A 1,153,433-nucleotide genomic window follows, 5' to 3' on the forward strand; every position below is an offset into this window, starting at 1 on the left:
AATGTGTCATTCAGGACAGTATACACTAATCATAAGTATCTAAGTTGGAATTAAATAAATTATATTAAAAGTCATTTACTCATTTACATTAGCCACATTTCACATGCTCAATAGCCACCTGTGGTTAATGGCTATTGTCTTGTATGAGAGTCTTCTATACTGTAAGATAGACCCTTTCCATCATTACAGAAAGTTTTCTTTTAACATTTATTTAAAATATATACTTTATTAAGGTATGATTTAACATATACAACTTCATGAGTTTGGGGGTATGTGTACACCCATGAAACCATCAGAATGGCTCTATAGGACTGAACACCTATGTTAGTGGACAAAACTGGAGGCTTGTGAAAGGATAAAATATTTTTACATACTCTTACTTTGAAAAGAAAAACATTGACACGTTTGAGATAACATGAGCTTATGAACTCCCTCCCTTTTTAAAGAAGTCTCTCCTCTGTCACTAAGGCTAGAGCACGCTCTCCTCCATTAATCCAGCTGCCTGCTGGGAATGGTAGAATGGGGGAGCAATGTCACGGGCCTCTCTGTCCATGAATTTTGGCTAGCAATATTTTTTCTACAAAAAAAGAACTGTATCTTATGAATTAATTTCACATCTTGGAGCAGATGTTTTTATTACTTTATTTAAGAGCGAGAGAGAGAGCGAGAGAGAGAGATCAAGCATGCCTTGGGGGGGTGAGAGTAGCAGAGAGAGAGAATCCCAAGCAGTTTCTGCACTGTCAGTGCACAGAGCCTGATGGGCGGCTTGCACCCATGAACCCTGAGTTCATGACCTGAGGTGACATCAAGAGTCGTCCGCTCAACAAGCTGAGCCACCTCAGTGCCTCGGAGCAGAAAATTTTAAGATGAGTCTGAGTCACTTATTTTTGGAAAAACAAACAGCCCGAAGAGTAAGAAACAATGATTATAGGTAAGAGAGTTAAATTGCATCTTTTGAATGATCTATGAATTCATGATAACACAAATACAGGAGAGAGAATACAATATGGGCTAAAGAGGAGTTTTCCAGTATTGGGCATAAAAATGCTATGTATGGAATAACCTTAATTCTGTGAGCAATATGCTGGAGTTTGGACCAATAACTAGATTACCCATTATAAATGATGGGCAATTGAGAAATGAGAGGAGGTCTGGTCAGAATATATGGATATAGAAATTAATGAGGTAGGATTTTTGTTAAAGGAAGGTGAAATTTTTGAAATACATATATAAAAACTAGAAGATAAGCATATGGTATTGATCAAAGGAAGGGTTCAGAGGAGTGAGCAGTTATCAGTGTTAATTAGAAATAAAATAATTTGTTAGTAAATTTGAGGAATTAAATTTGAGAAGGAATGAATGTAAATTTTAGTAAAACTTTGTAGAGAAAGAGACCAAACAAGGATGCATACTGGTAGGACAGTAGACTATATGAATGAGGGGATCACAAGCATACTGAGCTGGACCAAATAGCATAATCCTCCATTAAGTGTATTTTTCTATAAAGCCAAAAATATACATGTTTCACTTACCTCCTTGAGTGGAGGAGAGCCAGAAGTCAATAATGTGTGTAGGATACACTGGGGGCACAAAACAGGGAATATTGAACTCCAGTCAGAAAGCCTCATGGAATTGGATGGCATTTCATGTTTGGGCCCTAAAGAATGAGTAGGCATCCTCTATTCTATTACTGGGGGGTTGAGGGAGAGAAGAGAAATATTTCAAGGAGGAAGAACCATATTTGCAAAGACACAGCAGCAAGAAATGCAGGGTGCTGCTGAAGAACTGCAACTATTCAGAAGCCTAGGGAATAGGATCCCAAGCAGAGTGAGATGATGTATGAGATGATGTATGTTTCAGATCATGGCAGGCTTTGGATGTTGGTGTAAATCAGCTGGCACTTATAGGACAAACATTCTATTGAGGAAAAGTGAATAGATTCAACTAGCTCTTAATATTTGCACATGCAAACCATATTTTAACCTCAAGCCATAAAATCCCAAATTCATTTTCTGTGCCTTTCATTGCAAACAGATAAAAGAACAATATTCATCTCGAAAAACTTAGAAGGTATACAGACAGTGCATATAAATTTTAAAGGAACCAGTATGAGCTCTTCTTTTTATGAACATAATAAAAATTAAGCTCCAGCAAAAACCAATGAAATTAATTATATATCACAGGCTAATTTTACAGAGCATTGTCCCCTGTCTTTAGGTACTGTAGGACCCATCAGAGTCTGGAACATAGCCCTTGACTGCTGGTTGGGAACATTCCTCCTTCTGTTCTGAGAAATCTGCATGTTCAAGTCAGAGTTCATGATCTCTTACGGCCTCAAAGGCATATCTCCAGTCACCATTGCTTTGCTTTGCTTGTTGGACTTTGTTTCATTGTGTTAGAATGATGTTCTCCAATGAGAGGTGTATTAGTTTCCTGTTTGCACTGCAACAAATACCTAATGGTAAAAGAACATAAATATATTCTTTTTTATAGTCTTGGAGGTCAGAAATCTGAAATCAGTTTCAGAGGACTGGAAGTCAAGCTGTAGGCAGGACTGGAGGCTCTGCAGAGGAGAATGTGTTTTATTTCATTTTTTTTAGTCTTTAGTCTTTATTCAACTTGTGCTTTCTTTCAGAGCACATCATTCCAATCTCTGCTTCTGTCATCATATTACCATCTCCTCTTGTGTAGTCAAATCTTCCCCCTACCTCCCTCTTATAAGAACATTTAAGGTTATAGTTAGGGCCCATCTGAACAATCCAGATTAATCTCTATCTCAAGATCCTTCTTTTAATCACACATATACATTCCTCTTGCTACCTCAAGCATACCTCTTGCTACATTCTTCTTTCTACCAGAACATTCACAGGTTCCAGGGATTAGGACCTGGATATATTTGGGAGTTTTATTTGAATATTATTATAGGAATGGACTCAAAACCATTAAGCTTTTATATTGGAAATTTGCTTAAAATTGCTACCACCATGTTGGAAGACCATACTATAGGCCATTAACCAGAAGAGCTTTTTTTTTTGTTTCTTTTTGTAGTCTGTATACTGTTCGTCCAATCTTATGACCTCAGAAACTCAACCTACTTGCCCCCCCCTTTTTTGAATACTGTCTGCTCTTAACGGTAGTCTGAGGATAATCATTCAGCACCCATTTGTTCATCTGTCTGAAAAAAGGCAAAATATTTGAAGGTCCTTTGATTTTAATTTATACAGGAAAAAATAATATTGAACATAACTACACTATTTCTTCTTTAATTGTCATGGAATCCTAATGGAATAGGTATTATTATCATCAGCTTTCAAACAAGGAAACCAAGGCTCAGAAAAATTACATACCTGAGGTCACATGGTAAGCAACAGGTCTGTCAAACTTGAAAGCACATTGTCTTTTCACTGTACTGTGCTGCTAAACAATACAGGGAAATACAGAATTTTACATTGTAGGGAAAATTTTGAGGCTGTAGGATATTGCCAAGCTCTTAGGGTTACCCTGTCTGGCTAATAGTTTTTCAGTCTCTCTTCCAGAGTCCCCATAGGCAGTTAATGCCTTACTGTTATCTTCTTTTATTTCTGACAGCAATATCGTGACCTCATTTCAAAAAGAAGGAAACAGAGGTACCGAGATGTTCAGTAACTAGCTCAGAGTCATGGAGAGAATAATGGGATATGCATCCAATTGTTTTAGTCAATGACAACTAAGGGTCCAGGATTCAAACAAAAATAACTTTTCTAATTCTCAAGCAGAAGTTGTAGACAAGAGCAGCTTCCACAGTTAGGTGTCAGTGTATGAGCTTTTCTACCATTGTGGTCCGTTAATATAGATGGGACAGAAACAGTATCATGTTTTAATGAGAAAATTTCAACTTGATATCCTTAGCTATGGGGAAATCTGGAGTCTAGAGAAATTTATCTGAAGGGAATTTGACTTTATCTATAAAATATGAATCAAGGAGAAGAGGAAGTTGTAGGAAGGTCTATTTAATACTGAATATCTTTCATGACCATACTTAGTGGGCACTATGATGTACCAGCAAGACTATGCATGTGATACTTTATATGATTTAGATCTACTTATCATAGCAACCTAAAAAGAACTCTTAGCTTCATTAAAACAACAACAACAACAACAACAACAACAACAACTATATTTTAGAATAGTTTTAGGTTGAGAGCAAATTGAGGGGAAGGTACATAGATTTGCCCTATGCATGCAAAACATCCCCCCTCCCCCCTAATCAAAATCCTGCACTACAGAGAAACATTTGTTATAATCAGTGAACCTGCATTAACATACCATTATCATTCAAAGTCCATACTTTACGTTAGGATTCACTTGGTGTTGTATATTCTATGGCCTTTGTATATTCTCTTAGTATTGTATATTCCATGGGCTCTGGTAAATGCATGATATGTACCCACCATTATAATATTATACAAATTAGTTTCGCTGACCTAAGAATCCTCTGGCCTCTGCCTATTCAACTTTCAACTCTCCCTACCCACTAGATCCTTTCTCCATATTTTTACTTGTTCCAGAATGTCATCTTGTTGGAATTAAACAGTATTTAGCTTTTTCAGGTTGGCTTCTTTCATTTAATAATATGCACTTAAGGTTCCTCCATGTCTTTTTATGGTTTGATAGCTCGTCTCTTTTTATTACTGAGTAGTACTCCATTATCTGTATGTGCCACAGTTTGTTTTTTTTTTTAACCTTTTTAACTACTGAAGGATATCTTGGTTGTTTCCCTGTTTTGGTAATTACATATAAAACACTATAACTATCCATGTGTAGGTTTTTGTTTTTACATGAGTTTTCAGTTCATTTGGGTAAATTCCAAGGGATACAATTTCTGTATCATATAGTAAAAGTATGTTTAGCTTTGTAAGAAATGGCCAAATTGTCTTCCACAGTGGCCATACCACTTTACATTCCCACCAGCAATGAATGACAGTTCCTACTGAATCTTTACCAGAATTTGGTATTGTCAGTGTTTTGGATTTTAGTCATCCTAATAGGTGTATAGTGATATCTTACTGTTATTTTAATTCACAATTTCCTAATGACATACGCTGTTGAACATCTTTTCATATAAAAACTTCACATCTATATATCTTTGTGAGGTGTCAGGTCTTTTGTCCATTTAAATCTAGTTATTCTTTCTCTTATTATTGAATTTGAAAAGTTCTTTGTATATTTTAAGTAATGGATGTGTCTTTTGCAAATAGTTTCTCCTAGTCTGTGGTGTGTCTTTTCATTCTCTTAACATTGTCTTTTTCAAAGCAGAGGTTTTTCATTTTAATGAATTATCAATTCTCTCTTTTATGGATTATGCCTTTGGTGTTGTAGCTAAACCTTTGGTTTTATAGCTTTGGTGTTGTAGCTAAAAATTCATTGCTTTATCCAAGGTCATCTAGATTTCCTCTTATGCTATCTCCCAAATATTCTAAAATGTTGCATTTTATATTTAGGCCTAGGGTCCATTTTGATTGTGAAAGGTGTATGGCCTGTGTCCAGACCCTTGTTTTTGTTGTTGTTGTTGTTGGGTTTTTTTTGCATGTGGATTTCCAGTTTTTCCAGTACCAATTGTTGGAAAGACTATCTTTGCTCCATTGTATTGACTGCTGCTTTGTTAAAGATCAGTTGACTATGTTTATGTGAGTCTGTTTTTGATGGGTCCCCTATTCTGATCTATTTTTGTTTTGTTTTGTTTTTGTGTGTTTGTTTGTTTACCATTACTGCATTGTCTTGATTACTGTAGTTATCTAGTAAGTTGAGTAGTGTCAATCCTCCAACCTTGTTCTTCTTCAATATTGTGTTAACTATTCTGGGTCTTTTGTTTTTCCATATAAACTTTAGAATAAATTTGTTTATATCCACAAAACCAACTTGCTGAGATTTGATTCGGATTTTATTGACTCTGTAGATCAAGATGGAAAGAACTACATCTTTACAATAGTGAGTATCCCTACCCACGAACATAGAACATCTATCCAAATATTTAGTTCTTTGATTTCTTTCAACAGAGCTTTGTAGTTTTTCTCATATAGATTCTGTACCTGTTATTAGATTTATGTCTAGGTATTTTATTTTTGGGGTGGTAATGTAAACAGTATTTCATTTAAATTTCAGTTTACATTTGTTTATTCCTGGCTTATTGAGAAGTGATTGATTTTCATATATTTACCTTGTATCCTGAAACTGTGTAATAATTGCTTATTAGTTCCAGGAGTATTTTTTTAAATATAATTTATTGTCAAATTGGCTTACGTACAACACCCAGTGCTCATCTCAACAATTGCCCTTCTTAGTGCCCATCACCCACTTTCCCTTCTCCCCCACCCCCAATCAACCCTCAGTTTGTTCTCTGTGTTTAAGAATCTCTTATGGTTCGCCTCCCTCCCTCTCTGTTTGTAACTATTTTTTTCCCCTTCTTTTCCCTCATGGTCTTCTGTTAAGTCTCCCAAGATCCACATATGAGTGAAAACATACGATGTCTGTCTTTCTCTTACTGACTTATTTCACTTAGCATAATGCCCTCCAGTTCCATCCATGTTGTTGCAAATGGCATGATTTTATTCTTTCTCATTGCCAAGTAGTATTCCATTGTATGTATAAACTGCATCTTCTTTATCCATTCATCAGTTGATGGATATTTAGGCTCTTCCCATAATTTGGCTATTGTTGAAAATGCTGCTGTAAACATTGGGGTGCATGTGCCCTGTCCATCAACACTCAGTTCCAGGAGTGGTTTTGTTGATTCTTTCAGGTTTTCTGTATAGATGATCACATCATCTGTGAACAAAGATAGTTTATTTCTTCCTTCCCAATATGTATACCTTTTATTTTACTTTACATTATCTAGGACTTTATTACATTAACTAGAATTTTCCAGTATGATGTTGAAAATCTGTGATACAAGGAGATATCTCTTGTTCTTGATCTTAGTGGGAATGCATCAAGTTTCTTACATTAATTTTGATGTTATGTGTGGTTTTTTATGGATAATCTTGATCAAGTCAAGGATGTTATCGAGAGTTTTATCATGGATCAGTATTATATTTTGTTAAATTATTTTCTGCATCTATTGATATAATCATTTGTTATTTCTGTAACTTGTTGATATGACGAGTTACATTAATTGATTAAAAAAACTTTTTTAATGTTTATTTATTATTGAGAGACAGAGAGACACAGAGCATGAACAGGGGAGGGGCCGAGAGATGGAGAGACACAGAATCTGAAGCAGGCCCCAGGCTCTGAGCTGTCAGCACAGAGCCCGACGTATGGCTTGAACTCACAAACCGTGAGATCATGACCTGAGCCGAAGTCAGATGCTTAACTGACTGAACCACCCAGGCGTCCCTACATTAATTGTTTTTTAAATGTTGAGCCAGACTTGCATGCCTGGGATAAATTCTACTTGGTCATGGTCTATAATTCTTCTTAGACATTGTTGGATTTTATTTGCTAATACTTTGCTGAGAATTTTTTCATCTATTCTCATACAAGATACTGGTCTGTAGGTTTCTTTTCTAATAAGATCTTTGTCTGGGTTTGCTGTTCAGGTAATGCTGTCTTCATAGAATGAATTAGGACGTATTACTTCTGCTTCTATCTTCTGAGAGAAATTGTAGAGAATTGATATTGTTTCTTTTAAATATTTGGTACAATTCACCAGTGAATCCATCTGGTGCTTTCTGTTTTTGGAAGGTTAATTATTGGTATAGTTTTTTAAATTGATATAGGTCTATTCAGATTGTCTACTTCTTCTTATGTGAGTTTGGCAGATTGTATTTTTTAAAGAATTGGCCTTTTTTTTAATCTAGGTTATCAAGTTTGTGGAAGATAATTATTTATATTATTCATTGATTATTATTTTAATGTTAATGGAATCTCTAATGATATCACTAGCATTTCATTTCTAGCATTAGCAATTTGTATTTTCTTTTCCATTTTTTCTTTATTAGCCTGGATAGAAGCTTATCAATTTTACTGATCTTTAAAAAAATCAACTTTTGGAATTGTTGATTTTTTTTTCTGTTTGACTTACTGTTTTCAAATTCACTGATTTCTGATGTGATGTATATTATTTCCTTTCTTCTTACTTTGGATTTAATTTTCTCTCCTTTTTCTAGTTTCCTAAGGCAGAAGCTTAAATGGTTAATTTTAGGCATTATTTTCTAATATATGCATTCAATACTATGTTTTCTTCTAAGCACTGCTTTCACTGCATCTCACCAATTTTGATAAGTTGTATTTTCATCTTCATTTAGTTCAAAATATTTTTTCTTGAGATTTCTTGTTTGATTCATGTGTTATTTAGAAATGTGTTATTTAATATCCTAGAATTTGGGGACTTTCCAGTTACTATTCTGTTACTGATTTCTAGATTAATTTACTATGGTATAAGAGTATATACTGTCTGATTTCTATTTTATTTTAAATTTGTTAGAGTGCTTTTTTATGACTCAGTGTATTGTCTCTCAGTGAATGTTCCGTGTATGCTTGAGAAGAATGTGTATTTGCTATTGTTAGCTAGTTTATAGATATCAATTATATGTAGTTGATTAAAGGTATTGTTGAATTCATCTATGTCCCTATTGATTTACAGACTACTGGATCCATTTCTGGTAGAGGATTACATTTACAACTATAATAGTGGATTCATCCAAATTTCCTTGCAGTTCTATCAGTTTTTACTTCATGTTGTTTTTCAAATTTTTATCTTTTAAACGTTTATTGAACTTTGAGAGAGAAAGAAAGAGGGAGGAAGGGACAAAGGGAGGGAGAGAGTGAAGGGTGGGGAATGTGAGCAAGGAGAGCAGAGAGAGAGGGAGACAGAGAATCCCAAGAAGGCTTCATGCTGTCAGCACAGAGCCCAATCAATGCAGCACTTGAACTCACTAACCATGAGATCATGACCTGAGCTGAAATCAAGAGTCAGATGCTTAAATGACAGCCACCCAGGCAGCCAATTTTTTAAAGTTTATTTATTTTGAGGGAGGGGAAATGGCAGAGAGAGAGGGAGAGAGAATCACAAGTACTCTTCATGCTGTGAGCTTGGAGCTTGATGCAGGGCTCTAACCCACTAACTGTGAGATCATGACCTGAGCTGAAATCAAGAGACATATTTAACTGACTGAGCCACCCAGGCACCCCTGCTTCATGTTTTTTTGACAATCTCTTTTTAGGTATGTATACATTTGGAATTGTTATGTCTTCTTGGAGGATTGACTCCCTTTATCATTTCATAATATCCCTCTTTATTCCTGATAGCTTTTTTTTTTATTTTGCTCTGAAGAATGCTCTCAAATGAATATAGTGTTAACATGGTATGTTGTTCTCCATCCTTTTACTTTTAAGTAGCATGTGTCTTTATATGTAAAGTGGGTTTCTTATAGATAGCATATAGTTGGCCTTGTTTTTTGATCTACTCAGACAATCTCCTTAGGTGTATTAGGGCCATTGATATTTAGAGTGATTGTTGGTATAGTTGGGTTAATAGCAACCATTATTTGTTAGGTTCTGTATTCATTGTTCTAGTTTCTGATTCCTATTTTGTTCTCACTGTTTTTGTTCCTTTTGTAGTTGTAATTGAGCATTTTTATATAATTTTATTTTTGCCTTTTTAAAACATATTATTTATGCTGTTTTGCCTTTGGGGGTGTAAAATAACTTTATTGATATATAATTCACATACAATTTACCAATTTAAAGTGTATAATTAAATGACTTTATGTATATCACACATTACTAATCTTTTAAATTGTGGTAAAGTGTATATAACAGAACATTTTCCATTTTGGCTACTAAATGTACAATGACTCAGTGGCATTAATTACATTCACAATTTTGTGTAACCATAACCAATATCTATTTCAAAACCTTTTTAATAGCCCTAGAAAGTATAATCATTAGTAACTCACCATTCTTCACTTCCCCCAACCCCCAGTAAACTCTATCTACTTTCTGCCTCTTAAATTCTAGATAACTCATGTAAGTGTAATCATACAGTGTTTGTTCTTTTATGTCTGGCTTAGTGCACTTAGCATAATGTTTTCGAGGTTCATCCATGTTGTAACATGTATCAGAACTTTATTCCTTCTTACAATAGAATGATATTTCATTGTGTATATATACATTTTATTTATACATTCATCTGTTAATGGACAATTGAGTTGTTTCCACATTTTGTGTATTGGGAATAATGTTGCAGTGAACATTGGCATACAAGAACTGTTTGAGTTCTTGTTTCCAATTCCTTTGTTTATATACCTATGAATGAATTTGCTGTGTCATATTCTAATTCTTTGTTTAGCTTTTTGAGGAACCACCAAACTGTTTTACATAAGAGCTGCAGCATTTTATATTCCCAACAGCAATGTACAATTCTCCACATTCTCACTAACACTATTTCTTACAATCCATTTCCTTGTTTATAGTCATTCTAGTAGGTGTGAGGAAGTTTTGGTTTGCATTTTCCTAATGCATATTTTTTTTTAATTGAAGTCTAGCTGATACATAGGAATACTTTAGTTTCAGGTATATGACATAGTGATTAAACAAGCTTATACATCATAGTATGCTCACCACAAGGGTAGCTATCATTTGTCACTGTACAACACTATTACTATACCATTGATTATATCCCCCCATACCTTTTATTATCCCCTTGACTAATTCTATAACTTGAAGCCTGTATCTCTACTCCCCTTTACCTATTTTGCCCATCCCTCACCCCTCTATTTTTGGGTCTGTTTCTGCTCATTTGTTTTGTTTTTTAGATTCCACATATAAGTGAAATCATATGGTATTCGTCTTTGTCTGATTTATTTCACTTAGCATGATAACCTGTAGGTCCACCCATGTTTTTGTAATTGGCAAAATCTCATCTCTATTCTTTTTAATGGCTGAGTAACATTCCATTGTGTGTGTGTGTGTGTGTGTGTGTGTGTGTGTGTGTATACATGCATCTTCTTTATCCTTTCATCTATAGATACACAATTGGGTTGTTGCTGTATCTTGGTTATTGTAAATAATACTATTCAGATCTTGGCTCTAGTTTTGGTCCTTCTTATATATATTATATGGGACAAGGGTACTATGAAATTAAGATATTGTAGGAATTTAATCTGTGCTTCATCACCAGACTTGTTCACATTATTCACTTCTGTCCAGAAGCTTGAAACTATTTAGCTATTGGGGCCAACTGAAATGACTTTTCCAAACCTCATGTTTTATTGCTTTCCTCTTTGATTACCAAGTTCCAACATAATGGTCATCTTCTGTTTTAAGAGCACTGTAAAAACAGTTGTAAGTCTCATCTTTCAAGCCATCTCTTTTATCCACTATAGATCCGGTCTTCTGAAAGTTCAGTTGCCAACATTTCCTTCCAATGCTGCAGGACACCACAGCCACTTCTTACCTTTTTTAATGGTTACCCTAGAGTTTGCAATATACATTTGCAACTAATATAAGTTCACTTTCAAATAAACAACATTATATAATTGACAGGTAGTACACCTATGTCATAACAAAATACATATTCCTAGTTCTTCCCTCCGATCCCTTATATCATTGGTGTCATTCATTTCAACTTATACATAAACATATTATGTAGTCAAATATATTGTTGCTGTTGTTTTTGTTATCTGTTACATCAATTAAGAGTAAGAAAAAGAAGTTTTTATTTATCTTCACTTCTTCCTTCTTCAGTGATAATCTGTTATATACATCTGAATTTCTGAATGATATCATTTTTCTTTACTCTGAAGAACTTCTTTTAACATTTCCTGCAGTGCAGGTCTACTGGTGACAAATTCCTTCACATTTTGGTTATTTGAGATTTTATTTTTCTTTCACTTTTAAAAGATAATTTCACAGTATATATAATTCTGCATGGTTTTTTTTTCTCCTCAAAATTTCAACTATTTTACTCCAGTCTTCATGCTTGCATGGTTTCTGAGGAGAAATCAGATGTAATTGTTATCTTTGCTCTTGTATAGATAAGATTTTTTCCCTTTCATTTCTTCCAAGATTTTTTCTTTATCTTTGTTTTCTGTATTTTGAATATGATATGATTAAATGTATTGTTTTGTTTTGCTTTGTTTTCATTTATTCTACTTGGTGTTGTCTAAGCTTTTTGACCTGAGGTTTGGTGTCTCACATTAATTTGGGGAATTTCTCAGTCATTTTTTCAAATATTTTTTCTGTATCTTTCTCTCTTTCCCATTATGCATATGTTATACCTTTTGTATTTGCCCCACAGTTATTGGATACCCTATTCTTTTTTTTTCATTATTTTTTATTTGCTTTTCTGTTTTGGAAGTTTATATTGACATATTCTCAAGGTAGAAATTCTTTCCTCTGCCATGCTTAGTGATTGCACTAATGAGCCTGTCAAAGTCATTATTCATTTCCATTCCAGTGTTTTTAATCTCCAGAATTCCTTTTTGATTCATATTAAAATGCCCATTTCTCTGCTTGCAACTGTTATTTCATGTTGTTTACTTTATCCAGTAGAGCCATTGGTACATTTATCATAGTTGTTTTACATTCCCAGTTGGATAATTCCAACATCCCTGCTCCGTGTATCTGATTCTGATGCTTGCTCTTTTTCTTCAAACTATGTCCTTTTGCTTTTTAGTATACCTTGTAACTTTTTGTTGAAGTCCAAGCATGATGTACTTGGTAGAAGGAACTCTAGTAATTGTCCTTTAGTAATGTGATGGTATGGTGTGCGGGGAGGGGAAGCAGCCTATAGTTTTAGGATTAAGTCTCAGCCTCTTAACGAACTTGTGCTCCTGAGCTGTAAACTGCATGAGTGCTTTTCAGTTTGCCACCTCGTTGGGTCAGGATAGCCAGCGTTGGCTGGGGTTGTGTATTTCCCTTCCTTCACATGGAAGGCTAGACTGGCTGGAGTTGAGTATTTCTTTCCTCAGTTCAGTTAGGCTCTTATAAAAAGCCAATAGTTTAGAATTGAGTAAAACAATTTCTTTTCAGGGCAGGCCTTATATAGAAGAGCTGAATGGGCTGGCACATTGCAAAATGGTTAAGTCTCTCCTTCCCCCTTCCTGAAGCAGGAGAGGAATTTTCTCTGATTTTTATTGTGAGAACCTGGTAGATTTCCTGGAGGTAAAACTCAGAAAAATTTGCCCCTCCCCATGAATTACTCCTTCTCTGGTCTGAATGTTTATCCCCCACCCCTCCAAATTCGTATGTTGGAATCCCAATGCCCAAAGTGATGATAGTAGGACATGGGGCCTTTGGGAGGTTACATAGATATTGAAGGTGAATCCCTCATGAATGAGATTAATGCTCTTCTAATAAATACCCCAGATTGCTTCTTAGCCCTTTCTTCCATGTGAGGATGCAGCAAGAGGTCAGCAGTCTGAAACTCAGAAAGTTCTCACCTGAACGTAATCATGCTGGCACCCTGTTCTTGGATTTCTAGCCTCCAGAACTATGAGAAATAAATTCCTTTTGTTTATAATCTACCCAGTCTATAGTATTGTATTATAGCAGCTTGGAAAGATTAAGACTGCCCCCCACCCCTGGAGTTTTCATCACTCAGGTTTATCCACACTGAATTTCCACCAATTCATCCATTACAGTTCAGGTTTTCTTACCTGTTACTGGTTCCAGTGAAAGTTTCTGCTTAAGGCTTTCTACTCCAGTAAGTTGTGATACTCTTTCCACTTTACTGTCTTTACAAGTTTGGGGGTTAGTGGTTTGCCCTATAACCTCACTTTTTTCAATGATCTAAGGTGAGTTGATGGTTTTCAGTTTGTTCAGTTTTTTATTTGTTGTTAGGATGGAGTGATGACTTCCAACTTCCTTATATGCTAGAATAGAAACTAGAAGTCTAAGCTTCATTTTTCGGATGAGAAAATCAAGGCTTAGTGAGGCTAATATCACATGGCTAGTTAGGGACAGAGCCGGAATTCAAAAATCTAATATCTCTGCTCCATGTATTAACCATTCTCCCTTTCAGTTTGTTTGACAAGTACTGTCATCCTGTAAGAATACCTGAGGAAAATAGAATTGGGGCATGCTGTGAGTATCCTGAGTACAGAATCTGCATTTGATTCATCGTTGACCTTTCTAGAACAGAAAAATGCTGGCTGATTAGTGGAAAAATCCTAATCCTTGGAATGAGAGAGATCTGAATTAGAGTCCAAGTACTGCATTTGCTTGCTCTGTGACCTTGACTAAATTGCTTAATAACCTCTGTAAGCTTGCAGATCTCTCCTCTGTGAAAGGGGAATAATAAAACTGACTTAACATTGTGTTGTGAGAATTAGGAAAAAATGAACAGAGAGGCAAAAATTCTAAACTAAATAATACTGATATAAGTAATATATAAATAAGATAAAACCTCATGGTTATCTGGAATTTATTTCAGGACTATAAATTTGGCTTAACATCTCAAAAATAATTTCATGAAATTTAACTTGTTTATGTAAAGCATAAAAGCTTTATGATCACCTCAGTATATGTAGAGGAGAACATTTGATAGAATTCAACCTGTTTCCGCAATACAAATACTTACCAGTATTTCTAGAGAAATATCTACTTTCTACTTTCGTATTGTTGTTTGGCCACTCATTGAATCAATAGCATTCATTGATTTACTGCAAAGATAGAACATAATCAAGAGTGAAGTGAGTCATTGCTTGGACTTGAGTTTTAAAAATTCTTAATGGGGAGATGAACTAAAGAAAAATCAGAAAAGGGTTGAGTTCTTTTCCATCAAGAAAGCCTGGTTCCTGGAAGAAAAATAAAGCAGGCAAAAAAAAAAAATCATACATGCACACATACACACACAACATACACACACACACACAGACATATATATATATATATTTATATATATATATATATTTATATATGTATACACACATATGTATATATATAGTATACACACATGTATATATATAGTATACATAAATATATAGAGATGGGTTATAATATCTGTCTATCTATCTATCTATCTATCTATCTGTGTTTTGTTTTTGGTTTTCTTCCAAGAACCAGGTTTTGTTGACAGAAAAAAAATTCACACTTTTTAAATCTTCTAAAGTTGAGGTTTACACATGAAAAGCCAAAGCAGGAATTCTAGAGCACAGAGGTTTAGTTTGTTTTTTAACAAACAAATGACATCATAGATTAAAAAGGGGAAATATTGGACATAAGCAAGTTCCTGTCACGTTAGAAGTAGAAAATTTTCTGGCATGTGGAGGGTGGAGTCCAGTGTGCAGGGGGCAGAGAAATGTACCATTTAGGGGATTCAGTTTCAACACCTTGGCCAAGGGTTGGGAAAGGTGGGTAAAATTTCTCTGATAGGTTTGAAGGGATCTAAAACATGAGCTGGTGTCTTGCTCCTTGGATATAACCCTGGGAAGTCAGAAAGCTTCTTGGGGAAGTTTTGGGGCCAATATGATCTAGGAGGCTTTTAAAAAAAATTTATTTATTGTTCGATTTACATCCAAGTTAGTTAGCATATGGTGCAACAATGATGTCAGAAGTAGATTCCTTAATGTCCCTTCCCCATTTAGACCATCCCCCCTTTCAAAACCCCTCCAGCAACCCTGTTTGTTCTCTATATTTAGGAGTCTTTTATGTTTTGTCCCCCTCCCTGTTTTTATATTATTTTTGCTTCCCTTCCCTTATGTTCATTTGTTTTGTATCTTAAATTCCTCATATGAGTGAAGTCATATGATATTTGTCTTTCTCTGACTAGCATAATTCCCTCCAGTTCCACCCATGTAGTTACAAATGTTAAGGTTTCATTCTTTTTCATTGCCGAGTGATACTCCATTGTATATGTATACCACATCTTCTTTATCCATTCATCTATTGATGGACATTTGGACTCTTTCCATACTTTGACTATTGTTGATAGCACTGCTGTAAACATTGGGGTGCATGTGCCGCTTTGAAATGGCACACGTGTATCCCTTGGATATATACCTGGCAGTGAAATTGCTGGGTCATTCTATTTTTAATTTTTTGAGGGACCTCTACACTGTGTTCCAGAGTTGCTGCACCAATTTGCATTCCCACCAGAAGTGCAAAAGAGATCCTCTTTCTCTGCATCCTCACCAACATCTGTTGTTGCCTGAGTTGTTAATGTTAGCCATTCTGACTGGTGTAAGGTGATATCTCACTGTGGTTTTAATTTGTATTTCCCTGATGATGATTGATGTTGAACATTTTTTCATGTGTTGGTCGGCCATCTGGATGTCTTCCTTGGAGAAGTGTGTATTCATGTCTTTTGCCCATTTCTTCACTGGATGATTTGTTTTTGGGGTATCGGTTTGATAAGTTCTTTATAGATTTTGGGTACAAACCTTTTATCTGATATGTGATTTGCAAATGTCTTCTCCCATTCCGTTGGTTGCCTTTTAGTTTTGCTGGTTGTTTCCTTTGTTATGCAGAGCTTTTTATTTTGAGGAGGTCCCAATAGTTCATTTTTGCTTTTGTTTCCCTTACCTTTGGAGACATGTGGAGTAAGAAGTTGCTGCAGCCGAGGTCAAAGAGGTTTTTGCCTTCTTTTTCCTCAAGTATTTTGATGGCTTCCTGTCTTACATTTAGGTCTTTCATCCATTTTGAATTTATTTTTGTGTAAGGTGTAAGAAAGTGGTCCAAGTTCATTTTCCTGCATGTCGCTGTCCAGTTTTCCCAGCACCATTTGCTTGAAGAGACTGTATTCCATTGGATATTCTTTCCTGTTTTGTCAAAGATTAGTTGGCCATATGTTTGTGGGTCCATTTTTGGGTTCTCTATTCTGTTCCATTGATCTGAGTGTCTGTTTTTGTGCCAGTACTATACTGTATTGATGATTCCAGCTTTGTAATACATCTTAAAGTCCAGAAATCTGATGCCTCCTGCTTTGGTTTTCTTTTTCAAGATTGCTTTGGCTATTTGGGGTCTTTTCTGGATCCACACAAATCTCAGGATTGTTCTAGCTCTATGAAGAATGCTAGTGTTATTTTGATAGGGATTGCATTGAATATGTAGATTGCTTTGGGGAGTGTAAACATTTTAATAATGTTTGTTCTTCCAATCCAGGAGCATGGAATATTTTTTTCACTTTTTTGTGTCATCTTCAATTTATCTCAAAGATTTCTATAGTTTTCAGTGTATAGATTTCTCACCTCTTGGGTTATGTTTATTCCTAGGTATTTTATGGTTTTCAGTGTAATTGTAAGTGGGATTGATTCCTTGATTTCTCTTTCTGTTGCTTCATTATTGGTGTGTAGGAATGCAACTTATTTCTGTGCATTGATTTTTATATCCTAACACTTGGCTGAATTCATGAATCAGTTCTAGCAGTTTTTTGGTGGAATCTTTTGGGGTTTCAATATAGAGTATCATGTCACCTGCAAAGAGTTAAAGTTTTACCTCCTCCTTGCCGATTTGGATGCCTTTTATTTCTTTGTGTTGTCTGATTGCAGAGGCTAAGACTTCCAATACTATGTTGAATAACAGTGGTGAGTGTGGACATCCCTGTTATTCCTGACATTAGGGGGAGAGTCAGGTTTTCCTCATTGAGGATGGTATTAGTGTGGGTCTTTCATATATGGATCTTATGATCTTGTGGTATAATCCTTCTATCCCTACTTTCTTGAGGGTTTTTTATCAAGAAAGGATGCTGTATTTTGTCAAATGCTTTCTCTGCATCTATGGAGAGGATCATGCAGTTCTTGTCCTTTCTTTTATTGGTGTTAAGAATCACATTGATTACTTTGTGGATATTGCACCAGCCCTGTATCCCAGGTATAAATCCCACTTGGTCATGGTGAATAATTTTTTTAAATGTATTGTTGAATCTGTGTCTACTATGTTGTTGAGGATTTTTGCATCTATGCTCATCAGGTAAATTGGTCTATAGTTCTCTGTTTTAGTGGCATCTTTGTCTGGTTTTGGAATCAAGGTAATTCTGGCTTATAGAAAGAGTTTGGAAGTTTTTTTCCATTACTATTTTTTGAAACAGCTTCAAGAGAATAGGTGTTAGCTCTTCTTTTAAATGTTTGGTAGAATTACCCTGGACCCATCTGGCCCTGGACTTTTGTTTTTTAGGAGATTTTTGATTACTAATTTGATTTCCTTACTGGTTATGGGTGTGTTCTAATTTTCTATTTCTTCCTATTTCAGTTTTGTAGTGTATATGTTTCTAGGAATTTGTCCACTTCTTCCAGATTGCCCATTTTATTGGCATATAATTGCTCATAATATTCTTTTATTATTGTTCATATTTCTGCAGTGTTGGTTGTTGTCTGTCCTCTTTCATTCATGATTTTATTTATTTGGGTCCTTTCCTTTTTCTTTTTGATCAAACTGGCTAGGGATTTATCAATTTTGTTAATTCTTTCAAAGAACCAGCTCCTGGTTTCATCAATCTGTTCTACTGTTTTGTTTTTTGTTTGTTTGTTTGTTTTGTTTTCAATAGCATTGGTTTATGCTCTAATCTTTATTATTTTCTGTTTTCAGCTGTTTTGGAGTTTTATTTGCTATTCTTTTTCCAGCTCTTTAAGGTATAAGGTTAGGTTATATATCTGAGACCATTCTTCTTTCTTTATGAAGGCCTGGATTGCTATATACTTCCCTCTTATGGCCACCTTTGCTGCATCCTAGAGGTTTTGGGCCATGGTGTTATCATTTTCATTGGCTTCCATGTACTTTTTAATTTCTTCTTTAACTGTTTGATTAGCCCCTTCATTCTATAGTATGATGTTCTTTAATCTCCAAGTATTTGTTATTTTTCCAAATTTTTCCTTGTGGTTGATTTCAAGTTTCATAGTGTTGTAGTTTGAAAATACACACAGGATGATATTGATCTTTTTGTATTTGTTGAGGGCTGATTTAGGTCCAATTATGTGATCTTTTCTGGAGAACATTTCATGTACACTGGAGAAGAATGTGTATTCTGCTGCTTTAGGATGAAATGTTCTGAATATATCTGTTAAGTCCATCTGGTCCAGTGTGTCATTCAAAGCCATTGTTTTCTTGTTGGTTTTTCTGTTTAGATGTTCTGTCCATTGCTCTAAGTGGGTGTTGAAGTTCCCTACTATTATGCTGTTATTATCAATGAGTTTCTTCATGTTTGTGATTAACTGATTTATATATTTGGGTGTTTTCATGTTTAGAAAATAATTGTTTACAATTGTTCTTCTTTTTGGATAGACCCCTTAATTATGACATAATGACCCTCTTCATCTCTTTTTACAGTCTTTATTTTAAAATCTAGATTGTCTGATAGAAGTATAACTACTCTGGCTTTCTTCCATCAACCATTAGCATGATAGATGTTCTCCATCCTCTTACTTTCAATCTGAAGGTATCTTTAGGTCTAAAGTGGGTCTCTTGTAAAGAGCATATAGATGGATCTTGTTTTCTTATCCATTTTGTTACCCTATGTATTTTTATTGGAGCATTTAGAGTATTGACATTTAAAGTGAGTACCAAAAGGGGCACCTGGGTGGCTCAGTCGGTTGAGCGCTCGACTTCGGCTCAGGTCATGATCTCATGGTTCGTGGGTTCGAGCCTGCATTGGGCTCTGTGCTGACAGCTCAGAGCCTGGAGCCTGCTTCCAATTCTGTGTTTCCCTCCCTCTCTGCCCCTCCCCTGCTCGTGCTCTGTATCTCTCTCTCTCAAATATAAATAAACATTAAAAAAATTAAAAAAAATACAGTACTGAAGGATAGGAATTTATTGCCATTATGTAGCCTGTAGAGTTGGAGTTTCTGGTGGTGTTCTCTGGTCCTTTCTAGTCTTTGTTGCTTTTGGTTTTTTGTCTATTCTCCCCTCAGAGAATCTCCCTTAAAATTTCATGCAGGGCTAGTTCACTGGTCACAATCTCCTTTGATTTTTCTTTGTCTAGGAATCTTTTAATCTCTTCTATTTTGAATGACAGCCTTGCTGGATAAAGAATTCTTGGCTGCATATTTTTCAGTTCAGCACATTGAATATATCCTGCCACACCTTTCTGTCCTGCCAAGTTTCTGTGGATAGGTCTGCTGCAAACCTGATCTGTCTTCCCTTGTAGGTTAAGGACTTTTTTTCCTTGCTGCTTTCATGATTCTTTTCTTGCCTGAGTATTTTGTGAATTTGACTATGATATGCCTTGTTGATGGTTGGTTTTTTTGTTGAGTCTAATGGGAGTCCTCTGTGCTCCTGGATTTTGTTGTCTGTATCTTTCCCCAGGTTAGGAAGGTTTTCTGCTATGATTTTCTCACATAAATTTTCTACCCCAATTTCTCTCTTCCTCTTCTAGGACCCCTATGATTCTGATGTTATTCCTTTTAAATGAGTCACTGATTTCTCTAATTTTTATTTTATGCCCTTTTGCCTTAGTCTCCCTCTTCTTTTCCTGCTTCATTATTCTCTGTAAGTTTGTTTTCTATATTGTTGATTCAGTTCTCTGCCTCATCCACCCTTCTCGCCGTGGCAGCATTTCAACATTGCAGCTCAGTTATAGCATTTTTAATTCCATCCTGACTGGATTTTACTTCTTTTATCTCCACAGAAATGGATTCCAATCTATTTTCAACCCCAGCTAGTATTCTTATTATCGTATTCTCAATTCTGGCTCAGACATCTTGCTTGTATCTGTGTTGATTAAGTCCCTGGCTGTCATTTCTTTCTCTTCTTTCTTTTGGGGTGAATTCCTTCATTTGGTTATTTTGGAGGAATAAAAGTAATGAATAAAGTAAAAAAAATAAATTAAAAAATGAAAAAAAAACACGAAGAAATCAAATAAATGATGCTAGATCCTAGGTGTGTTTTGCTCTGGATGTTGAAAGGGGCTTATAGCTTACAGCAAAAAAGGAGAGAAAAGAAAAAAAAAGAAAAAATGGAAAAAAGGAAAATATTTGAAAATTTGAGCAAATTAGTACAATAAAATAGAATAAAATGAAATGATGAGTGTAAAGTAGAATTTAAAAATTTACAAAAAGTAAAAAATTTAGTAGAAAAAATAAAGAAAAATCTTTGTAATAAAATGGAAAATAAAAATAGATTTTTTTCTCTTTCTGTATTCAAGAATAAGAAAAGAAAAAAAAATATGAGTAATAGGACCAGTGAACATAATGAAGTATGATTGAAATTACATCTGGTTTCCCATGGAAGTCAAGCTATGAAGCACTGTAGTCTGTAAACTAAGCATGCAGAGAGACTTGTGTTTGTTAAGAGTGCTGTTGTCCCAGTTGGGTGGCTTTAGTGTAACAGCTCCGTTCTCTACTCGATGCTCTGCTCAGCTACTGGGCTGGATTGCTGTGGCACATATAGGTGTGTATGCACATGCGTGGGAGGGGTGAAAATGGCACTACCCAGCTACCTAGTCTCTAGTATCAGAACTCTGTGCTCTCTGTGACTGGCAATCAAGCACCCCTCCTTTGTTTCTGGTTTCTATCCACTCCCAGCTTCTACACTGTCTGTGACCAAGCTGTCAGGCTACCAGGTGGAACCTCTCTTCTGAGTTTTATCTCAGATGGGGTTGTGTTTCCCGACCCCTCACTTCTGAGGGACTGCAGCTTTGACCCGCTGAGACCTTCTAGGGGAGGGTCTGGCTGAGCAATGGCTGGGTGCCATCTGACCCCCAGGAATGTTCATGAGACTGCACTGCTGCCAATGCCCAGAGACTACAGTTGGGTGTCAGCCTGCCCCAGAAAAAGTTCATGCGATCTTGTAGCACTAGCATTTCAGGGTTTATGGAAAATCGTAACACACATCTGGTGCCAGGCTTCACCCTTAATGTCCTTATTCCAACACTAGTGAATGTGCTTGTTCTCTGGGGTCTGCTGGGACCTTTGCCTGTGGGGTGGCTGCACAGCCTCTACCAAATATCCTTCCAGCAGGGGAACTGCCTCTCCCCATGTGGCCTGAGGACCCCTCAAACCTCACTCTCTGCTCCTGGGGACTCGCCCCTCCCACCAGAGCACCGCAAGGTATGGAGCTGCAGAGTTTCAGTGTCTGCACTCCCCCTGTTTATAGAGTCTTAATGGAATTTAAATCCTCTCCTTTCTCCTTTCTCCCTTTTTTGTTCAGTCCTTGTGGCTGTTTCCACTTTTCCATTTTCTCTCTAGCTGATTTTTTTGAGGGGGTGCTTTTCTTGTACTCTCCCCCATCTTTGTCCTCTCTGCAAGCAAAAGCAACTCCCTGTCTACCGAGGCTTCTCTCTCCCCTAGTTCACCTCTCCATGCTGTGTACCTGCTGAGTTCTGTGGTTCGGGTTGTGCAGATTGTTGTGTTAATCCTCAAATAACTTTTCCAGGTGTGCAAAATGGTTTAGTATTGATCTGGCTGCATTTCAGGGATGAGAGACATAAAAAAACTTCCATGCTGTTCCGCCATCTTGGCCTCTCCTCTAGGAGGCTTTGAGAAAGAATGGGCTGAGAGAAATGTATGGATACTTTAACCTGAGAACATACTAGCAAAATCCCACACCTGTGCAGTGTAAGAAAAGCTGCCTAGACTTTCTTTGCCTCCTGAGAAGTAGTACTGAGAAGCTGGCATATAGAACAGGCCTGAGAATGGGGTGAGGAAGTTGTAGGATAGATGGACCTCCTGCCTGCTTGCAGAAAGGGCTTATTCTGGACTGCCCTCCCTGGTGGGATCAGCTTACTAGCACATGCCCTGCCCATGTGAAGGGAAACCTGGAGATGTACAGTTGTACTAATGCCTAGGAAGTCACTGCCTCTGGATAGAGTTCATTGAAATGTGTTCATGCTCTTGCTAGTGAATGCACGGTCCACATGAAGTGGTTCCTTTCAAGGTATCTCTCTATAAAATACTTTTTTCTTCAAATTTACTGTTGCATGAGATTGTGAGGTATCCAAATTTTACTTCATGTTTTTAGTCTTTAGTCTGCTCTCTGCCAAAGGTATTTGGCTTCCACGTAGCCAGTGTTTCCAGTATGACAGCTTTAGTCTTTTTCTTAGGCATTCTTCAATTATTTGTCCTTTGACCTTATTTCTTTGTGACGTTCTCAGTGTGTCTCACTTACTCTTTTGTCCATAAGTAGAAATAATTCTTCACGTGGATCAGCACACAGCACAGGGGACTGTTATCTCTTTATTTGGACACTGTACTTCTAGTACTGTAGTCTAAGGTTAAATTAGGTGTTTTGATGTTACAATATTGACTCATACTGAGTGTACTGTCAGCTTTTGTCCAGGTCTTTTATACATAAATGGCAATTACTTAATATCTTAATCATCATGTACTTGCGTATTTGATTTTTAGAGTCTCAGTGGATTGTTTACATTTATGTTCATTAAATTTTACCATGGTAATTTGGCTTGTCTTACAAAACTGCTGAAATGTTTGATTCTGTTGTCCTCAGTAGCATCCTCCTAATTTGATTTGATTTGATAATCTTGTCTTTTGCATTTTTTTCCAGTAGTTTGGTTGATTAAAAAAAATTTACCAGGAAAGAACCAGACAGATATATTTGTAATTCACTTGGATATAAATATGTTAATTTATAGCCTAAATATGGTCATTTATTTATTTATCCTCCAATATTATCATATCCTGTTAAAAATATATCATGAAAGACATAATAGGCATCTTGGTTGAATATCAGTTAAGGGTATTCCCTGTCTCCCAGTATTATGGTACTTTAAAAATAAGGATTGTTTGAAATAGAATTTTTCTAGTGAGCACAGGAACTACCATTTTAAAATATTTTTTAAACATAAGTAGCAACTAATCTATTTTTCTTTTTTTACAGTATGTCATTGTGCTCAAAAATGCTCTGTGCTCAGGGTACCTGGGTAGCACAGTTGATTAAGCTTCTGACTTCATCTTAGGTCATGAACTCACAGTTTGTGAGTTGGAGCTCTACCTCAGGCTCTCTGCTGTCAGCACAGAGTCTGCCTCAGATCCTCTGTCCCCCTTCTCTTTCTGCCTTTCCCACACACTCTTTCTCATCCCTCAAAAATAAATAAACATTTAAAAAAATGCTCTGCACTCTATTAGTTCTCTTTTTTGGAAATTTAGAATATCTAATGTGTATATATTAAATCCTATCTATCTATCTGTCTATCTATCTATCATCATCATCATCTATCTATATAATCTATCCATCCATCCATCTATCTGTCTATCATCTTACCATCTTTTAGAAATACAAACCTTGAAGACAGCTTAAAAGACAGAAGTATTTAAAATTCTCATTTTCAACAGTTGTGTTTTTACTTGTTTTTATCCACCGGCATGTTCATATTCACATTCACATCTTATTGTAAAATTGCTAGTTCTGCACTGGTAGGCCATCTTTACTGAAATTCATTTAGAGTGTCCAGTTGTTGTCACAGTGGAACAGTTGGAAGCTTCAGTGGTACTGTTAATAAATGCATGGTGCACGAGAAGGAGTAGTGTCCGTAGATCCATGGTTCACATGAAGGGGTAGTGCCAGTGGATGCATGGTCCACGTGAAGGGGTTCTTTTCAAGGTTCCACTTTATAAAATACCTTACTTCTCAAACTTACTATGTCATGAGCATGTGAGATGTCCAAATTGTACTTCATGTCTTCTTTTCTCAGTTTTTTTTTTTTCATTTTGTCCTGAGGTTTAGTGAAATGAAAGACCTACGACTTTTGAGTCTGAGAAACTTGGGTTCACATCCCAACTTTCAGTCTACTGGGTGATTGATCTTGGGCAAATTATTTAACTTCACTGAGCTCTTTTACTCATCTGTGGTAATAATTAGGATTTGGGGGGTTTTGTGAGGTTAAAGCAAAATAACATTCAAAGTATCTAGCAGAGTTTGGAGCACATACTGGGGGCTAAGTGTTTCCTTTCTTGTCTCTTCTAGCAAATTTATAACTTCAGGCTTTCTTTTCTAATTAGACAATTATTATTAGTTTAATTATAGACTTAATCATATTAATCACACTTCGGAATTGCCGTTGTGCTTTACTAATAGTAATATTAAAATTCCTCATATAAATTGATATCAACAATCACTGTTCCAATTACCCTTATAAATCTACCCACCGTAGTCAATGTTAATGGTTTGGCTATGAAAAGCTCACACAGATTGATGATTACCAGCCAAGTTCAAAAGGAAGGTTGTACTGTCTTCTCAGTTGCCATATTGGGCTGGGTGCTTAGTCAATCTCATGGTTCTTAGGGAGGAGTGAGAGCTTTGCTTATGCAGGTTGGTTAAAATTATTTTATTCTCCCTTCTGCCTATCCTCTGGCAACCTTCTCTGCTTCATAGTCTCTCACATCAGCTTTCTTTTTCCTTATTGATTTAATTATTTTCTAAGTCACTGTTAAAACAGTTATTATTTATATGTACACATAAAATTCACATAATTATAAATTTCACAATGAATATAAAAACTGGCACTTAAATTGATACTAAATATTTGATGAATTGAAATTCAAATTTTGCAAATAACAACTCAAAAATCACATCATTAGTTACTTTTTACAGAACAACATTCCATGATAGTAGGAATAGATTGCAGAGGTAGATCTCAAATGAATGGTGAAGGGCACTTAATATTAGGGTAAGGAGGTATTTTCTTTTATATGCAATGGAGAATAAATCAAAAGCTTTGGAGAAAGTTTTGTGGGATGCTTAATTGTGTTTTAGAAGACTTAATCCTGAACTAAAATCTAGGTAGAGGACAGAGGGAAATTAGGTTGAAGATCTTGTCTAAGTGGTAGAAAATGGAACGGAAAGAAACTGATAAATGTGAATGGTGTTATGAAAGGGAATTTCCTTTATGCATTAATTAATTAAGTTTTCAGAAAAGTTATTGATTCCTTAGTATTATCTTGGTGATGTGATGGGTATTGAGGATGCTCCAGTGATCAAGAGATGTTCCTTGCTTTGATAGAATTGTATGGATGTAATATGATGTAAGTGTCTTACCAGAGGTAAAACAATGCTGTTATGGGAGCAGATGGAAAGAACTCCTAAGCCTACAGCAGGGCTCATAGGTTGGCCTGAATATTTCTTTCATTAAAACCTTGTTTGAACCTGAAGTTTCCAGTTATTTTTGTTTTTCAGAGTTATGAGAAAATTGTGTAAATACTCCTTTAATTCAGTCCTTGAAAACCAAACCAGACCTTTTTGTATTTCTTTACATTTTGTTCATGTTTCTTAGTTGTGAAATATTGGTCCCTGGCCAGCATTCATATGACAGCTTCCCACATGAATGTTAAACAGGCAACGATGATGCTCTATAATTACAGTGCTTGAAATGATTGGAAATAAATTGGCACTCCAATTATAGATGCGTGAAAGAGACGCCAGTATATCACAGTCAGTCCATTAATTTCTAAAGTGGTTCAGGCCATCTCACTATTTCGGTGACATTCCTTATTCATGGCTGCAATGAATCACTTTGAAATGTGGTGCCTCAAAATTAATAAACTGAAGGACAATTTTTTTTTACCTAAAATATCCCAGGTTATTTTTTCCTAAAGGGGTAAAAAAAATGCAGACGGGGAGCCAAGTAAATACTATTAATTGCTATAATTCTGTTTTTAGGATATGGAAAAACTGGAACAATAGGGTTTTGATAGGTTTTATTTCTATCCTTTCTTTTAGAAAGAATATGAAAACATTTCCCTTAAATATACTTGAGCTAAAACCATGAATTTTTTCAAGCTGCCAAAATTAAATTAGGAAAGTAGAATTCTTCAGTATTTAATTTTTGGTCTTTGACATGGATGTCTATTTGAGTATGTCAGACCTACCACCTTTCACATAAAAGCAACCTAAGAAATAACCTAAATGTCTCTTAAAATATTTTTTTAATATATGAAATTTATTGTCAAATTGGTTTCCATACAACACCCAGTGCTCATCCCAAAAGGTGCCCTCCTCAATACCCATCACCCACCACTGTCTCCCTCCCACCCCCCATCACCCTCAGTTCGTTCTCAGTTTTTAAGAGTCTTTTATGATTTGGCTCTCTCCCACTCTAACCTCTTTTTTATTTCCTATCCCTCCCCCATGGGTTTCTGTTAAGTTTGTCAGGATCCACATAAGAGTGAAAACATATGGTATCTGTCTTTCTCTGTATGGCTTATTTCACTTAGCATCACACTCTCCAGTTCTATCCATGTTGCTACAAAGGGCTAAATTTCATTCTTTCTCATTGCAACGTAGTACTCCATTGTGTATATAAACCATAATTTCTTTATCCATTCATAAGTTGTTGGACATTTAGGCTCTTTTCCATAATTTGGCTATTGTTGAGAGTGCTGCTATAAACATTGGGGTACAAGTGCCCCTATGCATCAGTACTCCTGTATACCTTGGGTAAATTCCTAGCAGTGCTACTGCTGGGTCATAGGGTAGGTCTATTTTTAATTTTTTGAGGAACCTCCACACTGTTTTCCAGAGCGGCTGCACCAGTTTGCATTCCCACCAACAGTGCAAGAGGGTTCCCGTTTCTCCACATCCTCTCCAGCATCTACAGTCTCCTGATTTGTTCATTTTGGCCACTCTGAATGGCTTGAGGTGATATCTGAGTGTGGTTTTGATTTGTATTTCCCTGATGAGGAGCCACGTTGAGGATCTTTTCATGTACCTGTTGGCCATCAGGATGTCTTCTTTACAGAAGTGTCTATTCATGTTTTCTGCCCATTTCTTCACTGGATTATTTGTTTTTTGGGTGTGGAGTTTGGTGAGCTCTTTATAGATTTTGAATACTAGCCCTTTGTCTGATATGTCATTTGCAAATGTCTTTTCCCATTCTGTTGGTTGCCTTTTAGTTTTGTTGGTTGTTTCCTTTGCTGTGCAGAAGCTTTTTATCTTCATAAGGTCCCAGTAATTCATTTTTGCTTTTAATTCCCTTGCCTTTGGGGATGTGTCGAGTAAGAAATTGCTACGGCTGAGGTCAGAGAGGTCTTTTCCTCCTTTCTCCTCAAGGATTTTGATGGTTTCCTGTCTCATATTCAGGTCCTTTATCCATTTTGAGTTTATTTTTGTGAATGGTGTGAGAAAGTGGTCTAGTTTCAACCTTCTGCATGTGCTGTCCAGTTCTCCCAGCACCATTTGTTAAAGATACTGTCTTTTTTCCATTGGATGTTCTTTCCTGCTTTGTCAAAGATGAGTTGGCCATACATTTGTGGGTCTAGTTCTGGGGTTTCTATTCTATTCCATTGGTCTATGTGTCTGTTTTTGTGCCAATACCATGCTGTCTTGATGATGACAGCTTTGCAGTAGAGGCTAAGTCTGGGATTATGATACCTCCTGCTTTGGTCTACTTCTTCAAAATTCCTTTGGCTATTCGGGGCCTTTTGTGGTTCCATATGAATTTTAGGATTGCTTGTTCTAGCTTCGAGAAGAATGCTGGTGCAATTTTGATTGGGATTGCATTGGATGTGTAGATAGCTTTGGGTAGTATTGACATTTTGACAATATTTATTCTTCCAATCCATGAGCATGGAATGTTTTTCCATTTCTTTATATCTTCTTCAATTTCTTACATAAGCTTTCTATAGTTTTCAGCATACAGATCTTTTACATCTTTGGTTAGATTTATCCCTAACCAGTTTCTTTATTTGTCTTTCTGTTGCTTCATTATTAGTGTATAAAAATGCAACTGATTTCTGTGCATTGATTTTGTATTCTGCGACTTTGCTGAATTCATGTATCAGTTCTAGTAGACTTCTGGTGGCGTCTATCAGATTTTCCATGTATAATATGTCATCTGCAAAAAGCGAAAGCTTGACTTTATCTTTGCCAATTTGGATGCCTTTGATTTCCTTTTGTTGTCTAATTGCTGATGCTAGAACTTCCAACACTATGTTAAACAACAGCGGTGAGAGTGGACATCCCTATTGTGTTCCTGATCTCAGGAGAAAAGCTCTCAGTTTTTCCCCATTGAGTATGATGTTAGCTGTGGGCTTTTCATAAATGGCTTTTATGATCTTTAAGTATGTTCCTTCTATCCTGACTCCCTCAAGGGTTTTTATTAAGAAAGTTGCTGAATTTTGTCAAAGGCCTTTTCTGCATCGATTGACAGGATCATATGGTTCTTCTCTTTTTTTTTTGTTAATGTGATGTATCACGCTGATTGATTTGCGAATGTTGAACCAGCCCTGCATCCCAGGAATGAATCCCACTTGATCATGGTGAATAATTCTTTTTATATGCTGTTGAATTCGATTTGCTAGTATCTTATTGAGAATTTTTGCATCCGTATTCATCAGGGATATTGGCCTGGAGTTCTCTTTTTTTACTGGGTCTGTCTGGTTTAGGAATCAAAGTAATGCTGGCTTCATAGAATGAGTCTGGAAGTTTTCCTTCCCTTTCTATTTCTTGGAATAGCTTGAGAAGGATAGGTATTATCTCTACTTTAAATGTCTGGTAGAACTCCCCTGGGAAGCCGTCTGGTCCTGGACTCTTATTTGTTGGGAGAGTTTTGATGACTGATTCAGTTTCTTCGCTGATTATGGGTCTGTTCAAGCTTTCTATTTCCTCCTGATTGAGTTTTGGAAGCATGTGGGTGTTTAGGAATTTGTCCATTTCTTCCAGGTTGTCCAGTTTGTTGGCATATAATTTTTCCTAGTATTCCCTGATAATTGTTTGTATCTCTGAGGGATTGGTTGTGTCTCTGAGGGATTCCATTTTCATTCATGATTTATCTATTTGGGTCATCTCCCTTTTCTTTTTGAGAAGCCTGGCTAGAGGTTTATCAATTTTGTTTATTTTTTTAAAAAACCAACTCTTGGGGGCGCCTGGGTGGCTTAGTCGGTTAAGCCTCCGACTTCAGCTCAGGTCACGATCTCATGGTCCGTGAGTTCGAGCCCCGCGTTGGGCTCTGGGCTAATGGCTCAGAGCCTGGAGCCTGCTTCCGATTCTGTGTCTCCCTCTCTCTCTGCCCCTCCCCCATTCATGCCCTGTCTCTCTCTGTCTCAAAAATAAATAAACGTTAAAAAAAAAAATAAAAAAAAGAAAAAACCAACTCTTGGTTTCGTTGATCTCTCTACAGTTTTTTTAGATTCTATATTGTTTATTTCTGCTCTGCTCTTTATTATTTCTCTTCTTCTGCTGGATTTGGGGTGTCTTTGCTGTTCTGCTTCTATTTCCTTTAGGTGTGCTGTTAGATTTTGTATTTGGGATTTTTCTCGTTTCTTGAGATAGGCCTGGATTGCAATGTATTTTCCTCTCAGGACCGCCTTCGCTGCGTCCCAAAGCGTTTGGATTGTTGTATTTTCATTTTCGTTTGTTTCCATATATTTTTAATTTCTTCTCTAATTGCCTGGTTGACCCATTCATTATTTAGTAGGGTGTTCTTTAGCCTCCATGCTTTTGGAGGTTTTCCAGACTTTTTTCTGTGGTTGATTTCAAGCTTTATAGCATTGTGGTCTGAACGTATGCATGGTATGATCTCAATTCTTGTATACTTATGAAGGGCTGTTTTGTGACCCAGTATGTGATCTATCTTGGAGAATGTTCCATGTGCACTTGAGAAGAAAGTATATTCTGTTGCTTTGGGATGCAGAGTTCTAAATAGATCTGTCAAGTCCATCTGATCCAATGTCTCATTCAGGGCCCTTGTTTCTTTATTGACTGTGTGTCTAGATGATCTATCCATTTCTGTAAGTGGAGTGTTAAAGTCCCCTGCAATTACCACATTCTTAATATAAGGTTGCTGATGTTTATGAGTAATTGTTTTATATATTTGGGGGCTCCCGTGTTCGGCGCGTAGACATTTATAATTGTTTGCTCCTCCTGATGGATAGACCCTGTAATTATTATATAATGCCTTTCTTCATCTCTTATTACAGCCTTTAATTTAAAGTCTAGTTTGTCTGATATAAGTATGGCTACTCCAGTTTTCTTTTGACTTCCAATAGCATGATAAATAGTTATCCATCCCCTTACTCTCAATCTGGAGGTGTCCGCAGGTCTAAAATGAGTCTCTTGTAGAGAGCAAATAGATGGATCTTGTTTTTTTATCCATTCTGATACCCTATGTCTTTGGTTGGAGCATTTAGTCCATTTACATTCAGTGTTATCATAGAAAGATACGGGTTTAGAGTCATTGTGGTGTCTGTAGGTTTCATGCTTGTAGTGATGTCTCTGGTACCTTGTCTCACAGGATCCCCCTTAGCATCTCTTGTAGGGCTGGTTTAGTGGTGACAAATTCCTTCAGTTTTTGTGTGTTTGGGAAGACCTTTATCTCTCCTTCTATTCTAAATGACAGACTTGCTGGATAAAGGATTCTCGGCTGCATATTTTTTCTGTTCATCACACTGAAGATTTCCTGCCATTCCTTTCTGGCCTGTCAAGTTTCAGTAGAGAGATTGGTCACGAGTCTTATAGGTCTCCCTTTATATGTTAGAACACGTTTATCTCTAGCTGCTTTCAGAATTTTCTCTTTATCCTTGTATTTTGCCAGTTTCACTATGATATGTTGTGAGAAGATTGATTCAAGTTACGTCTAAAGGGAGTTCTCTTTGCCTCTTGGATTTCAATGCCTTTTTCCTTCCCCAGTTCAGGGAAGTTCTCAGCTATTATTTCTTCAAGTACCCCTTCAGCACCTTTCCCTCTCTCTCTCCTCTGGAATACCAATTATGTGTAGATTATTTCTCTTTAGTGCATCACTTAGTTCTCTAATTTTCCCCTCACATCCTGGATTTTTTTATCTCTCTTTTTCTCAGCTTCCTCTTTTTCCATAACTTTATCTTCTAGTTCACCTATTCTCTCCTCTGCCTCTTCAATCTGAGCCGTGGTGGTTTCCATTTTGTTTTGCATTTCATTTAAAGCGTTTTTCAGCTCCTCGTGACTGTTCCTTAGTCCCTTGATCTCTGTAGCAAGAGATTCTCTGCTGTCCTGTATACTGTTTTCAAGCCCAGTGATTAATTTTATGACTGTTATTCTAAATTCACTTTCTGTTATATTGTTTAAGTCATTTTTGATCAGTTCATTAGCTGTTGTTATTTCCTGGACGTTTTTTTGAGGGGAATTCTTCCATTTGGTCATTTTGGATAGTCCCTGGAGTGGTGTGTACCTGCAGGGCACTTCCCCTGTGCTGTCTTGAATAACTTGCGTTGGTGGGCGGGCTGCAGTCAGACCTGATGTCTGCCCCCAGCCCACCACTGGGGCCACAGTCAGACTGGTGTGTACCTTCTCTTCCCCTCTCCTAGGGGCGGGATTCACTGTGGGGTGGCGTGGCCCGTCTGGGCTACTTGCACACTGCCAGTCTTGTGGTGCTGGGGATCTGGCGTATTAGCTGGGGTAGATTGGCAAAGTGAATAGGGCGGGAGGGGCAGGCTCAGCTGCTTCTCCTTAGGTGATCCATTGGGGAGGGCCCTTGAGGCACTGGGAGGGAGTCAGACCCACCACCAGGGGGATGGATCCACAGAAGCACAGCGTTGGGTTTTTGCGTGGTGCAAGTAAGTTCCCTGGCAGGAACTGGTTCCCTTTGGGATTTTGGCTGGGGGATGGGCAAGGGAGATGGGGCTGGCGAGCGCCTTTGTTCCCCACCAAGCTGAGCTCTGTCATCTGGGGCTCAACAACTCTCCCTCCTGTTGTCCTCCAGCCTTCCTGCTCTCTGAGCAGAGCTGTTAACTTATAACCTTCCAGATGTTAAGTCCTGGTTGCTGTCAGAACACACTCCATCCGGCCCCTCCACTTTTGCATGCCAGACTCGGGGCCTCTGCTTGGCCGGCAGGCTGCCCCTCTGCCCCGGCTCCCTCCCACGAGTCCGTGTAGCACACACCACCTTTCTGCCCTTTGTACCCTCTTCTGTGGGGCTCTCATCTGTGCTTGGCTCCAGAGAATCCCTTCTGCTAGTCTTTTGGTGGGTTATTTAGGCAGGTGTAGGTGGAACCTAAGTGATCAGAAGGACGCGGTAAGCCCAGCATCCTCCTATGCCGCCATCTTCCCTGGCATCCCCCTGTCTCTTTCTTTATCTTAAAATATTTCTTTAATGGTCATATGTTTCTATACTTTATGTATTGGAATTATCAACTACAAGCTTTCAGAAATTTCTCTAGATAACTTATAGACTGCTATCTATGAGTTTCAGTAAAAGATGACATTTAGTTCTGATAACTATGTGAATATCATGTTTTCAGGTTATAGCTGTAAGAATCTAGGGACATGCTCAATGCAGCCATTAAAATAAGCAAATCTGTAATTGACCAATGGACACTAAGCTCTACTGCATAATGTGTTCCTTCAGGGTAGAAGCTATGCCTTATTAATACACTGTGCAGGTACTTGGCATATAGAAATTATTGAATAAATATTTATTAAGTGAGTGTTACTGACTATGACCAAAATGGGATATAATTATTGATATGTTTAAAATACATGTAATGGGGCGCCTGGGTGGCGCAGTCGGTTAAGCGTCCGACTTCAGCCAGGTCACGATCTCCCGGTCCGGGAGTTCGAGCCCCGCGTCAGGCTCTGGGCTGATGGCTCAGAGCCTGGAGCCAGTTTCCGATTCTGTGTCTCCCTCTCTCTCTGACCCTCCCCCGTTCATGCTCTGTCTCTCTCTGTCCCAAAAATAAATAAACGTTGAAAAAAAAAATTTAAAATACATGTAATGAAGATAAAAGAATATTTTGGAAAAGATGATGTAACAATTAACTTCAGATTGTGTATTTTCTTTTTTTTTAAAGCTTATTATTTACTTAGAGAGAGAGAGACAGAGAGACAGAGAGACAGAGCACGCACATGAGCAGGGGAGGGGCAGAGAGAGAAGGAGAGAGAAAATCCCAAGCAAGCTCTGCACTGTCAGCATGGAGCCCAACTCAGGCCTCGAACTCATGAACCATGAGATCATGACTTGAACTGAAATCAAAAGCTGCAGGCTTAACTGACTGAGCCATCCAGGCATGCCTGTGCATTTTATTTTCTAAGATTAATTGTTAATAATGTAAAAATACATGAAAGCGTTCTTATAAAAAAAATTCTAGAGGTAATGATAATGTCTGCTGATATCATTTATTTAAGAGATAGTTTTTCATGGCGAAAATCTTTTTTTTTTCTTTTTTTCAACTTTTTTTTTTTTTTTAATTATTTATTTTGGGGACAGAGAGAGACAGAGCATGAACGGGGGAGGGGCAGAGAGAGAGGGAGACACAGAATCGGAAACAGGCTCCAGGCTCTGAGCCATCAGCCCAGAGCCCGACGCGGGGCTCGAACTCACGGACCGCGAGATCGTGACCTGGCTGAAGTCGGACGCTTAACCGACTGCGCCACCCAGGCGCCCCATTCATGGCGAAAATCTATTGTAGAGCTTCTTATTTCACTATAAAACTTATTGTAGAATTTTTAAAAATCAAAAGTCTTCTGAAGCCATTTGTTCTTTTTTGTTAAGATTGTTATATAAAATTTCCAGTTTACACAGAAGAAAATATATTGTGAATCCCCGTGTATCCATCAATCATTTTCAATACTAATTAATACAAATGAATCTCTATAAGAACTTTTAAAACATAATCATTATCCTATTATCACACATCAAAATAACATTTCCTTAAAATTGATATATACAGCGTTCATCATATTTTTAAGATGTTCATTTTTTTTTCAAGGTGATTGAAACAGGATGTATTTGAGACACTTGTTCTGATGGGTTCTTACTCTCTTCTGTTTCTTTTTCCTTTTCTTCTTCCTTCCCTTCCTCTCTTCCTAGCTAACTTTTCTTCCTTCCTTCACCATTTACTGTGGGGCACATGCCAGATATATGTGAGTACAGGTACCTAAAGATGAATAGAATACAGATCTACTGTATTAAATTCTGGGATCTGTGATCCTGTAGGGGTATCTCCTTCCACTTGTCCATCTTCTAGTCCCACCTACCCTTAACTTCACAAGGTTGTATTTAATTCATTCTTCTTGCTGAGGGACTTTTACCTCCATTAACCTGTCTATTCTTTTTTATCTTTAAAGCTCATTTATGATGTCAGTTGTTTTAGGAAAACCTTTTTGATTATCCAAAGAAAAGCCATCTGTTTCATTTTCCACACATATTTGCATATTGCATAATTTAGTACTTGTGTAAGTTGACATTGTTTTATTGTTACTTGTGTGTCTTCATCTGCATCATTAGATTCAAAAATTATTGAGTTCCAGGTGTGAATTTTTCTAATATTTATATCTATGTTGGGGTTTACTATGTGTTAATCATACCAACAAAAATACTTTCCACCTGTCTTTGTTCCAAATAATGTGCAGCTTCAAATAAGTATATACCTAGCACTGTGCCTTGTTCCAGTGTGCAAGTGTTTGTGGCGTTGAAATAAAGCAGGTGACATGTTTCAAAAGTTATATTCAGTTTTTAAATTAAAACTATTGTACAGTCTTGTAGTGTCTTTTAGAGGATAGCATTTTCAGTTAGAGTTTGCTAAGGATAACTTCAGATAAGAAAAAAATATATTTCTTAATGATAATGTAGCTAATTTGGTCAAAATGCCCAAAATGAATGACATAAGCAGTTAAAACCTTTACTCCTATTTCATGACATCAACTTCCACCTTGCATTAGCTATGGCTCTTCCAGATCAGTGGCTGTACCTAAATCATTACCTAGCATGGTGCTTATCAGAGGTGTTAAATAAACTATCAAACTGTGAAAAAATAAGAAGAATAAAAGTGTTGAAAAGACCAGAGAGGTCTAAGGAATGTACTGCTCTTATACAAACTCCAATTTTTTATGTGAGGTAAAACATATGAAGCCATATAACATAAGGAAAGTTCTAAATCAACAGGATTGTCTTCTAACAATTACATCTTAAAGAGACCAAGATTGAGGAGAGAAGACTCATGAAGGAGGTTTATGTTCATTAAAGATTCATTCCATGTCAGAGTTTGATGGACTGTGGACTGTATGTGCCATATTTTATAGCCCAAGACTGTGTTTTTGACTGGGCAATTTCCTTGGGAAATTTTGATGAGTCTTTTAAATTGTAGCTGAAGCAATCATGCAAAGTAAAAACAAAAAGGGCCAAAGCCATTTTTTGTTCATCTGTCTTTTTTTCTCAAAATAGAGCATATATTTCTAAAGACAGTGTCAATATTGACAAGAAAATTTGAGATGAAGTCCCAGCTAAATACCTAATTAGCTTCCTGATCTTGAGTATTACTGACAGTTAATACTTTTGAGTTCTCCACTAGTATTTTATATCACATTTAATCCTCATTAAGATCTTGTGAGATAGGTACTATTATTATCTTAATTTTATAGGTGAGGAAACTGAATCTTAGAGGAATTAAGGAACATTCTTAGGAAACAGAAGTAATGAACTAAAGACTCTGACACAATCATATCTGAAGTCAGTGTCTGACCCTGAGATGTCAAGAGAAGGCCCAAGTTGGAATCACTGATCTCCAAGGTGATCTTCTACCTACCCGATGTTTGTCTTTCAGTTACTTTTAAATCTTTCCTTGATGCTGAGTTGATGCATATGATGGATGTTATGGAATCTCTGGAATCGAGAACTTCAGTCCCCATATTAGGAAGGGATCCTGATGAGAATGTAGTTGTCCAAGGTTGTTACTTTATTTTATTAAAGAAAATAGGTGGGAGATATTTTGTGAAGTCAGTGGTGGTATCTCATTTTGGATAATGGAAGTAATAAAGAACCTAAGAGAAGTCTTAGGAAATGCCTGAAGAAAAAGAAATCAGTCTGAGATCAAAAAATAAATCAAAAACATTTTAGTGTGAGGTGTGAGAGGTGGGTACTGTGTATTTGTTGTGTCAGGGATGTGGTAGCCACAAACCCTCGCGTTGTCTATGTTTGTATCTTGGATTTGGACAAGGTGATGACATTTTCTTTCTGAGCTTCCTGGAAGAGGTGATGCTTGGGTGAAGTATTGAATGAAGATCAGGAAGTAATGGGATGAGAGTAATGGGATGAGTTAATAGGAGAGACAGCGAAAACAATATGAAGAATGTAATGGATAAAGAAACAGTGTAGGAAGATGAAAGGAATACTTATTAGAGATATTCAGAGAGTGACAAAGAGAAAACATATATTTAATGTTTGCCTCTGTGTGGTACATTCCAGCTAGTGTGGCTGGGATGGTGGTAGCACTCTTAATTGAGATGGAGAATATAGGGGGAGGGGGAGTACATTCCTAGGGAAAAATGGAGATTTTAGTTTTCAGCCTATTGAGCTTGAGGCATCTCTGGGATATCCAGGGTGATGATGAGCAGATGGTATGGTCAAATGCATCAGGACCTTGGGAAGAGGCCTTTGCTGGTGATGGGGTTCAGACACCAAGGGATCATATTTGTGGTAATTAAAACCACCCAAACTAATGAGCTTTCCTTAGGGATCATGAGTGGAGTGGGAACAGTGATTAGATTACTCTCAGTGAAGTAGATTATATTGAACCTCGGAAATGACAGTCTTACTCTATTGTGCCATGTAGCTATACACCGTGCCAACTCTAGTGTAAGGTTCTCATTACACATGGAGGAAGACATGTAAAGGGAGTAGAAAAAAGACTGTATAACTGGTGTGTGTACAGAGGAGAGTGACTAGGTCAGTGAGAAAACACTAAATAAAGCCATATGAGAAATAAAGTGTTGGCTCTTGAACCAAAGAAAAAGTCTCCAGGGATGTAATGACCACCGTTAAGTATTTAAGGGCTGTTACAAGGAAAAAGGACTTTACCTTTTTATGTTTTCTCTGACTCAATTGAAGGAGTCATTTTTTTATTATTTGTGTTCTCTGAAATTGGGATGAGCTCCTTTTCAGAGGGGATGGTTCCTGGTTTCTGGCTGTTTGAAAATAAGCTACATACATGCTGCAGAGGGGATTAAAATTTCAGAAGGGGCTTAAGAACAGAGGATATCCTGTCTAATAAGATTTTGTGATTCTTTGTAAGGGAATGGCCTTTGCTGAATAAATTTCATACTTGGAAAAATATATAATGGCTTCTTTCACTTTGGGAATTAATTAAAAAATATTTTTCTTTAATCTGGGTCCATTTAAGACTCTTATTCCTAAATAAAGTTGCTTCTTTCTGACTAAATAGCGGTTACCTTTTCTTTCTACCTTCTTTGGTCCTTGACCATAACAATTCTCTCAACAATATTAAAAAAATACATTTTTGAGAATTGACTATCTTCTTTGCTAGTAGTTGGAAGGGGTACAGTGGTGAAAATGATACAGTTCATGTAGCCTGCAGGTTAGCAGAGTATAATTCTATCTGTCGGTGAAATTCCTATCTCAGAATAAGATAATTTAACAGGTATATTGAATAAGACCTGTAGTGAGTCAGAGAGCTTGTGTTTTATTTCATCAACTTTCTCTTCTGCTTCCCACCACTCATCCACCTCCTCTCACTGAGCTGATCTGACTTCTCCAGAGTTGGAGGGGAATGGGAAGGGGGCAGAGGTAGGATGTAGAAGGTTTTACCTGATTTGTAGAACTATGGAATTGTACTGATGACAATGTATGGAATGGTATTGATGACAGTAGTATTCTGGGTCTGCTCGGGAGATAGAAACTACATTGTAGGATCAACAGGGGAAGTTTAACATAAAGAACTATTAAGTATGATAGAGTAACTCTATCATATCTTAGTATCTTACTTAGTATCTTAGAGTAACTCTAAGATATATATGGTACCCTAGGGCTGAGGGAGAGTACCCAAAGAAGGATAAACTAGGAAGGGATTCAGGTCTTTTTGCAGGGGGGTTCAACATACTGGAGAGCAGAGAAGATTCTTGATTTTGCTAGTCTGTAGCTGGTAGGGAACTTCTGGTAAACAATAGGTAACCTTCCTTGTGGACTGAAAGCAGGATGGCAGGAGATCAGCAGCTAGGAGTGTGGGCTTGTAGTGGGAGTCCCAACATAGATGTAGGTAGGAGGCCTTTAGATCATGTGGGTGGAGGGGAGCTCTGGTTTCCAGGTACAGAAGGCTGCAAAAATGTTGCCTGATGAGTCTGCAAGGTTGCAGAGGGATTGCATTGTGCGTTCATGGCTGGGGCAGTGGTCTATGAGATGACCTCACAGCCACACTGCTGACCCCTGACTCTTGGTAGAAATTGCAAGGACAGCCCCTTCCTCTTGCAGTGTTCCCCCAGAACTCTGCAGTGAGAAAGCCTAACATTGTTCTCACTTTAAAGGGAAAAATTTAATGGGATTCTGTTGTTTATTGTAGAACAAATATTGAAGGATGCATTAAGGGTAAGAGGCAATGAATTGACAACAGACTCAGTGAATGAGATGTGGAAGATGCTAAATACTGATTTTTATTTTTTTCTTGATATATTTTGTGTGTTGTTGGAGAGTCCTACCTGCTGTCTCTTTCCTCTTCGTGCTGGTTGCGTAGGACTCCTGTTGGTCCTCTGCCTCTTAGCATTTTACCACTCTGTGATGTCACCTCTCTCCTCTAGCTTCAGTGGGAATACTGAGTGTCCTCTCATTGAATACCTTTGCTCTCCTTTCAGGGGAAATGTAGATCCTTTTAGTGCAACCCTCTTGCAGTCAACACCTCTCATGTTCAGACTTTCCAGGTCTGAGTCAGGTATCAATCCTTAGGTCCTTCAAATTCCAGAATACCTGTCAAGTCGTGTGTCATGAAGTCTCCCTCATTTTGAGAAGTATCTTCCTTTCCATTCTCGAACCACTCCCACTCCCAACAGCATACTGGTAACTCTCTGCAAACATTTATTGACTTGCTACCATTCTCTTTGCTCTTACTGTGAATACCAGCAGAATTGATTCATAATCTCATATTGTGTTCTGCATGTGGGGGCTGCCGTCTTAGCTAAGAGGTGTGTGCAGGCACTTGGCATTGAAATTTTTCTTACCTTTGAGGTCCGAAACAATAATGGAATGAAGGAAAAGTCACATTTAACAACTTGATACAAGATTATCATTTCCATATGCTCTCATTGTCACTATTCTCATCTTCATGTCTTTATAGTTAAATGTCTCAATTTTTATTTTCTTCTCACAGATCTCCAGATGGGGCCCATTGCTTTATCAACTCTAATACCTGCAGATTTCCTTCACATTTTTAGGAGTGGTTCTACTTTTTTTTTTTTAACTATATGACAAAATAAGTTAGTTTTTTTTTTCTTAAACTTTTTCCTTGAAGAAGTCAATCACCACCTACTTAATTCTTAATTCTCCCAGGGGGTGATAAACACAGATATATTAGAGAGCATCATCAATGACAATGTAGGGTACATTCTGCCAACCAGTCCAGGCAAATTTCCCCCAGCTATCATTTGGGAAAATGTTCTAAGTAAAGATTACCTTCAAAGTCTTCAGAACAATTCCCTTACCCTTCCCTTATGTACCTTGCATGTGGGTGAGGGACAAATACCAAGATGTTGACTCTATAATGTCTCAGTGTGTCCAATCTCATTGCTTTAGGGTATGGGGTACTTGGCATTCTTGAATATCTTTCTACTTTCCAAGTGCCTAGAACAATTCTCAGTTGTTTTCATAGTGATAAAATAATGACTACTGAATTGGAAATTTTTAATCACAAAGTTTTTATGTCATATTCACGAATTACTGGATGAACATATTGCTAAGTAGGCTGCGGTACATTTGAATATCAAAGAAGAGCTCTCTGGTCATCACAGAGACAGTTATCTACACTTTACATTCAGCACATGGTTGGTCAGTTGACAGCGCTGGAGCTGTCACGCCATCTGTAGCTTTACTCAAAGACCTATTTGGAGGCTTATGTTGCAGATCCTGTACCGCCCACACAGTAGGGCCTTGCTGTGTTTGCCAAATTTGTACCACAGATTTTATTACACCTTCCACGCCAGGGATTAAGAAATGTTGATCATTGCATGCAAGAAAAACATAAGATTTTATTGAGTGTATGATGAAAAATTCTTGTATTATCTCCCCATCTAATGCACCATTCACCTAGAGCAACAGATTTTATTTTCTCTGAAAAATATGTGGTATTTCTCAGTCACTATTTGATAGAAAGAGAGGGTAAAACTTTTTATGTTCTTCTTTCTTGGGAACACTGAATAGCCAGCCAGTAGTATGAAGATCCAGAAATAGAAAGAAGATACAGGAACAACTAAGACATTGTACAATGTGTATACAGGCTGACTATAAATGGAAGCCACATATCCAAAATATCTTTTCCTCATAAAAAGCACATGAGCAGGCCTCTGGAATTTCAGAAGGGAGAGCCTTATTTTGATTAATTTATCATTGTCCACAGTCTGGCCTGCAGTTTCTTTAATTCTAATTGTGTGTTCTTGTATGCTTGTATAGTGTTGCCTCTTACCAAACAAATTTGGAATTTACTCCCATTCTTCCTCTGTTACACTCATCTTTGTCTTTCAGTACCCAGATTTGGCAGCCCCTCTCTTGTAAGCCCACCCCTGTTCCCCAGGTAGAGGTTGATGATATAGATATAGTTTTGTTTATTTGGGCTAAAATCCTTTTGTTCTTTTATTTTAGAACTCATTATGTTGATCAGTTTATCTGTCTATCTGTCTATCTATCTATCATCATCATCATCATCATCATCATCTATTTTTCATCTATTTCTTACTAAATGTGAACTCACAGAAGGTAGGACTTTTATTATCTTCTTGCCCTAGTACCTAGTAGGTACTTAAATAACTGGATAATGAAAGGATTTCTAAGCAATGAAACTGAGTTCTGAATTCTGAACACTTAGTATTTTGAAAGGAGGTTATAGGTTATTATTTTATTTCTTTAGCCTTTGTGGTTTCATTAACCAAACAGTTGGTTCTTGGTGCTGTCAAGTTCTTTGAAGCAGGGACAGGAGATTTCAAAACAGTGCTGTGTACACAGAGCACAGATGCTTGTCAGTTTTTTTTTTTTCCTAAGTCCCTTCTTTTCAAGGCCACGGACTTTTGCCAAGTTATGAGGAAGCCAATAAAACAGGAGGCAAAGCATGTATGCACTCTGTAGCAGCTTCCCTAATTCATGTGGTCAAGGAAAAACAAACGTCTTGGGTATCTACAGTCTACCAGGCACTGGGCAAAATGTCTACCTAAGTGAATCATATAATGGGACTTTGCCATGAATGGGGAAATAGTGATGGGGCAGCATGTAGAGGACTAAGGCTGTGATGGTTGTTTATATCATGATGAGAGGGTATGGATTGATTTGGTTATCTCTGTGAACAGAAGCTGAAGTAAAGGAAGTATTCATTCTTTTGCCATTGCCTTAATTCAGATCCTATTCCTCTCTGCAAAGACTTTTCTTTCTCTCTATTCCCACTTCCCTTATACCATCTCACACCCAGCAGCAAAGATTATATTGCTGATCACACCACTGCTCTGATGAAAACCTTCAAGGAATTTCCATCAATTTCCTTAGAATGATTTACAAAGCTCTCTATTCTTTGGTCCCTTCAGGCCTCTTCAGCCTCATCTCTTCCACTCTCTGCCTTGTATATTAAATGATATTTTTTATGTCTGTTTCTACTTGTTCACAAAGTCTTGAATACAGAGACTGTATCTCATTCATCCTTTTCTCCTTAGCTGCAAGGGTAATGTGTGCATGTGGTAGAAGTTCAATAAATGTGAGTACAGTCAGGGACCATGCTTATGCATGTCTTTGTCTAGGTCTTACCACACTTACTAGTATCTTATGAGTGTTCAAACAATTTTGTTTAAGTGACCTGAACTGAAATGGGGCCTTCCACAATAATAGTTGTTGAATAATTATTTTTTTCTGAATATGATGCCCATCCTCCATTGTAGCAAGTTTCCTCCAATCATCTTTAGTATGTGATAAGTTCACAGTGCTGCTAAGGTAGCATCCTTAGACCTGATCTTCTTTGCCCCCCTCTCCTATTCTGTTTCCTAGATTCGCATTGTTTGATCTAACTATCCCAACCTTGTGTTTGTGAATTCATTTCAGTCCAATCAAATTTGATAGCCCTATATTCCTTAAACATAATATTAGGTAGAGCCATATAAATTTTCTAATATTTGGCCATTCTTGACTTAGAAAATAGTAACTTCACATGGGGTGAAGAGAATTTGGCCTTTGTTAAACTTCTTATTTCTCACAGGGCACCTGGGTGGCTCAGTCGGTTAAGCTTCCAACTTCAGCTCAGGTCATGATCTCAATGTCTGTGAGTTCGAGCCCTGCCTGACAGCTCAGAGCCTGGAGCCTGCATCAGATTCTATATCTCCCTCTCTCTTTGCCCCCTCTCCCACTCATGCTTTGTCTCTGAAAAATGAATAAACCTTAAAAAATATTAACTTCTTATTTCTGCTATGATAATCTGATGAAAGGAGAATGTCATAGATCCTGCTAAACCACTGCAATTAAGATTGAAGGAATTTTTTTAGATTCCATGTATTATTGAGATCCTGCAGCATTTGTCTCCAGATAAATCTACACTGTATTGTTGCAAATGGCAGGATTTCCTTCTTTTTAATGGATGAATTATATTCTACTGTATGTATGTATATACCACGTTTTCTTCATCCATTTGGCCATTGAAAAACATTTAGGTTGTTTCCGTAACTTGGTTATTGTGGAAAATATGTCAATGAGCATAGGAATACAGGTATTTCTTTAAGATCTAGATTTCAGTTCTTTTGGATACATACCCAGAAATTGGACTGCTGGATCAAGTGCTAATTTGATTGAAAATTTTTAATTTTTAACTTTTTAAGGAGCCTCCATATTGATTTGCATAGTGGCTATACCCATTTACATTCCCACCAACCATGTAAATGGGTTCCCTTTTGTTTGCTTGTTTGGCAACATTTGTCCTTTGTGTGTTTTGTAAAATGTTTATTTTTTTGAGAGAGAGAGAGACAGTACAAGGCAGAGGGAGAGGCAGAGAGAGAGAGGGAGACACAGAATCTGAAGCAGGCTCCAGGTTCTGAGCTGTCAGCACAGAGCCCAACAGAGGACATGAGGTGTGGGATCATGACCTGAGCCAAAGTTGGCCGCTCAACTGACTGGAGCCACCCAAGCACTCCCTGTCCTTTGTCTATTTTAAAGAGCCATCCTAATAGGTGTGTAGTGACACCACATTATGGTTTTGATTTGCAGTTTCTTAATGATTAGTGATATTGAACACCTCTTCATATACCTATTGGCCATTTGTTTATCTTCTTTGGAGAGATGTCTATTCAGGTCTTTTGCTTATTTTTCTTTTTATTTTCTTAAGTTTATTTGTTTTGAGAGAGAGAGAGTGCATGCATGTGAGAGAGAGATGGGGAGGAGCAGAGAGAAAGAGGGAGAGAGAGAATCCCAAGCAGGTACCCCTGCTTGTTTTTGAAAACAGTTTTGTTGTTCTTGTTACAGAGTTGTAGAAGTTGCTTATATATTTTTTAGATATTAACCCCTTATTAAGTATATGGTCTACAGATAGTTTCTCCCATTCTGTAGGTTGTGTTTTTATTTTGTTAATTGCTTCATTTGTTATGCAGAATCCTTTTAATTTAATGTAGTCTCAGTTGTTCATTTTTGCTTTTGTTGCTTGTACTTTTGCTGTTAAATCCAAAAAAATCATTGTCCATTCCAATCAGAAGATTTTTCCCTCTGTTTCTTCAAAGAATTTTAGTTTTCAGGTTTTACATTTAAGTCTTTAATCCAGTTTGAGTTTATTTTTGTATATGGTGTGAGATAAGAGTCCAATTTCATTCTTTTGCATGTGGAAGCAACACTATTTCTTGAAGAGATCATCTTTTCTCTGTAATGTGTTTTTGGTATCCTTGTCAAAGATCAATTGACTGTATAAGTGTGGGTGTATTTCTGGGCTCTATATTCTATTCCATTTTTTTTATGTCTTTATGCCACTACTATACTCCTTTGCCTCCTGTAACTTTGTAATGTGTTTTGAAATCAGGCAATATGGTATCTTAAAATTTCTGAAAATTGCTTTGACTGAGGTCTTTTGTGGTTCCAAATGAATTTTAGGATTTTTTCCATTTCTGTAACAAATGCCATTGAAATTTTGATAAGGATTTTGTCCAAAATAGTAAAAATCATAGCAGCAAGAGAGTAGAATGGAGGTTGCAGCATCTGAGGGGAGGGGAAAATTGGGAGGTGGGGGGAGGTGTTGGTCAAAGGTTCAAAGTTTCAGTTATGCAAGGTACGCGAGTCCTTGAAATTTTTACACATAGGGACTATGAATAACAGTGCTGTATTGTATATTTAAAACTCCAATAAGAGGCTAGATCTTACAGGGATGCCTGGGTGCTCAGTCAGTTAAGTGTCTAGCTCTTGATTTCGGCTCAGGTCATGATCTCATGGTTCATGAGTTCAAGCCCTGCATCGGGCTCTGTGCTGACAGTGCAGAGCCTGTTTGGGATTCTCTCTCTTCTTTTCTGTCTGCCCATCCCCTACTCATGTGTGTTTTCTCTCTCTTTTTCTCTCAAAATAAATAAATAAACTTTAAAAAAAGAGAGAGTAGATCTTATATTAAGTGTTCTTATCACAAAAGGAAAAGAAACCACAAGGGGCAGGAGGGAACTTTGGAAGTGATAAGTTTATGACATTGATTGTGATAATAGTTTTATGGTTATACACTTCTATTCATTGACATCAAATTGTACATGTTAAATATTTACAGCTTTCTATATATCAGTCATACCTCAGTAAAATTCTTTTTTTTTTAAGATTTAAGAAACCATATGAGAATTATAAATGCCTCATGCAAATGCCATGCCTTAGACTTCCTGAGTGTATTAACTGTTGTAACTGTCATGTCCCCTGAAGTAAACCTGAAAGATACACTTAGGGATTTGTTACATGAACTATTAACTCTTGTTGGAAATGAGGCATCTAGGCTACTTTGCTTCCTGAAGTGGCAGATAGTTTTCAAATAGATCTCAGTGGTGCTTTACTTTTGGTATTTATTCACTGTGTAATTTTTTCCACTTGAATTTTGGCTGGACTTAGTGACTCACGTATAACAAAGAGGATATATCAAAAAATTAATGAAATGTTGATTCAAAGGTTAGGTTACAAAAGACCCTGGCTTCATTTCTGTTCAAACGCTCTTGCTTTTGTGCTCTGATGGAAGCCTGGTTGCTGTGTTATGAGCTGTTCTCTTACAGAGAGACCCACGTAATCAGGAGCTGAGGGAAGCATCTGGTCAATAGCTAGAAAGGAACTGATGCCCTCAGTCCAAAAACCTGTGAGAAACTGAACTCTGCCAGCAAACAAACCAATGGCCTTCTGAGTGAATCTTCCCCTAGTCAAGTCTTGAGATGATTGCATTACGTCTTTGGTTCTAGCCTTGGAGAAATCCTGAGCTAGAAGACCCAGATAACTTGCACCCAGATTTCTAAGCTACAAAAACTGTGAAATTAAAAAAAAAATTGTCGTTTTAGGCCAGCAAATTTTAGAGTCAATTTGTTATGTATAAATAGATAAGTTATAAGCCTGTCTGATGTGAATTTCATTTCCTTGCATCTGAATAGTCACCTGAGAAGTAGATATCTCCCTGAGAGCTGTGTACAATGATGTGCTGGACATTACAAGGATTCCTGTTGAAGAGGAATGCTTGATGTTGTCCTGTTGACAATGGTGGTTTCTATTTTGTATCCTACTGATGTCAAAATATAGCCTATACAAGTCTTGTAAATCAGAATTTTAGTTGTACTATGAAGGTCCCTAATGATAGTGCAGACAGTCAAACCTAATATAGTCCAGATACTGTGCTAGAAACTGTACATAGAATTATAGAGACACTCTATGAGATCTCAAAGAAAATAGACACGGAGGCAAGCAAAATATGATATTTGATGTTTTAATTTATTAAATGGATATGTTATCTTATCTTGGTCCTTAGAACTTTAGAAAATGTCTGGCAAATTATCACTAGTTCCTACAAGGTAGATACTATAGTTAACAGATTGAAAAGCTGAACCTAAGAGAAATTAGTTGATTGGGTCGGTATTGCAGAACTAAAAAGTAGCAGATCTGGTTGAATCCTCCATCTTCATAAATTAAAAGTCTGTTCATTTGAAATTTTAAAAAAATGTTTATTTTTGACAGAGAGAGAGAGAGAGAGAGGGAGAGAATGAATGAGTGGGGGAGGGGCAGAGAGAGAGGGAGACACAGAATCTGAAGCAGAATCCTGAGCTGTCAGCACAGAGCCCGACGCAGGGCTCGAACTCACAGACTGCGAGATCATGACCTGAGATGAAGTTGGATGCTCAACCGACTGAGCCACCCAGGCATCCCAAAAGTCTGTTCATTTTAATGGCCACACAGCAAGCACTGAAATATCATGGAGGATAAGGATACCCACTGTATATGGTAGGTTGGAGTGAGCTTTGAAGAAAGAAGAGTTTGGCCAAGAGATGAGATAGTTTGTGGGTTCTGTATTTAATTTATTGAGGAAATACCAAACTGTTTTGCACAATGGCTTCACTATTTACAAGGGCTTTGATTTCTGCACATCCTTGCCATAAAATATGTTGGAAATAATTTACTGTTTTTAATTGCAAAATTATCAAAAATTTCTGAAGTTCATATGAGTTTGTTTCTGTTGGTTTATTTTTAATTTGTTTTTGTGGGATGATTCTCCTCATGGTACCTTGTTTTATTCTGGGCTCTATTGACTGTAAAATGCTTAGTGTCCATAGAAAATTATCTGTGGGCTTTCTCTGAGGCTTAGGATGAGTTGATTTTATCTTCAAAGTCTTTGAGTTGGCCAATTCCAGGAACCAAGGACCTTTCTTACCAAGGACCTCTTTTACCTTGTTTCTGCCTGAAGTTTTCAGAGCTACAAAGATGGTAAGAATTTTAGCTATAAATAAGCTTGAGTTTTACCTATAGCCCTAAAGTTTTTGTGGAATTATTTCTACACAGCATCCACTTTCTCAACCTGAGAGCCAAGGCGTGTTTCCTTGCAGTTGCCTGGGATTGGGGCAGGGTAGGATGGTTTTATTTAGGTCATTCTTACCTAAGTGAATTGCCCTCTGAGGCACAGATTTCATTGCTCCTGAGCTTTCATTATGGTGCCCTGAGCCCTAGGAGACTCGAAAATCTAAGCCTTTTACAAGTTTGGAAAAAGCCCTCAGAACTAAGTGGTTTAAGTTCTTTACTCATTTCCTTGGATTCCTGCCTTTGCATAGATTTCAGTGTAATGATTCATAGCCTCTTGTCAGCTCTATATTCTTTTAGGAGGATCTTTAAATTATTTTAACACGAATTTTCAGTTATTTGTTTGCAGAAGGCTGATATAAATCCTTGGCCTGGAAATGTTTTCCATGTCTCTTTCTTTGGTAGTTTTCCTTTTCCTTGCTCTTTTTGTGCTTCACTTCATGTAATTTCTTCTGATTTAGTTTCCATTTCTCAAATTCTCTCTTTACATATGTTTGATCAGTTGTTTAGCCCTCCCATTGATTTTGGGGTGTAGGGGTATATAAAAGTACCTTACTATGTAATCCAAATATGTTGAGTATGTTTGATGAGTTTTGACAGATGTTTACTATTGTGTAACAACACCCCAATTAGGATCTAAAATGTTTTCATACCCCAGTAAATTTTAAATTCTGTTGTGCTTCCTCCCAGTCAGTGATCCCCTTCTTTACCAGGCCACACTGTTCCAGTATCTATAACCAAAACTTAGTTTTTCCTGTTCTGCTCTGAAATTTTATATAGATGGTATCTTATTGAGTACTTATTTTGTATCTGGCTACTTAAACTGAGCATCATGTTTTTCAGATTAATGCATATTACTGTGTTTATCAGTACTTCAGTCCTTTTTATTTTGAGTATCATTCAGTTGTTTGAAAGTGCAACAGTGTGTTCATCCATTCGCTTGGTAATGGGGATATCTGAGTTATTTCCAGATCTTTGCTAGTATAATGGTTATTATCTATTTTTATTTTGTGGAGTTATGTTGTCATTTCCCTTGTGTTATTACCTAAGAGTAGCATTGCTAGGGCAACTTATTTGAAAATTTATTCATTGAACACTTAAAAATTTTTATTTAAAAAACAAAAACAGGGATGCCTGGGTGGTTCATTTGGTTGTCTGACTCTTGGTTTCAACTCCGGTCATGATCTTGCGGTTTTTGAGTTCAAGCCTCGTATTGGGCTTCATGCTGTCAGTGCAGAACCTGCTTAGCGCTCTCTCTCTCTCTCTCCCTCTCTCTCTCTCTCTGCCTCTCTCTCCCTCTCTCTCTCTCTCTGCCTCTCTCTCTCTCTCCCTCTCTTCCTCCCTTACTTGTGCTTTCCCCCTCTCTCAAAATAACTAAACTTAAATAAAACCCACAAACAAGCAGAGGGTTTTCAATGAAACAATAATCAGGGTACATGCAAATAAAACTATATAGTAATGAAACAGTTTAAAATTGATGGTAAAAGAACGTATCTTAAAAACTGCCAGAGAAAACAGAAACTACACACAGGGGAACAGAAATCTGAATGACATCTGGTTTTCCATAAGAAACATTGAAGAACAGAGGACAGTGAGATGACATCATTTCATTGCAATGCTGAAAAAAGTTGTTAACTTGAAATTCTATGTTAAAGGAAACTTTTTTTGAAAAATGAAAATGAGATACAGACATTTTAAAATACACAAAAGTTGGAAGAATTCATCAATGATATGTCTGCACTATAATACATACTGTAGGCTACTGGGCTTGCTGCAGCATTTGTGGTTATGCCTCCTTCCTTGCTAACCCTCTACCACCAACTTGGCTGCTTCAGTCATGGGCATGCCACTGCCTCTGTGGGTATGTCCTCTCTCATCACCTTCTTGACGTTTCAGTGCTGCTTCTCCTCCTCCTCTTCCCTCCTCCTTCCTCTTCCTTCCTCCTCCTTCCTCTTCCTCCTCCTTCCTCTTCCTCCTCCTTCCTCTTCCTCCTCCTCCCCCTCCTCCTCCTCCTCCCCCTCCTCCTCCTCTTCTTCTTCTTCTTCTTCTTCTTCTTCTTCTTCTTCTTCTTCTTCTTTGGGGTAGCTTAGTTTTACTTTCTATGTTCTTAATTCTACCTTAATTTTTTTCTTTAAATATTGAATGCACTTTTGTTATATTGTTAAATTTTGTATCTGAGATCTTTGGTCATCTAAAGAAATTTATTATTTGTTGTTTCTCCTGAATCATATAGTGGTTTGTTTTCTTTTGTGTTTTTTAATATTTTATTGGTTCAATTTAATCTGAGTGTACCCCAAAGATATAAATTGATGATACTTTCCTTCAGAGGATTTCATTTGTTTCTAATGGAAACTGGTGGGCTTTGCTGATTTAATAGCACATTAGGCCTCTTTGAGGATCTGGGCTTAAGGTGGAGGAGTCCCAGGTTCATCCTCTACATCTTCATGTGGGTTCAAGATAGCTCAGCACTAATGTGGGCATTTATCCTGAGATAACTTGGCTTCCATATTCTCCTACAGTCCACAACTCTCAAATCTTGTTTTAGCTCTCTGTTGCTGCTGTTTTTCCCTCCTTCTTTCCTCCCCTCCTTACTTCCTTGCAATTTATTATGAAGTCTGTTTTAATACACCCAGAAATTAGTTATAATGTTATATCTTCTAAACTGCCATTCAGCAGAGGGTGACAGATCAGAGTCTAATCTCTAGGTTGGAAATGTCACCCCCAGTCATTTAGTCTCAGTTGGTTTTTTCTTTGTGAAATGGAGACCCAGATAAGGCCACTTCAAGATGATGCTGAGGACTGTTGAGGTATTGTTTGTGAATTCACTTTGGAACCATTGGTTACACAGCAGTTTGCACATAGAAGATATTCAATTAATCCTTGTCTAATGAACCAGTAGACAAACATAAAGGCTTTACCACCTGTGGACCTAGGGAGAAAAATTAGAGCATTCTTAGAAGTTTTCCTCTCAAGCTGGAGAAAGTCTTGGCAATGCTGCCCCCCTCCCTGTGAAGACATGCTGGGAGCAAACTAGAAATAAAAGGAAAATGTGAAGAAAATGTTGCTTCTGTGTATGGGATTCTACTGGGAATGCTTGAGAAGTGTAGATGGAAGGGGATGTGAGAAACATGTTGACAGGATAAAACACAAGATGGCCAGTGAACTTGAGAACATCTGCGAAAGGAATGAGCACAACAATAACAATCAGAATTTGCCAGAAGGAGAAAATACTGAAATAATTATATGCTGTTTTTCATCTCAGGCCCTTATTGTCTGAAAAGCAGCTGTATGTGGTATGCACACTCTACTTGTCTTACTCTTTCCTCATTAATAAATCACCAATCATTGTATTCTTAGGTATTGTTTGCGCAATTTAATTTTTCATTGTTTTTTTTTTTTTTGCTTGTTTTCAACACTAACACTAGCAGGCTCTCTCTCTCACACAATATTTTAATTAATAACTTAAAAAAGGTGAAATGAGGATTTTAAATCCTTTTTCCAGTTAATAAAATTGAAGTTACTTTCTCATACTTTTTTCATTTGATTTGCAAGATAAGATTCAGAATCTTCCCATTAGCATTATTTCCTTAGATTATCTCCCCTTGACCCCACAGCTCAGATTTCTCAGCAATAGTCATGGCATAGAACAGATTCCATTTTTTGTATGCATGAATTCTATGATGAATTTTTATGTCTTGTATGTATCTAAAGGGATTGGGCAGGTCTTAACATTTGGAGTTTAATTATTGGTATGGTTGCTTTTATAGTCCTTTATAGTCTTTTCTGTTTAGTTGACAGATGTTTTCAAGAATCTCCTTTTTACTTTACTTTCTTTATTCCTTTCTGCAATAATAAATCAATGCCAATACAGGGTCTTTAATCTTAATGAGGAAAAAATAAGAGAAGTAAAAAGCTGTGTTAATATACAGAATGCATGCCGTGAGACACAGAGGTTTCAAAGTTTTGAGTTTGGCAGAAATAACCTGAGAGTAAAAAATGATCTTTTAAGTGATTTAGTGTCCACAGGATAAAAACAAACACAGTGTTTCCTAGTAGCTCAGAAATTACTGAATATTTTTTCTTGTTGTTTATCCTCAAAGAAAGAATGGTGAACAACTTCCTCAAAAGCATCCCTCCAGAAAGTACCTTGTGTTGGTGAGGTTATTTTTTACTATATCTTTTGGGAGATATTTGACAAAACATAAAAATTAAGAACAATTCAGTGAAAGCAGTTCCATAAGGGCAGATGTGATACAGTCCAGGTATGTAGTTTTCACTTAGAATTTATCTATCTATCTATCTATCTATCTATCTATCTATCTATCTAGTGTCCATATATATATTTACATAAAAATTTAAAAGATCCATATAAAATGTACATTTTGATGAGTTTTGAGAAATCCATATACCTACATATGTATATATTCACTACAAACATTTCTGTCACATCCAAAATTCCTGTGCCCCTTTCTAGTGAACTCCCTCCCCCCACCTCACAGCTTCCAAGGTACTACTGATTTGCTTTCTGTCACGAAAGATCTAGATTTGTCTTTGCTAGGATTTAATCTAAATGGAATCATAAATATGTAGTGTTTTATGTCTAGCTTCCTCTGCTCAGCCTAGTGCTCCTAGGATTCATCTTTATTGTTGAATGTATCTCTACTTCATTCATTTTTGTTGACTAGAAGTATATTATATAACTAGGCCATGTTATAAAGCCCAATAGAAGTTTCTTTACCTAGAATATTGTTGACCTGATCCTTTGTGCTGAACGGGTTTTCTAGTATTTAAATATATTAATTCCCCAAAGAAAATGTTATTATGTCACATACTTATATGCTAATGTAGCAAGATATTAAAATACATTTTTTCCCTGTCATTATTGGCTAAAACCTCAAGAAACTAGGTGGCAAATACTACCTTATTCCAAAGTGAGGTATAAATCTACCTGAATGGAACGTAGAAAGCAGACAGTCAAGAACTGTGTTTTTTTTTTTTTTTCAGCTTAATTTACCTCACACTTCTGTTATCTAAAAGACATTAGAGAGACCAAAAGAATGGCTGGGAATTTGAGCTAAACTTTCTAGACTGTTGTTAATATGCCATCAGTCCTATGGACTTATCATGAGCAATGGTGTTGATAGTTCTTTCTTGTCAAATGAAATGGGCTTCAAGAAGGTCACTTGCCAGACTTGATCCTGTGCCCCTGAAGCGGTTAAGGTGAAGAGTTTGGTACTGGACCTATGCTTGAGAGGTCTAAAAGTGAAAGGGTGTGGCTGGACTGCATGTCTGACAGTACAGAGAAGGTTGGTAGATGCATTGTAGAAGTACCTGTGCTGTTCTACCAATGATGAGTCAAGGTATATTTTCTGAGGAACAAAGAGGTGTGAGTGTGTGTGTGTGTGTGTGTGTGTGTGTGTGTGTTGGGGGGGATAATAGAACCTGAAGCCATGTTGGTTTAAAAAAATTTTTTTAATGTTTATTTATTTTTGAGAGACAGAGACAGAGCACAAGTGGGAAAGGGACAGAGAGAAGGCTCCAGGCTCTGAGCTGTCAGTGGGAGCCCAATGCAGAGATTGAACTCACAAACTGTGAGATCATGACCTGAGCCGAAGTCAGACGCTTAACCAACTGAGCCACTCATGAACCCTTAACCTGAAGCCATGCTAAAGGGATATTGTCCAATGAATACCCTGAAGGGATGATGGAACATTAAAAAAAATAAAAGAGATTATTTCTGATAATTTCCATGTATACCCATTGGTTGAAAGGGGGTGTATTTTCCATGTTAGGGAACTGTAGGAAAAGACTGCAATAATTGATTCAAGGGGATTCTCCAAAGAACCCCTGAAATTATCCTATGAGAGAGAGCCAGCTTGAATATATCAAGTCCAGAGAGCCCAGACATGAGAATATGGCAGGCTGGTAAGCTAAGACCTTTCTACTCTTCTTTTTTTTTTTTTTTTTTTTAAATTTACATCCAAATGAGCTAGCATATAGTGCAACAATGATTTCAGGAGTACATTCCTTAGTGCCCCTTACCCATTTAGCCCATCCCCCCTCCAATAACCCTTCTAGTAACCCTCAGTTTGTTCTCCATATTTATGAGTCTCTTCTGTTTTGTTCCTCTCCCTGTTTTTATGTTATTTTTGTTTCTCTTCCCTTATGTTCATCTGTTTTGTCTCTTAAAATCCTCATATGGGTGAAGTCATATGATTTTTGTCTTTCTCTGTCTGACTAATTACACTTAGCATAATACTCTCCAGTTCCATCCATGTAGTTGCAAATGGCAAGATTTCAGTCTTTTTGATTGCCGAGTAATACTCCATTGTATATATATATACCACATCTTCTTTAGCCATTCATCCATCGATGGACATTTGGGCTCTTTCCATACTTTAGCTATTGTTGATAGTGCTGCTATAAACATGGGGGTGCATGTGTCCCTTCAAAACAGCACACCTGTATTCCATGGGTAAATGCCTAAAAGTGCAATTGCTGGTTCATAGGGTAGTTCTATTTTTAGTTTTTTGAGGAAACTCTATACTGTTTTCCAGAGTGGCTGCACCAGCTTGCATTCCCACCAACAATCCAAAAGAGATCCTCTTTCTCTGCATCCTCGCCAACATCTGTTGTTGCCCGAGTTGTTAATGTTAGCCATTCTGACAGGTGTGAGGTGGTATCTCATTGTGGTTTTGATTTGTATTTCCCTGATGATGAGTGATGTTGAGCATTTTTTCATGTGTCGGTTGGTCATCTAGATGTCTTCTTTGGAGAAGTGTCTATTCATGTCTTTTGCCCATTTCTTCACTGGATTCTTTGTTTTTTGCGTGTTGAGTTTGTTAAGTTCTTTATAGATTTTTCCATACGAACCCTTTATCTGATATGTCGTTTGCAAATATCTTCTCCCATTCTGTTGGTTGCCTTTTAGTTTTGCTGATTATTTCCTTCCCTCTGCTTTTTATTTTGATGAGGTCCCAATAGTTCAGTTTTTCCTTTTGTTTCCCTTACCTTTGGAGACATGTGGAGTAAGAAGTTGCTGTGGCCAAGATCAAAGAGGTTTTGCCTGCTTTCTCCTCGAGGATTCTGATGGCTTCCTGTCTTACATTTAGGTCTTTCATCCATTTTGAGTTTATTTTTGTGTATGGTGTAAGAAAGTGGTCCAGGTTCATTCTTCTGCATGTTGCTGTCCAGTTTTCCCAGCACCACTTGCTGAAGAGACTGTCTTTATTCCATTGGATATTCTTTCCTGTTTTGTCAAAGATTAGTTGGCCATATGTTTGTGGGTCCATTTTTGGGTTCTCTATTCTGTTCCACTAATCTGAGTGTCTGTTCTTGTGCCAGTACCATGCAGTCTTGATGATTACAGCTTTGTAATACACCTTGAAGTCTGGGATTGTGATGCCTCCTGCTTTGGTTTTCTTTTATAATTTGGCTATTCAGGGTCTTTTCTGGTTCCATACAAATTTTAGGATTGTTTGTTCTAGCTCTGTGAAGAATGCTGTTATTATTTTGATGGGTATTGCATTGACTATGTAGATTGCTTTGGGTACTGTTGACATTTTAACAATGTTCTTCATATCTAGGAGCATGGCATCTTTTTCCATTTTTTTTGTGTCTTATTCAATTTCTTTCATAAGCTTTCTATAGTTTTCATGTATAGATTTTTCACCTCTTTGGTTAGATTTATTCCTGTGTATTTTATGGTTTTTTGGTGCAACTGTAAATGGGGTCGATTCCTTGATTTCTCTGTCGCTTCATTGTTGGTGTATAGGAATGCAACTGATTTCTGTGCATTGATTTTATATCCTGCAACTTTGCTGAATTCATGGATTTGTTATAGCAGTTTTTTGGTGGAATCTTTTGGGTTTTCCATAGAGAGTATCATGTCATCTGTGAATAGTGAAAGTTTGACCTCGTCCTGGCCAAACTGGTTAACTTTTATTTCTTTGTGTTGTCTGATTGCAGAGGCTAAGACTCCCAATACTATGTTGAATAACAATGGTAAGAGTGAACATCCCTGTCTTGTTTCTGACCTTAGGGGGAAAGCTCTCAGTTTTTCCCCATTGAGGATGATATTAACGTTGGGTCATTAATATATGGCTTTTATGATCTCGAGGTATGCTCCTTCTATCCCTACTTTCTTGAGGGTTTTTATCAAGAAAGGATGTTGTCAAATGCTTTCTCTGCATCTATTGAGAGGATCATATGGTTCTTGTCCTTTCTTTTATTGATGTGATGAATCACATTAATTGTTTTGCGGATATTGAACAAGCCCTGCATCCCAGGTATAAATCTCACTTGGTTGTGGTGAATAATTTTTTTCATGTATTGTTGGATCCGGTTGGGTAATATCTTGTTGAGGATTTTTGCATCCATGTTCATCAGGGAAATTGATCTATAGTTCTCCTTTTTAGTAGGGTCTCTGTCTGGTTTTGAAATCAAGATAATTCTGGCCTCATAGAGTTTGGAAGTTTTCCTTCCATTTCTACTTTTTGGAATAGTTTCAAGAGAATAGGTGTTAGTTCTTCTTTTAAATGTTTGGTAGAATTCCCCTGGAAAGCCATCTGGCCCTGGACTCTTGTTTTTTGGCAGATTTTTGATTAATAATTTGATTTCCTTACTGGTTATGGGTCTGTTCAAGTTTTCTCTTTCTTCCTATTTCAGTTTTGGTAGTGTATATGTTTCTAGGAATTTTTCCACTTCTTCCAGATTACCCATTTTACTGGCATATAATTGCTCATAATATTCTCTTATTATTGTTTGTATTTCTGCAGTGTTGGTTGTGATCTCTCCTCTTTCATTCTTGATTTTATTTTATTTTCTTTTTGATCAAACTGGCTAGTGGTTTATCAATTTTGTTAACTCTTTCAAAGAATCAGCTTCTAGTTTCATTGATCTTTTTTCATCTACTGTTTTTTTGGTTTCGATAGCATTAATTTCTGTTCTACTCTTTATTATTTCCTGTCTTCTGCTGGTTTTGGGTTTTATTTGCTGTTCTTTTTCCACCTCCTTAAGGCATAAGGTTAGGTTGTATATCTGAGACCTTTCTCCCTTCTTTAGGAAGGCCTGGATTGCTATATACTTTCTTCTTATGACTACCTTTGCTGTGTCCCAGAGGTTTTGGGTTGTGGTGTTATCATTTTCATTGACTTCCATATACTTTTTAATTTCCTCTGGAAGTGCTTGGTTAGCCCATTCATTCTTTAGTAGGATGTTCTTCAGTCTCCAAGTATTTATTATTTTTCCAAATTTTTCCTTGTGGTTGATTTGGAGTTTCATAGCTTCGTGGTCTGAAAATATGCACGGTATGATCTCGATCTTTTTGTACTTACTTGGGTCTGATTTGTGTCCCAGTATATGGTCTTTTCTTGAGAACATTCCATGTGTACTGGAGAAGAATGTATATTCTGCTGCTTTAGGGTGAAATGCTCCGAGTATATCTGTTAAGTCCATCTGGTGCCATTCAAAGCCATTGTTTCCTTACTGATTTTTTGATTAGATGATCTGTCCATTGCTCTAAGTGAGGTGTTGAAGTCTCCTACTATTATGGTATTACTATCAATGAGTTTATGTTTGTGATGAATTGATTTATATATTTGGGTGCTCTACATTTGGTGCATAAATGTTTATAATTGTTAGCTCCTCTTGGTAGATAGACCCCTTGATTATGGTATAGTGCCATTCTGCATCTCTTGATACAGTCTTTATTTTAAAGTCTAGATTGATATAAGTATGGCTACTCTGGCTTTCTTTTGCTGGCTATTAGCATGATAGATGGTTGTCCATCCCCTTATTTTCAATCTGAAGTTGTCTTTAGGTCTAAAGTGGGTCTCTTGTAAACAGCATATAGATGGATCTTGTTTTCTTATCCATTCTGTTACCCTGTGTCTTTTGATTGGAGCATTGAGTCCATTGATGTTTAGAATGAGTACTGAAAGATATGAATTTATTGCCATTATGATGTTTGTAGAGTTGGAGTTTCTGGTTGTGTTCTCTGGTCCTTTCTAATCTTTGTTGCTTTTGGTATATGAATATATATATACATATATATATGTACATCTATACATATATATGCATATACGTGTACATATATATATACATATATATGTACATATATATATATATATATATATATATATATATATGTGCACGTGTGTGTATGTGTGTGTGTGTGTGTGTATTTTCATCTTTTCTCCCCTCAGAGAGTCCCCCTTAAAATTTCTTGCAGGGCTGGTTTAGTGGTTACAGATTCCTTTAATTTTTGTTTGGGAAACTTTTTATCTCTCCTTCTAGTTTGAATGACAGCCTTGCTGGATAAAGAATTCTTGGCTGCATATTTTTCTGATTCAGCAGACTGAATGTATCCTACCACTCCCTTCTGGCCTGCCAAGTTTCTGTGGATAGGTTTGCTGCAAACCTGATCTGTCTTCCCTTGTAGGTTAGGGACTTTTTTTCCCTTGCTGTATTCATGATTCTCTCCTTGCCTGACTATTTTGTGAATTTGACTATGATATGCCTTGTTGATGGTCAGTTTTTGTTGAGTCTAATGGGGGTCCTCTGTGCTTTTCTGGATTTTGATGTCTGTGTCTTTCCCCAGGTGAGGAACATTTTCCGCTATGATTTGCTCACATAACCCTTCTACCCCTATTTCTCTCTCTTCCTCTTCTAGGACTCCTATGATTCTGATGTTGTTCCTTTTTAATGAGTCAGTGATTTCTCTAATTCTTAAATCGTGCTCTTTTGCCTTAATCTCCCTTTTTTCTTCTGCTTCATTTTTCTCCATAAGTTTGTCCTCTATATCACTGATTCTCTGTTCTGCCTCATCCATCCTTGCTGCCGCTGCATCCATCCGTGATTGCAGCTCAGTTATAGCATTTTTAATTTCCTTCTGGCTATTTTTTTATTTCTTTTATCTCTGCAGAAAGGGATTCTACTCTATTTTAGTCTCCAGCTAGTATTCTTATTTTTTTATAATGTTTTCATTTATTTTCAAGACAGAAAGAGACAGAGCATGAGCAGGGGAGAGGCAGAGAGAGAAGGAGACACAGAATCTGAAGCAGGCTCCAGGCTCTGAGCTGTCAGCACAGAGACTGACATGTGGCTGGAAATCACAGACTGTGAGATAATGACCTGAGCCAAAGTTGGATGCTTAACCAACTGAGCCACCCCGGCGCCCCAAGCTAGTATTCTTATTATCGTGATTCTAAATTCTGGTTCAGACATCTTGCTTGTATCTTTGTTGGTTAAATCCTTGGCTATTGTTTCTTTGTGCTCTTTCTTTTGGGTGAATTCCTTCATTTTGTCATTTTGAAGAGAGAAAAGGAATTAATGAGGTAGAAAAATTGAAAATAAAAAAATTAAGATTAAAAAAATATTAAGATTGAAAAGTAAACACACACACACACACACACACACACACACACACACACACACACAAATAGATGATTATAGATCCTAAGTGTGTTTTGGTCTGGATGTTGAAAGTGGTTTGACAGATTAGAGAAAAAGAAAGGGGGGGGAGAAGAGGAAAAAAAATAGAAATTGAGAATTTGAAAAAATGAATACACTGAAGAAAACTAAAATGTGATGATGGGGGTAAAAGAGAATTTGAAAAATGTACACAAAAGTAAAGAATATAGTAAAAAAAAAATTAAAGAAATATATTTTTAATAAAAATTGAAAATAAATGTGAATTTTTTTTTGTATTCAAGAAAAAAGAAAAGAAACAAAAAGAAAAAATATTTAAAAAAAGGAAATTGAAAATTTGAAAAAGTGAATACACTGTAGTTGACTAAAGTAAAATTATGGAAGTAAAATAGAATATGAAAAAATTTACATAAAAGCAAAAAAAGTAGTAGAAAAATTTAAAAAATACCTTAAATAGAAATTGAAAGTAAAAATGAAGTTTTTCTCTTTCTGCATTCAAGAAAAAGAAAGAGACAAAAGAAAAAGAAAGAAAGAAAAATAAAAAGGAAATTTTTTGGAAAATTGAAAAAGTGAGTACACTGAAGTAGACTAAAATAAAATGATGGAAGTAAAATAGAATATGAAAAAATTTACACAAAAGTAAAAATATTTGAAAAATTATTGAAAAATATTTTTAACAAAAATTGAAAATAAAAATGAATTTTTTCTCTTTCTGTATTCAAGGAAAAGGATAGTGTAAAACAGAAAGAAAAAAGAAAATTGAATAGATAGACTTGCTAGCAGATTGAAATAGGACTGAAATTACTTTGTTTTCCAGCTGAAGTCAGACTATGTAGTGCTTTATAGTCCACAAACTAAGTAGGCGGTGAGATTTGTGTTTTTGAGAGTGAAGTTGGCCCAGTTGGGCGGGGCTCAGTGTGAGGGCTCTGTTCTCCACTAGATGGTGCTGCTAGCCTACTGGGGTGGATTGTTGCCATGCTTGTAAGTGTGTATGTGCATGCGCGGGAGTGGTAAAAATGGCGCCACCCAGCTACCCAGTCTGTTCTCTCCGATCAGCAATATCACACCCATCCTCTGTCTTCAGCTTTTGTCTGTTCCCTGCTTCTTCACTGTCTGTGACCCAGCCCCAGGCAGTACCTCTGTCCTGAGTTTTTTCTCAAATGCGGCTGTTTTTCCTGGCCCCTTACATCTAAAGGACTGCAGCTTTGACCCGTTCCACCCCTCTGTGAGAAGGTCTCACTGAGCAATGGCAGAATGAGCAATGGCTGAATATCGGCTGCACCCAGGAATGCTTTGCTGGACCCTGCTGCTGCCGGTGCCCTGAGACTGCGGCCAGGTGCCAGCCCGCTCCAGGAAAAGTTCTCGAGATAGTGTAGCAGCAGCATTTCAGGGATTATGGAAAATCACAACACATATCTGGCACCAGCCTTCATGTTTAACAACCTTGTTCCAGCACCAGCGAATGTGGCCGTTTTTGGGGTCTTCTGGGACCAGATGGCTTCAACGGTTTCTACCAAATGCCATTCCAGCAGTGGAACTGCTTCTCCCCGTGTGGCCTGAGAACCTCCTGGACCCTACTCTATTCCTGAGGATTCGCCCTTCCCACTAGAGCATCAAGCTGCGGAGTTGCAGACTTTGTGCTCCCCTTGTTTGCAATCTTAATGGCATTTAAGCCCTCTCCTTTCTCCCTTTTTAGTTTAGTCCCTGTGGCTGTTTCCAATTTTCCACTTTTTCTCCAGCTGCATTTGTGGAGGGATGCTTTTCCCGTATTCTCACCCCCTCCCCAGTCTTGGTCCTCTCTCCGCCCACAAAAGTTTGTCCCTACCCTCAGCAGCTTCTTGCTCCCCAAATTCACCTCTCCACACTGCATACCTGCTGAATTCTGTGGGTCAGGTTGTGCAGATTGTTGTGTTAATCCTCCAGTTTCCTAGGTGTGTGGGATGGTTTAGTGTTGGTCTGGCTGTATTTCATGGACGTGAGACACACAAAAAGCTTATATGCTGTTCCACCATCTTGGTTCCTCCCTCAAGATCTTTCTACTCTTAAACTTTTCTACCTCCTGTGTATTCAACCCTGGAGATATGGAAGCAACCTAGTAAATAGGGAAAGAGGATTATAAGCACAGAAGGAGTGGAAAATAAATTACATAACTTTAAAGGGGGACTAAGCTGAGAGGACGCAGTATTTATTTTATTCTTACATCTGATTGGACATAGAGCTAATTAAGTGATGGCTACTTTGTGGTTTAGAAGCAGCAGCTGAGGAGCAGTTATTAAACAGGCATACAGAGGATGTCTGGACAGTAGAGAAGAAAAGGATAATACTTTTTTTTAGATTGTATTCCATAAGCTCATGTTGTTCAGAATTCATATAATTTGTGTATGCTTGCATTACTGGAATTTTATTTTCATAAATAAATTTTACTGGCCAAAATGGCTAATAGTAACCACAATTAATGTGTTATCAGTATGAAATCATTGCTACAACCTATTATGAAACTCACTACCGCATCTTCTAATAGATGACTACCATGCCATCAGCAACAAATTATTTATAGCCTGGTAGATCTAACCTTTTCACATGCCATATAGTATGAAAAAAATGCTTTAATTTTTAAAATGCTTTAATTTGTAAAATGGATGAGTACAAAAATAGAATCTCTGTTAGAAGGATTTGAAGCTTGAATCATTCTGGTGGGTAGCCTCCTGGATACAATCTTCTCTTGTATCTAGAGCCACTTTCTGGCTGCATGCCTTTTAGGTAACTCTCCAGAAGTATCAGCTCAGATGATACATATTGGCTGACAGAGAGTGTTTAAAATGGCAACAAGTATTTCGAGGTAGGCAGCTGGGATTTTGGTCTGAGGAGGTTTAACGAATTCCAAGTGAAGCTGGCTTCATCTCATGGCAAGAATAAAGTGGCAAGAGGTAGGTAAACTATCAGGTTCTAAATCAAGTGGAGAAATTGGAGTTCCTAATCACAGAGTCAGAAGACAACTGGGTCCAGGTTGACATGGAGATAATTGCTGTCCAGTCCACCTGCTCTAGAAGTTGGGAGTAAAATCGCAGAAGTAATGCAGAAACCACCTACTGTATTTGGGGAGTTAAGATTTCATCTCTACCATCTTGCTTTAGTCAGTCACTAAAAACCTTGAGGTGGAAAAAGCCAGTGGTCTTGTTACTAGTATTATTTTCACACTTTGATGCATTTGATACTTTTTTCCTTCTTGAAACACTTTATTCACTATCCTTCACAGGTAGATCCTTCTCACTGGTTACTCCTTAATCTCCTTCACTGTGTTAGAATGGCTTATATTAGGATTTTGTATATTGGAATGGCATAGGTCTCCATTTGCATACTTATTTGATTCCCTGCCCAAACACACTCTCTAGGAGATTCTAACCATCCCATGTTTTAATGCCATGTATCTGCTGACAAAAATCCCAATGTATAATATCATCCTTGACTTTTTTCTGGATTCCAGGTTGCTGTCTAACAGCTTACTCACTGTGCCACTGTGATGATTTTTGCCATCAAACCTGCTATTCCTCTGGTCTCCCTTTTTCAATAAATGGTAACCCCAGTCTTAGTTTTAGGATAGAAAAAAAAGGTAAGGTCATTCTGGAACCGTCTCTTCCTCTGATATTCTATATCTCTTATGGGCTGAATTGTGGCTGTACAAAATTCAGATATTGAAGTCCTCACCCACAATACATCAAAATATGATTGTACTTGGTGATGGGGCCTTTATTTAAAGAAGTAATTAAGGTAAAATGAGGTCATAGGTATGGGTCCTGATTCAATTTTACTGTTGTCCTTATAAGAAGTGGAGATTGGGACACAGATACACAAAGTGGAAGGACTCTGTGAAGGTAGAGGGAAAAGAAAATGGCCATTTTCAAGCCAAGGAGAAAGGCCTCAGAAGAAACCAGTCCTGTCAACACCTTGATCTTGGACTTTCAGCCTCCAGAACTGTGAGATGATGGATTTCTATTGTTTAACCACCCAGTCTGTGGTGTTTTGTTATGGCAGCCCTAGCAGACTAATACAACCTCTAATCCCTTAGTCACTGCTCTTATTTCTGATGTAAAACATATATCCCAGATCTGATCATTTGCCGTCACCTCCTGTGTTCCTTTCATGATGCAAATCACCACAACTTTTATTTGGTTGCTCCAATAGCTTCTCAACTGCAACACCTACTTTCATTTGTTCTCTTTTCAGTTATTTCTATCAAGCTGCCACAACAATTCACTTAGGCTGAAACCTTTCTCTAGCTTCCCGGGGTAAAATTTAAAAAATCCTACTCTGGATTATAAGACTTTACATGATTTGTTCCTACTCCCTCTCACCCCCTTCTTGGTACCTTCTCTCATTATCTTTCACCATTCTCCTTTTGGCTTCCTCCTTCTTGTTTTTTGAGTACTCCAAGCTTGCTTTTATCTCAGGAACTATGAATTACCTAGTCCCTCTGGAGATACATGGAACTTTTCTCTCATACTTCCTGCAAGATTTTGCTCAAATGTGGATTCATCAAATGGAAGTTCTTGATTACGCAGTGTAAAATGGCTTTCCTATCCTAGTCAACCTCATTGTCCTTGCATGCTTTAGTTTCCTTTGTAACACTTATTAATTCAATATTTATTACTTAAAATCCATCCCTCTAGAATGTAAACTCTAACATTAACTAGAATTTTGTTTTTTAACTGCTTCATTGCCAGCACATTTCATGGTACCTGGCACAATGCACAGGAAATATTTACTGATTACTGAGTTATGGTCCATGAATGTGTTCCCTGTAAGATTGGCTTAGGACAGGGGCAGAGCTGAATGTTGAGAATACTGGGGTTTGTGTTTGGGAAGAACTGCCCAAAACACTGAATTCCAAACTCTGTTTTGATAGGTTCAACAGACTGAAAAATTCAAAGTGGTTATGTAAATAACTATTTGCCTGCCCTAATCAATGCCTACAGAAGGCCACTAATAATGCAGTACTCTTGGGGTGCCTGAGTGGCTCAGTTGGTTAAGCATCTGACTTTGGCTCAAGTCACGATCTCACAGTCTGTGGGTTTGAGCCCTGCCTCAGGCTGTGTGCCGACAACTCAGAGCCTGGAGCCTGCTTTGCTTCTGTGTCTCCCTCTTTCTGTCCCTCTCACACTTGTGCTCTGTGTCTCTCTCCCTCAAAAATAAATAAATATTAAAAAAAATTTTTTTACAAATATAGTACTTTTGGTTGATTTGCAAAAGACAGTAAGTTTTATATGGGTTGCTCTAGATTCTGTATCTATGTGTCTTTTTCCCTTTTGTTTATTAGGCTTATTTATTTTCTCTTCTTTTCATTTCAGTACAGTGGGATTTGATCTGTGAGATCCTAGAAAAGAGAACAGGGCTCAATGTATGGAAGTTTGGGAAAAACTCTGTCCTAACTTTATAAAATGCTCTCTAGAAGTCAGAGCTGTCCAGGGGTAGCCAGCCTACATTAGCAGGTGGTATATCTCTGTCAGTTTTAATGTTATACTTGGAGGAACACAGGTGCAAGTGTTGCAGAGAGGGACAAAAGCACTGGATTTCGATTTTAGGTGGCTTTAGGTTAATTGATTCTCTTACCAGGCTTTATAGGGCAGGTGGACAAAATAGATACAGAAAACAATATATCTATTAACATCAATGGAAGACAAGATAGTCTTATAGCTGTTTATTTACATCTGTGCATTTTCTGTTAGTAGATCACAAACCAATAAAGGACATTGATTAAATAACTGAACAATAATAATGATTATGACATCAATGCTGATGGCATCAGTGATAACAAGGTTTTTTAAAACATTTTTTATTGATTCTTAAAAGTTATGACTATACAGTGTCTCTTCTTGAAAATTAGAAAATGTGAATTAAAATTCAGATGACTCACAGATAGCCAGAATTGGCCTTGGTTACCCTGGGTCTTTTTCCCATGCAGAAAAGAATTTCCCTTCCCTACCCTTCTCTTCCCTTCCCTCCCCTCCCCTCCCTGCCCCGCCCCACCCCACCCCTCCCCTTCCCCTCCCCTCCCCTTCCTTCACCTCCTCTCCTTTCCTCTCCTCTTCCCTCCCCTCCCCTCTCCTCCCTTCCCCTCCTCTCCTCTCCTTTCTTTTTGTAATTATGAAATCAGACAGATGTTGATTCAAATTGTGCCTTCAAACATGGTAACCCTGTGAGAAACGTCAAGTTATTCCTATGAATCTTAGATTCACTATTAATAAAAGGTGGCTAATAATAGTACGTATTCCAACTTAGTCTATAGTATTGAGAAGTAATTGTAGCAAAATAAATAAAGCATTTAGCATAGAGTCTCACTCACAGAAAGTGCTCGATATAACTTAGCATAAGCAACACATACTAGAATGTTAATAGATATAATAATTATTATTCTGTGTTTGCAGTGGCTGTCCTCACAGGGAACAGATCTAAAGGATGAGAGTCTATTACTTCATGTTGCAAATGGTAGGCCTACCTGGTCTGTAAGAGTAAACTGGCCTTAGTCGGCTCTGTGTTCCCATCTCAGACCGTACTTTTGTTTGCCACGTAAATTAGAGGCCAGCACAGTGTGAGAACAGCCCTGGTATAATAAACTGGGAAATCTGCACAGCCTGCAGGGGTGGCTTGTGTCCTCATTATTGGAGAAGAAAATGTATTCAGCATCACCCAGGCCCTTTTGTGCTCACATTTCCATATTGATTAAACCTCACCATTCCTGACTTCAAATTGCTCTCTCATGCCTCATCTCCTTGTTGCCTTGCCATCTGTTTAATGTGTCTCTTGCTGGCCTGATGATCTAGCCTTCATTTTTCTTTGCATGTATTCCACAACCAATCAAGTAAAAATAAAAATGATAAATGAGCATCTATTGAGTGCCTACTATATTTCTGATATTTTGCATAATGTTACCTAATTTACAGTAACCCTATCGAATGGGTGTTACATCTATTCCTACTTGACAAATGAAGAAACAGTTCACTGACCATAAAACTACAAATAGGAAGAAATGGGGTTCGAACTACATATCTGCTGCTCTTACCACCAGTCTACTCTTTCCAGTGCTTATAGGTAATACCATGTGTTAGGTGATGTGGAAAAAACTGAACTAACTGAGGTAAGGCCCCCGCTCACAAAGAGCTTACAATGTAGATCAGGATTCAAAAAGGCAGAGGCTTACAGCATCCTAATAGGTAATGGAAATGAATGCAACTCTCTGTCCATGCAAATGCAATGATAGGTGTTGGGAAATAGGATAAATTGGAGAATGCAGTTTTCTTTTCAAAAATGAAGTTGAAACTTTGTACCCATGGGGGAAGCTATGTCCAGTGTTGCCTTCTGAATTTGTAAAATAAACAGAAACTCAGGACTTCTGTGTGTAATTTTCTTGTTTTTAGATATTGGAAACTAAGAACACAATAATAATAGCAACAAAGCAATACATAGACCTATAGAATGAGAAGAGCCTGTTATCTTTCCCAGAGATGTCTGGCAAGCTTATATCTTTTCTAGTTCTGCAGAAATGAGTTGTGGAATGTTATCAGATCAATCCTGAATAAGCCTGGAAAATGTGAGCATGGTGTATGAGAGTTTGGCTATATATTGTTTAGTCCATGTTTATATTGTGAATTGCAGAACTTTGAGACTGATGGATGCTTCAGGTCAAGATGAGGTGGTTCTTGGCACCTATGCTGATTAGGTAAAAGTTGACTGCTATGTCTCCAAGAGTTCTTAATGTGATTCTTGCTCATACAAATATTGTCACCTGCATCTGTGAGGCTTTGGAAATCTACACATATCTCTCCATGTTGGAGACTCTGGCTATTTTTTTCTGCTGGGTATCCTGACTATGATGATTTTATTTTATATAATTCATATAGGGAAACCATGTTTGATTTACCTCTACTTTTTTATATTAGGTATTTATGCAGTTTTTAACTATTCTTGGCATTTTTCAAGAGTGGTTATGTTAAATTAAAAAAATACACATATGAACTTTATTCTGCATACTGATGACTGAAGATCTCTGGTCTAGGTCCTAAAATAAATGTGTCCATTAGACATGAAAATTTAGCGTCTAGATGTATGCACACAAAAATCCAAAAAACCGAAAAACCAAAACAAAAAACAAAGAAGAGATAAAATTAGATTCAGGAGTCCTATGGGAAGATTAGTTACTGAGTCTGAGAGGAGCAGCATAGGCTGGGCCTCAAAGTGTGGAAGCATTTTGATGGGTAGGACATAGAAGGCCATTCCAAATATGGAGGAAGCACAGCGATTAAGAAGGTTTCAGGTCGGAACTAATGAACAAAATTTGTTCCAGGGAACCAAAAAGAAAGCAGTCTCAACATGTGAAGTTTCCTAGAAAGGACTGCTGAATTATAAGGGCCAAGAACTTCAGATTATACGCAGTAGGTATGGAAAGGACATTGATTATTTTCTAAGAAACCTTTGAGTCTATGAATATTTCTGTTCCTTTGATGTGCATATAACTAAGTTCAGGCACTACATAGATTAAAATGAATTAAAAACCCACTTCTTTGCTTCATGATGTTTCCAGTTTAATGGGTGAGATCAGCGTGGATCACAAAAGCATGCAAATAAACATAGTTTCAAATGGTGTTAAATATCATAAGGGCATGTAACCACAGGAGGACACAAAAGGATCTTTGCAAACAGAAATGAATTCTTGGAGGTGATTCTTAGACATGTGAGATAAGGTTTGAAAGGAGAATAAAGTTAAACAGAAGAAGGGGCAGACAAAACTGCATGTATGAACGAAAGGCGTGAGGAGAAAGAAGCATGGCTTTTGAGAGAGAAATACCAGTATGGTCGGAGTACAGAGAGACAGGGATGAGGCTTGGCTGAGGTAGAAAGGCTCTAAAAGATTATGGTCTTTATTTCAAAGGAAATGGAAAACTATTAAATGGTTAGAAGGGGAAGATGACATGGTTACATCTGAATTTCCAAAAGGCAGCTAGTCAGAGGACTTAAGATCACTTGACTCCTTCAGCAGTAACCAACCTCTTTTTCCTCTGGAATAGTCATAGAAATCATAATCCCAAAACAGACAAAGGAAAGCAAAGTGGATTTTAGTTAGACTTAAGAGCATATTACACATCTCTTTTGTGGCATTTCATTATCCTTTCAGCCACACCTCTTACCCTAGGAATACTTTTGAGACTGATATCTTGAGGTTTTGACAGGTGCAGTGGGACAGTGCCTTGGCTCAGGCCTGCACCTTCTATTCTTCACTTTTTTCTCTGATGCTGTAGGATCTCTTCTGCATCCATGTGAAAACTGGAAGTGTGTGGCTACCCTTGACCAAGGTGGGCATAGGGAATAGATAAATGCTTCGCCATTTGTCTACTGGGGCAGACAGTTTTGAAACGATTTTCCAAGGAAGGATTCTTGTTTATTTACTTATGTATTTGCTTTCCCCCACTCAGCTTTAGTGAAGTATTATCAACAATAAAAATAGTATATATTTAGGTTGTACAATATAATTTTTAAAGGTTTACAATATGATGTTTTAATACATACATATATTGTGAAACAATTACAGTCAAGTTAAGCAGCACATCTATCACCTCACATAGTTACCCCTTTTTTTTATGATGAGAGCACTTAAGGTCTACTCTCCTGGAAGATTTCAAGTATTATTAATAGTAGTCACCAATATCTTCATTAGATCTCCAGAACTTACTCATCTTATAACTGAAAGTGTATATCCTTTGACCAACATTTCTGCATTTACCCATCGCCCTTCCCCCAGCCCTTACCAACTGCCATTCTACCTTGGTTCTATGAGTTTGACTTTTTTAGATTCTGCACATAACTGAGATCATACAATGTTTGTCTTTCTGTATCTGGCTTGTGTAATGTCTTCCAGTTTAATCCATATTCTCACAAATGGCAAGGCTTCTTTTTAAAGAGTGATTAATATTCCATTTCATTTATATACATCTCACATTTTCCTTATTCATTCATCCATCAATGGACACTTAGGTTTCCTTATCTTGGCTATTGTGAATAATGGTGCAGTGAACATGGGGGTGTAGATATTTGTTTTAGATCCTAATTTCCTTTCATTTGAATATTTGCCTAGAAGTGGAGTTGCTGGATTTTATGGTAGTTTTATTTTTAATTTTTTGAGGAACCTCCATACTGTTTTCCACAATGTACCAATTTATATTCTCACCCATAGTGCACAAGGGTTCTGAGGAATTCCGTGAAGATCCCTTATAGGCGCCTTATGAAGGCCGTGGTGGTGACCACCTGGTACACATTTCCGTATCACCTTTTTTTCCTTACCTTTTTCTGTCCCTGTCGTTTGTCTTCTTCGGGATCACATTCCCAAATAAACTACAAGCATGTATGTTTTGGTCCCAGGCTCTGTTGTTTTTTTTTTGAATGTTTTAAAATGTTTGTTTTTGAGAGAATGAGAGAAAGAGCACAAGCAGGGGAGGCTCAGAGAGAGAGAGGGAGATACAGAATCTAAAGCATGCTCCAGGCTCTGAGCTGTCAGCACAGAGCCCAATGCGGGCTCAAACTCACAAACCGTGAGATCATGACCTGAGCCAAAGTCAGATGCTTAACCAACTGAGCCACCCAGGTGCCCCTCAGGCTCTGCGTTTTAAGGGAACTCCAGCTAAGACTGAAGCTGTGTCATGACTTCTGATTCAGAAATTGGATAATCTAGCAAGCAACTTTGAGCTTTCTGCCTAGTGTAACACGTCCTTTTTTGTTTCCATAGATGGATGTTCCTTCTTCCTGACACCTGTAAGCTGAAGGTGATCACTGACATGAGTTTGGGTACTGCTGCTGAATCAGACTTTTCCATTTAGACTGTATTCTTTGACCATAATGAAATTAAATTAAAAAAAAAAATCAACCACAGCTTAAATGAAAATACATCCCTGAACAGTTGGAGATTTAAAAACACATTTCTACATTAACCTGAAGTCAAGGAAGAGTTCCTAAATAAATTGGAAAATGCTTACAACTGAATACTAACAAAAATAGTATATGTCAAAATTTGTGGATACAATCAAAATATTACTTTGAAGTAACGTTTTAGCCATAAATACTCATATTAGCTAGGAAGAAAACTGAAAAATTTTAGCAAGCATTCAATTTAAGAAATTTGAAAATGCATAACATTAGACCCAAAGAAAAGTAATTAAAACAAAAGCAAATGTTAGTATGATAAAAAGTGATGATAAACTAAGGAGGATAAGCAGAGCCAAAAATTGTTTCCTTGAAAACGTTTTTTAAAAATAGATAAACCTAGGGGCACCTGGGTGGCTCAGTCAGTTAAGCATCCAACTTTGGCTCAGGTCATGATCTCACGGTTTGTAAGTTCGAGCCCCATGTCAGGCTCTGTGCTGATAGCTCAGAGCCTGGAGTCTGCTTCGGATTCTGTGTCTTCATCTCCCTCTGCCTCTTCCCCACTGTGCTCTCTCTCTCTCTCTCTCTCTCTCTCTCTCTCTCTCTCAAAAATAAATAAAATGTAAAAAAATTGTTAAAAAATAGATAAACCTATGGTAAAAAATTAATCATGAAAAATATACCATGGGATGCAGAGTGTGCATGTACTCAGATTGAGTGGACACTGGCTAACAGTTTCTCAATTCACTCTCTCCTCAGTAATGTGAAGGCATCTTGCTTTTCAACAACCTCTCCAATGACATTTTATCAACAAAATCAACCCAATTTACTATAATTAACATAGGTTTTAGAGGCAGGTAGACCTGAGCTCAGACACTGGCTTCGCACTTAGGAAGTCTAGGATTTGCTTGAGTCTTTGAACCTTTCTGAGCCTCAGTTTCCTCACTTGAAAAATGAAATATTTGTCTAACCTGAAGATTATTAGGGTATTAAAACAAGATATCCCTGTAAGGGTATATTATAATTCTTCTTGCATTTTAATTAATAAAGAGGAGCTCTTGTGTTATGCTGATGCCCATGTTTTAGTCTTCACACTAGAGTAACATTCTCCTTCAGCCCAAGGGTTTTATCTTATTCATCTTTTTAATCCTATAAATATGAACTTAAGTGTCTTATATAGAAAATTCTCAATAAATACTTAATAAATGAATGAATATATAAATGCCATTTTTAATACATACATAAAAGGTCATACTGTTGGAGCCATTTTAATATGTAGACCAATATGATAGGCAGGTTTTCTCTTGGGTTTTCCTACATTATCCTGTGTTAATCCAATTTCCAGAAACTACAGCTAAAAAACCATATGAAACTGGCCATTTTTGCAGATAAAAAGGTTTAAAATCAGCAACTTCATATGGCTCAACCTAATGGCCTGGAGTATTTATCTACATCTGTTCTTACTTGGTTTGTATTAATTTTTATTTTCATGCTCTTTAGGCAACATCTGCTTAGAGGCTTCCTTTAACTTTTAAGAATCTTACAATTCTTATAGCAGTTAGCTTCATAAGTCTTTCACCATAGATGAAGGAGTTGTTCCAGGATTATGTTTTATACTAGCACACTGTTGAAGGAAGAACCAAAGATTTGAATCAGAATGGGATTTCAGCTTTGGTGCAGATACTAACTAGTTGTGCAATGAGGTTACACAAATTAGTTCACCTTTCTGAGTTTCATTTTCCTCCTCTCAGAATGAAAGGAATTAAGCTAGAAAGCTTATTCCTGAATTCTCTTCCAGTTACAAATTTCTTTAAACCTAAACATGAAGCATTGATAATTGTACACATTCCTTATAGAGTGTGTTATTAACCAAACCCTGTTTAAGGTACTGGTGATACATGTATGACTATGTCAATGATTTGGTGTGAGGCTAAGTGTGTAACAGAAAGGTGTAATTAAAGGAAGTATGAAATCCATCTTTATGACTTATTTGCTGAATTCCCATAAGAAAAGCATATAATACCTCTTTATTCTCCTACCCAATAAAATGAGAATAACAATAATAGGTATTTTAGCTATACAAGGGAATTATACTGAGTATCAAAGTTGGTAATGCTATAAGAAAGAGGTCTTCTAAAGGTCTAAAATAGGAGATCGCAGGTTTGGTTATAACACAGGTCAGTAAACAATAAAGAAAAATTAGGAGATTGCATGGTGTTAATGTTTACTTACTTTTTTTAAATTGAAATTTGATGTGCAGTTTCTTTAATTTTTTAAAAATTTTATTTTATTTTTTTAATTTACATTCAAGTTAGTTAGCATATAGTGTAACAATGATTTCAGGAGTAGATTCCTTAATGCCCCTTACCCATTTAGCCCATCCCCCTCCCACAACCCCTCCAGCAACCCTCTGTTCTCCATATTTAAGAGTTTCTTTGTTTTGTCCCTCTCACTGTTTTTTTTTTTAATTTTTGCTTCCCTTCCCTTATGTTCATCTGTTCTGTGTCTTAAAGTTCTCATATGAGTGAAGTCATATGATATTTGTCTTTCTCTGACTAATTTCGCTTAGCATAATACCTTCTAGTTCCATCCATGTATGTAGTTGTGAATGGCAAGATTTCATTCTTTTTGATTGCTGAGTAATACAACATTGTATATATATACCAGATCTTCTTTTTCCATTCATATGTCAATGGACATTTGGGCTCTTTGCATACTTTGGCTATTGTTGATGGTGCTGCTATAAACATTGGGGTGCATGGGGCACCTGGGTGGCTCAGTCGGTTGAGCGTCCAACTTCGGGTCAGGTCATGATCTCACAGTCTGTGAGTTCGAGCCCCGCGTCGGGCTCTGTGCTGAGAGCTCAGAGCCTGGAGCCTGTTTCAGATTATGTGTCTCCCTCTCTCTCTGCCCCTCCTCCACTCATGCCCTGTCTCTGTTTCTCTCTCTGTCAAAAAGAAATAAACATTAAAAAAATTTTTAAAAATAAACATTGGGGTGCATGTGCACCTTCGAAACAGCATACCTGTGTCCCTTGGATAAATAACTAGTAGTGCAATTGCTGGGTCATAGAGTAGCTCTATTTTTAATTTTTTGAGGAACCTCTACACTGTGTTCCAGAGTGGCTACACCAGTTTGCTTTCCCACCAGCAGTGCAAGAGAGATCCTCTCTCTACACCCTTGCCAACATCTGTTGTTGACTGAGTTGTTAACGTTAGCCATTCAGAGAGGTCTCGGGTGGTATCTCATTGTGGTTTTGATTTGTATTTCCCTGATGATGAGTGATATTGAGCATTTTTTCATGTATTGGTTGGCCCACTGGATGTCTTCTTTGGAGAAGTGTCTATTCATGTCTTTTGCCCGTTTCTTCACTAGATGATTTGTTTTTTGGGTGTTGAGTTTGATAAGTTGTTTATAGATTTTTCCATATGAACCCTTAATCTGATATGTCATTTGCAAATGTCTTCTTCCATTCTGTCGGTTGCCTTTTAGTTTTGCTGATTTTTTCTTTGCTGTGCAGAAGGTTTTTATTTTGACAAGGTCCCAATAGTTCATTTTTGCTTTTGTTTCCTTTGCCTCTGAAGATATGTTGAGTAAGAACTTACTGCAGCCAAGATCAAAGAGGTTTTTGCCTGCTTTCTCCTTGAGGATTCTGATGGCTTCCTGTCTTACATTTAGGTCTTTCATCCATTTTGAGTTTATTTTTGTGTATGGTGTAAGAAAGTGGTCCAGGTTCATTCTTCTGCATGTTGCTGTCCAGTTTTCCCAGCACCACTTGCTAAAAAACTGTCTTTATTCCACTGGATATTCTTTCCTGCTTTGTCAAAGATTAGTTGTCCATATGTTTGTGGGTCCATTTTTGGGTTCTCTATTCTGTTCCATTAATCTGAGTGTCCGTTCTTGTGCCAGTACCATGCAGTCTTGATGATTACAGCTTTGTAATACACCTTGAAGTCTGGGATTGTGATGCCTCCTGCTTTGGTTTTCCTTTTCACTTTGGCTATTCAGGGTCTTTTCTGGTTCCATACAAAATTTCAGATTATTTTTTCTAGCTCTGTGAAGAATGCTGTTATTATTTTGATAGGTATTGCATTGACTATGTTGATTGCTTTGGGTACTATTGACATATTAACAATATTTGTTCTTTGTATCCAGGAGCATGGAATATTTTTCCATTTTTTTGTGTTATCTTCAATTGCTTTCATAAACTTTCTGTAGAATTTGACTATGATATGCCTTGTTGATGGTCAGTTTTTGTTGAATCTGATGGGAGTACTCTGTGCTTCCTGGATTTTGTTGTCTGTGTCTTTCCCCAGGTTAGGAAAGTTTTCCACTATGATTTGCTCACATAACCCTTCTGCCCCCTTTTCTCTCTTTTCATCTTCTGGGACTTCTATGATTCTGATAGTGTTCCTTTTTATTTATTTTATTATTTTTTATTTTTTTTAACGTTTATTTATTTATTTTTGAGACAGGGAGAGACAGCATGAAAGGGGGAGGGTCAGAGAGAGAGGGAGACATAGAATCTGAAACAGGCTCCAGGCTCTGAGCTGTCAGCACAGAGCCTGACGTGGGGCTCGAACACTTGGACCGTGAGATCATGACCTGAGCCAAAGTCGGAAGCTTAACTGACTGAGCCACCCACGTGCCCCAAATAGTGTTCCTTTTTAATGAGTCACTGGTTTCTCTAATTCTTAAATCATTGCTCTTTTGCCTTAGTCTCCCTCTTGTTTTCTGCCTCATTATTCTGCATATGTTTGTCCTCTGTATTGCTGTTTTGCTGCTCTGCCTCATCCATCCTTGCCGTCATAGCATTCTTTCAAGATTTCAGCTCAGTTAGAGCATTTTTTAAATTTCATCCTGACTAGCTTTTAGTCAGAAAGGGATTCTAATCTATTTTTGACTCCAGCTTGTATTCTTATTATTGTGATTCTAAATTCTGGTTCAGACCTTGCTTGTATCTGTGTTGATTAAGTCCCTGGCTCTTGTTTTTTCCTGCTCCTTCTTTTCTGATGAATTCCTTCATTTTGTCAGTTTGAAGGACGAAAAGGAATTAATGAGGTGAAAAGAAAATTAAAATAAAAAAGAAAATTAAAAAATTAAAATTAAAAAATTACAAACAACAGACACACACACACACACACAAATCAAATAAATGATTCTAGATCCTAGGTGTGTTTTGGTCTGGGTGTTATAAGAGGCTGATAGATTAGAGAAGAAAGTGGGGGGGGGGAAGGAAATCATTTGAAAATTTGAAAAATGAATACACTGAAATAGAATAAAATGAAATGATGGAAGTAAAATATAATTTGAAAAATTTACAAAAAAGTAAAAAATATATTAGAAAAAATTAAAAATAATTTTAGTAAAAATAGGAAATAAAAATAAAATTTTCTCCTTCTGTATTCAAGAAAAAGAAAAGAAATGAAAAATAGGGGAAGAAAAAAGAAAATTGAATAGGTGACCAGTGAATAGACTGAAATAAGATTGAAATTACTTCATTTTCCCCTAGAAGTCAAACTATGAAGCGCTTTACAGTCCATAAACTAAGCAGGCGGAGAGACTTGTGTTCCTAGAGAGTGAGGTTGGCCCCGTTGGGTGGGTTTAATGTAAAGTCTCCATTCACTAGATGGCGCTGCTTAGCTTACTGGGGTGGATTGTTGTGGAACTTGTAGGTGTGTATGAGCATGGGTGGGAGCCATGAAAATGGCGTCACCCAGCTACCCAGTCTCTAGCATGGGAAACTCTGTTCTCCCGATCAGCAGTTGTATACCTGTCCTTTGTTTCTGGCTTCCATCCACTCCCTGCTTTTACATTATTTGTGACCAAGCCCCAGGTAACACCTCCTTCCAGAATTTTATCTCAGAAGTGGCTGTTTTTACCGACCCCTTATTTCTGAGGGACTGTGGCTTTGACTCATTTTGTCCCTCTGTGGGAGGGTCTCACTGAGCAATAGCCAGGTGCTGGCCACACCCAGGAACATTGGCAGGACTGTGCTGCTGCTGGTGCCCAGAGACTGGGGCTGGGTGCCAGCTGGCCCCAGAAAAAGTTCACATGATCGTATAGCAGTAGCAGCATTTCAGGGATTATGGAAAATAACAACACACATCTGGCACCAGACTTCACCCCCAATGACCTTGTTCTAGCATCAGTGAATGTGGTTGTTCTCCCGGGTCCACTGGTGCCTTTGCCTTTGGGGGAGTCACACAGCCTCAGCCAGATGTCTTCCCAGCAGGGGAACTGCCTCTCCCTGTGTGGCCTGAAGACTCCCAGACTTGAGTTGGCTCCTGGAGATTCACCCTTCTCACCAGAGCACAGCCAGGTGTCGAGCTGCTGAGTTTCAGACTCTGCACACCCCCTGTTTATAGTCTTAATGTAGTTTAAACCCTCTCCTTTCTCCTTTCTCCCTTTTTTGTTCAGTCCCTGCGGCTGTTTCCCCTTTTCCAATTTCTCTCCAGCTGCTTTTGGGGGGGTGTGTTTCCCATATTCCACCCCCCCCCGCCCCCATCTCCATCCTCTCTCCACAAGCAAAAACAGCTCCCTGCCCTTCACAGCTTCTCCCCTGGTTCACCTCTCCATGCTGCATACCTGCTGAGTTCTGTGGTTCAGGTTGTGCAGATTGTTGTGCTTATACTCAAATCAGTTTTCTAGGTTTGCAGGATGGTTTAATGTTCTGGCTGTATTTCATGGATGTGAGACACAAAGGAAACTTCCATGCTATTCCACTATCTTGGCTCCTCCTCCTGGTATACTTACTTTTTAAGATTTTTCAAATTTTATAACAATTTTAGATTTATAAAAAATTATGAATGTAGTACAGAAAGTTCCCATGGTATTCCACAGCCAGTTATTACTAGCATCTTACATTAGCATGGCACATTTGTTACAATTAATGAATCAGTACTGTTAAATTATTACTAACTGAAAACTCCATACTTTAGATTTCCTTAGTTTGTATTTGATGTCCTTTTGATGACCCTGGATCCTACTCAGGAAACTGTATTACATTTTGTCATCATGTCTTTCTAGGCTCCTTTTGATTGTGATAGTTTCTTAGAATTTGCTTATTTTTTATGACATTGATAGTTTTGAGATTTGCTTTTATTTCCTGCAAATATCCATCAATTGAAATTTATCTGACTTTTTTCTTCATGATTAGACTGAACAACTTTTTCAGTTGATTCCTGTGTTCCTTTGACATACGCATACACTCATGCAGGTGGGCTTTTGTTTTTGTTTTTGAACACCTGTTAACTTCTGTCTGGCATTACAAGATGTTCCAGGTTCACCTTGTGTATTTCCTGTCCCAGCTCTAGAATCGGCAATTTCTCCTGAGGTCTCTGATTTCTTTTATTGGAGAATGGTATTACTAACCAAGATCTGGTTTTTAAGTGTACTTCTGCTATTGAGGTGTCATTGCTTCTAGCTCTCTTAACTGACCTAGCAGGGGAATATGTATGTCTATTAATACACATATATATGTATATAATAATTTATATATGTATCTATAAATATTCATATACAAAATCATGTGTATCTTTATGAACCCAAGCAGGATTTCCTAGTCATGCCTGTGAATCTAATCTATTACTGAATGGATCATTCTCGCCTCTTCCCTTGCTTATCTGTGAATTCCCACTCGTATAGTAAGGAATCTGGCTATCACCATTTGCCATGTATTTACTGTTCAATTCAGTATTCATGTGTAGTGCTATTAGAATTGTTGTCCCATTCCTGTAGGATCCACTGGAGTGTAGTTTCTTTCAACTTCAGTTTTACAGAGTCTATGCATTTCTGAAGTCGGGACCTTCCCTACTCCACCCCTGCAACCCCTTCAGTGATGTTATTTCATACATTTCATACATATAGTGAGGTTGTGTTATCACATTTTTGCATTCTATCCTGAGATCCCCAGGCCTTTTAAATGGTTTTTAAAAATTTTTCATTCATTAAAGTTCACTTTTTGTGCTGCAATGTTCAATAAACATAAATGCGTAAATTTGTAGTGTCCCGTATCCTACATTACAGTATCAAACAGAACATGTTCACTACCATAAAAACCACACTGTGCTGCTCGAATTTAAGCTTCCCACCCTTCTTCCAGAATTCTTGGCAACCACGGATCTTTTTAGTCTCTTCAAAAGTTTTTCTTTTCTGGAATGCCTTATAAATGAAGTATTCTAGTATGTAGTTTTTTTCATACTGGCTTCTTTTACTTAGCCTTATGCATTTAAGTTTCCTCCATACCTTTTGTGGCTTGGTAGCTCATCTCTCTCTCTCCCTCTCTCTCTCTCTTTCTTTCTCTCCTCTCTCTCTCTCTTTTCCTGAATAAAACTGAATTGTGTAGATGAATAAGACAGTTTGCTTATTCATTTACCTATTGAAGGACATCTTGATTGTTTCCATTTTTTTTTTTGCTATCATAGATAAAACAGCTATAAAGATTGCATGTTGGATTTTGTGTTGACATAGTTTTAAAATAATTCGGATAAATACCTAGGAGCATGATGGGTGGACTGTAGCATAAAACAGTGTTTAGCTTTGTAAAAAATTAGAAAATATTTTCTAAAGTGGCTACACTATTTTGAATTCCTACCAGTAAGACATGAGAGGTATAACTGCTCTGCATACTCACCAGCAATTGGTGTTGTAATTTTTTTAATTAGCCATTCTAATAGGTGCAGAGTATATCTAATTGTTGGTTTAATTTTCAATTCCTTAAGGACGACTGAGGTTCAAAACCTTTTCACATGCTTAGTTTGTATATGTCTGTCGTCTTTACTGAGGTTGTAGGCTTACTTATTACTGTGTTTTAAAGTTTCTTTTTATATTTCTATACCAGTTTTTTTTATCAGATATCCATTTGCAAACATTTTCTTATTTTTAGCTTGTATTTTGATTTTAACAGTGTATTTTACAAAGAATTTTAAAATTTTAACAAATTGCAATTTAGTGATTTTCTTCATGGATCATGCAGTTAGATTGCCAAACCCAAGATCATGTAGATTTTTTTCTGTGTTTTTTTCTAAGTTTTTAAGTTTTATACTTTTGAGTTTTATGTATAAGCCTAAAACCTATGGTAAGTTAATTTTGGTGACAGGTATAAGGTTTGTATCTAGTGTGTGTGGTTTTGTTGTTTTTGTAGGATTTTGTTTGTTTCTTGGACCTCCAATTGTTTTAGGACAACTTGTTGAAAAGATTACTTTTATCGAATTACCTTTCATTCTTTGTCAAATATCAGTTGATTTTTATTTGTGTGGGTCTATTTCTGATCTCTCTATTCCATTGCTCTGTATATCTATTCTTTCATCAACATAATTCTGTTCAGATTACTGTAGTTTATAGTAAGTCCTGAAAGTAGAGTGTGAGTACTTCAAATTTGTTCTTCTTTAGCATGTGCTGATTATGCTAGCTCTCTTGATTTTACCTATAAACTTTAGAATTTGTTGGTATATATCTACAGAATAGTTTTTCTGGAATTTTTATTGATATTATATTGCCTGTATATATCATGTTGGGAAAAATTGACATTTAACGTATATGAACATGGAGTATTTCTCCAGTATGTAGATGGTTTTTGATTCCTTCAGTTTCTTAGTTTCTAACATATAGATGTGTACATATTTTATTGGATTTATATCCAGGTATTTTCACTTTTTTTGGTGATATTGTATTCTTTTTTTAAATCAAGAAATTAATCTCATTTACAATTGCACCTAAAACCATAAGATACGTAGGAATAAACCTAACCAAACATGTAAGAGATCTTCACTCTAAAAACTATAAAACACTGATGAAAGTACTTGCAGATTACACGAAGAAATGGAAAATCATTCCATGCTCATGGATTGGAAGAACAAATACTATTAAAATGTCTGTATTACCCAAAGCAATCTATACATTTAATGCAATCCTTATCCAAATATCAACAGCATTTTCCACAAAGCTAGAACAAATAGTCATAAAATTTGTATGGAACCACAAAAGATCCTGAATAGCCAAAGCAGCCTTGAAAAAGAAAATCAAAACTGAAGGTATCTCTGTTCCAGACTTTAAGTTATATGACAAAATGTGGTGATCAAGACATTATGGTACTGGCACAAAAATAAATTTCAACTTCCATTTGTTCATTATGTGTATATAGAAAGTCAGTTGAGACGTATATTAACATTGTCTCCTGTAAACTTTCTCTCCTTGCTTTTTAGTTCTAGTAATTTTTTTTTAGTTAATTCCTTGGGAATTTATACACAGGCAATCATTATCTGTGAACAAAGACAATTTTGTGTCTTCCTTCCCAATTTTGTATATATTTAATTTCTTCTTTATCTTCTTATTGCACTAGTTAGGACTTCTAGTACAATGTTGACTAGAAATGATGAGGGAGTACAACCTTGTCTTCTTCCAGTTCTTAGAGGACAATACCTATTTTCTCACCATTAAATATGTTAGCTGTAGGGATTTTGTAGATGTTTTATATCAAGTGAGAAAATTCCCTTCTATTGCTAGTTTAAGAGTTTTTTTTTTTTAATCACAATGAGTATTGGATTTTTTCCAAATGTTTTTTCTGCATCGATTGATATGATTACATGGTTTTTCTTTTCTTTCTTTCTTTATTTTTTTTTTGTCTTTAGCCTGTTGAGAGAGTGGTTATAATTGACCAGTTTTCGAATTTGGAATCAGCTTTGCATTCTGGAATAAATCCTACTTCCTACTTTTTCATAATGTATATTCCTTTTATACATTGTTATAATTGATTTGCTAATATTTTGTTGAGTATTTTCACATCTATGTTCATAGGAAAATAGTAGTTTGTAGTTTTCCTTTTTTCAATATCTTTTGGCATATTATTTTCCTTTTTCACTAAAGTACTTCTTTCAACAGTTTTCAAAAAAAGTTTATTTATTTTGAGAGAGAGAGCATGCATGAGTATGCCCAAGTTGGGAAGGGGCAGAGAGAGAAAGAGAGAATCCCAATCAGGCTCCATGCAGTCATTGCATAGCTCAGTGCCAGGCTTGATCTCACAGTTTGTGAGATCATGACCTGAGTGAAAAGCAAGAGTCAGACACTTAGGGACACCTGGACATCTGTTAAGTGTCTAACTTCAGCTCAGGTCATGATCTCATGGTTTGTGGAGTTGAGCCCTGCATTGGGGTGTGTGCTGACATTTTGGAGCCTGAAGCCTGCTTCAGATCCTGTATGTCCCTCTCTCTCTGTCCCTCCCCTGCTTGTGCTTTTTCTCTCAAAAGTAAATAAGTAAACATTAAAAAATAAAAAAGTTGGATCCTTAACTGACTGGGCCACCCAGGTGCACCACTCCTTTTCAGTGTTTTTGATATATATGAATCCTCTTGATTCATTTTTATAATTCTCATTTCTCTAATTAGACTTGCATGTTTTATACTTTTTCCATTTGACATTTTGATATATTCATCATAGTTATTTAAAATCCCATGCTTGATCATTTCAACATATGTGCCATACTTGAGTCTAGTTCTGGTGTCTACTTTGTCTCTTCTGACTTTTTTCTTAGCTTTAGGCATGCTTTATAATTTTAATTGCAACCAAACGTGATATGTAATATTAACTGAGGTAAGTAGATCCTTAGTGTGAGATTTCATGCTAATCTGGCTAGGAGTTGGGCTGTATTTAATGCTTGATATGGTTGCAGGTCTCAGATGCTGCAAATTCTTCTAGTTCTTGTATTCATGAGAATTTTCATTTATTTTTTTTTTATTTTTAAGGTTTTTATTTCTGTGATGAAATTCCTTATGTGTTCATGTATTTTGGCCTTCACTTTCTGTAAATCACTTACCATGTTTATATTACTGATTTTAAATTCCTTTTCTGCTTATTCCAAGGTACAGGTCATCTGTGGTTCTGCTTCTACTGACAGTGTTTTATATTGATTTTAGGTCACATTGTCCTACTTTTTTTCATGTCTAATAATTTTTAACTGTATGCCAGAAACTGTTTAAAGATAAGTGATAGAGATGAAAGTAATTACTACTTAACTCTAGAAAAGGGAATCCTCCTTTTCTTTGAGGCTGCTAAGTTAAGGGACTAATTTCTTTGATCTGATCTAATACTGAGCTGAATCTGGGCTGGGTTCCAGTTTTAATAAACTTCAATTTATTATTGATTGTAAATGTTTTGAAAACATCTTCAGGACTCTCACTTCTGCAGAGCTTGAGATATAAACCTCAGTAAGATTCTGGTTATCTCTTTTTACAATTCACCTGTCAGCTCTGTGGGCTACTGAATAACTCTCTTCTCTTTAATTTTGTTCATGGCCTTCTAAGCCTTGAGATATTGCTCTTCTGTCCCTACCTTCTTACCTCACCTAATCTATGATATGCTACCGTATAGTTGGTAATGGCCCCTTGGGAAACAATTTCTGAGTCTGGGACTCCACAGAATGCATAAATACCATCATGACTCATGTGTTACCATTAAAAGTTCTGCTTGTTTCTCCTTACACCAGTACAGCTTCCTATATATGGTGGATTTGCTCCTCAGACTGGAAAATTTTCCTTGAAAAGGATTATACCTTTCTGGAATTTAGTTCGTTTATACTTTTTAACATCAGTATCTCTCTCATGGGATTTAAAAAAAACACGTTGATTTATTTTCAGTTTATTCAAGATGATGATGATAATGATGATGATGATGATGATAGAAAAAGTCTCTTGATCTTCTATATCCTAACCAAAGCTAGAAATCTCTTTGTTCTGTTTTTAATTTTTCTCATTTAATTGTAGGCCTAAAAATTCAATAAAGATAGACATTAGTGTTTTGCCTGGTGTTTGGGAAGGACTTCTCTAAAACATTAGACAAGGGGCACCTGGGTGGTATCGGTTGAGCATCCAACTTCAGCTCAGGTCATGATCTCACAGTTGGTGGGTTTGAACTTTGCATCAGGCTCTGTGCTGACAGTTCAGAGCCTGGAGCCTACTTCAGATTCTGTCTCTATTTCTCTATGCCCCTCCCTTGCTCTCTCTCTCTCTCTCTTTTATACAAATAAACATTAAAAAGTTAAAAAAAAAGCATTAAACAAATTTATGGTACTATAACTATTGTTATATTTTATAGTTTTAAATTCAGTGACAATAAATAATTTACTCACTATTTTGAAGAATGTAAGCAAATGAACTAAGCTAGCAGCAACAACAATTCTACTTACAATGTTGAATAACTTATCCCAGAGACACTGTTGATTGTAAATAATGTAAATGAATTCCACAGAAGATTGGGCACATTCAGGAAAAAAAGTATGCTTAATCATAATCAGCTAACTTCTAAATGTCAAAGTCCAGATGTAGGGTCATTGCCACCTAATAGTAAAAGAAGCAACCTTAGTATCTATATGAAATCTCTTTTATACACATTTATAATACAAGATAAAAAAGAGATATAAGAAATGCCCCATGACAGTACTATGAAAGTTTGAGGAAGGGATTTTTTTAAAGATACAGTATGAGGATTTTATGTTGGCATTCTGTGCTTTTTATTTTTTCCCAGTTTGGTTTCCTGCTAAACTAGTATACTGGAAAAACTAGAGCCAAATAGAGAACACAGTTTCACTTTATTAATGACTGAACAAACACAATCCCAAATTAGGATTCTCTGGTGAACTCTACTAAAGTCTTAAGCCTGGAAACATCTAAGGTCCTGCCTTGTTTTGTCATCCATGATTTATGAGGTAGAATGCAAGAACAGAACTGAGTTGACTTAGTGACACATTCTGGTGTTGAGAATAGAAAGAATGAATAAAACAGAAAGAATATTCAAGGTCCTATTATAGGCTTACTGCCAAGATACGCTTATTCTGTGGAGACAAGAAACAAAGAAAGTGTAACATGCTTTCTCTTTCTCTCTCTCAAGTCTTTAAGGTGCACAGTAACCCTGTAGTGACCCAGCAAGTGATTAGATTCTACTCAATAATATGATCAATATCCCTGGAGACATCCCTGGCTATATCTTTGAGGTACTTTATTGCTTTTTAATGATAATAAAATAATTATTGAGAAAGTGTATATTTTAAGATTAAATTGTTTTATTTGAAAATTTTTTTGGGTCTGGCCTTTCCCACTACATCCTTTAGGTTGATATTTAATTATCTAGTTTTTCATTTCCTCGGAGCTTTTCTAGAGGAATAAGTTTGGTAAAAACAAAAGAAGTATCCACTAATTATTCAATTTAGAGTTATTATTAACTTATGTATAAATGAAGCAAGGAGTAATATAATTTGGTTTGGGACACAATCTTACCTATTTTTTTCCTAAGTGTAGAATTTCAAGTTTTATATTGTTCTTAGATAGGTTCGTAGTAGGGTTATGTTTTGACAGGTTCACTCTCTACATGTAAGGAAACTAAGACTTGGGTATAGAGTTGAAATGAAATAGAGTTGACATGGCTACTAGCAGAAAGCCATCAGAATCCTTATGTGAGCCTCAGCATACTGCTATGTGCACCATGCAATATGGAATTGTCCTCCATACATGCATGCTATGAGAAATTCTGAGGACTATTTTTAAAGTTTATTTTTATTTATTTTGAGAGAGAGATAGAGAACAAGCAGGGGAGGGGTGGACAGAGAGAGGGACAGAATCCCAAGCAGGCTCAGTGGTGTCAGTGCAAAGCTGAATGCAGGGCTTGAACTCATGAACTATGAGATCATGATTTGAGTCAAAATCAAGACTCGGACACTTAACCAACTGAGCCACCCAGGCATCCCCTGAAAACAGTTTTTAAATGAATCATATATATTATTGGACAACAGAATTACCAAATAGAAGACTTAGAGCCTATACTCATTTGAAGATGGAGCATATAATCAGGATGATAAATATATTCTTCAGGTAGGATATTCTCCTTTAAACAGACTAAGTGAAGAGCTTTTCACAGTCCCACTTCTTTGTCCATTCTATGGTTTTTAAAACCGCATTAGGGACTTGTCGGCAAGATGGAGGCTTAGGAGGACGCTGATCACTTAGATTCCATCTACACCTGCCTAAATAACCCAGAAAACTGCCAGAGGATTAGCAGAATGGAGTCGCCGGGGCCAAACGCAGACGAGAGGCCCACGGAAGAGGGTAGGAAGGGCGGTGAGGAGGTGCGCGCTCCACGGACTGGCGGGAGGGAGCCGGGGCGGAGGGGCGGCTCGCCGGCCAAGCAGAGCCCCCAAGTCTGGCTTGCAAAAGCAGAGGGGCCTGACGGACTGTGTTCCCACAACAAGCGCGACTTAGCATCTGGGAGGTCATAAGTTAACAGCTCTGCTCAGAAGCCGGAAGGCTGGAGGACAAAGGGAGGGAGAGCTGCTGAGCCCCCTGACAACAGAGCTCAGTTTGGTGGGGAACAAAGGCGCTCGCCAGCGCCATCTCCCCCGCCCATCCCCCAGCCAAAATCCCAAAGAGAACCAGTTCCTGCCAGGGAACTTGCTGGCTCCGCGCAAACACCCAACTCTGTGCTTCTGCGGAGCCAAACCTCCGGCAGCGGATCAGACTCCCTCCTGCTGCCACAGGGCCCCTCCTGAAGTGGATCACCTAAAGAGAAGTGAGCTAAGACTGCCCCTCCTGCCCCTGTGCACCTTGCCTACCCACCCCACCTAATACACCAGATCCCCAGCATCACAAGCCTGGCAGGGTGCAAGTAGCCCAGACGAGCCACACCACCCCACAGTGAATCCCGCCCCTAGGAGAGGGGAAGAGAAGGCACACACCAGTCTGACTGTGGCCCCAGCGGTGGGCTGGGGGCAGACATCAGGTCTGACTGCGGCCCCGCCCACCAACTCCAGTTATACACCACAGCACAGGGGAAGTGCCCTGCAGGTCCTCACCACGCCAGGGACTATCCAAAATGACCAAGCAGAAGAATTCCCCTCAGAAGAATCTCCAGGAAATAACAACAGCTAATGAACTAATCAAAAAGGACTTAAGTAATATAACAGAAAGTGAATTTAGAATAATAGTCATAAAATTAATCGCTGGGCTTGAAAACAGTATACAGGACAGCAGAGAATCTCTTGCTACAGAGATCAAGGGACTAAGGAACAGTCACGAGGAGCTGAAAAACGCTTTAAACGAAATGCATAACAAAATGGAAACCAGCACAGCTCGGCTTGAAGAGGCAGAGGAGAGAATAGGTGAACTAGAAGATAAAGTTATGGAAAAAGAGGAAGCTGAGAAAAAGAGAGATAAAAAAATCCAGGAGTTGAGGGGAAAATTAGAGAACTAAGTGATACACTAAAAAAAAATAATATACGCATAATTGGTATCCCAGAGGAGGAAGACAGAGGGAAAGGTGCTGAAGGGGTACTTGAAGAAATCATAGCTGAGAACTTCCCTGAACTGGGGAAGGAAAAAGGCATTGAAATCCAAGAGGCACAGAGAACTCCCTTCAGACGTAACTTGAATCGATCTTCTGCACGACATATCATAGTGAAACTGGCAAAATACAAGGATAAAGAGAAAATTCTGAAAGCAGCAAGGGGTAAACGTGCCCTCACATATAAAGGGAGACCTATAAGACTCGAGACTGATCTCTCTTTTGAAACTTGGCAGGCCAGAAAGAATTGGCACGAGATTTTCAGGGTGCTAGACAGAAAAAATATGCAGCCAAGAATCCTTTATCCAGCAAGTCTGTCATTTAGAATAGAAGGAGAGATAAAGGTCTTCCCAAACAAACAAAAACTGAAGGAATTTGTCACCACTAAACCAGCCCTACAACAGATCCTAAGGGGGACCCTTGAGACAAAGTCCCAGAGACATCACACAAGCATAAAACATACAGACATCACAATGACTCTAAACCCGTATCTTTCTATAATAACACTGAATGTAAATGGATTAAATGCGCCAACCAAAAGACATAGGGTATCAGAATGGATAAAAAAACAAGACCCATGTATTTGCTGTCTACAAGAGACTCATTTTAGACCTGAGGACACCTTTAGATTGAGAGTGAGGGGATGGAGAACTATTTATCATGCGACCGGAAGCCAAAAGAAAGCTGGAGTAGCCATACTTATATCAGACAAACTAGACTTTAAATTAAAAGCTGTAACAAGAGATGAAGAAGGACATTATATAATAGTTACAGGGTCTATCCATCAGGAAGAGCTAACAATTATAAATGTCTATGCGCCGAATACCAGAGCCCCCAAATATATAAAACAATTACTCATAAACATAAGCAACCTTATTGATAAGAATGTGGTCATTGCAGGGGACTTTAACACCCCACTTACAGAAATGGATAGATCATCTAGACACACGGTCAATAAAGAAACAAGGGCCCTGAATGAGACATTGGATCAGATGGACTTGACAGATATATTTAGAACTCTGCATCCCAAAGCAACAGAATATACTTTCTTCTCGAGTGCACATGGAACATTCTCCAAGATAGATCATATACTGGGTCACAAAACAGCCCTTCATAAGTTTACAAGAATTGAAATTATACCATGCTTACTTTCAGACCACAATGCTATGAAGCTTGAAATCAACCACAGAAAAAAGTCTGGAAAACCTCCAAAAGCATGGAGGTTAAAGAACACCCTACTAATGAATGAGTGGGTCAACCAGGCAATTGTAGAAGAAATTAAAAAATATATGGAAACGAACGAAAATGAAAATACAACAATCCAAACGCTTTGGGACGCAGCAAAGGCAGTCCTGAGAGGAAAATACATTGCAATCCAGGCCTATCTCAAGAAACAAGAAAAATCCCAAATACAAAATCTAACAGCACACCTAAAGGAACTAGAAGCAGAACAGCAAAGGCAGCCTAAACCCAGAAGAAGAAGAGAAATAATAAAGATCAGAGCAGAAATAAACAATATAGAATCTAAAAAAACTGTAGAGCAGATCAACGAAACCAAGAGTTGGTTTTTTGAAAAAATAAACAAAATTGACAAACCTCTAGCCAGGCTTCTCAAAAAGAAAAGGGAGATGACCCAAATAGATAAAATCATGAATGAAAATGGAATTCTTACAACCAATCCCTCAGAGATACAAACAATTATCAGGGAATACTATGAAAAATTATATGCCAACAAATTGGACAACCTGGAAGAAATGGACAAATTCCTGAACACCCACACTCTTCCAAAACTCAATCAGGAGGAAATAGAAAGCTTGAACAGACCCATAACCAGCGAAGAAATTGAATCGGTTATCAAAAATCTCCCAACAAATAAGAGTCCAGGACCAGATGGCTTCCCAGGGGAGTTCTACCAGACGTTTAAAGCAGAGATAATACCTATCCTTCTCAAGCTATTCCAAGAAATAGAAAGGGAAGGAAAACTTCCAGACTCATTCTATGAAGCCAGTATTACTTTGATTCCTAAACCAGACAGAGACCCAGTAAAAAAAGAGAACTACAGGCCAATATCCCTGATGAATATGGATGCAAAAATTCTCAATAAGATACTAGCAAATTGAATTCAACGGCATATAAAAAGAATTATTCACCATGATCAAGTGGGATTCATTCCTGGGATGCAGGGCTGGTTCAACATTCGCAAATCAATCAACGTGATACATCACATTAACAAAAAAAAAGAGAAGAATCATATGATCCTGTCAATCGATGCAGAAAAGGCCTTTGACAAAATCCAGCACCCTTTCTTAATAAAAACCCTTGAGAAAGTCGGGATAGAAGGAACATACTTAAAGATCATAAAAGCCATTTATGAAAAGCCCACAGCTAACATCATCCTCTATGGGGAAAAACTGAGAGCTTTTTCCCTGAGATCAGGAACACGACAAGGATGCCCACTCTCACCACTGTTGTTTAACATAGTGCTGGAAGTTCTAGCATCAGCAATCAGACAACAAAAGGAAAGCAAAGGCATCAAAATTGGCAAAGATGAAGTCAAGCTTTCGCTTTTTGCAGATGACATGATATTATACATGGAAAATCCGATAGACTCCACCAAAAGTCTGCTAGAACTGATACAGGAATTCAGCAAAGTTGCAGGATACAAAATCAATGTACAGAAATCAGTTGCATTCTTATACACTAACAATGAAGCAACAGAAAGACAAATAAAGAAACTGATCCCATTCACAATGGCACCAAGAAGCATGAAATACCTAGGAATAAATCTAACCAAAGATGTAAAGGATCTGTATGCTGAAAACTATTGAAAGCTTATGAAGGAAATTGAAGAAGATTTAAAGAAATGGAAAGACATTCCCTGCTCATGGATTGGAAAAAATAAATATTGTCAAAATGTCAATACTACCCAAAGCTATCTACACATTCAATGCAATCCCAATCAAAATTGCACCAGCATTCTTCTCGAAACTAGAACAAGCAATCCTAAAATTCATATGGAACCACAAAAGGCCCCGAATAGCCAAAGGAATTTTGAAGAAGAAGACCAAAGCAGGAGGCATCACAATCCCAGACTTTAGCCTCTACTACCAAGCTGTCATCATCAAGACAGCATGGTATTGGCACAAAAACAGACACATAGACCAATGGAATAGAATAGAAACCCCAGAACTAGACCCACAAACGTATGGCCAACTCATCTTTGACAAAGCAGGAAAAAACATCCAATGGAAAAAAGACAGCCTCTTTAACAAATGGTGCTGGGAGAACTGGACAGCAACATGCAGAAGGTTGAAACTCGACCACTTTCTCACACCATTCACAAAAATAAACTCAAAATGGATAAAGGACCTAAATGTGAGACAGGAAACCATCAAAACCTTAGAGGAGAAAGCAGGAAAAGACCTCTCTGACCTCAGCCGTAGCAATCTCTTACTCGACACATCCCCAAAGGCAAGGGAATTAAAAGCAAAAGTGAATTACTGGGACCTTATGAAGATAAAAAGCTTCTGCACAGCAAAGGAAACAACCAACAAAACTAAAAGGCAACCAACGGAATGGGAAAAGATATTCGCAAATGACATATCGGACAAAGGGCTAGTATCCAAAATCTATAAAGAGCTCACCAAACTCCACACCCGAAAAACAAATAACCCAGTGAAGAAATGGGCAGAAAACATGAATAGACACTTCTCTAAAGAAGACATCCGGATGGCCAACAGGCACATGAAAAGATGTTCAGCATCGCTCCTCATCAGGGAAATACAAATCAAAACCACACTCAGGTATCACCTCACGCCAGTCAGAGTGGCCAAAATGAACAAATCAGGAGACTATAGATGCTGGCGAGGATGTGGAGAAACGGGAACCCTCTTGCACTGTTGGTGGGAATGCAAATTGGTGCAGCCGCTCTGGAAAGCAGTGTGGAGGTTCCTCAGAAAATTAAAAATAGACCTACCCTATGACCCAGCAATAGCACTGCTAGGAATTTATCCAAGGGATACAGGAGTACTGATGCATAGGGCCACTTGTACCCCAATGTTCATAGCAGCACTCTCAACAATAGCCAAATTATGGAAAGAGCCTAAATGTCCATCAACTGATGAATGGATAAAGAAATTGTGGTTTATATACACAATGGAATATTACGTGGCAATGAGAAAAAATGAAATATGGCCTTTTGTAGCAACGTGGATGGAACTGGAGAGTGTGATGCTAAGTGAAATAAGTCATACAGAGAAAGACAGATACCATATGGTTTCACTCTTATGTGGATCCTGAGAAACTTAACGGGAACCCATGGGGGAGGGGAAGGAAAAAAAAAAAAGAGGTTAGAGTGGGAGAGAGCCAAAGCATAAGAGACTGTTAAAAACTGAGAACAAACTGAGGGTTGATGGGAGGTGGGAGGGAGGAGAGAGTGGGTGATGGGTATTGAGGAGAGCACCTTTTGGGATGAGCACTGGGTGTTGTATGGAAACCAATTTGTGAATAAATTTCATAAAAAAAAAACCGCATTATGTGTTATGTATGTGATTAATGCCTAAGCTGAAAAGAAGTGAACAAATGTTCTGTTAAACTGAACAGAAACATAACAAAATGCCCCAAAAGAAACACTGTCAATTTTTACATATAAAACATAAAAACATATAAAACATGTTATGGCAAACACACATCTGGGCTGAAATGCGGCTATATCTACCAAGCAACTTTGAAAAAACCCTGCTACAATAATTAATATATTAACAAATGTGAAACCATATTGATATCAAGGAAAATGATCTGATTGACTATTTTAAATTATGATTTATTCCATCCACCTGTGAATGCCCTATTTGCTGTTAATTTTTATGTTTCTGGTTGCTAGGCAATACATTATACACAGTGAAAACAGGACTTATATTAACTTTTTTTAATCCACATGGATTCTTCACTGTATGGTAAACTATGATAGTAGTAGCAACAATAATTGCTTAAAGTCAAAAAACTTTTATGTAAGGGAGAGAGTGTTTTGAATACAAGCTTGAATGACTGGCTCCAAAATCAATGTTCTGTAATATGCTACTATATTTTAACCTCATAATAATCCTGAGTAGTAAGTGAGTCTCCCTATCATGAAAAAGGGAGAAGGGGAAAAGGAGGGAGAGAGGGAAGAGTGGGGGTGGGAAGAGGAGGAGAAAGAGAGTGAGTGACAGAGATTTTCAACAAATTGGTTCATGCGGTTGTAGAAGATTGTCTGAAATCTCCTGGTTAAGCCAACAGGTTGAAGATTCAAGTGAGAGTTGATATTACAGTCTTGAGTCTGAAGGCTGGAAATTCAGGCAGCGTTTATATGCAGCAATAGGAGCATAATTCCTTCTTAGAAAACTTGAATATTTGCTTTTAAAGACTTCAACTGATCAGATGAGGCCTACCCACATTGTGGGTGGTAATCTACTGTACTTAAAGTTTACTGATTGTGTTAACCACTGAAAAAACAACCTTTATAGCAACATCTAGACTAGTGTTTGACCTAACAGCTGGTTACTATATTCTAGTCAGATTGACACATAAAATTAATCATTGCAGCATGAGAATCTCAAATCTCTGAGTAGGAAGCTGTGATAGCCTCTAACTTGCTCTCTGTTGATTCTTGCCTCCTATTATGCATGGCCTTGTGTAATGCTCTTCCTCTGAGTGTGGGCTGGACCTGGCAGCTCACTTCTAATAAAAAGAATATTGTAAAAGTGATGGTTTTCCCCTTCAGACATTAGGTGCCAAAAAGACACTTGTTTCCATCTTGAGTGCCTTCTTCTTTACTTGTGTGTTAAGTCTAAGGGAAGCCAGCTTCTGTTTGGTGAGCTGCCTAATGGAGAGGTTTTTGTGGCATGAACTTGATGTTGCCAGTCAACAACCATTGAAGACTTTCTCCCTACCAATGTGCGTGAGTTGGGAGCTAGTCACCCTTTCTTTAGGTCTTGTGCTGGTTGCAGCCATGGTAAACAATTTGATTAGAGCCTTATGAGAGACCCTGAACCAGAGGCACTCATTTAAGCCAAACCTGGATCCCTGAACCACAGAAGCAATTTCATAATGAACGTCTATTGTTTCAAGCTGCAAATTTTGGAGTGGTTTGTCACATAGCTACAGATAACTAATAACGAGAGCCAGCCTTGTCTTGCCTGTAAATTAGAGATATGTCAGAGAGGAATTCCTCTTTCCTTTCACTGGATTTTTAGTGATGATTCATTGCTAGATGTAGAAATGCCATTGAGAGATAGAGAGTAAAGAACATTTTTCCTTGTTGGGTTTTAACCAGCAATTGCTAAGACTAGAATACCTGATAGGTATTCAGTACTTTTTAGAGAATAGAAACAAGAACAGTCAGAATTAGTGTGAAACTAACTAAGATTTCTAGTAAATAAACTTTCTAAATACCTGCTCATGCTTATTTCTGTTCATTTTTCCTGTTCCAGTTAAAGTAATCTGAGCAATCCAAAATATAATCAGAAATCAAAATCATCTCCTTATTAAAATTCAGTTTTTCTCTATATACTTAGAAAATGCTTTCATGCATGCCATAAATTAATTGGAAGATATTCAGTTAGATTACTTTTCACAACCAAATGATTTTCTCAGGGGGAGAAAATGCCATGTGAGACTCTACCCTTGTCTCAGGTATACTTTGAGCCCACTTATATGAGCAAAATTTATGAGAAAAAATACATATACATCATTCTGGGGCTTGATTTTGGCAATCATATGGTGTGATTAGAATGCACAAACGGTAGCAGCAGATTTTAGCAATGGCCCACAGATGGAGCTACCAGATTTAAAAAATCAGATTGGATTTGAGAAATGCTATTTTAATTTCATTTGTGTGGTAGTATGCACAGCTTTTAAATGATCTGACTTCTAGATTATCCCTGGGTTCTTTACAACAGGACACATCAGCCTTTAAACTTTCCTATGATAAAATCTGCAACAATAAATGACCTTAGGATTTTTGAGGGAAATTTAAATATCATTTTGTTTCTTTGGGGGAATTGGCCCAATGATAGTAATGATTCCACGAAGCTCATGACTTTTGAAATTATCAGAGATGTGAGCTCACTAAAATTTGATGTCATGATACATCAGTATATCAACTGTGAGATGTATCAGAAATACATTTGTCCTTTCTCATGGTTAAATATTAATAGCTGCATATGGCTTCTCTTAAAATAAATTATTTTTAAAAGTTTTGCATGTATTCCTGTATTAGTGGTACATTTTGCTATATTTTTTTGAGAATTAGATCTGGGAATTGCATGGAACCCTTAGCCAAAGTTATCTGTTTATATAACTGTACTATTAATATATTAATTCACTTATTTGACAAACATTTATTGAGTATATATACTATATTGGACATTGAACTAGGTGTTCTAGTGAGCAAGACAAGCAAGATTTTTGATATTCCTGGAACTTACTTTCTTGAAGAAACTAACACTGAACAAAATGAATGAATAAAATAACTTCAGTTATTGATAGGGTACTAGGTTCTAGTTACTGCTGTAATTACCACAAACTCTTTGCTCACAGCTCTACTTACTGGACTTGGTGGCTTTGTCCTCTGGGTTTTTGGCTTTCCCTTCTAAAGAATCCCTTTTTATGAAGGATAACAAGTATTTGCCATTGAATGAATAGTTTTATCAGCCTGTTTCATGCCTGTACAACTTTGGGAGTCTAACAATCTCCTTTTATGTCATCTTTCTTTGTCTCTTTCAGTCCATGCTGGTAGTATTTCTGCTGGTGTAACATTCGCAAAAACTTGTAAGTCTCTCATGTATGTCTCAGGAATTCACTCCATTGGACAGGAGTCTCCTCCATAAGCATTTTCTGGATAGGTCTATATGTTTTCGTGCCTTATTATTAGATGGCTGAGGAGATCCATAACTCACATGCCTAATCTCTTCAAAAAGCCTTCTGTGTGTTTTTTAATACTCTCACCTTCCATTTTTCCAAGGCACTAGCACAATGTTGTCCAGCCACACCCTTGGTTTCCTCCTACAGCATGTTTTCCTGACAATGAATCTACTAATTTGGGTATCTTTTGCAATCTAGATAGGCTAAGAATTTCCCAAATCATCAGGTGCTAGTTCTTTTTTGCTCAACACTTCTTTCAATTTATATCTTTCACTTCACAACTTACTGTAGGCAGCAAGAAGAAGCAAGACTGTAACTCGAGGCTTTACCTTCAACATCTTGCTTAGAACTCTAGTCATTTAAATAGCCTAAATGTCCATCAACTGATGAATGGATAAAGAAATTGTGGTTTATATACACAATGGAGTACTATGTGGCAATAAGAAAGAATGAAATATGGCCCTTTGTAGCAACGTGGATGGAATTGGAGAGTGTGATGCTAAGTGAAATAAGCCATACAGAGAAAGACAGATACCATATGTTTTCACTCTTATGTGGATCCTGAGAAACTTAACGGGAACCCATGGGGGAGGGGAAGGAAAAAAAAAGAGGTTAGAGTGGGAGAGAGCCAAAGCATAAGAGACTCTTAAAAACTGAGAACAAACTGAGGGTTGATTGGGGGGGGGGGGGGGGGCGAGAGGGAGGGGAGGGTAGGTGATGGGCATTGAAGAGGGCATCTTTTAGGATGAGCACTGGGTGTTGTATGGAAACCAATTTGACAATAAATTTCATATATAAAAATAAATAATAAAAAATAAAAATAAATAAATAAATAAACAAAAAATAAATAGCCAACTTCATTGCTTGCAAGTTTTGCTTTCCATGTAACTGTAAAACACAATTCTGTTAAGTTTTCTGCCACGTTATAACAAGGATCCCATTCTTCTAGTTTCCTATAATATGTTCCTAATTTTCTTCTGAGTCCTTATCAGTAGTTCTTTTGATACTTATATTTCTACCAACAATCTACAACTACTTAGATACTTCTAAGACTATAAATTTTTTTACTGTCCTCCTTCCTTCTAAGCTCTCACTGGTGGGTTTTTTTTTTACCTTTTTATTTAAATTCCAGTTAGTTTACATACAGTGTTATATTAGTTTCAGGTGTGGAATTTAGTGACTCATCACTTACATACAACACCCTATGTTATTGCAGCTCATTGCACCAAGTGCCCTCCTTACTACCCTTCCACAATTTAACTCATCCTCTCACTCACCTCCCCTCCAGAAACCCTCAGTTTGTTCTCTGTAGTTAAGAGTCTCTTTTATGGTTTGCCTGTCTCTTTTTTCTTTTTTTTCTCCTATATTCATGTTTTGTTTCTTTTTTAAAAAATTTTATTAATGTTTATTTTTTTTTGAGAGAAGAGAGAGAGCGTGAGCAGGGGAAAAGCAGAGAGAAAGGGAGGCACAAAATCCAAAGTAGGCTCCAGGCTCCAAACTGTCAACACAGAGCCTGACATGGGGCTCTAACCCACGAACTGTGAGAGCACGACCTGAGTCGAAGTCAGGTGCTTAACCAACTGAACCACCCAGGTGCCCCCTTTTGTTTTGTTTCTTAAATTCCACATATGAGTGAAATAATTTGATATTTGTCTTTTCTCTTACTGACTTATTTCACTTAGCTTAATACTCTCTAGTTTCATCCATGTTATTGCCAATGGCAAGATTTCATTTTTGTTTGCTGAGTAATATTCTATTGCATATATATACCACTTATTTATCCATTCATCAGTCAATGGACATTTGGGCTCTTCCCATAATTTGGCTATTGTTTATAATGCTGGTATAAACATCAGGGTGCATATGTCCCTTCGAATCAGTATTTTGTATCCTTTGGATAACTACCTAGTAGTGCAACTGCTGGGCTGTAGGGGAGTTCTGTTTTTAACTTTTTGAGGAATCTCCATACTATGTTCCAGAGTGGCTGCAACAGTTTGCATTCTCACCAACAGTGTCAGAGTGTTGCCCTTTCTCTGCATCCTCTCACTGGTGGTCTTTAAAATCTATACTTCTATTAACAGTGTTCAAGGCAAGTGTTATTTTATCATCTTCCTCAAAATTCTTCCAACTTCTGCCCATCGATAAATTACAAAACCACTTCCAAATTGTTAGGTGTTTGTTACAGCAGCACCCTATTTTCAGTTACCCAAATTTGTATAATTTCCTATTACTTCTTCTGCACAAATTTAGTGGGTTAAAACATGAAAATTTATTATCTTATGGTTCTGGAGGCCAGAAATTTTAAAATCAGTCAGCAGGGCTACATTGCTTCCAAAGCTCTAGGGGAAGTTCTCTTCCCATGCCTTTTCTAGCTCCTAGAGATCACTTGTATTTTTTTGCTCATGGCTCTCTCCTTCATCTTGAGAGTTAGCAGCATAATATCTTTCAATTCCCCCCTCTCTCTCTTACCCCTCTTCCCTTTTTATAAGGACCTATGTGATTACATTAGGCCCATCTGGATTATCCAGAGTAATCTTCCTGTTTTAGGATCCTTAATAGTATCTTCAACGTCTCTTTTACCTTAAAAGGTAGCATGTTCACAGATGATGAGATTAAGGTGTGGATATTTTTGTTACCATATTTCAACCTATCATAGATATATTATGTGAAGATGATGAAACTGAGTACAATAATAGGCAATTACTTTAGATTAGGTCATCAGAGAAAACTTCTCTGAGGAGACTGTGCTTAAAGTGAGACCTGAATTGTTTGAGGAAACCAACTATGCTGAAAACTGAGGGTGGAACATTCTGGCAAACAGAACAGCAAGCGCAATGCCCTAAGGTGGTAGCTTGTCATATTTGAGGAATAGAAAAAAGCCAGTGACCCTGCAGTAGAGAGGGAGAGTTGTTTGAAATTAGGTTACATAGACCTACTTAGGAATGGAGTTCATAAGAACTCCTAAGAAAGAATGGAGTTCAGGTTTTATTCTAATTTCAACAAGAAAACCTCACCAGATAGTTTTAAGCAAGGAAATGCCACAATGTGATACATATTTCATAAGATTATTCTTTTAATTGTGTGGAGAATGAATTATAAAGGGACAAGAGAGCAGGGGATAGAACAAGAGGCTGTAGTGGTAAGGGCACTTAGGTAAGAAATCATAGTGGTTTTAAATGTAGGGGAGCAGTAGAGGTGTACTGGTTTGTGGTTCATTTTGGAGGCAGCATTAACAGGACTTGTTGATGGTGTATAGGGAGTGAGAAAAATATGAGGATTAAGGATGACTTCTGTGTTTGAATCTTGAACAACTGAATGTTTTTAAATGAAAAAGAATAATAAAGGTAGAAGCAGTTTGGAGTGTTGTAAATCAAGAGGTAAGTGTATTATTATTATTATTATTATTATTATTATTATTATTAGATGTTCAAGTGGAGATGCCACTCTCTCAGGATGAATATTTGACACCGAAGGTAACCTCAACAAAGAGTTCAGGGGTAAAGAGATTCATCTAATATTGAAATCAGATCTGGACATCCTTGCTGAGAACCTTCCAAGGGCTTCTACTTCCCTTGGAACTATGTCTTTGCTATGGTTCGTAAGGCTCTAGCAGTCTACTCCTGTATCAGCTGATTTCACTTTGTGCCATTCCCTTCTATCTACTTGCTCTAGCTGTAGTGGCTTTTCCTCTCCACTCATTTAGGTTTCTGCTCAAATGTTACTTCATCAGAGCCCCCTTCTCTGACCAATGCTAAAGTAGCACTTTCTCCAGTTGTTCTCTATCCTTTAACTTTAATTTCGTTTTCTTTATTGTTTTTATCCCCACTATGTATTTATGTGTATGTATGTATGCATTTATTGACCTGTCTGGATTCCAGAATGTAAAATCCATTAGAGTAAGATTTGTTTATTTTGTCCGCTACCATAGACTTAATACCTGGAATAGTACTTGGCACAAGTACTTAGTTATTTGTTTGGATTAATGAATGTTAATGAGATTGGATTTGGAGGGATGATTGGCCACAAAGGACATGGATGAGAAAGAGTTTGGGTTGAGGTGATTTACTGATGTTTCCACTGAAATGAATACTATAAAAGGAAGACATTTTTGGGAAAGATGATAATTTCCCTCTTGGACATGGGCTTAAGATACCTTCAGATACTCAGATGTAGAGAAATTAACAATTCTGAGGCTCAGGATAGGAGTTCATGGAGGAAACATAGATTAGAATGTGTGATTTGGGTAATATTTACTCCCCTGGAAATGGTTAACACCAAATAGGTGATAAAAAGATGCTAGTTAAATTAATGGTCAAGAAATATCAGCTTTCAAACAGTGAGGTTCTTCAAAAAACTGAAAATAAAACCATCATATGATCCAGCAATCCCACTTCTGGGTATATATATATCCACAGAAAATGGAGTCAGGATCTTGAACAGATATCTGCACCCCCATGTTAATTGACATTATTCGCAATAGCTGAAACATGGAAACAAACTATTATTGATGGATGAATGGATAAGGAAAATATGATTGATTAAATATATATTATATATATTCAGCTATTAAAAAAGAGTAGCTCTTCACTGTTGTAACCATACACACAAAAATGGTTATATGTGAAGTGATGGAGGTGTTAACTGATCTAGTGTGGTAATCATTTCACAGTATATCCATCTGTCAAATCATCATGTCTTACTCATTGAACTTACACAATGTTTTATGTCTATTATATCTCAATAAAGCTGGAAATAAAATAGCCTCATAAAGTTTTAAGATTTTTTTTAAAAAAAGAAATAGCAACTTTTGTTTTTCATGTCTTCTATCTTAATAAAAATCATGGGAAACATGCCTGGGTGGCTCAGTGGGTTGAGCGTCTGACTTCGGCTCAGGTCATGTTCTCATTCGAGCCCCGTGTGAGGCTCTGTGTTGATAGCTTAGAGCTTGGAGCCTTCTTTGTAATCTGTGTCTCCCTCTCTCTCTGCCCCTCCCCCTCTCATGCTTGGTCTCTTTCTCTCTATCCCTCAGAAATAAAATAAACATTTAAAAAATTTTAAATCGAGGGAGACACAGATTTAAATCGAGCTAGAATAAACGCTTATAATTATTTTCTATCACAAGTATGTGCCAAGTCCTATACTTTCATATATTTCATTTAATCAACTTAATTTTGGCATAAACTTTGTTTTACAGACAAAGAAAATGAGACTTAGGAAGACATTTTCTAAATTCTACTTTTCAATTAAGAAGTAAGGTTTTTGTGTGAATTGGAAATACCTATTTCAGCATGGTATGTTGGTAGGCCTTCTCCTTGCTGTCCCAGTTCTTTATACTGACCTTTTATTAAAAGTTTAGTCAAGTTTGGTATATATTGAGTATCTTCTTTGTGCTAGGAAATGTAGTAGCAATGGTATGGATATGAAAAAGAACAAGTCCCTAGTCTCAATGAGTTCACAATCTAGTGCAAGAAATGTGATGACTTCTGTTAGCACTATGAATCACAGTAGATTATGTTGCATCCTATAATAGGAATGTACACAGGATGTTAGTGAAGTGCAAAGATAGGATATTTAATACATTCTGTAGGGGTAGGGAAAGTTTGGGAAGGTTTCTTAGAAGATGTTATACATTATCTGAGTCTTCAGTGATGAGTCAATTTTGTTCGGTAAAGAAAAAGGAAGGAAGGGCACTCTGTATGGGGCAACAGCATAAATGAAATAATAGAGGTCTAAAATTAGGTAAAATTATGGGTGAGAATCTCCAAGAAATTCAGTTCCTTTATTTTGAATTTTACATAAATTCAACATTCTTTTTTTTTTTTTTTTTTTTTTTTTTTTTGCTTCTGTCAGTGTCCCAAGCAAAGGCACTAAAATAGTTGGTCCACACTATCATCCAAAGTAGAACATGAATTGTGGACAAGAGGAATGCAAGGCTGGATGTAGTTGTGGAAATAGTGCTGAGTGTAAACAGCACCGTTTGTGTGCTGTAACACTGCAAACAGATTTGAAGCTTGGAGAGGGAGAACAAGGTAAAGACACTGGACCAAGTCTGATGAATGGTTCATAAGTGAGGCTGTGATACAGTGCCTGGCATGAGGGCCTGGAACAGGGTTAAGGGGCTGCTTAAAATCCCAAGGACTAGGCAGAAAGGAAGCTAGTTTGGTACCTAATCTCAGATCAAATTATCTTCCCAGGCAGATTAGAATTGTGCATAGAACTTCATTTTATGACAAATAAAATTAGACTAAGGAAGAATATTTTTTGTTCCTGTTCTTGAACTCTTCAAAAGAAAACAAGGAAGTGATTTAGAAATCAAAAGTAGGACAGCAGGCCTGACATCAATTAATGTATCATGTGTTAAGGAATTCTCCTGGTATATATACACCACGATGTTTCAAAGAATAATCTTGGATAATAAGATACAGGTAATGACAGGAACATACATTTTCCCAGGTGCAAAAGATATTAAACAGGGATCAGGAGAGAATAAGTAACATGCTTCAGGTTTCTCTCTACTAGGAATTATAAGGAGGATATGTTGCTAAATTTCATATAGTTGAGCAACGTGAGTTTTGAAGGGAGAATGAATAAAGTATTAATTCATTTCTAACTACATGCTAGTCATATAGACATTTGTATACGTTGGTTAAAGTCTCATGATAATTCCATGGAAATAGTTGTCTTATCCAGGAAAGCTGCATCCCTGGTCTAGAGTAGAAAGCTGGCAGACAAGTGTGAGTCTGCTTACCTCTGAATAGCTCTGATTTTTCATACCATACTTCATTGTCCATTGGAATTATGAATCTTAATTAAAAGATATTCAGAAGGATGTCAGGAAAATGCATGTTGAAAGGCAAGTAGATACAGGAATTGAGAAGCAGCCTGGGGAGTTCCTGTAACTGTGTTCTGGTCCTGGTTCTGTCAATGACCCAGTGGCCAGTGGCCATTATCTCCCCTCTCTGGACCTCAGTTTAAATGAGGGCTTTTGAAAAGAAAAATTGCCAAACTTCTTTTGGTTGAGAGTCCAGGCTTTTGTGGAAAGCTGGTAAAAAGTTAAATTTTGTTGAGAGAGAAGTTTTGTCTTTTTTAACTCCACATCCCTTCCTTCATTTGGGTATCAGATTCCTGTCCTGGGACTGGGTGCTCAGAACTTCTCATTGCCTGCACTTTCCAGCTATACCACTTGCCGTAGGACCTCGTTTCTTCATCCTTTATTGTGAATTATACTTCATACAGTTTTTGTGATTAAATAAGTTGATGTGTGTAAAGTGCTTATACCAAAATCTGGCCCATAGAAGTAGCTCAGCAAATGTTATATTGTGGTTTTTGCTATGATTATTACTCTGACCACAACCCCAATCATTCACAACAGTTTTTCTGGTCAAAACTCAATCTTGTATACTTCAGTTAACTAGGCTTTGCTATTTTCTTCCCAATTAATGATAAAATATTAATTGATGATAAGAATAACTATCATCTTCCCCCTTTGGGGAGACTTATTCACATTTTGATGGGATCTTCCAGTGCCTGGGCACAGAGATCAGTGGCAGGTGTCAGGCATGAGCAAAGACACAGAGAAGGATTTTAACAATACAGTGAGCTGTGATTTTAACAATACAGTGAAGGTCCTTTGGGTTTTTGCCTTTTAGCACAAGCACTTCCTGAATTGGGAAACAAGAAGTGGTGCAGGTACAGTTTCCCATTTAGAAGCCCTAGTGATATTTAGCAAGTCCCTATCCAATAGAGGTAGGAACAATTTTGGATGGAATATAGAGCAATTCCAGTTGTTTTATGTACCCAGTCCTTGATTAATTTGAACAGATCAACTGGTGGTTTGTTTATTTTTAAACTCTGTCTGGAAAGCACATTGTGGTGGGTTTATTCCTTGATCTAAAAATCTCAGGCATTATCCTCTTTGAATCCCTGAAGTGAAACCATGAGGAGGCTTGGATATCTGAGATAAGGAGGAAGCAGCCACCAGGGAAGCACACATGATGTTGGCCCATGTAACCTGGAGAGAAATGACTCTGGGGTTCTCCTAGAAAAAAGACGGTTGAGTGTGTTGATGGACCAGTTCGTGATGGCGTGACATGCATAAATTTTGTGAAAATATATCACGATATATTTAAAAATAAGATAATTTAAAAAAAGAAAAGCAAAGCAAAAGGCCATCTATAGTAGCAGCTTCTCTTAAAAATCATCCATGGGGGCACCTGGGTGGCTCAGTTTCTTGAGCGTCCAACTTCAGCTCAGGTCATAATCTCACAGTTCATGGGTTCGAGCCCCTCATCAGGCTCTGCACTGACAGCTCAGAGCCTGGAGCCTGCCTCGGATTCTGTGTCTCCCTCTCTCTCTGCCGCTCTGCCTCTCATGCTCTGTCTCTCTTTCTCTCTCAAAAATAAATAAACAGTAAAAAAATAATTAAAATCATCCATGGACCTGGTTGAGCTAGGGAAGTGCGAATCCAGAATTTGTGAATTCAATTATGTTAAGGACCTGAAGCTGGTGTCAGTATGTTGATGGATGTAGATCTGTGCTCAGATATAGAGGGAAGGGTGTGGAGTTTTTTTGATGCATCCTATGCATTTTGGAAGTTTTATAGAATTTCTTTTATCTTACTAGGCACCTCCAGGGTCTGTATAAAAGCAATACCCCATTAGAAAGCATATTTCCTTTGGGTGAAAGCAAAGAAGGTGAGAAAACGGAGGCAATGAATGCTGTAGACAAGAGTTTGAATGAATTCTGTAATGAATAGTTTGTGAAAGTCCCAGAGTGTTTCAGGGCCAAGGGAGTATCTTTTTTTTTTTTTTTTTGGAATTAATTGAAACACCTTTGTAAGCAGATAGAACCTGGTAGGATTTTTTTAATGTTTATTTATTTTTGAGAGAGAGAGAGAGAGAGAGAGAGAGAGACAAAGTGCAAGCAAGGGAGAGACAGAGAGAGGGAGACACAGAATCCAAAGCAGGCTGCAGGCTCTGAGCTGTCAGCACCGAGCCCAATGTGGAGCTCAAACTCACAAACCATGAGATCATAACCTGAGATGAAGTTGGAGGCTTAACTGATTGAGCCACCCAGGTGCCCCATGAACCTGTTAGGATTTTAAAGAAGAGAATTCCTTTGAAGAACAAACTGAAGATGCAGAGATAGAGGTCAATAAAGCAGTGTTCCAGAAGAAGGCAGCAGTTGATGCGTTTTGTTTTAGAAGGAGAAATAATACCTTGTTGACTGGAGAAAAGGAAATGAGGGTAGTGGTGGATGTAAACATTGAAACATGTAAAAATGTTGCATGATTAAAATAAAAGTAAATTGGAATAAAAGTAAAGCAATTCTGAAAGCTGAAAAAAAAATGAACCTAACTATCAGGGTGGTTGCATAATCACATACTAACAGATAATTTCAAGTAATTTTAAAACATATATTTTGATATATGATGAAGATGAAAACGGTTGCTAAGAAATCTTAAACTGTTGATTTAAAGGGGCTCCCACTGGCTAAAGATGGGATAATTTAAACACTGAAGAGAATAATGGCAGTGAATTGAAGCATATCAGACCTATAAACATCTCTGAGTCCATAATAAACCTCACAAAGGGAAAAAAGTGGTTGTACTTAGAGGTTATTTTAGCAACAACTTATTAGTCTGAAAATCAGTTAAAAATTAATTATTTGCCTTGCTTACCTGCATGAATGTAATTTTGGGGCAATAAATAGGTGAGGAAGAAATGTTCTTATTTGTAGAAGAATTGTTGCTAATACCCCCAGTGGGAATGAAGTAATTTTATGCAAAGATTACCAATGAATATTAAAACCAGTATGTGAAATAAACTTCATAATGGCCAGATCATACTGACAACGTCTGGGCCTTATTAATGAGCTTAATATCTCTAAAGTAAAAGGACATGATGTGTTTTCTAATGTCATATAATAGAAGATATACAGTATATCTATAATGTATTCTTTCAAAAAATTTATAAGAATGTGAATCCAATTAAGCTTATAGATCTAATTACTAGCAAAATGTAAAAGATAAAGGGAAAACTTAAAAACCATGGGAAGGCAATCAGCTCAATTAAAAATACGAGTATCATATAGGACAAACGACCCATTTAGTTTAAAAAAATAGATGCAGCACAAAGGTAAGTTTTAATAGGGATTCAGAATGTAGGCTTTTGAATTATAGAAGACTAGGGGAGTAAGAAAATGTAGATGTGTATGAGCATAGTTGAAATAAAATTTTGTGGCCTCCAGGATCAACAGGAAAGGAGATGTCTGAGATGAGGCCTGCAGGTAGGAAGTGGAGGGGTCAATAGACTGGACATTTCTGGATTTCAAGTGTAGAGGGAAGAAAAAATGACATGAGAGAAATAGGAGGCTAGGAAATTATGCTCAGGGTAGAATATTGAAGCAGGTGACTTCTAAGGTAGAACAGATTTTCAGATGGTACTGTTTTTTTTGTTTGTTTGTTTTTATGTGTTTTTACATTAGGGGCTGAAGTTCAAAAGTGGTGAAGGAGACTTAAGGTAGAGGCTACAGTATGTGATCCAGTTGCATGAATTTGGAAAACTTTAAGGATGAAAGCAGGAGCTGGGGTAGAAAGGCAAACTGTATCACAAAATTTGGAGACTTCAGTGGATAAAGGAGAATTCTAAAGATTTAAGTTGATAGTTCTGAGTGAAAGAAGAGGTGAGATGTCATTAGTTGAGAAGGATGAATGTTGACTAGAAGGTGGAATAACAATGATCCGGAAATAGCAATTGGCAATCAGGAGAATACCAAAGCCCTCTTGAACTCATGTGTGTTTGAGAATAAGTAATTGAGTAGTTTACTCTGGAGAAGACAAAATTCAAATCCTCAGGTAAGGCATGACTTTTAGTGAAGGGTGAAATAAGTACAGTGCCTGCAAAAAGGATGAACTTAGAAGTTTTTTTTTTAAGCAATGAAAAGTGGGTTTCAGATAAATGAGTAGAAAATGTGGAGTGACTTATGTGGATCCTGAGAAACTTAACAGAAACCCACGGGGGAGGGGAAGGAAAAAAAAAAGAGGTTAGAGTGGAAGAGATCCAAAGCATAAGAGACTCTTAAAAACTGAGAACAAACTGAGGGTTGATGGGGGGTGGGAGGGAGGGGAGGGTGGGTGATGGGTATTGAGGAGGGCACCTTTTGGGATGAGCACTGGGTGTTGTATGGAAACCAATTTGACAATAAACTTCATATATTGAAAAAAAAATGTGGAGTGAGAATCTGTCAACAAAAGGCATGCAGTTACATGGAAGATAGAAAATAACTGAGTGAATTTCAAGAGTAAGAGGCACATTTGCAATTGAACTTCCAAAATATTTGCCTTTTCTCTGTGGGAATGGTTATGATTATTACTATCACTGTGTCGCGACCGGCACAACAAACACCGAGATCAGGGTCCTGAGGGTAGGGGAATGTAAGAAAAAAAGAGAGAAGAGAAGACAGTTTGGGAATAGGAGGGTCCCCTGGGCTGATGGCCCAAGTGACAGCTTTATTGTTGCTGTACACAATCTTTTATAATATAAGACTCTTATGGATCAGGTCATTCTAAGAATAAACAGGTTTCACATAATAGCTGCCAACCAAAACATTTAGTTCTGTGTTTCTTGTGAATTTTCTAAACGGGTCACAGCAAGACCTTGTTGATAAGATTGCTAGCAAAACACAGTTCCCATGTTTGTTTCTATCTGACTCGGGGTAGAAAAAGGGAGGTAGCATTACTGCCAACACCTGCAGACCACAGGCTTTAGGAATTAACTTTCTCAGCCTTGACAAGGCTTTCGTATGCCCTTGAAAGTGGGGGAATGGGAGGGGGAACCGCCGGGTTGGCTGAGTCAACAGGGAACTGTTGCTCGACCCGGTCTCCCACATCACTGTCACTCACCTATTTCCTGATTAGAAACATTGTAGCATTATTCTATGGTTCTTCCATATTTGTTATCCATTTCTGTTCTATCCTTATAATTCAAAAGACAATAGTAAAATTTATTCAATAAATAAAAAGAACTCTTCATTTTTGCAGCAGACATATCCTTAGACTTCTGTAAATTTTTTCACATCAGTTTAGAATATGGATTATGTCATAAAGACACTATTTATTTCCATAAGGAGAAAATCAAAGGTGATTTTAGGTATGGTGGGGTTAAACACACCTACTGCCTAAGTAACTTGATCTAAAAATTGAGTTAGCATATGTGTGACTCAAATTCATGACTTGGCAAAATTAAAGATTACTAATGGATTAATAGTTTTCTTGGATTATTTTTAAGATTGTAATGTTAATTCTTAATTACAAGGGTTTAATGACAATTTTGACTGATTTGTGGTAATATATACTAATGTATATATGAATATGATAAACAAGAACTGACCTTAGAGTTTGAAATTCTCCAGAGCTCCGGAATGGATCTTGATGGCTTTGTTGTCTGGCTTAAGATTCTTAATAGTTTTTTAATTCTACTTTTTTCAGAAAGTATTTCAAGCATAAAGTCTCTCAAGCATCTGCTGGGATGCAATATTAAGGTGGTCAGAGATTAATAAAATCTTGGATTAGAAATTATAAAAGTCATATAACCAATGACCTCTAAGTACTACTGTCCTTATTAAAAGTGATTTACATGCTTTGGGGACTCACAATAAATCTGTAAAATAAGTAGACTGAGGATTAGCTTTGGAAATGGGGAAACTGAAGATCAGATGGGTAAAGCAGTTTTCCCAGATGGGGGTTGAACTCAAAATAAGACCATCTGACTCCAGATGACTTAATCTTCCTGTGACACATTTTCCATATTAAAGGACTTATGGATGGAAGAGAGAAATAATTTCTTGAGACATATGTAGAGGAGCATATGAGGTTAATTGGTTATAAGCCTGCCATTTGGATTTGTACACAAGCAGTGAGTGATGATGGAGTGAGCATAGGACTTAGAGTCAGGGTACAAGTCCCAGATCAGCTTTTTTACTCTGGGGAAAGATACTTAACCTATCTGATCCTTAGACGTCTTCCAGAGTGAATGGGAATAATAATACATGCTTTAAGAAATAGTTATTAAATTATTGTTGTATGTAAGGTACTTGTGAATGGCAGTGGATAATTATAATGCTTGATATCATTGCTGTCATCCTTGTTAGTTATAGAAAGAAGCACATGGCCCTTTCAATCCCCACCTCCCACTCCCCATGCTCTTTCTTGTGTGACCAAGGGACCAGGAGACACACAGCTTAACTTTGGAAAAGCTGTCTGGAAAGAATGTGAAATGAGTTCCGGAAAGCCAGTTGGAGTTTAATAATGCATGAAAAATACACCAAGGGGAGGAAGGAACCAATTAGGAAGCAATTAAGGAGATTGCAATTACAATGCATCTTAATAAAGTCCAAAAAATATAGCCTAAAAATACAAGACAGGCTTCTTACCTGTGGAAGAAAAGAGAAATGGGACTAAGGAAACTTTCAAGGCAGATACTATGAAATAAAGAACAGGAAAGGAAAACATAAACCTATATTCCACTATTTTCTTCTTTGCTTGTACAAATCCCAAGCATCCTTCAAGAACCTATTCTTATGATATTCCTCTAAGCGACTTCTGTTCGGTACTGTTATGAAATTATTGGTCTTCTTTCACAATTAAAAAGCAAATCCTGCTAATTCCCCAAATAGGAAGTACAAATGGTTAATGAATTCTTGAAAAATGATCAAGTATCTTAGAAATCAAATACATGCAAATTAAAACAATTTAGCATCCCACTTTACTTTGGAAATTAGAAAAGATTTCTCTTCCTGTTCACATTTGCATTGGGCATCTTCTCTAGTATTGAGCAGCTAATTGAGAAACAGTGCTTTCTTGGAGCATGACTGTCAAGTGTGCTCTGCTAAAAGTCAGGAGACTGAACCAATTAAGGCCTTAGCTCTAACAATGAGGTCATGAAAATTCAGATTTAGAGTCAACTACTATTTATTGATAGCTACTGTGTGAGAGGTGAGAACTTTATATTACATAGTTAACCTCTGCAGTAATCTCTTCCTTTTGTTCTATCCCCATCTGTTCAGAGTGGGGAGAAGGACTTATGAGTCAGGAATTAGGTACCTTTCCTAATTTCAGGTTATTAGTGAAAAACATCCAATTAATATGTGCGAAAGGATTTTGAAAACTAGTTGTTATCATCCTTGTAAATACAAGGAGCCTATTTGAGCAATGTTAGATGTTAACCATTGCAAATAAAATAAGCAAATGCTGGGTGCACCTCAGATTTACTAATAGTAAAAAGTTATAAGAGATTTTGAATTTTATTTCAAAGGTTTGCATTCTTTTTCTATTATAAAATGGAGTTAATGGTGCCTGGGTGGCTCTGTGTGTTAAGCATCTGACTCTTGATTTTGGCTCAGGTCACGATCTCATGAACTGTGAGATCGAGCTCTGCGTAGGGCTCTGCGCTGACAGCAAAAAGCCTGCTTGGGATTCTCTCTCCCTCTCTCTGTCTCTCTGTCTCTGCCCCTCTGCTGCTTGTGCTCATTTATTCTCTTTCTCAAAAAATAAATTAACACTAAAAAATGGACTTGTATGTCAAAGCCAAAAATGTGGTCATGATATTTAAATTCAGCTTAAAACAACTTTATTAGGTTTGGTTTTTATTATTTGGAATATTAATGTGATTTCCTCAATAACTTGTTTAAAACTTTGAGTCAGTTGGGTTCAGACAAGCGATCTGGCTGATTATTGATCTGGCTCCCCAAGACTTAGAGTCTGTTCTACAAGTTTTGTTCTATAAGCTTCTTATTTTCACTTTATCTTTTTAAATTTTTATTTATTATTTTAAATTTATTTATTTTTGAGAAAGAGGGAGACAGAGCACAAGTGGGGGGAGGAACAGAGAGAGAGGGAGACAAAGAATCTGAAGCAGGCTCCAGGCTCTGAGTTGTCAGCACAGAGCCTGATGCGGGGCTTGGACTCACTGACCGCGAGATCATGACCTGAGCCGAAGTCGGATGCTTAACCAACTGAGCCTCCCAGGCTCCCCTTCTTATTTTCACTTTTGTTAATATACACGGTATTTTATTATTTACCTTCTTTTAATTTTTGCTAATTATAAAAATGAGTGTGAAAGTATATTTTTCTTGTCTGATTATTCCATATGTGTGAGTCTTTTTATCTCAGTGGGTTTATACATTCCTTGGAATAAAGGCTGTATTTTATTCTCTGTATGTCTTATGCTTTTATTCTGTGTATGTTTCCTCAGTACCTCTTGACATAGGGCTGGGTATATTGCTTGTCAATCTTCCCAATGCATGAGGAATCAGTAATAACAAAAACAGTTGGAATGACAGAATTGAAAGAAACTGTGAGGCAATATATGACCTGGCTATGCTCTGATAAAGCAGTTTGCTTTTATACACCTTTATGATCATTTGACCTTTATATAAATCTCTATCCACAGTTTCACCACGATTCTGGGAATATTTCTGGATTTAGGCAGAGAGGAGTTTGGGAGAATGCTATCCCATTCAGAAGCCAGGTAACCCAGCATTAAGAATCCTGGTTCCTGGACTAGTTCTGGCTTCCTGATCCATTTAAAACTCTAGGTTTCTGTTTTACTACCAAATTGAGTTCCTACAGTGTAAGATTGTTCCTGTTTTCCCACCTTGATAGTCTTCCATTACTTCATTCTTTCTGCATAAGGTATTATTTTTTTTCTCTTGAAGCAGCACTGTAGATTGGAAACAATGTTGGCTTTGCAATTACACACACCCAAGTAAATGCTTGCTCCATGATTCCCAGCTATGTGATCATAGATACTCCTTTATAAAATTGAGTTATCTAATCTTTAAAATAAGATCAATTTTACCTAACTCAAGGAGCTGTAATAAAGATTAAATGAAATTAAATAAATTTAACTATTGCCTAACATATTTTAGTTAAAAAAATATTGGTTTGTTTCTACTTTCTTTTCTTTTTCTCTTTGTTCATCCAAATTAGAAACTAGAGCCTTCTCCTAAACTCCAAGTTTATATCTCAAACTTTCTCTGTGTTTATAGATCTTCACATTACCCAAGACTACCCACTGCTAGTCTGCCTTTGTATTCTAATTTAGTCAGTCTCTTGCTTTCATATGTACTATTCTCCTAGAAGCTTGTATGAAAGTCACAGATGCAAAAGGGAATAATAGATTTAAATATTATGAGAGTTCCATTCTAATACATCATATAAGTATTTCCTAAGTTATTATTTAAATATTCTATTTTACTGCTAAGTATAATATAAGGTATATTGATATTCATTTAAAATTCAGGTTAAAATATAAGATATAAACAAATATTGTCTTTAATTTTTCCTTTTTCAAATTGTCTTGCTCAGCCTCTTTGAAAAGTCAGTGAAAATACTGATTTTAATGTTGGAAGCAAGGACATGCTGCTCACTTTGCAAGGTATTTTGCAACTTTGGAAAAATTTTATAAAGGTAACATGGACCATCAACCTTCTTTTTATGAAGAAATCTTTCTACTCTAGAAAGATAGAAATTTCTTATACCTGTAAATTATTGGGATGCTTTTATTATGCCCACGATTAAGTTATTAGTTCCAATATCATTGGTAATTTTTCTTAATGAAGCTGCCAGCATTCCTTCCCTCTACATTATTTATTCTTCCAAACAGCTTTGTGAATTTGGCTTGCACAGGAGAGGAAGGTGATTATCTACATCTCTTCCCAATCCATTTCCATGACTGTCAGACCATCCATGGTGGGAATATTTGCATAATGAAAATTAGTAAATGCCACACATCAGGAATGTTCCTCTTTCTCTCTCTCTCTCTTTCTTTGAGAGCTGGTTGTTACAGTTTTATCAGCACCTTACCACCCTAATCCCCATTCTTTATACTTACACATTAGGGTAGAAACTCAGAGTCATTAGGTTATATCTGCTATTATTTATTCTATAAAGAATCTCTGGAGTGCTCACCTTGATTAGGTTTAGAAAACACCCATTAATCTGGAGAAAAGAAGGAAATGAGGTCTTTACTTTCTTTGAGTTGCTGAACAAAAGTAAGCATCTGTTAAGTTTCTCTTAGCCATTCTGACTGGTGAGAACAAATCAGGAGACTATAGATGCTGGAGAGGATGTGGAGAAATGGGAACCCTTTTGCACTGTTGGAGGGAATGCAAACTGGTGCAGCTGCTCTGGAAAACAGTGTGGAGGTTCCTCAAAAAATTAAAAATAGATCTACCCCATGACCCAGCAATAGCACTGCTAGGAATTTACCCAAGGGATACAGGAGTGCTGATGCATAGGGGCACTTGTATCCCAATGTTTATAGCAGCACTTTCAACAATAGCCAAATTATGGAAAGAGCCTAAATGTCTATCACCTGATGAATGGATAAAGAAATTGTGGTTTATATACACAATGGAATACTACTTGGCAATGAGAAAGAATGAATTATGGCCTTTTGTAGCAACGTGGATGGAACTGGAGAGTGTTATGCTAAGTGAAATAAGTCATACAGAGAAAGATACCATATGGTTTCACTCTTATGTGGATCCTGAGAAACTTAACAGAAGACCATGGGGGAGGGGAAGGGGAAAAAAAAGTTAGAGAGGGAGGTAGCCAAACCATAAGAGACTCTTAAAAACTGAGAATAAACTGAGGGTTGATCGGGGGTGGGAGGGAGAGAAGGGTGGGTGATGGGCATTGAGGAGGGCACCTGTTGAGAGGAGCACTGGGTATTGTATGGAAACCAATTTGACAATACATTTCATATTAAAAAAACGTTTAAGTATCTCTAAGAGCTGGTCACTGGGTAGAAAGTAGATTTTCTGTATACGGCTTTCTTGAAACAGAAAAGATGAAGACCTAGCTATTACTACCCAAATTTTCTGAAAGGGAGATTGTTTAGTGTGAATCAAGGTGTTTGCATTTAAGATTCAGTGAGAAGGAAGGTGAACAAGGCTGATGTTATAAATTCTAATGAATTCAAAGGAAGTTTGAGAAGTGAATTAGGCTTACTTCAAGAGTCTAAAGATCTGTGAGTTAGGCCTGGTTTCTGCTCTTCCTGCTGCTGCTTTTAGCAGAGGCTCCCTTCCTGGCCACTGTTGTAGTTAGAAAGTGGCAAGTGGCTGTGTTAGGAAATGAGCTAAAATTTGATATGAAGGGAGAGTGTGATTTGGGAGCCCATTTGTGGACAAGAAGTTGTGTTAGCATGAGTTGCTAGAGGATTGACATCAGTCCCTGAGTACTTGCATGCATGACAGAAGAGGCAATGGATAGAAAGAACGCATCACATTACTCTTTCTCCACTTGACCTTTGGAATCAGGTCTGCCTTCCTGAGTTCCTGGGCAGTTTGGAGGAACATGCCCTCAGGAGTGAATTATTAGACTTTTCAACTTATGCCAGGGAGAAATTAGTAATTAATTTGGAAAATAAGAGTTAGGATTATATTTATTAATTCACTTATTCAACAATCACTTATTGAACTCCCATTATGTTGAAGGCACTATTATGGACACTTGGGGTATATAAGTGAACACAATAGCCAAAGACCCCTGTCCTCCTGGACCATGTTTGCCATATTTCTATAAATATGTGGAGCAAATCACACAGTATATTTCCCCTTGCTTGCATTGCTCCTTTTAGGAAAATTCTCCAGAAATTGACTTACAGCATTTAGTATATGCTTTAAATTTTTTTCTTTCACAATTGAACATACTCTGTTTACAAAGGCCATTCACTTATGGTTAAGCATTTACATTTCTGACATGTGTATTTATTTCTAGCTTTGCATAGTTATCACTAGTATCTATATTTAAGTTTTTCTGTTTTCTACTCAATTGATAAAATAGGTAATTACATTGATTTGAATTGATTTGACCATTTTCTTTTTGCTTATTGTTCTTGAACATACTTAATAATTACTTAATTATTTGGATATTTGATTAATAATTGTCGATTCTTTCCTCAAGCTGTTCTAGGGGAAATTTGGGAAGGGACAGTGTGATGGTCTTCTTGGGCTTGGACAGTCCATAAATGAGAATTTTTAAAGATTTTAAGTTGATCCTATTAACTTTGATTTCTAAGAAGAAAATCAGGTCTGGATTTAAATATCCAAAAATATTATAATTATATGTGTTGTGGTGGCTTGCAAAGAAGATTTAGAGGCTTGAGTTTATCTCCTGGACTCCTTACTGACTAGGCAACCTTCTACAAATAATTTAAACTTGCTGAGACTCTATTTCTAATTAACAAAGCAGGGCAATCATATCTTCACTGATTAAGACAATGAAAGGGGTCACATCTATGAAATAAAATTAATAACTAATACTGATGAATGGTCCTTATGTGTTGGTACTTTTCTAAGTGGTCTCATTTCTCACTCTACCCTTTTAGGTAGGTATCATCATTATCGCCATCTGACAGATAGTTGAACCACAGAGGTTAAATAACTTGCCCAAAGGTACGCAGCTAGTAAGTAGAAAAGTTGGGTTATGGCTCAGGCATTCTGGCTACAGCATTTGCTTGTAATCATTGCTCTACCATGGAGTTTCTCAGCAGTAGCACTATTGGCATTTTGAGCTGAATAATTGTCATGAAGGGCTGTCCTTGTGCATTGTGTAAAATTTAGTGATATCTCTGCCCTCTACCCACTAGATACGTATAGGATCCCCACCCCCAACTATGACGACCAAAAATGTCTCAGACTTTATCAAATGTGTCCAGAGGGTGAAATCATCCCTTGTTAAGAACCATTGCTCTGCTGTATATTGTCTAATAGGAATAAAAAATATATATCCCCCAAATGTGAAATTAGCATTATTAAGAGAGTGCTTTTGAGAATGTTTTTTGGTTTTCCCTGCTTTGAACATCAGAACCCCAATCAAAATTCATGTTTATATGTCTGTGTATTAAAATACTTCATAGATATACTAAGAAGAATGCTAAAATTTTAATTAAGGATTTTTTTAAGAATGATTGAAGCTATGATAGAAAAATAATTTTACTTTACATATCTCTGTACATTGAACAACAGTTAAAAAGATAAATTTTTGGTCATATAAGAATAAAAATATTCATGATGATGATGATGATGATGATGATGATGATGGTGATAGGATTTGCCAGGCTTTGTAAAAAGTAATTTCTATAGGTTATTACATTTAATCAGAGAGAGGTCTAATTACTATCACTGTTACCTGAGTTTAAAATATTATGAAACTGGGGCGCCTGGGTGGCGCAGTCGGTTAAGCGTCCGACTTCAGCCAGGTCACGATCTCGCGGTCCGTGAGTTCGAGCCCCGCATCGGGCTCTGGGCTGATGGCTCAGAGCCTGGAGCCTGTTTCCGATTCTGTGTCTCCCTCTCTCTCTGCCCCTCCCCCGTTCATGCTCTGTCTCTCTCTGTTGCAAAAATAAATAAACGTTGAAAAAAAAAATTTAAAAAAAAAAATAAAAATAAATAAATAAAATATTATGAAACTGAGTTTCAGAAGGGTAAATTATCTTTCCCACAGATAACCAGCTAGTAAGTATTGTGGAGCTCATGTTTGAAATCAGGTCTAACTATGCTTTTCTACTTCTTCTGCATCTGATTCTGTGTAGCTATAACTATCTCAGTTGTAACTCTGGTTCTGGGACTTAGAGCTTTCAGAGGAGTGAATTTTAAACCTCTTCCGGTGATAATATTTACTTCCTGCTTGTGTCCTAAATATACTCTAGGACCATTTCCTGTTTTTCACCACTGAATATTGTTTGGCCACTGTACGTTGGTGCATTATTTAATCTCGTTATGTTCCATATCATTGACACTGCATTGAATTTAGGAAAAAAGGGAAAGTAGAATTACATGGTAATTCATATTGGCTTCTTCTGAATAGCTTTAGCACACATGTAACTCCCTAACAGTTTTAAATAAAAATGAGAAATAAACAAAACCACATAATTTTTGTATCTGTCAGGGCTCTTAAGTGTGGATGACAGAGAAAATTAGATCTAATATCAAAGGACATTAAATAGCTTATGAATATTAAAATGGGCCAGGGAAATAAGCAGCTAGGGCCAATTAAGTCAAGCACAACACAGGCAGGAAAGCATGCAAGTACACAATGGCACTATTTTTCCAAAAAACCATTGCAGACACTTCCAGCCCCTGTACACCTATGATGAGAGAATTAGATTTTAGGGCTCAGAAAACATCAGAGTCCCCAGATATACCAAATGTCTTTCACTATTTGCTTGTCTAAAGGGCCTTACCATGACTACCAGCAAATACCAATTTACTCCTTTTAGTCATTTAAAATAAAATTTTAATGTCTATTACTTACTTGAGAGAGAGAGAGAGAGAGAGAGAGAGAGAGAGAGAGAGAGAGAGAGAGAGAATGCAAGTGGGGGAGGGGTAGAGAGAGGGAGACGCAGATTTGGAAGCAGGTTCCAGGCACTGTGCTGACAGCTCAGACCCACAAATTGGAGGATTAACCCACTGAGCCACCCAGGCGGACCTCCTCTTGGTCATTTTTCATCCAAATCTTGGCAGTGTGTGTCTGGTTGGTAGAAACCAAGTCATGTGCTGTCCTGTAGCTACAACAAAGTCTTAGAAATGGAACTTTCTCATCTCCATGATACAAGAGTGCAAGCTAGAAGTCGGTTGAAATGAGTGCAGACATAGCCAACTTTCAGAACTCAACTGCAACTTTTTATATATAATTCTAGAAATAGAAACATGTCATATTTGTGTCCGTACAAAAATCTTGAAGGCATAGCAGTTTAATCCTTATAACATGAAAAGCACTGAATACATTGCCTTGCATTTAATAATGGTGAAATAAATATTTGTTAAATTAGGTTATATGTGCAGCAAACTTTAGGGGACTTTAGAGGAGATTAAACTTATTTATTGAGCAATTAGTATGTGCTAGCAACTTTACGTACTAATTATATTTATTCTCCCCTAAAACTATATGAAGAAGTTATCCCCATGTTGTAGATAGGAGGTCAGTAGGTAAGTAATTTGGATAAGAACTCACAACTACTAAGTGGGGAAACTAATTTAATTCTTTGCTCTAAAAACACATGCTTTTTCATTTCAACTAGTTGGGCTACAAGACAAAATTTCCCCTACATATTTACATATTTATCTGTGTATGTACTTATTTCCTTCATTTTGTCTCTTGTTTAACTTGCTTAGTCTTAGATTAAGACTTAGTCTTAGACTCTGATTAGTAGGTTGCAAGTGCATATATAATGGAAGTGAGCTGTGAGGAGTCTTATTTTACCTTTTTATTCCTGGATTTCTGAAAGAAAATCTGTTCCTAAAAATGACACTCTCAAGGGAGAAACAGAACAAAAATATACTTCACTGTCAGAAGCCTCCTGGAAGAATTGGTAAAACTATTCGAATAAAATCCTTCCTAAGAGTTTGGATTTGGAAATGTAAAGGGAAGTGATGTGAATTACTTGGTAATGCCTCACAAATAACCATTATTTACTTCACTATTTACAGAGATTCTACTCTGGTCATGATAACTTTATTCACAGTGCATTTGCTGAATATTTTGCAAAAAGTTTGCGCTTTCAGAGCCCTTGAAATATTACCTGTTTTTTTTTAAAAAAGGAGGATCATTATACAAGTGACCTTACCTAAAAGAGTTAAAGGTTGACTATGTCATCAGTAGAGAAACTCAAGAATGCAACTCATCGCAGACCTAAGTCCTTGTAACTCCTGCAAGAAATGAGGTTTTTTTGAAAAGTAATGTGAATAAATGAATGAAAAGAAAGAAACAAGAGTTTTATAAGAGATTTAAAAGATATGACTAAAGATGAAGCTTTAAATATAGATAAGATTTCAAGTCTTACATTTAGGTCTTTAATCAATTTTGAATTTACTTCTGTGTTTGGTATAAGGAAGTGGTACAGTTTAATTATTTTGCATGTTGCTGGCCAGTCTTCCCAATACCACTTATTGAAGAGACTGTCTTTTTCCCATTGGATATTCTTTTCTGCTTTGTTGAAGATTAGTTGCTGATATAGTTGTGGGTTCATTTCTGGGTTTTCTATTCTGTTCTATTGATCTATATGACTATTTTTGTGGCCGCACCATACTGTTTTGATCACTACAGGCTTGTCATATAACTTGAAGTGAAGAATTGTGATGCCTCCTGCTTTTCTTTTCTTTTTCAAGGTTGCGTGGGCTATTCAAGATCTTTTGTGGTTCTCTATGAATTTTTGGGTTGTTTGTTCTAACTCTGAAAAATGCTGGTGGTATTTTGATAAGTGTATAAATTGCTTTGGGTAGTATAGACATTTTCATGATATTTGTTGTTCCAAGCCATGAGCATGGAATATTTTTCCATTTCTTGGTGTCCTCTTCAATTTCTTTCATCACTGTTTTATAGTTTTCAGAGTACAGGTCTTTCATATCTTTGGTTAGGCTTATTCCTAGGTATCTTACTGTTTGGGGGGCAATTGTAAATGGGATTGATTCCTTAATTTCTCTAGCTGCTACTCCATTACTGGTGTATAGAAATGTAACCAATTTCTGTACATTGATTTTGTATCCTGTGACTTTACTGAATTCATTTATCAGTTCTAACAGTGTGTGTGTGTGTGTGTGTGTGTGTGTGTGTGTGTTTGTGTGTAGTCTTTTAGGTTTTCTATATAGAGTGTGATGTCATCTGCAAATAATGGAAGTTTTAACCTCTTCCTTGCTGATTTGGATGCCTTTCACTTTGTTGTTGTTGTCTGATTGATGTGTCTAGAACTTCCAGTATTATGTTAAATAATAGTGGTGAGAGCCATCAAAATCCTAGAGGAGAACACACCTCTTTGACATCCACCATGGCAACTTCTTTCTAGATATGTCCCCTGAGGTGAAGGAAACAAAAGCAAAAATAAACTATTGGGACTTCATCAAGATAAAAAGCTTCTGCGTGGCAAAGGAAGCAATCAACAAAACTAAAACACAAGCTATGGAACGGGAGAGAATATTTACAAATTACATATCTGATAAAAGGTTAGAATCCAAAATACATAAAGAACTTATAAAACTCAATGCCCCAAAAAGAATAATCCAAGTAATAAGTGGACAGAAGACATGAATAGACATCTTTCCAAAGAAGACATATAGATGGTGAGGAGAATATGAAATCAGAATATGAAATACAAATCAAAACTACAATGAGATATTATTTCACACCTGTCAGAATGGCAAAAATCGACAAAACAAGAAACAACAGGTGTTGGCGAGGATATGGAGAAAGGGAAACACTTTTGCACTGTTCATAGAAATGCAAACTGGTGCAGCCACTCTGGAAAATAGTCTGAAGTTACCTCAAAAAGTTGAAAGTAGATCTACTCTATCATCTAGCAATTGCACTACTAAGTATTCACCCAAAAGATACAAAGTACTGCGTGTACCCCAATATTTGTGGTAGCATTATCAACAGTAGCCAAATTATGAAAAGGGCCCAAATGTCCAATGACTGATGAATGGATAACTGATGAATTGAAAACAGAATATGTATGTATTTATTCTATATATACAATAATATAGTACTCAAGCATTAAAAAGAATGAAATTTTGCCATTTGCAATGACACGGATGGAGCCAGAGTATATTATGCTAAGGGAAATAAGTCAGTCAAAGGCAAATACTATGTGATTGCAGTCCTATGTGAAATTTAAGAAACAAAACATGAATGAAGGGAAGAAAAGAAAGAGGGAAGCAAATCAAGAAACAGACTCTTAACTCTAGACATCAAACTGATAGTTACCAGAGGGGAGGTAGGTGGATGGGGATGGGTAAAATACATGATGGGGTTTAAGGAGTGCATTTGCTATGAGGAGCACTGGGTGATGTATGGAAGTGTTGAATCACCATATTATACACTGGAAAGAAATATACACTGTATGTTAACTAAATTTAAATAAAATCTAATTTAAATAAAAACTTAAAAAATATGTAGATAAAATACAAGGAAAAGAAAATTAAGTAAAATTTTGTTACCTTAAGAAATTCCCATGCTGGTTATTTACGTTCTCATACAAATTCAATGACGTTGACGTCCCATGTTGGCTGATAAAGTTCTTTTCACATGTTTCCAGGTTATTCCCTTTCTTCACTGGGCAGGTCAAATCTCCCTTCTCTCTGAAGGCTACCCTAACTGTATGTCTTCTATATCCTTCTTTTTCAGAATTGTTTTACATATTCTAGTTTATACATATTTTCATATAACTTTTAGAATAATCTTTTCTATACTTACAAAAAATTGCTAGATTTTTGATAGCAATTGCATTAAGCCTGTATATCAATTTGGGGAAAAATTGACATTATGATTTTGTTGAGTCTTTCAATTGATGAACATACCTTTTCTTTGCATTTATTTAGAACATTGATTTCGTTCATCCATGTTACGTCGTTTTGAGCACACAAGTCCTCTACATGTTTTGTTAGATTAACACCTTAGATATCACTTTTTAAAATTTTTTTAAGTTTATTTATTTTTGACAGAGACAGAGTGCGAGCATGAGCTGGGGCGGGGGAAGAGAGAGAGGGAGACACAGAATCTGAAGCAGACTCCAGGCTCCAAGATGTCAGCACAGAACCCAACACGGGGCTGGAACTCAGGACCGTGAGATCATGATCTGGGCCGAAGTCGGATGCTCAACTGACTGAGCCACCCAGACGCCCCTAGAATTTCACTTTTTGAGCGATTATAATGGTATTGCATTTTTTAATTTTAGCATCTATGTGCTCATTGCTACTACATGGAAATATAATTGGTTATTTTAGTTTATATATTACATCTTGTGAATTTTCTGAACTCATTTACAAGTTCTAGGATTTTTCTTGTAGATTCTTACATATCTTCTATGTAGACAATTAGGTCATCTTCAAATAAGAGCTGTTTTATTTCTTTCTTTCCTTGCAAACGGTATGCTTTTAATTTCACCTTCTTGCCTTATTTCACTGGCTGGAATGGCATGGCTTGGTCATGGTATATAACTTTTTATTTACTGCTGATTATTAACATTATTGATATTAATGAGGATGCTGATTCATCTGTAGTATTCTCCTTTTGTACTCTTTTGTCTAGTTTTGGTATCAGAGTAATATTAGCTTCATGAAATTGATTGGGAATTATTCACTCACTTTTTATTTCTGGAAGAGATTGGGGAGAACTGTCGCTAATTCTTTTTTAGATATTTGATACAATTCTCCAGTGAAACTATCTGAGTCTGGAGATTTTGTTTTGGGGAGTTTTAAAAGTATGAATTCAGTGTTCTCAATGAATACAGAAGTTTATGTGTTTTTGAGGAATTGGTCCATTTCTTCTAACTTGTCAAATTTCCTTGTGAAGAATTGTTCATAGTATTCCTTTATTGTTCTTTTGATGTCTGTAGGATTTATAGAGATAGCCCATTTTATTTTGGTATGATAATTGGAATCTTTTCTGGTCTTTGTCATTCTTATTAGAGATTTGTCATTTTTTAAATTTCTTATTTATTTACTTTTTTGTTTATTTAAATTTACATCCAACTTAGTTAGCATATAGTGCAACAATTATTTCAGGAGTAGATTCCTTAAAGCCCCTTGCCTATTTAGCCTGTTCCCCCTCCCACAACTCCCCCCCTCAGTAAACTTCTGTTTGCTCTCCGTATTTAAGAGCCTCTTATATTTTGCCCCCTCCCTGTTTTTATATTATTTTTGCTTCCCTTCCATTATGTTCAGCTGTTTTGTATCTTGAAGTCCCTATATGAGCAAAGTCATAGGATATTTGTCTTTCTCTGACTAATTTTGCTTAGCATAATACCCTCTAGTTCTAGCCACATAGTTCCAAATTGCAAGATTTCATTCTTTTGAATAGCCGAGTAATACTCCATTGTGTATATATACCACATCTTCTTTATCCATTCATTCATCAGTGGACATTTGGGCTCTTTCCATACTTTGGTTGTTGTTGATAGTTCTGCAATATAAACATCGGGTGCATGTGTCCCTTCGAAACAGCATACCTGCATCCCTTGGATAAATACCTAGTAGTGCAATTGCTGGGTTGTAGGTTAGCTCTATTTTTAATATTTTAAGGGACCTCAATATGGTTTTCCAGAGTGGCTGCACCAGTTTGCACTCCCACCAACAATCCAAAAGAGATCCTCTTTCTCCGCATCCTCGCCAACATCTGTTGTTGCCTGAGTTGTTAATGTTAGCCATTCTGACAGGTGTGAAGTGGTATCGCATTGTGGTTATGATTTGTATTTCCCTTATGATGAGTGATATTGAGCATTTTTTCACGCGTCAGCTGGCCATCTGGATGTCTTCTTTGGAGAAGTGTCTATTCATGTCTTTTGCCCATTTCTTCACTAGATGATTTGTTTTTTGGATGTTAGTTTGTTAAGTTCTCTATAGATTTTGGATACTGACCCTTTTTTCTGATACGTCGTTTGCAAATATCTTCTCTCATTCTGTCGGTTACCTTTTAGTTTTGCTGATTCTTTCTTTTGCTATTCAGAAGTTTTTATTTTGATGAGGTCCCAATAGTTCATTTTTAGTTTTGTTTCCCTTGCCTCTGGAGACATGTGGAATAAGAAGTTGCTGGGGCCAAGATCAAAGAGGTTTTTGCCTGCTTTCTCCTTGAGGATTTTGACGGCTTCCTGTCTTACATTTAGGTCTTTCATCCATTTTGAGTTTATTTTTGTGTATGGTGTAAGAAAGTGGTCCAGGTTTATTCTTCTCCATGTCGCTGTCCAATTTTCTCAGCACCACTTGCTGAAGAGACTGTCTTTATTCCATTGGATATTCTTTCCTGTTTTGTCAAAGATTAGTTGGCCATATGTTTCTGGGTCCATTTCTGGGTTCTCTATTCTGTTCCATTGATCTGAGTGTTTTCTTTTGTGTTAGTACTATACAGTCTTGATGATTACAGCTTTGTAATACATCTTGAAGTCTGGGATTGTGATGCCTCCTGCTTTTGTTTTCTTTTTCAAGATTGCTTTCGCTATTCAGCGTCTTTATTGGTTCCACAAAAATTTTAGGATTATTTGTTATAGCTCTGTGAAGAATACTGGTGTTATTTTGAAAGGTACTACATTGACTATGTAGATTGCTTTGGGTAATATTGACATTTTAACAATGTTTGTTGTTTTTATCCAGGAGCAAGAAAGATTTCGAGTTCTAGCAGTTTTTTGGTGGAATCTTTTGGTTTTTCCAGATAGACTATCATGTCATCTGCGAAGAGTGAAAGTTTGACCTCCTCCTGGCCAATTTGGATGCCTTTTATTTCTTTGTTTTGTCTCACTGCTGAGGCTAAGAATTCCAATACTATATTGAATAACAGTGGTAAGAGTGGACGTCCCTGTCGTGTTCCTGACCTTAGGGGGAAAGCTCTCAGTTTTTCCCCACTGAGGATGATATTAGCATTGGGTCGTTCATATATGGCTTTTATGATCTTGGTTTTGATCCTTTGTTCCTACTTTCTTGAGGGTTTTTATCCAGGAAGGATGCTGTATTTTGTCAAATGCTTTCTCTGCATCTATGGAGAGTATCGTAGTTCTTGTCCTTTCTTTTATTGATGTGATGAATTACACTGATTTTTTTGCTGATATTGGACCAGCCGTGCATCCCAGGTGTAAGTCCCACTTGGTCGCCGTGAATAATTTTTTAAATGTATTGTTGGAGCTAGTTGGCTAATGTCTTGTTGAGGATTTTTGCATCCATGTTCATCAGGGAAATTGGTCTATAGTTCTCTTTTTTAGTGAGGTCTTTGTCTGGTTTTGGAAACAAGGTAATTCTGGCTTCGTAGAAAGAGTTTGGAAGTTTTCCTTCTAGTTCTATTTTTTGGAACAGCTTCAAGAGAATAGGTGTTAACTCTTCTTCAAATGTTTCATAGAATTCCCCTGGAAAGCCATCTGGCCCTGGACTCTTGTTTTTTGGGAGATTTTTGATTACTAATTTGATTTCCTTACTGGTTATGAGTCTGTTCAAATTTTCTATTTCTTCCTATTTCATTTGTGGTAGTTTATATGTTTCTAGGAATTTGTCCATTTCTTCCAGATTGCCCATTTTATTGGTGTATAATTGCTCATAGTATTGTCTTATTATTGTTTGTATTTCTGCAGTGTTGGTTGTAATCTCTCCTCTTTCATTCTTGATTTTATTTATTTGGATCCTTTCCTTTTTCTTTTTGATCAAACTGGCTAGGGTTTTATCAATTTTGTTAATTCTTTCAAAGTCCCAGATTTTGGCTCTAATCTTTCTTATTTACTGTCTTCTGCTGGTTTGGAGGATTTTTTTTCCTCCAGATCTTTAATGTGTAATGTTAGGTTGTGTATCTGAGCCCTTTCTTCCTTCTTTTGGAAGTCCTGGATTGCTATATACTTATCTCTTATGACTGCTTTTGCTGTGTCCCAGAGGTTTAGGGCTGTAGTGTTATCATTTTAATTGGCTTCCATGTACTTTTTAACTTAGTCTTTTACTTCTTGGTTAGCCCATTCATTCTTTAGTAGCATGGTCTTTAGTCTCCCAGTGTTTGGTACCTTTCCAATTTTTTTCTTGTGGTTGATTTCAATTTTCATAGCATTGTGGTCTGAAAATATGCATGGTATGGTCTCGATCATTTTGTACTTGTTGAGGGCTGATTTGTGTCCCCGTGTATGATGTATTCTAGAGAATGTTCCATGTGCACTGGAGAAGGATGTGTATTCCACAGCTGTAGGATCAAATGTTCTGAATATAGCTGTTAAGTCTATCTGGTCCAGTGTGTCATTCAAAGCCATTGTTTCCTTGTTGGTTTTCTGTTTAGATGATCTGCCCATTGTTGTAAGTGGGGTGTTGAAGTCCCCTACTATTATGGTATTATTATCAATGAGTTTATATTTGTTTGTGATTAATTGATTTATATATATATTTGGGTGTTTCCATATTTGGAGCATAAATGTTTACATTTGTTAGGTCTTTCTTGATAGATAGACCCCTTAATTATGATATAATGCCCTTAAACATCTCTTGTTATAGTCTTTATTTTAAAGTCTAGATTGTCTGATATAAGTATGGCTACTCTGGCTTTCTTTTGGCAATGATTAGCATGATAGATGTTCTCCATCCCCTTACTTTCAATCTGAAGGTGCCTTTAGGTCTAAAGTGTGTCTCTTGTAAGTAGCTTATAGGTAGATCTTGTTTTATCCATTCTGTTACCCTATGTCATTTGATTGGAGCATTTCGTCCGTTAATGCTTAGAATGAGTACTGAAAGATACGAATTTATTGCCACTATGTTGCCTGTAGAGTTCAAGTTTGGGGTGGTATTCTCTGGTTCTTACTTGTCTTTGTTGCTTTTGGTCTTTTTTAAAATTTTTATTTCTTTTTAGTCTTTTCTCCTCTCAGAGAGTCACACTTAAAATTTCTTGCAGGGCTATTTTGGTAGTCACAAACTCCATTAATTTTTGTTTGTCTGGGAGACTTTTTATCTTACCTTCTATTTTGAATGACAGCCTTGCTGGATAAAGAATTCTTGGCTGCATATTTTCCCGATTCAGCACATTGAATATATCCTGCCCCTCCTAGAATTCTGGCCTGCCAAGTTTCTGTGGACAGGTCTGCTGCAAACCTGATCTGTCTTCCCTTGTAGGTTAAGGACTGTTTTTCTCTTGCTACTTTCCTGATTCTTTCCTGAGTATTTTGTGAATTTGACTATGATATGCCTTGTTAATGGTCAGTTTTTGTTGAATCTAATGGGAGTTCTCTGTGCTTCCTGGATTTTGTTGTCTGTGTCTTTCCCCAGGTTATGAAAGTTTTGTGCTATGATTTGATCAGATTACCCTTCTACCCCTTTTTTCCTCTCTTTGTCTTATGGGACCCCTGTGATTCTGATGTTGTTCCTTTTTAATGAGTCACTGATATCTCTAATTCTTAAATCGTGCCCTTTTGCCTTAGTCTCCCTCTTGTTTTCTGCTTCTTTTTTCTCTATAAGATTGTCTTCTATATCACTGCTTTGCTGCTCTGCGTTATCTATCCTTGCCATCTTGGCATCCACTGGAGATTGCCTCTCAGTTATTGCATTTTTTATTTTTCCTAAGTAGTTTTATTTCTTTGATCTCCGCAGAAAGGCATTCTAATCTATTTCAACAGCAGCTAGTATTCTTATTATTGTGATTCTAAATTCTGGTTCAGACTTCTTGCTTGTATCTGCATTGATTAAGTCCCTGGCTGTCGTTTCTTCCTGCTCCTTCTTTTGGAGTGAATTCCTTCATTTTGTCATGTTGAAGGAAGAAAAGGAGTTAATAATACCAAAAAGAAATTAAAACTAAAAAATTAAAACCTACACACACACAAAATAAAATAAATGATGCTAGATCCTAGTTTTGTTTTGGTCTGATTGTTGAAAGAAGCTTGATAGATTGGAGAAAAAGGGAAAGATGAGGGAAAAAAAGGAAAACTTATGAAAATTTGAAAAAATGAATACCATGAAATAGAGTAAAATGAATTGATGGAAGTAAAATAGAATCTGAAAAATTTACATAAAGTAAAAAATATGGTAGAAAAAATAAAGAAAATTATTTTTAATAAGAACTGAAAATAAAAATAGAGTTTTTCTCTTTCTATATTCAAGAGAAAGAAAATTGAACAAAAAGAAAAAATCGAATAGATGGACCAATGAGCAGACTGACATATGATTGAAATTACATGGTTCTCTCCTAGAAGTCAAACAATGAAGCACCTTATAGTCCATAAACTAAGCAGGCAGGGAGTTCCTGAAGTGTGAGGTGGCCCACTTGGGCAGGGCTTAGTGTAATGGCTCTGTTCTCCACTATATAGCACTACTTAGCTTACTGGGGTGGATTGTTGTGGCCCTTGTAGGTGTGTATGTGCATCCGTGGAAGGGGTGAAAATGTCATCACCCAGCTACCCAGTCTCTAGTATCGGGAACTCTCTTCTCCCCATTCAGCAATCACTCACCTGTCCTTGTCTCCAGCTTCCATCTACTCCCCACTTTTACACTGTCTGTGACTGAGCTGTCAGCTTGCCAGGGGGTATCTCCCTTCTGAGTTTTATCTCAGATGTAGCTGTGTTTCCCAACCCCTCACCTCTGATGAACTGCAGCTTTGACCTGCTCAGACCTTCTGGGAGAGGGTTGCCCCAGCAATGACCAGGTGCAGGCTGCACTCAGGACCATTTGCCTGATTGTGCTGCTGCATTGCCCAGAGACTGCGTCTGGGTGCCAGCCCATCCCAGAAAAAGTTCACATGATCCTGTAACAGTGTTTCAGGGATTATGGTAAATCACAACACATACCTGTTACCAGGCTTCACCCTTAACATCCCTGTTCTACCATCAGTGAATGTGGTTGTTCTCCTGGGTTTGCTGGGACCTTTGCCTGGGGGGTGGCCACACAGTCTTTACCAAATGTCCTTCCAGCAGTGGAACTGCTTTTTCCTGTGTGGCCTGAGGGCCCACCAGACTTCGCTTTGTTCATGGCAATTCAACCTTGCCACCAGAGCACTGCCAGGTATCAAACTATGTGGTTTCAGACTCTGTGTTCCCCCTGTTTATAGAGTCTTAATGGCATTTAAACCCTCTGCTTTCTCCTTTCTCCCTTTTTTGTTCAGTCCCTGCAGCTGTTTCCCCTTTTCTACTTTATCTACAGCTACTTTTGAGCGGGGTGCTTTTCCTGTACTCTCCCCCCATTTCTGTCCTCTCTCCACAAGCAAACACAGCTCCCTGGCCTCTGTGGCTTCTCTCTCCCTCAGTTCACCTCTCTGTGCCACATACCTGCTGAGTCTGCTGAGTTCTGTGGTTCACATTGTGCAGATTGTTGTGTTAATCCTCAAATCAATTTTCTAGGTGTGTAGGATGGTTTAATGTTGATCTGACTGTATTTCATGGACGAGAGATGCAAAAAAATCTTCCATGCTGTTCTGCCATCTTGGCCCCTCAGAGGTTTGTCAATTTTACTGATCTTTTCAAAGAGCCCAGCTGTTTTTTTAAGTTTATTTATTTATTTATTTATTTATTTATTTATTTATTCATTTATTCATTCATTCATTCTGAGAGAGTGTGCACATTCATGCTGGGGAGGCACTGAAAGAGAGGGGAGAGAGAATCCCAAGCATGGGACTTGAACCTCTTAATCATTAGATCATGACCTGAGCTGAAATCAAGTCAGATTCTTAACCAACTGAGCTACACAGCCACCCCACCAAGAGCCCAGCCCTTTGTTTCATTGATCTCTATTATTTCTCAATTTTCAGTTTTATTGATTTCTGTTTTTACCTTTATTTTCTTCCTTCTGCTTGTTTTGGGTTTATTTTACTCTCTGTTTCTAAGATTTTTGATATGAAAACTTAGAGTATTGATTTTTTTCTCTTTTTTAATGTATAGATTTTATGCTAGAAAATTTCTTCTTACTGCTACTTTTAATTGTGTCTCAAATATTCAGATATATTCTATTTTCATTTTTATTTAGTTGAGTGTAATTTTTTTATTTCCTTGGAGATCTTCTCCTTGACCCATGAGTAATTAGAAATATGTTACTCTGTTTCTAACTGGAGATTTTCCTGTTTTCTGTCTGTTTGATTTATAGCTTGATTCTGTTTTGGTAACACAGCATAATCTTCATGATTAAAATTCTTTTACATTTTTCAGTAAATGTTTTATTCTCTAGGAAATGGTGGTATATTTTGGTATATGATCTGTCAGCACTTATAAAGAAGGTATTACAGTGTTTTCAGATGGAATGTTCTATAAATATTGTTTAGATTTTGTTGATTGGTGATGTTCTGAGTTCTATATTCTTGCTGACTTTCTGTCTAGTTTTTTCAGTTGTTGAGAGAGAGGTTTTAAAGTCTCCAACTATCATAGTAGATTTGTCTATTTCTCATTTCATTTCTGCCAGATTTTGCTTCACACATTTTTTCAGATGAAAGTAAATGGACGGAAAATAATATATCATGTAAATATTAATGAAAGGAGAGCAGTAGTGGTTATGTCAATATCAGTCAAAGTGGATTTCAGAATAAAGAAAATTACTAAATGTAGGGAGAGACATTATGTAATAGTAAAACGGTCAATCCATCAAGAAGGCATAGCAATCCTAAATGCATATATACCAGTAAACAAAGGTGTGAACTATGTGAAGTCTACATCATTATTTGAAGTGATTTTCTTATGGACAGCAAAAAGTTGGGTCATCATTTTTAATCTGTTTTGCCAACTTCTCTTTCTTAAGTGATATTGATCACTTACATTTAACATAATTATTTCTGTGTTAGGGCTTATGCTTACAATTTATTTAAAATTTTTGTTGATTGTCTCCATTTTGATTTCTCTGTTAATTTTTCTGCCTTCCTGTGTATTATTTGAACATTGCTGTACCACAAATTAGTATCTTAAAACAGCAATGATTTATTTAGCTCAAGGTTGCATTATTTGGCAGTTTGAGCTATATTTTGCTGTTTGGTCTCTTCTCGTTTCAGCTAGGCTGCCAGACTGCTGGTGGGCTTGTTGATCTGAGATTGCTTTATTCACATGTGTGATGGTTGGCTTGCTGTCACCTGAGGCTATGGGGGTAACTGAACTACCAAATATCATCATATAAGAGGCTAACTGCTATATGGACAGTAGGTTTTTAAGAGTGGAAGCATACACACTCTCATGATTTCTAAGCTTAGAACTGGTACATTATTTTTTCTCGAAACTTCTAATGGCCAGAACAAATTACAAGCCTAACCAAATTGAAGGATTGGAGAAATGGATACTATCTTTTCATGGAAGGAGCTTTAAAATCATGTTGCAAAAGAATGTACATGCAGGAAGGATTGGCAAAGTATGACAATTTATGCAATCTTCCACAGACTCCCCATATTTTTATATTTTATATTTTATAAGCTGAATTATTTTACAAAATATTTGAGTAGCTTAAAGAACAACAGCATGGCCTTACTGATTAAGAAAACCCAAATGGATGAATGAGGAGGATGTATTGAAAAGCAACCCTTTAAATAGTGTCAGAAAGTAAATAATTTCTTCCAGAGAGGAGAAAACTTTTTAATGTAAGATCTAAATGGAAATTGTTATCCTATTAAAACTCAGAGTGAGATATCCCTTCCAGGAAATAAATGTTTGTGTTCCTTCAAAATCTGTATGTTAAAATCCTAACCCCCAATGTGATGGTATTTGGAGGTAAGACTTTTGGCAGGTAATTATGTCTTTAAGGTGGAGTTCTCATGAATGGGATTGGTGTCCCTATAGGGGAGATTCCAAACAGCTTCCTGCCCCTTCTGCCATGTAAAAGACAAAATGAGAAGCAGGATGCAGGTTCTCACCAGACACTGAATTTGCTGTTGCCTTGATCTTAGGACCCCAGCCTCCAGATTTGTGAGAAATAAATATATGTTTCTTAAAAGCTACCCAGTCTATGATATTTTTGTTAGAGCATTTTCAGTAAACTAAGATAGTGCCTCAATTTCAGATAGTTTTTAAAAATATAGCGCTAAGAAGATCTGTAGCAAGTATTTGGTAAAAAGAAACAGAATCATACAAGAAAGAATACACCACTCTCAGTTCAGGGAAAGAAGTTAAGTCAGATATATTGGCAGCACTTTTTTAAAAAAAAATGTTTATTTATTTATTTTGAGAGATGGAGAAAAAGAGGCAGAGAGAGGGAGGGAGAGAATCCCAAGCAGGTTCTGCATTGTCAGCACAGAGCCCTACACAAGGTTTCATCCCACGACTCTGAGCTGAAATCAAGAGTCAAATGCTTAACCAACTGAGCCACTCACGCACCCCCAAATTTTTTCCTTTTTAAAAAATTGAACCTGGACTATGTTAGGATGTTCTAGAGGAAACAATGTAATTTAAACTACATTTTACATGGAGACAACTTGAATCCAGAGTAATTGGAAACCAAGACATGAGAATTTTTTTCCTAACTATTATCACTCTCTGATTACTAAACAGAAATGTTTATGATGAAACATAATGCATTGTTTGGCAATTTATAGTAGAGAATAGCTGCTGCTAAGTAAGATAAAGACATGGATCGAGGTGTTTTCCTTAGCTATATTTGGATATATTTGTACTAGTTCTTAGTGTAAAAGAATTGAAAGTTAATACCAGGAGTGCACTACATACTTTTTGAAATTTTACTTAGTTTTATCATAAAGTACACATTTCTCATTCCATATTGTGGGTTTCAAACCTTTTACCTAATACTTTATGGTTTTATTCCTGAAACAAAATGTAAACTGTAGAATACAAATTTTTTTGAGATTTCAAAATTTTAGATGAAGTTCCAAATTTAAAACACAAGTTAATATTAGTATAAGATAATACAATTTTCAGATACCCCCTTCATAATTTACCAGTATATAGCTGAAGAGTTTTATAACTTTTGCTTACCACTTCCCAAATTGTCTTTGAGAGAGGGAATTAGAAATTTGAGAAAATTCATGGAGTAGAGAATTTCCTGTATATTTATTCTCCTCCAAAGCTAAGTAAGGAGGCCTTCAAGAGTACCAAAGAAATTGGGAATGGCTAGCCTCCTACTACATAACTTTATGCTAATGTGTAGGACCCTGCAGTCTTTTCTGGGGAACTGGAAAAATATCTTGGGATAGTTGATATGTGCTCTCTGGATTAGGGGACACATATAAATATTTAGAAAATTCAATATAGAGAATTATGTAGGTAGACACTACTGAAAGTAGCCTGTAATTATATAGCAGTAGTTAGTCAATCTTTGCCACTACTGTTTGGAATGGACATTTTTTGGAGAACAGGTAAACACCATGGAAAGAAGCCAGGCTAGAGACATCTTCAAAGTATTCTTTCAGAGAATCCAGATGAGAGGCAAAGTAGTCTGTTGGAAAATGGGCACCTATGTCAGAGGTTCTCAAAGAGCCTGTGAAGAACCTGTGTAATGACTATGAGACCATCAGAACTTCAATACCTATCATGCACAGGCATTGATTTTTAAGTAGTATTGACTAGTGGGGTGAACTAAGCAAGAAGGAAAACAAACACACAAAATACACAAAAACAAAAACTCTTTCCCCCTTTTTAGTCATGACACTATGAGCTATGAGAAGGAAGGAAAGAAGAATCAAAGAATAGACCGCACCCCTTTCCCTGAACCTTGGGTCAGGGAAAATACCTTTGTTTTTTATAATTTTTTGATGTTTATTTATTTTGGGGAGAAAGAGAGAGAGAGAACAGGGGAGGGGGCAGAGAGAGACAGAATTACAGAATCGGAAGCAGACTCCAGGCTCTAAGCTGTCAGCACAGAGCTGGACGTGGGGCTTGAACCCTCAAGCAGTGAGATCATGACCTGACCTGATGTCAGCTGCTTAACCGACTGAGCCACTCAGGTGCCCTGACTCAATAAGGTTTTAAGGTAGTGTTAGAAGAAAAATTTCCTTTTTCATAACCCATTGAGGTCACACTGTTCAGCAAATTGGTTATACAGAAAAAATGACGTATTTCTTGACTGGATACACAAAAATGATGACAGCAGTCAGATTTCTGGTAGTAAAAGCAGATAGGCCAGCTGAGACCCCTACCTCACAACCAATATGTCACAATAGAGCCTATACTACACTATTTTTTAAAATTATGAGTAGAGAGATTTAAGGTTCACAGCAAAATTGAAGGTAAGATAAAGAGACTTCCTATATATACTCCAACCCCACACATACATAGCCTCTCCCTTTGTTAACATCCTCCACCAGAGTGTATGTTTGTTATAATTGATGAACCTACATTGATACATCATAATCACTCAAAGCCCATAGTTGACATTACAGTTTACTCCTAGCATTGTACATTCAATTTGAGTATGTATGATGTATCCATCATTCTGGTATTACACAAAGCATTTTCAGTTCCCTAAAAACCACCCCAGTTCCACTATTTATCCGCTTTACCCCACCAATCCTGGGCAACTACTGATATTTTTATTGTCTCCACAGTTTTGCCTTTTCCAAAATGTCACAGTTCAAAACACAGTATGTAGCTTCTTGCACTTAGTAATATGTATTTAAGTTTCCTCCATGTCTTCTTATGGCTTGATTGCTTATTTCTTTTTAATGCTGAATAATAATCCAGTCTCAAGGCGTGCCATAGTTGTGTTTTTTGTTTTATCCATTCAATTACTGAAGGACATTTGATTGCTTCCATGTTTTGATAATTATGTATAAAGCTATTGTAAACATCCATGTGCAAACATTTATTTGTGTGTGTGTGTGTGTACATAAGTTTAAAACTTCTTTGAGTAAATATCAAGTAACACACTTGCTAGATTGTAAGGAAGGAGTATGCTTAGTTTTGTAAACAAACAAATTCTAAACTGTCTTCCAAAGTGGCTGTACTATTTTGCATCCACACCAGCAGTGAATGAGTTCCTGTTGTTCCACATCCTCACCAACTTTGGTGTTTTGAATATTCTGGATTTTGACAATTGTAACACATATGTAGCATTATCACATCATTGTTTTAATTTGCATTTCCCAGATGACATATAACATGGAGCATCTTTCATATGTTATTTAGCATCTGCATATCTTCTTGGTGAGGTTTTTGTTAAGGGCGTTGGCTCAACACTGAATTGAATTGTTTGTTTTGGTTAAATTTTAAGAGTTCTTTGTGTATTTTGGATAACAATTCTTTTTTTTTTTAATGCAGAATGACTCATGGTGTCAACATTTTTTCTAAACGTTTATTTTTAAGACAGAGACAGAGCATGAGTGGCAGAGGTACAGAGAAAGAAGGACAGAGGATCTGAAGTGGGCTGTGCTCTGACAGCAGCAGCAAGCCAGATGTGGGGCTCAAACTCATGAACTGTGAGGTCATGACCTGAGCCTAAGTTGGACGCTCAACCGACTGAGCCACCCAGGTGCCCCTGGATAACAATTCTTTATCAGACAGGACTTTTGCAAATATTTTGTCCCAGTGTGTGGCCTATTTTCTCATTCTCTTGACAATGTTTTTCACAGAGCAGATGTTTTAAATTTTAATTAAATACAGCTTATTACTAACTTTTTTCATCATAGATTATGCCTTTGGTGTTGTATCTTAAAAGACATCACCATTCGCAACATCATCTAGATTTTCTCTTATGTTCTCTTTGAGTTGTACAGATTTGTGTTTTATGTTTAGGTCTGTGATCCATTTTGAGTTCATGTTTGTAGAGAGTGTAAGGTCTGTACTTTGGTTCTTTCTTTCTTTTTTTTTTTTTTTTTTTTTTTTTTGCATGTGGATGTCTAGGTGTTCCAGCCCCATTTGTTAGACTATTTTTATTCTATTGCCTTTGCTCCCTTCTCAAATATCAGTGGGATATGTTTATAGAAATCTATTTCTGGTCTCTTTGTTCCATTCCACTGATCTATTTGTCTACTCTGGCTGAAATCATACTGTCTTGATTACTATAGCTTTATAGTAAGCCTTAATGCTGAATAGTCTTTCAACAGTTTTCTCCTTCAATATTGTGCTGGCTACTCTGGGCCTCTTGCCTTTCCATATAAACTTTAGAATCATTTGTCACTATCCACAAAATAACTTGCTAGGACTTGATTGACATTCCATTGATCTATAGCTCATGTTGGAAAACCAACTTTTTTTCATGAGTGTGACTCATTTTCTATTTCATATATACCTCTATTGCTCATAACTCCTTGCTCAGCCAAAGAAGACAGTATGCTTTTAATGAAAAAGTTGTTTACTTGGTTAGAAAAATAGCTCTTTAAGTAGTGTGTGATTTTGACATTTTGGTTGGGTAGTACTTAAGAGGAGATGAGAACTCTGAACATGGAGGAATAAACTTAAGAATACGTGTGTACTTATGATCCTTTAGGCTACTTTCAAGCATGCTCATTATTATGTGTCTAGTGCATTAATGCAAATATTTTTTGTTTTGTATTCTATTAATGGCAGTGAAAATGAGTACCTTGACAGATTATGTTCTTCGACTTTGATTAGTTCAGTATGCTCTGATCTCCTATATTTAAAGAGTCCATTAATTTTTTTGATTAAGTTCTGTTTTATTTTTTGATGACCTGGAATATTTTGTATAATTAGATTTTATTTAATTCAGATTCGACAGCCTTTGTAAACTCAATTTTGTAGTAAATTTTGGACTTGGCACTTTTATACCTGTTATATTTTTTCATTACAGAAACATTCTATTTTTATTTTATTTGGTAAGAAAATAGAAATAAAAAGGTATTATGTGACTTTGAAAAGGATCCCAACTGGAAAGCATTAAAACAGCATAGGGAGTACATAGTATTTTATGGCATGGCTACCAAGCAACAAGGGATGATAAGATGCCTAAGCAATGTATACCAGACTTACTGGAGCACTTTTCTTCCTTCCTTCCTTCCTTCCTTCCTTCCTCTTTCTTTCTTCCTTCCTTCCTTCCTCCCTCCCTTTCTTTCTTTCCTTCTTTCTTTCTTTCTTTCTTTCTTTCTTTCTTTCTTTCTTTCTTTTGTTCTTTCTTTATTTTAGAAACACTCATGCAGATAAAGCAGTAGAAAATGTTCCAGTCCCATGTTTCCCATTATATTGTAGGCAGTGCAGAGCCATCTGTCAGGACCAGACATTAGATTGCAGTACAGGGACCCTGACCCTTCACTACAGTGCTCTGAGGCTACATTATTAGGAAAGTCCTTGTCCTTTCCTTGTGTGATTAGGAGCTGAGATATAATAGGGATATGGTGCTGTGGAACCTTGGCTTGAGCCTGTCCTCTCATCTAAGTGTTCATGTTTAGGAAAGCACTAGCACCTTGTCACATGACAATGATACACTTGCAATTAAGTCTTCTTGTTGACCAAAATTGGTTGTTTTAAGCACTTAGTCATGTCACTTTCCATGGGACTTTTCAGGAGACAAACTCGTTTGCAGGGAAGCAAGCCTTCAAGTGATCAGTCTTGGAGAAGTTAACCCTTACCTCTCAATTGTTTTTATTGAAACCTTGTACTTACTTTACAGACATTTTATTCTATCTATATGTTAATATAAAAAGATTATTTAAAAGAATGTGTTGGGGTTGGATTTGAAACTGGGTCTTCTGACTCCACAGTTTATAATCACTTCATTTCACTATAGCAGCGGAAGAAAATTCATTGCAAAATAAATACAATTGTTTGAAGTTTAAAAATTTTGTTTGTAGGAAATGAGAGGCTAAAAAACATTTTTAAAGAGTGGAAATGTATGATGTTGGTTCTCCTTAAGGATGTATATTAGTGGCATCAGAAGTGCCATTGGCAGAAATAGATGAGTCAAAAAGGAAACAGATTTGATACGATATTAAGGACAAGAAATTGAAGTGAGCTAAATAAGGCTCATTGGGATCATGAGATGGAAACAAAGTTCTGACCTGGGCCATGGAATATGTGTGGCAAAACATAATGGACTTTTGAGAAAGCAATTTCTTGACTGTGGGGAGAGCTGCAGTTGTATTGCAAGAGGTTATGTGGGAAAAGTTTGTTTAAATGTAGATAAAACAGTAAATTAAAAAATGTATTTAATAGAAATTTGGCAAGGAAAGAGAGGATAGAAGTATGGATGGATAGTTCTCTTGAGAAAAGCTTTTTTTATGTTTTTGTTTTCAGCATAGGGAATACAAGTTTCTGTGTATCCTCCAATCAAGGAAGGATCATGTAGAGTTATGTTTAAATTTTAAAAGGGTAATATGTAGAAAGTAGTTCTAGAAGTCCTGGCAAGAAATGGGAATTTATATTATGCATGTAGAACTTAAGCTTAGAAAGAAAAATGGATTCATGCCTTTTCTTTGATAAATAGAGAAAGCAATGAAAAGTAAGGAGAAAACATTTTGAGGTGGAAGTGAAGAGGGTGGATATAATTTACATGATCCATTGAAAGGTTTAACACATATTATTGGGAGTCAGCTGCCTGGGAACGAATCCAACACAGACGAAAGAAGAACAGAGAGAATATCTGAGTTTAATGACATTGTTGAACAATTCCTGAATATTAACTGCACTCATGGGATTCTCAGTTATGAGGCAATGCAGCCTTTATTTTGCTTGAGATAGTTTGGGTTAAGATGTTTAGATGTCTGTCACTTGCAAAATGACTTCATTAACATCAATCATAGTGTCCTCCTTCCCTTTTAATTTAACTTCACACATGGTCATATCATGCACGGTCGTAATACTTCTCAGACCAAATATTTAAGGATCCCATTCTCTACCATATCCTGTATTTCAATCCCAATTCTTCCAATACCCTCTCTCTAATATGCTTTTCTTGCCCAGAGATTTCCCCCTTGTTGAATATATCCCATTTCCTTTATGTACTACCCTTTCACTTTCTAACTTCCATTTTGAGCAATTTGGTTTTCATGATCCAACATGATAAATGTTCCCTTACAAATTTTCTTGATTCCATCCTATTTCCAAACTACCTGGTAAAATACCAACCATAGCCAACATTAGTTATCTTTCTTCTCCATGGTGTTTACTCATTTAAGATTTGAACATCAAAAGAAGTGATTAAAAATCTCCATTTGAGAGGGAGAGACTTAGTAACTCTGAGCTGATGGTAAAGAAACCTGTGTACTCTGGGGGAAACTCTGATATTAATTTCTCCAGGTGATGTTCCATGGACTGGTCAGACTCATTCTCATCTATAGAACATAATCTTGGGTGCTAGGATTCTGGGAGCTGAATGAGGGAGAAAGCTATGGGTTTCAAAACCTAGTGTGAAAATTTTCACTTGGTATCTCTGTTTACTGAAATCAAGCCTCAATTGCGCTTGGTTTTCTCAGTTTTGAGACCTTCTGAATTACATTTTTAGAAAACCCTCAGTTCTGTTGGGATGGAAATAATTATCCATCTGTGGTCAACAAAGATGGATGTATAGTTGAACTTAGTAAACATATTTTCAGACAATTCTGCTGATTTTAGCCCCATTTTATCTTTGTTTCTAGAGATAATAGGGCCACCATTTTTTGAGTCTTCTGGTAGTTCTAAAAAGGAAAATTAGGGTTCTTCTAAATTGATCCTACTTTTAACACAGAATCTAGACTTTTCAGGTATGCTGTCAATACTGCCTTGTTCATTTGTTTTTCAGATTCCAAAGTTTTATTGCTTTTATGTCCTCTCACATCTTCCTTATTCTTATGAATTGGTGCCTCCAAAAATGTTCTTTACCTCCATTTTAGTAGAGTTTTAGGAGGGAGCAGAAGTTAACACGAGTTTTAAATTTGAAGTCTTGGGCGCCTGGGTGGCGCAGTCGGTTAAGCATCCGACTTCAGCCAGGTCACGATCTTGCGGTCCGTGAGTTCGAGCCCTGCGTCAGGCTCTGGGCTGATGGCTCAGAGCCTGGAGCCTGTTTCCGATTCTGTGTCTCCCTCTCTCTCTGCCCCTCCCCCATTCATGCTCTGTCTCTCTCTGTCCCAAAAATAAATAAAAAACGTTGAAAAAAAAATTAAAAAAAAATAAATTAAAAAAAAATAAAATAAAAAAAAAATTTGAAGTCTTTATCTAGAAATGACTCCATTCCTGAAGTACCAGAAATCTTCATCTTCCCTGTACTTTTGCTCTTTAATTAGTTAACAAATTAGCCTGCCCAAGGCAAGAGAAGACCTCCTGCATGACTGATAGAAAGTTTTCTATGTCCTACGAAAGGATAGTTTCTGCTCATCCCTATAGAGGAAATATTTCAGAGTATCCCTATGCAATTCATTCAATTAAAATGTTGCCTATCAGCTTTATGACAGGTAATGTGCTTGGCAGGTTTACATATTTTATTTCATTTGTTTCTCAAAAATAACCCTGTACATCATTTTGTAGTCTAAACACTGAAGCTCTGAGAGGTTAAGTTACTTTTCCCAAAACACGAAAGTGGTAGGTGGTTGAGCTAAGATGCAAACTTGGTTTTCTTGAATCCTATTCTTTCCATTCAGTTTCTTTATGCATTTTACCTAGAAGCTATTGACAAGAGAGGTGCTTCTGCTCTTCTGTAAAGGAAGATGTTTTCTGTTTCTCTATAAGAGTGTTTTGTTTTGATTTGTTTTGCTTTAGCCAAGTGAAGAGCAGTGCAAGAAAAGAAAATCTAGTTGTTTTCTTTTGGGTTGTTGTTTTGCAAGTATCTGGCACACGGTCACTATGAATAATAGTGTTTTTTTCTTGCTCTTTTTCATAATTATCCCAATTATGATAATTTTAGACATAACTTGGTTAAAGTGATATTTATCACAGTTCTTCACTGTAAAGTTAGCATTATTTTCTTTGTAATTAAAAAGTATTTTGTAAGAAGATACTTTGAGATTATTTAAAGAGCCTTTGCTTATTCAACTATCTCCTAGTAGTTTGGGTACTCTGTTGATTTTTGAAAACTATCATTCCTTCTACATATAGTATTTTGTCTTCTCCAGTGAAGAAGAGCATGATCTCCCTCCCTCCCACTCTCTCTCTCTCTCTTTCTTTCTTTTATCAGTATAAACAGATGGATTTCTTCCTTATTCAACTTCTTGGGAAGTCATTATTTCTTTATAAACACTTTCAGCACCACAGTCTTTCTCTTCTTTTCTGGAACTTCAGTGACACTAATATTAGATCTTTTGTTATTTTTTTCACATTCTTGAGGCTCTGTTCATGTTTTTAAAATATTTTTTCCAGTTGATTAGTAATTTCTATTAATTTATTTATAAGTTCACTCCTTGTACTATCATTTTAATTCTGCTGTTGAGTCCATCCAGTGAGATATTTTTCTATAGTTTCAGTTATTTGACTTTTTCAGTTTTCACATTTCCATTTTGGCTTTCTTTACATATTTTCTTTAATTTTTAATTTTAACATTTGTTTTACAAATGTTTAAAATTGTTCATTTGATTATTTTTGTAATAGACACTTGAAAATACTGTAATGATTTTTGCTATATTTGTGATATCTTGACACTGGAACAAGTTTATTGCCATTTCCCATGAGCGTTCAACCCTTTAAAGTTCTTCCAATGCTGGGTAATTTTGAATTGAATTTTGGACATTTTAAATATTGTTAAGACTCTGGATCTTTTTTAAATCCTAAGGAAAATGTTGATGTTTTTGTTTTAGCAGGCAGTCTATTCATTTAGGTTCTTGCTGCAAGTTCTAAACTTCCTTCTGTGGGCTGGGATTCTGGTCAGTTTAGATTTCAAACCCTTTGCAGAGTGCTTCACATATCTTTCCAATGTGCACCACCCAGTGGACAGTCTGGAATCTGGGCAGTGTTCTGTCCATTAGCTCAGTTCTCAGTCTTGTGTATGCTAACTAGTATTAAGTCCTTGCATTCATGGCATGGATTGGAGCCTACAGTTTATAAATGACTTTATGGGGTCACTTTCCCAGGATCCTCTTTCTCTGTAACCTCCAGAGTACTTTTTGGTTCCCTGGAGTCTTCTTTACAGGTGAGTCCTATCCTGTTGGAACTGTAACCTTTGGACTTTTGGCTTCTGTGGGTTTCCATTACAGGTTGCTTGGCCTTGTACACCCACTCCCCACCCCTGGGATTGCTTGAGATGTGGGGTATGAGAAAGTGGAGGATAAAAGAGAGTAAAATGGGGGATTTCTGCTGTAATGCCCGAAGTTCCGAAACCTCCCACAAAAGTCCACCAGAGTCGTAAGTCAAAGCCAAGCGGCAAGGGTCGTTTATTGCAGGTTCGAACCTGGTCCTCTGCGCACTCGTCGCCGGTGACGCAAGAGGCCATGATCAGGGTTGGTACAGCGTTTTTATAGACAGAGACAAATAGCACAGGGGAGGTTTCAAATTATGAGGGGCCTGATTAGTTGATTTTAAAGTAAGGACATTTGTTGTTCTCTGATTGGGCGTCCTTTGTCTGTCCTTTGGCGGGAAGGCTTTGTCCATTACTTGTGGCGGGAGAAAAAAAGGGGGAAGGGGGAAGGGGGTAGGCTAGGTGAGGAATGTGCTAAGCAAGCAGGTTTACAGAAGCGAGAAATGCCGGTTAGTTTATGTACAATCACTCATTCCATTACATATCAGATTACATTTAGGAAGGTTTACAACCCATTCTACTACACAGCGGGTTACATTCAGGAAAGGCCTCACAATGCTCGTAGCAAACAGCAAGCAAAACAGACTTCTCAGCAATTGTATTTCTTATCAAAGATCCATAATAAGCAGAAAAGAGAACCTAGCTTTAAACTAAGGCAGGGCTGTCATTTGGATTGTTCCTTTCACTGCCCTCTTTCTGTCTGTGTTAGGATTTTCCCTTTTAGTTCCTCCTCCTAGACCTAGGAGGATTTTCCTGCAGTGCTCACTTCAGGATTTGGAGCTTGTTGCACTCAAGGCCAGGGAATTCTGGAGGGAAAAAAAGAAAAACTGGTACATGTGGTTATTTCATCTTACATAGATCCAGCCAGCCTCCTGTGCCCTTTTGACATGTGCTATTGGCAGGAGTTTAAGATCATTGGGTTTTATAATATAAAGGATAGGGAGAGCAAGAGTGCAGAGTCCAGAGGTGAGACTGGAAGGCAACAAAGTAATCTAAGCAGAGGAGACATAAGCCATGGAACATAGGACAGCTTAGATGTGGCTTTTGGGTTTTCAGTCTCCAAATATACATTTTTAAAAATGCAAGAAAACTTTACAAAATTTATATTCTATATAAAATTTTACACTGGCAAAGTAATGATCCTATGATAAAAATACAATTAGGTATAATCTCATGTGCTGAGTAATACAAATGAGACTTTATATGAATGTTCAAAACAGGCCAAATGGCTCTTACCTGGGTTCCCTCTTGCTGTGCATGGCTTACCTAGCACAACTGGGTACTTTATCTGGAGATTAGTGAGAAACTTGTGAAAGATTTCAAGCAAGGAATTTGTACCATGGTAGAGTATTTTGGTGACACATCGGGGTGCAATGGAGAGGAAAAAGGGTAGGTGTGGAACCATTAGTTAGATGGATCTTTGAGTAATCTAGGCAGTGGTAGGCAGAAAAATGGCGACCAATTTATCCAGAGCCTGACACCTAGAGGCTGTACATATGTTACCTTACATGGCAAAAGAGGTAACGTAAGCAGGATTACTGTGGGAGTGCTGACAATGCTAACTCCATATTTTGCCCTCCATCTTGTCTATGTTTGTTCAATGACCTACCTGAAGACTACATGTTCCAGGCCTCATGGAGGTTAATGTATGTCCTGAATGGAATGTGGGAAGGCTTGTTCTGATCTTTCCTAAAGTGGTACATAGAAGGCTCTACTTTAGCTAACTAGTAGAGTTCCTGTGGCATACATATGGCTCCATTTTAGATAACTGCACTTTGACATCACCATAATGCCTCTTTCTCTAAAAGCTGTGGATTAAGGTCCAAATGGGGTGGAGAATGACAGTGTAGTGCCTGCATCTTGTCTGCTGATCCCTCCATGTCAGTAAGTTACCCTGAATAAAATGCTGTGTAAATGTTATAGAATGGCTTGCTTCATTTTTTGGTTTCAAAGTGTCTTCTGAGTCTGGTGGTATTTTGCTGTCCTTACTCTAACTTGTAATAATTACTCAGATAGCTCCATCTAATCACATGAGTCCTTAAAAGTAGAGAGCCTTTTTTGTCTTCTTATCAGAGAAAGATATTGGAGCTTAGAAGCTGGGTCAGAATGATGCTAGATTGTTGTCTTTGAAGATGGAAGAAGGAGACCACAAGCTTTGGAATGTGGATGACCTTTAGAAGGTTGAAAAGGAAAAAAAAATAGATTATTTCCTAGATCATATAGAAAGGAACACAGGTCTGCTGATCCTTTGATTTTAGCCCAATGAGACCTAGATTAGACTTCTGACCTAGAAAGAGTTGTAACAAAATGTGTCTTATTTTAAGCTACTGAGTTTGTGGTAATTTGTTACAGCACCAATAAGATACCAATATGCAGGCATAAATTGATGGTGACCTAAACAAGGCTACTAGCACACAAATGGGAGAAAGTAAACTGATTTGAAACATATTTAGGAAGTAGAATCAGGACTTGATGATTGTTGGAAACTGTGTGAGAGGCAGAGAGAAGGCAGTAAGGAGGATTCAATAATTTCTCTCATAATCTTGTCTTGAGTAACATTTTGGTACTGAAAACTGGGGTTCTGCTGGAGTTACCAAACAATGTGGAAATGGCTTTGGAACTGGGAAATGGGTAAAGGCTAGGAGAGTTTTGAGGTGTATGTAAGAAAAAGCCTTGATTGTCTTAATGGTAGTGTCATTCCCTGTGATCGATCATACTTCCTCCCTTAAGAGGGAGAAATGAGTGTTACATAGGTTGAGTTTGAGGTACTTGAGGTTTTTTTAGTGCAGTACGCAGTTGACTGGTTAGATCTATAGATTTAGATATCATGATTTACATTTAGAGCTCATGAAAGAGATTCTAGGCATAGACTTATAGTTTGAGAAGTGATTAATATATAAACACAACTAAGGTGGATTTCAGTTCATTGTGGCATCAATGGGCAATTGGTAAGGATAAACAGCCTGCATAAACAGAACCACTTTAAATAATTGCTTACAAAGGAGAAAATAGATATACAGTATTTAGAAAAGGGTTTGGAAAAGCCTGTGGGTTGAAGGAGGGTTTTAGGAATATACTGAATATGTTTGAATGTTGATTTAAAGGATTAGTATGAGAGAGGATATAAAGGCAAGAAAGGGAGAAGAGTATAAGTAGAATGACACTCTTACAGAGGCAGAATTGGTTGGAATTGGGTACAGGAGGAGATGCTAGTCTTGTTCATGAAGAGGCTCTCTTCCTTAATTGTAGAAGGAAGAAAGAAGAAAATGATGGACTAATTACCAATAAGCAGTAGACCTTGTTAGTGTAAGAATGACTGGGATTAAAATTCTTGCAATCAATGTAATAAATGTGGACTCTCTAGCCAGTTACTAGCCATTTGATTTTAAGCAATTTATTTAACCTCTGGTTGATTTAGTTTTCACATCTATAACATACTGATATTAATGTTACTCATTTCATTGAGTTTTAATGTGAAGATTAACTGAGCAATTACCTTATAGAAGACTTGGCTCAGTGTCTGCATAGAGGAAGCACAATAAATGTTTGCCATTGTTATTAGGTTATTATAATTTTAAGTGCATATTTTTTGCTTTTGGGGGGGATATATTTCCCAATCTAGCCTTTACAGTTTTGGAAGTCATAGCAGTTACAGTCTTGATTTGTAAAAAATTATGAAGATGTAAACTCAATCACGTCCTGGTAGTATTCTCAAACACTGTATTTGGAGGTAGTCTGACTTTTGTTAACTCTTGGATGATTTGGTATCCATTTGAAGATGAAAAATATACTGCTCCAAAACTCATCTCAAAAACTGATGGAACTGGTTTATCTGATGTCTCATCTTGTTTCTGAATCTAACATCCTATGATTTTATTCCATGTAAAAATACATGGTTAGTAAAATAGAATACAACATTATATGAACAAATTTCTGCCTTTCTTTCCCAACACAGCTATCTCATATTCTTTATCTCTGATGCATATGATTATGCAAAATCTTGAACAGTCTCTTCTTTAGGCTTTGATGCATACTCTACTTTGATATGATTATGTAGCTATATATTATTTATTATGCTTCTGTATGCTATTTCATGCTGAATGAAAAGTAGAGGCAAATAAAATGTCTGCTCAATTACACTGAAATAAGGGGCAAACAAAATAAGAAGATATGAATAGACAGCTCAAAATGTTATTTCTGTGGTCAATTTTTGTATTCTTTTAATTGTGTTACTAGTTCATTTAGTAAATATTTTCAGGAAATTTTGTGTTATGGCACCTTGATAGAAGTGGGGGAGCATGTAATGATTTACATATTCCAGTTACTATTATAATGATTTAAGTTGTTAAGTGTCAAACACTTTATACTACTTTTCACACTTACTATACGTTTAATATCTATCACAATGCAATGAGGTAGGTAGGGACATCCTTAGGGGAGAACCTAATACACATCAACGAATTCAATAAATCTATGAGCTAGTCTTATTTTTATTGTTCTTTAAAACCTGAGATTCAAAGATACAATGATTTTAGTCTGGGATTTTTCATTTATGCAACATTGAGCAAGTTGGTTAAATATTTTAGTCTTAACTCTCTCCTCTAGGTTAGATGAATGACCAATAAACTACTAGGTATTCTCTTTCTATAACATTGTATGTTGTGGACCACACTTACTTCAAACAACATCCATTCATTTTTTTTTTTTTGAATATTTTGGTTTGTCCTGAATTTGCAAGTTGACCATATTACATGGATAGATTCTGAAATTTAACTATCCTCAATTTTCTTACTATCAGTAGGTATTTTTGAAGACTAAATTAGTTGAAGATTGGAGCAGCCCCACTTATCTGAAGCAGCTCTTGCCATCTATATGGGATAACTTGGCTTGAAATCTGATAGATGTACCAGCACAGTACTTGGCACTTGGAAGGAAAAATTATTGGTGGTGATTTTAGTTCTCTAAAAAGTTCTGAACTGCTGAAGGTTTTATATTTTTCTTTTATGCCTTGGATTGAGAAAGTGGCTAGAGAAGTAGTTTTGGACTTTGAACATAAAAATCCAATGTAGAAAGTGGACTGGACTGTAGGGATGTTCTCAATGTCCCTGAGATCTAGATCCTCAGAACCCGATGAGTGATTGGCCCTCTTTTTTTTTTTTTGATAGGATAACAGTGGTTTTCTTGGATTTCAATAAAGATGGGAATTTGGTTTAGTTTATAAATTTCTCTGGTCTCTAAATATCTGTCCTGGGTTGACAGTTCTTATATATCAGTATAGTTCTTATATGTTAGCTGTGGACAAGCCTTTGTTTAACTGTAACTTTTATTTCAATTTCCCATTTACTTGTTTTTATCCACCACTGAAATTTAAGACCCATGATGGCAGTGATCATATCTCTCTGATGTGCTGCTTTATTCCTGTCATCTTCTTCAGTACCTGGTGATAGGAGCCTTTTAGTAGGCAATTATTGGGTCAGTATAAACCAAGACTATACAATAACCTTAGCTAAGTTATCAAAGAGATTTCAGCATTGAAGGGAATGTTGATTTTTTTATGGATGGGGAGGTGGAGACTCAGAGTGATGACGATGCTCACCATGAAGAAAGATGTGTCCCTGTCTGTGTTGCCAAAGAAAAGAACACATTTTCTTTACAAATACCCAGAGCATATAAAATTGGATTACTGGATTTCAATTCCACATTTTTAAGGATTCATAAAAGGAAAACCAACCAGACACAGGGCTGAACCAGCAAAATATCAGGCGATTTTAAATGGTAGTTGAGAAAGTGTTTGGGGAGCATTACAGCAGAAGGAAAGGAGGTGGTGCTGGTTGAGGATTAGCTGAAGCAGCCAAGGGCATTTACAACGTGGTTTTGGCTGATGCAGCAAACACAGCTTGAACCAAAGTCAAGGACAGGGGAGGGAGGCAGGGGCTTAGAGAAATTGCTGTACAAACCTCCAGGCAGCTACCGACAGTGAGATCAAGACATGTTTTTACTGATAAGCAGGGCCAATGCAAAGGTCAGAACTTTGATCATGAGAAATTTTAATTACTCAGATATTGATCAGAACACCTAGGAACCAACTACAGAAGCGAAAGTTTGAGAACAGGGCTGGATTTCTTAGATTCACACTGGGGGTCTTGACTGCTCCTCCTTGCTGTGGCCAGTTGCTATTCTAAACACATCCTAGGAAAAAAGCCAACTATGATAATGGGTTAGACTTTGGGGAATGGCAGTGACCGCAATATTATTAGACTTTAAATGCTAAGTGGAAGAAACATTAAAGGAAGTTGATTTTGAAGGAACGTGTGGAAAGCCCTAAGGACCTTTGATGGAAATTTTATAATGTAAAGGGGAAGAAGAGAAGAATATTTAAAGGTGAATTGAAGTGCTTCTTCAAAATCAATAAAGAAAATTAAACCTCCTTAATGATCTCAGACCAATAATACAGTTTCAGAGCCAGGATCTGGCCCCATATATCAGGTGTCTCGCTGGCCTTTGGAAATTGCTTTTGTGACTTTACACATGTCTGGTTGAGTGAATGGGCTTTTATGTGGACCTTGGTTTTAGTGGGTAGTGTGATATCAACAAAGATGCCCTAATTTATGTTCTCAAAATCTTTTACCTGGACTTTGAAATGTCCCCACAACTGTGCTCTCTTTCCCATGCCTTGCCTCCCTTCACATATATCTTCTGTAAAGACACTAGCTGTTTCTAAAAGACAGATTTGATAGTTTAATCCTTTGTTGAACTCTCATTGTCCTGTATGGGGAAAACAATTGTCTTAAATTTGGTGTTCACTTACTTTGATCTCATTGTTTGCTGCCTTGCCCTTATATGAATCCTGCACTCTAGCCATTCTTAAATCCATTTTATTTTGGAATAATCTTTTATAAAAAAAACTTTTTACTTTAGAATGATCTTAGATTTATAGAAAATCTGCAAAGATAGAATAGGGTTTACGTATACCTCCACCTGTTTTTTCCTATTCTTAGCATCTTGCATTACCATGGTAGATGTCAAAATTAAGAAACAAATATTGGTACATTACTAATAATTAAACCCTATGCCTAATGTGGATTTCACTATTTTCTACCCTAATGTTCTTTTTTATTCTGTTCCAGGTTCCTGTCTAGGATACCACATTGCATGTAATCATCATGTCTCCTTATTCTCCTCTGGTATGTAACAGTCGCTCAGATTTTCCTTGTTTTTTTTTTTTTTTTATGATCTTGAGAATTTTGAGGAGTTAAGAGTCAGGCATTTGTAGAATGTCCGTCATTTGGGTTTTTTGATGTTTCTACTGTATAATTGTACTGGAGTTATGGATTTTTGAGAAGAATGCCATGGAGGTGAAATGCTCTTCTCATCACATTATATCAAGGGGAACATGCTATCAATATGACTATCACTGTGATATTAAGCTTGATCTCTTTGTTTGCCAGGTTTCTGCACTATAATGTTACAAGTTTTTCCTTTCTATATTCTTTGGAATTGAGTCGCTAAGTCAGCCTACATTTCAGGGTGACAGGAAGATTGAGCTCTGCCTCCTGGAGGTAACAGTATCAACATATATTATTAGGTATTCCTCTGTAAGGGTAATTCATCTCTTTTAACACATTTATCTTTCTTATCTACTTGTATAGTTATTTATTCATGTGTTTATATCGGTATGGTCTGAGGGATATTTATTTTATATTTTGAGTTACAATCCAGTGCTACATTATTTATTTTGTTGCTCCCTGTGTTCCAGCTTTGGCCACTGTGAGCTTCAAATGGTTGGCTCAAATTTTTAATACCTGGATCAGTAAGGACTCTTTAGCTACAGCATTGAACTCAGCTTAGGCCTTATTAAGCCAAAAAGGGGAAGTTTATTAGAAGGACATAGGTGCATCTCCCAGAACCTTTGAGCTTGATTACAACTGGGCTTCACAAGGACTGAAATGCATATTTGGAAGGTGGTCAGGATGTGTACTTCCATCTTCTGCTTTCCTGTCTGTGTCTAGTTCATTTTTTTCTCCTTCTATAACCTCAGGCCACATAGTGGGACACAGATGCTATTTCAGAGTTACTTATTTCTTGTGTTAAACTTACAGCCATATAGGGAGAGTGTCAGGACTTTCTTAAGATTCCCCATCAAATTTATTTGGAAAAGAACTTATATTTGCCTAATTTAGTTTAACCGGTTTAGGAATTATGGCCAAGAGTATGATCTGGGTCATGGAGTACAAAGTTGGCTCTAGGAGTTCACACTTGTGTCAATATCATAGGTGGGGAAGATATTTGCCAGAGGAGAATGGGTTGTTTTGAGATTGCCAGACACTACTAAAGCATCCACTGTAACCACACGTGGCCTTTAGAATGCTGTTTCTTCTACCTTAAATACACCTTTCCCTTTGGTCTGTGCAGAAAGCTCCACATGAAGCAGGATTTTGAGGGATATCATCTCTGCCCAAGTGCTTCTCTTAGTTATACTCTCGTCTGATCACCTATATTATTTTATTAATAATAAATACACCTATTATTCATCCTACAGTTATCTATTCACCAGATATTTTTTCTCAACATTCTAAGCCTCATGAAAAAGTTTTCTTGTGTAGTTTATCTTAACATCTCTAAGATATAATACAGTTTGTAACACATTATAGTTTCAGTAAGTGGATTTTGAATGAATAAATAAAAGTGTATTAGTAGGATATGTATTAAATTATGGCAGGGCTGAGGGCACTGAAATTAAAGTGCAAAACTAATGAATTTTTGTTAAAAACATTAATAATGGATGATAAAACCATTAAGAAGATAACTTTCTCTCTGCCACTCCCCACAAAGAAGCCCTAGAAAACAGAATGCCTTAAAAGAAAACCACCACTCTTCAGTAATGAGAATAATTGGGGAGATCCAAAAGCAAGTAAGCTGAAAAAAATTTTAAGAGATAAGTGGAAGTGAAAGAAAAAAAAAAGCAGTATTAATTTTCAGGGCCTAATTCAATCAGCAAGAAAGGATTTCTCAAATGTATTTGTGGGAGACAGACGGTAAAGAGAAAATTGGTTTGCTGAAAAATGAGAATGGGGAATTAGAGACATAGGCTAAGCAAAGGGAAATGTGTTCAACAGCTGCATTTTGCTTTAGTCTTTGCAAATCTAAGGGGAGATAAGGAATTGCTTGGAAGAGAAACCATAGCTCTGTTTTAAAGTAGACAAGCCAAAGCTGAGGATGGGTACATGAGTAAGAAGAGGAAGGCGGTTCAAAGTCTACCAACTCTGTCTAGGCTCATGAATTCATGTTGGAGGCCCTCATCTCATACTTGGTCTTGTTTGGTTTCTAAGTTTGCAGTCACATACCTATAATCCAGTGCAGTTTTAGGAACTCCACTTGGAATTCTCAACCTACTATTATTTTACCTGGACAAAAATGTGGCACTGGAAAGAGTACACATTGATGAATCAGAGGGAGGGACTGGAATTCTGGCCTTGTATTGGAGATAAGAATTTTGATTACAGTAGCATGTCTTTTTAAATTAAAATTTTGACAGAAGTACTTAGTTAACAAAATCCTATGTGGTAAAATGAGCAATAGGTTAAGAAAGAATTAAGGAGAATACCTATACTTAAGAGAAAAAGACAGAGGAGATCCATAAAAAGACACTAACAAAGAATAGTCTAGAAGGTAAGAAGAGAAAAATGAATGTCACAAAGAAAGGAGAGTCTTCCAAATAAAAGAAAGTGGTTAGTGAATCAAATACTGCAAAGATTAAGCAAGTTTGGGTTTTTAAAAAGTCCCTTGCAGAAGAACAGACTGGGTATTGCTAGAGGAGAGGTGGGTGGGGGAATGGGCTGAGTGGTTGATGGGCATTAAGGGGAACACTTGTTGGGATGAGCACTGGGTGTTATAGTTAAGTGATGAACCACTGGGTTCTACTTCTGAAAACAATGCTACACTGTATGTTAACTCACTTGAATTAAAACACAGAACTTGCCACCAAAAAAAAAAAAAGTTCTTTGAATTAAATATTAGCATATCCATTCCATTTATAGAATATTATTTTGTTTTTATTTAATTTTGTTTTTAATTTTTTTAAGGTTTATTCATTTTTGAGAGACCAAGTGCGAGCAGGGGAGGGGCAGAGAAAGGGAGAAACAGAATCCAGAATCCGAATCAGGCTCCAGGCTCTGAGCTTTCAGCACAGATCCTGACATGAGCCTCTAACTCACAAGCTGTGAGATCATGACCTGAGCCAAAGTCGGATGCTTAACTGACTGAGCCACCAGGCACCCCTATGGACTATTATTTTAGATTGTCTTTCCAAGAGATACATGACTTTCCTTTGATTTTCATTATTTTAATTTTTATTGAAATAGCCTATATTTTCTGAGGTCCAAACAACAATATTTTTGGGATACAGTTGCCCAGATAACATTACTTTTTTTTAATGTTCATTTTTTTATTTTTGAAAGAGAGAGAGCATGTGTGCACGAGTGGGTGAGGGGCAGAGAGAGGGGGACAGAGGATCCAAAGTGGGCTCTGTGCTGACAGCAGAGAGCCCAAGATGGAGCTCAAACTCACCTGAGCTGAAGTCAGATGCTTAACCAACTGAGCCACCTAGGCACCACAGATAGCATTTTCTTTTTAAGTAACATTGTATTTTTAAATCTTTAACATAGTTTTGCTAATTTAATTTTTCTCAATTTACCACCAACCACTTCTTAAGGAGACAAGCTGGTGATTTATGATTCTCCTCCCAATCCCTGTTCCATAAAAACGTTATCAGTGGTGATTTTGTTCTTTGGGAGGATGACTTTTGAACTAGATGAGCAATTTGGATTTTGGATGGAGGAAGTTTTTTATTTAAACCTTGGTTCTGTCATTTCATATCTATAGGTTCTTGGACAAGTCATTGTATCTATCAGAGGCTTATTTTTCTTATTTGTACATCTAGAAAATGGGCCTAATAATATCTGTGTCATTGAATGGCTCTAAAGATGCATGTTAAAATGAATGTACAACCAAAGATATTGGTTTCTTTGTTGCAACATAAGCTTATATTTAATTATTTGTAGTTCAAACGAAATGACTTTTGGACAGATTAATTTTCTCTAGGTTAAAAGGTGATGTTCAGTCCATGGTTCAAGAAGAAGTCAGTGTCTTAGCATATTCTTACATTAGCCCAAAGCAGTCCCTGAACTGAACTATTTGTCTTGGGTAAATAGCAACTTAAGGTCATTTTCTCATTTTGTGCAGGGTCTCTACAGATTTCCAATTACACTTACACAGTTATCTTAGACTCCCCCCAATTAAGCAATATCTTGTTCTATAGTTAGTCCTCAGAAAACATTGAACACCAGAAATTGAAATGTCTTTGAATTGTCATTTCTGCAGGGTTCCAGAGAAACAGTGGGATTATTCAGGCAAATAAATATGAGTTGACTTTCATTGCCTCAGGCTTTGCTTTCACCATCTGTCATTGACTGTCAGAGTTAACTTGTCCATCACCTTCAAGAAAAGGAAGGTCAAAAGATACCTGCTTCAGGCAGAGCCTTGATTATATTATTACATACCTGGACCTTTATCACTGACTTCCTGACTCCATATTCACACTAGATACCAGAATGTTGACTATAGTAAATGATGGATTTCTTCATTTATTTTACAATTCTTAATTTGATGACCTGCTACCTGCAGGACTATAAGTTCTTTTGTAACACTGTCTCCTATAGAAAACTCTCTCTGACCTAGTTGCCCAACTCTGCTCCTCTGCCTCCCAGAAAGTTTGACTGAGTTCCTCTCAGTCTTCTGTGCATACCCTCTCACAGCACTTATTCATCCGATTGTACTTCATATATTTTCATGACTGTCCCCTCTGCTAGCTATGTCAGCCTTGAGGGAAGGTGTTATCTTTATAACCTATGTGTCTATTTCCCTGTGTTCAAAATACCTGTATTGGAGTTGTCATGCATTAAATATCAACCAAATGACTCAGGGAATGCATAGGGTCATTATTTGACTTCTGATCCTATGATATTTGATATTTCTATGATTGCACAATTTTCATTTTTAATGCAAACATCAACAGGAATCCTTCACTTCGTTCAATACTCTCTTGGTTCAACAGTAAACTTTGCTTTTTTTCTACCCTTTTCAACAGATGTACTTTGGAAACACATATTCATTTTCACATTACTCTAAAATGATTTTAAGATACTTGTGTACTAGAATCATTAAGGTCTCTGCCTAGCTTCTAAAAGAATCTGTTTGGGAACAAGGCATTTGAAGGTTGAAGATTCAAATCAAATATTACCTTCTTCTGTAAATCTTTTCTTGACTTTCCAGGAAGTGTTAGACCATTAATGAACTTTATTCATTCCCTCTTATAGAACTCAGCTTGTCATGGTTTAATTCATCTGTTTTTAAGGAAGACACAGATTGAGAGCTCCCGGAACAATATCTTTCTTATCTATATTTTATTCCTTATGCCTAGTTGAGTGTCATCTGCTAAGACTTTGCACGTATTATTCCCTCTGGAAAGAACACTCTATTCAAAGCACTGTAGCATTGCCACCTCCTGTCCTATCCCAGTACTGATGCAAACATACACTTCACCGAGTAATCCCGAAGTATCCTTTCAATTTTACCTTTTTCATATTTTCAGAAATGTCTTATGACTGCCTCCACCCCTCATCCCACATTGTTGTATTTATCATATTGTATTTAAATTTTCACTTCATTTTTCACACTAGCCTATGAGCTCTTTAAGGTCAAGGACTTTGTCTTGTTCTCCTCTGTGACCCCAATGCCTAGTTTAAGCCTATGCATAATGTATAGTGAATAAAAATATTTTAAAAATAAACATACCACTGTGCCATTTCTGGACATGTATCTAGTCATTATTGCCAGAGAGTGAATCCTTCCAACCAATTTTGCCTACTGGTGTTCATCTCATATCTATACCTAAACTTAATTACGTGAGTTAATTGCTATGGAGATTTTTAGAGAGACTTTATAGCTATTGTCTTGGGTTAGGGCTCAGTGAGTAATAATTTGAACATAATAGTTACGTGTTATGAACATAATAGTTACATTACTACTATAGATTGGGTTTTGGGAGAAAGTTTATTAATCCTAGAATTTTCTATGGCACAAGAATGGCTTTGTAGAGTTGTCTTTCCCTGAGGGGATAAGTAAGCTTACAGAAATTTAGTTCCAGAAAGTTTAGGTAAAAAAGGTACAGTTGTAAAATGCCACACAGACTGTGTCCACTGTTTCAATGATTTTGTGTGTGTGTGTGTGTGTGTGTGTGTGTGTGTGTGTGTGTGACAGGCTGAATGAGGGCCTCCTGAGAAGTACGAAATGTTACCTGTGTTATGAGTAGAGGCTTTTAAATAACAGTGATAAGGGTTTCTTATTTTCTATTGATCACTTGTTTCCTTATAATCAAGCTCTCCATCAACCCAAACAAGGTGTCATTATACTCAGTTCCCTATTGATTATTGTTGTTTTGATGAGATCCTTAGGGAAAATATTAGGTAGTGGTTCTTCAAAATTGAGAACCTAATTAGCAATGTTGATTTAATACAGTTGTGAGTGAATACAGTTTTTAGATCTACCTCCTCCATGGCACATTTTTTATGCCAGTCTACCTGAGCTCTCCCTTTTATCTCTCTCACTTTATTGATCCCTTATACCTGTCTTTTTTTGAGTTTTTACCAAATGTAAGCCTTTTTTCAAAAACTCAAACACTATCTGCAAAAAACTTAATGAATTATGAAAGTAAACAAATAATTTCACCACAGTTCAGGAAATTTTGATGGAGATCTGTACAAAATATTGAGAAAGAAAAAATAATTCAGTCCATCTGAGAAGGAGAAAAATGGACAACATCCTCCCACCAAAAAACTCATATACAAATAAACAATAACAAAAACAAAGATTCTTAGTAGAAATTATCAAATAGTAGTTCACTAAGGTTGAAGAAATAGGGTATCTTAAGAAAGAATCACAGTTCTCTACAGGTGATCATATAGTCTTTTAAGGGAAATAGACATTTGTGTTGTCTAATATGGTGGCTAGTAACCACATGTGGATATTTGAATTTAAATGAGTTAATATTAAATAAAATTAAAAATTTGCTTTCTCAGTTACACAAAGTACATTACAAATGCTCAATAGCCACACAATGCTATAATTTTGGACAATATAGATATAGAATTGTTCTAACCCCACAAGAAATTCTGTCATTACCAGTGGTCTAAATTTTAATAATTGTGCCAAGGGTAGAGGGCATATTTTGGAGAAATGGCTTATAATTCATATTTCTTTGTGAGAGGAGAAGCTAAGATACATTATAGTAATTAAATAAACAGCTGTCATTGATTAAATACCTAGTGTGCTTCACATTGATACATATTTCATATTTGATACAAATGTTAATATATCCACTTATGAAAGTAGACATTGAAGTGCCGAGAAGGTAAGTACCTTTAAGAGGTCACTTAGCTAGTGAACGGGTGGAAGGAGAAGACCGGGCCAAAAGAGAAGGGTATTTAAGAAGTTTGGATTGTGTATGTTAGACAGTGGGGAACAAATGAGTGGTCTAAGCAAGGAGGTGATATCATGGGAGTTGCACTTGAAGAAAAGTATCCTTGTGGTGGTGGATTGGTGGATGGTATGTCTTTGGTCAGGGGCTTAGTTTTCATCAGCTGTCTGAGATTAGACCTCAGAATATTTAGAGTTCATTGAGTTCTCTGTAAAACCCAGCTTGGGAGTATCTTCCTTTTTTAGGTTATATCAAGAGAAAAGCTAAAGTGTGGGCATATCAGGAAAATACCAAAGGTTATCACACAAGCATGAGTAGTTTTTAGGGTACAGGAAACTCATGCCTTAGAAAATGTAGTCATCCAAGACATTTATGGCTTGTAAAATTATTTATATACATGTATATGTTTATAATTATGCTCATACTCCCAAACACATACCCACTCACCTCTTCATGTATATATTGTATCATAACAACTACTACTGTTAAAAGCAGAGGCTTTATTTTGACATGTAAATTTAGTGACATTTTAGTATTCTTAGCTTTATCTTTTCATTAATTCATTGAACAAATATTAATAAAGGCCTACTGTGCTAGGTAACAGAGATGAAATGACAGTTTAGTTTATGTTCTAGTAGAAGATACAGAAAAGAAATCATGCAATTGCAATACTTGATAAGTGCTACAATGGCAATTTGTTCCCTTGCTGAAGCATAAACCTGAATGCTGGGCTGTGAATTACTAAGATAGTGAATGATGTTAGTCTATCACATCTCAATGCAGCTGAGTTGTTCTCTCCTTTTCCTTATATACTTATAAATTCTCCTAAGGTTGTAAAAATGTTTTATTTATGAAATATTGCTGACAAGGGAGAGATAAAACCTTAGTAAATGTTGAAAACTGTGGTTGAAATTTGAAGTTATGCCAAGGAACTCATTACACTCAATATAAATATAATTTGAGGTAAAGGAGAGAGCCTGAAAAATAATCTGCAGGTATCCCTCGCTTTTTGAAATTTCACGTTACATCACTTTGCTTTTATGAAAGACTTACATCAGTATCAGTTTTTGCTAACAAAGGAATCTAAATAGGATTTTCACTTTTATGAAAAAAGACGAAAAGCAAAACGAGCATTTCGTGTTAGTTTTGCAGCTGGTTGTTACACAGTCAGCACACACTCTGAACACTGAGAATGGCACCACCAAGCTCCTTCCCTGGGAACTACAGTCAGCATCTCAGCCTCAATCTGTCCTAGCTTTGAGCTGTCTGTGAACCCCTGTGCTTTATCTCTGTTTACTATGTGCATCCTTTAGCAAGGTGTGTCCTAAGGTATCAGAAAAACCTAAGAGAGGTTATTCTGGGGGTCCAGGAATTTTCAAAAAAATTTTCCATATGAATTACTAGTAATTGCTTCTTCACTTTATGCCATTTTGGCTTACAAAATGTTTCACTTGGAACACTCTACTTTGAGATAGCAGGGAAAAGCCATATTTATAAGTTTACTAATTTACAAAGATTCTAGGATGTAGGTATGTAGAACTCTCAAGATAATGTCAAGGATCTACTGCAATAAAGGCAAATGAAAAGTCACTCTTTTTAGTCTTCTAAATACAGGTCATACAAGAGATTACAGTGGAAATACCATGATTATGATGATGATGGATTTTACTCTTGAGGATGTCTAGATACTACTGGCTTAAATATACTATATGAGAATTTCTTCTCTGGGTCTGGCCAACTATTTGGACATTTTACCCAAATAAATGGGTATAGGTCCCTTCTGATATTAGTCATTGAGTTTTGGAGGATTTTGATACAAAGCAATAATACATTGAAATGCTTTTTTTTTAGTACAAATACAGAAATCTGCTTTGATTCTGCTATTCACATATTATGAAGGATTCTGGTAAAACCAGTCATACTTTTACATTGACCCTCCATAGATAATAAGTATTAACTCTGGAAAAAAAATATTTTATAAAAGGAAAAAAAACTTGTGAAAGAATTGTAGAGCAACCAAAAGCAGAGGCATACTAGAAGAGTGCCCACCCTTGGCAGAAGGGGACAGCACTAGGTGAATTTCACATTTTTGTGGCTTTTAGCTTGAAAGATTGCCTCATTCTGTTCCATGTGGGGCAGTGAAAACCTATAGTCTTATTGGTGTCAAAACCAGAGGGCAGACCTTTGTAGCAACGTGGATGGAACCGGAGAGTGTGATGCTAAGTGAAATAAGCCATACAGAAAAAGACAGATACCATGTGGTTTCACTCTTATGTGGATCCTGAGAAACTTAACAGAAACCCATGGGGGAGGGGAAGGAAAAAAAAAAAGAGGTTAGAGTGGAAGAGAGCCAAAGCATGGGAGACTCTTAAAAACTAAGAACAAACTGAGGGTTGATGGGGGGTGGGAGGGAGGGGAGAGTGGGTGATGGGTATTGAGGAGGGCACCTTTTGGGATGAGCACTGGGTGTTGTATGGAAACCAATTTGACAATAAATTTCATATATTGAGAAAAATTAAATAAATAAATAAATAAATAAATAAATAATAAATAAATAAATGTAAAAAAAACCCTAAAGAGTAATAATTGGATTGGAGGCTGATTATAAGATTATGCTGTTAGTTTTGACATTTTATATTCACTTCAGGCCTCCTATATTATGTTTTATTATCTGTGTTACAGAATATAAATAAATGTGTTTCATTATTTTCTTGGAAAAAAACAAAAAACAAAAAAATACCCAGAGGGCAGAGTTCAAGGCAACCATAGCTAATAGAAAGTGAGGGGGATCCTGGAAAGGAGATAACCAGAGAGAGGTGACCACAATTTGGTGTTTAAACTACACAAATCTCTGGCTGAACCTTGAGTCATATCTGTGTACAGCAGACTCTGAGAATCCTCATTAAGGCTAAAATAAGAACAATTGCTTACAAAAAAGTAGGCAGAGTTTGCAGTTGAGTTCAGCCAAGTTAATTGGTTCTAAAACATACACAAACACACAAATATAGACACACACCCAATAACACCCTTCAGAAAATAGAACTGGAGCATACTATTATTATTCATAATTCATATTATTCATAATTATGAAATAACCTGACATATTAAAACATAGAAAATATTATTTATTCCGCAGAGGGAAAAAAATAACCAATCAATGCTCCAAGATGACCCAGATATCGTGATTAATAGATAAGGATTTCAAACCAGCTGTTAAAGATTGAATTGCATTCCCTTGAGAAAGATATATTGAAGTTGTCATACACAGAACCTCAAAATGTGACTTATTTGGAAATAGGGTCTTTTTAGAAATAATCAAGTTAAAATGATATCATTAGTGTGGGCCCTAATCTAATATAACTGATGTCTTACAAAAAGGGGAAATTTGAACAGACAGGCATACAAAGGGAAAACACCATGTGAACATGAAGGCAGAGACTGGGGTGATTCATCTATAATCCAAAAAAAAAATGCCTAAGATGACAGCAAAGCACCAGAAACCAGGAGACAGACACAGAGCAGATTCTTCCCTGTAGCCCTTAGAAGGAACTAATCCTCTTGACACCTTGAACTGTGAGACAATACATTTTTGTTGTTTAAGCCACCCAGTTTGTGGCACTTTATTACAGCAGCCCTTGCAATCAAATATACCTGCTATCATAACTATGCTCAGAGATGTAAAAGAAAATATTGAATGAAAAGATAGGAAATTTCAGCAGAGAAACAAAAACTATCATAAAAGAATCAAAGAGAACTGAAACATATAGTATCTGAAACAAAATGCAATCCCTGGATGGGATTAATAAGAATGGAGAAGGCAAAAATTCAGTGAATTTAAAACTGTAATAATAAAAAGTATGTAATATGAAGAACAGACCAAACAGTTGAAAACAAATGAATAAAGCATTAGGCCCAGGTAGGACATGTCTCAGCTCTAACTTAGATGTAAAGAGGAATTCTAGAAAGAGAGGATAGAATGAGATAAACAATACCTGAAGAAAGAACAGCTAATAATTCAGTATTTTTGATGAAGGGCACACAAGAAACACAGTGAATCTGTCATAGTAAATACAAAAATAAAATAACTGTAAAAACTAATAAAAATAAAATATAACGAACTTTTTGAAAACAAATTACAGAGGAAAAAAATTACATATTGTATACAGAGGAACAATGAATCAAATGATGACTGACTTCTCATCAGAATCGATGGGTCCCCTAAGATAGTGGGAAACTATCTTTAAATGACTGAGAGAAAGAAAATAATAAAAGTGATTCTAGAAAATATCATTGATAATATTCTTAAGAATGAAGCAAATAAATACAATTTCAGATAAAAGAAAACTAAGAGAATTTATTGCCATTAGTCTAGCACCAAAAGTGATGTCAGAAGAGTTTCTTCAGACTGAAGGAAAATTATGGTAGTTGGAAACACGTCTTTTTAAGAAGAGTTTGAGGATACTGGAAATGGTAAATATACAAATAAATATGAAAGACTTTAATTTCTTGATATATAATTGCATAAAATTGACAACATTGTATTGTTGACTTATAAAATATGTAACATATACAAACTTTATAACAGAAAAGACAAAGAGGTTGTAAATTTAACTTTATGTTAGTTTTCTACATTTGATGTAAAATGATACAAAATTAACTCTATGTGGAGTGTAAAAAGTTAAGTATGTATAATATAATCTCCACAACAACCATTATAAGATAATACAAAGAAGTATAGCCAAAGGCAATAGATACATTAAAATAAAAAAAAAATCATTAAATGCAAAGTAAAGTAGCACTTGTGAAAGTATCATAATACATAGAGAAGTTGAATCACTATGTTATATGAAACCAAGTTACTTGAAACCAAGTAACATTGTATGTCAATTATACTCAAAAAAAAAAAAACTAAAAAATAAGGTAGAAAGGTAGTAGCAATGGAACAACAGCAACACAACAAAGAAAACAGATTAAAAAATAGAAAACCATGCATAAATCAAACCATATCAAAATACACTGGGCAGTAATGAACTAAGAACTCCAATAGAGATTGTCAGTGGATAAAAAAGCAAGACCTAATTAAATGCTACCCACAAGAAATACATTTTAAACACAAAGATGCAATAGGTTAATTAAAAGAAAAAAGATATACTTTGAAAATAATAAGCTTAAGAAGGCTGAAGTGGCTATGTTATCTCATATAATAGGCTCTTGAAATAACATATCGTACCAGAAGCCAAGGGAGATATAATGATAAAAGAGAAAAATCTTATCAGGAAGATATAACAATTGTAAAAGTGTATGTACCTTACAAAACAATTTTGGCATTCATGAGGCAAAAATTTACAGAACTAAAAGGAAAAATAAACAGTTTCACAATCCTTGCTGGAGATTTTGACATCCTATCTTCAGCAGGTGATAGAATAATTGTATCAAAATAATCAGTTGTCTACAGCAAAATGAACCCATGACAGGCCACAAAAATGTCTTGATACATTTAAGAATATTGAAAACATATATGTTATCATCAATAAAAAAAGATGGTTTTTTGAGTGTTGAGTTTGATAAGTTCCTTATAGATTTTGGATACTAACCCTTTATCTATTATGTAATTTACAAATATCTTCTCCCACTCCGTCAGTGACCTTTTAATTTTGTTGATTGTTTCCTTCACTGTGCAGCTTTTTATCTTGATGAAGTCCCAATAGTTCATTTTTGCTTTTATTTCCCTTGCCTCCAGAGACATGTCTAATAAGAAGTTCCTGCAGCTGAGGTCAGAGTTTGTTGCCTGTTTTCACCTGTAGGATTTTGATGGTTTCCTGTCTCAGATTTAGGGCTTTCATCTGTTTTGCATTTAATTTTGTGTGTGGTGTAAGATAATGGTCCAGTTTCATTCTTTTGCATGTCACTGTCCAGTTTTTCCAGAACCATTTGCTGAAAAGACCATCTTTTTTCCATTGGATATTCTTTCCTGCTTTGTTGAAGATTAGTTGGCCATATATCTGTGGATCCATTTCTGGGTTCTCTATTCTGTTCCATAGATCTGTTTTTGTGCCAGTACCACACTGTCTTGATTATTATAGCTTTGTAATACAGCTTAAAGTCTGGAATTGTGATGACTCCAGGTTTGGTTTATTTCCTTAACATTACCTTGGCCATTCAGGTTTTTTCTGGTTCCACACAAATTTTAGGATTGTTTGTTCTAGTTCTGTGAAGAATGCTGGTGTTATTTTGATATGGATTGCATTGAATGTGTAGATTGCTTAGTAAAGACATTGTAATAATATTTTTCCAATCCATAAGCATGGAATATTTTTCCATTTCCTTGTGTCTTCTTCCATTTCTTTCATAAGCTTTCTATAGTTTTTAAAGAAGATGTATGTATGACATACATACACACATATATATACACATACAATGGAATACTACTTGGAAGAATGAAAGAATGAAATATTGCCATTTGCAACAATGTGGTTGGAACTAGGGTGTGTTATGCTAAGCAAAAAAAGGCAGAGAAGGACAAATATTGTATGATTTCACTTATATGTGGAATTTAAGAAACAAAACAGATAAACAGGGGAAGGGAAGGGAAAATAAGATAAAAACAGAGAAGGAGGTGAACTATAAGAAACTCTTAAATACAGAGAACAAACAATTGCTGGAGGGGACGTGGGTGGAGGGATTGGCTAAGTGGGTGATGAGCATTAAGGAGGGCACTTGTTGGGATGAACACTGGGTGTTCTATGTAAGTGATGAATCATTGAGTTCTTACTCCTGAAACCAATACTGCACTGTATGTTAACTAACTTGAATTTGAATAAATTAATTAAAAAATAGAATTTCTAAATCACTGTATTGTACACCTGAAACTAATATAACACTGTATGTTAATTATACTTCAATTAAAAATTAAAATTAAAAATTAAAAAAATAAGAACAAGATGGTTAGAAAACACCCAAATATTGGCAGATTAATGCTTTTGTAAATCATGAATTAAAGAAGAAATCACAAGAGAAATTATCAAATAGTTTGAACTGAATAGTAATGAAAATACAATGTATCAAGTTCTATGGTATGTAGCTAATCGGGCTTTAGAAGGCATTTTAGGTCTTAAATGCTTATATTAGAAATTTGGAGAGAAATCCATTGTTTTAGATGCTTCTTTGACGTAAAAAATATCTGTAATAAATGATTTAAAGTTTAACTTTAAGAAGCTAGAAAAAAAGGGCAAAGTAATCTCAAAATAGGTAGCAAGAAGGAAATAATAAAGAACAGAAACACATGAAACCTAAAACAAACAATAGATGAAATTAACAAAGTTGAATCTTCTGCATTAGCCTTCCCTTGTTAGAATTTAATAATACAATCTTGCTGGCACCTGAGTCTGGGAAGAGAAGTTTTCCAGGCTCCTGAAATCTGTGAACAAGGGAGAGTATAGAGGGCATAACTCGTCTTGAGGACAAGCAGATACATGTATCAAGAGAGCAGCCATTTCAGTCACAAACTCTAGTCTGGTACAAACTCCAGCAGCACATGGACTCTGTTTTGAAATTATAATTTCTTCAACCTTTAGTGCAGTATTAGGCAATACAGACCACTGACTACTTAATGAATGGGTGGGTAGATGATAATAAGTAGGATTGTTGCCCTCAAGGTCTCCCATTGCATACGCTATCCTGGGTGAGAGGAACAAGACAAATGTCATGGTCCTGGGAAACGTGTGTGTGTGTGTGTGTGTGTGTGTGTGTGTGTGTGTGTGTGTGTGTATTGTTAACTGATTGTGAGTTTCAAATGTGGATCTTCTTTCTTCATGTTTTTTGCCTTAATAGTGGTTTATATAATTTAACAGAAGATGTGACATTTCTATTATTACCAAGAAATGTTAAGTGGAAAGATATTCTGGGAAATAGGCTCTTCATAGGTAATCAAAATTACATGAACCCAAGATGTCCAAGTCACTAATTATAAAAAAGAATATAATTTGATTCAAATATATTACTTTGTAATTGGAAAATACAGACTGTGGTAAGTCTGAGACAGTAAAATCTTCCTACCTTTTTTAGGTGCTGTATCCATGGAACAGTCATTTGTAACAAATTTCATTTGACTTTTTCATTTTCCAGAAAGCCACTTACCACAAAGTAATAGGTTTTCATTTTTGTCAAGGAAATGTTTCATTTGTGATAGAATATATGTTATGTTGTATAAGTTGGGGACATTCAGGGAAAGCAAAGTGACATGTGATTTCAGACTTGAAAAAAATATTGGTAAGAATACAACATAAGATTTATATTCTTAACAAATCTTTACATGCACAATATAGCTAATTATAAGTACAGTGTTGTACAGTGGATCTCTAGAACTTACTCATCTTACATAACTGAGGCCTCCTGTCCTTTGCTTAGCAACTCCCCATTACTCCTATATCCCCATGACATTGGTCTTGGCAATAATTTCATTGGATATGGCAAAAAAAAGCAAAAAATTAGACAAGTTGATTACTTCAAACTAAGAAGCTTCTGCACAACAAAGAACAGAGTGAAAAGGTAGCCTATGGAATGGGAGAAAATACTTGGAATCCACATACCAGATCAGGGGTTAATTTCCAAAAGATCTAAATAAAAAACTATTACATCTTATGAGCAAAGAAAACAAAATAAACAAGAAAACAAAAACACTAATAACCTCATTTAAAAATGTGTTAAGACTTGAATATACATTCTCCAAAGGAGACATACAAATAGTGAACAGATATATGCAAAGATGCTCAATGTCACTGTTCATCAGGGAAATGCAAATCAAAACCTCATACATGTCAGGATGGCTATTATCAAAAAAACAAAAACAAAAACAAAAAATCCCAAAGTATACAACAGTGTTGGTGAGGATTTTGGGAAATTAGGACTCTCTTATAATGTTAGGAAAGCAAAGTGGTCTAGTCATGATGGAAAATAGTGAAGAGGTTCCTCAAAAAATTAAAAATAGAACTACCATATTATTTGGGCTTTGTTAAACTAAAATTTTTATTTTGAGATACTTATAGATTTATACACAGTTGATGAAATAGTATAGACAGTTCTTACATACCCTTTACTCAGTTTGTCCCAATGGTAACAACTTGGCAAAACTATATCACAACCAGTACATTGTCATTGATACAGTCAAGAAACAGTATTTTTTACCACCACAAGGATTCCTCATGCTGTTGCTTTATTTTTAATGTTTATTTATTTTTGAGAGAGGAAGAGTGAGTGTGAACAGGGGAGGGGCAGAGAGAGAGGAAGAGAGAGAATCCCAAGCAGGTGCTGTCTGCACACAGCCCAACATGGGGCTCTATCTCATGAATCCTGAGATCACGACCTGAGCCAAAAACAAGAGTGAGACACTTAACTGACTGAACCACCCAGGTGCCCCTCATGCTGTTGTTTTATAGCCACACTTATTTCTGTCCAGTTCCTCATACTTTTATGTGCTGACAACTGCTGTTCATCATTTCTATAATTTTGCCTTATCAAGAATTATAGAATAATGCAATATGTAACCTTTTGGGATTGACTTTTTCACTCAGCATAATTCACTGGAAATTGTCCCAGGTTGTGCATGTCAATAGTTCATTATATTTTATTGCTGAATAGTATTCCATTGTATGAGTATACTACTGTTTGTTTAACATTCACCCAGTGGAAGGATATCTGAGTTGTTTCCAGTTTTTAGCAACTGTGAATAAAGATATAACAAACATTTATATACAGGTTCTTGTGTGAAGTTTTTTTTTTTGTATTGAAGAGTAGTTGATGAACAGTGTTACATTAGTGTCAGGTGTATAACAATAGTGATTTGACAACTCCATACCTTATGCTATGCTCACCACAAGTATAGCTAGTGAACATAATTCTTGATTCCATTGGGATGAATACCCAAGAATGTAATTTCTGAGTTACATGGTAGTTGCATAATTGGTTTCTAAGAAAATGGTAAGCTGGGACAGCTGGGCAAATCCGTCAGTTACACATCTGACTCTTAGTTTTGTCTTGGGTCATGATTTCATGGTTTGTGAGTTTGAGCCTTGCATTGGGCTCTGCACTGAGCATGCAGAGCCTGCTTGGGACCTTCTCTCTCTCCATCTCTCTCTGCCCCTTCTCTCTCTCTCTCTCTCTCTCTCTCTCTCTCATTCTCTCTCATAATAAATAAATAAAAAAGGAAAAAAAAGGAAAATGGTAAACTTTTCAAGAGTGGCTTTGCCATTTCAAATTCTCAAAAGCAGTGTTTCAGTAATCCGGTTTTTCTGCTTCCTCACCAGTGTTTGTTGCAATTATTTTTTTCTTTTAGCTCTTCTGATAGAGCTATCTCATTGTGGTTTTAATTTGCATTTCCCTACTGGCTAATCATGTTGCATATTTTTCATAAGCTTATTTACCATGTGTGTTCTCTTTTTTGCAGTGTCTACATAGGTCTTTTGCCCAATTTCTAATCTTTTTTTTTTTTAATTTTTTTTTTCAACATTTATTTATTTTTGGGACAGAGAGAGACAGAGCATGAACGGGGGAGGGGCAGAGAGAGAGGGAGACACAGAATCGGAAACAGGCTCCAGGCTCTGAGCCATCAGCCCAGAGCCCGACGCGGGGCTCGAACTCCCGGACCGCGAGATCGTGACCTGGCTGAAGTCGGACGCTCAACCGACTGCGCCACCCAGGCGCCCCTCTAATCTTTTTTTTAACTGTTGAGTTTTGAATGTTCTTGACATACTTTAGATCCTACTCCTTTTTGAATATGTGGTTTGCAAATATTTTTCTCCCAGTCTGTAACTTGTTTGATAAGCTTTTAAGAGAATCTTTCACAGAGCAGAAGTTTTTAATTTTCATGATGTACAATTTATTGTTTCCTTTTATAGATTGTGCTTTTGGTATGAAGTCTAAGAATTCTTTGCCTAGAACTTAGCAATAGATTCTGAAAATATTTTGTTACTATTTTTTATAAAAGTCTTTTGTTTTTACATTTTTCATTTATGTTCATGGTCCATTTTGAGTCAATTTTTGGATAAAGCTTGAGATTTATACAAGTGCCTATTTTATCTTCCCATAAGCAGAACTTCATTTTCAGGCTTTTGAGAACATATAAAAAGAGGGAAGGAAGATGAGAGGGCTTACTTAGGAAACATACCATCATGTGGAAAACATGGGACCTGGATTTTGAAGGGAACAATCTATGATGACTTTAAGTTCAATGGTTAAAGTAAAATTCATATAAAATTCCTTGCTTTGCTTTCTTTACAGGGTAGTTTTGAGGATAAAATAATATAAGTGATGAAAGAGGCTTATAAGTTGCAAAGTCAATGTAAATTCGAATTATTTTTCGATTGGGAGCAGCATATCACAAGAAAGAAAGCTGGAATAGGGTTAAGAGTATAGACTGTATTGAGATTATAGTTTGCATTGCAAACTTGCTCAACTCTCCATATTGCAGAAGTCTGTGTTCCTCATTCTACCTAATATCTGGCTCTGAATACCTGGAAACAAGTTAGTAAAGTAGTTTTTGGAAATTTTTTATGTCTTGATCTGGCAATTTCCTCAATAATTTCCTTCTTGTGCATCATCAAAGGAAAGCTAAATGTTAGCTTCATTGTCCAATACCTGGAAAAAAGACACAAAGTGTAATTCCTATACCTTAGGTTCCTGTGGTAGGCAAAATAATGCCTCTCCCCCAAAGATACCTACGTCCTGTTCTTTGAAACCCGAAATGTATTATATTACACGGCAAGAGGGTTGAAGTTTGCTGATCAGATGAATTTAAGATAAAGTGATTGTTCAGGGGTGATCAGTGTCATTGTGAGCATCTTTTAAAGTTGAAGAAGGAACCAGAAGAGGAGGTTGGATTCAGAGAGGGATTTGAAGATGTTAAATTGCTTGATGAGTGAAGGAGTCACAAGCTAAGGAATGCACACAGCCTCTAAAAGCTAAAAAGGGCAATGAAATGGATTCTCCCCTTCAGCCTTGAGAAAGAATTCAGCTTTCCCAACACCTTGATTTTAGCCCAATTTTGAACTTCTTACCTTGGAATTATAAGATAATAAATGTGTATTGTTTTATGTAACTGTTGTACATAGGAAACCAACTGAGTGCTGTATTATTTCAGTAAATCAAATTGATATAATATTTTTTGTTTCCATGAACTCCTAGAACACTTTATGTATGTTTCTCTCTACCTTTCATCTCTTGTTTAATGCTGGATCTCCAGCACCTGGTAGAATGCATAGCACATAGTAGGTGCTCAAAAATATGCTGATTGAATGCACAGATACATGAACATCTTCTCGTCTTAATTAAATTCAAAATATCTTTTCTGGATATCTATTATGTGGCAACCACTGTAGTTTTGGAGGTGCTGGGGGGCTGGAGCACTGAATAAGGCACAGCACATTGTAGTAAGGGAAGTGGGTACCAGTAACTCTATAATGCAGAGTGGTGAGAAATATGACTGGAGCTTTGAAAAAATGTGTTGGGTAAATAGAATAGCTGATGATACTTTTTGCTGTCCAGAAGAAGAGAGTTGTGCAAAGCTTCTAAGTAGAAGGGACATTTGAAATGAGTCCTGAAGGGTAATTATGTGGCTTTCAGGAAGCAGCAGGGGCTTGTTAGGTAGAAGCAATATGATTTGCAAAGGCACAAAGATGTGAAACTGCAAGGCATCTTCAGGAAAGGGTTGGTTGTTCAATGTGGGTGTATGGAGGAGAGGGACACCATTATGAAAGAGTTTTGTCAATAAGCTGGAATGCCATTCTGCATAATTTGTATTTTATTCTGAAGGCCGTATAGAGGGAGCAATTGCAACATGAAAAGTGATGGGGCCAGATCATCATTTTGGAAATTTCACACTGACCACCATGTGGAGGATGAAGTGGATGGGGGACAAGAAGCAGTTAGGAGGCTGTCACAGCAGTCAGGAATGAGTGTGATGAAGGCTGAACTAGAGCAGTTGCAAGAGTGAGATAGTTTTTGCAAGTCCTTTTAGCAGTAAATGTGAGAGCTAAATTGACAGCTGATTGGTTTGGGAGTAGGGTGGTGAGGGAAGTGGAGATATCAAATATGTTATGAGTTGGGGTAGCTGGGCAGATAATAGAATTGTGATCTGTGATACACATAGGAGAAAGAGCAGTTTGAAGGATCAGCAAAAATTAATGTTGGAGATATTGAGGTGGGCAGCAAGACATGCAGGTAAAATGAAGAATAGGCAGCTGGATTTTTGGAAAGATATTAAATCTAGGAAGATCGATATGAAGATCTCAGATGTTACTATATTATTGTCTTCTGAGCCAATGGTCGTATGTAGAGAGTGAATAGCCTTTGTAATTAGATAGACTTGAACTTAGATCCCACACCTACCAGTTGATGAACATAGGCAAATCACACCCTCTTTCTTATCTATGGAATAATTATAACAATTCTTCAAAGAATTTCTGAAATTAAAGTATGTGATGTGCATAAAACACCTAAAGCATATTACATACTCAGAAATACTGTTTACTTCCTTTTCTAACCCCCTACCTCTTTTATTTAATGTTCAATTGGATAATTGATTATTTAAAATATTTCAAGTTAAAAAAATTCATATTCACAAGAAATACTTTAAAAAGCCAATTGTAAAAGTTAAAAGTTAAAGTTGTATTTTCCCCAGTCTTACTTCCTATAGGTTAAAATTGTCAATGTTTTAGGGTAAAATTTTGCAGATATTTACTATCTATCTATCTATAAAATAGATACTTGGTTTAGTAAAATGATATCATACTAACAGGTTGTTCATCAGTTTGCTTTTGTCAGTTAACAATATATGTATGATAAAGTTCATGTGTACATATGCCCCATTCTTTTTCATTGTTGGATGTGTTTTACTGTATAAACCTACTGTCATTATTTTTAACACTTCCTCTACTGATGGACATTTACATTGTTTCTGATTACAATTTTGCGATGTGTAGTATTAAACATATATTTCTTTATACATCTATGAAAGTATTTTTGTAGAATATTTTGGTACTTGTAGCTATATAAAAGTAGAGCTACTTGTTCATGGGGTATGCATATAATTTATTTTGATAGAGACTGGTCGGTCACATTTCAGGATGGTGATATGAATGCTCATTCCTCAATTGTGTAAAATGATTCCGAGTTTTCCTTTTTCTTGCCAACAGTTTTATTTAAAACTTGGCCAAAATGCAAAGCAAAAATATTGTTCAAATGAAATTTTAATTCACATATTTAAGGTATCAATGAGATTGGGCCTATTTTTCTGTTTACTGGAATTTGAATTTTTTTTAAATCTATGAGTTGTTCGTTCTGATTCTTGGTCTGTAATTCAATGGTTTCTTGTCTATTACTTTCTAAATATAAGGGGAAGAGACAGAATGTATAAGTGTTTCTTTACGAGAGTAGCTTAGAATCGTGCTGTGTGTAAACAAGTGGCCTACTTCATGACATACTATATCAGGACCCTGAAGAACACAATTAATAGTGACATGTGTGACAGTCATTTGCTGTTGCACAGAAAATAAAAAACTTAAGTAAATAATATGCACTTGATTATGCTCCTTCTTCACAAAATATTAAGACAAGAGGAAGAGAAATATTATTGAGCAATTACTTAGTGCCATACTTATTATACCCTTTATCGCATTAATCTTTTCAGTAGTCTCATTATTCATAGCACTTTCTAGATAAATCATCAAAGGTATAAGAGGTTAATTAAGTTTCTTAAATTGACACATTTTTAACGGTAGCTTTGAGCTTAAGTTCTAGGCACTGCCAAAGTTCATATTCTTTCCACCATGACATAGTGCCTCCTACTTCTTAAGTAGATAAATTCTAACAATTCTAAGCAGCAATCTCCCTCTACACATATAATATCATGGAACCTGCTTAAAGGGCAATTTGATATTTGGCAAAATAAAGGCAGCAGGTGGCAGTGAGTCTGCATGTAAGCAGTGCTGTTGGAGCTCAAAAGAAGAGAAGGATTTCAGCAATAATGGGTCTCTAGCTGGGCCTCAGAAAAAGGGCAAGAACTGGATATATGGAAAGGGGAGGCAAGGACCTCTTGAGGGGAGTATTGGTTTAGGAAAATACGAGGTGGATCTTATATGACCATGGTTCCAGATAGGGACAATGATGCTTTGCAGCTGGTCTAACCAAAGAAAGTCATGGATGGAAAGGTCATTGTTTTGTGGTTTTTCCTCAGGCTTAGGAAATCTGTGTGTTTGATATGTTGTGGTAGCCTTTACCTAGTTCTCAGTAGGTTTCCAGATGGTAATATTAAATATTACAAGCAGAGGTGCCATTACAAATACAACAAATAACTTTTCATGTATTATCCAAAAGGATGAAGAAATAAAAAGATTTGCCTGACTGCTTGTAAAAGTCGTGTACTTACCTGGAGGACAAAATTAAATATTTGGCAGAAAATCTGACAGAAAAAAAAAAAGAAATCACTCAAAAGTAAATTGAGGACAATAAAACCAAGGTTGCTTCCTGTAGTCATTAGAAGTGTGTATAGAGAAAAGACTATTTCACAGAGATAAGGAAATGGCACTAGTGTTTTCTGATACAGAGTCATCAAAATCTATTTAGTTTTTATGGCCAGATAAGTTTCTGACCTTACAGGAGACTCCAAAGACAGATAAGTGGATAGATAAAACACCCCAATGGAATTTAATTAAGATTATAATGAACATTGGTTTTGGGTTATCTGGATGAATTTTCAGTCTCCTGCAGTTTGTGTAACATTGAGAGATTTCACTTTAGTCAGGTTTGTGCATTTGGCTGTGAGGTATTTGCTGATGGTGTGTCCAAGGAACAAAGTAAACATCTGGATCTGTTTAGAAGTGAAGGCCTTTTTTATGTTCTTTGAGACCATAGTGGTAGAAAATGAACTAGAGACAAGGTTGACAGAATTACAAAGGCTAAAAATCATAAGATAGAAGTATTTTCAATAAAGCTATAATTTATTGTTTAATATGTGTTAGAGCTACTGTATTCATTAACTCATTTTCCTTCACAATAGCCCTATGAGGTAGGTAGAGACTATTATTAACTGTTTTATAAATGGAGAAACTGAGGTTTAGAATAGTAGTAAGCTTATCTGTGTTCACACAAGTAAGTGACAGTGCTGGGATTCTATTCCAACCTTGGGTAACTGGTAATATGAGCTCTTAACTACTTTGCTATACTAGTGTCAAACTCTATGCCAGACACCATCTAGTTCCATTTGGTAGGAAGCAGTGGAGGATAGGGCACTGGGCAGAGAGTCACAAGACCTGTATTTAAATTCTAGTTTTGCTGCTTACTAGTTGTGTCACCGTCAGCTGAACAGGACCGCATGTTCTAGATGACTCAAGCATATGTCTGGTGGTTGAGACGGACTCTTAGATGGGAGCTCAGCTAGGGCTTATTCATGTCTTTGACTTCAAAACGTTTGTTCTGAAATGTCAATTACTTCTGTTCTGCTTGACAAGCTTCTTTTTATTCCTTAATACCTATGTCCTAAGCCTTCATTCCAGAACCATCAGATTGGCTTGATCTGACCATTCTTGTATTCTTTGAATAAGTTGCTCACCTCTCTGTTAGAATTCTCATTCTCTGATATAGTAGGTATTGAATTAGAGGTTAACTTACCCTAATAGACTGTAATCTCAAGTGTTGAAACCAAAATTTTTTTTTTTCTTCATAGACTAGACATTGTCTCCATAACAGATGTCTGATAAATGCTGATGAACTCATGCTATTAGGTCAACCTTCCTCTGTAGTATTGTGAATTGTGAAGAGCTTGTTTGTATAGCAGTTACCCTATTTATCCAAGTGAAATCACTGTGTGAAGTCAGAGGGTGAGTCACAACACCACAAAATTCCCTCATTTAAGGAGGAGGGAACTTTATAAGTCTCTTTATATTTTTCTTTTTCCATTAAGGGGTATATTGACAGTAATACCATTTATTTGGTTGCATAAACCTACAAAGACTTAAGAATTATTCCAATTGCACATTATTTTCTTTATCACACAGATGCAGCTGTATGAATAAGACAAGGCAGGTCAGTAGAATTTGCTATTTCTATTATTAAATAGGAAGTCCTCCAGGGAAAGTGTCAGAGTAGGAGGGCCTTACACTCACCTTGCCCCACAGATATGCCTAGATAATGTCCACATCAGTGTAATATCAAATAGCAGTTGTAAGAATTATTATATCCAGCTAAATATTTTAGAGGCTATAATAATGTTTTTCTTTATCTCCCAAATATTTAGTTAAATAGACACCTAATGATTAATTCACCGTTCATTCATCACAAAAACATTTACTGGACACCTTTTTAAGTACTAAATTTTAAGATTAGAGATTATCATTGAATAACACCAACTATTTTAGAAAACTCACTTTGAAAGCGATAAGTAAACAAATACATTAAAAGTGTGAAAATAGGAGATAAATGAAATAATGGAGGTATCTAGTATAAATGAAATAAATGGCACACATGTAACATGATTCTGTTTGAATGTTTAGGCAATATGTCAGAAGGGATGAGATAATTGAGCTGTGTCTTGAAAAATGAGGAGCAAACTACTAGAAAGAATGAGGTTGGCAAGGGAAAAATGCATCCCAAGCAGAGTGGACAGCAAGGACAGACGTGGGGTCACAGACCGCCTGCTCATGACACCACTTCTTTAACTTGGGAGAAGGAGATTGCCGTGATCAAAAGGTGATTTACAAAAGTAAACATAGCTATATCATGGGAAAATGATGACAGGGAGGAGAAAGCAGAGAAAGAGGTTAGGAGATTATTGAAACATTTGGGGCTAATGGGTATGGAGGGTAAGAATCACGGCGGGGACTGTGGGAATGGTGACATAAGCTTGGGTAACAGACACAACAAAGCATAGGTTCTGCTATCAGATTAGAGGAGATTAAACTCTCTATCAGTGAGATTAGAGGAGAGAGTGGGAGAAAAAGCATTCTGTGTTAAACTATGGATCTTGGTCACTGAGGAGATAGTAATAACACTGGCATAGATTTGACAGGAAGAACAGAGAGAAAGTAAAGATAAGTTGCCATTTAGAAAATACATTGGAAATACACATTCGGAGCCATGATTCTACTGCTGCCAGAGATGTTCCTCAGCTTTGCTGAGAGGCCAAGGCTTCATACCTCCTGCATCCAAACAGGCAACATCTTTGGAAACTGTTCCACGAATTTTAGGTAAGCCCAGATGTTGTGCCAGTAGGAGCATATTGAAATAGGAATTCACATTTTATCTTTAATTGACACACAATGGCAGCAAATAACATAATTTGCATTCTGGTAGTGAAGCCAAGCCAGTACTGATTTGGAGACAATAGTTTGGGATCTCTATCTGGACACGCAGAGTCTTTGCCCATACAAATGAGCACAAATGCAGCAAGCAATCTTCAGTGACTAATAATGCCTCCTTGCAGATTCTGAGCAGAGTTTGTTTGTTTCTTTTCTGATTTTGGCCTGCTATGTGGCATCACAATGTCCATTCCAGCTTCAAGAGAATCAAAGCATAGTTAATCAAGTAGAAAATTTACATACAGATTCACAAAAATAAATCCAAATAGACAGACAAACAAATATGAACAGTACAGTATGTATGTATACTGAGATTTGAAGAAAATACTTTTCTCCTAGGCTGGAATGAACTAGCATTGTCCTCTCTTCTGTTACTCTATTGAAAAACAATCATAGCAATAATAACAACCAAAATAATAATAATAATAAAAAAACTCAAACCAAACCAAACAACAAAACTCTACAATGATATTTCTTAGTATTATAATTTAATCAATATCTCTTACTTATACTGATAATAGCCATTATAATTATAAAATTATAAAATACATATAAATCTGTCCTTATGCCGCATCAGGAAAAAGCTGCTACCTTTCCCAGTAGTCTCCATCTGGAATCATTGGTAACTCTCCTTGAAGATCCAGCTTATATTGGTCTTGAAATGGTCTTCATCAGTGTGAAGTTTACAGTTTAAGTTGCTCAACAGCTTCAGGCCATTCTTATGGCAGGGTATGCAATTATAATATTGCCCCCAAATTTTGATAACCTGAGTGTCAAGGTACAAGGTCAGAGTGACAAGGAAAGTTGGTTTTCCTAAACCACTCGTGAATCCCCCTCCTGTCACTTCCTGCCCCATGCAGATTACCTCTGCTTTAGCTTCTCTGCCTAGCAGTCCTCCACTGCTTTCCCCACATATGCTTATCTATGGCTATGGAAACTGGAGCTAATCTTCAGAAGCTGACTCTTCTTCACCTCCAGGGTCATGCCTGGCTTTCTCCACACCGTTTACTTTCAACTTCCTCTCATGTGGCTTTGAGTCGTTGTTGCTACTGTTTGCCTGCCCTATTTGAAATAATGACTCAATTGTAGTCACCCTTAGAAGTGATAACTGTCCTCTCCAGCATTGCTGTTAAGGACAGTACCCTGACCTGGACACTGCCTGCCCGGGCCTGTTAATCCTCACTCCCCGATTTTCAAAAAGGAGGAGCATCCATACAGCATTCCTCCTCACAAGCCCCATGGTATATGAAGCCTACCTTCCTGTTGAGATTTCCCTCTTTCAGGACTTTGACTCTGCTTTCGAATCAGTTCCTCTCTCTTCCCCATCTGAGTTATTAATGTCCTATATCCATATTACCCATTTGGCTTCCATCATCAGTTATGATTTATTTCTTTTTTTAAAAGACCCTTTTCCTCTCTCTTCTTCCAGGACTCCTCCTATACAAATGTTACTACATTTGATGAAGTCACTGAGTTCTGTAAATATATTCTCATTTTGTGTAATTCTTCTTTCTCTCTTTTGTTACGCTTGATTACTTTTCATTACTCTATCTTCTAGATCATTTTTTTGTTCCTTTGCTCTTTCCATCAAGCATGTTTCTCATTTTGTTTATTATGCCCTTTATCTCTGCTATGTTATTTATCTCTGTGTTAAGGGTCTTACCCATGTATTACATTCTTTTCTCATATCCAGTGAATATCTTTATGGTTACTACATTAAATTCTTTATTAGGCATGTTACTTCTGTCTGTTTTGCTTAGATCTGTGGCCATGGCATTGCCCTTCTATTTCATTTGGGATAACTTTCTCTGTCTTCTCACTTTGTCTAAGTCTCTGTGCCTGTTTCTCTGTGTTAGGAAAGTCAGCTATGTCTCCTCTTCTTCAGTGTAATGGCCTTTGAAGAAGAGGTCTTGTAGTGTCTTGAAGTGCAGTGCCCTCTGATCCCCAGGGCCTGGCACTTCTGGGAGTGTTGCCAGTGTATGGTGTGTGTGCTCTGCTGTTTTGTCCTGGAAGCTTTATCCTTTAGCCCAGTCATCTGCAGAAGCTCTCTGCCTGTTCTGGGCAGTGTTTGGTCTCTGGCCTGAATGTGGTGTCTTTTTAACTAGGTGTGCTCTGATTGTTTGTGTAATGAGACTTGTTGCCACCACTGCTGAAACTGAAGCTCTGCAAAACTCCTGCATTTGGAGATGTGGTGTGAGCAGGGTTTTGGGACAGTCACCCGGAGGAGGGGGTCCCACCATGCTGGGACTGAATCAAGTGTGAGTGGGAAGCGTAGTTCCACTTGACCATGGGAGGTGGGGCTTGGTATACGAAAGTTAGATAATGAGTGTTGGTGCTGTGCTGGTTCTTTCAGGTAGTCTTGTGCTTAGGCTGAGGGGCAGGGGAGGGCAATGATGCCTGCCAGTTTTTTTGTTCCTGTAGGAGCAACTCACTGATGTCTCTCTGGGATGCACTCTGAGATGAGAAAATAACTTCCCCACTATATGCTCCAGGAGTTCTTCAGATTATTGTTTTCATGCTGTATGTTCCTGGGCTATTGGCCCTGCTTTTTCTTTAAGAGCAATGAAATGCCTTTTGCACTTTCCCATAGCCAAGCATGTTGACCTTTAAAACTCCAGGCTTAAAGCTCTGCTGTTTGTAAGAACTCACAAAATTTGACCCTCTAGCTTTCCAAGCCAATTGCTATGGGGATTCTTTTTCCTCTTACCCTTCTCTGGATGCTGGTCTCTCTCTCTCGCCCTTCTGCACAACCATGGTTCCCTACCCACCACAGTGGCCACAATCCATTTCTCTCCCAAACTCCACCTCTCCACTTCCTGTCCTCTTCAGTATGGTCTCTTCTCTACATTTACTTGTAGAATGTGTTCTGCCTGGCTTCAGGTTAATTTCTGGGGTATTTAGGATGATTTGGTAATTATCTGATTGTATTTGTGGGACAAGGCAAGCCTAGGATTCTCCTACTCTGCCCCCATTTTCCTACTCTCTCCCTTATTTTCTTTTTCTATAATCATTAATGAGATGTTATATAAAGTGCATCAATTTTGGAATCAGAAATACAGGGATTAAAGTCCTAGAATTCTATTACATATTTTATTACATAACTACTTGGAATTTTTTTGTCTTGTCTGAGCAGCAACTTTCTTATCTGTTCAGTGGAAAAATAGAATTTCTAGAATAGATCAGCAAGCACATCACTTTGCCTGAATGCCTATGTCCTCTGCTGAATAGAATGAGTTTATAGATTTTTTGGTACCATATTGGTCCAGTCTTAATTCCCAGTTGTTTATGTATCTCTTCTTCAAACTAAAACAATCCTGGAAAACTTCAGAATTGAAAGAACTTTAAATGACATTGTAACTCAAAATCATTTCAATGGGGGTGCCTGAGTGGCTTAGTCACTTAAGTGTCAGACTCTTGATTTTGGCTCAGGTCATGATCTCATTGTTTGTGGGATCGAGCCCTGTATTGAGCTCTGAGCTGATGGAGTGGAGCCTACTTAGGATTTTCTCTCTCTCCCCTTCTCTCTCTACCCCTCCCCGACTTGTGTGCACGCTCTGTCTCTCTCTGTCTCTCTCATAAATATAAAAATATTTAAAAATGATTTCATCGTATCCATTAACCACCATGTAAACACTTTCATCATCAGGAAGCTCATTACTTAAAATTTGGAACGTTTTTTCATATCGAGTTGAAATCTGCCCCATGCTTATAAATTTTCCTTATTTTCATTTATATTGTATTGATTAGTTTATCTTAAAAATGTCTTTCCACCTGGTTTTCCACTTCTTTTTGTTCATTATGTGTGTATTATGCAAACTAGATTGGAAACAGAGTTCCCCCCAGAAATCAGTGTTCATTGTCTGTTGAATTTGCTATTGGTATTTATTACTTTAATAACAATGTGAACCGTTCTCAGGGGTGTGGGAAAAGTCACCAAAAACTATGTTTTAAACATTCAATATACAAAGCCATCTGCTATACACAGAAGACCAAGGATTGACCGGACATTGGGAATTACTGTTTCATAAATGAATCCCGAAATAGTAGACTTCCAATGAACAAATCACCTTTTCTACTGATTCCTGATAGGATCTGGCAAGTTTGTTTAGCCACAACTATGAGAGCTGAGCGATTTGTTAGAGGGTCATTGAAGTTGTAGATCAAAATCGAATACAAATGGATGCCCTTATGGAGAAGCACAAGGAAAGAGGATAACATTAATAGAATCTTAAAACTCTAGAATATTATATTAAGTGGCAATTATTTGGGTCTAAGTGTAATTAATACATACATAAACTTTAAAAACATATCTTAGTCTCTGGTCTTGAATATTTCCTCTGGTAGAGAGCTTTTTCTCACATATGTAGCTAGATTTGCTGATGAATAACTCTGATTAAATTTCAGTTTTTCTTTTGTTGAAATGTCATATGACTGTCTCTACTTTCTTTTTTTTAGATCTCTTTGTAAGTCATTCATTCATTCATTCATTCATTCATATGTATGTATGTGGGCTTTTTCTTTGAAAAAAGTATTTGGTGAGTACCTGTGTTATGCAAAGCCCCATCCTAAGCCCTAAGGATATAATAGTAAACAAAATAGTACTGGTTTATATGGTGATAGGACTTTGAATAGACAGTGTGAAATCAGCAGTAATTGGAAAATAACATAACAGGTGTAAATTTTCAACCTGTAGTAAGTGCTGTGAAGAGGGTTTTATGAAATCATATAAGAGGGGCACACTGACCAGTTCTGATGCTAAGTAGCCATAGAGGTGATGGTGTAGACAAGGTATTTTCTGAGGAAGTGATATTTAACATGAAATCTGAAGAATGAATCATTGTTAACTAAGCAAGAGTTGGAAGCAGGAGTAATGAAGAGACATTCTAGACAGGGACTGATCTGTGAAAAGAGCTTGAACTGCATAAGACAAGGACTAGGACTCAGATAATCACCCTTCCCCATGACAGTACACTGCTACTCTCTCCTCATCTTCTTAATCTGTACATCTTTATAACCATCAGCCATTTCTGACATGACATGAGCTCCAGAACTCTCACCTCTCTTTCTGCTCCTCTTTGGCTACGCTCCCACTTGTCTTTGTCTCCTTTACATGTGTTCCTAACAACACAGTAGCATTAGTCATGTGGGGGTATCAAGAAGAAAACCTATGCCTCTGAGTCTCAGACTGTGGAGGGAGGAAGTTATAATTGAAGTCCTACTGAAAACATGTTAGCCAATTTTTATTGGAGGGACCGCAGGAACTTTGCTGGGATGGCAAGGCAGATATTATCCTCTAAACTTCTATACCTCCCCTCCTAATATCAATAGTATTTTGAAATGTGAAAAAGAAGCAAAGCTGATGGATTTGGAATCAGTCTTCAAAAGACTTTGGCCAACATAACTAGCATTTTGATGTAGGACAAAAGAGACAGCACGAAAGAGCTCTTTTATCTATTTCTACAAGCTCCACATTATAACAATATCTTTTTTTGTATTTCATCTCTTTTCTCTCAAGCTGAAGTTACTTGGGACCTGTTTCTCTTCATAAATAGTTCTCACTCTGGACTGGAAAATGTCACTATTGGCAGTGGATTACCCTAGGTGGACAAAGTACCAAGCGACTGCCAAAGAGCTCCAGAGGCTTCAGCCTAAAGGATAAGAGGCAATATCTGAAAGGGAAAGAGTTGATCCTGTAAATAAATTTGACTGGCATTAAGTATTTAATGTGGTGGTTGGCTCCATGAGGGCAGTACATTAAATGCATAATGGCATAGTATCCATTTGGGCTTTACTGTAAATCTGACAAGCCCCAACCAGACTGCATGGCATTAAATTGTAAGTGACAAGTTCTGATAGAGCTGTCAGCTTGAGAAGGTTTACTTTAACGCAAAGAGAAAAGGCTGCATATTCTTTTATTAATAAGGTAATGCTCAGTTGGAGAAAAGAGGGAAGGCAGTGTGATACTGTCATAAGCATATGGCTTTGGAATCAAATAGACTTGAGTTTGAATTAGTGGCCCTGTTACTTATTGCTGTGTAATCCTTGAACAAATTACTTCACATCTCTGAGTCTCTGTTCACTAATGAGTAAAATGGCAATATTGTATATTTCAGATTTGCCTTAGGTAAGTCTTCCCAGGAAACAAACTTGGGGTGGAGATTTATATTTAGGTAATTTATTAAGGAGTAATCTTGGGTAAAGTAGCTTCAGTGGAGTAAGGGAAGTATGATTGGCTGAGAGAGAAGTTAGATATTCTTCTTCCCTTCCTTTAACCACTTGCAGTGATAGCCTTTTCACATTTATAGTTAAATACTTTTCTTCATCTGAAAAAAGGTTATTAAGCATATTCATAGCCTTGATTTCCTGGAAATAGAATCCAAGAAGGAGTTTTGAGTGCAAGTGGGTTATTGGGGAATGGTCTCAGGTACGCCACCTATAAAACAGTAAGGGAAGCAGCACTGGTCAGAGCAAGAGGTTGATCTGCAGTGTAGTTATAAGAGAGACTCAGCTGATCTCATGGAATGATGGGGTGTCTCACATTGAAGCAGGGAATCTGGGTCTTTGGTCACTTTCACCAACAGGTCACTGGATGTAGACTACCTTTGAGGATGCAATTTTGGGCAACGCAGCTGTGTGGGGACAAGTGCAAGTTCCAGGGAGGGACTCAGTTCCAGGGAGCTATAAACAGACAACATGCCTGGCAGCTGGGGGTGAATGTCTTAGATCTGAATAGTCTTACCACTTGGACTTGCTTGTTTCCAATAATGATAATAGTATTAATAATAATGATAATAATTATTATTATGTTGTTCACACCATCTATAAACAGCTTCTTAACGATTCTGTTTGGTAACTTCCTGTGGGTGTTTAGAGTCCTTCCTAGAGGAAAATTGGAGGGATGAAATCTAGCCCCTGTTGCTGTAGATACACTCCAGGCTACAACTGATATTCATAATCTTCCTTCATTACTATCATTCTAGATTTCCCTATCCCTCAATTAGCATTTCTGATAGTAATATCTCTCAGATCTTCATGTCTGAGGGATTTCGAGTTCCTGTGTATCATGTCTTATTCAGATCATGGCTGCTTCATTTGTTGATTTACTATCAAAATTGGGCAGAAGAGTACCAAGATAAACTTTACTTGATCACATGGGCATCAAATGTATTATTTTCTCCCACATTGTTTAACAGCAGTCTTACCTCCTTATGACTTCAGTGTTAACTGTGCTGGGCGGGATGGTAACTTCTCTTCTTGACCTTTTGTCTTTTAGTACAAAAAGTCCAAAGTGAGTGGGTCATAGCTCTACATAAAGTTTATTGAGATGTATTTCTCTCTTGAAACCAAGATGTATAGATGCAAAGAAACTAGAATTGCAGGGACAGGCAGAATATATTCATCAATAACTTATTGGGAATGGTAGTAAGTGGGACCAATTCTGATCCCACCTGTTAGTTCCAAGACCTGTGTATTCTACCTACTGGGAATATAGTACTGTATCATAAGTATTGATCTGGGGAATAACCTGCATCCTGAGGGATGGAGTCCCATTATTTCAAAGCTGTAACCTCAGATGTGCCTTCCAAAGGCTATTATCTTTCTTTGTCCAGCTGGAAGCTTCATGGTATATGCCATATGACAGAATCAGTGGATCCATTGGCACTCAATAGAGACTACTGCCATACCTCTTTAGATTTATCCCTTACTATGATGTGATGTTACACAGAGTTTTATTATTGCTGAGCCCTTGGATAGAAAAGCTGGCAAATCAAATTAAAGAGGATAGATTAACAAACTGGATTAAAAGGAAAACTCAACAATGTGCTGTCTGCAAAAGGCACACATTTAATAATAATAATAATAATAATAATAATAATAATAATAATAAAGGTTGAAATTAAAAGGATAGAAAAAGAAATATACAAAAAGTAACCTAACCATGAGTAAGCTGGAATAGCTGAAATCAAACACAATAAATTTAAAGATAAGGAGTACTTAAGTAGCGATAATAATAATTATTATTTTTAATGAAGATACCAAAAAGATAAGGAGTACTTTTAAGAAGTGATATTCCAGGGGCTTAGTCAGTTAAGCATCTGACTCTGGCTTAGGTCATGGTCTCACGGTTTGTGGGTTTGAGCCCTGCATCCTGCTTTGTGCTGACAGCTCAGAGCCTGGAGCCTGCTTTAGATTCTGTGTCTCCTTCTCTCTCTGCCCCTCCCCCACTCATTCTCTCCCCCTCTCTCTCTCAAAAATAAATAAACATTAAAAAATTTTTAATAAAAATATTAAAAAAATAAAAGCGATATTCTATAATAAATGGGATATTCAATCAGAAAGGCCTATCATAATAAATATATAAGTACCTAATAATTTTAAAATATCTGAAGCAAAATTTACAGAGGTAAAAGGGAGAAACAGACAAATCTACAGTAACAGTTATTCTATAAGTAACTGATAGAGCATACATAATTAACAGAGCAACTATCAGATATACATTAATGATACAGGAAATCTAAATAACCCTATCAAAAACTTCACCTGATTGCCATTTATAGATGACTACATATAAAGAAAACAGAACAGGGGCGCCTGGGTGGCTCGGTCGGTTAAGCATCCGACTTCAGCTCAGGTCACAATCTGGTGGTCCATGAGTTCGAGCCCCGCCTCGGGCTCTGGGCTGATGGCTCAGAGCCTGGAGCCTGCTTCCGGTTCTGTGTCTCCCTCTCTCTCTGCCCCTCCCCCGTTCATACTCTGTCTCTCTCTGTCTCAAAAATAAATAAACGTTAAAAAAATTTTTTTAAATAAAATAAAATAAAATAAAATAAAAAAACAGAACATATGTTCTTTTCAAGTTCACACAAAACCTTCACAAAAATAGACCATATAAAGGACCACAAAATAAGTGTTAGTAAATGTAAAAGTATTGACAGTATATAGAATGTTTTCTGAAGACAAATTAAGTTAGAAACCAATAACAATAGGATACATTAAAACAGTGATGCATATAAAACATCTAAATGCTTAAGATTTCCAATACACATTAATAGCATGGGTTAAATTTAAAAAAAAATCACAGGAAAATAAAAGATAATTTGATTGATTGACAGGGAAAATGTAAAAAAATTATGGAGCATAGCCTAATTTGTGCTAAGAGGAAAATTTATAGCTTTAAATGCTTTATTAGAAATAAGAAGCACTTAAACAAGCAATGATATAATTTCCACCTAAGATAATAGGAAAACATTAGCCTGAATTAAATAAGGAGAAGGAAATACAATAAAAATAAAAGCAGAAATCAATAACATAAGAAGGCAAACATAAAGAAAAGTAATAAATTTAGTTTCTTGAAAAAGTTAAAAATCAATAAAACTCCTCACAAAGTGACCAGTAATGAAAGAGAAACATCATAAATTGCCAATATCAGTGATGGAAAAAAGGAGTTACATGAGAGATTCTACCAACCTTAAGAGACAGAAACTCGGTCAACCTCAATGAAATATTTCCGTTTCTTGGAAAATACAGTTTATTAGAGTTTATATAAGATAAAAAATATGAACTGAAAAAATTCTTTGTCAAAAACCTATGACATATGTCTTCGCTGGACAATTCTATCCAACACACGAAGAAAAAAACAGCAGTATTACACATATTTTTAAAGAAATATATTAGAAAAGAAAACTTCTTAACTTGTTTTACAAAGCTAAAATAACACTGATACCAAAACTGGAACATGCATGGAAAAAAAGATATTTTATAGAAAAATATTTCTTTTGAGTGTAGATGGAAAAGCCCGTAGTAGAATATTAGCAACTTAGATTAAATAACCTGTAATGGCCAATGGAAACTTATCTTGGAAATGCAAGTCTGATTTATAATTTGGAAACCAATCAGTATAACATACTATATTAACTAAAAAAGGGAGGAAAAAGTATGATTATCTCAATAGATACAGTAAGGACATTTAATACAATTCAGTGCCCATTATGATGACAACTCTACATAATCGAGGAATGTCAGAAAACTTTCTCAATCTGGTAAGGAGTAAAGCAAAACAAAACAAAAATTAGTTATTTTACTTAGTGAAATATCGAATACTTTCATTCAGAGATCTTCTCAAGGCAAGAAGGGCTGCTTTCACCATTCCTATTCAATATTGTATTGCACTAGAGGTCCTAACTAATACAATAAAGCAAGATAAAAAGTCATAGAAAAGGAAAAAGGAAAACTCTCTGTTTCCAAACGACATAATATTCATGTAGAAAATCTCAAGGGAATCCAAATATCCAAAAACTTACCAGTACTAAAATTTAAGTAAGTTTTCAAAATGCAAGGTTAATATAAAAAACCTATTTCTTTCTATGTACTTGTAACAACAATTTGGAAAATAAAATTTTAAAAACCCATTTAACATAGCGTTAAAAATAAAAAAAATACAGACTGACATTTATGTTGTTAATTGATTTTAAATGAAGGGTTCAAATCAATTCATTTAGGAAAAAATATCAACAACTGATGTAGAAACAACTCAATAGCCATATGGGAACCCTACCTCATGTAAAATTAAAATTTATTCAAGACCAAAACATAGAAGCTAAAACTATAAAATTTTCAGAAAACATATGTGTGTATCTTTGAGACCTAGAATTAAAGAAATAATCATTAAAATGATGAATTAGATTTTATCAAATATAAATGCTTCTGCTTATTTAATATACTATTAAGAAAATGAATAGAAAAGCCACAGATGGATAGGACAATTGCAAAATATATATCTTACAAATACTTGATTGGGAGTATATAACAAACTCCCATAATTCAATTCTACAAATACAATAAAATCACTTTTAAAAAATGGGGCTAAGGACTTCACATTTCACAAAGGATGATCTACAGATACCAATAATCTCTTTTCATAAGTGCTCTGGGGTGCCTGGGTGCTCATTCGTTTAAGCGCTGGACTTCAGTTCAGGTCATGATCTCATGGTTCATGGGTTCGAGCCCTGCATGGAACTCTGCTGACAACTCAAAGCCCAGAGCCTGCTTCAGATTCTGTGTCTCCCTCTTTCTTTGACCCTCCCCCACTCGCACTCAATCTCTCTCTCTCTCTCAAAAATAAACAAACATTAAAAAAATTAAAAAAAAAAATAAATGCGCAATATCTTTAGTCATCCAGGAAACACAAATTAAAACCACAAATAATATCTTGATATACTCATTAAAATGGTTAAAGTTAAGGGGTGCCTGGGTGGCTCAGTTGGTTAAGCATCCAACTACAGCTCAGGTCATGATCTCGGGGTCTGTGAGTTTGAGCCCCGCGTTGGGCTCTGGGCTGATGGCTCAGAGCCTGGAGCCTGCTTCTGATTCTGTGTCTCCCTCTCTCTGCCCCTCCCCCGTTCATGCTCTGTCTCTCTCTGTCTCAAAAATAAATAAACGTTAAAATTTTTTTTTTAAAAAACGGTTAAAGTTAAAAAGACTTGAAACACAAATGTTGTTGGAAGAACAATGAAATCCCCTTCCCTATTCTAGGCATATAAAATGTATAATCACTTGAGATAAATGTTTGGCAGTTTTTAAAAAATAAAGTTAAACAGATATCTTTTTTTTGACCTAGCAATTCAATTTTTTGGGTGTTAACCAAGAGAAAAAGAGAAAAAAAAAACCAACAAACTTAGGTCCAAAAGAGTTTTACAAGAATATTCATGGCAATTTTATCAATAATAACCCCAAACTGGAAACATGGCTATCAACAGGAAAATTGAAAAAAGAAAAACAAAAACATTGTAGTATATTCCCATCACAGAATAGTACTTAGAAAGTAAAAAACAAACAAACCCCCACACGCAACAAAATATCATAGGTGTTATGCTGAAGAAATCATATCACACACAAGAGAACATACTCTATGATTTACATAAAGCAGAAAGAAGTAAGATATGGTTGAAAATAAATCAGGAAAGTTGTGTCTGCAATAGTAATAAACTCTTTTCTTTGCTTCATCATTTGTATTTGTATGAAATTGATAAAAAGAAGACTGTGGAAAGTAAGGCACTGGCGGTGTGCCGAAACCATGGTAAATTGGAACATGTCTTAACTGATAGCTGCTTGGTATCTTTATTTATAGTAGTGTTTTTGGTTAATACATCAAAAATATTAGTAAATTCTCCATTGTTTCAACTATAGGTGGTTGGAATGATTTTGATAACCTAGAGCCACATGGCTTCTAGGAGTGGTCAAATATTAAGAATTAGACTGCATAGAGAAACCTGAAGGTGAAAATATATTCATCAAATTTTATTATTTTCACTAAGTTATACTGCCTTCTAGATTGAATGAGCATCTTTGATTATGTCTTCCTCATTGTTGCTGTCATGCTCTGATAAATTAAGTGAATTAAATGTGTTTTGAGTGGATAAAGAACTCTTTCACTTGGCAGAATATTAGTGTATAATAGGACTAGGTAAAGGAGAAAGCACCTATCACTTGTGAGTGCTATTATGTGGAAGGTTCTCCGGTGTGTTCTCAAATTACCGTGTGCCATATAATTCCTACAATGACCTTGTGAAATGGAAATTTTCATATTTACTTCAGTTTAGACACAAGAGCCTTTGAATTTATGATAACCTCTAGGATGTTTTATTCAAACTCAGTTTTATCCATATCTAAAATCTTATACCTCCTTCCCACCACCACAGTTACTTCATCTTTTATTTTGTCTGGGCAGTGTTTACAAACTATGTTTCTTTTTTTTTTCCCCATTAGAAAACATAGCACCATAGCACAGGTGCAATGCTTAGCTGGCCATATTTGCAAATAGGACTAATCTCATAAATTGGTTGAGTGGGCATCAATTATAAGACATAGATAGATGATGTTATTTTCCTTAGATACTCTTCTCTGATTTAAGCACATATTTTTACTTTGATGAACTGTTATCTCTTTTGGCTGATGAACTGTTATCTATCTTTTTTGTTTGTTTGTTTGCTTATTTATTTTGAGAGAGAAAGAGCATGTGAGTGAGGGAGGGGCAGAGAGAGAGGGAGAAAGAATCTTAAGCAGGCTTCACCCTGCCATCACAGAGCCCGACATGGGACTCGAACCCACAAACCATGAGATTGTGACCTGAGCAGAAGTCAAGAGCTGGACACTTAACCAACTGAGGCACCCAGGTGCCCCGGCTCCAGTGTATTTATTGAAAAAACGTGTTTTTTTTTTTTTGTTTTTTTTTTAATTTTTTTTAACGTTTATTTATTTTTGAGACAGAGAGAGACAGAGCATGAACGGGGAAGGTCAGAGAGAGAGGGAGACACAGAATCTGAAACAGGCTCTGGGCTCTGAGTGGTCAGCACAGAGCCTGACACGGGGCTTGAACTCACGGACGGTGAGATCATGACCTGAGACGAAGTTGGACGCTTAACCGACTGAGCCACCCAGGCGCCCCGAAAAAACATATTTTGAGTGCCTACTCCGTGAGAGGCATTTTTCCAGGCACTGGGACTTTAGTGAGGAAGACAAGATAAGACTCAAACTCTCATGTATCTTGCATTCTATTGAGTGGGGCAGAAGATAAGTAAATACATGCACGAGACTTTAACTTCTGGTAAGTTTTAGGAAAAATATTAAAGGCGGCAACAAGATAGAGTTGGAAATGGGAGCAGCTTCTTTAGACTGGGTGACTAGGCCTTTTTGGGGAAGTGAAACCTCAGTTGAGACCTGGATACTAAGTGTGACTAGTGGTGCAGAGATATGGAGAGAAACATGTCAGATTCTGGGAACAGCACATAGAAAAATCTTATGGTAGGAATGAATGTGTTGAGGAATCCTTTGAAGGCCAGTGTGGCTGGAGCTCACTGAAAATTAGTAAAAGGAGAGTTCAGGAATATAATAAATACACAATTCATTGCTTGGAAGCATTGGAGTGTTTTAAGTGTGTGGGTAACATCATCTGATTCTCTGTTGAAAAGCATGAGTAGGGAGAACAGGAGATTATTGACACAGTCTATGTAGAAGGCAATGATGGCTCTAGCTAACGTGGAAATCCAGAATAGGTAGAGTAACACACTTAAGGAGGCCAATTCCTATCCATTAGGCTACTGGGGCCGACAAGTCTAACACATTTTAAAGGTAATACTGACCAGCACTTAATGATAATTGGAACAAAGATAAGTGTATTTTCTAAATCACGGACCAAAACCATTTAATATGATTTAATTTAGTGTTGAAGGTGTAGTCCGCACTTGATGTTTTCAGTCCATGTTTGTATTCTAGGAGTGAAAGTGACACAATCCCTTCCCTAAAGTGGATTGCTGGGCTTCACCTCAGACTTACTGAATTTCATGCATGAGCCTGGGAATCTGCATTTCAACTCATTTGAGAACCACTGTTATGGTAAATATATACACCTGTTTAGGGGCGCCTTGAGAGAAGGCATACAAATTTAAAACAGCCCCAAGTAGAGACTTCAGGAGGAAGGGAGTATGCACATCCATAGAAAAGGTCTGTGAGACCCCCAGAATTCCTAGATGGCCTGAGTAGTTAGGGTCTTTCTCTCTTGGAGCTACTCAGTAACGACTGGAAGAGGTAACTCCTTCAAGTGCAAAGAGAGCAACACAAATCTTCAAGCGACATAAAAAATTAGGAAAGCATGCCACCACCAAAGGAACACAATAATTTCCCAGTAACTGAACAGAAATGGGGATCTATGAATTGCTTGATAAAAATCCAAATTTTTTTTTTTTTTTTTTTTTTTTAGTTACTCAGTGAGTAACTCTCTATACAGGAGAATACAGATACATTCTATGAAACCAGGGAGGCAATGCATGGACAAAACTGGAAGTACAACAAAGATATAGAAGTCATAGAGAACCAAACAGTAATTCTGGAGATAAAGAATACAGTGAATGAAATGAAAAATGCAACAAGGGGCTTCAATAACAAACTCGATCAGGTAGAAGAATCTATGAACTCAAAGATAGATCATTTGGAAGCACGCGGTCAGAGGAGAAAAAAAAAATGAGAAAGAGTGAAGAAAGCCTATGTGATTGATAGAAAACCAACAAGGAAAATAATATATACATTATGGGAGTTTCCAGAAGGAGAAGAGAGAGATAAAGAGGCAGAAAGCTTATTTAAAGAATTAATGGCTGGGGCGCCTGGGTGGCTCAGTCGGTTGGGCGTCAGACTTCAGCTCAGGTCATGATCTCATTGCTCGTGAGTTCGAGCCCCGGGTCGGGCTCTGTGCTGACAGCTCGGAGCCTGGAGCCTTCTTCAGATTCTGTCTCCCTCTCTCTCTGCCCCTCCCCTGCTTGTGCTCTGTCTCTGTCTCTCACAAATATGAGAAATAAAACTGAAAAAAAATTTTTTAAAAAAATAAAAAGAAGAATTAATGGCTTAGCAGACTCACAGGGAGAGGGCAGAGTAGAAGGATCCTATGTTGACCTCGTCCCACAGATATAACTAGATAACACCCACATCCCTGTAAACAACTCAGAAAATGACCCAAAGAGTAGCAGAACAGAGTCTCCACAGCTAAATGTAGATAAGAGGCCACATTACAGAGGGTAAGAAGGACAGAAATAGGGCTAGGAGGTAAATGGACTTGCAGGATTTCTTCAGAAGAAAGGATGTGGCAGGTGCAGAGAGAAGAAAAGAAAGAGACCCTCACAGCAAGAACCACAGGCACAGGGAACCCACATGGGGAAGGCAAATTCCCACAACATTTGGCTTTGAAAACTGAAGGGGCCTAATTTCATGAGTTCTTATAGTCAGTGGGGCTTAGCACCTGGATCTTTAAAAATCAGTAGGCCCAGCTTTAGAAGGAGGAATCTGAGTCCCCACCCTGAAGGAGATAGCACAACAAACAGCACCGTAAGATACAATTTAAAAGCAGTAGTTTGAAAATTGCCTGAGGTATAGGGAAGGAGGTTTGTTTACTAATCTCAGAGTGTGTGCTGGAGGGGCAGGGCTCATTGGAAGACTTCTTGAAGAACAAAAGAGCTGGCAGCACCATTTCCCTCCCCTGTCCCCAACCTAGATAGGCAGAAACCTGCAAGAACTAACACCAGTGACAATACTCGGCACTTAGCTTGCTAACAGCATACCCCACCCTCAAGCACTTCTGCGGAACTGCCCCTTTGAGCCCTTATGCAGGTTTTTTTTTAAGTGACTTGAAATTCCTTCCCATAGCACAGTTTCCCAAACATTGATAACACCTTGCATCCTGTCCAAGCTTTTTTGAAGACCTGCTCCCCGCCCACCCCACCTTGGCTGGAGTTCATCCAAAGTGGTGCCATAAGATACGCAGTGTGCACGATGGGGCGCCTGGGTGGCTCAGTTAAGCCTCTGACTTCGGCTCAGGCTATGATCTCACCAGCCCTGAGTTGGAGCCCTGCGCCAGTCAGGTTCTGTGCCGACAGCTCAGAGCCTGGAGCCTGCCATGGATTCTGTGTCTCCCTCTCTCTCTCTACACCTCCCCCGCTCACACTCTGTCTCTCTCTCAAAAATAAAATTAGTGTTTAAGAGCCCCAACAGAGGCCAGCACCACTCCAAAGTGATTCTTGCAGTGGGGAGAGGGGAAGATAATTACACATACCAGTCTACCTGTGGCCTGAGCACTGAGCTGAGGGCTGATACTGGGTCTGACTACAGGCCCTACCCATCAGTGAAAGCTTCTCAGGGGATGAAACAGGAAAAACACCTTGCACTTCAGTGCTACTGCATCTCTGGTAAATGCTTGGTATGACTCAACATAAGCTCAAGGTGATCTGGACTGGCCCAACTAACAACACAGGGACCAAACCCTATCTGCAACAGGCAAAGAGAGCCGCTGGACTGAAGGGAAGAAGCAGCTCAGTCACAACGGCAGAATGCTTGCGACACACATAGGAGACACACCTGAAGCCCTCCCCCAGTGAAATCAAACCAAGAGGTTCACACCAAGATGCTTAGTAACTAAAATGGCAAAAAAAAATAAAATAATAATAATAATAATAATGATAAAGACATAATTTTAAAAGCCATAAGAGAAAAGAAAGCAATTTCATGCAAAAGAAGCCGCATAAGGCCATAAGACACAGGAAGAAAGGAAGAAAGTAACCACAAAACAGAAAAATAAACAAACAAATAAATAAATAAATAAATAAATAAATAAATAAATATGGCAAGAGTATGTCTTTACCTGTCAGTATCACTTTAAATTTAAATCAATTAAATTCTCCAATCAAAGACATAGAGTGGCTGAATGTATTAAAAAAGAAGACCCTAGGATATGCTGCCTCCATCAGGCTCATTTGAACTTTAAGGACACTCAGTGTGAAAGTGAGGGATGGAAAAAGATACTCCATGCAAATGGTAACCAAAAGAGAACAGAGGTGGCTATATTTATATAATAAAAAAATAGACTTTAAGTATAACAACTTTCCCATGGGTTAAGGTTATTATATAATCAAAGTGGGGTCAATTTATCAAGAGTATGTAACAAGTGTAAATATATGTAACCAACATCATAGTACCTGAATATATAAAGCTCTTATTAATAGAACTGAAGGGGGAGATAGATAGCAGTACTTTAATAACCTGCTTTCCATAATGGATAGATCATCTGGACAGAAAATCCATAAGGAAACATTGGAGTTAGATAAGAGTATAGACGAAATGGACATAGCAGATATACACAAAACATTCCATTTAGCAACAGCAGAGGACACATTCTTCTCAAGTACTCATGGAACATTCTTCAGGATAGATCATATATTTACCATAAAACAAGTCTTAACAAATTTAAGAAAAATGAAATCATACCCAGTGTCTTTTCTGACTACAAAGATGTGAAACTAGAAATCAATACCAGAAAGAAAATTGGAAAAATTGGAAAATTCACAAGTATGTGAAATTTGGGGGAGGGGGGAAGGAAAGTAACTTTGTAAACTGGAAGAATTAAAGATTTCTTAAATTAGAAGGATTCCAATAACCATAAAAGAAGGAATTTACAAAGTGGATTTCATTAATGTTAAATATTTCTGTTCATGAAATACACCATTAAAAATGAATAGGCAAGTTGCAAACTAGAACGTATTCATAAATAATATATATGGCAGAGGTCTTATGTCCAGAATATATAAGGAATTCCCATAACTCATTAATAACAAGTAGTCCAATTGAAACATGAGCATATAATTTGAACAACCACCTTATAAATTACAATAGGAGATATATCAATTGCCAATAGTCCTCTAAAAATTCTGATCATTAGTCACTAGGGTAATGCAAATTAAAATCACAATACAATATTATTTCACCCACTTTAATGGTTAAAAATTTTTTTAAAAGAAAATAAAAAAGAATCCAAACCAAAACATAACACCTGTCAATGCTAAATGTAGTTGAGGCTGTGAAGCAATTGGAACTTTCGAACATTGCTCATGGGAGTGTAAAATGGTACAACCATTTTGGGAAAAGTTTGGCTTTTTGTTGTTGTTGTTGTTTGTTTGTTTTTTATGAAGCAAACATACAGAATGCTCCCAAGATTCCCAGAGCCAGGTGAACATGTCCTATGAAATTCCCCCACTTGGTTAGGGTTTGTGAATATGATGGAAAGTTGCTCATTTGATTAGGTTATCTTATATATGACCTTGATTTAAGAGACTAGAGTGAGATTCATCTATTGGCTCTTATGATTTTAGCTGCAATGTTGTGAGTTGGTGACATGGCTAGGACCTGTGGGCATCCCTTAGAAGTTAAGAGTAACCTTGGGTTGACAGCCAGTGAGGAAGTGGGAACTTTAGTCTTAAAACTACAAGGCATTGAATTCTGCCAACAACTTGGATGAGCTTGAAAGGACACTCAGGCTTCATATGTGAATACAACCTCAGCTGACATCTTGATTTCAGTCTTGTTGGACCTAAGCAGAAAATTCAGTTGTGTTGTGTAGACTTCAGACTTACAGAAATAGTAAGATAATAACTGTGTATTTAAACTGCAGTTTTAAACCGCAGTGTTTGTGAGAATTTGTTAACCAGCTATAGAAAACTCATGTATACTTGTTATTTATCATCTTTCTCTTTGACAATGTGATATTCAAAGTGTAAAACCTTGTTTAGTAAGTGTATCTGTAAAGAAGGAGTGAGTGAAGTGGCCCATCATGTTGTGATTAATCCCTATCTTCACAGAGTCAAAATACCAGATTTACAAATCATAGTGTCCTTGTTCCAAGGCACTGTATGTTTTATATACGTGTCTAGTTTGATTCACTTCCCAAGCAAGACTTTGTAATTATTTTTTCTGGGTTTTCACCTCACCAAATATATGCTGTTCTAAATCATGTTTTCCTCTCCCTATTAACTCATATTTTTCTCCAACATTGGTGCTCATTTACTTATTACTAGCCTGGAGATCTAATTCCTCAGGTCTTTCTCTTCTATTTCTCTGTTCTTAATGGCATATTGAAAAAAAAAATGTAGGGCAGGGACACCTGGGTGGCTTAGTCAGTTTAGCATCCAACTCTTGATTTCAGCTTGGGTCATGATCTCATGATTTGTGAGTCTGATCCCTGGGTAGGGCTCTGAGCTGACACTGTGGAGCCTGCTTGGGATCCTTTCTCTCCCCCTCTGTCTACCCCCTCCACTCATTCTCTCTCTCTCTCTCTCTCTCTGATTCTAAATAAATAAATAAATAAATAAATAAATAAATAAATAAATAAATAAAACTTTTAAAAAAGGTAGGGCAAATTCAGAAACATTTCAAAGACTAGATTCATTAAAATGACCAAGAATTTTATTCAAGAAAATTTGAATAGGGGCAAATTGATTTTAGGTGAGGATCCCAAATATCTTACTCAAGTATATAGATTCAAGTAATATGCTTTTAAATTACTCCTCTGAGTTATTGAGCTTCCACTTCTCTACCCAGGGCTCAGTGGATAACTGAATACTAGTTTCCAATAGGACCAAAAGGTCTTCAATGAAAACCTTTTAGAAAAGTGCTATTGTCACTCCTTTCCCACTTTCAGTCAAGACTTTTGCTTAGGCTCATCATTAAACAATACTTCCTGTTAAGCTAGATTTCAGACAGATTAATGTAATTCTGTTCATATACCATCCAATTTGGAATAGAGTTTTGACTGGATTTTTGAAGTGTTGTATAATTCAGTCAAAGTTTCATTTGGAAAGGGTGCTGGAATAAAAGCTAGGGATCTGAATTCTTGCTTTGACTCTCATTTTTCTACACATTTTTTTCTTTTGATAGGATTAATCACAATTGTAATTTGTTACTTATGTTGATTTATTTAATATCTAACAAAACAAGAATTTCATGAGGTCATGGATGTGACTGTCTTGCTCACTAGTGTGTTCCTAACAGTACATTGCTATTCATAAAATGGATGTTGTATGTTAAAATGAATTAAATAGCTCTTGACTTAAAGCATTTCAGGAACCAAGTTAGGTATTCTCTTAGATCTAATTTATTTCTCACAGCATCCTATAGAATAGGGATAAATATTCCATTAGATGATTTAACATAGGTTTTCTTTGATCATGTTGTTTGTAAACAAACTTCAAAACTAGATCTGTGGCACCAGCTTGCCAAGTCAAGGCTGAGAATGTAGGCATTAACTTTGTTAAAGAACCCAGCAGTGGGTGTAAGTGATATTCTTTATTCTTTTCAACAAAGTCAGATGAGAATATGGAAAGTAGAATTTTATGATGGTCCCACAAGGTTTCTGGCAGTTCATACACCTTCTCCCCATTATTCAACCAAATGCTAATGTAGATAATTCTGTGAAGAAATATTGCCGAAACAATTAAGTCCCCAAATCAGTTTATTGTAAAATAAGCAGTTTATTCAGGTGGGCCTGACTTAATCTCATGAGCCCTAAAATCAGAGGGTACTCTTCCTGCTTGCAGAAATGGAAGTCTAAGAGATATATACCATCTGGCCTAGAAGAAAACAAACACTTCTGTTGAAAACAGCATATGGGGTCCTTATGATAGGGAACTGTGGGCAGCCTCCAGGAGCTGAGTAATCCAGCCAACTGTTAGAATGTAAATGGTGACCATAGGCCTATAGCTGCAAGGAAATCAGTTCTGCCAACAACCAGAGAGCCTTAAGAGACAACCCTATGCCCATATGAGAACTTTAGTACTGGCCAGTAACTTGATTTCAGTCTAGTGAGACCTGAACAGAGTCCAAGTTCTGTGTTTAGAATTCTAATATACAGAAATGTGAAATGATAAATGGGTATTGTTATAAAGCCACTACATTTGTGGTAATTTGTCATGAAATAATAGAAAAGCAATAAATAGGGAATACTTTCAGCTTACTAGAAATTGTACTGGGAGTTGTAAGCACTGATTTGTTTTCATGACATCTTAGAGAAATGGACAATGAATGGTGCAAATGACAAATGATCCAAATTTGCATCTTTATGTAGAAACATCTTGGATGGTATTAAACAAATATTAGGTGGTCAGTTGTTTCTTTCTTTTTCTTTCTTTCTTTCTTTCTTTCTTTCTTTCTTTCTTTCTTTCTTTCTTTCTTTCATTAACTTCTTTTATTTTGTATTTTCTTAAATTTACATCCAAATTAGTTAGCATATAGTGCAACAATGATTTCAAGAGTAGATTCCTTAGTTCCCCTTCCTGTTAAGCCCATCTCCCCACCCACAACCCCTCAGTTTGTTCTCCGTATTTATGAGTCTCTTATGCTTTGTCCCCTTCCCTGTTTCTATATTATTGTTGTTTCCTTTCCCTTATGTTTATCTGTTTTGTCTCTTAAAGTCCTCATATGAGTGAAGTCGTATGATTTTTTGTCTTTCTTTGACTAAATTCACTTACCATAATACCCTCCAGTTCCATCCATATAGTTGCAAATGGCAAGATGTAATTCCTTTTGATTGCTGAGTACATCTCATTTTATATGTATAGCACATCTTCCTTATCCATTCATCCATCAATGGACATTTGGGCTCTTCCATGCTTTGGCTTTTATTGATAGTGCCGCTATAAACATGGGGCTGCATGTGTGCCTTTGAAACAGCCCACCTGCATTCTGTGGATAAATGCCTAGTAGTGCAGTTGCTCAGTCATAGGGTAGTTCTGTTTTTACTTTTTTGAGGAAACTTCATGCTGTTTTCCAGAGTGGCTGCACCAGCTTGCATTCCCAACAATGCAAAAGAGATCCTCTTTCTCCACATCCTCACCAACATCTGTTGTTGCCTGAGTTGTTAATGTTAGCCATTCTGACAGGTGTGAGGTGGTATCTCATTGTGGTTTTGATTTGTATTTCCCTGATGATGAGTAATGTTGAGCATTTTTTCATGTGTCAGTTGGTCATCTAGATGTCTTCTTTGGAGAAGTGTCTATTCATGTCTTTTGCCCATTTCTTCACTGGATTCTTTCTTTTTGGGTGTTGAGTTTGATAAGTTCTTTATAGATTTTGGATACTAACCCTTTATCTGATATGTCATTTGCAAATATCTTCTCCCATTCGGTCAGTTGCCTTTTAGTTTTGCTGATCGTTTCCTCTGCTGTGCAGAAGCTTTTTATTTTGATGAGGTCCCAATAGTTCATTTTTGCTTTTGTTTCCCTTACCTCTGGAGACATGTGGAATAAGAAGTTGCTGCGACCAAGGTCAAAGAGGTTTTTGCCTGCTTTCTCCTCGAGGATTTTGATGGCTTCCTGTCTTACATTTAGGCCTTTCATCCATTTTGAGTTTATTTTTGTGTATGGTGTAAGAAAGTGGTCCAGGTTCATTCTTCTGCATGTCGCTGTCCAGTTTTCCCAGCACCACTTGCTGAAGAGACTGTCTTCATTCCATTGGATATTCTTTCCTGCTTTGTCAAAGATTAGCTGGCCATACGTTTGTGGGTCCATTTCTGGGTTCTCTATTCTGTTCCATTGATCTGAGTGTCTGTTCTTGTGCCAGTACCATACTGTCTTGATGATTACAGCTTTGGAGTATAGCTTGAAGTCTGGGATTGTGATGCCTCCTGCTTTGGTTTTCTTTTTCAAGATTGCTTTGGTTATTCGGGGTCTTTTCTGTTTCCATACAAATTTTAGGATTATTTGTTCTAGCTCTGTGAAGAATTCTGGTGTTATTTTGATAGGGATTGCATTGACTATGTAGATTGCTTTGGGGAGTATCAACATTTTAACAATATTTGTTCTTCCTATCCAGGAGCATGGAATCTTTTCCATTTGTTTGTGTCTTCTTCAATTTCTTTCATAAGCTTTCTATAGTTTTTCAGTGTATAGATTTTTCACCTCTTTATTTAGATTTATTCCTGGGTATTTTATGGTTTTTTGTGCAACTGTAAATGGAATAGATTCCCTGATTTCTCTTTCTGTTGCTTCATTGTTGGTGTATAGGAATGCAACTGATTTCTTTGCATTGATTTTATATCCTGAAACTTTGCTGAATTCATGAATCAACCCTAGCAGTTTTTTGGTGAAATATTTTGGATTTTCCATATAAAGTATCATGTCATCTGTGAAGAGTGAAAGTTTGACCTCCTCCTCGCTGATTTGGGTGCCTTTTATTTCTTTGTGTTGTCTGACTGCAGAGGATATGACTGCTAATACTATGTTGAATAACAGTAGCAAGAGTAGACATTGTCTTGTTCCTGATCTTAGGGGGAAAGCTCTCAGTTTTTCCCCATTGAGGATGATATTAGCATTGGGTTGTTCATATATGGCTTTTATGATCTCGAGGTATGCTCCTTCTATCCCTACTTTCTTGAGGGTTTCTATCAAGAAAGGATGCTGTGTTTTGTCAAATGCTTTCTCTGCATCTATTGAAAGGATCATATGGTTCTTGTCCTTTCTTTTATTGATGTGATGAATCACGTTAATTGTTTTGTGGTTATTGAACCAGCCCTGCATCCCAGGTATAAATCCCACTTGGTTGTGGTGAATAATTTTTTTTAATGTATTGTTGGCTCTGGTTGGCTAATATCTTGTTGAGGATTTTTGCATCCATGTTCATCAGAGAAATTGGTCTGTAGTTCTCCTTTTTCGTGGGGTCTCTATCTGGTTTTGGAATCAAGGTAATGCTGGCTTCATAGAAAGAGTTTGGAAGTTTTCCATCCATTTCTATTTTTTGGAACAACTTTCAAGAGAATAGGTATTAACTCTTCCTTAAATGTTTGGTAGAATTCCCCTGGAAAGCCATCTGGCCCTGGACTCTTGTTTTTTGACAGATTTTTGATTACTAATTTGATTTCCTTACTGGTTATGGGTCTGTTCAAATTTTCTATTTCTTCCTGTTTCAGTTTTGGTAGTGTGTATGTTTCTAGGAATTTGTCAATTTCTTCCAGATTGCCCATTTTATTGGCATGTAATTGCTCACAATATTCTCTTATTATTGTTTATATTTCTGCAGTGTTGGTTGTGATCTCTCCTCTTTCATTCTTGATTTTATTTATTTGGATCCTTTTCTTCTTGATCAAACTGGCTAGTGGTTTATCAATTTTATTAATTCTTTCAAAGAACCAGCTTCTGGTTTCATTGATATGTTCTGGTTTTTGTTTGTTTGTTTGTTTTGGTTTTGATAGCATTAATTTCTGCTCTAATATTTATTATTTGCTGTCTTCTGGTTTTGGGTTTTATTTGTTTTCTTTTTCCAGCTCCTTAAGGCATAAGGTTGGGTTGTGTATCTGAGATCTTTCTTCCTTCTTTAGGAAGGCGTGAATTGCTATTTACTTTCCTCTTAGTACCACCTTTGCTGTGTCCCAGAGGTTTTGGGTTGTGGTGTTATCATTTTCACTGACTTCCGTATACTTTTTAATTTCCTCTTTAACTTCTTGGTTAGCCCATTCATTCTTTAGTAGGATGTTCTTCCATCTCCAAGTATTTGTTTCCTTTCCAAATTTTTTCTTGTGGTTGATTTCGAGTTTCATAGCATTGTAGTCTGAAAATATGCATGGTATGATCTCAATCTTTTTGTACTTACTTAGGTCTGATTTGTGTCCCAGTATATGGTCTATTCTGGAGAACATTCCATGTGCACGGCAGAAGAATGTATATTCTGCTGCTTTAGGATGAAATGTTCTGAATATATCTGTTAAGTTCATGTGGTCCAGTGTGTCATTCAAAGCCACTGTTTCCTTGTTGATTTCTCGATTAGAGGATCTGTCCGTTGTTGTGAGTGGGGTGTTGAAGTCTCCTACTCTTATGGTTTTACTACCGACGAGTTTCTTTATGTTTGTGATTAATTGATTTATATATTTGGGTTCTCCACATTTGGGGCATAAATGTTTACAGTTGTTAGGTCTTCTTGGTGGATAGACCCCTTGATTATGATATAATGCCCTTCTCCATCTCTTGATACAGTCTTTAATTTAAAATCTAGATTGTCTGATATAAGTATGGCTACTCTGGCTTTCTTTTGTTGACCATTAGCATAATAGATGGTTCTCCATCCCCTTTTTTTCAATCTGAGGGTGTCCTTAGGTCTAAAGTGGGTCTCTTATAAACAGCATATAGATGGATCTTGTTTTCTTATCCATTCTCTTACCATATGTCTTTTGATTAGAGCATTGAGTCCATTGACGTTTAGAGTGAGTACTGAAAGATATTATTTTATTGCCATTATGATCCTTATAGAGTTGGAGTTTCTGGTGGTGTTCTCTGTTCATTTCTAATCTTTGTTGCTTTTGGTATTTATATATATATACACACATATATTATATAATATATATTATATATATAATATATATTATATATATAATATATATATATGTGTGTGTATATATAATATATATGTATATATATATTTTTTTTTTTTCATCTTTTCTCCCCTCATAGAGTACCCCTGAAAATTTCTTGCAGGGCTGGTTTAGTGGTTACAAACTCCTTTAATTTTTGTTTTTCTGGGAAACTTTTTATCTCTTCTTCTATTTTAAATGACAGTCTTGCTGGATAAAGAATTCTTGGCTGCATATTTTTCTGATTCAGCACATTGAATACATCCTGCCACTCCGTTCTTGCCTGCCAACTTTCTGTGGATAGGTCTGCTGCAAACTTGATCTGTCTTCCCTTGTAGGTTAGGGACTTTTTTTCCCTTGCTGCTTTCATGAGTCTTTTCTTGCACAAGTGTTTTGTGAATTTGCCTATGATACGCATTGTTGAATGTTGGTTATTGTTGAATCTAATGGGAGTCCTCTGTGCTTCCTGGATTGTGTTGTCTATGTCTTTCCCCAGGTTAGGATATGCTATGATTTTCTCATATAAATTTTCTACTCCTTTTTCTCTCTCTTCCTCTTCTGGGACCCCTATGATTCTTCTGATGTTATTCCTTTTTAAAGAGTCACTGATTTCTCTAATTTTTATTTTGTGCCCTTTTGCCTTAGTCTCCCTCTTCTTTTTCTGCTTCATTATTCTCCATAAGTTTGTCTTCTATATTGTTGATTCAGTTCTCTGCATCATCCACCCTTCCGCCTTGGCAGCTTTCAACATTGCAGCTCAGTTATAGCATTTTTAACGTTTATTTATTTTTGAGACAGAGAGAGACAGAGCATGAGCAGGGGAGGGTCAGAGAGAGAGGGAGACACAGAATCTGAAACAGGCTCCAGGCTCTGGGCTGTCAGCACAGAGCCTGACGTGGGGCTCAAACTCACAGACTGCAAGATCATGACCTGAGCCAAAGTCAGATGCTTAACAGACTGAGCCACCCAGACACCCCTCAGTTATAGCATTTTTAATTTCATTCTGACTGGCTTTACTTCTTTTGTCTCCACAGAAAGGGATTCCAATCTATTTTCAACCCAAGCGAGTATTCTTATTATCGTATTCTCAATTCTGGTTCAGACATCTTGCTTGTATCTGTGTTGATTAAGTCCCTGCCTGTCATTTCCTCCTGCTCTCTTTTGGGTGAATTCCTTCACTTCATCATTTTGGAGGAAGAATGAATAAAATAAAAAAAATTAAAAACAACACAAAGAAATCAAATAAATGATGCTAGATCCTAGGTGTGTTTTGGTCTGGGTGTTGAAAGTGGTTAGACAGATTAGAGAAAAAAAGGGGGGGGAATCGTTTGAGAATTTGAAAAAATGAATACACTGAAGTAGACTAAGATGATGGGAGAAAATAGAATTTGAAAAAATTTACACAAAAGTAAAGAATACAGTAGGAAAAAATTAAAGAAAAATATTTTTAATAAAAAATTAAAACTTAAAATGAATTTTTTCTGTTTCTGTTCAAGAAAAAGAAAAGAAACAAAAGAAAAAAAGAGAAAAAAGAAATCCTTGGAAAATTTGAAGGAGTGAATATATTGTAGTAGACAAAATAAAATTATTGAAGTAAAATAGAATTTGAAAAAATTTACATAAAAGCAAAAAATATAGTAAAAAATTAAAAATATGTTTAATAGAAATTGAAAGTAAAAAATGGAGTTTTTCACTTTATGCATTCAGGAAAAAGAAAAGAAATGAAAGAGAAAAAAAGAAAAAGAAAAAAGAAAACAAGGAAATTGTTTGAAAATTTGAAAAATGAATACACAGAAGTAGACGAAAATAGAATGATGTAAGTAAGATAGAATTTGAAAAAATTTACACAAAAGTAAAAAATATAGTAAAACAAATTTAAAGAAAAATATTAATAAAAAATTGAAAATAAAAATGATTTTTTTCTCTTTCTGTATTCAAGAAAAAGAACAGTATAAAAGAGAAAAAAAGAAAGAAAATTGAATAGATGGGCCTGCTAACAGATTAAAATAGGACTGAAATTACTTCGTTTTCTCCCAGAAGTCAGACTATATAGCTCTTTATGTCCACAAACTAAGTAGCCGGTGAAACCTGTGTTCCTGACAAGCAAGGTTGACCCAGTTGGGTGGGGCTCGGTGCAACAGCTCCGTTCTCCAGTAAATGGTGCTGCTGGCCTACTAGGGTGGATTGTTGCAGCTGGTAGGTGCGTATGCACATGCGCAGGAGCAGTGAAAATGGTGTTACCCAGCTACCCAGACTCTAGTATGGGAACTCTGTTCTCTCTGATCAGCATCATGCACCCATCCTCTGTCTTCAGCTTTTGTCTACTCCCCGCTTCTTCACTGTCCATGACCAAGCTCCAGGCAGTACCTCTTTCCTAAATTTTGTCTTAGATGCGGCTGTTTTCCCTGGCTCCTTACTTCTGAAGGACTGTGGCTTTGATCCGTTCCGCCCCTCCGAGGGAGGGTATCACCGAGCAATGGCCAAATGAGCAATGGCCAAATGTCGGCTGCACCCAGGAATGCCTGGTGGACCCTGCTGCTGCCTGTGTCCCGAGACTGTGACCAGATGCCAGTCCACCCCAGAAAAAGTTTGCGAGATAGTGTAGCAGCAGCGTTTCAGGGATTATGGAAAATCACAACACACATGTGGCACCAGGCTTCACCCTTAACGATCTTGTTCTAGCACCCACGAATGTGGCTGTTTTCTGGGGTCTACTGGGACCAGGTGGCTACCACAGTCTCTACCAAATGTCCTTCCAGCAGTGGGACCGCTTTTCCCCGTGTGGCCTGAGAACCTCCTGGACCCCACTCTGTTCCTGGGGATTCACCCTTCCCACCAGAGCACCGCCAGGTATTGAGCTGCGGAGTTGCAGCCTTTGTGCTCCCCTTGTTTACAGTCTTAATGGAATTTAAACCCTCTCCTTTGTCCTTTCTCTCTTTTTAGTTTAGTCCCTATGGCTGTTTCCAATTTTCCACTTTCTCTCCAGCTGCTTTTGGGGAGGGGTGCTTTTCCCGTATTCTCCCCCCACCTCAGTCTCCATCCTTATTCTGCCTGCAAAGGTGGCTCCCTGCCCACCACCAGCTTCTCTCTCCCCAAGTTCACCTCTCTGTGCCATGTACCTGCTAAATTCTGTGCTTCAGGTTGTACAGATTGTTGTGTTAATCCTCCAGTCAGTTGTCTAGGTTTGTAGAATTGTTTAGTGTTGGCTGGCTGTATTTCATGGAGGCAAGACACACAAAAAACTTCCATGCTGTTCCGCCATCTTGGCTCCTCCCCCAGGTGCTCAGTAGTTTTGTAAAATAAATGAAAGAGAGTTAAGAATGAAACCCCTTTGAATCATCATTCTAAAATAACAGGAACAATAATAATATTTATATTTTATTAAAAGTGAGAATATATCATTTTCATCACATTATATGCACTATGAACATGACAACACTATCAGCAAGACTTATCAAGATGTTAACCTTGATTGTTTGATTAATGTATATTTATTAGGTTTCTCTGCTATAAAGTTACTTGGTTTTCCCTGCTTTCCATATTGTGCTTTTTTTGGAAGGGAGTCACTATGAGGAACTTACACTTAACAGGTGGGAAATTATCCTCTACCTACTTGAAGGAAAGTAATTTCATAAATTATTTATGTCTGTGGTCTTTTATTTAAAAAAAAACCCCACAACTCTAATCATCAGAACACCCATCTTTCCAATCAGTTCAAGGACATTCTACTAAATACCTGATCACTAGTCTTCAAGACTGTCAAGGTCATCAAAAAAGAAAAAAATGTCCAAAGAAACATAGTCTAACAGAACCTAACGAGCCATGAAAACTAAATATGGTGTGATACTGTGGATGTGATCCTAGAGAAGAAAAGAGATATTAGGTAAAAACTAAAGAAATCTGAATAAAGTATGGGGTTTAGTTAAAAAAGTTTATCCATATTGTTTTATTACTTATAAGAAATATTCTGTATTAATAAATGATATTAATAAGGAAAATTTGGAATATCATAAATGGGAGTCTGTATACTATTTTGCAATTTTTGTGTCAATCTAAAACTATTCTAAAACAAAAGCTTATTATACTCAAGAGAATGAGAACAAGTCATAGTCTAGGAGAAAATACATGCAAAAGACACATATGATAAAGGATTGTTACACAATAGTTAGAAAGAACTCATAAAACTCAATAATATAATAATAATAATAATAAACTACCCACTTGAAAAATGGTTCAAAGATCTTAAAAGACACCTCACCAAAGAAGATATGCAAGATGGCAAAAAGTGTTTGGAAAGATACCACATCATACGTCATCAGGAAAATGTAAATTAAAACAACAGTGAGATACCACCTTACATACCTATTAGAATGGCCAAAATTCAAACACTGACAGTACCAAATATTGGTGAGGCTATGGAGCATCAAGATGCCTTATTAATTGATGGTGGAAATGCAAGGTAGTACAGCCACTTTGGAAGATAGTTTAGTAGTTTCTCATAAAATTAAACATACTCTCACCATATCTATCCAGCAGTTATACTACTTGGATTTGCCCACATGAATCGACAACTTACGCCCACATAAACACCTACACATGGATTTGCCTAAACTTGTAAGCAACCAAAATATCCTTTAGTAGGTGAATGGATAAAAATGCTGTGGTATATCCAGACAATAGAATATTATTCAGTATTAAAAAAAATAAAATGAGCTATTGCTTTCTGAGAAGACATGTTGGAAACTTAAAAGCATATTACTAAGTGAAGCCAATCTGAAAAATCTACATGTTGTACAAAACCAATTATATGACATTCTGAAAAAGGGAAAACTATGGAGACAGTAAAAAGATCAGTAGTAGCCCAATCCTACATGGGAGGGAGGGATGAAAAGGCAGAGCACAGAGGAGTTTTAGGGCAATAGAACAATTCTTTATCGTACCACCGTGGTGGATAGATGACATTAATATTTCTCAAAACCCATAGAATGTATGATATGCCAGAACTGAACCATTATGTAAACTATAGACTCTGAGTGATAATGATGTGTCAGTATAGGATCGATTGTAAAAAAAATACCACTTTTTTGTTGCAGGATATTGAAGGTATGGGTGGTTTTGCCTATGTGTGGACAGGAGTTATATTGGAACTCTGTATTTTCTAGTCAATTTTTGCTGTGAGCCTAAAACTGCACCCAAAATAAAGTCTATAAAAAACAACAAAAACAAAAAAAAAACGTGTATTAAACTTAAATTATCAAAAGAAAATTAAGGAGCACCTGGGTGGCTCAGTTGGTTAAGCGTCCGACTTTGGCTCAAGTCATGATATCATGGTCGGGTCCGTCAGTTCGAGCCCCGCGTCGGGTTCTGTGCTGACAGCTCACAGCCTGGAGCCTGCTTCAGATTCTGTGTCTTCCTCTCTCTCTGACCTTCCCCTGCTCATGCTCTGTCTCTCTCTGTCTCAAAAATAAATAAACATTAAAAAAATTTAAAAAAATAGGAGTATGGTTTAAGCCTATAAAAGAGTGAAAGTGTATTGCCTCTCTGGTTGTGAATTCTAATAGTGTCAATTACAGAGATAGGGGAAGGAAGGGAGAGAGAGAGGAGGGGTGAGGAGATGAGTGATTGGGAGGGGAGGGAAGGTATGGGGAATGGAAGGCCAGTGTGAAAAAATGAGATGGGAGTGGGAAGTGGAAATGGTAGGGCTAACATTGGGAAAATTAAATAACCTCTCCTAGCTTCATATTACCCTTCTGTAAAATTGGAATAAAGCCAAATTCCATAAACTTATTGAACGTTGTGAGAATTATAGCAGTGTGTCTAGCCCAGTGCTTAGTCCATGAAAATGGATTAATAAATGATATGATATTCTTCTTTATATTATTATTATTATAAGATACAGTTTGCATGAGAAAAACATTACAAAGACTTATCACAAGTGGGAGGTTGTAATCTTTCACTAAACTATTCACATAGTGTTATTTATTAATTTTGGAATTAGGCTTAAACACAAATATGTAATAGGTATAGAATAGCTACCAGGGTTAGAATTAATATCAAGTCCATACCATTACGGGCCTAGATTTTTTTAAGAACATATAATTGGGATAAGTAACCAGGGTGCTGACTAATTTGGCCCAAAGAATAAATTTGTCTTATGTAATGGTGAAAGCAGAGTAGTTGGAAGGAGATCATGTCAGGACTCTGATTCTACTTTTCTATGTTTCTTTTCTATTCATATGTTGAGGTAGGTAATAAGTTGACTCCAGTAGTTCTGGATGTTAAATTCAGAACCATTTTCCAGAGAAACAAAGAGACTGTCTCTTCCTGGATCTTATTTCTAGAGAAAAGAAACCTTTCCCAGTAATCACACAGCAGATTTGGATCTCATGCCCTTTCCTTTACTAATACTGGCAAGGGCAACAACTTTACCATGATTGGCAAAGACCAGTCCTCTGAAGTCTATGAGCTTTGGGGAGTTATGGTCTCTACTATCTCCTGGACCACATGTTTGGGGGAGAAACAAACATCAAAAAATGAACGTACAGTGTGATAAATACAAGTGTATAAAGTAATAAGGGCAGTGGACAATGCCCTTTCAAGTTTGATATTTTATATGAGTTTAAGGGCAGAGTAGATAGATAATATCTATGTTGAACAGCCATTAGATTTTTTTTTAAATACGCATTTGTGAAAGAATGAGACAGAATGTGGTAAGAAACAGTCTTTTAGTAACTCTTTGCCTCAAAGTTAATTTACTCAAATGAAAAAAATAATAGTGGAGTGTGCTAGAAAAGCTGTATCATCAGAAGTGGCTTATAATTTGAATGGCTGTCCTTACTTTTAGTTACTTTCACCTTTATAAGCCCTAGTATTATCCATGTAGAGCAGGGAAATTTATGATAAATGCTGCTCAGCATTGCTGGAGTAATATAAGGCATAATCCACATGAAGGTATTTTTAAATACAAATGAGAGGAATCACTGCTGAAAATTTCCTTTTCCCATTTTGTTTTTACTGAATCAGCTCTGTATTCCTCAGAATAATTATGTCAGTACGTTTCATTCTGAAACATTTGTGTGAATAAAAGGTATAAATTGTCATATCCAGTTAAAGACATGATAGGTTTTTTGATTGCATTGTTCTAGCACTTTTCACTTCAGATTACTACTATTTTGTTTTTATTCATCTTATCTAATAAAAAATAATTAATGCATTCTTAGATTATCTTGAATAGACAGATTGTTGGGCATTCTAAGTTGATAAATGTCTCATAAATGATTGCAACTGTTTTTACTTTCTTTTGGTGCATTTTATGTGGGAAAAAAATTTATCAGAATTTACACAGGTAAAACAAATTGACTAATTTTTGATAGGCTAATCTAGTGATTAACAATAAAATGAAATGCATTTTTTTAAATTTTTTTTTTTCAACGTTTATTTATTTTTGGGACAGAGAGAGACAGAGCATGAACGGGGGAGGGGCAGAGAGAGAGAGGGAGACACAGAATGGGAAACAGGCTCCAGGCTCTGAGCCATCAGCCCAAAGCCCGACGCGAGGCTCGAACTCACGGACCTTGAGATCGTGACCTGGCTGACGTCGGACGCTTAACCGACTGCGCCACCCAGGCGCCCCAAAATGAAATGCCTTTTTAATTAATGTTTTTGTTTTTGTTAAGAACACATTTGAATGGACCTAATCTCACCAGACCTTTCTATGATTTTTCCTTGATGGTTTCTAAAAATTTCAATCTTAGAGTTTATAACCAATTGTTTAACATATTCAGTGTCTGGGGGAATTGAATATGTAACTATTATTTGCCTTTTCCTAGTACTAATTCTAAAGCCATGTCATATTCCCCAGCCATGTTTGCACGTGTCTTCATTACTTTCTTTTTCCTACTAGTCTGTGCCATTGAGGCCCTCAGCAAGCTGAGGAGCTACCACCACAGGAAGAATGACCTGACAGGTTTAGAATTAGATAAAATGCGGACATAAGTAGAGGCATGAAACGTCGTTATTTGTTCCTTTGAATAAAATGATCCTTTTAAAAGCCCTTTCAGATCTCCTTCTCTATTGCAGGTACCTATTTTCTGTGATAAGTGCTCCCATCTATCCTACCCCTAACAAGTGTCCATGGGATTCCCTCCTGAACCATGATGATTTGGCAGGAAGTGCCAGAGTCCAGCTCTAGCAGGTCCAGGGGTTCCCAAAGGATGAATGGCGTCAATGAAAAAGTGAAAGTAAAACTAAAATAAAAAACAAAAATAAAAATGGACACAGACAACAGCAGTGTGTTGAACTGGCCACTTTATTGTGGCAAACATGGCATTATATATTTGTTAGCAGTTTCCTTATAGCATGCGTCATCTATGTTTTCTAGCATTATCTGATCCTAAAAATGTTCCTATGTGTAACCATCCTTTAAGGAATAACATGGTTATCTTCTCATAACGTTCCCTCCTGCTCTTTGCTTATTGATTACTTTCTTACATTATTTTCCATTATATACTATGTTTATCTATAATCTATAAAGCATTTGCTTTGCTGTTTTCATGAAAGGTCATCTATCTCTCAACACCTCAAGTGGAACAGTTACAGGGACATGACCTCTTAGTTGTTTCCCTGAACCATTTGTGGTTTGAGGAACAAAAGTGTTCGCCTGGGTCTGAGGTGCCAGGAGGGGGCCAAAAGGGCCTTAGGAACCCACGTCTTATACATTCTCAGAGAGACAGAGCACCTAGGAACTAATGAAACATTCTGTACTTTAACTGACGAGGTTCAGTCATCATCTGGAATGCCTCCTGGGGGCCAAATGGGCCTAGGGGTTGGAGTAACTTGTGCCCATAGATACACTGCTTCATTACTGGAGTGGGACTTTCAAATCTATTTGTCCCTCCTTGGCTGGGAAACGTACGAGGCTATCCTTCTTGTAGGTAGAGGAGTCTTATAGGGGGTGGCAAGGGCTAAATGCAGGACCGCACAATTTTCTTGTGGAACCTTATTTTCTTTTCCTAATGGTTCTTTTCCCAGGGGTCCTGTCGAGGGCAATTCCCCAACAGACAATTCCCCAGGTTCTTTTATTAAGGCCACATTATCTAAAAGCGGGAATACTAGAAGCTTCACTGTCGGTGGGCCGCCTTGCAGCCCCACTCCGTCCACAGCAAGGGCCTTGCCATCAGGCTGAGATAGCTCGGCCTCCAGCAAGGAAGTTTTCTGATAATTTGTCATATTTCTTGTCACATTTCTTCTCTGCTACTAAAACTGGAATGTACTTGTCCTACAAACAATCTTATGACTGTGTTCTGCTTTCTGTCTTTCACTTTTATGAAGTTGGTCTTTCACTGGAACTTAAGTTTCTACTTTGCACGGACTGTTGCCCTAACAATAGGACACAGAGATAAATGTGATCTGCTGTTTGTGTTCAAAACACAACACCTATTGTATCAGTGGTGACTGATATGGAATAGAAAACTCAAGTATGACGTGATGCATTCAGGAGCAAAGATAATGAAATAAGCACTTTTACTACCTATAGAAATAATAGTGACAGAGTACTAGATATTTCCCTTCATTCGGTGCAAAGAGACCATGCTAGAGCTTAGTTCTAGTTATACTAGAGGAGCAATTGCTTGGGCATGGGCGGAAGTAGAAATTCCAGTGGCCTCTGTGGCAGGGACAAAAAAGAAAGGAAAATAGGGAGATTTGGATACATGGAGAAAGAGATACATGGAGAGCTTAAGGAATACAGAGAGAGAGCTGGGAAGTCTTTTTAGCATCCTGCATGTTTGTTTCACTTTCAAAAGACAAAACAGTATAAAAAGTAATCATGGTAGTCATCCTTACCTGAAAAGGTCTCCCTTTTATTCTCTTATTATTCAGTTTTCTAAATTTACTTTACTTTTCTTCATAGCCTTAACAAATTTCTAGATTTGCTAGGTTGTTTCCATATCTTGGCTATTGTGAATAGTGTTGCAATAAACATAGGAGTGCTAATATTTATTCAAGATCCAGATTTCAGTTCTTTTGGATAAATACCTAGAAGTGTCCATCAACAGAGAATGGATTTTAAAAAATGTGGTAATACATACAATGGAACAGTATTCAGCCTTAAGAAATAAGAGCATTCTGCAATATGTAGAAACATGGATAATCCTTGAGGATGTTATACTAATGAAATAAGCCATTCACAGAAAGACAAATACTGCATGGTTCACTTTATATGAAGTTTCTAAAATAGTCAAATTCATAGAATCAGAAGATAGAATGATGATGGCTGGCAGTCTGAGGGAGGAGGGAAATCAGGAGTCACTAATCACTGGGCATAAAGTTTCAGTTAAGCAAGATGAATAAGCATTGAAAATGTGCTATACAACATTGTACTTATAATCAAAAGTAATGTATCATACACTTAAAATTTTGTTAGGAGGTATATCTCATGGTAATTCTTCTTACCATGATAAAATTAAATAAAACAAATGAAAAAAATAAAATAAATATTGCTAGGTTGCCAGTAGATATCCTCTTCTATTCCTCTGAGAGCTGTGAACTACTTTTGGCTTCTCATTTCACTTTGAATGAAGTATCAGGATGAAAGTAAGCTAAGAACAATCTTAGCTTATGTTGGTTTTATCAACAACCATTTTGTGGGAAAGTGACTGACACTCTGTGAAGTCGTGAAAGGTGTCCCAAGAAACATGGTATCTGATCAGGGTAAATTGGAATTTTAGAGAAGGTTGAAAAAGAGGAAAGTTAAGAATTTAAGGTAAAGAAAATAGGAAGCGCAAAGGCTCAGGGATGTGATTAACCATGAAGTGCTCAGTAACCCCAACTAGTTTTACAAGGCCAAAGCGTGAAATTCAAGAATTCAAGGTAATGAAGTGGAATTGGGGTGTGTGTCATGCGTGTATGCATCTAGAAGGAAAGAGTATTTAATCTCTTACTGTACATTGCAATGTTTCTATTGTTTTACTGTTATAAACAATGCTGCAGTATGTAACCTCATACATATATTTTGTTTATGAGCAGGCATATCTTTAGAATGAATTTCAAGAAGTGCAATTGGCAATCAAAGGAAAATGCAAATATTATTTTGAAAGCTATTATCAATTTTCCCTACATAGAACTTGTTCCATTTTTATATTCCCCAGAACAAGTGAGACCTTGACTACTTTGTCCCCAGCCTTGCTAATGTGTTAACATACTTGAATTTTTGTTAATTTGATAGTGAAAATTAGTATCTCTGTTTTGTGGCTTTTACTGAGTGAAGTTTAATACATCTTTAATGATTATATATATATATATATATATATATGTATATGTATATATATACAAGTGAATTGTATCTTGATGTCTCTGGAACTCTATTTCATTGGGTTGCCTTGTTTTTCTAGATTTCTGGAGGCTGTTTACCTATTAGGAGGGTTTTTTTCTTTCTATTTTTTTAAGTTTATTTCTTTATTTTGAGAGAAAGAGAGAGAGAATGAGCAGAGGAGGGGGAGAGGGAGAGAGAGAGAGAAAGAGAGAGAGAGAATCTCAAGCAGACCCTGTGCCCAGCATGGAGCCTAACGATGTGAGTTTTACTGTTTTCTACTATAATTGGAATTATGCAGTATTTGTATGTTTGTGATTGATTTAGTTAGGATAATGTCTTCAAGATTCATCCATGTTGCATATGACAGGATTTCCTTCTTTTTCAGAGGCTAAATACGATTTCATTGTATGTATATACCACATTTTCTTTATTAATTGATCCAGCAATGGGCATTTAGGTTGTTGTCTCTTGGTTTTGTAAGTAATGCTGCAGTGAGTACGGGTGTGTGAAGATCTCTTCAAAATCCTATTTTCAGTACTTTGGATATACACCCTGAAGTGAGATTAGTAGATCATATGATATTTCTATTTTTATGTTTTGAGAACCCCCATATTATTTTCCATAGTAGCTATACCATTTTACATTCCCATTAACAGTCCACAAGGATTCCAATTTTTCTACATGATTGCCAACACTTGTTATCTTTTGTTGTTGTTGTTGTTTTATAGTGGCCATTGTAAAGAAATGAAGTGATTATCTGATTGAAGTTTGTTTTACATTTCTCTGATAATTAGTAGTTTCCTTTACTTGTTGGCCATTTGTATTTCTTTGAGAAATATCTATTCAAATTCTTTGCCAATTTAAAAAATTATGGTATTTGGGATTTTTTAGATATATAATTTAACTATTTTCTTCCATTCTGTAGGTTGCTTATTCACCCTGTTGTTTCCTTTGTTACCCAGAAAATTTTAAGCTTAGTATATTCCCATTTGTCTGTTTTTACTTTGTTGCCTGTGCTTTTGTGTCATGTCCTAGAGATCATTGTCAAATCCAAAGTTATGAAGCTTTTTCCCTAAGTTTTCTCTTAGGGATTTTATAGTTTCAGGTCTTATATTTAAATATTTAATCCATTTTAAGTTAATTTTCATAGATGATGTAAGGTAGCAATCCTTCATTCTTTTGCATGTAATTATCTAGTTTTCTTACAAATGTTTGTTGAAGATAGCTTCATTTCTCCACTGTGTAGTCTTTGTACTTTTGTCGAAATTATTTGACCTCTTATGTGAAAGTTTATTTCTGTGTCCTGTTCTCTTATATTGGTCTACTTGTTTGCCTATATGCCAGTATCTTACTGTTTTGATTACTGTAGCTTTGTAATATGATTTGAAATCAGGAATTATGTGGTCTTTAGCTTTTTCTTTCTCAAGATTATTTTTTTGCCATTTGAGGTCTATTTCAGTGTCATATGAATTTTAGAATACTTTTTTCTATTTCTGAAAAAATATCATTAGGATTTTGATAGAAACTGTGTTGAATCTGTACATTGCTTCAGGCAGGATCGACATTTTAAGAATATGATGTCTTCTAATTCATGAGCATGGGATGTCTTTCCATTTAATTTGTCTTCTTTAATTTTTTATAAATATTTTGTAGTTTTTAGTTTACAAGTTTTTCACTTCTTTAGTTAAGTTTATGTCTAAGTGTTTTATTCTTTTTGATGCTATTATAAATAGGATTGTCTTTCTGATTTCTTTTTGAGACAGTTTGTGGTTAATGTCTAGAAACACAACTGATTTTTGAATGTTGATTTGTATCCCACACTCTGCTATATTCATTTATTAGTTCTAGCAGTTTTATAATGTAGTCTTTAGAGTTTCCTACATATAATATCATGTCACCTGCAAACAGATAATTTTACTTCTTGATTTGCATGTCTTTTATTTCTTTTTCTCACCTATGTGCTTTGGCTAGAACTACTACTGTGTTGTATAGAAATGTAAAAGCATTTGTCTTTTTCTTGATCTTAGAGGAAGTTTTCAGTTACTCATTACTGAGTATGATGCTAGCTGTGGGTTTTTATATGGATTTTATTATCTTGAAGTGTTTTCCTTCAATTCTTAGTTTGTTGAATGGTTTTTTAATCATGAAAGGGTTTTCAGTTTTGTCTAATGCTTTTTCTCCATAAGTTGAGATGTTTACAGGTATTTGATTTTCACTTTAATTTTGTTAATGTGGTGTATTACATTGACTGATTTTTGTATGTTGAATAATCCTTGCATTCCAGGAATAAATTCCCCTTAATAATGGTGAATAATCCTTTTAATATGCAAATGAATTTGGTTGCCTAGAATTTCATTGAGGATTTTTCTATCAGTATTAATGTAGTATATTGCTCTGTAAATTTGTTTTCTTATACTTACTTTGGTATCAGAGTAATGCTGGCCTTAAAGAATAAGTAAGTAAATATTCCTCTTCCTCAATTTTTTTTGAAAAGTTTGAGAAGAATTGATATTTGTTCTTCTTTAAATATTTGTTAGAATTCTCCAGAAGTCATCAGGTTCAGGAATTTTCTGTGTTGAGAGGCTTTTGATTACTGATTCAATCTCTTTACTAGTTACAGGTCTATTCAGATTTTCTATTTGTTTGGGATTTAGTGTTGGTAGATTTTATGTTTCTAAGGATTTTTCTGTTTCATCTAGGCTTCCAATTTGTTGGCATACATTTTTTTAATGTTACTCTCTTGTAATTTATTTTTTTAATTTGAAGTACTAAAGGCTCTTAATTTTCCTAAACTAAAAAGGACATCAAAACACACATTTTAAAACTACTGTGAACTTATGATAAAAGCTCTCAACAAAGTGTAGGTAAAACATACTTCAACATGATAAAGACCATATGTGAAAACCTCACAGCTAACATCATACTGCATGCAAAATGGAGAGCTTTCCTGTAAGATTTTTATCTTATGGTTTATATTATCTTTGTCTTTATCTTATGAATAAGATTTTTATTCAACTTGTTACTCTAACTCTTAGTCACAGCAATAAGACAAGAAAAAGAAATAAGAGGCATCTCTACTGGTAATGAGGAAGCTAAACTGTGGTATTGCAGATGACAGGATATTATATATTAAAAACCCTAAACACTCTACCATGAAACTACCAGAAGAAATAAATAAATTCAGTAAAGTTACAGGATACAAAACTAATCCACAAAAATCAGTAGTATGCCTATATGCTAAAAACAAAGTAGCAGAAAGAGAAATTAAGAAAATAATTTCATTTACAGTTGTACCCAAAAGAATAAAGTAATTAGGAATAAACTTCACCAAGGAGGTGAAAGACCTGTACTTAGAAAACTATAAATTGTTGGGGCGCCTGGGTGGCGCAGTCGGTTAAGCGTCCGACTTCAGCCAGGTCACGATCTCGCGGCCCGTGAGTTTGAGCCCCGCGTCAGGCTCTGGGCTGATGGCTCAGAGCCTGGAGCCTGTTTCCGATTCTGTGTCTCCCTCTCTCTCTGCCCCTCCCCCGTTCATGCTCTGTCTCTCTCTGTCCCCAAAATAAATAAATGTTGAAAAAAAAAAAAAGAAAACTATAAATTGTTGATAAAAGCAATTGGAGATGACACAAATGAAAGATATTCCACGCTCATGGATTAGAAGAATTAATATTATTAAAATGTCCATACTTCCATACTACTCAAAGAAAATACAGATTCAATGCAATCTGTGTCAAAATACCAAACACTGATTTTTTTTTAATAGAGTTAGAACAAATAATCCTAAAACTTGTATGGAAATACAAAAGATTCCAAATAGCCAAAGCAAACTTGAGAAAGAAAAACAAAGCTGCCAAACACTGATTTTTTTTTTTAATAGAGTTAGAACAAATAATCCTAAAACTTGTATGGAAATACAAAAGATTCCAAATAGCCAAAGCAAACTTGAGAAAGAAAAACAAAGCTGGAGGTATCATAATTCCAGATTTCATGATATACTACAAATCTGAAGCAATCAAAACAGTATAGTACTGGTACAAAAATGGACACATAGATTAGTGGAACAGAATAGACAGTGAAGAAATAATCACACAATTATATGATCAATTAATCTGTGGCAAAGGAGGCAAGAATATACAATGGGAAAAGTGACATATTTAACAAATGGTGCTGGGAAAACTGGACAGCAACATGCAAAATAATGAAACTGTACCACTTTCTTACATTATATACAAAAATAAACTCAAAATGGCTGAGAGACCTTAATGTGAGACCTGAAACCATAAAAATTTTAGGAGAGAACCCAGACAGTAATTTCTCTGACATCAGCCGTAGAAGTACTTTTCTGGACATGTCAGGTAAGGAAACATAATCTATTGAGATTACATAAAAATAAAAAGCTTTTGCAGATGAAAGGAAATCATCAACAAAACAAAAAGGTAACCTACTGAATGGGAAATGATATTTGCAAATGATATATCTGATAAGGTGTTAATATCTAAAATATCAAGACCTCAATACCAAAAAAAAAAACCCACAAGCAATCTGATAAAAAAAATGGGCAGAAGACCTGAGTAGACATTTTCCCAAAGAACACATACAGATGGCTAATAGACACATGAAAAGATGCTCAACATCACTAATCACCAGGGAAATGAAAATCAAAACCCACAGATATCACCTTATACTTGTCAGAATGGCTAAAATTGAAAAGATAAGAAACAATAATTGATGGCAACAATGGGGAGAAAAAGGAACACTCATACATGGTGAGAATGTAAATTTGTGCAGCTCCTGTGGAAAACAGTATGGAAGTTCCTCAAAAAATTAAAGATAAAATTACCAAATGACTCAATAATGCCACTACTGAGTATTTATCCAAAGAAAATAGAGACACTAATTTGAAAAAAATGTATGTACCCTATGGCTATTATTATAAATAATAGCCCAGATATGGGAGTATCCTAAGAGCCATCAAAGATAAATAAATAATGAAGATATGGGAGACATATATACATATATATAATGGAATATTAATGTAAAATGGAATATTACACAGCCAAAAAAGGGAAGAGATCATGCCATTTGAGACAACATTAATGGACCTACAGGGTATTATGCTAAGAAAAATAAGTCAGACTGACAAAGACAAATACTATATGATTTCACTCATGTGGAATCTAAAAATAAATGAATAAACAATTACAAAGCAGAATCAGACCTATGAAGACAGAGAGCAAACTGGTGGCTGCCAGAGGGAAGGGAGGTAAGGGGATGGGCAGAATGGGTGAAGAATGGGAGATAGAGCCTTTTAGTTGTGGAATGAGTAAATCATGAGAATAAAAGCATAGCACAGAGAATATAGTGAAGGCTTTGTAATAGCTTTCTATGGTGATAAATGGCAGATACACTTGTAGTAAGCATAGAATAATATATAGAGAAGTTAATCACCATGTTGCACATGTGAAACCAATGTAATGCTGTGTGTTGAATATACTGAAATTTTAAAAAGTTGGTCTTTCCTCTTTCTTTCTCTCTTTCTCTCTCTCTTTCTTTCTTTCTGTCTTTCTGTCTTTCTGTCTTTCTTTCTATTTAAATTCAGGTTACATTCACATACAGTGTGGTTTTGGCTTTAGGAGTAGAATCCAGTGATTCATCTCTTACCTATGACACCCCAGTGCTCTTCCCAAAAAACGCCCTCCTTAATGCCTATCACCCATTTTACTCATCCCTCCACCTGCCTCCCCTCCAGCATCCCTCAGTTTGTTCTATTTAAGAGTCTTTTATGGTTTGCCTCCCTCTGTGTTTTTATCTTATTTATCTTATTTTTCCTTTCCTTCCCCTATGTTTATCTATTGTGTTTCTCAAATTCCACATACGAGTGAAATCATATGATATCTTTCTCTGACTAACTTATTTCACTTAGCATAATACTCTCTAGTTCCACTCACATTGGTGAAAAATTTTTTTAAAAAGGAACCTGATTTTTCTATATAAAAGAAACCAAAATACTTAAGATATAAAGTAAACCATAGAGGTTGAAGAGGATAATTTATAATTATAAAGAATCAGTATATATATAGATATAATAATTATATGTTTGTGTGAGTTTAATAGCATAGGCTCAAATATAAAATGAGAAATTGATGGGAATATAAGTAAAAATAAATCCAGAGTGGCATGGTAGAATTGAACACACATTTTTAAATAACTGATCAAACAAACCAAAATTAATTAGAATATAAAATGCATAAATAATACAATTTAAAATTTGACCTAATTTTTATATATAGAATACTTCATCAAAAATCTGCAATTCTGCAATATGTGTGTGTGTGTGTTTGGGTACATATTAAACATTTATCAAAATCTACCATATTCCGAGCCACAAACCAGGCAGGTCTCAACAAATTCACATATTGAAATCATATAGAGTGTTCATTGATCACAATATAGATAAGTTAGAAAATAATAGCAGTAAGTTAAAAACCCCTATACATTTATAAATTGAGTTTCTAAGTAACTTACAGGTCAAAAAGCACATTTAAAGCAGAAATATGAGAATAGTTAAAACTGAATGATGATTAAAACACTCATATCAAAATTTATAAGTGAAAGTAAAATAGGGCTTAGAGGAAATTTATTAAAATGCGTATATAATGAAACAGAAAAGAGTGAGAATTATCTAAGTATCCATTGGAAGAAATTATTTTAAAAAAGTAAATGTAGAAAGTTATAAAAAAGGAAATTAAAAAGAGAAAAGTATTAAGTGAAACTGAAAACAAACCTGTAGTACAGAAGACTAGCTAAACCTAAAGTTGCGTTTTTGAGAATACCAAAATAAATACATGCATATAAACCTCTGGCAAAGAATTAATGAAGAGAGTAGATATAAATAATATTAAGAATGAAAAGTGGATATCACTATGGAACTTATAGGCACTAAAATAATAGATGGGTATTACAAAAAAAATTATATTCAGATAAAATTTAAATAAAATGGATAAACTCTGAGGAAAGCTGAATTCTTGCAACTGACATAGGGTTAAAAAAACAAAATCTGGATAGTTTGTAAATATTAAATAACTTATTCCTATAATTAGAAAAATTTTCACTAGAAAAATTCCAAACCCACATGAATTCACTAAATGATGGTGTTATAAATTAGGATAGTGGTAGTTTTTGGAGAAAAAAAAAATGAGGTAGAAGTTGGAAACTGGAATTTGGGGGCCACCTGGATTGCTGTAATGTTCTATTTCCCAAGCTGGATGGCCATTATGTGGCTGGTGTTACTTTGTGATAATCCCCTCATTATTTTGTGATAATTCAATCACACTTTGATATTTTCCTTTATATAATTTATACTGCAATGAATATAATGTAATGAGAAAGTTTACAGAAGGAACATAATGGTGCACATATCAGTAATATGTATAGATATGTTAATATCTAAAACCATATAGTTAGCATCTTAGACTGGGTATCCACTGGCAAGAGAGGGAATGCGTATGGAAACCTGCCATTTAAAAAAAAGAGAAAAAAAATTTAAGGGTCATACTGAGAGCAATGGTGATAATGTGTCATCAGTCATAGAGTATGATTAACTCTGTGCTCTGTATCTGAAGTCAAACAAGCAGAGGATAATCTTCCAGGTAAATCAGGAAATGGGTGAATATCTCCTCTAGGAATGATGTTCTGACATTTTTCTAGTATACATTATTCACCTTTATATGGCTCTTAAAACTAGTTGGGAAGGATAAATGAAAAAAAAAAGTTAGTTTGGATTGGATGTCCATTTTATTTTATTATTTTATTTTATTTTATTTTATTTTATTTTATTTTGTTTTGTTTTATTTTATTATGTATCATTCAGTCAGTAAGCATATGTGTGTCTCAAAAATCTTGGCAGTCTTATGTACATGTACACTGCTCATTTATGAAATTATAGAGTACACATGTAGATTAATTTCAGATAATCAATTAAAATTGTAGGTAAATATATCAGACACAGGCAGCTTCATTTTTTGAACTTTTTTTTTTTATCATGGAAAAGGCAGTGTTCATTTTTGTTTAATGGTGATATGAGGGGATTAGATCAGTATCTCCTAACATTTTTATTACTCTTCTACCCCCATATTTTGAAAGAATATTCTCACAAGAGTGAGTTTATTATTTGGTAATTATTTAAATCTGTATCAGCCATAGCATGAGTTTTTACATATTGCCACTCTTAGTTGATATAAATCTACGCTGATGCTTTTTCTATATTATGAAACTCACCTATACTACCTGTATGATTTTTATGTTTTTTGTTTTGAAAATTTGAAAATAACTTCTAGAATACTGACATTAGCTAAAGGAACACTAGAAATATGAGGATACAAAACTAAAAACCAATGGGGTAATTGGTATCTAAAATATCTTCTAATAGCTAAATGTGTGAATCTGTGACTTTACCATGAGTAATAGCTTTCAGAATGCAAAAATTTTGAAGAGAACTATGAGTCTTTATGTCATTGGTTATTGTCTCCATAGTCATTATACAAAAGCAAGATAAAGGTTTTAATACACACATATTTAGGTAGATATAGATAGATATAAGATATATACTCTTTAGTATTGTAGATCTTAGTGATTGCAAAACACAGTTTATTGTCATAGACTCTGCATCTGGAGTTCTGTCTTGTCCTGCAAGAGAGTGGATGCAGCATTAAAATTTGAGAGAGACTAATGTCTGGGAGGAGACAGGAGCCTGGAGTAGGGGAGTAAGGGTCCTTACTCTGTTTTTATTAGGATTAGAAGGCTTACAAGCATGATGGACATGCACAGAGAGACAATAAAACTGTGAACATTAACGCATGGGAAAAGGGGGTTTTGAAGAAATATGCTGTTAGGGGTTTGGGTCAATACAAAACAAAATCCTGGGGCTGGGAGGAAGGTTGTTTACTACAGACAAGAGGAGCCACCTCTGTTTACATAAACTTGGCCTAGGGGACAAGAAAGACAGAGCATGCTACCTCAGGGTCAACAAGGCACCTTTCTTTTGGTAATTAGCTCCACTCAGAGCAACTTCCCCCTGCTGTAGTGTAAAGTCCTGTTTTCCTATTTTTGTCCTTCCTTCCTGTGAAAGCACCTTTCTGCTATTATACTAAGTTGGGGGACATCTCTGCCCTGAATACCTAATCTTGTTTACCTCACTTTTGATGCTTTCATCCTGAGGCTTTTCTATTCATATACCTTTGTCCTATACTAGGGGCCTTTGCCCTGTTTACCTAATCTTGTTTACCCAAACTTGGGTGTGTTCATCCTGTGTCTAATTCTTTATGCCTTGTTAACCCATTGGTGCATGCTCAGGGAATTTCTAAGCTTATTCCCCACAGTTTATTACTCAGGAGAATAATTTTGCTGATATTACATTTTCCAAAGTAAAATTTGTACAGTTGTCCTGCCCAGTGTAGTATGTATTTAGTGATTTATAAACATGTTTAAGTAAGTAGGCAAAACTGAACTAGTCACTTGGATAGATTCCAGTATAGCAGAGGGGGAAAAAAAGCCAATGTCTGTAAGGTTTAATTTTGGTTTAACTAGATTATCTTGAAAACTTTGTCATTAAGTCAATTACTTCATGTAGGTAAATTCAATTTTCAGCTGTGTTACTGGGTCCCCTGCTTCATTTTTATTTAATCTATACTAGATTAAACTTCTACAACTTGCTGACTAATCCTATACCAGAGATTAAAAAAATACCTCTTGAGTTTTTCTCAGGCATGTTTTTCAATGGAAACATAGCAAAGTATTTTGTACCCCAAAAGAAGACACAGAATACCAAATAGGCTTTTGGAAGATATAATATACAGAAAAAGCTCAGGATCAAAAAGGAGACATGAGCTCCAGTGTCATGTTTGGCCCACACCAGTTGTATGAATTTGGGACAATTATTTTCTTTTTGGACCTCATATGATTCAGATATAAAATGGAGAAGATAATAAAGTGGACATTACCTTAATGGACTTCCACTCACCTAACTCATTTAGTTAACTGTCTCCATATCCTCTGGAAACATGCTAATTGATGACCAAGCTCTCTGAGCTCTTGGTACTGGTAGACTAGTCTCTAGCATACCTATATATTTTTTCCTACAAAAGTAGTTTTTGCATGTCGCGCTTCAGGTATCACCCCCCAAATAAAAAGGTATTAATGTGGTTATACTTGGCATTGTAATCACATTATTTATTATATCATAAATTGATAAAATATGAATATTTAATAGTTTTGATTACTTTGGAAAGGCTATAAAGAGATGAAACACAAAAATTATACATCTTTGGGAGATAGAGTGGTTAATGATGGGAAATACAAATATGTAGAATTTGGCACACAGGTTCACAAATATTTTAAGTTATGATTCCATTTAAAAATAACAAAAGCTAGACATTAAGAAAGATCAATTATGGGTATGATTTAATGAAGAATATTCACTAGAATCCAATCAACAGATCAGAAAAAATAAAATATCCTTGTCCTATATAACTATGTTTTAAATGTTTTAAGTTAAAATGAAATATTAAACTGAATTCTGATAATGGCAGTGGAGCAAGTGATCAACAAATTTTGCTACAGTTAACATAATACTGGGATAAAAAAAGATTTAAAGGCCCTAGAACATAAGCAGATGGAGCCAGGAAGTTTACTTTTGAAAAACTTCCAACTGCAACAGCTAAGACAGAGTTTGTGACCTTCCTTCCTTCCTTCCTTCCTTCCTTCCTTCCTTCCGTCCCCCCTCTTTCTTTTTTCTTTCTTTCTTTCTTTCTTTCTTTCTTTCTTTCTTTCTTTCTCTCTCTCTCTCTCTCTCTCTTTCTTTCTTTCTTTCTTTCTTTCTTTCTTTCTTTCTTTTTCTCCTCCTCTTTCTCCTTGTCCTCCTTGTCCTCCTCCTCCTCCTTCTTCTTCTTCTTTGCATGATGATGTTCCCCAGTGTCTGTCTGCCCATTATAATATGCCAATGACAGGGAAACACCAGGGATCCCTTGTAAACAGGCAGAGATCAGAGAGGACTCTAACCTTGAAAGACAGAGCTATGTGAGTGGAACTTTTGAGTTAGCTATTTCCTGAAATGACCACAAAGGATCACAGATGTAACATTTGTAGACAAACTTCAGGCACTTATTACAAATATGTTTATATAATTAAAGAAATACATGTTGAAATGACTAAAGAACATGGTTTTAATGAGTGAGCAGATAGGAAATCTCAAAAATTATTAAAATGATTAAAAAAGGAAATCTTAGGCCTGAAAAAAAAATAGTAACTAAAAAAAAAAAAGTAGGTTCAGATGATTCAAAAAACTTTGAAGACTGGAGAAGAATTAGTAAACATGAAATAAATCTATTAAAATTAAGCAATATGAAGAAAAGAAAGAAAGCAATTTGAGGGAGAATGAACAGAGTTTCAGAGATCTATGACAATAAATAACGGTTCAATTTACATGTCACAACTATCTGCAGGTACATATATCTGATAATGGGCTTATATCTAGATTATATAAAAAACACAACTCAAAAATGCGAAGACAACATAACATAGGCAAAGGATTTGGACAGACACTTTACAAAAATATATACAGAGAACCAATAAGCATATTAAAATCTGCTCAACATTTTAGTTATCAGGAAAAAGCAAATTAAAATCACAAATGAATTACCACTATACAACCATTAGAATGCCTAAAATTTTAAAAGAGAAAATTATGTCTAGAATGTAGATGTTCATTTCAACTGAACTCCACATTTCAGATGAAATGTTCATTCATTGCTGATGGAAATGTAAAATAATATGACTATTTTAGAAAAGTTTGGCAGTTTCTTGAAATTTAGATATATTCCTAACATGCTCCATATGTCTTCATATTCTGTTTGGAATAGAGGCTGCTGCTTGGGGCATGTTTTTCTCATGGAAGATCACAGAACCCCTCCCCCCCCCCCCCAAAAAAAAAAAAATAGTGGGAATATGTGCTGTCTTTTGAAGCCTTGGCCATAATTGGTGCATTGAAACTTTCATCCTCATGTTATTAGCCTAAGCAAGTCATATGATTAAATTAAACATTGACAGGTTGAGGGAATATACTCTATACTTTGTGTGAGTGGCACTGAGAAGTCATAGGACAAATGTAGATATTTTAATTCAGGGGCAGTGGGGAAAATTCTGTCAGAGATGATATCTTTTGTTACAACATTAGCAACTATTAACATCACTATTTATTGAAGAAACAGGATGACAAATGGCACAGTTTTGATTAATGGGTATTAAAGAGTAAGAAAGACTAGGATCACACCTGAAAAGAGGCTGGAAGTGCTTATCCAAGGACAACATACTTTGTTGAGCATTTTCTAAGGAAAATGTTCCCCAACCAAATTTTAAGTAAGCAATTTTCGTGTCTAGACATAAAGGGACTTTGTGATAGTATAATGCCCCCGATTTCAAATCTGAGAGACCACCAAGGAGCTGATACCGATGTAAACGCACGAGGGCTTATTTGCAAGCTCGAGCTTGGGCCCAATTATACCCGACACAGCGGAGCAGGGACTTGGACCCCTAGGTTAAAAGGCGTAGCAGTTTTATAGGGGCCAGTGGCCAACGAGATTGTAACACACACAGAAAGTTGCATAGTCATGCCAGTCCACACGCAGGTGGCCAATTGAATTACAATTTACCCTATAGTAACTGTTTGAACTTGCTTATCACTCTGGTCAGAATTGGCGCCCAAGTTTGGCGGGCAAAAGGCGGGGTTTACATTCTTTGGCGGTTAGGGGTTCCACATTCCTATTTGAGCCGGTTTCCAGTAAGGGTGTGCTCAGCGGCTTGACTAGGGTGAGGGAGTGTCTTAAGGAATAAGCAGGTCATGTGGGGGTTATACATGAGATGATGGGTGTAGCACAAAATGGAGTTAGTCTTGCTCTGCTTGTCCAGGGGTAGGGGATTTTTGTTAAATTCCTTGGATCCCACAATAGTGTTGGAACTAAAGCTCAGGTCTTCTTTTTTCCATTTTCCTGGGAATAATCATAACATTTGTAAATATAGTGTATGAAATTTTTTGTATATTAACTGATTTTCCCTTTAAGAATGCTGAAAGGTAACATTTATTACCGAAACTGTTTTATAGATGAGCAAAATAGAATACCAGAGAAGTGAAGTGACTTGTCCAAATTCACTTAGCCATTAAAAAATCATGGCTACGAGTCAAACCTCTATCTTCTGATACTAGTCACAGAGCTTTTACAGTATTTGATAGTTATTAATTCAGATTTGAACATATTGAAAGTGTTCAAAAATACTTGCATAATTGAATTTACACAGATGAGCAAATACTGCTTTGGTTCAGTAAGGAGAGAATAAATCTCAAGTCTGAAGGAATTGTTTTCTTTCACATTCTAGCCTTTTTGAATATGCAGAAAGTCTTTACTTTCTTCCAATTTTGCCCATGTATGATTGAAAATAACAGCAGTTCCTCAAATTTGCAGTTGTTAGTATATAACAAAGTCTTTTTTCATGCTACAACTAAAGCAGATAGCATTATTATCTCCATCTTATGAAGAGGAAACAGATGGCCTATAAAGGCTTGCCCAGTATCACAGCAGCAATATTAGCAGCTAAACTAAAATTTCAACCAGGTTTGTTCCATTATTTTTTTGATAAATTCCATTGCATTTGTCTGTGATTATTTAGGATTTGGCCTCATATGTAAAATATCCTCCTCAACTCTAGAGAGATGATTACATTGAGACCATTTAATTGCAGTAATATTAATGTCTTCATTAAAATTTTGTTATATTCTAGTCAAAATATGTCCACCTTTTCTGGCAGTTCTTAATGTTTTTAGGCTGCTGAGTTCCCATGGGACCTGCTGAAAACACTTAACTAAGAGGTAATTGTTCGAGCATATGTTAATTTTTACTTGTTTATTAGCATAGATCCTCTCTTGAAGTCCCCCACCTCCTTTTTTCTTCTTCTTCTTTTTTTAAGTGTTAAATTGTCTTGTTGTCATTATCCCTCAGGAAGTATCATCTTTTCATTTATGGCTTAAAGTTTTATCTGCAGACCCCATAGTGAATGGTGCCACACATAGCAATAGAAAAAGGGACAAGGAAGGTGAATCCTTTATTCTTAAAATGCCCCTCTTTTCCTGCTCTTTGCAACCAGAGAGTTATTCCAGTGCTCCAATACTGAATTCCCCAAAACATATTCCATATACTGAAAAGAGTTTCAATGGGCAACTGTGTTGAGACACACTGAATTTAACCCTTTCCCTTTTAATATTTCTGTTTCACATATTGAAGCACTGAGAAAAACACTAGTATAAGAAATTTGGCCAGTTTTTAAATTCATAATTTATTTTTTTTTAATTTTAAATGTTTATTTATTTTTGAGACAGAGAGAGACAGATCGTGAATGAGGGAGGAGCAGAGAGAGAGGGAGACACAGAATCCCAAGTAGGGTCCAGGCTCTGAGCTGTCAGCACAGAGCCCAATGCGGGGCTTGAATGCACAAATTGTGAGATTGTGATCTGAGCTGAAGTCCGATGCTTAACGAACTGAGCCACCCAGGTGCCCCTTAAATTCATAATTTAAAGACTTAGAAAGAAAAAAATATCATTTAAAATTTTTCTCAAGGAAAGAGAAAAGTAACAAAACTCATCGTGTGTGAGCTTGTGATGGCAGAACAGAAAATCATTTTGTATACTTTATGTACAAATTATTATTTTACTTTATTTGTATTATTTTACAAATTGTAAAAGTATTTACAAAATAATTTTGTTGATAGCAATTAGGACAGATAAAATGATCAGAAATGCAGTCAAACCTTTAAATAATGACTTTATTTGTAATAAAAGTGAAACAAAAGTAAGTATTCAAAAATAAAAACTAGTATGTAAAGTGAAGCTACTTGGTCTTCAGCTTAAAATATTTAGTTCAAAAATGCTATCTTGTTACTCAGTAATAAAAATGAATATTTAGCATAAATTAATTTAACCAAGTCAATATTGGGGAGTAGGGTATTGTAAGTTAGAGGAAACGATGTGATTCTTAGATTTTACACATGCCCATAAAACAGGAACTTATGATCTACTAGGGCCTTGGAAGGAAGGTTGGAAGTAGAACCTGTGGGTGGAAGCCACACAGAACATAAATTTGCTCTATATCAGAGATAATTTAAATAGATTATGTGATATTGTGGCTACAGCTATCATTTACCAGGCACATAGTATACATCAGTCTGTTCTAATATATAGCATTAACTTAGTGATTCCTTACAAACATCCTCTAAGTACTCTCATTATTCCTGCTTCATGGATGAGAAAACTAACTTAGAGACATTTCCAAGGTCACATATCTTTTAAATGGTAGAAACATGATATAAACCCAGATAACATGCGGCTTCAAAATCTGTTCTCTTAGCACTTGTTGTAGTTGTCCTATAAGGGAAATAGTTACTCATCACTAAAAATATTCAAACAGCAATTGAAAATGTACTTGCTAGGCATGTCATAAAAGGGAATTTAAAGCATGTAGAAGGAAAGTTAGACTCCAACCCTGAATTTCTGTTTGTATACAATTTGTAAAATATGTCTTTGGAAAAAAAGTAAACTAAGCTTAATATTCTGCAAGTTGTTGAACATCTTAGGCCATAGCTTTTACTTTTCTTGGACTTTCACTGGGCTTCAAATAGAGCTAGACACAGCATAAGTCAAAAATATACATTTGCTAATTGAGTAAGTTTTAATTACTTTGTATGTATCTCACTGAGAAAATTTAGAACTAGTTCATGTTTCACCAAATTCCTCTTGATGTAAACTTACCTTAACTTCCTCAGCATTTACCTACTACTTTCTCCATTTGGATGAGCACTCTCTCTGTCTCTCTTTCCCTCCACCTATTCAAGGCTAACTGTCTCAAGTATTTCTACAATTACACCTTTTGTTGCCTGTGTCCCACCAACGTCCTTCCTTCCTTCCTTCCTTCCTTCCTTCCTTCCTTCCCATTTCCTTCCTTCTTCCATCTTTCCCTCTCTCTCTCCTCCTCTTCCCTTATTTCTCCTCTTTTTATCTCTCCTCTCTTTCACTCACCTCCCCTTCTCCTCTCTCTTCCCTTACCCTCACTCATTCATATAATGAAATATTTATACAATGAAATATTTTGTGACCATGAAAGAGAATGAAGTATTGATGTATGCAACCACATAGATAGTCCTTGAAAATGTTATTGTTAGTGAATAAAGTCTGTCACAAAAGACAACATATTGTATGATTCAATTTACTGGAAATATCCAGAATAGGTATATCTAGACAGTTAGTAAATTAGTGATTGTCTAGGGCTTGGATAGGGTCAGAGGAGGTAATAGTTTGGGGATAATAAAAATATTTCAAAATTAGTAGTGATGGTTGCAAAAATGTACACATGCTAAAAACACTGAATTATACACTTTAAAAGGGTGAACTTTATGGAATGTGTATTACATCTTGATAAAACTGATATTAAAAAATATATATGTGTATATACACATACATATACACTGATTTATGGGATACATAGATTGCTTCCTGTTTTTTTGTAAGCTTAACTTATTTAGGGATCACGGAGAACATGATCATATATTTTCTTCTTAGAGTGTTAATAAAAAGTCTTCCCAATAGAATTAGGACATACTGTTATTTCTTTTTATTATAAACTTTTCAGAATTCATAAAATAAGCGTGGTCATTTAAGGTCTCCTATTTTTAATGCATCTTTATGTCAAGGACACAGTATCTTTTTAAGCATTCTCTAAAACTCTAAAACAGTTTGAATACTCTTTTGTGCCAGAAATACCTATCTTGTAATTCTGGCCCTGACACTATATATGGGTGTGACCTTGGGAAAATTACCAACTTTTCTGAACTTTAGTTTATTCAGATATAAAATGGATGTATAAGTCAGAGATTTTGGTAGGAATTATATGTGTACACAATACTCTTCTCATTCCTTCACTTAAGTTTTCTGAGCTTTGGTTTTCTAATCTATATAATGGGCTGACCTATCTCACAGTCTATAAATGTAATTTAAATTAGATATTGTAATTAAATCTCTTCATGCAGAGCATGACACAATAAATGGCAGTTTAAAAATTAGTATTGTCATTGTCACAATATATTTTATCTTTTATACGTAGCACCCACAACCTAGCACACATATCCCTGTTATTCTCTTTTTGTGTCCTTGTCCCTCTACCTTCAACTGTTCTCTTCCCCTATTTAGTGCCTTGTATATACTCATTTTTGTCTTTTGGCAGTTGTGGCTAAAAGAACTAAATTCTGTGATGCTCTCTACCTATAAATACTGGTTAATCTATGCACCAAGTTCCCACTATGTTAAATTCTATGAGGTACAGAGTTGTATGTATCTTCCTGAAAAGGGCCTCTTAGGTTGTTTGGAAGTAACATATGTATACACATAAGTATAATACAAGTTAGAAAGAGATCAGTACCAACCATGCAGAAGTTTAAAAAAAAACAAGGATAGGGCATTTATAGTTGAAATAAGGGTAGACATGAGGGATCAGAGAAATTTATAAAAGAGGAAAATGTGGTAGGCAGAATAATGACCATCCAAAGATATCAGCATCCCAATCTCAGTAACTTGTTTTTATTTTTAAAGGAATTTTAAAAATGTTTATTTATTTTTGAGAGAGAGAGCGTGAGCACAAGCAGGGGAGGGGAAGAGAGAGAGGGAGACAAAGAATCTGAAGCAGGCTCCAGGCTGAGCTATCAGTGCAGAGCTGGACATGGGGCTTGAACCCATGAACCGTGAGACTGTGACCTGAGCCGAAGTCAGACGCTTAACCGACTGAGCTACCCAGGCACCCTCAATCTTTGTAACTTGTAAAAGTGTTAGCTTGAATGACAAAAAAGAATTACAGTTGCAGATGAAATTAAAGTTGCTAATCAGCTAATCTTAAATTATATTAGGTTATTAAATGGGCTCAATATAATCACAACGGTCCTTAAATGTAGAAAAGGGAGGTGGGGTACCTGGATGTCTTAGTCGGTTGAGTGTCTGACTTTGGCTCAGGTCATGATCTCGTGGTTCATAGGTTGGATCCCCAGGTGGGACTCTGTGCTGACAGCTGAGTCTGGAGCCTGTTTCAGATGCTGTGTCTCCCTGTCTTTGTGCGCATCCCCCATTCTCTCTATCTCTCTCAAAAATAAACATTAAAAATATAGAAAATAATAAAATTGAAATAGAAAGAAAAGGGAGGCGGAAGAGTCAGCAAGAGAAAGATGTAACTATGGAAGAAAGGCACAAAAAGATGCAATGTCGCCAAGTTTGAAGATCGAAGTGGGCCACCATCTAGGTCAACGGGTGACTTCTAGAAGGTAGACAGGTCACAGGCATGGATTTTTTTCTAGAGCCTCCAGAAAGTTGTATAGTCATATCGAATCTTTGATTTTAACTCAGTGAGATACATGTATTACTTCTAATAATTTAGAAGGACTGAGATTTCTTTTTCTTAAGCTGCAGAATTTTTGTTGTTATAGCAACAATAAGAAATGAATATAAAAGGCCATGATAGAAGGCTATCATTGCATAGTCCTTCATCTGTGGAAGTTTGTATTTCTGACAGATCACACTCATTCATTCATCCATTCACTAAACAAATAGTAATTGAGTACTTTTCCAGGCATAATTTCAGAAGCAGAGATGTAGCTGTAAGTCAGACAAAATTCCTGTCCTCTGAGAACTTGTAGATTAGTGGGAGGCAGTCAATAAACATATAAACATTTACATCAAAAAAATAGAAATCAGGATGTTTATACTATTAATATATTACTAGTTCCGTGAACATTTATTGAGTACCTAATACATGTCAGAACTTGTTCTAGCCTGAGGGTATAACTGGCAATCATTAAAGGCAGCAAAGAAAAGTTCTTCAAAGCAGAGGCCCTGAAGCCCCACAGTTTGGTTTTTATTCCCATTTTATCCATTTATTATGTTGTGACCTTGGACAAGTTACTTATTATCTATGTCTCAGGCTCTTAATCTGAAAAATACAGATAGTAATAGTCCCTAAATGATAAGGCTGTCATAAGGATGAAATGAAGTAGAATATTTGGAAAGTACTTAGTGTAGTGCCTGCCTCATTGCATATACAATGCAATTGGTTGATGAATTAAAGAAAAGATTGATCAAACCAACTCATTTTGTCTGAAAAGAATTCAAGCTGGGGTAAAGAGACATACATTATACAAAAAAATTTATATATAGTATGAAAAATATTAGATTCTAGCATTCATATAAGTTGGGGTCTTAAAGTACCTGGGACTATGAAATGTATGCTTTTCTGGAAACATAGAAATTTAATGCCATTATTTTTAGAAAGATGACTTTCTTCAAATGGTTCAAACCACTCTAAGGAAGGAGCTGACTTGGCATCTTCCAAACAATAGAGGCAGACAAGATCATGACACAAGTTCTTTGTCATCCTTTACATGGTCCAGTGTATAAGAAATGGGAAAAAGACAATTCATTTTTCAAGCTCCTTCATGTACTCCTTGCGTGGGCTGGATTCTCTAATGGTTTATTTCAGGCCATTTCCAGCTTTTCTCTAAGATCAATATTTCAAATACAATATATTCTGGATGTGTGTATAGGTTTGAACGTTCATGTGTGGTTGTGATATTGTGTTCCATTTCTAACTTTTGTACTGCTGGTATAACTGAAAAACAGGAGAGACAGGTCTAAAGAACTCTAAAAACAGCAGGTGATCAATAGCAAAGTAAATCCCATTAGTTTATAAGAGATGAAACTATATGAAGAACAGACAAAAAAAGATGGTGAAGGAGGAGAAAGAGAAAAATATATCAGGTGATTGGCCCTGGATATGCGCAGTAGCTGAATAAGAATATTCAGAGCCTACTGATTTTTTTTCTTCTTATAAAAAAGGAAATCACAAATATGCTATTCAAGATACAAATATAAGATATTTCTGGGTAAAGAACAACTCAGCAAGACAACAACTTTCCATTTAGTACCTTTCTGTCCATCCATCCAGTAGGGTGTATGTGAAGGGGTCGACAAGAGGTAATTATAACAATGGGAACCCAGTGAATCCATTAGATTATCTTCCTGGGACTGAAGTGAAAAGAAAGAGGAGGAAGATTGAGCAGCAGCTAATTTTGGAGCTATCAGAAATATATAATCTGGTGGAATTGTGAAAAAGCATTTGGACTCAGTATTAATAATCTTGGGAGCTCAATCCAGATTCCTTAGTGTGGTCTATGCCACTACCGACCTACATTTAAGAGGAAAGTGAGGTTTCATCAGTATCAAGCATTCCCAGTCATCACTTACTCCACCTTCTATTCATTGTCTACTCCAGCTCTATCTACCTTTCTGGGTAGCTTGACTTTCTCACCAGAAGTGCCTTTTCCACTGTTTCTCTGGATTTTAACACACAGCTATCCAACCACTGCCTGTTCTTGCAGATCATTTAATCTTTCATTCATCCAGTGATGTAACTGAATGCCTGTCATATAACTTAGTTTATCATTCAGTCAGTGCTTACTATGTGCTAGGCATAGGAATCACACCTTGATATACCATATTTTGTTTATTCTTGGAAAAAAAAACATTATAAGAGTCATATTTTTATCCCAATTATTTACTAAGAGCATATGGTTAGAAAGTGGCAGGGGAAGAACTTGTACTCTCCTTTTGGGCTTCAAAGTTTATGCCCTTAATCATGTAACTCTGTGACTCTGTATAGGTGCTAGGGATAGTAGGCTCAAAACAGCCAGTCTCTCCCTGGAGTGACTTCACGTTTGATGGGCCAGACAGGGAAACTGATGCTTTCTATATTGCAGACTGAGAACCTCGGTTGAGAGAAGGGTGTGGTTTGCAGACTAGAAGAGGAAAAGGATCTTGGTTGGCTGTTTACCATAAACTGTTACTTATAAACTGAGTAGAAAGGCCCAGAAAATGGTATCCTACCAGAGCTGAGAATATGTTAACAGACATGCTTTTGGAAAACTGCACATGATTCACTAGAATTGGAGAATAGGGTGGCAGACAATTAGTTGTAAGACACTGTGATATGTGATACCTTAGAGGTTTTCAGGACATGATAAAGGGATACAGAGATGGGACATCTAGAATTCTCCCATAGTGTGAGAGGTCAAGGATGACTCTGAAGAGTGGGAGACACACTATATGTGCTAAAGGAAAAATGGAAGTTACCAAGGATGGGAAGGGAGGGAGGATATTCCAAACAAAAATGCAACATGCCTAAAGGCAAAGAGTCATGAAACAGTGAAGAGAAACACTGAATAGTAAGTATTTTTTTTAAGGTTGAAACAAAGTGTACTTGTGGGGACATGGGGAAAAATGAGGAAAAGTTCAGATTACAAAAGTCTCTTGTGCTAAACTAAGCTATTTATTAGTCCTGTAAGATATCAGGAAACTCTTAAGGATATTAAGCAAGAAACAAAATTGATACAATTTTGATTCTGGGATAAGAGACCATTGCTCTGGTAGCAATGTAGTAGGTAGAACAAAGAGAGAAGGTGGCTACACTTTGAAGATAAAAAGAACAACCAGGGGACTGCGTCAGTAATCTAGAAGATAAGTGATGAAGACATGAATGAAAAATATGGTCTCAAAATAGGCATTAGTGGGAGAATTTTTAATGGCCTGGTAAAAAGGTAACAAAAATTATTCTCATATTTCTGGCTTAGGAAGTTCAAGAACAAAAGTTGATTATGATCCAATTTATCTCAATTCTAGACATGACTAATTTGAAATGTATGTAGAACATTCAAGTTGACATGTGCAGAAAGCTTTTGAAATCTAGAGGTCAGCTAAGATAGAAGCCAAGAATGTGCATATCAATAAATACTGTTCCTTTCTCTCTTTTTCTTCTGGGACCCCTATAATGTGAATGTCTGTTCACTTAATGTTGACCAGGAGATCCTTTAACTTATCTTCATTTTTTTTTTTTTGAGAGAGAGAGCACAAGTAGTGAAGAGGGGCAGAGGGAGAGAGAGAATCTTAAGCAGGCTCCATGCTCAGCACAGGCCTGATGCAGGGCTCGATTTCACAACCGTGAGATCATGACCTGAGCGGAAACCAAGAGGAGGACACCTAACCAACTGAGCCACCCAGGCACCACCCCCGCTTCATTTTAAAAATTCTTTTCTCTTTTTTCTGTTCAACTTGGGTAACTGGGTGACATAAGGCAGGTGTTAGCTAATGCTATAGTATCATTTTGCAATATATACATGTATGAAATCAATAGGTTTTATACCCTAAATGTATGCAATGGTGGATATCAATTATGTCTCAAAAAAGCTGGAAAGAAATCTCTGAAAAAAAACATTCCATCATTTCTCTACTTTTGATCCTCATCAGGTTGTTTCGTTCCTTTTCTAAGCAATACTAATTATACATTAACCATTGGAAGAAACTTTTTAAAAAATTTTTTAACATTATTCATTTTTTTGAGAGACAGAGAGACAAAGCATAAGTGGGGAGGGGCAGGGAGAGAGGGAGACACAGAATCTGAAGCAGGCTCCAGGCTCTGAGCTGTCAACACAGAGCCCCATGTGGGGCTGGAACTCACAAACCGCGAGATCATGACCCGAGCAGAAGTCGGATGCTTAAGTGACTGAGCTACCCAGGCATCCCAACCATTAGAAAATTCTTAATGCCCCATCTCATATTTAATGTGGAGCTACTCAGGGGCGCCTGGGTGGCTCAGCTGGGTAAGCATCTGAGTTCTGCTCAGGTCATGATCTTGTGGTTTGTGAGTTTGAGCCCATGTGGGGCTCTGTGCTGACAGCTCAGAGCCTGGAGCCTGCTTCATATTCTGCCTCCCTCTCTCCCTGCCCCTCCCCCACTTGTGTTCTGTCTGTCTGTCTCTCTCTCAAAAATAAACATTAAAGAAATTTTTTTAAATATGGAACTCCTTGATTTTACAAACTATAAACATAATATTCCCACAAAATCTCAAGTAAACATTTTAAATTAATGACTACTTATGATTGTAAGGAGAGATTCACCTTTTTCAGTACTTCTAGTACCCAAAGGGAAAGCAAAACCTTTATGATCAATTTTATGGTTTTCTACTCTCCATTTTTTTTTTTCTAGTACCACTGGCATCTTATCTGCTCAACCAAAACTCTGATTACAGCCAGAGATACATTTAGGTCCTTAAAAAGATTAGTATTATCACATAAAACTTTTCTAAGTTCTGCATCGTGCAAGAAACTGCTTCGTCAGTCATTGCAGATGCCTTGGATAAGGAGCCTCTCTTCCCCAGAGTGCACCAAAGTGGATAGTGACATAAAATGGCATTTGGATAGCACCGTTCAGAGCTGCTTCATATGCATTGTCTTGATGTTATGCTCATAATAGATTTCTGAAACAGAGATTACTGTCACTACTTTTTTTTTTCCTTATTTAAAGCCAAGAAATTTATTGGCTGTTACCCAGGCTTCCTTCTAAATTAAACAACCCAAACAGTACTCATACTATCCTTGCTTCTTGATTTTAGGCATTTTGTCTCTGTTGAACTGGGTCACCTATAAAAAAATTTTTTTTAATTGTTTTAAGTTTTTATTTAAATTCTAGTTGGTTAGCATATACTGTAACATTAGTTTCAAGAGTAGAATTTAGTGACTCATCACCTACATATAACACCAAGTGCTCATCACAAGTATCATCCTTAACACCCACACCTATCTAGCCTTTCCTCTTGCCCATCTCCCTTCAGCAACCCTCAGCAATAGTTAAAAGTCTGGAGGTGATGACAAGCACAGACATTTACAAAATTATATGGTAATACATGAATGATAAGCCAGGAGGGTATGAGGTTGGAAGTGATGGATGAGTGATTTTAGAAGATTCTTCAAGAAAGAATGTCTGCACCACTTACATTCTTATTGTACTAATGGAGTCAATTTGTATATCTATTTTTTTAAACCTAGAATAAGTTTATTTTAAAACTAAAGAAATAAGCAACAACAAACTAACTTTTTACCTTCAGCCTCAAATTTATGGATGTGTAGACTACCACTTGCTTTCTCTCTAAATGGAAAACTTAATTAGAAACCTTCTACTAGAATTGATGTGTACATTTTAAATTTGTTTTCTTCATTTCACATATTATAAAAAATCAAAAGGCCTCTAGAGGTCACCAAGGGGCTAATTTGAGAGTGGGCATCTTTGTGGTTTGTTTCTCTTAGTTTAGAATTAGTCATTGTAAAGGATTATGTGTGTCCCAAAACTAGTGGGAACAAGAAATCCTCTTTGACTCTTTGCCAGCATTTTAGTTACTCATAGACAGTTATGACTCATTTCAGTAAAATGCTGTTTATGATGGAATCAACAATCCAGCTCCATAGCTTCTAGAATGATCTTTGAGACCTTAGGGAAATCCTCATTAATTTATTGTCTTAAATACCTCCTCCACTGATGAAGCAGGCACAGTGACCCTGTAAGTCTAGGAAATGTATTTGTTTTCCATGAGCAACTGAAACCCATATTGAAAGTCATTCAATTAGCGATTAGCTACAGAGCAGAGATGAGTTCTAACATATTCTGACTTGGTTTCTACTCAGTTTTCTTTTCTCTCATCCAAAGATTTGAATCCTAAGTTCAGTGCAGTTCAGTTTAATGAACTTTTCCCTAGAGCCTGACACATGCCAGTCGTGTAGTGATGGGCACTGAGATAAATTATGGTCTCTGACCTAGTGAGGATGCATACACAGATAATTAGGAAGAGGTTACCTAGTAAAATAGAGGTACATATTTTCTAGGAAACACAGGGTGCTATGGGAGCTTGTCCAAACCTGAATACTTTTCTGGGTATTTAGAGATGTTTTCCTGCTTGAAGAAATTCTTGAGATGACGAAAAAATTAGTGAAGCTTATCTAGAGAGAGAAGATGGAGAGACTGTGGAGGAAGGATGGATGAAAAGGAGGGGCATCCAGGACAACACAAACAGCAGAAATGGGGTTGCATCTTTGAGCAAGAATGTCCATCATGTGTTAATGTTTGTTTGTTTGTTTGTTTGTTTCCAAACCATAGCTTCTTCTATAAATTAAGTTTTTAGAAAGCATCAGAGGATGCAAACACAAATGCCTATCAGGACTGGGCATGTAACCTAATAGGTGAAGTCAGCTCAATCTATAAAATCTGCAACCAATGTTAATTGTGGTGAATTGGAAATCCCTTTATAAAGGGAAAGGTTTCTGTTCAAATTATGTGAATGAATGCCAAGGTGTCCTCATCTTGCCAGATCTTTCTATTTTTCAAGAGATCTCCAAATCTGGATTTTTATGTGAAATACTCTGAATTTTTAGCCATTGATAATTATATACTTCAACTTTAAGGCCCTGTGCAATCCAACAATGCATACCAAATTCATGAGTTTTGAAATAATTGCAGGTATAATTATACTACCAGATTCTGGGTAACTTTTCTTTGCAAAATAAAACACATACATATCCATAGCAGAACAGTCACTGGACTGGGAGTCAGGAGATGTGAGTTTTACCTGTAAGTGATTGTGTTATTTTGAGCAAAGGAATTACCCAGTTTTCTTAGCTGAAAGTCATGAATTGCCTAAGTACACAATTAGACTAACTAGCCAAGGCATTTTAATACCTGTATTTATGAGTTTTTAAACTTAGGAAGGCTCATAAATATGTGGTAAAATATAATAATTTTTACTTTCTTCTCTGCCTTCAACTTCCCACTGTCCAGCTCTCATATTGTCCTGTTGGGTGTTTCTGCCTCAGAGTCTCATATGTGGTGTTTGGGGAGAATATTCAAAAACACTGAAGTCAGGGACAGCTGTTGCACTCTGTATCCCCTTCCCTGCTCATGTTATACCCTTAACCAGTTATTCATTGTTGATCTTTGGACAAGTTAATGAGAACTAGTTTCAGAGATGTAGATGGTAATACCATAGGTACCTGAATATTTAGGTTTAGACTAGAGGCCTGGTTGAGATCCCTTCCATGACAGAGATCCATTTTTGTCAACCTTCTGCCACCAAGAACCTATTTGTCTTTGGATTCTTTGCTTCTTCCTCCTACTATAACAAGGGAATCATACTACTTTATAATGCTAATCCCTCAGCTGGACATTAATTCTGTTCCCTCCCACTTTCTCAGGAACCTTAGAATTCTATTTTTTGATATCCCATTTATTTCAATCATCTCCTCTTCATAGGATCTTGACTATGCACATTTAAATATATCCAAGTCTCTCCTGTTTATTAATAAAAACATTTTAAACAATTTAAAAGTTCCCTAGATTCACTAGTCCATATAGCTACTACCCTTTATGGATTACATTCATGACCTCCGTTTTTTTTTTTTTTTCCTCACCAGCCTCATAGTCCTTACCCCCTTTAATGTGGCTTTCACACTTAGCACTCCACATCAAAGTCACCATAATTCTTGGTATTAAATTCAATGCATGCATTCAGTACTCATCTCAGTTGATTTTGGAAGTTTTTAACATTATCTGACACATTTCATAAATTCTCTCTTCCCATGACTTTAAAGACCCAGTACTCTGCTAATGTTCCTGCTTAATTTTTCCTTTTCTTTTCTTTTTGATTATGTTTTTCCAATTTCTTGGTGAATGGACTTATAGAATGGCTGTATGAGGAGCTTGGTAGACCCATCAAGACAATAATTCCACTGGTGAAAAATATTTTTAAAAAAATTGTTTTAAGTCTCTGGAAATTGTCCAAAAGACATACATCAAATGGAGAATTATTAATGCAAGAAAATCTACTAAATCTTGATAAGAAAGTGAGAATCTGTGGCATGTGAACTGTGGCTTACTCCTACTAGTCCCAAGCTCACCCCCATATCTAAATTATGGAAGTTTTACTCTAAATGAATATCACCAAGAAAATGAGGGCCCTTTTGTATTTTGTATGTTGTATCTGAGACAACAAGGATTCCCTTCCCTTATCAGCTCCCAGTCTCTGCCCCACATACAACAGGCCAAGAATACTGCCATCTTGATTTTCCCTACCCTTGATATTGTTTACAGATTGAGGTTTCATGCCAAGAGGGGCAAGTTGAGAAGATCAGAGGTTGCTTTCCCACCCCACTTCGCACTCATAGAGTGGAGATGACACTCTAGTAGAAGCAGACCACTATCCTAGCCCCTGTCCCAATGCAGAGAGCTGAGATTCTGAACCAGAAGTAGTATTTAAGGACTAGTAACTCCACGGTTTTGCCTAAGAGCATTTATTTATAACAGGACCTAGAGAAATTCATGCCTAAACTAGGGAGAGAGACACCCAAGAAAGACTCTCCTAGGATCATACTCATCCCTGGGGGCCTGGAAGGCTGAGGCATTCTGATTGGAATGGCCTGGTGGGAAGAATTGAAAGCATCCTTAATGTTACACACATTAATGAGCAAAGGATGAAAAGTGTTACTGTCTGAAGAGAACTAAGCACAACCTTTGACCAAATGCTGGCTGAATAATAAGATACTCTGACCCAAGGGTGACTCCAAGGTAGCCAAGCTCAAAAATAAAGCTGTACTTATCACTGGTGGTCTGGAAAACTGAACATCTGAACATATGCCCAAAGCTGTATCCTCTTAGGAGCAATCAGAGAGGGGACTTCTGAACTATTAGTCCCTGATTAGCTGTGGGCAAAAGTATAAACTCCCTGAGCTATAAAGCCTTCTCCAAGTCCCACAGAGATCCAATGGTAAAGAGTGAAAATCTTACTGGCTCAGATGAGATAAAGCACAATCTTGCTGCATTAACATAAATGTTTTATGCTGATGAAGGAGTGACCCCTGGAAAGCCATGCTTAAGGTAAAAACAAGGGGAAAATATTTGAATTAACACCGGGTAGCTATTCAAATTTACACTTCAAAACAAAACAAAACAAAACAAAACAAAACAAAACAAAACAAAACAAAAGCTCTGGTAAAGGTAATGATAAAAAAACTGTATAATTACATATTTATTTTCCTTTTATCTTTTAATTGACTTAACAAGCAATTGCTTAAAACAATATCCATGAAATTGTATTTTTGGGCCCTTAACATACAGAAATGTAATATATTTGACAAAAACAGCACAAAGGGGTTTATTGGGGATGAAGCTATCTTGCAATAAGGAAATAACACCAGATGGCAACTTAAACCCACAGGAGGAGTTCCATTTGGAGAGAATTATAAATGATACATAAGAAAGTTAATGTTTTTTTAAAACATTATTCTCTTACATTTATTCTCTTAGATTACATTTATTCTTTTAGCATCTTTAAAATACATAATTATATAAAGCAATAATTATAATAATATATTTGGGGGATTTAAACATCTATAAGTTTAATATGTATGATAATAAGAGAAAAAGTGGAGAGAAAGGAGTAGAAATAATGTTTTTAAATCATATTGAAGGGTGAAGTTAGTGTAAACTTGAAGTAGATCTTTATATTATGATGCATATTATAAGGCCTAAAGAAATTGCTAAGAAAATAACTTTAAAAATTAGTTAAAATTTATTAAAGGAATTAAAGTGGTATGTTAGAAAATACCCACTCAGGGCAATAGATGGTAAAGGAGGAAGAGAGTTACAAAATAGTCATAAGCCATAGAAAACAAAAAGCACGCGGCATTTGTTAATGTGAACACACCAATGATAGCATTTAACATTCAACAAACCAATAAAATAACAGGATTTTTAAAAAACTATTTATAGGTGTGTAGAGGAGATTCAAAGTTATAAATAATTGAAAGTAAAAGCCTGGTAAAAGCTACACTATACAGACAGCAACCACAGGAGAGCTGGAGCTATCTTGCAAATATCTATGTCTTGGGCCTCTCTGACTCCTTTGCCAACTTCTTTTCCTTTACTTTGCCTTAAATCTATTTTTCTATTTATATACCTATGGGCTATTTCATTCCAGTCCATCACTACATTATTTCCTGTCAAATTTCTTTTTTTTTCTAAGTTTTTATTTAAGTTCAAGTTAGTTAACATACAATGTAGTATTGGTTGCAGGACTAGAATTTAGTATACTGTATGTTAACTAACTTGAAGATATTTAAAAAAGAAAGAATTTAGTGATTCATCACTTACATATAACACCCAGTGCTCATCCAACAAATACCCTCCCTAATGTCCATCACCCAGTTAGCCCATCCCCCACCCACCACCCCTCCAGCAATTCTTAGTTCTCTGTATTTAAGAGTCTTTTATGGTTTGCCTCCCTCTCTGGTTTTATCTTATTTTCCTTTCCCTTCCCTTATGTTTTTCTGTTTTGTTTCTTAAATTCTACAAATGAGTAAAAGAATATGGTATTTGTCTTTCTCTGATTTGTTTCACGTAATACACTCTAGTTTCACCCCTGTCATTGCAAATGGAAAGATATGATTCTTTTTGATGGCTGAGTAATATTCCATTGTATGTATATACCACATCTTCTTTATTCATTCATCAGTCGATGGACATTTGGGTCTTCCCATAATTTGGCTATTGTTGGTAGTGTTGCTATAAACATTGGGGTGATTGTGTACCTTCAATTCAATTTTTGTATCCTTTGGATAAAAACCTAGTAGTGTAATTGCTGAGTCATAGGGTAGTTCTATTTTTAACTTATTGAGGAAAATCCATACTGTTTTCCAGAGTGGATGCAACAGTTTGCATTTCTAACAACACATCCTCGCCAACATCTGTTGTTTCCTGAGTTGTTCATTTTAGCCATTCTGACAGGTGTGAGGTAGTATCTCATAGTTTTGATATGTATTTCCGGATAATGAATGATGTTGAACATTTTTTCATGTGTCTGTTAGCCATTTGTATGTCTTCTTTGGAGAAATGTGTGTTCATGTGCTTTGCCCATGTCTTCACTGGATTATTTGTGTTTTGGGTGTTGAGTTTGATAAGTTCTTTATAGATTTTGGATATTAACCCTTTATCTGATATGTCATTTGCAAATACCTTCTCCCATTCCAAAGGTTGCCTTTTAGTTTGGTTGATTGTTTCCTTCACTGTGCAGCAGTTTTTTACCTTGATGCAGTCCCAATAGTTCATTTTTGCTTTTGTTTCTCTTGCCTCTGGCGACATGTCTAGTAAGAAGTTGCTATGGCTGGTCCACTTTCATTCTTCTGTATGTTGTTGTCCACTTTTCCCAACAAAATTTGTTGAAGAGACTGTCTTTGTTTCCTGCTTTGTCAAAGATGAGTTGTCGGGGCGCCTGGGTGGCGCAGTCGGTTAAGCGTCCGACTTCAGCCAGGTCACGATCTCACGGTCCGTGAGTTCGAGCCCCGCGTTGGGCTCTGGGCTGATGGCTCAGAGCCTGGAGCCTATTTCTGATTCTGTGTCTCCCTCTCTCTCTGCCCCTCCCCCGTTCATGCTCTGTCTCTCTCTGTCCCAAAAATAAATTTAAAAAAAGTTGAAAAAAAAAAAGATGAGTTGCCTATATGGTTGTGAGTCCATTTCTGGGTTTTCTATTCTATTTCGGGATCTATGTGTCTGTTTTTGTGCCAGTACCACACTGTCTTGATCACTGTAGCTTAGTAACACAGCTTGAAGTCTGGAATTGTGATGCCTCCAGGTTTTCTTTTCTTTTTCAAGATTGCTTTAGCTATCCAGGGTCTTTTATGGCTCCATACAAATTTTAGAATTGTTTGTTCTAGCTCTGTGAAAAATGCTGGTGTTATTTTCATAGGGATTCTATTGAATGTATATAGATTGCTTTGGATAGTATACACACTTTAACAATATTTGTTCTTCCAATCTATGACCACAAAATGTTTTTCCAATTCTTTGTTTCTTCTGCAATTTCTGTTTTAAGTATTCTGTAGTTTTCAGAGTATCTTTTACCTCTTTGGTTAGATTTATTCCTAGGTATCTTATGATTTGGGTGCAATTATAAATAGGATCAATTCTTTGATTTCTTTTTCTATTGCTTCATTATTGGTGTATACAAATGCAACCAATTGATTTTCTACCCCACATCTTTGCTGAATTCATGTGTCAGCTCTAGCAATTTTTTGGTGGAGATTTTGGGTTTTCTACATCAAGAATCATGCCATCTGCAAAGAGTGAAAGTTTGACTTTTCTTTACCAATTTGGATGCCTTTTATTCCTTTTCGTTGTCTGAGACTAGGAATTCTAGTATGATGTTAAATAACAATGTTGAGAATGGGCATCCCTGTCGTAAGGAACTTGCTGTATATTTATCAATTAATTGACTAGACTCAGTTATACATTAATTTGATAAAAATTATCATAGATTTAAAAATTGTCATAGATTAGATTTTTTATCCCATTAACAATCAACATATAATGATAACCACATCTGTTATAATATATAGATCTCTTTTTATGTTGCAGGTACTAGACTAGGGGCTTCACTCTAATTCGTGTATGCATTATTTACTCATGTATGCATTCACTCACATATGCATTCAACAAATATTTGTGTAGTAACTATTCCTGGAGAGCTGTTGGTGAACAAAACCAATGTGTTGCCCTCATGGAGATTTAGTTTAATTATGGATGGTGGTGATTTTTATGTATATTTGCCATAATCATAAATCAATACCATAAAATATGACCTATTCTGCAGTACTGATTTATGCAAAGTACATCATGATCCTTAGGAAACAGACTCTGAGAGATTAGCATGTAGGCATTATGTTGGGATGAATCCTTGGGGATAGTCAACACTTTTGGAGAGTGAAGTATGTAGGACTGGGCAGAGCAAAGTGCTGAAGTACAATGCAGTTATAATAAAGGCCTTAGCTGATCCCATTAAGGGCTCTGAAGCTGGCATGGTGCTTCAGAATTATACAGCCTTAAGCAAAAGTGACAAGAACTTTATACCCCTATGTAAACCTGTCAATGGAGGTAGGCTGCCAGTGAAGAGAAAGTGACATTGGACAAAGCTAATCCATTCAGCTAAGATTAATTCATGCAGAGGTACTCATCTAAAAGTTAGCAGCCAACATACTCTCTCAAGCAGGGGAAATGAGTGTTTCTGTTCTGAAGAGATCTTGGTGGCACAACACAACAACATCTATCTCTTGTGCCGTTGGACACACTTTCTTTGCATAATAAATTCTTGGAACAATTCTTCCAGGATTCTGGCTGGTCTCTTTTCATAGAGAAATGCTTAAAAGGAACACTAGTGAGACAAACTGCACCACTGTAGCTGGACTTGAGGCTGTACCTGATACCAATTATCTTCTCCCTTTATTACTCATAGTAGACTTCTTTCACCCTTGCCTCATACCTCTAGTATAGGTGACTCACCTGGTATAGACACCCTTCAACTCCAAGGAGTGGTAAAACCTGATCACCATGCCTTTCTTAGATTGTCAGTGCTACCCCTGAATAATATTGTGCAAGGAATTCCCAATATATGTCTCAGTGGATTTCCTGGATTCCAAATATATTATTTCTTATTATCCTCTTAGGTCACTAGTCCTAACTATTCCTTACAGGGTAGTGATTATCATGTACATTTACCACAGCATTTCTTCTTCCTGGGGAACTATGCCTCTTCTGCAGTCAAGGACACCCAAGTTTGAAAATTAGCTCAGATCCAAAAACTGGAGCAAGGAATTAGGACTTAATGTTAAAGGACCTATATCTTCAACCTACTGATCATTCATCCTTGATCTATTTTGATTACATAATTTGAGCGTAACTGCTTCAACTTCAGTCTGTCTTGTTCCTAGCAGTGCTATGTTCTGTTAGTCATCTCCATATCTCTCTAAAAGTCAGTGTCCCAACACCACCAGCTGCCACTACAACCTTATTTCAGGATTCTGCCATTGTCATTTTTATCAGGAATTGAAGTTCTACCAAGTCTTACTCACCCTCACCTTCAGTGGACAGCCACTCTGACTTGTGAGTATTGCTGGTGTCCCTTTGACTTCTGCGTTTGCTTTAGTAAGCAAAGTGCCTCTATGTTCTCCCAAAGACTAGAACACTAGTGGGTTACATCTGTTCTAACATGCTCATTCCTCTTCACCTTTTGATCTTTTTCCCTACCATCTGATATAGCCGTTGTGGCACTTACATTTCATTTTTATGAGCCATCACCTTCCCCCTAACTTCTAAGTACTATCCTAGCAATGTGTAAACATTACCATCTTAAGTCTTGCCCAGTGTTTTGAATCACATATCATGGAGGACTGTTCTCATGAGCAATGATTTTCATAAGTCTCCCTTATTTAAATTTATTATTCTGCCCTTTAACCCACCAATCTTAGAATACAATCCTCTACATACTCTGGGATCCTGTTAGTATAAATTAACTAGGCTGTGCAACTCCTTCCATTACTGTCTCTTTCCTCCCCGTAATTGACCCAGTACTTTACCATAGTTAGTTATGTTGTGACTTGGCCCTAGTGTTATTATAATCTTGCAGGCAGGAGTGAAGTACATGCTGATATGCAAGGTGAAGACACTGGCATTATCTTCAAGCAATGAAAAGCTGGGAAGCACTGGCCTCAAACAGGGAGTAATGGGTCACTTCTGCAGGCACAGAGTTCCAGGTGATGTGACGTTTCACGATTTTTAAATATATCAACCCTGATAACCTCATCCAAAGTCTAAGAGCCGCCACATCATTTATGTGACCTTGCATAGTAAAGTTAGTGGGATTAAAATTTTAATTCTTTTAGAGTTCAGTCACTCTTGTAATTAATTCTCTAACCCGATCTTTAGTCTTTTCTGGACTTGAGTAGATGAAAGGCTCTTGTATGTTGCCTAGGAGGCCCTCTGGCTTTCACCCTTTGCTCTCAGTTGGAGATTTATCATCCATACCATTTCATTTATTTTCTCCAATGCATCAATGTCACTTGGCAGAAACCATATAAGTTACATTCCCCAAATCTTTTTTCAACTTTCCAGGGCAATTATACACCTTCCTCCACCAGAGGGAACTTTTGGGTAAATGCTTGCTATTGAGTTTCACTCTAACTGAAGACTGTGCCAGAAGTTTCTCATTAATATGTTTGAAGGCAAGGAGCCTTTATATCTTTTTTTCTTCCTGTTTCCCTTCTAAGCTCTCCTACCTTTCCCTATTCATATATATGTTATATTTAAAATTTTATAAAAAGATTGATAACACAGAAAATTTCCTATAAAGTTACCTTTAATTTTTTTAAATTTTTTAAATGTTTATTTTTGAGAGAGACAGCATGAGCAGGGGAGGGGCAGAGAGAGGAGACAGAATCTGAAGCAGACTCCTGGCTCTGAGCTGTCAGCACAGAGCCTGACACGGGGATAGAACTCATGAACTGCAAGATCATAACCTGAGCCGAAGTCAGACACAACCGACTGAGCCACCAGGTGCCCCTGCTTTTGATTTAAATCTAAAATAAGATGTATACACAGCATCAAAAGCTTCTTTAATTGAAGCGCCAAGAGAAAGAGGGAGAATGAGTCTAGCTTTATCTCAATGAACTTTGTTTTACTAATTTTATAGAGGCTTCAGTTCAGAATTAAAATAAAAACACAAGCTAGCACTTCAAAGCTCTTGATATAAACAACTGACTTCAAAAAGCTGAATGTGTGTAAGCTTTGCTATCAACCTGCTCATTGATTGTGTTCCATTCTGTATTGAAAATCATTGTCCTTTGTATTCAAAAGTGACTTATGTCACTTTATTTCACTTTCTTTCACCGTTTCAGGAATGTTATTCTTTATTTTTAGTTTTGCTATGACTGATAACACTTTTTGATCAATGAAAAGGTTGGCGTTTCCAAAAATAATGGTGTGCAATAAACCTGTTCTACTCCAACAATTAAAAACATTTTATTATGTAATAAAATAGGTTCCTTTTTTCTAGCTATAGTCACACAACATTAATTCAGATACTAATTTCCACAAGATATATTATTGCTAGCACTGTATGGGCATTTATTAGTAACACATATACATATACACATACATATTGGGTTGCGTATTATATTTAGAACCCATAAATATCCAGTCTCAGCAGGTTTTTATTTTATTTCAGTATAATGAGAATATTTCCTTTTGTAAGGATAAGCCTGTAAGTATAAATCCAAAAATGAGAAAAATTCCTTACGAAAACTTCATAAAGTAACAGTATTTTGGGAAAAAAAACAAATAAAAATTAAATGGAACAACTTGGGCAGCATTTAACCTAGAGCACTTAATGCCCAAAAGTTTTGTCAGTTGAGATTTAAATTCAAAGTATTATTTGCAAGGATTCACACAGAACACAGAGCACTGGACCTTGAGGTAAGAGACAGGTTAGTCCAGCTCACCAAAATGTAATCATTTTTATTCCAGAGAAAAATCACTTCTCTAGGGACAGTTTCCTCCACTGCTCAATAAGGAATTTGAATGGGCTCCAAAGTTTCTTCTAGCAACAACAGTCTCTGAATCATTAGAGTGAGCTCTATTGTTCTTTATTAGAATTCTTCCTATCCATGTGCATTTATGGCCAGAGCTGAAAATTAGTCCTTCTACCTTATGGTTATCAGACTGAAATTTTCTGTACTTCCATGAGAAATCTATAAGTTGAAATTTAATTATGTTTTCATGACATACTAATTGCTAGTGATCTGGAGAATGTCTAACTCTGCAGTCTCATTTCATGCCATGCTTCATTTTTGTGGTCCAGTGTTTTGAGACTCAGTTGTATATTCCAGTGTACCAGATTTGCCAAATTGGTCTCCATTGCTCTGCCTTTCCACTTATTAATTCTGTCTTTCTCCCATTTGCTGTCTGCCTAGTGTCCATTTTCTAGTCAAGAGTTAGCAAATATTTCTTTGACTATCTAAAGTAATATGAGTGCATGTAGTATAGGGAAATTAAAGAAAAACCCTGTAAGGTGTTGTTTAAGAGATTCATAGGCCCATTCTGAGTCACTTAAATAAACTTAGAACAAGGCCTAGGAGTCTGTATTTTACCAGTGTCTCCATTAACCCTAATATACCATTTAATTGATGACACTTTAAAAATAGTGGCTATATGGAACTCCCTCTCATTCTGTGACCCATGGGATTGAGGGGGAGAATGGAACCATTGCTTCAGTAGAGGTAAATTTCCTATAAGTTTTGGGGGTCATTTCCATATTTGTTTATTTACTCATTTCAATAAACCAAACTAATATATACTAGGCTCCATGCTGAATGCTAGAGATATAAAAAAGAACAATATCAGCTTAGTTCCTGTTCTTAATGGGGTCCACCCTACCATAAGAGGAAAACATCACAAATTAGTTATATAATTGTTTATTTAATTACAATTTAAATTAATATCATGAATGACTCCCTGGTAGTCTCTGAGACTGACTAACAGTGAACCTGACTTTCCCTAGAAATTTAACAGGAAAGAGAAAGGAGTTAGGTTGGTGGAATAGTAGGAGGAACCTAGGCTTTATTCATCCCTCAAACACAGCTAGATTAACATCAAATCATTTTGGACACCTAGGAAATCAGTCTGAAGGTTAATAGAACAATCTGCACAATTAGAGGGAGATGGCAGATATAAGGTGCAGAGATGTGAAGGGGAAGAGGAAAGCTGCAGTTCCACAGAGGGGAGGGAGAGCCCATTTCAAGCAGAGAGGAGAGAGAAAGAGGGGGAGGACAGCACAGCACATCAGGTTCACACAAGAAAACCACTTCTCCAAAACCATTGGCTGGGGAATTAAGAGAAACTGATGATCACAGTTTTCACAAACATCGAAGCTCAAATTCTGAGGTTCTGGAAGTCTGTGCCATTCATCAGCATCAAGCCAGGCAGGCAGTGGTGCTCCTGTGAGAAGAAGGGCAGAGGCCTGGGAGTAGACAGCCTGGTGCAGAGATCCCCTGGGTTGCACTGGAAGAGAACATTCCTCTTCCTGAAGTACATTTTGAAGAGGGTGTATTGGCTCTCCAAGGACAAAAGACCCAGTGGGCATTGAATGGCCAGTCATCAGCAAGGGACAGAAGCACACACAGAAGGCAGATAACCTGGTCACTGCTGTTTGCTGTGCTTCACCATAAACTCTAAGTCCCTGCACAGCTGTGTGACTTCTTTTCTGGGACAAAATGGTACCAGACACAGCACAACAAGGCTGTAATTTGGAGGAAGAGAGCAGGTCCACTCCATGCCATGTCCTTTAATATTTGGAGTTTTGAATCCCAGCCACATGCCCAGGATATTGATGGACCAGGCACAGACAGAGATCTGATAGAAGTCTGAGACACAAGACAGGAGACTGTTCACTTTTCTGTGAGGGCTTCTTGAACAGCAGTGGGCAAGAGCCCCCCTTTCTGGGGATGAGAAAGCAAAGTGATGCCTGTTTCCCCCTGCCCACCAGCCTGGTAGGACATCAATGAGCAATACAGGGCCCCACTGGAGGCTGATACCGCTTACACCAAACTCTGCCCTCTCCCCCACTTCATCCTGCAGGTGCATATTTACTAGGGAAGATCAGACTGTGAGCTAGCACAGCAGGGCTCTCCCCCAGAGGACCAGTACAGGCCCCCTGCATGCACTGATCATAGAGTGTTCCAAAGTGTCAGTTTCAGTTCTAGTGGAAATAGGACCAGGCTTTCTTTCTTTCTTTTTTTTTTCTTTTCTTTTCCCGTTTGTTGACTTTTTTGTTTGTTTGTTTATCTGTTTGGGGGTTTTGTTCCTTTTCCTTTTTTCTATTTTTTTTTTGTATCAGGCATTTTTTTTTAAATCAGGCTTATTTTAACAAACATATCAAAGCACACCTGGTTAAAGTTCTGAACACTGCCCTCTGCAAGCAAGGAGGAACTATGCAAAGGACTGACCTGTGGAAAAGAGTAGCCAAAACACAACAACAGAGTGTATACACTACATACCAGAAACACTTCCTGAAGTGCCAGGTGCTGGACAGTATATGATCCCTTCTTAATATAGCATTACCCCTCAAGATCAAAAACCATAACAATTTTCATAACACACAAAAGACAGAAACATAGAAAAAATGACAAGACAGAGGAATTCTCCCCAAAAGAAAAATGAAGAAATCACAGCCAGGGATTTACTCAAAACAGATATAAGCAATATATCTGAAAAAGGTTTTAGAACAACAGTTATAAAAACACTAGCTGGACTTGAAAGAAGTATAGAAGACACCAGAGAAACCCTTGCTGCAGAGAAAAAAAAAGACCTAAAAGCTAGTCAGGCCAAAATTAAAAAAAAATTCTCTAACTAAAATGCAGACTGACTGTATATGATCACTAAATGGATGGAGAGAATTCTGAAAGCAGCTAGGGAAAAAGACCCTTAACCTGTAAGGGTAGAACAGAAGATTATCAGAAGACCTGTCCACAGAAATCCGGCAGGCTAGAAGGGACTGGAATGATATATTCAACATGCTAAATAGGAAAAAATATGCCAAGAATACTTTATCCAGGAAGGCTGTCATTCAGAATAGAAGAAGAGATAAAAAGTTTCCAATACAAGTAAAAACTAGAGTTCAGGAATACTTAACCAGCTCTGCAAGAAATATCATAGGGGACACTTTGAGTGGTAAAAAGAGAGCAATAGCAACAAAGACTACAAGGAAGAGAAACAATCTACATGAACAGTGACTTCACAGGTAATACAATGACACTAAATTCATATCTATCAATAATTACTCTGAATGTGAATGGACTGAATGGTCCAATTGAAAGACATAGGGTATAAAAATGGATAAAAAAAACAAGACCTATCAATATTCTACTCATAAGAGACTCATTTTAGACCAAAGATAACTCTATATTGAAAGTAAGGGATGGAGAACCATTTATTATGTTATTGGGCATCAAAAGAAACCTGGAGCAGTCATACTTACATCAGACAAACTAGATTTTAAACTAAAGACTGTAATATAGGGCACCTGGGTGGCTCAGTCTGTTGAGTGTCTGACTTTGTCTCAGGTCATGATCTCATAGCTCATGAGTTTGAGCCCCACATCGGGCTCTGTGCTGACAGCTCAGAGCCTGGAGCCTGCTTCCGATTCTGTGTCTCCCTCTCTCTCTGCCCCCAACCCACTCGCATTCTGTCTCTGTCTCTCTCAAAAATAAATAAACATTAAAAAAATTTTAAACTAAAGACTGTAACAAGAGATGAAGAAGGGCATTATTCATAATTATTGGGCCTATCCATCAAGAAGAACTAACAATTATAAATGTTTATGCCCCCAAGTTGGAAGATCCCAAATATATAAATCAATCATAAACAAAATGAAACTCATTTATAATAATACAATAATAGTAGGGGACTTTAATGACCCGCTTACAACAATGGACAGATCGTCTAAGAAGAAAATCAATAAGGAAACAATGACTTTGAATGACACACTGAAACAGATGAACCTAACAGATATATTCAGAGCATTTTATCCTAAAATAGAACATGGAACATTCTCCCGACTAGATCACAAATCAGGCTTCAACCATTACAAAAAGATTGTGATCACCCCATGCATATTTTAAGACCACAACCACAAAAACTTAAAAGTCAACCACAAGAAAATTTGGAGAGACCACAAATATATGGAGGTTAAAGAACATCCTACTAAAGAATGAATGGGTTAACCAGGAAATTAAAGAAGAAATTTAAAAAATCGAGAAAGCAAATGAAAATGAAAACATGACACTTCAAAATCTTTGTGATGCAGTTAAGGTGGTCCTAAGAGGGAAGAATATAGCAATACTGGTCCTCCATAAGAACCAAGAAAAGTCTCAACCACACAGCCTAACTTTACACCTAAAGGTGCTGGATAAAAACCAGCAAATAAAGCCTAAAACCAGTAGAAGAAAGGAAATAATAAAGATTAGAGCAGAAATAAATGTTATATAAATAAAAAAAATAGAACAGATTAATGAAACTAGGAGCTGGTTCTTTGAAAGAAATAACAAAATTGATAACCCCCTAGCCACACTTATGAGAGAAAGGGACAGAGAGAGACAGACACAGAGAGACAGAGAAAGAGAGAGAGAGAGAGAGAGAGAGAGAGAGAGAGAGAGAGGACCCAAATATGTAATATCATGAATGAAAGAGGAAAGATCAAACCCAACACTTCAGAAATATAATTATAATATTATTAGCAATTAAATGCTAACAAATTTGGCAATCTGGAAGAAATGAATAAATTCCTAGAAACATATAAACTATGAAAACTGAAACAGGAAGAAATAGAAAATTTAGAATATACCCATAATGAGCAAAGAAATTGAATCAGTAACAAAAAATCTCCCCAAAGTCAGAATCCAGGGCCTGATGGCTTCCCAGGGGGAATTCTACAAAACATTTAAGAAAAATTAATACCTATTCTTTTGAAACTGTTGCAAAAAATAAAAATGGAAGGAAAACTTTCAAACTCATTCTATGAGGCCAGCATTATCTTGATTCCAAAACCAAAGACCCTATTAAAAAGGAGAATTAGAGGCCAATATCCCTGATGAACATGAATGCAGAGATTCTCAACAAAATACTAGCAAATCGAATTCAAAAGTACACTAAAAAAGAATTATTCACCAGGGTGCCTGGGTGGCTCAGTCTGCTATGCATCTGACTTTGGCTCAGGTCATGATATCATGGTTCATAAGTTAGAGCCCTGCATCAGGCTCTGTACTGACAGGTCGGAGCCTGCTTAGGATTCTCTCCCTCTCCCTCTCTCTCTGTTCATTCCCCATTCTCTGGGAAGAAAAAAAAGTTAAAAATTTTTTTAAAATAATTATTCACTAAGATCAAGTAGAACTTATTCCTGTGCTGCAGGGGTGGTTCAATATCCGCAAATTAATCAACATGATATACCACATAGAAGAAGGTACAATAACCATATGATCTTCTCAACAGATGCAGAAAACATATTAGACAAAATATAGCATCCTTTCTTGATAAAACCCTTCAAAAAAGTAGGGATAGAAAGAACACACTTCAACATCATAAAGGCTATATATGAAATACCCACAGCTAATATCATCTTCAGTGGGGAAACTGAGAGTTTTTACCTAGTGCCAGGAACACAGGAATATCCACTCTCACTCACCACTGTTGTTCAGTATTGTACTGAAGTCTTTGCCTTAGCAATCAGACAACAAAAATAAATAAAAGGTATCCAAATCATAAGAAAGAAGTCAAACTTTCACTCTTCACAGATGACGTGATACTCTATGTAGAAAACGAAAAGATTCCACCAAAACATTGCTAGAACTGACACATGAGTCAGCAAAGTTGCAGGATATAAAATCAGTGTACAGAAATTGGTTGCGTTTCTATAGACCAATAATGAAGCAGTAGAAAGAAAAATCAAGGAATTGATTCCATTTACAATTGAACCAAAAACCATAAGATACCTAGGAATAAACCTAACTAAAGAGGTAAAAAAATACCCTGAAAACTAGAGAATACTCAGAAATTGCAGATGGGGCACTTGGGTAGCTCAGTCAGTTAAGTGACCGACTTCGTTTCAGGTCATGATCTCACGGTTCCTGAGTTCGAGTCCCACATTGGGCTTTGTGCTGACAGCTCAGAGCCTGGAGCCTGCTTTGGACTCTATGTCTCCCTCTCTCTCTGCCCCTCCCACCTCTCACTCTCTCTCTCTCAAAAAGAAATAAACATTAAAAAAAATTAAATAAAGAAACTGCAGAAGACACAAGAAATTGGGAAAACATTTTGTGGTCATAGATTGGAAGAACAAATATTGTTAAAGTGTGTATACTATCCAAAGCAATCTATATACATTCAATAGAATCCCTATGAAAATAACACCAGCATTTTTCACAGAGCTAGAACAAACAATTCTAAAATTTGTATGGAGCCATAAAAGACCCTGGATAGCTAAAGCAATCTTGAAAAAGAAAAGAAAACCTGGAGGCATCACAATTCCAGACTTCAAGCTGTGTTACTAAGCTATAGTGATCAAGACAGTGTGGTACTGGCACAAAAACAGACACATAGATCCCGAAATAGAATAGAAAACCCAGAAATGGACTCACAACCATATAGGCAACTCATCTTTGACAAAGCAGGAAACAAAGACAGTCTCTTCAACAAATTTTGTTGGGAAAAGTGGACAACAACATAAGAATGAGACTGGACCAGCCATAGCAACTTCTTACTAGACATGTCGCCAAAGGCAAGAGAAACAAAAGCAAAAATGAACTACTGGGACTGCATCAAGGTAAAAAACTGCTGCACAGTGAAGGAAACAATCAACCAAACTAAAAGGCAACCTTTGGAATGGGAGAAGGTATTTGCAAATGACATATCAGATAAAGGGTTAGTAGCCAAAATCTACAAAGAAACTACCAAACTCAATACCCCAAAAAAACAAACAATCCAGTTAAGAAATGGGTAGGAAACATGAGTAGATATTTTATGAAATAAGACATCCAGATGGATAACAGACACATAAAAAAATGTTCAACATCACTTACCATCACACAAACCAAATCAAAACCATAATGAGATATCACCTCACACCTATCAATCAGAATGGCTAACATTAGCAATTCAGCAAACAACAGATGTTGGTGAGGATGCAAAGAAAGGGGGAACCGTGTTGCAATTTTGGTGGGAATGCAAACTGGTGTAGCCACTCTGGAAGATGGTATGGATTTTTCTCAAAAAGTTAAAATAGAACTACTCTACAACCTGGCAATTGCACTCCTAGGTATTTACCCAATGGATACAAAAATACTGGTTTAAAGCGGCACATGCACCCCAGTGTTTATATCATCATTATCAACAATAGCCAAGTTACAGAAAGAGCCTAATTGTCCATCAGCTGATGAATGGGTAAAGAAGTTGTTATATGTATATGTGTGTATATGTATGTATGTATATATGTATATATAATTGTGTATATAGTGGAATTTTACTCAGACATCAAAAATAATGAAGTCTTTTCATTCGCAATGGCATGGATGGAGCTAGAGTTATTATGTTAAGTGAAATAAATCAGTCAGAGAAATACAAATTCCATATGGTTTTACTCATGTGAACTTAAGAAATAACACAGATGAACATAGGGGAAAGAAAAAAAAATAGATGTAGGTAAATCATAAAAGAATCCCTTAACTACAGAGAACAAACTGAGGGTTGATAGATGGAAGTGACTGGAAATGGACTAAATGGGTGATAGGTATTGAGGGCATTTGTTATAAGCACCAGGTGTTGTATGTAAGTGATGAATCACTAAATTTTACTCCTGGAACTAATATTACATTACATGTTAACTAACTTTATTTTAAATAAAAACTTGAAACATGACAACAACAGCAGCAACAACAACAAGTAGTGAATTCCTAACATGGGTCAGAAGCTGTTGGACCATGAGGATATGAAGACAAACATAATAGCCTTTGGTATCAAGCATCTTGTATTTTAATGGAGGATGTTGCAATGTACATTATTTGAAGAATAGTTGATTAACATAGAAAATAATTGATATAAGATTAAAAGTTAGAATAACAATGATTTTTAAGTATTTTCAACTGTGTGAAAATTACATAGTGAGAAAATTGGAAGAAAACATACCAAAATGTAACAGTAATCTCTTTTGAAGACTACAAGTGTTTTCTTCTTCAGGGTTCTTACGGTTTTCAAGAATTTTGAAAGTTTTACATTGGGTGTCATCATTTTTATAATAATAAATACTAGTATTTTAGTTGATTTATGTTCCAGATGTATATATGCTAGTTTATACTATATTATATTCGAACTACATTCATGGAGTGATTTGCCTTTTGTTTAGAGATACTAAATTTCTAGTTTTATTCAGTTGCATTCCTGAAGGGATAATTTAAATATTCTTTAATCTTTTATCCTTTATAGAAACCCAGAAAAGCATGGTATCTTTCTTTATCTCTTTGTCGTTATGAAATTCATAATAATCTTGTTAAATTAGAAAAGGTTAATATTTCTGTATTTAATACTAGAGAACATTTAAAAAACAGTTCAAAATTTATAGTATGCAAAATTCTCTTCAACACACAATTAATTTATAATTCATTGAATAGCTCTGATATTTTGAATACAGATAGATTTATTAAAATGCATGGACTATAATTTAATGGCTGGTTGGTTGGCACTGTTCCTGGTTCCCCATTGTTGAACTTTAAAAAATATGTTTTAATGAACAATTACCATTTTGTATTCAAAGTGCTCAGTATTTAGGTAATAGCTAGAAAATATTAAATTACCTAGATCAAGTAGATTTTTGTCTTCTTCTGGTGATAGAAACTAAGATATATTTCTTCTAAAATCTAGCTCTGTGAGCAGAGTTTGTTATTTCTGAACTTGTTCCCACTATATCAAGGACCACAAGTACATTTTCAGCACCAGTCATGGCTCTGTGAGTTTAATTAATTATGTGACTGTCTAATTTTAATTTTTCTAATTTTTTTTATATTCATGTTTTTAGTTTAATTAATATGTAAACCCACCATAACATGATAATTGGGTCAAAATGATTGAATTGCATAAAATGTGACCTCATAGTATTGCAAGGTTAATGACATGAGTAGGCTGCTTCTATGCTGTTACTAAACCAGGGGTTTGGTGATGTCTTCATGTAATCTAAATTTACTTCAGTCTTTCTGTAGTGTGATGTAGGCTGGTAGTAGATATTCATTGAAGCTTAAATATTGATTGGTTAAGCTGAAACATTTCCTTAATCCCTACCACTGAAGGTTACAATATTAGCACACTACTGTTTAAAAATGGGAATTGGTCATAATTGCCAGTCATAAAACACCCTGATTATAACCTTTCTGAGCATATAACCTTAAAGTTTTATAGAATTAGCATCCTACAATGGACAAGACACTGCGTTGGAAGGTTTAAAGTTGAGCAAAGATAATATATAGCCAGCTATAATGATGTTTTGAATTGCCTTAGTTATTCTTTAAATTATCTACTCTTCCATTAACAAAGATTCCCTCTTTTGTGTCAGGCACTGTATTATCCCTTAACAAACAAAAGTGAAAAGAGCACATTCTTTACCCTCAATTTTCTCCCTGACTGATTGTCAAGAAAGGGTTGTAAATCAACAATTCTGAATTGAGTGATAAGTGCCCTGGTGTCAGTACTAAAAGCTGTAGGGATACAGTGGAATGTCTTACTATAAGTAGAAAAGACAAGACATATGGAAACTAGTAAGAGATGGGGCCACATAGGTTAAATAGGGCCAATGAGATATATATGTATATATTATATAATCTAGACCTCCACAATTTGGGGGAAAATGTCTTATACAGAACTTTCATGATATTTGAATCCATATCTTATGTAAAGAAGGGATGTGGTAGGTGTGAGATTGGCTTTAGAAGAGTTACCAATGGTATCTGTTTTTTAAGATAGTGGTTAGATTGATGTTAACCATTAGACTGTTTTCAAAGTGCTTTTTGATCTACTGTTATATAGTAGAGTGGATGTCAATTTGTCTTCCTTTTCTGAAACATGTGCCTCATTTTGTGCATGTTCACCCAGAACTCAATTTACTTTGAAAGCACAATAAAGATTGCTCAAGAAGAAAAACCTATGTGTGAAAATGAAGAATTCAGTCTTCCATATAGTTCTAGATCAGGCTTGAAATCCAAAGAACTTTGGCTACCTCTGTAGCAAACTAGTTTTCTGGATCATATTCTTTCTTCCTCTGACCCATTTTTATATAGAAGCTAAATCCTATCAAATCAAGAATAAGAATCTAAAATTCTCATATGTATGTAGGTATGTATATTAGAGAACAATACAGTGCAGATTCAGAGTGGCCCTATGCTTTCTTCATGTATTATTAAAGCCTAAATATCCATCAGTTGATGAATGGATAAAGAAGATATGGTTTATATATGCAATAGAATACTACTTGGCAATGAGAAGGAATTAAATCCTGCCATTTGCAACAATGTAGATGGAACTTGAGGGTATTATGCTAAGTGAAATAAGTCAGTCAGAAGAAGGCAGATATCATATGTTTTCACTTGTAAGTGTAACTTGAGAAACTTAACAGAAGACCATGGGGGAAGGGAAGGGGAAAAAACAGTTTCAAACAGAGAGGGAGGCAAACCATAAGAAACTCCTAAAGACAGAGAACAAACTGAGGGTTGATGGTGGGGAGTAGGGGAGAGGGAAAATGGGTGATGAGCATTGAGGAGGGTACTTGTTGGGATGAGCATTGGGTGTTGTATGTAAGTGATGAATCACGGGAATCTACCCCTGAAACCAAGAGCACACTGTATACACTGTATGTTAGCCAACTTGACAATAAATTATATTAAAAAATATGAAAATATTCCTAAAAAATAAGATTTTTTTCTCTAATTGGATATGTGGATATATTGTGAATGTAAAGTCAATTTTCAAAAAAAATATATATGTAGTGCATTATTTAGGATTAGTCTTGGCAACAGATAACAGAAAAGTCAACATAACAAAGATAGAAATTTATTCTCTCACATAAAGTAATTCCAGAGGCATGTAGATCAAAACTGATATAGCAGGCGCAGTCATCAGATCCCTGGGCTCCTTCTGTCTATCTGCTCAACTTCTCTGGTACTGACTTTCAAACTTAGAAATACCTCATGTTTCAATAGGGCTGTTGGAGCTCTATCTTTGTCATTTTATTTTAGGTGGCATGAAGAAAAAAGGAGGGAAGGCAAGAGGAATTTCTGTCAGCAGAATTTTTCCTCTTGAAATAATCTTCCTAGAAAGTTCATAAAATTCTTATTAATCTCTCATTGGCTAGACCTTGTCACATGCTAATAGTAGTGCCAGAAACAGCAAAGGAAACAATCAACAAAGCTAAAAGACAACCTACATAATGGGAGAAAATAGTTGCAGATGACATGTCTGATAAAGGGTTAGTATCCAAAATCTATAAAGAATTTGTCAAATTCAATACCCAAAAAACAAATAATCTAGTTAAGAGATGGGAAGAAGACTTGAATAGACATTTTATCAAAGAAGACATCCAGATGGCTAACATGAAAAGATGCTCAACGTCATTCATCATCAGGAAAATACAAATCAAAATTACAATGAGATACGAACTCATACCTGTCAGAATAGCCAAAATTAACAACTCAGGACACAACAAATATTGGCAAGGATGTAGAGAAAGGGGAACTCTCTTACACTGTTGGTGTGAATGCAAACTGGTGTGGCCAACCACCTGTATGGAGGTTCTTCAAAAAGTTGAAAATAGAACTGACCTACAGTGGGTACCTGGGTGACTCAGTTAGGCATCTGACTCTTGATTTCAGCTCAGGTCATCATATCATGGTTTGTGAGTTAGAGCTCCATGTCAGCATCCGTGCTGGGCATGGAGCCAACTTAACATACCCACACTCCCTTTCTCTCAGCCCCTCCCCCTTGTACTTTCTCTCAAGAAAACAAAACAAAACAAAACACAACAAAAACTACATCTCTCTCCCCTTGTACTTTCTCTCAAGAAAACAAAACAAAACACAACAACAAAAACTACATCTCTCTCTTTCTCTCTCTCTCTCTCTTAAAACAACAACAACAACTGAAAAATCTGCCGTACAATCCAGCAACTGCACTACTAGGTATTTACCCAAAGGATACAAAGAATACTGATTCCAAGGGATACATTCACCCTTATGTTTATAGCAGTGTTATCAAAAATAATCACATTATGGAAAGAGCCCAAATGTCCATTGACTGATGAATGGATATAGAAGTTGTGGTATGCATATACAACAGAATATTACTTGGCCATTGAAAAGAATGAAATCTTGCCATTTGCAATGACATGGATGGACCAAGAGTGTAGTATGCCTAGCAAAATAAGTCTAGGGGTTCCTGAGTGGCTCAGTTGGTTAAGCATCCTACTCTTGATTTTGGCTCAGGTCATTATCTCACAATTCTTGAGAGGAAGCCCTGCATTGGGCTCTGAGATGACAGTGCAGAGTCTGCTTGGAATTCTCTCTCTCTCCCTCTCTCTGCTTTTCCCTGCTCACACACTCTCTTTGTCTCAAAATAAATAAATAAACATAAAAAAAGAAATGTTAGAGAAAGACAAACGCCATATGATTTCACTCATATGTGGAATTTAAGAAACAAAACAAATGAACATAAGGGGAAAAGGCAAACCAAGAAATAGACTCTTAAGTCTAGAGAACGAATAGGGTTGCTGGAGGGGAGGTGGGTGGAGTGATGTTAAATAAGTAATGGGCATTAAGAAGAACACTTACTGTGTTCTGCTCTGGGTGTTGTATGTAAGGGATTAATCCCTAAATTCTACACCTGAAACTAATATTACACTGTATGTTAATTAACTGGAATTTAAATAAAAACTTGGAAAACACCCAGTACTGTCAAGGGAAGATGTACATATAGTAACTAGATGCATCACAAACTCTTAAAGATTTTCCTACTAAGGAAAAAGGGGAGAATGGAATTTGCCTGGAAAATAACAGTTTTTACCATAAATTGATACCTTTGTCTGCAAATAGCAGGAAATCTAACTTAAAGTGTCTCCAACAATAAAGATTTTTTGTTATCTCAGATAAAATAAGTAAGTTGAGTAAGTAAATAAATAGATTGGTGAATGAATTAATGAATGAATGAATGAATGAATGAATGAATAAATAAATAAATAAATAAATAAATAAATAAATAAATGTAGTTTAGGGTTCAGCATGGCTGTGTCATCCTCAGTGTTGGTATATCATCTTGGGTAGGTCTCCACATGGTCCCATTTCCAGATTTCATGTGCAGACTGCCATGTCCAGAGGCAGAAAGTTATGTGTGCTTGATTTATGAACTGAGAAGAAAACTTCCCTGCAGCTTCCCAGCAGTCTTCTTATCATGTCTCATTGCCCAGCCTTGGGTTACAAGCCCGTGCCTGCAGGACCAGCTATTTAATTTTCACAGCCAAAGTCAAAATGGGAGTCCAGAGCTCCTTGCTCAAAATTAAGAGTTTCAAGATGAAAATGACAGAGCATTAGACCAAGCATGAGGCCTTTCTAACTATGCCTATGAAGTTGGTCCTTTATGCCTCAACAGATCAGCTGGCAAGGAGGGTGAGTTCAGCATGATTAGTTTGAATTACAAAGATTCAAACCCTGGGGTCAGAAAGGGTCTTGTTTTTTGTGAAGAATAAGCCCTTTATAGAAGATAATAACAGAACTCAGAGTTCTGTTTTGAAGGAGAATGAAACCAGTGCTTGTATAGATAATCCTGGTTTGTCACCAAGAAGTTATAGATTTGGAGTTCTGTTCTGGAGGGAGAAAACAATTTTGGCCCCAAGTATCACAAATCATGTTGAAAAATAAATACATCCAATTACTTAAACAAGTCATATTTAAATGAGAACGAGTAGGAAAAATACCTACTAGCTTTGATTTTTTAATTATTTATTAACCAATAGCGATTAAAGGGTATCCATAGATGTACTTCTGGTGGTTTATGTAAGTAGGAAGATTATATACTTACATCTGCCAAGATTGATGAAAACCTTAGATAGGCTGAAAGACATGGGTTGTGTTCAGAGTCTGTTTTGGAGATGTCTTGCAAGTGTCCTTGAACAGGAGAATATGCCACCGCACAGATAATCAGTGAAATTTCGTTTCTATAGACTTTCAGTTTAATCTTTCCCAAATTAGAAATTCTATTCAATGTGTAACTGTGACCAGGGAAGGAGATGTTGATGGTTTCTTCACTGTGTAAAAGCTTTTTTAATTTGATGAGTCTCACTAGTTTATTTTATTTTATTTTTTTATAAAATACATGTTCTTTACCAAGCTCTACAACTTCATCAGCACTGAGATTCTAAGTTATGTCATCCTGGTCACTCCAGGCATCCCAGGAGCACAGAACAGCCCCCTAGATGCTTCTCAATGATAAACAAGTGTTCCTAGGACTAAAGTATTCCTGCTCCTCTCTTTGGGAACCTGACATCTCCTGGATCTTGATCTTCCTAATTGCCTAAATTTGATTATCTTCTTGATGCTTTTTTATGGAAAATAAAATTTTTATTTCATTCATCTTTGAACAATTTCTTCAAGTGGAGGGTTGTGCTAAGTTACATAGTCTGTGATTTCCTGAAGCAGAATCCTCACTTTTCTTTCCATTACAAAATGCTCAAAAATTCCTTGAAACATATTTTAGTAATAGTACAAAATAAGAAACTGCAAGCAATTTTACTTCATGACTTTCAAAATAATCTTAATTTTCTGTCTTCAACTAAATTGTAAGTCCCTCATTATTTGAACTATCCATAGTAACTTTCATGATTAGTAGATGCTTAATAAGTGAATTGAATGAAATAATTAAATTATATTAAATTAAATTATGAAATTTAACCATCCAGCAATCTAGAAACCTAGATAGGCCAGGTAGTAAAATTTTTCTATCTCTACTTTTGTTGCAAAGAAAATAAAAGTAAACATATTAATATCACTACATTTGGATGACAAATGACTTTTCCTTTCCCTTTTTATCTAGATATAATGGTCTTATCTCTGATTTTATATAACAGGGCTTGAAGGTCATCTTAAAATTTCTGAGAAATTTCAGAGGCTCTTACATAATCAAAATCTAGAATTGAGTTTCTTCCTCTTTTTGAATCAGTACGCTTTAAACATCACCCCATCAATCCAGACATTTTGACTATATGTCCACCCAGATGGAGAACTGAGACCTTTCTGTTATTTCCTTAACTAAATTCATAGTCACAGTTGTATTTATGTTTTTTTTATGATAGAGATCATGCTGCATATGCATATTTGTATCCTGCTGTTTTGTCACTTAAAAGTTTATTATGAGCTTTTTCTTATGTCATGAAATACTACTTGAAATCATGAGCTGTAAGTCATATTTTCTGATGTAGATGTACCATACTTTAATCATTCTCTATTTGGGATAAATTTTAAATATTTTCTTTTTATTTTGCAATACAAGTAGTTGTTCAATAAATATACTGACCCATATGGCACAAAAACAGAGACTAAGTTCAATGGAACAGAATAGAAAACCCAGAAATGGACTCACAAACGTATCTCCAACTAATCTTTGACAAAGCAGGAATGAATATCCAATGGAATAAAGACAGTCTCTTCAGCAAGTGGTGCTGGGAAAACAGGACAGTGACATGCAGAAGAATGAACCCGGACCAGTTTCTTACACGATACACAAAAATAAACTCAAAATGGATGAAAGACCTAAATGTAAGACAGAAAGCCATCAAAATCCTCGAGGAGAAAGCAGGCAAAATCCTCTTTGACTTTGGCCGCAGAACTTCTTACTCAACATGTCTCCAGAGACAAGGGAAACAAAAGAAAAGTGAACTATTGCACCTCATCAAAATAAAAAGCTTCTGCACAGTGAAGAAAACAATCAGCAAAACTAAAGGCAACCGATGGAATGGGAGAAGATATGTGCAAATGACGTATCAGATAAAGGGTTAGTATCCAAAATCTATAAAGAACTTCTCAAACTCAACACCCAAAAACAAAGAATCCAGTGAAGAAATGGGCAAAAGACATGAATAGACACTTCTCCAAAGAATACATCCAGGTGGCCAACAGACACATGAAAAAATGTTCAACATCACTCTTTATCAGGGAAATATAAACCAAAACCACAATGAGATACCACCTCAGACCTCTCAGAATGGCTCACATTAACAACTCAGGCAACAATAGATGTTGGTGAGGATGCAGAGAAAGAGGATCTCTTTTGCATTGCTGGTGGGAATGCAAACTGGTGCAGCCACTCTGGAAGACAGTATGGAGGTTCCTCAAAAAAATCAAAAATAAAACTATTCTATGACCCAGAAATTGCACTACTAGGTATTTATCCAAGGTATAAAGGTGTGCTGTTTCCAAGGGACACATGTATCCCAATGTTTATAGCAGCACTATCCACAATAGCCAAAGTATGGAAAGAGCCCAAATGTCCATTGATGGATGAATGGATATAGAAGATGTGCCATATATATACACACACACACACACACACACACACACACACACACACACAGACAGACACACACACAAAATGGAGTATTACTCGGCAATCAAAAAGAATGAAATCTTGCCATTTGCAAGTACGTGGATGGAACTAGAGAGTATTATGCTAAGCGAAATTAGTCAGAGAAAGACAAATATCATATGACTTCACTCATATGAGGACTTTAAGACATAGAACAGATGAACACAAGGGAAGGGAAGCAAAAATAATATAAAAACAGGGAGGGGGACAAAACATAAGAGACACTTAAATATGGAAAACAAACAGAGGGTTACTGGATGGGTTGTGGGAGGGGGGATGGTCTAAAATGGGTAAGGGGCACGAAGGAATCTACTCCTGAAATCATTGTTGCATTATATGCTAACTAATTCAGATGTAAATTAAAGAAAATAAAATTTAAATAAAACGCAAAAAAATATATTGACACATAAATCTTTGTCCTACTTTTAACAATTTTTTTTAGTGTAGAATTATTTCTAAGGGAGGAATTACAAGCTAATTATCATATGAACTTGTTAAAGGGTCTACATATTCCAAAATATTCCAAAATACTTCTCCATAGGTTGTAAAGATTTATATTCTCTCCAACAGTTGATGATAATGCCAGTTGTATGCCACAATTGGCAAAGTTAATTTTTTTAAATTGCTGAGTAGATTAAAAGAATACATCATTATTTGAATATACGTTCTTTTGACTGCAAGTGAAATATTTTGTTATGTTTTGGCCTTTTGTGCAACTTTTGTTTCATAATGAATGCTATTAGTTTGAATAAATGGATGGATTATGGAATATAATTTATGTTCCATTCATAAAGACTTAATTGGCCAAGGAATTTTAAAGATAATTTCTTTGTGTGCCTGCTAGTGACTGGAAAAAATGAAAAGGGCTACTGAATTTTTCTGAAAGCAAAATTCTCTTATTCAAGACCATGCTGTCATGAGAATCCATCAGAGATGGACAAATGTTGGGTTCAAGATGTGATGAAAATCCATTATCAGTAGGAATGGTTTCATAGCAGAATTGAAAGACAGGATATGTTTGAGATTGCCTGTGCATTGTGATGAAGCTGCTCCTGTCCTAAATTTCCTAACTTCAAGCTGATCCAGGTGACAAGGCTGCTTTTCCCTGAAGACCTATCATTACCTAAGCTTCAACTCTCAGGTATGAAATATACTTGTGTGTGATGCTACAAGCAGTTATGCTATTATGTAACTTCATGTTACATAAAGTGTGTAGAATGTATATGTAAACTGTGACTACTCATAAGTTTTCTTAAAATTTCCTCCCTAAATTTTCATGTTTTCTTATAATTTTTCTACCATGTTATAATAGAAATAAAAGAGGCTTTAAAAAAAAAAGAAAATTGGATTTTAACCTTAGCTCTGTCACTTTCTTCCATTTATGATTAGACTGACTCCCATCTTTGCTCTAAGCTTCAGTTTTCATGTATTAAGATGTGGACAGTATCATTCCATTTGCCCTTCATATAGGTTTGCTTTGATAATCAAATGTGACACAGATAAAAGAGTATTTCAAAATTTGAAAGTATTTAAGAGGCTTGAAAACATAAGATTTTTCTGCTGTTAGTCAGAAAGTTCCACTTTTAGGGTGAGTTGCGGTTTACTATTCTACAACAATTAAGATCTGACTTATTGAAAACAATTGTACCCTTTCTGGGTATGAGGAGATAGTAGCAAAGACTTTAAGCTATCTCATAAAGAAACAGGCACATAATAGCAATAGACTGTGAATTCATGAAGCCTGTCTACTTATTTTTAAATGCCAAGTTTTAAATCCCTTTTGGTTGGTGGTGGGGCCAGTAGTGATCAGAATAGCACTGACCTATCAGTTTGACATGGTGACAGCCCAAAAGGCATTATCACAGGGATGGATAATATTTTAAAATGATCACATGTTAACCATTAATCTGGTGCTGAGCATTCTCTGTGCCTGGGACAAAGGCTATGCAGCAGCTGGAATTCAGAGCAGAGTCAGGGCATCCAGCAGGTATTTCTGACACATCACGTGCCTTTGGAACAGCATGGTCTTCCTTGATAACAGATGATACAAAGGCATCCTTCCTGTCGGGAGGGGTGGGGAGATAAAGAGCAACACTGAAAAGGAAAAAAAAAAGTCAGATCTTTTCAAAGATAGCTAAGCCTAGCCTAACCCTGCTTCCATTTCTTTCATAAACAAAGAAAGAAAGAAGAAGAAAGTTTATCTTCCATATATTCAATCACCAGAGGTTTACTGTCAATTTCACTGGGCAAAATGCATTTTGTACAATTTCAATCCTTGACTATGGGGCTGTGGGAATTCTGGGGCAATGTTGGTACTGTTAAACTTTGAAGAAAAAATACACATGACACTGTTTTTCATTTTCTTTATCAAATTCTTTATGATCAAACATTTTAGAGTCCAGCTAAAAAGATGCAGATAATATTCTTTTATAACTTTCCTGCCCTTTGGTTAAAATGTCATCTATATCATTAAACAATTTTTTTTTTTGCTCTCCAGTTTTTCCATTTGAATCATTGCTCCATTTCCCTCCTGCTCCTTCTACCCATTCTTAAGTCTGAAAATGATTCAATATCCTACTCATAAATATACTTCCTTTTGTTCCATGTCTCCTTTAAGCACTAGGGTAAACTGCTCTAAGTGTGAGCTTTGGTCTGGCATATCTGGGTTGGAGTCTCTACATCTACTCTTACAATCTGCCTGACTGTATTTAATGTCCCTACGACTTAGGCTCCTTGTCTGTAAAGTGAGGATGATGACAGTACATACTTCAAAGAGTTGTGACAGTTAAATTAGGTATGGGATATAAAGGGCTAGGTACAGTGCATGTCACACTTAAGTAGTCTTTTCCTTAATTCAACATAGCAATTCATCAATATAAGTCTTGGTGCAAGGAAAGGTCTTGTACTTTTTGTTTACTGTTATACCTACATTGCCTAGAATGGAATTTGGCACATAATAGGTGCTCAAAAAATGGGTGTTGAATGAATGAACAATGTAGATGACTAATCTCCATTTAAAATCTCCACATCACTTCCTACGCTTCACCTCCCCTAGGAAAGGGAAGTATCTCCTAACGTAGAACTTAAGAGTTAGACTGCCTGGTTTTGCATCTCAGTTCTGCCACTTACAAGTTGTAAGATCATGAACGAGTTTCTTCATCACTTTCTGCTCAGTTTCCTCATCTGTATAATGTGGATGATAATTGTAGTCTCTGTGTCATGGTGTTGTGAGGGTTAAGACTTAATACTTGCAAAGCACTTTCGGCAGTGCAGGTTACATCATGAACACCATGCAAGCATTTGCTACTATTATAGTCTGACTTGCCCAGAATTTGGCTCATCGTTCTTTTATACCATTTTCTATCCCGGATGAACTTTTCATGGTTTGTCCTGTCTCTCTTCTTTACTCTTATCTCCCCAAACTGAACTATGGGACTGGCACACGTTAACTTGTACTTCATTAACACATGTATTTCAGATGAATATTCTTCCCTGTGGCATTAACAACTCTTCAGAAGATGTCCTGGCAATTGTACTCATTCCATTGACCAGAGCCTCCCACATACAGACCCCTTACTTTGTTCATTTCCAATAGCCACTCGGAAAACTCTGTGTAGGTACTTATAACCTACTCATAAGTGCTCCATTCCAAAGACTATTTTATACTATCTCCAGAGTTCTTATTTAATGACATAAGAAAGTAACAACGCCACTCCCCCCAGTTTACACTGTAATTTACCATAAGATTGTGCCTTGAGTAACTTTTCTTGGGCCTTGAGAAAATTACCTAATTTTTTTGTACTTCCTTTTATTTGTCTGTAAAATGGGAGTTCTGAAAGAAATTTTCTGCATTTTCTGTGGTTTCTGTATTTTGTGAATGCATTTATGTAACAGGTTGCTTAGAGCAAGCCTTGTCACCCAGTAAATGCTCAGTGGGTCTGACCTAATAATGTTCTATTGTTGAAATCTAATCTCTTTGAGGCCCAATTCAAGTCTTGCTAATTATATATAGGATTACCACTCAAGTACTCATTTAACATGCGACTATTACATTTTGATCATTTCCAAAAGGGAAGACTACCATAAGGAGTAATTCTTGGAGCCTTGGTGTATCACAGTGCCTAAAAAGTATTTGATACTTTGAATCCTGATGTGATTAATATGAATGGCTTCCTGCATGTTTAATAGACTGTGTTTTCTTTAGTATTTCATCAGTATTTCCATAGGCCCTATTTTTTTTTTTAATTTCATGTTTACCACATTGGTACTTTGCATGAATATTTCTTCCTGGAATGACCTGCTACTGATTTCCATTTCATTATCAAAATTCAAGTCAGATGACATTTTCTCTAGTCTATCAGGAATATACTTTCACTTTTGTTCTTTACCTAAAAAATTGCATGTAAATTGCACATATTTAACTTATTGCATTGCCAGTATTTCTGCAGTGTTTATTTACATGTCTGTTTTCTCAGATTAAATATGCTTTAATCCCATATCCCGTTCCCAAGAAATGGGCTCCCATATAATAAGTGCTGAATAAATGCTTATTGAATTAAACTGGTTTTTCAAGAATAGATTCTATTAATGAAAAGGAAAGGAAAAGGTATGTGCAAGCTCTTTATTTAAGGTACAATTAAAGAGAAGAATTGTTGAAGAATCTACTGGGTAATTTTAATACTATGGTGATTCATCTATGTTCATGCATGTAAAATTATCTCAGATAGCTGAAACTTGTATAAGATTCAGAAATGGGGTAGGAGGAATTTATTTACTGAAAGAGGAAAGGATATGTGAATTAGACGATTTTGAAGGTCCCTTGAGAGCTTTCATTTATTAGTAGTTATAAGAAATAATCATAAAGGAACAAGATATAGATAATAGTAAGTAACATAAAAGAGATAATATACTATAGGAGGTTTAGAAGGAAGTTTAATTTCAAGGTAAATATAAGGGGTATTGTGCCATGTGTTTGTAAAGGGAACTTCTGACACTGATAATCCTATAGCCAATCTGATGCCTTGGTGATTCAGAAGGGGCTGTGGTCCAGATTTACTGGCAGAGGAACCTGCACAGGCCTATTCCATCAAACAGTTGAGAGTTGCTGGCCACCATCACAGTGTCAGTGTTTCATGAACCAAAATCAGACTGTTGAACAAGTCCTAATCTATTCTTGGGAATGCTGAAACAGGAAAATTTTAAATATGGCAGTCCCTCAAATGCAGCACATGCTTCTAATCCACACAGTGTTTTCTCTTGTTCATTTGTTTTTCAATCTCGTCCAACATTTAACTCCATAGTTATGTGGTTCTCAATAAATGTTGCCTGAATTTTAAAAAATGAGTATATAAATGTTATCACCACAGTGTTTATAGTAATAAGAATTCGAAGGGTGTGCATGTTTTATTTATTCATTCATAAAACATAGATTGAGCACTAAGTTTTGTAGCTATGAAGTAAGCTACTCAAGAGTTTTTCTCTTTTTTTTTCACTTCCAAATAACCATGTCACAAAGTCACATCAGTTCTACCTGATTAATACCTGTGCCATCCTCTTTATTCCCACAATCCTCATTCATGTACGTATTACTTTATGTCTAGATGAGTGAAATAGTGCCTAATCATCTTTCTACTTTGACTCAGACTCTTTAACTGCTAAGCCACCCACCATATAACTGCCAGAGGATCTTCATCCCATGTAAATCTGATCATGCCACTCTCCTGTACACACTTCTTCACCGGCTCTTTAAATCTCCCTTCTTTTTGTTATTGTGCCTGGTTCTTTTAGTCTAGTGCTCTTTTCTGAACTGATGGATTATGCTGTTCTCATCATCCCACAGAGCAGAAACAGATATCATCCGTTTGTCATTCTCACACACATCTCTGAGTTTTCAAAATAGACTTTGTTTTTTAGACCAGTTTTAGGTTCACAGCAAAACTAATTAGAAGGTACAGAAACTTCCCATTTATTCCCTCCCCCCAAATATGCATAACCTCCCCCATTGTCAACATCCCTCACCAGACTAATGCATTTGCTACAATCGATAAACCTACATTCATACATCATTGTTATCCAAACATCTCTGATTTTTAGCTTATTGTTCTCTAATATATTTCTGGGCTCTTTTATAGATATATTATTCCATTTTTACATTAAATATAGGCTTTAATCCTTTAAAAAAATCCCACTTGAGCTTTTTCCAGCTTCTACAGGAGGCACTGGGAATATAGTGTTGAGTAGACAGGTGCAGTCCCAGATCTTTTGTGCCTCGGTAATATTTCCTACATTGACATTGGCCCTTACCAGAATTAGTAATTATTATTAGTGAATAACTGGTGATGATTGCAAAAAGCTCAAGAAACAAAAGTGCTTACACAGGTTCCTGGTATTCTCTATTTCTTGACATATTATTTCAGAGATGTCTAATGTCTCCCATAAAATGACTAATGATACTAGGGGACACACCATGACTCCTTGGGCTGGACTCACTTCTCTAATTGGATCTGGCCTATTAAGCTGTAAGGTCTGTGTTGGTCATGTCCTTTCTCCTTGCTTTCTCTGATCCAACTTGAACTCTTGCCCCATATTTCTTGACCTAGTCCTAATCATGTAAGTTTCTGACATCTTCATTAGAGATTCATACCTGATACTTGGTGGAAAGCTCAGACCAATGCTGTCTTGTGTATTTCACTGGTTTATTTTCTGCAGTATAATCATATCTCCTTAAGGCTAAATTGACATATCTTTCCTTGAGCAAATGGTTTACAATTTGGCATAGTGTCTGGTATTCTGTATGTGAATCTGTATATATTCTTGCCTGCAATACCTTGTTTTGGTTAGCTGTAGCCTCATGCACAGGACCAAAATACTCACAGTGCTATCCAGATCTTTCCACTGCTTCATTGCTCTGGGCAATGTAATATATTTGAAATATGGAGGACAAGCATTTTACCCTTTTCCCTGCCCTTTCTGTTATTAATAATCGCCATGACTTTTCAAAGTCTCACCCTTCTCCCTCCACCCGCCTCTCCCTGGAAGTGTCCTGTCTCCTGTCTAATTAATGACCATAGTTTACAGACAGTGCAGCTGTCTACACATATGGTTCATTACCCTTAAGACAGAAAACGATGTAAGAGTTGAAGGTTTCTTTCTCAGGGTTCTTTGGGCAAGTATGAAGGATGAAATCATTAACATGACTTTTAACTAAAACAGGTCCTTGTGGTATTGCATCATCTTGTTGTACTTCTAGTGACTCAATAGAGGCATTATGGCTTTTAAATCAGGGTTTATTAGCTTTTGTTTATAGACAAATTTGCTTGGCGCCAGAGAGAACTAAAAAATAATAATAAAATACTTTACATTGTATCTAAGTTTTAGAAATGTCTCACTTTTGGGGTGAAATACCAACAATAAAATGAATTAATTAGAAAAGAGGACTCAGTGTTTCGTAGAAAGACAGAAGGCTGATCATCAGAGCAGCTGACATATTTTAGAGATGGGTGGCATTTCTAATCCTAGTGAGGCAGTCTTGGGTACCTCATAGAGTTGCCTTTATTCATTCATGTGACACATATTTATTCATGTTATTTGCCAGATACTGTACTAGGTGCTGGGTACTAATAAATAACAACTACTCCCTGCTTCCTAAGAACTTAGGGAATTGCTTTTATCTTTTGTTAAAATAAGACTGTTTTGCCTGTTTATCAGTCCAGCTTCCACCATCTCACAGGAAACCCTGATAATTGTGACTGGTGATGACTCAGACAACCTCCACCAAGTCTCCATCTTTAGCTTCTGCCTTCTCCAGGCCCTTACAGTGGTCATTAGTTACTACCATGTGACTCCTGCTGCTTGGTTTCATAGCCAGGTCCTATGCCAGTGTTGTCATGTCAGGTTGTATAGTCACCCTCATGTGCCTGGCTGAGTGAGGCTGGGAAATGGGTGTTGAATAAAGTAATATCATCTATCACTATCTTTTTGCTTTCATCTCTGGTTCTTTGTCCTCCACTGGGTTTTTGTTTGTTTGTTTGTTTGTTTGTTTGTTTTTACTAAAGGTCTATTCTAAACTTCCCAACTTGCCTAGGACTTTAGGACCCAAGGAGCTCTAGTTTGTAACTGAGGGATTCATATCCTGTCTTTATGCTCTGATGAAAATTTCTCTTCCTTTTCACCTTTCATTTTATTTTCCTCTCTGCTCATCCTTTAAATCAGGGGTTCAAATTCTGGCTTCTATAATCCTTAACATTTCTCTGGATAGACTTCATGAAATTCATAGGCTTCCTGGAATTATAACCACAAATTGTTTTATGTATGCCTGTGCCATTTCCTAGCAGGTAATTCATGGCTTCTTCAGATTCTTTTTTTTTTATTATTATTAGCTGGACTTTTTTTTTATTAAGTTTTTTATTTTAATTCCAGTACAGTTAAAATACAGTGTTATATTAGTTTCATATGTACAATATAGTAATTCAGGAATTCTGTACATTACTCAGTGCTCATGATGATAACTGTACTCTTTAATCCCCAAATGCCCCACCCACCTCCCCTCCGGTAACCATCAGTTCCTTCTCTATAGTTAAGAGTTTGTTTCTTGGTTTGTGTGTGTCTCTTTTTATTTTCCTTTGCTCGTTTGTTTTATTTCGTAAATTCTACCTATGAGTACGATCATATGCTATTTATCTTTGTCTCGACTTATTTCACTTAGCATTATACTCTCTGGCTCCATGCATGTCATTGCAAATGGCAAGATTTCATTCCTTTTTATTGCTGCATAATATTCCATTGTGTATGTATACAGTATCTTCTTTATCTTTTTTTTATTTTTTTATTTTTTTATATATATAAAATTTATTGACGAATTGGTTTCCATACAACACCTAGTGCTCATCCCAAAAGGTGCCCTCCTCAATACCCATCACCCACCCTCCCCTCCCTCCCACCCCCCATCAACCCTCAGTTTGTTCTCAGTTTTTAACAGTCTCTTATGCTTTGGCTCTCTCCCACTCTAACCTCTTTTTTTTTTTTCCTTCCCCTCCCCCATGGGTTCCTGTTCAGTTTCTCAGGATCCACATAAGAGTGAAACCATATGGCATCTGTCTTTCTCTGTATGGCTTATTTCACTTAGCATCACACTCTCCAGTTCCATCCACGTTGCTACAAAACGCCATATTTCATTTTTTCTCATTGCCACGTAATATTCCATTGTGTATATAAACCACAATTTCTTTATCCATTCATCAGTTGATGGACATTTAGGCTCTTTCCATAATTTGGCTATTGTTGAGAGTGCTGCTATGAACATTGGGGTACAAGTGGCCCTATGCATCAGTACTCCTGTATCCCTTGGATACATTCCTAGCAGTGCTATTGCTGGGTCATAGGGTAGGTCTATTTTTAGTTTTCTGAGGAACCTCCACACTGCTTTCCAGAGCGGCTGCACCAATTTGCATTCCCACCAACAGTGCAAGAGGGTTCCCGTTTCTCCACATCCTCTCCAGCATCTATAGTCTCCTGATTTGTTCATTTTGGCCACTCTGACTGGCGTGAGGTGATACCTGAGTGTGGTTTTGATTTGTATTTCCCTGATAAGGAGCGACGCTGAACATCTTTTCATGTGCCTGTTGGCCATCCGGATGTCTTCTTTAGAGAAGTGTCTATTCATGTTTTCTGCCCATTTCTTCACTGGGTTATTTGTTTTTCGGGTGTGGAGTTTGGTGAGCTCTTTATAGATTTTGGATACTAGCCCTTTGTCTGATATGTCCTTTGCAAATATCTTTTCCCATTCCGTTGGTTGCCTTTTAGTTTTGTTGGTTGTTTCCTTTGCTGTGCAGAAGCTTTTTATCTTCATAAGGTCCCAGTAATTCACTTTTGCTTTTAATTCCCTTGCCTTTGGGGATGTGTCGAGTAAGAGATTGCTACGGCTGAGGTCAGAGAGGTCTTTTCCTGCTTTCTCCTCTAAAGTTTTGATGGTTTCCTGTCTCACATTTAGGTCCTTTATCCATTTTGAGTTTATTTTTGTGAATGGTGTGAGAAAGTGGTCTAGTTTCAACCTTCTGCATGTTGCTGTCCAGTTCTCCCAGCACCATTTGTTAAAGAGACTGTCTTTTTTCCATTGGATGTTCATTCCTGCTTTGTCAAAGATGAGTTGGCCATACGTTTGTGGGTCTAGTTCTGGGGTTTCTATTCTATTCCATTGGTCTATGTGTCTGTTTTTGTGCCAATACCATGCTGTCTTGATGATGACAGCTTTGTAGTAGAGGCTAAAGTCTGGGATTGTGATGCCTCCTGCTTTGGTCTTCTTCTTCAAAATTCCTTTGGCTATTCGGGGCCTTTTGTGGTTCCATATGAATTTTAGGATGGCTTGTTCTAGTTTCGAGAAGAATGCTGGTGCAATTTTGATTGGGATTGCATTGAATGTGTAGATAGCTTTGGGTAGTATTGACATTTTGACAATATTTATTTTTCCAATCCATGAGCAGGGAATGTCTTTCGATTTCTTTAAATCTTCAATTACCTTCATAAGCTTTCTATAGTTTTCAGCATACAGATCCTTTACATCTTTGGTTAGATTTATTCCTAGGTATTTTATGCTTCTTGGTGTAATTGTGAATGGGATCAGTTTCTTTATTTGTCTTTCTGTTGCTTCATTGTTAGTGTATAAGAATGCAACTGATTTCTGTACATTGATTTTGTATCCTGCAACTTTGCTGAATTCATGTATCAGTTCTAGCAGACTTTTGGTGGAGTCTATCGGATTTTCCATGTATAATATCATGTCATCTGCAAAAAGCGAAAGCTTGACTTCATCTTTGCCAATTTTGATGCCTTTGATTTCCTTTTGTTGTCTGATTGCTGATGCTAGAACTTCCAGCACTATGTTAAACAACAGTGGTGAGAGTGGACATCCCTTCGTGTTCCTGATCTCAGGGAAAAAGCTCTCAGTTTTTCCCCATTGAGGATGATGTTAGCTGTGGGCTTTTCATAAATGGCTTTTATGATCTTTAAGTATGTTCTTTCTATCCCGACTTTCTCAAGGTTTTTATTAAGAAAGGGTGCTGAATTTTGTCAAAGGCCTTTTCTGCATCGATTGACAGGATCATATAGTTCTTCTCTTTTTTTTTGTTAATGTGATGTATCACGTTGATTGATGTGCGAATGTTGAACCAGCCCTGCATCCCAGGAATGAATCCCACTTGATCATGGTGAATAATTCTTTTTATATGCTGTTGAATTCGATTTGCTAGTATCTTATTGAGAATTTTTGCATCCATATTCATCAGGGATATTGGCCTGTAGTTCTCTTTTTTTACTGGGTCTCTGTCTGGTTTAGGAATCAAAGTAATACTGGCTTCATAGAATGAGTCTGGAAGTTTTCCTTCCCTTTCTATTTCTTGGAATAGCTTGAGAAGGATAGGTATTATCTCTGCTTTAAACGTCTGGTAGAACTCCCCTGGGAAGCCATCTGGTCCTGGACTCTTATTTGTTGGGAGATTTTTGATAACCGTCAATTTCTTCGCTGGTTATGGGTCTGTTCAAGCTTTCTATTTCCTCCTGATTGTGTTTTGGAAGCATGTGGGTGTTCAGGAATTTGTCCATTTCTTCCAGGTTTTCCAATTTGTTGGCATATAATTTTTCATAGTATTCCCTGATAATTGTTTGTATCTCTGAGGGATTGGTTGTAAGAATTCCATTTTCATTCATGATTTTATCTATTTGGGTCATCTCCCTTTTCTTTTTGAGAAGCCTGGCTAGAGGTTTGTCAATTTTGTTTATTTTTTCAAAAAACCAACTCTTGGTTTCGTTGATCTGCTGTACAGTTTTTTTAGATTCTATATTGTTTATTTCTGCTCTGATCTTTATTATTTCTCTTCTTCTGCTGGGTTTAGGCTGCCTTTGCTGTTCTGCTTCTAGTTCCTTTAGGTGTGCTGTTAGATTTTGTATTTGGGATTTTTCTTGTTTCTTGAGATAGGCCTGGATTGCAATGTATTTTCCTCTCAGGACTGCCTTTGCTGCATCCCAAAGTATTTGGATTGTTGTATTTTCATTTTCGTTTGTTTCCATATATTTTTTAATTTCTTCTCTAATTGCCTGGTTGACCCACTCATTCGTTAGTAGGGTGTTCTTTAACCTCCATGCTTTTGGAGGTTTTCCAGACTTTTTTCTGTTGTTGATTTCAAGCTTCATAGCATTGTGGTCTGAAAGTATGCATGGTATAATTTCAATTCTTGTAAACTTATGAAGGGCTGTTTTGTGACCCAGTATATGATCTATCTTGGAGAATGTTCCATGTGCACTCGAGAAGCAAGTATATTCTGTTGCTTTGGGATGCAGAGTTCTAAATATATCTGTCAAGTCCATCTGATCCAATGTCTCATTCAGGGCCCTTGTTTCTTTATTGACCGTGTGTCTAGATGATCTATCCATTTCTGTAAGTGGGGTGTTAAACTCCCCTGCAATTACCACATTCTTATTGATAAGGTTGCTTATGTTTATGAGTAATTGTTTTATATATTTGGGGGCTCCGGTATTCGGCGCATAGACATTTATAATTGTTAGCTCTTCCTGATGGATAGACCCTGTAACTATTATATAATGTCCTTCTTCATCTCTTGTTACAGCCTTTAATTTAAAGTCTAGTTTGTCTGATATAAGTATGGCTACTCCAGCTTTCTTTTGGCTTCTGGTAGCATGATAAATAGTTCTCCATCCCCTCACTCTCAATCTGAAGGTGTCCTCAGGTCTAAAATGAGTCTCGTGTAGACAGTAAATAGATGGGTCTTGTTTTTTTATCCATTCTGATACCCTATGTCTTTTGGTTGGCGCATTTAATCTATTTACATTCAGTGTTAATATAGAAAGATACGGGTTTAGAGTCATTGTGATGTCTGTATGTTTTATGCTTGTAGTGATGTCTCTGGGACTTTGTCTCACAGGGTCCCCCTTAGGATCTCTTGTAGGGCTGGTTTAGTGGTGACAAATTCCTTCAGTTTTTGTTTGTTTGGGAAGACCTTTATCTCTCCTTCTATTCTAAATGACAGACTTGCTGGATAAAAGATTCTAGGCTGCATATTTTTTCTGTCTAGCACACTGAAAATCTCGTGCCAATTCTTTCTGGCCTGCCAAGTTTCAAAAGAGAGATCAGTCACGAGTCTTATAGTTCTCCCTATATATGTGAAGGACCGTTTACCCCTTGCTGCTTTCAGAATTTTCTCTTTATCCTTGTATTTTGCCAGTTTCACTATGATATGTCGTGCAGAAGATCGATTCAAGTTACGTCTGAAGGGAGTTCTCTGTGCCTCTTGGATTTCAATGCCTTTTTCCTTCCCCAGTTCAGGGAAGTTCTCAGCTATGATTTCTTCAAGTACCCCTTCAGCACCTTTCCCTCTCTCTTCCTCCTCTGGGATACCAATTATGCATATATTATTTCTTTTTAGTGTATCACTTAGTTCTCTAATTTTCCCCTCATACTCCTGGATTTTTTTTATCTTTTTCTCAGCTTCCTCTTTTTCCATAAGTTTATCTTCTAGTTCACCTATTCTCTCCTCTGCCTCTTCCATCTGAGCCGTGGTGGTTTCCATTTTGTTATGCATTTCGTTTAAAGTGTTTTTCAGCTCCTCGTGACTGTTCCTTAGTCCCTTGATCTCTGTAGCAAGAGATTCTCTGCTGTCCTGTATACTGTTTTCAAGCCCAGCGATTAATTTTATGACTATTATTCTAAATTCACTTTCTGTTATATTATTTAACTCCTTTTTGATCAGCTCACTAGCTGTTGTTATTTCCTGGAGATTCTTCTGAGGGGAATTCTTCCGCTTGGTCATTTTGGATAGTCCCTGGTGTGGTGAGGACCTGCAGGGCACTTCCCCTGTGCTGTGGTGTATAACTGGAGTTGGTGGCGGGGCCGCAGTCAGACCTGATGTCTGCCCCCAGCCCACTGCTGGGGCCACAGTCAGACTGGTGTGTGCCTTCTCTTCCCCTCTCCTAGGGGCGGGATTCACTGTGGGGTGGCGTGGCCCGTCTGGGCTACTTGCACACTGCCAGGCTTGTGATGCTGGGGATCTGGCGTATTAGCTGGGGTGGGTAGGCAAGGTGCACGGGGGCAGGAGGGGCGGGCTTAGCTGGCTTCTCCTTAGGTGATCCACTTCAGGAGGGGCCCTCTGGCAGCAGGAGGGAGTCAGATCTGCTGCCGGAGGTTTGGCTCTGCAGAAGCACAGAGTTGGGTATTTGCGTGGAGCGAGCAATTTCCCCTGCAGGAACCGGTTCCCTTTGGGATTTTGGCTGGGGGATGGGCGGGGGAGATGGCGCTGGCGAGCGCCTTTGTTCCCCACCTAACTGAGCTCTGTTGTCCGGGGGGCTTAGCAGCTCTCCCTCCCTTTGTCCTCCAGCCTTCCCACTTTCCGAGCAGAGCTGTTAACTTATGACCTCCCAGACGCTAAGTCGCGCTTGCTGTTGGAACACAGTCCGTCAGGCCCCTCCACTTTTGCAAGCCAGACTCGGGGACTCTGCTTGGCCGGCGAGCCGCCCCTCTGTCCCGGTTCCCTCCCACCAGTCCATGGAGCGTGCACTGCCTCTCCGCCCTTCCTACCCTCTTCCGTGGGCCTCTCGTCTGCGCTTGGCTCCAGAGACTCCGTTCTGCTAATCCTCTGGCGGTTTTCTGGGTTATTTAGGCAGGTATAGGTGGAATCTAAGTGATCAGCAGGACGCGCGGTGAGCCCAGCGTCCTCCTCCGCCGCCATCTTCCCCTCAACCCCTTCTTCAGATTCTTAAAGTGATCCCCAAATATACTTTAACAACAAATTTGACCATTTGTAGTTTCACTCTACATTTTTTTTTATTCTCTGCACTATTGCCTTCATGTGTTCAACATTTACTACCATGTAAAAACCAATCAGTCTCAAATTATATCTCCTGATTAGAATTCTGGCCTGCTCAACTTCAACTACCTACAGAAAATTTTCATTTTAGGAGTCTCCTAGACTACTCATATCCAAGCCCAACCTATTGGCCTAAGGTTTTCCTACTATAACTCTTTTGCCTATTGCTTCCTCTGATGTTTTTGTGTAGGGTCATCCTTGGCTGAGGCAGATGAAACAATTCTTGTGCCCCCCTGTTTCCCTCACCACTCCTTTTACACCAGTTTGTAGATACCACATATTGTACCAACTTTTTATATACTACCTAAATCTCCTATCTGTATCCTCTGCTGCTGCCTTAGTTACAACCTTTACTTTAAGACTCTTAGCTTCTATATGTCTCTATTTTTGCTACCCTCCAAAATATCCTTCGCATACTGGCCAGAGGGATAATCCTCAAATGCATGTATTATGATGTTATTTTTTATTTAAATTGCTTTAATACTTCCCTTGCCTACAGGATGGGATGACATAAAAACTATATTAGCACTGTACAGGTCTCCTGGATGACTTAGTCAGTTAAGCATCCGACTCTTGGTTTAAGCTCAGGTCAATATCTCAGAATTCATGAGTTTGAGCCCCACATTAGGCTCTGTGCTGACAGTGCAGAGCCTGCTTGGGATTCTCTCTCTCTCCCTCTCTCTGTCTCTCAAAAACAGATAAACTTTTTTTTAATTAAAAAAAATTCTATTAGCTCTGTCTATAACACATCCATAATCTGTTTCATACCTGCCTCCACAGGCTCATCTCTTGTTTATTTCTCACATCTATTGGTCTGCAATGCTTTACTCCTTCTTGTACTCATGCAATAAAGTATCCTTCCATTGAGGATAGGGCTTATCCTTGAATCTGTGTTCAACTGTGTGATATGCTTTAACTAAAGAGATATTAGCATATGCGATACAAGCAGGGTCTTGAAAATTACTTGGATGACTGGCCTGATTTGTCCTTGTGCTTCTGCCATCATCATGATAGGGACATGCCTAATCTATCCTGCAAGTCCTGGGAGGAGGATAATGAATAAATAGAGCAGACCAGTTCAAGCTTTAAGTTGCTCCTAGCCAAGCACTGCTTAGAATATAGTCCTCTACAAATGAATAAGCAAGCCCAAATGACATAACCAGAGTCCCACAGCTTAATGTTGTATGCTTCTTGAGTTTTCATGTAGTTTGTTACACAGCAAAAGAAAACTGATATACTTACCTTAAGGCTTTCTGTATTCTGGCACTATTTAACTGCGTGGTGCTACTTAAAGCCATAAACCCTCACACTTAGGATTCTTTACTCTGATTCCCTTCAGATTCTTGTTTGCCTAGTAAACTCTTACTTACTTTGTGACGCAAACCAAGTTTTGTTTTTTGTTTGTTTGTTTGTTTGTTTGTTTGTTTGTTTTTCCTCAGTGAACCATTCTGTGAATCTGGCAAGAAAATTTTAATCTTCTCTTTTGGGACATGTAGCATTTTCCACATATTAACCTACATTTGCAGCTTATCATATGTATTTTTTTCTTGAAGTTTGCATACCCAAAGGATAAGGCTGTTTGTTTAACTTCAGACAAGGTCAGTAAAGCCTTCATAAAGGAAGACATATATAAGTTGACCAAAGAAGGATGAAGGTGAACAGGTAAGCAAAGGTATATCATGAAAGCTTAGGTAACCAGAGAGCTGATGTAACCAGCAGTGTTTGTGAATAATCACATTTTTCTTTAATGCTTATTCTATTTCTCAGGTGTAATGGAGCCTCTTGTTCAGTGCATTAAGGAAAATTATTCTAAAGGCACGGATGTGCCATGGAACACTATGATTTTCTTTCCTTTGAGCAGAAAAACCCATGTGCTGCCTGGTCAGCACCTGCTTTTCTCTGGGCATTCTGTCCAGCTGTCCAGTCTGTGAGAGATGGTGACATTTACAACCATTACAAGGCAACTGTCCTGGCCGCTTGCCACAGTGGGGCCCATGTCCAAGTGGCTACCATCTGGCAGGACATCTGCTCAGCCACTGGGAGGGCTTTGGATGCAGCAACATGCCCACAGAGAAGACATTGCACTCTGCCCTTTGGGAGAGGAGAATGCATCGCATTTCTACCCATGCAAGAGATGAACAGTGAGAGTAACTCAGAGGGGGGCCTTTCCATTGTGGTTGTGATCTTTCATGGCCTTCAGGTTTGGAGACCCTGACAATATGCTTAGAATGTACTTGATGAGAACATGGCCTCAACAGCCAGACTGAGTGGGTTTCCATCCTGGCTTCATCACTTTACCATGTGACCTTGGGGCAGGTTACTTAACCTCTCTTTGACTAGTACTGATTCTAATAGTAAATGTCAGCTATTTTTATTTTTAGATAGCACTTTAGGGTTTGTCATGTGCTCTAGGAGTCTGAGGCTGCTAGGGATCCATGCAATGCTCTTCAGTGACACTCAAATCCTACTCCACTTGACACTCACACTATACCACAGCCATACTGAATACCAGTATTTCCCTGAATTAAAAAAAAATTTTTTTTAATGTTTATTTTTAAAGGAGAGACAGAGCATGAGCCGGGGAGGGGCAGAGAGAGAGGGAGACACAGAATCCGAAGCAGGCTCCAGGCTCTGAGCTGTTAGCCCAAAACCGGATGCTAGGCTTGAACTCACAGACTGCAAAATCATGACCTGAGCCAAAGTCAGACGCTTAACTGACTGAGCCACCCAGGTGCCCCTTCCCTGAATTTGTAACATGCTTACTGACACTTCTGGGTCTTTGCACATGATGTTCTCTCTGTTGGAATACTCTCATTGTCACCTTATCAAGTTAACTCTTCATTATTTAGGATACCTTTAAGATCTCTCTTTTTCTTGAAATCCATCTTTGATTACCTCCAGGCTACATATTTCCCTGTCTTTCTGTGTACTGACCCCTGATACTAGATGGATGGATGGGTTGATGGATTAGATGCTTATGTATGATGTCTATCACTCTCATTTAATTAATCCTTAAACAGTCAAATTAAGTGCTTTATTGTCTTCTTGAAAATTAAAAAAAAAATCTATTTGTCCTTGTTTCAAATACAGATTGTGGCCCACAAGGGAGGCAATTGAAAGCCCATTCCTAGAGAATGAGATTGGAACAATCACATGCTACTTTCCCATCCAGATCTCCTCCAGCATGATTATGTTCAGCCAAATCGACCAGCTGGAAAGAGCTGATTCAGGGAATTGGTTATTGGTCCAATATAGACATTTGTTTGGCTCAATCTAACCATATTTAAAGTGATTTTAGTTAAGTGGAATTGTGTATACATGCTGTCATTGGATTTAGGAATAAAGATGAAGCCATTTGGCCCCTGGAAATTCTGTATTTTTTGTTAAAGCTGAGGCCAGCCAGCCTTCTAGGCAGACAAGTGATTGTACAGTGTATGAAATTAGAATAACTCTATGGGGCTTACCTGTCCAGAAACAAGTCTCCCTCCATCCTGAGATCAAACCTGAAATTCTTACCATTTTAGCCAGTCTTTGAGTTAAATTTGTATCTCTGGAAAGTTGCTGTAGAAAGACAACTTTGTTAGCTGAAATTGATAGTATCTTAACCAATATAATTAGAATAATAATAAACACTATCACATTTGTTTATTTAACAAGTAAATCTTTCCTATATAACATATACGAAACACACTTCTGTTGATACATGTGTGGAATAGGTCACTGAACAAGGGAAATACATATTCTAGGACCTCACAATCTGGTAAGGAAACATAGAAGCTAATAAATGAACATACAATATAAGCAAAATGTAAACAGTCTTGGAAAGTAATAAATGCTATGAAAAAATTAAATAATTCAGATGCTAATTTTTATACTTACATAGCCCTTTCACATATCATGTGATCCTTCCATATACCTTGAAGTAAGAAGAGGACATATTATTTCTATTTTATAGATGAGGAAATTGAGGCAAAAAGGTAATATGGTGTCAGGCCCTGTCTGGTCCTACTATTCCTCATATATTGAAGTACCTGAAAAATACCTGTTAACTTAAACAGATATTTAAATAGCTCCACAAAAGCATTATTGGGATGAATATCAAACTGTCTTAGTTTGGGTCAAGTTTGTATACTAGTTCTAACAATATGGCACTTCTTACCATTTAGCTGAGACTCTAACTTCCTGGTTTATAGATTAGTGGTAGAACCTAATTATTGTTCTTTGTGTCTTCTGTGCCTGCCAGATAGTCTTGAGAATTGGAGTTCTGCTAGCATGCTTGCTAGTCAACACTCTGGACCCCCTGATTCTAGGGTTTAGACTCTTTTCCCTGAACCTCTGCCTACTAGTTGTAGCCTTGATTCCTAAGGACACATATACTCTTGACAGATGGTCTTGGTTATGGAGCACTGAGTGAATTCAGTGTAAGAGCCCTAGGAATGGGGCAGGGAGGGCCAGAGTAGGAGACTTTCCCAAACTGGAAGCCAGACCGGAGCTCAGAATCAGGGCAGAGATCTAAAAGGGACAGGAGTAAAGGTAGCAGATAAACGAATGACACTAATTAGGTAAAAAGAAACAAGTTTAGAGGAATTATAAAAATTATTCAGGAATTCAAATGATCTTATTAATGGTAAAAAATGATAATATCATTAATAATAATATATTATTTTGTGTTCCTTTTATTTGTTGGGCACAAGAATATATATTTGACATATGTCTTTTAATCTTCCAAAGAATAACTTAAGGTAAGTAATATGACATTTCTAAAAGCTGGAATTTGGCTCAGACAAATTAAGTGATTTTATGAGTTTCAGAGCTAATAAAAAGAAAGTGCTAGATGTTCTAGAACCAAATTATGGATTCACACCAAATAGTTTTGTACCTTGATCAAGTTTCCTCACATACTAAAAAAATAGAGCTACAAAACTTACCTTAAGGGGTTGTGGTGATGTTTAAATGAAATTATGCATAAAAATAATAGCCCAGTTCTGGCATATGGTACATATTCAAGCTATTTTGTAATTATTATTCTTACTGTGTTCTTGCATCTATGTTTGCCATGTTGGGTCTAGCCCAGACTATAACAGAACTGCTGCCCCTCATTGTGATTTAGGGCAAATAAGTGGTTGAATTAATGGTTGTAAAATCTTAGTGAGTGCAGTTCACTGGTAGTTATGTCAACCAAAGAGAGGCTGGCAATACATTAGTATTCAGGATGCTAGTTATCTTCCTATTCACTAGGAGGTATTTTGAAATTGATGCTTTTACTTGGTTTCCAATTGTTTCTGTTATGCGTTTTGGTGTCTTTTGCAGTATGGACAATCATTTCACAAACATTTTTGGTATTTGTAAGACCTAGAAAAACTTCTACATATTGAGCCCCAACAGTTGGTTCCTTAATTGTTGCTCTTATATTCAGCTTGTGGGAACCTTACTTAGCAAATCACTTCCCTTTGGTGTAGTAGAGAGGTTAGAAGAAAATAAAAATGAACAATTCTGATTCCATTTCCTGCTAGCTGTGTGAACACAGATCACTTAACTTACTGGAATAATAATAATAAAAAGAACAGCTTGAATTTCCCATGGTTGTGAAGTTAAAAGTACATTAACCAGCACGTAGCATAGGTACTTAATAAATATAATTTCCTTTTCCTACCTCCTTGAACTCTGAGCCATCAGACAAATGATGGGATTAAGGAAGAATGGTGAACTTCTATCTCTCTCTCTTCCTTCTCTCTCTCTCCCTCTCTCTCCTTCTCCCTCTCTTCTTCCCCTCTCCCTCCTTTCGAATGATATATTTGTCAGATAACCCTGTTCTCAAATCTGGAACACCAATGGACAAAATAGATACAGTGAGCTGCTCTGGAAAACCCAATCACATAAGCAATTTTCAAGCCTAAAACTAAATGACCAGAGCAAGTGCCACAAGTGCCATGGCTTGTCAGAATAGCACAGCTCTATAAACTTGCATGTCAATAGGATGGATTCAGTGAGAGAACTGGAACTGTAAATGTAATCAGTTTACCAGAAACAACTAAATATAGGTCCACAAGTTGATTCACAGACCTTCATTGACATTTATTCAAAATGGTGGAACAAGGACACATTCATATCAAATCCTGGTTCTGCTACATATTATCTTGACACTTAACCTCTCTATGTCTAACTTATCATTTCCATAGAAAGGGGAAAATAATATACTCTTCCTTGTGGGTTATTGTTGATATTACATGAGTTAATGTTTATAAAATGCTTAAAATGATGCCTGGTATCTAGCAAGTACTATACAAGTGTTAGTAATTACTACATATTATTATTATTATTATTATTATTATTATTATTATTTATGATGATGATAATGATGATTACTACTGCTATCAATCCTGAATTGTGAACACCTATCTATATATGAACAAACTTTCTCTTACACCATCATAGATGAAGACTGTTTAATGGGATAATGGAAACCTATTTACACACATTTTATTTGTTCATAATTTTTTTCTTTCCTTGTTTTTGCTTAATGATATTTTTGTCAGATATAAAGTTTTAGTTTGATAATATGTACTTTTTATTTCCATTCATTACATTCAAAATATTGATCCAATTTTTTCTGGCTTGCATGGTTTTCTGATAAGCATTCTCTGTCATCCTTATCTTTATTTCTGTGTGTGTACTGTGGTTTTTTTTTTCCTCCCTGAATTTAGTACTTTTTTCTTTGCCACTGGGTTTTAACAGTGTGATTTGATACCCCTTGCTGTGTGTGTGTGTGTGTGTGTGTGTGTGTGTGTGTGTGTGTGTTTGAATGAGTACCTGCATGCAATACTTATCCTGCTTGGAGAATGTTGACATTCTGGTATATGTGTTTATGATTTCTTTACACTTTGAATTTTGGGGGACAGTATTTATTTATATATTTTTTCCAGGTTCCCTTTTTGGGACTCCAATTAAGCATGTGCTATATTGCTTGATATAATTTTACAAGTCATTGAGGCTCTGTTAAAAATTTAAATTCCTCTCTGTCTTTGCTTAAGGTGGTTAGATTTTATTGCTTTGTCTTCAAGATTATTATTTTTTATTCTGGTTTAATCTTTTATTTTCTACTTCTTTCCTTATTATGTTCATATTTTCTTTTAAATATATCTATCTACTTGTTTGTAATGGTTGCCTTAGCATTTTTGCTAATAGTTCCATCATTTAGGTCCTTTTTGTTTTGTTTCTTTTGGTAAGTGCCTCAACTAGTTATTGATAATATTTTCTGGTATACAATTTGTCTAATTTTTGATTGCCTTTTGGACATGGTAGGTTTACATTACTGACATTCTTGATATTTTTGTCTTCCTTTTTAAGGGATGTTGCACTTGTATGCATTTATTTGCTGAAGAGTTTGATCCCTTCAATGCCTACTCTTAACTTTTGCTATGCTGAATATAGTGTGACCATCATTCCCAACATAGTCTGGGCTTATGCTTCCAGCAAGACTTCACTAAGTGTTCCACTGATTGTCTCAAATGATCAGAGGCCTGTCCATGCTGAATGATCTAATACCAAGCCTCTACAGCCCTGTATAAGCTTGGGGAATTGCTCTGATTATGTCATTCTGGTCTTTCTTTGACTGAAAATGTAGTTTGAGATTCCACATGCATGTCCTAATACTACTGTTGGATTTCTGGTTATTTTTCTTTTCTTTTTTCTTTTCTTTTTTTTTTAATGTTTATTTTTGATGGGGAGAGAGAGAGAGAGAGAGACAGAGCATGAGCAGGGGAGGGGCCGAGAGAGAGAGGGAGGCACAGAATCTGAAAGAGGCTTCAAGCTCCAAGCTGTCAGCACAGAGCCTGACACAGGGCTTGAATTTGTGAACCTCGAGGTCATGACCTGAGATGAAGTTGGATGATTAACCAGCTGAGCCACCCAGGCGCCCCTCTGCTTATTTTTCAATGTATCTCTCATCTTTATGGTGATCTTCCTTACTATTTCCAGCCACCTAAGCTTTTCTGAATTGTGATTTCCATCTCCACAACTCAGGAATGTCATCAGACTCTGTTTAGTTTCTCTGTGTCCATCCTTGAAGTCTGAATATTGCCTCTAGGTAGAAATCCAAAGGCTTATTTTATTTGTCTTCTCTAGAAGGTCACAGTCCTAAACTTCCTAATGTCCAATATCTGAAAACACTTTTTTTTGTCCTATGTTTTATCTAGTTTTCTAGCTCTTCACAGTTGGAGATTATATCCAGTACTGCTAATCCATTTCAGCCACGGGTAGAATCTTTTGTGGGTTTGTTTTGTTTTTGTTTTGTTTTTGCCATATCTGTATCAATTTATTTTAGCACCATTTATTGAGTAATCTATCCTTTCCTCTATTGAATTCCTTTGGTGTAATTGCAAAAATCAGTTGACTATATAAATGTGTTTGTATCCAAACTCTTGATATATTTGTCTTTTATTATGTTAATGTAATTTTGTTTTGATTATTGTAGCTTTACAGTAAATCTTAAAATCATGTAGCATGAGAATTCAAGCTACATTTTTCTTTGTTAAGATTGTTTTGGCTACTAGAGATATTTAACATTTTCATTTAATTTAATATTGAGCTGTTATTCGTCAAATTTTTGTTGGGCTTTTGATATATTGTGATAAATATATAATTTATGGAGAAAGATTATTTTAATAGTGTTGAGTTATCCAAATAATCAAAATTGTATCCTCTTCATTTATTTAGGTCTTTTTATTAGTTCCATTTAGTAATATTTTTAAATTTTTTATGTAGAAGTCTTATACATTTCTCATTTTAATTACTCCTATGTATTTGATGTGGGTTTTTTGATGCTATTACAGCATTTTTAGAATTTTGTCTACTTAGAACTTTACTTGGAAATTGTTTACCACCAATACATGGAAATACAATAGATTTGTGTTTATTTTCTCACACAGTATATCCTATCCAGTTTCAGGTCTTGGTTGTCTGTGATGGATGCCACCTTAGAAACACTCATCCAACTTCCCATCCTAGATATCTACCCTTATTATCATTTACAGTATACATACAAGTGAATACATACATTTACATATACATATACAGTATATCATTACAGTATATCATTACATATATACAGTATACATACATTTACATATACATCCAAGTGAATGTATAAAAAAGAAGAAACAGGAGTTCCATTGCTGTCTCTCCTTGTTTCCTGCTCAACCCACTTCTTCTATAAACACTGTGATATAGTTTATTTTTCAAAGTGGAACACTTTTTAAGTCAAAAAACATCATCATTAATCATTAAAAAGATATAAATCAGCGTTGCAAATTTGATTGAAATGATTCCTTCTTTCCCTGTATGCATACCACCTGGTAATGTGATGTTGCAACTCCTCCTATCAAGAGGTGGGGTTATTTCTTCATGCCACAAGTCTGTGTGCTCCCACTTGAATATGGCCTGATTTTGTTACTTGCATTGATTAACAGAATATGACAGAGTGGCATGTGGAAATTTCAGGTCTAGATTTCAAGAGGTCTTTCTGTTTTGTTCTTGTCCTCTTTGAATGCTATCTTAAGACCACCATTTGAAGCAGCCAGTTTAGGATCCTGGAGGTGGAAAGGTTGTGCAGAGTAGAAATAAGCTGGCCCTGAAGCTTTCCTACAACAAGCAGTCAATAGCCAGATGCAAAGGAACCGTTCTGGAACAACCAGCCACAGTGAACTACCAGATAGCTGCAACTGCATTAAGATTTTAAAGTGAGGACAGAAGCATTAGAATTGTATTTTAAGACACTACATTTTGGAGTAATTAGTTAAATAACACTTGTGTGGGTGGGAATATTCAGGGTAAACCAAGTCTTGTGATTAACACCCATCCTTTTTAGGAAGACTTCACTCTTTTTGCACAAAGTTATGTTCTTTACCCTCATATTATAAATTTAATAAACATGTCTTGAGATATGAGGTGTGTGTGTGTATGTGTGTGTGTGTGTGTGTGTGTGTGTGTGTGTGTATTTTGGAGTAAGGGATTACAGTAATCAAAAATGGCAATAGATACAGAGCAGAAAAAATGATGTCGTTGATTCTGAAAGATCTTTCATATAGGGCACTGTAACTCCCTCCTTCATAGCGGAAAGATAACAACAAAACAAAATAAAATGAACAAAGCAGTCCATAAGTGATTTTTTCTATCTTTGACCCTAGCAAAGTGTTGAAGATACAGTACCAGTTTCCAGCATTTTTACTTTCTTCTGTAGCCTGCCACTCCCCTCTCTTCTCATTCTTTCTCCAGACTTAGCATAATACATTTGATAACCATTTTCCATACAAACTGACAATCTTGTTCCAGGACAGTCTTTATCAAATTAGACCAAAGTCTCTTTGATTGGAGTCTTAGGTGTTCTCAAACTCTCATACCGTCACTTAGAATTGATGTCTTGTTCCCTGGATGGCTAATCACATTCACATGGTATAGATTTTTACAATTTAACTCTCAAGAGATATCCATACTGCTTTTATGGATAAATCCCTGATATTCTCAGGACCATCTTGGTCTTAGAAAGGAGCCATGCTGGTCTTTTACTCCCTCTGAGTCCAAGGAAAAAGGAGGTAGCTCACCTGACTGAAACTTGCTTACTAAGTCTCTGAAGGTTGCAGAAGCTTATCCAGATACAGGAAATTGAGTCTGGTGACAACTTCTGGAAAAAGAATCCCATAGTACAATGAAGAGGGAGCAGGTACTTATCAGGTCACTGCTAGTTTCTGAGAGGACTCTACAGGGTATTAGGCATTACACTTTTCACTTACAGTTATAATCAAAGTGTGGAAGGGAAGACATGTAATTCAGTGACTTGATAGAACTTAATTTCTTTCCTCATAGTGTTAGGGCATAATAACGGTAGTACAATTGTGTAAATATTAAGATAATGCACACACACACACACATACAAACAAACATACACACATGTTTCCTACAAGGTTGGGTGGGTCTGATTTAACGATAAACACCTGCCCTCTACCTGGTGTTAGAACTGAAGCTCTGGTTGACTGGGGAAAAGATGAGTGGGTATTGTGTATAAACAGTAGGCTCTTATCTTAGAATTGGCTTCTCTTGCATGCCCTAAACAGTATATTTATTCTTCTCATTCTCCCTTGCTGAGTTATAAGATGGCAAGGGCAAAAAATGGAGTGGTTTAAGGAAAAATAACTAATTACTATGCTAAGTATGCTGATAAAATATTAGCCTTAGGATAGGGCATAAAAGGTGTTTCTGGAGGTATTCAATGGCTTAGACTAACTTACCTAGAAATTATATTGCTGTTTGAACTTGTAACCCCAGAAAACTGCTAAAGAACATGAAAAAGCATCCATCTGGCTCAGGTCTACTCTGTATTACTTACCCAGAGAACTTGTCAAGGACCCCCTGGAATGAAATTTAGTGATCTGATGATCCTGTTTCTCTCTATCTCTCTGTCTGTGTCTCTGTTTCTGTCTACCTCTCTCCTCATTTCTCTCCATATCTCTTTTCTTCTTAAATCTATGACCTAAATTTGGTCTAGGAAATATTTTTGCTCTGCCGTTGTCTCTCTCCTGCTACCATTTGATTCAGAGTGGGTTATATACCCAGGTCCATCCAAAAGTGATTAACTCGATTTTAGAACTTGAATCTGCATTTAGACTGTGACTAGTATGTGCATTTAGACTGTTATGAATATGTAGGTGAAATTTATTAGCACTTATTAAAACATTAATAATGGGTTGAGAATAATGGAAAGAAGTTGAAACTAAAATACGTGTTGCTTCTACAAAAGTCATTTGCGGTCTTGAGATAGAGTTCTGCCCTTCAACTTTATCACTGGTGAGCAATGTTATGCTTGGTCAGGAAGTCACAACTCTTGTAAAACTTTATTAGTGTTCAAGATCATTAACGGGAAGCAGAGGGGAAAGAGAAGTAAATATAAAGTGTCAGTTTCAGACAGTCAGAGACAAGTTCATTGAGCTGTAAATTAAATCAAATGCCACAAAATATGCAGATTGTAAAAATGTCTATTCTCTGCAAAGCTGTTAAACTTTAAAAGGTCTTTTCAATTAGAATTACTAAGATGAGTATTGTGTCATGTTGCTATAGAAAGGGCTTGCAGAACAGTCAGAAGGCACAAGAAAATGGGTGGGGAATTTTTTTTTTAAGTATATAAATGTATCCACTGGCAACAAATGTTTGCCCACCCTGTCAACTACAGGCTGTAGTTCCCTTTCCTTGTCTCCTTGCTAACGTCTTGCATGCATTAATTGTTAGCAATTTTCTCACTAATATTTATTTCATATTGTTTACATAATTTTGCCACCTACTTTGTGTTATCTTTGTCTCTGAATCTGACTACAGTTTGAGTCATGAATATATGCATTACCATAGACATATTCAAAATCTCAGGAAAAAGGCTGAGATTGGGTTATGGTTCTGTATTCTAATTGTCATAATTAGAGAGGCAGGCCTCTCTGATATGATACACAATGGGACATTTCCCCGAAGTCTGAGTATGTTTAGATGCAGAATGATCAAAAGTTGATAAATGTCAACCACATCCATTACTTTGGTTGCTCAATCAAAAACACATACTATTTGCATTTTTAAGGAAGCAAGGAGGGAAGGAAAAACATAGGAAAACACATTTATTTTCCAGATTTAATGCTACATGCCAGCTATAAGATGCTGAATTTATTTGCTGGATGAAGTAACTCTATCTAAACTGTTGTAAAAATTGGGGTTCCTCCTTGATTAAGTTTATAAATATCTACTGATTTTCCTTGAACCAGTATTTTTTTTCTTTACTGGCTCAACGAGTTAATGAATGGAATCAATAACTCCCTGTACCTCTTAGTTGTTGTTGTTGTTGTTGTTGTTGTTGTTATTTTTAAATGATACTGGCAATTTCTATAATGTTTCTTACCCTCCTGTGCAGTATGCCTTTGTTTTTCTAATTTGTCAGAAGGGATAAGGTGCCAAATGGTAAAACTGAAAGTTATTCTGGATACCTGTCCTAATTATGTTCTCATATGTAAGGAAAATAAACATGGGAATGGTGTCTATTATGGACTTAATAGTGGCCCCCTGGGGATGGCTACCTCCTAATTCTCAGAACTTGTAAATGCTCTTATGCCTTTTACATTAAAAAAAAAAGGACTTTCTAAGGTAAGGATATTGGAGAGATTACCCAGATGGGCATGGTGTAATCACAAGGGTATCCTGCAAGAAGGATCCAGAAGCAATCAGAACCAGACAGAACATGGGGTAGTAAAGAATATGGAAGCAGACGGACAGAAATAAAAAAGGATTTGGAAATGCTACACTGCTGGCTTTGAAGACAGAGGAAAGGGATATGAGATAAAGGATGTAAATGGCCTCTGGGCAGATAGTATTTGAGGGAGACCATGTAGCTTGCTGTCAGCTTTGATGCATAACTTCCCAAAAGACACAAACGTTAGATGGTCTGTGGGTGGAGGTACGCACAGATAATTTTAAAAGAAAAGTGAGTTGCTTCTAAAGATGGAAGATAGATCCATGAGCAATATGTTTATGCTAATAGTAGTTCCCAAGTGGACATGATCTCTGGGGCTATCCAAATCCAATCCCTTGAATGATGCTCTGTACAGGTGATAAGGCAAGACATGCTTCCACGTTCTTATTACCTACTGAAATTACTGAAAATACTGAATATTACCTACTGAAAAATAATAATTATTGAATCATAGGTGGAACATGAAGGAAAAACAAATTGTGAAAAAAGTGCACTATTTGAGAAAGTGAAATGAAAGGCAGGTTAGGAAAATCTTACATTGAAGGTACAGGATGAGTAAGTCTTAGTGTTTTGCTAGTGGTTTGTTTTAATGTAAATAATGTGAAGTTACAATGTGCTGAAAGATAGCATGCTAATTTTCTGATCATTTGGCAGAGAGGAGAGAAATAATTCTTACTTTATGATTACATTAGAATAATTCAAATATAAACCTAAATTAATCATTGTTTATTTATGCTATGATCTGCTTCAATCTTCTAAAACCTAGGTTCAATAAGCTAATATAACAGGGGAACTTCATGTTGATACTGGGATTCCCAGAGATAAAAGAGAAGGGTATATCCTATTATCCTGTCGTCAGCCTCATGAGATGCAAGATGCATGTGGGTAATTGAAATAAATGCTTTATTTGGGAGCAAATTCAGTCATTTCTATGAGTTATCTAATTACTAGTTATGACAGGGTGGGGAGCAGCTTTAGGCATTCTTCTAGTATGGGTTCTCCACATTAATATATCCCATAGGGGATGCTTTCTTTTTAAAAATTTTTTTTAATGTTCATTTTTTGATAGAGACAGAGCATGAGTGGGGGAGGGGCAAAGAGAGAGGGAGACACAGAATCCAAAGCAAGTTCCAGGCTCTGAACTGACAGCACAGAGCCCGATGTGGGGCTCGAACTCACAGACTGTGAGATCATGACCTGAGCTGAAGCCAAACACTTAACCAACTGAGCCACCCAGGCACCCTGCATAGGATATGCTTTCTAATACACATATTTATGGGCATGGGGGTTGACTTTAAACATTTGTGTTTAGCTCAGTAATTTCCTAGCACCAGAGAAAGCAAGTAGAATATGAAAGGAAAGTTAATCTATTAGTGAGATATGTATTAAGGTATTCTTTCTTTATGATGGGGCCTTTGGCTGTATAAAAGTGAAACTTCACTGGAAAAAAATTTACAGAACTCTACCCATTTGCATTGTGACTTTTCGTGAAGACCGTAATGGGAACACTTTGCCAGAAATAGAAAACTTAAGGGATATGGCAGAAATCTTAATATCATTGTATGTAAATCTTGTATTCTTCAGGTGTCACTGGTTGTAGGTAGCACCATGAATGTGCCTTATATGACACTGAACAAATGAAGAAACATTCAAAATTGTTTGGGGCTATCAGGCAGAAAGACACTGATTTTTAGTAATAGGTTCTAAAACACTTTGTTGTTTAAAAAATTATTTTTTACATTTATTTATTTTTGAGAGACAGAGACAGATCACAAGTTGGGGAGGGACAGAGAGAGAGGGAGACATTGAATCCAAAGCAGGCTCCAGGCTCCGAGCTGTCAGCACAGAGACCAACATGGGCTCGAACTCACAAACGGTGAGATCATGACCTGAGCCAAAGTCGGACACTTAACCGACTAAGCCATCCAGGTGCCCCAAACACTTGTTTTGTTTTAAATTTAAGAAATATTTATTGAACAGTCATCATGAATCTTCTATGGGGTCAATGTCCCCTGGTGGTGCAACATACAAAGTCAATGACATTGTCAGATTAGATTTAATGGAATAGAATTATCAGAAACTCGTAGCTGTGGAAGGTAAGCCAAAGATACTGAGAGAATAATTTAGGGTGTCTCTGGGATCTCCACTGGTTCTTAATAGAAAAAGTAGATGGTGTATGAAACTCTTTGAAGGGGCAACCAAACACCTGAGCTTACATGATACAACTGTGTTCTGAGGATTTGGCAGAAGCACCGCAAATAAGACTCTGAGAAATATTTCTTTAAGGTGATAGACATCCTTGAGGAGTTGATGTTAAAACTGTCCCTTGCTAAGTGCTGGTTGTATTGTCAATTCTTTGAGATGAGTGGGATATGAATTCTAATTATGGAATAAGCACAGGTGCATAAAAGTCCTCATTTCCTGGCCCTGTCATGCCTACTTACGCTCTCTTGAGGTTGATACACTTATTCCCATTTTATAAATAAAGAAAAATTTTTAGAGGTGAAGGTATTTGTCCAAGGTCATACTAAAAATTGGTGGCAAGCCTAGAATACAGACCTAGGACAGTCTGGCTTTATACCGTGATTAATGTACAGCTCTGATCTGATACTTGAGAGTTTTTTTCCTCAGGTTTTTCTCTTCATCATCATGTCCAGTGATTGTGGTTGTTAAACATTCCCACTTTCAACAACCCTCTGAAAAGTATCCATCATCTAAGTAGCACAGTGTCAACATTAAATATACAGGTAATGGAGGTGCTGCTTTCACAATGGAAAGAAAAGAACAAATCTGGGTGAGGCAGTGCTCTGGTGCCCTGCAGGGGAAAACCATTAAATGATATTGAGGAGTGTTCCAGTCATCCATCCGTGGAGTGTAAATTGTCCCAAGTATATTTAGCTTCAAAAATGTCTCCTCAGCCCATCTTCTTGGTCAACAACTAAATTGTGTTTTTGCCATTTGACCCAAGCCTCCCTGTTCTCTGTTACTTTCTCACCTTAGCTGCAAATTGTCTATAGCCTGATTTTAAATCTCCAAATCAAATCTTCATTTTATCACTAGTTCAGGAGATTAAAAACTGAACCTCCAGGCAGCAGTTAATAAGTAATTGTTTATTTAGCCATCATGTCAAGAGTGAGGCTCACAATCAATTCTCTAGAGGTCGAGTTTAGAATTCACTTAAATACTGCTCTCCTGTCTCCCCGTGAATAAGTACTCAGTTGTTTCCTGAGTTTGATTAAGGTTACAGTAATAATTGTCTACTTCCTGTAATTAAATTGAATCTCCACCTAAGAATTATACTTAGGTGTTTCTAAATGAAAATGAGGTATTTCTATCTCATTTTCTTTTTACCTAAAGAACTACTAAATATTTACTGGATACAAGGATAATATATATTAGATACTATGTATAACTATGTATTATGTATTATGTTGATAAATACTTCCAACATCCCTATTGTATAAGTACTATTATTATATCTTTTTATATAAGTGAGGAAATTAAAATTTATGAGGGCTTAGGAAACTTTTCAGGTTAAAGAGGTACATATTGAATATTAAAGACTCAAGACCCAGACTTTGTAATTCCAAAGCCCTTGTTCTTAATTGCTGCACCTGACAGTGTTTCTGTAATAGTATGCATGTTTCCTGATAATGCCTTTATATTTATTATTTCTTTAATATAACTTAACATTCATTAAGCATTTTGGGGGACCCAGATACTGTGATAGACATTAAAGATACAAAAACAGCAGTGTGTCAAGGTGGCTCAGTTGGTTAAGCATTCGGCTCTTGGTTTCATGAGCTCATGGGTGATGAGTTCGAGCCCTGCATTAGGCTCTGCACTGACAATGCAGAGCCTGCTGGCGATTCTGTCTCTGTTCCTCTCTTTGCCCCTCCCCTGCTCTCTCTCTCTTTCTTTCTCTCTCTCTCTCTCAAAAATAAATAAAAAAATACATACATACATACATACATACATACATAAAACTGTAAAAAAATTCAAAAAAGATGCAAAAATGGTAAATTATTGCTCCTACCCTTAGGAGCATAGTCTAATTATAGAAGGGAGGGAGGGATATATGAATAACATTTTACAAAAAAAGTAGTGTGATAAGTTTATTACTATAGAAATATTAACAAATTTCCTTGGGAGATGAGAGTGAAAGAGATAGATTCCAGTGGGCTGTTCTTAGCAGCTTACTGGAGGAGGTGGAATTTGTAGTTGCTGCCGCTTCAGTGAGTCCTCTCTGCTGCACCACTGTAAGTATGTCTCTCATAATTGCTCAACCAGGCAAGTAAGGAAAGTATTGTGTGAGAAACTTTCACCTCTCCATTTCACTGGTAGGGCAATTTATTAGTTGTTATTCTAAAGACCTAAACATAGGGAGATCTTTGTGATGATGGAATAGTTCTCCATCTTGATTTCTGTCATGACTGAATTCTACACATGTGATAAAATGGCATAGAACTAAAACACACAAACATTTTACCAATACCAATTTTCTGGTTTTTATATTTTACTATGGTTCTGTAAGATGTAACTGTTGTGGGAAAATGGGTGAAGGGTACACCAGACCTCTCTGGACTATTTTTTCAAATCCCTGTGAGCCTATAATTATTTTAAAATAATCTTTTAAAATAATATTCTAAAATATATTACTATTAAGCTTCTAAAATAGCTATCCAATAGAAGTATAATTTGAACAGCTTTTTAAATTTATTTTTATTGAGATATAATTGACATGTACCATTGTGTAAGTTTAAGGTATTCAGTGAGTTGATTTGATACATTTACATATTGCAGTATAATTACCACCTTAGCCTTAGCCGATGCTTCTATCCACAGATGTAATTTAAAATTTTTTAGTAGCTGCATTAAAAACAATAAAAAATAAGGGGCATTAAGGAATCTACTCCTGAAATCATTGTTCCACTATATGCTAACTAATTTGGATATAAATTTTTAAAAATAAAAAATAAAATAAAAATAAATAAAACAATAAAAAATAATAGGCAAAATAATTACAATATTTTATTTAACCAAAGCATTCAAAATGTTATAATGTCAGTGTTTAACCAATACAAAGATATTTGATGAGATATTTTACATTTTTATCATACTTGAAATTATTGTTTTGAGCCTTTAGGGGTTTAGAAATTCTTTAATGTCCTGCCATGTACAACTTTTCTTCAGATCCAGGGATTCTAGAATTTACTAAACACATCAAAATCACTTGTACCTTCAAAAAAATCACTTGTACTTCAAACTCTGGATGGAAGAAGGAAAGAACACAGAGACAGAGTGGGGGTGGGACCCCACCTCAGCTTCTTCCACTCTGTCCCAACTTCCTCCACACACCAACCCTTTAATTCTCCCTCATTTTCAAGTGCTTCCCCAAATCCCAGGAGAACAGGATGGTGAGCTACACAAACCCAGATCCCAACAATTCCTTAGCAGGAAGTCTTCATGTCTGCCCACTTCCTGCTTCAACCTAAGTGCTTCCCTCAGTAGAGCCACAGCTATGTGCAGAAGGTAATCCTAGAACATTCCCTATGTAAATAACCACAGGGTTTACCCCCTCAACTCCTTCAGGATGTAGATCAAATGTCACCTCTCAGAAAGCCTATCCAGAGGATAGTATTTAAAATTACAACCAGCTTCCTCATCACCCCTCCCATCTTTTTCTCTAAATTATTCTACCTTTTGACACACCAATAATATACTTTAGTTGTTTGGTTGTTTATTGTCCTTGTCTTCAATCGGCATGTAAACTCTACAAGGGCAAGAATTTTTGCCTATTTAGTTTGATGCATCCCAAAGTGGCTAGAATAATGCCTGGCACATAGTAGATTCTCAGTAGATACTTGTTGATAAATTGCACATACTTAAAAGTATCAATTGGAGCAGATTAGCCAATCATCCTGGATAACATGCTGTTTATTCTAGGATGTTTGTTTTCTTTTTTTATTTCTTTTCTTTTTTAAAAAGTTTCAGTTTATTTCTTTATTTTCAGAGAGAGACAGCTTGAGTGGGGTCAGGAGTGGGGGCAGAGAGAGAGAGGGAGAGAGAAAGAATCCCATGCAGGCTCTGCACTGTTAGTGCAGAGCCCAACGCAGGGCTCAAACCCATGAAACTGTGAGATCATGACCTGAGCTGAAACCAGGTTGGACGCTTAACCAATAGCCACCCAAGTGCCCCTAGGATGTTCGTTTTCAATTGTGTAGCTGCAATTGATTAAACCTCCAGTATTTGAGGAAATAGGTACACATTCATTTGATGTTTCCTAACAGAGTGTGCCCTTTCTCTTTTTCATGGCAAAAGGCCCAACAAATCTTTGGGAAGGGAATAAACTGGCTCAGGCCTCTTCCCCTTTGGGATTTAACATTATTAGATCTCTTCATTGGGCCAAGTTAGTCTTGTTTTAGGTCAACTGGCTGAATACAAGGAATAAAAATTCAAAAGAAGGGAGGAGTGAGCCAGACATACTCAGCCCCATGTCTAAAGGGTCTCAGAGAAATGTTTCTCCTGGCACAGCCTGTGGCTTAAAAGATAGTATCTTCATACCCAGCTACTCTGGCCCTTTGGCCATGAATGTGTGAGGACACAGAAACTAATGGGCATATTGGGAGCCCTGGCACAAACTGGGGATCATGGCAGAAAATAGCACTAGAGAAAGAGGTGACAGATTTTTTCCTCTTAATCAGAAATAAAAGATTATTGCTGAACGGCAATGATTAAAATGCTTTGACCACTGCTGAATTGGACAAGAATTGCAACAAACAGTTGGGACCACATATTTTCATCACTATTAGCAGAGAGTGGGTTCTTTCTGAGAATTAACTAGAGTTTCTATGCTTCTCTCTGAGGAGCAGGAAAAACTCAGATTGGACTATTGTTCTGACTGAGCTCCTATAATTTTTTTTTACCTTAATAAAGAGAGGAGTATCATGGGAAAAATAAAATACATCTTTTTGATGGCAGTTTGGGCCATCTTTGTACTCAAAGTCATACTGATTTAGACAATGTTTCCTTCCTTCTAAAACATAAGGGAGGGGAGCCTTTACATTAAAAAGGTATTTAGCTCTAGCATTAATTATAATGGTGAAAAAATGTAAATTACCTAGGTGAGTAATGAGTAAGTATAATAGTCTCCATTCTGATATTATCCATAGTATCTAGAACACTGTTACATAGAAGGTACACAGCATATATTACAAAATAAATGAATGAATAACAACTGTTTAAATGAATTATATTCTCTAGGATTATAAATTTTAGGTTTATAAATTATAAATATCAATTATAATTTCATTATTATAAATCCTAAACAGTTATTGAAATGAGTGTGTTAATCATGATCTGGAAAATGTGAATATGATAATGTTGAGTGAAAAAAATAGAATATAAAATAGGGTCTGTAGCAATGGCTCTTAAACTTCAGCACACATTATGTTACCTGGATGGCTTGTTAGAACACAGATTGCCGTTTCAACACCAGTTTTGTTTCAGTAGGTCTGGAATGGGGCCTCAAAATATGCATTTCTAGCAAGTTCCCAGGTGATCCCCATGCTGCTGGTCTGAAGACCATATTTTGAAAACTACTGATTTAAAGGAAAATTTCAAGTATGTAAAACAAGCAAATAAAATTATGTCTGCTAACAGTGTTGAGAAAGTAAAATTATGCCTAGAAAATGTAGAGAATACAGTGTTAACAGTGATTTTCTTTCAGAGGTGGAATTATAGTTCTCTTCTTTTTTCTTTATTTTCCAAATTGTCTTTGTGGTCATCTATTACCTTAAAATGGAAAATAAAGATGACCAAACAGTTTAAATGCAAGAGCAATAACAAAAACAAATGTGATGAATATACACTAAAGGGAGATACTAATTTTTATTGAAGAGATGATGATATGTTGAGTGAAGGGGCTAACTTAAGTGACTGGTATGTGCTCACCTTTAGTATTGCTTATATGGCCTCTGTTAGAACTCCCTGGTACTATACTGATCCTTCACCTGAGGCATAGAGTTATTATTTTCTAGAGACGTTTCTTCACTCTTCTAAAGCCAGACCCCATAGATGCCAAAAGCAGCTTAACCCACATTTGATTTGGCTATTCTCTTTTTTCTTGGTGACTTGGGTTTCTTTGAGACTAGGGCTCAGGTTGTTGCTTGTTTAACATGCCATTGGACTAGGTATGGGAAAGTACTAACATTCTCCATGCTCAGCTTGAGTTCACATTTTCATTTTTATAAGTTTATTTATTTATTTTTGAGAGAGAGAGAGTGAGCAGGGGAGGGCAGAGAGAGAGGGAGAGAGAGAATCCCAAGCAGGCTTTGTGCTGTCAGTGCAGAGCTTGACATAGAGCTCAAACCTACAAAACCACAAGATCATGCCCTGAGCCGAAATCAGGTTGGATACTTAACTGACTGAGCCACCCAGGTGCCCCTCTAGTTTGCAATTTCTTTTGCCCTTCTGGATCCACTACTCTTCATCACTCTCTCTCTTCTAGTAGATAGATAGTTTTGTATCCAATAATCTACTTTAAGTTTTTTTTTTTAATATTTGAAGAAAGACCTGCCAAGAATGAAAGAGAAATAAGTTGGATTCCTTATTCCAATATTTAGGTAAAGATTGAATCAAGGGGTTTCATACACACAAAACATGTGCTCTACATGGTGAACTGCATCCCCAAGTATAGATAACTTTGGACTGCATCAAAAGACTCACTTGAGTTCTGACAGGTGGTCTAATGGGAAGCATTGGAAGATGTTTGTGGAGTAAGGTTGGGGTATTTTATTTCTCTGACTTCTTCCCTTTTGGATGGTTGGTAGTGGCTGTTTGCCTTATCTGAAGATCTTAGCTCTTCTAGGATTTTGCTCTCCCCTAGCTACAACTCTCTCTCCAGGTTCTGGTATCTGATCCCTGTCTGTCCCTTCAGATGTAGGATACAACTGCTCCCTCTGCTGTTAATCTGATGACTCCTTTTACATTCCTTATTGATTCCGTTTAATCCTGCCCATACATTGTACACAATCCCTTTATTAAAGTCTCCTAAAATTGAGTAGTCCATCTCTTTCCTACTTGAGGCCTTTGTCTGCACACCTCCTTTTCATTTTCATTTCCATGTCTATGGATACATGCCTTTATATCACAGGAAATAAAAAGCCGAAGGTCCTCCTAGCCTACCATGGAACATAAAGAGCACAGGTTTTAGAGAAAACTATATTGGCTCATATATGAGTTTTGCCATTTGCTTGCTAAATGATGCTTCAGAGTGTTTTCTGGATAATGCACTTCCATCTCTAATGCATCTCTGCTGTCTGGGCAATACTGGGGACCATCTGAGTTCTAGAGGAGGAGGCAGGCAGACCAGATTTGGTTGCTAGTTTCTCCACAAAGACATGGTGACCTCCTTAAGATGAGGAAGCAACACATTGTTTGCTTTGTTAAGCATGGGGCATGGACTTCTAGAATAGACTCCGTTCTTACCAAGGAGCAAGTTCTTTTTCAGTGGGGACACTAACGACTTCACAATATACTGTTAAAGCATTTTCAGTAAGGCATGGCAGATCAGAACTTTGGGTGAGATATAGAACCAGGTGATTTATGATCTTACTGAGCCCTTAGAATAAACCTGTAAGGGTTATTATAACTTTACCTTTTCTAGTTGATTGAATTGAGGCTTAGAGATGTTAATTGCCACTACTAGAAGGTAGAGGACCTTAGGTAAAACACAGGTTTTACTTCTCTTTTTGAGGGTTGTTTCAGTCAAAGATAGTAGAGCTTCCAAGGATCATTGGTATCAGTATTTGTGTTTCTGTACAGTGTGTAGGGCGGGTGGATGTGGGTGTATGTGGTATCAGGATCCCTGAGGACCTATAGATAAAAAGAACAAGATACAAACTCAGAGATCCTACCCCTTAATACAGGAAAGATGTGGGATATTGGGAAAAACATTTGATTGTACTCATGTTTTCTCATCTGTAAGATGATGTTTTTCTTGATAGCTGCCTGATAGAATGTTTGGTTCATAACAGTGAATTTAAGTTTCTTCCATGTGCATACCGTGTTCATGTTTTTCATTTTCTCTGTATAGCTTTTGTTCAGGTACCCATTACCTTCCACCAGCACTATTCATGCAGTGCTCTATTCTCGCCCCTACCTTAACCTGCATAGTTGTTGACTGAGTAAACCTAAATCATGGACCATCAACCTAAATATAAACAGTCACTTAATTTGGAGACAAGCAAAACAGGAATAGAAAAGGAAGCTTTTCTCTCTTGGAGTATCTATGTAACATTGATAATATTCTGAATATTTCTGCATGCATGGACTAATGGTGGTCCAGCTGCTTCTGCAAAGAATTGTCACCATATATTGTGCAATATGGAACTTCCCTTAAGCCTAGATTGGTTAACAGTGTCCAAGAAGAAAACCATACTGGGTTTTCTGGGGAAAGTTCAGTGAAAAATGATTAGAGGGTATGAAATTTGAAAAAAGTTCCTTAGCCATCCTCCTTGATTCATTAGGGCTCTAAGTACTGGAAATCTATTTCTGTGAAGCTATCATTTTCTATCTAATGTGGTCAGAGAATGTACTTTCCATGGAAGTTATAACCATAGTACTGCAATAATATGTGGTAACTTGGACTACATCCTTTCAGAAGTGGCTTCTCCAAGGAGATGAATGTATGAAACAAAAGCTGATACTCAGAATTATGAGAAAGGCAGGAATTCAATTTCCTATCTATAGGTTCAAAGTAAAAGACCTTTACCTGTAAATGATAATTTCTAATGAGGCTAAAAAGTGTTCATTTTGAAGGAAAGGCAGGGCTTGAGGTTTAAACATTTTCTGAGCTGACATTTCCACTTGGAGAAGTTGGTCACTTCTGGTCAATGACTGCTTATAGAAATGAAAAAAGTGAAAAAACCTGAGTAGGATGAAGGTGTAGTATTAGCTGTGGAGGTATGAGTTCTGATCCTGGCTCTACTACTTACTCAACAGCAACAATAAGATATGCAACCCTTCCATGTCTCATTGCCTCCTACTGTGAAATAGATATAAGGAAGGGTAGAAATTAAATTTTAACTGATCACTATAATCTAGATATCATGCTGAGCATTTAAATCCATGTCTCTACCTGTGCCTCTGCCTCTGTGTGTCTTTCAAAGCATAGCATCTCAGAGACACATAACAGATGAAGAAACTTACTCAGACCCAAGCTGGTAATGATGGAGCAGGATCTCAGTTCTTCACGTGAAGCCTGTGTTCTTCCCACTATACCATTGTCAGTAATACCTCATACTTACATTAAAGATAAATCTGAGGATCAGACAGGGCCCAATTATTTCAAAGAAAAATATTTTACCTGGTTAGTATCATCTGCATTGTTGACTTTCTCTTCATTTTCAACATTCTGCATTTCACCTGCTTTTTTCAAAAATTAAAAATAAAGTTTCTTTAAATTGATGTATAATATACACATGTTACAGAGCACAAATCATAAGTGTATAGCTTGATGACTTTTACCCTGATCAAGGTAAAAAATGCTGCCAAAACGCCAGAAGATCACTTGTGCCCCCCCCCCCCCAATGATATTCTGACTTCTATCACCTTAGGTTAATTTTGCTTGTTTTTGAACTTTATGTAAACTCAATCACAATATTTAGGAATTTGTGTGTGATGCTTACACATTTTTATAGCTGTGAAATTCATCCATATCATTGGGCATAGTAGTTTTTATTTGTGTTCATTGATTTAAATATTTTATTCTTTTTGAATATTTGAGGTGTTTTCACTCTTTTGCTATTACAAATAATGCTGCAATGAACAAATATATATATATCCATATATATGCATACAAAAATACATATACATATGTATTTATATTTATCTAACTCATGTGTGTGTGCATGGACATGTGTGTATGCAAGCATGCATGTACATTTCTATTCCATTAGGTGTATGTACCTTCCCTTTATGACTATATTTAAAGGTAGAATTGAGAGATTCATAGGAAATGTGTACATTCAAATTTGAACAGCATGATTAATACATTTTCCAAATTCACATATATAGATTATTACCCTCTGGCAACTTCAGACTACATATATTTTCAAGAATACATATATTTTCAAGTATTGCTGCTGTATTTACCAGAATCAACCATATGGTAAGACAAAAAAATCTCAACAGTATTTAAAATATTGAAAGTATGTAGTGATGATTCCCTGACCTCAATAGATATAAGCTAGAAATCAATACCAATAAGATAATAAAAAAAATCCTTAGGGGCACCTGGGAGGCTCATTCAGTTAAGCATCCGACTTCAGCTCAGGTCATGATCTTATGGTTCGTGGGTTCGGCCCCTGCATCGGGCTCTGTGCTGACATCTCAGAGCCTAAAGCCTCCTTTGTTTTCTGTGTCTCCCTCTCTCTCTGCCCCACCCCCACTGCACCCTGTACGTGTCTCTCTCTCTCTCAAAAATAAATAAACATTAAAAACATTTAAAAAAATCCTTAGTGTTTGGAAATTAAGCAATATGCTGTGAAAGGAAGAAATCCCAACAAAAGAAAGATAATATTTTGAACTAAGTGATAAAATAACCAGAATTTGTGGAATGCAGTTGAAGCTATGCTTAGAGGAAATGTATAGCTTTAGAAGCAGATTAGAGAAAGTCTGAAAATCAGTGCTATCCACACCTACCTGAAGAAATTCGAATTGCAAAGCTGATTTTTTAAAGAATAGTGTGTTAAAAAGTATTTTTCTTCTTTTTAATATTTTTACTTCCTTATATTTAAAGTGTTACATTTAAAAGAAACTTATAGTTTGTAGTTTAATCTTATCAGGTATACGGGATATTGTTTGATCTAACCTGATAGCTTTTATCATTTAAGCTTAATTGTGTAATTCCTTTTCATACATATTTTTAAGTTACTGATTTATATTGGTTTAAGCCAAACTTTTACTCTATGTTTTTTTTTTATTTATTTATTTATTTTTTTTTTTAAATTTTTTTTTTCAACGTTTATTTATTTTTGGGACAGAGAGAGACAGAGAATGAACGGGGGAGGGGCAGAGAGAGAGGGAGACACAGAATCAGAAACAAGCTCCAGGCTCTGAGCCATCAGCCCAGAGCCCGACGCGGGGCTCGAACTCACAGACCGCGAGATCGTGACCTGGCTGAAGTCGGACGCTTAACCGACTGCGCCACCCAGGCGCCCCAATGTTTTATAATTTGTCTCTGCTTGTCTTACTTTTATCATTTTCCTGCCTCCTAAGGCAGATTTCGCATTCATATTGAATTGTTAGACCTATTTTAAATTACAATGTTTTAACTATTCTCTAGATAATACAAAGTTCTTATGGAATTTAATTTATATTTACCTCACCCTGTGTGTATTATTGTCATATATTTTAGCCTTACAAAACATTAATATTGTTTTTAACAGTAGTACTTATTTATATATACTTACATATTTTTCTTTCTGATTTTTATTCTTTTCAACCTCAACAAATTTCTATGTGGAATAGCTTTCTTTCTGCTTGAATAGTTTTCCTTTAGTGAAATTAGTTTTTTAGTGAAATGAATTATTTTAGTTTGAGTTTGCTAGCAGCAGGGGTTTTTTATATGAAAAATATTTCTCCTTCAGTATCAAATCTAGTCTTATCTTCTAGTTTTCTGCATTTTTCTTCATGCTTTCATGTTGCTCTTTTAATAAAATGTATGTATCTTTACTCTTACTGTCTTTTTTTAAATTAACTCTTTAATTCCAGTATAGTAAATAAACAGTGTTATATTAGTTTCAGGTGTACAGTATAGTGATTCAACACTTCTGCACATTGCTCAGTACTCATTATGATAAATGTACTCTTTACTCCCATCACTTATTTCACCCATGGCCCTACCCACCTCCCCTCTGGTAAGCATCAGTTTGTTGTCCATAGTTAAGAATCTGTTTTTTAGTTGATCTATTTTTCTCTTTTTTTCCTTTGCTCATTTGTTTTGTTTCCTAAATTTCAGATATGAATGAAATCACATGGTATTTGTTTTTCTCTGACTTACTTCACTTACGATTATATTCTCCAGCTCCATCCATGTTGTTGCTAATGGCAAGATTTCATTCTTTTTTCTGGCTGAATAATATGCCATTATATATATATGGATAAATATATATATTAAATATATATAAATATATGGGTAAATATATATCTATATATATTTATCACTTCTTTATAAATTTCATCTATTGATGGACACTAGGTCTGCTTCCATAATTTGTCTATGGCAAATAATGCTGCAGGAAACATAGGAGTTCCTGTTTCCTTTTGAAGTAGTGTTTTTGTAGTTTTGGGGTAAATACCCAATAGTGTGATTATGGAATCATAGGATGCTTCTGTTTTTAACTTTTTAGAAGAAACTCCATACTGTCTTCCACAGTGGCTGCACCAGTTTCTATTCCAATCAACAGTGCAAGAGGGTTCCTTTTTTTCCACATCCTCACCAACATTTGTTGTTTCTTGTGTTTTTGACTTTAGCCATTCTGACCAATGTAAAGTGATATCTCATTGTAGTTTCAATCTGTATTTTCCTGATAATGAGTGGTGCAGATCAGTGTGTTGGCCATCTGGATGTCTTCTTTGGAGAAATTCCTATTCATGTCTTCTGCCTATTTCTTAACTAAATTACTCGTGGTTTTTTTTTTTTGGTGTTCAAATGTTTAAGTTCTTTATATATTTTGGATACTAACACTTTATTGGATGTAATTTGCAAATATCTTTTCTCATTCCCCAGGCTTTTAGCTGTATTGATTGTTACCTTTGCTGTGCAGAAAACTTTTATTTTGATGTAGTCCCAATTGTTTATTTTTGCTTTTATTTCCCTTGCCTCAGGAGATATATCTAGAAAAATGTGCTACAACCAGTATCAAATAAGTTATTACCTGTGTTCTAGGATTTTTAAGATTTCAAGTCTCACATTTAGGTCTTTAAACCATTTTGAGTTTATTTTGTTTGTAGTTTAATAAAATGGTCCAGGAGCACCTGGGTGACTCACTTGGTTAAGTGTACAACTTTTGATTTTGGCTCAGGTCATGATCTTATGGTTGTGGGATCAAGCCCTGCATCGGGTTCCATGCTGTGCATGGAGCCTGCTTCAGATTCTCTCTCTCTGCCCCACCCCAGCTCTCTCTCTCAAAATAAATAAATAAAACTTAAAAAAAAAAAGAAAGTCATCCAGTTTCATTCTTTTGCATATAGCTGTCCAGTTATCCCAACACCATTTGTTGAAGAGACTTTTTCTCATTGGATATTCATTCCTTCTTTGTCAAAGATTAATTTACCATATAATTGTGGGTTTATTTCTGGATTTACTACTCTGTTCTCTTGATCTATTTGTCTGTTTTTGTGTCAGTACCATACTGTTTCGATTACCACAAATTTGTAATATAACTTGACATCTGGAATTGTGATACCCCAGTTTTGTTTTTCTTTTCAGAATTGCTTTGTTTGTTCAGAGTCTTTTATGGCTCCATACAAATTTTAGGATTGTTTGTTATAAGTCTGTGAAAAATGCTATTGGTATTTTCATAGGGATTGCATTAAATCTGTAATTGCTTGGGGTAGTATAGACATTTTATCAATATTTGTTCTTCTACATGAGTTGGAATGTCTTTACATTTATTTATGTCTTTACTTTCTTTCATCAATGTTTTATAGTTATCGTAGTAAAGGTCTTTCATTTCTTTGGTTAAATTTATTCCTAGGTATTTTATTCTTTTCGTTGCAGTTGTAAATGGGATTGTTTTCTTAATATCTCTTTCTGTTGCTTCATTAAAGTGAATAGCAATGCAATAGATTTTTGTTCATTGATTTTGTGTCCTTCAATTTACTGAATTTGTTTATCAGTACTAGTAGTTATTTGGTGGAGTCTTTATGGGTTTTTCTATGTATAGTATTGTGTCATCTGTAAATAGTGAGAGTTTTATTTCTTCTTAACAATTTGGATGCCTTTTATTTCTTTTTATTGTGATTGCTGTGGCTAGGACTTCCAGTACTATGTTGAATAAAAGTGGGGAGAATGGACATCTTTGTCTTATTCCTGATCTTAGAGGAAAGCTCTAGTTTTTCCCCATTGAGTGTGAGGTTAGCTGTGGGTTTTTATACATGGCTTTTATTATGATGAGGTATGTTCCCTCTGTACCTACTTTGTTGAGAGATTTTATCATGAATGGTAGTTGTACTTTGTCACATGCTTAAATTCACCTGTTAAAATGATCATATGTTTTTTATCCTTTATCTTATTGATGTGATATATCATGTTGATTGATTTGTGAATATTGAACCATGCTTGCATTCCAAGAATAAATCCACTTGATTGTGGTGAATGATTTTTTTAATGTACTGTTGGACTCAGTTTGTTACTATTTTGTTGAGAATGTTTGCATCTATGTTCATCAGAGATATTGGCCTCTTCTTTGTGTGTGATATCTTTGTCTGGTTTTGGTGTCAGGGTAATGTTGACTTCATAGAATAAGTTTGGAATTTTTCCTACCTCTTATAGTTTTTGGAATAGTTTGGGAAGAATAAGTTCTTCTGTAAATGTTTGGTAGAATTCACTTTGAAGCCATCTGGTCCTGGACTTTTGTTTTTTTGGCAGTTTTTTGATTCCTGATTCAATTTTAATGCAGGTAAATTGGTATTTTTTCCTGCTTCAATTATCTATTGAATTATCTGTTTTTTTCCTGCTTCAATTTTGGTAGGTTGTATGATTCTAGGAATTCATCCATTTCTTCTAGGTTGTCCAGTTTGTTGGCATATAATTTTTCAAAATAGTCTCTCAGAATTGATTGTATATCTCTGGTGTTGGTTGTTATTTCTCCTCCTTCATTTGTGATTTTGTTTGAGTCCACCCCACCCCCTATCTCTCTCTCTCATGAATTTGGCTAGAGCTTTGTCAATTTTGTTGATCGTTTCAAAGAAGCAGTTCCTGTTTTCATTGATCGGTTCTATTGTTTATTTTCTGTATCATTTTTTTCTGTCCTAATCTTTATCATTTCCTTCCTTATGCTGGTCTTGGGTTTTGTTTATTCTTCTTCTTTTTCTTCTTCATTTTTTTTTAGCACATTTCAATGTAAGGTTAGGTAGTTTACTTGAGATTTTTCTTGCTTCATGCAGTAGGCCTATATTGCGTAAACTTCCTTCTTACACCTGCTTTTGCTGCATTGATCCCAAAGGTTTTGGACCATTGTGTTTTCATTTTCATTTGTTTCTATGTAACTTTTGATTTACTATTTGATTTCTTCATGATTCGTTCATTGTTTAGTTACATTTTATTGAACTTCCATGTATTTGTGCTCTTTCCAGATTTTTTCTTGTGGTTGATTTATAGTTTCATAGTGTTGTGGTCAGAAGAGATGCATATTGGGGTGACTGGGTGGCTCATTTGGTTGTGTCTGACTCGTGTCTGACTCTTGATTTCAGCTAAGGTCCTGATCTGAAGTTTCATGATATCAAACCCCACACTGAGCTCCATGCTGACAGCACAGAGCCTGCTTGAGATTCTCTCTCTCACTTTCTCTCTGTCCCTCCCCTGCTCACTGTCTCTCCATCAAAATAAATAAGCAAACAAACAAACAAATATGAAAAAATGCATTGCATGACTTCGATCTTTTTTTTAATTCGTTGGGACTTGTTTTGTGGCCTAATTTGTCTACTGTTCTTGAGAATATTCCATGTGCACTTGAAAAGAATGTGTTTTCTGCTGTTTTAGAATGGAATGTTCTGAGGGGCACCTGGGTGGCTCAGTTGGTTAAGTGTCCAACATCAGGTCAGGTCATGATCTCACTGTTCATGGGATCAAGCCCCACATCTGGCTCTGTGCTGATAGCTCAGAGACTGGAGCCTGCTTCAGATTCTGTGCCTCCCTCCTGCTTATCCTCTCTCTCTCTCTCTCTCTCTCTCTCTCTCTCTCTCTCTCTCAAAAATAAATAAACATTGAAAAAATTTTAGAATGGAATATTCTGATTATATCTCTTAGTCCATCTAGTCTTTGTTGATTTTCTGCTTAGGTGATCTGTCCATTGGTGTGTTTAGTGTGTTAAAATCCTTCACGTTTATTGTATTACTATTGATCAGTTCCTCTATTTGTCATTAACTGTTTTATGTATTTGGGTGCTTTCACATTGGGTGCATAAATATTTATAATTGTTATACATTCTTGTTGAATTGTACCCATTATTATTATACAGTGTCTTTCTTTTTCTCTTGTTACAGTCTTTGTTTTAAAGTTTATTTTGTCCAATATAAGTTTCGCTATCCAGGTTTTCTTTTGATATCCATTGGTATGATAAATATGTGTACATCCCCTCACTTTCTTTTTTTCTTTTAATGTTTATTTACTTGAGGGAAAGAGAGAGAGACAGAGCACGAATGGGAAAGGGGCAGAGAGAAAGAGGGAGACACAGATTCTGAAGCGGGATCCAGGCTCTGAGCTGTCAGCACAGAGTTGATGTGGGTCTTGAACTCACAGACCAGGAGATCATGTCCTGAGCTGAAGTTGGATGTTTAATGGACTGAGCCACACAGGCACCCCAATATATCCCCTCACTTTCAATCTGTAGGTGTCTTCAGGTCTGAAATAAATCTCTTGTAGGCAGCACATAGATGAGTCTTTTTTTTTAATCCACTCTATCATTCAATGTTTTTTGATTGGAGTTTTTAGTCTATTTACATTTAAATTACTGATATATAGTATTTATTGTCATTTTGTTACTTTTTGTGGTTATTCTGTGATCTTTCTTGCTCTCTTTCATGATTTGTTGGCTTTCTTTAGTGATATACTTGGATTCCTTTCTCTTTATTCTTTGCATACCTATTACTGGTGTTGGTTTGTGGTTACTATTAGGTTTGTATTTGTTACTCTTCGTATTCTGACTTACGTTCTTTCCTTTCCACTCAAAGAGTCTCCTTTAATATTTTTATGGGGCTGGTTTAGTGGGGAACTCCTTTAGTTTTCGTTGTTTGAGAAACTCTTGATGTCTCCTTCAGTTCTGAATGATAGCCTTACAGGAATACTCTATCCTTATTCATTCTTAGCTGCACATTTTTCCCTTTCAGCACTTTGAATATATCATGTCACTCCCTTTTGGCCTGCAAAGTTTCTGTTCTAAAATATGTTGATAAACTTATGGAGTTTCTCTTGTATGTAACTGTTGCTGCTTTTATTTTTTCTTTTCTTCATCAGTATGCTTTGACATTTTAATTCCCTTATGTCTTGGCATGAACCTCCTAGGGTTGACTTTGTTGGGGGATCTTTGTGCCTCTTTGGTCTGGATATCTGTTTCCCAGATTAGGAAAGTTTTCAAGCTATTATATCTTCAAATGAATTTTCTGCCCCCTTTTCTCTCTCTTGTTCTTCAGCATCCCTATAATACAGATGATATTCCATTTGATGATGTCACTGAGTTCCCTAAGTCTCTTCTCATTTTGCATAATTCTTTTTTCTCTCACCTTGCTCAATTGATTACTTTCCACTACTCTGTCTTCCAGGTCATTAATTTGTTCCTCTGGTGTCTATTTATTTCATCAAGTGTATTTTTAATTTCAATTATTATGTCCTTGGTCTCTGATTCTTTTTTATTTCTGTGTTGTGTCTCACTGATGTCTTCTATTTTTTTTATCAAGAGCAGTGAGTATCTTTATGATCATTACTTTAAATTCTCCATCAGGTATATTACTTATCTCCATTTTACTTAGGTCTCTTGCTATGATTTTGTTCTTTTGTTTCATTTGGGACATATTTCTCTGTCTTCTCATTTTGCCTGTCTGTCTCTCTTTCTGTGTGTTAGGAAAGTCAGCTATGACTCTTGCTCTTGAAAGTAGTTGGTGGAACATGCATTCTTAATGGGGTGGCATTGGTCCTCTTCCACAGGGTACATGCAGCCACTGCAGAGATCAGGGCAGCTGGGACCACTCTGTGAAGTGTCTGTGGGTGGGGTCCATAAGTTGTGTGCACTGGTGCTGTTTCACAGGATATATGCAACTGCTGTGGAAACGTGGCAATTGGGCTACTCCACATAACACCTGCAGTCAGGCAGGGGTTGCAGTTTTAACAAGTATGTACTCTGCAGGAAGTAGTGAGTTGCAGTATTGGCAAGGTTTATGTATGTCTTCTGGTGGGTATGGTACTTGCATCTCTGGGACTGAGACAAGCCCAGCTGGAGAGGGTAGGGCACAAAATGAGCAAGTTAGTAGTGAGTGCTAGCTTAACATTGGTTCCCCACAGGTAGCCCTGTGTTTATGCTCAGGGATGGGGTGGGAGAGGCAAATGGCACCTGCCATCTCCTTTGTTCCTAGAGAATACCTCCAGGGAATTCTGTGATTAGTAGCTAACTTTCCCTTCTGTATGCCTCAGGTGTTTTTCAAACTGCTGCTTCCATGCTATACCTCTACTGGCTGTTTGTCATGCTGTCTCCTTATGGGCTGGGACATAGCTTTCTATCACCCTCTGGGCTTTATCAGAGCTAAGCCCACCCATTTTTAAAGTTCCAGGCTTTAAGTCCTTATGGTTTAAGAACTCATTAAATTCAAATTCACTCCTTCTCATTTGCAAAGCCAAATGCTCTGGGGGTTTGTCTTCCCCATGCAAGGTCCCTGGTGCTATAGTCTGTTTTTCACCTCTCTCTGTACCTGCAGGTCCCTCTCTCTGGTGGCCAGACCCATGGTGTTTTACATTCCCATTGCCTATCTGCCCTTCCTACATTCTTTGATGTGGCCTCTTCTCTACATTTAGTTGTGGAGTTTTTTTTCTGCCAGTCTTCAGGTCATTTTCTGGGATATTTACACTTACATGAGTGTTATATGGTTGTGTCCATGGGATGAGGTAAGTTTACTGTCCTCATACTCTGCCATTTTCTCCTGAGGTCTAATTTGGCTGTTTTGAAGATTTTTCTCTCTGTCATGATATACGATAACATGTAGGTTTTTCTTGTTTATTATGAAATTACATATTAATTATGTATTAAATTGAATATTCCTTTTAAAATCTTGAATCTTGATGTTATACCTCACTTTTGAAAAATTTTGGACACTACCTTTTTTTTGTTTGTTTTTTTTTACTATAGCTTCTTCTTCATTCTACCCTATACTATTTCCTCTGTTTGTGATTCATGTTATATGTTTGTATATATGTATATATAATATTCCCCTAAATCTGTATCTATTTTGTCTTTTTGTCCTTTTCTGTGATTTCAAACTTTGTTTTCTTTTTTACTTTATTGCTTATTTTCTGTGTTCAACATGTTATTAAATTTATTTTGAGTTTTTAATTTTAATAATATATATATCTTTTATTTCTACAATTTCCCTTTAATTAAAACATATTTCAATGGTCAATGTCTCCATTTCACTGTGTATTTTTCTTGGATATATTAAATACATGCATGTGTGAGACCATAGCTATAACTCTAATATATTAATTTACCTATGGACATATTTCTATCATGTTTTTTTCCCATTGATTTTCTTTCAATTGACCTTACTTCTATGCCTTCTGACAATATTAACTAATGCTAGATATTTATATTAAAACTTATAGAGGAACTGGATATTACATTCCTCAGGAGAGGATTTAATTTTCTTCTGACTGGCAGTTAGATTAGGGGTGGATTGATCTGATCCAGTGTGGGATTGATACAGTTTGATTGAATTTTAGGCATTATGAGCCCTGGCCTCTATTTCTGACTTCTTATATTCTTAGAGTATAGATTTTCAGAGGTTTCAAAAGAAAAAAAAAAAGACCAGCAACTACACTAAGTAGGAATTTTTTGTTTGTTTGTTTTTAGCATAGTTTATAGCAACTACCTCTAGATCTTTACTTTTTGGTAGACTTTTCTTATTATTCCCTAACCATTGACTTGTCTCTGTTAAGACACTAATAGCCTTATTAGGTATACTTGTTTTCTGATAGCCTTAATTTCTGTGTATCATCTTATATACTGAATTTAGTATATATAACTTTATACTTTTTATTTATCTCTTGGCTTTCATGGCATTGCACTGTACTAGTTATTTTTCAACCTCTTATAATAATAATAATAATAAGAAGAAGAAGAAGAAGAAGAAGAAGAAGAGGAGGAGGAGGAGAAAGAAGAGAAGGAGAAGGAGGGGTGGGGGAGGGGGAGAGGAGGAGGAGGAGGAAAAGAAAAAGAAGGAGGAGGAAAAGGGGGAGGAGAAGGAAGAGGGATCACCATAAGTGATGGCAACTCAGGATTCTAAGTATCCTGATACTTGTTTTTCTCAGTTTATTTTAATATAATAATAAAACTCAATGAATGAGGGAATATTTTCCTTGAGAAAAATACCTTCAGACATATATATCAGAAGACATAGACATAAATGTGTTTTCTGATCAATAGTATATTATTGGAAAAAAGAAGGATTTGACATCAGACAAGACCTATATTTAAAGACCAACTGGCCGGGGTGTGGGGGAGGTGGCACCTGGGTGGCTCAGTTGGTTAAGCATCCGACTGACTCTTGATTTCAGCTCAGGTCTGAAATCTCACAGTTTTTGAGATTGAGCCTGATGTCAGGCTCCACAATGATAGCATGGAGCCTTCTTGAGATTCTCTCTCTCCCTCTCTCTGTGTCTTTCCCCCACACCTCTCAAAATAAATAAACAAAAATCCCATCTTGGCAGTTGAGTCACTTATGTATGGTTTATGGTTAGGCTCAAAGAGCTTAGGTGACTTGTAAAGCATCCATTCACTTTGATTTTTTTAGCCTATCTTTTTTAAAGTGAGAAAATAGGATAAACCATTCATAGTTATATGATGTTTAATATATAAAGCATATCACATATTTGCGGATCCTGTAACATATCTTCCTTTTTCAGAAATAAGTGGGAGATTTAGAGAAATTTAACTTTATTTACAGGCAAGCTTAACTGGCATTTATTTGCATCAGTATTAATGCCTCTGACATTTTATCATTTTCTTTAGTAGAAAGTAGGCTAAGTCAGTTGTCAAAAAGCTCTAGAATCTGAATGTAAAACTTAAACACTGAGCTTAATATGTATCAAAACTAGGTCTGTCACTTCTAGTGGCCCAAGATCAAAAAGATTTATTCCTATGATTTACTCTAAGCATTTTATAGTTTTGGTTCTTTTACTTTGCTGATGATTTATTTTGAATAATTTTTGGGGTATGGTATGAGTTAGGGGTCCAACTTCATTCTTTTGCATGTAGATACCCAATTGTCCTAGAACCATGTGTTGAAAGAATATTCTTTCCTCATTGAATTATATTAGTGAAAAGCTAACTGACCATGAATGTAATGGTTTATTTCTGAGCTCCATTCAAAACCATTGACATATTTGTCAAGTCCTATGCCAGTACCACACTGTCTTAATTACTAGATTTGTAGCAAGTTTTGAAGTTAGAAAGTAGGAGTTGTTCAAATTTGTTCTTTTTTTTTTCAAGATTTTTTTGGGTATTTTTGGTCTCATGAATTTCTATATGAATTATAGGCCTTTTTACCAATTTCTATATATATGCTCTATTCTCCAGAGTTCTATAAGTAATACTGTGTTTTGTTAAAGAGGGAGAAACATAATGTATAAGGGTCTCTGTATGAAATACAAAAGATAAATTCTTTTCTATATTATCTCATTGCCACTAGGTTCTGAACATGTCCCATTGTTTTTTTTCTTATTAGTATTACCCATACCCAGCAGCGTCTAGTATAGTGTGAACTTTCTGTAAATTTAGTGTAAGAATAAGAAACAGACACACAAAAAATATAGCTAGCTATTACATAAAGGGAGCTGTGGTAAGAATTTAAAAGAATTATATTAAAGATGCTATAGCTAAGTGAACACCAGTAGAGATTTTAAAATTACCTTAAACTCAGTTCTATAGTCATAATTCTTCATTGCTGTTTGATCTCTATTTCCATGGGTTCCACCTCTACCCCATACATTTTGACATCGTCATTCATCTTTTAATCTGCCAAAGTTCATCACCAATTTTGAATTTTGCTATATTTTTTAAGGGTGGCTCACAGAGATCATATAACATAAAGTGTCTGATTTATAACTTTCCATTTGCATAACCAAGCCACTGAGATAGATTATACTCCATTTTATTTAGGCACTTAGAATTGCTATAAAGAAGCCTGGGGCCAAACATCTTCATTCCTTGTATAAGATTTTCATTTTCTAACCATTGAATTTTTATAATGTTATAAACCTCGGCAATATTAGATAGTTCTATAATTAATAAAAAGTTATAATTGAGATAGATATGGTAGAAGGGAGTATAAGTTTTAATTGCTATATCTTTTAAAGTAAGACATTAATAAAGATTAAATAAAAACTGAAAATAGGTAATTGGGAAAAAAAAGTCCAAGCACAGATTTTAAAAAGTAACCCTGTGCATTTGTTTTTGGAAATTTTTATAAATGAAATCTCATGTAAATGAATATTAATTTAACATTAAGTAATTTTTCAATTACTTTTTAAATTGTTATAATTAGATTTAAATTTACAGTGAAATCAGAATTTTAAATCTACTTTGAAAAAAGTATATCTTGTTTAAGACATAGGCTTTAAATGATCCCAGAATATGAATATTAAATCTAGTCAAATTTTTCTTTGAAAATGTGGTAAGAAAGTATATGATAGTGAAGATTGCTTTTGCTTAATAAATTCAATATGTCCAATTTAATATCTAGCTTTGGTGGATATCACACACTCAGCATGTACTTGCAATATGACCCAGCAATTCTATTCCTGGTTATTTACTGAAGTTAAATGAAAATATATCTTAACACAAAGACTTGAATTAAATTATTCATAACAACTTTATTCATAACATGTTCATTTTTTATTTTTTATTTATTTATTTTTTTTTCAACGTTTATTTTTTATTTTTGGGACAGAGAGAGACAGAGCATGAACGGGGGAGGGGCAGAGAGAGAGGGAGACACAGAATCGGAAACAGGCTCCAGGCTCTGAGCCATCAGCCCAGAGCCCGATGCGGGGCTCGAACTCACGGACCGTGAGATCGTGACCTGGCTGAAGTCGGACGCTTAACCGACTGCGCCACCCAGGCGCCCCTATTCATAACATGTTCAAACTGGACAGCAATCTAAATGTCCATCAAATAGGGAATGAATAAACTAAATGTGGCATATCCGTAAATAGAATACTACTTAGCAATAAAGATGGATGAACCACTGACATATACAAAACATAAATGAGTCCTAAGAGTTTAATACCAGACATTGAAAACTGTATTCATATGAAAATTTAGAAGACTCAAAACTATGGAAAAAGATGGAGGATCAGTGATTTCAAGGGGTGGGTGGTAGAGGGAGGGCATTGACTACAGTGGGACATAAGGAAATTGTTTGGAGTGATAGAAATGTTTTGTGTCCTTATCAGGGGATAATTACATTACTTTATACATTTGGCCAAATTCATCAAGTCATACACAAAAATGTGCCACTTTTAATAACAATTTTGTTTTATGTATATTTACCTCCATAAGCTGATTATAAAATTGTCTCTTGAGGGTCAAATATCTAGTTCTTACTCTCTACAATCTCTTAGATTAAATTTTGACTTTTGAAATATATCTTGAATTCCTCAGTAATTTGTTGGACACAGAAGCAAGAAAAGGAATGAAACTTTTTAAATGTTTTTTTTTTAATTTATTTTGAGAGAGAGAGAGCAGGGGAGGGGTAGATAGAGTAGGAGAGAGGGAATCCCAAGCAGTCTCTGCACTGTCAGCTTAAAGCCCAATGGTACTTGACCTCAGAAACTGTGAGATCATGACCTGAGCCAAAACCAAGAGTTGGACACTTAACCAACTGAGCCACCCAGGCACCTCTAGAAAAGACATGAATCTTATGTTTATCCATTTCATTTAACTAGAACCATAGAAGGTTCTAAATCCTTTATGGAAGGATTTGAGGGAGGTGGAATTTTCAGTGTTATTTCTTACTATGAGCTCAGTTTTTCACAGGCCAGTTCAGGAAGAGGGCAGAAAATGATTACCAGTTTTTATGTATTCACCAAAATAATGATCTTGGTGTTGGAAAAATAGCAGTGGTTTAATTAACATTCAGTGATTTGTTAAATTTAGTGAAAACATGTGGAAATGCATTGGCTTTAAAAGGCCCAATATTTTTTTTTTTTATCAGTTCCCTGGCATATTTTATTTATTTATTTTATTATTTTTTTTCTGAAATTTATTGACAAATTGGTTTCCATACAACACCCAGTGCTCATCCCAAAAGGTGCCCTCCTCAATACCCATCACCCACCCTCTCCTCCCTCCCAATATTAATGGGAAAGATATTTTATGATATATTTGCAAGGTTACAGAACATAGTGTTATAACCCTCATAGGCAATTTGAAGAATTGTTCTAAATTTTTAATGGAGATCTGAGCCAGAGAGTCATATTTCAGAGACACTTACATGGCAAGGTTCTTTTTGCAATTTTTGATTAAACATGATGGGATTGTTTCTAATAATTACAGCTTATTAGTATAAAATTAAGAGGAAGAAAATAGAGATTCAGAGCACTTAGAGTGGTAAGATCATCCAGATAACCCCTCTCATTTTAAGCTTACAGTCCTAGAATACATAACATACTACTAGAAGGTCCAGGTCTATGAATTTTTCTTCCTGACTCTTAGTATAGTTACCAATATGTTTTTTCATATACTGAGTCTCTGGAAAGGGTTTACCCTTGAGGTTACAGGGAAATAATGTGAAAAAAGAACTTCTCACATACTGATGAATGTATCTAATGATCAGGTGTGTATACAGCGGGCAATTGTGACTAATCAGGAGGATGGGAAGGAACAGCTGTATGGTGCATTGGCTACTAAAAAGATAAATGGGGAACAGTTGGTTTTCCACAAGAGCCATACCTCCCATAACGCCCTTGTCTCTGCTTTTCTGTGGCATGAATATTCTCCTAGGCTAAAGGGGAAGACACTTTTATAGATCACAGAGACAGCTGCTGTTGTTCTTAAAGAGGCAATTTGTCCCAGCCTCAGAAATTGCTCTTATTGGTCACCAAGGGAGTGAGCCCAGATGCTTTCAGTTATGAAATTCAATGTGAAACCAATTATGGGTGTCCTGATGCATCATGATATCTGAGATAAAGAAATTGCAAATTAGGCCCTTTCCTCTTTGTAAATTTAAATTCTGACATTTTATACTGTCATGATTTATGCTGACTCCTAGGCAGTAGAAATGTTGCTGCTTGACTGCCTACTCCTTCCAAAGGTAGGTACATAGTGCTCCAACAGGCAGCAAAGTTTGTGAAAATAATGTTGATTGAATTTATCTTTTTATGTCTAGTAATAGTGTAGATAGGTCAGATCTAAATGGATGGGTTAGAACAAGCTTTGACTCTAGCTGGGTACTTGCAGAATCTTCCTGGTCCTACTCAGAGCCATGTTGGAGCTAGTCCATCCTGGGCCTAATCCTGGCCATTGTTTCTATCTGGCTGACCTTGGTAATACAGCAAGTGATCTCAGTAAATTATTTAATATCCATATCTTTGTATTGTTATGTGAAAAATAGAGATGAAAATACTCAGTTAAGCTGCTCTATATTTTGCACTGATATTTTTCATCTTAGTATGTCTGAGCTTGCTGTAAAATACTCCTGAGTAATTAATAACAAAGAGATAAACATCAGAGGGCCTAGTTGGTTCATAGAATTGAATATTCAACCTACAAAATTCACATATTGAAAGTAAAGCAATATATATTATATATATGTATATATTTGTGTATGTATACACACACAATTATACATGTATGTTTGTGTACATACAAACACATATGTGTATATGTTCATATATTCACACATAAATATTGTTTATTTGCTTGTTTTTGGCCACCAAGGATATTGACTAATAGAGGGATTGAAACCGTGGCGAGGAAAGGAAACTAAAGAAAAGGTGACAAGATAGATACTGCTTGGAAAACTGGGTTTATGACTCAAAAGACAGTTCTACTGCTGTCTTACTCATATATATTTGCCTAAAACCTTCATAGTAGCTTGTAGATACCATCAAGTATATTCCTCATTCATTCAAATTACTTTTAAAATCGTGAATAGTCCATAATATTATTGAGTTTTTCTCTGTATCTATTAATACAATAATTTTTCTTTAAATTTGTTAATATGGTATAATGTATTAACAGGTTTTTTACTTTTTCAAAACAGATTTATAAGTGTATAATTATATACATAAAGAGTACTCATTGAAGGTGTACAGTTTGATGAATTTTTAGTAAATTTATACATCTGTATAACCATCTTCTCAATGTTTTGGAACACTTCTGTCATTAGAAAATTTTCCTCATCAGGGCACCTGGGTGGCTTAGTTAATTAAGCATCGGATTTGGCTCAGACTCAGGTCATGATCTCACAGTTCATGAGTTTGAGCCCCACAGCAGGCTCTGTGCTGACAGATCAGTCTGGAACCTGCTTTGGATTCTGTGTTTCCCTGTCTCTCTGCCCCTCCCCTGCTCATGTTCTGTCTCTCTCTCTCAAAAATAAATAAACATAAAAAAAGAAAAGTTTCCTTATTTCTGTTTTTAGATAATTGTCTCCTCCAGCAAAACGCATATGCTTTCTGTCCTATAGATTTTGCTTTTCTAGAAATTTTATTTGAAAGGAATCATATGTGTGTCTAGTTTCTTTTACTATGCATAATGATTTTATATTCATTTATATCATTTCATGAATATGTAGCTGATTTCTTTATATTGCTGAGTAGTATTCCATTATGGAGCTACATGTCATATTTGTCCTTTCATCGGTTGTTTTATATTTGTCTTGTTTTTAGGTTTTGGCTGCTATTATATTCATACACATTTATGCATATTCTTTGTGTAAACATATGTTTCCATTTAATTTAGGTAAATATCTACAAGTGGAATTAGTAGGCAACATGGTAAATGTGTGTTTATCTAAGAAAGTGACAAATTAATTCCAAAGACGTTTCATTTTACATTCCCATGAGCAATATATGTAAAACATGAGAGTTCTAGTTTATCCTAACTCTCTCCAGTGCTTGGTATTGCCATATTTTTTTTATTATAGTCTAGTGAGTATATAATAGGATCTCATTACTTTTCATTTTTATTTTTATTTTTTAAATTTTTATTAATTCTTTTTATTTTTTATTTTATTTTATTTTTTTTAAATTTTTTTTCAACATTTATTTATTTTTGGGACAGAGAGAGACAGAGCATGAACGGGGGAGGGGCAGAGAGAGAGGGAGACACAGAATCGGAAACAGGCTCCAGGCTCTGAGCCATCAGCCCAGAGCCTGACACGGCGCTCGAACTCACGGACCGCGAGATCGTGACCTGGCTGAAGTCGGACGCTTAACCCACTGCACCACCCAGGCGCCCCAAATTTTTATTAATTTTTGAGAGAGAGAGAGATAGGGCATGAACAGAGGAGGGGCAGAGAGAGAGGGAGAGCACAAAATCTGAAGCAAACTCCAGGTTCTGAGCTGTCAGCACACAGCTTAACGTGGGGCTCAAACCTACCAACTGTGAGATCATGACGTGAGCTGAAGTCAGATGCTTCACCGACTTAGCCATTCAGGTACTGCATCATTATTTTTCATTTTTAAATGGTACCTAATTTTGAAATGATTTTGGGTTCACATTGAAGTTGTAAAAACAGGACAGAGATTCCCTGTACCCTGTATCCAGCTTCCTCAAATACTACACCATACATAACTATAGCACAGTTATTAAAGCCAGGACTTTGAAATTGGTACAATAAAATTAACTAATTTACACATCTTATTGAATTTCACTATATTTGTATGCACGCTTTTTTTTTTTTTTGGAATGCAGTTCTGTAAAATTTTATACAGTTAATGATTAGTGTAACCTTTCACTGCAGTCAGAAAACAGAACTATTCCATCATCACAAAGAAATGCCATAGTGGTACCCCATTATATTCTCATACAACCCTAACCCCTAGAAACCATTCAGTTGGTCTTCATCACATAATTTTTTTCATTTCACAGATGCTATATAAATGCAATCCTATAGTATGTAACCTTTTCAATTGACCTTTTTCACTTATAATGTTCTTGAGATCCATCCAGGTTGTTGTGCACATCAATGGTTCTGTTTTCCTTTAATTGCTGAGTCCAATGTATGGATAATCATAGATTGCTTAACCATAAAAACTTCAGAGCATTTGAGTTGGTTTCAGTTGCTGACTATTTTAAATAATGTTATTTATTTGTATACAGAAATTTGTGTGAATATAAGTGTTTGTTTCTGGGGGCGCTTAAGTGGCTGAGTTGGTTAAGCATCTGATTTTTGATTTCCACTCAGGTTATGATCTCATGGGTCATGATCTCATGGTTCATCAGTTCATGAGTTCAAGTCCCGTGTAGAGATGCACTGATGGTGAAAAGTGTGCTTGGGATTCTTTCTCTCAGAATAAATAAATAAACATAAAAAAATAAGTATTTGTTTCTGTAGTGTAGGGGTCAACAAACTATGATCTGCAGGAGGAATCTGTGCCTCAACCTTTTTTTTTCTTTTTTGATAAACCCTACACTCACTAGAGTATCCATAATCAAAAAGAATGACAATGCCAGGGTTTGGGGTGGGTTAGGAGAAAGTTGAACCCTCATACACTGCATATGTTACTTACTAGGAGGATTGAAAAATGGGTCTACTTTGGAATCAATCTGACATTTTCTTGAATAAATATATTTTACTATGTGATTTACCAATTCTACATCTAGATATTAACCCACATTATATGAAAACATATGTTCACACAAATGTAAAAATTATTTTTATATTTTTAAAGCTTTGGAAAAATGATGAGTATGTGATACAGATAGTTTTTGGCTCACACAACTGAAGATATTTAGTATCTGGTACTTTACAGAAAAAGTTTGCCAACTTCTGCTCTGGAGTAAACATCCAAGAGAAGGTTGCTGGATTATATGGTAAATGCGTATTTGACGTTATAATAAATAACTAAACTGTCTTTGAGAGTGGCTGTTACATTTTGCATTTTCATCATCAGTGTTTCAGAGATCCAGTTGCTCCATATCCTCATCAGCATGTAGAATTGTTATTACAAAAATCCTGATAGGAATGCAGTAGTATGTCATTGAACACTTAATCTGCACCTCTCTCTAGTGCCTAATGATGTTCATATCTTCATCTTACTATCCATATGTTCTTTTGGGTGAAGTGCCTGTTCAAGTATTTTACCCATTTTCTAATTGAATTACATACTTTCTTATAGTTGAGATTACAGACTTCTTTATATAATCTGGATATAATTCCTTTGTTGACTTTATGATTTGCAAATATTTTCTCCTAGTCTATGGCTTGTTCTTTCTCTTAAACTATTTTTGTGAAGTATTTATTTTAATTTTGATGAAGTCCCATTTGTTGATATTTTCTTTTATGTATTTTACTTTTGGTGTCATGACTAATAACTCTTAATCTAACTCTAGCTAATGGAGATATTTTTTATGTTTTCTCCTGAAAGGTTAATAGTTTTACATTTTACACTTAATTCTAAGATCTCATTTGAGTTGATTTTTACATAAATTATGAGGCTTTCATTGAAAATACTGAGTTTTCAAATTGGATAATGTAATTCCTATAATTATATTCTTCTTTTTCAAAAATGTTTTCGATATTTTAATCCTTTTGCCACTCAAATTTTAGGAAGAGTTTATTCCTTTCAACAAAAATGCCACTGGAACTTTGATAGACATTACAATGGGTCTGCTTATCTATTTGGAGACAATGCATATTAAAATGATGGAATGTGCCAATCTCCACATATAGTACTTTGTTCCATTTTTAATGCCACTTTAAATTTTTCTAGCAATACTTTTTTATATTTACATGTGCAGGTCTTTCACTTTCATAATATCTATCTAAATATTTAGTTATATTTCAAAGATAATCTAACTTTTAAATTTTTGGGTGATAGTATCTCAAATAAAATTAATATTTTTGAATATTGATTGTGTATCTTGTGACCTTGCTAAGTTTGCTTAATAGTTTTAGTAGTGTTATAAATTTTTAAAAGATTTTTTAAAAAAATTTATTTATTTATTTTGAGATGAAGAGAGAGAGAGAATGCAAGCAAGGGGGGGACAGAGAGAGGGAGAGAGAGAATCCCACGCAGGCTCCACACCATCACCGTGGAGCCTGATGTGGGGCTCAAACTCATGAATCATGAGAATATGACATGAATTGATATCAAGAGTCAGACCAACTGAGCCAACCAGGTACTCAGTGGTTTTTTTAGATTCCTTAGGATATTTTTACATACGAGATTATTTCATCAGTGGATGGAGGCACTTTACTGGTTTCCAATCTGGGTGCTATTTAATTGGCTTTTTGCACTAGCTAGAATCTTTAGAAAAATGTTGGACTAGAAATGGTGAGAACAGACATCTTTTCTGCGTTCCAGATCTTAGGGAGAAAACATTTAGTCAATCACAATTAGGTATGAAAGTAGCTGTAGATTCGTAAACACTTTTTATCATATTATGTTTAGATTTATGCTTGCCTTTTGCTGTATGTTTTCTATATATTGCTTTTTTTGAGATATTGGGGGGGGTCTCTGGTCTTTTCTGCCTTTTTTGTCTTAAGTCAATGTTTTAACATATAATTTTAATTTCTTTGTTGAATTAAAAAAAAACTTTTTAAATTTATTTTTGAGAAAGGGAGACAGGGCAGGAAGGGGCAGAGAGAGAGGGAAACACAGAATCTGAAGCAGGATCCAAGCTCAGAGATGCCAGCACAGAGTCCGACGTGGAGCTCGAATTCACCACTCAGGATCCCCTCTTTGTTGAATTTTAAGTATTTTTCTTGAAATATTTTCATACTGGTTGCTCTAAGTATTAAAATATGCATATTATATTTTTGTCACATTCTTTTTAAAAAATATTTTTAATATTTATTTATTTTTGAGAGCCAGGGCATGAGCAGGGGAGGGGTATGGAGAAAGGGAGATACAGAATCTGTGCAGACCCCAAACTCTGAGCTGTCAGCACAGAGCCCAATGTGGGGCTCAAACCTATGAACCACAAGATCATGACCTTAGCCGAGGTCAGAAGCTTAACCAACTGAGCCACCCAGGCACCCCTATTTTTGTCACATTTTACTTCAAGTTAATACTAGCTTGATTCAGATATAATATAGCTACTTTGCTGCTATGGGCTCCATTTTCTTTCTCCTTTGTGCTATTTTTCCATGTTTCATCTGTATATTATGAAGCCAAGTTGAATTTATAATTATGTTTTTAAAGGAAATTAAGAAAAAAATGACAACATTATATAAATGCCTTTTATATGTCATTTCTACTGCTCTCCATTCCTTCTTGTTAATCCTGCTTACTATCTGTTAAAATTTACTTTTAAACCAAAGGTTTTCCTTTCGGGTTATAGGACAGTTTTGCTAACTAAAAATTCACCCAGTTTTTGTTCGCCTAGAAATACTTTTATTTCCTCTGCCTTTGGAATAAGAGTATTGATGGTGAGTATAGACTGGCTAACATGTATGTCCCCTAGTGTTTTGTATGCCATTCCACTATATCTGACGTTCATTATTTTAATGAGAATTCTGCTATTAATTATGTTGTTGTTCATGTTTTATATGAATCATTTTTCTTTTGCTATTTTCAAGATTTTCCTTATGAATTTTGGTTGTAGCTTTTTGATTCTGATAACTTTAGGTACAAATCTCTTTTTTAAAAAAAATAATTTAGTTTTTAATTTACATCCAAGTTAGTTAGCAGATAGTGCAACAATTTTTTCAGGAGTAGATTCCTTAATGCCCCTTGCCCATTTAGCCCATCCCCCTTCCCACAACCCCTCCAGCAACCCTTTGTTTATTCTCTGTATTTAAGTATAAATCCCTCTTAATTTGAGGTTTGTTGAGCTTCTTGGATTTATAGATTAATGTTTTTCATCAAATTTGGGAATGTTTTAATCATACTTTTTTCATATATTTATTTTGAACTTTTCTCTTCTTCCATTTCTACTGGTACTTGATTACACATATATTGGTATACTTTATATTGTCCCACATATCCCTGAGGCTATATTAATTTTTATTCCATTTCTTATCCCTGGACTTTGGACTAGACAATTTCTATTTTGCTGTGTTCAAGTTGACTGATACTTCCTCCTACTACTGGAAATCTGTTGAGCTCATTCAGCACATTTTTCCTATTGGTTTTTATACCTTTTAACTTAAAAATTTTATTTGATACTTTTTTATAATTTATATTTCTCCATTGACATTATTACTTTGTTGAATCATTGTCTTATTTTTCTTTGGTTCTTTGAACCTATTAGAATAGCTGTTTTGAAGTCATGGTCTGCTAAACACAACCTCTGGGTCAATCACGGATTTTATTGACCACATTTTACCCTGTGTATAGGTCGCATTTTCCTGTTTTGTTTTTTGTTGCTGTTGTTTGTTTTGTTTTTTGTATGTTTCATTATTTTGGGTTGAATTCAGACATCAGTAAGATGTCTTGTAGTGACTCTAGTTTAAATTTTATTTTTCTAAATTGTTTTGTTTTGATTTGTTTCCTTTTTCAGTCTGTGCTTAAACTGCATAGTCTACTATGGCTACTGATGTCTATGCCCACAGTTATTATTGTTGTTTTAAATTTTAGCTTGACTTCCTGGAAATCACCCGTGTGTCTATATAACTTGTATGTAAGCCAGAGGTTGTGAGCAGAGGTTGTGCTTTTAAATAACTCAAGATTTTGGGGTGCCTGGGTGGCTCAATTGGTTAAGCCATAGACTTTGGCTCAGATATGATCTCGCAGATCGTGAGTTCTAGCCCTGCATCCGGCTCTGTGCTGACAGTTTGTAGCCTTCCTTGGATTTTGTATCTCTCTCCTCTCTTTATGCCACATGTTGTTGGAAGACCAACATGTTGCATTGGGTAATAAGAATTAAGCTAAATAGGGTTCAGTATGAAGATTTTTATAATATCTGATTAACTCCTAGGATTAGTTGACCTGTGTCTTAAGGTCTTGGTCTTCATTATCCTTTTCTATAACTCCTGTATCGGTACAGTTTTCCCCCTTCCCTGTAATGCCTTCCCTTGCTCTAGCATTTTGAATCTATTTCTTTGAAGTCCTTTGCTCTATTGTTTACCTTTTTGTTTTTCTTTTATGTGAGACAAGAAGACTGTCGAGGCTGGAGTGAGGAGAAATTCCTTTCCTCCAGCTGGAATAAGGATTATGAATCACATTTTTACAAAGTCCTTTTCCTTTCCTTGGAGAGTATGACTTGGTTATAAAGAACTTTCTGGGTGTGTTTCAAAATGGGTACTTTTCTTTTCTCTGTAGCAGGTATGGCTGCAGCATCTTCTTGTCCTGGTAAGCAGATTTTAGGTGCTATATCTCTATCAATTTATCTTTCTCTACCAATTTTGGTGTGGTAGTTTGCTCTGAGAATTTAGTTCTTATGATGACACTTACAGTTTGTGAGCTTTTTTATTACTGTGAGAATGCCATTTGCTATTAACAAAAACTTAGTGAGATAAACAGGACATAGATCATTAGAGGAGCTTAGCACTTGCCAATTATGAGTGAGTTTGCTGTCTCACATGAGCCCAGAAAGGATATGTGAGGTCATATAAGGTCATACACACATTTCTGCTCAGGACTCTAGCTGCCAACTCAGATTATGCTAAATGACCCTAAGCAAACTAGATAAGAGATTTTTGTCTCCTGAATTTCCTAATGAAAAATCACTATGTGATGCATCCACCAACCCTCCTCTCCCCATGACGTTCTATTTGACTGGATCTCAGGAGACCTCAAACCTTCTGATGAGGCTGTCTTTATAAGAAAAACAATGTGATATAACAGTAGTGACAAGGATATAGAGATGTTTTGACATTTGTTTTTTTAATGACAAATTTTGGCACAAATTAGGTTCAAACAAATGATTTTGTATCTAATAGCTGACAATCCCATATGCAATGCCCCTTTTACTCTTACCCTTTTCTATGTTAGATTAAATATGACTTTATGTAAAGAAATATTCCTGTTATCATTCTTATTTCTGTAACTTAAAAAATATGTTTCCCTGATTTATCTGAGAGCTAGACAATGGCAGAACCTTGAAGAAAGTACAGACCTGCACCATATTAAGAACTAATAGGACTTCTGATGAATCTTGGAAACAGTGCTTTCTGGATGCTGTTGACTATGCTACAGGAATTTTATGTCTTGCTCTAAGACTAAGAAAACTGCTGCTTCACTTTCAAGATAGAGAATAAAGAGATATTTGAGCCAGCAAGGGTCTCAGAGAGCATGCTCCCTAATCTTTTTATTTTACAGATAAGGAAACAGCCTTGGAGAGTAAAGTTTACAAGAACTAGAGCTTCAACAACATCTCCAGGATAAATTATTTAATATTTGCCATGTATTGGGCATTGTACTAGGCACCAGGGGTATAGAATTGAATATGGAATTGAATTCTGTCCCTTAAAGTTCAAGTTCTGCGGTGTGGAAGAAACATAAAGAGATGTTTACAATGCACTGTGTGATATGCTCTAAAATCATGGGATCAGAAAGACAAAGTTGAAACTCAATTCTAATTCTTACTAGCTCTGCCGCTGTATGATCTTGGCAAGTCACAGTCTCTGATACTCATTTCCTCATCTCTTAAGTGAGGGTAATATTATTTATCTTAGAGTTGTTATGCTACTCTATATAATATTTCAGTTAAAAGCTTTTTTAAGCTGTAAAACTTTGTAAAATATAAAGGATAATTTATATTGTACTTATTATTAAAATGCACACCCTCTTCCAATCATGACTATACTGCCTTATCTGTACCCACCCAATTATAAGATCAGGTAGATGTAGAAAGTGATGCTATACAATTTTCATATTTTCCTTTACCACATTTGGATAACTGTATTCAGAGTTTAATTAATAAAATGCACTCAGAATTAGAAGGATTCTTTTTCAAAAGTTTTTTTCCTCTTAAATAAATTAATAGGGAAATAGCTAATTCTCCTTTATTGAAAATCTGCCTTTTATTTGCTCAGCTTAATTAAATCTCAGCATATTTGTGTATGCTTTCTAAAGAATAATTATTAACAATTAGTAGTTTTTTAATAATAAAAATTCTTCTGGGGATAAGGAAATGTGTCAAGTCGTGTGACAGCCTAATGAATCTCTGTTTAATCTCTCCAGGGCAGGATTTAGACATAGCCATGGAGACAAGAAAGTTTGGGTTGTAACTTGGCTTTAGAAAATGGTAAGACTTAGCAAAAATAGGATCTTATCCAAGTCAAGGTGTGAAAGGAAAAAGAGATGATGGGACAGATGCAGGGAATGGTTAAGGAAACAGTATGTCATGATTTGTAATGTAGTGGTTTTTATTGTATGCCCATTTGAAAATGATATTATACAATAAAAGACATTTTTCTCTGTCATCGACTCTAAGTCTAAAGTTCTCTTTTGGCCAGCAAGAGAGTGGGATGCAGGATTAAAGTGAGAGATGGCTGACATCTGGGAAAAGACAAGAGCCCTGAATCAGAGTCCTTGCCCCGTATTTATTAAGATCAGAAGACTTACAAACGTGATGGGCATGGACAAAGAGACAAACTATGAGCATTAACTTGGGGACGTGAGGGAAAAGTGGGGTTTTGAAGATATACATTATTTGGGGTTTGGGTCAATATAAAACAAAATCATGGTGCCAGGCGGATGGGCAGATGGTTGTTAAAAGTAGACAGGAGGCACCATGCCTGTTTATCTTAGCTAGCCTCAAGGATGAGACAGATGGGGGAATAACCTCAGGGTTAACAAGGTACCTTTTTTTTGTTGTTGTTAACCATCTTCACTCTGGGCTGCTTCACCCGCAGCACATTGGTCTATAGTCCAATGTATCTGTTTGTCTAACTTGGCCCTTTCCTCCTGTGAAAGCTGCTTTTCTGCTATAGTACTAAATTGGGGGGCATTTTTGCCCTGCATGCCTAATCTTGCTTACCTCATATACATTTGTATTGGGAATCTTTGCACCCATTCCTATTTTGGGGCCTTTGCCCCTCCCTCTCTATTCTGGAGTGCCTTTGCATCCCCTCTCTATTTTTAGATGCCTTTTCACCCCCTATTCTTGGGGTGCCAATCTGGTTTATTCAAACTTGGGTCTGAGCATTCTATGGCTTTGTATTTCTTTATGGCTTGTTAACCCATTTGTGTAAGCCCAGGGAATTTCTAAGCTTATTTCTCACAGTTCTCTAATATGATTTGCAGATATGGTACAGAGAGTAGAGCAAGAACTTAACATTCAGGGGTAGAGGGTGAGGATCTATTTCATTTGAGGATATCCATAGACTAGCTCATTTGAGTTTAGAAGGTGGGAATCATCATCCCAGATTATAGGTGAGAGAACTAAGCCTCAGAGAGACATGTTATTTGCCGAGGTCACAAAGCTTATAAGTAACTCTGGGATTCAAATTTAAATTTATTCAAAGCTAGGTCTTCTACTACCTATATTTTTCTCTTATGGTAAGCAAGATGATACACCTAATTGTAAGAATAGATGATTTGTTTAATTAGTGTTTTGAATGAACACATGGTGTTTATGATTAAGATCGGTATTTCCAAGGATGACTGTGTTTTTTCCAGTGAAGAGCTTGATCACTTCTTGGCAAGTGTTATTATTCTTCAGCTAACACAATTCGAGACAACCAACATTATTATGAAAAGCAAGGTTCTAACTCAGACAAGATGATCTTTTAGAAATAGATGGGTCATTTTAGGGGCTTTAATGTATGATTTTTATTAAAATAACAAAATAAATCTAACATTTTTCCCCATGAATTATAGAAAAAAATAAGGAATTTTACTGGCTTTTTATTATTATATATATACTGCATGACTTTATAAAGAGACCAAGTATGGCATCAACAGAAATCACTTACCATAGGACAAAACTTTCTAACCAACTCTGGGATTCTCATTCATAGAAAAGCTTTGGTATGTCACAAGAAAATCTTTGAACTCAGAATCAGAATACCAGATGCCAGCCCTAGTTGTGCTACTTCTAGTAATTTCCCTACAAAAGAAAATCTGTTTATTTTTTTTTCCTGTTTCTAAATCTCACTGCCCTCATCTAAAAACTGAGGGACTGAGATGCCTTTATCTCTGAAATGTTTTTTGGCACTGATATTTTAAGATGAAAAAATAACTTTAGTGAAAGCTAGTGATTTGTGTACATTCATGTACAAACTGCATGCTTATGCATATTAAAAAAGAAAATATATATGATGTAAAATAAGAACAAAACAGAAGAACAATAAAAACAAAATCTTCTGAACAGGTCAGATTTCGAGTTTAGTGTAGACTGGGGAATTTTAAAATGTATAATTAGGCCAAGGGTTGCAAGTATATAATTACTGTTATATCTATTTTATTTGCTAGTTACACTTAGGCTTTAAAATCTTTTTAATTTTTGTATGGACTTGATAGATTGTGTGTATATGTGTGTGTGCACATTAACTAACATGATTATAATGGCTCCATTCCTAATTAATTAGTAACAAGGTGGAAAAACCAGGTCAAATTTACTTCTTTCAAATTTAGTATAATAGTATGTAGTCTCAATCTAATCCTCATCTTAATTTGGTTTATTTATTTTCACTGCCTTTTAGACATTTTATGTCTTTGAGGTCTTTCTTTGTTGCACATGATTATAAAAAGACTTATCCCTCATATACTGTTCTGTTGAGGTTTTAAATTAGAAAAAGAAAATCCACTGCAGTTGACTTATAAATTAGACTTTACATACATGATTTTAACATAAGTTATCACTTGGAAAATTATGTAACCACGAGAAGAAAGGAGGCTGGAAGAGGTGAAGAGATGGGGAAAGATCAGAGACAGACAAAGATATAAGAATATAAAACAGAAGTTCAGAAAAAGAGGAGACAAAAGAAGAAAGTGGGAGTAGGGGAGAGGAAAAAGAGAAGAGAAAAAGAGAGATAAGGAAAGGAATGAGAATAAAGAAAAGAGAAGGAACATTATTTGCAAAGGAGGTATGAGTCTAATCCAAAAGTAAGGTGTCAAAATCTAGAAAACTATTTCCTCAACAAAGCTTCCTATCACCATTATAAGTTCCTGGGAACAAAAGAACCTACAGCTTAAAGAGGTTAACATCCATAATACATAAAAAAAACTCCTACCACTCAACAACAACAACAACAACAACAACAACAAAAACAAATAGCCCAATTAAAAAATGAGCAAAGAACTTGAATACACATTTCTCTAAAGAAGACACATATGCAGAGAAAATGTTGTTTGGAAAAAGTGAATTTTTCCCTCCAGTTCTTATAAAGAAGCATACTCAAAGCAGATAAAAGATAGCAAATCTTTACTATTTTGCCTTAGTTTGGAAGCCGGTTAATTCATGCCAATTGTCAAGGTTGTCCACTATCTGAGAACTTTACATTCATCCCATCAATGAAAGTTGTGATATGTGCCACTTTATTTCCTGTATCTTGTGAACAAAATCCCCCTCATAATATTGTTTCTTTCTCTAGAGAGAATCTTCCAAAATAATTCTTTGTTCTTCCAGTCAGATATATAACAGGCACAGGGAGAAAAGCCAGTATTTTCCACTATATTTTAGGTGATTTTTATCATTTATATCAAATTAATATAGGTAAAGTTACATCACACACACACCTTTCTTTGAATGTTCATGCAATAATTGATCCATTAAAATATAATACTTCTAAACTCTGATGTTGGGTAAATAACTAAGTGGACTAAGCTTATAATAGCTTATGTCTCACACTGATCACAACTAAATAAATCACACAAAATAACTGCATAAAACACAAAGAACCAAAAGACTCAGAAATCCTAAGAAGTTAACAATAGTAGCCAGATTAAGGAGGGATGCCAAAAATTGAAGAATGGCACGTGTAGAAGTGAATTTTCTTATTTTAAAAAATCTTATGTCACGTCTCTTTGACTACAGAATGGACCAAATGTGGGAATTCATGGTAGCAAAAAAGTCAGCAAATGCTTCTGGAGAAACTCTGGCTTTCTGGCTAGAGTATCTAGGAAGAGGGAACATGAGAGCCAGACCATAAAGAGATATTGTTTTTTTCTTTTTCTTTTTTCTGCCTTCTTTTGCCTTGGGATGTGCCAGAGAAAAAAGGGGACAAAGAAACTCCATGGTACAAAGAGTGTGAGACATTTTCCTATATATTATTTTCTACTCACTGCTTTGCCCTAAGAACAGCTCTAGTCATAGGGAATTCTGGAGCAACCTGGACAAAAAACAATCATGAAGAAGCTATATTTTTTTAAATTCATTATGTGAGGAAAAGTGGTTCCTGTTAGAAAATGAGAGTGAAATCCTGGAGGTTGAAAGGGCTTAAGAAAAAGATCCCCCAATATTTTGTATGAACCAACACAAGTTCAGGCTCATATTTGAGCTACTCATGTACAGAAACAGATCCAAATAAGCACAGGAAATCTTTGAAAACTGAAATATGATATACACTACTGCTCAAGTCCCACATTATACCTTTAAGGCATATGCATGGGATATACCCAAATCAGCATAGCAAAGGCTTGGAAAGCAGAATTGCCACTTGAATCACACTCACAGAGTGTTTTGCAGAATGAACATCATTTTTAACAAAACCCAAAGTCTCACAACATCTATTCAAAATGTTCAGGTTACAATTAAAAATTTTCCACAAAGAGTGAACCATGAAGTTTAACCAATTCTCCAGGGTAGAGGCAATCACCAAATGCCAACTAAAACATAACACAAGTGATGATTTTAGAAAACAGATGATATAAAGCAGATATTTGACCTACTTCACAAGGTAAAGGAAAGCACTACTGAAATGAATGCAAATGAATGTTTTGTCAAATTGCCAAAGTGATCAATACATCAGATGTATTTTGTAACCTGATGTATTGTAACCCTTATTTATTATTTATTTATAATGTATATTATAACATATACTGATGTAACCTTTATTTATTATTTATTTATAAATAAATAATAAATAAATATTGCTTTATTATTAGTGTATAGAAAAGCAATAGGTTTCTGTATACTATGACCTTACCCATGACCTTACCAAATTAATCCCATGACCTTACCAAATTAATTTTTGTATCCCATGACCTTACCAAATTAATCAGTTTTAATAATTTTTTGGTGGAGTCTTTAGGGTATTCTATATATAATATATGTCATCTGCAATAGTGAATGTTTTACTTCTTCCTTACCAATTTGGATGGCTTTTATTCCTTTTTGTTTGCTGATTGCTATGGCTAGGATTTCCAGTACTATGTTGAATAAAAGTGGTGAGAGTGGACATCATCTTGTTCCTCACGTTGGGGGAAAGCTCTCAATGTTTTCCATTGAGTATGTTAGCTGTGGGTTTTTCATAGATGGCCTTTATTATGTTGAGATATGTTCCCTCTAAACCTACCCTGTTCAGGGTTTTTATCATGAATGGATGTTGTACTTTGTCAAATGTTTTTTCTGTATCTATTGAAATGATCATATGGTTTTTATCCTTTTTCTTATTGATGTGATATATCACATTGATTGTTTTGCAAATAGAAACACCCTTGCATCCTGGAATAAATCCCACATAATTATGGTGAATGATTTTTTTAATGTATTGTTGGATTTGGATTACTAATATTTTATTGAGAATTTTTGCATCTTTGTTCATCAGGGAGGGATGTTGTCCTGTAATTCTCTTTTTTGGTGGTGTCTTTATCTGGTTTTGGTATCAGGGAAAAGCTGGCCTCATAGAATGAATTAGGAAGTTTGCCTTTCTCTTCTCTTTTTTGGAATCATTTGAGAAGAATAGGTATCAACTCTTTAAATATTTGGTAGAAGTTGCCTGTGAAGTCATCTGGTCCTGGACTTTTATTTGTTGGGAATTTTTTGATGACTGATTCAATTTCATTGCTGATAATTGGTCTGTGTAAATTCACTTTTTGTCCTCATTTAGTTTTGGGACATAATATATTTTTAGTAATTTATCCATTTCTTCTAGGATGTCCAATTGTTGATATATAGTGTTTCATAATATTCTCTTATAATTGTTTGTATTTCTGTGCTGTTGGTTGTTTTTTCTCCTTTCATTTTTGATTTTGTTTATTTGACTCCACCCTCTCTTTTTGATTTATCTGCCTAATGAGTTTATCATTTTTTTGATCTTGTCAAAGAACAAGCTCCTGATTTAATTATTCTATTGTTTCTTTCCTTTCTATATCATTTATTTTTGCTCTAATATTTATAAATTCCTTCCTTCTGGTGGTTTTGGGTTTTGTTTGCTTTTCTTTTTGTAGCTCCTTTAGGTTTAGTGTTAGGTTGAGATTTTTCTTGCTTCTTGAGGTAGACCTGTATTGCTATAAACTTCCTTTTTAGAACCACTTTTGCTGTATCCATCCCAAAGATTTAGGACCATTGTGTTTTTATTTTCACTTGTCTTCATGAATTTTTTGATTTCTTCTTTGATTTTTTGGTTGACCCATTCATTGTTTAGTAGCATATGATTGAACCTCCATGTATTAGTGGTCTTTCCAGATTTTTTCTTGTGGTTTATGTCTAGTTTCATAGAATGATACTAGATAGATGGTATGACTGATCTTTTAAATTGGTTGAGGCTTGTTTTGTGGCCTAATATGTGATCTGTTCTGGAGAATGTTCCATGTACACTTGAAAAGAATTTATAAATGTATATTCTGCTGTTTTACAATGTAATGTTCTTAATATATCTCTTAGTCTCTCTGGCCCAATGTGTCATTCAAATCAACTCTTGTTGATTTTCTGTTTGGATGATCTGTCCATTGATGTAGCTAGGGTGTTAAAATCCCCTGTTGTTATTGTATTACTATTGATTACTTCCTTTATGTTTGTTATTGATTGCTTTATGTTTTTGGATTCTTTCTTGTTGGGTGCATATCTATTTACAACTGTTATATCTTCTTGTTGGAATGTTCCCTTAATGATTATATAATGTTCTTTTGTCTCTTGTTACAGTGTTTGTTTTAAAGTCTATTTTGCCTGATATCAACATTGTTACTCTGGCTTTCTTTTGACATCCATTTGCATGATAAATGCTTCTCCATCCCTTCACTTTTAATCTGCATGTGTCTTTAGGTCTGAAATGAGTCTTTTGTAGGCAACATATAGATGGGTCTTATTTGTTTATCCAAAACGTTATCCTATATCTTTTGATTGTAGTGCTTAGTCCATTTACATTCAAGGAATTTTTGATAGGCATATACTTTTTGCATTTTGTTACTTGTTTTATGGTTGTTTTGTAGTTCTTCTCCATGCCTTCCTTCTCCTGCTGTCTTCTCTCATGATTAATTGGCTTTCTCTAGTGATATACCTGGACCTTTTTCTCTTTATTTTTTGCATATCTTTATTGGTTTTTGATCTGTGGTTGCCATTCAGTTTTTGTATAACATCTCCTACATATCGCAGTTTATATTAAAGTTGATGAGCCCATTGCTTAAGTTTGAACCCATTCTTTATTCCTCTTCCCTCCATGTTTTAGTTATATGGTATCATACTTTACATCCTTTTGTTTTGTGAGTTCCTTGACTGATTTTTACAGATATATTTAAGATTTTTTTAGGGTTAGGGGCACCTAGATGGCTCAGCTAATTAAGTGTCTGACTCTTGGTTTGGGCTCAGGTCATGATCTCACCGTTTGTGAGTTCAAGCCCCATATCCAGCTATGTGCTGCCAGTGTGGAGCCTACTTGCGATTCTTTCTCTCTCCCTCTCTCTGCCTCTCTCTCTCTCAAAATAAATAAATAAACTTAAATGAAATAAAGATTTTAAAAAATATTTCTTTAGGACTAGTTTCATGGCCATGAATTCCTTTGTCTGGGAAACTATCTCCCCTTCTATTCTGAATGATAGCCTAGTTGGATAGAATTCTTGGCTGTAGATTTTTTTCCTTCCAGAACTTTGAATATATCACACCACTCCTTTCTGACCAGCACAATTTCTGCTGAAAAAGCAGTTGACAGCCTTATGGGATTTTCCTTTTATGTAACTATTTCCTTTCCTCTTGCTGCTTTTAAAATTCTTTATGTCACTGTTTATGTTTTTGATTTTCCATTATAATTATTATGCATCTTTGTGTGGACCTCCTTGGGTTGATTTTGTTGGGTGCTCTCTTTGTCTCCAGTATCTAGATTTCTGTTCCCTCCCCCAGATTTGGGAAGTTTTTAACTATTATTTCTTCAAATGAATTTTTCCCCCTTTTTTCTTTCCTCTCTTTCAGGGATCCCTATAATACAAATGTTATTACTCTTTATGGTGGTTCCCTATGTCTATTCTCACATTGTATTATCTTCTTTTATCTCACCTGCTCAGCCTGATTGCTTTATGTAACTCTGTCCTCCAGGTTGCTGATCCATTCTTCTGCTTCTTCTAGTCTACTGTTCTTCTTTTCCTCTAATCTATTTATTCCATCTAATGTATTTTTAATTTAATTACTAAATTTTTAATTTAGTTTATTAAAACTAAATTGTTTTTTTTGTTTTGTTTCTTTGTTAAGGGTCTCACCAATATCCTCCATTCTTTTCTCATCTCTAGTGAATATCTTTAATTCTTTAAATATCTTTATTTTTTAAATATATTTAATTCTTTAAATATCTTTAATATTTACCTTTATAAATATTATAAATATTTATTTTATAATTTATATTTTATATAATACAATTTATAATTTATATATAAAATATAATTTATAAATATTTATAAATATTTTACATATTATAAATATATAAATAAATATAAATATAAATCTCTATAAAAATATCCTTAAATTACTTTAAATTCTCTATCAGGCACATCACTTATCACTGTTTCACTTAGGTCTCTTGCCATGATTATGTCTTGTTCTTTCCTTTGGTATTTGCTTCTGTTTCCTCATTTTGTCCAATTTTCTGTGCCTATTTCTATGTGTTAGGAAAGTCACTTTTGTCTCCTTCTCTTGGAAGTAGCTGTCCAGTTAAAAGAGGTCTTTTAGAGCCCTGCAATGCAGTGTTTCCTCTTCACCAGATCCCGGTGCTTCAGGGGTGTCTCCTATATGCGTTTTGTGCACCCTTCTGTTTTGGTTGAGCCACTTTGCCTTTAGTTCAGTCATCTTAAGTGGTTCTCTTTACCTATTGTAGATAGGTTTTGTCTCTGTGCTGTTATTGGCCATTCTGGGACTGCCTTGGGCTTGAGTTGTCAGAGCAGGCATTTTTGAGAGATTCAGTAGCACCAAACTGCAGGGCACATTCCCTGTGTAGTCCCTGAGAAGCTTTCATTGCTGGTCAGGCCCTGAAGTCAGACCAGATATGCCTTCAGCTCACTGCTGTGTCTGCAGTCTGACTGGCATATGTGGTTCTTTCCCTCTCCCCAGGGCAGGAGTCACTTTGGAGAGATGCTGGTGCCTGTCCAGGTTGCTTGCACACAGCCAGGCTTGTGGGCTGCTTGAATGGGTTCTGCCCAAGAGTGTATTGGAGAGGGTGGATTTGTCAAAGCATAATAGGGGAGAACAAAATGTATGGTGTAAGCAAGTTAGATAGTGAGTGTTGGTTCACACTGGTTCCCACAGGTAGCCCTCTGTTTACACTGGCGTAGTGGGGGAAGAAATGGTGCCTGTTATCTTCGTTGTACCTGGAAAAGTTTTCCAAAGATCTCTGACCCTCCAGCACGTGCTCTGAGATTAGTATAAACATATATCCCTCCCATATACCCCAGACATTTTTCAAACTGCTGCTTCTCCATGGGCTGTTCATTGTGCTGTCTTTTAGGGTGGGCCCTCAATGTCCTCTCACTTTCCTGTCTTTCCCACAGCTGAGCTCATTGATTTTTATTTATTTTATTTTTTATTTTATTAATATTTATTTATTTTTGAGAGAGAGAGAGAGAGAGCAAGAGACAAAACATGAGTGGGGGAGGGGCAGGGTGAGAGGGAGACACAGAAACTGAAGCAGGCTCCAGGTTCTGAGTTGCCTGACATGGGGCTCGAACTCATGAAACCATGAGATCATGACCTGAGTCAAAGTCAGATGCTTAACTGACTGAGCCACCCAGGCTGCCCCTGAGCTCAATGATTTTTAAACTTCTAGGTTTTAAGTCTTGATGGTTGTAGAACTCATGAAATTTTGCCCCTCTGTTTTTCAAAGCCAAATGATATGGGGTTACATTTTCTCCAGGTGGACTCTCAGTAAGTGTGTCTATTTTTCTCCCCTCTCCATGCTTGTGGCATCCCTCTCTCCCACAGTCTCATGGGTCCACTTAGGTCCCAGCAGTATCTCTGCCTTTCCTACCTTCTTTGATGTGGCTTCTTCTTTGCATTTAGTTGTGGAGTTTGTTCTGCCAGTCTTTGGGTAATTTTCTAGGTTATTACACTCATGTGAGTGTTACCTAGTTCTACTTGTGGAACAGGGTTAGCTTAGGGTCCTCCTATTCTGCCATCTTGCCTACAAGTCAAGAATTATTTATATTAGTGGGAAACTGGAAAATCTGAATTTGCAACAGCTGGAGAACTTTAAATAAATGATGGCATTGCCAATTATGGAACCATGAAAAAAATATAAAACTGTAAAAATATATAAAACTTACTTAAAAATGAATAACATGTATTTAAAAAGGTGAGACAAAATCATTAATAACCCTGTGATATAAATTTTCTTCTTTTTATATAGTTTGCCAATTTTTCTATAATGAATATATATAACTTTTATTATATATAGATTTTTAAAAGTATAAAATATATATCTGGTTTGCAAATCGTCCATGAACATAAAGAATATTTTAAGAGGTTGCATCTTAATGTAACTCTTTACTTTTTTTTCTTTTTCTTTTTTTAAATATATTTTAAATTTACATCCAAGTTTATTAGCATATAATGCAATAATGATTTCAGGAGTGGTTCGTCCCCTGTGTATAACAGCCAGTGCTCATCCCATCCTTAACGCCCCTTACTCATTTAGCCAATCTCCTCATGTACAACCCCTCCAGCAACCATCAATTTTTCTCTGTATTTAAGAGTCTCTTATGTTCTGTCCCTGTTTTTATATTATTTTTGCTTCCCTTCCCTTATGTTCATCTGTTTTGTATCTTAAATTCCACAGATGAGTGAAGTCATATGATATTTGTCTTTCTCTGACTTATTTCACTTAGCATAATACCCTCTAGTTCTATATGCATTGTTGCAAATGGCAAGGTTTCATTTTTTTGATTGAGTAATATTCCAGTGAGTGTGTGTGTGTATACACATATATATACCACATCTTTTATCCATTCATCCATCAGTGGACATTTGGGCTATTTCCATACTTTGGCTATTGTCGATAGTGCTGCTATAAACACTGGGATGCATGTGCCCCTTCGAAAAAACACACCTTTATCCCTTGGATATATACCTAGTAATGCAATTGCAGGGTGGTAGGGTAGTTCTATTTTTAACTTTTTGAGGAACCTCCATACTGTTTTCCAAAGTAGCTACGCTAGTTTACATTCCCACCAGCAGTGCAAAAGAGATCCTCTTTCTCCGCATCTTTGCCAACATCTGTTCTTGCTTGAGTTGTTAATTTTAGCCATTTTGATTGGTGTGAGGTGGTATCTCAAAGTGGTTTTGATTTCTCTGATGATTTCTCTGATGATGAGTGATGTTGAACATTTTTTCATGTGTCATTATTCTCCATAAGTTTTTTCCTCTATATCCCTGATTCGCTGCTCTGCTTCATCCATCTTTGCTGCCATGGCATCATTCGAGATTGCATCTCAGTTATAACATTTTAAATTTAGTCCTGACTAGATTGTACTTCTTTTATCCCTGCAGAAAAGGATTCTATGCTTTTTTCAAAGCCAGCTAGTATATTTATTATCATGATTCTAATTCTGATTCACCACTCTTGCTTGCATATGTGTTGATTAAGCTCTGGCTGTCATTTCTTCCTGTTCTTTCTTTTGGGGAGAATTCCTTTGTTTTATTATTTTGGAGAAAGAAAAAAAATAAAATAAATTAAAAACAACACAAAAAAATAAAAGGATGGTAGATCCTAGATTTATCTTGGTCTGGTTGTTGAAAGAAGCTTGATAGAATAGAGGAGAAAGGGAAAGAAAGAAAAAAAAGGAAAAAGAAAAAAAGGAAAACTTTTAAAAGTTTAAAAAATGAATACATTAAATGGAATAAAATGCAATGATGAAATTAAAATAGAAATAAAAATATTTACAAAAAAATTAAAAAATAGAAAAAATTAAAGAAAAATCTTTTTTGTAAAAACGGAAAGTAAAAATAATTTTTTTCTCTTTCTGTATTCAATAATAAGGAAAGAAAAAGAAAAAAAATGAATAGATGGACTGGCGAACAGCATGGAATACAATTGAAATTACATTCAGTTTCCCCAGAAGTCAAACTATGAAGCACTTTATAGTCTATAAACTAAGCAGGCAGAGAGAATTGTGGTGCTCCTCTAGAACGTCATTGGTGCAATTGGATGGAGCTTGGTGTAAGAGCTGTTTTTCACTAGATGGTGCTGCTTAGCTTACAGGGGTGGATCGTTGTGGCACACATATACACATGCATGGGAGAGGTGAAAATGGCATCACCTAGCTACTCAGTCTCTGGTGTCAGAACTCTGTGCTCTCACCCACCAGCAATCAAGCACCCCTCCTTTGCCTCTGGCCTCCTTCTATTCCCCACTTCTACCCTGTCTGTGACCAAACTGTCAGCCTGCCAGGTGCCACCTCCCTCCTGAGTTTTGTCTCACATGGAGCTGTGTTTCCCAACCCCTCACTTCTTAGGGACTGCAGCTTTGACCTAGTTAGATCATCTGGGAAGGGTCTCGCTGAGCAGTGGTCCAACGCCAGGAATGTTCACACAACTGTGCTGCTGCACATGCCCAGAGATAGCGGCCGGGTGCCAGCCCACCCCAGAAAACATTCATGTGATTGTATAGCAGCAGCGTTTCAGGAATTATGGGAAATCACAATACACATCTGGCACCAGGCTTCACCCTTAACAGCCTTGTTCCAACATTAGCAAAGGTGGCTGTTCTCTGGGGTTCGCTGGGATCTTTGCCTGTGAGGAGCCCTCACACCCTCTACCAAATGTCCTCTCAGCAGGGAACTATCTCTCCCGTGTGACCTGAGGACCAGTCTGTTCCTGAAGACTCACCCTTCCCACCAAAGCTTTTCCAGGTATTGAGCTGTGGAGTTTCAGACTCTGTGCTCCCCTGTATAGAGTCTTAATGGTATCCAAACCCTCTCCTTTATCCTTTCTCCCCAGCTGCTTTCAGGTGGCGTGCTCTTCCTGTACTCCCACTGCTATCTCCGTCCTCTCTCCACAAACAGAAAGGTAGCTCCCTACCCTCCACGGCTTCTCTCTCCCCCAGTTCACCTCTCCATGCTGCGTACCTACCCACTTCTGTGGTTCAAGTTATGCGGATTGTTGTGTTAATCCCCAGATCAATTTTCTAGGTGCACAAGATGGTTTGGTGTTGATCTGACTGCATTTCAGGGACCAGAGGTGCAAAAAACTTCTATTCTGTTTTGCTATCTTTACATTGATTTTTCAAATATTGAATCAGTCTTACATCACTGATGGAGGGGCTTGGATGAAGAGGTCTGCTCCCCCCTTCACAGGCTGCTGGCAGTCTGTAACTCTTTACTTTTAGTGTTTGTTAATTCTAATTTAAATGCCATCCTATCCTAGAGACAAAATAGTATTTAATATCCAGATGAAAAAAATTACTTGAAACACCTGGATTTAACTTAATTTCTTTATATTAAAACACCCTTTATACCTCTTAGCAGAGATATTATGGCAAGATGTCTTCCTATGTAAAATGCTTTGGTTATTTTTAAGGAAGTCCTTCACAGATAGTCAGAAATGAAGTCAAGACAGAAGTCACTGCTGTTTGGGAGGTCAGGAACAATACCGTGTCTCAAAAGCTCCACACAGCCCACATACTTGTTGACTAATTGTCTACATGGGTTGTAGAGTTTGTATCTGCTGGTGCTTCTATGTCATCGAATACTTCTATGTGACTCAGTTACATTTAGGAAGATGTGTCCTCTTGCAGTCCTAAAGCTCAGATGAATGCTCTCTCCATACAGAGGAGGGGGCTCCATGAGAATATAAGGAAAGGATTTTGTAGCATAAAACAAATATTTTCTAAGCACTTAATTTTTATGTTCAGGATGAGGGGCTCACTGTGGTCTGAAATTTTAATGAGGTATGTATTTGGTATATAGGTGACAGGATTTTATAATATGTCATCAACTTGTACTGAAATAATTTCTAAAGGGCCCTTATTCCCTTGAGACTGCAATAAAAGTAGCTGGTAAGACCATACCAGAATATCTAAAATTTTTCATTGAAATTCCAAGAGGAGAAGAGAAAAATATAGTGAGGAAAAAATAGTGGAGGAAATAGTGACTAAAAATGTATCACATTTATTGAAGAATATTAATTTACATGTCATCAAAAGCAAACAGAAAAACTCAAGGAAAATCACGCCAAGGTAAACTATAACCAAACTGCTGAAAACCAAAGAAACAGAAGCCTTAAAAGCAACCAGAGAAAAGTGACCCATTAAATATAGGGAAACAAGTTGAATTACTGAAGATTTTTAAGAAATCATAAAAGCCATAAGATATTGAATATTATCTTTCAAGTGCGCAAAGAAAAGAATTGTCAATCCAGAAATCTAGATCAAGCAAAAAATATTCTTTAGGAGTAGTATAGAAATAAAGACATCCTCAGATGAAGAAGAAAAATAATAGATTTTATCAACAATAGACTATTACAGAAAATTATAATTTATGTTCTTTAGAGTGAAGAAAATGACATCAAAAAGAAACTTCGAACTGGAAAAATGAAGAAAGAGCAAGTAAAAAGTAAATGTGACAGACTATTTTTCCTTCATTTATATTTTTAAAACTGGATATGAATGTTTAAAGCAAAAAATATGACATTTTCTTTTGGGGATTTTAAGAAATTTAGATGTAATATATATAACAATTGTACCATAAAGTAGGAAGGAATATGACATTTATAAATCTCTCTTTTACTTGGAGTGGTAAAATATTAACTCTAAGTAGACTGTGAAAGATTAGATATGTATATTTCAATCCCTGGAGCAAACACTATAAATAATATAGAAGATATAGCCAAAAAGTCAACAGATAAATTAAAATGGAATGCTAAAATATATTCACATATACCAAAAGGGAGCTAGAGAGTGGGATCAGAAGAACAAGAGACTGACTAGAAAAACAGATGATAAATTATAAAATGGTCAACCTAAATCTGAGCATATTGAGTATTAAATTACATGGAAATGGATTAGGTTTCAACTTCCTGGTAAGATGTAGGCACGCTGTACCTTGCCTCTCCTCCTGAATATAGCTATAAATCCTGGGGGTGGGGGTGGGGAATGCATGTTGCAGCCATTGGAAAAAAAATCAGTAGCAAAAACACAAAAACCTCTGAAAAGCAAATAGTAACAGGCAGATAAGGAAAGACATGAATTTAGAATACCATTTAACCAGTATTGGTTAGAACTCCCTAGTCAGATCAAGGAATTGGAAACCTGGAAGTAAGTACCAGAGCACAGAGAGTGTTCCAAGAGATTTACTCACTTCTAGCCCAATAATTGAACAAAGGACCACCTTAAGCTCGGAGAGAGTTTGGAATCTACTGCCTTTTTTTTTTCTCTTTCTTTTCTCTATTCTCTTACTGTTCCCCCGTAGTGATTGCAACTGGTGGCAATGAGAGACTGTAGAGGCAAAACCCCAAAGGAGTAGAAATTTAGCTGGTTTGTAGTTTGGTACCTGACATTAATTTGGAAAATTCTCAGTCATTATGTTTCAAATATTTCCTTTGTTCCTTTCTCTCTATTTTCCCTTCAGGTCGTATTCCTATTGCACATATGTTACACCTTTTATAGTTGTCCCACAGTCCCTGTGTTGTTGTTCTTTTCCAGTGTTTATTCTGTTTCCTTTTTGGTTTTCAAGAATTCTATTGATATGCGCTCCAGTGCAGAGATTCTTTCTTCAGCCATGTCCAGTTTACTGATAATCCCATAGAAAACATTCTTCATTTCTTTTACAGAGGATTTTTTTTAAATCTCTGACATTCTTGTTGTTCTTTCATAGGACTTCCTTTTTCTCCTTACATTTCCAATCTGGTCTTGCATGCTGTTTGCATTGTCTGTTAGAATCTTTAATGTATCAATTATCATAGTTTAAAATTTCTGTCTGCTAATTCCAACATCTCTGATGTGTCTGATTCAGATGTTTGCTCTGTCTTCTCAATTTTTCTTTCTTACCTATTGATTTGCTTTGTAATTTTTTTATTGCTGGCCAGACATGATGTACTGGGAAAAAAGACTGCTGTAAATAGGATTTGAATAATGTGGTGATGAGGTTTGGGGATAGGGGAAGCATTCTATTGTCTATGATTAGGTCTCAGTTTTTGTGACCCTATGCCTGGACTATGAAATTCACAAGTGTTCTTAGTTTTTTTCCACCCTTCTTAGATGGGACAGAGTGGCAAGAGTAGGAATGGAGTTATATATTTCCCTTCCCCAGGTCACTTATCCTCTGATAATACCCCAGTAGGTTAGGTACTGAGACCAGGCCTTGTTAAGAAGAACAAAGTTCTCTGTTGTATTTCAAAATGATTCCTTTCCCCCTCCTCCTGCTGGAATCCTGAGAATTTTTTCTGATGTATACTGTGGAAATCTGGTCCAACTTCTGGAGGTAGATCTTATAATATGGGGGGACCTCCTATGACTAGGTCACCCTGAAGGTTTTAACTCTTAGAAGTTGTCTGCACTGAGCCTCCAGCAATTTATCATTTATGGTTCAGGCTTCCTACACAGCCACTGGTTCCTGAGGCAGTTTCTGCTCTTGAGTGTCTGCTCTAGTAAGTGGCAATTCCCTTTGTTTGCCTTTCTCTCCAATCTTGGAAGCAGCAGTTTGGCCTTTGTCCTCCTCTGCATTATGGATCCAACAACAGTTGATTTTTTTCAGGCTGTTCACCTTGACTTTTGTTGTTAGGTGGGGTAGAGAGGAGACTTCTAACCTGTTTACATTTAGAACCAGAAACCAGTAACTATTCATTGTAAAAAGTGGACAGTATGTTCTATTACCCATAAACAGGGACTCAAATTTTTCTGTGGATTTTCCATTTTATACTTTAAGAACTTGAGAATAATCTTTAGTTGTTTCTGATCTGTCTAGTCCTGTCAATAAAATGTACAACAGGGATTCATTTCTTCATTTTTCTTATATAACATAGGCTTCATTAAAGGAAAACATAAAAATAATTCCAGTTAAAGTAATGACTAATATTAATATGCAAAAGAACACACAAAAATCCTTACATGTACATATTATTAGGTATTATTATTTTCTTTTGATTAAAAAAAAACCTAATTCCTGACATGCCATCCTGGCATCAAAATAGTCACTGCAGTTCTCACTTAAGGTTAACTTTTCCAGTAGTGTATCATTAATCACATCTAAATGGATTCTTTTTTCAGGACGTAAAAAAAATGGAGCTTCATTGGATACATAAAAAGCAATGAATTATGATAGTCTCAGGAATGTTGTTTTAAAGGGAATTGGGGGTTGAAGTAAAGAAGCAATGCCAAACTTGCTTGACTGTAAACAAGTGCATGTGAAGTGAACATCAGATTATGTATTTTAAACAAGGATAGAAGCACAGCATGGTTCTAGTTTTTAATTCAACTCATTCCTCACTAAGGAATGGGTGACATCTTTTGTTAGTGTGACTAAGGCAGTTGTAAAATATTTTTTTAATGTTGTTTTTCCCAGTTTTGAGGTCTTAGCTAGATGCTGGTAAATTTGCTTTCTTGGGCAACTGATTAAAACCATATTCTATCACTTCCCTTATCAGGGCTAGGGGCTCTCACAATCAGGGAACACTGTGTACCAGCTGTAGGTGCCCCAGGGCCAGATGCCAGATAACTGGCAACATTTCCCATGTCCCTGATCCCTGGAAATTATTCCCTGGAAATTATTCAAATTATTTAACCCACAGGGAGCCCATGAACTCTAACTAGCCCCATGCCCTATGGCTCCAGTGTGCTCCAGCATCCACCCTGTTCCCAGGTACAACTTCCTGTGTGGCCTTGCCTGGCAGCCTTTTCTTTATTGGAGCTATAAGAAGCAAAAGTTCTGCCTTCCATCTATCCAAATATTGCTGTGTTGTATCCCACCATCAAAAGAATCTTTATAGTCTTATTAAATAGAAATTCTGAGATTTTATGTTTGTTATCTACTTACTCATTTGTCAACCATGCTCTGTACTTTGTGTTCATTGGGGTATTTACTTCCTTTATTCATTCACTGAAGACAAACCGATAAATATGCTAGTGTATATATAATATATAGTATGAACAAAGAGCATCAGGTGAAAAGTAGCAGATGGGACTGAGAAGTTTCAGAAAGCGAAAAGTTAAAAAGGACTGGATATTATTATTATTTTTCATTTATTTATTTTGAGAGAGGGAGAGTGTGCATGCATGTGAGCTGAGGATGGGCAGAGAGAGGGAGAGAGAGAACCCCAAGCACGTTTTGCGCTGTGAGTGCAGAGCCCTACGCAGGGCTCAATCCCATGAACTGTGAGATCGTGACTTCAGCCAGAACCAAGAGTCAGATGCTTAACTAACTGACTCACTCAGGTGCCCCTAAAAAAAGGATTGTATATTATATTAATGTACAGAATTTGGACTTTATTTTGTAGATAACCAGAAGATAATAAAGGATTGTAAACAGACCCTAATTCTATCAGGTTTATTACTGACCAACTAGGGAGATGTGGACTATTAGTTTACTTAGAGTTACCAGTGTAGCAATGTTTACATAAATTTTTGTTATTGTTTTCTCTCTAGTAGACATGAACTGCAGGATTCTGTATTTAATATAATTTAGCATAGAAAGACTTCTAGTTTAAAATGTGTGTGTACCAGATATTTATCCAGCTCTGGTTACTGAATACTTCATTTTCAGTTTACCCTGGAGTTGTTGGAGGGAAAGATATGATGTTTTGGCAAGGCTGAAAAGATCTAAAGTTGCTTGTAGAAATGCAATAGAGAACACAGTTGCTATCATAATGGAGACCTAATCATTGACATGGGCTAGACCTGAGACTGTGCAATTCATTTTAGTACTCAACAGAAAGCTACATTTATTTAAGAGAGAATCTTGTCAAAGTCTTCTGTCCTTAGTCTCAAGTCAATAATAATGACAACACTTTTGTTCACACCAGGTGAAAATGTATTGTCCTCTCTACTTTCCTATCAAATATAAACTTTCATAGCTACAAATTCAAATGTTATTAAATCCAGGATTAATTTGAATTTATATAGTAATATTTCATTCTCTCAGTATTTCCTTCCTAAGAAATATAATTTCAAAGACAAAGTATGTATTTTCTATGCAATTACAACTTTTGGTTCTGAGAAAAACAAGACCACTTTTAAATTATTTGCTTGTCTTAAAATCTTATTCTAATTAGAAGAACAAATGAACATATTATAAGATGAATCTCTTTCATTAACTTTGTACTTTCTTGAAGAATAAAATTATCAACACCTTAGTTTATTAAAGAATTGCTATGTCACGCTTTAAGAAATATATTTTGGAATTAACATCTACTCCTTCATTTTAGGGTGAGATTACAAATTAAGATACGTGAATATTCCATAGCTATGATGCAGGAATTAGCAACAGATAACTATTAAACACATTTTAAGTCAGATACTGTTACATAACTCAGTTCTCACAATCACTTTTCGGGAGGATATTCTTAACTCTTTTGAAATTAACAAAGTTGGGACATGGAAGTTTCGGGTAATATAAGATCACAAAACTAGAAACTGTTTTGAAACAATATTGTTTGTTTTGAGTCCACCACACAATCGCTCTAATTGTCATTAACCATACACAGATAATTTAACCACTTCCCTAGAACACAGAATTGCTCTTTTCCCACCCATTTAAATTAGACTCAACCATGTGACTTGCTTCAGCCAAGGAAATGTAATCAGCTGTGGCATGTGGCACTTTAGAGTAGAAACTGTGAAAAAAATTCAAAATGAAGTAAGCATTGGTAAGTCACTCAAAATAGAGTCAAAATGACATTGAGGAAGTAGGTCCCATGTAAGTCTTCCTTTTTATTTTCAGAACACCATGAACTTTTGACTTTTGTTGATTGGAACTTGACCCCCTCTTGGAACACATCCTTCTATTTTGGACTAAAATAAAGACAATGTGACACCTATTCACTAAGTAGCCAATTGTGTATTAGGCAGTTAGTTTAAATTCTGTTGGCACCAATCAAATTTTTTCAAAACAAGTTATGTAACCATTTTTTTTCTTCGTAAGTGTGCACTCCCTGCTCACAATTCAGAGCCACTTTCAATTTTGTCAATTGTGTTTCTCCCAGATTACAATCACTAAGACCCAAAATAATGCTTTTGTTTGCTTTACAGTCTCTTCTTCATAATCAACATGGCATAATCAGCAGGATCCAGAGTGCCTGACCTCCATCACTGGCAGTGCTGTGGATTCAATTAAGATACCTACAAAAGTCCATTGCTTTTTTTTTCTTCTCCGTGGCTTATGGTCATGTTGGTAAGTCCTGTTGGTTTCGAACCTCCCGTATTGGTTGAGGTTCAGGCCTTTATTTGGGTGTCCTCTATTGCTGGCTTTTATCCTCACCTGTTTCTGAGGGGAGCATTTCCTTTACACTCAGTTTTAGTGGAAGATTTGGGTTTCAGATTCTTGGTAAGTACTCAATTATGGGAAATAATTTTTGTAGGGGGACTTTTCTAGGAGTTCCTCCTAGAACTCCTGCAGGATTTATTTTTAAAGAATATGGCCCTTCTTGCTTTAAAATTTTGCCCCATTGGATTTACATTACCCAGGTTGTTTTAAAACTTAATGGGTCAAAATGGGGCAATTTTCATATCACAAAACTAAGGATTGGAAAAGGATTATAAAACGAAACAAAATGAATGTAATGCCTATTTTAATTGGTACCAAATGTATTGAGGACTCTAAAAACACTGCTTTACAAAATACCACTTCTAAATTAATTGAGGTAAACAAACAATTGAAGGAAGACCCTCATTCTCTGGGATTCATTAATGATAATTTTCATAGATTAAGATTCTGTTACTCAAAAGAAGGGGGCAGATAGGAATGCTGATCTTGTCATTCTCACAGGATAGAAGACTTCTTCCATAGGTATCAAGATGGATCCTCTTATACTAAAATAAATGCTGGGGAAAACAGGAAAATAAAGTATATTTAGTTTATATGAATGCCTTCTCTCTCTCACACAGACACACAGACACACACACACACACACACACACACACAGACACACTGTGTTTCAAACTCAGATATATTAGCCACAGAAATAGGTTCTGGCATATGGTCAGTGCTTAAAAGACTTTGTACAAGAAGAAAAACACTTCTTTGGCAACAAGTATATCTAAATTTTTACATACTCAACTTCTTCATAGAGAATCAGTGTTGTTAGGTAGTGTACTGAATTATGTATTGCAAGCATATGCTTATATTTCCCATACCTCCTGATGTGGGGAAATACAAGGAGAAGAAAAGCAACAAGTTTCAGGAAGAGACATAAGTAACACTGGCAAATCCGACCTAAGAATCAAGATGAACATAATTTTTGTAAATGATAAACAGTTATTGTGTAATTGTGATTATAATACACATGAGACTATTTACTAGGTTCAGACACAATAGAGAGATTTCCCAGAAAATTCAGACAGGTCAGGTGTAACATGAGATAATACTGGTTAAATTCCTATCTTTCAAAGGGACTGTGTAACTGATCTCTATATAAACCAGAATCTTACCTTTAATACTCAGGAAGCACTCATTCAGTGTATATCTGTATAAATAAAGCTTGGAGAAGTTCCCTAATTAGGGTTTTCTGAAGAAAACCAGTAGATATACTAGAAGCGTCTGATCCACCCTGCCCCATGAATGAAAAAAATGGGTACATTTATAATATGAATATATTATGTAGTGTTCATACAACAAAATATAAGATATATAGTAGGTTCTGAAATGAGTACTCATTTTCTTCTCCAGGAAGACCTAATAGTTTTTAACTATTGATGAGTAGATAGTCTCTGTGAGAGTACATTCTCTTTCTTTTTCTGGTCATTTTATGCTCTTCTTTTGTGAAGTAAACTTTGGAATGTCATCTTTTTGTTTCAGGGTTCCTAGTGTTATCTCCACCTATGTGCTTTATCTGTCAGCAGTTGCTACATAAGACAGAATAACAAATCTCAGTAGATTTAAAAAATAAGCATTTCCTCATACATCTTAGGGTTAGCTAGGGGAGCTCAGTAAACTCTTGTCATTGGTTTGTTAGGATGTGTCATCCATAAATATGCTCTCAAAAACCCAACCTACCTCTTAACTCGTTAATGGAAATAGCTGGATGATTCTGCAGCTCTCTGCTTCTCACTTGTCCACATATTTGTGTCTATAGCCTTTCTTTTATTACTGTATCTGCCACTAGCTAATAAGCAGTGTAACAGGATGAATAAAATTTCGGTATTTTCCCTCTTTCTCTCATTTTACTTCCATCTACATTCAGGAAAGGATCCAATATTTATCTTTCAGCAGTTACACAGTAAAGTAACCATTGGTTTATGTGTGTATTATCTTCTTTGAACAATGGACTCCTTTGTGGCAGATCTTATATATCAGTTACCTTGTATTGTCAGTTTCCATGTCCAGAATATTGTCTCTCAAATTTTAATATGCATAAAATCACCTGGCATGTTAAAACGCAAGATTCTGATTCAGGGGATCAAGGTTTAAGCCTGATAGTCTGTCTTCTTTACAAGCATCCAGATGTTACGGATGCTTCTGGTTCATAGCCTGCAATTTGAGACACAAGGATCAAACTGCATTTTATAAAAAAGAAATGTGGTTCTCCTCTTTGCTAGATCACCACTCATTCCAGTGTAATATTTTTTATTATATTTTATGATATGCTACTTAAATCTAAATAGATGACTTGGATCCTTGGTAAAACAATTAAATATTTAATGAGAATGAGGAAACGTGTTATGGTGTATGCCAAGGAGGTAAGTACAGGCATATCTCTACCATGTTCTTAAATCACAAAATATAATGTACTCTTCGTCTATGTCATTTAAAGGAGTCCTTCTAAATGGAAATTACTTGCCATTCTTTGCCAAGATAATCTTTTATAAATGACATACTAACAGTCATTTCTATAAATTCTATAACCCAAATTGAGGTCTGCTTAACCTTAATGATATGTAAAAATTATTCTTGGTCATATAAATTGAATAAATATATTGCATAATCTGAATAATTACTCTCTTAGATAAGTTCTCAGTTCCAGATTCATTACTTTTTTTCAGTAATCATATCTCAGCTTCTCCTATGCCTAAATCCATTAGAAAAATGGTTTCTCTAGTTTCTCTTGTATCTACTGCAGTTTCCACATTTTTTTTCATGTGACATATTCTCAGGATAAAGATCAAATCAAAGGCATCTGTAAGACTCTTTGAGTCTTTTAAGATGACACTTAGATAGTTGTCTCAGTGAAACAAAAGGTCATATGAATATTTTAAAAGCATAGTCTCAGAAGCCTAATCCCCAAAATAACTATGTGTAAATCTAGAGAGAGAGGTTTGTCTCACAACATATTATAAGCTTAGCTTTTGTTTAGTGGAGTGGAATATAACCTGAGAGAAAATCCATAAAGGTGTAATGGTGTTTCATTGGCTCAGATTAAAAGGTACTAAGATAGCTCAAATTATAAGAAAGTCTTTGGACTCTAAATTTTCTATGGAATAAAGCAGGTTGAGGAAGCTACTAAGCAGCAATCTTGAGACATTTTTTATAGTAAAAGAAGAGTGTTATTGAGGATGGAGCTAAGAACCCTGAAGAACAAGAGACCAAAGGATACTGCCAGGGAGCAGAACTGGTCCCTAATCAAATAATATTTCCAGCTCGTGGAAGAGGGTGATCTGATAATGTGTGTCCAGATAGATTTCAGAAGTGCTGTGAACCAGTGATTGCCATATGCTTAATATGCCTCTCCTTTTAAATGAGCACATATATTATTGTTATCTGCCACTGTCTCACTATAGAATTCTGATCACATTTTTTTATTTTTAATTTTTTTAAGTTTTTATTTTAATTCATTAACATACAATGTTATATTAATTTAAAGGGTACAGTATAGTGGTTCAACACTTCCATACATCACCCAGCACTCATCACAATAAGTACACTCCTTAATCTCCATGCCTATTTAGCCTATCCCCATACCCACCTCCACTCTGGTAACTATCAGCTTGTTCTCTATAGTTAAAAGTCTGTTTCTTGGTTTCTGTCTCTCTCTCTCTCTCTATTTTATCTTTGCTAATTTGTTTTCTTTCTTAAATTACCCATATGAGTGGAATCATATGGTACTTGTCTTTCTCTGACTTATTTTGCCTATCATCATATTCTCTAGCTCCATCCATGTCATTGCAAATGACAAGATTTCATTCCTTTTCATAGCTGAGTAATATTCCATTGTGTATGTGCGTGCGTGCATGTGTGTGTGTGTGTGTGTGTGTGTGTGTGTGTGTGTGTGTATCACAATTTTTTTTTCTTTTTATTTATTTTTGAGAAAAACATAGACAGAGTGTGAGCAGGCAAGGGGAAGAGAGAGACACATACAGAGTCTGAAGCAGGCTCCAGGCTCTGAGCTGTCAGCACAGAGCCTGATGCAGGGCTTGAATTCACAAACTATGAGATCATGACCTTAGCTGAAGTCAGGCGCTTAACTGACTGAGCCACCCAGGTGCCCCTATACCATATCTTCTTTAGCTATTCATCTAGCAATGGACCCTTGGGCTACTTGCATATCTTGGCGACAGTATATAATGCTACAGTAAACATAGGAGTGCACGTGTCACTTTGAATTACTATTTTTATATTATTTGGGTAAATACCCAGTAGTGCAATTGCTGGATCATAGAGTAGTTCCATTTTTAACTTTTTGAGGAATCTCCATACTATTTTCCACAGTGGCTGTATCAATTTGTGTTCCCAATGGTTGCAAGAGGGTTCCCCTTTCTCCATATCCTTGTTGTTTCCTGTGTTGTTGATTTTAGCCATTCTGACAGTTGTGAGGTGATATCTCACTGTAGTTTTGATTTGCATTTCCCTGATGGTAAGTTATTATGAACATCTTTTAATGTGTCTGTTGGCTGCTGGATGTCTTCTTTGGAGAAAAGTCTGTTCATGTCTTCTGCCCATTTTTAATTGGAATATTTGTTTTGGGGTGTTAAATTATGTACGTTTTTTATATATTTTGGATACTAACCCTTTATTGGATATGTAATTTATAAATATTTTCCACCATCCTTCAGATTGCCTTTTACTTTTGTTGATTGTTTCCTTCTCTGTGCAAAAGCTTTTTATTTTGATGTAGTCCTAATAGTCTATTTTTGCTTTTTTTTTTTTTGCCTTGCCTCAGGGGACCTATGTAGAAGAAAATTTACTCTGGTTGATGTTGAAGAAGTTTCTGTCTCTGTTCTTTTCTAGGATATTTATGGTTTCAGGTCTCACATTTAAATCTTAATCCATTTTGAACTTACTTTTGTGTATGGTGTTACAAACTGGTCCAATTTTATTATTTTGCATGGTGATGTCCAGTTTTCCCGGTACCATTTGTTGTAAAGAATTTTTCCCATTGGATATTCTTTCTCGCTTTGTCAAAGATTAATTCACCATGTGGTTGTTGGTTTATCTGTGGATTTTCTATTATGTTCCATGAGCTGATCATGTTTTTAGTATGTAACTTGTCTTTTTCAGCTCACGGTCTCTGGCTCAGAGGAACTATACCCACAGGGCAGCAGTGATAGACTCTTCTCTACATCTGAACTTAGAGTATTAGATTCTATATTCCAATTCTGATGTAGTAATGGGAAATGACTTTTTGAGGGCCTAGAATGAAAGCAAACATATTTTACATGTAGGAGGAATGTAAATGATTTGTGGTAGATGATGTTTTGAACTAGATTTTTTCAATGCCTACAAATTCTTTATAATTCTTTTTATCAAAAGATGGAATCTATTTCTTTATACCCTGAATCTGTTCTTGGTCATATGGCTTATTTGGGCAATAAATAATTCACAAATGTGGAATAACCAGAGGCTTAAAAAGTAATTAATGCATTAGTTCATGCATTTTTTTTCCTGATAACCATAGCATCACGATGTAGACAACTTTGGCCTTAGGATAAGAGAGTATGTAGTTAAAAGAGACCCCAGCTGTTCTAGCCAACCAAGCTTTGTTGGCTGAGTTCCCAAACTTATAAATAAAGTCATCCAGGACCAAACAGCACAAACTGAACTAGTCCAGACCAGAAAAACCTTGTAGCTAATTCTCATACTTGTGAGAAACAGAATTTATTGTTGTTGTAGACACTAAGTTTTGAGGTGACTTTTATTGTTGAGTTATTGATTCTTGAATATACTATTTCTATAGTATCTCACATGCAGAAGATGGTTAACATGCAGCAGCATGATTCCAATAATTTATGTTTATAATGCCTCTGTACCATCAAAGTCATCATCAGCATTTGGAAATTTAACATTTTAAGAGGATTTGTACATTTTTACTCCAATTTTTTTTATTTAATTGATGAAAAGACTGATATTTAGCATGTTTGGGAAATTGTTAATCTGTGTTCATAACAGTGTCAATGTGTTTGATTCTTCTTTTCTTTCTTTTCTTGCCTTTTCTTGTCTTTTCTTTATCTATCAATCAACCTATCTATCATCTATCTATTATCTATCATCTAATATCTATCTATCATCTCTCTATGTATCTATGTATCTATCATCATCATCATCATCGATCTATCCACACTACATCAGCTTTCTCTGCATTACAATATCCGAGTTTGTAAAGTTCACTTTCAAAACATGATCGCCAAATGCTTGAAACAGTGACCTAATAATGTTCAGCATCCTTAGATTTCAATGAAAGTTTCAATTTTGCCAAATTCTAGGTGAATAAAACACAATTTTATATATGTGGTAAAAAATTAATGCCATTTACTCTTGTAATTAATATAAATTTTCACAGAAAATGTGTAGCAGAATTGCATTTCACCACATGATAGAGGTCTAATCTATAGCCTCTCTAAAAGTGGAATAATATTGTGGATAACATTTTCCTCCTTTAAACAATGAAGGTTTGGAGTGCCTAGGTGGCTCAGTTGGTTAAGCGTCCAACTTCAGCTCAGGTCATGATCTTACGGTTTGTGATTTGGAGCTCTGCATCAGGCTCTGTGCTGACAGCTTGTGCAGAGCCTGGAGCCTGCTCTGGATTCTGTCTCCCTTTCTCTCTGCCCCTGCACTGCTCACACTCTGTCTCTGTCTCTCTCAAAAAAAAGTAAACAATGAGGGGCACAGGCATTTTTGGGGGAACAGCTGCAAAAACTTACAATATATAGATTAGAGTTTGTGAAAGAAGTTATAAATGAATGAGGACTGTGTAGCAGGAAACCTGAAGAAAGATTCTGAGATGGGTACCTGGGTGGCTCAGTCAGTTGAATAAATGACTGTTGATTTCATCTCAGGTCATGATCCCAGGGATGTGGGATCGAGCCCCACATCAGGCTTCACACTGAGTGTGGAACCTGTTTAGGATTCTCTCTCTTGCTCTTTCTCTCCTGCTGTTCCTCTCCCCAGCTTGCAGGCCTTCTTTCTCTCTCAAAAAAGAAATCACAAAAAACCAAAAATATAAAAAAAATAAAGATTCTGAGAAAGAAAAATTGGAGCAAGAGTCACACACATACAGTGGTGATAAGGGAGAACCAAAAAATCAGATGTTTTATATACTATCAGGGAGAATTGGGAAGAAGTGATTATTTCTGCTGGTTTTTATGTAATTTGACCATTCTAATCAGGTCATTGATGAGAGAGAACTTAAGTAAATGCTATAATCATTATTAAGATAGTGTCTGTGTCTCCTAAATATTCCAGGATACTGAAGTTGTTTAGATATTGAGAGGTACTATTCATGAATAATAAATATTATATAATCCCAGCAACACATAGATCCCAGGTACTAGAGTAAATTGCACCCTTTAAGACAGTGACTGAAAAGAAATGAATTAACTAATCTCTACATGTAAAAGTCATCAAGAATAATGGGTAAATGCTGTTTTAAGGACTGAAATAATTAAATTTTATTGTTTATAAAATATTAATTTGCTTGGCCTAGGAAAACAGTTTAAACACTGTTGAATTCCACATATTAATAGCTAGGCAAATACTGTGTAATTATGCTTTTCTTAGGATTCAGTGCACCCATTTCTTGTGGAAGGTGAAGGCTACTAATGAAATGCTCAAGGCAGGAATGTCAATTTGGACAGGCCACATTCTTTTAGAGCCATGTTTCAAAGGCTGCATTTTCTTCTGAATGCTTATTCAAACAAAATGAACATTTAACATTATTGGGTTTTTTCTCCCATTCATCTAATTAATGTATTATTTTAATGAGGATTAGATGTTGATTAGATATAATGACTGCTAATGATCATATGTACTAATTTTAGACAGATGTTAAGGGATTTATTCTAAAAAATACCTCCTGGAATAAATCTCAGGAGAAGCTAGTGAGAGAAAGTCAGAGCCTTCTGCATTTACCATGCTAATGAATTAACCGTGACCTGAGGAGGCAAAATGATGTCTATGGCATAGATTTGGCTCACACACAGGATGAAAATAACAGGTGCTTAGAGTGCTTTAAAATTTGAATGCAAAATATTTTTAGAAGTGTTGACAAACTGAAGGAAATGAAGGTTTTCAGAGCAAAGAATCCTTGGATTTCTACCATATATTTGTTTTAGAGATGGTAGTGTATTTATAGATGTATTTGTCCAACCTCATGCAGTAAAGTTTCTAGTTCATCCAGAGTAAAGTAGGGCATGTAGAAACTAAATACCAAGTCTGTGTTCTCATTTTCCACATGTATGGCCCTGTAAGACCATTTGCTTGGGCAATTTTTTTGGTATTTAATTCAAAACATTTCATGTTATTCAATTTTATGCAATGAATATTTATGTAAAAGCACAACAGTAGGCAGGAAAAAATGATCCATGTAAAGAAATTCCTTGGCCACTATGCTAAGGATTAAAGTGGATCGGTATCAATACATTTGAATTTGAAGTCAGCAACACATATTATTATCCTGTAATCCTTGTATGTTAGGCTAATTGTTGTAAGAAAACCTCAGATCTCTGTGGATTAACCCATTCGGTTTAATATGAATTTATACAGTAGTCTAATGAGGGGTTTGGTGGGTGGCTTTCCTTATGCTGATATAGTCCCAGGTATTTTCTGTGCAGTGGCTTTGTTATTCTACTGGGGGTTCAGAGTCCTTCACTGAGTTAAATGTTGATTACATATAAAATCAGCTAGTGAACTGGAGTCACAAAAAGGTTATAAGTACCATGGTCTGTTAGTAGCATACCTCATTCCCTTCCACATTTCATTGGCTGGTATTTGGTCACATTGTCCCACTTAACTACAAAGAAGGATGGGAGATGTAAGCCTTTCTTTTGATCATGAAAAAAATATTAGATGGGATTTTATGTTTTTCCCATAATCTCTTTGCTCACTTTTAAAAAAATTAATAATCTCCTAGGTTTCTTATGTTTCTGTGACAACAGACTATTACTAATGTATTACTACTCATATTTTAAATAAACAGGAAATAGGAATTTTCCTAAGGATAAAAAGGGCATATATTAATTTTTTTATCATGAACTTTTTTTGTGTGTAGTAAGTGGTTTAGAAGTTTCAGGTCTCTAGCTCTGATTCCAGGTATCTCTTCTCCTATCTGTGTGATTTAGTCAGATCATATCACTCCAAGTGAAGATAATAATACCAGGCTTATCAACCAAAAGGTTTAATAGTGTTTTTAACTTTGAATAGACTTTATTTTTAGAATGTTTTAGTCTCAGAAAAAATTGAGGAGAAAGTACCTGAGTTCCTGTATATCCCCTGACACCCCTGCTTTACCTGCCCCACCATAAACACAGCCTCCCCATCTATCAGCATCTCCCACCAGAATGGAACATTTATTACAATAGATGAACCTACATTGACATATCATAATCACTAAAGTCCGTAATTTGGATTTTTTACTTTGTAATATGCATTTAAATTTCTTCTGTGTCTTTTCTTGGTTTTCTGGATCATATATATTTTTTATGTTTATTTATTTTTGAGACAGAAAGAGATAGAGAGCAAGTGAGGGAGAGCAGAGAGAGAAGGAGACAGAGAACTAGGCTGAACTAGGCTCCAGGCTCTGAGCTGTCTGCACAGAGACTCATACAGGGCTCAAACTCATGAACCATGAGATCATAACCTGAGCGAAGTTGGATACTTAACTCAGTGAGTCACTCAGGCATCCCATGGCTCATTTCTTTTTAACAATGAATAATATTCATCCACAACAGGTTATTTATCCATTCACCCACTGAAGGACATCTTGATTGCTTTCAAATTTTGGCAATTATGAATGAAGCTGCTATAAACATGTGTGTGCAGGTTTCAGTGTAGATATGTTTTCAACATTTTTGAATAAACATCAAGCAGAGTGATTGCTGGATTGTATTGTAAGATTATGTTTTGTTTTGTAAGAAACTGTCAAATTGTCTTCCAATGTGTTGTACTATTTTGCATTCCCACCAATAATGACTGACAGTTTGTTATAGGCCTACCTTGTTTTATTGTTTTTTAATCTATTATACTGTGCTGATTTTGTGTTTTTACAAATTGAAGGTTTGTGGTCACCCTGCATCAAGCAAGTATGTTGTCACATTTCTCCAACATCATTTGTTCATTTAGTATTTCCATGTCATACTTTGTTAATTCTTGGAAAATCTCAAAGTTTTTCATTATTATATTTGTTAAGGTGATCTGTGACCACTGATCTTTAATGTTATTGTAATTGTTTGGGGGTGCAACAAACCGTGCCCACATAAGATGATGAACTTAACTGGGCACCTAGGTGACTCAGTTGGTTAAGCATCTGACTTAGGCTCAGGTCATGATCTCTCAGTCAGTGAGTTTGAGCCCTGCATCCAAGTGCTGACAGCTTGGAACCTGGAGCGTGCTTCAGATTCTGTGTCTCCCACTCCCTCCGCCCCTCCCAGCTCACACTCTGTCTCCTCTCTCTCTCAAAATATAACTAAACATCAAACAAACAATGAACTTAATTGATAAATGTATGTGTTCTGACTATTCTGCCAACTGACCATTCTCCCTTTTTTCTCCTTCCACTCAAGACTCCCTCTTCACTGAGACAACCGTATTGAAATTAGACCAATTAATAACCCTACAATGACCTCTAAATGTTCCAGTGAAAGGAATAGCCACATATTTTTCACTTTAAATCAAAAAGTAAAAATTATTAGGTGAGGAATGCATGTCAAAGGCCAAGAGAGACCGAAATTTGGGTCTCTTGCACCAGTTAGGTAAGTTGTGACTGCAAATGAAAGGTTCTTGGGAGACATTAAAACTGCTACTCCAGTGAATACATGAATAAGAAAGTGGAACAGCCTTATTACTGAAATGGAGAAAGTTTGGATGGTCCAGATAAAAGATCAAACTAGCCACTCCATTTCCTTAAGCCTAAACCTAATCCAGACCAAGACTCTAACCCTTTTTAATTCAGTGAAGGCTAAGAGAGGTGAGGAAGCTGCAGAAGAAAAGTTTGACACTAGCAGAGATTGGTTCATGAGGTCTAAGGAAAAAAGACAGTTCTGTAACATCAAAGTGCAAGGTGAAGCAACAAGTGTTGATGTAGAAACTGCAGGAAGTTATTCAGAATATCTCACTACAATAATTAATGAGGGTGGCTACACTCAACAATAGATTTTCAATATAGATGAAACAGCTTTATATTGGAAGAAGATGCCATCTGGGACTTTAGACTAGCTACAGAGGAGAAGTCAATGCCTGGCTTCAAAGCTCCAAAGGACCAGCTGACTCTTTTGTTAGAGGCTAAGGCAGCTGGTGACTTTAAGTTGAAGCCAATTTTTTTTTCCATTCCAGAAATCCTAGGTCCCTTAAGAATTATGTTAAATCTTCTCTGCTTGCGCTCTATAAATGGAACAACAAAATGTGGTTGATAGCACATCCATTTACAGTGTGGTTTCCTGAATATTTTAAGCCCACTGTTGAGACCTACTGCTCAGAAAAAAAATCTTTCACAATAGTACTGTTCACTGACAATGCACCTGGTCATCCAAGAGATCTGTTGGAGATGTACAGTAAGATGGATGTTTTCATGTTTGCTAATGCAACATCCATCCTGCAGCCTATGGGTCATTTTGACTTTCAAGTCTTATTACTGAAGAATTACATTTTGTAAGGCTATAGCTGCCATAGATAGTGATTCTTCTGATGGATCTGGGAAAAGTCATTTAGAAACCTTCTAGAAAGGATTCACCATTCTGGATGCTAGTAAGAACATTTGTGATTGATGGGGAAAGGTCAAAATATCAACATGAACAGGAGTTTGTAAGAAGTGGATTCCAGCACTCATGGATGACTTTGAGGAGTTCAAGACTTGAGTGGAGGGAGTAACTGCAGATGTGGTAAAAATAGCAAGAAAACTAGAATGACAAGTAGAGCCTGAATATGTGACTGAAGTGCTGTAATCTCATGATAACACTTAAACAGATGAGGTGTTGCTTCTTATGGATGAGCAAAGAAATTGGTTTCTTTAGATGGAATCTACTCCTGATGAACATGCTGTAAAGATGTTAAAATGATCACAAAGGCTTTAGAATATTACATAAATTTTGTTGATAAAACAACGGCAGGGTTTGAGAGGAATAACTCCAATTTTGAAAGAAGCTCTACCAGGTATAAAATGCTATCAAATAGCATAGCATGATACAGAGAAATCATTTTTAAAGGAAGTGTCAATTGATGCAGCAAACTTTATTGTTTCCTGATTTTAAGAAATTGCCATAGCCACTCCAGCCTTCAGCAACCACCACGTTAATCAGTCATCAGCCATTAACATTGAGCCAAGACCCTTCACCAGCAAAAATACTATGACATGCTGAAAGCTTAGATGATGGTTAGCACTTTTAGCAATAAACTATTTTTAAAGTAGGATATGTATGTTTTTGAGATATAATGTTAGAGCACACTTAATAGACTACAATATTGTGTAAACATAACTTTTATATATATGGAGAAACCAAAAAATTCAATTGACTAGGGTTGTTGTGATACTTTCTGTTTTGCAGTGGTTTGGAATCAAACACATAATATTTCTGAATCAAACCCATATTTCTGAGATATGCCCAATTTTGTTTTAAGAAGTGATAATTTTCTGATGTCATCTGGCACTCATACTTGTTCACATTAGTCTACATTGTGTCCCTGACTTAGACCCCTTGCAACTTGAGTTCATTGCTACCTAGGATGGTTTTTTCCCTAGATCTTTTATTATTATTATTATTATTATTATTATTATTACTGAGACAGAGAGAGAGACGGAGTGCAAGCAGGGGAGGAACAGAGAGAGAGGGAGACCCAGAATCTGAACCAGTCTCCAGGTTCCAAGCTGTCAGCACAGAGCCTGCTGTGGGGCTCAAACTCATAAGCTGTGAGATCATGACTTAAGCTGAAGTTGGACGCTTAACCGACTGAGTCACCCAGGCACCCCTTCCCTAGATCCTTACATAGCTAGTTCCTTCTCAAAATTTCAGCTTTAGCTCACATTTTTCCAAGAGATTTTTTTGCAAAATCTTTCTGAGATATTATTCTTTCTGTTTCTTTTAGTTCCTGTGAGACACTGTATATTTTATTTAAAGCAGTTATCAATGCATACAAATAGAGTCCACTAGAATGTAAGTTCTATCATAGGGACTCTGTCTTGTTCAGCGATATATATGTGGACAGTAATCAAGGTGTCTATCAGGTGAATTCATTGAAAGAATAGAACACAGCCAGAACTATGTATTAGTAAAAAGATTTGTTTGTTCTGGGAAAATTTTGTTTCCTCTCTGGAAGCATTTCAGCATCCCTTCTAAACATAAGGTGGTCCTTCTGCCTTTTGTAGGTTCTCATGGACCACCTTGAGAATTTAAGGCCTTTTGTTACATGGTCATTTAAGAATTATGGGCATAAGTAGCAGGCTACTTTAAGAGTTCTGTGACAAACCTGTTACTAATTGTGTGATTTGGGTTTTACTTGGGATCCACATGAGCAGTGGACAAACAAAGAGCATTTGATTAAAGGAAGTCAAGTACAATTAGATGATATTTTATTCAGATTCTCTGACATTTTTCTTTTTGATCAATTGGGGTTCACAATTATTTTTTGGAAAGTATGCCTCCAGGTGATGCACCCTTGCTGTTGACCATCTAATTTTCAAATCAGAGTAAAACTTTTCTCTGTGTTGAGTAGTTTAAAGCAGTTTATTGTAGAAAAATCTGTGAAAGGGTTTTGTTTGTTTCATGTCATGCTTTTTTTTTTAAAAAAAAAAGGCTTGATTCAGGCTTTTCAAAGCACAAAGCACTATGTAAAATAATTTGAAAATAAGTATATATCAGAGAAGAATAGAAATAATTTAAATATTTTAAAATTTGGAGGATAGGACATTAGAATTAATGCCCTATATGATGTATTTTAAAAGCCTTATATCCTTAGTATAAACTGAATAGTGTAATCTTCTAGTTTTCTGTTCTTGAATCTTGTGTATGCCTAGCTTAGGATAAAGAAATTTTTTTTTCAGTTTTCAGAGAGATGATAACTTAGATTTAACAAGCAGCTTTACTCAAATCATCTCATACAATTATTCAGATAGGCTTGTCAGTGAACTATTATTAGATCTATTCTGTAGATAGTCTGAAGAATGTTGAGTAATTTGTCCAAGTTCACATAGCTACTAAATGACAAACCTAGTACTGAAGTACAAGTGTGTCTGACTCAAAGCCTGTGGTTCTTCCATTCTCTCACTATGTATACATTTCTTGTACATGATCTCTTGGCAAGTGAGGTGAATTTATTTACTTGATTTTACACTTGTGGCTCTTGGGGCTCAGAGATTAAGTAAACACTTTATGGTCACATTTAAATATAAAAGATTCAGTGTTGATTAAAATCCATGGGTTTTAGTTCCAAATTTCAGAATATTTTAGTGTAGGTTTACTTCAGGTCAGATTAAAAAGTGGTAAGGAGGGGCCCCTGGGTGGCGCAGTCGGTTAAGCGTCCGACTTCAGCCAGGTCACGATCTCGCGGTCCGGGAGTTCGAGCCCCGCGTCGGGCTCTGGGCTGATGGCTCAGAGCCTGGAGCCTGTTTCCGATTCTGTGTTCCCTCTCTCTCTGCCCCTCCCCCGTTCATGCTCTGTCTCTCTCTGTCCCCAAAATAAATAAACGTTGAAAAAAAAAAGTGGTAAGGATTGTTATTTCATGTATCTGTGATTACCAGAACCAAGTCTTTATTTCAGTTAAGATAGTTTTTGTAGTATTTTTTCATATTATTCTAAAGTAGTTTCAAGTGTTTTTAAATAAAAATGGCACATTAAGAAAAGATGTGTTGTACATTAGGGAAACATGCTTCTAAATCTTTCATCTCCACAGATCCTTTTTCAGTAGTTGTGAATTGAGCCCCATCAATGTGTATACTCAACAAGTAGATGCTTTTGAAATAAGAGATCTGCACAGGAAACTTTGGAAAGCACTATTATCTTAGCATTTACTATATTATAACATGGCTTTTATTCCATAGACCTATTTACTTGAGTTTCTCATTCAATAAGTCAGCTCATATTCAAAGTCCTACAAAATCATGGTGGGCAATGAAAATGATAAAATACTTTCCTTACATTTATAGATAATGTTACCATGTATGGAAAATCTTTTATACTACACTGTTGAATAATTATGTTAGGCAACATCCCAAGGGGAGGGATTCCTAGAGCAAAAGTCTTGCATATTGTGTTTGTTCTGAGTCATTTTAAATCTCTTTTTCAGTCTCTGGCTTCTTGGACAACTTATATCAAACTCATTCCAGATTGATCCCACTGGCTGGTCAGCAGCATCATCTCCATACAATTTGCCTCCAATTTTATTTTGACACAATTGTCTATAATAGGGCTGTTGGATCTTGAAATGTTCACTTAATCAAAAAAAAAAAAAACTCAAAAAAGAAATAGAAAAAGGCTATGGAATGTCAGTGTCTTTGTTCCTCCTTGACTAAAAACACAAAGATTTTTTGTTTGTTGGTTGGTTGCTTTTACTTTGTAGTTTAATTCTGGAATTAAAATCAATTAAAATAAATGAGCCAGTTACAATAGACTTCAAATTGAACATTGTTCATAACACCCACAAGGCTGTAAATTAGGATATCAAGAATTCTACTACTTGTTCCTTCATGCATTCATCTAATGGATATTTATTTAACACTCACAGTGTTAGGTACTAGGCTAGGCAAATAAGACAGAATGGTTTCTTCTTTCATAACATTTATAATCTAATGGAGAAGATTGGCACTAAACAAGTATGTATAGAGTGTGAAAAGAATATGTGGTATTACAGACTAACTGGCATGGCATGCATCTCATTAGACAACCCTGAGCATCCTCTCACATGAAGTGATGGATGAGCTGATAGCTGTGGTACTAGGGATAAATTGTGTAGGCAGAGAATGAGGGTGCAGTTGGCCTAAAGAACAACTTTAATAGAGTTTAAGAGAAGACATCGTCTGCTCTATCTGAAAGAATGAAAGCATTTCTATTTGGTTGAAGGTATTTGAGTGAATAGTAAGAGAAAATGCTGGATGGAATGGTTGGGTCTGATCAAGAAGGCCATATTAAGGGTTGGGGTTTTATTTGAAAGACAAGAGGCAAAAATATTTTAAGCAAGGATATCAACATAGGCAGATTCACATTTTGGACAGATAATTTGCATTGTTTTGTGGAGACAGAATCTGATAAGAACAGTAGTGGAGTAGGAGACAATTTACCAGGCTGTAGCAGTCAACAGGTGAGGATTGGCAGCCTGCCCTTGGATGTTAGTAAGGAAAGAAGTGGAAGGAGTTTGGATTCACTGGGAGTGGAATCTACCAATATGCAATTGGTGTTTGAATAAATTTTGGGGGTTAAGAAGATAAGGATGCAAATTAAATGCTAGGTTTCTAGTTTTTTAAAGGTAGGTATTAATTTGTACTTTATTCTTTCTACTTTAGATAGACAGGTGAAGTTAAGCCATGCTTTCTCTCTATGCCTTCAGCTTTTACTTCTGAAGACAAGCAGTTTTGAATCTACTATAGGTAATTTCTGAATATCTTCTTACTATAGGGAAATTCTGAATTTCTGAATATATATATATATATATATATATATATATATATATATATTTACACACACACACACATATATTAAACACAACCAGTTAGAAGATATACTGCATTTATTTTTTTATTAAATATAATTTATTGTCAAATTGGTTTCTCAGTATCTTCTTTTGAAAAGTAGAAGTGTCAAAGGAGGAGCTCTGAAACTTGGATAATGGGGAGGACTAATTTTTCTGAAAAGAAAATAGCTTTCTTTTCAAGGAGGGGAGAGAATAGGTGTTAAATGGAGCATTAGAATTATTTGATAAATTTCCTGTCCCACAAGAACTTAGAGTGGACTAGGAATAACCTGGTTTTCTCTCTGAAAGATATGCAGGATGAATTTGGCACAGAGCAGTGAACAGATACAATTGGAATAGAAAATGAAGCTCTCACAGTGATTTTGATATGTTTTAGATGTTTTTTTGGGGGGTAGGCATTATATAAGCCTCTTCATTCTTCTGGGATTATGGGGAGGGGAGAAGAATCCCAAATAATATCTGTAACTAACATTTTACCACATAAGCTTTCTTAAATCTCTATTTTTAAAGTACTTGAAAGTATGGCTTTAAGGGTCAAAAAAGGTTAAAGAGTAGATTGAAAAGTTTGAACCATGAGTATCAAAAGTCCACATATAAGATGTCTTAGTGTCCACTGACTATCAGCACAAGACTGTGTGCAGTGACTCCATGAGCTCCACTGTCATCTGCATTTGGCAAATGAGCCAAGTAAGGCTTGGAGTTGCTAGATGACTTGTACATGGCCACATGCTGGTAGTGGAAGAATAAATTTAATGCCAAGTCACAACACAATGGCTTCTGAAATGCTACTCAGAGGACAGTAGGGCCTAATAATCAAATACCACTTGACCTGGGGAACAAACCTCCAAGCAGGAACTGTGTGCTTCCTTTTAACTGGAATCTGTGGTGCACCAGCCCAAACTACCAGGTTAATAGCTATAACTCTCTGTTGTAATTATCCATACATTTAGGTGCATCTGTACAGCCTCTCTTCTACTTTTAAAGTTAAGATTTATCTTCTGTGATATTAAACACAGTTTGCTGGTTAAAGGTAATTCAGTTTCTCTCACACAAAAAAATCTTACTTTTATTGTTCAATAAATATGGTGCTTGATTTTCTCCTCTCACAGTAGAGAACATATGCTTTTTAAAGGCATTTCTGTGTTGCCTTTTATGATTCCTTTGTTATACACTATAAGGAATATAGTTGTTTCCTTGAAGAGCTAACTTTATACCTCCTGGATCAGGCACATGTTTTTCTCAGGCTTCTTCCTGTCAATATAAATAATATGATTTAAAAATAAAATACAACAGAATCCACCAATCCATATGAGATACAGTGATTTACCAATGAAGATTATACAATGACTATGTAGAGAGGAACTACTCATATTTGTTTGTTATTCAGTCAATGCACGTGAAGATTTTTTACAGTGTCCAAACACCATCTTTTCCTGTTCCGGTTTAGGAACTATCTCTTTGTGTTTTTTTGTCAAGTGTGCTATCCCTGGCTAATTTTATAACTTTTACAATAAGAAAAATGTAGCAGTGCAGTCATTACTTACAATACCATGGCTTTTGAAAACCTGTTAACTTAAAATAACATAGATCTATTTGGCTATTCAGTTTCCTAATTCCACTTATTTAATGCTGTCGACACCATTATTCATGATGCTGCATTATTCAACACCTTCATTATTTGCAGCACTTCCTATGAATACTGACTTGCAGTGCAAAAGTTACTGCTGCACCTTTTTGATGATGACCACAAGAGCAAGTCTTACCCAGAGTATGCAGTACATAGGAATAATAATTAGTTTTCTGATTATGGTATACATATCCAGTATTTTATAGCATAAAGATAGGGAAAAAATATTGCAATTGTGCCTCCTTTTGAACTCTGCAGTTACTATATTCCTATATGGAATGTGGTCTCTCTTATTCCTGCCTTCCATACATTGATACCTATGGGAAGGATAGGCAAGAGTCCCATGCAAGATTGAGAAAAGTGGTCGCAATTAAGCAAGGGACGTCCATCCCTCATTTGACAATGCATAGGAACAACCTGAGAGAGCCAAAACATATGAGAGTCTTAAAAACTGAGAACAAACTGAGAGTTGATGGGGGGTGGGAGGGAGGGAAGGGTGGATGATGGGTATTGAGGAGGACACCTGTCGGGTGTTGTCTGGAAACCAAATTGACAATAAATTTCATATATTAAAAAAAAGAACATCTTGAGAGAGTACCCCTCACAGGGCAAATGAGAAGCAATAGAGAACATTGATCAGAAGAGCCAGTTGATTTTGCAGAGAAGATAGGTGAAGCCATTTCCAGAATACTGATAGACATGTGACCTGGAGCTGGCAGAGGGAGTGAGGACCACTCTGGGCAAGGAACATACAGAGTAAAGGAACCCTGACCAACATTTCTTCACCATTGGTTGCTAGAGACCACAGCCGACACTGCAGTCAGAACAGATTGGTGAGGGAGAATCCCTGACAACACAGGAGATCAATAAAGTTCAAAGTCCAAGGATAGAGCGTTGGATGGGGCCCAGGAATTTGCATATTTAATAAATGTACTCTGAAAGTACTCCTCTTTTAGTGCATTATAATAATGTACTGGGTTTTTTTATAGTTTTCATTCACCTGAATTTCTCATTAAATTAGTAAATTCATACTAAGAGTCTTACACAAGTGCAGCAGACAATAAATTTAATAAAATATTTCCCCTTATTGTAGAAAATGTAGCAATGGATAGAAAACCTGGCTTTATTTTCTACTGTTGAAATTCCTTTGGCTACATCTCAAGGGAAGGCATTATTGAATCAAAAGGCTTGGGAATTATGTTGGCTTTACCAATTTTGACTTCTCAGAGCCGGTGACCCTAACTCAAAGATGGGCATACAAGATCAGAGGGATCCCAAAGGGAGAAATCTGAGACCATGTGAGTCCCAGGCTCAGGGTGTTCTACTCTGATGACACTATCAACCCCACACAATTTCAGGTACCAAAGTAGGATATAGAAAGTTTCAAGAAAGGTCTTCCACAGTATGCGGCTTACTGAGGCACAAGAAAGGCAGTATTGTCCTAGATACAAAAATTAATACCAGCTCTCAAAATAACTCACTTTGGAAAAATAGGTCAATTGCCTTACCTCTCTTAACTACAGGTTAAATATATAGGTAAGGAAGAAAAACATCTCTCTCACAGTTTTTTAGATGGTTAAAATTAAATAATGTATGTGAAAGTACCCATGCCTGGAATATTTTATGTATTCAAAATCTTACTTTTTTCTTTCCTAAAGAGTCAAATGCCTGCTTCATTTCTTGAGAGTCTTTTTCTAGTTTTTTTAAATAACAGAAAAATGACCTCAAGCAAAATATTGAAGGTGAATTTTTGTGCCTCTAGCTTCTTCTGTTTTATTCTCTTTTACCATTGGTTCACTGTGCCTTATATTCTGTCTCCATTCTTTTCAGAACATGTTCCTTGGGATGATTCTGAATAAGTTACTCATACTTGTGTAAAGATGTGTCACTGTATTTCATCTATTAGTAATTTATTCATTATATTAAATGAGTGTTTATTGAGTACTTCTTTACCAGGTCTTATGGTAGGCACTAGATATAAAGTGACAACAGAGCTGGCTTTATGTGTGTGTGACCTGTGCCCTCACACAGGGTCCTGTTCTCAGATGTGTGTCAATGCTCTGCTGCCCTCATTTTGAAATCCTTAATAACTTTTGAGTAATGGACCCACAGTTTCTTTTTATATTTCTTTTTTAATTGAAGTGTAGTTAACATATAATGTTATGTTAGTTTCAGATGTATAGCATAGTGATTCGAAATTATATACATTATGCAGTGCTCACCTCAGTAAGTGTACTTACCATCTGCTGCTACCATACAACATTTTTACAATCTTGTAGACTATATTTCCTATACTGTACTTTTCATCACTGTGACTTATTTATCTTATAACTGGAAGTTTGTACCTGTTAATCCCCTTCACCTATTTTGCCCACCTGCCAACTCCCTTTCCCTCTGGCAATGACTGGCTTATTCTCTGTATTTGTGAATCTGTTTCTGTTTTTTGTTTCTTTTGTTTTTGAATTCCACACATAAGTGAAATCATATGGTATTTGTCTTTCACCATCTGACTTATTTTACTTAGCATAATACCCTTTACATCCATCCATGCTGTTGTGAATGAAAAGATTTCTTTTTTTCCCCAAATAATATTCCTCTGTGTGTGTGTGTGTGTGTGTGTGTGTGTGTGTGTGTGTTTGTACATACCGTATCTTCTTTAGCCCTTCATTTATCAATGGATACTTAGGTTGCTCTCATATCTTGGCCATTGTTTTTTGAGAGAGAGAGAGATGGAGGAACAGAGAGAGAGAAGGGGACAGACAGAGAGTGAGGGAGAAAGAATCTCAAGCAGACTCCAAGTGCAGGACAGAGCCCAGTGCAGGGCTCAAACTCATGTCCATAAGATCGTGACCTGAGCTGAAATCAAGAATTGGACACAAAGGATTGAGCCACTGGGGCACCCTAACATAGGTATGCATATGTTTTTTTCAAACTGGTGTTTTTGTTTTCTTTGGGTGAATGAATACCTAGTAGTGGAATTAATCATTTGGTATTTCTTTTTTTAATTTTTAGAGGAATCTCCATACTATTTTCCATAGGGACTGCACCAATTTACATTCTCACCAATAGTACATGAAAGCTTCCTTTTCTTTACATCTTCACTAGCACTGTTAATATCTTGTCTTTTTGCTAGTAGACAATCTGGTGTGAAGTGATATTTCATTGTGGCTTTGATTTGCATTTCCCTGATGATTAGTGATGTTGATCATCTTTCCATGTGTCTGTTGGCCATCTGTATGTCTTCTTTGGAAAAATGTCAGGTCAGGTCCTCTGTTCATTTTTAATTGGATTATTTGGGGTTTTGGTATTGAGTTGTATGAGTTCTTTATATATTTTGGATATTAAATCCTTATCGGATACTTCATTTGCAAGTATCTTCTTCCACTCAGTAGGTTTTGTTTTGTTTTGTTTGTTTGTTTGTTTGTTTGTTTTACTTGTTGATGGTTTCCTTCACTGTGCAAAAGCTTTTGATTTTGGTGTGTTTCCAGTAGTTTATTTTTGTTTTTTTCCCCCTTGCCTGAGGAAGTCCTAGCTGCAGCAATAAGATGAGAAAAAGAAGTATAAGGCATCCAAATGGGTAGGGAAGAAGTAAAACTCTAATTGCAGTTGACATGATACTGTATATAGAAAACCCTAGACTCCACCTACAAACTGTTAGAAGTAATAAATGAATTTGGTAAAGTTTCAGGACACAAAATTCATATACAGAAATAAGTTGCATTTCTATACATTAATAACAAAGTAGCAGAAAAAGAAATTAAGAAAACAATCCCACTTGCCATTTCATCAAAAAGAATAAAATACTTAGGAATAAATTTAACCAGGCAGGTGAAAGACCTATATTCTTAAAACTATAATACACTGATGAGAGATATTGCGGATGATACAAATTAAATGATATACCTCTCTTATTGGAGGAATTTATATCCTATACCATATTCATAGTTTATATACTATATACATAGTACCCAAAGCAATCTATAGATCCAGTTAGATCCTTATCAAAATACCAATAATATTTTTCACAGAACTAGAAGAAATAATCCTATAATTTGTATGGAACCAAAAAGACCCTGAATAGACAGTGCAATCTGAAGAAAGAAGAACAAAGCTGAAGGTATCACAATCCCAGATCAAGCTACAAGCTATACTACAAAGCTGTAGGAATCAAAACAATATGGTAGTGGCAAAAATAGACACATAGAACAATGGACTAAAATAGAGAGGCCAGAAACAATCCCACACTTATACAGTCTATTAATCTTTGACAAGGGAGGCAAAAATATACAATGGAGAACAGAGTCTCTTCAGCAAATGATATTGAGAGCACTGGACAGCTACATGCAAAAGGATGAAACTGGACCACTTCCTTACACCTACAAAAAATAAACTAAACATGGACTAAAGATTTAAATGTGAGGCCTGAAACCATAAAACTCCAAAAAGAAAACATAAGCAATAATCTCTTGGACATTGGCCTGAGGGACCCACATTTTCATTTTGCACTGGGAATCAAAAAGTATGCATCTGATTCTGTGTACTGAACCTAAAATATACACTTCCTGCCCTCAGTCAGCTTACAAGATATACATGAATTTAAAATAATAAACCACCAACAAGTAGATACTATGTAAAGTTCTGCAAAAGAAAGAATATTATTTGAAATAAAATAAGAGAGCAAATGTAGTTAAGAATGAGTCAATTAGCAAGGCCTCTCTCAGGATGTGAGCTGACACTTGGAAGATGAGCAGGAGTCAGCTGTGTTATAAGATTCAAAAAACAAAAACCAAAAAACATGCTTAAAGACCTGAGGTAGATAAAAACTTAACACTTCCAAGGAAGTGAGGAGTGAGTCTGACGTGAATTTGGAGAAGGAGGCAGGGACCAGATCACACACAGCTTTCTGGTCCAAAGCACAGATTTAATGTTTTATGCTATGCAGAGATGAGAAACTAGAGAAAGGGTGTGTGTGTGTGTGTGTGTGTGTGTGTGTGTGTGTGTGTGTACGTGTACGTACACGTACGTACACATGTTGACAAATGACAAACGTAATGACTCTCTATTGCTATTCTAAGCACAGACATTGGTGGATCAGGAAGACTAGGAGGGAGATGTTGACATTTGCTGTAAAAGAGAGTTCAGAAAAGTAGAGGAGGTGTATGGGAAGGTAGCATAAAATTTCTGTTTTGAAATGATGTATTTGAACAAAAATTTTGGAATATTTACTCCTGAAATCATATGTGTCTCAGTTTCTTCCTGGGATCTTAAACACAACTTTTGCTCTTGGCTATATGTACTGCATCCCCCAGGAGAGTGATGTTGTAGAATCCAGAAGTAATAAAATAGTTGTCATGGTCAATTTAAAATTTTTTTTTTCAACGTTTATTTATTTTTGGGACAGAGAGAGACAGAGCATGAACGGGGGAGGGGCAGAGAGAGAGGGAGACACAGAATCGGAAACAGGCTCCAGGCTCTGAGCCATCAGCCCAGAGCCTGACGCGGGGCTCGAACTCCCGGACTGCGAGATCGTGACCTGGCTGAAGTCGGACGCTTAACCGACTGCGCCACCCAGGCGCCCCGTGGTCAATTTTATATATCAAACGTGACTTGTCTAACACATGCCTAAGTAACTGGTAACACATTTTTGGGTTTGTCTTCGGGGGTGTTTCTGGGAGAGGTTGAGTAGTTGATTAAATGGAGAAAAGAGCTCTGCCCTCACAATGTAGGCAGGTGTCATCCAGTCTCAATCTGTTGAAGTTCTGAATAGAACAAAAAGGCAAAGGAAGGGAAAATTATCCCTCTCTTCTTGAGGTGGGCCATCCATCTTTTCCTGCCCTTGGATGTTGGAGCTTCAGATTTTCAGGCTTTCAGACTCTGGGACTTGTACCACTGGCTTCCTGGTTCTTATGCCTTTAGCCTCAGACTGGGAATTACACCATTGCCTATCCTAGTTCTCAGACTTTCAGACATTGGCTGAATTTCACTACCAGACTTCCTGGGTCTCCAATTATGTGTGTGTGTGTATGGGTGTGTGTGTGTATATATATATATACACACACACACACACATATATATATATAATTTATATTTATATATAATATTTTAAATAAATTTATATACTTCTATCTGTATATTTATATAGGATATAAATGTATTATTCTATTAGTTCTGCCTCTCTGGAGAGCACTAAAATTAAAATGGCATAGATGATAGCAAATTATCAGTAGAATGTTGAACTGAGTAGACGTAAAAGTAACATAGTTACATAAAAACAGCTTCAATTAATGATTAATTACAGCAAAATGATATGTTTTAGTTAATATCCCATACTTGGAGATAGTGTATATACATATAATTTATTGGTCATTTATAACCAATATAACCAATTATAGGTTTTTTAACCTATACGCACATAAATACAGTGTGCCCTTGAGAAAGTTATTCACTTTCAAGTGAGTATAAAAAATATTCTTAGACTCTTTGACTTTAGTAATTGTACCATTGCCCCTTTCCCAAATGCTCCTTTTCTATCTGCCTATTAACCATTTCTTCCTTATCAACACTTGGCCCAGCAAGCCTTCCTTTGTAGCGCTTATCTTCCTGAACCTGATGTCAGTGTTACTCTTGTTTGCCTTTGCAGAATTCTGGGCTTCCTTCTGTAGTTTCATCTTGCTGTTTTGAAATGACCTCTTTACTTGTCTGCCTCCCTGTCAAGCGTATGATTCCCGACAGCTGAGAGAATATGATCTCTGGATCTAGTACCTTGCATAGGGGCCAAGGTAGTGCTCAATTTCTATTGCAGAAAAATGGAATGAATGATTTAGTTCCACATACAGTTGTTATGATGATTTTACTAGGCAGTACATTTAAAAGTATCCAGAAGAGTGGCTAATAAATGGGAGATGATATGAAATGTAAACTTTTTTTCTTAAGCACTTTATGGCTTTGATTCTGTGTGAGGAGTCTCACTGCAAATCCAAAGAAGGAAAGACATGCACCAATCCATGACACCAGAGTCTGGCAGGAAAGCTGTTCTAAGGAAGGGACATGACTTGCAGAAGTTAATCCTTTGTAAATATTTATTTCATTGATTTCATCCCCCTTCTGGGACTCTTAATAACATGTCCATCAGGAGATTGTACTAGAGAATCTTTTATAAGGATTTCTTAGATTTTTTTTAGGGTAACATGCTTTTGTTTGAAAAATATTAAGCAACAAAAAATGTTTCTGATTGGATTCAAAGCTATTATTTCTAGTAATATTTTATTACTTGTGCTATGAATAGAGGATAAAGTAGCATATTTTAGATTATTCAAACTAGGGCCAAGAGGGTGGGTGCTCTTTAGTCACATTGCTAACTTGCTTTCTGATCATAAGCAAGCTACAAGCTGCTTTACCTTTCTTGCTCTATAAGGTATTGTTATGTACATTAGGAAATTTTCTTCCTCCCTCCCTTCCTCCCTCCCTCCCTCCCTCCCTCCTTCCATCTTTCTGTCTTTCTCTCTCTCTCTATTTCTGTCAGTTGCCTTCTCTTTTTATTCTAGTAGGGAAACTGAGAATTGGAAGTATTCAAGTGTTCATTTTAGTGCACTAGGCTTCAATATAAGCAATGAGAACATATCTCATTTAGAAGAAAGTAATTTTTACTGCTTTCTAAATACATTTTTAAAAGAAAGTAGATATGTTATTGTTGTTTTTAAAGTTTATTTGAGAGAGAGCATGCACACATGCATATACACGTAGGAGAGAGGCAGAGGGAGAAGGAGAGAGAGAATCCCAAGCAGGCTCCATGCTGTCAGTGTGGAACCCAATGTGAGGCTTGATCCCACAAACCATGAGATCATGACCTGAGTCAATACCAAGAGTCTGATTCTTAACCCACTGAACCACCCAGGCACCCCTAAACATTTTTAATAATTAGATATTTTAATAAATCTCCATACTAAATTTCTATCCCATGGTTAAAAAAAAGTTCAGAACATCCTTTAATAACCATTAATGGCCTAGTGGTAACATTTATTAACTGCTCTACTGGTGAAAATAATCAATGAATAAATATCATCAGAATTGCTAAATTTCAGAAAGTTGCATTGCTCTGTAATCTTTTCTCTGGCAGGGCGACTGACCCTTATTTTGTCCCGTTTAATGTGAAGGCAGTATGGTGTAAAACACATCAAGTCACCATGTAAAGAAAGATCAGCCCTTGACAGAACATCAAAAACTGAATGCCAGATCAGAAGATAAGGCCAGAAAATTGTCAAATGATGATAGTACAATTCTGTGCCATGCCACCTTGCCTGGCAGTACCTGAGGCCACAGAACCCAATGGAAGAGCTTCCACAAGGCCAAACCCTAAACAGTCAGTGTTTCACACCTCACCTCTTCCTATCTGAATATAGGAAATAATTTTCTACCTCCAAATTTCTCAGACTTTCGTTGTCATTTCCTCTTGGGTTGATGGCTGCATATAACTCCATCTCACATATGGGAGCATTGCCATTATCTACAGATGTTTCATGGCCACTGTGGATTCTCTAGCTACCACTGCCGTTATTGAAAATGTGGGCTGCTTGAGGAATACTGCCTGCCACCTTCAGGATAGCCTTCACCTTCAAAATCCTACTGTCTCTCTTATTTTATACCACTTTTCTTTCCACCACCTTTGACTTAATCAAACTCAAGGGGAATCCTTTCTCCAGCTTGCATCTCCATGATCTTCTCTGGTAATTCCAATGGGAAGTCATTGCTAAATTTAACATGGTTTTTTTGGCAGCTCTACTACCTGATCCACCAGGGAAAGTAAAATCTGGCAAAACAGACATGGAAACCTTCCCTCTATCTCGGAACACTTGGTAGTGGGATTAGTATCTTCACAAGGAAAACCCTATTTATTTCAGGGAGAGATACTTGAAATGGCTTCTTCTTGGGCAAGGAAAGAAACCAGGAGAATTCCATAAAGACCTAATGCAGCCTATTCTTCTGTTCCAGGGAATTTGTGAAAGGGCTGTCTCCCAAGCACTGACTTATTGTTCTGTACTTGAGTTCATTCTGTCTTGGTCTAACTCATTAAGAATGACACTGCGCCTGGATAATCTACTTAACTAGTCATTTTGTGTGTGTGCCAATATACTCTCTTCAACTGGCCCCCTTAGGCTTCATGCACTGCAGATCACACAGGAGTGTGGTGCCTCAACATGTGTCATACCCAGGCTTCTTGTGTGTGGCACTGCCCAGCTTCAGTGTCTCCAGAAAGCCACTGAACTGGAGGGAAGAATCAACATTTTAGGCGATAAATGAATAATAAATAGTGGAAATAGTAGTAGAAAATTGAAATATCCCTTGTCCCAGAAGTTCAGAGATGAGTAATGGATCCTCAGAAAAGCACTCCCAGCTTGTACATTATTTGAGTTAATAATTTACATTAAAAAAAATTCTTTTTGGGGCACCTGGGTGGCTTAGTCATTTGAATGCCCAACTTTGGCTTAGGTCATGATCTCACAGTTCCTGAGGTCAAGCCCCACACTGGGCTCGCTGCTGTTAGCCTGTCAGTGCAGAGCTGGCTTCAGATCCTCTGTCCCCTCTCTCTCCCCCTCCCTGACTTGTGCTCTCTCAAAAATAAATAGACATTAAAAAAATGTCAGTGCTTTCTTTCCTTCATTTTTAAGTAAGGCATAACTTATGTATAGAAACAATGATCATCTTTATTGTAAAATTCTTTAAGTTTTGAAAAATGTATCTGTGTAATGACCACCACAATCAAGATATAGAACAGCTCCATCAACCTCCCAAACTCCCTGGTGCCCCTATGCAGTCAGCTTATTCCTTCACCCCAGACTCTGGCAATCATTGATCTATTTTCTTTCCCTACAATATTGACTTTGCAAAAGTGTGATAAAAATGAAAGCATATAGAATGTTGCATTTTGAATCTGGCTTCTTTTGTAGAATTATTTAAGATTCATCCATTTTGTTGCATGTATTCATAGCTCACTCTTTTTTTTATTAACAAGTAGTATTCCATTATAGGTTTGCACCATAGTTTGTTACCCGTTCTCCAGTTCAGTGACATTTGAGATGTTTCTAGTTTGGCGATTAAAAATAAAGCAATTTTAACATTCACATACAGATTTTTCTGTGAACAGTTTCCATTTCACTTGGGAAAATATGTAGGAGTGGAATTGCTGGGACATATGGTAAATGTCTGTTTAGTTTTACAAGAAACTGCCAAATTATCTTCCCAAATGGTGGTGCCATTCTGTATTCCTACCAGCCATGTACTATAGTTCTGGAGGCTCACTGTCTTTAGATACTGTCATTTTCTTTTTATTTATTTTTTTCCTATCAACTTTTTTCTTATTGACATATATTTGATATATAACATTGTATAAATTTAGCACATACAGCATGTTAATTTGATATATTTATACATTGTAGTAATAATTAACAGCAGTATCATGTTACATATAATGTTTTGTTCTAGTGGTTAGAATAATTAAATTCTAGTCTTAGCAAATTTGATGATTATAATACATTATTTTTGTCTGTATTCAATATACTGTGCATTAGGTCTCTAGGACTTATTTACTACCCATTGCAAATTTGTACCCTTAACCATCATGTGCACAATCTTCATCCCCCATCACCTGGTAACAACCACATTTACTCTCTGTTTTTATGAGTTTGACTTTTTTATATTCCACAGATAAAAGAGATTGTATAGTAATTGTCTATCTATGCCTGACTTATGTTACTCGGCATAATGTGCCAAAGTCCACCCATGTTGATGAAACTGGCAAGAGGCTTTTCTCATGGCTGAGTAGTACTGCCTTGTATATGTGTACAACATATTTTGTTATCCATCTATCCATTGATTGGCACTTAAATTATTAACATACCTTGGCTACTATAAACAATGCTGCAACAAACGTGGGGGTATTTTCACTTCCCCTGAGTATGCACCCAGAAATGAAATTGCTGAGTCACATGAAAGCTCCACTTTCATTTTTTTTTTTTAGGAATTCCATATTATTTTCCATAGTTGAACCAATTTACATTCCCTTAAACAATGTACAAAGGTTTCCTTTTCTCCACATCCTCAACAAGCCTTGTTATCTTGTCTTCTTACTGATAGCCATTCTAATAAGTATGAATCAATATCTCATTGTGGCTTTAATTTGCCTTTCCCTAAGAATTAGTGGTGTTGAGCACCTTTTCATGTACATGTTGGCCATTTGGATGTCTTTTTTGGAAAAATGTCTATTTAGTTCTTCTGGTCATTTTTTTAAAGTTTATTTATTTTTGAGAGAGAGAGACAGAGCATGAGTGGGTGAGGGGCAAAGAGGGAGACACAGAATCCAAAGCATGCTCCAGGCTCTGAGCTGTCAGCACAGAGCCTGGCACGGAGCTCAAACTCATGAACCATGAGATCATGACCTGAGCTGAAGTCAGACGCTTAACCAACTGAGCCACCCAGGTGCCCCTCTTCTGGTCATTTTTAATCATATTCTTTTGGGTTTGTTGTTCTTATTTCTTTGTATGAATACTTTATATGTTTTGTATATTAAGATTAAAATTTCAAAAATTAAAAATAGAAATCCCATGTGATTCAGCAGTTCCTCTCTTAAGTATGTATTCAAAGGATATGAAACACTCTAGTGTCTATAGCAGCACAATTCACCATAGCCAAGGTATGGACAAAATTCAATTGGATATTAATCCCTTAAGTAATGTATAGTTTGGAAAATTTTTCTCCCCTTCTGGAAGCTGTCTTTCCATGTTGTTAATTATTTCTTTGGCTGTGCCAAAGCTTTTTTTTTTTAGATTTTATGTAAATTCCAGTTAATATACAGTGTAATATTAATTTAAGGTGTACAATACAGTTATTCAACATTTCCATACAGCACACAGTGCTCATCATAAAAAGTACACTCCTTGATCCCCATCACCTGTTTAACCCATCACCCTACCCACCTCCATTCTGGTAATTATCAGTCTGTTTTCTATAATTCAGGATCTGTTTCTTGGTTTGCCTCCCTCTCTTTTTTCCCCTCTTTGTTCATTTGCTTTGTTTCTTAAGTTCCACATATGAGTAAAATGATATGATAATTGTCTTTCTCTGACTGATTTATTTCATAAATATATTTCATATATATATTTAATAAATATATTTCATGATATATTTATTGTATATTTATTTACATATGCAAATATACATATATGTTTATATATGTGTATATACACATACATACATACACAGAGACACCACCTCTTCTTTATCCATTCATCAGTTGATGGACACTTGAGCTATCTTCATACTTTGGCTATTGTAGATAATGCTGCTATAAACATCAGAGTGCATCTATCCCTTTGAAGTAGTATTTTTATATCCTTTGGGTAAATACCTATTAGTGCAATTGCTGGATCATAGGGCAGTTCTGTGTTTAACTTTCTTGAAAAACCTTCTTTCTCTTTTCCACAGTGGCTGTGGAAAAGTTTGCATTCCCACCAGCAGTGCAAGAGGGTTCTCCTTTCTCCACATCCTTGCGAATACTTGTTGTTTCTTGTGTTGTTGATTTTAGCCATTCCGACAGATGTGAGGTGATATCTCATTGTAGGTTTGATGTGCATTTCTCTGTTGATGAGTGATGTTGAGCTTCTTTTCATGTGTCTGTTAGCCATATGGATGTCTTCTTTGGAGAAATGTCTCTTCCTGTCTTCTTCCCAATGTTTAATTGGATTATTCATTTGGGGGCTATTGGGTTGTATAAGTTCTTTACATATTGTAACCCTGTATCAGATATGTCATTTGGAAATAACCTTCTCCCATTCCATTGGTTGCCTTTTAGTTTTGTTGATTGTTTCCTTTGCTGTGTGAAGCTTTTTATTTTGATGAAGTCCCAATAGTTTATTTTTGCTTTTGTTTCTCTTGCCTCAGGAGACATACCTAGAAAGAAGCTGCTATGTGAAATGCTAAGGATATTGAGCGTCTTGTCATGATCTTTAACTTTTAATTTTAGAGTATTTCAAGACTTAGAGAAAATTTGAAAGAGTTGTATAAAAGAACAAACATACACATTTTATCCATATTCTGCAATTAACATTTTACAACCTTTGCTTTATATTTTCTCACTATATATATACATACGTTTATACTCATACATATGTATGAAATATATTTCCACAAAATATTTTTCTGAACTTTTTAAGAGCAACTTGTATACGATGCCACTTCAGTATATGTTTCTTAGAAACAAGAATATTATCTTATATAATCATAGTACAATCATCTAATCAAAAACATAAAATCAGCACCTTAGATCTTTCTCCAGTAATGTTCTCTATATGTGTGTATGCATGAATGTGTGTGTATGTGTGTGGTTGTGTGTACATTTTTGTTCCTGTTTAAGATCTAATCTGAGGGGTGCCTGGGTGGATCAGTAGGTTAAGTGTCAGACTTTGGCTCCGGTCATGATCTCACAGTTAGTCAGTTGAGCGACGGGCTCTGTGCTGACAGCTCAGAGCCTGGAGCCTACTTTGGATTCTGTGTCTCCCTCTCTGTCTGCCCCTCCGCTGCTCACGCTTTGTGTCTCTGTCTCTCAAAAATAAATAAACATTAAAAATTTTTTTAAAAAAGATCTAATCTGAGAACTCACATGTAATTAGTTGTCATATATTTTTAGTCTCCGTCAATCTAGAATTGTTCTTTTTGTCTTTTATGACCTTGGTATTTTTGAAGAATGCATGGCACTTATTTTGTAGAAAGGCACTCAGTTGGTGTTTGTTTGATGTTTCCAATGATTAACTGTTGATTTTACATTTTCTGTGAGGAATACCACATAAGTATTTTTCTTTCCAGTGCATTATAATACCAGGAACATTGTATTGATTTGTGTGATTGCTATTGAAATTAACATTGATCACTTAATGTGGTGTCTGTTATATTTCTCCATTGTACCTTTATATTTTTTCTCTTTGAAAGTAATGGGAACTTTATGACATGATCCTTTGAAACTCTCAATATCCTGTTAGTGTTCTAATTCTAATTTGGTGGTGTTAGCATCCAGTGAGGATTCATGGTGTAATCAGTTATTACTATGGTGGTTGCTAATTGGTCATTTTCTAATTCCATCACTCTTTCCTCAATTAGCAGTTGGCATTGTAATAAAAAAAAAGTTTTCCTTTTTTAAAAAATTTATTTATTTATTCATTTGTTTCCAACCTTTTTTCTCTTGTGTTTTTTTTAACGTTTATCTATTTTTGAGAGAGACAGAACATGAGTGGGGGAGGGGCAGAGAGAGAGGGAGACACAGAATCTGAAGCAGGCTGCAGGCTCTGAGCTGTCAGCACAGAGCCCAATGCGGGGCTCAAACTCTCAAACCGTGAAATCATGACCTGAGGGGGAGTCAGACGCTTAATTGACTGAGCCACCCCGGCACCCCTGCTCTTATGTTCTTATTTTATTCCATAAATTATAATCTCTTATTTGCGATGTCAAACTGTCACAGATTTGGCCATTGGGAGCTTCTTCATTATGGCTCCTGTTTCTTTTAGATATCTTTGTATTTCTTTGAAGACTTCCCCCCACCCACACACAAGATGTTCCAGACTCGACTCTTTCAGCCTCAGTTCTGGAATTAGCTATCTCTCTAAAAACCTTGTTTTTGTTTCTAAATAATTATTTTTTTTGTAGATATTTCAGATTAGAAATGATGATTTTGTGCCTGAGCAGTTCATTTTTATTACATTGTGCCTGTTCACAGTTTCTCTCAACAAACAGAAATAGGGAGTGTAAGTATACATACACACGCACACATTTCCATATATCTGTCTATATATCTATTTATATATCTACCTATATTTTAAAAATAACTTCAGTTATTAATAAAGCACAGGGATGAAAATTACAGCATGAGAATATAGTCAATAAGATTGTAATAACTTTGTATAGTGACATATTTTAACTAAACTTATCATAGTGAAGATTTTGTAATGTATATAATAGCTAAATTACTATGTATACTTGAAACTTACATAATTTTGTATGTCAACTTTACTTCAATAAAAATTAATGTATGTGTGTTCTGGTACCTCCAGTTCCAGTTCAACATCACATAATTCATTCTACTGTTCTCTCTTCCATAGTCTAATTCTTTTCTCTAGTGGTGAGAACCTACAACTATACTTAATACAAGATAAATATTATTTCCTGAGTCCTGAATATACCTAATGTAGTTTCAGAATTGCTTACACATACCACTGAGAAAAACACCTCCACTAATAAGAGTTTAATGCTTAATTGCAGGGTTTTTTTTTGTCTTCAGCCTGAGGATATAATGCCAAAATACTGGGTCCAAAAAAGTAATGTCTTTTCTTTCTTTTATTTTTTTTTCTTTTTCTTTAACTTCCTTTAATGTAGTTATTTATTTCAAATACAGTGTGGTTATTCATTTCAGTTAGATTCAAATATTTATTTATTCCTTACCCTTCTCATCCTATTCCTAATATGCATCCTTTAAGTAATCAATCTCATTAGTTTCTGAGTTATCCTTTCTGTATTTATTTTTGCGTAAATGATCAGATATATGAAGTCATTTTGGTTGCACATTTAATACTATTATTTACATGTCTTTCTTGTTTAAAAACATATGATTCTATCAAATTCATATACTTTTTCTTGTGTGAATTCACTATGTTTTACATACACTGTTCTTGAGATATAAGCTCTATGTAAATTACATAGAATTAATGCATAAGTTAGTAAACTATACACATGTATATTATCTAATGGCTGAGGTCATGATTATTCTTGCTTATCTGCATACTTTCTTTCATTTTTTGTATTATTTCTACATCATTTTCTAAGCTGCTTTGTTTGCTTTTACTTTCCATGTTACTGACATTAGAGTTATAAACTTGCATTTATATATCTATATTTATACCTATATTTGCATCTATATCTATGTATCTATACCTGTAGCTAGTTTAGAAGATATCTACCTAAGTTAGAGAGACTGGCATTTTTATTGCACTTTTTTTCTGTTCTTATTTGGAATTTCACTAATCTAGAAAATTCACTAAACTTAGAAAGGGCTAGTCTTTGCAAATATCCCTGATGTCTGACTTTGAGCATTAATTTTTTTGAGGTCAATTTAGAAAGGAGGGGGAATGAACTGACAACTGACAGAGCTTTAGCCTTTTTAGTCAGAAATTGTATCCCAAGAACATTTTAAACCTTATGTGGATTTTTAAAATGAGTAAACTGAGGCTCAAAGAGGAGGAAAATTTCATCTGTGATATGTTTCTTTGTTTGCCAGTTGCCCTTCACTTTGGTGTGCGTGAATGACATAAATGGCTGAGTATAAGGTAAAAAGCAGAGAGAGGACAGATATTCCAGTTCCCTCCTAAACATTTAGTCCAGTTTCCTACAGCAGGAAAGAAAGAGCTAAGATAGAGCTGAGGGTAAGTATTGACAGAATATCTGCTGTATTACATGATACCATGTTGTTTTAGCTGTTACCAATTTGTACACACCTTATCCAGAATGCTCTATTCCTACGGCTGCCTGAGAAATTGTGATGTTCCCCACCCCCAATTTTCTAAGACTTCATCTACAATCTGAAACAGTCTTAGATGATTTACAACAGCAAATAACTCTTTCTTTAATAACATGTCAAATAAAATATATTACTATCATCTTTTAATAGATGCAGACAGTATGATTCAAAAATGTTTATGATTTCTTTAGTCAACAAAACTGTATACTAGTCAAGCCATATACACTTGACTAGTATTCACACTTTCACCTTTCTGAATTTTATATCACATCAATAAGGATATCTCTATTTCTGCATGATCATTTTGCATTTCAATTATGTACTTTTACTTCCATCTCATGTATTATTCTATGGGTTCCTAAATACTCAAAGCCTTATTTATGTCTAGTAACTTTTCAAACTAAACAGTGTTTCTGAGACCCCTGAAAAGCTGAGGTGTGCAAGAGGGTGAAACTACTAGCAATGATTAGTTTTAGAATGTTTAGAAACTATTGTTTTCATTTTCATGACATTTTACATCGAATATTCTTGTTTTTCTTTTGTTAGTTTTTCCTTATACCTTGTAAAATCTATTTACAGTGATTTTAGGAACTCTATACAAACTTCCTATGACTCTGAATTTGCCTCCAGGGTTTGATTCTGTGGGAGCAATTCTCTCTGCCAGTCACACGTACCCAAAGTACTTTTTCACTTTGAAGAAGAACATTTTTTGCTCTTTACAGTGTGTGTGTGTGTGTGTGTGTGTGTGTGTGTGTTTTCTCTCAAACTGATCATAAGTTGCTGATAATCACTCTTTGTGTGTGATCTTTTACCTGCTGTGCAAAACTTAGGAACAGCTTGATGGATCCGCTCACCAACTACATGCCCTCATTAATTATGGTAATTTTTTAGATTATGAGATACCCCATGATATCTAGTGATTTATTAAGGGGGAAATCTGTGCACATCTCCTTAGTTAATTTGGAAGTGGAGAAAACATTACTCATGTGGACTTCCTCATTAAGACTGGGACAATGGAAAAACAGGTAATGAGTAAGAAGCAGGCTGATGCAGTGGAAAGAGCACTACAGTGTGGGCGAAAGGAACTGTATTCCAGTCTCTGTTTTTGGACTTACCTGCTAGATAATATTGACCAAGTGCCATAACCTACTTGGTCACAGTAACCTAGCAGATAAGCACAGAATCCTATATTAGACCTCTCATCTGTAAAACGGATCTTAAAAACTTCTACTTTTCCATCCCTTCAGAAATGATGTATATGTCAAATGATATAGTATCTAGCAATTTATCCACTTTTTCACTATTCACTCATTCTTTCATTCTTCCCATCCACATTTATTGAGGTAGGGCTACTAAAATTCATAAAATGCCCCTGATCTCAAAGTGGAAGAGAAAAAAGTATCAGTAATATACTAAGAGTTTAGTCAATTATATATGTAAAAGCACTTTTTAAATTTAACTGACAAAGAAATTTAAGTTACCCCTTCTTTCTTAAAAAATAATATTACCAGGGATGTCTGATTGGCTCAATCATTAAGTTCTGGACTCTTGATCTAATGGTTCCTAGGATCCAGCCCTGCATGGGGCTTCATGCTGAGCATGGAGCCTGCTTGGGATTCTCTCCCTCTCTTTCTGCCCTTCCCTCACTTGCATTTTCTCTCTTTCTCTCAAAATAAATGAATAAACATTAAAAAAAAGAAAGAATACTACTATTCATTCAGTCCCACAAGCTGAGAGGGTCATCTGACTCTCCCTACTTTCTCATAATCATCCACAACATCAAATAAGGAAGTCCTGTTGACTTTCTCTCCTTAATCCTTTGAAAATATATCTATTTGTCTCCATCCTATTTCTACATTACTGGAGCTCTCCCCTGGGTTACCACAAAATCCTCTTTACTAACCTATCTGCCGTCTATTGCCACTATTCCATTCTTCTTGTGGAACCTGGATGATCTTTCTAGAAACAAATATGTTTTTTTCACTTCCTTGAAAAAATATTTCAAGTAAAGAGCTCTATTTTGTCTGTAGAGCAAAATCTAAGCTCAACAGGGATTGAAATCCTTTTCATAGCTGTTTTCTATCTGCTTCAAAGCACCAAGTATTTTCTCATCTATTTTTACTACTCTCCCTTAAATACTATGTATACTCCTTGAGGGATCATCCTTGTATTTTTTTATGGATGTATTTCTAAGAACTAGCCTGGTTTTTGTCCTTTGGTTGGTACTCAATAAATCCTTGTTGCATGGATGGGTTTCCCTCCAGTTTTTTGTAGAACTGTTCCTAAGGCATGTCAAATTAAAGTGATATCCAGAGCTGTTGCCACCCTTTTCTGTCTCTGCTGATGACTGGGATTCAAGCCATAGAAAGAATAATAGGGTTCAATATGTCATTTGAAATGGCTTGATACTTTCAGGTATGTAATCTGTTATACCAACAGGAAAACAGACATGTTTTATATGTTTTATGCCTCACATGATAGTGGGAAGCTTAAAGAAGATTAATTTGTGAAAGTGCATTAAAATTCAAGAGCTCTAAAATGTTAAAGTATTATTAAAATTATTATAATTATATACTTCACTCATATGATATATGTTAGAAATATGACTAAAATGTGACCCATCGAGTTTATTCATCCAGTTATTGCTGTTGATTTTATACAGTAATTTGTTGATACTATCTCTTTGTTCTGATGATTTTAAGTTCCCCAATATTCCTCTAATATATGTAAAAATATGCATCACTAATCTAAACAAGGACATGATGAGTCAGCACATTCAATAAATTTATTGATTTTTTTAAGCTGTTGCTGGGTAATGTATTTTACAAATTTATAGCACCTACCACCACATGCTAAGCCAGCTGCCTTATACCAATAAATATCAAGTTAAGAAAATTGAGCAAAATGATTAAACTGCTGAAATATGCAAGAACAATATTAGTAAACTGTTATTGTGCTGGTATTAAATAAGCTGCAGTTATTTTCAATGTCTGGAACTGTTTGGCACTTAGTGCTTTAAAATCTTTCCAAATGTTTAAGCATTCCTTGTGCTAATAGGCAATACATAAGGAAGGATCTTTAGTGTTTTCCTCTCCTTTTTTCTACTTTTTTAAACTTAATACCTTTTTAGGATCCTTTCTTGGTAGTTCCCTCCTTCCTGCAAACCTTCCACCTAAGACTGGCATTGGGAATATTCTCTGTTACTTCATTTACCCTGTGCATTTTTTTTTGCTATAGGACTTGATGCATTTACTGAAATAATTTATGTAGCTGCCATTCTTTATCATCAGAATGAGGGTAAACAATGTCTCTCTTTTCAATTTTTTTATATATAATAAATTTGAGATGCTGCTCAATGAAAGTCATTGTGAAATTTGGGGCATGAGAAGTGATATAGAAGCACATTCTCTATAGAGGAGCCCTACAAAATCGAAATGGAGCACAACAAATTATCTACTACATTTGACAGATAAATGATGCTTAGATTATAAAAATAGACTCAATCCAGAGTTAACTACCTTCCCAAATTGATGCTTATACTTTGAAGAAGTATATTTACACACTGTGGTATATTGCTTTTTTGTCAATAAAATATCAATAGACAAAAAATAAAGTTTTTTTCAAATACTTAGTAAGTTCCCACAATACGATTGGATTTGTCTAAAAACTAAATTAAAGGGCAGAGCAGAAATTAGAAATAATTTTAGCACAATCACGTAATACAGAAAGTAGGGAGACATTATCATGTATTAGAAAGAGTGTAGGTTAGAGTCTCTAAAATGTAGCTTGTAAAATGAGACCCATGGTTTCAAATTATGATTCTGCCACCCACTAGCTATGCAATGTGGGGCTAATAAATTAATGTTTCTGAGTGGATGAAGATGATAGTTTTCAGGCCAGTTTTCATATATGAATAAATAACAATAAAGAAAATAATGCGTGACATTCATTGTGCTCATATAATTTGTCAGTGCCTGGGCAATATTTCTTACATACATAATTCAATTTAATCTTCACAATATCCTGATTTGAATTTGATGATATTCACTTTTTTTTAACATGTAGGTTTTGTTTTTGTTTTAAGATATTTTAAAAGTAATCTCTATATCCAACATGGGGCTCGAACTCACAGCCCCAAGATCAAGAGTCACATGCCTGGCCCCCCTAGCATTATTCCCTTTTTAAAGATAAATAGGCCAAGATTCAGAATGATTAAGTGACTTATCCAGATGTGAACAGCAAGTAAGTGAGAGAGTCAGGATGAGAGTTTAGGGCTATGTGGCTTCACAGTCAACAACATGTCATGTGGGTAAACTGTATTGTAGACTCCCAATAAATGATGACCAATGTTATGATTATACACTTACAGTTGCTGAGCAAGAAGTATAGGTACCATCTGACTTTCCTTTTAGCCATAAGCCACTACTTACAGGATTTTAGAAAAAAATTCTCCATTGTTTATGAACTTCCATCATTGCTTGGAGAGATTCATGGATAAAGAATGTTATCATTATAAAAGCATTGAACTGAAATCAGAGATTACAGGGTTTTAGATCAACTCTCCCCCAAATACCCGAATTCTTAATGAGTCCATTGGCTCCAAGTTTAAAATCCCAAAGCAGAAAACACCTTGTATTAAGATTTGTAGTTCATTTGTTTCATACTATTCGTGTTTGGATGTTTGGAGGTACAAAACAATTTGCCCTTCCTTTCACTAACAGTTTACATGCTAAAATATAAACTATTGTTGTTTACGGAATTCAGAGAACTGATGGCACCTGCCTGATTATTCAAGGTGGATGACCTTGAAATTGATCAATGTCCAATAAGCTGTTAAAAATTGAGCAATGATTGGTGGCAGCAAGAGCAAATACAATTTATGCTCAAGATATCTAAAATATAAATTCAATTATATTGACATGGCACAATTCCCTAAGTCCCCAAGAGGATTGCTAAAGGATATGATTTAGGATAAGGGTAAGCCTATGAAGTGAGTTTAGGGCTCTCAGAGACATTTTGCAAAGATATTCAAGAAGTTTGCATTTTTTGCAGTTAAGTAATTCAGAAACTAGAAAAATAGTTTATGAAAGCTAAGAAGAGCAAGACTTTCAAACAAGTTGCATCATGATTTGCCATTTCATACTGCAAATGATAAACAGCATAGATAAACATATGGGTCCTAGACTAAGAGAAAGGAAATAATGATTCAATTTCATGATCTACCAATAACTACATGACATTCAACAAATGGCTTTACTTTTCTAGATCTGATAGTCCTTTCTTAAAAATGAGTATGTTGTCTGGATCATCTTTAAGGTCCTTTTTCAGTAGAAAAATCTGAAATTCCCTCAACTCTGGTAGGAATCCTGGAGAAGAACTTTACACTCCTTAATTCCAAAAAATATACATTCTGTAACATCCCGAATAGAATTGGGCTCAATGTTAAGTAGACCTTCTTAATGAGGAACATTTTTTTTAAACCTAGGAATGATTTACAGTAAACTGTTTAGCCAAACATATTGCACATTCTGGGGATTCGTCTTTCTGACAAGAGAGACATAATGAATGCAAATTGAATAAATGCATAGTGAATGAAGTTAGTTAATTATATCACATTCTGACTCAGACTAGATATTCTCAGAACAACCAACTGAAAGAGAGAAACAATTGGATGGCTCCATATTTCACTCTTAATTTAGGTGACAACAATTATGTGAGATATATTTTATTACCTCACTCTATAAATAAAGAAACTGATGGTCAGAGAGGTTCAGGTATATTTCTGCAGCTTGGAAGCCTTGAGAACAAGACTCAGTTTTTTTAAACCAAGTTCAGTGTTTGTTTGTTTGTTTGTTTTTCCAACATGATACACTGTACTTCTATCTATTATTTCTATTACCTTTTAAATATTTAAAGAGCTTCCTGGCATATCCTAACCACTTTCAGAATTAAAATTGTTATTAGTTCTCTGAAATACTCTAATAAAGTCATTCCCTACAGTTACTTTATAATCTGAGGAGAATCTTAAGAACAACAAAAAAATACTTTGCAAATCTATTTCTCTTATATTTATTGAGGAGATAATAAACCAGAGAAAATTATAAAAGTGACTTTAACTTTGAGGACTCAGGGATGATATATGGTTCCTATATCTATAAATATAAAAAAATTCTGAAACTCATAAAACATCAGTCTGTATTCTTATTCTTTGCCATATGGCAACATTAACCACAGTCTTTTGGGCTGTCCATGTTTGCCCAAACTTCCCAAGATATCTTACTCACTTCCTGAATAGTTTATTGAAAAGGGTAATATTTTTAGAATTAGATGACTGCAATTTAAATTCTGGTATTGGCATAATATATATAATTAAATGTCATAAACTGTGAGTATTATCTCAGTTTACCACCTATTTGTAAAGAGTAGGGGAAATATCTACATCAGAATGGGTATTGTGTGCATTAAATAAAATCTCTGCAGATGCTATCTAATATATTTAATCTCATTGAGACTCAGCTATTTCTTCCATAATATTAGAGTGATTACTATGTAATTGGCAATTGTAAATATTAAAAATAATAACAAATATAGGGTACCTAACACATATGAGGCCTCTAGTTATAGCATTATTTTTTATTATTTTATTTTTTCATCATGATAAATGTACCCTTTAATCCCCATCCCCTTGTTTCACCCATCTGGTAACCATAAATTTGTTCTCTATAGTTAAGAGACGTTTCTTGGTTTGCCTCTCTCTATCTCTCTTTTCTTTTCCCTTACTTATTTGATTTGTTTCTTAAAATCCATATAAGAGTGAAATCATGTAGTATTTGTCCTTTTCTGACTGACTTATTTTATCATTATACATTCTAGCTCCATCCATGTTGTTATAAATGGCAAGATTTCATTCTTTTTTGTGGCTGAATAATGTCTATATCTGTCTATGTATCTGTGTATCTATGTATCTATCTATCTATCCATATCTATCTACCTACCTACCCACCTACCACTTCCTTATCTATACATCTGTTTTTGGATACTTGGGCTACTTCCATAATTTGGCTATTGTAAATAATGCTGCAATGAAGATAGGAGTGCATGTATCCTTTTGAATTAGTGTTTTTGTATTTTTGGTTAAATACCTAGTGGTGCAATTATTGGATACACGGGTAGTTATCTTTTTAATTTTTTGATGAACCTCCATACTGTTCTCCATACTGGCTGCACTAGTTTGCAATCTCACCAACATGCAAGAGGGTTCATTTTTCTCCACATCCTCAACAACACTTGTTTCTTGTGTTTTTTATTTTAGTCATTTTGACAGGTGTGAGGTCATATCTCATTGTGGTTTTGATTTGCATTTCCCTAATGATGAAAGATGTTGAACATCTTTTCATTTGTCTGTTGGGCATCTGGATGTCTTTGAGGAAATGTTTGTTCATGTCTCTGGCCCATTTTTTAATTGGATTATTTGTTGTTTGTGTGTTGAGTTTGACAAGTTCTTTATAGATTTTGAATACTAACCCTTTATTGAATATGTCATTTGCAAATATCTTTTCCCATTCAGTAGTTGCCTTTTGGTTTTGTTGAGTATTTCTTTCACTGTGCAGAAGCTTTTTATTTTTATGAAGTCCCAGTACTTTATTTTTGCTTTTATTTCTCTTCCCTCAAGAGACATACCTAGAAAAGTGTTGCTATGGTTGATATGCTACTTTCTGTGCTCTTTTCAAGGATTTTTATGTTTTCAGGTCTCACATTTAGGCTTGAATCCATTTTGAGTTTATTTTTGTGTATGGTGAAAGAAAGTGGTCGAGTTTCATTCTTTTGCATGTGGCTGTCTAGTTTTCCAACACAGTTTGTTGAAGAGACGGTCTTTTTTTCCACTGGATATTCATTCCTCTTTTGTCAAAGATTATTGACCATATAATTGTGGGTTTATTTGTGGGTTTTGGGTTCTATTCCATTATCTATGTATTTTATTTTTATGGCAGAACAATACTGTCTTAATCACTACCATTTTGTAGAATAACTTGAAATCTAGAATTTGATACCTCCAGTTTTGTTTTTCTTTTTCAAGATTGCTATGACTATTCATGATCTTTTGTGGTTCTATACAAATTTTAGGATTACTTGTTCTAGTTCTGTGAAAAATACTGTCAGTATTTTGATAATGACTACATTAAATCTGTATATTCCTTTGGGTAGTATAAACTTTTAACAATATTTGTTCTTTTTAAAATAATTTTTAATGTTTATTTTTGAGAGAGAGAGAGAGAGAGAGAGAGGAAAAAGAGTGAGTGAGTGAGTGAGTGGGGGAAGGCAGAGAGAGAGGGAGACAGAACTGAAGCAGGCTCCAGGCTCTGAGCTGTTAGCACAGAGCCTGACACAGGGCTAAAACTCACAAACCATGAGATCATGACCTGAGCTGAAGTTGGATGCTTAACCAACTGAGCCACCTAGGTGTCCCACAGTATTTGTTCTTTCAACCCATGCGTGTGTCATGTGTTTCCATTTATTTGCATTGTCTTGAATTTCTTTCATCAGTGTTTTAGAGTTTTCAGAGTACAGGTCTCTCATCTGCTTATTAAGTTTATTCCTAGGTATATTATTATTTTTGGTACAATTGTAAGTGGGATTATGTTCTTAATTTCCCTTTATGATTCTTCACTATTAGTGTATAGAGATGCAACAAATTTCTATACATTGATTTTGTATCCTACAGTTTTACTGAATTCATTTATCAGTTCTAGTAGTTTTTTGGTTGGAGTCTTTAGGGTTTTCTACATGTATTATCATGTCATCTTCAGATAGTGAGAGTTTTACTTCTTCCTTACCAATCTGGATGTCTTTCATTTCTTTATGTTGTCTAATTGCTGTGGCCAGGACTTCCCATAGTATCTTGAATAAAAGTTGTTAGAGTGGACATCTTTGTCTTATTCATGATCTTGTGAAAAGCAATCAGTTTTTCTTCATTAAATACGATGTTGGCTGTGGAGTTTTCATGCATGGCCTTTATTTATTATGTTGAGGTATGTTCCCTCTAGACCTATTTTGTAGTTTTTTTTTAAATCATAAATGGATATTATGCTTTGTCAGATGCTTTTTCTGCATCTATTGAAATGATCATATGTTTTTTATCCTTTCTCTTAATGATGTCATGTATCATGTTGATTGTTTTATAGATATTGAACCACACTTGCATCCCAGGAATAAATCCCACTTGATCATTGTGTATGGTTTTTTTTTTTTTAATTTACTGTAGGATTCAGTTTGCTAATATGTGGTTGAGGATTTTTGCATGTAGATTCATGGGAGATTTGCCCTGTAGTTTTCTTTTTTGATGGTATCTTTATCTAGTTTTGATATCAAGGTAATACCTCATAGAATGAATTTGGCTGTTTTTATTCCTCTTCTACTTTTGAGAAAAGTTTGAGAAGAATAGGCATTAACCCTTCTTGAAAAATTTGGTAGAATTTGCCTATGAAGCCTGGTCCTGGACTTTAGTTTGTTGGGAGTTTTATGATTACTGATTCAATGCTTTACTGGTAATTGGTTTGTTCATATTTTCTATTTCTTCCTGTTTTAGTTTTGGTACTCTGTATGTTGCTAGGAATTTATCTATTCCTTCTAAGTTGTGCAGTTTGTTGGCATAGGTTTTCATAATATTATCTTACAACTGTTTGCATTTCTGTGGTGTTGGTTGTTAACTCTCCTCTTTTGTTTGTAATTTTGATCCTCTCTGTCTCTCTTCTATTTTCTTTTTTTTAAATGACCATGGCTTGAAGATTTTCTATTTTGTCGATATTTAAAAAAATAAAATAAAAAACAGCTCCTGATTTCATTGATCTTTTCTATGTTTTTTTTTTTAATTTTTCATATATTTCTGCTCTAATCTTTATTATTTCCTTCCATTTGTTGGTTTTGGATTTTGTTTGTTCTTCCTTTTCTAGTGCATTTAGGTATAATGTTAGGTTGTTTATTTGAGATTTTTCTTGCTTCTTTAGGTAGACCTATGTTGCTATAAACTTCCCTCTTAGAATAACTTTTGCTGCATCACAAAGGTTTTGAAACATTGCTTGCATTTTCATTTATTTCCACATAATTTTTTTATTTATTCTTTGATTTCTTAGTTGAGTCATTCATTGATTGGTAGCATGTTCTTTAACCTCCATGTATTTGTACTTTTTCCATATTTTTTCTTGTGGCTTTTTTCTAGTTTCATACCATTTTGGTCAGAAAATACGCATGTTATGATTTGTTTTGTGGCCTATGAAAAGAAAGTGTATTCTTCTGTTTTAGGATGAAATGTTCTGAATCTGAATCCACCTGATCTAATTATCATTGACTATCATTTGAATATGATATCATTTGAATTATCATTCAAAACCACTGTTTTCTTGTTGATTTTCTGTTTGGATGATCTGTCTGTTGATAAATGGGGTGTTTAAGTCCCCTACTGTTACTGCATTACTATTGATTAGTTCCTCTAAGTTTGCTTTTAATTGTTTTATATATTTTGGTGCTGTCATATTGGGTGCATAAATATTTACAATGGTTATATCTTCTTATTGGATTGTACCCTCTATTATTATATAATGCCCTTCTTTGTCTCTTGTTACAGTCTTTGTTTTAAAGTCTATTTTGTCTGATAGGTATTGCTATTCTGGCTTTCTTTTGACATTCATTTGCATGATATAGGTTTCTCCATCTCCTCACTTTCATTCTGCTGATATCTTCCTGAAATGAATCTCTTGTGGGCAGCATATAGATTAGTCTTATTTTTTTTTTTTATCTACTCTGTCACCCTATGTCCTTTGATTGGAGCATTTACTCCATTTACATTGAAAGTAATTATTGATAGATATGTATTTATTGCCATTTTGTGGTTGCTTCTATAGATTTTCTCTGATCTTTCTTCTCTTACTATCTTTCATGGTTTGTTTTTTCTTTAGTAATATACTTGGATTCCTTTTGCTTTATTCCTTGTGTATGTATTATGGGTTTTTGACTTGTGGTTACCATTAGTTTGTTACCATTAGGTTGGTTACCATTGGGTTTCATTAGGCAATGTTATGGGGATTCACCCTACCCATTCATGGGCTCCCTGGTGTGAAAGTTTCTTTTTTCCTCTTCTCTGCACCTCTGTGGGTCACCATGGTCCATTTCACTCACAGACTGGGTCTTTGTCCTTCCTACCTTCTTCAACAAGGCCTCCTCTCTATCTTTAGTTATGGAGTATGTTCTGCCAGTTGTTGGATTATTTTCTGGTCTATTTATGTTGATGTGAGTGTTGTCTAGTTGTAACCATAGGATTAGGCAAGTTTAGGGTCCTCCTACTCCACTATCTTCCCAGCCAACCTCCAGTTATGGTGTTAACATATTCTCAATTGTCAGTTCCTAATCAGGGATGTGTATACACAAATCACATGTAGTGATTGAGCACTTACCTAGATGATAGTGTGATTAACAGAGTCAGAATCTCTGTAAGGACATGTTCAAGATAGATAGATATGTTTTTCAAAGCTAAAGAAATAATTATCATCATTGCTCTGGTTAAAAGTAAGCAGTGGTATAATTTGGGGATCATGTTTTTTCTGTCTTTGTTCTCCTATGTTCATTAATTTTAGATTAGAGATTATTCTAATATAGTCTTGAACTATTTATACCCCTTGAACTTAGTGAAAATAGCTACCACTTATGTTTATGCTTAATAAAACAGCAATTAGATTTATTTGGATTTTGGAGAGCCCTCTTATTTTATATGCATGGATCTTTGTTAAGGAAGTATTATTTCATTAGGTTTATAACTATTGTTTCTATTGTATTTATTCTGGTTTTTACCTGAGCAAAAAGAGTAGGTTTTATGTTGGATTTCTATTTTCAAATTTTCATTATTCCCTTCTTATTTTCTTATTTTAATATATATAATAAACCCATAAACTGATTAAATTTGTCTTCACATTCTGATTCGATTTCTAACCCAGTTAACTTTCATATGTACTACCTTTAGTGCAGATTGTATTTTGATATTTGATTTTGGAGTTAAAAAATTCCTCTTCATCCTTTATATCTCTTCTTCACATTCTCTTTTGTTTAAAGGTGGTGATAGTTACCTTCAGCCTCTTATTTACTTATAAATTTCTACATTTTTTTCTAATTGTAATTCATAATTTTTAATGGTTTTCCCTTCATTTGAGCCTGTAGGATAATATTTGCTTTATTTTTATTTCCCCAGTTTTTTTTCTATTAGTTAAATATTACTCAAGAGCAAGCAAATATGTACAACCCTGGTAGATATCCCTGTAGACCTGGTCTTAACAAAACATGAAGCTTGTATCTTGCTCTTCCTTCCACGTTTTCACTGACAAATACCATTTTCAAGTATACACATGAATGATAGATTAAAATACAAAGCTTCTGGCCCAAATTTAATGTTTTCTCCATGGGAGAGTTTTAAGTAGTCAGATAGTATTTGTTAAAGAAACATTTAGCAATAACCTGTAGTGTAATACCACTAGCATTAACTGTTAATATGATTTCTGTATACTGAGGGCAGAGATGTAGAAAAGATATCACAACCAATTATCTCTTTGAGAGTTAGATCTGGAATAGCAACCCTTTTATGAATATATAAACAGTAAATTTTTATTTTTTTATAATTTTTAATGTTTTATTTATTTGGGGGGGAGTAATAACAATGAGAATGAGCAGTGTAGGGGCAGAGAGAAAGGGAGACAGAGAGTCCCAAGCAGTCTCCATGTTGTCAGCACAGAAACAGACACAGGGTTTAAATTCATGGTGAGATTATGATGTGAGCCAAAATCAAGAGTCGGATGCTTAAACGACTGAGCCACCCAGGTGCCTCTAAATAGGAACAATTTAAATTTTATTTGCTACCTTCGTTACTTTTTAAAATTATACTTTTTCTTCTGTAGCCATTATCAAAGAGTAGATTGTCCTTCAAAAATATTGTAAATAATGTTGATAAGACTTATGTAAAGTTGTTTTCCCTCAAGTAGAGCATTGTACCATATGTTTTAGATATAATAGCAGTTGGAATGTACACAAGTTAATTGGCTATGGCCTTTGCCCTCCTGATTCAGTAGATCAGGATACACAAATGAGACATGGCTCTCAGTTATGCCTAATCCTCTATAATTAGTACATCTTAAGCTATAGTGTGTATTCTCTTAAGACCCTTAATAGAGTTACTTGATAATAATTCCTTGATATTAAATTTACACATATATCCTACAGTTCCAATCCATTATGCTCTCTTGTGAAAAAGAGAATGAAAATATAGGTGATTTTTTGGAACTCCCTAAAAGTAGATTTCTATAGTTATCAATCCCTAAAGTGTTCACAAAATGTTTATCGTTTTGTCAATTGTAACTTAATCAGTCACAGTCTTGAGAAGTGGCCAGTTTCCCTAGCTTTTTAAAAATATCAGAGATGAGATCTCTGAGCTATAAGTAGTGATAAGCAGAAATAATTCAGGCTTTAGAAACAATCAGACCATGTTAAAATAGGTTCAAATAATACTTTTGCTGTTCATTTCTTCTGAAGTCTTGGTCCAACCATGGAACATCTTTGAGACTCAATTACTCTGTATTATGGAAAGAGAAGGAGGAGGAGGAGGAGGAGGAGGAGGAGGAAAAAGAGAGAGAATGAGGAGGAGAAAGAAGATGATAAAAAGGGGGAGGTGGGAAGAAGGGAGAAAGAGAAATAATTCAAATTTCAGGAGAGTTAGCACTGGAAAATGTATGTGTAGAGAGACTGGCCCATAGTAGGTTTTTATTTTATTAAAGCAATTAATCTTCCAAAGCAACACACACACACACAAATCTTTCTCTGTTATTCTTTTTCTTTTTAGTTTTATTAATTTATTTTGAGAGAAAGAGAGAAAGCTCACACATGCATACAGGAGAGGGGCAGAAAGAGAGGGAAGGAGAGAATCCTAAGCAGGTTTCACAATGTCAGTATAGAGCTAGATGCAGGGCTTAAACTCATGAACCATGAGATCATGACCTAAGCCTAAATCAAAAGTGGCTTAATGACAGAGCCACCCAGGTGTCCCATGTTATTCTTAAGGCAATGTAGGGTAGTAGTTCAGACAACTTAACTCTGAATCTTACTTGCCACTTATTATCTGTGTGACCTTGGACAAGATAGCCAACCTTTCTGTCTCAGTTATCTCTTCTGTAAAATAAAGAAAATAACAATAGCTACTTCATTGTTTTGGGGAAAATTAAGTGAATTAATTTTTGTAAAATACATAGTAAATTTTACTTAAATTTTTTACTTATTTTCATAATAATGAAAAATGCCTTTCTATACCAGACAGAGATAACAGGTGCTAATCAGATCATTGGTTCTTTATCTTGTAAGACTAATGTTTTCTACTGAGCTTGTATTTTGCAGGTTGCAAAGAACTAGCAGAAAAAAATTGAAAACATGCACTTAAGTATGAGTTCCTTTTGGAATTTTCTCAAAACTCTGCGCCTTCCTAACTGTATGACATTGAATTTAACCTAAATCACCTAAGACTTTGTCCTATATCTCTACAAATGGTCTTAATGACAATACCTCTTTCATAGGACTGCTGTGAAGATAAAATATACAGAGAGGTTAACCTGGTGTGGGCAGTGCTGACTCATTCAAACTCATAGTAACAAGAGTATTAATAGTAAAAAGGGCATAATGGATGAGAGTTAAAAGGGAAGAAAAATGTGATATATTTTTATTGCTACTTTAATTTGTTTTCCTAATAGTAAAACTGTATGTTACCTCTAATTTTTCTATAATTTTCTACCTGAGGACCAGTGAAGTGATTTTCTTATAATCAGTAGTAGATTATAGTTGAAATTGAACTCTTTTTTTCCCTAGGGAGAGAGAGCAAGTAGGAGAGAGGGGGAGGGAAAGAGAGAATCTTAATCTTAAGCCCCCACAGGAGGCTCCATCCCACAACTCTGGGATCATGACCTGTGCCAAGATCAAGATGCTCAACTGACTGAGCCACCCAAGTGCCCTAAACTTTTCTTTATCAAACATTAAGACCTTCTCTGCTACCTCTTCGGCTTAATAAAAATTAATATAGTCTTACCTGTGAAGTAGTTTAGAGGACTGAAATAAGCACATTTCCAAAAGTTTTATTAAAATAGCTAGAAAAAGACAAGCAGCATATCAATAGTAATTTTTTTAGAGTAATAGTAATTAGAAAAATTCTAATATTTTGAAATAAAATAAGATTTCAGTAGAAATTTTTTTAAGTATTACATTTAAATTTATCCTTTTATTTTCTAAACAGTATTGAAAACTAGGCATGACTGTTCTCATTTATGATGTTTCCCCATTGTGAAGATGTGGAAACTGAGGCTCAGAGAGCTTACCTAATTTTCTTCTGGTCACACAGTTACCAATCAGGTCAGATTTACCTGATTCCAAATTCCAGACTGTTTCCACTGTTTAGTGCAGGATCAAAAATAAGCCCAATTATTCCCCTTTCTAAGTGTAGCTAAATATCACTTAGAAATGGTTGTTGAGTACTTCTTTTTTCTCCCCCAAAAAGTATTCTAAAGGATACAATGTTTTGAAACCCCTTTGTCACTTAACATTTCAAATATACTAACAGATGGCTTCTCCCAGCTCTAGGCAGATGATGGTTCAGAAATAAGTGGTGTTGGGAGATTTCCTGCAAACGCTCAGGGACAGGAAAGACAGCTGTCACAGAATATCTTAATTACAGCATTTACAAAGTTCTAATTAATGTAATGGTACTTTTATGATTATATTAATGTTATGACCATCGGGGTGTTTATTGCTGAACTCATTTGGTAAGATAATTTGTAAGTCATTGCATATTTTAAGGCTAACAACTGTTATGAGTTGAATATCTTTTCCTTTACAGTAGAAACAAAAAGAATTATTTTATACCTAATTATATAACTGAAAATTATTTTTTTAAAAAACATATGTTGTTAAAAATATGAATTGGAATGGATAGAAATTTATATATTATGCAGTAAAAAGACCAATAATAGAACATATTAGAGAAAAGATAGTACCTTTAGAATCTAGAGGCTCATGCCATGTATTGACAGTGTGACCCTGGGAAAGTCATTTCATCTTTTCTGTGGTTGTTTCTTTTTCAATTAAATGAGGATGAAAACAATAATATCTACTTGGCTGTTATAAGAACATTAAATTGTTCTTTACATTATATATAAAGAATATTTAGTTTATAATTTTATTTATGCCTAAGGAGCTATAAATTCTAATATATTTGAATCTCTTAAATAGAGGCTAGATGAAACTGAGGCACCAGTGTGGCTCAGTCAGTTAAGTGTCCAACTGCGGCTCAGGTCATGATCTCATGGTTCATGGGTTTAAGCCCCGTATCAGGTTCTCTGCTGTCAGCACAGAATCTGCTTTGGATCCTCTGTCCTCTTCTTTCTCTGTCCCTACCTGGCTTGTTCTATCTCTCTGTCTCTTTTAAAAATAAATAAACATTGGGCCCCTGGGTGGCTCAGTCGGTTAAGCGTCCAACTTGGGCTCAGGTCATGATCTCATGATCCGTGAGCTCGAGCCCTGCGTGGAGCTCTGTGCTGACAGCTCAGAGCCTGGAGCCTGCTTAGGATTCTGTGTCTCCCTCTCTCTCTGCTCCTCCCCCATTCATGCTCTGTCCCTCTCTGTCTCAAAAATAAATAAACATTTAAAAATAAATAAATAAATAAATAAATAAATAAATAAATACATAAATATTAAAAGAAGAAGCTAGTTAAAACTGAAATGAACATTTAAAAAAAATTTTTTTTTCAACGTTTATTTATTTTTGGGACAGAGAGAGACAGAGCATGAACGGGGGAGGGGCAGAGAGAGGGAGACACAGAATCGGAAACAGGCTCCAGGTTCTGAGCCATCAGCCCAGAGCCCGACGCGGGGCTCGAACTCCCGGACCGCGAGATCGTGACCTGGCTGAAGTCGGACGCTTAACCGACTGCGCCACCCAGGCGCCCCTGAAATGAACATTTTAAATTCAAAATATTTCGTTTATTCACACAGATGAATTATGTTTTTTTTAATTGTTGGGTTTTCTATTTGAGGTAGAATATGTTGGCTGAATAGGAAGGATCTTGGATTAGACAAAACTGAGTTTGAATTCTACCTCTGATACACAGCTGTGTAATCTATGGCAGGCTTCTTATACTCTCTGAGTAATTGTTCCTTTAAAAAATTATTTGCGGGCACCTGGGTGGCTCAGTCGGTTAAGTGTCTGACTTTAGCTCAGGTCATGATCTCACCGTTCTGAGTTCCAGACCCGCGTCGGGCTCTGTGCTGATAGCTGAGAGCCTGGAGCCTGTTTCAGATTCTGTGTCTCCCTCTCTGTCTGTGCCTCCTCCACTCATGCTTGCTCTCTCTCGCTCTCTCTCTCTCTCTGTCAAAAATAAATAAACATTAAAAAAATTAAAAAATATATTTGGATAACACCGCCAACACAGTGCACTATTGTGAAAACAAATGAAATAGCGTGGGGTAAAGCACCTACATGTGGTGTCAGGTACATTTCATTTATCTACCCATTTTTCCCTTTGATATAGCATAACTGTGATTTAGAACTCTTAGTTTATTCATAATTCTCAAATCGGAAATAGTAATAAATATCTCATTTATTTTTAAACAGAGGTATAATAAAGCTCCATTTGCAAATAATGATTATATGTGAAATACTTTTTATCTTATCTTTTTCAGTAGATTATGAGTTCCATAGAAGAGCACTATCCCTAAATTACTTAGAGAATGTTTAAAAATATTTGAAGGAGTCAAGAAATTCCACTTTGATTTCCTTCTTACAGTTCATTCAATCATTTTAGCACTGTACAGGGCAATGTCAGTTCATCAATAAAACAGTTCAACATAATGCATCATTAATTTCAGGACAAGCAGTAGACATTTTCTTGTTGTAGTTGAATACATTCACCAACTATTTTAATAAGCCCCACTAGAGTAGTTCCCCCCATTATTTCCTATGATATCACCCTACTTATTTTCTCCATAGACATATTGTACCCTGAAGTGGGCTTTTTTGTGTGTGTGTTTTGTAATACTATTATCAATTTCTCCATCTGTACCCTTGAGACAAGGGATACAGTTAGCTTAGTCTGCCTTGTTTGGTATTGTATCCTAATTATCTCACTAGGTGGCCTGTGAGCAGAGAGAAGGTCAAGAACTAACCAAAAATATAATTTCATGAGTAAGTCTCAGGCAACTTGTGCTCTCCCTACTGCCATGGTAGTCTGGCTTTTGGTGTAAACTTATGGGCCAAAATTCATGTTTAGATTATTCACCAAGAGAAAATATCACTAAAAAAGTACCATTTTGTTATGAAAGTTATACATTTGTTATATAGATATACCAATGAACCAGAATGCTCATAGATTATAAAATAAAATGAGTTAAGCCAGATTGACAATAAACTTATATAACAAAAGAATCATCATTTTTAGAGAATTAACAGTCTAAGTCCAAAACTTAACAGAGAAAATAAAACTTAGTTAGAATTTTATTTTATTTTTTTTCCAGTAAGCATCTATATATGCCAGATGATGTGATGCCTGTTGCAGATCCAAAGAAATGGGACACAGTTCTGACTTTTGAGTAACTCAATATCTATCGGCTTTCTATAATTTAGGATAGGTAATCATAGACTCAAATTATGTATAGATTAGGAAAATGTGGAGGGGGGAAGGGAGCATTCAAGAAGTAGTATGAAGTGGATGATATTTGAACTGAGTTAGAAGGATGCAATGGAATCAATGAGGATAGCAAAAGGGTGTGGGAGTGGTTGTGGGCTGTGAGTTCCAGGTTAAGGTAACACCAGAAGCACAGATGTAGGTCTGTGAAAACTCCTGACCAATTGAGCTTATGTAGCTTCAATAGTAGAGCTCAAGAACTTCTGAGGTGTGGGAGGAGATGAGGCTGGAGTGTGGAGGTGACTACTAAAAGGCTTTGAGTCTTATACAAAGTCTTTAATGACAATGAGAAATAATACAAAGATTTGCAGTAGGAAAGTTTATGATTGAATTTTGTTTTGTTTTTAGAAAAGTCAGTATGCTGCTGAAAATAGGTGTGAATGAGGAGATCAAGGCCAGTTAGAAATATATTGTAGAGTCCAGGGAAGAGGTTATGTTGGGAGGAATTAAGCCACAGAAGAGGGAAGACATAGGAAAAGATACATTAAATAAAGAGGTATGATTGATAGGATGGGATTACTGATGAGATGGAAAATGATGCAAAAAAAAAAAAAGAGGGACATAATATTATAGGCACCCCCTAAGAGACAAAGTTTCTTTTTAGGTGGGGAATCACAAAGTCTACATTAAGATCTCACTTCAGGCAGCCTGAGAAGGATGGATGGGTAAGGTTTTAACAGGCACTAATAGGGGCTAATATGCTTTAAATAGAAGGACCTATATATGCAAAGCCACCCATTCAAAGGTGCATATGTAGCAAAGGGTAATTTGAATAACTGTTTGGTCAACTCAGCCAATGTGCCAGTCAGATTGCATCGTGCAAAATGAGTTATGTCTTATTCATCTGAAATTTTCTATTAAACCACTTGCCTGTATTGTTGTTACTATGATCTACTATGATGTTACTTGCTTTTGTCCAATAATATTTCATAATAAATGAGAAAATTAGGAGAGGTCCTGTTACTTCATAGTATTTTAATTACTTTGTGTCAAGTGTTGAAAAATGAGTATGCATTATAGTTGGTAACATACCATGGTATCATTAAGTATCTTGCCTCATTCTTCTTATAGACATGGCCAAATTGTTGGAGGGTATTAAATTTTCACAGAGGCAAGTGGCTTGAAGACAAGTGAAGCTGAAGACCATTGGCATCCATAGTATCTCTTGTTAAAAAAATATGCTTTCTGAAACAAAAATTCTTGAAAGAGAAGGAAGGAGTTGTACAGGTTAACCTCCATTTGCTAATCCTAGATTCATCCTCTGTCCTCTGTCCTTTTCTTTCATGCTCTGTGTGGAGGGATTGACCTTGAGAACTGCATCACCCATATTTCTCTGTCTTCTGCCTTCTATCAGATTCATCCAGTGGGAATCATCAACACAGGGCAAGAGAAAACATGAGTCAAAGCATATCTTACCCCACTCCTTGCCTGAGTCAGCACCATGATTTTAGCAGTGGCTAACTCACACCATAACTGCTGCTCCTGTTGACCATCTCCTGCTCTGTGGTAGAATATTCACTGAGGTCCAGAAACACTGTTTCCTTCCCTTGCCCCTTCAAAGCCGTATCATTTTCACTATAAGATTGACTTCTCTCATCCTTTCTCCATCAAATTATCTCCAAACAAATTATTTTGGTTAAAATGCTGTTTCCTGCTGGGACTAAGTCTAAAAGAGCACTTATCATTTATTGAATTCTTACTATGTGATACCATGCTAATAATGACTCTAACATTAAATATCTCAATCTATATATTATCACTGAGAATGAGAAAAATTTACTCACTGTTGACTGATGTGGGAACAAGTGCATACAGATCTTATCCAATGTCTAATTCATAGGAAACAGTAAGACATATTGCCATCCAGCACATAAATGATTATATATTTTATGTATTTTTGGTAGAATTATCCCTATAAATTTCATAATTTGATGACATTATAGTATTATTTTTAAAATGTAATTTCAGATTGTTCATTGCTAGTATACATAAATATAATAGCTATTACTGTTCTTGTACTGCATAACTCTCTAAAAGTTTTTGGATGCTTTTTCTGTCAATTTCATGATTATCTACATGCATGATTATGTAATCTATGAATAAAGGTAGTTCTATATATTCTTTACAATCTGGATGCTATTTATTTTTTATTTTCTTACATATTAACACCCTCTAACTTTTAGCACAAAGTTGAATCAAGTGGTTTGGGCAAACATCAATTACTTTGGGGGAAGGGAGTATTTCAGTATTTGACCATAAGTATAATATTGGCTATAATTTTTTTATTCATTTCCTTTAGGAGATGAAGAAGTTCCTTTCTATTCATAGTTTGATGAGGTTTTATCAGGAATAGATGACAGATAATGAAAATGCTTTTACTGCATCTACTGAGACAATCCTATTATTTCTCTTTATGGTTCTGTCCATTTTTGTTTCATGTATTTTAAAGCTGTGTTATTAGGTACCTAACTATTTATTAATATATATGTATAAATTCTCAATAAATAAATATTAGCTAAATCCATCAGTAAGTAAAAGGATAGTGCCCAAAAATCATGATGGATTTTTTTTTCAGGAATATAAGATTAGTTTAACAATTGAAAATCAATTAATAAAATTCACCACATTATCAGGTTAAGGAGAAAAAGACTGAAATTACCTCAATAGGTAAAGCAAAGGGGGTGCTAAAATTTAACTCCCATTCATGATATTAAATTATTAGGAAGTAAGAAATAGAAATATTCTTATTTTATATCAGGTATTTATAAGAAAATCCAATTGTAAATGCCATACTTAATCATAAAATAAAATTTCTCCCTTGCATCAGGAACAAGATATGGAAAACTGTTACTACCTTTTTATTTTTTTGAGAGAGAGAGAGTGCACACGTTCGTGGAAGCAAGTGTGCCCCTGCGCAAGTTGGGGAGAGGCAGAGGGAAAGGGAGAGAGAGACTATTGAGCAGGCTCTGCGTTCATCTCATGACCTTGAGAGCATGACCTGAATTGAAATAAGGAGTCATACAATTAACTGACTAGGTGTCCCGTTTTGCCATTTTTGTTCATGGTACCGGATATTCTAGTCAGTGTTAAAATAAAAAAAAAATAACTAAAAGGCAAAATAATTGTAAAGGGAGAAATAAGAAGTATAATTCTTATCATTCAAAACATGCATCAAAGCATATATAGAAAATGCAAAGTAACTTATAGACAAATTATTAGAATTAAGTGATTTAAAAAGTTCTCTACTTGCAGGGTTCACTTGAAACGTTGATTTCTATATTCAGTCAACAATTAGAAAATAAAGTGTAAAAGATACAATTTTTAATAATATAAAACATTAAATGTTCAGTAATTAGTGAATAATGGGTAAGAATTTTCACAGAGAACTACAACATATTACTGAGAGATAATAAAGATCTAAATACAGGGAATGGTATTCCATATTCATGAACAGGCAGACACAATATCATAAACACGTCAATTCTGCCCCAATTGATTTATATACTTAATGAAATCCTAGTTAAAATCCTGACAGGAGTGTGTGTGTAGGGGGGGGTGGGGGGGAACATAGAAGCTTATTCTAAAATGTATATGGAACTGCAAAGGGCCAAAAAAAAATCATGCATTCTTGGAGAAGAACAAATTTGGATGACTTTTATTATCAATTATTAAGATATTTTGAAGTACAATTTATTAAAATTGTATAGTATTAACACAAGGAAAGAAAAATAATTAAATAGAAAAGAGGTTAGAAAGAGACATATATGGGAATGCTTGATATAGGACACTGGTGAACTGGCAAAGAAGGGGGAAAATAAGAGTAGTGTTTTAAATAAATGGCATAGGGTCCGTTGGATGTCCTCTGTGGAAAGAAGTGAAATTGAACTTTTATGTCATGCAATATACAAAAATATGACCAAGCATATTATAAACTCAAATGTCAAAGATAAATGATATTATATCTTAATGAGTTCAGGTAGCCAGGTATGTTTTAAATAAGACACACAATTAATTGTATAGAAAATATTGATCAATTGGAGTACATTAAAATTAAGGACTTCTTTTTGTCAAAATACTTCATTAAAAGAAGAAAGGGAAAATCACAGATTGGGACATGGTCTTTGCTATGTTTAATTCACATTCAAAATATATAAAGAATTGGTGAAAATCAATAAAAGACAGTCATATTAGTTTTCTTTTGTGACCATACAACTTACTACAGATTTAGTAGTTTCAAACAATACAAATTTGTTATCCTGAAGTTCACAGGTCTGAAATCTGTTATAGGTCAGGCTGTGCTAAAATCAGTGTTAGCAGGGCTGTATTCCTTTCTTCAGGCACCAAGGGATGAGTCATTTCCTTGCTCACTTAGGTGTTGGTAGGTAGAATTCAGTTGTGTGCAGTTGTGAAGCTGAAGACTCTATACCACCGAGAGCAGCTAGGGACTGTCGTTAGCCCCTAGAGGCATCTCTTTGGTTCTTTCAAGGGTACATTTCAGCATAAGCAACAGGGTATAAAATATTTTTCATGCTTCTATCACTCTAACCTACTTAACTTCCATTCTTACTTTAAGACAACCATGTGAGATCTTAAACTGGACCCACCTAGAATATCCAGAATAATTTCCCCATCTCAAGTCCTTCACCTTGAGCACATCTACAAAGCTCATTTTGCCATGTAAGGTGACATATTTACATATTTACCAATTCCAGGCATCAAGATGTGGACATTCTGGGGACCCATTTTTCTGCCTATCACAACAGTCAACCTAATTTTAAAAAATGAGCTAGCGACTTGAACAAGAACATTACAAATAAGATATCTCATTGGTTATTTAACATTAAAAAATGAATCACTCTCATTAATTACAAGGGAAATGCTAATTAATCTTAAATCAATGATACTCTACACCAACCAGAATGGTCAATTTTTTTTTATATGAAATTTATTGACAAATTGGTTTCCATACAACACCCAGTGCTCATCCCAAAAGGTGCCCTCCTCAATACCCATCACCCACCCTCCCCTCCCTCCCACCCCCCATCAACCCTCAGTTTATTCTCAGTTTTTAAGAGTCTCTTATGCTTTGGCTCTCTCCCACTCTAACCTCCTTTTTTTTTTCTTCCCCTCGCCCATGGGTTTCTGTTAAGTTTCTCAGGATCCACATAAGAGTGAAAACATATGGTATCTGTCTTTCTCTGTGTGGCTTATTTCACTTAGCATCACGCTCTCCAGTTCCATCCACGTTTCTACAAAAGGCCATGTTTCATTTTTTCTCATTGCCACGTAGTACTCCAATGTGTATATAAACCACAATTTCTTTATCCATTCATCAGTTGATGGACATTTAGGCTTTTTCCATAATTTGGCTATTGTTGAGAGTGCTATGAACATTGGGGTACAAGTGGCTCTATGCATCAGTACTCCTGTATCCCTTGGATAAATTCCTAGCAGTGCTATTGCTGGGTCATAGGGTAGGTCTATTTTTAATTTTCTGAAGAACCTCCACACTGCTTTCCAGAGCAGCTGCACCAATTTGCATTCCCACCAACAGTGCAAGAGGGTTCCCGTTTCTCCACATCCTCTCCAGCATCTATAGTCTCCTGATTTGTTCATTTTGGCCACTCTGACTGGCATGAGGTGATACCTGAGTGTGGTTTTGATTTGTATTTCCCTGATAAGGAGCGACGCTGAACATCTTTTCATGTGCCTGTTGGCCATCCGGATGTCTTCTTTAGAGAAGTGTCTATTCATGTTTTCTGCCCATTTCTTCACTGGGTTATTTGTTTTTCGGGTGTGGAGTTTGGTGAGCTCTTTATAGATTTTGGATACTAGCCCTTTGTCTGATATGTCCTTTGCAAATATCTTTTCCCATTCCGTTGGTTGCCTTTTAGTTTTGTTGGTTGTTTCCTTTGCTGTGCAGAAGCTTTTTATCTTCATAAGGTCCCAGTAATTCACTTTTGCTTTTAATTCCCTTGCCTTTGGGGATGTGTCGAGTAAGAGATTGCTACGGCTGAGGTCAGAGAGGTCTTTTCCTGCTTTCTCCTCTAAGGTTTTGATGGTTTCCTGTCTCACATTCAGGTCCTTTATCCATTTTGAATTTATTTTTGTGAATGGTGTGAGAAAGTGGTCTAGTTTCAACCTTCTGCATGTTGCTGTCCAGTTCTCCCAGCACCATTTGTTAAAGAGGCTGTCTTTTTTCCATTGGATGTTCTTTCCTGCTTTGTCAAAGATGAGTTGGCCATACATTTGTGGGTCTAGTTCTGGGGTTTCTATTCTATTCCATTGGTCTATGTGTCTGTTTTTGTGCCAATACCATGCTGTCTTGATGATGACAGCTTTGTAGAAGAGGCTAAAGTCTGGGATTGTGATGCCTCCTGCTTTGGTCTTCTTCTTCAAAATTCCTTTGGCTATTCGGGGCCTTTTGTGGTTCCATATGAATTTTAGGATGGCTTGTTCTAGTTTCGAGAAGAATGCTGGTGCAATTTTGATTGGGATTGCATTGAATGTGTAGATAGCTTTGGGTAGTATTGACATTTTGACAATATTTATTTTTCCAATCCATGAGCAGGGAATGTCTTTCCATTTCTTTAAATCTTCTTCAATTTCCTTCATAAGCTTTCTATAGTTTTCAGCATACAGATCCTTTACATCTTTGGTTAGATTTATTCCTAGGTATTTTATGCTTCTTGGTGCAATTGTGAATGGGATCAGTTTCTTTATTTGTCTTTCTGTTGCTTCATTGTTAGTGTATAAGAATGCAACTGATTTCTGTACATTGATTTTGTATCCTGCAACTTTGCTGAATTCCTGTATCAGTTCTAGCAGACTTTTGCTGGAGTCTATTGCATTTTCCATGTATAGTATCATGTCATCTGCAAAAAGTGAAAGCTTGACTTCATCTTTGCCAATTTTGATGCCTTTGATTTCCTTTTGTTGTCTGATTGCTGATGCTAGAACTTCCAGCACTATGTTAAACAACAGCGGTGAGAGTGGGCATCCCTGTCGTGTTCCTGATCTCCGGGGAAAAGCTCTCAGTTTTTCCCCGTTGAGGATGATGTTAGCTGTGGGCTTTTCATAAATGGCTTTTATGATCTTTAAGTGTGTTCCTTCTATCCCGACTTTCTCAAGGGTTTTTATTAAGAAAGGGTGCTGGATTTTGTCAAAGGCCTTTTCTGCATCGATTGACAGGATCATATGGTTCTTCTCTTTTTTTTTGTTAATGTGATGTATCACGCTGATTGATTTGCGAATGTTGAACCAGCCCTGCATCCCAGGAATGAATCCCACTTGATCATGGTGAATAATTCTTTTTATATGCCGTTGAATTCGATTTGCTAGTATCTTATTGAGAATTTTTGCATCCATATTCATCAGGGATATTGGCCTGTAGTTCTCTTTTTTTACTGGGTCTCTGTCTGGTTTAGGAATCAAAGTAATACTGGCTTCATAGAATGAGTCTGGAAGTTTTCCTTCCCTTTCTATTTCTTGGAATAGCTTGAGAAGGATAGGTATTATCTCTGCTTTAAACGTCTGGTAGAACTCCCCTGGGAAGCCATCTGGTCCTGGACTCTTATTTGTTGGGAGATTTTTGATAACCGATTCAATTTCTTCGCTGGTTATGGGTCTGTTCAAGCTTTCTATTTCCTCCTGATTGAGTTTTAGAAGAGTGTGGGTGTTCAGGAATTTGTCCATTTCTTCCAGGTTGTCCAATTTGTTGGCATATAAGTTTTCATAGTATTCCCTGATAATTGTTTGTATCTCTGAGGGATTGGTTGTAATAATTCCATTTTCATTCATGATTTTATCTATTTGGGTCATCTCCCTTTTCTTTTTGAGAAGCCTGGCTAGAGGTTTGTCAATTTTGTTTATTTTTTCAAAAAACCAACTCTTGGTTTCGTTGATCTGCTCTACAGTTTTTTTAGATTCTATGTTGTTTATTTCTGCTCTGATCTTTATTATTTCTCTTCTTCTGCTGGGTTTAGGCTGCCTTTGCTGTTCTGCTTCTAGTTCCTTTAGGTGTGCTGTTAGATTTTGTATTTGGGATTTTTCTTGTTTCTTGAGATAGGCCTGGATTGCAATGTATTTTCCTCTCAGGACGGCCTTTGCTGCGTCCCAAAGCGTTTGGATTGTTGTATTTTCATTTTCGTTTGTTTCCATATATTTTTCTAATTTCTTCTCTAATTGCCTGGTTGACCCACTCATTCGTTAGTAGGGTGTTCTTTAACCTCCATGCTTTTGGAGGCTTTCCAGACTTTTTTCTGTTGTTGATTTCAAGCTTCATAGCATTGTGGTCTGAAAGTATGCATGGTATAATTTCAATTCTTGTAAACTTATGAAGGGCTGTTTTGTAACCCAGTATATGATCTATCTTGGAGAATGTTCCATGTGCACTCGAGAAGAAAGTATATTCTGTTGCTTTGGGATGCAGAGTTCTAACTATATCTGTCAAGTCCATCTGATCCAATGTCTCTTTCAGGGCCCTTGTTTCTTTATTGACCGTGTGTCTAGATGATCTATCCATTTCTGTAAGTGGGGTGAGTCTCTTGTAGACAGCAAATAGATGGGTCTTGTTTTTTTATCCATTCTGATACCCTATGTCTTTTGGTTGGCGCATTTAATCCATTTACATTCAGTGTTATTATAGAAAGATACGGGTTTAGAGTCATTGTCATGTCTGTATGTTTTATGCTTGTAGTGATGCCTCTGGGACTTTGTCTCACAGGGTCCCCCTTAGGATCTCTTGTAGGGCTGGTTTAGTGGTGACGAATTCCTTCAGTTTTTGTTTGTTTGGGAAGACCTTTATCTCTCCTTCTATTCTAAATGACAGACTTGCTGGATAAAGGATTCTTGGCTGCATATTTTTTCTGTCTAGCACCCTGAAAATCTCGTGCCAATTCTTTCTGGCCTGCCAAGTTTCAAAAGAGAGATCAGTCACGAGTCTTATAGGTCTCCCTTTATATGTGAGGGCCCGTTTACCCCTTGCTGCTTTCAGAATTTTCTCTTTATCCTTGTATTTTGCCCATTTCACTATGATATGTCGTGCAGAAGATCGATTCAATTTACGTCTGAAGGGAGTTCTCTGTGCCTCTTGGATTTCAATGCCTTTTTCCTTCCCCAGTTCAGGGAAGTTCTCAGCTATTATTTCTTCAAGTACCCCTTCAGCACCTTTCCCTCTCTCATCCTCCTCTGGGATACCAATTATGCGTATATTATTTCTTTTTAGTGTATCACTTAGTTCTCTAATTTTCCCCTCATACTCCTGGATTTTTTTATCTCTCTTTTTCTCAGCTTCCTCTTTTTCCACAACTTTATCTTCTAGTTCACCTATTCTCTCCTCTGCCTCTTCCATCTGAGCCGTGGTGGTTTCCATTTTGTTTTGCATTTCACTTAAAGCCTTTTTCAGCTCCTCGTGACTGTTCCTTAGTCCCTTGATCTCTGTAGCAACAGATTCTCTGCTGTCCTGTATACTGTTCTCAAGCCCAGCGATTAATTTTATGACTATTATTCTAAATTCACTTTCTGTTATATTATGTAAATCCTTTTTGATCAATTCATTAGCTGTTGTTATTTCCTGGAGATTCTTCTGAGGGGAATTCTTCCGCTTGGTCCTTTTGCATAGTCCCTGGTGTGGTGAGGACCTGCAGGGCACTTCCCCTGTGCTGTGGTGTATAACTGGAGTTGGTGGCGGGGCCGCAGTCAGACCTGATGTCTGCCCCCAACCCACCGCTGGGGCCACAGTCAGACTGGTGTGTACCTTTTCTTCCCCTCTCCTAGGGGCGGGATTTACTATGGGAATGTGTGGCCCGTCTGGGCTACTTGCACACTGCCAGGCTTGTGATCCTGGGAATCTGGCGTATTAGCTGGGGTGGGTAGGCAAGGTGCACAGGGGCAGGAGGGGAATGCTTAGCTTGCTTCTCCTTAGGTGATCCACTTCAGGAGGGGCCCTGTGGCAGCGGGAGGGAGTCAGACCTGCTGCCGGAAGTTTGACTCCGCAGAAGCACAGAGTTGGGTGTTTGCGCGGAGCAAGCAAGTTCCCTGGCAGGAACTGGTTCCCTTTGGGATTTTGGCTGGGGGATGGGTGGGGGAGATGGCGCCGGCGAGCGCCTTTGTTCCCCGCCAAATTGAGCTCTGTCGTCCGGGGGCTCAGCAACTCTCCCTCCCTTTGTCCTCCAGCCTTTCCGCTTTCTGAGCAGAGCTGCTAACTTATGTCCTCCCAGACGCTAAGTCACGCTTGCTGTCGGAACACTGTCCGCCCGGCCCCTCCGCTTTTGCAAGCCAGACTCGGGGGCTCTGCTTGGCCAGTGAGCTGCCCCTCCGCCCCGGCTCCCTCCCGCCAGTCCGTGGAGCGCGCACCGCCTCGCCGCCCTTCCTACCCTCTTCCGTGGGCCTCTCATCTGCGCTTGGCTCCGGCGACTCCGTTCTGCTAATCCTCTGGCGTTTTTCTGGGTTATTTAGGCAGGTGTAGGTGGGATCTAAGTGATCAGCAGGACGCGCGGTGAGCCCAGTGTCCTCCTATTCCGCCATCTTACCAAAGTTCCAGAATGGTCAATTTTTAAAAGACCAAAAATATTAAGTGTTGGTAAGAATAAGAAACAACTGAAACCCTCATCCATTCTTCATAAGTTGGCAAAATTATAGAATCCTTTTGGAACACTATTTATCCGTATCTACTAAAGTTGAGCATAAGTATATCCAAGAGTGCATCAATCCAACTTCTAGGCATACTTCCAGTAGTATGTATATGTGTAACAAATATGTGCACAAAATATTCATGGTAGCATTATTTGTAATAAAATCTGGAAATAACATATCTACTGATAGAACTCATAAATACAATATTGGTGCATTCTTACAATGGAATAATATATAGTAATAAGAATGAATAAACTACCTCATATAACAAAATGGATAAATCTCATAGACATAATATCAAATAAAAGATTACAGAAATAAAAGAGTACACATATACAGCATAATCATATTTTTATATATTTAAATATAGGAATAATTTATATACTAGAATAGTGATTATTTTTGGAAGGAGGATTAGGGTACTTCTTAGGTGTTTTCAATATTCCAGTTTTTTCATTTGTATGAAGTTGACACAGCTATGTTCACTTTGTGAAATTCATCAAGGTTTACGTTTATGATAATATTTGCTTTTTGTATTAAATTATATTTTTAAAATACTGAACAGCTTATATCCCTGGGAACAGAGGGACAGCTTTGCTTCTGAGGTTGCCAGTATCCCTGCTGGATGGAACCTGTCAACTGCTCCTCTTTATACAGCTAGAAATGCTATCTGAACAAGGAGGGAGCAGTAGGGACCAGACAGATGAACAAGTCCTACTCCTGCTGCACTACAGTTCCCTGTCCCTGGAGAAGTGTTTTTTTTTTTTTTCCTTTTTCATTTACTTATGTGTTTATAGAATACCATGTTGTTATACAAAAGGCTCTGTGTGGTCAAAAATAAAAAGACACTGATATTGGAAGAAAGGGATGGAAAAAATGAGAAGGTGAGCCAGGTGGGCCTGGAGAAGCCACTTGATTCCTAAGAGACAGTTGTTCCAATGCCAACAGACTACTGCCCCAGGAGAGCTCACACCTAGGGTTGCTGAATCTCATCTCTCAAAAGATGACATAAGTGGAGATGTACTGACTTATAAATATCATAAACTTGGGGTGCCTGGGTGGCGCAGTCGGTTAAGCGTCCGACTTCAGCCAGGTCACGATCTCACGGTCCGTGGGTTTGAGCCCCGCGTCGGGCTCTGGGCTGATGGCTCAGAGCCTGGAGCCTGTTTCCGATTCTGTGTCTCCCTCTCTCTCTGCCCCTCCCCCGTTCATGCTCTGTCTCGCTCTGTCCCAAAAATAAATAAAAAACGTTGAATAAATATCATAAACTTAATATTTGTAGAAATCTCAATTTTGGATCTCTGATGTTAGAAGTCAGGCAGTGGATTTCTTTGGAGGGGTAAAAATGACTGGGAATGGACATATGGGGATTGCTGGGAAGTTTCTATGTCTTGATCTGGGCTGGTTAAATGGGTATGTTAGTTTGTGAACATTTCATGGAGTTATACATATATGTGAAATGGTTGGGAAGGTAACATCTAAAGTCAAAGCATAGTCTGGAGCTGTTTCTCTTCAACTACAGTAATATTCAGATATCTTTTAAAATGAAACTTTCCATAAATTCTTCATGTCCTGTGGATTTCAGGAAAATGGCTCTAGATATAATGATCTAGACATTTTGCAAAACAAAGAGGCCAGAATGAAAACAAACAAACAAAAAACTGAGTGCAGAGGCAAGAACCTGAGGATTGGTTTGGAGGGAGGAGGGGTGAAGATGAGTGTAATTGAACCAAGAGTCTATGGGCAGGTTCTTGTGCCCCTATCTAACTCGGGCACTTGCTTTTGTGTGCATGCGTGTGCATGTGAGTGTGTGAGTGTGTGAGTGTGTGTGTGTGTGTGTGTGTGTGTGTGTGTGTGTGTGTGAGGTAGAATATGAGTGTCTTGATTGCATTTATATTGGTAAGGATGAAAAGCATGTTCTGATTCTGATTTGGGACATAGTGTCCTGAATGTTTCTGTGCCATTTATGGGGATTTCAGGCTGGTGAACACCACCACTTATGGGCACAAAATAAGGCTATGATATTAACAAAATTTTGTTTAAACACAGCAGAAAAATAGATTGGGGAAGTAAGATATAATTCCTGGTTTTACACATGTATAATAAATATAAAAAACTAGCAATTAGATGTTGATTGTTAGGATCAATTCTTACATATGTTGTTGCATTTATGCCCAGTAATGACCCTGCTAAATGCATATAATTACATTTATTTATCATCCATAAAAGTGTATTTCTCAAGCATTATCTTTCCTTAGAAGCCTATCCTACTGAGGTAAAATCAGTAACTCTAAAATGGTCCATCTTCCTTCACCTCCACCATTACCTTACTTCATATTGCAGAAATTATGACCTATATTTGGGTTTATATCTATCCTGTCTTTACATTGTAAATGACTTTAACAAGGGATTCTATGTTGCTCATCTCCCAGAGTTCTATCCAAGTGACTGGCTTATAGGAGTTCTCAGTAAATGTTTGTTGAAAGAATGAAAAGAATATGGACACTAGAAGTAAGAAAGGCCAACTTCCCTGGGGCAAAAGTCATCCATACTGAATTTGAACCCAGCTCTTTGTGATTCTAATTCCACACTTTTCTATTAAATCACACAAAATGAACATCAAACCTCACTGCATTTGTCAGTTTCTGGTATTGAAAATGGAAACACTTCTGTCTCTAATACTACTTTTACCTCACATCCACATTTGGATTTGCATTGGGCTTTCAGGTGCCAGCCAAGGTTCCTGCTGCCCAGGAAATAATGCACATGGGCAAATGCCAGTTTTATATAATTTAGGAGAAAGAACTGCATTTGAGATAATTTACATAAAAATAAAATTTGTGCCTGTCTCTACAGAATAGGCTCTGGTCAACAGAGCACAAATCAATCTGTTTGCTCTTAAATTTAAATATCCATAAGTCATTACATAGCTCATAATCACATTGATGTAACTGAATTGAATTTGCAGAGATTATTCTGTGTGAGAAGGGACTTCCAAGCTATTTAAACTGCTGCTATTCAATAGATAAGGCCTCTCAAATCTGACCTCTGTTTTATATTAAATTTGTGACCTAATTTTCATTTTTCTCTGGGTTCTCATTTTCTCCGATGAAGAGGTCTTAGAAGCTTCCACACCAGCACTTTTACATTGGCAGTTGCAGACAGAAGGATAAAGAAAGATGTGCATTCAGATGCTGGAAGAGGGTGTGATAGCAAATTGGTTAATCAAATGGACATATTCCATTTTAAATATGGGCTCCACACATAGTAACTCTTTGTCTTTGGGCAAGTTGCTGAGCCTCTCTAGGCTTCAACTTCCCTCTCTGTATTATGCGGATAGTATTAGGGTCTACTTCACATAATTTTTATAAGACTTTAATGAAAGCCTAGACCAGAGCCTGTTAAATGGTAAGCAATCTATGTTAGCCAACTCATGACAATTACTATTGTCATTATATAACTGTTACAGATTTGTATTATTAGTTTTAAATGTCACACACACACACACACACACACACACACACACACACACACACAAATAAAACAGTTGAAGAACAGAGTAAATTGGGAAAGATCCAGATAAAATGCTGAGCATTCAGTTTCAGCTTTTTGTCATAATACTTATTTACATTTTCCTAGCACCTTACATATTTAATTAAAATTTTTATATTGATTTATTTATTTTGAGAGAGAGAAAGCATGAACAGGGGAGGGGCAGAGAGAGAGGAGAGAGAATCCGAAGCAAGCCCCATGCACTATCACGACAGAGCCTGACATGGGATTTGATCCCACAAACAAACCATGAGATCATGACCTGAGCCAAAATCAAGAGTCAGATGCTCAATGACTGAGCCACCCAAGCACCCCCACCTTACACATTTTAAAACACTTTATTTCATTAGGTCTCTCAAAGCAATCTTTTATGAAAATTATATCATTTTTTATATACTATTTTAAGAATATATTATCCTTCTAATTGAAGCACCTTAAGAAGTTAAATGAATTCTCTAAAGTGGTAATAAACTGGCCAAACTTGAGTGTTCTAAATCTCAAGCAAGTCCTCTTAGTATAAATGAGCTTTGCCCTGCTAGCCCTTTGAATAAGGGTCATATAGGTCGAGGGTCGATACTCCACTGACGGACCAGAAGTGAAATTGGAAAGGAACAAATATGGCGATGTATCAAGTATCACACAAAAAATCAAGAATTGGTATAGTTTTCATGCCCATAAGTAATTCCTTATGGAATAGTATACAACTCCTTCCTTCATTGATTCTGTATTTCAGTACAAAATTATTGAAGTACTGTGTGCAAGACAGAGTGTACTGTGACTACACTAAATGCTATAAGGAATTTTTAATAAATTTCACATGCATCTTTATCTTCAGACGCCAACATCCTATGGCACTTGTTTAGAAGTTTTTAGAGAGGAGATATATCTTTTCTTATTAAAACAAAATCTTATATGCTATCCCCTATGTAATAGACATGAAAATTGTTAATTCCTTTAGGCAATTTGGTTCTTTATTGGCAGAAAATCTTTCATTTTTTATGGACTTTCTGAGATATCATCACAGAATCATAGAACAAGTTCCATATACTAGAAAAAAAAAAAGGAAACTACTTTAAAGAAAAAATTTCTCCTTTTTCTAACGACAACATAGTAGAAGCAGTAATCATTAAGTAAAATTCTCAAAGAGAAGTGTTTTGTTTTTGTTTTTGTTTTTGTTCCTCCCCCCCCACCCAGGTCAAGAATGATACCTTGAAGATCTGGCTTCCCTGGTCCATATTGAAATGATATTTTCACTAAAAACTTGTGCGTCTGATGTTACTAGTTGTTATTTTTTAATTAAAATTATGCTTATAATTGTTTTTAAAGGAAGGACATTTACTCTAATAGGATTAAAGTAGAAAGAAATCATTTAAGGAATCTTCATCCTCATACAATTTTTTATTTGTATTTATATTCAACTAGCAAATGTTCTTAGTACCTAAATAAAAAGACATTTGACAAAATTTAAGTGATAAACAAGTTTATTTTTTGCTGTCCTTTAGTTATGAAGTTTAGGCAAATTAAAAAATAAAACAAGCAACAGAGAAGTTCAGTAGAGTTGAGGTAGGAGCTTATGGTAGTTATTTCAGGAAGTGAAAACTCTGTAGTTTATGAATTATGAAGTAATTGTGGTAAGTGTAATATTTTTATTTTATATTAATTAATTTATTCCATGAATAAGAATACACACACTGTGCCATATTCTGCCCCACATTTGTCAGTTCATAAGGCAAATAAAAATAACGATATTTGGTTATTTTCCTTAAAAAATTATTAGCAGTAAATATTTGGTGCTTAATTAAATGCTGAATCAGTTCCAATATATCAAAATTAAAATAAAAATTTTTTAAGGAATAAATATTTTGTGAGTTTAGGCAAACTTAAATTTGTACATTTACTAGAAAATAAATGTGATGGAAATAGGAAATTTGAGTAAGTCCAAATTATAATTAGAAAGTGCCTTCTTGGGGTGCCTGGGTGGCTCAGTCGGTTAAGCGTCCGACTTCAACTCAGGTCACAATCTCAAGGTCCATGAGTTTGAGCCCCACATTGGGCTCTGGGCTGATGGCTCAGAGCCTGGAACCAGCTTCCGATTCTGTGTCTCCCTCTCTCTCTGCCCCTCCCCCATTCATACTCTGTCTCTCTCTCTCAAAAATAAATAAAAGTTAAAAATTATTTTTTTAAAAAAAGAAAGTACCTTCTTCTCACCAAAATAGAAATATACCCTTGTTCTATACAAACATTGATTGGGAAAATTAATTATCTAGATCTAGGAAATATAATTGTCAGCTAGACAGGCTGCCAGAATATTAGATTAAATGGACACAGAATTGGAACTTTTGAGAGATTTTCTATCCAAACAATCATGGAAACCCCTGCTTCCCGGGGAGTGTTCCTTGTTTCTTTGATTGGATCATGAGCGCTGTGAACAAGAATGCATGTACGTATGTGCATATGCCTCTCTGTATGCTTTGTAATTAATATGTCCATTAAAAAATGATTCCCCCATAATTCATATTTGACCTAAGACGTCTCCTCTGAAAAATCTTATTTATTGGTATAATATTGGCTTTTAATTTGACAGTATTAACACAGATGCCAGGAAAAGATAATGTCTACCTAGACAAGGATTTAATGGTGAAGTAAGTGATGTAGAGTGGAGAGTGGGTATTTAGAATAAATGAACAAAAGAAAAAAATAGACAAAGGCATTTAAGAACTATCCCCACCAATTCTGAGTTTCTTTGATATTCTGGTAAAGCAAAGTAGATGATTAAATCCAGAAATGTATTATAGGTACCTGCATATTGGTTGAACTGTGCATTCGTATATATTTTTCTGTTAATTGCTAATGAGCAATGATTTAGAAAGAGGGTTCTGAAGCTAGAACAAACAATCCTAAAATTTGAACCCCATCAAAGTCCCCGAATAGCCAAAGAAATGTTGAAAAAGAAAACCAAAGCAGGAGGCATTACAATCCCTGACTTTAGCCTCTACTACAAAGCTGTAATCACCAGGACAGTATCGTACTGGCACAAAAACAGATACATAGACCAGTGGAATAGAATAGAGAACCCAGAATTGGACCCACAAATGTATGGCCAACTAATCTTTGATAAAGCAGGAAAGAGTAGCCAATGGAAGAAAGACAGTCTCTTTAACAAATGGTGCTGGCAGAACTGGACGGCAACATGCACAAGAATGAAACTGGACCACTTTCTTACACCATACACAAAAATAAACTCAAAATGGATGAAAGGCCTAAGTGTGAGACAGGAAACCATCAAAACCTTAGAGGAGAAAACAGGCATCAACCTCTTTGACCTCGGCCGCAGCAATTTCTTGCTCAACACATTTCCAAAGGCAAGGGGAATAAAAGCAAAAATGAACTATTGAGACCTCATCAAGATAAAAAGTTTATGTACTGCAAAGGAATCTGTCAACAAAATTAAAAGGCAACTGATAGAATGGGAGAAGATATTTGAAAATGACATATCAGATAAAGGGTGAGGATCCAAAATCTATAAAGAACTTACCAAACTCAACACCTGAAAAACAAATAATCCGGTGAAGAAAAGGGCAGAAGACATGAATAGACACTTTTCCAAAGAAGACATCCAGATAACCAACAGACATATGATAAGATGCTCAACATCACTCGTTTTCAGGGAATTACAAATCAAAACCACATTGAGATACCACCTCATGCCGGTCAGAGTGGCTAAAATTAACAACTCTGCAAACAAGAGATATTAGTGAGGATGTGGAGAAACAGGAACCCTCTTGCACTGTTGGTGGGAAATAAACTGGTGCACTGGAAAACAGTGTGGAGGTACCTCAAAAAATTAAAAATAGAACTACCCTATGACCCAGAAATAGCAATACTAGGAATTTATCCAAAGGATACAAGAGTGCTCATTCATAGGGGCACTTGTATCCCAATGTTTATAGCAGTGCTTTCAACAATAGCCAAATTATGGAAAGAGCCCAAATATCCATCAACTGATGAATGGATAAAGAAGATGTGGTTTATATATACAATGGAATACTACTTGGCTTTGAGAAAGAATGAAATCCTGCCATTTGCAACAACATGGATGAAACTGGAGGGTATTCGGCTAAGTGAAATAAGTCAATCAGAGAAAGACAGATATCATATGTTTTCACTCATATGTGGAACTTGAGAAACTTAAACAGAAGACCTGGGAGAAGGGAGGGGGAAAAATAGTTTCAAACAGAGAGAGAAGCAAACCATAAGAGAGTCTTAAATACAGAAATCAGACTGAGGGTTGATGGGGGTGCCAAGGGAGAAGGGAAAAAAGGGTGATGGGCATTGAGGAGGGCACTCGTTGGGATGAGCACTGGGTATTGCATATAAGCAATGAATCATGGGAATCTACCCTCGAAATCAAGAGCACACTATATACACTGTATGTTAGCTAACTTGACAATAAATTATATTAAAAAAATAGTTGTAATGGGGACCCCCTGGCTGGCTTATTTGGTAGAGCATGTGACTCTTGATCTCAGGATTGTGAGTTTGAGCTCCATGTTGGGTATGGAGATTACTGAAATAAATAAATCTTCAAAAACAAGCAAACAACAACAACAACAAAACAAAAGAAAGAAAGAGAGTTCTAGAGTTTAACAGCTTGGATTTGTATCTGAACTCGACCCCTGACTAGCTGAGTGCCTTTGAGTAAATGACTTAACATCTCTGCGCCTGAAATTCTAATCTTTAAAATGAGAATAAGAATAGTAATTACCTCAGCGTTTCATTAAGATAATAAGTATAAAATGTAGAGAAGTGTTGCTAGTACATGTTAAGAACATAGTGTTACTACATTAATAATAACTATTATATAATAACTAATGTGTAGCACATTATATATATAATGGTATTTATATATGTATGGTATGTATATATATATATTTATATATAATGGTATTAATTATATATATATGGTATATATATATATATATATATATATATATATAATGGTATTAATTAGTGTAGTAACACTACATGACAGGTTTTGTGGCTATGAATGTTCCAAGTTGATTTCCTTTGCAAGTACTTTTCAGGACTTGTACCCTTCTACCTTCACATAAAATCACAAAATTACATGCATCAGAAGCCATAATATTTTCAAACATTTTGTTCTCAGCAATTCCCTCACTGAAACATACCCCAGGGAAATAATGTGACATATCTAGGAGCATTTTGCTCAAAATATTAATTGCAGGATTGGAATACTATACCACCATTAAAATAAAATATTTAAATTCCTTAATGTGTTAAGAAAAATAAAACGCTGGAATGAAGTATGGAGATGTGTAACTGGAGGTATATTTAAAAGGAAGAATATGAAATACTTATTCACCAATGACCTGTATTATTTTTCTAAACTTATTATAATTATTCATAAGAATATAAATGTGTGCATATGTGTATGTATGTTTCTGTGGGTATCTGTCTAAACAGAAACTGCATAGGAAATATCTAAATGGATTATATAAGTTCTAAATCTGTTCTGGCTTATAAACAACCTAGGTATCAACAATATCACACTTTCCTGCAGGGAATAAAGCAATGTCAGGGACAAATATCTTTGAACCGTATCTCTAAACAGCTTTTCATTATTGTAGAAAGCCAGTGGCTTCATGTAGAGGAGTCATTGGTCTGTGGAGTACACTTAGGAAATGCTGCCCTACTCTATTAAAACAGACCAGAGCAGTTCTTTTTCCTCCCTTCTCTCTCCATCCCAAACCATCGCTCACATAACTAATGTTTTGAATGTGAAGACATGAAGAAACTGAGATTCAAAAAAATTACTTTCCAAATGTCATTCACTAGGAGGTGGTGAACTAAAACTGTTTCATCTCTCATTAAACATTAATTGAGGCCCTGATACATTTAAAACACAGATATATATGATAAATTGAACATGAATACTTTCACATGATGCTCACTGTGTAATGGGGTTCAAAAAATTAAACAATCAGCTATTACTCAATAGGTTAAGTGCTGCAAGAGAAATAGCACATGATTATTCAAATTTATTCAACACATATTTGTTAAATGCTCCCTATGCATTTACCCCAGCTAGATGTTATCGCAGCAAAAGTTAGTAAGATAAACTCTATCTTGAGGTGCTTATGATTTAGTGGAGAATGTCAATATGAACTGACCATTTCAATATAGTATGGTAATAGTGATAATAGCTAACATTTTTTTGAGTGCTTACTACTTAGTAAGCACTATTTAAAAAAATTTTTAGTTAACATACAAGGCAATATTGGTTTCAGCAGAATTCAGTAATTTATCACTTACATACAATACCCAGCACTGATCACAAGTGCCCTCCTTAATATCCATTACTTACCTAGCCCATCTCCCACCCAGCTTCCTCCATCAATCCTCACTTTGTTCTCTGTCATTAAGTGTCTTTCCTGGTTTGTTTCTCTCTCTTCTCTTCCCCCTCCACTTCCCATAAGCACAACTATTTTGTTTCTTAAATTCTACATATGAGTGAAATCATATGGTATTTGTATTTCTCTGATTGACTTATTTCCCTTAGTGTACTACATTCTTTGCAAATGGCAAGATTTCATTCTTTTCGATGGCCGAGTAATGTTCCATTGTTTGTTTATACACACACACACACACACACACACACACCCCACATCTTCTTTATCCATTCATCAACTGATGGACAGTTGGGCTTCCTCCACAGTTTTGCTATTGTTGATAATGCTGCTATAAACATTGGGGTGCATGTACCCCTTTGAATCTGTACTTTTGTATCCTTTTGGGTAAATACTAATAGTGCAATTGCTGATTCATAGGTTATTTCTATTTTTAATTTTTTGAGGAACCCCCATACTGTTCTCTAGAGTGTCTGCACCAGTTTTCATTCCCACCAACAATGCAAGAGAGTTCCTCTTTCTCCGTAGCTTCACTAACATCTGTTGTTTCTTGTGTTGTTAATTTTAGCCATTCTGATAGGTGTGAGGTGGTATCGTGGTTTTGATTTGTATTTCCCTGATGATGAGTGCTGTTGAGCATCTTTCTCATGTGTCTGTTAGCCACCTGATGTCTTCTTTGTAAAGTGTCTATTTATGTTTTCTGCCCATTTCTTATTGGGTTGCTTGTTTTTTGGGTGTTGAGTTTGATACTTATTTATAGATTTTGTATACTAACCCTTTGTATGATATGTCATTTGCAAGTATCTTCTGGCATTCTGTAGGCTGCCTTTTAGTTTTGTTGATTGTTTCCTTTGCTTTGTGGAAGCTTTTTATCTTGATAGAGTCCCAATACTTCATGTATCCCTTGCTTTCAGCAACATGTCTAGTAAGAAATTGCTATGGCAGATGTTAAAGAGATTGCTGTCTGTGTTCTCCTTCCTCTAGGATTTGATAGTTTCCTGTCTCACATTTAGGTCTTTCATCCATTTTGAACATATTTTTGTGTGTGGTATAAGAAAGTAATCCAGTTTCGTTCTGTATGTTGCTGTCCAGTTTTCCCAACACCATTTTTTGAAGAGACTGTCTTTTTTACATTGGATATTCTTTCCTGCTTTGTCAAAGATGAGTTAACCATATGGTTGTGGGCCCATTTCTGGTTTTTCTACTCTGTTCCACTGATCTATATGTCTGTTTTTGTGCTACCATTCTGTCTTGATTACTTTAGCTTTGCAGTATAGCTTAAATTCCAGAATCATGATGCCTCTAATTTTGTTTTATTTTTTCAGGATTGCTTTGGCTATTCACGGTCTTTTATGGCTCCATATAAATTTTAGGATTGTTTGTTCTAGCTATGCAAAAAATACTGGTGGTATTTTGGTAGGGACTGAATTAAATGTGTAGATTGCTTTTGGTAGTATAGATATTTTAACCATGTTTGTTCTTCCAATTCATGAGCATGGGATGCCTTTCCATTTCTTTGTGTCATCTTCAGTTTCTTTCATCAGTGTTTTATAGTTTTCAGAGTACAAATCTTTTTTTAGTTAGATTTATTCCTGGTTATCTTACTATTTTTGGTGCAATTGCAAGTGGGATCAATTTCTTGATTTCTTTTTCTGCTGCTTTGTTATTGTTATAAAGAAATGCAACAGATTTCTGCACGTTGATTTTATATCCTGTGGCTTTGCTGAATCATGTATGCATTCTAACAACTTTCTGGTGGGGCCTTTTTGATTTTCTACATAGAGTATCATGTCACCTGCAAATAGTAAAAGTTTGACTTCTTTCTTGCTGATTTATATGCCCTTTATTTCTTTTTGTTGTTAGATCGCTGAGGCTAAGACTTCCAGTACTATGTTAAGTAGTAATGGTGAGAGTGGACGTCCTTGTCTTGTTCCTGAACATAGGGGAAAAGCTGTCAGATTTTCCTCTTTGAGGATAATGTTAGCTTTGGTTTTGTATATGTGCTTTATGATGTTGAGGTAAGCAAAAATCTCTTAACAAACAAGAGTTCTGGGCCAGATGGTATCCCAGGAGAATTATACCAGACATTTAAAGAAGAGTTAATTCTTCTCAAACTGTTCCAAAAAATAGAAATGGAAGGAAAACTTCCAAATTCATTCTATAAATTCAGCATTACCTTGATTCCAAAACCGACCAAGACCCCACTAAAAAGGAGAATTATAGGCCAATATCCCTTATGAACACGGATGGAAAAATTCTCAACAAGATACCAGCAAATCAAATTGAACAATACATAAAAAGAGTTATTCACCATGATCAAGTGGGATTTATTCCTGAGCTGCAGGGCTGGTTCAATAATTGCCAACCAATCAACATGATACATGACATTGATAAAAGAAAGGATAAGGACCATATGATCCTGGCGATAGATGCAGAAAAACATTGATAAAATACAGTATCCAGTCTTGATAAAAAACCTTCAACAAAGTAGGGGTAGATGGAATATTTAGGTACTATTTTAAGTACTTTGTGTATTTCATTCAATCCTCATAACAAAGCTTAAGGTCAATACTCCCCAGAATATAGATGTGGTTAATGGAGCAGAGAGTGTTTGAAAGAACTTGTCCTAGGTTACCCAGATAGAAGGTTGTGGAGCTGGAATATGGATGCAGGCATCTGACTGTGGAGCCTATGCTATTATCTGTATGCCAACCTGCCTTTAAAACCTCTTAGAAAAATAAATTCTGGTTAACATAGGGCCTAACATACATAAAAACATTATAAACACTTAGGGCTTAAAACTGTTGTTCAGGTAGAGTAATAAAAGTCCTAGTTACATGGGACAGGCCCATTTTATACCTGTTATTGGATATGTATTCAGCTTAACATCTTTCTCTGATCCTTAATTTATTTCAATAAAGTGTCACATAATGACTGCATTAAGATGACCCAGGATGAATTTGGTAGTCTTCCACTTGAGAGTTCAGGATTCTGTCATGATCTCATATAATGATGTAAGAGATGCATGGGCAGAATACAGAATTCTCACCCCAACACAGGATTAAATTTAAAAGATGACTCAAAATAACCTCTTTCTTTTCCTGACTTTTTTCAGACACAGGGTAACTGTAGAGGATAGTATGCAGAGCTAAGGGTGATAAAAAATGATGCATACTGAGAAGGTAGCCGCCGGAGCCAGCTAAGTCCTTCTGGTCTCAGTTAGTGGCATTTGATAGTATTACCATTGTTGAACATGTAATAATGGCTTGGGCTATGGATTGTCAAAGTCGCAAGGCTTCCAGGCTGCCAGTTGGTAGCTTAAGTGAGAAACATGGGGAAATGCAGGTTAATAAATGTTAAATATGTGCAGAAAATTGAGTCTGAGTGCTGCCATCAATAAAATAGGGGTTTATCTAGATGTTCTTGTTGCAGTGTTTTTGTCATTTATTGAACAGCATATAATCAATAACTATTTTCTTATTTGGTAATACAGTTACATTTTAAATTAAGTTGTTTTAGTTGTAATGAGCTTTTAAAAAGCACAAAATAACATGTTTAAGATTTTACAGAGTCCTTCATTTCTCAAGAAAGCTGATAATGAAGTATGACTTAAAGTATTTTGGGGTTCTGAATATCTGCCATGGGGCTTGATGTAGTATCAACAACCACATGAGAGCCAGAAGATACATCACTGCTAACAAAGCATTAACATCTTTAGCAGTTTGTTTTTATTTTAGAAGATTAAGCTTGAATACATCAATTTAATACAGGCAGCAGCAAAAAGTACCACATATATCAGTGTCTGAAGTATGGCTTTCAGTGACCTTAGATGATTGTTTTGTTAAATTAGTTTTGCTTACTTTTGTTTCCAAGATTCTTATAGATATATGTAAAGTGCAGAAGTAGCTGGTAATATATTGGTTCTATTTACAGAAGAACTTCACATATAGGTAAAAATAAGGTCAGTTTTATATCAGTCACATTCAAAGCTTCAAATAGAAAATAAATTATTTTGTTTTTAGTAGTGGCTCAAATTTTCATCTAATTACAGAATTAACATAAAGTTTTGAAAGTTCATTCCATCAAAAGTAGAATACCTGGTATTATTTTGAATTTTTTTCTAATTTTGTTTGAACAATTAAACCTGAAGGTAAAATTATTTGTTTTTGTAGTTATGTTCATATAGAAACTCATTTGAGTATTGAACTACTAAATTAGAAAATCTGAGACTAGATTCTGTGGGTCACTAAATTTTTACATAAAGAAATGTAAGGAAAAGATATGAGCTCACAATTGGTGTTGCTGCACAAATAATTCACTAATTTATCTAATTCAGCTGTCATATTTACAAAAAGTGTAAACAGGGGATGTCAAGTTTAAAACATGTTTATAACCAAACTGAAATCTCACAATTTCAGTGACAAAACTGATGTTGACCCGGGGTGGGGCGGGGGGAGCTCAAATATAGGGAGAATGTATAAAATATATCTTTTCTGCTTTTTACCAATAAATACAAATAATTAGTTTTGTTTGTATTTTGAACAAAGTTGGTTGAGGATCTTTAATTAAATATTCAATGAATGGAGACCCCAAAGCTTTAGCTTTGAAAGCTTTTGGCAAATTGCATTTATTAAAGATAAAGATTGCAAAGGGAAGAACATGAAGTTGATGTGTCTTAGAGCAAGGAAGGAACTGAAAAGTTTGAACTAGTTGTTAAAAAATTATAAGTCTACAATGATAATTTTATTATGAATCTTGGGATATAGAAACTTGAGGGAAATAAGATTTTTTTAAAAAATAATTGGATATCCTATTTTATTGTATATGTTTATACTATTGACCAGAATGGAAAAAAGATGAAAAAGTCTACAATCTAATAGTCTTTAAATTTGGCAAAACATTAAAAACAGTTATAAACAAAAAATCTGTATATGATGACTGTTTTCTGATAAATATAATTATACAAAGAGTTTTTAAATTAATGCAAAAGACAATAGCTGTGAATATATTTGAACTGCTATATTTACACATGTCAATTAACAAAATTTTAAAATTAGTACATCTATTTAAGAGAACTTGCTTTAAATTGACTATATGACTCAATATCCATGGAACACTATTTCTCAATTGTTATATTTATTTTATATGAATATATAAATATATCAATATAAATGCATATTATTTAATGTAAATATTAATATAAATAAGTTTAAAGATTGTAACCATAAGACGCAATGTTAAAGAAAGTTCCAGGGAATTTATGACACAATTTCAATTAGTAAGACTGTTTTGTTTGAAGCCTTTATTGAGAGTTTTTATGATTAATGGATGTTGGATTTTGTCACATGCCTTTTCTGCATCTGTTGAGACTATCATATGATTTTTGTCCTTCATTTGTTAATGTTGTGTATTGCATTGATTGATTTGTGGATATTGAACCATCCTTGCATCCCTGGAATAAATCCCACTTCATCATGACGAATTATACTTTAAATGCATTGTTGAATGCAGGTTGCTGTTATTTTTTTGAGAATTTTTGTCTCTTTGTTCATCAGAGATACTGGCCTGTAGTTTTCTTTTCTCTTCTTTTCTTTTCTTTTCTTTCCTCTCTCCTCTCCTCTCCTCTCCTCTCCTCTCCTCTCCTGTTCTGTTCTTTTCTGTTCTGTTCTGTTCTGTAGTATCTTTGCCTGGTTTTGGTATCTGGGTAATGCTGGCCTCATAGGATGTATTTGGAAAATTTCATTCCTCTTTATTTTTTGGAGTGGTTTGAGGAGAATAGGTATAAGCTGTTTTTTCTAATGTTTGGTAGAATTTACCTGTGAATCCATTTGGTCCTAGACTTTTATTTTTTGGGAGTATTTGATTTTTGATTCAGTTTCATCCGTAGTAATAGGTCTGTTGAGTTTTTTTTTTTATTTTTCCCTGGTTCACTTTTGGAAGATTGTATATTTCTAGGAATTTATCCATTTCTTCTAGGTTGTCCGATTTATTGTCATATCATTTTTCATAGTAGTTTCTTATAATCCTTTGTATTTCTGTGGTGTCAATTGTTACTTCTTCTATTTCAATTCTGATTTTACTTATTTAGTACTTCTGCCTTTTTATCTTGATGAGTCTGGCTAAAGGTTTATGAATTTTGTTTATCTTTTCAATTAGCTCTTGGTTTTCTTTTTTTTTTCTTTTCTTCTCTTTCCTTTTTCTTTATTTTCAATTCATTTTCCACTCTGGTCTTTATTATTTCTATCTACTAACTCTAAATTTGTTTGGTCTTTTTCCCCCTAGTTGCTTTAGGTGTAAGGTTATACTGTTTATTTGAGATTTTTCTTGTTTTTTAAAGTAGACCAGTATTGCTATAAATTTCCCTCTTAGAAGTGCTTTTGCTGTGCCCCATAGATTTTGGAATGTTGTGTTTTCATATTCATTTTTTTCTCCACATATTTTTTGAGTTCCTCTTCGATTTCTTTATTGATCCATTGCTTGCTCAGTAGCATGTTGTTTGGCCTCACATGTTTTATGCGTCTTCCAGTTGTTTTCTTGTAATTGACTTCTAGTTTCATACCACTGTGGTCAGAAAAGATGTGTGATATGATTTCAGTGTTCTTAAATTTATTAAGAGCTATCTATTCTGTGGCCTAACATATGATCTACCCTGGAGGATGTTCCACAGTGAATATCTATTGCATAATAAAAACAGGTCTAAGATAATGATTAAGTTATATGAATCTATTTCAAAATAATTATTCATATGTGATATTTATTTAGATAATCAATATAAAGTAGTTTATAAAAATATATTTTTCTTTAATTATGAATACATTCTTTTTATTCTTTAGAAAAAATAGTTGTGAAAATAGCTTATGAATAAAATATAAAACTTTATCACACTTCTTATTTATAAAATATCCTGGTTAGATAAATTAAATGTTTATGCTAGGTATAGAAAACAGGAGGTCCTTAGGAGTTGAGGCAAAGGAGGTTTCAGCATATTCTGGTATATTTTATGATAGCTTCATGTATATTTGAGTTGAAAATTTCATACTTAATTGAAACTGGGAGACTTTTTTGAGGCAAAAATACGTTTTTTAATATTTTTCTTTCACTTATATTTCTTAGAAATATTTCTTATTTCTCACTAAACTTTTGTTGTTCTCATAATTTAGATAGTCTAGACTGGCCCCGTTTTACAATAAACCTAGAATTATTATTTCATATGGAACCTGTCCTCTAATCTTATACTTTGTGAGAGAAATGAAAGGAGAAGAGAAGTAGCATTATATTTCAAACAATAATATAATATCACTTTACACAAGAAAAAGATTTTGAATATGTTATTTTTTGGTCACTGATTCCAGTCTTCTGTTAAACCCTATTTTCAAATTTTGGAGTCATTCTCAACTTGGGGCCAGGGAAAGGAAGGGTCTTTGAAATACTGACCAGAAAAGAGCACAAAGCTGGAAGGCAAAGAGTACATTCTGGAATTCCCTGTACCTTCCTGGTTCAATCCCCCTGGAAAAGGTGAATCAAACAGGTGCTAAGTCCCTAGGAGATTTGTGGTAAAGTTTCTGGAATGCCTGATCATTTGGGTGAGGAAATCAAGGCTCAGCACATTTGAAGGGAATAATTTGGAGGTGGTATGTCTCACTCCAGACATTGACACATGACAAAACCAAGTTATTACAATATATAGTGTGAAGTGCTTCACATTATAGAGTGCAAGATCTTTATCTTTCAGTCTGTTGTCAAATGCTGGGATTATCAGATAAACGTTCATATTTTCAGGAAAGACTAGCATATTCATTAGGCTGACTTTGAACCTGGATGTTTAACATAGTTTATGCTCTTCTTACATGCTAAATTAGCTATTAAATATGAAAATCAGAACCTTTAAATATTTTCACCAAAATATAGCTTTTTTTACCTCAGAAATAATTCTATCAACAAGGTTTTATTGTTGTTTTTCTCAATAGTGTCAGACAACCAGCTTGACTCTTTCCTCCATTGAAATGATGAAATTGAATTTGAATACATTTGAATACTTTGGAGTGGTTTTCAATTACAACCTTATCGTGTCAATAATTGCTCTTGTTTTAAAAATTTTTTTTAATAAATAGGATCATATGATTTGGGCTCAAAACCAAAGTAACCATTTTATGGATTAAATGAAATTATCTAATTTAAATGGATGTTTAGATATAATTAAAACATTATACTAGTGCATTTATACAGCTGCAGAGTTTTTGCATCAATATTTTTAACCTCAAGGTTTTAAGTAATTATGTATAATTGGTTTAGCATCTATTAAAATAATTAGATTATAGTGATGCCATATCAAATTGTGTGTGTGTGTGTGTGTGCGCATGTGTGTGTGTGTGTGTGTGTTTTGGAGTTAATTTTTAGCAGTTAGCTTTCTCATAGACCCTATCAGCATTGTAATTTGATTTGTGCCTCCAGAAAGTTACTGGAACCACAGGTTTGGGAACTCTGTTGCTTGAATTGCTCTGCAGGAGAACACAACATTCTGTGCCTGGCACAAAGCTAATGAACTCTGACCTGGACCATATTCAAATATATTTTGTAAATATACACTATCAAACAATATTTGTCCTATTGAATTATTATGCTGCACACCTGAAACTAATATACTATTATATGTCATTTATATGTCAATTAAAAGGGGGGGCAGGAGGTAATTTGGGTGATAATAGAAATGTTCTGTATCTTGTTTACGTTGTATACCACTACTGTACTCTTATGTCAAAACTCAATGAATTATACCCTTAAAAGCATTGAATTTTATTGATGTGAATTGTACCTTAATTAAACTGGAAAACATAAATATGTAGTCTTTCGGGCATTCAAAAGCAACAAAGAACAAGAATTAATGAAATAAAGAAGAAAACGATATAACTGTCCTCCTCTTCCAAGCTGTGATAATGATTGTTCTAACTGGCTATTTATATATTGGCAAATCAGACAAAATAAATTCCTTCTGCTTTTGTGTCCCTGCTCTTTTTGTATAGTCTTCTGTCATGGAAACATCAATGCTTTATTTTATTTCTAATTTTACAGACCAATTTCCCATTAGGAATCTGTAGTATCCTTTAAGGTGGTTTATCTCAACATAGCTTACTTACCATAGCATATTGCCTGGCCAAGTTGTAGGTCCCTCTTTCTTTTATGTATGTGTATATGTATATGGGTGTGTGTGTGTATTTAATGTATAGGTGTATATGTGTATGTATGTATACACTTGCATATGTATGTATATGCATATATGTACATATATATGTGAACATATACATATGATACCTAATATATGTGTATATGTTGAAAATACTAGAAGACATTATTTTTCTCTTTATTGTAAATAATTCTCTTGTTTTCCTATTTTTTATTTAATTTCTTAGTTGTACTCGTTTTTTGTTTTCCATTCTCTCTTTATATTTTATTTGACCATTAACCTTTTTTGTTAAGTAGTGTATTGAGGACTTTCACAAGTATGCCTCCACTTGGGAATTTATAGGTTGAATATACAAAACCCCAAACAATCTATCAGTGCTTTTTTATACATGTGTACACACATACATAAAATACCACAACACACCAAATTTAATAAAGAAAAAAAGGATGATTGGTTCAGTTCTTATTATTTAGCAGATTGAATTTATCCTATAAAGGTACAAGGTAAGACAGATGCCAAGATTTCCAACTCAAAAACTCCCGCTGGCAATCACTCAGCCAGTCAATTCATACATATATAATATCAAATTTTATTACTCTATCCCTATATACACAACATATGCAGTCACTTATTAGCCATTACTACTTTGCTACTCATTCTCACATTTTCCCACTTTTAATATTCCCTAAAATGTGTTCTTCAGTATAGTTTGACTACTTTCATGATATCCTTTATAATTTTTTTTTGTTTGTACATCTGCTTGTTGTATTTTTAGTCCCCTTCCCATGCAACTTTGTTTTGTTAAGTGTAGAAAACAATAAAATAAAATGGCATTCTATCCCTAAAATTCAAGATAAGAGTCTTAGTTTAATCTCTGCCTCTTATGTATTTTTGTGAAATTTACTCTAATTCTCTAGGTGTCTTATTGTCTTCCATAAACTCATAATGACATCTGTCCACCTTACACTGAAGTTGTAAAGATTAAATAAGGGAATGGATTTATAGATTCTGAGTGAGTCATCTGGCTTCAAACAGGCTTTTGTTCCACTATGAAATACTGACGCTTTTCTAGACTCATGTTTTACATGGAAAATCTGTATTAATTGCTGTTATGGTAAGACTTTCTCCCATTCAGCCAATACTCATTGTGGTACTACTGTGTGTGGTACTATTTTAGGTGTTGGGGATATTGTAGTGAACAGAGAAGATTGCTTCCATTAAAAAACAAAGTTCAATTGAGTAAATTTTAAAGATCTTATTGGCTTTATTCAGCAATTCATGTATTAGGAGCATCTAATCTAATAGATAGAAAAGATCTCCAAAGAACTATATAGGCAAGAGATTGTATAAGTAGAAAGGAACAAGAACAAGGGGGTTGCATTATGTGAGAAACAAATTGGTTATTGCAAAGTTACTTTCCTTACAGGGCATGACAGGATTTTATCAGTCAGATAACCTAACTAATGCTGGTCAGGTGATTCATGATTGGTTTAAGATTCCATTTTTGGAAGAGCTAACATTGTAATTAAGTCTTGTTGTGATGATGTAGGTGATGGGGTAGAGAGGGATTGCAAGGAAGCAGAGTTGGGAAAACTACTTTTAGATATTGACAATTGCATAGTGTAAGCTAAAGTGAATTTATGGATATTTTTGGTTTTGCTTGTCAACTAAATCATACATTCACTTTTTCTTATTAAAATAAAATGTAGGCAAAGTGTTAGATATTTTGGTTTGGTTTGGTTTGGTTCTTGATTATTGAAATTATTCAGGATTAGAGAGAGCAAGACAGAAGCAGAGTAGGATGACCCTAGGCTCATCTTGTCCCATGAACACAACTAGATAACTATCAAATCATTCTAAATACCCTAGAAATTGATCTGGAGACTGACAGAACAAACTCTACAACTAAAAGAAGAAAAGAAGACATTGAAGGAGGTAGGAAGCTTGGAGACATGGTTCAGGGGAGAACTGGATCATGGTGCTGTGGAGGGGAGGGAGCCATGGCCCCTGAGGAGGGCAAAAGAGAGAGGGGCACACAGGGGAACCGATAAGGAAAAGGTTTCCCCAAAGCCATTGGCTTGGGAAACAAGAGGGGCTGAATTCTGTGAAAGCTTGCAACCAGTGCCTGGAGTTTAAAAGGCTGGGGCACTGGGGTGGCTCAGTTGGTTGAGTGTCTGACTCTTAATTTCAGTTCAGGTCATGATATCATGGTTTCATGAGTTTGAGCCCTGCAGTAGACTCTGCACACTGACTGAGAAGCCTGCTTGGGATTCTCCCTTTCTTCCTCTCTCTCTGCCCCTCCCTACTCACACTCTCTGTCTCTCTCAAAATAAATAAATTAAATTAAAAAAAAGAATATATATATATATATATATATATATATATATATATATATATATATGTTAAAAGGTCATCAAGCATGGCTAGGATAGACCCAGGACAGTATTGCTCTGCTTCTGGAGAGAAGACAGACAAACAACCTGGGGCAGACAACATGGAAGGAGATCTGAGTATGCGGAGTGATTATTCCCTCTTCTTGGAGCACTTCCTTGAGAGATAGCTCTCATGGAGACAGCTCCCTGGAAACAAAGAAGCTGGCTGAGGCATTTCTCTCCCATGCACCTGAGTGTAAACACAGAGCTGGTAGAGGAAAGCAGCACAGCACCAACATGGCTGCCTAAGTTACTTACACCAAGGCCCACACCCCTGTGCTCTGGCAGAACTACCATTCTCAGTCAAGCTTGCTTCATTCCCAGTGTGGCAGTCCTCTCCCCAAGACCAGTACAAAACCCTGCCCCCATGTCTGGTTCTATAGGGCTTCAGTTCTGGTGGAGATTGTGTTAGGTCTCATTTCACAAGCAGACGGGAGCACACCTGGTTAAAACTTCCCACAGTCAGGCCAGGGATCAAACACTTCCCACAGCAGGCAAGGAGAGCCTCTGCAGACAACTGGCCTGAAGGATAGAGCAGCCAGAACACAATAGCAGAGCACATGCAGCACACACCAGAGACACTCCCTGAAATGTCATGACCTGGGATCTCATCTTCATAAGGCCATTACTTTCAGGAACATGAGACATAATTGGCATTTCTGACACACAGAAGGCAGAGACTTAGACAAAATGTGAAGATAGAGGAATTTATCCTAAATGAAAGAACAAGATAAGGCCACAGAGATCAACACAAAACATATGTAAGTAACATCCCTGATGGAGAATTTATTTTTTTTCCAGTATATGAAGTTTATTGTCAAATTGGTTTCTATACAACACCCAGTGCTCATCCCAAAAGGTGCCCTCCTCAATACCCATCACCCAGCCTCCCCTCCCTCCCACCCCCCATCAACCCTCAGTTTGTTCTCAGTTTTTTTTAAATTTTTTTTAACGGTTTTTGTTTATTTTTGAGACAGGGAGAGACACAGCATGAACAGGGGAGGGTCAGAGAGAGGGAGACACAGAATCTGAAACAGGCTCCAGGCTCTGAGCTGTCCGCACAGAGCCGATGCGGGGCTCGAACTCACGGACCGCGAGATCATGACCTGAGCCGAAGTCGGCCGCTTAACCGACTGAGCCAGCCAGGCACCCCTGTTCTCAGTTTTTAGGAGTCTCTTATGATTTGGCTCTCTTCCACTCTAACCTCTTTTTTTTTCTCCTTCCCCTCCCCCACCGTTTTCTGTTAAGTTTCTCAGGATCTACATAAGAGTGAAACCATATGGTATCTGTCTTTCTCTGTATGGCTTATTTCACTTAGCATAACACTCTCCAGTTCCATCCATGTTGCTACAAAGGGCCATATTTCATTCTTTCTCATTGCCACGTAGTACTCCATTGTGTATATAAACCACAATTTCTTTATCCATTCCCTGATGGATAATTTAAAGCAACATTCAACTCACTGGGCTTGAGAAAAGAACAGAAGACATCAGGGAGGCCCCTATTACAGAGATAAAAGAGATAAAAAAAGAATCAGAGATGAAGAGTGTAATAAATGAGATTGGAAACAGGCTTGATGCTGTGAATAGCAGGCTGGAAGAAGCAGAGGAATAAACTGGTGACCTAGAAGACAAAATAATGGACACAGTGAAGCTGAACAAAAGAGAGAAAGAGTGACACAACATGAGAATAGGTTTAGGGAAATGTGACTCCATAAAATGTAATAACATTTATATTATAGGAGTCTCAGAAGAAGACAGAGAAAGGGGATAGAAAATTCATTTGAAGAAATAATAGCTGAAAACTTCCCTAATCTGGGTAAGGAAACAGACTTCCAGATACATGAGGCACAGAGAATTCCCATCAAAATTAACAAAAGCAAGCCAAAACCAACACATACTATATTTAAATTTCCAAAATGTAGTGATAAAGAAAAAATCTTAAAAGCAGCAAGACAGTCCTTAACCGTCCTTAACTTACAAGGGAAACCCCATAAGGCTAACTGAAGATTTCTTAGCAGAAACTTGACATGCCAGAAGAAAGTGGCATGATATATTCAAAAGTGCTGAATGGAAAAAAAAATTGCATTCAATAATACTATATCCAGCAAGGATATCATTCAGAACAGAAGGAGAGAGAAAGATTTTCACAGACAAAGAAAAACTAAAGAGGTTCATGACCACTAAACTACCACTGCAAGAAATACTAAAGCAGACTCTGAGCAGAAAGGAGAGAGCAAAAGTGAAAGACAAGAAAGAATCAGAGAAAACCTCCAGAAACCATGACAAAACAAGTAATAAAATGACAATAAATACATACCTATCAAATGTATCAATAATTGTTTTGAATGTAAATGGACTAAATTGTCCAATCAAAACACATAGGATGTCAGAATAGATTTAAAAAAAAAGACCCATATATATTCTGCCTACAGAAGACTCTTTAGACCTAAAGACACTTGCAGATAGAAAGAGGAGGTGGAGCACCATTTATCATACAAATGGATCTCAAAAGAAAGCTGGAGTAGCAATGCTTATATCAGACAAACTACACTTTAAGACAAAGACTGTAACAAGATCCAAAGAAGGGCACTATATAAACATAAAGAATATAATCCAACAAGAAGATATAACAACTGTAAATATTTATGCACCCAGCATGGGAAGACTCAAATATAAAGAAATTAATAGCAAACATAAAAACTAACTTCTAATAACACAATAATAGTAGGGGACTTTAATGCCCCAAGTACGTCAATGGACAGATTATCTAAAGAGAAAATAAGCAAGGAAAGAATGGCTTTGAATGGCACACTGGATCAGATGGACTTAACGGATATATTCAGAATATTTCTGTCCTAAAACACCAGAATACACATTCTTTTCAAGTGCACATGGAACATTCTGCAGAATTGGTCACATGTTAGGCCACAAAACAAGCCTTAACAAAGACAAAAGGAATGAAGTCATACCATGCATAATATCAGACCATGACACTGTGAAACTAGAATTCAATCATGAGGAAAAGTCAGGAAACCACAAATACACTGAAGTTAAACAACAGGCTACTAAGCAATGGATCAACCAAGAATTAAAGAATATTTTTTTAAAAAATAACATATAAACAAATAAAAATGAAATCATAATGGTCCAAAACCTTTGAGGTGCAGCAAAAGCACTCCTATGAAGAACGTATATAGCAATACAGGCCTATTGAAGAAACAAGAAAAATATCAAATAAACAACCTAACCTTACACCTAAAGGAGCTATAAAAAGAACAACAAATGAAGTGTAAGGTCAACAGAAGGAGGAAATAATAAAGATAAGAGCAGATATAAATTATATAGAAACAACCCAATACAATAGATCAATGAAACAAGGAGATGCTTCTTTGAAAAAAATTAATAACATTGATAAACCTCTAACCAGGTTTATCAAAAAGAAAAGATAAAGCATCAAAATAAGTAAAGTCACACATGAGAGAGGATAAATAACAACGAACATAAATACAAGAAAATATTATGAAAAACTATATGCCCCAAATTGGGTAACCTAGAAGAAATGGATAAATTCCTAGACACATAAATTACCAAAACTAAAACATGAAGAACTAGAAAACTTAAACAAATTGATAACCTGCAAAGAAATTGAATCTGTAATAAAAAACAAACAAAAAAAACCCCAAAAACAACAACAAAAAAACTTCCAACAAAGAGTAGTCCAGGGACAAATGGCCTCACAGGCAAATTCTGACATTTAAAGAAGAGTTAATACCTATTCTTCTCAAACTATTACAAAAAATAGAAGAGGAAGGAAAGCTTCCAAATTCCTTCTGTGAGGCCAACATTTTTGGATACCAAAACCAGATAGAGACAACACAAAACAAAAACAATTACAGGACAATATCCCTGATGAACCTAGATGTAAAAATTCTCAATAAAATATTAGCAAACTGAATCGAAGAATACATTAAAAAAATCATTCACCATGATCATGTGTGATTTATTTTTGAATTGCGAGAGTGGTTCAATATTTGCAAATCAATCCATACAGTACACCACATTAATAAAAGAAAGGATAAGAACCATATAATCATTTCAATAGATGCAGAAAAAAACATTTGACAAAGTGCAATATCCACTCATGATAAAAACCGTCAACAAAGTAGGATTAGAAAGAACATTTCTCAACATAATAAAGGCCATCTATGAAAAATCCACCGTGACAGCATTCTCAATGGGGAAAAACTGAGAGATTTTCCCCTATTGTCAGGAACAAGATAAGGATGTCCACTCTCATCACTGTTATTTAACATAGTGCTAGAAATCCTAGCCACAGAAATACGACAACCAAAGGAAATAAAAGGCATACAAATCATCAAGGAAGAAGTAATTCTTTCACTACTTGCACATGACTTGATACTCTATATAGAAAACCTGAAAGACTCCACCAAAAACTTCTAGAACTGATAAATAATTTCAGTAGTCACATGATGTAAATGTGATCAATGTACAGAAGTATGTTGTGTTTCTATACACAAATGATGAAACAGCAGAAAGAGCAATAAAAGAATCTATCTCATTTACAATTGTACCAAAAACAATAAGAAATTTAGAATAAACCTAACCAAAGAGGTTAAAGACCTGTACTCTGAAAAATTTAAAACATTGATGAAAGAAATTGAAGATGGCAGAAAGAAATGGCAAGACATTTCATTCTAATGGATTGGAAGAATAAATGTTGTGAAAATGCCTATACTACCCAAAGCAGAATGCACATTTAATGCATTTCCTACCAAAATACCAAGAGCTTTTTTCACAGAGCAAAGGCTAACAATCCTAAAAATTTTTTGAACCACAAAAGATTCCAAATAGCCAAAGCAACTTTACAAAAGAAAAGCAAAGCTGGAAGCATCACAATTCTGGACCTCAAGGTATTTTCCAAAGGTGTAGTGGTTAAAATAGTATGATACAGGCACAAAAACAGATACATAGCTCAATGGAACAGAATAAAAAAATCAGAAATAAATCCAAAATTATTTGGACCATTAATTTTTGCCAAAGCAGGAAAGAATATCTAATGGGAAAAAGACATTATCTTCATCAAGTGGTGTTGGGAAAACTGGAGAGACACATGCAAAAGAATGAAACTAGATCACTTTCTTATACCATATACAAAAATGAATTCAAAATGGATTAAAGACCTAACTATGATACAGAAAGCAATCAAAATCCCAGAATGGAATACAAGCAGTAACTTTGACATTGGCCGCAGCAACTTCTTTCCAGGTTTGTCTCTGAGACAAGGGAAACAAAAGCAAAAATAAACTATTGGTATGTCATAAAAATAAAAACAAAGGAAATGAAAGAAAACTAAAAGAGAACCGACAAAATGGGAAAAGATCTTTGCAGATGACATATCTGATAAATGGTTGGTATCCAAAATATATAAATAACTTATAAAACTCAATACCCCAAAAACAAATAATCCAAATAAAAAATAGGCAGAAGACATGAACATTTTTTCCAGAGGAGACGTACAGACGGCCAACTCACATAAAAAGATGCTCAACATCACTCATGATCAAGAAATGCGAATAAAAACTACAATGAGTTATCACCTCATACATGTCAGAATGGCTAAAATCAACAACATAAGAAACAACAGGTTTTGGCAAAGATCTGGAATAAGGGAATCATCTTGCACTGTTAGTGAGAATGCAAACTGGTTCAGCCACTCTGGAAAACAGTATGGAGATTCCTCAAAAACTTAAAAATAAAACTACCCAATGGTCCAGCAGTTGTACCACTAGGTATTTACCCAAAGTACACAAAAAAATATTAATTCAAACAGGTACATGCAACCCGATGTTTATAGTAGCATTGTATATAGTAGCCAAATTGTAGAAATAGCCAGTGTCCATCAAGCGATAAATGGATGAACAAGTGAAATAAATATACAATGGAATATTACTCAGATGTACGAAGAATGAAACCTTCCCATTTGCAATGACAGTGATGGCTGTAGAGAGTATTATGCTAAATAAAATAAGTCCATAAGTTAGAGAGAGACAAATACCATATGATTTCACTCGTATGTGTAATTTAAGAAACAAACAAATGAGTAAAGGACAAAAAGAGAGAGAGGCAAATCACGAAACAGACTCTCAACTATGGAAAACAAACTGATGGTTGTCAGAATGGAGGTGGGTGGGGTATGGGTTATATAGGTGATGAAGATTAAAGATTGCACTGTGATGAGCACTGAGTGTTATATGGAAGTATTGAATCATTATATTTTACACCTGAAACTAGTATTACACTGTATTTTAACTAACTGAAATTTAAATAAAAACTTCAAAAAGGAAAGTGCAAACTGCAGAAAGCCTCCTTCAAGTAACATCTTTTTGTCATTAAGATATAAGGGCTTTGAAACTAACGTATAGAAGCATATGGGAAAAGCCATGTGTTTCACTTCTTGGAAAACACACTGTGCTTAAACTGTCAAAAAATTCTTTAAAATTATGTAGATTTTGTCCCAAGTCTCAATTCTGACATATTCCTATTTAAACTCTCAGATTTCTTATTTATACATTGGGGAAAAATTTAAGCAACTGACAAGATGCCTATCATGAAACAAACATTTGGCAAAGGATTGTTTCCTTCGTTTTATGTCCTTTATTTTCATTGGCCCCTAAAATCTTTTTATTCCTTGGTTTTCATGGGTCATTAACATTCTCTGATATATAGTTCCATCCACTATCTAATACATGAATTCATTTTAAAATCTTCCATTTATTTAAATTCCAAAACGATGCTCACTTATGACCATTCGAATCTCTGTTTAAATATATCCACTGATAAAATAAAACCCATTTACTGTAACTTCTCTTCACTGGTCCATTGAATCTTGTTTGAGACTGGGAATAGGAAAGACATCAACTGGATGGGAATTATCATTAACTGAAGTAATATAGATTATTAGCATTGATACATATTATTATTAAAATAATATATAATATTATAATCAAAAATTATATAATACTGTTATTAAAATAATAATTGTATTGGTATCACAGGTTTGTATTAATATTTCCTAATTCCTCCTATGACATTTTTCACTACTTAAAAAGACAAGTGTTTCTGATGAGGTTAATGGTGGAACGTGGGTGAGAAACTAAGGAGAAAAGAAACTCATTTCTTTCTGAAAATCTATTGTTTTAGTAACGGCTGTATTTGAAAACCCTGACAGTCAGTTCCTTTATTCAAGAACATTTATCCCCATATGTTTTGTGGCTCCACAGCATAAAAATTACCTATTGGAGGAGTTATTGCTTCAGGCAATAATGAGACCATAAATCTGTTAGCCTCTGGTTAAGGTCCCTGGAAACGCACAAGGGCTTTTGGGACTGTTGTTTTCCTGAAAACTGTAAAATCATCATTTTTGTTGATCATTTAAATGAGGCAAGTTTCTCCACTTGGGGCAGGATTGCTTTGATAGAAACTAAATTATGAGGTCTCCAATCCACAGCAGTTGGAGACACTTTGATTGAACAAAGCAATTATGTTCTGGAAAATAAGATTGCTTGACAGAGAGCATTCAAAATGCCTATTAGATAGAGTTTGCATTTGGAGATCACTTGCACTCTAGGCAAGCAATGATGCCTTGACCATTTGATTTTTAACTGGCAAATCTCTAGGAGAGATTATGTGAAAGGCATACAGTAGTTGTGTACTGTCTCTGTACTGCTTCCTAATTTCTGTAATAAAGGATGGCTCTTACTAACATTGGGAAACTTAAAACTACCATGCAGGATTAGAAATACAGGGAATTAAATTGATTTATAAAGTTACACCATCTTGCAACCAATGTTTGACTTGGAATTAGAAAACTAGGTTCAAATGAACTTTCTAACCTTTATTAGCTATAGGAAAACTTAGGACTGACAGAGCCTGTGTTCTCATCAATGAGAAAAGAAGAATACTAATAGCCACTGTGTACCCAATGGGAGGGTTACCAGATCATTATTCATTGATTGTTGTGTTTTAAAACTCTGAGACTAGTCTTTAAACTCAGGGGAATCTAAGAACATCTCTTCATTTAAATAGGCCTAGATTATCAGCCTACATCTATCATAATTTTGAATCTGTTTCTAATTTACTATCCTTTGGAGTGTTTCCTCTCACATAGTTGTTTAGAAAGTGTTATAAAGTATGCTCAAATCCCCTCCTTTTAGTCTTGCTTAGACAAGTTCATTTAATTTTAGAGATACTAATTTTTATGTAAATTCCAGTATGGTTAATATACAGTGTTATATTAATTTTAAGTGTACCATATGGTGATTCAACAATTCCATATATTACTCAGTGGTCATCATGGTAAGTGTACTCTTAATCCATTCACATATATCACCCATTTCTCACGCCCATCACCCCTCGGGTAACTACCAATTCATTCTCTATAGTCGAGCCTGTTTGCCTCTTTTTTCCCTTTGTTCATTTGTTTTGTCTCTGAAATTCCACATGTGAGTGATATGATATGTATATGCACCTCTGTGTTCATTGCAGCATTATTTCCAGTGGCCAAATTATGGAAACATCCCAAGTGTCCACCAAGAGATGAATGGATAAAGAAGTTGTATGTATACACAATGAAATATTATTCAGCCATAAAAATGAATAAAGTCTTGCTATTTGCAACAACATGGATGGATGTAGAGTATAGTGGTAAGAAAAAGAAGTCAGAGATATTTTTTGTCACTGTGGGGATACATATGGTGATAATGAAGAAAATAGTGACTATAAACTTATTTATAAAATCAGAAGAGATTTAACAATAATTCAACATCTTCCATATGTTTACCTCCATTTATCCCTTACAATAATCCTGTGAGATGGTGTTGAAAAAGGCTGAAGAGATTAGGTGACTTGTCTAAGTCATATAAACATAAGACATGTATAATTGAAAGACTGTTTCTGAAGCCAAAGACTGTGATTATTATATTACACTCAGTTGTCCAATGGAAATGGTAATTTTACAACCTTTTGTTATCATTAATATTCAATCTTCATAGCTCCTTTTCTTAATCTAAATGACTTTGTACTCTTATTCCTCAAGGTAAAGTTCATAAAACTGTTGATCTCTAGACCTGAGTAAACCATTCCTTTATTATTTCTACTCTCAAGTCTGTGTGGTTCATCAGAATGGTGACATGTGAAATATTGGAAATAAGACAGACCTCGGTTGGCTTTCTGATTTTGCACTTACTAACTGAAGATGGGTCACTTTGCTGAATCTATCTTACTTGCAATTTTCTTATCTATAACCTACTGAGAATGTTTAGCTTGCAAGAGTTTTTAACTGATATTAAGTAAGAAAATATACTAAAGTTGTCTAGCCTGCACATGTATGTAAATTACCTATTAGTAATTGTAGAAACATGCCAAAATGAAAATGCATACAAGTGTGAGAATGTGCCCAAATTTAATCTTAATATATAAAAAAATATTGCTTGAAATTGAATTCCTTCCTCCCACACTTGAGTCACTTGGCCCTGCAAAACTTTTGGATAGCTACAGGTAAGAATGTTGTTTGGTTCCTTGACAGAGTGAGCATGGTGATATTGCAGTCACTCATAGTACTGAGCACGTTTTGACATGTGTTACTTCAGTCATGGCTGCACTTGTAAACTTAAGTGCTGGAATTTTTAAAATCATCTTCTTTAGATGCACATAGAATCCCTATGAAAATAGTTTCTTGTATGCTTTCATTCTTTCTCAGGACTTTCATGGTTGGTCTCCAGAATTAAGTTAAAAGTTGTTTCCACAAATCATGAGGCCCCATGAAATTGGCAAGATTGGGACAACATATATATTAGTTCCATTCGATATTCCAGACACAGTATATATCATTTAGAATTCAGACAGATTATTGAAACCACACTAGTTATTTTAGCAGAGGCAATTTAATATAGGCAATTGGAGAAACACTAACAAAACTGAAAAGGCAAAAAAGAAACACTGACTATGGGAAACAGGTCTCCATGCCAAAGCTTTCTCATCTTTAACAATAAAATATTAATAGTCATTTTGTGTCCATAGGAGGGCTGCCAGTTCCCTATATATTGAGTCTCTGAAACCTGAAATCTGCATTTAGCCTCAAGGAATTCCACATGAATATCTCTTACTTTGTTCAGGTTGTAAACAATCTATATTCATTACCTTTGTGAATCAGCTTCCACTTATGCTAAGTCACTAAGCCATAATTCTAACATAAAAAATCAAAATAGGTCAAATGGATGGTACCACTCACATGCATATAGACATAAGAATGGAAGGTAATGCAAAGCCAGAAAGCTGTTTGGTGGCCGTGGAATCAAAATGAGCATAATTAGTTATATTAGACAAATCTTTCAGGCTGGCCTATATACATGAATCTATACCTACAGTATAGTTGGTTTTACCAGTAGAACTACTGTATATAAGTGCATGGACATAAGACCACAATCCTTTGGACATCAGTAAATTAGGCACTGCTAAATTGGCAGAGGTACTGAAAGTCAATACCCAAGAAGAACCGGTAGAAGCCTGAGTCAATAATGAGAAATTTGCAAAAATAAAAAAAGGTAAAAGAGTATAACTCAAAAAGGGATACTGACAGACAGCAAGACAAAATATGATTCAACAGTTCTACAACCTTGCCATAACACACGAAACACTCTTATCTCAGCACTTTGGCAAAAAAAAAATACTTAAGTCAGTTTGCAGTATCAATTATATGATGAAAAAGAAAGCTTCTGATTCTGGGACACATGTGAATAGACTGTTAATGATCTTGGAGTTTATCACATTTAGCTGCATGCATGTCACCAGAATTTATCCAGAGAGAATAAAAATAGTCATGTTCTGGATAAGTCTCATTTGTGACTAAGTCCCATAATTTAATATTTTTTTATTTTCAGCTGAATTTGGTTATCACAACAGTAAAACTGAAAGACAGAGGAGAGAAGGCATAAAGGGTTGCTAGTCTGTGATCAGAAAAATAGGCCAGAGTTTAACATCACTTTTACTTATTTTCCAATAATTAATTAGTTATGTATTCTTCTTTAATTTGTTCACTGGCATTTGTTCACTTGTATAAATAAGACATCAGACATCTCTTCAATGATCCTACAAGTTAGGAAGGATAAATAATAATTTAATGATTAATACTCCATCATAGAGTAGATAATAGATATATGTATGCATAAGGTAGAATAGAGGCACAAAGAAGAAAATATTAGTTCAATGAGTCAGAGAGGGTTTTGGAAAAATAGTAGATATTTGAATAATATCTTGAAAGAAAATTAGAAGTTAGCTAGTATGGCAAAAAGGAAAGGGAATTCCAGGGATAGAAATAACTAGGGCACTGTTGAATGTATGTAAGTCATGTGATATGGGTGGGCAATTCTGTGTATAGGGATAATAGGTAGACGATACTGGATAGGAAGACAGATATAACGGCTTAGAGTCCTAGTAAAGTATACTGATGGTAAATAGTTAAAATAAAATAACATTATTGGATAATTTGTGCTCCATCAACATTTTTTGAATGAGTAGATTTTATAGCATAGAAAATTCTTCCTTGTGAATTATTTATTTATTTGTTTATAGTGTTTTTGTCTCCCTAAAAAGCCAATAATTATTGTGCTGTGATCTTGTAATTCTCTATCAAATGCCATACTCACATGGCACAGATGATAGTGTACTACATAGCTAAATTAAAACTAAACTAAATTAAAACTAAACTATGTGTCTTCTTCAAAAGACAATGCCTTATCATTACTGGTGGCAAGTATGTCAGAGCCCACATTCACTTTAATGTTCTACCCACAAACACCATTGCTAATTTTGAAACTCATTTCTGCCAAACCTAGATACAACCTCTGATTCCATTGCAATGCAGAGCTCAAAGATTCACCAGTTAATAGGAGCTCCATGTGTGATAAAATTCATGTGCCATTATGAGTGGCTATTAATGGTATGAATGGTATATTCCTTTTAAAAACAATCTGGACACGATCTTAAGGTATGTCCCTCATATGAGTCTTCAAGTCAATCATGATTAGAATTTGTAGTCCATAAGACAAAGCTTTGAGACCTGATGACTATAATTATATTCTGGCTTTACTACTGAGTGGCTTCTGTTCTTATGTAAATCACTCAACCTTTCTGGACTCTGCTTACTTGGTAAAATAATAATAATAATAATAATAATAATAATAATAAACAAAAACAACATTAATAATAGTCATTCTACAGAGTGTTCTTTGAGGGTAAAATAAAAATAAGCTTTCAAAAATTTAGAGAATTTTTCAAATGTGTGATCATTATTTTTATTAATTCATCAGTCAACAAAGAAGTGACTAATTAGTATGTTTCCAGAATAGGTCTAAACAATGAAGGTACGAAGTTCACTAGAACACATACTCTGTCACTGAAGGGATTTATTGTAGATATATATATTTTTAATGTTGATTACTGATGGTATCTATATTGCCTAATAGCTGGGGTAGTGGTAATGGTCAATTTTATTTAATAAAATAGGCTAAGGTCCAATGACCCATATGGTATGATTCCATATATATGAAATGTCTAGAATAGACAAAACCATGTAGAAAGTGGATTCGTGTATGTCAGGGTCTGATGGGGGAAAGGGGAATAGGGAATTATGGCTAGAGTATGGCATTTCTTTTTGGGGTCATGAAAATGTTCTAAAATGGATTGTAGTGATGATTGTTCAACTCTGTCAGTATACTAAAAATCACTGAATTATATACTTTTAATTGACAGATTATATGGCATGTCAACTATATTTCAATAAATTGTTATAACATAAGTTGAAAAATCAAAACAATTAATCCAATCATTTGACATTATATAAAACAAAAACAAACACACAAATGTATGAGCAAACAAAAGCAGACTTCACACAAATGAAATAATTTAATATTCTACCTATGCTTGTTTTTGTTAGCTTATCTTTATGAGAGGTAGTAAGAAGGAAGTAGATTAAAATAAAATGTGCTCTCTGCCTTCCTGTCACCCTTCCACATGAATTTATTTATTAAGTGTCTGCTATGTCCAAGACTGAACAAACAGTACCCATCAGTTTTACCCAAACCATCTGATTCATTTCTGGATAATGCCTACTTTCAAAATTTTCTCTCTAAAATTCTTGAGCACACATTTGTTTTGTAATAAATTATTTGTTTTGTAAAAATAGGTAAGTCTGACTTATTTCCTTTCTCTTCTTATCTCAGCGCCTTATAGCAAACAACAACAACAACAACAAAAAATCTGTCCATGAATGCTACAGTTTGCTATAGCTCCTAATCGAGTTCTTACTGGCCAATCCATGGTGCTAGAAACAGAGACACCTATCAATTTCCAGATTCCAAGAGTGACACAGTTGTAGCTACATGTCTCTGAATTTCTTTTTTTTTCAAGTTTTTATCTAAATTCCAGTTAGTTAATATACAGTGTAATATTAATGTAAAGTATACAATTTAGTGATTCAACACTTCCATACAATACCTGTGGCTCATCTCAAGTGCCCTCTTTAATCCTCACCACTTATGTAACCCATCCTCTCATTCACCTCCCCTCTGGTAACCATCAATTTGTTCTCTATTGTTAAATGTCTGTTTCTTTGTTTTCTTCTGTTTTTTTCCTCCGATGTTCATTTGTTTTGTTTCTTAAATTCCACATATCAGTGAAATCATATGGTATTTTTCTTTCTCTGACTGACTTATTTCACTTAGCATCATATTCTCTAGCCCCATCCTCATCATTGTGTGAATGGCAAGATTTCAGTCTTCTTTTATGACTGAGTTGTATTCCATTTTACATACACATACATACACACACACACATACATATATAATTTATTCACTCATCAGTTGATGAGCATATGGGCTCTTTCCATAATTTGGCTATTATTGATAATGCTGCTATAAATATCAGGGTGCATGTATCCTTTGAAATCATATATTTGTTTTATTCTTTAGGTAAATACCTAGTAGTGCAATTGCTCAATTTCTCATCTGATTTTCTTTGTTACTAATTTGTAGATATGCTGCCTTCAGGTATGACCCAGATTATCATATTGCCCCAGGGTTGAAGGTCTCTCTTTTCATTTTCTGAAAACACTGGGCTCAGAATTTTCCTTCATTGACTATGCCTGATATCCCAACAAATCTGAAGAAACAAGTCTCTACCTTAAATTCCACTGCCTTTCTCTAGGATGTTTGCTTTCCTATCAATTTTCTTTTATTACTAGAAGAGTACAGGAATTCTTCATGGTTGAGGAATCAGGTGTGATTGGGAGGATTGGTCACCATCTTGAATTCTTAATGAGATGCTTTATCTATATGTTGCTTTGTCTTTAAGTTACTGCTTCACCCACTCCATTTTCCATAGCAGTCTGCTCTGAGCTATGTCCCTTCTAGCCATGTATCTCCCATCCTATGAGGCAGAGTTCATGTAAAGTGCTAGAGCTTCTTGACATTCTGTTGCTAAATGCATACCCTAAAGCCTGTATCATGAAATTTGAAATGATCAAGAAGGATAAAGGTATGTTGTCATTGAATTATAGACTGAAATGTAAAAATACAGTTAGTAAGTAAGTCCAGAAGAAAACAGAAAATTTTCTGTATAATTTTGGAGTGGCAAATATTGTGTACAGAAGAAAAGACAAAATTACTATAAAATTGTTTGAAGTGGTATACTTAATAAAACAAAATATTTGTGCCTATTATTTATTAAAAATTTACATATATATTAAAATAATTCTATCCAGAATATTTTAGTTATTCCTATATGTCAAAATACAAAGAAAATTAATACAATTAAGAAATGGCAAAGCATTTGAATAGACACTTAACAAAATAATATGTATGAAAGAAGAATGAACTCATAAAGAGATGCTCAACATGATTAATCTTCAGGGAAATGAAAATTGAAACCACAGTGAGATCCCATTTCACACTCATGAAAATGGCTAAAATTAAAAAGACTGGAAATAAAAATCAGTAAGAGCAACCAGAAATCTCATACATTGAGATTCACATACATTGAGACATACATTGATAGGACTGTTAATATGATAGCCCCTTTGGAAATCTGTTTGTAAATTTCTTATAACGTTAGACATAAGCATACTTCCATCACCCAAATTGCACCACTAGTTATTTACCATGGAGAAATAAAAATATATGCTTATAAAATAACTGTAAAAAATGTTGATAGCAGCTTTGTATATATTAGCAAAAAATAAAATAAGCAAATGAGAGTCATCCAAATGTCCACAGGAGAACAGATAAATAACTTGTGCATATTTACTTGTATGTGATCCCATTTATAATTAATGAAAAAGCAAAGATAATCTATTAATGATACAAATCATAATGGTGGTTGCATTTGAGGAGATTTGAGATTGACTGGAAGAAGGACATGAGCAAATTTTCTAAAGTGATGAAATGTTCTATAGCTTGACTGGGTTCCTGGAGATACAAGCATATGCATTTTTCAAATCTCAGTGGATATTACACTTATGATCTATGTATTTTATGGTATGTAAAATATACTTCAATTTAAATAAATGATCATATTACTATGTGAGCTGTAGCAAACACACTAGATAAGAAATCTTAACATAATTTATTGACTTGACTCTGTAACTTAACTACAATTTTGATCTTAGGGAAGTCATTAAATCTTTCTGCATTTTATTTTTTAGCATTTTCAAAATTCAAACCATTGTTTTTTAAGAATCCTTATGTTTACATTCTCCATGAGTGAAGAAACAATATTCAACCCTTCACTGCTATATCTTGAATGGCTTATACAATGCTTGGCATATAGTATATGTGCAAATTTTTTTTAAATTTTGTGTCTTTAATTAGGCTATTAGCTTTTGGGATTCAGACTTCTTTACATCTATTATAGTAACTATTATAATAGTTTTCAAATAAGCATGAAATATTTGTTTCGTGTTATTGCCTCTAATTCATAATACTTTTATTCTTTCAAATCTGTTTGCAAAATTTGGGATTAACATAGTTTATATCAAGTCATCTCTCAAAGGCAACTAAATTGGCAAGTGTGTATGTGTATGTGTATATGTTTCTGACTCTGAGAGTAATGGACTTTCTCACATAATCACTCCTACTAATGGAAGTACAATACTGGCATTTTATAGTCCTTTATATGAGGTGATATATACTTCAATTGAGATTATTGAGATTTGCAGTGCTTTTGATCTATTCAGACAATGACAATCCAATAAATGCTGTGACATTTTGGAACAAACAGTGATCATCAGTAGATCTTGTCACTGAGCACACTATTTAGAAAGGAGACCTCAAATCACGCTTATAGCTAGAAAAAGATATTTTAGTGATCCCTGGATGAAACTTTTCATTCTACAGGCTCAGAAGAGAGGTGATTTGATTTTCCCATTATCAGTGGGAATATTATCCCATTGATAATATATATTCCAGTGATAATTTCCCATTATCAGTGAATAGAGCCTGTCAAGATATTTTATGTAAGTTTCATGGTAACCACAAAAGGAAAAGTTGTAGTAGGTATACAAAAGATAGAGATAAAACAATTAAAGTATACCACAACAAAAGTTATCAAATCACAAAGGAGGTCAACAAGAGAGGAGGAAGGCAGGTTTCCCAGGTTTCCCACATGCCTTTGCTACATTGAATTTCCTTAAGAAATATATATATATATATCACATGGATGTATATATCACATGGATGTATATTATACATCCATGTAATATATATATGACATATATGGTGTATATGTGTCATTTTATGTTATATGTGTATATGTGTATATACATGTATATATATATGACATTTCCTTTATCCATTCATATGTGTGTATATATGTCACATACACAAGAATATTATTCAGCCATATAAAAGAAGGAAATCCTGCCACTTGTGACAGTATGAATGAATCTGGAGAGCACAATGCTAAATGGACTAAATCAGACAGAAAGACAAATACATTCACTTATGTGTAGAAACTAAAAAAGCTCAACTCATAAAAACAGAGAGTAGATTGGTGATTGCCAGGAGCCAGGGTTGGGGAAAATTGGTAGATGTTGGTCAGAAGGTATAAACTTCCAAATATAAAATGAATAAGTTCTGGGGGATATAATGAATAGCATTGTGACTATAAAAAACAATTTTGCATTTTATACTTGAAAGTTGTTAAGAATAGTTAGCTATACTGAAACTATACTGGAATTAAAACATACTAAAAATATTAACAAGGTTACTGAGCTGGAACTATTTTCTACTGAGTTGGAGTTACTTAGAAAGCAATAGAACAACATCAGGACAAAAAGTTTTGAGCCCTGCATTGTTTTATTTTAAATCTAAGCAGGGCTACCCTTCCTCTTGAAGAATTCACTCAGTCCACCTAATCCTCTACCATTGTATGCAGGGAGCATACACACAATCTCTTCACCTTCCTGTCAGTTTTACTGTGAACTTTAAATCGTTCTAAAAATAGTTTAGTAAAAAATAGGCTGTGTTTTCTCTACCAACTCATGAGGTATCAAATCTATAGATTACATCAAAATTAAAATGCCTTTCATAATAAAAAAAACCTTTACACTTTTATTTTCATTGAACTTTCTTGATTATTGCTATTAGGTATTTTGGTTCTGCAGAAGACAGCAAGTGCAAATTTAAGAGGTTGAAAATAAGAGATGATCAACTAGAAACAGATTAGAAGACGCTTGATGAAGAAGTTGTCTTTGAAAAATGACTAGTTAGAATTTGCAGATCTAGAAATAGTGAAAATATGAGCAAAATCATAAGAAGAGTAGGAGTTGAGACAAACATGATTGGTGAAAATAATCAGTTTTGATGATACAATACCAGGTTATGTTGCTTCTATGTGGTAAAAATTGGACTTTAGTCTAAAACTGCATCAAAACTGTAGAAAGCAGTGAATACCAAGGAAGGTTTTGAGCACAGGAGTGATGCGTAGAACTTCTTCAGGAAATTCAATGTAGCAAAGGCATGTGGGAAACGGGTTGGAGAGAAATTTTTAAAAAATGCAGATCTTATATGAGACCTTTTTTATTTAGGCATGTAATAAAAAAGGTCTTAATTTTTAGAATAAGTGCCTTCTCACTGTAAGTGGAAAATGATTGCTTCCTATTAAGCAGAAATATAAATTGGACTACAGGAAGAGGACAATACTAAGGAATGATATTTCAGCCCTGTTGTGACCAGCCTTCTTCTAGTTGACTGCCTGAACTTTTGTTTACCTAGTATTTCTTCTTCCCACCTTCAGGCCTCTGAGTTTCTTACCTGAGAGGACTGGTTACCATTTCATCCTCAATACACAGTGTTTGCCTGGACCACACCTTCTTATGACCATAACCCTTAGCCAGATTAAGCTTTATTTCATGACCTTCAAGAACTCCAGGTCAATCAGATCCCTCATGGCCTGTCCTGTTTGTAGTAAGCAAGTCTAGTCCTGTAAAGACCTTGCTTTACTTCCCTAAATTGCTGTGAAAAAGCAGTCAATGTCAGACTGAAGTTTAAAGGACAAAAAAACAAAAAACAAAAAACAAAACCCAACAATAACAACCAAAAAAAAAAAACCCCACCCTTTCCTGTACCAACACACCATAAGGGCTCAAGGAGTGGTCGGGGAGGTCCTACTAAGTAATAATAACTTGCACATGTCTTGCATTTCATAATATACTACACGGTTTGACAGGAAGCTGCATGTCATCCTCACAGATGCTTGTACACAGTACAGGTTGTATTCATCACACACATAATACATTGGAAAAAATGATTAGAGGAGGTAAAAAGACTTGCCTCTCTGACACCAACTAAAGTTTCATTTTGCTGTCACTGTACTCCCCAAGGACATGTTTTCAGAAACATAGGAATGCTTACTTAATTGGATGAATTACTGGTTAGCTACAAAGTGGTAAAATAGGTCACAGAGTTATAGTTTCATTTTTCCAAAAAAAGGTAACCTTATCGTGTAATTCTGAACCTTCTTTAGTGACTATGAATCAGTCCTATTCTCCTTTGCAGGGTATCTAGTGTGGCCAGTAATCTGCTCTGTGGGCTTTCCCTTCAGCCTCACAGCTCAACACTTTCCAGAGGTGACACTCTACTGGTAACACTGAAGTACCTATAGTTCCCCAAGCCGATCATCTGGTCTCTTACCTCTGGGATTTTGGGCTTGTTGCTCTCTTCTGAAACACCTTCCCCAATATGTCTAATGGATGGATACCTACAATGTTCAGCACCAAGTTGAAACATCTCTTCCTTGGAGACTGTTTCAGAGATAATGTATATAATGGTTTGGGGCTGGACCTTTATACCAAAAATGATTCCCATTACTTCCTAGATGTTCAAACATGGGTATGCTATCACTGCTCTGTACCTCAATTTAGTCATTTAGAAAAATGGGATAAAAGTACCTAATTTATAGGCTATATTTAGGTTTACATGAGATAATGCCTATAAAGGATTCAACACCCAAATAAAACATCTATTAAATGATCATTTTTGTTTTGGACTGATATTCTAAACAAAGTTGATAATTTTTTTTCCATTTAGTTCTCACTTCTAAATGATCTAATCTCTTATTTATCACATACTATTAGAATTGGTTCTTTACACTTTGAAAACCAGGACTATGTCTTTTTGATTTCTATATACCAAGCACCCAGCAGTGAATCTGGCACAAAGTAGAATCTCAATGAATATTTCTTGAATCAATAGACAGATAAAAAGAGCACAAAGTCTGAATTAATTAGATGTTATGTGTATCCTAGTTCTATCATTTACTAGTTTGGCAATTTTCTCAATCTCTATGTCTCTTCACTGGTGATAATGACACTTACTTAATGGCACTATTTTATACTTTCAAAGATATAGATTCCAAATATCCAAAGTGCTTTACAAATTGTATTGCTCTGGACAAATAGTAATTAATAGTATTTTTATATTTTAATTGATGATATTTTTGTTTTTCATTATTTTCCTAGAGCTCTCGGTTGCTTGGTTGAATTCCATAAAACTTTTCCTCTCATTTAAGAGTAAAATATGAGAATGTGAAATTAAAAGAAGGGAAAAGTCCAGCAACTCTTCTTGGCCCAGATAGATTTTGCATGTCACAAAACCTGTCAGGGTGTTGGTTAAATTCTGCAATCCACTAAGTGTAGAGGTAGTTGCTTCTCACAGAGGATTCTTTAACACACCTGACTAAAAAAAGCTTGTTTCACAAGCTCCCTGTCAAATTTATTTCCAATTATTCTAGTTCCTCCAGGCAGCTATCCAAACTTTTGGAGCTTATAAACCAAAGTACTGGTCTTTTCTTGGCCTTGATTTTGTGTATATTTGCTATCTATTATTACCTGTGTCCTGAGTCTCCATCTAGGGTGAGTTGGAATCTATAAAGTTTCTATTTAGCATCTAAGACCATTTGTGAGGTTCCGTTTATCTGCTGATTATGTGCCTATTTCAGACCTTGACCAATTTAAGATTTATGCTGGTTTCACCAAAATGATCAATGGGGTTAAAGGTATGTGGAAATGAATTCTCATGGAAAGAGAATTCAATTTATTGAGTAAATTTATTTAGCATGTATTAAGTGCTAGGCACTATGTTATATATTCATTTATATATTTTCATTTAACCTTACAAGCAGCTCTAAGGGAAGTCAAGGATTCATCTTTTTTGACAAATAAAGAAATGGATTTCATAGATTTTAATAAATTGGTCCAAAGCTGTACAGTTAATCAAAGGCAGGGTTGGAATTCAGACCCATCTGAATCCAGAGTCCAATCTCTTTAAATGAAACACTTATTCTCAACTCCTGTGGGGTCTGATATCATTTGTCCCAAGCTCCCCAAGTAATTTTTTTTCAATATATGAAATTTATTGTCAAATTGGTTTCCATACAACACCCAGTGCTCATCCCAAAAGATGCCCTCCTCAATACCCATCACCCACCCTCCCCGCCCTCCCACCCCCCATCAACACTCAGTTTGTTCTCAGTTTTTAAGAGTCTCTTATGCTTTGGCTCTCTCCCATTCTAACCTCTTTTTTTTTTTCCTTCCCCTCCCCCATGGGTTTCTGTTAAGTTTCTCAGGATCCACATAACAGTGAAAACATATGGTATCTGTCTTTCTCTGTATGGCTTATTTCACTTAGCATCACACTCTCCAGTTCCATCCACGTTGCTACAAAGGGCCATATTTCGTTCTTTCTCATTGCCCTGTAGTATTCCATTGTGCATATAAACCACAATTTCTTCATCCATTCATCAGTTGATGGACATTTAGGCTCTTTCCATAATTTGGCTATTGTTGAGAGTGCTGCTATAAACATTGGGGTACCAGTGCCCCTATGCATCAGTACTCCTGTATCCCTTGGGTAAATTCCTAGCAGTGCTATTGCTGGGTCATAGGGTAGGTCTATTTTTAATTTCCTGAGGAACCTCCACACCGCTTTCCAGAGCGGCTGCACCAATTTGCATTCCCACCAACAGTGCAAGAGGGTTCCCGTTTCTCCACATCCTCTCCAGCATCTATAGTCTCCTGATTTGTTCATTTTGGCCACTCTGACTGGCGTGAGGTGATACCTGAGTGTGGTTTTGATTTGTATTTCCCTGATAAGGAGCGACGCTGAACATCTTTTCATGTGCCTGTTGGCCATCCAGATGTCTTCTTTAGAGAAGTATCTATTCATGTTTTCTGCCCATATCTTCACTGGGTTATTTGTTTTTTGGGTGTGGAGTTTGGTGAGCTCTTTATAGATTTTGGATACTAGCCCTTTGTCCGATATGGCATCTGCAAATATCTTTTCCCATTCCGTTGGTTGCCTTTTAGTTTTGTTGACTGTTTCCTTTGCTGTGCAGAAGCTTTTTATCTTCATAAGGTCCCAGTAATTCATTTTTGCTTTTAATTCCCTTGCCTTTGGGGATGTGTCGAGTAAGAGATTGCTATGGCTGAGGTCAGAGAGGTCTTTTCCTGCTTTCTCCTCTAGGGTTTTGATGGTTTCCTGTCTCACATTTAGGTCCTTTATCCATTTTGAGTTTATTTTTGTGAATGGTGTGAGAAAGTGGTCTAGTTTCAACCTTCTGCATGTGCTGTCCAGTTCTCCCAGCACCATTTGTTAAAGAGACTGTCATTTTTCCATTGGATGTTCTTTCCTGCTTTGTCAAAGATGAGTTGACCATACGTTTGTGGGTCTAGTTCTGGGGTTTCTATTCTATTCCATTGGTCTATGTGGCTGTTTTTATGTCAATACCATGTTGTCTTGATGATTACAGCTTTGTAGTAGGGGCTAAAGTCTGGGATTGTGATGCCTCCTGCTTTGGTCTTCTTCTTCAAAATTACTTTGGCTATTCAGGGCCTTTTGTGGTTCCATATGAATTTTATTTTATTATTTTTTTTATTTATTTTTTTTATGAAATTTATTGACAAATTGGTTTCCGTACAACACCCAGTGCTCATCCCAAAAGGTACCCTCCTCAATGCCTATCACCAACCCTCTCCTCCCTCCCACCCCCCATCAACCCTCAGTTTGTTCTCAGTTTTTAACAGTCTCTTATGCTTTGGCTCTCTCCCATTCTAACCTCTTTTTTTTTTTCCTTCCCCTCCCCCATGGGTTCCTGATAAGTTTCTCAGGATCCACATAAGAGTGAAACCATATGGTATCTGTCTTTCTCTGTATGGCTTATTTCACTTAGCATCACACTCTCCAGTTCCATCCACGTTGCTACAAAGGGCCATATTTCGTTCTTTCTCATTGCCCTGTAGTATTCCATTGTGCATATAAACCACAATTTCTTCATCCATTCATCAGTTGATGGACATTTAGGCTCTTTCCACAATTTGGCTATTGTTGAGAGTGCTGCTATAAACATTGGGGTACCAGTGCCCCTATGCATCAGTACTCCTGTATCCCTTGGGTAAATTCCTAGCAGTGCTATTGCTGGGTCATAGGGTAGGTCTATTTTTAATTTTCTGAGGAACCTCCACACTGCTTTCCAGAGCGGCTGCACCAATTTGCATTCCCACCAACAGTGCAAGAGGGTTCCCGTTTCTCCACATCCTCTCCAGCATCTATAATCTCCTGATTTGTTCATTTTGGCCACTCTGACTGGCGTGAGGTGATACCTGAGTGTGGTTTTGATTTGTATTTCCCTGATAAGGAGTGACGCTGAACATCTTTTCATGTGCCTGTTGGCCATCCGGATGTCTTCTTTAGAGAAGTGTCTATTCATGTTTTCTGCCCATATCTTCACTGGGTTATTTGTTTTTCAGGTGTGGAGTTTGGGGAGTTCTTTATAGATTTTGGTTACTAGCCCTTTGTCCGATATGGCATTTGCAAATATCTTTTCCCATTCCGTTGGTTGCCTTTTAGTTTTGTTGGTTGTTTCCTTGGCTGTGCAGAAGCTTTTTATCTTCATAAGGTCCCAGTAATTCACTTTTGCTTTTAATTCCCTTGCCTTTGGTGATGTGTCGAGTAAGAGATTGCTATGGCTGAGGTCAGAGAGGTCTTTTCCTGCTTTCTCCTCTAAGGTTTTGATGGTTTCCTGTCTCACATTTAGGTCCTTTATCCATTTTGAGTTTATTTTTGTGAATGGTGTGAGAAAGTGGTCAAGTTTCAACCTTCTGCATGTTGCTGTCCAGTTCTCCCAGCACCATTTGTTAAAGAGGCTGTCTTTTTTTCCATTGGATGTTCTTTCCTGCTTTGTCAAAGATGAGTTGGCCATACATTTGTGGGTCTAGTTCTGGGGTTTCTATTCTATTCCATTGGTCTATGTGTCTGTTTTTGTGCCAATACCATGCTGTCTTGATGATGACAGCTTGGTAGTAGAGGCTAAAGTCTGGGATTGTGATGCCTCCTGCTTTGGTCTTCTTCTTCAAAATTCCTTTGGCTATTCGGGGCCTTTTGTGGTTCCATATGAATTTTAGGATGGCTTGTTCTAGTTTCGAGAAGAATGCTGGTGCAATTTTGATTGGGATTGCATTGAATGTGTAGATAGCTTTGGGTAGTATTGACATTTTGACAATATTTATTTTTCCAATCCATGAGCAGGGAATGTCTTTCCATTTCTTTAAATCTTCTTCAATTTCCTTCATAAGCTTTCTATAGTTTTCAGCATACAGATCCTTTACATCTTTGGTTAGATTTATTCCTAGGTATTTTATGCTTCTTGGTGCTATTGTGAATGGGATCAGTTTCTTTATTTGTCTTTCTGTTGCTTCATTGGTAGTGTATAAGAATGCAACTGATTTCTGTACATTGATTTTGTATCCTGCAACTTTGCTGAATTCCTGTATCAGTTCTAGCAGACTTTTGCTGGAGTCTATCGGATTTTCCATGTATAGTATCATGTCATCTGCAAAAAGTGAAAGCTTTACTTCATCTTTGCCAATTTTGATGCCTTTGATTTCCTTTTGTTGTCTGATTGCTGATGCTAGAACTTCCAGCACTATGTTAAACAGCAGCGGTGAGAGTGGGCATCCTTGTCGTGTTCCTGATCTCAGGGAAAAAGCTCTCAGTTTTTCCCCGTTGAGGATGATGTTAGCTGTGGGCTTTTCATAAATGGCTTTTATGATCTTTAAGTATGTTCCTTCTATCCCGACTTTTTCAAGGGTTTTTATTAAGAAAGGGTGCTGGATTTTGTGGAAGGCCTTTTCTGCATCGATTGACAGGATTATGGTTCTTCTCTTTTTTTTTTGTTAAAGTGATGTATCACGTTGATTGATTTGCGAATGTTGAACCAGCCCTGCATCCCAGGAATGAATCCCACTTGATCATGGTGAATAATTCTTTTTATATGCCGTTGAATTCGATTTGCTAGTATCTTATTGAGAATTTTTGCATCCATATTCATCAGGGATATTGGCCTGTAGTTCTCTTTTTTTACTGGGTCTCTGTCTGGTTTAGGAATCAAAGTAATACTGGCTTCATAGAATGAGTCTGGAAGTTTTCCTTCCCTTTCTATTTCTTGGAATAGCTTGAGAAGGATAGGTATTATCTCTGCTTTAAACGTCTGGTAGAACTCCCCTGGGAAGCCATCTGGTCCTGGACTCTTATTTGTTGGGAGATTTTTGATAACTGATTCAATTTTTTCGCTGGTTATGGGTCTGTTCAAGCTTTCTCTTTCCTCCTGATTGAGTTTTGGAAGAGTGTGGGTGTTCAGGAATTTGTCCATTTCTTGCAGGTTGTCCAATTTGTTGGCATATAAGTTTTCATAGGATTCCCTGATAATTGTTTGTATCTCTGAGGGATTGGTTGTAATAATTCCATTTTCATTCATGAGTTTATCTATTTGGGTCATCTCCCTTTTCTTTTTGAGAAGCCTGGCTAGAGGTTTGTCAATTTTGTTTATTTTTTAAAAAACCAACTCTTGGGGCGCCTGGGTGGCGCAGTCGGTTAAGCGTCCGACTTCAGCCAGGTCACGATCTCGCGGTCCGTGAGTTCGAGCCCCGCGTCAGGCCTGGGCTGATAGCTCAGAGCCTGGAGCCTGTTTCCGATTCTGTGTCTCCCTCTCCCTCTGCCCTCCCCCGTTCATGCTCTGTCTCTCTCTGTCCCAAAAATAAATAAACGTTAAAAAAAAAAAAAAAAACCAACTCTTGGTTTCGTTGATCTGCTCTACAGTTTTTTTAGTTTCTATATTGTTTATTTCTGCTCTGATCTTTATTATTTCTCTTCTTCTGCTGGGTTTAGGCTGCCTTTGCTGTTCTGCTTCTAGTTCCTTTAGGTGTGCTGTTAGATTTTGTATTTGGGATTTTTCTTGTTTCTTGAGATAGGCCTGGATGGCAATGTATTTTCCTCTCAGGACTGCCTTTGCTGTGTCCCAAAGCGTTTGGATTGTTGTATTTTCATTTTCGTTTGTTTCCATATATTTTTTAATTTCTTCTCTAATTGCCTGGTTGACCCACTCATTCGTTAGTAGGGTGTTCTTCAACCTCCATGCTTTTGGAGGTTTTCCAGACTTTTTCCTGTAGGTGATTTCAAGCTTCATAGCATTGTGGTCTGAAAGTAAGCATGGTATAATTTCAATTCTTGTAAACTTATGAAGGGCTGTTTTGTGACCCAGTGTATGATCTATCTTGGAGAATGTTCCATGTGCACTCGAGAAGAAAGTATATTCTGTTGCTTTGGGATGCAGAGTTCTAACTATATCTGTCAAGTCCTTCTGATCCAATGTATCATTCAGGGCCCTTGTTTCTTTATTGACCGTGTGTCTAGATGATATATCCGTTTCTGTAAGTGGAGTGTTAAAGTCCCCTGCAATTACCACATTCTTGTCAATAGGGTTGCTTATGTTTATGAGTAATTGTTTTATACATTTGTGGGCTCCCGTATTCGGTGCATAGACATTTCTAACTGTTAGCTCTTCCTGATGGATAGACTCTGTAATTATTATATAATGCCCTTATTCATCTCTTGTTACAGCCTTTAATTTAAAGTCTGATATAAGTATGGCTACTCCAGCTTTCTTTTGGCTTCCAGTCGCATGATAAATAGTTCTCCATCCCCTCACTCTCAATCTAAAGGTGTCCTCAGGTCTAAAATGAGTCTCTTGTAGACAGCAAATAGATGGGTCTTGTTTTTTTTATCCATTCTGATACCCTACGTCTTTTGGTTGGCGCATTTAGTCCATTTATGTTCAGTGTTATTATAGAAAGACACGGGTTTAGAGTCATTGTGATGTCTGTATGTTTTATGCTTGTAGCAATGTCTCTGGTACTTTGTCTCACAGGATTCTCCTTAGGATCTCTTGTAGGGCTGGTTTAGTGGTGACGAATTCCTTCAGTTTTTGTTTGTTTGGGAAGACCTTTATCTCTCCTTCTATTCTAAATGACAGACTTGCTGGATAAAGGATTCTTGGCTGCATATTTTTTCTGTTCATCACATTGAAGATCTCCTGCCAATCCTTTCTGGCCTGCCAAGTTTCAGTAGAGAGATCAGTCACGAGTCTTATAGGTCTCCCTTTATATGTTAGGGGACATTTATCCCTTGCTGCTTTCAGAATTTTTTCTTTATCCTTGTATTTTGCCGGTTTCACTATGATATGTCGTGCAGAAGATCGATTCAATTTACGTCTGAAGGGAGTTTTCTGTGCCTCTTGGATTTCAATGCCTTTTTCCTTCCCCAGTTCAGGGAAGTTCTCAGCTGTTATTTCTTCAAGTACCCCTTCAGCACCTTTCCCTCTCTCTTCCTCCTCTGGGATATCAATTATGCGTATATTATTTCTTTTTAGTGTATCACTTAGTTCTCTAATTTTCCCCTCATACTCCTGGATTTTTTTATCTCTCTTTTTCTCAGCTTCCTCTTTTTCCATAACTTTATCTTCTAGTTCACCTATTCTCTCCTCTGCCTCTTCAATCCGAGCTGTCGTCGTTTCCATTTTGTTATGCATTTCGTTTAAAGCGTTTTTCAGCTCCTCCTGACTGTTCCTTAGTCCCTTGATCTCTGTAGGAATAGATTCTCTGCTGTCCTCTATACTGTTTTCAAGCCTAGTGATTAATTTTATGACTATTATTCTAAATTCACTTTCTGTTATATTATTTAAATCCTTTTTGATCAGTTCATTAGCTGTTTTTATTTCCTGGAGATTCTTTTGAGAGGAATTCTTCTGTTTGGTTGTTTTGGATAGTCCCTGGAGTGGTGCGGACCTGCAGGGCACTTGCCCTGTGCTGTGGTGTATAACTGGAGTTGGTGGCAGGTCCGCAGTCAGACCTGATGTCTACCCCTAGCCCACCGCTGGGGCCACAGTCAGACTGGTGTGTGCCTTCTCTTCCCCTCTCCTAGGGGCGGGATTCACTGTGGGGTGGCGTGGCCGGTTGGGCTACTTGCACACTGCCAGGCTTGTGGTGCTGAAGATCTGGCGTATTAGCTGGGGTGGGTAGGCAAGGTGCATGGGGGCAGGAGGAGCAGGCTTAGCTTGCTTCTCCTTAGGTGATCCACATCAGGAGGGGCCCTGTGGCAGCAGAAGGGAGTCAGACCTGCTGCTGGAGGGTTGGCTCCTCAGAAGCACAGCGTTGAGTGTTTGCGCAGAGCAAGCAATTTCCCTGGCAGGAACTGGTTCCCTTTGGGATTTTGGCTGGGGGATGGGCGAGGGAGATGGCGCTGGTGAGCGCCTTTGTTCCCCAGCAAACTGAGCTCTGTCCTCCCAGGGCTCAGCAACTCTCCCTCCCTTTGTCCTCCAGCCTTCCGGCTTTCAGAGCAGAGCTGTTAACTTATGACCTCCCAGATGCTAAGTCCCGCTTGCTGTCGGAACACACTCTTTTGGGCCCCTCTGGTTTTGCAAGCCAGACTCAGGGTCTTTGCTTGGCGGGCAGGCCGCCCTTCTGCCCTGGCTCCCTCCCGCCAGTCCGTGTAGCGCGCACCGCCCCGCCGCCCTTCCTACCCTCTTCCATGGTCTCTCGTCTGTGCTTGGCTCCGGAGACTCCATTCTCCTAATCCTCTGGTGGTTTTCTGGGTTATTTGGGCAGGTGTAGGTGGAATCTAAGTGATCAGCAGGACACGCGGTGAGCCCAGCGTCCTCCTATGCTGCCATTTTTCCTGTTCCCTCCCCAAGTAATTTTGACAGCAATGCCCAAAAACTACAAGGTATGTCTCACGGCCTCTTACTTAGTTGACAACTTGATTAAACACAATGTTCTGGTTTCCATAAACATTTATAATCTTAGCAAGGAAAGTAATATGTATGTTTGTAATCCACCCAGTATAGCCTCAAAGATTGCTTAATTCAATCCAGTGTATTTTCATCAAGATATATCAGTCAACTCGACTTCCCAAGGGAGGAATAGTCCTTTGCGTAAAGCATGATTTCTCCTAATGCAGATCTCATTCCCCAGAAAATAAGCCCCTTAGGTAAGTGAAGTGCCTTGGCCTCAGATTAAGGGTAAAATAATCTCTGTGACTCAATGCAGGCTCTTGTTGCCTAAAATGCCTGTTATGAAAATATAGTCATTTAGGAAGAAATGCATTGATTTGCGTAATAAGGCCAAGGTTTTCTGGGAAGTAAAAGATCAACTATCTACTCCCAGAAAGATTTTTCTCTTTCCTTCATTAGGCAGGTATTATGAAGGCTAGATCACCCCAATCCAATCAACCGTTGAGCAGTTCTGGGCTAACATCTGAATCTCCAAGTCAGAGAATAATAATTGTTTTTCTGTAAAGGACCAAGTAGTAAATATTTTAGGATTTGAGGGTCTGACAGTATCTGTCAGAACTACTCAACTCTCATTTGAAACACAACTGGCCATAGACAATACATAATAATTTGGTCTTCTAATAAAATTTTATTTATAGACACTAAAATACAAATATAATTTAGCAAAATGTTATTATTTTTTTTCAACTACTTAAGACAGTGAAACCCGTTCTGAGCTAATGATTCATCTAAAAGCAGGTGATGGAAGGGATTTGGCCTCTGACTCCTTGCTTTAAAGGTGGCATGACAACAGTTAAGTAGAAGTAAATTTAGTCCCTGATTTACCATGAAAAAGTTCACATGCAAAATACTTGCATAGAATTGCTGCATTAGCAAAAACAAAAAGCCAAATCACCCCCCAAAACATATATTAAAACCAAAAAAAGGGCTAATGTGTCACATATATTATAGCATTGTCTTTATTAATACAGAAAATAGTACTAATGTGGAATATTGCTGTAAATTAGTTAAAATATTTGTCACTGGTTTAGTGTTTGAATGACACAGAGCAAGGAAAATAGTATTCGAAGCTGGAAAATCAAAGATGTGCACAAAATAGAGAAACATTGAGTAAAAATATCTCCTGTATTAACTTGGAAAGCAGACTATCTTCCTAACTGAGCCCGTATCTCTATGGGAAGAGTTTAAAAAGAATGAGAAAGTCACTTTGTTGATTATTCCTTATAGATTATAATAATAAGTAAAAAGAAAAGTTCAAAAATGAATGGACCAGTTTGCAAACAGAAAATGAAAGGGAATAGAGCAAATTTAGAAATGTTTTGACTTTGAAATATTAGACAAACTGAAGGTTTTAAGAAGCTTATGAAAAAGACTTGCCCACTTGGAAAATATAAAATTAGCCCTCTTTATACCATCATTTTTAATTGTATTTAATTTTAGTGTTTTGAATTTTAACTGTTTTTAAGTAATAGTATTATATGTATTTTTTAAATTCTTTGAAGATCTTTGAAAGAACAAAGATAATATTTACTTATTTTGCAGTTGAATGCAATTCATTATACCTTGTGATTATTGCATGGATCCATTTGACTATTTTATAAAACTAAGATTCATTAGGGAGCATTAATATTTTTCCTGTCATGAAACATTTTGTAGTTCATCACCATAAGAATTATTTTACATTAATATATATTAATTGTTAATATATATAAATTATTCCCAACCATGATAAAAGATACTGAAATGTTAGGAAAATTAAAGAATGATAGAATCTCCAAGAGGATGATGCAGTAGTGAAACAGATCATCACTATTACATCATCCTTTGGTTTTCTTGTTGTGTTGCCCAAAGTATTGTACTACACTGAAACCTATCAAAGAAATCTGGAGTCATCTTCCTTGTAGTCCTTTTAGTAGCTTACATCAAACACTATGAAACATTTAGACTTTTTCATTGTGCCCATAATGTCAGAAAGGAAAAAATTGATAGAAAAAGAGTCTTCACAATTATTATATGAGTCAGAAGATAAATGTCAAGGGACAGAGTACAACATTCTAGACTCTAATGCTTATGGTGAAAATTCATCATATTAGTAAAACTCATAATGCAAATTTTCAGAAGATGATATCCAGATGATTATTTTCAAACTGAAGAATCAAAGTCTGAACTATGTATTTCTAAATAAAAATGAAATATGTTATTTTCATCCAAATAATCATACAGTAAAATCACTTTTGCTAAAAGAATTTGGACCATCTTCTTTTGCTAATATATGTGACTTTTTTTCTTTTTTTTTTCTTTTTAAATTTTTTATTTTCTTTATTTTCTTTTTTTTTTTTAATTTTTTTTTTCAACGTTTATTTATTTTTGGGACAGAGAGAGACAGAGCATGAACGGGGGAGGGGCAGAGAGAGAGGGAGACACAGAGTCGGAAACAGGCTCCAGGCTCTGAGCCATCAGCCCAGAGCCCGACGCGGGGCTCGAAGTCACAGACCGCGAGATCGTGACCTGGCTGAAGTCGGACGCTTAACTGACTGCGCCACCCAGGCGCCCCCAAATTTTTTATTTTCAATGTTTATTTATTTTTGGGACAAAGAGAGACAGAGCATGAATGGGGGAAGGGCAGAGAGAGAGGGAGACACAGAATCGGAAACAGGCTCCAGGCTCTGAGCCATCAGCCCAGAGCCCGACGCGGGGCTCGAACTCACGGACCGCAAGATCGTGACCTGGCTGAAGTCGGACGCTTAACCGACTGCGCCACCCAGGCGCCCCTTTTTTTTCATATTTTATGATCTTTGTGTGTCACATTTTATTTGATAAGATTCATAAATGGTCAAGTGCTGAAGATAGGCATGCATATGATGATGTAGAAATTAAAAGAAAACTTAGAGGATTAACCATTATATTGATGTTTGTAAATCCAGAAATTAAAATATTTTGCAGTTTTGGAGGAAAGATGGGTTTCCTTTATACAGCAAAAATAGGATCCATCAAAGTTTTTAAAATAATTTTTAAAATTAATTAATTACTTTGTAATTTACATCCAAGTTAGTTAGCATATAGTACAATAATGATTTCAGGAATACATTCCTTAATGACCCTTACCCATTTAGCCTCACCCCCCTGCCAAAATGCCTCCAGCAACCCTCTGTTTGTTCTCTATATTTGAGTCTCTTATGTTTTGTCCCCCTCCCTGTTTTTGTATTATTTTTGCTTCCCTTCCTTATGTTCATCTGTTTTGTACCTTAAATTCCTCATATGAGTGAAGTCATATGATATTTGTTTTTCTCAGACTAATTAATTTTGTTTAGAATACCCTTCAGTTCCATCCACATAGTTACAAATGGCAAAATTTCATTCTTTTTGATTGCCGAGTAATACTCCATTGTGTGTGTGTGTGTGTGTGTGTATACCACATCTTCTTTATCCATTCATCCATCAATGGACATTTGGGCTCTTTCCATACTTTGGCTATTGTTGATAGTGCTGCTATAAACATTGGGTGCATGTGCCCCATTGAAACAGCACACCTGTATCCCTTGGAAAAAATACCTATTAGTGCTATTGCTGGGTCATAGGGTAGTTCTATTTTTAGTTTTTTGAGGAAACTCCATACTGTTTTCCAGACTGGCTGCAGCAGCTTGCATTCCCACCAGCAGTGCAAAAGAGATCCTCTTTCTCTGCATCCTCACCAACATCTGTTGTTGCCTGAGTTGTTCATGTTAGCCATTCTGACAGGTGTGAAGTGTTATCTCATTGTGGTTTTGATTTGTACTTCCCTGATGATGAGTGATGTTGAGCATTTTTTCATGTGTCTGTTAGCCACCTGGATGTCTTCTTTGGAGAAGTGTCTATTCATGTCTTTTTCCCATTTCTTCACTGGATGATTTGTTTTTTGGGTGTTGAGTTTGATAAGTTCTTTATAGATTTGGATCCAAACCCTTTATCTGATATGTCATTTGCAAATATCTTCTCCTATTCCATTGGTTGCCTTTTAGTTTTGCTGATTGTTTCCTTTGCTGTGCAGAAGCTTTTTTATTTTTATGAGGTCCCAATAGTTCATTTTTGCTTTTGTTTCCCTTGCCTGTGGAGATGTGTTGAGTGAGAAGATGCTGCGGCCAAGGTCAAAGAGGTTTTTGCCTGCTTTCTCTTCTAGGATTTTGATGCCTTCCTGTCTTACCAAATGGAAGACCCAAATGGTCTTACATCCATTTTGAGTTTATCTTTGTGTATGATGTAAGAAAGTGGCCCGGGTTCATTTTTCTTCATGTCGCTGTCTAGTTTTCACAGCACCATTTGCTGAAGAGACTGTCTTTATTCCATTGGATATTCTTTCCTGTTTTGTCAAAGATTAGTTGGCCATACATTTGTAGGTCCATTTCTGGGTTCTCTATTCTGTTCCATTGAGCTGAGTGTCTTTTTTTGTGCCAGTGCCATACTGTCTTGATGATTACAGCTTTGTAATACATCTTGAAGTCCGGGATTGTGATGTCTCCAGCATTGTTTTTCTTTTTCAAGATTGCTTTCACTATTTGGAGTCTTTTCTGGTTCCATACAAATTTTAGGATTGTTTGTTCTAGCTCTGTGAAGAATGTTGGTGTTATTTTGATAGGGATTGCATTGAATATGTAGATTGCTTTCAGTAGTATCAATATTTTAACAATGTTTGTTCTTCTGATCCAGGAGCATGGAATATTTTTCCATTTTTTGTATGTCTTCTTCAATTTCTTTCATAATATTTCTATAGTTTTCAGTGTTTAGATTTTCACCTCTTTGGTTATGTTTATTCCTAGGTATTTTATGGGTTTGGTGTAATTGTAAATGGGATTGATTCTTTGATTTCTCTTTCTGCTATTTCATTATTGGTGTATAGTAATGCAACTGATTTCTGTGCATTGATTTTATATCCTGCAACTTTGCTGAATTCATGGATCAGTTCTAGCAGTGTTTTGGTGGAATCTTTTGGGTTTTCCATATAGAGTATCATGTCACCTGCAAATAGTGAAAATTTGACTTCCACCTGGCCAGTTTGGATGTCTTTTATTCCTTTGTGTTTTCTCATTGCTGAGGCTAAGACTTCCAATACTGTGTTGAATAAAAGTGGCAAGAGAAGTCATGTTCCTGACCTTAGGGGGAAAGCTTTCCGTTTTTCCCCATTGAGGATATTAACAGTGGTTCTTTCATGTATGGCCTTTATAATCTTGAGGTATGATCCTTTAATCCCTACTTTCTTGAGCGTTTTTATCAAGAAAGGATGCTGTATTTTGTCAAATGCTTTCTCTTTATCTATTGAGAGGATCATGTGGTTCTTTTCCTTTCTTTTATTGATGTGATGTATCACATTGATTGTTTTGCAGATATTGAACCAGTCCTGCATCCCAGGTATAAATCCCACTTGGTCATAGTGAATATTTCTTTTAATGAATTGTTGGAACCAGTTGGCTAGTATCTTATTGAGGATTTTTGCATACATGTTCATCAGGGAAATTGGTCTGTTGTTCTCCTTTTTAGTTGGGTCTTTGGTTTTGCAATTGAGGTAATGTTGGCTTCATAGATGAGGTTAGAAGTTTTCCTTCCCTTTTTATTTTTTGGAACAGCTTCAAAAGAGTAGGTGTTAATTCTTCTTTAAATGTTTGGTAGAATTCCCCTGGAAATCCATCTAGCCTTGTACTCTTGTTTTTTGGGAGATTTTTGATTACTAATTTGATTTCCTTACTGGTTATATGTCTGTTCAAATTTTATATTTCTCCTTGTTTCAGTTTTGGTAACATGTTTCTAGGAATTTGTCCATTTCTTCCAGGTTTCCCATTTTATTGTCGTATAATTGCTTATAATATTCTCGTATTATTGTTTGTATTTTGCAGTGTTGGTTGTGATTGCTCCTGTCTCATCCTTGATTTTATTTATTTGGGTCTTTTCCTTTTTCCTTTTTATCAAAATGGCTAGGAGTTTAATCAATTTTGTTAATTGTTTCAAAGAACCAACTTCTGGCTTAATTGATCTGTTCTACTGTTTTCTTTTTGGTTCGATAACATTGATTTCTGCTCTATTATTTCCTGTCTTCTTTCTGGTCTTGGGTTTTGTTTGCTGTTCTTTCTCCAGCTTTTAAAGCTGTAATATTAGGTGTATATCTGAGATTTTCCTTCTTTAGGAAGGCCTGGATTGCTGTATACTTCCCTCTTATGACTAACTTTGCAGCATCCCAGAGGTTTTGGGCTGTGGTGTTATCATTTTAATTGGCTTCCATGTACTTTTTAATTTCCTATTTAACTTCTTGGTTAGCCCATTCATTATTTAGTAGAATGTTCTGTAGGCTACAATAGTTGTTATTTTTCCAAATGTTTTCCTTTGGTTGATTCAAGTTTCATAACATTGTGTTCTGAAAATATGCACGGTATGATCTTGATCTTTTTGTACGTGTTAAGGGCTGGTATGTGTCCCAGTATGTGATCTGTTATGGAGAATGTTCCATGTTCACGGGAGAAGAAAGCGTATTCCACTGCTTTAGGATGAAATGTTCTGAATATATCTGTTAAGTCCATCCATTCCAGTGTGTCATTCAAAGCCATTGTTTCCTTGTTGATTTTCTGTTTAGATACTATGGCCACTGCTATAAGTGGGATGTTGAAGTCCCCTACTATTATGGTATTATTATCCATAAGTTCCTTTATGTTTGTTATTTTTTATGTTGTGTTCATTTTGTGATTTATATATTTGGGTGTTTTCATGTTTGGAGCAGAAATGTTTACAATTGTTAGGTCTTCTTGGTGGATAGACCCGTTAATTATAATATAATGGCCTTCTTCATCCTTTTTTACAGTTTTTATTTTAAAATCTAGATTGTATGATATAAGTACGGCTACTCCGGCTTTTTTTTGGTGATCATTAGCATGATAGATGGTTCTCCAACCCCTTATTTTCAATCTGAAGGTGTCTTTAGATGTAAAATGGGTCTCTTGTAAACAGCATATAGATGGATCTTGCTTTCTTATCCATTCTGTTACCCTATGTCTTTTGATTGGAGTATTTCATCTATTGACCTTTAGAGTGAATACTAAAATATATGAATGTATTGCCATTTTGTCACCTGTAGATTTGGAATTTCTGATGGTGTTCTCTGGTCCTTTCTAGACTTTGTTACTTTTGGTCTTTTTTCGCGGGGGGGGGGGGTGTTTGTTTTTGTTTTTTTTCCCATCATTTATACCCTCAGAGAGTCCCCCTTAACATTTCTTGCACGGCTGGTTTGGTAGTCACAAACTCCATTAATTTTTGTTTGGGAGACTTTTTATCTCTCCTTCAATTTGATTGACAGCCTTGATGGATAAAGAATTCTTGGCTGCATAGTTTTCCAACTGAGCACATTGAATATATCCTGCCACTCCTTTCTGGCCTGCCAATTTCTGTGGATATGTCTGCTGTGAACCTGATCTGTCTTCATTTGTAGCTTAAGAACATTTTTTTCCATTGCTGCTTTCATGATTCTTTCCTTGCCTGAGTATTTTGTGAATCTGACTATGATATGCCTTGTTGATGGTTGGTGTTTGTTGAATCTAATGGGAGTCCTCTGTGCTTCCTGGATTTTGATGTCTGTGTCTTTCCTCAGGTTAGGAAAGTTTTCCACTATGATTTGCTCACATAAAACTTCTTCCCCTTTTTTCTCTCTTCATGTTCTAGGACCCCTATGATTCTGATGTTATTCCTGTTTAATGAGTCACTGAGTTCTCTAATTCTTAAATCGTGCTTTTTTGCCTTAGTCTCCCTCTTTGTTTCTGCTCCATTATTCTCCATAAGTTTCTCCTCTGTATCGCTGCTTTGCTGCTCTGGTTCATCCATCCTTGCCGCTGTGACATGCATTCAAGTTTGCATCTCAGTTATAGCATTTTTATTTCATCCTGACTAGCTTTTACTTCTTTTATCTCCACAGAAAGGGATTCTAATCTATCTTCCACCCCAGCTAGTATTCTTATTATCATGATTCTAAATTCTGGTTCAGACATCTTGCTTGTATGTCTGTTGATTAAGTCCCTGGCTGTCATTTCTTCCTGTTATTTCTTTTGGTGTGAATTCTTTCATTTTGTGATTTTGACAGAAGAAAAGGAATTAATAAAGTAAAAAAAAAATAAACAATTAAAGCCAACACAAAGAAATTAAGAAAATGATTCTAGATCCTAGGTGTGTTTTGGTCTGATTGCTGAAAGAAATTTGATACATTAGATGAAAGGGTAAAGATTAAAAAAAAAGGAAATGTCTGAAAATTTTAAAAAATGAATACAATAAAATAGAATAAAATGAAATGATGGAGGTAAAATAGAATATGAAAACTTCACAAAAGAGTAAAATTATATAGTAGAAAAAATTAAGGAAAAATCTTTTTAATAAAAGTGGAAAATAAAAATAAATTTTTTCTCTTTCTGTATTCAAGAATAAGAAAAGAAAAAGAAAAACAGTTGAATAGATGGACCAATGAACCAAATGAAATATGATTGGAATTACATCTGGTTTCCCATAGAAGTCAAACTATGAAGCATTTTATAGTCTGTAAACTAAGCAGGTGTATAGTCTGTAAACTAAGCAGGTGTAGCGACTTATAACAGCGTGGTTGTCCCAGTGGGTGGGGCTTAGTGTAATGGCTCTGTTTTCTACTAGGTGGCGCTGCTTAGCTTACTGTGGTGTATTGTTGTGGTGCATGTAGCCATGTATGTGCATACACGGGAAGGGTGAAAATGGCATATCAGAAAACTGCTCTCCCCAGCCAAGCAGCCCTCTTTTGTCTCTGGCTTCCATCACATCCCTGCTTCCACACAGTCTGTGACCAAGCCATCAGGCTGCCAGGTGACACCTCCCTCCTGAGTCCTATCTCAAATGGGGCTGTGTTTCCCAACCCCTCACTTCTGAGGAACTGCAGCTTTGACCCATTCTAACTCTCTTGGGGGTGGGGGGGGGCTCTGGCTGAGCAATGGCTCAGTGACAGTCATCCCCAGGAATGTTCCCAAGACTGTGCTTCTGCCAATGCCTAGAGACTATGGTCGGGCACCAGCTCACCTTAGAAAAATTTAGTGCAATCATGTGGTAGCAGCATTTCATGGATTATGGCAAATCACAACGCACATCTGGTGTCAAAATTCACCCTTAACATCCTCACTCCAACACCAGTGAATGTGGTCATTCTCCAAGGTCTGCTGGGGCCTTTGCCTGTGGGGAGGCTGAATAGCCTCTACCAAATGTCCTCTGAGCAGGGGAACCGCTTCTCCCCATGTAGTCTAAGGGCACCTCAGACATGTCTCTCTGCTCCTGGGGATTCAACCTTCCCACCAGAGCACCGCCCAGTATCCAGCTGCAGAGGTTCAGACTCTGAGCTCCCCATTGATAGAGTCTTAATGAAAATTAAACCCTCTCCTTTCTCCTTTCTCCCTTTTTGGTTTAGTCCCTGGAGACCGTTTCCACTCTTCCTTTTCTCTCCAGCTGCTTTGGTGGGGGGGGGGGGAATGCTCTTCTCATACTGTTCCCCACCCCCGGCCCATCTCCATTCTCTCTCCACAAGCAAAAACAGCTCCCTGCCCTCTGCGACTTCTCTCTCCCCAAGTTCCCCTCTCTGCACTGTGTATCTGCTGAGTTCTGTGGTTTAGGTTGTGCAGATTGTTGTGTTTATCCTCAAATCAGTTTTCTAGGTATGCAAGATGGTTTAGTGTTATCTGGCTGCATTTCAGAGACCAGAAACACAAAAAAACTTCCATGCTGCCGCATCATCTTGGCCCCTCCACCAAAGAATTTATTTGGATGATGCAAGTGGGGGAAGAGCCTAGAATAATGATAAACTGAATTTATTTGAGATTTATTTCAAATATGGACTCTGTCTTTACAAGACAAATTTGTTTCAGGTTTATGCATGACCATTAATAAACCCTTTGTTGCATTCAAAGGAAAATTCAGAGAGCATAAACTAAAGAAACTATTGGAAATTAATTACGTATACAAAAATTAAAATATCAAAGCAAATATAGAAAATAAGATTGAGGAAATCTTTTGTAAAAAGTGGAGCAAACAAAGAGGTAAAAAATAGGAGAGAAAAATAAATGAATTTTCCATGGAAGTTTACATTCTGCTAATAAGAACTCCAAAGAAATCAAATTAAAAATCAAGAAACTTTCCCAGAATTGAAAGAAAAAAGTGTATAGATTTCAATAGCCTGCTAAGTAAGCAAAACATTGAATGAAAGAGTTCTTTAGGGCCTCTACTTTTTTTGAAATTCGTATGCTGGGGACATATAGAAGTTTCTGTAATGAGATAAAGAATGAGAGAGAGGTTATATAAAATATCAGGTATCAAAATGAATTTGCATTTAACCACAAAGTAGAAACAAGAAGATAATGAAGGACATCTTCAAAATTCTGCATAAAATTTATTTCCATTGTGGAGTTTTATAGTAGCTGAAATAAATCAGTATAAAAGTAAAAGAAAAGATATGTTTAGATTATCAAGACCCAAAAATATTGACCTTATATGTACTTTTTTTCTAAGGAACTAATGAAGACTTACACACACACACACACACACACACACACACACACATACCCAGAGGGAGTGAGATCCAGCTATATGTTGTTTACAAGAGACTCATTTTACCTTAAGGATGTATATAGGCTGCAATTAAAAGGATTGCAAAAAATATTCCATCAAATGGAAACCACCATAAGAGCAGGGGTAGCTATACTTGTATCAGACAAAATATACTTTAATAACTGTTATAAGAGATAAAGAAGGATATAATGATAAAATATTCACATGACATATAATAATTATAAATAGACACCTAACAGTAGAGCATCTTAATATATGAAGCAAAAATTGACAGAATTGAAGAAATAGACAGTAATGCAAGAGTAGATTTTAATACCACACTTTTAATAATGGATTAATCAATAAAATAATTGGACCTGACAGATGTAAACAGAACACTCCATCTAACAGCAACAGAATACACATTGTTCTTAATGCACATACAACATTTTCCAGGATAAATCAAATGCTAGGGCATAAAACAAGTTCTAATAAATTCAAGAAAACTGAAATCATATCAACTATTTTTTTCAAACTACAATGCAGTAAAACTAGAAATAAATAATAAAAATAAAACTGGAAAATATCAAATATGTGGAAATTAAATAGCATACCCTTGAATAACCAGTAGGTCAAAGGAGAAATCATTAGAGAAATTAGAAAATGTCTTAAGGCAAAATGAAAATGAAAATAAAAGAAACCAAAATGTATGGGTTGCAACCAAAAAGTACTGAAAGGGAAGCTTCTGTGGTGAATGCCTATTTTAAGAAAGAAGATCTCAGGCCACCTGGGTGGCTCAGTTGGTTGAGTGTCTGACTTTGGCTCAGGTCATGATCTCGCGGTCTGTGGGTTCGAGCCCCACATTGGGCTCTGTGCTGACAGCTCAGAGCCTGGAGCCTGGTTTGGATTCTGTGTCTCCCTCTCTCTCTGCCCCTCCCCTGCTCATGCTCTGCCTCTCTCTCTGTGTCAAAAATAATTTTTTTTTTAAGTAAGAACCAAGCTTTATTTATTTACAAAAAAAACAAAAAACAAAAAACCCAAGAAAGAAAAAAAGAAAGAAAAAGAAAAAAGAAAGAAAAAAAAAGTTGGGGCAAGAGGGAAGACAAGTTTTACACAAAAGTACTACAACGGTAACTCCCTTTGGTAAAAAGTGTAATAAATGTCTTGTACATCTGTTCATAGGTACTAAATCTGAAGCCACATAGAACTATGGTACACAAGAAGCTAGAGCAGTTATGCTAGCACATCAAAGCATATTTCTTTTAATAAAAAATCGACAGTATGTACATTATTTACAAAAAAAAAAAAGAAAAACCAAGTTAAAATTATGTGTGTGTGTGTGTGTGTGTGTGTGTGTCAGAGAGTAAAGCTGGTGGATGGCACTAGGGTAGACTAGTAAAGAAGCAGGTACAAAACAGTTCCACGGGAGCTAAAAAGGACGACGGATTTGAACTTGCTGAGTTTGAGAACCAGAGGAGAGAGTAAAGGGTGGGCAGCGAGGGATTCATCAGGAAAAACCCACAAGATGATCAATCCCAAAGCCAAACTGCAGGTCCCAGAAAAAATCTAACAGGTGATCTAGATGTGCTCGAGTGACCAGGAAGAAAAAAAAAAATCAAACATTAAACATTAAAATCAAACATTAAAAAAATTCAAAACATTAAAAAACATTAAAAAATTCAAAAAAAAAGAAGATCTCAAATCAAAAACCTAATGTTACACCTCAAGGAATTAGAAAAATAAGAACAGAATTAACCCAAAGTTAGCAAAAGAAAGTGAATAATAAAGAATAGAGCAGTAATAAACAAAATAGAAAAACAACAGAAAAATCAATGAAATCAGGAGTTGGTTTTTTGAAAAGACTAACAAAGTTAACAAACCATTTATCTAGATGAAGAAAAATAGAGAAAACTTAGATAACAAAAATCAGAAATGAAAGAAGAGGCATTACAACTGATATCATAGAAATACAAGGATTATAAAAGACTTCTATGAACAACTATATGACAACAAATTAGTTGACATAAAAGAAATTAATAAATTTTAGAAACACACAATGACCAAGAATTAATCATGAAGAAAAAATCTGAACAGACTTCTAAGTAGTTAGGAAATTGAATCAGAAATCAAAAACCTGAACAAAGAAAATTCCAGGATCAAATGGCTTTACTGTTGAATGCTATGAAATATTAAGAGAAAAAATAACACCAGTCCTTCTCAATCTCTTCCAAAAATTTGGTGATAATAGATTACTTCCTAACTCATTTTATGAGACTAGCATTACCCTGATATCAAAAGCAGACAAAACAATATGAGAAAAATAAATAAATAATACTCTTACCACATCCATTGAACACAGTACTGTAAGGCAATTAGGCAAGAAAAACAAATAAAAGCTTCCACATTGGAAAATAATATGTAATGCTCTCTCTGTTTATAGAAGGCATGATGTTATAAGTAGTAAATCCTAAAGACTTTACTGTTAGAATTAACAAATAAATTCAGCAAGGTTGTAGGATACAAAAATCAACAAAATAGAAAAATCAGTTGTGCTGCTATACACCAACCGTGAACAATCAAGAAGGAAATTGAGAAAACAATCCCTTTTACAATAGCATCTTAAAATAAAATACTTAGGGATAAACTTAACCAAGAAGGCAAAAGACTTGTACTTTGGAAACTACTTAATGTTGCTGAAAAAATTAAAGACACAAACAACGTAAGAATATCTCATATCCATGGACTGTTAAAATGTCTGCACTACCTAAAACAATCTACTTATACATATACATTGCAATTCCTAGTAAAATACCAATGGGAATTTTCATAGAAAAAGGGGGAAAACAATTCTCAGATTTATAAGGAATCTCAAAGGGCATTGAAGCACCAAAACAATTTTGAGGGGAAAAAATGCAAAGCTGGGGCATTTCTCTTCTTCATTTCAAAACATATTATGAAGCTACAGTGATCAAAACAATATGGTATTGGCATAAAAACAAATATTTAGAACAATGGAACAGAATAGAAATTCCAGAAATATACCCCCACATATATGGTCAAATCATCTTTGAAAATGGTGCCAAGGCCATACAAAGAGGAAAGAAGAGTCTCTTCAACCAATAAGGTGGGAAAACTAGATATTCAAATGCGAAATAATGAAATTGGACCCTGAACTTACTCCATATACAAAAGTTAACTCAAAATGGATTAGTGGCCTGGGGGTGCCTGGGTGGCTCTGTTGGTTAAGCTTCTGACTTTGGCTCAGGTCATGATCTCAAGGTCCCCAAGTTCAAGCCCCACGTCAGGCTCTGTGCTGACAGCTCAGAGCCTGGAGCCTGCTTCGGATTCTGTGTCTCCCTCTCTTTATGCCCCTCTCCCACTTGCACTCTGTCTCTCTCTCAAAAGTAAATAAACATTTAAAAAACATTTTTTTTAATGGACCAGAGGCCTAAATGTAAGGAAAATAACATAGGGGAAAAGGTTTCATGATCTTGGATTTGGCAATGATTTATTGGATACAATACCAAAAACACAGGCAACAAAATAAAATAGGCAAATGGTTTTACTCAAATTAAAAAGTGCACAACAAAGGAAAAAATCAACAGGAAAAAGACAATATAAGGAATGGGAGAAAATACCTTTTTAAATTCTATAGCTGGTAAGGGGTTAATTATCCAGAATACCTACACCTCAACAACAAATAATATGATTAAAATATAGGCAAAAGACTTGAATAGATATTTCTCCAAAGAAGGCATACAAATGACCAAAAAGCACATGAAAAAATGCTTAACATCATTATTAATTAGGGAAATGCAAATCAAAACTACAAGGAGATATTACCTTACACCCTTAGGATGGGATGGCCTCTATCAAAGAAACAGAAAATAAGTGTTGATGAGGATGTGGAGAAATTGGAACGCTTGTGCACCATCAGTAAAATTTTAAATTGGTACACCTGGGGGCACGTGGTAGGCTCAGTCAGTTAAGCTTCAGACTTGGTTTCAGCTCAGGTCATGATCTCATGGTTCATGAGTTCAGGCCCTGCATCGGGCTCTGTGCTGACAGTGCAGTGCCTGCTTGGGATTCTCCCTCTCGATCTCTTTCTGTCTCTCTCTCTCTCTCTCTCTGCCCCTCCCACCCTGTCTCTTTCAGAATAAATAAATAAGCTTAAATATAAAAAGAATAAAATAAAATAAAATGGTACAACTGTTATGGAAAATGGTATGTTTCCATATGTTAAAAACAATCCCATTTCTGTGTCTAGGTCCAAAATAATTGAAAACATTATCTTGAAGAAATATTTGCACACTTATGTTCATTGTAGCACTATTCACAGTAACTGTAATTTGGAAGCAAAATAATTGTCCATCCATAGATGGGTGGATAAAGTACATGTGGTATATGCATACAATGGCATATTATTTAGCCTTAAAAACAAGGAAATCCTGTCATATGCTACAAGGTAGATGAAGCTTGAGTACATTATGCTAAGTGAAATAAACCAGTTGCATGCAGAAAGACAAATACTACATGATTCTACCTTCTGAGATTCTTAGAGGAGTCCAATTCTTAGAAAGGGAAAATATAATGGTATTTGCCAGGGCAAGGGGGAAGATAAAAGTAGAATTGTTTAATGTGTATAGTATTTCAGTTTTTCAAGATGAAAAATTTCTCGATGTCTCTTGCACAATAGTGTACATGTAGTTAAGACTACTGTACTATATAATTAAAAATTATTGGCGTGCCTGGGTGGCTCAGTGGGTTAAGCATCCAACTCTTGATTTCAGCTCAAGTCATAATCTCACAGTCATGATATTGAGCCCCTGGTTAGGCTCTGTGCTGGGTGTGAAGCCTGCTTAAGATTATTATTTCCTCTTGCTCTGCCTCTCCTCTGCTCATGTGCACACAGTCTCTCAAAAACAAATAATAAAAATAAAAATAATTAATGATACATTTTATGTTATATGATTTTACTACAATATGTATTTTTAATAATATTAACCAACTAAAAGTTGTTTGGGATGTTTGAGTACCAAACGTTGAAATAAAGACTTGATTATTTTGTCTTAAAAAGATGGGGAGGAGAGATATATAAGCAAATAAAGAAAAGATATGATGCTCAGAAGCAAGGAAACAAGTGACTGAACACAGGAAGTAATAACAGAGAATGTCCTGCCTGGTAGTAATTTATAAGACAAGAGACTCAGCTCAGTGCAAACTGTGACCAGTGCAGACAGCATCAGTTGTGATTAAAAGGCAGGCAAGCTGTGCAGCAGGCCTAGTGAAGTCTCAGTCCAGAAAGCAGAATAGCCATATTTAAAAAGAAAGTCTCCAAGAAAAAATAGGAAATGCTGGGTTACATAATAAGATTGACTTTGGAAAATTGTACTGAAGTTTTTGAACATGTAGGAAGAGTGCAAACAAAAACAACAAATAAATAAGACAAATATTTGCTTTAGGAAAAATAAAAAGTAAAAAAAGGAAATATAATCAAGTAAACTATGATGCTCAGTTTATGAATAATCCTCCATAAGAATACTATTGTAAACACCACCTATATGATATAAACAAAACACTTAATAATGATATTGGGACAATTGGAGAGGGAGGGCAGAGAGGTTGGCAGTTCTAAGAGACATAAATTCACATGTACTTTAGGAGAAGAAATAGGAATTCAAAACATAACTTCTAAAGTCCACGAATCAAAATAAAGAAGTGTAAGTACATTATTTTAAAAAGAGTTTGCCTTTGGGAGAAATTATCAGGGGAATAGGGAGACATGAGTTTGAAAACAACTGCATTTTGTCATAACCCTAACATTTAATTGATTTGTTAAATCCAGTGCATACATTAGTCTTTTTAAATTAAAGTTAAGTTTGATATAGTTTAATCTGGAATTGTATGTAACCATTTAAGACATAAATTATTTTAAAAAGTTATACCCTGGGGCACCTGGGTGGCTCAGTCAGTTAAGCGTCCGACTTCGGCTCAGGTCATGATATCAACGGTTTGTGGGTTCAAGCCCCACGTCGGGCTCTGTGCTGACAGCTCAGAGCCTGGAGCCTGCTTCAGATTATGGGTCTCCCTCTCTATCTGCCCCTCCTGCACTCACACTCTGTCTCTCTCTCTCTCTCTCAAAAATAAATAAACATTAAAAAAATTTTAAAAATTAAAAGTTATAAACTATATATAACAGAATTTGCCACAGTTACATTTGTAGGAATGAATTAAATAAATTGAAATTTTCTTATCAAAATGTGAAAAATGTTGAGGTTTGAAATACTTAATATTTTATAATATTTTACTTTTTGTTCATATTTTCATAATATACATTTATTCATTAAAAAAATCAAGCTCCATGTAGATGCTCTCAAATTCTTTGCAGTTTTTTCAAATGTGTTGTACAAATATCATCATCATTATTATTTTTTTAATGTGTATTTATTTTTGAGAGAAAGAGTACTGGTGGGGGAGGGGCAGAGAGAGAGGGAGACACAGAGTCTGAGAGAGGCTCCATGCTCCAACTGTCAGCACAGAGCTCATCAGGGGATCGCATTCAGGAATGGCAAGTCATGACCTGAGCTGAAGTCAGACACTTAACCAACTGAGCCACACAGACGCCCCTCATCATTTTTTTTTCTACATGCCATGTTGTGAATATATATGGGAAGCAGTTCTAAACTATCCCTCCTTCCAAGTCTTACCATCATAAAATGAAATAAAGGAGTTAAAGTATTTGCCACAGTTAATAAATGTTATTTTCCTAGTCCTTTCCTCTCCTTTTGAAAGTTTGCCTGAGATTTGAAGGATATAAAATCTGAGATGTTGGGTAATTTTTCCAGGCTAGTCTCCAAGGCCTATTTAATCCATTCTGTCTGAAAATTATATAATTGCTTTTGGTCTTAATGACTTCATATTTTTCTAGGGCCAGAGTTGATCTCTTATTTATCTTTAACCTAGCATTGTGTCTGAAACAGAGTAAGTGCTTAATAAGTGTGTCAGCTAAAGAAATCATTTCAGCCACACTATTGGGTACATAAGCTTTTGTGGACTGGCCTGGAGGTTTAATTATTTCTTCAGTCATCAACTTCTTTCTGTATGACTAGCATATATTTTTACAGTTCTCTTTATTTCACTATTAATAGAAGCAGTTGAAACATATCTATCTTCAAGGGCTTGAGTTAACAGTCAAGTTATTTAACAGCCAGTACATTATGGACATAATCCAATTTGAATGGCTGCCCTATTGATGAATATTAATGATTAAAATATTTGAAAGATTAAGATAGCATAAGTAGTGCACATAGCCTAGACCAAGGTATATTATAGGCACTCAGTCAATGCTAATTTTATTTCTTTTTCTTGGAGAAAATTGTATTTTAATCTCTAAGCTATCTCCTTATAAAAATATTACAGAAAAAAACTTATTCATAAGTCTGAGTATTTCTTGCATAAGAATGTGAATTTCCTGTTCAAAAATGAATTCCTCCAAAAGGCTTAGTTTCTCTGAACAAGTCATAGCTAAAGAGAGTAATAGTTTTTTGAGCTACTGAATCAGCAGAAAGAAAGAGAGCACATTCAGTAGCATTAATGCAGTGTGTGATGTGTCTTATCACTATTGAGTGAAGAGGCAGGAAATTACATACCCAGATAAAATGATGGGGTGTTGGGAATTTTATCAAATTCTCTTATTCTTTTTAGTGATGGCTGTAATCTTAGTTCAGTGTCACTGTGCTCATCAGTTGTACATTCTTAACTGAATGCTGAATCTGTACTTCTATCATTCTATAATTACAGAGAAAGACAAATGACTCAAGCACTTTCTTTGGTTCTATAACCTGGTTCCACATCGACTGACTATCTGAACACCTCTCCTAATTCTCTGTCACTGAAATTCCACTCAAGTCTTCTACCAAATCATCCTGAACATAACCACTTTCCTCACCTTCATATTGGATCATCCCACAACAATCGCTCCGTTACCCACACATTATTACATTTGTCCTCTCTCATTAGGCTTTTATCATCACCGTGTTGTGCCATAAAATAGGTGCATGGCTAATGTGATGCAGGCCTGAGCTAACGGGAAGCCCACTCCCACACTGTATTTTTTAAAAGCCAGAATGAAATGTTGACTTCCTACCTGGAAATGTTTCCCGTGTCATCCACTAAATGACATCCGCTCTTGGTTCTCTGCCACCTTTCTCATGGGTAACCTTGTATCTTCACTTTGTCAAGGTCCTTGATTTAATTTCTGATCATTTCCTGCTTCCAGACTTTATTTTAGTTTTTCCATTTCCTTCTGTGATGACAGCCTTTGGTAACTCAGGATAATCCTTGTCATCATTGTTGCCATGATTATCTTCATTATCCATTGTTTCCATAATAATTTTAGTTTTCAAAGTGCATTCAACTAAGTCACATTTTCTAGCCCCTGGTTATGCATTCATACATCGGCTTTCCTCTCCCTACCCAATTCATTAAATTCTGTACTTTCTTCATTTTGGATACCTTTTCCATGAAGCCATCTGTGTCAGGAAGGGTTCCAATAAAAAAACAGATGGCCTATTTGAAATTGGATTGAGAAGAGTTTATTTAAAAGGGGGTTATATACAGAAGTTGAGTGTTGAAGGACTGCAAAGGTATTGTAAGACAAAAGATATATCGAATCTAGGCCTAAAGGGATAAGTGGAAGTCTTGGTACTAAAATCTGTAAAGAGCCATGTAGAGTCAAGTGCTTAGATAAATGCAGCTTGAGCTCATGCTCTGTCTCTCTTCACACTCAAAAATAAAAATAAATACTCAAAAATATATATACATATAAAATTAACTTGGTCTTGACAATCTGATTTGTTGAATACCTACAGAGTTGAAGTTCTGTTCAAACTTACTTTCATACTATCCCTCACATTTGTCCTATTTATTCCTCATTTTATCAGAATCCTCCATACAATGATGTTATTTTCATTTTCTCAAAAATAGCAAATAAAAAAGTAAAAATGAAAATAAAAAGGGGAAATGAATGCAGAGGAAATTGGAAATGGATTAAAAATTATTTTTTGTTTCTGGGTACCTGGGTGACTCAGTTGATTAAGCATCCAACTCTGGAGTAGATAACAATATGAGAAGAGAGGAGAGTTGATCCTGAAAGCCAAATGCAAGATGTTTGGTACTCTATTCTTATTTCAACAAAAAGTATGTACACATTATTTTCTCTGTCTCTCAGATACTGTGACTGTTGATTTAACCATTGTTGACATTTCAGACCTATTTGTGATAATGACATGAGATTTGACTATTTACACTTCCTGGGTTTCCTATATTCCCTTATTTTCTTGTTAAATATGTAAAAAGTGTCAAAATATACCCTTGATGTCACTTGATCCATAAAGATTTCCTTCCCAAAAGCTTTCACCTAATTGGATCTCTTCTTCCTGAGAACCAACTTGCAGTCTTGTCATTACCTTATGTTACATTCATATTGCCATAAATAAAATAACTTTTGGTTTATTATTTCTCTTCTGACTGTAACATCTTCAACAATTCATTAAAAAGAATATTTTGAAAGTAGAAAGATATGAACTAGAACCCAATCTCCTTCATTCATTATCTACCAGATCTTGAAAAAATTACTTCAATTACTTCCTTTATTTTTCTCTTCTGTTAAATTTAGGATTTCTCTGAGGATTAAATGAAAAAAAAACCCATGAAATGGTTATATACTCCCTGGTACAGGGTAGTTATATATTCATTGACCTTTACTCATATATTTATATTATTCAAAGATAATGTCATCATCTATGATGACAGTAGGCACTGAATAGATACCTCCAAAAACAGCCCCCAAAACCAAATTTGTCAAAGAAAATGCTTTGATCTCAATGCTTCCAAAATTAGGAAAGTCCTCTTACCTTTATAGTAATCATAATTCCTTATTGTTTTTCTCTTCTCAGAGCACTATCATTGTCTCAGCTCAGAGCCTAGAGCCTGCTTTGGGTTCTATGTCTCCCTCTCTCTGCCCCCCTCCTGCTCATGCTCTGTCTCTTTCACTGAAAAAATAAAAATAAACATTAAATATATATATATATATATATATACATTTAAAAAATATATATATTAATATATATTATATATGTATATATAAATTACCTTAGGCTTGGCAATCTGATTTGTTGAATACCTACAGAAAATGAAAATAAAAGGGGGAGATGAATGCAGAGGAAATTGGAAATGGATTATTTTTTGTTTCCAGGCACCTGGGTGGCTCAATCTATTAAGCATTCAACTCTTGATTTTTGGCTCAGGTTGTGATCTCACAGTCGTGAGATCAAGCCCATGTCCACATCTGTGTTGAGTATGGAGTCTGCTTAGGATTCTCTTTCTCCACTCTCTTTGCTCCTTCCCTGTTTGCACATACACACTCTCTGTCACTCTTTCTCAAAATAAATAAATAAACATTTAAAAGAAAAAATATTTTTGGTTTAGTTTATTAATATCATTCATCTTTGGAATACAGATTATCTCAAATTGTCATATTTAATTTATTTTTCAGCTTATTTATTCAAGTTATAAGTGCTTTTCTAGCTTTTCCTAGTGAATTCCATAGCCCTGGAACCAAACACTTCTGGAATGAAAACGAAGATATCATTTTTAAATGTCATTAACAAGTGTCACTTTGAAATGATAAAATAGAAGTGACCCTTCTTAATAAAAAAATAACAATCTCTGATATTGTGTAGAATTCTGAACAATTTACATTTCTAGGTCCATGCATTATTTGATAGGCCCAACAGCACTAGAAGGCTGGGGATGTTACCCATATTTTTCAGAAAATAAAACTAAGTTTGAGAGAATTTTAACAACTTGCTTAATTAGTAATTGAGAGGCAGAATTAAAAATCTGGTATTTTGACAGATAGTCATTTCCACTACAACTTGCTGCCTAAAACATATCCAGAGATATTTACAGAAATTAAAATCTTATTTTCCTTTTTGTTCCATGAAAGTAATTAAATGAATTATATTTTTAAAATGCCTTTCCTTGTAGAATATAAACAAGACTTGTTACTCTATATTTAAAGTATTAGAGACTTTGAAGGATGATAAATTTGTGCACAAGCTTAAGTAACTATAAATTTAAATAATTCATAAGAAAAAATAGTATAATATTTACAAACAATGCCTTTAGAAACATTTAGAACTATATTCAAATGCTAGTTTATAATCACTGGCTTTGTGGTCTGGCAGAGGTAATAACTGTTCTGAGTATCAATTTCTTCACTAATAAATGTAGATGATAATTACTTAAAAGGATTGTTTGGGAGATTTGACAAAATTTTACATGTAAACCATCTAATTTAATGTTGGCATATAAGTGATCAGTATAATGTAACTGTTATTAAGTATATTATTGTTCTAAACTTCAGATGAATCTGTATGTATTTATGTATATACCTTTTTTTTCTGGAATGAAGGCCTTTATTCTCTCATAAACTGAATTATAATACATTAAATTTGTTTGCCTTATTAAATGCAGGTATAGTAACTTTTTTGTATGGAAACGTTTTTATTATTTTTTAATTTTTAAGGTTTTTTATTTGATAATTTGACTGTTACACTTTATAAATTTAAGATGCACAATGTGTTACCTTGATGCATTTATATAGTTAATATGATTATACATTTAATTGAAGCAACATTTTTCATATTACATCATTATAGTACAGTATTATTGACTATATTCATAATACTGTGTATTAGATCTCTATGGCATTTTTACTACTCATTACAATTTTGTATTCTTAAACATCATCAATCTTATCCCTCCACCCCCATCCCTGATAACCACTATTTTACTCTCTATTTTTTTACAGATTTGACTTTTTTTTTTAGATTCTACATATAAGTGGTATCATACAGTACTTACCTTTCTTTGTCTGATTTGTCTTACTTGGCATGTGTTCAGGGTCTGTCCATGTTGTCATAAATAGCAGGAGATCTTCCTTTCTCATGGCTAAATAATATTCCATTGTATATATACAACACATCTTTTTTATCCAATCACCCACTAATGGGAATTTAGGTTGTTTCTTGGCTACTATGAATAATACTGTGACAATATGGGTGTGCATATATCTTGTTGAAATCCTCTTTTCATTTCCTTTGCATATATACTCAGAAGTGGAATTGCTAGGTTGTATGGTAGATCTATTTGTAATTTTTTTTTTACATTGAAAAATTGTGTTTTATTTTTTTTTATGAAATTTATTGACAAATTGGTTTCCATACAACACCCAGTGCTCATCCCAAAAGGTGCCCTCCTCAATACCCATCACCCACCCTCTCCTCCCTCCCACCCCCCATCAACCCTCAGTTTGTTCTCAGTTTTTAACAGTCTCTTATGCTTTGGCTCTCTCCCATTCTAACCTCTTTTTTTTTTTTTCCTTCCCCTCCCCCATGGGTTCCTGTTAAGTTTCTCAGGATCCACATAAGAGTGAAACCATATGGTACCTGTCTTTCTCTGTATGGCTTATTTCACTTAGCATCACACTCTCCAGTTCCATCCACGTTGCTACAAAAGGCCATATTTCATTTTTTCTCATTGCCCTGTAGTATTCCATTGTGTATATCAACCACAATTTCTTTATCCATTCATCAGTTGATGGACATTTAGGCTCTTTCCATAATTTGGCTATTGTTGAGAGTGCTGCTATGAACATTGGGGTACAAGTGCCCCTATGCATCAGTACTCCTGTATCCCTTGGATAAATTCCTAGCAGTGCTACTGCTGGGTCATAGGGTAGGTCTATTTTTAATTTCCTGAGGAACCTCCACACCGCTTTCCAGAGCGGCTGCACCAATTTGCATTCCCACCAACAGTGCAAGAGGGTTCCCGTTTCTCCACATCCTCGCCAGCATCTATAGTCTCCTGATTTGTTCATTTTGGCCACTCTGACTGGCGTGAGGTGATACCTGAGTGTGGTTTTGATTTGTATTTCCCTGATAAGGAGCGACGCTGAACATCTTTTCATGTGCCTGTTGGCCATCCGGATGTCTTCTTTAGAGAAGTATCTATTCATGTTTTCTGCCCATTTCTTCACTGGGTTATTTGTTTTTCGGGTGTGGAGTTTGGTGAGCTCTTTATAGATTTTGGATACTAGCCCTTTGTCCAATATGTCATTTGCGAATATCTTTTCCCATTCCGTTGGTTGCCTTTTAGTTTTGTTGGTTGTTTCCTTTGCTGTGCAGAAGCTTTTTATCTTCATAAGGTCCCAGTAATTCACTTTTGCTTTTAATTCCCTTGCCTTTGGGGATGTGTCGAGTAAGAGATTGCTACGGCTGAGGTCAGAGAGGTCTTTTCCTGCTTTCTCCTCTAAGGTTTTGATGGTTTCCTGTCTCACATTTAGGTCCTTTATCCATTTTGAGTTTATTTTTGTGAATGGTGTGAGAAAGTGGTCGAGTTTCAACCTTCTGCATGTTGCTGTCCAGTTCTCCCAGCACCATTTGTTAAAGAGGCTGTCTTTTTTCCATTGGATGTTCTTTCCTGCTTTGTCAAAGATGAGTTGGCCATACGTTTGTGGGTCTAGTTCTGGGGTTTCTATTCTATTCCATTGGTCTATGTGTCTGTTTTTGTGCCAATACCATGCTGTCTTGATGATGACAGCTTGGTAGTAGAGGCTAAAGTCTGGGATTGTGATGCTTCCTGCTTTGGTCTTCTTCTTCAAAATTCCTTTGGCTATTCGGGACCTTTTGTGGTTCCATATGAATTTTAGGATTGCTTGTTCTAGTTTCGAGAAGAATGCTGGTGCAATTTTGATTGGGATTGCATTGAATGTGTAGATAGCTTTGGGTAGTATTGACATTTTGACAATATTTATTTTTCCAATCCATGAGCAGGGAATGTCTTTCCATTTCTTTAAATCTTCTTCAATTTCCTTCATAAGCTTTCTATAGTTTTCAGTATACAGATCCTTTACATCTTTGGTTAGATTTATTCCTAGGTATTTTATGCTTCTTGGTGCAATTGTGAATGGGATCAGTTTCTTTATTTGTCTTTCTGTTGCTTCATTGTTAGTGTATAAGAATGCAACTGATTTCTGTACATTGAATTGCTGAATTCCTGTATCAGTTCTAGCAGGCTTTTGGTGGAGTCTATCGGATTTTCCATGTATAATATCATGTCATCTGCAAAAAGCGAAAGCTTGACTTCATCTTTGCCAATTTTGATGACTTTGATTACCTTTTGTTGTCTGATTGCTGATGCTAGAACTTCCAGCACTATGTTAAACAGCAGCGGTGAGAGTGGACATCCCTGTCGTGTTCCTGATCTCAGGGAAAAAGCTCTCAGTTTTTCCCCGTTGAGGATGATGTTAGCTGTGGGCTTTTCATAAATGGCTTTTATGATCTTTAAGTATGTTCCTTCTATCCCGACTTTCTCAAGGGTTTTTATTAAGAAAGGGTGCTGGATTTTGTCGAAGGCCTTTTCTGCATTGATTGACAGGATCATATGGTTCTTCTCTTTTTTTTTATTAATGTGATGTATCACGTTGATTGATTTGCGAATGTTGAACCAGCCCTGCATCCCAGGAATGAATCCCACTTGATCATGGTGAATAATTCTTTTTATATGCCATTGAATTCGATTTGCTAGTATCTTATTGAGAATTTTTGCATCCATATTCATCAGGGATATTGGCCTGTAGTTCTCTTTTTTTACTGGGTCTCTGTCTGGTTTAGGAATCAAAGTAATACTGGCTTCATAGAATGAGTCTGGGAGTTTTCCTTCCCTTTCTATTTCTTGGAATAGCTTGAGAAGGATAGGTATTATCTCTGCTTTAAACATCTGGTAGAACTCCCCTGGGAAGCCATCTGGTCCTGGACTCTTATTTGTTGGGAAATTTTTGATAACCGATTCAATTTCTTCACTGGTTATGGGTCTGTTCATGCTTTCTCTTTCCTCCTGATTGAGTTTTGGAAGAGTGTGGGTGTTCAGGAATTTGTCCATTTCTTCCAGGTTGTCCAATTTGTTGGCATATAATTTTTCATAGTATTCCCTGATAATTGTTTGTATCTCTGAGGGATTGGTTGTAATGATTCCATTTTCATTCATGATTTTATCTATTTGGGTCATCTCCCTTTTCTTTTTGAGAAGCCTGGCTAGAGGTTTGTCAATTTTGTTTATTTTTTCAAAAAACCAACTCTTGGTTTCGTTGATCTGCTCTACAGTTTTTTTAGATTCTATGTTGTTTATTTCTGCTCTGATCTTTATTATTTCTCTTCTTCTGCTGGGTTTAGACTGCCTTTGCTGTTCTGCTTCTACTTCCTTTAGGTGTGCTGTTAGATTTTGTATTTGGGATTTTTCTTGTTTCTTGAGATAGGCCTGGATGGCAATGTATTTTCCTCTCAGGACTGCCTTCGCTGCATCCCAAAGCGTTTGGATTGTTGTATTTTCATTTTCGTTTGTTTCCATATATTTTTTAATTTCTTCTCTAATTGCCTGGTTGACCCACTCATTCGTTAGTAGGGTGTTCTTTAACCTCCATGCTTTTGGAGGTTTTCCAGACTTTTTTCTGTGGTTGATTTCAAGCTTCATAGCATGTGGTCTGAAAGTAAGCATGCTATAATTTCAATTCTTGTAAACTTATGAAGGGCTGTTTTGTGACCCAGTATATGATCTATCTTGGAGAATGTTCCATGTGCACTTGAGAAGAAAGTATATTCTGTTGCTTTGGAATGCAGAGTTCTAAATATATCTGTCAAGTCCATCTGATCCAATGTCTCATTCAGGGCCCTTGTTTCTTTATTGACCGTGTGTCTAGATGATCTATCCATTTCTGTAAGTGGGGTGTTAAAGTCCCCTGCAATGACCACATTCTTATCAATAAGGTTGCTTGTGTTTATGAGTAATTGTTTTATATATTTGGGGGCCCCGGTATTCGGCGCATAGACATTTATAATTGTTAGCTCTTCCTGATGGATAGACCCTGTAACTATTATATAATGTCCTTCTTCATCTCTTGTTACAGCCTTTAATTTAAAGTCTAGTTTGTCTGATATAAGTATGGCTACTCCAGCTTTCTTTTGGCTTCCAGTCGCATGATAATAGTTCTCCATCCCCTCACTCTCAATCTAAAGGTATCCTCAGGTCTAAAATGAGTCTCTTGTAGACAGCAAATAGATGGGTCTATTTTTTTATCCATTCTGATACCCTATGTCTTTTGGTTGGTGCATTTAATCCATTTACATTCAGTGTTATTATAGAAAGATACGGGTTTAGAGTCATTGTGATGTCTGTATGTTTTATGCTTGTAGTGACGTCTCTGGGACTTTGTCTCACAGGGTCCCCCTTAGGATCTCTTGTAGGGCTGGTTTAGTGGTGACAAATTCCTTCAGTTTTTGTTTGTTTGGGAAGACCTTTATCTCTCCTTCTATTCTAAATGACAGACTTGCTGGATAAAGGATTCTTGGCTGCATATTTTTTCTGTCTAGCACCCTGAAAATCTCGTGCCAATTCTTTCTGGCCTGCCAAGTTTCAAAAGAGAGATCAGTCACGAGTCTTATAGGTCTCCCTTTATATGTGAGGGCACGTTTACCCCTTGCTGCTTTCAGAATTTTCTCTTTATCCTTGTATTTTGCCAGTTTCACTATGATATGTCGTGCAGAAGATCGATTCAAGTTACGTCTGAAGGGAGTTCTCTGTGCCTCTTGGATTTCAATGCCTTTTTCCTTCCCCAGTTCAGGGAAGTTCTCAGCTATGATTTCTTCAAGTACCCCTTCAGCACCTTTCCCTCTCTCTTCCTCCTCTGGGATACCAATTATGCGTATATTATTTCTTTTTAGTGTATCACTTAGTTCTCTAATTTTCCCCTCATACTCCTGGATTTTTTTATCTCTCTTTTTCTCAGCTTCCTCTTTTTCCATAACTTTATCTTCTAGTTCACCTATTCTCTCCTCTGCCTCTTCAAACCGAGCTGTGGTGGTTTCCATTTTGTTATGCATTTCGTTTAAAGCGTTTTTCAGCTCCTCGTGACTGTTCCTTAGTCCCTTGATCTCTGTAGCAAGAGATTCTCTGCTGTCCTGTATACTGTTTTCAAGCCCAGCGATTAATTTTATGACTATTTTTCTAAATTCACTTTCTGTTATATTATTTAAGTCCTTTTTGATCAATTCATTAGCTGTTGTTATTTCCTGGAGATTCTTCTGAGGGGAATTCTTCCGTTTGGTCATTTTGGATAGTCCCTGGCATGGTGAGGACCTGCAGGGCACTTCCCCTGTGCTGTGGTGTATAACTGGAGTTGGTGGGCGGAGCCCAGTCAGACCTGATGTCTGCCCCCAGCCCCCCGCTGGGGCCACAGTCAGACTGGTGTGTGCCTTCTCTTCCCCTCTCCTAGGGGCGGGATTCACTGTGGGGTGGCGTGTCCCGTCTGGGCTACTTGCACACTGCCAGGCTTGTGATGCTGGGGATCTGGCGTATTAGCTGGGGTGGGTAGGCAAGGTGCACGGGGGCAGGAGGGGCAGGCTTAGCTCGCTTCTCCTTAGGTGATCCACTTCAGGAGGGGCCCTGTGGCAGCGGGAGGGAGTCAGATCCGCTACCAGAGGTTTGGCTCCGCAGAAGCGCAGAGTTGGGTGTTTGCGCAGAGCGAGCAAGTTCCCCGGCAGGAACTGGTTCTCTTTGGGATTTTGGTTGGGGGATGGGCGGGGGAGATGGCGCTGGCGAGCGCCTTTGTTCCCCACCAAACTGAGCTCTGTTGTCAGGGGGCTCAGCAGCTCTCCCTCCCTTTGTCCTCGAGCCTTCCCGCTTTCCGAGCTGAGCTGTTAACTTATGACCTCCCAGACGCTAAGTCGAGCTTGTTGTGGGAACACAGTCCGTCAGGCCCCTCCGCTTTTGCAAGCCAGACTCGGGGGCTCTGCTTGGCCTGCGAGCAGCCCCCCGCCCCGGCCCCTCCCGCCAGTCCGTGGAGCGCGCACCGCCTCGCCGCCCTTCCTACCCTCTTCCGTGGGCCTCTCGTCTGTGTTTGGCTCCGGCGACTCCGTTCTGCTAATCCTCTGGCGGTTTTCTGGGTTATTTAGGCAGGTGTAGATGGAATCTAGGTGATCAGCAGGATGTGCGGTGAGCCCAGTTCCTCCTAAGCCGCCATCTTGCCCCAATCCCCTCTATTTGTAATTTTTAAGAAACCTCCATATTTTTTTCTATAGTGGTTGGCCTAATTTACATTTCCATAAGTGTAAAAGGGTTCTCTTTTGCCACATCCTCTCAAACACCTGTTGTCTCTTATCTTCTTGACCTGTTAGCCATTTTAATAAGTATGAGGTGATATTTCATTGTTGTTTGATTTGCCTTTCCCTAACCATTAGTGATGTTAAGCATCTTTTCATGTGCCTGTTGGCCATCTTGGTATCTTCTTTATAAAATGTCTATTTTGTTAATCTTCACATTTTTTAATTGGATTTTTTGGTTATGAAGTTATATTAGTTCTTTATATATTTTGGATATTAACCTCTTCTCCAATATATGGATCCCCAAAATTTTCTCCCATTCTGTACGTTGTCATTCCATTTTGTTGGTTGTTTCTTTTACTGTGCAGGAGCCTTGAAGTTTGATGTAGTCTTTTTTTGTAAATTTTTTCCTGGTTTTTACTTTTCTTCTTTGTGCTTTTGTATCATGTCCAAAACAAGCATTGCTAAGGCCAATATCAATGAGTTTCTTCCTGTTTTCTTCTAGGAGTTTTATAGCCTAGGCCTTATGTTTAAATCTTTGATCCATTTTGAATTAATTTGTGTGAGTGATATGAAAAAGGGGTATAATTTCATTGTTCTGCATGTGTTTTTCCAGTTTTCCTAGTATTGATTGTTGAAGAGACTCTTTCCCTCAATGGGTGTTCTTAGATAACTTGATGAATATTATTTGACTATAAATACTAGGATTTAATTATGAGCTCTATGTTTTGTTTCATTGGTCTATGTCTATTTTTTTTCTTCCCTGTATCATACTGTTTTTATAACTGTGGCCTTGTAGTATAGTTTTAAATCAACAAGTATGATTTTTTTCTTTTTTTCTTAGGATTGTTTTTGTTTTTGTTTTTTGGCTATTTGGGGTTTGTGTGTGTGTGTGTGTGTGTGTGTGTGTGTGGTTCTACACGAATTTTTGGATTGTTTCTTTTATTTCTGTGAAGATTGCCTTTGGTATTTTGATGCAGATTTCATTGAATTTGTAGATGGGTTTGGGAAGTATCGCCATTTTAACAATATGTATTCTTCCAATGCATGAACACAGGATATCTTTCCATTCGTTTGTGTCTTCTTCAATATCTTTTAGCAAAGTCTTGTAGTTTTCATTGTACAGATATTTCACTTCCTTGGTTAAATTTATTCCTAAGTATTTTAGTATTATTGACACTGCTGTGAATGGGATAGTTTTGTTTCATTCGTAAGTTGATTTTGTAACCTTCTACCTTACTGTAATCACGGATTTAATTCCAACAGTTTTTTGTTTAACTTTTTGGGATTTCCTTTTTTTTTTTTTAATTTAACTTTATTTTTTAGTTTTTAAAATTTACATCCAAATTAGTTAGTATATAGTGAAACAATGATTTCAATAGATTCCTTAATACCCCTAAATCCCTTACCCTCTAAATGGGTAAGGGGCATTAACTTTTTCTAAGATTTCTAATCTTTTTCTAAGATTTTCTATACATAATATCGTATCATCAGCAAATAGTGACAATTTCACTTCTTCCATACTGATTTGGAGGCTTTTATTTCTTTGTCTTGTCTAATTGCTCCAGCTAAGACTTCCAGTTCTATATTAAATAGGAGTGGTGAGAGTGGGCAATCTTGTACCTGAGCTCACAGAAAAAGAAACCCTTTCAATTTTTCACCATTGATCATAATGTCATCAAAGTATTTATTGTGGCCTTTATTAAGGTATGTTCCTTCTATACACAACCTGTTACGGGTTTTTATCATGAAAGTGTGTTGCATTTTTTCAGATTTTTTTTCCTGTGACTATTGAGATGATCATGTGATTTTTACCTTTCATATTATTGATGTGATGAATTGCATTTATGAATTTGAATATGTTGAACCATCTTTGAATCCTACTTGGTTATGTTCTAATCCTTTTAATGCATTTTTAAATTAGGTTTGTTAATATTTTGTCGAGAATTTTTGCAGCTATATTTATCAGGGATATTGGTTATAGTTTTCTTTCCTTGTGATATCTTAATCTCATTTTGGTATCAAAGTAATGGTGGCTTCATAGAATGATTTTGGAAGTGTTCATTTTTCCCTGAGATTTTGGAAGAGTTTGGGGAGGATTGCTCCTAATTTTTTAAATGTTTGTTAGAATTCACCAGTGAAGCTGTCCAGCCCTGGAATTTTTTGTGTTGGGAGTTTTGGTTTGCTTGTTTGGTTTTTATTACTGACTTAATCTCTTGAGTCATTATTAGTCTGTTCAGATTCTCTGTTTCTTCCTGAGCCAGTATGGTAGGTTGTATGATTCTAGAAATGTATGCACCTCTTCTAGGTTATGTAACTTGTTGGCATATAATTGTTAATAATAGAATCATAATTCTCTGTATTTATATAGTATCAGTTGTAATGTTTCCTCTTTCATTTCTAATTTTATTTGTGTCTTCTCTGTTTCTTTCCTATCTAGCTAAGATTTTTCAATTCTCTTTATTTTTTGAAGACGCAGCTTTTAATTGTGTTACCCCTTGTATCATTTTTCTCATCTCTAGTTTGCTTATTTCCACAATGATTGTGATTATTTCCTTCCTTCTGCTACCTTTGGGCATATTTTGTTCCTTTTTTTTTTTTTAGTTCTTTGAAGTGTAAAGTTAGGCTGTTCACTTAAGGTCTGTCTAATTTCTTAATATATGCATTTATTGCTAAAACTTGCTTTCAAAACTGCCTTTGCTACACCTCACAAAATTTAATATGTTGTATTTTTATTTTTTATAATAATTTTTTATTTCCCTTTTGATTTCTTGATTCATTGATTGTTTAGAAATACATTGTTTGATTTCCACATATTTGAAGATCTACTCACTTTCCTCTTATTGATTTCTTTTTTTTAAGCTTATTTATTTATTTTGGGAGAGAGCACATGAGCAGGGGACAGGCAGAGAGGGAGGGAGGGAGATTTTCCCAAGCAGGCTCCATGCTGTCAGTGCATAGCATGATGAAGGCTTGATTTCACAAATCATGAGATTGTGACCTGACCAGAAATCAAGGGTCAGACACTCAACTGACTGAGCCACCCAGTCACCCTATCCTCATTGATTTCTAATTGCATGCCATTGTAGAAAGAAATGATAGTTGGTGTGATTTTTTTAAAAAAATTTTTCTTTAATCTTTATTTTTGAGAGAGAGAGAGAGAGAGAGAGAAGGGACAGAGAGAGAGGGAGACACAGAATCTGAAGCAGGCTCCAGGCTCTGAGCTGTCAGCACACAGCCTGATATGGGACTCGAACTCACTGACCCTGAGATCATGACTTGAGCTGAAGTCCATCACTTAATGGACTGAACCACCCAGGTGCCCCGATAGTTGGTATGATTTAAATCTTAAATACATTAAGATTAGTTTTGTGGCCTATAACATAATATATTCTGGAAAACGTTCTATATACGCTTGAGAATAGTGTGTATTCTGATCCTATTGGATGGAATGTTGTAGATATGTCTATTAAGTCCATTTATTCTAACACGTGGTTCACTTCCAACATTTTCTTGTTTATTTTCTGTCCGGATGAGCTATCTAATGTTGATATTGGGATATTAAAGTCCCCTACTATTATTATATTTTTGCCTACTTTTACCTAAGGTTTGTTAGTATTTCCTTAATATATTTTGGTGCTTGAATGTTGGGAGCATATATATTTATGATTGTTGTATTAACCCCTTTGTTGTTATACAATGGCTTTCTTTGTCTCATTATCATTTTTGTCTTGACATCTATTTTGTCTGATATAAAGACATTTGCTTTCTTTTGGTTACCACTTGCTTGGATTATGATCTAATACTCCTTCACTTGAACCCTATGTTTGTCTTTGGAGCTGAAGTGAGTCTGCTGAAGGCTGCATACATTTTTGTCTTGTTTTTTAATCCATTTAGCAAGTATCTGCCATTTGATTGGTGAGATCAATTCATTTATATTTAGGGTGATTATTGATATATGAAGACTTACTAGTGACATTTTATCTTTTGCTTTCTGATTGTTTTGTATCTTCATTGTTTCTTTATCCTTGTGTTTCTACCTTTTAAAGTTGATTATTTTCTATGATGAGTTGTGAAAGGAAATTTCTCACACTTCAGCCCCCTTAACCATCCTTTCACCAAAGGGGTGGAAAAAACATAGTCATTAAGTTCAAGGCTTCAAGAAAAGAGATTGGGAACACTGCAACCAGGAAAGTAGGTAGCAAGGCAGGAGGGAAGAAAAGCTTTGGCACCAGAGAAACTCTTGTGAAAGTTATGGCCCCAGGACAAAGATGTGCTAAATGACTGAGATTTAGTCAAAGCATTGTAGAATGATTATTTACTCTCTCCCAACAAAATACTATACCACTAAAGCAATAGGTCTTCAGTATAATAACAGTGGATATAGCTGAAAGAGTTGTATGACTACAGACTATCTCTGAGAAGAAATATTAGGGAAACCAAAGTTAAGAGAGCAGATTAAAAAAACAAAAACAAAAAACAAGGAGGAATTTGAAGACTCTTTTATCCACAGAACATTCTCAGTCCTCATTCCTTATGCAGATTAAAATCAGTTCTCATCTGGAGGCCTATTGACCTCAGATCTTATTATGTTTTTCTTTTAACAAAAATTTAGAAGGCATGCAAACAGGTAATAAAAGACAAATGCAGTCTTCAAGGAATCTAGAAAAAGAAGATCAATTTAAGCCTAAAGCAAAAAAGAAAAAATTCATTTGCTCATTTGTATTATTTCCTAGTTTCCACATATGGGTGATATCACATAGTATTTGTCTTTCTGTAACTTATTTTGCGTAGCAATATACTCTTTAACTCAATCCATTTCTCTTACCTTTTCAAATGGTAAGCTTTCATTCTTTTCATGGCTGAATAATATTTCATTACAGGTGATTGATAGATGGATAGATATAGAGATATATGATATATGATATACGTATAGATATCTATATCAATATCTATATCTACATAATCTATATCTATATCCACATTTATATCTATCTTTAGCCATTCATCTACCAACGGATACTTGAGCTGCTTCCATAATTTGGTTGTTGTAAATAATGCTGCAATAAATTGGGATACATGTATCCCTTTGAATGTGTTTTTGTATTCTTTGGGTAAATACCCAGTAGAGTGATCACTGGATTGTAGGGTAGTTCTATTTTTTAACTGTTTGAGGAACTTCCATGATGTCTTCCACAGTGGATGCACCAGTTTGCATTCCCACCAACAGTGCACAAGTTTTCCTTTTTCTCCATATATTCACTAACATCTGTTTTTTTTGTGTGTTGTTGATTTTAGCCATTCTGACAGGTGTGAATTCATATCTCATTGTAGTTTTACTTTGCACTTCCCTGTTGATGAATGATGACGAACATCTTTTCATGTGTCTGTTGGACATCAGTATGTTTTCTTTGGAGACATGTCTATACACGTCTTGTGCCCATTTTTTTAAATTGGATTATTTGGTTTTGGGGTGTTGAGTTGTATAAGTTTTTTATGTATTTTGAATACCCACCCTTTATTGGATATGTCATTTGCAAATATGTTCTCTTATTCAGTAGGTTCCCTTTTAGTTTTGTTGATCATTTCCTTTGCTGTACAGAAGCTTTTAATTTGATGTAGTTCCAGTAGTTTATTTTTGCTTTTATTTACTTTGCCTCAGGAGATATATCTAGAAAAATGTTGCTACAGTTCATGTCAGAGAAATTCCTGCCTATGCTCTGTCCTAGGATATTTATGGTTTCAGGTCTCACATTTAGGTCTTTAATCCCTTTTGAGTTTATTTTTGTGTATCGTGTAAGAAAGTAGTCAAGTCTCATTCTTCCTCATGTAGCTGTCCAGTTTTTCTGGCACCATTTGTTGAAGGGATTTTTTTTCCAATTTTATATTCTTTTCCTGCTCTGGAAATATTAATTGACCATAAAATTGTGGGTTTGTTTCCACACTTTATATTCTGTCCCATTAACCAATGTGTCTGTTGTGCTAGTGCCATAATGGTTGTTATTATTATTATTATTATTATTATTATTAATTATTATTATTATTAAAGAGGGGGAGAATGAACAGAGAAGGGAAGAGATAGAAAAAGTTACTTATTAGAATGGCAAAAATTAAAAAAAAATCTTACAATGCCAATTGCTGGCAAAGATGCAAAGAAGGAGGATCTCTCCTTCATTGCTGGTAGGAACACTTGCCTTGGGAAACAGCTTGGCAGTTTTCTGGTAGGTAAATATAGTCTTACCAAATGATCCCACAATTATACTCTATGTATTTAATTAACAGATTTGAAAATTTATTTTCATACAAAAACTTGCAGTCATTTTTTGCATAATCTTTATTTATAATTGCCAGGAAGTGGAAGCAGTTAATATGTCCTCCAATAGGTGAATGGAAAAACAATCTGCGGTATGGCCATTTAATGACATTTTATTCAGTGAATAAAGGAATGAGGTATCAAAGCACACTTATATTCATGAATCTTAATCCATGTGAGAAAAAGCATGTTTGAAATGGCCACATACTGTATAATTCTCTTTATATAACATATGGAACAGGTAAAAGTGCAGAGAAAGTAAATAGATTAGTGGTTAATAGGAGATTAGGGGAGGAGGTGGGCAGGAAGAAAAAATGTTGAATAGATAAAGCACAGGGGGTATTTTAGGTTCATACATTTTTGTTTTGTAATGGTAGATACAAAACATTCTAAATTTCTCAAAACCCATAGAATTTCACTGCACAAAGTGAGGACCTTAAAATATTCAAACTAAAATAAAAATGAGGAGATTGGATCTCATAGTGGGATGCAGAATGTGACAAAACAATCTAAGTAAATTACAAATACTTGAACAAATTTAATTGAAGTGAATGGATAAAAATATATAACTAATCACATTTGGAAGTTAATGGAATCTATAAAACTAAAAAAAAGAACTATACGTCAGTACTGTAATCTATTTAATAAAATTTACCACATGGGGGTACATGTTAACAATATAAAACTACTATACGTATGTATTAGAAGTGACCAATTAATACAATAATGATGGATGCTGAGACCAGATTTCTCAGTTTGAAAGTGGCGGTTTTACATATTAGGAAAAGGAGGAGACTAGAATGAACTATGTCATAAATGTATTTGAGTTAGAGGTGTCAGTGTGACCTTATGTTAGGTCAATAAATATGCAGATAGTCACATAAAGAAATATTTCTAGATATATAAATGTAGGTATACATACATATATTTCCATGTTCTGTCAGATCATGGTGCTTAGAAACACTGACATCCCAGGATAAGTAAAAACACAGTTCCTGGATCTTGATTTTTAATACCATTCTCTAGTAAAAGGAGCTCGTGTTCCTTGGTTGACTCTAGGACTGGAGCAAGGAATATACAGGATGATCATGGAGCTCCTTGTGGTACCAACATACAGAACTCTCAGAAAAACAAAAACACAATGATGGGTTATTTCAAAGGCACAGAGAAACCAAATGTAGGCCTTCCAGTGGCCACAGGGAGAAGTTTTTAAGCAACACAAGGAAGTCGCAAATAAACATCCATTTATCCATACTAATATGATTAAATAGGTATATAAATGTGACAGATGAGACATCTTTTTAGAAAAAGCCTAATAATTTTGGAAGACATTCTGCCATTCTGGATGTGGAGTATAGCTCAACACCCCTTATATGGTTGCTGCATATAGTGACTTCTTCCAAAGTGTACAGTAGAGAGAGAGGCAAAGGAATAACCGTACACTGGAGAAATCTGAAAAACGCTACCTCAGGCAAGTGATCCAGATTAACATCAGTGGTCATAAGTCATGTTGATAGTACATACCCTTGATGTTGTGTGATAAGAATAACACTTTACCTCTGTGTCTTCTTCCCCAAATCCATAACTCCACTCTAATCATGAAAGTACATCAGACAAACTCAGTTGAGGGATATTCTGTAAATTACCAGACCTCAAAATTGTCAAGGTCGTCAAAGGCAAGAAAGTCTGTGAAATTGTCACAGCCAAGAGGATTCCAAGGAGCCATGCTAACTCAATGCAACATTAGTTATCCTGAGAAAAATACTGGAATAGAAAAAAGACATAAGTTTAAAACTAAGGAAATTGTAGTCAAGAATGGACTGTATAATATTGTATCAATATTGGCTTATTAGTTGTGGCAAATGCACCATACTAATAAATTAATAATTTATGAAACTGCACTTGAGTATATGGAAATTGTACTACTTCACAATTATTGTCATTACAAAACTATTTTAAAATAAAAAGTTTATTTTTTAAAAGGTAGATACATATATAAATTTGCCAATATCACAATACATAATACACACTAGCCATTGTGCAATTTGCATAATTATTGGCAATGTGTGAGAGAGTCCATTTCACCTGTGACTCATCATAAGTTGTTGTTATACTTTTTAAGTTTTGCCCATCTGGGAAGTGAGAAATGACAACTAGTGTGATTTTATTTACATTGCAGAATTTGCCGGAGATTAAACTGTAAAATGTTAAAGTCCACTTTATACCTCTTTTTTGAGTATCTGATCACATATTTTTTGCCAATTTTTCTATCATTTCTATCATTTTTTTCTCAATTTATATATTAGTTATATTAGAACTTTAAATGTGATATGTTAAAAATCTTATTCTCCCTGTATGTTGTCTTATGTTTTTTTTTTTTAATTTTGGTTTTAACCACAAAAAAGTTTTTAATGTCTTTAATGTCAAATGTATCAATATTTAATTTTATTGCATCTGGATTTTGAACCTTATTTAGAAAGTCTTTACCTGCACTCACACACGGTAGTTTTTTAAAAATTTTTCAATTTCCAAGTATTGACTATTATTATAGAAGCAAAATTGTGTTATGCAACATTGATAAATATGGTTTTAGTCAATCTTTGAAAATGTCTTAATATTTTCTGTGCAGACGGTTATGAAATATGCAAACAAAAACAATACTACTTCTTTCTTTCCAGTCCATATTTACTGCATTTCTTTGTCTTGCTAGGAGCTCCAGTGCAATGTTGAACAAAGGTTTGAGAGTGAATATCTTTGCCTTATTCTTAATCTTGACTGGAAGCAGTCTTTCCCCATTAAGTATGATATAAGATGTGGGATTTTTGCAGATGTTTTTTATTAGGCTGAGGAAGCTTGTTCTCCATATGATAGAAGGATCATAGAAATTTACAGTGTTTTGTGCCTGTGCATGTTGAGGAACACTTACTTAGTTTTTGGGCCCTGCTATCAGTTTTTTTAAGTGAGCATTTTGTGGAGACTCATGATGAGGAAATGTTGAGAGGATGCAGATTACCATTTTGTCTGGGGCTGCAGGGATTCTGAACCATCACACTAGCCCACAATGTCCCTATAAGAATTTATTTAAATATCAGGGCACCTGTTTGGCTCAGTCAGTTTAGCATCTGACTTCGGCTCAGGTTATGATATTGCAGTTTGTGAGTTTGAGCCCTGCATCAGGCTCTGGCTGACAGCTTGGATTCTGTTTCAGATTCTGTGTCTCCCTCTCTCTGCCCCTCCTCCCCCCTCACTCTCTCTCTTTCTCAAAAACAAACAAACAGAAATAAATTTTAAAAAAAGAATGTGCTTAAATTTCAATTTTCTTCTTAATGCCTTTATGGCTGCCACTCTTTCCTCTCATGTTCTACCATGTTGGGTTTCTCCTCAGGGAGGTTTGTCACATATTAGAATTCAGTTCTCCTGGTTGTTTTGTAGTCTTAGATCTCTGATCGCCTAAAAAAGGCAATGGTTTTATAGCTAGCTGTTTATAATTGCTACTTTGGGAGTAATGTTATTTCATAGTTGGCTATATCCTAAGTGGAAGAACTGGCGTCAATTAGTTTTGAGCGCCTACCATGTGCCAAGTTCTCTGCTAAGTGGAATGTTGCGGTCCAAACAGAATGAACTCTCCACTTGGAGTAAGAAGACCAAGGCCTGATTACGGCTCTACATCTTACTTGCTGTGTACTTTATCTGAGCTAGCTGTAGAGTTATCTATGCTTCCCTTTTCTTTTCTCTAAAGCAATGGTTACTTTGTTGTGAATATCAAATGAGATGTGAAAATGTAAAATAGTCTGTTAAACATCTCTTAATTTAGAAGCATAATAAAATTACATTTGTTAAGCTATTTTTCAGTGTAATTTCAGGCTCCACAAAATCACCAGAGTGTCCCATTATCACAATCCTACCAATAATAGCAACCATAAAAAAAGGTATCAAAGGTACTGAAGAATTATAAATTATTTTGAAACATGTCGGGTTGGTAACAAGCTTCACATTTTGGATTCCTATGAATATTTTCAGAAAGAGTGAAATTGGGATGAAATTGCCCTGTCATTGTGTATTATTTATACATTGGGTACAAATAGAAAAAGAACCCCACATATGAAACAAAGGTAATGGAATTTTCCTCCTGACACAAATCCTCTTGAAAAAAAAAATCAAAACGAGTAGTATAAAGATTTATTGAGCTGAGTTGTTAGATTAGGAACATAATTTAAAAACAGGAGGAGACATTTTATTACAAAACTCATATTTTTGTAGGTGAGAAATCAAAAGCCCAGAGAGGTTAAGTGATATGCTCAAGGTTACACAGAGAAATGACTGCATGATGGAGATCCCACTACAGATCTAACTCATAGTCCTGTGATCTTACCACTACCTTACATTGTAGTTCTATAATAAGGCATGCCTCATTGCTTTATTATTTTAAATCACTGTTTATTTTTAGAACTCTTTTAGATTTATGGGAAAATTTGAAAGGGCATACTATGTTGAGTTTTCCTCATTATTAAGATCTTAACATCAGTTTGACGTATTTGTTAAAATTAAGTTACCAATATTGATACATTATTATTAATTGAAGTCCATACTTTGTTAAGATTTACTTAGGTTTTACCTAATATCCTTTTTTCTATTTCATGATTCTATCCAAGTTACGACATTATATTATATTTAGTTGCTATGTCTCCTCTTAGCTATGACAATTTCTCAGACTTCCCTTGTCTTCATTGTCCTTAGCAATTTTGAGAACTACTCATCAGATATTTTGCAGAATATCCTCAACTGAGATTTTTCTGTTGTCTTTCCCATTATTAAAGTGGAGTGATGGGTTTCAAAGATCACAAAACTAAAGCGGTTTTTTTCATCACAGCATATCAAGGGGTACTTGCTATCCATCTGACTTAGCACTGTTGATGTTGACCTTAGCGTAGTAGAGGTAGTGTTTCTCAGATCTCTTCATTGTAAAGTTATTCTTTTCTTCTCTATTTTCCAAACTTTAGAAGAAAATTACTATGTATTGCCAATATTTAAGGAGGTGGTTGTGATGTTCCACTTTCTTGAGGATGGAGCATGTTCCTAATTTATTTGGAATTCTTCATGGAGGATTTATTTCTTCTCTCCCATTTTTTAAATTCATTCGATCATGTATTTTTACTGGTAAGGATATATGGGTACTTATTTTGTACTTTGTGTTATAATCCAACAGGACTTTATTTTGTTATCCAAATTGTTTCAACTTCCTAAATTTTTACTGCTACAAAATGCTCTAGGCCCAGTTTGTATATTTCTGGCTCTTGTCCTAGAATCATTTTTCCAAGAATCCCTCTAATATACAGACTGATATTAGAAACCAAGATCTCAGCACTGTGTGGGCTCTCATTGCTACTGTCATTGTTTCTAGGCCCTCTTAACTGACAGAGTTGTTTATCCATCTGTTTGTGAAGTACCTTTTGCTTGCCTCCAGGTTTTGGCAAGTATGAATAAAACTGCTATGAACATTGTGTGAATGTAGTCTTTGATGCTTTTGGGTAAATGCCCAGGAGCGTGATTTCTGATCATATGATAGAAGTATGTTTGGTTTTATAAAAAACTGCCAAACTCTCTTCTAGCGTGACTGTAATATTTTGCATTCTCACCAGCAGTGAATAAGAGCTCTTATTTGTTCCACCTCCTTACCAGAATTTGATACTGTTAGGTTTTGGATTTTAGTCCAGTGTAATAAATATATAGTGTTTTTTATTGTTGTTTTAGCTTGTGATGTTGAATTATGTTGAATATTTTTGCCATATGTTTATTTGACATTTGTGTATCTTCTTTGGTGGTATGTCTATTCATATAGTTTGCCCATTTTTAAATTGAGTTCTGAATTTTCTTATGGTTGAATTTTAAGAGTTCTTTAGATACAAGTCCTTTATCTTATGTGAGTCTTATAAATTGTTTTCCCAGGATGTGGCTTGTCTTTTGTGTGTCCTCATGGTGTCTTTGACTGAATGTAAGGTTTTTGTTTTTCTTTTAATGAAGTCCAACTTAATGATGTTTTCCTTTCATGCAGTATGCATTTGATGTTATATCTAAAATCCCATAATCAATCTAAGCTTATCTAGATTTTCTCCTGTATTTTCTTCAAAAAGTTTAATTTTCCATTTTCCATTTAGATATATGATACATTTCACATTAATTTTTTTCTGGTAAGATTCTCTCTCTCTCTCTCTCTCTCTCTCTCTCTCTCTCTCTCTCTCTCTTTTTGATACATGGGTGTCCCATTCTTCTAGCACATTTTGTTAGGAAAAAAAAAAAACAACTATGCTTTCGCCATTGAATTGCCTTTTTTCTTTTTCTATAAAGTAGTTGCTATATTTTGGGGGGCCCATTTCAGTAATCTGTATTCTCATCCATTGATTTATATGTTTGTTCATTCACCAATACATCACTGTGTTGATTGTTGAGGTGTTATAGTAAATCTTAAAATCCACTAATAAATTTCTGTAATTTTTTTCATTTTTGTATCGACTATACTGTTTTTCTTTTTCCATATGAACTTTTGCGTTGGTTGCCAATATTTATAAAATAGTTTTCTAGGATATTTAGGGTTGTATTGAATCTACAGATCAAGAATTTAAGAGATTACATTGTAACAACATTGAGTCTTCTGATCCATAAACCTGGAATATATCTCCCCTTTTATTTAGAGCCTTTATTTCTTGCATCTTAGTGTATTTTTCTTTGTATAAAACTATTTTTAGGGGCGCGTGGGTGGCGCAGTCGTTAAGCGTCGGACTTCAGCCAGGTCACGATCTCGCGGTCCGTGAGTTCGAGCCCCGCGTCGGGCTCTGGGCTGATGGCTCAGAGCCTGGAGCCTGTTTCCGATTCTGTGTCTCCCTGTCTCTCTGCTCCTCCCCCGTTCATGCTCTGTCTCTCTCTGTCCCAAAAATAAATAAATGTTGAAAAAAAAATTAAAAAAAAACCAACTATTTTTATTTTATTAAATTTATAGCTAAGTTTTGGTTGCTAATTAAATGCCGTTTATTTAATTTTAATTTCTAATTGTTCATTGCTAATACATAGGGAAATAATTAACTTTGTATCATTTGACTTTGTTGTTAATGCTTATTAGTTCCAAATATTTTTATTTTCAATTCTTTAGGCTTCTCTACATGTACTAACATTTTATGAATACGGACAGCTTTATTTCTTCCTTCCTACTCTGCACACCTTTTTTTCCTTTTATTGTATTATTGTACTAACTAAAATTATCAGCGTGATGCTGAATAGAAATGATGAGTGGACATTACCTTTTTCTTCATCTTCGAGGGAAAATATTCCATTTTTTTATAGAAAGTACGAGGTTAGCTACAGGTTTTTGTAGATGTTCTTTTTCAAATAGAGTATACTTGCCTCTATTTTTAATTTCTGAGAGTTTAAAAAAATTTTTAATAATACTGGATTTTGTCAAGTAGTTTTTATATTAACTGATATGGTCATATGATTTTTCTTCTTTATCTTGTTGCTGCGGTGAATTTCCTTGATGATTTGAATAAGCTTTGCCTACCTGTAATAAATCCCATTTACTGTTGGTGCATAATACTTTTTATACCTGTTAAGACATGATATACTATTATCTTCTTGAGCATTTTTGCATCAATGTTTATGAGAAATATTGGTGTATACTTTTCTTTGGTGTGTTTGTCTGATTTTAGTATCAAAGTAATACAGAACTCAGAGAATAAGAAAGTATATTCCTGTTTCTATTTGCTGGAAGATAGTGTGTAAAATTGATATTGTTTCTTACTAAATATTGAGTAGAATTCACCAATGAAACCATCTGATTCTGGTACAATCTTTTTAAGATGATTAATTATTGATCAACTTTATTCAATAGATACACCTATTTAAAGTATACCTTTTCTCTGTGAGTTTTGGTAATTTATGCCTTTCAATGGTTTGGTCCATTTATTTTATGTTGTCAATTTATGTGTTCAGCATTGTTCATAGTATTATATTATTATCCTTTTAATGTCCATATAATTAGTAATGATGACCCCAATTTCATTTCTCATATTGGCAATATTTCTTTTTTCTCTTTATTCCTGATTAGCTTGGCTAGGTGTTTATAAAATTTATTATTTTTTTCCCCAAAGATGCAGCTATTTTAAATGATATTTCTTTATTATTTTTCCATTTTCAAAATCATTGATATCTGCTACAATTTTTACTACTTCTTTTCTTCTGTTCACTTTAAGCTTAAACGTTTTTTCTTTCTGTAGTTTATTCTGATAGAGTCTTATATTACTGATTTTAGATCTTTCTTCTCTGAGATCTATATTTAGAGATATAAATTTCCCACCAGGTACTACTTAGGTTACATCCTTCAAATTTTGATGAGTTGAATTTTATTTTCATTATTTAAAGTATTTTATATTCTCTTGAATTTCTTGTCTTGTGTTACTTATATCGTTTAATCTCTAAATATTTGGAAATTTCCAGTTCTTTCTATATTGATTTCCAGTTTAACTCCATTGTGGTCTGAGAATATAATTTGTATGATTTTTATACTTATAAACTTGTTAAGAAGTTTTTAAGACCCAAAATGTGGTCTGTCTTGGTGAATATTTCTTGGGAGCTTAAGAAAAACATATAGTATGCTCTTTTGGATAGATTATTCTTTAAATGTCAATTTGATTGATAGTTCAGTTGATTGAAAAAGATGTCCTTAGTGATTTTCAATTAGCTTGATCTCTTACTTAATGACAGTGAAGTGCTGAAGTTTTTGACAATGCTAGTGGATTTGTCTATTTTTTTCTTTCAGTTTTATTATATCTTGCCTTGTCTGTTTTTATATTCTGTTTTTAGGCACATAGACATTTAGGATGATTCTGCCTTCATGAAAATAATTGACCCCTTTATCATTGTGCAATGCTTCATTTTTTCCCTGTCAATTTTCCTTGCAGTCTGCTTTGTCTGAATTTAATGTAGCAACTTCAGCTTTCTGTTGTGTTAACACAATATATGTTACCCATCCTTGTACTTTTCACATATGAGTCTTTATTTAAACTAAGTTTCTTGTAGTGAAACTCTAATGAGGTCTTGTTATTTCTTTTTTTTTTTTAATGTTTATTTATTTTTGAGAGATGTGGGGTAGGGGCAGAGAAAGAGGGAGACATAGAAACCAAAGCAGGCTCCCTGCCTCTGAGCTGTCAGGACAGAGCCAGACGTGGGGCTAGAACCCATGAACAGCGAGATTATGACCTTAGCTGAAGTCGGGCACTTAACTGACTGAGCCACCCAAGTGCCCTGGTCTTGTTATTTCTTATCCACTTTGACGATCTTTGTCTTTTAGCTGCTGATTTTAGATTAATATCATTAAAATAATTATTAATGTATTTGAATTAATATCTACTAAATGTATTTTAAGTATATTCTATTTATTGCATTTTTTTATTACTTTTTAAACTTTCTCTAGTTTTAATTGAAAATTTTATGATTCCATTTTATCTGCTCTGTTACCATATCAATTATGTTTATGTAACATTTTTTCAAATAGAATTTGAAAAATACATATTATAAACATTATATTTATATTATAAATATTAATATCTACTATATATTACAATTATATATCTACTATATATATTAATATCTACTATATTAATGTAATATATACTAAACCTATGTATATTTCCTAATGATATTGTATATGTACTAATAGCAGAGGTTGTAGAGGTACCTTATGGCAGCACATTTCCAATTCCTGCATTCTTTCCTTATGAAATTGTATTACTCATTTCACTGATTCATATGCTATAACCACCAAATACATTGTTTCTATTATTGCTTTAAATATCAATTATACCTAAATCAATTAAGAGGAAAAGAATAAAATATTTCTTTTTATCTTTCTTTATTTTTTTTTCTCCAAGGCTCTTCCTTTCTTTATGTAAGTCTGAATTTCTGAACTGTATCATTTAATATTTCTTGCAGAGCACATCTCCTGGTGATGAGTCTCTTTTTCTACGTGTCTGAGAAAGTCTTTATTACTTCTTCACTTTGAAAGACAATTTTGCTGGATATAGAATTCAAGAATGATGACTTCTTACTTTAAACAATACCAATATGTCATTCTACTATCTTGATTGCATGGTTTCCAATGAGGAGTCCATTGTAATTCTTGTACTTATTCCTATATGAGTTAAATGTCTTTCACCACCACTCCCCTTTTTCTTTCAAGATAGTCTTGTTATCTTCTTTTTTTAAATTTATTTATTGTTTAGTTTACATCCAAGTTAGTTAGCATATGATGCAACAATGATTTCAGGAGTACATTCTTTAATGCCCCTTACCCATTTAGACCATCCCCCCTCCAAAAACCCCTCCAGTAACCCTCTGTTTGTTCTCTATATTTAAGAGTCTTTTATGTTTTGTCCCCCTCCCTATTTTTATGTTATTTTTACTTCCCTTCACTTATGTTCATTTGCATTGTATCTTAAATTCTTCATATGAGTGAAGTCATATGAAATTTGTCTTTCTCTGACTGACTAATTTCACTTAGCATAATACCTTCTAGTTCCATCCACATAGTTGCAAATGGAAGGATTTCATTCTTTTTGATTGTGGAATAATGCTCCATTGTATATATATATACCACATCTTCATCCATTCATCCGTCAATGGACATTTGGGCCCTTCATACTCTGACTGTTGATGATAGTGCTGCTATAAACATTGGGTGCATGTGCCCCTTCGAAATAGCACATCTGTATCCCATTGATAAATACCTATTAGTGCAATTGCTGGATCCTAGGGTAGTTTTATTTTTAATTTTTTGAGGAACCTCCATACTGTTTGCCAGAGTGGCTGCACCAGTTTGCATTCCCACCATCAGTGCAAAAGAGATCCTCTTTCTCTGCATCCTCGCCAACATCTGTTGTTGCCCAAGTTGTTAATGTTAGCCATTATGACAGTTGTGAGGTGGTATCTGACTGTGGTTTTGATTGGTATCTCCCTGTTGATGAGTGATGTTGAGCATTTTTTCATGTGTCTGTTAGCCATCTGGATGTCTTCTTTGAAGAAATGTCTATTCATGTCTTTTGCTCATTTCTTCACTGGATTTTTTGTTTTTTAGGTGTTGAGTTTGATAAGTTCTTTATAAATTTTGGATACTAACCCTTTATCTGATATGTCATTTGCAAATATCTTCTCCCATTCCGTTGGTTGCCTTCTAGTTCTGCTGATTGTTTCCTTCGCTGTGTGGAAGGTTTTTATTTTTATGAGCTCCCAATAGTTCATTTTTGCTTTTGTTTCCTTTCCTCTGGAGACGTGTTGAGTAAGAAGTTGCTTCGGCCGAGCTCAAAGAGGTTTTTGCCTGCTTTCTCTTCTAGGATTCTGATGCCTTCCTGTCTTACTAAATGACAGACCCAAATGGTCTTTCATCCATTTTGAGTTTATTTTTGTGTATGCTGTAAGAAAGTAGTCCAGGTTCATTCTTCTGCATGTTGCTGTCCAGTTTTCCCAGCACCACTCGCTGAAGATACTGTCTTATTCCATTGGATATTCTCTCCTGCCTTGTCAAAGATTAGTAGGCCATAGGGGCGCCTGGGTGGCGCAGTCGGTTAAGCGTCCGACTTCGGCCAGGTCACGATCTTGCGGTCCGTGAGTTCAAGCCCCGCGTCAGGCTCTGGGCTCATGGCTCGGAGCCTGGAGCCTGTTTCCGATTCTGTGTCTTCCTCTCTCTCTGCCCCTCCCCTGTTCATGCTCTGTCTCTCTCTGTCCCAAAAATAAATAAAAAAACGTTGGAAAAAAATTAAAAAAAAAAAAAGATTAGTAGGTCATATATTTATAGGTCCATTCCTGGGTTCTCTATTCTGTTCCATTGTTCTGAGTGTCTGTTCTTGTGCCATTACTACACTGTCTTCATGATTACAGCTTTGTAATACAGCATGAAGTCCGGGATTGTGATGACTCCTGCTTTGGTTTTCTTTTTTAAGATGGCCTTGGCTATTGGGGGTATTTTCTGGTTCCATACAAATTTTAAGATTATTTGTTCTAGCTCTGTGAAGAATGGTGGTGTTATTTTGATAGGGATTGCATTGAATATGTAGATTGCTTTGGGCAGTATCGACATTTAAACAATATTTGTTCTTCCTATCCAGGAGCATGGAATATTTTTCCATTGTGTGTGTGTTTGTGTGTGTGTGTGTGTCTTCTTCAATTTCTTTCATAAGCTTTCTATAGTTTTCAGTGTATAGATTTTTCACCTCTTTGGTTATGCTTATTCCTATGTATTTTATAGTTTTTGGTGCAATTGTAAATGGGATTGATTCCTCGATTTCTCTTTCTGTTGCTTCATTAATGGTGTATAGGAATGCAACTGATTTCTGTGCATTGATTTTATATACTGCAACTTTACTGAATTCATGAATCAGGTCTAGCAGTTTTTTGGTGGAATCTTTTGGGTTCTCCAGATAGAATATCATGTGATCTGCAAAGGGTGAAAGTTTGACTTCCTCCTGGATGATTTGGATGTCTTTTATACCTTTGTGTTGTCTGATTGTTGAGGCTGAGACTTCCAATACTATACTGAATAACAGTGGGGAGAGTGGATAGCCCTGTCTTGTTCCAGGTCTAAGGGGGGGGGGCAGATCTCAGTTTTCCCCATTGAGAATGATATTAGTGGTGGGTCTTTCATATAGGGCTTTTATGATCTCGAGGTATGATCCTTCTATCCCTATGTTCTTGAGGGTTTTTGTCAAGAAATTATGCTGCATTTTGTCAAATGCTTCCTCTGCAACTATAGAGAGGATCATGTGGTTCTTGTCCTTTCTTTTATTGACGTGATGAATCACATTGATTGTTTTGTGGATATTGAACTAGCCCTACATGCCAGGTATTAATCCCAGTTGGTCATGGTAAATAATTCTTTTAATGCATCGTTGGATCCTGTTGGTTTGTATCTTGTTGAGGGTTTTTGCATCCACATTCATCAGGGTAACTGGTCTATAGTTCTCCTTTTTGTATGGTCTTTGCCTAGTTTTATAATCAAGGTCATGGTAGCTTCATAGAAAGAGGTTTGAAGTTTTCCTTCCATTTCTATTTTTTGGAACAGCTTCAAGATAATAAGTGTTAACTCTAATTAAATGTTTGGTAGAATTCCCCTGGAAAGTCATCCAGCTGTGGACTCTTGTTTTTTGGGAGATTTTTTTATTACTAATTTGCTTTCTTTTCTGGTTATGGGTATGTTCAAATTTTCTACTTCTTCCTGTTTCAGTTTTGGTAGTTTATGTGTTCCTAGGAATTTGTCCACTTCTTCCAGATTGTCCATTTTATTGGCATATAATTACTCATAATATTCTCTTACTATTGTTTTTAGTTCTGCAGTGTTGGTTGTGATCTCTCCTCTTTCATTCTTGATTATATTTATTTGGCTCCTTTCATTTTTCATTTTCAACAAACTGGCTAGGGTTTTATCAGTTTTGTTAATTCTTTCAAAGAACCAGCTCCTGGTTTCATTGATCTGTTCTATTGTGGGTTTTTTTGTTTGTTTTATTTTTGTTTTGCTTTGTTTTTGTTTTTTGGTTTTAATAGCCTTGATTTTGGCTCTAATCTTTATTTTTCCTGATTTCTTCTGATTTTTGGTTTTATTTGCTCTCCTTTTTCTAGCTCTTTGTGGTGTAAGGTTAGGTTGTATATCTAAGACCTTTCTTCCTTCTTTTTTTATTTATTTTTTTTTAATTTTTTTTTATTATTTTTTTTTAATTTTTTTTTTTAATTTTTTTTTCTTATTTTTATTTTTGGGACAGAGAGAGATAGAGCATGAACGAGGGAGGGGCAGAGAGAGAGAGGGAGACACAGAATCGGAAACAGGCTCCAGGCTCTGAGCCATCAGCCCAGAGCCCGATGCGAGGCTCGAACTCATGGACCGGGAGATCGTGACCTGGCTGAAGTCGGACGCTTAACCGACTGCGCCACCCAGGCGCCCCTCTTCCTTCTTTAGTAAGGCCTGGATTGCTATATACTTCCCTCTTATGGCCACCTTTGTTGCATCCCAGAGGTTTTGGGCTGTGGTGTTATAATTTTCATTGGCTTCCATGTACTTTTTAATTTCCTCTTTAATTTCTTGGTTAGCCCATTCATTCTTAGTAGGATGTTCTTTAGTTTCCAAGTATTGGTTATCTTTCCAAATTTTCTCTTGTGGTTGATTTTGAGTTTCATAGCGTGGTGGTCTGAAATATGCATGGTATGATCTCGATGTTTTTGTACTTGTTGAGAGCTGATTTGTGTCCCAGTATGTGATCTATTCTGGAGAATGTCCCATGTGCACTGGAGATTAATGTGTATTCCGCTGCTTTAGGATGAAATGTTCTGTATATATCTGGTAAGTCCATCTGGTTCAGTGTGTCATTCAAAGCCATTGTTTCCTTTTTGGTTTTTGTTTAGATGATCTGTCCATTGTTGTAAGTGGGATGTTGAAGTCCCCTACTAATATGGTATTATTATCAATGAGTTTCTTTATGTTTGTTATTAATTGATTTATATATTTGCCATTTCCACATTTGTAGGATAAATGTTTATAATTGTTAGGTCTTCTTGGTGGATAGACCCCTTAATTATGATATAATGTCCTCCTTCATCTCTTGTTACAGTCTTTATTTTAAAATCTATATTGTCTAATGTAAGTATGGCCACTCCATCTTTCTTTTAGTGAACATTAGCATGACAGATGGTTCTCCATCCCCTTATTTTCAATCTGAAGGTATCTTCAAGTCTAAAATTGGTCCCTTATAAACAGCATAGAGATGGAACTTGTTTTCTTTTCCATTCTGTTACCCTATGTCATTTGATTAGAGCATTTAGACCATTGAAATTTGGAGTGAGTACTGAAAGATATGAATTTATTGCCAGCATGTTACATGTAGAGTTAGAGTTTTTGGTAGTGTTCTCTGATCCTTTCTAGTCTTTATTGTTTTGAGCCTTGTTTTTCTTTTTCTTTTCTTTTCTTTTCTTTTTTTTTTTTTGGTTTTGGTTTTGTTTGTTTTTTTTCCCCATCTTTTCTCCCCTCATAGAGTCCCCCTTAAAATTTCTTGCGGGGCTGGTTTAGTGATCATGAACTCCTTTTATTTTGTTTTTCTGGGGGACTTTACCCCTTCTTCAATTTGAATGACAGCCTTACTGGATAAAGAATTCTTGGATGCATATTTTTTCCAGTTCAGCATGTTGAATATATCCTGTCATTCCTTTCTGGCCTACCACATTTCTGTGGATAGGTCTGCTGCAAACCTGATCTCTGTTCCCTTGTAGGTTAATGACTTTTTGTCCCTTGCTACTTTCATGATTCTTGTCTTGCCTGAGTATTTTGTGAATTTGACTATGATATGCCTGTTGAATTTGACAATGGTATGCTGTTTTTTTTTAATTTTTTTTAATGTTTATTTGTTTTTGAGAGAGAGACAGAGCACAAGCAGAGGGGGGCAGAGAGAGAGGGAGACAGAATCTGAAGCAGGTTCCAGGCTCTGAGCTATCAGCACAGAGCCTGACATGGGCTCAAATTCATGAACCATGAGATCATGACCTGAGCTGAAGTTGGACACTTAACTGACTGAGCCACCCAGGCACCCCTGATTGTCAGTTTTTGTTGAATCTAATGAGAGTCCTTTGTGCTTCCTGGATTTTATGTCTGTGTCTTTTCCCAGGTTAGAAAACTTTTCTGCTATGACTTGCTCACATAAATTTTCTACCCCTTTTTGTCTCTTCATCTTCTGGGACCCCTATGATTCTGATGTTATTCCTTTTTAATGAGGTCACTGAATTCTCTAATTCTGATATCATCTTCTTTTGCCTTAGTTTCCCTTTTGTTTCTGCTTCATTATTCTCCATAAGTTTGTCCTCTATATGGCTGATTCACTGCTGTGTCTTGTCTGTCCTTGCTGCTATGGCATCCATTCGAGATTGTAGCTCAGTTGTAGAATTTTTTATTTCATCCTGACTAGATTTTACTTCTTTTATATCTACAGAAAGGGATTCTAGTCTATTTTCAACACGAGCTAGTATTCTTATTATTATGATTCTACATTCTGGTTCAGACATACTGCTTGTATTGTGTTGATAAATCCCTGGCTGTCATTTCTTCCTATTCTGTCTTTTGGGGTGAATTCCTTAATCTCATCATTTTGGAGGAAGAAAATGAATTAATAAAGTAAAAAAAAAATTAAAATAAAAAACTTAAAACAACACAAAGAAATCAAATAAAGGATGCTACATCCTAAGTGTGTTTTGGTCTGGTTGCTGAAAGAAGCTTGACAGATTGAGAAAAAACGGAAAGATAAGAAAAGAAAAAAAAGGAAAACATATGAAAATTTGAAAAAATGAATACAATAAGATAGAATAAAATGAAACGATGAAAATAAAATAGAATTTAAAAATTTACAAAAAGTAAAAAAATATATAATAGAAAAAATTTCAAGAAAAATCTTTTTAATAAAAAAAGGAAAATAAAAATATACCTTTTCTCTTTCTATATTCAAGAATAATAAAAGAAAAGAAAAAAATTGAATAAAAGAACCAGTGAACAGAATGACGTATGATTGAAATTACATCTGGTTTCCTGTAGAAGTTAACCTATGAAGCACTTTATAGTCTGTAAACTAAGCAGGCAGAGACACTTGTGTTTGTCAAGATCACTGTTGGCCCAGTTCGGCCAGGATTAGCATAATGACTACATCCTCCACTAGATTGCACTGGTTAGTTTACTGGGGTGGATTGTGTGGAGTGTATAGGCCTGGATGTGCATGCTCAGGAGGGATGAAAATGGCCTCACCCAGCTACCCAGTCTCTAGTATCAGAACTCTGTCTCTCCATGACTGGCAATCAAGCACCCCTCCTTTGTCTCCGGCTACTGTCCACTCCCTGCTTCTACACTGTCTATGACCAAGCCGCCAGGCTGCCAGATGGCACCTCCCTCCTGAATTTTATCTCAAATTGGGCTGTGTTTGCCAACCCCTCACTTCTGAGGAGCTGCAGCTTTGACCTGCTGAGACCTTCTGGAGGAGGGTCTTATTATGCAACGGATGGGTGCCAGCCCACCCCCAGAAACATTCGCGAGACTATGCTGCTGCCAATGCCCAGAGACTGCGGCTGGGTGCCAGCCCAGATTGTGTTCAAACGATCTTGTAGCAGCAGCATTTCAGGGTTTATGGAAAATCACAACACACATCTGCCGCTAGGCTTCCTCATAACATCCTCACTCTGACACCAGTGAATGTGGTTGTTCTCTGGGGTCCACTTGAACTTTTGCCTGTGGGATGGCCACACAGCCTCTACCAAATGTCCTACCTGCAAGGGAGCTGCCTCTCCCCATGTGGCCAGAGGACCCCTCGGACCTCTCTCTCTGCTCCTGGAGATTTGCCCTTCCCACCAGAGCAAAATGCCCGGTATCAAGCTGCAGAGTTCAGACTCTGCACTCCTCCTGTTTATAGAGTCTTAAGGAAATTTAAACCCTTTCCTTTCTCCTTTCTCCCTTTTTTGTTCAGTCCCTATAGCTCTTTCCACTTTTCCACTTTCTCTTCAACTACATTTATTGATGGGGGGGGTACTTTTCCAATACCCCCCCCCCCAGCAAAAACATATCCCTGCCCCCCATGGCTTCTCACTCCCCATTTCACCTCTCCATGCTGCATACCTGCGGAGTTCTGTGGTTCAGGTTGTGCAGATTGTTGTGTTAATCCTCAAATAAGTTTTCTAGGTGTGAAAGATGGTTAAATGTTGATCTGGCTACATTTCAGGGACAAGAGATGCAAAAATAACTTCCATGCTGTTCTGCCACCTTGGCCCCTCCCCATTATCTTCTTTTTGAATATGGTTTGTTTGAATATGATATGTCAGGTTTTTTATTTATTCTGTTTGGTGTTTTCTGAGATACTAGGTCTATGGCTTGATGTCTGTCATTAGTTTGGAAAAATTGTCAGCTATTATTGCCTCAAATACATCATCTCCTTTTTCTATTTTTCACCCTTCTGGTTTTAGAATTTCACATGTCACACCTTTTGAAATTGTCCCACAGTTTTTGGATATTTTGTTTTATTTTTGTTTTTGTTTTTCTTCCATTTTATATCTTTCTATTTCAGTTTGAGAGGCTTCTACTGACACATCTTCATGCTTACTGATTGTTAATTTGTGTCAATTTTGCTAATTGTCCCATGAAATGGCAGTCTTTATGTTACCATGCTTTTGATTTCTATCATTTCCTTTTGATTCTTTCTTATAATTTCCACCTCTCTGATGATATTACACATCTATCTGGTATGTTGTTTATGATTTTCCATCATAACCCTTCCACCAGGTAAGAAATGAGCCCTTAAACATCTAAGGAATAGTTGCTTTAAACTCTCTAATATTTTAAAATTTATGTCAATTTTGACTTGGTTGTGATGATTGTTTGTCTCTTCAGAGACAATAAGTTTTGGGTTTTTGAAGATTGCTTTATTTTGTTTTCTTTTGCCTTTAACATGCTTTGTAACTTTTTGTTGAAAGCCAGTCATGATATCTTGAATAATAAGATTGAGGTAAATAGGCCCCTAGTGTGAGGTTATTTGTTAATCAGACTGTGAGTTGAGCTTTATTTAATATTTGCCAAACTCTAGTTTCCAAAGGCCTCAAATTCCTCTAATGGCATTTTTTTGTCTTCTCTTTTTTTTGGGGGGTGGGGAAGGTTTCCTTACAACTACTCCTGGAATGGGTTCTTCCCTTTGGAATTCTTTCAGCTTAAAATCACTGATATTATATGGTGCTCTTCAAATATGGGAGGAGGGAAGTGTCCTATAGTGTTATGTTTTATTATCAGTCTTTGAGTTATCCTGTGTAGCAAGACTGTGATCTTCACAAGTGCTTGTCAATTATGCCTCCCTCCTTAGATGAGCCACACTTGCTAGAGGGCATTGGAATGAAGGAAATGCCCTATCACTATGGCTTTGGGAAGAGTCTCTTGTAAAGCATTCTGTCTGGGCATATAGACCTTTTCTTATGGAGAATGCTTTGAAGGTAATTCACAAGGATTGCTCTTCCCCTTTCCCTGCCAGAGCCAAATGGGACATCTGTATTGTAAGTAGTTGGCAGGATTCCTTGAAATAAAGGCTATAAAAATATAGGTTCTTTTTAAGACAGAAGCTGCCCAAGAGTTTCTCACATTAGTCCATACTCACACTCCACCAATTTGTCAAGTTTGTCATAGAAGTATTTCTCCCAATTTGTGGTCCCAGTGATTTTCTCCAGATTTGGGGTTGGCAGTTTTCACTGCAATCTGGTTTTTTTGATAGATTCACAAAAAGACATTGATTTCTTTTCTAGTTTTTACTGTTATTTAAGAATCGAGTGTTGGCTTCTAAGCTCTTTACATGGTAGAGGTCAGGCTACAATCTCAGTTTTTTTGCACTAAAAAATATTTTAGAAATATTTTAGAAAAATTTATGGGGGTGTCTGGGTGGCTCAGTAAGTTAAGCATCTGACTCTTGATTTTGGCTCAGGTCATGATCAGTTGTTCATGAGATTGAGCCCAGCATTGGGCTCTGAGCTGACAGCATGCAGTCTACTTGGGATTCTCTCTCTCTGTCTCTGCCCCTTCCCACTTGCACTCACATACTCTCTCACTCTCAAAATAAAATAAATAAACTTTAAAAATAATAATAATATTTGTGCTTTTTATATATTTTTGATCATTTTATTGAATCATTTTCATGTGCATTCTCCTTGGTGATTTGCAGCAGCACAGTTTAAAGGCAGGATGTTATATTAATGGCCTTTTGCACAATTCCAAGTTAAAAAGGTATATATGTATTTTTATTTTTATTTTTTTTATTATATGAAATTTATTGTCAAATTGGGTCCCTACAACACCCAGTGCTCATCCAGAAAGGTGCTCTCCTCAATACCCATCACTCACCCTCCCCTCCCTCCCACCCCCCATCAACCCTCAGTTTGTTCTCAGTTTTTAACAGTCTCTTATGCTTTGGCTCTCTCCCACTCTAACCTCTTTTTTTTTTTTCTTTTTTTTTCCTTCCCCTCCCCCATGGGTTTCTGTTAAGTTTCTCAGGATCCACATAAGAGTGAAAACATATGGTATCTGTCTTTCTCTGTATGGCTTATTTCACTTAGCATAACACTCTCCAGTTCCATCCACGCTGCTACAAAGGGCCATATTTCATTCTTTCTCATTGCCACGTAGTACTCCATTGTGTATATAAACCACAATTTCTTTATCCATTCATCAGTTGATGGACATTTAGGCTTTTACCACAATTTGGCTAATGTTGAGAGTGCTGCTATAAACATTGGGGTACAAGTGCCCCTATGCATCAGTACTCCTGTATCCCTTGGGTAAATTCTTAGCAGTGCTATAGCTGCGTCATAGGGTAGGTCTATTTTTAATTTTCTGAGGAACCGCCACACTGTTTTCCAGAGTGGCTGCACCAATTTGCATTCCCACTAACAGTGCAAGAGGGTTCCTGTTTCTCCACATCCTCGCCAGCATCTATAGTCTCCTGATTTGTTCATTTTGGCCACTCTGACTGGCATGAGGTGATATCTGAGTGTGGTTTTGATTTGTACTTCCCTGATGAGGAGCGATGTTGAGCATCTTTTCATATGCCTGTTGACCATCCGGATGTCTTCTTTAGAGAAGTATCTATTCATGTTTTCTACCCATTTCTTCACTGGGTTATTTGTGTTTTGGGTGTGGAGTTTGGTGAGCTCTTTATAGATTTTGGATACTAGCCCTTTGTCCGATATGTCATTTGCAAATATCTTTTCCCATTCCGTTGGTTGCCTTTTAGTTTTATTCATTGTTTCCTTTGCTGTGAAGAAGCTTTTTATCTTCATGAGGTCCCAATAGTTCATTTTGCTTTTAATACCCTTGCCTTTGGGGATGTGTCAAGTAAGAAATTGCTATGGCTGAGGTCAGAAAGGTCTTTTCCTGCTTTCTCCTCTAGTGTTTTGATGGTTTCCTGTCTCACATTCAAGTCCTTTATCATTTTGAGTTAACTTTTGTGAATGGTGTAAGAAAGTGGTCTAGTTTCATTCTTCTGCATGTTGCTGTCCAGTTCTCCCAGCACCATTTGTTAAAGAGACTGTCTTTTTTTCCATTGGATATTCTTTCCTGCCTTGTCAAAGATTAGTTGCCATACTTTTGTGGGTCTAGTTCTGGGGTTTCTATTCTATTCCATTGGTCTGTGTGTCTGTTTTTGTGCCAATACCATGCTGTCTTGATGATTACAGCTTTGTAGTAAAGGCTAAAGTCTGGGATTGTGATGCCTCCTGCTTTGGTCTTCTTCTTCAAAATTCCTTTGGCTATTCGGGGCCTTTTGTGATTCCATATGAATTTTAGGATTGCTTGTTCTAGTTTCAAGAAGAATGCTGGTGCAATTTTGAATGGGATTGCATTGAATGTGTAGATAGCTTTGGGTAGTATTGACATTTTGACAATATTTATTCTTCCAACCCATGAGCACAGAATGTTTTTCCATCTTTGTATCTTCCTCGAGTTCCTTCATAAGCTCTCTATAGTTTTCAGCATACAGATCTTTTATATCTTTGGTTAGATTTATTCCTAGGTATTTTATGCCTCTTGGTGCAATTGTGAATGGGATCAGTTTCTTTATTTGTCTTCCTGTTGCTTCATTATTAGTGTATAAGAATGCAACTAATTTCTGTACATAGATTTTGTATCCTGCAACTTTGCTGAATTCTTATATCAGTTCTAGCAGGCTTTTGGTGGAGTCTATAGGATTTTCCATGTATAATATCATGTCATCTGCAAAAAGTGAAAGCTTAACTTCATCTTTGCCAATTTTGATGCCTTTGATTTCCTTTTGTTGTCTAATTGCTGATACTAGCACTTCCAACACTATGTTAAACAACAGCGGTGAGAGTGGACATCCCTGTCGTGTTCCTGATCTCAGGGGAAAAGCTCTCAGTTTTTCCCCATTGAGGATGATGTTAGCTGTGGGCTTTTCATAAATGGCTTTTATGATCTTTAAGTATGTTCCTTCTATCCCGACTTTCTGAAGGGTTTTTATTAAGAAAAGATGCTGAATTTTGTCAAGTGCTTTTTCTGCATCGATTGACAGGATCATATGGTTCTTATCTTTTCTTTTATTAATGTGATATATCACGTTGATTGATTTGTGAATGTTGAACCAGCCCTGCAGCCCAGGAATGAATCCCACTTGATCATGGTGAATAATTCTTTTCATATGCTTTTGAATTCGATTTGCTAGAATCTTATTCAGAATTTTTGCATCTATAATCATCAGGGATATTGGCCTGTAGTTCTCTTTTTTTATTGGGTCTCTGTCTGGTTTAGATATCCAAGTAATACTGGCTTCATAGAATGAGTTTGGAAGTTTACCTTCCCTTTCTATTTTTTGGAATAGCTTAAGAAGGATAGGTATTATCTCTGCTTTAAATGTCTGTTAGAATTCCCCAGGGAAGCCATCTGGTCCTGAACTCAATTTTTGGGACATGTTTGATAACTGATTCAATTTCTTCGCTGGTTATGCATCTGTTCAAGCTTTCTATTTCCTCCTGTTTGAGTTTTGGAAGAGTGTAGGTGTTCAGGAATTTGTCCATTTCTTCCAGGTTGTCCAGTTTGTTGGCATATAATTTTTCATTGTATTCCCTGATAATTGCTTGTATCTCTGAGGGATTGGTTGTAATAATTCCATTTTTATTCATGATTTTATCTATTTTAGTCATCTCCCTTTTCTTTTTGAGAAGCCTGGCTAGAGGTTTGTCAATTTTGTTTATTTTTTCAAAAAACCAACTCTTGGTTTCGTTGATCTGCTCTACAGTTTTTTTAGTTTCTATATTGTTTATTTCTGCTCTGATCTTTATTATTTCTCTTCTTCTGCTGGGTTTAAGCTGCCTTTGCTGTTCTGCTTCTATTTCCTTTAGGTGTGCTGTTAGATTTTGTATTTGGGATTTTTCTTGTTTCTTGAGATAGGCCTGGATTGCAATGTATTTTCCTCTCAGGACTGCCTTTGCTGCATCCCAAAGCGTTTGGATTTTTTTATTTTCATTTTTGTTTGTCTCCATATATTTTTTAATTTCTTCTCTAATTGCCTGGTTGACCCACTCATTCGTTAGTAGGGTGTTCTTTAACTATGCTTTTGGAGGTTTTCCAGACTTTTTCCCTTGGTTGATTTCAAGCTTCATAGCATTGTGGTCTGAAAGTATGCATGGTATGATCTCAATTCTTGTATACTTATGAAGGGCTGTTTTGTGACCCAGTATGTGGTCTATCTTGGAGAATGTTCCATGTGCACTTGAGAAGAAAGTATATTTTGTTGCTTTGGGATGCAGAGTTCTAAATATATCTGTCAAGTCCATCTGATCCAATGTATTATTCAGGGCCCTTGTTTCTCTATTGACCTTGTGTCTAGATGATCTATTCATTACTGTGAGTGCGGTGTTAAATTCCCCTGCAATTACCACATTCTTATCAATAAAGTTGCTTATGTTTGTGAATAATTGTTTTATATATTTGGGGGCTCCTGTGTTTGGCGCATAGACATTTATAATTGGTAACTCTTCCTGATGGATAGACCCTATGATTATTATATAATGCCCTTCTTCATGTCTTGTTACAACCTTTAATTTAAAGTCTAGTTTGTCTGATATAAGAACAGCTACTCCAGCTTTCTTTTGACTTCCAGTAGCATGGTAAATAGTTCTCCATCCCCTTACTCTCAATCTGAAGGTGTCCGCAGGTCTAAAATGAGTCTCTTGTAGACAGCAAATAGGTGGGTCTTGTTTTTTTATCCATTCTGATACCCTATGTCTTTTGGTTGGTGCATTTAATCCATTTACACTCAGTGTTATTATAGAAAGATACGGGTTTAGAGTCATTGTGATGTCCATAGGTTTCGTGCTTGTAACAATGTGTCTGGTACTTTGTCTCACAGGATCCCCCTTAGGATCTCTTGTAGGGCTGGTTTAGTGTTGGCAAATTCCTTCAGTTTTTGTTTGTTTGGGAAGACCTTTATCTCTCCTTCTATTCTAAATGACAGACTTGCTGGGTAAAGGATTCTCGGCTGCATATTTTTTCTGTTCATCACATTGAAGATCTCCTGCCATTCCTTTTGGCCTGCCAAGTTTCAGTAGAGAGATCGGTCATGAGTCTTATAAGTCTCCCTTTATATGTTAGAGCACGTTTATCTGTAGCTGCTTTCAGAATTTCTCTTTATCCTTGTATTTGCCAGTTTCACTATGATATGTCGTGCAGAAGATCGATTCAAGTTACGTCTGAAGGGAGTTCTCTGTGCCTCTTGGATTTCAATGCCTTTTTCCTTCCCCAGATCTGGGAAGTTCTCAGCTATTATTTCTTCTAGTACACCTTCAGCACCTTTCCCTCTCTCTTCCTCCTCTGGAATACCAATTATGCCTAGATTATTTCTCTTTAGTGCATCACTTTGTTCTCTAATTTTCCCCTCATACTCCTGGATTTTTTTATCTCTCTTTTTCTCAGCTTCTTCTTTTTCCATAATTTTATCTTCTAGTTCACCTATTCTCTCCTCTGCCTCTTTATTCAGAGCCGTGGTTGTCTCCATTTTATTTTGCAACTCATTAATAGCATTTTTTAGCTCCTCCTGGCTGTTCCTTAGTCCCTTGATCTTTGTAGCAATAGATTCTCTGCTGTCCTTTATACTTTTTTTAAGCCCAGCGATTAATTTTATGACTATTATTCTAAATTCACTTTCTGTTATATTGATTAAATCGTTTTTGATCAGTTCATTAGCTTTTGTTATTTCCTGGAGGTTTTTTTGCGGGGAATTCGTCCATTTCGTCATTTTGGATATGATGCAGAACTGCAGGGTGTGGAACTGCAGGATGGTGCAGAACTGCAGGGCACTTCACCTGTGCTGTCTTGAATAACTTGCGTTGGTGGGCGGGTTGCAGTCAGACCTGATGTCTGCCCCCAGCCCACCGCTGGGGCCACAGTCAGACAGGTGTGTGCCTTCTCTGTCCCTCTACTAGGGGCAGGATTCACTGTGAGGTGGCGTGGTCCATCTGGACTACTTGCACATTGCCAGGTTTGTGGTGCTGGGGATCTGACCTATTAGCTGGGGTGGATTGGCAAGGTGCACAGTAGCGGGAGGGGTAGGCTCAGCTCGCTTATCCTTCGGAGATCTGCTTCGGGAGGGGCCCTGTGGCACCAGGAGAGAGTCAGACCTGCAGGAGGGATGGATCCGCAGAAGCACAACCTTCGGTGTTTTCGCGGTGCACGCCAGTTCCCTGACAGGAACTGGTTCCCTTTGGTATTTTGGCTGGGGGATGGGCGAGGGAGATCGCTAGCACCTTTGTTCCCTGCCAAGCTGAGCTCTGTCATCCGGGGCTCAACAACTCTCCCTCTCGTTTTCCTCCAGCCCTCCTGCTCTCCGAGCAGAACTGTTAACTTATAACCTTCCAGATGTTAAGTCCCGCTTGCTGTCAGAACACACTCCGTCCAGCCCCTCCACTTTTGCAAGCCGGACTCAGGGTTCTGCTTTGCTGGCGGGCTGCCTCTCCACCCAGGCTCCCTCCCGCCAGTCGCACCGCCTCTCGCCCTTCCTACCCTGTTCCATGGACCTCTCGTCTATGCTTGGCTCCAGAGAATCTGTTCTTCTAGTCTTCTGGTGATTTTCTGGGTTATTTAGGCAGGTGTGGGTGGAATCTAAGTGATCCGCAGGACACGGTGAGCCCAGCGTCCTCCTATGCCGCCATCTTCCCAATTTTGCCTCTATGCTCTATATGTATTTTTAAAAATATTCTTCCTATCTTTAGCCCTTTCTTTTATGCATTTCTTCTTCTTTTTTTTACTTTTATTTTCCACCAGGTATATCTTTCTTTCTCTTCCAGTTAAATCTAAGGAATCCTTCTTTCCCATTGTCATAGGGACACAACAGTTCTGTTTCTTATCTACTAAAGTAAACTTGAGAAAGAGAAAGACAATTTGAGGACAAATTTGAAAGACTTATACTTTAATTAGGAGACTCAGTCATATAAAAGATTTACGCCAAAACTAACAGGCAGATGAAATTTGAAGTAACAAATTATTTAAATTAAAAGAGACAGTGATTATAGTGGGAACAAATATTTTAATTTGGCAAGTTAAGTTGTCTTTGCTACCTGGTGGGTTATAAGCTCATCAGGAAGATTGTACAAGATTTAGAAAATTAAAAAAATTAGTCTATTAAAGTGTAAATAAATGTGTTATTGTATCTAACAAGTTAAATATTACCTATGTATATGTGTATATGTGTGTGTGTGTGTATATATATATATATATATATATATATATATATATATCTTTGTCTCAAAATGTTTGCCTTTTTCAGATATTTCTACCTCTTTTACATATTAAATTTTCATATTTATTATTCTAAGGCAATATTTATTAAAATGAAAGCTGAAATAGCTTTCTAGGGAAGTAAATAAATAGCTCTGGCATCTTTTAAACTGGTTTAATTATATTTAGCACAAGAAAGATCCACAATATCACTGAGAGAACATGATTATATAGCAATTTATTACCAGATGCATTATGTTTAAAGCAGCATTCTTTGATAAATGCAAGTAGTTCCTTTATTTATAGAAGAACCATGATTTTAAAAAAGCAGGCCCCTCCTTGTTGCTTGTTTCTTGAAATATTTTTCTATGACAACATTTGGTGGCTTGGTGGGGAGTGAGGAGTTAATAATCTAAGTTTCTGTAGCATAAAAATTTTTGTAGCTATGAATTCCCAGTAAATAAGATGGGTTTTGCATATGAAGTTTAAAGGCTTGAATTTTTTTTAAAAAGACAATATCATTATGCAAGTCTTACTTAAGGAAAAGAATACTGAGTTAGAATTTGGAGATCTGTATGGTAAAATAAGCCCTTATGGAACATATGATATGACCAGGAATAAACCACATGCTCTCTTGGCTTCATGTCCTCCACTTTATAGATTTGAAGTATATAAAAGTTTATGATCATCAAGAGATATCACTTTAAATATTTAAAATTTCAGTGAATCACTTCTCCTTTCTAGCAAAGAAATGGCAAACAGTCATATTTTATAGAGACCTGAGATGGTAATCTAATGAAATATATCCAAAGAGTTGTAAGCCCCTCCAGTATAAAGTGATACACATGAACTGATTTCTTTGATAGAACAGTGGGATAATGTGGTAGCCAATGTAGAAATGGTTAACAAAAAGATAGTAAAATTTCAGCAAAATTTTAAAGACTAAGTGTGGCTGGTCTGACAAGTTAGAAGTTTTTGAATCCCTAAACACAGTAGAAGTCTATACCAACTTGTCATCGGAAAGATTGTGGAAGATCATCAGATACAAGAGACCTCTTCTTTGTTGCAAGCTTGGCAGTCATTTTAAAGTTTGAGGATGAAGCACAAAAAATCAGTAGAGACTTGTCTGTATTCAGGGCACTGCATATACCTAATTTATTGACCATCAGTATCTGGAGAAACATCAGGAAAGTATTCCTAATCTGGACCCTGTACTAAGTAGAAGATAGAGGTGTTTGCTTCTTGAAAAGGAGGAGAACAACCACCTGCTCCCTGAAACCTCCACTGAGCATGAGTCAGGGATCATCTGCTATTGGGTGCTGAGATAGCCCTACCTCTGAGGCAAAGGCACATATAACCTGCTGAAATATAAGACTCAGTCAGGAAATTAAGAATGCTACTCCAAATCTTTGCTACTTCAGACTTTATATTCTTGCATCAAGCACCAGGCAAGAGATGACTCTCATTGAGGAAGGTGTATTAGCACTGAAAGATCCTTTCTGTGGCACAGATAGGCAGGGTCTATTAGTATCTGAGAATAAATAAAGCAGAATTGTGAGAAAATCTTCAGTACTGTAAGCCTTATGCTAAGTAGTCTATCACAGGAGTAATTTGAAGCCCTCATTATAAATAAAACAATAACAAAAATCAAACCCAGGTAAAATATAAAATAAATCAACTCAATTCTCATTCCTCATGAACTGACAGAAAAAAAGGGGTGGAAACCTGCTAATTGCAGGGTTTATATATTAATTGCTGCATTCTTTTACTAATGTATGGCATCGTTGATCAAAAATAAATATATAAATAAATATATATATATACACATATATATGTATGTATATATATATATTTATTTATATATAAATATTTATTTATATTTAATACATTTATTTAAATATAAATGTGTATGTATATATATATATATATATATATATATATATATATATATCTCCACAGAAATAAGCTAGAAAGAAAAATAGTTGAGAGACTTCTAGGAAAGATGGTGGACTAGGAGGATAGTAGACTCAACTTGTCCCACAAATACAACTATATAACATTCACATCACTGTAAATAACTCAGAAAATGACCCAAAGACTGGCAGAACAAACTCTATTACTAAATGTAGAGAAGAGGCTACATTAAAGAGGGAAGTAAGGGCAGAGATGTGGTTGGGAACTAAATGGACTTATAAGACTATTTGTGGGAGGGAGGGACAACACAGGCACAGAGATGGGAGAGGAAAAAACTTCACAGTGGGGACCCTGCATGGAGAAGAGAAATCCACCTAACATTTGACTTTGAAAACCAGAGGACCAAATTTTAAGAGTTCTTTCAACCAGTGGAATTTAAAACCTGGATGGAGTTTTAAAAAATTAGTGGGCTCAGGCCTGGGATCATATATAATGATCATATACAACTCAACTCACAAAAAACAAATAGTCCAATTAAAAATGGTCAGAAGACATGAGCAGACATTTCTCAAAAGAAGACATACAAAAGGCCAATAGACAAGTTAAAAGTTGCTCATCTTACTCATCATTAGGGACATGCAGATCAAAACTATGAGATATCACCTCACATTTGCCAAAGTCAACAACACAGGAAGCAATAGATGTTGGTAAAGATGTGGAGAAAAAGGAACCCTTTTGCACTGTTAGTACAAATGTAGCCTCTGTGGAAGACAGTATGGAGGTTACTTAAAAAATTAAATATCGAACTACCCTATGATCCAGTATTTGCACTAGTGAGTGTTTACCAAAGAATACAAAACACATTTTGAAAGGATATTTCCACTTCTATGTTTGTAGCAGCATTCTTTACAATTGCCAAATTATGGAAGCAGTCCAAGTGTCCATCTGAAGATCAATGGCTAAAGAAGTGGTATATATATACAATGGAATGTTATTCAGCCATAACAAAGAATGAAATCTTGCCATTTGCAACACTATTAATGGATTAAAGAGTGTAATGCCAAGTGAAATAACTCATTCATGGTAAGAAAGACAAATACCATATTATTTCACCTATACGTTGTTTCTTAAATAACACAAATGAACAAATGAAAAATGAAAGAGAGATACCAACCAAGAAACAGTCTCTTAACTGTAGAGAACAAACTGATGATTACTAGAGGGAGGGGAGGTGGGTTGGGAAGGTGAAATAAGGATGGGAATTAAAAAGTACACTTAACATCATGAGCACTAGTAGTGAATAGAATTATTGAATCACTACATTATACATCTGAAGCTAATATAACAGTGTATATTAACTAAACTGGAATTAAAATTTAAAAGAATAAAGTTTCTAAAAATGCAAACCAAAAAAGTAAAATTTTCAATAGAAACAGTTCCAAGAAAGGAAATGAATATTTAATTTAACAAATTCACAAAGATATCATTGGGTCCCAAAGCTTTTACTGGTTAATTCCTTCAAACATGTGAAGAGATTACAATGCCAACTGAGAAGAAAGTACTCCTCAACGCATTTTAATGAGTCATTTATCTAATAACAAAACAAATAAGAGCATTACAATAGAAATAAATTACAAACCAGTATCTTTTAGGAGTATGTAATGTTAGCAAATAAAATCTAGCAATGTGTAAGAAAGGATGAACATTGTGACTGAGTGGGTTTATTGCAGGAATTCAAGGTTGGTTTATATATGAAAGAAAATACATTTATTTACGACATTAAGAGGTAAAAGAGGAAAACATAATTGTAAAATTTGCAGAGCAATCATTTGACAAGAAATAATACACATTAATGGTATAAAACATTAAGTAAATATGAATGTAAAAAACTTCCCCAATCTGATTAATGGTAACTGTAGAAAAATCTAAAGCTGATTATAGACCATCATGAAACATTGAATGTTTTCTTCCTACAATTGTGGACAAAATGAAAACAAGATCTAATAAATTATGCGATGTATAACTGACCATTGATTAGAATATTCAGTGTGATAAAAGGTCAACTTTCCTTAAATTCATCTATAGGTTTAATGCATCTACAATAAAACCTCAGCAATTTTGAAGAAATTTACAAGCTCATTTGAAAATTTCTTTGGTAGTTAAAGAACCTAGACTATCTAAAGTAATCTTGAGATTGATTTAAAAAAAAAACATGTTTATAGGAGTAACACTGACATCAAGACTTATTTAAAACAATTGTTTTATATTTATTCATTTTTGAGAGATGGAGAGAGACAGAGTGTGAGCAGGGGAGGGGCAGAAAGAGAAGGAGACAAAGAATCTGAAGCAGGCTCCAGGCTCCAAGCTGTCAGCACATAGCCCTATGCAGGGCTTGAACTCATGAACCACAAGGTCATGACCTGAGCCGAAGTCAGACACTCAACCGACCGAGCCACCCACGCACCCCAACATCAAGGCTCATTTTAAAGGTACAGTAATAAAGCCTTTGCAATATAGGGAAAAAAAGAAAAAGAAAAATATCAGTACAATAGAATACAGAATCCACAATTAATCCACACAAATATGGTCAGAATTTTTTACAAGATTTACAAAGAATCAAAGAGGAAAAATACAGCTTCAAAAAATGACGATAGGAAAAACTGACTGTCTGTATGGAGAAAAGGAAATTTGACCCCTAACTGGCCATTCATATAATTGGTATGAAATGGATCATAGACCTAATATAAGAAATAAAAGAATGAAGTTAGTAGAAGAAAATTTAGGAGGATACCTCAGTATGTTGAGGTAGACAAAGATTTGTTAGAAAGGGAAAAGATAAAAGAAATAATAGTAATTTGGATCTCTTACTATTTAAAGAGTCTTTTACTGTTTTAGTGTTCATTTGCTATTTCTTACCCTCGGCATTGTTTTAACTAAACTTTAGCCAGACTTTCTACTCCATACACCCTCCTGAACTCTGTTCACCTGAGGCTGAGAAAGCATTAAAAAGAGAGCATAGCACTACATCAACTTATCTTAAGAATTGGCTGATCACAACAAGACATATTCTTGGTCAGGTACTGCTGGACATTTTTCCTTATCGGCATTAGTTCTCCTCACTTAATGCTTACTGATCTCTGTTTGATTTTGACATTCTTGCAGATTTCTGAGATCAGAGTGTTCTTCCTATTGTAATAGTCTTCTGAATAAAGTTTGCCTTTCTCTAAATGTGTATTTTTTTAATTTTTATATTTATTTTTTTAAGTTTTTATTTAAATTCCAGTTAGTTAACATACAGTGTAATATTGGTTTCAGGTGTACAACTTAATAATTCAGCACTTCCATACAATACCCAGTGCTCATCACAAATGCCCTCTTTAATCCCTATCACCTGTTTAACCCATCCCCTACCCCCTCCCCTCTGATAACCATCAGTTTATTCTCTATAGTTAAGAGTCTTTCGGTTAGCCTCTGTCTCTATTTTTCCCTATGCTCATTTGTTTTGTTTCTTAAATTCCACTTAGATTCAGCAATTGGACTACTAGGTATTTACCCAAAGAATACAAAATTACTAATTCAATGTTTATAGCAGTATTATCTTTAATAGCCAAGCTATAAAAACCCAAGTGTTCATCAACTGATGAATGGCTAAAGAAGTGGTATATATACGTATACTATAAATATAAATATAAATATAAATATAAATATAAATATAAATATAAATATACAAACAGAATGGAATATTATTCAGTTGTGAAAATAATGAAATCTTGACTTTTGTGTTACGTAGATGGAGCTAGAGAGTATTATGCTAAGCAAAATAAGTCAGTCAGAGAAAGACAAATACCACGTGTGGATTTGTTTTTATTTGACACTACTCTCCTAAAGATTCTGTTATAGGAATGAAAGATAATCCACATTAAAGGAAGATGATTTGTAAAATATATATGTAATAAGGTACTCGGATCCACAAAATTTACAGCACTATACCTCAAAAATAAAAATATGAATCATAATAAAATGAGTACCATTTTTAAAATACACACTTCACAAAATGATAAATGACAAATGAGCACATGAAAATATCAACAGTATTAGTCATCAGGAAAATTCAAATTACAATCAAAAGTGATAGCCACATACATTTCACTAGAGCAGCTGAAATGAAAGAAAAGGACACAAACAAATGTTGGAGCAAATCTGAAGAAACTGGACATCATATACATTGCTGATGGGATTTTGAAAATGGTCTGTTCTTCTATTGCTGCTCTAACAAAATACTGTCTACTTGGTGGCTTAAAATAACACAAGTGTATTATCTTGCAGTTTCATAGATAAGAAGCCTGATGTTGTTAGCAGGAATGCGTTACTTTTTGGAGACCCAACATGAGAATTTATTCCATTTTTTTATGTAGGTTGTTCGAATGTTTCAGTCTCTTGTGGTTTATGACTGAGGTCACCATTTCCTTGCTGGAAATGAGCTGAGAACTATTCTTTGCTTCTAGAAAGTGTTGACATTCTTTGGCCTGTGGGCTCCTTCCTCCATCTCAAATCCTGCAGCAGCAGGTCAGGTTTTTCTCAGGCTTCTAATATCTCCTCCCTCTCTTTCCATTGTTATTTTCCCAACACACACTGCCTTCCTCTTCCACTTTTAAGAATTCATGATTGTGTTGGAACCACCATCTTAAGATACTTAGCCTAACCACAGTGGCAAAATCATATTTGAAAATCATATATATTCATAAATGTTATGAATATTTATTCATACTTATTCATAAGTTCCAAGGATTAGGTTTTAGATATCTTTAAACAGACTTTATTCTGCCTACTACAGAAGGTACATCACTTTGGAAAACTCATTGTCAGTTTCTTAACTACTTAAATATACATTTCACCTAGAAATTCTGCTTCCACGTATATAGTCAAAGAAAGAAACATATATCTACAAGAAAAATCTTACAAAAATGTACACAAAATATTATTCACACTAGTCCTAATGCTGAAATATCTCTAATGTCTGTCAACATGAGAATGGAGAAAAAAATGGTGGATGGTGGATAATCCATTTATATAAAGGAACAGACATGTGACAAATAACAAAACATGGATGTACCTTTAAATTATTATGCTGATTGAAATAGGACACAAAATATAGATCCTCTATTTTCCCATTAACATGAAATTGAAGAATAGGCAAAATTAGCGTATGGTGAAGGAAACCATATCATTGGTTTTCTAGAAGGAGTATTTTCAAGGAAGACACATGAGAAATGTTACATGTCTTCATATCATTCATCAAACCTGCTTAAGATCTGAGCTTTCATTGTATCTAAAATATACTTCAAAAATAAGATATTTCAAGCTCTAGATGCTCTGATTCTATAAAAGATAAATTTTTATTTTACTTGTCTTTTCAAAAAATGAAATGGAGATTTTAAAATGAAATATATTTCTAAGTTATTTTAGATGTTTATGAAGTATTATCTTTTTCTTTGAATTTTTTTTAATGTTTATTTATTTTGAAAGAGAGATAGAGAGAAAGTGAGTGGGGGAGTGCAGAGAGAGAGAAGGAGACACAGAATCAGAAGCAGGTTCCAAGCTGTGAGCTGCTGCACACAGCCTGATTCTAGGCTCGAACTTAAGAACCATGAGAACATGACCTGAGCCAAAGTCGTGGTTTAACCAACTGAGAGCCACTCAGGTGCCCCAAGAAGTATTATCTTTTTCAAGCAGAATTACCAGAAAAATTTTAATTTCATGTCCAGATACCATAAAGAATATTTTTTGAGCTTTCCTTCTTTAATTTCATCCTTTTAGGGGCCAAGGTGATAACTAGTGAATGTTTGAGGGACAAAAATAGTTATTTAAAAATGGCAGATTTAGGAGCGCCTGGCTGGCTCAATTGGAAGAGCATAAGACTCATTCTCAGCGTGGTGAATTCAAACCTCATGTGGGTTGTGGAGGTTACTTAAATAAATGAAACTTTAAGAAAATAAAAATAAATGAAAGTTGGGAGATGTAGTATTGAAAACAGTTCAGATCAAGAAGTTAGATTTCATTTTACAAATGATAATTCACCAACAAATTTCAACATTCCTAGCGATCCCAACATTGATATGATTTAGAGAGATGTTTTTTATTTCAATGTTATTTCTTATAATCTTGTTCTGAAGCTGTTGAAAACAACATAGCAGATGGTGGTGACCAATTGAGGGACAGAGGGAAGTTAGGAGTAGTTATTCAGCTCTCGTTTTGCAAACATTTTCTACAGTGGAATAGGACTTAGAGACAGATAGTTCATAGTTTAGAAACCTTCTCAACATGAATAACAAATTTGGAAATGGCAAAAAAAAGAGTAAGTCTTTTCTGAGGCATAATGAGTTTGGGCAGCAAGTTCCTCAAACAAAGCTAATTAATTACATGAAAGACCTTTTATTCACGCAATCAAGTACAGTAGTTGGCCCATTAATTGAAAACATTGGATAGATGAGGAATCATATGATACATAACACAAACATTTTAAATTAAAATACATAAATTCACATTTATTTACATATTCTTTTCTATAAGGCCAAGGATTTTTCATTGAATATGGGTCATATAAATGAAGTTTGGCCTGCTTTCTTCTGTAAATCTTGTTTAGTTTCATTTTAATTTTTTAAAATGATGCTACACTATAAAATGATCTAAATGCAGAATATTTCAAGATTTCTAATAAATCTTGTCACAATTTATTCCTTAGAACTTTTAGTGGCTTAATTTCATTTAGTCTCTCCAAATCACTTATTTATATAGAAACACATTTTCTGCTTCTTCACCATTATTTTAATGTACTACTTAGTACTAAATAAAAGTGGCAGGAGTGGGCCTGGGAACAAATACAACTTCTTACTCTCACCTGAAGCTGCTTATTTAGCTCACCTCGTAGAAGTATGGGGGTGTCCTGGTGAGTAACCTGTTAGTTACATACATTCAGTGGTAATCAGGTATCTGTTAAAATGTTTTGCAGAGAAAATGATTATTTTGATGAATTTGTTAAAAGGAGGTTGATTTTTGAGAACCTCTTTTGAAGTAATAATTGACCTAGTGTGCAAGTCTAGACTCTGTCATTTTCTGTAATCTCTACTTTCATTCCTGACTCATTATATTTAATGGTGCCCCTGTCCTTTCAGGAACCCAGTCAGAAACATAGAAAACACACGTGACTTTTATATTTTCTCATTTTTGATAAACAGTCATGTTTATCTGTTAGAATTGATAGACTCTACCTGCCTATGTCAGCTAGTTTTTGACTAGTATTCTTCTTGCAAAATAACACACACACACGTGCATACAATGCATGGTTCATGGATTATTGCTATTTATTATTATTGTTAAAAGACAGAATAACTCACAAGTCAGAACTACATTAGAAGGTAAGCTAAAATGTTCCAAACATCTTGAAATTTATGGCCATTTGAGAAAATTCACATGCACACATGCTCTTAGTGGATCCTACATGTAGGTTAGCATATTATATTTGGCTTTCATTTGGGATCATGGGAATAAAGTGCTTATGCTGTAGATTCTATCTCCATTACCATCTGTACTGCCAATTACTATGAACTGAATAGTCATCAAGAAAGGATCTCAGACATTTAAATAACAAAGCTGCTTTTTTAAGACTTTAGGCTGACCACCTCAACCCTTGTATGATGCCTCTCCCAGCACATCCTCTTATTTATTCTTCCACACCCACATCTGAGAAGAAATTGGCCCTTGCTATTTACACTTGCCCTTTGAAGAAACATCTAGCCCCTTACCTCATAAGCTCAATTGAAATACGGCACCATTCCAGCAGTTGGGATGTTCTCCACATTTGTCTCTCATAGGGATGAATAGATGTGCACCATTCCTCACAAAGAAATACTCAGGAAAGGAACTCCTCAGAGTCTAATGTGACAGGAGGATGTTGCCTTTCATGAAACAGTTATATTTGATTTAGGATTAGATTTGGGAATATGTATCAGGAAAAGGGGTAGCTAGAGGAAAGTGGTCAATAGTGGGAAATCCTTGGAGGAACAGAGAAAAGGAATTAGTAGCAGCTGGTCATAGGAGAAAATGATGACATTATAATTCATATCCAGGAGTTTAAAGTTACAATAACTTTTAACATCCTTTGCATCTGTCTCCCATTACAATGCTAGTGAACACATCTAATGGTGGAGGCAGGGGAAGAAAAATGTATACAACACTGGAGGCTGTTAACTCTTTATCAGACACCTGGTTTGCAAACTTTTCCCCTCATTCTGAAGATTGTCTTTTTATTTTGTTGATTGAACTACATCTCAGTAGCAATATATATATATATATATATATATATATATATATATATATACACACACACATATATATATATATATACACATATATATATATATATATTTGAAAATGGGCAAAGGAAGGGAATTAAGAGTATACTTATCATGATAAGCACTGAGTAATGTACAGAATTACTGAATCACTAGCTAGTGATTCACCTGAAACTAATATAGCACTGTATATTAACTATAATGCAGTTAAAATAAAATAAATTTAAACAAATGACCAAAGAACCTGAATAGATAATTCTCTAAAGAACATCTACATATATAATATACAAATGGCAGTTATATGATAAAATTTGCTCAATATCACTAATCATCAAGGAAATGCAAATCAAAATAACCACAAAATATAATTTCAAACCTGTTATGATAGCTATTATCAAAAAACCAAAACAAATAAACCAAAAAATAAAAGATAAATGTATTGGAGAGAATATGGAGAAATTTATGCCCTTGTACACTGTTGGTAGAAGTGTAAAATAATGCAGCAACTGTGGAAGACATCACACAGTTTTCTCAAAATAATTAAAAATAGAATTAGCTTATCATCCAACAATCCCACTTCTGGGTATATATCTAAAATACTTGAAATAAGATTGTCAAAGAAAGATTTGCACTTTCATTTAATTGCAGTGTTATTCACAATAGATGAGATATGGAAACAATCCATGTGTTCATCAACAGATGAATGAATAAAGATGTGTGTTATATACATGGATTTGAATATTATTCAGATTTTAAAAAGAAGAAAATCCTGTCATTTGTAATAACATGGATGAACTTGAAGGACCTTATGTGAAATGAAAAAAAACCCGTCTTAGAAGAACAAATACTGACTGAGTGCCCCTAAATGAGATATCTAAGAGTCAAATTCATGGAATCAGAGTAGAATGGTGGTTGCCAATGACTGGTGGCAACGGTGGGGCAGGGGCGGTGGGGACGGAATGAATTGTTGTTCAATGGGTATAAAGTTTGTGTTATGCTAAATGAACAAGGTCTAGAGATAGACTAAACAACATAGTCCCTTTGATAATACAGTATTGTGTACTTCAGAATTTAAGAGTTTAAACATCATGTTGTGTTCTTACCATCAGTGAATAAATAAATGTAGTATATAAAAATGATAATGTTTAGCACTTTCTAGTAAATTTTCAAAGAAAAATATAGTTTCTCAAAAACTCTGTGTAACTAAAATTCTTTCATATGTGACAACAGATAGTTTCAAATATGTAAAGTTTCAAAAAATGTTTAACCAATATACACTTGTGAAAGTAAAACACATTGAGTACATATTTAAGTTTAACAAAATATAAATCAAAATTAATAAAAACATGGCTATATCTCAGTACATGAATATCAAATAATGAATATATTAAACATAAAGCACTAAATGAAAATCAGTACTGTAAGTAATTACCATAAAGTTGAGTATAAATATAATAAATAACATAAAATAAAGAATTGGTGCTAATAAGAAAGAACATTCCATAAACAATTAATTTTGCAAGGGCACATTGTTTGGACTTTGATCAAGAAAATTTAAAAGAGGATTATTGGTTTTGATTTTTATTTTAGAAAGTAAGTCAAATATTTTGAAAAGTATAATAAACCACCAGTAGATTTAAAAAGGATAATTACCTTTCATATCACTACAGAAGATGTAAAGCACCATGTAGATTCTACATGGCAAATGACAAGAAGTAAAGGCAACAAAAAAGAAATATAAAAAACAAAACTGAGAACATAAAACAAAGTGACAGAATTAAGGCAACACATAACAATAATAGCAGTACAGGAAATTGCTTTAAACTATTCTGCTATTAGGAAGGAAATATTCTCAGGAAGAATGACAAAAGTAAATCAAACTTTAAAACATCTAATGAAAATGACATAGACTTCAAGTAAAAGAATGGGTAAAAGTTTATCATGCATGAACAAACAGGAATTGAGTATGCAAATGCAAATAGGAAACTAAGATGGATTTAAAGCAAAGAGCATTAGCTAAAATGAATAGGATTCTTTTATAATTTGAACGTTGGCATTCAATGGTGCAAACTAAATGGCATTAAATCCTTGTGCATTAAGTTATGTAATATCAAAATATATAAAATAAGTTAAACAAATAATACAAATTCATAATAGGAAATTACCAGATAAAATATATAAAACATACATATAATATTGTCTAAGTAAATTAATATTTAAATTAATATGTATCAATCAAAGCTTTTACACTCTATTGTAGATACCTATGTGAAATTTGAGAGAAAAATTATCCCTAGTTGGCTAAAAAGACTCAGATATTCTAAAATGTGAAACTTTTTTGACCTCATTCTTTGGCTATAGAAAATAAGAATTATTAGCAATGTTTGTACCAAAATACCCTAACACTATAATTTAAAAACAAAATGGAAAATAAATATAAAGAGGGTACTGTAAAAAATGAATATAATATTGTAGCAGATTATACTGATAATTTAATAAGTAAACGTTTTTATTTTTATGGAGAGATAATTTAACAAAATAAATTGAGTATAATTCCCCAAACAATTTTCTTTAAAAAAGAGGTCCTAGGTAAAGTACAAAGAATTAGGTAAATCACATAAAGGCAAAATTTTTAAAGAATGTCAAAAAGAAAATGGTATCAAATGTTATGAAAATCTGAAAATTGATTTAAAAAATAATAAATGAACTGAAACAGGACAAAAACAGAAAAATACAGTGCCTTGGTTCCCTTTTACTCCAACATTAAATTATTTCTCTTATATGCAAAGGCAGCTCCTGGTAACTACAGGCAATACATACTGTATGTGTATATAAAATGATGGGACACCTGTGTGGCTCAGTCAGTTAAGCTTCTGATTTCAGCTCAGGTCATGATGTCATGGTTCATGGGTTTGAGCCTTGTGTCGGGCTCTGTGCTGACAGCTCAGAGCCTGGAGCCTCCTTTGGATTCTGTGCTTCCCTCTCTCTCTTCCCTTCTCTGACTTGTGCTGTGTCTCTCTCTGTCTCTCAAAAATAAATAAATGTTAAATTTTTTTTTTAAATAAGACTTTTTGGACTGTTTGTAAAAAGGAAGCCAAGCAAGTGATAGAAAATTATTATTATAGCAGCAAATCATGAAATTAAATTGTACTTAAAAAAAAAGTGAACTCCAAAAGGATTAAAATCCATCATTAGACTTGCATGACTTTGCCAAGCATAGTGAGTCTCTAAAGAAAAGAAGGAATTGAATTGAGCACATTAAATCTCACTGGCTTGAGAGAAAGAACACAAAGAGCCTTGAGAGTAAAAATCAGGGGAACTGCATTACGACCCTGACAACATTGCTGCTCCTGTAACATAACTATGTGACCGCAGACACCAAGCCAGCTGCCAGTTATTGGAAGTTTCCAGTCCTACTCGCATTCCCATTACCTGACCACACCAACAGGGAGCCAACAAAGAAAAACTGCACCCATTGAAATGTGTACACCATGCAGAGGGAGGAAGAACAGATTGATTAGAATATATCTTCAGTGTAATAGACTTGCTGAGGTAGAGTTATAAAAGTTACATTTAAGAAAAAGATAAACACAGTTTATTAATTATTAATTAAAGTCATTACTAAAATAAGAAACCCCCTCCCCATACACATGCACATACATATGTGCACATGCACACACACACACACATTTTCTGAAATAAAAAAAAATCAAAAACATGACCTCCAATTTATCAGTTAGAAATTCATTCAACTGATGTTAACAGAAAATTTGGACAGTGACTGCGTAACAAGGAAAGGTAACTTTCTTATGATATGAGAAGTCATGAATTAAGTAGATAATGGGTGATGAACTGATTGAAAGAGTGTCAAGATTTTTTCCTTTGTCTGATCCATGTTCTTTATAACATTTGTCCTCAAGGTCTTAACATAATTCCTACACCAATAAAAATTCTGCCCATTGTCAGCTAGAACAAAATAGAAAGCATAAGGTCCAAAAGAGCAAGGCAGATAAGATTGTCCTTTTTTTTTCCCTCCTTTTTCTTTTAAGTTTCTAGACAGCTCCCACAAACAGCAATCTCTATTTCTACTTTATTGGCCCAAACTGAGACCCTTGGCTACCATTAAATGCAAGAGCCTGTGAAGTGAATATTTTAGTTGGTTGCATTGCCAAACTATACAGAATATTAATTCTGTCAGTAAGACATAAGAGAAAATATGTTGAACAGGCAATTAGAAGCTTCTGTCACACTAATTAGGAAATTCAATAGATAAATGGAAGGAGAGAATGATCACTATTAAAAACTAAAGAAAGCCATCAAACCAGAAGGGAAAAGAGCAAGACAAGAAGAAAGGAGCAGAGAACTACAGAAACAACAGTAAAGCAAGTAATAAAATGTCAATAGGGGCATCTGGATGGCTCTGTCAGTTAAGTGTCTGACTCTTGATTTTGGCTCAGGTCCTGATCTCACAGTTTGTGGGTTCAAGTCTCAAGTTGGTCTTTGCATTGATAGCACAGAGCCTGCTTGGGATTCTCTCTCTCCTTCTCTCCGCCCCCTCCCCCCCCCCCGTCACTCTCTCTCTCAAAGTAAATAAATAACTTTAAACAATGTCAGTAAGCACACACCTATCAATAATCACGTTTAATATAAATGGATTAAATGATCCAAGCAAAAGACATAGAGTAAATGGATAAAAAGTCAAGACCCATCTTATGCTTCCTACAAGAGACTTGCTTCAGACCTAAAGACACATGCAGATTGAAAGTGAAAGGATGGAAAAAAATTATAATGCAAACATATGCAAAAAGAAAGCTGAGGTAGCGATATTGGTATTAGACAAAATAGACTTTAAACCAAAGACTTTAACAAGAGACAAAGAAGGGCACTGTATAATCATAAAGAGAACAATACAACAAGAGTATATAACAATCATAAATATTTTTGCACCAACATGAATGCACCCAAATGCATAAAGCAACTATGAATGGACATAAAGGAAGAAATTGACAGTAATACAATAATAGTAGGGGACTTTAACACCATACTTATATCAATGGATAGATCATCCAAACAGAAAACCAACAAGAAAAGAGTGGCTTTGAATGACACATTGGGCCATGTGGTTTAGCAGATATATTCAGAACATTCCATCGCAAACAGCAAGTACACATTCTTTTCAAGTGCATGCAGAACATTCTCCAGAGAAGATCACATGGTAGGCCATAAAACAAATCCCAATAAATTAAAAAGATTGAAGTCAGGGGCTCCTGGGTGGCTCAGTTGGTTAACCATCTAACTTCAGTTCAGGTCATGATCTCACAGTCCATGAATTTGAGTCCCGCATCAGGCTCGTGCTGACAGCTCAGAGCCTGGACCCTGCTAAGAATTCTGTGTCTCCCTCTCTCTCTGCCCTTCTCCCACTCACACTCTGTCTCTCAAAAATGAATAAATGTTAAAAAAAAATTAAAGTCATATCATGTATCTCTTCTAACCAGAAAGGTATGAAACTACAAATGAATCACAAGAAAAAATCTGGAAAGAACACAAATAAATGGAGGCTAAATAACATGCTACTAAACAGTGACTAGGTCAACCCAGAAGCCAAAGAAGAAATAAAAAAAAAAATAGACAAAAATGAAAACGAAAACACAGTGGCTCAAAATCGTTGGGATTCAGCATAAGATATTCTAATAGGGTAGATTATAGCAATACAGAACTACCTTAAGAAGCAAGAAAAATATCAGATAAACAACCTAATCTTACACCTAAAGAGGCTGGAAAAATAAAAATAAACAAAGCCCAAAGCCAGTAGAAGAAAGGAAATAATAAACATTAGACCAGAAACAAAAAATATCGAACAAATAAACAAAACAAGTGAGGCCAAGAAAATCAGGTGTAAGGCGTATTTCAATGCATGGAGAAAATATAGAAAGGAATAGAAATCATGTGGGCAGACATAGAAGATTTTGATAATATATTAAGGTTATAATAGTGTGTTAAAGAAAAACAAAAAGTGAACTCATAAAAAAGGACTATTTCCATAATTTAAAGAAATGTCTAATTTTGCAGATTAAAAATGTTGGCTTAATTCTAAACAGTATAGAGGGATAATGATATACATTTAGCATATCTTGGAAATTTCCTGAACTTAGACCAAGGGAACAAGTTATCTATAAATACGGGGGAAATATATTACTATTGGTCAAAAAATGAGAAACACATTATAAAAATGGAAGAAAAATAAAATAATGACTTTAAAATTACATAAATAACTATTAATAATGCTTGAGTCAAAGAAATATATTATGATAAGAAAGAAAACAAAAAGGGAGTGATTAATATAAAAACCTTCATATAGTGTATGCTATATAAGCATAGTATATATACTTACTTACCATGAACCACGGATAATTATTTTGAAATTTAGAAAAAGTGGATGAATTGTTATTACTTTCTTAGTGAGGAGTTGGTAAAAGTAGATAAATGGAGAGAAGGGAGAGAACAAACCAAGTACAAAAAAGAGCACAAAACTACATGTATATGATCACATTTTACATTCATGTCAAATTGTGTATACTAATAAGCAGATATTTATAGACATAAATGATTTATTTTATAATTATTATAACATGTTTAAAAGGCGATACAATAAATATAAAAAAGGATAGCGATGCAAAACAAGAAAGTTTTTTTAAGTTTATTTATTTTGAGAGAGAGAGAGAGTGTGTGTTGGGGAGGGGCAAAGAGAGAGAGAGAGAGAGAGAGAGAGAGAGAGAGAGAGAGAGAGAGAAAATCCTGAGAGAGAATCCCAAGCAGTCTCCAAACTGTCAGCATGAAGCCTGATGTGGGGCTCAAATCATGAACCATGAGATCATGACCTGAGCCAAAATCAAGAGTCAGACACTTAACTGACTGAGCCACTCAGGTGCCCTAAGAAAGACATTTTTAAAGAATACTATGTCTAATTGCATATTTAAAATTAACATTTTAAACCCAAATAGAGTGAATTATTTCCTGGGAAAAACATATGCTATCTTAGAAGAAATAGTAAACTTGAATATAATAATGCTAATTTGATACTGAAATTATATTTTTATAGTAATAGAGATATGTGCAGTTTATGTTATATACATATAAAAAAGTCACTATATCTCCAGGCACTAGTCATAGGGTCCTCTAATACTTAAAGAGAAAATACTATATAAAATGTTGAACAACATGCGGAACTGACGATAGCCATCCAATTTGTTATATGAAGCTACAAGTAACTTAAAAATCCAGGAAAGGACCAAAACATTATCAAACAAATGTTGAATATAGCTCAGTTCTAGGTTGAAAGATTAATAGATAAAAAGAATAGCTTATCCCAACAAAAATGAGTGGTAAATATGAGGCTATCTATTAATATAATGGCTCAAATTAATACATCAAAAATAAACTGTGGGATGCCATTACCATTTTTACTACTTTAATCCTGGGCAAAGCCTTTTAGGGAAAAGACTACTTACATTAAAAGATGTTGAAAACTGGAAGGTGATTCCTCTGGTGCATAGAACACCAATGATGTTAAATCAAGTCTTCTAAGAAAGAGAGAAGCCACCTTTGATCATAGAAGAGACTTTTATTTATGTAGTCTCTAGGAACAGTTAGAGAGAGAAAGAATAAGAAATAAATGGGAAAGGAATGTAAAGAAAGGACAAACAAAAATAAGAAATGGTAGAAAAGTTGTTTTCTCTCCCTGGAAACTTACAAGTCTTTAATTATAAGGTGTGAGTAAAATTTATCATGGAAATAAGCAAAGGTGATGAGTTTTGCATCTGGGTTATCGCAGATCTAAATTAAGACACTGGGGAAAAGCTGAAGCAAGGAGGGAGCCAGAAGCATAGAGAAGCAAACCTTGAAAGCACAGGGTTAGGTCAATGGCAAAGTTTAACCCTGTTATCTGGGTTTCATGTAGAAAACTATTTTATCATTTCTACACTGGTAACAAAAGGCACTAAGTTAAATTCAATAAAAAGTTTTGATATCGTATTAGTCAGAGTTCTTCAGAGAGTTAGAACCATGCTTCCCCTGGGGTGGAGATGCTGCTCCCCTTGGCAAAGAATACTCATCAGAAGTAAGGGGATCAGTGACCCCAGATTCATTAGGGTCTTTCCACGTGCCCTCTTTCAAGCTTTCAGGATCCTAGGCTTCCCATGCAATGCTATTCACAGGATGAGCTCCTCAGTTTGATTTTTAAAAATCTTAGCTAGCACTTGGGCTACAGGACATAGAATCTTCTTCAAGACACATATAGAAGCTTTCAGATCATTTATGCAGTGGTTTTGAGTTGGGAATTCAAATCCCTGAGCTCATCCTTCATTTGTCCCATTTGGTGCAGCAACTTTGGAAGCAATTCACCAATATCATTATATTCAGCATTTCAACAAAATGTCCAAAAGTATCACATATAGTCCCTGGGTTCCTTGCTTCTTATAAGAAGTTGATTAGGCGTCCAATGGTGATATTTACATATTTGTGTAGCTAGATTGCTCCATGGATTCTCTACTGCTAGAAAAAGAATCATTAGTCTTTAAACCTAATCAGATTTGAGAGTCAGTTCCGGGAATCTCAGAACCAGTTCAGAAAACTCATCTTAAAATTCTGTTTCTATAAAACAGCTCTTAGTACTAAATCTCTATTAGGGTTCTCAAAAAACAAACAAACAAAACAAAACAAAAGCCAGAACCAATAGGTTTATAATAGTTCATAGTAAATATTACCCTTTATTATTAAGGTCACAGCTAAAATTCCAAGTTCCTCTATTCTAACCACTCCTCCTAAAACAAACAAACAAACAAACAAACAAAAACCCAATGTATTTAATATTACTGATCAGAGAAATTTACGTAGAAAAAACCATAATTGCTCCTTTTTAATTAGGAAAGGTTATTTCACAACATTTGCACACTGCATTTTCTCCACCTTTTACTAGAAATAGAGAAAACTAAGTGAAAAATATAAAAATATCTTATTTTTTGTTTTCTTCAACTTTTATTTGGTAAAATTTTCAAACCTAGAAAAATTTAGAGAGAGAAATTAAACTTTTTCACTTCACTTAAATTTACTAATTAATATAATTCCACACTTGCTACATATTTTCTCCTCCTTTTCCCGCCATCTTTTCCTTATTCCTTCCTCCCTCTGTCTCTCCCTGTCCCACCACCCACTCTCTCTTAGTCGCTCTCTCTATGTCTCTTCCTTTCTCCTTCACTCTTTATCTCTCTCTCACTTTCCCCTCTGAATCACTGGAGATTTCTAACTTCATAATACTTCATCACTAAACATTTCACAAATACCTAATCATATACTATCTAACAATAAAGACATTTTCCTACATGGCTATAATAAGACAATTAAGAATTTTGTGTGAGCACTGGGTGTTACATGTAAATGATGAATCAGTAAATTCTGCTCCTGAAACCATTATTACACTATATGTTAACCAACCTGGATTTAATTACAATAAAAAATACACACATACACACAAAATAAAAATAAATAAAATAAATTAATTAAATTAAATAATGGGTAATATTTAGAGGAGATTTAATCAATAAATGACGCTATCCATAAAAAATAATTCTATATTTTCTAAATGCAATCCATTTTCAAAACTTTTTACCAGTTTTCCCCAAAATATCTTCTTCTTCTTCTTTTTTTTTTTTTTTTTTAATTTTTTTTTTCAACGTTTATTTATTTTTGGGACAGAGAGAGACAGAGCATGAACGGGGGAGGGGCAGAGAGAGAGGGAGACACAGAATCGGAAACAGGCTCCAGGCTCTGAGCCATCAGCCCAGAGCCCGATGCGGGGCTCGAACTCACGGACCGTGAGATCGTGACCTGGCTGAAGTCGGACGCTTAACCGACTGCGCCACCCAGGCGCCCCATTCTTCTTCTTTTTTTTAAAGTTTATTTATTTTTGAGAGAGGGACAGAGTGTGAACGGGGGAGGGGAAGAGAGAGAGGAAGACACAGAATCTGAAGCAGGCTCCAGGCTCTGAGCTGTCAGCACAGGGCCTGACTCAGGGCTTGAATTCGCGAACCATGAGATTGTGACCTGGGCTGAAGTCGGATGCTTAACCAACTGAGCCACCCAGGCACCCCTCCAAAGATATCTTCTACAGACTTTTTTTTTCCATTCTAGAATCTATTCAGTGTTTATCCATTGCATTTAGTTATTATGTTTCTAAAAAATAATAAACTTGAATTAAAACATTTTTTTAATATTTTTAATGTTTATTTATTCTTGAGAGAGACAGACAGAGTGCTAGCAGAGGAGGAGCAGAGAGAGAGGAAGACACAGAATCCAAAGCAGGTTCCAGGCTCCAGGCTCTGAGCTGTCAGCACAGAGCCCGAGGCCAGGCTCAAACTCACCAACCTTGAGACCATGACCTGAGCCAAAGTCAGATGCTCAACTGACTGAGCCACCCAGGCACCCCTAATAAACTTAACTTTTTAAAAGGTCATATTAATTATATTGGAGTATGTTCCACATTCTGGTTTTGTCTGATGTTTATTCCTGACTAGATTTCAGGAACACTACATAGGTGATTGTTTGTATTCATATTACTTTATGCCAGGAGACATTATTGAGCAATATTGTAACTATGGTGTGAGACAAACTCTGTAATATGGATTAGCATTTTTCTTTCTAAATACCACATTTTCTAGTGTCACATTTTATATCATATTATTCCAGTATTCTTCCATAAAGGCTTATCTCACTTCTTTTTACACCTGAGAAAGCATGTCATTTAGAGCAGGCATCTGTAGCATTCCCTCACTCTGACCTGTAATGAACCTTTGCTTTCCTTATCATGTTTTAACTAAAATCTAACAGTGTTTAAATTGTCACTTTGAACAAGGAGGCCAACTTAATGCACTTTTAAAAATAATAAGCAGGTTATCTTGCAGTCTTTTTTCTTTTTTAATCAGGATGACCAAATGTCATTAAGTTTCCTCTAAAATATCCAATCCTATCTGCAATATCCATGACCTTGGGGATATATATATATATATATATATATATATATATATATATATATATACATATATATATATATATATAAATTTTTTTTTTGGTCTGTACCTTGAATTGAATTCTTTATTTCACAAACTAAACTAAAGAATTCTGATCAACTTCTGATGGAGACCAGTGCAATCTCCCTTTTCTAAGTCTCTTTACAAATTATATGAATACTAATCCTGGGTACTGGGTGTTATAAAACATAAAATTCATAAACTTTAGAATCATTTATTCTGCTTCATATAATGGGTGTTTACTAAGGGGTTTTTTTAGAAAAAAAAACTATACTTAAGAAAAATTTCACAAACCACTGTTACAAGCAATAGAAAACCATTAAATAAATTGTTTCTCACTGGATTTACATTATAAAAAGGTATACTTTTATGATTGGATGTATACATATCAGATGTATCTTTAATTTCTTTCCTCTTAGTGTGGATCTCATTTCAAAAGTTACAGCAGTAACCCAGGAAGAGATGCTAAGATTCTCAACCATGGCAAAAGTAGTGGAGTTGTAGAAGTTGTAGTTAAAATAGATACTAAGGGGGCAGACTTGACTTTTGTTGGTCACTAACAAGATATTTGGAAAGTCGGAATAGAACGGAATCTAGGGTGACTCTCAGACTTCTATCTTGAAATAGAAGTTACTTAGAAAGTACTTGGGAATTACTTAGAATTTCATATATTCCAGGAAGGACAGAGAGCTACATTTTGAGAATTGAGAGTTTGTGGTGTTAAGATGACATTCAATTGGACATTCCTAATATGTGATTTAATATGTAAGTCTGGACCTAAGGAGAGAAGTCTGGTATAAAGATATAAATTTTAAAGCCACATAAGTGTATCTGATTGCCCAAGGCAAGCATAAAGTGAGAAAACTGAAAAAGAAATGCTGGGAAAATACCAACATTTATAAGAATGTTAAGGGAACATGAGCGCCATGAAAATGTTCTCTTTCTGGTTCTTGTGTTCATTTGCTACAAATTCATATGACTTATGTGTTTGGTTGCACCAACTGTGTATCCCTTCTCTAGGCCAGTCCTTCTTGATCAAGACTTTTTACAAGTCTTTTACAAGACTTCAATGTTTTTACATTTATTTATTTATCTTGAGAAAGAGTGAGTGGGAAGAGGGGGAGGAGAGAGAGAGGAATAGAGAGAGATTCCTAAGCAGGGATCAAATTCATGATCTATGAGATCATGATCTGAGCCAAAATCAAGTGTCAGTTGCTTAACCAACTGAGCCACCCAGCTACCTGGAGAGTTCCCATATTTTTGCAGGAGGGCTTAACTTATTAGTTTTCTAGCAATGTTTATTTCTAATTAGATAATCCATGTGTAAAGAAATACTTAAAATTCAGAGTGCCTGAGATAGGTAGCACTGAGATACAGTGAAGGACAGTGGAAGGGAGACAGCTGTCTATCAAAGATGAAATTTATGCATTGCCTGGGAAAGAGAAAAAAGGGAAATGAGTGGGTAGTATGGATTAGAGACAGTAATGCATGAGGATCTTAAGCTGAGTCACCTTCTTTTGTATTCCATTGACAGAATTCAGTTGTACATCCATACCTAACTGTGAGATCTGTAGTCTAACATTGAATTCAGGGACAAAAGTGTTGTTATTACAGTTATCTCATCATTGCAAGACTCAATAAGACTAGAAAATGGACAAACAACAAGATATTGTGTGCTATACAAATGAGATAAAAACGATATGTTTTATAAAGATCTTGAAATTTTATGTAAAGGATCAAATAAGACATGGTTTGACAGCAATAGCAGTTATTTATAGGTGAATGTGGTATAATGCATAATACTGCCAGAGATTAGAAAAACAGGGAGTTAGTGTGAATTTTTATTTACTTGATAACATTTTGGAAAGATAGGTGTCTTCAATTAGGCCTCATACATTGTTGGGATTTCAACATGTAGAACAGACGGGTCCATATACACTAACTTCTCATCATGTACCCTCCTTCTATTCCCAGAGCTTTTGTCCTCTAGGTAGCTAATCCCATCTGTTTATATAAGTATTGTCTATGGACACCAAGTTAATTGGATTGCTTTCTTTTCCCTTTATCTTATTGAAGTTGGGTGAGAGGAGCTGTCTGAGTATCATAAATCTCCATCAGTTCTGGTGCTGTGCTGGCTGTTCAGCTCCAAGTAGGCAGCTTATGAATTGTGATGATTTATAGTTTTAATCTTTTCTATAAATGAGTATAGAGGCTATGCAACAGGCCCCTATTTACAAAGACAACAGATAAATAAGTAAATAGATAGATAAATAATCATAATAACCTTGAGATTAAGATATAATATTACAAAATCAACTAAGATTGAATAAATATATTTTAATGCTTTCTTCTGAAGTGGTTAGCAAACTGTTATTTTTTTCTATCTACAAGTGTTTATAGGTGAGTAATTGGAAGTATGTGGGGCTATTTTATTGTATCCACAGTAGTAATGCATTAGAGTATACTCATTATCTTACTGTCCATGACATTAATTCCTAATTTATCTGACATGCTTTGAATAAAAACTTCTATCTCAGCACCTTTTCTAAAAAAAAAAAATTTTTTTCAACGTTTATTTATTTTTGGGACAGAGAGAGACAGAGCATGAACGGGGGAGGGGCAGAGAGAGAGGGAGACACAGAATCGGAAACAGGTTCCAGACTCTGAGCCATCAGCCCAGAGCCTGACGCGGGGCTCGAACTCATGGACCGCGAGATCGTCAGCACCTTTTCTAAAACGTACAACATGACTATAGAATATTAGAAATTAAAACACATTATTTTTCCATCTAATGCATTTGACATATTATGTAACTTTAAGGTGAACAGATGTGAAAATTTGATGCATTTATATATTCTAATATGATTGCCAGTGTAACAAAATTACCTTTATCACATTACATAATTATCTTTTCTTTTTAGTGGTTGGAACAATGAAGTCATAGGTATGTTGTTTAAGGGTACAAACTTGAAACAAGTAGGAAATAATCCATAGAGATTTAATGCACAGTTTAATGAATATAGACAACAGTGCTGTTCTGTAGTTTTCAAACTTTCCAGGAAGACACTGTCAAGCAAGTCTCATCTATACCCAAGATTATTAAAGTATTTTGGGCCAAAATTATAGTAATAGTAGTTGACAGAGATGGGCATACAACCCAAGATTCAATTTTTCACTCTTTCACCAATATAACATACTATCTGTGTTAACACATACTGTGTTAAGATTCAATGTTAACTGAAAAGAAAAAAAAAAGAACTCTACAATTTGACAAAACCTGGGGATCAAAATTTCCAAAGTTAGCAAATTGAATTGGAGTTATCTTTTGTACTTCTTAACTAAGACAAATTATTTGTTAAAGTTTATATAAATCAAAAGAAGATTTTTGTAATCTAATTGCTCAGTAGTATGGAAAGGTGAGAAGTTTTATGTTGAGTTAACAATAGAGTTTTCTGGGATTAAAAAAATCCGTGAAGTTAAAAAAAAGCTCAATGTTAAAATAATTAACCAATTTAAAGATAAATCTTTGTTCTACATGAATCCTGTCTTTAAAAACAAAATGTCCAAAATATATCTTAGAGTATTCTTGTAAGACTCACAGTGAGTGCCATTCATATTCATTAGTTTATTGTGATAGTCTTATCACTGAAGTAATTGGAGATATTTGCTTTATACACTGTGGTACTTTACAAATTTCACGACTACATTTTCTTTCTTTCTTTCTTTCTTTCTTTCTTTCTTTCTTTCTTTCTGTGAGGCTGTCATGTTTATTTCCTGTTGCTATTAGAGTAATTACTCCAATCCCAAATTCTAGAAATGATGGACAAGGGGTCCTAAATTTAACAGAATTGATTTTAAGTTGTCTGTTTCTCAACAACAAAATAGGAATAACAAGACTTCGCTGAGAACAAAATAAAATCTCATAGGATTTTTATGAGAACAAAATAAACTGTTACATGTATACACTTAGAATGGTGTCTTAATAGTCAATTATTATTTTCTATAATATTATGATTTTTTTGCTTTATTACATCACTGGGTTGCAAAATGATGTTGCTAAGACTTAAAAATCTATGTCTATAACCAAAAATTATCCTTTAAGCCAACACCATATTACCTCCAGAATCAGCATGTTTTTATTTTAGGTAGCAATTAACATATTGATTAATGAACTTGAATTTATTTCTCCATCACAGAAGTGAGAATGTCTTATAATCTGTTAAAAATGAATTAGCTTCCTCACGTAGGAAATAGTTGACTATCTTTTGTTAAGCATATTTAATATATCATCCGGGCTTCTCTTCAGAGATGACCTCAGAAAACTTCCCACTATGTTACATTTTCTGATATGTTTTTCTTGTGTCTGCTTCTTCAAGTCTGAGTGATTTTTAAAGAATCAATTCCCTGTGTCACCTTCCTTTCTTCTTGTAATAGTGGCTTCTATCTCCTGTTTCTTCACTATTTCTGATATATTTATTTCCAAATTCTACCACTGAACTTATTTTGGCATTGTATGGGTCAATAACAGATTTTTAAGTACCATTATATTGTCTTAGAGTTCTATAATAACCCTCACTCAGATATCAGATAACAATAGCCCATCCACATTACCATTTGAATATGATGTGCTTGAGTATGAGTATGTTTGAGTTGTTTCTTTATTTCTCCTTCTAAAAATTTATCGAGCTTTTTGCATCTGGAAATTGATGCCCTTCTTGAAATTCAGTAAATTTAGGGCCTTTCTTTTTCTTTTATTTTTTTAAATGTTTATTCATTTTTAAGGGGGCAGGGAGAGCACAAGCAAGGAAGGGGCAAAGAAGGGGGGCAGAGGATCCAAAACCGGCTCTGTGCTGATAGCACAGACAGTGCAGAGCCTGATGTGGGGCTTGAACTCACAAATGGTGAGATCAGGACCTGAGCTGAAGTCAGACACACGACCGACTGAGCCATCCCAGTGCCCCACAATCTTTCATTTTCTAATTTTTTTTCCCCTTCCCTATTGTTTTTCTTCTTTGCTTCTGGGACTCTGATTTTATCTATGTTTATAAACTTGATTTCCTGCTCCAGATTTTTGAGACTCTTAGTTGTTTCTTTAGTTTTTTCTGTCTTTCTCAGATTTATTAATTTCTATGGGACTATCTTTAAGTATCCTGACTCTCTCCTGTCTTCTATGTTCTATTAACACTTATCCAGTGATTTTTCAGTTGTTGTACCTTCCAGTTCTAGATTTTACATTTGTTTCTTCATAGTTTGTGTTTCTGTGCTATTTCCTATAAATTAATCCATTATGTTTATTTTTTAAGATTATGGACATATTTATAATATCTTTTCTAAAATCCTTATCTATTATTGTAATATCTGAGTTATCTTAGGTTTGATTACTGTTGACTGATTATCTTTTCTTGAGAGTATACATTTTCCTGATTTTCACATATCTAGTGATTTTGATGGGAAACAGATGCTATGAATGGTATGTTGCAAAAGATCTGGATTTTCTAATAGTTTCTGCAAAGAGTTTTCATTTGAATGAACACTTTACATGGCCACAGTCAACTCTAAATTCTGTCTTCCCTGAAGAGGGCAGCATCTGAAATACCTCTCTCTCAGCTTCTAGTTGGTGACTTCTTGCTAGGACAATTGTGATCAGGTTTGATTATGTGTTTGTGGTATAGAGACCAGCCAAGTATTTAGGTGAATCTTGTTGGAGCTCACTTCTTTATAGAAGCATCTTTCCCTTTATGTCATTAATTATGCAGCCATTCGACCATCTCTGGTCTTTTATCTGACATCTCAAGCTAGAAAAATGGTGGCTTTCTGCCATCCAAATTTGAAGAATATAAAATACCCCTGGTCAATAGACTGAAAAATGAAAAATAATTCATTCTGTACTTTGTGTTTCAAGGCAGACTCTCTTACATGTTCTGCCTGATTCTGGTAATATTCCAGTGACAACATACTATTTTCTTTTAAAATCATGGTTATGATTTATAATTGTTATATGCAAGAGGGTTAGCCTATCCAAGTTACTCCAGAATTAACTGGGGTAAAGAACTAAGATTATAATTCTTTTTAAATTATGAATAATTATATTAAGTACTATACTGGCTTTTTTGTGAGGATAAACAGATAACTTATATAAGTCTTTTAATATATATTTTGACACACTGAGTACCCAAAATATTATATACTGATTGTAATACTATTTTCATTGTTTTGGTACCATAGATTTTTAGACATTTCCTCATGATTGGGCATCTTTGTGTTGGAAAAATGTTCTTTGTCTTTTGCATCTTACTTTTTAGAGAGAAAGAAAGTAAGTAAACAACTAACTGCAGGTCAAGTTTGATAGTGGCCACAAAGTAATGCACAGAGTTTAGTGGGAGACAATGTGTACAATGTCCATATTTTTGAGACAGGGATCTTTCAAAAATATGACTTTTCAGGAATAAAAATGATTTTATTGTATCTTTACTAGGAATGTAATTCAGATAATACTAAAGAAAATACCAAGAGCTATATGGCATAGCAAACTTGTAACACCCAGAAGGAAATATTAAGTCAGAGTTGCAGAACTTACCAGCATTTTTGATTTGTCATCTAACCAATAGGAGGTATTATTCCCCTGAAAAATACCAACACTTATAGAATCTAAGGACATTTATAAATAAATAACATTCTTGTGTCCAATGAAAAACATGCTCCTCAGTCCCTTAGAAAATCTAAGTCCTTTTACAAATGTAATACATGATGATCATAATTTCTTATAATTAAAAAAATCTGCACATTTGAAGATAAATTTACCTTTAAACATTAATGTTCAAATATTAAAATTTTATTATCATTTTTTACAAATTACAAAGACTTTTCAAATTTAAGATAATTTTGATATTGGAATATTCTGCACTATCTTCTTTAAATCCTTTCTCCATCAGTAAAAATATAAGGTTGACAAATTATCTTCAATCTGAATAAACAAATAGATTTTAAAACCCAAACTTAGTAAAGAACAAAATTAAACACAATATGAATTGAGATGTAAAGGAAAGCGTTTTCTTCTTATTTAAATTTTTAAAAACACTTTTAGGGATGCCTGGGTGGCTCAGATGTTTAAGTATCCAACTCTTGATTTCAACTCAGGTCATGATCTTATGGTTTGTGGGACTGAGTCCCACATGGAGCTCTGTGCTGACAGTGCAGAACCTGCTTGGGATTCTCCTCTCCTCTCTCTCTGCCCCTACCTTGCTCACTCGTGCTCTCTCTCTCTCAGAATAAATAAACCAAGTTTTAACTTGGGTGGCATAATAAATATTTTGCTGTAGCTTTTATTTTTTTGGACAATGAATATCAATCATTGGATTTAATTAATAAATAATGTAATTAATAAAATCGTTAGTGTAGATTGAAAAATCAAAATAAACATTTTTTAAATAAATCAAAAGTAAAAAATACTTGTAGTAACATCATGAAGTTAATATGGTTGGAAGTGACAACATGATTTGTTTTATTTTTTATTGGTATTAAGTAGAGTTATATAATATTTAGAGACTCTAAATTAACTCTTCTGTCATAAAATGTTATCTATGTCATATAAGTATTTTTTATCATTTTCAGTTTCATTATTAATATGATATTATTCATTGGCTTGATTATTTAGGTCTGCAAAGAAACAAAAATATGTATCAGTTTAGTAAAATACCTTTTTTAGTTTTTAGATTGCAATCAGCTTTTGGCAAATTTACTGTTGGGTTTTCCATTTTATTTCATGCCTAGAAAGTCAGTTGCTTTTGAAAGATGGCCCTTCAGGAAACATCACCACCTCCTTTCTTTGCCTTAGTATATTTTTCTTCTATCACATCCCTGGAAATTTTGCTTCTGACCTCATGAAACTTAAAAATGAATCCATGAATATTGGCTGAGAAGCATCCATTTTGGTCAGGGAACTGCATGGAAAATCTAAGCAGTACAATTCTATTCGTTTCATAGCAAATTTCAGTTTTACAATTGTATAGATATTTAATATGTTATGATTTCCATTTGCTATATTCTGAAACTCCAGTTTGTAAAAAGTGTAAAAATTTTGGACTCTAAATTCTCCATGTGTCTTTTAATGTGTGGGTCTTATTCTTTTTTCCTTACATCTGAATAATTCTTTGAATATGACTCTCCTTACTACATTCCTTTCTTCTTTTTTTTTCTGTTATTTTGATGCAAGAGTCTTTCTTTAAATTTTAAACCACGCACTGTATGGTTAATATGAATTAGTATGTGCTGGTCTCTAGAGTGTTTAGGCAGACTGATATATGGAATACATGAAAATCCAGGCAAATATTACTATGGTACTTTTATGTTGTGTATTGGGTAGCAAGAGACTTGTCTGTGATGAGAAGCTGGCCAAAATTTCATTGGCAGGCCAAAATTGTATTAGGACAATTTGCACATAGGGCAAGTCATTAATTTTCTCACATATTTGTAGAACACACAACATCTGTAAAAAAAAAAATAGGAACTTTTATCCACATTAGACAGGAAGAGGTAGTTAACAAGTCCTCCAGTACAGCACTACTATACTTTCAAATGTCTTCTTTGTTTTTAATAGTGAACAGGTTCTTATGAATTTGGTCAGTGATTGGCTAGATTCCTCTGTATCTCAGTACACAGTGTCTAAATGATGCCTTGATGAAGATACAAACAGTTACTTACTGAAATACAAACAGTTATGTAGAAGTAACATTCCTAGAGAAGTGTAAAACGGGGAATAAATTTATAATTCCAACAAAGAGATTCATTAAGAAAAAAATTTTAGGGCTGCCTACATGGCTTACTTGGTTAAATGTCTGACTCCTGATTTCAGCTCAGGTCATGATTTCACAGTTCGTGAGATTGAGCTGTGCATTGGGCTCTATGCTGACAGTGTGGAGCCTGCTTGGGTTTCTCTCTCCCTCTCTCTGCCTCTCCCCTGCTCACACTCTTTCTCTCAAAATAAATAAATAAACTTAAAAAATGTTTATGAAATAAAAATTAAATGGAGGATAACATAAAGAGCAAAAGACACCTGTCAAAAATGATGAATTGAGAGTCTTGGAAATGACAGTAGAAGAAAAAAACATTTGTCAGATTTAAAGCAAAATTTATACTTATTTAGAGCATCCTCACAAAGAACATGCCTGCTTTTCCTGGTTTCATGTGATGTGGAAACAATAGAAATTTCTTACAGATTTCAGGAGGTGAACTGCTATGCCTTCCAATTTGGGAAAATAATTCTTGGTGATATGTTTTGAAGATAATGAATTTGCAGGATCAGTCTAGTGCCTGCTAAAAAGCACCATGGACAGTTTCTAATTCTTCCTCAGTTACTTCCATTTCCTGTTTTATATGTAGTCCTCCTAACACCCAAGTGAGACATTTATGTTCTAAATGCAGAGTCTTATCAGGTTGTTCACTACACAGAATTTTATTAATGCATTCAGAGTCCTGCATCTTAAGCCAATTTCTTCTCTAAGCACATGGCCAGCATTTACTTCCTCTTGATTAAACTTATCACTAGACCATTTTACTCAGCTATCTCACTGGCACATCAGTCTCAGTATTTTCCAGTCAAAACTCATGATCTCTATTCCACCAACCTTCTTGCAGTTCCCAACATTCACTTTCTCTGTATCACATACCATACATTCCCACTAAAGATTTGGCCATTCAACCCATGCAGTACTATTCACAATTGGTCTTCAGTTACTGAAATGTGTTCAAAGAACAGGCAGAGGATCAAGTTTGACTCAGTCAGAAGCTGGGAGAGGAAAATTCTTCTTGAATCATTGAAGGAGATACATCTGAACTTAACGGCCAAGAGTCATCTTTCTAATCACATTTTTAAAAATCGTATTCACTAGGAGCTAATAAAGCAGGAATCAAGATAAGATGACAGTGTCTGAATCCCCAGTTCTAATCTCTGAAGTATCTTGAGCTACCATTCTTCCCATGAGTTTTCCTTTTATTTTGTAGAAAGACTTAAGCTCATTTGCAATGCATTATCTTGTTTGTTTATTTTTGAAAGCTAATTTGAAGAGGGATTTCTGTCATGTGCAACTAAATATTTTAATTGACTCTTCCTCTTCTATATTGCCTTATTCTGTGATACCATCCTTCTTCAGGCTTCTAAAGAAGCAATATGGGGAGAACCATTTGGCTCCCTTTCATTCACTTTTGTTGAAGTTAGTGATACAGTGACTGTAAACTACTCTTTTGACATCTTAATAACTCTAAATTCTCCCAGCCCTCTTCATCTCTACTGCCGCTACCACACTGAATCCATTTGCACGATGGTCTCCTGGATGACTCCAATTATCTCTTTGCTTCCTACATTCTGCTGCCAGTTTAATCTCCCCAAAGAATACGGAAATTAAATGCAAATCTGATCTTGGATTCCCTTGTTCAATGACTTTTAATGGTCACAAATTTATGCTAAACTCATAATTTTAAGTTGTCCATTTTATATCACCCTGGGTATATCAAAGCTCTTCAAATACAAAATGCTTACAAATTAATTCATGTTTTCTTCACTTCTGCCTTACTTCTCACTTTCTGACTTTGGCTAATAGCATTCTACCTGCTTAATTTCCTAACTTAGAAACTTTACCTGTCATTAGGCTTTTACTTTTCTTTCACTTTTTCCTAAAAATTACTAAAGTCAAGCAATGCTACTCCAACAATGCATCTGAAAGCAACCTGTCTCTTGCTACTTCAGTTCAAGCCTGTATCAATTTCATCTGGACAATTGCAAACACCTCTTCACTGGTCAGTCACACTTTCAACAGTTTTCTTCCACTCAGGTCTTATAAAAAAACAGACAGGTGATATATGATAATATGATTTTATAATTCCCTTACTCAGTAATCTTCAATGATTTTCTGCCTGCAAGCTGAAATCCCAAACTTTAGCATGGATTTTTATACTCTGATGCTAACTTGCCATTGTGGCCAAAACCTCTGACATTTTCCCATTCATACTTTATAATCCAAGCATACCTATTTATTGTATTTATTGTAGTTTCACATCCGTATTATCTTTACCTAGAAAATTCTCACATGTTTGTCTTTAAGCTCTGACATAAATTTCAGTTCCATGTCTTTTGAGAACACTCCCTGATGTCCCAGACTTATTCGAGTACACCTTCATCTGAGTTCCTACTGACTTTGTCCATACAAATAGGTACTACCTGCTTTATATATCTGGTTTTCACAGGTGCAGTAAGATCCTTGAGGCAGGAATCTTGTCTTTTATCAATACATACTTAGTTCTCAGCCTATGTGGAATGCACACTAAGTCCTCAATAAATATTCACATATTGGAATTATATTCCTAAGCTTTGACTTTCCCAATGTGTTGAAGCTGCTAATCAAGCAAGAATGAAAGACTTCAATGCAGAAGTCCCAGTCAGTTCTCAGATATAAAAATTACTTTGATTGAAGCATCTCCTCTATTGTCTATCTTGGAAACATTAGTAAAGTGTGGGAGCTTAAACAGGGAACTTCCTTCCTTCCAAGGTAGGAAAATGAGGTCTGTCTTCATAAGGGCTGTTAAAAGTCATAGATGATAATAATACTTGTAGCTATAGTTCCTGTCATGTTATGTATCAATTACATATCAAGAATTATAGAGATTTTTGCAAAAGTTTTCACTAACTCATATAGTAAGCCAGATTTTGTTTCAATTTTTAAAAATAAAAAAAAAATTGAGTCTCATGGCCTATGGGTAACCTGTCCATAATTACACAGTAAATGGTGATATTGGACAGCAACAAAAAGAAAAAGCAACCTAGTAAATGGGAAAGAATATTTACAAATCATATGTCTGATAAGGGGTTAATATTCAAAACATAAAGGGCTCATACAAATGAATAGCAGAATAAACAAATAATCCAATTACAAAGTGGGCAGAGGTCTGAATGGGCATTTTTCCTAGGAACATATTCAGTTGGTCAATACTAGGCCATGAAAAGATGCTCAACATAACTATAATCATTGGGGAAATGTAAATTAAAACCAAAATGAGATACCATCTCACACCTGTTATAATGGCCTTTATCAAAAAACAAAAAAACAAAAACAGACAAACAAACAAAGAAACCCCACAAGAGATAACAAGTGTTGTCAGAAGGTGGAGAAAAGGGAAACCTTGTGCACTGGTGTTGGGAATATAAATTAGGGCAGCCATTATGGAAAACAACATGGAGTTTCCTAAGAAAACAAAAACAAACAAAAAAATCCCCACATACACCTAATAATAAAAATCTAGCTACAATATGATTTAGCAATTCTACTTACGGTATTTATACAAAGAAAACAAAAATACTAATTTAAAAAGATATGTGCACCTTCATGTTCATTTGTTCATTGCAGCATTATTTTCAAAATCCAAAATATGGAAACAACCTAAGTATTCACTGATGGATGCATAAAGATATGAAATTATACACACATATATATATATATAATGCAGTATCATTCAGCATTAATAGAATGAAGTCTTATGTGCTACAACACAGATAGATCTTGAGAGCATTATTCTAAGTGAAACATCAGTCAGAGGAAGAAAAATACCATGTGACCTCACTTATATAAGAAATTAAAACAAATAAACAACAGAAAACAAGCTCATAGATAATAGAGAACAGATTGGTGGCTAGAAGCAGCAGCGTGGGGGGAGGTAGGAGAAATGGATGAAGGAGGTCAAAAGGTAAAAACTTCCAATTGTAAAATAATTAGGTCATAGGAATATAATGTACAGTATCATGACTATAGTTAATAATAATGTATTGTATATTTGAAAATTGCTAAGGAGTATCTTGAAATTCCTCATTATAAAAAATTGTAATTATGGATGGTGATGTTTATTAATTAGACTTACTGTGGTGATCATTTTTCAATATACACAGATATCAAATTGTGTTGTACATCTGAGACTACTATAATGTTATACATCAACTATACCTCAATTAAGAAAAAAAAATGGTGATACTGGGGCACAAACTCAGATTACTCAATTTATAATCTATGTTGTTTTTCTATTTATTGTATATAAGACTTAAGTCATTGAATTAAATTGCATTTTGTTAAGAAATCAAGCAAAATGCATATTACAGACTTGGTGATAGAGGTTGGTGGAGAGATAAGAGTAAAAATATTAGCAAGGTGTCCCTTGGAGTTGCTTTTGCAGACCACTACATAGCAAATATTTGAGCAATTTTGATATTAAAAATATCCAGATAGTATTTTTTTAAATTTTTTAATGTTTATTTTTCAGAGAGAGACAGAGATAGAGCACAAGCCAGAGACAGAGGGAGGGGCAGAGGCATAAAGGGAGACACAGAATCCAAAGCAGGCTCCAAGGTCATAGCTATCAGCACAGAGCTGACATAGGGCTTGAACTCACAAACCATGAGATCAAGATCGTGACCTCTGCCAAAGTTGGACGCTTAACAGATTAAGCCACCCAGGTGCCTCAAGATAGTAAGTATTTTTTAACAAGATTATTCTTTCAATACTTTTTTTAACCTGACAGTTTTCTTATCTGATTTTTCTTTATCTTGTATGTAATCTATTCATAGCTTCTCTTTTCATTCACATATTACTCAACATTTATTGGAAAAGCCTTTGGATTCAAAATACTCTTTTTAAATTGCTTGTTATGAAACAATTTAAAATTATTTCTTTTCAGCCAAATGGACAGTACAATCTTCCTTTCTTTGAGAGAATGAATTTATATATCCAAAATAATCTCCCAAAACATAATCAAGGAGAAGAATCACTTTGAAAATGCTTTATGCTGTATTCATCAAAGCATAGGCCAGAGATATTTTCAGTTGATTTTAGGACCACTGAATTAATGCCAGTTTCGTTGGATTGCAATATTTGAAAGCTGAAAGATGTTATTAACTATGCAAGCCTAGGGAGTTGCTGTAAACTGCCTTGGACTTATTTAGAAGAAAACTCTAACTGGCTGTGTAACATGAGGAAAGTTACTGCATATGTTTGGGGCTAAGTTTCTTCTTGGGTAATATGACAGGATTATACCTGATTAGCCATTTCCTAGTTTTCTTTAATTTGTAAGTTTCCTTTATGCATGGCAGAGTTAAAGAAGCATATACATCTACAGTCAGATCTATACAAATTACAGAAGAAGTAAGGGGGTATTCTGGATGCAAAACCAGATCTTGATATATTTTTTCTTTCTACTTTCATGTGTACATAAATATTTCATCATTTTTTAAAAAAATAATTTTAAAAACTAATGAATGGAGCATGCTCACTTTTCTGTTGTCATAATTCCATTTCTCTTACTACATTGATATTTAAAATATTAACACTAACAACTATCATTTTTGAGCACATAACAAGCACAAGACATTATGCTATTCATGTTACAGAGTCTCATTAAGTCATTTATGAAATTATCCATTCAAAATACTCATCAAGCATTTATTACATGTTGGGCAAGGTATCTGTATGATCTCCATTTGATAGATAACATAAAGGGTTACACAGCATGCACACCTGAAAATGGTACTTTCAGATTATAGCAATTCTCACCAGCTAGGACACAAAGATAAGATTCATAAAACATGCTGAAAGGACAGCTTCCAATTGTAATCTGAACAGGTAAAGTAGTCTTTTACTTATTCATGAAATATTTAGGGAACAGGTTTACAGCTCTGACTTAGAAGATGGAGATAGAGCTCAGATATTTATGGATGAATGAATAAAAGTTTAAGATATCTACTACTTTCCACTTGTCACATTCCATCTGATTTTCCAATCCTTTCTCAGGTGGTACCTAAGGCTACCATTTTTAATACTTTGGTCTATGATTGGTTTTCTAATTTGATGGCTTGCTCCTTCTGTAGACAATATCCCTTGACTCATTTGCCTATTTTTGGTTCAAGAAGCCTTTCAAGATCCATGCTCTTACTCCTAATCCATAAAGGCTGCCTTACCATTAATCAAGCTCTTTTTTTTTTTTTTCATACTTAATGCCTTCAGAGTTTGAACCATAGACCCAAGACCAGGTTTGGAGCTAGGAGCTCCTTAATGGTCACTTTTTGCATCCGCATGTTTCTGATGGAGGTTTAGGAGTGTGAAAAAGAACCCTTGGTCCCAGGATTGCTCCAGTAGTTACAAAAAGCAATGAAACATTTTCTCAAAAAAATGCAGAATTTAAATGCTGGAAGAATTGACTCATTATTAGATATTTGGGCTAGGGACAATTTCTTTCTACAAAAGAGTCTATAATCTTTTGAAATATGTTTCACTAGCCTTTCTCTTCTACGGTAACTAGACTCTCAAAGCTGACCAGAATGCAATAATCTTTTTTTAGTTCTCATCTTTATCTCTCAGCAGCAAGTGCCTCTGACAGCATCTGCAGGGATGATCATGGGCTTTGGGGGAAAAAAAAATACCTAGAGTTGATTCTTATTTAAAAATCTTAGAATTCTTATTTGCAAACCGTGTATCTTTGGTCATGTTATCTAAACTCTTTGAGACTTATTTTCTAGTAGAAAAAAAAAAAAGGTAATAATAACTATCTTGTTATATATGTTGGGAATGGAATGTATGTTAGATGTATTTTCCAGGACAAGATTGTGTGGGGTAACAGCATTTCTCAATCTATCTTAAATCTGTTAATAAGTTAAACACCATGCTTTACTTTTATTCAAATATCTGTTATGTTGGTGTAACCATTACAGTGACTCATACACATAGTAAGCAAAGGAGATTTGTTTTTCCTTTTATAAAATGCTCTTATAATCTGGATTCATCCATTAAAGCTGGCTTCTCAAGAAGTATTTAATATAACTCAACATTTGTAGAGCACAAATTGAATATTAATGAAGTTCTTTCACCTTTGGGAGCAGTAAAGTCTTAATTTTACCACAGGGGAAACTTTGCCAATACAGTTATGTTGGGCATTATGTGGAACCTTTAAGATGAAATGCAACTCAATCTTGTAATAAAGCAAAGCCCTTTAAAAGTATCTCTTAGATAAATTGTGTCCACCTAAATTGCTAAACAAATAGACATTCGCTATGTATAGCTCTAAGTGTTATTGCATAATCTGTTTTCTTAGTTCTTGGATGTTAGCTTCTTTCCATGGTTACTCTCCTGACACCAGTCTCTAATTCAACTCTTTAAGATTTGGCTTATACCTCCTGAATATATGTCATTCCCTATTGTCACACAAACCACATTTGTTGTTCAGCTACTGACACTATCTGGTCACTGAATACTTTATGTCACTCAGAATTTGTATACTTCAATCTGACATTAATTATTTAGGTTTTATTCTGAGCTTCTTTGGGACTTCAGGTTCGTGATATGGTCCAAGTTTGATCATAAACACATTCATTGAAATCCAGAAGTATTTATTGCCTAATATTCATATACTGCCCTGGCCACTGGAGAGTAAGTTCATAGACTAGAAAATGCAGAGAATATACTAATGTAAAATACAAGAGAAGTAAGCAAAGAAAATGTGGCACTTTGCTACCTGAGAAGTTGGAGGGTTCCTTCTGGAGATGAGTTGAAATATCCAGATAAATATGTAAGAAGAGAAATCTCAAATGTCCAGGGACAAATGAGTGCATGAGGCATTCTGGTGGAGGGAAAGCTTATAAAAAAATAAGGCTGGAACCATAAAGAGGAACCAAATAACCAAAATCTTGATATGGAAGACAATGTGGATCCTTTTAACATTATAATCAGTTTCCTTAAAAGTAATATTAGAGGTCGTGCAAAAGTTGATAAAGATGCACACAGTTTTGTGCCAATTTAAGGACTATTATCACAACCTGTCTTTTTGAAAATGAGCATTGATATTTGACATATATATTGACAGACTAGATTTGTTATCATCTACAAAAAAAAAATTCCTCTCCCTGGCAAAAAGAATCAGACAAATCTTTATGTGCCCTTCTTATCTAGTGTATATATTTACTGTAGCACATGTGCCAATGAATTGTATTAGTCTCTTCACTGTTTTATAGTATGAATATCCCTTGACTGATCACTTTTAACTCTAGCTCCAACTCTCATCTGTGTACTAATAAGTCTCAAAACTAGAGCTTGCGATTGATTCCCATTTCTCTATGCCTGCTAGATATGACTGTGTAGAGGTCCCATGAAGTCTTTATGATCCCCATGATTAAAAATGAATGAATGGAATGTCTTCTGGCAGTTTGACATTAAAAATATTTTAAAGACATCTCCTAATTTATCATAATTAGATCCTAGGAAAATAACAGAAAATCATCCTCTAAAATCATTTCTAGAAAATGAGAAAACCCCAAGTGTTCCCTCCAAAAGGAATCTTAATAGAGTGAGAGCAGTGAGTAATACATGATATAATAATAATTATCTCCTCTTAAGAATTGCAAACATTGGCCTGATCTCTAATGGGTATGGAATTCCCACATGCATTGCTCATGCTGTCAGGGAAATCTACAAATACAATAAAATGGTCTCAGTCATGTAGCATAGGCTGTCAACTAAAAGTAAGTTAAGTAAGTAAGTAAGTAAATAAATAAATAAATAGTGCAGATCTGTGACAGTCCGCTCAGGCTCCCACAGATGAACTTCTACCAGCTATAACAAAACAAAACAAAAATAACTACTATACCATGAGGAAATAAATTACTGAGTAGGAGCAAGTAGAAACAAAAATTTTGGATCATCAAGGATTATAGATATTGAAATTGTCAGATATAAGATATGAAATAACCATGTTAAAATGTAAAAAAAAAAAAAGTAAAATAAGGAATAAAAGTTAAAGTATGAGTACCAATCTAGAAACCTCAGATTCCATTTGTAATCATTGCAATCACTTACTTGTACACATTTCCTCTCTTTAGGTAGAAGGTTGAATAGGTGATACACAGGGTATTTTGGGGGACAATGAAACTATTATGTATGACCTTATAATGGTGGGTATATGATACTATGTGTTTTCACAAAAACCCATAGAACTTTCAAGTAAAAAGTGTGAATCTTAGCTATACAATTTTATAAGTATTATTTAAGAGGTCAGAAGACACTAGCATGGAGCATCTCACAGAAGAGGCTGGGAAAAAAATGCTGAACTACATAAATTGGGCAATGAGTGGAGTTTATAAGAAGTAAAAAACAAACAAACTTCCCCAAACCCAAAAATCTGCATAACAATATATTTTACTTGCCAAACTTGTTCACTGTGGAGGTATGGATGAACTATCCATGCATACTGAAATTGAACAATTAAATAAATGTGTAACTAATGGTGTGAGCCAGGATTCATGTTGTTGGAGCAGGAGGTTACAAATAAGCAAGGAAGGAGGCTGCATAATGATCCATGGAGTAGTAGATTAGAGACATCAGTATAAACTAATGTTTACTTTAATAGCTATATATGTGTGCATGTGGGTATCATTGGTCAGTAAAAAGATTCTCTTGCTTTGTCAGTTTAGAAGGTCTAGAAGCAATGACACTACAGAGCAATGAACACACTTAGAACAAGGCATCTAATATCATTCTCCAATAAAAGAAAACAAAGCCACTTGAAGAAATGGCTGATTCTAGGATTAGGGTCAAAAATACAAGTACAATATAAGCCTGGGTTATCTTGTAAAGTAATACAGTAGAGAAGTATTTAAAACTAAAATTAATCACTCAGAAAAATAAAAATATCCACAATGATAGAGGTATATCCAAAAGACACATACACACAAGACAATTGAAAGAGATCCCAAAGGCCAAAGCTTAAAAATTTTAAGCAAGTATTTTTAATAAAAGGAAGTACTAAATTATTACCCAATGGAAAAAAATAAATATCCAGAGTCCATACTAATATAAACATAAGATTGCATAAATAAATGAGGGGATAGAGACAAATCTCTGCAGAAAAATTCCAAATAGAGATACTCTGCCCTTGAAAAGGTGGAACATAACTCCTCTTTGGGCTGCACAGAGTGACTTTCTTTTTTTTTTTTTTTCAAAGAATACACCATGGGGGGCGCCTGGGGGGCGCAGTCGGTTAAGCGTCCGACTTCAGCCAGGTCACGATCTCGCGGTCTGTGAGTTCGAGCCCCGCGTCAGGCTCTGGGCTGATGGCTCAGAGCCTGGAGCCTGCTTCCGATTCTGTGTCTCCCTCTCTCTCTGCCCCTCCCCCGTTCATGCTCTGTCTCTCTCTGTCCCAAAAATAAATAAACGTAAAAAAAAAAAAAAAAAAGAATACACCATGGAATAGGGAGGGAAGAGTACCTGTAGAACAGAGAAACCTGACAAACACCACCTCAGCCAGATGATAAAAGTTAACATCAATAGTTACAGTCATGTTGACAATATGTGCCCATGATATAATGTGATGAGAATGACATTTTACCTCTGTAGTCTTCCTAGCAAACACCCATAAACTAAGAGTAATCATTAGAAAAGCATCAACAAATCCCAAACACAGACAAAATATCTGACCAGTATTCCACACATCTGTCTAGGTAATCAAAAATAAAGAATATCTGAGAAAATGGCACAGCTACAAGCAGCCTGAGGAGACATGCCATATAAACGCAATGTGGTGTATTAGATGCGATCCTGAAACAGGGGGTGGGGGGAAGACGTTAGGCAAACACTAAGGAAATCTGAATAAAGTATGGACCTCAGGTAATAACATTATGTTAATATTAGGTCTTTAATTGTAAAAAAAAAAATGTACCATGCTAATGTAAGATGTTAATAATAGGAGAAACTGGGTATGGGATATGTGAATTCTTATACAATCTTTATAGTATTTCTGAACATCTAAAATTATTCTAAAGTCAGGCTAATAAAAAAAAGAAATCATTAGAAACTAAGAAATTTAATATGAAATAATAGCACATTTAATTCCAGGAAAAATAATCAAGTCTAAGCTTTTATGAACTTAATAAAAGACTCAAATATATAAATGTATTTATGTATATTTATATGAATCATACATATATAAATCATATATTTATGATAGAATTACTGCTAGATATATACAAATATGCTATATACACTTATAATATGCATGTAATAGACATTTTATATATGTATATATACTAGAGGCAGAGAGAAAATTATACAACCCATGACCAACATAATCTTCTTAATTATTAATAAAACATACAAAATACTAGTACAGATATAAGACATTTAACAACACAATTAACATGCTTTATTTAATGGAAATATATTGAATGCTGTACACCAAATTCAGAGAAAATACATTCTTTTGTTTTTAATTTTTTAAAATATTTATCCTTGAAAGAGAGTGAGAAAGACGGAGTTTGAGTGGGGGAGGGGCAGAGAGAGGGAGACAGAATCCAAAACAGGATCCAGGCTCCAAACTGTCAGCGCAGAGCCTAATGTGGGGCTCAAACTCATGAACCAGGAGATCATGACCTGAGCTGAAGTCGGACGCTGAACCGACTGAGCCACCCAGGCACCCGCAGAGAAAATACATTCTTATCAAGCACACATAAGACATATACAGAATACTTTGTATTCCCAAACAACCATATAATCTCAACACAGTGAAACTTTTTTATCATATATCTCCTTTTTAAAAACAATACACAGTTAAGTTACAAATTAGCATGTGAGATACCTTTACCTGAAATCTGAAAATTATCAAAAACACTTCTAAATTATTTATAGATTGTAAGATAAATCATAATAAAATCTTAAATTTTGAGACTGAATTGACTAATATTTAAACTTTTTCTTCTATGAAGATGAGAATGAAATGATGATTTAAGGGAAATATATAGTCTTAAATGGTTATATGAAGAAGGAAATAAAATGTTAATGATTAATGATATTATGATCAAACTGAAAAATGAAGAAAGTAGGTAATAGCACCAAGAGTAAAAATGAAAGCAAAGAAAAAAAAGGAATCAATATATTTGTGACGAATTTTTAGGAACTGACTGAAAAAAGGACAAAGCCAAAATCGCATTAAAATAATTAAGTTTGATTCAGAGTTTCAAAGTATTCTCCAAAGAGAAACACCAGTCTTCATGATTTAAGGGAATGTATGACAAAACATTAGATAAAGAGATCATTAAAATTTTATTCAAACCTTTTAAGGTATAGAAAAAAAAAGACTCTCTTCAATTAGGTGTATGAAGCTAATATAATCTTGATAACCAAACCTTATGAGGGTAGTATAAAAGAGAAATGTTACAGGTAAATCATTTCATGAATAAATTTGTAAAACTCTCAGTAAAATATTAGCCAGCTAAATCCAGCAACAAATAAAAGAGATCATAACTCATGAGCAAGTAGAGCTTATCTGTGACAAGCAAGATAGGTTTAACACTGGAAAATCTAATGATGAAAGTTATCGCATTAACTGATTAAAAGAGGGGGGAAAAGGTGTTTATCACCATAGATGCAGAGAAAAGCATTTGATAAACATCCATTCAAGGTATCTTATAGTAAAAATAGAAAGTACTTCTTTAGTCTTACAGATTATCTACCAAAATCTACACCCAATTTGTTTACTAAAATAAAGAAGACTAAGATATTCACAATCTATTTCCATTTAACAGTTTACCAGAAATTTTGTCATTGGAGTGAACACAGGGGAAAAAACTTAATTAAGTGTTTACAGATCATGAAGTAAGAAACAAAACCAATATTTGCAGATATAATTGTCAAAAATCAGAAATACTCCAAAGAACCAAGTTATTAGAATGAAGAAGAATTTATACCATGGTGACTAGATATATAACTAATATACAAAAATCTGGTAATTTCACACAGCAGTCACCAGTGCAAGTTGCAGCTTGTAAAATAATACAATTTATATAATAGTAACAATATAAGATTTATAGCAATATAGCTAACCATGAAATCACAGGATCTTACTACAAAAATATTGAAGGATATTTCTGAAATTCAAATAGGTGATGAAATATACTTTGCTTTTGATAAAAAGTCAATATTTTAGATATACTATTTTCTTCACATTTAGGATCATTAGTGTCAGTAAAATACCATTAAAAGCCCCAATAGTTTTTTTCTTTTCAGAACTTGAAGCTCATTTTAAAATTATATGATAACAATGAGACAAGAATGAAAACCCACTTCTGAAGGAAATGAAGAGGAGTGTGGTAGGGTATATACTACATAGTAGTAAGAATTATTTAAAAATTATACAAATAAAACATTTATTCAGGAATTAGCAATAATTGTCTTGGGAACAGAAAAGAGGCAAAACAGAAGAGAATGCAGTAATATTTTCACTGTTATATGGGAAATTGATGTATAAAAATGTCTGTTTTGCCAATCACTGGGTAAAGATAAGCTAATGAATCAATTATGCTTGGATAATTAATTGGCACATCATATTCAGGTTTCAACGCTAAGTGAATTAAAGAAAAAAAAGTTTATGTGAAGAGGAAAACTAAATATTTTAGAAGAATATATAGGAAAATATTTCTATCACCTCAGGCTAATGGACTTCTCATTATAAGATTTCAAATGAGCAACTATAAAGTAAAGCATTAAATGTAAAAATTCTGTTTATTAATTCAACAAATTTTCATTGAACACTTGCACCATGCATTCTGCTAGGGGCTAAAGATACATCAGTGAACAAAACAAACAATTTTTTTTTTTTTTGCCTTTGTCGAGTATATTTTCTAGTTAGATTTTTGCCATATACATGTGTTAGCCCATTTGGGCTGCTATAGAAAAATATGATAGACTAAGTGGCTTATAAACAACAGAAATTTGTTTCCCAAGCTCCAGAGGCTAGGAAATCAAGGCACCTACAGATTTTGTGTCTGATACAAGCATACTTTCTGCTTCATAGATGACTGTCTTTCCACTCTATTCTCACTGGCAGTAGGGAAAAGTCTTTTTTATAAAGACTTCCCCAGAGTCTTTTTATAAAGGTACTAATCCCATTTATGAAGGCAGCATCCTTGTGGCCTAATCACCTCCCAGTGGTCCCATTTCCATTCACATTGCACTGGGGATTAGGTTTCAACACATGAATTTGGCGGGGGGGGGGGGGGGGGACACAAATATTTATTTCGTGGAAATACAACCATCAGAGGAATAGCATCTAGAAATATACCTGTCTTATGTCAATTTAAAAAATAGCAAAGTAACCTCATAGAAAAATGGCCAAAAGTCATGTACAGGTTTTTCCAATGAATGATAAGTCTGAACATCTAACAAACAACATATTTTTTATTTAATTGTAATCAACAAAATAAAAATGAAAGCCAAATGTGATCATACTTCATACCTTCCTCATTGGCCAAGGCTAAAAATCAGGACAAAAACTAAATACTTGTGAAAATAAGACACAGAAAAAGCTTTAGACACTAATGATGGGAATACAAAACATTAAGCCACTTTAGAACACAATTCAGGACTGAGGGGGGAAAATGGCGGCATAGGAGGACGCTGGGCTCACCGCGTGTCCTGCTAATCACTTAGATTCCACCTACACCTGCCTAAATAACCCAGAAAACCACCACAGGATTAGAAGAACGGAGTCTCCAGAGCCAAGCACAGACGAGAGGCCCACGGAAGAGGGTAGGAAGGGCGGCGAGGCGGTGCGTGCACCACAGACTGGCGGGAGGGAGCTGGGACAGAGGGGCAGCCTGCCAGCTAAGCAGAGCCCCTGAGTCTGGCTGGCAAAAGCGGTGGGGCCGGAGGGACTGTGTTCCTACAGCAAGCGCGACTTAGCCTCTGGGAGGTCATAAGTTAACAGCTCTGCTCCGAAAGCGGGAAGGCTGGAGGACAAAGGGAGGGAGAGCTGCTGAGCCCCCAGATGACAAAGATCAGTTCGGTGGGGAACAAAGGCGCTCGCCAGCGCCATCTGCCTCACCCATCGCCCAGCCAAAATCCCAAAGGGAACCAGTCCCTGCCAGGGAACTTACTTGCTCCATGCAAACACCCAACTCTGTGCTTCCGCGGAGCCAAACCTCCGGCAGCAGATCTGACTCCCTCCCGCTGCCACAGGGCCCCTCCTGAAGTGGATCACCTAATGAAAAGCGAGCTAAGCCTACCCCTCCTGCCCCCGTGCACCTTGCCTACCCACCCCAGCTAATACGCCAGATCTTCAGCACCACAAGCCTGGCAGTGTGCAAGTAGCCCAGACGGGCCATGCCACCCCACAGTGAATCCAGCCCATAGGAGAGGGGAAAATAAGGCACACACCAGTCTGACTGTGGCCCCAGTGGTGGGCTGGGGGCAGACATCAGGTCTGACTGCGGCCCCGCCCACCAACTCCAGTTATACACCACAGCACAGGGGAAGCGTCCTGCAGGTCCTCACCACTCCAGGGACTATCCAAAATGACCAAACAGAAGAATTCCTCTCAGAAGAATCTCCAGGAAATAACAACAGTTAATGAATTGATCCAAAAGGATTTAAATAATATAACAGAAAGTGAATTTAGAATAATAGTCATAAAATTAATTGCTGGGCTTGAAAACAGTATAGAGGACAGCAGAGAATCTCTTGCTACAGAGATCAAGGGACTAAGGAACAGTCATGAGGAGCTGAAAAATGGTTTAAACGAAATGCAAAACAAAATGGAAACCACGACGGCTCAGATTGAAGAGGCAGAGGAGAGAATAGGTGAACTAGAAGATAAAGTTATGGAAAAAGAGGAAGCTGAGAGAGAGATAAAAAAATCCAGGAGTAGGAGGGGAAAATTAGAGAACTAAGTGATACACTAAAAAGAAATAATATACGCATAATTGGTATCCCAGAGGAGGAAGAGAGAGGGAAAGGTGCTGAAGGTGTACTTGAAGAAATAATAGCTGAGAACTTCCCTGAACTGGGGAAGGAAAAAGGCATTGAAATCCAAGAGGCACAGAGAACCCCCTTCAGACGTAACTTGAATCGATCTTCTACACGACATATCATAGTGAAACTGGCAAAATACAAGGATAAAGAGAAAATTCTGAAACCAGCAAGGGATGACCATGCCCTCACAAATAAAGGGAGACCTATAAGACTCGTGACTGATCTCTCTTTTGAAACTTGGCAGGCCAGAAAGGATTGGCACGAGATCTTCAGTGTGCTAAACAGAAAAAATATGCAGCCGAGAATCCTTTATCCAGCAAGTCTGTCATTTAGAATAGAAGGAGAGATAAACGTCTTCCCAAACAAACAAAAACTGAAGGAATTTGTCACCACTAAACCAGACCTACAAGAGATCCTAAGGGGGACCCTGTGAGACAAAGTCCCAGAGACATCACTACAAGCATAAAACATACAGACATCACAATGACTCTAAACCCGTATCTTTCTATAATAACACTGAATGTAAATGGATTAAATGCGCCAACCAAAAGACATAGGGTATCAGAATGGATAAAAAAAGACCCATCTTTGCTGTCTACAAGAGACTCATTTTAGACCTGAGGACACCTTTAGATTGAGAGTGAGGGGATGGAGAACTATTTATCATGCTACTGGAAGCCAAAAGAAAGCTGGAGTAGCCATACTTATATCAGACAAACTAGACTTTAAATTAAAGGCTGTAACAAGAGATGAAGAAGGGCATTATATAATAATTACAGGGTCTATCCATCAGGAAGAGCTAACAATTATAAATGTCTATGTGCCGAATACAGGAGCCCCCAAATATATAACACAATTACTCATAAACATAAGCAACCTTATTGATAAGAATGTGGTAATTTCAGGGGACTTTAACACTCCACTTACAGAAATGGATAGATCATCTAGACACACGGTCAATAAAGAAACAAGGGCCCTGAATGAGACATTGGATCAGATGGACTTGACAGATATATTTAGAACTCTGCATCCCAAAGCAACAGAATATACTTTCTTCTCGAGTGCACATGGAACATTCTCCAAGATAGATCATATACTGGGTCACAAAACAGCCCTTCATAAGTTTACAAGAATTGAAATTATACCATGCATACTTTCAGACCACAATGCTATGAAGCTTGAAATCAACCACGGGAAAAAGTCTGGAAAACCTCCAAAAGCATGGAGGTTAAAGAACACCCTACTAACGAATGAGTGGGTCAACCAGGCAATTAGAGAAGAAATTAAAATATATATGGAAACAAACGAAAATGAAAATACAACAATCCAAACGCTTTGGGATGCAGCGAAGGCAGTCCTGAGAGGAAAATACATCGCTATCTAGGCCTATCTCAAGAAACAAGAAAAATCCCAAATACAAAATCTAGCAGCACACCTAAAGGAAATAGAAGCAGAACAGCAAAGGCAGCCTAAACCCAGCAGAAGAAGAGAAATAATAAAGATCAGAGCAGAAATAAACAATATAGAATCTAAAAAAACTGTAGAGCAGATCAATGAAACCAAGTTTTGGCTTTTTGAAAAAATAAACAAAATTGATAAACCTCTAGCCAGGCTTCTCAAAAAGAAAAGGGAGTTGACCCAAATAGATAAAATCATGAATGAAAATGGAATGATTACAACCAATCCCTCAGAGATACAAACAATTATCAGGGAATACTATGAAAAAATATATGCCAACAAATTGGACAACCTGGAAGAAATGGAGAAATTCCTAAACACCCACACTCTTCCAAAACTCAATCAGGAGGAAAGAGAAATCTTGAACAGACCCATAACCAGCGAAGAAATTGAATCGGTTATCAAAAATCTCCCAACAAATAAGAGTCCAGGACCAGATGGCTTCCCAGGGGAGTTCTACCAGATGTTTAAAGCAGAGATAATACCTATCCTTCTCAAGCTATTCCAAGAAATAGAAAGGGAAGGAAAACTTCCAGACTCATTCTATGAAGCCAGTCTTACTTTGATTCCTAAACCAGACAGAGACCCAGTAAAAAGAACTACAGGCCAATATCCCTGATGAATATGGATGCAAAAATTCTCAGTAAGATACTAGCAAATCAAATTCAACAGCATATAAAAAGAATTATTCACCATGATCAAGTGGGATTCATTCCTGGGATGCAGGGCTGGTTCAACATTTGCAAATCAATCAACGTGATACATCACATTAATAAAAAAAAAGAGAAGAACCATATGATCCTGTCAATCGATGCAGAAAAGGCCTTTGACAGAATACAGCACCCTTTCTTAATAAAAACCCTTGAGAAAGTCTGGATAGAAGGAACATACTTACACATCATAAAAGCCATTTATGAAAAGCCTACAGATAACATCATCCTCAATGGGGAAAAACTGAGAGCTTTTTCCCTGAGATCAGGAACACGACAGGGATGCCCACTCTCACCGCTGTTGTTTAACATAGTGCTGGAAGTTCTAGCATCAGCAATCAGACAACAAAAGGAAATCAAAGACATCAAAATTGGCAAAGATGAAGTCAAGCTTTGGCTTTTTGCAGATGACATGATATTATACATGGAAAATCCGATAGACTCCACCAAAAGTATGCTAGAACTGATACATGAATTTAGCAAAGTTGCAGGATACAAAATCAATGTACAGAAATCAGTTGCATTCTTATACACCAACAATGAAGCAACAGAAAGACAAATAAAGAAACTGATCCCATTCACAATTGCACCAAGAAGCATAAAATACCTAGGAATAAATCTAAGCAAAGATGTAAAAGATCTGTATGCTGAAAACTATAGAAAGCTTGTGAAAGAAATTGAAGAAGATATAAGGAAATGGAAAGACATTCCCTGCTCATGGATTGGAAGAATAAATATTGTCAAAATGTCAATACTACCTAAAGCTATCTACACATTCAGTGCAATCCCAATCAAAATTGCACGAGCATTCTTCTTGAAACTAGAACAAGCAATTCTAAAATTCATATGGAACCACAAAAGGCCCCGAATAGCCAAAGGAATTTTGAAGAAGAAGATATTCGCAAATGACATATCGGACAAAGGGCTAGTATCCAAAATCTATAAAGAGCTCACCAAACTCCACACCCAAAAAACAAATAACCCAGTGAAGAAATGGGCAGAAAACATGAATAGACACTTCTCTAAAGAAGACATCCGGATGGCCAACAGGCACATGAAAAGATGTTCAGCGTCGCTCCTTATCAGGGAAATACAAATCAAAACCACACTCAGGTATCACCTCACACCAGTTAGAGTGGCCAAAATGAACAAATCAGGAGACTATAGATGCTGGAGAGGATGTGGAGAAATGGGAACCCTCTTGCACTGTTGGTGGGAATGCAAATTGGTGCAGCCGCTCTGGAAAGCAGTGTGGAGGTTCCTCAGAAAATTAAAAATAGACCTACCCTATGACCCAGCAATAGCACTGCTAGGAATTTATCCAAGGGATACAGGAGCACTGATGCATAGGGCCACTTGTACCCCAATGTTCATAGCAGCACTCTCAACAATAGCCAAATTATGGAAAGAGCCTAAATGTCCATCAACTGATGAATGGATAAAGAAATTGTGGTTTATATACACAATGGAATATTACGTGGCAATGAGAAAGAATGAAATATGGCCTTTTGTAGCAACGTGGATGGAACAGGAGAGTGTTATGCTAAGTGAAATAAGCCATACAGAGAAAGACAGATACCATATGGTTTCACTCTTATGTGGATCTTGAGAAACTTAACAGAAACCCATGGGGGAGGGGAAGGAAAAAAGAAAAAGAGGTTAGAGTGGGAGAGAGCCAAAGCATAAGAGACTGTTGAAAACTGAGAACAAACTGAGGGTTGATGGGGGGTGGTAGGGAGGGGGGGGTGGGTGATGGGTATTGAGGAGGGCACCTTTTGGGATGAGCACTGGGTGTTGTGTGGAAACCCATTTGACAACAAATTTCATGTATTGAAAAAAAAAAAAGAACACAATTCAGCATTATCTTGTTAAGTTGAAGAGACACATTTCCAGTGACTTTTCACTGGATAAATGACTGGAAAAATGCTGGGATATGTGCACCAGAAGCCCACGGATATTCAGAGCACCAGTGTTTGAAATAGCAGAAAGCTAAAAACAACCCAAGTGGAAATAGATAATTTGAATTTTACTTATATAATGAAACATTCTACAGAAGTAAAATAAATTAACTAAATGCATTAGCAGGGATGCATCTTGAATAATTAATGCTAAATGAAATACACAAGTAGTAGAAGAACACATTCAGAGGAAAGCATCTATGTAAAGTTCAAACGTTTTGTATACTTCCATTCCCTTATTTGACTGTAGCTTCCCTGAAAGCATGGCTCTGTTATATTGCTGAATCCCAAGCATCCAGAGTAAAGTATATCATGTAGTAAAATCATATTGGTGATGTTCTCATTATTATAACAGGTAATGTGTATACAGATGTTAGCTTTCCTTTATTTTTGTATATTATATATCAATTTTTGTATTACAATATTTATTAAATTGCACTTACTTTAAAACATGATCATATGGTCACTCTCATTTTGCTTTATTTGTAAATAAAAATGGTCAAATGTGTGTATTTTTTAAGAAACCTAATGTGTAATCTCCTGTAAATGCAGTGCCTTTTATTGTTGCTGATATTGCTCTTCAAAACTCCATTCACTTTAATTTATATCTATCCCCCTCCATACACCCTGACCACATCAACTTATCCTAAGACCATAGGCTTTGAACACTTCTGTGCCTCTCTGTCCTATTCTCCAGGCCCAACGCCCTCACTTACATTGTATGTACTCTTACTTCATGTGTGAAATGGTGTAACTCTCTTCAGTTTTTTCCTTGCCTCCTTTGTGCACCAACTCCAAAACCACTTTCCTCCCTTTTAATTCTGTCACTGTAAAATTTTAAGACTTCCCATTGCTCACTAAAATATGTATACACCCCCTTCCGTCTTTCTCAAGGACAGTAACAATTAGTGTCCACATTTCTTAATTTTATCTAATATATACCTGTAGATTTAACAAACTTGAATAAGATGGCATCCGGTGTTTCCCTAAATTTTATTACTCTGCTCAGTATGTACTCTATACTGAAGACCTAAATAGTACCATGAGCTGTGTTACATATTTCTGATAATTTAACATATTTGCTACTCTGGTAAGTACTGTTTCCCATTTTGCAAGGTCAAAACTGAGCATCACAGGGATTAAGTATTCTACCCAAGATTGCCCAATCAGTGAGAGGTAGAACTTATATTTAAATTCAGAGATGTATACCTACAAGAGCTATACCTTTCAAGGTTAGTTCAGTTTGTCACAATTTGATGTATCATTTCTTTTAATACCTACTCTTTATGACTTTTCTTCCAAACCTTTGAAACAAGTTCCTAGAACACTGTATATGACAGACACTATGTATATTTTTATTTTATATATTTATATACTTTATTATATAAAACATTATATATTATATATAATACTATATGTAATATATTATATATAATTGCATAATTATAATGCATATTATTATTTATATATATACCATATATTATATATTTATTTATTTATATTCTATCTGGGTTTCATGGAAGAGAAACTGCCCAAGTTTTCATGAAAGATAAAAAGGTTTTATGGAGAAGAAATCATATATATTACTATATCATACGCTGAAATAAACTATTATATTTATGTGGGTACAGAATTCTACATTATAGCATATTTTTGTTTGTGGTATGTAGATAATTCCTCCTGCTAGAATTGGAGGGTTTTGATGGTACAGAATATTTTGTTCATCTTTATTTCCCCTTACAACATTTAGTAGAGTGTCTTGCACATGGTAAGTGCCAAATTAATTGTATTTCCATCAAATTTCATTTCTTCCTATCTTGACAAACAAGTAAGTGGATAAAAAGGTACATGTCATACATTCAAATGTAATACATGATAAGATTACTATGTAGGAAGCATTTTGAATTTTTGTGTGTACTAGACTATTTTGAGCCATGTATCAACATAAACAGTTTGACTAATAATGACTGATAAACTGTGGAACTCAGGTGACGGCTAACATTTAGCAATAGATCAGTTCTCTAACACAGAACTAAATAGTTTCACTATATTATACAAATTGCAAAATTATGACTACATAGCGAACTGTAATAATTTACAATAACTCAGAGTACAACAGGACAAACATTTCCAACTGGGTATCTAACACTGATCTTCAAAAGATTCTGGCATCTGAGGGAAGATGTGAATTTACTGGAGTCATAAAGAACGATTTGTAATGCACATTTTGATGTCATGAAACTAATAAAACTTCATCCTCTGGGCAATGATTTGTCCCAGAATTGACACAGCCTCTAAGAGGCTGTGAATATTGCATAAATAGTACAAATTCTCCACACTTCAGTTTGTTTATGAAATTAGGAAAATTAATGTTTTAATAGTATTTAAAATGTTATGGCAGGTTAGAGATGGGGTACTTATATACCAGGGATTGTATTAGACATTATCATTATCAGATTAGCCTCTATTTTCCCACTGTACAGTTAAGTAAAATTAATTTTTTAAAAAAAGCACATCTCCTAGAATTTACAAAGGCATAGAAGAGATCTCTGTCTTACCCTTCCTCTCTGTAGGTACAACTCCCAACTCCCAGCCAAATGGAGATAGGGCATTCCTATTTTCTTTGAAAGGGATTTAGTTAGGTTACTCATCACCTCAATTCATTTCACTATTTGTATTCCTCACAGTCTTCATGTCTATATTTATTCTCTATCCTAAGTCAAATATGCATATGATTTAGTTTTTATTAAATATATATTTATTGAATACTGACTATATGGCAGGTATTTTTCTAGACACTGAATATGTAGTGACAGTGAAATCAGGCCAGGTTTGTGACCTAATAGAGCCTATATCCCAGAGAGGACAGAGACAGTGAATAGGTTTTGTGATTGGAGTTTGCTGAGTGGTATAGGGAAATGTTTGTAGGTAGTAGGATTGAGGAAGAGAATAGATTTTGTGGAAATATATATTACTCTACAGAATATTTGGCTGGAGTATCCATTGGAAATATTCTTTACGTTAAACAACACAAAACAAAATAACAGTATTTGAAGAGTGACATATTTCTCATATAGCAAAAGTCTGCAGGTAAATAACTCTTGGCTTCAGCTCTATGAATTATTTTTCTTCATAAATATAAAATGATGGCCTTGGCTCAAGCCATGACCTACTGACAATGCAGGAAGAAAGAGGGAAGGGGAAAAGTACAAATTAGATTTCTTTCATTGGCTGAAACCATGACATCATGCCTTTCCTATGTCTCTAGAAGCACGGGAGGTTGAAGAGTACAAGTAAAACCTTGGATTGTGAGTAACTTGTTCTGTGAGTGTTCTGCAAGATGAGCAAATATTTCTAAGAAATTTTAACTTGATAAACGAACAATGTCTTCCAATATGAGTAGTACAGTAGTATGTGATGACGAATGTCACATGATCACAAGTGAGCCAATGGTTCTTGAAATTTGCTTTGATAAACAAATGCTTTGGGTTGCAAACATGTTTCTGGAAAGAATTATGTTCGCAAACCAACATTTTACTGTATTTGCTTTTACAGCTCCTAAAAGAGAGACAGGAAAGATGGAAAGGAAATAGGATTCTTTTTCATTTTTGATTTTTTAATGTTTTTGTTTTAATTCCAGTTAGTTAATATACACTGTTAAATTAGTTTCAAGTGTATAATATAGTAATGCAACACTTCCATACATCATCCTGTGTGCATCATGACAAGTATACTCCTTAATCCCCATCACCTATTTAACACATCTCCCTCCCACCCACCCCCTTTGGCAACCATCAGTTTGTTCTCTAAAGTTATGAGTCTGTTTCTTGGTTCCATTCTGTCTTTCTCTCTCTCTCTCTCTCTCTCTTTCCCTTCACTTGTTTGTTTTGTTTCTTAACTTCCACATATGAATGAAATCGTATGGTATTTGTGTGTCTATGACTGACTTACCTTTCTTAACATTATTCTCTCTAGCTCCAACCATGTTGTTGCAAATGGCAAGATTTCATTCTTTTTTATGGCTGAATAATATTCCACTATATATATATATATATATATATATATATATATATATATATACCACTTTTCCTTTAGCCATTCATCTATTAATGGATACTTGGGATGCTTCCATATCTTGGCTATTATAAAAATGTTGCTATTAACAAAATTCATTTGGGAATACTTTAATAAAAGGAACACAGAAAAAATGGTGTGAAGGAAAGTGTATGTTGGGGAAGAACAGGCTAAGGGAAAATGTAGTATAAACAATGGAATATTATTCAGCCTTTATAAAGAAGGAAGTCCTCCTATTTTCAACAGTATGGCTGGACTTTGAGGATATTATGCTAAATGATAATAAGCCAGGAAGAAGGACAAGTACTACATGAATCACTTATATGATAAATCTAAAGTTGTTAAACTCATAGATTTGGGGAGTGGAATAGCAGTTGCCAGGAGCTGGAGGCAAACAGTCAAATACCACTGGGGTGGTATTTGTCAAAATGTACAAAGTTTCATTTATATAAGATGATGAATCCTAGAGATCTACTGCATAGTGCCTATAGTTAATGATACTATATTGTATATTGAAAATTTGCTAAGAAGGTAAATTTTATATTAAGTGTTGTTATCATAAAAAATGTAATAATAAATAAGAGGGCAGGATGATACTTTTAGAAGTGATGGATAGGTTTATGGCATAGATTGTGGTGATGGTGTCATGAGTGCATATTTGTCTCCAAACTCATCAAACTGTATACATTAATTATGTACAATTTTTTCCAGTTTTATTGAGATGTAATAAACATATAACATATAACATTATGAGATGTAATAAACATATAACAATAAACATATAACATTGTATAAATTTAGGTTTATGACATGATTTGATATATGTATACATTATGAAATGATTATCACAATAAGTTCAATTAGCATCCATCACTTCACATAGTTGCAAATTATTTTTCTTGTGATGAGAACTTTTAAGATTTATTCTCTTAGTAGCTTTCAAATACACAATAGAGTATTGTTAACCATAGTCACCATACCATACATTACATCTCTAGAATTTATTTGTCTTAGAACTGGAAGTTTGTATTTTTGGCCATCTTCACCCAATTTTGTCATCCCCATGCCTATCTCTGGCAGCCACCACCAGTCTTTTCTCTGTTTCTATGAATTTGGGTTTTTTTTCTTTTTTTCTTGTAGATTCCACATATATGTGAGATCATGCAGTATTTATCTTTGTCTGACCTATTTCACTTATCATAATGCCCGTAAGTGCCATATTGTCACAAATGTCAAGATTTCCTTTGTTTTAATTATTTTATTTTATTTTTATTTGGGAGAGAGCATTGAAGAGGGGCAGAGGGAGAGAGAGAACCAATCTTAAGCAGGCTCCACATTCAGCATATAGCCCGACACAGGGCTCAGTCTCACGACCCTGGGATCATGAACTGAGCTGAAATCAAGAGTCGGACACTCAACTTACTGAGCCACTAGGTGCCCCTCCTTTTTTTAATGACTAACTAATATTTATTATACATACATATTATTTTATTATATTTATTTATTTTATATTAATTATATATCATATTTCTTTATCCTTTCATCTATTGACAGCTACATATGTTGCTTCCATGTCTTGGCTATTGTAAATAATGCTGCAGTGATCATGAGCGTACAATGTCTCTTTGACAGTGTTTTTGTTTTCTTTGATATGTACCCAGAAGTGGAATTGCTGGCTTATATGGCAATTCTGTTTTTAATTTTTTAAAGACCTCCCATAATGTTTTCTGTAGTGGCTGCATCAGTTTACACTTGCACTTACATTGGTCCCTTTTCTCCACATTCTCCTCAATGCTTATCTCTTGTCTTTTCGATAACAGCCATCCTAATAAGTGTGAGGTGATATCTCATGTGCATTCCTCTGATAATTAATTATGCTAAGCATCTTTTCATATACCAGTAGGCCATTAGTATGTATTCTTTGGAAAATGTCTATTCACTTCCTCAGGCCATTCTTTAATTGAATTGTTTCTTTTCTTCTTCTTCCTTCTCCTTCACCATCTCCTCCCTCACTTCCTCCTCCTTCTTCTTCTGCATTTGCTATTGAGTTGTATAAGTTCTTTCTTTGTGTGTATGAGTCCTTTATATATTTTAGGTATCAGTTCTCTATCAGTTATGTGATTTGCAATATTTTCTTCCTTTTAGTATGTTGCCTTTTTAGTTTGTTGATGTTTGCTTTGCTGTGCAGAAGATTTTTGGTTTGATGTAGCCCCACTTTATTTTTGCTTTTGTTTCCTTTGCTTTTGGTGTTAAATTAAAAAAAAAAGAGAGACCAGTTGTCGAAACCAATGTCCAGTAGCTTAACCCCCTTTTTCTTCTACGAGTTTTATGGTTTCCGGTACTATGTTCAAGTCTTTAATACACTTGAGTTTCTTTTTCTTTTTGTATGTTTTAAGTTAGTGCTTGAGTTTTATTCTTTTTGATAGAGCAGTCTAGTTCTATCAGCAGCATTTATTGAAGAGATTGTCCTTTCCCTATTGTACATTCTTGACTCTTTTGTTATAAATTGATAGGCCATATATGCATGGGTTTAGTGGTTTAGTTCTAGGATCTCTATTCTGTTATCTTAATATATGTATCTGTTTTATAATGTATATAATATAATTTCCAATACCATGTTGTATAATTTATGTAATATAATTGTGTATTATAGTAATACAATATTATATATACAGTTTGAAATCAGAAAGTATGATGCCTCCAGCTGTATTGTTTCTCAAGATTACTTTGGCTATTCACTGTCTCATGTGGTTCCATATACATTTTATGATAGTTTTTTTCTATTTCTATGAAAAATGCCATTGGTATTTTGATAAGGATTCGTTGAATCCAAAGATTGCTTTGGGTAGTGTGGACATTTAAATAGTGTTAATTCTTCCATTCATGAGCATGAAATATCTTTCCATTTATTGGTATCTTCTTAATTTTTTTCATCTGTGTCTTATAGTTTTCAGTGTAAAGATCTTCAGTCTCCATAATTAAGTTTATTCTTCTTGATGCAACTGTAAATGGGATTGTTCTCTTAATTTTTATTTCTGATAATTCATTGTTAATGTATAGAAGTGAAACTGCTTTTTGTGTATTGATTTTATATTTTACAATTTTACTGAATTCATTTATTAGTTCAAATAGGTTTTGCTGGAGTCTCCAGGGTTTTCTTTATAAATCATCATGCTGTATGTGAATAAAGATAGTGTTACTTACTTTTCTGATCTGGATGGCTTTTATATCTTTTTCTTGCCTAATTGTGGTGGCTAGGACTTCCAGTACTATGTTGAATAAAAGTGATGAAAGTGGGCATACTTGTCTTGTTCCTTATCTAGAAGGAACGTTTTTAGCTTTTTAATGTTGAGTATGACGTTAGCTGTGCATTTGCCATATATAGTCTTTACTATGCTCAAGTTCCCTCTATGCCCAGTTGGTTTAGAGGTTTTGTTTTTAAAGTTATTTATTGTGAGAGAGAGAGTGCACAAGTGGAGGAGAGGCAGAGAGAGAGAGAAAGAGAGAGAGAGAATCCCACATAGACTCCTTGCTGTCATAGCAGAGCCTGACGCGGGGCTGAATCTTGCGGGACTCAATCTCACAAACCATGAGATCACGACCTGAGCTAAAATCAAGAGTTGGATTCTTAACCAACTGAGCCATCATGAATGGATGTCGAATTTTTTCAAGCGCTTTTTCTGAGATGGTCCTATGATTTCTATCCTTCATTTTGTTAATGTGGTGTATCATATTGATTAATTTGTGGGTGTTGTTCCAGATGCAAGATTTATTCTTTGGTTAATTAACTCATAAAATCTCCTGCCTTGGAGAAAACAGCATACCAGAGGTCAGGGAGAGTCAAGGGACCAAAAATGAGAGAACGACCACACAGTGAAAGGCAGACTCTGCAGCTCCATCTCTCTTCTAGACAGGAAATGTCAGTAGTCAGGAATACTCCTTCATGGAGGATACTGGGAAGATTATTTTTAGAATAACTGAACAGCTCTAGAAAGACCTAGAGATCTAATATTTAGTAAGGCAATATAGTTCATCACTCAGTAATTCTATGAACCATTAGCTAAATCCCTGCCTGCACATACTTACTATAAATCAGCACCTCATTCATAATTACAAAGGAGAATACAAGAATCCTATATAAAAGAAACCTCTACCATGAAAGAGGAAGAGATCATAGAGAATAGGCACTCAGAGGAAACAAAAATAATGTAAAGGGGAACAGAAAAAATTTTAATGAAAAAAATCTGTAAATAAGATGCTTAAAGAGTTAAGGGAAGATGTCATATCCATAAACCAATAATAACATGGTACCAATACCAAGGCATTAAAGGAGTAACTGGAGATGAATAAAACATTGTTTGAAAATAAAAATATAAATGATGAAATTTAAGGAAGAAATCATAGTAGGGTTGAAAGTTGAAGTTCTTTTTCTGAAAGAAGAACACTTCTCCCCTCACCATTAAAAAAACAAGCAATTAAAAGATAGGATAGAAAGAAGAAAAAAATTAGGCAGTCTACTATTATACTAGTAGAAGTTCCAGAAGGGTAAGCATGAGCCAAAACTAATACCTATGATTATTCTTCTAAGCTCAGATGCCACTGCCAGTTGGGCATAAACACTCAGATTGTACTGCCAGTACCATCAGCAACAGACTGCTGCCACTACTACTACTGCCACAACTGGATTGAGCTGCCTGATTTTTGTTTGTGCCAACAGCTTCTGATGCAAAGTCCAGAGTAGATGGATCCGATTCATGAAAACCAGATCAGGTGTCATATTCTTGTTCTAAGAGCTTGTATAGTGGGAGTCTGGCTCATAGGAAGGGTTTAGCCACCGGGCAAATAAAATCACAAATGTCCACTACACATGGGAACTAATATTAAAAACAGAAAAAGAGCCCTAGGATGAAAAGAGCCCTAGGGCCTGAAGAGTAGGAAGTCCACACTGGAGCAATGGGATGGAGAATTCTGGGAGAACTGGCTCTAGGTAGCAAATAAATAGACAAACACAACCCAACAAAAACAACAAGCAAAAAAGAAACTGATCATTTATCTGAGGAATTTGAGCATTTAGAAATAATATTAATAGATGTTTTATGGTTCTTACAGTGCATTTCAAATAATTTGACAATGAATGGATAAATGCAAAATAAACAAAGGAAGAAACATAGAGTCTAGAATAATGTTTGTTGACAGAAACTGAACCAGAAGAGGAACAAAAGAAACATAATCATAGTTGTAGCTTAATTCATCAATATCTCTCAGACGTTTACAGAATCACAAAAATGTGGTTTAATTGTAATGGAAAAAAATAAAAAGGGAAAGAAGTGTTAACAGCAAGCTTTCAATTGATAATGTGAAAAATAAAAACACACAAAAACTGTATTAGCAGAATTTGGAACAATGATCTTAGCAAGAGAGGAAAGAGTTGAAATATTTAAAAGCCTCTAGGAAATGGGACTTCAAAGTTCAGATGGTGACTAGGGGACTTTACTCAAAGTAAAAATATATTTTTAAAGAGGAACTAAAATATGACTTCTTCTCATGAGCCCTATCATGGCAGAGTGAGTTCTTTCTTTATGTGTTCCCTCAGCACTTTCTATACATCTTCTTTATCATAGTACTTTTCACACTGGCTAGTAATTAATTATTCACATGACTATTGCCCTCACTACCTCTACACACTGGCTAGCACTGAGTAGTATGCCTGATGCAAAATAAATGCCAAGTATATTTTTCCTGAGCTAATCTATACTCAACCTTCTCCATCTTAACTTATATTTTTTCTTTATTTACTCATTTCCCCCCTCCATCTTTTGGATGCATTATTTCCATGATTCTGCTTTTTTAAAAAAAAAATCCTTTGTATTCTCATGAAAGGAGAGCCAGAAACTCTTAGAGTGAATCTGAAATCTTTTTTTCAGTGATCATATCTTGTTTCTGGGTCTATCTTTACATATTAGTCTAAAATATCCACTGGGCAAAACTTGCTTGGTATTTATCAGCTCACCTTATTTGGGTGAATTACTAAAAAATATTTTTGTGAGAATATATCAAAAATATTCCACACGCTAAAACCTAGAAAAGGAAGGCTGAATTCATCTATTGATTAGATGTACCTATCATGGGAAAACAGTGAATAAATCCATGAACATTCTCAGACAACCAGATAGCTATAGATTATTGACAATTTTATTAGAGGATTCCGATTACCATCACAGAACAGCAGAGTTCCAACTCCAAATTGTCACTTCTTTCCAGATTTTCAGCTTTTAAAATCATACTGGAGGCAGGAAACATAGAATTCTCTTGTGGGTCCAATAATTTGAAGAACAAATCTCCAAAGTTAGATTTTTTTGTTCTGTGTTAAAACATTAACATCTATTAAATGCTACACAAAGAAACTTAGCCAGTGAGTTTTAATTAATTTGGTCTTAAGAAAACTAATTGTCTATCATTTGAGCTTTAGGCTATTTCCTGAAAAAAAAATCAAATACTTATTTGGAAGAAATACTGCAAGTCATTTTCTCTGAGAACATGGGGTTTGGCTTGACAGGGGCAGCTATTAAAAAGATTTAATGGAATCACCAAGACTTATTTGAAACTTGCCTAGAAACATTTTTATCCTCAATCTGCACAACAATATATTAATTTTTTCAACCCAGATGGAGATTTTATTTTTATCCTAGGAGGGAGGGCAAATAAAGACTGTGGGGATTTCTAGTTGTGAGCTGGGAGCACAGAAGGTGAAGATCTTGCAGACGCAGAATGAGAGAAGGAATAAAGCATCCTGTCAAATTAAAATTTAAAAAAAAACACAGAAAAAACAGTAGTGTAATAAAGAACCATATAACAGCATTTCTGACCAGTTTGCTCTCCACTGATGGAGAAATTGAATTCAGGGTGTACTCAGAAGGCTGTCATGAAGGGGTATTTGGAGGTTGTGTGGTAGTTAAGGGTACAGTGTTCTTTCTCTTCCATATAATTCATTTTGTTGGATTGCAAATAATGCTATTAAAATTTGATTCAGATTGAAATTGACACCACTCAAACCAATGTACTTGGCAGTTGAGATTTATTATTTGATGCATTTGTCAGGATAAATATATGCTGAAAATAAGAAAGCTGATATTTTATCTTTTCTTCTGGGCTCATGAATTTTGCTGCATTTTACATTAGAAATCAAATTGTATGATGAGGAATAGCTGTGGGGTATCATATAAGGGAAACAATACAGTCTAGAAGTCTGGAGACCAGAATTTGGGTTATAGCTCTGCCACCATGTTGTGACTTTGAACAAACTATGTATACTAGTGTCTCAGTTGCTTCCTCTGTGAAATAATAAGGTAGAACTAGATGTGCTCTGGGCTTTTTCCAGCTTGAAAATCAAATGCTCTTGTGTAACTAGAGGTAATCAAGAGTGAATTATTAGTAGAGGGGGGCTGCCTATTGAGTATCTCCTTTGTTCTCAATTCTGCTTAATATACTTTGTTGGCTATCAAAAAGCAGGTGACTCCTGTGGTCAGACCACTGCTTTCATTATTTTACTGAATGTGTGACTCTAGACAAGTTATGTAATTTTTTATCTTTTAGTTTCTTTGACTATAAAATGGGTATTGTTATAATACTAATTATTTTATAAAGTTGGAATAATTAGTACCCATCTCATAATATTTTAAGGAGGATTAATGAGGTAATTCATGAGGTCCTGGGTAGAGTACTTTTCATATGAGCATGCTTAATAAATATTGGCTATTATATTTGTTTGCATATTTGAATCTTCATAGTGATACATGCTCTTTTCACAATTGAAAAAAATTTTCGTAGTTTCTTGATTATTTATTTTTTAAAGAATAATAGAATTGAAACTTAAATATTTTTCTCCATCACTATTTAACAAAAGCCCAAGAGCCTACAAAACAGTAGATTCTGGAAAGAATGAATAAATGAATGGCTAAGATCAAAGACTCTGCATGATACTGGAGCTCATGTAACAAAGGTTGGCAAGGATGAAAATGGATATATTCCAAGCAGGAGAAGTGTGTCTTTTATGTCTCTTTATAATCTTTAGATAGTAACATGCTATTCTTCCTTTGCTGATCAAAAGATCTCATAGTCTTCATAGTTACCTTTGGCCTTTGCTACTCTGTTATTTACATGTAAAGAAAATGCCACTTGTCCCCAGAGGTCAGCACTCTTAATGTGATACAGAACATTTGGTTGTTTCTGGAAAGGAGCTGTTGAACACTTTAGTACTATAGCAGAGCTATTACTAAATAAAGTCAGGGCAAATAGAGGGTTATAATCAATACAACAATTCAATATGACTAACAAGCAGTATTAATTCCAACCATCATTTTGGTCTAGCCAGTAAGTAGAGATCTTGAAATATTACTGGATGAAAATGTAAATGTAGCATCATCATGAAGGCACACCAGGTATGCTCATCTCTTCCTTGTTGCTAAGGAAGAGATGATGTTACTATGACAATAGTCACTAATACTACCAATTTGATTCCCACTAATAGGAAGCCATTTCCCACCAATTTGTGAAGAGTCTCACTACTAAAATAAAGCTTTATCCATTTTTCTACTCCTGTCTTATGTTTTAAATTATTGAGTATCACAAAAATATATAATTAAAGTTGAACACATAAAATTTGTTGAGAGTATCTGTGCCAGACACTTTACATATGCTTTTTCATTGAATCCCTAATGCCAATTCTAAGAGTTATATTTTATTACTCTGTTTTACAGATGAATGAACTAAGACACAAGGAAGTTATATTGTTCAGATTTACAAAACCAGCAAATGAGAGAACTTGTATGTCAACTTATATGTATCTCACTAAATCCACATACTTTCATGATGCTATTTGTATTAATCTTTGTAAAATTGGAGAGTTAAATACAATTAGAAGAATCATGAAATTCAGCTGAATTTGGAAGGCATGGCTTTGTACTAGTTCCAGTATATATTTAAGTTGAATTTATCAGTGGCACACAGTAACCTGGGTGTAAACATATTCATAGAAGCATATCAGTGTTTACCATGTGTCAAACACAAATTTTAGCATGCACTTAACATTTATATTTTTACTTAATTTTCAACATAATAGCATGAAAAATATACTGTTACTACCTCCATTTTATGGGTAAAGAAACTGTGTTACAGATATTTAAATTAATTTACCCAAAGTTGTATAATAAGTAAATGCTTGAATCAAAATTTAAACCCAAGATATCTGACTTCAGAACTTGTAGTATTAATCTCTATCCTACAATGATCAGTCCACATCAAAGGCTAGATATTGGGCAGAGACTACAAAACTAAAATTTGAGTGAACACTGGAGTTTTGTCTAATAGGTGAAACCAAAGGGACTTGAGACTGTTGGTGAACAAGAGCTTCAGAATATCATTTCCATTGATTTACTTTCTTCCACCATCTTCAACTAGAGTAAATAAGTGAATATAACTAAGTATCACTGAGAATTTACTCTGTACTAGGTATACACTAAGTACCTTATAATTGTTGCCTTATGTAACATTCATAAAAATCCTGTAAGGTAGTTATAGATAATAAGTCAATCTCCAGCGGAGTGGTAGTGCTAGCTTGATCTGAGGCATACTGGAAAGCCTTATAGTCTTAGCGACGGTGCTATACTGCCAATGGTATGTTTCTTGCTAAATTTTTGGAGCTTTGAAAGTGAAGATCTTAGTTTGGAGTTGGATGTAGACACAGAACATATTCATTGGCTGAGGAAAATAGAAATAACTGCTGAAACTCGTCCTGGTGCAAACTATATAGAGTTACCTAAGTAAAAAAGCTTCATAGTGACTTTTCTAAAAGTTGGCTTTTTGTTTGTTTGAAGTACCCTTCAGGCCCCATGTAAATGAATGGATGAGAGACCAAAAATGTAAAGTTTTAAGACAAGATCTCAAACAAACCTCACCAAACATGTTCATATTTTTTCACATGACACATGAATAAAAAACAATTTATTCATATAGCAGAATTAATATATATTATTTATGGTCTAGTTTGAAGTCAAAGGCTTTAAGGTGATCTACAAAGAAACACACCATACAACTGCAAAATAAACAGCTAAGAGCACCATGGTAAGATTTAACTCAATGTGGTCTACTCTAGGATGCTATGACATTGAAAATGGATGAGGGCTGGAATTGGCAACTTTTTTTTTTTTTTTGAGGAATGTGAGGAAGAATTTGTTAGAGGAAGGAGACCAGTAGGCCCATTTAACTTGTGCTTCAAGCTCTAGAAGACTTCAAAATGCAGCTGCCTTTTTTTAGTAGTTAATATCTGCTGGAATATAAGTAGAGACCTTTGATGTGTAACAAACACACTGAAATTTAGTGGCTTAAAATAACTCCCACTTAAGCAGCTCATGATCTGTGAGACATGTGGGCAGTTCTTCCGGTCTGGTCTGACTTGGCAGATCTCTTCTGGGCTTATTTTATTCAAGTCAGCTGTCATTGGCTGATGGCTACACAATCAAGAACAACCTCACTCAAGTCTGGCATTGAGATTCCACCAGGATGAAAGAGGCTCCTGGGACACATCTTGTTTCATAATTCACCAGACTAGCTATCTTCTTCATATTGTGGCAGTGGCAGGCGTCCCAACAGCAACAAGTCTATACACGAATGCTAGTTAAGCCTATGTTTGCTCACTTTACTAATGTACCACTAGACAAAGCAGGTCACAAGGCCACCCCAGTGTCACTGTGAGAGGACATATCCAAAGGTCATAAAGGGTAAGGAATAATATGTGGCCATTTTTGCATTCTTACTATATCCTTATCACTAATTTTATTTACTTATTTTATTTATTTGTTTATTATAATTAAAATGGATCAGCTACTGATATTAGCTACCTTAAGATAATTCCACTGATGAAAGAAATCAAGTTGAATGTAGCCCATGTTTTCTTAGAAAGCCTACAAAGTAATAGTGGTGGATGAGTCCATTGATAACCCTGAGGGAGGCAAACTATTTTAACAGAAAGGACATGGGTAGACACAGACAAAGACACATAAGTGTCTCATCCCCAACACCTGTTGGTTGAGTGACTAAGATTGCTTAAGGTCTCTAAGCTTCTATTCCCAATTTGTTAAAAGTGAGGGTTAGTATCTGTGTCACAAAGCACTTTTCCTTTTATCATGCTTCAGTTTCAGCTGTATAAAAGCCTAAACATATTCTTTCATATTTTTTGTAAGGATGAATGAAGTCATCCAGAAGGATAGGCTTGATAATCTCTAAAGTATGATATAAATGTTAGTTATTTCAATTAATAGGGACTTTAATTCTACATCATGAATTAACATCCTCTCCCCTAGGCCCTGTGGTCATGTTTACTTACTACTGTTTTGATGTTTTTAAGCAACCAGAAGTCTAAAGCTGTGGAGAGTGAAGAGATGTGAAAATTCCTAAACAGAGTTGCTGGACTAATAACTTGGTAAAAGTCAGTCAAATTTGGAATGTATTAAATACATTACAGTAATCATATCTAGAAATAATAATTTAAATATAGAATGACCTTATGCTAATATTTGTCCTTTATGGTATTTAATAGTTTTTCCTAACATACATTTAATAAATATATATTTGCAATGGAAATAAATTTATGCTGTCATTCATGAGATGTCAAGTCTATTATTTTCATTTTACCTGGTCTGTGCCTTTCAGTGAGTCACCACAATTTCTCTAAGCCTCAACTTCCTTATCTGTGAAATAGAGAGAAGGATACCTCAAAGGAATGTTTGATGGGTAAAGCAAATCCCAAAATTCAAGCCCCTAGGCCAGTCTTAATTTGGAGAAGACACTTTACTTTTAACTTTTCTCCCCATCATTTCTCCCCCTCACACACGTCCAGCGGGATTTTGATAGCTCTCCTTTCCCTGTTCCAGGACTTGAGATAGTGGTGATAAGACATCCTAGGAAAACAAGTTTGAAGGGGAAGATAATATGCTTCCTTTGGACTCTGTAGAGGTGAAGATGCCTAGGAGGCTGTAATTGACGAGAGGTCCCAGTGGGTTGTGCATATCCTACCTCAAGGAGACGGGAGACCAAGGGCAGATGCCTGCCCTTCTATAGACCTACTTGGATTCAGACTCACTCTTCTCCCCTTGTGAGTGTCCCAGCTGGTTTTATCAGCTTGTGACATATTTCAACTCTATTCTGACAATTTATCAGCCCAACCAGAGATCTGTTCCATGTCTGGCAAAATGATATTGTTAAAAATGCAGAGCCTGGCTGGGCTGCTTGCAAACGATGGCTCTCAATTTGATTTCTATTGACAGAAGGCAGTTCAGGCAAAGGCATAAATAAAAAAGTTACAATGACTGAGGAAAAACTTGGGGCTTCCAGTTAGACCTCATTACTCTGAGCATTCAGACTGGAAAAGAGCAGCGGGGGAGACAGAATTGGCTTCGTAAGGCAAGCAATGATGAAGTGAGCCTACAATTAGTGATCACCAGCTTTCCTAAAGAATCAGGACAGTTGAACTGTTGGAAGCCTAAGGAAGTTTCTACCCAATCTTATACAATTCATGGCATGAAGGACAGAGGCTTGAGAGACTCACAAATTTCTAGGCAGGCTTGACTTATCCAATTTTCTATTGGGGGTTTTAGACATCAGCATTCTACCATTATGGAAATACAAGCTTTTAAATGAAATTATCTCTACAATGTCTTTCAACTCTAACATTATTAGAAATATAATTCTACCTTTTGCACACAGGAGAGCATTAGTACATTATCTTCTTGGAGGGAGGCTCTTTCCTAAAAAGAGGAAGAGAAATTATCATGTTTAGAAGTAAGGACCAGAAATGTTAGCACGCATCATCTAAGTTTAATCCTTATATTATCCTTAAGAGAATAGTTACAATTTTCCCTATTTTTTTTTACATTAGGCAATTAAAACTCAAGGAGATAAAGTCTTGCTTCAAATGATCTCTAAATTTAATCTATATATTATCGTTAAAGAATAGCTCTAATTATTCTTATTTTGCAGATGAGGAAATTGAGGTAAATTGAGAGTGACTTGCTTCAGATCACACAAGTTGAAAGAGATAAAGCAAGGACTTGAACTTATTACTGTCTAACCCCAAAGCCTGTGTTCATCACATTTGGCCATGTTGGCTCTAGATACAACTACCTGCAGTGACAACAGGCAGACATCAAATGAAATTTTGATTTTTCCTCAGTTTTTCAGAACTTATATTATGGAATTAAAATAAGTTTTAGGCAGGAAGGTAGAAATATGTGGAGGGGGAAAGATTGAAGAGGAGAAGAAAGGAAGCATGGAGGAAGAAGCAATGAAAAAAGTAAAAGGGCAGAGATGAAGGTAACATATATGTTAGCTCCTTATGTACAGAGATGTACTTTTAACAGGTTTATTGAATTATAATTAACATAAAGTAAGTTGTGCATCATTCAAGTATAATTTGATAAATTTAACACCAAAGCCTGATCACAACCAGTGTGATGAACATATTACCACCGCCAAAAGTTTTCTCAAAAATAAGTTATCCAGATAGATGAGGCCCCATTTCTGGACTCTCTTCTATATGTCTGTCTTTACACCAGTACTGCAGTATCTTGACTACTGGAGCTTAGTAATAAGCATTGAAATAAGGTAGTACTAGTTCTTGTTTTAAAACATTGTTTTGAGTATTATAAGACTTGTGCATCTCCACATGAATTTTAGAACTGGTTTGAAAATTTCTAAAAGTATAAAATTTTGATTTTGGTTTGCATAGAATCTCTAGATCAGTTTGGGAGAAAATTGACATTTAACAATACTGATTCTTTAAAACTGTGAAAATAATATGTCTCTCTAACTTATATCTTATTCAACTTCTCTAAGCAGTTTTATGGAGTCCAACATGAAGGTTTTCATAAATTTTGTTGCACTCATCTATACCATTTTATACTTTCAATGTTATTGCAAATGGCATTTAAAATTTTTTCAGTTTCTAATTGTTCTTCACTACTATGTATAGATATATGCCTAAGCTTTTAATACTGTTTTTGTGTCATACAACCTTGCTAAACTCACTTTTTAGGTCTAGAAGATTTTTGTAGATTATATCAGATTTTCTACATAGATAATCATTGTTATCTGTAAATAAAGACAGTGTTTACTTCTTCCTTTTTACTTTGGACACCTGTAAAAAATATTCTTATTAGAATGGCTAGCATTTCCAGTAAAATGTTGAATAGAAATAGTCAGAGCAAACATCCTTCTCGTGTAGCTGATCTTGAGTGGAAAGCATTCAGTTTTTCTTCATTTACTGCATTGTCAACTGTAGGTTTTTGAAGGTGACCTTAATTGCCCTTTGATTCCTAGTTAGGCAAGAGTTTTACCAGGAATTGATGTTGGATCCTGTCAAACTATTTTTCTGTATCTATTATGTTGAGTATATAATTATTCATTTTTACATTACTAATATGGTAAATTATTAGATATTAAGATATTAAACCAACCCTGAATTCTAGACATAGAACTGCTTTGTCATGGTGTAACAACCTTTTCATACAGTGTTAGAATCAATTTGCTAACATTGTTATTGTCTAGTTTTCCTATATTATAAAGTCTTTGATTTTGGTCATGGAACAATAGAGATGTCACAGAATGTTTTGAGATTTTACTTTTTTTCCAATTTTCAGTAAATATTATGTAGACTTGGTATGATGTCTTTCTTAAATGTTGAGTAAAATTCACCAGTGAGGCTCTCTGTGTCTGGAGTTCTCATTGTAGGAAGGATTTTAACTATAAATTCCATTTCTTTAATAGATGTTGAACTTTTCATGTTCCGACTTCTTTTTTTTTTTTTTTTAATTTTTTTTTTTCAACGTTTATTTATTTTTGGGACAGAGAGAGACAGAGCATGAACGGGGGAGGGGCAGAGAGAGAGGGAGACACAGAATCGGAAACAGGCTCCAGGCTCTGAGCCGTCAGCCCAGAGCCTGACGCGGGGCTCGAACTCATGGACCGCGAGATCGTGACCTGGCTGAAGTCGGACGCTTAACCGACTGCGCCACCCAGGCGCCCCTTCATGTTCCGACTTCTTGAACGAGCTTTAATAGGTTGTATATTTCAAGGAATTTGTCCATTTTACCAAAGTTATTTAAATTATTGGTAAAAAGTTATGTACAATTTCCCTTATTATATGTATCTCTTTATATGTGTGTGTATGTATAGATATATGTATGTATATGTATATATATACATATATATTTATACGTATACATATATACGTGTATATATATCTTCACATATATCTTCTTTCTTTCCTGATTTTAGTAATTTGTTTATCTTTCTTTTCTTTATTAGTCTGACTAGAACTTAAACAACTTTATAGATTTTCTGAAAGAAGCAGCTTTGGATTTAATTAATGCCCTCTGTTTTCTATTTCATTGATTTCTACTCTGCTCTTTCTTTTTTATTCTCCCCTACTTACTTAGGGTTTAATAGATCTTCTTTACTTGCTTCTTGAGGTTGAGGTCATTTATTTGAGATCTTTCCTTCTTTTCTGATATGTGTATACTGCTCTAAGTGGTACCTTAGCACCTCCCACAAATTGTGATATGGATGTTTTAATTTTGTATTTAGTTTCACTTTACTATTTCTTGTTTTTACTTTGATCCATGGATTACATAAACAAGGGTTAGTTTCCAAATACTAAAAGACTTTCCAGAGATCTATTTATTATTGAATACCAATTTAATTCCATCATGGCCAGATTTTGATACCAAATTTTGATACCTGGATATGATCTATTTTGGTAAATGTTCTCCATTGCCTCCATCTACCTGAAATAATATGTCTTCTGTTTTCACTGAATGTTATGTTCTGTAAATGTCAATTGGAACAATTACAGTGTTCCAATTTTTAATATCCTTACTGATTTTCTATTTGTTCTATTGAGGGGGAGTTATTTAAATTTCTGTCTATAACTGTGCATTTTTGTGTACTGCTTTGAAATTCTATCAGTTCTTGATTTGTGTATTTCAAAGTTGTTATTAAGTGCACTAATATTAGGATATTGGCATATTAGCTATAATTGTTTATTGTTTTTGTAGTTGCTTTAGGTTTTATATTATTCACCTGTAACTTTCACAATCTACCTTCAAGTGAAATTTTACCCCTTAATATACAGTATAAGAGCTTTGCAATAGCAATCTTTGACTTCTAAACATCTGACCTTTGTTTTATTATTCTTATACATTTTACTTTTACATGTTTTATAAACCTCACATTATCTTATTATTTTGTTTAAAAATATATTTGTAATTTAAAAGTTTAAATAGGAAAGAAATCCATAATATCTTGAAATATCTTTTTACACCCCCTTCAGGGACTTCTATTCCACATTTATACATACATTTGGCTACTTGGTGTTGTCCTACAACTAAGTGATAACTAAAGTGATTACTTTCCCTTCTCTTTGTGTTTTATTTTGGATAGTTTTATTGCTTTGTCTTCAAGTTCACTAATCTTTTTGTCTGTAATATTTATTCTGCTGTTATTCAAGTACATAGAATTTTGTATGTCAGACAGTAATTTTCATCACCAGAAATTCAAAGTTGGTCATTTTTATCTTTCATGTCTTCTTACTTTTTTTAACATATGGAATATATTTATAAATCACTTTGAATACCCTTGGCTCTTAATTCTAATAGCTATGTCAGTTCTGATTGATTCAGTTACTTATAAAGGGTTGTATTTTCCTGTTTCTTTGTATGACTGGTAATGTTTAATTGGATGCCAAATATTTTACCTTTATGACATTGGATATTTTTTATATTCACATAAATATTCTTGAACTTTGTTATGGAATACAATTGATTAACTTGTAAATAGTTTTATCCTTTTACACATTACTGTTATAGTTTTTTAGGTAGGACTGGGACGCTGGTAATAGTATGACTAATTATTTTCTCCTACTGAGCCCAGTCCTTTTTGTATACTCTATCCAATGCTCAATGAATCTGGTGGGAACTGGCATGATTTCTGGCCAGGTCCTGCTCTTGTTAATCCTTTGGATGATTTTCCCCAGCTTCATGTATTTTTCTCTCAATTTATGAACTAATCAGAACCCAACTGAATTCTTGAGAGTTACCCTCTGAGATATGTAGATTTCTCTCTGTGCAGCTTTCTCCTGTTTTTTACTCTGTCTTCTGAAGTTGCACTCTCATTTCCATCTCCTCAACTCAGGGAGTCTTCTTGACTGTACCTGAGTTCCCTTTCCCTACTCTTCAGCCTGAAAATTATCTCAAGCCTTTACCCTGGGGTAATCAAATGGCTCATGTCATTTGTTTCTGGTTCTCAGATATCACTATCTTTCTTTGTCTGATGTCTAGTGTTTTGCAAATGTTTTGGTTGTTTCAAGCAGAAGTATAAACCAAGTCTTGTTACCTTATCTTGATTGGAAGCAGAAATCTTCCCAAATTGTGTATTTATATAAGGGGAGTGAATAGTGGTACCAAGAATGTTTTGTGTGGAAGTCTGACACTGAAATACAGAAAGGGAGAATGTCTCAAATTATATCCTCTTCTTCAACCTAGTGTTAAAATGTTCTTTACAAAATATCTCTGCTTTCTGACATTAATTATATTTTTATAGCCAAATTTTTATGTTAGAGTAAGTTATTGTCTTTTACTTAAAACTATTTGAAGTACAGGAAACAATGCTGGGAGTGGTGTGAGACTGGTGTCTAGATCCAGCGTTACCACTGTCTGAATGTCCTTGGATGTCATTTGTCATCTGTCTACAAGCCCCATTGTCATCACCTATAAAATGTTGACAATGGCACTTACTTGTTCACCTTATAGAATGAGTATAAGAATGCACTGAGTTTATAAAGTAAGCAGTCTTTTTAATTGTAAAATATTATAACAATATGGGAGTTACTATAACTATGTCCATTATGCTTTTGGGAAACTTCAACTTGAAAGGCCATAAAAAATTACACATCACATTTTTTCCCCCTGGGATTATCTTTGTGACACATTCACTCAGACCTCTTGGGGAATCACTTACCTGTAAAATGCTACACTTTATTCTTCAGGATGTACAATGGAATAATAGTATTGGGCTCTAAAATCAAATCATTCTAGACTACACTCAGACTTCACTATTATGTCTTCTTGAGGAAATTATTATACCACACAGTTTTCTATTATCTATAATGAGAAGAGTAATATTACCTTTGTCGGGTTTTTGTAAGGAGAAAATATGATAAAATATGTGACAAACTGGTACATGGGAAGCATTCAAGAGAAGTTATTCTAAAATGTTATTACTATTCCATTAAAGAAGCTATGTGGGCACAGTTCCATTGAAAAAGAATATGTTCTTCTCTAATCAAAGCTCAGTACTCAGATACCATACCTCAGTTATCTTTGACTCTTTCCTGTCCCCAGTGTTTCACATCCAGTCAGTTCACCAAATATTCCAGCACCTCTTCCAGGCTTTTTGCTGCTACTACCACTGTCTTCATTTTTATTTCATTGATGACTCTGTTTCCTCACTACTGTGTGTGACTGGTACAGTAGCCTAATTTCTCTCCCTGAAGTTTCACTGTACTGGTCTATGCATAACATTTGGCCCCACATCCTGAAGGTGCAGCTCTAATCATGGCATATTATTCCGAGGAAATCTTTGATCACTTTTAAGTATGGAATAAAATCCAAGTTCTCTTACTTGGCATACAGGTTCCTTCAAAGGTGGTCACTATGTTTCTTTCCACATACCTCTTCCCGTATACCACATTGCACTAGGCTCCATTCACTCTGGGCAGTCCTTCTCAAACAAGCATGGTAGTCTTTCCTCAATCATGTTGTTCTAAGCTATACCCTCTTGAATTTTCTCACTGCTATATATCAAATTTATACCATCAACTGTAATTCCGTTCAAATAGCCACCATTTATACAACTCTCATGATAACCATTGTTATCATTTTTAACAATTAACCATTGTTCTAAAAACATCTTTCGGATATAATCGAAGTCTCACCATACAGCATAAAATATCATCCATGCACATTTTTAGTCAAAAATCTAGGCACAATTAAATACCATTTTTATGGCAATTAGCAAGTGAGGGCTAAACTCATCATGACAAATGTGCTGTAAAAATTACGTACAACTGCCTCTGCTCAAATTCTACTGTTTTTCAGAATTTTCTTATGTAATTAATTATTCTCTCTCTTCCGGTTTTAATTATTCCTTATTTTTGAATACTACATCAGTTTTGCCACTGGCTTTGTACTTTACCATATGGGTCCATCACTTCCTTAATTGAAACTCTAAGTTTTCCAAAGGCAGGGACCATGCCTTATTTGTGGTTAATACCTCAAATTTTGTCATCAAGGTAATCTGGATTCAAGTCCCAGCCTCTTCATTTAGCACTTGGTCTGTCCTGAGCCACTTATTTACTCTAAACCTCAACTTCCTCATCTGTAAAATGGGAATAATAGCAGTACCCAGTTCACTAAAGTATTTTCAAGGTTAAAAGAGCTTGTGCATGCGGATCACTAATGATATTACCAGGAGTATATTAAGAGCCAATGCTTTTAGTAGTTGCTGTTACTGTTATTACTGATAGCATTGATACCTATTTATCTCTCTAGCATTGAAATACTTTACTCTCTCTAACAACTCTCTTTCTTTAGTGGTGCTGCATGGGAACAGAATGATTGATCTAAATATAAGGAGGATTAAATTAGCCCTGACACCTTTGACCTTACCAGTGTTCATCCAGATGTTGGATTTTGTTCCCTTAAGTGATGATTTACAATAAATGACATATTTATGAATAGCTCTCAAGAAAGAAATTCCTTCTGATGGGAGGCAAATGATGCTTCTATTGAAATACAAAATGACTGTGCCAAGATTAATGCTCTTCCCAGAAATGCCAAGGTAATTAATAACAATTAGCAATTTAATATAAAACAATGCCAACTGCTTGAAAACAATAGATAGGCATGATAGGTGTGTAGCTTGCTGTCCTTTAGGAAAGGTAATTTCATCAGGAGCAAAGTCTATTTAAAAAAACATCTATCTTATAAGGAAAACAGATGACAACCGAAGGCCAAAGGATACAAAAGCATTAATAAGAGCCCAAGGAGCCAGCCTGTTAATAGTTCAGAGGCTCACATAACCAATCCATGTCCCAATTTAGTGCTTGGTGATCCCTTTGAACTGTGAGCATTAACAAAGTTGTAAGGAAGCTGGATAAAAGGCCCAAGAGAAGGTCAAAGACTTGGATGTTGAGTCGTCACAACCAGGTACTGGTAGTAGGAGGAAAGCCACTTTAACAGGCATTTTACTTATGTAAAGTCTGTAGAACTGTGAATTACACATAGTAAAAATAAATATAATATCTATTTTAATATCAAAGTCTTTATCAGCAGTTTTCAAAGTGTGGTGCCCTGAGCAACCAGCAGCATCATCTAGCAGATTGTTATCAATGCAAATTATTGGGCTCCACCCTCAGACCTACTGAATCAGAAAGTCTTGGGAATGGGTCAAGCAATCTGCATTGTAACCAGTCCTCCAGATGATTCTGAAACTCTAAAAGTAAATATCAGAGTCATTATTATCAACTGAAGAAAATCAGGATTTAGTCACTGCCTGAAATCCCATGCGACCGATAATGAAAATGGGATCCTGTGTCACATCTGCCTGACTCCTCAATTCACAATTTTTCCACTCTGACAAGTTGCCTCCAGAGGCAAAGTTCAGAAACAGGCCATCTGGTTCAGGCTAAGTTCAGGGCCAGGAGTACGAGTACAGATGAGAATTTGAGGTTCTGTTTCCCACAGATGGCTCTCAGGTAGTCTTAAGGGTAAAGTGCTCTGGCCCTTGCCCTCCAAGGCCACCCAGAGATGATGCTTAGGACTGATGTACCAGAAGATGGTGCATGTAGCTCAGGGCCAAAATAAGTAACTAAGACCATGGGTGCACTGAGAGATAAAGGCTCATGACTGGCACAGAGCCTAGGATGGATGTAGGCCTTGATGAAATGAGCAAAAATAGCTTTTCACTTCAAGAAGCTTTTTTGACGTGCTGAAATGTCCCTTTTCGTAAATAGACAAAAGACTTTTCAAGTATACTAGGTGCAAGGAGCCTCATTGTGAAACATCTACATGATACCTCAGTGACTGTTCTTTCTTTCCTTCAGTCCTCCACTCAATGCCAATGTATTGTAGGGCTTTCCCTGATACACCTCAAAATAGTAAATCCAATAGAAAATGTAATAACCCTAAATAAACAAGTCACCCTCTGCCTTCTGTACTGCTGTGCTCATTTTCTGATTTATTTTTTTCTAGCATATATTCCCACTTAACGTATTTACTGTTTATTTATTAATTTGCTAATGTTTCTATCTTCTAGCATTCTCATCACCCAGTTTTCTCAATCCCCATATACACACAGTTATGACTTCCCTCTGTATATGATGCTTTTGATTAGACTATCCCCTGACAATCTATCAGTAATTTCCAATAAATATGAAGTAGAACCTTTGAGACTTTAAGAATATAATTTTAAATGAGAGAGAGAGAGAGAGAGAGAGACAGAGAGAGACAGAGAGAGACAGAGAGAGAGACAGAGAGAGAAAACTCTGAGAACCTGGCTGAATATTTACCCAAATAAATGTTATGCCTTTTTAAGGTATATATAGTTTATAGACAAAAGCTTTTTGAGATTTCTTTAATATTATAACTTATTCTTAGAAAAATAAACAATAATTTACTATAGATCTCGTACCCTTGTATATATTAAGTATATAATGATAAATAAGACAATGAAATACAACTTTATATTCAAAGTGATAACCATTTCATAGGAAAAGAGATGTATGATGAACAAGATTATGCCATATGTGCTAGAATAGAGGGATAAACACTGTGCCCTGTGAGCCAAGAGGATCATTTAACCCAACATAGAGATGTAGTAGCCAGGAGAGTTTCCTTAAAGAGTTGTGGCTTGAGCTAGTTGAACTCATATAGCCTATGCTAAAATGTCTTACAGAAAACCACCTGGTCAAATGTAATGTCTATGATTAAATGATCCCAGAGGGGCTCAGAGGTAGTAAATAAACTTTTAGAAGCCATATAAAAAGAATTTTCAGGGTACCTAGGTGGCTCAGTCAGTTAAACATCTGACTTGGGCTCAGGTCATGATCTCGTGGTTTGTGGGTTTGAGCCCCACTCTGTGCTGACAGCTGGAGCCTGGAGCCCACTTCAGATTCTGTGTCTCCTTTTCTTTCTGCCCCATCCCTGCTCTCTCTCTCTCTCTCTCTCTCTCTCAAAAATAATAAACATTAATTTTTTTTTCAATACAGAAAAAGCATTTCCTCTGGTGATATATGTACATGTAGCCCTTAAGCTAGACTCAACCCTTTTGTTGGATTGCTTTAGGCAAAGAACTTTCCCTTTCTTGTTCTCTTCTGCATGATGCTGTTGCCCTTGCTAGCAGGGCTATTGAAAGTATTAAATTAGATAATATACCCAAAGGGTCCATAATATGTAAAATGTCTCAAAATTTTATGACAGAAAATGTCAGTTCCATATACACATAGGTTAAGAATTTTTCTATCTGGGTATCCAACACAGGATATGTGCTTACCAATGGCTCATCAAATTGTAAGTTTCAGATGGATAGGAGTGTTGGGGATCACCATGATTATCAGAACACAGGCATTCAACCTCTGAAAACAGTGTTATCTGTGTGAAAATTTTCATTATGGATTTTTTTTTCTGATTATTAAAATATCTGTCAATTAACAACACAGAAAACAACAGATATTGGAGAGGATTCAGAGAAAGGGGAACACTCTTACACAGTTGGTGGGAATGCAAACTATTGCAGTCACTCTGGAGAACAGTATGGAGGTTCTTCAAAAAGTTAAAAATAGAACTACCCAAAACACAGCGATTGCACTATTAGGTATTTACCCAACAGATATAAAAATACTGATTTGAAGGGGCATATGCACCCCCATGTTTATAGCAGCATTATTAATAATAGACAAACTGTGGAAAGAGCCCAAATGTCCATGGACAGATGACTGGATAAAGAAGATAGGTTTATATACAATGGAATATTACTCAGCCATCAAAAATATGAAATCTTGCCGTTTGCAATGATATGGATGGAGCTAGAGTGTATTATGCTAAGCAAAGTAAGTCAGTAAGAGAAAGACAAACACCATATGATTTCATTCATATGTGGAATTTCAGAAACAAAACAGATGAACAATAGGGAAAGGAAAAAAAGATGGGGGTAAAGCAAACCATAAGAAATTCTTAACTATAGAGAACTAACTGAGGGCTAATGGAGGAAGGTGGGCCAGAGATGGACTAAATGGGTGATGGGTATTAAGAAGGGCACTTGTTGTGATGAGTACTGGGTGTTATATACAAATGATGAATCACTAAAATCTATACCTGAAACCAATTTTACCTTATATTTTAACTAACTAGAATATAAATAAAAATTTGAATTAAAAAAAAGGAAATTGGGGAACCTGGTTGGCTCAGTTGGTTGAGCATCTGACTCTTGATTTTGGCTCAGGTCATTACCCCACAGTTTGTGAGTTCGAGCCCCGCACCAGGCTCTGCACTCACAGCTTGAAGCTGGCTTGGGACTCTCTCTCCTCTCTCTCTTCCTGTCTCCTGCTTGCTCATGCGTTCTGTCTCTCCTCTCAAAATAAATAAATAAACTTTAAAAAAAAGAAAAGAAATTTTAAATCATCTGCATATCTTATTATTTTTCCTGCAATTATAAATGGCATTGTTTTCTTAATTTCTCTTTCTGCTCCTTCATTATTTTTTTTAAATTTTTCCAATGCTTATTATTTTGAGAGAGACACAGAGCATGAGCAGGGAAGCAGCAGAGAGAGAAGGAGACACAGAACCTGAAGCAGGCTTCAGGCTCTGAGCTGTCAGCACAGATCTCCATGAAGGGCTCAAACACAAGCTGTGAGGTCATGACCTGAGCCAAAGTCTGAGGCTCAACTGGCTGAGCCACCCACGTGCCCCTCTTCTGCTTCATTATGGGTGTATACAAATGCAACAAATTTCTGTACATTTGTTTTCCTGTGACTTTACTGAATTTGTTTATTGGTTCTAGCAGTTTTTTGGTGGAGTCTTTCAGGTTTCTATGTAAAGTGTCATGTCATCTGCAAATTGTGAAAGTTTTACTTCTTCCTTACCAGCTTGGGTGCCTTTTACTTCTTTTTTGTTGTCTGATTGCAGTACTATATTTAATAAAAGTGGTGAGAGTGGACATCCTTGTCTTATTCTTGACCTTAGGGGAAAAGCTTTGTTTTTCCCCGCTGAGGATGATGTTAGCTGTGGGTTTTTTGTAGATGGTCCTTATTATGTTGACTTAGTTCCCTCTAAAGCCACATAGTTGAGAGTTTTTTAATGAATGCATGTTGTACTTTGTCAAATGCTTTTTCTGCATCTATTGAAATGATCATATGGTTCTTATCCTTTATCTTATTGATGTGATGTATCACCTTGATTGATTTGCAAATATTGAATCACCATTGCAACACAGAAATAGACTCACAATTATATGGTCAGTTAATCTTCAACAAATGAGGAATGAACATACAGTGGGGAAATAAGTCTCTTCAATAAATGATGTTGGGAAAACCGGACTGACACATGCAAAAGAAAGAAATTGGACCACTTTCTTACACCATACACAAGAATAAACTCAAAATGGATTAAAGACCTAAATGGGAGGCCTGAAATTCTAAAAATCCTAGAAGATAACACAAGCAGTAACTTCTTTGACACTGGCTATAGCAACTTTTTTCTAGCTATGTTTCCTGATACAAGGGAAATAAAAGCAAAAATAGCAAAAATGAACTATTAGGACTACATTAAAATTTTTAAAAAATTCTCTGCAGTGAAGGAAACAATCAACAAAACTAAAAGGCAACACTTGGAATGTGAGAAGATATTTGCAGATAACATATCTGATAAAGGCCCAGTATTAAAAATAGACAAAAAACTTGTACAATTCAACACCCCAATAAACAAATAATCAAATTAAAAATGGGCAGAAGACATGAACAGACATTTCTCAAAAGAAAACACACAAAAGATCAATAGACACATGAAAAGATGTTCATTACCACTTACCATCAGCGAAAAGCAAATCAAAACTACAATGAAATATCACCTCACACCTGTCAGAATGGCTAAACTCAATAACACAACAAACAGGTGTTGGCAAGGATGTGGATAAAAAGAAATACTCCTTCACTGTTAGTGGGAATGCAAACTGGTGCAGCCACTGTGGAAAAGAGTATGGAGGTTCCTCAAAAAGTTAAAAATATAAGTACCATAGGACGCAGCAATGCAAGTACTGGGTATTTACCCAAAGAACAAAAACATTAATTCAAAGGGATACATGCATCTCTATGTTTATAGCATCATTATTTACAATAGGCAAATTATGGGATGTCCATATTGGAATGTCCATATGGAATGCCCAAATGTCCATTGATTTATGAATGGCTAAATAAGAAGTGATATATAGATATAGATATAGATATAGATATAGATATAGATATCCACAATGGAATATTACTCAGCCATAAAAAGAATGAAATCTTGACATTTGCAATCCAACATGGATGGAGCTAGAGATTATAATGTTAAGCAAAATAAGTTAGAGAAAGACAAATACTACATAATTTTACTTATATGTGGAATTTAAGAAACAAAAAGAGCTAAGAGAAAAAAAAGAGAGAGGGGGCGGCAAATCAAAAAACAGGTTCTTAACTATGGAGAACAAGTTGATGGTTGGTTACCAAAAGGGAGGCAGGTGGGGGAGTGGGTTAAATAAGTGATGGGGATCAAGGAGTGCACATGTTTTGATGAGCACTAGGTGACATATGGAATTGCTGAATCACTCTATCGTACACCTGAAGCTAATATAACACTGTACTTTCACTAACTGGAATTAAAATAAAAGTTAAAAAATAATCCGATAAAATTAGGAATAAACCTGAAGCAAAGTCAAATATATTTACTATTTGAAAATTTAAAAAAAAGGATAATCTGGAAAAAGAATTAAAATCACCAATAATGTCACTACCTTGAGATCATACCCTTATTCTTTTCCAAATATAATAACAAAGTATAGTTCCATTTTCATGCTGCCTTAATTCCACTTAAAATCATGGTAGATAAAAATATTTCTCCATATTGTTTTACAATTGTATTCATTCGGTATTAATGAAGATAAACTTTTTTCATATCCTTATTGGTAATTTGTATTTATTTTCTTTTTGCCCACTTTATTTAGCTGTCTTAGGTGTTTTTTGTTTGTTTGTTTGTTTTTACGGGGGGCAATTTTTTTTTTGCTTTCTTTTACTTTTATTGCATTTCATCACATATTTAGAAACATTTGTTTGCGTATGTGTGTGTTTATATTGTTCTTCATCTTTAAATTTACAGTATTTTGTTGGCTCACAGAAGGCTTACATTTTATTTACTAATTTATTTTTCAATTTTTCTTCACAAATTTCTTTTCCTTTAAGGCTTAGTAATGGCCACATCAATATATAATTACTTGATTTATTATTTATCATTTTATTATAGATTTAATTCTTAAGTTTTTCTGTAATTTATTGTTTTATGGTATGAGGTAGGGATCCAGCTTTTTTTATTGAATAATGGTGAACCAATGGTCATGGCACCATTTATTGAATAAACCACATTTCTTAAGTGAGTTCAATTGTCCTTGTCCTTGGTTCTTAGAATCCTTTGATCATTTCCATGGGAATCAGGGAGGGGATGGATCAGTTAGGGGAGTAGGTCAGTGTGTCATTGCACTCAAAAGACCTAACTGAATGTTTAAGCCGATTTGCATAATATTGTATTCTCACTAATTTCCCAAACATCTGCAGGCAGAGCATGCCCATTAAGCTGCTCAGCCAAGTGACTGCATTAAAAAAATAACAAATTCTGTTGCAAAAACTTAATGTAATTTCATAATGATGTAATTGAGAAACTGATTTTTATCAGGTTTCTCTTTTATTTAAGAATGAAAAATAATGTTTGAAAGGTTAAATTACATCTTTGATTTCCAAGTTGAGCTGATGCTTTGATTTGTAAATCAGGTAGGAAAGCAGAAAGTATGTCACCTGTGTTTGTAGGTAATTATAGATGTATTTAGAAATGTATCTGGATGTATTACCATACCAAGAAGTTTGAGTATAGGAAATTACTCAGATACCTTACTAGGAAATAAATTCATACTTCTAATTATTTGAAGTTCCCCTGTGCGTGTTGAAGGCTGAGATGCATTTGCGTGATCTGTAAGTCTCATGAATGAGTGAATCTACAAGATGTTTTTTTCCAAGTAAAGTATTAACTGTTGCACTCTGCATGGAATTCTTTAAAATTTTAGAAATTAGGAGATGATGTTGCATTCAGCCAATAGTCAGAAGACCTGGTTTCTTATTAAATCATTAATATTAAGTGTTGTGACCTCAAATAAGTTATTTAATCTCTTTGCGCCTCAGTTTCCACATATGAAAAATGAGATACTTCAGAAGACTTATTGAATGAGGTCATACAATGTTAACCTTGCCAAGAAAAGAACAAATTATTTTTCAAAGGCAAGACAAACTGCTCACCCTTAACAAGAATTATCATTTACCTAGCATCTGCTACATACCAGGCACTATGCTAAGCATTTACATAAATAGATGTACTTGACATTAAAACATCTTGTCAGATACAATCATTACCCACATCTTACAGATGGGGAAAATGAAGTACAGAAAGCTTAAGTGCGTTAACTAAGTCATGTAATCAGTGAATGGTCAAGCTCAGATTTTTCCCTGAACATACTAAGGTACTATGCCAAAATGTACAAGATTTGGAAATGGCATTTCACTGAAAAGACAGTAACCATGTCTACTTCAAAAGCATGGGGATGTTTCTATGAGTAAATACAAGCTATATGAAGAACATTTTTGCAACCTCCAGTCTGGATTGTGATCCTTTAAGATAACAGGAAAATAAAGGGATTTGGAATATTTTAGAGTAGTTGTCAAATCACCAGCACAACAGTATGAAATACTTAAACCCAGATGTGGCTAAGGAAGGGGCTTGACATTGTAAGTCCGGGATGAAGATGTTTGCAAGAATCACTCCAACCCTGCTTGCAAGTGAGCTCTGAATTTAAAAAGGCATAGCTTAGCTTCCCTACAATGGTAGACCAGTTGAATATAGTGTCCAAGAATGCAGGAAAATCCAGTATTCACAAATATAGGCTTTGAGATTGGATTAGACTACATGAAGAACTGTGAATCCAGAATTTACTAGGAATTAGGAATTCCTAGTAATTAAGAATTAGGGGAGGTTATTAACTTTCTATAAGCTTATGTTGTTTGTATGTAAAACACAGCTAGTGATTACTATTCTATAGATTTGTTGTATGTGATATGAAATGCACAACAGGGAAATTTTCTAGCATATATTGTTTGTTTTACAGTAGACAGGTGGAAAAGAGGAGCCCAGATCAGTTTTAGCACAAAGGCCAGACTCATTTCTCATTTGATTCTTTTAATGTGGTTGAATAGTCTACTATTTGTAATAACATTTTGAACATCTTAATGAACTCTAAGACTGCTGACTCATCAATTCTTTCCCACCTTCTGGCCGAGAATGGGAGATTCATTTTCATTCTAAAACCTTTGGTGGTTGACTACTAGATTTAAATTTAGATACTTTCAATTATTAACTGAGTACCTTAGGCTGGTTTACTCAAGTAAAATATGATAAAAGTAGTACTTGTGCAAAAGGGTTGTTTGAGAATCAAGATAACACATGTGAAGGATTTAGCATGCTGCTGCACACAAATAGCCATTCAAATAGGTTTGAGATGTTACCTCATTGTGAACTCTTCATTATTCTTAATATTGCTCTTACCTTGGTTTGGCTCAGGGAAGGCAAGCATAGGAAATCAGAGGTTTCCTGATGAGAGGATGAGAGAAATTAGGATCTATACTTCCCCCACGCCCTCCCTGTTTGGCCATAGGAGAGGAGTGAGTTTACAAAGACAATGACTGTATTCTTTTACAAAAGACCAGTTTCTATCAGTTGCTTACATTCTCAAGGTAACAACTATCATCAGGTTCCATTTCACTATACATTTGGTCATCCAGTTGAGTGAAAATGACTCCCTAATGTAGCTAGTGCCTGGATATTTAATCATCCTTTATTGGTCTCATTATCTCTCTCCATGATCTTTGTAAATATTCCCATCTTTAAACCTTTTCCATTAATGTTGAAGCAAAACTTTCTTAAGTGAGTTTTTAAAAAACACATCTCTTTCTTTCTTGGATCCTGATTCAATAGGGGTTTATTTTTAGAGAAGTACTGAGAAAGAACACGTTGTGGTAATATCAAAACTACCAGTAGAGAAGGCAAGCACAGTATAGTGGAAGAAAAGACCTGGGTTAAGATTTTGATTTCAATATGTATCTGTTCTTAACCATTTGTACTGAAGTGCTAGTGAATAAAGTTCTACACATATACCTATCCTCTGAGATGACTGGCATAAATTATCCACTTCCCTCTACTTGCTGGAATCCAATACCTGCCCATATTTCAATTTCTCCTACCCTCTTGATAAGGCTTACATATTTGTTGAATGTCTTCCAATGATGAAATGAGGATCCTGAACATACTTTGATAGACACAAGGAACCATTTTAAATTCTCAATAAAAAGAAGATACTAGGGATGTGATGTTTTCAGAACATTCAGAACTCTCCCATCTAACATAATTTTCCCCAAAGTACTGAGCAATAAACCTACTTATGATAAAATAACTAAATAATTTTTTGAATGTATAAAGGTGACATTTAGAAGCTTATAACTCATCAAATAAGAGCATCTAAAATTCAGCTGCTGATAAAAATGTCATACTTCACATGAGAAATAAAGAACTTTTAAAATGATCTTTTTACTAATCTGGTTTCTCTCAATTTCTCTTAAAAAATGTGCTTACAGAGATCTTTGATGAATACAAATAAGCAAAATGAAATGAATACTTCATTGAATACAAAATTGAATACAATTTTGACAATTTTTTAAACATTAAAAAGGGCATCTTTATCACCTTTATGCCAAAAGAAACTAATTAAAATTTGTATTTTTTCCTCTATAATAAAATATGATCATATTATGGGCAAATATTCCATCAATAACATTAATCTACTGTTTTTTTACTGTAATTTTTTGGTCTCTGTAGACTTATGTAGTCTATGTAGACTATGTAGTCTATGTGTATATATAATCCACTTGAGCCTGAAATGAATTTTAAGGGTCTCCTCCATCCCCCTTCCACCACCCAGAAAATACAGAAACACACACACAACCACAACTACATCATTCTTAAAATCTGAGAACTGCAGGACCATTTTGTTTATTTAATTTAGCAAATATCATTTATTACAGAATTAAAAAAATAACATGGCTCTAAGAGATGGCCTTTCATTTATAGCACAGCAGTCATTAGTGCATTTCAACTTGCATGTGTTCATGGTATTCATAGTCCTTTTCTTCCTCCTTCAAAATGCTGGGACTTTAAATTACTGCTCAAGAGCTAGCAAGCAAGATAGGGCTATTAGATTTAGCATCATATATTTTCCCAAGCGGTATACACAGCACTTTTTAAATATGTATGCAACCCGTTTTAGACTGTAATCTCTTTTCAGTTATTTATACCACTGACGGGCTTTAGATCCTTATTTCTGACACTATAATTTAATGCTGTGACACAAGCCCCAGATTTACAGCTTCCACTGTTGGCCCAAGAGTTCCATTCTACGGCTCTGATACAGTGAATTCAGAGGAGTTACAGAAGGGAATTTCATCGGAAGGATTTTGTTTTTTCTATACAGTAAAGTTTTGCAGACTCAATGTTGACTTCTTTGCCTTTAGAAAGGGACTTTAAACCTAGGTTTTGAAGGCCATTTAATACTTCCTGATATTAAAAAAAAAACACATTCCATTGTTTATCTACCCAAGTTCACATGTCATTCACTAAAGGTTTAGATAACCATGTACAAATCATTTAACTTCTGTAAGCATTTATTTTCTCATGTGTAAAAATGGGAATAAACTGCATACTTCATCTTCATGAGGTTGTCGTTAGGAAGAAATGAGTTTTTGCATGTGAAGCACTTAGAATAGTGCCTGACACATACCAAGGGGCAGTATAATGTAGGGTTAAAGAGTGTGGGTTGTATACATGACACAATTTCAAGGATATTTTTCCCAGAGATCATGGGAATGTTGTTTTCTAGAATCATTCATATGGTACCTTTGCCTCTGACTCAGAATTTCAAGAATTCATCTTATGAAAAAAGTGCAAAAAGAGCAGATATGTGTAGGGAGTTGTGCGCCTCAGTATTATTTGAATAAATAAACAGGAACACTTTAAATGTTTATTAAACTAGACCTGCTGAAATAAATTATTTTGTATACAAGTAATGAAAGATATAATCTGTAGCTGTTACAAAAGAATGAAGATAGTGCTATACTGACATTCTATACATTCCATATGTTAATTGAGAAATTGCGGAAGTGTATATGCATCAACATTCAATATTTTCACTATATATTAAGTATATAGGGAAATGTTGAAAACCAACACTAAACTATTAACCAGTGATTGTATTTAAAGAGTGGGATTAGAAGGGAACCTGGCTGACTCAATTGGTTAGACATCTGACTCCTGATTAGGCTTAGGTCATGATCCCATGGTTTATGAGTTCAAGCCCCGCATCAGGCTCTCTGCTGTCACCACAGAGCCTGTTTTGAATCTACTGTCACTCTCTTTGTGTTCCTCACTTCCCCCCTCACAAAAAACAAATGAACATTTAAATAATTTTTAGAGTGGGATTACAGAATATTTCACTTAATTAAGTATCAGATATATGTAATTTTTTTAATAAAAAATAGTACTTGTTTAGCAAAAATATCAATGAACACATATCTGATAATATAGTATTTCTACTTGTTTTAATCCTTTCAGGCTGCTATAACAAAATGCCCTAGATTGGGTGGCTTATAAATATCAGATATCTGTTCTTACAGCTATAGAGGCTGGGAAGTCCAGGACCAGGGTGTTGGTAGATTTGGTCTGGTAATGAGGTTCTGTTTCCTGGTTCACAGTTATGATTTTGCTGTATCCTCACATGATGGAAAGAGTAAGGGGTCTCTCTGGGGTCTTTTTTTTTTTAAATAAGAGCACTAATCCCACTCATGAGGGCGCTTCATGATCTAATCACCCCAAAGGCCCCACATCCAAATACTAACATGTGGAATACTAGGATTTAATATATAAATTTTAGGAGGACACAAACATTTAGTCTATAGTACTACTGACAACTCTTTAATTAATAGCCATTACCCACAGGAGAAAGCCCAGAACCTCCATAAATTATAGAACTATCTACCTGGCCAGTATGTTCTGCCATTATCCATCTTGTTGCATATTTCCAAGGCGTAGAGAATGATCATAGTTCCTATTGATCTTATTAATAGCATTAATATTTGGATTGCTTGATGTTTTTGATTATGCTGATTGGTCTGCTTGTAATGCATATCTCAGGGACAGATTTTTTTGCAATTGCCTGTTTTTATGTACATCTCTCTTTGTAAATTTTGACCTACTTGAGAAAAGACAACTAACAGAGGTATTAACAAATAATACTCCCTCAGTAAATGCTCATTAAACTGAAATAAACTATACTGATATTTTGGGGAAGTTGACAGGCCAAGAGGAGCTCACAAAAAAATTCCCAGTAGTATTATTTCATAAACTTAATCTTGACCAGGATAGTAGCAGGTTGAAAGAATATTAGATGCAAGGCATGTTCAAGCAGGCAATATATAATTATTGTTAAATACATGGCATTATAATAACTCAGCACTTTTTGGTGATTAATTTTATAACAGTATGTTAGATACATGCAGGCATATAAATAAAGAGCATGAACTGTTATATTAATATAGGAATAAGTAGATAAGTTTTTTGAATAGAATTATAGATTTCTTACAGAGAAGCTAGGGATAAGAAAGCTACCAAGAGATGAAAGATTGAATAAAAATAATTAGACAGAAATAACATAGCTTTAAAAGAAGAAAATGCAGGATAGGAGATTGAATTTAAGATTGCTTGTGTAAAACAATGCAGGGAATGTCTTACAGACTATTCTGGGGGATCTTTTAATTAAAGTACCAGCAGAAGCTTTTTTATGGTAGTGCTTCATCTCCTTAAATGAATCTATTTAAATAGATCTATTTAAATGGTTGCCATATTACTTGGAACTATTTTGATTACTTATAATAAAAACCAATTCTAGCTTCATGTGATAATTTATCTATCTTGTTTTTTCAAAAGAACAGCCAGACCAAGGATAGGATCTCTTAATTTCAGATTCAAATTTATTGGGAAGAGTCAATTTGGCCAATGTAAACCAAATGTCCAGTTGTGTTCATTTAGCTAGACCAGTGAGGTTCAATCATGTTTTTAGAATATTTCTTCCAAGAGTTAATGACTGTAACCATGAAATTTAAGGTAGGTGCTATTTATAGAAAATGTGAGGGGCAAAGAAAATCCAAATTGATATGCACTGTTAAACCTAGAAAGAGGCATGAAAAACTCCAGATAATTTCTCTTGGATTGCTATTTTGTAAACATTTATGTATTCATCCATGTATTCATTAATTCACTCATTTATTTACTCATCCATCCAATCATCTATCCATCTATTCATTCACTCTCAAACTATGTTTGATAGCTGGCACCGTCATGAATGCTATCTCTTACCATTAAGATATAGCTTAGTCACTTAGAAGCTTACAGAGGGGGTATAGAAATGTTGATACAAGCTAGAAAGTGCTATAATGATTTCTTGGCATATGTGTTACAGCTGTGGGAACACAAAGGGCAGCTTAGTAATTATGCCCAATAAAGTCTTTATTGGAGTAATACTTGAGCTGAGCCTTAAAGGATATATAGGAGTGTCAAAGAAGAGAAGGGAGGAAAAAATAACATATACAATGAGAAAAACTAAGGATAGTGAGTTCAAAGGTGTTGCAGGAGACAAATATAGACAGGTGGGTTGACTCCAGATTATGCTTACATTAGTGTAGTATGTTAAGGAAATGGAATTTATTAAAGATTAAAAATGTCTCAAAGAAGGGGAGGAACTTTATCAGAATAGTGTTTTGAAGAATATGATAGTGTTATAAGGGTGAATGGTAATGAGGTGAACTGAAAGTAGGGAAATCAAATAAGTTGATTTTGTAAAAGCTTAGGTGGTGTATATAAGAGCCTAGAGTAAGGAAAATGTAGTGTTTATTTTCTCTTAGTAATTAGGCTTTTAACTTTAAAAAAAAAGAGAAAAAAACATGGAAAAGAACAGAGCTCTGTGACAGATGAGGTTTTTCCCTACATCTGTAGCCTAATTAATTAATTGTTCTGTGATAGATATTTAATTAAATAGTTGTGGGCATCTTTGTAAAGGATGTGGAACAACCAATTAAAATTTTCATTGTGGCCTTTCAAAATTAATTAGCCATTAAATACCACAGACTAAACTATAGCATAGCTATTTAGGTATAAGTAGGAAAAATAATATTTGGATTTGGGTGGATCATAGTACCCAGCCTATATTCATATCCCATAGGGAAATCTGGGATATACTACAGACTAGTGCTATACAACGAAATTTTGGGTGATGATGAAATGTTCTATGTAGTTATTGTCTAATATGGTCACTTCTAGTGCGTTGCTATTTAGCTCTTGAAATGTACCTGGTACAACTTAGAAACTTATTTTTAAGGTTAAAAAAATTTAAATAGTAATTAACTTAAATACAAATTTAAAATAAAATTGTACATGCTAGTGGCTTCCATATTGGAGATCACTGTAGACCATGAGAGTATGCAGATTCCTTTGGACAATACTGTGGTATATAGCTGTGAGGAAATCAACAGGGGGCAGCTGAGATAAAATAGGGTGTGGAATGGGGATGGAATCTCATTGTCAATACAGCTAAAACCTTGGAGAAATCAGTTCACATGTTGACCTTGGTGTTTTCACATGTATGAACTGATTGGCCATTAAGCTTCATATATCTACAGAAATAAAAATGATCTGTCATAGTTCAACTAAATAAAATAGCATTGAAAAAATAGCTATTCTACTTATTGTTTTACTAACTCTGTTATGAAACTACTCTGTTCTTAATTTTAAATTGTTCTAGGTATGAATTTGAGATATGAAAGCTATATTGTAGATAGGCTGAAAATTGGAAGGCTAAAGTATAATTTGGTGGAAGCTGTTTATTTTCAAACTATTAATTTACATATAACTAATTTTGAAATTGTCTCTTTTTTTAAGTTTATTTATTTACTTTGAGAGAGAGAGAGAGAGAGAGAGAGAGAGAGAGAGCATGAGTGGGGGAGGGGCAGAGAAAGAGAATGGAGAGAGAGACTCCCAAGCAGGCACAGAGCCTGATGTGAGGCTCAATCTCATGATCTATGAGATCATGACCTGAACTGAAATCAAGAGTTGGACGTTTGAATGAGCCACTCAAGTGCCCCAAAATTGTTTTCCCTGTCTTTTCTTTTATTGTCTGTTACCCTCTGTGATAGGTAGCCTCAAAGGTGACTTCCAATGATCCCCAATCTTTGTCTCCATCCACATAATAGCAGGATTGGTCTGTGTGACTATAGCAGACATGAGGAAAAGTCACTTCTGAGATTAGGGTATAAAAGATTGAAGCTTCCATGCTTCCATCTTGGGTTCTTTCTGTCACTCTTAGCCCTTTGTAAAGGACCACGTGGTGAGAAACTGAGGCATCCAATTACAGCCAATAAGGAAAGGAGGACTCCAGATAACGGCCATGAGTGAGTCTTCTTGGAAGTAAATCCTCCTACCCCAGTCCAAGCATCAAATGATGCAGCTTTATTGCAAACTTATTAAAGGCCTTAAGTCTGAATTACTCAGCTAAATTTCTCCCAGGTTACTTATCCTCAGAAACCATGAGAAAATAAATGTCTGTTGTTTTAAACCACTAAGTTTGAGGGTAATCTGTTATTCAGTCATAAAGAGCTAATACACCTTTCCTACTATTTCCTTTTTTTTTTTCCATCATGTTAAGTGAACTCTTTAGTCCCATCCTCCCAGCCACTTCTCCTCTGGTAACCATCAACTTGGTTTTTTTTATAGTTATGAGTCTGTTTCTTGGTTGACTCTCTCTTTCTTCCCCCTCCCCTTTTCTTATTTGTTTTGTTTCTTAAATTCCACATGCATGAAATCATATGGTATTTGTCTTTCTCTGGCTTATTTCTCCTAGCATTTATTCTCTAGCTCCATCCATGTCATTGCAAATGGTAAGATTTCATTCTTTTCATGAATGAATAACATTTCAGTGTGTGTGTGTGTGTGTGTGTGTGTGTGTGTGTGTTTATTCATCAATCGATGTGTTCATCACTCAAGTGTTCATCAATCAACCGACACTTGGACTGCTTCCATATTTTGGTTATGGTAAATAATGCTGCTATAAACATAGGGGTGCATGTATCCCTTTGAATGAGTGTTTTTTTTATTCTTTGGGTAAATACCCAGTACTGCCATTGCTGGATCCCAGAGTAGTTATATTTTTAACTTTTTGAGGAATCTCTATACTGTTTTCCACAGTGGTTGAACCAGTTTGCATTCCCAACAAGAGTGCGAAATTGTTCCTTTTTCTCCACACCTGTTACTTGTGTTGTTGATTTCAATCATTCTGACCAGTGTGAAGTGATATATTATTGTAGATTTGATTTGCATTTCCCTGATGATAAGTGATGTTGAGCATATTTTTATGTGTCTATAAGCCACCTGAGTATCTTCTTGAGACATGTGAGAAATGTGTGTTAATTGCTTCTGCCCATTTTTGAATTGGATTATTTGATTTTGGGTGTTGAGTTATAGAAGTTCTTTACATATTTTGGATACTAATCTTTTACCAGATGTGTCATTGGCAGAACTTTACCCCATTCCATAGGTTACTTTTTAGTTTTGTTGATTGTTTCCTTTGCTGGGCAGATGCTTTTTATTTTGATGTTGTTGCAACAGTTTATTTTTGCTTTTGTTTCCCTTGCCTCAGTGGACCTATCTAGAAAAAAATTTGCTATAGCTGATGTCAGAGAAGTTACTGCCAGTGTTCTCTTCTAGGATTTTTATGTTTTCAGGTCTCACATATAGGTCTTTCATCCATTTTGAGTTTTTTGTGTGTGTGTGTGTATGGTGTAAGAAAGTGGTCCAGTTTTTTTTTTTTTTCTTTTGCATGTGTCTGTCCATTGGACAGACATATTGGATATTCTTCCCTGCTCTGTCACAGATTAATTGACCATATAATTGTGGGCTTATGTCTGTGTTTTCTATTCTGTGTGTCTGTTTTTGCGCCAGTACCATGCTGTTTTGATTACTATAGCTTTGTAATATAACTTGAAGTCTAGAATTGTAATACCTCCAGCTTTGCTTTACCTTTCGAAGACTGCATTGGCTATTCAGGGTCTTTTGTTGTTCCGTACAAAATTTGGGATTCTTTGTTCTAGTTCTGTGAAAAATGTTTTTGGTATTTTGATAAGAATTGCATTAAATCTGTAGATTGCTTTAGTAGTGTAGACATTTAACACTATTTGTTCTTCCAATCCGTGAGCATGAACTGTCTTTCCATTTCCTTGGGTCATCTTCAATTTCTTCACCAATGCTTATATAGTTTTCAGAGTATAACTTTTTCACCTCATTGGTTAAGTTTATTTCCAGGTATTTTGTTATTTTTGGTGCAACTGTAAATGGGATTGTTTTCATAATTTCTCTTTCTGCTGCTTCACTATTAGTGTATAGAAATGCATCAGATTTCTGTACATTGATTTTTTATGCTGCAACTTTATTGAATTCATTTATCAGTTCTAGTAGTTTTATGGTGGAGTCTTTAGGGTTTTCTATATATAATATAGTATATATAGTATCACATTATCTACAAATAGTGAAAGTTTTACTTCTTTCTTATCAATTTTGATGCCTTTTCTATTTTTTTGTTGTTTTTGTCTGATTGCCCTGGCTAGGACTTCCGGTGCTAAGTTGATAAAAGTGGCAAGAGTGGAAATCCTTGTCTTATTCCTGACCTTAGGGCAAAAGTGCTCAGTGTCTCACAATTAAGTAAGATATTTGCTGTGAGTTTTTCATATAAAGCCTTTATTAGGTTGAGGTATATTCCCTGTAGACCTACTTTGTTCATGGTTTTTATCATGAATGGGTGTTGTACTTTGTCAAATGCTTTTTCTGCATTTATTGAAATGATTATATGGTTTTTATCGTTTTCATATTGATGTGATACGTTATATTGTTTGATTTGCAAATATTAAACCACCTTTGTTCCATCCAAGAATAAATCCCACTTGATCATGGTGAATGATTTTTTTAATGTATTGTTGGATTGGGTTTGCTACTGTTTTGTTGATAACTTTTGTGTCTATGTTCATCAGAGATATTGGCCTGTAGTTCCCTCCCCCCTCACACACACACACACACACACACACACACACACACACTTTCTTTCTGTGTGTGTGTGTGTGTGTGTGTGTGTGTGTGTGTGATATTTATCTGGTTTTTGTATCAGGGTAATGCTGGCCTCTTAAAATGAATTTGGAATTTTTGTTCCTCTTCTTTTTCTTGGAATGGTTTGAGAAAATTAAGTATTAACTTTTAATGTTTGGTAGAATTTGTCTGTGAAGACATCTAGTCCTTGACTTTTATTTATTGGGAGTTTTAATTTTAATTTTTTTATTTTTATTTAAAAAATTTTTTTTAAAGCTTATTCATTTTTGAGAAACAGAGACAGAGCATGAGTGGAGGAGGGCAAGAGAGAGAGAGGGAGACACAGAATACGAAGTAGGCTCCAGGCTTTGAGCTGCCAGCACAGACCCCAAGGCAGGGCTCGAACTCATGAACTGTGAGATCATGACCTGAGCCAAAGTCAGACGCTTACCGACTAAACCACCCAGGGGCCCCTAGGGAGTTTTTATTTTATTTTATTTATTTTAATTTTTTTTAACATTTATTTATTTTTGAGACAGAGAGAGACAGAGCATGAACGGGGGGAGGGCCAGAGAGAGAGGGAGACACAGAATCTGAAGCAGGCTCCAGGCTCTGAGCTGTCAGCACAGAGCCTGATGCGGGGCTCGAACTCACGGACCGTGAGATCGTGACCTGAACGAAGTCGGATGCTCAACTGACTGAGCCACCCAGGCGCCCCATCCCCTAGGGAGTTTTTAAATTACTGATTCAATTTCATTGCTGGTAAACAGTCTGTTCAAATTTCCTATTTCTTCCTGCTTCAATTTTGAAAGGTTACATGTGAGTAGGAATTTATACACTTGTGGTAGGTTGTCCAATTTATTGGCATATAATTTTTCATAATATCCTTTTACAATTGTTTTTATTTCTGTGGTGTTGGTTATTCCTCCTCTTTCATTTGTGATTTTGTTCATTTGAGCTCTCTCTCACACACACCTTTTTTTTTTTTTTTTTTGATGAGTCTGGCTATAGTTTCATCAGTTTAGTTGATCTTTCCAAAGAACCAGCCCCTGATTTCATTGATGTGTTCTATTTTATTTTTAGTTTCTATATCATCTACTTCTATTATAATCTTTATTATTTTCTTCCTTCTTATGCTTTGGGATTTTGTTTGTTCTCTTTTTTCTAGGTCCTTTGGGTGTAAGGTTAAGTTGTTTGAGATTTTTTTTACTGTCATGATAGGCCTGAGGAAATCAACCACAAGAAAAAATCTGGAAAGGGCAAAAATACACGGCAGTTAAAAAACATACTACTAAACAATGAATGGGTCAACCAAGAAATCAAAAACATAATAAAAAATTACATGGAAACAAACATGAAAATACAATGGTCCAAATTTGGCAGATGCAGCAAAAGCAGTTCTAAGGTCTGACTTGACCTTTTTTCATTATTTTAATTCTTTACTAATATTTTACAAACAGCAGTCCTACTAAACTATCTGTAACCCCCCAAATATTTTCTATACATTTAAGCCTTTGTAATCTCTTAAATATTATCTTTTTGGCATGAACCATCCTCTCTCTTTCAAATGTCTGACACACATTCTCTTTTTCAAACTCAACTACTGTCCTTTTTTGTAAAGTTCATGATTTCACCAATCTGGTTTAAACAGCCATCATTTGAATGATAAAGAAGATGTGGCATATATACAGTGGAATATTACTCAGCCATAAAAAAGAATGAAATCTTGCCATTGCAACTACATGGATGGAGCTCGAGGGTATTATGCTAAGCAAAGTAAGTCACTCAGAGAAAAAGAAATACCATCTGTTTCACTCCTCGGTGGAATTGATAAAGCTAAACACATGAATATAGGGAGGAAAAAGAGAGAGGCAAACCAGGAAATAGACTTTTACATATAGAGAACAAACTGAGAGTTGCTAGAGGGGAGGTGGGCAGGAGAGGATGGGTTAAATAGGTGATGGGCATTAATTAAGGAGGGCACATGCCGTGATAAGCACCAGGTGTCATACGTAAGTGGTGAATCACTAAATTCTACCTGAAACTAGAATTACACTGTATGTCAATGAACTGGAATTTAAATAAAAACTTCAAAAGAAGAAAAAAAACACCCATTATCATTCATGTTTTCATAGAAACAAGTAACTGTATCTAACAGTCATACTTTTGTGTTCAGTTTCCAACAATATAGAAATGACACTTCAGTCTATATGTATAGTATTCCCTTCGCCCCTCTGGACATACTGTCCTCAGACACTTTAACAAAGAAGTTTTACTCTAGAAAAAAAGTCAAACAAACAAACAAACAAAAAGGAGTGAAAAGTGATTGGCAGAGGCTGCCATGAGGAAGAAGTAGGGAGTTTGGTAAAACGATACAAACTTCCAGTTATAAAATTAATATGGTATAAGGACTTAACATAAAACATAGTGACTATAGTTGGTAACTCTGTATTGTTTAACAGAAGTTTGCTAAAAGAATAGAACTTAAATATTCTCACCAAGAAAGATGGTAGCTACATTTGTGGTGAACATAGCATAACACAGAGAAGTTGAATCAGTATGTTGTACATCTGAAACTAATGTAATGTAGTGTGTCAAATACATGCAAATCAATAAAAACATTAAAACAAAATGTTTTCACCAAAAAAATAAATAAATATGTGAGGTGATGGATGTGTTAATTAACTAGATGGGAAAATCCTTTCACAATGTAAAATGATATCAAATCATTATGAAATATGCTTTAAATATCTTATAATTTTATGTCTCAATTATACCTCGATATAGGCAAAAAAAGAGAAGTTTTTCGCTGACATATTCTTCAACTACAGATTTGGGGAAGCTTAAGATCTCCCCACAGTCAACTCAGAAAATCTGTACGAAATGTCTCATTCACTGTGGCCAAAATTGTATCTGGCCATTATTGACATCTGTTATTCTTTTAACAACCATTTGTGACCTGCTTTCTTTCATTTCCAACTTCTGTGGTACTATCTTTTTATTGTTCAGTGCCAGATATTTCAAAGTGTGTTCCAATAGATTCTAACAGAGCTTAATATCAAAAATTCTACCCATTGCCAATCTAAGAAAATATTTTCTTGTGTCTCTTGACTTCAGGAATATAGATCTTTCCACTTAAAAATTGAAATCGGGGGCACCTGGCTGGCTCAGTCGGTTGAGGGTCTGACTTCCACTCAGGTCATGATCTCCTGGTCTGTGAGTTCAAGCCCTGGGTCGGGCTCTGTGCTGACAGCTCAGAGCCTAAAGCCTGTTTAGGATTCCGTGTCTTCCTCTCTCTCTGCCCTTCCCCCGCTCATGCTCTGTCTCTGTCTCTCTCTCTGTCAAAAATAAATAAACATTAAAAAAAAATTTAAAAAAATAATTGAGATCAGAGAGAAGATGGCTGGAGGAAAGAAAAAAAAAAGGAGCAAACATCAGTCTATAATCCAGTGCTTTCAAAGTGCTCTGGCCCGCTAATATTAGTAGAGAAATGTGAAAGCACATCCTTAAGCAAACATTTATAAGATATTGTATGTTATTTGACATGCTTATTTTTTTCAGTTTTATTTTAGTAGTGTTTATGTTGTTTTAATATAAAAATAATTTTCTTTAAATTACCTATCATTGGATGAAATTGAAGCTTCTATAACACAAACCATTTTTTATTATATAATTTTATAGTTTTTTCACACTGTCACCAATAGCTCCATATATATACTTAAAAAAATCTCCTTCCCCTTCAACAGAAAAACTTGTTTTTATTCTAAGCCTATTTTCTTGGTTCTCTATTCTGCAAGGATTGACTTCCTTGAAGAAACGTCTTGGGCTACCTTGAAAGTTTGTAACTATATCATTCAACTTGAGCCTCAATGTATCAAAACCTGTTTTGTTTTGTTTTTTCAATATATGAGGTTTATTGTCAAATTGGTTTCCATACAACACCCAGTGCTCATCCCAAAAGATGCCCTCCTCAATACCCATCACCCAGCCTCCCCTCCCTCCCACCCCCCATCAACCCTCAGTTTATTCTCAGTTTTTAACAGTCTCTTATGCTTTGGCTCTCTCCACTCTAACCTGCTTTTTTTTTTCCCTTCCCCTCCCCCATGGGTTTCTGTTAAGTTTCTGAGGATCCACATAAGAGTGAAACCATATGGTATCTGTCTTTCTCTGTATGGCTTATTTCACTTAGCATCACACTCTCCGGTTCCATCCATGTTGCTACAGAAGGCCATATTTCATTCTTTCTCATTGCCACATAGTACTCCATTGTGTATATAAACCACAATTTCTTTATCCAGTCATCAGTTGATGGACATTTAGGCTTTTTCCACAATATGGCTAATGTTGAGAGTGTTGCTATAAACATTGGGGTACAAGTGCCCTATGCATCAGTACTCCTGTATCCCTTGGGTAAATTCCTAGCAGTGCTATTGCTGGGTCATAAGGTATGTCTATTTTTAAATTTTGAGGAACCTCCACACTGTTTTCCAGAGTGGCTGCACCAGTTTGCATTCCCACCAACAGTGCAAGAGGGTTCCTGTTTCTCCACATCCTCGCCAGCATCTATAGTCTCCTGATTTGTTCATTTTGGCCACTCTGACTGGCGTGAGGTGATATCTCAGTGTGGTTTTGATTTGTATTTCCCTGATAAGGAGCAACGTTGAGCATCTTTTCATGTGCCTGTTGGCCATCCGGATGTCTTCTTTAGAGAAGTGTCTATTCATGTTTTCTGCCCATTTCTTCACTGGGTTATTGGTTTTTTGGGTGTGGAGTTTGGTGAGCTCGTTATAGATTTTGGATACTAGCCCTTTGTCCGAAATGTCATTTGCAAATATCTTTTCCCATTCCATTGGTTGCCTTTTAGTTTTGTTGGTTGTTTCCTTTGCTGTGCAGAAGCTTTTTATTTTCATAAGGTCCCAATAGTTCGTTTTTGCTTTTAATTCCCTTGCTTTTGGGGATGTGTCAAGTAAGATATTGCTACGGCTGAGGTCAGAGAGGTCTTTTCCTGCTTTCTGCTCTAGGGTTTTGATGGTTTCCTGTCTCACATTCCGGTCCTTTATCCATTTTGAGTTTATTTTTGTGAATGGTGTGAGAAAGTGGTCTAGTTTCAACCTTCTGCATGTTGCTGTCTAGTTCTCCCAGCACCATTTGTTAAAGAGACTGTCTTTTTTTCCATTGGATGTTCTTTCCTGCTTTGTCAAAGACTAGTTGGCCATACGTTTGTGGGTCTAGTTCTGGGGTTTCTATTCTATTCCATTGGTCTATGTGTCTATTTTTGTGCCAATACCATGCTGTCTTGATGATGACAGCTTGGTAGTAGAGGCTAAAGTCTGGGATTGTGATGCCTCCTGCTTTGGTCTTCTTCTTCAAAATTACTTTGGCTATTTGGGGCCTTTTGTGGTTCCATATGAATTTTAGGATTGCTTGTTCTAGCTTCGAGAAGAATGCTGGTGCAATTTTGATCAGGATTGCATTGAATGTGTAGATAGCTTTGGGTAGTATTGACATTTTGTCAATATTTATTCTTCCAATCCATGAGCAGGGAATGTCTTTCCATTTCTTTACATCTTCTTCAATTACCTTCATAAGCTTTCTATAGTTTTCAGCATACAGATCTTTTACATCTTTGCTTAGATTTATTCCTAGGTATTTTATGCTTCTTGGTGCCATTGTGAATGGGATCAGTTTCTTTATTTGTCTTTCTGTTGCTTCATTGTTAGTGTATAAGAATGCAACTGATTTCTGTACATTGATTTTGTATCCTGCAACTTTGCTGAATTCCTGTATCAGTTCTAGCAGACTTTTGGTGGAGTCTATCGGATTTTCCATGTATAATATCATGTCATCTGCAAAAAGCAAAAGCTTGACTTCATCTTTGCCAATTTTGATGCCTTTGATTTCCTTTTGTTGTCTGATTGCTGGTGCTAGAACTTCCAGCACTATGTTAAACAGCAGCGGTGAGAGTGGGCATCCTTGTCGTGTTCCTGATCTCAGGGAAAAAGCTCTCAGTTTTTCCCCGTTGAGGATGTTGTTAGCTGTGGGCTTTTCATAAATCGCTTTTATGATCTTTAAGTATGTTCCTTCTATCCCAACTTTCTCGAGGGTTTTTATTAAGAAAGTTGCTGAATTTTGTCAAAGGCCTTTTCATCATCGATTGACAGGATCATATGGTTCTTTTCTTTTATGAATGTGATGTATCACGTAGATTGATTTGCGAATGTTGAACCAGCCCTGCATCCCAGGAATGAATCCCACTTGATCATGGTGAATAATTCTTTTTATATGCTGTTGAATTCGATTTGCTAGTATCTTATTGAGAATTTTTGCATCCACATTCATCAGGGATATTGGCCTGTAATTCTCTTTTTTCCCTGGGTCTCTGTCTGGTTTAGGAATCAAAGTAATACTGGCTTCATAGAATGAGTCTGGAAGTTTTCCTTCCCTTTCTATTTTTTGGAATAGCTTGAGAAGGATAAGTATTATCTCTGCTTTAAACGTCTGGTAGAACTCCCTTGGGAAGCCATCTGGTCCTGGACTCTTATTAGTTGGGAGATTTTTGATGACTGATTCAATTTCTTCACTGGTTATGGGTCTGTTCAAGCTTTCTATTTCCTCCTGATTGAGTTTTGGAAGGTTGTGGGTGTTTAGGAATTTGTCCATTTCTTCCAGGTTGTCCAGTTTGTTGGCATATAATTTTTCATAGTATTCCATGATAATTGCTTGTATCTGAGGGATTGGTTGTAATCATTCCATTTTCATTCATGATATTATCTTTGAGTCATCTCCCTTTTCTTTTTTAGAAACCTGGCTAGAGGTTTATCAATTTTGTTTATTTTTTCAAAAAACCAACTCTTGGTTTCATTTATCTGCTCTACAGTTTTTTTAGTTTCTATATTGTTTATTTCTGCTCTGATCTTTATTATTTCTCTTCTGCTGGGTTTAGGCTGTCTTTGCTGTTCTGCTTCTAGTTCCTTTAGGTGTGCTGTTAGATTTTGTATTTGGGATTTTTCTTGTTCCTTGATATAGGCCTGGATTGCAATGTATTTTCCTCTCAGGACTGCCTTCGCTGCATCCCAAAGCGTTTGGATTGTTGTATTTTCATTTTCGTTTGTTTCCATATATTTTTTAACTTCTTCTCTAATTGCTGGTTGACCCATTCATTCTTTAGTAGGGTGTTCTTTAACCTGCATGCTTTTGGAGGTTTTCCAGATTTTTCCTGTGGTTGATTTCAAGCTTCATAGCATTGTGGTCTGAACGTATGCATGGTATGATCTCAATTCTTGTATACATATGAAGGGCTATTTTGTGACCCAGTATGTCATCTATCCTGGAGAATGTTCCATGTGCCCTCGAGAAGAAAGTATATTCTGTTTCTTTGGGATGCAGAGTTCTAAATATATCTGTCAAGTCCATCTGATCTAATGTATCATTCAGGGCCCTTGTTTCTTTATTGACCGTGTGTCTAGATGATCTATCCATTTCTGTAAGTGGAGTGTTAAAGTCCCCTGCAATTACCACATTCTTGTCAATAAGGTTGCTTATGTTTGTGAGTAATTGTTTTATATATTTGGGGGCTCCTGTATTCAGCACATAGACATTTATAATTGTTAGCTCTTCCTGATGGATAGACCCTATGATTATTATATAATGCCCTTCTTCATCTCTTGTTACAGCCTTTAATTTAAAGTCTGGTTTGTCTGATATAATTATGGCTACTCCAGCTTTCTTTTGACTTCCAGTGGCATGATAAATAGTTCTCCATCCCCTCACTTTCAATCTAAAGGTGTCCTCAGGTCTAAAATGAGTCTCTTGTAGACAGCAAATAGATGGGTCTTGTTTTTTTATCCATTCTGATACCCTATGTCTTTTGGTTGGCGGATTTAGTCCATTTACGTTCAGTGTTATTATAGAAAGATATGGGTTTAGAGTCATTGTGATGTCCGTAGGTTTCATGCTTGTAGTGATGTCCCTGGTACTTTGTCTCACAGGATTCCCCTTAGAATCTCTTAGGGCTGGTTTAGTGGTGATGAATTCCTTCAGTTTTTGTTTGTTTGGGAAGACCTTTATCTCTCCTTCTATTCTAAATGACAGACTTGGGGCGCCTGGGTGGCGCAGTCGGTTAAGCGTCCGACTTCAGCCAGGTCACGATCTCACGGTCCGTGAGTTCGAGCCCCGCGTTGGGCTCTGGGCTGATGGCTCAGAGCCTGGAGCCTGTTTCCGATTCTGTGTCTCCCTCTCTCTCTGCCCCTCCCCCATTCATGCTCTATCTCTCTCTGTCCCAAAAATAAATAAACGTTGAAAAAAAAAATTAAAAAAAAATAAATAAATGACAGACTTGCTGGATAAAGGATTCTTGGCTGCATATATTTTCTGTTCATCACATTGAAGATCTCCTGCCGTTCCTTTCTGGCCTGCCAAGTTTCAGTAGAGAGATTGGTCACAAGTCTTATAGGTCTCCCTTTATATGTTAGAGCACATTTATCCCTTGCTGCTTTCAGAATTTTCTTTTTATCCTTGTATTTTGCCAGTTTCACTGTGATATGTCGTGCAGAAGATCGATTCAAGTTACGTCTGAAGGGAGTTCTCTGTGCCTCTTTGATTTCAATGCCTTTTTCCTTCCCCAGATCCGGGAAGTTCTCAGCTATTATTTCTTCAAGTACCCCTTCAGCACCTTTCCATCTCTCTTCTTCCTCTGGAATAGCAATTATGCGTAGATTATTTCTCTTTAAATTATCACTTAGTTCTCTAATTTTCCCCTCATACTCCTAGATTTTTTTATCTCTCTTTTTCTCAGCTCCTTCTTTTTCCATAATTTTATCTTCTAGTTCACCTATTCTCTCCTCTGCCTCTTCAATCCGAGCCGTGGTTGTCTCCATTTTATTTTGCAGCTCATTGATAGCATTTTTTTAGCTCCTCCTGGCTGTTCCTTAGTCCCTTGATCTCTGTAGCATTAGATTCTCTGCTGTCCTTTATACTGTTTTCAAGCCCAGCAATTTTATGACTATTATTCTAAATTCACTTACTGTTATATTGTTTAAATCGTTTTTGATCAGTTCGTTAGCTGTTGTTATTTCCTGAATATTTTTTTGAGGGGAATTCTTCCGTTTTGTCATTTTGGATAGTCCCTGGAGTGGTGCGGAACTGTGGGGCACTTCCCCTGTGCTGTCTTGAATAACTTGCGTTGGTGGGCGGGGCGCAGCACTGATGTCTGCTTCCAGCCCACCGCTGGTGCTACAGTCAGACTGGTGTGTGCCTTCTCTTTCCCTCTCCTAGGGGCGGGATTCACTGTGGGGTGGCGTGGCCCATCTGGGCTACTTGCACAGTGCCAGGCTTGTGGTGTTGGGGATCTGGCACATTAGCTGGGGTGGATCAGCAAGGTGCACAGGCTTGGGAGGGGCAGGCTCAGCTCCCTTTTCCTTCAGAGATCCGCTTCGGGAGTGGCCCTGTGGCACTGGGAGGGAGTTAGACCTGCAGGAGGGATGGATCTGCAGAAGGACAGCGTTGGGTGTTTGCACAGTGCAAGCAAGTTCCCTGGCAGGAACTGGTTCCCTTTGGGATTTTGGCTGGGCGATGGCGAGGGAGATGGCGCTGGCGAGCGCCTTTGTTCCCTGCCAAGCTGAGCTCTGTCGACCGGGGCTCACCAACTCTCCCTCCCGTTGTCCTCCAGCCCTCCCGCTGTCCGAACAGAGCTGTTAGCTTATAACCTTCCAGATGTTAAGTCCCGCTTGCAGTCAGAACACACTCCGTCCGGCCCCTCCGCTTTTGCAAGCCAGACTCGGGGCTCTGCTTGGCCGGCAGGCCGCCCCTCCGCCCACTCCCTCCCGCCAGTCCGTGGAGCGCGCACCGCCTGTCCACCCTTCCTACCCTCTTCCGTGGGCCTCTCGTCTGCGCTTAGCTCTGGAGACTCCATTCTGCTAGTCTTCTGGTGGTTTTCTGGGTTATTTAGGCAGGTGTAGGTGGAATCTAAGTGATCAGCAGTGTGCGCTGTGAGCCCAGCGTCCTCCTACTCTGCCATCTTCTCAGGATCCTCCAAAACCTGTTTTTTTGAGACACTGAGGCCTCCATCCTGAAATCAGAAATTTTCAGATAAGGTGCTTTTGCGTAGTTCTGGATGAAGTATTAAGCCATTTGGAGTAAATGAAATAAAATAGATCTTTGTATTGAAAAAAAAAGAAAACAAAGTTATATTTAATAAAAAACAAGCCCACCCTGGACAGAGCCTTTACTTTGTTATCTGTGCTGGTAATAGTAGATGAAGACGCTTAGTAGATGTTCAAATAACACATGATGAGACTACATCTTTTAGATCCAAATTCTCCCACCCAGGATGAAAATTTCACCCCTATTAGGTGAAAATGTAGAGAGAGTCCCCTCTAAATATCACAAGACTGTCAGTCTGTTTTCAGTGAGAGTTGGTACACTGCCACTTATTTAAGTTTCTGCTTGACTGACTTCTTTCACAGCATATAAGTATATATTTCTTGTTTGTAGGAGCTGAGTGGCATTCCATCATTCCCTGGCATATCTCACTGTTGCCATAATAATGTGATAATAATTTAACAGCACAGTATATTAGAGAGATATAGTAGCTACTTCCTGTTGAAAGTTTTACAAGGGCTACTTTTCTCCATTTCCAAAGAAGGTTTGTTATCGTATTAAGAAAAATCACCCAAGATTCTTTAGAAAAATGAAGATGGCTTTTTTAAACACATTTCAGGGACTTCTGTCATTTCCTTCCTAACACTGCTTGTATAAGACACCTAGAGTTTGGTGGAAGGAGCACTGGATTTGGTGTTAGAAGATGGGCCTCGGTGGCTCAGTCAGTTGAGTGTCCGACTTTGGCTCAGGTCATGATCTGACAGTTCATGAGTTCAAGACCCACATTAGGCTTGCTGCTGTCAGTGCAGAGCCCGCTTCAGATCCTCTGTCCCCTCTCTTTGCTCTTCCCCACTTGCACTCTCTCATAAATGAATGAAAATATTTAAAAAAAAACAAAAAGAAGAAGAAGAAGAAGATGTAGGATTAAAAGAGGGCTCTGTCTCTTATGGTCTGTGTGTTTTGAGACATAATTGTAGGCTAAATGTAGTCTCTTTCCAGCCTCCATTTCCCATAGGTAATAAGAAATATACATTGGTAAACAAAGATGTGGCTCCGTTCATTATGGAGATTAGAGTCTAGCTGGTAAGATAGATAGAGAAGTAATAGTTAATACTTTGATGTGTGTTAGCAACAGAAGGAAGGGTAGGAGAAAATGGTGATTTCTAGCAGGGAGGCTTAGTACATGGAGAACACCATCTCTGAGGGTGACAGAAATGTTAAGATAAGGATTCAGATAAGATTCAGTAAGCTGAATCCTAAAGATAAACAGATGCTAGGCAAATAAGGATAAGTAGTGGGCAGAGAAGAATAAAACAAATCCCCACTCTTTTAGAAAAAAGACTAATTTTTCTATAGCCATGGTAACAAGTAGCCACCAGAAACACATTTAAACTCTGTCAGTCAATCAATGAGGACAGCTCACCTCAGCAAACAAGTTCTTAAAAGCTGATGAACCCATGACAGTTCCTCACATTTAAGAGTCAGCCAATTAGGAATGAAAATCCACCAATAATAACTCTTCTAAGTGCCAATCAGTCAAAAATATCTTCAACCAACTATTTAAAATTTCAATATAGGTCCCTGAAAACCAATAAACTGGTTAGGTACAATATAGGTCCCTGAAAATCTATCAATCTCCGAACTCTATACAGTTTTAAAACCCTATATAGTATCAGCAAACAGCTCTGCTCAGAGAAGAAATGCCTGAGCAAAATAACCCTCATTACTAGAGAAAGCAAAACACCCAGGTTTTTTTATTCCCCTAGATACTGAATCTTGGTCCTGCCAACCTTTGTCAGAAGTGAAAGTGTGGCATGGTTGAGGAAGTGAATAAAAGCCCAGCAGAACTAGATGGTAGTAAACGTAGGAAAAGTACTTCTGTGAGGAAGATGATGATACAGTTTAGTATAGTTTGAGTTTGAAAAATACAAACAAAATCTAGTTGGAGCCACAGGAAATTGGAGTCCAGGATAAGAGGCTAAATTGGAGACACATGCTTAGGAATATAATATTGTAATATGGCCTTATTTCAGCACCAAGATTGTGTAATCACTGATTTTTTTTCTGCATAAGTGGAGATATTCCCTTATCTGGAGACATTCCCTAATCTTTCCTAACACCCTCTTTCACCCTGCAGATCAGGCCATCCTCCTTCTATTTCTCTTTCTTCAATAATCACACTAGTCTCCTGTGGAGACAGTACCCCCAAATCTTAATAGGCAACCTGCCTGAGCCCACTACTGAACCTTAAAAGACCTACAGGTGTACTGGAAAGCTGGTCCTCTCTGGGGTCTGGTACATGGAGGCTTCAAGCCATTTAAATTAGAATCCTAGTGCCTTCTTGGTTGATCTCACAGCACTGAATAAATATTATGATTTTCTGTGTGCTCCAAAATGGGAAGACATTTGGGAAACACTGATAGACTACTTAATGACAAGTTCTATGTTCTTCAGTATGCATCACCAGTTTTGTTCCTAAACTGGCAAGAACCTGAAATCCTTGATTAAGTAGAAAAGTGAGAGATTTGTTAGGTTGGTTGGTTGGTTGGGTTTTTGTTTCTTTTTTTTTTCTTTTCTTTTCATTTTTTTTTTTGTCTTATTGGGGGACAAACCCAAGAAAGAGATGAAGAGCTGAGATAAGAGAAGGGAAGCCAGAAAGACCACAGGTAGAATGTTGATCTGGTACCTCTCCACAGTCCTTTCAAATGTCTATGAAATATAGTTCTTATGATGCACATGGTAAGAAAGAATTAGTGGTATAAATTGGGTAATAGGCTTAATTCTGTACCAGGGTTGTTGTGGAGGAACATGATAAATACCTGTAAATACAGACTTCTGAAGAAGATTCATAAGAAAGTAAATATAAGAAATTTGAAGAAATTACAGAGTTTTGGACTTTCACAGATTGTGGAATCAGAAGTTCGGTCTTCATTAACTTAGATCTAGTTTTCACTTCTTTTTCTTTTTTTTTTAAACTCAGCTTTCACAGTTGAGCCTAAAGAAAAAGGCTGAACTTCATTGCAACAATTGATTTATCCCCAAGTTATTTAGCTTTTTTACAATAAGTTCTTGATACCAACATTGTTCCCAGCCACAGACAGTTGTCTAAGAGTAAAAGATTTGTCTTTGCAAATTATAGGATTTTCTTATAAAAGCAAAGTGTTGGGGAAATTTTTAAAATTTCTCTGTCCAGCTGATCTCAAAATTCTTTTCAGAGCTCTTTTCTAGGATGACTTTTCTCTTGGATGGAAAGTATAAAGGTGTAAAAAACATGAAGCTTTATATCTGCCCAAGAAAAACTCCAGAATAGAGTTCTCAAACAACTTTTTGGGTAGAATGGAAGTGTTTCCTCTGAATTACAAATAATAAGGAAATAGGTATACCTACTTTTTTTAAAATTACAAATAAGGTAAAAGAGGTTTTCTGCTGGTAGCATAAAGACCTCTAAATTCCAAGAAAGCTATAGAAAATAAAATTGATCAAATAAAGACTTTTTAAAAACTAATATTAATTTATATTTAATGTTAAATACTGTTTCTAAGAAGATATTTTTCCATGAACACTTTGAGCATATGTAGTGATAGATTAAAATTTTCATATAAAGTCAATGTATTATGTAAGCTTTTATTTTTGCATATGTACTTTTAAATGAGACAACTCCTTTCTAAAAGGAAACACGGATAACTTTATCTTTTTTATTCATATGACCTAAGACAATGTTTCTTTTTCTTTTTCCTACAACCTTTTTCAAAATTATGGCATCCTAGGCCCTTGAAGAGCATGTCAACAACTTTATTGAAACTTTGTATTGGAACATCCTTTCTGAACTACTTACTATTCTTCCTTTATTAACAACAACAACAAAAAAATCTAATACTGTCCCAAGTTACCTAATGTTTGATCAACAGTATCTTGTGGCAACTAAGTCCCAGTGCTGATTTTTCTCAACTCAGACTGTCTGGAGCCTTGTTCCATCAAGCAGTAACTTTGCACTTAACACCTTAATGCTCTTAACAAAAAGAGATCGAGGGAAATGGAGATCTTCTCTGGTGGGGATAATTAAAGAAAGACATACAAATGCATTTGGTGCCAGATTGGATTACTTAAAATGAGTAAAATTAAAGCAAACATTTTATCATCTCCAATTACACAGTTACTCCCTTAAGGATAATTAAGACAAATGGGTAAAACCCACCAATGACAAAATTTTACTTAGTTTTAAAGGCAAATGGACAATACAACCATAGTAACATCAGATGATAAGTAGTTATTATTCCATTATTCTTTCTAATTACTACATAAACTGAAATAATCTTTTTGATTCTATCTCCCATTCCTTACCAAATAACAAACACTTCAGTCCTTCTTCTTAGATCCAGTCTTTCTGAGTATAGCACAGCTTATACGGAGACAGCCTGGGTCATCAAGAAACAATTGAATTTTGAATTCAGAAAACATCCACTAATTTCTCTGAGTTTAGGTTTCTTTGTCTAAATAATAGGAAATATAGTAATGCCCAATCATTGACCCCAAAAGATGGCTGTGAGTAGCAAATGTAATAATGTAAGTAACAGTACTCAATGAATGGTAAGGCTGTATATTAAAAAAAACAAAAAACAAAAAACAAAAAACAAAAACAGTAGTTATTGGTTTGCAACTCTCCTGCAACATATGTGTTATAATAATATAATAATAATATATTATATAATAATAACTTATAATAATATAACTTATAATAATATCTTTTATGTAAATTCATGGTTCAACTGGCAAATATTACTCAGAAGCTGTTATATAAGCCATGTAACTAAAATCTTAGGAAGACTCAATATCTCCTTTACACTTTGCTGGGGTCATTTACTCAGGTAACGTATATTATTCATTTTTATGTCTCAAATGTCTCTTCCAGAACATAGTATTTATGCAACTGCTCAATAAATAGTAAACAAATACATTAAAGAATAATAAAAATGTATCTTATTGATTGATTTCAGCAACCATATTAGGCAAAAAAAAAATCTCTGTGTTACTGAGATAAAAACAAAAATTCAAAGAGATTAAACAATATGTTTTAGGTTAAAGAGATAGCAATCAATGATAAAGTGTTTATTATATTAAGTCAATCTAATTGTGAATATACTGTTCAAATTGGGTTAGTATGTTTTTCTACTTATATTAGGATTCATCTAATCGTGAATAATTCAATTAGTGGATGAAATAAATATATATACAAATATTCTAGTTCTTAGGTTTGCATTCAAATGCAAATGTTGACTTTGTATAAAATGCTACCAATGAGCTATAATATGCATGGATATCCCTGGCTTTGGACCAAGAACATTTCACATTAAAGGATTCATTAGTCTTTGGCAGAGTTGTTCATGCATTTATTTAATACATGAATACTCCCATGGCTACTTTAAACGTTTCTTTATTTATTTTGAGAGAGAGAAAGAGTGTGACCAGGGGAGGGGCAGAGAGAGAGGAAGAGAGAATCCCAAGCAGGCTCTGCATTGTTGGCACAGACCCCAACCCAGGGGCTCCATCCCACGAACCACAAGATTAGCACCTGAGCTGAAATCAAGAGTTGGACACTTAACCGACTGAGCAACCCAGGCACCCCATACCCCTTGGCTACTTTAATAGAGAGCTTTACATGGCACATAAATTAAGGCATCACTTTTGTCTGCCTTCACATTGGTACACTGAATTTTAAATGCAAACACTACTTGGTCAGCATGGCTTAGTAAGGGTTAGCTAATTTTTAAAGATGTTAAAGATAAAACATGATACCCCTTTGATTGTCCTTTCCTTCTTTTCTTTAATTCTCAGGTACCAACTACCGTTCCACTAAACCTACCTGTCCAGAATTCTTGTTACTGTGACACCTATATTCCATCCCAGACCTTCCTACAGCAGATTCCTCTAGCTCTGCATTTATTTATTTTTTCTTGTGAATTCCTAGAAACTTTACATCCCATATGCCCAGACCCTGCTTAAGATAATGCTAATAGAGCAGAGTTGGCCCTGGCATATATAATAGCACTTATATTACTTCTTGCTCTTTCATCTGTATGTGAAAGATGGAGTTGAAGCTGGTGATATAGGAAAGATTTATTTCATTTAGTTATTGCTGTGCCTCCATAACACCACTTTGGAGCTTGCCTCAATGGTTTTCTCATATACCTTATCATTCTTTTTTTTAAATTTTTTTAAATGTTTATTTTTGAGACAGAGAGAGACAGAGCATGAACAGAGGAGGGTCAGAGAGAGAGGGAGACACAGAATATGAAACAGGCTCCAGGCTCTGAGCTGTCAGCACGGAGCCTGATGTGGGGCTCGAACTCACGGACCGCAAGATCACGACCTGAGCCGAAGTCGGTCGCTTAACCGACTGAGCCACCCAGGCGCCTCTACCTTTTCATTCTTTTATGGACCGGCAGAATATAATTTGAAGAGAATTTGGAAGCTGTTTGCTTATTTGTCTCACCACTCATCATATATCTGTTTGAATATTCTCAGTAGCAGGAATACTTACTCCTATGTGAGAAAGATGTTTCAATTATTGATAATCTGACTGTGAGAAAGTATTTTTTCGTAGGGATCCAGGTATCATTCAACTATGTTTCTACACCTGCTCTATCTGCATGAAGGCTCTTCATAGAGCATGAAAACTTGGAAATCAAGTGCTTCTGGGGTTTCTTTTATGTAAGATTAATCTCTTCTCATGTGGAATCCTATATCTCAATATACCATAGTTAATGGAAGTAGTGTGGTATCATAAAGTAGCACAGGATTAGAGGCTGTGTTTGAAATCAAAATCTAAATAATAGCTGTTTGACCTGGAGCCTGATATTTAGCCTGTGTAAATTGCCTACTTTAGTGTCTGGAATATAGTCCCTATAATATTTCTTTTTGTCCCAAAGCACAACTAGTCACTTCCTTTATGAAGTCCTCATGGTTCTCTGTTCATATCTCTATTAGAGACACTATATTGCAATTATTTTTTTTTTACATGGATCTTTACTCTGTACCCTTTACTAGAGAGTTTCCAGTGCAGAGCTCTACATTATTCATCTCTGTATTCACAGTACCTGGTTCACAGCATGATTTTAATATTTGTTGAGTAAAGGAATGTGATTAAAGATGTCACTTCTGGTACTAGACGTTATATAGTCACCTCAGAGCAGCATAAGAAGATGCTTTCTATTCCCCTAGATTTTGTATCTTTCTTTATGCAACACTGAACTCCTTTTCATTTCAAATCACTGAGATCCTTTCAAATGGACTGCTGTATGAGTTAAGAAAAAGAAGTGAGACCCATTGTTTCACAGTGTCTGTAATATTTGGGATGTAATATTTGGTGATATACAACATATGTCTCCTACTGAAGTGACAGGAGAGTCACAGAATGGTTGTTCAGCAGCCCCACAGATTAGCTGAAAAGCTGTAGTGTGACATAAACCTTACTTTTCTCAGACTGGCATATGCCCCTAACTAATTCCGCTGAGCCTTTTCACACTTCTTTCTCTCACACCAATATGTACATATGCACATGCAAGTAAAGTTTATACACATACATACACACACACATCAAATGCCAGTTGCATTACGCAGCATATCTAAATCTTGTTATGGTACTATTTGTGTCCTATGAAGTCTCATTTTGAGATCACCTTTACCTAGGTACAATCAAGTTACTATGATATTCCACAGTGAGCAAATTTACCTGGTAGGTTGAGAGGGAAGAAGTATTTAGCAAATCAATTGTCTGGGAAATGAAAAAAAAAAGTTGTTCTGACTTCATACTTCATTAAATTTATGGAGAAATAACATACAAAACAGGGAATGTTGCATACTTTCGTAGTCGCTGCTTTCAACCTGAACCTTTTCCAATCTATCCTACGCACTTCCAAAGGGATAATTCTAAACAAATTCAAATATGTCCCTTACCGTAAAAAAGGGTTTAATATGTCCTTAATATCTTAAGAATAACGTCCAACTTACTTAGAATCAAAATCAAGTCTCATTACTATCTACATCCAGTTCTTTTTAACTTCCAGAACTTGTATACAAACACACACACACACACACACACACACACACACACACACACGCCTTTTAATCACTTGTTCCAAAGTCTCACTGTGTCCTTCACACCTTTAATATCCCTGATGGGAAAGATCTCTCCTTCTCCTTCTTCTCATTTGAAGAATTTTTACCTTTTCTTCAAGATTTATATAAAATGATGTCTATTCTGTGATTCTCTACTTGCCCATTTGTGCATCATACTGTGCAATGTTGGCAGTTTATCCCCCTTTCTTTTGGATATAATATGAGGTTCTCCATAATAATGTGGGCTGTATCATTTTCATCTTTTTGTTATAAGAACACAGGTGTTAAATCAGGTGTTTTGAGTTTGAATCCAGACTCTGCCACTTACCAGCTATATGACTTGAGAATAATATCTTTCTTTCTGTTTAAATGCTGGTTTATTCATCTATAAAATATAGGTATATCTAATTACATTATTCCTTCATTAAGTGATCATGAGAATTAAATGAGGTGTAGCTTAGTGAAGAGTAAGTGGTCCCTTTCACCAATGTGTACAGTTAATACCCTTTAAGTGAGTAACCCTGTACCAGGCAGTGAATATATAGTGAGCAAAATGACATAGAAGCCTAACAATGTATACTTTACAAAGATCTTTAACATTCATCTGTATCTCCAGAACTGCCTAGCCAGGGTCGTATCATGTAGTAGATATTTCCACATCTTAAATGTGTCAAGTCATCTGTGTCCTGATAAGCCCTCTCTTTGCCTGGCCTTTACTTTGTGCCAAGACATTTAAACAGGTGTATACAGAATTAAACAGGTGTCTTCTGTTGAGATTGCCATACCACCCATCTACATGATCCTTGCTGCATCACAGAAAATTGTTTAGGAGTGCAACCTCCTATTGCCCAATGAGTATAATTAGAACTTATTACCATCTTGCCTTGGGTGACCATGGGGACTGATTTTATAATTCCCTACAATCTTGTTAATTCTTTTACCACAAGGAGTTGAAGTCTTTGAGGTCATCCCTAGTCTCTACAATGCTTTATATTCCCTTACTCTAACTCAGATATCATAGCTACCAAACTCTTCTCCTCTGCTGTCTGTAACTCATGGTCTGTCATCATGAACATTCTCTCAATCCCCATTCTCTTCTCTGAATATCTCTCAATGTATTGCTCTAGTGGCAAGGCAGTTGTTCTCTGAGAAGTCAGGTTCCCATACAAGCTATTTAAATGTCATGACCTCTGGAAGTTAAGTAGGTGCTTTCCTTGATTCTCGTTCTCACTTTCAAATGGTTTTTCTTCCTACTCCATAAATCTCCACAGATTCTATGAAGCAAATACCATCAAACTATGTCAACTCCTCCTCTTCCTTGTTTCAGTCATCTCTGCCATTCTGGTCCCCTCATTATGGTCACTGAAGATTTTAGCACATACTATCTTGCTTGCCCTTCCTTTACTCTCATTATTATTCATAATACATTTAACAATATAGTAGATTATTCATGGCCATCTAACTTGTAAAAACCTCCTTGTTTTCAATGATTTTACCCATCTCAACCATGCATTTCCATAGCCATACTCAAGGTCTACATCTCATTTTGATCACCACTTCTTAATTTTCCATCTCACATGAGCTCTACCCTCGCTCCAGTGTTCTTCAGCCCCATCATAACTGTCAATGCATCAACTTGACCACTTTTCCTATCTTTCATTCCCCTTATGCCTCACTTCCTTTCATACCCAGCAAGCATCATATGGTTTTGATTCTAAATATCACCAACTTCTTTATTGTTGCTTTCTTCTGTTTGAAGAACTTGTCTGGCAAATACACAATTGTTACAACTTTCAACTTTCAACTCTCTGTCTACCTCAGAGCTGCTGAATATGTTTCTATGAAATATGCTAACATTGACAGGGCGTATAGGATTTGTCTTTCTCTGTCTGACTTATTTCCCTCTATTTCATATGACACCTTCAAGAACTTTACTCCTGTGATTACCTTTTCCTATCTGACATCAACAGATCTCCCTAATAGAATAGTACCATCAGCATAAAAATATTGAATATTGATGACACTTAAACATTTTTTTCACTCCATATCTTTTTTTTGTTACTACACTATTTCTCTGCATTTTATTGAAATTATCTTTCTATTTCCACATAAAAATATTTAATGAATCTCCAGATACTGCTAATTTATGTCCTTTCCTCTTCAGCAATGGAATTTCTAAATATTAGGGTAGGCTTGTGGCCATCCAATATAGATATCACCTTTTCATGTCTCTCTTATAGCCTTTTAACCAATTCTGGTCAAAAAACATGTAAGAGGGAAGAGAGGTGAATTATTTTGGTATTATTGTCTAAATGGTGGGGTCAGGCTCTTCTTCCCATTTCCTCTATCCAGCTTCATGGACTGCACCCCAAGTGTATATAGCAGGAAACTGGAAGCAACCCACTTATGGATCACTATGGTGCTACACTGCTAGGACTACAGTAGTAGTCCTAACCTGCTTGCACTTGGGCTAACTTTCAGAAAATAATAACACCTCTATTTTGGTTAAGCTGCTATGAGTTTCTGTATATAGCCAAACCTAAATTCTAAGCAATATAATATACAAAAACTACCTTCTTACATTTATATGCAAAATATAACTGTTCTTAGATCCAGGGCATGCAACCATTCTTTCTTTACTCATCTGTTCAGCAGCATTAAATAGCTGAGGTTTACCTCACAGTGGCCTAGCCAAACTCTTGGATTGAATGACAGACCAAGGGTATATATGATACAGGATTTAATTATATAAAGGCTCTTTAGACAAAGAGGGAGGTTGAGAGGAGAAAGGGCAGAGAAGGAGGAAAGGAGAGGGTGGGGGGAGAGAGAGAGAGGAAGGGAGGGAGGGAAGGAACTGCAACTATGAGGTTTGGAGGGGGAAAAAATACAACCAGAAAAGATTTAAGTCTCAATAAACAGTTTTATATGCAATTTCCGCAAACATATTTTCATTTGCTATAAAACGGCAAATAGCTTGGGAGGGAAAGCCAGAAATATGCATAGCGAAAACAAAATACTCTTAAATAAATACTGGCTTGCAAAAAAGAAATTGCAGCCTATATCAAAATATACTTATCTTATGGTGCTTCAAAATGCAATAAATTTCTTCTGACAAACAATAATTTGGTTTGAGGTTAAAACCAATTCCCCTTTTGTCCAAAGAAGGTATAATTTCAGACTTTCAAAGAATGGTTGTTTTGCTCAGATATTGATCTTTAGTCGTGTAATTATGGCTAGACTAGGCTACCTAGACTTTGTAGTTGCGCTAAAAGAAATTTCATTAATACAGTTTTTCATAGTTAAGCAAAGGTGTCTGAAGAAAAAGAAAGTATTAATACTTATAAGTGTAAAGGTAATACAATTTTCATTATAAGGAGAAAAGAAAAATATTTTCAAAAGGGAACTTCCTTTGGGACAAAGAGTTAAAGTGAAATGTAGCCTGATTTATTATATTTGAATAAATATGACTGGTATTAAAGTGACTTTACACCCAAAAGGCCCAAAGCATTTTAGATTGAAGAGTCAAATCTTGATGAAATCCAATGAAACAGTAAATAACACTGTACTTGTTCTATATTAGGGAGAGTAAGAGTAACATGTATATTCATTTGTGTGTGTGTGTGTGTGTGTGTGCACGTGTGTATGTGTTACTAGGGCGGAGGTCACATAAAATTGGACGCTCATGTTACTTATAGAAACTAGAATGTGACCATGTATTAAATATACTTGTATTGAACACCCTTTATATATTTAGGGAATAAGAATTTCAGAAAAAAGGTATTTTACAACCTCTTTTTTTTTAAAATTTTTTTTCAACGTTTATTTATTTTTGGGACAGAGAGAGACAGAGCATGGGACAGAGAGAGACAGAGCATGAACGGGCGAGGTGCAGAGAGAGAGGGAGACACAGAATCGGAAACAGGCTCCAGGCTCCAAGTCATCAGCCCAGAGCCAACGCGGGGCTGGAACTCGCCGACCGCGAGATCGTGACCTGGCTGAAGTCGGACGCTTAACCCACTGCGCCACCCAGGCGCCCCTACAACCTCTTTTTTTAAATGACCTTATGGACTAATAAAACATATATAGAAGCCAGTGAACAATTATAATATGTTTTATTTAAGGTAGGCTATAATTTCAAATATTTTATTTATATCTCACATTAGTAGAGGGAACTTAAAGAAATTTTTAAAAAAGTAACTTGAGGGGGCCTGGGTGGCGCAGTCGGTTAAGCGTCCGACTTCAGCCAGGTCACGATCTCGCGGTCCGTGAGTTCGAGCCCCGCGTCAGGCTCTGGGCTGATGGCTCAGAGCTGATGGCTCAGAGCCTGGAGCCTGTTTCCGATTCTGTGTCTCCCTCTCTCTCTGCCCCTCCCCCGTTCATGCTCTGTCTCTCTCTGTCCCAAAAATAAATAAACGTTGAAAAAAAAAAAGTAACTTGATTTGAAAATGGAGCAAAAATGTAATTTTGTTCATTAAAACATTTCAGTAATTAAAAACAAAACAAACTCTAGCAGTTTAGCTGTCCAGCAAAAAAAATCACTTTAAATATATAAGAAAAAAAATTTATATCCAGATATTAGAATACTCTGCACTGCCATGCAAATATTTCCATAGTATAATTGAGATGAAAACAATATAACTAATATTAATCTATTTCAGGAGAAAAATAAGGTATATGTAACCATTAGATCGTGCATGTATATGTATAATGCCTCTTTTTGCTGTCTTAATACACACAGTTTTATGTATATACACATGTGCATATGCATACATGTGTACATGACAGAAATAGCAGTACTATGTGTGTGATTAAAATTTATCATTTAGGGTGGGGCAATTGACATAATTATCACCCCTATACCTAAAAATCTTGTTATTTTTATGTGCCCTTTAGTTATTTTTATATGTAAATATAAACAAATTTAAATCTACATTTTTTTCATAGAGGGGCAATTACAGGTTTCTATTTTTGCAGTAAGTATACATTGCATTTATTATTTTATTTTATTTTTTAAAGTTTAGTTTACTTTTATTTATTTTGAGAGCGCGAAAGCAGGGAAGGAGCAGAGACAGGGAGACATAATCACATGCAGTTTCCCCTGTATCAGCACTGAGCCCAATGTGGGGCTGAAACTCACAAACCCTGAGATCCTGACCTGAGTAGAAATCAAGAATTATCCGCTTAACCGACTGAGCCACCCAACTGAGTCCCAAGTATACACTGCATTTAAACATTTAAACAGGGTGATTTCTATTTCTAATCATCTGGTGCATTAGATGGTCATAGAAGACAAGTAAAAATACATGAAATCCAAAATATGTCTTTTTATTGAAATTACTTACATATTAACATGTTTGAAAAATCTTTAAATTTTAGCAAAATATGCACCTTGAAAACTCTCATTTCCCTCTTTCACTACATTGATGTAATTTTCATCCTCATCTCCATATATAAATTTTATGTTATTTTCTTAAATATTCTTTAAATTATTACTTTATGTAAATATCAACAAATTGAAATCTACATTTTTATGTTCTCCTTCATTTTACACAAAAGATATCATTTCATATACATATTCTGAAATTTTTTTTCTTTCCTAATGAATTCTGGAGACTTTCCATATTCACATATAAAACTTTTTTCATTCTTTTCTCCAGCTATGTGTTTTCCATCATGTACCATAACCAATATATGTAGTTACAGGGATAGGAGTGTTCTGTCTCCAATATTATAACTGGAAAAAAAGAGAATTTTAGTTTAGTATTATTTTAGATTCATCATAAGCATAATGTTTTTATACCTAAATGCCTAAACAAAGTCATATATCTTACAAGGAGACCTTTGTAAAACCAGAACCAATGGGATGCTGCCACTAGAATAAGGGCAAACAGGAAGTAGACACATCATGCAGAAAAAACAAATCAAGGAAATTTCAACATACTATTTTTGATGCCAGACAAAGACAAATTAAAAATGTCCTGAGACTCTGTAATCCTGAGCCAATTTTCATAAAGATTTGCAGATAAATTTAAGATCATCTTGTAATAAAAGAAACTCTCGGTAAAGAATCAATTTAAAGTGGCTTTAGATTGTTAATGGTCAAACGTGCTGCAAAGCAAACACAAATTATCTCTAGAAAAAACACTTTCAATCCAGATCTTAGAACATTCTCACAGATAAAGTTCCAAGTCTAAGATCACAAAACACATAAGCAACAAAGGCCTTCTGAGTGGGTGTGAAGTGAACAGTGTGGGGCAGAAACAAAACAGAATTTGACCTGCAAAGACTTCATATGTTACAAAATATAAATAATAATATTTAACGCATTTAAATTAAGCAAAGAGAAGTGGAGAAATAATAGTATGGAAGTAGCAGAGTAATAAAAAACAAAATAGATATTTTTTCTTTCTTTTTTTTTTTTTTTCAACGTTTATTTATTTTTGGGACAGAGAGAGACAGAGCATGAATGGGGGAGGGGCAGAGAGAGAGGGAGACACAGAATCGGAAACAGGCTCCAGGCTCTGAGCCATCAGCCCAGAGCCCGACGCGGGGCTCGAACTCACAGACCGCGAGATTGTGACCTGGCTGAAGTCGGACGCTTAACCGACTGCGCCACCCAGTCGCCCCCAAAATAGATATTTTTTAAAGACATATTATGCAAACATAAGCACACATACATATACATAAATAGAAACAACAAAATAGATGAACAAAACAGTAGAGTAGACTAAGCTGAAGAGAGAATTAATGAACTACTTAAGCTGCTGAGAAGTGAATGAATGTTAAGACAGGTGGGAGAGAGAATAAAAAAAACTAAAATATATTTAATTGGAATTACAATGGGACAGTGGAATAAGCCGAGGCTAAGTATTTGAGAAGGAAACAGGTAAGAGCTTTCCAGAGATTTGGGAAGAAACCAATTCATAGATTTAGAAAGCTCAATAAATTCTGAGCAGGATAAATAAAAATAAATTGACACATAATTCATAGTGAAACTGCAGAATGCTAAAGGAGAAAAGTCAAATTATTTACAATAGAACAGCGATTTTGCTAACAAATGACTTTTTAAGAGCAACAGTAGAAAGGCCTTATTAAGGACGCACTGTTCAACAAATTGAAAAAGAAAACAATGAAAATTCAGAGTTAATCTAGTAACTGGGTCAGTAAAAATATGGCATGATAACAAAATTAAGGATAATCTTGTACTAAGTTAACTAAATGTAACTTAAAAAGGACTAGAAACCACAGATCCAGTGAGTGTACTTTCCACTATGGCATGACATCTCCAAAAATTTCCTCGACTTTTGTTAATTTCACTGCAGTAGTGGCCCGACTGAGATGCTTTTTGTGGAAAATGTAAGAATTGATTATTCTCATATAGTTCATATAACTTCTTTTTTGTTTCTTCTTATTTTGGGTTTGGAAATGAACTTAAATTGAACACTCAAAATTATATTCAATTGGTATTTAATATCACTATATTTCTTTTTACATGTGAGGAAAGAAGTCCAGTAACATAAATACAGAAATAGAAGGGCGACTGGGTGGTTCCATTGGTTCAGTGGCTTACTTCAGTTCAAGTCATAATCTCCCAGTTCCTTAGTTCAACCCTGCATTGGCTCACACAAGCCCTTCATTGGGCTCACTGCTGTAAGCACAGAGCCCACTTCAGATTCTCTGTACTCACTTCTCTCTACTCCACCCCTGCTGGCTCTCTCAAAAATACATTTTCTGAGAGAGAGAGAGAGAGAAAGAGAATGTGAGCCAGAGTGCGGCAGAGAGAGAGAGGGGGGCACAGAGGTTCCTAAGTGGGCTCTTCGCTGATAGCAGCAAGCCCCATGCGGTGCTCAAACTCCCTAAGGGAGAGATCATGACCTGAGCTAAAGTTAGCTGGTCACCCAACTAAACCACTCAGGTGCCCCAATAAATAAAATATTAAAAAAATAAAAACAGAAATAGATAATGCATAACTATTATCCTCATGGATTTTACCATCTTATAGCAGTGAGGTGAGTGGGGAGGAAACTTTGAGCAAAGTAGTAATAAAGGAATATACTACTAGGAAAATTAGAATTAGTATCTTGTGAGAAGACTCAGCAGAAGACAGTCATATGACAATACCTAGTAACATAGGGCTTTACAGTTTCAAGTATTTTCAATAACCTGGCAATTAGGTAAAGTGGTTCATATACGGGACAGTGAGGGAGTAGTGAAAACTATGAGAATGTAGCCTATTCTAAGATATTTAAATATATTCTGAAAGGAAGTGTGTTGTTTATCGAATGCCAGTTTGCACTCTGTGTGAGATAAGTTGAAACTCCCTAAACTTCTATTATCTTTTGCCAATTTTACCTCTTAGTATGTTTCAGAGATACAGTAGGAAACAAGTTGGTCCTGGTTTTAGATCTGGTTCTGACACTAAACTGCTGTATGACCTGAGGCAAATCATGCAAATTCTCTGGGCTTCAGGAAAATGCACTGAATTATTATGGTCCCTCCCAGATCTGAAATGGGTTGTTTCTTTTCCAGCACTTAGTAAAATATGATGACCAGTGAGTGATTTCAGAATGAATATTGTACATGAAGATTCCATTCTAGGTAACCTTTTCAAAAAATTAGCATCTTACCATTCTTTATGTAAAATATAAAATAGTTACCTAACATATATTTCCTATTGGGTATTGTGAAATAAGTAAGAGACCAAAAGCAACCAGGTCTTCAACATAATCATGTAAAATCAGGCAAGTCTCAAGTTTTTGCTTCTTAGTAAAAGTAAGCCTTGAAGTTCTTATCATTAAACAGACAAAAAGAGAAACTTTCAGATGCTGTAAACTCTGCTGTCAAAGCTGAAACCTGGCAAGATTAGATTAAAGCTGTTTATGTAATTCCTGAGGTTTAAAAATTCCTCCTATCAAGACCTGGAGACGGTATGTATAAATTTTTCATATATATATATATATATATATATATATAACTTATATAAATAATTTCTATCTAAATTTCTGTTTCATTGGCTCCTAATCCTACTTTCCTAGCAAGACAATTGCTGATAACATTTGTTATCTACTCTTACAGTTTACTCTTTCTGGAAAATCAATGATAAAAATCAATCCATGAGCAAACTGGATAGAGTAGGACATATATTCAGCCTGTGTGGTGAGATAACTTTCTCAGATCTGTATTCTATATTCCTTTAAATTCTCCTTCTTGTTGATCACAAGAAGTCTAAAAATGCATTTAAAATGAAATAAACCATAACTTAAAAATGAGAACTAATATTGAGTTACCCTACTCTGAGCTGGTCTCCTTATATAATTATATGTTTCCACATTTTGAGTTACCTTACAGCATAAATTTCATTTCTGTGAGATAATTCTTTAAGTCCATGGAAATATAAAAATATCAAGTATTTGTCTTTCTCAGAATTTGGTTTCTCTATAGGCCCCAATTTAGAAATTAGGCAAAACAAGAAACTTAGACAAATGAGAATATACATATAATTTTAAATAAGTTATGTGAAAAGAATGCATGTTTATAGTAATCATCATATTTGATAATTAACCATTGGCAAAAATGCGAATTTAGGGTATGACTCTTTTTACATACATATAAAGAGGGTAATGCTAAATTAAGGTAAATAGTTAATTCATTTGAAAACTGCCATGTAAATTAAATTATTTAGTTATTTAATATTGAGTTGACCTACTTATACAAAAGTGTTTATAAATACTTCTTCTAATGTATATTTAATGTCAAAAATCTAGCTTTTAAATGAAATTTTACTTGGGACACACACACACACACACATACACACACTTTCCAAATATACTTTCTTATCTCAAATTATGGTTTACACTACTTAGATAATAAAATCTAACATTTATTAAGCATTTGCATATATCCTCATATATCACATTTTACATAAATTATATCACTTACCATGGCACTGTCCTATTTACCTAGTTATTATTGCTATTATCCTCACTGTATAAATAAGGGAACTGAAGCTTAGAAATGTGAATTCATGTGTCCAATGCCACATAGGTAGGGTGTGTTAGAGCTGAGGATTGAAATCTAGGAACGTTTGACTTCAAAAGTTTAATTTTGACTGACCCTACTACATACATAACACTTTTTAAAGTTATATATATAACTAGCTTATTTTTTAAGAGTGGGTTTCAAGTGTTTACAGTATCTTTATTATTAAACAATTTATCAAAAGTCAAAATCTCACAAAGTTGAAAGAACTTGTCAATTTTTTTCTTGTTTTACTCAAGTGTTTTTTTGTAAAGTTCTACGGTGTTTTCCATCTGATCCAATTTCCTTATTCTTTTCATAAAGAAAGCTGTGCCAAATGGAACAGGTTCCTCATTGGCCATCACAGTAACATGCCTTCCATGAGCCCTTTTTTGACATCAATATATTTATGTATTTATTTTTAACTAGGTATGCATTTAGATAATTGAACGTAAAAGTTACTAGCTCTGTAGGCTTGAATTCTTAAAGACTACTTCCTTCCAAAGAGGTTGATAAATTTCTCCAATCTCCATGTATTTTAGCATCTGGGTATTTCTCCATTTCTACCTGTAGACTTCTCCAACATTATAGGAGTGTGGCATTACTGTCAGACAGCCTAGATTTAGAATCCTGTTTCCTCACTTCCCATCTTTTAAGGGCCAGGCGCTCTATTAAGTACTTCATGATTGTTATCTCATTGACTTTAGAAAGCTTGTTTAGAGGTTCTAGTAGAGAAGCACAGCTTCTCTACTATACTCTTGGCCAAAGAACCATATTCTATCTGGGAAGGTTATCCTCTTTGACTAATCATGTAGCTTCAGAAGGAATGCATATAGAGGAATAAGGGAGAAAGGGGACAAGAGCCTAGACAACCAGATCAATGGAGTCAACCCAGGCGATCAGTGATGTGACAGATGTTTCACCCAGATGGCCTACACATCCATCTCACTGATTTTTATGCCCGCCGTATGGTGGGGGTATTGTAAAATCTAGTATGCAGACTGGCAGCTGTGAAGAGGTTAGGGTTTCGTTGTTGATAGATAGAGTGCCTTCAAATCTGGGTTCAGTGTTCTTTCTGCTAAAACATATATTATGTCTTAATTTCTTGTCAGAAAGTAAAAACCATTCCTCCCAGTTTGACTAACTGCTATAAAGTAGCTATAGTGGCCCAGTCACAGAATCATAGAGATTCTGCAGGAATCTCTATGAGTGAGCTGCAGGACTGTGGATCTCTGCTTTATCTTACATAGATTTTTGCCTTGGATTTGCCAAATCCATGTTAGAATAGTGGAATAAAGACTAGCTTTGTAATCAGAGAGACATAGAATCAGTTTCCAGCTCTTTGTCTTTGTTAGCTATGTGATCAAGGCAAAGTTATGGAGGGTTTGTTACTGGCTTATTACTTAATGGGAATTTCAGTTTGACAGCATTTTGTGAACATTAAAACAGACATGTTTAAAGAACCTAATGCCATATCTGGTGCATAGAAAACACTTTGCATATTGTATCCACTAATGTATTATCAAATATACATTTTTGTTATAATGGGTTGCTTGAAGTTTAAAATTAATGCAAAAACTTAATGATAGTGATAAGTGTCTCCTTAGAGGTACAGTTTAAATACTCCACAAAAGCTTACTTTAATCCTTATGTACTGATTCATATTGAGATATAAATTTCATAGTTTATTATATAATTCTTCAGCTTTTAGCATAGTTTCATAAGAGAGATGCAAAGCTTTTAGCTTAGCAAAATGGGACAAGTCATTTAACTCCCGTAAACCTCACTTTCCATGCCTGAAAAATGTTGTAAATAATAATATCTACATTAAGGGAGGCTTGTGGAGATTAAATATGTGAAGAAACCGCTTTTTAAAATCCTATTTTACTCCTGTATGAATATAAAAGGTTACAAGAAACAATTATCTTCCCCTAACACCTGAAGCAAGGTGGATAATCTACAAAATTATACTTCATATTTGTTTGTTTGTTACATCAGGGTAGTAACCTGAAGGAACTAATAAACTAAGCTCCAGGAAGAGACAAATCTATTGTAAAAGATAAGTCCATACCTGCTATTATCCCTGGCTGAAGGAGGAGGAAGAATCTTCAAAGATAAAGAGAATGTAACTTATCTTGTGACAAGTATTAGCAGCTATTTATTGACAGAACATGACAGGTTAGCATCCAAGAGAGTGGAAATCAAGAAAGACTGAATTACTCTCCTGGATTTTCTTGAACAGTGTTTACCAAGTCCTGGGAATAATATCTAGGAAGCAGTGATAGAAAGAACAAGACAGAATTCACTCAGAATTTCAGCTTCTAAAGATGGGGAAGGACCAGGAAAGTTCAGGACAAATCTCTGTGCACTCAAGACTTTCAGCTTGAGATAAAGTGCTCCTCTATCCCCACCAGATCCTTTAGGCTTTCCATTCCTGTTGATTTGGGACAGGGAAGAAGAGCTGAGAGAAATTCCTGCAGAGTAACCTCAGTCTTCACAGAAAGTAGAGAAATGTCAGTCAAAGGAACAAGACAGAAAACTGGAGATATAAGGGGGGGGGGGAGAGTGAGAGAGAGAGAGAGAGAGAGAGAGAGAGAGAGACTACAAAACATTGTGCCCTAGCTGTAAGGCAAGGAGAGATCTCCCATAGGATAGAGACTAGGCAGCTGGGATCTGAAATAGATGCAGACTTCAAAAGTCTTGCCAATGCTAAGATCACAGGCTCTGCTGAAAGGAAATTTTTAGTTCCTTTTGAAACTGAATCAACCTAAATTTGCAGCAATTCCCAAACAGTTTCGCCCGGCTATGTGTCAACTCAGCCCCTACTCCAGCAAACTGTCAGAAGCAGAGAAATAGCACTTTCTGAGCATAGACATTATTTACTTCAATATCTACTGAGTTGTAATAAAAATATCCAGTACTTAATTAAGAATCATAATACATAGAAACATAATAAACCCACAGTCATGAAAGGAAACAGTCAACAGGATATACAAAGAGATGACCCAGATGTTGCAATGATTAGAGGATAGAACCAAACAATAAAACACTACTGCAGAACTCCTAAGGGATCTGGTAGAAAAGAAGGCAGGTAACACGTATACAGATATATGAGAATTTTAGCAGAGATGTGGATACCTTGTCCTCAAGCATCGTAGTTTCCATCTCTAGTTTATATGTAATTCATCTCTCTCCCTCTCTCTCTCTGCATATATATATACTTAAAGAATATTCAATCCAGTTACAAGTTATTTTTTAAATGTCCTTATCTAAAATTTCTAACATTTGTGCTACAAAATTTCTAAATCTGTGGATTTTGATTGATTGATTTTTCTCTTTATTTTATATTATATTCATCTGTTTCTTTACATGCCTAGTACTATTTTTATTGGACAATAGATTTGGGGATATTTACATTATTCACTACCTGATACTTTTGTGTTCCTAATTTTTTTTTTAATCTGGAGTGCAGTTATTTGAAAACAGTTTGATCCTTTGCTTTGATCCTTTGTTCTTAAGACACGTTATGTGGGATAAAGACTGTCATTAGTCCAGGGATAATTATACTGTATTACTGAAGCAAGACCTTTCTGAGTACTCTAACCAATGTCCTGTACACCATGTAGTTTTCCTGTCTGGCTAATGCCTGGTACCTTTCCTGGTCCTGTGTGAGTGCTGAGTGTTCTTCCTTTTAATTATTTTTAGTGGTTGTTGACTTTTATTTAGACATTTTCCATTCACACACATGCTCTGATTAGTAGTACTCTGATGAATAAATGAGGGGATCCCTGTAGAGATCTCCCAAATCCTGTTTCTTTGCAATGCTTCCCTTTCTGGCACTACGTCCTGCAAACTCTAGCCACCTTGTTCTCTCTGGACTCAGCACTATTTCCTTCACTCAAGAAGTCTTTACACCTCTGCCTAAGTTCCCCAGATTTGTGCAGCACCTGCATTGGCCATAAGCTGAGTCAATTGTAAGGCTTACCTCATGTGTTTCCTATGCCTCAGAGATCAGTGATCTTCATTGCCAGATGTCCACTGTCATAACCCCGCCCCCTTTTCTCCTCATATATTTTGTCTGACTCTTTACTTATTTGGAGAGAGAGGGTAGATCCAATCCTGGTTACTTCTTGACTACAAACAGAAGCCTGTGTGATTCTACTTTTATGAAATGCATGGATGACAAAACAGATCCCTTTCATATAAATTAGGACAAGTCTTCCTGTGGGTAAGGATTGACTGAAGGGCATAAGCAATTATTCTGTAGTGATGTAAATGTTTTATACCTTCTGTGGGTGGTTATCAAAATTAATGGAACTTAACACCTAAGATACATACTTTTATTTTCTATAATCTCTGTATCTCTATATTTGATTTTATCTGAGCTACCACTGACCTTCAAACAAACAGGCCAAGTTGACATTACAGTTCAATGACTTTTATCTTTTCTTCCATTCCCCAGTCACTCTCCCAAACACCCCACCCTGCCCGTGCAGAAACAGTGTTTGGGCTCATTCACGTCACAAAAGAAATTCTGCCTCTTTAATTTCTATAGAGACATAAACTCCTCAGGTAAGTCCTAACATACTTTTAGGTTATATAAAAATAACTGTATTCATTCATGTTGTTTGATAAGGGCTAATTCAGGCTACTCTTTTTGGCATAATAGGTAAATATGTTACTTTTCCTTCCAGTGTTTATTTTAAATGTCTTTAACAGTCATTTCCACAAAGTTGGCCTTTTGAATATAGTATTAACCAACTTTCTGGTTTTTATGGGATAGATTTATTACCACATTAGTGTTAATGGTTTCTGAGTTGTTGTGATTTTTTTGTTTCAGGGCTACTGCCCCTCAATTGGGTTTCATAGGTTGGCAGTTAGGGCTCCTTAATTTATTATTATGAAAGTTATGGTTTGCAGACTTGTTTTCAATCCATTACCCCCCCCACACACACACACACACTAAAATATCTTACAACCTGTCATTTTGATAAACAAGGTATAGTGGTGAAGATAGCCTCAGTTTTTAGAAGGTTCCTTGCTTGCTCAAATGCATTTTAAAATAGTGTCAATTTATCAATGGAAAATAAAGTTAATTATATACATTGGCTATGAATTGATTTCTAGGGTAATGATCAGCCAATATCTGGAAAATATTTATTTTGAGGATTGGGAGCTCATATGACAAAATAAATTCATTTGATAGAGTGACACTGAAATTTTCATCAAAATTTGGAGGACTAAAACTAATGCTTCCAGCAAGATAGAACAAGATACAGCACAGAACCAGGAGGCAGGATATCTGGGTTCTGCTTCTTCTGCTTCTCTGCTAAAATCCAATTAGAGCAAAATATACCTTACTGTGGCACTGAAGGGAATAAGGTAGTATGTATAATATTACCTGGTAGCATTATTTGTGAAATATCTACTTTACCTATCATTAAAGGACTAAAGAATTAGTTGCCTCATCTTTAAGGGATATCTTGCTTTCATAAATGCCAGAGCCTGTCCAAATTATCATCATGCAATAGTTTTTGAGGACTCCCTATAACCCAGGCACTATGCAAAATGCTAAGGATGCAGATATAGCAAATGATTTGTCTGCAAAAATTTGCCTACAAAGAGTTCAATTAATTCAGGATGCAGGCTTCCCTCCTGTAAAATCAATCTTAGGAGAAATGATAGAAGGAAACACTGAATCAAGGAAATAATGTCAACATCAACAGCAGCCATCAGTAAAAACTAAACAAACCTGAGGAACACCAGTAAGATAGAAGGCTGTTTGAGCTCAAGAGTTTGTAGCGTGGGGAGGAATAGCTACCTCCTAAGACAGTGAGACAAAAACTTAGAGAGAAGAGCAGTTGGAGCCCAGCTCTTTCCTGTCTCTGTTGCCTTTGGACTACTCTTAGCTCCCTAAGAGTTCAGGCTTCTGATGCTGGTATTCACAAAGATAAGACAAGGGCAGGAGAGAAGGACTGTTGGGATGAAAAATTAGGACAAATGAATGGAAAAGTGTTAACCCATCCTTGTCATTCACTCTTCTACCTCAGTCTTCCAAACATTCAAGGCTGTTGGGTTACATGCTATGCAACCAGCATCTACCCAGTGCTAGTTAAATCTATAAAACCAAAAATGACAGTTATTAAAAAGTCCTAAGAAGATTTTACCACTCAGTCAACTGAAAATAATGTTGGAAAAAGTGCTGAAGTAAGATAAAAAAAACAAATCTAGGGGATACTGCAAGAGATAGGTACAGCATGGGTAATCAAATATCTTACTAAAGTCAGTTGGTGTCAAAGCAAACACATTCACATGTACACATATACACGCACAAATGAAAATTAAAAAAAAACTATCTATAATAACCCAGAATTTAAATTATATATGATGTCACATGATGTATTTCTTTTGCTGATATGTTAAAAACCATCTTAATAGTGGTCCCCTCCATCCATGAGGTATACATTCCAAGACCCCTAGTGGATGCCTGAAACCATAGATAGTACTGCAACTTATCTACTGCTTTTTTCCTATGCATATATACATATGATGAAGTTTAATTTATAAATTAGTCACAGTAAGAGATTAGTTATAATAACTAAAAACAAATTAGAGCAATTATAGCAATATACTGTAATAAAAGCTCTATGAATGTGGTTCTCTCCCAGAATATACTATTGTATTGTATTCACCTTTCTTTTTCATGTGATAATGTGAGATGATAAAATGTCTATGTAATGAGACAAAGTGAAGTGAATGGCATGGGCATTTTGACATAGCTTCAGGCTACTATTGACTTTCTGATATATCATGGGTAGGAGGATAATCTGTTTACAAACCACAGTTAACTACGAGTAATTGAAACCATGAAAAGGGAAACTGTGGAAAAACTGGGACTACTGTATTAACTTGTCATATTGGACATATTGTACACTGGCAAGTTTGTACATTTCTGTTATAAGCTATTTGAAGCTCTAAGTTTCCTTTTATTTAGAGATGCCTATAATTTATATATATGTGTGTGTGTGTGTATACATATGAATCTTACAGAAAAAGGTATATAATATATACATCCATTTACATATAGTTCTAGGATAGACAAAGGTTATCTATGGTGAGAGAAATGAAATCAGTGATTGCCTCTGAGGGAATCTGCCTAAAAAAGGGTACAAGAAAAATTTGAGGGCAATGGAAGTATTCAGTATGTTGATGGGGTATATGCATTTGTCAAATCTAATCAAACCATATGCTTTAAAATCTATGCATTTACTGTATAGACATTTTAGGAAAAACTGAAAAATAATAGCAGAATGGAGTGTGCAACATGGGGTATGTATTTGCCAACACATGTAAAGCCTGTTTCTTCCCCAACATTTCAAAAATCCACTCAAAAGGTGAAGAGGAAATACACAGATCAGAAATGTGACAGAATATAGTATTAAAAAATCATCTGTACAAGTATAATAAATCAGCTATGTTAATTATAAAAAAATAAATGACAACTGTATGTGGTCCATAATGATATAAAACACATTTTTAATGGTTTTTATAAAGAAAAACAATCAGTTCCAAATTAAAGAAAAAATGTGTTACTAGGAAGTAGATTGTGCTCTCTACAACAATTTAGGTGGCATGAATGCATCTAATTCTTTTCTACTGTAATTCTACTTCTATAATTTCCTTCCGTTTCAACTACCAGTTCTTATAATCAACATATTTATAAACTATCTCCATTCTTAACAACTGCAGGAGTTAGAAAAGTACCATTTTCATTTTGTGATTCATAAACTGAATTTCAACATGGTTAAACTAGAGATTGTAAATGACAGATCCAGGTTTGAAAACAAGTCTTCAAAGTGAGAACTCTATTCTCTATATAGTTCTTCTCCCTAACAGTGTATCATCATTGCTCCAGATACTGATGCTTACCAGTCCTCTCATTTCTTTAGTTCTGGTGGCTAGAATTGTTTCTTCCTAGGCTCCAGTCTTTGCTTAACTTCCAGGCTTCTTTATTATTCCATATCCTTCTCTCTTTTCCTCCTAGAGATGGGCCTTTTGCCTCTAGGCGTAGTCCAATGCTTTGAATTTTACCACCTATTCAGATGTCTTGCTTTGCAGGACCTCACTGTTCTATCAGACCCTCAGAGATAGACATTCTGTTCTTATTGGACATTCTCCAGGCCTATGCTGTTGGCATTATCACTCTGTCATTTGGTGAATCTATTTCCAAATTCTGGCCTCATCTCCCTTCTCTGAAGCATAATGACAAAAGTATAAATTTAGAAGTTGTACATACTAACTCCCAAATACCAGTTCTGCCAATAACTATATGTATTTAACTTCTTTGAGCTCCAGTTTATCATTGTTAGAGATAACATGTCTACTGTATATTTCTATTTGAAGGGTTATATTCAGTGGAATTATATTAAGTAAATTTCCTAGCAAAATTCCAGTACCACAGTAAATATCTAATAAATGGTGACTGTTATCCTCATTTTTACAATATAATTCCCTTCTTGTGTGATCCCAAGTTGCTTAGGAGAAAAATTAAGTGTCCCTTGACCAATACGTTTTTGGCATCCCTTCTTTGATATATAAGAAATATAAGCATATTAAAGGTATTGAGATATTCTTTGGTAAATTAAAATAAAATGTATTAATGTCTCACATAACACAGAATAAACTTTGGGAAACTTTATCCTCAGAGAAGTCATTCATTGTCTTCCATTTGCTCTTCCGAATATGGAATTCATGCTACAGGCAGCAATATTATATTAATTTATAGTGGCACTAGAAGTAATCATAAAATAAGTGCTATGGGTTGTACTAATAAGACATCTCTGTTCATAGTCAAGAACACCAACTAGTGATAGAATGCCTAAAGCAAACATATATTGATAAAAATCATTTCAATTTTAGAACATGACAAGTTTCTCAAATATCAAACTAGGTATTGCTGGAAGGTAGAAAGTCAAGTTTTATTAACATTTATTTTTCCACTGGAAAATTTACTGATGCTGACAGTACTGAAGCAATTGATAGAGATATAAAGTTTTGTTTAGTTTCAGATTCAAAGACAGAACTACTAAATTTTCTATTATCATTCTTAGTATGAAGACAAAGAAATTTTTCTAAATACAAATTAGACGATGCTTCTCTCCCGCTCTTGAAAACATCCAATAGTTTTTTGGTTTAGCATAAGAGTTATATCCTATAATTTGTTCCTTAAATCTTCAACTACAAGTGCAATATAACTCTATTTTTAATCACTATAAACATTTAATGTTGTTCTGGGGTAATATATGTGGCTATATCATACCTTCATATATTTCTTTAGGATTTTCACCACTACTTTTCCCTTTTTATTTTCCAGCTGTATTATTTTACTTCAACCTCTAATTCCATTAAATTCTCTACAGTTGTTGAAAACCTCTAGTATAATTTCTGGCATGTAGAAAGAAAGTAAAGTGGCAAAACACAAGTTTTTTTTTTTGTTGTTTTTTTTGGGTTTTTTTTTTTTTGTTTGGAATATGAGAACATGAGAGAAAGGAAATTGAATCCCAGCTGTTTCCCCTTCTTTCTATGTGAATATGGGTAAATGGCTTAACTTCTTTGAGTCTTGCTTTTCTATTAAAAAAAATGAGATATGGGAACAGTGCGTACCTACCTTAAGGACCCTTTCTGATGGTAAGATGAGATGAGCAAATGTCACAGATGCACAACTGTACTCTGAACTCTTGGGTTAAATGTTACCTTTATTCATATTGTGCCTCATGGTTTAACATAATGTTTGGCATAACTTTGTCATTTAAAAATGGCTATTTTTAATGAACATCGTGGTGATTTTGATAGTAGTAATAGTTGTCATCACCATCATAGTTATTATTTATATGAAGACAGGATGGAAACTGAAAGAAAGTGGCTAGAATCTAGTTTTGAAGCAGCTAAAATTTAAATTATAGCCATAAATAGTCTAAAAATATTTTCACTCTAATGGACCTATTATTTTGTTACTTTAGAGTTGATCATGTGCCAGGATTTTAAACTGGTCTATTAAATCTTAGCATGCGCCATGTGCCATTTTCCATAATATCTTGTTAACCTTCATGACAATGGGTGGTTTTAATTCCTTCAAAGTTCTCAAACTATATTAAAGTATAGGTCTCAGTGTACGATTTTTTGTTTGTTTTTAGAGAGTAAGGCCCACTTGCTATGGCTGAAGGCAAGATTTTTGTTTTGCTAAGAATATGATGTGAAATTTACCTTGAAAAAGAGATGTTACATTATTATCCTTTTATATTTGAAGGTTGAAGTTATCTAAAATATTTTTTGTAGCATCTATTTGTGGAGGTGACCTAAAAATAAAGTGTTTATTTTGAAGAAGTGTTAGAAAGTTCAAGGCTTCTGTGTTAGATGATGACTGCCACTTGGTCTGCTCACCACTCAGGTTCCAATAGACAGCCAGCCAACTGTTATACATGTGAGTGAGACCTAGAACCAGCCAGTTCCCTTCCAACTCATTGACTTATTCTCAAGCCCAACTAAGACCAGCCAAGACTGACCTAGACCAGAAAACTTGCTAAGCAAAATTGTGAACTAAATATATGATTGCTGGTTCAAGACACTAAACTTTAGGGTCATTTGTTTTGTAGAATAGAAATATGCCAAGCTTCATCACTTTTCAGTTACTTCTTGATATAATTTTGGTTATATTAATTTGGGTTCTGCAGAAATGTTTTCTATTCATAGTATTTTGCATACTGACTGCATATGTGACAACTGTGCTAAAATTGCTTATTAATTTCAGGGCTTTTTTTTTTGGTCACTTCTTTCATATTTTCTACATAGATAATCATTTCATCTGTGAACAAGAACAGTTTTATTTATTTCTTCTCAATTGTATATCTCTTATTTTTTAATCTTGTCTTATTGCCTTAGCTAGAACTTACAGTACAATGTTGAAATGAGTGTTGAGAGGAAACATTCTTGCCTTGTTCCCACTCTTAGTGGGAAATACTTGAGTTCCTCACCATTAAGTATGATATTAGCTGTAGGGTTTTTGTAAATATTCCCATCAAGTTGAGGAAGTTCCCCTTCATTCCTAACTTATTGACAGTTTTCATCATTAATGGGTACTGGATTTTGTCAAATGCTTTTTCTGAATCTATTGATATGATCATGTGATGTTTTTCTTTGTATTCTGTTCACATGATGGATTAATTAATTACTTTTTGAATATCAAACTAGTCTTGCATACCTAGGCTAAATATAACTTGGTCTTAATGTATAATTCATTTTATTATTTGTTGGATTCAATTTGCTAATATTTTGTTAAGGATTTTTGTATCTATGTTCACAAGAGATATTGGTTTGTAGTTTTCTTCTGATGCCTTTGTCTGGTTTTGGTATTATGGTAATGCTGGCTTCTTGGAATGACTTAGGAAGTAATCTCTTGGCTTCTGTCCTCTGAAAGATATTATAGGTAATTGGTATAAATCCTTTCTTAAAAGTTTGAAGAAGTCACCAGTGAACCCATCTGGAACTGGTGCTTAATGTTTTGGGAGGTTATTAACTATTGATACAGTTTTTTTTAAGAGATATAGGCCTGTTTAAATCATTTATTTCTTGTTGTGTCAGTTTTGACAGTTTTTGTCATTCAAGGAATTGGTTTATTTCATCTAGATTACTAGAGCTGTGGGCATAGTATTTCTTTACTATTCTCTTAATGTCCAAAGGATCTGTAATGATGTCCTCTCTTTCATTTCTAACTGTATTCTCTCATTGATTTTCTTTGTTGCACTGACTAAAGGCTTATCAATTTTATTAATCTTTTCAAGAAACCAACCTTTTAAAGAACCAGCTTTTGTGTCCATTGAAATTTTCTATTGATTTCCTATTTAAACCTCATTGATTTCTACTCTAATTCTAATGATTTATTTTATTCTGTTTGCTTTAAATTCAATTTGCTCTTCTTTTTCTAGTTTCCTAAAGTGGAAATTTAGTTTTTGATCTTAGATGTTTTTATTTTTTAATATATGCATGTAATGCATATATATATGCATAAATATATGCATAAATTACTTTCTGAGCACATCTTACCTGCATCGTACACATTTTGATAATTGTGTTTTCATTTTCATTTGTTCAAAGTATTTTTTAAAGATTTTGTTGAGATTTCTTTTTTGATGAATGTGATATTTGAAGTATGTTATTTAATCTCCATGTAAAGAGAATAAAAATGAATAAAAAGTAAAAGAGAAAATGCCACAAGAGTTCATTTGCTTTTATTTGGCAGAATCTAGGAAATTTTCTGAAGTGACACCTATGCTAAGCCTTGATAGATACATACAATTTGTATAGGAAGAGAAGTACAGATAATACATATATGATTGAGTGAATATCACAGCTCTTTTTATGTGTGTCTGGGAAAAATTAACTATTTTTCTCTACTCACATTCCCATTTCTGATACCATATGTATGGGTTTTATACACTAGATTATTCTGATACTAACTTCCTAGAGTTAGGACAGACTCCATAAGATTAAGAGCTCAATCCCACAAGACTGCCTCCCACTTCAAATGCCAGTCACAAGTAGTGTTTTCCCAGGTTACTCACAACTTCTGTCCAACTTGGTTACAAATTGGAGATTTCCACAAAATCCTCCTCAGATTAAATAATTTGTTAGAGAGGTTCATAGAATGCAGGAAAAAAAGTTTATTTACCATTTTTGATTTAATACAAAAGATATTTTAAATGATACAAGTAAATAGCCAGATAAAGAGATACATAGGGCAAGGTCTGGAAGTTTCCCAAGTCCAAGAGCTTCTGTCTTTGGGTCTGCCATCCTCCTGGTTTCTAAAGTTGTCCACCAGCCTGGAAGCTCTCTGAATCCTGTACTTTGGGGATATTTATGGAGGCTTAATCATATAGGCATGATTGATTATTAACTCTATTTCTAGACCCCTTCTCTATCCACAGAGTGAGGGTTAAGGCTGAGAGTTCCAAGTTTCTAATCATGGCTTAGTCTTTCTAGTGATCAGCTTCCATCCAAGAGCCAAACACCAAAAGTCACCTCATTAATACAAAAGACGTTCCTATCCTAAGATTTCTGTTTCAGACACTCCTATCATGTAGGAAATGAAAATGGTTTAAGGAGGACTCTACCAGGAACTGAGATCAAAGGCCAAGTATTAGCAGGAACCAGGGGAAGAGACAAATATATGTATTTCTTATTATTTCACAACACAATATTCATCAAGTAATTTTTAAAACTGAATTAGAAAGTAATCTTAATTTTGTAAAGATAATAAATACCAATGCTTATTCTAAAATTACTGTTTCATATGCATTTCCTTAACTTCTGTGTGTTTTTTGACTTCAGTAGGACATTAAAATATAATGAGTTATTCTGCCAGGCATGAGTATGACAGAATACTAAACAAGATAAAGAAAAAGCAAAATTTCTTTTATTTATAATGGCCTACTGCTGATAATTTCAGATTCAGCCTTTTTCAACTTTAAGACATCCAACGTAGCTTACCAACAGACACAGAAAGATGTGCATAATTTCTTCAATTACTCTGGCTACCTACTGCTTGATATTATATATAACTGACAAAGATTCAAAGCATTGATTTTTTTTTCAAGCTATAATTTTTAAAAGAGTTTTTAGAAGAAAAGCACATCAACTAATCATCCCCTCATTCATCTTTTAACATACCAGAACTGAGGAAAATCCTTTAGGAGAAAAAAAAAATAGTTGTAAAAATCCCCAGGGACTGTAATTCCAGTTAAAGATATTTTTCATATATCTTAAATATTTGTCATCAGGAATTTCTCTACCAGTTCAAATTTTTAGGGTAGGAACTCTAGTATAGATTTAAAAAAAAAGACATGACTAAAACAAAAAGTGAACAATATAGTGTGATATGAACATTAAGTTTAAAAAGAGAGTTAGAATAATAATAGCAAATAATATTTGGATATTGTTTTTACAATATTTTACAAAATTTTACAATATTATGCTGTTGTAAAACATCCAAGGTTTTATTTTCACAATAAGGGAGTAAAACATATAAAGGAAATGGTAACATTTTCATTTTAAAAAATTAGGAAATTGAAGCTCAACAGAACAAATACAAAGGTCAAGTCCACATATAACATTAGGGTCTATTTGTCACTAAAGTGATAGGGTTGAAAGTCCAGGATTTGCATTCTGTATACAGACCTAATTTTAAATTCTGAATCTGCCACATACTAATTGTGTGAACTTAGTCAGCTTTCTTTACTTCCCTGTATTCAATTACTCTATGTATAAAGTGGGAAATATGGAATGTAGTTTGTCGGTGTCTGTCAAGGTTCATTATTTTCAGTTGTTGTTACGTATAATTTTACTAAAAGTATAGATATGTACTTTCTGTCTATGTGTTTAAATTGAAGGGATGAATAAAGAGAACTGCTAATAAGCCTGAAAGAAGTGAAGAATCTAGCAAGAATTAGAAGAACCCATCAGAGTCACTATTAACAGACAAAAGTCACAAGAGTTGGACTAAGCAGGTGTGAGGAAGAGCTGATTGCAAATTAGGTTTGCTGTTTCCTGACAAATAAATCTTCTGCACGGCCCTCCTAATTATAACAGGATAGTAATAAAATATAATGAAGGAAGTAAATCAGGAAAGACAGTCTGTGACCCAGGTTTGAGGAAGAAAGATAGAAATGGCTCTGGTTCAGGAAGAAGAGATGAAGAGGTGTTGGTGTAAGAGAAGAAAGAATATTCTTTGGATATAAGTCAGAATTATGTTTTAGTCATTGAGTCCTGCCCAGGTTTAGGCTAGTTACAGGGTCCCTAGAGAAGGAAGAGATGCATAAGGAAATAAGTGAAGAAAGTTTGTCATTGGGGAAGATTTCACATGGCAGGTAATGTGTCAAAAGAACCTTTCTGAAAAAGTTTGAGGTGATGTGAATGGCTTCATTCCATGAATCTGTGAGACATTTGGCTCAAGATTAGCTGCCAGAGTACAAGGTAGAGATATTCAACATATTGTGTGAATAAGATAATGTGTTTAAAGTACCTTACACAGAGTAATAACTCCTTAAATAATGGTTCTTTAATTATACTTTTCTCCTAAATTTATGCTCCTTCTAAATCACTTCTGCTTCTTGCTTGTCTGAACCCTGTGCCTGTAAGTCAAGCTGGCATATCTGTTCACCAATCCTCTAGCAGTCAATAAATACATCTACAGATACCCTAAGAGTATTTTGTGTGAGATATAGTGATAGAGAAAAGAAAATGAGGCTAGGTCATAAAAAGTCTTAGTCATTTTATAGAGTGTAGATTTTACAAAATAGAAGAACAATGAATCTTAAAGGTCCATTCCTGAACCCAAAAGAGGTCTTATGCTCCTCAAGCAACTTGGGCCACTTCTTCAGATGTCATCAGCCCACTATAAGAGGTCATGTATACCCACTGCAAGAGGTCAAAAGCCCTTCTTTGGGTCCTGAAAAAAAAAACTGACATGAAAACTAACTGGTACACTTAGACAGGAATCTTCCACTACCACGCCTATTCCCATTTTTGGAAGTAGAAGTGAGATTATTATTAGAATTGGAGAACCTCAATTTAACGGCAAGTTACTTACATACTACTATCCTCCATTTTCTCATTCTGAAAGGACAAAAAGTAGCACTTACATATTTTCTATTAGAATTAAATAGAAAGGGTTTCAATAGAAAAATTATTACCACTTTAATTGGTGCTCATAATTGTTTGCTGATTTTGAATATTAAATCCAACAGCTAACTGTATAAAATCAACTGTGTAAAACCAAGTTGCTAAGTGTATACTTAAAAAGAAATAACATTTGAAACTGTGTTGTAAATTAAGTAGAACTAAACACATTATTTTGTGTCTTTATGTATTGAATTCTTGGGAAGAGTAATGAGTGCAAGTCTTGGTAACACTAGTGTATCTTCGGAACTTTGGATAAGATTTATTAAGTACTTATTATTGATAAATTATCTACCTTTTCCATCTTAATTTTTTTTTCAAATATCTGTAGACCAAGATTCACTAGGCAATTTTCTGTCTGAAAATACGTTTTTCTCCTTTGATTTTATGCAATTCTGTTAAAGTTGAACATACAAATACCAAATGAACAAATCACATATTAACAGCTCTGTGACTTTTCACAAAGGAAAAATACCCATATAGTGAACACCCAAATAAAGAAGTAGAAGATCATCAGGACTCTAGAAGTCATACTCTTTTTCAGTCATTTACTCCTGTCCCTTTTATGGGTTGTTTGTCTCTCTCTTTTTTTTTTTTTAATGTGTATTTTGAGAGAGGGGGAGAGAGAGAATTCCAAGCAGACTCTCCACTGTCAGCATGAAGTCAGACATGGGGGTTGATCCCACAAGCCACAAGATCATGACCTGAGTCAAAATCAAGAGTCAGACATGCAACCTACTGGGCCACCCAGGTGCCCTGGTTGTTCTTCTTTTAGTACTGAGTTGTATAGTTCTTTATTTTTATAGAAAAACCCTACTTTGTGAGACAGTTATTTTCAAATATCTTCTCTCACTATGACTTACCTGATGTCCATATCATCTGAAGTTGTCAGATTATAGAATCAGATAAAAACACTTGGAGGCTGCTGAAGCTTTAGGTGATTCCTTGAACCATGAAGCCAAAACAGAAAAGGAGAGACAAGTGGGCTGAGGACAGAAAGAGACCATTCCTGGGATCAGAAGAGGTAGCAATAGTGGTAAGGAGTATCATAATTTACCTGCAGAGTGGGACAGGAGGAAATAAAGAGCTTTGGGGTACCAGAGATTTGGCATGTGCCCTCAGAAAGAGCATGTCACTGCTGGGACTAAAGAGGTACGAGGTCTGCCTTTTGTGATGGGTCTGACCTTACTTAGGCAGCTTGTTTTCCCCACTCTTCCTGCTCGTTTTTGACACACTCAGTTGCCACTTGCAGCCTCTACACTGAAGAAGATGCAACCTTTGCCATCTAGCAGCGTGTGGTCTAGTGTGCGTGGCAGATGTCAAAGGTGGACTGAATATAAAGAGGAAGGAGTGTGTAGGCAGCATCAGCTACAAAAAGGGATAGATTGGGTTAACTGTTGTCAGGGATCAGAATGTTTAGAGTTAAGGACAACTTGATTTAATAGTGCAGCTCAAGGACTCTGTATATAGACTACTTAGACCTCACATATCTACCTCAATACAGAAATCACATAACAGAGATGCTGTCAGGAGAATGTGGCTTCATATGTTGCTGAGTAGGCTCTTCCTACAGTATATAGAAAAATGTCCTGATGGTATTGCCCAATCTTTTAGTTCACAATTTAAAAATTAGAGTGTGTTAGAGTAGAATTCCAAAGCCTATTAAGTAAAGGTGTTGCAACTGGCTTCACTGAAATCCTTGAGGCACTGACATATGTTTATAATTTTTTAAAAAATGTTTGTTTATTTTTGACAGGGAGAGAGAGAGAGAGAGAGAGAGAGAGAGACAGAGCATGAGCAGGGGAGGGGCAGAGAGAGAGAGGGAGACACAGAATCCGAGGCAGGCTCCAGGCTCTGAGCTGTCAGCACAGAGCCCGATGCGGGGCTCGAACTCACAGACCGTGAGATCATGACCTGAGCCGAAGTCAGACGCTCAACCAACTGAACCACTCAGGCGCCCCTGTTTATAATTTTCTTTTGCAAGCCTGGGAATATATCTGTATTTGTGTACTCGATGCGAGAGTGTGTTCTAGAGGCATCTTAGCAGTCATTACAATGGGCTACCCCAAATGGTGAATCAGACTTCTCTTCTGCTCTATGTGGGTCTCAAAGGAAAGTCCCAAGATTATGAAGAGGGATGAGTTTATTTAGGAAAGTTTCCTATCCCATCCCTCCTGTGTCTGAGGAAATCTGAGCTGATGGCTAGGCACTGTGAAACCACAACATCCCTCTGTTATTGAGAGACCCACCTCCCCTGATTAAAATAATTAAATGCCTTTCCTATGGCTCTTGGAATAAAAAGGAAATGCTTTATTTTGGATTACAAATTTCTTCACGATGCTTATTTCTGCTTATTTCTTCAGCCTCCTCTGAAACCAATTTCTTCCTAATCTTATGCTCTCATCACATTAAACTATTTTTAACTCTCCATATTGATCCATAATGTGTCCTGTCTATCTGTGTATTTGCTGTTCCTGCTTAATCATCTCTGCCTTTGCCATCTTCATCATGCTCACTCCTGCTGTTTTGTTCAAGCCTCACCTTGGGCATCACCTCTTCTGAAATATATAAAATATTGAGAAGAATTGAGGTGTCTCTCCTCTGAGTCCACAGCACTACCTCATCAATTATTTTACCACTTATTTGTGTGAAATTGAGACTCTTTACATGGCTCTCCAGTCTACTAATACTTGAAACTAGCAATCTTAGTCTTCTAACCAATTAATCTGCAGCTCCTGAAACAATACGTGGCTCAGCATAGATGCTCAATATATACTGAAATATTTGAAGAGGTGAATGAATGAATTGAGGAATAGAACCCAGAAAAAGTCCTATTTCAAGCGTTTCCCTAGTTATTGTAGTTATTTCACCCACTCCTTATGTTGGGACTGAACTTCTTTGTAACTGATGATTGACTTCTCATAAGGCAGGACTTGTTCATTTTATAGACTGGATGCATTGCTGGTAAGGTTTATTTTAATAATTCTTTTGTGTATGTAATTTGAATTCTAGTTTCCCCTAGATATATGATGTAACTACCTTCATTTAAGAATGTTCAAAAATCACCAATTACTTTGTATATTTTGGTGAAATGTTGCCGCTGCTCTCCTCACTCCTTACTTTTCTCTAAACTTTAAAGTCAGTAAATGAGGGGCACCTGGGAGGCTCTCTCATTTAAGTCTGACTTCAGCTCAGGTCATGATCTCACAGTTTGGGAGTTCAAGCCCCACTTCGGGCTCTGCACTGAGAGTGCAGAGCCTTCTTAGGATCCTCTCTCTCTCTCTCTCTCTGTCTCACTCATGCACATGTGTGTGCACACTCTTTCAAAATTAATAAACATTAAAAAATAGAGTCAGTAAATGAGTCCTCGTATGCATAAGGAAAGCACATGTTTACAGAATGTATTGGATGAGCAAGTGAGGAATACATTCCAAATAATTTCTCACTATATTTGATGACTTACGGATCTGCCTTTTAATATATTTGATTTAATTAATGCAAAGCTTAACTAAAAGAGACAAATAAGTGTGTTTGTCACTGTGTAAGTTTAAGTCTGAAACTCATTTCCATTAAAAGGTAAAAGAGCTTAACAATAGAGAACAGAGGGTTGATGGAGGGAGGTGGGTGGGAGATGGGCTAGATGGCGATGGTATTAAGGAGACTTGCTGTGATGAGCACTGGGTGTTGTATGTAAGTGATGAATCACTGAATTCTACTCCTGAAACCAATATTGCACTGTATGTTAACTAACTAAAATTTAAATTAAAAAATAAAGTTAAAAGGGAAAACTCGAAAAACAAGACTGTAAGAGTTAAGGAATAAATAATGACCATTTTTTCTTCTTTGGTCATTTAGTTCCATTTATGTATAATGGGTAAAGAATTGTCTTTAAAAGTAAATAGAAGAAATAAAATGATTTGTATTTCATTATAGGCAATTCAAACTTCCATGAGTTGGTGTATTTGCGAGCCTTCTCTTTCCTCTGGAGACTGCTCTTTAGCATCTGCGGCTGAGAAATCAATTGAATGGGGACTGTGACATTCACACTGTCTGTCTCCTCTGTCCTGTTCTTGGAACTTAAAAGAAAGTCATTTATTCTCTTGTGACTCTTCTGCCAGTACATGATGAAGGCTTTGCAAAGCGTCATTTAAGTGGGACATCCATCACTTACAGCCTGGCTCCTTTTCTTGCCGAAGACTCTCACACTCCAGTACCTGGGATGTAAACAAAGATAATGCATTTGATTTTCACATTGATCTTATCTGTCTTAGAGGCTGGCTCACTCCACAGGGGCTCTTTCAAACCAGATGGCCTTCCACTGACCTCACCTGCCACAGCCCATGATCTCTCCTTTCCTAGTCCTTCCTCCATGGATGAAAGTGTACCCACTCATGCTTTCCCTCCTCCTCCTCTGCCTCCTTCTTATCTTAGACAATAAAGTGCATGATGATGATTCCTTAATTTGGATGACATCTTATAGTTCATAAAGAGCCTTTATGCAAGAATAAAACACATTTAGTGGGTAGAGTACTGTTATACAGAGAATTTGGGCTTAAGAACTAAAGTCTTAGAGGTTTGCAATTTGTTTCTAACATTTTGTTTCATATCCAGGGGAAAGTATTTAAATTTTTATTTTCTTCCTTATAAAATGAGGACAAATTACTTCCTAGTATTGATAGGAACACTTATTTGTTTGTTGGTTAGTTTGCTTATTTATTTAGCAAGTACTTATTAAGTGCAGATCCTCTTCTGGACACTGGAAATACAGGCAGCACTGAATAAGATAGAGCAAGTTCCTCTCATATAACTTCCATCAAATTGATAAATCAGACACAATACTTATAAATATTTTATGATATTAGATAAGTGGCATTGTACATGTCGACTAACTGCACATAATAGACCTCAGTAAATAGTATCTTTCTTTTAATTTCTGTTACTATTACAGGTATTAACATTTTTATCAGCTCCTTTTTCTTTTTCCTTTTATAAAGGGAATGTGATAGCTTTCTGAAGTGTTAACCTGCCTGCTCTGAAATACAATCCGCAGATTTCCTTTTCTGGCACATTTCCTCTTCAAGTTGGCTTCAGGTGTATTCTTCCAAAAGAGGTAGAAGATGAAAGGGAGGCAGCCACATTTTGTAGCCAACACATATCTTCTCCAGTTATTCAATCAAACACTAACTTGGATACTGCTGTGATGGGATCTAAAGATATCATTAAAATCCTTAATCAATGCACTTTAAGTTATCAAAAGAGAGAGTATTTAGGGCGGACCTGATTTAACCTATTGGAAGCTCTTTAAAGAGTACATGGACCTTCCCTGAGTTGATAGACACCAAACAGTAGCTGCATCTACAATTGCCCTCCCTTCTCCCTGGATCTTCCCTCCTGACTACCTGCCTGTGGAAACAAGCTTCAGCTCATGCCTTTGGGGTTATAGCCTGATTTGTCTTCCTTCCTTGCTACCTATCCTATGGGCTTTAGGCTTTAAATACAGAATTTTAAATATATTTAATGATTGGCTATGCCACATATATATAGTATAGGTTCTGCTTAGGTGATTGAACTCAGGTACGGTAATATATGCTCATTTAAAAAATTGTGAAAATTCCAAATAGAAATAAATAGAAATTATCATTGTAAATATTTAAATTTATTCATTGCCACTAAAAATATGACATGCATTTTTGCAATACATTACAAACTCTTTGGAAACAGAATTTTATTTTCTACACAATTATTATTATGTCAGTAGTTTTAGGATAATTAGTCTATTTCACTGTTGTAAATAATGTGACAATAAACATCTTTGTGCATAAAGCCTATTTGTATTATTATTTAAGGACAGAGTCCCAGGGGTAGAATTGTTAGGCTAAGTGGCATGTATATTTTGTGGTTATCAATAAATAATGTTTCTGAAAAGACTACAACCTTTGTACTCCTACCAATAATGTATAAGCAGCGACTGAGGGGCACCTGGGTGGCTCAGCCAGTTAGCGTCAGACTCTTAATTTCTGCTCAGGTCATGATTTCACAGTTTATGAGTTTGAGCCCTGCATCAGGCTCCATGCTGGTGGTGTGGAGTCTTCTTAGGATTTGCTCTCTCTCCCTCTATCTGCCCCTCCCCTTATCTCTTGCTCTCTCTCTCTCAAAATAAATAAATAAACTTGAAAAAAAGAGAGAGATCTCGCCTAAAATAATAATAGCATGCACAGCCAAGTTAGCTATTTCTCCTTAAATGGCCACAATCTGCAAATAGCACATAGTGGAGTTCTGCTACATATTTGATTCCTGTCTTTTACTATGAAGTTTGTGAAAGTCTCATCAAAGTTTATGTAAGAATATTTTCCTTGCTTTGGTACCGTTTGGTGTCCATTATTTGTATTTATCTTTTTTTTTCTACATGCTACAGAGTTCTTCATCTAATGTTTACTTCTCTGTAGTAAGAGAACATTATTCTAAGTGTTTTTTGCTGTAATTACTCACAATTCCTACTGCAAGTATATGTTCTTTCTCAGTTACTTACATACTTTTCCTATGACTAATTTGTTCTCAGAAAAATGTTCCACTTTTCCTTAGGGCATTTTGGAAAATATTACTTTACCTCTCTGTCATCTCCTTTGCCTTCATGCAACAAACATTTCTTGGGCACTTAGAGAAGCATGCTTGGTCTCTATTATCAAGGTGATTAAAAATGTAGCTCAGGAGACAGATAATGCACAAGTAAACAAATATAATTAAAGTTTTGAAAGCACAATAATGGAAAGAATCACCATGCAATCACAGACAAGTATGAGTATATGTGTATTTAGGACAGATCTAACCAGTGTATAAGTATGGTGACCGGGGAAGGCTCTCTGTGGAGGTAACATTCAGTAAAGGACCGAGGACTAAGAAAGGTTAGCTTAAGTATGGAATTTGCTGACAGAGGAACGTCTCTGACAGAAAAAAAAAATAATACAAGATTCTGAAATTACCTACAGGACTGAACATGGGTTGTTGAGAAACACAGGAGGCTAAAAGCAAAGAAGCATACGAGTGACGCTGGAGAGATCACAAGGGAGGTGGAACATAAGGAAACCACAGAGCCAAGTATGAGTTTGGATTTGTTTTTGAGCACAATAGGAAAAAAACAGAAAAGGGCTTTTAGCGAGTGAATAATGGGATCAGATTTTAGTTAAAATAGGAATTTTTTAAAAACCTGATTTATTAAAATGTCTATTTTCTAAGTGTTTTACATGTATTATTTCATTCTAACCACCCAAAAGTGAAATTATTACCAATCTAATTTTATGCATGAGTAACTGGAGGTTAAGGTAGCTAAGTAATCCACTTATGGTTACACAGCTACTGAGGGACAGAGCCATGATGTAAGCCACTGTTCTTCCCACTACCCTAAACTGTCCAGTGTTCTGAAACCAGTAACAGTGCTTGGCAGGGAATATCTGTTGAGGAAATTATATTTATTTTGTCTGTCTTTCTCTCTAACACCTACCTCTTTCTTCATTTTCGCTTCTCACACACTCACCCAGGTTTTTCATCCCCTGTAATTGGGTTTTGGTTTTAATGTCTAGCTTTTAAGTGATTAACGTGGTAATTCTAACACTATTATAAAACTACAGAAGGGAAACATGAATCTTCATTTAGAGCTATTGTTTGGACTTTTTGTTTTGTTTTAAAACTCTGGGTTTAGATATTTATCTAAAACCAATTTGCATGCTGGGAATCCTTTCTTAAGGCTCAGATATATGAAAAGAGCAGAATTTGTTTATTACCTTTTATGAGCCATTCCACCAGACTGAAAACAGTTGCTTCCAGCCCAATTGATAGCACTGAAAGTACAAACCTATTTCCCTAAGACTGAATCTCATCTTATCTGTCTTGACTTCCTATAACAATTATCTCTATCTCTATGGCACATGCAGGCATTTCTACTTAATTATCAGTAGGTTGTAATACAAATGGCTGAGCAAATGTTTTCTAGTATGTGCATTAAGTTTTTGAATTAAGCCTTCTGTAAGATTGAAGCTGAGATGTTCTGAGTTGGACATTCTCTGCTTGATATCCAGAATAAACCTTTAATAAAATTCCTGGCATGAATGTACAATTTAAAATACAAAAGTCCAGATTATAACATTGTATTTTAGTGTCTGAAAATATCCTAAAAATTTTAAATTAACAGCTTTATATGTGGCCATAAAGAAGCAATTCTATTGTTTCATTTACTTTCAACTAGATATTGTTGTTGTTGTTGTTAGTCATTCAACAAAAAAGTTACTAAAATCTGAATACTGTGGTCGGAGCTATGGGTATCTGGAAATCTAAGAGATTTCATCCTTCAGGGAAATCTAAGTATTTCATCCTTCAGGGAAACAGTTTGGAGAGGAAAGAAATCTAAGTATTTAAGAAATCTAAGTATTTAAGAAATCTAAGTATTTAATCTAAGTATTTAAGAAATCTAAGTATTTAAGAAATCTAAGTATTTCATCCTTCAGGGAAAACAGTTTGGAGAGGAAAGAAAAGCACAATTGCTACAGTGACACTGTAGCAGAAGTTTCTAGGACCAGATGCTGTGGGGCTCACAGGAGAGGGTAAAAGACTTTATTAAGAGGTTTAGCTTTGAGCTGAGTCTTGAGATAGGGTCTGCAAGCTGAAGGAAAGTCAAGATAGAAGGAAGAACATAAACCATTAAGCACCATGACTTATTCATGGTATTGGTAGCATTTCCTTTAGAATGTGAATTAAAGCCCAGAAAATATAAAGGAAACAATAAGAACTTGAAGCTTGAAATTAAGGCAGGGCCATGTTAAGGACTTTGGCGTTGAGCACTCAGAAAACTGGAAACAATTAGGGAGAGTTAATAAGGGAGTGAAATAAAAGTAATTTGTGCTTTAGGAAAGTTGAGTTACAGTTTACAATACAGTGTACTGACAATATGTTACCCAATGTATATACTTCCTACAAAGAATATACCCCTTCAGAAACGTATTTATATATTGATTTATATGTGCCACAATCACCTAGGTACTGTGGTACAACTCTAAGATTGTTCAAAATTGACCCTACAAACCTTCAGCCTCTTAGTTCCCTGAACAAGCAGTAACTGGACTCAGAAGCTCCTTCAGTTTTCGTAAGAGTTCAGTTATACTGTAGTCAGCTCCCCACAGGTACCAGATCTCCAGGTGATTGGCAGCTGTCACTCCCAGAATACTCCAATGAAAACTTACATCTAAACTCAGAAAGACAAAAACTTGGGCTTGGGTAGTATTGAGAAAGGCTGCTTTGAAAATGGGAAGTCTGCCGTGGGTTTTGTTTGCGTGAGTAGAAGAAAAAAGAAGGGTGGGTCATTGTAGGAAGAGATGGCATTTCCATCCAAGTCATGGAAACAGTAAGGATTGTGACAGATTTACATGATTTGAAAGTGCATATAAATGGATAATATCATTGATGCGTTGAAAAAGAAGGTATGCATATCAATAGTATATATATAATATAAATCTTTGAAGTTTGCTTCTCTAGAGATACCTCCTCCTAGTAGCTTTAGACACGGAATGTCCAAGTTGCATAGATACATTTTGCATCTTTATGCAAGTTGATCATTTTAATTCTTTTTCTGTTTTCATGTTTTCATTGAGGTATCTGTTGAAAGTCTATTGAGTTTCATAGCCTTTGGAAATTAAAAGATTAATCAGACTTGGTACTTTCCCTGAAGGGGCTCAATGTTCATTAGAATAAAACAAGAAATTCACAAATAGATATATTTAAATTATTGTAATAATTAAAAAACGAAAGTCATGAAAAAGTATAAATGTCCAGGTCATTATAGAAAATGAGAGGGGGAAAATGATCATCTATTTGGAGGGTTGTCAGAGAGGGCTTCGTATTGGAGGTGACTTTTCAGTCAGGTCTAAGATCAGTACAAATCTCAAAAGTAAATCAAAGAAACGAAGGACACTGTAGATAGAGAATAATTTTAGACATGTCTGGAAGATATTTATTTTTAATAATTGAAGCTTGCTAGATTCAACTTATAGTCTCTTTTCTTTTTTTCACTGTACCATGATGTTCAAAGTATAGGGAATACTGAGGTCAGGCATTAAAATAATATGCTGTGAACAATGGAAGCTCATGATTTGAATCCTAGTTATTTTTAGATTAAGTGTTGAACAGGAGAGTATGTCTTTATCCTAAACTCAGATTCCTTGGTTGTAAAATAAAGTTAATAATGTCACCTATTTTATAGGGTTATTGTGGATATTAAGAGAGATGATATAAAGTCCAAAGCACAGTGCTCAGTATATGTTAGCTCTTTTTAGTATACCTATCCTCCATATTCTTGGTTTGACCTGGCTTCATCAGAAGCAGCCATTTGGCTATGTTTTCCTTTGGTATCACCATTAAGCCACAGATATAATTTTTAAAAGGGGAAATGGGGCCTATGGACAGAGTTCTGAGCTAAGCACTAGAAAACTTACTCTAGAAGACATTGATTAGCTAATAAAAATTTGTTTTGATTATTCAATCAGTTCCTAATAAGACATCATTTAGATTCCATTCCATGTATTTCTTTACCTCTTCTATAGGGTGGTCAAAAGAGGTGGTCCTGCATATCTCCAGTTACTCCATGGCCCCCCAAATGCTTCTGCCTGACCAGTTGTCAACAAAGGATGCATTAGGCATTGGGAGGAGGACGTGCCATCCTTGTAAAGTATGGTATGTAACCATTTAGAAATATGTCATTTTCCTTACTGTCTTATCATCTAATTCTGGTATGTATTCTGTCTGGCTGACAGTGGAAAATAGTAGTGTCTACATATAAGATTCCTTTTAAAATATGCAGAAACACAAAAATTTTCAAGAGAAAACTAATAACATACCCATTATCTGTGAACTTTTATTAGGCCAAGCCACATTTCATTATTATCCTTATGTCTTCAAATGTCTTCTAACTCAACCATTTTATTTCATGATATAATCATTCTGATATTTTGGAAAGGTACCATTTTTGTCTACAATATAAAAGTAATGTTTGTTTACATTTATGGCCTATAACATAACATACGTAGCAAACATTATGTCATAGAAGTTTAATAGGTAGTATTTAGAGGCATCTGGGTAGCTCACATCATTAAACATCGACTCTTGATGTCAGCTCGGATCATGATCTCACGATTCATGAGTTTGAGCCCCACATCAGGCTCTATGCTGACAGTGTGGACCCTGCTTGGAATTCTCTCTCTCCCTCTCTCTCTGCCCCTTCCCCCACTCATGTGCACTCTCTCTCTCATAAATAAAATAAAAAACTAAAAATAATAGGTAGTATTTAATAAACAACAACAACAAAACTTCTAAAATCATGCTCTGACCAAAACTCAAAAAAAAAAATTAAAGTTATATTATCTGTGGGACTAATTAACTAATTCCTGTGTCTCTTTTCCATATAAAATTCAATGAGGGCCATATATTTTTTTAAAGATGAATCAACTTACTCTCCCTTCTTTTTGCACAAAAATCATCTAGATTACATTAGCATTTCATACAATAGGATTTGGCACTTGAGACTCATGGAAAGAAGTGTAGATGAATTATTCACATCTGAGAGGAAAGTCAATTGGAGAAATAAACATTAAAATGATTTGCAATCTGCAGTTATTCAAGACAGGCAGAATCATCAAGTGTAAGAGAAAGATGAGAACACCAGGAAATAAATGGCTCAATTGATTTAAGGAATGTTTTCACAGTACCCAAATTTTGAGAAAAGGCCTGTATCGATCAAAAAGTCCCATTAATTTCTTTCATATCTAAGATGGTGAAATTACATTTTATTACCATTTTGACTTATTGTTGAATCAGATTTTCTCAGGGGCTAAAATCATTCTCTGATTAAAACTCAGAAAAAAATTTAAAATTATATTAACTTTGGGGCAGCTAAGATACAATTTAACAAATCATCTTTTTGGTTTCCTAAATGGCAGGGAACTAATGTCCCAAGAGTCAGAACTATGTTCAAAACTGCCCATGAAAACCAAAGAATTGCCTGTGAATGGTAAGTACATGACTTTATATGTGCACAACATAACCTTCATTCCCAGAAGTAAATGAAGCAGCTAAGTGTAGTGGAAAGCATGTTGGCCTTGAAAAATCAAAGGCCTGTGCTCTAATTCTGGCTGTACCCTTGGCCCATGGGCAAGTTAGTAAACCACACTAGCCCTGACTCAAGAACCTCACTGAAAAATAGGTTTTCTAATATTGAGCTGTATGTGAGGTACCGAGGACTTTGCCTGGAGCAAAGCAAACACAATCAATATTAGTTTCCTTTTTTTCTACCTCTCACTATACTATAGTAGCTCAGCCTCACAAGTAGGATCACATTTCCCCATAGCATTCCCAGTCAACATGAATTAAAACATGTACATGCATGATTATATTGGGAAAAGCTGTTTATATGGATTTCCATATTGGCTAAGTCACGGTAAAATGAGCTTACATGAGAAATACAATTTAAATTATGAAATGGTGTGTATATGACAGTTATTGTTTCATGATAGTGGTGGTGAAGACAAACTGATGACTCTCTGATTCAAATCTCATATTCCTACTATTAGAACAAATATTAAAATGCCACAAGGAATCTACATCAACAAACTTAGCAGTGTCATCCTTGGGTTCTCCCCTTGGGAAAGCTGATCTTATAGAGGAATCTTGTCGGAAGTGATTTCATTCCTTCTTTAATGGTGATTTTTCTAATATATACATATATATACATATATATACACACATATATATATATACATACATATATATACATGTGTATATATATACATATATACATATATGTATATGTATATACATATATACATATATATACATATATACATGTGTGTATATATATATATATATATATATATATATATATTTTATTCTGAGAAAAATTATTCTGAGAAAAATCCAGAAGCAATGGATGGGATGAATGGAGGGGCAAGTCTCCATGCTGTATATGGTAGTAATATTTTCTTTATGAGGATGCTATGAATATTGATTGAGATGAAGCATGTAAAGCACTATGAACAATGCCTGACACATAATAGGTATTTAGTAAACACTAGGTATTACTTTTACCATCAATGTTGCTGTTGTTGTTGTGATTATAATTAGAGAAGACACAGTTATGTGGAAGGCTATGGATCTAGAAGACAAAACAAGAGAAGGGAGGAAGCTGGGGGAGAGAGTGAGGCAGGGACGGAGGCAAGAACTCCAGAAAGGAGCACATTCACCGCTGAGAGGAAAGAAAAACAAAGTCTCTTAGGAAGTGAAGACTTGAAAGCAGGTCATAAGGCTTTGCAGCAATGGTAAGGTTTGATCCAGATGCACTCACACACTCACTTGCACACCCTGAATATCAGGGTCTTTTCATTTGCCTTTCACAATTTGCAAGCAAGCATTCTCAAATACACTTTCTCATTGAAATCTTCCAGTAGATCTGAAAATAGGACTGAAAGACTCTCCTCATTTTACAGTTGAGGAAAAATCTGACGATGTGAATGGTGTTTTTCCAAAGTTTTCATAATTATTAAGAGGTGGAGCCGAGGCTGAAACTCGGTGTTGAGGCTCAACCTCCACATTGTTGTCCATGATGCTCTCCATGCCGTGCTGCCAGATTGAGCAGGAGGGAAGTGTATAGAGGCTAGAAGAGTTTCCCACATGTAGAGGACATAAAAGTAGGTTCGTTCTTATCATAAACTGTGAAGGGAAATTAATATTCTATGCAAAACTTCCACCTGCAGAAAATATCTACAATTTTTAGTTTATGAAGAATGTAATCATTGATCTGATGTTTATAAATTCTGTGATAGTATAAGCATATTATTTTCACATTACCACTTTTGGTTTCAATTTCTAATTAACAAAATTTAATTAGTTCTGGTAGAAAGAAAGGGACATTAATTACAAGACTGCTGTCCAGGAAAGGAGAGGTTGCACATGGTCTATTTTAATTTCTACTGAAGTCAACCAAAATGATCAAGTATAATTGTGTAGGTATTTGTACACGTTATTGTCTATTGCATAGCAAGCCAGTAATTTGGGAAAGAAGAGTTGGATACAGTACTGTTCTTTTTACATTCTCAATTTTCCTAGACTTCTATTTTTTTAAATTTTTATTATATCTTATCTCATCACAAAAAAATAGAGTTAGTTGCAAAATTTCTAGAAAGAGAAAGGTCTTTGATGGCAGCCATATCTGGATTCAGAGTCAATATTTTACTATATGTGTCAACCCAGTCATGTTATAATTTAACTTGCCTAGAAACATTGTTTCCTCATCTGTGATATGAGTATAATAATATTTGGGTCGTTTTGGGAATTTAAGATAACATATTAAGCACCTAATACAGCATAGCTATTGTTAGGCTCCTTCTCCTCATTATTACTACCTATATTTATATAAAGGAGAATAACAGTCAGTGCTGCTACATCCTAAGAGATATTACCTAGATTGCTTATAAAGTAATTTTTTGGCAAATATTTTTATTAGCACTTTTTAATTATTTTTTCCCCCTGGAAACAAATGTGTAAAGAAACTACAGATAGACAATTTCCATTGTGTTGTTTTTATTTTCTGAAAATCAATAAAGTTGATAATTTTAAAAATATGTTCATAACAAGATTTAACTCATTTTAAAAATTTCAAAAAATCAGTAAAATCTCATTTTGCTCTAAATGGTAGCTAATAAAAGAAATGGAAAAATTATAGAGCAGTTGCTGAGTGCTTACTATATGCCAGGCATTCAATTTTCACAATGTAATGTGAAACAGGTATTATCCCTGCTTAACAAATGAAGAACTCAAATATCAGAGACACTGGTCACACATACAACAATGGAAGATTTGCTAATAGTACCCAGTCATACACCAACACCCAGGCCTTTTTCTAACACCACTCTGTCTCCTAGAAAAATTGTCCGTCTCTACAAAAGTGGTGGAGAGAGAAAACAATACTTATTCATCGCCGATCATATGTCAGGTTCCAAAGAAGGTATTTTAAACCAGACCCACTTTGATCCTCAGAGTAAGCTTAAATGTTTACTATATGCTCCCTGGAAAACTAAGACTTTGTTAGATTAATTTTATGACTATAACCTCACTAAAAAAAAGTACCAGGCAGATTCAAATCTAAGAATGTGAAGCATTAAAACCTGGACCCATAATAGGGTATGATGTTGCCATTCTCTGTGGTTGATTCTCATAGCGTTCAGTGGTGTATTTAGAGACATGAAATCCACATTCTCATCAAAAGAGCCGTCAGGAAACAAGAACCACCCAAGTGGTTAGCAATATACTGTTCATTTTAGTATAGGGGGGAAAGTTCCGGACTGAGAATCAGAGGTCATGGTTTATTTCCAATACTGCTACTTACTGGCTGCATCATCCTTCTTGTAAATTACTGAACATGTCTAAACCTATTTCTTTATGTGAAAAGTATGAGACGTGGACTGAATGATATGTAGGGCCCATTCCAAATTTATTATTGTATCATTCTAATTTCCCAGATGATCTTTCTGTTTCTGATAAATATCTTCCATTTAGCGAAAACCAATAATATTCTCCCTCCTACTGTGGGTTTCTGATCCAGACATCCATAACAGACCAAAGCCAATATTGTGGTGCTGATTCTGCTTATTTTCTGTTTTCTATGTCCTTCCTATAAGGGCAGAATGGAGATGAGTATTTCTTAGTATTATAATTAATTATGTGGTCAATTAATAATGACCATAATAATAATAATAGAAAGTATATAATTAAGCAGGGCAACTATACAAACACAATTCTAAATCCTTTCTTTATGAAACTGACTAACAGAATCAATGGGTCTTTATATAAAATTGATGTTTGAATAGAAAATATTCATTAAGCAGTTAAGGCATTATGTTAAGTACTGTAGTAGGTGTAAAGATGGGGAAAAAAAAGCACTGTACATGTATCTTTGCAACTTTTTAGCAAATTTTAAATTATTTCAAAGTAAAATTTTACCCAAAGCAGATAGCACACCAATTCTTAAGAAATGCATTTCCTAATAAGTATACATAAAATATATGTAGTAATAGCTACAATGAATTCTATGTGGAAGTGTAATAAAGATTTTTAAAACTTGCATATTTGAGACTTCAGTTTCTGAAAGATGAATCTGACGAAGGAGAGGAAGGGAAATTAAGAACACCATGATGAAGCTTTGTTTCTCAGTCAAGCTTTGTTCCTCTTAATTCTTTTCATAATTCTTTGTTTTATTTAGTGGTGTCATGCTATGGCATTCAGAGACAGTCTGTAAGACAGTCTCCTTTTCACAGGTACTCATGGTATTTGGGGGAAGATATAGAAGTAAGTAGATAATCCAAAACCTGAGTAAGAAGTATAGTGGAGGCACCTGGGTGGCTCAGTCAGTTAAGAGTCCGAATCTTGGTTTCAACTCAGGTCATGATCTCACGGTTCATGAGTTCCAGCCCGACATCGGGCTCCATGCTGACAGTGTGGAGCCTGCTTGAGATTCTCTCTCTCCCTCTCTCTCTCTGTCCCTCCCCAACTTGTTCTCTGTGTCTCTCTCTCAAAAATAAATAAATAAACTTAAAAGAAAGAAGTATCATAATAGAAGTTAACACAAGGTAGTAACATGGAATAATGTGAAATCATGATTTTTTTGTAAAGGTAAACAAATGTGAAAGTATTTTGTGTTTGTAGAACAGTAGGAAGTTTATAAAGCATATGATGCAGGCAAGGCTGTGGTATTGAAATTATATATGTCAGCAGAAATTGATAATGATGGAACTTCCATTCCTCTAAAGAGTTTAAATTTTGAAATTTTGAACTTCACATAGAAATTCCTAAAAGATTTTGAAACCATTATCTTCTTTTGTTTCACTTTAATACTCATTCTTTAAAATAAGTAATAACTATATTAATATTAAACTTTTTTGGTTCTTTTGATAACTTTAATCTATAAAACAATAAATTTATCAAAATATTCCCACCATTGGCAATTTATAGCTATCTGGACATTAAATTAGATGCAGTGGTAAAAAATGTCCTAGTAAAAAAATGTATTTTATTATTATTTTTTAATGTTTCATTATTTTTGAGAGAGGGGGAGAGAGAGGGAGACACAGAATCAGAAGCAGGCTCCAGGCTCTAAGCTGTCAGCACAGAGCCCGACACAGGGCTCAAACTCACAAACTGCGAGATCATGACCTGAGCCGAAGTCAGATGCTTAACCAACTGAGCCACCCTGGCACCCAAAAACATATTTTAGAAAAACTATTGACACTGGATGGAGAGTCATGACATTTGGTATTGATGGGTGGAAATATGAAGCTTTTTTTTTTTTTACAAAAAAAGTGTTTTTCACATAGGTAAAAGTGTTTCTGTATCAGAAAACTTTTCCTGTCACCAAAGATATGACACTTCTTTTCCTTGGTTTTTGTTTCTGATCCTTTTCCAGAGCAATCTCACAGTCTCCCTAGCTGTAAACTTGAAAGAGTGTTCCTTCTTGTTCTTGTTAGATTATTGTGAGGACTAAGACATATACAGAATAATAGCTAGATAATAATAGTTAGATATATCTTTTATATACATATAAAAGTGAATACAGATCTCAGTGCTAGGCATAAAGTAAATGCTCAATAAATATTTGTTAAATAAGTAATCAGTAAAAAATAAAAATAAAATATTTTCAGAATTTGGGAGATTAGAAAATAAGTGTAAAGGGATTATAGTACTTAATGGCATAGGAGGGCCAGAATAAAAACCAGATACTAAAACTGCTAGGAAACATCCTAAATCTTTTATGGAAAGTTAAGATTAGTGAATTCAGAAGTCTGATCCTCCACTTAACAATATCATCTGTTCAATTTGCCAGACAAAAATTATTTTTAAAAAATAAGTAAAAAAAATTATGTCACACCAAACTTCAAAGAAGCCATCTTTGATGGGCCAGTGCAATTGAGCAAAAGCATGAAAGACAAGAAAGATGGAACGGGACAGGTATGCTGCTTTTTCCTGTTCCACATCTTTTTCTGTTAGTGTGGCAATACAGCCTCTGTTTTTGTCTGGTTTGGATGGAGCTGAGCCACCCTATTCTTTGCCACCTGGGTGACACATTGACCTTTGTTTTGGCAAATTAGAGAACCTATTTCCCCAGGTATTTCCTTCACATTGTTCCCGCACTGGTACTTGTCCCCTGTAGGGCTGTCCTGGAGAGTAGAAGATAAAAGGCATCTTTGATACTGCTAGCTGTGAAGCAGTAAACCTGAGGCAGTGCTTGCCCACTTTGCCTGAACCTGCTTGAGAGTGAAGCCAACCCAGAACAAAGCAGAGTGAAGGGAGAGAAAGTTCAAGAGTCCAAGTGATGTCATTTGAACTCTGACCCAGTTGTGTCTTTCATAAGAGACAATGAGTTTACATTTGTTTTTGGTTTGAGTTAGGTTTCTGCCTAACTGAAAAAAATAAGTAGAAGATGATGTATGTTTATTGGACTCTATTGAGTTCACCTAAATTTATGGCATATTCAAGGATCTTAAAAAGAGCAGTGTGGATAAAATAAGAAGCACTGGTACACAATAGGGCAGGAGTCAGACAGGTGCACGTGTTAAAAATGTTGGTCTTTATCCTAAGAGCAATGGAGCGTCATCACGGAGTTTTATGAAGTGCAGTATGGTCAGATTAACTGTTTTTATTAATAAACTAATGATAACAGTGACACTATTCTCTAATATCAGAACAGATATTTCTACCACTGAAAAGCAATGTAATCCAGGAATATTTGGGACCCTTTTACACCATTATTCCTGTATCCATGTTTTAATGCATTCATTCTCCAACATGAATATGAATATGAAGGCTCATATTCCCTGCGTGATGGTTACCAAATTGATTGTGATAAATTGTGTAGCCCTGATTTAAAAAGATATAAATGATGCAACATTGTAATTTTATGAAGAGAGGGATTTAAATGGCAAACAGCTGTCAAGTGGAGGAAACTCATGTCAGTTCCTACCCAAGGGCCCAGAAGCTAAAACTGGGCTCTTTACAGGGGTGAGGGTAGGTGGCCTTTTTCTCCCATAGTCATTATCCACTGTTATGTATAGCAAGTATGTCTTTGAAATAATGTGCTGGTCTGGCATACTCAGGTGCAAACCATAAACTGGAGATTTTAAGTTACAAGTGTATCAGGCCTGGGAATAACCATAGCTGTTTTTAAATGTTTATCTGCACCAGACACTGTTCTAAGTGTTTATAATCCATTTAATATTTACAGAAATCCTGTAAGATAGAGGATATTGTTATTTCCCATTATACAGATGCAGAAACTAAAGCATGGAAATGTAAGTGACTTGCCCAGGGTCACGTGGATTGAACACAACCAGTTGGGCTTCAGAGTCTGAACTCTTAATCAGCAAGTATTACTGTCTTTCTCATCCTCACCAGCAGGGCAGATAATGTGAGTCATTCCCAAAACATTGCTGAGCAACTAATATAGGGGACCAATATCAGATTATCTCAGGAAGAACTAAAGTCCATGCTAGCCTGGAGTCATGTAAACATGGACTGTAAAATCATACAACTTTAAATGAGAAGCACTATACACTGTCCAGCTTGAATTAGTTCCTTATGGTATGTGTATGTGTTTCATTTCAGATCATTCTCACCAGAGAATGAAGCAGTTATTGTTACTATTAACCCACTTACCAGACGATGTCCTTTAAATACTCAGAAAATGCTTTGTTTTGAGTCATATTTTATCTCCAGCCCATTTGTGGCCCGAGCAGGTTTATTATTTCATATAACAGGCATTTACTTGCATGTCTTTCTCCTCATTAATGGAATTAAAAACAGTGGAAAATGCATTATGCGTGGGCAAGAACAAAGAGCATAAGAGTGCTTGGGTCATTTGAAATATATAGGTTCTGACAGCTTTCTTTACAGTGATTTCATTTCCAATTTTAAAAGAACAGGGAAAGTGCCTTGGTAAATAAGACTTCTTGCAATTTCCATCTATAGCTATGCAATTGCTTCTCTCAAAGGAATAAAGATTGTTCCTGTGTGCTTGATTCCTTTTGCTTTCTAGTAATTTCCACATCACATTGCTTTACATCATTTGAAAGGTGTTAGTTTAGAGCCAAAAGCAGTTGTATGAAAACAGTAAAAATTCTAGGGAGGATAAACAAAAATAAAACAACAGCTTTGAGTAGATGAATCCTGATCTTTGTGGCGATTTTCTTTAAATATGCAATTCTTTTGTTTTCATATTTGCAAATTAAATTTTATGATCTACTTTTTTCTAAAAACAGAATAGAATTTAAGGACTACAATAGATTAAATACTTTTTCTATATTTGTAGAAGCACCCTCATAAATACCATTTTCCTGCATTTCCCTAATTGTCTTAGAAATTAGACATTAGTGTTCCCATTTTACAGAATATGAGATTTGGAAAAGTTTGGTAATTTATAAAGCCATACAGTCATTAAATGATAGAATATGAATTCCTTCATTTGACCCAAAACAAACTTATGGATGCAACATGAAGTTAAATTTTTCTAAGGTCATTAACATAAGGCTGAAAGCACTTTTATTCTAATGATTTTTGTAATGATTTTGTGTTAATAAATACAATATAGGTATGTCTGTTTTCTTTACATACGTTCATTGTAATTCATTATTTGTAGAAATTGATTCTATGGTTTCAGCTGTGTTTCATATATGATTTTTCTTTCTCTAGTTAGTCATCAGTCAATACTTTGACTGTAAAATATGTTGATTTTATAGCCCTCCAGTCTCCCTGGCTGGTGTTTGTTTATAAGCAGATACGAAGAAACTATTAACTACATTTTTTTTATTTTAGAGAGAGAGTGTGCATGCAAGTCATGGAGAAGGACAAAGGGAGAGAGAGAAAGAGAGGGAGAGAGAGAGAGAGAAAATTTTAAGTTATTGTCAGCACATAGCCTGACACAGGGCTCAATCCCTTGACCCTGGGATCATGACCTGAGCCAAAATCAAGAGTCAGGTGCTCAACTGACTGAACCACCCAGGTGCCCCTACATTTTTACTAATCATATTGTAAAGGAAAATAGAATTCTGGCAGACAAATTAACAAGTACACAAATGCATCAATAAATGTTGCTTTCTGCTCTAGCAAGTAAAGAGAATCTGGAGGAAAGAGCTTCAGTTCAACACTTTAATTAGTGATACCTCACAATCTGTGATTGCAAAGCTTTGGCCATATCCTTGGTCAACCAAAAAGAGGCTCTTAATGATTTGGTAGTAAGGCATGAAGGCAACTCTATTGCAAAAGAATATGGGATAAATTGTCTCTTTCTTCCTAAGGTACAAGGATCAGAGAATAGGAAAAGAATAATGAAGAAAGAAAGAAGTGAGAGATGGATAAAGGGAGGGAGGGAGAGAGGGACAGAGAGAGAAAGGGAGGGAGGGAAAGACAGAGAGAGAATCTCCCAGGACTTCACATATTGATATATTGGAGCCAGAGCTAAAGAGGTGGTTAAGGAATTTCTTTTTTTTTTTTTAAAGTTTTGTTTCTGTAATAGGGATAGTTATATCTAATACTGAAAGGTAAGATTTAATTGTTGAGGATAACACTCTGTCTTTCCAAAATCCAGTCAAATTTATTTCTCACTAAGATAAGCAGCATCAAGACTCAGAAGAAATAAATCAAAAGTCTATGTTTCTAATCTTGACCAATTTGGTGAGGAACAAAGACAGCTCATATAGAATAGTCAGGCCCTCCGAACTGAACTCCATGGAAATCAAAGACATCCTGAACTGTCTCCATGGAAAGCAAGTGCTAAGCCAGGACTGAAGTGGATAAACAAAATTGAGGAGATTTAAATTTCCTGTGCATTGAATTTTTGTGATGTGGGGTCAACCGAAAGATGCTATAAGTGAAATAGATCAACCAGTAAAATCACCCCATTTCTGACTTTTCCTTTGCCCCCTGTGAATCAGAACCTGGTCATCTAACCCTTTGTCAGCAGAATCTTTAGCTCAGTAATTACCTAATCCTTCTGCCACATCATCCTTAAAGCACCCAAATATGAAGCAATCTGCTCTCTCTGGTCCTCTCTCGGCACTACAAATTGATGATTTGCAGTGTCGACAACACTTTGCTTACCTTATATCTGCTTCTGGACACTTCTTCTTTTTTTTTTTTTTAATTCCCTATGGCTTCCTGCAAGATGGTGGAGTTTGTCATAGAACTGAAGGTTAATAGAAGAGGAGAGAGAAGTAAACATACAAACAAAATAGGCAAGAGAATTTTAAGTCAGACGAAGCACAGAGCAATATCTAAAATGCTGAAGATAAAACTCAACCTAAAATTCTATAAACTGTCAAATAGAAATGAAAGGTCCTATGTACCAAGACTGATTGACTTTACCACCCACAATTCCTCACTGCAAACAGTTACTAAAGAATATACATTATTCATTGACAACAAGAAAAAGAAATGAAGAAATAAGGAGTGGGGAAAATAATGGGCACATAACTTAATAATATACTGGTGAATTCAACTGTAGGCTTCATATGGAAGTAATAATAGCTGTTTTTAATAAGAAAAATGAAAATTAAGACTGTGTATCACAGTGATAACAGATAAGGACATGTTAAATGTGTAATTAAAACATGTAAACATCTCCTATTTGGGAGTGGTAGAAATGTTGATTTTCATTAAATTCGTTAGAAAATCTTACAAGCCAGTTTATATCTTCATAATTTCAGGGAAAAAAAATATAATGCAAACGTAGGAAAGGAGAAAGAGGAAAAGAGAAAGGTGAGAGGGAAACATATAACACAACCTAGCTTAAAAAAATCTGAATGTATATAATTTATAACGATGTATTTAAATTAATTTGAAAGGAGAAAGTATATAAGAATATATGTTTAAAATCCAATTTTGTTATGTGTGTGAAAGGCATTTCAACACCATCAAAGAGAGTGAGAGAGATAAAGACAGAGATTAAAAATAAAGAAATAAAAAGTATATCAAGGTACTACCAATCAAAAGAAGAAATATAGTATCTGGCTTTGGAATACAATTATCAGGCAAATACAATTTAATACCAAAATCTTAAATAGGCAAAAAACAGCACTAAGAAACAATTAACCAAAGAAATAATGGACTTATAGGCATGGACTAATGTCATTGGAAAATAAATATTGGTAAATTATCAGAGAATTAAAAGAAAAAAAAACAAATTCACAATGATAGTGGGAATTTTAATATGCCGTAACCAAATTGATAAATGAAAGAATAAAAAATTAGAATAGCTGTAAAAATGTGAATGCAAAATTAGCCTCATAGTCAGACCAAAACAATAGACAAAAACATGTTCTTCAAGGACACTACTACATTTTAAACTATTCCATGCAGTAAGCCATGTAAGATAACTTAGCACACTTCAAAGAATGAATGTTACCTGTGGTAACATTAGTCCATGATTCTAAAACCATTAAATTGTAAATTAAAATAAAATCATAGTATGGAAAAATAAATATGAACATATTTTTAAGAAAAAATCACTCTTAAGTAATTCATAACAGAAAAGGCACATTTGAATGAAAAAAATGTTTTTATTAGCAAAGAGATAATAAAATTACTAGGTATCAGAATATTTGAAACATAGCTAAATTAGGAAAACACTAAGAATAAATGAAATAAACATGGGAAAAGAAAGAAACGGCATCCAAATTGGAAAAGAAGAGGTTAAATCATCTTCATTTGCAGATGACATTAACTTTATGTGAAAAACTCTAATGACTACACACACACACACACACACACACACACACCTCTTAGAACTAATAAATTTAGTAAAGTTGCGGGATGCAAAATCTACAAACAAAAATTAGCTGTGTCTCTACATTAACAAAGAACTAACCACAAAGGAGATTATGAAAATAATTCCATTAGCATAAACAATTCCATATCATAAAAAAATAAAATACTTAGGAGTAAAGTTAATTTAGGGTGAGAGACCTATATACTGGAAACTACAACACACTGATAAAAAAAATTAAAGAAGTCACAAATAAATATAAAGACATCCTGTGTTCATGGATTGCAAGGCAGTATTATTAAAATGTGTGTACTACCCAAAGTGATGCACAGATTCATGGAAACCTTATCAGAACCCCAAAGACATTTTCTCACAGGAAAAGAAAAAACAATACTAAAAATCACATGGAATTACAGACCCAGTATAGACAAAACAATCTTTTTTTTTTGTAATGCTTATTCTTTTTTGAGAGAGACAGAGCATGAATGGGGAAGGGGCAGAGAGAGGGAGACACAGAATCCAAAGCAGGCTCCAACTTCTGAGCTTTCAGCACAGAGCCCTATGCGGGGCTTGAATTCACAAACTGTGAGATCATGACCTGAGCCAAAGTCAGACGCTCAACCGACTGAGCCACCCAGGCGCCCCAAGACAAAACAATCTTGAGAAAGAAGAACATATCTAGAAGCATCATACTTACTGATGTCAAATTACATTACAAAGTTATAGTAATAAAACAGTATAGCACTGGCATAAAGACAGATGTATAGACCAATGGAACAGAAGAAAGACCTACACATTTACAGTCAACTGATCTTCAACAAGGTGCCAAGATTACATAAGGAGGTGGTGGGGTGCTGTTTTGCACCTATTTTGAAGCAGCTCCTTCAACTCAATAGCAAAATAGCAACGGCTATTTAATAAAAAAAGGCACTCAGCATTGCTAATCACCAGAGAAATGCAAATAAAAATGCCAGTTAAATATCACCACACGCTAGTCAGAATGGCTATTATTAAAATGACAAGATAACTAGTGTTGATGAGGATGTGGAATTAAGGGAACCCTGTACACTTTTGGTGGGAAAGTGAATTGGTACAGTCACTATGGAAAACAGTAAGGAGGTTCCTCAAAAAATTAAAATTAGAACTACCATATTATCCCATTTTTGGGTATATATCCAGAGGAAATAAAATCTGTATCTTAAAATCTATGTCTGTATCTGTACTGTCATGTCGTTCAGCATTATTTACAGTAGTGAAGATGGAAACAACCTAAGTGTATTTTGACAGATAAGTGGATGAAAATGTGTAATTTTAATTGTAATTAAAGTTCAAAAATCATATATAAATAATGGAATATATATTATTTATACATAATTATATAATAAAATTTCAAATAAGCAGAGTGAGAAAGAAAAATATTATATGATCTCCCTTATAGGTAGAATCAAAATTTAAAAAAACACACAAACTTGAACTTTGGTGCTTGGGTGGCTCAGTCAGTTAAGCATCTGACCTCAGCTCAGGTCATGGTCTTGCCATTCCCAAGTTCGAGCTGAAAGTTGGACTCTGTGCTGACAGCTCAGAACCTGGAGCCTGTTTTAGATTTTGTGTCTCCCTCTCACTCTTCCCCTCGCCTGCTGTGCTTTCTCTCTCTCTCTCAAAAATAAATAAATGTTAAAAAAATAATAAAAAATGTTGAAGTCATACAGGCAGAAATTGGAAGGGGTGGTTGCTAGTGGCTACAAGTGAGGGAACAGGGGAGATGTTAGTAGAAGGGTATAAACTTTCAGTATAAGATGGGTAAGTTTCTGGGACATAATCTACAGCATAATTATAGTAAATAACACTATATCGTTTACTTGAAATTTGCTAAGAGAGTAGAATTTAAGTTTTCCCATCACACACAAAAAGATAGTAACTATGTTAGATGATAGATGTGTTAATTAACTTAATTGAGGTAATCATTTCATAATGTATATGTATATGAAATCATCACGTTGCTCACTTTAAATATATACACTTTCATTTGTCAATTACACCTCAATAAGGATAGAAAAATTAAAAATAAAAAAGGTGACGGCGGTAGAGGCTATGGATGACCTGTTGAGTTCAAGAGCTTCAGGAGAACAAGATCCGGTCAAGTCTTTGCAAATCCTTGTCCCTAATTCTCAAGTTTAGTGGTTGGGTGAGGAGGAAGGTTAACCTAGTTGGGAGCCAGGTTAAAACCGGGTATGCTGTGGGTGTCTGCTCTCTGGGAGAAGAAAGAACCTTGATGCACCAGCCGGTTGTGCCCAGCCAGTGCAGACACCTGAGTCTCCTGCCGGATGCAGCCTGCTGACACTTGTTAACAGACAGACACATGCTGGCTTCTGAAATCATGCCAGAGGCAGGTTCTCAGGCCAGGGGACCCCTTTAAGGAAAGACTGGAGTTGAGTTTGCTTAACAGGCAGACTAGCCATCAGCCTGGAGATGCTCCTGAGGCTCAAAGAGATGCTAGGAAAGAGTTAGTTTGCTCCTAACCCTCTAGACTTGTTTTACATTTTGGCAAAAAGTGCTGAGATTCCCAAGAAGACCACACCCATATTCTGTTCTTTGGGAACAGCTTAAGGACTTCATAGACACCATCTGGGCTCATAGGACCATCCCCAGTGAAGATGGACAATCCCGTTGCATAGAAGGATGAAATAAAAAAGGCAGTCTTCTGGAAGGCTAGGCTGGCTTTGAAAGAGGGAGGCATGTGTCGTTGAGGTAGGGCACAGGCTTGCAGAGGAGTGGAGCCCCCAGGTGTGAAAGCAGTGGACCTCCAGGCTGTGCTGGGAAGATGGACGCTGCAGCAGGTCCTGGCTGTGGGATGAGGTGTAATTGCTATGGCAGATACTCTATGTATTCAGAAATACAGAAATACAAAAGAAAATCATGTAAAATAAAGATATAGAAGAACTAACCAACAGAAGATAGTCTTTCTTTTAGAAAAATGTATACTGGTCTAAGAAAAAAAGTCAAAGTCAATAATAATATCAAAATTAAAAGCAAAATGTAAATATATTTAAAAGAAATTTTCACTTCATAAAACAATATGTTTTATACTGAGTTGAACTTATAATTTCCATAAAAATCTAAGAACATCATAACTGCTACATAATGAATGTAAAGCTGAACTGATGATCCTTTAGTGAATTGAATAAGTAATGAATCTGCTACTTCAAAAAGAAAATCTCTGTGATATTTAAAAATTTATTTCAGAAAATCAAAAACAGAACTGCTTCTCTGCTAATTTTATGAGGCTAGTAAAACTCAGTAGCTATAGCAGCCAAAAAGAACATCAGAAATAATCATTTACAATTGTAAGAAAAAAAAACGAAGGTATCTAGGAATAAATTTATGAAATATTTGCAAGGCCTTTGTAGACATAATTACAAAATATTATAAAACACATCAGTGGATTATGAGTCAGTATTTTAAAGATACCAATGACCCTAAATTAATCTGAATATCCAATATAATTCTAGACACAACTCCCCACAGGATGTCTCAGAGAATTTGACAGATTTCTCCTGAAATTAATATTGAAAGTGTAGGGGCAGAAATAGTGAAGCCAATTTTGAGAGACCTTTTAAGAAGCAAGAAATATACTAACATGATATTAATGTGGTATAAATCTAGAGTAAGTAAAAGAATGTAGAATTAGCACAACTTTGTAAACAAGTAATGGAATAGAATTGAGTTTTGGTGTAAATTTGAATAAACAGGAAAACTCACACTGCTTATGAGAATGCAGATTTTATACTTTGTTGAATAAAGTAGGAATGTAGGAATCTATAAAATTTGAGGATGTGCATATTGAATGAACCAGAAATTCCAGTTCTGGGTGTAAATTCTAAAGACATTCTGGAGCTTATGCCCAAGGAGACACACAAAAAGACCAATCAGCATTTTTTTTTAATTTTTTAACGTTTATTTTTGAGACAGAGAGAGACAGAGCATGAACGGGGGAGGACCAGAGAGAGGGAGACACAGAATCTGAAACAGGCTCCAGGCTCTGAGCTGTCAGCACAGAGCCCGACGCGGGGCTGGAACTCACAGACCACGAGATCATGACCTGAGCCGAAGTCGGCGGCTTAACCAACTGAGCCACCCAGGCACCCCCAATCAGCATTTTTAATAATACCAACAATTTGGATTGTTCCTAAGTGTCCATCGGTTGTAGAATTAATAATGTGTTTTATTCATAAATATTAAATAGCATGTATAATAGATTTTATCTAGCTGTTAACATAATTTTTATAAGCATAGAGCAGAGCAAAAGATTCAAATTGGAAAAAAATGCATAGACTATCTTACCATTGATGTTTAATTAAATTAAAATAATATATATTGTTTAGGGAAGTATACATTAGAAGTTGAAATATAAAAACATGGAAAAGAAGATTAAACACCAACTTCAAGAATATTTTTGCCTTTGAGGACAGAGAAGAGGAAATAAGGTCAGAGAGAGATACTAAGGAGGCCCCATATGTAATATTTTATTTCTATTAAAAATCTGTAAATGGTGTGGAAAATTTTTATATTTTTTAGTTTGGCAGGGTGGGAACACATTTTTTTATTCTCAAACTGTTTGAAATATTTTATAATAAAAGAGCAAATATATGTTTACAAATTACTCTTCATTCATTCATTCATGCATTCATTCATTCATATATCCACTCATTTATTCATTCTGTACAGTTCCACACTTTGTGCAAGACCTGGTGCCAGGAACAAATGATGGATAAGAGACAGGCTCTCTCCTCTAGGCAGTTTCCTCTAGGTGATTCATAGCACCATTATAGCCACACCTTCTTTAGGATCTCTAATTATCTACAAGAAAAGAACTTTCTGATGCACAGTTTATTCTAAGACTCTGGCCCCACTGTACATATATTTTCTCTTATCTATTACTGTATTCCATGTACCTGGCAGTCCTTGGCTCATGGGAAGCATTCAATAAATAGTCAGTTTGCTGAGTACAAGCACTTTGTGCTTGCTCTTGAAATGTTTCAGCACTGAGCAACAACAGTTGGAATATTTACCCTGTATAGAGGTTTCAAGAGTTAGTCTATAATTTTCTTACCTGTGCTTTATGAAGGCTAGATCAAACGTCAGGCCTTTTATCACTCCATGGCCATTTCTAAAGATTATTAATTTGTACTCATTTATGCCATCTTACAGAGGTGTGTGGTACACAGCATTATTTTTCCTTTCATCTCAGTCCAGACAATTTAGACCTATTAAAATATAAACTTCTGGGGCACCTGGATGGCTCAGTAGGTTGAGCGTCTGGCTTGATTTTGGCTCAGGTCATGATCACACAGTCCTGAGTTCCAGCCCCACATCATGCTCTGCGCTGACAATGTGGAGCCTGCTTGAGATTCTCTCTGTCCCTCTCTCTCTCTGCTTCTCCACTACTTGTGCTGTCGCTCTCTCTCTGTCAAAATAAATATATAAACATCAAAAAATGAAAAAATGAAAAAATAAAGTATAAAAGGTTCTGACTTCTTTTATGGCCTCCAATCTCAGTGGCCCTAAAACTGTGATGCGTTTAGAAATCAGGAATGGATGTACATTGAACTCTAGGAACCTAATGGAATTGCATAGTTTCTAATTCCACTGATATATTTCAATCAAAAATTTCAAAATATCATACAGAAACATCTGGTTATGTTCCATAAGATTCTTAAAGGAAAAGGCACATTATTTACTGAAATAATTTTTATTGAAATGAGACAAAGAGACAAAGTCAGGGATTTTATATATACACATCTATTTATATCATATTATATTTATTATATTATTATATTATGTCATATTATAATATATAATATAATATTAGATTATATTTTATTTTATCTTATTTTATTTATAAAATACATACATATCAGACAAATACCAGAAATGTTAGGGGAAAAATACTACCAAGCTAATCAGTGATACTCCATTCCTTATTTAATGAGTGTCTATATTGTGTTCTCTGGGGTCCTCAAATTGCAATGTAAAGAAAATGAGACAAAGACAGGTCCTGAAAAAGCATAGGGTTTAACAAAAAGTAATGTATAGACAGTAATGTAAAAACAGGATAAAGACTGAAGTTGGGAAACACTGACTCTACTGGAAAAAGAGAACGCTTGCTTGTATTTTGATGTCTCAGGCTAGAATATAAAAGGCCTTGTGGGTCATGTAAAGGATCCCTAATTTACCATGAAGACAATTAAAAACATAATGCAAACTTTTTTTATTCAGTCATATAGAGAATAAAGCTTTAGTTGCAAATCTTGCCCCAAATTGGTTACATTGCCTGCAGCAAATTCAAGCCTTACTGCCTTAGCTGTTCTGTCATATTCGAATGTGCTGCAGTTTTGGATAAAACCTTCTATCATTGCTGCCCTCTTCTAAAGCTGACTCATTTTTTTCTAATATGCACTGTTTCTTTATTGTTTTCACCACAATTAATGATTTAAAGAGCATTCATTGCATTTCAAAGAATATTTAAGAATCTCTCAGAAGCTGTATGATAAGAAAATAGATCTTTTGTTTCCATAAAAATGCACTTGTACGTTGTTCTCTTGTTTCACTGTGTGTACTGAGTAAGATTTCAGGACATTTGGTGTTCTGTGGTTGAAATATGTAGCCACAAAGCAGACCAAATGCAAAATGCTGCCTTCTATTGAAAAATGTCCAGGACGCAAATCAATCCTTGAAAGGTAGATCAGAATACTACATCTACACCAGCATGAGATGATTTGGAGAGTTAAAAAATTTGATAAGATCCGTGAAGAAATGGTAACTTTCCCATATTTGAATCAAGGAGAACAAGATCAAAGGAAAATATGACAAATTAAATATTTTTAAAATATCATGTGTTGAAAATTTTAAGCTAAAATACAGTAACAACCTATATAGAAAAATATTTTCTCTACATATGACATAAGAGTGAATCATTTCTTTATGAGTAAAGCCCTAAGTTTATAGTAATTTGTTATGGAAATATACAAGACTAATATGCATGTAAGATTATGTAGGAAAATATAAAGTATCCATGCCAACATGCTTAATGAAAGGGATGAAAGGGCAGAATACTAACACACACATACACACATGGACTCTCTCTCTCTCTTTCTTTTTCTTCCCCCCTTTCTCATTTTCATGTAAGTGCACACACAGAAAAGCAAAACAAAACAGTGAACAAAGCTATACACACACCATCTGTAACTAGATAAAATATAGAAAAATAACTGAAAAGAAAAAAAATGTGTTTAACTTCTAGAATTGGGAATATTTTAAATGATTGTTTGAAATTATTAATTAGTGTTCTATTACTGCATTGCACATTCATTATAAATGTAAATAGTAGTACAACATATAGATAATAAAAATATTAAAAGATAGGTTTTCCCTAAACCAGTACCTTTGATGACAGTTAGTGCTATTTGTCTTCCCAAGAGCCCATGCCCTGATTTGGAGGAATTTAAAGCAGCTTACACATAGTTCTGGGTAAACTAACTTGTTTTGTGTCCCACCTTCTAAATTGTCCAGCTCTCCATGGTGGCCACCATAATTCCTGACACAACTTTAATCCATGTTCCAATTTTGTAATCAGTTCTTTGCTCTGTCCATGAAAGAGATAATTAAGAGCAAGTTTAGCCTGAAGAATGCTCACTTTCTGATTCAATGTCTCAACTTTAGTGATGAGACTCATGATATTCTCCTTGAGAAATACTCTTCTTAAAACCAGTTAAAAAAACAAGTTATGTGTATGTGTTTTTTTTTCTTTTTCCATCTTTTCTGTTTCTTTCATGCCTATATCCCAATATCTGAATTCCATTTTCTCCCTGAATAAGCAATGAGGTGGGCAAACAATGATGCTAATCAGTTATAAATAAGAGGAATTTGATCCAAAAAGACTCTACTCTGGCAGGAATACAAACTAAGATTCTTTGAGGTAGGAAAATCTGATGTTAAGTTAAAGTGAGAGTCCTTAAAGAGGACTTCAGTTGAAGGATTAACACAAAGTAATGTAAAGAGGATAGGGAAAATTAAACAAAAATCTAAAACAAGTGAGGTTAAGTCCTACCCACAAACAACATCTGGGGATCATGTGTTAATGGACATACGGGTACACCATATGGGGTCAAGCTACGTGTCAAGTTATGTGTTTGTCCTAATACCTTCCATGCTCTCCAGCTCCTCCAGTCCTGGCCATTCTTTGTTTTCATCTGTTCCTTGAGGTTATGAAATTCTGTTCTCAATTTTTGATCCCATAGTGAAACATTCTGTTGAGATCTCCTGTGTGTGGCTTGTCTCTCTATGTCCTAGTCAGCTGCAAATGAATGCCAGAAATTTGTATTTGAATCAAAGCAAATAAAAGACAGTAGGAATGCTTGAGAAGTCTTCACCATGCTGCCAGACTCTCTCTCCTCTGATCTATGACTGTGTTATGTATTTCCAACTCCCTTTCATTTTTACCATTTCAACATGCAGCTCTCATCTTTCTTTCCCTCTCAGAATCTGTCAGAGTTTAAAAGTAAATACCTCAAAAATTAGTGCAGGCAAAGATATAAAAAATCAAAAGAACTTCCTTGGGGGACACAGAAAGAAACTCATCTTCTATATATGTGAGTGGGAGTGAGGAGGGCTGTCAGGAGGAAACAGGCTGAACAAAGGCTGCCCGGAGGCACTCATGTGTCCCTTCATGCTCATCTGATGAATGAGAAGTTGACAACAGATTTTGACGGAATGATTTCGTCAAAGCCATAAAGTGGCCAACTTCTGTGTACCTGCACTTTCTAAGACAAAAAATAATACAGAAACTTCCGGATTATAAAGAATTTATAGCTACTGCTATTAGGTTAGTCTAAACCACTATCTTTGGTTGTCTGAATGACATAATAGGTTCCTGAATGATGTATCTACATTACTTCTGCCTCTTCCAACTTATTTTTACACAGTAATCAATCTAATTTATTAAAATCTATACTATATGATAGCATTACCTTAAAACTCCCCAACTACATTTAGAAAAAAATCAAAACTTTTTACTTTGACTTACAAGACCCAAAAGATGTGGCCCAGGCTATGCTCAGACCTCATCTCTTATTATTCATTTTTTACTCACTAAACTCTAGGGAATTACATCCCCATTACCCTAGATCCTCCATAACTCTTTATGAGGTTACACTTTAAAATGTATCATTTTTCTCCATAAAGCTATTTGTGATAATACACTTTAAAATGTGTCATTTTTTAGGGATGCCTGGGTGGTACCAAATCTTGATATTGGCTCAGGTCATGATCTCAATTTATAGGATCAAGCACCATGTCAGGTTTACACTGTCAGTGGAATTGTTTGGGATTCTCTCTCTCTCTCAGCCCCTGTGCCCCCCAAAATAAATAAATAAGCTTTTCAAAAAGTACTCTTTTAAAAAGTAAATAAAATGCATCATTTCTCTCTAAATGTTTTATTTCGATTTATTTATTTACTTTATTGCTTCTTTCTCCTTCATTTTATTTTTCCTCAATTCGACCTCAAGTTTAACTCCCTGACAGTAAGATATTCTAACCCAAAAACCTAGAGCAATACCTGGAGCATAGATGATGCTCAATAAATATTTGTTAATTAAAGGAATAGACTTATAGGATGCGATGGTCTAGAAAGCCTCAGACATCATTCAGGTGCTGTAAAATAATCATGGCCTGTGGAGTGCAAAGACCTGTATTATAATCCCAGCTTCATTTCAGCTATCATTTCATCCAAGTGGGCCTCTTTTTTTCACATTTAAAAAATGAAAACAATATCTTTATACTCAAAAGTAGTAAAGACAAAAAATAATAATTAATCCATGTCAACCAGTAGTGGCTAATTGCTTAAAAACTCTATGGTTCTGTATAGATGGGAAATCTGAGTCAGTGTTCCCCATATATAAATGTATTTCTAAATGTTTGCATGTAAACATATTTTTACACCTCAATTTCCATGGTTTCTGTAGATTTATCTACTTTAAATGTTTTTAATGTTTATTTGTTTTTGAGAGATATAGAGACAAAGCATGAGCAAGGAAGGAGCAGAGAGAGAGGGAGACACAGAATTCAAAGCAGGCTCAAGGCTATGAACTGTCAGCACAGAGCCCCACCTGGGGCTCAAACTCACAAACTGCAAGATCATGACCTGAGCCGAAATCAGACCCTTAGCCAACTGAGCCACCCAGGCGTCCCATAGATTTATCTACTTTAAAACTGCCATCTATCTTGTTATGGTATGGCTAGTTCAAATAATTGTGTGTGTGTGTTTGTGTGTGTGTGTGTGTTTAGGTATATTTAAAGCTTAGTTTAAGATCTACATACACATATAGATCCATTTAGATGTGGAACATATAAAGAGTATAACTATAACATAAAAATATGTTTTAAGATTACAGAGACCAATTGGCCTCAGACATAGGGAACTATGATCATGATCAAGGACCTCAGTAGAAACATTGGTACCAGGAATCTGTATAATTGCTATCATAGAGTAATAAATAACTTCACTGGTTTGCTAACAGCTTGACAAGTGGCTGCTTTTCCCAAACATGAAGATTAGCATTTTGAATTTTGCAGAGATCTGTCCCAAACTTTGGGACTGTTTTACATTATAGAAAATGGTGCTTCAGGGAACAGTCAGAACAGAAGAAAAGGACAGTTGTTCTGACAATCACTTTGGCTCAGATTCTTCATATGTACAATGAGAATAATATCTGTCTCATCTCCTTGTCATGGGACAAAGTATGAACATTTATGTGCAAGAGCATTATAAGTTACCAGAGGTTTATTTTTCCATTAATTTTTTTTTTTGCAACAAGAACTGTAGGAAACTAGAACACCAAAATTGCTGATTTGAATCCATCTTAGGGAACATTGTACTAATGGGATGGACTATTTTCTCACATAGCACAACTACATACTGTACAGCTGTGAAGTCTATGGGTATAAAGCTCCAACTACAAAAGGGCCCTCAGCAAAGTGGTACCCAGTGGATCCCTAGCAACAGAGCAATGATACCATCATAAAGACAAGATTGTTGGGAGCCTGGGTGGCTCAGTCTGTTAAACATCAGACTCTTGATTTCAGCCCAGGTCATGATCTCAGGTTCATGAGATTGAGCCCCACTTGGGGCTCTGCTCTGACAGTGTGGAACCTGCTTGGGATTCTCAGTCTCCCTCTCTCTGTCCTTCCCCACACTCTTTGAGAGATCTCTCAAAGAGAGAGATCATTCATGAGTGCTTATGAGAAATTCACTGACAACTCCTAGAAAAGCTGGCATTCTGTAAAGGCTAAGATCCTGCATGGGAAAGTGGAAAACAGCCAGTGGCATTTTTGTTGTTGTTGTTGTTGTTGTTGTTGTTGTTGTTGTTGTTAATATTATTCCTTTTGTGTTTTTCACATTGTTATTTATATTGTTTTCAGCAGAGTCCCTTCTCCCATCGCTACAGCTGTTGATTAAACCAAAACACTTCAAGAGCCAAGGGACATGCCAACACCTTTCTTTTCTACATTTATTTTCCAACAAATGATAGAAGAAAAGCCATTTAAAACTAATATCACATTTCCATTAATGAAGGAATGCAAACTTGACTCTCAAGAGCAAGATTTCTCAGAAATGATTTGTTTGGAGAATGGAGAGTGACTGGTTACCCAGGGGCATAATCAGCTGAAATCAGGAAAGATTTAAAGGACCTCTAAAGAGCTGAAATAGGAAGAACAATGTGGTCATCTGGGTTAGAAAGCTAGCAAGAGAGGAATTGTATTATAATGAAATGTAGCAAACATTGTGAAGTGACCATTGAGCAAAAGTGGTGATATGCTGAACTTCACATTTCTCATATGTCAGATGAGGAAGACCCCAGAAACAGCACCATCCAAAAGTTTTTGTTTGTTTTGGGGTTTTTTTGAAGGTTTTCCCTCAGAAATGCTACCTAGAAAAGGGTTTTACAGTAATTTTCAAAACAAACTTTAAAATAGGCTGTCACCAGCTTGGAAAATTACAAATCCCATTAGCAAAGGAAAAACTCTGAGATATACTACAATGACCTAGGAAAATAATGAAGAAACATCCCAAATTGTGTTCTTTGTTTACCCTATTGAGGTATTTGCCTAGTCTATCTAGATAAGGCCCCTTTAGAACACCACGTAAAACAATTGTTCTGACAAGCACACTTTGCAAAACTTTACATTAATGGTCCAACTTTACTTTAAATTATTATTTAGTAGTTACCTGCCAATACCTGTTTTCAATGCCTGGTTAGTCATCCTTCAAAATTGAGAGCTTTCCTTCTCTATGAAGCCTTTGTTGACACTAATGGGAGAGCTGGGCACTCTCTACTCTGTACTTCCACCACAACCAACATATTATTTGACTACAGATTCCATAACAATTTATGACACATGTATTTCCGTTTATTGTTGGTCATGGTTATATTTAATGTATCTTTGTTTCTGCCTTTTGCACATTGATCTGGCTTAAATTAAGTGACTGAGTTTTTTTAATATATCAGTGGTGTGTGTGTGTGTGTGTGTGTGTGTGTGCATGGGTGCATGTATATATATTTGGAGAGGTTGTACAGTAGAGAAGGTGGGCTGATATTTGAATTCAATATATATATTTTACAACAAAACAATTGGGTACAATCTCTGGAACTATATTGTGTGTTTTAAATCCCAACTCCACGTGCTATGTGTTGTGAAAGTTGGCTGGTAACCTCTTTGGACCTCACTTTCTATATCTAAAAAATAAGGTTAATAATAACAGCCATCTGATGGGCATTTACTGTGTGCCTTCCCCTAGATATGCCTTTCTCAATTTTTAAAGAAGGTACTGCCTGATTATGTCTGAAAAATGCTAGACAATGTCTGTGCCCCCAGGTGGGAGAGGGAGTAAGCAAGCAAATGAACCATAGCCTTTGTCCTCTGAGACACTGATCCCTTGAAGAGAGCAACTGTACATGCATGCCTATAAAACAAAGCAGAATATAACAAATCCTCATTGTGGTTCTGGTTACTAAGGGCCTGTAATAGAATATAGATAGCCTTTTCTTTCTGTGGGAAACAATGGAATCCTAATAATTAAGGTCATATATCCTGTGCTACATATATAATACACATTATCACATTTCACCTTCTCAACAATTAGGCAAAGTTGGTTTTATGTCCCCATTCTGTAGAGGAAAGTATTCTTAGGAAGCTGAGACTGGAAGAGTTAGACTGTCAAACAAGGTTATAAAGTATGGAGAAGGCCTAGAAGGAGAGCATACTGATTCCCAAATCCATGCTTGTTCTAATGGCATACTCCTTACTCATGACTTTACTGAGTCGAGGAGACAGGTCCATGTGAAAGAACTGGAGGACACATAAGAAATCACATAGGTCAGGATCTATTTCCTACTCTGTGTGCTTAAGTGTGTATTTAAGTGTACAATAAATTTGGTTTCTTTCTCCCTCCTAGAGAACAGGGATTAACGCATTTTTGAAAGCTTCCTTTAATTTTGCCTGTGCTGGCTGAAACAGAGTAGAACGTTCACTTGAAAGGCATTTAAAGTGTAATTCTATCACTTGTTAGTGTATAATTTGGGACTGGCTACTTTTTATGCCTAAGAATCAGTTTCCCATCTGTAAAGTGAAATAATACACACATAGAGTTGTAAAAATAAAATCATCTACATAGCTTACACATTAAGTTGCCTGTTACTATTTTTATCATCATTATTTTCCCATTAGTATTACAAGATCCTTAGACATTTTTACATTAGTATTACAAGATCCTGATGTGTCTTATCCCTTGATGCACATGAGTCAAGGAAATTGGGCTGATGTTCTAAATATCTCAGTAGGCCTCGCATTCTCCTGATAATTCTTTTTCCTACTCCTTTGTTAGGCTGTTTTCCTCCAAAAGATCTATGCCTCTCCCATCCTTCACAATTCTACCCATGTTTAAAAGTTTGAAGAATAGTGTCTACCCCTACTCAACACTGCCCCGCTGCCCCCCCAACCCACACACAGAATTTTCTCCAGGCATCATTCTTTGACTTCTTTAGCCCATACTCACTAAAACTTCACTAAACCTAAATGCTACTTACAAGGTAGTATTATACAAACAGGATGTACTTACATTTTTTTATTTCACCTAGCTTTGTTCTGTTTCCCAAGTTCAGGTTAAAGCATCTTCAAGTCAGGGAGCTTTCTTCAATCTTCCATAATATTCCCCACTGAGCTTAGCTGGATACAGAAGGAGCCCTGCACAAATACTAGGCTTACTTAATTCATTTTAATGATACATAAGATATTGATATAATCTAAATTCTTCTCACAATTTGAATTAATCAAATGGCTAACGCTTCCAGATTCTAGAACTCATATGAACTCAGAGAATTTCCATGTGTAACTGTGTATCTGTTTAATCTGATATCCATTTCTGAAAACATTTTGACAGTTTCCCAGTGTGAAGAAAAAGATTTTTGTTTAATTAATGAAGCTTTTCTCAGGTCCAGATTTTAGTCTTTTAATGCACTTTCGGCTGTTAGAAAGATAGTATTAAAATGCCTTAGCTATTGACTAATGCTTAATTATTCTCTTTCTGGAGTAAATCACATTTTTAATGTAGATCAATCTTTGGCTTTCTTAGCAGGAAATCCTTTAGCTTAGTAATATATCAATGACCTGTGTTTGTCTTCCATTTCTCCTTGTCTTATTTTAAATGGGAGGTTTGCAATGCATTGCATTTATGGAAATGCACTAGGTAAACTTGTGACTACCTAGAGTTTTGGGGGGAACAGGGGAGTGGGTTATATACTATATGGTTAGCTAGATGTAGCCAGACCACTCTCCTCATCAGACGTATGTATATATACTCATAATATATTTAATAATATATTATTGGGGCACCTGAGTGGCTCAGTCGATTAAGCATCTGACTGGCTCAGGTCATGATTTCATGGTTTGTGAGTTCGAGCCTGGCATCAGGCTCTGTGCTGACAGCTCAGAGCCTGGAGCCTGCTTTAGATTCTGTAACTCCCTCTCTCTCTCTGCTCCTTCCCTGCTCATGCTCTGTCTCTCTTTCTCTCTCAAAAATAAACATTAAAAAAATTAAAAAAATAATGTATTTATATATATATTAGTAATATATATGGTACATATAAATACCTCATCAAAGGTACATATATGAATACTATATATATATATATATATATATATATATTTCATTTGATGAACCCAAATATTCTGAAGTTATTAGTTAAATCAACTTTATTCAAATGGATGATGACACTAATAATCTGATTATTTGATATACCTGTATTTAGCAAAAGCATAGATGTTAATGTAACTGAAAGCTTAAATTATTTGGAGGAAAACAAATATACAACAATAATCCAACCTAAATATACTCCAAAATAATCTCTTAAAATATTCCACATGTCAAGGATTTCTTACTTTTCAAATATGCATTAGACCATAAATAAAGAGGAACTAGTTTAGTAGATTTCTAACAATTTATAGTGCAAGTGACAAAAATCCTTCTTACATTGTGTGCTGAAGCCAATTATAAGTCTCTTCCCAAATTTGCATTTAGTGATATCTAGTTGGTGGTTCAAAATCAGCCATGGTGGGAACATTTATACTATGCTATAAATAAGCATTTGTTGTCTACAAAGATCCAAGTGCAGAGATACAACAGCATACAAGGTTAAAAATGTCACAAATCCCATGAAATTTACCTTTTAGCCTTCTAGTGGGGGAACTAGGTTTTAAATAAATCATTCAAATGAAAGATATTGCTAATTTATGATAAGATATTTGAAGAAAAGCATATAGTGCAATGTGAGATGAGCACAGGGTTAATTTTTTTGTTGTTGTTTTAATTAGGAGTTTAGTTTGAGGGAAAGGTGCATTAGGACAGGCTACTCTGAGAAAGCAGAGTTAACACTGAACACTAAAATGTTGAACGGGAGCTAGTTTGATGAATCCCAGGTGAGTGGAGATTTCTTGCCAGAAGTTCTTTGCTATTGCCTAGGAAGAAGGTAAAAGTAACTATATTGATAAGAAAAACAGCATGTTGAAATTGTCAGGATAACCACTGAAAGATTGGTAAATGCTTGTTTTATCTTCTAAACAAAAAAAGAGTAGTGGAATAATGAAAAAATAATCTAAAAAAAGCCAGGGAATGAGAGGGAAAAAAGAACAAATACTACTCAGGATAAATAGAAAAAATACACTAAAATATAGCTGTAAACCTATGTATACCAATAATCACATTAAATATAAATGCCTTGATAAATGTTCTTACTAAAAGATAACTGTTAATTTATTTTTAGAGTCAACTATACATTGTTTGAAAAAAAACACACAATTTAAAAAAGTATATACAGACTTTGAAAGTAAAAGAATAGAGAAATATACACCAAACAGCTACCGAAAGAATGAGAGTCTAGTCCTATCATTACTGTGAAAGGCAAGAGAAAATAAGAGAATTGGGATCATTGAATACATACAATCATAAGATGTTTTAGTGTATGTGATGAAATCCAAATGTGAAAGTAAATTGATAACCATTACAATCAATTTTAAAAATATACCCGGGTGCCTGGGTAGCCTAGTTGGTTAAGGGTCTGACTTTGGCTCAGGTTGTGATCTCAAGTTCATGGGTTCGAGTCCTTCATTGGGGTCTGTGCTGACAGCTCAGAGCCTGGAATCTGCTTAGGATTCTGTGTGTCTCTCTCTGTCCCTCCCCCACTCACACTCTGTCTCTGTCCCTCAAAAATAAATAAGCGTTAAAAAAATTTTTTTAATACACAAACAAGTTTTTTACCTATTTTTCTTCTTAATAGATCATAATTTTACTTCTCCCTGAGAATTTTATCCCAATGTGATATATTTTTGTATTTGAATATTTTTATCTTTTATGGGTCACCCTATCTTCTATAACAGAAGTGTGTACTCAAATTTTTTCTACTTCCTGCAATTTTTTATAACTTAAAAAGTATTTTTGAGTGCATTATATAGTTATTAGTAGTGCATAATTGAACCAAACAACTTAAATTCCAGCAATTAGTAACATAATTTAAATTTTATTAGAAATGTATCTTGTATTGAAATAGTGGTTGAAATATAGAGCTTTAATTAAAAGAGACATCTCTGGCACCAATATTTTAAATTTTTTATGTATATGACATCCTACAGGTTTTGTTTGTTTTGTTTGTCATTCCTGGGGAGTGCACTATGGTAATTCTAGATGTTTCAGCTTTATAATACTTTTCTTTTGTAGTGTGAAAGAAGGGCAATTATAAAAAAGGAGGTAGAAAAGGGAACCACAGGTAAGCTCTCAGGCTGGTCAATGAGGACCTGAAAATCAGGTTCCTTGAAATACCTCACTATACCACCAAGATACGTGTGTCCAGTTTGAGACCACCAATCTAGATCAGTGTATTTGATACTTTAAATCTCCTCTTATACACCCCTAACAGATAAGTCAGTGGTTATATATATATGCACAGTATCCTTCCCACTGGACTGTTAAAGAAGTGGGGTCTTATATTTTTCACAGCTGGAAGCACAGGGATGACATTAAAATGATACATTGAATAAAATCCATAAACATGGATTGAATTGAATTAGGATTATAAAGTATTTGCAACAGTTCCTGGTGGAAAAAATACACATTTCATTAAAAAAAAAGAGGTTAGATGATAAAATGTTAAAGCTAATACATTGCATAGAAACTCACGTTAATTTTTTTTTGTATTTCAAACAACACTTGGTGTCGACTAGGAATGAGTCAGTTTGTGAAGCACAGGGGAAGAGCCACAAAAAAAAAAGGGAGGGGGTACAAAACAAACAACAGATGGAGATTTAGGCCAGCACCCACTCTCCCTACAGGCCCTTTTAAAAATATAGCAGCTCCTTTTTAGATTCCATGTTCTGGGACTGGTTTTGCTGCTTTAGAGATATGTCCCTGGTTCAGTCAACCCTACCAAAACCCAGTTCACAAGAAAATAACACAGTAATATTGGTTGCGTTAGGGAAATTAGTCTTGAAATATTATTAAGCCATACTTCTGTCTCCCCTCTGATTTCTCTGTAATCAAGCTTTGCTTCATTTATCTAATTTCCTTTCTCTTCTGTTATCCAGTTTGGTGAATCCTACATCCTTTTGGGTTCTTCTACTCTTCCGCTTATTTGACTATGACTTTTCTCCCCTTGTAGAGAATCTTACCTCCTATTCTCTTATAGTCATATAGATACGAGGTCTTCTGGGATCCCTCCATCTAAGTAACGTTGACTGGTGCATCTCAGTCCCAGCCACACAGAATCCATCCTAGGAAACCAATGAAATGGGACCAAGTGGGGGAAGTTAAATGTTTTCTGATGCTTTTGATCATTGTCTAATGGATTTTTCTCTATCCCCACACGCTACTTCTTTTTTTTTTTTCTTTCTTTCGTTTGTTTGTTTTTTGGCTTTGGATGTTAATTTTGTGTAACTACTTATACTCTACAAGTAAAATGGAAGCCGAGTTCATTGTGGTGATATCACTATATAAAGACTACATTAATACTTATTTGGGTCCCTGTGTTAATATTTTCATTTTCACTGGCTTCAAAGTAAATAGTTTGTTGTCACAAAATTAATAAGCTCTGATTGGACTCAGGCTTAGAGTCCTTTCAGGTTCCTTACTCAAGCAACCAAGATAAAACGGTTTCCTAGTCAAGTGGTAAATTATTTCCTTTTATTGGTCTACGACTATGATGTGAGTGATTAATATCACATTTGCTGTCTCTTTCCCTTGTGTCCTCATAGCATGAAATTTCAAATGAGAGGTGTGTGTATTGAACCAAATGAAAACATTTGGCTTGAGCTTCACTCAAAAACAGTCTTTCTGTTCAAACAGCTCTATTTCGGTGACCAAGTGCCTGCTATGTGCCAAGAGCTTCATGTTGTTTATAAAAGTAACAATAATGCTATAAGCTACGTACAGTTTTACCCCACTTTACAGATCCTGCAACTGAGGCTCAAAGATGTTAAATACTTGTGCAAAAAAGATCCAATTACAGCTAAGTGACAGAGTTCGAACTTTGAATTTTCTCTGCTTCCGCATAAGACTCAAGTTCCTCCTACTCAAGAAATACAAAACTAGGGGCGCCTGGGTGGCGCAGTCAGTTAAGCGTCCGACTTCAGCCAGGTCACGATCTCGTGGTCCGGGAGTTCGAGCCCCACGTCGGGCTCTGGGCTGATGGCTCAGAGCCTGGAGCCTGTTTCCGATTCTGTGTCTCCCTCTCTCTCTGCCCCTCCCACGTTCATGCTCTGTCTCTCTCTGTCCCAAAAATAAATAAACGTTGAAAAAAAATTTTTTTAATAAAAAAAAAAATGAAATACAAAACTGTTACAATTGTATTCTACTCCAAACATTTATTAATGTGTTCATTAATTCAACACATATTTGTTCTAATGCCTTCTAAAATCAATGGTAAATGCATATAGTTACAAAATTAATGAATAAGAAAAAAATCATAAAAATGTATATATCAGCCCCTGTCCTTTTTATGTGGTTCAGTAATCATGGTGAGAATTCCACATAGTCCTTGTATTTTTTTTAAGGTTATTTATTTATTTGGGGGGAGGAAAGGGCAGAGAGAGAGATGAAAGAGAATTCTAAGCAGGTTCCATGCTCAGCATGGAGCCTGAGGCAGGGGTTCAGTCTAAAGACTGTGAGATCACGACCTAAGCTGATATCAAGAGTCCTTCACTTAACTGACTGAGCCACCCAGGCACTCCGTCTCTCACTTAGTCCTTTTAAAGGTGCATATCAGAAACATTAGTGTTAGCACATAGAGCAGTCCGTTGTATGTAGTAATAACAACAAATAAAAAGCATTAGATAGGTGAATGAATATTACCGATGGTCTCAGGGAGGCTAATGAATTAAACCACTTTTCTCTGCCAGGATTCCTGCACAATTTTAGCAGCAACACACCAAAAAAATGAAAGATGAAACTGTATTATTACCTTTATTACTAGAAAGAAACCAAGTTGGAAGACCTGGTTTTAGGTCATGGCACTACTGGATTTTGAAATCTTATGCATTGGAAAAGAACACCTGGGAGTGTTCAGCAAAACCTTCTTCTCTAAGGGCAGCTCACTCCCTGAAAAGGGAGAATGAGTGCTAAGCCTCTTCAGCAGGTGTGTGTTCAGGGTAAATTCGCTCTTCATGGAAGTGAACAGTGTTGCTATGGCCAGCAGAGGACAAAGCTGAGCATGGTAAATCAGCTGCTACAGGTCCTAAAGCCATCCCTGCAAGGGCAGAGCTCTTCACCTGCACATGCCACCCAGCAGAGGGTGTATGCATATACAGTGCAGAGTGAAGGTAGGATAGACGTCAGTATCATTTGCTGAGATTTCTCTCAAAATAGTGTGTTTTTTCATGTAAGATAAATCTCTCTAGCTCAGCCTCTTCTGCCTCTCCACTCACAGTGTCTGAGATAATGCTTTGCACAGCCCTGCACCATTATTATCCATCTCCAACAAAATATCTATGCTTCTGAAGTAATGGATTTAGATATGTAGAGATTTATTCTTCACTAGGGCAAAGCAAACATGATACCGTAGAACCTAAACCTTTCTAAATGGGTATGGGTGACAGACAGAGAAAGGTGTTTCTTTCATTCATTCTTATTCTTCGATAGCAACAAAGACATATACTACATACACTAACCCCTTAATTAAATTGTCCTACCTTATGTGTAAAGAGCCTGACACAAAGAAGATGTTGAAAATTATTCATATCACTTCATTATTATGATTATGGACAAAGAATCAGGCCAGAGCATTGACTTGTTAAGCACAAGAACTGGACTTTGGGGTGAATACCTCAGGGGAAAGTCTCTAAACTGAACCTCTACTATCACCTAGCATAAGGGACTCTGAGTGATGCAAATATTACCTTGGGGCAAACATATACTTTCTGAAGTTGTTTCATCTTCTTGAGTTTTACTTATTCCAGGAAGATAAAGCACTTCTCTGACTTAGAAAAGAGATGAGAATATATGGTGAACTGTAAGCCAAAAAAACTGATTTCATAGAATCCATACAGGTCTGAAATTCAGTATTTATTGTTTCCATCAATTCCCCAAGAAAGTTTTCTTCCTTTACTCTGAAAAGATAGTATCTATAGATAATAGAAAAGAAAAGAAAAAAGGAAAAGAGAAAAAGAGGGGAAAGAAAAGAAAAGAAAAGAAAAGAAAAAAGAAAAAGAAAAGGAAAAGGAAAAAAAAAAGAAAAGACAAAACGAAAAACTGTAAAATTCTGGAGATGGTAAAACAGTTCAAAGATGAAAGAGATTGATTAATTGATTTATAGTTTTGGGAAAAATGATTTTACCTAAAACTTATATACTTACATTTGTATTTTTAAATAGATTTAAATTCTAAAATTTATTTAGAATTAAAGATATCTTCAATGAAATCTGAATATTCACTTTAAGTAATTTGTAGCACAGATGGCTTAAAATACCAAATCCCAATTCTTGGTGCAGTGGAAATATTATTGGTCTTAATATTATAAATGGTCTTAATTCAAACATTTACTAGTTTTTGTCTTGGAAAAGCCTTTTAACGTCTCTAAGGCTCAGTTTACTACCAAATCCAGCATTAGAAATTTTACTTATATCAAAAGTTGTGGCAAAATTAGGTGCAGTAATGTTTCCTTCAATGTAGCAAATGTGGACTTATTTGTAGTTTGTTTTACATTATGCCATTAAGAAGCTCACCCTCAATATTTTTTGACTTTTGAGGCAAAAGTACAAATGTAGGTTAATATTTCTAATATTTAAGTACTAGATGCTATATATTTGCTTTCCTGATAAATACAACTTCAAAATTATATATATATACCTATATATATATATATATATACCTATATATATATATATAAAATATATACCTATATATATATAAAATCGTCTTCATTAGACATGCAAGCAATCAATCCAAAAACAGATTTTAAATCCTAATCCTATCCCCAAGAGTTTGCTGCTGGCATAAATGGATACACAAATGGATACATAAATGGATACACAATACCTATATATAGGTATATATATATAAAATATATATACCTATATATATATAAAATATATATATATATATATTATATATATATATATATATATATAAAATGTTATGGTCCTTATATAACCAAAAGGTAACTCAATATGAGGGACATCCGAATGCAATTATTGTTGCATGTTGCACATGCTTAGATAGTCAGTCTTTTGGGGCTAATAATGTTTGTATTAGTAATTAAATAGGCAAAAGAATGTTGTTATAGTAAAATTTTTACTTGATTTGTGTTTTACCAAGACCAATGATCTAAAGGATTTAAAAATAAAATGTAAGCTATCAAAGATTACTAAAGTCATCTCAAAAGGACTCCGGAGACAACTAAATAAGACTACCACTGACCAAATACTGGAAATTATAAATACTTCTAATGATAATAACTGCAGTGGATGAAAGCGTATTAAGTATTAATAAATGCATGAGTTTAAATTATGCTAAAATCATGTTTATAGACGATGCTAGGAATCTAAATCACTATTTGAACATTGGTAAATAAAGGGAAAGAATCACAATTTACCCTGCCATTAATCCTCCACATAGATGTACTAAATGAAGAAGAAATAGTAGAATTTGATTGTTACCATTTTGCAACCTCTGATGAACTAATAATACATCTAGATTTTGAACATCCAGGACAGCTAATATCATAAACAGAAAGACTGCCAAGGTTTATATGCCTCTGGAAGGAAGAACATAAAAGTATCTGAAGAATTCTTACAAACAAAGGAAAAAGGAAAAACAATTGAAACTGATTAAGCCTCTCCTTTGGATTTAGGTACCTGTTTACAAGAAATAAAAAGCTCTGAGAGGCATGTTAAACTATGCCATAGTGACACAGTCAACAAACTCTAGAGCTTTTCTGTCCAGTGTTGTAGTCATAAGTTATCAGCCACATGTAATTATTTAAATTTAAACTTAACAATAAAATGAAACAAAACTTGTTTCAGTTACTGGGGCACACTGTACACATTTCTGTCAAGAACTCAATAACTATATGTGGCTAGTGGCTACCATATTGAACAGCCTAGAACATTTCCATCATTGAAGAAACTTTCTTTTGAACAAGACAGATCTAAACTGTGAAAGACCCTAAAGGACCAATAATCAGTTTCTGCAACAGTGAGAGAGTGAAGAAAAAGGAAGTCAAAAGAATGAGGGAGGACAAGAGCAAGAAAGAGAGAAAAATAAATTCATAGATATTTATAAGACATGCCAATCGATTGTGATGTGTGAAACTCACTGTAATCCCAGTTCAAAAGAATTATTAAAAATAATATATTTTAATATTTATGAGGTCATTGGGATTTTGAAAAGTAGTTGGATATTTCATGATATTAAGTAACTACCATTAATGTGTTTTAGATGTAATAATGTTAAAAATAGTTCTTATATTGTAATATTACAAACCAAAATATCATTAAGTAGAGAATAGCATGTTAAAACATTAGAAATGATCATAAAGGATGAAAGGTTGCACAAAATGTAAAAACACGTTTTATTTCTAGGAAATAAATGAATAGGAATCACTATAACTGATTGAATGTACTCTTTGTTGAAGTGGTCCACCCAAGAAATGGTCCAAGCCTGGAGACAGGTAAAACAGAATAAAACTAATATGATCATGATCATGATGCTCCTCTTCTTTCTCGTTTTCCTCCTTTTCCTCATCATCACAATTTTATCTCCATGTTTTAAGAAAAAATTAATATCTGCATAATCTCTTTATGAACTTTTCTTGTGAAGAACTGAATACTAAATATTTTAGGATTTGCTTTCCAGATAGTTTCTATCGCAGATACTCAACTCAGTAGTTGCAATGTGACAGCAGCCATATGCAATCCATAAACAAACGAAAATGGCAATGTTTCAATAAAACTTTATTAGTGGATACTAATTTGAATTTCGTATAATGTTTGTGTTAAGAAATAGTTTGCATTACAGGCGCTTGGTAGCTCAGTTGGTTGGGCATCCAGTTTTGGCTCAGGTCATGATCTCACAGCTCATGGGTTCGAGCCCTGCATCCAGCTCTGTGCTGAAGGCTTAGAGTCTGAAGCCTGCTTCAGATTCTGTGTTTCCCTCTCTCTCTCTGCCCCTCCCCCCACTCAGACTCTGTGTGTGTGTGTGTGTGTGTGTGTGTGCGTGTGTGTGTCAAAAATGAATAAACGTTAAAAAAATTTTTTAAAGAAATAGTTTGCTTTATTTCACTGGAGTGAAATCTCTAGAGTGAGATGATTTATTAACTACACTTTATGTCTCACAAATTGGCATTAAATAGACACACAACACATTTTGTTTCTTGAATGAACATGAGAAAATAAGCATAATTCTAGTTCTTTAGGATCGCATGGTCAAAATCTGGAGACAGGATTCTTTTAGTTACTTTCTGCTCTCTTGTCATGTCAATTGCATCTCTATGCAAAGTAAGTCATGTCCTGAATCTACCCTCCCACAAAAGCACTTAGGCCTTTGCTTATACATGGTATAAATATTTAATCATCTGTTAATTACCTCTTTAAAGCCATTGTGTATCCATTTATGCCAGCAGCAAACTCTTGGGGATAGGATTAGGATTTAAAATCTGTTTTTGGATTGATTGCTTGCATGTCTAATGAAGACGATTGGCACCTCTAGTTGCAATGTCATTGACCTGCATAATACAGCATGAAAAAAAATCTGCTTTTCAGGAAACAAAATTCTCCTATACAGTGGAAGTTTCTTCTGTTGGTTATACTTTTTGCACAGTACAGGTGATTAATAGCAAGAATATAAGGAGGAGAGTAATGGTTGGTAAAAACAATCACCAAAGTAAGGAAACATTATCACTCTGTATTAGCATAGTTTGAAAAGCAGCAAGAGAAGCAATATAAAATGAATGAATGATTTTGCCCAGTATTGGCACTCAGTTGTAAAGCTACAAGCAAAACCACATAAGATTCTTGCCACAAATAATAATATGCTATGTGACTCCACTAGACTCAAAGTTCCAGGACTTGACTCTGCCTAGAAAGGATCTGTTGTTTGGACATTTTGGACCTGTCATTAAGATTCTTGTCCTTCAGGAGCACCTGGGTGGCTCAGTTGGCTGAGCATCTGTCTTCAGCTCAGGTCGTGATCTCACGGTTCCTGAGTTCGAGCCCCGTGTAGGGCTCTATGCCGACAGCTCAGAGCCTGGAGCCTGCTTTGAATTCTGTGTCTCCCTCTCTCTCTGCCCCTCCCCTGCTCACACTCTGCCTCTCGAAAATGAATTAATATGAAAAAAAATGTCCTTGAAAGGAATCACGTATCTAATTCATATCTTGAGGGATAGTTCTTTGAGTTAAATAATCCATGGAAAGATAGATATACCTTTGGGATGTATAATAATAGTAATCTTTCCTATACTCAAGCGGAATTTTATTTACAAATGGAAAGTTTTATTTTATGTATATGATGTAATGTTTGTTATGTATTTAAAAGATGCTGTCAAAAAGAAAAAAAAAGATACCATTATGTCATTACTACAAATATCTACACAATAAAAAGCAAATAGCATTGCAAAAATTATTATTGAAGTAGTTGGTTTCGTTGACCCAGTGTAAGGGAGTTGGGCCCTCCCAGGTTTGGTGGAACACACTTTGAGAATTGTTATTTTGGAGCAATGACCTTAATTAAGTCTTTTTGGATGGTGTCCTATGATTTTACTGAAGTTCAATCTAATGCTTCTTTTGCTTTGGGTAATTCTAATATCCTTTGGATGCTTTTGTTGGTATACTAAATTTGAGTTATACTGGCTTTAAAAAGTCAATTGTGTGTATCTTTGCACAATTCTGAGTTCTGAAGTTAAGTGATGTCATGTTAGTGGCTTAAAATCAGTCATTGTGAGAGTATTTATGCCTCAAAATTGAGAAATGCTACAAACCAGAGCATTTTGCCCCTGGGGAGCTTGTTGTTAAACATTTACCTGTATATTTTGTATGTATCTCTAATGTATCTTAAATCTCCACTACTAACATCATATCAGTCTCATCTCAGAGGATTCTAATAGATGTAGATGCTTGTAAATAGTTCAGGGATTCATCTGCTACAAGACAATTCAGATGATTATGACTTGGGAAAACTCTTATCCTTCATTTGTATTTATCTCTTATGCCTTTGATATTTAACCAGGGTATATAGTGCAAATGCACATTATCCTATAAAAACAAATCCATACCTTCTCATTCTATAGAGTATCTATTTGATTAATTATAAAATAAACACACAAATAGAAACATTTCCATGTGATATGCCTCAGCCAACTGGGATGAGTGGTGGTTTAGAATTAAAAATAAAATAAAAAAATACTCCCCCAAAGGTAGAATCATAACTTCAATAATTATTTATCAAGAAAATTTCTAAACAAATAAATACAATAGTGTAATTATTAGTAATAATTTTTTAATTTGTAATCTTTGTGTTTATATATGTTTGTGAAAAAATACTATCAGTATCAGGTGCTATCAATGAGCTCTTACCTGTTGTGAGTTGAGTCACAGAATTTCAGGCCCCATTTCAGTCACTTAACTTTTATGAGATTTTGTATTCCTATTTTAAAAATGACAAGGGATAATATGAGTTGGGCTAGATTGTCCTGAATATAATTCTTGTCTTCTTTTCCACCTGGTTAGTACCTACTCATTATTCAACCCTCCCCATATGCTACATGATTGGAGAAACATTTCTTCATTTCCTTCTGATTAAAGAGTGCACACCTCTATCTTGTGCTCTATTTACTGCATGGTAATATCTAGTTAAATAAGAGTCACTTGAGGACAGAGGCTATGCCTTTTCATTTCTGAATTTTCATTTCTGAACACTTTGTAAGTGTTCAGTGAATGTCTGATGCATATGTGAGTGAATAGATATTTTGATGAAAAATATTCCATGATTCTGTGGCCCAAGTTCTTTGTTTTCTTGCTCTTCAAGCCTATAGACAAAGTAGTGAGTGAACATTGTTCAACTTATTACCAAACTGGGCATAGTTTCCCATTTTGAAAGACTATTGCCTTTTACAAATGTCTGTGGGATAAACATGGTTGGTCTCTGAGCAACCAGTGAATGGAAACTGAGGTGTCGGACACAAAACATCCCATCATTAACAGGTCTTGAATATGTTTAAATGCCTATAGAAGCCCTTTATTAGGAGGATTTTTTAGTGCATTTTAAGATTAATGGTTGCTTTCCTGTATTCATGTTCTGTTTGTGGAAACAGATGGAATTTTAAGCATTAGGCTATAATAAAATTTGTTACTTGCTATGACAAAATATTCATTATATGCTGTCAGAGGAATACAGATTCTGAAAAGTTGGCTTTTAAGTAGTTTTCAGGCATAAAAGCTTGATTTACTTATTGAGGTAAAAAGTAATGGTGTGAGCTATTGCAACTGTAAACTACATTTCTATTTGCCTGATAATCCTTTTTATTAGCAATAGAACAATGGATGTGTGGGGAGACACATTAGTTCAGCCACAGGAGGGATTCTTCTTTATTAAATGCATGTTTCCAAAGAGGAGAGATTATTTACCTTTCAGTGGAAACAACCACAGCATCCACTCAAAAGCAAATTGTGTTCTCAGGGCAAAGATATTAAATTGATATTAATAGGCATTCTATTCTGGTGCAACTGATTCTGTTGGTTCAGTTATTGTTCCACCTTTGGAAGATTGCAGAATCAATGACCTAAAAGGTTTCTTAGTCTCCAATATTTATGGTTTGGATTTTTAGTGCCTTTTAAAAATATATGTAATTTTGTTCTCCCTAGAAGCTTTACTGTGTCTTTGTTTCACAGTTTGGAAAAAGCTTTGCATTGATAAAAACAAAGAGAAAATGGTAGGTTTATGTGATAAAGTATATCAGAAAATTCAAACAGCCTGGAGGTACCAGATTTTAGAGGAGATAATGCTAAGATTTTGAAAGATTTTTTTTTTAAAGACAGGCACTATTCTGTGACTTACCATATATTTTTTAGGTCTCCTTTATCTAAAGATGCTGAGTGATTAAGTAAAATGTAATATATCAGGATCTCCACCCAGAGATGATGTATAATAGGGGCACTTTGTGAGCTATTTAGCTCTTCTAGCTCTAAAGAGGGCAGGCTATTTACTACTATTCCTATGGATCTAATTAAATGATCTTAAAGCTATGGGATTAGAGAAGTCACCTCAAATTCCATACCTGGACAGTTCCTTCTCAGAAGGAGAGGAGAGGAAGAGAAAGACAAAGAATATTATGGAGAAATAGCTCAGAGAACATTATCTGGCTAGCTAGCATTATATTGCTATATATAATGTTACATATAATATAATATTTATAATATTAACATTTATATAATTGCTTAAGCTGGGAAGTTTCCCAACACATTAGTGGAAGAAAAGCATACACACAGAGGTGTCTCCATGTTTATGCTGTAAATGATATTCTCAAATAGTGTGAAGTTTCTTAGGATTTCTTAATCCTTAGAATTTCTTAGGATTTATCAGTTCCCATCAGCTTCAACTATCCTTTGGTATCTTGGAGCCTCTTAAATTCTTAAGGTTTACAAATGCTGCAATTAGAAAAGGACATAAAGAATTTTAGTTTTGGAGTTGGTATGCACAAGCGTACACTTACCAGATGTGTGTTAGTGGATGAGAAACTTAAGTGCTACTCTATAGTTCTTTGTGTTCTCGTCTGTAAAATAATGTTACCCAGGTCTCAGGAGGATTTATTTTTATTTTTATTTTTTTAATTTATATCCAAGTGTTTGCAAGATGTATATAATGCACAAAATATTTTTTATTTAAAAACATTTTTTTTAATTTATTGATTTTCAAGAGAGAGAGAAAGAGAAATAGAGCTCAAGCTGGGGTGGGCAGAGAGAGAGGGAGACAGAATCCAAAGCAGGCTCCAGGCTCCGAGCTGTCAGCACAGAGCCTGACATGGGACGTGAACCCACAAACTGTGAAATCATGACCTGAGCTGAAGTTGGACGTTCAACCAACTGAGCCACCCAGGCACCCCTATAATGTACATAATATTAATTGGCACATAGTCATTCAATAAATATTTAATTCCTCAAGGCCATGCTAAAAATCAGGTAAGTCACTATAATTGGCCCACACTCAGCCATATTGTATACTTCCAACAGTGTTGTCCTTTCTTTTTTCTTTCCCCTTGCTTCTTTCCTTTCTCCCTTTCTCCCTCCCTTCCTTATTTCATTCCTTTTTCCTTCCTTCCATCCTTCCACCTTTCTTTCTTTATTTCTTTCTTTCTTTCTTTCTTTCTTTCTTCCCTTGTTGCTGTTGTTTATATCATAAGCAAAGGTGTTAAAACACATTACATCATGTCAGATAAGTCATTTCTCATTCGTTACCTTCAAAGAATGAATAGGCATACCAGTGACTGAGAGGTTTAAATTCATAAACTACTAGATTGGGAAATGGTAGATCAGAGGAGTTGGCCTTCAGCTCAACTTAACAGATACTCTTCGATAATAAAATTGCTCCATAAACACTGAACATGTCTAGTATGTAATACATGCATATTCTCCATATATGGTATTTCCCTTCTTTTCTACTCAGGATTTCTTGAGGCAGGGCAATATCTTCGTCTTGACTTCTCCATTATATACTGCATATTATCTCTCAATAAATGTTGAAATAATTCTGTTTCAATTTTATTGATCTGACATGTGAGCAAGGACAGGTTGGGGTTAGGGCTTGTAAAATATGAAAAGGTCCACAGAAGCTAAGGCTCTTGGAATAGTAAAGGGAAGCAGCCAGAGGAATGGAAAGTATCAGTCACAGCAGAAGGTTCTACCTGTGATCTAGTAACATGGTCTACACTGAAGTTAAGGTGCTAGTTTGTGTGGTTTGTGCCATCCCCAAGAAGACTGGGGAACTGAGAGACTTGGAACTAATTGCTGCACTGCCCCTAGCATGACACCCATAGAAATGACTTTCTGTATCTGTAGAGTCATTTTTGAATATGAATTAATAGTATATACAACTGTGTAGTTTCAGTCTGTAGGCTAAAGCCATTTAGCTTTAATGGACTTGTTAAACATGGAAGCCAGAGCAAGATGCTACTGTTAAAAACAAAAAGGGGGGGGGGGGCGCTTTTCTACAATTGTTATATCCTTAGCAAGATAAAGCCAAATACTAAATTTCAGCAATTAATGAACATTTCATGTAGCTAAAGGCAATTTTTGTTTCAGTATTTAAAGATATGTTTGTATGTTGTGAGTAACAGCAAAATCCTCTCAAAAAAAAAAAAACAACCTTGTTTTGTGTCATAGAATTTTTATCATCTTGGGGAAGGACTGCCATGGCATATACTTAGAGACCAATTCCATTATTTTATTTTACTTTAGAACTTAAGCATATTTGTTAGAATGTATGCATATTTTCATTCATTTTTGTGAATTAGAAAACTGTTGAATCTTAGCATGCAATGGCACAGTATTCAGTTTTGTCTAAATGCATTTAAAGAAAGCTCATTTGTAATTCTGGCCAGGAAAATATACTGTGAGCTTCTAAGCCAAGATACAGGAGGGATTCAGCTAATTGGTGAAAAAGCCTACCAACAGGCAAGCATCCCATCTGAAGAGCTTCATTGTTCTTACTTTATATTAAATCATATACTTCTCACAGCAAGCCTGTTTTAGCCCCATTTATTAGATAAATAATAAGTGAGGTGTATGCTCTAGAGTGCTTAATAAATACTTGCTGAATAAATAAATGAATGAATGAATAAATAATATACAGCATACAGAGTTCTTGGGATAGAGAAAGTCATAAGAACACTTTTGCATTTTTTTCTATTTAAAACCACCTCCAGCCATTGCTATTATTTTTCAGTTTACTAAGTGAGGACTTTTGGGAATCTACTGGCAAACCTAGAGAGGAATAGGTCAGCCCAAAGGATGTATTTGAGCTTTAAGAAATGTCAAGAATAGAATTTATAATAGGAATTTTTCAAAATGTGAAATTCCTGGCAAAATAAGAAAAACGAAATAAGAAAATGTGAGTCAATAATAATATAAATAATAATAATATGCCTTTTAAAAAGGCAGAGTATGAAGATGGATTTAACTTATATACGTTACCCAAAGATCTCATGGAAGAGATTTATATTTTTCTCTTAAGAAAATCTTTTAGAGGGGCACCTGGGTGGCTCAGTCGGTTGAGTGACTGACTTTGGCTCAGGTCATGATCTCACAGTTCATGAGTTCAAGCCCCGCATCAGTCTCTGTGCTGACAGCTCAGAGCCTGGAGCCTGCTTCAGGTTCTGTGTCTCCCAGCCTTTCTGCCCCTCTCCCACTCACACTGTCTCTCTCTCTCAAAGATAAAATAAAAACATAAAAAAAAGAAAATCTTTTAGATAACATGTATGACAGAGGAGTGTTGTCTTTAATATATTGAAAAATCTTAAAAACACATATGTAAATCATTTATAGAAGAAATAGAGTCAATAAACTTGAAAAATATTTAATAGTCAAAGAAATTCAAATTAGATGCCAAGACATGATTTTAAAAAAAGTTTAAATCAAAAGGTTAAAAATAAAACTAATACTGGGGTGTGAAAGACATAAAAAAATCCAAAAAGCAAATAATTATGGAATAATTATGGAATAAATAATGGAGGAATACATTGGGAAATATGTATCAGAATCATAGAATTCTTCACACCTTTTCTCAGATTCTCATTCTAAGAATACTAATAATTATGAGTATAATACAGTTTCGAAGATATTTACATTGCTCTTATAGTGAACATCTGGGGGAAGACCTGAATGTGTAGCACAAGAAGAATGATTATTGCATATGTATTTAGTGAACTGCAATAATTAAACATATTATAGAACATTTGTTTTCCAATGGTGATGAGAGGATTGGTGGTGTGATGGATGATATTAGAATCTCCTGCTGGGACTTCTCAAGATACACTTTCCTTCCAGAGTTGACCAGCAAGATCATACTCATCGTACACTGGTTGTTCCCAAGAATGTAGCTGCAGGTTATTCTGGTAAATGCTTTTCATTTCTTACTCTTCAAGAACCACTGTTCTAGAAGAATATGCTAATGACATAGATATTTTTAAAACACTAGCACAATGAACAAGTAATTCCTAAATTAGTGTTTAATTTTTTTTAAATGAGAGACAAAATATCTTCCTATTCATATTTTAAAAAGTCAGAAAAGATACACACCAGAATGGCCATGATGCCCATCTTGTTAGTGAGATTATATATAATTTTTTAATTATTTTCCATTTCCGTATCTACCAAATTTTCAATAATGAATACATATTCTTTTATAGAATGTCACCTCAACATACATACACTTCCTTTTATCTTTTCCAGTTATATATTTTCTCCAAATCAATTATCAATACCTCTCATATGATATATTTTACTTATTTTTGTTCATTTATTACCCAAGACCCTCAACTAGATTGAAGATTAAAAACTTCCCAAGCAGAGATGTCTACAACTTAAGCTGGTTAAATATTTTTGAATGTATGAATGTTCTATACTTCTACAATCCTTCTTCAACTAAAGAGTGAACTTAATTTTCTTTTTTTTTTAATTTTAATTCCAATATAATTAACATACAGTGTTATATTAGTTTCAGGTATACAATATAGTGATTCAATAATTCAATACGCCAGCCAGTGCTCATCTTAAGTACACTCCTTAATCCCCATCACTTATGTGAACTTAATTTTTAATTTTCACAATGTGAATACTATACATTGCACGTTATTGTCACATTGGTTTTAGTGAATCTCTTAGTCTGAATGAGCTATTGGCAACTTTTCTTTATGAGGAGAAGGGAAATGGACCAGTGCCCAGCCTTTGCTCTGGCATATCTCCTTTCTCCCAGGTCCACTGAGTGTCTTTCCCCGCTGATCATTATGACCATAAGAAATACATTTCTTTCAGATTGACTGTGTATCCAAATAATCATGGTCACTTAATTTAATGTATTTATGTATTCTAACTTATATATTCTAATCTGTGATCATATTTCTTTTAAACATGGTTTGTAGTGGTCCCCCAGCATTTAGCAGACTGTAAATCTTAGGAGTCTGAGATTGTGTCTTTGTACCTCCAGAAGAACCTGGAATTATGTAATTCTCTCATGGAGTCTAGAATAATTCCTGGCATCTTTAAAAATTACTCAATTGCAAATGAATGAATAAGAATTATTTATGCTAGTATATAGGGGTAAATAGACCGAAGCCAGATGGCCTGAGTTTGGAATTTAAAGCTCTCCTCTGTTACTTATCAGCTGTGACACTTGGAGCATTACTCAATCCTTCTATTCTTAATTACCTCATCTATAAAACAGAGCATCTGAATACCTATCACATAGATTAGTTAGGAGGAATACATTACACACACACACACACACACGCACGCACGCACGCACGCTCACACACCCCTCATTTGAAGAAATAAATGGCTGGCATGTAATAAACACCACGTAAGTGTTAGTCGCTGCTTTCATTCATTGTCGGTATTGATACTATTATATTGTTTTTATTATAGAGAAAAGGTTATTGAAGCGGAAGTTTGGATTCAGATGATTCAGCATTTATTTATACTCAATGGGCATTATTTTGTCTAGTTGTAAATCAGGCATAAGACAAAAAGGTGATCCCTACCTTGTAGGAATAAAGATGTTAGGATCAAGAAAAATAGATATGTGAAAGCAATTTTGAACCAAAATATTTTACATAGATAGATGCCAGAAGTTATTGTTATTTTTACTCTAAGTAGTAATTAATAAAAAATGACATAAAGACACATTGGTAGTTTTCATTTTTGTTTGTTATAAAGAAAAGTCTCTCAAATATACATATTTACTACCCGAAGAGCCCAATTATATCCTTGTATTGTTTTAGGTATAAATGCTTTTTGTATTTTTTCAAAAAAAATGTTTTGCCATTCACAGAGCTTTTTTATCAGAGCACTAAGATGAAGACTTAATTTTTATTAAAAAGAAAAGATATTAGGACTCTCACATCATAAATTTAGATGCCTAAAAGACTTCATAGTACAAAGTTAGGTATGTATAAATAAATGCATAAATAAACCATAGTATCAGATTTAGGATATTTTAATGATTATTGTTGACTAGATTTAGTATAACTCACTTTTATTACAGATGGGGAGATAGAAGATAAAAGATGAAGATCATTGACTTTACGATCATTGGATGGATGGCAAGATCAGGACATTGTGTCCTGACAGGTTCAATGATAATGTGCTCTATGAATTTATTAAAGTCTTAGTTTTTCCAACTATAAAATAGAGATAATAATACCTACTTGAGAGGGACAATGCCAGGGTCAGTTTAGGTCTGTGCTTTGATGATTGTACCATTCTCCCTGAAATGATACATATTTAATACTCTGCACATCAACCCAGCCCTTACTTTATTTTAATATAACATGATAGTGGCATAAAAACAAGAACACAATGATATTATGACATTTCCCTCTTAAGCCAAGGGAATTATATTCATTATAATCATGTTTTCTAATAAGCCATTAAACATTTATGGATGGACATACACGTATCATGAAATTTTAATGTGCACATGTATATCTTAGGTTTAAAACAAAAAAAATTAAAGACCATTAATTTAGTAGTATTGAGGATCTTAATTATCTCAATTTAAACCAGAGTTGTACAGTTTCTATTGAGTGTATTTGAGTATTTGGTTTGACATTGATTTCATACTTGCTTGTTTTGAAAGTGTAGAACAAAAACAATGAGGCAGTAAGTATATACTGAAGGCCATGATGATAAAAGAATTTCCCTTTAAGTTAATTTTTTCACATATTCTCCTCCTATTAATTTTTCCTAATTTAAAAAAAGTTCTTACTAAGTTCCTATAATTTTCCTTTCAAATAATCCCCCATGCAAATGGAATCCCACTTAATATTTGTTGAAAGGTTGAATGCTCCAAAGTGTCATTCAGTCTAATCATATTACATTTGACCCTTCACTACAGAGATTTGAAGTGCACAAGTCCAGTTACACATGGGTTGTTTTGTTTTGTTTTTATTTAAGAGTCGACAGCAGAACCCATAAGACATTTATGTACCACTGTCTATCGCAGTCTCCACAGGACTGAATCAAAGGTGACTGGTGCAAAGGTTGTGCCAGCTGTCCTCTAAGTATCTGGGGAGGCCCTCTGACACCATCAGCAGCCTTCAGGGCCCTGGGTCTGGGCAGGGCTGCAGGTCTCTCTGTGCCAATAGGTGGTTCAATGGAGCACCAGGGGGCTAGTGGGCAGAAGACTGGGCTGAAGTGGAAGAAGGTGCCCAGTGGGCAGAGATGACATAATGCAGGGGGCACAGTGTCCCTAATCCTCCCACCTCCTGGGTCTTTTGTGCACCCAGCCAGCCTTCCAGGCTATGCCTTGGTAGCCATGGGCTTCAGTCCCTCCTCACAGGAGCACCCTGGACTCAGGCCCCCCAAAGGCTGGTATACTCATGTGTGACCACAGCTGCCAATAGTCTTGGACCTGTGGTACAACTTTAGGTAAATGGGCATTTGTACTGCACCTGCAGGCCACTGTCACTGCCAGAGGGCCCACCCTGCAGCTGCCAGTGTAAACTGGGGCCACCGGCTACAGAATATTGCCATCCTGTATCTAGACCTGATGCTACTGTTGCCCTTGTCACAGAAGCTACCTATAAACTGATTTCTTTTTCAAAAAATACCATCCGGTACTCTAAATGTATTTTCTGTCCTTATGATTTTCTTAGTAACCTTTTCTCTAGCTTACTTTATAATAAGGTTACAGTATATAGTACATGTAACATACAAAATAAGTGTTAATCAATGGTTTAGGTTGTTGATACGGCTTCCTGTCAACAGTAGGCTATTAGTAGTTAAATTTGGGGGAGTCTAAAGATATACTTGGATTTCAACTGTGCATGGAGTAAGCACCTGGAATCCCACATTGTTCAAGGGTCAACAGCTTTCCAAAATTCAGTGCAAATGCACTTTCATCATGAAGTATTCAAACAATTATCTTTCCCTCTTGTCTGAGTTCTCGAAGTATCCACTTTCTATATTCCTTATTTGTCATTCTAGTCGTTTATTTGCTGAATGATTATTTCAGACTCAAATTTGTACCCTTAGGCTTACAGTCTAACAGAGAGCAGGAAATAGAATGCAGTTTAGTAGATACTGGCATAGGTATCTCCAAAGTACTGTGGAAAAGATGGTAAAACAAGAAATTCTGATATATTTATCAAAACCCCATAGAGGAGAGGTCATGTGGACAGTAGTCCCTAGTTGTTGAATAAGAAGAATTTTGACAAATGGGAACTGATGGGAAATCGTTTTATTCAGGGCCTACATCAAAATGTCATTAAGGTAGTGGCACCTGGGTGGCTCAGTCGGTTGAGTATCAGACTTCCGGCTCAGGTCATGATCTCACCGTTGGTGAATTTGAGTCCCATGTTGGGCTCTGTGCTTACAGCTCAGCCTAGAGCCAGCTCCAGATTCTGTCTTCCTCTCTCTCTGCCCCTCCCTTGCTCTCTCTCTCTCTCTCAAAAATAAATAAACATTAAAAAAAATTTTTTAAATGTCATTAAGGTAAAGCAACCTGGGATATTGTAAACCTTTTGAATTTCCTGCTAATTTTATAATTTCCTTGTATGCAATGTGAAGACATATTCTCTCTCTTTCTCTATTAATCTCCCTCCTTTTCCTTCTTTAATTTTCTTCTTTTGTTTCTTTCTTTATTATTTTAAAGCAAGATCCTAATCTCTTTTTTAAGCACAACTCTGTGCTGTACAGTAATGAATTTGGGAGGGTAGAATTTATCAGCCTATCTTCTCTTATCTTCCATTACCTACAACATTGCACATTATCGAAAACAGGACAGGAACTATATCACAATTTTATCCTTACATCATAGTGCTGTATTTTTTATTTTTAATTTTTTGTTTTTTTTTTCTTTTCCCCCTCCTGTTCCAGAGTTTAACCTGACAAGAATTACTTACAGCATCTCTTTGCTTCATACTTTTCCTGATCAAAGCAGGCACTTGACATTTGCTGATTGAAGGACTTGTTTTTGTTCTTACATTGTACCCAACAACTTATCAGCCACAAATTTGTGATTGGTTGAAATTTAAAAAGGGGTAGGAGAGGAATTGCAAAGTCGCCCATTACACCAAGAAGGAAACAGATCAAATTAGCCAAAATTCATTGCAATAATAATTTTAAAAAGTGTTTTATCAATAAACAACTTATTTTTCTCCATACAAGTTTGCTAGGGATACCATAATGAAATATCACAGCTTGTTGGTTTAAACAACAGAACTTATTTGCTCCTAGTTCTGGGGGCTAGAAGTCTGAGATCAGAGGTAGTTTCTTCTAAGGCCCGATCCTTGGCTTGTACGTGGCCATCTCCTCCCTCTGTCTTCACGTGGTTATTCCTCTCTATGTGTCTGTATCCTAATCTCTTCTTATGAGGACACCAGTTACATTTTAAGACAAATACTTGCTAAAGTACCACCAACTTTCACTAAAATGAGCAGAGACAATTCAAAATGAGAAGAACTATTTAGGCCCTCTTTTTTTTTTTTATGGGCAGAAAGCAGGTTGAGAGAACATCTTCTAATGAATAAGAAAGACAACAGGGCAGAGTCAGAAGCACGGAGCATGAATTAAAAAAACATAATAAGTAAGTTAGTCACACTGGTTTAGATTCTACCCCAATGACTTCATTGAACGTAATTACCTCTGTAAAGACCCTATCTCCAAACCAAACACAGTAATGTTATGAAGTACTAGTAGTTAGAACTTCAACACATGAATCTTTGGAGGACAGAATTCAGCCCATTACACTCTCATTTAGAGGAAAGAGAACTTTTGAACTTGCCAGAGACCACCTTGGGGAAAGAGTGAAGGTAACTGACTTCCAGAAAGTTTCTGCAGGAAGGCATAAGTAGTGTAGAACTGTCTGGAAATAAAGGCACATGATAGAATGAGATTAATTGGAGAGGGTTACTGAGTCAAATAACAGTGTTATATGATAATTACTTTTAAGAGTATTAAAGGAGGAAGTGAGGGCCGAAATTCATGCTTTTACATGTTCGGTAGCAATGTGATCTCTGCTCCTTCACTTAACTAAGGCCTCAGTCTTTGTGTTGGTTTCCACTTTATCTTCTTCACTGTTGCACCTTAATTCCATTCCTCATGCTTTCTAAGATTTTTTTTTAATTTTTAAAATGTTTACTAGTTATTTTTGAGAGAGAGAGAAGAGAGAGAGCATGAGCCAGCAGGGGAGGGGCAGGCAGTGAGGAAGATGCAAAATCTGAAGCAGGCTCCAAGCTCTGAGCTGTCGGCACAGAGCCCAACGTGGGGCTCAAACCCACGAAACATGAGATCATGACCTAAGCCGAAGTCGGACACTTAACCAACTGAGCCACTCAGGTGCCCCTCTAAGTTATTTAAATTGTAATTGTAATTTTGTGTCACTCATGCGATTGGTCTGAATGTTAATAGTGAGGGCTGACAAATGTTGTCACTAAGAACAATGGCAGGATGGGAGCAAGACCAGTCATCTATAGGATTAAAGAAAAATAAATAAAAGTCAGGGCTCTGAAATGCAGCACCTAAGAATATAAAGAAAAGTATGTTTTATGCTCACAATCTGAACAAAGAAAGAGTTTGGAAATGGTGAACATCTGGTCATCTACTCTACTACACTAATACTAGGGATCTTAGAAAGGGTGAACCAATTTGGAGACATTGCTTGGACAGAGCCTTGGTTATACGTATTGTATTCTCTGTGATGGTTCACCATGTCTTATGATTAGTTTGTATACAGGCTAAAAAATATTCAATAATGGGTAGTAAATACAGGCAGCAGCAGTAGTATTCATAAATTTATTAGAGATCAACTTGGATATATAGAGGATGGAAAATCAAAACTTAAAAAAAACTACAAAGTCTCCAAGGTTTCCAGCTAGTGTTTTTGATGTATTTAGTTTCAATGTCAGCATAATAATAGCTCTGAAAAATCTGTTTTGTGCTTCATTTTCACCCAGAATATGAAAAGAGAAAAAAGTGTGGGCTTTTCAAAAATGCTATTTTAAATGGATTACCATGAAGCAGTAAAAACCACTGTAACATTGAAGTGTTTCTAGGTCTGGATGCATATTATTGGAGGGGGTTGAGAGAGATTAACATTATTCTTGGCTTTCATTTTTGATGACCGTGTTGGTTTATTGCACTTCTGAACAGTCATTCTTTCAGTAAATACAAATTGGTTATCTACTTTTTGTGCCAAGCTTAGGGAACACAAAGACAAACCAAAGAGTCATAAAATCTGTGCCTTAAAGTATGAGTAAAAGACATATTGAAGATAAACATCTAGGAAGCTCAGAGGTCTGATTTTTTTTTTTTTTGTGATACTAAGGAGATTTAAACTTGTCTGTCGGTAGGAAGTGGAGGAACCAGTGATGATCTTTAAATAGGAACATGACATGGTACAATCTCATGGGGTTAACTTGGAAAGACTGGAGACTGGGAAACTGCTAGGCATTTGATGCCATTGTTTAGACAAAGGATGATCAGTCATGAGAGGAAACTACAGTGAGGAAGGGGAGGAAGAAACAAATTCAGGTTGCTTGATTCAGGTCCAAGAAAGATCCTTTGTGCTCAACAACACCAAAGATTTGTAATGCTAAAATGGATCAATACTGTAAAACAAACAAACAGAAACACATACTTAAAAGTGACCTACTGCAATTATTTTGAGTGGGATTTTCCATTCTCATGGAGAATATTGCCTTTACAAGCAAAAACCTGAAAGAGCAATGGAATGTGTCCAGAAGCTCAACTTGTTGCAACCAATTTTTACTGGGCCCTGGTGTGGGCAGTGGATAATGAAGACATTAGGACAGTGATTCTTGACTATAAGAATTTATAGTTTGGTGGACCTGACCAGTTTATTTTAGTATCCTGAGTTTTTATACCATTTTCTTCTCCCACCTCCAAATACTAAAAAGACATTTGTTACTATAAATTTGGGCTTTAATAAAAACACAAAAGCAAAAAAAGGATGGTGCTAATCAGATTACCTGTGAAGTCTCTTGCAGCTCAAAGATTATAAAAATTATTTTGTCTAAAGTAAGTCCTCCATAAAGCAGTTGTCTGCGGAATGATGGATAGTTCCCATGGTAATTCTTTCAATTTGGGGAAAATTTGTTTGAAATCCAAGTCAAAAGAAGAATATATATAGCCTTCCCCCATTGTTCCTGCATTCTCTGCTCACTGTGGGATCAGAAAACAAAAAACAAAAACAAAACTCTCATGCACACCAAACTTTTTCTTATAGCAAAATGGCCCCAAAGCTTCCAACTGCTCCTCGTATGGTTAAGATAGCTCACCCTCTCTGCTTACTCTTTTCTGGACTACCTGCACTACATTTGCTTGTTCTATGCATTGTTTTGAAAGTGTGGCTCTTAAAAATCAATTCAACCTCCAGGCATTTCACTCAGGTGAGGTAAAGCTGCGCTCTCATCTTCATCATCATCAGTGACATCATGGGTGCAGTTTCACAGTTCTTACAACTACCGTAACTCAGAGTCTACTTTGGAAATGCAGATACAGTCCGTGGTATGAATTCTTCTCTCAAACATAATGCTTATTTAGATGTAAACATCAACATTTACATTCAGTGTCACCAAGTTCAGGTAAGAATATACAAATAGGATGATGATACGAAAGACAATTCAAGTCCTTGTAGTAGAACTTAAAAAAAATATTACATTTGCTTAAGTCTTCTATATTTGAAAACCAAACATCCATATTGTACTTTAATTCAGTAGCTTGGCCAAATCAGGGACTCAGTAAATGATTGCTTATTTATATTTCTTATTTTAGTAAGCCAATGTCACTATAGGTATGGGCATTTTAATAATTATGGTGACAAATTGTAGAGAATCCTTCTTTTGTTCCTTCTAGTCTTCTTTCTGGTTCCCAACTTCTTATTTCCAGCTCTCTCTCTCTCTCTCTCTCTCTCTCTCTCTCTTTCTGTGTCTGTCTCTCTGTGGGCATATATATTATACAGGACTATTTTTAGTATTTAAGGATTTAATATAGTAAGGTTACATGTGATAGCCTATGTAAAACATACATAACTACAAATATATAGTAAGTATCCGTGTTATAGCTGGAGATACTGAATTGGGATAGCAGTGTTGTCCCAAATTGTAGAGAATTCCAGCTTTAAAGAATGAAATCCAGGGTAAAGGGCAGAAATTATGTTTTAAATGGTAAGCTGATGAAGATGGGTGACTTTCGCAGTCTTTTCCAGATGGTAACAGCTCCAGAAGGATCTCGTGCCTTTCCTTTTTCTTTGCTTTTCAAAGAGCTAAAGTTTTAGAGAATAAGGGCAGAAAATTAAGGGAGATCCAAGTCTTCAATTAGATTGAACACATACGCCAGTTAAGGTTTTGTTCTTCAATGTGAGTTCAGTAGTTCTAGACAAGTCAATAGGAATTCTGAAGAAATTTTTCTCTTCTCTTTCACCTCTTAATACTTAGGAAAGGGATAATAAAGGACTCTAGCATTGTTACCAGTCTGTCACAAAGTTGTTATTTCCTGGTATTATAAAGTTGTTACTAATATACGTAGTAATTTAAATGCATGGTTTTTTTTTAAATTTTTTTTTCAACGTTTATTTATTTTTGGGACAGAGAGAGACAGAGCATGAACGGGGGAGGGGCAGAGAGAGAGGGAGACACAGAATCGGAAACAGGCTCCAGGCTCTGAGCCATCAGCCCAGAGCCCGACGCGGGGCTCGAACTCACGGACCGCAAGATCGTGACCTGGCTGAAGTCGGACGCTTAACCGACTGCGCCACCCAGGCGCCCCTAAATGCATGTTTTTAAAAATTTTTTTTAAATTTCTTTTTACATTTATTCATTTTTGAGAGACAGAGAGAGACAGAGCACAAGCAGGGGAGGGGCAGAGAGAGAGGGAGACACAGAATCTGAAGCAGGCTCCAGGCTCCCAGGTATCAGCACAGAGCCTGGCGCTGGGCTTGAACCCACAAACCGCGAGATCATGACCTGAACCAAAGTCGGATGCACAACATATTGAGCCACCCAGGTGCCCCTATAAATGCATATTTTGAAAAACACTGGGAACATTTTGGAAGGAGAGTCTAGAGAGATTATTTCTAGCAGAAGAGTGTAGAAGTTGGAAAAAGGACTGGTAAAAGATGAAGCAGTCTTGAGAATTTTTCAGTTGTTAATACTTGGGACAGAAGCTGGGTGCACATTTCAAGCAAGATAAAGCTTTCAAATGTGTTATGTGACTATAGAATGCAAAGCAGTGATATCTTTGGAGGTGTGGACAAATCCTGGAAGGGACAGAATGCAAATATAATTAAAATGTTTTCTCTATTGAAGAAGTCACAGTGAGGATCCCTGTGAATGGATGGGCTCTTCAATGTGTGCTAATAGTTGGACATAAAAGGAAGAGGTGGATTTAGATAAATAGAGAGAGGATATAGTGTAGAATAGGAAAATTGAACAGATTGAGCAAACTTTTAGGAAAGGCAATTTTCCAGTTTCTTGACTTGGGGCACTGAACCTGGCCTTGATGGAACGGACATTGTGGGAAATAAGGATGTAGAGGTTTATAGCAGAATAAGATGTCCATTTCACCTCTTACTTATGTGATTTTGGGTTATCAGAAGAGTAAGATTTCAGAGCTAGAAGAAAATTAATATAAATTCAATCTGATTTCCCCATTTCAAAAATGAGATTGGGCTGTTTAGAGGAATGGAGTTGAGAGAAACGGCACACTTACGGAAGACAACAGGTAGTTTAGTTTAGCTGGACTGTGTAGAGATGCACCAGCATTAGCAGGTGGGCAAGGTCTAGATCCAGAAGGCCTTGAATTCTTTGTCCCATAGTTGTTGTCTTTTAGTTAAGTTTTTAATTTTAATTCCAGTGTAGCTAACATATAGTTTTATATTAGTTGCAGGTGTACAATGTAGTGATTCAACAATTCTATACATTACTCTGTTCACATTGTAAACGTGCTCTAAATCCCTTCAACTATTTCACCCATTGCCCCCACCTCACCTCTGGTAACCACCAGTTTGTTTTCCACAGTTAAGAGTCTGTTTCTTGGGACACCTGAGTGGCTCAGTCGGTTGAGCATCCGACTTCGGCTCAGGTCATGATCTCACGGTTCATGATTTCGAGCCCAGCATCGGGTTTTGTGCTGACAGCTCAGAGCCTGGAGCCTGCTTCAGATTCTGTGTCTCCCTCTCTCTCTGCTCCTCCCCTGCTCACACTCTGTCTCTCTCTCAAAAATAAATGAAGATTTAAAAAAAAAAGAGTCTGTTTCTTGGTTTGGTTTTTATCCTGCAAGGATTAAGGTGCTCCTGAAGCAGGGTGGTGACATGTGCCTGCTCTGTACAAGAAGTGGTACAGAGTGACACATAACATTAGACAAGGCTTGTAGAAATACACTTTGGTACCATTCCTCAATCTGTTTAAAATCGAAGAGTTTTTACCTGATCACCTTCACTGGCTTGATAAACTTCTCACACTCTGTAGTCAATCCAATTTATGAAACCTTTAACTCTTTATTGACATTCAATTTTATCTTCTCTTTTTATTTAAAGGAAAAAAAAAAGTGTCAGACTACTGAAAGTATGCTGATGATCCCCTGGCCGATATTCTCCTTTCAAGGCTGGTTTTTGGGGACTGAGGCTGTATAATGTTAATCGAAGGTCAAAGCAAGACCCCATGGACTGAAGCTTGACAAGTGAAACATATGTTCACACAAATGCTGCTGATTTTCCAAGATGTGCAGCTGAGCGAAAAAAGAAGTTGGAAGGTGTTAAATTGCCTCCTTAACACATTCATTGTCTCAGCTTTGAATTTAGATGCTAATATGCCAACACTAAAGTGATCAGGGAAATTGTTGCAGTTTTGAGTACACAGCATAATGTGAAAGATAACATCATGTATTTTGAGCTGAAAAGTAAGCCCAATCAGAGAAGGAACTTTAGAATTGAATACAGGTAGTGTTTTTAAAAAATCCTCAAAAATCTTCTTTGGTGAAATTATTCATCGATACCATTTGAAATCCAAATTGAACGTGGCTGGGCATTTTTAAAGTGCCATGTGTGTGTGACTCAGTTGTGCCAAAAATAAGACTTTGCTGGTCTGTGAAATAATCAGCAGAAGTGAAATGAGTGCAGTTTAGTAATTAAAGTTGTCCATAGGGATTGGGATTTATACACATAACATTTGCCACTGTACCAGCCAGCCTGTGGTGCTTCTTTATACAGAAGTTGGGCAGGCAAACTAGGAGTTATCCTTTTCCTAAAATGGTTTAAACTTGAAGTTAAAAAATAAAATCTGAATGAATATTGGCTAAAGAATGACAGATTATTCATTCATTCATTCAGTCAGTCAGTCTCCTGCATACTTACTCTCCATTGGTAAAACTATGGTTACTTAGCTCACTGATAAGAAAGCCTGTGTTGAAGAAATTAGATATGGTCAAATTCAGCTGTTATCTCAGTTGTTATCCTGCAGCCTCCATTCCTTCTTCTTCCTTCCTTCCTTTCATCCTTCTTTCAATAACCAGCTCATCCTCACCAAGGGGTGAGAATACATATTAAAAACTCAAGTTCCCCGCACTACCGATGAAATAGAGCAGGCGTCGGTAATTTTTTTTTCTCTACAAAGGACCAAAGAGTAAATATTGTAGGCTTTGTAGGTCACAAGGTCTCTATCATAGCTACTGAATTGTGCTCTAGTGAAAAAAGCAGCCATATCTAATATTGAAACAAATGAGTATGTCTGTGCCCCAGATATATGTGTGTTCCCACAGTTTTGTAAAATTGTGTTTACAAAAACAGGTAGCAGGTTGGCTGATAGACCAACAGGCTGGCATGAAACTGGTGGGGGAAGTAAAATGGTGATGTACCCAAAAGGCTCTGGGGCCTGGTTCTCAGCTCCACTTTTAGCCTGGCGACTGATTCATTTACCTCATCTATAAATCTGCATTTTGCTATTTGTTTGCCAGATTTGGGATATTATGAGGATCAAATTATATGAATGAATGTATTTCAATTTAAAACTAACCATTTCTCTTTATAGTTCTTCATAAGCATATTATATACTATCAGCTCTCATATTCTTCTATACAAAGAAACTCCAGAGAGCAGTACTGAGAGCGATCAGAGAGCAGAGATCACCTTTTCATATCTTATGTGCCTAGTTTATGCACTGTTTTGTAAAGCACATATATCAATCTTCAATTTGATTTATTTTCCCCTTTTCTATCATTTATGAGACAGAGGAAGTGTGCCACAGGATCACTGAAATGACTGATCTAACACTAGAGATTTATAGTGGTGGAGTCAAAATAAGAAACTGTATTTTCATATCACTTGAGCAACTGCAAGAACAAAATCTCTTTAAAAATAAAGTAAAAATGTAGACCCCTCAAATTGTAGTATGCATACAGAGAAGAGAATTTTACGGGACATAGGGAGGTTTCTATAATTTGCTAAGTGTATAATTTCAGTGACTGAGAAATATTTTAAGTCTGTTAATAATACAAGGTAGAAAAGGATATTCTTTTGGTTAGATTTCTTTGTAGTTTACTCCAAATAACAATATGTTTGGAGCCTTTTGCAAAAAAGTATCCCATGCTCCTTTATCTAAATTTCCCATTTTCTCCATATTTGACATTGTGGCTCAGTCTTGTTACTGTGGGTTTTGTTTTTGTTTTTGTTTTTAATGGAATCTGTAGTGTGTACCAATAGTTTCTTGATGTGCAAGCTGTTTTTTAAAACCACATTAATCTTGAGGCCACTGTACATTCATCTTGGCCTCTCTGATGCAGTTTCTGGGCTATAATTTAACCTTCCTTCTATATAACTGATGCTTACAAAGCTTCCAAAATAGCCATATTTTATTACTTGAAGATTTTAGCAAGATTGAGTACATCAAGTATACACTCTAGAGAAGGGTACTTGCTCACACTCTGCTCTATTGATGTTTATTCAGAAAATGTTCTTTTTGTATTTTTCCCTGCTGTCATGCTGTACCACCATACACAAGATGTTGAATGTAGACAGTGTGATAATGAAGAAGAGATTATGAATAACCGCTCTGGATCCTCATGGAGAACCACTCCAGTTTTACATTCGAAACTTACAAACTTTGAGGAGTCTCTACAGTGCCATCACGATCATATCCAGCCTGTCTTCCTCTAATCACCTTGTCAACAAGATCCATTCTAAGAGCACCAGGGTGGCTCAGTCAGTTGAGTTTTTGACTTCAGCTCAGGTCATGATCTCACGGTTCGCGAGTGTCGGGTTCTGTGCTGACAGTTCAGAGCCTGGAGCCTGCTTCAGATTCTGTGTCTCCCTCTCTCTCTGCTCCTCCCCTGCTTGTTCTCTCTCTCAAAAATAAATAAAAATATTTTTTTTTAAAAAAAAGGAGAAGATCCATTCTAGCCATACAGAATAGTATTTCCTATTAAGGCCAATACTTCCAGACATCTGAAATTTATTTCAGTGTAGTTTTCTGAGTGAACTTTGACTTCAAGCAGAAAAAAGTCATATCTTTGTGCCATGGGGTTAACTGTGTGTTCCACCTAAGAGACTGGAACTGTAAAAAGATGTAATTTGAGAAGACCTAGGAACCAGATTCTTTAACTAGGGGACATAAATTGATATCTTCTGCTATTAGATATACTACTTAATATATAGTGATAAATAAGCTATTTTATATACAGTGAATATCCTGAGCTGAGGTATCATACATGGTGTTGGGTTGAATGTTTTCATGCTTTGTCTCTGAACTTTGATATTAGTTGATCTAGAATAATAAAATTAGCCAAGTGTCTAAGACTGAGCTAGTAGCTCCCAGCTAGCTCCTGTTAAGAAGGATTGAGGAGAGCTTTGAAATATTGGATAGAGGTCTGAGTATTTAAATTTGGCCTCCTGTAGTGCATCTGTGTGCCACTGAGCAAGCTGCAATGATGTTCTAAGACTATCTGCTCCCTATGAAAAGTGGGTAAGATGATAAAATAAGGCACATAATATGTATGCCACTTACATTTGAGAACTATGGTACACGTGCTTGCTCAAACTCTGGCCCTATAAAAGCACATCCTGGGTTTTCTAGGTGACTAGGGGGTCATTCCCTTTACCCTTTAACATTGAGTTAATTAACATTAAAGAAGAACAAAAAACAAAAACTCATGGCCTCTCTACACATACCATAAAGAATCTCCAGGGACTACTTTTCTCAGAAAGTGCCAAATGTTATTGGAAGGCATTTTAAAATTTTATAGCCTATCCAGTGGTCTCAAATCTGTACTTTCTTATGCCACAGAATACCTGAAACTATAGGAATATATCTCTGACATTTTGTTCTACTAGGTGTACTCCTCTTGACTTCTAGGCCATTCCCTTCTATCTTTCTGTTAAACGTGTATTTCTAGTTAAAGAACATTTAGCTGGAATGTCAAAGCCCTAACTCTTGCACCAACCAAGAGACTATTTATGCAAATATTCACTTTATTGCCAATTAGGGTTTTGGTCTCTCACCTTCATGTAGACTCTTTTATCTACTGGGCTAAAAATCCTTGAGTGGTTAGGTTCTTCCTATATACACGCCAAATAGATGTTAATGGCCACAGTCCTGATTTATCTTTCTGAACACTACTTTGATTCTTACTTCATCATCTAGAGGGCTTTTGAGGACAGAGGCGGCTGTCTCTAAGAGGCAGACCTGGGCATTTTTCTCTAACTGCATAATTTCAATAACCATCCAAAAGAGAGGAGTGCTTATAAAGAAGATAATTGGTCTTCACCTTTAAAGCTTCACTCCCTACACTGTTGCTTTAAAACAACAACAACAAACAAACAAAACAGTATTCCTTGAGAAATTAGATTGAAGTAATAATAGTGTTCACTAAAGAAACAAGTCTTTGGTCTTCTGATTCTTCATACGAAATCACCCTCTATACTCAGTACTCATGTTTTCTAAGGGACATATCCTTGGCCAACTCATCTACCAGGAAACTCACCATCTTAAGCTCTAAATAGCCTTTGGATCCTCATATACTTCATGAACCAGTCCTCTTGATCAATTAACTTGAAGGACAGCACATCTAAATCTTTCTTAATGTGTGGTAGGTAGAAGGAGAACTATATTGAAAACACTAACAAAATTATATGAGCAGAATTAGAGAGAGACAGTGTGGAAAATCCTCCTATAATACATCCTTATACTGTCTTCACAACAGTGTAAAAAGAGTCTAAGAGTAACAGTCTGTTTTTCAATGATCATGGTGTGGCTTTGTCAAGTATTTATTTTTCCCCTTTCCTTCCCTGATTAAGAAGCAGAAAGGGCTCAAGTCCACATTAACCATCTTTCTCCTAATTACTTCCAGATAATCATTATAGCTCACAGGTCCAAATTTACCCAGACTCCTTGCACACAGAAGTGATTATTTTTACTTAGAAAAAAAAAATTAAAGTGCAGTGGAATAAAAGGAAACTATTTATTATCCATTGGTTCAGATTCAATAGGTCCTAGGCTATTTGCCTTATGAAACTTGTAGAAGGTAATCTAAAAATGCAACTGACTTAGGCAAGTTGATCTTTACAGATGGGAACATCTTAGAAGAGCATACTACTCTCAAAGAGGCATTTATAATCAATCTCTAATTTAAAATCTAGCAAAACTTCTTAGTCTTAAGTCAGTTTTATGCTTTAAAAATAGCTTCATCTGTAAATTCTGCTTTCCCCAATAACATGGTCATAATGTAGTGTATGCAAACCCTTTAAAACTAATCACCTGTAACAAATACATAGAACAGCATATTGTGGAATGACATACTTGGCCCCACACAGTTCCTTGGGTGTTCACTGGGTGGTGATTGCTCTGATATGATCAGTCCCATCCTGGAGTTCCTTTGGCATATTCTGCTAACATCTGAAACCTCTGTGATGTCATTTCACCCTTGTTTTATTCAGAGATTGAGGACATTCTTGCTGTTTTGGCTCAAAAAATTTTTATAGGTGCTATAAATGTCATGCTTTCTATTTATTCCTTTGAATTTGGGGGAGTACATCACCATTTGTGTGTGTGTATGTGTGTGTGTGTGTGTGTGAGAGAGAGAGAGAGAGAGAGAGAGAGAGAGAGAGAGATGGCTCTACTTGCTGTACCAGAGAATGTCTTGGCAGGCTATAGGCTTTGAAACCACTATGTGCCATATATTCTTGAAATTGAGGGAGTTTCAAGAATCCCAGGTTAACCACCCCAGCCCCTAACCCCACTCATTGCACCATTATGCATTTCTGTATTTTAACTATCCTGAGCTGCCCCATTTAGTCCAATGCCCTTCATAATAGTACCCTCAAATATTCCCAAAAGGAAGGTAAGTCAAGAATCCCCTGTGGGTTCCACTTCCAGCATGACTGCAAGAAGAGACTATATGAGTCTTATGCCATCTCCCAGTAACTTTTATTTTCTTGCTCAACTATGTATGTTTCACCCTTGAGAGCTAGAGTAAATGTGGGCTCTATCCAGTGACAAACATAGCCTCCACAACTCCTGAACAGAGAACCCATACTTTTTAGCCAATTACTCTAAAAATAAGGAAAAAATAATCATATTGTATGTTGTTGGACTCCACATTCATGTTTTTCTTTACTTTTTAATAGGATTTGTAGCCAAGAGATTTGTAGCCCTGTGATAGAGTGATTGTAACCACTGCTTCCTCTTTGTAATTTGTTGTGATGCCACACCCTGCCTCCTAGGGTAGCCTTCGCCCTTGTTATCACAATTATCTCAGCAGCAGAATGAGAAGTTGGAAGTTCTCCCAAAGCTGTGAGATTTAGAGAATCTAGAGATTAGGGCCCAGGGAGGTCATATTGAGCACAAGGAGGATTGCTCTCTTATTCATGATAAGATTCTCAAAATCTTGACCTTGGTCATCTTTTTGAACTTCACTAATTTAATGGCACTAATTTAATGGCATTGCAAATGTACTTTTGTGTCACTTTCTTTTCTGAAGCAACAGGGACATAACTCTAGGTTTCCTGAATTTTCTCATGGCTTACTTTGTTCAGTAGGGCCCGGATGAGATTTTAAATTTATAAATTGCTTCTTTTCTAAGCTGGATTCTTCCATCCTCAGCCATCTGAAGTGTTACTGTGTTTGCCAGACCATGAGTTCTCTTCGAAGAATTTCCCTTTTCTTTTAAGTACATGTATTTATTTTTATGACATAGTCAACTATAGGAGGACTCACTGTGAATGGAAAATATAAATTACCAAGCCAATTATATGTGTAGGGCATCCATTTTTTTAAAAATATATTAAGCATCATGGGAATTAGTTCCCCATATTATTGAGGTCTTTGACCTATGAACTTCAAATCTACATAAAGAAAGAAACAATGCTGAAGAAGAAGTAAAAGAAATTAAAATATTTGATTTTTTTTATTATTCTTAATTGATTTAATAGATAATTATTTCAAGCCATAACGGTAACAATATATTGGGTGACTATATATGTATAATATATTATAGATTATAGCACATGGATACGTGAATAAATTATAACAATGTTATAAGAAATTAAAGGAATTAAGAATACTGAACAAGGGGCACCTGGATGGCTCAATTGGTTGAGCGTCCAACTCTTGATTTCAGTTCAGGTCATGATCCCAGGGTAGTGGGATTCAGCCTTGCATCAGGCTCCACACTGAGAGTGGACTCTGCTTAAGATTCTTTCTATCCCTTTCCCTCTGCTCCTTCCCCACATGCACATGCTCTCTCTCTCAAAATAAATAAACAATTAAAAAATAATAAGACTGAATAATAATTATAAGGCACCTGGATTATCCATGAAGCAGAATATGGTTATTCAAAACCCAACTTAGATTCATTGAAAATGTATATTATATATGGCAAAGTCCACAGCAATCATTAAAAATAAATAAAAATATTTTTAAATGAATTAAAATCAATATACCAAGAAACATGGAAAATGAAGTCATATAAAACATACCATCAAAACCAGAGGAGACAACAAACAAACAAACAAGCAAAAAAGCAGAGAAGGCAGAAAAAGAGAAGAAGAAATAAAAGACTCCAAGGCCAAATACAATGCATAGAAAACATTTACACAAATAGCATATATTATTTAACTATATCAATAATCACCCTAAATGTGAATAATCTGAATATAGCAATTAAAATACAGATATGGCTGGAGCCTCTGGGTTGCTCAATCAGTTAAGTGTCTGACTCTTGATTTTGGTTCAGGTCATAGTCTCAGGGTCATGAGATTGAGCCCTGAGTTGGGCTCCATGCTCAACATGAAGTCAGCTTAAAATTCTCTCTTCCTCTCCCTCTGCCCCTTCCCTGCTCACTCTCTCTATAAAAAAAACAAAACAAAACAAAGCAAAACAAAAAGCAAAAAAAACCCTACAGATATAGCTTGTGAATTTAAAATATTCAACTATTTATTGTTTATAAAAATCTAGAAAGAAATCTTAAGTATAAAGAACACATACACATTGAAAGTAAAAGTATGGAAAATAAATACCACGTTAAGATATACAAACACACAAGAGAGCTGGAGTAGCTCTAATTTCAGACAGAGCAGATATCAAAACAAGAAAAATAATGGGGACATAGAGGAGCATTATGTAATGATAAAGGGGTCAATTCTTCAGTAAGATATAACAATCTAAAACATGTTTGTACATAACAACAAAGAGTCAAAATATGTGAAGTAGAGATTGATTTAAAAGGAAAAATAGAGGAGTGCCTGGGTGGCTCAGTTGGCTGAGCATTGGACTCTTCATTTTAGCTCAGGTCATAATCTCATGGTCATGAGTTTGAGCCCCACGTGGGAGTCCATGCTGCCATGGAGCCTGCTTGGGAGTCTCTTTCTCCTTCTTCCTTTGCCCCTCCCCCACTCAGGCACATCCATACACTTTCTCTCTAAATACATATATACATACATACATACATACATACATAATAAATGGAGAAATAGACAGCCATTAGCAAAATATTACTGGATTATAACCCAAAATATAACATAAATATCCATGAGTCCATACTGCTATAAATAAATAATTGAATAAATAAATAAGGTAGGATGGAGAAAACTCTTGTGCAGAATTCCAAATAAATTATGTAGATTCTACATGTTCAAAGAGGTGAACATAACTTTCCTCTCCTTAAATGAAGGTGTACGTATTGACATCCTTCTAAAGAATATAGTATGGAATCAAGGGGCAAGTGAAGGAATACAAGCAGTATTACAGTAAAGAAACCTAACAAACACGACCTTGGCCATGTTAATGTCAACAGTGATAAGTCATGTTGATAATATGTACCCCTAAAAGTGCCTCTCTAACTCTGTGAACTTCCTTCCTAACTCTAGTGTAATCAGAAGAACATCAGACAGATTCCCAACTGAGGGATGTGCTACAAAATATTTTACCAGTAGTACTGAAAAATTTCAAGAAAAAAAGGAAAGTCTGAGAAACTGTCACAGGCAGAGAAGCCTGATACATGACTAAATGTATCACATATGAAATACTGAATCTAGAACAGGAAATTAAAGAAAAGCCAAGCAATTCTACATAGATAATTATATCATCTGCAAATAAGCACAATTTTATTTATCCCTTTTCAATATGTATAATTTTATTTTTTTTCATTTTTTATTTTTTTCATGCCTCTTGCCTTAGCTAGGTCTTTTACTACCATGTTGAATAGGAGTGGAAAGAGAAAGCATTCTTGCCTTGTTAATGATCTAAGGGGAAAATTGTTCTTTTGTTTTTTTTTACCTGACAATTAAGTGTGATGTTAGCTATAGTTTTTATAGATGTTCTTTATCAATTTGTGGAAGATCAATTATTTCAATTATTTTCCTGGTGTGGTAAGAGTATTTATCATGAATTGGTATTGGATTTTTTTTCAAATTCTTTTATTCTGTGTCAATTAATATAATATGTTTTTTCTTTATCAGTTGATATGATACATGATATCAATTGATTTTTGAAAACTGAGCCATCCTTGGATACCTGGAATAAAGTTGTACTTGATCATGGGGATAATTCCACTTATACGTTGAAAGATTTGATTTTCAAATATCAATTTCCTTTATCGATGGGCTATTATTGTTCAATACTTGCTGCTCTTGTTATTTTAACAGTTATCTTTTATGTCAACTAAGAATAAGACAAAACAGATCTTGTTTTACCTTTTATTTCTTTCTGCAGTGTTTTTTCTTTCTTTATGTAGATCCAAGTTTCTGACCTATGTGATTTTCTTTTCGCTGAAGAAAATTTTTAGTATTTCTTGCAGAACAGCTCTTCTGGTGAACAATTCCCTTAATTTTTGTTTTCTGAAAGTGTTTTAATGTCTCATTTATTTTTGGAGGTTGATTTCCATGGATACTTAATTTTAGGTTGTTTTTCTTTTAATTTCAACACTTAAATTTTCATTCCTCTCTTCTTATTTTCCAGGTTTCTGATGAAGAGTCTGCTGCAATTATTATCTTTGTTCCTTTATAACTAAGGAGTTTCATTTTATTCATTTTTTTTCTCTTCTGGTTTCTTTCATTATTTTGTATATGTTTTTGGTTTTTTTTCAATTTAATAAGACATGACTAGGTACACTGGAGTTTTTCTTGTATTAATTGTATTAATTCTTATATTAATTCTGCTTGCTGTTCTACAAGCTTCCTAGATCTGTAGTTTGGTGTCTTATTAAATTTAGTTTAAATATTTCAAATATTATTATTAGTTTAAATATTTCAAATATTTCTTTTCCCCTGTTGTTTCTTTTCCTCTTGCACTATAAATTGTACATATTACATCCTTTGAAATTATGTCACACTCTTGGATAACTTGTTTTTGTTTGTTTTTTTTCATATTTCAGTTTGAAAAGATTCTATTGGATTATCTTTTATCTCACTAACTCTTTCCTTGGTCATGTCCAATCTAATGATCAGGCAAATCAAAGGCATTCTTTATATATACAATATTGTTTCCAACTTCTTGCATTTTCTTTTCATTCTTTCTTAGTTCTTTTTTCATTTCTCTGCTTCTGTTATTTATCTGTTCTTTCATTATTGTCTACCTTTTCTATTAGAAGGTACAGTGTTCTTTAATCTTCAATTAAATCTCATTATTTTAGTAGGAACCTGGAAGTCAGAGAAAACTGAAGTGAAAGGAATGTCCTTCCCTGGAGACTCTGAGGTAAGACTGTAATGTCTTTGTCCCTGGGGAGGAAGACTAAAGAACTGTGGTAATATTTTATCCTTTGTTATGGATAAGACACTGGGTCTTTCTCACAAAGATTACTCTATCTCCCTGCTAGAACTTTGCAAGTATTCATCTCAGATTTTTACTGTGAGAGTCTGATGGGATTACTGAAGGTAAAGTCCCATAAATCACAGGATCATAGGATCTCTCTAAGATTATGGACTCTAGCAGTTTCTAGCTCTCAAACTCATCCACACTCAGCTTCCACTAGTTCATCAAAATCACCAATTAAATGTTCCTACCATTTTATGGTTCTAGAGGCTCTCTCCAAGTAAGCATATTTCTGCTGAGGTTTTTTGGATTTGCCTCCCTCTCAGGATTCTGGGTAGTGCTTTGCCCCAAAAAATCAGATCTCTAATGGGTCCAAGAAAAGTCATCAATTTTTTCAAGGTTTTCCTTTTGTAGGTATGGGCATTATGACTTAGAAAGTCTTTAAATATTGGTGCAAAAACTGGAATTATGAGGCTTTGATTCCAAGCTCTTTTAAATCATCAACCAAGTTTGCTATACCTTTGGACTCTTCCTGGAGAATTATATCCATCTATCTCTGAGTGACTGCTGCGGTGATCAATGTGAAGGTGGTGTGATTTTATTCTGCTAACAGTTTGCAATGCTTTGATCAACTTCATCTGCTTGAGTTGGTTATATCCTAATGGAAATATCCTGAAATCAGTTTATTTCTTAATTAGAACTAAAATCAATGTACTGTGCTATAGGAAAAAATATCAAGGGATGTTTCCTCTAACAGATATAATCCATAATATAAGACTCTTTCTTTGGCATGATTTCATCAAATATACTTTAAATACATTTCAGTGGTATCTAACTTCCTCAATCAAATTTTAAAAATCATATTTAACAACCATACTTCCAAGTTTTTAAAGGACAGTTTCCTATTTTTTTGCTATTGACATCCCTTGCAGTTTAAAAAAAAAATAGTTTTAGAAAAGTTTTTTTGATAGGGTCCTCCTAGGGAAGTCATTGTGTTCTGGCCCTGCATATTATGACTTTTTATCTTCACTTTTATCTTATCTGATTTAGTAACAACCTGATTTAATAACAACTCAACATCCTTCTTTCTAGTTCTGTCTTCAAATGATTTATGTGCAGGCATACTTCATTTCTGTTTTCACATACTTTAGTCTGCCTTCTGTATCTGCAACTTTCTCCCAAGGAAGTAGTGGTAAGTAAAATAACCACCGTCTTTGAGATGTTGAAGTTCTAATCCTCAGACAGGCTAAATTACAAAGTAGAATTAAAGTTGCTAATCAGTTTACTTTAAAATGGAGAGATTATCTTGAATTATCCATGTAGGCTCAATGCAATCAAAAGGATCTTAAGAGGTGGAAGAGTGTGTCAGAAAAACATAGAGGGAAATGCAATGGAAGAATGGTCAGAGAGATGCAATGTGCATCTTCCTGCATGCAGGAAGGGGTCATGAGCCAAAGAATGTGGAATGTTCTCAAGAAACTGGAAAAGACTAGGAAATGGATTTCCCTAGAGTTTCCCAGGAAAAAAACAAAACAAAACAAAACAAAACACCCCTTGAAAACTTGGTTTAGGCCACTGAAACACATTGAGACTTCTTTACTGAACTGTAAGACAATATTTTTGCATTGGTTTAAGTCACTAAATTTAATGGCAATTTGTTATAGTAGCAATTGTGAACAAATAAAAACACCCCCACAATGATCCCCTCTTTAATTTCCCTTACTCTACTACTATTTTCTTACTGGCTGTGACATAGATTCATAGAGATACATATCTATATATAACTTTACAAAGCCAGTCTGAATCCTCTTTAGCTGATTCTGAGAGCAAACCCAATTACTAGAAATAATGTTTCAGGTGCAAGTTTAAAAAAAAAAAAAACAGAAAAAAACAACTCCATTTAAAAATATTCATTAATAAAATCTATCACTCTGGGGTGAACCTACATTCTAGACTCTAAAACCCAGTCATAATTAGATGTTGCTTAGAATTCCAATTCTTGGGCAAATAGTACTGTCATGGGTGGAATTGTATCCCCCAAAATTCATATATTGAAACCTTCAGCCCCAGTAACTCAAAATATGACCTTACTAGGAAATTGGGTCATTGCAGATGTAGTTAGTTAAGCTGAGTTCATATATTGAAACCTTCAGCCCCAGTAACTCAAAATATGACCTTACTAGGAAATTGGGTCATTGCAGATGTAGTTAGTTAAGCTGAGTTCATACAGAGTAGGGTGGGTCCCCATTCCAACATAAAAAGAAGATATTTTGGAAGACATGCACATAGTGATAATATCATATGAAGATGAAGTCAGAGATTGATGTGATGTTTCTGCAAGTCAAGGAAGACAAAAGGTTGTCAGCAACTAACTGGAAGTTAGAGGAGAGGGCAAACGAACAGATTCTTTCTCACAGCCCTTAGAAGGATCCAATCATTGACATGGTGATCTCAGATTTCTAGCCTTTTGAGACAATAAAATTTGTATTGTTATTTAAGCCATTCAGTTTGTGGTACCTTGTTATGGTAGCCCTAGCAAAGTAATAAAAGTACTAAAGCGATTTGCTTACCTATCACCATTATATGACTACTAACGCTAAGCACAGTGACACCTACAACAACACAATAAATTCAAAGACCTTCACAGTCTAAGATCACTAAATTCAGGGCTGCTCCAGAAACTTTAATCTCTATTGGTTGTTTATTGAATCTTAAGTGACTACTCTTTTGTAGGGATTTTTAGTTTATGACCATAAATTGAGCATTTTGAGGATGACCTTTAATGAAATCCTTTTTTTCTTCTGCATTCTGAAGGGTAGTAAAATATATTTATTGGAATCTAATGAAGAGTAAACGTTAGTATCTGCTTTATTAATAGTAAAGCTGGATTTGAGCTGACGGCTAGAGCTGGTAACCCAGTTTGAGCCTTTCCATGTCTTCCTAAATTTAGACATGCATCTAGTCACCACATCTCAGAGTTCTGCTTCATACTCATTCAGTTCTGGGATACAGAAATCTTCATGGAGTGTGGGGCCAATCTACACCTTTGTGTCTATCTCACTAATCAGATGCAATAGCCCTTCTTCCATATGGAGGGTCTTTAGAGAATAGTGGAACTGGAACAGAAGGCTTCTCCCCAGTCCCTTCGTGTATTCGGTATAGAAAGAGAAAATCCATGGTTAATAAAAGAATATTGACAGAATTGAAAAACAAATATATTTTCTTAGTCCATTCAGGTTACTTTAACAAAAACACCATAGCCTGGGTAATTGATAAGCAACAGAAATGTATTTCTCCTCCACAGTTCTGGAGGCTAAGGAATCCAAGATCAAGGCACCAGCAAATTTGGGTGTCTGGTGAGAGCCTCCTGGGTTAGATGGCTTTCTTCTCGCTGTTATCTCACAAGGTGAAGGGGCAAGGGTACTCTTTGGTGTCTCATAAGAGCAGTCATATTCATGAAGGCTGTACTTTCATGAACAACACATTGGGGATTAGGTTCAAATATATAAATTTGGGGATGATACAAATATTCAACCTATGACACATAAAAACAAACACAACTAGACTACTTGTATTTAACACTTAAAGTAAGGTTAGTCCCTGTCCTAAACACCAGTTTTCTCATTTAAAGCTCCTTAAAATATTGTGCAATTGGTTACATATTACTTCCCCACTGATGTTTTACCAGTTGTCCAAATTATACCCTTTATAGGAAAATAATCCAGTTCTGAATCATACATTGCATTTAGTTGTCATGTCTCCTTTATCTCCTTTAGTTCAGAACTCTTCCTCATCCCTTATTTTGTGAGTAAGTAATAACAGATGACTTATTTTATAGAAAGTCATTTTAGGTATGTCTGATGTTTTCCTAAAAGATTTAGTTTATGCATCTTTTCGGGAAAGATCTCTCTCTCTCTCTCTTTTTTAATGTTTATTTTGAGAGAGAGAGGGAGAGAGACAAAGCGCAAGTGAGGGAGGGGCAGAGAGAGAGGGAGGCACAGAATCCGAAGCAGGCTCCAGGGTCCAATATGTCAGCACAGAGCCCAACACGGAGTTCGAACCCACAAACTGCGAAATCATGACCTGAGCTAAAGTTGAATGCTTAACCGAATGAGCCACCCAGGCACCCCTTCAGGAAAGATCTCTTAAATGTTGCTCTGTATTCTCATTACATTCTGTAAGATTGCACATAATTTTGTTTTATCCCATTACATTTGATGTTTACTTTGACCCCATGATGAAGGGGATGTCTGCCGGTCTTCTCCATTTTACTCTTTTGCTCTTTGCAATTCGTAGGTGGTTTTTGGTAGATTTACTAAACTAGCTAAATTTCCCACTTCTATCAAACATTTAACTTGCACTTTAACACACGATGCTGGTCTTTCTTCTGCACAAAAACTTTCCTCATCCTGTATTTTGCATGAATACTTTGCACCATGTAAACATCATCTCCCCTTATGGACACTCTTTGCACTTGATTGTGCTCCAACACAGTATATGTGATTAAAGCTAGTTAAAGCATCTATATAAACGTTTAAGATTCTGGGAGTTTTGTGTGTAGATTTACTCATCTCGCAGCTGTCCATGATAAGCCTCATATGTAAGTTCCCCTGCTTATTTAAACCGCCACCTGCCAATCTGGAGTGGTCTGCCTCTTTCTTCATTCTTTCCTCACCCACTGTGTACAGGGAGCCAATTTGTGAACCAAAAGAAGGAAAGAAAAGGAATAATCATTCTAATGTAAAGATGAAGGACGATATAGTATGATGGAAGAAAATTGAGATATGGATACTCGATTCAAGGATTTCCAGTCCTTTGTTCAACAAATTGATTGACTGCTGAGGGGACAATAATGAAGAGTGGACCCTTTATGCTGGTAGATAAAAATATGATAAATGTAATTCCTGCTTTATCATGTACAGGGTACTCTATCTAGACAATTTCCTGTCTTTCTCTCAGCAACTGTTTGTTGCCTTAGCTGAAAAGAAAGGTTATCCAGAGGATTCTCTATAGTATTTTGTTGTTTTGATGTTCTTTGTTTTACTGAAGGTCAGTGAAAAGGCCCTTGATGTAGAAGCTGTATTTCTCCTGACCAGCATTTATGGCTTTCATTGTGCTTTATAAAGAGCCATCTCATTTCATATCCAAATTAAGTTACCGATAGCATTGAAAATAAAATCAATTTTTCTTTATCATTATTCTTGCAATTGGATACCTCTGTGACTTTTATGACTTCATTATATCAACTAGAAGTAGGACCTGTTATTAGATTTTCAGCTTGTAGTGGGAGGGAAGTCTATGGTATATGGTGATTCAATTATACATTCAGCAACTGAGGAAATAACTACAGGATGGACTTTGGATCCACTGTGACCTGAACTTAGGCATAAAACTCTGTTTATCACCTTTCTGCCAGAAGACCACATATTGACTAGTGGACTGTAGTGGCATCTTCGATCTGCAAGTGTTTGTCAATCTAGTGCCAATTTAAAAAAAAAAAAAATTTTTTTGACAGAGAGAGACAGAGCACAAGTGGGGGAGGGGAGAGAGAGAAGGAGACACAGAATCCGAAGCAGGCTCCAGGCTCTGAGCTGTCAGCACAGAGCCCAACGCGGGGCTCGAACCCACAAACTGCGAGATCATGACCTGAGCTGAAGTCAGACACTTAACTGACTGAGCCACCCAGGCACCTCTACTGCCAATTTAAATTCTTCTTTTCCTCAGTGCATAGTCACCTTGGTAAATGGCTGCATTCTCTTTGGAGAATTCTTAGAAGAAGAAAATTTAAAGTACATGGTTGTGACATTGTTTTAGAGTTTTTCTAAACAGATTCCAGCCTTCAAACAAGGTATTCTGGTTTACAAACTGAGTTAAAAAGCCAGTAATCTCTATGTTGGCCACCACCAGGTGATAGATCTAAATAGTAACATAATAATTTTGAGAGGTCTAAATCATAAATATGATTGAAATATAGACATTCAGAAGTAAATGGAGTCTATATTATGCGAAATTGAAAGAAAGAAATTTCTTGTTATATAGTGGCAGAAAGCTTAGCAGAATTATGTCCTGCAGTTATGTGAAAAGCAGAATATGTCAGTGATTACCTTGGATATTTCGCTAAGAAGATTTTCATGTAAAATGTTGAGGAAGTGGCCTGGATTATTATTGCTGCTTATAGTAAAATAAGAGACTGAAGAAAGAACTGTTAAGCAATTAAAAAACAAAAACAAAAACAGAACTTGATGATTTGGGAAATTCTCAGCCTATCCAGATTGCAAAAGATGCTAAAATTAAGAGATTTGCTGTTAGTAAAGTCTGCTCTGTAGAGAAAGCCAAGCGTGTGCCTGAACAATCCTTTGCTAGTACCTCAGAAGAATCAATAAGTCAAAGCATTCAATCACATAAAGGGCTTTTAAAAGAGAATAGACATGCAATTCAGGGATACCCAAAGCTATCTCAGTGGGGGCCAGGAAAAGAGATGAAACTATCCAGGAATGATCTGTGGAGGAGCCTCGTGTCTAATGAAGTGAATCTCATGACATACTTGGGAGTTCTTGAGACTCTTCTAACAGCAGTAACACTGCCAGTTTGAACCGAAAGGAATAAAGAGAGAATAAAATGAAAACAGGATGCCAGACTCACAAAATTATACAGGCAGTAAACAGTCTGATAAAATTACTTGGCTTCAAACATGTACTATCCTTCATTAAATAGGAAAGATGACGTTGAGGTGGGAGCCATAGAGTTAGATAGAGGAACCCTGATCTACAAAAGATTATCCCCAGAGCTTGAAACCTATTAGAGTTTGCCCAGTTGGATTTCAAAATTACTTGGGATGAGTGTCTTCTTTTGGCCTTCCATTATCTTCCCTTTTGACCAAGAATGTTTAATATTTATCTGTCCAGCCATTGTAGTTGGGAAGCAGATAACTTTTCTGGTTTTACAACTCCACAGATAGAGAAGGATTTTGTTTAAGGATGGATCACATCCAAAATCTCACCCATACCTGATTTGGAAGATTTAGTTGGTCAGATCTGAGACACTTGAGTTAACGAGATTTGGATGGGACTTTGAAGTTTGTTTTTTGTTTGTTTTTGAGATTTTAAACTTTGAATTGACATGTTAAACTTTGAAACTCATGAGGATGTTAGGATGAGGTGAATGTATTTTGCATGTGGGACAGAAAAAATTCTGTGCAGGTCAGAGTACTGACTCTGATAGGTTAAATAGTACTCTCCCTAAAAAATGTCCAAGTCCTAATCCTACTCTTTTAAACCTGAGAATATGTTATCTTGCATGGCAAAAAGAGAGTTGCACATATGGTTATATTAAGATGAGAATGTTGATATAGACAAATTTTTCTGTATTAACCATGCAAATCCAATGTAATTGCAAAAGTTCTTATAAGGGAGGCAAGAGAGACAGAGTCAAAGAAGGACATATGATTATGAAATCAAAAGGAGATCACACATAGTGATTGAAGCAGAGGATGGAGACTGACACAGAGAAAAAGTATATTATCTATCTAACCTTATATATATGATCATATTTAATGTTGAACCATTTCCACATCTAGGTATGAGTAAAATAGTTTTAAATAGACTATACTATTTAATCCTTAGAACAAATCTTTAAAATTTTCTTAATGTTTATTTATTTATTTTGAGAGAGAGAGAGAGAGAGAGAGAGAGAGAGCGAGCGAGCAGGGGAGAGGCAGAGAGGGAGGAGACAGAATCCCAAGCAGCCCAGTGTGGGGCTCTATCTCACAAACCGTGAGATCATGACCTGAGCCGAAATCAAGAGTCGGATGATTAACTGACTGAGGCACCCAGGTGCCCCTTAATTACTTTTTAATATAAGCTATTTATAGATTCGGATTTTGAATTTTTCCCCCTGGAATATATTTAAATCTGCCTCTAGATAAGAGTCTAATGGCAGGGATTAACTGTGTTGAGTCTTGCAGAGAGTAGGTACCTCTTCATGAAAATAATCATCCCAGGATGACTTATTGAAGGGTTTCTAAGGAAAGGAAATCAAATACACTCAGACACAAGAGAAGGGTATGCTTCTACTTGGAAGGGAGACTCAGAGAAGCCTAGGGGTTCCAGATTATCAGTTTTATCTAAATTCATCTGGATGATCTTCTTTTAAGCCTCATAGTCTCAGTACTCCATACTAAGCATTTTTCAGTATTTTTCACATTAGAGGATTGGTGGGGCTGTAAATTGGTCACAAGTTAGGTTCCATGGGAAACAATGTTTCAGATGAATGTTAAAGAATGCTTGTGGTATCAACATGTGTGGAAAGTAGGGGAAAGAAGCTAGATTGGACTTCAGCCAGTGCATGAGGAGTTTGGACCTGAGACACCTCTTCAGTTTTATACCGAGTGGAGAAAAGAGGACCTGGTCTTTATACACTGGCATCGATCAGTCATTGGAGATGCAGAATTTCTCTAAAATGAGGCATGACCTTGAGAGAGGCATTCATCTTCAGTCAATGTATTCCCCCCGAAGAATGGTACAGCTGATGTCCCTCCTCTAGTACTGAGAGCAGCTGTGAGAATAAGGTCTTTATTCCTCAAGGGAGATCTGGGTGGCACATCATAGCATCCACCACAAAAATCAACTTGTATAGCAATTCTGCAGCACATACAATTACAATTGCAGTGAGATCAGCCTTGAAGCTACAAAACTAAGAGATTTCCTTTAGGGTCAGGACAGAAGCTGTCTAATTTTCTGACCGAGATTTAAGCTGAGAGTTTAAAGACCTAAGCTTATTCTTTTTATTTTCCTCCATTTGATTTCAGTGCAGGCAAGAGCAGTATCTCACTTTACTGTCCTTGCAGTCATTGTTGCTGCCACAATAGTTAATAACATAATAGCTTATTGGTCCCTCAAGGAACTTGTTTCAGTAAGGACATTATCACAATCAACCATAGATGATAATTTGATTAATTATGATGCCACTGCATGACATGATTCTTAGCACCCTATTTCCCATTTTCAAGGAGCTCGCTTTTATGTTCAAGCCCAGGGACACAATCAAACCAATAACAGAAAGCCCATCTTTGAGCATCTTCATCCCGAGGCCTTCCTGGAACTAATTTTTGTATCACTCAGGATTTCTGTCAGGAATTTAATATGAAATAGAGAATTTAATATAAATAATTGTTTTCAGGATTGGAGAACTGAAAAACCAAAGAGAGAACACTAAGTTAGTACAGAAGTAACTTCAGAAACAGCTTTTGTCTTCAGGGTCAGGGAAAACAGGGGAAAAAACCTAAGGATTAATAGAATTTAGTAACATAGGGAGGGTTCCTACAGAGTTGGGATTCAAATTTAGAGGAGGGTTCCAGCTCTACCAGTGCTGAAGCCGCATGATCTTGAATGAAGGCCCCTGCCGAGGTGGGCAGAGGCCAGCTACTGCTACAATCCTTGAAAGAGTATGATGGGGGCAGGTCCTGCAATGTGGGGAAAAAATATATAGCTTGCAAATGGATATAGCTGTTGTTGCCAGAATAAAGGATTACCTGATTGATACTAATAGGAAGTAAAACAGAAAGTAGCAAATCCTGTCTCTTCAGGCCTTCCAGTCTCCCTCCAGCATTGCCCACGGCAAAGCATAACAGGAAAGGAGCTGGCAAGATGGAAATGTGATTTGCAGAATCTCAGCTTTAGCATCACAAAGAGAACTAGGTAAATTTGAAGCTAAGAGAAGACATGTGATTCACGAAGGAATCACATGGAAAATTTAAAATAGAGACAATGTGTTTATATAGCAAGAAATATTTCTTAGACACCTTTTATGGGATGTGGAAGTTGTTGACTAAACACCTTTTACTTGCTTCCTACTACTATAAAGGCTGGAATCAAAATACTTGGCTCTCACTCTCCCTAGCAATTCCAAGATGTCATTTCACTTAGTTCTGACCAATGAGGACAAAATAACATACATTAAAAAATACAGTCTTACTTTTTGCTCTTCATCACTTCCTTCCATCCTTTGTAACTCAGATATAAATCTCCAGCACCATTTAGGGACTATAAATTTACCAACATGAGAATGAGATTTAAATGCTAAGACTGGCTGAACAGAAGATAGAGTTTTGGTCCCTGATAGCCCCTTTGAGCCACTCTATCACCTACATCACAACTTCTTGTTTTGTGAGATAATAAACCTACATTGATTTAAGCTGGTTTGGTCAGGTTTTCTATTATTACCTACTAACTTAAGGAACCCAAATCTTAATTACTGCATTGTGAAACACTCCCATAATTTAGAGGCAATTTATTTATAGTCTATTCTTGGAGACATATATTTTACATAGTAAGGTTTTACGAAATTCTGGGTATTTGTTTGTTTGTTTAGTTCTAAGTTACAAATTAACCTAGGTTATCTTGGAAAACTACTAAATCTTTCTAGGTCCAAAATTTTCTCATCTATAAAATTTTCTGTTGACTTTGATGAAATCAGATTATCAATTATAGATTAAATTCAAGTCTCCACTTGAGTAGGAAAGGATGGAATAAGCAAATGTTGAAGTAACTGAGCTGAGGACCACAAAGCATTGTTGAAATCCATAAAGATGGCATGAAGAGTATAAAAACAACATGTCATACATAGAATTAATTATACAGAAAACACTACAACCCTCATGTTGTACTCAGTGACAAAGAACCAAATTGAAAGGTCAACCCTAGAATTCTGGCTTCATCTCCAACATGTAAAGTGTTAAGAAGTGCTCACTACCCATTTGCAACAAGGAAAAACAAAAATAGAAAATCTGACTATCAACAAAGGTTCTCAACCTGCCCCCCACCGGAAAAAAAAAAAAAAAAAAAAGGAAAATCTGACTATCAGTGGCTTTTCTTGGCCACAATAGAGAATTGAGGCACAAGGCAAACCAATACCTAAAGTCTGGAAAAACGAATGCTTCTGCACAGATAAAGCAACTAAGATCTCCTGGAGCAGAAAGTGCTGGAAGAACATATAAAAGATAATTTCATGAATTTCTGGAAACAGATTGTGGGCTAGTATGAGAGTGAAAAAATCCTGGGAGCCACAATTTTCTTGTTCCCTACACTAACCTAGTCTTTTTATCCAGAAACATCACCAGTTCCTCATAGTGAGGATATGGAAAAGATTCCCTCATGGTCCTAGGATGAGGAAGGAAAGAGTAAACATTGCAAAACACCCACAGCCTTATTTAAATAAATTGATTAATAAAAATAAAAATAAAAAAGCCTATGATTCAGTTTTAATGGCTTGAACAGAGCACTGTTCTGAAACTGGATCCCAGGTAGGGAGAAGGTATTATTACTCCCAACTCCAACAGTAGCACCAGCCTTTCTGTCTTAATTAAGGGAGGATAAAACTAAAAACTAAACTATAAAATTTCTTGTTTCAACTCCAAAATGCAGAACTTAGAAGTTGCCATTCCTGTCCTTACAATGAGAAAGAGAAAGAAGTGAAGAAACTGAAAATCAGTGTCTTTTCTTGGACCCATTAGAGAACTGAGATCATAAAGGCAAAGCAATACCCAAAATTTGCAGACACAGGCAAACAGAATCACAGCTGAGAGGCGCCTGGGTGGCTCAGTTGGTTAAGAACCTGACTTCGGCTCAGGTCATGATCTCAGGGTCTGTGAGCCCCTCATCAGGCTTGGTGCTAACAGCTTGGAGCCTGGAACCTGCTTCAGATTCTGTGTCCCCCTCTCTCTCTGCCCCTCCCCCGCTCGCTCGCGCGCGCGCGCGCGCGCGCGCGCTCTCTCTCTGTCTCTCTCTCTCTCTCTCTCTTTCTCTCTCAAAAATAAACATTAAAAAAAAAAAAAAAGAATCACAGCTGAGATGAGTTTACCGGGATCAGGGCCAGTGGAGCCATAAACTGGTAGAAACATTTAAATAGTCATTTTGTCAAATTGCTAGAGGCTGAGTGTGGATTGGTGTAAGAACAAAAAACTCTTGGGGGTCTCAGTCTCCAGGTAGCCCTCCCACTTTCGTGACTTTTACCTCCAGAAACCTCACCAGGTTCTTAAGGTGAAAAGCCAAAAATGATACCTTTGGGGCTCTGGCATGTGAAGGGGAAAAATAACCATTGTGAAATACTCCCAGATCATGCTCCATAACAAAGACCATCTTTCAAGGTAAAAACACTTTACCAGAGCCTAATCCCACCTGAGGGACTGCCAGTTTTTCTGTCCACAGCCCCCTTTAGCCTGTCTTACCTATGGAGAAAAAATATAAGTTAAGATACACTTGTTAAAGTCACAGCCCAGGTACACAGACCGCTATAAACTGAGATTCAGTCATAAAATTATAGAATAATGTACGTCTCCAGCACCTTACCACCAGCACCAAAACTCCAGTAAAATAACAGAGGATTAAAGTTGACAGAACGGCAAAGTGCATACTCTATTTAAAGAGTTTTCAAGGAAGGAAGATTGAAACTAACTGGTGGGGAAAAAAAACAAAAGCAAGAACTCTAGAGGGATTTGAAGCTTCTAGAATCTATACAGAGAAAAATAAACACAATCCAGCACTAGCCAGGTTAACATAAAATTTGACAGTAAAGGTTTATTTACTTCAATTTCTATTACCTGAGATAGCGTGTTTAACTTTAAATAATAAATTGAAACATGCAATGACAAGGTGGGGGGGGGGGGGGGGGAACTGTCTGAAAGGCCAAAACCAAAAAGCATCAGATCTGGCTCAGATATAATGAAGGTGTTGGAATTATCAGGCAGGTATTTACAATAACTATGGTTAGTAGGTTAGGGATGCTAATAGAAAAAGTAGGCCACAAGCTTACTTGGAAGAACTCTCAATGACCAAAACTGGAACAATTTGAGCCAAAAACTTAATAATGTATACATTATATCACAAATTATAAAACAAATACCATGAGTCCATAGTGATACATAAATGGGGGAGAATAGATAAATCTGCCAGATGGAGAGTTCCAAATGGTTTTATGTACATGCTTCTTCCTCGAGGAGGTGGAGCCCAGCTTCCATCTCACAAGTGTGAGGTGTGAATAGTGACTTTTTTCAAGGAATACTGTATTGATAGGGGAAAACGAGTAACTGTATGGCAGAGACACTAAAAACCATTACCTCACCAGGTGATCAAAGTTAACATCAGCAATGATAAGTTGATAGCATGTGCCTTTGACATGATGTTTTGAGAATGGCATTTTACCTCTAAGGTCTTCATGAAAACTCATACCCCAGTCTAATTGTGAAAAGAGTATCGGGAAATCCCACTTAAAGGATATTCTTCAAAATACCTGACCTTCAAAACAGTCAAGGTCATCAAAAACTAGGAAAGTCTAAGAAATTATCACAGACAGCCAAAGGAGACATGGCAACTAATTTTAATATGATATCCTGTCACAGAGAGAAGACATTAAGTAAAAACTAAGGGAATGCAAATGAATTATGGACTTAACAATGGGATTGATATTACTTACTTAGTGTGACAAATATACCACTAATTTAATATACTAACGATTAGAAAAACTGGGTGGGGTTGCATGGGAATTCTGTTCTCATAGGTGATTATTTTTTTTGTAAAATTATCTGAAATAGTCTATTTTAAAAAGTCAATCTACTTGGGACATGTGGGTAGTTCAGTCAGTTAGGCATCTGACTCTTGCTCTGGGCTCTCATGATTTCGTGGTTTGTGAGATTGAGCCCAACATTGGACTCTGTGCTGACAGCTCAGAGCCTGCTTGGGATTCTCAGTCTCCCTCTCTCAACACTTCTTCCCCAACTTGTGTTCTCTCTCTCTCAAAATAAATAAATAAACATTTTTAAAAATGTCAGTCTGTTTAAAGATTATCATAATCTGAAATATTCTAAAGTCTATTCATATGGATGTTATGAGCTTTATTCCTTTAAAGGAATTCCTTATTCTTAAATGAATAAGATTATTTTGTTGTTGTTTAATTTGCACAGAAATTATTCTTAGCTCAGAAGACAACAAGATGAAAGAAGCTGATGTCCCCATGCAGCCGACATTTTATTTGTGGAGGACAGTGAGGAGAGGGGATCAAGTAGAAAACATAAATAATGGTAACACATACTCAGGCAAATATATCACGTAAATGCAAAAACTATGTTGAAATTAAAATTCAGTGAGGGGTGTCTAGGTGGCTCAGTCAGTTAAGCTTCTGACTTCAGCTCAGGTCATGATCTCAGGGTTTGTGAGTTCAAGCCCCACATCAGGCCCTGTGCTGACAGCTCAGAGCATGGAGCTGCTTCAGATTCTGTGTCTCCCTCTCTCTCTGCCCCTACCCTGCTCATGCTCTGTCTCTCTCTCTCAAAAATAAATAATAATAATAAAAACATAAAAAACAAATAAATAAAATTCAGTGAGATGATACAGTAAGACTGAGTTTCTATTCTTTTATAGGTATATGTACTATTTCTCATGTTTATTAACAAACTCAATATACTGAATTATTTTTGTGTTATGTGTGTGTGTGTGTGTGTGTGTGTGTGTGTGTGTGTGATGGCAGCAAACACAGTGCCAAGTTGAGTGTAGAGGACTCAACTCCACATCTAAGTGAAATCATATGGCATTTGTCTTTCTCTGATTTATTTCACTTAGCATAATACCTTCTAGGTCCATCCATTAACCACTATGTTGTACACCTGAAACTAGTGTAAATACTCAAATATAAATAATAAACAAACAATAAATACATATATAAATAAATGCTACCCAATAAAGTATCATTTGAACTCCCCCCAACACACACACACACACACACACACACACACACACAAAACAAGTATAAGGGACTAGAGTTCAAAAAATTTGAGAACTGTTGACTTAAATCATGTATTTCTTAAATATCTTCTAAAAGACACAAGTGTTGTTGTTTCTCAAACCTTTGTGCTTGTTCAAGCAGCCTATTCTACTTTTAATACCTCCCCATAGTTGAAGCTGTGCTGAAAGTTGTCAGTGTCCCAAAGGGGAGGATCTCAGCACCTAGATTCAGGCTGTTTGCAAGCCAGACCCTCAGGCAGCAACTTTTAAAAGTATGCAAATATATACAGTCCTATGGGACTGCAACTGTAAGCCCCATTGACCTGCAGATCTGGTGATTTCCCTTGCGTGGCACGAGTGTGTAAGCTCTTCCAGGAGATACCTGTGAGCTGGAGCAAGGCAGAGGGAGAGCCCAAGAAGGTGTCCATAGCCTATGTTCCTTGAGGGCAGCTCCATAGTGTACTAAAGTGTGAGAAACATTAAGAGTGCCCCTCAGGCCAAAGATCTGGGACAAGCCAAGAGGCCCCCTTCACAGAAAGACTGGGGAGTGGGGGGTGTGCCTCAGTGTATTGTCTGCAAAGTGCCTTGGGGGTGGCAGTCTGCCAAGATCCCTCAGTTTGCCACAGTCCTGTGGGACCCAGGAATGCAAGTCCCCCTGGTTACCAGAGCCAGGCAATCAAGTTGTGTCCCCTGGATGGCAGTTGTAAAACCTGAGGGGCCGGATATAAAAATCAGGGTAGCAGCCAGGTATAAAGCTTCCCTTTAGGAGACACAGGAACTCTGGAATACTGCAGAGGAAAATTGGAAGATAGCGTCCCTCCTCCCAGTCCTGTGGAAAGGATACAATCAGCCCCTACATGTGTATTTAATTAGAAGTCTGGCTCTCAGGCTGCAGCCATGATGATTAGATTAAAGGCCTAACAAATAGTCTTTCACAGAAAGACTGACTTCCTAGGTCCGTAGCCTCTTGCTGTGTCCTGGGGATAGTAGCTATTTAAGAACTCTGTTTTTTGGTTACCGTCCTTTGGGACCCACGAGCATAAGACCCACTGGTTGCCAGATGTAGAGGTGTCTCCTGGTAGCAGCTGAAAATATCAGGGTACCAGACAGGTGTGTGAGCTCCTTTCTTGGGGACATTGATTATGCAGTCCCATGGACCAGAAACATAAGCCTCCCTGGTTTCCAGAGCCAGACGGTAAAGAAGTGTTCCTGTGCAGCAGCCGTAAAGGTCAGGGCACCAGACACACACGTAAAAGCTGCCTTCTGGAAGATACTGGTGTTCTGGAGCATGGCCAAAGGAGAGTGTGAAGATGGCACTTGCCAGTGTCCGTCCCTGCAGGGTGCTCCAGGAAGCTCCTAGATGTGTGTGCTACATTAGATGCCTGCTCCTTGGGCCAGTGCTTTCAGATGAACTGATAAGCCTCCTTCACATCAAGTCTGGGCGTCATCAGCTGCCTCTGATCTGGACCGTGGAGCAGGTAAGTGCTAACATGTGCGCCCTTTTTGGAACTGTCTCCCCCATAGCTACAGTTTGTGGGTCTTGGGACATGGGACCCTTTGGTTTCAAAGTTAGGTATTTGGGGGCTCATCTCTCAGGTGCAGGTCCCAAAAACGGAGGTGCCTGATGTGGAGTTCCAATCCTCTGCTTCTTAGAGAGAGGTTCTGTGTTTTAAATTTTCTCTCGGTTGTGGGTTGCTGCTGGAGGTGGGGTTTGTGATGAGATTGTGTCCCAGCTTCTTCTACTTACTTAGATGTGTTTTTTTCTTCTCATTTGCTGAATGTGTCATTGTTGCTCAGATTTTAGATGTTCTTTTTTTTTTTAATTTTAAGAGGAAATTGTTCCATATATGTCTGTAAACTTTATATATCTATGGAAGGAGGTGAGTTCAGGATCTTCCTATGTCACCATCTTGAACCAGAACATCTAAATGTCTATTTTTGTTAGAGTGATCATGAAAGTTCTATATGACACACATTTAACTGATACCAGAAAGGTTAAAAAAAAAAAGCCAAACATGCCTGGGTGGTTCAGTCGGTTAAGCCATTGACTCTTGATTTCAGCTCAGGTTATGATCTCATGGTTGTGAGACAGAGCCATGCTCAACATGAAGACTGCTTGGGATTCTCTCTCTCCCTCTCTCTGTGCCCCTCCCCTGCTCTCTCTCTCTTTCTTTCTGTCTCCCAAAATAAATAAACATTTTTTAAAAAGCCAGCCTGGCAAAAAGAAGTAATAATTTCACGCAGTAGGAATAGATACTACATGAATCCCAGGGAGAAAATGAGCTTGTATTGTTTAAAAAAGAGTAAGAAGGGTAGTGTGGTTGGAGAAAAATGGGATAGACAGAGGACAGGGGGAGGAAGAGAAGGAGACAGAGAGGGAGGTGAGGAAGGCACAGGTGGAGAGAAGGAAAATAGAAATATGAATGTGCTCAAAGGTGTGGGCCAAAGGTAATGTGCTCAAAGATGTGAGCTGAAGGTCCATACTGTTAAAGTCATGAAAGTAATATCTGAATTTCATTCTTGAGGGCAGTGGGTAACTTGTAATGAATTTTAAGCAGGTGGGTTAAATAGCTCCAAACCTGTACATTTTGGTCTGTTGCACCTTTTTTAATTTGACTCATTATGTTTAATATTTTTTGATAGTTGTCAATGCTTGCCATGCTCTTTGTGTCTTTTTCACTCCTTTGAAAGCAATGGAATATCAAGGCTGATTAGAATTGCATGTATAGTAAGAGTAAATAGGCTTTAATGGAGCTCTGAAGTGCATGAAGTTTGGTGAATTGATTGTGATCTCAATTTGGCCACTTATAAATCTATTTTTAATTTTATTTCTGCATGATCTCTTTGCTGTAATTTTTTAAAAATAAGATTCACACAGTGGGGTGCTTCCATATCAACTATTATTATTTTTCAATGGCTACTTTAAAAATGTGCATATTTTTTCCTGAGACTGATACATAGTACCCAATATTTTCCTTACATCACTCTTGGACCAGTGGAAACTGGTTTTAGCCACAAAGTCAAGGACTTTTAGCATGATGTAAGGTACCAAAAATAGTGATAAGATACTGCTTGGGGATCACTAGCTGAATATGATTGGGAATCAAAATTGGGGTGGAAAACCAAGTTCCAAGTTAAATATGTAGTGAGATGTAGTTGCAAGAAATAAAGCAAGGCAGACACTAGGAAAATTGGAAAAGTGTAATGAATTAGATTCTTTGTTAAATGAGTAGTAGTGTTTGGCATAATAATGTGTTATTATAATGTGAGACTATGTTGCTCTGAATGGCATATTATTATGTGATACCAAGTGCTTGTCAGTACCATGGCAAGACTAGGTAGATGCTGACTTTAATATGTAACACTTCCTGGGCTGCTTGAGAGACTATTTCCAAGATTGTTTCTTAAGTGTAATTTTATCTAACCTCACTCAGGTGAGTTTTGTTTAAATGCAACCTCATGATAAAGACACTACTGGAGATGCATGGTGTTTTCTTAGCATTCTTTATTTCCTTATAATTTTAAGCATTTAGTAAATTGGATACAATGGCATGTTCTACAGGATTGTCTTGTGTTAATTTTGTCTAGAAAGTCATCATACGTGTTTCCTCTGAAAGTTAGGCAACATCTTCAATTCTTCTAAGACTTTGGAACTTCGTGTTGTTTTCTTTTGACATCTTCATTATTTAAATCCTTAGGAAAGATGAATATACACTATGCTGTTCTTTTTTTTTAAGATTATTTATTTATTTTGAGAGAGAGAGAGAAAGAGAGAGAGAGTGCACAAGCAGGGGAGGGGCTATCAGCATGGAGACTGATGCAGGGCTCGATACCACAGACCATGAGATCATGACCTGAGCCAAAATCCAGAGTCAGATGCTCAACTGACTGAGCCACCCAGGTGCCCAGTATGTTATTCTTTATAAGGGATATACATTCTGCCAAATGCTTCATGATTTCTCCAACATTCATACTGCAGGTTGAACATGTTAATACCTATCAAGAGATTCTTTCACAATAATATTATATTTGGCATAATATATAGAGTCTGTATAATATTGCCACTGATAATCTACCATTTTCTGGAGAATTGCACATGAAATCACAGACTACTAAACTGGTAAAGTCTAGCCCTGGCTGTGTAACTTATTTTTGAATCCCTCTAATAGTAGCAAACATATTACTCCCTAAGTTACTCATGCTGCCTTTTACTGTTAGCTAATGGTACTTTCTAAATTTTCTTCTAATCTTTTAAAAAGCCTCATTCACATAGATCATTATTAATGTTGCTATGTTATATGTTCTGATTTTATATTCCCTCGGCTAATATTCACCTTCTCTCAAAAATCCCTTCTATGATATGGTATAAAGTCCTCATACAAGTGAAAAATAAATTATTTGTAAGGGAAATGTGTATGTTAAAGGTGTATACATATATCATCAGAGTGGTATTTATGGACACAGAATTTGATTTTATACATGAAATCATCATTAATATTATTTTTAGTGTAGTCACATTTCTCTTGGTTAATACTTACATCTAGGCATTTTCTGCTAATCTTTCCATTTGCTCCACCTAATCTAGTAATTCAGCATTAGCATGTTTAGGGTTGAATTTATTAATAATTTCCGTTAATCAAGTTCCTAAAACAATTTAGAGAATGCACAGTTATCTTTCAACAGATTTGATCTCCTCGTGTGTTTAAGCTGAGCATCAGATATCTTTAATGAGTTGCATGGGAAGGTTCTACTCTGGCTCAGTAACTGCCTGTGTGCCTCAGCAACATAAATTATAGTGAAATGTAGAACAAAAGAATCCAGGAGTCAGCACTGACCAGAATTCTCTTATAAAAAGGGTTATCTTCACTCAATTACTCTGAATTATAAGCACAAAATACTTAGTATCTCATTTTATGAGTTTCAGCAAGACTCTGATAATAAATTTTACATTGATAATGAAAATTTACTTTAAGAAATATAAAGTATCTTCAATATCACAGTTCAGATGTTCCAAAATGTGATACTGTCTGTGTTCAGATAGAAATTTTTGGAAATGAATTCTATCTTTTCCAGCTGCTAAAGAGAGTCCATATAAGAAGTAGCATTTATTAACATAGTACAATATATTAAACACTGCATTCACTATAGTAAGTATTATCAAATGCACATACATATAAATACACATGTGTATGTATTTACTTTTTTCTACTAATTCTCAAATTAGATGATACTTTCACCCAGACATAGTATGTTTTTTGTCCAAAGTAAAGGAATAATTACCAAATATTAATTTAATGGAAGTAATGGCATCTTGAGACCCCAGATATTTCAAGGCATGTACAAAGAACTTGTATTTTATCACATAAGTTTTTGTGTCTTTACCAAGAAACACTTCATTTTTAACAAATGTACCACAATGGGCCAAATTGTTGCTTTTTATTAATACTCATTATAAAACCAAATGTTCATTCTAGTTGTAGTGGGAAAAACATTTAACTTTGCCAGCTTTCCACATTTTTCAACATACTAGTATTTACGTGGGTTCTCTGTTTTTGTGAAGATTTCCATTGCTAGGTATTCATTTTGTTATGTGATATGCTCTTTTGAGGGACAGAGAGGATATCATTGGTCTAGGTAGGGTGAAATTATGTACTCCCTCAGTAGTCAACCTCGTGGATAATATACCACTGAACCTTAACACCATCAAGATAGAAAAGATACAATTTGTCAACTAGAATAAGGCCTGTAGTTTTCAAAAGAAAAAACTGAAACCGAGGAAGGTTAGTTTGGCCTTATATTTACAAACTGATAAGTTATTAGATAAAAAGGACAATGTGAAAAAACTTGATCTCTTTGTTTCAAATATTTAAGTATTATAAAATAGATCCTAAAACATTCATGCAATTAAGTGAGTTTTTATTTTTATTTTTATTTTATGGTTTGGCTATTGATATTTCTAAAGAAATATTTTTAAAGATCATATTTATCTATCTGATTTTGCACCTGAAATTTGTATTCAATTTGTTTTCGTTTGTCAAAATCTATATAATTTTTCTTGGTAAGTGCTATCTTCCAAAACTCATACGGTAAAAATTCCTAGATAGCCAATAAAAGGCATAAGAATATTGTTGTGGAAGGCGGTTTTAACAGTTAGTGAGGAGTAGTAGGCACATATTTCATGCCCTTAGGAAAAAGACCCCATAATTTAAAACCGGCAGACTTAAATATAGTCTGTCAAACACTAGATAAAGTATAAAGACAAGAACATTAATATACTTAATCTTTGTGATTCTCCTTGAAGTCATTCTTAAAGATTCTAAGAAGTATTCACGAAATCTCAGAAGTAAGGGTCACTGTTGTTATTGAAAGGCAACTCAGTGGTGAAGTGTTGTTCTTTATCGAATTTGTTATATCAGATTTCTTTCTATAATGTATCCTGACACAATCATTTGTACACGTTTCTTTAGGTCAATCTATGAATCTGGGACAGACACACAAATATTTAGTCTATAACAAGTCCTAATTTCTCCCTGACTCCAGATCTGTATATCCACCTTGCCTGAGTCACTTTCATCACCAACAATCTGGAGCATAGAATCCATATAATCATTGCTATAGCTCCCTAGCTGGTCTTCCTGACTTTGCCCCAGCAGTCTCAATACAGCAATCACACTGTCTATAGAAAACTCTTCAACCAAATAAATGCCTCATTTCCTCAGGTCTTTACTCAAAAACAAAGCTATTCTGTGAAGAGTTTTCAGATTACTCTAACTAAATTTTAATCGACGAGTATTTAATATCCCCTCTCTTTATTTTTTCTTGTACAGCAGATAGATAGATGATAGATGTGTAGATATAGATAGATATCACATCCACCTCTCTATATAACTTACATGCCATATATAAAATAATTTAACTTAGTGATTATATTTCTCATCCTTAAAAATATAACCTCCATCATGATAGGGGTTTTTGTCTGTTTTGCTTATCATTATATCCTCAGTATGTCAAATAGTGCCTGACACAGAGTAAGCAGTCAGAACATGTTTGAGTGAATGAATAAATGAATACATTGATGGGTGAATTAAACAAGCTTAATTTGGATTCTGTAAAAAAATAGATTTTAGGGGGCAAGAGATAAAACTGTTCTCAGTAGTCTAAGAAATAGGCAATGATGGCTAATAATGGCAATGGTGATAAATAGAAGTTTTGGAATCAATTATAGAGCCCGGATGGAATATAAAGACTGAATCTCTGGTGACAAGAAAAACAAGGAGTATGGATAGTCTACAGATGCTAACAGATTAGCAGTTGATTGAAGTTGATTCATACATGCTTCATTAAGTATAAAGCATAATTATTAGCTAATTGGGAGAAGATGTACTCGAGAAGAAAGGGAAGAAAATTTAAATTCTTTTTAGAAAGTGAGAAACGGAAAATGCTGTCAGTAGGGTAGAATTACTAGTTAGTATAAGGCACCTGAAAGCCCTGAAAATTATTACTCCTCTACCAAATGATAAATCTCTAGTCCATAAGCACCAAGCAAGTCTACTCAATGTAACTTTTTATATTTTTTGGCTATTTCTTTCTTTATTCTTTCATTTCCTTTGCTTGTTTCAGAAGATGAAATATTTATTGGGGAACAGCGAACAACTTTAGAGATATATTTACATATTTTCCCTTTAGTTTTATGGCTATGTTCTTCCTTGGTAGTCAGAATATCATGGGTAATAAAATCTAAAAAATGCAGAATGAAAGCCCACAATCCTTTGGCACTACATTATATTAAAGATTGTAAAGATAGGGACCTCATCAATGAGCAGTTATACTTATCCAGAAACATTTCTGGCAAAATAAATAATAATAATAATAATAATAATAATAATAATAAAATAAATTTTATTTAGGAGACCAATGCATGTTGTTCAGAGCACTATCAACTGCTTTTCACTAACTTGACTGAATGGTATTTCTATACTCTTGATACTGAATTTCACTTCATTTAAATGTTTGCATGTACGTATTAAGTGCTTTCTTCTCTGCAATAAGCTGAGCATCTCATATTTTATCTTAAAGAAATTACTATTGTTTGGGAAAAGACATGTAACTTTATAATAGAAGCCTATGTATAATGAAACATAGTCAGGCATTATTTTAAATGGTATAGATCTCCAAGGTCTCTGAGATCAGAGAAGGAAGACATTATAGATGATATGGGAGATAGTTCCACTGAGTCAGCATGGAAATAGTATGGGAAGAAGACTTCATTTAGGTAATGTTATAATGACTTGTACAGGAAAGTATTATAAGGGACCTATTTTTGCATAGTTCAGAAGCTTACATTAGGTAAGTGACAGAAGTGCCTTTTGTGGCATATAAGACATTGTACACACATTGTTAATGCCTTTTTCTCTTAAATGAATACATATGTCCAGAAAAAAAATCCAAGATGACTTTTTTTTCTAAGTAGGGACCAATCACTCATTTGTTCACTCACTTATTTTATTTTTATTTTGTATCAATATTTATTCTGACCTGACTTTTTTTCAGAGTTGACTTTGTGCTAGGACACAGTACCTGTCTTAAAGGAAAGACAAGGAAACCATTGAGAAAGCTCAGGCCACTAAGTGTCAGGGCAAAGAGGCTTCTACAAAAAATCTTATAAAATATCCCAGATGAACTCATGGAGTCATAGGTCAACAATTCTCCATGATTATTATTGTTTTAAAATTGTTAGGTAGTTGCCAGCCAAAAAATCAATATAACATTATTTTTATCAAATTATAGAGTGAGAAGATACTGAAATGTCAGAAATCTTTCAGCCAAGAGAGAAATTGCCAAATGAGCACTTTTGTGCCTTTTTGTTTTCTACATGAGATAGTTTGCAGTTTCAGTAAAGGCATTTGGTTGGAAAGTGAGACGGAGCTGCAAGATGTGATCAGGTCTGTGCTTCATTCCTCAGAAAAAAATATCATCTGGTCAAACTACTGAAAGTTGTAGATCTGTTTTACTGTTCATCCTGCAGTTATTCTTTCATACAAAATCAATTTTATCTATTTTCAGAAAATAAAGGAGAAATTTAAAATGCTACAAGTGCCTATATTTTATTTTCAATAATTGTTTACTTAGGTTGCTTCAGCAGCATGCCATGAAGCAACCTAACCTTTGAATTAAATCACAAAAAATAATCTACAAATTTTTATTTTCACAAACATTTAACCATTTGACTACATAAGCAGAGGCCCATAACAAATATAGACTATTATGAATGTTTATTTATATGGGAGCATGTAGTTTTTAAAGTTTATTTATTTTGAGAAAGAGAGAGCATGAGCAGGGCGGATGCAGAGAGGAAAGGAGAGAGAGAATCTCAAGCAGGCTCCTTGCTGTGAGCACAGAGCCCAATGCAGGACTTGATCTCATGAACTGTGAGTTCATGACCTGAGCTGAAATCAAGAGTCAGATGCTTAACCTAATGAGCTACCCAGGCTTGATGGTTTTTTTAGGCATTTTTCCAGTTAGTCCCAAGACTTTGCACTATAGACTATACTATTAATAACATTCCAAAATTATATATGAGAAACTGAGTCTCAGAATCATTGAATATCCCACAGCTAGTAGGTGGAAGAATTGAAGTTTGAATCCAGAATTTTATTATCATTTCAATTTCAAATTCTTTCCACTAGGCTATGCTATCTCTATATAGCTTATATTTGTTGTAAAGTGATTATAGTTAAGACACCTGCTATGCGGGGCACCAAAGAATATGAGCTTGACCAGTCCTCACAAAGTTTTTGATATGTAAAGAGAACATACACACAATACAATATACAATATGTATAAATAAATAATAGGAAAAATATTACATAATGATATATAATTATTTAGATCAGGACAAATGTATCTAAGTGTGATTTAAGAAATATATGTATTTGTTCTCTGTCTTAGGTTCCTGACTAAAAGTTTCTAAAATCCTTGTAAATTCCCGAGTGATAAAAGTGATTGGAGTATCTTATGTAGAGCTCCTGAATCCTTTGTAATTTCTTGGCTGATAGGAGTGTCTTTTGTTCTAACAAAGCAACTTTTGGTAGGCTCCTGGATAGATTCAGGATGGATGTTGGTCACTAGAAATACCAAGCCATCATTAGAAACTTGGAACCATTAGACCCATCCCCCTATTCTTTGGAGACTAAATTAATAATCAGTCATGCCTACATGATGGAACCTGTGTAAAAATCCCTTATGAGTGAGGTCTGGAGAGTTTTTGGGTTGGTGAGCATTCATCTGGGAAGATGGTGTACCCCAATTCCATGGGGACAGAGGCCCCTGTGCTCAGAAACTTTCCCAGTCTCACACTGTGTACTTCTTCATCTGGCAATTTATTTGCAGGATATAAATATCCTTTATAAAATCCTTTATAATAAACCAGTAAACATAAGTGTTAACCTGAATTCTGTGAGCCATTATAGCAAATTATTGAAACTGAGGAGGGAGTCATGGGAACCTTTGATTTATAACAGTTAGACAATAGTGTAGGTACCTGGGGACCCAATACTTGTGATTTGCATCTGAAGTGGGTCATAGTCTGGTGGGATTGAGCCCTTAACCCGTAGAGTCTGTGCTAACTTGAATAGTTAGTATCAGAATTAAATTGTAAAACATCCAGTTGGTGTCTACAGAGAATTAGAAAAATTACTTCTTGTGTAAACCTGACACATTTGGAATCAAGTATTTTGAGTAGAGAAACAGTTTTCTCTTGATAAGAGTTCTAGTTTGACCTGATTGGCAAGGTTTCAATAAAAGAGAGTGTAGAATCATTGGCACCTAGGTCCAGGCATGGGAAAACTAAGCATATTTCAGTGATGACAAATTAAATGAGCATTTATTTATAGCATAGAAGAATTGAGGTAGATACATAGTGGGAGATGAGTTCTGAAAAGTAAATGCTTTAGAAAAATTCCAAGATGAGGAATTTCAGTTAAACTCTTAAAATACAAAAAAGAGCAAAATAGAAATTCCATTATTTAAAATAAAAATAATTAGGAAGTGAATGAATACATTTAACAGTAGATTCGAAAAGGCTAGGTAAAGATTTGAACTGGAATACATGTTAGTTGAAATTTTTCTAATTAAACAGTGAGTACTTTAAAATCCTTGGAATTTCTGGGGTGCCTGGGTGGCTCAGTCTATTAAGCGCCTGACTTTGGTTCAGGTCATGATCTCATAGTTTGTGAGTTCGAGCCTCACATCGGAGCCTGACTTTGGCTTACGTCATGACCTCACGGTTTGTGGGTTTGAGCCCTGCGATAGGCTGTGTGCTAACAGCTCAGAGCCTGGAGCCTGGAGCCTGGATTCTGTGTCTCCTTCTGTCTCTGCCCCTCCCTGACTTGTGCTCTGTCTCTGTCTCTCAAAAATATCTAAATGTACAAAAAAAAAAAAAAACAATTAAATAAAATCCTTGGGATTTCTGGAAAATGGTAAACATATTAATTTATATTAGAAGTTAGTAAGTCAAGGATACATCCCCTAAACTTTAAAGTAACAACTAAGGGGCGTGTAGGTAGCTCAGTCAGTTAAGTATCCGACTCTTGAACTCAGCTCACGTCATTATCTCCTGGTTCCTAAGATCAAGACCCATGTGGGGGGCTGTCATTGCAGAGCCTGCTTAGGATTCTCTCTCTGTGTCTGCTCTCCCCCTCTCAAAATAAATAGGTAACTTTAAAAAAATAAAAAATAAAATAAATTAACAACTAAAAGAATAATTAGATAATGTAACAATAAAGTTAGTAAAGAGAATAAATATTTAACAAATTTAATAAAGCCAAAAGAAGAAAAAAGGAGAAGAAACAGAACACAAAAAATTGGTGTATATATAAGACAAATGGTAATAAAGTAGTATATTCAAATATATTAGATACTACATTAAGTGTAAATAAAGTAAATATTCATTTAAAAGAAGATTATAAGACTAAGTTCTAAACCAACAGATCATATTCATCATACAAATGATACGGGTTTTTGGGGCACCTGGGTGGCTCGGTCAGTTAAGCATCCGACTTTGGCTCAGGTCATGATCTCATGGTCTGTGAGTTCGAGCCCCGCATCAGGCTCTGTGCTGGCAGCTCAGAGTCTGGAGCCTGTTTCGGATTCTGTGTCTCCCTCTCTCTCTGCCCCTCCCCTGTTCATGCTCTGTCTCTCTCTGTCTCAAAAATAAATAAACGTTAAAAATTTTTTTTAAAAAATGATACGGGTTTTTTTAAATATGAAATTTCTTGTCAAATTGGTTTCCATGCAACATCCAATGCTCATCGCAACAGGTGCCCTCCTCAATGCCCATCACCCACCCTTCCCTCCCACATATGATACGGTTTTGATGTAAGACTAGAATAAGATTGAAAAAAAAAAATGGGAAGAGATATACAAAGAAATTTTCAAAATATTGCTGCATGTGTTATAGTAGTATCAGAAAAAATAAACTTTTAAGCAATAAGCATTATTAGAGATAAAAAAGAGCTCCCACATGATAACAAAAATGTTCTTTAAAGATAAAATGTAATGAAGAATTAAATTCATAGCTAGAATATATTAAAGGCAAAACAGCATAACATGAAAGGAAATGAAAAAAATCCATAATCAAAGAGGAGGATGTTAACACTGTTCTGATATCAATGGATAAGACCAGCAAATGAAAAGTTAGTAAGAATAGAGGTCTGAACAATAGAATTTCCCAACTTCAATTGATTGCATGCATAGAACACTTCAACCAAGGAACTGAAGAATGCACATCCTATTCAAGTGTAAATGATGTAGTTACCACAATTGGCTCTATGCCATGCCACGAAGACAATGTTAACTTCAGAATATTGGAGTCAATTAAAATGTTTCCTTACCAAAGTGAAAATAAATTAGACATCAGTAACAGAGATTACTAAAAAATCTCAAATTGTTTGGAAATGTAGTTTTAAATAACTCATTGGGTAAAGAAAAACTTACAAGGGAAAATTTGAACTTGTGGAGGCAACAAGATCTGAGCTTAGAAAGAAATGGATATATTTAATGAACATATTAGAACAAAACTACTTTCATACCAAGCATCCATATCCAATTTTAAGATAAACAGAAAATTAGACTGAAGCTGAATAGGAAAATAAAATAACAAAGATTAGAACAGAAATTAGTGGAATCATAAATGTAAAATAATGATCAGTAAAGCCAAAATTGATTACTTGAAAAGATTAATAAATTAGATATAGCCTGAAAAGAATGACCAAATAGAAGAGATATTAAATAATACAAATTGCCATTACCAGAAAAAAAGGACTATTACAACATATCCTACAAGTTTTAAATATATAGTAGAAAAATGTTATGAATAATGAAATACATTGAAAAATTTACATAAAATAATAAAATTTTAAGAAAATTGCCATTCACTAAATAAATGCATGAAGAAATAGAAAATCTGATTTATTCTAAAAGTATTAAAGCTGTAGAATCTGTAATTTTAAAACGAGCCACAAAAAAACCCCACATCCAAATTGCTTCATGGGTGAATTCTGCCAAACATTTGAGAAAGAGATAACACAAATAACTATATCGGAATAGAGAAAGAGAAGACACATTTTCTAAAGCTCAAATAAATTTGAAATAAAAGCCTGATGACAGCATTATGAGAAATTAAAATTGGAGACTATTATCTTTCATAAGCATGGAACTAAAATCATAAAATATTACCAAACCACAAAATCCAGATCTCTTAATCTCTTTTTCTAATTAAGAACACAGGGGTGCCTGGGTGGTTCAGTTGGTTAAGCGACCAACTTCAACTCAGGTCATGATCTCATGGTTTGTAGATTTGCCCCCCCCCCCCCCCCCCCCCCCCCCCCCGTTGGGCTTTGTGCTGACAGCTCAGAGCCTGGAGCCTGCTTCAGATTCTGTGTCTTCCTCTCTCTCTGCCCCTCCCCAACTTGTGCTCTGTCTCTCTCTGTCTCTGTCTCTGTCTCTCAAAAATAAACATTAAAAACCCTTTTTTTAAAAAGAACACAAATTTGCTTAGATATCAAAAATAAGTTGATGTTATTTATTAAATTAACAGAGGATTAAAAAAAGTTCATCTCAATATATGCAGATAAAATTCAATATCCATTAATTATGAAATCTTAAGTAAAATTGGAGTAGGGGGCACAATGTCTAATTTATAACAGGGTCTCTACAAATAATTTTCAGTCAACATCATGGATATGGTAATTTATTGATACTTTCTGAAGACTAGAAAATGACAAAGTGCTAACTACTGTTACTTCTATTCCACTTGTAACTGATGATTCTAGCGAGTGAATTAAGGCATGAAGAAGAAATAAGCAGTGTCTGGATGAAAAACAGAATGATATTGTCATTGTTTACAAATCACATATTTGGGTGCACCTGGGTAGTTCAGTAAGTATAGCATCTGACTCTTGATTTCGGCTCAGGTCATGATCTCACAGTTCATGAGTTCAAGTCCTACTATGAGTGCAGAGTCTGTTTGGGATTCTCTCTTTCCCTCTCTCTCTGTCCCTACCCTACATTGTCTCTCTCTCTCTCTCTCTCTCTCTCTCTCTCTCTCAAAATAAATAAACATTAAAAAAATGTAAATCATATATTTGTATATTTTAAAATTCCAAATAATGTATAGATAAGTTATTATAAAGTGAATTTAAGATGATAAAGGCTCAATACAAAAATCAACTGTACTTAATATAAATATAATACATAAATATAAAATTATTAATTTTAAAAATTGTACAAAATGCGACTATCCAATATTTTTTTAGAAAATATCAAATATATTAGAATACACAATAAACACATAATAAAATGTGTGCAAGAAGTAGACACATACACATATACACACTTGAAACATTTAGTGAAAAAGATATAAATTTTTTTTAATTGTAATTCCAATTCAGTTAACATACAGTGTTATATTAGTTTCAGATGCACAGTATAGTGATTCAACAATTCTATACATTATTCAGTGCTCATAAAGATAAATGCACTCTTAATCCCCTTAACTGGTTTCACCCAACCCCAACCCAGCTCCCCTCTGGTAACCTTCAGTGTGTTTTCTATAGTTAAGAGTTGTTTTTGTTTTTCCCCCACTTTGTTCATTGTTTTGTTCCTTAAATCTCACATATGAGTGAAATCATAAGGTATTTGTCTTTCTCTGATCAGCTTATTTCACTTAGCATTATGCTTTCTAGATCCACCCATGTTGGTGCAAATGGCAAGATTTCATTCCTTTTCATGACTGAGTTAATGGAATATTCCAGTCATGAAAAGGAATGAAATCTTGCCACACACACACACACACACACACACACACACACACACACACACACACGTGCACGCTTTAAAAACAATAATAATCATGAACAATTGTTGACCTATGACTCCATAAATTCATCTGGGATATTTTATAAGATTCTTTGTAGAAGCCTCTTTGCCCTGACATTTAGTGGCCTGAGCTTTCTCAGTGGTTTCCTTGTCTTTCCTTGAGGACAGGTACTGTGTCCTAGCACAAAGTCAACCCTGAAAAAAAGTCAGGTCAGAATAAATATTGTTGATACAAAATTAAAAAAAATAAAATAAGTGAGTGAAGAAATGAATGGTCCCTACTTAGAAAAAGGTCAATATTTAGTAAGTAAATCTTAGATGTTTTTCTGGACATACATATTAAGAGAAAAAGACATTAAATTAAAAATGGGTGTACAATGTCTTACATGCTACAAAATATAAACTACAGATATAGTTTATTACATTAACAGTATTACATGAGAATGTACTATTAGTAAAAAATCAATCTCTACACTATAAATTCCTTTTCACCTCTCTATATGTATAATAGTTACTCCCATAAAAAGCTTTAAAAATGTAAGAACTTGAGACAAATAAGTGAGCTGAATTGTCAAAATAATTCAGATAAACCAAGGCAAAAATCAGTCAGTCTTATCTTTGTGCTTGTATACCACTTTGTGACTACTTTATGGCACTTAGCCTGTGTCACTTTTTTTTTAACTTGTGATTCTGCATACCCTTGAAGACTATATATACAGTAAAAGGTATGGGAGTCCTGTCATAATCTTTATACTTCTGGGGTCTAGTACAATGGCTGCATGCAATATGTACTTCAAATATGTACTAAAATGATGAACAAATTTAGAGTTGTTGTCTTCATAATTATAACATGTAAAAGGCTCAGTCACCTTATTTTATCTACAGGACTTTCACGTACAATTTACCTTATTTGGCAAACCCAAATAGATTTTGACTAGGTAAGGGAAATCAAACCTGAAGTGACTGATTTCTTTCTCCAATGACAAATATGTGTCTCATAAGAAACCATCTCTTAGCAACAAGATATTAAAACTTCTGTTAACTAGTTATAGCTATAGCTCATTAAATTCTATTTTTTAGTAAGCATAGTATTATGTATATAGAATACCTAATATTATATACTAAAAATATTCCACTGAGCTTTCAGTATTTCACAACGTATAGCTGACCAATGGACTCATGTTAAGTATTAAACACAATTTGAGTTAAATTGGTACCATTCATTGTTTTTATTTTTTAAAAAAACTTGATACATTTGTAGATAATGCACAATTAACAAAAAGTTGTTAAAAGATCAAGACAGACTAGAACAATGGAAATAACTCATAAAATAAAAATGAAGCTATAAATAAGATTTTGTCCTCATGCTGAGAATACAATGATGAATGAGATAATCAGTCTTCTTAATAATCTTTGGACCAATGATGGGTGGGCAAAATATTAAGCAAGTAATTTCAGTTAACTCAGATTAAATAAAGTCTATTAATTGTATATTCCAATAACACTCTGTTACTTTGCCTTCATGATATCCACTATCCTTATAAACTTGTTCATTTTGTCTTCTAGTTTGTATAATCTTTGAAGATAAGGAATAAATCTGTCTAGTTCATTTCAGTATCTTCAGAGCCTAGTAAAATACAATTTAAGGCATGAATTATTGTTGGAAATCAGTGAAGGAAAATTTACATTAAATATGAATAATATTTCTAAGATTGAAGCTATACAAAAATTGAAGGGACATTCTTGTAAACTGTAGAAGCCTCTTGATATTTCTAAGTTAAGGATTGAATTTCATGTCTCTCTTGTAACCTCTTCTAATTTGAAGTTTCCCTAGTTCCATGAAGAGAATATATTGATGTAGCTTAAATGTGTATTGAATGTATTGAGTTTAAGAAGTATCTATAATAAAGGAAAGAGTTCACTTGGGTTAAAGTCATGCTGAGAATTATATTAGGTAAGTCACAACTGTTAAGAACGAATAGTGGACTCAGTTTTATAAAGGTAGATAAGAGCATAAGATAATGGGAAAGTTCCTGAGGATACACACTTGTTCAGCAAAGCCCACTGGATTTTTCTAACACATTCTGTGAAGACAAATCTAATTTCGCTCAAGTAGACAGTAAAACCAAAAAGGTTTGTCCTAAATAAGCTGACATAATAAACTCTATCTTAATCTATATCTTAGTACAGTCTCTGGAAGGAATTCTTTTTTAGTATGAATGTATTAACTTAAAGATAAGTTGTCTCCATGGTAGCTACACATGTGAACATAGCATGAGGTGTAGATTTGTGGAATCATGCTATTGTAAACCTGAAGCTAATACAACATTGTGTATCAACTATACTTCAGTTAAAATGGTACATTGTCTCACATTTTACTATTTATCCAATTCATCCAAAGTGAACTGTTATAAAATGCTGGTGCTCATAATAAAGATCTGAAGGTCCTGCCAAATTATGTTATGAGTGAAACACCCAAATACAAAATTCTGTTTAATCTAATATTAATATTATAATATACATTTTCTATGCCCTTGTTTTTCTCTGCGTTACCAACCTGGTTCATCTAGGAATCTGAGTAATGAAATCAGATTATTTATGTCTCCCACTGGGTTAACCAATGTAATAATTAAAAAAAAAAAGATTTTTAAAATGACACAAAGCTAAGTACTCTGTGTACATTGTCTTGAATCCTCCTGTAAACCTTCACAGCAAATCTGTAAGTTAGATTTAATTACTCTTTTACTAGGAGAGACAGTGAGGTTCTAAACATAGTAGAACTAAGAAAATAAAATACCTTAAGGTTACAGGCAAGTAAATTAAATGAGTAGAGGAGGGGGTGGTGGAAAATAGAGTCAGACAGAATATGTATTCTTTATAAAAAAGGAGGCTTTATTTATAAAGCACCTACAGGGGCTGTGACACTGTAAGCTCTAGATATTTCTTTTTTTTTCTCTAAGCACCCAAATTCCTTTCATTCAATTTAGAGAAGGTTCAAGGGTATTTGTCAACAAAATAACAGATTAAGTAAGGCAGTGACATTTTTGTTCAAATATCTGCTAGCAATAACATTAAAACAATAATTTATAAAACAGTAAACATTTTTAGTGTGATGTAAACTACCTTTGAATGCAAATTTAAAGGAAGAGATTCAAATATTTTTGAGAGGTGATAGTGCTGTTAGTTTTTGTGGATTACTACTTAGAAGGGTTTATTTGGATGTGTAAGTCATTATTTGTTAAAAATGTCACATTTTTATAAGCATAATTTATATTTTCCCATGCCATGAATTTATATAAAATGTAGTGCAAGGTTAAAAAATATGCCACTCTGACATTACTGTGACTGACTCTATTATAATCTGTGGAACTGCATTAACTTCTTGCCTTTAATCTCATGCCCTTCTAATTCATCCTCCACACTGTGAGCAATCTTCTATATGTAAATTGGATGATTTCACTCTTTTCCTTCAAGTCACTCAGTGTTTCTCCACTGACTTGCAGATTAAACGCAAATTGCTTTTTATGTCATACAGTCTTCCAGTGTTGGTACCTGCCAGGAATGCCCTCTTCTTTCATCTTCTACTCAGACTCTTTACTATAAGAATGCTAGTCTCTTAATATTTCCTTGAGTGTGTCAGATGCTTCCTTATTGTGTTTTCTGAGTCCAGATTGTTCTTTCTCCAGAATCCATCTAATTCTTCCTGGTATTTGGAGCTTCCGTTTCGTAAGTACCTTCTACGAGAGTAATATATCTCTTCAGTGTTTTCTCTATGGTGTTGGTTTAGTGCCTCTTCTGAGTGTTTTGCTGCAAGCATACTTCATCACATCATTGTCACTATGTGTATTGAAGTCAATGTTCTTTATTATATACCTGAAGCTAATTTAACACTACTGGTTAACTATACTGGAATTAAAATTTAAAAAATAAAGTTATGGGGTGCCTGGGTGGCTCAGTTGGTTAAGCATACAACTTTGACTCAGGTCATGATCTCACAGTTCACAGGTTCAAGCCCCATGTTGGGCTTTGTGTTGATAGCTCATAGCTTGGAGCCTGCTTCAGATTCTGTGTCTCCCTGTCTCTCTGCCCCTCCCCCACTCACAGTCCATCTCTCTCTCTCTCTAAAGAATTAATAAACATTAAAATAATTAAAAATAAACAAATAAAGTCAATGTTACTTTGTGTTTTTCCAGTGGATTTTTTGCTCTTTCATGTTAAAGCAATGGCTCTATTTCTAAAACATAGATCTTCATTGGATACTTGATTAATAAATGGGTCTCTCTTAAAAAAAAAAGGCCAACCAGAAAAAAACCATTCATCTACCAAAATTAAAAAACAACAACAAAAAAAACCTGACCTCTCTGCCACAGTATTATATTCTATATTTATGCTGTACAATTTCCTCAGAAGAAGAAAGACTACATAAATCATTCTATTTAATAGCCTAATATGGACTCTGATGTAATATCATCCATACCTAAGTAAGATTCAAAAGTTTTTACCTTTTTCTTGGAAAATAGAATTTAAAAATTCTTCATGTCAGGGGCACCTGGGTGGCTCAATCAGAGAAGCCTCTGACTCTTGGTCTCGTCTCAGGTCATGATCTCATGGTTTCGTGAGTTCAAACCCCATGTCAGGCTCTGTGCTGACAGTGTGGAGCCTGTTTAGGATTCTCACTCTCCCTCTCTCTCTCTCTGCCCCTCTTTCACTCGTGCCCTATCTCTCTCTCTCTCTCTCTCTCTCTCTCTCTCTCTCTCAAAATAAACAAATAAACTTAAAAAAAATTCTCATGTCAGCAATAATCACTGGAAGACTATGATCATAACTAAGACACCTGGTGGCCAATCAGTATTAGTAAGAAAGAAAGAAGAGATGATAGAAAGTGGAAGAGAAAGGAAGGAAAGGAAAGGAAGGAAAGAAAGGGAAAGGAAGGGGAAGGGGGGAGGGAGAGAGGAAGGGAGGAAGGAAGGAAGGAAGGAAGGAAGGAAGGAAGGAAGGAAGGAATAACACAGAATCAATACTTTCTACCAACAGTTTTCAGCCTCACAGAAGCACTTTTAACTTGCCTCCCTCCATAGCTCTATAGCTTTGACCCTCTTTTTCTCTGAGGTTCAAACCTCTTTAAATATTCTCAATTTAAATCAGTTGATAATATTCAATTTATAAAGAAGACAAAGCTGCCCTTCTACCTATACACTGGTAGTGTCTGCTGCTCATGGAAAAATTAATCAGAGCAGAGGGGAAGATAATCTGACAAGGAGCAGGGATGTCCCAGAATGGGTAGGGTTTTGTTCCTCTAGAATCCATATGTTGAAGCTCTCACCCCCAGTCCCTCAGAATGTGACCATATTTAGAGATAGGGTCTTTAAAGTGGTGATTACACTAAAATGACACCTTGAAGGTGGTCCAAATCTGATATGACTGGAGTCCTTTTAAGTACAGGAATACAGACAGAAGGATGTGCGCCACACACAGAATGGGCCAGGTGAGGACACATCAAGAAGGCAGCCCTCTGCAGGCCAAGGAGACAAGCCTCAGGAGAAACCAAACCTGCTGACACCTTGATCTAGACTGCTAGCCTCCAGAACTGTGGGAAAATAAATTTCTGTGGTTGAAACCACTCATTCTGTGGAATTTTATTATGGCAGGCCTAGCAGACTAATAGCGTCCAAGCTGGGAACAGACCCTATGGGAATCAAGGCCTGCATGAACAAGGCTTTCAGACAAGGTGTTGGTTAGGGTCATCAGACTAGTGGTATGTCGATGGCTGGGTGGCTGGCTGGATAGATAGATATTGAAGATAATAGGGGTTAGAATGTTCACTCTTGAAGAAGAACAGTACAAATACAGAAAAGAAGAAAGCTAGATTCAACAACTGGGTTCAATTTATATACTAACTGCCATTCAAAGGACCTGAGACCAAAAATACTCCAGTAGCAATGAGCATATCTAGAACTCAGAACTTGTTTTCTAAAGATCTACTGTCTACTTAAAGGTACTACAAATTCTTACATTTGTAACAGACATTGCGTAGCCAAATGATATTGTAAAAGAATAAAGTCAGAGACTTACACTTCTAAATTTTGAAATTTACTACAAAGCAATGATAAACAATGTGGTACTGGCATAAGGATAGACATATAGACCAAAAGGACAGAATTCAGAGTCCAGGAATAAACCCAGACATTGATGGCTACTTAATTTCGACAAAGGCATCAAGTCCATTCAATGAGTGAAGAATAATCTGAATACAGTTGTATGCAAGAAACTGGATATCCACATGCAAAATAATGAAATTGAACCCATATTTCCCATCATATAAAAACATTAACTCAAACCCCTACTTCACAGCATATGCGATAAATAACATACAGTTATACAATACTTAAGTCAAAATAGATTAATGTCCTACATATGGGAGCTAAAACCATAAAACTCTTTGAAAAAAACATAGGGATAAGTTCTTCATGACTTTAGAGTTGGCAGTGGATTCTTAGGTATGACACTCTAAGCAATGAAAAAGAACTATATGAATTTGACTTTACCAAAGTAGAAAACTTTTGTTCATTAAATGACATCATTAAGAAAGTTAGAAACAACTTACAGTATGGGAGGCAATATTTGTAAAACATATATCTGAGAAGGTTTAGCTTCCACAATATATAAAAAAATGTTTACAGATCAATAACAAAAAGACAACTCAATTTAAAAAATTATTTAATTGTAAAGGACTTCAATAGACATTTCTCAAGGAAGATATGGAAATTACTAACAAGTACTATGAAGATATATTCAATATTATTAGTCATTAGGGAAACATAAAATTTCAGTGAGGTACCACTGTATACTTACTAGGATGGCTAAAATAAAAAAAAAGTAGTAAGTGTTGACAGTAGTGTGGAGAAATTCGAAACCTCATACATTACTAGAGGTACTGTAAAATGATGTAGCTGCTATGGAAAACAATTTAGGGGTTATTCAAAAAACAAAAACAAAAACAAAAAACCTAGAATACATATGGTCCAGTAATTCAACTCCTAGGTATATACCTAAAAGGATTGAACATTGATATTGAAATACATACTTTTACATGGTTGTTCATAGCAGGATTATTCACAATAGCCAAAGGGAAGAAACAACACAAATGTCTATCAATAGACAAATGTATTTTAAAAATGTGGACTATTTATTCAATGGAACATTATTCAGCAATAAAAATGAATTAAATACTGATAAATGTTACAACATAGATACACCTTGAAAGTGTTATGCTAAATTAAGGTAGTTGGACACAAAAGGTCACATATTGTGTGATTCTATTTATGTGAAATATTTGGAATAGGCAAATCTGTAGAAACAGAAGAACTGGTGGTTGTAAAGGGCTGGAAGGAGGAGAGAATGGACAGTACCTGCCTAATGGGTGTGGAGTTTTTATATTGGGGTTATGAAAATGTTTTGAACTGGATAGAGATTTTTTTTTCCTAGTTGAATGTATTGTTCCATTTATTTATTTATTTATTTATTTATTTATTTATTTATTTATTTTTAATGTTTATTTACTTTTGAGAGAGAGGCAGAGCATGAGCAGGGAAGGGGCAGAGAGAGACAGAGCCACAGAATCTGAAGCAGTCTCCAGGCTCTGAGCTGTCAGCACAGGGCCCAAGGCAGGGCTCGAACTCACGAACCATGAGATCATGACCTGAGCCACAGTTGGACGCTCAACCGACTGAGCCACCCAGGTGTCCCGAATGCATTGTTCCTTTTAAAAGGAATAATTTTATTTTTTTATTTTTAATTTTTTTGTAAAAGGAATAATTTTAAGTTATGTGAATCTTATCCCCATTTAGAAAATTCTTGCTTTATAATGATAGTAACAACACAATGGTAAATGATGATAGAACTACTGGGTGCTTGTGAATAAGGAGTAAGATTTTACATGATCTCAAAGTATAGTCTCACACAATATACATTAATTTCAAAGTGTATGAAAAAGTGTGTTTACACTGGAAAATCTCATAGGGATGAAACAATGTTTTATGAACATGATGAAAGAACCATTAATGGGATGCTTCCACATGTGTGCCATTTAACAGGGTGCAATGAAGGACTCGGCATCACTTCTGTGATATATAAGCTCATAATGCATGACCTCTGTCTAATCACAATAGAACATAAATACATAACAACTGGTTTGGATCCTTTTGCTCTGAAGGACTTTTTGGAACATTGGGAGAAATTTAATGGAATTGTTGGGTGAATGGCATACAGGTGTTTTGTTTTATTTTGTTTTATGAGTTTTGTATCTTTCTGTGTGTTTTAAATTATTTTAAGATAAAAAATAAAATCAACTGCAATGCCAGTTAATACAGTCACTAGGAAAAGATAGAGTAGCTGATTCAAAGGCAAATGTTGTTTTACAGTTTAGTGAGTATACCTGAAAAAAAAAAACTTTGATATTAAAAATCATTTGTATACCATGATTATTCATACACCTACTTCAAATGGTATTGTATTACATAAGATAATGCAAGTTAAGTACTCTGCAAATTTCCTGGCTTATATTAATTAGTCAATAAATGTCAACGATGATTACATTATAATGAAGGGAAATCAGGACATGATCTCAACTGAGTTCTTTCAGAACAAATAATTTTATAAATCAAAATTTATTTATTTATTTATTTATTTATTTATTTATTTATTTATTTTTTTAAATTTTTTTTTCAACGTTTATTTATTTTTGGGACAGAGAGAGACAGAGCATGAACGGGGCAGGGGCAGAGAGAGAGGGAGACACAGAATCGGAAACAGGCTCCAGGCTCTGAGCCATCAGCCCAGAGCCCGACGCGGGGCTCGAACTCACGAACCGCAAGATCGTGACCTGGCTGAAGTCGGACGCTTAACCGACTGCGCCACCCAGGCGCCCCATAGATTTTTAATACTAACCTAATCAAACTAATCAAACTAATTAAACTAATCAAAATTTAGATCACCAGCCAGGACAGTCACAGATTATTTTTAATCATTTTATTAAAATTATAACATACTTTACAGTGTTCTTAGCCAGACGGAATGCTTTATTACTTCTTGTATATTTATTTTTAACTTTAAAACATTATGTACTTTACTGAAGAAATAATATATGCACACATTTAAATTTTTTTGGAAAGTACACAAAACTAAATGCACATCTCTGTCAATACTAGTACTCAATTTAAGCACTTAAGGGCATTGTTTATCTTATATGCATTTCTAGACTTTTTTCTTTGCAAAGATGCATACTAATATACATACATACAAATTCACATTCATAAATAAAGAGATACACATTCCTATATCATATTACCTAAAGTAAATCCTGATAATATTTTCATTAAGCACATAAAGTAATCTCTTTCTCTAATGATATTCAAATGTATTTTATTGTAAATATGTAGGTTTTTTATTAAAGTTAATAATTAGTGTAACTACTGTGCAATAATAATGGCTATCTGACCAGAACAAGCACTGGTATGATAGTGTCACGAAACAACAACAAAAGTACTTAGTGGTTTATAATGTATATCAATTCTCATTCTTGAGTTTATACATCCACTGGTTTTGAGTTCAGCTGGCTTGTGTGTTTCTTACTTTGCAACCTAGGCTGAAAGAGAGGACCTTCTTTGGGAAATATTCTCACTGTGGATGGCAAGAATCCAAGTTTGCCTAACCACACATGCACATTTAGAGGGATATGCCAGAGGGATATCAATGCAAGAACAGTATGTGAAGAAATATATATTTATAAACTAATGCTACTATTCATCAAACTAAATGTTGGTCCTGTATAGATATGGCACAATTTCATTAAACAACTCTTATTGATGCATCCAGATAGAGCTTCTATTTTCTATTATAAACAATGCAGTAAAGAACAACTTTTTATTTTCAGCTTTATATATTTCTATGGTAATAAATTCCCAAAAGTGGAATTTCTGGGCCAGAATATAAATGTTATTTTAATAGAACTTGCATTCCAAAGAAGTTGCTTTAATTTACACATGTATCAATAATGCACATGAATGTTTGATTCTTCACACTCTTCTCCACACTGTGTGGAAAATGGCAAATTAGTATTTTAATTTGTATTTCTATTGTTTCTAGTGAGTTTGAGCAATTTTACATGTCACACAACCTTTTCATTAGTATTAAATGCCAATTTTTATTTGTTACCCATTTTTCATTGTATTCTTCTCTTTTAAAACATTATTTGCTCTGTTACATATAAATAAGAATTTTTTACATGTATCTATAAATGAAATTCACCATGTTTCTACTTTGTGGGTTCATGCAGAAGCTTTTCCTTACTGTAAGCCCAGGTAAAACGGTTCAAAAGTACAACCCAGAGAGCTTGAAATGTGTCTTCGGTAGTTCCTGGATCACAGTCTCTCACATGAAAAGTCAATGATAGCAGAAACTGCACCTTGTAGCTGCTCTGATCAAAAGGGAGATTTCTGTGTTGGGAATGGCTGCATTTCTAGAGTTTGGATTCTGGATTTCTAGTTCTGGATAGGATTAAATAAACATTACTGAGGGAAACATGTAGACCATGTAACAGAGAGAGCAGAGAAGACCTGAAGGAAGGACCCTAAGTGTTTGGAGAAAAATCTTCAAAATTATTATGAGTATACTAATACAAACTTAGAATAAGTATTATTATAAGCACTGTGTAATATATGGAATTGTTGAATCACTATATTGTACATCTGAAACTAATATAACACTGTATGTTAATTATACTTGAACAAAAACATGACCAAGAAACAAAAAAATGTAAAATTATAATGAGTATGCTACAATGGTACACTGAAATAATTATAGCTAAAATTAGTAGGGTTTAGTTCATTAATTGAGGACAATTCATTATTATAAAACATGTTATCAGGCACCTAGGTGGCTCAGTTAGTTAAGTGTCCAACTTTGGCTCAGGTCATGATCTTGCAGTTCATGGGTTGGAGTCCCGCGTTGATTGGGCTCTGTGCTGACAGCTCGGAGCCTGGAGCATGCTTTGGAATCTGTGTCTCTCTCTCTTTGCCTCTACCCTGCTTGCGCTCTGTCTCTCAAAAATAAATAAATATTTAAAAACTTGTTACCATACATGTGTATTACTATAATACACTTATTTTCTGAATAAAAAAACTTTATTAAGATAGGAATACATGGAGGGGGGCCGGGTGGCTCAGCCAGTTAAGCGTCTGACTTCGGCTCAGGTCATGGTCTTGCACTCCATGGGTTCGAGCCCCATGTCAGGCTCTGTGCTGACAGCTCGGAGCCTGGAGCCTGCTTCGGATTCTGTGTCTTTTTCTCTCTCTGTCCCTCCCCCACTCACACTCTGTTTCTCTATGTCTCTCAAAAAATAAATAAATGTAAAAAAAATTTAAGATAGGAATACATGGATAATTGTTAAACTAGGTTAAATGTATACACACACACACACACACACACACACACAAACATATGTATGTATATATATACATACACACATACATATGCTTTTAGGATTATAGATGCATGTAATGCATATATCACATTATATAGCAGAATGATGGTAAATAAATAAAAGAAGCACTTCCAGTAAATTTGTAAGTAAGACATGGTACTCATAATCTTCATAAATATTATTCTAGATTCACTTTTCAATTTCAGTTACTCAACAAGGAAACTGAGTTAGAACAATAAATGTTAGGAAAGCTAAGTCATCTATTCATTTATAATATGATTGTATAATTAAGAAATGCAAGAGACTCGATCAGTAAAGAAAAGAAAGAGCTACTGAAAACAAGGACAGTAAAGTGGCTAGATACCAAATACGAAACTGAAGATTCCTTAATCCACTTGCACCATTTATACCACAAATGTTCTGTATAGAAATAAAAGAATAATTAGTAACTCTAATAGACATCTTCTTTTAATTTTCATTTCCCTAATAACAGATTATGTTGAATATATTTTCATAAGCTTATTTGCCATCTGTTTATCTTCTTTGGTGAAGTGTCTCTCTGAGTGTTTTGCCCATTTTTAATTGTGTTGTTTATTTTCTTATTGTTTTTTAAACTTATTTTTTTATATTTTAAATGCAAGTCCTTTATAAGATATATGGCTTGCAAATATTATTTCTTGTCTATTATTTGTCTCCTAATTATTTTAACAGTGTCTTTCACAGAGCAGAAATTTCAGATTTTAATAAAGTTCAAATTATCTACTTTTGCTTTCATGGGTCAACATCATTAAGTGTTATATCTAAAAATTTATCATCAACCCAAGGTCACATAGGTTTTCTTTTCCAATTTCCTACTTAAACTTTCAAAAATTTTATCTTACATATAAGTCTATGATCCATTTTAAGATAACATCTATAAAATATGTAAGGTCTGTGTATAGGCTTATTTATGTATTTTTGCATATGAGTATCCAATTATTACTTACTACATGCTGTGTTGAATAGGCTATCTTTTCTCTATTAATTGTCTTTGTTACTTTGTCAAGGTAAGTTGACTATATTTGTGTGGGTCTGTTTCTCTCTCTTTTTTTTTAATGTTTATTTATTTATTTTGAGAGAGAGAGAGAAAGAAAGCACAAGCAGGGGAGGAACAGAGAGAGAATCCCAAGCAGGCTCTGTGCTGTCAGCCAAAAGCCCAACACGGGGCCTGATCACACAAAGCATGAGATCAGGACCTGAGCTGAAATCAAGAACTGGATGCTTACCTGACTGAACCACCCAGGTGCTCCTGTTTGGATCTATTTCTGATATCTATATTCATTCATTTAATTGATGTATCATTCCTTTAACAAATACTACACTGTTTTGATTGCTGTAAGTCAGCCTTAAAATTGAGTAGTGTGAGTACTTTAACTGTATTCTTTTCAGTACTGGCCTGACTTTTACATATAAATTTTAGAATCAGTTTTTCAGTAGCTATAAAAGAGCTTGCTAGAATTTTGATAGTGTTTTGAATCTATAAAGTTGGGAAGAATTGACATCTGAACATTAATGAGTCTTACAATCCATGGACACAGAGTATCTTTCCATTTATTAAAATTATCTTTGATATTTTTCAGTTTATCTGTTTTCCACATATAGATCTTATTCATACTTTGTTAGATTTATACTTAAGCATTACATTTATTAATCCTATTTCAAATTATATATATATATATATATTTACTTTTCAAATTGTAATTTTTTATTGCTGATATATAAGAAAATATTTGGTTTTTATATACTAACCTTATATCCTGTGCCTTTGGTATACTTGCTTATTAGTTCTAGGACAGCTTTTTTTTTTTTTTTTTTTTTTAAATTCTTGGAGGGGTGCCTGGGTGGCTCAGTGAGTTAAGCCTCTGACTCTTGGTTTCGGCTCAGGTCATGATCTCATGTTTCCTGTGTTCAAGCCCCACGTAAAGCTCTGCCACTGAGTGCAGAGAGCCTGCTTGGGATTCTCTGTCTCCCTCTCTCTATCTCAAAATAAATAAATAAACTTAAAAAAATTTCTTTGACATTTTCTACGTAAATAATCATGTCATCTGCAAATGAAGACAGTTTTATTTCTTCTTTCCTATCTATGTATCTTTTCTTTACTTTATTTGTCTTTTTACTAGGACCTCCAGTACACTGTTGAGGAGAAATGGTAAAAGATAACTTTTTGTTTTGTTCATCTTAGGGTGAAAATGTCCAGTTTCTCATCATTAAGTATGATATTAGCTGTAGGTGTTTTAGAAATATTCTTTTATCAATTCGATGAGTTTTCCCTCTATTCCTTTCTTGAGTTTTTGAGTATTTTTTCATGAATGAGTGCTGGATTTTCTCAGTGTTTCTTTCTCTATCAATTGATACGATCATTTGATTTTCTGTTTGGATTTTAGGCTGTTGATATGGTGAATTTATTAATTGATTTTCAAATGTTGAAACAGCCTTGTATATCAGGAGTACATTGTTGTGGTATATAATTAGATTTATCCCTTGTTTGATTTGCTAATATTTTGTTGAGGAGGTTTTTTATCTTTATTTGTGAAGGATACTGGTCTGTTAAACCAGTTTTTGTTATGTCCATCTGCTTTTGGTGTAAGGGTAATGTTTGAAAGAATTATGTAGAGAGTATTTTCTCTGCTTCCATATTTTATGGAATTCAGTACTGTTACCATTTGGGATAGTGCTTATATTTTTGTAATTTTCTTTCATTATCAATTCAACTTATAGATACAGGTCAATTGAGATGATTTATTTCTCTTTGCATGAGTTTAGGTAAATTTTCTATTTCAGGATGGTGCTCCATTTCACCTAATTGTTCAATATGTGGCAAAACTTGCTTGTGATTTTCCCTGTTAACATTTTAATATCCATTAATCAGTAGTGATGACTCTGCTTTCATTTCTATTGTTAGTAATTTTTTTCTTGGTTAGACTGCATAAAAGTTTATTAATTTTGTGACCGTTTCAAAGAACGGTTGTGTTGATTTTTCTATTTTTTTCTTTTAAGTGTCATTAATTTCTGCTCTAATTTTGTTTCTGCTTGCTTTATGCTTTAATTTCTCTTATGTCTCTAGTTTCCCACCAAGAAAAAGTTGTGAGTTTAGATATTGTTATTAAATATGTATTTTTTTCCTAGCAATTTCTCCATAAGCACTGCTTTTGTTGCATCCCAATAATATTGAAAAGTTGTGTTTTTATTTTAAATGAAAATATTTTAAAATTTTTCTTGAGAATCTACTAAACCATATTTTATCTGTAACTATGTTATTATTTCATTTCCAAATATTTGGTGATTTTTAATCTTTCTTTTTCTGGTTCCTAGTTTAAGTCCATTGTGGCCTAACAACATATTTCGTATTATTTCTCTTCTTTTAAACTAGTCGATGTATGTTTTATGGCCAAGAATTTGATCCAGATTGGTAAATGTTCTATATCAGTTTGAAAGGAATATGTATTCTGCTATTGAAAAATGGAAAATTTTATAAATGTAAATTAGAGCAAACTGATTGATAGCACTATTTAGGTCAACTATATCTTTAATGATTTGGGATCCCACTTGATTTATTAATCACTCAAAAGGGGATGTTGAAATTTATAGCTATGAAAGTGAATTTATTTCTTTTAATTCTATCAATTTTCCTTTGTGTAGTTTGATACTAGATGCATGTATGTTTAGAGTTGCTATATTTTGGAGAATCCCCCTTTATCATATAATTCCCCTCTTTTTCTTTAATAACTTTGAAGTGTACTTTTTCTGAAATTGATATAGATACTAAAGATTTCTTTTGATTAGTGTCAGCATGGTTTATCTTTTCCAATTCTTTGCCTTTAACCTACCTGAATATTTAAAGTTTTGGGGTTTGTTTGTTACCACTCTGACAATGTCTGATTTTAAACTGGTGTACTTAAGCTATTTCCATTTAAAGTGATACTGATATAGTTAGATTAATAACTACCAATGTTTTCCATTCATTATACTTGTTCCTTGTTCCTCTCCCTCTCTTTCACTGACATCTCTGTTTCTTATTGAAAATTGTATTCTCTCTCCAATGTATTATTTTTAGTGGTCACATTAAAATTTCCAATATATACTTTTAAGTAATCATAATCTACCTCTAATAATACTGCACCTTTTCATGTATAGTACCTGGACTTTATAACAGAGCATTATCAATTTTTCTCTTCTATCCTTTATTTTCTCATTTATTTCACATATCTATCTGCTATAATCAATATATTGTTTATAATATTATTTTATACATTTTTTTATTTGGAATAAGAAAATAATAACTTTATATCACCTTCACTAATTGCTTCTCCTGTATTCTTCCTTCATTTATGTAGATTCAAGTATCTGACTACATTATTTTCTTTCTCCTTGAAAAACTTAACATTTCTTGCAGAGAAGATCTGGTATTAATGAGTTCTCTCAGATTGTGTTTTCTGATAATATCTTTACCTTTTCTTTACTCTTAGAAGTCAGTATTACTGACTATAGGAATCCAGGTTAGTGTTTTTTCTTTCAGTACTTTAAATAGTTCACTCAATTTAATTCATGCTTGCATGGTTTCTGATGAGAAATGTACTGTATCTTCTTTTCTATGCCCTTCTCTTCAGGATGTTTTCAAGGTTTTCCTTTGTCTTTGATTTTGTACAGTTTGAAAATGAAATATCTAGGTGTCATTGTTTTTTGTTGTTTGTATTTATCCTTATTGCTCTCTGACTTCCTGGATCTGTCATTTATTGTCTGCCATTAATTCTGGGAAATACTCATCCATTATTACCTCAAATCTTTCTTCTGTTTCATTTTTTTTCTTCTCTATTTATTGTATTCCAATTATGCATATGTTATATCTTTTAAAATTGTCCCACACCTTATAAATGTTCTTTTCTATTGTTATTATTCCCTCTATATTTCTGTTTTGGAAATTTCTGTTAACATGTCTTCAAGCTTACTTATTGTTTTTAGGCTGTGTCAAGTCTGTTGATGAGCACATAAAGGCATTTTCCTTTCTGTTATAATGCTGTTTTATTTCTGCCATTTCATTTTGATTCTTTCTTAGAGTTTCCATCACTCTGCCTACATTATCCATTTTTGTTGCATGTTTTTTATTTTACTTTTTTCTATTCAAACTTTTAAAATATTTTTTTAAAAATTGTGTACATTTTATTTTTTGAGAGAGTATGAGCAGGGGAAGGGCACAGAGAGAGGGAGACACAGAATCCAAAGCAGGCTCTAGGCTCTGAGCTGTCAGCACAGAGCCCAATGCGGGTCTTGAGCCCACAAACACGAGATCTTGACCTGAGCTGAAGTCAGATGCTCAACTGACTGAGCCACCCAGGAGCCCCCAAACTTTTAAAATATTAATGATAGTTATTTCAGATCTGTATCTGACAACTCTAATATGTCATGTATGAATCTGGTTAGGTTGTTTTTTTTGCTTCTTTGTCCCATCAGATTGTGATTTTTGTTTTTTATTTCCATTTGGCATGCTAACTATCTTTTATTGAGAGCCAAACATGTTGTATCAGACACTGGAACTGAAGTAAATAGACATTTACTGAGACGATTTATGTTAATCTGGCCAAGGGTTTACTGTATGGTAGATGCCAGAGGTTTCAAAGTCCTCTGTCACTCATTTTGTCTTCTATGTTACTTTGAACTTCCCTGTGTACTCTTCCTTAGAGTCTGCACTTTGTAGCTCTTCCAGGTGTAATCTACTGTTATACTGGAGTCCTGTTGATATGGTGGCAAGATTTGGAGAGAGGGAGAATTTTATAAATCTGTAATTTGCTCTCATTCTTTTAGTAGTCTTGAGACTTGGGACTGTGACCCTTTCATGTTTCTCCAGTGATGTAGCTTTATTTCCCTACCCCCTCTTTAGAGGGTAGGGAAACAAAAGGGCTAGTGGAGTAAGAAGAATTCTGCCAGTTGGGATAAGACTCCAGTGAAGTCTTTTCCTTTGGTAGGGAGGGTAGGTATTTGCCATAGAGTATATTCTGGTCATATTTTACAATGATTATTGTTTCCTGTCCCCTGCCTGAACCATAAAAGGATCGTTCTCAGATTTTCATTGTGAGATCTGGATGTGTTTCCTGGAGATAAAACTAAAACAGCATGAAATTGTGAAACCCTTCCAAGACAGAAGCCCCCAGGAATTTCTCACTCCACAGTTAGCCTCTAGCACATCATCAAAATTACCACCCAATCAATCCTGTTAGTGTCTGTATCCCAAGTAGTTTCTGCTGTAAGTAAACAAATTTTGATTACGACTCTCTGGATTCACCTGTCTCTACAGGTTCTGATGTAACACCTTCTCTGCAATCTTTGTTCTCTGTTGGGACCAAGGAAAGTCGTTGTTTTCCAGTTTGCTCTTTGTGTTTCTTGTTGAAAGGATAGGATGTATGGTTTCTGATTTCCTTACATATTAGAACTGAAACTAGAAGTCCTGCCCTGTATTTTTGAAGTGCAAAAGTTAAATTCTACATAAAGTATGAGGAGTTTCTAATACTATTCATTGGTATTGTTTTTTTCCTTTACATTTTTATTTTTTCCTTTATATTTTAAATAGACTATTGGTAGACTATTATCTCATGCATAATATCAGAAATTCTAAATAATGTAGATACTATGCACACAAGATACACACACATTCTTTATCATTCCCAATCTCTATGCTTGTTTATTGATACCAAGACAATATGTTTTTAAATCTTTATAGAGATATTTGCCTCAATCATCCAGGAACAGTATACACAGGCCATCAAAAGTAATTATCCTCTTAGATGAGGTTATCTATCTGGAAGACAGCAGGTTTGACCAAAGTAGTTACCTTCCTTAAAGTATTTTCTTAGGCCTCTGTATGTTTACTACTATACTGTCTTACTGGCAGTTCAACATGAATGCAGTGGAGAATATGATGGAGAGAATTGGTGACAGGTGAAGATGTTGAGATAACTGGACAGATCCCAGCTGCTCTTATTTATTATTTTATTTTATTTTATTTTATTTTATTTTATTTTATTTTATTTTATTTTATTTATTTTTTAGTGTTGGTTCATTTTTAAGAGAGGGAGAGAGAGCATGAGCAGCAGAGGGGCAGAGAGAGAGAGGGAGACAGATGATACAAAGCTGGCTCTGTGCTGATGTGGGGCTTGAACCCACAAACTGTGAGATCATGACCTGAGCTGAAGTCAGATGCTTAACCCACTGAGCCACCTAGGTGCCCCTCACCTGGTTTTAAATGACATATTAAAGTGTTTAGACCTACTGTAATTACAGCGGTGAGTTATTTGAAGAATTTTAAGTAAAGCACTTTAAGATTTGAAAAATCTCCTTGACTTCCATGTGGAGAATTGATTAAATTGGGTCAGCACTGTATTCAAGATGATCAAATAGAAAAATTATGCAGGAATTCAAGCAAATCAGAGTAGCTGGTTTTGACCTTACTTCTTTGTAAATGATGCCTTTATCAGTTTAATGGTAAGGTAAATAAACATAATCCATACTTATTTTCTAGGACAGTGACTTGATTGAAAGATTGAAATATATTAACTGCAAACTGAAGATATAATGATGCTTGATTAATTTAACTTTGATTATGCTTATTTTTGAGAAAGAGAAATGTATAGCCTTCTTATTATAATTTATCATTTAATTATACAGGGATTTGATGATTCCTTAAAATTAAAATATAGAAAGGAACTTATTCACATAAGTTGGTAGAAATGTGTCTGTGTGCCCAGGTGAAAAAGTATAGACTTTCCCAGCTTCTGTTACATTTTAGGTCTACAGTTACAATCTCAAGACTTGGACTTGTATGAAATACCCTAATGGTACAATTGAGGGCTGGGTGATATCACCCTGTGGGTAAGGAGAGTTCCTGATAAAGGACTCAGATTTCCCTTTGACAATATCTTCTTCCATCCACATAATTTCAAAAATAGATGCTTTTTGTTGGTTGAATATTTGGCTTTAACCAGGCCAGAAGTAAGCTTCATAGACTTAGCGTGCATAGATAATCCTTTTCACCCTCTCTCTATACAAATCAACTAAAAATGCAGGGAATTTAAGAGACTTATTCATGGTTATACGTAGTTCCCACAGGCAGACAACAAGCAACCATATTTTAGTGGAAAACTAATGAGTTTTGACATTGTACCTGGTTTCAAATCTCAGCTTTACCATTTACTATGAAGGTCTTGATCCTGTTTATTAAAGTCATTACATTTTAGTTTTATTACTTGTTTTGTATGTATCTTTAAAGTATGAGGTTTATAGGAAATAATATGTATGACATGTTTTATTCCTGGCACACAGTAGGCACTTGGTGTATCTATTGTGTATTAATTATTATGACTATTATTTAAGATATGAGTGGCTAGACCTATACTGCAAATATATTATCTAAGACAAGCAAGTATGAATTAGAAATCTGAGTATAAACCAAAATGATTAGAGAGTATTGAGTCTGTGCTTAGGAAACTAAGTTCATTTGACAAGGACAAGAAAGGACAAATTCAGGAGCAAAAATAGAAGGAAAAAATGATCAGGTAGCCTGTGATACTGAGTGAAATTAGCAGCAAAAGAGGAGCAAAATAAAGGAAATCATGAGTAATAGATAAAATTGAACTGCTTGAGCTCTAATTTTGCTGGTACTTATATCAGACAGTGGCTTTCAATAGTATAGTCCAGGTATGAATCTGATTTTTCTGACCCTGGACAGTGTTGAACCCTAATCTACTGTAATATGTGGGTCATATTAATATTGAACATTAAAATTTTACCAATATTATTTTTGAATATAATTGCTGTATCACATGGAGGAAATTCATTCCATAAATATGTATATGGCAAATGAATGCCATTCCATAAACTAACTTATTTATTTATTTGTTTGTTTATATATTTATTTATTCATTTATTTTTAAAGTTTAGTTAGTTAACATACTAAATGGTTAACTAACCAGGAGTAGAATTCATCACTTACATACAACATCCAGTATTTATCACAATAAGTAACCCTCCTTAATACCTATCACCCATCTAGCCCATCTCCCACCCACCTTCCCCCATCAACCCCATCATTAAGTCTTTCAGGGTTTGTTTCCCTCTCTTCTCTTTGCCCATCCCCTTCCCATTGGGTCATCTGTTTTGTTTCTTAAATTTCACATATGAGTGAAATTGTATGATATGTGTTTTTCTCTGATTGACTTATTATGCTTAGCATAATACATTCTAGCTCCATCTACATCATTGCAAATGGCAAGATTTCATTCTTTTGGATGGCTGAGTAATATTTCATTATCTATCCATCTATCTATATATCTATCCATCTTGCTTATTCATGCATCACGTTTGGACTCTCTCCATAGTTTGGTTATTGTTGACAATGCTGCTATAAACATTGGGGTGCATGTGCCCCTTTGAAATAGCACTCCTATATTCTTTGGATAAATACCTAGTAGTGCTGGGTCATAAGGTAGTTCTATTTTTACCCTTTTGAGGATGCTCCATGCTGTTCTTCAGAGTGGCCCACTGGTTTGTATTCCCACCAACAGTGCAAGAGGGTAGCCTTTTCTCTGTGTCCTCACCAATACCTGTTGTTTCTTGTGGTGTTAATTTTAGCTATTCTGAGAGGTGTGAGGTGGTATCTCAGTGTGGCTTTGATTTGTATTTCCCTGATGATGAGTGATATTGAGCATCTTTTCGTCTGTCTGTTAGCCATCTGGATGTCTTTGGGAAAGTGTCTATTCATGTCCTCTTCCCTTTTCTTAACTGGGTTATTTGTGTTTTTTGGGGTGTTGAGTTTTATAAGTTCTTTATAGATTTTGGATACTAACCCTTTTTTGATATGTCATTTGCAAATATCTTCTCCCATTTTGAAGGTTGCCTTTTAGTTTTGTTGATAGCTCCTTTTCTGTGCAGAAGATTTTAATCTTAATGAATACTTCATGTTTGCTTTTGTTTCCCTTGCCTTGGTGACATATCTAGTAAGAAGTTGCTACCGCCAAGGCTAAAGAGGTTGTTTCCTGTGTTCTCTGCTAGGACTTTGATTGTTTCCTGTCTCACATTTAGGTCTTTAATCCATCTTGAATTTATTTTTGTATATGGTATAAGAAAGTTGTCCAATTTCATGTTTCTGCCTGTCGCTCTCCAGTTTGCCCAACACCATTTGTTTAAGGGACTATCTTTTTTCCACTGGATATTCTTTCCTGCTTTGTTGCAGATTATATATTTTAATATGAAATTCAGGTACTGGAATATAGTAATGGCAAATAAGAATACACTTTATAGGGGCACCTGGGTGGCTCAGTCGGTTAAGCATCTGAATTCAACTCAGGTCATGATCTCATGGTTTGTGGTTTCGAGCCCTGCATCAGGCTCTGTGCTGACAAGGACCCTACTTCAGATTCTCTGTCTCCCTCCCTCTCTGCCCCTCCCCCATTTTTGTGCACGTGCTCTCATTTCCTTCCTCAAAAATAAAATAAAAATTAATATACCTTATATAACTTAATATATTTGAAAGAAAAATCTTACTTTAGCAGCATATGAAGAAGGAAACTCTTCTGTTTCTCTTGTGTCCAGTGTCCAATGACTCTTCTGGAATTATAACTTTTGATCATTATGATTTGTCCAAATGTTTTACTCTTGTTTAAATGTTTTTTACTAAGATGGTTTACCCCCACTGAGTTGCATTTTAAAGTTATGCCCTTGGATTTTATTGAAAGTCACAACCAGAATGAGCAATATAAATGTACTATTTCAAGAGCAATAACCATAATATTACAGATAATCCCTGTAAAGTCATAGATTAAAAAATTCTTTTGGGATTTAGTTATATAAAAGGTGTTATTTCTTTGAATAATGGAGATGTTTACCCTCTGAATCACTGATATTGCTTTGGCTATGAGGAATCTCAAAAACAAATATGAAGATCAGTCACTGAAGTTATATTGATTCTTATGGTTACCACATGTTGATGCTCAATTCTATTGAACCCTGACTTTCTGCTCTTGTGTTTGTTTTATGTATATATCCATTCATATATATTTGTCATTACTAACTGTAACTCCTTTTGGAAACAAGATATATACATTTATATATCAAGATGTGTATTGTGTGTAAAGTTTGGCAGCAGAAGCTTACTCTGCCTCTGATAATGGTTTATGGATAAAAGGCTGTCACACATTTAAGTTGATTAAACAATTAGGACAAAATGGTCCCTGCTTCTACTTTTTTTTTTAACCAGGTTAGTATTCTCAGTGTGATTGGTGTCATTAGGTATTTTCAGGTGAAAGGCTATGCATCCAGTCCCTTCAGGGAAAACTGTTAATAGCTATTAAAATAGAAGCTATTAAGAACTATTAATCACATTCACTATCATTTCAATAGTTCTGCTTTCCATCTGAGGTCTCAGATAGGTAAGTTACTTTAGGTTTTGAAAAGAGAAAGAGAAAGAGAGAAACAGAGAGAGAGAGAGAGAGAGAGAGAGAGAGAGAGAGAGAGAGAGAGAGAGAGGAGGTCAGTGGCCCTGAAGAATCTGTATGAGAGGAAGAATGAATATAAAAACATGAGTTTTGGAGACAGGCCAGTCTTGTTTGGCAGCCAAGTTCTGCTAACTATAAGAAGTGTGGATTTAGAATGATTTTATAACCTCAGAAAATTTCAAATTTCTCCTTTTTAATAACCTTTGTACTGGTGTATAGCACCAGTACGGTGCATAAGAAGTCTTAGGTGTAAAGACATGGATTTATGTATACGTCTACGACCAATTGACCACAATGTAAGATAAGATTTAGAATATTTACAGCACCCAGGTGACTGTTCTTAATCAATATACCCTTCTCTACACAGAGGTAAGCACTGTTCAGACTTCTTTGACAATGAATTTGTTTTGCTTAAATATATGTTCTGTAGATTTATAACAGTAATTTATATATATAATATATATTTATAAATATAGATAAATCCATAGAATACATATACTTTTGTACCTGGCTTCTTTCATTTAACATTGTATTTGTGAGGTTCATCCATTCTATTAAATATACTAGTGACTCTTCTTGTTAACACATAATATTCCATTGTGTAGCTATCTTACACTTTATTTAACCATTATGCTTTGTATGGACATTTAGGTTAGTCCCATTTGGGGGATTTTATGAATAAATCTTCTCTGAACATTTGTGTGTGTGTGTGTGTGTGTGTGTGTGTGTGTGTGTATGATGAACTTAAAATCTCATTTCCCTTAAGTACATTCCTAAAAATTAGAAATGTAGGATCATAGGGTAGGCATATGCTAAACATGAATGGGTACTTTGAAACAAATTTCAAGTAGTTGTATCAATGTACATGCAAAGGATTCCATTTGCTTCATATCTTTGCCCACACTTGATAGTGTTTGTGTTTTTAATTATAACCATTCTAAAAGTGATGTATTCATATACCATTTTGGTTTTCATTTGTATTTTCTAAACATTAATGGTACACTTTTTCATTCACTTGCTCTTAAAAATCCTCTTTTAGGAAGGACTTCCTTTATATATTTTGTCTACTCATGACCTAGTAATTCCAATTACAGAAGTACATCTTGTGGAAATAATAGGCTGAGGATAATGATTTATATGTAAAGATTTTCACTGAAGTTATTTATACTGAGGAATAAATTGATAATAACCCTTTTATGTAAAAGTAGATTATTTAAATAAAGTATGGCACATCCATATATGGAATATAATACTAGTAATAAAGATGCTGTGCATTAGTATTTAATCCAATGGAAAGACATTCATAAAAAATTATGTGAGAATGCTGGCTACAAAGTTACATGGCTACAAAATTCAAATTTTGTGGGAAGAAATTGTACGTGTGTGTGTGTGTGTGTGTGTGTGTGTTTGTATATGAGAGAGAGTGGCAGAAAAATATTTTTAAATTATAGTGATTTTCTATGACTGGTGACTTATGATGTTTATAGTTTTTTGCAGTGTTTTCTAAACACACCCATTTTTTTTGTGCATACATGTATACTGATATCTATCTATCTATCTATCTATCTATATATATCTGCATATGTAGTGCATTTTCTTTAAAAAACAACAACAACACTGATTTGGTGTTGGAAGAGCAAAATTTTGAACCTGATCTTGTTACTTAGTAGCATTCTGAATCTCTCTTACCCCTCTTGAGAGGCCAGGGTTGATCCAGCTGGATGGAAGCTGAGTGACCACATTGTACTTGAATGTTTTAGAATTCTCTGGGACCAACAAGGGAGATGATAGGTTCAGGTGAATCAAGCAAGGCTAGAGTTTGGCAAGTGATACAAAGTCCAAATGCAAGATAAAGTGAGAAAAAGGGCATATATCCAGGGGCCAAATGTGGTAATAAAATTGGAGTTTTAGAATTATGGACTCAGATATTTTTTTCTGAATAGATCACCCTTACTAAACAGCGGATTAACAGGTTTTTTTTTCTCCTTCTTTTTGTTCCTGACACCTGAGTCCCCACACCTTTACTGAAGCCCTGTTTTTATTTCCCAGGGAATTAATTATTTAACAGCTTTTTTGAATGTGTATTATGAAAAATATACATGATGCTTGAGGTCATGTGATTAATCTCTCTGGACTTTACTTCCCATGTTTCACTTTGAAAATTACCTTTTGTTTGATTTTCTTGTTGACTTTTGTCTTTTTTCTCCCTCTCTGCCTAGTAATGTTCTGCCTGCTTTATTTGGTTGCACTTTCCTTCAACATACTATTTCTTTGATTATATCTTTTATTTATAGACATTCAGTACATTGGGAAAATTAGAAAGCAATCTAATGGTTGACTTAGGATCCTGTATACGGTAGCAAGAATAAGTTCCATTGTGGAAAAATTATTATTTTTGAGATAATGATGATGATGATGATGATGATGATAAGTGTACTATGTGTGAGGCATTCTTATATATGCTTTATATTAATTTAATCTTTACAGCAACTCTATGAGATAGATACAGTTGTTTCCATTTTGTAAGTGAGATGAATGAGACATAGCAAGTCTTGTCTAAGTACAATCTTGTCCAGGTCATAAAGTTTATTGCTGGTAGAGCTGTGGTTCAAACACAGGTAGTCTGGCTTTAAGTGTCCCACATTTAACTCATCTATTACTATATCTCCTTCATACATCTGACCTCTATAAGGCTGAGACACCTATGACAACTTCATTTTCTGATCTTTAACTCATCTAGAAGTCAAGTATCCAGCTCATACTTATATATGTGCGAATTTTCTGCTCCATTCACAAACATTGACCTCTGACATGTCAGGCATTGTGCTGGGCATTCAGAATAACAAGCTGAATCAGACACAACTGTTGACCTTGAGGTGTTCACACCTTAGGAGATAAATATATGAATAAATAATAATCTGTATATTTCAGGAACAAATATGTACCAGGTGGTTAAAATGTGATGGATGTTGAATAATCTAAAGAATACAATCATGATACAGAATCAGAAAAAGAAACATCCACTGACTTGGAGTCTAGTTTCATCAAACTAGAGTCAAATTTATAAAGACAGAGCCTTACTGTTTCATTCCTTGTGTCAATATTATAGTATTTGCCACATAGTAGACATTTAATAAATACCAAATGGCTAATTTATTGAAGTGGAATATTTTAATAATATTAATAGCTATCAACTTTAACTCTTACTCTACATAACCCCTGGACTATATACTTTATGTATTTATTATTGCCTTCATTTTTCCAGATGACAAACAGAAGCTGAGTTCACACAGATGATAATATCATGTTTGAAACAAAAACTTTTTCTTAGCCATTTACATGATTGCTTCTTAATTAGAAAGAATGCATGACAGAGTTTCAACATAATAGGTGTTCAAGGTCCATTTTCCTTTGATTCTTTCTTTTTCTTTTTCATTCAGCAATGTTTATTGAATATCCACTATGTACTAGACACAAGTTCGTTACTGTAGGTACATCAGTGAATAAAAAAGACAAAGAGCATCCCTATACCCTGTACTCACTGGGTTTATATTCTTTTCATCTTTTTATGCCAGCAGCCAATTCCCCCTTTCCCCTTCCTTCCTTCCTCCCTCTGTCCCTCCAACTTCCTTCCTTCCTTCCTTCCTTCCTTCCTTCCTTCCTGTCTCTTGCTTTCTGTCTCCCACCCTCTTTTCCTCTCTCCCACCCTTCTTCCCTCCCTCCCTTCCACTCTCTTTCCTTTTGGTATTTTTTGTTGTAGTATTTCTCTTCCCAAGCACCTACTGTTTAATTTGTCTTCCATTTCACTAGTTGAGCTCTTATTCTTTCTTACTCTACAAACACTTCCTTTCCATCCTGTGCCACTTTATTATTTTATCTAAATTTTCAATGTATTGTTATTATAATTTTGGTATTTGTAATCACTTCCAACATTCAGTGTTGTCATGCCTGCCATCTCTCTGACCAAAGAAAAGCTTTATTAACTGTGCTTCTCCAAATCCTTTATGTCGTGGTCATAGGGCAAGGGAAATTTCCAAGTCCCAGCCCCCTGGGTATTAATGGGGAGAGTTTCCAAGGTACTGAAACAGCAGATTTATTTAAAATGTGCATCATGTTCAGAACCATATTTCACTTTGAAGAATCTGTCTTAATAAAAATATCTCTGTTTAAAGTTACCAGAATACCATGTGCTTTCTGTTTGTTATTGCATTTCTTTGGTCCTCCTAGGATTACTTTGTCTATGTGTTCTCCTAAATTTTAGAATTCTAGCATTTCCATTTTTGTTTCTGATAGATCCATCTTGAATTAATATTAAATTTATTTCACTGTAATATATATTTTAAATGGGATTATAAAGTATTTTCCAGGGTTCATGGGTGGCTCAGTTGGTTAAGCGTCTGAGTCTTGAATTTGATTCAGCATATGATCTCATGGTTTGTGAGTTCAAGCCCTGCATCAGGCTCTGTGCTGACAGCACAGAACCGGTTTGGGGTTCTCTCTCTCTCTGTCTCTCTCTGCCTCTCTCTCTCTCTCTCTCTCTCTCTCTCTTTCAAAATAAAAAAATAAACTTAAAAAATATTTTCCAACTGTAGTTTCTGGTGTATAGACATTCAATTGATCTTTTAAAAGTGAACATTTATTCTGAAACTTGGTAAATTTGCTTATTAATTTTAGGAATGTGCTAATTTCTTAGGTTTTTTTCTACATAAACAATCATATTTGAGATTAGAGATTATTTTAACACAGCCTTTGTCATCTTTATACTTTTAATTACTTTCCCTATTTCCTTTACCCTGTAGGATGATGTTAAATAGAATGGATGAGAGAGGACTGAAACAACCCAAAATGTCCATCAACAAGTAAATAGAAAAATAATTTACGTTGTATTCATACACGAGAATGCTACTCAGTAATACAAATAAATGATAAATGCTGCAGTGTGCTTAACTCTCAGAATCATTTAGGTCAGTGAAAGAAGTCTGAAAAATGAGTACATATGTAAAAATTCATTATTATAAAATCCTGGAAAATCCAAACTTATTTATAGTGGAAAAAAAGCAGACTGATATTTGCCTGGTGACAGAAGGATCTCTGGGTTAGGGAGAGCAGGATACACAGCATACAGAGGGGCATAAGAAACTTTGCAGGGAGGGGTGAGCGATATATCTGTTGTCATGATTGTGGAGATGATTTCCACTGGTGATGTCAAATTTTCAAACTTTATATTTTAAATAAAATTTACTATAAGTGAATTATAAGGCATTATGGCTATACAAATGTTGAAAAATGAACTACCTAGAAATGAAAATCCTTCTACTAAACAATTTTTGGGTAAAAAAGGAAAGTGTAAGTTGTTAAGACATTTTACAATACCTTTGTAATTAAAACAGTGTAGTACTAGTTCCTGATTTGACACATAGACTAATGGAAAGATATAGCAAGTCCAGAAAAATATACAACCACATTTAGAAAGGTGACAAATGAGATATCTCAATCACTAAGGAAAGAATATAATTGTAATAATTGTTGGGACAACTGGATAGCCATTTGGAAAAATAATAGTTAAAGTTAAATTCATTCTGCATACCATACCCAAGTATATGCTTCAAATGGATCATGATTCTCTGGGTATTCAAAATGTAGCACCTATCAATAGTTCATTCATTTTTATTGCTAAGTAATATACTGTGAGATAGGCTACAGTTTGTTAGCTATTCTCCTGTTAAAGCACATGAGTTGTTTCCAACTTTGACTATTACAAATGAAGCACTATTACAAACAGTTGTGCAGGATTTATTGTGTATGTAAGTCTTTATTTCTCTGGGATAAATATCCGAGTTCAGTTACTGTGTCATAGCACAACTTCTTATTTCTTTTTTTTAAGAAAATGGCAAACTATTTTTCGCTGGTTGCAGAATTTTATATTCCCATTAGTAATGTGTGACTGACCCAGTTTCTGTGAATTCTCACCAGCATTTGGTGTTGTTACTATTTTTTTACTTTATCTCTTCTGGTAAGCGATTAGTGATGTTTCATTGTGGTTTTAATTTGCATGTCTCTAACGGCTAATGATGTTGAACATCATCTCATGTGCTTTTTTTGCCATCTGTATATCATCTTTGAAGAAATACCTGTTCGTGTCCTTTTCTCCTTTTTGGATTGTATTATTTGTTTATTATAGACTTCTGAGAGTATTTTTTATGTGTATATTCTAGATACTAGAACGTTGCCAAATTTTTGCTTTGCAAATATTTTCTCCCATTGCATAATTCACCTTTTAATCTTCTTAACAGTGTCTTTCATATAACAAAAGTTTTAATTAAATGTTGATGAAATCATATTTATCAGTTTCCCTTTCATTATTCATGCTTTATATGTCAAGTCTAAGAAGTCTTTGCCTAGCCCTGGATTATGAATATTTTCTCATGGTTTCTTTTTTTTTCCCTAAAAGTTTTATAGTTTTATATTCCATATTTAAGTCTGTGTTCTATTTTGATTTTTTTTTTTTTTTTTTTTTTGGAGAGACAGAGAGAAGCAGGGTAGAGGGGCAGAGGGAGAAAGAGAGAGAGAGAGAGCAAGAGAGAATCTTTAAGCAGGCTACACACTCAGTATAGAGCCCAAAGTGGGGCTCTATCCCACAACACTGGGATCATGACTGAGCTGAAAGCAAGAGTCAGATGCTCAACATACTGAGCCACGCAGGCACCCCTTGAGTTAGTTTTTATGTAAGCTTTGAGATGTAGGTTGCAGCTCCTTTTTTTTTCTTTTTAACATTCTGTACATCCAAATTTCTATGTATGTCCAAATGTACACCATTTTTTGAAAAGGTTCCTATCTCCATTGAATTGCTTTTGTGTTTTTGTCAAAATCATTTGTGGATGAACAGGAAACAGAGCAGGACTGAGGATGTAAAAACCCAAGTATCTCTTGGGCCCTCCAGGATCCCTATTTCCAACCCCTGCCCCTAAGAGGTATGAAGTAGAGCAAGGTCCACAGGCAAGAAACAGCAGCAGGAGCCAGAGAAACCTTCAAGAGCAAGTACCCCTTCAGCAAGAATCTGTAGACTTGAGTCTTAAGAGAGCAAAATGTACAGGTGTGGTTCAAGACCTACTGGGCCAGATCCTCTAGGCAGTAGCCACAGCAATGACTCCAGAGGCAGTAAGGCAAGCTGGAGAGTCCATGGTGCATCAATCATAAGCCCAGGAGACTGTCTCTGAGCAACTGTTTTAGCAGGGAGGGGCAAGAGAGGACCTATTTCTAGAGTCCCCTCCATATCCAGCTCTTTGGGAATCTTCCCAGCAGCAGGGCCCACAGGCCTCAGCCAGGGCCAGGCCTGAGGAGAATTCCCAGCCCCAATCTGTCCCTAGGACATCTATGCCTTGGACTTCTTGCTAGGCCCTGTGTTATTCCCTGACTTCACAGAACTCCTCTGTAAAGACCCCTTCAGGGAGTCCTCCACGGTACCTGTGATGCCTGGGATTCAAGAGAAGGATGGCTTTGTGGACAAGAACTACACCAGCCCCAGGATGTCACTAAATTTATAGGGGAGCCTGTGCTTATAAGCGTTGGGTGGGTGCTGATGCAGAGATTACTCTTCAGCAGCGTGACTGCACCACCATTTATTTATTCAACCAGCTGGTGGTAGGCATTGGGTATTTTTACTATGCAGCCAACATAAATTACTGCTGTGAATGCCCCACCCCCCCCTTTTGGGACCCACATGGTCATTTCTGTTGTTTCTTGGGAAAAGTAATGGAAATGTTGCTCATGTCATATGTTTAGCTTTAGCAGATGCTGCCTAAACACTTCCTAGAGGGAGTTGACTAGCTTTGTTAGCCCAGCACTGCGTTGGTATGCTTCACTGACATTTCGGATTGTGAGACTTTTTTTAAAAAAATGTGTATTTATTTTGAGAGAGAGAGAGAGAGAGAGAGAGAGAGAGAGAGAGAGAGAGTGTGTGTGTCCCAAGCAGGCTCTGCTGTTAGCACAGAGCCTGATGTGGGGCTCTAACTCATGAACTGAGAGATTATGACCTGAGCAGAAATCAGGAGCTGGACACTCAACTGAATGAACAACCCAGGCACCCCAGGATTGTGAGACTTTTTTTTAAGTTTATTATTTATTTTGAGAGAGGGGAGGGGCAGAGAGAGGGAGAGGGAGAGAGAGAATCTCCAGCAGGCTCCATGCTGTCAACACAGAGCCTGACATGGGGCTCAACCTCAACTGTGAGATCATGACCTGAGCTGAAATCAAGAGTTGGACATTTAACTGACTGAGCCACCCAGGTCCCTAGGATTGTGAGACTTTAATGTTTGCTGCTATGCTACCTTGCACCTTTGTTGTGATTTTAATATTAATTTCTCTGATGATTGTGAGGTTGAGTAATTTTTACATGTAATTGGACACTAGGAAACTTCCTAAAAAGCCCATTTTTTGAGTTGATTTTTTACAAATACTTATGCTTTCTTAATATATAATTCTCTTGGTAATTAACATGTTTCAGACATCTTCTGTTATGTGGCTTGTCTTTTTACTTCTGGGGTGTTTTGGGGTGTTTGAGGAAGTTTTAATGTTATTTATTTTACCATTTTCTCTCTGTGTGTACCATTAAAAAATACAGTCACTGGTAGGATGCTACTTTAGTTTAGTTTAATTTAGTTATCTTTAAATATATATAAATACAAAAATATTTTTGCATTTAGCAAAGTAGCAGACTGTGACAATTATGAGTACAGTTTGTACATTAATCTGTTTTTCTTTTACTTTTCTGCTGTCTTGTAAACCCTTCACATTTCCAAGGTCTTGAAAATCCGCTGCCCAATTATCTTCTAAAAGCCTTATTTTACTTGTTATGTTTAGTCATTAAAGGAATTCCCCTGATTATTGTTTGCAATGTGAGGTAGGGATTTAATTTCTTTTTCTTTTCTTATAGATACCTAATGTTTTCTGTCGTTTGTAAAGATTGTACTTTCTCCACTACTTCACAGTGCTACCTCTATTGTTTATCATGGTTTCGTTAATGTACAGTGTGCTTCTGGACACTATACTCTATGCTAATAGAATATATACATATCTTATATATGAGGCCGAGGGAAACCTAGTTATCTCACTACCATGCTGCTAGTTCCCAAGGTTTCTATCTAATCTTCCTTCTTCTCTTTACTTTTCGGAATCTTCATATGTTTGTTTTATATAGAATCCTGGGGTTTTTTTTTTATTGTACTTCATGGGATATGGGAAAAGTATGTATATTTCATTTGCAGAAGTTCAGCAAGTTTTTTTTTGTGGTGATAATAAATGAACAAATTAGACATCTGCTGGTTATTGGGAACCAGGGTAACCAGTAAGGCAAAAGGGATATACAAATATAGAATAGGGGAGGATACAAAACAGTGCTCTAGGGAGGGATTAGAACTGGTAGTATTGATGTAAACTCATGCCTGTTTTTTTTTTTTTGAAATATTGCCACATTCGTGTTCATGCATGTATTTGTGCTCATATGTATATATGTATATACATGTGCCTATGTTTATGTGCACATATACTTTCTAGCTTTGCCTCTGTAAAAGCCAAGAAGCAAATAACATCTGTATCTCACCTAGAAATGAACATGCTTCGTGTACAAATTGTTATTTCTAACACCATTCCTCCCTTTAAATAAATAAAAACAAAAAAGAATAGAAAAAATAAAAACTCAACAAAAGAATTGCTGATTCCAAGGCTAGAGTAAGGTATGCTGATGATGATCTTGGAACATCTTATCTTTCTGGAAAGCTAAAAATTTTAAATTAATAAGTTCTAAAAAATGATGTGGCATGTAATAATGACATTGGAACCAGGTAGAAAGGGCTTCCACTGAGCAATTTGGGAGCATTAAAAGAAATAAGTACAGTAATGAATTACAGATAATTGGAAAAAAATAGGACTCCATGAATCCTTTGTGATAAAGTAGAGAAAAACAGAGAGACAGAGAGAGAGACAGAGAGACAGACAGCAGAGAAGGAGATCTCTTGCTAATAGTAGAATACTTAGTATGTTATGGACATGGAGAGTATTGGAGTCAGAAAATTATTGTTTTGTAACCATTATATCATCAATGGGTGTTAATACAAGGGGAAATATGGATGAAACATATGGGCATGACCTTAAAGGGTTTTTTCACAAATGGCTTAATGATTACGAGGGGGAAAACAATAATGAGAGAGTGTATAACTAGGAAAAAAACATGATTGGCTGATTAAAATTTACAGAACCAGTGAGAGGCAGACAGACCTCTATGCCTTCAGAGATGATACTCTGAGAAGAGCACATCAATTATGCAATATTACAACTGAGAATGTATAACCTGAATCTAATCATTAAGAAACATAAGACAAATGTAAAATTGGAAATGATCTATTAAGGAAAAAAAAAAAGAAGGAAATGCATTCCTCAAAAAAATGTCATGAAAACAAAAGAACAGCTATGGGACTTCCAGGTTAAAGGAGGCCAAAAAGATATGAGAGATAAATGCAATAGCTGACTCTAGATTGGCTATTCTCCTAGAGGAAAAAATGCTACAAAGGACATTAATGGTTCAAGTGACAAATTGGAAAATGGACAATAGATTTGATTAAGCTTTTGTTAGTGTTAAATTTACTGAAGTTGATAAAAGCACTTGATTATATATTTTACTCTTGTAAAATGTACTTTGAAAAAACTAGCAAGGGGACATGATATAAATACATTATCCTCAAATGGCTCAAATCTTTCTTTCTGTTGCTAGATCAAATGATAAAGCAGGTTAACCAAATGTTAGTAATAAATAAATCTAAGTAAAGGGCATGCAAGTGTTTTGTATTATTCTTATTTTTATAACTATTCTATATATTTAAAGTTATTATCAAATAAAGAGGTTTTAAATATTAAATGTTTAACATAGTTGCCTAACTTAATACAAACGAGCCCTGAAAAGATTGTTAGCCATTAACTTTCCTGTCCTTTGTCTTGTGGTCCTGATCTGCAAAATGGGGATAATACTATGATCTACTTCATGATTTGCTGTGAGGATTAAAAATAATGATAAATGCAAGATGCCTAGAAAGTGCCTGGCAAGTTGTAACTATTAGTAACAAGCAGTAACTATTAGTTTCCATTATGTGATTCTCCTGGCTGCTGCTGCTGGTGGTCTTTACATGATCATTATTGTAAACATGCCCAGGGATCCAAGGACTCCATGACAGATCTCAGACTGACACCAAGTATCTTGATTCTTCTGTTCTTTTCCACTGTATTGCATTTCTTGATTTGAGTTTGATCTCACATTGTTAGTGGCAGAGCTTAGTTTGAGGGAAGATAATTTCAATCTTAATGTTTTAGCCTTTTTGCAGAGACAGAATAAACAATATAAGGTTAATGGCAAGTTCTCTTCTGGCTTTTCTGATGGATCGGTTCTAGAATGTAAAATCGTAAGGAATGGCACACACCAATGAAACACTGTATCAGTTAGGGTATAGACCGTGAAAAGACTCATTTGTGCCTCAAAGAGACTTACACATTCTTTGTGTCAATAAAAAAAAAAATCTATAGCTTGTGGTTAACCCTTCATACTTTACAGAGCATATTCTTGTGCACTTTAAATGACTCACTCATAGCCGTGGGTCTTCCTCAATCTTGCCATTGGATTAATGTTTAAAGGAAATTGAGATTGCATTTGAACTCAGATTTTGCCTCTAGCCCCAAACATTTCTGCTATAACACAGAATCCCTGATTTTAAAGTAGTCATTAGTTTAAACCATCATAATTCGATTGTTATAAATAAGTCTGCATCTGCAGCTCTCTGTGGAATTAATGTTTTGAATTGCCTTCTAGGTAAGAGCCTATCTTGCCTAGGAAAACAACCTGAAAAGTTTTAACTTCGGGATTCATCAATTAGACTTTGTGCTCAAGACATAGGGGTTTAAAGGGAAAAAAAAATCAATTCTAGCTATAAAATGTTGAATAGAGATACGTTTTTTTTTTCTTTTAATCTTGTGCGTATGCGGGAGGCAGTTGTCTCTATCCAAGGCTGATCACATCTCCTCTATTTGATTGATTGTTAAATCTATTGATGAGTGAGCTGTACGGCCAGAATCCCCAGCAGCAAGGTCAGCGGACTGATTCCTCAAGCAGGGACGCTGGGGTCTGTGCGGAGGAACCTCCTCCCCGCAGGAGCATTTTGAGTATGCAGAACACATCGGCTCAGCCTGGGGCCGGCACTTAGTGCACACACACGCACACGCTCACGCATACGCGCGCACCCCAGCGCTTATCCCTCAAGTGAGGCGGCGTTAGCAAGCGCAGCCCCAGCTCCTGGGCTGAGCTCCCGGCGGCGCTGCCTGATTCGCCAGCGGAGCCCCGAGCCGGGTTTCGAGGCACCCGGCCGGCAGCTGCCTCTTCCCCGGCCCCAGCAAGAGGGCTCCCTCTTCCCAAAGCCGGTCAGCCTGGGGAGGAGGGTGCTCCAGAGAGGACGCCGACACCGCTTCCTGCTCCTCTCTCCCGCCGTGCCAGCTGCCTCACCGGCCACTTTCAGGTAGGCGCCAGCAGTTTCTTGGGAACCTTCCCTCTCGCCGCATTCACTTTAACGGCCGGAGACTTTTTCACCCCAGCAAGCAGGCCGAGGAGGGTTTGGTAGTTCGGCAGTGATTTCGTTCTGATTAAAGTTTCGACGCAGATGGTAACTCTCCTCTCTCCTCGCCCTTATAAATATTCTGCAAATAGGAAACTCAGCTCCAGTTTGTGATTCATAGGCAACTCCACATTTAGCGCCTGTGTGGTTCCAACCTTTGGAGTTAGTGACAATTGTTATGTAACTCTGCATGTGTGATTTGGAGACCTTTAAATATGCTCTCCTTTGGCTGAGGAAAACCTACCTCCGACTCCTAAAATAAAAGCCAAGTGATCCAAACTCTTCCTCAGCATTTAACATGCAGTGATATGCAGACAAGAGGAAAGTTGCTGAATCACAGAAGTTTAATATTCATGCAAATCGCTGTATTTGTCAGAGAAAGCCAGGAAACAAATGTCTTTTCATCTGTTTGGGCTCTTATGTATATCTGGAGAATGTGGATTTGAAGAGAAGTTTTGGGTTGAGAGAAGTCTGTTTTGGTAAGGGGGGTAAACTGATTAATTAACACGGTAAGGAATTGACTGGAGGGGATATCTTCTGCTAATAGGCGCTGGATTCCAGGATTGCATTTAGGGGGTTCTTACTATCAGATTTATCTTTGTGAAACTCCAAACAGACTATGGTTTGTTGATTTGAGTCTGCTTCCCTTAGTGACCTTAATCTGCACTTGTCACCCCAAACATTTCTTAACTGTGCCCCTTTTCCTGTCCACAATTCTCAGTAAAGGAAAATTATTGGAGAAACGTTTCAACAACTTGTTAAACATTTCCATCTCTTAATATTCATTTAAATCATTTCATGCATATTATCTCACAGGGAGTTTTATGAGAGAATAATAGCCATAATTTAGCCAGTTGGATTGAAATGAAATAATAAAGAAATATTACTTAGAAGGCATGCATCCCGTATGTAAGTCAGGTTAATGACTGAATTACCACTGACTTCAAAAGTGAGGTCTTATAAGAGTTTGTGATAATTTGCAAATTAATCAGACAATGTAGGTATTTGTGACTTTTTGCAGATAGCACTTTGTATTGTGCTGCACTTGTAAAACTTAATATGTCTTTCCATTATCCTTCTGGAAAGTGCCTCTAAGCCACAGTGTATCTTGACGGTATGTCTGTCTTGACATGCATGACCTCAGTTCTGATGTGGGAACATGGCACGTAACTTTAGGCAGATCTAGCTTTATGCTTGAAAGTCAAGGCATCACCCGGGATCAAGAATTTTCAAGGTTGGCCAGCGAGGTATCTTCTCCACTGATAACTCCAGGGACCCCTTGAGCAAAAAAACCATGTGTGTGAGGCTATTTGCTGCCCCTTTGGAAGGTAGAAGAAAGAAAAAAGAGTTGCTTTCTTCACATGTCATTAATGTTTAATGCAACAGACCCCTCTGCAGTGCTCAACAAAGACTTTTAGCCCATGACAAATATTTAACGTAATATTTTCTGTCATTGCTTTTGGCTCCTACAAATATCTAAGATTTCTGCATAGGCTGCTATTAAAGTAATTTGGCAAAAAGATTCTACAGTTTGCTGTACTGTTACAATACCAAAAACGCACAACTTTACTTTTTGTTACTCCACACTTTGCTTCATATTCAAACTTGGGATAAGCCTACTCATATTACTTTCTCCATGGTGCTGTGGCAGCTGATGACTTAGTCCAAGGAATTGATATTGCTCTTAGTAATATTAGGAGATCAGAAATAGCTGGGGAGATTGAGGACACATAACTTTTTTTTTCATGTTGGGCGGGTGGTGTGTACTTTGAATGGAATCTTGGAGAGGGAGAGAACACACTCTCTGTTTTTATTTTTCTTTTGTCCGTAATGACTAATGCGGCAAGCAACATAAAACATCCAAAGATGTGATCTTAACCAGGCATTTTGTAGAGGTGAGAGGTAATCTAATTCATATGTTGAGCTAGCTTCTTATTCTTGTTTCCCCTTACTCCATCTCCTCTCTAATCTAGATTTGTGGGGCAGATGAAAAGTTAGCCAGTTGCTTGCACATTATGGATCTCCGGTCTGAGCTGTCTTTGCTGAGAGGGAATCAATTTCATTTTATTTGCAGCCAGAGGTGATGACTCCTCTGTCACCATGGTGGCTTCTAGTCACAAGCCTTCTTAATTTTGAGATAGTTTTATTCCTCCTCTGTGTCTGTATCTTTATTCCTTCTCTGTATTCCTTTCCTTGGTAGCTTGGTGAATTGATGTTTTGGGGGATTTTTTTAATAAAAGCAAAAAAGGGATACTATGGATTCCATCAAAGAAGTAGGTTAATATTCAGTACTGTTAGATCATACACATTTAACTTCTCAGCTGTCAGTGGGATGAGGTTGATGGTGCAGTCCACAAGCAGTTCTATACATGCATGACAACTTTTACAGACCTATTCTGACCAAGGCAAAAGGAAGAGAAGAAAAAAACATATAGGCAGAATTTATAAGCTTTCACGAAATACAAAAGGTGCTGAATACTGAGAAAACCATGCAGTTACACTTACAAGCTGATTTTCCCCAAATTGCCTTGGATTATACACTAGCTCTAACAATGGCATATTGTATGCACCCTTCAGGGCTGCACTGAGTGATAGCTGTAAATTAGAATGAAGAGAAGAAAATGCTCTACAGTTTCAATATTGAAGAGAATTAGGATCCAGATGGTAAAGCTTTTTATAGCAATACATTGGATGGTATTACAAGTTTCTGTGGCTACTGCCCTATTACATTCCCTCTGCTAAAATGCAGTTTGGTGGAGGAACTGATTGCTAAGAGCAATCTTGCAAATCTAGAAAAGTGAACTTTCTCTACACGTTAAATTTCCCATCTTTGCTGGCTTATTTTTATTTCCCTAATCCTTAACTTTTCTCCCATTCTAAATCCAAATTCAGTCAAAAGTAGATAATGTGACTTGTTGTTGTTTGAATTTTTAAGGTGTTGCTTTCTTTTCTTTCTCTCACCCTTTCCCCCCATCCCCGGGTATCTCTTCCACATTATGAATGCATTTGAAGGTATATGAGACTGGGCATGGTTGCAGAATGATTATTAGACAGGTTTCCATCTGGCTTTCTAAATGTCTCTGGTCTAAGACCAACTCTTCTAATTCTCCTGTGTCTGTAAAGACAATTCTGATAATAACTTACGGGGGATTGCTCAGGTGTTCCTTTGTTCAAGATATTAGGTTTGCTTCGAAGTGATCATTTTTCTACTACCTGTACTTTCTAGGGAGAATCTTAATGCCTACAACCTCTGGGGCCACACTGGTGTGTCTGCTGAGGCATAGATATAGAGAGTGAGCCACCTAGTGGTGATGAAGAGTAATTTTGATATTTTTTGCTGAGTCTTCCAAGGTGATGGAGCACTGCTAATTTTGTTATATTGCAAAGGGTTGTTGGTTTTGTGAAGCTCCCTTCAATGATATCTCTGCTTTTCAAATCAACATTTTAGTTACAAGTACAGATTTCATAACTTTATTCCTTATTTTTCTACCCTGATATGACGTCTTTTCCCTCAAATTTTTCCTTGTGTGTATTTGTTTTAAAAATATGTTTGTTATTTTTCATGAACTTAATAATAAATATTTTATAGGTATGTTATAAATACTAATGTGTAAATATATGTAAAAAATTCATTAAAAAGCAATAAAATTACATGTTTCCCCAGGATATTTATACTGTATTTTGAATAGCTTATGTAAAATATAGTTCAGTATGCTTAGTTATGTTTGTATTTGAGGAAATATTTATATATCTATGAATGTAAACATGTGAAGAGAATGAGAGAAATAAATATAAATGTACAGGTAAAGGTATTCCTTTGTTCTATATCAAAGTAGAGTTAGTAGGTATCATTTCCTATGCCTTTTTAAGACTCTGTGTAATCTGTTATCAAAACTACAACAGCCCATGTCCTATTTCCTTATTTCTTTTCAATATAGCTCTCTCTTTCAGTACTTCAGATCAGTATTGGCATTGGAATAGGAGGCATAGCTATTGCCTGGAAACAACTCTTTGGAAGCTCAAAGGCCTTTGGGAATGGGGTTCTCTAAATATATAAGCAAGTGCGAAAGTACTGTGCAAATGAAGGACATGGTTACTCCAGATGGTTACTTCCAATTTAGAAGAATTGGGGGCAGGTAGGGGAGATCCAGTTAAACTAGGCCTTGTATTAATGACATTTTGCTCTGATCAAAAAGAAAAACAAATTTGTGAAGGTGAATGGTAGGTAATTCGGTTAATTCTTTTATTCACTCTTTTATAATGGCACTATTTAGAGAAGGTTCTAGCCAGGATCAAGTGTATAGATTTGCATTCTTGGTCTTGAAGTCAGTTTCCTTCCAGGTAGCCCGCCTTATCCATGCTGTTCTTCAACTGAAGTCATTTATGTGAGCACACAGCCAGTATAAACTAGTAACTCTCTGTATACATTTAAAAAAAATAGTAGAAAGACATGGCTTTGAAAGTTTTTCTTCCAAATAAGTTATTGATAGCTTGAAGTATGACTACAAACAGAAATTAGTAATTCCTGATTCAATCTCAAGTTATTATATAATGCTCCACTTGTTTGAAACCTAAATGGTAAAAAGAAGCTCATAAATCTTATTCAATCTATTGTCCACGAAGTAGAATTATGTATAATAAAATCATTCTGTTGATCAAGGGCCAGCTTCCAGGCTATTGTGAAGAACTATAAAAAGATTATTTAAATACTTTTAATATAATGGGTTAGTAATCTGGAATATTCACACCTTTAGGAAATTCCCACTAAATCTTAAGTGTTCATGAAAATTAATAAAAAGTTTATAATCTGTCCATAAAATTTCATTTGAGATTTTTCCCATGTGCATCAGTGATGGGGAGTACAATTTTGATGGGAATTTAGTTTGATTTTCACAAGCCACATGTTTCTCTCCTTGTAAATCTCTAAGCTAGAACTCGAGATGTGCTACAGGATGCACACAGTATTATAATCATTCTAATATATTATTTCAAGATGATGGCTGGTAAGCAACACAATTATATTATTCACTCATAAAATATAGGGGGAAAAAGGAATAGAGCCCTTTATTTTGCGTGACTTTAGGGTATGAAGCATTGCAAAGAAAGCAACTTCCCATTTCTCTCAGTCTCTCTTTCCCTCCCTTCGTCCTTCCTTCTTTCTTTTTTCCCCTAGCAATCCAGTGTGCTGATTTAACCTCCCAGTATTCCATTTAAGTGTCTCAAAATCCCTAGTCAACATTCAGTGTCTGAATTGTGATACATTTGGTTAATTATTTTCCACAATGTCCTTTAAATGTATGTAAATTAGACTTTTGATGAACTGGAATATTTTACAGATTCTCTGCATAAATCACACCAGGTTAAAAAAAAATCGACCTGTCTAAGGAGCAGGATATTTTTGGACCTTCCTCATTTGCTTTAGAAACTGAGGACATCTCAGTGAAGCTGCCTTCAAGTATATGCCTTCAGGGTCAGGCAGCTTGAACACTTCTCAGAGCCACTTAGTCCGCAGTTTATTCCAGTCTTTAAAGGAAACTTATTATCTGCCTATTATGTGTCAGTTGAAGCTGTGAACGAGCAAGTGAGGCAATATAAACTCTCTTATTCTCTAGGCTTGTTTTCCAAGGTAATATTTATTTATGAATAATTTACATATTTGCTTTTATAATAACATTTGCTATTACTATCATTATTATTTAATTAGAAGCAATAATTTAGAAAACCGCCTCACTCTTCTGTGTACTCAGTAGTCCAAAATAAAGCACTTTTTAAAACATTTTTTTGATGTTTATTTAGTTTTGAGAGAGAGAGTGAGAGAGAGACAGCACCAGTGGGGAGTGGCAGAGAGTGAGGGAGACACAGAATCCAAAGCAGGCTCCAGGCTCTGAGCTGTCAGCACAGAGCCTGATGCAGGGTTTGAACCTACAGACCTGACCCAAGCCGAAGTTGGATGCTCACCTGACTGAGCCACCCCAGCACCCCCAAAATAAAGCAGTTTTAAGTGGTTATAAATAGTCTTACTGAATACTAAATAGGATAGTGCTTAATCATTCTAAATAAAATGTGTCATTTAGAACAACTCAATTGTGATATACCATGGGAACAGAGATTGTTAGACCATTTATTCATAGTACTTTTCAAATACCCAGCAGTGATGACTATATCATATATTCATAATTTTCTTCAATTATAGGCTGAAAGTTTCTAATCCATTATTCTTCATAACGAGTCAGCTGTTTCTTGTTTTGTTTTACCCTCCACTATTCTCGCTGTTTTTTGGAATCCCTTACTATTGTCCTTAAGTGTAACAACGATCAAAAAAAAAAATTTCCAATACAAAAAGGACAATAATATGCCCAATGCTCCTTCATATTGTAGGAATTTTGCTTTGTACTGATTGGATATAAAATGGTTATCACAATCCAAATAACAAAAACCTAGTAACAGTCCTGACTTGCGGAAATTTTGTGTTAACAGCTTTTTTAGCAGGCTCAAGCATACCTACTACATGGTAAACTGGATATTCTCTTTGATTCAAAAGATCTGATATAGGGTACCTATGGAAGGACCAAGTCTCTAGCTCTGGACTTAAGAAATACAATTGCTCAGCTAGGGAGAACCAGGAAATGCCATACTACCTTACATACCTACCAATTTTGTATGTGTCTCTATCTTAAGATTCTAGGGGAGTGTCACCTTGCCCACAGGAATGAGAACTCCACATTGTCTTTCTTTCTGATTTCACTGAGCACGTGGCATCATTACCCTGGTCATCTTAGGCCACAGAGTTTACATTTGTAGTAAATGTGACTGATGTGTCTCAGCTCATCTGGACTATCGTTTTGGTTTCTGTTCAATTGGGTACATCCTTCAACTACAGCTTTGGGTAAAAAAGAAAACCTACTGAGAACATGAAAATGACACACTCTTCTACCTAGAGAGACAGATCAGCCACTCTCATTTACCTCCTAAAAAGGTATGGTGGTGAAAGAAAACAGATTTAAATAACGATTGAAACCTTGCCTTTGTTAATATCTCTGAGAAAAATCACTTTTCAACATTTAAAATCCTTTCTGTATTTTCTCCCTTATAACTTAGAGGCTAATAAGAATTAGAGTAACTTTCTCATGCATATAGCCATTTACTGAATCTGAAACTTTTGTGAACATTTGGTGTGTTGTGTCTCCTCTCCTGTATAGATTTCTTGAGGTTCAGAGCTATTCACATAGATCAGTGTTACCAAAATCTTTACAATGATAGACATTGCCTGACATGTTTTTTTTTCTTTAAATAATAACTTTCCTGTAACCTCCCATGGAGATTATTCTTATTCACCATTTCTGGCATGGTACACAAGAATTAGCATTTTTAGGTAATAATTCTTAAACACAGTCACAGAAGACGGCAAACTTCTGTGCCATATATAAGGTATGGCATTTCTGGGTCTCCTTAGCTGAGTAACTTTCTTTCTTAAGTCCTGAGCTAGAGACTTGGTCCTTTCATGGGTACCCTACATCAGATCTTTTGAATCAAAGAGAATATCCAGTTTACCATTTGGTAGCTATGCTTGAGCCTGCTAAGAAAGCTGTTAACACAAAATTTCCTCAAGTCAGGACTGTTAATAGGTTTCTGTTATTTGGATTGTCTTATTTGTGTGTTCCACTGTGCCTTGGACATAGTGGCACTTGGATTTTTTAAATCAACTAAATTTGACATTATTAGATCCTTCATACTGAAGCCTTTTTAAGTGTTGAATCTGATCTAACTCAATTAGTCAGCCTGCCCTGTGTCATCAATGAATTTAATAAATGTGTCTTCTACATCTTCTGCATATACATCTATGAGGTTGAACAGGGTAGAGTTCACCAACTTGCCAAGAAACCCCCTTTGTTTTGGCATTAAAGCGGTCATTCACAGTAATTGTCATCTGTGCTTGAGGTACAACGCTGGATCTAACTGTGCACCCTCTGTTCTACATGCTTTCCTTCTGTTGGTAAGGATCTATCTCAGTTGAGACTTCATCAAATCTTTACTGAAATTACTGTGTCTTACAATAACTCCTTAACAAAAAGATTCAATTAAAAAAAAGTTTTGTTGACAAGAATTCTCATAAACTTATATAGGCTTCTGATAATCACTATATAGTATTTAAAAATTTTACAAGCTATGGATAATAATCCATTATAAAGTCTTGTGTGGTAGGTGATAAACTTACAAGTTCATTTTTCTTCATCACTAGTCTTTAGGAAATTCTTCTATTCTCTGGAATGTTTGAATAATTACCAAGAGCAGTTTTACTCTTATATCTGATGAACACCTTTGCTCAGGTATGTATTCTGTAGCTACAATCCTACCTCTTTTTGGTTTTAATCTTTGATGGCCTACATTTGTATTACCGTTTATAGTACAAATGAAGACTTTTGTTCTTGGAAGTAAAAATTCATTGGTTAATTTCACTTCTCTCAGTTTTTATTAAATACTATACCATTGGCCCAAGGCAGTTAGCCTGTCTCTTCACAATATTCTTGTTTTTATTGCAAAGATACTTAGTTTATTTTATTATTTATTATTTCAGCATTTTAAAGGATCTCAGCTCTGTCTAGATTTTAGCACCAATGGAAAAAAAATATATGGGTAATTTTTTTCTTGTTTAAATGATTTTTTTTAATTCTGTGATCTATATGAGTACTAAAAAATTGGACTTATCCCATCTATCCTAAGTCTTTCAAGCATTTGTCCTGGTATTTAGTTAAGACCACAGGATAAAGAGCTTTAGAAAGTCTTGATATGAATACTGTGTTTGATGAATATATTATTTTATTAACATTTGGGGGTGTCAGTAGTATGTCCTGTCCCCACCCCCCAAAGCAGCTTTTGAGTTCAGCAAAGAAAGAATTCAGAGACAAACTCTGAAGTAAGTAAGAATTTAATAGCAGTTGAAGTGAAAGTACTCTCTCAAGATGGGAGAACAGGCAGGCCCAGAGGCAGCAAGTGCACTGAGGGTCAGGTTGTCTTCATTTTTTATGCTGTAAGAGTTATGGGTCATAGCTTGGGTGGTCTCTGACTCGGGTTGCCCCCAATCATCTAAGGGTCTCCCCCTACAGGTCGGGAGGGAGGGGTTGGGCCCCATATGGTCCTTATCAGAAGTGTCATGGCAGCCACCCCCCACAAAGAGTGTCAAAATCACAATGTAAATATATTTAATGAAGGTATAGGTTACTGTAGGGCAGTTGTTATAGAGAAGAGCTCATGTGTGTTCCTGGTGTTTTCCTGCTGTTTGAAACTTGTTTCTGCCCTTCTTCTCCTTCATTGTCTTTTTAAAAAAATTTTTAATGTATGTTTGTTTGTTTGTTTATTTATTCATTTATTTATTTATTTATTTATTTTGAGTGCGAGAGACAGAGTGAGGGTTGGGGAGGGGCAGAGAGAGAAGCAGGCTGCAGGCTCTGAGCCATCAGCACAGAGCTGGACGCAGGACTTGAGATCACAAACCGCCATTCGATCATGACCTGAGCTGAAGTCAGATGCTTAACCAACTAAGCCACCCAGGCTCCCTGTTTCTGCCCTTCTTAATGGTTGGAAAACTCCTGTTCCCTGCTCATATCTGGCTAACTGCCTACTCTATCAGGAACATTGTATCATTGCTAGAGAAGTAAATTCCAAACTTGCTTCTTCTTTACATCTGACATTTTGCATTTGGGAGTGCATTTAAGAAGCTATTTTGAGATATAATCAGAATTGGTCAAAAAAACCCATTAAAAGTAGAAGTCATAATTACCCACAAAAGAATAAAAATCACAGTATATTGCCAATAGGTAAAATTAATTTTGTGAGTTTTTGTTTTAAATAAAATCATCTGAGGAAGAGGCAGCTGGTATTTAGATTAATTAAGAAAAACAACTAGAAACACTAGTTATGAATTATAGGATTCTAGAAAAATAAAGATAACATACAACAAGTGAATTTTATAGTCAGTGCTGTATATTGGGTTTTTTCTAAAAAAAATGTAATATTACTGTATTTCTCCTGGTGGCTGTTTCCTGGGGACAAGTGAGGAGGTGTTTTTTAGGCTGATGAATATTTTATTTGTTTTCAGTTATATTTTCAGTTTGCCATGGGGAGGGAAGACACAGAATGAGGGTAGTGGCAAAGGATTTTGAATAACTATTCCATAAACTTAGAGATTGGATGTATGACTATGTAAAAACAAACATTTTCTCTAAATCTGTCTGTTAGTATTTTTGTCTCAGACAACACAACTCAAAATAACATAGTAAAACTACGAGCTTAAAATTTTTTCATAAGCTGTGGGAAAGGTTTTATAAACTGGATTCATATTAAGTGTATATTTTTAGGGAATGTTAAAGGGCCACCAATATCCTGATTTTGGTGGCCTCAGACTACTTCTTTCCTCTAATCCTTCGGAGTCTTCATTTAGGGAAGGGAAAGAGAAACGGCACAGAAGGTTCTGTATGATTCCAACCTACAGCCTATTGCACGTGAGTACAAGCTGAGCATTTGAGAGAAATGTCTTTTGCTTGCTTTCATTTTCGTGTCTCTAGGTTGTGCATAATTTAAATCTCTTGCTTGGCTAAACATTGAATAAAATAGGTGAGAGTTTAAAAAAATAACAAAAACTTAGAAATTGAATCTAAGATTGTGATTCAAGAACTCAGTCCATGAATTGTCTCTCTGCAGGAGTAGAGGGAATTGAGATCATGGTCAGATTCAGATGTATTATGGATGGTCAGAATAAAGTGCTCCTACAACATTATGAGTCACAAGATGTGAAGTACTGAGCTGATGTGACATTTGAAAGGCAGCCTCAGAGAGGCAATGTGGGGAGTCTACAGGTTACTCATATGACTGTGTCATACAACTTTGATACTCAAGTTACTACTTTTTATTTAAAAAAAAAAGATGCCTGCAAGATTAAAGGGTGCAGTGCCTCACCTTCACTTCGTCCCATTTTACGGTGTCTCTCCCTTTTCTCTCTTGCCATAGTTGCCATGCAAATTCCTGACCAGTCAAATGTGGTGGTGGTGACAGAGGTCAGCATAGGGACGCCAGTGTTTTTGATTGTTTAGTTTCAACTTTATCTTCATGTGGCAGATTCTGTGCTGAGCATCTCATGAGTGTTGTCTATTTTCACCTTCAAACCAATCCCATGAATTTGGGGCTGTGATTGTTCCCCTTTCAGAATGAGGAAATTGAGATCCTGGGAAGTTCCAAAAATGTCACAAAAATCCTAACCAGAAGACCTTAGCTTCATTGATAATTGGTAATAGTTCTAGGACCAGAGTGTAGCTATTCCTTTATCCTCTGATCTAGCCCCAGCTCATTAATGCTTAGTTCGTTAACTAAAGCTCATACTATAGCAAGTGCAGCTAAGTGAATGCATGCTTCTGAAGTACTTCTAGACTTTTTTCTTAGGGCCTATGAGAGGTAGTTGAGTATGGTGTTTGCAGCCTGGTTTATAGTATGCTTCTATGCACCAACTGAGTGATGGTAAGTAAGTTACTTAACCTCTGTGTATGTGTTAGTTTTCTGATTTGTAAAATGGGATAATAATGTTTTCCTCATGCAGTTAGAATGAGGATTAAATGTATTCATATGTGTATACAAAGCACTTAGAACAGTGCTTGACATATAGTGAGTGCTATCTAAGTGTTAGGTATAACTTTCTTGTTTCCATCTCCATAATGGGGGGAAAAATCTCACAGAGGCCATTTTTTCCTTATTTCCTATTGTGTTTCATATAATCCTTTATTCTTTAGAACACATGACATCAACACGTGTTTTCCAATTCTGCATACGATGTTAGAACTATAGAGAAGACTATAGTATGGCCCCTGAGCTGAGGAGCTTGGACAAGTGACAAAATACTAGAAAAAGAATATAGTCTGTGCTATGACAGAATAATGAAAGCAGGATACCATAGTACTAAGTATCCATTCTCCTGAAAGAAGGTTTAACAAAGGTTACAACTTTCACCTAGGTTTTGAAGGAGAAATTTACAAGGCCAAAAAAAAAAAAAGTGTGAAAATTGTTTCAAACCCTACGGCCAATACAACATTTATAGTGATCTGAGAACAAATTGCTTTTATTTATTTATTGTTTGTTTGTTTGTTTATTTATTTATTTTGGAAACTAAGACAATGAAGACAGGGAAAATACGGAGAGGAGCAATGGTATGATATTGCAAGAGGTGGGCAAGTGCCAAATGTGGAGAGATTCTATCCCATACTAAGAAGCTTTAGAGAATTTTTAAGCCAGAGGGACATGCTCCTCAAAGATACCTCAAAGCAATAATGGACTGTGACAGTGTTTTTGCAAGTTGGCAAAGATGCCAACTTTCCAAAAATGTGTCATTTTCTGGCAATTAAAAATAATTGCATTTCAGGGAGCCTGGTGGCTCTGTCATTTAAGCCTCCGACTTCGGCCCAGGTTATGATCTCATGGTTCATGATTTTGAGCCCTGCATTGGGCCCTCTGCTGTCAGCACAGAGCCTGCTTTGGATCCTCTTTCGTCTTCTCTGTCTGCCTTTCCCCCACTCATTCTCTCTCTCTCTCTCTCTCTCTCTCTCTCTCTCTCTGTCTCCAAAAAAAAAAAAAATAATAATAAATAATTGCATTTCTTATTGCTGGAAAAAGGAAAATGTTATTATTCCTTCTATCTATGGGTGAACTTGTGATTCTCTATGTAAGATTCTGGAGATTCTCTGTAGGGAAAGGGACATTATAGGAAGAATAATTTTGAACTGCCAAAGAGTAAGATTCGTCCGAGGAGGTGTTACAAAATTCATAATTATGATTACTCAAAACCAGTCTATGTGAATGACAAATTATTCTGTCCTTTCTCTATGGTAAATGATATCCTAATAGAATTCCGACTTTATTTAGATTCTAAAATTTGATTCTCTGGATTGTAGCGCATACTACTTTCCATGGCTGTCCTTCTCTCTGTGGCATGATTTTTTAAAACAAATATTATTAAAATTAAATCAAGTAATGATATGTAAAATATATCTTATTTGTTTATTGTATTTATTTTTATTGTAGTGGTTGATTTATTGTCACCTTCCCTCCCTTGTCTTCTCCTCCTGCGTTCACAAATCATCACGTCGTCAGTTCTGGTTGATGCATAACTTCCTGATATTCTTCGTAGTCAGAATCAAGGCCGAGAGCAGTAGTACCAGGTGATTCCAGGGCATTCTTCTCTTCTCTGTCCTATGTCACCACAGCTCCAGACACCGTTCTTGGTATCCCCAGGAACTCCTCATTCACTGGCCTTTGGAGTGGATCTGCCTCAGGCTGGGGAGTGTCTCTCTCTAACTTACCTGGAGAAAGGAATGGGACCCTTTATTCTTCCTTGGATCCCTCCCATCTCCATATTGTTGTTAGAGTGCAGAAGAAGGGGAAAATTATGGCTATGGAACAAAACGGTAATTCCATAAGTGGCATTTAGATTTACATTTGGGTTGCTGAGATATTCCCCCCCAGGATGCTGAATTTCTGCAAAATAAAATGTCTTCCCTCAAAGGCATAACTGATACATCCATTGCTTCTACCTGGACTTGTGGTTGGAGTCAGCAATGGCGTTTCCAATGCCAGGACCCCATCAGGCCTGGTAAGTTCTGCACTTACAGGAGCTATGTGATTTGGGACAAAGAGGATCTCAAGCTTCTTCCCTGTCTCTCCTTCTGATCCTAGAGTTTGACTTCCTGAATTTTATCTTTGTAGCCCCATGAGAAAACCTAGAAAAGAGACAACTCTAAACCATGTTCAGTCTTTTTTTCCCTTCCATTTTTTAAAATATAATTTATTGTCAAATTGGCTAACATACAGTGTGTAAAGTGTGCTCTTGGTTTTGGGGGTAGATTCCCGTGGTTCATCGCTTACATACAACACCCAGTGCTCATCCCAACAAGTGCCCTCCTCAATGCCCATCGCCCATTTTCCCCTCTCCCCCACCCCCCCTCATCCACCCTCAGTTTGTTCTCTGTATTTAAGAGTCTCTTATCGTTTGCCTCCCTCCCTCTCTGTTTGTAACTATTTTTCCCCCTTTCCTTCCCCTCTTGTCTTCTGTTAAGTTTCTCAACTTCCACATAGGAGTGAAAACATATGATATCTGTCTTTCTCTGACTGACTTATTTTACTCAGCATAATACCTTCCAGTTTCATCCACATTGCTGCAAATGGCATGATTTCATTCTTTCTCATTGCCAGGCAGTATTCCATTGTATATGTAAACCACATCTTTATCCATTCATCAGTCCATCAACTGATAAATATAATATATGTTAGAAGACCTAGATGACTTGAGGCTGCAAAAGTAACAGAATAAAAAATGTTCCATTTTTTACTTCTCTATATTGTCTAAGAATTCCTGCCCCTCAGAATTGTGGTGATGTCTAGGTTGACACATATTTATTTGATTATCAAAATAGACCAAGTATTGCCCCTATGTATGAAGAATTGCATACCTACATTCTTCTCTGTCTCTCTCTCTTGTTCTCCTTTCCTTATCATTCTTGTATTTATCTCTCTTTTCCCCTAAAAAACAAAATGTTCTAAATGAGTAGAAAAAAATCTCTGCACTCAGAATATGACCAGGCTGTGAATCCTAGATCCCTCATTCACTTCTAGTATGACTTTGAAAGTCACCGAAGGTTTCTGTTTTCCATTTCCTTACCTACAAAATACAGGTAATATTTATGTCATAGGTTTGCTTTAAAAAAGAAGTGAAATACATAGTCTGTTAATGTAATTATCTACCTGAAATATCAGAAATATTCAGACATTAATGGGCCTGGATTCTAACTATGGTTTGCTTAAGTATCCAGCGATTGGTACAACTATTCGTAACTTATATTACCTTAGAAATTCTGAATTGAGTTATCATAGAGCTGGTTACTAAAATGAATTGATGAATTCTATAAATGCTTAGGTTAAAAAAAAACAGTGATTGAGACATGGATATTGTCTTATTCATCTTTATATTCTCAAGGTGTGGCACTTCGACCAGACAAATAGAAAGTGCAAAATGTATGTTGAAAGATTTTTTTTTAATTGGCATACATGAGCAGAGTCTATGTGGCCTCATTAAAACATACAGTATCTAAGCACGCTGTTCACCTTAATGACTGAACATCAAAAAAGATGATTTATCTCTTTCAATAATGTTTTCATGAGAAATTAAATAGAGCTACATGTAGTAATGCTTTATAAGTATTCAAAAACTACGGTTTTCTTCTGTTTTTGTCATTGTTGTTGTTTTGTTTTATATTATTTTCAGGCATTGAGACCAGACCTGTGGTCAGCTGTAGCTAAGGTTACATAAGATTCAGCTGTGTAGAGACCTGTGACCAACTTTCTGATTCATGCCATAATGAGAAATAAAGATATGATGGAATAGATTGAACATGACTCATTTCCAGATAATTTTAAGTTGAAAGCTAATCCTAGAAGTTCCAAAAATGTCTCTAGGCAGTGACATAGTAAATGATTCCTACATGAATGTTTTAAAGCCACATCCAGATTGCTCCAGAAGTGCACAGAATCGTGCACATACAGAAACTAATTTGTTTTACCTCCACTCCACAAATCTTTTTGATATAGTTCAACAAGTATTTTTAAATCACCTGCTACATGAAGATTCAGCATGTTTTTATTTTCTCACAAGCTGACTGGAGACAATTTATTTCTCTTATCTGTGATTCAGATTTTTTATCAACAAATAATAGTATAAATGAATTAAGGTTTTCCCATCTCTAATGTCCCAATATCTTAAGTCTGTGATTGACCTCATTACTTTGATAATATGTTATTTTTATTCTAAATTATTTTAAACTTCAAATTTTTGAGAGACAGTGTCTCTCATTTTTATGCCTCCTAATCAGTGTCAGTCTGATTCTAAAGTCTTTTTTTTTTTTTAATTTGAGAGAGAGAGAGTGCATGCATGCAAGTGGGGGAGGAGCAGGCAGGGCAAAGAGAGATAGAGAGAGAGAGACAGACGAAATATCTTAAGCAGACTCCATGCTTAGCCTGGAGCCCATTGTGGGGCTCTTTCTCACAATCCTGGGATCATGACCTGAGGTGAAATCAAGAGTCAGTAGGTTGAGACCAACTGAGCAACCCAGGTGCCCCCAAGTATAAAGTCTTAATAGTCTCCCATAATGTATCCAATTTCTTAATATTCATCTCCTGACACTTTCTCACATGTCATTGTCATGGTTATATTCTTTTTTTTTAATGTTTATTTATTTTTAAGAGAGAAAGTGTGTGAGAGTGGGGGTGGAGCAGAGAGAGGGGAGACAGAGGATCCAAAGTAGGCTCCATGCTGACAGCAGAGAGCCTGATATGGGGCTTTAACTCATGAACTCTAATATGACCTGAGCAGAAGTTGGACACTTAACCAAGTGAGCTACTCAGGTGCCCCTTCTTTTTGTTTTTAAATGTTTATCTATTTATTTAGAGCAATTGAGAGAGCAGAGGACGGGTGCAGAGAGAGAAAAACAGAATCCCAAGCAGGGTGCACACTGTTAGCACAGAACCCCATGCACGGCTCAAAATCACCAATCATGAGGTCATGACCTGAGCCTAAACCAAGAGTCAGCCACTTAACCAACTGAGCCACCTAGGTGCCTCAATATCATGGTTACATTCTTAGTGAGCTACATAGGTCCTAGAAGAGGAAGGTAGCTGACCATGAGCTAAACCATTTTGGGAAATACCTTACATAACCAGAGAATATTGATATTAGGGACACTTTACAGTTGGTCCAGTTCAGTGGGTCTCAGGTTTTAGTGTACCTCAGATATACATAGAAGTCTTGTTCAATTATAGACTGCAGGACCCCACTCTCAAATTTTTCAATTCAGTGGGTCTAGGTAGGGCCCAATAATATGCATTTTTAGTAAGTTTTCAAATGATGATGAGGATGAGGCTGATGGTCTAGAGCCATACTTTAAGAAACGCTTCTCTAGGTCAACTCCCTTACTAGGGACAGGTAGTGGTGGTCCAAATTTATACTACAAGTTGATACCAAAATGATGTTATGGCACAATACCTAGTCCCATGTTCTCTTGCATTAAATGAATGTTTCTGATAGTATATTATGTGAAACATTACTTATATCAGAAAGAATACATGTTCAAATAAATAGCAGTTATTTACTTATTTGCAATTACATTTGTTCAGAATACTTTTTTCTTCACTTCTAAATATGATTAATCAGCCTATACCAAGTCTTTAATCGCTCTTACAAATGTTTTCCTTAGGTAATTTTACTTTAGTTGTTTTATAATCCATTTCATTTGCATGCTTTCAGATTGGTTTTAATTGCCCTTGTCCCTGCTGGAGCTTCTCTCTTATTATTAAAGCTATAGTCATAAGCTGGGAAAGCTCATCATTTTCTGAAAATACTCAATTTTCAACACGATAGTATGTATTTTCCTCCAAGGGTCCTGATATCTGGTTAATGTATGAAATTATTGTCCACAGGTAGGCTTCCTTTTGGTAGAAGGAAAATAAGATTGCAAATTAGGTTTCTTTTTTTTTATTTAAGATTTTCTATATCTGGGCCTTAATACTGTCAGTCGAGAAAGATGCTGTATGAATATCAATCAAAGGACTGAAAAATGATTAGTATGTCCTGCCAAAAGATAAGACGATTTGAAACAGGTAAAGCTCTGCCAGGACAAGTGTTTTTCTATGTATGTTTTAACAAATTAGCCCTTGTTCTAGGAAAGGGCTAGGAAGGGGTAGGAAAGGGCTAGCCCTTGTTCTAGGAAAAAGGAAAAACAAACTATAAATGACTCAGAAAAGATAAACCTATATGGGAAAGAGAAAAACAGGTCTACATTTTCCTAGGTAGAAAGAGGAAAAGAAAGCCTACAGAATTTGATCAAGCCAGGGAGAAAAATTCTTGCCTCATTTTCACAGGCTAAGCCAGGTAACGGAAAACATGCAAGTTTTACAGGCAAAGAGACCAGTACATGAGTGATGTTTCCCAATTTATGTGGCTCTGACCTAGGGAAATTTTTTTAATCTCTTAGAGTCTCAGGTTTCTCATCTTTAAGCAAGGATGTGAGTAACACTTGTTTTTGCTGGGTCATAGTAAGGATAGCTTCTTTGAATGCAAGGGGGCATCTGTCTCTTGTTGGTAGCTAGGGTTACTCCTAACACTAGTCAGAGCAAAGAATGCAGGTGACTAAGCCACTTTATCCTTCAACTTTATCCCACAAAGGTAACTGTATCGCCTTAAGATTGATATACAAACTAAAATGCTGATGGGTGCTTTAAAAGGCATCATAACATTTTTAAAAATTTAGTCTCATAATTAACCAAAAGCTGACTATGTCACAGACTTTAGGAAAATAAAGTTTATTTTTTTGTAATTCCAACTCACTTAAATATGCTTTTATTTCTTCCATCCAAAGTTTGGGTTGTCCCAATCGTTAAGCAGATGATCTAACAAATATAAAATATGTTAGCTCAGAGAAAACTATTGAACATTGGGATAGAACTTGATATCCTTATTGGATTATATCACTTTTCAAAAAAACACCTTTTAGGTAAGATGTTCCTTAATGCTTTTTCACTCTATGTCTCTATTGCCTCTTTCATTCTTGTCTTGTTAACTTTAATTATCCTGGGTGGCAAATCAGAACAAGTAGCTTGACTGATTTAATTCTATACAAGTTTATTACAAAACATTCACTTTCTTTACAAAGGATGGGATCTTGACACTACTCCTTAGACCCGTGAGTGCTAGAGCTCTAGGACATCTGTGGTGATGTCTGTGTGATGTCTGTGGCCTGCCTACACAACTACTTGACTCTAGCATATGGACATCTTTCTTGGCAACTTGGCCTCATCACACACCCACACACTTCCTCTCAACTGTGCTCCAGGACTAACTCGGAAAGACTATATGCCTATTTATTTCTAAAATGTTTCAAGTCTAAACATCGTAGGAAGAAGATACGGGAATAATGTCACACTGTGAGAAAAACACAATTGCTATGAAACCTTCTGAGAGCTTTTAGAATCTGGAACTAAGCTGTCTATAGACTCAACATGAAATTTCTGTAATATAAATCAAATCATATGACCATTCACTTGAAATCCTTCAATAACATGCCATTGTATTCAGGAGGAAACCTGAGCTCTTTGGTGTTTATCAATCTCTGTATGGTCTGGACTCTCTTGTGTTTCATGTCCAACCACTTCCCTTGAACCACTGTGTTCCAGCCATAGGAAGTTGCCCACATTTTCTCACAAGGCCGCAGTAGCTGGCCTCCCATCCTGTTATGTCGTACACTCTGGTTCTGAAGTTCTTTCTTGTCCAGCAAGAGAGAGGATGCAGGATTGAAATGCAAGAGAGGCTAATGTCCGGGAGGAGACAAGAGCCCTGAGTAAGGGTCCTTGCTCTGTTTTTATTAGGATCAGAAGGCTTACAAGCGTGATGGATGTGCACAAAGAGGTAATGAAACCGTGAACTTTAAGTCATGGGCTTGAGGGAAAGTGGGTTTTGAAGATAATGTGGTATTAGGGGTTTGGACCAATACAAAACAAAATCCTGGCACTGGGCGGAAGTTTGTTTACAGCATACATGAGGAGCCACCTCTGTTTACCTAAACTGGCCTAGGGGACAAGAAAGACAGAGCATGCTACCTCAGGGTCAACAAGGTACCTTTCTTTTTTCTAATTAGCTCCACTCTGAGCAACTTCCCCCTGCTGTGGTGTAAAGTCCTACTTTCCTATTTTTGTCCTTCCTTCCTGTGAAAGCAGCTTTCTGCTATTGTACTAAGTTGGGGGACATTTCCACCCTTAATACCTAATCTTGTTTACCTAATCTTCGATGCTTTCATCCTGTGGCTTTCTATTTCTTTATGCCTTGTTAACCCATCCGTGCAAGCTCAGGGAACTCCTAAGCTTAATTTCCTACACTGTTATGGTACATGTTCCTCCTAATGCTCCAGTTTTTCCATTAGGCCTTTCTCAGATATCAATGCTTAGAAGCAATTCTCTGACTACATTTATCTTTATTATTCTCTCTCTCCCTCTTTCTCCTTATTTCTTTCAGAGTACATGGCATCACCTTTCATTGTCTCTTTACCCAGAATCCTTTTCCAATAATATAAATTCCATGTCTCATTCATCTGTGTGTTCCTGGAGTCTCTTACGGTATCTTACACATAGGAAGTGCTCAATAATTGTTCAGAAGGAGCAAATGCCTGTACTCATCCAACATGAAGAATGTTTCTGATTGTAAAAAGCTACTCTTATCCCTTCTAATATTTGATTCTTAAGAATGCCCTCCACTTACCCCCAGACATCATTACTCCAAATTCAAAGTCATGTTCAATATTAAAGAATTATATATTGAAAAGGCATAGCCAGTGTTACAGTCTAGCTTTGCCTTTAGATACTATATTACTGAATAGGTGTGCTAAGAACAAGCAACATAATTATTCTTTTAATAAATTATATGTTATTTCATGAAAACAAATTAGTTATGGGAAAAGTGAGAATATTCGTTGACTTGTGTATATATATACGTGTGTGTTTGTGTGTGTGTGTGTTTATATATATAGTATGTTTTCAGATTATTTTTATTAAAAATTATGTATGTGAAGAAAATCATACTGATTTTAATGCTTAGGATTTCTAGAGGCTGAACACTGCTCCAGTTTATGAGACTGAAATAATTATTCACCTTTTTGTGCCTCAGTTTGATCTTATTTCATAAATTAGTATGCAAAACCCAACTCTCAGGGGTTTTATGAGAAGTGAATGAGATAAAGCGTATGAACAAACATTGAGCAATTGCTGGCATATATTAAATACTTTGTAAGAGTCACCATTGATTACTGTCCAACTGACTTTTGCCATTACTTCTGAGAATTAAAGTTTTTTTTTTTTAATTTTTTTTCAATGTTTATTTATTTTTGGGACAGAGAGAGACAGAGCATGAACGGGGGAGGGGCAGAGAGAGAGGGAGACACAGAATCGGAAACAGGCTCCAGGCTCTGAGCCATCAGCCCAGAGCCTGACGCGGGGCTCGAACTCACGGACCGCGAGATCGTGACCTGGCTGAAGTCGGACACTCAACCGACTGCCCCACCCAGGCGCCCCTAAAGTTTTAATATAAAACTAAGATGGCTTTCATGTAATCTTCAGTAACCACCCTGAGTTCATATGTAATGATGACCAGATGAACAAATTTATTAAAGCTGTATTTCAACACATTGATAGTGACCTTTAAGTACTATGTATAAATATGAATGATATTTATGTGCATACACATATGCAGTAGTCATAATATGGCCCTGGGATTTTCCTAAAGTAGATTTTAATCTAAGATGATTACTTACTACATTTGTTTTCCTCAGTGAAATCGTATAGATAATGAAGCAAACATATGTTTGAAAAATACCATCCCTCCTCCCCAAGGTAGTCCAGTTCATTCCCCTGATTCTAAGAGTTTTCTTTTTTAAATTTTAAGCATATAAATATAAAGCTATTTTTTTAAATAGCTAACAATACCAGCCTTTAGGAATAATCAACTTATGTCTTGGGTTATTTATTTAAAATGTTTTACTTTTTTTTTTAAGCATTTTTATTTAACTGATCTCGTATCATAGATATAATTTAATGTCATGTTTTTATTTACTTAATGTAAGCACTATTTTAACATATTTCAGTGCTCTCATTCTTTGCTAGATTCATTTTAATGTCCTTGGACTATTTTAGTGATGCTTTCTTTGCTTATGTAAGCTCCACCCTACCTTCTCCCACTTCACCCCTTGCTCTGTGAGACTAGGTTAATTCCCCCTATCATGTGCTTCAAAGCACTTACCCAATTTGAATTATATTATTATGTCACTTTACTGCTGTGATGATAATAGAAGTTTCAGTTATTTATGTGATAATCTGTTTAATGTTTCTCTTTTTCACTAGACTGTAAGATCCAGAATATCTGGGACTGTTCCTGTCGTCTTTGTCACTGTATCTACACAGCGTAGAATAGTAACTTGCTACTAATAGGTTCTTTGTAAATGACTTTGCAAGTATTTTACATTCCAGGCTTGTTTTACCCAAACTTGTGTGTAGCTTAATGAAAATGCATTCTGGGCAAGATGGCGGCTTAGGAGGACGCTGGGCTCACCGCGCGTCCTGCTGATCACTTAGATTCCACCTACACCTGCTTAAATAACCCAGAAAACTGCCAGAGGATTAGCAGAACGGAGTCGCCAGAGCCAAACGCAGACGAGAGGCCCACGGAAGAGGGTAGGAAGGGCGGCGAGGCTGTGCGCGCTCCACGGACTGGCGGGAGGGAGCCGGGGCGGAGGGGCGGCTCGCCGGCCAAGCAGAGCCCCCGAGTCTGGCTTGCAAAAGCGGAGGGGCCTGACGGACTGTGTTCCCACAACAAGCGCGACTTAGCATGTGGGAGGTCATAAGTTAACAGCTCTGCTCGGAAAGCGGGAAGGCTGGAGGACAAAGGGAGGAAGAACTGCTGAGCCCCCTGACAACAGAGCTCAGTTTGGTGGGGAACAAAGGCGCTCCCCAGCGCCATCTCCCCCGCCCATCCCCCAGCCAAAATCCCAAAGAGAACCGGTTCCTGCCAGGGAACTTGCTCGCTCCGCGCAAACACCCAACTCTGCACTTCTGTGGAGCCAAACCTCCGGCAGCGGATCTGACTCCCTCCCGCTGCCACAGGGCCCCTCCTGAAGTGGATCACCTAAGGAGAAGCGATCTAAGCCTGCCCCTCCTGCCCCCGAGCACCTTGCCTACCCACCCCAGCTAATACGCCAGATCCCCAGCATCACAAGCCTGGCAGGGTGCAAGTAGCCCAGACGAGCCACACCACCCCACAGTGAATCCTGCCCCTAGGAGAGGGGAAGAGAAGGGACACACCAGTCTGACTGTGGCCCCAGCGGTGGGCTGGGGGCAGACATCAGGTCTGACTGCAGCTCCGCCCACCAACTCCAGTTATACACCACAGCACAGGGGAAGTGCCCTGCAGGTCCTCACCACACCAGGGACTATCCAAAATGACCAAGTGGAAGAATTCCCCTCAGAAGAATCTCCAGGAAATAACAACAGCTAATGAGCTGATAAAAAGGATTTAAATAATATAACAGAAAGTGAATTTAGAATAATAGTCATAAAATTAATCGCTGGGCTTGAAAACAGTATACAGGACAGCAGAGAATCTCTTGCTACAGAGATCAAGGGACTAAGGAACAGTCATGAGGAGCTGAAAAACGCTTTAAACGAAATGCATAACAAAATGGAAACCACCACAGCACGGCTTGAAGAGGCAGAGGAGAGAATAGGTGAACTAGAAGATAAAGTTATGGAAAAAGAGGAAGCTGAGAAAAAGAGAGATAAAAAAATCCAGAGTATGAGGGGAAAATTAGAGAACTAAGTGATACACTAAAAAGAAATAATATACGCATAATTGGTATCCCAGAGGAGGAAGAGAGAGGGAAAGGTGCTGAAGGGGTACTTGAAGAAATCATAGCTGAGAACTTCCCTGAACTGGGGAAGGAAAAAGGCATTGAAATCAAAGAGGCACAGAGAACTCCCTTCAGACGTAACTTGAATCGATCTTCTGCACGACATATCATAGTGAAACTGGCAAAATACAAGGATAAAGAGAAAATTCTGAAAGCAGCAAGGGGTAAACATGCCCTCACATATAAAGGGAGACCTATAAGACTCGTGACTGATCTCTCTTTTGAAACTTGGCAGGCCAGAAAGAATGGGCACGAGATTTTCAGGGTGCTAGACAGAAAAAATATGCAGCCAAGAATCCTTTACCCAGCAAGTCTGTCATTTAGAATAGAAGGAGAGATAAAGGTCTTCCCAAACAAACAAAAACTGAAGGAATTTGTCACCACTAAACCAGCCCTACAAGAGATCCTAAGGGGGACCCTGTGAGACAAAGTCCCAGAGACATCACTACAAGCATAAAACATACAGACATCACAATGACTCTAAACCCGTATCTTTCTATAATAACACTGAATGTAAATGGATTAAATGCGCCAACCAAAAGACATAGGGTATCAGAATGGATAAAACAACAAGACCCATCTATTTGCTGTCTACAAGAGACTCATTTTAGACCTGAGGACACCTTTAGATTGAGAGTGAGGGGATGGAGAACTATTTATCATGCGAATGGAAGCCAAAAGAAAGCTGGAGTAGCCATACTTATATCAGACAAACTAGACTTTAAATTAAAGGCTGTAACAAGAGATGAAGAAGGACATTATATAATAGTTACAGGGTCTATCCATCAGGAAGAGCTAACAATTATAAATGTCTATGCGCCGAATACCGGAGCCCCCAAATATATAAAACAATTACTCATAAACATAAGCAACCTTATTGAGAAGAATGTGGTAATTGCAGGGGACTTTAACACCCCACTTACAGAAATGGATAGATCATCTAGACACACGGTCAATAAAGAAACAAGGGCCCTGATTGACACATTAGATCAGATGGACTTGACAGATATATTTAGAACTCTGCATCCCAAAGAAACAGAATATACTTTCTTCTTGAGTGCACATGGAACATTCTCCAAGATAGATCATATACTGGGTCACAAAACAGCCCTTCATAAGTTTACAAGAATTGAAATTATACCATGCTTACTTTCAGACCACAATGCTATGAAGCTTGAAATCAACCACAGAAAAAAGTCTGGAAAACCTCCAAAAGCATGGAGGTTAAAGAACACCCTACTAACGAATGAGTGGGTCAACCAGTCAATTAGAGAAGAAATTAAAAAATATATGGAAACAAACAAAAATGAAAATACAACAATCCAAATGCTTTGGGATGCAGCGAAGGCAGTCCTGAGAGGAAAATACATTGCAATCCAGGCCTATCTCAAGAAACAAGAAAAATCCCAAATACAAAATCTAACAGCACACCTAAAGGAACTAGAAGCAGAACAGCAAAGGCAGCCTAAGCCCAGCAGAAGAAGAGAAATAATAAAGATCAGAGCAGAAATAAACAATATAGAATCTAAAAAAACTGTAGAGCAGATCAACGAAACCAAGAGTTGGTTTTTTGAAAAAATAAACAAAATTGACAAACCTCTAGCCAGGCTTCTCAAAAACAAAAGGGAGATGACCCAAATAGATAAAATCATGAATGAAAATGGAATTATTACAACCAATCCCTCAGAGATACAAACAATTATCAGGGAATACTATGAAAAATTATATGCCAACAAATTGGACAACCTGGAAGAAATGGACAAATTCCTGAACACCCACACTCTTCCAAAACTCAATCAGGAGGAAATAGAAAGCTTGAACAGACCCATAACCAGCGAAGAAATTGAATCGGTTATCAAAAATCTCCCAACAAATAAGAGTCCAGGACCAGATGGCTTCCCAGGGGAGTTCTACCAGACGTTTAAAGCAGAGATAATACCTATCCTTCTCAAGCTATTCCAAGAAATAGAAAGGGAAGGAAAACTTCCAGATCATTCTATGAAGCCAGTATTACTTTGATTCCTAAACCAGACAGAGACCCAGTAAAAAAAGAGAACTACAGGCCAATATCCCTGATGAATATGGATGCAAAAATTCTCAATAAGATACTAGCAGATCGAATTCAATGGCATATAAAAAGAATTATTCACCATGATCAAGTGGGATTCATTCCTGGGATGCAGGGCTGGTTCAACATTCGCAAATCAATCAACGTGATACATCACATTAACAAAAAAAAAGAGAAGAACCATATGATCCTGTCAATCGATGCAGAAAAGGCCTTTGACAAAATCCAGCACCCTTTCTTAATAAAAACCCTTGAGAAAGTCGGGATAGAAGGAACATACTTAAAGATCATAAAAGCCATTTATGAAAAGCCCACAGCTAACATCATCCTCAACGGGGAAAAACTGAGAGCTTTTTCCCTGAGATCAGGAACACGACAAGGATGCCCACTCTCACCGCTGCTGTTTAACATAGTGCTGGAAGTTCTAGCACCAGCAATCAGACAACAAAAGGAAATCAAAGGCATCAAAATTGGCAAAGATGAAGTCAAGCTTTTGCTTTTTGCAGATGACATGATATTATACATGGAAAATCCGATAGACTCCACCAAAAGTCTGCTAGAACTGATACAGGAATTCAGCAAAGTTGCAGGATACAAAATCAATGTACAGAAATCAGTTGCATTCTTATACACTAACAATGAAGCAACAGAAAGACAAATAAAGAAACTGATCCCATTCACAATTGCACCAAGAAGCATAAAATACCTAGGAATAAATCTAACCAAAGATGTAAAGGATCTGTATGCTGAAAACTATAGAAAGCTTATGAAGGAAATTGAAGAAGATTTAAAGAAATGGAAAGACATTCCCTGCTCATGGATTGGAAAAATAAATATTGTCAAAATGTCAAAACTACCCAAAGCTATCTACACATTCAGTGCAATCCCAATCAAAATTGCACCAGCATTCTTCTCAAAACTAGAACAAGCAATCCTAAAATTCATATGGAACCACACAAGGCCCCGAATAGCCAAGGGAATTTTGAAGAAGAAGACCAAAGCAGGAGGCATCACAATCCCAGACTTTAGCCTCTACTACCAAGCTGTCATCATCAAGACAGCATGGTATTGGCACCAAAACAGACACATAGACCAATGGAATAGAATAGAAACCCCAGAACTAGACCCACAAGCGTATGGCCAACTCATCTTTGACAAAGCAGGAAAGAACATCCAATGGAAAAAAGACAGCCTCTTTAACAAATGGTGCTGGGAGAACTGGACAGCAACATGCAGAAGGTTGAAACTCGACCACTTTCTCACACCATTCACAACAATAAACTCAAAATGGATAAAGGACCTAAATGTGAGACAGGAAACCATCAAAACCTTAGAGGAGAAAGCAGGAAAAGACCTCTCTGACCTCAGCCGTAGCAATCTCTTACTCGACACATCCCCAAAGGCAAGGGAATTAAAAGCAAAAGTGAATTACTGGGACCTTATGAAGATACAAAGCGTCTGCACAGCAAAGGAAACAACCAACAAAACTAAAAGGCAACCAACGGAATGGGAAAAGATATTCGCAAAGGACATATCAGACAAAGGGCTAGTATCCAAAATCTATAAAGAGCTCACCAAACTCCACACCTGAAAAACAAATAACCCAGTGAAGAAATGGGCAGAAAACATGAATAGGCACTTCTCTAAAGAAGACATCCGGATGGCCAACAGGCACATGAAAAGATGTTCAGCGTCGCTCCTTATCAGGGAAATACAAATCAAAACCACACTCAGGTATCACCTCACGCCAGTCAGAGTGGCCAAAATGAACAAATCAGGAGACTATAGATGCTGGAGAGGATGTGGAGAAACGGGAACCCTCTTGCACTGTTGGTGGGAATGCAAAGTGGTGCAGCCGCTCTGGAAAGCAGTGTGGAGGTTCCTCAGAAAATTAAAAATAGACCTACCCTATGACCCAGCAATAGCACTGCTAGGAATTTATCCAAGGGATACAGGAATACTGATGCATAGGGCCACTTGTACCCCAATGTTCATAGCAGCACTCTCAACAATAGCCAAATTATGGAAAGAGCCTAAATGTCCATCAACTGATGAATGGATAAAGAAATTGTGGTTTATATACACAATGGAATATTACGTGGCAATGAGAAAAAATGAAATATGGCCTTTTGTAGCAACGTGGATGGAACTGGAGAGTTTGATGCTAAGTGAAATAAGCCATACAGAGAAAGACAGATACCATATGGTTTCACTCTTATGTGGATCCTGAGAAAGTTAACAGGAACCCATGGGGGAGGGGAAGGAAAAAAAAAAATAAAAAGAGGTTAGAATGGGAGAGAGCCAAAGCATAAGAGACTGTTAAAAACTGAGAACAAACTGAGGGTTGATGGGGGGTGGGAGGGAGGAGAGGGTGGGTGATGGGTACTGAGGAGGGCACCTTTTGGGATGAGCACTGGGTGTTGTATGGAAACCAATTTGTCAATAAATTTCATTAAAAAAAAAAAAGAAAAAAAAAAGAAACTGCATTCTGATATCTCAGGCTCATTTAGAAGAGAGACAGGGTGGTCCCACCCTGCATCTATTAACAAAATTGAAGAGAGGGTAGCCAAAAATATAATACAATATCTGTCTCTCAGATGGTTCTCCTAGGCTAGTCTCCCAAATTGGCAAATTAAATCTGAAAAGTAATAGTGAAAATAATAGAGCTGTTTCAGAATCTGGCCTATAAGAACTTGGTAGGATTGGTGCTGGTAATGAGCTGAGGAGGAAGAGGACAGAGATCTTTAGGTCAGAGCTCTTTCTGTGAATACCAGGACTCTCAGCCCTGAACTTTAACAGTAATTTTCACACTTGCAGAATTTAACCATATAGGACTTATTTCTTTATTTACTTTTCTATCATAGACAACAAAGATAATTTTGTTGAATTATTAAATAATGATAAGCAAATTAGTTCTAGAACATGTGTGAGATTCCACCCTACCGGCTCTAATACTATTGAAAAGAAATGCAGGGCCTGAAACTTCCATGGAATGAATGAGAATTTAGAAAATGTTTTTTGTGACTCCTACTATGACCTTATTTTTATTTTACTCAGAGTGTGACTTATGAACCATAAGTTTTGCCAAAAAAAATTATGAAGTATTGTTTTCTTGTAAGATCAGGGGAAATCAACAGCCTCAGGTGTTTAAAACCTGGCACGATGTTTTTCCTGTGACAAGTTATACTTGACTTGGAGAGATGAGCAGAACTGGGTACCAGAAGCTCTTCTACTGATTAGCTGCGTGGATTTGGGAAACTTTGAAACCTAGCTTATTCATCGATAGAGTGTGTACTATTGCTTTTGTGTAGAGGTTTTTACGAAGCACAGATGACACACAACTTCTTAACCGTTCAGCTGTGTAAGGCCAAGAGTTTTCTCTTATTGGAAGCAGTCACTTATTTGCATGTTAATTCCTGCTACTTTTTTCCTTGGAAGAGCCATGCATGGTTTTTCACTCTTAGTTTTAGTATCATTTTTTAGATTTCCATTAATATCAATTATAAGAGTAAAACTAATTTATGATTAAAATGAAATGGTTGGGCTCCAGTGAGCTCATAAGAAGATAGATTCATTGCTCTGATTTGACTTTGTTGTTTTCAAGTAAGCCCATGTTCATTGTTTGCATTCTTTTTTAAAGTTTTATTCAGGTTAAAAGAACACTCTTCCTAAGATATTTATTGCAATGTACATGCTTTGTCATTAGGTACGCTTAGGGTAAAAATAATCTTTACAAATTTTCCTATTTATAAAAGTGGATTCTGGTGGTATTAAGTTGAACTCAGTGAAACTTCTGATGGGACTTTGGTGTTTATGCTTCTCACCAAATATATCTGAAAATACTGAGGGTCATAGAAACTGAATGTGTCATCATTTCTGGTCAGTAGTGGTTGCATCAGCTTACTGGTCTGTAGCAATCCCTTTGCTGGCACTTTGGTTTATGTTGTTTTTTCCCACACTCTTGTCTATAGGTCTGTCCTTCTTTTCTAGAGCTCAAGAAAAGAAACAGTTGTTTTGTAGCTGAATTGGTATTTATCTTCACCCCATCTACTTCTACAGTATAGTATTTTATAGAGAACAAATCCTATAAATGGCATCATGGTAATAGGGGACTTGTTTATCTCTGTTACATGGCCTCAATTGCTTGATTCCACTCAGTAGCTTTAGTCTGTATTGCTAAAATTCTATATTCTTTTAATTTGTGTAGAACACTAATGTTCTTGACTTTGAAATACTCACATATGGCCATGACAAGACCCTTGAATCCTCTCATGCAACCATCTACTTGATAAGCCTGCCTGGAGCTGATTGTCCAGCTTGGGTGCAAAAGGTCAAGGATTCATTATGCTTTACAATCATGAGGCCAGTTAAACAAGCACATTTCCAAAATGAAGTAGAGTAAAAAAGACAAAAACATGAACAGAGATTCAGTAACCTTAGAGAATACCAAGTAGCCTAACATTTCTATAATTAGAGTTTTGGAAGGAGGAGGGAGAAAAAAAAAACTAAAAAATAATGGCTGAACATTTTCAAAATTTGATGAAAACTATAAACCCATTGTACTGGGTTGAATAGTGTCCAATATCCCCACCCCCAACCTCCAAATTCATGTCTACCCAGATCCTGTGAATGTTACTTAATTTGGAAATAGGGTCTTTACAGATGTAATCAAGATGAGGTCATACGGGATTAGGATGTAGCCTAATCCAATGATTTATGTCCTTATTAGAAGAGGGAAATCTGCACATAGACACAGGCGGGAAGGTCAAGTGAAGATAGAGGTGGAGATTGGGGTGATGCATCTATAAGCTAAGGAACACTAATGGTTACTGGTAACCACCAGAACCTAGAAGAGTCAAGAAAGAATTCTTTCCAGACTCTTTGGAGAGAGCATGGCCCTGTAAACACCTGAGTCTGGCTTCATAACTGTGAGAGAATAAATTTCTGTTGTTTTAAGACACTCAAAAAAGAAAAAAAAAAGAAGCAAATTTCCAAATTTCAGCTCCCAGATGAAGATACTTGTTTTGATGAATTGAGGTAAGAATTATAAATCATTGCAAGTGCTGGGTTTACTTTTTTAATACTTATTTGTTCAAACTTAGTGTATGGCATATTTCAGATTAACTGTAGAAGGCAATGCTTTATTCAGAGCCTCCCTATTCTTATTTTTTAGTGATAATAGTTAAAGGCATTTTAGGATGTTTATCCTACATTGCATATGCCATATGTTTCAATAACTTAGTGATATGTCTTATTCCGAAAAACATCATGCTCTGAATTTTTCCTGCAGCAAAGCCTTTGTTTCTATCTATCCTTTGACCTGGATTTCCAAATATCTGTACTTCCTATTATGGCCCCACCTACACACATACACATACACACACACACACACACATATGCATACATGTACTTTCTGTAAGCAGAGGCTACTGTGCTTTCAAAACTCAACTCAGTTACCACCTTCTACATTTATGACCTTTCCTAGACCCTTGAGGACTTGTAAGGATTAATTGCCATGTTTATACATGTGACTCATAATAGATATTTACTTATTTGCTCTTACTCATTTGTGTAGTTTTTAAAAAAGTATTTTGTACTCTTATAAGGATTTGATAATTATTTTCTGAATTATCTTCATAAGAAGTAGAAATAAAATGTCCCTAATGAATACGGGAGTTATATAGCTCTAATATTCATTCCATTTCGTTATAATATGTATATAAGTGATAATATCAATTTTGAATTCTGCTTGATGTTTCTGATGGAGATATATTTGAATGTACATAAAAATGATAATCCACATTACCCACCCCAATAAAATCCCCAAGAAAACAGAAAGTATGAGCAACTAAAACGCAGTAACATTTTTTTTTTCTGTGTCTTGAAAACCCAGAATAGACCAGTAGGTGGCCAAAGGTTTTTCTGGAGCCCACAAACCATGCTATAGTATCACACTGCTGTATTGGATGATATCCAAAATTATTAGAGAAAGCGTAAGTACATCAATCCTTCAAGTGAATTGCTTTCCTTATAGATACATAGTCTACGTGTTTACAAACAGGTTTTTCCTTGAGCATAAAAAAATCCTGGAAAGCAGATCCAATACCAACTCTGAACCACTATTAATTTGATTTTAATAAAAGAGATAGTTTACTAAATTAACTGGCTTCCCTTTCAATCAAATATATCATTTAACTTAGACTATTAATTGTATGGAGTTCCAGATTACTTAATAGTTGGACTTACTACAAAAACAAACTGATTTGTAATGCACCACATGCAGGAGTAGTTGGGCCTGAGCTGAATTAGACCTGAAAATATAGGGGAAGGAGTTTGCATATAGAAAAGAGTCTACTGTGTGTCAGGTATAATGCTTGGTGTCTTCACACATTTGTCGTATCATCTTTAAACATTTTTTAATGTCTCCTTTAAATTTGGGAAGTATCTATTATTTTTCCCTTAAAGATGCATCTAGTTTCACAGTAGTTTTGGGGATAGTATAAATCTCTCCCCAAAGAGACAAAGGGTATGAGGGATATTGATAGCCCACTAAATGGTAGAAAGGATTGAGAAAATAAATGATCTGGTCAAATACAACAACTATCGTGTAATTAGTAGTCATTTTCCAGAATAAAAGTTAAGAGGATGACATGAAAACTGTTTTTCTCCACCCTCATCCCTTTGCAGTGTGGATTAACTAATACTTTGTAAAAAAACAAACTCTCTTTTAAATCTAAAAACTATTATATTACACAGAACAATGAAACTCTACCATATGCAACAACATAATCACCTGCATCAGGAGAAATGTATTTGCTTTGTGTTTCAGACACTTGTAAATCACCTGCAAATGAATTCACAGTGGAGATAATTAAAGCTATCCCCACCTTAATTCCAAACATAGTCATTGTCTGGATTACCACCACCTCGCACATGGTCACATTTTAACAGGAATCATTACAAAACTTCAGATCTTCAAAATCTGCTATATTTTGTTGTTTGCCGCAAGCTCACATTCATCCTTAAATGTGGGGGCAGCTGGATTCTAGTGTAGTCATGCTTAAATTACTTGTAAGATCTTGGCTAAACTGAACTTCTTAGATTCAGATTCAGTTTTGGTCTAATTGGAGTCAATGGTTTGTTCTAGATGTTATGATTTGATCCACTCTTATTCTCTCTTTTCCCTTCTCTTCTCCCTTTCCCTGTGTTCTCTCCCTCCCTCCCACTGCACACCCCCCTCTTTTATCCCTACTGTACTTCCTAAGACCTGGACTACTAGTCTTGTGACTTTGGAGTTTACCTGTCTGGATCTCAGTTTCTCCAGGTTAAGCTCCATGGTGTCTGACTACAATATGATCATGATACTAGGTTAGATACTTTTGTCCAGCAGTGAGTCACTGTTAGAGGTGCAGGAGTGTTGTGGTTAAATATATGGGTTTCAGTTCAGAGAGACTTGGCTTTATATGATGGCTCTGCCTCTTTTAGCTTTGGGATACTATGAGACCTCTTCCTATATCTCTACTCCATTCTTCTTCAACTTACCATTTCTTGATTACTTACTCATTTTCTTTTCCTGTTTCAAAATGCCATCTTTTATTAAGAGAAATTTTTTTAAGTTTATTTATTTTGAGAGAGACAGAGACAGCACAAGCTGGGGAGAGGCAGGGAGAGAGGGAGAATCCTGAGCAGGCTTCATGCTGCCAGCACAGAGCCCGACACGGGGCTCAAACTCACAAAATCAGGAGATCATGACCTGAGTCGAAACTCAAAGTTGGATTACTTTTTTTTTTAATTTGTTTTAACATTATTTATTCTTTGAGAGAGAGAGAGAGAGAGAGAGAGAGAGAGAGAGAGAGAGAGAGAATGAACGGGGGAGGGGCAGAGAGAGAGGAAGTCACAGAATCCAAAGCAGGCTCCAGGCTCTGAGCTGTCAGCACAGAGCCCAACGTGGACTTGAACCCACAAACCGTGAGACCATGACCTGAGCCAGAGTCGGATGCCTAACTGACTGAGCCACCCAGGCGCCCCTCTAAAATGTCATCTTTTCTGTTACTCTGTGATTGTTCAAACTGACCTAGCCACCCTGGATATATTCAGTTTCTAAAAACACAAAATCTCTTCTATGTCAAAACTTTTATCTTTACTGTCCCTGGCTTCCACGGGCCTGCCGTTAACTCTTGGGAAGGGATAGTTCTTCTCATGCTTCAGATTTCATATTAAAATCTTTTCTAGATACACATAGTTTTCCATACAGGGTCCCACTTTTCCTCTATAATAACAGTGTGTTAATAGCATTTTTCTCAAAAAAATCATAAATATGTGTGTTTACCTCTTTGTTTATCTTTAATGTTACAAGCTCCACAAGGAAAGAAAGTCTATCTACTTGGCTTACCCAGAACTGAGCACTATTCTTGGCATACGGTGGAGATGAAATGTCTTTCAAATAAAGGAATGGAGGTGTGAGCTTCATCTCCCACATCTGTAACATGGGGAAGATAATCCTTACCTCACAGAAATTTAATTATCTGGAATTAGAACTTGGTAGGCTCTCAAAACCAGTACTTATTATTTAGTATGATCTAACTGATGTGATCCGAATGTTTGACTTCACAGGTACAGACAAGGGGAAGTGACACGAGTGGGCAGGGATCCCTGAGAAGTTTCTCCTTTTACACCTGCCATGTTAGTGTTCATACCATCCACATAGCTCTTGAGCTCCAGCCTCTGAGCTGAACTCCAGCAGCAGCTCATGGAGTTCAAATGGGATCCTGTTCAGCTGCTCTGAGGCTCATCTCTGTAAGCAGGGGGCAGCTGCTGTCCCTGGCCTGTAAACCAGTTTTTCTGCAATGCTTCCTTTGGCAGTTAATTGGTCATGTCACCTCTTTCTCACAATATCGTACTCCTCCCCTGTAATTTGGTTTGTAAACTTGAGCAAAGGCTATCGCTTTTTGAGCCTAGGTTTTCAAATCTGTAAAACTGGAATTGTTATAATTCTCACTTTTTTCAAAAGATTGATGAAAAATGAAAATCTTCTCTGTTATGTACTGTTTATATGATCCCAGGAAGTATTTTAGCCATGCAGAGACTCAATTTCCACATATATATGGTGGAATAACAATAATCAGTTCTTATGTTCAGTAAAAACAAATTAGTACAGAGTCTGTGAAACCAAATTGGAAACTATTAATATATTTTCCCATCATGTGTAGCATATGGCTGTGTTCCTAAAGCAGGCTGACCATTGTGTCTGACCTTATAAAGACCGGTTTGGGAAAAATAACCATGCATTTCATACTTAAATTAACACTTGCAAATTGATGGAAGCAGTATAGATGAGTTGCTGGAGAAGGCAGGTATTCATGTGAGTTGGAATATAAGGGACAGCTTCATGGATGGAGTTACCTAGTTTTGAATAAGGAAAAGGGAGGCACAAAAATAAGGCCTCTACTTGGAAACTAATGGTAGATAGAGTTTTGTTCAGTGGGGCCATCAACCAGTTTGGTCCTTTTTACTTTTGTCTATCGTTCCTATTTCTTTGACACAGAATATGACCTTGATAGACCGAGTTATTTAACTAGAACTTTCCCACTGCTGAATTAGCATAGAATACCCTACTTTTTAATCCATATCTCTTTTGAGAATTGGTTAATTAATGTTTGCATATTAGCTAATGCAATTAGCTAATTACTATTAGCATTATTATTTTTTTTTTCCTTCAAGGCTCTATAAAGTATAAGGTGCTTTCTCAGGTAAAACACATCAGCCACACTAGGTAAGGAAGGGGGTCCAAGAGACCTCCTAAGAACTCAAACTTGGACATGGGCAATGTTTTTCTCCAAGCAAAACATAACATGAAGAATGCTGGAGTGGCTGGTGTTAGGTTAAGGAAAACCACCTTTGTCCTTCTCTAGGACAAACGCAGTCAGTTCTTTCCTAACTGAAAGTGTCTTCTCACTGAATGTTATGCCTGGGTGTTAGAAAGGAGGCCCTCCAAGTGACAAACTCTAATAGAAACAGGAAGGGCTTCGATTACAAGTTGCTGAGAATAACACTTTGTGCACTGAGATGTGCTCTTTCAGCATCATCATTTACTTTAAAGATAACCATGTAAACATGCTGAGAGCTGTAGTTTGTTTTTTCCTGCCAGGTGTTCAGATTATACATGGGAGTGGAGGCTGTGATAGGTCAGCTAAACCATGGAGTGTTTATATTAATACAAAAAAATCCAGTCACTATAAATGATCAGTTCCTCATTAATATCATCATTGAATAGACTTCCTTCCCACTTTCTAGTAGAAAACAGCTTTTAATCATAATAAATGGAACCTCAATGCCTTTATTTGGAAAACAGGGCCAATAATATCCACCTCTTGATTTGTTCTGAAGATTAAAGACTGTAAGCACACAAATTGTCTGGCATATAGAAGATTCACAATAAATGTGAGTATATGTCACTTTTCTTTTCCTTGCAACTAGTATAAGATAGATACACAGTGGACACCCAGGGACTACTTATTTAGTGAATGGCTTATCTGACCATTGCATGGGTAGTCAGACCTGTACAATGCTACATTTGTAACCATTTCTGAAAAAGATATTACAGTTTGTGCAGCTTTTTTTCAGAAGACTAATATCTTTGAGTGTGTAAATCAGAGAAAAAGTAGAACTAAACTGTATTTTCTTAGATTTCAGAATCCCAATACCCAATATTCACTTACTGCCTTTTATTTTCAAAACAGCAAGTATACAGATTTTTAAAAAGAACTATAGCTATTTTCTTTTAAGAAACCAAAATATACGAGATAATTTTTTAAATATATAAAACCCATTTGTTATGCAGTTGAAAAAGCAAATGCACTCTAAGGCTGCCAAAGAATCATATATTTTCTCAGGATTTCAGCAAGAAAAGAAGCAGATGTCAAACAGGCTCACATATGCTCACTGATTTGCTTTATATTCAGGGAAGTCCAATCCCTTTATGCCAGTGTCAGGACTGGCTACATTATTTACAGTGCCCAGTGCAAAATGAAAATGTGAAAACTGACCTTTGTTCAAAAATATAAAATTTTTCCTTTCTTCCAGGGACACTTTCTCAGCCTGTCATGGTGTTTTTAATTTGCCTTTAATGTCACACTCCTTCAGGCAAGGGATACTCCTGGGGCATGTGTGGACCCTCACAGCTCCCAGGCTCCACCTTGCAAATCAGTTTGTACGTATGATTTACCAGCTGGCACATCTCCACTCCCAACCAGCCATGCCCAGTCAGTGAGAAATAGATCCAGGCATCTCCCCTTCCCATGGATCTGCTGACCCCCCATCCATGGGGATGGGCCACAGACAAGTGATTACAACCTCTGCCCTGAGGGATGGGTAGAGGGTCATCCACTAAGCTCTATGGTCAGCTGATCTCGGGGAAAGGTGCTGCTGTGTCCCAGCCTGAGACCCTGCTGAGCACAAGACTAACCTTGACTCTCCCTAAACCTGTGCCCAGACTCATATCAAAGGTGCAGAGCAACAGTGGTTGCTGGGTGGCATGGAGGAGGCAGATCGAATGGGACCTAAAATTCTAGGTGACAGAGAAGCAGGCACTGGAAAACCCACGTCAAGGGAGGTAGGTAGAAGGGAGGTAGGCTTCCAGGGAGGGCATGACCTTGAGCCAAGTCTCCAGGTCCTCAAAGCATTCTCCATTGTCCCATTGGAATTCATTTCCAAAGCACAGATTCACAGATAACTCAGAATTTCAAGTGACTTCAGAGCATTAAACTTAATTGCAGGACCCTCGGGGCATGGAGCCCTGTGTGACTGCTCTGTTTGTATACCTGATACTGACCAGCGTGCTGCTCAGGCAAAATGTGAGAGAGAACAGGTATTGGATCTTGCTGACAGTGAGGTTTATTCCCACAATTAAATGGCCTTTAAGAAAGTGTGAAGCAAGGGAGTGGGGTGGAGTACAGAGCTATCAAGGTTTCTGATCTCAAAGTTACAACCTTAACCACTCCAGGACAGAAGAGCTCTTACTCAAGGGCTGTAGTGGGAAGGTGGTGGGGCTGAGGCACCTCCCAGCTGAGTGTTGGTTGGACCACTGCTCTGTTATCCACAGGTCTCAACATCCATTGGGTTTTGCTTTAACATATACTCAAAATGGAAAGGGATACTGCTGAGTTGATGTCATATGAAGACTGAGAATGGCTTTTCTGATTAGCAACAACTGGGTCCAGACTCTGTCTGACCATGGGCGAGTTGTTCTGTATCTCTGAGCTTTAGTTTCCTTATTTGTAAAATGGGAATAGTACCTCCTTTGCAGAGTTCTTGGGAAGTTAGGTGGACTAAAATCTGTGAACAGTGTCTTATAACTTCAGGAAACTAGTTTATTTCCTATCAGTTGTTAGTCTTTCTTTCTTTGCACTCAACCTGTGGAATTTTATTATAGCATCTGAAACTAACTAAGACAGTCCCCTAAAACTTGTTGAAAGGTGGCTGGGTTTTGATTTATAAAAAATTTCTGAACTGACTTTTGTGCTCAGATAAGTTCTGATGATGTGATCATTCATTGTTCTAGACTCAAGGAAAGTTTCCATATTTTGATGAGCTACTTATGACTGGATTACATAATTGTCATTTCTATTAAAGATAAAGCAAATGTACAGACTATTAAATTTATCTATCTTAAAACCTACTTTCAAAACTATATGTTGACCATATCAACTGTATTTATAAGATTAGTCCATTTGGATTAGTCTGATGACTGACCCCATCTTTAATGTAGGTAATTGAAGAACTTTAAGATTGGTGCTTTTGCATATATATCCCCAAAGTCAGGTATTAGTTTAACTAAAATTATATGTGTTATATACAGATAGATCTTTAGTCACTGACTACTGTTTGTTTGTTTGTTTTTTCTGTTTGGTTTTAGCTATTTAATACCAAGAAGGGATTTAACAAATGTATTGTTCAGATAAGTAGTTATAATCAAAGAGATAGAACTTAATTTTTTTAAATATTGTTAAGATAGAAATGTTATTCACAAGTACAGTTCATGAATTTAATATTATTTTTCTCTCAAACATGGGCATTAGCTGCCAATTGATCTTTAATTTCCATATAACCTGATACAGGGGTGCACATGGTTAATTTAGAAACTATATTAACTTGGAAAAAGGCATCTGGATACCTCAAAATAGTATAAGAGGGAACACTGGACTCATCACCTTGGCATCAACACAGGGTTGAGTTATTCAGGCAATTAGAAAAATAGAATGATTCAATAAAGATATCACATAGACATGCTATTAAAATAAGACAGAGGAAGGTTACTTATTTGACTTTAAAATACATTGAAATCCATTATATTGGATTTAGATGAGGGACTAAGAAATGGAATTATAACTTCCTAAAGATGCTGAGTAGATGCAGTTTACGATATTTCCTTGATGGATATTTGTTTTTCCTTTCTGGGCACAATATTTCCCTTTGACTGCTGATACCAAATGCATAAAAATCTGCTACTCAGAATGTTGCAGCACTGTGTCTTGTATATTTAAGATCCCAGGTAGGTCATTTTTTAACGCATTTGTTTTTAGAGATAATCATGTAATGAAGTAAATCATGTTAATGGACATAAAAGAAACAAAATGAAAATTTCCTTTTATTGAAATATGTATATATATAATTCTACAAGTATAAACAAATGAAACATTACAATTAAAAAAAGGGAAAATTGAATTGTACTTTAAATTAGTATGTTTTTGAAAGGGAAAGATGACTTATACCTGCATATTATTAGCACAGTAATAAAATACATGATCTGTTTTTAAGCCCTGACTTCTGTAAATTTGTCAATGAGTTCATCAAAAGTTATTTTCTCTAATATTCATGATCAATAGTTAGTATAACTAGATAATGGCTATCTGCCTTTGCTCATAGTTGATCAGAAAATACTTTTTGTTCATTTCTGAAAAGTTTCTTTTACATATACACTTATATATACATTTACATATATAATATACATATATTTATATATACACACATTTACATATAAATTTATATTATATATACACGTATGTTTCACATATAATACTCAGAGAGCAAGACAGAGAGAGAGAGAAAGAGAGAATGAGAGTCTGGCAGAAATTCACAACAAATTCCTGTTTCAACTATGTTCTAGAAATTTCAATACTCTTTGTGTGTTTATTTCTTTGCAATAGGTTCTAGACACTCCTCATGTATTTACCATTCAGAGAATTTAAACTGAAACATAAAATCCAAATGGTTACATGGAATGACTCAAGATGCATTTCTTTGATTTTATATGACCACTGTGCTGTCACTGCTTATTTTGAATTTACTGTTTAATTTAGGAATATGTAATACCAGTAGTGACTTCAGGTCTCCTTTTCTTCAAATTTGTAGTATAGCCGTAATAATAATGAGCCTAACCACCAGGAAGAAATTCTGTGAAGAGAGAATAAAAAGTGAGATGCAAAAATCTTTGATAAAATTAATAGGCCTAAACACATTTTAGGTATGAACTGTTGTTAAATCTATTTCACAGTAACTGCTGAAGATAAATAAAAATAAATTGTATCATTAGCCATTATGGATAATATTGAAGCACATGCACATGCTACCTTCCTGAGAAAAGTAATTTTTTTAAAAAATAAAATATGTATATTTATAAAAGAAATGTATTCTGCATGGGCTAAAATATAGACCAATACATGTAATAGAAAATAAAAGAAAATGGCCATCCATGACTTTTCTTCTTCTTCCCTTCCCAGAGAAAACTGGTGTTAACAGTTTGATGTAGCAGAAGCTTTTCTGAAAGACATTAAGCTCAAGGAATCAAACAAAGCACAAACTCAGGATGATTCTTTTCTTAGAAAGGAGTATATCCTTATTGTTCATATTCACATCTGAAGGTCAGAATATCATGTTGATTCTGCAGTATGTAAGAAATGCCAGTGTGAGGGAATGAAATTTGCCCACCAGACAATACTTCTGGGAGAATAATGCCTTTTGTATTCTCTGCAAATTGTGTAAGAAAATCTCACCATGAGACACTATAGGAGGTGTCTCAGCTGGAAGACACCAATGTCCAGTGGAAAGGGCAGCAGAAGATAATTTCAGGGGACTAGGGTACTATCTGTGACATTAGCCATGGCATTGGAGAATGATAAATTTGGAAAAGCCTATCTCAGCAGAACCTACCTTCTCAATATACAGATGAGAAAACTAAGGCTCAGAGAACAGAAAGGGTTTTCCTACACTCTTACAGACTAGTCTGTAACAGCTGGAAAACTTAATCATCTGGTTTGTTTGGCTCTTACTTCTGTTTAAAGAGCTGGGGATAAAGGAGGATAGAAGAAAGTAGGACAGAGTCAGGCTGTGGTCAGCAAAAGTGGGGCTGGAAGAAAGGACTGGCTGTTCACTGTATGTGCTTAGTTTTGACTAGAAAAGAGAGCAAATAGGAGACTTTCAGAGGAAATATGACATGCACAGTGATCCCATCCCCAGGGACTCTGAATAAATTGATAGAATTTGTAGTAAAGCTAAGATGCTTACTAGAGCTATTATAAATACCTAACTACATGGTATTAGGTACCATCATTGTTTTACATGATAATGTCCAAATAAAAAGTCTTTTGCCTTCATCTCTGAGATGATTTGGTTTTTCCCCCCATTTCTTGTTTGAAATAGTATATCTAGGGACACCTTGGTGGCTCAGTCAGTTGAGCGTCCGACTTTGGCTCAGGTCATGATCTCGTGGTCTGTTAGTTCGAGCCCCGCATTGGGCTCTGTGCTGACAGCTCGGAGCCTGGAGCCTGCTTCAGATTCTGTCTCCCTCTCTCTCTGCCCCTCCCCCACTCATGCTCTGTCTCTCTCTCTGTCAAAAATAAATAAACATTAAAAACAATTTAAAGTAGTATATCTAGGTCTAGTCTAGGTCTAGAATAAACAGATATTGACAATTTCTCTTCCCATGGTATAGAAGTCTTAACATTGATTGTTGGTTGCTTAATAGCACTAAATATATATAGTTAGCATCTCACTTTCTGTAAAATTTCACTGAAGGAACAACCATCAAAGAATGCTAGATTGTATATCTGTCTCTATTTGTCTGTCTGTCTTTATTCAGGAGGAACTGGGAAACTAAAAATTTATAGAAGAAAATTTCACTCTTTTGATTTAAGTACTGGAGATATTTGTAGAATATTTTTAGTGTCTAAACCATATTGAAATATTGATTGCAACACTTTCATTTTTAAATGATTTAATCACCTGCTTTTTTAAAAAGGTGATGAGTATGAAGTAAATGTCTTTCAAAATTATGTTTAAAGTTTATTTATTTTGAAAGAGAGACAGAATGAATGGGGAAGGGGCAGAGAGAGAGGGAGAAATAAAATCCCAGCAGGTTCCAAGCCATAAGTACAGAGCCCAATGTGGGGCTCAAACCCACAAACCATGACATCATGACCTGATCTCATGAGTGGGATGCCTAACCAACTGAGCCACCCAGGCACTCCTGAAAAATTTTAAATACAATGAATCCTAAAATAAGACTGATATCAGAAATGAATAGGCAAAGAAAAGTGAATGAAAAGAAAAATCAGGGTTTAGAAACATGGGTAGATATAGTTATGAAAGTAATATCCTAGAAAACTAAAAGTTATAAATCAAGAGATATTCACAGAACTGACAAAAAGTATACATTAAGCCTTGACTGTATTTGGCATATATGAATAGTATTAAATGTGAGGATTAGTAGAATAGACTTTATCATCATTGTGTGTATTTCTAGACTATTTCAGTAAGCGATTTATACTACAGCCTCACAACCTTAAGCCTCATAAACATAAGGTTTTATTTTTAATACTTGAGATTGACAGAATCAATTTGAGTTTTAATTTCACCTAATATACCAGACCTCCAACTCATTTTAAAGCCAGCGACTTATAAATGTAGTGTTGATCCTTAAGATTAAAGTCTTATCCAATAATGATTCCATTTGCTGAATTCAGCCCTAAAGAGTTTTACTGTAAGTGAAAATAGGTTTCCTAAAATAGTTTTGTATTTGTGTTTATTAGTGGTTTTACAAGACTTTTGGTTGTTGAAACTATAACATTAAATATTGCATTTACTCATTACAGACCTGAAAACATTGATTGTTGAAATTTCTTGTAACAAAATATCAAAACCTTAAGTAAGTATGAATAAAAGACATTAAACTTTTGGCAATCAATGTAACTTACTAAATTTTGCTTGTGATTCCATGTACCTTGCATACCTTTCACAATCTGCTGATACCTTTAAATACCTCTTCCCTTTTCCATATCTTATGTTCTGAATATCATAATATTACTCTGTCTTTCTGTACAACTATGCAAATACAGCAGTTTTCTCTCTGATATTAGCACATGATGGGCTGAGTGCATGCTTCACATAGGAATCCATTTTTTCCTGACCTATTCCTCATTATATAATCCTCTTCCATTGGTCCTCTTCAGTATCTGGAGGTATGTGGAAAAAGGAGGTTAGTCTAGTGTCAATAGTACTACTATAGTTCCTCTCTGTATCCTTGTCACATTTTTTACTTTTCTTTTTTTTTTTTATTATTAATGTTTTTTCTTTGAGAGAGAGACAGAGACAGAGAGTGAGTGGATTAGGAGCAGAGAGAGAGACACAGCATCTGAAGCAGGCTCTAGGCTCCGAGCTGACAGCACAGAGCCTACCTGACGCAGGGCTCAAACTCATGAACCATGAGATCATGACTGACCTGAGCCGAAGTCGGATGCTTAACCAACTGAGCCACCCAGGCGTCCCTCTGTATCCCCCTTTCTTAACAAACGTCCTAATCATAGCAGGGCTGTAAACTGTTGGTTGGTGAATGAATGAATGAATGAATGAATGAATGAATGAATAAATGAATCAATGAATGGGTGAATGAGTGGGGGAAAGCTATCTTCCTATAAAAATGTAGCAATCAAATGGAAGGCTCTGATTTAAAATCATAACATCCAGAATTTATGAGCTTTACCAGTCTCATTTCACAGAAGAAAAAACAAGTTTCAGCAAGTTTTTGTGATTTGTTAAAGCTTTGAAATAATAAATCCGGTTCTATAATCCAAGGGAACGACTAATCTGTAGCCCAATTTTCTATTCAGAAACAGTGTATTTTTATTCCAGAAATGTCAGATAATTTTAATGTTCTGCTTTTCCATCTGTCATATTTAGTATAAGGTCATAATTCAGTCAAATGGCATATGTTATTTCTCTACACTATTGAAAATAATAAATTCACTGGATAAGTAAAATTAAATGAAGTGGTGGGAATTAATGCCTACTCTCACTCTGTGTGCTCAGTCTTAGTCTTACCCATCAGTCTTTCACAGTGATCATCTAGTCATTGGGGGACAGCCCCACTACATCCTGAATCCATAAGGTTTTCATAGATAGTAGCTGCTCTCACAGTATCACTCAATTTGGTCCAGACATAATATGCTACACATTTTAGTCTAAAGGCTGGAACCAATGCAGGGCAACATGAACCCCTAGCTCAAAAAGGTTTTGGATGGCAACACACCATTTCATCTATGGGGAGGACAGTTTGCAGTCGGCATCAATCCACATATATATGTTTCTATTGAATATGTGCTTCATTCAGGGTCAGTTATAAGACAAGTAAATTTCTCTTAAGTCTCATTTTGCAAATGCATCTGGGATTTTTAAGACTTTCTCTTTCCTGCGTCTTTGATTCCAGTGGGGTATTTCTGTCTTTCAGAAAGTTGGAAAAGATCAACATTTCCCCCCTGTTCCCACTCAATAGCATAAGCCGTCATGTGTAAAAATTCTGGAGCAAAGATGCCCTGATTCAAATCCTGTTATTGCCTCTTACTAATAGAAAATTCTGAGCAAGGTATTCAACTTTACTGGACCTCAGTTCCCTGAATTGTAAAACAAGGATAAAATAATGCCTACTTCATGCCTTTTTGGTTTGTATGGCACATAGTAGGTACCACAAAAGTCTTACCTTTTATTATTATCATTTTGACTTCTGTTTTCTGCAACTGACCATTTTTATTTTAGATGAATTTACTTAGACTAATATGACTGTAGTATGCCGAGTCTATCCTATGAAGCTGCGAAGACCCATGCTGAAACTCCCATTGGACCCTTTTTTATAATGAACATTTGAAAAAAAATATGGGATCACAAAGAAAATAAATGCAAAAACACCCATATATCTATCACTCAGAATTAAAAAGCGGGGCATCTAGGTGGCTCAGTGGGTTAGGCGTCTGACTTCGGCTCAGGTCATGATCTCTCAGTCTGTGAGTTCAAGCCCCACATCAGGCTCAGTGCTGACAGCTCAGAGCCTGGAGCCTGTTTCAGATTCTGTGTCTCCCTCTCTCTCTGCCCCTCCCCCACTCATCCTCTGTCTCTCTCTCTCTCTCTCTCTCTCTCTCTCTCAAAAATAAATAAATAAATGTAAAGAAAATTTTTTTTAAAGAATTAACAGGTATTAGCATTTTCCATTCTACCTCCTATTGTTCGTTTTTTTTCCATTTTGTTAATAAAGAAGAACATTTAAGATAAAGTTGCTATCTCCTTTTTACCTTCACAGAGACTATTGTGCTCTCAGTTCCAGGAAGAAAATATTTCACCAGATGTGGGATTTGGCGTGTGCTTTTTTAGTCCATGTTGAAATATAGTTTTATGTATGTAGTCATAAAATGTGCTTTTTACAGTTTTTTAAAAATAAAATTAAAGAGTAGGAAAATATATATATATTTTCTGGAAATGTGAAGTGCATGGCTATTTGTAGATTAGGCCTGATAGTAGCAGCAGGAAGTAGCTCTAGAAGGAACCTTCCTGAAAACAAGGCCAAACAGAAGCACACAGAACTGGGAGAGAAAGGAAGAGAATTCTGATTATATCATTTGAGCCTCTGGATCCATCTATGCCAAAAGCTAATTCTATTCTTTGGACTTCCTAGTTATATAGGTCAAAAATTCACTTTTGTCTTAAGATAGTTTGAGTTTCTGTCCTTTTTTTTTCTTTTTCTTTTTAAATACTTATTTATTTAATATAATTTATTGTCAGATTGGCTAACATACAGTGTGTAAAGTGTGCTCTTGGTTATGGGGGTAGATTCCCGTGATTCATCACTTACATACAACACCCAGTGCTCAACCCAACAAGTACCCTCCTCAATGCCCATCACCCATTTTCCCCTCTCCCCTCCCCACCCCCCCATCCACCCTCAGTTTGTTCTCTGTGATCACCATATTTTGGCCTATAGTGCAAGCCTTATGTATATTAAAAAATTCAATTCTCATAAAATGCCACAATTTATATTATTATTTTGAATTTATGAATGAGAAAATTTAGATGAAAGGAGCTAAATGATTAACCTGCGTTCATACTACTGGTGCTGTGGGATCCAGTTCTTTGAAGTCCTTTTATCTGACTCAGAAGCCTGTTTTCATAGTCATATGAACAATGCAAAAGGACTGTACACACTTCCATGTGTCAGCAAAGTCTCAACTGCCTTTTAGCCTCTCAGACATTTCAGGAAGAGATCTATGACCCTTGAAGGTCAGAGACTTTATCTTTAAAAGTTCCCCATGAGTCAGTTATTTTTGCCTAAAGTTTACTAATGGGCTAATATATAAAATGCACTGGCGATTTTCAATTATAAGGCAATGTGATTGAATAGTTTAGTATTCACAAGTAATAGTAATTACAGTAGCAATGGTACTTTCCTGAGATAGCTTTACTAATAGAAAAAAAGGGGGAAAATGCTCTTTTTGGGTCCCATGATTCTTAATACTTGCATGGTCTTTCCAAATTGAGTTCTTTAAGAACATGTAATTTTCTCCCAATCATGAATATCTTTTTAAGTCAAAAATAAGATAAAAATCTGGCACAACGAACATCAGTTTTTATTTCCTGAGGTCTCTATGTCCTTTACAAAGATAATTTTATTAACGTTAATTATTTCATACATTGTCTGCTAATACAATATTTCCTTGGTAATCGATCATCCTATGTTCGTGAGATAAGAAATGAAAACACAATGAAAAGTTAAACTAGGCAAACAAACAAACTAAAAAGCCCATGACCTAAACTCAATAATATTTGTATATGCTTGGGATACTGTTGACACAGCCTTGGTGTGTCCATATCCACCTTTCTATAATGGTGATGTTATTATCTCAGAGGAAACGATTTAATAAGCTGTTTTCAGCCTGGAAAAAACGGAATGAAACCTCAAAGACTATTTCTAAGAATCTCTAAAGGTCAATGCAATAGCAAACAGAGAACACCTAGATAACACGCACAAAATTGCCCTTTAGAAACAAAGAATATAGCCAATTAAATTGCCGCTGGATGTCAGCTAAACTTGCATATGGTGACATCAATTGGATTTGAGTAACTTCGGAAGAAGGACTACTGTTTTCTCCTGAGTTAATTCCAGTGGCAGAATCTACAAAGGCATATTTTAGGATAACAGTTTATCTTTAATTGATTTTACATTTCTCATGTCTAGAATATTTCATTTCCTTGTGCTTTAAATTTTCGTGCAAAGGCTTTAGTCTCTGTCGTCCAAATTAGGTACCCTTGGTAGATGATACTTTTAAGTAGATAGGAAGACATATATTTATTTTATTCCTTCCATTTTCTGTAATTTATGCCAAAGGGGTAACACACCAGATGCAACCTAATTTGATGCCTTTCCATATGACACATCAAGCTATGTCCTTTGTAGCAATTCATTATTAAATTATGAAATCAAAGCTTACCTCAGTGGGGAAAGAAGAGTGTCAATCAATTGCTTCCCCATTTTATGTTCTATTATCTGCTAAATAGGCCATGGTATGGTCCTATTTTACTTAATAATATGTGTTAACGAACAAAACAAAACTTTGTACCTAAATTATAGTAGCTACTCAAACATATCAAACACCCAACTCCAGTAAATGTTTGACAATAAACATTTGTTAAATTGAATTGACCATTGTATTTCGAACTAGTTTACTTACCCATTAAAAAGTTTTATGAAACCCATAGTTCCTTTCCTAAGAAAATCCAAACAGACTTTTTTTCATATAACATTTTGCAAATAATTTAAAGGGAGATACGAATTCCCTATGGGTCCATATACTCGAATAATTTTTGTTTAATTTTTTTATGTTTATTTCTGAGACAGAGAGAGACAGAGCATGAGTTGGGGGAGGGGGGGAGAGAGGGAGACGCAGCATCCGAAGCAGGCTCCAGGCTTTGAACTGTAAGCACAGAGCCCAACACGGGGCTCGAACTCACAAACCGTGAGATCATGACCTGAGCTGAAGTTGGTCGCTCAACCAACTGAGCCACCCAGGCGCCCCACATATACTCAAATAATTTTTAAAGGATTAAAAAAAGTTTAAAGAACTCCTACAAAATCAATAAATTCTCATAACAGTGTCTACTTGAGACTAAATTAAATGTTAGGTATGTGACAAAGGCGTCACTATAGGTCATTTACAATTTTGAATGCTATGGTGTTATGGAATTAGGGTAAACACTTTTGTAAAATGTGTAAAACATTAATTGGACTGCTAAGAAATTGAACAATCTAATTCTAACAAAATAAATTTTATTTATTTCTTTATTTCTTTATTAAAATATTAAAAAAATAAAATGTTTGCTATGCCTGTACCTGGTTCTGCAAATATGGACATTGATGTCCAATTGTTTTATTACTCAAATTAAGTACCTTAGGCTCAGTTTATAAGATCATGTCCCATTTTTTGTGGTGCTATAGTGAAAAGGGACAAAATGATACACCACCACCCACTTATAGGATGTTACTTAGCATTGTTTGTTTCAGTAATATTTTATAAGAATTTCATAATCATTTACTTACTAAAAAATGCGTTCTGGACCTTAATGTAAACTCTGGACTGTCGGTGATTATATTCACGTGGTTCACCGGTTGTAACAAATGTACCATTTTGATGGAGGATGCTGCTAATGCTAATGGGAAATGCTATGCCTGAGTAGGGGCAGGAAATATATGGGAAATCTCTATACCTCTCTCTTAAGTTTGCTGTGAACCTGAAACTTCTTTTAAAAAACAGTCTTACAGGGAGCCTGGGTGGCTCAGTCGGTTAAGTGTCTGACTTTGGCTCAGGTCATGATCTCGTGATTTGTGAGTTAGAGCCCCACATCGGGCTGTGTGCTGACAGCTCGCAGCCTGGAGCCTGCTTCAGATTATGTCTCCCTCTCTCTCTGCCCCTCCCCTGCTCGCTCTGTGTCTCTCTCTGTCTTTCAATAATAAATAAACATTAAAAGAAAAAAATTTAAAAAATAGTCTTAAAAAAACAAACAAACATGTTTTTTTTAGGGAGGAACCAGGGAACATTTGGGACAGAAACAGCTTTTGAATCCATTGCAGATACTTAAGGGGACAGTCCTTCCTTCACGGAAATGTGGATTTATTCAAGTTAAAATGAAATCAGTTTTAATTGCTTCATAGTTACAATTGACATGGTTATGGATTCTATTTATAAAATTGTGATTATAAGCTTAAACAGGACTAAGTTTAATTTTTATCTACACTAGAAATAACAAATAATATTTGAATAACTATTGTGCCAGGCACTGAAAAAAAAATGCTCATAAACTGTAACTTAATCTTGACAAAAACGTGGAGTGGCATTCTCACAGGTGAAGAAATTGAGGCTCAGATGGGATGGTTAATCTATCCATCTTTCACAAAACTAGAAAATAACGGTGTCAGGATTTGAACTCAGGTTACACCACGGTGCATAGCCTGTGTTCCAAATGACAAAAATACCTTTCCTTTTTGGTCTAAGCTTGGCATTTTTAACATTTCCATTTAATGCTTTTGCTAAGCCTGGTGAGTCATTCATTTCTGGGTGTCCCTAGTGTCTTTTAAGAAACAGAATGAGAAATCCCAGGATTTTTCAAATTCTATTATTATATTGTTACATATGCACACCACTGAGAATGAAAGGCTTGTTGCAGAAGGCAGAGCAATTCCTGACCTACAAGAGGAAGAGGCTTAGAAGTGGGGGGTGTGGGTGTCAGGCATTGACGTGGACTCAAATCACAACCTAGATTTGATGTCCTTTTCCAAACACCTAAATTGCTTTACTCCTTAATTTTTTTTCCATTTCAATTATTCTTTTTTTCATAAGTGGTATATTTTTATTGTCCTGTCACAGTATTTTACCCTGTATTCCTCCACTTTTTTTCCTTCCATTTTATCCCTAAGGGTTAGTTTTGGAGCTGCCGCAGAAGAAATCAAATATGTCCTACAAACCTATTTTGACAAAATGTGTTTTCATGGTCTCCACAGTCCAAAGGCCTGCAGAGAACAAAACGTCCTTCCTGAGATGCATACAGTTTGAACACATAAAGTTTCTTCACAGCCACATGCAGCAGGCTAAACTCTCTTTCACAGAAAGAAAGTGGCATTTCCAATGACCTTTTATGGGATAATTAAAGCCATCTTTATCTCTCAGGCCTCCACAGGGCTTTTGTGGTCTCCTTTTTTGGTGCCTTTGTCTCTCAGGCCTTTGCCTCTCTTCCTCTCGCCAGGTAAGGCTGAGGCCTTTTCTTTTCTTGCAGGGTGGTGGTCTCTTCTTGGACTGCCTTATTCTGGCTGCTTGCAGGCCAGGCAGTTGTCTGGCCCACTCTGGCTGATGGATGTTCATCTGCCTGTTCTTCCCTTTCTTTTCTTTTCTTTCTCATCATGTCAATTCTCTTTAGAGGCCCGGCACACTGTCGGTTAGTGAACACTCCCTGAGGTTCTCAAGCGTCAACAAAATTCTGGTGCATTCCAGTTCTTTACCAACTGTATTCTCCATGATGCTCATGCTGTCACTGTTGTTTGCCACTTCAACTTGTTTGTTTTCAGCAGACCCTGCTTTTGCGAAGTAGGCTTGTAGCATTTTCACTTAGTATAAAGTAGAGGTGGAGACAGATGGTGAGGTTTGAGATCAGACACCAAATAGTTCCCTGGGTTTGGGTCATAATTCCAATACTGGTTAGCTCTGTGAATTTGAGGATGTTGCTTAAACTCTTTGAGACTGTTTCTCACATCTGAAAAATGAGAATAATAATACTGTCTACCTCCTGGGCTTGTTGAGAATGAAACGAGATCAGGTATGGAGAACACTTTGCCAGCTTGGAGTAGGTTTTTAATAGCTACCCTGTTTTTTCCAAACATGTGAGTTTTACCACATACTGAGGAATTTCACATCCTCTGTCATAGTTATGAATTAAAATAACCCTGTGTGTTTGACAAATTAAGAATTCTTATCCTTTGTGTAAAAAGAAGAAGCAGGCTCAGAAACTAAAGCAACTTATTCATAATCCTGTAGCCAGTGTCACTGATTATGTGACCAAGCTAGAACTGAGACCTCTATTTTTTTTTCATCATTACCAGTTTAATGTTATAAGCATCGTGTGTTTCCTTTTCAGACTGACTTTAACAGTCAGCTTTCTTTTGTCCTTTTCAATCTCCATTATCTGTTCCAGGGCTTTGCAGAATACCTTGCACATAGTGGTTATCGGTATATATTTCTTAATTAAATGTGCTGAATGTCTAAAGAAGGAAATATTCCAACTATGTTTAAGATAGATTTCTAGCCATATCTCAGATCATATTTCAGCAACATTTCACCTCAATAATATTTACTAATTGTCTTCTCAATATAAGTATAAACTATGGCATATAAAGGATAAAAGAGGAAAACAGTAAGTAAACTTAATTTAGGTGGCCCAAAATGCCCTCAGAGATTTGGGGTTTGCCTTTTTTCTATATTTATTGCTTGATATGTTTTGCCTTACCCTTCATAGTCTGAAAATTTTAATTATTTCTCCTCCCTGTACATACACCATCACTTTTATGTTCATGTTATTCCCTTTGCCAGTAATGCCTATTTTGTGAAAATAACCATCTGTTTAATCATAAGGTACTCAAGGAAAGAGGCTGAGTTTATTCATCTCTGGACTTCAATGCCTGGCCTAGGCTCTGGTATAGGAGACACTCAATAATTTAATTCTATTACATATTTTAGTCATTTATTTATGGCTCATGTTCATAACTGGACTGTGTTATATGTATGCCATATGCTGTTTCTATAACATTCTCCTAAAATGTTCACAGTAGCCATACCATAGACAGCAGTATTTATGCCCATTTGACAGATGGGGTTACAGGCTCAGAGGGGATGTTTAGTTTGCCCTAATTAATATAGATGGTGAGGGACAGAGATAGGAAATGGGCTCCATTACTCATTTATTTATATACGAAACTGTATATATGTATATGTATATGTATAGGGAACATGTTTGTTTTAATATCATTCACTTTGCCTTTCACATTCAACTGCTGATATTTGTTTCTGAATGTGATCTGTGTGCATATGTATATCTATTCGTCATGTTTGTGATGCCCATGATGTAAGTGCAAATATGAGGATTTGGCCACTACTCCCATAGTATATCTATGCTATGTAAGGAACCAGTTTCTTACATGTCTGATTGGGACAAGAGTGTCTTCACATGCCACTTTTCTAATTTTTCTGTTACTTCTTAGCTATCTTCAGTATACAAACATGGATCACAGACTGGCTGGCAACTGCTATAGCCTTTCTACAACACCCTCTGATTGTAGGAATGTTGCAATACCTTCCATTCTATGGAAAATATATGCTATACTTATGCTGCAGAGAGCTCTCAAGGTCTTCATATATATGGTCAGGGAGTCCTCAGAGCCTAAGGATTCTAAGGTTGAAGAGTTCAGCTTGGTTACGTTCTACTCCAAAAGTTATTAAGAAAGCCCAAAATTTTAAGCAAAACAAAAACATGAGAGGGACTATACCAAGCTCTTGAAAGATGCAAAGATACTCACAGGCCTTTGAGTCTGAAGCTACCTTTTGACTGGCCAGTCTGGGTCAGTGGTCTTATTTATGAGAATTCAAGCTTAAAAAAATTATCATCTATAATGGATCAGCTGGGCCATTTACTGGGAACCTGAACAGTGTGCATAGAATGGAGAGGTTGGGAAAACAGCGATAATATAATAATGATGCGTTGTGTTTTTATAGATTATTTATAATATAACCTATAAGAAAGTAAAGGCCATGTCATAGTAAAAAGTGATAGGTTTGGAGATGAAAAGAATTGGGTTTTAAGCCTGGTAATCTCACATCTTACCTGTGTGACTCTGGACAATTTCTTTAATCATGGCTCATCTAAGTTCATTCACTTATAAATTATAGCTAAAAATACACAGCCTCTAGAATTATTGTGATGATTAGAGATGATACATATTACTACTTTAACCCATGAAGAGTGAAGGTGCTCAATAAATATTTATAACTGATGTTATTATTTTTTTTTTACTACTATTATACCTCCTGTTATGAAGGAGTTCCACATTTAGGTGGAATAATTAGAATTAATTAATTAATTCATTAATTCTAATTATTCCACCTGAATGGAAGGTTTCTGTGATTCATTAAAATGTACATGTATGTTCCTTACACTTACGCAGGAGTTGTTATCTGTGTAGGTGTACTCCCCAGTTTGAAATTTTTATAAACACTTATATACAAAACTCTAAACATATTTTCTGGTTTTTATTTGCATCACATCAAGAACCTATTTTTAGGGTTTATGGGTGGCTCAGTCATTATGTACCTTACTTTGGCTCAGGTCATGATCTCAAGGTTTGTGAATTCGAGCCCCACATCAGGTGAGCTTCAGGCCCACCTCAGGTGAGCACCAACCCGCTTCAAGTAAAACACAAGCCCCACTTTGGGTGAGCCCTGCTTCTCTCTCTCTCTCTGCCCCTCACTTAATTGTGCCCTCTCTCTCTCAAACAAAACAAAACGAAACAAAAAACAAAAACAAAAACAAAAGAACCTATTTTTAATGACAGCATCCCAAGTATATTAATTGCTTTGCAAATACAATTCATCAGAGATGAGATGAGTCTTTTCTAACCAAAATTGTGTAAAAGTGCTAACATTACTCTTTGTCTATTCATGTTAAACTCAGGGACAAAAACATAATAGAATGACATTTCCTTTGAAGACTTAAATGATTAAATAATAAAGGTTTAAAAGATAGTACATCAAAGGTGACCTTAAAATGTACACTAAGAAGAATTTGAAATGGATGTCCTTTTCTAGATCACTGAATATTGATTAGCATTCAAATCTAAACTCTTAGAAAAGTGTAACTGTGCTCTATTAATAGGAATATAAATGAAACTGGATTTCCTTTGGGAAGATTAATTCATAATTATCTGGCCAAAATTTTTTTTGCTAGATTTAAGACATGGACATCTTATTTTCTTTCTGGTACACTGTGTAGAATCTTGGCATTGAGCCATTCCTGAGAATGGATGTTCACATTTATGAAAATCACAGGATTTAGTTTGATTCGTCAATCTCCTATTAAAATATGTGTCCAAGACTGCAAATATATAATATAAATAAATGAGTGAATAAATAACGCCCTCTTTTCTTTTAAATATTATTGACAATGGTAATGGCTGCCAGCAGAAATCAAATAGATTAGAAAAAGAAAAAAAATAAAGTCACTATGGGCTTAAGATCAAAGTAATGGTTTAGAGAATCTAGAACTTATTTTTAACTGACTGACTAGTCACCTTGGTAAAATCATCTAAATCTTTTTACCTCATCATTTCCTTTGCCAATTGGACTCCATGGAAACGCTTACTGATAAATAACACCAGCCTTTTGTGATCTAAAATTTTAGTGTATATACAGCTATATAAGGGGTCTCAAAAAGCTGTTTCTATTTTAGAACATATATTTTTGAGTCAACAAATTTTGTGTACTCATTATCAGATGTTGGATTGAGCACGAGGAGTGAAAACAAAGATGAAGTGTCATAAACCTCTGAAGAATCCCCTACCTAATGTATGAAGTGCTTTAAATGGGCCACAAACTAGCTTAGTTCAAATCTCCTGTTAAATGGAAATTCCGACAAGACACCATTTATGTTTGTATTATCTAGCACACATGTTTTCAAAGTTAACTGGTAATGTAAACTACATTTTATCTACCTGCAAGAACAAACATTTTAAGTACACACTTACACAAAAAGCTAAATCCATAGATCATATTATAAAATAAAAATGTTCAAAAATATTATTCAGAATTACAGTTTTGAAAGCGACTTTGATGTTAAATAAGTGAAATACTCTTCTTTGGTAGAAACTGATGCCCATAGAAGTTATTTATGTGCCTTCTCCAAAGATGTAAATTTGTTAGTGGTAAAACAGTAGTCAGGATTCTTACCTTCTAGGTTTTGATTACATTGTTTATTATATGTCATTAACATATGAATGAGAAGTCTTAACTCTTGAAATATTCTGGAAGAACTTTATACAACCACTTTCAATGTCATATTGAACCTGAGGGAAGACATTTAAAATATTTCATAATTCAGTCTATCCATAGATCATTTTAGGTTCTCTACATACTCATGTTTTTAGCAGTGAGGTATCGTTTGCATTACCTTTTATCTGTTATAATTGTTTCTGAAAAACAATTTCTAAATAATGGACTTCTGATGCAATTGGGAGGAAGTATAATTTTCATAATTGAGTATTACATGTACATTCACTTATTGCAAGGCCTATTCTTGCCTTTCTTGCATTATCTCTTAATACCGTCTTTCAAACCATTCACACTAAACATCAGAGGCTAATTGTAGTTTCTGTCCTGTAGACTCTCCATTGGCTTATAATGTGCTCTATGTCCTCTTTTTCTGATTTAGGTATTGCTTACCTCCAGAGAAACCTTTCTTGGATATATCTGCCCTGGTGAATGATTTCCTTCACACTCTGTGTATTCTATATCTCCACTCTAGTATGTTCTATACAGTGTCACAGTTGCCTGCTTATTACCTCTTTTCCTACTAGATGGTACATTCTTGTGCCGTGTTCACTGTTATATCTTTAGCAATTGGCTCAGCACATAATAGGAACAAAAGAATTACTCATTTTTATTACATGAAAATTGAGATATCAACATTGCATTTGTAAGGAAGTATTAATATATTTTGGAGGAAGGCTATTTTCTTTCTGGTATCATCCATATGAAATATGACTCTGTGCTATACATCACTGAAGCATATTTTCAATGAAAGAAAATAAGAGAGATATCTAAAACATTGAGAGAGGTAACTAAAACATCAAGACAGATATTTAAAACATGAAGAGGAAGATAGATATGTAAAAAGTCAAAAGAGGTATCTGGTCTCATTTCATGGGAGGATTTTTAGAAAATCCCTGAATCATCTGAAAAACTGCATTTATATTCATGCTTGGAACCTACATTTTTATTTTAGATTCAGCATTTGTCTGACAGCACTTGTAAGGGAAAGGAGTGGAAAAAGAAGTATACCTCACATACTAATTATTTCTGCTTCTGTCAGATCATTTATACTATGGATTACTAAGAAATATTGGAGTTGAAAGCCACCTTAGAGTTATTGTACTCAACTCCATCAATTAGCAAAGGAGGAAACTAGATTAAATAAGTCTCACAGGATCAAATAGCTGGTTTGTGGAGAGCAAGGATTAGAAGCTGAGTCTCCTCTTTCCCACCTTGGGCATCTCATACCCTAGCACATATACAATAGTAATAATAGGCATGTTTTTAGTGTCCTAGGTCTCCCAAATCTGTCTACCCATGTAGAAGGATCTTGAGTTTTATAGTAAATGTGGAAAAGATGTGAGTCTAGGTGTTTACTCTTACAGATGGGAAAAATCCTTAGAAGGTGAATATATTTCTACTTTGAGAGCCATAGTTAAAAGAAGCTGTGTTAAGAAAATGAGATTTTCTAACATATTTAGCATTAAGCTTTGTGTAAGCAATCTTGATATTTATTAATTCACTCATTTACCGAGAACCTACGGTATACAAAGCTTATGTTAGGTGCTAGAGAGTATCTAAGAACAGAGGGAAGATCCTTTACACAAGTAAAATTCTTTCAGGCTAATATAGAAGTAATAAATACTTGTTGTTAATTTAGAGTACATGTCACTCTTTAACTATAATATTGATGTCTCTTATTGAATATAGGATAATTTCCATAAATATTATATACATCTCTCTATTAAAATATTAAACACATATCATACCACATGTGGCTTATATATACAAATTCCTTGTGTTAATTTATTTTATTTTTAAATTTTATTTAAATCCAGTTAGTTAACATATAGTGTAATAATACTTAAGGAGCAGAATTTAGTGATTCATCACTTACATATAACACCCAGTGTCCATCCCAACAAGTGCCCTCTTTATTTTTTTTTATTTTATTTATTAAAAAAAATTTTTTTTAACGTTTATTTATTTTTGAGACAGAGAGAGACAGAGCATGAATGGGGGAGGGTCAGAGAGAGAGGGAGACACAGAATCTGAAACAGGCTCCAGGCTCTGAGCGGTCAGCACAGAGCCCGACGCGGGGCTCGAACTCACGGACTGTGAGATCGTGACCTGAGCCGAAGTCGGCCGCTTAACTGACTGAGCCACCCAGGCGCCCCAACAAGTGCCCTCTTTAATGCCCATCACCCATTTAGCCCATCACCCCTGCCATCTCCCCTCCAGCAGCCCTCAGTTTTGTTCTCTGTACTTAAGAGCCTCTTATGGTTTGTGTCCCTCTCCATTTGTATCTTATTTTTCCTTCTCTTCCCCTATGTTCATCTGTTTTGTTTCTACAGTTCCACATATGAATGAAATTTAATGATATTTATCTTTCTCTGACTTATTTCGCTTAGGATAATACACTCCTTGAGTTTAATTTTTAGATTCTTGGCAATTAACACATATATTGTCATGATAACACTATTTGTATAAATTTTCAATTAGTTACTAATTCATTAAAACCACATATAAGACACTGTAAGCCAGATGCTATTTTAAGGGACTTACACTTTCCTATACATGTAAGCATTAAATGAAAGTAAATTAATAGCTGACTACATGTAAGGTAGAAAACAAACATAGTTAGGAGTTTAGAGAAAAAGATTTCTTCCTTGAAGGGTGGTTGAGAGGATCCTTGTTTTTTGTTTTTTTTTTATTTTTGTTTTTGTTTGTTTTAGAAAGAGTGAGTTTGAGCTGGGCCGTGAAGTACGACAAAACTCTGAGTACTTATTCAATAAACATTTACTAAAAGCTGCCAGGTAAAACAGTGACTTATGTCATAATACCAAGTTATGTTTCTTGGGAAACTAAATCTTTTTTTGCCTCATTTTTTGCAAGTGTAAACTGGGGATAACAGTCATAGCTGCCTCACGGGTTGTTGTAAAGTACAAACTCTTATGAGGTATAAAGATCTCAGCTCTATGCCTGACACATAGAAAGAACTCAGTGAACATTTGTGTTTGATTACCATTCACTCTTGTAAGTATAGGGACAGTACAAAAACAATCCAGTTGTAGGGATTGGCCTGAGCTCTAGGAATGACCTGCGGGCTTCAACAATGTCATAATGTAGCAATAGAAGTTTCTAGCATGGGGAAGGGAAAAAACACATAATATGAGAAGTAGAGGAAGCAGGTGCAAAGGAGGGAGAGTAGTGGGGATAAGAGAAAAAAAGAAATTTTGTGGAGAATATACTGGTAGAGCTCAAGTAGTCGCTTGTATTAATTAATGAGATTATTGGTGTGTATCAATTGATTGTCCCCAGTAAGGATCTTCTACCCCTTATTAACGCAAATAACTAACGAATGAACTTTCCAAAACTTCTGGTATAAAGTGAGCTTTTCCAAAGGCTGATGCTGCTGAGGGCCAAGTAATTACAATACTGCAAAATCATATATTGCCTACAGAATAGGGCTGCAATTTCTTAACATGGTATGTAAATTCCTCTAAAATTTTTTATCCTAATGCCTGATGTAAAAACATGTATTTATTCTGAGAATGTCAAAGGTCTTCTCTGTGTTGGGAAGACTATTGGGAAATGGATTTAGAGAGAAGGAAATGTTAGGAAGATGTTGAGGATCAACTTAATGGAAGTCCATGTCTTTCATATACATTAACTCATTTCAATCCTTACATCACCCTCTAAGGGAGACTTTCATAGCAATTCCACTTTGGAGATGAAGAGCATGGGTGTTCTGAAAGATGACACAAGATAGAACAGGAATTTGAGTTCATTTATTTTAGCTATCAGTCCTGTGCTCACACAAATTCCTTCCACAGTACTTGTGAATCCAAACAAGCTGGCAACCTCTCCGTCATCTAAACAAATTCAAGTTCAAATGGGGCGATGTGTGGACTATAGATATTGTCAGCAGATAGTACAAGTCTGCTGCTGAGAGGAGAGATAATCATTAACATCAGTGAAGATGGCTAAATTCACCTGGTTTCAAATTTCCTTATTTATTTATTTATTCATTCATTCATTCATTCATTCATTTATTTTTTTTTTAATATGAAATTTATTGTCAAATTGGTTTCCATACAACACCCAGTGCTCATCCCAACAGGTGCCCTCCTCAGTGCCCATTACCCACCCTCCCCTCCCTCCCACCTCCCATCAACCCTCAGTTTATTCTCAGTTTTTAAGAGTCTCTTATGGTTTGGCTCTCTCCCTGTCTAACTTTTTAAAAAATTTCCTTATCTAAGTGGTGATTGAGATAAGAAAAAGTCTGCTTTGTTGGGACACATTAATAGTGAGTCCTTCTCAAATCCTGGGCCAGCAGCAGTAGATTAACAAATGTAAATAGGGATAAAGAATGGACCAATGAAATTGGTTGGTGAATGGCAGATGCAAGAGACAGCAGAAGAGACAGGTAGGCTGGAGAAAGAGATAGAAACCTTTCTAGAAATAGAAAGAGAAAAAGGGAAATCAAGTGATAGAATCTCACACAAAACAGAGAGACAGATGAAGCAGATATAGTCCAGAAACTAAAGAACCATTGTTAACCTATATAGGGAAGGTAATATTGCTATAACCTAACCAACATGTCTCTCTGAGAATCCCCTCAAGTATGCAATGGAGTTTGTAAATAACCCCAAGGAAAAAAAAGAGATTTTCATATGTATATTTCAGAGTTTAAACTCAAGTAAGTCTATAATGGTTGGGACAAGGAAAGGTGATGGTCTTGAAAGATCCATGCTCACTACAAAGGAAGAGAAGGGAGAGGGAATGAAAGGGGAAGGGACGAGGGGAGTGGGAAGGAGAGAGGAAGAGAAGAAGAGATAGAGGTATGGGTGTTGGTGAATGAAGATAAAGAGTAATGGAGAAAAATGGGCATAATATGAATGACAATAGGTAACTTTCAATACTTTCCACTTTTCAGTACTTTTTGTTTCCATTTGCCAGAATTAATGTAGTGTAGTATAGTAGATTTGGGCACTGCTGATTGGTTTTATTGATTTCTAGTTACAGAATGCAGTCCAGATTATTTTGCTTATTTCTATTTCAGTTTCCTTCTCTTGTAATTTACTGTAGTTATTTTATATCAGTTTTATTGCTTTAATTTTTGAGAATTAAACAAGCCCAGCCTATGTAAGTGCTATACATAGAACTGAAAAGGCAAATACAAATGCTACATGCCATTTTCTTTTTTTTCCTTTACATGTTGAAGGGTAGATAAACCAAGTATAAAATAAAACTGAAGCTGAAGTAAAATTACCAAGTGATAGGCAGAAATAGTGTGTGTAAACTAGTGGAATAATTTGTTACTTTTGAACAAATGAATCAGAAAGAGATTTGTAGAGAAAACATCAGCTGAATGGAATTCAAGGACTGGAGAAGTGAGGGGAAAAGCATTCCGTGTGTAAGTGGAGGCACAGAGATGATTAAGAGAGGAAGGAGAGACAGAGCTAGTAATTCTGTTTGTCAAGTGACTGGGTGAGTAAAAAGACACATTGGGAAATGAGACTGAAAATGTGGCTTATAGATAGATTAGAGAGGGAGATGAAAAACAGGTAGTGTAGTTAGACTTTACTGTAGGTAAAGGGGAGGAGACTTTGCAGACCTTGGAGGAAATGCATTACTTTAGTGGAACTGTTGTTGTTGTTGTTGTTGTTGTTGTTGTTGTTTTTTGAGAACAAGAGAGAGCCAATAAGGGCCAGAGAAAGAGAGAGCAAGAGAGCAAGAGAGCAAGAGAGCGAGAGCGAGAGTGAGTCTTAAACAGGCTCCACACTCAGCACAGAGCCAATGTGGGGCTCAATTTCGTGACTCTGAGGTCGTGACCTGAGCAGAAATTGAGTTGAATGCTTAATCAATGAGCCACCCAGGCATCCCTAGCGGAACTGTTCTTTATATATGTCACATATTTGATAATTTAGAAGTGGCAGTGGGCACAGGGAAATTTGAAGAATAGTTATTCATTCATAGGTATTTGCTCAAGTCTAGGAAAAAAGCACTGCTTTTCTTTTCCTTTAATGTTTTAAGGTACTTTGCAAAACAGGTTTGCGAAGAACCTAAAAGAATAAACAAAATAAGTTAATCCCTATATGTTGCTTCCATAAATTGTTGCCACATTCTGAATTGTTTTCTGCTAAAACATCTAATATTTAATGCAAAAATGGATTAAAACTAAAAAAAAACAAATAGACAAAACCTTCTGCAGTAAAGTTATTTTTAAAATGTGACTTTACTTATTTATATTAGGAATATATAGGTTTGGGCAGATTAAGTAATAAATGTGCAATCAGAGGTGAGCCAGCCTTGACATCTAACTCTAGCTTCTAATTATGTCTGATTGGAAATCATAGTGTTCTTACATTGGCACTTTGTGTAAAATGATTCTTACAAACCCTTTTTTCAGTTCCTTCTTAATTTCCTCCTTGGTATTGAAACCAACTGGTCTTTGTGTTTTGATGTCTATCCATCCCGTTTCCAATACTTCCTCCACTCTGCCAAAAGGATCATTCCCATGGCATACAACTTTCTTATTGCCCCTGCCCTTCTTTCCAATAAAACGAATGCCTTTCATTACTTGCAGTTAAGTGTAAGGAAGCTAATATTGGTCATGGGCTTATAATATCAATTTGGAAAAGTTGATGTCAAAGAGTATTCATCTGGGAAGAGGCAGATAAAGGAATTACAACACAATTGGAATAATTCAAAGTCTGATCATTCTATCATAAACTGCAGCAATAAAAGAATATAAAAGTATATAACAATGTGCAAATATATCTGTATTTAGTTTGAAAAAATGTAAAATCATATCTACCATATGATTTACTTATAATTTACATTATTTCTAATATATGACTAAAAGACTCAAAACCAATATACTAACAGCTGTTATTTATATATGGTAGAGATTTCTAGGTAATATTTAATTTTGATGGTTATTTTTTGTATCTATAGATTTTTAACTCAGGTTGTTGTAATAAATATTGTTTTGTATTTAGAAACAGACAATGGGAATTATATATTATAAAAATTCATTCAAATCATATGCCTGTACAAAGTATCATCTTAAAGCAAAACTTCTATTTCTTGAGTTACTTGTTCTTCTGCTTTTATTTTGGAGAATGCTGTGAAGACTATTCCCTCCAACACCAAATTGATAGCTGCTGCTGTGCTGTGTACATTACTCCTCACAGATCCTCACTGTCTGATACAGTCAGTCACAGGCTGCAGAACATCCATAAGCACTGAAAGGCACAATCCCTTGAGAAACCTGATTTTTTAGTAAGGTTTTTCAAGGAACGTCCCTTGTTTTCTTTTTCTTAGCTCTTCCTTTTTTAATTCTCCCTTCCCTTCAGATACTGTTTCCCTGGAGCTTTAAGAAAATTGCATTTTTTTCCTCTGCAAAGTGCCCTTTAGAGAAGAGTGAATTTGCAGGACCCTGAGTGTGACAGCATCTGTCTTCTGCAGCCCCTAATAGTTTAGGGCAGGATTTACCTGCTGCTACATTCTCCTTCCATCCCCATGAGTCAATAAAATTCAACCACTGCCATAGTGAAGAAAGTTTTTTCCACTTGAGTTTGGGATGGAGATGGGAAGATCTTTTGTCCTTCAGGATGATCTTTATGTTAGGGGTGAACAAGGTGCCAAGGAACTTTGTGTAAAGACTGATTTACGGAGCCCAGTCATCTCGCTCAGCCTTCTCTGCTGTTCTCAATCCAGTGTCTTGCTCACTTGGATTCTAGACTTGAAGCCTAGCCTCCCTGGAAAGATCTTTGGCCCTTCAAGTAGGGTTTGTTGTTTTATTGTATTTCCCTGATTTCCCTTAGAAATTCCTATTAGCTCTTTTGTTGGCTACAACTAAGCTCAATCTCTCTAGTCTGACTCAGACCCATATCAGAGTATTTGTTCTTTCAGTAAGTAGGATCTACTGAGAATCACTTTTCTGCTTGGAACTGCACTAAATTCCTCTACCCACTATTGTGAAGTTGAATCCCTGGAAGGTAGAGCTCAACACCCATTCAATGACCCTGCTTAGAATAAATACGATTTGTAGCATAAATTTTACTCTAACATCTGCTTTTGCTTCTTCCCATAGGTTTTAGAACATTGTGTTTTCTTTTTCTTTTGTTTTGAGACATATTTTGATTTTCCATTTTATTTCTTATTTGGCCCATTGCTTGTGCATTTATGTGTTAATTAATATTTATGTATTAAATATTTAATATTTACACTGAAGAAATAAAACAAAAATTATCGAAGAAAGGTCATTTTTTTAGTGATGATAGTATTCTACTACTTATCCAAAGGAATATCTTGGAAACATTTCACACTCACTCACACATTTGTTCTCAGAGCTCAGATTCATGACAGACCATGTTACAATGGGCTGTTCTTTACACATAAACTGAGTTCATAAAAATTTAGCCCTTTAGAAGATAAGAGAACTGAAGTAATATAGATCAATCTCTTATTTTATAAATGGAGAAATAAAAGTTCACAAACTGAATTATTGCCTCTAGTGTGTCATTCTCTAACATATATAAACTGCCTTAGGTCAGCAACTGCATTTTGTTGGACATTATATTTTCAACATTTAGTTCAAGATTTATTCACATTTGCTGAATGAATGAAGAAATGTCTTCACTGTTACAGAGGGGTAGAAATATGAATGATACTAGAATCTTAGACATCCAGATAAATGCCGTCTCCACAAAAAGTAGGAACCATTTATTAAGGACTTACCTTAGTGATTGAGTGACAGATCCTATTTACATTTACATATAATATTTTGAAAATTGTGCTTAAAATAATTGATTACCTTTTTAAATCCTGTATTGATAGGTATTCTCCATTTTACAGGTTGGGAAAGTGAGACACAGAGAGATTAAGTCCCCTCCTGCAAAGGTTACACTTCCAGCAAGTGATAGAATTGAATTTGAATTCCAGTAATCAGAGACTAGAGTTTGTATTCTTAATCTACACTCTACCTCAACTATGTTCAGAGCCGTAAAGTAAAGGCCTTTTACTGTGGATGGTGAGAGCACCCATCAAATTGCATTTTATTCTTGAAATAAATAGGAAAATTTAGGGGTTTTAAGTTCAACTTTTTATATGTTGTAATGTGAGAAACAAAATCAATTTCATGAAAACCTAAGTGGTTCCAGAAACCATGCCTAAAATTGAGATGATACTGCTTTTCATCAAAAGATTATAGGGCAATTCACCTAGCCACTGAAAATCTATCATTTCTAAGTGAGAAAGCCAAATAGAAGTGATAACTTTTCAGCTGAATTAATTTTTATTTCATACTTCTAATTTTGTCCTTTAGAAGAGAGTAAGAGTAAAAATTCACTTTACTTGGAACAATTTATAGTTGCATTTAATTTTGAACGAGGGTGAAGATGAAGGGACTGATAAAAGTTTAATTTTTCTGACTCCGACGTTTCCCACTTGGAATCTTTAGCAATACCATTTCATATCCAGATTTCTTTGATGTTAAAATTATTTTTAGGAGATATTTACTAAGGGTAGAGTAGATTTTATGACAATAATTTAAATAATTAAATACAGGAATGTGATCACCTCCAAATATAACATACAAACATTCTCAAAAGAGCATCTTCCGGAAACCTGGTAAAAATACATTTTTTCAAAGAAAACATTTAGTGTGCCTACTCAAAGAAACAAAGATTTAAAAATAAGTAATGCAGTGTTGGAGACATCAAGAAAAGTGATGCTTGGCAATTTAGAAGGATAGGGTGACAGGCATATAAAGAAAACTGGCAGCTGGAAATTGGATTTGAATATGTACACTTCCACTTGTTGGCTATGTGACTTTTCTGAACCTCAGTTTTTTTTATCAACAAATGAGACTTTGTCTGATATGGATTAAACAAGCAGTGATTTATAAAAGGTTAATTATGTGAATATAAACTAGAAAACTGTATGTATAGAATTTCCAATATCCATGAAACCTCCCTTTTGTTCTTGCTACTTGAGAGCCTCTGCCATATAAGATTCATGTAGGAATCTTGATAGATACTAGAAAAAGAAGATAATGTGCTTTAGGATGTTGGCTTTTTTCGTGTGCAGTTTTCAAATAAAATACTTAAGATTATTTGATTAAGAGCACTGGTGTGGAAACCAAGTATGTGTTTACCCAAATTTCTGAACCGTAACACTGTCTTGACCTATCTTCAATTTGCACTTGAAACTGAGTCACTCACTAAGAGGCTTGAAGTAGTTTCTTATTAAGGTTGAGAAATGTAAAAATAAAAAAAAAATGAAGTTAGAGAGATTCCCTTTTTGTCAGTCATGACCTTTTGCTGTCTGATTTAGTCTGAGAGCTTTCCAGTTGGAGTGCCTACTCCACCCTTGAGAGGCCTGTGCGTCTATGTAAAGTCATTTATTTCTGAAATGCACTTGCCTCCTTTCATGTCTGGAGGGGACCATCTTTCCTCTGGCCCCAGTGAGTATGATTTAATTCTTTTTGGAAAGCTCTTTGTTTAAACCTCAGTGGAATACTATAAGGAGCAATATTGAGTCTCTAACTCAACAGAATATTTTCACAGCCTTCTGCAAAACATTGCCCCTTGGTGGAGTATCATTAGCCTTTTACTCTGAGAGTTTCTTAGATGCACGTAACAAGTTGTAGGTGTTCAATAAATATATGTACTGCCAAATTGATCCTGTATATTTTCCATCTCTCTTCTTTTCAGTGCCTTAGATAAGAACTTCCACATAATATTTAGTAGTCTTTTGTTGAGTCAAATAGAACCACATATGTATATTGACCACTTGCATACTAGTCCAAAAACTAATTGAAAATATAGCTAATTCCACATATACTTCCATTTAACATTCATTGCGTCTTAATGGTGTGACAAGAATTCTGTTAATCATTCATTCAGAGAAATGAAATGAAATATGATTTCAGTGTAAGATGATTCTACTCTAGATGAAGTAAAAACTAAGCACACCCACATAATGATTATGTAATATGACTATATGATAATGTTAATGAACTTCATGTCAAGAAGTAATGTCTCTTTTGGTGTATTCAAAAAAAAAAAACAAATGGAAACAGGAGATGATGTTTCTGGAAAGTAGTCTGTGCTGAACTAAATAAAGTAGGCCTGCACCCTGTAGGTGAGCAACAAGTAAGTGCAAACACATTTGGTTGTAAAAGAGATTGACATATTGGGAACTAGATTGACATATTGGGAACTAGTTGATAAAATGTTCTTGGGCTGAATCCACGGTCAAAACATTCAGAGGAGTAGATTAGATCAGGAAGATTATGGTCTATGAATAACCTTCAGTTATAAACTAAGCACACGTATGCTTCTGTGTGTGTGTGTGTGTGTGTGTGTGTGTGTGTGTGTGTATGGAGGTACTAACTCTGTTATTTCTAAAAAAAGATCGTTCTAAATGAGGAAAGCATGACAGTTAAGTAGACAATTTAGGAGGCAACAATAATTTTCTAGGTGTGATATCATAAAAGTCTAACTGAAAATTTTAAAATTTTTTTTTTTTTCAACGTTTATTTATTTTTGGGACAGAGAGAGACAGAGCATGAACGGGGGAGGGGCAGAGAGAGAGGGAGTCACAGAATCGGAAACAGGCTCCAGGCTCTGAGCCATCAACCCAGAGCCCGACGCGGGGCTCGAACTCACGGACCGCGCGATCGTGACCTGGCTGAAGTCGGACGCTTAACCGACTGCGCCAGCCAGGCGCCCCAAAAGTCTAACTGAAAATTTTAAATTAGTATCAGTGAAAGTTGAGATGAAAAAATAAAACAAACATTTTTTTAAATGGCCTACAACAATGGGTCTCAGACCAGTGGTATGAGCATCAAATTTAGAGGTACTGAATCTGAAACTCTGGGGTCGGGGGAAGAGATAGCAGTTTGTATTATATAATAAGCCTCCCAGATGATTCTGATGTATTTGTAAGTTTGAGAACTATTGACTGAAATCTTGTAAGAATTGTAAGGGTGTCTCTTTCTGTGTCCTTCAAAAACTTATTCATCATACATTTATTAACATAATTCACTGACTCTAAGATACTACTAGTTTTAAAATTCAGTGCTATTTTATGTATCATTAAAAATGCTGCCAGTTAAGCCAATTCATGCTATCAATTTTAAGATGCATCCCAACTTCAGAAGTGTTAAAACATAAAGTATGTATCTTAGAATTTATAAAATATGTTGTGTTGACTGCCACAAAATCATACTGAATAAAAGAGGTGATATTTCACAGATACATCAACCTATTTTAAAACATTTTTAATTTAAATATTTTTTTAACATTTATTAATTGTTGAGAGACAGAACACGAGCAGGGGAGGGGCATAGAGAGGGAGACACAGAATTCGAAGCAGGCTCCAGGCTCTGAGCTGTCAGCACAGAGCCCGACACAGGGCCGGGACCCACGAACCACGAAATCATGACCTAAGCCGAGGCCAGATGCTTAACTGACTGAGCCACCCAGGCACCCCTACATCAACCTATTTCTATGCTTATTCTCATCAAACTTTGAACCACAACTACATATTAATTTCCATTTATTTAATTTTGTTTTAACCTCAGACGTCACGTTTCTACTCTTTTCACTAATAGGTTATCTGAGTCTAAATTATTGGAATCTACCTCTCTTCTTCCCACTGAGTAAAAAGGATAGAAATGTTTAGGGCATTATGTTTAGGTTTTGGGAGTACTTAATTACATTTTTCAGAACTGAGGAACATTTTTGGGGAACAAAGGCAGGTTTCCCTTTGAACATGTATCTTTGTACCCTACCATCAGTGTATCGCTCCAGTTACTGCAGACATAATCAAGAATAAGACATGATACACCTACATTCCAGGAGCTCCCACAATGTCTGGTAGTGATCTTCGAGGTGTTTGGAGATGTCTGGGTCACATAGAATTTTGCAAGCACATCTGTCTCCTAAAAGTTCAGCTCTTACCCTTTCTGCGGGGGAGTACATGGCCATCCTAAACTGGCATTTTCCCTAAAGTTTTCTCCCATTAACTTCTGGGCCTTGCTCTTTTTCTTTCACTTCCCTTTGTCTCTTTTATATTCTATACGGGTCATTCTCCCAGACAAGAAGCAGCCCAGACTTCTGAATTTGCTGCACTACATTTTCCTCAGGCCTGAAGTAATTTAGTATGGAATGGGAAATACCTACAGGCTGCAGCATATGAATTTGGGAAAATCTGAGACAGAGTAAGTGGGGAAAAATTAAACCAAAGTATGGATATAGTCTAACTAGGTAATTAATCCTGAAGGATGGAACAAGAAACTCTAAATACAAGGACTGGGATAAAGAGAGAAACAAGTTAGTTGAGGAGTCTGTGGTAGACCTGAGCCATGGAGGGCATAGCTGCTGGTGCTGGGGCTGAGCTACCTCCACTCTGGTAAGGTAAGATACTTAGATGAAAGTTTTATAGCCATTGTTACCTGAGAAGGTGACCCTGAGCATAAATAAGTGATTTGCCTAAGTTCTCTAGGTTAGTCAGCAGCTTAGCCGGGGCTTCTGACCCGGACTTTCGCCCCACTGCCCAGCAGCATTACCCCATGTGCAACACTAGTATGATTATAGAATATTTTCCCAACAATTGCTAATTTATCACAGAGATCTCACAGTTAAGATATGTTAAAAAGTTAAAAGGTGTTAATTAATCAAAAGCAAAACTACAGTGTTTTAGTATGGATTTTAAGTATGTAAAAATAAGGTAGGGTTACTTATTCTCTGAGAATCACTTTTATCTCCTAAAATATGGGGGAGTGATTTCTTCACTCTGAATGCTTAAATTTCTCTTGTACAAAAGAAATCCCTCAAAACAAACAAACAACAAAAAATAGAAAAAGAAAAACAATTTATAAAATATAAATATGTTATAGAAACCTGAGATATAATCAGTATCATTATCATCATTAAACAGGAACTAAACTAAAGTTTTGCTTGGGTTGAGTCACCCACATACAGACACACACACACACACACACACACACACACACACACACACACATTCACACTCACACTGACACACACACAGTTGCCTCTGGTGGTGATTTTAAAGTAGTTTCTTCTGTACTGTACTAGTGTGAAGTCCATCGTGTGCCATTTATTAACATTCTGAATCTAGTAAGTTCGTTAAGCTCTTTATTTTATTTGTTTGTTTATTTATTTATTTGTTATTTTAGAGAGAGAGAGAGCACGCACACAAGCTGGGAAGAGGGGTAAGGGGGTGGGGGAGAGAGAGAATCTCAAGCATGCTCCATGCTCAGTACAGAGTCCAGTGTGGGACTTGATCCCACGATCCTGGGATCATTATCTGAATTGAAATCAAGAGTTGGACACTCAAACAACTGAGCCATTCAGGGCCCCCTCCCCTTCTTAAAATTTCCATTAACCTCTCTAAAGCTTAGTTTTCTCATCTGTAAAATAGTAATGGTACTAGTATCTATACTATAGAAGGTTATTGGGGATTAAATAAGATAATATAATTACTGTTTAATATATCATCATTAAGGTCCTAAAATTTAGTCTAATGCCATGGCTATTAGAAACCACACATTTGGTGGAAAGCACAATATATAACATTTGGAACCATCTGCTATACCTTGGCTGGAGTTCTAGGTATTTGAAAAAAAATTATCTTATTGGGTATTCACAGCAAATCTTCACATTGCCTATTAATGTCTTTATTTTATGGATGAGCAAATGAAAGCACAGAGAGTGTCACTCACTTGTCCAAGGTCAGAGGCCTATAATTGGAAGAGAAAGGAGTGGAACACCAGTCATTATGACTTCAAGGCCCTTGCTTTTTCCACAGTGTACCCTGACTGAGGGACAGCATAAAAGGGACTAGATTGGTTAGTCAAGGACCTGCTACTGTAATTAATTTTCATGGTTGTATTTTTGTATTTGTCTGAGCTTCTTTCATTCTAAACCTAACTTAGAAGTGTTTCTAAAGAAAGAGAAAGCTTGGTGTTAATATTGCTCATACTCGCCGTGGGAAGAAGCCTTTTCCTACATAGGAATGGTAATTTTATTTCTACCCTTAAAATGAGAAATAGGTCAACCTACTTACTTATTGCATTGCTTAAATCATCTTCTGGGGTTTTGGCAGTTTAAGGCTTATAGGTCTTTTCTTGGCTATTTTCCTCTAAATCTCTTAAGGGATCATAGATATTCTATGCACATCCAATCAAATATTTATTAAAGAATATATAATATAACTGTAAATTTATTGTAACATTTTTCTTCTAAGGAGTTCAGAACCCTATGGCATAAATTACCTCATTTATCTTCATATACATTCCCAAGGGAAGAGCTTGGTAGCATTATCAGCTCAGATTAAAAATAAATGGGCAAGTATAAACCAGTTGTTCAGTTAGTCAGTCTATCATCAGGATTGACAGGGTTTCCACTATTTGCAGGTAACTCTGCTGGAAGCAGTAGCCATGCTGTGTTCAGGGGAGCAACATGTCAGAGCAAGGCTAGTCTGGATGAAAACTGAAATGGCTCAGGAGTGCCTCAGTTCACCTTGCTCTGTTTATCTGCTTTTTTGCCCAGCTAGTGACTAAACAGTAGCATAGGTCTTTGTTTCCATTTGAGAAGCCATCAGCCATTGTTCTGTCTTATCACCTCATACTTCAAGCCTCAGATGAGTCATTGTTTTAAGACCTTTGATTTTTGTAAAAATCCCAAAATGTATTCATTTAATATATTTATCATAAGGACTCAATCAGAGACTTAATTAAAAAAAAAACACAAAAAACAAAAAAACAGAAAACAAAAATGACACTACAGGTTAAGATACAGTCCTATGCAGAAATCAAGGAAACGGTAGACCAGCTAAGGGAAAACTAAAAAGACAACACAAGGAGAGAGGCTGGATAAGGCAGCGTTCTTGTCTGGAGACCTGCTTTGAGCAGGTTTCTTGCAGATACTTTTTAAAGGTTGTGGGCTTTTTTTTCAGGGCTCAGCAGCTTGTATGTTCAAAGGGCTATCAATGTTGGGTTCTCCTAGCAGGCTCTGTATGGACAGCAGGAGGATCCTGACAATCATACAGGGTGGCCCACTTGTCCTTCAGGATGTTAACCAGATGTTACCCCAGGTGTGCACAGTGGGGTGGTAGCAGGGTGTGAGGAAGTGCACTGTGGGTGCATTTTAAGGTTAGCCACTGGAAACTCCAAGGAAAGCTTATACCTCAGATCTTCATATACTCTGTCAGCTGCTCCATGGATGGCCTCTGTCCACTTAAAATGGTTGTCTGATTCAGGGAAGATAGGAATTCCTGTGTTGCCAGACATCATCAGGGTCATCAGCTCCTGCTGTAGCCTCTTGCCCATGGAGTGGCCAGTGCCCTGGCTGGGCTTGGCTCCTTTGTGGGCAGCAAGCAGTGATGCTGGTGGAGGCTGGGTTGTGGTTCTGGGAAGCCATCCAGAAGGTGCTGGCAGGGACATGAGGATTCGGGGAGCACCACCACAGGACTGCAGGCCCGCCTGTCTGCTTACAAGGCTTTCCTTGATGCTCAGCAGAGTTGATCATGTCTGTGTCTAGACTTGTGGCAGTTAGATGTAGTGAATATATCCAGTACAATATATTGAATTAATGAATGAATTTTGTGTGGATCTTCTCTAAAAAGCCATGGGCTTCTGGGGGGCAAGAACTGTTTTCTCTCTGAATCCTCAGCACATATCACAAAGCATGGCACAAAATGGACAAAATCAGTTAAGTAAATAACATAGGGAACTAGAAAACATATTTAATGTATGAGGATCAGCCTACAAACCTATTGCTTCAGATTATTTTTGCTTCTAGTTTCTATTTAATCACGTTCATCAGTGGGTTGATTTTCCACTTCAAATGGCATCCTTCAAATGTTATTTTTGAGCCTTCCTCTCACCATGTATAAAAATGGGAGAGTGATACTTATTTGTTCTTTATGGGATGCTGTGGGAAGCAAATAAAATGAAGTGTATGTATTAGTTGCTAGGGTTGCTGTAACAAAGTACCACAGCCTGGGGGCTTAAACAAGAGAAATTTATTTCCTCATAGTTCTGGAGACTAGAATTCTAAGATCAAGGTGTCAGCAGAGTTGATTTCTTCTAAGATACCTCTCCTTGGCTTTTAAATGGCCGTTATCCCCATCTGTCTTCCCTGGTCTTTTCTCTGTGCACATCTGTGTCCTAATCTCCTCTTCCTATAAAGACATGAGTCATTTAGGTTAGAGCCTATCCTTACAACCTCATTTTACCTTAATTACCTCTTTAAAGGCTCTATCTCCAAATACTGTCACATTTTGAAGTACTAGAGGTTAGGACTTCGACATATGAATTTTGTGGGAGCACAGTTCAGTCCATAAAATTATATAAAAGGTCTAATATGATGCCCAGCTTGTAGCTGTCATTTACTCATGGAATTATTATTACTATCACTTTTTGTCAAAATTTTCTCATATATCACCAAATAGCTTTACTTTTTCTTGTTAAATTGTTCCTTTGGTCTCTTGCTCAGCTTGCTTGAAAAGAAAAATAATATGTAGACAGGGCACAAGCAATTCCAGCATGAAGTGCAAAGTAGAGGGAGAAAGATGAAGAATTATCCTAAAGGAAGGAAGCCTCTGAGCTCATTTACAGATTTAGCAAGAGCTTGTCATAACTGGAAAAAAGGATGACCGAGACAAAGAAGGTGATGCTATAAATGGTGGCAAATATTTTAAGAAGAAAAATGAAAGCATGTGTAGGTATATTTGGCATTCAGGGGAAGTGGCAGGGAGTAAGGGCACCAACCATGAAAGGTATTACAGAGGAACATTCCATGAAAACCTGGCAGTCAAGTTTTGATGGGAAAAGAGTCATTAGCCACATGTCAACCTTGTGATGAGTTTCAGAACCGTCTTGGACGCAATCACCTTCCATTCAGTCCCTGATGTCTTTTCTTCTCTCCATACCTCTATTTTTCCTTTGCTTTCTTCTGCAAAAATGAACTGAATCCTTGTTAAACAATAGTTATTGACAGAGTGCAGTGGTGTATACAATGGTAAATTAGATCCTCAAGGCAATAAATGTGTAGATATATATGCACATTACATATATATATGTGTGTGTGTGTGTATTATATGTATATATAACATATATATACATAATGCAATATATATGTATATACATAATACAATATATATACGTATACATAATGTATATATATATATATTTAATTCTTATTGTTTGTGGTAGCTATATGAAGCCTTCACAAACACTGAATTAGTGAATACTGAACTGTTGTTCCTAGGGGAAATACATACCACACACACCCACATACACATGCAGGTACATTGCATGTAGATGGTAACCTTCAATCCTAGAAATAACTTGTACTGGTAGATTCTATTTTCTTAAACTTTCAACAAAGAAATTGAGGTTCAGAAGTCTTAAGTTGCTTGCTTAGGCCATGCTACTAACAGATGCCATAGATAATTGGAATTCAACCCCCATCCATCCAGAGCTGGAATTTTATATACTACACTGAACTTCTACCTACCATCTTCATCTTCTGGTCATATAAATATAAATATAAATATAAATATAAATATAAATATAAATATAAATATATGTATATATATTCATAGAGAGATATATATATTTATAGAGAAAGAAGGGGGGAAAAGATGACCACATATATCCAAATGTATGAATATATGTTTATATATCTCTTTACATGTAATTACATATACATATATATTTGGTATAATTTTGTATCTGTCTATATATCATATACATAAATGAATAAAAAGCAATTTACAGATTTATGAACAAAGTATAGTTTCAAGATGTAAAAGACTTAGGGTTTTTATTGAAAATATTGTGTAGTATTCTACACAGAAGAGTGGTTATGTATACTTCCATATATAATATCCCTTTCTTTTTATGAGCCAAGAGCTATTCTAGGCCTTTCATAAAAATTACCTTTTATAATAATCTTATAAAAGAGACATTATAATCTTAATTATAATACTGGAAAACTAGAACTCAGGAAAGTAAACTTGTTAGAGACTGCACCGCCAGTAAGTAGTACAGTTGAGATTGGATCCAGGTCTCTGATTCCAGTAGTCCAGACCAGTGCACCTCATGATAAGTGGATGTAGAATAGCACCTTCTCAGATGAGATCTCTCCCTCGACCTCTGTATCAAACATCCTCATCCTGAAATAACAAGGAATGGCAATCAAAGAAACTAGAATTTGAAGAGGACAAAATGGGTGTTGTGTTAGGAAGGCAAAAGCAGAGAATGAATGGTGAATAGGCATCCCAGTGTGATATAAATCTAAAGATAGAGAGGGTTTGCAGAGAAGGTATTTCTGAGAGGAGTGTTTGAAAGACAAACGAAGATTTAGAAGTCAGTTGGTCAATAAAAAAAAAGAAGATGGCTAGCAGATAGAACAGTTAGGGCAAGAAGGCAGGGAGTGAGACATCCCTCTTGGAAGTTGAGCTATGGGACATTGGGTATGGGAGAGCATGTACAACTGACTGTTCTTGGCTCAATAGGAGTCTGGGGTTGAGGTGACACCAAGAGATATGTGGTCAGTATGGAGAAAGCAAGTGGATAGAAGTGGGGTTTAAATGTTAGGATACTAGGTTTGGATATTTTCTCAAGGCAATAAATTACATTATTATTTAAATTTTAAAGTGAGCAAACTAACTTCAAACAGCCAAAGGATTTCAACAGTTTTCCATGAGGAATTCTATTTTTTTATGTTTATTTATTTATTTTGCACGCACGCGTGCACACGATAGAGAGAGAGAGAGAGAGAGAGGGAGAATTCCAAGCAGGCTTTGCACTGTCAGCATACAGCCTGATGCCAGGCTTGATCTCATAAATTGTGAGATCCTGACCTGAGCCAAAACCAAGAGCCAGCCACTTAAGTAACTGAGCCACCCAGGTGCCCCAGAATTTCTTATTAAGGAATATTGGAGGAGGTACAGTGTAAATCCCAGAAATCTTACTCTAGATCTCAAATTTTACTATAGAATATATTCGGTAATAATAATTAATAGTAATAGTATAGTAATATAGGTTCTTACTTTAATAAAGGGAAAAAAAAAGATGTATATACCATCTCAGTGAAAACCCCGAAAATACCAAGTATGTACCAGGGTCTGTTGCCTGGAAATTATACCTGTAGTTTCCATAATTGCTTTGCAATGCCATTAATAGGGAAGAAATTAATGACATAAAATAACATAAAATAGACTAAACAAAGGCTTCAATTTTCATAAAGTTGTGGTTTGAAACATTTTTAAATCTGAAAATACAATGTTAGTTCTCCTGGACTGTGCTTACTGTGACATTGTCATGTTTTGCTTTCATTTTCCCATTTTCTCAGTCATGATGAAATTCTTTCAGTAGTACTTGAGGTACTAGTACTTATGTAGTAGAGAAAAGCATTCCCAGTCCTCAAAGAGCAACATGCAAAAGCCAATACAAATGAGCCTCACGGACACATGGCCTACAACACACATGTATTGTACCAAGTAGGTAAGTTTTAATATGCCAATGATGTCATATCTGAGATTAGGAGGAAGAAAGTTCTACACTCTCCGAAGGACTCTCTGTTGCAGTCCCGCCTGGATCATCCATCTGTATATTAGCATTGGATAACATTTAGACCTCCATGCTGAGCAGCTCCTAGAACCCATAGCTGCTTGCTTGGAACAGGAATTCTTTCTGTTGTAAATATTAATTAAAAATGACTGTGAATAGATCGGGGGGAATTAGCCAACAGTATTTCATCCAGAAATGTATCCATTACTTTATTGCTTTCATTATTTAAATTGTGACCTTTTGGCAGAATATTGTTTAATAAATAAGTCAGTATGTTGAGGACATGGATGGGTTGCTGCTACATAGTGGATACGAGCCAGGCTGTCTGTCAAGTAACTGAAGAGTTAGGCCCAAATTTCCTTGTATTTATATATTTATATATGCTTCACCAGTATCTCTATACTTAACCTTTATGTTGTTAAAAGCAGCATAAATGTTAAGAAAAATGACTCAGTTTGAATTTTGACTTGCTGCTTGCTGGTTGTGAGACATTTGACCTCAAATCTCTGAGTCTGTTTTCTCAGCTATAAAGGGGAAAGCAACAATGCCTACTTTAAGCTGTAAAGATTATATAGGAATATATTTCACTTTAAACTTATTGCTAGTTGTACTTGTTTTTAAAATTTTTTTTTCAACGTTTTTTATTTATTTTTGGGACAGAGAGAGACAGAGCATGAACGGGGGAGGGGCAGAGAGAGAGGGAGACACAGAATCAGAAACAGGCTCCAGGCTCTGAGCCATCAGCCCTTTTTTTTCAACGTTTTTTATTTATTTTTGGGACAGAGAGAGAGCATGAACGGGGGAGGGGCAGAGAGAGAGGGAGACACAGAATCAGAAACAGGCTCCAGGCTCTGAGCCATCAGCTCAGAGCCCGACGCGGGGCTCAAAATCACGGACCGCGAGATCGTGACCTGGCTGAAGTTGGACGCTTAACCGACTGCACCACCCAGGCGCCCCTAGTTGTACTTGTTTTTAAACTACCCTAGTAATGGGGACCCTGGGTGGCTCAGTTGGTTGAGCGTCCGACTTCGGCTCAGGTCACGATCTCATGGTTCATGGATTTGAGCCCCGCATCGGGCTCTGTGCTGACAGCTTGGAGCCTGGAGCCTGCTTCAGATTGTGTGTGTCCCTCTCTCTCTGCCTCTCCCCTTTGTTCTTGCTTTGTCTCTCTGACAAAAGTAAATAAACATTAAAAAAATTTTTTTTAATCTGAACTATCCTAGTAACAAAAAAAAAATGTGCTGTCACAAAATTCGACACTTTGTATAGTAAAATTTAAGAATCTAATTCCTGAACTTAGAAACATACACTTGAAGTGTACCATACCCACAGAATTCAATATGCTGAAGTTTTAGATGAGAAGCAAGCATATGTGCACTAGATTTTTTTTAAAGTAATAGACTTTTATTTTTAGAGCAATTCTGAGTTTATAGAAAATTGAGAAGGAAGTACAGCAGTTCCTCACAATTTTCTTTATTATTAAAATTTCACATAGGGTAGTACAGTTGTTACAGTTGATGAGCTAATGATATGTTGTTATTAACTAAAATCAATAGTTTATACTAGGGGTTCTGTCTTTGTAGTGCTGAGAGATGGACTGGCTGTTGTGGGTCTCTGAAAGTCAGGGTGAACCTGAGTTTGTGTAACTCTCTGACTCACCCTACTGCCAAATCAAATGGTGCTAAGGGATATGATGCAAACTCAAATTCTCAGCCCAGCAGTAAGTATTGTATTTGCAGGAATAAAAGTAATGAGAAAGAATAATTCCCTCTCCTGAAATATTTTCATGCCTTAATAATTCATTTAATTAATATTAACATAGTACTTACCATAAGCCTGGCACCTTGCTTGTCATGGAAAAGATAAGAACTGAAGACCACTTGGTTAATTACCTACAGGAGATTAAAAATCTTTTTGGTTGCACACACAGGTAAATAGATAAACAGAACATTACAAAGTATTGAAACAATGGCAAAACTGAGGGTGTGCCTAGGGTATTAGGAGCATACAAAAATGGGTCAGCTGAATGCCACTGGGGGGGAGGAGGAATCATTTTCTCCTTCCTGTACTTCCTCCTCCTTCTTCTTCCTCTACCCCTCCCTTCTCCTTCTCCCTTCTTTTTCCCCTTTCTTTCTTCCTCCTCCTCCTCCTGCTTTTCCTCCTCCTCCTCTTCCTCTTCCTCTTCCTCTTCCTCTTCCTCTTCCTCTACCTCTTTCTTCTTGTCCTGTACTCTGGGTTTTCTTGAGTCCCAGTGATGTAGTTTTGAGGCCTGGATAGTCTTTGATGCTCCCTAAGTCTGTAGTAAACACAATTCTTTTTATGATTTGCTCTCTGCTTATATTGTATTCCTTTTCCTGAACCCTACTTGCCTTGCGGGTTTAGTTGCCAGTTTCTGAATCACTTAGTTGTCTCTCAACCCAAAGTAAAATATCTTTTAAGGATGACTGTGTGTCCCACACATTGTATCTTCGGTGCCCAGCAGAGGGCTCTGTCCTTAATAAGTGCTCAATAAATAAACAGGGGAAGAACATAGCATGTTATGTTAAAATATGCCACTGAATTTATAACTATGCCCACACAAGTTAACTGAATTAAGCAATTCTATCTCATTCCAAGCAGATAATATTTTAAGTAAAGTAGAACCCTATTATCATCTTAAAGACATCTGCAAAACTCATCCATTTAAAACTCTTTGGAAACAGTGGAAGGTAGGAGATGGTAATTTTATTTTATAGAAGGGAAAAGGGTCTATACATGTATGTATACTGCATTCTAATAATATTCCCTGAAACATAATGCTTACTGCACAATGATCCTAACGAATAATAGGAAAACCACAATTTCGGATAATGAGAGAACTGGGCTCTAGCCGTAAGGACACCGTCAGACAGCTGTGTAATCATAAACAGGTTGCCAACCTCTGGATGTGAGTTCTCTCCTCAACACTACTAAGGATTCACTCGATGTTCTCTTCAGTATTTTCCACTTTAAGTGAAAAAAATAATGATTTGAGTATTGCCTTCCTAAAGGCTTCCCAGTATATATAAATAACTAATAAAAAGACAAATTAATTTCTTTAGATTCTTGAAAATTGAATAATTAATGCTTTGTACTGATGAACATTGTATATATTTTAAGAGAGAAGATTCGGAGGGCTTTAAAGCATTTACTGCCCTTTTCTGATGCTAGGGAATATTTGGTCCCCCTCTTGTACCTGGCTCTGTGCTTGCACCTTGAATGCAGCATAAGTATAGGATACAATGAAATATCTTCCTATTGCCCATAGCCAGCCTGGTACGAGATTGATATTGGATCAGGTTCTTTCCCTATTCAGAATCCTTTGATGACTCTTTCCTTATAATAGTTTTACAAGCAATGTTCTGTCTGGTGAGGTATTCCTCCATATGAAAATAAACTGATTTGTCCTTATTCAAATAATTTAGGGAAATGCTGTGTATCCTTCTTGGAGAGTCACAGTGTGCCCTAACTTATGAGAGGCTTTGAGAAGTCCTGCAATTCAGAAACCTGCATTATTTCCCCGTATTTTCCCTTTATTACTTCTTCCTTACCATCAGAACTCCGGCAGTGTCTCTACATAAAATGCTCATCTTCTGCTACTTCCTTTTACCTAGGAGTTGGCTAAATAAGCCAGTCCTCACCAATGATGCTGCCTATATTCTGCCTTTTCTATCACTGCTGTAACAAATTAATAAAAATTTAGAGGCTTAAAATAACATTTATTATCTGGAGGAAAGAAATCTGTCATGGGTATTAGGGGCTAACGTCAGGGCACCAGCAGGGCTGCATTAGATCCTGGAAGCTCCAGAAGAGAATTAGTTTTCTTGCCCTTTCTAGCTCCTCGAGGCCACTTGCCTTCTATAGCTCATGGTTCCTTCCTTCCACTTCAGAGCCAGCAATCCTGAGTCCATCTCATGCTTCTCTTCCCATAGGGCCATCTCTCTGAACACAGCTGGGGAGGGTTCTCAGCTTTTAAGGACTTATATAATTAGATAAGGACCCCCTGGATATTCCAGGATAATCTCCTCATCTCGAAATCTGGAAATTTAATCACATCTTCAAAATCCCTTTTGCCATGTAAGGTAATATTCACTGTTTATAGGGATTTGGATGTAGATATCCTGGGAAGCCATTATTCTCCCTACCACACCACTCTAGAGGATAAAACTTTTGCTTCTTAGCACCAGTCTTTTCTGATCTGAATTTAACATTACTGTTCTAGTCACCATTTTCTCCCCACTATTCATTTCTCTTGTCTGTTTTTCTGTTATATAGATCAATATACCATGACATGGACAACTTTACTTTTATGGTTAGGTCACAAACCCATCCATTTTTCAGGTCCTGGGGCAAGCATCCAAATGGAGGTCCTCCTACCTAAATAGTTAAAAATTCATTAAAAAGTACATGTGTCTAAATAGTTAAAAACTGCAAATTGATTATCACACTGTTAAGTATATCTTCTTTCTTTGATAAAAATAATTTGATAATGGTTTTGAAATCTCAGTTCAAATTTAGAATCTTCTTCTTGCCTTAGAATTCTACCCCAGAATGTAATGGCACAAAGAAAAATTACCCTAAACTGTTATCCCTGGTCCATGTTCTGAATCCTCCACATCTGAACAGCCCAGCCTACTAATTCAGTCTCTAACCAAACACCTCATAAAAAGACAACCCTGAGCCACCATTCAGTAATATACTTAGAACGATGGTGGTTCGCCATGGGAATCTACCCCAAAAACCAAGAACACACTTTATACACTGTATGTTAGGCAATTTGACAACAAATTATATTTAAAAATATAAGATAATAAAATAAAATATGTGATTTCTATAAAAAAACAAAACAATGGAATGTGATTTCTATCAAAACAACAAACAAAAAAACCCAACAATGGTGGTTTGGTCAGCACCTAAGAGAATGAAGGTGGAATAAAAGACTGTATGGTTCTTTGGAACTCCAGTGACCTGTATATCCAGAGCATGGTCTAAAATGTGAGGTGTAAACTTTGGGTGGGGAATAGTCGCACTATTAGGATGGGGTGGGCCCCCTGAAGTTCAGGATTTAGGACACAAGCTCCTCTTTTCCCACACGCAAGTGAAATACTGCTTATTTATTTAGTACAAAATTCTCATTTTTCTATAAGTATTATTTGATTTATTTCTTGAGATCCACCTAATCTGTTAACCATTTTATGAGAGCTTTGGTGACTTTCCTTTCTCATCCTAATTATAACACTTTACTTTTCAGAACTTTAAAAAATAAAACCCTCTGCTTTTATTAATATTAATAGCACAAAAATTGCATATATATGGCATATAGTATTCATAATATATATGAATGTATAATGTAGCTGTGCTTATAGTATTATATATAATAAAAGTCTAATATTTACTGAGAATCTTTCATGTGTCAGCACTCTGCTATCCAAGCTATAGATATTATCTAATTTATAGCTAGAATCCTATTATTGCATTTTTTAGTTACTTATATAAATGTCTCTTGATCACAGGGACTGCATCCCACTCCTCTCTGTATCTGTAGTAGCTAGGAATTACTTAGCGTGAATAAATTTTAGGTAAATGTTTGCAAAGTGAATGAATGGTTACTCGGAGCTTTATATTTGATGCTGTCGTCAGTCTTCATCTTCCTTATTCCTTTTTCCTCACCCTGGATATGACAGTTTGATCTGCCAAAGTAGGCATACTAGGTTCTTTAATGACACAATGAATAGTACTCTGAATGACTGTAGATGTTTCTAACTTGGGACCATTTTAAAGACAGTGTGGAAGATCCTGGAATTTGAATTACATGAAAAAATGAAGGGTTTTGACAGGACAGATATCACGGAGAATGTTAGGAACATGGTTACTTTTTCCAATTAGCAGGTTGACGTGTTTATTTTGCAAAATAAATGAAATGTTCTCATGCCAAATTTGTAGAGAGTTAAAATGCAGTGGAACAGCCATTTATAAGAGATTTCAAGAGTTGTCTTTTAAAATGTTGATAATAATAATTTGTCCTTGTTCTAATTTGCCTGAGTATATTTAGCATTCACCTTACCTATGAAAAAATGTTACACACTTTCTCCCTTGAGCTAAACAAAGATTCTTACAAATTTCATGTTCTAATGAGTTGATAAAGTATTGGCAATGAGTTATAGCCTTCTTCCTAGTGAATTTGTTAAAGGAACTTTTGGAGATAAAAATCAACATTATTTATGTGCATCATTAATATGAATAATGTATCAGTTTAGTTTAAACTCAATAAATCAACTCAAACATTCATAAATGAAAAAAATTGTAAAACATTAAGAAAGAATCACTTTTCCCAGAGATTTGTATCAAATGTGTTTATCTCAGATTCCTTACATATACCTATACATACACATACATAAATGAAAAAAGAATAGTGAATGCTCTTCATTGGTATAAATGTTATTTAGAGAAGAATTTTTTTGTTCTATACAGTAAGTTGTTAATGGAAAAACTTTGGGGTAAATTAAATCTGAGAAGTTGAAACAAACTGAATGGATTAAAGAGATATTTATGCACAAGGAGACTATAAATGAAATGAGCTTAAATACAGTATATCTTTAAAACATTTGTGATGACAGAAATAACAGATGAGTGAAATTATTATCTAAAAAAAAAATCAGATATCCTTTACCCTGGTTTCAAGGGAAAAAGGACCTGAAATTTTCACATAAATATTACCTATGATTGAGAGATGGAGTCATCATCCCATAGTTACCTTACTGTTCTGATGGAATATGTATTGTCCCTCAAATCAGATAGACCTGGTTTAATTTCCAGTTCCACCAATTACTAGCTCTACATTTGACAAGTCACTTAACTGCTTTTAGCTTTTATTTATTTATCTGTCAAATGAATATAATACTTAACTCTCAGGGTTGTGGTAAGGGTTTCATGAAATAATCCATATAAAAGGGTGGGGGCATTCCCAGGCACAAAGTAAATGACTATGAAATACTTAAGATATTTTCTATCCCACTTTAGTTTATATTTAGTTCATTCTGCAATGAACTAAACAACAAATTATAGATAAAGTATGCCAAATATTAAGTTTGTGAATCAAAATGTAGGCTTAGGTTCTATGTTAGACATGAAGGAAAGACCTAGTCCTTATGTTTGTGGTGCACACAGCATGGTTGAGTCAAAAAGAAAAAAAAAAAAAATCACATTTGAAGGAAGTCATTAAAACACCATCTCATTGATGACTTACCCACATATACAATCTCATCAGCTAAAAGCATTTTTTCTTTCCCTTTTTCAGTTAACATATTGGACACTTACTATGAGCTAGCAACAGTGGTAGGTGTTGAGGGTTTAACAGTGATAGAGAGAATAATAATTCCTAATTATCCAGAATTTGCAGTCAGTAGAGAGAGAGGCAATTTCAGTTTACAGGACATTTCAACCAAATACCATAATCGTGATGATAGACAACTAGGATAGTCAGAGGAGTGTTCTGAGAAATGGTGGTGTCTGAGATGAGTCAGCCAGATGAAGGGATGGAAGAAGCTAGGGGTCAAACTGGAGCAGCCTAGCCCCATGTTACACAGTCCAGGAAAGAGTGAGGAAAGTCTGAAAGTGAGGTTTTACCTGGAAGAGTTGAGTTTTTTAAAAAAAAGCAAACTCTAATAATAATAAATCTAGGTAGAATAGAGCATAAAGAAAAACACAAGACAAACAAATAAATAACCAAGAGATCAGAAGACCAGATTGTTTAGAGTTTGGACTATTATACCTAAGCAATGGGGAAAATATTTGAACATTTCTGTAGTTCCCCATTAATTATGTATTTCTCACCTTCTATTTTGTATGGTAGTTATTTGTCTACAAGCCTTAACTTACCTATGCCATATACTCTCCTTCAAATTAGGCTACATATCTGACTCACTAGTACATTCATTTGGCATAGCACAACACTTATTATAACATTTCTCAATTTACAATTGACCTTCACAGGTATTAGCTCATTAAATTCTCATAATAATCTTTTGAGAGTTGGCTTACTCATTGCTCCCTACCTGAAAATAAATTAATTGAGTTACAGAAAGATTAAATAACTAGTAAGTGAAAAATCCAGGACATGGACCCAGGACTAATGTCTAATAGAACAGTGGGCAGTGATAGAAATGTTCTATATCTGCGGGATCCAATAATTTAGCCACTAGCCACATGTCACTATTAAACACTTGAAATGTGACTAGTGCAACTGAAGAATGGAATTTTAAATTTTATTCAATTTGAATCAATTTAAATTTATATAGCCACATGTAGCTAGTGGCTATCATATTGGACAACTCTATATTGTGATACCTTATCACTGTTGCTCAATAAATATGTGCCAAAAAAGCAGAAAAGGTTTGAAATTAATTCCATTATTTTGCTATTCAGAGATTATTTTAGATTCTATATTATTACTGGGATTTTTTTGTTTATAAGTTTGAATGAAACCAATATATTCTTTTTACTACATTTTGCCAAAAAATATGTTCTATGATCTTGACTTTCCTTATGAGGATAAACATTCTTTAAGCTTTTAAAATTTTGTTGTAACAGCAATTTAATATGTTTGGAATTGTTTTTATTATGTTACCTATACATTTTTAAAAATTAATAATCTTTATATGAAAAATGTGGCAATATGTTTTTCCTTAAGTTAGTGAAAATATCACATGCTTCATGCATTTTATGAAAAGCAATCAAATAAATATATACTGAGTGTATTAGTTTGCTTGGGCTACCATGACAACATATCACCTACTGGGTGGTACAGTACTGGGTTAACAACATGCGTTTATCAACAGGTTTTCTCAAAGGTCTGGAGGCTGTGAGTCCAAGATCAAGGATTTGGAAGAGTTGATTTTCTCTGAGGCCTTTTTCCTTGGCTTACAGATGGCCTTTCCTTTGTGTCCAGGCAACTCTGCTGTCACTCTGTATGTCTTAATCTCCTCTTCTTAAGAAGACCACAGTCAGATTGGATTAGTGTCCACCCTAATGGCCTCATTTTGAGTTAATTACCTCTTTAAAGGCTCTGTCTCAAAATGCAGTCACATTCTGTGGCACTAGGGCTTAGACATAAGAATTTGAGGAGTGGAGCATACAATTCAGCACATAATATCACCCTTCTTTTCTTTATTTGTTTTTCTCAGAAGCTCCTAAGAGGGTTCTGAGAATACAGTTGGAGAGCACAAAATCATTTCTGTTATTTCTATGCACTTGTTAAGGATATAGTCTGACACAAGAGATGCTTGATTCAGACAAAACACTTAACTTCTGCAATTCTTTAAAAGACAGAAAATTAGTGGAAAATGCCAAAGGACAATCATTAATTTCCAACAAGCTCTTTAAAGTATTTTGACCTACATTTTTTTATTAGGACTTTAAAAATATTAATCATCTTATTATCTATAATAAAAATGTAATTATCATTAAATTTTTCAGAAAGCTAAGAAATTTTAAGTGTATTTATTCCTTCAAAGGTACTTCTGATTTTAATGTTTGCTTGCTTACGATAAGTTTCAACCAATGAAATAATGAAAACTTGCTTCATATGCCAGTAGGATCAATTTTTTTGTCCCTGATGTTAACTTAAAATAAAGGCATATTTTGGTAATTAAAGGTGAAATTAGTTCAAGACTAATATTAGTGAATGTATATCTGCAGTAGTAATTCATACCTGCTTATGCATGGCTGCATGATTATTAGAAATGTTCTAGTGTGGGGACTCCTGGCACCTGTGTTAAGCCCTTAATGTGACTCTTGATCTCAGGATCGTGAGTTCAAGCCCTGCATTAGGCATGGGGTTACTTAATTAAAAAAAAAAAAAAAAAAAAAAAAAAAAGAAAAAGAAAGTATAGTTTGGAATAACAGTAACTGTTAATAAATAACATTTATTGAGTGACTACTATAGATCAGGAAATATACTAAGTACAGCAATTATATCATAGGAAATAGATTTCTTCCCAAAAGGTTCAAATGAAGCAGCTTTCATAAATAAACTTTAATGAATTTACAGAGGTGTTGCCAGAGTTAAAGGAACAAAGAAGCAAAGTGAGTCACCCAAAGCCTAGAAATGATGGGAAGGGGGGCCCTTAACATCCTTAGGACTGAGGGGAAGGAGAACAAATAGAGCATCAAACCTCAGTGAGAGGTGAGGACCCACAGCTCTGGCTTCATGTCTTTTTTTAATTTAACTAGTATGATGCGTATTTTATGGATTTATCACTTTTTAACTAAAATATCTTGATTTATATATCTCTTTTATCTCTTCCATGGGACTATAACATTGAGCCTCTTTGCCACTTATCTTTAAATTTGTTTTAGTGTTTATTTATTTTCGAGAGACAGAGAGAGACAGAGCATGAGCAGGGGAGGGGCAGAGAGAGAAGGAGACACAGATTCTGAAGCAGGCTCCAGGCTCTGAGCTGCCAGCGCAGAGCCCGATGTGGGGCTTGAACCCATGAAGTACGAGGTCATGACTTGAGCTGAAGTCAGATGCTTAACTGACTGAGACACCCAGGTGCACCAGTTTGCAACTTTAAATCCCTCACAGTGCTCAGCCTGAGTTTTACCCCATAACAGGGGCACATATTTAATTAAGGACAAATGAATAAATGAACGATTGAATGAATAAATGAATTCAGCATTTTTATGATTGAATTTAAGAGCTCCTATATAAGAAAAGCTCTGTAGTAATGTGTGTTGACATTCTTCTACAGAGAAAAATTTGTATTATGAAAGTGAAGCAGTGTTTCTATTTTGAAGTTGTAAAGAGATGAGCTTCAGAACTAGATAATAGAATATACACTTCTGGTATGCATAAAATAATCTGAAGAACTAGGTCTTTAAAAGCTATAATCTTTTTAGAAGGCAGCATAGAAACAATAACAACATACAGAATTCAGATTAGCCTAGGCTCAGACTTTTTTCTTCAGATATTCAGGTCCATATTTGGGTGAACTTTTTGGTCCTTTCTAATATTAAATTAGTACTGAGAACAGGTTCCTCATATACAGAATGGTAATGGTTTTGTTCAACCCTCAAAGTTTATTTTGATGCCTACAGTGTTAATCTCTGTTACAAATACTGAAAGTACGAAGGAGGGCAAAAGACAAAATTCCTATCTCTGTGGAGTCTACCCTCAAGTTTGGACAAACAGAAAATATGTACAAAAATAAATATACAATATAGTGTCAGGAATTCTTATGTGACATGAAAATAATAAAGCAGAATAAGGAGATAAGGAGCGATCTGAGCTCTAACATTTTATTTTATTTTATTTTATTTTATTTTATTTTATTTTATTTTATTTTATTTTATTTCAAGCTTTTTATTTATTTTGGAAGAGATAGAGCACAGCAGGGGAGGAACAGAGAGAGAGGGAGAGAGAGAGAATCCCAAGCAGGGGGATTCTGTCAGTACAGGGTCCAATGTGGGGCTTGAACTCACGAACTATGAGATCATGACCTTACCTGAGTCAACATCAAGAGTCAGACACTTAACCAACTGAGCCACCCAGACACCCCTGGTATGAGGTACTATTTTAAATAGGGTAGTGAGGGAAGGCCTCTTTCCGGAGGAGACTTTCCAACTGAGATTTGCATAAGGAGTAAGGAAAGTAAGGAAATAGTTGATATCGAGGAATAAGTACCAGGTTAAGGGAATGCCAGTGTATTTAAGATAGATTAAATAGACATAAAAAACATTACTTTGAGACTTGAATTCAATACAAAGCATGCAAATATGGTGGAGTCTACAATAAATATACACATTTATTATAATGTGTGTGAGTTTCTTAGGGCTGATGAAACACATTACAACAGACAGGGTGTCTTAAAATAACGGAAATTTATTTTCTCACGGTGTTCAGCCTAGATGCTTAAAATCAAGGTGCCAGCGTGGCCATACTCCCTCCAAATATGTAGGGAAAGTCCTCCCTGTTTTTTCCTAACTTCTGATGACTCGCCGATAATCTTTGGTGCTCCTTGGTTTGCACTACATCATTTCAATCACTGCTTTGTCAGCCGATGGCATTTCTCCCCTGTGTCTCTGTCTTCACGTGACTGTCTTATAAGGACACCAGTCAGATTGGATTACAGGCCCACCCTACTCAGTAGGACCTCATCTTAACTAATTATATGTGCACTGACTCTTTTACCAAATAAAAATACATTCTGAGGTACTTCAACATGTCATTTTGGGTGGGAGTGTGGACACAACCTAATGGATAACATGGTGTTATTATTGGAAGGGATTTCATGCTTTTGATAGTCTTATAGCAGGGAAATCAATAGAGTTAGAAATGGATGACAGAGGACTATTTTTTCTTTTTGGGGGGAATATTTTCATAGTGTATCTTAGGTCAAAAGCCAGGTTCTAAAAAAGCAAAATAAACACTGCACTTTTAAGTAAAGTTCTGGAATCATTTTTCCTCATAGATTAAAAACCAAGAACAGTTGTTTTAATTCTGGCCTCTAGATCATTAGAAGCATGCCACAGGATATGTTTTGAACTAACAGTGTAAGGCTAGCTGGTAAGTTGAAAGAAATACTCTACTTATGCCAGAAGTCAAGGATGAGGTTAAGCTAAATAATGACTGAGAATAATTAGAAACTGAGAACAATATTGAATTGCACCTAAAGCAATTGTGTCCCTGACTGTGTCCCTGACTCTTTTTTTTTTAAACAACAGGAAGTAACATTATTTACAAAATGTTTCTAATGTAAAACAAAACAAAAAAAATATACACAAGATTTCAAAGAGCTAATGAACTTCAGAACCAGCATAGACAGTAATATTGTATAGAGGCGAAAAAAGGTTAATCCCAAAACCGCTACAGCATGGAAGGTTTACAGCCTCTTTCCATACTTTGTTTCATGAAAAACAGTAAGAGCAACAACAAAGTTCAGTGGCTTTGGTGGAAGATAATATATGATTGCTCTAATGGGCTTATTATATTCTTTTTTGTTCTTCCTTTTTATTTAACTCATATTTGAAAATCTCCTGTGGACAACTTGGCTCTTTCCCAGAGGTTTGGTCCGACCCCAGGTTCCATTGCTATCAGACCTAGTGGAGGACATAGCACAGGCCAAGCAGCTGCAGGTCTGTGAGGATGTGAGGACACCCCTTTAGTGTAGCTAAGGAGCATTGCTGATGAGTCAATAGAAAGGAGAAGGTCAGGCTAATGATTATTCTCAAGTGGTCATTATCTGCCATTTGGCAGTGAAAATAGAGATTTGAATTTCCCAAATTTACCTTCCTTCAAACCCCAATCTTAGTTATAAGAATTAATTTCTTAAAAAAGTTAATTTCTTAACTTATATATAATTGTTCCAACTGTGCGGCAGCTTTAGCGTGTGGAAATGGAGGTTAGACTCTTCTTGTCATACCCTAACATGAATTTGAAAAGTTATATAATCTCTCAAACATTCACATGATCATCTGTAGAAGTTAATATTTCCTACTTCACAGGGTTGTTTGAAGATCAGGTGAGATATTGTACAAAACTTCCTAACACAGTGCCTCACACAGCACAGATTCTACATAAGCATACATTTCTAATGTCCACCTCCCCCCTCCCCATAAGACATTGCCTTCCAACTCTTTGGGAACACTATGCCAACAATTATCTCTTTCTGTCCCAGTTCACCAAACTCCCCTTTTCTGCTGGCTCCTGAAAGATTAATAAACATTTATTGAATGTGTAGTTAGCAAGTACCTCCCTAACTCTTTTTAAGGCTATACTGTTTCAGTTAAGTTTTTTCTTTCTTTTTCTGTTGTATTGCATGTATATGTGTGTGTAAGTGCCTCTGTGTATGTGTATGTGTGTTTCCCAAATACGGTAAAGTGAACAAGTGTCCATATTATCTTATGAGGCCATAGCCATTACAATATTGAATTGAGTGAGAAGAAAAGGCAGGGTATTTGGAGCCATTTCTTTCTTTTTTTTAAAACTTATTTATTTATTTTGAGTGGGGGTGGGGGTGGGGGTGGGGGACAGATGCAGAGAGAGAGAATCCTAAGCAGGGGCTAGAACTGCTTGATGTGGGGCTAGAACTCATGAGCCATGAGTTCACGACCTGAGCCCAAACCAAGAGTCAGATGCTTAACTGACTAAGCCATCCAGACACTCCCAGAAAGTATGAATTTCTGCTTTACCACTACATTTCTTCCTGTTCTTAGAAAAATAGCTCATCTGTCTATAACTTAGTTGTAACATTTGTTGGGGTTGGTGGGGGTATTAAATGAGATAACATACATAAAACACTTGTTCCTCATATAACTTATGTCATCCACAAGGGTTAATTCTCTTTCTCTCTAGTAATTGTTTACTGTAATTATAACCAAATTGCCAAGGAGGAAATAACTTTTTCAAAACTAAGCCAATGCAATTATATATAAAAAAAAATGACTGTAAGCCATCTTTGTATCCCCCCTTCCACCAGTGACTCACAAAATTCTCTGGGTGAAAGAGTGAATCGTCTGGGTGAATGTGTTGAAAGAGTGAATGCTCATAATAGAAGTGTTTAAGGGTTATCATGTTGCATATCACCCCTTTGTCTTTTCTGAGATCAGCATGCCAAGTACTCAGAGGCTGGACTTCATAAGCTATGTTCATTGCTATGCTCATTGTGAAAATGGTACCAAATCCTGAAGTTATAATGGATTGGCATTCCTCTTTAAGATACTGTTGACTGAAAGATTGCGAAGATCCAGTCAATGTAGAAAATCCTCACTGTGTCTGTATTTTTCCTTATTTTTTTTTCCCACTGAGAATAGGGGCTTTCAAATGAATAATAGTTTTATTCCTGAGCAGAAGGTGAGTGTCATCTTATCACAACTCCTGTTAGCATCTCACATTTAAACAACTTTTTACTTTTCCCTTTGATATGCAAAACAGTCTGAATTCATGCCATCACTTAGTTGAGGCAAACAGACTAGGACAACTTGGTATTTAGTGCAGTAGGGATAATGCATGGGTTTTGGAGACAGATTGGAGTTTGAATTCTTGCTTTGTCATTTACTCTGACATAATGGGTAAGCTACTCCCACTTAATGAGTTTCTTTATCTAGTAACAAGGGTAAATAGGTATTTGTTGATTTGATGTTATTATGTAAGTAAAACACTTAATGTGGGTTTTCAGTAATTGTTACTTACTCTTTTTGTAGTTGGTGGTGATAGCCTAAAGTTTCCTGGTTATCCTCTCAGTTTGATGCCTTTATTTACACTGAAGTATCTTGAAACCTATCCAGGGAGAGATGATCTTCCACAGCCACTTCTTTTCCCAAATATAAGGCAGGCTATAACAATAATGTGATGCAAACATGCACACAGTGGTGTGTGAGCAACAAAAGAAGGAATAAGAGATCATCCAAGAAAGAGCTAGCAACCTTAGACAAGTTACTTCACCCATCTGTGCTCCAGTTAGTAAAATAAGGATAATAAAATGATACTCGCTTTTTAGTGTTTTTATAAATTTGAAAAGAGATAATACATATGAAATCTCTTTTAAAAGCACTGATATATAACAAGTGCTGTGTAATTATCACTTTTTCTTTCCCCCCTGAGAAGTTTCTCATAGATTGGTTGGGTTCCAAAATCACTAACCTTAATGCTGCTTAAGGTTGTCTCGGGGCAGATCTGCTTGGGGAATTTATTTCTTTTTTTTTTTTTTTTTCAAATTATGGGACTGAAAAGGATAAGCCTTTGTTTTGCTTTTCTGTTAAATTTTATTTAATCCTTTATCTTCATCCCATCTAGCTATATGCATATTCTTCTTTTTCAACACAATGTAAAGATATTCAAAACCCAAGGGCAATTATCTGCTATAGCTTCACACAACAGGATGCTTTGTTAACATTAGATGCAGAGATTCTAATAGGGAAACTTGGGAGTGAAATACGGAGAGATCTACCGTTTTAAGAATTCCTGAGACTGAATGTATTAAGGATTAAGAGTTTATGACAAGAAACATTTGTGTTATGGTACAGAGTTTTTTCACCTGGTTACATTATATAAGTATATATCCTGTAGGGCTGCTATTTTATTTAAAACCATTCAGCTGTGTTTGAGTTGCCTTACTGTAGCATCCATACCAAAAGCCTTGAATCTGAGTCATATAATGATAACTCTGAAGAATGTGCAGTTAACACTCAACCTACAGCACAGTGGAAAGCATAGGGTGATAGTGGACTCTAAGTCAGAAGGTACGAAATTGCATGCTGGCTCAAAATTTTACACACTTTCTGAAGTTAGATGAGAACGCATTTCTGGGAATTGATTTCTCTATGTAAAAACTAAGGGTAATAGCTGTCAAGTGATGTAAGAAAATAAAATGAGATAAGATATCTCTGCTGTGTATAAGGCTTTCCAAAAGTTTTTTTGAATCTTACTTGATTGTGCCAGTGGTTATTATATATCTTTGGATCAACCCAGCCTCAAGTTTTAACTGTAAACTTAAGAGGCTGAATTAGATGATAGTTCTCAACCGTTAGTAGATATAAATAATATCTAGGAGACCTGTTTAAAATATAGAATTCCAAGTCCTATCCCCAGAGATTTGGGTCAGTATGCCCAGTGTGTATCTTAGGAGCCCATAGTGAATAAGCTTTCCAGAGAGTGATACCCCCAAAAGTGGACCATAGGTCACATTTTGGTAAATACTAGATTAAATGATCTCTAAGATCCCTTATGGTTCTAAAAAGCCATACATGAATAAATATATATTTTTAAAATGCTAGTCCATGTTATTACATTTTCAGTGGTAAACAATGTAATTATAAAATAATATCAAAGATAATGTTTACTAGTTTAAATGTGCAGCTCGCTGAGTATTTACAGATCTGTAATTCATGTAGTCATCATTTAGGCCAAGATAAAGGGCATTTACAGAGCCTCAGAAAGTTTCTGAGTTTCTCTCCCAGCCAAATACCACCAGCCTCTCACCCAAGGTAACCACTCTGCTGATATTTATTGCCTTTTTCTTAAGTGAATTATAATGGACTTACATTATGTACTCTTTGTTTTATAGTTTCTTTCACTCAGCATAATGTCTATGAGATTCATGTTTTTGTGTACATAGTGTCTCTTATTTTTCAAAGATTTTATTTAATATCCTATTTTATGAATTTATTCTACTGTTGATGGTTATTTCTTTTTTCTCCATGACTGTTATGTTAATGCTGTTACAAACATCCCTTGAATATATCTTTTGGTTGATAAAAGCCCTCAGTTCATGGGTATATAGTTAGATAACTGGGCAATAGAATAACTACTGTAGATACAGATATTCAAAGTGATTATGACAACTTATATTCCTGATAGATAGATAGATATATAGATAGATACAGATACATAGAGATAGAGATTAGAATAGGTAGATAATATGTTATATGTAATATCCCACTGTAAGATGTTTAGATACTATACAACCTTACCAACAATATTTGTGATCTTTTTACATTTTACCGTTCTCATGCCTGTGTAAAAGGGCTCATGGTTTTAATTTTCATTTTCTTGATAACTAGTGATGTTGAATATCCTTTTACATGTTGGAGAATGTCCTGTATTTGAAAGTGCCCTATAAATGAGAAAAATCATTGTTTTGAAGCTCCTACTTAGTCTTTTGACCATATTTTTCATTTTTTTTCTTATTGATACGCATTTTTAATGCTTTTTTATATATTTTGGAGTTTTCTTTTGGATACACACCCACCCCCAGCCCCACACAGAAAATACATTCTCTCAGCATGTGGTTTGCATATTCATGTTGTTCACGTTATATTTTGATAAATGTTTTAATTTTAATTTTAATAAATCCTACTCATCAGTCTCTATTTTAACAGTTAGTGAATTTTATTTATTGTCTTAAAAATCTTTACTGAATCCATGGTCACTAGAATATTTTTCTTTGCCTTATTCTAGAAGCTTTATTTTTTCAGGTTTTACCTTTCATCTGAAGTTCATTTTGATTTAAATGTTATGAATGGTCTGGAGGTAAGGGTCAAGATTTTTTTTCCACACAAATATTTAACTTTTTCCACAACATTTATTGAAAGTGTTATCCTCTTCTCACTGAATTGCAGTTACATGTTTATTGAAAATCAAGTTACCTTAAAAGTGTGTATTAAAAAAAACCCACCTCTTTATTCTTTCCGTTAATCTTAATTTCTGTCCTTGTGCCAATACCATACTGTCTTAATGATAGTAAATCTGAACTATGGTAGTATGTTTTGCAGTCTTGTTCTTCAAGATTGGTTTGACTCCTTTTGGTGCTTTGCCTTTCCATAAAACATAATTAAAAATAGCTTGTCTGGGGGATGGGCAAAATGGGTGAAGGAGAGTGGGAGATACAAGCTTCTGGTGATAGACTGACTAAGTTACAGCAATAAAAGGGACAGCATAGGGAATATAGTCAATGATATTGTAATAGCATTGTATGGTGACAGATGGTAGCTATACTTGGTGAGCGTAGCATAATGTAGAGAGAAGTTGAATCACCGTGTTGTATACTTCAACATAATAGTGTATCAACTAAAATTAGAAAATAATAAAATAGTTTGTCAGTTTTCACACAAACACACATATACACCTCTATTTGCATTCTGATTGAGATTTCACTAAGTCTCTAGATCAATTTGAGGGGAATTAACATCATCACAATTTTGATTCTTTCTATTCATGAGTATTAGATATTTTTCCATTTATTTAGATATTATTTAAGTTCTCTTAGCAATGGATTTGGGTTTTCAGTTTAAAAAGATTATACATTTTTTCATTAAATTTCCCTAGGTATTTGACAATTTGGGATGTTAATGTAAATTTACATTTAACATGTTAATTTAAAATTTTCATTTTTACTTTTTTTTATCATCAAACATAAGCAACTTTATCATTTGCAGTCTTTATTAAGGTCATGAATAGCCATCTTTAATCCAATCACCATGCCAAATATACTGCCTTATAAGCTTTTACTTTTATAGGCCCCTGAACTCTTATAGCATGTCTGGTATACATATTGCAGAAATCACCTGTTTATTATATGCAACTTTATATGTTCTGGTTGCTTCTTACTCATAGGACATTTCTAAAAAAAATTGTGTGCCTGATGCAACATGATTCTGAGCATAGAGTGTCATTACATGGTCACATGGCCTGACTTTCTTTTTCATCAACCTACAGCAGGCCTATTTTTCATACTCAACTTCTTTTCCTGCTGAGATTAGATGAAATCCTAGATAGACTCTTTCTCAAAATTGCTTTTTTTTTAAAATTTTTTTTATTTTTGGGACAGAGAGAGACAGAGCATGAACGGGGGAGGGGCAGAGAGAGAGGGAGACACAGAATCGGAAACAGGCTCCAGGCTCCGAGCCATCAGCCCAGAGCCTGACGCGGGGCTCGAACTCCCGGACCACGAGATCGTGACCTGGCTGAAGTCGGACGCTTAACCGACTGTGCCACCCAGGCGCCCTCAAAATTGCTTTTAACAGTTACTTGAGTTGGCATATAAGAGAGCACTAATTTGGGGCGCCTGGGTGGCGCAGTCGGTTAAGCGTCCGACTTCAGCCAGGTCACGATCTCGCGGTCCGTGGGTTCGAGCCCCGCGTCGGGCTGTGGGCTGATGGCTCAGAGCCTGGAGCCTGTTTCCGATTCTGTGTCTCCCTCTCTCTCTGCCCCTCCCCCGTTCATGCTCTGTCTCTCTCTGTCCCAAAAATAAATAAACGTTGAAAAAAAAAAATTTTTAAAAAAAAGAGAGCACTAATTTGTAATTGTTACTTAAACCTTCAATAAAACTTCTACAGAAAACTACATGAATTTTAGCCATTGTATGTTTCCCATTTTCTCTAGCTGGCACTTATCTCTAGCAGTTAGTGGTCATACTCCTTTATTTTGATTTTTTAAATATATTTTTAAATTTATTTATTTATTTTGAGAGAGACAGAGCAAGTGGGGGTGGGGCAGAGAGAGGGAAAGAGAGAATCCCAAGCAGTCTCTGCACTGTCAGTGGGGAGCCTGATGTAGCGCTGAAACTCACGAACCAGGAGGTCATGATCTGAGCCACAACCAAGAGTAGGGTGCTTAACTGACTGAGTCACCCAGGTGTCCTGGTCATACTCTTTTATAATTAGGGTTTTCTATAACTGTATATAGAGTTCTCTCTCTCCCCCCCTCCCTCCCTCCCTCCCTCCCTCCCTCCTTCTCTCTCTCCCTCTCTCTCTCTCTCTCTCTCTATATATATATATATATATGTATACATACATATATAATTGTTATTGTATATATGTGTGTGTATATAACTTTCACCTTAAATACAGTCTAACTTACATTATTGATTACTTGGATGATTATTTTGAAAATAAAGAAGAAAAAATATAGAAATGGGCATTTTACATCAATTAGGTAAATGGTGTTTTGCATCAAATGATATCACGTGTTGTATAAAATAAGTTACATGAGTTCAAATAGAGAATATCGCAGAGTACAAGACACACGTTTTCAAAATACTATGTTTGCAAAAAACTAAAAAGTAAAAACAAAAAAAAATCTATAACATAGCTATCAAAACCCTACAACCCTCTGTTCAAACAGTTACACAGTAGGGTATAAATAAAACTAGATTTTTCCAGTTGTCTAGAAGACACTAAGCAGCCACATACCTCCAGGTTTAGAGCTGTGGGATTGGATTCTATGACTGACATCTGCTTCTCAGTCTCTGATTTTCTAATTTCACAGTAATATAGAGTACTCCAGATGGAATTCAGGGAAGGTGTGTGTGTGTGTGTGTGTTTATGATGTATAGTACAGAGTTGTGCTACCTGAAGTGTTTCTGTGTATCTCTGTATGAAAATTTTGAATATCGAGTATATAAAATTTCCCAGTCTTGATATATGTATATCTTTAATAACTTCAAGAAAACGTGGATATTTTTAACTCAGGTATTTATGAAAATGACAAATAATTTTAAGCCCAAAGTTTGAAATCTGCTCCCATAAAAATTACACATATTAATGCATACTTACACAATTTTAATCATACTTGATAGCTCTCAGGCTCTAAAGATTGATATCAATATCATTTTCTGGTTCCTAATATTAAAACAGCTGGGAATTATTTGTAATCAATTTGGCCTGTGGAATAATATTTGGGCTGGATTAACCTGACTTCTCCTGCTGATGTCATATTGTTACATTTCACACCATCAGATTTTTAGTTGGATTTTAAATTCTCATGCTGAAATCTTTATGACTCAGTGTATCTCTTTTCCTATTCACTTGTTCCAAGTGCAGTATTGATATTCTCAGTCTGCAACGTGATTTTTTACAGACTTTGCTTTGCTTTCTTGTAACATAACCTGAGAAATTTGGCTGTGACTCAGGATGTCATAGCTCTCTGTCCCTGATCCAAGAGCTCTTTGTGTCCCCCATGTGAAATTAGTTCTCTCTCTGGTGGTTGCATCCTTGCCACCTGCTCCAAGAAGAGACACATTCAAACTATCAAGCAGAAAAAGTTACTTTTTGCTTACATTTAGATTAGAAAATAAATTAATCCTTTCCTGCAGTGACATGACACTCTCCTTGTAGCATCACTGACAGTTTCTCCCATTTCAGTTTTTGCTCGAACATACATTTTTAACAACTTCATGTGCAGTAAGGTGTTCATGAGCACCACGTTTTAGTTCACCTAGAACAAAAGCAATACAAAATGTCTAATATCAATAGGATGGCAGTCTCTGGTAGGCAGGCATGACGTAAATTTTACATGCTAAATGGCACATTATGAAAAACATATATTTAGTTATATTGCAGTAAGAATCTGAACTCCTGAGCCCCAGTCTTTGCTTTTCCCTGAATTTGCTGCAAGACATTACCTCATTAACCTCTCTGGACTTCAGTTTCCTTGATTAAAATGGAAGCACTTGGCTTAAATATTTCTGAAGTTGTTTCTAGCTTCAGCAATTCTCCTTGGACTGTAGTGATATTTCTACCTTAAATAATTTTTATCTTTAATTCATAACTAGGGACTTACTAATATATAAGCTTTCTCATTAAGCTTCTAGTCAGGACCATCTGGCTTATTTCTATTCTATTTTGGGCACTATTTCCAGTGAGAACATATCCACCCTCCAATTACAGGAGCCTGGTGCCTGACTCTGGAACCTTTGAAGCTTTGTTATATTCCTGGTAAAGAGACACATTTTGAAACCTGCAAGGGAAGGTGACATTTCTAGGGTTCAAGAAAGTGTGAACTTTGGCACTGAACATATTATACTATTCAGTTGTACTTCCTGAAGTTTATCCTTAATGTAGGCATGGTGCTGTTATTGTAAAACATGCTTTTGAATCAAAGAAGAAAGAGGAAAATCTTGATAAAAGTAATTTTGACATAAAGATATCTATTGTTACTAGCAGAGTTTCTGAATAAACTGAAACAGTTCTTGACAGTAAAAAGGTGTTCATTATATATTTTTCCATCATGGTCAAACAAGCAGGACGGAGGAAAAAAAAACCCAATCCTTAAATGTCTATGATTTTTGGCACTGTTTTAAGAAATAGCGAAAGAAAAATGAATTTCACAATGAAGAATGAGATAGTATTTTTGTTCTCAGCAGACATGATTCTATGTCTTTGCCAGGAATATCTATATTAAAAAGACTTAATGTCTCAATAAATTTTAATTGAGTAGGGCAACTATATTCATTTACTTATTGTTGAATTTGCTATTTTACGTTATCATGTAATTGATTTTCTTTAAAGGATTTTCAAGATCACTTGACCCAATGCATGTATTTTACAGAGGCAGCAATGTTGTAGGGAGATGCTTCTGAGTCCTTGGTGTCATTTCCCATTTGTAAAACATTGGTCAAAAGGTTCTGCAAACCTTAGTTTCCTCATGCATGAAATCTGTAGAATATAATTGTCTTGTAATTAGCTAGTTATGGAGATTTTCCCTAAATTATACAATAATTATTATTAGAGCTAGATTAGATATGAGGTCTTCTGAAATCCAGTCCTTGCTTATAGTACACTAAATTGCCTCCCTCTCGTAAAATAAAATGTGTATTTTTTTATGTTTTCCAGATACAATAATGTTACTTGAATTATATATATATATGTGTGTGTGTGTGTGTGTGTGTGTGTGTGTGTGTGTGTGTGTAATATATACAGATGTGGTAATATTACTTGATATATATATGTACATATATATATATATATATATATATATGTGTAGTAACTGTGTTACTATGTGCCAGATACATTTTTAAATTAAAAAAATTAATGTTTATTTTATTTTTGAGAGAGAGAGAGAGAGAAAGAGAATGAGTGGGGGAGGGGCAGAGGTAGAAGGAGACACAGGATCTGAAGTAGGCACCAGGCTCTGAGCTGTCAGCACATAGCCTGATGTGGGGCTCAGACTCACAAACTGTGAGATCATGACCTCAGCCAAAGTCAGATGCTAACTGACTGAGCCACCCAGGCACCCCTGTGCCAGATACTTTTAAACACTTACATTCCTTACATATAATATGTTGTTTAATCTTTAACAACAACTATATGACATAAATATTATATTTTCTTCAATGTAGATAGTACGCACAGGAAAGTCAAATTGCTTGTTCAAAGTCACAAACTAATTAGTTGAGGCAAGATTTGAATCCTGGAAGTGTGGGCCCACTGTGCATGCTGTTAGTTATTACTATTTGTTATCTGTACCTTGTAATTATTGAGTTTCTAAAATAAGAGCAACTCATTCAATTCAAGTTCTCTGGAAAGTCTTTCCTACTTCTATATTCCCAGGAGGCTTGGGGGAATGCTTATACTATAAGCATTCTAGATAGATAGATAGATAGATAGATAGATAGATAGATAGATAGATAATGTGTGTATGTATTTATATAATATAAATACAGTTACGTGTAACAAAACATCACAAAATTATAACTGTAGTGTATATAGTGTAGATGAAATGTTGGCCATTTTATTTTGTGATATAGCACTTCCACATGTGAAAGGTCACTGTCATGACTACAGAGCTTAAATTAGTGAGATAATTGGAGGCCAGGTTAGAGGATACTATAGTTGTTGACTTAGGTAGCTTATGGGGCCTGAACTAGGGGAGAGACCATGAGTGTGAGCCACAAAAATGAAACTGTTGCTTATAGCGCTACTGGTTTTGAGCTTTCAAGCCCAAAAGGCAAACAGTGAAGAATACACCAACTTTATTCTGTCATATCTACATGGTCACTTTCTCTATCCCTGACTCCCTAACTCTTAAGTCTGGGAAAGAATCTTAGTGCAAAACTGCAGACAGTTTGACAACATTTAAAACTATGTCATCTCAAGATTTCTAACATGTTCCATTATACCTCTTGCTCCTGATTTTGATAATATTTTGCTTAACCACCCCCATCTCCTGTTTCATCTCTAAAACAAAGATAAGGATAAGTACTGAAAGTATACATTGTGTATATGAAAGCAGGAAGTCACTTTTAGCCTTAGATAGAATGGTATCAGTAGAGGAGTGAGGCCAAAACCAAATAGTGGTAGACTAATGAAGAATGAATGGAAAAAGAAAGTGGAGATTGACAAGAAAAAGACCAAAGATGCAGGAGGGAGATAAAGAGATGGAGATAGAGAGACAGAACTTATGAGTGAAATGAAAAGTTCTGCAGGAGTCATGGATAAATGCTTATGTTACAAAGTGGTAATGGTGTGATTAAAATAATCAGTAGGATATGATTACAACTATGAAAAAATAAACTTCAAAAATGTAACCCCAGTTGGGTTAGAGCAGGAAGAAAATTTGTTTTTCATATTCCACTTTCCAAGTTTTCTATTCTGTATTATTTTATAATATAAATAATATGATATAATTGAAACTTAGTAGTTAACTTAAAAATAAAAAGGACTCCACCCACAGTCCTACTCATGTGTACCCACAAATGACCACTAATATATCGTAAAGAATAAGAAAAATCAACACCAAGAACATTGGAGAGCATCAAGATTGACTGGATGACAGAAGACTTGGTGTATGTGCCATGTGTTAAGAGATGTTGCTTATTTTTGGAACAGAGGCCATAGTCACAATCTCTGTGCAAAAGATCACTATAGATACCTCCATACACATTTCTAGTATTATGGACTAAGAGATGGTCCCTGTGTTAGAAAGTATCCTCATATTTTACAGCAAGTGTTCACATAACTTCCAAATCTATTCCCAAAGCTGATAGTTTGGGGAGGGAAAATTTTGGAAAAAGAAATTAAGTGTCAAAAAATTGAAATCATCCTTCTCCCCTAATATAATTGTCCTTCAGCTACTTCTTTTCTGTCTTTATAATGGGTACTCAAAATAGATTCTGTAGCACCAACTTCCTGAATATATAGAGCAATGGTTATCTATACAAAAATGAGTTAAGAAAACTTTATTAAGTCCCAAAGTACAGTGAGCTAGCTAACTTGATGGAATTTATAAGCATCAGGGAGAAAGATTAATACAAGCATGATCTAATTATGTAATTGTTGTGTTGTAAGTTATGAGCTTTCAATTAAATAAAATCTTAAATTACTCTTTTTTGCCTGTGTTAATTAGTGGGTTTTCTATCTGCTTCAGTTAAGCATGAAGAGGATACTGGTACAGTCATTCACTGTAGGGACCGCATTTGCAATTTTTCTAGTCTTCTGGGATTTAATGCAATTAAAATGAAATTGAATCCTTGGCTTATTCCTATTGAGGGAATTTGCTGGACAGAAAGCCCCACAGCTTCACAGATTAGAGACTTGAATAAAGTGGAGCGTATTACTATCCCAGTTGTGTTTATATATTATCTTCTCCGTGGAGTTACCTTGGTCTACCTGGTTGGCATCATTTTTTGGACTCTCTAAAGTTCCTCCAGGATCTGCATTTTTGCACTCATGATAATCTATCTTATTTACTCATCTCTCTTCCTTAATAGGCTATAAACTTTTTTTTTTCTTTTCAAATTTTAATTTAAATTCTATTTAGTTAACATACAAACAATATTGGTTTCAGGAGTAGTAGAATTCAGGGATGAGTCACTTACATGCAACACCCAGTGCTCTACATAACAAGTGCCCTTCCTAATATCCATCACCCATCTAGCCAATCCCCCACCCAATGCCCTCCATCCATCCTCAGTTTGTTCTGTCTCTTTAAGAGTCTGTTATGGTTTGTTTCATTCTCTTTCTCTCCCCCCCACCATATGTTCATCTATTTTGTTTCTTAAATTCCACATATGAGTGAAATCATATGGTATTTGTCTTTCTCTGACTTATTTGTCTTAGCATAATACACTCTAGCTCCATCCACGTCATTGCAAATGGCAAGATTTCATTCTTTTTTATGGCCTAATAATATTCTATGACACACACACACACACACACACACACACACACACACACACACACCTATTCTTTATCCATTGATCAGTCACTGGACATTTGGGCTCTCTCCATTGTTTGGCTATGAACTTTTAAGACAAGTGGCATGTTGGCCTGCAATGATGAGATCATTGTTGGTAAGCTCAAGGTTTGATGCATGATCATTGTCATTCATGTTAACTCATGTGCTGTTTCATGGGACACACAGAACACTTTTGTCTTGATGGGCCACAGGCCACATGTGCAGTGTCTGGCATAAATCAAAGCTGTGTTCCTCAGATTCATCATCAGTTGATTCCTTTTGGTCTCTTCATGACACTACTTCTTTTTAAAAAAAATTTTTTTTTCAACGTTTATTTATTTTGGGGACAGAGAGAGACAGAGCATGAACGGGCGAGGGGCAGAGAGAGAGGGAGACACAGAATTGGAAACAGGCTCCAGGCTCTGAGCCATCAGCCCAGAGCCCGACGCGGGGCTCGAACCCACGGACCGCGAGATCGTGACCTGGCTGAAGTCGGACGCTTAACCGACTGCGCCACCCAGGCGCCCCCATGACACTACTTCTAACTACCAAGTCTACTACAACTAACTGGGCTTTTAGGGGCTACTGTCATTAGATAGATTGTAGGTAAAACATGTTTCTCAGGGATCCAATGTAGTAAGGTGGGGGAAGAATAGACACAAACTCTGGAATTGAGCTGTCCCATGTTATAGTTTTACTACTTACTTCTTTGAATTTGCTCAAGTTCTTTAATCTCTCTGAGACTCTGCTTTCTTATTTTGAAGAACACAAATATCAGTGCTTTTCTTTTTTAGGTTTAAATAAGGATTTAAACCTAAGGATTTATTATTATGAGGATTAAAATGAGAGGGCATACATATGTTTTAAAATAGGAAAAAAGAAAAAATCTCCTTTGATATTTGTCCTTAGAAAATTCTAGAGCTGTTTTTTAAAAGGTACTTTATACTGGCCTCAAAGAAAAGGCAACAGTTGAAACTTATATGGTTTCACCAGAGGACAGGATATGTCCCACCAAGCACATTTCTTTTTTTAGTGGAAGAGTCTTTGTCAAAATGTGGTCCCTGGATGACCTACATGAGACTTATTTTATTTTTAAAGTTTATTTATTTATTTTGAGATAGAATGTGCGCACACATGGGGGAGGGGCAGAGAGCGAGAGGGAGAGAGAGAACCCCAAGCGGACCCTGTGCTGTGAGTGCAGAGCCTGACATGGGCCTCAGTCTCATAAACCATGAAATCATGACCTGAGCAGAAATCAAGAGTTGGACGCTTAACTGACTGAGCCACCCAGGAACCCCTGAGGCTTACTATAAATATTTTTTAAGAAGACAGAAGTCTTGATCCTGTCCCAGGCCAATTTAATTAGAATCTATAATGGTAGAAACACAAATGTGAACTTCTAGTATTTTTCACTCAAGTGATCCCTAAGCATATTAAAGTTTGAGTGTCAGTGATCTGGAATAGAGTTAAATTCAACAAAGTACAACTAACTGAAATACATACCAGGGCCTATTATTTATGCACTAGGGTAGACTGGTGATGAAGAATATTTAGGGATTGTTGTCAGTAGATGGCACAATTTAAGTGTCAGATGAGGTTGCCGTTGAATGAATAAATGCATGTAAACTGACAGGAATGAGGAGGTTACTATTAAGATCAAGTTAATATTAACCTCCTCATTCCTGTCAGTTACTTATTTATCATGCATGTATTCATTCAACAGACTTCTTAGTACATTAGAACATTCTTAGGTGAAGTAAAATTAACAGTTTTGTCTATATTCAGGGATCTTTCCAACTGATGGGGGAGGAAAACAGGGTAATTTGAATTATGATGTGAATATTAATTGCCATATTGGGCATAACACTGAGTGCTAAGAATGAAAGGCATTGTCCTTAACCCAGTTAGTAGCTGATGAAAACTTAAAGTTGAATAGGAGTTAGCTAAGCAAAGGAGGAGGACTGAAGAAAGGATTGTGTCAGGAAAGTGGAACAGCTTGTGCATAGGTAGGAAGCCAAATAAATACACGTAAATAGTTTGGAGCAATTTTGCTCCAGCAAAATTGGCTGCAGCATGAGGCAGGAGGAGACAATGAAAGATTCATCTGGGGCAATATAATTCTTAGAGCAAGTAGAACTTTAATGCTCGTGTCACTATTTTTATCAGTACACGCCCTGATTTCAATATAATAAGCTTTTCATTTGCCAAATGGAGATAACTGCCTTAGAACACGTAGAGCATGTCTTATTTTCCATGGATGAATTACGTTGTCAAGTGGTAAACAGCAGTAAGGCAAAATGTGGTTCTAGAGTTAAATTTCTGAGTGAAATTTTACCAAAGATGTGAAATTGACTCTGCAAAAGGGAAATGTTTGCCACAAGAGTAGCATTATATTGTTATAAAGAGTTATGTACTGTTTTATTGTGTTTTCATGAATGCTTACTGCCTGTATCTAAGCTTTTATATCTTTAAAAAAATCATGGCTAGTTGAATTATTAAATGAAGTTTCTCTTTCTTTTTCTTCTTTGATAGACCTTTGTCTTCCTGTGACGTTATTCAAGAAATTGATTTTACCAATTACATTCTAATTTCATAGTTCAGACAGAATGTTTTCCATGAGCAGGTGTGCTTATTATGTGGTCAAGAAAACTTATACATTGGATGGAATTCTTTGAGAAGATGAAGACTTTAAATTTCCAGAATAGTATGGATTTGCCTTCTATAAATAAAGATTTCCTACCAATTAACTCTTAATTAGCAACATATGGTTAATCCCAACAGACAACTACTTCCCATTTATCCATTCAGTATCCTGGGTGATTTCATGACATAAAGGCCATATGTAACATTCTAAGTTTAATGCTGGTTTTGAGCCACATTCAGGAAAGAAGAGGAAGATGGAAGGATAAGAAAAACACCCTTCAGGAAAAAAGCAAAATAAGTTTCTAGTAAAGTTTGCTAATAGCATACTTTCTGACAAATAGCAAATACAGTATTAGTTTTCTGGTTTTTTATTTTGTTTTGGTTTTGGAACTGGAAAACTGGTCATTGTCAAGTTAAATAAATGTGTAAAATATCCCAATCCTGTTTTTATTTTCATCTCCCTAATCCCTGCAATAAGTAGTGTACCTCTTCAATTCACCTCCCTTCTAACATAATCTCTGTAAAGCAAATGTAGCCATCCTATTCCTAAAACCCTGAGTTGCCCATCTCTGAGCAGACACACACACACACACAGTCACAGATGTAAGTTGAGCCCCCCTTTAGACAGGCAGAAAAGATCCTTCTAAATGGGCCCTACTTCCTTTTCAACCAGGTCTCTACCTGTTCCTCATTTTTCAGTGTAGAAAACGAGCTCTTTCATCATCTATGGGACAAAGCCTTTCATGCATCCAGGCTTTTTACATGCTGTTCTCTTTGAGTGGATGCCTTTCTGCCATCCCACATGTGGAGGAATAACTGGAACTTTTTCTACACATGATTGGACAACTTGGACAAGCTCCCTGTAAAGAGAATATTTTCCCAAACATGTGAGGAACCCTCAGTTTTCACTTTATTTCCTAACATGGAATACAGAGCAGTTACAAAGCATATGCCTCACAAAAGCAAACTCCATGTACTACTTCTGTTCAGTATAAGAGGAAACTTAATACAAAGAGTTTACATATCTGCATAGGCCGCGTGTTTGAATTCAAAGTCCCAGGCTCATGATTTTCTTATACCACCATGCCTGGATAGGTGAATTTTTAGTAGTAACACACTCAGGAAGGGAGGGACAGTAACTAAAGGATGTGTGCCTGAGGGTTCACTGTGAGGCTCCAACTGACTGACTGATGTCAGTGTGAAAATTACAGCCTAGTGCTGACTCCCCTCCACTAGTTTCTGGCAGCTGCTGATTTAGGTTGGTCATGTAAAGCGTCTGCATCTCAATTACCTTGTCTACAAGATGTATATTAGTGATACTTAAGAGATATCCACTACAGTGCCCATCACTTTGTCGGCCATTAATAGTTTATATTAATACATATACTACTGATAGCATTAAGACTCCTAGAATGTTAACTAGTTGTCAGAAAATGTATGATTACCTATTTTACTAAGAATATCAAAGAACTATCAAATTGGCTTTTTTTCTGGAGGAAAGAATATTCAGTCCCCTCTCTTACATGCCATCCATATCCCACTTGGAGAAAGAAGAATAATATGCTTTACTGAGAATTTCACCAGGAACATACTAACCTGCTCATCTGTGTCATGGCAATTTACATTCAGAATCTTGGAACTTCCTAACAGGTGCTTGAGTCATACATGGGAATATAAGTATAACCAAATCATTGGATTTTAAATGAAGTTTTGCCTTAAGAAAGAGGGTTATACTTGGGGCGCCTGGGTTGGGGCTCAGTTGGTTGAACGTCCGACTTCAACTCAGGTCATGATCTCGTGGTTTGTGGGTTTGGGCCCTGCGTCGGGCTGACAGCTCGGAGCTTGGAGCCTGCTTCAGATTCTGTGTCTCTCCCTCTCTCTCTGCTCCTCCCCCGCTCACACTCTGTCTCTCCTTCAAAAATGAATAAACATGAAAAGAATTTTTTTATTTTTTTTTTTATTTTTTTTTTTTTCAACGTTTATTTATTTTTCGGACAGAGAGAGACAGAGCATGAACGGGGGAGGGGCAGAGAGAGAGGGAGACACAGAATCGGAAACAGGCTCCAGGCTCCGAGCCGTCAGCCCAGAGCCCGACGCGGGGCTCGAACTCACGGACCGCGAGATCGTGACCTGGCTGAAGTCGGACGCTTAACCGACTGCGCCACCCAGGCGCCCCGAATTTTTTTAAAGAAAAGAAAGAGGGTTACACTTAAATTTTCTTATAGCACTGGTGTGTACATGGTGGCTAGAAGGAGGGGGATCATTTAGAAATGTTTTCATTTGGCTTCATTAAATCCAAATAGCTGTTCTGATTTTTGTCAGGTTAATTCAACTGTTGATCCCTTTAGGAAAGTTAACTGTGTCAGGTACTGTGGCTATGTGGAATATGAAATGTTAGATGAAAGAAGAAAGAAGTATAAAGGGGTAATACCTTAATGGTATTTTAAAAATCAAGATAATAAAAATATTTAAAGAATATGTATGCTTGATAAGACTTTGTAGATGTCTTATTGAAGTCTGAATATACAATGATTACCATTACAGTAACTAGTGTCTATACTGTCTTTTATGCATGACTTCATTTTCATCATCCAAGGGCAGAATGTATGGCTTCTTCAACTGGACTGTCTTAGGTACTCAGGGTAGTACTCCTATAAAAGTTAGTTCTTTCATCTTAGTTTTCCCCCTGTCTTATTCTTTTCTAGATGTTTTTACAAACTATTTTAAAGGATAGACAATTTATTTAGTTGTGTGTGTGTGCTTTTGACCCTGCTTTTACCACTGTGCCATACATATTTTAGACACTTAGAAAATATTTGTGGAGCAAGTATATAAATGTGCACAAAGAGTAATACAGGGCAGAAATAAACTTGCCATAGAGAGTTATGCCATTTTTCAAAAGGGAAGAAAACTGGTATGTTTCCTTTCAGTCTGCTTCAAAAGGAGGTTCCACAGTGCTTTAGTGTTTTTACAGGTATTTTACATACACTTAGTTTTACAGGTATTTTACATACACTTAGGAGTTAATGCATCATTTGCTCTTGCTAACCCACAAAAGATTTACTACAGATTATGTGTGTATATATGTGTATGTATGTATATATATATATATATATATATATATATATATATATATATATACACATATATATAATACATGTAATATGTATGCATATATATCATATGTATATTCATATATATGAATGTATATGTTTATTAACATAACTTTGTATATTGTATTTATATATTCATTCTTTCTCTTACTATCTTGAATTTTTTCATGGAGGGTTTGTAGATACTAGTTCATAATCTGTTCACAAAATGAGGATAGTTGATTATAGTTTGGATTCAAACTTGTAAGCTTTTTCAGATGATACCATTTTGGATCTAACCATGTCCAACTAGACTGAAGTAATTTTTTTCTCTGTTACTTTGTGATTTTCTGCCTCTATGCCTATTCATAGTTTACCTTCTCTCTGTCTGAAATGCCCTCTTCCCTTACACATTGCTTATTTAACCATATACTTCTAAGACATTCCATCTCAAAAGCTACTTATTCTAGAATTGTTACCTAATCTTCTCAAGGGGAAGCAGTATTTAGGGTCTCCTGGTTTCCCATTGACTGTATATTTACCTCATAAGATACATGATGTTTTCTCTTTTATATGAGAATTACTATACTTGCCTTTACATTTTATACTATAAACTTATTAAGTGATGCATGTGGTTTACTTTTATATTTTATGAAAGATTAACAGAGTAATTAATAAATATTTTTATACATTATCAATAAAAGGAAACAAAAATATAAATTTTGAAGTAAGGTAGAATTTAATTCCATTGACTTTCTAAACTTCAATGAAGACATTGCTAAGGTATCAATACAAATAAACTGAATATAAACAGTTACAGTTTTATAACGTTCCCTATAGGGGCTCCTGGGTGGTTCAGTCAGTTAAGCGTCTGACTTCTACTCAGGTCATGATCTCGCGGTTGGTCATGATCTCTCAGTTGTGAGTTTGAGCCTCACATTGGGTTCTGTGCTGACAGCTTGGAGCCTGGAGCCTACTTTGGATTCTGTGGCTCCCTCTCTGCCCCGCCCCCACTCGTGCCCTGTCTCTCTCTATCTCAAAAATTAATAAACATTAAAAAATTAAAAAATAAAGTTCCCTATAAAGGGAATATTTAATAACATATCACTTATGTGATATGTTAATAAGTCACATATGACTTATTAAGTCATAGGGTCAGAACAAGAATTCTTATTTGAAAAAAAGTTGATATAAGTAAATCAATTAATAGAGATAATGAACAAAATCAATTCTGCTTATGTTGTGATAAGCATTCTAAAAGTATAAAACACTTTAAATCATAAAATGTCCAGATCTAGTAGTAATGAATAACTGGAAAAATATTGACTGTAAATGAAATTAAAAATAAAAAAAAAAAACAAGATGGTTTTTTGACTGGATGGTTCAGTCAGTTGAGCATCTGACTCTTGATTTAGGCTCAGGTCGTGATTCCAGGGTCATGGGATTGAGCCCTGTGTTGGGGTCCATGCTGAGCAGGGAGCCTGCTTAGGATTCTCTCTCTATCCCTCTGCCACTCTCCTCTGCTTGTGCACTCTCTGTTTGTCTCTCACCCTAAAATTAAAAAAATAAAATAAATAAAAAGGAAAAGCTAAAATTTACAAATTGATTGAAGCACTCAGTTGTATTCTCAAAGAATACCCAGGGGTAATAGTTTATCATACACTTACTTTTCACATTTTAGAAAAGAATGTACTGAAATAGATACATATCTGTCTTTTTCCAAGATCTCATTCCACATGCAGCCCTTCAAAAATTTTCTTCCCAGTATCTACCAGAGATATAAGTATTTGAACACTATATGACTAAAGAGATTACAATGACTCAAATTATTACGGCTTGATGGATTCAGTGGAAAATGGTATTTATAAAAGAGAGATTTCACAAAAATTAAAATTCTAATATCGTTTGAAAATGTAACTGTTTTTCTAACCTTATAAAGATTCAAAGTCTTAGCTGAACCTTTGATATAATCCTAAAGTTACTTTCAGTAACCAAAGAACACTTTGTGTCTTCTCTGTAAAAGCTGTTTCATCTGCTCTCCAAGAGAAGACTGATGTTAAGTGATACGCAGTCATTGAGGATGTCTCTTGATGTCATTAGTCTAATCAGTAGGCAGAAATCCAGGAGAAAACCTTTAAGATATTCTGTTTATTGTTTCCAGTTTCACTTTTTCTTCTTTTAAGATAGGAAAGTATTTGCATTTTAAAATATTTCAATCATCATTTATATAGTTCATTTGTAACATTTATTCAGCAAACTCAGTGTGGACAGTTTAGAAAATCAGCTATGAATTGGATAATTAAATCTGTTTAAATATGGAATTACTTATCCAAGCTTGACAAATTCCCATTAACACTTACAGAAATGTGGAATGCTACATACGATAAAAACAGGAGCAAAGAAACCAAAAAAAAAATCAGACTTGATTATTTCTCCAAAGATTCTTGTGTTTTTACCTTTTAAATATTTTATACAACCACAGTGATTGTCATGATGTTTTGTGTGTTTGGAAAATGTTTTGTGTGTATTTCTAAATAATGAGCTAGATACTTCTGGAATAATGGCCTGGGAGAAAGCAACATTTAATTGCTATCTCAGGAACCGGTAATTGACTTAAGAAATCCTAGAGTGACGAGAGATCATATGACACCTTGCCACTGTGAATATTTATCTGTAGTATAAATAGCTTTATAAACTTTGTGGGAATTCAAAGCTCTTAAATGCTAAGGGTTCTTTATTCAGAGTTTTACAGTAGAGAATGTCGAGGACTTTTAGAATTTAAGTGGAATAAAAATGGAGTCTATGGGGCATGCTTACATAATTCAGCCCTAAACAAGATTTAATTAGTCAATTATCTAATAAACATCAGAATTCATAAACAGTGCACAACTGAGTATGTTGAATAAAAGTTGCAAATTGCCTGTATTCATAACGGATGATTGAAACATCATTAAAGATATGTAAATGCAATATCATTTCATTAGAATTTTGAGGAGAAAACAGTAATTAGAAAAAGAATTGTGAAGTGATATTAGGTATCTTCCCATTTGAAATGTGCTCATGATATCTTTCATAAGAAGATGATTATAGTTCAAGTTCATTTAGCAGCCAGGCTGCAATCTGATTGGCTTTACTCTCCTTCCTTCTGAATTTGGTAGTATCTTATGAGCATGGTATCAGGAAATGTGGACAATTTTTTGTTTAATCTACTAGATTTTGAAAGAGATGTTTGGCAGAGTTCAGTTTGTGTTGTAAATGAAACTTAAGCTACTCTAATTTTCTGAGGCTTTTTATTTCGCTAACACAGTGTATATCATTGAGTACATTGGAGAATTGGCATGATTGCCAAAAGAAACACAGCCGCTACACTCCCATAACGTGTGCTCATGCTTCATTGTTTTTGTGGTTTTTGAAGGAAGGAACATGCCCATTCTCAATATCTACATTAGTTATATATTGTTAAATAAGAAGGCCTGACCGAAGTGGCTCTAATACCTTGGTGGCCTATGTAAGCAACCCAAAACCTAAGCTAGAGTCATTGCACTTGAATCCGAGAAAATGAAATTTAATAGACACCCATCAGAAATAACCAACCAGGCATTCCTGAATAAGGTGACCACCTAAACTGCGCTATTTTATTAAACTACACTAGTTCATTTTCTCTTCCATATAACAGTCTTCAGAAATATAAGTGGTCTTTTCTTCACTTTGTGCGCACTACATCCCCATGAATTCAGTTATGGTCATTACTCTCCCTAGGTTAGTAATGAACGTGATAGCTGTTCTCTGTCTTTCTAGCCCAAGCTCCAGAACGCATTTCTAACTTGGTGGGATCACCATTGTCCCAAGAAATGGTTCTTTATTTATGTTCATGGAATCAACTTCATAAGTTTACTTAAAGACACAAAATCTGAGAGACGAACTTAACCTAACCAAAGTCACGACAGAACAAGATGTCTGTTTTTATTGGAACTGTCAATTATTTTGCATCACCAACTCTCCTGAGTTATTATTAAAACATAAACCTCTCTATATCCCTGTATCTAGTGTTTTGTTATCTTCAATTTATGCAACCAAGCGTGTAGCATTTTACTTAACACGTTATAGGTTCTCAATAAATGATTGTTGAAGAAGGGAATATATTATCCTACAGTATAAATAGATCTATTTGGTGTCCATGTTTGTTCTTCAGGACAAATGATTATAATTTATGACTCTAGTAGACAACCTATAAAATAGTCCCCAGTAGCTCTTGCTTCCTGTCATGCACAGTTTTGTGTGGTCTTCCACATTACATCAGAGTTGATGTATATGAGTCACAGAATATTACTAAAGTGATACTATGACTTCTGAGGTTGGGGCTTAAAAGACATTTCGGCTTTCCTTTTGAACTCTTGGATTGCAGTATCTAGGGGAACCTGGTTTATGACCCTGAAGACCCTCAGGTAGCCACTAGAGAGGCCCATATGAAGAGGGCTTGAAGCCTGCCAACACTTACATCAATTTGGCAGCCTGTGTAAACCACCTTGAAAATGTGTTCCCCAGACCCAGTCAGGCTCTCAGATGATTGTATCCTGAGACATTCTCATTCCTGTAACCTAATGAGAGATCCTGAGTCACAACTACCCAATCACATTGCTTTTAAATTTCTAACCCACAGAAACTCTGAGAGGTAATAAATGGTTATTTTTTGAAATCCCTCATTTTTTGGGTGAGTTTTTTGCGGAATTAGTAACTAATATAATGACCTTATCCAAAAAGGTTAGATAGAGCTCCTCTGAAGTCTATAGGCTCCTATAATCCTTATATCAGAATACCAATATCTAAAAGACATAGGCCAATATCATTAGATTCTTACTTTCTTATTAACTTTATAAAGAAATTATTGACTTGATCAAGTCCAAGTTTCAGTTTAAACGGCTGCTGCAACTTACATGACAATATCTATGTTTATTCAGATTAGATACTCCATTTAGTTAGCTGTGATTTTTCATTACTTCAGACTGATCTGATACATATATATATGTTTATGTATGTAGATACATATGTATGTATGTATATACAAATATATAATATAGTATCATATAAATCATTATACATATATAGTATCATAGAAATCATTATTTATGTATATATATAATGATTTCTATGATACTACATTATATATTTGTATATGTATTTACAAATTTGTATGTATATTTGTAAATTATATTTGTATATAAATATATACTTTATTTGACCCTGACTATATTCTGGCACAGTTAAAGGCTTTTTATACATTTTAACTCATTGAATCCTCATAAAATGCCTGTAAAATAGGTACACTGATTAGTCCCTTTTTACAGATGAGGAAACAAGTTCAAATAAGCTAAGCCATGGAAGACTGCAAAGTCTATGCCTCACCGCTGTGCTGTGCAAGCTTGCTGCCCACCTGGCTAGCAGTTAGCAGTATTGCATTCTGGTACCACACTCCTGAACCATTCTGCATACTAACCACCTTAATATTGGCTTATTCATGGCATAGTTGTCAATGAGTCCCATGTATTCTTTAGGTTGCAAAACAGATTTTTGGAGCTAATGGGGAAGAGCATGATAATACGCAGATAGAAGAGGGACTGAATAGGACAAAGTCAACAGGGCTACTCTACAAACAAGGATTGTTACTTAGAACTTCTCACTCATTTTCCCTTTTACCCTGCATCCCCCTCTTTACAACAAAATGAAGTTCCTGTTTTGCTTAATGGCAGAGGACTATTGGAGATTCTGAGAAGAAACTTCATCTTCATAGATAGATGCAGGTCATTAATCACTCTGTTTAAGCTGATAAAATATTTCATTTTCATAATATGTCCTGCATTCCCACTTTTTGCTACATATTTATCATAATCTCTGGGGTACTGAGTCAACTAGAATCTTTGGTATATTTTATAGTCAGTGTTTTAGATAATGATCAGATATCTAAACTAATGATTAAAACAATACCAACAAGAGTGAGTCTGTTTTTCCTTTATTTTGTATTTTCTATTTGTTGCACTTACCCTTCAGTGGCATTTATGAATTCATACCAGATTATCTGGGATATATTTGAATAGATTTGGTCTGGGACTAACTTAGTAATTGGAACTTTTGAGTAGACTTTTTCCATAGAAATCTGAACATTCTTAAAGATAAACACAGATTGACTCAGATTTTTATAACTTAGTCTCCTTATTTCATATCATCAATCTGACTGAGTTTTTGGCTTTTTAAGCATTCTTTTTTCCTGTAATTCTCTTCATGCACTTAAAGCCTGACTCATCCTCCACCTCATTAGATGCCTCTTGTCTCTTTCAGCAGTCTTTGCTTTTGAAAAAAATGCTTTTCATTTTATAGCCTTTCTGAACCAGAGACTCCTTGTGCCCATCATTGTCCCAAGCACCTGAAGCACAGATTCAGGGGCAGCAGTGTGTGTGTCTTCTGTCAACCCACCTGTCCTGGTTGACATCTCAAGTGTAGTATATTGTTTTATGGATTGATGAGAATCCAGCATTAGAGAATCATTGTATGATTATACTACATGAAATAGGCCAATGATTTTAAGATTTCTATAACAGGCCTTTGAGGTTTTCCAGAAAAAGCTCAGTGTATCCAGACAAAGTTCACTGAGTCTAGTGGATAGAATTTGGGAACTGTTTTCTTTTTCTAATTTTAATAGTAGAAGAGAACACAAATGGCACAGGACTTAGAGTTAAGGAGTAGGATATTGGATTTTATTTTATCTCTGCATTATTCTCACTCTGTGACCTTGGATGTGTCTTAAGTTTCTTATTGGTTAAGTGGGCATAATACTAAATTACTAGTTTACTTCCCAGGGTATGTTTATGTGAGAAGCAAATGAAAGAGACTTTTTATAAAGCTATTTTAAATATTAATCAATATTTATAGGTATACATTATCTTCAGTAACAAAGCAGTGCATACTTGAATATCTATCCATCCATTCCCCCTCTCCTTGCCATGATGGCAGGCAATGGCTATATTTTATTTGTCTTTTTACCCTCTACAGCATCAGTGTCACGGGATGGCCCTAAGCATATTATCAAATAATCAATAAATATAAAAGATATTGTGATTGATTGCTTTTTGTTTTTCCATGATATAAATGCATAAAAATGGATGATATCCAAATACAACTTATTGTATTTGGACATGCCTGGGGAAAAAGAAAAAGAAGAAGTCATGAAGAAATAATATGTTCTGTGGTTACTGATAAATATTAATAACCAGATTTCCAGTGAAGGTGGGAATAAAGAACTGATTTAGAATTTCCTGGTTTCTTTACATAGTGTAAATACTTCCACCATTATTGATTTCAAGTTACTAATGTGGCCTTACTGAAAGTGAAATTGGAAAGAGATTTGTAGTAGCACACCATTACACAGTATTTCCAGAATACAGAAAACAAGAGATAAAAGTAATTTCAAGAGTATAGATAAGAATGAAATATAGGAAAATAGTTAAGGATTCATGAATTTTGAATCCTTAGTATTTTTGTCTGTAACATTTTTTAGGTGTAGGTTTATAAAATTCATTTATTTACTTGAGCATGAGCAGGGAGGGACAGAGGGAGGGAGGGAGGGAGGGAGCAAGAGAGAGGGGGAGAGAGAGAGAAAGAGAAAGAGAGAATACCAAGCAGGTTTCATGTACAACACAGAGCCTGATGTGTGGCTTGATCCCATGACCCTGGAATCATGACCTGAGCAGAAATTAGGAGTCAGATACTCAACTGACTGATCCACCCAGGTACCCCTATAACATTTTTTTTTTATGATGGTTGTGTTTATCACTCAGATTACAGTATCTCTGAAACTGTGACATTTGGCTCTCATGAGGTCATATGAGCTGGCTCTAGCATACACATGAATATATTCCTTTCTTTGAGATAGCTCTGACACCTCACTAGAACTACCCACAATTTACCATAGTTTGGAATAAGCAGTGGTGGGTTTTTCTGTACCGCTGGCCAGAAATTGTATTTACTAAAGTATTAAGAGGTGTTTACTAAATAGATTTTAGATCCCTCCCCTTTTTTATTGCTCTTGCCAAGAATTAAAATACCTTATAAAGTCTATACTATATTAAGAAATTCATCACTTTATATATGCATGTAGACTAAGTACATCAGATTTTAGGTCACTGCTACAACTAGTAGTTCTTGCCAATAAAGAATAAAAATAAAGCTTATAAAATTTAAAAATAGGAATTACTTAGTAGCAACAATTCTCAGCATAAAGTACATGGGGTTCTTTTAAAAATTATTTTAAATTTTATTTTATTATTTTTATGGGGTTAACATAATATTTATGACACTAATTCAATCATAGAATGAATAGCTAAAGGTGTTAATTCCTCACTCCATTCTTCCAAGGACTACCTTATTCAAGCCAAAGAGGATTCTTATCACCTATCATCACTTTTTCCCTTCACATATTTTTCAGCTTTAGATCTTCCCATCTATTCTTCTTACCTTCTCGCCTGAGTCAGGAAAAGAGTTTTGTTGTTTTTTTTTTACTTTAGCCAAATCTGAGCTAGGTTCTGGCTCTAAAGCCCTAAAACTATGAAAAGAAAGGCTGTTTGGAACATGACAGGCAAAAAATATTATCTTTAGAAAGTATTGTGGATTTTATTTTAAAACTAAAAACAATGTATGTTTAAATCAGAAAAATGAAATTATAAACAAGAGTTTAATTTTTAAAAATGTATGTCATCTTTAACAAACAACATTAATAATTATAGTAGACAAGTGGATGGATGGCTAGATGGATGGATGGATGGATGGATGGATGGATGGATCAATGGACAGAGAGAGAGAAAAATAATAGAAGAAATATATGCAGAGATGTGGATAGACATATATAATGTTCACAATCATATATTTTTTTATCTTCTGTTTACTTTCATAGAACATTATTCTATAATCACTTCTTTGTATATTAATTGTAAATAGTCTTTTAATGATTAGAATACCATATCATACAGATATGTGATAGAACAGTTATCTTAACTAATTTTTGGTTTAAAAATTTTTTTTTCAATGTTTATTTATTTTTGGGACAGAGAGAGACAGAGCATGAACGGGGGAGAGGCAGAGAGAGAGGGAGACACAGAATCGGAAACAGGCTCCAGGCTCTGAGCCATCAGCCCAGAGCCTGACGCGGGGCTCGAACTCACGGACCGCGAGATCGTGACCTGGCTGAAGTCGGACGCTTAACCGACTGCGCCACCCAGGCGCCCCTAACTAATTTTTGGTTTAATATGTTGCTTTCTAATTTTGGGAATTGTAAGTAACAGTATGTTAAAAACTCTTATATGCCATTCTTTGTATTTATCTCTTTTTTTTTTAATTTTTTTTTTAACGTTTATTTATTTTTGAGACAGAGAGAGACAGAGCATGAACAGGGGAGGGGCAGAGAGAGAGGGAGACACAGAATCTGAAACAGGCTCCAGGCTCTGAGCTGTCAGCACAGAGCCCAATGCGCGGCTCGAACTCACGGACCGTGAGATCATGACCTGAGCCGAAGTCGGACGCTTAACTGACTGAGTCACCCAGGCTCCCCTTTATCTCCTTTTTTGAGATGTAATTGGCATATCACATTATATGAGTTTTAGGTGTACAACATAATGATTAAATACATGTATATATTGTGAAATGATCTCCACATTAAGTCCAGTTAACATCCATCATCACACATAGTTAAATTTTTTTTTCTTGTGATAAGAACTTTTAGTATGTCTCAGTTAGCAACTTGCAAATATACAATGCAGTATTATCAATTGTATTCATCTTTGATTTTCCTTAGATTGGGTCACTGAGCATATGGGTCATAAAGTATGGACAGTCTAAAATTGTTGTTATGTATACTTTGAAATTTTATTAAGGACACTTGTCTATGTCTAATGAAAATGGCTGATGTTGATTCCTCACTACTGCCCATGCTTCTTTGTATCCATGTCTATAACAGAAAACTATGACATTTGTATCATGTTTGTGAGTAATAAAATAGAAGTTTTCATGTGATACATCAAAAGCTCATGACTTGTGAGGAAAAGAGATCTGGTTTTAAACCATGCATTTCTCACATACTATGAACGTGATTCAAGTTTTTTTTTTATTGTGCATGCATTTATCTCCCCATCTGTAAGGAAAATGTTATAATTATCTTGGGTAGTGTTGTAAGGATTATAAATAATGTACGTAAATTGAGTTATACAGTGTTGATTCTTAGTAGATGGTAGTTATTTATAAAGTCCAGGAATGATTTCAGGAAATACTACCATAAACTGAATTGGATTTTAGCCAAAGAAGTACAGCTCATCTCAGCAAGTAAAATCAGCTTTTTAATGACCTTACATGGCCAGTACCTGGATTTCACCCCTCAGCTTAAATCTAAAACCTGCTTTCATGAGTAAGCAGCAACCTCCTCATAATTATAGCATTATCCACCCCACCATGAAAATCCATTAGTGCATCTGCCTTGTTTTTTGGAGGGATTATTAATAGGGCAATATTGTAATTCTCATTGGAAAAGCTGAAAATGATCTTCACAGTAAAAAAAGAACATGATGAAATTAAAAGCAATTGATTTATGTGTAATTTATAACACATGTAATTTGTTATCACTTAAATATATGCATATGTATTTAAATATGTTTTTGAAGCTACGTCTACTTAGGGCTACCTAAGCACTTTTAATACTTATTAATCAGGATTTAAACAAAAGATGTATTTTAGATTCTTTTACGTAAAGATATATCTTTAATAGCTAACTCTTGGCAAGCATTTGCAATATGATTCTTTTAATTATATTTAAATTTTAAAGCGACTAATTTATTCTGGTAACATCCTTTGTCCTTATAGGGTCACTTTATCCCAATGGGAGCCACTTTTTTGTCCGGGTCTTTATGATTTCTTAAAACAATTAAAGGAATTTTAATATTAATCATTGGAATTTTAACATACAGGCAAGGCATGCATTCTCCAGATCATCATTGCTCCAGTAATTCCCATTTCTTTACCCACTGATGGCACCTACTTAATCCAAAAAGATCTTATTTTGCCATGTTTATCCTACAGTGTCACCAGAGTATTCTTTCTCTTCTCAAATTTGACCAAACTAATCTGCTTCCTGAGAATCTTCACTGGCTCCCTGGGGTGCCTGAGTGGTTCAGTCAGTTAAGCGTCCAATTCTTGATTTCGGCTCATGTCTTGACCTCACAGTTTGTGAGTTTGAGCCCCGTGTCGGGCTCTATACTGGCAGCATGGAGCCTGCTTGGGATTCTCTCTCCCTCTCTGTTCCTTCACCCATCGTACGTGCTCTTTCTCAAAGTAAATATATAAGACTTAAAAAAAAAATAATCCTCACTGCCTTCCTATTAGCCTCCTGAACATTTTAACGTGTCAATCAAGATCACTTATTTACCTTTAAACTTTGTTTCTGTTGTCAGAAAAGGAGAACTGACATTTGTTGAGGACCTAGTATTTTGCAGACATGGTGCTATGTACTTTGCATAAGTATACTTTGCTAGTTTTCTCATAACAATCCTATAGTTTAAAAATAAAGAAATGGAGGTTAAGAGAGATTAAGTAGATTTGTCCAAGGACAGAAGCTAGTAAACGATATATTTAAACCAGTGTTTACTTCACTTCAAATCTTTTGCTTTTTCCAGTGTCCCAGTGCAGCAGCAATTGGGCAGGGATCCTTAAAATACCAAGAATGGTTGTGTGTAGGAGTAGAATTAAATGAATCTAAGTGGTAAATTGAATTAATCATGTTGCATAGCTATTATGTTGACTTTAACAAATTAATGAAGTATGACAATGGCCAATGAATGACATGCTACAAAACCACTGTTATAAATGTATATTAGGAATGATAGAAAACTGTGTAGTTATGGGAAAAGTAATTTGGGAAGAAAAAACACTACAGACACAAGAGAACAGGGAAACACATCTCATCTTGAACTTGCAAAAGAACCATTGAGAAAGAATACTTGGGAAGGTACTTTCAGCCAACACAAATGGCTCTCTGAAGGCAGCTTGAGTCTGTAAAGAGATTGAGGACTAAAGATGCTGACAACATAAAATGTAGTTGAAGATAACCGGCTCCATTAACTTGATATGCTTTTTAATTTAAGTACAAGTAACTAAGAATGAACCTTCTGAGAACAGAGAATTATAAAATGTTAGCACGCCTGTTCTCATGGTTATGTTACTTAAAAACATCTCTTTTTTTTTAATTTAAGATTTTCTCTCAGATCATTTTTTTTATGCCAGAAGACTGTTATTTATAATAAGGTTTTTTACATGACTTTTGAGCCATATAGCAAGTCACTGTTGCCATGTAAAATATAGATATAAAGCACAGGAATTAATGGTTATTCTTCCTTCTTTTTAAAACCACCAGTTTTATGCTGATCTAACTCTGTGAAACCCATGAAGATGAATAATAAAGCAGCCATTGATCACAGGGGCTAACAATCCAGCAGGGCAGACAGGCAGGCACAAATACATACAATATCTATACTTGTTATAAAATACATTTCATGAGTGATATTGCGTATTGTAAGGCCTATAGGAGGGAAAGATCAATTTGATTTTTGAATATCAAGAAAGACTTCATGAGGTCAGACAGTGTTTGTGGACAAGTAAGGCAGAAGACCAAGTTTCAAGCTATTCTTTTGCTTCCTATTTGATGTTTAAATCTCCATAGCTCACTTGCCTTTCTTATTTGTAACAGATGATTTAAAATTTTTGCCTTAAGGACAGATTGCATATTCAGACAAAAAAAAAAAAAAGACCAAATAAATAAATAAACGATTTAGAAGAAATCATAGGAGAAAATCTAAAGATTTTCTGGTGTAGATCTTGGAATAGGAAAAGCTTTATTAAATAGAACCCAAAGAGATTTAGAATGTCTTAATGTTTTCCTTTATCTTTGTTAACAAGTAAGAGTGTGAAAGACAAAACAGATAAGAACATATATTTGTGATACTATGTCTGGAAAATGATGCTATATCTGGAATATATTTAAAAATCCCTCAGAACTGAATAAGGAAAATACATTGACAAATAGGTGAGAGACTTACCAGTCACATCACAAGATAGGATGCCCAGGTGCCCCATAAAAATATGAAAGTGTTCAACCTCATTGATTGTTGGAGAAATGCAAAATAAAATCACAGTATGATTTTTTATCAGAGAAGTGAAAATTCCAAATGATGAGGAGGATGTGGAGGGACTAGAACTCTCATGTACTTACTCTTGGTAAAAATATAAACTGGCAAAATCATTTTAAGAGTTGTTTGACAGTTTCCAATAAAGGTAAGTATAAGTGTACCCTGTGACTCAGCAAATCTTTGCTCTAGGGATATGCTGTATTAGTTTTCTATTGCTGTTGTAACAAATTACTATAAATTTAGTGGCTGAAAACAACACAAATGTATTATCTTATAGTTCTTTAGATTAAAAACCCAAACAGGTCTCCTTGGGCAACAATAAAGGTATTTTATGTTCCTTTCTGGACGCTAGGTTAGAATCCCTTCTCATGCCACTCACAGCTTCTGGAAGTCTCCTGTATTCTTTTTCTCATTACCCCTTCCTTCATTAAAAAAAATTTTTTTTTCAACGTTTTATTTTATTTTTGGGACAGAGAGAGACAGAGCATGAACGGGGGAGGGGCAGAGAGAGAGGGAGACACAGAATCGGAAACAGGCTCCAGGCTCTGAGCCATCAGCCCAGAGCCCGACGCGGGGCTCGAACTCACGGACTGCGAGATCGTGACCTGGCTGAAGTCGGACGCTTAACCGACTACGCCACCCAGGCGCCCCCTTTCCTTCATTTTTAAAGCCAGCAGTGTTGGATTCCTTCACCCCTTTTTCCCTCATCACATCTCTCTCTGCCTGGCTCTATCTCTCTCTACCTCTATATCTATCTCTTTGTCTTTCTCTGCTTTTCTCTCTGTGCCTCTCTCTCTCTGTCTCTCCCTCACCATAGCCAGGAAAGCTTCTCTCCTTTTAAGGACCGATTACATTGACCCACCTGAATAGCCAACCAAGGACAATGACCCCATCTCAAAGTCCTTAACTTACTCACATCTGCTAAGGCCATTGGTCATGTAACATATTGACAGATTTTGGGAATTAGAAAGTGAATGTAAAATTCAAAAACAGGCAAAATTAATCAATGCGTTAGAAATCATGATAGGTGGTATCCCTGGGGAGGATATGATTTATGACTGGAATAGGACATGGGTGGGAAGACTTTCAAGATAATAGATTTGTTCTATTTCTTAACCTAGGCACTGCATAACTTTGTTTAGTTTGTGAAATTGTGAATGTTATACTTAAATACTACATTAAAAATATGCTGTACTAACTTCACAGAACTGAAGATAAAATAATCAAATGATATAACAATATTGGGAATCCTCTTTATTGGAACCTACTCTTTAACAGGTTTTCACTAATTTTTTTTTCTGTTCTCATATAACCAATAAGAGAAATATTACCATCTCCATTTAACAAATGATGGGACTAAGAACCAGAGGTAAGTGGCATAATTAATAAAGATCAGCACCTTGACTCAAACCAGTGCTTATACTTCAAAGCCTGTGTTTCTTTCCATGATATTAGGATAATTTGCCAGATATGTAAAATTCTTGGGAGGGAGCCAGAATGTGGGTATTCAAGAGTAAGCACTACAGGGTCTGGATATGTATGTGGAAATAAAAATGCTAAGAAATTCTAAATCATAAAGCAGATGTGATTTGATACAGAGTCTAAGAAAAGAAATAACCCATTGAGTTTATCTGCCTCTTTTAAGAACCTTAACTCCATTCTTCAGATTCAATCAGCCTTTCCTCTAGTCAAAGAAGTCATGTACCATACAGACCATAGGTTCCTCATCCATTTCTCGCCTTGTAGAGAAATATTTGAACCATGTAACTCTTCCATTTTATAATAGTGGAATTTTTGATAGGTAGTAATTACTTTCTGAATCAGGAACCTATGGTGTGCATGGTATCACATGTGTTTCTTTAGGATTCCTCACACATGGTTTATCCCCAGAGCTAAGTGGTGGTGAGAGAGAACTAGAGTGAGAATGAGAGACAGGGGCAGAGAGAGAGAGTGAGAGTGAGAGAGAGAGAGAGAGCGCAAGTGAGTGCATGTAGTTGAAGTGCCCTTTATATTATAATCAGTCGTGAAAGTGATATACCACCCCTTCTGCCATATTCTCTTGATCACACAGACCAACTCTAATACCTTATAGGAAAGGATTACACAAAAGTGTGTATACCAAGGGGACAGACTCATTGGGGACCACTTAGAGGCTCATTAGTCATTAGTATGGATATAATATTTACAAGAAATTGTAGGTTATAACAAAAATATAAACACCATAAGGCTTTAGCAAGCACTGTTAGGTAGTATTAAAAATATGGCATTTGTATCTCTTAGATAAACAGTACTACACAGAATGGTAACAAGTCAATATGCTGACATATTTTGCTTCTCAAACTATTTTCTTGGAGTATAACTCATAGGATTTATATAAAATAGATCATGCATGTAAAGTTTTATTAATATTTATTTTGTTTACATGAATGATCCATCATTAGCAGCAGACAGGACCACACTCATAACACATCAACAGCTCTTTGCCTTTGTATTCTTGTTCCTAGAACTTTCAACCCTGACCTTAAACTCTGAGGGTCAGCATTTCCTACTCTTTAACCTGAGCTTACAGGATTCTTTCAAACCTATAATGTTGCTGTGTTGCTTATGTTTTAATTCTCAGAGGAGACTGACAAAGATTTTTACTATTTTTTCCCTAACATCTTGACATGATTTTTTTTAGGGATCCAGAAAAAATGTATTAACTTACTGAGAAATACTGAGAAGGATTTCCTTCATAGAAACACTCCTGTCTAATAGATTTTGAATATAGTCTAGACACTGGACAGTTTAATTTGAATTTCAAATAAAAAATAATTTTTTGAGTATAAGTATATTCCATGCAATATTTGGGACATGGTTATTTTTTAAAAAGTGTTTTTGTTGATTTGAGAATCAAATTTAACCAGAATTCTGTATTTTCATTTGCTTACTCTGTTAATCCTACCAGGCCAGCATTATGTAACATTGTGACTCACTTGGGCAGCAGTTTCTCTCCAAACTTCAGAATCTGCTGTATCCTCGTTTCACCGTCTTTACTTCTCAGATTCATCCTTACTAAGTTGTTTGTCCAAGTATCTTACCCATTGCCCTCTCTCCATTTGGAACAGGGCATTTTCTCTGTGTGCCATCCTGACTTGTCTGGGTTTCCAAGTTCTGTTTCTTGTCAGTTTTTTTCAACAAGATCTGGTTCCTCCTGTGCCTTCAGGCACTCCCCGCAAGATATAGTGAACAGAACTAAGGCCAAACTGCCTCAGTAAAACTGTCCACTGTTTCAACTTGTGCATTAATTGAAACTGTCCCTAGATGACATTATACCTGACTTTACTGAACAAACTAATCACTTGTTCTCTTTGACTTAGAATGATGCACCCAAACTTCCTGAGTAAGTTTTCTGTCAGCTCAGAAAGAACGTTTACAAAGATCCACATAGCCAGCAGGGATCCCCTGGTCTCAGCAAGCTTATTCTTCATACCATGTTCAGCCATGGACATGTGTCTGCTTTTGGTATATCAAAAGGACACAAATGAGATGACTGTATGGGGTACAGTGGAGTGGCACATTACAAGTAAAAGTAAAAAGAGTTTGGATTTTTTTCAGTTTATAATTCTAGATGCTTTTCCAATCAAAGGTCAAACTTTGATGACATGTTAATTCCCTGATTGCACTGAATCTTAAAGACCAGCCTGAATACTTTGAGTTTAGGGAAGGAAACCAGCATGCTTCTCCCCACAGCTGTCTATATGTATTCAGTCAAGAGGAGGAAGCAGCATCCCATCTCAAAAACAAGGCGAGTACAAGCTGGAAATATGATCCCAAACAGTTCTTCAGAGGAAAAATGCTTAAGCAAGAATGGCTCACAGAAGTGCAGGTTCTACTTTGGGAAGGGCAGGCCGAGAAATTGAGAGTAAGACCTGCTAGGAATAGAAAAGGAAAACCGACAGCATTGAGATCATTGCACTTCAGTGAACAAAAGATCTCTGCAGGGCCTTTATGTGTTGACAGCAGGATGTGTCAGTATCGGGAAGACAAGATCCATTTAGGGAAACTGTGCAGCTGGTCAGTGTACAAAGCTAATCTTCATTACCTTTCCATTGATTGCTATTTCTCAATCCTTACAGGCCCTGGACATAAGGGATGTGTCTGGAGCAGTATTTTTACAGTAACATATATAAAAGTATAGTATCTGTAGCCAGATTGCATCTGACCTCAGCAATGTCATTTGCTGTCTTTGTGGTCTTGGGAAATTTGCTTATGGCATATGAGGACTGTATACATATTATCTGCTATTATTATTATTAATTCGTGTTATTATTAATTCATCCTCCTCCTCTTGAGGAGCTTCTCACAGTGTACCCCTTTGCAGTGAGAAAATGGGCAAAGTAGAAGGAAACTAATTCCTCGAGTGAAGCAACATTCCAAGAGCTTTGCTTCCAACATATTTAAACTACATAGCCATCAAGAAAGATAGATAGTGTCATAGCCATTTGGTAGATTGAAAACAAACAAACAAACAAACAAACAAACAAAACTGAGGCTTAGGAAGGGATAGCAACTGGATTAAGGTTACACGGTAACAAAGTGTTGGACTCAGAATTTAAATACTACTCTGTCATTTTCAAAGGCTTCTGTTCATTTCACATGGTTAGAAGAATTCTCAGAAAGTATGCATTCTAATTCTTTCTTGACCTAAAAAAGCAGACAGTTATCTTTGGGAAAACTGACCTCAGATATCCTTTCCATCTTTCAGTGGTATCAGATATTTCTTGGTGCTTATTCTAAAGAAACAGGTTGGTTATATAAATTAATTATTCAGAAAACATTGGCAGGAGTAGAAGAAGGTGGGGAGCCTTAAGAAGTTCAATAGCCATGGTTGCCTTCTTCCTAGCTCTAGGGACTATAAAGATATAAAAATGACCTGGACCATACCATGATAGAGCCCACAGCTGTCTTTGTTACTGACAGCTTTATTTTACTAAAACATTTGGAACTTCCTGCTTTCCATATGGACCCAAGCTTTACTTTAAACACATATCACATAGATACTCTAGATACTGTTAAATGAAAAGATTATATGAAACATTGAAATTGGTACTAGAGACAGCTTTAAGATAGGGATATAATCTTTAGAAAGATATTTTTTTGTCTCCCATTAATGGAACCACATTAAATGCCTAAGGCAGCAAGCAATGTGAAGAGTTAAGTTTTCTTTACTTTTATTAAGACAATCCCAGAGCTTTGTTTTAAAGAGGTAATTACATATCTTAAGTCAGACTCACTTACATCTCTTTGTTCTTACTTGATAACTTACAAATGAGATATATTTAGGATACAAAATATTCCATGAGACTCTAATAAAGCAATTATGAGCTTCCCCTCCTCCTCCTCCTACTAGCACTGTTACTACTACTACTTTTAACATTATAGTGTTCCTCAACATTATAGAGTTCCTACTACATGTTGACATTGTGCTGGGCACTCTACTTAGCTGATTTATTTTGTTGACCCAACAAGAGTACTACAGTGAAGAAATTGAAGTGAATTGATAGAAAAATCAAGATTATTCTTCTACTAGAAGAGTTAATCTCTTGGCTCTCTGGGAGTTGAATTTTGACTCTGCTAAATTATCTAACAATTACTTTGGGTCATTTGACCCCATTCTGTGCCTCAATCCCTCATCTATTAAATGCAAATAATAGTGTCTACTGCATTGGAAATGTTGTTAGGATATTGAAGGAGTTATTGAAGAGAAAACACTTTGAACAACGAACAAATGCTACCTATTATTACTTAACGTGATCAGCCTTAGAGCACACGGTTTCATGTGACATAATTAAGCAAAAGCCACTAACCCACAAAATTTGGACAAATGAAGCCTGGTTGTGTGGTATGCTAGGTCTGAAAATATTAGAAATAAACTCAAAATAGATAAAAGACATAAACATAAGACAGGAAGCCATCAAAACCCTAGAGGAGAAAGCAGGCAAAAACCTCTTTGACCTTGGCCACAGCAACTTCTTACTCAGTAGGTCTCCAGAGGCACGGGAAACAAAAGCAAAAATGAACTATTGGTACCTCATCAAGGTAAAAGGAAACAATCAGCAAAACTAAAAGGCAACCAACGGAATGGGAGATGATATTTGCAAATGACATATCAGATAAAGGGTTAGTATCCAAAACCTATAAAGAACTTATCAAACTCAAAATCCAAAAAAACAAATAATCCAGTGAAGAAATGGGCAAAAGACATGTTGGCCATCCAGATGGCCAAATGACATATGAAAAAATGCTCGACATCACTCATCATCAGAGAAGTACAAATCAAAACCACAATGATATACCACCTCACACCAGTTATGATGGTTAAAATTAACAACTCAGCAGGCAATAACAGATGTTGGCAAGGATGTGGAGGAAGGGGAACTCTTTTGTACTACTGGTGGGAATGCAAACTGGTACAGCCACTCTGGCAAATAGTATGGAGGTTCCTCAAAAAGTTAAAAACAGAACTACCCGACGATCCAGCAATTGCACTACTAGGTATTTATCCAAATGGTGCAGGTGTGCTGCTCAAAGGGAACATGTAACCCAAAGTTTATAGCAGTGCTATCGACAATAGCCAAAGTATAGAAAGAGCCCGTGTCCATTGACAGACGAATGGATAAAGAAGATGTGGGGTGTGTGTGTGTGTGTGTGTGTGTGTGTGTGTGTGTGTGTGTATGTGTGTGTATATAATGGAATATTACTTAGCAATCAAAAAGAAGAAATCTTGCCATTTGCAACCACATGGATGGAACTAGCGGGTATTATGCTGAGTCAAATTAGTCAGAGAAAGACAAATATCATATAACTTCACTCATATGTGGCATTTAAAGTACAAAACAGATGACCATAAGGGAAAGGGAAGCAAAAATAATATAAAAATATGGAGGGGGACAAAACATAAAAGACTCTTAAATATGGAGAGCAAATTGCTACTAGAGGGGTTGTGGGTGGGGGGATGGCTAAATGGGCAAGGGGCATTGAGGAAGACACCTTTGGGGATGAGCACTGGGTGTTATATATAGGGGATAAATCACTGGATTCTACTCCTGAAATCATTGCACTATATGCTAACTTGGATGTAAATTAAAAATAAAAATAAATTTTTAAAAAGAATTAAAAAGACACAAAATATTAGAGCCATTGTGTCTAAAGATAAATAGTTATTCAGAGCAGAATTCCTATTGTTTCTTGAATGGGAGTGAGGAACTAGGCTGATACCAGATACCTGCAGCCAGTGGGGTGAAGGCTCTGGAAGGGCACCTCCTCATTGGAGGGCAGCTTGAGTACTTGCCTGACTGAGGCTCTGCATGATGCCAAAGTCATCACTAATGAAGAGGTCTCCGACACTAATGTTTGCATTTAATAAGTGCTGTATCTTTTACCAAAAGGATTTTACTTGTTATTTGCATATCTGATCAAGCAGAAAACCTTACCGAATAAATAATACTTAACCTTATTGAAAAAAGAATTACATGCAAGAGCACATAATTTTGTAAAAGTTCCTTCTTTGGTAGGAATTTCCAGAAAGCGTAGTATTTTGATTTGTGTTTATGGTTGTGCATACAGTATATACATTTGCAGGCTATGTGTATATGTGTACATTTATCTATGTGGATGTATGGGTTTGCAAATATTCCTTACACATTTGTTAATCAGTAGCCTTTTACATATATGCATTAGATCCCAGTTAATTGGCTTTTTCATAACTACATGTTCACTACACACATTTGTATTTCAAATATACTTTACATTAATAAATATATTTTCTTTAAAAAATATTTGTTTACTTCAAGAGAGAGTGCAAGAGGGGGAGAAGCAAAGAGAGAGGGATAGAGAGAATCCCAAACAGGCTCCACACTCAGCCCAGAGCACAATGTGGGGCTTGATCTCACGACCATAAAATCATGACCTGAGCTGAAATCAGGAGTCAGATGCTCAACCAACTGAGCCACCCAGGTGCCCCAATAAATATATTTTCTTAAACATTTTTATATTCTGATGTTTACAAGAATTATTACAGTTTGGTTTATATATGAGGGAATTGAAGTTTAGGGATTTTAAGTGATTTACCTCAGGCCACACCCCTATATGACCATGTGGAACTAAATCCTAGGGTTTTTCATTCATGCTATACCAAGCTCACCTTGCTCATCACTTACTGTTTCAATTTAAGTTAAAAAAAAAATTAAACCTTACTCTCTCAAACACCCTCCCTCTCAATTAGTGAAATAATCAGGTTTTCCTGCAGGAAAATAGACATTCTTATCACACTCTTGTTGTATATATACATATGCATATATATGTAAATTTGTACATAAAACCATCACAATTTATCATATAGTACTTTAATTTCAAACAAAGGTGAAATAACTAATTTAAATGTAGATGAATTCAGTAACAGTTATTAAGCACTTATAACATACCATGTAGTCTGATAGGATATGCTCTTATGGATAAGAATCTCACTGTCATATAGGTAAGATAATTGTGATAGCAGAGCTATATTCAATATGGTAGAGCAGGGAATGGCTCTTTCATGACTTTTGTCATGATGGTTTTAGGGAACTGGATTCATGTGAAACATTTTATCACAGAAGAATGGCATTCCCCTCTCCCCTTTTAATATAAGCTCCATGGATAAGATAATTTAGATTTGATATAATAAAATCTATCATTTTGCCCCTAAGATAACTCACCGTGTATAACTCCAAAGGTGCTTGTTTCTTAAATGGGTCTGAACGAGTGTTTGTTATCTAACATTTTAAAATACCAAAACTCGCCGTTCTCATGTATTAACATTGAGCTAATAGGTTCATTTTAGAGTGTATGATTTAAGCCCTTTATTCTATTAAAAAGTCAACCAATAATAAGTGATGTGAAATTAATTTACCAAAGTCACACGTTGAAAGACACATCAAAGTATAGTAATATATGAAAATGCCATCCCACTTGTGAATGAAGAGCTAATAATGAAATTATTATTGTCAACAGTATAATGAAGTTTAATTCAACAAAGTTTAACTGAACATCATTAGTATCTTCATTTATAATTGTAATCAACTAATTAAATGTATATATGATAATTACTTCTTGCCAAAACTACTTGTCTACTTCTTGCATATGTGTCCTGTCAGTATTTGCATTTGTTTTTGGTGAAATTTAAATCTCTTAATGGTAGCTTAAAAGAATGGAATGATTGACTTGACATTTATTGTGTGTTAACTGTCACAGCAATACTCACTGTGCTGACTGGAGCCACCATTTTAGGTAAAGAATGCTGAATGAAAGATACTGATGGCAAAACATAATGTGAGGCTAAAGAATAGCAACATTATTTACTAGATTCGTAACTCTAGAATTTTCCTTTAGTGGTGGTTAGAATTAAACTTATAATGTTTGTATATTTAATGGTCTCCCAGTGTGAACATATATAACATCATATGCCTTAGATACTGACAATCTTTATTTCTGATTTGAAGTAGCATTTAGAGTCCAAAGAATTGTGACACTCAGTTGAAAACTTTGTAATGACAAAAAATAACAATACACTAGTTAAGAGGCCGTATATGTAGGAGGGATAAGTAGCTTTAATACAACAGACATATAAGGAATCCTCATAAGGAATTCCATGGAAAGTTTACTACGTAATTAATCAATCATCTGTATGTAGAAGCACTTCTAAACACTACCTAACTGCATAGAATGTAACAATGCTGAATAACTTCTCAATTAAATAAATACTGAATAACTACTCAATTAAAAAAGCCCTTACTATGTTAAATTTGCATACCACAAAATAACACAATGGTTCTAGAGTGGCCCTGTTTGGTTTTATTGCTAGTACCCATCAGTCAGTCAGTGCAAGGTTGTGCCTGTATCTTTGCCACTGAGTACTGTAAAACAATTGAAAGTAATTTAAATGCCATACTGATTTGCCATCTAAAATCTTTACAAAATCAGATATTTTTCAAAAGGCAAATGGGAAAGTATCCTAGAAAAGAATTTGGATCTGGAAATGAGGAGGGGAATAGGAGAGCTCAGATTGTTTCAAAATACTGAAGAGTTGCTGAGCAGACTTCACAGAAAGAAATAGAAAGGGGCATAAATTGAAAGAATGCCCTATAAGGCAGTTTTTTACAAGTGGTTTTGTTTTCAGTATAGTTCCTTACACGTAGGTATTCATCCACAGTAGTTCTCTTCATCTCCCTTTCCTAGAAATGTTAATATGGTAGGACTTATTAGTATCTACTAAATATATGCGCAAAGCACATGGGCTCTCTATCATTAAATGTATTTATATGGAAATGGGGGAATTGATAACTAAAAAAGATAAGGAAGATCTTCCCTAATAGATATCAGTAATAATTCTGAAGTTACATCTATTAAGACTGAGATAGAGAAAAACTGAAAGAGAATAAGGAGCTTATAAAGACGTCAAGAATATATGGGGATTAGGTTTCTGATAAAACATGCATAGCAGATTCCATCCAACTTAATAAAGTATCAAAATATAAAGCAATTTAATACTTCTGAAATTCCATTTCTTCTGTCAAGCTAAAAATACAGAAATTAATACAACCTTTGCCAATAATAGCAAGCAGTAAGATGCCAATTCTTGATGACATTCGTGTCTATTTATCATCTATGTTTTTCTAGACGGATAGATACATGAATAAGTTCATCAAATATAAATGATTGTTATTTGAAAAAGATAAATTCTATATATTTTTTAAATTTTTTCTTCTGCAATTCTTAAGTTTCATAAGTGAGCATATGTTCTGTTTTTCCAAGTTTGATGTTAAAAATCTTTTAAACCATTATAAAAATTAATATCATTATTTTTTAATATGAAATTTATTGTCAAATTGGTTTCCATACAATACCCGGTGCTCATCCCAACAGGTGCCCTCCTCAATACCCATCACCCTCCCACCCCTCCCTCCCATCCCCCCATTAGCCCTCAGTTTGTTCTCAGTTTTTAAGAGTCTCTTATGGTTTGGCTCCCTCTTTAACTTTTATTTTTTCCTTCCCCTCCCCCATGTTCTTTCTTCCATTATATACATTTTTTGTCAAATTTTACCACAAAAATTTTGAATTTATGTTGAATGTATAGATCAGTTAAGGAATATTGATAATCTCTGTGATGTTGTGTCTCCTTATCTCCTTACTTATGAAGCTGGCATACATGCCCGTTGACTAATACTTTTTAACATATTTCAATATAATTTTGTAATTGTCTCAACCAGAACTTATCCATGTTTTGTTACACTGATTTATAACTACACTCAATACTAATTGACTAACTTTACAAATGCTTTATCAACTTGTTTACAAGGTAAAAGATGTAAACAAAATCTGTAGATTCCAGTAATTTCCTTTTATTTGTAATTGCTAAGAATGTTTTTAAATAAAAATTAAATGTATCTTTAAAAAAAGAAATGGGGGAATTGACATAAATTATATCAGGGTCCTCTTGGTAGTGACATCTCTGCTAATTGGATGCTGGAAAACAGTGACCTTGCCACTCCATGGATTTTAAACAGAAGCTGACTGGTTCTGTCTTAACCATCCTTCCCATCAAGTTAAAGTGTCCATCAGTCTAGGACCTTTTAGTAGTGTGCAGAATTGTTATTCGGGTTCAGATGAGGGCTCTTGTGTTTTAGAAACCTATAAACATACATGTGTGCATACACACATATGCAGAAACACCCCACATAGTATGTGATGATAGGTACAGAACAGGGTATCCACAGTAAAACGTCTTCTTTAGAAAGGAAAGAAGGCAGAGACCATGGTGGTCACTGGTCCACACCGTTGATGGAATCTTACTTGACGTATTGTGAAAAACTGTGCAGTTGAAAAGTCCTTTAAATAGAAAGGGGATCTGCTCTTTGAGATAATTCCCTTGCATTGTTCTGCATAGCTCCTGCTTCTGAATTCTGGAAAGTTCTTTCTTGTTCAGTGTCCTCATTGGAGATCTGAAGTGGGTTTTGCAAAGTGTACCCTCTGAGCTACTTTTTGTCAGTGAGGATTAAGAGGCCTGAGGACTGTTTACCGGTCATGGACTTTTGGGACAATATGAATTCCCTTGAAAGCTTTTGAGACTTTTGATCTGTTTGCTTCTCAGTCATGTTAACATGTAGTCAGTCAGCACAATCAAATTTCTTTATTAAACATGGAACTCATACCTGCATATGTCTTTGCTGCTTCCTCAACTCCATGTACCCTCCCCTTCCCCCTTTCTCCCCTCATCCCTTTTTGTCTTAATCTGATTTTTGCCAAAGGGCTTAATCCCTGTGTTCAATTTATAATTATGAATAGATTTCTTTCTATTCCCTAAAATATTTGACTATCTCATTTTCTACTATTTTAAATCCAGAAACAATGAACTCTGCAAGGCCCAAAATTTTCTGGATTCTTTGTTTTCTTTCATTTATGCTCTCAAGGCAAATAGTTCTTGGTAGAGCTCTTCCTTTTTGTTTACTGTCTTGCTTAATATGGCAAGTAATAGCTAATACACACTAATATGATATCTTTTTCTGCCTCTGTTTCCTTGAATTATAGACTTCTAGGCATTTGGTCTACCTTTCATGTTATTACACAGCAAGAGCTTTACCAACTATTTTGCCATTGAATTAAATGAATCCCTGTTTTTCCAGGCTCTAATTCATATTTCCTTGTCACCTTGCAGTGCCACATAATTTAAATTATTTTACAGCAACACTTCACTTCAAAGCACTAATTCTTATATTGTTTAACATCAACACTGTTTAACATGTTAACATGTTTAACATGTGCTAATAGCACAATTCTTACATTGTTTAACATAAACATTGTTTAACATGTTAACATGTTTAACATGTGCTAATGGCTAGACCTGCCATTATAATTAATGGCTGAAATAACAGCCTGAGGTGGATATGTATGATCTGTAAGCAGTTAGTTGTCTTCTTTGCAAACATCTGTCTTCTTCTGGCTTCACTATTTTCTATGACCTTGTCGTCATCACACCAGCTCACAGGGGAGGTAGCATGAAGGCATGTACAGAGCAAGCACACCGCTTGAAAAGCTTGGCCTCGTACCAGGCACATGGTCACACCACACTGCAAAAGAAACTATGAAATGTAATCTAGCTGTATGTTAGGAAAAAGAACAAGTAAATATTTGTGAACACTTATACCTGCTATAGGTCCTTTTGACACTTTCTCCATTGTTAAGATAGCCTGGCCACTAAAAATAAAATTATTTTATGTGTTAAATTTCTTTTTTTTTCCTATAGGAAGATAAACAGGGTGAATAATTGATACAGACAAACTGGTTATGTGCTCATCTTATTACAGTTTTTTTTTAGTGTGTGTGTGTGTGTGTGTGTGTGTGTGTGTTGTTTTTTTACCAGTTGGATAAATTATAGGCTCCTTCAAGAAAGAACTCAAGGTCTTACATTTTGAGCATTTATAGTGCCCTAAGCATAAACATGACAGCATAACAGTGCTAAATAAATCATTGTTTTCTGTTCATTATTTAATGCTCTAGAGCAGAGTTCAGCAATTTTTGTCTATATGGCTAGATAGTAAACAATTTAGGCCTTTTTGGCCACAGTCTCTGTCGCAACTATGCAAATTTGTTTTAGTACAAAAGCAGCCATAGACAATAAATAAATGAATAAGTGTGGCTGTCTTCCAAAAAACCTTTACTTATAAAAACAGGCCGCAGGCAGGAGTTTGGGCCCTAGAGGTAATTATCATTCTACTCTTACCAGTTGCTTAATATAGAACACCTTGCCTAAACTCTCTGAGTCTCTGAATTCCAGTGTGAAGTAGAAAAAGCCTATAGGTACTTTTTTAACTATGTGATAATGTGAGAAGTGCCAGTCACTGAGCCTTGAAAGGAGGAGATTCCCATTCAGTAGACACATATTATCATCACATCTATTCCTTGTTGAATGTTTATAGGAAAGAAAGTTAATTTTGAATGCCTTTCTAGTCTTTTAATAGAGTAAGGAACATTGGAGAACTGAAACTATTATTTTTCCTTTTATTTCTCACCATGAGTTTGATAGCGGATGCTCAATAAATATTTAACTAAGGATTTGAAGACTCGTCTGTGTTGTCGCGTATTAATCACATGAGGATCCATAACGTTGCTGTGGAACAGTGATTCTTAACCTTTCCGGTTTTATATTCCTCCCATTACTATATCAAAGAACGAAGAGCTCAGCATGATAGAAATAAAAGGGCACTTTATTCTGAGAAATATATAGAGATGTTTATAGACATTGTGTTGTTTCATTTATCATTGATGGTAAATTTTAAGGACAGGATTACTGCCTTTGTATTGATGGAAACCAGTTTTACAACTCTGGTTTTAAAACAAATGATTTTGTTCAGTTTTGAAATGTATAATGATATAGATAAGGAAAAAAAGATATTGCCATGGTAACTATAAAACCCAAAGATAATAATTTTTAAAAATTTATTTTTTGTTTATTTTTGAGAGCGACAGAGTGTGAGCAGGGGAGGGGCAGAGAGACAGGGAGACACAGAATCCAAAACAGGCTCCAGGCTCTGAGTTGTAAGCACAGAGCCTGACATGGGCTTGAACCCACAAACCATGAAATCATGACCTGAGCCGAAGTGGGACGCTTCACTGACTGAGCCACGCAGGTGCCCCCAAAGAAGATAATAATAATTTTTAAGTTGGAGTCATGTTATTGTCAGGTGGGGTTGGCGGGAGAAATCTGCAATATTGGTTAAAAGACATAACAAGTGAAGGATAGTAGTCTTAAGAATTGTTTTGAAAAACCTACAGCCCATTGAGTCATTTTCTTGTCCCTCCAGGGTTATGCTTGTAGCTGGTTAATCACAACTTTATAGAGAACCTGGGAGGAAAAACAAACAAAAACAAAAAACTCTGTATTCCTTCCTAGATTTGAAATTCATGTGATGGCTCTATATGAATACTGTGTGAATGGAGTTTTTAAGTAGAAGCAAAAACAATACTTCCCATTAATTGGTGAAAAAAAGATTGTCACAGTTAATTTTTTTCACGTGTGATTTAATCAGCATGTGAAGTAGCCTTTGTCAAAAGCAGTGGTGGGTGATTAGGGCATCAATTGAATAAGATAATTTCTATATTTGAGATGCTAATATACTAGTGGGACAAACAAGTAAGCAGGCAAATGTAATACAATACTACCAGTTATAGAGGTTCAGTCAAGGTTAAAATAAAGGAAGAAACAGTTCACATTAGGGATTCAAAGATAAATGCTTGAAGTGAGTCACAAAGAATGATGATATCTTCCCCCCAAAGATTAAGATGGGAAGGGAATTCAGAGAAGGGGATTCCAGAAGGACTTAGAAAGCAAAGTCCACTAACGTTGTTTCTTATGCACAGCTCTACCTTTCTGTTCCTTGAGTTTGCACACGCTTTTCCTTTACCTGTAAATACCTTTGTTGCCTATTATCTATCTGGTGAAAATCATCATTCTTCAAAACACAGCTCACATGTCTTCTATTTGTGAAGGTTTCCCTGTCGTTTATAAGCACATTGAGCCACCCTTTCTTTGTTCAACAAATGTCCTGCTCCTGTTACAACATCACTCTGTTTGGCAGTATTTTTTCCCTTGCTTATTTGCCTCATTAAACTAGAGGCAGTTTATGGACAAGCACACTTGTTGGCAAACAATAGATCATCAAATCTTTGTCAGTTAGATAAATGAACAAGTATTTTCTTATTCTGTTTCAAATGATAGTCTTTTAGTCCCAACAAGAGTGTTGGTTTCTTAATCGGGGCCATAATATCTAACTACCTAATATCAAGTTTTTGCATCATCTAAGGAATTTAACACATTGTTATATAGGTCAGTGCATACCTGTTTTAAATACTGAATGGATCACTTCATGATTTAATTATTTTCATTGTATAGAGTTACAGATCAATCATCTTCCCTTCCATTGCATTATATAAACCATCAGCTATTTGAATGAAAGAAATTTAAAATAATATTATTAAAATCATTTTAAAAATCCAGTACAAATTTATGAAGACATTGTACAATGCTGGTCATTTCTTATTTGTAAGCAATTATAACTATATGGCAAAGTAGTAGTAAATTCTATCTCTCACAATTTTTCTTGCTTCCACCCAGAAATGAAATGCTTTGAAAGTATTTAAGTCCAGACCAGTAAAGAAAGTCTTACAGAAAAAATGATATGTGTGTATCATATCAGAAGAAGTTGATATTAAAAATGTAACCTCACCTGCTTAGATATCTCATATCTTAGAATTTATAAATATCCCTTAGTCTACAGCATTTACAAAGCACTTTGTTTATAGGATTCATACAGATCATTTTATTTGAACCAATCAACGCTTCCGTGGGTTAAAATAGCATTTATATTATAACCCCAATTTTAAAGATTATAAAAAAGGAAAGATAAGTGATTTGCCCAAGGCTGCACAGGTAATAATTGGTGGAATCAGCTTTAAAACCAAGCTCTTCCTAAATGTTTCTCGTTCTCTCTAAATTATACTATAGTGACTGTTTGGAAGAATGGTTTACAAGATTCAAAATAATATTCTGGAATCTTGTCAATTACTTAAAGGTATCACCTGGAGAAGGAGCATAGTATACTGAGAGAGCAATCGGGAGAAATTCAGAGGGTGAGAATTATGGCCCTAGCATGAGACTTTAGCGATGCTTCTAACCAGATAGAAGTCACTTAATCTCAATTTACACATCTAGAAAATTGATATGGTAGTAACTTCCCTGACCATATCTTAAATTTCCATGAAGATCAAAGAGCTTTATAAACTACAAATCATTGTCTAATCATACAGTATCATCATAAAATTGCACAATAATAAATGTAGAGGACACTATACGCTGCTTTGTGGTTACATACCTGGTATGCTTTTATATAGTAGCTAGGAGATGCAAGTTCTAACTTTGGCTCTGCTACTACTTGACTATATGTCTTTGAAAAATTCCTATAACCTCTGTTTCCTGACCTGCAATATTAGGATGAACTATATAATCTCTAAAGCCTTTTCTGTGTTGAAGTGTGTGATTCTCGGTGAATCCAGCCATACTTTTTGGCTTGGACTACCTAATCATCAGCAGAATAAATTGCAGAGACAGCTGGCTGGGGTTAGGGGTATAGTCTCTGGCCACAGAAGACCATAAAACTAAGGGGACCACACAGTCATCAAACAGATGACAGAGCTCTCATTAGCAATGTACTGAAGCTAGTGACATCCAGGGACAATTACAGCTGGCATTTCTTCCATGTTAGGATGCCTGTTCAATTAGTTTTTCTGTGCTAGCTCAGTCTGAACTCATCCTCGGAAAAGTCAAGAAAGGGCCCTTTGTTTAATAATCAGAGTTGGAGCAATAATCATTAAGTTAACACGTTATAACACATCAACTATATACAACAACATGCTATGTAATGGTAAAAAATTAAAAAAAAATGAATGGTACTCAACCTTCTGTCTTGGAAGAAGCACGTGGTTTGATACCAAAGAGCTTTGAGTTTGGGGCCCCATCTGTTGCTTCTTGGCTGAATCTCTTTTATTTCCTATTATGTTCACTGACTAACCCCATACCTGACAAATAGATATTATGTGTTGACCAAATAGATATTCTTTGTTTATATAATACTTTCTCTAAGTTTTGTCAGAGAAAATGGGAATAACAATACCCAATTTATAGAGTCATTTGTGAGGATTAAATGAGGGTAAGAACAGAATGTCCTTTGCATGGTAGTTACTCAGCAAATGTCCCCTTTTCTTATGCAAACTCTCCTACCTTTCCTTATATTCTAGTGTGAGGGAAGTACTGAAGACATCTGCCCACACAGATTTAAAAGTAAAATAATCTACGTAATAAATAAACCACATCAGCAAAAGGAGCCGTTAATTCAGATTGAGAGATGAACATGATGAAAAACAAGAAATGCAAGTAACTGAAAGCCATTGATGTAACCGCTTTGGTCAAGGAGACATAGAAATAAGCCAAACATGGTGGAAGCCCTGTTCTTATTGCCTGTCATACTGAGGAACTGTATCAAAAGTGATACGCAGGAATACGCTTATAGGAATTGCTCTAAATTGAGGACTACTCTAGATTAGAATTACAGAGAATGTGTTGAAGAGTATCCAGAGTGACCAAACAGCAGGGTCTTTTGTTTGCTTGTTTTTCAATAAAGATGGTATTATGTAAGAAAGAAAGCTTATAGGTGAGAGCCCTAGAGATCCAAGTTCAAGTTATATCTCTGATACTTGTGAGAACAGGAGCAAGTAACTTAATCTCTATAGGCATCAAATGCTATCATTTAAAACAAAATGGAGATAAAAATACTGATTTTATAGAATGGTTGTGAGGAGTAAGTGAAATTATGTACCCAGTACATTGCAAGAATAGACTGTTTGTCACAGTGTCCAAAATGCAGTAGACACTCATTATGTGTATGTTGGTAACTCAAGTCACTGAATTAATAATTGGGATAATATCACTTCAGAAGGAACATATAATGATTTAATTGAACTTGCCTATGAGGTAAGGTACTCAAAAATATTTTATTTCTTTGGCTTAGTAGAAAGATTATTAGAAATGTATTAGAATTTTCAACTGCAATCCATATTAGGATCCACTGAACTTTTGGAGGTTTGGTTGATGAACTCAAACAGGAATCATTTGGAAGCAACATTATGTGTAAACACTCCAAATTCAGAGAAAGTCTTGGGTTCTCTATTACTTATTGCTTAGAATACTTTATTGCCAAGATTCGCAGAGCTGGCTTCATGAGCATGTGACCAATGCAGTGTTCAGAGCCTAGCATTCAGAAGAACCTTGCCTTTGGGATTGAAACCCAATGATTGCCATCTTGAAATTCTTAATTAGTTGGTCTTTGAATTTGTAAGTGAATTCTGCTGGCACAATGGAACATTCCCTGGGAATTGGAATTTTGGCTCATAAATGATAACTACCTCCTACCTCTTCTCTACCTTCCTGGGATAGGCTTCTTTGTTGCCTGCTTTCTTCTCCCTGGTACCCCAGGTCCCAGCCTTGCTTCCCTTCCTACCCCTGCCCTAGGAATTGATGCTGTTCACCCAGGATGACAATTCGATCACATGAAGGGGAGATCCATGTTCTTCCATTGCAGTGCCACTGCCACTCCCTGATTTGGACAAATGGATTTAGAGTCAGGCACACACTCTGAATTTTCTTGGGCTAGGCAAGATGGCAGCCACCCCTGAACTTGCCGGCAATGCCATTGCACATTCAGCAGGTGTCTCAGCACGACGCTCATACTCAGTCCCTTTATCTCGATACTGAGTACATCCTGAAACAGAGGAGAGGTTTCAGTGTCTGACTGGTCATTTACCTACCCTGGGTTGAAGTGGTGGGCCCATGGGAAGGAGAGCTAAACTTGCCTGCCCTCAAGCAGGGCCTTGTATTCACATTTTGTATTGGTTCTCACAAATTGGGTAGGAGGTCCTGAATGTTAGGCACACAATATAGCCGAGGCCAAAGCTAGCACATATTCTATAATGTGACTGAGGTTTGTCCCCATCATATATATACATTTAGATATATTAAGCTTCTCTGAGTATGGAGCCTCTCTATCTATGTACTGAACATACTCACTTGTAAGTGTCAAATACCTCAAACTCAAATGGCCTAATTAACACTCAGGTTTGCTTCCATCCAACCCTCCTGCCCCGACTTCCAGTCTGATTATTTTCCAAGAATGTCATGATCATCTTATTCCCTTTTACAATTTAAGAACTCCGAGTCATGTTTGAAAATTCTCTTTTACCCCTTTAGGTGATACACGTCAAATATGTTCCATAGAATTTAGTTTCAAAATATCTCTTTAGCCATTCCTCTTTGTCCTATCATTATTTTTTAAGTTTATTTGTTTATTTTGAGAGAAACAGAGAGAGAGAGAGAGAGAGAGAGAGAGAGAGTAGGGGGAAGGGGCAGAGAGAGAGGAAGAGAGAGAATCCTAAGCAGTCTCCATGCACAGAGCCTCACTTGGCGCTCAAACCCACCAGCCACGAGCTGAGCCAAAATCAAGAGTTAGACATCTAACCTACTGAGGCACCCAGGTGCCCCCTCACTATCATCATCTTAATGCAAGCTCCCACAACTTGCCTGATCAACTATGTCTACTCTCTCCTGCTCTCAGCAACTAGGATGATCTTTTTACAAAGAAAATCTGATCACATTACTTCCCTTACATTAAACTCTTAATGGGTTCTGATTTCTCTCAGGGAACAAAGAGCAAATTCTTAACTTGGTCTGCAGTGTCTGTCATCCCTTGCATGATCTATCATCCCCTGTCTATCCCTTCAGCCTTGTCACACATGATGCTCCCTGATACTTCCTTTGCTTTGGCCACACATTGCTCTTTTTAATTCCACTGAATGTCATTGTGCTCATGTTGGCTTAGTAACTCACCTTCCCAACCTTCTCATCAACTCCATCTTTTCTTCAGACTGTGGTTCACTTATTCCTTCCTGGAAAGAGCCTGGTCTAATTTTTATGACTATCACACAATGCAGAGCACAATGTAGCATGTCCTGGTAATAATATATTTAATCTTTTAATTTATATGTGTGATTCTTTGATTATTATCTGCCTCACCTCACTAGACCATGGCCAGATATATTGTATCTGTACAGTTTTTCACAGTGAATGGAACATAGTAGCTGCTTAATAAGTGTTGATTAATTCATCGAATGAATGAAAGTGCATTTAGCATGTTTTTATTTAATAAAACCTATAGGGCAAATAATACACGCTGTTCCCACCCTGTATTATGCTATGCAACTTTTGGAATATCATTTGATCTCTTTGCATCTTAGAGCACTTAACCTATAAATCGGTTGGATAATAGCCTATCAAAGCTATCTCTCATTTAATAGGGGATTCTGTTTAAGAAACATCACTTGATTCTTTGGCCTTGCATTTTTCCATCTTTTGTGTGTGTTTGTGTGTATGTTTTGAAGAGGTATATAAAATGGGGGGTTATTTTTGTTTCATAAAATAAATAGTTCATTTTTCAGTGGTTCATTTTCCTTGCTTGCTAGGTGTTTTACATGTTCATGCCTCTGGATATTTTTTTAGGGTGTAAACTGTTCATCAAGTATAGTAAGAATAGAGACGTGTGCATGTGTGTGTGTATATGTATGTGAATATATGTGAGATTAACATTTATTCCACTGTTTCTGTTTGTCTCTTTTGGTAAGATCAAAATATTTCCTATCAAATATTCTGGTTTCTACACTAACAAACTTCTGCATTTCCATTTAGGAACCTGCCACCCTAGCAGCCTTGGGCAGTCACTCCAACTTGTTATGACTGCATTGGGCCCTCAGGCGTCACCCCATCCCAGTGTCTATTTGATTCTCATTTCCAGAGCAGCCACGCTATTGGCATTGTCTGCATTTTTAGTCTCTTGAACTTTTTTTTATCAAATTCAATTGTCCAGTTTATTTGTCTGTCTTCTTTATAAGATGATAAATATTTTGAAGGTTGGAACAGTTTCTCTTGAAAGATGTATTCCCTAGACCCTAATCTGTAGGGTTGTCATATAATTTGTTGGATGAATGATAAAATTAGACCTTGTGACGATGTGGGATATGATCTCTTAGGACTCCTCACCATCTTATCTTAGCATTGCCCTATGTAACTAAGCATACTCCAGGAACTTTAAGGAAAAGATTCGGCCTTTCAGATGCCCATTTCTCTTCTTTCTCTACTATACATGTTTCAGATTTGACATTTTTCAAAACAGGGCATTTCAAGATGTTGGCAATGATTAGGACCCTTTCATACTTCAGTGGTGTTCACAAATGGAATTCAGAGTTTTAGAGTCAGGAAACTCAAGGTGAAACCTTGGCAATGCCATCTTTTATCCTTGTGTATCTTAACCTGTCAATTATCTTTAATTCTTCATCAATAAAGGAGGTTTGGTAGTAATGATTTTGCATGGTGGTTGTTAGATCAAGTGCAATATTATAAGTGAAACCACTTCATGAAGAATACAACACGTGGTTATGCTTGTTATGTGTTTTCACTTACTGATTTATGAGCTGTTTGATTTCTAAAGACTAGACTGTGAATGTAACTTTTTGCAATATGATTATTTGGAAAGGTATTTACTTAATAATAATTCTATGGATGGAACATCTGTAGCAGATTACCAAGGAGAATTCTGAGTCTATGATTTTAAAATACTGTGTCTAAAAGATGGGTGCATATCAACTATAAGATGATGTTAATAATAGCAAATTCTGTGTGTTTCTCATGTTAAAATTTAAAAGATAACAGTGCCTCATTTAATGTTCAAAGCAGTAGGACATTGAGGTATAATCCCATTGCATAGTTGACCACACTGAGAAATTAATGAGGGCACCAAAAGTTTCTGTTTTTCTTCCTTCTTTTCTTCTTCTTCTTCTTCTCCTGCTTCTTCTTCTTCTTCTTCCTCCTCCTCCTCCTCTGCCTCCTCCTCCTTCTCTTCTTCTTCCTCCTCTTCCTCCTCCTCTTCTTTTTCCTCCTCTTCCTCCTCCTCTCCTCCTTTTTTTCAGGGCAACAAAATCAGCCAGGATCTTGTGATGGCAATACTCATTGCATATGATCCAGAAACAAGATAGCTCTTTCAAGTTGTGTGAAATGAACATTATTCAGTTTTTTGTAACGCTTTTATAAGAATATTTTATTTATCTTAAGTGATTATCCTTACTGTGTTCCAGGAAGCATGCTATTTTTGTCAATGGAGTTAAAATGCATACAGTGGTTAGTACAATTTTGTTCTTATTTCAGAAAACACATTGTCTTAATCAGTCTAATAGAAATTTAGGGGGAAAACTATTTTTCTGCATATAAACAGAATACTTTGCGCAAGGAAAATACTCCAATGACAAAAACCTTGCTTGTTTCTAATATCACTATTTTTTTTCTCTTCAAGAGGAAAAAGAAAGTCATCAGAAAATGTGATTCCTTTAGTGTTGTTGAGAAAAGAGCTTCTTACCATGAAAGTTTTGACAATCTCTGTGAAATCAATGCATAATTAATAGTAACTGCAAGCTATTCATGTTTATAGGGTCTAATATATTAGAATAATAGACTTGGCCATGACAGCTTCTTCTAAATATTTCTCAGCAGAGTGATAGCATAGATAACAAGCAAATCAACTGTGTGTCATCATGAGACTTAACTTAAATTTTCTGTGCAGGATCTAGACAGAAAATTACTGGTGTTAAAGGCCTGTGATTACTTAATTCTCCTTCATTCCAACCTCATTAATTAAAATGATTTTAGTCCATTGGCTTAATCATGAGATTTTCCTAAACTATAATTATATTAAAATTTTTTTTGACATACAAGTACATATTCTCGTAAAGTGATGATTATTGGAAAAAATACTTAGAATTAAGCTTTATAATGTATTTTGAAGTTCAATGGGGAGTAATTTTTATAAAACATTTCTGTTTTCTCTTGATTATTTGGAAAATGATCCTAAACTTACACATCTGCCAGCTTTTAGACATGTTGTGAATAAAGCACATAACCTTTATACTTGGATCCCTTTTGGATACAAAGAAGAAAGGAATAAACAAGTCACTGGATTATATATGCTTGTTACTGGCTAAGCATGTGTACTTGTTTTCCTCAATGACTATGTGAAGGGAAAATAAGTGTTAAGATGCATTGAAAAATTGCTATTTGCTGGACTTCATGAGGCAAATATCCTATTTAATTATTTCAATAATTCTAATTTTATACATGAAGAAACTGAGCTTTAGAAATTTAGTGACTTGTGCCAGGTTGCAAGTTGAGAATGAAAGGTTCAGGGTCAAAACTTGGGTATTTTGATGCAAAATGTCAGGCCTCTCCCTTCATATTGTAGCTGCCAGGCTGGCAAGGGTTGCTCCAGAATGAGTGCATTCATGCACCCCCTTTTGAAACTCCTTTAACTCTTCCAGCTGATTTCTTTTGACACTCTGTCACAGACACAGACCGTGATCAACAAAGCTCTACATTGAAGCGTCGAGTGCAAGGAAAAGACTTGGAAGGAAACTGATATCCTGACTGCAACAAGAACACACAGAGCAAATTTGCTGAAAGTAATCCAGGTACCTTAGGTAGGTGAGTTAGCAGGAGGAGAACATGAAGTAGTTACCAGATTATCTTTCTACTATGAAATTAAAGCTCTGATATGTTGAGAAAATCACGTTTTCCAAAAGAGTATGCAAGTTAAATGATGTCTCTGGGACATCATCTACCATGTATCCATAATATGAAAATGGCATGACATCTGCATTAATAAAAGTAATTCTGGCTGCACAAACAGAAAACCTTTAAATTGCTAGTGGCCTAAGACAACATAAGTTTTTCATTCAACACAGTCTGATGCATTGTTCCTAGTCAGGTGGCACTTAGGGACCCGGGTGTGTTCATAGTCCCACACTCTTGTAGATACCAAGAGCCTTCTCTGTTCAGCCAGAGATAGAGACTACAGCAAATTCAAACTTTATCCTTTACCATTTTTACCAGAGTGATATGCTCACTCCAACTTCATATCTTCCTGGCTAGAACTAATCACAAGGTCCTGCCTAGATATAGGAGATGGTGGGAAATGTAGCCCCTGATTGAGTAACCACTCCCTGCATTAATTACACCTTGGAGAGGATTAAGGATTAAGTGGTGAGTAACTGCCTCTACCAAAGTATCAGCCAACTATCTTATGGGGAATGTTAATGTTAAGAACACCTACAGAAAAATGAAAAGCAGATAGTCCACGGCCAAAGCAAAGGAATAGATGGGGTGAAGGTGTGGAAGTAAAACAGTTAAAATGTGATCATGAGGTATGAACAATAAATAGTGCTGGAGTTCAGGGTGTTACTTGCAGAGGGAGAGGATATTTGAACTTTGCCTTTGATGAAGAAGGAGATTAAAATGATTGGGAAGACAAATTAGGGAGGAAACAGTCATTTATAGAGCACTGACTATGGCGGGGGCGGGGGGGGGGGACGGACCTATTGTGTGGAGGCTGGCACAGGCAATAAAAGTATTCACCCAAGGCAGAACGAAGGAGATAAAAGTTTATTGAATACACTGCAAAGGAGCAGAAGCTAGGACAGCAAAGGAGAAACTATCTGCCAGGAGGCAGTGGTCAGGAGCTGTAGTTAAGGGACAGTGGTTGGGGAGGGGGCTGAGAGGGTATGGGAATGTATGGAATTTTACCTTTTTGGTGCCTGTGCCCCTTGTAAGTAGCCCAGTTGTCAGCTGGTGCTTGTAGATGTTTTGAGGTGTGTCTCAAGAGTCGGTTTGCATTCAGCCTTGTGGTCACTGTGGGCCCTTTCCTCTTACTCAGGTTTCCATTGTCAAGCCTATTGCCTGGAAGCTGCCTCTATACTTAACTTGGTCAAGAAACCTGTTAAATGCTTTACACATGGCATCTCATTTAACCATCAACATCATGCAAGGTTGATATTGCCAAGTCTCTGTTTTTAGAGGAAAAAACAAAACAAAACAAAATTAAGGGTGATTTAGACACATAGCTTATATGCATAGCAGAAATGGCTAGTGGAAAACACACTCCTGAGTGTGCTCTGCTGTCAGTATTCTACTACTACACTGTTCCACTTCTGATACCAGATGTGTGGGCTTTCCACACAATCAGGCAATTCTGCACCACCGGCTTAGTGTCCTGCAAATAGTGTCATATCCCACAGGTTAAGGGCTCAATCCTACAAGACTATCCTCTTACCCCAAATTCAGATTCCAATCACAAGTCCAGTTTGTCACCTGTACTTCTGACAAACTGGCTGTAGATAAGAAGTTTCCATAACCTCCTCCTTGGGTTCAATTAATTTGCTAAAGTGGGCCACAGAGTTCAGGAAAACATTTCACTTTCTAGATTACCAGATTATTGTAAAAGGGTAAAAATCAAGAACAGCTAGATGGAAGACATGCGGAGGACAAAATATGTGGGAAGGAGCATGGAGCTTCCATGCCCTCTTTGGGTGTGCTACCCACCCCGCATCTCTAGGTGTTTACCCACCAGGAAGCTTTCTGATCTCATCCTTTTAGGTTTTTTTAGAGGTTTCATTACATAGGAATACTTGATTAAATCATTGGCCAGTGGTAATTGAACTCCATTTTCAGCTCCTGTCCCCTCCCCAGCATTGGAAAGGAAGGCTGAAATTCTAACCACTAAATCACATGGTTGGTTCCCCTGGCAACTGGCTACATCTTCAGGTGCTTTCCAAAAGTCATCTCATTAATATAAAGGTGATTGAAAGGGTTTGTTTTGAATATCAAAAGACACTTTATGGGTCTTATTAGGAAATTCTGAAGATTTTAGGAACTGTGTGCCTGACACAGGGCAAGACCACAGATATGTTTCTTATTATAGTTTACAGTATCAAACCAAATTCTGTACAACTCAGAATCTTATGTGCCAAGAACAAACAGATAAATTGAAATCTCTTGAAAGGTTCTGTTCCAGACACAATTGCATTTGATTAACTTTTCACTCCAGTTTCCTGAGAGGAAACCAAACTTCAGGGCAGGTATGGTGGGAAACAGTTAAGGAGGGGGTTCAGGAGAATATCTACTGGATAATGCACTATACCATAAGTACATTCTCTCTGATAATGACTTAAAAAACAGATCCTTGTGGAGAGGGGTGACGTAGAAAGCACTTAGGAAGAGGGAAAGTCCCAGTAGATATTTAGTGCCAACTATACACCAGAAACTCCTGCAGGCACTTATTATATCTCATTGAACCTTCATGTAACCCTCTGTTGATGCTGTTAACATTCTCTTTTATACACATAAAGAAATAGAGACAGAGGTTATACTCCAAATACTCAGAGAGAGTCTGAGCCTGAATTTGAATTCACTTTGTCCGATTTCAACTTTCAGGTGTAACATGATGCTATAGTGTAAAGGATAGAGGTCCATAAGAGGAATGTCTGTCTATTGAACTTTCAGAGAAGAGAGAACATGAGAACAACAGGGAAAAGAGAAAGAGGACATACTATGTTCTATTTTTTTCCCTGTGGTTTTGGTTCCTTTTTAGTTCTGTGGAAGGACATAGAGGGCAAAGATGATATTCGCTAAGGAAAAATAAAAGTATTATGGCTAAAGTATTCAGACTAAAAATAATTGTATCGGCTAAGATTTGAAACAGATTCCTGACTAAAATAATCTGTAGGCATAAATGCAAAGCCAAGTACTTTGGTTAAAACAACACAGCACAAAACAAAATAAGGAACAAATGAGAGAAAATTATTTCAGTAAAGAATCTGGAGTTCTAGATTAATGCAATTGACATGAAAATAGTTATGGATTTAGTTGACCAAGAGTTACTTTGCAGACTTAAACAGTTCCTGTCAATTTTGATGGCCTTAGGAGAGTCACAACGTCCCACTGATGGGACACATGCCATCTCTTTGAGGCAGGAGCCTTGCCTCTCTTATTTCCTTCCCACTGTATTCACCAGGACACAGCATCCTTCCTGGAAGACAGTTTAAGTGCTAGAAAAGTATTTGTTAGATGAGTAAATGAATGAATGATATCAAAACTGACCATGTGACTTGTGGGCCTCCTAGAATTTTCTTTTCACATTTAAGGGTCTAAGCCAAGAGAGGCAGGATTAATTCATTTATGTCACACATATTTACTGAGCCTCGTGATATGTCAGGTGCTCTGCTAGATAATTGGAGATAAAATAATGCCAACACAGGATCTATTCCTCATGGAGTCAGCATACTTAGGGAAATTCAGATGGAAAAAAATGTCTCCAACTTTGGTTATATTAGAAAGAGGTAAAGGGTTCTTTGAGCTATAGAAAAGTACACGTTAGGACGTGTGTGTGCAGAAAATAGATATTGGAGCTTTTTGAAGGGATGCCATGTAGGGAGAAACATCTGATCCCTCTTTTGTAGTTCCAAAAATCATAACTAGGTGTGATCCATGCAAGTTACAGGAAGGCAGTGTTCTGTCCCATATTAATGAGAAACCTTTTAAAAGATTTTTCTACACAAAAATAGAAGTTTCTGGCTCCTGAAGTGATGAGTTCCTTTTCTTTTTTTTTTTATTTAAAAAAAATTTTTTTTCAACGTTTATTTATTTTTGGGACAGAGAGAGACAGAGCATGAACGGGGGAGGGGCAGAGAGAGAGGGAGACACAGAATCGGAAACAGGCTCCAGGCTCTGAGCCATCAGCCCAGAGCCTGACGCGGGGCTCGAACTCACGGACCGCGAGATCATTACCTGGTTGAAGTCGGACGCTTAACCGACTGCGCCACCCAGGCGCCCTGATGACTTCCTTTTCACAAATGAATTTGGGAAAGGTAATTATTATTAATAACAGCTACATAGTTGTTATAAAGTTAATTTTTTAAAGTGTCTTACGCACTTATTTGAATAATTGCAAAACTTTCAGTTTTTAGTATTACTGATTATAGTAAAGGAGACATGGGAGGAGAGAAGGAAAGTTGGTGGTAGAATAGACAAAAGCTTGTCATTTATATCTGTGGAAGAGGAGAAATTCACCTAGTTTTCACTTTCACTCTTGTCTATTTGCTCAAATTGGGGATAAGAGTACTGATGTGTTAAATTGGTCAGATTAGAGATTGTTTCTCAATTCTCTATAGCTCCTTATAAGCGGTGTGCGGGCATAGATTATCTGGGTGAAGCAAAGGTATCTTTAGTATTCCCTTCCATTACAGAGGGATTTAGGAAATCCACCATGAAATATGGAGACTTCTCTGTGGTAAAGTTGAGTTAAATATGTCACCAAAGTTTATCTAAAATTTTTCTCTCATTTAAATCATACAGGTTTTCTCTGCCTCTAGATAGGATCGCCAAACCTATCAAATAAAAATACAGTATTCCCAGTTAAATTTGAATGCAGTATTTGGGACAGCTTTTTGCTAAAAAGTTATTCTTTGTTTATCTGACATTACAATTTGACTCTCTTATATTTGTCATATTATGTTACATTGTGTTTTATGTTATGTTATGTTATGTTATGTTATGTTATGTTATATTTATTTAGCAAATTTACCCTAGAGCAATATTTCATAGTGGGACAGGTGTCAGCAATAATTACCATTAAGTCGAAAATATGAAATGTATTAATGTGAAATATAGATACTCTGTATAAGCATTGCTTTAGGTGTCAGAAATTAAAAAAAATGAATTTAAAACTGCCTCTTTCCCTTATGGATATTAGAATCTAGTAGTAGGTGACAAACATGTCAACAAAAGCAAAACCTAGCATTGAGAGAGAGATGCTATGAGAGAGAGATGAATGGAGTAGGGTGGAGGTAACCAAGGAGAAAGAGTGAGATCTGACCTGGCAGAGGTGAGGAAGGTTCAGGGAGAGTTTTATAACAGAGACAAAGTTTAAGTTGAATCTTAAAAAGGTAAATTGATCTTTATCAGGAAGATAAATTCTACTGTAATAATTATTAAATATGATTTTTTATTCACATCTGTATTAGGCTACAAGTGTAAAAAGTGTAGCAGTAAATAAAAGGTTAATATTGAAAGTATTCTTCATTTTTAATCATATGATATGTGTGCTTTTAAATCTGTGTTATTTTTATAATAAAAGTAAAGAATTAATTAAATGCTTAGGACTCCAAGCAGAATCCAGATAATATCTTTAGAAATAAAGGCCATATTTTTAGTGTGAGTCAATAACATATTAATTATCATTTTGAACCAGCTTGCTGTTGTCTATTTATTGGCCTTCTCATAAAGTATTCCATTTAATTTTATTGGGATGGATTTTCCTTGTAGCACGTAACAAGCTATTAAAAACAGTGCCAATGAAGAAAATAATTACCCAAAATCATGGCCAATAGCTGAGCCAGAGGCTTGATGGGTTAATTGTCTGGAAAGCAGTGGCTATGACAAGATGCCTTTATTTAAACCTCTTACAGCCCTGTGTAGAGGCACAAAGAAAACTCATTTGCATATTAGCAGCTTTGTATTAGAAAATAGACTGGGTGGTGAATTTAAAAGAAAGATAATGTCAAAGGATTTTACAAAGGGACTTGAAGAAAGGTAGAAAAAGAAAAACCAATAATTGAAGAAAAGTAGAAAAAGAGAATCTGTTACATTCTATGTGATCTTATTTAACTCAAATATGACACCATAGGTGAAATGTAATTGTATATATCTTTATATTTCAACTTGATGTAATAGGTTCTGAGACGTTAAGCAACCAGAAAAGGAATACATAGCTAAGTAGTAGGACTGAGGTGTAAACCAGGCTTATCTAACACAAAAGTCCAAACATATGCACTATACCTAGTTGCAGGTAGTCATATTTAACTCAAGTATAAACAATAATAATGACTATTGTTATTATCATCATTGTTACGTAGTGATTTGAATTATTGGAAGACAAAACAGACTGCTCCAAAAAAGTGGCAATGTGGATTGTTTTGCCCCTAAAGTTTCTTAAAAAAAAAATTTTTTTTTAAATGCTTGTATATTTTTGAGAGAGAGATAGAGTGTAAGTATGGGAGGGACAGAGAAATAGGGAGACACAGAATCCGAAGGAGGCTCTATGCTCTGAGCTGTCAGCACAGAGCCTGATGTGGGGCTCTAACTCACAAATCATGAGATCATGACTGGAGCCAAGGTTGGATTCTCAGCTGACTGAGCCACCCAGGCATACTTGCCCCTAAAATTTCTAAAGCAAAGCCAGGTCACCCATAGATTAAAAAAAAAAAAAAAAAAAAAAAAGGTAGATTTCTGTATAGAGAGCAAGTTTGGGCTAAAAAATCATTCCCACCTTTTCTAATTCTATATTTTTCCATCATATTGCATGTGGCTTACTCTCTATCCACTTGAGATTACTTTCTGATATTTAAAAATACCAAATCCTTTCAAGAGTTTTTATCCATTCTGGTTTTGTTTCTTCTTAGAATGCTTATTTTGTGAACTACATTTGCCTTAAGACTGAATTACCAGTTTTTGAGTCCTCTTGCTAACAGCTCCCTACCTTGCTAGATTTAGAGGTTCTCTTTTCTTTATTTCCATTGTATTTTTCTCATTTTATTTTATTTTAAAGATAGAGCACAAGCGGGGAAGAGGAGCAGAGGGAGAGAGAGAGAGAATCCCAATCACGCTCAGTGTGGAGTCCACTATGGGGCTCCATTCCATGATCCTGGGATCATGACCTGAGCAGAAATCAGGAGTCAGATGGTCAACTGACTGAGTCACCCAGGTGCTCCTCCATTTTATTTTAAACATATTTTTATTATGGTTCTTATTATTATATTAGAGATAGTATATATGTTTTCAAATCTATATTTTAAACACTGAGCTCCTAATAATAAAAATTATTAGTCAGAGACAAGATAAAAGAGTTAATGACCTTTTCCAGTGGAGGCAGTTTAGGGGGAGTTTGGTAGGATTGCTTTGTAGATTCCAAAGACATAACCACTGAAATCCCATAGAGCCAATGTCACCATTCACTTTTCTAGACTGTATCCCTTACTCTTGTCTAGCCATATTCCAGAAACTATGCATTCTTTATTTTTTTATTTTTTAATTTATTTTATTTTTTTTATTTTTAAGTTTATTTATTAACCTAGAGAGAGAGAGAGAGAGCAAGCTGGGGAGGGCAGAGAGAGAGAAATTCCCAAGTAGGCTCCACATTGCCAGCGCAGAGCCCAATATGAGGCTTGAACTCACAAACCGTGAGATCATGTCCTGAGCCAAATTTGGAGTCAGATGCTTAACCCACTGAGCCACCCAGGTGCCTGAAACCATGCATTCTTCATTCCTATCTCTGCAACTTTGCTTATGCTCTTCCACTTCTCAGAATAATCTACCTCAGAGATAGCAAATAAGTTCCATACAGAGTATTAAAATGTTTGATTGTAGCTCCCTAGGTGGTAGTACAATAAGAAGGGTGACTCTGCATGTGTCAAAGAAGAGTCCAAAAGCATTTGCTTGGGTAAAGACAGGGTGGCAACATGTGTGTCCATATTGGTGATTTTAATGCTGTATCTTGCATTTTCCTCATCCAAACATCCCCTTCTGAATCTTTAATTTGACTATAAAAGATCTACATTTAAATCACTAATCAACATGAAAAGAATAAAGAGAAAGGAATCCAAATGTGTCACATTTTTTTAATGTGTATTTATTTTTGAGAGAGAGAGAGTGAGCGTGCAAGTGGGGGAGGGCCAGAGATATGGAGACAGAATCTGAAGCAGGCTCTAGGCTCTGAGCTGTCAGCACAGAGCCTGACACAGGCCTTGAACTCACAAACTGCGAGATCATGACCTGAGCCAAAGTTGGATGCTCAACCAATTGAGCCACTCATGCACCCCCAACGGACTCATTTTAGACCTAAAGACACCTGCAGATTGAAAATGAAGGGATGAGGATACATTTGTCACACAAATCGATGTCAAAGGAAAGCCTGAGTGGCAATACTTATACAAAATAGACTTTAAAACACTGTAACAAAAGACAAAGAAGAGCACTATATAATAATAAAAGGGACAATCCAACAAGAAGATCTAACAATTGTCAATATTTATGCCCCAAACCTGAAAGAAGCCAAATACGTAAAACAATAATAAACATAAAGGAACTAATGGGTAATATCACAGTAATAGGGAACTTTAACACCCTACTTACATCAAAGGATAGATCATCTAAACACAAAATAAATAAGAAATGTCTTTGAATGACACAATGACCAGATGGACTTAACAGATATATTCTGAACATTCCATCCTAAAACAGCAGAATAGACATTGTTTTCAAGTGCATATGGAACATGCTCCATAATCACATATTAGGCCATAACACTGGCCTCGATAAATACAAAAAGACTGATGTCATAACATGAAACTTTACTGACCACAATGCTCTGAAACTAGATGTCAACCACAAGAAGAAATCTGAAAAGACAACAAATATATGGAGGTTATACAGCCAGCTGCTAAATAGGGAGTGTGGGTCATCCAGGAAATCAAAGAAGAAATAAAAAAAAAAAATAAATGGAAACAAATGAAAATGAAAACACAATTGTCCAGAACTTTTGGATGCAGCAAAAATGGTCCTATGAGAGAAGTATACAGCAATACAGGTCTACCTCTAGAAACAAGAAAAATCTCAAACAACTAAACCTTACATCTAGAGGAGCTAGTAGGAGAAAAACAAATGAAGCCTAAAGCTAGCAGAAAGAAGGTAATAATGAAGATTAAGCAGAAATAAATTATATAGAAACTTAAAAACCCCAAAACAAAATAACTGATCAATGTAACCAGGACATGGTTCTTTGAAAAAAATAATAACATTGATAAACCTCCAGCCAGACTTATTGAAAAGAAAAGAGAAAGCACCCAAATAAATGAAATCACAAATGAGAGAGATGAAATAACAACCAACACCACAGAAATACAAATAATTATGAGAATATTATGAAAAACTATTTGTCAACAAATTGGACAACCTGGAAGAAATGGATAAATTCCTAGAAACATTTCAATTACCAAAACTGAAAGAGGAAGAAACAGAAAATTTGAACAGACCTATAACTAGCAAAAAAATTGAATCAGTAATTAAAAAAAAAAACAACAACCTCTCAAGCAACAAAAGCCCATTGCCAGATGGCTTCTCGGGGAATTCTACCGAACATTTAAAGAAGAGTTAATACCCATTCTCAAACTATTGCAAAATATAGAAGAGGAAGGAAAACTTCCAAATTTTATTCTATGAGGTGATAATTACCCTGACATCAAAACCAGATAAAGACACCACAAAAAAAAGAGAACTATAGGTCACTATTCCCAAGGAACATAGGTGCAAAAAATCCTCAACAAAATACTAGCAAACCAAATTCAACAATACGTTAAAAAAATCATTCCCATGATCAAGTGGGATTTATTCATGGTTTGTAAGCATGGTTTAATATTTGCAAACCAATCAACATGATACATCACAATAATAGAAAGGATGAGAACCATATGATCTTTTCAATATATGCAGAAAAAACATTTGACAAAGTACAACATCCATTCATGATAATAGCCCTCAACAAAGTATGTTTAGAGGGAACATACCTCAACATAATAAAGGCCATCTATGAGAAACCCACGGCTAATGCTCCAAATGGGGAAAAACTGAGAGCTTTCCTCTACAGTCAAGAACAAGACAGGGATGTCCACTTTTACCACTTTTATTTAACATAGTACTGGCAAGTCCTAGCAAAGCAATTAGACAACAAAAAGAAAGAAAAGCCATCTAAATCAGTAAGGAAGAAGTAAAACTTTCACTCTTTGCAGATGACATGATGAAAGAAATTGGAGAGGACACAGACATAGAAAGATCTTCCATGCTCACAGATTAGAAGAACAAATATTGTTAAAATGTCTATACTACACAAAGCTATCTACAGATTTAAGGCAATCCCTATCAAAATACCAAGAGCATTTTCACAGAGCTAGAGTAAACAATCCTAACATATGCCCAGAACCACAAAAGAGCCCAAATAACAAAAGCAGCCTTGAAAAGCAAAGCAAAGCTAGAGGCATCACAATTCCAGACATAAAGTTACTTTACAAAGCTGTAGTGATCGAAATGGTATGGCACTGGCACAAACATAGTCACATAGATCAACGGAACAGAATAGAAAACCCCTGGGGTGCCTGGGTGACTCAGTCAGTTGAACTGACTTTAGCTCAGGTAATGATCTCATGGGTCATGAGTGAGTTTGATCCCTGCATCGGGCTCATTGCTGTCAGCACAGAGCCTGTTTTGGATCCTCTGTCCCCTTCTCTTTCCCCCTCCCTCACTCATGTTCTCTCTGTCTCAAAAATAAATAAACATTAAAAAAATACAAAACCCAGAAATGAACCCACAATATATGGCCAATTAATCTTTGACAAAGTAAGAAAGAATATCCAATGGAAGAAAGAATGTCTCTTTAACAAAGTGTGTTGGGAAAACTGGACAGCAACACACAAAAGAATGAAACTGGACCACTTTCTTACACCACACACAAAAATAAACTAAAAATGGATTAAAGACCTAAATGTGAGACCTGAACCCATAAAAATCCTAGAAGACAATACAGGCAGTAACTTTTTTGACATTGGCCCTAGCAATTTTTTCTAGATATGTCTCCTGAGGCAAGGGAAACAAAAGCAAAAATAAACTATTGGGACTACATCAAAATAAAAAGTGTCTGCACAGCAAAAGAAACCATCAGTGAAAATAAAAGGCAGCCTTCAGAATGGGAGAAGATATTTGCAAATGATGTATCAGATAAAGGGTTAGTATCCAAAATCTATAAAACTCAACACCCATAAAATGAATAATCCAATGAAAAAATGGGAAGAAGACACTAACAGAAATTTCTCTAAAGAAGGCATGAGATGGCCATTACACACATTGGAAGATGCTCAATGTCACTGATTATTAGGGACATGCAAATCAAAATTACAATGAAGTAACACCTTGCACCTGTCAGAATGGCTAAAATCAATAAAGAAACAACAGGTGTGGTGAAGATGTGGAGAAAGGGGAACACTCTTACACTGTTGGTGGGAGTGCAAACTGGTGTAGCCGTTTGGAAAACAGTACGGAGGTTTCTCAAAAAAATAAAAATAGAACTACCCTATGATCCAGTAATCATACTACTATGTATTTACCCAGAGAATAAACAAATACTAATTCAAAGAGATACATGTACTTCTATGTTTATAGCAATATTATATACAACAGCCAAATTTTGGAAACAGCTGAAGTGTCCATTGATTGGTAAATGGATAAAGAAGAGGTGCCATATATATATATATATATATATGTATATGTGTGTGTGTGTGTGTGTGTGTGTGTGTGTGTGTGTATAATTCAGCCATAAAAAAGAATGATATCTTGCCATTTGCAGTGATACAGATGGGGCTAGAGAGTATTATGCTAAACAAAATAAGCCAATCAGGGAAAGAAAAATAACTATATGATTTCACTCATATGTGGAATTTTAGGAGCAAAACAAATGAACAAAGGGAACAAAAAGAGAGAGAGAGAGAGAGAGAGAGAGAGAGAGAGGTAAAAATCAAGAAACAGACTCTTAACTATAGAGAACAAACTGATAGTTACCAGAAGGGAGGTGGTTGGAGGGATTGGTTAAATAGGTGATGGGGATTAAGAAATTTAATAGAATAGAATAGAATAGAATAGAATAGAATAGAACAGAACAGAATAAAAATGACCCACCTTTTGTTTTCCCTCTCTGATTCTCAGTATATTTAGTCTGTATCCTATAGGCTAACAACCTCAGAAATTATTTTCTGTCTGTATCGTGAGACCCCAGTAGACTATGCACTTCTGGGGGCCAAAGTATAGAACTGAGTTCGCTTTTTGTCCTCTATCTCCATAGCATACTACTGATCCCATGGTGGAAAATATACTATTTTCTTTTGATTATTACCAAGGTTTTAATTATTTTTTTGGCTGTACTTCTGTGGCTACATTCTTATAAAGGACTGTTTGTAAGCCAGATCTTCACTTTATCCCTGAACATTTCCAGGGAAGGCACACCAGTGAAGATACATAGATAAGAATGAACTATGAAGATAATTCAGAAAGAAAATTTTGAGCATGGGCTAGGAGTTTGCCTGTGAGTTATGAAGATAACAGTGGCTTAAGAAAAAAATATATATCCATTTGTTTTCACAGTGTAAATACTTTGTACATACAAACCAGAATTATATAGCAGCTCTGCTTGAGGAAGGGACCACAGCTCCAGTTTGTTTGCTATTCTACCATAGGCTTGTCTTGTGGGTTTACAATGACAGCTGGGTCTCCATCCATAACATTCATGTTCCAGACAGCAGGATTAAGGAGAGTAAATAATAAGGGATAAAAAAATACATGGAGAGGTCCCGTAACAAACTTCTTGGGAACCACAGCAGGACAGTTTTGCTAACCTAATAGACAAAACTCAATCACATGGGCTTACTTCATAATGGAGGCTAGAAAAGGTAGTTCTAGTCTGGTTAACCTTTTGCTCTGCTGAAAATTTATTTTCTATCACTGTGGAAGAGAGAAAAGATACTGGAAGCCAATTAGCAATGTCTGCCATAGTGACTTTTTTTGTTGTTGTTTTATTGTTTGTTTTTTTGTTTTTTGTTTGTTTGTTTTTGTTTCTGAGGATGAATAACATCAAAACTTTTTTCTGGAAAAGATTCTATTCTCTTAAGATAACTTCAGTCACTAAACATCCATTCATGGGCAAGACTATAGTAGTGAGATTAATAAATTATGACACATTAGAATAATGAAATAACAAAGTAGAATAATGAAATAACATAAAGCACACAATTACAATATTATATAGACTGTATAATAACAGGACCCTGTACACAATGTAATGATAATTCATGACAGCTTTTGGTGGAGAATTGGGAGAAGCAAAGGAGATATTGATTTACTATACATGGACACACATAGTTTAGCTGCAGTATAAAATAGAATATAAGGAGGACTCGGGGATTCAAAAGAGGAAGAAATCACATTAAGATGATGGAGAGAAAAGTTTACTCTGGTAGATAGCCTTTTAAGTGGACATTGAAAATGGGAAGATATTTAAAGCTAGATATGGAATTGGCATTGAGGTTAAGGTAAATTTATAAGCAAGGCAAAGGAGGTGGTAAAGCAAACAGTATTCTGAGAAAAAGTGCTTATCAGCTTCCTCTGAGTTGAAGCAATTTCTCTGTCAGTAAGGACTCTTTTGTTTGTCAGCAACAGAAGTTCAGTCTGAGCTGGCTTAGGTATAAAAAGGCTTACATAAACGAACCTGTTTGTTAATTCACTCCAGACATATGTATTGAGCATTTACTGTATGCAGATCTAGATCATTGCCAAGATCTAGATCATCAGTAGAGACTAAGATAAATATAATTCCAGGACTCACACAGTTTAGTTGTAATATAATATTTATAATTATCCCATTAGAAATAATTCATTAACCCTTTTAGGGGTGGAGAAACTGAGAGAGAGTTTGCGTAATTTACAAGAGAACAACTAAAAAATGTAAAAGTCCAAATATGGATCCAGATCTCCAGGTCCCCAAAGCCTAGGCCAGCAAATGATACTAGAAACAGATAATGTCTGAGCCTTGGGCCAACTTTTGGAGCAGGCGTTCTGTCTCTGTGAGAGAGGAACCTTTGCTTTCTTTAGAAATTTATATGTAGTCAATCCATGAATCAGGTCTGCTTTTGATGTCTTTCAAACTGTCTTATGCAAATTCCAGTGTTAAATATCTAGTAAACATACAACAAAAATTGCAAGCTGTGATGGGTGTAAAGATAAAACAGAAACAAGGTTATATCAAAAACCTTGTGTGCTCAAAAGTGAACTGTAACCTTGACATATTCATTGTATTCTCAAAATATCCTGTGAGTTTAAGTTTTGTGATCCCCTGGTGACTAAATAAAAATAAATTATCTTTCCATCTCAAGTCTCCTTACCCAACTGCATTAAAACTAGGTGCATAGAAACTAGGGTGCAGGGTTCAAATTAGTCTGATTGAAAAGCTCACCATCTTATTTTTTATAATTTTAGTATTTGAATACCATACTACCAGTTGAGAGGGACTTCCAGGTTCTCTCTACACAAGGATGCCCAAAGGGAATTTCTTTACTTCATTATCACAGTCCCTAATGTTGCTTGCGTCTTGCTCTTTCTCTGACAATTTGCCTTTGATGAAGATACAACATGTCCAAGAAAAATAAAGCGTGACAGTATATTCATTCATCTACCAAATTATGAGCTCTTATGCCTGCTTATTTGCTTGGTTCCGGGAATACAGAGATAAAAATGAGTTTAGTGTGTGCCCTAAAAAAAATAACATTTTGATGGAGGACAGAGAAGTCATAAAACATCAATACTTTGTGGTTAGTGCAGTGATGAACATATGATGGGTGTGCAGAGAAGGATACCTAAATCAGGCTGGGAGTGGGCCACTGCCTATGGGTTGGGGTCAGAGACCACAGTGGGGAAGTGGTCTTAAGTGGGGGGAGGGGGCTTTCAGAGAAAGTGCGAGGAAAACCATGTCTTCCTTCAGAATTCTTGCAGTAAACAGTTTATGATCTGAAACATAAGATTTTATTACAGTTATCTTTAAAAGCACACTTGTTCAAATGTGGTTTGGGAAAGAAAATTGCCAAGCTCTGCTCCTGAACTCAGGATGCATCTAAGGCTGTGAATCATCCCCAAATCACACATGGTGCAGAACCACATTTCCATTTATTTGCTTGACATTTTACTTCCAAAGGGAGGAACAAGCTAGTTTTTCCTCATCTTCTTGAAAATATGAAATGTGTCAGCCAATTTTCTCCCTCAGCTCTTCATCTACACAAAAGACAAGACTAGCCCACAAATTCCCCCAGAGAAATGCCAGTATATGCTCTGTATTTCATCTACTTTTTGTTTAATGTCCTCATCCAAGGGTAAATAATGTTCGATTGTCATGGAAACACATTAAATTCAAGTACAATTTATTACTACACAAACTATAAAGATAGGGTTCGCCATCTTTAGAATTAAGTTTTCTTTTATCTTCTTTTTTTCTTATTTTTATCTTTTGGTTTTTCATTTAACTCTTCTCTTTTTATTAATTATGAACCCAGTAGGTTTTCTATAGTGCTTAGTACAAATTACAACCATGGAGCAAACAGGATTGTTTAAAAAATAGTTGTGCATTATAACTGTGCCAGGAAATTCACCTTTATTATTGGATCCTCATAAATACTCTCTAAGGAAAATTTCACTCCCATTTCTCAGATAAGAAAATTAAAAATTATAAGGGTAAAGGAGCGCCTGGGTGGCTCAGTCAGTTAAGTGTCTGACTTCAGCTCAGGTCATGATCTCACGGTTTGTGGGCTCTAGCCCCGCATCTGGCTCTGTGCTGACAGCTCAGAGCCTGGAACCTGCTTTGGATTCTGTGTCTCCCTCTCTTTTTGCCACTCCAGCTCATGCTCTGTCTCTCTCTCTCTCTCTCAAATATATTACAATTTTTTTTAATTATAAAGGTAAAGTAATTTATCAAGAGCACATGTCTGTAACAGACAGAACTAAAGTGCTCAGGCGTATAAGACTTTGAAGACTATTTTTTTGGTTTCATTTTTTTTTTTTTTTACTTTTTTTTTTCTTGGACCTTAAAAATGTCCAGTAGTCAAAAAAAACTTGAGAAACTCTAGCCAGTTTGTTTTTCTCTTTTTACTTCGCAATACATATTTATAAATATTATTTTATTATTTACCAAGCCCTTTTTTTGTAGCCATTGCCTTATTAAAGGCTCCCTACAATATTATAAGTTAAGTGTTGTTATTAGCCCATTTTTATAGATGAAGAAACAGAGACTCAGATAAAAATGAATTATTTCCCAAAGACATTAAATCCAGTAAGTGACAGAGCTGATACTTGAATGGAAATTAATACTATAAACTCCATGTTCATTTCTTTTACTACAGTAGCTCACTGAAAAACCAGATTCTATCACATTCAGTAAGGCTGGGTGTCTCAGCAATTGTTAAATAAAACGTTCAGTTATGATGGGAACCACTGGGAAAACTGTGGTAGCAATACGAATGGTTGGGCTTAAATGATTCCTCCTTTGCTTTCCTCCAATTCCCATTGTAAGTATACACACACACACACACACACACACACACACATACACACACACATTCTGAGTGTTCTGAATGCTTCCTGAGAATGGGATTTGAAACCAAAGAGGGGCCAAGGCATGTCAGATCACTAAGGTTTTCAATCCCAAAGCTAACCATAGGTTTTCTCAGTTAGTTAAATATTCATATTTTAGATGAAAATTCTTACAGAACATTATTTTTCAAGTTGAGCAATATTTCTAAAATCCCAAATAAATCCATAATTTGCATATAAATTTATATAACATAAGTAACCAGCAACTAATTTATTTTAGGATTATATAGTTTTTAATAAGGATAATGACTAAAAGAGTAATTTAATGAAGTAGCAATTAGTTAAATATTAACAATCCAGAATTTTTCATCTTCAGAGATTTGCAGATACATATATGAGAAGAAATACATTTGGGACATAGGCAAAGTGAAATATTCCACATGTGCAGTGAGTATAAGTGAGGTTAATAATTTTTCTGTTTGAATGAATTTCACCTATATTTATGTGAAGAGTTGGCCAAACATTTAAATTTCATTCTCACAAACATTTATCAAGCACCATTATATCAATAACAGTGTGCTATCCTGTAATTTCAAAAATAAATGCCAATAATTCATTTCCTTCCCCTTGTTTCAGGCAGCACAGACTATAGTGAGAGATTAAAAGACTCATGAATAAATACATTATATAACTGTATAACATTACAGATGATTTTCAGAGATACTAATAGTGTTTACCTTTTAGTATCTAAACCTAAGCTTAGAAAAGCTCTTATTAATGAAATGTTAAAGAAAGGTCATAGAACAAAATGACATTGCATAGTCAAATAAGTCTGCAGTCCCACAGTCAGTCAGTAACTGAGTAACCTTCCTAGGACTCACTTTTTCTTTTTCATTAGTAGAATATTACAACTGACCTTGGGAGTTTGTGGCATGGATTTGGAATGTTGTATGAAATCAACTCTAGTATTTTGTGGACTCTCTCGCTGTAATCATTATCATTATTACTACCACTAACTCACTTTTGTTTTTAATGCTATTATTTGTTATTGCTCTTGTTTTTATTCCTTTTTTTTAAGTTGATTTATTTATTTTGAGGGGATGGGGTGAGGGGCAGAGTGAGAGAGAGAGAAAGAGAAAGAGAGAGAATCCCAAGCAGGCTCTGTGCTGTCAGTACAGAGCCCAACATGAGGCTCAATCCTGGGAATTGGGAGATCATGATCTGAAGCAAAATCCAGAGTCAGACTGGACTTTTTACCAACTGAGTCACCCAGGCACCCCTTGGTTTTTATCCTTAATGTCATTATTAACATTATGCCTAACTAAGTATGCATTTGCAGAAAGTTCCCAAAGCAACACTTGACAGCCTCATGGGTTTAGGATCTACTGCTATATATTGTTCTTCCCAACTAATAACTGAAACCAAGCATCACTTCAAAGATGGATTAAAGACATTTTTTTTCATTTTTATATATCGATTTATTAGTTATTTATTGACCATGTAACAGATACTGTACATTCTATGCTGCGTAAAAGAGATCCATTTTCTGCCCTTAAGGAATTCATACTTTAATTGGAAAGAATAAAACTAATCAGATGTCCCCAAAAACAAATGTCAAAATGCAGAAGTGATAAGCACTACCAAGGAGGGATATAAAGTGGATGAGAGCTCATACAGGAGATTTTGTGGTCAGGAAAATTGAAGCTTAGTGGAGCTGTCCAGGTAATAAAAACAAAAATGGCATAAATGTCATAGATCTGTTTCCAAGTTTCACCAGGAGTGCATCTCTATCTAGCTGGCTTCCATAAGCATATTGATGATCCTTAATTCATCTGACAGTTAAAATGCATCTATTCCCTTAGGAGAATAATATGTTGTAATCTGTGGGAATTTGAACATAGAACTTGATAATTGATAAATTAGAACATGACTATAAATGTATGACTGTCTAACTATTGCACTTCATAATCAAGTCATCCACAAATTAGCATAATAGAAATAGGCTAAGATTGCTATTAGCTGTTTATGAAATAATTATATAAAATATAATGGGACTGGTTTATATGGTTGTTCGTTTCTCATTGTTTTCCTTTTCCTGTTAGAAAAAGTTATCTTCTATATCTAACCTTCTAGTACATGATCATATAGTCTCTCAACCAACAATTATTAAACACCCACTATGGGAAAGACACTATGAAAACTTCCAAAACTCAATTAGAGATTGGCAATTAAGTATCTATAAGACATGGTGGTAAATATTTTTAAAAGTATAAGGTACAGTGACAACAAAAACGAGGGTGATTATTAAATTTCCCTGGCTAGGGAGAAAGGTAAGAAACAAACAAACAAACAAACAAACAAAAAAGGAGACACTATTTCTGGTTCTTGGAGAATGAATACATGTTTGCTTAACACACAATTGTAGCCTTATCTATCTTAGAAAGAGAAAGCAGTCTGTACAAAGACACTAAAGTGAAGAATATCATGGCTTATTTGGGGAAATATAAAAATCCATAATTACTTGACCAAAAAGTTTTAGGATAGAAATAACAAAGATAAAGTTTGAAGAGAAGCAAGACAATAAGTCTAGATGATATTAGAGGAACAGAAGGAAATCATGATATCTGTATATACACATGCATGCAGGTCTAAATTGTTAATAGTATGTTTCCTTATGTTATCATATGTGTATATGAAAATATGTTTATATGCTGTACATTCCCTAGAAAGTATCATAAATATAATTAATTAAGCTGGAAGCAAAGAAATGAGGATTTCTGGATTTAGTTTTTCTACTATTCTCTGTATTATTCTTTTTAGAAAGATAAATGAATTAGTAGATGAGGAGATAGATTTTGGAAAGTATAATGTTCAATGACTATAGAATAACCTTATGTGAACAGTGTGCTTCTTTAAGTGGAGGCTGATCTGAGAAATACAGTTGTAAGTAGTTTAAAAATCTGCTTTAAGCCTTTCCTCTCCTTTAGAAGAGGAGTGAAATAACTGTATGTGGGAAATGTGCTGCAGTTCTGAGGGTCAGAGTGGACCTCTGTTCTCCAGACAGTTCAGTTTTGAGGAGATGCATATCCTTATGAAGGGAATGAGGAATCCCAGATGTTAGATCATGCAGAAGAAAGCAGAGCACAGTGGCTAAGAGTAAAGGATTTGGAATCAGAGAGAGCTTTATGAAGAAGTTTTGGATGGGTTTTTGACTTTCTGCTTGGTCTCAGTATCCACTTCTTCAGCTCTGGTGGATTAATTTAAAGGAGTTGAAATGTAGCAAACTTCATTTGGAAAAAAAAATGAACTTTTCTGAAACTAAGAGGTTTTGTGGGAGAGGGTTGCCCTGAAGTAGATGGACAGACATATTACTCTTCTGACCTTCAGGCATTTCCACAGTCACTTCCTTGGCAAGTGTGTGCCCCATGACTTCGTCTTCTTGGCTAGGCTCCGAAACTGGTTTCTCTGTAGTTTCCTCCATTGGCAGTTGGCAATTTCATTGAGACCAGTGGAAGGGAGGACACATCTGTGTCCTTTTAATCATACAGCTTCTGTTCTACAAAGTTTTGGTCAGCAGTGTCAAAGCTTAATGATGAATCATGCCATCTAGAGGCCCTGGAATAGATCTTCAACTGAAATAAGCCTTATACCCTGGGGTAATTAGATGAGGAAATTGAAATTATAGGAAGCTGGAGTGAATGTGATTACATCAACTTGTAGTTATTGAACATATCATATATATTAGGAATTTAATCTGTAGAATGGCTGATCTACCTAACAGCCAAGCACAGTTGGCATTATTCTTTCTAGTGAAAGAATAAGAGAGAAAGATAGTTCAATATTATCACTGGGTTCAAAGTTAGGCAGCTATCCAATAGTAGAGCCCAGTTAAGAACTATAGCCTATTCTAATTTCAACAGTAATCATACGGATATTAATAATAATATAAGGAGAAGAAAATGTTGAATGCTTTCTTTTAGATGCTCTGCTAGCCATCTACATTGATTATCTCTTCTACAAAAAACACTTTAAGGTACGTACTATTGTTATAATCATTTACAAATGAGAAACTGAAGCCCTAAAGGCATAAACTTATATAACCAAGCTTTCAGAAGCAGTAAATAACTTAGGACATATTCAAACCCATACAATCTGATTCCAAAGCTTACACTCGTAACCATGAAACCATATTCTTTTCCCCATGTAGAATAGAATGCAAACCTTTTTATTGTACCTAAAATAAACATGGTAATAGTTGAAATTTCTTCCCATTTTAGTTTTGTATTAAATGATTCTGTAAAGGGTAATGTCAAGAGGTGAAGGGATTTGCTTCATTCAAAATAATTGTTAATTGACAAACCTAAACTAGAAACAAGTGCCCTGACACACAATCTAGAGTTATTTATATGTCCCATATCAGTGGTACTAAAGAGCGGCAGAGAATATTCAGTGCATGGAATTTATTTGATTTAATTTCTTTCAAGCATGTGGAACTGTGGCTTTTCTTATTTGAATGTAGCTCAAAGAGACAAAGAATACAGATCGCTTCAAAATACTTCACTGCTCTGTGTGTGAAACTAATCATTTTCTCATCCTCTATTCTCTATTTCATATACATTTTGAGAATAATTACAGCCTGAACTTAGACAATTTCTCTCTTTTTTTGTGCTTACATCAAAAATGTCAATCCATTGCCCCTTCATTTTTTTTTCCTTAAATGAGTGACAATTTGTCATGTGTGTTTGAACCTGTATGGCTAGGGTGAAGATTTTTTAATCAGCACATTAGTGTAAAAGGTGGCTTAGACAGCCTTCAATTTGTACCAATTAGGCTAGTCACAGTCTGTTCAAACTGGACAGAGACTCTGTGTAGCTGAAAATTATGCAGTATCTGGTTGGAATCTTATGCACCCAATAGCTAAGGGAAACACACATGTATTTATTAAGCAACTATTGTATACCAAGAACTGAACATATAATAAGAACTCTATGTAAATTTTGCTTGCGCTGCCATGCAAGTGCTAACCTGATAATTAAGTTTGCATGGGAATATGAGTGTATGGTATGGTCATTGTGGCAGTGAGTATATAGTGGAAGGAATGACAGCTTTGAAATTCAGTTCTACTTTCAACCCCTCTAGTGGCTAACTTTATGGCCATTTGCAAATCATTTAACCTCTCTCATTTCTACCCCTTTGTTTTGTGAAGAGAAGAAAGTATTATAGGCCATCTTAAGGACTTTGACATTTACTCTGAGTGAGTCAGGAATTTTGTGAAGGGATCTGAGCAGATTAGGCATGTTCTGACATTAATGGGCCCACACCTGAGTTAAGCTCAAGATAAAAACATTAGCTGACTCTGTAATGAGTCCTTTTATTGTAGTAGTATTATCCATTAACCCACTCACTTCCAACCTGGAAAGAAAGAAAAAAAGAAAGGAAAGAAAGAAAGGGAGAGAGGAAGAAAGGAAGAAGGCAGGGAGGGAGGGAGGGAGGGAGAGAGGGAAGGAAGGAAGGAAGGAAGGAAGGAAGGAAGGAAGGAAGGAAGAGAAACTGTGTTAAATTAATGGAGCAACTTCCATGTATAATCCACTGGCTATTTTCAGTGTCTTCCTGAAAGCTCTATGTCTCTTCTTCTAGCTGCCTGCCAATCTCTATTTATTTTGAAGCTTATTGCTATTTTTGTCATCATCATCATTATCATCACTATAATCAAATTAACTTAATTTGTCTAAAGACTTAAGATAATTTAGAAGGTGGCAGAGTGTGCCAAACAATGAAGTTAAAATTCTTTTGGGGAAAATGTCTGGAAAGATAAGTCATCTCAGAGATCTTGGAGTGACAGAGAAAATAAGATGGAGGTACTTGTTTTCATGTGTTTTTGGTGAATCAAATCCTCTGATCTCCAGAGGATTAAGCAGACAGATATAGATATAGATGATATAGATATAGATATAGATATAGATATAGATATAGATATAGATATACATATACATATACATATACATATATATACATATAATATATGCAAGTTATTTCTTAAGGAAGAAAGCTATGAGTTTTCATTTTCTCTTAAATGTTAGTTACTTGACATATTTTATTACATTCAGGATTTCCTACATGTATGTAAGATTTGAATTTGTATCCCCATTTGATAGATGAAGAGAAAGGGCCATGGACATTGAGTAACTTACCCTAGTGTTTGCAGCTCATGTTCTACCTGACTCTAAATGCAATAGTATTGTTTCATTTGACTTTCAGAGATATATGGCAGGCATGCCAACCTTTCCCTCTTTATTTCCACTCTTGGTTTTTCTAAATCTCAACATTATTCCCAGATATACCAGATAGGGCTCCAGAATCGTTCCCATGATTGTTCTAGATTAGGCATGTTCTTGATTCCAGGAGGATGGAATCAGCCCCTGAGATGAGATAGAACTCATTTCCTTTCTATTCTTGTACTATCCCACACTGTTCCCCATTCTTACCTTTAAAATGGTAAGCAATTTCCCTCCTATAATTAATTGTAGAAGATAATGTGGTAGAGGGTTAACATTATTTAGTCATTGCCTTAACATTCATCAATAAAAGAGGTCTTTGGGGTGCCTGGGTGGCTCAGTTGGTTAAGCGTCCAACTTCGGCTCAGGTCATGATCTCGCGGTCTGTGGGTCTGAGCCCCACTTCAGGCTCTGTGCTGACAGCTCAGAGGCTGGAGCCTGTTTCAGATTCTGTGTCTTCCTCTTTCTCTGACCCTCCCCTGTTCATGCTCTCTCTCTCTCTGTCTCAAAAATAAATAAATGTTAAAAAAATAATTTAAAAAAAAGAGGTGTTTGTTTTCAGGTCACTGACATTACTATCTACAATTTGCTGAAACTAGTAAAAGAAGGGTTCTCCTGGATTCCTTACATTGCTTCATGCACATATGCTTTCCATCACAATGCCTGGTCAGCTCTGTTTCTTAAGTGTATCCTGAGATTGACCCCTGTCTGTCTTCACTGCTATCAGCCTATTTCAAGACGGGTATGTAGCCTAGGTTAGTATCACATCTTGCCTAAATTACTGCAATCACTTACACACTTACATGCTTGCATTTCTCTACAAAAGTTTATGACATAGCCAGAAAACAAAACTTAAACGTGTAAATCAAATCATTGTTTTTCTTAGAATACAACCCAAATTTGTTAACTTGACATATAACAGCTACATTGTATCTGCTTGCTTCTGTGAATGCAACTTCTACCATCCTTCTCTTTCTTGCTCTAGAGAGCAAGATATTCTAGGAATGTTCTAGAGAGCATCTCTAGATGCCCTACATGCTCTAGAAAGCAGAGACGCTTCCTTGTCCTCCTTTTGTGTCATTGCAGTGAGCCCAAGTTCATTTCTGTCTCAGGGTTTTTGCTCTTGATACTCCATCTACCATTAGGTTCTTTCTCCTGGTCTATTTCTCCTTTGTCAGATGTCTGGTTAAGTATCTCCTTTCCACAGACTTCTCTCTGGAGTAATCCCTTTTCTTCCTTGTGTTCCTTCACATATTACTAGTTGAAGTCATCTTACTTATTTGTTCATTCACCCATTGTCTCTGTCTCTGAAATATAAGCTCCATTAGAGAAGTTTCTCTAATCTCTCATTCACCACTGTGCCCAGTGCTTGTGTCAAACCAGCAGCACAGGATCAGTAATGATTTTCAATGAAAATGAGCAACAAGTGTGAGTTGTTAAACCCACTGATCATAATACCTAGTCCATCCTTATATATATGGCATTAACTCCCTGTCCTTTATGGCCATTACTCTTGGGAAAATAGAGCAAAATCAGACCCTAAAGGAAATGTGTAACACACGATGCATTGGTAGATGACAATTTTCCATTTTCTTACAAGTTTTCTTTTTGGCCTACAGTGAAAAGAAACATCTCTATATTAAGACTATTGTTTACACATATTAAATCCTGCCCCAGGCACAAGCTTTATTGAAGCCATTATCATGGCCTGCCTTGTTCCTCCTGGGTTCAATAAGTCCTGCTTTGTCAATATCTTCCCATTACACCTCTCACTTTAGATAATTGCACATGATCCCTGGAGATAAGTCCAAGTAGGCTTTATGGTCCTTGAGCCTGAGTTTTGCGTTTTGGTATTCAAAATATCTGACTTGCAGTTTTCATATAGGTTTTATAACTTAATTTGGAAAAAAAATCCTGAGAGACAAGCCTATATCAGACTATAGAAATAAATGTGGTAGAAATAAGAGCAGGCATTGCCAGTTTCCCCATACTGAAATGTGTTCAGTTCTCCAGATGCAACAAGCTGTTCCTTTCCTCTGGACCTTTTTCAGTGTTTTAACCTCTGTCTGAAAGATGCTTCACCTTTCCTGTCTCTTTATTGACTAGCTCTCTTTTAACTTTCAGGTCTTAGCTTCACTCTTACTATCTTCAGAAAACTTTACCTCTCACTGCCACTCCCAACCCCAGGCTGCTCAAACTGGAATTCCTTTTCATTCCTGTGAATGTCTATATATGTAGTACTCTCACTGGCATGTGTTCTGTTTGTTCTTCACTCAGTTAAGCTCCATGAGGGCAGGGGCTGAATCTGTCTTCTATGAGCCATGTTTTATATCCAGAGATGATTCAATAAATACTAAATGAATGAATGCATAAATGAGTCATTTCTAGCTTTTCCTGCTCCTAATTATCCTATTATATAGATCTCATCAAAATATTTTTCCATGAAGACAAGGAACAATTCTTTTATTGTATTTTTGTATCCTTCATGGACTAAGCATGTTTCAAATTACAGAGCAGATGCTTAATCAAAATCAGTTAATTATATTGGAAATCAAAGCATGATAGTGTCACTTTGTAAAATTTTTTCAAGCTCTATATTGCCTTTTGTACGTTTTATTGTGTATATTTTATACTCCAGTAAACAACATTTAGACGTATTTTATACTACAAGAAGTAAAATTTTAGGGAGTTAATGCATTAGAAATAACAATTATCTTCATTAAATTCTTATAAATTGCTATTAAGATTGAGAGATATATAGGAATAAATGAATAGGAGGCTAGGGTTACAGCTTATTTATAAAGAGAGCAGTCTTTGCAGAAGCCCTGAGAGCAGGAGCAAGCAGCCACAGTGTTTGCATGGGGTAGGGTGGCGGGTTTGGCCAAAACAGGTCAGGCAGGTGCAATGAGGCTATAGAAGTGCAAAGGCCAGAAGTGAGAGGGCCTGAAAGTCACTGCTGAGATTCTGGGTTGTTATTTTAAGGTCAGCAGGGAGCTGCTAGAAGGGTTGTAAGCAACTAAAAGAATGTTCTTGCTTCAGAGTAGAGAACATAGTAGTAGATGGGTCTGTGTTGTAACGATGGAAATGAAATAAAGAAAAAAAAAGGAATACAGGAAGATAGGAAAGCAGGATGGAAGAAACGAAGAAAGAAAGAGATGGATTTTTATATCTAAGATGTAAGTCAGTAAATTTGTAGGATATGCAGGGATACTAAGGAGAATATTGATTCCTATTTTCTTATCAAGCAGAAAATATTTTACTGTTTTTAGTGATATTAATTTTAGCAAGAGATTTCTTTGTTATGGGCCTTAGTTCACTGATTTTTAGTTCTCTAAATGAATACTCAAGATCATCTTATTGACTATTAAATTTATTAGTACATACCTGTTACTCTCAACAATATGGCCAGTATTTTATGGACCACTTTGGACGAAAAGGTGACTGAATTATTTAGTGGAGAAATAGTGGTTGGTATTAAGAGTGGTTGATGTAAAATCAGTATGATTGAAGGGGAAGGTAATCAATAATGCTCTCCGCTTCTACCTGAGGTTTTCTTTTCTTTTTTTTGAAGGAAATGGCCTTCTCTTTAGACACAACAGTGTGACAGATGGTATAAAAATGCAGAATTCTTTGATGGCAGACATAACACTTAATTCTATTGGATCTAGTACTTGTAAAAATAAATAAAATAACAAATATATACATAGAAACACACACACACACACACACACACACACTTCTTAGCATGTAAAACTCTCCATGATCTATCCTCTGTTCGCTTCTCTACACTCAGCTTTTGCCATTCTCTCAAGCACCCCAGTGCCATAGTCTTGACCAAGTATTTTCTACTTTCTGGGTCAGCATACTTACTAGTTCTTTAGTGTCTAAGTACTTGCTGTTCTTATTGTTTTGTATTCTTTCTCCTTTTCAAAGTTCCTGCCATACATTTTTCAATAAATGCATATTATTATTACTGTTATTATTCAAATAACCATAAACATTTTCAAGAGAAGAGTGTTTAGAGCTGGGTGGCATTTTAGAGAGATTGTTTTAGCTGAAATGTTGGAGAACACTGCTTGTAGACATGAGCCATTCAGGCAGGAATGATAGTTACAGCATAGTTAGGAACAATGGTAATAGAGACAGAAATATATATTATGTTAGCTCTTAAATAGTTAGAAGCAGGAAGAGTTAATAACTTTTTTGTATTTCTGTGGTGTTGGTTGTGATCTCTCCTCTTTCTTTCATGATTTTATCTATTTGGATTCTCTTTTGTTTTTGAGAAGTCTGGCTAGGGGTTTATCAATATTGTTTATGTTTTCAAAAAACTAGCTCTTAGATTTATTGATCTGTTCTACTGTTTTTTTTTATTCTATATTATTTCTGCTCCAATATTTATTACTTCTCTTCTGCTGACTTTGGGGTTTCTTTACAGTTCTGTTTTTAGTTCCTTTAGGTATGCAGTTAGGTTTTGTATTTGGGATTTTTCTCGTTTCTTGAGATAGGCCTGGATTGCGATGTATTTTCCCCTTATCACTGCCTTTGCTGCATCCCAAAGTGTATGGACTGTTGTGTTTACATTTTCATTTGTTTCCATATATTTTTTTAATTTCTTCTTTAATTTCCTGGTTGACCCAGTCATTCTTAGTAGGACAAATTCTTAGTCACCCAAAACTCAAACAGGAAGAAATAGAAAATTTGAACAGACCCATAACTACTGAAGAAATTGAATCAGTTATCAAAAATGTCCCTACAAATAAGAGTCCTGGGCCAGATGGTTTCCCAGGGGAGTTCTACAAGACATTTAAAGCAGATATAATATCTATCCTTCTCAAGCTGTTCCAAAAAATAGAAATGGAAGGAAAGCTTCAGGACTCATTCAATGAAGCCAGCATTACTTTGATTCCCAAACCAGACAGAAGTTCTACTAAAAAAGAGAATTATGAAAAAAAAAAAAATTTAAAAAAAAAAAAAAAAAAGGGCGCCTGGGTGGCGCAGTCGGTTAAGCGTCCGACTTCAGCCAGGTCACGATCTCGCGGTCCGTGGGTTCGAGCCCCGCATCAGGCTCTGGGCTGATGGCTCGGAGCCTGGAGCCTGTTTCCGATTCTGTGTTTCCCTCTCTCTCTGCCCCTCCCCCGTTCATGCTCTGTCTCTCTCTGTCCCAAAAATAAATAAACGTTGAAAAAAAAAATTAAAAAAAAAAAAAATAAAAATAAAAAAGAGAATTATGGGCCTATATACCTGATGAATATGGATGTAAAACTTTTCAACAGGATACTAGCAAATCAAATTCAACAGTATATTAAAAGAATTATTCACCATGACCAATGGGATTCATTCCTGGGCTACAAGGCTGGTTCAATATTCGCAAATCAATCAATGTGATACATCACATTAATAGAAGAAAGAATAAGAGCCATATAATTTTGTCAATAGATGCAGGAAAAGCATTTGACAAAATACAGCATCCTTTCTCAATAAAAAACCTCAAGAAAGTAGGGTACAAGTAACATACCTTAACATCATAAAAGCCATATATGAAAATCCCACAGCTAGTATCATCCTCAGTGGGGAAAAACTGAGAGCTTTCCCCCTGAGATCAGAAACATGACAGGGATGTCCACTCTCACCACTGTTGTTTAACATAGCGTCGGAAGTTCTAGTCTCAGCAACCAGACAACAAAGTAAAATAAAATGCATCAAATTGGCAAAGAAGAAGTCAAACTTTCACTTTCCACAGATGACCTGATACTCTACATGGAAAACCAGAAAGACTCCACCAAAAAGCCACTAGAACTGATACATGAATTCAGCAAGATTGCAGGATATGAAATCAATGTACAGACTGGTTGTATTTCTATATACTAATAATGAAGCAACAGAAAGAGAAATCAAGAAATTGATCCCATTAACAATTGCACCAAGAACGATAAAATATCTAGGAATAAACCCAACCAAAGATGTAAAAGATCTGTATGCTGAAAACTTGTGAAAATTATTTCATAAATTCCATAAATTTAGAAAATTTATTAATGAAATTGAAGAAGACACAAAGAGATGGAAAGATATTCCATGCTCATGGATTGTAATAACAAATATTGTTATTGTTATAAATAACAAATAACAAATGTCAATACTACCCAAAGCAATCTACACATGCAATACAATCCCAATCAAAATTGCACCGGCATTCCTCTCAAAGCTAGAACAAACAATCCTAAAATTTGTGTGGAACCACAGAAGACCTGGGATAGCCAAAGTAATGTTGAAAAAGAAAACCAAAGTGGGAGGCATCACAATCCCGGACTTTAGCCTGTACTACAAAGCTGTAATCATCAAGACAGTATGGTATTGGCACAAAAACAGATACATAAACCAATGAAATAGAATAGAGGACCCAGAACTGGACTCACAAATGTATAGCAAACTAATCTGTGACAAAGCAGGAAAGAGTATCCAGTGGAAAAAAAGACAGTCTCTTTATCAAATCGTGCTGGGAGAACTGGACAGAAACGTGCAGAATAATTAAAGTGGACCACTTTCTTATACTATACACAAAAATAAACTCAAAACGGATGAAAGACCTAAATGTGAGACAGGAAACCGTCAAAACCCTGGAGGAGAAAACAGCCAACAACCTCTTTGGCCTCAGCCACAACAATTTCTTGCCCAACACTTCTCCAAAGGCAAGGGAAATAAAAGAAAAAATGAACCTTTGGGGCCTCAGCAAGATAAAAAGCTTCTGCACCTAAAGGAAACAATCAACAAAAATAAAAGGCAACCGATAGAATGGGAGAAGATATTTGCAAATGACATATCAGATAAAGGGTCAGTATCCACAATTGATAAACAACTTATCAAACTCAACACTCGAAAAACAAATAATCCAGTGAAGAAATGGGCAGAAGGCATGAATAGACCGTTTCCAAAGAAGACATCCAGATGGCCATCAGACACATGATAAGATGCTCAACATCACTCCTCATCAGGGAAATACAAATGAAAACCATACTGAGATAACACTTCATACTGGTCAGAGTGGCTAAAATTAACAACTCAGAGTGGCTAAAACAAACAGCAGATGTTGACAAGGATGTGGAGAAATGGGAACCCTCTTGCACTGTTGGTGGGAAACAAACTGGTGCAGCCTCTCTGGAAAACAGTATGAAGGTTCCTCAAAAAATTAAAAATAGAACTACCCTACAACCCAGCAATAGCAATACTAGGAATTTATACAACGGATATGGGAATGCTCATTCATAAGGGTGCTTGTACCCTAGTGTTTATAGCAGTGCTTTCACAATAGCCAAATTATGGAAAGAGCCCAATGTCCATCAACTGATGAATGGATAAAGAACATGTGATTTATATATACAGTGGAATGCTACTTGGCAATGAAAAAGAATGAAATCATGCTGTTTGCACCAACATGGACGAAACTGAAGGGTATTACACTAAGTGAAAGAAGTCAGTCAGAGAAAGACAGATACCGTGTTTTCACTCATATGTGGAACTTGAGCAACTTAACAGAAGACCATGGGAGAAGGGAAAGGGAAAAAATAGTTTCAACCAGAGAGGGAAGCAAGCCAAAAGAATCTCTTAAATACAGAGAACAAACTGAGGGTTGATGGTGGGGGCAGGGGAGAGGGGAAAATGGCTGATGGGCACTTGAGGAGGGCACTTGTTGGGTTGAGCACTGGGTGTTACATATAAGCAATGTATCCTGGAAATCTACCCCCGAAACCAAGATCACACTGTATATACACTGTATGTTAGCTAATTTGACAATAAATTATATTAAATAAATAAATAAATAATCATCCAAACACAGTCTTTATTTTTTTTTAATTTTTTTTAACGTTTATTTATTTTTGAGACAGAGAGAGACAGAGCATGAACAGGGGAGGGTCAGAGAGAGAGGGAGACACAGAATTTGAAACAGGCTCCAGGCTCTGAGCGGTCAGCACAGAGCCCGACGTGGGGCTCGAACTCACGGACTGAGATCATGACCTGAGCCAAAGTCGGACGCTTAACCGACTGAGCCACCCAGGTGCCCCCAAACACAGTCTTTAAAAAAAAAAAAAAAGAAGAAGCTGGAAGAGTTAGCATCTTTCAGATGAGTTTCAGCCCCACATGGTTTTGAGAAACCAACTCCCAGGTTTCTAGTTTGGATTACTGGGTTGGTAGTGGTAACTTTCATTGGAATAAGCTGTGAGTTGTGAAATAATAAGGCCAATTCTGTATTTACTGGGCTTGCAGTATCTGTGGGGTAGCCAACTAAATGCCTAATAAATGGTTAAACATAAGTATCAGATGATAAACCTAATATAATTGGTAATTTAAAATATGAGTATTAGGGAAGTGACTGCCTAATTCTGCAAAAGGAGGAATCATTGATATGCATAATTCTAATAATGAAGAACACAGTGTTTGTTTTGGTTAAGTAAATTACTTGAGGCCATTCAGTTAGTGCAGATCCTTCATTTGAACTTAGGTCCAGAGAGTGAAAGAAGATGAAGTAGAAAATTTGGCATGAGCAAGATTAGCTCCCTTCTCCTTTAGCAGATGTAAGAGCACCATCCAGTGAACACGTACTGAACATCTACTATGCCAAAAAGTGTGCTCGACTGTTTGGGGTATGACAGCCAATAAGGTGCAGTCCATTTGTCAGCCTACCTCCAAGGAGCGTAAGGTCCAAAAGAGATGGAGACATGTGTAGGTAAATTACCATTTTATGTAATCCTTTGAGGAGCTTTTCAATGTTTGGTAATAGCAATCAAAGAATGGAAACAGTGCTGATTGCCTCTTGTTTTTTGTTGCTGCTGTTTTTGTTGATGTTGTTGTTATTATTGTTGTTGTTATACAGTGTTGTCCCCACCTCCTAAGCTCTTCTCATCAATTCCTTCATCACTGGGGAAAATTATGAAAAGCAAAAAAGGAGCATATTTGTTTCTCACATGCTGGAGCAGTTGGGAAAATACAGTAAAGCAGTCTAGGAAACTATCTGGAGTTCAAGTTCTTCCATATCTTAATCCTTCCTCTGCTGCAAGGGTGAACACATAGACTGTACTGATCTTCTGTATTTTGAAGTATTTTGACACTGAAATAATTGAGTGGTTTCAAATAAATTTCTTTAACCATTTTAATTCCAGTTCAGAAGTACATCTTCATCAACCCTGAAGCTGGAAAAAAATGGCCATTCCAGGGCAAAGATTAGGAAAATTAACTGTTAAGTCAGCTCCTTATAGAGTTTTTACAGTAGCCTCAACATGACACTAGGTCATGGTAGTGAAGAACAAAGAGGGGCACCTGGGTGGCTTGGTAAGTTAAGTGTTGGACTCTTGATTTAGGCTCAGGTCATGTTCTTGCAGTTCATTAGATCAAGCCCCATGTCGGGCTTCACCTGCTTGGGAGTCTCTCTCTCCCTTCTCTGCTCATTCTCTCTCTCTCTCTCTCTCTCTCTCTCTCTCTCTCTCTCTCTCTCAAAGTAAATAAATAAAAATTTAAAAAGAAGAACAAATAAGACATATTCACTGAGTAACAGAACTATCCTAAGTACATTCACATCTGTTATGCACACAATACTCATGAGAACCCCACAAGATAAGCTTTACTATCTCCATTTTAAAGATCAGCAAACTAAAGTGGAGTATAAGTAAATTATTTATCCTAGGCCATACACCTAGTGGGATTCATACCTGTGTCTTCTCAAATTCAGAATCTATGGTGTAGGTAGAAGAGATGGTAATATGTAATCTGATTTTAAAAAATAAATTTTTTAATGTTTATTTTTGAGAGGGTGTGAATGGGGGAGAGACAGAGAGACACACACACACAGAATCTGAAGCACGCTCCAGCCTCTGAGCTGTTAGCACAGAGCTTGACGTGGGGCTGAAACTCACAAACTGTGAATTCATGACCTGGGCCAAAGTCAGACACTCAACTGACTGAGTCACCCAGTCACCTCTATAATCAGATTTTTTAAATTTACTGATTGTGAGAGAGTGAGAGAATGTGAGTGGGGGAGGGACAGAGAGAAGGAGAGAGAGAATCCCAAGCAGGCTCTAGGCTGTCAGCACAGAGTCCCACGCAGGGCTTGATCCCACAAAATGTGAGATAATAACTTGAGCCGAAATCAAAAGTTGGATGCTCAGCCGACTGAGCCACACAGGTGCCCCTGTAATCTGATTTTTTTAATTGAAATATATTTGAGGAGTTGAACAACCATGATATAACATCAAATGCAAGGTGTTTCATGGCAAGTTGGTAAATGACATAACACAAGTGCTCTTGAAATTAAGGGGTCATGGGCAGGAGCCAGGCACTAGTAAGTGTTGGAGTCAGCAAAGACATTTTTGTGGAGGTCTTGAAAATCAAGATGGTCCTAGGATGAAAGGATTTTGACACACATAGAGTATCTGCAGTGTTTGGGATATCAAGAGACAATGGAGAGCATTGAGCATGAGGGTGATATGTTAATGGTGGAGTGACTTAATCCTTTCACAAGGAATGGACTCAAACACCCAGGACCATGGTGGAACGAAGTTCTACATCTCTCTGTCCTCCAGACAATCTAGTTCCATGTAGAATAACATTCTGATGATCTTGCTGATACAGATTCCTTCTACTTCAGTTTTGTCCTGGGTCAATGTGTCTCTTAAGCATTACCTAATCTAGGATTTTAGGGATTCTGATCATTATGTTTGTATAGTGTCATTAAGCAACAAACTACCACCAATAGGAAGTAGTCCATTCTTTATTTTTATTTTTTTAATGTTTATTTTTTTTATTTTGACACAGAGAGAGATAGAGAGTGATCAGGGGTGGGGCAGAGAATAGAGGGAGACAGAGAATCCCAAGCAGATTCCATGCTTTTGGCAAAGGGCTTGATGTAGGGTTTGAACTCAAGAATCATGAAATCATGACCTGAGTCAAAATCAAGAGTCAGACGGTTAACTGACTGAGCCACCTAGGTGCCCTAGTACATTCTTTAAAGTAGAGAAAATCAGCCTTGTTTCCTAATGCATTGCTGTCATCATTCTTCAATAATTACCCATGTGTTCAGAAAGCTTTTAGAATGAGCTTTCCATTCCAATGTTAAATGTCGGCTGTGGCAAAGCTCAGTTTTCATTATTGGGATCCCACTATGTTTATGGGTCCTGATGAGTTGTTTGTTCTGGGTTGATGCCCTGCAATTGTGCAAGAAGTTGCACATTTGAATTATAAATATATTTTAAGATCACTTAAAAGAAACCGGGCATTCCAGGCAGTATAATGCTTTTAAGGGATAATATTAGCTTGAAAGGAAGTGCCATAGGCATGCATATATATATATATATATATATATATATATATATATGTGTATATATATATATATACACATATATACACACATACACACACACACACACACACACTATAAATGCTGATTGATTATTTACCAGGTGGTCATCTGTCTTCTAATTTTTATATGCCATCTACATTGTAAAACTAATTTTCAGAAACGTGTTTTGATTCAGAATTTTATTGAATATTTGTCAAATAAATTGTTAATGCTGAAAAACTCACCTCACAGATATGTGATATTGAAGAAAAACCAGTTGTAAAGATGCTCCAACCAATATACTATTGTGGTCTGAGGAGGCCTTAATGCAGTACATGTCTTCAGTTTTTTTTGGCTATACTTTCAGAAATGACTTTTATTTGACTAGTCCTTCTGCCCAATTAAGATAAAGCAGAGGGGTGTAACAATCAAATAAGAACTGGATTCTGGCTTCCTATGCTCATGTGCAGATGTGCCAAAAGAAATTTTATTCATTGACCTTGGTCAGTGCTTCCAGGAGGATATTAGGACACTAATCTTTTAAGATTATGCAAAATCAGAATTTAACTTTCGTCCATACAGAGACTTCTCTCTCCTTCATGAAGGACCATAAAGTGATGTTAGTAGGATTTCACCACGGAGAGATTGAGGACATTAAGGAAAAGGAGGGTTACAACATCATTTTTCATCATATTAGTTCAGCATCTTGTCTTAGGAGCTCCTCCCTAATCAGTGCTTATTTGGCAAGTATCTGGGATACAGCATGCATCCTGCCAGGCAAGAGCACAACATTGAAACATGAACTCTGCTTTCTGTGGCTTCTGCTCTTGCAGGCAAGTGGTTTGTGCTTACACTTGAGCTAGGATCTAAAATAAGAGTAGTTTTGTTCTGGGTAAAGAAAAAGGCATATTGCAATATGGTCAAGTGAGTAGGAGCAATTCTCATGGGAGAATGTTGGGTAAAAGGATAGCTTGGAGTCCTACTTTTTTGCATCGCAAATGCCATTCTAAGGAGTTTGGACTTTACTGTCTAAGCAATAGGGAGGCATGGAAAGTTTTTTTTAAGTTTTTTTTTTTTTAAGTTTATTTATTTTGAGAAAGAGAGAGAGAGAGAGAAAGGAAAAGAGGGAGGGAGGGGCAGAGGGAGAGAGAGAGAATATTAAGCAGTTTCCACATTCAGCATAGAGCCCGACTGGGGGCTTGATTTTACGACTGACCAGATCTCAGGACCATGAGATCAACACCTGAGCCAATATCAAGAGTTGGTCGCTTGGGGTTGAGGGGAAGATGGCGGCGTAGGAGGACGCTGGGCTCACCGCGCGTCCTGCTGATCACTTAGATTCCACCTACACCTGCCTAAATAACCCAGAAAACCGCCAGAGGATTAGCAGAACGGAGTCTCCGGAGCCAAGCGCAGACGAGAGGCCCACGGAAGAGGGTAGGAAGGGCGGAGAGGCGGTGCGTGCTCCACGGACTGGCGGGAGGGAACCGGGACAGAGGGGCGGCTCGCCGGCCAAGCAGAGTCCCCGAGTCTGGCTTGCAAAAGCGGAGGGGCCTGACGGACTGTGTTCCAACAGCAAGCGGGTCTTAACGTCTGGGAAGTCATAAGTTAACAGCTCTGCTCAGAAAGCGGGAAGGCTGGAGGACAAAGGGAGGGAGAGCTGCTGAGCCCCCTGGACAACAGAGCTCAGTTTGGTGGGGAACAAAGGCGCTCGCCAGCGCCATCTCCCCCGCCCACCCCCCAGCCAAAATCCCAAAGGGAACCGGTTCCTGCCGGGGAAATTGCTCGCTCTGCGCAAACACCCAACTCTGTGCTTCTGCGGAGCCAAACCTCCAGCAGCGGATCTGACTCCCTCCTGCTGCCACAGGGCCCCTCCTGAAGTGGATCACCTAAGGAGAAGCGAGCTAAGCCTGCCCCTCCTGCCCCCGTGCACCTTGCCTACCCACCCAGCTTGAACAGACCCATAACCAGCGAAGAAATTGAATCGGTTATCAAAAATCTCCCAGCAAATAAGAGTCCAGGACCAGATGGCTTCCCAGGGGAGTTCTACTAGACGTTTAAAGCAGAGATAATACCTATCCTTCTCAAGCTATTCCAAGAAATAGAAAGGGAAGGAAAACTTCCAGACTCATTCTATGAAGCCAGTTTACTTTGATTCCTAAACCAGACAGACACCCAGTAAAAAAAGAGAACTACAGGCCAATATCCCTGATGAATATGGATGCAAAAATTCTCAATAAGATACTAGCAAATCGAATTCAACAGCATATAAAAAGAATTATTCACCATGATCAAGTGGGATTCATTCCTGGGATGCAGGGCTGGTTCAACATTCGCAAATCAATCAACATGATACATCACATTAACAAAAAAAAAGAGAAGAACCATATGATCCTGTCAATCGATGCAGAAAAGGCCTTTGACAAAATCCAGCACCCTTTCTTAATAAAAACCCTTGAGAAAGTCGGGATAGAAGGAACATACTTGGACATCATAAAAGCCATTAATGAAAAGCCCACAGCTAATATCATCCTCAATGGGGAAAAACTGAGAGCTTTTTCCCTGAGATCAGGAACACGACAGGGATGCCCACTCTCACTGCTGTTGTCTAACATAGTGCTGGAAGTTCTAGCATCAGCAATCAGACAACAAAAGGAAATCAAAAGCATCAAAATTGGCAAAGATGAAGTCAAGCTTTGGCTTTTTGCAGATGACATGATATTATACATGGAAAATCTGATAGACGGCGCCAAAAGTCTGCTAGAACTGATACATGAATTCAGCAAAGTTGCAGGGTACAAAATCAATGTACAGAAATCAGTTGCATTCTTATACACTAACAATGAAGCAACAGAAAGACAAATAAAGAAACTGATCCCATTCACAATTGCACCAAGAAGCATAAAATACCTAGGAATAAATCTAACCAAAGATGTAAAGGATCTGTATGCTGAAAACTATAGAAAGCTTATGAAGGTAATTGAAGAAGATATAAAGAAATGGAAAGACATTCCCTGCTCATGGATTGGAAAAATAAATATTGTCAAAATGTCAATACTACCCAAAGCTATCTACACATTCAATGCAATCCCGATCAAAATTGCACCATCATTCTTCTCGAAACTACAACAAGCCATCCTAAAATTCATATGGAACCACACAAGGCCCCGAATAGCCAAAGTAATTTTGAAGAAGAAGACCAAAGCAGGAGGCATCACAATCCCAGACTTTAGCCTCTACTACCAAGCTGTCATCATCAAGACAGCATGGTATTGGCACAAAAACAGACACATAGACCAATGGAATAGAATAGAAACCCCAGAACTAGACCCACAAACATATGGCCAACTAGTCTTTGACAAAGCAGGAAAGAATATCCAATGGAAAAAAGACAGTCTCTTTAACAAATGGTGTTGGGAGAACTGGACAGCAACATGCAGAAGGTTGAAACTAGACCACTTTCTCACACCATTCACAAAAATAAACTCAAAATGGATAAAGGACCTGAATGTGAGACAGGAAACCATCAAAACCCTAGAGCAGAAAGCAGGAAAAGACCTTTCTGACCTCAGCCGTAGCAATTTCTTACTTGACACATCCCCAAAAGCAAAAATGAATTACTGGGGCCTTATGAAGATACAAAGCTTCTGCACAGCAAAGGAAACAACCAACAAAACTAAAAGGCAACCAACGGAATGGGAAAAGATATTTGCAAATGACATATCGGACAAAGGGCTAGTATCCAAAATCTATAAAGAGCTCACCAAACTCCACACCCGAAAAACAAATAACCCAGTGAAGAAATGGGCAGAAAACATGAATAGACACTTCTCTAAAGAAGACATCCGGATGGCCAACAGGCACATGAAAAGATGTTCAGCGTCGCTCCTTATCAGGGAAATACAAATCAAAACCACACTCAGGTATCACCTCACGCCAGTCAGTGTCCAAAATGAACAAATCAGGAGACTATAGATGCTGGAGAGGATGTGGAGAAACGGGAACCCTCTTGCACTGTTGGTGGGAATGCAAATTGGTGCAGCCGCTCTGGAAAGCAGTGTGGGGGTTCCTCAGAAAATTAAAAATAGACCGACCCTATTACCCAGCAATAGCACTGCTAGGAATTTATCCAAGGGATACAGGAGTACTGATGCATAGGGGCACTTGTACCCCAATGTTCATAGAAGCACTCTCAACAATAGCCAAATTATGGAAAGAGCCTAAATGTCCATCAACTGATGAATGGATAAAGAAATTGTGGTTTATATACACAATGGAATACTACATGGCAATGACAAAAAATGAAATGTGGCCTTTTGTAGCAACGTGGATGGAACTGGAGAGTGTGATGCTAAGTGAAATAATCCATACAGAGAAAGACAGATACCATATGTTTTCACTCTTATGTGGATCCTAAGAAACTTAACAGGAACCCATGGGGGAGGGGAAGGAAAAAAAAAAAAAAGAGGTTAGAGTGGGAGAGAGCCAAAGCATAAGAGACTGTTAAAAACTGAGAACAAACTGAGGGTTGATGGGGGGAGGGAGGGAGGGAAGGGTGGGTGATGGGTATTGAGGAGGGCACCTTTTGGGATGAGCACTGGGTGTTGTATGGAAACCAATTGGTCAATAAATTTCATATATATAAAAAAAAAAAAGAGTTGGTCGCTTAACTGACTGAGCCACCCAGGAGCTTGGGAAGTTTTTTGAAAGAGGAGAGGGAATTATTCATAGTATGTATGTGTGTGTGTGTGTGTATATATATATATATATATATATGTGTGTGTGTGTGTGTGTGTGCGCGCACGCACATATGTATTAATATATATATATATAATTATAAGCTTATATATAATTTATATATATATTAAAATTATATATATATTAAAAGCTCAATATCAATCATCTATTATGTGTCAGGTCTGAGTTGGGTTCTTTCTGTATAAGTGAATTAAATAAGAGTCAAATCTTTAATGAGTTAATATTCCTAGGTGGAGGAAGTATTATGTATGTATATACATACATATAAAAGATTCGAACCTGTTAATTTATACTGTCCTGTCCCCTAATTCCAAGACATCATCATGCCCTATATGGACAGCTATAATACCATTTTTCTGGATATCCTTTCTTACCATCTTTCTCCAATGTAGTCTCCACATAGCAGTTACAGTATTATACTATATTTCCTCCTGTGCTTAAAGATAGTACACCTTAAATAAAATCCAAATTCCTTGCCTTAGTCTGTCAGCTATCAAAATATTCAGATACTGCGAACCATTCCAGCCTAATTTGTGGCCATTGCAATGCTCACCCCTTAGCTGCAGTCTTGTTGATCCTCTGTCGTTTATTAAACATATAGAACTCTAGGCTCTCCTGGGTTTCTCAGTTAAGCGTCCAACTTCTTTGGCTTGGGTTGTGATCTAGCAGTTCGTGAGTTGGAGCTGCGTGTTGGGCTCTGTGCTGACAGCCCACAGCCCAGAGGCTGGAACCTGCTTCAGATTCTGTGTCTCCCTCTCTCTCTGCTCCTCCCCAACTCACACTCTGTCTCTCTCTCCTCAAAAAGAAATAAACATTACAAAAATGTTTTAAAAACACGTTGAACTTTTTTCTGCCTTGAGTTATTTGAGCACGTTCTACTTCTGCATTGAATCCTGTCTTATTGGTTCTTTGCCCATTTCTATTCATTTGTCAAGGCTTGAACTAAACTTCATAGACTTGGGAAGCAGTTCCATAGTTAACCCAAGAAGGTCTTCCACCTACCCTATTTTCTGTCCCTGAAACTAGTCCACTTGTGCGTATTCATCCAATGTATCCTCTTTCATTTGTCTAATGTTTGTCTGCAACACTTTTTATAAGATTCATAAGTCATGAGCCTTTTTTCTCTTTCATTTCCCAAGGTTTACCCAAGGCCAGGTAAAGAATAGACAATAAATATCTGTTAAGTTGATTACATAAAAATTGATCATTTAACGAGGATGCCTTTTTGTAAAACAAGAAAACACAAGACTCTGTTTGCTATACTACCTGTGTTCCCTGCCCTCTTACTTGTGTTTTCTTACTTTCAACCTTAGGAATAATCAGGGATAAAGGAAGTCTAAAGTTTTGTTCTTTTTTAAAGTAGATCTAAGGAGGGCCTGGATAGGGGCACCTGAGTGGCTGAGTCAGTTAATCATCTGACTGTTGATCTTGGCTCAGGTCATGGTTTCATGGTTTGTGAGTTCGAGCCCCACCTTAGGCTCTGCACCATCAGTGTGGAGCCTGTTTGGGATTCTCTTTCACTCCTTCTCTCTCTCTGCCTCTCCCCTGATTGCATTTGCTGTCTCTCAAAGTAAATAAATTAGAAAATAAAAAAGAAGGGCCTGGATAATGGACCAGCTAGAACAGTGCTGCCTAACAAAAATATGTCAGCAATATAGGTATTTTTAGTTATTTTTTGTTAGCCATCTCAACAAAGGTAAAATGAAACAGCACATGTAAACGTTATAATAATATATCTTAATTCATTATATACAGAATATCTCAACATTAAATCAGAATAAAGATTGTTAATGGAGTATTTCACATGATCTTTTTCCTATTAAATCTTTCAAATCCAATGTGTATTATACACTTATAACACATCTCAATTTGTATGCTAAATTTTCTCTGGGAATGCTTGATCTGCATCTGAATTTCACAAAATTTTCAATTGGAAAAGTAGATTCCCATGTTCAGGTTGTTTCAGGTATACTTAAAATTTTTCCAGTTTAAGAAAAATGTTTTCCAGTTTTTATGTTTAAATTAAAATTAATTAAAATTAAATTAAATTAAAAATTTATTTTTTCACTCTCAGCCACTTTTCATGTGCTTTATAGCCATGTGACTAACTGTGACCATGTTGTACAGCAAGATTGAGAGAGAAAGGGAAGTGTGAATGTGGGTGCATATTTTTTCCCTGAATTTATAGAGGGTGGAACATTCTGATACAAGATGTTTATCTTTTATGCATTTACAATAAAGAGGCCAATTTTCTTTTTTGGTAAAATGCCCAGTGAAAGCAATCATGATAATGAGCCAGCATTCAAAGAGTTATACTCATTACAAACTAAGGGTACTCTCCTTGAAAAGACAATTGCATATTGATTGATTCAAGCTAGATGCCTATGCTTTTCACAGCCCAGATGAGCATTGTTTGAGATTCTTTTCTCTGAATCCTCTGCTGTTGTCTGCTCAACCACCACTGAGTGTCACTGTGGGCTGAGAAGCCTGTCCAAAATCAACAACCAGGAGAACTGCCTTAAATGAGAGAAGGGAATGAAAATGAATGATGATATATTGAATTCTCCTGGGTTTCTTTGCTTCTCTTTTTGCTTCTGACACTAGTACACTTCTAAATCCATAACAAGGACATGAGGAAAATTAAATCAGAGTATAAAGCCACTAAGGAGCAGCCCAGTAGATAAATATCACCTATCTTTGTAGAACCTGAAGTTGCCATAATAGTCAATGCAGTGTTGATTAATGTCATGAAAATAAGATTTACTCTTGCAAGGCTATATCGTCAGCATCAAAAATAAGGTTTTGTATTTGATGCCTTTTCTTTTACTAAATGGCTAGTATTTCTTTTTTCCGTTTGATTTTGAAGGATAGGAGGTTTTTGTTGTTATTCTGTTTACACTCGTAGTATTTCTAAATGGTTTTGAGATAATATAAATTACATATAATAGAAGCTCAAAACATTATACTGTAGGTACCAAGAAGATTATGTATATTTAATATAGAATAGTATATGAATGACCATTCAATATCATGTGATTTTTGCAAGTTTTGGTGAATATGGAAAAACAGATTTCATAGTTGTTATTGATAGACATGGGCACATATACACTAGTTTGAAAAGAAGTAAACATCTTCAAAGTTCAAATGTGTAAGTAGTATTTTTTAAATGTTAGTACTTACATATTGGGCACATAATCTCATAATGAAGAGTACCTGATGGTGACTTTAAGAACTATCCAGGAGTGTTCTCCCAAAGATATGTTTTCATGATGAACCAAAAAGGTAGCATTAATGTGAAAAGTCAACGAAGATGTTCTGTAGGCATTGAAACTCAAAGGACCCAGACACGGTTTTGTTGTTGTTGTTTATTTGTTTTATCTTGTCAGATTTTGAATATATACTTCTAGACATTTTGAGGAAGTACATAATAAATTCATTTATTTTCATATTTTCGATTATATGTATTCCTTAAACTTTTCTCAAACAATTGTTTCATACAAAGGAATACATATTTTCAATTATATGTATTCCTTACTTTATTATATGTATTCCTTACTTATTTCTCAAACAATTGTTTCATACAAAGGAATACATATTTTCGATTATATGTATTCCTTAAACTTTTCTCAAACAATTGTTTCATAAAGATTGACCAAAATAGAAAGGTAGCTGGATTATATTTCTCTTTATTTCATTTAAATATCAAGAGACTGAGACTCAAGAGGGATGAGGAGGCTGTCACTCCAAAACAACCCCATATTAATGCCACAAGATGATGCTGAAGAAGATAAAGGTGTTTTAGATGACAGATGTCTGGAAGTGAAGATTGATAACTGTTATACTGGGTTGAGAATATTATCTTGTATTCACATTGATGAATGAGAAAAGGTGACTTTCACAAAGGAGAAACAGAATTTTGGTCATTTGGAGCGTGTGAAATACCCTCAGATTCCATCACCTAACTACTGAATACTTACTACACCTAAAGCAACTGCACTTGCACTAGTTTAATAATCCTTGTCACAACTGTGTGAGTTAGGAATGGATGTCCATTTCATATAACAGACCAATACCCAGAAATGTTCTGTGATTAATCCAAGGCCTTACAGTTAATAAGTGTTAGAGTCAGGGTTTATTCTTGGGTCTGATACCAAAGTCTTGGCTGTTACCCAGTACTCAATTCTAATTCTCTGTTTCAATTTATGTAACTCCATATGGGAAGGCATTTGCCATAGTGACATGACCATTACCTAAAGTAAGTATTAAAAAATCTGTTAACCTAAGGAAATGGAAATTTCTGTTGATAAGTTATAGAAAAAGTTCTCATTTTTTTTTAAAACCTCTGTCATTGATCCTGAATGTTACCTTAAACTCATCTTACTTAGTTATTTTAAGATTTAATATTTTAATGTAATATATGAAGTTAAGACTCCGTATTAATTAAATATAAACATTAGTTAATATAAACATTGTGAAAATTAAACTTCCTATATATAAAGTAACTTCCAAGGCTTAACCATGAAGAGTTCTCAACAAATGGTAGCTATGATCGTGTTCTTTAATTGCTTTCTTTATGATGCCCTTCTTGAGAACCTAAATTGGCCTAATATTAAGTATAAACATTTTAATTTAGGCACTACTGATCCCTACCTGTAAATAAGCTTTATTTTACATTCAGAATGCTGTAACTACATTTTCCATAAACATCTATCTTTCTATTTTCTGTCTACCATCCATCATTCCTTCCAACTTACTTAATTTTTAGAGACTTCATGGTTTTCTATTAAGGCAGGGTTAGCTAAATTTTTGTGGTTTGTCCTGGCATCTTGGTGATTAAGAGAAAGCTAGGGCCAATCACCTTTAAATGTGGTGGCAATTGAAAGGAAATGGAGAGTCATGAAATATTACAGGGTCATGCTGTAAAGTACAGGGGATTGTAGTTCTGGGATGAAATGGAGTGATTGTTCCCACAGGATTTAGAGTGTTAATGTTCAAATAACGAGGCAATGAATGGCAATAAATTAACACAAAACCCTCTCCTTGGAACTGTTGAAGTTCTCTCAAAACAGGCTGTATCACCTTGATAATTAAGGTGCTTGTATATAAGAGCACATGTTAATGTAAATAAATACCAGTCTGGATTAGTAGTCTACTGCAGGGGTGCCTGGGTGGCTCAGTCACTTAAGCACCCACCTGTTGATATCAGCTCAGGTCATGATCTCAAGCTTTGTCAGATTAAACCCCACATTGGGTCTCCACTAACAGTGGGAAGCCTGCTTGGGATTCTCTTTCCCTCTCTCTCTGCTCCTGTCTCTCTCTCTCAATAAGTAAAGAAACAAACATTAAAAAAACAGTATACTATAATTTATTTGAGAATCATATATTTAGTGCACATGAGGGTTGGTGGGGAAACCAGAAAGGAATACAGAATTTGTTGAATAGTTTTCTGTACAGCCTGGTAATTAATATGGCCTCTATAAATGTGAGTTCCCTTGCCCTTACTTCTCTGAATCACTCTGTAAAAGCAGTGGTAATATCCCCATTTTTTGATAAGTAAAATAAAGTTCAAAGAAATTAAAAGATCTTTACAGTGTCATATCATTAACAAGTGGTAGAATTTCAATATAAAGTTTTAGTTCATGGATTTCTATGGCTTGTATTCTTTCTTAAACTAATGGTTTTCAAATATATTTTTAGCATCAGGACATTTTTTTTTTCCCCCAAACAAAATCTTTCACAGAAGCCTATATATAAAACAGGTTGAAGCTGTGCTTCTATTTGGTGCAGGTGTGAGGGTCTGGTGTGGGTACTCTCAAATATCCATTTCTCACCTCCACATGAGTCCTGATACATATCTGTGGATATTCTTAGGGTTTTGTGGACCACGATTTGAAAACTAGGGCATCAGGACATATTTCAAATAGACTACAAGTCTGTGAGTTTTTTGCTTATATAGCCATATGGCATGAGGTAATCTTTTGCTCTACTATTTTACATTGTATTACAAAATAACTTTTTTTTAAAGATTTTTTTTTCAAAGTTTATTTATTTTTGGGACAGAGAGAGACAGAGCATGAACGGGGGAGGGGCAGAGAGAGAGGGAGACACAGAATCGGAAACAGGCTCCAGGCTCTGAGCCATCAGCCCAGAGCCTGACGCGGGGCTCGAACTCACGGACCGCGAGATCGTGACCTGGCTGAAGTCGGACGCTTAACCGACTGCGCCACCCAGGCGCCCCACAAAATAATTTTTTAAGTGGGAAAGAAGTAGTAGAAATAATGAAAAGCAATTTTTCTGATGATGTATTTGAGATATGGTAAAACTTGAACCATCATAAGCACAGAGGCTTCTAGTTGTCTTTTAGGCTATGGCATAATACAGTAAACCAATGAGCCATTCTCCCTCTTTTTTTTTTTTTAGCAGCTATTCTCTTTTATTCCAAGAACTTTAACCCTTCAAAATATCTTCTTTATTTTTCTAAAATTAAATAATAAAATAATGAGATTTTCTGCCCATTTCCCTACAGCCCCCAGTTGAATCATAGAGACATCTAACTTTTCTGGATACTTTGATTTACAAAATAATACATACTTTTTGCAAGTGGACACACTTGTGTGAGGGTGAGCTGCATCCCAGATGCATCCCACTGCTCATCTGTGATCTTCACAGATTTCTTTGTGGGCTGGAGAAAGGGAGAACTCTGGATGTCCTTTGTATCCTGAACAAAGGAGACAGCATGGACATCTTCAAACAAGTTCAGAGTATGAATTTATGGGCTGACCTTTCTCACCTCTGGCTTCTTCCTGGAGTGTTCAAGGCTGTTCCCAAAACAGAAGCTCTGTTTGCCTCAGTCTGTTTGGTACAGCATCTCTCTAATTACTATATATCTAAGAATATACTGGGATTTGACTATAGATATCTCTTACAAAACATATTTAAGCCAAGGGTGGACCAAATCAATTGCAGAAAGTATTCACTTATTATTATAAGGAACAAACACTGGTATAATCTAAAGGAGATGTTGCTTTGATATATTCATATAGTCATCCTTTTTACCCCTAATGTCTATCTGAGGATAAGCAAATCACTTGTGGCTAATGGGAACAAGTAAACAAACAACAACAAAAAACACAAACCAAAAAAAAAAAACTTTTAAAGAAAGAGACAGAAGGAAAAAGAGAGTAGGTGGAGAACTAAACTGTATTGAATGCCTGTGATGCATTAGGCAATGTGCTAAAATAGCTCAAGACAATAGAGAGTGAGTTACATTACAAGTGCCACAAAATTTGGACCAAGTTCCTATCCCCTGTGCTGCCATAGTATCCCATCCATATGAGCATGACAGCATATTATGTTGAACCTTAACTGACCATCTCTCCACGTTTCTGAGACTGTACTGTAAGCTCGTCAAGGACTTACCTACCTTTATTAATCAAAACCCTATCTTTGGACATTCTGTTATCTTGATGTGAAGTTAGAAGGGAGCTAGATGGATTTGCTTGATTAACCTCCTTGTAACATACCCACCTCCCCACCACCAATTATAATTCCAGGTGGGCAGTTTATGACAAAGACAGACATATCATTTACAGTCAAATTAAGTTATTTGCACTCCTATCAACCATAGTGAAAAATCACTTCCTATAGTTAATTACTAAGTTTTTACCTTACTCAGTCTAGATTTTCATCTATAAAGGTCAAATATTTGCCCTTAACAAAGCCTCTTGTGGATGAAAATTATGCGAAATCCTCTCTGCTGAAAATTGTTTTCCTATTTCAAACTATACAAAATATTCTTAAAATCCCAGTTATTAACAAAATGCATTAAAAATTTTAACCATATTATTCGTTTAGTAAGAATTTACTGAGTACATAATGTGATTCTACTAAACTGAGAATATGAGTAAGTAAACACAGCCTAAAAGCTTGATGAGACACTTATATTCCGGTAAAATAACAGTACCAAAATATTGTGATACATTTACAAAACAATTTCTTTGGTGACACAGAACAAATGCATCTAAATCAGACTAATGAAATTAGGAAAAGTCTTGAGGAGGTAAAGTTTGAGTTGAACATAAACTCTAAGTAGGAATTACATAGATGAAGGAGAATGAATAAGGGTGTTCTAGATAAACAGAATGACAATTGTTTTGAATGAATAACATCAGAAATCATTGTTTTAGAGAGATTAATAAATGCATGTTTTTGAAATATGCTTCTTTAATCATAAAAGCATACTTTAATAAGGATACTATCACCTTGGAATCAGATGTTATTAATCCTCCATCAATAGCATATATTTTGAGTATCTCCCACCAGAAGTGAGAATGCATTACTCTGAGAAAGTCGCACTCTTTTGCCTGTTCACTAAGCATTTCTCAGCTATTTAGAAAACTATGTGTAATTTAGGGCAGAAGGGGCAATGTTTTGTTCTGATTTGTTTTTCTTTAGTGCAAGGATGTCACATTGATGTGTAAATTCTTCAGGATGTTTGCAATCAAAGGATATGTTGAGCATGGAGACCATCTCTTTAAAGAAAGTCTATGGGTCTAATGTAAAAATAACAACAGCCTCATGACCCAGCATCGTGGCCGAGCTCTTGAAGTTTAGAAAGTAGACACTGTAGGCAATATAGGAATTTAATAAACACAGTGATTTTGTTTTTTAGTTGTTTGTTGATTATTGTTTGTAGAATTGTGGAAACAGCATAAGATTGGGACAGTGTTGATTGGACCAGGATATGGGATCTGGTACAGCCCCTCACTCTCTGTGGGATCTTAGACTTACCATTTAATCTCCTTCAGCCTCATCTGAAATAATGCCAACTTGTTTACACGAGCCACAGGGCTGTGAACATTAACTGCATGAGTCAACACTTGGTAAATTATAAAGTGCAATGCAAATATTAGTTACCAAGGCACCAGTGACTGTGTTCTCATATTGCACTCAAGAAAGTAATTGTTTTACAGATATATTCCATACTTGACATAGCTAAAAGAGCTTTGATAAAGTGTATTTAAAATTTTGATAGATGATGATATAATAGTAAAACCACTACCTCTGCCACCATAGCAGATTCTGAATAAGTCATATCACAAATGAAAACTTATCCTCAATATTGTGGAGTATTTTCAAGTCCTTACTCTTCACTATAAAGAAAGCCATATAAATCTAGTATGCTTTGGGTAGTACCAAGTGCTTTGAAATCAGATTGTGTTGGTTTGAACTTCATCTCTATCATGGTCTCTCTCTCTCTCTCTTTTTTATCGCTAGCAAATGTGTTTATCTCCTTGTAGTGTCAGTTAGCTCATCAATAAAATGGAAATTGCAAGACCTCTACTAATGTGTGTATATATGTCAGGTGTAGAGAAAGAGAAAGAGAAAGACTGGCCATCACAATATAAATGTGATTAACAGCACAGCACCAGCTGAACCAGACATATTAAATACATGTTAATTTCTGTCTCCCCCTCAGGAAATCTCATCATGGTTGGCCAAGTCACCATTCCTTAGTTAAGAACAAAATACATTTTAGTTGTCTAATATATGTTCCTACCTTAAAACTGTACAAGAAATACCTTAAAATACTCACAGTACTCTTTCACATAATTTTAGCCAAGACAGTAAAATTTTTAGAGCCTTCATAAAGAGATAAGGTATCTTTAAGACTGAGAGAGGGCAGAAAGGTTCTCAGGTCTCCAGATTAACTATAAAGTGTGATAATTTGTTCTCAGGTGGCATCAGTACTGAAAACACACTTTTCTAACACAAGGAAATGATTGATATTAAAGATGTATTAGCCGCAAAAGTTCTCTCCTACATGTCTGTGTTTCAAGATGTAGTTATAATTGGAAGGAATTAGACTTGCCCTGCCTTTGGTAGCGGAGACTTCTTCAAGGAGCCTCCATATAAAGCCAAGGATGCTCCATGGACTCACCCACGCCTTCCACTGAGCCAGAACCCAAGGGCCTGGAAGATTTAGGTGGGCTGAGTGGCTTTTTATTTCCAAAGGTCAATACAAACCTTCATATACTCCCAAGGAGGAGAAGGGCTCCTTTCTTTATTGTGATTAATGTCTGAAAATTAAGATTTGGAAATTTGAAAGCAGGGTGTTTGGAGTCACACAGACCTGAGTTTATATATGGCTCTATCTACCATTTTCTAGCCTTGTGGCCTGAGAAAAAATATGTAAATTTTGTAAACCTGTATCTCCTTAAATTTTAAAAAGGCACATATCTGTTTCATGTGTCTGTGGAGATAAATCATTGAATATATATAAACTATCTAGATGAATGCCTGGTATCTGGCAAAAAGTCAGAGCTAAAAATATGGTCTATTTTTATGAGCTAAAAACATTTGTCTATTTTTATCAACAATAAGAGCACCAACAAGTAATATTTAAGCTCTTCTTACATGCCATAGATTGTGTTATTTACTTTCATGCATAACTTGCTTGTCAGTCTTTTTGGGCTTCTACCAGAGTGCAATACAGTGGTTATATACCCAGGTTTTCAGGCTGAAAACTTGAGTACAATACTCCTTTTGTGCCACTTATTTTACCAAGTGACTTAACCTTTCTAAATTTTGTTTTAATGTTTATTTAGTTGAGAGAGAGAGGGAGAGAGAGATGGGCAGAGAGAGAGGGAGACACAATCCAAAGCAGGCTCCAGGCGCTGAGCTGTCAGCACAAAGCCCGAAACGGGGCTCAAACCCATGATCCGTGAGATTATGACCTGAGCTGAAGTCAGACATTTAACCAACTGAACCACCCAGGTGACCTGAGACTTAACCTTTCTAAATCTCTCTTCCCTCATCTATAAAATGGGAATGCTGTCAGAACAAATTCATACCATTGTTGTAGACATTTGATATGATGGACAGTGGAAAGTGGTTGGCAAAATGCGTGGCATATGGCAAACATTTTAAACTATGGTTTTTTTATGTTGTAGTTGTAATGATTATTGTTGTTTTCACATGTTAAGTGGTATGCTAAGACGCAGGCAGAGAAAGTGATTTATCTTTCATAATTATTAGTTCCTATGTAACTATTGTGTGGTAGAAAAAAATCACACTCCTGCTGTGAAACAGACTTCTTCTGTATATGGCTGTATATCTTAAGTAAGTGGTTTGCTAAGTCTCAGAATAATCTTCAGCCATAAAGTGCTACAATCTATTATTTTTCTGTCACTGATGTAACATACCCTCTCTGCTTTTTACCTTACAGTTGCTATTGGTTAGAAGTCTGGTATGGTATGACTGTTCCTTAGGATCTCATCAGTCTGAAGTGAATATGTTGTCAGGCTAAGCTATTTTCTGGATACTTGTGGGAAGAATCTGCTTCCAAATTTATTCAGGTTGGTGGCAGAATTCAGTTCCATAGGTTTTAGGAGTGAGGTCAATTTTTCATTGCTGGGCTGCCCTTAACACCCAGAGGCCTGTCCCTGGTCTTTGCACATGGCTCCTTACGTCTTACAACCAGCAAAGGCTCTCTGAATACTTATCACACTTGGGATTTCCTTCATGTTCCCTACCACTATATCTCTTCTGCCTTCAGCTGGAGAAAATTCTTTGTTTTGAAAGGCTCTTGTGTTTAGATTAAACCCATATGGGTAATCCAGAATACTCTCCACTTTTGAGGTCTGTGACCCAAATCTGCAAAGTCCCTTTGCTACATGGCATAAGATATTCACACTTTTCAAGGAGCTTCACATGAACATCTTTGGAGCACTGTTCTGCCTACCACAGGAAATAATTACAGGTTCATACATTCAGAAAAAGGAGTGTTTTTCTAAAAGTATTTTTTGTTGCTGTTTTAATGTCCTAAAGCAAGAAATACTGAATGTATAATTTTAAATAAAACAAAGAAAACTGAGAAGGAAACTAAAATCTACTATAATTGCTTCACCTAGAATAGCAATAACCACACTTAACTAGAGTTTATTTCATGGGTGTGATCACAGTCTTTCACTTTAATATATCATTTTATAACACAAACACTTTCTGTGTATTCTGAAAATGTGAATGTGTTTCATATGATTGCCTAATTTCCCACTGAAGACATTGTATTCCAGGAATTTCAATTAACAATTATTTCCTCAGTGCCTATGAAGAGCCTAGCACTGTGTTGGAACTAGGCTTAGAAAGATGAGAAGGGACTTCCTTCACCAAGTGTTGTGTGGGGAAAGACGTCTACACAGAGAAGGAAACACACCATGGTTTATTTTCAATCATGTGTCTTACAATAACAGTATAAATTTACCTCCCTAATGAGCACTCATATAAATTTTGCATTTATTTTTTAAGTTTATTTATTTATTTTGAGAGGTGGGGAGAGAGAGAGAGAGAGAGAGAAAGAAAACGAGTGAACGCCGGGGAGGGGCACAAAGAGGGAGAGAGAATCCCAAGGGCTCAAACTTATCAACCTCATGACTTGAGCTGAAATCAAGAGTCAAATGCTTAACCAACTGAGCCACCCAGACACCTCTAAATTTGGCATTTAAATCATCACTCTAAACTCTAAATATGTTACAAGCAGGTACACCATTTTTTTTTCTTGTACTTGCAGCTTTATGGTCAATGTCAATAATTGTTACTAATTTAGCTGGGTTTATTAATAAATATTCAATTACCTTCAGACCTTTAAACAATTCAAGAATCCTGAATCCTCAATTTGTTCTGCAGTGTCAGGATGGTAATGACCATAAATAATAATCGCCTTCTTTGTGTGGGCACCCTAATCTTAATTACATGTTTGCTCCATGGACTCATCTAACTGGAATTTTATGATCCAAATGTGATTTACAGCTATAAATTAAATAATTATCTGAGGCACTGCCAGGGCTGTTGGGACTAGTGATGTGAAATCTGATCAATCTTGTGGAGTTTAATGTCTCCTACAAATGGAAACCAGCTCAGGAATTCATAGCCTGTTTTATTGTCTCCTGCAGCCTGGTCATTTAGATCAGGAAAGTGAAAAAAAAAAAAAAAAAAAAGAAGAAGAAGAATAAAATGTATTATCTGTCTCAAACCTGTGGCAGCCAAGTGAAAAGATTTAGAAAGTCATAAAAATTACTCTAAAAAAAAGAGTATGGAAACAATTTGATCTGGGTGGTTTGGAAGAAACGGACCAGAATAACTCTTGTCCAGCAGTTCATGGAAATATCTGCCTAGAATTGTACTTTTACACAATTTCAGAGGACCATACGTTACTTCAAATCTGCTAGCAAACAAACAAAAAAAATTTAAATTCAATAGTTTCTTCCATCCCCACTGTTCTCTTACATGTGTTTGAATTATTATGGTCATGAAGTGAAAAAAGCAAGTATTTTATACATGTAAGGCAAGGATAAAGCAATGTGATAGCATTTATTATAGACATATGCACGAAGCATGAAGAGAGCATAGAGGAAAGAGAATGCCATATTATTTATGAGGTTGGAATGGTCTTAGAGACTACCTATGGCCAAAATCCTCTCTTGTGGATACACTAAAGCTCAGAGTGATTGTGGATTGCCCCAAGTGACACTACTCAGGAGATAACATCTGGCTATGCAGCTGAATTCTGGATGCCATTTTCACTTGATTTTTCCTCCCTCACTCTACCTCTCCTTGCACAGCTTAGTTGAAAACTTTATATTCTTTTCGAAAGAAACTTTTGCTCACCTGCCAATGTCTGTCCTTTGATCAAGAGAGATGCTTGCTACATATTCTTTTACATTTCAACCTATACTCATTCATTATTATATATTTATTAAAGTCCTATTCGACTACAGAAATAGCTATGGACAAGGTCACCACCTTTTGTCTGATGGAATCAGCTAACTACTAGGGAATATAATAATATGCAAATAAACTAATAAAATAATTATATATGGTGATAAGTGCTGTTAAGGAAACCAACTGGACATTGAACACTTGGGGCTGAGGTTAGACAGCATATAGGAGATGCATTAGAGAGTGTGGCCAGGAAAGGCTTCTCTGGCAGGATGTAGCTTTGCAGAAGAGAGAAAGCAAGCTGAAACTAGAAGCATAAGGGGAAGGGCTGATTATATAGCATCATATGCTCATCTCTTCAACTCATTGCACCACCTCTAGCATTCTCTACAAATGGCATACTATAGAAGTCCCCAGATGGAAATGTTGTCTGTATCTTAACACTAAACCTGCACATTTGCATGCAGCTGCCAATGATCTTTTCCTTCTTTTATTACCATGAAATGGGGTCCTACTTGTTCTCTACTATAGATCATGGATGAAGGATAACGTCATTAATATATGAAAACTTGTTGATGTGTCATATTTTATCTTACTAAGTTTAATCTAATATAGTATTGATTCCAATTCCATTACTCAGTGAATGCCTCCTGTTGGTGATGGCCCTCCATTTGTTCATCTATCCAAGAAACATATACTAAGTATCTACAGTGTGTCTGAGACTGTGTGATTTAGTACTTGAGAGCCAATGATCAGGACGACAGACCAAAGCCCTACCCTCTAGGGTCTTGCATCAATCATGGAAATCCATGTGGAGCTCTTCCCTTGTTTACTAATGAGAGGTGAATTACTTGGCCTGGGCTCTGTCTTTATGGCTTTTAAAACATACAACCTACTGGCTACAGTCACTAGTGATTCCGTTTTCTGCAGGCTTCTATTGTCTCCTTCTTGGAAAATAAGAGGTAAAGAACATGATTCCTCCCTCAGAGTTTTAGGGGAGGATTAAAGGAGAGCCATAGATGTGAAGAGTGTTGACATGTAGTACAACTTGTCTGTATAATGTACTACAGAAGCAGTGACTACCATTATTTGTTCAAACTCATTGGAAAGAATTAGTCATTATCATCATCACTAAATATTTGCTGAGTGTTCACCACAGCCAAAATTTATGTGAGGCTTCCTTTCCTGTGATTCAGAGAAAGTATTTTTATATAATGTACTCATATTCTCCAGTGGAAATTGAATCATACATTCTGTATTATCAGATCACTCTAAGATTGCTAGAGTGATCAGCGCCACTAGGAGATAGGGAATTTTCTAGGTTTAAGTGTTAGTTTTATTATATTCTAGATGGATGTATTTTTATATGTTATTTCCCTTTTATGAAATGTTTCTACAAAAGTAGATTATGAAGAACTTCCCAATTATTTTTCCTTTTTCTTTTTTTCTATTTTTACCCTAGGTAAATATCCCTTGGGGGATATTTTTCTTAGAAGAAAAAAAAAAGTTGGATTCTTTCCAATAAGAGGAAACCAGATTATATTGGGATATATGTCAGTAAAGTTTAAGCTTTATTGACAAAGATGCTATATCATAGCGTAAAATTCTTGCTGACTGTGGCTTAGGATGGCCTAAAGAGAAATCAAATGACCATAACAGTGTAACGAGGTATTGAATCACTAAGTGGTACACCTGAAAGTAATGTGATATTTTAGTCAGTAAAAAATTTAAAAAAATAAACAACTAAATAAGTAAAAACAAAACAAAATGAAAAAAAACCAAAGTGGCATGGAGAAGTATTCTCCACACTTTTAGCCTATTACAAATCTTGTAATACTGCTTTTGTTCAATCCAGTTTTTCACCATCCAAAAAACTTTACCAAGACTCAGAAAACTTTTCATAAATGAAGCCAGTTGTTGAACTGATCAACTAAAGATGCAACAACATCCAGGCTAAAATAAACAAATTCCATTCTTTGGAGCAAATTCCTTCTTCTAGGCCTTCTCCAGAATTGCATGTTACTAAATTTACAATTCACCCTAAAAAAGCTAGAACCACACATAACAAACAAAATGTTCCCAGTTTGGTTTAGGTCACACTCAGAAATTAGGAAGCAATTTATTACTCAGTGTAAATATTTCTGCTAGGGTAAGGCTAATTAAATTGAAAGTAAAAGCTTTGCACATTTGATTTGTGTATGGATTAGCATGAAAATATTGTATTAATTCAATTGGCACACTAGATTTTCAAAAGTGATTTGCTTTCTGGGTCTAATTTGTAATAATTGTGATAAATGTGTATGGATACCCTTGCTTATGCTCTCCTTGGTAATCAGCACATCAGCTGAGAACCAACTAATAGGAGATGACAAACCTTTTAATTGCAGATTATACCGCCAAAGCATGATTCAGATCTCTGATCACCTAGCCTAGTTCTGGAATTTTATTTATTAAAAAATTTTATTAAAAAAATCTCAGGGGCTGAGAGAGAGGGAGACGCAGAGTCTGAAGCAGGCTCCAGGCTCTGAGCTGTCAGCACAGAGACCGATGTGAGGCTCCAGCTCATGAACCACGAGATCATGACCTGAGCTAAAGTCAGACACTTAACTGACTGAGCCCCCCAGGGACCCCTAGTTCTGGAATTTTAAAATCCCATTTAAACTCCTGTTATAACTTCTAACTTGTCTCTGCTGTCAGGTTTTGCCTTTTACTCCATTGTACACAGGGTGCCACATCAATCTTAATAAAGCACAGATCAGTGTCAACTCCTTAGCATGGTGACAAGATTCTCAATAATCTAGTCCCAATCCAGTCCACTAATCTTTGTTCACCCATTCCTAGACTAGTTAGATGCTTACTCTGCTCCTCACACATTCACATGTTCCTGCCTGTGTGCCTTTGCTTGCAATGTATAGGATATTGACATCATGTTCATCTCTTATTTGAGGCATTTAAAAGACAGAATGTTCCATGAATGTTGAATAATCCTGCTAAGAATCCTTAGAATAAAATCCTCATGGTATGTAAATCACTATGAGGACTAGTTCTTCCTTTTTCTCCTTCCTTGTTCATGACAATATCCAGTGTGCAAAACAATGCCTGTCTTGCTTACTTTGATATTGCATGCCTTTCTTGGATAGTTGAAGAAATATAAAATCTTTTATGATGTCAGACAGATGTGCTTGAATCACTCCTTATCTTCATCTAGAACATCTAACCTCTTACCGTAATTTCTCCTTCCACAAATATTTTGATCCCATAATTGCTTTATTCTGCTTCAAGCTTAAGTGTAGGTAACTTTTCTTCTGGGAATCATTCCCTAAGGATCCTTTGGCAGTGGTATCTCATCATATCAATGGATGTATTTATGTTATTGTACTTATTTTTTATACTATTTTTTCCTCTTCACTTAGATTGTAAATACACTGAAGGCAGGGACTCTTTAATCAGAATGTTCAGTACTGAATATGAGGCCTAGCACCAGGTAAGTAATGTTTATAAAAATGTTGGATTTATACACATCGACTCACTAATTATCACTTGTAATCTAGGCCACAAACTACACTTTTGTGAAGTCTTTCTTATTTGTGTCCATTGTAAAATGATCTCCTTCCTCTAAATTTTCACATCATTTCCTTCATGGAATTTATAATTTTCTGCCTTGCAATATCTGTTTATAAACATGATTATTTTTGGCACCAAAACAGACACATAGACCAATGGAATAGAATAGAAACCCCAGAACTAGACCCACAAACGTATGGCCAACTCATCTTTGACAAAGCAGGAAAGAACATCCAATGGAAAAAAGACAGCCTCTTTAGCAAATGGTGCTGGGAGAATTGGACAGCAACATGCAGAAGGTTGAAACTAGACCACTTTCTCACACCATTCACAAAAATAAACTCAAAATGGATAAAGGACCTAAATGTGAGACAAGAAACCATCAAAACCTTAGAGGAGAAAGCAGGAAAAGACCTCTCTGACCTCAGCCGTAGCAATCTCTTACTCGATACATCCCCAAAGGCAAGGGAATTAAAAGCAAAAGTGAATTACTGGGACCTTATGAAGATAAAAAGCTTCTGCACAGCAAAGGAAACAACCAACAAAACTAAAAGGCAACCAACGGAATGGGAAAAGATATTTGCAAATGACATATCGGACAAAGGGCTAGTATCCAAAATCTATAAAGAGCTCACCAAACTCCACACCCGAAAAACAAATAACCCAGTGAAGAAATGGGCAGAAAACATGAATAGACACTTCTCTAAAGAAGACATCCGGATGGCCAACACGCACATGAAAAGATGTTCAGCGTCGCTCCTTATCAGGGAAATACAAATCAAAACCACACTCAGGTATCACCTCACGCCAGTCAGAGTGGCCAAAATGAACAAATCAGGAGACTATAGATGCTGGAGAGGATGTGGAGAAACGGGAACCCTCTTGCACTGTTGGTGGGAATGCAAATTGGTGCAGCTGCTCTGGAAAGCAGTGTGGAGGTTCCTCAGAAAATTAAAAATAGACCTACCCTATGACCCAGCAATAGCACTGCTAGGAATTTATCCAAGGGATACAGGAGTACTGATGCATAGGGCCACTTGTACCCCAATGTTCATAGCAGCACTCTCAACAATAGCCAAATTATGGAAAGAGCCTAAATGTCCATCAACTGATGAATGGATAAAGAAATTGTGGTTTATATACACAATGGAATATTACGTGGCAATGAGAAAAAATGAAATATGGCCTTTTGTAGCAACGTGGATGGAACTGGAGAGTGTGATGCTAAGTGAAATAAGCCATACAGAGAAAGACAGATACCATATGGTTTCACTCTTATGTGGATCCTGAGAAACTTACCAGGAACCCATGGGGGAGGGGAAGGAAAAAAAAAAAAAGAGGTTAGAGTGGGAGACAGCCAAAGCATAAGAGACTGTTAAAAAACGAGAACTGAGGGTTGATGGAGGGTGGGAGGGAGGGGAGGGTGGGTGATGGGTATTGAGGAGGGCACCTTTTGGGATGAGCACTGGGTGTTGTATGGAAACCAATTTGTCAATAAATTTCATAAAAATAAAAAATAAAAAAAAAATAAATCCAACTATATCAAAAAAAAAAACTAAACGAAGACACTTATTGGAAGAAATTTAATAATTATTATTATTAATTTATTAGTTAATGCATTGTGAATTATTTATAGGTAAAATTATAGATTTAGTAGATTTGGTTTAAACTATGCAAGCCAAAAAAGTGTGTCAGGAAGATAAATAAAATGAAATAGTAGAGGTTTATATAATTATATATGATTGAAGTTGGGCAATGGCTACAAGGGAGATTATTTTATTACTTCAATGGATTCATGTTTGGAAAATTTCCATATAAAATGCTTTAAAACCAAAAAAAAAAAATAAACATGATTATTTTTCCAGACTAAATACTAACCATTTTGATAAAAAGGGACTGTGTTAGATTATTCTCTGTACTCTTCTGTTTCCCCAATTCTCACACAGATTGGGAACCTAACAAGCATTCAATAAATGTTGAATAAATGGGTGGTTAGGTGATGATGTGCACCACTTTTTGAAATAGATCCAGTACTAAACCAAAAGAAAGCTGGAGTAGCCATACTTATATCAGACAAACTAGACTTTAAATTAAAGGCTGTAACAAGAGATGAAGAAGGACATTATATAATAGTTACAGGGTCTATCCACCAGAAAGAGCTAACAATTATAAATGTCTATGCGCCGAATACCGGAGCCCCCAAATATATAAAACAATTACTCATAAACATAAGCAACCTTATTGATAAGAATGTGGTCATTGCAGGGGACTTTAACACCCCACTTACAGAAATGGATAGATCATCTAGACACATGGTCAATAAAGAAACAAGGGCCCTGAATGAGACATTGGATCAGATGGACTTGACAGATATATTTAGAACTCTGCATCCCAAAGCAACAGAATATACTTTCTTCCCGAGTGCACATGGAACATTCTCCAAGATAGATCATATACTGGGTCACAAAACAGCCCTTCATAAGTTTACAAGAATTGAAATTATACCATGCATACTTTCATTTTTTTTTTTTTTTTTTTTTAGTGAAAACCTCCAAGGTGGGGTTTTTTTTTTTTCTACGTTTATTTATTTTTGGGACAGAGAGAGACAGAGCTTGAATGGGGGAGGGGCAGAGAGAGAGGGAGACACAGAATCGGAAACAGGCTCCAGGTTCTGAGCCATCAGCCCAGAGCCCGATGCGGGGCTCGAACTCACGGACCGCGAGATCGTGACCTGGCTGAAGTTGGATGCTTAACCGACTGCGCCACCCAGGCGCCCCGTCTCTTTAGTTTCTTTAAATCGTTACTAAGAACCATGCTGTAGACATTGTGCTAGACATGGAAGACACAAAGATGGAAACTATAAAATTTCTTTGACATATAATCATGTTTTAATGATGAAAACCTTGTGGCTGAGAGAAATTGTTTTACTAACCCTGGGTCACATAGTAAATGCAAGAGTTCAGCATAAGTTTTCTGTCAATGAAGACATAAAATTAGGAAATAATGGATTCCTACACTCCATTGCATTATCTTCTTTCTCAGTAATTATTCCATCTACCCAGGGGCAGAAAATCAGTAAGAAAATCTTTATTGTAAATGTGAATGTTTTCTAGTGGCAATCAGTGTTATATAGAGAAAGAAAAAAAAGAAATATTTCTATTGAGATTTCTTTGCAGTCAGCTATTGCCATAGATCTAGACAATTTCAGGAATGTGTAATAAATATCCCAGTATCAAATTTGAGATGCTTTTAGTGTTGAAGAATTGAATCTTAGACTTTTTGTCAAGAAGGCTTAATGAAGAAACAACTCTTGAGTCTCAAAACTTAGGTTAGTAAATAAAATAAATGCTTCTAATTGTGTAATTAATACTTTATACCTTGTTTTATTTCTTATGGAATCCTGCACTAGTATGTAGTATGAAGAGTTTACATTATATAACAAAGTTACATTACATATTTTATATATGGGATGTATTTTTTCCTTTAGTATTTCATCATTCCTGTTGTTCTGTTAAAAACAAAAACAAAAACAAAAATTTTAAGTAGATTCCCTGACCATGAAGTAGTAGCAGGAAGGAAAAATCACTTGGGTGAATATCTGCTGTATGGAATTCACAAAGAGAATAAAGCATATGTGGGTAATTGGGGAGCAGTTATATCAGACATGGTGAACATCTGTCAGGAGTACAGATGTTAACTGCTACTTGGATAAGACAGCATATTAATTGATAGCAATTATTTTAAGTGGTTGGAAGACTTCAGGTTGACATTTGTTTTATTTTATTTACCTACCTTTCCTTCCTCCCTCCTGTCCTCCCTCTCTTCCTCCCCCCCTTCCTCTCTTTCTCCCTCCTTCCTTCCCTCTTCACCCTATCTTCCTTCTTTCTTTCTTTCTTTCTTTCTTTCTTTCTTTCTTTCTCTCTTTCTGTCTGTCTGTCTGTCTGTCTGTCTTTCAAGTATGCAAACAATTTACTGTGGAGAAATGACAGGGTCATCATTTAAAACTCTAACTCTTGACATGCTGATGATATGAAAAATTTGAAAGCCATCAGTCTGTCCCAGCCTGACTTAGCTAGTCCTGAAGTGCTGTACATGAATGTGAAATAGCACAAAATATGAAGAAGAAACTGACAATAATAATGATAATGATAATAATTGCTAATATTTGTGTAGTGCTTACTCTTGCTTTACATACATTAATATAGTTCATTCTCACAGCATCCGTATTAGGCAGCTTGAACTATTATCCCTACTTTTTAAATGAGGGAACTGAAGGACAGATAGATAAATGGAAGAGATTATAACTGGTGGAGCTAGGGATCAACCCAGGCAGTCTAGTTTCAAGAATTTGTGCTCTTAACCATTAAGCTCCAACTTAGTATAAATACATTTATTAGTATTATTAGTATAAATAAATTCATGTGTATGCATGTGGAGTGTGTACATTTGGATAGGTATGACTGTGTAAGTATGTATAAGTCATATATAGTTGTGGCATTTTCTCCTTTGCACATCTTGTTCTAAGTGCTTTTCCTAAAAAGTGGCATCACACTTTGATGAATATAAGTTATCCATTCATTTATTCAGTCATTCATGCATTGTTTGAATAATGTAAGACCTGTATTGTTGGTGAATGAATGCATCAGTAAATGAATGAGTGAATCAATAGATGCCAGAATATAAGATTAAAAACATGAATAAATGAAGAGTGAATAAACAAATTAATTCATAATTCAAGGAATATTTATTGAGTATAAACTTCAGTCCAGAAGAAAAAAAAAGAAAAGAAAAAGGAGAGAGGACCTTGAACTCCTGAAGTTCATGGTATAGCAGTTTTGAAAGACGAAGAACAGAAGCTACACAAATCCAGCAGAGTACAAGGCAAAGCTGGAGTGAGAAGAAGAGATGGGCCAATCCAAAGTGGTGCCCAAATTTAGCTGTTTAATAGAATCAACTAGAAACCTGTTGCAGAAGATCCATTGCCAGTGCCTACTCTAGGCAACCTGAATCCAAATCTTGGGAGCTACCTGCTGAGCCTATGAAATGATCCCAGATGATTCTAATGTGCAACCATGTTTGAGAGCCACCAGTTGGACAAAGGGAGATGTCTAGAAAGCCTTTAAGAGGATACCATTTTCTGGTTGAGTCTTGATAGTCTGAGGCTTTGCTAGGATAGAATAATGTGGGAGTAGTGGATGAATATGGGATAGAACAACAGCAGGGGAAGGGCAGGAATGGGGAGGAAGCCAAAGGAGAAAACTGCTAGGGGCGGAGAGACTTCTTGGCAGAAGAATTTTATGTCTTCTTCTGCTTCTGCAGTCCTCTGAGCCCCTGGGCCCTTTGTGTCTTGCTATCTGCCTTTGCTCCCTTGCCAGAAAGGGAATAAAATACTCAGCTGGTTGTAAGGTGTTCTGGACTTATTTAAGATAATGGCCTTTATCGATTGTGGTTCTCTGCCTCAGGCCTCATAGGACGTTTCAGCTTCAACTTTGACTTCAGACTCATACTTCCCTAAATAGCTTCTAAATGGATTTTAAAATGCTCCATCTAAATTACTTAAAGGCTTACCTCAGCCACCCCATCAATTTCTAGAGAACGAGCTCTTGCCAGAAATCAAGATTTTGTAGCACTTTGCAAGCCAAGTAAAAGCTACAGCCCTTGCCCTTAGGTGTTTTCCTCCATGAAGTAGGTGTGACTGGGCACTTAAAAATACATAAAATGCTATGATTTGGAATTGATTCTAGAAGTGTTGATTCTCTCCCTGTCTTTAGAGCTGTTAGCTACCTTACTGAGCGTTTCACACCTTTTCAATCTGACAATACAGTAGCTATAACATTTTGTGTTTCTTATACTAAGAGACTGTACAGTACTTTCAAAATCATCTGAAGAGAGTTATTAGATGTTTTGACTGCCGTCTTCATTTAATAATAATAATAGTACCTAATGATTCTAATAGCTAGCTAGCACTATTGAACATTTACTATGCGCTAGCCAATATTCTTAGCACTTAGCAAGTATTAATTGATTAAATATTCTCAATCACCCTGTGAGAGAGGCAATTCATAATTTTCAATTATAGATGACAAATTCATGTCATGGAAAGTTATGTAACTTGACCATGGACTCTGAGTGTTTAAGGGGCAAATCTAGGATACACATCTAAGCAGTCTGGTTTCTGATCCTATGTGCTTAATATAAAACAGACACAGCTTATATCTCAATTCTCCCACCTTTGATATTTTGACATTATAAGTTAGAGTATTTGCAGAATATTTACCAGAGTCTCTGATACGTCATAAATAGTCAATCCATATTAGATATTATGCTAATTATAATATTTTCTAAATATTTTAAAAAGGGTGATGAGATTATCATTTGAGTAACCTACCATGTTTTTGAGTTCTAAAACTATTGTCTCATGAATGCTCATAAAAACCCTGAATTGCATCTATAACCAGGCTCATTTTATAGATACTGAGTTGGGAATTCAGACTAGTTAAGTAATGAGTTTCAAGCCATATAATCAAGAAGTGGTAGAATCAGACTTTATAACCAAGGTTAACTTGGGGCTGTTTTAAAATTTTTTTTTATTATTTTAATTTAGAGAGAGAGAGAGAGAGAGGGAGAGAGAGAGAATCTTAAGCAGGCTCCACAGTTAGCATGGAGCCCAATGTAGGGCTCCATGTGGGGCTTGATGTGGGGCCTGATCCCACGACCCTGTGATCATGACCTGAGCCAAAATTAAGAGTCACATGCTCAACTAACTGAGCCATTCAGGCACATCAGGGCTTTTTTTTTTTTCCTTAAGGAATAGCCTTCCTTTTTAACTACTGAGTTGTGGTGAGTCCTCTCATTCAGACTGGCACAGTTATGAGGACTTTTTGATGCATAATTCAAATATGTCATTATGTCTACCATATGCAACATGAAAGGTTCACAAAAATATTTAATTAATACACAGTAGAAGAGCAATTGAAAGGATAAACTCAAATTTAACTAGTTAACTTTCTAAGTACTTACCCAGGGTTATAAAAGGAGCTTCATGTGAATGTAATTTTGAGTCTAGGGAATTTAAAAATAAAATGTTACAAAGAAAATGAGGGTGTTGATTTCTTCCCACACAGCTCAATTACATAGAATACAAACAACAATGTGTCAGTAAAGATAGATGGCTCAAAGGGGGAAATTTAGAGGAGCATATGAGTGCTTAAATGCAGTAGCTCCCATTGTCTGACAATGCATCTATTTGCTTGCTGGCACTGGACTTGGTGATGCCTCTCCTGAGCTATAAATTGGTGACAATGAATATATATATTATATATGGTGTATATTGTAGTATGTATTATATACTTATATATGAGTGTCCCATTATATATGAGAAAGATAGGTTTGTAGGTAGGTAGGTAGATAAATAGCTTTTCCAATGAAAAATGCTAAACAGCTTAAAAATGTGTAATCCCTTTTTATGCATCTGATATAAACTCTGAATTATGAAAATAGCACCAAATCATAACTTTCACTTTTTAACACTCTTAAAACAAACAGATAATATTCTAAGTGTTCCATTATATGATCTCTTTTAATCCATACAGCAATCCTATTTTCTCCACTTTACAAGTTAAACTAATGCTCTGATAGGTTATTAATTTTTTCAAGCTCACACAACTAAGGTTAGATATGAGATCTGTTTTCATGCCCATGCTTCCTCTACAGTTCTTGTAGCCCTCCAAAGAAATAAGAGATTTCAAACAAATAGTACAAGTTGGAAAAGAAAAATAACTTTCTTTCTCTAGTACTCTCTCTCCACCTCTTGACCTCTCCACCTCTCTACCTCTCCTTACCCCTCCTCCTTCTCTTTCTTGGTCTCTCTCTGTCTTTGTTTCTCTTTCTGAATACTATTTGATACAATTCAAGATTAACAATAAAGACTTGTGCTGTTTGCATGTTATAACACATTCTCTTGAATTTCCAAGAAAGAGGTCATGACACATAAGCCAGGTTACTTTAATACATGTTCCTCAGTTCTGTTCTTGGGAGATTCTGATCAGTAAGTAAAGGCAAGTCCCCAGCATTTGTATTTGTAAAAATATCCTTTTGTCATTCTGATGCAAAACCACCTTTGGTAACCAACTCCAGACATTGGTTGATATTCTTTGCTACAAAATGCCACAAATGACTTCCCTCAACTGGTCCCTCCTGTCTGTGTCACAGTGTCTTCTTCACTGCACAACAAGTGATAAAAACAAGAGGTTTCTGATACTCAGAAACTTATTGCATACTTGTTCCTATAAAAGATGGGAGCAGTTACACAAAAATGGCTTGATCATTTTTAAAGTGTCAGGTCTTTGCTCTCTCAGGATCTTTTACCAGAGAAGAGCATTCATATTTCTTCTGGCTCCCCTAATAATAATACTAAAAATGAAATGAAATGAAAAAGCCTCTTTATGTCTCTAGTCCATTGCCAACTTTAATTCATAACAGTCAGTATTAATGCAGGCCTAAGGTCCCTAGGAAGGATAACAGATGCCTAGACTTTTTTTTTTTTCTTCCATTCCTACATTTGATTTTCTCATATTCCATCAAGGTTTCTAAATCTATTTAGTCCAGATTCTAGCCTCAGGCATCTCTAAATGTGTTAGTTTAATACTTTATCATCTCTTCTCTGCATTCTTCATGAGGGATAGATAGTTTTATATTAAGAAACCACAATAAAGTGTTTCTTGACAAGGAAAGATTGATTCTGGGAACCTGCATCCAACACACTAAATTGATTTTTCTCATTTTGTACTGAAATCACAAAATGTTTGGTGAAACGTATATTCAGGGTCTCCCCTTTAGGGATACCGGTTTGAAAGGAATGTTTACAATATTTCCTTTCCTGTATCTCAGCCTGTGAGATAGAAAAGATTATACAAATCCAGAGATTATCTGGAATCCAGCATAGAAAGCCAGGAAGATGGTACCAGAATCAGATCTGGGAGATCACTAGGGCTAACAGCTCATCTCAGAGATATCAAGTGTACTTCCTGAGCCTCAGTTTCCTCCTCTGTAAAATTGACATAATGTATTTTATTGGTTATTGAGGAGATTTTTTTTTATTTTTTTTAATCTTTATTTATTTTTGAGAGAGAGAGTGTGAGCAAGGGAGGAGCTGAGAGAGAGGGAGACAACAGAATGCGAAGCAGGCTCCCAGCCCCAAGCTGTCAGCACAGAGCCTGACGTGGGGCTCAAACTCATGAACTGTGAGATGATGACCTGAGCCGAAGTCAATCTCCCAACCGACTGAGCCACCCAGGCGCCCCTGGTTATTGAGGAGATTTATTGAGGTAGAGATTACAGTCAAATTTAGTTTCAAATAGTTAAAAATAAACTCATACAAATATAGAATGAAAATGTGTTAATTTATTAAATCATTAATAAGGAAAATAGAAGGATGATAAAGCTAGTACCAAGAACATTTGAAAAACTATGTTTTGTTTGAACAAAGAATGTTAGACAAAGATTTTTAAGTTAAACACTAAAATGGTTAATGTTACTTAGAGACAGTAAAATTAATAATCTTTGGGTTACCTTTTCTACTTAACGTAAATCTTCAGGTTAACATAAAGTTCTATAGTATCTGAGCTCAAATAGCAAAGTCAAGTGCTGGTATTTTATCTTAGGCTGTGCTTTTCAGCCAGGCCTCTTTCAGAATATCTACAACATCAAAACTATGTTAATAATCATACTGGGTTTTTATTTGCCTCTTTTACTCTTATTTACTCATTAATGGAGTTTTCTAGAGGTTATACGATGTGTGATATTGTTAACAGATTAAATGTAGGAACAGACATGAGAATTCAGCTATTTTCCCTTAATCTAGACATTAATGAGATTTATAAAAATGTAAAGCAGTGCTACTCTTCACTAATTTCTCATTTGTTTTGGAAAATGTATTTCTTTTATAAACAAATGTAATATATGTTAGCATGCAATTATAGTTATGTTAAAGTTAATAAATATATATTTTTCAATTTTATAATTTAGATTTCCCATGTGGTAAAACTCCATAGTTGTAACCCACCAAATCCAACCCTCTTTGGATGCTGAACAATTACTAAGGCAGAAGAGAGGTCCTAACAACAAAATACTTGAGAACTGCTATCCTAGAAAATTAAATAAGATCAGTTAGGCCTGTTAAGTAATGCACCAGTATAACATTGAAAGGACATGTTTTACTCTCTTTTTGCCTGAATTCCACATTTTGGACATTTCTTAACAGAGCTAAAGGCACAAGAAAGTGCCTACTATAAAAGCAGAAGCTTGATATTATTTCCCTTCTCATTCTTCATCTTCTATTTATTTGGTGGAACAGTCTAGTTACAAATTGGCCATTATCTTGAGTCTACAGCAGGATAATGTAGGGGAGAATCACTCCTTGTTGAGAACAATCCAAGTTTCTCCCAGATATCTTGTGCTGATGGCTGAGTTCTAAGCTCTGAGAAGATAACCCCTGTGGCCTTTGTATCTCAGAAAATGTACATGCAAGCCCTGAGAACTAGCCAGTTGTATGGTCAGACTCTTCTGCTTCTCCATGCAAATGTTTACGTCTGTCTGTCTGTCTGTATGTATGTATATATATATATTTTTCTTTTGAGAGAGAGAGAGAGTACAACTGGGAGAGAGAGGCAGAGAGAGAGAGAGGAGAGAGAGAGAGAGAGAGAGAGAGAGAGAGAGAGAGAGAGAGAGAATCTCAAGCAGTCTCTGCACTCATCGTGGAGCCAGACACAGGACGCTATCCCACGACCCTGGGATCATGACCAAGGTGAAATCAAGAGTTGGACCCTCAACTGACTGAGCCACCCAGGCGCCCTCCATACAACAATTTTTTAGATGCCAGTCACTCACTGATCATTGTGCTAGACACTATAAATAAGAAGCATAAGGCCTAGGCCTGGAGTAAGTATTTAGCAACTAATGAGAGCAACTATTCCAAGAAAACCTTTAGGATACCAATATTCACTCCTGGCATGACTCTTTCAGTGAACTCCTATTACGTAGGGGCTGAATAACCTGACCTTATTTTTGTCCTAGGATCTCAGTCTCAAAGTCTAGAAACTTGGTAACATCTCAGACTTTTCTGTGTCTTCCATTTATCTACTATCTAGCATCTTGTACTTTGTAGCTCATAGAGCAATTGTATTTTATTAAATATTTGTGGAAATTTTTTGCTTAAGAATTCTCTTGGCTTTTAGTCAGTGATCTCAGTGAGGGCAGAAATTACATTTTGTTTCCTACTGTAGTCTTCCATCCTGTGACAATGCATGACACAGAGAGGGTAAGTATTCGTTGAATGAATAAGATGTGCTAATTATGCAGAGGAAGGAAAAGTCAACACTGAGTGGAGTTGAGTGAGAAGTTAGGTTAGGAGCACTAAAAAAAAAAAAAAAAAAAAAAAAGGAAAAACACCAATGATGGAAGGATCTCTAAGTGGCTTAGTATTCCTGAAGCTTGAAGTAAATGTATGGAGAAGATAGTAAGGCACATTAAGTTCCATTTTGTCCATCTTAAGTCACTAATTTATTTCATTACTTCATTTTCTTTCTCAGTCATTAACTACCTAGTATTCATTGTATGTGAAGGGTTTTTAAGTAATGAAATGACTTACCAATTCTGATAAGTAAAAAAAACCAAAAACCTCTTGTCAATGCGAGTTGATATTTCAGTTAAGGATATAAAATATATAACTTTGAAATGATAAGATGGCAATTAAAAAGTAAAAATATAGGGGCGCCTGGGTGGCGCAGTCGGTTAAGCGTCCGACTTCAGCCAGGTGAGTTCGAGCCCTGCGTCGGGCTCTGGGCTGATGGCTCAGAGCCTGGAGCCTGTTTCCGATTCTGAGTCTCCCTCTCTCTCTGCCCCTTGCCCGTTCATGCTCTGTCTCTCTCTGTCCCAAAAATAAATAAACATTAAAAAGTAAAAATATAAAGCAGGTCTTACAAATATCATTATGGACTTTATGTAAATGTGAAAAAAATGTATGTAGATATCTATCTTCTTAGCAAAGGTGATATTTTATTAGATTTCATGTACCCAAATTTAACATAATACCTGGCATAAAATCAGGTCTCAGTAAATGCTTTCATTTCAAATTGTGTAATGAACAAGTGGAATTCACAAAAGGGATGGGAATTAGAACAAAGAAAATTATATAGTCATCATCATCATCTTCATCTTCATTATCACATTAGCTGTATTTGTTGAATTTCATATGTGTACTAGGTACCAAACATTGCACTGTACAATTTGCATAAATTATCTCAGATTATCTTTACAATTCTTCAAGGTAGGAATACTTTCCCATTTTCAGATATTGAAAGTAATGCTCAAGATTTCGAGTTACTTTTTCAAGGTTGACGGTTATCAAGGTTTAGAGTCTGTAACAAGACTGAGGTTCATCTGATAGCAATGCCTGTCCTATTGCCACTAAACCATGCTAAGGAAAAAAAAATGAGATGCTATATCCCAGCTATACAAGGTGATTGATTAAAAAGAAAGCCATAAATGAATTAGAGCGAGTAGATCTATATTAGAAAGAGTAAAGCACAGATATATGTGGTCCTCAGATTATGCAAAAGTCCATCATTCCAATGATTCTCAATTTTTAATATTGTCAGAACATTGCAATGTAATTAAAGATGTTAATTTTAAGCAAACATTTATCATCTTGTGCCATTCTTTGGAGAAAATGCTTTATTATTTTTTTTCTTAGATATTGAAGGCTAGCTTCTGACCATTTGAAATAGTCACCTATATTTGTAATTCATTTTTTTTTCTATATGGCAATCAAACAATTAATTTAAGGGAAAAAAAAGAAGCAGTATCTTTATTAGACATTAAATAAATTGAATGTAAATCTACCATGCAGATTTACATAATGAACATTAGCATTTGGGGTTGTTCTTACTTATCATTTATTTTTAATGAGTTAAGTGAAAACACCCACTTAACAGAGTGATCATACTCAAACCTGTAAAGAGACATAAATACATTCCCTATCATCATATTAATGTGGTGATGATTTATATTTCATCTATTAAACTACATAAAAGTGGAGAGTTAAAATAAATTCCTTTATGCCCAGTCACTAAATCCTTCTGTATATGTCATTAAAATTAAGTATGGAAGGAAATTCACAACTATATCAGAAATTGAGTTCAATTAGGGACTCATTATGAAGGCACAGTGAAATTGATTTGCAACTGTATCTTTTTGGGCTTCCATTTTCTAACGTTAATAATAAAATTTTAAATCTGACAAGGAGAGTCATTAAAGTGCTTCATAGGAAGGGTTATTCATTCCTTCAAAAGTGTATTATCTGGAACTTATTCCCTTCTGCTACCAAGATTTGTCATGTCCAAGAGATTAATGATGTTGAATATAAACTAGTTGGCTGACATCAGTTACCATGATCCACATTATCAGTAGATTTATGTGCCATAGTACTGTTCCTTTATGCCTTAAAAAAAGTTCTTGTTTAAAAACAAGTATTAGCTTTAGAAGATTGGTGCTATTGTGTAGGCCATTTCCTATACACAGAAATTGGTTGATTGTGATACTGTGGTGACAATAGTTCTCAGAATAACTATACATATTCGTAGTGCATATAAATGTATATATAAATGTTCTGGTCAAATAAGTCGTAGAGGGTCAAAGTGGCCCTAGAAACAGTTCAAAGAAGAGCATGCAGAAGATTCTAGGCATCGTAAGATTTTCAGCCAGCTTGCAAGAGACAGATCGTGTGTATTCAAATTTAAAACTACCATCAAGGATATGACTAGTGGATAGGAGTATCTACCATCTCACACAACAAAAATGTGTTAGTTTTCTATTTTTATTACCATAAACTTAGCAGCTTAAAAAGAATCATATGTTTTATCTCATAGCTCTGTGGATCAGAATTCCAGCATGGCATAGCTAGGGTCTCAGCTCAGTGAATCACAGGGCTAAAATCAAGCTGTCAGCTGGGCTGCAGTTTTCATCTGGGACTTGGAGTCCTGTTCTACACTCACTGCTAGTTAGCAGAATATACTTCCTATCCATGATTTTCATATGGCTCTCTACATCTTTAAGCTAGCAATGGGGTGTTGAGTCTTTCTTAAGGTTTGAATCTCCCTGACTTCCCCTTCTTCTTTCCTCCTTCATCTTTTAAAGGCTTATGGGATTACATTGTGTTCAATCAGACAATCCAGGATAATCTCTCCATTTTAAAATCATTGATTAGTAAGTAACCCAATTACAGAGGCAAAGTCTCTTCTGCCATGTAAGGAAACATAACCATGGAAGTACCACCAGGGGTTGAAGATCATGGAGCTAAAACTCTGCCTCCCACAACCAGAAGGTAGAACTGGAACTCAACATTTGAGAGAAGTAAGTTTAGAGAACATAAAACTCAAATTTAACACAGTGAGAAGTAATTTCTGTAATTCATTAAGCCACGATGTCTTCCTAATTAAATATAGAGACTTCCAAAGTTTTCATAAAATGTTGAATGACATTTCAGTACTAGGTGAATAAAAGGGAGGCATCTGTTATATTTTGAGGCTGATATCCATTCATCAATTCATCCTCAGTGACAGGATACCACGCTAGAAGCTGGAGGGATCATCAGTATGAAATATGTGGCCTACGGGCCCCTGGGTAGCTCAGTCCCTTGGGCATCTGACTTTGGCTCAGGCCATGGTCTCATGGCTCATGAGTTTGAGCCCTGTGGTGGGCTCTGTGCTGACAGCTAGGAGCCTGGAGCCTGCTTTAAATTCTGCCTCCCTCTTTCTTTGCCCCTCCCCTGCTCACACTCTCTCTGTCTCTCTCTCAAAAATAAATAAACATTAAAAAAATTAAAGAAATATGTGGCTTGGATTAGGCTCTTCTGTCGGATGTGTTTTATCACCCTCAAATATTTGAAAATAATGTTAATCTTAATTTTTGACTTCATGCAGCTCATAGGTATACCATTTGAACAGTAATGGAAAGGCTGAATCTTTTCATGGAGGAAATACCTTTAAAAAAAAAAAAGTAGAAAACAAATGCCAAGATATAGGTTCACCTGCATTTTGTTCAACCTAACAACTGCAAAATGAGTAAAAGGATCTCTGAATTTTGATTAAACTGTAAATGCCTTTGAATTATTATTATCGTCAGTTGAGATTGTTGGCAGTGTACTTAGCGCTAGATAAGACACAGGAGACATAACTTCTGCCCAAGGCTTTTTAAATTCACATCGTATTACATGCATGCTGTGCTAAATGTAATTCATCTAAACTTGACCAAACATTTCATTAAACTTCTATTTATGGTATTGGGCAGAGAGGTGCTTACACTTTAAAGTAAAGTAGTTTAGTGTGCTTTATTAATGCATATTGCAAATAAAGCCAGTCTCCTTCTCATGGAGGGAACTATTTTACAGACTGTAATCTTAATTCCATATAGTCATTTTTGAAAGTATTTGCCTGTAGGAATAAAAGATCAAGATGAATTTGGATGATTCAGTTTAAATCATTTCAAACAGAAAAATCCACACAAAATCCTCATCATCATAATAAGAGCACTATATATTTAGCAGAGGGAACTGATTTTTATTTAATGTGTACTCAAAACCAAGTACTCAGCTTACATGTCCTCTATATTTTAAGGCATCATCAAAATGCTATAAAATGTAAATATCTTTTTTTTTCTTTTTATAAAGGAAGAAACTGGGATGCAGGGCTTTCAAATCAAGTATCAAAGTTTTCCCATGGGTGACCCCAAGTTTGCTTCCTTTAGCTCATTTACACTTCTTTCCTACAAGAAGTAATTCTTAAGCAATTTCATAAGAAATCATGAGATTTTTCTTATATTACTTTGGAATTCTGAATGAGATATTCGGCACCCACAGAGTTATTCAGATTTCCTATTTTACTGATTGCTTAGCTATTCATAATCAAGATTGTTGAGTAACTAGAAACTGATTAGAATTCTGAATCATTGAAACAATTGAGACAATTACTTTATTAATTTCAAAGTCATTGGGTTGCCTGTGGGAGAGTTTTTGAAATCTTTATATAGCTTACTTCTGTTTCCCTTGCACTGAATAGAACCTGCCAAATGACCTTATGGACTGCAAAGGGGTTGGGAAGTGCAGTCCAACTGCAGCCCCAGGAAAAAGGGAAAACAGTTCTTTAAGTAGCTGCCAGGTTTTATTACTTTCTTTTATTGTCTTCTGTTCACCCTTAATCAACTCCATCCATTCTTCACACAACAACCCTTTCTAGCCCATCAAGACCAATCTCAGAAGTGCTTTCCTTTGGAAGACTTTGTCCCACCCCGTCTGGATTAGATATTCCTTCTTTGACCTTTTATTGTATCTTGTGCATACTGATATCACAGAACTTTTCATACTATAATCTCAACAAATAAGCTTTATCTCCTTGTTTCCAAAATTTGACATAATACCTAGAATTCAGATGTTGATTCACTGAATGCATTCAAGATTTCAAAAGCATCAGTTTTCTCTTCATCACAAATGAAATGGCTAAATGACATGGGTTTTGTTTTTTAGTCTATTTTCATTTGTATTTAATCTAATATAGTTAACTGAAAAATAGTAATGACAAACAATATTTCAATATATCTTTAATAACTATAATGTGCTCTAAAAATATCTTCAGTTTCTATCAATCAGAAAGTTATCATTACTGTTAATGCTATTGGGGTTTTCCTAATTTATAATTAAGTAAATGCTAATTTCAGGGGAGAAGTTAGTAAGAAAATAAATTACAGAGTTTTTTTTGATCCAAATTCATAGACCCTGAATTTTTTTTTTTTTCAACGTTTATTTATTTTTGGGACAGAGAGAGACAGAGCATGAACGGGGGAGGGGCAGAGAGAGAGGAAGACACAGAATCGGAAACAGGCTCCAGGCTCTGAGCCATCAGCCCAGAGCCTGACGCGGGGCTCGAACTCACGGACGGCGAGATCGTGGCCTGGCTGAAGTCGGACGCTTAACCGACTGCGCCACCCAGGCGCCCCATAGACCCTGAATTCTATGTGTACCTTAAGTTCAGAACTCTTGTGTTAAATCCTAAATACTTAAAGATAGAGATTTTATATGATTGAGGTTTGTCTTTTCATAGTCTTTAAAAAAATTACTTCAGAAAAAAAATAGTCATTCTTTATATGTTAAAACTATATTCTGAAATATGTGTTTGAATTATTCCATTGTCTCCATAACAACTATCAGACAAGAGAGCAGGGTTTGTACACTTAAGCAGCTGACTTAAGATCACAAAGTTAGTAAGAAGGAAAGTAAGGACAGAAACCCAAGTATGTTTGAGCTTGACTGTTATCTTAAGCACTGTGGCCAATGATGTCATGAAGATACATTAAAAAAGAAATCTGGGGGCACCTAGGTGACTCGGTCAGGTAAGTGTTGACTCATTTTTTTTTAACGTTTATTTATTTTTGAGACAGGGAGAGACAGAGCATGAACAGGGGAGGGTCAGAGAGAGGGAGACACAGAATCTGAAGCAGGCTCCAGGCTCTGAGATGTCAGCACAGAGCCCGGCACGGGGCTCGAACTCACGGACCGCGAGATCGTGACCTGAGCCAAAGTCGGCCGCTTAACCGACTGAGCCACCCAGGTGCCCCTGTTGACTCTTGATTTAGTTTCAGGTCATGATCTCAAGGTTCAGTTGGTGAGACGGAACCCCGCATCAGGCACACTGACATCCTGGGGCCTGCTTGGTATTCTCTCTCTCCATCTCTGCCCCTAACTCCCCTCTCAAAATAAATAAATAAACTTTAAAAATTTCTGGATTCAAATCTTGTGTCTGCCACATTGAAACTGTAAAATTAGATAAACAAATCATTTTTTTACTGCCAAACTTTATTGTTTATTAAGTTTATTTATTTTGAGAGAGAAAGTGTATGTGTGCTTGTGAGCAGAGGAGGAGCAGAGAGAGAAGGAGAGAGAGAATCCCATGCAGGCTCTGTGTCAGCACAGAGCAAATGCGGGGCTCCACCTCAAACCCTGAGATCATTATCTGAGCAGAAACCAAGAGTCAGTCGCTTAACCAACTGAACCACCCAGGCACCCTAAGCTTTATTATTTAAAAGTCAGTATAATATCAAACCAGTTACTTTTGTGAAATCACTTCATAATCCCTAATCATTACATAAATTGTGACAAAACTCAATTGAGAGACAATCTTACTCTATTTTTCCCCTGAATACAAATCATAATAAAAAGCATTTTTGAAGTAAACTATCTAAAGGGTCAAACTATTATAATCTAGAAAATCTTACAGTAGTCACTTTTTTTTCTGTTCTAACTGCATTGCAAGTTCTTAGTTTATACTTGCATCATTATTTTCTCCAGTTAAATTACATGAAGCATTAATTATGTTAATTTGCTAGGCAAAATGATCTGTTTCACATAGTAAATAATTTCAATTAAATTCTTCCAGGAAGAAAAACCAGATACTATAATCCCCTGTTTCAGGTTCTACTATGTTACAAATCACCACAAAATTTAGTGCCTTGACAACAACAAGCTACTTAGCTCACTCTTCTGCAGGTTGGCAGTTTGCACTGGGTGAAACTAAGCTGCAAGATTCTTCTGCTCTCAGCTGGCTCAGTCATGCAACTGTGGGCCCCCCAGGGGGTTTGCTAGGTGGTAGCCTCAGCTGGAACATCTCTTCTCTGCTCCATGTGGTTCCCCATTCCAGTCACTCTGCAAAGGGATAGCGATACTGAGAGGGGAAAGATTGAGGCCATTTTTGCAAACAGTCTACCACAGTATCTGTCTTTATTACAGTGTATCTACCACAGTATCTATTAAAGAATAGAGAATGGAGAATCAAATTAAATTACTTGAGGGACATCCTAAGTAGCAGAGCTGTCATTTAACCTCAGGCCTCCCTATGCAAATCCATTTTCTTCTAGATAGAACACCATCATTTTTAATCAAGTTCCAAATCTTCCTTCTTTGACAGATGACAGACAGTGTATATGTATAATTTATATAGAAAATCATAAAAATAATATATAATATATATACACACAATCATCTGTCAAAGAAGAAGAAGAAAAAAATATATATATATATACTTATTGTCACAAAAGATTCAGTGGCTCAAATAATTTTTAACTTTTTATTATGCTTATTACTGAGAGTGGGGCATGTTACAAAAACAATATAAAACAAAGGATCATCAAAAGAAGAAGGAATAGGGATGAGAAGGAACACAGAGTGCTCCCCCTGGGTACCACTGAGCCCAGTAATGAAGGGACTGTGCTCATCTTGGGAGATCTTCTTCCAGGGAGCTTCAAGAGTTCTGTTATTTTGAGTAACTAATTTTCTATACAAATTAATGAGTATGACCTCACCAAGAAACCCAAGACCAGAAATGAAAACTCAATCCACATATTTTACTGCAAAGAACCAAATCAAAGAAGGAAGCATATTGAGATTTCAAAATGAGATTCCAAATTGGCAAAATTGTACTTTATCTCATAACCAGATGATATAGACTTTTAAAGGCATGTGCTCTATAATTTTTTACCTTCTCCATTAAAAGTGAGTAGAATTGGGGGTGCCTGGGTGGCTCAGTCAGTTAAGCATCTGACATCGACTCAGGTCATGATCTCACAGTTTATGAGTTCGAGCCCCACATGGGGCTCTCCGCTCTCAGAACGAAGCCCACTTTGGATCCTCTTTCTCCCTCTCTCTCTGTTCCTTCCCTGCTCTCTCGCTCTCTCTCTTGCTTTCTCTCTCAAAAATAAATTTAAAAAATTAAGAAAATAAAAGTGAGTAGAATTAAAATTTGTGCCAACAAAGACACAAAAGATTGAGGAACTAAATGAAGATATAAGTGACATAATGCCCCTTTATTGTTCATGAAGAGAAAAGGTTCTACCTACAAGTAGTTGATTATAGGGAAATCACCTCGCTATCACTTTTTTCCTGTCCCAGTACTGCATCATTGCATCCTATCATTAGGACTGCAAAGAAAGAAATAAGAATATCATTATGTATGGACAGCAGTATACTTTGAAAAGTAGAAAGTGTCTGTCAATAAAGACATACAATTAAAATGTAAATTTAACGAGGCTGCTGCATAAAATTACATTTTCATTTATTATCCACAATTAGGAAATGAAGAAAGTTTAAATATGACTTAAAATCATATAAAAATGTTAAATAACCCCCCGAAAAAACAACGAAGTTGCCTTCACTAAAATTACATTCATCAAAAGACACTTTTAAAAGAGTAAAACAATAAGCCATAGACAAAGAATATATTCTTTCTGTGTTTATCTAACAAAAAATTCATGTCCAGAACATGTAAGAACTACATGTCATTAAGAGAAAGACAGATAATCCAATTAAAATGGTCTAATGACTTGAGCAGGCACTTCACAGATTGGATTTTCAAAGTGCCATAAACATATGAAAGAGTCACTTATTAGCTATAAGGGAACCACAAGTTAAACAAGAATGAAATACTAATACTTATAAGAATATAAATATAATACTATATTATATATTTATTTGTATATATTTTTATAAATATTTAATGGAATAAAATTTATTTAATATGAATATATATATAATGTAAAATGTAATAAATATGAAAATATAATAAATACACTGATTATAAATATTCATATTTGACATTACCAAGTGGTGGTAAAAATGTAGAGCAACTGTAACTCTCTCACTTTCCTCATACCCTGTAAAACAGTACAGTGAATTTAAAAAATCGTTTAGCACTGTCTATTAGTACTGAACCTATGCATATTCTCTGACCAAGCTTTCACTCCTAGGCGCATCTCGATATCCCACTAAACTGCATACAGATGCCGAAAGCATATACAACTGTGATCATAGCAGCACTATGCCTAATAACCAAATACTGAAGCTACTCAGTGCCTATCAGTAATGCCTATCACTTAATAGATAATTTAGTGATAGTAGATTTATATATTACTTGAATGGTACAAATGAATAGCCAAAATGTTTCAAAACGTAATAATAAAAATAAGTATCACAAACAGAATGTTGAGCAGTGAAGTAAAACATGATGCATTTAGTATGATTTAATTTTCATAAAGTTCAAATATAGGCAAAACTAATATGTGGTTAAGCAAATGTTGGGAGAGTTGTTACCTTTGGCTATGGGTTTCCAATTACAGGGGATTCAGAAGTGCTTCTGAAAAACTAGTTCTGTATATAGCATGATATAATATATATGAATATAAATATAGATAGATATAGATATACATGCAGATAGAGATATAGATATGGATATATTTGTTGATTGTTTTGTCTTGTTTTTTGTTTTTCCTACTACATGATACTACATTTTTAAAATTTATTTAATTTATTATTTTTTAATTTTATTTTTTTGAATTTACATCCAAATTAGTTAGCATATAGTGCAACAGTGATTTCAGGAGTAGATTCCTTAATGCTCCTGACCCATTTAGCCCATTCCCCCTCCCACAACCCCTCCAGTCACCCTCTATTTGTTCTCCATATTTAAGAGTCTCTTATGTTTTGTCCCCCTCCCACTTTTTATATTATTTTTGTTTCCCTTCCCTTGTGTTCATCTCTTTTGTCTCTTAAAGTCCTTGTTTGAATGAAGTCATTTGATATTTGTCTTTCTCTGACTGACTAATGTCACTTAGCATAATACCCTCCAGTTCCATCCACGTAGTTACTAATGGCAAGATATCATTCTTTTTGATTGCCGAGTAATACTCCATTGTATGTATATAGCGCATCTTCATTATTCATTCATCCATCGATGGACATTTGGGCTCTTTCTGTACTTTGGCTATTGTTGATAGTGCTGGTCTAAACATTGGGGTGCATGTGTCCCTTCAAAACAGCACACCTGTATCCCTTGTATAAATACCTCGTAGTGCAATTGCTGGGTCCTAGGGTAGTTCTATTTTTAGTTTTTTGAGGAACCTGCATACTGTTTTCCAGAGTGGCTGCACCAGTTTGCATTCCCACCAGTAACAAAACAGATCCTCTTTCTCCGCATCCTCGCCAACATCTGTTGTTGCCTGAGTTGTTAATGTTAGCCATTCTGACAGGTGTCAGGTGGTATCTCATTATGGTTTTGATTTGTATTTCCCTGATGATGAGTGATGTTGAACATTTTTTCATGTGTTGGTTGGGCATCTGGATGTCTTCTTTGGAGAAGTGTCTCTTCATGTCTTTTGCCCATTTCTTCACTGGATTCTTTGTTTTTTTGGGTGTTGAGTTTGATCAGTTCTTTGTAAATTTTGGATACTAACCCTTTATCTGGTATGTCGTTTGTAAATATCTTCTTCCATCCTGTCCATTGCCTTTTAGTTTGTTTCCTTCGCTGTGCAGAAAAGTTTTTTTTTTGATGAGGTCCCAGTAGTTCATTTTTGCTTTTGTTTCCCTTGTCTCTGGAGACGTGTTGAGTAAGAAGTTGCTGTGGCCAAGATCAAAGAGGTTTTTGCCTTCTTTCTCCTTGAGGATTTTGATGGCTGCCTGTCTTACATTGAGGTCTTTCATCCATTTTGAGTTTATTTTTGTGTATGGTGTAAGAAAGTGGTCCAGGTTCATTCTTCTGCATGTGGTTGTCCTGTTTTCCCAGCACCACTTGCTGAAAAGACTGTCTTTATTCCATTTGATATTCTTTCCTGCTTTGTCAAAAATTAGTTGGCCATACGTTTTTGTGTCCATTTCTGGTTCTCTCTTCTTTTCCATTGATCTGAGTGTTCTTGTGCCAGTACCATACTGTCTTGATTATAGCTTTGTAGTATAGCTTGAACTCTGGGATTGTGATGCCTCCTGCTTTGGTTTTCTTTTTCAAGATTGATTTTGCTATTCAGGGTCTTTTCTGGTTCCATACAAATTTTAGGATTATTTGTACTAGCTCTGTGAAGAATGCTGGTGTTACTTTGATGGTGATTGCATTGAATATGTAGATTGCTACATTTGATCTATAAATAAGGAAATAAAAGATGAGTGAATGGGCAGAAAGTGGATGGATGGTTGGAGAGAGAGAATAAAATGTAGACATTAGACACTACAAGGGTAGAATTAGAAGAGACTATAACTCAGATCCTTAGGAATTTTTTAAAGTGACCAGTCCACTCTATTTTTCATTCATTTATTCCTTCATTCATTCTTTATTTAATAAATGAATCAATCTGTCACCTTAAAGGATGGTGGAAAAGATATACAATAAACTAGAAAAATAGGCAAGAAAAATCACATTATTTATTATATTAAAAATCAAAATAAAGGGGTGAGATGGAGTGTAATTGGGTAAGGAGAATTGAAAAAAGACTATTTTGAAGAGGTGACATCTGAACTAATACCCTAAGGATGAGAATGAACCAGTATTTCCAGGGGAGGAAGAATCATAGGCAGTTAAGTGTGAGAACATGCACTCTTGAAGAAACAGACGGAAAACAGTGTGGCTGGTGCATGGTGAATGAGGGAGAAGATGGTATGAATTATATTTGGAAATGTAAGCAGCTTATGACTGGCCTTATGTGTTTTCGTAAATCTGTATTTTAATCTATGAATAATGTAAAGTAACATGGCAACTGTCTTGGACCATTCAAGCCACTGTAACAATATAACAAAATACCAAAATTTGGGTGTCTTATAAACAACTGGAATTTATTTCTCCCAATTGTGGTGGCTGGAAGTTCAGGATAATGGTCCTAGCATGGTAGGGTAAGGGCTCTGTTTTGGGTCCCAGAATTCTCATTGTAGCAGTTACAAAGTTCAAATGTTCTCATATGGTGTGAGGAGAAAAAGGAGCTCTCTCAGGACTTTTATATATATAAGGACACCAATGTAATTCATGAGGGCTCTGCCCTCACAAACTAATCCAATCACAAAGACCCTGCCACCTAATACCATCACCTTTCAGGGTAGGTTACAATATATGGATCTTGGAGGGGGGCATAAACATTCAAACCATTTCCTGAGCAAAGCTACTTCTAAGCTATATATCAGCTTGTGGGCTGTGACTTTTCATTTATTTCCTGCCCAGGATGTCCTTGACTCAATGACTAGACAGATAGGACTGAGCCTGTACTTAGCAGGCATCACTGACTCCAGCTCTCAGTTAATAAAATTAAAGCAATGTTCCTCAATCCAGACTGTTCATTAGAATCTCCTGGAGAGCTTTGAAAAATCTAGATGCCTGGGCCTTACCCAAAACAAATTAAATTATAGTCCTTGGTATTGGGGCAAAAGTATCTGTATTTTTAAATCTCCTTAAGTGATCCCTATGTGTAGCCAAGGCTGAGAATTACTGAGTTGAAGCTTGACAACCTTTACAAGGTTGTTGAGAGGGTTCGGTTAGGTAACCTGTTTGATACTTCTAAGCGTTAGCTCCTCTAAGCATAACTCTGTGATCAACAGTACTGCAACAAGAGCATTCCATACCTTTTTAAAGATTTTCTATTTTTATGCCAAACCATACCCACATGCATAGAACACAATGAAAAGCCTTCCCTGGTAAATCCAATATAGATCATGCTTCTAAGATCCATTCTCTGACAGCTAAGAAAATTTCCAATGTCAATCTCACATGGAATTTTTAAGAATAATGTGTCTGTGGAACTAAAAGAAGTAGCTGAAGCTTCTGCTCAAAGGGATTGAGTCAAGATTAGCAAGCATGGGACTATTATCAATAGAGTTAAGGCAAAATTCCTGGGAATTAGGTGTCAGTTTGGTAATTTTATTTTTACCTCACATTTGAATATCTTGTACTCTTTTAGGAACTATGCAGTGTTGTCAAATGGCCCTTTAATTGTAACTCAGAAACCTAAAATTCCTTTGTATTTGTTTATCAAATCACTAACTCACCTTACTGTTCCTTTTGATAGCAGAGTTGGTGATAACAATGAAAAAGAAAGTGAAGGGTACCCATGGAAAATAAATGTAGAATCCTGAAATGTTTGACACTTCTTTCTCTTAGAAGGTTAGGAAAAAAATAATATTACTTACAAAAGGGGTAAAATGTATATATAGATAGAATGAGAATTTTTGCACTCAGATTTGACAGGGTAGTTTATAGATCTTTCTATAGATTTTAGATAAAGATACATACCCCAAATTGCAGAATGAGTCGTATAACTACCCAGAAATTGGCCTATCATTATTGTGAGGAAAAACTGTTAGAGGCATTTTATGAGCATTTGTCCAAATTCCTCTCACCGTTTGTATGATAGGAAAGAGAATGACTAAGCTTACTTTTGTTTGGAGCTAGAGCAGAGATGATGGAAGATACTGAAAGTAAGAGGAGACAGGTAGCCATGAGCCATGCAGGAACCTGCAGTATGAAGAGATGAAGACAGAAGTCTTTCAATAATAACTAGTAGTTAGGGAGCACCAGCTGTGTCAGGTGTTGGGTAGCAAATGGTGAATAAGGCAAAGAAGGTACAGTGTTTAGATTCCCGGAATGAATAACCTAGTGGGGACTACAGTAATATGTGAGACACTAAAGACTGCTGTGGTGAGCCAACCTATGCTCTCTCCATCATGAAGTCAGAGAAGACTTCATAGGAAGAAGACTCTAAAATGAGATAGGGGATGGTGGTGGGCAAAGTGGGTGAAGTCAAGTAGAAGGGATAGGCTTCTAGTTATGGAATGAACAAAGTCACAGAGATGGGAGGTACAGCATAGGGAACACAGTCAGTGATATTGTATTAGCATTGTATGGTGACACGTGGTAGCTACACTCATGGTGAGCATAACACATTGTATATGGTTGTAGATTCACTATGTTGTACAGCTGAAACTAATGTAATATTGTGTGTCAACTATAGTTCAAAAACAGTGTTTTTTAACACAAAAAATGAGAGAAAAAAGGGAACAAGATCTGAAGAGCAAGAGGTACTTATCTAGAAGGAGAAGAAAGTAGAGAGGCAGGTTTCAGAGAAAGGGAAAAGAAGGTATGAATGAATATTCAGTGAAGAGAGAAAACAGACACAATTGAGGGACTGAAAGAGTTTTTGGAATGCCTGAAATAAGACTGAAAGAAAGAGAAAAGAGAGTTGTTTTAAGATGGTTTGAAGTAAAATTGGGAGAAAACTACAATACCTAGTTACAGAGATTGTGTTTGATTCCAAGAACAAGGGGATCCAGTTAGTGATTTTGAAAGGAGACGAGACATAATCAGATTTGTATTTCAGAAAAAAAAATGATTCTGGCTGTCATGTACTAGAAGAATTAGAGAGTGTGGGGTGTGAAGGAGGTCCGAAATGAACATATTTTGAAAACAGACTTTTCAAAATATGGGGAGGGGCGCCTGGGTGGCTCAGTCGGTTAAGCGGCCGACTTCAGCTCAGGTCGTGATCTCGCAGTCCGTGAGTTCGAGCCCCGCGTCGGACTCTGTGCTGACAGCTCAGAGCCTGAAGCCTGTTTCAGATTCTGTGTCTCCCTCTCTCCGACCCTCTCCTGTTCGTGCTCTGTCTCTCCTGTCTCAAAAATAAATAAAACGTTAAAAAAATTAACAAAAAAAAAGTCCAGGGGAGACATGAAGGCATAGATCATGATGGAGAGAGATGGACATGAAAGATACAAAGGATATTTTAGAGGTAGAATTGATGACCTAATGACTAATTGGATGGTGAGGGAAAGGAAGAAGGATGATTCCCAGTATCTTATTGGAGCAACTGGAACACACTGGTTATCATGGTTGGCCAGTAAGACTAATTGCAGAACCCACCACTAATGTACTGAGTTTGTAGAGAATTCCTTACTCGGTTAGGAAATGATTGTATGACTGGTGCTTCTTTTTGATACTCTGCCTTTCTCACTGTGTTGTATGAACTGAATGGAATAACCTATATGAAAGAATTTATGGACTCTACACATTTCTCAAATATAAGGTATAATTATTAGTACACAGGGTGGATCTGTCTTGTTTGGATTAGATCTCATGTGGTGAGTACAAATATAAAAACTTGAGTTTCCCATTTGTCTTAGTCAACATGGGCTACTATAACAGAATACCATAGGCCAAGTCATTTATAAACAATACAGATTTATTTCTCACAGTTCTGAAGAATGGGATGTCAAAGATCAAGGTACTGGCAGATTCAGTGTCTGGTGAGAAACTGCTTCATTTTCATAGATGGCTTTTTCACGTGGTGGAAGGAACTAGCTAGTTTTTTGTGGTCCCTTTTATAAAAACATTAAAACCATTTGTGAGGGCTCCACCCTATGACCCAATCATCTCCTAAAGGCCTCGCCTCTGGATACCATCACATTAGAATTAGGTTTCAATATATGAATTTAGGGGGCAGGGAGGAACGCAAACATTCAGTCTTTAGTACCACCCAAGAAGAAAGAACTGAATATTGGCTCAGGATTTGAGTCTAATTGTGGATACAAACATGCCATGAAGTTTGGTTGATTTGTGGGTGTGGGGAGATCAGGAATGTTCACATCAGCCCTAATAGGTATTGAGTTATGAGCAGCAAAATCAATTTCAGACACCAATGGCCAGTAGGACAGGGCATGCTCAGGAGTAACTCACACAATAGGTAAGGCTGATCCTGAAGTCCGAAGGTCTTCAGTTTCTGCAAGATACTAGAGCTGGGAAGGATTGAATGGACAAACAAGGTCACACAAATCAATTTATGATACTAGCTAAGGGAGACTGTGTAGAACAAGAAGAGAATGAAATATTTTGGAAACTTAGTGGTGATCACTAATGTACCAGGGAAAGCTAATGGCTAGTGCTCATGCTAGATGCTCACCAGAGAAATTACAATGTCAAATTCAAATTTAAGAAGACTAATGCATTGTAACACTTTTACTGATGAAGAAAAGGTAAAAATAAAAATTATATGTGATTTCTCTGATAAAGTTTTGAGGCTTGATTTTATAAGCTACAAGAGAATATTTTCACTATTCAAAGTGAGTAACACTGTGTTTATAGAGAAGGCAATTTGGTGTATCTTGGGCTGTTAAATGTGAAAATGAACTGCAAGAATAAAAGGCATCAGTACTAGTAAGGTGTCCATTTTCTAGATGCAGTCTACTTCTATGTTCAATAATTTCAGAGCATTCACCTAGTATTTCAACAAATGTTTTATGCTCACTGCATGTTGGCAAACAGGGCAAGCCTGTTAAGGAAGAAACAGTGTCTGTCCTACAGGAGCTGAGTTCTATTACGATAGATTACAACACAATGATAGAAGTGAGAGCAAAATTATCAATATACTTGTGATATTGAAACATGATGTTCCCAACTGCCTGAAGTGGTTGAGAAAGGCTTCACTTAGATGCCAGAGAGCAGGGTCATCAAGGATGAAGTGTAATTCCCAGGTGAAAAAGGGAAGAAGGGGAGTTCTGGGTCCATATAAAGACATCGAGTAATAGAGAACAATAGGCTTAGAAAAGAATGAATTGGTGTTCAAAGAGAGTTAGGGGACATATTGTAAAGGGTCTTGTATGAGCTTGTTAAGGAGTTTAAACTTTACATTACAGAAAATGAGAAATAATTAGTGGTACATAAAAGACCCATAGTTTTTGGTAAATAGCTAGTGATGCTGAGGAGATGTGATCCGTGGGTAGAGACAGTGGTAGAGAGATGGGCTAGAAATTGTCAGAAAATTCCAATTAAGAGATAGTAAGAGTCTAAACCCAGGCAGAAGCAGTAACACAGAGAGAACTCAGGCTAGAAGAATGTTGCTGATACAGAATTAAGAGTTCTGATTTATAAATATTTTCTTAGTCTACAGTCTCTCATAATCCATAATAATGCATTTAGTACCTTGAACTGAAAGATCAGGGTTCCACCAAGAACTTACACTATTTTCAATTAAGGAGACCAAGGTTTTTGATGTCTGGTGTTTTCATTTAAGAATTTCACATACCAGTATATGGTGGTACTCCCATCCCCACCCTCAAAATCTGTGTCGGTGATAAGGAAGGAAATTACAAATTGTATGAAAATGGATAGAAGTATTTTATAAATAGCTGAACAATTCAAAGCAACTGAAAGAAAGAGGCTTAAAGACCTAGAACAGCAGGAGTTTATAAATGAAAATTCATGGTAGACAAGCTGAGTTCCTTCCTTTGATAAATTCTCAAAATTAATGGATAGAAGGGAAAATGTGATATATTTAGGCATTAGCAAAACATCTGATACTATGTCTGATGATATTTTACTTGCAAATTTGTTTTAAATGAGCTTAGATGACAAGAAAATCAGTCAGATTAAAATTGAGGAAAAGCTTATAAACAAAAAGTAACAAATGCTAGGTCTGGTCTTATTTAACATTTTTATTAAAGATCTAGAATGGTGGAGTAAATGGCATATTAATAGAAATGCCAAATGACACTATATTTATAGGATTACAAAGTGTGCAGATTGCAAACTGTAAGAAGGAAGATTGACCCAAATATAATAAGAATATAAGTATGAGCAGAAAGAAAAAGACATAACTTCTTTCAATAATCACAGTCACAAAAACATGTAAACTGGAAAAAATGGCAAGGACAGTGGGTGAAGTATTAAAAGAAACGAGTTCTGGGGCGCCTGGGTGGCGCAGTCGGTTAAGCGTCCGGCTTCAGCCAGGTCACGATCTCGCGGTCCGTGAGTTCGAGCCCCGCGTCAGGCTCTGGGGTGATGGCTCAGAGCCTGGAGCCTGTTTCCGATTCTGTGTCTCCCTCTCTCTCTGCCCTTCCTCCGTTCATGCTCTGTCTCTCTCTGTCCCAAAAATAAATATAAAAAGTTGAAAAAAGAAAAATTAAAAAAAAAAAAAAAGAAACGAGTTCTGGCTCCAATTTGGATAATGCCTAGGTGGATGACCTTGTGTAAGTGGCTCAAATCCTCTGCCATATCTGTCTTCCCAAGGTTATGTTAATAGATTGGAAAAGTCAGTGTCCACAGTTTCTCACATCCCTAAAATTCTTTTTTTCAGTTTCCCTTTTTTCCACGTTATTAAAGCCACCTCTCTTATACTGAAGACTCGCTTTATAAAAGTCTTCTGAGGCTTCTCCGTCCAACTGAGAAGTCATTAGCATTTTTAGGATGACACAGCATCTCTGTAGAGCCATACACTGTCATACTTGATAATACCAGCCTGTAATATCACCCTACATCAGGAAGTGACTTGCTGAAAGGCCTACTATAGTCTAAATTACCTGCTGGTCTCACTACCATGAGCACCATTGACGGAAACTGGAATGAACACAATATACTTTTCTAGAGGAGTAGGGTGGATATCATCTTATATTGTGGAAGAGTGACAAATTAGAGGTTGTTTACACTTTACACTTCAGGGACCTGTTAGTCATGTAATAATGTAATGTAAATTATGACACAGTGCTTTAAATGAACTTTTGTTTGTTTTGTTGTATTTCTTTGTCAAAGGCTATTTGTATATAGACCTATGGAAATCTATACTAGCTCTGGGAAGAGGGCAATGTAGGTAACATTATCTTCCTTTTCTTTTTAAGAAAATTGAGATACAATGTTTAATGACTTCACCAGGGCTATAAAGATAGTATCAAAGTCTTGACTAGAACTTTTGTTTGTCTAGTGGTATTTTAGTTCTACTTCATCATGTTACACATTGATATAGAATAATTTATATGACTTTTTAAAGTCCTATTTCTAGGCCCTCAATAACATGACCAAATACAAGAAAATGATTTATTTCAAGTGCTGAGATGATAAGCAGCTTGTAGATCAGTTATGTGTATTAGGGATGGGAGTATTAAGAAGATTTATTACTTCTAATATTATATGAATGCTAATGAGGAATTTCAATGCAACTTCCATGTAAACAACAGAGTTTTTTCATGAAATGCAGAAATGATTAGGACATTCCATTAAAACAGACCCTGAATGATTCTTATTGACTCCATTACATCATGGATTTCAAAATCCACTAATAAGTGGCTCCACTCTTATTCCACACTACTCTTTTTTCAAACTTAAGCATTCTTGCCCCACTCCAAGCGAATTGGTTAAAAGAAAATGGTATGGAGATGGAAGCTTCTCTACAAGACAGCTTTAAGGATGTTTTCTGTCATGATTCCTGCCCTGTCTTCACAACTGAAGACAGTGTCATGCACTCAGAAGTCACTCGATGAATTTTTGTTGAATGAACAGATGTCTCTCTGCTAACTCTTACGTAAAGTTTCAATTTAATTCTCTTGGGAATTTTGCTGTGACTTCAATAATAGTTCATGCCAAGTATTGGTTTACATTTTACAAACAAATATGTCTTTATCTCTATTTAAAATTTAAAGTTCTCAATATCGTTGTTGGCATGGGATTTTTTAATAGCAATATTTTCCTCATAGGTCACTTGCGCATTTTGTAAAACTACCATAGTGATTGATTCATAGCGGCTGGTACTACTTCTTTATTTTTTCACTTAGTTTGTTTTCTTTTCTAACACAGTGAATAATTGATTACAATCCAAGCAATATGCTTCTGAAACCATAAAGACGCTCTTGACATTTACTGTTCTACTGTCTTATTATAAGAACTAGCATAAAAAATCTAAACTCCTGTGGATTTTAAAGCTCTTGGAGGACTACAAACTTACTTTGAAGGTAGGTTATCAGATAGTGACTCTTTCCTAACGTGTATCTCTTTACCATATACACTAAGGCCTTAAGGAGAAAAGTATGTTTGAAGAGTTGTATAATTACATTTGTTTTGAAGACATCCCTTTTTCACTGACTTTGTCAATGACTCCGTGTTTGCCTTTCAACCATAAAGATCTTAAAAGTTGTAATCCACAAGTACATTTTAACTAGCTTAGCACAGAGAAAGGATCCAAGTATGAGCAACCATGGAGACTCTTCTATTGTAAAAGCTACGCTAACTCTTCTGACTTTTTAAGAATTTTTTATTTGCAATAGGTTTTTATAAAGAGAGCTCTTTGAAATCTTCAGCTTTAAGATTTTCCCTTTGGTTTTGGAAGCCTGCTGAATTCCTCACCTTCCTAGAGGAATACCTGGAATTCGTAGATCAGGGACAACATAATTTAGAACACAAGGGGTCAAACTGCAAAACAGTTCAGCCTTAGCTGACCATAGCTATTAAGGACAGCCTTCAATAGTTTGATAATGGATAAAACCCAACTAGTCAGAGCAAGTATCAATTGGCCAGATCACAACAGAGAAATAGGAAGATGACAGTGGTATAGATCAAGCTCTGAAAACATCCCCAAATAAAGGGAGTGGTATGTATTCTTGGCAGAAGTCATCAGGACTCCATTTTTATCAGTTCTTGTCTTTTTCAGTAATACCCACCTCTCCTCTCCAAGCCCCTACTCCTTCTTCTCCATCTCCATCAGAAATATCTAATACCCCTCAAAACACCAGCATCATGCCCTCAGTTTCTAAGTTAACCAAGGCATATGATAGGAAGAGAGATTGTGATCAGAAACTGTATGTAATTGGTAGTTAATAGTATTTATCAACACCTACTTGCTTTTATACGAACAGTTGATGTTCTCTCATTTTTAACTAAAGTGCTATATAGGTACTTCAAATGCACCTTTACCTTCATCCCTTCCTGAGAGATTGATAATCCTAAACCTCTAATGTACCTAAGATATTCTTCAAGGATTATCATTTTTCTAATGGATAATTGATCACTGATAATCCAAATGAAGTGCTTCTATGATCTCTGTATCATTTTGAGATTAGCATCTTACCTTTTACTGTCCATTCAGCTCCTTGAATTGACAAACAAGTCCTGACGTTTTGTCACATCTGGATTTGCTTCTCCTTCAGAAAAGGAATTTTAATGTGTGTCCCTGGCTGCATGTTCTATTATTACAGAGGAGAAGTTCCTTGAACTGTTAAGTCTACCCTAGTCCAAAAGCCTACATGTCCAGGCACGTCCACTGATGAGCTCAAAAAGGTTTCCATTGTAACATGAAATTATGTTTTATCTCATTGTACCTTTCTTTATTGTGATCATTTGCTTTTGTTTTCTTGTCTCAATGATATATGGAGAGAAATTAAGGCTAACCTTTTTTTTAATTTTCTTTAATGTTTATTTTTGAGAGAGAGACAATAAAAAGGCATTATGTCACTTTATCTTCATTTATTTCCTCAATCTTTTGTGTCTTTGTTGGCACAAATTTTAATCTTACTCACTTTTAATTTCTTTTTTTTTTTTTTAGTGTTTATTTATTTTTGAGAGAAAGAGACAGAGCATGAATGGGAGGGGGGCAGAGAGAGAGGGAGACACAGAATCTGAAGCAGGCTCCAAGCGGGGCTCGAACTCTCGAACAATGAGATCATGACCTGAGCCAAAGTCAGATGCTTAACTGACTGAGCCACCCAGGTGCCCCAGGGATAACCTTTTAATAGCTAAGGGGATATAATATATCTTGCTTTTCAGTCATTTGCATATAATATTGCCCTGAATATCCCTGCTGGCCATATTTTAATCCACTTACTATCTATCATTCATCCAAATCTTTTACTCACTTTCATAATATTATTAGGTTTTAAGTTTATTTATTTATTTTGAGAGAGACAGAGAGAGCAAGTGGAGGAGGGGCAAAGAGAGAAGAGGAGAGGGAATCCAAGCAGGCTTTGCACTGTCAGCACAGAACCCGATGTGGGGCTTGAACCCATGAACTGTGAGATCATGACCTGAGTTGAAACCAAGAGCCAGACGGTTAACTGACTGAGCCACCCAGGCACCCCATAATATTATTAGTTTTAATCAATTGTGAAATACCTAGAACACAGACAGAAAGGAAAGAAGACATACCCATTAATTGACTTTAGATTCACCATCTGTCAGGGGTATGATACTGGTAAAGTGCCCTTCCATAGCCCATCACTTTCCGAGAAGGTCTCTCATATCTATACTTAGATACGCTTCTGATTCTAATCAGCAAATTCTATTATAGGCCTTTAAGTTAAAAAAAAAAAAAGTGAGAGAGAAAAAAAAAATGCTGATGAAGGCCGTAAAAATAAATGAGGCTTATTGCTTCTTGACATCTTTAGCACTTTCTGTGGCTTCCTGAGTGAGCAGCAGTGGCAGACAATAGCTAAAAGATTGTGTGTAAGATAATGAGAAAAATAAATGCATCCTCAGATGCAGCCAACAGGAACTGCTGTTAACATTCATTATCCAGGGTATTGAATGCTCCCAAGATGATGTTATTAATTTGCAGAATGAGCTAAGAGGTGTGAAAGAAAGCTGATGTTTGCTTATAACCTTCTTGACCATCACTTTGAATATTAACCAATGAGGTCAAATGTATTATTACTGTGATACTGTATTTCTTTTTATGGTAGTAATACCAGCAGACAGCATTGTGTCAGTGTATATCCTTATAACCATTGTCGAAGAAGGAATGGAAAATATACATGGGTGCATACTTGTGTTCAACTTCAGCCATTAATTCTAGTCAATGTTTAATATGAAATTTATATGTGATTCTTAAAGGATCTAGCACACTACTCAGTTTTCCAGGTCCTGAAGTTAATTACACAGAGTACATTCTTGTTTTAAGGACTTTAGAGAAATGTTTTGATCATGCCAATTGACATAAAATATTCTCTATATCATGCAAAGCCTTCCAAAAGACAAAACAAAATCTAAAGCAAGTGACAAAAACCCTTTTTACAGTAGTTTCTTTAGGTCTCAACACACCTTTAAGTCTCCAAAATTTATTCTTTCCAGTCCCCATGATACATCCCACATCCCATAATTACTTACAATGAGACTATATTTGCCTCATTAAAACATTTTTTGGACATAATCCAAAGTAATTAAAATTTCAGACAGATTAAGTTACATCCATTTGTGTTTCATGAATTGTGTATGCTGCATTTTAGATGTCAGATATGGAAAACTGCTGTCCTTTGAGAGGACAATTACACCTGCTCATATGGATAACATAGACTGACCAGGATAGACTACTGATTTCAAAAAACTTTTCTGAAAGTACAGTCCAGAGACCCCTGGAGGTCCCCAAGACTCTTTCAGAGGATCCATGAGTTTCAAAACTATTTCATAATAATACTAAGATAATATTTGCCTTCCTTACTCTCATTCTTTCATGAGTATATAGCAGAAGTTTTCCAAAGGCTACATGACAGGTGATATTGCAAAAGATTGAATATGGGAACAAATATGAGAATTCAGCTGTCTGTTTTGGAGCTACATATTAAAAGAATTTATAAAAACTTAAAACCATGCTATTCTTCATATTAAAATTACTTTTTTGAAATATAGTTATTTTTCTTTTTTTTTTTAAGTTTATTTTTGAGAGAGAGAGAGAGAGTATGAACAGGGGTAGACAGAGACTGGGGAGACAGGGACAGAGGATCTGAAGCAGGCTCCATGTTGTAAGCAGCCACCCAGATATGGGTCTCAAACCCACAGACCATGAGATCATGACCTGAGCCAAAATTGGACTTAACTGACTGAGTAACCCCAGTCCCCCAAATAGTTATTTTTCATAAAATATGTTGTTCATGTAAGCATGTAATTGTCATTATTTTTAATAATTTAAAATAATCATTATATACATTTATAGGTTTTAAATTATAGTTAATACCAATAAATATAAACCATGTAAACAAAAGCTCTTTGGAATTCTCAAAGACTGTAAATTTGTAAAGATGCCCTGAGATCAAAAGGATTGACAGCTGCTGGTCTAAATTAAAACCACAAAAAAGCCATTGTACAATTATGGCTGTTGAGCACCAGGAAAACGTAACCCTGTAAACAAACTCTGATATGAAACTAGAGAAATGCAGGAAATATTTTGTCACTCAAGCTAAATACCAGGGCCCTTATTTTCTATTTCTCATTTAACATTACTCTTTTTATTTTTTTTTATTTTTTTTAAAAAAAATTTTTTTTCAACGTTTTTTTATTTATTTTTGGGACAGAGAAAGCCAGAGCATGAACGGGGGAGGGGCAGAGAGAGAGGGAGACACAGAATCGGAAACAGGCTCCAGGCTCCGAGCCATCAGCCCAGAGCCTGTCGCGGGGCTCGAACTCACGGACCGCGAGATCGTGACCTGGCTGAAGTTGGACGCTTAACCGACTGCGCCACCCAGGCGCCCCAACATTACTCTTTTTAATTGCCATCAATAACAATTTCTTAATAAGTTACCTAATGTCCAAACATTAAATGTACAGTAGTTGATAAAAAGCCATCGATTTATTATTTAAGGTTTCAAGTGTTTATGAGTAACCTCACAGTTACTCATTGTAGACAATAAGTTTCATTGAAGACAGTAATTTGCAATTTGTAATAGACTACACTTGAGGAGGAATAGAAAGTCACAGCACATAGCTGTTAGTGAACCTGACTGTGAACTCTATCCTAATGTGACATCATTAATTTCTTTTTTTATCATCAATTTTGAAGTTATAAAAATTGTAGTTAAAAAATAAAGTCAAGTGAAAGAAATCTTTACTAGGTATTGATACAACAATAGATTTCACATGAACAACTTCTATCTTGAAGACAGTGAGATAGCAGTTTCTGTTCGTAGCTTGTGAAGCTACATTTTCACAGGTTATTCTAATGTATGTACTAGTTAAGAGTTTTGGCTAAGAAATACGTATTTGTGTACAGAGTATATCATCTGTCTAAAACTTGCATGTCTCTATTCTTTAACCATGTAATACTAATGTTTTAATTCAGCAATTCTATATTTAATACAATATTAGCCACAGATGTAAAAACTAAAACCTGATCAATTACTTTGGTTCCATTTCCATAGGATATCATAACAAACTTTGTGGAATCCTGCAGGGGAGGAAACCTTTTATTTTCTGGTAATTTTTTGTCACAGGAGAAAAGAGAAATCAATTAGTCCAATTTTTGGATTGAATTGAATATCATATAGACTACTGAGTTAATTAAAATACCAGACTGAAGAAACATCAAGTTTTGGTGAGGTTGTGGAGAAAGAGGAACTCTTGCACACTGTTGGTGAGAATGCAAACTGTTGCAACCACTGTGGAAAATATTGTGGAGGTTCCTTAAAAATTAAAATTGAATTAGCATATGATCCCGTAATACCACTCTGGATATTTACCCAAAAAATACAAAAATATAATTTGAATGTATATATATATGCACACACACATATGCCTATAAGGAGCACATGCATGCACACACACACACATATAAAATACATAACATATATTTATAGATAACATACACACACATGTATGACCTTCCCCACAAATCTGCAGATTAGGTATTGTTTTCCTTTATTTCACAGATGAACAAAGGGAGACTAAGAAATATTAAGCAACTTGTTCTAGGTTCCACAGCTAGTAGATGATTTAACTGTGTTAAAATCCAAAGGAGATCGACTTAAACCTTATATATTTCAAACTTTATAGTCTTATTACCAGAATGTAGTAATTATTATAGTCATTAGAGGACTTAAACCACTAGTCCAGGAAGAAAATTTGATCTGCAGATGCCAAGATCTTAAATGGCTATATGCTTAACTTCTTTATTCATTTATTCTACCTGTTTGACCCTAAAGATGTTTGAATGTGGAATCCCTGGATCAGATGGTCTGTAAGGAGCCTTCTGGTGCTAGAGTATCCCAATATTCTGTGACAAGGACACACATCCCTTGGCTCACAGAGGAGGGAATCTGACTCCTACCCAGGAAGAGTATGAGCCAGGATCAAGCTCTAAGTCTGGGATTTGTGGTTCGTTACCTGGCTCTGTCCTCTAAGAAGGAAGATTGCATGAGGATACAACCCTCATTCTCCTATTCCCTTAATAATTCTTAATTCAATTAAAGTCTCCAAAGATATACCTGGTGCTTTTCTAAATCCCTCTCAAATTGGCCAAAACATTATATTCATTGGAACATTGTCCTAAATCCTCACACCAGACTGCTGGGCTCATTATGTGCAGTAGAGGATATAATTCATCCCTTTGGTTTTAACAGCAATCTGCAAAAGCTCATTTGAAGTGTGGTTTTCCAAAGGGCAGCCTTAACTGTTTACAATACATTACACAGAATTGCTACTTCCTGCATTTTTGCCGGGTGGAGGAACAGGCAAAAAATAATTTGTCCAGTCTAAGTCTTCTATTTCACAGGTAGCTTCCTCTTGTCAAGACAAATGGAATCAGCTCCCACATGCAATAATGAAATATGTGGGTACAAATTTTTCTGTGAGTGGACACGATCATTCACAGAATTCTTATATGGAGAAATACCAGAATTAGGTCTACTTTTGCTATTGAATTTTAACTAGATCTAATTGTTGTTGTTTAAAGGCTGAGTTCAAATAGACTGTGAAGTCCTCAAAGAAAATAACTAAAATCCAGGCATTTCATTTTAGTTTCTTACTTTCTCTCTCTCTTCGCTTTTTCATCTTTCTCCTTAAAAATCAGAGGAGACATCACTTATTATTTAATTAATTTTAAATCTAAAGTATTAATTGAATTCCAGTTAAATGCTGTGGCCTAGGATTCTATAAAGAAATTTCAACATGACATTCATTTCCAGAGAATGTCTTGAACAAACAGCACTGCCATGAATAAAAATGCAGATGAAAATTATTCAAATGATATGCTACCTGGCATGCTTCCTGTCCTCTTATACCCCAGGCAAATGGATTTCCAGTTGCCTGCAGCAATATTGTGCACTTTGATTGACTGGCTCTCATTCCCTGTTTCAGTCCTTCATTTCTGTTCCCAAAATAAACACTTGGGTGAGAGACATAGTCTTAAGTAAGCTTTATTTTGGAGGGGTGGTGTCAAGGCTAAGTCATGAATGTATATGTATCAGATTCTAAAGCCTTTGCTCTTGACCATAACATCATATAAAATGCACTTCCCAGAACAGAAAGAAACTGAATTCATTTTCAAACTGTAATCTACTTCTGCATAGTCCTAATTTAGAAAGTGCCTGAATGCAGATCTCCAACTTTACCATCCTATCAACTTTCAGAGTCCTCCAATCCTGGTTGTAAATTCTCCTAAATTCTCATTTTACCATGCTTGGAGAACATTGAATGCCAAACTTCCGAAGTTCTTAGCTGTGCTCCTGGCCAGTATATCTCCTGATATCAACCTTTTGATTTGACAACTAGGCCTATATTAGACCACAGTAAATATATTGCGTTATGTTGCAAATATACTGGCAGGGAATTCAAGAGAAATTCCTAATAGTGAATACTGTGCCTTGAGCATTTACTCATTTAATACCAGTAAGCAAGGAGTGGGTCAGTAAGGTATCAGATATCCTCTATAATTACTTGTAGGTATCCCTGGAGATTACTCAGGGACCAACTTACGTGTGCAAGGGGGAGGAGAAATGGATTGCCCCATCCCAGAGTAGGTCCATTTTCAAAAGCCTCATATATTATATTTATATATAACCTTTATTGTGGGAGAGGAAAAAAAGGGCTCTGATATTTGAAAATGTTAGAAAACTTTGACATAATTGGAAACACAACCTTTAGATCAAACAGAATTGTGTGATTTTAGGGAAATTACTTCCTTTAATATTGATTTCCTGGGCATCTGGGTGGCTCAGTTGGTTGAGTGTCCAACTCTTCGACTCAGGTCATGATCTCATGCTTCATGAGATTCAGCCCCACATTGGGCTCTGCACTGACAATCCAGTGCCCACTTGGGATATTCTCTCTCCCCCTCTCTCTTTGCCTTCCCCCACCCATGCTTGCGCTCTCTCTCTCTCTCCCTCTTTCAAAAATAAATAAGTAAACTTTAAAAAATATTGATTTCCTTTTGCATAAAATGAGAAAACAGAATAGTAAATGCATTTGTGGAATGTTATGAGAATAATATTTAGCCAGCCAATCATATATATCTGTATATTGGTATTCAGCACTGTGCCAAGTCCTGGATAAAATACTACAAGCACTGATTTGACACCTATTTGTGTCCCAATAAATAATAGCTATTAGGAGTATTGTTTATATAAGTTTTTCATTAATTCATAAGATCTAAATCTTTTCATGAGTAACACATAAATTAGTTAGAAAAGCTTAACTTCCTCATTTTTGCCTTTATTACTTTCTCATTCATTCAGTTAATATATCATTTATTCTTTCTGTATGCATTTAGCTCATATATATATATATATATATATATATATATATGAGCCCAGCCTCACAGAGCATCCAGCTTTGTGAGGATGATAGGACCCTGCAAATATTGTGTTACAATCTAATATGATAAAAAGAGCATACTGAGGACATGGAGAGGAGAATGCTGAACAGAGAGAGTCAAAAATTTTTCCTGAAGGACTGAGGTCTAAAACTGAGTGGGGTGAGGGTAGTGAATTTCAGACAGAAGAGCATAGGCAAAAGCTTGGAAATGAGTTACAGAGGGATATGTACACAGGAGATACTGGAAAGGATAAAGAGTTGGAGTCGAGAGCTCATAAATCACGTTTAGGAGTCTTTAAGGGTATTGGGAAACTAGTGAAGATTTTTGAAGCAGGAAAATGATGTGGAAAGTTTTCATTTTACAAAGTTTACTGGCTATGGTATAGAGAAATGATTGGAAGTAAGAAACAATAGCTGTAGGAGGTATTCTTTCTGAGTCTAGTTAAGACAATAGGAAAATGATATGTAATGGAGAAAAGTGGAAGGATTCAAAATATAGTAAGGGTATCTAAGATGGGGGAAATATTAGATGAGGCAATTTTAGGGAAGTCCAATTTATAATAAAAGGAAAAGACGATAACACTAAGAAAATGTTTAATCCTGTTGCTAAAATTTTTGAGCTAGGTCATTGTTTAAAAAATTACTTTTTATCCATTATATTTTCCCAAATTTAACCTTCAGACTTGTGTTCCACATCACATATCGATATTACTTCTCAAAAATTCTTGATTTTACTATGATTTTTTGGTCTGTGTTCCGTGATTTGGCTAATATGCCATTCTGCCATTATCTCTAAACTCTCTCCCACATATCAAAATACCAACCATTTTTCAAGAAACGGATCCCAATTGTTACTTCTTGGATGAATCATTTTTTTTTACCTCTTCAGATTTTCCCCATAACAATGTGTATGTTTTTCAAGCATAGGACTATATTTTGTTCATTTCTGTACCATTTTTAGGACCTTATACAAAATTTTATTTGAACAGAATTGGTGCTCAAGAAATGTTTGGAAACTGAGGTGAATAATACATAGGGCATTGCCTTTCTTTGTTGATAACTAACTGACAAAGAAAACAAGAGCATAAGATGAATAACCCAAAAGGAAAGATCGAACCATCAATCCAAAGAAACACTTTGAAGGAGCAGGAAGAAGAGGGAGGATTTTAATTTTAATATCAACGATAAATATGAAAATTAAAAATGAACACGAAAACACTAAAAAATGGAATCTGTTAGGTCTGGATAGTTATTAACTGCTCGGTATGTGCCATGCTAGGTGTTAAAATTAAGGATGCTTTAACATCTTTACTTTCAATCAAAGACAATTTGTAGAAAGACCATTTTTACACCACCTCACCTCTGCAGCTTGTTTTCGCAGCTTATTATTGTATATACAGGCCTGATACAATTGAACATTGCTTTCACAAAAATGAAATACTTCGGTGTGAAAAAGGCAACACTAAGAATTGGACTTCTGATAAGACTCCTTTTTTTTCATACCCCAAACTGAAAATAAATGCTATATATCCTTTGACTTTATCTTGAGTATTTTCTAGGTATAAAGTTGAGTAACTGTCACTGTAGTATATAGGATCATAGAAATACCAGATTGTGACTTTTCCTCCCAGTAAATCCCTTTTCCATTCTTAACAAACACTTCTCCTTTCTGTTAATGTAAAGAACTAGGTTATTCATATGACAAATTAAATAATTTGATAACATTTAGAAATCCTATTGTCAACTAAAGTTAATATATAGTAGTATTGCTTAATATATAGTAAGAACACATAAAGATTGTATGTCCGTTTTATTCATTTCAACATTGGTTTTATTTCACTCACTATTTAAATGATAAAATCTGATCTTCATGTTACACCCAAGTTCACTTGTAGCTGAGAGGCTGTGTAAAATTAAATGTGATTTTTGTGTTCAGAGTTATAGACTTATACTCAGCACGACATGTGTACATTGACCAATTCATAGGGAGCCATTGATTGTAGGTCCTTCCTTCACTTTATTCTTACCTGCCAAAAGCTAGGTAGCAGGAATATCATTGCAAATCTAGAAATACTATACAATAAATGTTTAATTGCTGCTAATTTTAGATGGAGATTGCCTACACATACAAAGAATAACATTTTAAACTATTATAAGTATATCTGGAAATTGTTAACATTTTGGTGTTTTGAGAAGCACGTCTTATTTATCTTTATTTACTTATTAGGGAAATAGTTATTGAGTGTCTACCATGTTCTGGATCCAGGTACAGGGATTGCAACCCAAATTCAGCAAGGAAGGGAGATTCTAATCTCCAGGTGCTTACACTCTGACATTCTCCTTGGAAGGAAACATTCAACAAGCAAAGAAACATACATATGGGCAAGATTTCATATAGCAATAAGTATTCCAAAGGAGTAAAATGGTATATATGATATAGAGTTATTGAACTTGTTGAGGTAGGGATGGAGAGAAATAATTAAGATTAATGTTCAGGAAGTTCTCTCTGAAGAGACGGCATTTTAACTAGGACCTCAATGATAAAAAGGAGTTAGCCATGTCGAGACCTAGGTAGGGTTAGAGTCTTCCCACCAAGGAAACACCAAGAAAGATCCTAAGTTGGGAACTATATGGCATCTTGGAGGTGCTTAAGGAAGGGAAACATGGCTGGAATTTACTGTTTGTGGTAGCTTTAGTCTTAGAATGATTGTTTGTGGGTTGAAACATTTAGAAGTCAACTAAATTTTTTCTCTCTTTTTAGCTTGTTCTTGTTAATATAATATATGGTAAAATTAATTTATAAGTATATATCATAAAAATAAACCTAATGCTTACTGTGTGTCAGGTACAATTCTATTCTAAAAACTTTATATTCCCCATATCTATTAATTCATTTTATCTGTGTAATACCTCTGAGGTAAATACTATCCCTAAAAATAAAATGACATAATGAAGTAAATTGCATTCTGAACAGCCAACATGTTTTGCAATAACGTTCCACCATAATTCAATATAACATGTGTAGGAATCTGTAAAAATGACTTCCTGCTACTCTGACTCCATGCCTGTGAATTGTATTTCCCCTGTCTCTGTGGTGGAGCTCTCAGCACAGCAGTTAGTAAAAGCTTTCTTCCCTGCCCTGCAACTCTCTCAATATTACTTCTCAGTCATTGCTCTGGTCTCCTGCCGCTGTCTAGATCAGATTCAGATTCTGTGCCCTTGATACCAAAGTCATAACAAAGAACACTTTTATATTTTTCCTTTGGCTTATAGTTTGTCTTCCCTTATGACCAATATGTACTTAAAAGATTGCTTGATCTCCAAGTGGGGGAAGAATTAGTTATTCTTTTCCATGGCATCTTTTAGGGATCTCTATTAAAATGATGTCCCAGCCTTGCAATGGGCTACATTCTGATTTGGAATTAGAATGTAGTTTTGCATTGAAGTTGTGGTCTGAGAACAGGAAGTGCTGGCATCCCCCGGACACTTGCTAGGAATGCAGGAACTCAGGCCTTACCCTAGGCTTACTGAATCAGAACCTGTACTTTGACAAGACCCCCTGAGCGATCCTAGTCACATTAAAGATTGAGATGCACTGGTCTAGGGGCCTGCCAGGGTAAAATTCAGACTCAATCACACAGACAGTGGGATGTCAGGGAAAGCCTTTCATGGAGTGAAATCTGCCAATGGTGGCACAAGATGATCATAACCCACATGTATGAAGGATCTCTGTTGCTTGGCTACTCGTCTAATTTTTAATGTACATTAATTCATTTTATTCTCACCACAGTCCTACAAGGTATTTTATATTACCACCTTCTAATAATAAAGATTAAAAAGCAAGACCCTGGAGGTTAAGTGACTTCCCTGAGGTCACACAGTAGATAGATGATAGGCCTGGATACAAAACCAGGCAGGTCGGGTTCAAGCCCAAGTTCTTGATTGTTACCCTACACTGCCTCTTTCTGAATAGCCTGTTTCACCTTCATTGGCTGGCACTGCTCCTGGCACTTCAGAGGCAGTCATTCAGTACTTGAAAATGAATGAAGCCAGAGAATTCAGACAAATGCATACATAGAATTCACTGCCACAGATAATCCTAACACTACTTCTCCACTATTGTCTGTGAAGAAGTAGCCTCGGTGATAAGAAGTGAGTGAACTTATCAATGCCTATCTTTTTTGCTACTTCTATTTTAACATCTCCATTCCTCACAACCTTCTGTCCATACCCCGGAAGTAGGCAGCTTGTACCCTGTTGAGTTGAAGTTACTGCCCACATTGCTAGCAAAAACTATAATGAATGGAATGAATACTGAGATCCTAGCTCTATACTAGATATTTTATACATGTGATTTGATTTAATACATACTGAGAGAGATATTGTTATCTCTATTTCACAACTGAGAGCACATTCAGAATGATTAGGTAAAATCAGGTAGAATCAGAGAGCCATGTATTAATTACAGTTCTTTCTGATTCCAGAAGTAGAGCTCTTTCAACCATCTAATATTGGCACATAATGGTTTCCTTGCTATTTGATGGAATCAGTCTTGAAATGCAGATTTCTGAGAGATCAGGGGTTAGTGTTATATTTGTTTGTGTTTTTGAATGTTTCTTCACCTCCACCTGCTGCACTGACTGTTCCCAAATTTTAAGCATTCAGAATCACCAGGGGGACTTGTTAAAGCACTGATTGCATCACCTTACCACAGAGTTTCTGAGTCTGTGGTGGAGCTGGTGTGTGGTGACGCTCCATAATTTTCATTTCTAACAAGTTTCAGGAGATGCTGATGCTACTGCCCTGGGAACCACACTCGGTGAAACACTCAGGAAATAAGCTTTTCTAATTCTTTCTGTGTCCTTAGATACCTTTCATCCCACTCTGTCTGAAATAGAGTCCAAGGTGGTGCCCAAGGTAGAAGCGCTAATTTGAATCCATTTCACACAGGTGTGAAGTGGTCATAAGGATATGGGGAATGGCATAGAGTACATACACAAGGGGACTGGGTTCAAAAAAGATGCCTCATTATTTTTATTAAACTTTTCTATTTGAAGAAACAAGTAGACTTAGCATTAACAAATATACAACTGAATCCACATGCTTTTTACAGTTCTTTCGGGTTTCTAGCTCTTGATATTTCCCTCCCCTGGGAAGGAGTTAAATTGTGATTTGTATTTACTTTAGGGAGAAAACTGGAAAAAGCTAGCTATTGTCTTTGGTTGCTAATCAGCATGGCTTCTCCCTCAGAGTGTATGAAGGTGAAACAGAGTTAGGATTAGCATTGATTGAATAGGCATGTGGCTACTAAGAAAAGGAACTCATCTGCCTAGACTTAGGGGAGACAGATGCACCCTTTCCGCCATCATCTAACCTACCAACACACACTGTGCTGTGAAGGGGGAAGTATATATATGTGTGGCATTATGAACTGCCTTATAAAATGACTTCCTCAATTCCAGTTGCCAAGAAAATACGTGGTAACTTTTCCCAGAGTGTTTACTACTTATAGAAAAGTAAAGTTTCTTTCCAGAAAAAGTAGTGCTTACCATTCTTTAATTAAATTACCGCAATAATTTGTACCATAAATGGATATCAACCTCCTACATCTGCTCTGAAAGACAGAGTCATTTCATGCACCCAAACCAATAAGCCACTTCCTATGTTGTTAGATAATAATGGTAGTAGTTAATAAAACTAAGTGCCTGCACTTAATGGAATTCTTGATGGATGATTTTTATGTCTTATTTTATGTAATACTCATGTATATTCTGTAAAGTGGGTATTATTATCTCCATTTTAAAAAGGTGACAATTGGGATTCTCTTATCTGTAGAGCATGTGACTCTCAGTCTCCAGGTTGTGAATTCAAGCCCCATGTTGGGCATGGAGACTCCTTAAAAAAATAAATGAAAAATAAAAAATAAAATTAAAAGGTAACAATTGAGACTCCAAAATGTTGAATAGCTTAATGAGTTTTCAAAACTAATAAATGGTTTGGCTAAATTTTTTTTAATCTCAAATAAGTCTTCTTAACCAAAGCATGTTACTTTGAAAACTAGTTCTACTACTTAGGAGATTATCCACAGAAGGAGAGTCCTTGGGTGCAGAGAGGGAAACTGGGAAACAGAGCCAATCATCCTCAACTCTTAGAAACTTACAGGTTTGGGGCACTTGGGTGGCTGAGTTGGTTAAGTGTCTGACTCTGGATTTCAGCTCAGGTCATGATCTCATGGTTGTGAGACTGAGACTCTCACCATCCTCCACATTGACTGCATGGAGCCTGCTTGGAATTCTCTCTATCCTGCTCTCTCTGCCCCTTCCCCCTCACACATGGTCTCTCTCTCTCTCTCTCTCTCTCTCTCTCTCTCTCTCTCAAAATAAATTAATAAACTTAAAAAAAATAAATTTGGGCACCTGTCAGTCAGCTAAGCATCCAACTCTTGACTTTGGCTCAATCATGACCTCTTGGTTTGTGAGTTCAAGCCCCACATCAGGCTCTGCACTGACAGCGCAGAGCCTGCTTCTGATTCTCTCTCCTCACTCTGCCTCTCTCAAGTAAATTTAAAAAAAAAGAAATTTACAGGTTTATTAGGGTATAAAAAGGATTTTTGCCACCCTTAGAATACATTTAGCAAATATTATGACTATGTATCTATGTCTGTATAAAAAATACCATAAATTCCAATAGCTTAAAACAATAACAGACATTTATTACCTCTCATGACTCAGGTTGACTGAGTTCAACTGGAAAGTTCTGTTTTAGGTGGGGATGGCTGGAGCTGCAGTCATCTGGGAGACTCAAATGTTTCAAACCTCCAGGACAGCTCACTCACCTGGCTGGCCATTGGTGCTGGCTGTCAGGTGGGACAGTTAACTAGAGCACCTCAGTTCTCCCCCATGTGACCTGACCTCCCTACATGGTTTGAGCTTCATAGATCATGGAAGCTGGATTCCACGAGAGAGACAATTAAAAATGGAAACTGCTGATTTCTTACATGCCCGCTTAAAGTTCACTTTAAGAAGTTACAAGTTTGCCTCATTCTGTCAACTGCAGTAAGTCATAAGCCAGCCTGGATTAAAGACATGGAATGGCAGCAAATTTGGGCTAACTTGAATTCACCACAGTCTGACCTCTGGTCATAAAATATCCATATTTCTCCAGAAATATAAAGTATACTAACCCCCTCTTTGAAGACCACCAGAAGTCATATCCTATTACAGCATGAAGTTCAGGCTTAAAGTATAAGATATAAGTGTGTAAATCTTATCCAGGTGTGGATGAGGCTCCTCTTTAAAGTTGGCTTCACAGATGTTTGTTTATTTGTTTGTTTGCTTGTTTGTTTTTAAATGCAGAGATTTGTGGTCTAAAAAGACAAGTTACCTGTTCCAATAAATAAAAAACCTACTAGAAGATAGTGATAGAGTAACTCCAATAAACACATTCAAAACGAGATAGATAGCAACAGCACATGCCCCAAATCTTACTGTCCCAAGACAGGGAACATGTATTTATTAGAAACCCAATTTACCCCTGTGTGGAGTTTTCTGAGACTATTAATTCTGTTCTGTGATAAATGCTTCCTTTTCTCTAAGGATTGCCCCAGGATTACAGTTGAGAAGCTTTGCTAACTTGCTCTCTGTCCATAGAAAAATGTAAGCCTCAAGTCATGCTTTAATTTTGAATTTTTTTCCTTTAAATTCAAGCTGGCTTTGAGTCCACTAGCACACTCACCTAACAACTTTGCATGTTTTTTTTTTTATTGGATCTTGAATTATTAAGAAATAACTCACTCTTGGGGCACCTGGGTGGCGTTGGACTTGATTTTGGCTCATGTCATGATTGCAGGGTCTTGGTATTAAGCCCTGGGTCGGACTCTGCACTGAGTGTGGAGTCTGCTGCAGCTTCCCTCTCTCTCTCCCTTTGCTCCTCTCCCCCATTCATGCTTGCTCTCATTAAAAACAAAAAACAAAACAAAACAACCAAAAAACAAACAAACAAAAAACCCCACTCTTGCTTGTATTTCTGGACAGGGAGGAAGAAAACCAAGTTAGTTCTCATGATAACCACCTCATTGAGCAATCAACACATATTTTGTGTAATTCTGACAACAGTCATGCAAGGTGTATATCCACATATATATGGATTAGAGAATTGAAAGTCAGCAAAGTGAATTGTTCATTTTCATGCAGCTTATAAGCAGAAGGGGCAAGATTAAAAAAAAAAACGAGTATAACTAGAACCAAACTCCAAGCATTTTCTTTCTTATTATATTGTTTTTAATTGCATAATTTTCTTGTCAATTGTTTGTTTATTCATAACCTGTTTTAAAAATGAAATTGAATTAGCAGAGCAGCTGTAGAATGGATATTTTTAGACCATGTCATTTGGGCAATTTTTATCTAGCGGGCTCTTTCCTAAAATTTAAATTTAAAATGACTGGATTAGTTTGAATTTGATAAACACACCAAACATCCAGGAATACAGTTACTGAGGGAAAAGATGGACACCTTTGCAAGCCACAATCGGTGCCAACTTGATCGCATATTCCTGATTACGTATGTAAGGTTAGTTAGAGAAGTTAGCAAATAATATCAAACATAGTTTTCAGTGGAATACTGTGACAAAAATGAAGAGTTCTATGGTTATGTAATTTACTGAGCTATCTCAAACAACTTTTATCAGTTCTTTTAGTGCCTTAATTCTTAGAGCTTTCAATATTTTAATAGCTTTTATTGACTCTAAGGTCACAATATATACTACTTGCAAATATATTTGATTTTGGAAATTTTTATGGGAAGTCTTATAAGAGGAGCAGACCTTAAATGCATACTTTTAGAAGTTACGCCTTAGAAAAGTCTAGATTATTGTTTATATCAAGAGAATTATTGAGGAATATAATTATTGTATTTTCAGACCTAAGCCTATATTATGTCTGAAAGTGTAAAATAATTTGCTGTTCGATACATACTCTATGAGAATTTAAGAACCAGATTATGTGTTGTGGTTTAGTTATATTTATACTCTCTGGTATAGTCATATGGGTTGTTTTTGGTCAGAATCCATTTTGATTGGTCTTTGCACAAATAGATGGGTTAATGTTCCCATCTGGATAGTGCTGCACTGGTGTGTGTGTGTGTGTGTGTGTGTAAGTATATATATTTGTATATAAATATATATTTAAATATGACTTCTGATTAAAATAAGGCAGTTACTAACTGATAGGTTTTCTATCACTTATGTCCTGTGCACTATGCTTCTCTCAGCCCCTGTAAGTAACCACTTTTTTTTCTTTGTATATCCTTCCAATGTTTCCTTAAATAGATAGAAGTAAATATAAGTATATATTAGTATTGTATGCCCTTTCTTTTATAAAAGTAGCAGCATATTATGATTTCCTTTTTTTACTTGACAATCTACTAGAGGGTTTTTACCCCCATATCAGTATAAAGAGATTCTTCATTTTTTAAGACAAGCCCTGTATTATAAGTACAGGTGCCCCTTGGTTTATATAACTACTCGTCTATTGGTGGACATTTGTTTTGTGCCTCAGATTTTGTTATTAAAAACCATGCTGCGGGGGTATGTGGTTGGCACAGTTGGTTAAGTGTCCATCTCTTGGTTTCAGTTCAGGTCACCATCTCACAGTTTCGTGGGTTTGAGCCCCACATCAGGCTCCACACTGACAGTGCAGAGCCTGCTTGGGATTCTCTGTCTCCCTCTCTGTCTGACCCTTCCCCACTCGTGCAGTGTTTGTCTCTTTCAAAATAAAAAAAAAAAACTTACCCCCCAAAATGCTATAGTATATAGTTTGTACATATGGCAAACATGTTGTGGGTATTTTTAAAGATAAATTCCAAAAGGTGCAATTGCTAGGTCAAATGTTAAAGGTATTTGTAATTTTGATAGTCACAAATTGCCTTTTATGGGTTTCATTATTTTGAACTCACATCAACAACAAAGAGTCCATTTTTTTTCCAGTTTCTGGAGTTTGTTGTCAAACTTAGATTTTTGCCAACACGATAGGTAAAAAACGGTTTCTCCGTGTGACTATACTTAGCGTTTCTCTCAATATAAATGAAGCTGAATATCTTTTGGTATATTAAAGGATGGTTGCATTTATTCTCTTCCTCAGGTTCTATTATTCTTATAAGCCATTCATGAGGAAATTACTTAAATTCCAACCAAAGAAGAGGAAAATGGGAAATCTTTAGGAAATGAGAATACAGTAAAAGACTTTATAATATATATACAATATAATATACATTAAAATAAAAATAATATATAGTATGTGTATAATTCAACAAATATAACATTTGTAATTTATATTAAAACTTAAAATGTAAATTCAGGGCACCTGGGTGGCTCAGTCAGTTAAGTGGCTGACTTCGGCTCAGGTCATGATCTCGTGGTTCATGGGTTCGAGCCCTGCGTCGGGCTCGAGCCCTGCTGACAGCTCAGAGCCTGGATCCTGCTTCAGATTCTGTGTTTCTGTCTCTGTCTGCCCTTCCCCTGCTGATGCTCTGTCCCTCTCTCTGTCAAAAATAAATTTAAAAAAAATTTAAAAATGTAAATTCAAAAGGAAAGAGACTGGATTAAAAAGCAAAACCCAAATAAACACTGTATCAAAGAGGCAGAATTGAAACAACATAACTCAGATAACTTAGAAATGAAAGCCATTTGGGCAACTGTATGGCTCAGTTGGTTAAGCATCACTGGTTTCATTTCAGGTAATGATCTCACATTTAGTGGGTTCAGGCCCCACTTTGGGCTGTTGCTGACAGCATGGAACTTGCTTGGGATTCTCTCTCTGCTCCTCCTTTGCATGCATGCTCTTGATCCCCCTTTCTCTCAAAATAAATAAGCATTAAAAAAAAAGAAATGAAAGAGATTAAGGGAAATTGTTTTTGTAATATGTACTTATATGCATAAGTGCGTGTGCATGCTCACTCAAAATAAGTGTTAAAAAAAAAATGAGGAGCACCTGGGTGGCTCAGTCAGTTGAGCATCCAGTTTCGGCTCAGGTCAGGATCTCATGGTTGGTGAGTTGGAGCTCTGCATCAGGCTCTGTGCCTGGAGCCTGCTTCAGATTCTGTGTCTCGTCTCTCTCCCTCTCCAGCTTGCCCTCTGTCTCTGTCTCTCCAAAATGAATAAACATTGAAAAAAATTAAAAAAAAAAAAAGAAAGTGATTAAGGGAAATTATTTTGTAATCTGTACTTAAATGTATATGGAATAAACATTTACCAAAGTTTTTATTTAACATATTAATGAAGAGGGAACAAGTAAGATATAATCCCTTCAATGTAGATTTCCAGAAGTACACGCAAGCATAGGCAGTCCAGAATATCAAAATTAATTTTATTTATTGTTTCTTTACTTATTTATTTTGAGAGAGAGAGGGAAAGAGATTGAATGTGAGCTGGGGAGAGGCAGCAGGGGTTGAAATATTAATATTAGAAAAGTTAGGTCAGGAATAAAAAAAGCATTTAACAAGGAAAATAAGGATATTTTATAATTCTATAGGGCATGTCACAATTGCCAATGAAGATATAAGAACTACAAATTTCTACATAACAAATCTCTCTTGAGAGAGAGCGCGCGAGCAGGAGAGGAGCAGAGAGAGAGAGAGGGACAGATTATCAGAAGCAGGTACTGCACTGACAGCAGCGAACTCAATGTGGGGCTCGATAGAACTTACAAACTGTGAGATCATGACCTGAGTGAACTGAAGTCAGATGTTTAACTGACTGAGCCACCCAGGCTCAGACTTAATTCACCTATCTCAGTTCAGGTCACACTAGAATATTTTATTTTGACCATTTAGAGAGGACTTTCAAGATACCATAGTTTTCCTGTACTTCATCTTTTCTGGGACCGCTTCAACCTCTGTGTTTATCAATACATCACTATCCTGGCTGACTCCTGTCCCTGTAAAAAAAAAAAAAAAAAAAAAAAGAATCATCCTCTCTCTGTAGGAAATTCTAATAGATGCAAAGCATTAAAGAGAGATGAGCACCTCACAGAGTCCCTTCCCCCCATAAAATCATAGAATTAAAAAAGCTTGTTGAGAGCACTTCAGAAATAATTTTGAAGACATTTGAGTACCAACTGTTTTGTATTATGGTAAAATTCTATGTTTTTTAACTTTTAGTTATTGTTATTTATTGTTTTTCAGTATCAAGATAATAGAGTACTCTTGAATTTTTATATAAGGAAACTTTAGAACAAAGCTGAAAGGGAAATCTATGTATCAATAGATTACTTCATACATGTGTCTTTTCTTTTCATCTTTTCCTGAAAGTTCCAAATTAGGGTTGCATTTGCTAATTCTTTTGGTGTTGGCCATTACTGTAGCACATACAAATTTTTGTATTTGGTATAATATCAAAATATCATCAAAGTATTAGTAACAAATCTATGATTGAAATATTTTAATTGTGGGATTTCTCTGGACCTAGGGCAGAAAGCTGAGTTTCGATTGCTGAGTCATAGACATGACATTTTTAACTGAATGGTCTGAAGTTGGCACATTGAATAAAATATTTCTGTGAGATCTGTCAAAGGGCTACATATTAGAAAGAAAAAAATGCTACGTAGAAGCGTGCTTTTCAAAGTATGAGCCTTCTGCTTCAGAGTCACTTAGGTTCTTGTTAAAATACATAATTTTGGTGCCCAAACCCAGATCAAAGGAATTTTCTTAAATGTTTATTTATTTATTTTTGACAGAGAGAGGGAGAGAGAGAGAGAGAGCAAGCAAGCGAGCATGCACAAGCAGGAACAAGTGGGGGAGGGGCAGAGAGAGGGAGAGAGAGAGATTCCCAAGTAGACTCTGCATTGTCAGTGCAGAACCCAGCTCAGGGCTCGATCCCATGAACCCTAAGAGCATGACCTGAGGTGAAATCAAGAGTCAGACACTTAACTGGCTGAGCCACTCAGCTGCCCCAGATCAAAGGAATTTAAGCTCTAGAGGTAGCCCAAACTTTGTATTTTTAGGAAACTTCCTTGGTGTTCTTGATTTATACTCCACTTTAAGAACCATTGGTAAAGAAATGTTTATCCCTTCTGTGGTAAATTGCATTCCTGATCTTGATTCTCCATCTTTTTTCCATATCTATGCCATTTAATAATAATTTGGCAGTTTTCTCAACTGTGTGTGAAGTGTATAATGTCACATCGTGGTGTTGCCATGTTAGCTAATAGGATGTTAGAAAGATGATGTAGCTAAAGCCCTGTACACTTGAGTTTGCCCACACATGTGCCTCTGTGCCATCACCAGATGTGCCTGTGCTAGCCTGCTGGTCCCAGGAAGAAGAGAGACTTATTGAGGACAGTCACTAGAGAAGAGCTTAGGTCACACCAGCTGACCCCAGGTACTCTGCAGATCATCAAAGATAAAATAATTGTTGCTTTAACCCAATGAGTTTGGAGTGATATGTTATGCAGCATTTTTTGGACATGGTTAACAGACATACCTATTTTATATTAAAAGAGAAAAGAAAACTAGTATTTGGTGAGTGTGTAGTAAAGAGTTTACATTTCTTTTTAAAGTTTTATTTTATTTTTGAGAGAGAGAGACAGAGCACAGGCAGGGGAGGGGCAGAGAGAAAGGGAGACACAGAATCCAAAGCAGACTCCAGGCTCTGAGCTCTCAGCACAGAGCCCAATGTGGGGCACAAACCCACAAACAGCCAGATCATGGCCTGAGCTGAAGTTGGACACTTAACTGACTGAGCCACCCAGGTGCCCCATAAAGAGTTTAAGATAGAGGGGAAAGTATTGTCTCAAATATCACATGTCTCTGGGTTTCTAGTCATTACTTTTCGGCCATTATTTTGATGTATGACAAGTTAGTACATTTCTCAGGCTCAACTTCATAGAATGTTAATTTATTATAATAATAGCTACCTTGCTGGATTGTTATAAATACTAAAGAAAATGATACATGCAAAGTGCATCTTGCATTATTTCTGTTTCTCTTCTTCATAATGCAGTGACTTCCTGATACTGACAGAGACACAAAGAGTTAGATTTAACTGGTCATTTCTCTGTTAATAATCTAAAGAAAGAAGAGAAAAATAACCTTGGAAAAGAATTTGAGATGCTTGTAAAATTTGATTTTTTTAAAGATGTTTAGATAATGGCAAGAATGTTAATTAGTTTTAACACTGAAGGCATAACTGAGTGCGTATGAATTTTTAACTCCTTACTTAACAAGTATTTAGGAAGAGCTTGCTTCTTCTATTCCTTAAGCCTACAAAATGGTTCATTAATCATATCTATAGTATCAAACTTAAGCTGCAGAGCATATGATGGCCATATGTCCCCATATTAATTACAGAGTCTTGATGTTGTATAATTTATTCTCAAAATAAGTAAATCTCTAAATATATAATTAAATACAATTTGCATTTTATACTCAGTACAATTTTTCAGTAACATGAACTAGAAATCATGTATGGAGGAAAGGCTTTTTTCACAACCTTCTTTGATTTATGCTTAGGAAAACGTAATCACACAAAATGGATCCTTCGGTTTCCGCAAAATCAGATCAGACAGAAGCAAGGTTCCAGCACCAAATATGTATTAATTGCCAACAATGTTATAACCACATTATTGATGCAAGAGTGGTGGTGGAGAATAGTGGGACACGATGACTTTGAAAGCAATGGAACAAGATTTGGATTCTAGTTTGGCCACTTCTTGTTGTGAAATTACAGGCTTCAGTTTTCCTGTTTAGAAAATTTGGGTACTCATAATTACAGCACAGGGTTGGAGACTTGAGATAATATTTATAATACTTAGCACTTATAAATGATGCATAAATTATTGTTATTTCAGGGAAACTAACTTCCAAGACATTTTTTAAATTGAAGTACGGTTGACACACAATCTTACATTAATTTTGGGTGTGCAACATAGTGATTTGACAACTGTATGCATTATGCTGTGCTCAGCTCAGTGCAGCTATCCTCTGTCACCATACAACACTGTTACAGCACCACTGACTATATACCCTTTGCTGTACTTTTCATCCCTGTGGCTTAGTCATTCCATAACTAGAAGTCTGTATCTCTCACTTTTCTTCACGCATTTTCCTCCCCACCCCTACAACCCCCCCGCCCCCAGCAGCCACTAGTTTGCCCTCTGTATATATGGGTCTTTTTTGTTGTTTTTGTTCATTTTTTTAAAAAAAATTCAACATACTAGTGAAATTGTATCATATTTGTCTTTTTCTGTCTGATTTACTTCAGTTAGCATAATGCCCTCAATCTATATTATTGCAAATGACAAGATCTCATTATTTTTTATAACTGAATAATGTTTCATATTGTGTTTGTATCTCTCTCTCTCATATATATATATATATGTATTGTGTGTGTGTATATATATGTATATATACATATATGTATATATGTGTTTATATGTATATATGTACACATATATGTATATACATATATATGTATGTGTATATATATGTATACATATATATGTACATATACATATACACATACATATATATGTATACATATATATACACATACATATATATACATCTATATACAATGTCTTCTTTTTCTATTCATCTATTGATGGACACTTAGGTTGCTCCGGTATCTTGGCTATTGTAAATAATGCTGCAATAAACATAGAGGTGCATATATTTTTTTTAATTAGCATTTTCATTTTTTTTATTAAATACCCAGTAGTGGAATACATTATACACTATATGGTATTTCTATTTTTAACTTTTTGAGGAATCTGTGTACTGATTTCCACAGTGACTGCACAGACTTATAACCCCATCAGTAGTGCATGAGGGTTCCTTTTCCTCCATATCTCCATATCTTTGCCAATACTCCTTATTTCTTTTGTCTTTGATGCTAGCCATTCTGGCAAGTGTGAGGTGTTACCTCATTGTAGTTTTGACTTGCATTTCCCTGGTGATTAGTGATGCGGAACATCTTTTCATGTGTCTGTTGGCCATCTCTGTGTCTTCTTTGGAAGAATGTCTATTCAGGTCCTCTGCCCATTTTTAAATCAGATTATTTGTTGTTTTGATGTTGATTTATATAAATTCTTTATGTGTTTTAGATATAAACCCTTTAGATAAGCCCTTTATCAGATAAATAATTTACAAATTATCTTGTCCTATTTAGTAAGGTGCCTTTTCATTTTTATAAACCCTCAGCCAGATTATCAAGACAAATTTTAAAGTGCAAAGTGTTAGGACTATTCCATCTTTAAAAAAGTGTGACATAGAATGTATGAGTCAAACCAGTAATAGATCTGGTGATAAATCATGGTATATTGCTGTGTCTGTTCTTTGAAGTATAGAAAGAAACATGGTTGAAAGTTTGTTCAAGAGCCATAAAATCATTTGGATTGGTTCATGGCTAAGCTTCATTACATACAGTTATAAAACCTTAAGTAGCATGATTAACAGCTGTGGGCCTTATGTTTTGTATTTGTAAAGTGGGAGTAGTGTTATTATGATTATTTTGTTATCATAAAATTTCATAATATGCTTAAACCACTTAGCACCCTCCTGTATATAGGAAGAACTTAATAATTTTGTTAATGTTACTATCATTAATAGTAGTAGTGTTGGTAGTACTAGTATTTTCTAACACAGACAACTCATTTAACTTTTCTAATCCTACCAAATATTTGCAATTATGATGATCAAGGATGATAACATGTGCAGAGGTCTCTGAATTGTGCCAGAAAGACAATGATGCTTTCTTATTTTGGGGGCACACTTTATTTTCTCCAAAAGGGGTGCGTTTAGGTGTTTTGTAATTGGAAGTATCAAAATGAACTGGGCAGTCTGAGGAGACATAGTAGAATACATGAGGTATGAGATAAGTTTCCAAAGTTAAGAGGTGGGACAAATTAAGATGAGAAAAATCCAGATTGTGAATACGTGTCAAGTGAAAAACTTGAAAGGAGCAGTAAACAACAACAACAACAACAACAACAACAACAAAACAGTGGCTTACTCAGTTAAGCATCTAACTTCAACACAGGTCATGATCTCACGGTTTGTGAGTTCGAGCCCCACATCCGGCTCTGCACTGACAGTGTATAGACTGACTAGGATTCTCTCTCTGTCCCTTATTCTGCTCTTTCCCCACTTGCTCTGTCTGTCAATATAAATAAAATTTAAAACACACACAGAAAAACAAACAAACAAACAGCATGTGTTGGGGTAAAAGGACATAATGTTGAATTGAAAATATGTAAGGCTGTCTGACAGAGAAGGTGGCAGAATGAATACATACAAGTCTAGTCGGCTGGCATTGGTAGGCAAGGGGAGTGAGATAATGATAGGAAGTTACATACTGGGTGTGGAAATGAAGGTGAAGAGGGGAGTGTCTTGGAATTAAGAATTTAAAGGGGCACCTGGGTGGCTCAGTCGGTTGAGGGTCTGGCTTCGGCTCACGTCATGATCTCTCGGTTTGTAAGTTCGAGCCCCGCGTTGGGCTCTGTGCTGAAAGCTTGGAGCCTGGAGCCTGCTTCGGATTCTGTGTCTCCCTCTCTCTCTGCCCCTGACCCACTTGCATTCTGTCTCTGTCTCTCTCAGAAATAAATAAAAATTTTAAAAAAATTTTTAAAAAGTATTAAAAATTTAAGGAATATACCTTTGATAAAAACAAACTGAATTGTACTTTGGTTTATGTTGATAAAACAAATGGTTAGTTAAAATTTTTAATTTTGCCATTACTCTTGAGATGTTGTAGATACACTGGAAAAAGCTTAGGTATCACAAGGGCAAGGTGAGTTGTAATAGACTTGGTCAACAGCATAAACCATAATTTCTCCAATATGTCTGATTTTTATATTGTTTCTAATTGTTAGGAGTTTGAGTGTTGTTTTGAGTTTTGCACTGGACCAGAAGATAAAAACTGTCTGCAGTTCTCAGTTCTACCCCTATCTAGGTATGTGACTTTAGACAAGTTGTTGAAGTTTTCTAAGTCTTGACTTCCTCATATATTATATTTAGAAGTTTTCTGAAAAAGACATCTGTTGACCTCCCAGGACTATGGCATGTCTGACACCTAAAATTTCCTAAACATGTTACATTAGATGAGTCATTGACCTCTCCAAGTCTCATTTTAATGACCTGAAAAGTTGCAAAAATGTTATCTGCTTTGATTTATGAGTTATTCTATGATGGAGCTGAACTGAGTTAGGAGATATGAAAGTGCTTTGAAAATGGCAATTGCTATATAAATATAAAGCTTGATTATTATAAATTAACATGTATTCACTGTCTATGACTCTGTATAATAAATGAAAGGGGTAGAGTTGTTAATTGAGAAGAATCAGGAGTAACAACCTTTCTAGTAGAAGATAATCTAGAATTTATGTTGTCTAATGCTGTAGTTAATTGATTGGGGTTGGATCTAGTGAGTAATTAAGTTTAGCAACAGTCTGCCAATACAATTTTCTATCTCTTGTCACATTAAATCACTTACAATGAACTCAGATTCAGGGAGAATATAAACTATTGTATGACCTAGAGCTATTTGAAGAGCACATACACTGAAGTCTTTGGGAATGGATAAGAGATGCAGATGTTGAAATCTGACAACAAATTAAGGTGGGAACACAATTCTTGAAGCCAAGGTGTGTGATTCTAAGTTAATGCCCCTTCTTTACTCATTGTGTAGAAGGAGCCTAGTCACCATTTCCCATGTGCAAAATGCAAAAGACAGCTTTCTGTCTGTCTCTCACTCCTCTCCCTCTCTGTTCCCTCTTGGAGTTCTGTCAGCCTCCAGTTGTAATTATTTGCAAACTCACCTTTCTGGTTCTCATCAGAATCGCATGTTGATAAAAATGAGTGCAGTACTGTGAAAAAAATCACAGGTATGGAAAGAGACAGACTTTGGGTTTAAATTCTCCCTTTTTCATTAACTGGGTAATATTTCTATGCCTCTGTTTCCTCCTCTGTAAAGCTGCCACATTAACTTCTCCCTTAAATGTCTAGGCAGGGAAATCAGCGCAATGTCTGATTCTCTGCATCAGTTCAACAATTTTTTGTTGTTGTTACTGCTGTTTTTTTCCCCTTCTTCAAGGCTTGGACCATCCCTTATTCACTAAATGATATACAAATGGTATATTCAATGAACATTCCCAGTGTTTGGCTCCTTTCATTACAACATGTTGCCATTCTAGTGATTTACTCTGCCTTTTCACCTGTCTACCAAGACACTTCTACCATCCACTTAGCACCTTTCCTCTAACCTTCTAAATATAAAACTTGCTTAAGAAATCAATTGGCCTAGTGTGCTTACTTCAGAAGTCATACAATAATATTGGTTCAATGATGACAAAATTAGCATAGCTCTTGAAGAATAACGGATAAGTTTATGAAGGAATCCCAAGTTTTAATGAAATGAAGGAGGTACTCAAGTCACTTTTATAACTACATAAATGCCAACTAAAATAATGAGACACCTTTACTTCTCATGACACGTTGGCAAATAGTAACACATTTGAAAAAAGACGATAGTGACAAGGTTGTGTGTAAATAAACACTCACAATCATTGTTGGCAGGATTGTGACTTGGTTCAGCACCTTCAGAGAAGGGGATGAGGTATGACAATCTGAATGGAAAGGGGCCCAAGGCTTATGTGTTGAAGCTGTGCTTGCCTGACAGACAACAGACACGATATTTTTACTTAGATTGTATTTTTCTGTGAGGACAAGGGGGGCTCTGTAAAAAAAGGACTTGTATAGTAACCGTTTGAGCAGACTTTAAAAAAAATAATCTGATACTTTATGTTTACTTTGAGTAAAATGCAGGGGTCAGATGTATGAGTAAGAGATTTTGAATTTTGGCCCGGAATACAGTAGTTATTATTTTAAAACGGTTAGTGATCTGAGGACAAGTTGTCAGTTTCTGTCAAAATTTAAAATGCACAGACCTTTTAACCCAGCAGCTTCACTGTTGGGATTCCGCTTTACAGATGTGCACACGGTAATGGCCCACACACAAAAATGCATGAAAAAGGTACGTGTGGCAACTTTATTTGTAACAGTGAAAAATCAGAAACTATCTAAATGCCTAATAATCGGGTCTGATTAAACAGCATCATAATTATGGAACACTTAGGAACTCTCATATGGTAAAAGTGTATCTATATACTGTCTACTGGAAGCATTTGTAAGATATGTGAACACATATAACCACTTACAAAACAAAAGCAAAATTAATATCCAGAACAGAATACATAACACCTCTTAATTTTGTAATATCATATGTAGACAGGTAGACATATATAATGCATTATATATGTATATATTTGCATATTTATTTAAATATTGTCTACTATGTACTACAAAGGGGAAAAGGATGGGAAAAAATATTCTTGAAGGATACTGAAATCTGTTAATAGAAGATAGGTGCAAATTGGGCATCTGGGAGGCTCAGTCAGTTGAGCATCCAGCTTTGGCTCAGGTCATGATCTCGCGGTTCATGAGTTCAAGCCCCGCATCGGGCTCTGTGCTGACAGCTGAGAGCCTGGAGCCTGCTTTAGATTCTCTCTCCCTTTCTGCCCCTCCCCTGCTTGTACCCTGTCTCTCTCAAAAATAAACAAACATTAAAAAAATGAAAAAAAGAAGATAGGTGCAAAGTATCTAAAATGGAAGGAACTTCCTTTTCACTATACTTCATTTGAAATTTATTTTTTATCATATGTTTTAAAATATCATCTAATAAGCAGTTTTAAAACATTCGGTTTAGAGACAAATGCATTAAGAAAATGAAAGCAAGATTCAACACATAGAAATGTTTTAGTTTCTAGCAGCCATACTAATTTTACTGTTGACCAATTTATTACAAACATGTATTGAAATTATATTACACATAATCCTCAAATTAGGCTAAATCTCATTTTAAAAGATTAATAAGACACATCTCTCTATAGTTCACTAAGTTTAAATCTGCTACAAAGACAGGTTTAAAGTCAGTGAAACATATGAAGCAACTTTGGGGTTTAATGAAGTTAAAATTAGTAGGTATTTAATACTCTTGCCAATTGATCAAGCTATTCTAAAAACCGTTATGTTCAGTCTCCCTTGTTTCCATATTAGTATCTCAGTTCTCTGTATGTTCACTGTGAGAATTATGGAAGCCTGGTGGCTTATAAAAAATAGAAATATAGATAGAGAATATAGTTATCTAATTAAATCTGAAATCTGGTTGCTCTTGAAGGAGGAGCAACATGCTCATGGATGTTTTCCTCTTCCCATTTCAACATTCAGAGTTGCTTTCAGTCAAATAGATTTATTTCACCAGGAAATGCCCATGGTTGCTTAGTTATACCCTGATTCTTTCCTGGCAATTATTTTTCAAGGGCAGCTGTTGTTTTCATGTAAACTTACTATAAATAGGAAATGTGGTATACAGACATTTAAATGCAGATAATTAAGAAAGATTATTTTTTTGGCATAAACTGTATTTACAAATGCATATGTACATAGAATCAGATTTTGCATAATCATTTTTAAAGCATTAGCATGAACTAAATAAAGAGGTAAAAGGTAAGGAATTAAAGATAGATAATATTTTATACGTCAAGTACATGAAACATTTATTGATATATGGTTTTCTACTCTCTGTGTGTATATGTTTAAAAAGTTTAGTTCCACATTGGGTAAAAAGAAAATGTATCTTGTGCTGAGGAATTCAGAATCACAAATCATCCCCCACAGTTGACTAGATATTCTGCCTCTGATTTATGATAGCATCCTGAGTGATTCTGAGAAAGTAAATAACCTTTCCAAGGTTACACTTAGAAGTGTGTAAAAGCAGGACTTCCATAGAGTAAGATATCAATTCCAAATATGGAAGAACTTTCCAAAGTCAAGAATATAGGATGGTCCATATATAAGAGTAATCTCTGCCTCACTTAACATGTTTTTAAAATTATAATTATCACTTGTCAGAAATGGCATAGATATTTTCCTGTAGAGGGGTGAGAATGAAGAAGAGAGAAGAGAGGAAGTGGTTGTTCTAGACTACACTAAATACTTTACAAATGGAATTGAGTATAAACCTAAGGTACTCGCATAGAATTACTTATTAGACAAGGTAATGAGGCAATATTCTAATCATATAATTAGAAGTCAATGCCTGGGCTCCAGTCCAATTTATGATTCAGTAGCTGTGAAGTTGGGTGGAAGCATTGCTGTTTCTAAGTCCGCAGGTGATGCAGAAGCTCCAGGTCCAAACTTTTGGTCTCAGGTCCAAACTTTTGGTCTCAGGTAATAGCATGGCAAGTTTAGAATGACTGTGTTGAATAATTTGATTATTAAAATAATTAAATAAATAATTAAATAATTAAATTAAATTAAATAATTAAATTAAAAATTAAAAAAAATAAAATAATTTAATCACTTTTCATAATTGTATATATTATCTCTATTCTTCCACATAAATAGTTGACAATGTTTTCTATATTTATGTATGCGTACATGTATGTATGTGTACATATATATACATACACCCATTTCCCAGGAGTTTCTTGACCTTGTAAATGTCATCATGGCCCCCTTGGCTAATTCTGTTAACTCATATTATTTCAATTACCATCTGTAGCTTAATAACTTTCAATTACCTTTTTTCGACCTAGAGGTCTCTCATTCAACATAAACATATTAAGTGCCTTCTATGTGTAAGACATTGTGCCAAGGGCCTTCTAAGTACTGATGCTTAAGGACAATATTGCAGTCATTTATATTCATCATGGTTCACACCCCATTACCCTTGGCCAACTACTTAAGACATAAGTGCCTCTGGTCGTATGTCTTTTATTATAAACTCACCTCTGTACTTCTTTCTAATTCCCATGCTCTGATCTAACTTTCTTCTCCTCTCATAACTAATGGACCCCTATATTCCTTTATTATGTCATATGGATAATCAGTTCCTTAACTACTATATCCTTCTACATCTTCAAACTTTTCACTGAATATGCGCCATACCTCATATCTCAGCATAAACTTCTTGCTTTTCTTCTGTGAATCTGACTTATCCTATTCTTTCAAATGAAACTTCTTATTTTTGCATATCTTATGTACTTTGTATTCAGAAGTGTGTTCAGTATCCCCCATTCCTCCATACCTAAATAACCACTCCTTCATAGGTCTGTAAAAAATCTGGCTTCCTTGAGACTCTGCTACATTACTGTCTGTCACATCCTTGTTATTAACTCGTGGCCACACCTCTTATTCGATGAGGAAGTAAGGACATTAGCTGTTCCTCTGCACACCAAGCCCTACCATTATTTTATGTCTTCCTTGTCCTTGTCCATAACCTGTTTAGCGATCTGACCCCGATCATTGTCATTTGCCAGTCTAATTTATAATTTCTTATTGACTTGTTTGTGATCTCATGAGAGTAAAGATCATCTTTTGAAACTATTTGTATCTTACTTCCACCTGGAAGATACTGTTTAGTGGTATTTCACATTTGTTGAATAAATGGTTAAATGAATGAGTAAATAGTACCTTGATGGTGTGGCAGAATTTCAGAACAAAATGTGTTTTCTGTGTTTGTTGTTAATAAGAGAAAACTCAAATTGTATAAAAAGAAAAAAAGAGTCATTGATGAGAGAGAAAGATGCAGAGGAGCAGATATTTCACTGAAGAAGCCAGCAGAATGGTAAATGGGTATCAAGACCTCCAAATAAGTAAGGTTGATATAGATGGTGATGATAATGAGAAAAAGGAAGAAAATAACAGAACAAAGAATCTCTTTGGGAAGTAAGTATAATATTTGGGAATAATGTGTATTAGTCCTAAAAAGGGGAAATGGAACTAAGCAAAACATTCTCAACAAAGCAGTTTATAGATTTGTTACTTACCTGTTGCTGCAAAGAAAATTATCCAAACCGTAGTTTCTATACATTACAGTTTTCATGAAGCAGGCATTTAAGGTCGGTTTAACTGAATGGTCTTTCAGGAAGTTAAAGTCAACATGTAGTCCAAGGTTGTAATCATTTGAAGGCTCGAGGATCCACTCCGAAGGTGGCTCACTCACATAATCAGCAAGTTGGCTTCGCTGTGGGCAAGCTCCCTATACCCCTCCATTTGGTCCTTTCCATAGGGACTATTGTCTTTCCTTATGATATGGTGGCTAGCTTCACCCAGAGCAAGTATTCTAGCAGGTCAAAACAGAAGCTACAATGTTTTTTTAACCTAACCTTGGAAGTTGTACACCATCACTTCTACCACATTCTACTAGTCTGACAGGCCAGCTATGATTTAATGTAGAAAGAGCCCGAATAAAGGGCATGAATACAAAAAGGTAGGGATCATCGGGGGTCATCAGAAGCCAGTTATCACTAAAACTAAGGTTTGTACCTTTGAAACCCCATACCTTTAAGATCTGGGCAGAAGGTTGGTCTTTTACATTGCTTTTTATTCATTATCTTTTTTTTTTTTTGAGTTTTATAACATCTTGTCGAAGTCAGTTAAACATATAAATTCTTTTTTCTCTTAAGATGAAACCTTTAACATTTTACTCGACTTTGATATCTCTGGAAAACCCTAGGATAAAATCTGAATAAAGCTAAACCAACGTCAAATTATAAAAATACATTCCCAACAAGCATATTTCCATGTTTTTAAGTAGTAATATTTTTTGACTAAAACATGCTAGACTTTAGGCTCATTTACATAGATTAACTTATACTATGACCAGTTGAAATGACTTATTCTCTCCATTTTAAAATGAAAGGACTGAGGTTTAGGAACTTTAAGACTCTTGTCAAGGCCACACAACAAATTCGAGTGTGGACTGTAATATTAAACTCTCTTATTTATCTCAACCAGCATTTACCAAAGTGGGTGTTTTGTTGTAATTTTAGAGTAAATGAATGCTCTAAAACAAGAGTTTCAGAACAACATTTGGGAACAACTTCATATCGTATTTCATTTTTGAGTAGTCAATAGTTCACAGTAACATATTAAAGAATTTCTAAGTTCGATAGTAAAGAAACATTTTAAGCTTTTAAAACATTTGGCTTAACATTTATCTAACTTATACTTGCATGAAATATACCTTATTGACTTATTTATTTGTATTTGAGTATAGTTGACACAGTGTCACAATAGTTTCGGGTGTACAATATATTGCTTCAATAATTCTGTACATTATGCTATGCTCACTACAAGTGTACCTACTGTCTGTCACTATGTAACCAATTTTAATAGCACTGATTATATTTCCTATGCTGTACCTTTCATCCCCATGGCTTACTCATTCCATAACTAGAAGCCTGTATCTTCTACTCCCCTTACTCATTTTACCCATTCTACCACTTCCCTCCCCTCTGGCAACCATCAGTTTGTTTTCTGTGTTTATAGGTCTGATTCTGCTTTTTGTTTGTTAGTTTGTTTATTCATCTGTTTTATTTTTTAGATTCCACATATAAGTGAAGTAATTTGGTATTTGTCTTTGTCTGACTTATTTCACTTAGAATTGTATCCTCTAGGTCCATCACTGTTGTTGCAAATGGCATGATCTCATCCTTTTTTATGGCTGAGCAATATATATATATATATATATATATATATATATATATATATGTGTGTGTGTGTGTATGTGTGTATATATATATATATATATATATACACACATACACACACACACACACATATGATAATGTCATAAGGTACGTATACACACCTGCAGATGTGTCCATGAATAGATGAATGGATACACACACATGCACGCATACACACACACACACAAGCATATCACATCTTCTTTGTCCATTCATCTATCCATGGACATTGGGCTGCTTCCATATCTTGGCTATTATAAATAATGCTGCAATGAGCATAGGGTACATTTATCTTTTTGAAATAGTGTAGTGGAATTAGTGGGTACTTCTACTAATTAGTGGGTACCCAGAAGTGGAATCATGTGGTACTTCTTTTTTAAATTTAATCAGCAAAATAATTATAGAAATAGTTCGCTTTGTCTTTTTAAAGTTTAGAATTATATTAAATAACCAGTTTTGAGGCAATTCAGGTCCATATAGTAAGTATTTACTGGGTGTCTCCTAGAGGTGTTGTAAGGTTGTTCAGAAAGGAGGTCTCACTTTGGTTACAAAGTCATACATTGTGTCTCCCCTGTCTATTTCAAATTCCTGCCATTCTTTCCTTCACTGACTATATTCTTATATCCTGGCCTTTCGTTGATTCTTCCAGCACACCAGGCTTTCTCCATCTGTCAGGCCTTGCATTTTATAGTCTATCTTTTCAAAATACTCTTTTTCAAATGTTAAAGTAGTTCATTCTTACTATTTCTCAGCTTAAATGATCCTCCTCAATGAAGCCTTATTTGGCTATGTGACATAAGGTTGGATACCCACATTATTTTCTCTCACAGGTCACTTGATGATTTTATTTATGACATTATTACAACTTATCATATATTTTAATTATATAGATATGTGTGTCTATGTCTATGGTATATATATATATATATATATATATATATATATATAATTTCTTTACTTATTTTGTCTTTTTCATTCAGTGTTCTTTACGCAGACCAAGCCATGGATTTTTTGTTTTCATAATATGTACTCAAAACTGAGTGCATTTCCTAGGCTATATATCCATTCAGTGTACATATGCAAATGGATGCTAAGAATTAATACATTAATAGCTAAGAATAGGACCTAAAAATAGTGTACTTACTATAAAGCAAGCACTATTGTAAAAGCTCTTTATATATGCAATTATTTAATTCTCATTAGAAAGCTATTAGATAGAAACTATTATTATGTCTATTTTTAGATGAGAGAAATAAAATGAAGACAAGTTAAGTAACTTGGACAAGATTTTACTGATAGTATTTGGTCAAGCCAGACAATCTTGAGAGAGTTGTCTTCTTGACCACTGGGATAGGGCACGGACATTATTGACTGAATAAATAATAACACATAAATAACAGGCTCGAGCATGCAACCACACAGAAATAATTAATGCCTTATAAGGCATATTTTAATATTATAAAACTTCTCATCGTGTATTTATTTTAAAATATGCATGGCTTTAGACAATGCGCTGTGGAGGCAACAGGACATTGTCTTGTGAGGGAGAAAGACACATACATGAATAATTTCAGTATAATTGGTGCTCTCTGAGAGCATGTTATTGTGGGTACATAGACTTTGAGAGTCAGAGCAGGCTTCCTAGAAGAGCTAATATCTTATGTGGTTCTTAAAGAATTAGAGTAGGTGTTCAGTGAATAAACATTTTGAAGAAAACATCCCAGGCAGAGCATAAACAGAAACACCAATATAAGGAAATTCGTGTTGTACCCATGTGATGACCGGTGACTGTGTGTTCTTGGTGCTTAAAGTAAAAAAAAGCCAAGAACCTTAAGAGATAAAGCCAGCAGAGCCGGGATCTCAAAGTTCGCAGAACAGAATTGTAAGCAGTAAAATACAGGACTGCCTTTTGGATAGGATGGATTTGAACAATGTTTTGAATAACCGTTTTTTTTTAGGAAATAGTTCTATAACTGGAGGTTATTCCAGTTAATATTGCAGTTTATTAAAATATTAGGAACAAAAATAGAAATTGTATGCATACGTTGAAGAAAAGTGAGATGGTGTTATTGTGACATCACTAGGTCATTTCATTCATATTTCCTGAGAAGAACCCAAATTTTAAGAACTAAGTTGGTGCAAGAATTCTGAGATTGAGGATTGATAGACAAACTGAAAGAGAAGCTTAGTCCCCAGCCTTTAGTAAGTTACCTAACCTTAACTGAACCTGAATTCAGTCTATCGATTCCTTCATGGTGAAAGTAACAGTGACATTGATAACAGGAATGATAGACTTCACATGCCTAATGCCAGGCAAACACCTGCTACTTCACATGGGTGAGGTAAATGTAATATTTTTGTAGTTGTTGATATTGCTATTATTGTAGCCATGTAGACTATGACAACGTGGGGAAGCTAGGGTGGGAAGAGGAATTTAGTTGGTCTTAAAAAGCTTGTGTCATTATGAATATTATATTGATGAGAGCAGGAGTAATTTTAGATCCTACCAGCTGGTAACTCAGGAACTCCTTGATTGGTCTGGATTATGGCATGGACACACCAACTAATTTCTTATATTAATGCTTAGACCACAAAGGTCATTCCAGATGAGGCTTAGAGAAGGTCAAGAAACAGGAGCCTATACTCAGCATATTGCTTTATAAACTGAAGGTATGACAGGGAGAAATGTCACTGTCCATCAACTGGAAGCCTTCCTTTTCTATTTAGTGCAGGGATTTAAAGGGTTAGTGAGATGCTGAGATTGCAGGCTTTGGGGGTGGGGGGAAGAAAAGTCTTGATTTGTGTTAAGAAGGATCATGTGGTATTCTTCACAAGTCCAAGGAGTTGGCCCTTTGCCCCCATAAAATCCAGTTTAGCTAATCACATATATTTTTTTTTCCCTTTAAATACCTTTTCTGTAAAAATCAGTACAAAATTTGTGTAGCAAGGACCCTGGAGGGCAATCCAAATTAGAGTCAACATTTTACGTTTCACAATTGCCTAAATAATGGAATTCGATTAACCACAACCTCGGGGAAATGTTCAGTTAAAAGTTCAGGTGTTTAGGAACATAACCTGAGGTATGATTGGGACTTGGGATATTTTAACAGGGTAACTCTCAAACTCTATTATCTAGGAATATAGAGTTGATGGTTTCTTTTTTATTTTCCTTTCCACCACTTAAAGCTATTTTATTTTTATTATAAATATAATATATTTATATATTATATCTCTTTTCCTTAACAAACAAAAAGGAATGACATTGAGTGACTTATTGGTTTATTCTATTTTTGTTTTTGTCCCTTTATCAGAACAAATGTCTTCATAAGAGTTGCTTACACATATGAGATAATAATTAACTAATTTCTTCAAAAGCTAATTTTCTCATTTATTACATTTTCCAAAGGAGAATAACTACAAACTAAATTAATTGTTTCAAATTAATAAAGCTTTCAAGTTCTCCTTAGTGAATATCAAATGATCCAAATATTGTGGAGACCTGTTGATAATATAACTCTAGGTATATTTGTATAGTCAAAAGTACAGTACTAGTGTCAAGAAACCAATTAGAATGTTAAAGTATGTTTAAAGCATTTTAAAGTATTCTGTTCTGCAGAATGTTCTCTAAAACATGATAGCTTTAGCTTTAAACAAAATGTGTATTTTAAAATTATTTTATTTTTTTTTTCAACGTTTATTTATTTTTGGGACAGAGAGAGACAGAGCATGAACGGGGGAGGGGTAGAGAGAGAGGGAGACACAGAATCGGAAACAGGCTCCAGGCTCTGAGCCATCAGCCCAGAGCCTGACGCGGGGCTCGAACTCACGGACCACGAGATCGTGACCTGGCTGAAGTCGGACGCTTAACCGACTGCGCCACCCAGGCGCCCCTTAAAATTATTTTTAAAACAGCTCTAAAAACTTTATATTATCACTGATGTGCCAGTAGTCATTTACCCTTAGAAAAGTGAGCATATCATATAAAAACCATTTTTTATATTTATTTTCAGATCCAACCGAATCCTACAACTTGGACATACGTGGTTCTATCATTCTCTGTTTTGTTCTGTTTTTGGTTTGCAAGAGAACTGTGAGGTTTATCTAATCTGACTCTCCCTTTCTTTGATAAATAATATTGAGAGTCAATGATAACCTAAACATAGTGGGGTGAAATTCCTGCCAGATTCCATCCAGACCATCGGAGATCTATCTCCCTGCAGAAAACAGTGGTTTTATTTGAAGAAAATACCATAACAATGACACAGCTTAGAGCTGCATATAATATATGGGTCACATTTACATATTATCTTATTTAATTCAATCACAAAACATTAGTTTGCCTTCACTGGATTCTTCTTTTATCTTTTTAATAACATTTTTCCCATGACTATATTAAGTTCCTATGTGAAAAAAATGGGGAGTAAGAAAGAAAGTAACCCTTCCGAGATCACATAACTTGCTTGGCTTGAATTTAGATGTTCTGACTCCAAGTACTACAGATTTCCCCAACCGCTCGCTTTTGGAGCCCATATCTAGTTCTAAGGTTATTTGCATTTTAATTAGAAATGGGGGAAAAGCACTTCTAATTACCTGAACACTTTGCCTAATATATCTAATCTCTTGAAAAAAAAATCAGTTTTTATAGGTTTCTACTCTGCCTTTCAATTGAATTTCCTTTTCTGTTTTTTGATTAAGCATGTAATCCTTTATTTAAAAAAGATTATGAAACTTATCTTAAACTGTTTCCAAAGAGTCCAGGAACCTGTTTATAAGTTACAAAAAAATTAAGGGGGGCACCTGGGCGGCTCAGTCGGTTAAGAGTCGGACTTGGGCTCAAGTCATGATTTCGCAGTCAGTGAGTTTGAGCCCATGACAGGCTCTGTACTGACACTGGGAGCCTGGAGACTGCTTTAGATTCCATGTCTCCCTGTCTCTCTCTGCCCCTTTCCTGCTTGCATTCTGTCTGTCTGTCTGTCTCTCTCTCTCTCTCTCAAAAATAAATTAACATTAAGAAAATATAAAACAGATAAATAAATAAACAAACAAGCAAACAAACAAACATTAAGTAATAGTCTAGGAATGCCATTACTAATAATACTCTTTTATATCAAGCATGGGACTTCTTAAAAACAAACAAAACATACATGTAACTCAACATCTGTAGACTGCCTGAACTTCCTTTACATTGAAGTTATTTATCTGACAACAGCCAGTTAGATAATAGAGCAAACTAAATGCAATTTAGATACCTATAAGTGCTTTATTTAAAGGTCATTTTCATATCAGGGGAGATTAATTCTGAATTTTATATTAATAGTCTATACTAACTCTTTAACAAATGTAAAAGCTGTGATAGAAACTTACCAGAAACATTAAATATGTGAAAACCACTGTGCCTGACTCCACTAGGAAACAAAGGAGTGAGCTTAAGATCTAGTGTAGTATATAAGATATAATATAGATATGTATAATATGAGTAGGTATAGAAGCATACAGAGAGAGGCAGAGAGAACAGTAATTGGAAATCAAAGAAAATGTTACTCAGGGTGCTTGGATGGATCAGTCGGTTAAGCGTAGGACTTCTGTTCAGGTCATAATCTCACAGTCTGTGAATTAGAGCCCCATGTCAGGGTCTGTGCTGACAGCTCAGAGCCTGGAGCCTGCTTTGGATTCTGTGTTTCTCTTTCTCTCTGCCCCTGCCCCACTCACACTCTGTATCTCTCTCTCAAAAATAAATAAACCTTAAAAAATTTTTAAAAAGCAAAAGAAATGTTACTCTTACTCTGTCAAAGAAAATAGAAGTATTTGAGATGGTTTTTAAAATGAGGATAAAATTTAGTCTATGTAGACATAGTAGAGGAAAGAGATGAAACATAACTCATTAGGGAAAGCCACCCAGACAGGGAAATACGAGGCATCTGAAATTGGAGATCGAACAAACAAGCATTCATAGAATGACCGAGTCAAATTCATCCACTTGATAGAAAGTAGAAAATTTCACAATGTGCATTCCTCTTTTCTTAAAGAAATAAATTTGAATCCTGTCCACCATGAGAATGTCCAAGCACTTAGCTAGTGAGTGAGCCTAGACCACATAGCACAAAAGGGTAGGATTCAGAAATGCTTGGTTTCACTTGTACAGTCTTTGTCAAAATATTACATGTTTCTGACTTTACTAAATTCGATTTTTCTCACGAAAAAAATGGATTTCTGTCATTTGTTGTGAAGGAGAAGGAAGAAGAGCTAGAAGGAAAAGGAAGGAGAGAAGAAAATGCAGCAGAAGTAGTTTTGGCAATGCACTAGCTGGTAATCATTCCATGAGGCATCTGTTAGAGCTTAATGCAACTGCTGCTCTCAGGCAGGACAGGGGCTTTCCAGTTAGAGTCAACCCTACCATCCCCTATTGTTACTCATCGTCTGTCATTCTCATCACCTGAGACCTATAGGCATTTGAGTTTTCTCTTCCTAAAAACATGCCCCTCTCCCCACGTCTCCTCCAGCTTATTGTTTTATATCTTGTTTATGTAAGGATTGGAAAAGAAAAAACAAATACCTTTGTTTAAACCTGAAACATCCCAGAAAAGAAAGATAACTCTCACAAACACAAGTGAAAATTAAAGTATATGGATTTATTGGGGTATGGCCAAAAATATCTATTTCTATATAGTTGAATGGAATTTTGAACTCAACATTGGCTCAGATCTATGATTTAAAGGAGTCACCATATGTTTTGTACAGAAATAAGAACTGTTATTTGAGATACTGTTTCAGTGAGTGGCTTTGGCCAAGTTATTATATCTATCTATATCTATATATTTATATGAAATACATATTATAAGTTATATTTACATATATGAATAATAGTATGACCCTATAATAACACTCTGGAGGCACATCTCTTATAGGTCAACTTTGGTACATTTGGCTCTTCTGCACTATGTGTACAGAAGATCAGTACCTGCGTTTAGTAAATTTCAAATATAATATTCCTTGAATCGGCAAATAAGTTTTGCTTCTTACTTTATTAGTGCTTTGCCACTTTTTAAAATTCATGCATCTATTAATTCACCCACATGTTTTTATAGATAGGAACTAAATACCTATATTCTTCAGGCGTTGGGCTAGGCAGTAGTAAAGTATTATCCCTAACCTTGAAAAACTCCCAGTTTAGTGTAGAAAGTAGATTTGCAAAAATATAAATAAAATAAAATATGTTGTTATTATATAGGAGTAAGAATGTGACATTACTGTGAATTTAGGAAAAGCGAAAGGAGATTGAACTCGAAGAAAGCGTGTAAGTTTTGTGATTGAAATAGGAAGGAGCATTCTAGAGACAGGACCACTGAGGAAAGGCGTGGCAAGCTGGACAGGCAGGCAGTTGGAAGTGGCTGAATGTGGAAGAGTGATGGAGGATGAACTAGGAGGGCAGGGAGAAACTCATCATGGACCTTCTAGTGAGCTACCTGGCAGAATTAGAAATTTATTCTACAGATGATGAGAAGCCATGGAGGAGAATTTTAGAAGAAACATGGTCAGATTTGCCTTTAACTTATATAATTTTAAAAGTAGGATAAAGCCACAAGGAACTAATTATTTTATAAATAAATTTATCAAAAAGTATAAAATTCTTTTAAGAAAAAAATAATGTATTTTTATAATGCTTCAGTAGCACTTACAGAGATAAGTGGAATCAATGTTATATCATTATTACATTATTATAAGGAAGATAGATTTTAAAATTTATTAAAAGGTATTTGTCAGTTAAAGATTTGGTATCCACTAGAGAAAACGAATACAATCCAAAGAAATGTAGGTGTATGTGTATGCACATATTGTACATGGATTTAGCCGAAATATAATCCAAATTTTATGATATCCTAGTAAGACCCAAAAGTGGAATTAACACATATGGAGAGAAGGAGGAATATATTTATTGGGCTCTTGGGGACAAAGTGATGCCTTATAGCTTCAGTGAATGACAAATTATGCAATAGATTCAGCTCACTAATAGCTTCTGGCATACCTTTACCAAAATTAGTTCTAGGGCTCATTCTTAGGTTCAGCTGTGAGAGTGCATCTAGAGACTTATTAAAATATACTGTTGGAATGAATGGCTACGGACTGTGCTTGTAACTCAGAAAGCTTCTGAGTGACTTAGAAATAAATACATGCAAAATATTTCATGGCTTGGTCCATAAATATTCTTGTGAGCTGCCTCGTGATTATAAGCAAGGACATTCAGGAGACATTTTATTTTAAACTTTAAATTTTTCTTTATTGTGAGTTGGTCTTTTATGAATTTTATTTTTATATTCAAGCACATCTTAACCCTAGCACCAGAGGGTAAGTATTTTATGCATGGCTCTCAATTCAAAGTCCACTTAATTTTGCTTTGCATTTGGGAAAAACATAACATTTTTTAAAGCCTTTCCTTCTTTCCTTTTTTTTCTTTTTTTTTCTTCTCTTTTCCTTCTTTCTTTCTCTTTCTTTCTTTCTTTCTTTCTTTCTTTCTTTCTTTCTTTCTTTTTCTTTCTTTTTGAGAAGGACAGAGAGAGTGCAATCAGGGGAGGGGCAAAGAGAAACAGAGGGAGAGAGGGAGAATCTCAAGCAGGCTCCACACTGTGAGTACAGAGCCCAACGTGGGGCTTGAACTCACAAAACTGCGAGATCATGACCTGAGCTGAAATCAAGAGTCAGACGCTCAACCAGCTAAGCCACCCAGGTGCCCAAAAATAATAATGTATTTATCCATGTGGAAGTAAGGTAATATCATTTGCCTTGATAAAATGATCAATTATCTTAATGTGTTTAGTAATCTTTGGCATCTAGCACATTAAAAACAACAACAACAACAGCAGCAGCAAGAAATGAATCTGTGGCATTGAAACATGAGCCTTCCATCTAAAATATGTGTCCTAATATTAAAACTAGAGTATTTTAATAAAAATAATTTGTTTCACATTGACATACACTCAGGCACACACATGCACATGCATATTTTTAGTTTGGGGAGTTCAGTAAACAGTGTTCTATGCAAGATTCTTTTAAGTATGTCTTGACTGTAATAATACAGAAAATGGGTGTGACCTTAATGTGCTGCAAAATTAGTTGCCAGCCCTAAGACCTGAATAAAAGGATTTATTCAGTGATACTTCAGTTCCTGGCACACAGTGAGTCCTCAAAAACTATTTATTGAATAAAATGACTAATAAATGAAGCTATGATAATTAGATGGAACATAAAATTTGTGGCAGTCAAGAAGATCTTTTAGAGGCGCCTGGGTGGCTCAGTCGGTTAAGTGTCCCACTTCGGCTGAGGTCACGATCTCACGGTTGGTGGTTTCGAGCCCCAAGTCAGGCTTTGTGCTGACAGCTTGGAGCCTGGAGCCTGCTTCAGGTTCTGTGTCGCCCTCTTTCTCTGACCCTCCCGTGCTCGTACTCTGTCTCTCAAAAATGAATAAACATTTAAAAAATTAAAAAGAAAGATCTTTTACTAAAGTAATACTTATCAGAACCACTGATTCATAATTTTTTTTATTTTCAAATTGTATTACAGCTCAACTAAAAGGTGAAAGGACAGTTTTGAGAAGAAAAATCTCTTAAATGATCATAAAAAGTTTAGTAATAAGAAAATTCTCATAATAATCTGGATAATAAAGAAAACAAAGTAGAAATGCTTTTCAGATCACAGCCTACTTATAAAATTTGCAATGTTTAGTTGTTTTGTTCTTTTTCCCCAAGACATATCTTTATCTGAATTTTACCTCTGTCTGCACGCATGTACACACACACACACACACACACACACACACACATGCTTCAAGTGGTATCAATATTGATATTTATTCTGCAGAATTATTATAAGTCTTTATAGCAGTGTTCTTTGGAAGTGCTTTAGGGTAGCTAATTAAAATTTTATTTTAGAATATATTTTTTATCTATTTCTAAAGCAAGCATATAAACACCACCATATTCAAATGTGTCAGACAGTATTTTAGGAATACCTTGGAAATTTTTCTCAACTCTCAAGGTATATTTATACTCATTTAAAGTGTAATTAATGGGAAAATTTAAAGATAAGTACAAGTATTTTAAGTCATTGGAGCTGAAACATGCCCCTACATAGAGTGTAAGTTAAGGCCATTACTGCAGCACCCATACGCAACCCTCACATATCACACCAAATTTTGAGCAAGGAGCTTGCCTTCTTCAGGGCTTAATAATCAGTTTTGCACTGAAAATGTATATCTTATATGATTATATCATATTTATTGATTTGTGTATTAGATATACATTTTGGTTATTCTTTTTTTTAACTTTAATATTCATCCATAAAAGAATGAAATCTTGCCATTCACAACCACTTGGATGGAGCTAGAGGGTATAATGCTAAGTGCTCATACACATATGGTCTCACTCATGTGTGGAATTAAGAAATAAATGAGTAAAGGGAAAAAAAGAGAGAGAGACAGACCAAGAATCAGACAGTTAACTACAGAGAATAAACTGATGGTTACAGAGGGGAGATGGGAGGGGGGACAGGTGAAACAGCTGAAGGAGATTAAGAATACACTTATGATGAGCACTGAGTAATGTATAGAATTGTTGAGTCACTATATTGTACACTTAAACTAATACAACACTATATGTTAACAATACTGGAGCAAAGAAAAACTTATAAAAAGTAGTCCTAATAAAGCTATGCTGTCTTTGATTTCTAAAAGAAAAAAAAATTATGATAAGCTACATAAGCCATAGCATGTCCACTTAAAATCGCAATTTCCTACTACTGTTCATTTAAGGTTTTGAATAAGTTTAATTTGAATTACAAGGCAGATTGTTTTACCAAGTTAACTAAAATTATTAAAAGCATATTAAAATTATCAACATTTTTTTCACCATTCAAAATTCTAGGCAATAAAAATTTTCTGATATGATATAATCAAAATAACTGAAATGATTTTGAGGTCTAAGCTTATATATGTTTGCAAATGCCATCTTTCATTCCTGAATTTGTTAAAAAGTATTAGTACTATCATTGTGTGGTTTTGTAATACATTTTTTATAAATATTAACTTGTAGAATAAACTCACCACTTTTATATTACAATATTATGTTTCTATACACAATTTCAGTGAAAAACAATTTTTTTCCAAGAAAAGTTGAAAACTGTTTGATATGAAATGAAAAAAAAAAGTTTGCATGCCACATAAAACTATTTAAAATGTGTGTAATTGCATACTGTTCCATTGTATATAATAGTTTGTGTGTATATTACCATTTTAATATTGTTACATATTTAGTTTGCCTTCTGATTTACTATTAGAATGTTTTGGTCAAACATGTATTTAAATTTCATGAAGCATTTGATTGAACTGTTTTCCAGAGAGATTTACCAATTTCATGACAACCTCTAATACATACACACCTCTGACATATACAGCTTTGTGGCCAGTATTCTCTCCAGCATTATTTGAACGACTGCTGCTCTGAAAAGAAAAGATTGCGTATAAAAGCTTCCATTTGCTTTTCTTTGATTATTAATGAAGTTAACTTTTTCATATTTGTATTAGTCACTTCCATTTCCTCCCGTGTGAACTGCTTATTCTTGTTTTTTTCCAGTGCATAAAAATTCCTTCATATTTTGCACATATCTATGTAGGGACATCTTTGTGTTGGGCACTCGTTTTAGTTATCTGGGGATACAATGATGAATGAGACATGCATTATCCCTACCTACCTTCACAGTGGCTCATTTGTCATTTTGCAGACAGATATTTTTACTGAGTTTATGTGAGTTTAGTTTTACTTGCAATGCATTTTAAAATGTAACAGTTCTCCTTTTCAAATATATTGAACTATTCTTTTAGAATTTGGTATTTCTGCTCTTTGTAATACCTAACAAGTACTTTCTCATCTCAAAATGAGGTAAATTAATTTCATTCTATTTTTTAAAAGCTTTCAGTGTTTATATGTAACTTTTTAAACAATCTATTTGAATACATTTGGCAAATGAAGTATATATATATTTTTTTAAGGTTTATTTATTTATTTTGAGAGAGAGAGAGTGAGCACATGTGAGCGGCAGAGAGGGGGGGATAGAGAGAATCCCAAGCAGGCTCTGCAGTGTCAATGCGGAGCCTGATGTGGGGCTTGAACTCATGAACTGAGAGATATGACCTGAGATGAAACCAAGAGTGTGACGCTTAACTGACTAAGCCACCCAGGGGCCCCAAAGCAAATATGTTTAACTCATAAAAGTTGTTATCTTGTAGGCATCCCATTTATGACTAATTTTCCCCTTCATGTCTCTATTTTTAACATTTTTGTCCCATAACACTAAACATATATAGAAGTGAAATTCCAACCCTTCCCAGGGTGGTATATATTCTTTCAAATTCTTTTTCTACAAATATGCACTATACCATCTCTAACATTCTAACACTCTCCAACTCTCTTTTAAAAATAATCACATTGTCAACATCTCTGCCAGTCACTAGACCTACCTCATTCTTTCCAACAACAGCATTGCATTTCAATATTTGATTAAAACAAAATGTAATTAACACTTTTCATATGAAGACATCTTTTTTTCATTTCAGTTTTCCACTATCTAGTATAGTAGCCACTAGTCACATTTGACTTCTAAAACTTAACTTAATTAAAATTAAATAAAGTTAAAAATACAATTCCTCAATTACACTCAGTACATTTTAAGTGCCCAGTAGTTCTGTGTAACTAGTGGCTACCGTATTGGACAGTTCAGATTATACAGCATTCTATCACCTGAAAAGGTCTTACTAGACTTCACAGAGAAGAGGGCAAGACCCAATTAGTTGAAGGTTCCAAGTGTAGTTCTTAAATAATATGCTTGATGAATGTGGTTTTGGAGTTTCTGCAAGGATTGTTACGAAGAACGGCTTTTGCTTCCCATTTTTAGCCTATGTTTTCCTCTCCTCTGTTTTTACCATAGATTTGACCTCATTTTCTTTCTAACATTTATAATTTCCTTAGTATTTTTGTTCCATTGATAAACGTCTTTTATTTTCCAACACTGTTGCTGAAAGTAAAAATCAAAGCTATTACATATGAAAAGTATATATATATATACTGTCAAGGTGATAAACTGTTAAACTGTTATTATTTTTCTTGTTTCTATTTCCTATATGAAACTTCTTTTTGGATAACAATATATTTCCATTTCTCCAAAAATATACCTTGATTAAGCTTGCTTTGTTTATCTCTGTCCCCAAGCTGAGAGTGGTATGTCCACAGCCTTCATAAAGGCCCAGAGTACAAATTGGGGGAAGAAATAGAATCAGCCCTGGCATGCCCTTGGCATCAATGGAACAATGCCACATGTGAATTGATAAACTAGATAGTAAAGAGAGTCAGCTTTCCACTTCTATTACATATTTGGGGAAAAGAGAAGTGCCAGCTGGGTGCCTGACACTTCAGATTAGTACTCTTTCTTTAGGGCTATCAACATGGTAAATGAGGCAAGGTGGGTAGTGGAAATCTGTGCTTTGAATAGAACTGAGTTTTTCAAAGGAAAGTCGTGGGAGGTCTTTGAGAACCTTTCAGGAGGTCTATGAGGACCTACAGTTTTCTAACTGCCTATCTGTGTGCACCCATATTTCTTCATATCCTTCAACTCAATAAAAGTATGTATCGTAACAGATTGGATACAGAAGCAGATATGCACGCAGAGATAACTTCAACTAAGCCAAAAACTAGAGAATTGCAAAAAACACACAATACCACTGTCCTTATTCTGTTTTTGTTTTACAAAGTATCACGTTTCTTAAAATAAGGTATTTATGTCAATGTCTTGAGTATAGCATTGTAATTTTAAATATAATAATAAAGTTTAAACATGAGTTCTAGTTTTTAATGTGGCAAATACTGATAGATATAACCTACACTTTTTTTTTCCTTAAATTTTTTTTTCAACGTTTATTTATTTTTGGGACAGAGAGAGACAGAGCATGAACGGGGGAGGGGCAGAGAGAGAGGGAGACACAGAATCGGAAACAGGCTCCAGGCTCTGAGCCATCAGCCCAGAGCCTGACGCGGGGCTCGAACTCCGGGACCGCGGAGATCGTGACCTGGCTGAAGTCAGACGCTTAACCGACTGCGCCACCCAGGCACCCCTAACCTACGCTTTTAAAACAGCTACTTGGGGCGCCTGACTGGCTCAGTTGGTTAAGCCTCCGACTTCGGCTCAGGTCATGACCTCGCGGTATGTCAGTTCGAGCCCCACGTCGGGCTCTGTGCTGACTGCTCGGAGCCTGGAGCCTGTTTCAGATTCTGTGTCTCCCTCTCTCTCTGACCCTCCCCCTTTCATGCTTTGTCTCTCTCTGTCTCAAAAATAAATAAAAACGTTAAAAAATTAAAAAAAATAAAACAGCTATTTGTTGCCTTCCACAATTTATGGAATATAAAGGTGTCTTGAAAGAGAAATGTTTAAGAACCAGTGGAATGGACAATACCTCAAACACTAAGTGACTACAAAAAGAAAATTCAGTGGGCAACCCTTAACATTCAGTGGACTAAGAAAATAATCATAAAATCTACAATATACTAAATGCGATCTGTATGTCAGGCACTAAGTTGTGTGGGTGTGAATCTTATCAAACCCCCACAATATCTCTGTGAGTTGAGAGAATGGTGTCATCCCCACTGCACAGATAAGAAAAAGGAAGGTTGTAAAGGTCAAACAAATTCTTTGGGGCCACTTAGCTTTCTGAAGTGAAGTTAGAATCAGTAGCAACTGGAACTGATTCCAGTTCATACTAATTTCTTCTTAGAAAATGAAAGTAATTTAGAGTAACTAAACAAAAAAGAACACATGTTAAAACAAAAGTCAAAAGAAACAATTCCAATATCATTGGGAAGTTCCGCAGGCTAAGTTGTTCAGGCAAGTCTGATAGTACTATTGCCAAATAAACACGTCCATCCAGTCAGATTTGTTTTCTTGTTTGTTTGTTTTGTTTTTCCTTCCCTTCTTCCCCACCGGAAGATACAGACCTGATGTCTCTTCATGGGAATACAAGTCTATAATTTTTGCTCATCAGGTTAGCAGAAAGATTGAATACGAAGATAGAATTTGTTCCTCACGGTGGTCTCTCCTGGCAGTTAGGGACCAGAGAATTCCACCTTCATTGCTACTGCGTCCATCTTTATGAATTGCAGATTCAGAGTTAACTAAACCCTCCAGCCCCATCCTGCTTTCCAGTCCTGCTTTAGAAGGGGTCTTTTTATGATTTCCATTTTAGAAGGTGCTTCTGTAGCATGGGAGCCCTTGGGGTTTTTTGGCAGCACAAAGCTATTCTCCTTGAGGTAAGATCCTCCACCCAATTACAGTTAACTGGCTTAAGAGAGGAGATGAGTGTTTATCTTACTGTCTCAGCTAGGAGAAACATTTGAAAATGGCATGAGAAACATACTTTATGAACAATGTACCTTCTAGGCATTGCATCTGATTTATTTGTGACTGCTGTCACTCATGTTGATGACTGAGGAGTTTCTAAAATGGCAACTCTTCTTTACAGTTGCATAAAGCATAAAATCATTCTTAGACTCTGGCAATATACTCTCATTCTGAGGAAGAGGGAGATATGTGTATATGCTTGAAAACTGTAAAGCAAGACAATATAAAGTGTCATTTCTATTAATAATAAAAATAATTAAAAATAATGGAATAAAAATTGAATAAAGCCTGTCATAGAATTGGCAGACAAATCTGAGATCTTGGTCCTGTCAGTCTCAGTATTACTGCATAAAGCTAGGGCTGAGAGTGACTTAATATTAAGAATCTGTGTTGCACAGTGTGTGGGAGCTTAGGCTCTCCAGACAGACAGCCCGCCCAGTGTGTTTTAAATCCCAGCTCTGTCACTCACAGCCTCTGTGCTTCCCTTCTCCATCTGTTAAATGTGATGGTAATAATAATAACAACTCATAGGTGTATGTATTTTCATGAGGTAAACCATGGAAATGACTTGGATGACTGTGCTTTCTCCCCCATACCACTCACATTTACATGGGAACAGAACTTCTAGAGATGGCAATGGTGTACACTCAAAGAAGGTTCTATGGAAGCAAGGCACGTTGGGGTTTGGGACAGCCTGGGAAAGGCTGGGATAAATGCAATAAGGTCTAGCTAAGTAAGAAAATGGTAAAGGAACTATCCTAGCTCCAGAGTCACATCTGGAATGTCAAGGGACTGTGTTCATAGTGGTGAGCCAGCCACATGAACAAGACATCTAGCTAGGGATAAAAAAATAATAAGTTAATTAATTAATTAATTAAAATAAATTTTTAAAAAAAGGAAGAGGTCAGCTCTAGAAACGTTAGAATTATTAGTATTAGTATTAGTATTAATGTTTAATTAGTATTTTAATTTAAAATATAGATCTGAGAAGCATCTTTTCTGCTGGACCTCTCAGTGAGATAGAAATCCAGGCTCCTTAACATGACATGCAGGGCTCTCAATGACCAGGCATATGCCCTGTCACTCTCCACGTCACCCTTTAAGTCTCAATAACACAAAAAATTGAGGTCCTCCTCATGTGTGCTTCCTCAATGATGATTTATTCTGCACCTTCTGCTACCACCTGCCCTTCAGGCTGCCACTTATCATTTCTCCTGTCCACCTCACATGAGCTTTCAATATCAATTTCAGACACCTCTTTAACAATGGATCATCTCCATTTAGCTCTATATTGGTGCCCCTTCTCTTTGTTCCTATAGTGCCTCCGTGTTCACTTTCATTGTTTAATGATTACCTACTTATTGCCTATTTCTCTCAATAGATCATGAGTGTTTGAAAAGATGGAATCAGGTTTTCCCCAGTTAGGTGATCTGGATCTCCGAGTTAGACGGCCCTTCTGGGAGTCCCTCAGGTTCTATAATAGGTGAGCCTCTCTCTCATTGGCATATAGATATTTCTCACATAGAGATTTCTACACATAAAGAGATTTCTCATATAGAAATGACAGTTTTCAATACAGCCTTAGGAGGTGATGTATCATTCCAGATACATGGTATGAGGTATGACTGGAGAAGACTCCCCACTCTCCAAGGCAGCCAGGCTAGGAGAGACATTTGTCTAAAATTAGCCTAGGGGGATGACAGGGCAAGGCAAATGTATTGTACAAAGTATCTAGGGCCACAAGATGTATTGTCACGGTTTCTTTGCTGTAAATGAAAACATGAGTCTTATGGTCAAATCTGCATCTAATCATAATCCTTCCAGTGAAGCTGTACAACCTCTCAATGGCTTCATGTTCCTGTTCCCCAAATTCAGCATCTAGAAAGGGAAGATAGAATACTTGCTTCACAGAGTTTTTGTGAGGTTAAACTAAATGAGATAATAAAGAGTGTAACAGGCATTTAATAATTTATATTGTAGTATCATCATTGCTGATCACTAAAAGAGAAAATATGTCCTGGGAAGATAATTCCTGCCTCCTTTGCCCCAGCTATCTAGCTACAATATCAGCCACCACCTGAAATTCATTTTTTGAAAAATTATATATATATAATATTTATATAAAATATAAATATATTTATACATTTTAAATATTTATATATTTATATTTATTTATATTTATATATTTATAATAGTTTATTTATTTCAAGAAAGACAGGGTGGGGGGCGGGGGCGGAGAGCACACGTGCATGTGAGCAGGGGAGGGGCAGAGAGAGAGGGAGAGAGAGAATCCCAGACAGGTTCTGTGTTGTTAGCCCAGAGCCCAGCACAGGGACTCCATCTCATGAAATGCGAGATCATGACCTGAGCTAAAATCAAGAGTCAAATGCTTAACAAACTGAGCCACCCAGGTGCCTCAATAAATTTATATTTGTAAAACAAATGCAAGTTCATTTTTACAATGAATGCCATTTAAGGCTCTTTTTTTTTTTAGTTCAATGAGCTTATATTCAGTGTCAGTGCATTAGCCAAGTGTTCATATTCAATTTATTTATTATTCACAAGTGTAAAAGCTTAATATTAACTCTCTACTTTCATTTTTATAGGTAGCCTGAGCAATATTGAAACCTCAGTTCGAAAATGTCCAGATGGTTTGAGTTTTATTGAAACCTGAGTTTGAAACAGTCCAGCTGCTTAAGGCAAAATTTTAGAAAAGTGTAGAACCTGTTTCAGAAAGTGTTAGTATGCCACCCACGCAGAACCTCCCTGGAGTTTCATAACTCACAGGATTGTCTTTACTGAAACTGTGTGCTCATCTTCTCTGATGGTGCACTGTTTAGATAAGCCAGCCTTGAGTCATGTACCTCAAAGATGCCTACATCTGTCCTCCAAGTCCTAGGGGCCCACACATAATCCTGGCAATGTCAGTCAGTGCATGTTTGTTGCAATGCATTTGTTGCAAGGCACTGAGCTAGGTTTGAAGGAGCTCCAGAACCTCCTTGGTCCTTGTTCCTCACTCCTCAGCCCATGCTCTAATCAGCAGTTCATGATTCCAGCCACTAGAACCACTGCCACCACCATCACCAGTCCTATTAGCATCCCCAGCATTACTGTGTCTGCCACACGCCAGGTGCTCTATGTATTTGGCTTTTAATATTTTAACTGCTCCCTTGCAACTTATTTCCACTTTTCATTTAGTTGCGTGATCTTTCTAAACTTCCATGACCTCATCGAAAATAGAATAATATGGTCTCCCTCTTAAAGTTGTTTTGAGTATCAAGCGAGGTGGTATTAGTCAAGCAAAGGCCTAGCATATGAAAAGTATAATTAATAAAACATGTATTATTTTTAAAAATTAACCAGCCAACCTTCAAAGAGATCAAATGATTTCCCCAGTATGGCTCAGAAAGTAGCAGAGATGAATATTAAAGTTCATTTTGTCTGGTGTCAAGACTGGTCTCCCTCCTCTGACTCTTTGAGGTTTTAGCTGAGATTGGGAAGCTTTTCTCACTAGAGTTTATTCAATCTTATATGTTGCTTTTTCTCCAGAACAACTGAATTACATATATATGTAATATATATTATACATAATAAATATGTAGTATATATAATAAATATCTATTATATATTATATATATATTAGTGTTTTTCAAGTCTTTCAAGGGGGATCTTAGTCATGAACTAAAGATGAGAATATCCAGGTTTCTTTCAAAACCTAGAAACTATAGATAGCCCAGCAGAGAGGTCCGGCGTGATGAGAGAACAATATTGGATATGCATTCATTCCTGATTCTCTACTTTTCTCTGTATTGCTTCACCCTTGGCCAAGGTTAATTGTCTTGCCCATATATATAGACTGTTAACCTTCTGCCACCTTTGACCTGGTTTTCAAACACAGACACCATATTTTTCCTCCCAAAACAACAGTGAGACTTTCAGGGATTTGGCAAGGAATTCATAGGGGTTGATTCTAAAATCCTCATATTCCCTGAGGTTTCTGGAGAACAAACAAACAAAAAAATACTTTGTTTAGCAAGCATGCCAAGTGCCTGGTTTATTCATCAAATAGAAAACTCAGAGCCAACCCTCAAAACATAAAATTTGGCTTTGAAAATGTGAGTTCCTCCCTTAAATATGCTTTAATTAGAACAGGAAGGAAGGGAAAGAGGAGATGGGAAAAAAAAAACTAAGGGAAAACTCCCTTCTGAAAAAGTCTAGATGGCTTTTGAACAAAACTCCTTTATGTCACTGCTGTCTCCCTAGTGTGAGAATAAATCTAAAAATAGGAGCTCAAGCTTTTATTAACTGGACAGATACTGTATGTCCTGCTGGGGTAGGATTTGTTTTGATTATCGATTCTAAGAGCAGGCTGTGTGCCTCTTTCCACCCCAGGGATGTGAAATGACTTGGTGTTCTAAATTACCCACCTAATCTCAGAAGTACATTGTTAGTGTTTTCTCTTTTTAGAGCATCAGGACTTTTATCTAACATCTCACACAAACACACATACAAATCTTCTTCCAAAACAAAAAACAAAAACAAAAACAAAACTCAACCCATTGTATTTTAAAACAAACTTCTCTTACTCTCCAGAATACACTGTAAAGTCAGGAGGATGGGAGGACACATCCTTCAAGGTGACCTGTGAATTGTCCAAAGTAGATTGTGGGAGTGCAGCCCACCTATAGGAAATTCTTTCCTGTAAATTTTGTTCTACATGACAGGCTATGTAAAGCTTGCACACAAACTAGAAAATTAAATTGGGGGAAACAGATTTCTCCCCCATACATGTTCACGACCAAAGTCTGTATGGCACATAAGCGGCCCCAAATCTATTCACTCAATTTTTTTCCTTTCCTTTGAGTGCAGAGACAATGACTTGCTCAAATTTGTATTTTACCTTGACTAGAATATATTATTTGCTTAATAAATGCTTTTTGGGTTGAATTAGCTATATTTTTTAAACCTTTTTAAAATTTCATTTAATTTTAAATTCCAGTATAGGTAACATACAGTGTTATATTGGTTTTTGGTGTACAATATAGAGATTCAGCAATTCCTTACATCATCCCGGCTCATCACAAGTGCTCTCCTTAATCCCCATCACCTATTTCACTTATTTCACCTATTCCCCCACCTGCCTCCCCTCTGGTAGCCATCAGTTTGTTCTCTATAGTTAAGAGTCTGTTTTTGGTTTGCCTCTCTCACTTTTTTTTTCCTTTGCTTGTTTTCTGTTTGTTTGTTTCTTAGATTCCACATATGAGTGAAATCATATGGTATTTGCCTTTCTCTGACTGATTTATTTCACATAGCATTATACTCTCTAATTCCATCCATGTTGTTGCAGATGGCAAGATTTCATTCTTTTTTATGGCTGAATAATATTTCATTATGTATATATGTGCTGCATCTTCTTTATCCATTCATCAGTCAGTGGCCATTTGGGCTTCTTCCGAAATTTGGTTATTATAAATTATTTTGCTATAAACATAGGGATGCATATATCCTTTAGAATTGGATATACTGAGAATGCACAAATTAGCTCTGGGGGAAAATACACACATGCAAAAATACTTAGTTAACTCCAATTAGGGCAATTGCATGGACACACTTAAGCAAGGCCTCAGTATGACTGCACAAGGGAGCAGAAACCAAAAACAGAATCTCTTCCAGATTTGCAGAAGTGTGTTTTATAATTTTTGCTTGTTGATTAGTTCATCCTTTCTTCCTTCTTTCCTTCCTTCCTTTCTTTCCTACTTACCCTCTCTTGCTATCTCTCCTTCTTTCTTTTCTTTATTTTTCTCCTTTGGAAAAAAATATATCAGTGATGAGAATTCCCAGTTATCTTCTATACTATAAAATGTAAGAGGAAAGGAACCATATACCCAGGTGATGGTGTTACCTAGCACATGAATACAGAGTTACAAATTCACCAAAGTCTATTAATTACAACCTCATTCCTTTCTTCATGGACTTTTAGGTAAGGTGTTAATAGGCATCTATTATTTGCCAGTGATTTCCCTAAATTCAGATGATTCAGAGATGAGTGAAGCAAAGGCATTATTCAGAATGAGGAAAATGGTAACCTATAACTTAACAAATAAAATGCGATCTAAGTGTGCTGAAAGAGGCGTATGGGGGAGGTCCACCTCCCTCAGTCTGGAAGCCAGAAAGCGATTGTGCTTATATCATGAAGGATAAATGCAGAAGCACAAGGAAGATGGTAGGCAGTAAGAGTGTTTATGTGGAAGAGTGAATGGTGTTATGATGGCAAAGGCTGCAGACATGGAATAAGAAATCCTGGGGAAAAATCAGTGCAGAAAATGCATTTTTTGTACAATAATAGACACTTCTCTAAAGAAGACATCCAGTTGGCCAATAGGCACATGAAAAGTTGCTCAACGTCACTCCTCATCAGGGAAATACAAATCAAAATCACAATCAGATACCACCTCATGCCAGAGTGGCTAAAGTGAACAAATCAGGAGACTATAGATGCTGGTGAGGATGTGGAAAAACGGGAACCCTCTTGCACTGTTGCTGGGAATGCAAACTGGTGCAGCTGCTCTGGAAAACAGTGTGGAGGTTCCTCAAAAAATTAAAAATAGATCTACCCTATGACCCAGCGATAGCACTGCTAAGAATTTACCCAAGGGATACAGGAGTGCTGATGCATAGGGGCACTTGTACCCCAATGTTTATAGCAGCACTTTCAACAACAGCCAAATTATGGAAAGAGCCTAAATGTACATCACCTGATGAATGGGTAAAGAAATTGTGGTTTATATACACAATAGAATACTACATGGCAATGAGAAAGAATGAAATATGGCCTTTTGTAGCAACGTGGATAGAACTGGAGAGTGTTATGCTAAGTGAAATAAGTCATACAGAGAAAGACAGATACCATATGTTTTCACTCTTAGGTGGATCCTGAGAACCTTAACAGAAGACCATGGGGCAGGGGAAGGAAAAAAAAGTTACAGAGAGAGGGAGCCAAAGCATAAGAGACTCTTGAAAACTGAGAATAAACTGAGGGTTGATGGGGGGTGGGAGGGAGGGGAAAGTGAGTGATGGACATTGAGGAGGGCACCTGTTGGGATGAGCACTGGGTGTTGTATAGAAACCAATTTGACAATAAATTTCATATTAAAAAATAATAAAAGAAATTCAGGTATTAAAGAGTTTCTACGAACTATTCTAAGGCTGCCATATCATTGTCCCACCAGCTTTCCCTGGACTCCAGGGTGCTGTTTCCTGAATTTTCCATTTGATATGGGCTGCATTCATTCTGCAAAGTCACATTTCATTAATGCAGATTTAAATGCTGGAAGAAAATTTAGAAATGATCATTTTGCCTAGGCCTCTTGATGTTGGGTTCCATCATGCTATTACCTCCCTGGTCACCCTGCTGTTAAGGTGACATCTCTTTTAACACTGGCAACTTGTAGAGCATCGGCTTGTGTATCCGATAAAGCCATTCCTTAGGAAATGCACTTGCATCAAAAAATGTGCCAAGTTTGCTGAATGCCAGGCAATGGACAGGCCCAAATAGGTGAGCATATTATTATAGTATTGAAATAATATATTATCTGAGTTTGTTAACATCTCAAAAAATACATGATTCAACAAGGCCAATCTCTTCATTTGGATGTAGTACGAAATAAATACCTAATTGCCAAAAAATATTTTGAGGTAGACTGAGGCCCATAATGGTTAAAATGTTGACTGAATCACAAAAAAACTTCTGGAAGTTTGCCTTTTACTCCAGGATAGCATTTGGGAAAGATACGCTATTTAATAATTTCCAGTAATTTTTGTATAAATGTGAGCAAATGAAATTATCATCTAAGTATTTAAAGGAGATTCTATACTTGGCCTCCACTCTTATCCACAAAAGTTTTGGTAAAACTCATGCATTCCTAAATTTATTCCTAGACCTTCTATGTTATCTGGTGCCCATGTTTTGCTTCATTGCAGAAGAGCCCAGATATGAAAGTTGAAGTGAAGAAGCAGAAAAACTTGTGCTTCAGGAGGTTAAATGCTTTGTCTCAGCTCAAACATCCCCTGAGTGGCAGCAATAGTTGTGATTTGAACCAAATCTATTTGTCTTACTGAAAAGCATTTTCCTCTTTCCCACTGTTCTATAGACCAAAGGTACTAAGAAGAGGAGGACTTGTCTGTAGAGGAACATTTCACAGGTATCATGGTATCTTTCTGGGTTTGCTTCGTCATTGAAGAATCACTGTTCTGGGTGATTTGGGATGAAAGACCTTTTCACATATGACTTGTGAGATTACTGTCTGCAATGCATAGGTCTTTGAGTGAATTTGCAAAAGAGCCCTTTTGAGGAAGATCCAACTGGCAACATCTGCCTGGCAAGATGTCCATCTCCGTCTGCCCACCGCTGCTGGGACACCTCTGGGTAGGGCGCTGCCTGAGCATCCAGGCGCTACAGTCCTTGGGGGGATCTTTGTTAGACATAAATTCTCCATCTGCCTTCAGTTGCTTATGATCACTTGAATTTTACCACTGATTGTCAGTAGAACATTAAATATTAGTAAACTCCTGTCTGGCTGTCAAAGTAATGGAAGTTTGAGATGATGACTCCTCATAGAAGAGTATCTAACTTTGCTCTAGGGGTAGCATATTATAGAAATGCCTAATATGCTACATACACCACATGATGCTTTCATTCCACCAAGGATGACATTCTGTAGTTCTCCCGACATACTGATTCATAGCATGATTATGTCATGAACTGGCTATGAAGATGGTAACAGTAAAATCCTCCCTCTTGATCACAGTGCTTGATGGTATGGGGAAGCTTTTTTTCTTATTTTTTTTCCTTCAATTAAGACTCTACAACATGCCCTACTTGTCACTCCAACCATACTAGAATGCAGTAAAATGCTGGAAATTCTATAGTCTCCAGTGCAGCCACTTTTGCCTATCCTGAATCCTGCAAAATACAAGGAGAGTCACTGACACTAAAAAAAGGTGAGCAAAAAAACTTCAGTTCTTCTCTTGCTTTCACATTTTCCTTTGCAGGCTTGCCATTGACTTTGCTTTACTCTAGAGATTTTTTACACTGGTGAAAGCTAATTCTGACTTCTGGGGCTGGGGAGAGGGGCATTCTTATCCATCCATCAGTATACCTTCTTTTCTAATGCTCCTTCTGACTCACATTGAGTCCTCTGCTTAGCCATCATCTCTCTAGGCCATGCCTAATTACTTAGATGTTACATGTGTTTTGTGGGTAAACACAATTTCTAGTTTAGTTGGATAATCTAATTGTGTCAAACCCAACTTTCTAAATAGCCAATTACTTAGAAATGAAATAACAGATTTACTTGTGTTCAGGGATCCCCTAAGTATCTGAAGTCTTTCATTTTCTGCCTGTCATCTTACTTACTTACTTATAATACACTGTTTGGTATTTTAGAGTAATTACAGGACCATACTCAGGAACAGAACTACAGCATGTGTTTCCATCTGTGTTGACTCAGAAATGGTGACAAGCAACCCATCCGTGAAGAGTTAATTTGGAAAACCTTTGCTCCTGGGCTGAACAGAGATTTATTTGGTCCATGCAGAAGAAAGATCAGGCTTTTCTCTTAATACCAAATCCTACTTAGATAAATTGTGTCTTATTTGTGAAGGGGCTACAAACAGCAATCTTGAGATTTTATGTTTTCTGTTATATTTCTCAGCAAAGCGGATAAAATGTACTTCACAGAGCCACCCCTGAGCAATTAGTGCCATTAATGCCTTCACCAAGCATATGGTCACAGTGGAGAGGAAATTAGCCCCATGCCACATTTCCATTGCTGTTTGTAAACTTTTGGACACAGTTCATTAGTGTGCCTTTCCTTCAAATCTATCTTTCTTAAAGAGGTTGTGTTCTGTGTTATCTTAATAGTCAATTATTTAGTATCCCCCAGTGACTACCTTTCCAAGGATGAGTGCCCTCTTCTCTACTTCCCCTCTAACATTGCCAATCTATAATCACTGTGTGCTGGATATTTCTCCCTAGATGTGCTACTGGCCTCTCATCCTCAGCCAATCTAAAGCAGAACTCCTATTTTATAAAAAGTATCACCAAATGCATTTTAATTGTTTTTTAGAGACAATTTTACCACAACGCTAATGAAATGGTGTTTCTAGGCCCCTCACTTGCCTGGGTCCCTTTCAAGGCCTTGGTGTTCATGTAGCCATATATATAGTAAAATTTACGAAATTAAGATAGTTTAACTACAATCTGTTGGGCCAGCCTTCTCTTTTCATGTCATATTCCTTTCTGTCACACTCTTTCTTGGCAGATGGTGGTGGAATTGCCCAGTGCAGTTTTGGGATATGACTAAGGTACAGTTAGGGATACATCTAGTTTATGTATAGTGGGATATATTTATGTAGTTCATAGTCACATCCATGTAGAGGCAAAATTATTTGGATGCATCTCAGTGTCAGAAGAGCTACCAGGAATATTCCTGCTGTCTGCTGGGCTGACTCAGAGCAAAGAGATCAATGCCATTTGCTCAGATTGCCCTGTGCACCCCAGGTGCAGAGATATGTGGGTAGCGGAGGAGACACGAGTTGGGATTACAGACCTAGAAGCTAGGCTATGAAAAATTCTTTCAGATCTTGCAAATCATATGTGATAAAGAAATTGACATTTTCCAAGTTTGATAGTAGTCCTGAAAATTTACATGGCAATTCAAATAACACTTTGTAAAATGATTTTTTTTTAAGCTCAACTACACTAACAGTAACCAAAAAAAAAAAAACAAAACAGAATGAGGGTTGCCTGGGTGGCTCAGTCGGTTAAGCATCCAACTTCAGCTCAGGTCATGATGTCACAGTTCATGAGTTTGAGCCCTGCCTTGGGCTCTGCACTGACAGCTCAGAGCCTGCTTTGGATTCTCTGTCTCCATCTCTCTCTCTGCCCCTCCCCTGCTTTCTCTCTCTTAAAACTAAGTTTCTTATAATTAATTTCTTATATATATTTTTTATTTCCATTAAAACCAAAAATATTTGTTTGTTAGTTTTATTCTGTTCCTTAAAGAGGTTAGATCCCTAAAATTGCTTGAGTTTTAGGTCCTGTAAACATGGATCCATTTATATTGTGAAATTATGGTGCTTTATGCCTATTTGTGTGTGTGTGTGTATGTGTGTGTTTTGTTTTTTTATAGGCTTTAAAAAGTCTCACTGTTCGCCTATGGACACAACATTTCTATCAATAATTGTAATTCATATATGTGTCACTTTGTTAATATTTTGATTTTTAGTTTTTATTTTTTTAATTTTAAAAATGCTTGTTTATTTATTTTGAGAGGGGAGAGAGGCTGAGAGCAAGAGGAAGTGAGAGAATCCCAAGCAGGCTCCGCACTGTCAGCATAGACCCCAGTGTGGGGCTCATTCTCATGAACTGTGAGATCATAACCTGAGACAAAATCCAGAGTCGGATTCTTAACCAGCTGAGCCACCTAAGTGCCCTTTGATTTTTAATTTTTTTTTTTAATTTTTTTTTTCAACGTTTATTTATTTTTTGGGACAGAGAGAGACAGAGCATGAACGGGGGAGGGGCAGAGAGAGAGGGAGACACAGAATCGGAAACAGGCTCCAGGCCATCAGCCCAGAGCCCGACGCGGGGCTCGAACTCACGGACCGCGAGATCGTGACCTGGCTGAAGTCGGACGCCCAACCGACTGCGCCACCCAGGCGCCCCTGATTTTTAATTTTTGAATCACATGTCCTATTCTCACAATTTTACCTGCTAAGAATTTTTCATATCTATATTCTTTCTTCCCCATACCAGTATCTCATATCCATAGCTCAATTACTCACCTCTGGATTATTTCAGTAACCTACTAATGGGACTCACAATCATTTTTGTTTGGAAGTTTGATTCTGATCATATCACTTTTCTGTTTAAAATCCTTCTGTTCTTTCAGATTCCCTACTGGTTACAGTCAACATCCTTTAGTGTGGTATTTAAGACTTCAGTTTATATAAATTTAAACTTCCCCATAATCCCTGAGCCCCCAGCTATGAAGTTTCCTATTTAACCCCTTCAGGGGACTTGTCGTTTCTCACTGTAGCCTGAGTTCTCTCAGGTTTATAACTGTGTTCCATTTTTCCTTCTGCACATGCCCTTCTCTACCTACACTTCCAGGCACATGTTAAAGTGATGCTCCTTTAGCAAATCCTTCTATATACCACCCCTCATCTTCCCACACCACTATCTTAGGAAGGAATTTGTTCTCCTCTCAACTCCCATAGTTGAGACGTTGGCTTTCCTGACGTTGCCTTATAAATATTAGCATGCTTTGCTGTTTCTTATTCTTATTTGTATTCACAGTTGGTTTTTCTACTTGAATTTTTAATTTCTCTGTGGTAGGGTTTGTAATCATTGCATTGCCTAGTTTTGCACTAATTGTGGATGTCTAGCAATTATCTTCAGCGAGAATGTACACTACTTAACTAACTGGACATATATAACAATTTAGTTATATAGTATCTTCCTTGAATCCCATAGGAACAGACTTTTTTTCCTCCTAGCTTTATTCACGTAAAATGACAAATAAAAATTATATGTACTTAGGAGATAAAACATGATGATTTAATATATGTTTACATTGTGCAATGACTGCCCAGTTAAGCTAATTAATACATTCATCACTTCACATAGTTACCTCTTTTGCATGTGCATGTGTGAATACTTGAGATTTAATGTCTTAGTAAGTCTTATATATACAATACAGTATTATTAACTATAATCACCATGCTGTGTATTAGATCCCTGAAGTTATTTGTCTTATAATATTTTGACTAGTATCTTCCCATTATTTTCCACCCCATAGTCCCTGGCAGCCATTGTCCTACTCTCTGCTTTTATGAATTTGACTTTTTTAGATTTTACATATTATTGAGATCATACAATATTTGTCATTCTGTGTCTGGCTTATTTCACTTAGAATATGTCCTCTAAGTTCATCCATGTTGTTGAAAATTGTAGGATTTCCTTCTTTTTTAAGGCTAAGTAATATTCCTGTGTGTGTGTGTGTGTGTGTGTGTGTGTGTGTGTGTGTGAGGCATTTTCTTTATGCCTTCATCCATTGACAGACACAAGTTATTTTCATGTCTTGGTGATTGTGAATAGTACTTCAGTGAATATGAAAGTGAAGTTATCTCAGAGCTACTTATTTAATTCCCTTTGGATATGTATGCAAAAGTGGGATTGTTGCTTTACATGAAAGCTATAAGGCGTTGATGAAAGAAACTGAAGACAGACAGAAATAGAATCATAAACAGGAAGTATCCGGGGTTTATGGATTGGAAGAGTTAATATTGTTAAAATGTGTATAGAAAATGCTTTTATTGCTAACAACAGAATATAGCTTTCTTAACTCAGTAAAAGCTTTATATCAAAACATACAGTAAATATCAAATTCAGTGAACAAACTTTGACTCATTTCCTTTAAGATAATGAAGAAGAGAAGGCTGCTATCACTAATAACAGAAGGTTTTTTTTGCCACTTTAATAAAATAAAGAGGTATAAAAGCATAAGGATAGGAAGACACCAAACCCCTATTGCAGATAATATTGTCATCTATTAAAAAATCAAATAGAGTCTACTAGTACACCAGTAAAACTAATAAGAGGATTAAGTAAGATGTTCAAATACAGGATACTAACAAATCTATATGTTTTTTCCTCACCAGATATAAACAGCTTGATAAAAGTATGGGGGGTGTGGGAGGAAGGATACTGCTCATAATACCAACAAAACTATAAATTACCTAAGAATTATCCTGGTAAAGACTGAATAATTGGGGTAATATTTAGATGGTGGTCATCTATGTGTCCTACCCTGGGAGAATAGGTAAGTCTGGAAGTTTCCTGTGAAAATACTATGGTAGCATTGAGAAACAATGAGCTGGAGATACAAAGAGTTTAACACAGTGTTGGGACAAATATAAGTAAAAAAAATGGAATGTACAGTAAAGTATTCTCTAGGTAATGGAAAAATGTATCTAAAAATTCTTCCAAAAACATATATTAACTTAGAGCAAGACCAATCATGGGGAAGATAGGAATGGAAGTTTCAGTGATGATAGGAGAAGAGACAAACCAAAAAACTATAAAAACAATAATTAAACTTCTGTAAATGAGTGATTATAGAAAGCTATAACTGAGTTTTATGACTAACTCAATTGACTGGATCTGAGTTTCAAATGAAGAAAAAGAAAACCAAAAATTTCTAGAAAATCTCTCTCAACATTTAATGATTAGAACTCAACAAGGAACATCACAGCTCATCACATACCCCATCTTCTTAACAGATGGGAAGATTTAACCCCAGAGGATTTCAATCAGTTGTCAAGGTCATGCATCATAATGATTGGTCTTCCAGTTCCCAGTTGCGTTTTCTTTTCTGTGCATGACCTTTTTCTGCTTAAGTGTTTTCCTGTGCTCTTCCCATGAAGGTTCCACCTATTGTGCCCTTAATGAACTTACACATTTTACATTTTCAACTTCATTAAATAAAATGCCATCCACCAGAGATGGGTAACAGAGTTAGTAGAGTCTTTCAGGGTAATATTCAGGATTCAGTTCAGAAGATATGATTTAAAAATAAAAAAAATGTCTGGAGCAAAAAGGAAGGCATGAGCAAGCATCTGAAGAATAAATTATCTAATGAAAATAATTCTTTTAATAACTTGAATGGAAACCATAAAAGTTTTGGGAATGAGTTATCTTTTTCTGAATTGAGTCTCATGGTGAAGTAGTTTTAGTCAGTTTAGGTCCTTTGCAGTCAAAGCCCACTTGGCTTTGAGTTAGTTTACTTCTTAGCACTCCATGTGTCTGAGGTCAGTATTTGGGATATCATCTCACCTTATTATGCATTACAGCTTTTAAGTCATTATTGTCTACCTTCTTTAAACAAAACAAAATCAAACAAAAATGTGTTAATTACTGATTCAGTAGAGGTCATTACTGTTAATTTTAATGAGAGCTCCCATATATTGAGCACTTAGGCTGTCTTGGGCATTTTAATATACATGGTGTAATCATAATAACCACTGGACAGGTGAGAAAAATGAGTCTCAGAGCATTTTAGTAATTTGCCCATCATCAGATGAATTAGTGATAGAGTAAGAACTTCAGCCTAAACCCAAAACCTTATTCTACACCACACTATTCTAATACTGATCATAAATATTGAAGATACATATAAAATAGTGCCTGACATTTTTTGGTGCAGCATTGGAGGTTCAGTCTTTAGATCTGAAAAATAAGTTTTAAATGCAACTGACATCTATGAGACAAATGAGTGGAATGTATTCTGTCACAAATGCAAAATACCCAAACTACTGTACACAGAGTTGCTGATCTGTGTAAAATGATGCCCTGGTGTTTCCAGCATCAGCAAGATAATGCAAGATGTTAAAAAGGCAATACAAATGATTAAAAAGGTACCAGACAACCCCTTATGTGTCCCACGGGATGGCATTTATCTAAGAGAATATAAAGGGACATAAACTTAAGGTTGAAGCTGAACTATTCAAGCCAGAGAAAGTTGATTCCATTGCAAACAGAGATCCTTCAAGCAGAAAAATAAAGGGATATTTAATGAAAAGGGACCACAGGATGGTGACTGGTGTTCACCTTGGTGCTCTACCCATGTCTTTCAACTTCCTGTCATTGGCGTTGGTTAAGGCCATTGAAAAAAGTTGTTGCAGTGAGGATGTTCAGTGTTTGTAGGGCACAAAATGTAACTGCAGAAAATACAGACTTTGTTTTCTGGTTAAGTCACTATTTAATTGTTAGACCCTGGGAAAATTTGTATTTATTTATTTTTTATGACCCTGGGAAGAATTTTAAAACTTCTCTGAACCTCAGTTTTCTCAACAACAAAATGAATGATAAATAATACTTTTTTATTTCATATAGTTGTCCACCTCAAATGAAGCAGTGCATGTAAACTTTTACAATTGTGTTTTAAAGTTACCCTCTGTTTGTTATTGACAGCATCAGTAATACCACCAAAATGATAGGACAACGAGGAAATAGGAAAAATAGAAATTAAAAAAAATTCTGTTTGAAACTGCCAATAACAGATCTTTTTTTTTTAATACAGCAGGGATTGGTGAAGGAATTAATATGAACTAGATTGTATTGTGTAAGTAATAATAATAGAGCAGGCTATCTTGGCTGAGCTGGTGGTAATTTTTTTTTCAGTTGGCATGCGGATTTAGTCTTTGGCTAACCAACCTTCTAACGTCAAAGAATATTCTAGATAGTTAACTCATCAAATTTTTAGAAGCACTTGAATGGGTTCCAAGTGGCCAAAGAAAGTATGGGATCAGAGAGGCACATGGCTGCAGGGCCAGTGAAGGAGATCGCATTATTAAAGGTAGAAGTTCATGTTGAATTGCACGGCCCATGTACCAGGATATGGAAGTTGGAGATAAAAGGTGAAACTGGAAAATTTCTACATGGACATTCCTCTGCCACATTATCCATTGAGGAATAACTGCATGCCCGAGGTTGAAAGTCTGTAGATTCAGGAAAAACCACCAAAGACCCTTGAAGATTTGTTGTGAGTTGAGAGTAGATGTGGACTAGGGGGTAGATATGACACTGCCATCCACCAGGGGACAGATGAGAGTATGTGGCATTATTTGCTTCTAGAGCATCCCTAGAGGTAGGTACAATGACCTCAAGCACCAGTTTGGTCTGGACAGACCCAGCTATCTCATCTGGTAAAAGTCCTCTTTAACTCTCAAAAGTACCCAAGTTTGGATAATATGTTACAGAGTGACTACACCAAAAGGAGATTTATCTTACCCAGATTGCATAAACTAATAAGGTTTAAGGAGCATTTGAGATATGAAGATTTTTATTGTTTAGGAATCTCAAAAATAGTTGAATAGCAGGACCTATTGAAAATACAGGTCTTCCTGCTGATCAGAAGGTATAGGTTTGATGCATGAGGTATGGACCATTACTGTAAACGTGACTCATAAGCAGCCAGGTGAAACCTGGAATTTCTAAATTACAAATGGTACAGATACTCATAACTAAAAATTCAGTTGTGGAATCTCATTTTAAAAAAGCTTTAAAAAAGCTTAATACAACACAGAGCAAAGCCTTAATTTCTTGGACAGACTGAAGAAAGGAAAAGTGCGGAGGCAGGGTATAAGGAATGGAACTCTGGATGTACAATAGAAGATGATCCTTGATCCTGAATCTCTAGAAACCTACCTCTTGTCCTTAGCCCAGTTTCAGGATCCTTGAAAATATGAAAAGCCAAGAGTTGATTTCAGTTAGTATATGCCTCCCTCGTCTCTACTTTATCTCATTCAGTGCTGAGAAAAAGAGTCTTTCATTGCAGGTACCTCTGGGTTTACCGATCATACTATCCCCAAGTCACTGGTTCCTTACTCCAAGACCTCTGATTCTGAAAAGACATAAACACTAGTTCTTGACATTTTGTAATTTTTGGAGCATCACACAAATTTAATTCTGATATAAGGCTGAATAAATAAATAGGAGTATTTCTTAACTGTTGTGTCAAATCGTTGTGATAGAGCTGGCTATCTTAGACTTATCAGAACACTAACTGACATTATTATATTTTGATTTATTAATAAATGAGAAAATAATTCATTACTTAATAAACACACTTTCTCTGGATGACAAAATCTTTCACACTGTGTAGTCCATGATGTAATAAAGGGGATTAGGAAAAATAATCATTAGTTGAAAGGAGTTAGATAGATCTAAATTCTCATCATAGCTCCTCTCTGTTCTTTTTGTGACCTTCTAGATAGTTACCTTGATTTCTCCATCTACACCTTCTGAACAAATGGTTTGTAGGAAAAAAATCACATTGGTATGTGATTATAACAACCACAATGATGTGCTAGCATATAGGAACCACTTAATAGGTGGATTAGAACACTTTCTCTTTACACTGATCACTATAAACTCAAATGAACAAATTTGGATTCTTTTTTACTTTGTTGTCCTATGTCCATTCAATAGAAAAAAATACAGCGTTCTATCTCTATATGATTCAGAATCAATTATTAAAGTATGAAATATCACCACTCTCCTGGGCTAGGCAAAAGAGTCACTGAGGTCTAATGCTCTGACGCAGCTAGAGATTTCTGTGCCAGGTACATTGTGTATAACTAACATTAAGATAGACCCCAATGGATTCTTGTGTTTGTAAGAACTTTAACATGGTAAAAAAAAAACATTAACGGTTTTTAGCAAGGTTGGTTATTTCTTTATCATTATGAATATGGGCACAGATAAGTAAACCCTATTGATCATGATAATAGGAAAGGAATGTTCCAATGTCAACTGTTTATTCTTGAAAAGGTAGAGTGACAACTTAGATGAAAGTAGGCATTAGGATCCACCAATTCAGGCAGGCCCATTTGCTGCTGGAATCAAGCGGCAATTTTATTTTATTTTGTTTTATTTTTTTTAGGGCAAATGGGAGTGGGGGAGAGGAGCAGAGGGAGAGAGAAAGAGAATGTTAAGTAGACTTCACACTCATCATGGAGCCAGACGCAAGGCTTTATCCCCTGACCCTGGGATCATGACCTGAGCTGAAATCAAGAGTTGGGTGTTCAACCAGCTGAGCCACCCAGGTGCCCCAAGCAGCATTTTAAAAGAAACCTTACCTTTAATTATATATCAATTTATAATTTACAATGCTTATTACTCCCTTGATTCTCTCCCCAATTCTCTTGGTAGGAAAACTCAATAATAGGCCCATTTTTATGGATGAGAAAACTGACTTAATAATAAAATTAAATTATCATTACTCTGTGTACATTTATATGACCCCAAAAGCCTGGGTAACAAATAACAGTAGTAACACCAATATTATTGTTTTGAGAAATTCTTTAAATTGGCTAATGTATGTGCCTGGTGTATGATCAATACGTTTTCTCCCCTTTCTCAGCATAATAAAATGATGCATTTTAAGCATCAAAAACTGGACTCAAAGGAGTTACAATTTGAACTGGAAACTCTTCAAATAGGTATTATAATGCCTTCTATTATCCCTGGATAAGACGACCTTCTGTGTTGTAATAGAACCATTGGTATATTTCTTTTTAGATGAAGGAGGCCTGCTAAGTGTCCTTTGCATGGGTGACAACACTGCGACTTTTTAGTAATGTCTTTTCATTGAACTGAAATGGCTTTTGGATACAGTTAAGAGAGTATTGAATTTAAAAGAGAGGCCCATTCCTAACATTGAATCTATCAGCAAATTAATTTGGGTTTTAGGTAGCTCCAAGTCTGCAGCACTCAGCTTTGCCTCTGGGTGTCTACCTTTCCATCGGTAAAAACCTAACTAGAATATTTTGTTCAGTCTAGTGAGAAATACAGAGAAAAGATTGGAGAGATTTAACCAGGGGCTCTGAGAATGGCTGAATTAGAGAGGTTAAAGTAGACAATAAGATTGAAGTAATGTACAGATACCTACTAAATTTGTAGTTTTTATACTATCTATTTAATTTTGTCACACTTTTTAGGCAAGACCAGGATTTTCTTTGACCTACTGGAGAGTCAGATAATTTGATTACAATTCCTACTCTGCTCTTTAATAATTCTATATGGTTGGGTAAGTCAAATTATCAATCTGAAATAAGAATGATGGTACTAAACACCAAAGCCCATTTTATATTTATGTCTAAAGTTCCTAGAACTATACTTATCACATAGAGAATCACCGGTAACTTTCTGTGTGAATAAAATAATCATTGAGTCAATGTTTGAACAAATTTGGTGTCTCCCTTACTGCCTTTATGGCAGGGTTGTGAAGATGATATAAGACACCATTTGATAAAAGCATATTCTAAATTAGAAGGTGTGGGATCCAGGTAAGACTTTTCATTAGTTCTCTAGCTTGAAATGTTCAAATGGGGATGGATGTATTACTTACTTAGTTTGGTTCTATGAGACTAGCCTGTGCCTACAATTGACACACAGACTCCATGTAGCCTCCATATTTTCCAGCCAGCACTCAGGGTCTTCCAGATCAGTCTAGACTACATTACTCTATACCTCCTCTGAGCAGCTATTGTAGTATGTCTGCCCAATGCTGTCCAGTATTGAACTGTCCTTTGTTTCATGACTGAGTTCTTCCTTGGAAAATTTCATAAATAGATAACTCAAATAGCTTCTAAAAACATCCCAGTCTACACTTCTACATGATTTTATTGATAATGTTTTGAGCATAAATTGCTTAAATCTATGCTGCTTAAATACAGGACAGAAAGAAAGGCTAAGAACAAAGACTTGGGTGAGACACAAAAAGGCAGGTATACATTAGAATAAGAGATACCTAAATTGATTAAATCTTGGCTCTCACACTTCCTGCTCCTGTGGCCTTGGACAAAGTATGTCATTTTCTTATATTTCAATTTCCATTTCTAAATAATCAAAGTAATTATACATACTCATGGAGCTCTGAATATTAACCGAGAATATTTACATAGCACCTAATACACACTGGACAGCTAAAATATGTTTGTTTCTTCTCCTCATCCACTTGTTTGACTACTTTTATTTATATAAACCTCATGTATGAATCCATGATGCAAATATTTGTTAACTACATACTAAATAGTATGCAGGATGCTAGATACTACTTAAGGTTCAGTGATGAACTAGAAAAGAGTCTCTCAATGGACCTCATAGTTAAGTAGGTGGTGATAAACATGTAAATAACTTAGTGTAATGTAAGGCATAAAAATAAATGACAAGTAGATGATAAGATCACTGCTGGGAAAATACGGAAAAAAAAGAAGTCGTTAATTCTGCCTAGGGTAATTAGGAATTTTTTGTGGAAGACATGCCATTTAAGTTGGACCTTAGCAAGGATGAGCATAAGTTTCATAGAATGAGTAGAAAAGAACATTCAAGACAGAAGGAATAACATTCAAAAAATTAAAGTTACAAATATTTTCAATAAATTGGTAGATGGTTTGGTTTGGCTGGGATTTGGAGTGTTGTAAAAAAAACATTGTGGAAGGTGTGGACAATTTGTAATGTGGAAAAAATCATGGAAATACTGGAACACATCATAAAGGGGTTATTTTCACAATTACCTGCTATATATAAAAATTTGTGCATTACTTCTGTCACTCTGTCCAACAGATTATAGATCCATAAACTGGCCAGATGCAAGTCCTCTGTCTGAGGCAATGCTCACAAGGCTCCTAGATGTTGTCAGGCATTCAGATTTGAAAGCCCTTCTTTTTCTCTGTCCATAAGACCACTGGGGTTACCATGTAGCTCTATTTCTTTCAGTTTCTTTTATCTGTTTATTACAAAAGGGACCACTGAGCGTGATAACACTACATTAAGGCTATTCTGCTCTTCTGTCTAGTAATGGTAACTTCTCCTATGGTCTCTTGTCTCTTGTCTCCTATGGTCATTGCAGAGAATTACCCAGCTTACTATAAGGGATACATGGAGGATAAAATGTCTAACTGAATCTATGCTATTCTTCAATGAATTAAAAAAAAAAAACATTTAATCATCTTAGGACAAATGATTATTTGGAGATAAGTAGATTTCTACCTTATAGTATATACCAAAATAACTCCATAATTTAGTATATCAAGTATGTACTAAAAGGAAACTTAGGTGTATTTTATTTAAAATTGCAAATTTCAAGGATATGATCTACAAACTAAAAGAGAAATAACTGGTGTGTGTCATGTATAGTATACAGTGTTTTTATCTTTACTATAAAAAAAGTTATTACAGATCAATAGAAAATGCCACCTTAACAGAAATATAGGCAAGGAAATTGAACAAGCCTAAAAAAAGACATTGAAATGAATTATAAAAGTATAAACATGTACAATATCATTATCAAATGAATTTAAAGGAAAAAAGTAAGTTTGCAGCATTTTTCCCTCAATGAGACTATTTTGAAGTGAGGACATTTGATGCTGTTCGTGTTTTAGAGAATAGGTATGTATGTCCTAGTAGGAATATAATGGGTTACAATCATTTGAAAAGCATTTGCCAATATGTAACTGAATCCTTTATCTTATTCACACAATTTTTTTAAAAAAATTTAATGTTTATTTACTTTTTGAGAGAGAGAGAGAGAGAGAGAGAGAGAAGGGGAGGGGCAGAGAGAGAGAAGGAGACACAGAATCCAAAACAGGCTCCAGACTCCCAGCTGTCAGCACAGAGCCTGACGTGGAGCTCGAACTCATGAACTGTGAGGTACTTCTGAGCCAAAGTTGTAGGCTCAACTGACTGAGCCACCCAGGCGCCCCTTTTTCAAACAATTTTAACTGGTAATTCACAGTTAAAGAAATAATTTATAGCACGTATGACTCAAAAACGAGGATATTGCTATGCCCATGATAGCATATGAAAATTTGCAAATACATTCATCTCAATACATCAGAGGCTTGTATAAATAGCCTCTGATACAATTTTAGTATGTAGAACTATGCAGCTTTTTAAAAAGTACACCATTATAGGACTATATCATAACATAAACCATTCAAACTATCTTATTAGACAAAAATAGTTTATAAAACAGATATGTTGAATATATATATACACACATACATCAGAAAAAGGAGAAAATTAGTAAATGTAGATACAATAAACCATGTTATCTCTACATATTAAAGACATTGCTTTTTGTTATTTTTTTACTTGTCTATACTTTCCAGATTTTAATAACAATTATGATTAACATCATAATAAGAAAAAAGGTATATTCTTTGCATTTAAAAGCCCACCTCAGCTACTGGAATGTAATCTGTTATATAAGGAACACTATGAAAAAAAAAATAATAAAATAAAAAAAAATTTGAAAAAATTAGAAAAAAAAAAGGGGGCGCCTGGGTGGCGCAGTCGGTTAAGCGTCCAACTTCAGCCAGGTCACGATCTCGCGGTCCGTGAGTTCGAGCCCCGCGTTGGGCTCTGGGCTGATGGCTCAGAGCCTGGAGCCTGTTTCCGATTCTGTCTCCCTCTCTCTCTGCCCCTCCCCCGTTCATGCTCTGTCTCTCTCTGTCCCAAAAATAAATAAACGTTGAAAAAAAAATTTATAAGGAACACTATGTGTTCTTGTTTTCCAAGAAGGAAGTTCCTATGTCTCTTGGCTTCCCAGGGAGGAGAGCTAACAGAACACATCCTGTATCTGTCCACTGAGATAGCACTTAGCTTTAGAAATCACCTACAAAAGCATGTGAATTCTTGGATATGTCTTTTATTTGTAAATTACTCAGATTATGCATCAGTGAGGAAATTATTGGCTATTAATTGATCATTTTCAGGCAACCGGCTGTTTATGGTTCTGACTGGAGTCCAGAACAGGCTCATACCATAATATTGGCTGCTCCTGGGGGGTGTGAGCTACACTCATATCATGTTTCTGGGGCATGAGAGTTTTGCTTTCATTTGCCCACACGAGACAGAGTTGGAAGATCTTGTTATTTCTGAATCTTTTTATGGGGCCATATAGTCACACTTTCAAGCTGGGTAAGATGGGAGGAGCTGGGGTTAATTATTATGAAACTTGTCTAAAAGCTCTTTTCTGGGGCGCCTGGGTGGCGCAGTCGGTTAAGCGTCCGGCTTCAGCCAGGTCACGATCTTGCGGTCCGTGAGTTCGAGCCCCGCGTCAGGCTCTGGGCTGATGGCTCAGAGCCTGGAGCCTGTTTCCAATTCTGTGTCTCCCTCTCTCTCTGCCCCTCCCCCATTCATGCTCTGTCTCTCTCTGTCCCAAAAATAAATAAACGTTAAAAAAAAAAATTTAAAAAAATAAATAAAAGCTCTTTTCTCTCCTCCTGTAGAAAAGTACATTCACAACGTGACTTGAAAATATAAAACAACTTCATTTTATTACAAAGTCAGTATCTTTGATATGATATGGTATATAGGAGTCCCTATTTATATCACTATTAGAATATCATTGTGAGTGATAATATGTTAAAAGTCTAGAAAGGTCAAGAGCATCATTTTTGTAGTGAAATGTGTATATATATATATATACATATATATATATATATAATTTATTGTCAAGTTAACTAACATACAGTATATGTACAGTGTGCTCTTGGTTTTGGAGGTAGATTCCCATGATTCATCACTTACATACAATACCCAGTGCTCATCTCAACAAGTGTCCTCCCTAGTGCTCATCACCCATCCCCGCCCCTGCCCCCCACCAACCCTCAGTTTGTTCTCTATATTTAAGAGTCTCTTATGGCTTGACTCTCAGGGTGAACATTTTCACAAAGGTAATTAAAGTTTGCATAAACAACCTTCAATATTTATATTAATCTCTTTTCTAACAAAGAGAGCTTGAGGCACTAGGCAGGGAACAGGACAGCAAGCTGTGTATCTATATGTACAGAGTGATCCTGAAAACCACGTATACAATTCAAAGATGGTTTCAATTTGAAGTGAAACTGAGATACAAAGATAAAATGACAACCTACACACATATAAGAGCAAGAATAGCAGGTTCTAAAACATAAGTGTATTGCCACATTTGCTTCATATAGGACATATTTGGTTTCAGAAAAGACATGGAGATATAGGGGAAGGATACTAAGCTATCCCAGATAATACAACCTGTGCCTTATGGGAACTACTGCTTAAATGAAGAGATTCCACTTTGAGTACTTCATTTTAGAATTATAAAGGGAATATATATATATATATATATATATATATATATATATATAAACTTAGGACCTATTTATGCATTAGATACTGAGTATTGAGATACTGAGTATTAAGGTAAATGCTTCTACAATGGTAATACAGGGCTTGCATCAACAAGTGGGAAGTCAGAAAGTTACATTACTGTCCCCCCACATTTTTAAACCTCTCTTGAGAAGCTAACATGCTGCACACATTCAGTCAGGCTTCTAAAGTGCTAGCCACTAGATGGAAATAAGTTCAACATATGAAAGGGCAAGATGGAAATGGGCAAGGAGGGGAAAACAGCTGATTTTTTACAAGATGCTTTTTAATAAATATTGCCTAGATAGTACATAGGCTGATATATATTGGGTCATGTAACAAACCTGGGTATCTCTGAGCCACAGTCACTGCCAATGGAACGTTTGAGCAAAGCACAAGGTACAGAATTATGGTATTGTGAGGGTGATAATAAATTTGAGGAGATAAGCCAATATTACTTTCTAAAATGAAATCAAGAGGTTTTCTGCTAAACAGCACCAGCAATAGACAGTCTAAGGTCAGAACTCAGAGGCTGAAGAGAAAAGTCCATAGTCAGCCCTCTATCATGTGTAGCATAGATTAATATAGTACAGTCCATGTAGATTAATAAACAATAACAATTGTTTATTAAAACACTGTTCTATATGCTGGGGACTCTTGATCTCAGGGTTGGGAGTTTGAGCCCCATGTTGGGTGAGGAGCCTACTTAAAAAAAACAAAGGGAGACAAAATCCTTTCCATCATGTGTAAAAATAAATATTAGATAATTATATGAGTTATATGTGCTAAAGACAAGTACAAAGCAGTCAAGGGGTATAGGGCAAGATGAAATAGGTCCCTAGTTGACAGACAATGTTACATTAGTTTCATGTGTACAATGTAGTGATTTGACAAGTTTGTTTGTTGTGCTATGTTCACCACAAATATAGCTACCATCTGTCCCATTACATCACTATTACAATATCACTGACAGGAGGCCCCTGGGTGGCTCAGTTGGTTTAGCGTCAGGTCATGATCTTCTGGTTCATGGGTTGGAGCCCTGCATTAGGCTTTGCACTGACAGTGCAGAGCCTGCTTGGGATTCTCTCTTTCTGCCCTTCCCCTACTTGCATTTTCTCTGTCTCTCAAAAATAAATGAACAAGTTAAAAAAAAAAAACAGTATCGCTGTTTTCTTTATGCCCTGCTTTTTATTCCCATGATTTACTAATTCCATAACTGGAGGTCTTTATCTTCCTCTCCCCTTCACTCATTTGCCCATTCTCCCCATTCCTCTCCCCTCTGGCATACATCAGTGTGTTCTCTGTATTTATTGTTGTGATTGCACATTTTGTTGTTTATTCTTTGTTTAAATTTTCCATTTATGAGTGGACTCATATGGAATTGTCTCTCTCTTATTTATTTCACTTAGCATAATACCCTATAGGTCTATATATGTTGTCTCAAATGGCATTATCTTCTTCCTAATATTCCAGTGTGTGTGTGTGTGTGTGTGTGTGTCTGTCTGTCTGTCTGTCTGTCTGTGTGGTGTATACACCACATTTTCCTTTTCCATTTGTCTGTTTATGGATGCTTACATTACTTCCATGTCGTGGCTATTGTCAATAATGCTACATAGGCCCCCATTTTGAATGTGATAGTCTTTGAAGGTCTTATTGAAAAGTTGTCATTTTACTAAAAAGCTGAGGAAAGTAAAGAATTTATGCAAATATCTCAGGAAACATCATTTTAGTTAGAGCGAACAGGAAGAACAAATTCTTGAAACTGGAATAGACCTGTTCTGTTCGATTATTAATAAGGAGATTGATGTGGTTATAAAGGAGTGAACAAGAAGAGCAATGGGAAATAAGGTCTGAGAGTCAAAGGGCATGAAACAGATAATGCTTCCTCCTAGGAGTCTGGCTGTTATCTGAATGAGCTGGAAATTCACTGGAGTGTTCCTAGCAGATTTGGCATGACCTGATACGAGACCACTGGGGGTAGGGAAAAAGGCAGAGGCAAGGCGACCCTACAAGATAATTACAATAATCCAATAAAGAGAAATGGTTGCTTGGAGCACTGTGTTAACAAGAGTGGGAAGAAGTGTTCGGATTTGTAAAACTATATTTGCTACACCAAGACCTAAAAGGACTGCAAGCTATAACAGAAATAAAGAAATCAAGGATGATTCTATGATTTGGAGTCTGAGTATCTGCAAGTATGAAGTGGTTCTCTACTCAGTGAGAAATGAAGGTGTGGGGTAAACAGGTGGATGTGAAACAGAATTTCGTTTTAAGCATGTTAAATATAAAATGTCTATAAGATATCTAAAAATAGCTGTTGATTAGGTAGTAGGCTATGATGACAGAAAACTCACTAGTGCAACCTTTTTTATCAAAGATGAACTATTTTACACCAGTTGTAGGAAGGGAGAATACCACTGAGGATCTTAGTAGTCTCAAAAGGAGGACTTTGGAAAGGACATCCATCTATAGGGTCTGGACTTGAATAGTTTAAAGTGAATTTTTTTAATTTTTTTTTTTTTTTAACGTTTATTTATTTTTGAGACAGAGACAGAGCATGAACGGGGGAGGGTCAGAGAGAGGGAGACACAGAATCTGAAACAGGCTCCAGGCTCTGAGCCATCAGCCCAGAGCCTGATGCGGGGCTCGAACTCACAGACCGCAAGATCGTGACCTGAGCTGAAGTCGGCCGCTTAACCGACTGAGCCACCCAGGCGCCCCTAAAGTGAATTTTTTAAGAAGGCAAGTGGTTGATAATAGACCAAGTTAAAATATGTATTTATTTTTATTTTGAGACTTTATCAAGTACTACTAATCTTCACATATTTTGGTGGGCACCACATTTTTGTATAAGGGTTAGCAGTTGAAAAATGTGCATACTTTATAAAACAAAATCCTTCTTTATTTGTTTAGTTTGGCTGCATTTCAAAAGTATACAAAAACATGATGTATTTTTAAACAGCTTTATCAAGATATCACTGACTTATAAAATTGTAAAATACATAGGTATACAATTTCATGTTATGATATATGTATACATTCTGAAATGATGACCATGATAAAGCTGATTGACACATTCATCATCTCACTTGCCATTTCTGTGTGTGTGTGTTGAGATTTAAAATCTACTCCCTTAGCAAATGTCCATTACACAATATTGTTAATTACCCATCACCATGCTGTACATTAGATCTCCAGAATTTATTCATTGTGCATAACTGAGACTGTACCCTTTGGCCAACTCATTCCATTACCCTCCTGACCCTATCAGCAAACACTGTCTTTTTTTTTTTTTGAAATTTATTGACAAATTGGTTTCCATACAACGCCCAGTGCTCATCCTAAAAGGTGCCCTCCTCAATACCCATCACCCACCCTCTCCTCCCTCCCACCCCCCATCAACCCTCAGTTTATTCTCAGTTTTTAACAGTCTCTTATGCTTTGGCTCTCTCCCATTCTAACCTCTTTTTTTTTTTTCCCTTCCCCTCCCCCATGGGTTCCTGTTAAGTTTCTCAGGATCCACATAAGAGTGAAACCATATGGTATCTGTCTTTCTCTGTATGGCTTATTTCACTTAGCATCACACTCTCCAGTTCCATCCACGTTGCTACAAAAGGCCATATTTCATTTTTTCTCATTGCCACGTAATATTCCATTGTGTATATAAACCACAATTTCTTTATCCAGTCATCAGTTGATGGACATTTAGGCTCCTTCCATAATTTGGCTATTGTTGAGAGTGCTGCTATGAACATTGGGGTACAAGTGGCCCTATGCATCAGTGCTCCTGTATCCCTTGGATAAATTCCTAGCAGTGCTATTGCTGGGTCATAGGGTAGGTCTATTTTTAATTTTCTGAGGAACCTCCACACTGCTTTCCAGAGCAGCTGCACCAATTTGCATTCCCACCAACAGTGCAAGAGGGTTCCCGTTTCTCCACATCCTCTCCAGCATCTATAGTCTCCTGATTTGTTCATTTTGGCCACTCTGACTGGCGTGAGGTGATACCTGAGTGTGGTTTGGATTTGTATTTCCCTGATAAGGAGCGACGCTGAACATCTTTTCATGTGCCTGTTGGCCATCCGGATATCTTCTTTAGAGAAGTGTCTATTCATGTTTTCTGCCCATTTCTTCACTGGGTTATTTGTTTTTTGGGTGTGGAGTTTGGTGAGCTCTTTATAGATTTTGGATACTAGCCCTTTGTCCGATATGTCATTTGCGAATATCTTTTCCCATTCCGCTGGTTGCCTTTTAGTTTTGTTGGTTGTTTCCTTTGCTGTGCAGAAGCTTTGTATCTTCATAAGGTCCCAGTAATTCACTTTTGCTTTTAATTCCCTTGCCTTTGGGGATGTGTCGAGTAAGAGATTGCTACGGCTGAGGTCAGAGAGGTCTTTTCCTGCTTTCTCCTCTAAGGTTTTGATGGTTTCCTGTCTCACATTTAGGTCCTTTATCCATTTTGAGTTTATTTTTGTGAATGGTGTGAGAAAGTGGTCTAGTTTCAACCTTCTGCATGTTGCTGTCCAGTTCTCCCAGCACCATTTGTTAAAGAGGCTGTCTTTTTTCCATTGGATGTTCTTTCCTGCTTTGTCAAAGACTAGTTGGCCATACGTTTGTGGGTCTAGTTCTGGGGTTTCTATTCTATTCCATTGCTCTATGTGTCTGTTTTGATGCCAATACCATGCTGTCTTGATGATGACAGCTTTGTAGTAGAGGCTAAAGTCTGGGATTGTGATGCCTCCTGCTTTGGTCTTCTTCAAAATTCCTTTGGCTATTCGGGGCCTTTTGTGGTTCCATATGAATTTTAGGATTGCTTGTTCTAGTTTTGAGAAGAATGCTGGTGCAATTTTGATTGGGATTGCATTGAATGTGTAGATAGCTTTGGGTAGTATTGACATTTTGACAATATTTATTTTTCCAATCCATGAGCAGGGAATGTCTTTCCATTTCTTTAAGTCTTCTTCAATTTCCTTCATAAGCTTTCTATAGTTTTCAGCATACAGATCCTTTACATCTTTGGTTAGATTTATTCCTAGGTATTTTATGCTTCTTGGTGCAATTGTGAATGGGATCAGTTTCTTTATTTGTCTTTCTGTTGCTTCATTGTTAGTGTATAAGAATGCAACTGATTTCTGTACATTGATTTTGTATCCTGCAACTTTGCTGAATTCATGTATCAGTTCTAGCAGACTTTTGGTGGAGTCTATCGGATTTTCCATGTATAATATGTCATCTGCAAAAAGCGAAAGCTTGACTTCATCTTTGCCAATTTTGATGCCTTTGATTTCCTTTTGTTGTCTGATTGCTGATGCTAGAACTTCCAGCACTATGTTAAACAGCAGTGGTGACAGTGGGCATCCTTGTCGTGTTCCTGATCTCAGGGAAAAAGCTCTCAGTTTTTCCCCGTTGAGGATGATGTTAGCTGTGGGCTTTTCATAAATGGCTTTTATGATCTTTAGGTATGTTCCTTGTATCCCGACTTTCTCAAGGGTTTTTATTAAGAAAGGGTGCTGGATTTTGTCGAAGGCCTTTTCTGCATCGATTGACAGGATCATATGGTTCTCTTTTTTTTTGTTAATGTGATGTATCACGTTGATTGATTTGCGAATATTGAACCAGCCCTGCATCCCAGGAATGAATCCCACTTGATCATGGTGAATAATTCTTTTTATATGCTGTTGAATTCGATTTGCTAGTATCTTATTGAGAATTTTTGCATCCATATTCATCAGGGATATTGGCCTGTAGTTCTCTTTTTTTACTGGGTCTCTGTCTGGTTTAGGAATCAAAGTAATACTGGCTTCATAGAATGAGTCTCGAAGTTTTCCTTCCCTTTCTATTTCTTGGAATAGCTTGAGAAGGATAGGTATTATCTCTGCTTTAAACGTCTGGTAGAACTCCCCTGGGAAGCCATCTGGTCCTGGACTCTTATTTGTTGGGAGATTTTTGATAACTGATTCAATTTCTTCGCTGGTTATGGGTCTGTTCAAGCTTTCTATTTCCTCCTGATTGAGTTGTGGAAGAGTGTGGGTGTTCAGGAATTTGTCCATTTCTTCCAGGTTGTCCAATTTGTTGGCATATAATTTTTCATATTCCCTGATAATTGTTTGTATCTCTGAGGGATTGGTTGTAATAATTCCATTTTCATTCATGATTTTATCTATTTGGGTCATCTCCCTTTTCTTTTTGAGAAGCCTGGCTAGAGGTTTGTCAATTTTGTTTATTTTTTCAAAAAACCAACTCTTGGTTTCGTTGATCTGCTCTACAGTTTTTTTAGTTTCTATATTGTTTATTTCTGCTCTGATCTTTATTATTTCTCTTCTTCTGCTGGGCTTAGGCTGCCTTTGCTGTTCTGCTTCTAGTTCCTTTAGGTGTGCTGTTAGATTTTGTATTTGGGATTTTTCTTGTTTCATGAGATAGGCCTGGATTGCAATGTATTTTCCTCTCAGGACTGCCTTTGCTGCGTCCCAAAGCGTTTGGATTGTTGTATTTTCATTTTCGTTTGTTTCCATATATTTTTTAATTTCTTCTCTAATTGCCTGGTTGCCCCACTCATTCGTTAGTAGGGTGTTCTTTAACCTCCATCCTTTTGGAGGTTTTCCAGACTTTTTTCTGTGGTTGATTTCAAGCTTCATAGCATTGTGGTCTGAAAGTAAGCATGGTATAATTTCAATTCTTGTAAACTTATGAAGGGCTGTTTTGTGACCCAGTATATGATCTATCTTGGAGAATGTTCCATGTACACTCGAGAAGAAAGTATATTCTGTTGCTTTGGGATGCAGAGTTCTAAATATATCTGTCAAGTCCATCTGATCCAATGTCTCATTCAGCGCCCTTGTTTCTTTATTGACCGTGTGTCTAGATGATATATCCGTTTCTGTAAGTGGAGTGTTAAAGTCCCCTGCAATTACCACATTCTTATCTATAAGGTTGCTTATGTTTATGCGTAATTGTTTTATATATTTGGGGGCTCCGGTATTCGGCGCATAGACATTTATAATTGTTAGCTCTTCCTGATGGATAGACCCTGTAACTATTATATAATGTCCTTCTTCATCTCTTGTTACAGCCTTTAATTTAAAGTCTAGTTTGTCTGATATAAGTATGGCACTCCAGCTTTCTTTTGGCTTCCAGTCGCATGATAAATAGTTCTCCATCCCCTCACTCTCAATCTAAAGGTGTCCTCAGGTCTAAAATGAGTCTCTTGTAGACAGCAAATAGATGGGTCTTGTTGTTTTATCCATTCTGATACCCTATGTCTTTTGGTTGGCGCATTTAATCCATTTACATTCAGTGTTATTATAGAAAGATACGGGTTTAGAGTCATTGTGATGTCTGTATGTTTTATGCTTATAGTGATGTCTCTGGGACTTTGTCTCACAGGGTCCCCCTTAGGATCTCTTGTAGGGCTGGTTTAGTGGTGACAAATTCCTTCAGTTTTTGTTTGTTTGGGAAGACCTTTATCTCTCCTTCTATTCTAAATGACAGACTTGCTGGATAAAGGATTCTTGGCTGCATATTTTTTCTGTCTAGCACCCTGAAAATCTCATGCCAATTCTTTCTGGCCTGCCAAGTTTCAAAAGAGAGATCAGTCACGAGTCTTATAGGTCTCCCTTTATATGTGAGGGCACGTTTACCCCTTGCTGCTTTCAGAATTTTCTCTTTATCCTTGTATTTTGCCAGTTTCACTATGATATGTCGTGCAGAAGATCGATTCAAGTTACGTCTGAAGGGAGTTCTCTGTGCCTCTTGGATTTCAATGCCTTTTTCCTTCCCCAGTTCAGGGAAGTTCTCAGCTATTATTTCTTCAAGTACCCCTTCAGCCCCTTTCCCTCTCTCTTCCTCCTCTGGGATACCAATTATGCATATATTATTTCTTTTTAGTGTATCACTTAGTTCTCTAATTTTCCCCTCATACTCCTGGATTTTTTTATCTCTCTTTTTCTCAGCTTCCTCTTTTTCCATAACTTTATCTTCTAGTTCACCTATTCTCTCCTCTGCCTCTTCAAGCCGAGCTGTGGTGGTTTCCATTTTGTTATGCATTTCATTCAAAGCGTTTTTCAGCTCCTCGTGACTGTTCCTTAGTCCCTTGATCTCTGTAGCAAGAGATTCTCTGCTGTCCTGTATACTGTTTTCAAGCCCAGCCATTAATTTTATGACTATTATTCTAAATTCACTAACTGTTATGTTATTTAAGTCCTTTTTGATCAGCTCATTAGCTGTTGTTATTTCCTGGAGATTCTTCTGAGGGGAATTCTTCCGCTTGGTCATTTTGGATAGTCCCTGGCGTGGTGAGGACCTGCAGGGCACTTCCCCTGTGCTGTGGTGTATAACTGGAGTTGGTGGGCGGGGCCGCAGTCAGACCTGATGTCTGCCCCCAGCCCACCGCTGGGGCCACAGTCAGACTGGTGTGTGCCTTCTCTTCCCCTCTCCTAGGGGCGGGATTCACTGTGGGGTGGTGTGGCTCGTCTGGGCTACTTGCACCCTGCCAGGCTTGTGATGCTGGGGATCTGGCGTATTAGCTGGGGTGGGTAGGCAAGGTGCACGGGGGCAGGAGGGGCAGGCTTAGATCGCTTCTCCTTAGGTGATCCACTTCAGGAGGGGCCCTGTGGCAGTGGGAGGGAGTCAGATCCGCTGCCGGAGGTTTGGCTCCGCAGAAGCGCAGAGTTGGGTGTTTGCGTGGAGCGAGCAATTTCCCTGGCAGGAACTGGTTCCCTTTGGGATTTTGGCTGGGGGATGGGCAGGGGAGATGGCGCTGGCGAGCGCCTTTGTTCCCCACCAAACTGAGCTCTGTCGTCAGGGGGCTCAGCAGCTCTCCCTCCCTTTGTCCTCCAGCCTTCCCGCTTTCCGAGCAGAGCTGTTAACTTATGACCTCCCAGACGCTAAGTCGCGCTTGCTGTGGGAACACAGTCCATCAGGCCCCTCCGCTTTTGCCAGCCAGACTCGGGGGCTCTGCTTGGCCGGCGAGCTGCCCCTCCGCCCCGGCTCCCTCCCGCCAGTCCGTGGAGCGTGCACCGCCTTGCCGCCCTTCCTACCCTCTTCCGTGGGCCTCTCGTCTGCGTTTGGCTCCGGCGACTCCGTTCTGCTAATCTTCTGGCGGTTTTCTGGGTTATTTAGGCAGGTGTAGATGGAATCTAAGTGATCAGCAGGACGTGCGGTGAGCCCAGCGTCCTCCTAAACCGCCATCTTGCCGCAACCAGCAAATACTGTCTTAATCTATGCTTCTAGGATTTTGACTATTTTAGATAACACATGTAAGTGAGATCATGCAGCTTTTCTCTTCCTGTGTCTTGCTTATTTCATTTAGCCTAGTGTTCTCCAGCCCCATACACATTTTCACAAATCACAGTATTATCTTCTTTCAAGGCAGAATATGATCCCTGTTTGTGTGTGTGTGTATTAGTGTGTGTGTATGTGTGTGTGTATTTATCCATTCATTGAAGGAAATTTAGGTTCTTTTCATATGTTGGTTATTGTGAGTAATTCTGAAATAAACATGAAAGTACTGATAGGTCTTCATAATTCTGATTTCATTCCTTGGATATATACCCACAAGTGAGACTGCTAGGTAAAATGATTTTAATTTTTACTTTTTACATATTTTTAATTTTTTAAGGAACTTCCATACTGATTTCCTTGATGGCTGTACTAATTCACCTTCCCACCAATAGTATTTAAGGGTTCACCTTTCTCCATGTCCTTGTCAATACTTGGAATATATATATATATATAATAACAGATACCCTAACAGGTGTGAGATGATATCTCATTGTAGTTTTGATTTACATTTTCCTGATGATTTAGAATTGGCAGGCAGGAGCTGTCTAATTCAGTTTTAAGAATTCCTAAGAATTTTTAGTTTGAGGTCATCAGTTGAAACAGTCTTATAATGATTAAAGGTTGACTTACATCTCTTTGATGAAAAAGCACTCTAGGGTTCAGAGTACAATGATAACAGTACCTGAAAGGTCCTTTTCACGGAGACTCTAGGATGTTTTCTCTGAGGTCATTTCTAAAAGATGAAGTCTGTGGGTTTAAATTTGTGAAGAGGTTTTGTCATTGTTTATTTGTTTTTTATTTAAGATGTTGAGGAAAAGCTGCTTCTATCTTGGTAATAAGACTGGGTGCATTGGTTGAATTCTTTGTAATTATTACTCATATCACTCTGTAATAATGTAGTGTCTAGAACTGTAGTAGTACTTCCAGATAGCTAGGATTCTCAGTTTATATGGACCAATAGAATAAATGGACTTTCAAAAGAGTTGACTTCATTGTCATTAAGGTCAAAGGTAAAAATTTAGGCTAAGAAAGTTCAAGAGTTTCTTGGGGTGCCTGGGTGGCTCAGTAGGTTAAGCGTCCAACTCTTTTTTTTTAATTTTTTAAACATTTATTTATTATTGAGAGACAGACACAGAGCGTGAGCAGGAGAGGGGTAGAGAGAGGAGAAGACACAGAATCCGAAGCAGGCTCCAGGCTCTGAGCTGTCAGCACAGAACCCGACGCAGGGCTCAAACTCACAAACTGCGAGATCATGACCTGAGCCAAAGTAGGTCGCCCAACCAACTGAGCCATCCAGGCGCCCCGTTAAGTGTCCAACTCTTGGCTTCAGGTCAGCTCAGGTCATGATTTCATGGTTCATGAGTTTAAGTCCCCTGTTGGACTCTGCACTGACAGCACAGAGCCTGCTTGGGATTCTTTCTCCTTTTCTCTCTGCCCCTCCCCAAGTCTCTCTCTAAATAAATAAATAAACTTAAAAAAAAAAGAGTTTCTTAAAGTTTGGCTTACTTAATTTTTTATGTTTTTTTGAGGTGAAATTAATATAACATAAAAGTAATCATTTAAAAGTGAATAAGTCAGGAGTGTGTTTTTTATTTGTTCACAGTGTTGTGCAGCCAGTCACACTTTATCTAGTTTCAAAATGTTCTCATCACCTCCAGAAGAAAACACATTCTCATTAAGAAGTCACTCCCTATTCCCCCTTTTCTCAGCCCCTGTCAATCACTAATATACTTTCTGTCTCTAGGGACTTACCTATTCTAGATATTTTATATAATTGAAATCATATAATACATGACTTTTTATGTCTAGCTTTAATTTTGTACAATATTTTTGAATTTTACTCACATTATAGTTTGTGCCAAAACTTCATTCCTTTTATGGCTGAGTTAATCTTCTATCATAAGGACATATCACATTTTGTTATCCATTCATCCATTGATGGACATTTGGATTGTTTCCATCTTTTGGCTATTGCAAATAATGCTGCTTATAAACATTCATGTGCAAGCATCTGTATGAATACCTGTTTGCAATTGTTTTGGGTGTATACCTACTAATTTGAGTTTGAGAATTAATTTTGTCCTTTTAACGTTACTTGAATATTGAATGTGATATGGGCAGTACCATTTAATTAATTAATTTATTTTTTCAATATATGAAGTTTATTGTCAAATTGGTTTCCATACAATACCCAGTGCTCATCCCAAAAGGTGCCCTCCTCAATACCCATCACCCACCCTCCCTCCCACCCCCCATCAACCCTCAGTTTGTTCTCAGTTTTTAACAGTCTCTTATGCTTTGGCTCTCTCCCACTCTAAACTCTTTTTTTTCTTTTTCCTTCCCCTCCCCCATGGGTTTCTGTTAAGTTTCTCAGGATCCACATAAGAGTGAAACCATATGGTATCTGTCTTTATCTGTATGACTTATTTCACTTAGCATCACACTCTCCAGTTCCATCCATGTTGCTACAAAGGGCCATATTTCATTCTTTCTCATTGCCACATAGTACTCCATTGTGTATATAAACCACAATTTCTTTATCCAGTCATCAGTTGATGGACATTTAGGCTCTTTCCATAATTTGGCTATTGTTGAGAGTGCTGCTATAAACATTGGGGTACAAGTGCCCCTATGCATCAGCACTCCTGTATCCCTTGAGTAAATTCCTAGCAGTGCTATTTCTGGGTCATAGGGTAGGTCTATTTTTAATTTTTTGAGGAACCTCCACACTGTTTTCCAGAGAGGCTGCACCAATTTGCATTCCCACCAACAGTGCAAGAGGGTTCCCGTTTCTCCACATCCTCTCCATCATCTATAGTCTCCTGATTTGTTCATTTTGGCCACTCTGACTGGCGTGAGGTGGTATCTGAGTGTGATTTTGATTTGTATTTCCCTGATGAGGAGCGACGTTGAGCATCTTTTCATGTGCCTGTTGGCCATCCGGATGTCTTCTTTAGAGAAGTGTCTATTCATGTTTTCTGCCCATTTCTTCACTGGGTTATTTGTTTTTCGGGTGTGGAGTTTGGTGAGCTCTTTATAGATTTTGGATACTAGCCCTTTGTCCGATATGTCATTTGCAAATATCTTTTGCCATTCCATTGGTTGCCTTTTAGTTTTGTTGGTTGTTTCCTTTGCTGTGCAGAAGCTTTGTATCTTCATAAGGCCCCAGTAATTCATTTTTGCTTTTAATTCCCTTGTGTTTGGGGATGTGTCAAGTAAGATATTGCTACGGCTGAGGTCAGAAAGGTCCTTTCCTGCTTTCTGCTCTAGGGTTTTGATGGTTTCCTGTCTCACATTCAGGTCCTTTATCCATTTTGAGTTTATTTTTGTGAATGGTGTGAGAAAGTGGTCTAGTTTCAACCTTCTGCATGTTGCTGTCCAGTTCTCCCAGCACCATTTGTGAAAGAGACTGTCTTTTTTCCATTGGATGTTCTTTCCTGCTTTGTCAAAGACTAGTTGGCCATACGTTTGTGGGTCTAGTTCTGGGGTTTCTATTCTATTCCATTGGTCTATGTGTCTGTTTTTGTGCCAATACCATGCTGTCTTGATGATGACAGCTTTGTAGTAGAGGCTAAAGTCTGGGATTGTGATGCCTCCTGCTTTGGTCTTCTTCAAAATTCCTTTGGCTATTCGGGGCCTTTTGTGGTTCCATATGAATTTTAGGATTGCTTGTTCTAGTTTTGAGAAGAATGCTGGTGCAATTTTGATTGGGATTGCATTGAATGTGTAGATAGCTTTGGGTAGTATTGACATTTTGACAATATTTATTCTTCCAATCCATGAGCACGGAATGTTTTTCCATTTCTTTATATCTTCTTCAATTTCCTTCATAAGCTTTCTATAGTTTTCAGCATACAGATCTTGTACATCTTTGGTTAGATTTATTCCTAGGTATTTTATGCTTCTTGGTGCAATTGTGAATGGGATCAGTTTCTTTATTTGTCTTTCTGTTGCTTCATTATTAGTGTATAAGAATGCAACTGATTTCTGTACATTGATTTTGTATCCTGCAACTTTGCTAAATTCATGTATCAGTTCTAGCAGACTTCTGGTGGAGTCTATCGGATTTTCCATGTATAATATCATGTCATCTGGGCAGTACCATTTTAAATAAGAGGAGGTGCCTTTGAAACTACCTAACAGCAGCATTAGTAAGGTGAGTGTTTCTATCATGAGATAGTTTGGGCCTCAGTAAGAAAAATGTCAGTCAATCCTTTTTCTTTGTTATACTGTTATACTGTAAAGTTGTGGCTTTCCAACATGGAAAAGCTTTGTTCTATCTTGAGAATAATTATACAATCACCTAAGCAAATCCATAGCCTATTTCTGGGAAAATAGTATAAAGTCCATCTGTAGGCAAAGAGTCATCAAGATTTTAGCTCTAGTCCCTGCCTTACCTTTTAAAGTTTTGTCGGGATTTTGGTGCAGACAAGTAGAACATATACCAGACACCTTCATGACTATAAAGTTCCTATCAGTTGGCATAAGGTCACATCCAGTTTATCTCTGTTATGTTAACAAAATGAACAAAACAGCTGTGCTAATTAATCTATTATATTAATCGATAGAATAAGAATGAAAGAGAGAACAATCCTCTCTTGTAGTATAACATAGAATTAATTAATAAGGCTGCAGTTAATGGCTTCTGGGAATAAGAACGTATAAAAAACACTAAGAGCATTGCAAACCTCCATAGCCTTTGATTTATTCCAGAATTTATGCTGATTGTCCTGGTTGATACAGGTGGTAGAAACCTAGAAATAAGATCAATTTTGAGACAATTATTATGCCAGACTTTATAGTTAAGCATAATTATGTTTATTTTAATATAAGAAATATCACTGAATTATATGTATATTTTTGTATTTTGCTTACATATAATTTGCCTAGGAAGATGGAATTGTTCTATTGATTTGTCAGATGTATATTTATTATCAATAACAGTAATTTTTAACAAATAAAAATTTGGAAATGACAAAGAACCCTAACTATTCCTATTGGCATTTGTTTTACAAATGCAAATGAAATCTATTAGTTTACAAAAATTATATAAACTTTGTATTAGTTTATAAAAGATAGTTTAGGCATAGAAAGCTTCTTGAGCATTTTATTATTCTGAATTTGGCATTTGGATCAGGAGTTTGCCAAAGTAGACCAAGCATGAACATGCCATTAGTATCCAAACAGGCAATATTATCAAAACATACAGCATTGAAAAACCATGACCATTAGGAACTTTTAACTTTTTTTTTCAAAAATAAAGATTTGTTGTTATAATGATCAGGCTTATGCCAAAAGTATAGAAATATAACATAGTGTGTGACATTTCTGTAATCTAAGCACAGAATAATTGAGTCATTATATGGGAAAAAAATCTAACTTCATTCCATTTAAATACTATCCATCTAACACTATAGAACAAACATTGATTAGTATATTTTATAGGTATATTCAGATTTCTATGGACTAAATTGTGCTCCCCAAAAGAAACCCTAACCCCATTATGACTGTATTTGATATAAGGACGTAATTAATGTTAAATGATGGCGGTGCCCTAATTTGATAGGATAGAATCCTATTTTTTTCAAAGTTTATTTATTTCTGTATTTGACATAGAGAGAGACAGCACAGGTAGGGGAGGGGCAGCCCCTATGCACAGCTCAACCATGGGGGTTGAACTTACAAAACCATGAGATCATGACTTGAGCCACAACTAAGAGTTTGATGCTCAACTGACCAACCCACCCAGGCACCCCAGGATTAGCATCCTTTTAGGAAGAGTTGTCAGGGAGCTTGCTTTCTCTCTCCATCATGCAGGCAGCCGTCTGCAAGCCAGGAAGAGAATTCACATCAGAAACTGTACCCTGTTGGAACATCCAGTTTTGATTTTCCAGCCTCTAGAGCTATGAGAAAATACATCTTATTTGTTCAAGCCACTGACCTGTGGTATTTTGTGATTACAGCCCAAGCTATCTAATTAACAGAGATATTAACACACTTATGTATATATACATGTACACACAAATAGATAACATATTTAAAGTTTTCAAATTCAGAACAAAATAAAATTAAATTTTATCATACTACTAAATAAAACAACACATATATTGAATTTACCATCTTAACCATAATAATTCCCTTGATAAACAAATAGATCATATTCATTGTTCTGTACTTTCAGTAACTATCCTACATAATTTCATTCAGTCATTTATATAAATTACCACCTTTAAATCATGAAAAATTAAACCTAATCCATGTACTAGCTAAAATACCGTGCTAACCCAATTTTTATATGTTGGATTCTAAGCTAAATTAAATCAAGCTAATTGGTTTACAGATTAATTTATTGTCAGGAAAATAACATGAAGTGTTTTCAATATAATTTATAAATTTCTATATTCATAAGCCAAATTTTAAAAGATTCTTGAAATAATATCCCAAACCCTGTGTGTCTAGTTTTTCTTCTCACATAGTAGCTCAGAACAAAGGTCATTACTCAAACTCATAGTTAAATATTTTCTTCCCAGTTATCATTTTTTTATAAGACCATCACTTTAAAAGGTTTATTTTCCTGACTTCTGCAGGGAAAGAAGACATAAATGTAGGAATACACATCTTAATACATATACCCAAAAGAAAGAGAGTTTTTAGAACTGGTTTAAATAATAATTCAGGCTTCTCATTATTTCATCAAGTCATTCAATCCACAAGCTGACACTTATTAATCCCTGAAGCATAAAATGAAAGAATATATCTCATGTATTATACAAATTAATCTTATTTTGTGGCAGACAGGATAGTGAATCTCTTCACAAGATTTTTTTTCTTTTTTAATTTTTCTTTTTTTGTTCTCAAGTGTGTCTCAAATGAATAATCTCATTTATATCAAAATTTTCCCAAACTAGCCACTGCAATTCCAGGTTATCTTTGGTGAAATTATGCCAGCTAGGGAAATATGTACAAATTAAAACTTGAAAGAAGCGAGTGTTTGGACTGAACAGAATTCAGATGATATAGCCTGCATGGACCCCATGAAGGGTGAACCTATCTTCAAAGTCAGAAAAAGGCCAGTTGTCACTAACTGCTGGACATGGGTCTTATTCACCTATCTTCAGCATATACCCTGTTTACCATATGACTTTTAGCTTACAAATAAGAGAAGAATAAAAGAAGGCACACACAAACACTTCTTAATCATTTTGGTCCAGAATTGACATACATCACTTTTGCTCATAGTCCTGTAGCAAGAAGTTGATGGTCCTGCCTTGATGCAAGCATTTTCTGGAAAATATGGTTCTTGACTGGACAGCTGCTTCTCAGAAAAAAAAATCTCTTGAAGAAAGAGATTTTGAAGAAAGATCTCTTGAAGAAAACAGATATTTGGTGGATAGCTTGGCATCTCTACTAAGGTCTGCCCCTCTGGTCATCAAATTTCTTTGTGTACTCTTCTTCCCAAGCAAAGAACATATTCAGTACTGCTTTCCCCTTCCCCTCAAAGGGGAAAATCTTAAATGCTATACTGGTGGATCCTCTACTCATCTCAAAGGCTAAGTTTCTGTGTAATCACAATTTCTACATCAGGTCATATATATAACTCCTCATTATTTATAAAACTATAAATTTAGAGACAAGCTATCTATTTATGTGTCACCCAGTGTACAGTGCAGAAAACACGGGTAGAATAACTAAATTCAAAACTCCCAGTTGGAAAATAAAAGAATAAGAGACATATAACAGTCACCAGCCTGTAGAAGTAATGAGATCCTCCAGGATTGGCATTGTAAGGAACCCTGCCCTGTTGTGGGGATAATTCCTTGATTAGTAATTCTGCTCTCTGGGAAGAATTATTTTACTCTCAATTGTTCCTTGATTCATTGCTGCAAAATCTCTTCCTCTTCTATCTTCCATGGCATATCTGAAATTTTCACAGCCTACTAGATGTTCATGTAACTTTAGAGGAACAAGGGTTATTTTAAAAATTGAATGTCAGAAGATATTTTAAATCTGGACTTTGGTTTCTTTAGCAATACAATTCCCTGAGAAATAAAAACAAAAACAAAAATAAAAGCACAGCTTTTAACTGTTTGTAGTATTTGTGCTTGTAGTAAATTCCATTGGCCATCTAAAATTGTTTCCTGGACATGTTTCTCAAATCTGCTTTATTTCTTAACTTTCTCATCCCCATTGTTCTATCTTTAAGCTTAATAGTATCTATCTTGAAATGATCTGAAACAATGGACTTCAATGGGATGTACCTCTCTTAAGGTATTATTTGCAACAGAGCTCATACTATTTAGTTTGGAGAGACATAGGTGTGATTTGCAACAGAGCTCATACTATTTAGTTTAGAGAGACATAGTGGTTTTTTGTTGCATGGTCGATCTTTTAAACACTATATCTTGCTACTTGAGGGCCCAGAAAACAGTAACCTTTCTACTATGTAATGTCGTTAATCTCCAGATTTTTTCTTAATTCCTTTAATCTCTGCTTGAAAATCTTCCAATATTTGCTTGAGTTCATTGCTTTCTTTCAAATACTCTGGACAGCCAATAGTAGCCACCCACGCTAACATTCTGGCTTAATCTAACCATTTTCCCTAGAACTATAGGGCCAACAGGCACATTGTTTTAATCAAACATTTTGTTACAGTAAAACAGAACTCTGCATCTTTCCAAATTACTCTTCTTCCTTGATGCCTGCCATCCAGCCACTAAGCCAACATTATGTATTTGAGATTGTTGTTGAAGCAGCTCTTTAATTCAAGTTATAGTTAGGTAGTTAGCTAGTTAGAGAAATGAAAATGCTGTTATAATCTCTAAACCTCAGAGGCTTAACGCTACAAAACTTTTTTCTTGCCTGTCTAATTGAGTGCTATAGGAAATCTGTAGGGCTGTGTTCTACATAATCATTCAGTGATCCAAAATGATGGAGGCTGTTCTATCTCCCTTTGAAGTTAGAAGCTTTGAAGGTTAACAGTGACATTGATATCAGGCTGACAGAGACACAGAAATGAGATGTAGAGAAAATCACATGTGTTTCTTAAATTCCTGGGCCTAGAAGTGACACACATCACTTCCACTCACATTCTGCTGGCAAGAAATTGTAATTGTTCATTTAATCCCACATTGCTGTAAGGAAACTAGGACCTTGTTTGGGCAGTTAAACAGAGCAGCTCTACATTACAGAAAAGGAGCATGAATCTTTGGGGTCAGTTGGCCACCTAGCTCCAAATGTTAATTTGACAATTAGGTTTATTGTTAGCTTAAGGTGTTAATTTATCTCATTTAATTCTTACAATAAACTTTAATGCAGACATAATAAATTTTACCTCCCCTATTTAATCAAATGGAGACTTAGAAATATTAAGTTATTAACCATAGTGACATGGGAAATATTGAGGTCAGAAATCTTAACAATGATTTTTTTTTCTTTTTGCCCTTGAAATCCCGTGGAGAGTGGCAATTTCAATTATTTAAAATAGTGTGTTTAAAGACATTTTTTGTTAGTTAATAATAAAATTCTCCAGAATTTCACAACCATAAGAACTCAAGAGTACCACAAAATAAAAAATGGAAGCAGAAAGGAGGGGCAAAAGACCCATAGTGGTACAGAGCCTGTATGACTGAGGGATCTTTAGCCATCACCTGTCTATAAATGTATACTAAACTCTCACAATTATTCACGTTATTGATGAGTGCCTGCAGGGTGCCAGGTACTGTGTCAGTGATAACCCTGAAGGAATTTGTTAGTAGATAAAATCTCTCCTAAGATGTAGAATCCAGATATGTGGCTCTGAAAGGAGATCACCCCACTGAAGAAAGTCAGCTGTACCAAGAATACCTAATTGTATTCTCATCAAGTTTATCCAACTTTTGGGCTGTTTTCATATAAAACAGAAGCTAAGCCTTTCTGTTTTGAAGTATAAGCCAGGTTTCCATTTAGATCCCCTTGCATAACTGAGATATTTCAAAAAAAGTCATTACCAAAAACTTAAAGATAACAATAGAAACACTGACAAAAAATTAAAAGACCATAGTAGTCTACCATACAAGTATATATTTGTATTTCCTATCTTATCTAAGATGGTTTCCAATGCCATTGAGACTTTCACATTCTAGCTGAACTCCAAAGAGATGATATAGATTCCATTTCCAAGTTTCTTCACTTCTTAGCATAAGATGATCTCCCTAAGACTAGCAATGTGTTGACACTAATCAGCATGACCACACTTCCAAGAGTTTGGCCATTTTGGCTCTTCGTAATAGTAATATCTAATGGGTAGAAGGAATGGGAGAGAGGAGACTCCATTTTTATTCTGCTTGGGCCCCCCCCCCCAGTTTTTCTAGTCATGAAGACTACCATTCGCTTAAAGAATTGGCTCTAGGCACAATCTTGCCTTACAGATTTAACAAAACTTTCTATACACATAGTATTGGCTCCGTTCGGACAGCTCTACCAATATAACAATAACTTAATATTAAAGAAAGACAAAGATTATTTTAGAGAAATTATTTCTTTTCAGTTCATTCATTTATCTTCCTAGTAATTTACTCTTCCATTCACTCATTCATTAACTACTTATTCACTCACTCACCCATTGATACGGTCCAAATGTTTGTATCCCCCTAAAACATTCCTGTGTCGAAGACTAATCCCCATTGTGATTGTATTTGGAGATGGAGTTTCTGGGAGGTGACATGGTTTGAATGTGGTAATGAGAATAAAGCCTTCGTGATAGATTGGTGCCTTTATAAGAGTATAAAAAATGTACAGCTCCTTTACTGTGCCATGTGAGGATACAGCAAGAAGATAGCAAATCTGTCAATTTCTTCTCCTTTTTCTTCTCCTTGTCCTTCTTCTCCTCGTCCTCCTCCTTCTTCTTTTATTTTAGAGAGTGGGAGTGGGCAGAGAGAATCTCAAGCAGGCACTACACTCTGTGCTCAGCGTGAAGCCTGATGTAGGGCTCGATTTCACAACTATGAAATCATGACCTGAGCCAAAATCAAGTGTCAGATGCTTAAATTACTGAACCACCCATGCACCCCTGTCAGCTTCTTGATCTTGGACTTCTCAGTCTCTAGAACTGTGAGAAATAAATATTTCTTGTTTAAGTCACCCCCTATGGTAAAATGTCATGGTAGCCTGAATTGATGAAGACACCCATATATCGAAAGATCACTCTGTCAGTTTTTTCTAGTGACTCAGTGGAGTATTTAGAATGGGAATGTGATCATAAAAGAGTACCTATCCAAAAGAAGCTTCCCGTCTGCTGGAAAAGTAGACTAGTTATGAGTAATTATAGTGATAGAATGGACGTGTATATAAGATGAATGAAAACAAAAGAGAAAAAGCACATTAAGTTGCCAGAGAAATCAGTGAAGTTTTCCTAGAAAACATAGCTTGTGGACTGAACACCCTAGCACACAAGGGGAGAGAAAAGTCCAGGGAAGGACAGCAGCAGTTATGGAGGGACAGGAATGTGAAACAGAATGACACATTAATTTAACTGAACAAGTTCTTAATATCTAGTGTATTATTTAGTAGAAATACCAAAACATGACGTTAGTGGAATAGGCAGAAGACAGGACATCACACCATTTTAGGGAATTTTGACTTTCTTCTGAAAGCAACTAAGAGCACGAAAGAGGTTGTCATTTATTCCTCTTTGCTCTCCATTAGGGCATATGGCATGGGTGTGGGTGGTTTAAAAGATTTCCCCACATTCATGTGTTAGAAGTATTCAGACTTGTGTGTAAAACAGCAGTCTATTAGGGTAAATGGCTTAATGGAATCTCACATACATTCATGACCAAGACTCATGAGTGTAGTATTTCCTAATAGAAATTCATTAATTCCAATGGGACTAGACCATTAATCATAATACATTCTTTTGTTAAATCCTAGTGTTCTTGTGAGTGTAATTTATAGGTCAAGTCTCACAAATGCTTGGTTCAGAATAACTGAGGCATTGCTGAAAGATGTATTGCTTATATCTGCAGTTCACTAATAAGCTTAAATATGATGACTAAACATCTGTCATCATTCAAATGGATTTCAACACTGGCCAGCTCACATAAACAAATAGCCATATGGTGGCATACTTAGCTTTTCTTTTCTTATATTACATATCAACTGGCTTTGGGGAATCTATAAATGGTAAAATCTTATGTAGCATGAGATACTTTGGGATCACAGTAAGACAAAGCAGAGGAGGGAGGAAACCCAGTGTACAAAGATCAGAGTCCTCTAAGAACCTATGATTTTAAAATAGGCCAATGCTCTCAAATAATATGCATTAATATTCTGTAAAAGTAAGAGCTGGACAATAGCAACATTTCGTAAGTGACTTGGATATTCTCACTTCAGCCTTGACTTTGCAATATGGCAAAAAGAAGCCTAAACAGTCCTACCTAAGACCTCTCTGAATAAATGTTTGGAATTTATATGGAAGAAAAAAATAGTATTTGTCTACAGAGATAAAAAGAGAATAATATTTGAGAAGAAGTACAAATATGTAAAAAGAAATAACACTATATTGTATTAGTTCACTAGAGATGCCATAACACGGTACCACAAACTAGGTAACTGAGAACAGAAATTTGTTGTCTCACTATTCTGGAAATTAGAAGTCTAAGATCAAGGTGTTGGCAACGTTGGGTCCTCTGGATGAGAAAGAATTTTCTCTATGTTTCTCTCCTAGCGTCTGGCAGTTTTCTGCCAATCTTTAGTATTCAATTCCCTGGCTTGTAGAAGCATTTCCTCAATCTCTGCCTTTATCTTCACATGGTGTTCTCCCTGTGTGTGTTTGTCACCCAGTTGCCTCTTTTTATAAAGACATTAGTCATATTGGACTAGGGCCTCCCCAGTGATGTCGTTTTCACTTAATTATTTCTGCAAAGACCCTATCTCCAAATAGGTTCACATTATGAGGTATTGGGGGCTAGAACATCAACATATGAGTTTAGGGGGGACACAACTCCACACACAATAAATATTTTTAGAGAATCCCATATGTTAAATATGGCTATACTGTGGGATGTTTTTAGGTTGGAATCAGATGATGGAGGGTCTTTGCACATAATGGAAAGAGTAAATGCTATGAATTAGTGTCAAACTAGAGTTTAATTTCTAGTGGGATGTGACAAGTCTCTATTCTTAAGTTATTTCTACTAACATTCACTAAGTGCTTACTATGGGCTTATTAGCGATGTTAAATCCTTTTTTTTTTAAATTTTTTAATGGTTATTTATTTTTGAGACAGAGAGACAGAGACAGAGCATGAACAGGGAGAGGGTCAAAGAGAGAGGGAGACACAGAATCTGAAGGAGGCTCCAGGCTTCGAACTATCAGCACAGAGCCTGACGCAGGGCTCGAACTCGTGAACTGAGAGATCATGACCTGAGCCGAAGTCAGACACTTAACCAACTGAGCCACCCAGGCACCCTGATGTTAAATCCTTTTTAAGTTAAATGGTTATGATGGCCCTAGAAAGTAGACAATTTATCTCTAGTATACAGATGAAGTAATAGAGGTAACTGGGAGTTTAATAACTACCAAAGCAATTGAGCAAGAGTCAAGAATTAAGTGGACAGCCTTATTCCAAGAATACATGTTCACCCTTCTATTTTATACTGTCCCTAAACATGCTATGCTATCTACCCTTTTTCCAGTCCAATTGTTTTTTGTTTTTGTTTTTTTCTTGACCTGCTCCAAACCTTAGAGTTTAGAGGCTTAAATGAGTTTAAGGCAGGCAAAATACTTGCTCTAGTTGTAATATGTTATTCATATTATTGTTATAATAATTAAGACAAAAAAGGGAAAGGAGAAGAAAAAAAATGAGAGAGGAATATTTGAGACCCGGATGGATAAACTTTTGTGTAATGGGTAAGATGTTTCATGGAAACAACTGGGTAGAACAAACGCACAGATATCACAGGATCTGTCAGGTATCTCCTCAATGAATAAATATCACATGGGAAACCAACCGATGCAGATAATGTTGAGGAAATTGTTACTTAATTAGAATAAGTGACAGAAAGCATACCTCCCAAATTTCTTATTTTGTCATGCAAAATTATATTCCCAGGGCAAGTTGTGTAACAATAGGGTTAAACCAATTGTTAAATGAAGTATGAAGAATACCTTTACAACAATACACTATAACTTGAAAACATACTAGTCAAAAATATTTTACCACTAACCTGTCTTGGTAATGGGTCCAATTACTGTTAATAATTATAGAATTATTGACAAAATAAATAATATTAATTATACCCATAACAGGTCATGCTTCGAGAAGTTCTTCAAATATTCACTTTGCAACACTCTCCTTTCTCTGTTCTCCTAATGATATGTGGAATAGGGAACAAGCCCATATATGATAGGAGCTAATGTGATAACAAAACATGACATGATAATATAACACAACTATACTATTGCAAGCTTTTAATGATTGCCACTTAGAGAGCTAAAAATCACCCCTGCCATTATTCCCAATCATGAGTTGAAAAAAAAAATTCACCTCTGTTAACATGGAAAGGAATGAACTTATCTCTCCCCTTCAGTTCTGCATGAGATGGCTTCTGCTGCATATCTTCCTAAATAGTACTCTATTCCCTCACTGCCCCACACCTCAGGGGTGAGCAGCAGCAGCCTCTTTGGGACCCAGAAGCAAATCTGATTTGTGTGCAAGCTGTCTGAATGATTGTTACAAAACTTCCTCCAGCCTCAATAATGGGCAGGAGAAACAGAAAATGTTGCAAAGTTGTCCTCTCACCTCACATTTCCTTTTTTTATTATCTCGTGTTTTTAGGAAAGCAGGGTATTTTTGTTATTTTCCACCTAGTCTCCATGCTTTCAATGAGGCGGTTCCTTTTGATGCTTTGCATTTCCTTTGGGCTTGTCCCTTTCCAGATACAAGCCTTGACCCACAAGTCTCAGATTACTGCCACCTATTTACATCTTTGGTGCTAATTACAATACTATTTTATGTGACACACTATAATGGCTAAATAGTAAGCTTGCAATGACCTTCAATCTCTTAATCTTTCATATGTACAAAAGCCTTTAAGAGACTCTTCCCCAAATGCAGCACAATCTTCTGACTTTTAGAAGCAGCATTTTAGCAAAAGCTTAGCCCTAATTTCACCGTGAGAACTGTCCTCTTTCCTAATCCTGTCAACCTTCACTCTGACTAGCATCCAGATTAATAGTTATTTAACTGTTGAACAATTATGACAGGTGATTAATTAGTCTCAAGGAGCAGCCACTTGTGCTGCTATTAATCAGCTCATCACCAGACAGAAAGAGAAGGAAAGCAATCTGTATTTGTTACAAAATGGGCTAGGCAGGCATTACTCAGGCAATAAGAAAAGGTCATTGTAGAGCTAAAATCGCAATGAGCAGGTTTTGTGAGATTGATGAGAGAGAATTATTTTCTGTATATATTATGAGAGAGAAAAAAAAATGTTCAACACTGTTTGGTGAAAGAAACTTAATGCATAGAGAACAGATTCCTCCAGATGTGCAAAGCACTTAAATCTTACGCCAGGGGCATAAATTGATATTTCTGAGTTGTGATGTAAAGTTAGGTGTTGACTGTTTCCTTACCAATTCTAAAAATATCATAATGACTACAATTGCTGAATTTGAAAATTAAGTAGAGAACCCATTCGTGATCTATGCCAGATACACTGTGTTCCACCTTCCATTTCTTTCTTACCCTTATTCTCTACAAACTCCTTAGTCTGATCCCTTTACCACCACTCAAATCTGTCCTGCTCCATTCTTCTCATCTTTCGTATAATTATAGACTTCATTAGCTCTTGCCTGGACTATTGAAATAACCTTTTCTTAAAAAAAATTTTTTTAATGTTTATTGATTTTTAAGAGACAGAGAGAGATAGATCATGAGCAGAGGAGGGGCAGAGAGAAAGGGAGACAGAAATCCGAAGCAGGCTGCAGACTCTGAGCTGTCACACAGAGCCCGAAGTGGGGCTAGAACCTACGAACCATGGTGAGATAATGACCGGAGCCGAAGTCGGGTGCTTAACCAACTGAACCACCATGGTGCTCCATGAAATAACCTTTTCTTGACAAGTGTTTTATATACCTCATTGTAGTCTTGGTGTTTTGTTTCCCCTATAATTATAATTGGAGTGTGGAATCTTTCCGATTAAACCCACAAATGAGATCCTGTCAAAGTCATTGACATGATTGTGGACCTCTTCCTCGAGATACAATATCATGGTTGAAAACATTGTTCTGAAATAAGACTACCTGGCTTGAATTCTTCTTCTTTTTCTCACTAGCTGTATGATCTTGGGCAAGTCACACAACCTTCATTTTACTCATTTGAAAAATGAGGATAATAATATTTATGTCATAAGGAGCATATACATTTAAAATGGATTAATACATATAAAGGACTTAGAACTATCTATGGAATATATGTGTATTCCAGATACAGATAAATGTTAGCTATTATTATCTATAGCCATGTACCTAGCCCCATTTTTTGAATACACAAAGTAAATCTGCACCTTCACACCTCCGATCCTTCTGTTTCCTTTGTTAGAACTCTAATATGCACTTCTCTTTCCTACTTACATTGTGAATAGACTGTCATCTTCAGTATTCAGTTTAAGACAGTCACCTTCTCTAAGATGTCTTAGATATCTGTCTGGACAGAAATGTACATCCCCATCACCCTGCCTTCTTTCTGTGTCATGCTGTTCAATTCCTCTCAATCACCTGCAACACTTGATTGCATTTAATATTGCTGATTCTAGAGATTAAATTCCTTGTGATGAAGAATGTGATTTTTTCCCCATCTATATTGCCAAGAACAATGCCTACCAGGCAGTAGGAATTTAATCAGTAATTTAATTGAGGAAAGATTGACTGGGCAAGTGGAGAAACTAGCTTTATCAGATAAAATATCCAATGAAATAGGTATCCCTTGACAAACTTAAGATAAAACAAGGAGTTGATACCCTGATTCATATGCTTAAATCAGTATCCACTCTCTGGGGTTTGCTGTAATTGGACCTTGGAGAGAATATTCTGGATTGGAAAAATTAGGGGCTTGAAAACTCTTTGAATCACACTTCCTATTAAAATTACTATCATGTAGGGAATGTGATAAAAAATAAAACTAAATAGATGAGGTTTCTCCTAGCAAATTGTCAAATGATGTTGCTGATTGCCAGATCATCTCTTTATGAGGCTCCTCTGGGGCACCAGGGAATTACCAATCACCTACAGCGGGCTGGTCTTAATGTTTCCAATTATCCAAATGAAGGTACAGAGCCTGTCTGAGGAGCTATGCCATCCTCATCTTTCCTCCTTTTTAGAAGCTCCACCTCAGATGCTGGTAACACCTGTGTGGGAAAAAAGGTGCTTGCACTTTTCATTTTCCACATTAATCATAATTCATACAGCAAGCACTTGGGGTGTCACAAGCACAGGCTTATGACTTCAGGTGGGTAATAAACAGCAGGGGCAGATCAACTTTATAAACACCAAAGACGCTATTTTCATGTGGTTCAATTTACCCCTCCCTGTGTGCATGGGTTTAACTATACCAGAATCGGCTTTTGCGAAGCACCTGAGGAAGTACTTAAACTTAATTGTACTCTGTGCTCATTACTGGAATAGTTAATCAGGTGCAAACTAGGGCAAAGGCCTTTGGGACTTCGCTCCCACTGGAGCACTCTGGTATAGGGTCCCAACACCCAGCAGAACCCTATTTTTGACTGTATGACGTATTATATGTTAATGATAAAAATATGGTTTTCTTGCTAAGATTGTTGATCCTACAGAAATAGCATCAAACATTATATCAAGTAGTTCCCTTACATTAAGACTACTTTATAAAAGATCTTATTTGAGCAACTCAAACAAAATGTTAGAAAAGGGAGAGGAGTCTGAGTGCCTGGGTGGCTCAGTGAGTTAATCTTCCAACTCTTGATTTTGGCTCAGGTCATGATCTCACTGTTTGTGAGATTCAACCCCGCATTGGGCTCCACGCTGACAGCACAGAGACTGCTTGAGATTCCGTCTCTCCCTGTCTCTCTGCCCCTCCCCTCTCTCAAAATAAATAAATAAACTTAAAAAGAAAAGGGAGAGGAGAAAGTAAACAAATGGACAATTAGATGGGAGGCTATGAAATAAATATAAGGAATTGCTATCCACATACTAGGAGTCTGGCTATATCCTTCCTGCCCAGGCACTGCTATAAACTGTAGTAAGGAGAAAGACAGGTTTTGGTGTCTCCAGATATAATTTGAGGTTAGTTTCACTAGTTTTGTAAATTTAGGTTAATATCCTTTCTGAGCCTCAGTTAACTTTCTATCAAATGGTTATAATAAAACTCACCCCACATGGGTTGTCACAAACACCGACGAGATCATGAGAAACTTGTACTGTTAACCTCCAAGGTATTATTTTCATGTCTTGTTTAGATTTGGTAGAGCTGATTTGGACTCAATTAAGTTAGTCACACTAAGAATGGAGTCAGTTTTGCCATAGTTTCTTTCATAGGGACACAGAATCTAGGTGAGTATTGCCGTCGCAATACTTCACAGTTAAACCCAATTTTTTTTTCTTCCTTTACAGTTTCACATTAATGAGAAAATAGAGGGGCACCCGGTTGGCTCTGCTGGTTAAGCATCTGACTCTTGATATCAGCTCAGGTCATGATCACACAGTTTGTGGGATCGAGCCCCATGTCAGGCTCTGTGCTGACAGCATGGAGCCTGCTTGGTATCCTCTCTCTCACTCTCTCTCTGCCCTTCCCCTGCTCACGCTCTCTCTTTCCCTCAAAATCAATAAATATTACAAAAAGAAGAGGGAAATAGAAAGTAGTCCTCCCCAGTCAGCAGTGATAATTGGATCACCTGTAATTATCTGTCATTATGGGGCCCATAATGGAAGTACAGTTCTCACTTTGGGGCACTCTCATATTTGCAAGAGCGCTGGTTGAAGATCTAATGAATGCATCAATGCAAGCAACCTTAAACATCCTTTTAGGCATTTAAACATATATGAACAGAACATCATAATATTGCAACACTTAAGAAGTTGGCATTCACTTCATCCTCTTTCTCTTTGGGATGAATTTCCTGGTTCTTCATAAGTCAAAATAAGTTTTGGACTGGATTTCACTGTATGTTTCCTCTGGCCAGTACACACCCTAACAAGAAGTTTTCCCCCTGAATTTGCTAAATGTCTGTCTGTTTCAAACACTTGACACACTGTTGTAAAATGATTCTCCAATTGACCCATGTATTTGTCTTCTGCCACTCAACTTCCAATTATATTTAAAGTATTCTCCGTTATAGTGCTGAGTGTAAGATTGTCCAGAAAATTTAGGATTGTTCCAAAAGATTCATTATTAATATATTAGATTACTAATATTAGATTAATTATTAGATTAATATATTAGATTACTATATATTAATATATAGTATATTAATATTATACTATATTAATATATAATATATATTATATATATTATATTAATTATTATTATATATATTTATATATTAATTATATTAATTCTAATTAATTAGATTCATTATTAATATATTAGATTACTAATATTAGATTAATTATTAGATTAATATATTAGATTACTATATATTAATATATAGTATATTAATATTATACTATATTAATATATAATATAATATATATTATATATTATATTAATTATTATATATATTTATATATTAATTATATTAATATATAATTAGATTAATATATTAGATTACTAATATATTAGATTCAGTATTAATATATTAGATTACTTTATTATATAGCATAGTAGGTTGTATATATATTAGTAGATATAGTATATAACATATTAGGGTAAGATATATGCATTATATTCATAGTACTCTTCTCCTTTGGGACTTCATAGTATACACAAAATTCACTGAGATTTCATATAGTAAAGAAATAGGCAATACTTTGAGTAACATGGTATTTCCATCAAGAGCTTTGTCGTGGCCACCTTTATGATGTCACCCATTTCTCTCCTTCATACACATAACACTGGATCCTGATAAATGTTTCTCTAAAACCAGAAAATTAGTTTCTAAAAATCACTATGTGCCAGGTATCTTCATATACAAACTTTCACAATAGCCTTGTAGCTTAGGCATCATTAAAACTAGTTTACTGATAAAGAAACAGATATACCAAGAAGGCAAATGACAATCCAAAGCTATAAAACTAGCAAGCGTTGGTCCTGGAATTTAAATTCAGGGCTTACTAACTGTGAAGTGAATCAGGTTTTCCCAACGTTGTTTGAAGGAAAAACTTAACACAGTCATTAACCCAGGAAGTAATCAAAATGGAAGAATTATGTGGGGGTGGGGAGGATGGGAAATAAACTTGAAGGAAAAAAAAAAGGGTAGCCACAAATAACAATTGGAATTTGAAATAAACCATTAGCTGTAGAAATACTGCGCTTTTTGAAAGAAAAGGAACTAACAACTACTGAGGGTGTGTTTGATCTTTACTCTGTAAAATGAGTATTGATCTTCTTACTTTCCCCATGAGTACCCTGAGGCTCAGAGGGTTAGGCAACTTCTCTAAACTAAGTAGTGGCACAGAGAGTTATACTTGTAACTGTACAATATTGGAGGGTCTGTGCCCTTTACTATGATGGGCTGTGTTCTTATCAGAATAATGAATGCCTCAAATGTCTTCCAATTCTCCTGATTTATGTTAAAGTGTTTGATACATTTAAATGAGACATAAGACAAATGTAAGCTTACATAATGGTATGTGTTCCCAGTCTAAATCTTGGTACACATGGCAAGGACAAAGGAAAGATTTGTGTTGCTTAATCATGAACTCATGGAGTTAGGAGCTAAACTCAGTTGAGGACTCAGTACCTAAATATGAGGAAAATCTGTTTGCTTGACGATTGGCAGCTTTGTCTGATTCTTGGCACTGAGATAATATGAACAGGTGTGAAGTAAACAACTCCAACTTCATTTTAAATTTCTAACATCAAAACTTCAGAGCTCCCCTAGTGCTATGAAATCTCTATGCTTCTCTTCTACTTACACTCCCAGCCAGGTTCCATGGTGTGTAATGATCATCTGTTAAGTGCTAAGATTTCTGAGTATTTAACAGACTATTAAAAGGCAATAAGAACTTGAGTTCTTAACCCTTTTATGCTGTGGACTCCTTTGGCGATCTTGAGAAGTACATGGGCTTTTTCTCAGAGGAATGTTTGTAAGTGACTTCAAATTCATAAAATAAAATGCACAAATCAATCACTTGCATTCCAATATATTTGTCCAAATATTTTCCTAAAAAGTTATTACTACAATATTGTTTTATTCTTTTTAAATTCATCAAATAGCAAGATACTATAGCAGGTTTATGCCATAATTTCAAAATAGTGATAATTGCTAAAGATATTTCAATGTATCTGCACCCTGTAATGTGATATGAAGATACCTATAACAATCTCTGTTGGTAATAAAGTCACAGGTACTGCTAAGATTATTTGTTATATATATTATCAATATTTATCATTGAAAGAAACACTAAATTTCAGTTGGTGGTAGTAAAATTAATTTTTTTCTATGTAATTTTAAAAGCACTCTGAATCTATCTGCAGACTACCTGGGATCTAGCAACTCCTGAAGTCTTTGCTGTTTGCTTTGGTAGGCACTTCGCATACATTATCTCTAATCCTCATAACATCCTATGAGGTAGGAGGATTAAGTATCCCTTCTTTTACAGATGAAGATGTTCAATTTCAGAGAAGTAAGTGACTCGCTCATGCTTACACAAATGAGTGATGAGCTGTTATTCCAACCAAAAATCTGCTTCACCCTATCTACTTTCCATTCTTTACATTCTGTCTAAAAACACATATTTACATGGGTAGGAAAAAATGGCTACGTTTAATACATGGGTATACAGATAACACCTATCTAATCAGTATTTTTATTGATTATTTGGAATTTGCTAAAATTTTTTAAAACATTTTTCTCTTCAGTATACTATGCAGTCCACTTAAAATCATATTTATATTGTGCTTCTTCTTTTGTTGAGTTTGCATATTTTATAGCTTTGCCCCAAACCCACTTTAAGCTATCAGTTCCCATGAGATAGGATCCAACATTATGACATCATTGGAGGATGTCATCAAAAAGACATGACTGCCAGGAGCAAGAAAATAATATCCACTCTTACTACTTTTGTTCCACTTAGTACTGGAAGTTCTAGCCACAGCCATCAGACAACAAAAATAAATGAAAGGCATCCAAATTGGTAAGGAACAATTAAAACCTTCACTATTTGTATATGACCTGACACTATGTAAAGAAAACCTTTAAGATTCCAACAAAAACTACCAGAACTGATAAATCAATTCAGTAAAGTCATAGGATACAAAATGAATGTACAGAAATCCATTGCATTTCTATACACCAATAATGAAGCAGCCGAAGGAGAAATTAAGAAAATACCATTTGCAATTGCATCAAAAAGAATAAAATTCCTAGAAATAAACCTAAACCGAAGAGATGAAAGACCTGTACTCTGAAAATTATAAAATGTTAATGAAAGAAATTCAAGATGAAGCAAAGAAATGGAAAGACATTCCATGCTCATGGATTGGAAGAACAAATATTGTTAAAATGTCTATACTACCCAAAGCATCTACATATATAATGGAGTCCCTATCAAAATACCAATAGCATTTTTCACAGAACTAGAACAAACAATCCTACAATTTGTATGGAACCACAAAATACCCTAAATATTCAAAGCAATTTTGAAAAAGAAAAAGCTGGAGGTATCACAATTTCAGACTTCAAATTATATTACAAAACTGTCGTAATCAAAAGAGTATGATACTGGGACAAAAACAGACACACAGATCTATAGGATATAATAGAAAGCCATGAAATAAACCCACAATTATATGGACAATTAATCTTTGACACAGGAGACAAGAATATGCAATGGAAAAAAGACAGTCTCTTCATCAAAAGCTGTTGGGAAAACTGGACAGCTACATGCCAAAGAATGAAAATAAGACCACTTTTTACACCATACACAAAAATAAAACTCAAATTGGTTTAAATATTTAAATGTGAAACCTAAAACCATAAAAATCCTCGAAGAGAGTAAAAGCAGTTTCTCTGACATTGATCATAGTAATATCTTTCTATGTCTGTTTCCTTAGGCGAGGGAAACAGAAGCAAAAATAAACGGTTGGAACTAGGTCAAAATAAAAAGCTTCTACACAGCAAAAAAACAAAACAAAAGAAAAACAACCAACAAAACTAAAATACAGCCTACTGAATGGAAGATAATTTTGCAAATGACATATCCAGTAAAGGGTTAGTATCCAAAATATATAAAGAGCTTATACAACACCCAAAAAACAAACAATCCAGTTAAAAATGGCAGAAGACACGAACAGACATCTATCCGAAGAAGACATACAGATGGTCAACAGACACATGGAAAGATGCTCAACATCACTCATCATCAGGGAAATGCAAATCAAAACTACAATGAGATATCACCTCACACGTATCAGAATGGCTAAAACCAAAAACACTAGAAACAGCAAGTGTTGGCAAGGATGTGGAGGAAAAGGAACCCTTGTGTACTGTTGATATGAATACAAACTGGAGCAGCCACTGTGGAAGACTATTTGAAGTTTCCTCCAAAAATTAAAACTAGAGTGGTGCCTGGGTGGTTCATTTGGTTAAGCATCTGACCTTGGCTCAGGTCATGATCTCACAGTTCGTGAGTTAGAGCCCTGCGTTGGGCTCTGTGCTGACAGCTCAGAGCCTGGAGCTTGCTTCGGATTCTATGTCTCCCTGTACCTCTGTCCCTCCCCTGCTTGTGCTCTGTCTCTCTCAAAAATGAATAAATGTTATAAAATTAAAACTAAAACTACCCTACAATCCAGGAATCACACTTCAGGGTATTTACTCAAAGAATACAAAAACACTAATTACTAGGGATATATGCACCCCTATGTTTATTGCAGCATTATTTACAATAGCCACAGTATGGAAGCAGCCTAAGTGTCCAGAAATAGATGAATGGATAAAGAAGAATATATATAATAGTATATTATTCAGCCATAGATAAAGTTGAAATTTTGCCATTTGCTACAACATGGATGAATCTAGAGGGTATAATAGTAAGCAAAATAAGCTGATAAGAGAAAGACAAATACCATATGATTTCACTCATTTGTGGAATTTAAGAAACAAAAAAAATGAACAAAGGAGAAAAATAGAGAAACCAAAAGCAAACTCTTAACTATAGAGAACAAACAGATGGTACCAGAGGAGAGGTGGGTGAGGGCTGAGTGAAATAGGTGAAGGGGATTAGGAGTGCACTTGTCTTGATGAGCACTGAGTAATGTATAGAACTTTTGGATCACTGTGTTGTACACCTGAAACTAATTTAGCACTGTATATTAACTACACTGGAATTACAATTTTTAAAAAAGGACATGACCACAGATTGACCTGTGAACTGGACCCAGGTATTCGGAGGCTCCTCATCCACTGCCTTTTCCTTGGAATGTGGGTTCTCGTCTTTCTCTGAAGCTGTTCCAGACATGGCCTTGAGATGGTGATGGGGTCTTGAAAACAACATACATACCTCTTTATAATAATTTTTAAGATTTGGTGGGCATGTGCAGAGATCCACTCAGCTTGTTGTTGCGCAAGACAAACCTCATGTGTAAGTTCCCTTTGCTTATTGAAACTGCCACCTACCAACCTTGAGTGGTCTCTTTCTTCTGTCTCCCCCTGCCCTCTGAGTTCAGGGGCCAGTTTCAGATTACACCTGGGAAACTCCTGAGAGTGTTGTGACCCAACAGATATACAGAGAATAGGCACTTAGTCTTAGTTGGTCCACATATGGGTACCTGAAAGAATAACCTTTAGATTGTTTTGTGAAACTCAGTTCATTCTTTAAACTGCCACCATGCCAATCTGAAAAGCAAACAAATCTGACTTAACTCCACTTAGCATAAAGCCCTCAAGGTCTATCCATGTTGACACGAATGGCAAGATTTCACTCTTTTTATGGCTTAATAATATCCCATGGTGTTTATCTTTGTATGTGTATCTGTGTGTGTATGTGTGTGTATGTGTGTATGTATGCATGTATATAAATATATATACCACATTTTCTTCATCTATTGATCCATCAATGGGCACTAAAGTTGCTTCATTTCTTGGCTGTTGTAAACAATGTTGCAGTGAACATGGGGGTGCATATACCTTTTCAAATTACTGTTTTTGTTTTCTTTGTATAAACACCCAGAAGTTGAATTGCTATATCATATGGTAGTTCTATTTTTTATTTTTTGGAGGAAACTCCCTATTCTTTTCCATAGTGACTGCACCAATTTATATCCCCCTCAACAGTGTACAAGAGTTCCCTGTTTTCCACATCCTTACTGACTCTAGTTAATTTGGGGGCTTTTGATAGCCATTCTAAGAGGGATGAGGTGGTATCTCATTGTGGTTTTGGTATGCATTTCTCTGATGATTAGTAATGTTGAAAATCTTTTCATGTACCTGTTGACTATCTGTATGTCTTTTGGGGGAAAAATGTATGTTTAGATCTTCTCATTTTTCATTGATTGATTTTTTGCTGTTGAGTTGTATGAGTTATTTATATATTTTGGGTATTAATGTCTTATCAAATATATGATTTGCAAACATGTTCTCCCATTCATTAGTTTTCATATTCATTTTACTAATGGTTTTCTCTGCTACATAGAAGCTTTTAGTTTGATGTAGTTCCACGTATTTATTTTTGCTTTTGTTTTCTTTGCTTTTAGTGTCAAATTAAAAAAAAATGATTTCTAAGACCGACATCAAGTTGCTTAATGCCTCTATCTTCTCCTAGGAGTTTTGTGGCTTTAATCTATTTGGAGTTAATTTTTGTGCATCGTGTAAGACAGTTGAGCAGTTTCATTCTCATTATGTGGCTGCCCTATTTTCTCAGCACCATTTATTGAAGAGACTGCCCTTTCATCATTGTATATTCTTGCCTGTTTTGTTGTAAGTTAATGGACTATTTATGAGAGAGTTGATTGCTGGGCTTTCTATTCTGTTCCATTGATCAATGTTTCTGTTTTTATGCCAATACTATACTGTTCTCAATACTATAGCTTTGTAATATATTTTGAAATCAGGTTAGGTGAAGTCTCTAGTGTTCTTCTTTCTCAAGATTGCTTTATCTTTTGGGGGCCTTTTGTGGTTCCATACAAATTTTAGAATGGTTTTTTCTAATTTTGTGAAAATGCCACTGGAATTTTGATAGGGGTTACACTGAATCTGTAGATTGTTTTGGGTAGTATGGACATTTTCACATTAATTCTACCAATCCATAACCATGAAATATCCTTTCATTTGTTTGTGTCTTTTTCAGTTTCTTTCATCTCTGCCTATTCAAAATACCCTTCAAAACTTAGCTGACACTCCATGAAGGTCATTACTACTTTTTATGGCCCTATTGAACTCTTGTTTCTCTGAATGGCTTCTCTAGCATATTTCCAGTCTAGACTGTGGAATTTGATGCCCATAGCTCCTTATCTTTAACTATTTTAGTCTTATTTGTTAACCAAGTTGTGAACCTCAAATCTTGGTTTCTTCTCTGCCCTACTGTAATTCAGACACATTCTAGTTGCTAGATACACAGAGGGCTGTGAAGGGCAGGATAAAGGAGGAGGGAGAAATGTTGACAAACAAATATTTATTGATTTAGTATTTATTGATTGATCCTCTACACTATAAAATAAGAAAATTAGGATGGCATTTGAATTAGCAAAAAGAATCACATAGTACCTGTGTTTGATAATGACTAAACTGAGTAATCATAAAATCAATTTATTTTCTGTGCATCTCCTGTGATAGAATGTTACAGTAATAATTTATTGATCTATGGGTTAGAAGTGCTACAAATGGTTGTGTGATATCAGCTTTTTCAGTCACTGGAATATTATGCCTGAGATATTACAAGACTCAGTCAGTTGTTTTGGTCCTGAGGTTGCTGCATGAATGGCAACGAAATTCTCATCTAATGGAATTTCCTACCTATAATCATTTACTACAAGACCGTGGCTTAACTCTGCCACTAAGTTTGTCTTGGTATAAGCAGGATGCATTTCAGTGATTCAACTAAGAAGATCACAAAAATAGCATTTTCTAAGTTCCAAGTTAAAAACTGTTTTCTTAATAACGTTTGAAACATCACATATAGCAAGTTTTTAATTTAAAGTCGGGAGTCATGTTTTCCATACCATCCTATCCTCCTTCCTATTTTAGTAAAATGCTGGAGAAGGGGTCTGGCAACCATGCAGCAGCTACCTCTTCATTTATCATCTAAGTCACTGCTACTGGTAGAAGTACTGGATTCTTTTTTTTTTTTAATGTTTATTTATTTTTAAGAGACACAGAGCATGAGCGAGGGAGGGGCATTTATTTGCTGTCTGCACAGAGGCCAATGCGGGGCTCAAACCCACGGACCGTGAGATCATGACCTGAGCCTAAGTTGGACACTTAACTGGCCAATCCACCCAGGTGCCCCAGAAGTACTGGATTCTTGAATAACCAGCCATGTTAGTTTGAGTTTATTATTCAAGGAGAAATCCCATCTTTTATTTAGTCCTTCACTTTTATTTCTTTATTTTTCTACTTATTTGTTTATTTTTATTTTTTTGAGAAGAGAGAGCAGGGAGAGACAAAAGGAGAGAGAGGGAGAATCTTAAGCAGGCTCCACATTGAGTACAGAGCCCGATGTAGGGCTCCATCCCATGACCCTGGGATCATGACCTGAGCCGAAATTAAGAGGCAGATGCTCAACTGACTGCACCACCCAGGCACCCCTACCCCTTCACTGTTAAAACACAGTCTCCTGTCGTCAAATAATTGAGGCTTCTTTGTTATCCTTTCACTGAAAACAAGGTTTCCTCTTCTTTCCCTGTAGTCCTATTCATCAGAAGTATTCATATGACTACCCATATAGGACTCCAGCTCTGATTGCTCACCTTGAGTTTCAGACCAACTATCTTCTCAGCATTTTCTTCAGGGTGTGCTACTGATATGTCAAACTGAAATTTTCCTCAGAGTCTGGTCATCAACTTTGCTGCCCCAAACCCATCCCCATGCATTTGCCTTCTCAGATGGTGATCTAGGGAACTACTCAAGTCAAAAACCTGGAAAACCCTCTTGATTCTTTCTCTTTTTCACACCATTCACCCTCTCCTGCACTGGATTTTTTCACATGGTCCTACTGATTTTATTTGAGAAATGTCATTTGAACTTCTATAACCTCCATGCGAATATCTATTCAAAACTCAGCCTCATCTTCTCCTAGTTAGAATACTATAATAGCTGCTGGACTGAACTCTCACTGTAAGCAAATGCATAAACAGGGAGTTTTCTTACTCTCTCAAACCTGAGCTGTGGTCAAAGGCAACCCACATCACAAAGTCAAGGAGTCACCTGCAGTTGAGACCAATCCACCAAGCCCAGCTTTTGGAGAGACGCAAGGGCAGAACCAGTTCAATTGCAAAACATTGTCATTTCCTTTTCTCAGTTACAAGAAAAGCACCTTGAAGGAAGATGCTATAGGGCAGAAAGTGTTGATCTTGCACAAAATGCAGTGTTCCTATTAAAAGACTTTCCACTCCCTATATCCAAATGAGGTGATTTCTAAGGGAATCAACCATGAGATTGAGGATGTCTACAACCAGCACACTGATTTCACAGTTCCAGGGTGGGCCCGTGTTTAGTCTGTGTTTGCTCATCTGAGATGGGTGTATGTGCAGGGGATGTGAAAAATGGTCCCAGAGCAGAGAGAGATGGCTTCAGTGGAGCATCCTGAACTCCCCCTCTTTGATCTGATACAGACAAAGGAGAGGTGAGTTTCTCTTGGTTTTAGTTGACATTGAACAAAGGTGGTCTCCAGGCTGAGGTAACCCCAGAAGCAAGGGGCTGAAGTGTGCACTGTGGGTAGGGATACTAGGATGTGAGAAGTGGACTCCCTCATGCTAGCACTGTGTCCTACATAGGGTCCCACGGGCTCTTTAAAAAATCTCTCACATGCATTCCTCAGGAGAGCCAAACTTGTTTACTTACCACAGAGAGTAAAACTCTCACTCAGATACAACAAACCCACTGAAGTGCTTCTGTCTTCCCTCTGCTGCTCTCCTAGTCCCATCAGCCCCTCTTCCCCTTACAGTTTTTGCCTTTAGTTCTACTATATGTTATGCATATTAAATAAATTATATTTTCTTTTTCTTTAACATAGTTGGAGTCATAATATATATGCTAGCTAGCTCATGTTTTAATTAATTAATTAATTTTTAAAAGTTTATTTATTTTGAGAGAGAGTGTGTGATCAGTGAAGGGGCAGAGAAAGAGGGAGAGAGAGAGAATCCCAAGCAGGCTTTGCTGTTGTCAGTGAAGAAACCGATGAGGGGCTCGAACTCACAAACTGTGAGATCATGACCTGAGGGAAATCAAATGTCGGACACTTAACTCTCTGAGCCACCCAGGTGTCCCAGCTTATGTTTTAATTTACAGAGGAATATGTATGCATACGGAGCAAATTTTTTAGAACAATACAAATGGATATAAAGTGGAAAAAAAACCTCTCCCCTATATTTAGTTCTTTTCTTTAATGATTAACATTATAGTTTAAATTAACATAGTTTAGTTTTTAAAAGCTTTAAAAAGTTCACATTTACCCTCCCTTCTGTCCTTTCACTTTCCTTCCAGCTCATTCTTAAAATTTTATAATGATACGATGTTTGTATCCCATTCTATAATTATTAGGTTTTATTTGCATAGTTATCTATTAAGTATAAAAATTTTTAAATAAATAAATTTTGTTTTGTTTTTCAGAAAGTCTGTTAGGACTTTCTTCTCTTTGCTTTTGTTGTAGTAATATTTTCTGGTTGTCAGAAAAATGCTACTATGGATGGAAAGACAACATCAGTGCTTGGTTACCATTTCAAATCAGAAGTCCTATAAATACCTTTAATAATTGGGCAGAGGAGAGAGATCCTCCTTCTCCTATTACATTAATGATGATAATAAATTTGAAAGCCAATCTCACTTTCCAAATTAAGTCGTTGGCTGTTTTAAGTAAAAGAGAATAAAGAATGTTAAAACAGGCCAAAAAAAAATCTTATGCTTTAAATTCCTTTTGAAAAAAAGATTTAAATGTGTCTGGGAGGATTGTTTCCAAAGTGCTTTACAGTGGGAATTACTTTTTATTTGTTTACAATCTTTGTTCTCCTGTCCCCTTGAAATGGACTGAAACATACCCCTTTTGGAAAAATGAGGAGTAAGGCTTTTCCTGCTATAGAAACTTCTGTGATTGCCTGTGCTTCGCAAAGAATGACATTTAGCTAACATGCTGTAAATGAACTGTAGCCTCAAGCCTTCCTAGCTAGGATTCATCATTTGGCTAGGATGCGTGAATATTCAAGGCATGGCCAGGAAAGGTGCAAGCCTCTGGGGTGGTGGCATGGGCTTCTCATAATTTAAAATGGAATAGATATAAGCAAACCCATTTCTCTGGGACCTTTATAGCTTCCAAGTGAATTATTTTTGTCCATAAAACAGAGAACCTGCTGTGTGATATTTGTAAACAGCAATTTTGTTCGTAAAAACAACATAAACCTTTTATGTGCCTGATGCCCATTTGCTAACTGCTTTTTGTTGAATGTGTCTCACATACCAATGAATGCTAGGACAGAAAAGATATGTTCTATGCAAATATTGTTTGCCACCAGTTGCTATGATTAATCAAATAGGGCCATCTATCTAATAAAATTACATCTCATGCAAATTCATGGTGGCTGTACCACAGCTGTCTATAACTGCTGCTCATGCTGCTGCTGCCACACAGCGTGTATTATCCTCTCGTGTGTGCAGTTCCTGGGTGCTTTGTATAATACATATGGTAAGCCTAGGGACTGCTAATACTTCCTTTTTTCGTCTTAGCATCTTTTAGTCAATGGTGTCTGCAGGGGTCCATCCAGAGAGGAAGTAGTATTTCCTCTCTAGTCTGGAAATGCAATTGCAACTCTGTTTTGTGTCATGGAATTAAAGGGGAAAAGAGAGACTCTGGGCCTCCGATCTTACCAACATTTGATTGCAATTGCTATAATGAGAATTATTGAACCAGTAAGGTAGCAGACTAACTGTGTACATCTGGCCTGCTCATCTGTTTCTGAAGATTGGGCCTCAGATGGGGCCTCAACACAAGAGTTCTATGTTGGCCTCAGTAGCTGAAGTCTGCTTTTCTTTTAATTTTGTTTGGTTGGCCCATTCCTGTCTTCATTAGACGAAGTCCTCCCCTAATAGCACACATTAGTAGAAACAGCACAGGATTTGGATTGCAGCTCTGCCATTTTCTAGTTGCACTAGCTACTTAATCTTTCTGAGTCCATACTCCTCAACCTTTGTAGACCTGCCCAAACTGGCATTGTTTTTTGACTGTTTTGAGAACAGCTTTCCAGGAAGTCTTCCCTGATCCTGAAAGAGTAAATCAACAATATCTTTTATGATCCTTTATAATGGATTGCATATGCTTACTATAGTCTTGGGTGTTCTATGCTATCCTGTATCTGCCACCTATCTTTGTCTTTCTAGAACTC

At 35.9% G+C, this 1,153,433-nt stretch overlaps 1 long non-coding RNA gene and 1 pseudogene across 1 annotated transcript; one reads left to right on the forward strand and one right to left on the reverse strand.

Moving 5' to 3' along the window:
- The first annotated feature begins 146,968 nt into the window (after positions 1-146,968).
- On the forward strand, positions 146,969-672,906 carry LOC125176013 (uncharacterized). The gene is made up of 4 exons (XR_007156099.1): positions 146,969-147,027; positions 347,549-347,690; positions 671,444-671,573; positions 672,836-672,906. It is a non-coding gene; the product is annotated as an uncharacterized LOC125176013 (long non-coding RNA).
- Positions 672,907-875,927: 203,021 nt separating this feature from the next.
- Positions 875,928-876,535, reverse strand: LOC125146456 (ubiquitin-conjugating enzyme E2 C-like; annotated as a pseudogene).
- Between the last annotated feature and the right edge of the window lie 276,898 nt (positions 876,536-1,153,433).

This window comes from Prionailurus viverrinus, chromosome D1, assembly GCF_022837055.1.
Source record: "Prionailurus viverrinus isolate Anna chromosome D1, UM_Priviv_1.0, whole genome shotgun sequence".
In the NCBI taxonomy this organism is placed as follows: domain Eukaryota; kingdom Metazoa; phylum Chordata; class Mammalia; order Carnivora; family Felidae; genus Prionailurus; species Prionailurus viverrinus.